Below are 1028415 nucleotides of genomic sequence, written 5' to 3' on the forward strand. Positions count from 1 at the left end.
ATACTCTCGTTGGATGCTGAGAAAGCATTCCATAGAGTCTCCTGGCACGCCATATATGATTCTCTTAAAAAGCTTGGGGTAGGGGTCTAGGGGACCCTTTTATAGCCAAAATCACGGCCCTGTATCACAATACGTCACCTAGGCTGAAGATAAATGGAACTGTAGCACCCTGAGGGCTCGGTTGCTACAGAGGTATTGCACCTCACCCAGAGGTGTGATATCTCACTCTCAGGTAAGGATGGAGTGTGGATCAGGACCCGACACCTGCATGCATTACACCACATTGCCGTGGGGCAGGGCGACCAATATGCCTCTGAGATGGGCACAACAGTCCCTGTCCCTGGCTGGAGTGGGGGGAGGGAACACTGAGGAAGGGGAACCCTGTAGTGCAGGAGCAGGGAGGAAGCAGTTCCTGGGTGCATTGAGAAGGGAGTATAAAAGGTGGGCACCATCTTAGTTCAGTGCAGAGAAGTCTGAGCAGAAGTGGCAGGGAGCAGGGGCTCTGCATGAGCTCTGCTCCGGAGGCGGGCCTAGTAACAGAGACCCAGGCCTGGAAGAGGGAGAAGGAAGGAAGAGGAGCGGTGAAGGCTCCAGGAACGAGGAATGAAGGGATCCCAGGGGTGCGGACGGGCGAGTCGCCACCGCACGCCCGAATCCACCTGCGTGGAGGGGTCAGGCCAAAGGGGGAGACCGGTCCCCGAAACTAGTGGAGGCAGGAAATGACCCTCAGCTAGAAACCGGAGGCTGTGACATTTTATGTGGCGCAGCCCCTCGCTACACCCGCTAGGAAGGCACCACATAGGGTCAGGGAAACTGGCGCCAAGTTTACCAAGAGGAGGCCCGAGGCAGCCGGACAGAAGGGTTGGCAAGAAAGGCCAGACAAAGGACACACAAAGGGGGTCCTGTGAAGCGCTCCAAAGTTATCTGGGAGTTGTCTGAGCCCCTCACCTGGTGAGCACAGTACGACGTGGGCAGCCGTTACCTGCAGACGTGGTCTGGATAATAAGAACTGTGAGTAAAGGCCCTGGACTGCATCACTGACTCTGTGTCGTTACTGCTGCTGCCCTGCACCATCACCCCCATCCTCCGCATACACTGCCCTGAGGCTATACTCCTCCCGTGGGGAGTTATGCTACGCTCTGCTGCACCCACAACACCAGCCTCAGCGGTCTGCCCTGCAGCGGCGGTTCACTCTGACTACAATCCACGGGCGGCGTAGTCGGACATTTAAACATCAAAACCACATAAATAGTTCCGCCACTGGTTTGACCGCCCTGAGCCACGGAACCGGGTCGCCGCCACGAAGACTACAACCACCAGCATCCACCAAAAACGGTCCGGCTCCGGGTGTCCCAAGGCCCAGGGGGTGCATCAGAACATTTTCATCACCTTTCACAATCACCAATGGGACAAGGCAGGGATGTCCTCTGTCCCCTCTCTTATACATCCTAGTGACGGAGCACCTGCTCTCATCAATTCACCATAACCCCAATATTAGGTGGATTGAGGTGGGAGGCACCGAGTACAAGTGCTCTCTATCTGCTGATGATGTCCTAGTATATATCACTCAATCACATATATCCATCCATGCTGTTATGGCTGAAATAGATCACTTTGTTGCATGGTCAAATTTTAAAATCAATGCAGCGAAGTCTGAGGCCCTCGATGTCTCCCTCCCCAAATCCATATAGGATTCCATCGAGTCCAACTTTCCCTTTGCCTGGCCCTCACAGGGTATCAAATACTTAGGAATTCCTATTCATAGAGACCTCTCCCATCTATGTTATCTTAATTTTGGGCCCTTTATTGAACAACTCCATACAGACCACGGTTGGCAAGTTAGAACTGTAAGATTCACTACGTGAACCACTGGTGTTTTGTGGAAAAGCACATGTACACTGTGTTCCAAATTATTATGCAAAAAGTGTTCACGAGTGATAAGGGAAGAATTTGTTTGTCAGTTAAACTCATTGATGGTGATGTGTGTCAGGGCTCTTTATATCACTGTAAGCAATTGCAGACACCTGTGCTAATTAGTTTGGCAGGTGTGTCCAATGAAAGGCAAGACTACTTAAGAAGGCTGTCTCACATTATTAAGCAGCCTACATTTTCTGCCAAAATGGGAAAGAAAAAGGATGTGTCGGCTGCTGAGAAGCAACAAATTGTGGAGTGTTTAGGTCAAGGCATGACTACAATCAACATTGTGCGATGATCAGGATGAAGTGTCTTGGCAATCAAGAAGTATGTAGCTGATTCACAGTACACACGTGTGCGTGCTGATAAGGGCAAGTTGAGGACTCTTTCCTACAGGCAATTACGTCAGGTTAAAAGAGCAGCGGCAAAAAAGCCTTGTCATAGCAGCATACAAGTTTTTGAAGCTGCTGGTGCCTCCAACGTCCCCCGAACAACAAGATGCAGGGTCCTTCAGAGGTTTGCAGCTGTGCATACGCCATCCTGTCGACCTCCTCAATCCACTTCACACAAGCAGAAACGGCTCCAGTGGGCCAAACATTACATGAAGATTGATTTCAAAACTGTTTTGTTCACGGATGAGTGCCGTGCAGCGCTCGATGGTCCAGATGGATGGAGTGGAGGTGGGCTGGTTGATGGACACCCCACGCAAACACGGCTACAGCGCCAACAAGGAGGAGGTGGAGTAATGTTTTGGGCTGGAATCATGGGGAGAGAGATTGTCGGCCCCTTTTGGATCCCTGAAGGCGCTAAAGATGAACTCCATAATGTATGTGGATTTTCTCAAACAGCACTTCCTGCCATGGTTCAAGAAGAAGAACCGTGTATTTCACAGCAAGATCATTTTTTTGCATGATAGTGCACCATCTCATGCTGCACATAAAACATCTGCATCTCTGGCTGATATGGGCATAAAAGGGGACAAACTTATGGTGTGACCTCCATGCTCCCCTGACCTCTACCCCATTCAGAACCTCTGGAGCATCATCAAAAGGAGTGTCTATGATGGCGGGAGGCAGTTCACATCTAAGCAACAGCTCTGGGAGGGTATTCTGTCCTCATGCAAAACAATTGAAGCAGAAAACATCCAAAACCTGACAAATTCAATGGACGAGAGAGTTCAGAAGCTCCTTTCGAACAAGGGGTCCTATGTGAAAATGTAACATCACCTAGAATAAAGTTTTGAGTTGAAAACTGTTTGATTTCAGTTTCTAATGACCTGCTAATGCTTATAATTTCAAAAATGACCATTTTTTTGGTCTTTATTAAAATGAAAAGGTTGATCGAAAAGTTTGGGGGATCTAAGAGTGTGGCAACCCACTAGTCATGATTACTTCGAATTCTGACAATATGAGGGTCATGTTGCAGGTAGTGCAGCAAGAAGGCACTTATGTGTCTTGCGCATCTCGGAGCCCCAAAATTATTTTCCGGGCTAGATGCAGCTAAAAATTATTATTAATTTTAAATCTGGTGGAGCTTAGTATAGATGGCCTAATAGGATCAGTGCTGCACACTGCTACAAAGCCCAAATTATTTTCCAGTCAAGATACAGATAAACATGATTAGTAATTTTAAATCTGGTGGAGCTTATTATAGATGGCCTAATAGAATCAGTGCTGCACACTGCTACAAAGCCCAAATTATTTTCCAGCCAAGATACAGATAAACATGATTAGTAATTTGAAAGCTTAAAACGGTTGGTAGGGTGATTTTAACCAATCATCAAGCTTTTACTCTCCCCAGGATGACACAGGGGTAGAAAAGTCGTTTCGGATCCATGATTTGTTCATCTTTATGAACGTGAGTCTGTCTACATTATCAGTGGAGAGCCGCGTGCGCTTATCTGTCAGCACACCACCAGCAGCACTGAACACACGTTCAGACAGAACGCTGGCTGCGGGGCATGACAAGATCTCCAAGGCGTAAGTGGCTAGCTCCGGCCATTTATCCAGATTGGAAGCCCAAAAAGAGCAAGGGTCCAGTGACACAGTCATGGCTTCAATGTTTACTTGGAGATACTCCTGTACCATCGTCTCTAGGCGTTGACTATGTGTCAGACTTCTTGTCTCCTGTGGCCTTGCAAAGGATGGGCTAAAAAAGTGGTGAAATGATTATGCAAAATTGATGTTACCAGCAGATACTGTGGTTCTGTTACGGTTTGAGTGCTGAACACTTGACGGTCCCACGGTTGGCAAGTTGGAACTGTGAGATTCACTACGTGCACCACTGGTGTTTTGTGGAAAAGCACATGTAAGATTCTGCAACAGTCTCTGCTGATACTCCTGCATGCGTGCATCCCTTTCTATGGCAGGAATAATTTCTGCAAATTTACTTTTGTACCGGGGATCTAACAGTGTGGCAACCCAGTAGTCAGGATTATTTCTAATTCTCACAATTCGAGGGTCATGTTGCAGGTAGTGCAGCAAGAAGGCACTCATGTGTGTTGCGCATCCAGGAGCACCAAGTCCCTGTTGTGTTGGTGGCGAGGTAACAATCATGCTTCCTTCCTCTGTCCTCTCCCCCCAACCTCGCACAACAGAAATGTGATCAAGGTCTCCCTCATCTGATGAGTCTTCCATCAGTTCGTCCTCCACTTCTTCCTGGGCTCCTGCACCTTCCTCACTAGTTTGGCTGCTACCATGCACCCTGGTAAAACCATCTCCCCCACCCTCACATGCCTGCCGCCTTGGTGCTGCCGACCGTCTGGACCTTGCAGATGTTAGCCCTTCCGCATACAACTCCTCCTCCTCTACTTCCTCCACCTCCTCTTGTGCCACCACCTGACTCCGAATTCTGTTTAACATGTGCTCCAGCATGTAAATCACCGGAATAGTCATGCTGATAATGGCATCGTCAGCACTAAACATCTTCGTCGCCATTTCAAAACTGTGCAGAAGGGTGCATAGGTCCCTGATCTGAGACCACTCCTCCAGCGTGATTTGCCCCACCTCTGGATCTCGTTGGCCCAGGCTATACGTCAGAACGTATTGCACCAGGGCTTGTCGGTGCTGCCACAGTCGCTGCAACATGTGCAGAGTTGAATTCCACCGGGTAGGCACATCGCATTTTAGCCGGTGAAGTGGCAGGCCCAACGACTTCTGTAGAGATGTAAGTCGCTGAGCTGCGGGATGCGAACGGCGGAAGTGAGCACACAGCGACCGTGCCCTCTGCAGAAGGCCATCTAGTCTGGGATAGTGGGCTAAAAATTGCTGGACAACCAGGTTCAACACGTGAGCCATACAAGGCACGTGTGTGACATTGCCCCGGCGAAGGGCCGCACCCAGGTTTGCAGCATTGTCGCACACGGCCTTCCCTGGTTTCAGGTCCAGTGGAGACAACCATTCATGAAATTGGTTCTCCAGAGCTGACCACAACTCCTCAGCTGTGTGACTCACATTTCCCAGACATTTCAATGTAAAAACCGCCTGATGACGTTGAGCCTTACTGCCAGCATAGTAAGGAGGTGTGCAGGATCCCTTCTGCGCAGTTAGAAAGCTTGTGGCATGACCAGACAGGCTTTGGGTGCAGGTGGAAGACCAAGAGGAGGTTCAGGAGGCAGAAGCAGTGGAGGAACTTTGACATAAAGAGGATTGACGCACAACTCTTGGGGACGGCAAGACTTGGACAGCAGCCCCTTGTCCTGCTGTCACCATAGTTACCCAGTTACCCAGTGCCCAGTCAGCGACATGTAACACCCCTGTCCATGCCTACTCGTCCAAGTGTCTGTGGTGAAATGCACCCTGTCACACACAGAGTTTCTCAAAGAAGCGGTGATGTTGTGTGTGACATGCTGGTGGAGCGCAGGCACACCTTTCTTTGAGAAGTAGTGCCGACTGGGCATCTGGTACTGGGGCACTGCGACGGACATAAGGTCTCGAAAATCCTCTGTGTCCACCAGGCGGAAAGGCAGCATTTCTGTAGCCAAGAGCTTGCAGATGGTGAAATTCAACCTCTTAGCTTTCTCATGGCTAGGAGGAAATGGTCTTTTACTTGTCCACATCTGATCCAAAGGTGGTGCTATCGATGTCGGACAGCGCTCAACACCAGCTGGTGTTACCACCTCCAAAGAAAATGATGACCTGCCAATCACGCTGGCTGTTGCGGGTAAAGAGGTGGCAGGTCTGCGCCCCAAAACAGGTGTGACTGCTGTCCCCCCAGTCACAGAGGATGAAGAGGCCGCGGATGCACAAGATATGGCAGACGGTGGTTGGCCCGGCCGGCTAGGCCGCATTGTAGCACACTGAGCTTCCCACTGCAACTTATGCTTCATGTCCATGTGCCGGTTCGTGCATGAAGTACTCAAACTATGTATTTTTTGGCCTCTACTTAGCTTTTGCTGACAAATGTTACAGATAACACGAGTTGGGTCATCTTTATCGATCTGAAAAAATGCCCAGGCTATGCAAGGCTTAGCACCCATGCGACCTGAAGAGCCACCACGACTTGTGGTGAGAGGCAGAGTTGTGTTTGAGGATGCAGTTGTTGACGTGCTTCCAGTACTACGTCTCTGTCCAGGAAGGCGCAACCTGACCTCGTCGTCACTAGCATCTTCCTCCACCTCCTCTGCTGACCTCATCTCTTGGCTGACTGTGGGTTGACAGTAAGTGGGATCTCCAACCTCATCATCATCACCCTGTGCGTTATCACACCCGTCGTCCTCAGAGCCAACCTGTTCCTGCCCTGACAAAAAACTAAAGTTGTCGCTCCAATCAGGTATTTGAGTCTCATCATCGTCTTCCTCATTGTCTCCACCAACAGGAGTTACAGTTTGGGAACGAGGGTCTACATTATGGTCAGAACCTTCTGCGTCTGGTCCTGGATCCGACTCATAAAGATTCTGGGCATCAGTGCAGATCATTTCCTCGTCTGGATTCACAGAAGCGCTGGAGTCGACCTCTGATTCCCAGGCTATAGTATGAGTAAACAGCTCTGCAGACTCAACCATCTGTTCTACCTCATACTCAGACGGGCAGCTGGAGATTTGGGAGCTGTGAGGAAGCAAGTGCGATTGGGGTGACACCTTTGAGGACTGGAGTATTTATGATGTTGAAGTTGATGTGGAGGAGAGCCCACTTAAAGGAGCACTTGATATCCGTTGAAGCACCTGCTGTTTTTGTGCCTCATCTGGAATTTGTAGCGATTGGCGTGGCCGTAAGAAAGGGATCTTATCACATTGTCCGCTAAAAGAAGTAGACATTTTAGTTTGGCTGGAAGATGGTCTTTCTTCTGCAGATGTTACTGTTGCTTTAACACCTACCCCACGGACACAACCTTTTTCCCCCTTCCCAACATGCCTACTCCCCTTTCCACCTGCAGCAGGCCTTTTTCCACTCATTTTGGTGGTTAACTAATTCACAACTCTGGAGTTGTTTGCACAAAAAAACAATGGATGGGAACCGAGCAGAGCTGAGTGGCCAAACTGTGGTATTAGGCCAAAACTATTGGCTGGGTTAGATGCAGAAAAAAATTATATTTAATTTGCAACCTGATGGAGGTCAGTATAGATGGACTAATAGAACAAGTCCCACACACAGCTAGAAGCCCAAATATTTTTCAGAGGTAGATGCAGAAAAAAATTGTATTCAGTTTGCAACCTGATGGAGGTCAGTATAGATGGACTAATAGAGAAAGTCCCACACACTGCTAGAAAGCCAAATATTTTTTCAGAGCTAGATGCAGACAAAAAAATATTTTTAATTTGCAACCTGATGGAGGTCAGTATAGATGGACTAATAGAGAAAGTCCCACACACTGCTAGAAGGCCAAATATTTTTTCAGAGCTAGATGCAGATATAAATTATTTTTAATTTGCAACCTGATGGAGGTCAGTATAGATGGACTAATAGAGAAAGTCCCACACACTGCTAGAAGGCCAAATATTTTTTCAGAGCTAGATGCAGAAAAAAATTATATTCAGTTTGCAACCTGATGGAGGTCAGTATAGATGGACTAATAGAACAAGTCCCACACACACCTAGAAGGCCAAATATTTTTTCAGAGGTAGATGCAGATAAAAATTATTTCTAATTTGCAGCCTGTTGGAGGTCAGTATAGATGGACTAATAGAGAAAGTCCCACACACTGCTAGAAGGCCAAATATTTTTTCAGAGCTAGATGCAGACAAAAAATTATTTTGAATTTGCAACCTGATGGAGGTCAGTATAGATGGACTAATAGAGAAAGTCCCACACACTGCTAGAAGGCCAAATATTTTTTCAGAGCTAGATGCAGACAAAAAATTATTTTTAATTTGCAACCTGATGGAGGTCAGTATAGATGGACTAATAGAGAAAGTCCCACACACTGCTAGAAGGCCAAATATTTTTTCAGAGCTAGATGCAGATAAATATTATTTTTAATTTGCAACCTGATGGAGGTCAGTATAGATGGACTAATAGAGAAAGTCCCACACACTGCTAGAAGGCCAAATATTTTTTCAGAGCTAGATGCAGAAAAAAATTATATTCAGTTTGCAACCTGATGGAGGTCAGTATAGATGGACTAATAGAACAAGTCCCACACACAGCTAGAAGCCCAAATATTTTTTCAGAGGTAGATGCAGAAAAAAATTATATTCAGTTTGCAACCTGATGGAGGTCTGTATAGATGGATTAATAGAACAAGTCCCACACACAGCTAGAAGCCCAAATATTTTTTCAGAGGTAGATGCAGAAAAAAATTATATTCAGTTTGTTACGGGTCCGGGAAGTGGAACCTCTGAGCTGCAATACAAGGGGGAAGTCCTTGTAAGGAAGCGGGTAACTCCCAGGGAAGGCAAGCAGGTAGTCACAGCAAGTGACGGGGACAGTCTCTGGGTAAGCGGGCAGGTGGTCACGGCAGGTGACGGGGGACAGTCTCTGGGAAGACAGGCAGGTGGTCACGGCAAGTGATGGGGGCAGTCTCTGGGTAGATAGGCAGGAGGTCACGGCAAGTGACCGGGGCAGTCTCTGGGTAGATAGGCAGGTGACTGGTGGGCGCTCCCAGGTGAGCAGTCAGCAGACAAGGCAGGTAACAGGCAAGTAACTGGTGTACGCTCCCAGGTGAGCGGTCTGACAGACGAGGCAGGTAACAGGCAGGTAACTGAAGGACGCTCCCAGGTGAGCAGACTGGCAGACAAGGCAGGTAAGTAGAAGATGCTCCTAGGTGAGCGGTCTGACGGACTAGGCAAGTAACAGGCTGGCATGCAGGACGGGAAGTCAGGCTAGCAGTGGAACCTGAGGGCTGAAGCACAGGTGAGACACAGTGCAAACAACATAGCTCGGGCACCTCCATTTTGGAGGAGGTGCCTTATAAATGGGAGATCCTCCGGCAATTGGCCGGGGACTCCGGGGGAGCGCGCGCGTGCCCTAAGCACACTGCCGGGGAAGGAGCGCGTGCCGGAAGCAGCGGGGAGAGAAGCGCTGGAGGACGCCGCGCCAGGAGTGGGGAGGTGAGAGGGACGGCGTCTCTGCCTAGCACGGGGCAGAGACGCCGATGCTACAGTACACCCCCCTTTAGGCCCCCTCTTTTTTTGGCCAGAAAGAAATTTTTCAAGGAGAAGCGGGGCGTTGATGTTCTCCCTGGGCTCCCAAGTTCTCTCCTCAGGACCAAACCCCCTCCAATCTACCAGAAAAAAGGTCTTTCCTCTTACCCTCTTGGAGGCCAGAATACTCTCTACCTCAAAGACGTCATCAGCGGAAACCGGAGCAGGAGGGGCACCTGGATTATTGGAAAAAGAGTTAAAGACAACGGGTTTGAGGAGAGACACATGGAAGGAGTTAGGAATCCGTAAGGTGGCCGGGAGTTTTAGTTTGTAAGCCACCGGATTTATTTGCCTGAGGATTTCGAATGGGCCGATGAAGCGAGGACCTAACTTGTAGGAGGGTATCTTGAGCCGTACATGTTTGGAGGAGAGCCAAACCTTGTCTCCCGGACGGAATTGAGGCAGATCCAGACGTCTCTTATCAGCATATCTCTTCATCCGCTCGGAGGACAGAAGAAGTGCGGATCTAGTACTCTCCCAAATGGTAGAAAACTCGCTGACAAGAGACTGCGCGGCAGGGTTGTCCACAGAGGCGGAGACGGGAAACGGAATCCGGGGGTGCTGGCCAAAGACAACAAAGAACGGGGATTTGGAAGAGGACTCACTCTCGTGGTTATTGTAAGAGAACTCGGCCCAAGGGAGGAGGTCCACCCAATCAGAATGGTGGGCATTAACAAAGTGCCGGAGATAGCTGGTAAGGATCTGATTGATCCGCTCCACTTGACCATTGGACTGAGGGTGGTAAGCGGAGGAGAAGTCCAGGGTGACGTCCAGCAGTTTACATGTGGCTCTCCAGAAGCGCGAGGTGAACTGAACTCCTCGATCCGATACGATGTGGATGGGTAGGCCATGAAGACGGAAGATATGGCGGATAAAGTCCTTAGCCAGATCAGGTGCAGATGGAAGACCAGGCAGGGGAATGAAGTGGGCCATTTTAGAAAAGCGGTCAGCGACCACCCAAATGACAGTACACCCGGCAGAGACAGCAAGATCGGTAATGAAGTCCATAGCGATGTGTTGCCACGGGGCAACAGGTATGGGAAGCGGCAGGAGATGACCAGCTGGTAAGTGTCTGGGAACCTTGTTGCGGCCACAAGATGAACATGCAGAGACGAAGTCTACCACATCCTTACGCAGGGTAGGCCACCAGTAATGCCGGGAAATGAGTAGGAAGGTCTTTTTTTGGCCGGCATGGCCAGCAAGTTTAGAAGAATGACCCCAGTGAAGAACCTTCTCACGGTCAGGAGGCGCCACGAACGTCTTGCCGGGTGGAAGATGAGTCAAATCCAGGGGGGCCACATTCATCACCTTGGAGGGGTCGATAATGTGCATAGGCTCCTCCTCTTGGTCGGAGGACAGGAAGGATCGGGACAAGGCATCAGCTTTGACATTCTTGTCCGCCGGGCGGAAATGAAGGATGAAATCGAAGCGGGCAAAAAACAAAGACCACCGGGCCTGACGTGGATTAAGTCTCTGGGCATTTTGGAGATATGCCAGGTTTTTGTGATCCGTGAAGATGATCACCGGGTATAGAGCCCCTTCAAGCAGGTAACGCCACTCCTCCAGCGCCTATTTAACAGCTAACAGTTCTCGGTCTCCAATGGAGTAATTGCGCTCAGAGGAGGAGAAGATTTTAGAGAAGAAGCCGGAGGTTACCATTCTCCCGGAAGTAGACTTTTGGGTGAGCACCGCTCTGGCTCCAGAGGAGGAAGCATCAACCTCCAGGTAGAACTGTTTGTTGCAGTCCGGACGGTGCAGCACAGGGGCAGAGGAGAAGGCTTGCTTCAGGGAAAGGAAGGCCTCCTCAGCTTCGGGTGGCCATACCTTGGGATTTGCTCCCTTACGGGTGAGCGCAGATATGGGCGCAGTCCGAGACGAGAAGTGAGGAATGAAGAGACGATAGTAATTAGCGAAGCCCAGGAATCGCTGTATCGCCTTCAAGCCCTCCGGACGGGGCCACTTTAGGACAGCAGAGAGCTTCTCGGGATCCATTCGCAAACCCGTCTGGGAGATAACATAGCCCAGGAATGGAAGAGAGGTCTGCTCAAAAAGGCACTTCTCATATTTAGCATAGAGGTGGTTCTGCCTGAGCCTCAGCAGGACCTGACGAACATCCCTCCGGTGTGAGGGAAGATCCGGAGAGAAGACCAAGATGTCGTCCAGGTATACCACCACGCAGGAGTAAAGAAGGTCACGGAAGATGTCGTTGACCAGTTCTTGGAAGACGGCGGGAGCATTGCAGAGACCGAAGGGCATCACACGGTACTCATAGTGTCCGTCACGGGTATTAAATGCCGTTTTCCACTCGTCTCCCTGACGGATACGGACCAGGTTATACGCTCCACGAAGATCCAGCTTGGAAAAGATCCTTGGGCCTTTAAGGCGATCAAATAACTCGGAGATGAGCGGAAGGGGGTATTTATTTTTAACCGTGATCTGATTGAGTCCTCTATAGTCAATACAGGGGCGTAGCGAGCCATCCTTTTTTTTGACAAAGAAGAATCCGGCTCCAGCCGGGGAAGTAGACTTCCGGATGAATCCCCTGGCCAGATTCTCCTCTATGTACTCAGACATGGCCCGGGTTTCGGCCGCAGACAACGGATAAATACGCCCACGGGGTGGAGTGGCGCCAGGAACCAGGTCAATCGGGCAATCATATGGCCTATGAGGTGGCAATGTCTCTGCTTCCTTCTTACCAAAGACGTCAGCATAGGTCCAGTAAGGAGCCGGAAGACCGGGTAAATTAGCTGGGGTAGGTGGAGGACGAACCGGACGAACCGGAACCAGGCAGGTCTTATGGCAGTCCGGCCCCCACCGGAGTACTTCACCGGAATGCCAGTTCAACACGGGTTCGTGTGTTTGGAGCCAAGGTAGACCTAGCAATAGGGAGTGGGAGAGTCCGGGCAACACATGGAAGGAGATTACCTCAGAGTGCAGCATTCCCACCTGCAGGGTTATGGGTTCTGTGGCGAGCAGGATGGTCACCGGAAGGAGTCTTCCATCCACTGAGGCGACCGACAAGGGTTCAGCCAGAGACTTGGTGGTAATACGGTATTTCTCAACCAGGGACTGGGAGATGAGGTTTCCAGCGGATCCAGAATCCAGGTGGGCGAGTTCAAAGTGACGGGTCTCTCCCCAGGAGATAGATACAGACAAAGTCAGGGTTGGAGAGGATTTATTTTTGTCTAGGGCGACCTCTCCGAGCGGTCCTAGACACTGGAGTTTCCCAGCCTCTCCGGGCAGGAACGAATCAAGTGCTCCTTACTGCCACAATAGAAGCAGCTCCCCTCGGCTCGGCGAGACTCTTGGCGAGATTTGACCATCTTGGTCTGGTCGACCTGCATGGGCTCGGGTGAGTGTGCCCGGGGAGTGACAGAAGAGGAGACAGGTTTCTGGAAAGTAGGAGCTAGGCGGGGAAACCTTCTCTCACGGGTGGTCTCTTTGGTGCGTTCTTGAAACCGGATGTCAATCCGGGTAGCCAACGACACCAGGTCATCCAGGGTGGTAGGAATATCCCGACCGGCGAGTTCATCTTTAATCCGACCGGAAAGGCCCTCCCAGAAGACGGACACCAGGGCCTCATTATCCCAGGCAAGCTCAGAAGCGAGGGTGCGGAACCGTATGGCATATTGGCCCACGGTGAGACTCCCTTGACGGAGACGTAGCAAAGAGGAGGCAGATGAATTCTTTCGTCCCGGTTCATCGAAGACTCTCCGGAAAGCAATGAGGAAAGACGACAGGTCGGACACCAGGGGATCCCCTCTCTCCCACAGGGGGTTAAGCCATGCCAGTGCCTCCCCAGTGAGATGGGACATGATGAATGCCACTTTGGCCCGGTCGGAGATAAATTGGTGAGTCAAGAGTTCAAAGTGCAGGGTGCACTGGTTTATGAAGCCCCGAGCTTGAGCGGGGTCGCCTCCGAAGCGAGGAGGTGCAGACAGCCGGGGTCCGGGACAGGATGCCATGGTATTGGTGGGCAACGGTGCTGCCGGGGTGCGAGTCGTGACACTAGCGGTGGTTGCTGGTGGAGCAGACAGTGTGTCCAGGCGGGAGTTGACATTCCGCAGGTGGTTCAGGATGGACTCCTGCTGGGATCTCTGACGGGAGAGTTCATGGTATAGGTCAGAGAGCGAGGGAGCTTGGGTGCCACCGGGTTCCATGGCCCGAGCTAACTGTTACGGGTCCGGGAAGTGGAACCTCTGAGCTGCAATACAAGGGGGAAGTCCTTGTAAGGAAGCGGGTGACTCCCAGGGAGGGCAAGCAGGTAGTCACAGCAAGTGACGGGGACAGTCTCTGGGTAAGCGGGCAGGTGGTCATGGCAGGTGACAGGGGACAGTCTCTGGGAAGACAGGCAGGTGGTCACGGCAAGTGATGGGGGCAGTCTCTGGGTAGATAGGCAGGAGGTCACGGCAAGTGACCGGGGCAGTCTCTGGGTAGATAGGCAGGTGACTGGTGGGCGCTCCCAGGTGAGCAGTCAGCAGACAAGGCAGGTAACAGGCAAGTAACTGGTGTACGCTCCCAGGTGAGCGGTCTGACAGACGAGGCAGGTAACAGGCAGGTAACTGAAGGACGCTCCCAGGTGAGCGGACTGGCAGACAAGGCAGGTAAGTAGAAGATGCTCCCAGGTGAGCGGTCTGACGGACTAGGCAAGTAACAGGCTGGCATGCAGGACGGGAAGTCAGGCTAGCAGCGGAACCTGAGGGCTGAAGCACAGGTGAGACACAGTGCAAACAACATAGCTCGGGCACCTCCATTTTGGAGGAGGTGCCTTATAAATGGGAGATCCTCCGGCAATTGGCCGGGGACTCCTTAGGACGGCGCGCGCGGTCCCTTTAAGAGCGGGGGAGCGCGCGCGCGCGTGCCCTAAGCACACTGCCGGGGAAGGAGCGCGTGCCGGAAGCAGCGGGGAGAGAAGCGCTGGAGGACGCCGCGCCAGGAGTGGGGAGGTGAGAGGGACGGCGTCTCTGCCTAGCACGGGGCAGAGACGCCGATGCTACACAGTTTGCAACCTGATGGAGGTCTGTATAGATGGATTAATAGAACAAGTCCCACACACAGCTAGAAGCCCAATATTTTTTCAGAGGTAGATGCAGAAAAAAAATATATTCAGTTTGCAACCTGATGGAGGTCAGTATAGATGGACTAATAGAGAAAGTACCACACACTGCTAGAAGGCCAAATATTTTTTCAGAGCTAGATGCAGACAAAAAATTATTTTTAATTTGCAACCTGATGGAGGTCAGTATAGATGGACTAATAGAGAAAGTCCCACACACTGCTAGAAGGCCAAATATTTTTTCAGAGCTAGATGCAGATATAAATTATTTTTAATTTGCAACCTGATGGAGGTCAGTATAGATGGACTAATAGAGAAAGTCCCACACACTGCTAGAAGGCCAAATATTTTTTCAGAGCTAGATGCAGAAAAAAATTATATTCAGTTTGCAACCTGATGGAGGTCAGTATAGATGGACTAATAGAACAAGTCCCACACACAGCTAGAAGCCCAAATATTTTTTCAGAGGTAGATGCAGAAAAAAATTATATTCAGTTTGCAACCTGATGGAGGTCTGTATAGATGGATTAATAGAACTAGTCCCACACACAGCTAGAAGCCCAATATTTTTTCAGAGGTAGATGCAGAAAAAAAATATATTCAGTTTGCAACCTGATGGAGGTCAGTATAGATGGACTAATAGAGAAAGTCCCACACACTGCTAGAAGCCCAAATATTTTTTCAGAGGTAGATGCAGATAAAAATTATTTTTAATTTGCAGCCTGATGGAGGTCAGTATAGATGGACTAATAGAGAAAGTCCCAAACACAGCTAGAAGCCCAAATATTTTTTCAGAGGTAGATGCAGATAAAAATTATTTTTAATTTGCAGCCTAATGGAGGTCAGTATAGATGGACTAATAGAGAACGTCCCACACACTGCTAGAAGGCCAAATATTTTTTCAGAGCTAGATGCAGATATAAATTATTTTTCATTTGCAACCTGATGGAGGTCAGTATAGATGGACTAATAGAGAAAGTCCCACACACTGCTAGAAGGCCAAATATTTTTTCAGAGCTAGATGCAGATAAAAATTATTTTTAATTTGCAACCTGATGGAGGTCAGTATAGATGGACTAATAGAGAAAGTCCCACACACTGCTAGAAGGCCAAATATTTTTTCAGAGCTAGATGCAGAAAAAAATTATATTCAGTTTGCAACCTGATGGATCTCAGTATAGATGGACTAATAGAATAAGTCCCACACACAGCTTGAAGCCCAAATATTTTTTCAGAGGTAGATGCAGATAAAAATTATTTTTAATTTGCAACCTGATGGAGGTCAGTATAGATGGACTAATAGAGAAAGTCCCACACACTGCTAGAAGGCCAAATATTTTTTCAGAGCTAGATGCAGACAAAAAATTATTTTGAATTTGCAGCGTGATGGAGGTCAGTATAGATGGACTAATAGAACAAGTCCCACACACTGCTAGAAGGCCAAATATTTTTTCAGAGCTAGATGCAGAAAAAAATTATATTCAGTTTGCAACCTGATGGAGGTCAGTATAGATGGACTAATAGAACAAGTCCCACACACTGCTAGAAGCCCAAATATTTTTTCAGAGCTAGATGCAGAAAAAAATTATATTCAATTTGCAACCTGATGGAGGTCAGTATAGATGGACTAATAGAATGATGCTATGCCCAAAAGATTTTACTTCACTAGGTGCAGTAAAAAAATTGGTATTCTATACACAGGTGGTATATCTTGCAACACAGATAGGCTACTCCACTGACTAACACACTCTGCAATAGGCCAAAAAGGATTAGCTTTGCTAGATTCAGCCAAATGCTGTGAAAAAAACTTGCACAGCACTGGCACAGACCTGCCTGGCAAAAACTGATAGGAACTGATGTAACCTAGTCCTGAAAAGGACTGCAATTACAATTAGTCTTTACTCCCACAATCTATCTATTTAAGAGCACAGACCTGCCTGATAAAAGTCGTAGGAAATGCTGTAACCTAGTCCATAAAAGGACTGCAATCACAACTATTCCCTACTCCCAAGCTATCTGTAGATTTGTGCGAAAATTGGCTTGAAATTAACAAGGTATAGCGCACACAGCAACAGCGGTGCCGTCTAACACGCAGCTGCAGCAGTGAGAAAATGGTGGTGACGGGGAAAATGGCTTGGTCTTATAGGGCAAGGACATGTGACATACACTGCCAATGACACATGCCCTTGCTTGTGTGAAAAAAAGCACTTCGCTCCGTGTGTGCGCTGCTGATAGGCTGACAGATTGCACCTCCCCACTGTAAATGCGGGAAAGAGAAAAAAAAATGGAGATCTTCATTATTCCTGCAGAGATCCATCCCCTGCCCCTCCCCCCACCCCGCTGTACACTCAAACTGCGTATTAACATTAATTTTCATCATTACTGAGAAAAAATCCAGTTATGATTTTGGTGCACTAACAGTTATCGAACATAACCTCGAACAGCCGAATTTTTCTCAAATCGTTCGTGTTCGCCGAACGGCTCGAACACCGCCCAAAACAGCTCGAATTTGAGATTGGCGAACAGTTCGAGTCGAACAACGCTCATCTCTAATTATAAGAAGGATGTGTGTATGACATACTGCATGGGGCATTATAAGGGAGGGGTGGTCTGACATCCTGCATGGGGCATTAAAGGGGGGGAAGTGACATCCTGCAAGGGGCATTATATGGGGGGGGAGAGGTGACACCCTGCATGGGACATTATATGGAGGGGGGAGAGGTGACATCCTGCATAGGGCATTAAAAGGGGGGGTGACATCCTGCATGTGGCATTATATGGGAGGTGACATCCTGCATGGGGCATTATAAGGGGGGAACAGCCTGCATGGAGCATTATATGGGGGCCAGTATTCTGTATGGAGCGTTATATGGGGGCCAGTATTCTGTATGGAGCGTTATATGGGGGCCAGTATTCTGTATGGAGCTTTATATAGGGACCAGTATCCTGTATGGAGCATTTTATGGGGGCCAGTATTCTGTATGGAGCTTTATATGGGGACCAGTATCCTGTATGGAGCGTTATATAGGGGTCAGTATCCTGTATGGGGCATTATATGGGGGCTAGTATCCTGTATGGAGCATTATATGGGGACCAGAATCTTGTATGGAGCATTTTATGGGGGTCAGTATCCTGTATGGAGCATTATATGGGGTCCATTATACTGTATAGAGGACTATACTGTCCGGTCTGCACTGTGCGCTGTGAGGATTCGCCGGTTTCTGAGCTATTGTAGAATTTACAATAGATATTGCTCATGTAATGTAGCAAGTGAAATCTTTGCATTGTACTATATATACAGTATAGACCAAAAGTTTGAACATACCTTCTCATTTAAAGATTTTTCTGTATTTTCATGACTATGAAAATTGTACATTCACACTGAAGGCATCAAAACTATGAATTAACACATGTGGAATTATATACTTAACAAAAAAGTGTGAAACAACTGAAAATATGTCTTATATTCTAGGTTCTTCAAAGTAGCCACCTTTTGCTTTGATGACTGCTTTGCACACTCTTGGCATTCTCTTGATGAGCTTCAAGAGGTAGTCACCTGAAATGGTTTTCACTTCACAGGTGTGCCCTGTCAGGTTTAATAAGTGGGATTTCTTGCCTTATAAATGGGGTTGGGACCATCAGTTGTGTTGTGCAGAAGTCTGGTGGATACACAGCAGATAGTCCTACTGAATAGACTGTTAGAATTTGTATTATGGCAAGAAAAAAGCAGCTAAGTAAAGAAAAACGAGTGGCCATCATTACTTTAAGAAATGAAGGTCAGTCAGTGCGAAAAATTGTGAAAACTTTGAAAGTGTCCCCAAGTGCAGTTGCAAAAGCCATTAATTGCTACAAAGAAACTGGCTCACATGAGGACTGCCCCAGGAAAGGAAGACCAAGAGTCACCTCTGCTTCTGAGGATAAGTTTATCCGAGTCACCAGCCTCAGAAATCGCAGGTTAACAGCAGCTCAGCTTAGAGACCAGGTCAAGGCCACACAGAGTTCTAGCAGCAGACACATCTCTTCAACAACTGTTAAGAGGAGACTTTGTGCAGCAGGCCTTCATGGTAAAATAGCTGCTAGGAAACCACTGCTAAGGACAGGCAGCAAGCAGAAGAGACCTGTTTAGGCTAAAGAACACAAGGAATGGACATTTGACCAGTGGAAATCTGTGCTTTGGTCTGATGAGTCCAAATTTGAGATCTTTGGTTCCAAGCACCGTGTTTTTGTGCAACGCAGAAAAGATTAACGGATGGACTCTACATGCCTGGTTCCCACCGTGAAGCATGGAGAGGACGTGTGATGATGTGGGGGTGCTTTGCTGGTAACACTGTTGGGAATTTATGCAAAATTGAAGGCATACTGAACCAGCATGGCTACCACAGCATCTTGCAGCGGCATGCTATTCCATCCAGTTTGCGTTTAGTTGGACCATCAGTTATTTTTCAACAGGACAATAACCCCAAACACACCTCCAGGCTGTGTAAGGGCTATTTGACCAAGAAGGTTAGTGATGGGGTGCTACGCCAGATGACCAGGCCTCCACAATCACCAGACCTGAACCCAATCGAGATGGTTTGGGGTGAGCTGGACCGCAGAGTGAAGGCAAAAGGGCCAACAAGTGCTAAGCATCTCTGGGAACTCCTTCAAGATTGTTGGAAGACCATTTCCAGTGACTACCTCTTGAAGCTCATCAAGAGAATGCCAAGAGTGTGCAAAGCAGTCATCAAAGCAAAAGGTGGCTACTTTGAAGAACCTAGAATATAAGACATATTTTCAGTTGTTTCACACTTTTTTGTTAAGTATGTAATTCCACATGTGTTAATTCATAGTTTTGATGCCTTCAGTGTGAATGTACAATTTTCAGTCATGAAAATACAGAAAAATCATTAAATGAGAAGGTGTGTCCAAACTTTTGGTCTGTACCGTATATATTTCTCTGTGGTATCTGTGCATCATGAATCGTGGTATGTGTTAAAGGGGCCCACTGAGACTCTTTCGCCCAGGGCCCACAAAAACCTGGAGCCGGCCCTGGTAGTGAGCATGGAAGATACTGTCCTCCATTTAAAATGGGCAAGGCACGTGGCAAGGCCGAGGACAAGGCCGTGGGCAAGCTGAAATTGTGCCACAACAAACACCCACATCTTCTCGCCTGACCTTCCTGTCTCAATTTCTAGGGGACTGCAGCACACCACTATTGAACCCAGAGCAGTGTCAAAAAGTTGTTGTTTGGATAGCGGATAATGCTTCTAGTCACTTAGCCACCACCACCACCACCCTGTCTTCCACACGGTGAAGTCTCAGTAGCCGGGAGTCTGGAGTGCATATTCCTCACCCTGATCCTCCTTCCTCCCACCATGCCGAGTACCCAGAGACATCTGATCCCACACTTGGACACTCAGAAGAGCTGTTCACTTTTCCATTTATAGATTCGGGCCTCTCGCCTGGTCCACTTGAAGCGGGGCAAGAGGAGATCGCGTGTAGCGATGACCAAATATTTGAACAGCCACGGTCACACGAAGGCGACGGTTGGAAAGTGTCACAAGAGGTGGACAATGATGAGACATAATTGCCAGAAAGTCAGGAGGAGGACCATGGTGCGGAAGTGGAAGACGAGGTGGTGGATGATATAGTAACTAACCCAACCAGGCAGGAGGACATGCAGAGCGAGGACAGCAGCACACAGGGGGAGGGAGGGAGAGCACCCCAACAGGCAGGAAGAAGCAGTGTGTTGGTCTCAGACAGAAGGCAGGCAACCGTTCCCCGTAACACCAACATGAAGGAAGTTGCCAGTACAACTGTTAGGTCTTCCCGAGTCTGGTTGTTTTTTAAAGACTCTGCTGATAACCCCAAAAAGGCCATTTGCACCACCTGCCAGGCCAGCATCAGCAGGGGTGGCAAAACGACCAGCCTGACCACCAGCAGCATGATCAGGCACATGGCAGCAAAGCACCCGACTTTGTGGGCTGAACCCCAGGGTCCAGGAACAGTGTCTGCAGGTGGCACCATTGCTTCTTCCGCTGTTGTGCATGCAAGCCAATCCCCTGTCCATTGTGCATGCGAAGATGCCTCCTGCCCTGCACCTGTCGTTGCGCACTCTCAAGCAGCTGTATTGGGAAGCACATCCATGTCCTTGTCCCAGCACAGCGTTCAGTTGTCCATACCCCAGTCCTTGAAACGCAAGCTCAACTATGCAGCCAACGCCCCACAGGCCACACTACTAAATTCTCACATTTCACGACTGCTTGCGCTCGAAATTTTGTCACTATTTCTCCCGGTGTGCCATCCCCGCATTACACAAGCACGTGTCCCAAAACATTAGCCCTGCCCTCAACAATGCAGTTACTGGGAAAGTCCACCTAACCACCGACACGTGGACAAGTGGTTGTGGACAGGGACGGTACATCTCGCCGACGCCAAGGATTGTGGGCCCTAGGTCAATCAGGGTTGACCCCACGGTCTACAGCTCCTGCACCTCATCCTCCTCAGCCTCCTCCTCCTCTTCAGTCTCCATCTCCGAAATGACCACATCAGTCACAAGCTGGAAGCACTGCAGCACTGCTTCGGCCAAGCGGCAACAGGCTGTGCTGAAGCTAATATGCTTAGGTTACAAACCGCACAATGCTGAAGAGTTGTGGACAGCTCTGAAAGAGCAGGCAGATCTGTGGCTCACACAGTTGAACCTACAGCCAGGAATAGTTGTGTGTGACAATGACCGGAACCTGGTGGCGGCTCTGAGGCGAGGCAAGCTCACACACATACCATGCCTGGCCCTTGTGCTTAACCTCGTGGTTCAGTAGATTCTCAAATCCTTCCCGGAGCTTCCGGATCGGCTTGTTAAAGTACGCCGCCTGTGTGCCCATTTTAGAAAGTCAGCTACAGCTTCCGTCGCCCTTGCAGTGTTTCAGCAGCGTTTGCAGCTTCCGGCTCACAGACTGGTGTGTGATGTCCCCACGCATTGGAACTCTACACTGCAGATGTTGGGAAGGATTTGTGAGCAGAAGAGGGCAGTTGTTGAGTACCAGCATCAACAAGGCCGTCGGTATTCAGTTCAGACTCCACACATAAAACCTCAGGAGTGGACATGGATGTCAGACATATGTACCATCCTCCAAAACTTTGAGGACTCCACCAAGATGGTGAGCGGTGATGACGCCATAATTAGCATCACCATCCCGCTTCTCTGTCTTCTGAAACGCTCTCTGTTCACAATCAAAGAGGATGCATTGCAGGCAGAGCACGATGATATAGAGCAAGGAACCATACAGGGTGATTACACACAGCCAAGCCTCATCTCATCCCAACGTGGATTGGGTGACAATGAGGAAGAGGAGGAGGGGGAGGAAGGACAGGAGCTAGTTTCATGCACTATAGACGGTACTACCTGCACAGCTGTCATACCGTCTGTTCAGCGTGGATGGCCAGAGGACAGAGAGGAGGAGGAGGAGGAGGAGGAAAGCATGGTCAGTCATCCTCTTGGTGAGGACATAGAAGTCTTGCCTGTTAGTAGTCTGGCACGCATGGCTGAGTTTATGTTATGCTGCCTTTCCCATGACCCTCGCGTTCTCAAAATTTTGGGTGACAGTCATTACTGGTTGGTGACACTTCTAGACTCACGCTACAAGGAGAACTTTATATCTCTTATTCCTGAGTGGACAGGTCTACAAAAATGGGGCAGTACCAGAAGGCCCTTGTTGCGGAACTATTAATAAAATTCCCATCTGAAGACGCTGGTGGCAGAGGGCACACTTCTTTGGAAAACCAAGGAGTACAGGTGAGAGAGACACAACTTCAATCCAGCAGAGGCAGGGGAATACTGTTAAAGTTCTGGGAGAGTTTTCTCAGACCCTCCCATCACACAGGCCCTGAGGCGCGGGGTACTCTCACAAGGAGTGCAAAGTTTGGGAAGATGCTGAGGGAGTACCTTGCTGACCGTACCAACGTCCTCCGTGATTCCTCTGTGCCTTATATTTGTTGGGTATCCAAGCTGGATACGTGGAATGAACTGGCTCTCTATGCCTTGGAGGTCCTGGCCTGCCCTGCCGCCAGCGTTTTATCAGAGCGGGTTTTTAGTGCCGCTGGAGGAATTATAACTGATAAGCGCATCCGCCTGTCAACTGAAAATGCTGACAGGCTGACTTATAAAAATGAACAAGGCCTGGATTGGGCCAGACTTCTCAACACCACCGAATGATAGCAGCGTAACATAAACTCAAATCCAGTGTCTTTTCTTGGGAGATGTATTCCCATGCACCTTTTCACACCCACACATGGGTATACGCTTCCTGATTTTTGCTATTTGCTCTTGTCCTCCTCCTTCTCCTCATCCTCCACCACCATATCACCAGGGTGACCGTGGTCTGTGATGCAACACCCACATAATTTTCTTAAAGGGTGTTTATGATGCCCGTAAAATATTTTTTTATACAGTATGTTCATGTATACCCCCCAGAGGTAAATGTTTGTCAGCCCATACACTTAGTGCATGGGCATTACAAGTATAGGAGGCCAGCTCCTTTCTAATGGGAACATTTTTTTATGAGGCCCTCCTCCACATCTCTTTCAAGGGGCATTGAAGTGCCTCCAAATTTTTGGCAGCCCTTGCATTCACTGCATAGGCCAACACTATGGGAGACTCTCTCCTTTCTAAATGGAATTTGTCGTTACTGTAACCCTGCTCTATGTATCTTTAAATTCTTAGTGGGGTTTTTCCTAAAATTCATCAGCCGTTGGAATCACTGCATACCCTATAACTGTATAGCAGACCCTCTCCTTTCTAATGAGAACATGTCGTACCTTGTTACTGTGGCCCTGCTCTATGTGTCTTTAAATTTTTAGTGGGGTTTTCCTAAAATTCGTCAGCCGTTGGACTCACTGCATGCCCTTAACTGTATAGCAGACTCTCTCCTTTCGAATGGGAACATGTCATACCTTGTTACTGTGGCCCTGCTCTATGTGTCTTTAAATTCTTGGTGGGTTTTTTCCTAAAATTGGTCAGCCATTGGACTCACTGCATACCCTATAACTGTATAGCAGACTCTCTCCTTTCTAATGGGAACATGTCGTACCTTGTTACTGTGGCCCTGCTCTATGTGTATTTAAATTCTTAGTGGGGTTTTTCCTAAAATTGGTAAGCCGTTGGACTCACTGCTTTCCTTATAACTGTATAGCAGAATCTCTCCTTTCTAAATGGAATTTGTCGTTACTGTGGCCCTGCTCTATGTGTCTTTAAATTCTTAGTGGGGTTTTTCCCAAATTTTGGCAGCCCTTGCAGTCACAGCATGGGCATTACCACTATAGGAGACCCGCTCCTTTATAATGGGAACATTTTTTTTACTGAAACGCTCCTCTATGTCTCTTCAAAGGGGTATTGGGTTGCATCCAAATTTTTGGCAGCCCTTGCAGTCACTGGATCCACAATAACAGTATAGGAGACCCACTTGTTAATAATGGGAACAACAAAGCATAGCCGGCTGATGGCTCTCTAACAATAGCTAGGGCCGACTGCTGGCCTTTTAAGAATAGTAAGGGCCGTCTGATGTCCCTATAAAAATAGGCTTTTTGACTTTCAGAGTCCCTCCATCATAAATAAAACAGTATGTGTCTGATGATGTGTCACACACTACATTGCCAGATAAGGTTGTAAAATGTTAAAATGACATTTCCCGGTGAATGCATTTGTCTTAAAAAATAAAGTATAAAAAACAAAACAATAGGATCTTTCTTTAGTATAAAAAACAGCGTCACAAATTTAACCTCAATGTAATCACATTGTTCAGCTCCTGCACCTCCTCCTCCATCTCCAAAATGACCACATCAGTCACAAGCTGACAGCACTGCCGCACTGCCTTGACCAAGCGGCAACAGGCTGTTCTGAAGGTAACATGTTTAATACTTAATTGACAAACCACCCAGCGCTGCAGAGTTGTTGAAAGCTGTAACACAGCAGCCTGATCTGTGTCTCTCACCGCTGAACATACAGCCAGGCATGGTCGTGTGTGACAATGGGCGGAACCTGGTGACGGAGAAATGACAGCCGGAGTAGATACTGTTTCCCTCTATGCCAGTCCTTTCACTGAGCTAAATACAACTCTCAGCAAAAAAAGCTGTGGACTGGCTCCGTACCATCCCTGGCCACATTCACCTGTCCACGTGTTTGTGGTTAGGCTGTCCTTCCCAGTAAGTGCACTGGGGAGGGCACGGGTAATGTTGTGGGACCTGTGCTTGTGGAAGGCGGAGATGATACCGGGAGAAATAGTGGCAGCTGGGGACCAAGTATGGACACCCGGCCTCCGCCGCCGGCATGAGGTTATGAAAAGCTTCCGCCTCCATGAGCCTAAAAGGCCACATTTCACGTGCAAGCAGCTGTCAAAAATTTGTCAGTATAGTATTGCAGCCTGTGGGTGGGTGGGTGGCTGGCTGCATACTTGCGCTTGCATTCCAAGGAATGGGGTAGGGACAACTGAATGCTGCACTGGGACAAGGATGTGGACGGTGATTGTTGCACGTCTGCAACGATAGGTGCATGGCGGGAGGCATCTTCGCATGCGCCAAGGATCACTTATGATGGGCACACTTTTAGGCAGTGACCTGGGAGTCAGAAATGCTTCCAGAGGTCTTCCCCATGCTGTTTCCATGTCTTTTCAGCACTGTATGTGACTCGCCCCCTGCACCGTGGGGCACTCGGGACCGGTCTTCAGGGCAATGCTGGGAGTAGTAGTGGCGACCCGGTCCCGTGGCTCAGGGTGGTCAGACCAGTGGTAGTCTATGATGTTCTGTAGGTAATGTCCGACTACGCCACCCGTGGATTGCGGTCAGGGCTAACCGGCCCTGCAGTGCAGACCGCTGGGGCTGATATAAATGTGCAGCACTGAATAGTTCAACTCCCCACGGGAGGAGTATGGCCCCAGGGCAGTGTATATAATGGATGATGGAGGGGATGATTCCGACCGCGTTAGCCAGGAAACGGAGGCCTCTTAAACAGTTCAGGGTCTTTATTAGAACAGGTAATATGACCCAGAAACAGGCCCGGCTAGGAGGGGGCCTGGATGTCTGAGAGCAAGTGGGAAGCTGGCCCTGGTCAAGGTGAGGGTGTCGGCCTACCGTGCTTTCTGTGCTCCTTCTGGCTATTTCCCTTCTGGTAATGTAACAGCCCACGTTCCTGAGCTCACCGTGTCCTCTCGCCCGTATGGCTTGCAACTCGGGTCCCTTGCTACTCCCGGCCTGGTACAGTTCTGCTGGTCCCTTCTGCTGTGGCGGAGCCTCCGGGCTTCTTAGGCCAAGGAACATACAGTCCCCTGCGGACTGGTTATCTGTTGTAGGATGTGGAATCGTCCAAGCCTCAAACACCAAAGTCTGGTAGATTAGTTTCTTTATCTGCCAGGACAGACTCACTTCGCCTTTGTCCCTGGCTCGTGGCTCTCCTACTGCCACACGTCCTCTTAGGCTGCAACACAACAGTCTGTCCCTGCTCTGGGACACCTCTCAATCCAGAGACAGTTTGTCCAGTTCTCCCTAACCCTGCCCCCAGCTCCAGCTTTTATAGGGGCAGCCTGCTCCCCCTACTGGTCTGGGACAGGAGGTGCTGCATGCTAATGGTCCTTGACTAGAGGACCTCCCCATTGCTCTCAGACACAGCTTTATTATATTTGTGGCATCCAGGCCAGGGTGACACATATGCATGTGTCTGATGATGAGTCACACACCACATGGCCAGATAAGGTTGTAAAATGTTAAAATGACATTTCCCAGTGAATGCATTTGTCTTTGTTGAAAGCAATGCAAAAGTGCAAAAACGCATCAAAAACGCTACGTGTGAGCATAGCTCAAGGTGTGGAGGAGTATTTTTAGTTTTGGTTATTTATTTTGCCTTCTATACAAGTCATTACCCTGGAAAGGATGTTCCTTAATATATTTCCCAGGAAAATCCATTTTGTTTTTGTTTTTGTATGTTTTATTGTGAATCCGTAAAAGTGGTGTAATACTCTGACAATGTTGTTGACAGCAGTGACCTGGGAGTCAGAAATGCTTCCAGGGGTCTTCCCCATGCTGTTCCTATGTCATTTGAGCACTGTTCCCATCGATTTGGGCAATTTTTAGGCCCTCTGCAGACCGCCGGGCGGAGCCGCCTGAAAAATGCTCGAGTTTCCCATAGACTTACATTGGGCTCGTTGCTCAGGTCGAGCACCCGAGTATTCCAATTTGCTCGACCCGCCAACGAGTACCTGAGCATTTTAGTGCTCGCTCATCACTAATAATGACCTCTGTCCTTGCCTTAATTTCCATGAACTAAACAAGATTACGGTTAAGAATACTTACCCACTCACTTAACTCATCCCCAACCTACAGTATTTAATCTGCTTACAGGGTCTAAATGGTTTTGTAAACTTGATTTTAGAGAGGCTTATAGTCTAATACGCATCTGGAAGGGTTATGAGTGGAAGACAGCGTTTTTAACGTTTGAGGGTCTATTTGAGACTCTCGTCATGCCTTTTGGTTTAACCAATGCTCCTGCTGTCTTTCAGAACTTTATGACTGACATTTTTTCTGATATTATGGGAAGGTTTATTGTGGTGTATCTTGATGACATTTTAATTTTTACATCTAACCTGAGTTCACCACTATGCATGTTCATTATGTTTTACAAAAACTCAGAGAAAATACTTTCTCTGTTCAAGAAATAACGTTTCTGGGGTTCATTGTATCTACTGTTTAAGATGGATCCTGGAAAGGTGCAGGCCATAATTGATTGGGTTTAACCTTGTGACCTTAAAGCACTAAAGCATTTTTTAGGATTCACCAACTACTACAGAAAATTTATTAACGGTTTTTCTCTTAGTGATCTCACATGTAAGGGGGCTGATCTTAAGATTTGATCATTGGATGCCATTGGGGCCTTTAATAAATTAAAAAAGTACCATATTTTTCGGACCATAAGACGCACTTTTTTCCTCCAAAATTTTGGAGGAAAATGGGGGATGCGTCTTATAGTCCGAATGTTGTATATGGGTGTATAATGGGTGTATATTTATGTGGGGTGTGGGGGGAGCGGTATCGGTGGAGGAGCGGGGCACAGGAGGCAGCAGCTGCCTGCTGCAGCCTACACTGTCCCCGCTGCTAAAGAAAATGAATATTCACTGGGCGTGGGGAGCACTGAATATTCATGCTCCTTAATAGCGGTATACAGCGTAGCCGCGCTGCGGCTGCTGCTGCTGCTGCCGGCTATCTCCTGTGCCCGCTGTTAAAGGGCATGAATATTCAACCTCTCTCCACGCCTATGGGCGTGGGGAGGGGGTGAATATTCATGCCCTTTAATGAGCGGGCACAGGAGATAGCCGGCAGCAGCTGCAGCAGCCGCAGCGCAGCTCCGCTGTGTGCCGGCTATGAAGGAGAGTGAAGTCACTGCTCCCCGCGCACACAGACCCGGCGTGGGGAGCAGTGACTTCCGGCAGCTGATCTCTCCATGTGAGCCGCACATGGCAGTGACGTCATGCGCGGTTCACATGGAGAGATCAGTGCAGGCAGACAGGACGCAGCGCTGGAGGAGAGAAGAGAGGTGAGTATGAGTGTTTATTTTTTTTAATGTGCAGCATGATGGGGATTAGGGGGACCATGCATACCAGGACAGGGATTAGGGGTGCCATGCATACCAGGACAGGGATTAGAGGTGCCATGCATACCAGGACAGGGATTAGGGGTGCCAAGCATACCAGGACAGGGATGAGGGGTGCCATGCATACCAGGACAGGGATGAGGGGTGCCATGCATACCAGGACAGGGATGAGGGGTGCCATGCATACCAGGACAGGGATTAGGGGTGCCATGCATACCAGGACAGGGATTAGGGGTTCTATCAGGATAGGGATTAGGGGTGCCATGCATATCAGGACAGGGATGAGGGGTGCCATGCATACCAGGACAGGGATGAGGGGTGCCATGCATACCAGGACAGGGAAGAGGGGTGCCATGCATACCAGGACAGGGATGAGGGGTGCCATGGATACCAGGATAGGTATGAGGGGTGCCATGCATACCAGGATGGAGGGATGCCAGGCATACCAGGATGGGGATGGGGACCACATATAAAAGGAAGGGGGGCGGCATATATACCAGGATGGGGGATATTATCAGAATTGGGGGACATTACCCCTATACCAGTGTCAGCAGAAGACCCCCTCCCCCTTAAAAGTGCATCATGACCACATTTTTTGCTTAAATTTTTATTTTTTTATTTTCCTCCTCTAAAACCTAGGTGCGTCTTATGGTCCGGTGCGTCTTATAGTCCGAAAAATATGGTACTTCATGTCGGCTCCAGTTTTGATTAAACATGATCTTCAGAAACCGCTCATAAAAATGTAGATTTTATTGAATCTGCTAAAGGTTTAACCCCGAGACAGACCAGGAGATCCTTATTTTTTTTTTATTCAATTTTTCCATCACGTTGAGACTGGGTCTAAGAATGTTAGATCTAATGTTTTGTCATGCAGCCTTAATTCAGTTTCTCCTCTAGTACCTCCATCCTCTATTCTTCCTCAGGGTATAGTCATTTCTATGGTATCCTCGGAACTAGAGGCTGAGATTCTCGAAGTCCAGTTGCCTCCTTTCGCTACTCTCGGATGGATGAAGAGAATGGGGCATCAGACTGCACTGCTCGCCTGTCAGAATTATGTACCAGAGGAATCCAAGTCGATTTAATGATGAAATAGACTTTATTTCTACGCGTTTCGTGGTGATCACACCACTTCCTCAGGACAGTGGTCTAGATAGACTGTCCTGAGGAAGTGGTGTAATCACCACGAAATGCATAGAAATAAAGTCTATTTCATCATTACATCGACTTGGATTCCTCTGGCACATAATTCTGACAGGCGAGCAGCGCAGTCTGATGCCCCATTCTCTTCATCCAACAAAGGATCATTGCTTCGGGGTTTGCAGCAGCCACCAAAGTACAGTGGTTGTGTCTTACACAACCCTAATAGGTGAGTGAATTTGAATTATCTCTCACGAATATTCCTTTTATCTCGGATAAGACCCTATGTTTGCTTTATATTCCTTCTACACTGTGTGCCGAATTATTAGGCAAATGAGTATTTTGATCACATGATACTTTTTATACATGTTGTCCTACTCCAAGCTGCATAGGCTTGAGCCAACTACCAATTAAGTAAATCTGGTGATGTGCATCTCTGTAATGAGGAGGGGTGTTGACTAATGACATCAACACCCTACATAAGGTGTGCTTAATTATTAGGCAACTTCCTTTCCTTTGGCAAAATGGGTCAGAAGAGAGATTTGACGGGCTCTGAAAAGTCCAAAATTGTGAGATGTCTTGCAGAGGGATGCAGCAGTCTTGAAATTTCCAAACTTTTGAAGCGTGATCACCGAACAATCAAGCATTTCATGGCAAATAGCCAACAGGGTCGCAAGAAGCGTGTTGGCCAAAATAGGCGCAAAATAACTGCCCACGAATTGAGGAAAATCAAGCGTGAAGCTGCCAAGATGCCATTCGCCACCAGTTTTGCCATATTTCAGAGCTGCAACGTTACTGAAGTACCAAAAAGCACAAGGTGTGCGATACTCAGGGACATGGCCAAGGTAAGGAAGGCTGAAAAACGACCACCTTTGAACAAGAAACATAAGATAAAATGTCAAGAATGGGCCAAGAAATATCTTAAGACTGATTTTTCAAAGGTTTTATGGACTGATGAAATGAGAGTGACTCTTGATGGACCAGATGAATGGGCCAGAGGCTGGATCAGTAAAGGGCAGAGAGCTCCACTCTGACTCAGACGCCAGCAAGGTGGAGGTGGGGTACTGGTATGGGCTGGTATCATCAAAGATGAACTTGTGGAACCTTTTCGGGTTGAGGATGGAGTGAAGCTCAACTCCCAGACCTACTGCCAGTTTCTGGAAGACAACTTCTTCAAGCAGTGGTATAGGAAGAAGTCGGGTATCGTTCAAGAAAAACATGATTTTCATGCAGGACAATGCTCCATCACATGCATCCAACTACTCCACAGCGTGGCTGGCCAGTGAAGGTCTAAAAGAAGAAAAAATAATGACATGGCCCCCTTGTTCACCTGATCTGAACCCCATAGAGAACCTGTGGTCCATCATAAAATGTGAGATCTACAGGGAGGGAAAACAGTACACCTCTCGGAACAGTGTCTGGGATGCTGTGATGGCTGCAAGCAATGTTGATCGAAAACAGATCAAGCAACTGACAGAATCTATGGATGGAAGGCTGTTGAGTGTTATCATAAAGAAAGGTGGCTATATTGATCACTAATTTTTTTGTTTTTTGTTTTTGCATGTCAGAAATGTTTATCTCTAAAGTTTGTGCACTAATGTTGGTTTACCTGGTGAAAATAAACACCTGAGATGGAATTATATTTGGTTTTTATTAAGTTGCCTAATAATTCGGCACAGTAATAGTCACCTGCAGAAACAGATATCCTCCTAAGATAGCCAAATCAGAAAAAAAAACACTCCAACTTCCAAAAATATTAAGCTTGGATATTTATGAGTCTTTTGGGTTGATTGAGAACATAGATGTTGATCAATAATAAAAATAATCCTCTAAAATACTACTTGCCTAATAATTCTGCACACAGTGTAGTTACCAGACTACGTCTGTTGCAAGACTTTCATGACTCCATATTGAATGGTCACCCTAGGATCACTGCTAGGCAAAAAGCTATATGAATAGACTCTTTTGGTGGCCATCCATAGTCAATGATATTAAGGGTTTTGTATCCGCTTGTAAGGTTTATGCATGTGCTAACTTTTGTCATAACTGTCCGGCCAGGAATTTGGCTCCACTACCTATTCCAGAAAGACCAAGGACTCATTTGTCCATGGATTTCATCACTGATTTGCCTTTGTCTGTCGGGAAAACTGTTATTTGGGTGGTCGTTGACCGATTCAGTAAGCAAGTGACGCGCCCCCAGGGCCATGGGGTACTCGGCAGCCGGGCCTATGGATGCCGGTGGGGGGAATATCACGGTGGCTGGCCCGGTCCGTGGCCCAGGGCGGTCACCAAAAAGGGGGGTTATTTACAGGGGATTTGTGAAGTGTTCGTGACGCCACCTGTGGAATGCGGCTAAAGGGAGCTGCCGCTGCGGAGCAGTCCTCTGAGGCAGATGTTAGGGCAGCTTATGATGGAATGGCTCCCCACTGGTGGAGCGGGCCTCAGGGTAGCGTGGGGGTAATGGATGGTGGTGCAGGGGAGAGACAACCAGGACGGTTCAGCAAGAAATGACAGACACTCACACGGGGGTGCGCTTCGGTACCTTTACTGGTGTAGGTGCAGGTATGGTCCAGGGTACTCGGTAGGCAGGGTGCACTTCTGGACTCTCCCCAGTGAGCGGGTATAGGGCCTCCTGATCCATTGCTTTCACTTGCTAAGCTTCTGACCTGCCTTGAGCTAGGCCTGGCTTAATTACTGTCTCTCTCTCTTGCACCTGCTGACCTGGTGGTAGGGCCTACTCTTGGAGATCACTCTCCCTAGACGCTGGGGCCTCCGCGACTCCTAGCCCTGGTACTGTAGTCAGCGTTGGTCGACCTGGGACTTGTAGTCCTCCAGGTGTCTGGTAGTCCCTACTGGGTATGAAGGGACCCGGTAGGCGCGGACCCGGTGTCCAGTGTACATTTCAGGGTGAGCCTGGTACGCTCCTCTGCCCCCTCTCTACTCCTCTCTCCTTTCTTCTTTGCCATCGGCCACACTCGGGGCCCTCACTCCTCACTCGTGCTGTAGGCCTTGGCTCGCCTATGCACCGCAGCCAGCATGCTGCCTCTTCACTGGTCTAAGTGCCAGCACACTCTCCTCTCACTGAACTCACTGAGCTGCCTGGCTCCACCCTCCATATATATATCCCTAACGGGCTCCCTCTGGTGGTCTGAGGTGGCAGGGTGGAGGTGTATGAATGTGTGAGGGCCTCTTGTGTAGAAGTCCATCCATGCACCCTACTGGGTTCTGTGGCACCTGTGCGTAGCAGGGCGCCACACAAGCTTATTTTGTTCCTTTATCAGGGTTACCTAATGTGGAGATGCTTTCCAGGTTATTTATTATTATTATTATTTATTTATATAGCACCATTGATTCCATGGTGCTGTACATGAGAAGGGGTTATATACAAAATACAGATAAAACTTACAGTAACAAACGATACAGATCTGGTACAGAAGGAAGAGGACCCTGCCCTTGCGGGCCTACATTCTAATGGGTGGTGAGGAAGGAGACAGTATCAATCATGTGGGGAGATTACATGGTATTCCTCTGAACAATGTATTTGATAGTGGGGTGCAGTTTGTCTCCAAATTCTGGAGAGAGACTTGAAAGAAATTGGAGATTGTCTCGCAGCTGTTAGATAGTGATGAGCGAGTACTGTAATATTCGTAATCGCTATACTCGTAACGAATACTTTGTACTAATCACGTATTCGTTTCAAATAGCGAGTACAATGTAAGTCAATGGGAAATGCGAGTAATTTTCTGCTGGACTCTACAGAGGGTTCTGGGGGCCTGAGGAAAAGACTGAAATGGATGGGAAAGTGATGAAACAGAAGTGCCTGGATGCATTTCTGACTCACATATGGTTTCTGGGAATAAGTTTGTCGCAGTATTACACCACTTTTACAGACACACAAGAACAACTACCAAACCTAACCTAAATTCCATTTCACAGGCCAAAAAGGTTAAGAAACAGTTTTTCCTGCATAATCTCTTGTATATAAGGCTAAATAAACCAGAGAAACGCCCAAAATATCCCTTTTAGCCTTTGTTCACACATACTGTTGTGGCTTTTTTTCACCTTTTAGAATTGGGACTTATACATTCTGTATGTCCATCTGTCATACATCATTTTTAGTTCACTATTCCCCAGCACTAGAGATGAGCGGTGTTCGACTCGAACTGTTTGCCAATCTCAAATTCGAGCTGTTTTGGGCGGTGTTCGAGCCGTTCGGCGAACACGAACGATTTGAAAAAAATTCGGCTGTTCAAGGTGATGTTCGATAACTGTTTGTGCACCAAAATCATAACTGGATTTTTTCTCAGTAATGCTGAAAATTAATGTTAATATGCAGTTTGAGTGTACAGCGGGGCGGGGGGAGGGGCAGGGGATGGATCTCTGCAGAAATAATGAAGATCTCCATTTTTTTTTCTCTTTCCCGCATTTACAGTGGGGAGGTGCAATCTGTCAGCCTATCAGCAGCGCACACACGGAGCGAGCTGCTTTTTTTCACAAAAGCAAGGGCATGTGTCATTGGCAGTGTATGTCACATGTCCTTGCCCTATAAGACCCAGCCATTTTCCCCGTCACCACTATTTTCTCACTGCTGCAGCTGCGTGTTAGACGGCACCGCTGTTGCTGTGTGTGCTATACTTTGTTAATTTCAAGCCAATTTTCGCACAAATCTACAGATAGCTTGGGAGTAGGGAAGAGTTGTGATTGCAGTCCTTTTAAGGACTAGGTTACATCATTTCCTACGACTTCTATCAGGCACGTCAGTGCTCTTAAATAGATAGGTTGGGAGGAAAGACTAATTGTAATTGCAGTCCTTTTTAGGGCTAGGTTACATCAGTTCCTATCACTTTTTGCCAGGCAGGTCTGTGCTAGTGCTGTGCAAGTTTTTTTCACAGCATTTGGCTAAATTTAGCAAAGCAAATCCTTTTTGGCCTATTGCAGAGTGTGTTAGTCAGTGGAGTAGCCTATCTGTGTTGCAAGCTACACCAGCTGTGTATAGAATACAATTTTTTTTACTGCACCTAGTGAAGTAAAACCTTTTGGGCATAGCATCATTCTATTAGGCCATCTATACTAACCTCCACCAGGTTGCAAATTCAATATAATTTTTTCCTGCATCGAGCTGTGAAAAAATATTTTGGCTTCTAGCAGTGTGTGGGACTTGTTCTATTAGTCCATCTATACTAACCTCCATTAGGTTGCAAATTCAATATAATTTTTTTCTGCATCTAGATCTGAAAAAATATTTAGGCTTCTAGTAGTGTGTGGGACCTGCTCTATTAGTCCATCTATACTGACCTCCATCAGGTTGCAAATTCAATATAATTTTTTTCTGCATCTAGCTCTGAAAAAATATTTCGGCTTCTAGCAGTGTGTGGGACTTGTTCTATTAGTCCATCTATACTAACCACCATCAGGTTGCAAATTCAATATAATTTTTTTCTGCATCTATCTCAGAAAAAATATTTCAGCTTCTAGCAGTGTGTGGGACTTGTTCTATTAGTCCATCTATACTGACCTCCATCAGGTTGCAAATTCAATATAATTTTTTTCTGCATCTAGCTCTGAAGAAATATTTCGGCTTGTAGCAGTGTGTGGGACTTGTTCTATTCGTCCATCTATACTAACCTCCATCAGGTTGCAAATTCAATATAATTTTTTTCTGCATCTAGCTCTGAAAAAATATTTAGGCTTCTAGCAGTGTGTGAGACTTATTCTATTAGTCCATCTATACTGACCTCCATCAGGTTGCAAATTCAATATAATTTTTTTCTGCATCTAGCTCTGAAAAAATATTTCGGCTTCTCAGAGTGTGTGGGACTTGTTCTATTAGTCCATCTATACTGACCTCCATCAGGTTGCAAATTCAATATAATTTTTTTCTGCATCTAGCTCTGAAAAAATATTTCGGCTTCTAGCAGTGTGTGGGACTTGTTCTATTAGTCCATCTATACTAACCTCCACCAGGTTGCAAATTCAATATGATTTTTTTCTGCATCTAGCTCTGAAAAAATATTTTGGCTTGTAGCAGTGTGTGGGACTTGTTCTATTAGTCCATCTATTCTAACCTCCACCAGGTTGCAAATTCAATATAATTTTTTTCTGCATCTGGCTCTGAAAAAATATTTTGGCTTGTAGCAGTGTGTGGGACTTGTTCTATTAGTCCATTTATACTGACTTCCATCAGGTTGCAAATTCAATATAATTTTTTTCTGCATCTAGCTCTGAAAAAATATTTCGGCTTGTAGCAGTGTGTGGGACTTGTTCTATTAGTCCATCTATACTGACCTCCATCAGGTTGCAAATTCAATATAATTTTTTTCTGCATATAGCTCTGAAAAAATATTTCAGCTAGTAGCAGTGTGTGGGACTTGTTCTATTAGTCCATCTATACTGACCTCCATCAGGTTGCAAATTCAATATAATTTTTTTCTGCATCTAGCTCTGAAAAAATATTTCGGCTTCTAGCAGTGTGTAGGACTTGTTCTATTAGTCCATCTATACTAACTTCCACCAGGTTGCAAATTCAATATAATTTTTTTCTGCATCGAGCTTTGAAAAAATATTTCAGCTTGAAGCAGTGTGTGGGACTTGTTCTATTAGACCATCTATACTAACCTCCACCAGGTTGCAAATTCAATATAATTTTTTTCTGCATCTAGCTCTGAAAAAATATTTCAGCTTCTAGCAGTGTGTGGGACTTGTTCTATTAGTCCATCTATACTGACCTCCATCAGGTTGCAAATTCAATATAATTTTTTTCTGCATCTAGCTCTGAAAAAATATTTCGGCTTCTAGCAGTGTGTGGGACTTGTTCTATTAGTCCAATTTTACTGACCTCCATCAGGTTGCAAATTCAATCTAATTTTTTTCTGCATCTAGCTCTGAAAAAATATTTCGGCTTCTAGCAGTGTGTGGGACTTGTTCTATTAGTCCATCTATACTAACCTCCACCAGGTTGCAAATTCAATATAATTTTTTTCTGCATCTAGCTCTGAAAAAATATTTTGGCTTGTAGCAGTGTGTGGGACTTGTTCTATTAGTCCATCTATACTAAACTCCACCAGGTTGCAAATTCAGTATAATTTTTTTCTGCATCTAGCTCTGAAAAAATATTTCGGCTTGTAGCAGGGTGTGGGACTTGTTTTATTAGGCCATCTATACTAACCTCCACCAGGTTGCAAATTCAATATAATTTTTTTCTGCATCTGGCTCTGAAAAAATATTTCGGCTTGTAGCAGTGTGTGGGACTTGTTCTATTAGTCCATTTATACTGACTTCCATCAGGTTGCAAATTCAATATAATTTTTTTCTGCATCTAGCTCTGAAAAAATATTTCGGCTTGTAGCTGTGTGTGGGACTTGTTCTATTAGTCCATCTATACTGACTTCCATCAGGTTGCAAATTCAATATAATTTTTTTCTGCATCTAGCTCTGAAAAAATATTTTGGCTTGTAGCAGTGTGTGAGACTTGTTCTATTAGTCCATCTATACTAACCTCCACCAGGTTGCAAATTCAATATAATTTTTTTATGCATTTAGCTCTGAAAAAATATTTTGGCTTGTAGCAGTGTGTGGGACTTGTTCTATTAGTCCATCTATACTAACCTCCACCAGGTTGCAAATTCAATATAATTTTTTTCTGCAACTAGCTCTGAAAATAATATTTTGGCTTGTAGCAGTGTGTGGGACTTGCTCTATTAGTCCATCTATACTAACCTCCACCAGGTTGCAAATTCAATATAATTTTTTTCTGCATCTAGCAATGAAAAAATATTTCGGCTTCTAGCAGTGTGTGGGACTTGTTGTATTAGTCCATCTATGCTGACCTCCATCAGGTTGCAAATTCAATATAATTTTTTTCTGCATCTAGCTCTGAAAAAATATTTCAGCTTGTAGCAGTGTGTGGGACTTGTTCTATTAGTCCATCTATACTGACCTCCATCAGGTTGCAAATTCAATATAATTTTTTTCTGCATCTAGCTCTGAAAAAATATTTCGGCTTCTAGCAGTGTGTGGGACTTGTTCTATTAGTCCATCTATACTAACCTCCACCAGGTTGCAAATTCAATATAATTTTTTTCTGCATCTAGCTTTGAAAAAATATTTCGGCTTGAAGCAGTGTGTGGGACTTGTTCTATTAGACCATCTATACTAACCTCCACCAGGTTGCAAATTCAATATAATTTTTTTCTGCATCTAGCTCTGAAAAAATATTTCGGCTTCTAGCAGTGTGTGGGACTTGTTCTATTAGTCAATCTATACTGACCTCCATCAGGTTGCAAATTAAATATAATTTTTTTCTGCATCTAGCTCTGAAAAAATATTTCGGCTTCTAGCAGTGTGTGGGACTTGTTCTATTAGTCCATCTATACTGACCTCCATCAGGTTGCAAATTCAATCTAATTTTTTTCTGCATCTAGCTCTGAAAAAATATTTCGGCTTCTAGCAGTGTGTGGGACTTGTTCTATTAGTCCATCTATACTAACCTCCACCAGGTTGCAAATTCAATATAATTTTTTTCTGCATCTAGCTCTGAAAAAATATTTTGGCTTGTAGCAGTGTGTGGGACTTGTTCTATTAGTCCATCTATACTAACCTCCACCAGGTTGCAAATTCAGTATAATTTTTTTCTGCATCTAGCTCTGAAAAAATATTTTGGCTTGTATCAGGGTGTGGGACTTGTTCTATTAGGCCATCTATACTAAGCTCCACCAGATTTAAAATTACTAGTCATGTTTATCTGTATCTTGGCTGGAAAATAATTTCGGCTTTGTAGCAGTTTACAGTACTGATTCTGTTAGGCCATCTATACTAAGCTCCACCAGCTTTCAAATTAATAATAATTTTTAGCTGCATGTAGCCCGGAAAATAATTTTGGGTCTCCTAGATGCACAAGACACATGAGTGCCTTCTTGCTGCACTACCTGCAACATGACCCCCAGATTGTCAGAATTCGAAGTAATCCTGACTACTGGGTTGCCACACTCTTAGACCCACCACACTCTTCGATCAACCTTTTCATTTTAATAAAGAACAAAAAATGGTAATTTTTGAAATTATAAGCATTAGCAGGTTATTAGAAACTGAAATCAAACAGTTTTCAACTCAAAACTTTATTCTAGGTGATGTTACATTTGCACATAGGACCCCTTGTTCGAAAGGAGCTTCTGAATTCTCTCGTCCATTGAATTTGTCAGGGTTTGGATGGTTTCTGCTTCAATTGTTTTGCATGAGGACAGAATACCCTCCCAGAGCTGTTGCTTAGATGTGAACTGCCTCCCGCCATCATAGACACTCCTTTTAATGATGCTCCAGAGGTTCTGAATGGGGTTGAGGTCAGAGGAGCATGGGGGTCACACCATAAGTTTGTCCCCTTTTATGCCCATATCAGCCAGAGATGCAGATGTGTTATGTGCAGCATGAGACGGTGCATTATCATGCATGAAAATGATCTTGCTGCGGAATACACGGTTTTTCTTCTTGAACCATGGCAGGAAGTGCTGTTTGAGAAACTCCACATACATTATGGAGTTCATCTTTACCCCTTCAGGGATCCTAAAGGGGCCGACAATCTCTCTCCCCATGATTCCAGCCCAAAACATTACTCCACCTCCTCCTTGTTGGCGCTGTAGCCGTGTTTGCGTGGGTTGTCCATCAACCAGCCATCCTCCACTCCATCCATCTGGACCATCGAGCATTGCACGGCACTCATCTGTTAACAAAACAGTTTTGAAGTCAGTCTTCATGTATTGTTTGGCCCACTGGAGCCGTTTCTGCTTGTGTGCAGTGGATAGAGGAGGTCGACAGGATGGCTTACGCACAGCTGCAAACCTCTGAAGGACTCTGCATCTTGTTGTTCGGGGAACGTTGGAGGCACCAGCAGCTTCAAAAACTTGTCTGCTGCTATGACAAGGCTTTTTTGCCGCTGCTCTTTTAACCTGACGTAATTGCCTGGAGGAAAGAGTCCTCAATTTTCCCTTATCATCACGCACACGTGTGTACTGTGAATCAGCTACATACTTCTTGATTGTGCGATGATCAGGATGAAGTGTCTTGGCAATGTTGATTGTAGTCATGCCTTGACCTAAACACTCCACAATTTGTTGCTTCTCAGTAGCCGACACATCCTTTTTCTTTCCCATTTTTGCAGAAAATGTAGGCTGCTTAATAATGTGGGACAGCCTTCTTAAATCGTCTTGCCTTTTATTGGACACACCTGCCAAACTAATTAGCACAGGTGTCTGCAATTGCTTACAGTGATATAAAGAGCCATGACACACATCACCATCAATGAGTTTAACTGACAAACAAACAAATTCTTCCCTTATCACTCCTAAACACTTTTTGCATAATAATTTGGAACACAGTGTACATGTGCTTTTCCACAAAACACCAGTGGTTCACGTAGTGAATCTTACAGTTCTAACTTGCCAACCGTTGTCTGTATGGAGTTGTTCAATAAAGGGCCCAAAATTAAGATAACATAGATGGGACAGGTCTCTATGAATACGAATTCCTAAGTATTTGATACCCTGTGAGGGCCAGGCAAAGGGAAAGTTGGACTGGATGGAATCCTGTATGGATTTGGGGAGGGAGACATCGAGGGCCTCAGACTTCGCTGCATTGATTTTAAAATTTGACCATGTAACAAAGTGATCTATTTCAGCCATAACAGCAGGAATGGATATATGTGATTGAGTGATATATACTAGGACATCATCAGCAAATGCAGAGCACTTGTACTCGGTGCCTCCCACCTCAATCCACCTAATATTGGGGTTATGGTGAATTGATGAGAGCAGGTGCTCCGTCACTAGGATGTATAAGAGAGGGGACAGAGGACATCCCTGCCTTGTCCCATTGGTGATTATGAAAGGTGATGAAAATGTTCCATTTATCTTCAGCCTAGGTGACGTATTGCGATACAGGGCCGTGATTTTGCCCATAAAAGGGTCCCCTAGACCCCTACCCCAAGCTTTTTGAGGGAATAATATATGGCGTGCCAGGAGACTCCATGGAGTGCTTTCTCAGCATCCAACGAGAGTATCTAATTACAAATTTTTAACTGCATCTAGCCCAGGAAATACTTTGTGCCTAGTAGCAGTGTCTGCTAATCAGTGGATTATCCCAGCTGTTAAGCAAGCTACACCACCTGTAGTTTGGACACTTAATTTTTTCAAAGGAAATGGTTCACTCAGTGAAGAGCATTGGGGAGACACCCCAAGGCATAGGGGCTGGGACTGGCGGTAGGACGCCTTGCGGTGGACCGCCGAGCTCAATCCTTATAAAAGCTTTTTAACTGCAGTAGCTTTAGTGGACGCTACTGGAGCTGGAATTACGCGTCTGCTGGCATGAGACTTGCCCTCCAATAGATTCTTGTAAATGGATTTAAAGTGTATTCATTCAAATTAGAGAGACAATTTAAATTAAAAAGCTTAGACCTGCCTCCACCACAGGGGGGCTCGCTCGACAGGCACCAGTATTGGGAGAGAGGGGCTGGCCGTCAGGGTCCACCGCAGCTCTGGCACAAACCCGGCGACACGGAGGTCGCACGGGCAGGAACGGACTGGCCGTGTCGGCTTCGCTCTTTTTTGGTCTTAGAAGGGCATGACATGCCTATATCTGTGTCTCCCCCTCCTTTTACTCCTCCACCTCTTTTCTTTTCGCATGACTATATGTACTTGTCACTTTTCCATGTGTTAGTTGTGTCTTCTGAGCAGTTTGTCAGCTTTTGGACACCTTTGAAGGTGTTTTCTATGTATTTCTATTTGTTTTTGTTTGCCTGCCATTGGTTTTAACGGTGTTCGAAGGTGTTCGACGAACAGTTCGGCGAACATACGGGTGTTCGACGAATCGAACCGTACTCGAACTCTACGGGGGTGGCTCAACACTACCCAGCACTTTACAAGCACAGCTAGAACGTCCTAGTAGGTATGCTGATCTTTGACCTGAGAGGCCTCAGGTGGCTCTGTAACATGCGTTTTGGAGGGACAGCTGTTACTTAGACATTTGGGCAGTCCCTCCATCATTGACACTCAGATAGTGGAATACATATTCAATAGCAGTTTACAATGTACCCATTGTAGCGTTGGACTTGACCATCCTCCTCCTTCTCCTCCACCACCATGTGATACTACGGCCCTAAATTCAAATGGTCAGAGGGCCTGCAGTAGGCAGGAAAGCTGAGTTTTGTGAGAGCTCTCGTTTGCCCTGTAACATACATTTGGAAGTGCCCTCCTCTAGAGATTTTGGAGGTCCCTCTTGTGTACAATACATTTGCGAGTGCCCTCACTTATTCATATTGTAGGGCCCTCACTCTATTATTTAGCTCATTTAAGGGCAGATACTACAGAGAAAAAGGCCAAGAGACATGGAGAACTAGAAGGTAGCAGTAAGTGTGGCCTGTGATCCTCAGGTATGGCTGAACTCTGTGAACCGGAAAAATAAAGCTGTACTAGTCAACTGGATGACGAGCTCAAATACAGTGCTTACGGAAAGTATTCAGACCTCTTTAAATTTTTCACACTTTGTTTCATTGCATTTTTTGGTAAATTCTAAAAAGTTCATTTTTTTCTCATTAAAGTTCACTCTGAAATATGACATGGTCATAAGTATTCAGACCCTTTGCTCAGACACTCATATTTAAGTCACATGCTGTCCATTTCCTTTAGATGGTTCTACTCCTTCATTGGAGTCCAGCTGTGTTTAATTAAACTGATAGGACCTGATTTGGAAAGGCACACACCAGTCTATATAAGACCTCACAGCTCACAGTGCATGTCAGATCAAATGAGAATCATGAGCTCAAAGGAACTACCCAAGGAGCTCAGAGACAGAATTGTGGCAAGGCACAGATCTGGCCAAGGTTACAAAAGAATTTCTGCATTACTCAAGGTTCCTAAGAGCACAGTGGCCTCCATAATTCTTAAATGGAAGAAGTTTGGGACCACCAGAAGTCTTCCTAGACCTGGCCATCAAGCTAAACTGAGCAATCGTGGGAGAAGAACCTTGGTGAGAGAGGTAAAGAAGAACCCTACGATCTCTGTGACTGAGCTCCAGAGATGCAGTAGGGAGATGGGAGAAAGTTCCACAAAGTCAACTATCACTGAATCCCTCCATCAGTCGAGCCTTCATGGCCGAGTGGCCCGACGGAAGCCTCTCCTCAGACATATGAAAGCCCGCATAGAGTTTGGTCAAAAACATATGAAGGACTCCCTGACTATAAGAAATAAGATTCTCTGGTCTGATGAGATGAACATATAACTTTTTGGTGATAATTCTAAGCGGTATATGTGGAGAAAACCAGGCACTGCTCATCACCTGCCCAATACAATCCCAACAGTGAAGCATGGTGGTGGCAGCATCATGCTATGGGGGTGTTTTTCAGCTGCAGGGAGAGGACGACTGGTTGCAATTGAAGGAAACATGAATGCGGCCAAGTACAGAGATTCCTGGATGAAAACCTCTTCCAGAGTGCTCTGGACTAGTGTTGATCGAGCACTAAAATGCTCGGGTGCTCGAAGCTCGGGCCGAGCTCGCAGTGATACTCGGGTGCTCGACCCGAGCAACGAGCCCAATGTTAGTCTATGGGAGACCCGAGCATTTTTGCGGTGGCACCCCCGGCAGTCTTTTAAAAGCCTAACAAGTGCCCAAAACAATAGTGACAGTGCTCAAATGACATGGGGACAGCATGGGGATCGCTCCAGGAAGCATTTCTGACCCCCAGGTCACTGCTGTCAACAACGTGGTCAGAGGTATTAAGCCACTTTTACGGGCTCACAATAAAACGTTCAAGAACTAAACTGAAACTTTTTTCCTGTGAAATATGTTAAGGAATTTCTTTTCCAGGGTAAAGACTTGTGTTTAAGGTAAAATAAATAACCAAAAACAAAAATACTCCTCCGCACCTTGGGCTATGTTCACAAGTAGCATTTTTTATGCGTTTTTGCACTTTTGTATTGCTTTCAACTGTGACAAATGCATTCACCGGGAAATGTCATTTTAACATTTTACAACCTTATCTGGCCATGTGCTGTGTGACACATGCATAAAGTGCTGAAAAGACATGGGAACAGCATGGGGAAGACCCCTGGAAGCATCTCTGACACCCAGGTCACTGTCTAAAAGTGTGCCCATCATAAGTGATCCTTGCCGCATCAGAAGATGCAGACTTGCAACTATCCCTGTGCAAGTTCTAGTCCCAGGACAGGGTTCAATTGTACCTCCCCCATTCCTTGCAATACAAGCGCAGGTATGCAGCCTGCCACCCACCCACCCCCAGGCTGCAATACTATACTGCTTGCACTTGAAATTGGGCCTTTTAGGCATGTGGAGGCGGAATCTGGCCACCACGTCATGGCTGCGTTGGCGGCCTGGAATCCATACTCAGTTCCCAGCCGCCCGGCGGCCGGGTGTCCATGCTCGGTCCCCAGCCGCCCCATGGCCAGGTGTCCACACACGGTTCCCAGCCGCCTGGGGGCAGCCGGGTGTCCATAAACGGTCCCCAGCCGCCCTTATTTCTCCTTGGAACATCCCCCCCACACACTTTTCTTAGCCCGGCCTGCTTTAGGTCAGCATTGGACGAGCCCACCAGAGAACCAGACTCCTCCGGTGGGCCCTGGCTTCTCCATCAGGGGAGTTGAGAGTGCCAAGGTGAGGAGCATGATGATGATGACAGAAGTTAGCATCTGCTTTGTTTTCTTTTAATGCAAGTGTAAGTGTGCAGCCTGCCACCCACCCACCCCCAGACTGCAATGCCATACTGCTAGCTTCCACTTGAAATGGGGCCTTTTAGTTTGGAGGAGGCCGAAGCTGGCCACTACCTCATGCCTGCTTCGGCAGCGAGGTATCCATACTCAGTCCCCAGCCGCCCCTATTTGTCCTGGTGTGCCTTATACATAAGATTAAGCGCGTGTACCAAAACATTACCTGTGCCCTCCCCAGTGCATTTAGTGGGAAGGAGAGCCTATTCCGCTGTAGCGTGTGCATGCCAAACCCCTGTTCATGGTACATGCGAAGATGCCTCCCACCCTGCACCTGTCGTTGCAGACTTGCAACTATCCCCATTCAAGTCCTTGTCCCAGGACAGTGTTCAATTGTACCTCTCCCATTCCTTGCAATTCAAGCGCAAGTATGCAGCCTGCCACCCACCCACCCCCAGGCTGCAATACCATACTGCTTGCTTGCTTGCACTTTAAATTGGGCCTTTTAGGCATGTGGAGGCGTAATCTGGCCACCACGCCATGGCTGCGTCGGCGGCCTGGTATCCATACTCAGTCCCCAGCCGCCCGGTGGCCGGATGTAATCGCTTGCTCTCCAGCCTCCAGGGGGCGGCCGGGTGTCCATACTCGGTCCCCAGCCACCCCTATTTGTCCCGGTAACCTTTCCCACACTTTTCTTAGCCTGGCCTGCTTTGGGGCAGCATTGGCCGAGCCCACCAGACAACCAGACTCCTCCGGTGGGCCCTGGCTTCTCCATCAGGGGAGCTGAGAGTGCCAAGGTGAGGAGCATGATGAGGATGATAGAAGTTAGCATCTGCTTTGTTTTGTTGGAATGCAAGCGCATGTATGTGTGGCACCCCAGGGGTCTGGTTGCCACAGTAATAGAAATATTATGTCTGAGAGCAAGTGGGAGGTTTCTCTGGTCAGGAGCCCTAAGCATGCAACACTGCTTGCCCAGACCTGGGAGGGGAGGAATCTGCCCTTATAAACTCTGGGGCGCGATTAGGGAGTTAGAGCTTGGAGAGGGAAAGATACATCAGGAGCTCTGTAGGAACAGTAGCTGAAGACCAGGGGCTAGAGCTGAGCAGAGCTCGCCCTGGCTGAGGACACTACAACCGGACAAGGGAGTCCGAGGCTGTGGGGACTGATATACACCCAGCAGCAGAAACCAGCCGGCAGGGGATTCCAGGTCCTCTGGCCATAGAAGCCCGGAGGCTCAGTCACAAGGAAGGGATCAGCGCCGCCATCCAGGAGCGGAGGCTAACAGAAGGCCCCAAGTCACCAGCCATACGGGTGAGCACCACACGGTATACTCAGGGACGTGGGCTACTTGTAACCGCTTACAGCAAGGTAGCCAGGAAAGAGTGCAGATAGACGGGGAGGCCTACAACTCCGCCTGGCCAGGGGAGATCCTGCTTGCTCACAGACTGACCAGGCCTCTGCTGCTAACCAGTACTCCCGGGAGGGTCTGCTTTATAACACCAGTAAAGACCCTGACCTGCACTACACGTCTCTGTGCTTCATTGCCGCACCAGCACTAACAGTGCTGGGACGCTCGTGCACCATCACTACCATCATCCACACTAACTGCCCTGAGGCTATACTCCTCCCGTGGGGAGTCATCCCATTCTAAGCTGCACACATAATACCAGCCTCAGCGGTCTGCCCTGCAGCGGCGGTCCCCACTGGCCGCAATCCACGGGTGGCGTAGTCGGACAATTATCGTACTAATAAGCCTGCCACTGGTTTGACCACCCTGAGCAACGGACCGGGTCGCCACACTGAGACTACCACCGCTAGCATCCCAACAGAGGCTCGGTTCCGGGTTCCCCACGCGGCCCAGGGGGCGAGTCATATGTAGTAGCGGCTAGGCCTGAGGTGGTCAGCATTTTGGCGCATATCCTAACTCCTCCGAGGATTGCTGGATGTTTTCCTGCTACTATCCAAGTTCTATGACTCCCGTTAAAACAAAGCTTCAGGTGATAAATGATGGATGAGGTAGTGGCAAAGGAGAAAGAGCAGGAGGAACAGGGACCATTCACATCAATATCAGGCCAGTCAACCAGATATGTCTTGTAGGATATGTTTCTGGAACAAAAGGAGCTGTTCGGCTACACAGTTATAGGGCATACAGTGAGTGCAATGCCTACCAAAAATTTCGAGGCACTCCAATGCCCCTTGGAAATGACATGGAGGTCAGAGGGCCTTAACTAAACCTTTTTTTCCATTTATAGCAACTGGGTATCCTGTGCACTGTTGGCCTAAGCAGTGAATGGAATGCTTTCCAAAAATTATGAGGAACTGCAATGCCCCTTACAAGAGCCATGCAGTACAGCATATTACAAACATAAGTCCCATTATTGGGGAGTGGGTCTCCCATAGGATTTGCTTATGCCTTCCAAGCAAAAGCTTCCAAAAATTAGGGCGGAGCAACTTTCAATGCCCCTTACAAGAGCCATGCAGTACAGCATGTTACAAACATAAGTCCCATTATTGGGGAGTGGGTCTCCCATAGGATTTGCTTATGCCTTCCAAGCAAAAGTGTCCTAAAATTAGGACGGAGCAACTTGCAATGCCCCTTACAAGAGCCATGCAGTACAGCATATTACAAACATAAGTCCCATTATTGGGGAGTGGGTCTCCCATAGTATTTGCTTATGCCTTCCAAGCAAAAGCTTCCAAAAATTAGGACGGAGCAACTTGCAATGCCCCTTACAAGAACCATGCAGTACAGCATATTACAAACATAAGTCCCATTATTGTGGAGTGGGTCTCCCATAGGATTTGCTTATGCCTTCCAAGCAAAAGCTTCCAAAAATTAGGACGGACCAACTTGCAATGCCCCTTACAAGAGCCATGCAGTACAGCATATTACAAACATAAGTCCCATTATTGGGGAGTGGGTCTCCCATAGGATTTGCTTATGCCTTCCAAACAAAAGCTTCCAAAAATTAGGACGGAGCAACTTGCAATGCCCCTTACAAGAGCCATGCAGTACAGCATATTACAAACATAAGTCCCATTATTGAGGAGTGGGTCTCCCACAGTCTTTGATTATGCCTCCCAAGCAAAAGCTGACAAAAATAAGGACGGAGGAACTTGCAATGCTGGCACCCTGGTGGTATAGTGGTGGTGGAGGCTGAGGATAAGGAGAAGAACATAAAACAGCCGAAATGAGGAAGCGTATACCCATGTGTGGGTGTGAAGCGGTGCATGTGAATACACCTCCCGAAATAACACAGTGGATTTGACTTTATGTTACTCTGCTGTCATTTGGTGGTGATGAGAAGTCTGGCCCAATCCAGACTTGTTCATTTTGATAAGGGTCAGCTTGTCAGCATTGTCAGTTGACAGGCGAGTGCACTTATCAGTTATAATTCCCCCAGCGGCACGAAAAACACACTCCGATAACACGCTAGCGGCAGGGCAGGCCAGGACCTCCAAGGCGTACAGAGCGAGTTCATTCCAAGTGTCCAGCTTGGATACCCAATAATTAAAAGGCACAGAGGAATCACGGAGGACGCTGGTACGGTCGGCAAGGTACTCCCTCACCATCTTTTGAAACTTTCCACTCCTTGTGAGAGTACCCCGCGCCTCAGGGCCTGTAAGCTGGGCGGGTTTCAGAAATCTGTCCCAGAACGTTGACAGTGTTCCCCTGCCTCTGCTGGATTGGAGTTGCATCTCTCTCGCCTGTACGCCTTAGTTGGGCAACGAACTGTGACCTCTGCCGCTAGCGTGTTCAGACGGGAATTTTTTTAAGAGTTCTGCAGCAAGGGCCTTCTGGTACTGCCCCATTTTTGTAGACCTCTCCACCTCAGGAATAAGAGAGTGAAAGTTCTCCTTGTAGCGGGGGTCTAAAAGTGTCACCAACCAGTAATGACTGTCACCCAACATTTTGACAATGCGAGGGTCACGGTTAAGGCAGCGTAACATAAAGTCAGCCATGCGTGCCAGACTGGTAACGGGCAAGATTTCCGTGTCATCACCAAGATGACGACTGACCATGCTCTCCTCCTCCTCCTCCTCCTCCCCCTGTCCTCAGGCCACCCACGCTGAACCGACGGTATGACACTTGTACAGGTACTACCGTCTACAGCGCATGATAGCAGCTCCTGTTCTTCCTCCTCCTCCTCCTCTCCCTCATTGTCCCCCAATGTACGTTGGGATGAGATGAAGCTGGGCTGTGTGTAATCGCCCACTACGGCTTCTTGATCCATCTCATCATACTCTGGCTGCAATGCCTCCTCTTTAATTCTCTGCAGAGAGCGTTGCAAAAGACAGACAAGTGGGATGCTGACACTAATGATGGCATCATCGCCACTCACCATCTTGGTGGCCTCCTCAAAGTTTGTCAGGATGGTACATATGTCAGACATCCAGGTCCACTCCTGAGGTCTTATGTGTGGAGTCTGACCAGAATATCGACGGCCTTGCATCTGGTACTCCACAACTGGTCTCTTCTGCTCACAAATCCTTTGCAACATGTGGAGGGTAGAGTTCCAACGTGTGGGGACATCACACACCAGTCGGTGTGCCGGAAGCTGCAAACGCTGCTGCAACACAGCAAGGGCGGCGGAAGCTGTAGCCGACTTGCGAAAATGAGCTGACAGGCGGCGTACTTTCACGAACAGATCTGGCAACTCGGAGTACGATTTAAGAAACCGCTGAACCACGAGGTTAAGCACATGAGCCAGGCATGGTACGTGTGTGATCTCACCTCGCCTCAGAGCCTCCACCAGGTTATGGCCATTGTAACCCACGACCATGCCTGGATGTAGGTTCAGCGGTCTCAGCCACAGATCTGCCTGCTCTTTCACAGCTGTCCACAACTCACAAGCAGTGTGAGGTTTATCACCTAAGCTTATGAGTTACAGCACAGCCTGTTGCCGCTTGGCGGAGGCAGTACTGCAGTGCTTCCAGCTTGTAACTGATGTGGTGATATCTGAGATGGAGGCTGAACATGAGGAGAAGGAGGAGGAGGATGATGCGCAGGAGCTATACACTGCGGGGGCAACTATGACTGACATAGGGCCCGCAATCCTCGGTGTGGGGAGGACGTGTTCTGTCCCAAGGTCCGACTGGGTCCCGGCTTCCACTATGTTTACCCAGTGTGCCGTCAGAGAGATGTACCGTCCCTGGCCACAAGCACTTGTCCACGTGTCCGTTGTCAGGTGGACTCTCCCAGTAACTGCGTTGTTGAGGGCACGGCAGATGCTTTGGGACACGTGCTTGTGTAGTGCGGGGATGGCACACCGGGCAAAATAGTGTTGGCTGGGGACCGAGTGCCGAGGGACGGCCACCGCCATAAGATTGCAGAAGGATTCCGTCTCCACCAGCCTAAAAGGCAGCATTTCCAACGCAAGCAGTCGTGAAATGTGCGAATTTAGGACTGTGGCCTGTGGGGTGTTAGCTGCGAATTTCCGCTTTCGTTCAAAGGTCTGGGATATGGACAATTGAAAGCTGCGGTGGGACGTGGACGTGGACATTGATGCTGTTTCTTGAGAAACTGCCACAACAAGTGAAGACTGAGAGGAGGGGGCATCTTTACATGCAGTATGGACAGGGAATTGCCTTGCACACACAACAGGGGGTTCTATTGCACGCACAACAGTGGAAGAAGCAGTGGTGACACCCGCTGACACTGGTCGTGGACCCTGGGTTTCGCCCCACAAAGTCGGGTGCTTTTCTGCCATGTGCCTGATCATGCTGGTGGTGGTCAGGCTGGTAGTTTTGTCACCCCTGCTGATGCTGGCATGGTAGGTGGAACATATGGCCTTTTTGGGGTTATCAGCAGAGTCTTTAAAAAAATTCCAGACTCTGGAAGACCTACCGCTTGTAGGGCAACGTCCCTCGTGTTGGTGTTACGGGGAACGGTTGCCCGCCTTCTGTCTGCGGCCACCACACTGCTTCTTCCTGCCTGTTGGGGTACTCTGCCTTCCTCCCCCTGTGTGCTGCTGGCCTCACTCTGCATGTCCTCCTGCCACGTTGGGTCAGTTACTAGATCATCCACCACCTCCTCCTATTCCACTTGCGCACCACGATGCTCCTCCTCACTTCCTGGCAATTGTGTGTCGTCATCGTCCACCTCTTGTGACAAATTGCTAGCGTCGACTTCCTGTGGCCGTGGCTGTTCAAATATTTGGGCATCGCTACATGGGATCTTCTCTTCCACCACTTCAAGCGTATCAGGCGAGGGGCACAAATATGGAAATGGACCAGTGAACAGCTCTTCAGAGTGTCCAAGTGTGTGATCAATTGCTGTCTGACGACACTCGGCATGGTGGGAGGAAGGAGCATCAGGGTGAGGAGGAGTATGCGTTTGAGACTCACGGCTACTAAGAGTTGACCGTGTGGAAGACAGACCGGAGGTGGTGGTGCCCAGGTAACTGGAAGTATTATCTGCTATCCAATTAATAACCTGTTCACACTGATCAGTTCTCAATACTGGTGTTGTTCTGTGCTTCCCTAGTAATTCGGTCAAGAAGTGGGAGCGAGAAGATGTGGCTGTTGGTTGTGGCACATTTTCACCTTGGCCACGGCCCCGTCCTCTGCACGAACCATCACCAGAACGTCCACTTCCACATCCCTTGCCATGCGCCTTGCCCATTGTAAAGGAAGTAAAATAGCTTACACTTGCACTATCAATGGAAAAAGGGTAATAGAAAGTAGATTAGAACCGTGGAAGAGGAAAACCACAGTTCTATTTCTCTGGCCTACACCCGACTCTTTTAAACAATCTGAACAGTCAGGGAGAAACTATTACTGTTTTTCTTTACTTAAAAAATACCAAAACCTGAATAATAGAGATTTTTTACAGTGGGATGGCAAAACCACAGTTATTGTTTACTGGTGTATACCAGACTTTTTTAAATATATAGATTTGCGGCTGAACAGTGAGCGACACACTCAAACTGTGTTTTTTTAGATATCAAAGGCCCAAAACTGGATAGTACAGAGATTTGGCCCATGGAACTGCAAAACCACACTGGGATTTGTCTGGCCTACACCAGACTATTTTCAACAGATATATTTTTGTGTCACAACAGTCAGGAGACACTACTGTTTTTCTTTACGGAAAATATACCAAAACCTGATTAATAGAGATTTTTTACCGTGTGATGGCAAAACCACAGTTATTGTTTACTGGGGTATACCAGACTTTTTTAAATATATAGATTTGCGGCTGAACAGTGAGCGACACACTCAAACTGCTATATTTTAGATACCAAAGGCCCAAAACTGGATAGTACAGAGATTTGACCCGTGGAACTGCAAAACCACACTGGGATTTGTCGAGCCTACACCAGACTATTTTAAACAGATAAATTTTTGTGTCACAACAGTCAGGAGACACTACTGTTTTTCTTTACGGAAAATATACCAAAACCTGAATAATAGAGATTTTTTACCGTGGGATGGCAAAACCACAGTTATTGTTTACTGGGGTATACCAGACTTTTTTAAATATATAGATTTGCGGCTGAACAGTGAGCGACACACTCAAACTGTGTTTTTTTAGATACCAAAGGCCCAAAACTGGATAGTACAGAGATTTGACCCGTGGAACTGCAAAACCACACTGGGATTTGTCTGGCCTACACCAGACTATTTTCAACAGATATATTTTTGTGTCACAACAGTCAGGAGACACTACTGTTTTTCTTTACGGAAAATATACCAAAACCTGATTAATAGAGATTTTTTACCGTGTGATGGCAAAACCACAGTTATTGTTTACTGGGGTATACCAGACTTTTTTAAATATATAGATTTGCGGCTGAACAGTGAGCGACACACTCAAACTGCTATATTTTAGATACCAAAGGCCCAAAACTGGATAGTACAGAGATTTGACCCGTGGAACTGCAAAACCACACTGGGATTTGTCGAGCCTACACCAGACTATTTTAAACAGATAAATTTTTGTGTCACAACAGTCAGGAGACACTACTGTTTTTCTTTACGGAAAATATACCAAAACCTGAATAATAGAGATTTTTTACCGTGGGATGGCAAAACCACAGTTATTGTTTACTGGGGTATACCAGACTTTTTTAAATATATAGATTTGCGGCTGAACAGTGAGCGACACACTCAAACTGTGTTTTTTTAGATACCAAAGGCCCAAAACTGGATAGTACAGAGATTTGACCCGTGGAACTGCAAAACCACACTGGGATTTGTCTGGCCTACACCAGACTATTTTCAACAGATATATTTTTGTGTCACAACAGTCAGGAGACACTACTGTTTTTCTTTACGGAAAATATACCAAAACCTGAATAATAGAGATTTTTTACCGTGGGATGGCAAAACCACAGTTATTGTTTACTGGGGTATACCAGACTTTTTTAAATATATAGATTTGCGGCTGAACAGTGAGCGACACACTCAAACTGCTATATTTTAGATACCAAAGGCCCAAAACTGGATAGTACAGAGATTTGACCCGTGGAACTGCAAAACCACACTGGGATTTGTCGGGCCTACACCAGACTATTTTCAACAGATATATTTTTGTGTCACAACAGTCAGGAGACACTACTGTTTTTCTTTACGGAAAATATACCAAAACCTGAATAATAGAGATTTTTTACCGTGGGATGGCAAAACCACAGTTATTGTTTACTGGGGTGTACCAGACTTTTTTAAATAGATATATTTGCGGCTGAACAGTGAGCGACACACTCAAACTGTTTTTTTTTTAGATACAAATGGCCCAAAAGTGGATAATACAGAGGTTTGAACCGTGGAAGTGCAAAACAACACTTCTGTTTCTCTAGCCTACACCTGACTATTTTCAACAGATATATTTGTGTCTGAAAAATCAGAGACAAGCTTTTTTTTTTGGGGGGGGACGACACCAAAAGGTTAATAAGACGGGTATTTGTACAGTGTGAAGGAGGAAAAAAAAAAGAGGATTTAGATAAAAAAAAGGATTTTTCCTGTCCCCTGAGACCTGGAGCTAAGTCCAGCAATTTCAGTAACAGGAGCAGCACACAGGACTGTAATGCAGCATTTTCTGGTATAACCACTGCGTCTCCTATACAGCCTGCCTGCCTGATATCTGGGATGGATATTAGTCCTGAGAAGGACTGTTTGTTTGATCTGGCAGCCTTTACAGACCCTACACTAACTATTTCGCAGTTTATATCTCTCCCTAAATCAGCAGCGCTGTCCCTACACTGTCTGATCCGGAGCGACTGTGTCCAAGATGGCGGCGCCCGGTTTTAAATACTCGAGGTGACGCTGTGCGGCCAACCAATCACTGTAATGCCCACAACCAACATGGCTGCGGCATTACAGTGACTGGCTGGCAATCCCTGCATGTTCATTGGCTCTGTAAAGAGCGCCAAACATGCAGGGCGGAGACCCGAGCTCCCGCCCGAGTAACCCGGAAATGCTCGGTGCTCGCCGAACATCCCGAGTAGCGTGATGCTCGGGCGAGTACCGAGCAGTGTCGAGCATGTTCGCTCAACACTACTCTGGACCTTAGACTTGGCCGAAGGTTCACCTTCCAACAAGACAATGACCCTAAGAACACAGCTAAAATAACAAAGGAGTGGTTTCAGAACAACTCTGTGACCATTCTTGACTGGCCCAGCCAGAGCCCTGACCTAAACCCAATTGAGCATCTCTGGAGAGACCTGAAAATGGCTGTCCACCAACGTTCACCATCCAACCTGACGGAACTGGAGAGGATCTGCAAGGAAAAATGGCAGAGGATCCCTAAATCCAGGTGTGAAAAATGTGTTGCATAATTCCCAAGAAGACTCATGGCTGTACTAGCTCAAAATGGTGCTTCTACTCAATACTGAGCAAAGAGTCTGAATACTTATGACTAGTGTTGAGCATTCCGATACTGTAATATCGGGTATCGGCCGATATTCGCAGTATCGGAATTCCGATACTTAATTCCGATACTTTTACAATATCGAATACCGGAATCGGAAGTTCCCATAATGCCTGCGCTCTGCAGTGTCTGTGAAGGATGACAAGCTGGATGGCAGCGCGATCCAGCCTGTCATCAGAATGCCATCCCAGCGGGGGAGAATTCTCCTGATTGTTTAAAAGCCGGCGCGCGGTAAAAAGCCGCCGGCTTTTAAACAATCACACAGCCCCATACTGCTTCCCCACAGCCTCCCACCCCGATCCTCCGCTCCCCTCGCCACCTCCCATCCCGATCGTAAGTTAGGACCGGGCAGGGAGCGCAGCACCAAGGAGCGAAGGACCCGGGCGGGGAAGCCGGCAGTGAAAAGACTTCACCGCCGGCTTTCCCGTTCTGTGCTGCGCTTTCCCGCCGGTTATTTCAAATGAACAGCTGAGGTATCAGGTGATGCCGATCAGCTGTTCATTTGAAGTAGCCGCGGTGCCCTCAGAGGGTTCATGTGAGTTCATGCTTGACTGCATGAACTCACATGAACTTTCCCACGACCGCACAGGTTAGCCACACCTCACAGACCATCAGACCGGTCATGATTAGTGTGTGTGCGGGGTGTCTGTGCGGGGTGTCTGTGTGCGGGGTGTCTGTGTGCGGGGTGTCTGTGTGCGGGGTGTCTGTGTGCGGGGTGTCTGTGCGATGTTTGTGCGGGTGTCTGTGCGGGTGTCTGTGCGTGCAGGCAGACATAGGCCGATGTGACACTACTACTCCCATCGGCCTATGTCTGTCCCCCGTCCACTCGTGCCAGCAGGATCAGCTCGATGGGAGCAGTAGTTCCCATCAGCCTGATCCTGCTATTTAAATTGCCCTACTGTGCCCCAATAAATGTTAAATACATGTCATTGGTGGCCAGTGGTTACCTAAAAGAAATTAGTTCATACATTACCTGTCCCCGCCGATCGCCACCTAAAATAAAGTAAAAAATAAAAAACTACACCTATACTCACCTAGACACCTAATTCCCCGAAGCCATCGATCTCCTGTAATAAAATATAAAATAATAAACCACAACCTTATCCTTACCCCTCCGGAGTAGTCCACGAGTGTCCCACGAAGATCTCCAGTTCAGAGCAGCCACATAGAATGTGACCGCTCTGAACCGCTGCCGCCGCTAGAATGACGGGGCCGTAAAGCAGCCCCGTCATTGCATAAGCGGGTTCACCGGAGTTCAGGCAGCGCTGCTCCGGTTAGCTGCTTTACGGCCCTGCTGTATCGTGAGAAATTCCCACGGTACAGCACTGCCGTAAAGGAGGTCTCCGGAGCTGCGCTGCCTGAATGCACTCCGGTGACCTCAGTCAGTGGCTCCCGCTGCCGGGAGCGGACGTGTTCCCGGCAGTGTGAGCTTACAGCAGCCATGCACAGCTGTCACCATCTCCAGATGTGACAGCTGTGCATGGGAGATCAGCACAGGAACGTGGACAGGTAACTATTATTTTTAGTGAACTAAGAATTAAATAAAATGGTGTGTTTTATTTCAAATAAATTATTTTTTTCTGGGTGTAGTGTGTTTTTTCTTTTTAACACTTTGTAGGTTAGTAATGGGGGTGTCTTATAGACGCCCATCATTACTAACCTGGGCTTCATGGCAGCTGGCGCTGACATGAACCCCACCACTATTACCCCCTGCCACCGCACCAGGGCAGCGTGGAAGAGCGAGGCTAAGTGCCAGAATTGGCGCATCCTACGGATGCGCCATTTCTGGGGCGGCTGACGGCTGGTGTTTCTAGCCTGGGAGGGGGCCATTATTCATGGCACCCTTCCTGGGCTATTAATATCAGCCCCCAGCTGTCTGCCTAGCCTTTGCTAGCTATTAAAATAGGGGGGACCCCACGTCATTTTTTTGGGGGGGGTCCCCCATTTTAATAGCTAGTAAAGGCTAGGTATTCAGCTGGGGGCTGATATTAGTAGCCTGGGAAGCTCCGTGGGTTTTACCCCCTTCCCAGGCTTCAAACATCTGCCCCAGCCGTCTGCTTAACCTCCGCTAGAGACTAAAATTATGGGGGATCCCACGCCATTTTTTTTTTAAATAAATCCTTTATTTTAACACTAAATGACATTTGAGGAGTTAATAAAGATGCAGTCCCTAAATTATTATTTATTTTTTAATTAATTTTTCCCAAAACTTTTGACGTGGGCTTCGCCATATTTTTGTATGCCAGCCAGGTACAGCATCCAGCTTCTATGAACGCGCCATTTTCCGGGGCGGCTGCGGACTGCAATTTTCAGCGGGGGGGGGGGAGGGGGGCAGAAAGCTTGGGCCTCCCTGCGCTGCGGATTCCAGCCCCCAGCTGCCTAGTTGTACCTGGCTGGACACAAAAATAGGGAGAAGCTCCACGTTTTTTTTTTTTTTCATTATTTCATGAAATTCATGGAATAATTAAGAAAAAAAGGGCTTCCCTATATTGTTGTGTCCGGCTAGGTACAAATAGGCAGCTGGTGGTTGGGGGCAGCCCGTTCCTGCCTGCTGTACCTGGCTGGACACAAATATAGTGCAAAGCCCCACGTCAATTTTTTTTAATTATTTCAGGAAATTCATGAAATAATTAAAAAAAAATTGACGTGGGGCTTCGCTCTATATTTGTGTCCAGCCAGGTACAGCAGGCAGGAACGGGCTGCCCCCAACCACCAGCTGCCTATTTGTACCTGGCCGGACACAACAATATAGGGAAGCCCTTTTTTTCTTAATTATTCCATGAATTTCATGAAATAATTAAAAAAAAAAAATGCGTGGGGCTTCGCCCTATTTTTGTGTCCAGCCAGGTACAACAAGGCAGCTGGGGGCTGGAATCCGCAGCGCAGGGAGGCCCAAGCTTTCTGGGCCCCACCCGCTGCAAATTGCAGTCCGCAGCCGCCCCGGAAAATGGCGCGTTCATAGAAGCGCCATCTTCTGGCGCTGTACCCAACTCATCCAGGGCCCTGGTGCGGTGGCTCACTGGGTAATAAAGGGGTTAAGGCCAGCTTGGCATTATCAGCTGGCCCTAAGCCCCAAATTCATGGGGTCACGCCAATATTAGACATGACCACCATGAATTTCTAGTAAAGTATTTAAAAAAACACAACACCCAGAATAAAGTCCTTTAATTGAAATAAACACACAATTCTTTATTGTTCTAAATTAAACCATACATACCATCACGCCCATTCCAGCTGAAGCCAACGATCTCCTGCAATAAAAGTAAAATAATAAAGCAACCTCATCCTTACCTTTCCATGGTTCCCACGACAGCTCCAGCTCTGCTACATCGAGATGACAGGCTGGACCGCAGCAGAACGCTGCCATTCAGCCTGTCATCCCGCAGACACTGAGAAGCGCAGGCATGCTTCCACTCCTCAGTGTCTGGCTGTGACGGCATAAAGATGAGCCGAGGTCATGTCCAATGAACTCAGCTCACCTCATGCACGTCACTGACAGCGTGGGAAAATTCTCCTGCACTCAGCACTTCAGCGTGAGAATTTTCCCACGCTGTCAGTGAAGTGCATGAGGTGCGCCGAGTTCATTGGACATGAGCTCACCTCATGTACGTCACTGACAGCGTGGGAAAATTCTCCTGCACTCAGCACTTCAGCGTGAGAATTTTCCCACGCTGTCAGTGACGTGCATGAGGTGAGCTGAGTTCATTGGACATGAGCTTACCTCATGCACGTCACTGACAGCGTGGGAAAATTCTCCTGCACTCAGCGCTTCAGCGTGAGAATTTTCCCACGCTGTCAGTGACGTGCATGAGGTGAGCTGAGTTCATTGGACATGAACTCGGCTCATCTGGATGACGTCACAGAGAGACACTGAGGAGCGCAAGCATGCCTGCGCTTCTCAGTGTCTGCGGGATGACAGGCTGGATGGCAGCGTTCTGCTGCGGTCCAGCCTGTCATCTCGATGTAGCAGAGCTGAAGCTGTCGTGGGAACCATGGAAAGGTAAGGATGAGGTTGCTTTATTATTTTTCTTTTATTGCAGGAGATCGTTGGCTTCAGCTGGAATGGGCGTGACGGTAAGTATGGTTTAATTTAGAACAATAAAGGATTGTGTCTTTATTTCAATTAAAGGACTTTTTTCTGGGTGTTTGTGTTTTCTTTTAACTTTGACTATGGGGTTAGTAATGGGGGTGTCTTATAGACGCCTCTCCATTACTAACCTGGGCTTGATGTCAGCTGGCATTATAAGCTGACATCAACCCCAGCCCTATTACCCCACTGCCACCACTACAGGGCAGTGGGAAGAGCGAGGCTAAGTGCCAGAATTGGCGCATCCTATGGATGCGCCATTTCTGGGGCGGCTGACGGCTGGTGTTTCTAGCCTGGGAGGGGGCCAATATTCATGGCACCCTTCCTGGGCTATTAAAATCAGCCCCCAGCTGTCTGCCTAGCCTTTGCTAGCTATTAAATTAGGGGGGACCCCACGTTATTTTTTTGGGGGGGTCCCCCATTTTAATAGCTAATAAAAGCTAGGTATTCAGCTGGGGGCTGATATTAGTAGCCTGGGAAGCTCCGTGGATATTACCCCCTTCCCAGGCTTCAAACATCTGCCCCAGCTGTCTGCTTAACCTCCGCTAGAGCCTAAAATTAAGGGGAACCCCACGCCAATTTTTTTTTTAAATAAATCCTTTATTTTAACAGTAAATGACAAGTACAGTAATCAACACTGTCACTGTACTTCATATATATGTGACTGACATGTTTCTATCTATCTAATCTATGTGTGATTCTCTATTCTTTCTATTCTAAATTGTCGGGTACAGATGCTGAATTGCCGGCCGGCTTTTTTAAAGAGACGGTGCATGAAAACACTATAATTTTTTAAATAAATCCTTTACACTAAATGACAAGTACAGTAAGCAACACTGTCACTGTACTTCATATATATGTGACTGACATGTTTCTATCTATCTAATCTATGTGTGAAGCTCTATTCTGTCTGTTATAAATTGTCGGGTACCGCTGCTGAATTGCCGGCCGGCTTTTTTAAAGAGACGGTGCACGAAAACACTAATATTTTTTAAAATAAATCCTTTACACTAAATGACAAGTACAGTAAGCAACACTGTCACTGTACTTCTTATATATGTGACTGACATGTTTCTATCTACCTAATCTATGTGTGAAGCTCTATTCTTTCTGTTGTAAATTGTCGGGTACCGGTGAATGCCGCTGATGAATTGCCGGCTTTTCATGTCATTCTACATTATTCTTAGTTGTTTTACTTCATGTAGAATTAACCTACAAGGAAAGAAAGGGTTTATTTTCATTCCGATATTTGTGTCCCATTGACTTGCATTGGTTTCCGGTATCGGAATCGGCGATATCCGATACTTTTTGGGTATCGGCCCGATCCAATCCGATACGATATTTCCTGATATCGGAAGGTATCGCTCAACACTACTTATGACCATTTGATATTTCAGTTTTTCTTTTTTAATAAATTAGCAAAAATTTCTACATTTCTGTTTTTTTTCAGTCAAGATGGGGTGCAGAGTGTACTTTAATGAGAAAAAAATTAACTTTTTAGAACTTACCAAATGGCTGCAATGAAAGAAAGAGTGAAAAAATTTATAGGTGTCTGAATACTTTCCGTACCCACTGTATATCACTGTGCAAGTCAAAGGACAAAGGATATATGGTGCCCCCCTCCAGGATGGGTTGGAGAAGCTTTTTCAAATGGCTCAGAGATTTTGATTGTTAATATTCCCTAGATTATACAGGAAGAGAAGGCTTCTTGATACTGTACTACTTGGTCCATTGCAGAATGTGCATCGTATTTCCAAAAATTACTCCTGGGGGCTGTGTCATAGGTGCAGGGTGATTCCATGACAAGGGCCTCCCTTGTCAAACATTATCTACAATGGAGTACTGTAGTAGTTGTGGCCCGCAATTCAAGTTTTCAGAGGGCCATCAGTCGGTCATCAACAGTCAGTGTAAATTTCTATTGAATATGTATCCACTATTTCAGTCACAATGTGGCACAAGCCAGACATGTTTTTTGCCAAATAGGATGGCTGACAGTACATTTCTATTGAATATGTATCCCCTAACTCAGTCACAATGTGGCACAATCTGTGACAAGGGCCTCCAATGACAAATATTAGTTTGGTAGGATCACTGTGCATTCCAGATTTGTCCACTGCACTATGTGCATAGGATTTGTAAAAATGAGCCCTATGGGCTGAGTCATGGTTGGCAGAAGAAGCCACCATCCCAAGGGCCTCCAATCACATATATTAGTTAGCCTGGATTAGGAATACTGACCTGATTTGTCCACTGCACAATTTGGATAGGGTTTGTAAAAATTGGCCCTATGGGCTGAGTCATGGTTGACGTAGGTAGCCACCATCCAAAGGGCCTCCAATCACAAATAGTAGTTAGGCTGGAGTAGAAATACTGTCCTGATTTGTCCACTGCACAATGTAATAGGATTTGTAAAAATTAGCCCTATGGACTGAGTCATGGTTGACGCAGGAAGCCACTATCCCAAGGGCCTCCAATCACAAATAGTAGTTGGTCTGGAGTAGGAATATTGTCCTAGTTTGTCCACTGCACAATGTGCATAGGGATTGTAAAAATTATCCCTATGGGCTGAGTCATGGTTGACAAAGGAAGGAAACAGGTTTTTATGGGAAGGGGGTGAAGTTAAAAGCAGTAGCATGAATCTGCATATTTGGTGAATTCAGGTTGGCTTGCTGTCATCTGGAGAGATTACAAACTGTTGAGATATCCAGTCCTTGTGAAATTTAATCAGAGTAAGTCTGTCTGCTTTTTCATGGAGAGGCGTGTGCGCCTATCAGTGATGATTGCCCCTGCGGAACTGAAAACACGCTCAGACACCACACTAGCAGCCGAGGAGGCCAGCACCTCCAAGGCATATAAGGATCGGTCGGGCCAAGTGTTCAGCTTAGACACCCGATAATTAAAGGGAACTGAAGCGTCAGAAAGGATGCATGTATGGTCACTTAAGTACCCCTTGACCATGTTCTGCAACTTATCCCTCCTTGGTATTGTTACAGGCACAGATAGCCCTTGTTGTTGTGCTGGTTTATTGAAAATTGCCCATTATTGGTGTTGAAAAGAGCCGGTACCTCTGCCACCAGCATTTTCTGAGGGTGATGTTTTCAGTAACTGATCTACAATGGCCCTCTTGAACGATTCCTTTGGAAAACTCTTTGATGACTCCAATATGAGAGAAGGACATTTCTCCTTGTACCGTGGATCGAGAAAGGTGGCCAACCAGTATAGGTTGTTGGATAAAATGTGTAATGGGTCTTGCCACAGACACTTACACATGAACTGTGCCAAGTGGGTCAAGCTGCAAAAAGGCAAATGTTCTGTGTCCCCAACAGTAGAAAAAGTACCCATCCTCTCCTCATGCTGACTCGCCTCCTCCTCCTCCACCTCCTCGTCCTCCTCTCTAGCCCATCCAGCCTGGACAGACATGAAGCTTGGGTTGGGTGTCCCCTTTGTAGCATTACGAGTCCCCTCGGTAGCACAGAAAAACAAGTCCTCTCCCTCCTCATCCTCCTCCTCATCACCCATTGTTTCCTCAGAATATTGGCTAGGCTGGGTAATATCACCCATTGGGAAATCTGGCTCCATACCAACATGCTGGGCACTCAAAGCTTCTTCTTTGAGATTATGCAGTGATTGTTTTAAGAGATACAGCAGCGGGATGGTTACGCTGATAATAGCCTGATCACCGCTCATGAGGTTGGTGCAGTACTCAAAGTTCTCAAGGACCTCACAAATGTCAGCGATCCACACCCACTCGACAGTTATGTGTGGTGGCTGACTCTCAGTCTGACGGGCATGCTGAAGCTGGTATTCAGCTACTGCCCTCTGCTGTTCACTAATCCTCGCCAACATATGATAGGTGGAGTTCCACCGCGTGGGCAGGTTGCAAATGAGTCAGTGACTTGGCAAATTCAAGCGCTGTAAGAGCAACAAAAGCGGTAGAGGAATGGTGGAAATGGGCACTAATATGGCGCACCTTTTCAAGTAGGTACAGAAAGTCACGGTAAGTTTTCAGAAATTTCAGAACAACTAGGTTCAGCACTTGAGCCATGCATGGCACGTGTACCAGCTTGCCGACCTTTAAAGCCGCCACCAGGTTACGCCCATTATCGCAGACGACCAGACAGGGTTGGAGGTGCCACGGGGAGAGCCACTGATCGATCTGTTGTTTTAAAACTTGCCACAGCTATGTTGCAGTGTGTGCTTTCTGACCTAAACATATCAGCTTCAGCAGAGCGTGTTGCCTCTTTGCCATTGCACTGCTGCACAAGTCCCAGCTTGGCAGTGATGGGGAGGGTAATTCAGCAGAGGATGAGGATCAGGAGGAGGGGAGAAAGGAAGTGGAATATGAAGAGGCAGAAGCCCTGACAGAAGTTGGGCGCCTTTGTTCCACCCTCCATCAGGTTCACCCAGAGTGCCATGACAGAAATGTATCGTCCCTGTCCACAACAACTTGTCCAGGTGTCTGTTGTTAGGTGGACCTTCCCAGTTATGGCGTTGGTGAGAACACGGTTCAGATTGTTTAACACGTGCCTGTGTAACACAGGGACGGTGCACCATGCAAAATAATGGCAGCTGGGAACACTGTATCGTGGGGCACCCACAGCCAAGAGATCACGGAAAGACTGTGTTCCCACAAGCCTAAAGGGCAACATCTCCAGCTAGCAATTTGTGAATCTGCGAGTTTAGTATTTGTGCCTGTGGGTGCATGGCTGGGTATTTACGCTTTCTTTCCAAGCTCTCAGGAACGGACAATTGGACGCTTTGCTGGGACAAGGAAGTGGATGTGGTTGATGTTTGTTGTGTGTGAGCAACCACAGCTTGTGGCAGAAGGTATGAGCGCCTACTTCCTGAATAGCAGATTCTGAAGGACATAGCCCAGGCGACATGGCATTGGTATGACCCACAGATGCAGATTTGGTACCCTGGTGTTCCGCCCACCTACTGGGGTGCTTGGCTGCCATGTGGTTTCGCATACTGGTGGTGCTTAGGTTGCCTTTGCCCTGGCCTCTGCTCAACTTGGTATGGCAGATGCTACAGACTACAATGTTTTTCTCTGAAGGGCTTTCAGAAAAAAATTCCACACAGCAGCTGAACGCCCCCTTGCCCTGACTTGGCGCACAGTGGGGGTGCTCTTGGGAACAGTTGACCCAGTTCTCACTCTGGGCAAACCACGAACCCTTGGTGCCTGTGTTTGTGCTACATATCCATCTTCCTCTGTGTTGCTGTCAAGGCTATGCATGCCAATGGTTCAGGTCGGATCAGTGGATTCATCATCGACCACCTCGTCTTCCATCTCATCCTCCTTCCCAGTTGACATTGTAGGCTGACCTGATGGCAACTGTGTCTCATCATCATCAGCCTCCACCTTTGGAGACAGTAAATGACTTTCCACCAAGTGGCTTTCTTCTGGCCATAGGTCCTCAAATACTTGAGCATCAACGCACGCCACCTCCTCTTGTCCCTCTTTAATGCTGCACGGTGATAGGCCAGAGTCAACCAAAGGATACATACCAAACTGATCCTTGGAGTGGCCCAGCTTGGGGTCATATGTCTCCTGTGACTGATAATGGTGGGAGGAAGGAGAACCAGCTTCAGGATTGGATGGGCCAGCCTTCTGTGTATCCACAGTAGACTGTGTGGTCGTGGAAGATTTGTTGCTACCATCCAAGACAGAATCTGCTCTCGCTCTTCTGGCGTCCACACACGTTTACGTTCCAGACAGGGAAATTTTTCTAGGAACATAGTGGATGCATTAAGCTTCTTCTGACCTGACACAGACTGAGTGCCTTCTTGTGCTCCACTAACAACACCACGTCCACATCCCTTAACAACAGGCTTTTTTGGCATTTTGGGTTTTATTGACAGATTTTCAGATGTTGATGGCACAAGCCAAGCTAGCTGTCACAGCCAAAATAGTGGTTAAAATGGCCTTGTGCGTGCTTTGTAGCAGGCAGTAGGAAATGTTTGGACTACTGCTTTGTGCAGGGCACTCAATGATTTTTTAAGTGGACTAATATGGACAGAAGGCAGGCTGACACCCTAAAATAGTGGTTAAAATGGCCTGGTGCGTGCTTTTTAGCAGGCAGTAGGAAATGTTTGGACTACTGCATTGTGCAGGGCACTCAATGATTGTCTAAGTGGACTAATATGTACAGAAGGCAGGCTGACACCCCAAAATAGTGGTCAAAATGTGATGGTGCATGCTTTGTAGCAGGCAGTAGGAAATGTTTGGACTACTGTTTTATACAGGGCACTCAATGATTTTTTAAGTGGACTAATATGGACAGAAGGCAGGCTGACACCCTAAAATAGTGGTTCAAATGGCCTGGTGCATGCTTTTTAGCAGGCAGTAGGAAATGTTTGGACTACTGCATTGTGCAGGGCACTCAATGATTGTCTAAGTGGACTAATATGTACAGAACGCAGGCTGACACCCCAAAATAGTGGTCAAAATGTGATGGTGCATGCTTTGTAGCAGGCAGTAGGAAATGTTTGGACTACTGTTTTATGTAGGGCACTCAATGATTTTTTAAGTGGACTAATATGGACAGAAGGCAGTCTGACACCCCCAAAATAGTGGTTAAAATGGCCCGGTGCATTCTTTGTAGCAGACAGTAGGAAATGTTTGGACTACTGCTTTGTGCAGGGCACGCAATGATTTTTTAAGTGGACTAATATGGACAGAAGGCAGTCTGACACCCCAAAATAGTGGTTAAAATGACCTGGTGCGTGCTTGGTAGCAGGTAGTAGGAAATGTTTGGACTACTGCTTTGCGTAAGGCACCAAACACCTTTTTAAGTGGACTAATGTGGACAGAAGGCGCCTACTTCCTGAATAGCAGATTCTGAAGGACATAGCCCAGGTGACATGGCATTGGTATGACCCGCAGATGCAGATTTGGTACCCTGGTGTTCCGCCCACCTACTGGGGTGCTTGGCTGCCATGTGGTTTCGCATACTGGTGGTGCTTAGGTTGCCTTTGCCCTGGCCTCTGCTCAACTTGGTATGGCAGATGCTACAGACTACAATGTTTTTCTCTGAAGGGCTTTCAGAAAAAAATTCCACACAGCAGCTGAACGCCCCCTTGCCCTGACTTGGCGCACAGTGGGGGTGCTCTTGGGAACAGTTGACCCAGTTCTCACTCTGGGCAAACCACGAACCCTTGGTGCCTGTGTTTGTGCTACATATCCATCTTCCTCTGTGTTGCTGTCAAGGCTATGCATGCCAATGGTTCAGGTCGGATCAGTGGATTCATCATCGACCACCTCGTTTCCATCTCATCCTCCTTCCCAGTTGACATTGTAGGCTGACCTGATGGCAACTGTGTCTCATCATCATCAGCCTCCACCTTTGGAGACAGTAAATGACTTTCCACCAAGTGGCTTTCTTCTGGCCATAGGTCCTCAAATACTTGAGCATCAACGCACGCCACCTCCTCTTGTCCCTCTTTAATGCTGCACGGTGATAGGCCAAAGCCAACCAAAGGATACATACCAAACTGATCCTTGGAGTGGCCAAGCTTGGGGTCATATGTCTCCTGTGACTGATAATGGTGGGAGGAAGGAGAACCAGCTTCAGGATTGGATGGGCCAGCCTTCTGTGTATCCACAGTAGACTGTGTGGTCGTGGAAGATTTGTTGCTACCATCCAAGACAGAATCTGCTCTCGCTCTTCTGGCATCCACACACGTTTACGTTCCAGACAGGGAAATTTTTCTAGGAACATAGTGGATGCATTAAGCTTCTTCTGACCTGACACAGACTGAGTGCCTTCTTGTGCTCCACTAACAACACCACGTCCACATCCCTTAACAACAGGCTTTTTTGGCATTTTGGGTTTTATTGACAGATTTTCAGATGTTGATGGCACAAGCCAAGCTAGCTGTCACAGCCAAAATAGTGGTTAAAATGGCCTTGTGCGTGCTTTGTAGCAGGCAGTAGGAAATGTTTGGACTACTGCTTTGTGCAGGGCACTCAATGATTTTTTAAGTGGACTAATATGGACAGAAAGCAGGCTGACACCCTAAAATAGTGGTTAAAATGGCCTGGTGCGTGCTTTTTAGCAGGCAGTAGGAAATGTTTGGACTACTGCATTGTGCAGGGCACTCAATGATTGTCTAAGTGGACTAATATGTACAGAAGGCAGGCTGACACCCCAAAATAGTGGTCAAAATGTGATGGTGCATGCTTTGTAGCAGGCAGTAGGAAATGTTTGGACTACTGTTTTATACAGGGCACTCAATGATTTTTTAAGTGGACTAATATGGACAGAAGGCAGGCTGACACCCTAAAATAGTGGTTAAAATGGCCTGGTGCATGCTTTTTAGCAGGCAGTAGGAAATGTTTGGACTACTGCATTGTGCAGGGCACTCAATGATTGTCTAAGTGGACTAATATGTACAGAACGCAGGCTGACACCCCAAAATAGTGGTCAAAATGTGATGGTGCATGCTTTGTAGCAGGCAGTAGGAAATGTTTGGACTACTGTTTTATGTAGGGCACTCAATGATTTTTTAAGTGGACTAATATGGACAGAAGGCAGTCTGACACCCCCAAAATAGTGGTTAAAATGGCCCGGTGCATGCTTTGTAGCAGACAGTAGGAAATGTTTGGACTACTGCTTTGTGCAGGGCACGCAATGATTTTTTAAGTGGACTAATATGGATAGAAGGCAGGCTGACACCCCAAAATAGTGGTTAAAATGACCTGGTGCGTGCTTGGTAGCAGGTAGTAGGAAATGTTTGGACTACTGCTTTGCGTAAGGCACCAAACACCTTTTTAAGTGGACTAATGTGGACAGAAGGCAGGCTGACACCCCAAAATAGTGTTTAAAATGGGCTGGTGCGTTCTTTGTAGCAGGCAGTAGGAAATGTTTGGACTACTTCTTTGTGTAGGGCACAAAACACTTTTTTAAGTGGACTAATAAGGACAGAAGGCAGGCTGACAGCCCAAAATAGTGGTTAAAATGACCTGGTGCGTGCTTGGTAGCAGGCAGTAAGAAATGTTTGGACTACTGCTTTGCCTAAGGCACCAAACGCCTTTTTAAGTGGACTAATATGGACAGAAGCCAGGCTCTGACCCCTAAAACAGCAGGGAAAATAGACCGGTGCTAAAAAAAAAGGCAGCACGAAATGGTACTACTCTGTGTGCGGGAAAAATATTGCTTTGCCTCTGACAAGAGCTGTTTTAAGATGGACACTGGAAGAACACTACCTCATACACTCCCTACCTAATACACAATCTCTCCCTCCCTGTACTCTGACTTTGTTGTGTTCCTTCAGCTCTGAAAAGAGCTATTTTTTGGTGGTATTATGAAGCTAGTGAGCGGCTCCTTTAAACACAGAACTAGTACACACTGCAGGTAGCCCGTAAAAGGGCTTTTGTTTTATCAAGAGGCCTAAACACTCTCCCTAGCAGCTCAGCGATCTCTCCCTAGGCTATTACAATGCAGGTTCCAGATGCAATGTGCACAAAATTGTGAGGCGAGTACACAAATACTCGCAGAATAACGAGTAATCCGAATACCGTACTATCCATGCAAATAGCGAATTGTAACAAATACACTCGCTCATGTGTTGCGGCTGTCTAATAGCCACAAGACACGCAGCTACGGTGACACGAACCTATTGTGCGAGCATGCCGAAGATACTCGGTTAGCACCCGAGTATGCTCGGATAACCCCTTATACAAGCACGTTCACGCATCTGTGGCGCCCATGCGGGTTTAGTCGCTACAGAGGTACTGCATCTCACCCAGAGATGTGGTATCTCACTCTCAGGTAAGGATAGAGTGCTGCCCGGGATCCTAACACCTGCATCCAACACGTTCACTTCAGTAGGGCAGGGCGAGATTGCTCTTACGGGAGAGCACAGTCCCTGGTCCCTGGCTTGAGTGGAGGGGATCCTAGTGAGGGGGAACCATGTAGTGGGTGTGGGTGGAGGAAGTAGATTAGGGGAGCACTTGCGAAGAAGCTGTATAAAAAGGGGAGCCATCTTGAGGGAGTGTGTCCAGTCAGAGGAGGAAAGTGAGAGGAGCAGAGGCTCTGCAGGAGCTCTGCTCAGGAGGTGGGCCTAGTGAGAGGCCCAGGAATGAAAGAGGAAAGGGAGCAGGAGAAAGGCTCCAGAAACAGAAGGGATCCCAGGGGTACGGGCAGTGCTGGAGGCTACCCGTACGCCCGAATCTGCCAGGCGGTGGAGGGATCGAGCCGCAGTGGGGACCGGCCCTTTAACTACTGGAGAACTACAAGGCTCAGCTAGGAACCGGAGGCTGCTGTACTTGCAAGGTGCAGTGGCAACATCCACAACTATATCACCGAGAAGGTGGCCACAGAGGGTCCAGGGGACTGCAGATCGCCCGACAAGACCCGAGGCTACCGGATTAGGACACTGGTTGCGAGGCGCAGGGCAGGAGGGTGAGAGCCAGCGACTGAGAAAGGCACACAGAAAGGGGTCCCGTTAAGTGAAGTCCTGGCCGGGCAGGGACAAAGGCACTGTAAAAGAAATACTGGCCCGGTTGAAGGATACCTTTGACACCCGCACCGCAGCAGAAATTAAATTGAAGTTCTACGGGTGCAAACAGAGGGTGCAGGACAGTGTACGGGACTATGCTCTAAACCTGCAGGAGGCGCTGCGGGCCATCAAACAGGTAGACCCCGACAGTGTGCGAGATGAGGACAGATTGCTAACTAAGCAGTTTATTGAGGGGCTCCTGTCCAGCGCTCACAGGACACAGCTGCGCATTACGGCTCTGCAAAACCCCGATCTGGACTTTGCGCAATTTAAAGACAGAGCCATTCGGGTGCTGCGGGAATCAACACCAGGAGGCGCTGCATCCCACCGGTGCCCAGCTATCACCTACCACCAGGAGGTGGCATCCTTTTCCCCAGAACCTGTGGAGGCTGACGCGTAGACTCTGGACAATGACCCTTCTGCAGACCTTCGCCATCAGGTCCAGGAGCTGACCAAAAGTGTGGCTGCGTTAACCAAAACCGTGCAGGCCATTCAAGTGTCCCCCAAGGAAAAGATCCAGCTGGCTTCCAGTCCAGATGATGTCCCATGGCGACGACAGAGAAGGATTCCACTGATCAGAGGGAGGAACAGCGATCGCTACGACCAGGACGGACAACCCATCTGCCGCCGCTGTCAAAAGGCGGGGCACTTTGCAAGATTCTGCGGTTTAATACGAGCAACCCCTGGGGAAGAGGGCCAACTCCCCAGAGGAAGAAGACCAGGCCCATAAAGCTGGTGAGACAAGTACGTGGGAGGACGACCGGTCCTACCTGTCGTGCTTGAAGGCATCCCAATGAACGCACTGCTGGACACTGGGTCCCAGGTGACCACGATGCCATATATCCTGTCAGTAACAATGAAATAAAGACAGTGGAACCCTTGCCTCCATCCAAACCGGCGGAGGATAACGGCTCCAAGGGGCAGATGGAGGATTGGTGTCAGAAGCTACAAGTGGGCAGTGACTCCACCCCTTTGCACCAAAAGCATGGAGTATACCGGGTGGTCCAAGAATATGAGCGAGTCTTCAGCAAACACCCACTAGACTTTGGGCAGGTAAAAGGGGTCCAACATCATATCCCCACAGGAGATCAACCGCCCATTAAAGAGAGATACCGGCCTGTACCCCCAGCTCACTATCAATGTGCCAAAGGAATGTTACGGGAGATGAAGGAAGCTGGGGTGATCAGAGATAGTTGTAGCCCCTGGGCAGCTCCATTAGTTCTCGTTAGAAAGAAGGATGGTACAATGAGGATGTGTGTTGACTACAGGCAGATTAACCGCATTACACATAAGGATGCCTACCCATTACCCAGAATTGAGGAGTCATTAGCTGCTCTAAGATCTGCTAATTATTTCTCCACTTTGGATCTCACCAGTGGTTACTGGCAGGTTCCTGTGGCAGAGGCAGACAAAGAAAAGACCGCGTTTACAACACCAATGGGCCTCAGCGAGTTCAACTGCATGCCATTTGGGCTCTGCAACGCCCCAGGAACATTCCAGCAGTTAATGGAGTGTTGCCTAGGACACAAAAACTTTGAAACCGTCCTGCTGTACCTAGACGACGTAATCGTCTACTCGAATACATATGAAGACCACCTGGAGCACCTGGCCGAGCTGTTTGAAGCCCTATCTGGCTTTGGCCTGAAGGTAAAGCCGTCCAAATGCCACCTGTTGAAGCCTGAATTATCTGGGGGATTGCTGAACGCAGGGCGACGTGGGAGGCTGTAAGCTGGACAGTGCAACCTGAGGAACTTAACAACTGTGAGTAAACTCGGAAGACTGTACCCCCCTGTCTCTGTGATTATTGTCTGCACCATCACCCCCTGCACTACAACGCCCAGCACAACCTATAACATCTACACTGCCCTGGAGCTAAGCTCTACCTGTGGAGAGCCACATCATCCCTGCTGCAGTAACATCTGCTCCAGAGGACCTGCTCCGCAGCGCGGCTCCCTTTTGCCGCATACCACAGGTGGCATCACGAACTTTGTACATAAATCCCCTATAAAAATCCCCTTTGGAATGACCGCCCTGGGTCACCGCCACTGTGACATCACCCCTAGCAACGACCAGCCTGGCACCGAGTACCCCACGGCCCAGGTGGCGCGTCATACTTGGCGTCACGAACAGGATTCACGAAGCCCGGTATAACCGGGTCCTGTGTGCCATAAACTTTATTGAACTGTGTTATCACGTGGTTAGCCGCCCGCCGAGGGGGAAGAAAGAAGCCCCGATCTGGAACCGCCGGGTAAGAGATCCTTCGGCTATGTGCCCACGTTGCGGACCTGAAGCATATTTTTTACGCTTCTCCCTGGCGGGAAAATCGCATGCGGATATTACATGCGGTTTTCCCGCCAGGTAGAAGCGTTTGTGAGGCGTCTTTGCATGCATTTCCGCATGCGGGTTATCAAGCACTTCTCCAAGCATCACTTGGAAAAGTGCTTGACAACTTGTTCAGAATGGTAAAAAATAAAAAAATAAACTTTATACTCACCTTCTGATGCATCCTCTGCCCCGTCCGGAGTCTTGAGCGGCTCACGCTGTTGTGTGCAGGACCTGCGGTGACGTCATTGAGTCATGTGGTGGGTCACATGACTCAATGACGTGGCAGGTCCTTCAGACAACAGCGCGACGGAGGGAAAACATCAGAAGATAAGTATAAACTTTATTTTATTCTTTTTTTTACAGGTTCTTTGGTACCCAGGTCTGGATGAGAGTCTCCTCTCATCCAGACTTGGGTACCATCCGCACATTGATTCCGCTGCGCTTCCGCAAAATTAATGAACATGCTGCGGATTTTTGACCGTAGCATATACGCTGCGGAAAAATCCGCAGCATGGGCATTGACATTGCGGAATGCCATTGGGGACCATGGGGTGCGGATATACATGCGTTTTTCAAGCGTTTAAGCTGCGGAAATTCCGCAGCATATACGCTTGAAAAATGCTACGTGGGCACACAGCCTTCCGCCTACAGAGCAGCATACTGGTACTTCAGGAGTAGAGATGAGCGATGTTCTACTCGAACTGTTCGCCAATCTCAAATTCGAGCTGTTTTGGGCGGTGTTCGAGCCGTTCGGCGAACACGAACAATTTGAGAAAAATTCGGCTGTTCGAGGTTATGTTCGATAACTGTTCGTGCACCAAAATCATAACTGGATTTTTTCTCAGTAATTATGAAAATTAATGTTAATACGCAGTTTGAGTGTACAGCGGGGTGGGGGGAGGGGCAGGGGATGGATCTCTGCAGGAACAATGAAGATCTCCATTTTTTTTTCTCTTTCCCGCATTTGCAGTGGGGAGGTGCAATCTGTCAGCCTATCAGCAGCGCACACACGGAGCGAAGTGCTTTTTTTCACACAAGCAAGGGCATGTGTCATTGGCAGTGTATGTCACATGTCCTTGCCCTATAAGACCAAGCCATTTTCCCCGTCGCCACCATTTTCTCAGTGCTGCAGCTGCGTGTTAGACGGCACCGCTGTTGCTGTGTGCACTATACCTTGTTAATTTCAAGCCAATTTTCGCACAAATCTACAGATAGCTTGGGAGTAGGGAATAGTTGTGATTGCAGTCCTTTTAAGGACTAGGTTACAGCATTTCCTACGACTTTTATCAGGCAGGTCTGTGCTCTTAAATAGATAGATTGTGGGAGTAAAGACTAATTGTAATTGGAGTCCTTTTCAGGACTAGGTTACATCAGTTCCTATCAGTTTTTGCCAGGCAGGTCTGTGCCAGTGCTGTGCAAGTTTTTTTCACAGCATTTGGCTGAATCTAGCAAAGCTAATCCTTTTTGGCCTATTGCAGAGTGTGTTAGTCAGTGGAGTAGCCTATCTGTGTTGCAAGATATACCACCTGTGTATAGAATACTAATTTTTTTACTGCACCTAGTGAAGTAAAATCTTTTGGGCATAGCATCATTCTATTAGTCCATCTATACTGACCTCCATCAGGTTGCAAATTGAATATAATTTTTTTCTGCATCTAGCTCTGAAAAAATATTGGGCTTCTAGCTGTGTGTGGGACTTGTTCTATTAATCCATCTATACAGACCTCCATCAGGTTGCAAACTGAATATATTTTTTTCTGCATCTACCTCTGAAAAAATATTGGGCTTCTAGCTGTGTGTGGGACTTGTTCTATTAATCCATCTATACAGACCTCCATCAGGTTGCAAACTGAATATATTTTTTTCTGCATCTACCTCTGAAAAAATATTGGGCTTCTAGCTGTGTGTGGGACTTGTTCTATTAATCCATCTATACAGACCTCCATCAGGTTGCAAACTGAATATATTTTTTTCTGCATCTACCTCTGAAAAAATATTGGGCTTCTAGCTGTGTGTGAGACTTGTTCTATTAATCCATCTATGCAGACCTCCATCAGGTTGCAAACTGAATATATTTTTTTCTGCATCTACCTCTGAAAAAATATTGGGCTTCTAGCTGTGTGTGGGACTTGTTCTATTAATCCATCTATACAGACCTCCATCAGGTTGCAAACTGAATATATTTTTTTCTGCATCTACCTCTGAAAAAATATTGGGCTTCTAGCTGTGTGTGGGACTTGTTCTATTAATCCATCTATACAGACCTCCATCAGGTTGCAAACTGAATATATTTTTTTCTGCATCTACCTCTGAAAAAATATTGGGCTTCTAGCTGTGTGTGAGACTTGTTCTATTAATCCATCTATGCAGACCTCCATCAGGTTGCAAACTGAATATATTTTTTTCTGCATCTACCTCTGAAAAAATATTGGGCTTCTAGCTGTGTGTGGGACTTGTTCTATTAATCCATCTATACAGACCTCCATCAGGTTGCAAACTGAATATATTTTTTTCTGCATCTACCTCTGAAAAAATATTGGGCTTCTAGCTGTGTGTGGGACTTGTTGTATTAGTCCATCTATACTGACCTCCATCAGGATGCAAACTGAATATATTTTTTTCTGCATCTACCTCTGAAAAAATATTGGGCTTCTAGCTGTGTGTGGGACTTGTTGTATTAGTCCATCTATACTGACCTCCATCAGGTTGCAAACTGAATATATTTTTTTCTGCATCTACCTCTGAAAAAATATTGGGCTTCTAGCTGTGTGTGGGACTTGTTCTATTAATCCATCTATACAGACCTCCATCAGGTTGCAAACTGAATATATTTTTTTCTGCATCTACCTCTGAAAAAATATTGGGCTTCTAGCTGTGTGTGGGACTTGTTCTATTAATCCATCTATACAGACCTCCATCAGGTTGCAAACTGAATATATTTTTTTCTGCATCTACCTCTGAAAAAATATTGGGCTTCTAGCTGTGTGTGGGACTTGTTGTATTAGTCCATCTATACTGACCTCCATCAGGTTGCAAACTGAATATATTTTTTTCTGCATCTACCTCTGAAAAAATATTGGGCTTCTAGCTGTGTGTGGGACTTGTTCTATTAATCCATCTATACAGACCTCCATCAGGTTGCAAACTGAATATATTTTTTTCTGCATCTACCTCTGAAAAAATATTGGGCTTCTAGCTGTGTGTGGGACTTGTTCTATTAATCCATCTATACAGACCTCCATCAGGTTGCAAACTGAATATATTTTTTTCTGCATCTACCTCTGAAAAAATATTGGGCTTCTAGCTGTGTGTGGGACTTGTTCTATTAATCCATCTATACAGACCTCCATCAGGTTGCAAACTGAATATATTTTTTTCTGCATCTACCTCTGAAAAAATATTGGGCTTCTAGCTGTGTGTGGGACTTGTTGTATTAGTCCATCTATACTGACCTCCATCAGGTTGCAAACTGAATATATTTTTTTCTGCATCTACCTCTGAAAAAATATTGGGCTTCTAGCTGTGTGTGGGACTTGTTGTATTAGTCCATCTATACTGACCTCCATCAGGTTGCAAACTGAATATATTTTTTTCTGCATCTACCTCTGAAAAAATATTGGGCTTCTAGCTGTGTGTGGGACTTGTTCTATTAATCCATCTATACAGACCTCCATCAGGTTGCAAACTGAATATATTTTTTTCTGCATCTAGCTCTGAAAAAATATTGGGCTTCTAGCTGTGTGTGGGACTTGTTCTATTAATCCATCTATACAGACCTCCATCAGGTTGCAAACTGAATATATTTTTTTCTGCATCTACCTCTGAAAAAATATTGGGCTTCTAGCTGTGTGTGGGACTTGTTCTATTAATCCATCTATACAGACCTCCATCAGGTTGCAAATTGAATATAATTTTTTTCTGCATCTAACCCAGCCAATAGTTTTGGCCTAATACCACAGTTTGGCAACTCAGCTCTGCTCGGTTCCCATCCATTGTTTTTTTGTGCAAACAACTCCAGAGTTGTGAATTAGTTAACCACCAAAATGAGTGGAAAAAGGCCTGCTGCTGGTGGAAAGGGGAATAGGCGTGTTGGGACGGGGAAAAAAGGTTGTGTCCGTGGGGTAGGTGTTAAAGCAACAGTAACATCTGCAGAAGAAAGACCATCTTCCAGCCAAACTAAAATGTCTACTTCTTTTAGCGGACAATGTGATAAGATCCCTTTCTTACGGCCACGCCAATCGCTACAAATTCCAGATGAGGCACAAAAACAGCAGGTGCTTCAACGGATATCAAGTGCTCCTTTAAGTGGGCTCTCCTCCACATCAACTTCAACATCACAAATACTCCAGTCCTCAAAGGTGTCACCCCAATCGCACTTGCTTCCTCACAGCTCCCAAATCTCCAGCTGCCCGTCTGAGTATGAGGTAGAACAGATGGTTGAGTCTGCAGAGCTGTTTACTCATAATATAGCCTGGGAATCAGAGGTCGACTCCAGCGCTTCTGTGAATCCAGACGAGGAAATGATCTGCACTGATGCCCAGAATCTTTATGAGTCGGATCCAGGACCAGACGCAGAAGGTTCTGACCATAATGTAGACCCTCATTCCCAAACTGTAACTCCTGTTGGTGGAGACAATGAGGAAGACGATGATAAGACTCAAATACCTGATTGGAGCGACAACTTTAGTTTTTTGTCAGGGCAGGAACAGGTTGGCTCTGAGGACGACGGGTGTGATAACGCACAGGGTGATGATGATGAGGTTGGAGATCCCACTTACTGTCAACCCACAGTCAGCCAAGAGATGAGGTCAGCAGAGGAGGTGGAGGAAGATGCTAGTGATGACGAGGTCAGGTTGCGCCTTCCTGGACAGAGACGTAGTACTGGAAGCACGTCAACAACTGCATCCTCAAACACAACTCTGCCTCTCACCACAAGTCGTGGTGGCTCTTCAGGTCGCATGGGTGCTAAGCCTTGCATAGCCTGGGCATTTTTTCAGATCGATAAAGATGACCCAACTCGTGTTATCTGTAACATTTGTCAGCAAAAGCTAAGTAGAGGCCAAAAAATACATAGTTTGAGTACTTCATGCATGAACCGGCACATGGACATGAAGCATAAGTTGCAGTGGGAAGCTCAGTGTGCTACAATGCGGCCTAGCCGGCCGGGCCAACCACCATCTGCCATATCTTGTGCATCCGCGGCCTCTTCATCCTCTGTGACTGGGGGGACAGCAGTCACACCTGTTTTGGGGCGCAGACCTGCCACCTCTTTACCCGCAACAGCCAGCGTGATTGGCAGGTCATCATTTTCTTTGGAGGTGGTAACACCAGCTGGTGTTGAGCGCTGTCCGACATCGATAGCACCACCTTTGGATCAAGGCAACCTAACATGTCCGCCTGCATCTTCCTCACAGACCGGCAGTTTGCCGGGGACACCCTTATCAACCCCGTCTAAGCACAATAGCCAGCCCTCGGTCCCTCAGATGTGGACAAGTAAAAGACCATTTCCTCCTAGCCATGAGAAAGCTAAGAGGTTGAATTTCACCATCTGCAAGCTCTTGGCTACAGAAATGCTGCCTTTCCGCCTGGTGGACACAGAGGATTTTTGAGACCTTATGTCCGTCGCAGTGCCCCAGTACCAGATGCCCAGTCGGCACTACTTCTCAAAGAAAGGTGTGCCTGCGCTCACCAGCATGTCGCACACAACATCACCGCTTCTTTGAGAAACTCTGTGTGTGACAGGGTGCATTTCACCACAGACACTTGGACGAGTAGGCATGGACAGGGGCGTTACATGTCGCTGACTGGGCACTGGGTAACTATGGTGACAGCAGGACAAGGGGCTGCTGTCCAAGTCTTGCCGTCCCCACGAGTTGTGCGTCAATCCTCTTTATGTCAAAGTTCCTCCACTGCTTCTGCCTCCTCAACCTCCTCTCGGTCTTCCACCTGCACCCAAAGCCTGTCTGGTCATGCCACAAGCTTTCTAACTGCGCAGAAGGGATCCTGCACACCTCCTTACTATGCTGGCAGTAGGGCTCAACGTCATCAGGCGGTTTTTACATTGAAATGTCTGGGAAATGTGAGTCACACAGCTGAGGAGTTGTGGTCAGCTCTGGAGAACCAATTTCATGAATGGTTGTCTCCACTGGACCTGAAACCAGGGAAGGCCGTGTGCGACAATGCTGCAAACCTGGGTGCGGCCCTTCGCCGGGGCAATGTCACACACGTGCCTTGTATGGCTCACGTGTTGAACCTGGTTGTCCAGCAATTTTTAGCCCACTATCCCAGACTAGATGGCCTTCTGCAGAGGGCACAATCGCTGTGTGCTCACTTCCGCCGTTCGCATCCCGCAGCTCAGCGACTTACATCTCTACAGAAGTCGTTGGGCCTGCCACTTCACCGGCTAAAATGCGATGTGCCTACCCGGTGGAATTCAACTCTGCACATGTTGCAGCGACTGTGGCAGCACCGACAAGCCCTGGTGCAATACGTTCTGACGTATAGCCTGGGCCAACGAGATTCAGAGGTGGGGCAAATCACGCTGGAGGAGTGGTCTCAAATCAGGGACCTATGCACCCTTCTGCACAGTTTTGAAATGGCGACGAAGATGTTTAGTGCTGACGATGCCATTATCAGCATGACTATTCCGGTGATTTACATGCTGGAGCACATGTTAAACAGAATTCGGAGTCAGGTGGTGGCACAAGAGGAGGTGGAGGAAGTAGAGGAGGAGGAGTTGTATGCGGAAGGGCTAACATCTGCAAGGTCCAGACGGTCGGCAGCACCAAGGCGGCAGGCATGTGAGGGTGGGGGAGATGGTTTTACCAGGGCGCATGGTAGCAGCCAAACTAGTGAGGAAGGTGCAGGAGCCCAGGAAGAAGTGGAGGACGAACTGATGGAAGACTCATCAGATGAGGGAGACCTTGATCACATTTCTGTTGTGCGAGGTTGGGGGGAGAGGACAGAGGAAGGAAGCATGATTGTTACCTCGCCACCAACACAACAGGGACTTGGTGCTCCTGGATGCGCAACACACATGAGTGCCTTCTTGCTGCACTACCTGCAACATGACCCTCGAATTGTGAGAATTAGAAATAATCCTGACTACTGGGTTGCCACACTGTTAGATCCCCGGTACAAAAGTAAATTTGCAGAAATTATTCCTGCCATAGAAAGGGATGCACGCATGCAGGAGTATCAGCAGAGACTGTTGCAGAATCTTACATGTGCTTTTCCACAAAATACCAGTGGTGCACGTAGTGAATCTCACAGTTCCAACTTGCCAACCGTGGGACCGTCAAGTGTTCAGCACTCAAACCGTAACAGAACCACAGTATCTGCTGGTAACATCAATTTTGCGGAATCATTTCACCACTTTTTTAGCCCATCCTTTGCAAGGCCACAGGAGACAAGAAGTCTGACACATAGTCAACGCCTAGAGAAGATGGTACAGGAGTATCTCCAAGTAAACATTGAAGCCACGACTGTGTCACTGGACCCTTGCTCTTTTTGGGCTTCCAATCTGGATAAATGGCCGGAGCTAGCCACTTACGCCTTGGAGATCTTGTCATGCCCCGCAGCCAGCGTTCTGTCTGAACGTGTGTTCAGCGCTGCTGGTGGTGTGCTGACAGATAAGCGCACGCGGCTCTCCACTGATAATGTAGACAGACTCACGTTCATAAAGATGAACAAATCATGGATCCGAAACGACTTTTCTACCCCTGTGTCATCCTGGGGAGAGTAAAAGCTTGATGATTGGTTAAAATCACCCTACCAACCGTTTTAAGCTTTCAAATTACTAATCAAGTTTATCTGTATCTTGGCTGGAAAATAATTTGGGCTTTGTAGCAGTGTGCAGCACTGATTCTATTAGGCCATCTATAATAAGCTCCACCAGATTTAAAATTACTAATCATGTTTATCTGTATCTTGACTGGAAAATAATTTGGGCTTTGTAGCAGTGTGCAGCACTGATCCTATTAGGCCATCTATACTAAAGCTTCACCAGATTTAAAATTAATAATAATTTTTAGCTGCATCTAGCCCGGAAAATAATTTCGGGGCTCCGAGATGCGCAAGACACATAAGTGCCTTCTTGCTGCACTACCTGCAGCATGACCCTCATATTGTCAGAATTCGAAGTAATCATGACTACTGGGTTGCCACACTCTTAGATCCCCCAAACTTTTCGATCAACCTTTTCATTTTAATAAAGACCAAAAAAATGGTCATTTTTGAAATTATAAGCATTAGCAGGTTGTTAGAAACTGAAATCAAACAGTTTTCAACTCAAAACTTTATTCTAGGTGATGTTACATTTTCACATAGGACCCCTTGTTCGAAAGGAGCTTCTGAACTCTCTCGTCCATTGAATTTGTCAGGTTTTGGATGGTTTCTGCTTCAATTGTTTTGCATGAGGACAGAATACCCTCCCAGAGCTGTTGCTTAGATGTGAACTGCCTCCCGCCATCATAGACACTCCTTTTAATGATGCTCCAAAGGTTCTGAATGGGGTACAGGTCAGGGGAGCATGGGGGTCACACCATAAGTTTGTCCCCTTTTATGCCCATATCAGCCAGAGATGCAGATGTTTTATGTGCAGCATGAGATGGTGCATTATCATGCAGAAAAATGACCTTGCTGTGAAATACACGGTTCTTCTTCTTGAACCATGGCAGGAAGTGCTGTTTGAGAAAATCCACATACATTATGGAGTTCATCTTTAGCGCCTTCAGGGATCCTAAAGGGGCCGACAATCTCTCTCCCCATGATTCCAGCCCAAAACATTACTCCACCTCCTCCTTGTTGGCGCTGTAGCCGTGTTTGCGTGGGGTGTCCATCAACCAGCCATCCTCCACTCCATCCATCTGGACCATCGAGCGCTGCACGGCACTCATCCGTGAACAAAACAGTATTGAAATCAGTCTTCATGTAATGTTTGGCCCACTGGAGCCGTTTCTGCTTGTGTGAAGTGGATAGAGGAGGTCGACAGGATGGCGTATGCACAGCTGCAAACCTCTGAAGGACCCTGCATCTTGTTGTTCGGGGGACGTTGGAGGCACAAGCAGCTTCAAAAACTTGTCTGCTGCTATGACAAGGCTTTTTTGCCGCTGCTCTTTCAACCTGACGTAATTGCCTGTAGGAAAAAGTCCTCAATTTTCCCTTATCAGCACGCACACGTGTGTACTGTGAATCAGCTACATACTTCTTGATTGCCAAGACACTTCATCCTGATCATCGTACAATGTTGATTGTAGTCATGCCTTGACCTAAACACTCCACAATTTGTTGCTTCTCAGCAGCCGACACATCCTTTTTCTTTCCCATTTTGGCAGAAAATGTAGGCTGCTTAATAATGTGAGACAGCCTTCTTAAGTAGTCTTGCCTTTCATTGGACACACCTGCCAAACTAATTAGCACAGGTGTCTGCAATTGCTTACAGTGATATAAAGAGCCCTGACACACATCACCATCAATGAGTTTAACTGACAAACAAACAAATTCTTCCCTTATCACTCCTAAACACTTTTTGCATAATAATTTGGAACGCAGTGTACATGTGCTTTTCCACAAAACACCAGTGGTTCATGTAGTGAATCTTAGAGTTCTAACTTGCCAACCGTGGTCTGTATGGAGTTGTTCAATAAAGGGCCCAAAATTAAGATAACATAGATGGGAGAGGTCTCTATGAATAGGAATTCCTAAGTATTTGATACCCTGTGAGGGCCAGGCAAAGGGAAAGTTGGACTGAATGGAATCCTATATGGATTTGGGGAGGGAGACATCGAGGGCCTCAGACTTCGCTGCATTGATTTTAAAATTTGACCATGTAACAAAGTGATCTATTTCAGCCATAACAGCATGGATGGATATATGTGATTGAGTGATATATACTAGGACATCATCAGCAAATAGAGAGCACTTGTACTCGGTGCCTCCCACCTCAATCCACCTAATATTGGGGTTATGGCGAATTGATGAGAGCAGGTGCTCCGTCACTAGGATGTATAAGAGAGGGGACAGAGGACATCCCTGCCTTGTCCCATTGGTGATTGTGAAAGGTGATGAAAATGTTCTGATGCACCCCCTGGGCCTTGGGACACCCGGAGCAGGACCCTTTTTGGTGGATGCTGGTGGTTGTAGTCTTCGTGGCGGCGACCCGGTTCCGTGGCTCAGGGTGGTCAAACCAGTGGCGGAACTATTTATGTGGTTTTGATGTTTAAATGTCCGACTACGCCACCCGTGGATTGCGGTCAGAGTGAACCGCCGCTGCAGGGCACACCGCTGAGGCTGGTGTTGTGGGTGCAGCAGAGCGTAGCATAACTCCCCACGGGAGGAGTATAGCCTCAGGGCAGTGTATGCGGAGGATGGGGGTGATGGTGCAGGGCAGCAGCAGTAACGACACGGAGTCAGTGATGCAGTCCAGGGCCTTTACTCACAGTTCTTATTATCCAGACCACGTCTGCAGGTAACGGCTGCCCACGTCGTACTGTGCTCACCAGGTGAGGGGCTCAGACAACTCCCAGATAACTTTGGAGCGCTTCACAGGACCCCCTTTGTGTGTCCTTTGTCTGGCCTTTCTTACCAACTCTTCTGTCCGGCTGCCTCGGGCCTCCTCTTGGTAAACTTGGCGCCAGTTTCCCTGACCCTATGTGGTGCCTTCCTAGCGGGTGTAGCGAGGGGCTGCGCCACATAAAATGTCACAGCCTCCGGTTTCTAGCTGAGGGTCGTTTCCTGCCTCCACTAGTTTCGGGGACCGGTCTCCCCCTTTGGCCTGACCCCTCCACGCAGGTGGATTCGGGCGTGCGGTGGCGACTCGCCCGTCCGCACCCCTGGGATCCCTTCATTCCTCATTCCTGGAGCCTTCTCCGCTCCTCTTCCTTCCTTCTCCCTCTTCCAGGCCTGGGCCTCTGTTACTAGGCCCGCCTCCGGAGCAGAGCTCATGCAGAGCCCCTGCTCCCTGCCACTTCTGCTCAGACTTCTCTGCACTGAACTAAGATAGTGCCCACCTTTTATACTCCCTTCTCAATGCACCCAGGAACTGCTTCCTCCCTGCTCCTGCACTACAGGGTTCCCCTTCCTCAGTGTTCCCTCCTCCCACTCCAGCCAGAGACAGGGACTGTCGTGCCCATCTCAGAGGCATATTGGTCGCCCTGCCCCACGGCAATGTGGTGTAATGCATGCAGGTGTCGGGTCCTGATCCACACTCCATCCTTACCTGAGAGTGAGATATCACACCTCTGGGTGAGGTGCAAAACCTCTGTAGCAACCGAGCCCCCAGGGTGCTACAGTTCCATTTATCTTCAGCCTAGGTGACGTATTGTGATACAGGGCCGTGATTTTGGCTATAAAAGGGTCCCCTAGACCCCTACCCCAAGCTTTTTAAGAGAATCATATATGGCGTGCCAGGAGACTCTATGGAATGCTTTCTCAGCATCCAACGAGAGTATCTAATTACAAATTTTTAACTGCATCTAGCCCAGGAAATACTTTGTGCCGAGTAGCAGTGTCTGCTAGTCAGCGGATTATCCCGGCTGTTAAGCAAGCTACACCACCTGTAGTTTAGACACTTAATTTTTTCAAAGGAAATGCTTCGGGACCATGGGATACTCAGTGAAGAGCATTAGGAGGCACCCCAAGGCATAGGGGCTGGGACTGGCAGTAGGATGCCTTGCGGTGGACAGCCGAGCTCGATCCTTATAAAAGCTTTTTAACTGCAGCAGCTTTAGTGGACGCTACTGGAGCTGGAATTACGCGGCTGCTGGCATGAGACTTGCCCTCCAATAGATCCTTGTAAATGGATTTAAAGTGTATTCATTCAAATTAGAGAGACAATTTAAATTAAAAAGCTTAGAGCTGCCTCCACCACAGGGGGGCTCGCTCGACCCACCAGCGGACAGGCACCAGTATTGGGAGAGGGGGGCTGGCCATCAGGGTTCACCGCGGCTCTGGCACAAACCTGGCGACACGGAGGTGGCACGGGCAGGAGCGGACTGGCCGTGTCGGCTTCTCACTTTTTGGATTTTAGAAGGGCATGACATGCCTATATCTGTGTCTCCCCCTCCTTTTACTCCTCCACCTCTTTTATTTTCGCATGACTATATGTACTTGTCACTTTTCCCTGTGTTAGTTATGTCTTCTGAGCAGTTTGTCAGCTTTTGGACACCTTTGAAGGTGTTTTCTATGTGTTTCTATGTGTTTTTGTTTGCCTGCCATTGGTTTTAACGGTGTTCGAAGGTGTTCGATGAACAGTTCGACGAACAGTTCGGCGAACACACGGGTGTTCGACGAACCGAACCGAACTCGAACACTACGAGGGTGGCTCAACACTATTCAGGAGATGCCCAGGACCTGGCTGAGATTCACTAGGGGGGAGGAAGATGCCCGACATGGAGGAGGGTTCAGCCGCAGGCGCGGTCGCTGCCACTGTGATGCCGTTATCACTGCCATATATACCAGGGACGGCGTGGTTGCCCCAGTACTCAGGAGAGTCGCACACCCTGAACGACTTTGAGGCGAGACTGCGCAATTTGTTTAAAGTATACCCCCTGTCTGAAGAGCAAAAAGTCAGCATCCTCATAGGCCAGCTAATCGGTGCAGCCTAGAGAGAAGTGAAGTCCTGGCCGGGCAGGGACAAAGGCACTGTAAAAGAAATACTGGCCCGGTTGAAGGATACCTTTGACACCCGCACCGCAGCAGAAATTAAATTGAAGTTCTACGGGTGCAAACAGAGGGTGCAGGACAGTGTACGGGACTATGCTCTAAACCTGCAGGAGGCGCTGCGGGCCATCAAACAGGTAGACCCCGACAGTGTGCGAGATGAGGACAGATTGCTAACTAAGCAGTTTATTGAGGGGCTCCTGTCCAGCGCTCACAGGACACAGCTGCGCATTACGGCTCTGCAAAACCCCGATCTGGACTTTGCGCAATTTAAAGACAGAGCCATCCGGGTGCTGCGGGAATCAACACCAGGAGGCGCTGCATCCCACCGGTGCCCAGCTATCACCTACCACCAGGAGGTGGCATCCTTTTCCCCAGAACCTGTGGAGGCTGACGCGCAGACTCTGGACAATGACCCTTCTGCAGACCTTCGCCATCAGGTCCAGGAGCTGACCAAAAGTGTGGCTGCATTAACCAAAACCGTGCAGGCCATTCAAGTGTCCCCCAAGGAAAAGATCCAGCTGGCTTCCAGTCCAGATGATGTCCCATGGCGACGACAGAGAAGGATTCCACTGATCAGAGGGAGGAACAGCGATCGCTACGACCAGGACGGTCAACCCATCTGCCGCCGCTGTCAAAAGTCGGGGCACTTTGCAAGATTCTGCAGTTTAATACGAGCAACCCCTGGGGAAGAGGGCCAACTCCCCAGAGGAAGAAGACCAGGCCCACAAAGCTGGTGAGACAAGTACGTGGGAGGACGACCGGTCCTACCTGTCGTGCTTGAAGGCATCCCAATGAACGCACTGCTGGACACTGGGTCCCAGGTGACCACGATGCCATATATCCTTTATAAACAATACTGGACTGATTCGGACATTACCCGCCGTCCAGATGAACATCTTAGTATCTATGCCAGCAATGGTCAGCCCTTGCCTCAGGTGGGGTATAAAGAGGTGACCATAAAAGTTGGCAAAGTAGAATTGTCATCACAAGGAATGATTATTGTTGATATTGATCGCCGAGAAAGTCATCCCATGATAACCTTAGGCACTAATGTGATAGAAAATTGTCTTGGAAAAATAATTCTTTTGTTGCAACAGGTCACAGAGACTGCCAGTTCCAGTCAACAGCGAGTTCTGCAGAAGGAGATCAGAGTCCTGATGAAAAGACAAAAGGTAGAGCTGTCTGGGGGAGAAATTGGCAGTGTAAGGATGAGTGATCCGTTCCCCATTGCAATGCCCCCTAGGAGTGAAATGTTGATATGGTGTCGAGCAGCAATTGATCTCAGGGGTCAAGATTATCAGGCCCTGGTAGAACCCGTGTACTCTGACAGTAGGCCCACCATCTTGACAGCCAGGGGGGTTGTCGATGTCCGCAAGGGGAGAGTACCGATACGCATCCTGAATTGTGGGGAGAAAGGGGTCCATTTACCCCGGTATGCTACCCTTGCTAAGCTGTTCACTGTCAGTAACAATGAAATAAAGACAGTGGAACCCTTGCCTCCATCCAAACCGGCGGAGGATAACGGCTCCAAGGGGCAGATGGAGGATTGGTGTCAGAAGCTACAAGTGGGCAGTGACTCCACCCCTTTGCACCAAAAGCATGGAGTATACCGGGTGGTCCAAGAATATGAGCGAGTCTTCAGCAAACACCCACTAGACTTTGGGCAGGTAAAAGGGGTCCAACATCATATCCCCACAGGAGATCAACCGCCCATTAAAGAGAGATACCGGCCTGTACCCCCAGCTCACTATCAATGTGCCAAAGGAATGTTACGGGAGATGAAGGAGGCTGGGGTGATCAGAGATAGTTGTAGCCCCTGGGCAGCTCCATTAGTTCTCGTTAGAAAGAAGGATGGTACAATGAGGATGTGTGTTGACTACAGGCAGATTAACCGCATTACACATAAGGATGCCTACCCATTACCCAGAATTGAGGAGTCATTAGCTGCTCTAAGATCTGCTAATTATTTCTCCACTTTGGATCTCACCAGTGGTTACTGGCAGGTTCCTGTGGCAGAGGCAGACAAAGAAAAGACCGCGTTTACAACACCAATGGGCCTCAGCGAGTTCAACTGCATGCCATTCGGGCTCTGCAACGCCCCAGGAACATTCCAGCAGTTAATGGAGTGTTGCCTAGGACACAAAAACTTTGAAACCGTCCTGCTGTACCTAGACGACGTAATCGTCTACTCGAATACATATGAAGACCACCTGGAGCACCTGGCCGAGGTGTTTGAAGCCCTATCTGGCTTTGGCCTGAAGGTAAAGCCGTCCAAATGCCACCTGTTGAAGCCCAAGGTGCAGTACCTAGGTCATGTGGTAAGCGCCGAAGGTGTAGCCCCAGACCCTGAAAAAGTCACCATAATCAAGGACTGGCCAAGACCCTCCACTATCAAGGAAGTGCGGCAGTTCCTCGGGCTGGTAGACTACTACAGGAGATTTATCAAGGGTTTCACCAAGATAGCAGCACCCATTCAGAACCTCCTGGTAGGCCAGTCAAAGAAGGCCAAGAACCCGAAACCTTAGTTCAAATGGGGTAAACCAGAAGACAAATCTTTCACTCGACTGAAGATGGCTCTGACCGGAGACGAAGTCCTGGCCTACCCCGACTATGGCCAGTCCTTTCTATTTCATACAGATGCCAGCAATGTGGGATTGGGAGCGGTGCTGTCCCAGGTACAGCAAGACAGAGAGAGAGTGATTGCCTACGCCAGCAGGAAGCTCCGGCCCATGGAAAGGAACCCCGACAACTACAGTTCCTTCAAGTTGGAGTTTCTCACCATAGTCTGGGCTATAACAGAGCGCTTCAAGCACTATCTCGCCTCCTCCAAATTTACAGTCTTCACAGATAACAACCCGCTGACGCACCTGGAGACTGCGAAGCTTGGTGCCCTAGAACAACGATGGATGGCCCGACTGTCTAACTATGAGTTTACCATCAAGTATCGGGTGGGGCATAAAAATTCAAATGCTGATGCGCTGTCCAGGATGCCTAACTTTCAAGATGGGGGAGAAGACCCGGAAGAGCTGGAGGAGATAGAGATACCCGCTTTCCATCATCATGGGGTGACCCAGTGCTCCCACTGTGTAAGGGACAAGCGCTCCATCAACAGAGAGGCCACGTTCAACCCATTGCCCCACCATGGATGGGCAAAAACGCAGGATAGTGACCCGGCTGTCCGCCTAGTCAAGAAGTTGCTGACGCAAGCTGACTCGTACCCTGTTCCAGATGCTCCACAGGAGACTCAACAGTTGTGGAAGGAGAAGGGCAAACTGTTCATCTACAAAGGAAAGCTGTGTCGAAGAAGCATCAACTCCCAGACACATGAATTGGTCTGGCAGGTGGTAGTCCCGCGGCGGGATGCACCAATGGTCTTAGAGGCGTACCACGATGGAGCAGGACGCTTCGGGTGGAAGAAGTTGGAAGTCCTGCTATGTGAGCGATTCTACTGGGCTGGCATGAGGAAAGCAATCGAGAGATGGTGTCGAGAATGTGGTCCATGCAACCTGAGACAAAAAGACCGTGACAGCCAGAGGGCTCCCCTGCAGCCCATCATCACCAAACAGCCACTAGAACTGGTAGCCTTGGACCACATGAAGCTAGCTCCAAGCCGGTCAGGCTATGTCTACGCTCTCACCATAGTAGACCACTACTCCCGGTTCCTGGTAGTAGTGCCAGTAAAAGACCAGACTTCTCAGACGGCAGCCAAAGCGTTCCAACAGCACTTTTGTCGCCCGCACGGTTACCCTGAACGGGTGCTTACCGACCAAGGTCCAGCCTTTGAAGCAGAGGTGTTCCAGGAATTCTGTAACTTGTACGGCTCCAAGAAAATCAGGATGACGCTGTATCATCCCCAGACCAACGGGTTGTGTGAAAAAATGAACAAGGTGGTGATAGACCTGTTGAAGACGTTGTCCCTTGAAGAACGTAGCCTGTGGCCAGAGAAGTTACCAGATTTGGTGGACCTATATAATCACATCCCGGTGAACTCCACCAACTGTACACCCGCTTACCTGATGAGAACAACACCTGGTAAACTACCCATCGACTTAGACATGGGAGTCTTAACACCAGAGATGACTTCACCAGATGCGGATTGGAATACCGAGCAGCAGCAACAATACTGCAAGGTGCAAGAATGTGTTGAGAGAAGTTTGTCCCAGGCAAGACAGAAGCAAGAGAAAACTTATAATAAGCACGCACCTGCCTTTCCCTTATCACCTGGAGAACAGGTACTTAAGAGGAAAAGACGAGTCCACAAGTTAGATGACCAGTGGGAGGTTGAGCCATATACCATCCTACCTTCGAATTACGACAACACAAAAGTGTGCCTCATCAGCAAAGATGGAGTGGAAACTTCAGCGGCAGTCTCATGAGATCACTTGAAGATATGTCCTGAACAGTTGAAACACAAAGAAGATCAAGACAGCCCTCAGCCCACAGGAGAGGTGGAAGAAACGGTTCAGACAGTCCTCGGAGAATTTCCCCGGTCTTGGACGCAGGTGAACAAAGCGATTGTGGTACCGGTCTTGACCTTTCTCCAAGCGGCCTCCAAGCTGCAGAAGTCCCAGAACAGCTGGAAGACCAGTTGGCCCCAGAGACAGAGGTTTCATCATCAGCAGACCAGGAGAATCGACCCTCTGCTAGCAGTGAACCTGTCGTACCCATGGTGAGCCAAAGAATTCGTAGGAGATTACCCAGATTACCAGTGTTACCTCAAATCACCCGTAGTGTAATTCACACTGAATCCACCACACCAGGGGTAGAAAATAGGGACCAGGGTAGGGCAGTGACAACTAACGTACTACGTAGATCGTCAGCTCCCTGCTCACTGGAGAAACTAAAGTATAAAGTATAAGAGAACTAAAGTGTATGTTGTTTATAGTTGTACCCGTTAAATAGTCTTTGAAAAGTATATTTTTTGAATTTATAGACAATTGGACCACAGGACTAGGTGTGGTCAGGACAATATTGAATATAGTTACTAATAGGCCTAGAAAATAAACCGCAGGCGTGGCTGAAGACCAGGCCCAACGAAAGAGTGCCCTGAAGCCACACCCAGGGACGATACACAAAGTGGGTTGATGCGGTTCCCACCAGCCAAATTACAGTTACCAAGATTGTGGCGTAAGGACAAAGAGCTGCAGTGACTGCTTTCAATTTTTATTGGGTTTTTGTAATTTTTGACTTTGTAACCTGTTTGTAATGTGAATTGTTATTTGTTAATTTTGAAAGGTATCCTCAGTCCGGGAGTACTGAAGTTAACTAGGGGAAAATGTGGCACCCCGGGGGTCCGGTTGCCACAGTGGCATTGCCTCCCTCAAAGAGGTAATGCCATGCCTGGAAGCAAGCAGGGGTCCCCTAATCAGGTTTTGCTAAGCATGCAACACTTTCCTGGCTCCAGACCAGCAAGGGGAGTTCCTCCCCTTGGCAACTGGTATCTGGGGGCGGGGTTAGTTAGTCTTAGTGTGAGGAGTTGAAGTGAGGACGTCGAAGGGAGAGGAGCTGGGGACTGGAGCTGCACGGCAGTTCACCCAAGAAGGAACAAACACAGAAGAACCGGACACGGGAGTCCGAGGCTGTTGGGCACTGAAGGCCCAGCAGCAGAAACCAGAGGGCAGGAGACTGCAGGTCTCCTGGCCTCATCAGACACCCGAAGGCTCAGCAGCACAGAGGGCCCAGCACCGCCATGTGGGAGCGACGCACCAGCAAGGCCCGAGCTGCCTGCCATATGGGTGAGCACAGAAATGTTGCACTCAGGGACGAGGGCCACCGCACAGCTACAAGCAGCAGGGCCAAAGAGTTTAGTGGAAAGGGAAGGCTTCCAACTTCACCTGGCAAGGAGGATTCTTTACTTGCTTCCAGGCTGCCCGGACTTCCACTTCTAGTCACTACCCTAGTCCCGGCTTGTCTAATCACCACCAGTAAAGACAAGAGTAAACTGCCATTAAGTTGTGGACTGATTATTGCTGCGCCATCAACCCCTACACTACAACGTCCAGCACAACCTATAACATCTACACTGCCCTGGAGCTGAGCTCTTCCTGTGGAGAGCCACACCATCCCTGCTGCAGTAACATCAGCTTCAGAGGACTGCTCTGCAGCGGCGGTTCCCTTTAGCCGCATTCCACAGGTGGCGTCACGAAATCTATAAAAACACAATAAATCCCCTATCCATAACCCCTTTTATTGACCGCCCTGGGTCACGGACCGGGTCACCGCCACTGTGACATTCCCCAGCATCCACCGGCCCGGCACCCACGGCCCAGGGGGGCGCGTCACATCACTACTCCTCATTCTTACGCTTTGCTGAGTTTGCCTTTAACAGTCGGGTTAATCAGTCGACTGGAACCTCACCATTTTTTGTGTGGTTTTTATCCTCATTTTGGTGAAATCTCGAGGGTGAGTTCTGATTTTCCGGGAGTAGAGGTTGCCATACAGAAACTTAGGAATGTCTGGCGGGAGGTTCAGAAGAATATTGGGGTAGCTCAGCATTGCCAGAAATGGAAGGCAGATAAGAAATGTTCAGGGGTACCCATATTCAAAGTGGGTGATGATGTCTGGGTATCTTGAAATTGAAAGAGCCATCAGGAAAGTTGGGTCCTACTTTATTGGCCCGTATGAGATTTTGGAGGTAGTTAACTCTGTGGCTTTCAGACAGGGACTGACTGGGACTGAAATTCAGCCCTGGCATATAAAAGCACACAGGCCAAATACCAACAAACCATGACCAAATATTACCTGTATATACAGTACTGATAATACCACCATACTGATTGTTAAAGGAGTTGTCCAGGCTTGGTGTTAAAGTCTATGTGACTTCAGACTTCTGAATCTTCACATCACGCACTGTCAGAATTCTCCAGCGTTGGGAGCGTTGGGAGAGGCCATCATGTGGCCACAAGTATGGGATTTCCACACCTCCGGCCACATTCCAACTAAACATACTCTGCTTTGCTAAATTCACTTGTATTGAGAGAGGCCGTGCACGTCTAGCCAGCACGTGATCGCATTAATTCAAATCATACTTGTGGTCACATGACCGGCCGCTCCCGACACCGGAGAATTCTCACAGCACGCGATGCATACACTATGAGGATTCAGAAATCTGCAGTCATACAGAGCCGCTGCAGACTTTAACATTAAACCTGGACAACCCTTTAATTAAAACCATTGCACTAGGACTGATATCACGACCATACAGTGACCATATAATGGTAATATCAGGTCTACACCAGTGTTCTACAGACCATATATGTGTGTACTGTGCAGATTCTCACCAGTGCTGTTCTCGCTGGTTGTTGTCATTCGTTTTCCCTCTTCTTTTTAATTCGGCCCAGACCGCCATGACCTCTTCTTCCGACCATAATTCGTCCTTGCAAAATATAACAGAGGCATCTTTACTTTACTGCTTTTCCAAGATCCTCCTCTCTTTCTACCACCTCTACGCAAACCACAACTTGTGCTGCCTTATAATAATTCCCGTGACCCCTTATAATAGTGACCATGCCCCTAGTTATAATAATACAAACAGCCCCTGTGCTTTGTTATAATAATAATAATGCCTCCTTGCTTCCCCATAATGACAACGACCACCCATTGGGCCTCCCAAGGGGAGTACATAGAAATAACAGGTCCCATAGAAAAAGTCCTATCACGTCAAAGAATGGCATATCTCCCAACTTTCTAAGAAACGGAGGATATGTATTGCAGCACTTACATTTATTTTCCCTCTACTAAAGCCCCTAAGTGGTCTCACCCACTAATTAAGATGGTCACCACAGCCCCCCATACATTATGGTATTCAGCACAGCCAATAATATAAAGTACTAGATGGTGGCCCGATTCTAACGCATCGGGTATTCTAGAATATGCATGTGGCCGACCGGGCGCAATTAGCAGAGCGGTGTTTAAATGGGTTGTGCACTACTTCAAATTAACTTCACAATGTATCCCCTCGGTGCCCCTAATGAATATTGTCATTACGTCATGTTGTCAATACTGCTTGTGACAACATCGCTGACCACACACAGCCAGCACGTAATTCCCCTGGCTGCAGCCGGCTTTTGCTTCCGCTTACATCATGACTATTTGCGGCTGCAGCCAGGGGTCTGCTGTTTCGCGTACCACAGTGAATGACGGGCTGTGGCCGGGCTTATCTTCCATCGTGTCACACCCAGCATCCACTGCGAGCTCTGTCAATGTATGCTTGTGCGTTGAATGCCGGGTGTGATGGGATGTGGGATAACCCTGCCCACAGCCCATCACTCACTGTGGAACGCGAAACAGGAGACTCCTTGGCTGCAGGTGCAAATAGTCATGACATAAGTGGAAGCAAGAGCCAGCTTCAGGCGGGGGTACATGCTGCCTGTGCGCGGTCACCCGAGTATAAGCCGAGACCCATAATTTTTAAACAAAAAAAAAGGGACAATTTATTGACTTGAGGATAAGCCTAGGGTGGGAAATGCCGCACCTAATGTTAAAATTCCATATGCTGGTATGTATGGCTTCCTCATTCTGTAATTGTGGTTTGTATGGCTCCGTCATTCCCCTAATCCTGGTTTGTATGGCTGACTTCTCTTGGATTGTATGGCTGCCTTATCTTGGATTGTACGGCTTCCTTATCCTGGTTTTGTATGACCTACTCATTCCCCCATCTCCACAGCACAGTTAAAAAACTAAATCCTAATACTCACCTTGTTTCCTTTTCTCTGCTCCAGCGCTGTCTGTTCTGTTTTCAGCAGCTTCTGGCAGGATGTGAGGCACAGCACGCGCTCTCAGATACTGCCCTGAGTTGCTGCTGGGTGTAGATTCGGTCCTTTCCACTCCGGGACTAAGTGTGTGGAGAGGCACAAATCTGCATTCACTTTAGTAGCAGATGCTGCAGATGCCGCTATGAAGATTTAACAATAATACAATGAATACACAGATTTGTCTGTGTAAAATAATACTTTATTATTCAATATTATTGCTTATAGAACTTAATACAACTGAACAAAATTATTAAACAGATGATCAAAATATATAAACTATTCCATGAATATCTAACTATATTTTACAATAAATCATCGGACAAAATAAGTACGACCCTAGAATATATTTCTTAACAATATCAACCTAAAATATTTTTGTACACGACATTTTTGGTGAATACTTTTGGACTATCTGTAAGCAACTTTCCTTGTAAATGGGTATCCAAAACTTGCACCTTGACATTGGATCTCATTTTAACTCTTGAAAATGCAACATAGAGTTGTCCATGACCAAAAACAGGCTCCGGTAAATATATGCCAACACGGTGTAGAGTTTGACCTTGTGACATGTTTATTGTCATGGCAAATGCTGGTTTTACTGGAAACTGTCGACGTCGAAGCCTAAATGGAAGATCAGTGTCTGAAGGACATAAATCAATGCGTGGAATGAACACTTCGTCTCCTTTTGCAGATCCAGTGATCACTCTTGTTTGAATTATGTGCGAATGGAGTCCAGTAACAATAAGGCGAGTTCCATTACATAGACCATTTCTTGTATTTAGATTCCGCAGCAACATTACGATTGCTCCAACTTTAAGTTGTAGTCTGTGGGATGGCATTTCTGATGGCGTAACACTATTTAAAAATTCAACTGGATAATGCTCTCATTCATCTTCATTGTCTACATCCACGGAATCATCACTTTTGTACAATTTATACTCTCCAGGCATTCTATCCATCACACGGGAATTTAGCAGAGCTACGTCATCATTCTTGGGACAGAGAATTGCATAGGAAGAGGCCCTCTCAACACTGCTTTGGTTGTTCACATCAATTTCAACACGTTGTCCAAAAACATCAGTTACGATGCAGTTAGTGCACAACATGTCTTCTGGTATTTCAATAATGTCTTCTCCAAGGTTATATTCATTGCTAAGTTCACCATTACCAAGTTTAAGAAGCCAGTTGCTGTACTCTGGGTCAGAAGATCGCATGTTGTTAATTAGTTGGAGTTTATTAAACTCTTTCCAAAGGTCAGACATTTTTAAGGTGGACTCGATAATATTTGTTCTTGTTCCATTTGGTACAACTGGAAGGCATTGCCTAAAATCTCCGCCAAGGACAAAAACTTTACCTCCAAAAGGAATTTCATTTTTTTCTGCAACATTTGTAGTCATAACTTCACGTAGAAGTCTGTCAATTAAGCTTAAAGCATATTTGGGTGCCATGGTGCACTCATCAAGTATCAAAAGATTTGCACTGTTTAACTGTTTTCCTGCAAATGTGTCTTGTTTGATTCTGGAGCCGGAGATTTCATTGACTGGAACTGGTATCCCAAAGAGTGAATGCATAGTGCGACCTCCTCGTAAAAGGTTTGCTGCAATACCTGTTGTAGCTGATGGCAATACGACTTTTCCCAACCCTCTAACGTGATGCATTAAAACTTCATAGAGGTATGTTTTACCGCTGCCTCCAGCACCGTCAATAAAGAAACATTTTGGCGTTGGATCGGCTTGGTTTTCTACAGCGCTCACAATAGTGTCATATGCAATCCGTTGTTGTTGATTTAAGGAGTTTTTCTTCTGTGTGTTGCCAACAATAATTCATAAGCTTCGTCATACTCTTGAATTTGTGTAACTTGACTTGCAGGCTGTGGCAAATTAAAGTCTGAAAACGTTTTTCCATGCAGTAGTAGGACATTTTGTACATCTTGCAAGGCATAAGATTCACAATTTTGAGAATTTCCACTTTTGTTGTGAAGACGTAAGCAGTAATCTTCAATTATATGTTCTTTGAAATTTGTCCAAAGTTGAGCCGGATTTGTAGGCGGTCCAAACACACAAATGTAGACAAACAATTCATGAAGTTTCTTAGGTATATGTAGGGTAACTGCATCTTCTAAAGTAAGCGTCCACATAGTATCATCCAATAGAAGTCCTAAAGCCAAAGCTGCAGCTTTAAATGTATCGTGCAATACTCCATTAACTGTTTTCAAATCTTCGTAACTTCTAGCTCCTTTGACATGCAGTAGTAACAGCCGAAGGCAATTTCTTTCTTGATCTTTGACACTAACAGTATACATGCGTCCAATTATTCTGCTAAGTCCTCGTTGTCTTGGCTTCCAAGTTTTATTCCAAACGTAATGCTCTGGAATCTCTCGATACAAATACTGCCTTGCGTTTTCGTCATGTTGGTTCAGCAAAAACAATTACATTAATGTTGACGTTGTGCTTAAAGTTTTTGAGACATCTTCGACTTGAGCATTTTCAAAGAAATAAAGCTGCTGTTGATTTGGTAAATGAATAGCTAAACGTATAATGGCATGGGACTGTGAATGCATTGGAAATGCAAATATTCTCCAAGCTGCTTCTGGAGCACTGACATATCTTGAGTCAACAAAACGTGATGATTCATCGTCATTGACTGTTTTCTATTGTATTTCGACGTTAGCTTTGTCATGCCCCTTGTAGATGTACTTGAAAAGATATTTAACACTTTTTATTGAAGCGCAGATTTCAACGTTGATGTGACAGTTGTAGCGTTTTAATAAGTAGGGGTTGTATAGAAATATCCATGAGTTATTTATAATCTTTTTGTTGAGTACAATGTTATCAATCAATTGTCGCCGGTAGGAAGGGTAGCCATCCAAATCTTTAACAGTGTGCTGTTTCAACTGCTTTGGAAACCCTTTTGTACACTTTCCGTTTTCCATGCATGGACTTTTTGGATTTGCTACACCGCATGGGCCATGAACCATATTACAGATTACAATATTATACAATTCATGATACATTTCTTGGTTAGGAATTTCAGCCCACACTATGTTGTCAATTTCGTCCTCCGTGCGAAACTTGGAATCCGCGTCTAAAATAATTAGTATATGCGCATGTGGGAGGCCTAGTTTCTGAAACTCTATGACGTGTACCATTGCTACGACTGTTCCAAAAAGCCCATTTTTGATGTCTTTAAAAAGGCTGTTGAGTTTTAGTCGAAATACGCGTGCAACTAAGTCCGGTCTGTGTTCAACTTGCTGCCAGGGTTGTAGATTTTCGGTAATTTCCGGCCATTTAGGATTACAGGTCATTATTAAAAAAATGTCAGGTCTTCCATACTTTGTTACTATTGCCATTGCATCTTGATAACGCTGTTGCATGTTGCGGGGGCTACCTTCAAATGACGACGGGAGAATTACTGTTTTTCCAATTGGAATTCCTTTTTGAATGGATTGTTTTTGCAAATGTTCTTGAAGAACACAGTAGTCTTCAACTTTAAGTTGTTTTTGGTTCATTCATATGAAATTGAGCCGATTAGCTTCAATTTTAACGTATGCGTCGACTAAGTACTGTTGTGTCAGTTTCCCACCGTTTAAAATAGGATTGAAGTAATTTCGGACAGAGAGAAGAAAACTGTAGTACTGTAGTTGTGTAATTCTTCTTGAAGTTCCTTGCTGGTGTAGGTTTTCATGCCACCCTTGATCACCGCTTGGAAAGAATAGCGGATACAGAAGAGCATCAGTGTTGTTGTGTAAAATGCTAATTCGTTGTGTTTTAGGAACGAAAGGTTTGGTTTGGTCTGGCTTAAGATGGACTAATATATCCCTTTGAAAAGGAGGCTCTCCATCATCGTTTTGAAAAACAACTGCGACCTCACTTACACGTGGTTTGTTGTAACATCGGGGATCTTGTTGACGTTCTTGTTTAATGGCCATGATAATAGAAGGCATTTCTATTCCATTTTGTATATCTCTCTGTTCCTCCTCAGCTTCGACGTCTTTTAGCATGCGATATGCGGCAGCAAATGGGCTAATTGTTTGTAAATGTATGGCAATTAGGTTCATCAGTTCTGCATTACACTTTTCATTTTCTTGTAGGTTCATCCTTTGTTCTGTAGCCTCATTTGGATCAAAGATATATAATTGTGCAAATTTTGGTGGTTGTCCTAGTGCTGGGTGAAGTGTTCCAGTGCGGTGGTAGATCTGACCATGAATTTTAAAACAATACGGTCCGAATCCAGGGGGCGGTGCAATTTTGGCACCAAATGAAGAGCAAACGCATGAGAACTGTTGATACTTCTGATATTTTCCATAACATTTCTACTGTGTTCATGCGTTCCTTTCATTAACTGCTCAAACAAATCTGAGTAGTGACATCTTGGTAGCATAACTTTTCCTTTTTGGCAGCATTGAGTAAACTGATTGTCAGATGATTTTTCCTCGATGAAATTCAGAGAGTCGCATTTAGAACAAACTACATTCATATTCCCACAGTAGTGTTGAATAATTATAGTTTCATTGTCTGTTACGTAACGTGCAAGTTGTTGAATGTTCTGCTGGGTTTGCCTTAGTTGGTAGAGCATTCGTTTTTGATAAATTTGGTGATCGTGTTGTTCTCGGTTTGTCCTTGATTCAGGAAATTCATTCAGCCGACATTGTCTATGGGATTTCGCATTGTGTTCCTGTCTAGCCGCAGTGTGTTGCGGTGTTTCCCGTTCCCGACGTTGTCTGTGAGATTCCGCATCCTGGGCTTGTCTGGCGGCAGTGTGTTGTGGTGTCTCCTGTTTCCGACGTTGTCTGTGAGATTCCGCATCCTGGGCTTGTCTGGAGCCAGTGTGTTGTGGTGTCTCTTGTTCCTGACGTTGTCTGTGAGATTCCGCATCCTGGGCTTGTCTGGCGGCAGTGTGTTGTGGTGTCTCCTGTTCCCGACGTTTTCTGTGAGATTCCGCATCCTGGGCTTGTCTGCCGGCGGTGTGTTGTGGTGTCTCCTGGTCCCGACGTTTTCTGTGAGCTTCCGCATCCTCGGCTTGTCTGGCGGCAGTGTGTCGTGGTGTCTCCTGCTTCCGAATTTTTCTGTGAGCTTCCGCATCCTGGGCTTGTCTGCCGGCAGTGTGTTGTGGTGTCTCCTGTTCCCGGCGTTTTTGGTGAGATTCCGCATCCTGGGCTTGTCTGGCGGCAGTGTGTTGCGGTGTCTCTTGTTTCCGGCGTTTTTGTTGAGATTCCGCATCCTTGGCTTGTCTGGCGGCAGTGTGTTGTGGTGTCTCCTGTTCCCGGCATTTTTGGTGAGCTTGCCGCATCCTGGGCTTGTCTGGCGGCAGTGTGTTGCGGTGTTTCCTTTTCCCGGCGTTTTTGTTGAGCTTCCGCGTCCTGGGCTTGTCTGGCGGCAGTGTGTTGCGGTGTCTCCTGTTCCCGGCGTTTTTGGTGAGATTCCGCATCGTGGGCTTGTCTGGCGGCAGTGTGTTGCGGTGTCTCATGTTCCCGGCATTTTTGTTGAGATTCCGCATCCTGGGCTTGTCTGGCAGCAGTGTGTTGCGGTGTCTCCTGTTCCCGGCGTTTTTGGTGAGATTCCGCATCCTCAGCTTGTCTGGCGGCAGTTTGTTGCGGTGTCTCCTGTTCCCGGCATTTTTGGTGAGATTCCGCATCCTGGGCTTGTCTGGCGGCAGTGTCTTGCGGTGTCTCCTGTTCCCGGTGTTTTTGGTGAGATTCGGCATCCTGGGCTTGTCTGGTGGCAGTGTGTTGCGGTGTCTCCTGTTCTCGGCATTTTTGGTGAGGTTCCGCATCCTTGGCTTGTCTGGCGGCAGTGTGTTGTGGTGTCTGTTGCTCTCGACGTTGTCGTTTTCTTGCTGCTTCTGCTGCTTTTCTGTCTTCCTCCATGGAGTATTTTCGCTTACGACCCATTATAAAACAGGAAGCGTAAAGAAGTATCTCTTCAGCGCGCTGTCACTGGCAGAACGTATTCAGTAAACCTGACAGAAGTCCCTCGCACAGTGTGACTGAAGTCCCTCGCACAGTGTGACTAAAGTCCCTCGCACAGTGTGACAGAAGTCCCTCGCACAGTGTGACTGAAGTCCCTCGCACAGTGTGAGTGAGAAAACATGCTCAGTACGTTATGAGCAGTTGGTGAGTCACATGACCACATGGGTGGAGTTAGCCCTGCTATCTCCCGAAGGTGGCGTACTTATTTGAAATCCTGCGGTAATTGCCCGGAGAGCGTGTTTAAATTTGGCGCGAAAATCGGTGATTGCTCGCGGGCGGCGTCCGTGACCAATCATAGAAGCGGGTTTTAAATCTCGCGCAAATATCGCTGATTGGTCGCGGCCGGGCGCCGCGACCAATCAGCGAGTCGTGTTACTAAGGACCGGACAGCGTGTTTAAATTTTGCCTTAAAATCGCTGATTGGTCGCGGCAGGAGGGCGCGACCAATCAGCGAATTGTATTAGTGAGGACCGGGGAGCGGCGCTCCCTGTGCGGCTACTTCCGCTGCGAGAAGACGGGAGATGAGCCGCTCCCCGGTCCTCCCTTGACACCCTATCCGCTGATCTCCCGACAGTAGCCGCATGGTGTTTACTAAGGACTGGACATTTGTGTCCAAAATCGCTGATTGGTCGCGGGCAGCGTCCGGGACCAATCAGCACAGCAGTGTTTAAATGTGTCGGCAAGATCGCTGATTGGTCGCGGGCAGAGTCCGCGAGCAATCAGCACAGGAGTGTTTAAATGTGTCGGCAAGATCGCTGATTGGTCGCGGGCAGAGTCCGCGACCAATCAGCACAGGAGTGTTTAAATGTGACACCAAAATCACTGATTGGTCGCGGGAAGTGACCGCGACCAATCAGCACAGCAGTGTTTAAATGTGTCGGAAAGATCGCTGATTGGTCGCGGGAAGCGTCCCTGACCAATCAGCACAGCAGTGTTTAAATGTGTCGGCAAGATCGCTGATTGGTCGCGGGAAGCGGCCGCGACCAATCAGCACAGCGGTGTTTACATTTTTCGCCAAGATCACTAATTGGTCGCGGCCGGCGAATCGTATTGGTGAGGACCAGGGAGCGGAATCGTATTGGTGAGGACCGGGGAGCGTCGCTGCCTGTGCGGCTACTTCCGCTGCGAGAAGCCGGGAGATGAGCGGCTGCTCGCAACAGAAGTAGCCGCACATGCAGCGACGCTCCCCGATCCTCCCTTGACACCCTCCCTGGTCCTCCCTTGACACCCTAGCCGCATGGAGGTCAGTGGCACCGCCGGTCGGGGTCCTTCTGCTGCTAGCGATCGGGAGATGAGCGCCTCGCGCCGGTCATCTCCCGGCTGCATCGCCGCTGACCTCCGTCCTGCAGATGAGCCGCTAACGGCCGCAATCTTTTTCTCAAATCCCGCATCGCTGATTGGCCGCGGCCGGACCAATGAGCGATGTGGGATTTCCTGGACAGACAGACAAACAGACAGACAGACAGAAAGACAGACAGACGGGATAAGACGATTATATATATAGATGAGGTGCACAACAGACCCCTATATAAAGCATGATGCCCCTCCTAACCACCCCATTAAATTAGATGTCCCTCTTAATCACCCCATACAGTATGAAGGTCACCACGTAGTATAATGTACCCCATAGACCTCCACACAGTATAATGTCCACCACAGCCCCCATACAAGATGAAGATCCCCCACAGACCCCTATATTGTATGATGGTTGCCCCAAACAGCCTCCCATATACAATGATGGTCCCCCACAAACAGCCCTCATATAGTATGATGGTCCCCCACAAACAGCCTCCATATAGTATGATGATCCCCCACAAACAACCCCCATATAGTATTATGGTCCCCCACAAATATCCCCCATATAGTATTATTGTTCCTCACAAACGAACCCATGTAGTATTATGGTCGCCCACAAACAACCCCCATATAGCAGGATGATTCCCCACAAAAAGCCCCCATATAGCAGGATGATCACCCACAAAGAGTCCCCATGTAGTAAGATGGTCCCCCACAAACAACACCCTATAGCAGGATAATACCCCACAAACAACCTCCATATAGCAAGATGATCCCCCACAAACAGTACCCATGTAGTATGATGTTCCCCCACAAACAGCCCCCATATAGTATGATGGTTCCCCACAAACAGCCCCCATGTAGTATGATGGTCCCTCACAAATGCCCCCCCCCATATAGCAGGATGATCCCCCACAAACAGCCCCATGTAGTATGATGGTCCCCCACAAACAGCCCCATGTAGTATTATGTTTCCCCACAAACAGCCCCCATATAGTATTATGTTTCCCCACAAACAGCCACCATATAGTATTATGGTCCCCCACAAATAGCCCCCATACAGCAAGATGATCCCCCACAAACAGCCCCCATGTAGCATTATGGTCCCCCACAAACAGCCCCTATATAGCAGGATGATCCCCCACAAACAGCTCCCCATATAGCAGGATGATCCCCCACAAACAGCCCCCATAAAGCATGATGGTCCTCCACAAACAGCCCCCATATAGCAGGATGATCCCCCACAAACAGCCCCCATATAGTATGATGGTTCCTCACAAACAGCCCCCATGTAGTATGATGGTTCCACACAAACAGCCCCCATGTAGTATGATGGTCTCCCACAAACAGCCCCCATATAGCAGAATCATCCCCCACAAACAGCCCCTATATAGTATTATGGTTCCCCACAGCACACAAAAATAAAAAAATCTTTATACTCCTTATATATACTACTGTCTCCTCATCCTCCTCAGCGTCCATCACCTCTTCTGTCCCGTCTCTCAGTGGACGCTGGCGGTGCGATGTAGTGACGTCATCGACCGCCGACATCACCTGCATGCAATGGCCTCCAGCAAGCTCCCGGCTGAAGGGATGCCCGCGGCCCGCCTGCGCAAGTAACCTGCGCTGCGTGTGAAGCGATGCCCGCGGCCTGTCTGAGTAAGTGACGGAGTCTTCGGCTCTGTGCTTCATCACAATTGCTAATAGTAGGACTGGCCCATCTGGCATTTGCCAGAACTGCCAGATAACCAGTCCGGCCCTGCTTTCAAATTAAAACTCCCTCCATCTTTTCACATTCCAAATGTATTCCATAAATCACTGCTAAAAGAGTTTGTCCCTTCGGTTTTGTCTCCTTCATCTCCGCCTCTGCCAGTTTCTGTCAATGACAGTTTGGAGTTTGAAGTACAAAAGATTGTTGATTCTTGGAAAGTCCGTAATTCCATCCAGTACCTCATTCACTGGAGAGGTTACGGACCAGTGGAGAGATTCTGGGCCCCTGCACAAGCTGTAAATGCCGATCGTCTTCCATTGCAGGTTTCCTGAGAAACCTGAGGGTACAGTGACCCCCTTTAGAAGAGGGGGTACTGTCGCTATTCCTTCGGTCAGTGAGTGAATGTTTTGCTGTCCTATGGAAACTAGGTCATGTTGAGGTGTCAAATGTTTTGATTGACAGCTCAGCTGTCCAATTTTGTGATGGGCATGCTGAGTAGAGGTGAGTGAATATGTTCGGAAAACATTTGCCAATATCAAATTCGGCAAGAAAATTGCACATTTGGATTCATGATCGGACCCCCAAGCGTTTTTACTAAAAATCTGCAAAATTTGGCCAAAGTGCGGTAAATGATTGTGTTTCCACTAGTGTATTTTTTTAGGATTTTGGCTAGGATACTGGTGCTGTATGATGAGTAGGGGGGCGTGTTTGATGAAGGGAGGGGGTGGGGAGAGGTCTGAAAAGCCGACTGTTATTCTTAATTTTTTTTTTTTCTTAACTTATTGTGTGGATATTCCGGCAGCAGGAACGGAAGCTTCCCAGGCTACTAATATCAGCCCCCAGCTGAATACCTAGCCTTTACTAGCTATTAAAATGGGGGACCCCCCCCAAAAAAATGACGTGGGGTCCCCCCTATTTTAATAGCTAGCAAAGGCTATGCAGACAGCTGGGGGCTGATATTAATAGCCCAGGAAGGGTGCCATGAATATTGGCCCCCTCCCAGGCTAGAAACACCAGCTGTCAGCCGCCCCAGAAATGGCGCATCCATAGGATGCGCCAATTCTGGCACTTAGCCTCGCTCTTCCCACTGCCCTGTAGCGGTGGCAGTGGGGTAATAGGGCTGGGGTTGATGTCAGCTTATAATGCCAGCTGACATCAAGCCCAAGTTAGTAATGGAGAGGCGTCTATAAGACACCCCCATTACTAACCCCATAGTCAAAGTTAAAAAAAACACAAACACCCAGAATAAAGTCCTTTAATTGAAATAAAGACACAATTCTTTATTGTTCTAAATTAAATCATACTTACCATCTCGCCCATTCCAGCTGAAGCCAATGTCTTCTGCAATAAAAATAAAATAATAAAGCAACATCATCCTTACCTTTCCATGGTTCCCACGACGGCTTCAGCTCTGCTACATTCACATAACAGGCTGGATCACAGCAGAACGCTGCCATCTAGCTTGCCATGCCTCACACACTGAGAAGAGCAGGCATGCTTGCGCTCCTCAGTGTCTCGCTGTGACGGCATAAAGATGAGCCGAGTTCATGTCCAATGAACTCAGCTCACCTCAGGCACGTCACTGACAGCGTGGGAAAATTCTCCTGCACTCAGCGCTTCAGCGTGAGAATTCTCCCACGCTGTCAGTGACGTGCATGAGGTGAGCTGAGATCATTGGACATGAACTCACCTCATGCACGTCACTGACAGCGTGGCAAAATTCTCACGCTGAAGCGCTGAGTGCAGGAGAATTTTCCCACGCTGTCAGTGACGTGCATGAAGTGAGCTGAGTTCATTGGACATGAGCTCACCTCATGCACGTCACTGACAGCGTGGGAGAATTCTCACGCTGAAGCGCTGAGTGCTGGAGAATTTTCCCACGCTGTCAGTGACGTACATGAGGTGAGCTGAGTTAATTGGACATGAACTCGGCTCATCTGGATGCCGTCACAGCGAGACACTGAGGAGCGCAAGCATGCCTGTGCTTCTCAGTGTCTGCGGCATGGCAAGCTGGATGGCAGCGCTCTGCTGCGGTCCAGCCTGTCATCTCGATGTAGGAGAGCTGAAGCTGTCGTGGGAACCATGGAAAGGTAAGGATGATGTTGCTTCATTATTTTTCTTTTATTGCAGGAGATCGCTGGCTTCAGCTGGAATGGGCGTGATGGTAAGTATGGTTTACTTTAGAACAATAAAGAATTGTGTCTTTATTTCAATTAAAGCACTTTTTTCTGGGTGTTGTGTTTTTTTTAAATGCTTTACTAGAAATTCATGGTGGTCATGTCTAATATTGGCGTGACCCCATGAATTTCAGGCTTAGGGCCAGCTGATAATGCTAAGCTGGCCCTAACCCCTTTATTACCCAGTGAGCCACCGTATCAGGGCCCTGGATGAGTTGGGTACAGCGCCAGAAGATGGCGCTTCTATGAACGCGCCATTTTCCGGGGTGGCTGCGGACTGCAATTTGCAGTGGGGGGGGGGGGCAGAAAGCTTGGGCCTCCCTGCGCTGCGGATTCCAGCCCCCAGCTGCCTAGTTGTACCTGGCTGGACACAAAAATAGGGCGAAGCCCCACGTATTTTTTTTTTTTAATTATTTCATGAAATTCATGAAATAATTAAGAAAAAAACAGCTTCCCTATATTGTTGTGTCCGGCCAGGTACAAATAGGCAGCTGGTGGTTGGGGGCAGCCCGTTCCTGCCTGCTGTATCTGGCTGGACACAAATATAGTGCGAAGCCCCACGTCAATTTTTTTTTAATTATTTCAGGAAATTCATTAAATAACTAAAAAAAAATTGACGTGGAGCTTCGCACTATATTTGTGTCCAGTCAGGTACAGCAGGCAGGAACGGGCTGCCCCCAACCACCAGCTGCCTATTTGTACCTGGCCGGACACAACAATATAGGGAAGCCCTTTTTTTTTATTATTTCATGAAATAATTTAAAAAAAATTGAAGTGGGGCTTCGCACTATATTTGTGTCCAGCCAGGTATAGCAGGCAGGAATGGGCTACCCCCAACCACTAGCTGCCTATTTGTACCTGGCCGGACACAACAATATAGGGAAGCCGTTTTTTTCTTAATTATTTCATGAATTTCATGAAATAATTAAAAAAAAAAATACGTGGGGCTTCGCCCTATTTTTGTGTCCAGCCAGGTACAACTAGGCAGCTGGGGGCTGGAATCTGCAGCGCAGGGAGGCCCAAGCTTTCTGGGCCCCACCCGCTGCAAATTGCAGTCCGCAGCCACCCCGGAAAATGGCGCGTTCATAGAAGCGCCATCTTCTAGCGCTGTACCCAACTCATCCAGGGCCCTGGTGCGGTGGCTCACTGGGTAATAAAGGGGTTAGGGTCAGCTTGGCATTATCAGCTGGCCCTAAGCCCGAAATTCATGGGGTCACGCCAATATTAGACATGACCGCCATGAATTTCTAGTAAAGTATTTTTAAAAAAACACAACACCCAGAATAAAGTCCTTTAATTGAAATAAACACACAATTCTTTATTGTTCTAAATTAAACCATATTTACCATCACGCCCATTCCAGCTGAAGCCAACGATCTCCTGCAATAAAAGAAAAATAATAAAGCAACATCATCCTTACCTTTCGATGGTTCCCAGGACAGCTCCAGCTCTCCTACATCGAGATGACAGGCTGGACTGCAGCAGAAAGCTGCCATCCAGCCTGTCATCCAGCAGACACTGAGAAGCGCAGGCTTGCTTGCGCTCCTCAGTGTCAGGCTGTGACGACATCCAGATGAGCCGAGGTCATGTCCAATGAACTCAGCTCACCTCATGCACGTCACTGACAGCGTGGGAAAATTCTCCTGCGCTCAGCGCTTCTGCAGTGTAGCGTCGGCGTCCCTGCCCTCTGCTAGGCAGGGACGCTGTTCCCCTCACCTCTCTGCTCCGAGCCCGGCGTCCTCCTCCCGCTCTGCTGGCAGCGCGCGCTCCTTCCCGGCCACTGTGCTTAGGGCGCGCGCGCGCGCTCCCTCCCTCTTAAAGGGGCCGCGCGCGCCGTCCTAAGGAGTCCCCGGCCAATGGCCGGAGAACTTCACCATATATAAGGCACCTCCTCCAAAATGGAGGTGCCCGAGCAATGTTGTTGCACTGTTCACTACTCTGCTTCAGCCCTCAGGTCCCGTTGCCAGTTACCTGCCTGATTCCTGCCAGAGTCCTGCCAGTTTGCTGTCTGTTTCCTGCCTGATATTCCTGCTACCTGCTTGCTAGCCTGAGGTCCGACGGTCTGCCTTCCTACTCCTGTCAGTCTGTCTATGGACCAGCTTGGCCGCTCACCTGGGAGCGCACATCTGCTACCTGCCTGCTAGCCTTCCTGGAGGCTCTGCCGTCACGTGCTGTGACCACCTTCTATTCCAGAGACTCCTGCCCGCTCACCTGGGAGCGCACATCTGCTACCTGCCTGCTAGCCTTCCTGGAGGATCCGCCGTCACGTGCTGTGACCACCTGCTATTCCAGAGACTCCTGCCCGCTCACCTGGGAGCGCTCCTCCGCTACCTGCCTGCTTGCCTACCTGGAGGCTCCGCCGTCACGTGCTGTGAACACCTGCTATTCCAGAGACTCTTGCCCGCTCACCTGGGAGCGCTCATCTGCTACCTGTCTGTTGGTCTTCCTAGAGGCTCCGCCGTCACATGCTGTGACCACCCGATTATCCAGAGACTCTCGCCTGCTCACCTGGGAGCTCACGTCTATCATCTGCCGCCACAGGTCGTACCAATCCTTTACCCAGAGACTGCCCCGGTCACTTGCCGTGACCTCCTGCCCGTTCATCCAGAGACTGCCCCGGTCACTTGCCGTGACCTCCTGCCCGTTCATCCAGAGACTGCCCCGGTCACTTGCCGTGACCTCCTGCCCGTTCATCCAGAGACTGCCCCGGTCACTTGCCGTGACCTCCTGTCCGTTCATTCAGAGACTGTCCCAGTCACCTGCTGTGACTGCCTGCCCGTCTACCCTGGTCGCCACCCGCTCCCTTACAAGGACCGCCCCCTTGTATAGTAGCTCAGAGGTTCCGCCTCCCAGACCCGTTACAGTTTGCTCAGGCCATGGAACCCGGTGGCACCCAAGCTCCCTCGCTCTCGGACCTCTGTCATGAACTGTCCCATCAGAGGTCCCAACAGGAGTCCATCCTGGGTCACCTGCGGAATGTCAATTCTCGCCTGGACACTCTGACTGCTCCACCAGCAACCACCGCCAGTGCCATGACTCGCAACCCGGCAGCTCCGCTGCCCACCAATACCATGGTATCCTACCCCGGACCCCGGCTTTCTGCACCTCCTCGCTTCGGAGGCGACTCCGCCCAGGCTCGGGGCTTCATAAATCAGTGCACCCTGCACTTTGAACTCCTGTCCCACCAGTTTAACTCCGACCGGGCCAAAATTGCCTTCATCATGTCCCATCTCACCGGGGAGGCCCTGGCCTGGCTAAATCCTCTATGGGAGAGAGGAGACCCCCTGGTGTCCGACTTGCCTGCCTTTCTCATGGCTTTCCGGAAAGTCTTCGACGAACCCGGCGGAAGACCTCATCCGCATCATCTCTGCTACGCCTCCGTCAGGGAAATCTCACCGTGGGCCAATATGCCATACGGTTCCGTACCCTTGCCTCGGAGCTGGCCTGGGATAACGACGCTCTGGTATCCGTCTTCTGGGAGGGTCTGTCCGGCCGTATTAAAGATGAACTTGCCGGTCGGGACATTCCTACCACTCTCGATGACCTAATAACTCTTGCCACCCGGATTGACCTACGGTTCCAGGAGCGTGCCAAAGAGGTCACCCGTGAGAGGAGGTTTCCACGTCTAGCTCCTACTTTTCAGAAATCCGTCTCTCCCCAGGTACACTCTCCTGAGTCTATGCAGGTCGACCAGACCAAGATGGTCAAAACCCGTCAGGACTTACGCCGTGCCGAAGGGAGCTGCTTCTACTGTGGCAGTAAGGAGCACCGGATCCGTACCTGCCCGGAGAAGTCGGGAAACGCCTGTGTCTAGGTTCGCTCAGAGAGGTCAACCTAGACAAGAATAAATCCTCTCCATCTCTGCTACTGTCAGTCTCTATTATCTGCGGGGAGAATCGTTATTTCGAACTAGCCCAACTTGACTCTGGAGCGGCCGGGAATCTTATCTCACAGTCCCTGGTAGAAAAATACCGCATTCCCACCAAACCTCTGGCTGTACCATTATCTGTCGCTGCTGTGGATGGGGGCCTCTTACCACGTCCCATCCAACTCATCACCGAATCCGTAACTCTGCAGGTGGGAATGCTGCATTCTGAGAGCATCTCTTTTCATGTTCTGCCTGGACTCTCTCACGCCCTCTTACTAGGTCTACCTTGGCTCCAGAGACATGCACCCGTGCTTGACTGGCAGACCGGAGAAGTCCTTCGCTGGGGACAGGACTGTCATAAGACTTGTTTGGTTCCTGTTCATCCCGTCCGTCCTTCTCCTACCCCAACTAATCTACCTGGACTTCCGATTCCCTATTGGTCATTTGCTGATGTCTTTAATAAAAAGGAGGCAGAGACATTACCCCCTCATAGACCATACGATTGTCCTATCGACCTGTTACCCGGTACTACTCCACCCCGTGGGCGTATTTACCCATTGTCCACTGCTGAGACCCGGTCGATGTCCGAATATATTGAGGAGAATTTGGCCAGGGGATTCATCCGGAAATCTACCTCCCCGGCGGGAGCAGGCTTCTTCTTCGTAAAAAAGAAGGACGGCTCTCTCCGTCCCTGTATAGACTATAGAGGCCTTAACCAGATCACGGTGAAGAATAAGTACCCCCTTCCGCTCATTCCAGAATTATTTGATCGCCTGAGGGGGGCTAGAGTCTTCACCAAACTGGACCTCCGTGGGGAGTACAACCTGGTCCGTATCCGTCAAGGGGATGAATGGAAGACTGCATTCAACACCCGGGACGGCCACTATGAATATCTGGTAATGCCCTTTGGTCTCTGTAACGCTCCTGCAGTCTTTCAAGAGTTGGTCAATGACATCTTCCGGGACCTTCTCTACTCCTGCGTTGTGGTGTACCTGGACGACATCTTGGTCTTCTCTCCGGATCTCCAGACTCACCGGAGGGACGTTCGTCAGGTCCTGCTCAGGCTCAGGCAGAACCACCTCTTCGCTAAATATGAGAAGTGCCTCTTTGAGCAGACCTCGCTTCCGTTTTTGGGCTACATTATTTCTCAGACCGGCCTACGAATGGATCCAGAGAAACTGTCTGCCATCGAGAAATGGCCCCGACCGGAGGGGTTGAAGGCCATTCAGCGGTTCCTGGGCTTCGCCAACTACTACCGCCTCTTCATACCGCACTTCTCTTCCCGGACTGCCCCAATTTCCGCGTTCACCCGTAAGGGTACTAATCCCAAAGATTGGCCGCCCGAAGCAGAGGAGGCCTTTCTTTCCTTAAAACAGGCCTTCTCTTCCGCCCCGGTGCTGCATCGCCCGGACGGCTACAAGCAGTTCTTTCTGGAGGTTGACGCCTCCTCCTCTGGAGCCGGAGCTGTACTTACTCAAAAATCTTCTTCCGGGAGGATGGTAACTTGCGGCTTCTTCTCCAAACTCTTCTCCTCTTCTGAGCGCAATTATTCCATAGGAGACCGAGAGTTATTGGCCATCAAGCTGGCATTGGAGGAGTGGCGTTACCTACTCGAGGGGGCTCTTCATCCGGTAATAATTTACACTGACCACAAGAACTTGGCTTATCTCCAGCATGCCCAGAGACTTAATCCGCGCCAAGCCCGGTGGTCCTTGTTTTTTGCTCGCTTTGATTTTGTTCTACATTTTCGCCCGGCTGACAAGAACATCAAAGCAGACGCCTTGTCCCGATCCTTTCTGGTATCTGATCTCGAGGAAGAACCTAAACATATCATCGATCCCGCCAGAGTAATGCAGGTGGCTCCCGTGAGTCTAAATCATCTCCCTCCCGGTAAGACGTTCGTATCGGTACCTGATCGGGAGAAGATCCTTCACTGGGGTCATTCGTCTAAACTAGCTGGCCACGCCGGTCAGAAAAAGACCCTCCAGCTTATTTCCCGGCACTACTGGTGGCCTAACCTACGCAAGGATGTAATAGACTTTGTTTCTGCCTGTGTGTCCTGTGCCCGCAACAAAGTTCCGAGACACCTGCCAGCCGGTCGCCTTCTTCCTCTGCCAGTACCTGCTGCCCCCTGGCAGCATATAGCGATGGACTTCATAACTGATCTTCCCGTCTCTGCCGGTTGTACGGTCATTTGGGTGGTCGCTGACCGCTTTTCCAAGATGGCTCACTTCATTCCCCTGCCAGGCCTCCCGTCTGCACCCGAGCTGGCTAAAGACTTTATCCGCCACATCTTCCGTCTTCATGGCCTGCCCCGTCACATCGTGTCGGATCGTGGGGTACAGTTCACTTCCCGTTTCTGGAGAGCCACTTGTAAATTGCTAGACGTCACCCTGGACTTCTCCGCTTACCACCCACAGTCTAATGGTCAAGTGGAGCGGATCAATCAGATCCTGACCAGTTACCTCCGGCACTTCGTTAATGCCCACCATTCTGACTGGGTGGATCTCCTGCCATGGGCCGAATTCTCGTACAACAATCACGAGAGCGAATCTTCCTCCAAATCCCCGTTTTTTGTAGTCTTCGGTCAGCATCCTCGGATCCCGTTTCCCGTCTCCACCTCGGTGGACAATTCGGCTGCGGAATCTCTTGTTAACAAATTTTCCTCCACATGGGAGAGTACCCGGTCCGCACTCCTTCTGTCTTCCGAGCGTATGAAAAGACATGCTGACAAAAAACGTCTGGATCCTCCTCAATTCCGTCCAGGGGATAAGGTCTGGCTCTCGTCCAAGTATGTCCGGCTCAAGATTCCTTCCTATAAGTTAGGGCCTCGGTTCATCGGTCCTCTGGAGGTCATCAGTCAGATCAACCCGGTGGCCTATAAATTGAAACTCCCGGCCAACTTGCGGATCCCTAACTCCTTCCATGTATCTCTCCTCAAACCTGTGGTACTTAACTCTTTTTCCAAGTCTACAGGCACGCCTCCTGCTCCGGTTTCCGCTGAAAATGAATTTGAGGTAGAGAACATTCTGGCCACCAAAAGGGTAAGAGGGAAGACCTTTTTTCTAGTAGATTGGAAGGGGTTTGGTCCTGAAGAGAGAACGTGGGAGCCCCGGGAGAACATCCATGCCCCTCTCATCCTTGCTAAATTTCTGTCTGGCCTAAAAAAGGGGGGGCCTAAAGGGGGGGGTACTGTAGCGTCGGCGTCCCTGCCCTCTGCTAGGCAGGGACGCTGTTCCCCTCACCTCTCTGCTCCGAGCCCGGCGTCCTCCTCCCGCTCTGCTGGCAGCGCGCGCTCCTTCCCGGCCACTGTGCTTAGGGCGCGCGCGCGCTCCCTCCCTCTTAAAGGGGCCGCGCGCGCCATCCTAAGGAGTCCCCGACCAATGGCCGGAGGACTTCACCATATATAAGGCACCTCCTCCAAAATGGAGGTGCCCGAGCAATGTTGTTGCACTGTTCACTACTCTGCTTCAGCCCTCAGGTCCCGTTGCCAGTTACCTGCCTGATTCCTGCCAGAGTCCTGCCAGTTTGCTGTCTGTTTCCTGCCTGATATTCCTGCTACCTGCTTGCTAGCCTGAGGTCCGACGGTCTGCCTTCCTACTCCTGTCAGTCTGTCTATGGACCAGCTTGGCCGCTCACCTGGGAGCGCACATCTGCTACCTGCCTGCTAGCCTTCCTGGAGGCTCTGCCGTCACGTGCTGTGACCACCTTCTATTCCAGAGACTCCTGTCCGCTCACCTGGGAGCGCACATCTGCTACCTGCCTGCTAGCCTTCCTGGAGGATCCGCCGTCACGTGCTGTGACCACCTGCTATTCCAGAGACTCCTGCCCGCTCACCTGGGAGCGCTCATCTGCTACCTGTCTGTTGGTCTTCCTAGAGGCTCCGCCGTCACATGCTGTGACCACCCGATTATCCAGAGACTCTCGCCTGCTCACCTGGGAGCTCACGTCTATCATCTGCCGCCACAGGTCGTACCAATCCTTTACCCAGAGACTGCCCCGGTCACTTGCCGTGACCTCCTGCCCGTTCATCCAGAGACTGCCCCGGTCACTTGCCGTGACCTCCTGCCCGTTCATCCAGAGACTGCCCCGGTCACTTGCCGTGACCTCCTGCCCGTTCATCCAGAGACTGCCCCGGTCACTTGCCGTGACCTCCTGTCCGTTCATTCAGAGACTGTCCCAGTCACCTGCTGTGACTGCCTGCCCGTCTACCCTGGTCGCCACCCGCTCCCTTACAAGGACCGCCCCCTTGTATAGTAGCTCAGAGGTTCCGCCTCCCAGACCCGTTACATGCAGGAGAATTCTCTCATGCTCACCGCATGCGCAGGAGAATTCTCCCACGCTGTCAGTGACGTGCATGAGGTGAGCTGAGTTCATTGTCGGCTCATCTGGATGCCGTCACAGCCAGACACTGAGGAGCACAAGTATGCCTGCGCTTCTCAGTGTCTGCGGGATGACTGGCTGGATGGCAGCTTTCTGCTGCGGTCCAGCCTGTCATCTCGATGTAGCGGAGCTGGAGCTGTCCTGGGAACCATCGAAAGGTAAGGATGATGTTGCTTTATTATTTTTCTTTTATTGCAGGAGATCGTTGGCTTCAGCTGGAATGTGCGTGATGGTAAGTATGGTTTAATTTAGAACAAAAAAGAATTGTGTGTTTATGTCAATTAAAGGACTTTATTCTGGGTGTTTGTGTTTTTTTTTAACTTTGACTATGGGGTTAGTAATGGGGGTGTCTTATAGACGCCTCTCCATTACTAACCTGGGCTTGATGTCAGCTGGCATTATAAGCTGACATCAACCCCAACCCTATTACCCCACTGCCACCGCTACAGGGCAGTGGGAAGAGCGAGGCTAAGTGCCAGAATTGGCGCATCCTATGGATGCGCCATTTCTGGGATGGCTGACGGCTGGTGTTTCTAGCCTGGGAGGGGGCCAATATTCATGGCACCCTTCTTGGGCTATTAATATCAGCCCCCAGCTGTCTGCCTAGCCTTTGCTAGCTATTAAAATAGGGGGGACCCCACGTCATTTTTTTTGGGGTGGTCCCCCATTTTAATAGCTAGTAAAGGCTAGGTATTCAGCTGGGGGCTGATATTAGTAGCCTGGGAAGCTCCATGGGTATTACCCCCTTCCTAGGCTTCAAACATCTGCCCCAGCCGTCTGCTTAACCTCTGCAAGAGACTAAAAGTACAGTATAACTGTGTGAATTGCGAGTGAATTTCCAGTTACATAGAGAGATAGGTTTAGGGAGTAGGGACTAGATCTAATTGCAGCCCTTTTGAGGGCTAGGTTACAGCAGTTCATAGCACTTTTTGCCAGGCAGGTCAGTGCCAGTGCTGTGCAAGTGTTTTTCACAGCATTTGGCGAAATGTAGCTCAGCCAATCCTTTTGGGCCTGTAGCAGTGTCTGTTAGTCATTGGAGTAGCCTATCTGTGTTGCAAGCTACACCACCTGTGTATCTAATACCAATTTTTTTACTGCATCTAAGCCAGCCAATCCTTTTGGGCCTGTAGCAGTGTCTGGTAGTCAGTGGAGTAGCCCATCTGAAGCAAGCTACACCACCTGTGTATCTAATAACATTTTTTTACTGCATCTAACCCAGTAAATACTTTTGGGCATAGTAGTAGTGTCTCGTAGTCAGCAGAGTAGCCCACCTGTGAAGGAAGCTATACCGCCTGTGTATCTAATTCTAATTTTTTACTGCATCTAACCCAGGAAATCCTTTTGGGCTAGTAGCAGTGTCTGTTAGTCAGCGGAGTAACCCACCTGTGAAGGAAGCTACACCACCTGTGTATCTAATTCTAATTTTTTACTGCATCTAACCCAATAAATCCTTTTGGGCCTCGTAGCAGTGTCTGTTATTCAGCGTAGTAGCCCACCTGTGAAGGAAGGGCCGTGGCCACACCCACATGGGTGGACCTGGCCCGGGAAGCCACGCCTCCAGCGCACAGCAGCACAGTACTGCTCACGGTGGCCACTTCTACATGGGCGGGCCCCATCCGGGAAGCCACGCCCCCGGCACCCAGCAGCACAATGCGGCCCTCCGTGGCTACTCCCACATGGGTGAGGGAGTCCACGCCCCCCAAAAATGGCCACAAAGGGACCCCAAAGCCGACCCAGAGCTGGGTCTACTCTCGGGGGTCCCCGGTCCAGCGGCACCAATTCCCGGAGGCACTGCACCCCCCACCGTCACTCCCTTGGCCACAAAGAACTTGGCCACAGCAACTCCGGCGGCCGGCCCCAGGCTAGGCCACTCCCCCTTGGCATCCACCGGCGGTGCAGCCCCCAGTGCGAACCCATTACTGGGCCCCTGCGCCGGGGGCCCCGACTTTGCCACGGACCCTGCCGGGGGAGCAGCCCCACCACCTTCCTTTTACGAACCGGCTCTGCCGGAGTCGCCGGCCCCGTACTTTTTGCCCTGCCAGATGCCTTACCGGGTGCCTAGGTCCCCAAAAGCGATCCAGACTTTTTAATAGATCTGTGAGTGAGGGACCCAGGCACTTTCCCAGCACACGACGCCGGAGATGCGGCCCCAGCTGCCGGTGTGCCGCCAGCAGTGCTGACAGCAGCAGCATTTACGCTCACCACCCCCCGCACGCCAGCAGGCACACCAGGTGCTAGGCCAGCCCCCTCTCTCACAGGGTACCCAGCCTGAGCCCCACCATGGTTTTTGCCTGCTGCCGGGCCGCCCTCCGTGCCATGCTCCATGTCAGATACATCCGACACACCACCTTCATTTCTGCAAACAGAGGCGGCGCTCTGCGTGCCATGGCCTATAGTCTCCCTGCTTCCTCGCTGCGGACCCACAACAGGGCCTGAGCCAGGGTGGGTAGCGGGTGCCACACAATGGGACCGGGGGGCCCCAGAGAAGGGGACAAACAGAAATTTACGTGCAACAGATGATGTTTTTTTTTCTTTGCCTTCTTTGCTTTCCTCTTCATCCCCCTCCCGGTTGCCTCTTCCTCGCAGATCTCATCCCCGAACATCAGCTGATTAAAACGTACCGGGGACTCAATCTGCCGGATCTGCTTCATGACGAGGCAGCCCCCCTCATTGCTGCTACTACCACCCTCCTCATCCTCCCCCTCACTCCCGCTGCCCTCTGAAGGGCTAGAATCAGACGGGAGAGCCATCTGCTCGGGGGCTATCCCGCTATGTGATGCCTGGAGATCACTTACCAGGCCACCAGATGGCGGGTAGGGCGCGACCTCCTCATCGCAGTCGTCTTCCTCCTCCTCATCCTCCACCACCACCACCTGGCTGGAGCTCCGTGACCCCTCCAGAGATCCACCGGCCATGGCTCTGAACCGGTCATCATTCTCAATTTTTTCTCGGAATGGCCCGCCAGGATGGTACACCGCCGATTCTCCACCTCCTGAATGGTTTTCTTGATCTTCCGGACCGCGGCGGATAGCTCAAGCTTTTTGCTGCTAGATGCCCTTTCGGACCTCTCCTGAGTTACCCTCAACTCCCCCCAGAGGGATTTTAGCTTCCTAGAGGCGTCCTCATATTCACAGAGGTGCGCATGGATGCGGGAGCCATAGCTGACCATGGACTCCTTCACTACCTTGGTGCCCCAATCAAGGGGCACCGCTGCAGCACCCCTGCTCGTCCTCGGCCTACCTCCGGGGGAGGAGCCGCCGCGGCCATGGCCTCGGGGGTCCCTCTGGTTTTCATGCCGGACCCCTTGCCTTTTCTGGACCTGGTCATCCCAGCCGCGATGGTATTCCTCCCGCCCCCCGCCGGCTTGGACCGGGGGGCAGGAGCAGGGGGCCCAGCCCTGGAGGCCAATCCCAGGACAAGCCTGCTTTCCTGGGAAGGGGGCAGACAGAAGTCCCAGATGGAAAAACAAACCTCCCTTCCCAGGATCTCTCTCAGCAAACGCCACACACAGCAGCACACGGCAGGTAGGCTCCTCCTCTTCCACTTCCTGTTACCGCGGCTGCTGGTAGCAGACTTGCCCTCCAATAGATCCTTGTAAAAGGATTTAAAGTGTACTCATTCAAATTACAGAGCCAATTTAAATTGCAAAGCTTAGACCTGCTTCCACCGCGGGGGGTCTCGACCCACCAGTGGACAGGCACCAGTATTGGGAGAGGGGGGCTGGCCGTCAGGGTCCACCGCGGCTCTGGCACAAACCCGGCGACACGGAGGTTGCACGGGCAGGAACGGCGTAGTCCCTCTGCCCGCTCGCGCCCGTAACCTCAAAAGGATGCGCAAGCGGCTTTTCTTCCCAGGGCTTATCCCCACCCAGCAGGAACGTGGGGGAACTCAGGTCGGCCTTCCACCGTACTCCCTTACCTTGCTCGCCCTCTTTCCTTCTTCCGTTCTCCATCTAACCCCTCGGCTCTGTGGTGTCCGCTCTCCCTCCAGCTCTCTCCTTCTCACAGGTGGACTACCGCGTGTATTCACACTGCGGCGAATCTTTTGGCCCCAGGCATAAGAAGTCATCGAGGTAATGGATAATATATGCCCCCTTAGAAACGTCCATGACGATCCATTCGAGGAAGCAACTAAACGCCTCAAATAGTGAGCAGGATATGGAGCACCCCATGGGCAAACAGCGATCTATATAGTGTGCTCCTTCCCAGAAGCAGCCCCATAGGCGGACACTATTCAGAGGCACAGGTAGTAAGTAACCGGAATGCCCCCTCAATGTCTGTTTTGGTCATTAGGGTGTCCCTTCCCAACTTCTTGACCCGCCTGATTGCCTTGTCAAAGGAGGTACAGTATATACTACGGTACTTGGTTCTGCGTCGATGTTGTCGTTTACTGACCTGCCCCTTGGATATGACAAATGGTGGATTAGTCCGAATGTATTGGGTTCCGTTTTTGGCACGACTCCCAAAGGGGATACCACTACGTCTTGTAAGGAAAGTGTTCTGAACGGAACCGCCATTCTACCTAAAGATATTTCTTTTTTTAATTTTCTTGTCACGACGTCTGGGTGCTGGTAGGCTGATTTTAGATTTTTTCTCCAGCCTTTCTTGATTTTAGAAGGGCTTGACATGCCTATATCTGTGTCTCCTCCTCCTTTTACTCCTTCACCTCTTTTTTTTTCGCATGACTATATGTACTTGTCACTTTTCCATGTGTTAGTTGTGTCTTCTGAGCAGTTTGTCAGCTTTTGGACACCTTTGAAGGTGTTTTCTATGTGTTTTCTATGTGTTTCTAAGTGTTTTTGTTTGCCTTTGGTTTTAACGGTGTTCGACGGTGTTCGACGAACCGTTCGGCAAACATGCCGGTGTTCGACGAACCGAACCCGAACACTACGGGGGTGGCTCAACACTACTCAGGAGTGGACATGGATGTCAGACATATGTACCATCCTTTGAGGACTCCACCAAGATGGTGAGCGGCGATGACGCCATAATTAGCGTCACCATCCTGCTTCTCTGTCTTCTGAAATGCTCTCTGCTCACAATCAAAGAGGATGCATTGCAGGCGGAGCACGATGAGATGGAGCAAGGAACCATACAGGGTGATTACACACAGCCCACCCTCATCTCATCCTAACGTGGATTGGGTGACAATGAGGAAGATGAGGAGGAGGAAGAACAGGAGCTCGTTTCATGCTCTATAGACGGTACTACCTGCACAGCTGTCATACCGTCTGTTCAGCATGGATGGCCAGAGGACAGAGAAGAAGAGGAGGAGGAGGAGGAGAGCATGGTCAGTCATCCTCTTGGTGAGGACACGGAAGTCTTGCCTGTTAGCAGTCTGGCACGCATGGTTGAGTTTATGTTATGCTGCCTTTCCTGTGACCCTCCTGTTGTCCAATTTTTTTGTGAAAGTTATTACTGGTTGATGACACTTCTAGAACCACGCTACAAGGGTAACTTTCTGTCTCTTATTCCCATATCGGACAGGCCTACAAAAATAAGGCAGTGCGAGAAGGCCCTTCTTGCGGAATTATTAAAAAAATTCCCATCTGAAAACGCTGGTGGCAGAGGTCACAGTTCGTTGGACAACCAAGGAGTACAGGCAAGAGAAACACAAATGCAATCCAGCAGAGGCAGAGGAACACTGTCAAAGTTCTGGGACAGTTTTTTCAGGCCCTCCAAAGTTTTGGAGGATGGAACAGATGACCGACAGCCTTGTTGATGCTGGTAGTCAGCAACTGCCCCTTTCTGCTCACAAATCCTTCCCAAAATATGCAATGTATTATGTGTGGGGACATCGCACACATGTCGGTGAGCTGGAAGCTGCAAACGCTGTTGAAGCACAGCAAGGGCGACGGAAGCTGTAGCTGACTTTCTAAAATGGTCACACACGGCGTACTTTGACATGCAAATCTGGAAGATCTCGATAGGTTTTGGGAAACCACTGAATCACGAGGTTAAGCACACGGGCCAGGCATGGTACGTGTGTCAGCTCGCCTCACCTCAGAGCCGCCACCATGTTCTGGCCATTGTCACACACGACTATGCTTGGCTGTAGGGTCAGCGGTGTGAGCCATAGATCTGCCTGCTCTTTCATAGCTGTCCACAATTTTTCAGTGTTGTGCGGTTTGTCACCTAAGCAGATTATCTTCAGCACAGTCTGTTGCCGCTTGGCCGAGGCAGTGCTTCCAGCTTGTGACTGATGTGGTCATTTCAGAAATGGAGGCTGAAGAGGAGGAGGTGCAGGAGCTGCAGAATGTGGGGGCAACACTGATTGACCCAGGGCCCGCAATCCTCGGCGTTGGGAGGACATGTTCCGTCCCAAGGTCCGACTGGGTACCGGCTTCCACTATATTAACCCAGTGTGCCGTCAGCGAGATGTACCATCCCTGCCCACAAGCACTTGTCCATGTGTCCGTGGTTAGGAGGATTTTCCCAGTAACTGCATTGTTGAGGGCATGGCTAATGTTGTGGGACACGGGCTCGTGTAATATGGGGATGGCACACCGGGAGAAATAGTGGCGACTGGGGACCGAGTACTGAGGGACGGCTGCCGCTATCAGGTTGCCGAAAGCTTTCATCTCCACGAGCCTAAAAGGCAACATTTCGAGCACAAGCATTCACGAAATATGTGAATTTAGTAGTGTGGCCTGTCGGGGCGTTGGGTGCGTATTTGCACTTCCATTCCAAGGATTTGGGTAGGGACAACTGAACGCTGTGCTGGGACAATAACGTGGACATGCTTGCTGATGATGCTAGTTGAGAGTGTGCAATGACACGTGCAGGGCGGGAGGCATCTTGGCATGCTTCATGGACAGGGGATTGGCGTGCATGCACAGCAGCGGAAGAAGCAGTGGTGTCACCCACAGACACTGTTTCTGGACCCTGGGGTTTGGCTCACTTAATCGGGTGCTTTGCTGCCATGTGCCTGATCATGCTAGTGATAGTCAGGCTGCTAGTTTTGCTACCTCTGCAGAGTCTTTAAAAATTAACCAGACTAGGGAAGACCTAACAGTTGTACTGACAACTTCCGTCGTGTTGTCATTATTAGGAATGCTTGTGTCTGCGGCCACCACACTGCTTCTTCCTGCCTGTTGTGATGCTATGCCTCCCTCACCCTGTGTCAGCTGTACTCGCTCTGTAGGTCCCCCTTCCAGGTTGGATCAGATACTATATCATCCACCACCTCGTCTTCCACTTCCACATCTTGGTCCTCTTCCTGACTTTCTGGCAAATGTGTCTCATCATCATCATCCTCCTCTTATTGCACTTTCCCACTGTTGCCTTTGTGTGACCGTGGCTGCTCCAATATTTGGGCATTGCTACACGCTATCTCCTCTTGACTCGCTTGAAGCTCGCCGGGCGAGAAGCTCGAATCTACAAATCGAATAGTGAAGAGGTTTTCTGAATGTCCAAGTGTGGGATCAGTTGTCTCAGGGCACTCCACATGGTGGGAGGAAGGAGGATCAGGATGAGGAATATGCGGTCCAGACTCACGGCTACTGAGACTTGACTGTGTGGAAGACAGGGTGATGGTAGTGGTGATCGGAAAGCGACTGGAAGTTTTATCTGCTATCCAACCAACAACCTTTTGACACTGCTCTGGGTTTGATAGTGGTGTACTGCGGTAGCCTAGTAATTGGGACAGGAAGGTCGAGCAACAAGATGTGGTTGTTTGTTGTGGCACAATTTCAGCTTGCCCACAGCCACGTCCTCGGCCTCTGCATGCATCATCACCATCACGTCCACTTCATCGTCCCTTGCCACACACCTTGACCATTTTAAATGGAGGACAATATTTTCCACATTCACGAGAAATGGCTGATTTTGGAACGCTGTTATATGTGATATGTCTGACACAGATCCACGGTTTTAAATAGCAGGCCTGTAATTTACTAATACTATTCTTCACAGAGACCTAGTGTGAACAGCTTGACCGACACACTGCAACAGAATGGAATTTGAGGCCAATATTTTCCACATTCAGTTCAAATTTCTGGATTTTTATAGCTGAAATATGGAACAGATCTGCCTGTATTCTGCAGTGCTAACAAGCAATTGGAGCAGAAAAATGGTGTACTCTGGATTGCTTTTTAAGCAAATAAACAGGATTAAGATAAAAGAAAAATTGCCCTGGCCCCTGAAATATGACACTATGTCTACAAATATCTGTAAGAACAGCAGCAGCAGACGGAACGTTCAATGGGCCCTCTTGTGCTGTATCATGCACTGTATTCTGCCACATACACTGCCTGCCTAAATCCAGCTATTGCCACTGAATATATGCAGCTGGATTAGTCCCCAGAAGGACTGTTAGTTCAGTTGGATATATACAGTGGGTACGGAAAGTATTCAGACCGCTTTAAATTTCTCACTCTTTGTTTCATTGCAGCCATTTGGTAAATTCTAAAATGTTCATTTTTTTCTCATTAAAGTATACTCTGCACCCCATCTTGACTGAAAAAAAACAGAAATGTAGAATTTTTTGCAAATTTATTAAAAAAGAAAAACTGAAATATCACATGGTCATAAGTCTTCAGACCCTTTGCTCAGTATTGAGTAGAAGCACCCTTTTGAGCTAGTACAGCCATGAGTCTTCTTGGGAAGGATGCAACAAGTTTTTCACACCTGGATTTGGGGATCCTCTGCCATTCTTTCTTGCACTTCCTCTCCAGTTCCGTCAAGTGGGATAGTGAATGTTGGTGGGGAGCCATTTTCAGGTCTCTCCAGAGATGCTCAATTGGGTTTAGGTCAGGGCTCTGGCTGGGCCAGTCAAGAATGGTCACAGAGTTGTTCTGAAGCCACTCCTTTGTTATTTTAGCTGTGTGCTTAGGGTCATTGTCTTGTTGGAAGGTGAACCTTCGGCCAAGTCTGAGGTCCAGAGCACTCTGGAAGAGGTTTTCATTCAGGATATCTCTGTACTTGGCCACATTCATGTTTCCTTCAATTGCAACCAGTCGTCCTGTCACTGCAGCTGAAAAACACCCCCATAGCATTTAGCATGATGCTGCCACCACCATGTTTCTCTGTTGGGATTGTATTGGGCAGGTGATGAGCAGTGCCTGGTTTTCTCCACACATACCGCTTAGAATTATCACCAAAAAGTTCTATCTTTGTCTCATCAGACCAGAGAATCTTATTTCTCATAGTCTGGGAGTTCTTTATGTGTTTTTGAGCAAACTCTATGCAGGCTTTCATATGTCTTGCACTGAGGAGAGGCTTCTGTCGGGCCACACTGCCATAAAGGCCCAACTGGTGGAGGGCTGCAGTGATAGTTGGCTTTGTGGACCTTTCTCCCATCCTCCTTCTGCATCTTTGGAGCTCAGCCACAGTGATCTTGGGGTTCTTCTTTAGCTCTCTCACCAAGGTTCTTCTCCCATGATTGCTCAGTTTGGCTGGATGGCCAGGTCTAGAAAGACTTCTGGTGGTCCCAAACTTCTTCCATTTAAAGATTATGGAGGCCACTGTCCTCTTAGGAACCTTGAGTAATGCAGAAATTCTTTTGTAACCTTGGCCAGATCTGAGCCTTGCCACAATAGTAATCATTTTATTATTTTTATATGCTACCATTTTTTCAAATACATACTGTACGTTCTATTTATTGAATGATTTATTTCTTCCATTGTGGGTATCCCAGAGGATTTCCAATATCTAGTGATCGCAATTTTCACTGATAACAGAATATGAGCAGTAAGTTCTCTATATTTAGAATCAATAGAATGAATTCCCAGTAAGAGCAATGCTAAAGATGGTGAAGGTTGTACTGTGCATTGAATTAATGATGAAATCAGTTTGAAGACCACTTTCCAGATGAGAGAAACTTTAGAGCCACAATTATGCCAGTATAACATTGAGGATGTGGAATACAGCGTATGTAGTCTCACTGGTTTTAATGCCATCTCAACACAGTTTTCATATATGATTCGAAGTAGGAAGCACATGTAAATGTGCGAGTGGCTAATGCTAGTGAGCTGGACCATTCATTATTTGGAAATGTTTCGTTTAGATCCTTTTCCCATGTTAAAAAGGGGGTTGACTTAATAAAGACATTTTTTGTGTAAATTAAGTAATATATAGGCTTCAGGCCCCTTGAAGTAGATGTTATTTTAGATAAGGCTGCAATTAGATCTGAATTTCCATTTGTCAGATGAAATGAGAACTTCTGAAATGCGTGTCTTATGCGTAGATATTAATAGAACTCACTATTAGGGATCTTGAAACAAGTGTGTAAGGACTAGTGATGAGCGAGCACTAAAATGCTCGGGTACTCGTTGCTCGGGTCAAGCAAATTGGAATGCTCGAGTGCTCGATCCGAGCAATGAACCCAGTTTAAGTCTATGGGAAACTCGAGCATTTTTCAGGCGGCTCCTCCCGGTGGTCTGCAAAGGGCCTAAAAATTGTCCAAATCGATGGGAACAGTGCTCAAATGACTTGGGAACAGCATGGGAAAGACCCCTGGAAGCATTTCTGACTCCCAGGTCACTGTTGTCAACAACATTGTCAGAGTATTATGCCACTTCTACGGACTCACAATAAAGCATACAAAAACGAAACCAAAATGGATTTTCCTGGGAAATATGTTAAGGAACATCCTTTCCAGGGTAATGACTTGTATATAAGGCAAAATAAATAACCAAAACCAAAAATACTCCTCCACACCTTGGGCTATGCTCACACGTAGCGTTTTTGATGCGTTTTTGCACTTTTGCATTGCTTTCAACCAAGACAAATGCATTCATCAGGAAATGTCATTTTATCATTTTACAACCTTATCTGGACATGTCGTGTGTGACACATCATCAGACACATGCATACAGTGCTGAAAAGACATTGGAATAGCATGGGGAAGACCTCTGGAAGCATTTCTGACTCCCAGGTTACTGTCTAAAAGTGTGCCCATCATAAGTGATCCTTGGTACATGCGAAGATGCCTCCCGCCATGCACCTGTCATTGCAGACTTGCAACAATCACCGTCCACGTCCTTGTCCCAGTGCAGCGTTCAGTTGTCCGTACCCTATTCCTTCGAATGCAAGCTCAAGTATGCAGCAAGCCACCCACCCGCCCACTCACAGGCCGCAATACTAAACTGCCAGATTTCTGAGCAGCTTCTTGCACATGAAATGTGGCCTTTTAGGCTCGTGGAGATGGAAGCTGTCCACAATCTTATGGAGGCGACCAGGTATCCATACTAGGTCCCCAACTGCCACTATGGTACGGAGCCTGTCAACAGCTTTTTTTTGCTGAGTTGTATTTCACCACAGCCATATTCTTTAGCTTGGTGAAAGGACTTGGGAAACCATATCTACCCAGCTGTCATTTCTCCCAGGAAGTCCCATTAAGCTGCTTCACTTGAAATGTGGCCTTTTAGGCTCGTGGAGGCGGAAGCTTTTCATAACCTCATGCCAGCGAAGGTCGGGTGTCCATACTCGGTCCCCAGCCGCCACTATTTCTCCCGGTATCATCTCCGCCTTCCACAAGCACGGGTCACACAACATTACCCGTGCCCTCCCCAGTGCACAAACACGTGGACAGGTGAATGTGGCCAGGGACGGTATGGAGACAGTCCACATCTTTTTTTGCTGAGTTGTATTTAGCTCGGTGAAAGGACTGGCATAGAGGGAAACCGTATCTACTCTGGATGTCATTTCTCCCTGGAAGTCCTCTAATGCAGCTTCTTGCAGAAGCAATGGCAGCCCATCCAACATCAACTTGCACTTGTCGGTGGTGCTTTGACACACACACACACATCTTTCTTTGCGCATTTCATTTATTGACTACAGAGTTGGGCAATGGCCTGATCTGCAATGCGGTTTGAGAAATAGCATGCATAAGCACGTCCGATCCACATTAAAAAAGCAGCCATAGAGTGTCCGGGAACCTTCCCACACACTTTTCTTAGCCAGTACTGCTTCTCGGCAGGGTTGTACGGTCCCACCAGAGAATCCTCTGGTGTGCCTTGGCTTCTACCTCAGGAGAGTTCATGATAGCGCTAACTTTGCAGCTGCTATGGTGCTCTTGAGCGGGTGAGAAAGGTTAGCCCTCAGAATCAAATCCTCTGGTGGGCACAATGTTTTTCAATCTGAAACAGCTTCTCAGTGGGAGCTGTATTTCACCACAACCATATTCGTTAGCTCGGTGAAAGGACTGGCATAGAGGGAAACCGTATCTACTCCGGCTGTCATTTCTCCGTCAACAGGTTCCGCCCATTGTCACACACGATCATGCCTGGCTGTTTGTTCAGCGGTGAGAGCCACAGATCAGGCTGCTGTGTTACAACTTTCAACAACTCTGCAGTGCTGGGCGGTTTGTCACCTAAGCATTAAGCATGTTATCTTCAGCACAGCCTGCTGCTGCTTGGCCAAGGCAGTGCTTCAGTGCTGTCAGCTTGTGACTGATGTGGTCATTTCGGAGATGGAGGAGGAGGTGCAGGAGCTGAACAATGTGATTACAATGAGGTTAAATTGGTGATGCTGTTTTTTATACTAAAGAAAGATCCTATTGTTTTGTTTTTTTTACGTTATTTTTTTAGGACAAATGCATTCACCGGAAAATGTCATTTTAACATTTTACAACCTTATCTGGCAATGTGGTGTGTGACACATCATCAGACACATCCTGTTTTATTCATGATGGAGGGACTCTGAAAGTCATAAAGCCTATTTTTATATGGCCATCAAACGGCCCTTACTATTCTTAAAAGGCCAGCAGTCGGCCCTCGCTATTGTTAGAGAGCCATCAGCCGGTTATGCTTTGTTGTTCCCATCATTAACAAGTGGGTCTCCTATACTGTTATTGCGTATGCAGTGACTGTAAGGGCTGCCAAAAATTTGGACGCAACCCAATACCCCTTTGAAGAGACATAGAGGAGGTTCTCAGTAAAAAAAATGTTCCCACTATAAAGGAGCAGGTCTCCTATAGTGGTAATGCCCATGCTGTGACTGCAAGGGCTGCCAAAATTTGGGAAAAACCCCACTAAGAATTTAAAGACACATAGAGCAAGGCCACAGTAACGACTAATTCCCGTTAGAAAAGAGAGAGTATGCTATACAGTTATAGAGTATGCAATGAGTCCAATGGTTGACCAAATTTAGGAAAAACTCTACTAAGAATTTAAAGACACATAGAGCAGGGCCACAGTAACAAGTACGACATGTTCCCATTAGAAAGGAGAGGGTCTGCTATACAGTTATAGGGTATGCAGTGAGTCCAATGGCTGACCAATTTTAGGAAAAACCCCACTAAGAATTTAAAGACACATAGAGAAGGGCCACAGTAACGACAAATTCCCATTAGAAAGGAGAGAGTCTGCTATACAGTTATAGGGTATGCAATGAGTCCAATGGCTGACCAAATTTAGGAAAAACTCCACTAAGAATTTAAAGACACATAGAGCAGGGCCACAGTAAAAAGGTACGACATGTTCCCATTAGAAAGGAGAGAGTCTGCTATACAGTTATAGGGTATGCAGTGAGTCCAATGACTGACCAATTTTAGGAAAAACACCACTAAGAATTTAAAGACACATGGAGCAGGGCCGCAGTTAAAAGTACAACATGTTCCCATTAGAAAGGAGAGGGTCTGCTATACAGCTATAGGGTATGCAGTGAGTCCAACGGCTGACCAATTTTAGGAAAAACCCCACTAAGAAATTAAAGACACATAGAGCAGGGCCACAGTAACAAGTACGACATGTTCCCATTAGAAAGGAGAGGGTCTGCTATAAAGTTATAGGGTATGCAGTGAGTCCAACGGCTGACCAATTTTAGGAAAAACCCCACTAAGAAATTAAAGACACATGGAGCAGGGCGACAGTAACAAGTACGACATGTTCCCATTAGAAAGGAGAGGGTCTGCTATACAGTTATAGGGTATGCAGTGAGTCCAAGGACTGACCAATTTTAGTAAAAACACCACTAAGAATTTAAAGACACATAGAGCAGTGCCACAGTAACGACAAATCACAATAAATTGCTCTTACAAAGAGAAGCTACGAGTGGATTTCAAGAATAAATGCTAATGGCTCTTTAGGATTGAATGATCGATCTGATTTTTCTATGTTTTTATGATATTTTACTGTTATTTTAATTAGAGATGAGCAGTGTTCGACTCGAACTGTTCGCCAATCTCAAATTCGAGCTGTTTTGGGCGGTGTTCGAGTCGTTCAACGAACTCGAACGTTTTGCAAAAAAATTCGGTTGTTCGAGGTTATGTTCGATAACTGTTCATGCACCAAAAGCGTAACTGGATTGTTTCACAGTAATACTGTTAATCAATGTTAATAGACAGTTTCAGTGTAGAGTGGGCGGGGGAGGGGCAGGGGATGGATCTCTGAAGAAATAATGCCGATCTCCATCTTTTTTTTCTTACCCGCATTTACAATGGGGAGGTGCAGTCTGTCAGCCTATCAGCAGCGTACACGCAGCGAAGTGCTTTTTTTTCACGCAAGCAAGGGCATGTGTCATTGGCTGTGTATGTCACATGTCCTTGCCCTATAAGACCCAGCCATTTTCCCCGTTGACACCATTTTATCACTGCTGCAGCTGAGTGTTAGACGGCACCGCTGCTGCTGTGGGCGCTATACAATATAACTATGTGAATTGCGAGCGAATTTCCAGTTACATAGAGAGATAGGTTTAGGGAGTAGGGACTAGTTCTAATTGCAACCCTTGTGAAGGCTAGGTTACAGCATTTCATAGCACTTTTTGCCAGGTAGGTCTGTGCCAGTGCTGTGCAAGTGTTTTTCACAGCAGTTGGCGAAATGTAGCTCAGCCACTCCTTTTGGGCCTGTAGCAGTGTCTGGTAGTCAGTGGAGTAGCCCATCTGGAGCAAGCTACACCACCTGTGTATCTAATAACAATTTTTTACTGCATCTAACCCTAAATCCTTTTGGGCATAGTAGCAGTGTCTTGTATTCAGCGGAATAGCCCACCTGAGTAGAAAGCTACACTGCCTGTGTATCTAATTCTAATTTTTTTCTGCGTCTAACCCATGAAATACTTTTGGGCCTAGTAGTAGTGTCTGGTAGTCAGCGGAGTAGCCCATCTGAAGTAAGCTACACCACCTGTGTATCTAATAACAATTTTTTACTGCATCTAACCCAGTAAATCCTTTTGGGCATAGCAGCAGTGTCTCGTAGTCAGCGGAGTAGCCCACCTGTGAAGGAAGCTATACCACCTGTGTATCTAATTCTAATTTTTTACTGCATCTAACCCAGGAAATCCTTTTGGGCTAGTAGCAGTGTCTGTTAGTCAGCGGAGTAGCCCACCTGTGAAGGAAGCTACACCGCCTGTGTATCTAATTCTAATTTTTTACTGCATCTAACCCAGGAAATCTTTTGGGGCCTAGTAGCAGTGTCTGGTAGTCAGCGGAGTAGCCCACCTGTGAAAGAAGCTACACCGCCTGTGTATCTAATTCTAATTTTTTACTGCATCTAACCCAGGAAATCCTTTTTGTCCTAGTAGCAGTGTCTAGTAGTCAGCGGAGTAGCCCATCTGAAGTAAGCTACATCACCTGTGTATCTAATAACAATTTTTTACTGCATCTAACCCAGTAAATACTTTTGGGCATAGTAGCAGTGTCTCGTAGTCAGCGGAGTAGCCCACCTGTGAAAGAAGCTACACCGCCTGTGTATCTAATTCTAATTTTTTACTGCATCTAACCCAGGAAATCCTTTTGGGCCTAGTAGCAGTGTCTGTTATTCAGTGGAGTAGCCCACCTGTGAAGGAAGCTACACCGCCTGTGTATCTAATTCTAATTTTTTACTACATCTAACCCAGAAAATCCTTTTGGGCCTAGTAGCAGTGTCTCGTAGTCATTGAAGTAGCCCAGCTGTGAAGCAAGCTACACCGCCTGTGTATCTAATAAAATTGTTTTACTGCATCTAACCCAGCCAATCCTTTTGGGCTAGTACCAGTTTGGCCACTCAGCTCTGCTCGGTTTCCATCCATCGTTTTTTGTGCAAACAACTACAGACTTGCCAATTAGTTAACCATCAAAATGAGTAGGAAAAAGCCTGCTGCTAGTGGAAAATGGAATAGGCATGTTGGAAAGGGAACAAAAGGTTGTGTCCGTGGGGTAGGTGGTAAAGCAACAGTAACATCTGCAGAAGAAAGACCATCTTCCAGCCAAACTAAGATGTCTACTTCTTTTCGTGGACAATGTGATATGTTCCCTTTCTTACGAACACGCCCATCGCTACAAATTCCAGATGAGGCACAAAAACAGCAGGTGCTTCAATGGATATCAAGTGTTCCTTCAAGTGGGCTCTCCTCCACCTCAACTTCAACATCACAAATACTCCAGTCCTTAGAGGTGTCACCCCAATCGCACTTGCTTCCTCACAGCTCCCAAGTCTCCAGCTACCCATCTGAGTATGGGGTAACACAGATTGTTGAGTCTGCAGAGCTGTTTACTCATACTATAGCCTGGGAATCAGAGGTCTGCTCCAAAGCTTCAGTGTCTGCTAGTCAGTGTAGTAGCCCAGCTGTGAAGCAAGCTACACCGCCAGTGTATCTAATAACAATATTTTACTGCATCTAACCCAGCCAATCATTTTGGGCTAGTAGCAGTGTCTCGTAGTCAGCAGAGTAGCCCATCTGAAGCAAGCTACACCACCTGTGTATCTAATAACAATTTTTTACTGCCTTGTAGCAGTTTCTGCTAGTCAGCGTAGCCCAGCTGTTAAGCAAGCTACACTGCCTATAGATCTAATTACAATTTTTTTAACTGCATCTATCCCAGGCAATACTTTCGGCCTAGTAGCAGTGTCTGCTAGTCAGCGGAGTAGCCCAGCTGTTAAGCAAGCTACACCACCTGTGCTTTGGACACTTAATTTTTTTAAAGGAAACACTTTGGGTCCCGGGACACTCAGTCAAGAGCATCGGGGAGGCGCCCCAAGGCAAAGGGGCTGGGACTGGCGGTAGCACGCCTTGCGGCGGACCGCCAAGCTCGATCCTTATAAAAGCTTTTTAACTGCAGCAGCTTTAGTGGATGCTACTGGAGCTGGAACTCTATTTTATTATAAATGTAAAAACACAAACTAGTACAAGTAACGAAAACAATTTCCAGCAATATAACCAATACATAAGCAATGAATATACAAGGGACCCCACCTGCCTGACAACCACCATACAACCACAGTCTATCCAAACATACCTCAAAGTTCCTCCAGACTTACACCTGATTGTGCTGTAACAGAAACCAGAGATGCAGAAGCAAAATACATATAACAAAATATAAACCACATAAACCTTATGAAATAACACACAACACTTAAATCATGAGTAACACATAATAACACATAATAACACATACACTACCTCAACTCTCACTATACCCCCAACCCGAACCGGCCTCTAAGTTCCGAAAAAGTCCTTCCGGACTTAGGGTGAACCCCGACAGTTTTGGGCCCCGGCCAGTCCAAGCTCATGCCTAACCCCCCACAAAACCCCCACCCCACCTAACTAACCCCCAAAGTAAAAGAACAATAAGACAACAATAATAATAACAACAACAAGAACAATAACAAAAGTACCATCCGCACCGGTTCGGTGCTTGTAAACCCTTTTCATGATACCATTCTCAAAACAAAAAGCTATGGTGAGAACTTAGCCCACCACCAGGAGGCTTGGAGCAATCCAGAACTAAGGCACCTGGAAGGGGAAACCCCTCCAGAAACGGGAGGCCCCCGATGCACCCAGCGTTTCATACTCCAAGGAGCGCACCTTCACCAGGTCACCAAGGATGTTGCTACCTACCTCACCCACTGGGAGGATTTTACTGCCCGTTGACACTAAACACCATGCATTCCATGTGAAAAACCTAACCACTAGGCTTACTAGAAAAAGAGTGCACCGGTACCGTTCACCAAGGTCTCTGAACGCCCCATAGGCCCACTCAGCGTAGGAGAGGCCCGCCAGCCTAGGCCAGCTAATGGAAGCGCCCACCCTGTTGTATACCTCTGCATTAAAGGGCCACTGAAGCAGGAAGTGCTCCATGCTCTCAAGCGTGTCAGCACAACTCTCACGAGGACAATTCCTATCCTCGGAGTTCCTGTACTTCAAGTTGTCCCTCACATACAGCTTACCCTGAAAGCAGCGCCAAGTCAAGTACCAATACTTCGCGAGGATCCGTTTTGAATTTAAAAGACGCAACCCCACCTCCAGATCCCGACTTGGGCAGTCCCTGAGGGCCAGTGGCTTTTGAAAATGGGTCGATAAGATCCTCTCCTCGAGAAGTTTCCTCGTGAGAGTCCTCACCTCCCACACACCCAAACCCCACCGGCGTATTACTTTCAAAACAGGGTTAACATAAACCGGGAGATGCCCGTGCGGTGTGCGAAGATCCTTCACATGCCCTCCTGTCTCCCATTCCTGGAAGAAGGACTGCAACCATCCCCTACAGGAGAATACCCACAGAGGAGCCCTCGCTTTCCAAAGGTTTGATACATTTAACTTAATAAAGGTACAAACCAAGAACACCACGGGGTTGACCATATTCAACCCCCTTAGTCTCCTCATACGGTAAGTAACCTCCCGCTTGACTAGGTTCAGCCTGTTTCCCCATAACAGTTGGAAAAACAGGCTGTAGACCCGCATCCAGAGAGGCTCTGGCAAAATACAAATGCTGCCTAGATACATTAACAATGGGAGCAGGAAATCTTTGCACAAGCCCACCCTTTCCCTCAGGGTCAAAGACCAACCCTTCCACTAGTCCACTCTCTGGGCAGCAGTTTTAAGTCTACCTTCCCAGTTTTTGGTTTTGTAATCGCCCTGGCCAAATTCAACGCCTAGGATCTTGGTATACTCTTGGGGCTCTGGGAGGGTGTCCGGGAGATCAAACCTGGGATCTCCTCCCCCCAGTCAGAGACTCCCACATTTGCTCCGATTGACCATGGAACCAGAGGCCCTGGAGTAGCCCTCCACTTCAGACATCACTGCCTGCACCTTCTCTTCCAAAGAGACAAAAACAGAGACATCATCAGCATAGGGCACTACCTTCAGGGCGGCCTCCCATTCGCCTGCCTGGTCATCCCCACCCGCACTATTGGTCCACGATCCACCCTCCTTATGAAGGGATCAATCGCAAACACATACAGCAGGGGACTGAGAGGACATCCCTGACGAATGCCGGAGCCCACCGCAAAAGCCTGTCCAATCCAACCGTTCACAAGTGGGAAACTCTCCGCCCCTCTGTACAATGTCTTCAGCCAGTCCACAAACCTCCCTGGCAGGCCATACCTCAGAAGAGCAGACCAAAGGTACTCGTGATCACCCCGGTCAAAGGCTTTTGCCTGATCCAAGGACAGCAGATACCCCTTCCAGAGGCCAGCCCTACCCTGCTCCACAGCCTCCCGGACACCAAGAACAGCACTAAAAGTGCTACAGCCAGGAACACAGCAGTGCTGGGACTCCGAAAGGAGCCGTGGCGCAAAGTTCACCAACCTGTTAAAGAGTACTTTAGCCAAAACCTTCCTGTCCACATTGAGAAGCGCTATGGGCCTCCAGTTCTCAATGTGCGACAGATCCTTCCCCTTAGAAAGAAGAATCAAAGCTGACCTCCTCATTGATCTCGGAAGAGTGCCCGAGGAGAGACACTCATTAAAAACCTGAGCCAATAAGGGGACCAAAAGGTCCTTAAAGGTCTTGTAGAACTCCGACGTTAAGCCGTCCGGACCTGGCGATTTTTTGAGCTGGAGCCCATCAATCGCCAGTCTAACTTCCTCTTCTTTGATCTCATCCACCAAGACATCGAGCGAGGGGTCTACCCCTGATTCAGGAATGGCCTCAGCCAGGAAAACCGACGTCTCATCTCGATACAGCTCCTTCCTCCTCAAGAGATGTGAGTAAAAGGATCTGACGACCTCCAAGATCCCTGATTTGGACTTGGTCAGGGATCCTGTACGATCCCTCAGACCCAACACTATCTTACTACTCACTGACATCTTGCAGTTTCTGTAAGGGTCGGGTGAGCGATACTTCCCGAAGTCCCTCTCAAAAACCAAAGATGTGTGCCTATCATACTGACATCTCTTGAGTAAGGCTTTCACCCTGGTGATGTCCTCACGGCCACCCCCAGTCGAGACAAGTTCCTCGAGTTTCCTCCTCAGGCCCCGATACAGGAAAGAATCTCACCACCCAATGTTTGAAGATCTCCCACCACTCTGACTTAGTGTTACCTAGGCCCAGCAGTGGTACCTGACTTTGAAAGAAATCCTCAAAGGACCGTCTTACAGCTGCTTCCTTCAGGAGTGACGAATTCAGCTTCCAAAAACCTCTTCCCATCCGAGGAGTCTCTGTAACATTCAGCGAAAACATAATCAGACAGTGGTCAACCTCTACCACCGATAAAGGTGAAGAGACTGCCTCCTCCTTCAAATAAAACCTGTCTATTCTAGACCTACTCTGACTACCTCTGAAATAAGTGTAACCCGCGTGGCCCATGGTGTTCCGGATGTGGACATCCACTAGGCGAGCCTCACTAACTATGATATTCAAGGTGACGCTGTCATAGGCCAACCGGTCTCTGGAACCTCCTCTGTCTTGGGGCCTCGAGACATTGTTGAAGTCCCCTCCAAAGACCACCTGTCGGCTACAAAACAAAAAGGGTTTAATACTCATAAAGAGACACTTGCGTTCCCACTTAGTCTGGGGACCATAGATGTTTATGAGCCGAAGCTCTTGTCCCCTTATGAATACATCCAAGATCCAGCACCTCCCCATTTCCAACTCAATAACCCGTCGGCATACTACATCTGCGGTCTTGAAAAGGACCGCCACCCTGCTATTCGGCTCAGCCGCAAGAGACCAATAGGAAGGCCCGTGTACCCACTCACTCTTAGCTTTTTTAAAGGACGTGAGATCGGCCAACCTGGTCTCCTGCAAAAACAAAATGTCGGCGTCAAGCTGGCTGAGAAAATGAAAGGCCGTGAACCTAGCCGCATCAGACTTTATGCTGGCAACATTAATGGTCACCAGCGTCAACGGGGTGAGTGCCGCCATCATGAGTGATCAGGTTGGACAGCGACCTTCTTCCCACCCCCCTTACACTTTACATGTGTTCCATTTTCCTCCTCAGGGGACGATATAGCACGTTTCAGGCACACTGACACATCCATACCTGCTGTTCCAGACACAACTTTAACGGGCACAACTGTTTCAGGCGCACCCTTGCCCTTGTCAGGAGGCCCTGGGTCGACCCCCCCCCACCAGAGGCCCGGTTTCCCTGACCCCCGATATTGAGGGCCTGGCACCCCCTTTAGCCCCTACATCCTTGTCCGCAACCCCCAGCACCAGACCCCCCTCCCCCCGCCCATCCGAAGACAAGGGAGACTCGCTTAGGGCCTGGTACTGGTTGGAAAGCTCCACCGGAGGAAGGGAGAAAGAGCCTTCCTTTGGCACCTGGCCCCGCGTGGCCTTCTCCTTCGAGTTACCCTTCTTCCTCACCCTTTTCTTCTCCCTCTTCTTTTGCTGTTGCCACGCTTCATTCCCCCCCTCATCTACACCTTCACTGGATGAGGATAAGGGAGAGGTTGCCCCATACTCCCCGACCATCCTCCTGACCTCTTCGTCTATCTCACTGTCTGGGATCTCAGCTGCAAGCTCCCCCAAACTAGGGACCAGAGGCAGGGACATAACCCCCTGGTCCCTCTCCATCACTCTCCTCGGACGCCGCTCTTTCTCTCCCGCCTCAGGGGGAGGTCTGCTCCTCACTGGTCCCTTACTTCCTATGCCACGGCTAGTCCCTTCTCTGGTCTGGTCCTCGCCTCCTCCCTACCAGCACCTCCCGGATTCCGGCCAACATTGGCATAGGAGCGTGGACAGCGACTAAACGGGTGTCCCAAGACACCACACAGGTAACACCGAATGTCCCTACAGGTTTGCTGCCAGATGACCCACCCCTCCACACATCGCGCACCTCTCCACCTTGCACCCCGCGCTGAAGTGAGAGGGGCACAACTTCGGCTGCCCCTGGTAAAACATCAGGATTCGGTCCCTTCCCAAGAATGTTGAAGTGGGAATGTGGGTAACCGAGTAACCCGAGACCTTCAGTTTTACCATAAAGGTCCAGGCCCCTGACCAGATGCCATGCTTGTCCAGATTCTTTTTGGGAATCTGGACCACCTCCCCATACCTGCTCAGCCAGGTCATGATGTCCATCTCAGAAAGTGACTCGTTACTGGTGAGCACGGTCACTTTCTTCACTGAGTTTTGGCGAGAGATAGCCTGGACTATAAACCCTCGCCATTCAGGGCAGATCCGAGCCAGCTCATACTGAGACCAGAAGAGCTCTAGGCCCTCCGATCTCACAAAGCTGACGTTGAGAAAGGTGGCACCATAGGGATGAATCAGGGCATAGATGTCATCAGCCCTGAAGCCCATCCCCAGGAAAAGCTCCACCACCTTGTCCCTAGAGGGGCACGCTTCATTGCCTTCCCACCGGAGACGGACCACATTCCTACGGACACCACCGTGCCCGGCTGTCGGCAGAGACCACCTAACGTTCTCTGCCCCTAACTCTCGGAAGGCGGACAGACCATGTCGGTCTATCCAGAATGATAAATCTATCTTCCTACCCTCCACTGTAATGGACTGCTCTCCCCTCTTCAGGGCGTCCAGGAGACGTCATTGCAAGTAACCCTGCCCAGCATCCCCTGACAAGGACCCTCTACTACCCGCGGCAGCGGCCGCCGCAAAGGTGCGGACATGCGAACCGCCCTCTAACGAGGCCGCCAACGAACCAGGATTCCTTGGCCTCACACTTGGCCCCTCATTCACACTCACACTCTGCCTCACAGCGTCACCTACCGCCCCTGCACCACTACCATCACCACCAGCCGTACCACTCACCACTTCCATACCTGCATCCTCACCTACATCCTCACCTCCTTCATGTACCCCATTCATCCCCACCTCATGCACCCCATCCATGCTAGCCAGAACAGGTGGGGTACTAACGGCTTTACCCAAGGTCCCGGCATCACTGGGGGGGGGTTCAGGACACTCACCACATTCGCAGCATTGTCCTTACTCCCCTTCTCCCTCTCTGCCACCTTGGACCCTCCAATATTCATGCGCTGGGTATCACAGGGGCCGGGATTTTGGGCGCCAGGTTTTGCCAACCTCACAGGTGCAGACACCCAGGCCGGTTTACCCCTGACACCCTTGTCCCCAGCATGCGGCCCCTCAACCCTCTGGCCAGATACGGAAGAGGTGGCTCTCTCCTCCCCCACCATCCTCAGGACCTCGGCCAAGATCTCTGAAAAAGCCGCTCCAGCTCCACCGCCACAAACCCCACCTCCCTCTGCCCGAGACCCAGAGGCCATGGGAGACAGAGATGGGAACTCCACCTCACTTAATATGTCTGGCGCCACCACCAGCGATGACACTTTGCCATCCCTACTGTCCTCCGTAGGGATCGCCACACGATCACCACTCACCTTACATTTGCCTTTACTCTCCCCACCGGACCTGCGCCGTGGACCAACTTCATGATCCGGGCGCCCTTGACCAGCGGGGGTTACACAGGAGAGGCAGCAGCATCAGTATCATCATTAAACACGTAACGCATACTCACCTTCTCCTGTGCCTTCTTCTTGCGCCCCTTCTTCTCCTTTCCGGGTCCCGGATCTTCGTCCCCTAAACAAAAATGCTGGAGGTTCACCGGGGACTCTAGCAACCGGATGGCCGTCATAAGCCCCCCGGACCCCGCAGATGCCTCCATGTCCTCATCCTCTGATGTGCTGGAGGCAGGCAGCACCACCTGCTCAGGACGCAGACCGGAAGATTTAGGAGGCTCCCCGGTAACTCTGGCAGGCGGCTCGACCGGGGTTACTGCCACCTCCTGGGGCACTGTTCCTGGATCCGCCTGTCTGCCCTGCTGTCTTTCCTGCTGTCTTCCCTGCTGCCTCCCTCCCAGCCGCAGGTTTCTTCTGGGCAACTCCAGGTGCAGCGGTGGGCAGGACGAGGGGCGGGGCACGGCGCCAGGCTTGCTGAGCCTTGTGGTACTATAAGTATTGCTAGCTGCTTTTACTTTCATGTCCCTCCTGACTCCCTCCTTCCCTCCGCCCACAGACTGTACAGAGGCAGCGCCGAGAGCTGCGGTCGGCGGGACTAGGGGCGGGCTGGCAGACCGGGAACCGCTGGGCTCTGCAGTTCCAGTCGTGGCTCTCATGGTGGCCGCGCTGAGCACCGAGGTGGGCGGGGCAAGGGGCGGGCCAACAGACCGGGGACCGCTGGGCTCTGCAGTTCCATGTGTGTCTCTCATGGTGGCCGCGCTGAGCGCTGAGGTGGGCGGGGCTAGGTGCGGGTCGGCAGACCGGGGGCCGCCGGGCTCGGTAGTTCCACGTGTCTCTCATGGTGGCCGCGCCCAGCGCTGAAGCGGGCTGGGCTAGGGGCAGGCCGGCAGACCGGGGGCCGCTGGGCTCTGCAGTTCCACGTGTGTCTCTCATGGTCGCTGCGCCGAACGCCGAGGTGGGCGGGGCAAGGGGCGGGCCACCGGACCGGGGACCGCTGGGCTCTGCAGTTTCTCCTGTGGCTCTCACAGCCGCTGTGCCGAGCTCCGAGGTGGGCGGGGCAATGGGCGGAGCCCCAGACCGCGATCCCCCGGCCTCTGTGCCCGCACCCACACTATCCTCTGCTCTCACTAACAGCGCGCCTCTTCCTCCACCCCCCACCTTCTCCTCCTCAATAGCTGGGGTAACCCTGGGGCAGCACCCAGCACTGCAGTGGGCGGGACAGGGGACGGGGCTCCAGACAAATGTTCATTTTCAGGCTCCTGACTTCCATGCATAGTCCTGGGCGTGCCTTCACTGGCCGGCAGGCCCCCTTCATACGCCCCTCTTCTTTGCTGCGTGGTTAACCCCTCCTGGCCCGAGAACCACCGATCATTAGAGAATTTCTCAAGAAAGAGACCCGCAGCCCTCTCTGTTTCCACCTGCCTCTGCTCCACCTCGGCAATCCTATCCTTGACCCTCTGGATTTGCGTGGCGATCGCCGGGCGCTTCCTCTAGGCTGCTGCATTATATAGCACCTTGGCCTGCCGCAGCTCCAGCAGTAGTTTCGCCAGTGCCACCTTCCCCTTCTCGTGGCACCGCAGCATCTCCACCACCCGCTGGGAGAAAGCCTCCGCCGACTCGTCCGGGCCCCTCTCGGCCCATGGGGCACTCCCCTTGCCTCCCTTGGGCTTGCCAGTCCCCTTGTTAGCCGATGCTGGCATGCTCACCGCAGCAGGGACAGCCTCCCAGACCTCCTCACAGAGTCTTCCGATGGATCCATATTCAGTTCTCTGACCCCACCCGGCCCAGACCGGGAGGGCCGAAGCCCGAGGATGCCCCCCGACACCCCTGCCTCGGTCCTGGGAAAACGAAGAGGCAAGGGTCGGGCTTAGAAAAAAGTCCTAGTTGGAGCTTCCCAGGAGCTCCTCCACACAGCTCTCGCTCAGCTAGGAACACAGGCCTCACCTCCTCCACTTTCTGCTACTGCGGCTACTGGTAGCAGACTTGCCCTCCAATAGATCCTTGTAAAAGGATTTAAAGTGTACTCATTCAAATTACAGAGCCAATTTAAATTACAGAGCTTAGACCTGCCTCCACCGCGGGGGGTCTTGACCCGCCAGCGGACAGGCACCAGTATTGGGAGAGGGGGGCTGGCCGTCAGGGTCCACCGTGGCTCTGGCACAAACTCGGCGACATGGAGGTCGCACGGGCAGGAACAGCGTAGTCCCTCTGCCCGCTCGCGCCTGTAACCTCAAAAGGATGCGCCAGCGGCTTTTCTTCCCAGGGCTGTTGCCCGCCCAGTAGGAACGTGGGGGAGCTCAGGTCGGCCTTCCACCATACTCCCTTACCTCCCTCGCCCTCTTTCCTTCTTCCGTTCTTCATCTAACTCCTCGGCTCTGTGGTGTCCGCTCTCCCTCCAGCTCTCTCCTTCTCACAGGTGGATTACCATGTGTATTCACACTGTGGCAAATCTTTTGGGCGCAGGCATAAGAAGTTGTCGAGGTAATGGATAATATGTTGCCCCTTAGAAATGTCCATGACGACCCATTCGAGGAAGCAACTAAACGCCTCAAATAGTGAGCAGGATATGGAGCACCCCATGGGCAAACAGCGATCTTTATAGTATGCTCCTTCCCAGAAGCAGCCCAATAGGTGGTCACTATTCAGAGCCACAGGTAGTCAGTAACTGGAACGCCCCCTCAATGTCTGTTTTGGCCATTAGGGTGCCCCTTCCCAACTTCTTGACCCGCCTGATTGCCTTGTCAAAGGAGGTACAGTATATACTACTGTACTTGGTTCCGCATCGATGTTGTCGTTTATTGACCTGCCCCTTGGATAGGACAAATGGTGGATTAGTCCGAATGTATTGGGTTCCGTTTTTGGCATGACTCCCAACGGGGATACCACTACGTCTTGTAAGGAAAGTGTTCTGAATGGAACCGCCATTCTACCTAAAGATATTTCTTTTTTTAATTTTCTTGTCACAACGTCTGGGTGTTGGTAGGTTGATTTTAGATTTTTACTCCAGCCTTTCTTGATTTTTGAAGGGCTTGACATGCCTATATCTGTGTCTCCTCCTCCTTTTACTCCTCCACCTCTTTTCTTTTCGCAAGACTATATGTACTTGTCACTTTTCCATGTGTTAGTTGTGTCTTCTGAGCAGTTTGTCAGCTTTTGGACACCTTTGAAGGTGTTTTCTATGTGTTTCTATGTGTTTTTGTTTGCCTGCCATTGGTTTTAACGGTGTTACCACCTGTTAAAGGAATTAAGATTATGTCATTGATTACCTGGACCCGCAGAAGCACTAGCTCAAGCACAAAATGGCTGTTGTCCACTCTTCCTCCCCACTCTCCCTGCTTGCCCCTTTTTTATCCATGTTATGAAATAAAGGATACATGACTTTACAGGAACGGTGAGAGACGCTTTTCATTATCTTTTTGAATTAGAAATATTATCTTTAATGCAAAGGAATCAGCTATTTTGAATAAACAAAATATCCATGACAAACCAACATGGAGGTCCCTTTGCGTGTTGCCCCACTTGCTTACTTTTGTAGATACTGGGGGAATTTTTCCTAAGCAACTTGGGTAGCAGGAACCACTTGGCTTCTGCTTGCACCTACATCACACTACACATCAATGTACTTAGCCACAGATTGGTGTAGCCGAGCAGCTGAGTAAAATGTGAAGGTTAACGTAGAAAGAGCGGCTCTCCAGTACTCTGTTGAGTGTAGGACACAATGGAGTGAATTTGGATTAGATAGCTTCCACCTCCTTCTTTGCTAGGAACTGCTCACATCACAATGTACAATCCTACATAGCGCTTTGATGTGGACCCTGACTGAGTATAGCCTCTGTCTGCTACACTAATGAGTGGTTGGCACGGCATTGTTCTCTTCCATCCCCCACTCAAACAGAATGATTAGTTGTCAAGCATTTTTTCTTGGCCTACTAATAGAAATACCTTAGCATGTTATGTGGTCATCCATCCACATGGTGGCAATATTTTGGCTACAAATTGACCCAGAGATATGTCCTGGTTGATACGCACTACAAATTGATACAGGACACGTTAAGAGTAAGACAACATACACATATTAGATTGTTATCTGATATTATAATTTTTATTGTTATAAGGTGTAAAAAAATGATACCATTCTTTATAAGCATTATTAGTAGGTTTATTACCCTATTCTTAAAGCTAGTCATTTAGTACAAAAAAAAAAACCTTAAAATTATTAGGAGATGGATGAGTCGTCATCTGTAAATAGCTCTTAAAATCAGCAAAGATTTCTAGTGTTATTGATGAGAATCCAATATATAGCTACAGGAAATTAAAAAGGCAAGCACAGTAACATAATAAATCAGATCTCTCTGTAATTTGAAAGTTACACCCTAGCTACAACACAAATATTGTAGGGATGAGGACTTAGTCCAAGTGCATAGACAGGATCTTCTCTTGGGCGAGGTTGGTCATTTGGAATCTCAAACGTAAGTTGCTGCAAAAAGGTGGTAAAAAACAGGAAGAGTTTCATCCTGGCAAGTTGTTCTCCCAAGCAAGCCCTCCGACCTACAAGAGAAAAATATTTTTTGCATATTAATACGTATTGCAGTTCAATCAAATTGGATGGACAGAAAAGGAGATACAGTTTAGATATCTTTAAGTGTAACTGTCATTATATAAGAAATCAGTGTGGGTCTGGGACCTGAGACACCCATTGATCAGTCAAAATACTACTCTGAAGTCTGTAGCTCCTGCATTAGCTGTGCACATCAATCTTGACTTTTGGATATGGGACAGACCCCCACTCCACCTTAAAACAACCATAACTTCAGTAAACCTAGACACTGGAATAAATACACAAAACATTATTTTGGTTGTCAAAACAGCCACAGCTTTATTTAAATCACCGGATTAAAACAATCACAGTAGGAGTCAGGTGAAGTGATAGTCCATTGTGTCATGACTCTGTTTTTTGGATAACCCGGGACTAGGGGCTCCTTCCCTGTCCCTAGTGTGGGGCGCCCTGGCTATCTCTGCTCCCTGGATTACTTCTAATGATGAAAATGACAGGACCACATACCTTGCTGCACTCATGAATTCACCCTTAGTCTGTTCCCTTCCCCAACCCAGGGAAGAGGGGAGTAGTACTGTATGGAAATACACCAACCAGACTAACAAGGGAATACGTGCAGGGATAAGGGAAAAAAACAATCACACAAATATGCACTCACAAAAAAACAGACTGGAACACTGGGGAGTGAAGGAAGGGAAAAACCAAAACAGGAGAAGAAGATTTGCACACAACCAAACCAAGCAACAGTCTTTAGATAAATACACCAAATACCTCATCAAACAACAAAACTTCTCCAGCTCCTGAACCATGTAGCATGCAGCTAACTCTGGCAATGCCTACTGGGATAGGGGAGTGGCCAACACTGAAAAGCTGAGAGCATCAGAGCAGGAAAGCTTCCAGGAGCTCTCAACTGAATAGATTAACCCCTGCGCTGCTAGCAGAAGCCTGCACTGTTTAATATGAAGGTGAAGTGCTTCTAACCAGTGCAGCAGTGTGTGAAATCAGACAGCGAGGTCTTCCGGCTCCTCTCTCTCGCGGTAAAAGTGTGACACTTTGGGATTCACAATTACTGTGATATCCCCAGCTGTCTGACATACAGCACCAGGACAGACAATCAAAAAGCTGTGGTTTTAAATTCCAAGCCACATATGACACCTTTTAGCCTTTTTTTAAAAATGTCACCTATTTCTCTTCGGTAACCTTATAAAGTAGATGCCCCATGCAAAATCATTAAGGGGGCTAAACTTGGCAAACCTCTGACTCACAAAGAGTCATCCTACAGCACTCAGGAGAGGAAAAAAATCCTGAGTAGGAAACCTCTAGGGAACTATGGCTGAAGAATTGGCCTTCCCTTGGGCTTAGAAGGTTAATGCTAATATTAACTCTTTATAGGCTTGATAAAATTGGCCATGGTACAAGTTATACAATGGCTAATTCAACAAATACAATAAAGCATTCTTCATTATACAAGTAAATGGTTAAATAAAGTGTTGTAGGACATTGATTATAAAAGGGCAGGAGGATGGGTGATGTTTCCTCCAGTGTTTCTGGTGAGAGAAAGAGGGAGAGAAAAATAAGCATGAAACTTACAACCTCTATATAAGCACCCTCCCCACAGTAAGACACCAGGCACAAACATACTGTGCTTCTTCCTTTTAAAGCAGAATCACTCTTGCTTAAAGTCTACACCACTATACAAACAAAGCTGCAGGAGTAAAAGGTCCACCTTTCCCAAAGTCATGTCCCCTTCTGCTTAGTGCTTCGGGGGTTTCTTGACTTTTGGATATGAGATGGACCCCCACTCCACGATAAAAAAACTATAACTACAGTAAACAGACACTAAAATAAATACAATAAATACACAAAGCATTATCTTGGTTGTCAAAATTGCCACAGCTTTATTTAAATCCTGGATTAAAACAATCAGGAGTCAGGTGAAATACTAGTACTAGTACTGGGATTTACAAGTACTGTGATATCCCCAGCTGTCTGAGATACAGTACCAGGACAGACAGCCATAAAGGTACGGCACACACTGGCTTGCCATTCAAACAGAGCCATTAAACTTAGAGGGCACCAAAAACCCTATTATCCTCACTCCTGTGCTTAACCACCGTGCCCGCCCCTGATTGACGTTACCATTATAACATCCTTCAGATTGGCCACCAAAGCTGAGCCTGTTCACCACCATGAGGTTTTACATAATCTATTAGTTAAAATTAGTCCACATTAACCTGTCTGCAACTTCCACATTACTCCTAAACCGCCACCAAAGAGGCCATTTGACACCTTAAATGGACTCGACCGCCATCAACCATGCCTTATAAAGCCACCAACCAGTTCTACATGCTATGGAAAGACTGTGCAGACAAGTAACAAAATTCCGGAGCAATAACAGATTAATTTAAACAATGCAAATTTACCAAATTGTGATTGACAGTACGGTAACTAAAGCTAAATAACAATCGCTAAAAGTCCTGTAATGGGGAATGTGGAAAGCAAACCATGAAAAAAGGGGGTAGCCACAGTGTATAATTACATCTGTCATACCTAAAAAACTATCATTCTGCATGTATTGTAGCCAGTTCTAATAATTCACCAATTCAGTTTTTGATTCTAGAAACCATTATTATGTACAGTAGCTAAGCCCACTGATCAAATTTTTATTATTTTTTATAAAGAACACCTTGCAGTAATAATTTCTTCAACCCACTTACTACTAACTGAAAAGTGATGAACATATGTAGCACCCCAGGGGTCCAGTTGCCACAGTGGCATTGCCTCTGTCACAAGGGGTGATGCCATGCCTGGAAGCAAGGAGGGGTCCCCTAACCAGGTTTACCAGCGTACAACACTTTCCTGGCTCCAGACCAGCAAGGGGAGATCCTCCCCTTCACACTGGAATCTGAAGGAGGGGCTAGTTAGAGTGAGTTGAGAGGAGTTGAAGACAGGACAGCGACGAGGAAAGACCTGGGGAGTGGAGCTGTAAGGCAGCTCACCCCAGAGAGGAGCGCAGAGGAACCGGAAACCGGAGTCCGAGGTTGTGGGGCACTGAAGGCACAGCAACTGAAACCGGAGGGCAGGAGACTGCAGGTCTCCTGGCCCCATCAAACGCCTGGAGGCTCAGCAGCACCATAGGTCCCATCACTGCCAAGTGGGAGCGACACTCCAAGAAGGCCCGAGCTGCTTGCCATACGGGTGAGCACAAAGACGTTTTACTCAGGGACGAGGGTCGCAGCACAGCTATAAGCAGCAGGGCCAAAGAGATTAGCGCAGAGGGAAGGCCTACAACTTCACCTGGCAAGGTGGATTTCCAACTTGCTTCCAGGCCGTCCAGACCTCCACTACCAGCTAGTACCCATGCCCCAGTCTGCCTAATAACCGCAAGTAAAGATAAGAGGAAACCACCATTAAGTTGTGGACTGGTCATTATCTGCGCCATCACCTTAACTACACTGCACAGCAACATATACTCCATCAAATCATCACTACATTGCCCTGGAGCTAAGCTCTGCCTGTGGAGAGGTGAACCAACTCTGCTGCATCACCATCAGCTCCAGAGGATCTGCACCGCAGCGGCGGCCCCATATAGTCTCATACCACAGGTGGCGTCACGAACATTACATATAAAAACTTTATTCCCTTTTCTTTATTCCCCTTTTATTGACTGCCCTGGGTCACGGACCGGGTCACCGCCACTGTGACACCCCCAGCACCGACAGGCCCGGCTACCGAGTACCCCACTGCCCAGGGGGCGCGTCAACTTGGCGTCACGAACAGGATTCCAAAGCCCGGTATAACCGGGTACTGTGTGAAATATACTTTAACTGAACTGTATCATCACGTCATTTGCCGTCAGCCGAGGGGAAGCAGGAAGCCCCAATCTGGAACCGCCGGGTAAGTGATCTCTCTCGCCGTCAGAGCAGCATACTGGTACGTCAGCAGAAACCCAGGACCTGGCTGAGGTTCACTAGGGGGGAGGAAGATGCTCACCCTGGGAGAGGATTCAGCCGCGGGCGCGGCCGCCGCCATGGTAATGCCGTTATAAATGCCATATATGCCAGGAGCAGCGTGGTTTCCCCAGTACTCAGGGGAGTCGCACACCCTGACCGACTTTGAGGAGAGACTGCACAGTTAGTTTAAAGTGTATCCCCTGTCTGAGGAGCAAAAAGTCAACATCCTCATCGGCCAGCTAATTGGTGCAGCCCAGAGGGAGGTGAAGTCCTGGCCAGGAAGGGACAAAGGCACTGTTAAGGAAATACTGGCCCGGTTGAAGGATACCTTTGACACCCGCGCAGCAGCAGAAATTAAAATGAAGTTCTACGTGTGCAAACAAAGTGTGCAGGACAGTGTACGGGACTATGCTCTAAACCTGCAGGAGGCGCTGCGGGCCATTAAACAGGTAGACCCCAACAGTGTGTGCGAAACGAGGACAGATTATTGAGGGGCTCCTGTCTAACTCCCACCGGACACAGCTGCGCATTATGGCTCTGCAAAACCCCGATCTGGACTTTGCGCAATTTAAAGACCGAGCCATCCGGGTGCTGCGAGAACCAACCCCAAGTGGCACTGCACCCCTCTGGCGTCCAGCTATCACATACCACCAGGAGGTGGCGTCCTTTTCCCCAGCACCTGTGGAGGCTGACGCGCAGACCCTAGATAATGAGCCGTCTGCAGACCTACACCTTCAGGTCCAGGAGCTGACCAAAAGTATGACTACACTAACCAAAACCGTGCAGGCGATGCAAGTGTCTCCAAAGGAAAAGATCCAGCTGGCTTCCAGTCCAGATGACGTCCTGTGTCGACGGCAGAGAAGAATTCTACCGATCAGAGGGAGGAACAGCGATCGCTACGACCAGGACGGACAACCCATCTGCCTCCGCTGTTAAAAAGCAGGGCACTTCGCAAGATTTTGTGATTTAAAACGAGCAACCCCTGGGGCAGAGGGCCAACCCCCAGGAGTAAGACGACCAGGCCCACAAAGCTGGCGAGACAAGTACGTGGGAGGACGACCGGTCCTACCTGTCATGCTTGATGGCATCCCGATGAACACGTTTCTGGACACGGGTTCCCAGGTGACAACGATGCCATATATCTTTTATAAACGATACTGGACTGACTCAGACATTACCCGCAGTCCAGTTGAACAGCTTAGCATCTATGCCAGCAATGGTCGGCCCTTGTCTCAGGTGGGGTATAAAGAGGTGGCCATAAAAGTTGGCCGAGTAGAATTGCCATCACAAGGAATGATTATTGTTGATATGGATCGCCGAGAAAGTCATCCTATGATAACTATAGGCACCAATGTTATAGAGAATTGTCTTGGGGAAATTATTGCTTTGTTGCAACAGGTCGCAGAGACTGCCAGTTCCAGTCAGCAGCGAGTTCTGCAGAAGGAGATCAAAGCCCTGATGCAGAGATAACAGGTAGAGCTGTCTGGTGGAGAAGTCGGCAGTGTCAGGATGAGTGGTCCATTCCCCATTGCAATACCCCCTAGGAGTGAAATGTTAATATGGTGTCGGGCAGCAATAGGTCTCAGGGGTCAAGATTATCAGGCCCTGGTAGAACCCGTGTACTCTGATAGTAGGCCCACCTTCTTGACAGCCAGGGGGGATAGTCGATGTCCGCAAATGGAGAGTACCAATACGCATCCTGAATTATGGGGAGAAAGAGGTCCATTTACCCCGGTATGCCACCCTTGCTAAGCTGTTCACTGTCAGTAACAATGCAATAAAGTCAGTGGAACCCTTGCCTCCATCCAAACCGGCGGAGGATAATGGCTCCAAGGGGCAGATGGAGGATTGGTGTCAGAAGCTACAAGTGGGCACTGATTCCACCCCTTTGCACCGAAAGCATGGAGTATACCGGGTGGTCCAAGAATATGAGCGACTCTTTAGCAAACACCCATTAGACTTTGGGCAGGTAAAAGGGGTCCAACATCATATCCCCACAGGAGATCATTTGCCCATTAAAGAGAGGTACCGGCCTGTACCCCCAGCTCACTATCAATGTGCAAAATTAATGTTACGGAAGATGAAGGAGGCTGGGGTGATCAGAGATAGTTGTAGCCCCTGGGCAGCTCCATTAATTCTCGTTAGAAAGAAGGATGGTGCAATGAGGATGTGTGTTGATTACAGGCAGATTAACCGCATTACACATAAGGACGCCTAAACATTACCCAGAATTGAGGAATCATTGGCAGCATTGAGATCAGCTAACTATTTCTCCACTTTGGATCTCACCAGTGGGTATTGGCAGCTAACCGTGGCAGAGGTGGACAGAGAAAAGACCGCTTTTACAACACCAATGGGCCTCAGCGAGTTCAACTGCATGCCATTCGGGCTCTGCAATACCCCAGGAACCTTCCAGCAGTTAATGGAGTGTTGCCTAGGACACAAAAACTTTGAAACCGTCCTGCTGTACCTAGACGACGTAATCGTCTACTCAAAGACATATGAAGACCACCTGGAGCACCTTGCCGAGGTGTTCGAAGCCCTATCTGGTTATGGCCTGAAGGTAAAGCCATCCAAGTGCCACCTGTTGAAGCCCAAGGTGCAGTACCTAGGTCATGTGGTAAGCGCCGAAGGTGTAGCCCCAGACCCTGAAAAAGTCACTGTGATCAAGGACTGGCCAAGACCCTCCACTATCAAGGAAGGGCAGCAGTTCCTCGGGCTGGTAGGCTACTACAGGAGATTCATCAAGGGTTTCAACAAGATAGTGGCACCCATGCAGGACCTCCTAGTGGGCCAGTCCAAGAAGGCCAAGAACCTGAATCCTCCGTTCAAATGTGGTAAACCAGAAGACGAATCCTTCACTCAACTGAAAATGGCTCTTACTGGATACGAAGTCCTGGCCTACCCCGACTATGGCCAACCCTTTATACTCTATACGGATGCCAGCAATGTGGGATTGGGAGCGGTGCTGTCCCAGGTACAACAGGGCAGAGAGAGAGTGATTGCCCACACCAGCAGGAAGCTCCGGCCCACGGAAAGGAACCCCGACAACTATAGTTCCTTTAACTTGGAGTTTTTAGCCATAGTCTGGGCTGTAACAGAGTGCTTCAAACACTATCTCGCCTCCTCCAGATTTACAGTCTTCATGGACAACAACCCGCTGATCCACCTGGAGATTAAGAAGCTTGGTGCCCTAGAACAATGATGGATGGCTCGACTGTCTAACTACCAGTTTACCATCAATTATCGGGAGGGGCATAAAAACACTAATTCTGATGCACTGTCCAGGATGCCCAACTTGCCAGATGGGGGAGAAGATCCGGAAGAGCTGGAGGAGATAGAACTACCCGCTTTCCATCGTCACAGGGTGACCCAGTGCTCCCACTGTGTGAGGAACAAGCACTCTGCCAACAGAGAGGCCACGTTTAACTCATTGCCCCACCATGGATGGGCAGAGACACAGGATAGTGACCCGGCTGTCCGCCTGGTAAAGGAGTTGCTGACACAAGCTGACACGCACCCTCATCCAGATGCTCCACAGGAGACCCAACAGCTGTGGAAGGAGAAGGGCAAACTGTTCATCGAGGGAAAGCTGTGTCGAAGAAGTATCAACTCTCGGACACACGAACTGGTCTGGCAGGTGGTAGTTCCAAGGCGGGATGCGCCAATGGTCTTAGAAGCATAGCATGATGGAGCAGGACACTTCGGGTGGAAGAAGTTGGAAGTTCCGCTGCATGAGTGATTCTAATGGGCTGGCATGAGGAAAGCATTCAAGAGATGGTGTCAAGAATGTGGTTCATGCATCCTGAGATGGAAAGACAGTGATAGCCAGAGGGCTCCCCTGCAGCCCATAATCACCAAACAACCAATGGTAGTCTTGGACCACGTGAAGCTAGCCCCAAGCCGGTCAGGCTATGTCTACGCTCTCATCATAGTAGACCACTACTCCCGGTTCTTGGTAGTAGTGCCAGTGAAAGATCAGACGGCTCAGACGGCAGCCAAAGCATTTCAACAACACTTTTGTCACCCGCAGGGTTACCCTGAATGAGTGCTTACCAACCAAGGTCCAGCCTTTGAAGCGGAAGTGTTCCAAGAATTCTGTAACTTGTACGGCTGCAAGAAAATAAGGACGACACCATATCATCCCCAGACCAACGGGTTGTGTGAGAAGATGAACCAGGTGGTAATAAACCTGTTGAAGATGTTGCCCCTTGAAGAACGTAGCCTGTGGCCAGAGAAGTTACCAGATTTGGTGGACCTATATAACCACATCCCGGTGATCTCCACCAACTGTACACCCGCTTACCTGATGAGAGCAAGACCTGGTAAGCTACCCATTGACTTAGACATGGGAGTCTTAACACCTGAGACGACATCACCAAATTCAGATTGGGATACAGAGCGGCAGCAACAGTACCGCAAGGTGCAAGAATGTGTGGAGAGAAGTTTGTCCCAGGTGAGACAGAGGCAGGAGAAAACTTATAATCAGCATGCACCTGCCATTCCCTTATCACCTGGAGAAGAGGTACTCAAGAGGAAAAGACGAGTCCACAAATTAGATGACCAGTGGGAGGTTGAGTCTTACTTTCGAATTTCGATAACACCAAGGTGTGCCTCATCAGTAAAGATGAAGGGCAAACTTCAGCGGCAGTCTCAAGAGACCACCTGAAGAAATGCCCTGAACAGTTGAAACACCAAGAAGACCAAGACAGCCCTCAGCCCACAGAAAAGGTGGAAGAAACGGTCCAAACAGTCCTTGGAGCATTTCCCGAGTCTTGGACGCAGGTGAACAGAGCAATTGTGCTACCTATCCTGACCTTTCTCCAAACGGCCTCACCGGAAGCTGCAGAGGCTACAGAACATCTGGAAGACCAGTCGGCCCAAGAGACAGATGCTTCATCAGCAGCAGATCAGGAGAATCTACCCTCTGCTAGCGGTGAATCTGTCATACCCATTGTGAGTCAAAGAATTCGTAGATTACCCAGCCTACCAGTGTTACCTCAGACTAACCGTAGTGTAGTCCACACTGAGCCCACCACACCAGTGGTAGACACTAGGGACCAGGGTAGGTCAGTGACAACAAACATACTACGTAGATCAACCCATAGTACTAAAAGTCAGCTCCCTGCCCACTGGAGGAACTAAAGTGTAAGAGAATAAAAATGTATGTTATATAGTTGTAACCGTAAAATAATCCTGGATATATATAGTTGTTAAACTTATGGACAATTGGACCACAGGACTAGGTGTGGTCAGGACAATGTTGAATATAGTTAATAATTGGCCTTGAAAGTAAACCGCAGGCGTGGCCGAAGACCAGCCCCACCGACAGAGTGCCCTGAAGCCACGACCAGGGACGATACACAAAGTGGGTTGATGCGGTTCCCACCAGCCACATTTCAGTTATCTGGAAAAAGACAATTCCCGGATTGTGGTGTAAATACTAAGCGCTGCAATGACTGCTACCAATTTTTTGTTGGGTTTTTGTAATTTTTGACTTTGTAAACTATTTGTAATGAGAATTGTTATTGTTGTTAATTGTTAATTCAAAAAGGTATCCTCAGTTTGGGAGCACTGAATTTAACTAGGGGGGAATGTGGCACCCCAGAGGTCCGGTTGCCACAGTGGCATTGCCTCCATCACAAGGGGTGATGCCATGCCTGGAAGCAAGGAGGGGTCCCCTAATCAGGTTTACCAGCATAGAACACTTTCCTAGCTCCAGACCAGCAAGGGGAGATCCTCTCCTTCACACTGGAATCTGAAGGCGGGGTTAGTTAGAGTGAGTTGAGAGGAGTTGAAGACAGGACAGCGACGAGGAAAGACCTGGGGAGTGGAGCTGTAAGGCAGCTCACCCCAGAGAGGAGCGCAGAAGAACCGGACACCGGAGTCCGAGGTTGTGGGGCCCTATTAGTTAGTATAGGTATTCCACAACATATCTATATATCCATCTGAACTAACAGTCCTTCTGAGGACTAATCCAGCTGCATATATTCAGTGGTGATAGCAGGAGTTGGGCAGGCAGGCAGGCAGGGTTTGTGGCAGTGTATACAGAACAAGAGGGTCCATTGCACATTCTTTCAGCTCCTGCTGTTACAGATATCCGTAGACATAGCCCCAGATATCAGGGGCCAGGGCTATTTTTTTTTAATTTTTATCCTGATAATTTGCTTAAAAAGCAATGCAGAGTACACCATTTTTGTGATCTATTTGCTTGTTAGAACAGCAGAATACAGCCAGATCTTTTACATCATCAGACGTGATGCAATATTACAGTAATAAAAATCCTGAAATTTGTAGTGAACGTGGAAAATATTGTCCTCCATTTAGAATTTTGCATCAGTGTGTTAGTGAAGCTATTCACACGTGGTGGCTGTGAAGAATAGTAAACTACAAGCCCGCTATTTAAAACCGTGGGTGTCCGTCAGACGTATCACATATAACTGTGGTACAAATCCAGCCAATTGTAGTGAATGTGGAAAATATTGTCCTCCACTTAGAGTTTGTAGCAGCGTGTCAGGGAAGCTATTCACATGTGGTCGCTGTGAAGAATAGTAAACTTAAAGACCGCTATTTAAAATCGTAGGTGTCCGTCAGACGTATCACATATAACTGCGGTACAAATCCAGCCATTTGTAGGAAGCATGGAAAATATTATCCTCCATTTAGATTTTGTAGCTGTGTGTCAGTGAAGCTATTCACACATGGTCATTGTGAAGAATAGGTACACTACAAGCCCGCTATTTAAAACTGTGGGTGTCCGTCAGACGTATCACATATAACTGTGGTACAAATCCAGCCATTTGTAGTGAATGTGGAAATTATTGTCTTCCATTTAGGGTTTGTAGCAATGTGTCAGTGAAGCTATTCACATGTGGTTGCTGTGAAGAATAGTAAACTACAGGGCCGCTATTTAAAATCATAGGTGTCCGTCAGACGTATCACATAAAACTGCGGTACAAATCCAGCCATTTGTAGGGAACGTGGAAAATATTATCCTCCATTTAGATTAAGTATGAGAACTGATTTGGCTAGGAAAGAGGCTCTGACATTTATGCGACCAGAATGAACATGAACACTCATCTGGAGCTGATGATACCACCTAGCAGCACCTGTCCCTATTGTAAATGCATCTAACAGCATTATCCATAGAAAATAGAATACATTTAAATTTTTTTGGCAGCACCAGCGGCATGTAGTATAAGGCAATAATACCTGGCTGGATCGGTGTAATACGCTATCCATACTGCGATACCTAGCCCATAAATGAATTTCAGATAAGACAGTTAATATTATAGAATATAGAATCTATTTGAATTGTCCTTCCTATTTTTAAGGAGTGTGTCTCCTATACTGCATGTGCAGCAATTTCAAGGGCTGCCAAAAATTAGGACGCACTCCAATACACATTTGAAGAGACATAAAAGATAAATAAATAAAAACACAGTAGGATCTTTCTTTAGTATAAAAAACAGACTCGCCAATGTAACCTCAATGTAATCACATTGTTCAGCTCCTGCACTTCCTCCTCCTCCTATTCGGCCTCCATCTCCGAAATGACCACATCAGTCACAAGCTGGAAGCACTGCAGCACTGCCTTGGCCAAGCGGCAACAGGCTATGCTGAGGCTAATATGCTTAATGCTTAGATGGCAAACCATAGACCACTGCAGAGTTGTTGAAAGCTGTAACACAGCAGGCAGATCTGTGGCTCTCACCGCTGAACATACAGCCAGACATGGTCATGTGTGACAGATGCTGGAACCTGGTGGCAGAGAAATGACAGCCGTAGTAGATATGGCTTCACTGTATGCCAGTCCTTTCATCCGACCTAAAGAATATTATTATTATTATTTATTTATAAAGCGCCATTGATTCCATGTTGCTGTACATAAGAAGGGGTTAAATTCCAAACAATGATAGACTGGTACAGAGGGAAGAAGACCCTGCCCTTGCGGGCTTACATTCTACACGATGGTGGGGAAGGAGACAGTAGGTTGGGGGGGTTGCAGTAGAGCTAGTGTTGTTGAGGTGGAGGCAAGGTCATGGAGGCTGTAAGCTTGTTTGAAGAGATGAGTTTTTAGGTTTCCGTCTGAAGGATCAAATGTGGAGGCTGATCGGACGTGTTGAAGTACAGAATTCCAGAGAATGGGGTACATTCGGTAGAAGTCTTGGAGGTGACTGGGTGAGGAACGAATAAGTGTGGAGGAGAAAAGGAGGTCTTGGGAGGACTGGAGATTACATAAGGGAATATAACGGGAGATTAGTTCAGAGATGTATGGAGGAGACAGTTATGGATGGCTTTGTAGGTCAGTATTAGTAGTTTGAACTGGATACACTGGGCAATTGGGAGCCAGTGAAGGGATTTGCAAAAGTAGGTAGCAGAGGAGTAGCGAAGTGAAAGAATAACTAGTCGCGCAGCAGAGTTAAGGATGGACTGGGGGGGTGTGAGAGTGTTAACAGGTAGGCCACAGAGGAGGATGTTGCAGTAGTCAAGGCGGGAGATGATGAGGGCATGCACAAGTGACTCGCCCCCTGGGCCGTGGGGCACTCGGATCCGGGCAGTAGGGGAACGATGGGAGTAGTAGTGGCAACTCGGTTCCGTGGCTCAGGGTGGTCAGGCCAGTGGTAGTCCGTTATGCGCTGATGATTATGTCCGACTACGCCACCCGTGAATTGCGGTTATTAGGAACCGCCGCTGCATGCAGACCGCTGGGGCTGATGAGGTGTGCAGCTAGGGTAGTGTGACTCCCCACGGGAAGAGTGCGGCCCCAGGGCAGTATAATGGATGGTGGGAGTGATGGTGGTGAGAGTCCCAGTACCGGTAGTGCTGGAGGCGCGAAGGAGCACACAGACAACAGGTTGCAGTCCAGGGCCTTTACTAAAACAGGTAAACTGACCCATAAACAGTCCCGGCTAGGAGGGGACCTGGATGTCTGAGAGCAATGGGGAAATTGGCCCTGGTCAGGGTGAGGGTGTAGGCCTACCATGCTTTCTGTGCTCATTCTGGCTATCTCCTCCTTATAGGGTAACAGCCCACATTTCCGAGCTTTCCGTGTACTCTCGCCTGTATGGCCTGCGACGTGGGTTCCTTTCTGCTCCCAGCCTGGTACGGCTTTACTGGTCCCTTCTGTTGTGGCAGAGCCTCCAGGTTTCTTAGGCCAAGGAACATACAGTCCCCTGCGGACTGGTTATCTGCTGTGGGATGTGGAATCCTCCCAGCCTCGGACACCAAAGTCTGGTAAATTAAGTACTTTATCTGCCAAGACAGGCTCACTTCGCCTCTTGTCTCTGGCTTGTGGCTCATCTCCTGCCACACTTCCTCTTAGGTGCAATACAACTTTCTGTCCCTGCTCTGCTCTGGGACAAGTCTCAGTACTGAGACAGGTCATCCAATTCTCCCTAACCCTGCCCCCAGTTCCAGCTTTTATAGGGGCAGCCTGCTCCCCCTACTGGCCTGAGACAGGAGGTACTGCATGCTAATGTTCCCCTGACTAGAGAACCTCCCCCTTGCTCTCAGACATAGCTTTATTACATTTTGCGGCATCCATGCCAGGGTGACACACAAGCAGTTTAGTAAAATGAGGGTTGAGGAAAGGATGGATTCTGGAAATATTTTTGAGCTGGAGGCGACATGAGGTGGCGAGAGCTTGGATGTGTGGTTTGAAGGACAGGGTAGAGTCAAGGGTTACTCCGAGGCAGCAGATTGTTGATACAGGGGAAAGCGTGATGTCATTTATTGTGAAAGAAAGATCAGGTGGGGAAGATACGTGAGATGGAGGAAAAATGATTAATTCAGATTTGTCCACATTGAGCTTAAGGAAGCAAGATGAGAAAAAGGAGGATATGGCTGATAGACACACTGAGATTCTGGACAGCAGAGTGGTGAAGTCTGGGCCAGAGAGGTAGATCTGGGTGTCATCAGCGTACAGATGGTACTGGAAGCCGTGGAATGTTATGAGTTGTCCCAAGCCAAGGGTATAAATTGAGAAGAGTAGGGGTCCTAGGACAGAGCCTTGAGGGACTCCAACAGAGAGAGGGCACGGTGAGGATTTAGTGTGGGAGTGGGAGACGCTAAATGTGCGGTTGGAAGGGTATAAGGAGATCCAGAATAGGGCAAGGTTTTTGATGCCAAAGGAAGTGAGGATCTGTAGTAGGAGGCAGTGGTCAACTGTGTCGAAGGCAGAGGATAGGTCAAGAAGAAGGAATATAGAGAATGATCTGTTAGTGTTGGCTGTAAGAAATTCATTAGTAATTTTGGTAAGGGCAGATTCAGTGGAATGCTGGGGGTCAGAGCCAGATTTTCGGTTGTTGAAGAGAGAGTTAGATGAGAAGTGAGAGGAAAGTTCAGCGTGAATGTGTTGCTCAAAGAGTTTAGAGGCAAATGGGAGCAGCGATATGGGGCGGTAGCTGGACAAGGCAGTTGGGTCGAGGGATGGCTTTCTGAGGATGAGCGTGATTGTGGCATGTTTGAAGGCAAAAGGGAAGGTTCCAGAAGTTAATGATAGGTTGAAGAGATGGGTTACTAATGGGATGAGTTGGGGTGAGGTTGAGGAGGAGGTGGGATTGGATAGGGTCGAGTGCACAAGTTGAGAGATGTGATTTGGAGAGGAGACGAGTAAGGTCTCTTTCAGTGATGTTGGAGAGGGAGGTTATGGGTTGAGGAGCAATGGTCTGGAAAACAAAGGGGTTGTGGTGGTCGGACAGTAAAGACTTGAATTATTTGAAGTGTGTGGCAAACTCCTCAGCAGAGATGATGGAAGTCGGAGGGGGCAGTGGAGGGAGGAGGAGAGAGTTTAAAGTGTTGAATAACTGTTTGGGGTTGTAGGATAAGGAAGATATGAGGGTTGTGAAGTAGGCCTGCTTAGCAGAGGTGAAGGCTGATTTGAATACTATTGTTGCATGTTTGAATGCAGTGTAGTCATCTTGTGAATGTGTTTTCGTCCAACACCGCACCGCAACTCTGGATGCTTGCTGAAGCAGTTTAGTAAGGTTGTTGTGCCAGGCATGCCTTTTGACTCATCCATGCACAAGAGGGGTGACCGTATCAATAGCTGATGCGAGAGTGGGATTGTAGAAAGCAGTGGTGCTGTCTGTGTCATGGAGTGAAGATATGGATGTCAGTGGTGTAATAGAGTCAGAGAATGTGTGATTGTCTAGATGTGCAAAGTTTCTGCGGGGGTGTGCTAGTTGCCGGACATGGGTGACAGATGATAAGGACAGGGATGAGAACGCGAGTAGATGGTGGTCAGATAGGAGTATGAGAGGTTGTGAGGTTAGATAGAGAGCAGAGTTGGGTGAAGATGAGGTCTAGTGTGTGTCCGTCTGTGAGGGTGGCTGAGGAAGACCACTGAGTAAGCCCAAAAGATAAAGTAAGCAACAGGAGTTTGGATGCTGCTGACTGGCAAGTGTCAGTGGGGATGTTGAAATCGCCCATGATGATTGTGGGAATATCAGCAGAGAGAAAGTAAAGAAGCCAGGTGGAGAATTTGTCAATAAAGGCAATGACTGGGCCCGAAGGTTGGTATATGACAGTCACTTGGAGGTTGGAGGGAGAGTAGATGCAGAAAGAGAGGGCTTTAAAAGAAGGGAGAATAAGGGAGAGTAAAGGTGGGATAGGGATAAAGGTGCTGTTAGTAGAAAGGAGAAGACTTACTCCTCCACCTGTTAGTAGGGCAAGGAGTGTAGGTGAAGTGGAGGCCACCGTAACACAGTGCAGCAGGGGAGGCAGTGTCGGAGGGTGTCAATGTGGCACCCCTGAGGGCTCAGTCGCCACAGGGGTACTGCACCTCAGATGAGGTGTGGTATCTCCTCCTCCAGGTAAGGATGGAGCATCACTCAGGACCCCACTTCACACTCAACACTACACCACTCCTGTCCTGCAGGGGGCCTAAATGCACCAGGGTGCTGCCCCGGCCCAGGATAGAGGAGATGGGGGGAACCAAAGATAGGGGGAACCATGTAGTGGGTGAGGGTGGAGGACACACTTACAGGAAGCACTTACTGATTCATATTTAATCTACGGCCATCTTAAGTTCAAGGTCTTTGATTGTGGGTCTTCTGCCGAGGTCCAGCAAGAGTCTGTAGCTGGCTGAAGATTTGCGGTCCTCGCTCTCTGGCCTTGAGACGAGGAGCGGGTCAGAGTTAACCAGTGTCTCTGCCCAGTCAAGGTCCTGATCTAAGAAGGCCTTGGAGGGGAGCAGAGGAGATAGGCTCCACAGGCAAAAGGATCCCAGTGGGATACGAACGGAGCGGAGTCGCCACCTGTATTCTTTACTCTGGCCTAGCCAGAGGGATTCCTGCTGCAAAAGGGGTGACCGACCCACGTTATCTGACTGTGTACTTCACGTCACTGTTGGAAAGGCCCGGCGGCTTAGTGGATCCCAGGGAGGGACACAAGCGGGAGGAGAAGGAGAAGGAGAAGGAGAGGAACACACTGACGAGGTCTTGACAGGTGCTCCTGATCTACCTGGGAAGTGCTGAACCCCCTTCCCGGTGGCCGCAGTACGCCGTGTGTAGCAGAGAGAAGCTTTGCGGCTGAAAGTTCATCTAAAGTGAGTAAAGACCAGGATGACTTCATTCACCGCCTCCGCTTGTTTATTTCCTGCGCGGCACTGCACCCACCATACCTCCACACTGCTTCTCCACCACTGCCCTGAGGCCTACTCCGCCTGTGGGGAGTAGTACCAACTGTGCTGCCAGAACACCAGCGTCAGAGGACTGTTGCAGTGCTGGTGGCCTTCACCAGAAACCAAAGGTGGCGTAGTCGAATCAACCTTACCACCGAACCAACAAAAGCCCATAATTTTTCATGTGACAGCCCTGGGCATGGACCGGGTCATGGCCACGATGACACCCCGCACCACCGCCCTATATTGGCTCGGCACCGAGCGAGTACCCCACTGCTCAGGGAGGGCGAGGCATCACAAACTTGTTGTAGTCGGCAGGATAGCATGCCCGCAGCAACGGAAAAGGTTAATCCCCATTGCCGACGGGTACTGTGCCCCTTTTTCACAAAAGACTGTCGTTACACACTTAACATGGCGCCGCCCAAGAAGAACGAATGCCATTATGTGCAAAAACAACAGCAACCAAAGTCCTCCCATCGTGGGCCTGGCTCCCCAATGGCGCCAAAAGTGAAGACCCCCCCCTCCAGTAGAGACATTCCGCATAGTAGTGTCCGTCAAGACGGATGGGACGTCCCAGGAGTGCCCGTCAGCCAGCCGCCCTGGAGCCGCCCCAAAAGAAGGAGGAGAAACAGACCGCACCCAGCAGCAAAGATGGAAGCAGCAAAGGAGATGTCCTCCATCGCTGGCCCACCTGCTGCTACCTCCCTCACTATGGAGGGAATCCACCTGACCGCGGAGGAAGCCGAGTTCCTCCATGGTGAAACGCAGGAATTGACCAGGAGGGTCGAAGAGGCCCAGCGATTGGCCGCCGCAGAGTGGAGAGAAGAGGTGTTGCGGAGGATCAAGGCCCGCCACCAGAGCTCGTCGCACCTGACAAGTGAGGCGCCAGCCCAGGCGGAGGAAGCCCAGGAGGCCCCGTGCAGCCCAAGTGCGGGTAAGGCTGAAACCCCTATCTGGGGCACGGGAAGCACCGAAGCCCTCCTAAATATCCTGCCGGCACCCCTATCCCCGGGCGCCATCGTATGGGAGCAACTCCTGGCTCCGGAGGCCGAGGCCCGGCCTCCCGGAGGCCGGCTATGCCTCCCGACCCTCGAGTCGGAGACGCCTGCGCTTACCTGGGTGAACACCTGCCCCAACCCGGAATGGTCCGCACCAACAGAGGGCCTGCAGCAGCCTCTGTTACTGCCGCTACCCGCACCTCCGGTCACATGTCAAGCGGCCGAAGAGTTTGCCTGGGACAACCGGGGGGGCGACCTGATGGGCTTCCCCCGGGAGACCCAGGCTTAAGAGCGTAGGCGGGAGGAGACTTGCAGGAAAGAGCTCCTCCAGTTCGAGAAGGAGCTGCGAGACAGGAGGATCCGCTGTGAGCGCCTGGAGGTGCGTGCCAAGGCTGCCAAAACACAGGCCCGTCAGGTGGAGGCCACCCGTCCAAGCCCCTGGGAAGAAGGTGTTATCGTGCGCTTCCACCAGGTGGCAGGATGGGGCTTCATCCGCAGCCCACAGTTTAACCGGGATGTGTTCGTGAACCGGCGGGACGTTGAGCCGCGGCTGGAGCAGGGCCACCCTGGCTGGAACCTTTACCCGGGCGATTTGGTATCCTACACTCGCCACCACGGGGAGTGTGGGTGGTATGCCCTGGATGTCCACAGGGTATTCAAGGAGGATGCCCCCACGCACCTAGCTGTAGAGGACCAGTCAGGCTCCGTGGGTAAGGATGAGCCATTTCCCCAGTGGGGATACCACTTTTGAGCAGCCCTGGGAGACGCATCTCCCTTTGTGTGAACTGTCATTTTATGTTATGTTCCTTTTTATACCCGGATTCAGTTAAAAGAGACATTTGTCCCTGGGGACGCTAAGCATGTGACAGACTAACTTTGTAAATAGTTTGCACCTATTTAGGTGCTTCCTATTGGTTTTATACAAAACCCCTTCTACCTCAGACCTCAGAAGCTAAACCTGTCTGGTGTGGCTCTCCTGGAGGTCCAACTCGGGATCTTCATGCCCTGCAGCCACCCCAGGGCCTACGTTGAAGGTTTGGGACAGGTCCCTCATGCTGCTGAACTGACACTTTTCTACAATGTTTTCTACAGTACTGTCTACGTGCATAATGTCTCTTTGATGTTTTCTATATTTATACTATATATATATATCATGCAACGTTAAAGTATTCGAACCACCCATAAAGGGAAGATTGTTTCATGTTTACAAAAACTTTTAAAAAATTTTTTAAAAAAAAACTTTTAAAAAAATGTGAATGTCTGTACCAATCTTTACTCTATTGCAGCCCGCGGACATGCTGTGGTTCACCGGGGGGGAATGTGGCGCCCCTGAGGGTTCAGTCGCCACAGGGGTACTGCACCTCAGATGAGGTGTGGTATCTCCTCCTCCAGGTAAGGATGGAGCATCACTCAGGACCCCACTTCACACTCAACACTACACCACTCCTGTCCTGTAGGGGGCCTAAATGCACCAGGGTGCTGCCTCGGCCCAGGATAGAGGAGATGGGGGGAACCAAAGATAGGGGGAACCATGTAGTGGGTGAGGGTGGAGGACACACTTACAGGAAGCACTTACTGATTCATATTTAATCTACGGCCATCTTAAGTTCAAGGTCTTTGATTGTGGGTCTTCTGTCGGGGTCCAGCAAGAGACTGTAGCTGGCTGAAGATTTGCGGTCCTCGCTCTCTGGCCTTGAGACGAGGAGCGGGTCAGAGTTAACCAGTGTCTCTGCCCGGTCAAGGTCCTGATCTAAGCAGGCCTCGGAGGAGAGCAGAGGAGATAGGCTCCACAGGCAAAAGGATCCCAGGGGGATACGGATGGAGCGGAGTCGCCACCTGTATTCTTTACTCTGGCCTAGCCAGAGGAATTCCTGTTGCAAAAGCGGTGACCGGCCCCCATTATCTGACTGTGTACTCCACGTCACTGTTGGAAAGGCCCGGCAGCTTAGTGGATCCCAGGGAGGGACACAAGCGGGAGGAGAAGGAGAAGGAGAAGTAGAGGAACACACTGACGGGGTCTTGCTCCTGATCTACCTGGGAAGTGCTGAACCCCCTTCCCAGTGGCCGCAGTACGCCATGTGTAGCAGAGAGAAGCTTTGCGGCTGAAAGTTCATCTAAAGTGAGTAAAGACCCGGGTGACTTCATTCACCGCCTCCGCTTGTTTATTTCCTGCGCGGCACTGCACCCATCATACCTCCACACTGCTTCTCCACCACTGCCCTGAGGCCTACTCTGCCTGTGGGGAGTAGTACCAACTGTGCTGCCAGAACACCAGCCTCAGAGTACTGTTGCTGCGCTGGAGGCCTTCACCAGAAACCACAGGTGGCGTAGTCGAATCAACCTTACCACCGAACCAACAAAAGCCCATAATTTTTCATGTGACAGCCCTGGTCACGGCCATGACGACACCCCGCACCACCACCCTACATTGGCCCGGCACCAAGTACCCCACTGCTCAGGGAGGGCGAGGCGTCACATCAACCATGTCTCTCTGATGCCCAGGAAGGAGAGATTACGAGAGGTAAAGAGGTCGTGAATTACATGGAGCTTGTTGCAGACAGAGTGGGCATTCCAGAGTGCTCCAGAGAGAGGTAGCAGGGGGGTGGGCATCAGGGGCAAGGGTTTTATGTTGGAGACTTTGTGGTAATTTGCAGCTGGTTGGAAGCTATAGGGGGGGAAATTGGTGGAAGGTGTAAGCTGTGGGAGTTTAAGATTGAGAAATATGTCGCCAGCAGTGAGGAGAAGCAGAAAGAGGGAGAGCAGGTGGGAGGAGAGTGTCCGGCTTGTTTTATGTTTTGGTAGGGTAGATCTGAGGTTAAGGAGCAGGTCTGCAGATGAGGTCAGGTGGGGAGGTAAAAGGAAAGGAGAAATAACTATTTGGTTAGAGGGTGATGGGGTTTGGGGTAGCGACGGAGAGTAATGATTAGTGGTGCAAAAACAGTATGACCATATGTAAGCATAAGTTTAAGTGTGAGTGAAAAAGAGAAGCCAAGGCCATTTAATAAATAGTTATTCTTACATTTTGGTCAATTCTGGCCCATTTCTGACATATTTTTGATTAGAAACTTAAGAGTGACACTTCTGAGCCAGACCACGGTCCAGACAGAACTGGCACTCCAAATTTAAAAGCTTTTAACAGCACATGGAGTAGGCCAGGTATGAACAGCAGGGAGGAGCCGCAGGGAGACTGGTCACAAAAGCGCAGGGGGGTGGGGATAATTAAGAGACAGAGGCTAAAATACATTCAGGAAATAAACAGATAGGGACAAGTGTGTATTAGGATCAAAGGATTGAGATGATGGGTGTTTTCTAGATGGGATCAAACATACCTGTGGATGAAGCAAACAGATTATCAGGCGAAGAGTGGTGATGACATTGAGGCATGTATGCAAAGTGGTTATATTTCTGGCACACTTCTGATTAGACAATTAAGAGCGACACTTCTGAGCCAGACTATGGTCCAGACAGACCTGGCACTCCAAATTTATGAAGCTTTTAACAGCGCATGGAGTAAGGCCAGATGTGAACAGAAGAGAGGAGCCGCAGGGAGACTGGTCACAAAAGCACAGGGAGAAAACAATTTAGAGATAGAGGCTAAAATGCATTCAGAAAATTGACAGATAGGGACGAGTCTGTATTGGGATCAAAGGATTGAGGTGATGGGTGATTTTGCAGATGGGTTCAAACATACCAGGAGACAAATACAATACTAATCTAATCTAATACTAAACTCTCCCCTCTCCAATCCGTCCTTAACGCAGCAGCCAGGATCATATTCCTCGCCAACCGCTACACCGATGCCTCTTCCCTGTGCCAGTCATTGCATTGGTTGCCCATCCAATATAGAGTTCAATTTAAATTTATCACGCTTACCCACAAAGTGCTCCATGCTTCAGTACTCCCCTACATCTCCTCTCTTGTCTCAGTCTACCACCCTACACATGCCCTCCGTTCTGCAAATGACTTAAAACTAAAATCCTCCATAATCCGAACCTCCCAATCCCGTCTCCAAGATTTCTCGCGTGCTGCGCCAATTCTTTGGAATGCACTACCCAGGACAGTTCGATTAATTCCCAATACCCACAGTTTCAAGCGAACCCTAAAAACACATTTCTTTAGACTGGCGTATCGCCTAAACACACGCTGTCCGTCCCAATTTTCCTCCATATTAAAATATTCTTCAACTTCAGGTTCATACCAACCATGCACTTAATAGCCTCTGTCAGGACTGTACACATACTGGCTGGCGACCAGTCCATGTAGTAGTATTTATCCTATTTAGTATATCAAGGCTGCATTATACAATATACTGTATGTACTTTTTACCTTTTGTGTCTCCCCCATTTCCTCATAGACTGTAAGCTTGCGAGCAGGGCCCTCACTCCTTTCGATATGAGATATGCTTATTCTGTATTGTCTGTATATGTCCCCCCTAAAATTTGTAAAGTGCTGCGGAATATGTTGGCGCTATAAAAAATAAAAACTATTATTATTATTATTATAAATACAATATGAAAAGGAAGTCAGGAAATATGCAGGGTGATTTTGCAGATGGGATCAAGCATACCAGGAGACAGATACAATATGAAAAGGCAGTCAGGAAATATGCAGAGTAATTTTGCAGATGGGATCAAACATACCTGTGGCTGAAGCAAACAGATTGTCAGGTGAAGAGTGGTGATGACATTGAGGCATGTATGCCAAGGGGTTATATTTCTGGCATATTTCTGATTGGACACTTAAGAGTTACACTTCTGAGCCAGACCATGGTCCATTATTTACATTTTTGTCTGACCAGAGATCTAATAACTGTTTAAGCACTGAGTCACTTTAAATTATTTAGATCCTGAATTTGCATTTGCACCTTAGTGACATTTAAACTTTACTATTGTACTTTTTGGTATCTATTGAAGAGGCTCAGTGCCATGTATCCGTAATTAAGATCATTGACTTGATATTTTTCATTTGTGTCCTGCATATTATTTACATCTTATGCTGCATACACCTTGTTGCCTTTTTAAATTGTTTTGTGTTTATGTATACATATGTATATGTCTTGTATTATGATTTTATGATTTGTGTTTTTTTTTTTTTGGGGGGAGGTATCTTGATTTTCTAATAAAATTTAATTACTTCATTGCATGCTACAAATTTATCTTGTCTGAGCATCTTTTAGATTTATAACATGGTCCAGACATACCTGGGACTCCTGGGAATATGGCTGTGGTGAAATACAACTCTCTCCTACAAGCAGCACTGGCTAAGAAAAGTCTGTGTTAAGGTTCCCGTACACTCTATGGCTGCTTTTTTTTTACTGTGGATTGGACGTTCTGCTTATGCATGTTATTTCTCAAACCACATTGCAGATCAGGCCATTGCCCAACTCTGTAGTCATGAAATTCAAGGCGCAAAGAAAGATATTTGTGTGTCGAAGCACTACTGAGAAGTGTGAGCTGATGTTGGATGGGGTGTCATTGCTTATGCAACAAGCAGCATTAGAGGACTTCCTGGGAGAAATGACAGCCGGAGTAGATACGGTTTGCCTCTATGCCAGTCAATTCAACAAGCTAAAGAATATGGCTGTGGTGAAATACAACTCTCACCGAGAAGCAGTGTCAGACTGAAGAACATTGGGCCCACTAGAGGATTTGATTCTAAGGGCCCACTTTCCTCCCCCACTCAAGAGCCCTATAGCAGCTGCAAAGTTTGAACTCTCCTGATGGAGAAGCCAGTGCCCACCGGAGGATTTTCTGGTGGGTCTGTCCAACCCTGGTGGAGAAGCCAGGGCCCACCGGAGGATTCTCTGGTAGGCCCGTCCAACCCTGCTGAGAAGCAGCCCTGGCTATGAAAAGTCTGTGTGAAGGTTTCTGGATACTATATGGCTGCTTTTTTACTGAGGGGAAACACACGTGAACACGGGGAGAAGATACAAAATCCTTGCAGATGTTAACCTTGGTGGCATTTTAACCCAGTACCCCAGCGCTGCAAGGCATCAGTGCTAACCACTGAGCCACTGTGCTGCCCCCTCTGTTCTCCCTCTGATATCTAGCATGCTGGAGAAATTTGCACCTACTGCCACTCAGTATCTTCAGCTCCTTTGTGAGAAACGAATGTATTTGGGCAGCCACTCAGTCTACCAAATAAAATTCCTGAGAAGGAAATTATGAATGGCTTTGCTACTGATACTGTGGGCACTGCTAATACCATGGTGTCGTGCCATAGTTCACTGCAAATATTCCAGGCTAGTAGGAGCCAAGCTGATTGCCACAGAAAAGTACCAGCAGCAAGCTAAGGAGATGGTGGCCTCTATCATCATCACGACCTGCAAGGTTTGCACTATGAACTCTTCTGAAGGAGAAGCCAGGGCCCACTGGAGGAGTCTCCGGTTCTCTGTTGGGCCCGTCCAACCCTGCCGAGAAGCAGGCCTGGCTAAGAAAAGTCTGTGGGAAGGTTCCTGGACACTCTATGGCTGCTTTTTTACTGTGGACTGCCTCCAACAATCTATAAGATTGCAATCTATAAGATCCCTTCACTGGCTCCTCATTGCCCAGAGACTCCAGTTCAAAACCTTAATCATGAGAAGCAAAGCCATCCACAACCTGTCTCCTCCATATATCTATAACCTAGTTTCAAGGTACGTGGTTGTCCTGAGGAAGAAGTTTGTACAATTCGAAACGCGTTGACTAATAAACCACTTACACTCGGATTGGCATCCTTCATACTTTCTACATGGCAGCGCAGAATTAACCCACTTGTTTCTCCATTACCTGCATTTTCATCCCCTCGTGGGTCGGCAGCAGCCTAAGCGTTTTCAGTGGTTGTGTGCACACAACCCGACCAGGTGAGCACAATCAAGTTATTCTCTCAATATTGTTACACAGATAAGACCCTATTTTTGTGCTTTGTGTCTTTCCAGTTCCCCCTTTACTTGCAGCTTGGATACCCAACAGTTGTAAGGCCCAGAGAGGAATCATGTAGGACTCTGGTACGGTCGCCAAGATAGTCCTTCAGCATCTTCCAAAACTTTTACCTCCTTGTCAGAGTACCTCATGTATCAGGGCCTGGGTGCTGGGAGGGTCTGAGAAAACTGTCCCAGACCTTTGACAGCATTCCTTTGCCTCCCCACATCTGGTTTGTGTCTCCCTCGTTTGTACAACTTGGCTGTCCAATGAACTGACTGTGACCTCTGCTGCCAGCATTGTCAGATTTGTTTTGCTATAATTCTTCAACAAGAGCCTGAACTTAATATCTCCCAAAATGAACTCCTTCAGTTTCCTCCCTCTACTAACCTTCCTATACCTGTTACTAACCTACCTTTCCATTACCTGACTTTAACCTGACTTTAACTAACCTACCTATACCTGACTGTACAGTTTCCTTTAGGTGGTGCCACCATAACTCCCACTCTGCACGCCTGCTGTCTTGGAGTCATATTTGACACACAACTTTCCTTTATTCAACATGGAAAATCACTCACTCGCTCATGTCATCTTCACCTTAAAAACATCTCCAATATTCAACCTTTTTTCTCCTTTGATACTGCTAAAACTGTTACTGTGGCTCTTATGCACTACTGCAACTCTCTACTAATCAGTCTCCTTCTAAACAAACTGTCTCCTCTCCAATTACTTCTGAATGCAGCAGCCAGGGTCGTATTTCTATCATGCTGCTTCACCGACGCCTCTACACTGTGCCAGTCATTGCACTGATTAGGTTAAACAATCACTATAGAATACAATACAAACTCATCTCTCTCATCCACCAAGCTGTCCACATTTCTGCACAGCCCTATATCTCATCCCTCAATTCCGTTCCGTTCTCATCCCTTCCCGTGCCCTCCGTTCTGCAACTAATCTAAGACTGATATCCTCCTTAATCAGAACCTCAAACCTCCGTCTCCAAGAATTCTCTAATGCCGAGCCATTTTTCTGTAATGCCCAAAATGCGTACAACGTGATGGTCACGGTAAAGGCAGCAGAACATAAAGTCGCCCATGTGTGCCAGACTGCCAACAGCCAAGACTTCCCTGTTCTCAAAAAGAGGATGACTGTCCATGTTCTCCTCCTCATCCTCTTCCTCCTCCTCATTATCACCCAATCCAGATTGAGATGAGATGAGGATGGGCTGAGTAGCCCCACCCTGTATAGTTCCTTGCTCCGCCTGCAATGCCTTCTCTATAATTGTGACCAGCGAGCATTTCAGTAGACAGAGAATCGGGATGGTGACACTAACTATGGCATCATCGCTGCTCACCATCTTGGTGGAATCCTCAAAGTTTTGGTTGTTGGCAGAGATGTCAGACATCCATGCCCACTCATCAGCTCTTATGTGCGGAGGCTGACCTGAATGCCGACGGGTGTATTGAAGCTGGTACTCAACTACTGCTCTCTGCTGCTCAAAATCATTCCAAACATCTGCAACGTTGATTTCCAACGTGTGGTCACAACGCACGCCAGTCGGTGAGCTGGAAGCTGCAAATGCTGCTGAAGCCCTGCTGAGGCAGTGGAAACTGTAGCTGACTTTCTGAAATGGGCACACATGCGGCGTACTTTCACAAGCCGATCTGGCAGATCCGGGTAGATTTTGAGAAATCGCTGAACCACTAAGTTGAGTACATGGGCCAGGCATGGTACGTGTGCAAGCTTGCCTAGCTTCAGAGCCACCACCCGGTTCTCTGATACAGCTTTCAACAACTCTGCAACGGTGTGCGGTTTGTCGCCTAAGCATACAGTCTTGCTTATTGCTATTGGCACCCACAAAGTTTAAGTACATAATCTGGAATATCTTCTGAAAAAAATGAATCAAGTGATGGAGATGGAGGCTGAACAGGAAGAGGAGGAGGTGGTGCAGGAGCTGTAGAATGTGGGAGAAACCCTGATTGACCCAAGACCTGCAATCCTCTGCGTCTGAAGGATGTATTCCGTCCCAGGGTCCCACTGGGTCCCTGCATCCCCAATATTAACCCAGTAAAATGTGTCAGTGAGATGTACCGTCCCTGGCCACATTCACTTGTCCATGTGTTTGTAATTAGGTGGTCCTTCCCACTAAGTGCACTGGAGAGGGCACAGGTAATGTTCTGGGACCCATGCTTGTGTAAGGCGGGAAGGATACTGGGAGAAATAGTGGCGGCTGGGGACCAAGTACAGAGCCCCGGCCACTGCCATGAGGTTGTGGAAAGCTTCCGCCTCCACGAGCCTAAAAGGCAACATTTGAAGTGCAAGTGACGCGCCCCCTGGGCCGTGGAGTACTCAGTGCCGGGCCGGTCGTTGCTAGGGGAGATATCACAGTGGCGGTGACCCAGTCCATGACCCAGGGCGGTCAATAAAAGGGGATATTTACAGGGGATTTATAGTTTTTATATACAGTTTGTGACGCCACCTGTGGTATGTGGCTAAAGGGAGCCACCACTGCGGAGCAGATCCTCTGAAGCGGTTGCTAATGCAGCAAAGTTGGTTTAGCTCACCACAGTTAGAGCTTAGCTCCAGGGCTGTGCTGAGATGTTATAGATGTTGCTGTTGCAGTTGTGGTGCAGTGTAGTGAAGGGGGTGATGGTGCAGCAATAATTTCGCAGAGACAGTGGGGTGCAGTCTTCAGGGTTTACTCACAGTTGTTAAGTTCCTCAGGTTGCACTTTCCAGATTACGACCTCCCACGTCACGCTGCGTTTACCAGGCAGGGGTTCAGCAAACTGCCAGGTGTTTCAAGAGTGCCTGACAGGACCCCGTTCTATATGCCCTTCTCAGCCATCTTCCTGCGCTGGGCCTCACCCTTCTTGCCCTGCGCCTCGCCAAACAATGTCCCAAGCCAGTATCCTCGGATCTTTCTGGGCAACCTGGAGTTCCCTGGATCCTATGTGGTTACCTTTTTGGCGACTTGAGTGCGGATGTGGCAACTGCACCCTGAAAGTACAGAAGTCTCCGGTTTCTAGTTGAACTTTGTAATTCTCACTAGTTAGGGGCCGGGTCCCCTCTATGGCTCAATCCCTCCACCGCCTGGCAGATTCGGGCGCACGGGTGGCCTCCAGCACTGCCATGTTCCTGGAGCTTTTCTCCTGCTCCTCTCTCTCTTCAGTCTTGGGCCTCTCTGGCTAGGCCCTCCTCCTGAGCAGAGTTCCTACAGAGCTCCTGCTCCTCTCACTGTCCTCCTCTGACTGCCCTGAACCTCAGACTTCACTCACTCTAGAATGTTCCACCCTCTCTTTTATATCACTTCTTACTGAGCTCCCTTGAACTGCTTCCTCCACCCACACCCACTACATGGTTCCCCCTACTTTGGTTCCCCCCATTCCAGCCAGGGATAGGACTCAGCAGGGAAGCGACGCATCTTGCCCCTACTGCTGGTCTGGAGTAGTGTAGTGTTGGATGCAGGTGTTAGGGTCCCGAGCAGTACTCCTTCCTTACCTGAGAGTGAGATACCACACCTCTGGGTGAGATGCAGTACCTCTGTGGCGACTGAACCCGCAGAGGCGCCACACAAGCAGCCAGAAATGTGGCAGTTTAGTATTGCGGGCCTGTGGGTGGGTGGGTTTTTGGCTGCATACTTGTGCTTGCATTCCAAGTAACAGAAAGCTAAGGAGATGGATGGCCTCATCATGAATAATTTGTTCGTTGTCTAGGAGACCGACCACTACTGCTGTCTACCTTCTAAACATTGTGCTGAAGTTTGAATGACCCAGAGCCCACAATCCTCTGTGTCGATTACATTCCAAGGACTGGAGTAGGGACTACTGAACACTGCACTGACACAAGGACGTGGACGGTGATGATTGCAAGTCTGCAACGATAGGTGCAGGGCAGGGGCATCTTCGCATGCACCATGGACAGGGGATTGGCGTGCACGCACAACATTGGAAGAGGCAGTGGTGTCACCCGAAGACACTTTTTCTGGATCTTGGCGTTCGGCTCAGCTAGTTGGGTGTTTTGCTGTCATGTGCCTGAGCATGCTGGTGGTAGTCAGGCTGGTAGTTTTGGTGCTCTTGCTGATGCTGGCCTGGCAGATGTTGCAAATGGCTTTTTGGAGTTATCTAAACAGTCTTTAAAAAAGAACCAGAATCGGGAAGACCTAGCAGTTGTTCTGGCAACTTCCGTCATGTTGGTGTTCCGGGGAGCAGTTGCTCGCCTTGTGTCTGTGGCCACCACACTGGTTGTTCCTGCCTGTTGTGGTGCTATGCCTCCCTCCCCCTGTTTGCTGCTGTCCTCGCTCTGTATGTACCCTTGCCAGGTTGGGTCAGTAACTTTATCGTCCACCGCTTTGTCTTCCACTTCCGCACTCTGGTCCTCCTCCTGACTTTCTGTCCATTGTGCCATCATTATCCACCTCTTGCTACAGTAATTGCACTTTCCCACTGTCACTTTTGGGTGACCATGGCTGCACAAATCTCTACATGTGATCTTCTGTTGCCTTGCTTGAAGCTGGCCAGGCAAGAGGCCAGAATCTATAAATGGAAACATGAACAAAACAGCTCTTCGTAGTGTCCAAGTGTGGAATCAGTTGTCTCGAGGCACTCGGAATGGTGGGAGGAAGGAGGATCAGGGTGAGGAAGATAGCGACTGCAAGTAAAAAAAAATCTCCCATATCCGCACATTCCTCAACCACGAATCTACAAAAAACACTAGTGCACGCCCTCATCATCTCCCGTCTTTACGACTGTAACCTCCTGCTCTGTGGCCTCCCTTCTAACACTCTTACATTCTTCCAATCTATCCTAAACTCTGTTGCCCGACTAATCCACCTGTCCCCTCACTATTCCCTGGCCTCTACTCTCTGTCAATACCTTCACTGGCTCCCCATTGCCCAGAGACTCCAGTTCAAAACGCTAACCTTGGCATACAAAGCCATCCACAACCTGTCTCCTCCATACATCTGTGACCTAGTCTCCCGGTATTTACCTGCACGCAACCTCTGATCCTCACAAGATCTCTTTCTCTACTCCCCTCTTATTTCCTCTTCCCATAATTGCATACATGTTTACTCCCGTACATCCGCCCTACTCTGAAACTCTCTACCCCAACATTTCTGACTCTTGCCTACTGTTGAAACCTTCAAAAGGTACCTGAGGATCCACCTCTTCCGACAAGTGTACAACCTGCAGTAACCCTCACTCCACCATACCGCTGCACGATCAGCTCTATCCTCACCTACTGTATCCTCACCCATCCCTTGTAGACTGTGAGCCCTAGCGGGTAGGGTCCTCTCCTCTCCTGTACCAGTTGCAGTCACATTTTTGTTCAAGGTTATTGTAATTGTTTTTGTGATGTATATCCCTTTTTCACATGTAAAGCGCCATGGAATAAATGGCGATAAAATAATAATAATAATGTGGTCTAGACTCACGGCTATTGAGACTGGACCTTGGGGAGCACAGGGTGGTGGTGGTTGCAAACTGATTATCTGCTATCCAACCAACAACCTTTTCACACTGCTCTGGCTTTAATAGTGGTGTTCCACAGCCCCCTAGAAATAGGGACAGGAAGGTAGTTCAACATGATGTGGGTGTTTGTTGTGCTCCCTCAGCAGGCACAGTTTCATCCTGCTCACTGCCTGGGCCTCTGTGTGCGCTTTCACCATCACCATATCATCCACTTCCCCGTCCCTTGCCACACACCTTGCCCATTTTAAATAAAGTTTAATATTTGTCACATTGCCCAAAATGTCTGTATTATTACCGCAGTAATATAGGATCACGCCTGTTAACCACAGTTTAAGGCACTGACCTAGGAGTCAGAGATGCTTTCAGGGGTCTTCCCCATGCTGTACCAATGTCTTTTCTGCACTGTATGGATGTGTCTGATCGTGCCTCGCACACCACATGGGAAGATAAGGTAGTAAAATGTTAAAATAACATTTACTGGTAAATTTATTTTTCACCGTTAAAAGCAATGCAAAAGTGCAAAAACGTATCTAAAACACTACGTGTGAACATAGCCCAAGGTGTGGAGGAGCATTTTTGTTTTTGGTTATTTATGGTGCCTTATATACACAAGTCATTACCCTGGAAACAATGTTACTTAACATTTTTCCCAGAAAAATCCATTTTGGTTTCGTTTTTGTATGTTTTATTGTAATTACGTAAAAGTGGCGTAATACTCTGTCAACATTGTTCACAGCCAGAGATGCTTCCAGGGGTCTTCCCTATGCTGTTCCCTTGTCAGTTGATCACTGTTCCCATCGATTTCGGCAATTTTTAGGCCTTCTGCAGACCTTCAGGGGGGCCGCCTGAAAAATGATTTACATTGGGCCCATCGCTTGGATCGAGCATTCCAAATTGCTTGACTCGAGCAACGAGTACCCGAGCATTTTAGTGCTTGCTCATCACTACTAACCATTAAATAATTTTTATAATATTTGGACATATAATTAAATTTAACCCAAAGCAGAAAAAGTCTACAAAGGCATTATTAATAACATTGCCACTCCTTTGTCAATCATTTTTCAGGCATTTGATGACATTTATCGTTAGCTGCTCTCACCGACTTAAGGGTACCTGTATAGGCATATTGCCCTTTGTGTTAATGCACTTGATTACTTTACCCTTAGTCGCTCCCACTACCTCAAGAGCATCCAGATTAAGTATATTCTCTTCATTTTAATGCACTAGATTACTGCATTGTTGCAACAACAACCTTTAAAGAAGCAGTAGTTGGTCAATATAAACAGTCAAAATCCGTACCCAGAATTCTCAGGTCACATGAAAAAAGAGGGTCCTTGAAGCTCCGGATCGTATTGAAGAAAACATGCCTACCTCTTTTTCTTCTCCCCTCCAGCCGGTGTCTCTGGCTCGGAGGAGCCAATTTAATCTGAATGCATGCAAAATATGATTGCCATGATGCTCGGGACTTTACCCTAACAAGGTCTTATAAATGTTTCTGGAGAACAGAATGGCCATACCGTGATGGTCACCCCTCCACACCAGGAGGCCATATATCAACCTACCATATCAGGGTAACATGCCTGAGATGGCTACCCTTACTGACCAAACTATAAGTAACTTCAAGGACCCATCAAAGAGGAAAAAGCAAATAAATGTTCCTTTTTTTTTTGTATATGTATTAAATAGATACACATAATGACTAGTAACTGTGTATTCACAAGAAATCTTATTCTAAAGTTTAATTGAAAATGTAGGTATCTTTCAAACACTAATTTTAAGAACTCTTTAGCCCTACAACCTCTTTCCAAAAAAACCCAGTACTCATATGTATGGTATGTGGTGTATGAAACACTTAGTACGTACATATAAGTTAAAGTTTACAACCAAGCTATACAACAGGTTGATACTAGAAAATATCCCATCATATGGTCGAATGTAGTTAGTGATGGACAATGCTGTATTATATGGTGTAACAATAAATGAGAAGCCGCCTGCTCCTATGGATACAGACAGGCACTGCTCTCTAGTCACCAGTTGCACATGCTGTAAATAGTAAGAAATATAATACATAGGTCTAGTATTCGCCCCATATCACTGCTCCTTTTCGCCTCCAAACTCCTTGAGCAGCATGTTCACACTGAACTCTCCTCTCACTTCTCATCTCTCTCTTCGACAACTGGCAATCTGGCTTCCGTCTCCACCATTCCACCAAAACTGCCATGATAAATATTTCTAATGACTTACTTACAGCCAAAGCTAAAAGACAATTCTCTATACTCCTCCTTCTTGACTTGTCCTCTGCCTTCGACACAGTTGACCACTGCTGTCTACTACAGATTTTCTCTTCCTTTGGCGTCAAAGACCTTGCCCAATTCTGGATCTTATTGTACCTTTCCAACTGCAGATTTAGTCTCCCACTGCGACACTACCTCCTTATCCCGCCCTCTCTCTCTTGAAGTCCCTCAAGGCTCCATCCTAGGACCCCTACTCTTCTTCATTTATAGCCTTGGCCTGGGACAGCTCATAAAGTCCCACGGCTTCCAATACCATATGTACGCTTATGACATTCAGATCTACCTCTCTGGCCCAGACATCACCTCTCTGCTGTCCAGAATCTTGTAGTGTCTATCAGCCATATCCTCCTTTCTTCTCCTCTTGCTTCCTCAAGCTTAATGTGGTCAAAACTGAACTCATTATCTTTACCTCATCTCACCTAACTCCCCTACCTGATCGATCGATCTATCTATCTATCTATCTATCTATCTATCTATCTATCTATCTATCTATCTATCTATCTATCTATCTATCTATCACAATAAATTACATCACGCTTTCCCCTGTACCGGAAGTCCGCTGCCTCGGAGTAACCTTGACTCTGCTCTGTCCTTCAAACCGCACATCCACACTCTCACCACCTCCTGTCGCCTCCAGCTTAAAAATATTTCCAGAATCCGTCCCATCTTAAACCCTCAATCTACTAAAGTGCTTGTGCGTGCCCTAATTATCTCCTGCTTCAACTACTGCAACATCCTCCCCTGTGGCCTACCCGCTAACACTATCGCACCTCTCCAGTCTGTCCTCAATTCTGTTGCCAGACTAGTTCATCTCTCTCCTCACTACTCCTCTGCTACCCCACTTTGCAAATCCCTTCATTGGTGCCAAATTCCCCAGTGTATCCAGCTCAAACTACTAACACTTACCAACAAAGCCATCCTTAACCTTTCTCCTCTGTACATCTCTGAACTAATCTCCCGATATCTTCCCTCATGTAATCTTCGGTCCTCCCAAGACCTCTTCTCTCCTCCACACTTATTCGTTCCTCACCCAATCGCCTCCAAGACTTCTCCTGAAGATCCCCCATCCTCTGGAATTCTGTGCCTTAACATGTCCGATTAGCCACCATATTCGGATCCTTCAGACAGAACCTGAAAACCTATCTCTTCAAGAAAGCCTGCAACTGGCAATGACCACACTGCCACCTCAACACCATCAGAGCTATTGCAACTCCCCAACCTACTGTCTCCTTCCCTATCATCCTGTAGAATGTAAGCCCACAAGGGCAGGGTTCTCTTAACTCTGTACCAGTCTATCATTGTTAGTTTGTTAACTGTAAGTGATATCTGTATTTTGTATGTAACCCCTTTCTCATGTACATCACCATGGAATCAATAATGCTATATAAATAAATAATAATAATAGTATTAGTTGCATGCAGTCATAGGTGTAGGTGTTTAAGACTGCAAGGCCTGTATCCCAGTGAGTCACACATACAATGCATGAAACTGCATCCATGATATATCCTTCACAGCTAGGTGCAGCATTACAAACAAAGCTGCAGGAGGTAAAGGTCAACCCATCCCAAAGTCATTTCCCCCTTTGTTTAGTGCTCCAGGGGTTTCTGTCTGCTGGTTCAATAGTAAGTCAACAAGTCCGTAAATTCACTCTCACAGAGCTGTGTACGGATCTATAGACTTACTATTGAGCCCATAGTCGGCTCTGTGCAGTATTTTGACTGATCAGTGCCAGCGATCAGCAGTATTGTACAGCACTGTCATATATAAAACCTTATATATAATGACAGTTACACTTTAAACTAGTGTAGGGTGTCTACTCACTTGGGTGCGTCGGGAGGCAAACAGGAAGCGTGTTCTTTTAAATGTACATGTCGGTCAATGACTTCATAAACCAGGCAAAAGCAAAAGGAATACAAACAGTCTTTAGTTTAGGCAAAACAAAGTAAAGAGGCCTTAAGGCAAAGTCTCTGGTTAGCCAGTCCTGTGGGCACACAGGCTGAATAGCGTTCAGTTCACTGGCTCAGTTGGGAGACCACAACACACAGGATGCCTTCTCTCTCCAAACAAAACACACAGACCATGTGCCAAACAACGTCCTCCATTTTATATCTTAACCACACTCTGAGGTGAGGTATGTGGGTAGCTAGACCCGCCCATCTCTCCAACTACACGTAACCCGGCCCCAGGTTCACCAAACAGTCCTCTTAGTGCTTACGTGCACTAGAGCAACATTCCGGGTTACATCACAGAGGACAGCCATGTCTGTGATACATACCTCCCATCAACTATGTGTCCATTAGCCACCTTACATACCTTCCCCTCTGCCTAAAGCCGTGGGGCTTGGCACCTTCTACTACTAGGGGATTCTCGAGAGGGCATCGGCATTACCATGTAGCTTCCCTGTTCTATGTTCTACATGGAAGTTGTAATCCTGTAGGGCTAACAACCAGCGGGTGACCTAGCATTTTTTCCCTTTTTTCCCCTCATCCATCTGAGTGTGGCATGGTTGGATACTAAACTTTCATCCTAACCGATAGTATCGTAATGTGTCCGCCGCCCACTTTATGGCCAAGCACTCCTCTATGATAAAATAATTTTTCTCGCATGAGGACAGCTTCCTACTCAGGTAGAGAACTGGGTGCTCCTCCCCATGCGTATCTCCTGGGAAAGGACTTGTCCTAAACCGACATCTGAGGCATCTATTTGGAGCATGAATTCTTTCTTGAATTCGGGCGCAACCAGAATCGGTTGCCTACACAGAGCCACTTTCATTTCTTGAAAGGCCATCTCCACCTCTGCAGTCCATTTGGCCATGGATGATTTTGTCCCCTTAAGGAGGTCAGTCAGGGGTGCGGCCATTATGGCAAAGTTTGGGCTGAACCTCCGGTAGTATCCCACGATTCCCAGAAAGGCTCTAACTTGCTTCTTCGACAGTGGTCTCGGCCAAGTTTGGATTGCTTTCACTTTAGTGATTTGGGGTTTTATCTCGCCTCTACCCACTACGTATCCCAGATATTTGGCTTCTTCTTTCCCCATGCCACATTTTTTTGGAATTATTGAAAACCCCGCCTTCCTTAGAGCATCAAACACCGCCTGGACTTTTTCCAGATGACTTTCCCTGTCTAGGCTGAAGATTACAATATCATCCAGGTATGCCACGGCGTATTTCATATGGGGCGCAAGGATTCGATCCATGGCTCTCTCTGGAAGGTGGCAGGGGCCTCCTGCAGTCCAAACGGCATCCAGACATATTGCAAGCATCCGTCCGGCATAGTCTGGTATGGCTTACATCGTCCTGGTTGATGAATCTTATAATTCACTTCACCAACCTTTTCCACTACCTCATACAGCCCTTGCCACTTGGCTAAGAGCTTACTTTCCATGTTAGGAATCAGAACTAGGCCTCTTTCACCAGAATTAAACTGACGCACTCTGGCTGACCGGTTGTAGACCCTGGCCTGCGCCTCTTGTGCCTGAACGAGATGTTCTTTTACGATGGGCATCACCTTTGAAACCCTTTCTTTCATCAGGGCGACGTGTTCGATGACGCTCCTGTGGGGCGTGACTTCGGCCTCCCAGGTTTCCTTTGCTACATACAGGAGACCCCGCTGATGTCGGCCATCCAGGAGTTCCAGTGGTGAGAACCCAGTAGAGGCCTGTGGAACCTCTCGGATAGAGAACAGCAGATACAGCAGGAGACAGTCCCAGTCTCTGCTGTCCTTTTCTATGACTTTCCTCAGCATACTCTTCAGAGTTTTGTTGAACTTCTCCATGAGGCCATTGGTCTGAGGATGGTATACTGATGTTCTCAGTTGGGAGATTTGCAGGCCTTACACAATTTCCTCATCGCCTTACTCATAAAGGGTGTTCCCTGGTTGGTCAGGATTTCTCTTGGTAACCTTGTCCGGGAGAAAGCGTATATCTCCACAGAGATTGAAGCAGAGACTGGGAGTTCTGTGGAAACTGTTTGGGTAAGAATACAAGGAGAGAACAACGGATTCTTATCAATACTTATCCTCTCTTGCTGACAACTTTATCTTTCAAAAGGTAGGGGAGAAAACAAGGAGATCTGCTACTTTGGATCTAATCTTTATAAACAGGGAGGAAATGGTTGAGGAGCTAGAAGTGGCTGGAACCCTAGGAGGCAGCGATCATGCTATTTTTGGATAACTAGAGGAGGAAGACATGTGAAGACTCAAACTTCAAGGTTAGATTTCAGAAAGGCAGATTTTAAGCGACTCAGAAAGAGAATAGGAGGGATCCAATGGCTGGATGTCCTTAAGGACAAAAATGTCCAGGAAGGATGGGAAATTTTTAAAAATGAGATTCTCAAAGCACAATCGTTAACAATCCCGAAAAGTAGGAAGAATGGGAAGCATTTAAGGAAATCAGAATGGATGAACACAGAACTTAAACACATGCTAAAAGGAAATAAAGAAATGTTTATCAAATGGAAAGAGGGAGGCATATCTAAAGAAGATTATAATGCAGTCTGCAGATCCTGTAGGGCACGTATCAGGTTAGCTAAAGCTGACAATGAATTAAGGCTTGCAAGAGATGTCAAAAGCAATAAAAAAGGATTTTGGGGGTATGTCTAAAGTAAAAGAAAAGTCAAAGATGCTATAGGATTTTTACAGGATGAAAATGGTGAAATGGTAAGAAAGGATGTTGAGAAGGCCGAACTTTTTAATTCCTATTTTGCATCTGTTTTCTCTCAGAAAGAAAATGTAACATCAACTGATCTTCACTGTCCTATTAAAGGAATAGAAGAATCCAAGTTATCTGTAAAGAGAGAGATTGTGAGGGAATATTTAGCTAACATAAATGAGTTCAAGTCTCCAGGTCCAGATGAATTACACCCCAGAGTACTGAAGGAGATCGTAGAAGAAATTTTAGAACCACTCTCCATAATCTTTGAAAATTCTTGGAGAACAGGAGAAGTCCCAGAAGACTGGAGAAGAGCAAATGTTGTTCCTATCTTCAAAAAGGGGAAGAAGGTGGACCCAGGGAACTATAGGCCGGTGAGTCTGACTTCTATACCAGGAAAGATCTTTGAACAAATTATTAAACAACATGTATGTAAGTCCCTGGAAAAGAATGAAGTGATTAACCAGAGTCAGCATGGGTTTGTAACTAACAAGTCATGTCAGACTAACTTAATTTCCTTCTATGACAGAATCACTGACTGGGTGGATCAGGGAAATGCTGTAGATATAGTATATCTTGACTTCAGCAAAGCATTTGACAAAGTATCTCACACCATCCTTATTGAAAAAATTACCAAGTATGGAATGAACAAGGCAACTATTAGGTGGATTCATAACTGGCTTAGTGATCAGACTCAGAGTAGTCGCAAATGGCTTCACATCCAGTTGGATAAATGTCTCAAGTGGGGTACCACAGGGCTCTGTCCTGGGACCTGTTTTGTTCAACATCTTTATCAATGATTTAGATGAAGGAATTGAGGGTAAAGTGATTAAATTTGCAGGTGATACAAAGCTAGGAGGGATAGCTAATACTAGAGAAGAGAGAGAGAGGATTCAAAAAGACCTAAATAAACTGGAGCAGTGGGCAGTAACTAACAGAATGGTTTTTAACAGGGAAAAATGCAAAGTACTACATCTGGGCAATAAAAATGAAAAAAGCATATACAGAATGGGAGAAATATAGCTAAGCAACAGTACATGTGAAAAAGACTTAGGTATACTAATAGATCATAGACTGAACATGAGTCAACAGTGTGATGCAGCAGCAAAAAAGGCAAATACAATTCTGGGATGTATTAACAGAAGCATACAGTCTAGATCACGTGAAGTCATTATCGGACTTTACTCCTCTTTGGTCAGACCTCATCTGGAATACTGTGTCCAGTTTTGGGCACCACATTTTAAAAAAGACATCGACAAACTGGAGCAAGTTCAGAGAAGAGTGACTAGAATGGTGACCGGTCTGCAAACCATGTCCTTGGTTACAGGATTTGGGAATGTTTAGCTTGCAAAAAAGAAGACTGAGAGGAGACTTAATAGCTGTCTACAAATATCTCAAGGGCTGTCACATTGTAGAAGGATCATCTTTATTCTCATTTGCACAAGGAAAGACTAGAAGCAATGGGATGAAACTGAATGCGAGGAGACACAGATTAGATATTAGAAAAAACTTTTTGACAGTTAGGGTGATCAATGAGTGGAACAGGCTGCCACGAGAGGTGGTGAGTTCCCCTTTAATGGACGTCTTCAAACAGAGGCTGGACAGACATCTGTCTGAGATGATTTAGTGAATCCTGCTTTGAGCAGGGGGTTGGACCAGATGACCCAGGAGGTCCCCTCCAACTCTACCATTCTATGATTCTATGATGGACCAATTCGCGAGCTATACTCTTGGCAGAGGAGTTTCTCAGAGGGACCGCTTCAGACTCCCGGAGTCTAGCAGTCCCGTTTCCTGCCAACCATTTACCTTCACGGAACATGCTTGTGGCCCCTTGCTGGGTGAACAGTTCACACTGCAGGCCGGATACACATAGTATGAACAACGGCATCCTAGGCTACAGTCAATCTGCTCAGGGTTCAGGGGACAACGGGCGACTATATGGCCTGGGCCATGGCACTTCTAACAAATGATATCACCCGTAGGGACCTTGGGCATTACCTCCCCCGCCACTTTGGATCTTGGATGCCCCACCCCCTTTTGGGCCTCTGCCCCCTGATGGGACCCTCAGAATGGAGTGGGCTGCCTTCCCAGGGAACCCTCAACCCCCTGGTATTTTTCGACCAGTACGATCAGTTCATAGGCATTCCGGGGATCACCCTGGGCAAACCAAGTCTGTATTGGCCTCGGCAGGGAATGCACAAACCGGTCCATCAACACTCGCTCTACCACCTGCGCAGGTGAGAAAACGGGGGAAGAAACCGACCATAAAGTCCCAAACGTCAAATGCAGTGGATAATTATATATTTATTGATTACAGGTGATAAAAAATGGATTGCGAACAATGTAAATGATAATAAAACATTAAAAACATCTAAAAACAGGGGCGCATATCCGGGTTATGTGTAGAACAATTCATGTTGGGAACAGGCAATTAATGGATAGAAAATCTAATCAATAGACCACAAATTACATATATACATGTGCATACACGTGACCGTCACATGAGATTCATATAGGAGGTAAACAAAATATAAGGTATATAGAGTGCAAATGAGTATAATATATCACTCTCTCTCCCAACAAATGTGCAAAGTTGCAATATATATCTCCCTCACTCTCTCCCAGAATGTGCAAAATTGCAAAGTATATATCTCACATTCCTACAATGTGTGAAGTGAAAAGAATATATATAGAGAGGGTGGGAGGAGAAGCCATGCGACGGCCAAATATCACAGAATAAATAGTCAAAAAATCATGTATGATAAGGTGAGATTCAAGGCAAAAATGTGCACAGGGAATGCTCCTTAATCATTGGACCATATAATTGGCATGTATCATAGATATAGGATACTTACAATGAATTACAAAAGTTCCCAATCCCGGGCTGCGTCCACCCCAAAACCTGCGTCCAACCTGAAAACCTCTATATTTCTATAACCTTCAGGAATCTACTCTCGTGGGTATCCTTGTATTGTTTCATTACACCTGCGCAGGTGTAGAGGACTCCGCCTGCAGCCATTTTTGGACCAGATGCAAAAGGTCAAACATTTGGGAGCGAGGGGGTTTGTCCCTGTAATACACCCAGCAGTTGACCCGCGGTGCCCTGACAGTCATAGTCACCCCCAAGCGCGCCAGAATTTAGGTTTTGAGTTTGCCATACTCCTTGCCGTCCTGCAAAGCTAAGTCATAGTAAGCCTTCTGGGGCTCCCTCGTGAAATATGGTGCAATCACCTAGGCCCACTGCTCTGATGGAAGTTTCTCCCTCTCGGCGACCCTTTCAAACACAGCCAGGAAGGCCTCTATGTCATTTTATGTAAAGCCCTTCTTACTGTCTTCCGGACTTGTAAATCATCACCTTGACTTGGGGGTGAGGCGGTTGCCCTACCACGGATCACCTCAGCTAGGAGCTCCATCTGCTGCTTGTGCTGCATTTACTGCTGCTGTTTCCACTGCTGCTGCTGTTGATGCTGCTCCTGTGCCTGCTGCTTCTGCTGTTGATGCAGCTGGAGATTAGCCTGCACCAGTTGCTTTATCAGCTCCTCCATGCTGCAGGGCATCCCCTGCTGGCCGGTGGCCTTCACCCATGACATGCAGTACGTCTTGTAGCAGTCACAAGTACCTGCTGGGAATGCTGCCCGCACTTGTAACACCAATTGTAAGGTTTCTACTCACTTGGGTGCATCGGGAGGCAAAGAGGAAGCATGTTCCTTTAAATGTCCATGTCGGTTTATTACTTCATAAACCAGGCAAAATGAATACAAAGAGCCTTTAGTTCAGCAAAACAAAGTAAAGACTCCTTAAGGCAAAGTCTTTGGTTAGCCAGTCCTGTGGGCACACAGGCTGGATAGTGGTCACGCATGGTGTGGGAAAGACTAAGCGCAACACAAAGGTATGAAGGGAAGGCAGCCCAAATGCTAGGGAAAGGGGGAGTGGAGACCCCTAGGCAGATCTGATATCACCCTACCTCTCCTACCATCCCTATATAGGTTCCGCACCTATAGCCGAACAGGAAACTTAATCCCTGTATATCCCTAGAGATAGGCCCTAGATAGGGAGGGTGATGTGAGCACTGGTCAGTCCCCACTATAACCTAAAGACAACAAGGCAGACAAACAAAGGGGGAAAACTTAGCTTGAGCAGACACCAGAGAGATAACACCAAACATCCTCCAAGGGCACCAGAGAGGAAACTAGCCGCCTGCTATAGCTCCAAGCCTGCACAAGGGAAAATGAGAATATCACCGGAGACTCCCTGAAGCAGACTGAGAGTTTATAAACACCCAGACCAGGGTGTGCCAATCAGAGAAGGAGGGAGGTTGCCACTTGGTCCAAAAGTAAGAAGGATTAAGAAGGTGTCTGCAATGTCAAACGCAGTCATCTTCTGAAGCCAGATTCAAAGTGACTGCCTGTTACACCTGACACACCCGTGACAGTACCCCCTTCTACGAGTGGCCTCCGGACACTCAGGACTAGGTTTCTCAAGATAAGAGGTGTGGAATGAATGAACCAGCTGGGGGGCATCCACCTCTGATGCTGAAACCCACATCCTTTCCTCTGGACCATAACCCTTCCAGTGCACCAAGTATTGTAGAGAACAAAGTTGGAGATGAGAATCTACAATCCTCGAAATCTGAAACTCCAAATTACCATCAACCATTATTGGGGGCAGCGCTAAGGGTGAGGACTCAAGAGGTTCTACATGTTTCTTGAGCAGAGACCTGTGAAACACATTGTGAATTTTGAGGGCCTGAGGTATCTCAAGATGAAACGCTGCTGGGTTAATGACGGCGGTTATTTTATAGGGACCAATAAATCTAGGTCCCAACTTACAAGAAGGAACCTTCAACTTGATATTCCAGGTAGACAACCACACAAAGTCATTCACACTCAGGTCCGGACCTGGCAAGCGTTTCCTGTCAGTCATACATTTGTACCTGTCTTCCATGATCTTCAAATTACTCCGAACCCCCCGCCACACTGAGGAAAGTGACAAAGAAACATGTTTCTCCTCAGGAACTGCCAAAGCCCCTCCACCACTAAAAGTACCAAACTGTGGATGGTAACCGTATGCACCAAAGAACGGTGACCTGCTGGTAGATTCTTGGCGATGATTATTAATAGAAAATTCTGCCAGCGGTAAGAAAGATGCCCAATCCTCTTGGTTTTCTGAGACAATACACCTGAGGTAAGTCTCCAAATTCTGATTAATGCTCTCGGTCTGTCCATTCGACTGAAGATGGAAGGCAGAGGTAAAGGACATTTGCATCCCCAGTCGAGAACAGAACGCTTTCAGAACTTGGAAACAAACTGGGTCCCCCGATCTGACACCACATCGGAGGGAACCCTGTGAAGCTTCACAATCTCATTTATAAATTCCTGAGCAAGAGTCTTGGTATTCGGAAGTGGCAGTAATGCAACTAAGTGAACCATTTTACTGAACCTATCTACAACTACCAAAACCCCAGTTTTGCCTGCAGATACCGGTAGGTCAGTAATAAAATCTATAGACAAGTGTGTCCATGGCCTACTAGGAATATTAGAACCAGAAGTCTCAGAAACATATTCAGTGGACAGACCTCTACAAAAAATTGCAGATGGGTTTCACTGAAACAACCACTTCAAACGCATAGAATAGAAAAAAAGGGAAATGAAGTCTTAACGGTTGGTACAAAAATATAACAACTTTATTGATACAAAAAATACACATTTAAAAGTCTGCAAGTGCAAGGGATGTGTGTAGAAAAGAATGGCAATACCGAAAAGCAGCAGGGACACATAGAGGTAGAGAATCGATCAAACAATCCTGCGTTTATCAGAATGCATGGGACTCTATAGGGATAGATGGAGAGGAACAGTAGTATATCACAAGAGATGAATATATAAACAGTATTGTAAAGCTTAGTGCTCTATCTCCTGCATGATATAGTGCAATCATATGGGCAGTAATGCTCGTCTCCTAGAGCCCACAGGTCAATGATATAGCTGTGCCTTATCATAATCGATCCCCCTAAGTACACCATGAACATCCATGTATATCTATAAAATCATTACCTTAAAGTATAAAAATGTGCCCCACCAGGTGGTAGGAAGGACTAGTGCCTCTCCCTCCCGACGCACGTTTCGCAGGGAACACGTCCAGCTTTCTCAAGGGATATACTACTGTTCCTCTCCATCTATCCCTATCGAGTCCCATGCATTCTGATAAACGCAGGATTGTTTGATCGATTCTCTACCTCTATGTGTCCCTGCTGCTTTTCGGTATTGCCATTCTTTTGTACACACATCCCTTGCACTTGCAGACTTTTAAATGTGTATTTTTTGTATCAATAAAGTTGTTATATTTTTGTACCAACGGTTAAGACTTCATTTCCCTTTTTTCTATTATATGTAGTGGAAGAAGAGTACAAAATGGATACTGTCAAAAACGCCACAGCGACGACACCAGGGAGAACACGCAATATGTCGCCATTGCCGTCATGCTGTCAGTATTTCGTCCGGAATCGCGAGCACACAATCCAGACTACTCACTCCTTGGGCATCGGCAAACATGCAGAAAGTGCACAAATTCCAGCTCCAGGAATATGGGTGTACGCCCCATATGGTTGCTGCCGACTGCACAATAGCCCAATTATTAATATTCTCTGCCACCACCAGCCGAGTTTGAAATATAATACAGGCCTGGCCAGACGCCTGCGTTTTGGTAGCGTATATGGCTTCAGGGAAGGAAACGATTACAGGACAAAAGAAACAGAACTATTAAATTTTATATTTAATCCAAAAGGGAGGCAGTGTTTAGGAAAAATATATACAAGGATGTTACAAAGGAGACATTAAAAAACATAAGCAGTTACAAAAATAAAACAGGATAAAAGGAGAAACTTACACTATAAAGATCGCTATGACGATTCAATGTAGGTGGAGGAGAGACGCTCCATTTACTGTTATCAAACGGGGTCCTCCGCTATGATAGAAATATACTTCCAAACAAAGAACACGGCTTCAGTCTCAACAAACTATTTTATCACATCACAGGGGCTGGCCTCCACCCTTCAGATTTGTATTAAAAACCTGTTTTTTGGGATAACTCATCGCATGTTGATCACAGAAGCCCAAATGGGATATCATAGTCTTTATTATGATTTTACCATCATGTAGAGACCACACATCGCATAGCTGAAGTCTGTTTTTGCGCTACAGCTCTACGCAAACACTTACAGTGACAGGGAATATGCATATTGCTCATTGGCTGATTCTGCCACTAAAAATATAGGTCCCGTTATTGTCGGACACATGGAACTTACAATATTTCATATTTCGTTTCGGAGTCGAAGTGTCTGGAGATTTCTTTTTGAAGCTCGGGAAGAAAGCTTTCCCAGTTACACACAAATTATTGCAATCCTGCGTTTTAATCATCCCCTGCGTCTTCCAGGGACAAGATGCCCGTATCTTAACTAAATTAGAACACTTCTTGGCTGCCAGCAGTTTGTTTAAGGACTGAATTAATTGGGGCTTTGTGCTGAGATTTTTATGGAGACTGGTTTGTACTGACCAAAAGGGGAATAAGGAAGAAATGGTCAATATCTATGACAGACTTTCAATATTCCTCAATATTTCCCTGACAGATACATATGCGATACTTTAGAACGCGCGCAAATAATACAAGCAGACACGTGTTCAACCCCATCCCAATGCAACCCCGTCCACCAAAAACGACGAGAAAGGAGGTCCGAAGTTGCCTTACCACCTGGATGACCAGCAAGCACAGAGTTGTGATGATTCCTAATTACTTTGCGGCGCAGATTAGATGGTACAAATAACCTTCCAGAAGGGCAGGAGGAAGGGGCGTCCCCCTGAGCCTCCAACACCTCACCCTCCAGTTCAGGGTACAATGCTGAAATGATTACCCCCTTCTGTAATATTGGGGCAGGGTTCTCATGGTAACCGCCACCAGGGAAGCTCCGGTACAAAGCATCTGCCTTGACATTTTTGACCCCTGGACGAAAAGTGACAACAAAATTGAACCTAGTAAAAAACAGGGACCATCTAGCTTGCCTAGGGTTAAGACGTTTTGCCGACTGAAGATATGACAGGTTCTTATGGTCTGTGATAACAGTAATAGGATGGACATTCCCCTCCAACCAATGTCGCCATTCTTCTAATGCCAATTTATTTGCCAAAAGCTCCCTGTTACCCACATCATAATTTCTCTCAGCCGAAGATAATTTCTTAGAAAAGAATAAACAACAATAAAGGATTGGTAATCATCGGACTGAGTATAGGTGCAGTGGCGAAACAGCTCTTTAGGGGGGAAAAAGCCAGCAGGGTGGCATCTGACCATTTAGAAAAATCAGACCCTTCCTTGTCATGTCAGTGAGGGGTTTCACAATTACTGAATACATTTGGAAGAATTTCTGGTAAAAATTAGTAAAGCCCAGAAAACGTTGTAGAGCCTTCAGGTTCTCGGGACAGTTCCAATTAAGGACAGTATGGATTTTCTCCAGATCCATCCGAAAACCCGAAGATGACAACAGGTACCCCAAGAACTGCATCTCCCGGATGGCGAAAACACACTTTTCTAGTTTGGTATATAGTTTGCTATCACTTAATATCTGAAACACCTGTTTAACATGCCCCAGATCAGGTGAGTAAACCAAAATGTAGTCTAGATAGACCACCACAAACCTGCCCACCAAATGATGGAAAATATCATAAATGAAATGCTGGAATAAAGCAGGTGCATTGGTCAGAACGAAAGGCATAACCAGACTCTCGAAATGCCCTTCAGGGGTATTGAACGCTGTTTTCCATTCATCCCCCTCTCTGATCCTAAAAAGATTCTAGGCTCCCCTTAAATCCAACTTGGAGAACACCTTAGCTCCGACAACCTGGCTGAACAAATCTGGAATCAGAGGAAGAGGGTATGGATCCCGGATGGTAATCTGATTTAATTCCCGGAAATCTAAACAGGGACGTAGACCGCCATATTTTTTCTTCATGAAGAAGAACCCTTCCCCCACAGACGAAGATGAGGGTCTGATATGTCCCTTCTTCAGACTTTCCGCAATGAAATCCTTCATGGCTTGTCTCTCAGGGCAAGAAAGATTATACAGTCTGGACTTTGGTAGTTTAGCTCTGGAAAAAACGTCCTCAAAACCAGACAAAAATGCGGGTAAAGTCTCTGTATAGACTGTAGAAAGGGAAATATTTAAACAGTTCTCATGGCAGTAATCTCTACACTCAATGATCTCCCTGGATAGCCAATTCACCAACGGATTATGTTTTACCCACCATGGTAGACCCAAAACAATTGGGGTGGGAAGACCGTCCAGAACATAGCAAGGAATTATCTCACAATGAACTAACCCCACCCTCAGTTTTACATTATGTACAATTTGAGTTAGAGCTTTCTGTGCAAGTGGTGCTGAGTCGGTGGCGAAGATGGGAATAGGCAGAGCTAAAGTACAGCAAGCAAGACCATGAGTTCTCACAAACTCAGCATCAACCATACTGACTCCATCTCCTCTGTCAACAAACACAGAAATGTTCTCGGTTCTGCGCTCTAGCACCTCCTCTGCTGTCAGGACAAACCAGGAACTGCAGGTTGATGATAAATGTACCCCTTGCTTACTCAACTCCAGACTACCAACGGTTAATCGAGTTTCCCTTTGCTTAGGAATGGAATGACAAGCCCCAATAAAATGTCCCTTTTTTCCACAAAAAAACGCACACCCTTTTTTTGCAGCTCTCCGGGGAAATGTACAGCTTAACAGAATGGTTTCTTCCACCTCCCCCAGTACTGGTTCACGCCAGACCGCTTCCCCGGCAAAGGAGCACTACCCCAAAAAGAGAGCTCCGGAGAAGGTGGTCTCACCCACATATCCCGAAGGCGTCTATCAACACGTTTAGCAGCCTCGACATGGCAGCCTGCAGGGACTCTGGGGTTTCATACACTGCCAAAGCATCTTTCAACCTTTCAGTAAGGCCTTGATAAAATTGGATTCTAAGCGCTGGGTCATTCCATTTTGTATCAGTTGCCCATCTGCGAAAATCAGATCTGTATGTCTCCACTGACCGATTTCCCTGATGAAGGTGACACAACCTGGACTCAGCCAAGGAAATTCGGTCAGGGTCATCATAAATGAGGGCTAGAGCCCCCAAAAACCCCTCCACAGACTGGAGATAAACCGAACCCTGCGGAAAAGTGAAAGCAAAGGATTGAGGATACCTTTGCAGCAGTGAGATCACAATTCCTACTCTCTGCTCCTCATCTCCGGAGGAGTAAGGGCGAAGTTTAAAATACAGTTTTCAAGCTTCCTTGAACACAAAAAACTTGCCCCTACCTAATGAAAACCTTTTCGGAAGGGCAACCTTCAGTTCAAGCTGGACCGGCCTGCCTGCAGAGACCCCAACATTAGGGCACTGCAGCCGCTGTTGCTGCTACTGAACCTCATAGCGGAGGTCAGTCACCTCCAGAGACAGCGTGCGCAGCTGCTCTGACAGCTCAGCAATGGGATCCATGAACTAAGACAAATAAAACACAACCCACCAAATAAACAACAACAAAAAAAAAGCACACACACACAAAAAAACACGTCAGTTTTTTTTTTATATATGCATGGCCGATGTGGGAAAGACGAAGTGCAAAAGGAAGGGATGAGGGGAAGGTAGCCCAAACGCTAGGGAAAGGGGGAGTGGAGACACCTAGGGAGATCAAATATCACCCTACCTCTCCTACCATCCCTATATAGGTCTTGCACCTAGCGCCGAACATGAAACCTAATCCCTGTATATCCCTAGAGCTAGGCCCTAGATAGGAAGGGGTGGGGTTGAGCACTGATCAGTCCCACCTATAAACTAAAGACAACAAGGGAAACAAAGGGGGAAAACTTAGCTTGAGCAGACACCAGAGAAATAACACCAAAGGTCCTCCAAGGGCACCAGAGAGGAAGCTAGTCGACTGCTATAGCTCCAAGCCTGCACAAAGAAAAATGAGAATATCACCGACGACTCCATGAAGCAGACTGAGAGTTTATAAACACCCAGACCAGGGTGTGTTAATCAGAGCAGGAGGGAGGTTGCCATTTGGTCCAAAAGTAAGAAGGATTAAGAAGGTGTCTGCAATGTCAAACGCAGTCATCTTCTGCAGCCTGATTCAGGGCGACTGTCTGTTACACCTGACACACCCATGACAATAGTGTCCAGTTCACTGGCTCAGTCGTTTGATCCCATCTGCATGTCAATCATTTGATCCCAATACAGACTGGTTCCTAACTGTCTGCTTCCTGAATACATTTAGCCTCTGTGTCCTAATTACTCCCCCCTCCACCCATGCTTTTGTGAGCAGTCTTCCTGTGGCTCCTCCCTTCCTGCACACACCTGACACACCTCATGTGCTGTTCAGAGCTCCATAAATCAAGCAAACCAATCTGGCACAGACAGGTCTGGCTTCTAAAGGGTCGCTTTAAAGGGTCAAAAAATGAAATATGCCAGAAATGAGCCAGAAGTGACCAGAAGGTAAGAATAACTATTTACTACTTGTACTTAGATTCTCTTTCTCATTCACACTTAACATTCATTATGCTTACATATGCCCTTACTGTCTTTGCACCACTAATCCTTTATCTCCTTTGCTATCCCCAAACCCCAGCACACTCTAACCAAATAATCATCTCTCCTTCCTTTTTACCTCCCCACCTGACCTCATCTTCAGACCTGCTCCTTAACTTTAGATCTATCCTAACTAAACAAAAAACAAGCCAGATACTCTCCTTCTCCCACCTGCTCTCCCTCTCTCTGCTTCTTCTCACTGCTGGTGACATATCTGCCAATCCTGGACCCCCACAGCTTACACCTTCCACCAATTCCCTCTCCTATCGCTTCAAACCAACTGCAAACTACCGCAACCTCTCTACCGTAAAATCCGTGCCCCTGACAGCCACCCCCCTGCTCCCTCTCTCTGGAGCATTCTGGAATGCCCGCTCTGTCTACACCATGCTCCATTTTGTCCACGACCTCTTTACCTCTTGTCATCTCTCCTTCCTGGGCATCACAGAGATATGTCTGACACCCTCCGACACGGCCTCCCTTGCTGCGCTGTGTTACGATGGCTAGGTGGAGGAGTGGGTCTTCTCCTCTCTAACAACTGCACCTTTAGCCCTACTCCTCATCTACCCTCCCTTATTCTCCCTTCTTTTGAAGTCCACTCTGTCCGCATCTACTCTCCCTCCAACCTCCAAGTGGCTGTCATATACCGACCTCCCGGTATATGACTTTATTGACTAATTATCCACCTGGCTTCTTTACTTTCTCTTTGCTGACATTCCCACAATCATCATGGGCGATTTCAACATCTCCACTGACACTCGTCAGTCAACAGCATCCAAATTCCTGTCGCTTACTTCATCCTTTGGACTTACTCAATGGTCCTCCTCAGCCACTCACACAGACGGACACACACTAGACCTCATCTTCACCCTACTCTGCTCCATATCTATCCTCACAACCTCCCCCCTACCCCTATCTGACCACCATCTACTCACCTTCTCATCCCTGTCCTCCTCACCTGTCACCCATGTCCAGCAACTAGCACACCCCCGCAGAAACCTTGCACATCTAGACACCCACACACTCTCTGACTCTATTCTACCACTGACATCCATATCTTCAGTTCATGACAGAGACAGCGCCACTGCTTTCTACAGTCCCACTCTCGCATCAGCTATTGACTCGGTCTCCCCTCTTGTGCATGGCAGAGCGCGACGTGTCAACAGGCAACCTTGGCACAACAACCTCACTAAACAGCTTCGACAAGCGTCCAGAGTTGCGGAGCGGCGTTGGAAGAAAACATACTCAAGTTGACTTCACTACATTCTAACAAGCAACACTTGCATTGAAATCAGCACTCACCTCTGCTAAATAGGTCTACTTCACAACCCTAATATCTTCCCTATCCTACAACTCCAAACAGCTATTCAACACTTTTAACTCTCTCCTCCGCCCTCCACTGCCCCCTCCAACCTCCATCATCTCTGCTGAGGAGTTTGCCACCCACTTCAAAAACAAGATTGACCAAACACAGCAAGTCTTTACTGTCCGACTGCCACAACCCCTTTGTTTTCCACATCATTGCCCTTCCCCCATAACCTCTCTTCCCAACATCTCTGAAAGAGACCTCACTCGTCTCCTCTCCAAATCACACCTCACCACTTGTGCAGTCGACCCCATCCCTCCCACCTCCTCCCCAACCTCACTCCCACACTCATTCCATCCCTAACCCATCTCTTCAACCTATCACTAACTTCTGGTACCTTCCCCGCTGCCTTCAAACATGCCACAATCACACCCATCCTCAAAAAGCCATCCCTCGACCCAACCATCTTGTCCAGTTACTGCCCCATATCACTGCTCCCATTTGCCTCCAAACTACTTGAGCAACATGTTCATGCTGAACTTTCCTCCCACTTCTCATCTAATGCTCTCTTCGACAACCGACAAGCCGGTTTCCAACCTCACCATTCCACCGAAACTGCCCTTACCAAAATCACCAATGACTTACTTACAGCCAAAGATTACAGACGATTCTCTGTACTCCTTCTTGACCTGTCCTCTGCTTTCGATACAGTTGACCACTGCCTCCTACTACAGATCCTCTCTTCCTCCAGCGTCAAAGACCTTGCCCTATCTTGGATCTCCTCATACTTTTCTAACCGCACATTTAGCATCTCCCACTCCCACACTACCTCCGCACCCCGCCCCCTCTCTGTTGCAGTCCCTCAAGGCTCTGTCCTAGGACCCTTACTCTTCTCAATCTATAACCTTGGCCTGGGACAGATCATAAAATCGCATGGCTTCCAGTACCATCTATATGCTGATGACACCCTGATCTACCTCTCTGGCCCAGACGTCACCTCTCTGCTGTCCCGAATCTCAGCATGTCTAGCAGCCATATCCTCCTTCTCCCGCTTCCTCAAGCTCAATGTGGACAAAACTGAACTCATCATCTTTCCCCCATCTCGCATATCTTCCCCACCTGATCTTTCTATCACAATAAATGACATCACACTTTCCCCTTTACCAGCAATCCGCTGCCTCGGACTAACCCTTGACTCTGCCCTGTCCTTCAAACCCCACATCCAAGCTCTCGCCACCTCCTGTCGCCTCCAGCTCAAAAATATTTCCAGAATCTGTCCTTTCCTCAACTCTCACTCTACTAAACTGCTTGTGTATGCCCTCATCATCTCCCCCTCGACTACTGCAACATCCTCCTCTGTGGCCAACCTGCTAATACTCTCGCACCCCTCCAGTCCATCTTTAACTCTGCTGCGCGACTGGTCCATCTCTCGCCTCACTATTCCTCTGCTACCCCCCTTTGCAAATCCCTTCACTGGCTCCCAATTGCCCAGCATATCCAGTTCAAACTATTAACACTGACGAACAAAGCCATCCATAACCTCTCTCCTCCATACATCTCTGAACTAATCTACAGATACATTCCCTTATGTAATCTCCGGTTCTCCCAAGACCTCCTTCTCTCCTCCACACTTATTCGTTCCTCGCCCAATTGCCTCCAAGATTTCTCCCGAATATCCCCCATCCTATGGAATTCTGTGCCTCAACACATCTGATTATCCGCCACACTTGGATCCTTCAGACGGAACCCGAAAACCCATCTCTTCAAACAACTTACAGCCTCCATGACCTTGCTTGCTTCCACCTCAACAACATCGGAGATACTGCACCCCCCCAACCTACTGTCTACTTCCCCGTTCCTGTAGAATGCAAGCCCGCAAGAGCAGGGTCCTCTTCCCTGTGTACCAGTCTATCATTGTTAGTTTGTTTACTGTAAGTGATATCTGTATTTGGTATGTAACCCCTTCCTATGTACAGCACCATGGAATCAATGGCGCTATATAAATTAATAATAATAATATTAATATTATCAGTTTGAGGCTAAATACCCTGTCTGAGAACTGACTTTGACATGTGACATTGACATCTGACTTTTACAATAGATAATAATAATAATAAAAAAAAAGTTCACTGTACCCTTCTGGGACTTGAACCCAAAAATCTATGCTTGGAAACCAGTACACTTATCATTGAGCTAGATGCAAAGATAAAGAAATGTAGGCATTCTACTTGGTTATGTAATTTTCAGTGCAAACCTGTCTGAAACTCATTGGGACTTTCACACAGACTTCAAGCAAGCCATATTCAAATGATGTGTGACTTTGATATGTGAGTCTGATATCTGAATTTCTTCAAACATCAGAATCAGAATCACAATCACTTTTAGACACCCTGAATATTTTCATGGTTGATCTCATAAGACAAGAAAAGCTACCAGTTTCTATCATTTGACCCTATGGCTGAACTGTAAAGTTTCTACCTCATAGAGTGGAGATTGGGGTTCAAAGGTTCAAATCCCAGAACCAGACGACATTTTTTTATATTTATGCTTAGCTTGTACACAAACTATAGGGATGTTTTACTTTTAATATCTGGCATTCTGATTGTCATCCTGAGGTGTCAGGCTGTGTGCCCACGTAGCGTTTTTCAAGCGTTTATGCTGCGGAATTTCTGCAGCGGAAACGCTTGTAAAACGCTAGGTAATCCGCACCCCATGGTCCCCAAGGGGATTCCGCATGTTCTATGCACATGCTGTGTATTTTTCCGCAGCGTTTATGCTACGTACAAAAATCCGCAGCATGTCATTTAATTTTGCGGAAGTGCAGCGGAACTCCCGCCATTGACTTGCATTGAGACGCACAGAAACCGCGACTGTACATTTTTACAAGCGGCTTCTATGCGTCTCTATGTGCGGATGGTACCCAGTTCTGGAGGAGAGGAGACTCTCATCCAGACCTGGGTACCATTGTACCTGTAAAAAAGAATAAAATAACAAATAAAGTTTATACTCATCTGTCCGGCGTCATCTCTCTGAATGCCAGCAGCGCTGAAGGACCTGCGGTGACGTCACAGTCATGTGACCGCAGGCCCTTCACGGCTCTGTCTCGCGATATGCCGGCAGCCGGGAACCAGCCAGGAAGCAGCGCTGCAGCACACGCCGGGCATCGGGGGTGAGTATAGCTTTATTTGTTTTAATTTTTACGGTTCACACTGTATAAATCCATGCTGTTTGCATGGATTTATACAGTGTGACCTAGTTGTCAAGCACTTTCCAAGTGATGCTATCGCCTGGAAAGTGCTTGTCAATCTGCATGCGGAAACGCATGTGAACCCGCATGTGGATCCGCATGTATTCTGCAGGAAAAACGCATGCACAATCTGCATGCGTTTTTTTCTGCCAGGGAGATGCAGAAATGCTGCAGAAATTTTCTGCTTCATTTCTGCATCGTGGGAACATAGCCTTAAAGACTTTTAGACACGCTATCTATTTGCATGGTAAATCACATAGCCAAAGTAAATTCGGAGGCACTAATTTACTATCTATTTCCAAGTGACTGTACATTTGCATAATTTATTAGGAAGGGGTTTAATGATCAAATTTCCTTATTGTAAATTTTTCATTCCATCCACCCATGAAATGGCTGCAAACTCCCAATTTATTTTGGCTGTGTTTTACCATGCAAATAGACAGCGTGTCTGAAACTCTTTCTTAACACGTCAGGATGACAATCAGAATGTCAGATATTAAAAGTAAAACATCCCTGTAGTTTGTGTGCAAACTAAGCATAATTAAAAAATACAGTACAGACCAAAAGTTTGGACACACCTTCTCATTTAAAGATTTTTCTGTATTTTCATGACTTTGAAAATTGTACATTCACACTGAAGGCATCAAAACTATGAATTAACACATGTGAAATTATATACTTAACAAAAAAGTGTGAAACAACTGAAAATATGTCTTATATTCTAGGTTCTTCAAAGTAGCCACCTTTTGCTTTGATGACTGCTTTGCACACTCTTGGCATTCTCTTGATGAGCTTCAAGAGGTAGTCACCGGAAATGGTCTTCCAACAATCTTGAAGGAGTTCCCAGAGATGCTTAGCACTTGTTGGCTCTTTTGCCTTCACTCTGTGGTCCAGCTCACCCCAAACCATCTTGATTGGGTTCAGGTCCGGTGACTGTGGAGGCCAGGTCATCTGGTGTAGCACCCCATCACTCTCCTTCTTGGTCAAATAGCCCTTACACAGCCTGGAGGTGTGTTTGGGGTCATTGTCCTGTTGAAAAATAAATGATGGTCCAACTAAACGCAAACCAGATGCAAGATGCTGTGGTAGCCATGCTGGTTCAGTATGCCTTCAATTTTGAATAATTCCCCAACAGTGTCACCAGCAAAAACACCCCCACACCATCACACCTCCTCCTCCATGCTTCACGGTGGGAACCAGGCATGTAGAGTCCATCCGTTCACCTTTTCTGCGTCGCACAAAGACACGGTGGTTGGAACCAAAGATCTCAAATTTGGACTCATTAGACCAAAGCACAGATTTCCACTGGTCTAATGTCCATTCCTTGCGTTCTTTAGCCCAAACAAGTCTCTTCTGCTTGTTGCCTGTCCTTAGCAGTGGTTTCCTAGCAGCTATTTTACCATGAAGGTCTGCTGCACAAAGTCTCCTCTTAACAGTTGTTGTAGAGATGTGTCTGCTGCTAGAACTCTGTGTGGCATTGACCTGGTCTCTAATCTGAGCTGCTGTTAACCTTCGATTTCTGAGGCTGGTGACTTGGATAAACTTATCCTCAGAAGCAGAGGTGACTCTTGGTCTTCCTTTCCTGGGGCGGTCCTCATGTGAGCCAGTTTCTTTGTAGCGCTTGATGGTTTTTGCAACTGCACTTGGGGACACATTCAATGTTTGCCCAATTTTTTGGACTAACTGACCTTCATTTCTTAAAGTAATGATGGCCACTCGTTTTTCTTTACTTAGCTGCTTTATTCTAGCCATAATACAAATTCTAACAGTCTATTCAATAGGACTATCAGCTGTGTATCCACCTGACTTCTGCACAACCCAACTGATGGTCCCAACCCCATTTATAAGGCAAGAAACCCTACTTATTAAACCTGACAGGGCACACCTGTGAAGTGAAAACCATTTCCGGTGACTACCTCTTGAAGCTCATCAAGAGAATGCCAAGAGTGTGCAAAGCAGTCATCAAAGCAAAAGGTGGCTACTTTGAAGAACCTAGAATATAAGACATATTTTCAGTTGTTTCACACTTTTTTGTTAAGTATATAATTCCACATGTGTTAATTCATAGTTTTGATGCCTTCAGTGTGAATGTACAATTTTCAAAGTCATGAAAATACAGAAAAATCTTTAAATGAGAAGGTGTGTCCAAACTTTTGGTCTGTACTGTATATATTCTTCTGGTCCTGAGATTTAAACCCCAACCTCCACTCTACAAGGAGAAAGCTTTACCATTCAGCCACAGGTCAAGTGACATTAACTGGTAGCTTTTCTTGTCTTATATGATCAACCATGAAAATATTCAGGGTATCGAAAAGTCATTGTGATTCTGATTCTGATTAGAGATGAGCGTTGTTCTACTCGAACTGTTCGCCAATCTCAAAATCGAGCTGTTTTGGGCGGTGTTCGAGCCGGTCGGCGAACACGAACAATTTCAGAAAAATTCGGCTGTTCGAGGTTATGTTCGATAACTGTTCGTGCACCAAAATCATAACTGGATTTTTTCTCAGTAATGATGAAAATTAATGTTAATACGCAGTTTGAGTGTACAGCGGGGCGGGGGGAGGGGCAGGGGATGGATCTCTGCAGGAACAATGAAGATCTCCATTTTTTTTTCTCTTTCCCGCATTTGCAGTGGGGAGGTGCAATCTGTCAGCCTATCAGCAGCGCACACACGGAGCGAAGTGCTTTTTTTCACACAAGCAAGGGCATGTGTGATTGGCAGTGTATGTCACATGTCCTTGCCCTATAAGACCAAGCCATTTTCCCCGTCGCCACCATTTTCTCACTGCTGCAGCTGCGTGTTAGACGGCACCGCTGTTGCTGTGTGCGCTATACCTTGTTAATTTCAAGCCAATTTTCGCACAAATATACAGATAGCTTGGGAGTAGGGAATAGTTGTGATTGCAGTCCTTTTAAGGACTAGGTTACAGCATTTCCTACGACTTTTATCAGGCAGGTCTGTGCTCTTAAATAGATAGATTGTGGGAGTTAAGACTAATTGTAATTGGAGTCCTTTTCAGGACTAAGTTACATCAGTTCCTATCAGTTTTTGCCAGGCAGGTCTGTGCCAGTGCTGTGCAAGTTTTTTTCACAGCATTTGGCTGAATCTAGCAAAGCTAATCCTTTTTGGCCTATTGCAGAGTGTGTTAGTCAGTGGAGTAGCCTATCTGTGTTGCAAGATATACCACCTGTGTATAGAATACCAATTTTTTTACTGCACCTAGTGAAGTAAAATCTTTTGGGCATAGCATCATTCTATTAGTCCATCTATACTGACCTCCATCAGGTTGCAAACTGAATATAATTTTTTTCTGCATCTAGCTCTGAAAAAATATTTGGGCTTCTAGCAGTGTGTGGGACTTGGTCTATTAGTCCATCTATACTGACCTACATCAGGTTGCAAATTAAAAATAATTTTTTTCTGCATCTAGCTCTGAAAAAATATTTGGGCTTCTAGCAGTGTGTGGGACTTGGTCTATTAGTCCATCTATACTGACCTCCATCAGGTTGCAAATTAAAAATAATTTTTTTCTTCATTTATCTCTGAAAAAATATTTGGGCTTCTAGCAGCGTGTGGGACTTGTTCTATTAGTCCATCTATACTGACCTCCATCAGGTTGCAAATTAAAAATAATTTTTTTCTGCATCTAGCTCTGAAAAAATATTTGGGCTTCTAGCAGTGTGTGGGACTTGGTCTATTAGTCCATCTATACTGACCTCCATCAGGTTGCAAATTAAAAATAATTTTTTTCTGCATCTAGCTCTGAAAAAATATTTGGGCTTCTAGCAGTGTGTGGGACTTGGTCTATTAGTCCATCTATACTGACCTCCATCAGGTTGCAAATTAAAAATAATTTTTTTCTTCATTTATCTCTGAAAAAATATTTGGGCTTCTAGCAGCGTGTGGGACTTGTTCTATTAGTCCATCTATACTGACCTCCATCAGGTTGCAAATTAAAAATAATTTTTTTCTGCATCTAGCTCTGAAAAAATATTTGGGCTTCTAGCAGTGTGTGGGACTTGGTCTATTAGTCCATCTATACTGACCTCCATCAGGTTGCAAATTAAAAATAATTTTTTTCTGCATCTAGCTCTGAAAAAATATTTGGGCTTCTAGCAGTGTGTGGGACTTGGTCTATTAGTCCATCTATACTGACCTCCATCAGGTTGCAAATTGAATAAAAAATTTTTCTGCATCTAGCTCTGAAAAAATATTTGGGCTTCTAGCGGTGTGTGGGACTTGGTCTATTAGTCCATCTATACTGACCTCCATCAGGTTGCAAATTAAAAATAATTTTTTTCTGCATCTAGCTCTGAAAAAATATTTGGGCTTCTAGCAGTGTGTGGGACTTGGTCTATTAGTCCATATATACTGACCTCCATCATTTTGCAAATTAAAAATAATTATTTTCTTCATTTAGCTCTGAAAAAATATTTGGGCTTCTAGCAGTGTGTGGGACTTGTTCTATTAGTCCTTCTATACTGACGTCCAGCAGGTTGCAAATTGAATATAATTTTTTTCTGCATCTAGCTCTGAAAAAATATTTGGGCTTCTAGCGGTGTGTGGGACTTGGTCTATTAGTCCATCTATACTGACCTCCATCAGGTTGCAAATTAAAAATATTTTTTTTCTGCATCTAGCTCTGAAAAAATATTTGGGCTTCTAGCAGTGTGTGGGACTTGGTCTATTAGTCCATCTATACTGACCTCCATCAGGTTGCAAATTGAATAAAAAAATTTTCTGCATCTAGCTCTGAAAAAATATTTGGGCTTCTAGCGGTGTGTGGGACTTGGTCTAATAGTCCATCTATACTGACCTCCATCAGGTTGCAAATTAAAAATAATTTTTTTCTGCATCTAGCTCTGAAAAAATATTTGGGCTTCTAGCAGTGTGTGGGACTTGGTCTATTAGTCCATCTATACTGACCTCCATCAGGTTGCAAATTGAATAAAAAAATTTTCTGCATCTAGCTCTGAAAAAATATTTGGGCTTCTAACGGTGTGTGGGACTTGGTCTATTAGTCCATCTATACTGACCTCCATCAGGTTGCAAATTAAAAATAATTTTTTTCTGCATCTAGCTCTGAAAAAATATTTGGGCTTCTAGCAGTGTGTGGGACTTGGTCTATTAGTCCATCTATACTGACCTCCATCAGGTTGCAAATTGAATAAAAAAATTTTCTGCATCTAGCTCTGAAAAAATATTTGGGCTTCTAGCGGTGTGTGGGACTTGGTCTATTAGTCCATCTATACTGACCTCCATCAGGTTGCAAATTAAAAATAATTTTTTTCTGCATCTAACCCAGCCAATAGTTTTGGCCTAATACCACAGTTTGGCCACTCAGCTCTGCTCGGTTACCATCCATTGTTTTTTTGTGCAAACAACTCCAGAGTTGTGAATTAGTTAACCACCAAAATGAGTGGAAAAAGGCCTGCTGCTGGTGGAAAGGGGAATAGGCGTGTTGGGAAGGGGAAAAAAGGTTGTGTCCGTGGGGTAGGTGCAGAAGAAAGACCATCTTCCAGCCAAACTAAAATGTCTACTTCTTTTAGCGGACAATGTGATAAGATCCCTTTCTTACGGCCACGCCAATCGCTACAAATTCCAGATGAGGCACAAAAACAGCAGGTGCTTCAACGGATATCAAGTGCTCCTTTAAGTGGGCTCTCCTCCACATCAACTTCAACATCACAAATACTCCAGTCCTCAAAGGTGTCACCCAAATCGCACTTGCTTCCTCACAGCTCCCAAATCTCCAGCTGCCCGTCTGAGTATGAGGTAGAACAGATGGTTGAGTCTGCAGAGCTGTTTACTCATACTATAGCCTGGGAATCAGAGGTCGACTCCAGCGCTTCTGTGAATCCAGACGAGGAAATGATCTGCACTGATGCCCAGAATCTTTATGAGTCGGATCCAGGACCAGACGCAGAAGGTTCTGACCATAATGTAGACCCTCATTCCCAAACTGTAACTCCTGTTGGTGGAGACAATGAGGAAGACGATGATAAGACTCAAATACCTGATTGGAGCGACAACTTTAGTTTTTTGTCAGGGCAGGAACAGGTTGGCTCTGAGGACGACGGGTGTGATAACGCACAGGGTGATGATGATGAGGTCGGAGATCCCACTTACTGTCAACCCACAGTAAGCCAAGAGATGAGGTCAGCAGAGGAGGTGGAGGAAGATGCTAGTGACGACGAGGTCAGGTTGCGCCTTCCTGGACAGAGACGTAGTACTGGAAGCACGTCAACAACTGCATCTGACGCGCCCCCTGGGCCATATTCTTTAGGGGGAATATCCGGAGCCGGATCAGATGGGAGTTGTAGTCTTCCGAGTGGCTGTGACCCGGTCCGTGCCCAGGGTGTCAAACTCAGTTGTATGTGGCAGTCCTACAGATGTTAATAAGTTCTTAATGTCGACTACGCCACCCGTTGTATTGCGGTCACTATGGCCGCCGCTGCAGCAGGGTCCGCTGAGGCTGATGGTGTAGGTGCAGCTTTGGTGATATAACCCCCAACGGGTGGGGTATAGCCTCAGGGGGATCAGGTGCAGAGGATGGGGGTTGTGGTGATGCAGTGTAGACGGCAATCAGAGACAGAGTCGGGTTATGCAGTTTAGGATGTTTACTCACTGCTGATGTTCCGGTCACTCCAGCTTCGAGTGACCTCCCGAGCCGTGCTGCGTCCACCAGGTTCTGGATCCAGCCAACCCCCAAATAAGTCCGGAGCGTGACCCTGAGCTCTCCTTCTGTCCTTTCTCTGGCCGTCCCCACTATTGATCCACCCAGGTCCAGCTCCCTCGGGCCTTCTGTTGGGAGACCCTTGGCCTTGGGTTCCCTGACCCTCCACGTGGTATGCTTTCATGGTGGATGTGGTGGGTGGCCGTGGCAGACGCTGCCCACGGCCTCCGGTCTCTGGCTGGGGAGTGTTTTTGCCCCCACCAGCTTGGGTTCCGGTACCCTGATGCCGACTCTTCACCCGGGGATTTAATTTGGGTTCTTAGAGTCCTCTCTTCTGTTTCCCCCTCTGGGTCTCTCTTTCTCCTCTCTCACTCTGGGTCTCTCTTCTCCTCTGCTCGCTGACTTTCTCTCTGCAACTGACCCTGTTCTTAGTTGGTGCCCACCTTATATACACCCTCTATGTGTGAGCTCAGGTGACCAGCACCCAATGAGCTCCTATCTTTACCCAGGCTGCTCCCCCTATCTGCCCCTACACTACTTGGGATGTACCACCCCCCTCCCACTCCAGCCAGGAACAGACTCGGTCGTACCTGCACATTTCCAAGTGGGAGTACCGTCGGTCTGCTCCTCGGAAATGGGATGTGTGTAGTGCATGCAGCCTACCGAGCTCAGTTCCACACTCCTTCCTTACCCGGGAGTGGAATATCACACCTCTGGGTTGAGGTGCAATACCCCTGTAGCAGCCGAATCCTCAGGGTGCTACATTCCCCCCTGGTAAACCACAGCACGTCCTCGGGCTGTAAGACAAAAACATCCAAACATACAAATTTTTGCATAAACATATAAAACATATAAAACATTATATATATATTAAACTTTTCAGATAAAACATTCTCGTCGCCTCTGGCTCCTCCTCCGGTCACTGTGCAACGTGTGACCGGGTAAAGTGCGACAGTCTCTCTGGAAAACTGGTTTTCCTATAAAACCGGTAGGGGGCGCTTTAGGACGCGCAACTATATACAGGGATATGGCCGCTCTCAGTCCTCGGCCAGGTATTGGGGAGGAATGACCGCTCTCAGTCCTCGGTCAGTGGGATTAAGGGAAAAACGGGTAACAGTTCACACTTGCTGGTCCCAACGGGGACTATATTAGCAACAACAGTTTCAGTTTCAGTTTATGGTTTCAATTTACTGTTTCAGTTTACGGTGCCCCGACGGGCAACTATATACAGCTTCTGCTTCGCTGTCCTTAGCGACGGCGTCCTCCTGCTCTTGCTTTATGGTTACCTTTGGCTTCAGACCCGTCCGGGTCCTCTCCCAGATGCGGCACTCTTGGTCTTATGGGCGCGGTGGTGTTAGCGCCCGGGTTGCCCGGGCTTTGCGGCCAGGCCTGGGGTATCTGGAAGGTAAAGGGCACCGTAAGGACGGCGGCGCCCTGGGCTACTTGGCCCTGCGACCAGGCCGGGGGCTCCGCGGAGGTAGGGGGCGCTGTTGGTATTGCGGCGCCCGGGGGTACTAGGCCTTGCGACCAGGCTGGTGGTACTTCCTGCTTGGTCACGCTCGGGGTCGAGGCGTGTGACGTCACAGGGGTCGCGGCTCCCGTTTGAGGCCTAGTCTGCGGCGGTGACGTTGCAGCGACGGGCACGGCAGGATAGACTTCGGGCTCTGCGACGGGGAGCTGGGGCAGGTACGCGGTTTCCCGGTTTGGGGTATAGACGTCCCCTTTACCTGCCTCCACTCGTTCGGCTCCCTTCTCGGCGCCGTCTCCGGCCTTCAGTCCTCCCGCGCCATCCTCAGAGGCGGTCTGTCTCCTCATCTTGGCTGGCGTGCTCCGGGTCTTGGTTTGCTGGGCCATCTCTCGGCTCCACTCCGCCAATGTCTCTCGCTGTACCCGGGCCATCCTCCGTGCGAGGCCCTCCAGAGCGGTCTGTGCACACTCCCGGTCTCGGGGGAGCTGTGCTAGGACCTCCACTAGTCCTAGTGGGGTCGTGGTTTCCAGCAGGCTCCTGACCAACGGGTCGGTGCTGCTCTGCTCTTCTTCCAGCAGGCTCCTGGCCAGCGGGCCGGTGCTGCTCTGCTCTCCTTCCTCTGTCTCTAGCAGGCTCCTGGCCAACGGGCCGGTGCTGCTCTGCTTTCTCGCCATCTCCGGGTAAGCTCCTCCGATACTCTTCTCCAGGCTTCTTGCCTCCGGGTGCGCTCGCTCTACACTGCTCCAGGCGGCACCCATCTTTGTTCTCTCCTTTCGTCTCCTCCCACTTCGAGGGCGGTCCCGGGGCCACTTGGTGACTGTCAGCTCCAGGGGCTGTTCTTTCACGCTGACAGACACCTCTAGCATCACAGTCTCTGTTGGTGGGGGCGGTTTCCACTTTTGGCGCCATTTTCGGTCCTGGCCCACGATGGGAGGTGGCCTCTCGCCACCCTCTGGCACGCCCATAATGGCGTCCGCTCTTCCAAGGCGGGAAACCTTTGGAAATGGCGGGAATCGCTTCCCAGTGGCGGGAAACTCTGCAGATGGCGGGAAAACGCTGTTAATGGCGGACAACCGGCAGGAATCGACTGGTGATGGGGTCCGATGGCGGGGACCCTCCGGAACCGGCAGGAGACTTCTTTTTGAGGTAAACTCGTTCTTTTCTTCAGGCACGCAGTACCCGGTTGTTGCGGGCACGTAATCCTGCCGACTACGCCAAAGTTGACGCGCCCCCTGGGCCATATTCTTTAGGGGGAATATCCGGAGCCGGATCAGATGGGAGTTGTAGTCTTCCGAGTGGCTGTGACCCGGTCCGTGCCCAGGGTGTCAAACTCAGTTGTATGTGGCAGTCCTACAGATGTTAATAAGTTCTTAATGTCGACTACGCCACCCGTTGTATTGCGGTCACTATGGCCGCCGCTGCAGCAGGGTCCGCTGAGGCTGATGGTGTAGGTGCAGCTTTGGTGATATAACCCCCAACGGGTGGGGTATAGCCTCAGGGGGATCAGGTGCAGAGGATGGGGGTTGTGGTGATGCAGTGTAGACGGCAATCAGAGACAGAGTCGGGTTATGCAGTTTAGGATGTTTACTCACTGCTGATGTTCCGGTCACTCCAGCTTCGAGTGACCTCCCGAGCCGTGCTGCGTCCACCAGGTTCTGGATCCAGCCAACCCCCAAATAAGTCCGGAGCGTGACCCTGAGCTCTCCTTCTGTCCTTTCTCTGGCCGTCCCCACTATTGATCCACCCAGGTCCAGCTCCCTCGGGCCTTCTGTTGGGAGACCCTTGGCCTTGGGTTCCCTGACCCTCCACGTGGTATGCTTTCGTGGTGGATGTGGTGGGTGGCCGTGGCAGACGCTGCCCACGGCCTCCGGTCTCTGGCTGGGGAGTGTTTTTGCCCCCACCAGCTTGGGTTCCGGTACCCTGATGCCGACTCTTCACCCGGGGATTTAATTTGGGTTCTTAGAGTCCTCTCTTCTGTTTCCCCCTCTGGGTCTCTCTTTCTCCTCTCTCACTCTGGGTCTCTCTTCTCCTCTGCTCGCTGACTTTCTCTCTGCAACTGACCCTGTTCTTAGTTGGTGCCCACCTTATATACACCCTCTATGTGTGAGCTCAGGTGACCAGCACCCAATGAGCTCCTATCTTTACCCAGGCTGCTCCCCCTATCTGCCCCTACACTACTTGGGATGTACCACCCCCCTCCCACTCCAGCCAGGAACAGACTCGGTCGTACCTGCACATTTCCAAGTGGGAGTACCGTCGGTCTGCTCCTCGGAAATGGGATGTGTGTAGTGCATGCAGCCTACCGAGCTCAGTTCCACACTCCTTCCTTACCCGGGAGTGGAATATCACACCTCTGGGTTGAGGTGCAATACCCCTGTAGCAGCCGAATCCTCAGGGTGCTACACATCCTCAAACACAACTCTGCCTCTCACCACAAGTCGTGGTGGCTCTTCAGGTCGCATGGGTGCTAAGCCTTGCATAGCCTGGGCATTTTTTCAGATCGATAAAGATGACCCAACTCGTGTTATCTGTAACATTTGTCAGCAAAAGCTAAGTAGAGGCCAAAAAATACATAGTTTGAGTACTTCATGCATGAACCGGCACATGGACATGAAGCATAAGTTGCAGTGGGAAGCTCAGTGTGCTACAATGCGGTCTAGCCGGCCGGGCCAACCACCGTCTGCCATATCTTGTGCATCCGCGGCCTCTTCATCCTCTGTGACTGGGGGGACAGCAGTCACACCTGTTTTGGGGCGCAGACCTGCCACCTCTTTACCCGCAACAGCCAGCGTGATTGGCAGGTCATCATTTTCTTTGGAGGTGGTAACACCAGCTGGTCTTGAGCGCTGTCCGACATCGATAGCACCACCTTTGGATCAAGGCAACCTAACATGTCCGCCTGCATCTTCCTCACAGACCGGCAGTTTGCCGGGGACACCCTTATCAACCCCGTCTAAGCACAATAGCCAGCCCTCGGTCCCTCAGATGTGGACAAGTAAAAGACCATTTCCTCCTAGCCATGAGAAAGCTAAGAGGTTGAATTTCACCATCTGCAAGCTCTTGGCTACAGAAATGCTGCCTTTCCGCCTGGTGGACACAGAGGATTTTCGAGACCTTATGTCCGTCGCAGTGCCCCAGTACCAGATGCCCAGTCGGCACTACTTCTCAAAGAAAGGTGTGCCTGCGCTCCACCAGCATGTCGCACACAACATCACCGCTTCTTTGAGAAACTCTGTGTGTGACAGGGTGCATTTCACCACAGACACTTGGACGAGTAGGCATGGACAGGGGCGTTACATGTCGCTGACTGGGCACTGGGTAACTATGGTAACAGCAGGACAAGGGGCTGCTGTCCAAGTCTTGCCGTCCCCACGAGTTGTGCGTCAATCCTCTTTATGTCATTTTTCCTCCACTGCTTCTGCCTCCTCAACCTCCTCTCGGTCTTCCACCTGCACCCAAAGCCTGTCTGGTCATGCCACAAGCTTTCTAACTGCGCAGAAGGGATCCTGCACACCTCCTTACTATGCTGGCAGTAGGGCTCAACGTCATCAGGCGGTTTTTACATTGAAATGTCTGGGAAATGTGAGTCACACAGCTGAGAAGTTGTGGTCAGCTCTGGAGAACCAATTTCATGAATGGTTGTCTCCACTGGACCTGAAACCAGGGAAGGCCGTGTGCGACAATGCTGCAAACCTGGGTGCGGCCCTTCGCCGGGGCAATGTCACACACGTGCCTTGTATGGCTCACGTGTTGAACCTGGTTGTCCAGCAATTTTTAGCCCACTATCCCAGACTAGATGGCCTTCTGCAGAGGGCACGGTCGCTGTGTGCTCACTTCCGCCGTTCGCATCCCGCAGCTCAGCGACTTACATCTCTACAGAAGTCGTTGGGCCTGCCACTTCACCGGCTAAAATGCGATGTGCCTACCCGGTGGAATTCAACTCTGCACATGTTGCAGCGACTGTGGCAGCACCGACAAGCCCTGGTGCAATACGTTCTGACGTATAGCCTGGGCCAACGAGATTCAGAGGTGGGGCAAATCACGCTGGAGGAGTGGTCTCAGATCAGGGACCTATGCACCCTTCTGCACAGTTTTGAAATGGCGACGAAGATGTTTAGTGCTGACGATGCCATTATCAGCATGACTATTCCGGTGATTTACATGCTGGAGCACATGTTAAACAGAATTTGGAGTCAGGTGGTGGCACAAGAGGAGGTGGAGGAAGTAGAGGAGGAGGAGTTGTATGCGGAAGGGCTAACATCTGCAAGGTCCAGACGGTCGTCAGCACCAAGGCGGCAGGCATGTGAGGGTGGGGGAGATGGTTTAACCAGGGCGCATGGTAGCAGCCAAACTAGTGAGGAAGGTGCAGGAGCCCAGGAAGAAGTGGAGGACGAACTGATGGAAGACTCATCAGATGAGGGAGACCTTGATCACATTTCTGTTGTGCGAGGTTGGGGCGAGAGGACAGAGGAAGGAAGCATGATTGTTACCTCGCCACCAACACAACAGGGGCTTGGTGCTCCTGGATGCGCAACACACATGAGTGCCTTCTTGCTGCACTACCTGCAACATGACCCTCGAATTGTGAGAATTAGAAATAATCCTGACTACTGGGTTGCCACACTGTTAGATCCCCGGTACAAAAGTAAATTTGCAGAAATTATTCCTGCCATAGAAAGGGATGCACGCATGCAGGAGTATCAGCAGAGACTGTTGCAGAATCTTACATGTGCTTTTCCACAAAATACCAGTGGTGCACGTAGTGAATCTCACAGTTCCAACTTGCCAACCGTGGGACCGTCAAGTGTTCAGCACTCAAACCGTAACAGAACCACAGTATCTGCTGGTAACATCAATTTTGCGGAATCATTTCACCACTTTTTTAGCCCATCCTTTGCAAGGCCACAGGAGACAAGAAGTCTGACACATAGTCAACGCCTAGAGACGATGGTACAGGAGTATCTCCAAGTAAACATTGAAGCCACGACTGTGTCACTGGACCCTTGCTCTTTTTGGGCTTCCAATCTGGATAAATGGCCGGAGCTAGCCACTTACGCCTTGGAGATCTTGTCATGCCCCGCAGCCAGCGTTCTGTCTGAACGTGTGTTCAGCGCTGCTGGTGGTGTGCTGACAGATAAGCGCACGCGGCTCTCCACTGATAATGTAGACAGACTCACGTTCATAAAGATGAACAAATCATGGATCCGAAACGACTTTTCTACCCCTGTGTCATCCTGGGGAGAGTAAAAGCTTGATGATTGGTTAAAATCACCCTACCAACCGTTTTAAGCTTTCAAATTACTAATCATGTTTATCTGTATCTTGACTGGAAAATAATTTGGGCTTTGTAGCAGTGTGCAGCACTGATCCTATTAGGCCATCTATAATAAGCTTCACAAGATTTAAAATTAAAAATAATTTTTAGCTGCATCTAGCCCGGAAAATAATTTTGGGGCTCCGAGATGTGCAAGACACATAAGTGCCTTCTTGCTGCACTACCTGCAGCATGACCCTCATATTGTCAGAATTCGAAGTAATCATGACTACTGGGTTGCCACACTCTTAGATCCCCCAAACTTTTCGATCAACCTTTTCATTTTAATAAAGACCAAAAAAATGGTCATTTTTGAAATTATAAGCATTAGCAGGTTGTTAGAAACTGAAATCAAACAGTTTTCAACTCAAAACTTTATTCTAGGTGATGTTACATTTTCACATAGGACCCCTTGTTCGAAAGGAGCTTCTGAACTCTCTCGTCCATTGAATTTGTCAGGTTTTGGATGGTTTCTGCTTCAATTGTTTTGCATGAGGACAGAATACCCTCCCAGAGCTGTTGCTTAGATGTGAACTGCCTCCCGCCATCATAGACACTCCTTTTAATGATGCTCCAAAGGTTCTGAATGGGGTAGAGGTCAGGGGAGCATGGGGGTCACACCATAAGTTTGTCCCCTTTTATGCCCATATCAGCCAGAGATGCAGATGTTTTATGTGCAGCATGAGATGGTGCATTATCATGCAGAAAAATGATCTTGCTGTGAAATACACGGTTCTTCTTCTTGAACCATGGCAGGAAGTGCTGTTTGAGAAAATCCACATACATTATGGAGTTCATCTTTAGCGCCTTCAGGGATCCTAAAGGGGCCGACAATCTCTCTCCCCATGATTCCAGCCCAAAACATTACTCCACCTCCTCCTTGTTGGCGCTGTAGCCGTGTTTGCGTGGGGTGTCCATCAACCAGCCATCCTCCACTCCATTCATCTGGACCATCGAGCGCTGCACGGCACTCATCCGTGAACAAAACAGTTTTGAAATCAGTCTTCATGTAATGTTTGGCCCACTGGAGCCGTTTCTGCTTGTGTGAAGTGGATAGAGGAGGTCGACAGGATGGCGTATGCACAGCTGCAAACCTCTGAAGGACCCTGCATCTTGTTGTTCGGGGGACGTTGGAGGCACAAGCAGCTTCAAAAACTTGTCTGCTGCTATGACAAGGCTTTTTTGCCGCTGCTCTTTCAACCTGACGTAATTGCCTGTAGGAAAGAGTCCTCAATTTGCCCTTATCAGCACGCACACGTGTGTACTGTGAATCAGCTACATACTTCTTGATTGCCAAGACACTTCATCCTGATCATCGCACAATGTTGATTGTAGTCATGCCTTGACCTAAACACTCCACAATTTGTTGCTTCTCAGCAGCCGACACATCCTTTTTCTTTCCCATTTTGGCAGAAAATGTAGGCTGCTTAATAATGTGAGAGAGCCTTCTTAAGTAGTCTTGCCTTTATTGGACACACCTGCCAAACTAATTAGCACAGGTGTCTGCAATTGCTTACAGTGATATAAAGAGCCCTGACACACATCACCATCAATGAGTTTAACTGACAAACAAACAAATTCTTCCCTTATCACTCCTAAACACTTTTTGCATAATAATTTGGAACGCGGTGTACATGTGCTTTTCCACAAAACACCAGTGGTTCACGTAGTGAATCTTACAGTTCTAACTTGCCAACCGTGGTCTGTATGGAATTGTTCAATAAAGGGCCCAAAATTAAGATAACATAGATGGGAGAGGTCTCTATGAATAGGAATTCCTAAGTATTTGATACCCTGTGAGGGCCAGGCAAAGGGAAAGTTGGACTGGATGGAATCCTATATGGATTTAGGGAGGGAGACATCGAGGGCCTCAGACTTCGCTGCATTGATTTTAAAATTTTACCATGTAACAAAGTGATCTATTTCAGCCATAACAGCAGGGATGGATATATGTGATTGAGTGATATATACTAGGACATCATCAGCAAATAGAGAGCACTTGTACTCGGTGCCTCCCACCTCAATCCACCTAATATTGGGGTTATGGCGAATTGATGAGAGCAGGTGCTCCGTCACTAGGATGTATAAGAGAGGGGACAGAGGACATCCCTGCCTTGTCCCATTGGTGATTGTGAAAGGTGATGAAAATGTTCTGACGCACCCCCTGGGCCTTGGGACACCCGGAGCCGGACCCTTTTTGGTGGATGCTGGTGGTTGTAGTCTTCGTGGCGGCGATCCGGTTCCGTGGCTCAGGGCGGTCAAACCAGTGGCGGAACTATTTATGTGGTTTTGATGTTTAAATGTCCGACTACGCCACCCGTGGATTGCGGTCAGAGTGAACCGCCGCTACAGGGCAGACCGCTAAGGCTGGTGTTGTGGGTGCAGCAGAGCGTAGCATAACTCCCCACGGGAGGAGTATAGCCTCAGGGCAGTGTATGCGGAGGATGGGGGTGATGGTGCAGGGCAGCAGCAGTAACGACACGGAGTCAGTGATGCAGTTCAGGGCCTTTACTCACAGTTCTTATTATCCAGACCACGTCTGCAGGTAACGGCTGCCCACGTCGTACTGTGCTCACCAGGTGAGGGGCTCAGACAACTCCCAGATAACTTTGGAGCGCTTCACAGGACCCCCTTTGTGTGTCCTTTGTCTGGCCTTTCTTACCAACACTTCTGTCCGGCTGCCTCGGGCCTCCTCTTGGTAAACTTGGCGCCAGTTTCCCTGACCCTATGTGGTGCCTTCCTAGCGGGTGGAGCAAGGGGCTGCGCCACATAAAATGTCAGAGCCTCCGGTTTTTAGCTGAGGGTCGTTTCCTGCCTCCACTAGTTCGGGGACCGGTCTCCCCCTTTGGCCTGACCCCTCCACGCAGGTGGATTCGGGCGTGCGGTGGCGACTCGCCCGTCCGCACCCCTGGGATCCCTTCATTCCTCGTTCCTGGAGCCTTCTCTGCTCCTCTTCCTTCCTTCTCCCTCTTGCAGGCCTGGGCCTCTGTTACTAGGCCCGCCTCCGGAGCAGAGCTCATGCAGAGCCCCTGCTCCCTGCCACTTCTGCTCAGACTTCTCTGCACTGAACTAAGATGGTGCCCACCTTTTATACTCCCTTCTCAATGCACCCAGGAACTGCTTCCTCCCTGCTCCTGCACTGCAGGGTTCCCCTTCCTCAGTGTTCCCTCCCCCCACTCCAGCCAGGGACAGGGACTGTCGTGCCCATCTCAGGGGCATATTGGTCGCCCTGCCCCACGGCAATGTGGTGTAATGCATGCAGGTGTCGGGTCCTGATCCACACTCCATCCTTATCTGAGAGTGAGATATCACACCTCTGGGTGAGGTGCAATACGTCTGTAGCAACCGAGCCCTCGGTGCTACAGTTCCATTTATCTTCAGCCTAGGTGACGTATTGTGATACAGGGCCGTGATTTTGGCTATAAAAGGGTCCCCTAGACCCCTACCCCAAGCTTTTTAAGAGAATCATATATGGCGTGCCAGGAGACTCTATGGAATGCTTTCTCAGCATCCAACGAGAGTATCTACTTACAAATTTTTAACTGCATCTAGCCCAGGAAATACTTTGTGCCTAGTAGCAGTGTCTGCTAGTCAGCGGATTATCCCGGCTGTTAAGCAAGCTACACCACCTGTAGTTTGGACACTTAATTTTTTCAAAGGAAATGCTTCGGGACCACGGGATACTTAGTGAAGAGCATCAGGAGGCACCCCAAGGCATAGGGGCTGGGACTGGCACTAGGATGCCTTGCGGTGGACAGCCGAGCTCGATCCTTATAAAAGCTTTTTAACTGCAGCAGCTTTAGTGGACGCTACTGGAGCTGGAATTACGCGGCTGCTGGCATGAGACTTGCCCTCCAATAGATCCTTGTAAATGGATTTAAAGTGTATTCATTCAAATTAGAGGGACAATTTAAATTAAAAAGCTTAGAGCTGCCTCCACCACAGGGGGGCTCTCTCGACCCACCAGCGGACAGGCACCAGTATTGGGAGAGGGGGGCTGGCCGTCAGGGTTCACCGCGGCTCTGGCACAAACCCGGCGACACGGAGGTGGCACGGGCAGGAGCGGACTGGCCGTCTCGGCTTCTCACTTTTTGGATTTTAGAAGGGCATGACATGCCTATATCTGTGTCTCCCCCTCCTTTTACTCCTCCACCTCTTTTCTTTTCGCATGACTATATGTACTTGTCACTTTTCCATGTGTTAGTTGTGTCTTCTGAGCAGTTTGTCAGCTTTTGGACACCTTTGAAGGTGTTTTCTATGTGTTTCTATGTGTTTTTGTTTGCCTGCCATTGGTTTTAACGGTGTTCGAAGGTGTTCGACGAACATTTCGACGAACTGTTCGGCGAACACACGGGTGTTCGACGAACCGAACCGAACTCGAACACTACGGGGGTGGCTCAACACTAATTCTGATGTGATTCTGATTCTGACGTTTGAAGAAAGTCAGATATGAGACTCACTGTTAAGATCTGCAACAAGTACTAAGGAAAGATAAGGGAAAACTGTCCTTACAGAAAAACTAAGCTGAATCCCTACGATGTAGCGGGCTGCCTGTTCCTAGCCAACAGACCCGCCTTAGTCCTCGGCTAGTCTGAACGAAGACCTATAGCATAAGGGGAGGGGTCCCTAAAAGAACTAAGGACTGGGACAAAAATGGGACACCTCCTAAACAGAGAAGTTGTTGCCGAAAACAAAAAGACAAACAGACAAAAAAGTATTAGAGGTCCTAGAAGGACAAAACGAACTGACAGAGAAAGGCACAGAAGCACCTGGCTAGAGAAACAGTCAAACACTGAAGTCCAGCACAGCCAAAAGGGCGGAGCTGGAATATAATGGCAGATGGTCACGTGACCGCAAAACACAAGATGGAAAAAAAAAGCAGGAGGGTTCTTCTAACACTCACATATCAAAGTCACACATCATTTGAAGTTGTCTTGCTTGAAGTCTGTGATGAGTTTCAAACAGGTTTGCACTTAAAAATCACATAACCAAATAGAATGCCTAAGTTTCTTCATCTGAATGTATAGCTTAATGGTAAGAGGAAGAGGAGGAACCTGTTGGTGCTGGGAGTTTGTGCTGCTGTAGGAGCTGGGAAGGAGGGAAAAACATCTCCAGGACTTTTTCATCTGACCCCTTCCCAGCTACAGAGAGAGCACGTGACCGGAAGTGAGAGCACGCGTGGGGTGTGAGCACGTCGGCTGTGGTGTGGCTGTGGTGAGCGGCATGTGGCGAGGTCCGACTCGGCTCGCGGCCCTCCGGCGAGGGAGCCAGGCGGAGGTGACCGAGTGGACCGGGTGGATCGGTAGGAGGCGACCGGAGGGACGAGCGCAAGAGAGCGCTGTGATAGCGTGCAGCGCCGGCCGGCGGAGGGCGCCAGGTGGTGGTGACCAGGAGGTGACCAGGAGGATCGGTAAGAGGCGACCGGAGAGGCGAGCGCGCTGTGATAGCGTGCAGCGTCCCTACAGGAGGTGAATGAGGGGCAGAAGGCCGCGATAAGAGTCCCTACTGAACCCGAGTGTGTACTGTATTATATTTGTATTGTAATTGTATTATATTTAAGTGCTCCCCCCCGGCCTTATTTAAATTAATCCCCTGTCCATACTTGATCGATCTCCCCCCTATCCATATTTAATACAACTCCCCCGGCCATCTTTAGTGATCCCCCAGTCCATATTTAATTGATCACCCCCCATCCATATTTAAATTGATCCCCTGATCACCCCCCGTCCATATTTAACTGATCCCCCTGACCACATTTAAATTGCCCCCCCGTCCTCATTTAATTGATTCCCCAACCACCCCCGTCCATATTAAATTGATCCCCCCGACCACATTTAACTGATCTACCGCCCCCAGCCCATAATCAATTGATCCCCCTTGTCCATATTTAATAGATTCCCCCTGTCCACTTTTACTGATCCCCAGTCCCTATTTATTTGCCTTATCCCCATCCATATTTAATTAACCCCCTGTCCATAATTAATTGATTGATTCCCCAGTCCACAATTAACTATTTCCCCAGTCCATATTTATTGATCCCCAGTCCATAGTTAATTGACACACCGTCCATACTTAATTAATCCACCTGACCTACTTAGCTGATTCCCCCGTCCATACTTGATACTTAATTGATCCCCCGTCCATACTTAACTGATCCCCCGCCGATATCTAATTGATACACTTGCACATCCCTAATTGATCCCCGTCCATACACCTATATATAAATAATTGTGTTTTGTACTTGTATACATATACTGACTGTATCCCCATATTTAGAATGACGTCCATGTTGGCCGGAGCCGTGCAGTGTACATCTTGCGCAATGTACGCATTCCGTGAGCAACCGCTCGAGGATCCATACTGCTGCGAGAGATGTGAGCATATCGTGCACTTGGAAGCCCAAATTCTGGATCTAAGTGCTCAGATAGCGATACTGAGGAGCATCGACAACATGGAACGGAGTTTGCTGCTCACCGAGCAGACACTCAATGGGTCAATACTGGGGGTGGAGCATAGAGGGGAAGTGCAGGCTGAACAGGCAGGGAGCTGGATAACAGTTAGGAGGGATAGAGGGAAGAAGTATAGGAAGGCTGGTTCAGAACCGGCATTATTGGAGCACGACAGATCCTCTGACCGCCGGGGGAGTGTATGCTCCAGTAATGAGGGGGAGGGGGGAAGTGTAGGGCAGGCAAGACAGGTCCTGGTAGTGGGTGACTCTATTATTAGGGGGACAGACAGGGCAATCTGTCACAAAGACCGGGATCGCCGAACGGTGTGCTGCCTCCCTGGCGCTCGAGTCCAGCACATCGCGGATCGGGTTGACAGGTTACTGGGTGGGGCTGGCGAAGACCCAGCGGTCATGGTCCACATCGGCACCAATGACAAAGTGAGTGGTAGATGGAGGGTCCTTAAAAATGATTTCAGGGACCTAGGTAGGAAGCTTAGGGCAAGGACCTCCAAGGTAGTTTTCTCAGAAATACTACCAATCCCGCGAGCCACACAGGAGCGCCAACGGGAAGTTAGGGAGGTGAATAAGTGGCTAAAGAGTTGGTGCAAGGCAGAAGGGTTTGGGTTCATGGAGAACTGGGCCGACTTCGCGGTCAGCTACAGGCTCTACCGTAGGGACGGGCTGCACCTCAATGGGGAGGGTGCAGCGGTGCTGGGGAAGAAGATGGCTAATAGGTTGGAGGAATTTTTAAACTAGAGACGGGGGGGGGGAAACCAAGGAGATAGGTGGGATGTGAGGCAAGTAAGGGGGAAGGGGAGAAGTGAATATAATGAGGGTGGAGAGAGGGGTGGGGATAGTACAGTGAGATCGTTAGAGAAGAATAGGATGCTAAATAACCCCAAAGTTTTATCTTGCATGCTGACCAACGCAAGAAGCCTGACCAATAAGGCGGATGAGCTGCGGGCGCTTATATCGGAGGAGAGGTATGACATCGTATGTATAACAGAGACTTGGCTAGACGATAGCTACGACTGGGCGGTAAATTTATTAGATTATAGTTTATTTAGAAGGGACCGGAAACAGGGGAAAGGCGGAGGAGTCTGCTTATATGTAAAGTCATGTCTAAAGCCCAGACTAAGGGAAGATATAGGAGAGGGAGAAGAGGGGGTCGAGTCCATGTGGGTAGAGAAAGAGGGGGCAAAAAATAATAATAAAATATTACTGGGGGTCTGCTATAAGCCACCAAATATAACAGAGGAGAATGAGAATCTGCTATTAGGACAAATAGACAAAGTAGCAAAACATAATGAAGTGATTGTAATGGGGGATTTCAACTACCCGGATATTGACTGGGAAACAGAAACCTGTAGATCTCAGAAAGGAAAAAGGTTCTTGACAAATATTAAGGATAATTATCTCTCCCAACTAGTGCAGGAACCAACGAGAGAGAAGGCCGTGTTGGACTTAATATTGACTAATAGGCCTGATAGAATAACTGAGGTACAGATAGGGGGGCACCTAGGTAATAGCGATCATAATATTATCGACTTCAAAATGCCCTTCAGTAGGGATATCAATAAGGGAACAACAAAAACATTAAACTTTAGGAGGGCGAAGTTTGATCAGCTGATAGAAAACCTTCAACTTATTGACTGGGACAAAGTTCTTAATCAAGGGAATACGAATAGTAAATGGGAAACCTTCAAAAGAATTCTGAATACTCAGTGTGAGAGGTATATACCTTATGGGAATAAAAGGGCCAGAAATAAGAGGAAACCAATATGGCTGAACAAGAACGTAAAAGGGGCGTTAAATAGCAAAAAAGAGGCATTCAAGAGATTAAAACAGGAAAACAGTAAGGAGGCAGTAATGTGTTACAAGGAAAAAACGAGAACCTGCAAAAAAACAAATAAAAATAGCGAAGGAGGAAACAGAGAAACGTATTGCTAGGGAAAGTAGATCAAATCCCAAACTGTTCTTTACGTATATAAATAGTAAAAGGATTAAATCGAATAATATTGGACCGATAAAAAGTGAGGAAGGCAAAATCATAGAGAAAGATGAGGATAAAGCTAATCTATTAAATAAATTTTTTTTCGACAACTTTCACAAAGGAAATAGAACTAACAGGAGAAATGAGAAGTGACAAGCTTAATCCTCCACTAAGTATGACAAATCTAACCCAAGTTGAGGTACAGAAACGCCTCAGTAACATTAAAATAAACAAATCACCAGGACCTTATGGCATACACCCACGGGTACTAAGGGAACTAAGTAATGTGATAGACAGACCGTTATATCTTATATTTAAGGACTCTGTTAAGACTGGGTCTGTACCACTTGATTGGCGACAGGCGAATGTAGTGCCAATATTCAAAAAGGGAGCAAAAAGTGACGCCGGAAACTATCGGCCGGTGAGTCTGACGTCCGTTGTGGGCAAAATTTTTGAAAGCTTCATTAAAGAGGCAATTACGCAGCATCTTGATGCTAATAATCTTTTAATAACGAACCAACATGGATTCATGAGGAATCGCTCCTGCCAAACAAACCTGATTGACTTCTACGAGGAGGTTAGCTCTCGAGTAGATCAGGGGGAACCAGTGGATGTCGTGTATCTCGACTTCTCAAAAGCGTTCGATAGCATGCCACATAATAGGTTGGTATACAAAATGAGAATGATGGGGCTGGGGGAAAATGTTTGCAAGTGGGTAGCTAACTGGCTAGAGGATAGAAGGCAGAGGGTGGTTATAAATGGAATATACTCAGATTGGGTAAGCGTCACTAGTGGGGTACCACAGGGGTCTGTACTAGGCCCAATGTTATTTAATATCTTTATTAACGACATAGTCAACGGGATAAATAGTAAAATATCAATATTTGCAGATGACACAAAGTTATGTAAAACAATTAATACAAAAGAGGACAGTGCAGACCTACAGAGGGATTTGGATAAGCTGGGTAGGTGGAGCATTAAATGACAAATGAGGTTTAACGAGGAGAAATGTAAGGTCATACATATGGGAAGGAAAAATGGAAGTCACCAGTACTCACTGAAAGGGAAATCATTGGGGAATTCAGAGATGGAGAAGGACTTGGGCATCTTGATTGATAGCTAACTAAATTGGAGTGCCCAAAGTCAGGCCGCTGCTGTAAGGGCAAACAGGGTAATGGGATGTATCAGAAGAGGTATAGCTGCAAAGGATGAGAACATTGTTCTTCCACTGTACAAAGCACTGGTCAGACCACACTTGGAATACTGTGCTCAGTTATGGGCCCCAATATATAGAAAGGATATAAATGAGCTTGAAAAGGTACAAAGGAGGGCAACAAAATTAATAAAGGGAATGGAGGGACTGCAATACCCAGAGAGGTTGGCAAAACTAGGACTATTCAGCCTGGAAAAGAGAAGGTTGAGGGGGGACATAATAAATGTGTACAAATATGTTAGGGGACAGTATAGAGATCTTGCCCGGGATTTGTTCAAAAGGAGGGATATTACGGTAACAAGAGGGCATTCACTAAGACTGGAAGAGAAAAGGTTTCAGCACCAGCATAGGAAGGGGTTCTTTACGGTAAGAGCAGTGAGAATATGGAATTCACTGAGTGAGGAGACGGTAATGTCGGATTCACTACACCAGTTCAAGCGGGGACTGGATGCATTTCTAGATACCAGGCAGATTTCAGCGTATACTTAAAAATAAAATAGTAGGTTGATACAGGGATTTATTCTGACTGCTGGTTTCAGAGTCGGGAGGGAATTTTTCCTCTAGTGAAGATTGGCTAAATTATTTGGTGTTTTTGCCCTCCTCTGGATCAACATTAGCAGTTACAGAAGTAACAGGTCGAACTTGATGGACGCAAGTCTTTATTCGGCTTTACAAACTATGTTACTATGTTACTATAAGTGTACTGGCTTCCAGACATTGAGTTTTGGGGTCAAGTACCAGAACTGTACAGTGAACCTTTTTTTTATTATTATTATCTGTTGTAAAAGTCAGATGTCAAGGTCACTTATCAAAGTCAGATGTCAAAGTCACATATCAAAGTCAGATGTCAAAGTCACATATCAAAGTCAGTTTTCAGACAGGGTATTTAGCCTGAAACTGGCATTATTCTGATGTTTGACTTGGATATCTGATCATGTCCTAAAATGGACACTGCATGCATGGGTCCTTTTCTGACCAAATTGCTGCAAGTCACACATGTGCCCTGTCTAGTGATGAGCGAATTTGTTTGAAATCTGAACTTGCAACTTAAATTCGACACAAATATGGCACATTCAAATTCATGATCGGAAATGTGTGCAAAATGTTTTCAATTCGGGAAAAATCAGTAACGCTCGGCGAATAAATGCGGGAACGTGATTGCGGGGCAACTACATAATTTTGAATAGTTTGGTTAGCATAATGCTTGTGTATGATGAGCGGGGGGATGTAGTGGATGAGTGGGGCTGGTGATAGCTCAGAACAGGTCAGATCAGCGGCGCAATTGTAATTTTTTTTCTTCCTGTAGGCAGTAACTTTAAATCAGGAAAACGTGGCTAGCCAATTAAAGCGCAGGAAACATTCACACTGTGCAGACATAAAGGCTTCTGCATTTAGCAGCTGAAATCATATGTCCTCTTTATATAAAATACGGCCATGTTCCCTCAGCGCCATTTTATCCATGTCAATGCTGGAGACAGATGCTGCTCAGTGTGCGCCCGTGTACTGAGAGATATCAGATAGATAGATGGGCGCTTGTTTGGAAGTCAGATAGTGTAGATAAGTCCTGTGCTGTGTACCTGTTCAATCAACCTTGCAGCACATTTTTTTTCTTGTGCAATTACTAAGATTCTGACAGAAAGAGCAAGGCCCATGCTATAGAACAGTGTTGTGCACCAGTTGTACTGTCTGTGCTCCACGCAGACCTTCAATCTATTTTTGCACTTGCTAATGTGATAAAGCAAGCAAGCCCTTGTAGGCCACTTTTTGATTTTGCGGGGTTGAAATTCAGCTATCTGCAGAGCTTGTCAGTGCAAAGCTTCTCAGTGCAGAGCACAAAACTTTTTTTTTCATTTGCTAATGTGATAGTGCAAGCTGTGTTAGCCCAGCTTGTCATTTTTTTGGTGGGTGAACTTCTGCTATATGCACAGTAAAACACATATATTTTTTCTGTTGGCAGGCAGTCCACAAAAGATTTTTTGTCGCAAACGTGCTACAATCTGCTATACGTCAGCTACTATGTTAGTGGCGGTGAACTTCAGCTGTTTTCAGAGTAAAAAATAGATTTTTTTGTCTTGCTAGGCAGTCCAAAAAATTTTTTGTGTGGCAAACGTCATACAATCTGCTATACGTCAGCTACTACGTTAGTGGCGGTGAACTTCAGCTGTTTTCAGAGTAAAAAAATTAAATTTTTCTGTTGCTTGGCGAGTCCAAACAATATTTTTTCTGTCGCAAACATGCTGCACTCGGCTTTAACCCCTTTGCAACCCAAGGTGGTTTGCACGTTAATGATCAGGCCAATTTTTACAATTCTGACCACTGTCACTTTATGAGGTAATTACTCTGGAACGCTTCAATGGATCCCCCTGATTCTGAGATTGTTTTTCATGACACATTGTACTTCATGATTGTGGCAAAATTTATTCGATATCACTTGCGTTTATTTGTGAAAAAAATGGAAATTTGGCGAAAATATTGAACATTTTTGCAATTTTCAAAATTTGAATTTTTATGCCCTTAAATCAGAGAGATATGGTACACAAAATAGTTAATAAATAACATTTCCCACATGTCTACATTACATCAGCACAATTTTGGAACCAAAATTTTTTTTATTGGGGAGCTATAAGGGTTAAAAGTTGACCAGCGATTTCTCATTTTTCCAACAAAATTTACAAAACCATTTTTTTAAAGGGACCACATCATATTTAAAGTCACTTTGAGGGGTCTTTATGACAGAAAATACCCAAAAGTGACACCATTCTAAAAACTGCACCCCTCAAGGTGCTCAAAACCACATTCAAGAACTTTATTAACCCTTCAGGTGCTTCACAGGAATTTTTGGAATGTGGAAGAAAAAAATGAACATTTAACTTTTTTCACAAAAATGTTAGTTTAGACCCAATTTTTTTTATTTTTGCAGGGGTAACAGGAAAAAATGGACCCCAAAATTTGTTGTGCAATTTCTCCTGAGTAAGCAGATACCCCATATGTTGAGGAAAACCACTGTTTGGGCGCACGGCAGGGTTCGGAAAGGAAGGAGCACCATTTGACTTTTTGAATGTAAAATTTGCTTTGCTTGAATAATTAGCGGACGCCATGTTGCATTTGGGGAGCCCCTGATGTGCCTAAACAGTGGAAACCCCCCACAAGTGACACCATTTTGGAAACTAGACCCCTCATGGAACTTATCTAGATGTGTCGTGAGCACCTTGAACCCCCAGGTGCTTCACAGAAGTTTATAACATTGAGCCGTAAAAATAAAATTTTCACATTTTTCCCACAAAAATGTTTTTCAGCCCCCACTTTTGCATTTTCATAAGGGTAACAGAAGAAATTGCACTATTCAGTTTGTTGTGCAATTTCTCCTGAGTTAGCAGATACCCCATATGTGGGGGAAAACCACTGTTTGGGCGCACGGCAGGGTTCGGAAGGGAAGGAGTGCCATTTGACTTTTTGAATGTAAAATTTGCTTGAATAATTAGCGGACGCCATGTTGCATTTGGGGAGCCCCTGATGTGCCTAAACAGTGGAAACCCCTCACAAGTGACACCATTTTGGAAATTAGACCACTCAGTGAACTTATATAGGTGTGTGGTGAGCACCTTGAACCCCCAGGTGCTGCACAGAAGTTTATAACATTGAGCCGTAAAAATAAAATTCTCACATTTTTCCCACAAAAATGTTTTTCAGCCCCCACTTTTGCATTTTCATAAGGGTAAAATTAGAAATTGCACTATGCAGTTTGTTGTGCAATTTCTCCTGAGTTAGCAGATACCCCATATGTGGGGGAAAACTACTGTTTGGGTGCGCGGCAGGGTTTGGAAGGGAAGGAGCGGCATTTGACTTTTTGATTGAAAAATTTGCTTGAATAATTAGGGATGTGCCCCTGATGTGCCTAAACAGTGGAAACCACCCACAAGTGATACCATTTTGGAAACTAAACCCCTCAGGGAACTTATCTAGATGTGTGGTGAGCACCTTGAACCCCCAAGTCCTTTACAGAAGCTTGTAACATGGAGCCGTGAAAATAAAAAAATCAAACTTTTTCCACAAAAATGATGTTTTAGCCCTAATTTTTTTATTTTCAAAAGGGTAAGAGGAGAAAATGGACCCCAAAAACTTTTGCGCAATTTCTCCTGAGTACGCCAATACCCCATATGTGGGGAAAATACAGTGTTTGGGCGCACGGCAGAGTTCAGAAGGGAAGGAGCACTGTGTGACTTTTTGAACACAAAATTGTCTGGAATCGAGAGCGGACGCCATGTCGCGTTTGGAGAGCCCCTGATGTGCCTAAATAGTTGAAACCCCCCACCAGTGACCCCATTTTGGAAACTACACCCCTCAAGGATTTTATCAAGGGGTATAGTGAACATTTTGAACCCAGAGGTACGACACAGAATTTGATAACATTAGGTCATCATATTGAATAAGTTGTCATTAGTCTTGAGCGCAAGTGCTCGCTTCTTGAGTTTGCATCGGGTACTCAGGTATGCACCATGTATCACGGGTGCTCAAGTGAAATGCTCGAGTCCCCGCTCTCATGTTTCACGGTTATTAGACACTTAAAAAAAAACATGCGGGGATCGCTCGTGCATGGCAGGCAATCCCCGCAAGGTTTTTTTGGCCGCAAAGCATATGGGGCGGAGACTCCAGTACCCGCGATACTCAATGCATACCCGAGCACCCGATGCAAACTCAAGTAACGAGCACTTGAGTTCAACACTAGTTGCCATATCGCCATCTTTTTTTTTTTTTTACTTTTGAAAAAAAAAACAACCCTAACCCCAACCCTAACATTAGCACAAACCTAACCCCAACCCCAGCCCTAGCGTTTATTTTTTACACCGTTCCTAGTGCGGTTTAAGTGATTAGAAGACCTTATTCTTCGGGTCGGTGCGACTACAGAGATACCAGAATCATATCGGGTTTTTATGATTGACAGCTGTCACACACTAAAAGACACATATTTTGTAAAATCTAGTTTTTGCATCGCCATATTTTGAGAGCTATAATTTTTCCATATTTTAGCCAACAAAGTCATCTGATGGCTTGTTTTTTGCGGGATGAGTTGACGTTTTTATTGGTGCCATTTTCAGGCACATGACATTTTTTGATCGCTTTCTATTCCAGCTTTTGGGAGGCAGGATAAACAAAAACCAACAATTCAGGAATTGGTTTTCTTTTTTATTTTTTTATTCTACTCCGCGTGTGGTAAAATTGATAAGGTAGCTTTATTCTTTGGGTCAGTACGTTTACAGCGGTACCACATTTATATCGTTTTTCTATGTTTTGGCGCTTTTACACAATAAAAGCTATTTTATAGAAAAAATTATTTTTTTGCATCGCTTTATTCTGAGAGCTATAACTTTTTGATTTTTCGGATGATGGAGCTGTATGGTGGCTTGTTTTTTGCAGTAGAAGATGATGTTTTCAGCGGTACCATTTTTATTTACATTCGTCTTTTTGATCGCGTGTTATTCCATTTTTTGTTTGGCGGTATGAAGATAAAGCATTGTTTTTTGCTTCTTTTTTTTTTTTTTTACCGTGTTCACTGAAGGGGTTAACTAGTGGGACAGTTTTATAGGTCAGGTCGTTACGGACGCGGCGATACCAAATATGTGTACTTTTATTGTTTTTTTTTTCCTCATAATAATGTTTATTAATGGGTACATTATATTTTTATTTTTGGTGGATTATTTTTTTTAATTTTTTTTTAATATTTTTACAATTTTTTTTTTATTTTTTTTTCACTTTCTGAGAGTTTTTTTACTTTTTTACTTTGTCTCACTCTGGGACTTTCACTTTTTTTATTCTGATCGCCTGCATAGCATAGGGATGGAGCACCATCCCTGTGCCATGCAGGCAGTCAGCGCTGCACAGTGAGAAGATTGTTTGGTCATGCACTGCGCATGACCAAACAATCTTCCTGCTGTCTCGTGACCCGGATGTTGTCATGACGACATCGGGTCATCATGGAAACACCCGGGAAGCCGCGGCAGACAGCGCTGGAGGCCGGAAGAGGAGGTGAGTATTGCGATCACCACCCCTTAGCCACCGCAATGCTGCGATCGACTTTGATCGCAGCATTGCGGGGGTTAATGTGCCGGGAGCGGCATTCTTCCATGCCGTTTGCATGGATTTATATAGTGTGACCAAGTTGACAAGCACTTTCCAAGTGATGCTAAAATCGCTTGGAAAGCGCTTGACAACCCACATGCGGAAATGCATGTGAAGAACGCTTCACATCCGCATGTCCCTGGCAGGAAAAACGCATGTACAATGCGCATGTGTTTTTTCTGCCAGGGAGATGCAGAAACGCTCAGGAAAAATCCGGAGCATTTCTGCATCGTGGGCACATAGCCTTATACAGGCCTCATCCACAGTAAAACAAATACTTTGTTCGGTTCCTAACTTTATACAGCAGGGACATCTCAGATTGAAATAGTTTGGAGAATATCTCCTATGTTATAAAGGCATCATCCACAGTAAAAAAAATATTTTGTTCGGTTCCTAACTAGTGTTGAGTGAATTTGTTCAGTGAATGTTCAAAGGTTTCAAATTCGGCACGAATATGGCACATTCGATTTCGTGATCAAAAAGGCGAGCAAATTTTCTTAAAATCTGAAAAGTTTGCCGAATTTGCGCGGGACCGCGAATACAGGGCAACCAATGCGTTTTGAACAGTTTTGTTAGCATAGAGCAAGTGTATGATGAGCGGTGACAGGTGCCAGGTGAGTGTGGGGGCTGTGGAGAGCTTAGAACAGGTCAGATCAGTGGCGCACTGTGTTTTTTTTTCCTGTGGGTGGTAACTTTAACTGAGGAAAGCGTGGCTAGCCAATCATAGCGCAGGAAGCATCTACACTGTCCAGACATAAGGGCTTCTGCAATTGGCTGCAGAAATCACATGTCCTCTCAAATTAAAAAGCGGCCATGTTCCCTCAGCGCCACTATATCCATGTCACTGCTGGAGACAGATGCAGGTCAGTGTTCTCCTGTGTAATGAGAGATATTAGCTAGATAGATGGGCGCTTGTGTGGTAGTCAGAGAGTGTAGATAATTCCTGGCTTGCGTACCACTGCAACTGCTGGTGCAGCACATTTTTGGTGTTCTTGTGCAAGTACTGAGATTCTGATAGATACAGAAGGCCCATGCCATACAATAGTGCTGTGCACCGCTGGTATAGAGATCCATGTCTCACTATACCTTGAATCTTGTTTTGCACTTGCTAATGTGATCAAGCAAGCGCAGTGCACCTTTTCATTTAGTGGGGTTGAAATTGTGCTCTGCAGAGCTTCTTATTGCAGAGCACAAAATCTGTTTTTTTTTCTGTTGCTATAGTGATATTGAAAGCTGTGTGCACTAAAGTTTTTTTTTAGTGTCAGATACTATTTTAGTGGAGTTGAACTTCAGGTGGTTTCAGAGTAACAATAAATTTTGTCTCGCTACGCCCAGTCCAAAAAATATTTTTTCCTGTGCCAAAAGTCATACAGTGCCATAAGCTAGGTACTACGTCAGTGGCGGTCAAATTCAGCTTCTACGCAGTCAAACCTATATATATTTTTGGTTGGCAGGCAGTCCACCAAAGGTTTTTTACTGTGGTAAAGTTGATCCAGTCTGCTAAAAGGCAGATCCTATTTTAGTGGCGTTAAATTTGTCCTGGTTTCACAGTAAAAATAAAAAATTCTCTTGCTAGTCCCAGTCCAAAAGATATTTTTTCCTGTGCCAAAAGTCATACAGTGCTATAAGCCACCTACTACGTCAGTGGCGGTCAAAGTCAGCTGGACGCAGAGCTTATGCAGAGTAACCCAAAAATATTTTTTGCTCTGAGTAAAGTGATACAGCTGGCTAGATCTGAGTTTGAAATATTTTGGAGCATATATTCTATGTCATACTGGCCTCATCCACATTAAAAAAAAACATTTCTTCTGTTCCTAAAGTAATACAGCAGGGGACATCTCAGTTTAAAATTGTTTGGAGAATATCTCATAGGTTTTATCGGCCTCGTGCACACTAACAACAAATTTCTTTTGTCTGTTAGTAATGTTATATGGCAGGCCATATCTTACCTTGTCATTTAGTGTCGCTGAAATTCAGGTGTGTGTTGAGCTATTGCACAGGAAAAAAACATATTTTTCTTTAGTTAATTGTGTGCTTCTACCACTGTATCTGACCAACATGAGTGGGAAAAAGAGAGGGCGTGGTGGAAGGGGGAATAGGCTTGGGGTACGTGGTAATGTTAGTGAAAGCACTAGTGAACCAACACAAACCGGTCCTATCCAAAGACAACTGACAACTTATGCTAGTGGACGACCTACTGCACTCCCTTCCTTTGGCAGCCGCACTGTGATACGCCTTGTTGATAAGGCCCAGAAAGAGCAGGTGTCCTAGTGAATTGCAAGCTCTGCTTCCAGTGCCCTCTCCTCTTCTTCCTCCACCTCAACATCACACGCAGTATAGTCCACAGAGGTAGCACCCCAATTACTCATGCTTCCCCCCGCGTCACAACTGCCCAACTGACTGTAGCGAACCACAGATGGGCGAGTCTGTAGAACTCTTCACCCATTCTACACCATGGGCATCAGAAGTGTACTCCAAACAGTCAGAGTCAAGGGGAGGAAAGCATCGGCACCGATGTCCAAAATTTTATTAGCTTTGATTCGGGGCAGGACGAAGTAGGGTCCAAGCAGGTTCCTAACCCTCGTCACCAGATGTTAATCACAGGGGAGGGAGGTTATCCAAATGAGACTCGGATACCTGAGGCTCATGTAGACTGTAATGTGCTGTCAGGGCAACAAGAGGTGAAGGGTCACTCTGAGGGCGAGGAATGGGATAATGTAATAGTGGGGAAGGACGTAGCCTTCCTTTGGCACTGATGTAGTTAAAAGAGAATGCTCCTGGAATTAGACCTCTCTGAACTGTTGTTAGGCCAAGCTATGGGGTTAGCTGCAGTGGTCCAGTCATTAGAGTAGAGGGGGAACTTAGTGCCATGATCAAGCATCAAGTGTTTATAAGGCTTGTTTCTGATATAATTCCTTGTGGCTGTAGTATTGGTAACCAGCCACAAGATGCCACTGTCCTGGGTGCAGATGCCAGGTTGAGACTGCCAGCAGTATTGCAGACAGTGAAGGGGTTAATGGTGTGTGATGACAGCCCACAGAGGGTGGGCATTAGGAAAATCTCTGCTTAGTTTCCAGAAGCAGGAAGTGATGAGTCAGTGAGAGTTTAGTCCGAGAACTGTACGGGCAGCCTAAGTATAGTGGCTTCAAGGGTAGACGGGAGCTCTGTACCCTCAGACAGTAGGATCACCAGTGTAAAGATCTCCCTACGCGAGAGTCCTGTTAGCCGGCCGGAGAAACTCAAAGGAGGTATTGAGGACCTAGGGCACTTTCAGTCTGCAGGCAGCAGAAGAAAATAGGACTCCAGGCTAAGACGTGGGGGAGATATAGGATCCAGATATACTGTCGCTGGTAAAGAAGATTCTCTTGGGCTAGAGAATAGAGTCATAGAGATGCTTCACTTAAAGAGGGAACCAGGGCTGAAGATGTTTCCAGCTCCTGTGAGGGAGAAGACAACCTGTCGGGCCTTATCCATTATATCTGCCTGTAAATACTGTATATATTCCTCTTCCCCAAGTAAAGTCCCAGCTATGGTTAAGAACCTCGTGTCCTCTGAATTTATTGCTGCCCTGGTCCTAGAAGAGAAATGCCTGCAGACAGCCGCGATCGGATGGTCTGAAGTAAGTGGAGAGCATTACATACACGGCTACAAATCAGAGGGAGGACACGTATTGTCTGTAGGGTGCCAGAGCGAGCAGGGGCTACAGCTCGCCCACGACTACCTCGTTGAGGCACTTACAATAACATATTGGATGATAACGAGGTTGAAGATCCTACTTGGTGTGAACCCAGAGTCACGCAGCTGAGTAGCTCATCAGAGGAGGTGGAGGAGTAGGACAAGGAGGTGGAGGAGTAGCACGAGGAGGTTACCTTTTGCCCTATGGCGCAGACACGGAGTGATGCAAGCACGAGGAGCACTGCATCCTTAACCACAACCGTAGCTGTGGCCAGCAGCAGTCATGGGTCTGCAGCTCTCAAGGGCAGCAAGGGTTGCCTAGCATGGACCTTTTTTGTCACTGCAAAGGATGAGCCAACTGACGTTATCTGCAAACTTTGCGATAAAAAAACTCAGTAAAGGGAAAAACTGCAATAATTTGACTACTACATGCATGAACGTTCACGTTCTCAAAAACATTCTTTACGCTGAGAATCTTAACGCGCTGAAATGTGGACCAGCACACCTCAACAACCATCAGCTGCCCCATCAAATGCATCCGCTGCTTCCTCCTTCTCCTCTGTTACCATGAAAAGTATTGTCATGCAGGTCTCCCATCGCAGAAACTCTGGTTCTTTACTCTCTCCAGTCAGGCTGAGTGACAACCCGTCAGCTGTAACGGAAGCCGACACGCCTGCTGTGTTTGTTTCACAGAGCACACCGAATGTTTCTCAATCCATCGTAACATCTGCACCACACTCATGCTCCACCAGTTTTTTTTGTTCAACAAACTCTGCCCTCTCTCAGCACCTTAGCCAGCCCTCGGTCCCGCAGTTGTGGTCACGTAAAAGATTGTTTCATCCTACGCATGGCAAAGCTAAGAGGTTGAACTCCACCATCACCAATCTGTTGGCCACGGAAATGCTGCCTTTCCGCCTGGTAGATACAGACAGTTTCCAAAAACTGATGGCCGTCGCAGTCCCCCAGTACCAGTTGCCCAGTCGCCATTACTTCTCTAAGAAAGCTGTGCCTGCGCTACACCATCATGTCGCAGACAATATCACCCGTTCCTTGCCTAAATCTACGTGTGCCAGGGTGCGTTTCACCACAGACAACTGGACGAGTAAGCATGGCCAAGGGCATTACATCTCACTGACTGGGCACTGGGTGACTCTGGTGGCTGTGGGGGCAAGCGGGGAAGGGGCTGCTCCACAAATCTTGGAATCCTGAAGGCTTGCAGAAGAAACCTCTGTATTTCCCACTTCCTCCGCTGCTTCTGCATCCTCTGCCTCCTCTAGGGCCTCCACCTGCGCACTCAACCTCTGCCTTAACGAGACATACTTTCCAAGGGTGTGGAGGGATTGAAGCTTGAAGAGGACAATTTGCATATTCCAGGTGCCTTCTGGGAAAAGCAAAGAGTCTCCTTCAGCTAGAAAATCGTTGGGTACAGCCGGGACCAGCTGCTTGGAAAGCATCGCCAAACCAGGGATTGAAGCTTGAAGAGGACAATTTGCATATTCCAGGTGCCTTCTGGGAAAAGCGAAGAGTCTCCTTCAGCTAGAAAATCGTTGGGTACAGACGGGACCAGCTGCTCGGAAAGCATCGCCAAACCAGGGATTGAAGCTTGAAGAGGACAATTTGCATATTCCAGGTGCCTTCTGGGAAAAGCGAAGAGTCTCCTTCAGCTAGAAAATCGTTGGGTACAGCCGGGACCAGCTGCTTGGAAAGCATCGCCAAACCGCGAATTTGTTTAATTTGTTTATCCTAGGGTATCACAAGAAAGAAGACAGACATCAAGTCAGCAGGAACAAGGAGCAGCATGGCAGATGTGACAACCTACATGGTGAGCTGCAACATGTGCTACATGTTCACAGATCGACCAGAAGCTGAAACCAACTTCACCTGCCAGAAGTGTAGACTACTCGCTCTTTTAGAAGAAAAGGTGCAGGGACTGGAAGAAAGAATTGCGACATTAAAACTCATCAAGGAAAATGAAGACTTCCTGGACAGAACAGAAGCGTCACTACTGGTCACGGAAAGTGAAGGAAGCGTCAGAGAACCTCCAGAGGCAGACAAGTGGAGGCAAGTGACCAAAAGAAGCAAGAAGACCATGGAGACACCACCAACCACACAACTGAGAAACAGATTCCAAGGACTTGTGGAGGACGAAGATGGCACACCTAAGGATGAGGAACTACCAGCAAGCAAAAAAGAAAAGTGCACCCAGAAACACCCAGAAGCGACAAGAAAAAGGACAGCCAAGATGGGAAGAAGAGTGGTGGTGGTGGGAGACTCACTACTGAGAGGAACAGAAGCAGCTATCTGCAGACCGGACATAACCGCAAGAGAAGTATGCTGCCTCCCAGGGGCGAAGATCAAGGATGTTACCGATAGGATACCGAAGCTCATCAGTTCCAAGGATGTCCACCCATTTCTTCTGATACATGTTGGCACTAATGACACGGCAAAGAAGGACCTACCGACAATCTGCAAGGACTTTGAAGCATTGGGGAAGAAAGTAAAAGAACTGGATGCGCAGGTAGTTTTTTCTTCTATCCTTCCAGTAGACGGGCATGGCGTCAGGAGATGGAACAGGATCCTTGATGTGAACAACTGGCTGAGACGATGGTGCAGACAACAAGGATTTGGATTCCTGGACCACGGTGTGAATTACCTCTATGACGGACTCCTTGCCAGAGACGGACTACACCTCAACAAACCCGGGAAACACACATTCGCCAGGAGACTCGCAACACTCATCAGGAGGGCGTTAAACTAGAGGAAGAGGGGATGGGAAGAAAAACGCCGGACACGAACATGCAACCAGAGAACATACTAATGAAAGATATGAAGTGCGACAAAGAAGGTCCAAGACAAGATGCTTGGAAGGGAGGTAAGAAAATTTCTAATACAATCCACAGGGAGAAGATTGGAACAAAACAAAATCGTGTAAACTGCATGCTAGCAAATGCCAGGAGCCTGACAAATAAGATGGATGAACTGGAAGCAGAAATATCTACAGGTAACTATGACATAGTGGGAATAACCGAGACATGGTTAGATGAAAGCTATGACTGGGCAGTTAACTTACAGGGTTACAGTCTGTTTAGAAGGGATCGAAGAAGTCGGAAAGGGGGTGGAGTCTGTCTATATGTAAAGACGTGTCTAAAGCCTACAATACGGGAGGATGTATGGGAGGGAAATGAGGAGGTCGAGTCCTTATGGGTGGAGATACATGGGGCAAAAAACAATAATAAAATTATCATAGGAGTCTGTTATAAACCACCAAATATAGCAGAAGCCACGGAAAGTCTATTAATGAGACAAATAGACGAAGTAGCAAAAAATAACGAGGTGATTATTATGGGGGACTTCAACTACCCCTATATAGACTGGGAAACCGAAAGCTGTAGATCTCAGAAAGGAAACAGGTTTCTGTCAATTATCAAAGACAATTATTTGTCACAACTTGTGCAGGAACCAACTAGAGGGACGGCCCTTTTAGACTTAATATTAACTAACAGGCCAGACAGAATAACTGAGGTGCAGGTCGGGGGGCACCTGGGAAATAGTGACCACAACATTATACAATTCCACATGTGCTTCAGTAGGGTGCCCAGCAAGGGAGTCACAAAAACACTGAACTTCAGGAGGGCAAAGTTTGATCAGCTAAGAGATGCCCTTCACCTTATAGACTGGGATAGTATCTTCAGTAATAGGAGCACGGATAGAAAATGGGAAATTTTCAGAACAGTCCTACATAGTCACTGTAGAAGGTACATACCTTATGGGAATAAAAGGGCTAGGAATAGGAGGAAGCCAATGTGGCTAAATAAGGAAGTCAAGAGGGCAATGAAAAACAAAAAAAGGGCTTTCGGTAAACTTAAACAAGAAGGCAGCGAGGAAGCGCTAATATCTTATAGGGAAAAAAACAAAATCTGTAAGAAACAAATAAGAATAGCAAAAGAGGAGACAGAGAGACTAATTGCCAAGGAAAGTAAAACGAATCCCAAACTGTTCTTTAACTATATAAACAGTAAAAGGATTAAAACTGATGGAGTTGGCCCATTGAAAAATATCCTGGGTAAAATCATAGAGGGCGATGAGGGTAAAGCAAACCTACTCAATAGCTTCTTCTCCACTGTTTTCACAAAAGAAAACAATTTATCGGAGGAAATGCAGAGTGATAAAGTAAACCCTCCGCTAAATATCACCCACCTAACCCAGGAGGAAGTTCAGAAACACCTAAATAATATCAAAATAGACAAGTTACCAGGCCCAGATGACATACACCCCCGGGTACTAAAAGAATTAAGTAATGTGATAGACAGGCCGCTGTATCTTATATTCAAGCACTCTTTATGGACAAGGACTGTCCCACTAGACTGGCGCCAAGCAAATGTGGTACCAATATTCAAAAAGGGGTCTAAAAGTGACCCTGGGAACTATAGACCAGTCAGCTTAACGTCTGTTGTGGGTAAATTGTTTGAAGGATTTCTTAGAGATGCTATTGTAGAATATCTTAATGATAATAACTGTCTAACTCCATATCAACATGGATTCATGAGGGATCGCTCCTGCCAAACAAACCTGATGGCCTTCTACGAGGAGGTGAGCTCACAGCTGGACCAGGAAGAGTCAGTGGATGTTGTATACCTTGACTTCTCCAAAGCGTTTGATACCGTGCCACACAAAAGGTTGGTCTATAAAATGAGAATGCTTGGTCTGGGAGATAATGTGTGCAAGTGGGTAAATAGCTGGCTGAGTGATAGAAAGCAGAGGGTGGTTATCAATGGAGTAAGCTCAGGGTGTGTCAGGGTTACTAGCGGGGTGCCTCAAGGGTCTGTCTTGGGCCCTATATTATTTAATATATTTATTAATGATCTAGTGGAAGGGTTGCATAGTAAAATAGCAATATTTGCAGATGATACTAAACTTTGTAAAGTAGTTAATACAGATAAGGATAGGGCACAGCTACAGGAGGATTTAGATAAATTGGGGAGTTGGGCCAAAAAATGGCAAATGGGGTTCAATGCCGATAAATGTAAGGTCATGCACATGGGAAAGAAAAACAGCAGTCACCCATACATATTAAATGGGAAACTGTTGGGGAAATCTGACATGGAGAAGGACCTGGGCGTCTTGGTTAATAGCAAATTAAATTGGAGTGCCCAGTGTCAGGCAGCAGCTGCGAAGGCAAATAGAGTCATGGCATGCATCAGAAGAGGAATAGGGGCATATGATGAGAACATTGTTCTTCCTCTGTATAAAGCACTGGTAAGGCCGCACTTAGAATATTGTGCACAGTTCTGGGCTCCGGTGCTCAGAAAAGACATATTGGAGCTAGAGAGGGTACAAAGGAGGGCGACTAAGGTAATAAAGGGAATGGAGGGACTAGAATACCCAGAGAGGTTGTCAAAATTAGGCCTATTTACGTTGGAGAAAAGAAGGCTTAGGGGAGACCTCATAAACATGTATAAATACATCAGGGGGCAGTACAGAGATCTCTCCCATGACCTGTTTGTACCAAGGATGGTGACAAAGACGAGGGGGCACACTATGCGTCTAGAGGAAAGGAGGTTCCTGCACCAGCATAGAAGGGGATTCTTTACGGTCAGAGCCGTGAGACTCTGGAACTCTCTGGAAGAGGAAGTGGTGATGTCCAACTCACTTAATGAGTTCAAGAGAGGCCTGGACGCCTTTCTTGAGAACAATAAAATTACATCTTATGCTTAGTTAATTAATCCAGGGATTTAATCTGACTGCCAGATTGGAGTCGGGAAGTGAATTTTTCCTCAATGATGTAAATTGGCCTATACCGCATGGTTTTTTGTTGCCTTCCCCTGGATCAACGCTGCGGAATAGCTGCAGTGCACAAGAAATAGGCTGAACTGGATGGACACTTGTCTTTTTTCGGCCTTATAAACTATGTAACTATGTAAAAAAAGTGAATACACACCCTCTCCATACTGTGCAGTCAGGGCTCACCGTAATCAGGCAGTCTTCAAATTAATATGTCTTGGAGAAGCAGTCATACAGGTGAAGAGTTGAGGGCAGCTCTCCAGGCTCAGTTTAAGCAATGGCTGTCTCCGCTGAACCTAGAGCCAGGGAAGGCTGCGTTCGATAATGGTGCGAACCTGTTAGCGGCCCTAGGCCGAGGCAAGCTTGCACACGTGCCTTGTATGGCTCACGTCCTCAACCTGGTGGTACAGCGATTTCTCCGCCATTATCCTTGCCTGGATGAGCTGCTTCACAAAGTACGGAAGCTATGTTCTCACTTCCGCCGTTCGCACCCCTCATGTTATCGACATGCATCGATACAGAGGTCTTTGTCCGTGTCAGTTAACAGGTTGATCTGCGATGTGCCGACGCGGTGGAATTCCACTCTGCACATGTTGCAGCGACTGTGCCAGCAGCAACGAGCTCTGACGCTGTATGTCATGACGTATAGCTTGGGGCAACGCAGTACGGACTTGGGGCATATCACGTTTGCAGAGTGGGAACAGATTAAAGACCTCTGTACCCTTGTGCATAGTTTTGAAATGGCTACTAAACTGGTTAGTGCTGACTATGCCGTCATCAGCATCACTATTCAGGTCATATACATGCTGGAGCAAACTTTGAATAACCTGTAGCAGGAGTTGGTGGCCCCAGAAGAAGAGGAGGATGCGGAAGGGATACCAATGTCTCAAATTTCCAGACTGTCGTCACACAGGCGGATGCCACGTAACGGTGGATTACAGCGATCGTGGGGGTTTGGTGATACCAGGCAAACTGTTAGTGAAGGAGCAAGAGCCGAGGAACTAATGGAGGAGGAAGAGGTGATGGGTGAGCAGCTGTCAGAGGATGAAGAGGATAATCATCCCCTCTCGTTTGAACGTGGTTGGCAGGAGGGGACGGAGAAAACAAGCATCAGTGTTATGCAGCCCACAATATAACCTGGCTTTGGACCTCATGGAAGAGCCCGACATATGAGTGCCTTCTTGATGCACTATCTGCAACATAATCCCTGTATAGTTAGGATTTGAAATAATGCTGACTATTGGATTGCCACTCTGTTAGATCCAGGTTATAAGAGTCAATTTTGCCAGATGCTTCCCACCCTGGAAAAGGACCTTCTTATGTTGGAGTATCTAAACAAGCTTTTAAGCAACCTTAATAGAGATTTTCCCCAAGATAACAGTGAGGCACACAGTGTGCATTGCAGCTGTAGTCTTTCAACCTCCGGCACGTCAGTTTGTCAACACCAAAACATTAGCAGCAGCAGCAGAGTAAGTGGCAAAAGCAATTTCTGGGAGTCCTTTCATACATTTTTTGCACCAGCACAACAGAGTACAAGTCTGATACGTGGTGAACAACTAGAGAGGATGGTGTAGGAGTATCTAGAGTTCAATATCAATACCATCAGGGAGGGTTTGGACCCTTTTACATTTTGGTCTTCAAAAATGGATGAATGGCCTGAGCTCGCCTCTGACGCCTTGGAGGTTTTATCATGCCCGGCAGCCAGCGTTCTCTCAGAATGTGTCTTCAGCGCTGCTGGTAGTGTCTTGACGGATAAGCGCACCTGGCTGTCCTCTGAAATTGTAGACTGCCTAACTTTCATCAAGATGAACAAGTCATGGATCTAAAAAGACTTTTGCACCCCAATTGCAGACTGTACAGAGTAGGCGATGTTGTCGTTTTGAGTGTGCTGTATTGGCCTCTAAAAATTGCAGTCTGTAAGATGGCTTCTGTGCCTGCTCTTGCTGCTGCTGCTACTGCAGGTTTTAGGCCCTAATTTTGGGAATGAGAATTCGGATTGTGTCTACATCCATTGGGTTGGCTGTAGTGGGACAGGTTTGGATCTGCATTAAACTACTTGTAGTGTGATGATATTGATGCCACTTTGGTGTTAGGCCCTCATTTGGGGCAATGTGAACACTCTCTTGGTTAGGTCTCCATCTCCTAAGTTGGCTGTACTAGAAGAGGTGTGGGTCTTTACACTATTTACAGTAGTGAAATGATGCCACTTTGCTGGCATCTGCCACAAATTTTTTTAAATGTGGAGAATCATTATTGGGTCTCCATCTATTGGGTTGGCTGTAGAGGAACTGGTTTTGACATCCTTTGCAATACTTATACTCTAGTGAAATTTATGCCACTTCGGTGGTGTTTGTTAGGCCCTCATTTAGGGCAATGTGAACACTCCTGGTTAGGTCTCCATCTCTTAGGTTGTATGTACTGGAAGAGATGTGGGTCTCATTTACACTATTTCTACTGTAGTGAAACTGATTACACTTTGCTGGCGTCTGCCGCTAATTTTTGGAAATGTGGGGAATCCTGAATGGGTCTCCATCCATTGGGTTGACTGTAGTGGAAGAGGTTCTGGTCTCCATGCATTTCTATAGTTTATACTGTAGTGAAATTGAGCATTTGGTGCAAATATTATTCTCCCCAAATAGGTACACAAACATGATAAACTCCAAATTGATTTTCAATAAACAACCATCAGCCGCCCCATCAAACACCTCTGCTGCTTCTTCCTCCTCTGTTACTGTGCCAAGTTGTGTCACGCAGATGTCTGACAGAACCAGCTGTATACCTGCTGCAGTTAGGCTGGGTGACAGCCTGTCAGCTGTAAGTGAAGTGGACATGCCTCCTGTGTTTGTTTCTCTGAGCACACAACACGTTTCTCAATCCACCGTAACATCTCTGCCTTTACCTCACTCACGGTCTATCGGTTTGTCCGTTTCACCGTACTCTGCCCTCTCTGAGCACTGCAGCCAGCCCTCAATCTCGCTGTTGTGGTCACGTAAAAGATTGTTTCATCCTACACATGATAAAGCTAAGAGGTTGAACTCCACCATCTCCAATCTGTTGGCCACGGAAATGGTGTTCTTAGGCCATAGTTTTTTAAATGTAAACATGATGCCACTTCGGTGGTGTTAGGCCCTCATTTAGGGCTAATGCTAACACTCCTGGTTAGGTCTCCATCCCCTGGTTGGCTGTACTGGAAGAGGTGTGGGTCTTATTTACACTATTTCTACAGTAGTGAAATTAATGCCACTTTGCTGGCATCTGCCAATAATTTTTTTTAAATGTGGGGAATCCTGATTGGGTCTCCATCTATGGGGTTGGCTGTAGTGGAACCTCACTGCTCTGCAATCTAAGTTGTGTACCAGTCCTTGCTGCACTCCTGATACAGACTCTGCCTGCTGCACTCTTGATGCAGACTCTGCCTGCTGCACTCTTGATGCAGACTCTGCCTGCTGCACTCTTGATGCAGACTCTGCCTGCTGCACTCTTGATGCAGACTCTGCCTGCTGCACTCTTGATGCAGACTCTGCCTGCTGCACTCTTGATGCAGACTCTGCCTGCTGCACTCTTGATGCAGACTCTGCCTGCTGCACTCTTGATGCAGACTCTGCCTGCTGCACTCTTGATGCAGACTCTGCCTGCTGCACTCTTGATGCAGACCCTGCCTGCTGCACTCTTGATGCAGACCCTGCCTGCTGCACTCTTGATGCAGACCCTGCCTGCTGCACCATCTAGTCTGTCCTACTGGGTCCAGCTGCTGCACGTCCATTGGTCTGTCCTGGAGTGGCATCTGGCGTTCATCAGGAGCCAAGTCTAACCTCACCATCAGAGGCTCTAGTGAACAGTCCTGTGCTCGCTTAGTCACGCCCCTCCAGGCTCTCCGGTGTCTGTGGCACAGTGGATCCACAAACTACGTCAGTGACAGTGCGCCCTCGCAGGCAGGGTCCTGTCTCCCGTTGTACCAGTCGATGACCCCTTTTGACATGTAAAGCACAACTGAATAAATGTCGCAGTCACAGTAATAATAATTATAGTACTTGTACTCTGGGTCAATTGATGACACTTGCCTGGTGTCTACACCTAATTTTGATGTGTTTTGGCAGCTTTTGGTATCATTTCTAGGTGTTGTATATGCATTAATTTGGTCCCCCTCCCCCCATTGACTCCTATGGGATTCGGAAATGTTCGGCAAACTTAACCGAACATTGAAATGTTCGCTCATGCCTGTTCCTAACGTTATACAGCAGGGACATCTCAGCTTGAAATAGTTTGGAGAATATCTCGTATGTTATACCGGCCTCATCCACAGTAAAAAAATACTTTGTTCGGTTCTTAACATTATACAGCAAGCTATATCTTACCTTGTCAATTAGTGCCGCTGAAATTCAGGTGTGTGCAGGGCTGTTGCAGAGGAAAAAAATCTAATTTTGTTTTGCTAATAGCGTGCTCCTTCCACAGTTTCTGAGAAACACGAGTGGGAAAAAGAGATGGTTGTGGAGGAAGGGGGAATAGGCTTCAAGGTACAGTGGGGGAAATAAGTATTTGATCCCTTGCTGTTTTTGTAAGTTTGGCCACTGGCAAAGACCCTGGTCACCAGACATTAACCACCAGGGAGGGAGGTGATCCTGATGAGACTTAGATACCTGTGCCTCATGCGGACTATACTGTGCTGTCAGGGCAACAAGAGGAGAAGTGTCACTCTGAGGGCGAGGAAAGGGATAACACATTGAATGATTACGAGGTTGAAGATCCTACTTGGTGTGAACCCAGAGACACGCAGCCGAGAAGCTCATCTGAGGAGGTGGAGGAGGAAAACGAGGAGGTTAACTTTCGCCCTACAGTGCAGACAGAGTAATTCGAGACCGAGGAGAACTGCATCCTTAGCCACAACTGTGGCTGTGGCCAGCAGCGGTCCCGTGTCTGCAGCTCGCAGGGGCAGCAAGAGTTTCCTAGCCTGGGCCTTTTTTGACGCTGCGAAGGATGAGCCAGCTCATGTTATCTGCCAGCTTTGCAAGAAAAAAACTCAGTAGAGGGAAAAACAGCAAAAATTTGACTACTACATGCATGAACGTTCACATACGCAAACAAGATGCGCTACGCTGGAAATCTCACCGTGATGAAATGCAGACCAGCGGACCTCAACAACCATCAGCTGCCGCGCATCAACCGCATCCGCTGCTTCTTCCTCCTCTGTTACTATGCCAAGTATTGGCATGCAGGTTTCCCACAGCAGAACCTCCGGTTCTCTACCCGCTCCAGTCAGGCTGAGTGAGTGCCCATTAGCTGTAACTGAAGCGGATATGCCTGCTGTATTTGTTTCACCGAGCCCACCACATGTTTCTCTATCCACCGTAACATCTGCGCCTGCACCTTAGTCACGGTCCAATAGTTTGTTCATTTCACCGTAGTCTGCCCTCTCCCAGCATTGCAGCCAGCCCTCGGTCCCGCAGTTGTGGTCACGCAAAAAAATTGTTTCATCCTACACATGAGAAAGCTAAGAGGTTGAACTCCACCACCTCTAATCAGTTGGCCACGGAAATGTTGCCTTTCCGCCTGGTAGATACAGATGGTTTCCAAAAGCTGATGGCCCCCAGTCCCAGTTACCCAGTCGCCTTTACTTCTCTAAGAAAGCTGTGCCTGCGGTACACCAGCATGTCGCAGACAACAACACCCTTTCCTTGAATAAATCTATGTCTGCCAAGGTGCATTTCACCACAGACATCCGGACGAGTAAGCATGGCCTAGGGCGTTACATCTCACTGACTGAGCACTGGGTGACTCTGGTGGTTGTGGGGACAGGCGGGGAAGGGGCTGCTCTACAAATCTTGGAATCCCAAAAGCTTGTAGAACAAACCTCTGAATTTCCCACTTCCTCCACTTCTTCTGCCACCTGCACCTCCTCTTGGGCCTCCATCTGCGCAATCAACCTCTGCCTTAACGAGACATGTGTTCCAACAGTGCGAATCCACACCACCTCTGTACTGTGCAGCCAGGGCTCACCGCAATCAGGCAGTCTTCAAATTAATATGCCTTGGAGATCGCACTCATACACGTTTATGGAGTGGGAAACATTAAGGACCACTGCACCCTTCTGCACAGTTTTGAAATGGCTACTAAAATAGGTAGCGGTGACTATGCCATCATAAGCATCACTATTCCAGTCGTCTACATGCTGGATCAGACTTTGAATAGCGTGCAGAATAAGGTGGTTGTCTCAGAAGAATAGGAGGATGCAGAAGGGATAAGAATGTCTCAAAGTTTCAGACTGTCGTCACACAGGCGGATTCCAAGTGACAGAGGATTCCGGCGATGGAGGGGGTTTGGTGACACCAGACATACTGTTAGTGAAGGTGGAGGAGCCAAGGAACAAATGGAGGAAGAGGTGATGGGCGATCAACAGTCAGAAGATGAAGAGGATAATCATCCCCTCTCTGTTGAACGTGGTTGGCATGAGGGGACGGAGGAAAGAACATCAGTGTTATGCAGTCAACAATGGAGCCTGGCTTTGGACCACTTGTAAAAGCTGTAAGAGCCCGACATATGAGTGCCTTCTTGCTGCACTATCCGCAACATGATCCCCGTATAGTTAAGATTCAAAATAATGCTGACTACTGGGTTGCCGCTCTGTTAAATCCACGTTATAACAGTACATTTTTCGAGATGCTTCCCGACCTGGAAAGGAACCCACTAATATTGGAGCATCGAAACAAGCTTTAAAGCAACCTTAATAGAGCTTTTCCCTAAGATAGAAGTGAGGCACACAGTGTGCATCGCAGCTGTAGTCTTTCAACCTCTGGCACGTCAGTTTGTCAACGCCAAAACATTAGCAGCAGCAGAGTAAGTGTCAGAAGCAATTTCTGTGAGTCCTTTCACACATTTTTCAGACCAGCTCATGCACCAGCAACAACAAAGTACAAATCTGACTCTTGGTGAATGACTGGAGAGGATGGTGGAGGAGTATCTAGAGCTCAATATGAATACCATCAGGGAGGATTTTGGTCTTCAAAAATGGATGAATGGCCTGAGCTCGCCTGTCACGCCTTGGAGGTTTTATCATGCCCGACAGCCAGCGTTCTCTCAGAACGTGTCTTCAGCACTGCTGGTGGTATCCTGACGGATAAGCGCAGCCGGCTGTCCCATGAAAGTTTTGACCGCCTAACTTTCTTCAAGATGAACAAGTCATAGATTTCAAAGAACTTTTGCACCCCAATTGCAGACTGTAGAGACTAGGCGATTGTAGTTTTTGTGTGCTGCATTGATCTTGTGGAGTTGCAGTCTGATATGGCTTGTGTGTCAGCTCTGGCTGCTGCTGCAGGTTTTAGGCCCTAATTTTTTGAAATATGGAGAATACAGATTTGGTCTCTCAATCCGCTGGGTTGGGTGTAGTGGAAGAGGTGTCGTTCCTAATTATACAATTTCTACTGTACTCAAATTGATGCCACTTTGCTGGTGTTAGGATCTAATTTAAGGAAACGTGAACACTCCAAGTTAGATCTCCATCTCCTGGGTTGGCTGTAGTGGAAGAGGTGTCGTCCCTAATTTTACAATTTCTACTGTACTGAAATTGATGCCACTTTGCTTGTGTCTGACACTAATTTTTTGAAATGTGGGGAATCCTGAATGGGTCTCCATCTATTGGGTTGGCTGTAGTGGAAGAGGTGTCGGTCCCCATTATACTACTGATACTTTAGTAAAATTGATGCCACTTTGGTGGTTTTAGGCACAAATGTTTTCAAATGTGAACACTCCTGATTGGGTATCTATCCACTGGATTGGCTGTAGGGGAAGAGGAGTCAGTCCTAATTATACTATTTCTACTGCAGTGAAGTTGATGCCACTTTGGTGATGTTAGGTCCTAATTTAGGGAAATGTGAACACTCCTGGTTAGGTCTCCATCTACTGAGTTGTCTGTAGGGGAAGAGGTTTTGGTCTCCTTTACAATAGATATACTCTAGTAAAATCAGATATTGCTCTCCACACTGGGGCACACAGACCTGAAACTCAAAATGGGTACATAAAGCAGGCTACATCTCCGCTTAAAATTTTTGGGGGCAGACCTGGTGTGAACCCAGAGCCACGCAACTGAGTAGCTCATCTGAGAAGGTGGAGAAGGAGGAAGACGAGCAGGTTACATTGTGTCCTATGGTTCAGACACTGAGTGATGCAAGCACGAGGAGCACTGCATCCTTAGCGACCACCGTGGCAGTGAACAGCAGCGGCCCCGGGTCTGCAGCTTGCAAGGGCAGCAAGGGTTGCCTAGTCTGGGCCTTTTTTGAGACCGCAAAGTATGAGCCATCTCACGTTATCTACAAACTTTGCGATTAAAAACTCAGTAGAGGTAAAAAGTGTAATAATTTTACTACTAAATGCATGAATCTTCACATGCGCAATTGTGGCACCCCAGGGATCTGGTTTCCACAGTAACAGCAATGTTATGTCTGAGAGCAGGTGGGAGGTCTCTTGGTCAGGGATCCTATGCATGCCACACCTCCTGCCCAGTCCTGAGAGGGGAAGAACTTCCCCTATATAAACCTAGGGCTGAGGCAGGGTTAGTGAGTAGAGAAGAAGTAGAGACAGAGAAGAGAAGCAGATATAGGAAAAGAACATCAGGAGCTCTGTGGGAGCAGTGCTATAAGGAGTCAGGGGCTGGCAGCTGCAGAGCTCGCCCTGACTGAGAAGCTATCACCGGACCCGGAGTCCGAGGCTGTGGGGACTAATCTTTACCCAGCAGCAGAAACTGCCCGGCAGGGGATTTCAGGTCCTCTGGCCAAGAAACCCGAAGGCACGGTCACACGCGTGGGACCAGCACCGCCGTCGTGGAGCGGACGCCACAAGAAGGCCCCGAGTCACCGGCCATACGGGTGAGCACCACACGGTACACTCAGGGACGTGGGCTACTTTTACCCGCCTCTAGCAAGGTAGCCAGAAGAGTACAATTAGTTGGGGAGGCCTACAACTCCGCCTGGCCAGGGGAAATCCCATCTGCTCAAAGACTGACCAGGCCCCGATCGCTAGCCAGTACTCCGGGAGGGTCTATCTTTATCACCAGTAAAGACCCTGAACTACACCGCATCGTCTCTGAGTGATTCCTGCTTTCCCCATCAGCCACGTTGGCTGCCCTGAGGCCATACCCCTCCCGTTGGGGGTGATGCTATCACGCTGCACAATCCTACCACCGGCCTCAGCGGTCTGCCCTGCAGCGGCAGCTCCATCGCTGCATTCAACGGGTGGCGTAGTCGTCCAACATCTACCGCTAATACATCGCCGCTCAGTTTGACTCCCTGGGCACGGACCGGGTCCCCGCCACGAGACTACTACCCCCATCTGATCCGGATCCGGGTAAGCTCCCCCGTGCGCGCGATGCCGCGCGAAGCAGCAGGCCCAGGGGCGCGTCAACTTTTGGCGTAGTCGGCAGGATCTCGTGCCCGCAACCACCGGGTACTGCGTGCCTGAAAAAGACTGTTCAAACTTACCAGTGGTGAAGATTCCCGCCATCCGTGGAGGTTTCCCGCCATCCGGCGCCATCTTCTACCTTCTTCCCGCCATCCGCGAAGTTTTCCCGCCATCCGGCGCCATCTTCTGCCTTCTTCCCGCCATCCGTGGAGTTTTCCCGCCGTTGGACGCCATCTTGAAGACGCTGCGCGGGAAGAAGAGGGGCGTGGACTCCGAACGCGCGCGAGAACCGAAGCCCCGCCTCACGTCCGGACGTTGCGTAAGGTCTTGGAAGGAATCCAGCAGACGCCGACGTCACAGGAGCGCGACGGAAGGTCCTCAACCCTGACGATCCACTGCGGAGCCGCGGCCTACGGAAGAGGATCATCGCAAGGTAGGCCACGGTCCACTAGGGGGGAGGAAGATGTCGGATACGGAGGAGAGCTTCACTGTCTCAACCCCCGCCAGCGCCACCGCTGCTGCAGTCATGCCTTTCACCATGCCCTATATTCCGGGAGCGGCCTGGCTACCCCAGTATTCAGGGGAGTCACATACCCTGCATGACTTTAGAGAAAAGCTGGATAGCCTCTTCCAGGTGTATCCCCTCACAGAAGAGCAAAAAGTGAGCATCCTGGTGGCCCAATTAACCGGGGCAGCCCAAAGGGAGGTAAAGTCCTGGCCACCTGGGGGGAGGACTGTCGCAGGGATACTAACCCGGCTGAGGGACACCTTTGATACCCGCACCTCAGCCGAGATCAAGCTTAGATTCTACGGGTGCAAGCAGCGAGCACAAGAGAGTATAAGGGACTATGCTCTGAACCTACAAGAGGCCCTGAGAGCCATTAAGCAGACCGACCCTGACGGCGTGGGAGACGAGGACAGGCTGTTGACTGAACAATTTATAGAGGGTTTATATTGCAATGCCCACCGAACCCAGTTGCGGGCAATGGCCTTACAGGACCCTCATCTGGGATTTGCACAGTTCAAGGACAGAGCCATCCGGGTGCTCCGAGAACCGGCACCAGGTGGCGTTGTGACCCACAGACGCCCCACTACCACTTACCACCAGGAGGCGGCGCCCTTGTCGGCAGGGCCTGTGGGAGCTGATGCGCAGGCTTTGAACAATGACCCGGCTCCAGACCTGCGCCATCAGGTCCAAGAGCTAGCTAAAAGCGTTGCCGCGCTAACCCGAACTGTGCAGTCTTTACAGGTTTCCACTCCAGGGAAGATCCAGCTGGCATCCGGACCGGAGGACATCCCGTGGCGTCGACCAAGGAGGACCCCGCCGGCCAGAGGAAGACCCAGTGACCGATACAACGAGGACGGACAACCCATCTGCCGCCGCTGCAATCAACCCGGACATATGGCAAGGTACTGTCCTTTAAACTGGCACAACCTGGGGTAGAGGGCCAACCCCCAGGAAAAAGATCATCAGGCCCATTGAACTGGCGCGACAAATATGTGGGAGGACGTCCAGTCTTGCCTGTGGTACTGGATGGCATCCCTATGAGTGCCCTACTGGACACCGGGTCACAGGTTACCACTATCCCGTACGTGCTCTTCAAGCAGTACTGGAATGACTCGGATATCACCCGCTACCCTGACGACGACTTGAGTATCATCGCCAGCAATGGTCAGCCCGTGCCACAGATTGGATTTAAAGAGGTGACCATTAAAATCGGTAGAGTTGAACTGGCGGCACAGGGACTGATCATTGTAGACATTGACAAGCACGAGAGTCACCCAAAGATAACTCTAGGAACTAATGTAATTGAAAATTGTCTTGCAGAGGTGATTTTCCTTTTACAGCAGGTTGCCAAGAACGCCAGCTCCGGCCAGCAGCGAGTGCTCCAGAAAGAGATCCGGGCACTGATGCGACGGCAACAGCTAGAACTCTCCGGTGGTGAGATTGGTAGCGTGCGAATGTGTGACCCTTTCCCTATTGCCATGCCCCCAAAAAGTGAAATGATGATTTGGTGCCGGGCAGCTATTGGTCTGAGAGGTAGAGATTACCAGGCAATGGTAGAACCAGTTTACTCAGACAGTAGGCCCACCATTTTGACAGCACGGGGGGTGGTCAATGTACGCCATGGGAGGGTGCCCGTTCGCATAATAAATATCGGGAAGAGGGAAGTGTACCTGCCCCGGTATGCCACGCTAGCCAAATTGTATACCATCAATCAAAACTCCATACAGTCCGTAGAACCCTTGCCTCCATCTTCCCCGGAGGAAAGTAACGGCTCTAAGGAAACAATGGAGGACTGGTGTCAGCAACTACATTTGGGTACTGACTCCACTCCCTCACACCAGAGACAGGGAGTCTATCGGGTGGTTCAAGAGTACGAGAGAGTGTTTAGTAAACACCCGTTAGACTTCGGGCGAGTCAAGGGGGTAGAACACCGCATCCCCACGGGAGACCATCTTCCCATAAAAGAGAGGTATCGACCCGTACCCCCTGCACACTACCAACACGCCAAGGGGATGCTTAGGGACATGAAGGAGGCTGGGGTGATCAGGGATAGCTGTAGCCCCTGGGCAGCTCCACTCGTCTTAGTCAAAAAGAAAGACAACACCATGAGGATGTGTGTAGATTACCGGAAAATCAACCGTATCACACACAAGGATGCGTACCCCTTACCAAGGATAGAGGAGTCTTTGGCTGCTTTAAGATCTGCTAACTTCTTCTCTACCTTGGATCTCACTAGTGGGTACTGGCAGGTTCCTGTAGCAGAGGCGGACCGGGAGAAGACCGCATTCACCACCCCGATGGGACTTAGCGAGTTTACCTGCATGCCGTTCGGACTCTGTAACGCACCAGGAACCTTTCAACGATTAATGGAGTGCTGTCTGGGCCACAAAAACTTCGAGACGGTCCTGTTGTACCTGGACGATGTCATCGTATATTCCAAGACTTATGAGGACCACCTGAAACACCTGGCGGAAGTGTTCGAAGCTCTGGCAAACTACGGCCTAAAGGTAAAACCCTCCAAGTGTCACCTCCTGAAACCAAAGGTGCAGTACCTGGGACACGTGGTGAGCGCTGACGGAGTGGCTCCCGACCCTGATAAGATCACCGCAATTAAGGAATGGCCAAGTCCCTCCAGTGTAAAGGAAGTGCGGCAGTTCCTCGGGTTGGTAGGCTATTACCGCAGATTCATCCCCGGTTTCACCAAAATGGCAGCTCCTATGCAGGACCTCCTGATAGGCCAGTCCCGGAAGGCCAAGAACCAGAAGCCGTCCTTCAAATGGGAGAAGTTAGAAGAAGAGTCCTTCCGCCAGCTGAAGATGGCCCTCACGGGGGATGAAATCCTGGCGTACCCTGATTACAGCCAGCCCTTTATCCTCTACACCGACGCAAGTAACATCGGGCTAGGAGCCGTACTGTCCCAGATCCAGCAGGGGAAAGAACGAGTAATCGCTTACGCCAGTCGAAAACTGCGACCCACCGAAAGAAACCCTGAAAATTACAGCTCATTTAAGCTAGAGTTCCTGGCAGTGGTGTGGGCAGTCACCGAACGCTTTAAGCACTACCTCGCTTCTTCCCGGTTCACCGTGTACACGGATAACAACCCGTTGACACACCTGGACACGGCAAGACTCGGTGCCTTAGAGCAGAGATGGATGGCCCGTCTGTCCAACTACGAGTTCACAATCAAATACCGGGCAGGACGCTCCAATACCAACTCGGACGCCCTGTCCAGGATGCCAAACCTACCGGACGTAGGAGAAGATCCAGAGGGACTGGAAGAAGTCGAACTCCCCGCGTTCCACCGTCATGGGACTATCCAGTATTCCCATCGGGTAAGGAGTAAGCAAGCCGCTACGTTTAACCCCTTGCCTCACTACAACTGGGAGGAAACGCAAGACAGTGACCCTGCCGTCCGACTGGTGAAGGAGATGCTGACTCGGCCAGAGGCTCGCCTTGACCCAGACGCTCCGGAGGAAGCCAAACAACTGTGGGCTGAGAAGAGTCGACTGTTCCTTTACAAGGGGAAGTTGTGCCGCAGAATGGTTAACTCCCGGACGCATGAACTAATCTGGCAAGTAGTGGTGCCACGAAGAGACGCAGCCATGGTGATGGAGGCATACCACGACGGGGCTGGACACTTCGGATGGAAGAAGCTGGAGTTCCTGCTGCGCGGGCGGTTCCACTGGGTAGGCATGAGGGGAACCATCGAGAGGTGGTGCAGAGACTGTGGCCCGTGCAACCTAAGAAGGAAGGACCGTGCCAGCCAGAAGACCCCCCTTCAGTCCATCGTCACCAAGCAGCCGTTGGAACTGGTAGCCTTGGATCATGTAAAACTGACCCCGAGCAGAAGTGGCTACGTCTACGCGTTAACCATTGTGGATCATTACTCCCGGTTCTTGGTTGTCGTCCCCGTTAAGGACTTAACAGCTCAAACGGCAGCTAGAGCCTTCCAGCAGCACTTCTGCCGTCCACACGGGTACCCGGACCAAGTGCTGACGGATCAGGGACCTGCCTTTGAAGCGGAGGTCTTCCAGGAATTCTGCAATCTGTATGGCTGCCGGAAGATAAGGACGACACCCTATCATCCGCAAACTAATGGACTTTGTGAGAAAATGAACCAGGTGGTAATGGATCTTCTGAAAACGTTGCCCCTGGAAGAACGCAGTCTGTGGCCTGAGAAGCTGCCCGACCTGGTGGACCTATACAACTACATCCCTGTAGGTTCCACCAACTGTACCCCGGCTTACCTAATGAGGGCAAGGCCTGGTAAGCTACCTGTTGACCTGGAGATGGGAGTCCTGACACCCGAGGACACTTCACCGGAAGCAGACTGGGACACAGAGAGGCAGCAGCAGTACCGGAAAGTACAGGAGAGCGTGGAGCGAAGTCTCTGTCTCGCTAGGGAAAGACAAGAGAAAACTTACAACCAGTATGCTCCCGCTGTTCCCCTGGTACCCGGAGAGCAGGTCTTGAAGAGGAAGAGACGGCTCCACAAGTTGGACGACCAGTGGGAGAAGGACCCGTACACCGTACTGCCCTCAAGGCACGACAACCCGAAGGTTTGTACCATCAGTAAAGACGGAGGGGAAACCACAGCCATTGTATCCCGGGATCACCTGAAGAAGTGTCCCGAACAGCTACGGAACCCAGAAGGAGAGCAAGAAGACCCTCGACCCGTAGAGGAAAGGGAAGATATGATTAGTACTGTGCTCGGAGACTTCCCTCGGTCCTGGACTCAAGTCAATGGTGCAGTTGTGGTACCCGTCCTCACGTTCCTCCAACCAGCATCCCAAGTGCCTACGGAGCAACAGGTAGAGCTGGAAGAGCAGCCGGTCCAGGAGGCAGCAGACTCCACACAAGCAGACCAGGAGAATCAACCCTCTGCTTATAGTGAGCCTGCCATACCCCTAGTGAGCCAAAGAGCCCGTAGACAGCTGCCCAGTTTACCCTTGACAGCTCCTACACCCTGTAGTTCAGGGCCAGACAGTCAGCTCTGTAGGTCCACTAGGGCCACTAGAGGCCAGTTACCCGCACGTTGGAGGATTTGAAGTGTTTAAATTGTTTTAGTTGTGGTCACCTGTCTGTTACTTGTAAATAATTATGTGTTTCTAGTTATTTTTAGGAGTCTTTGGTGGATTTACCGGGAATCCTTGTACAATTGGTTGGAGCGTAACCCAGGACGGACTAAAGACTGTTAAGGACTCGGGGCAGGACAGACCCCTACCTGGTTACGTCTCCCTGTTTTTGGTGAAATGGACACCTTGTTTTTCTTCAAAACTGCACCCGGTTGCGGACACGCCGTAACCATCTTTATGTGTTTTTCTTATTGTATTATAATTGTTTATACCTTGTTATGTTTTTCTAAAAATATGTTTAGTCCCGGAGTACTAAATTTCACTAGGGGGGAATGTGGCACCCCAGGGATCTGGTTTCCACAGTAACAGCAATGTTATGTCTGAGAGCAGGTGGGAGGTCTCTTGGTCAGGGATCCTATGCATGCCACACCTCCTGCCCAGTCCTGGGAGGGGAAGAACTTCCCCTATATAAACCTAGGGCTGAGGCAGGGTTAGTGAGTAGAGAAGAAGTAGAGACAGAGAAGAGAAGCAGATATAGGAAAAGAACATCAGGAGCTCTGTGGGAGCAGTGCTATAAGGAGTCAGGGGCTGGCAGCTGCAGAGCTCGCCCTGACTGAGAAGCTATCACCGGACCCGGAGTCCGAGGCTGTGGGGACTAATCTTTACCCAGCAGCAGAAACCGCCTGGCAGGGGATTTCAGGTCCTCTGGCCAAGAAACCCGAAGGCACGGTCACACGCGTGGGACCAGCACCGCCGTCGTGGAGCGGACACCACAAGAAGGCCCCGAGTCACCGGCCATACGGGTGAGCACCACACGGTACACTCAGGGACGTGGGCTACTTTTACCCGCCTCTAGCAAGGTAGCCAGAAGAGTACAATTAGTTGGGGAGGCCTACAACTCCGCCTGGCCAGGGGAAATCCCATCTGCTCAAAGACTGACCAGGCCCCGATCGCTAGCCAGTACTCCGGGAGGGTCTATCTTTATCACCAGTAAAGACCCTGAACTACACCGCATCGTCTCTGAGTGATTCCTGCTTTCCCCATCAGCCACGTCGGCTGCCCTGAGGCCATACCCCTCCCGTTGGGGGTGATGCTATCATGCTGCACAATCCTACCACCGGCCTCAGCGGTCTGCCCTGCAGCGGCAGCTCCTTCGCTGCATTCAACGGGTGGCGTAGTCGTCCAACATCTACCGCTAATACATCGCCGCTCAGTTTGACTCCCTGGGCACGGACCGGGTCCCCGCCACGAGACTACTACCCCCATCTGATCCGGATCCGGGTAAGCTCCCCCGTGCGCGCGATGCCGCGCGAAGCAGCAGGCCCAGGGGCGCGTCACAATCAATATGCGTTACTCTGGCAATCTCACTGAGATAAAATGCGGACTTCAACAACTATCAGCTGCCCCATCAACCGCATCCGCTGCTTCTTCCTCCTCCTCTGTTACCGTGCCATGTATTGTCACGCAGGTCTCCCACTGCAGAACTTCTGGTTCTCTACCTGCTCTAGTCAGGCTGAGTAAAAGCCCGTCAGCTCTAACAGAAGCGGACATGCCTGCTGTGTTTGTTTCACTGAGCACACCACATGTTTCTCAATCCACTGTAACATTTGCGCCTGCATCTCACTCACGGTCCAGCAATTTGTCCATTTCACCGTACTCCGCTCTCTCTCAGCACTGCAACCAGCTCAGTTGTGGTCACGTAAAAGATTGTTTCCTCCCACACATGACAAAGCTAAGAAGTGGAAGTCCACCATCTCCAATCTGTTGGCTACGGAAATGGTGTTGTCAGGCTCTATTTTTTTGAACTGTGAACACTCCTGTATGGTTGCTTTTTTACTGAGGAGGTAACCGGAGAGCCTGGGAGAAACCCCGCAAACACTGGGAGAACATGCAAACTACTTGCAGAAGTTGTCCTCTATCACCATAAAGGAGTTAGCTCATTGTCTAGGAGACTGACAACTAGTGTTGAGCCACCCCCGTAGTGTTCGAGTTCGGTTCGGTTCGTCGAACACCCGTGTGTTCGCCGAACTGTTCGTCGAACACCTTCGAACACCGTTAAAACCAATGGCAGGCAAACAAAAACACATAGAAACACATAGAAAACACCTTCAAAGGTGTCCAAAAGCTGACAAACTGCTCAGAAGACACAACTAACACATGGAAAAGTGACAAGTACATATAGTCATGCGAAAAGAAAAGAGGTGGAGGAGTAAAAGGAGGGGGAGACACAGATATAGGCATGTCATGCCCTTCTAAAATCCAAAAAGTGAGAAGCCGAGACGGCCAGTCCGCTCCTGCCCGTGCCACCTCCGTGTCGCCGGGTTTGTGCCAGAGCCGCGGTGAACCCCGACGGCCAGCCCCCCTCTCCCAATACTGGTGCCTGTCCGCTGGTGGGTCGAGAGAGCCCCCCTGTGGTGGAGGCAGCTCTAAGCTTTTTAATTTAAATTGTCCCTCTAATTTGAATGAATACACTTTAAATCCATTTACAAGGATCTATTGGAGGGCAAGTCTCATGCCAGCAGCCGCGTAATTCCAGCTCCAGTAGCGTCCACTAAAGCTGCTGCAGTTAAAAAGCTTTTATAAGGATCGAGCTCGGCTGTCCACCGCAAGGCATCCTAGTGCCAGTCCCAGCCCCTATGCCTTGGGGTGCCTCCTGATGCTCTTCACTAAGTATCCCGTGGTCCCGAAGCATTTCCTTTGAAAAAATTAAGTGTCCAAACTACAGGTGGTGTAGCTTGCTTAACAGCCGGGATAATCCGCTGACTAGCAGACACTGCTACTAGGCACAAAGTATTTCCTGGGCTAGATGCAGTTAAAAATTTGTAAGTAGATACTCTCGTTGGATGCTGAGAAAGCATTCCATAGAGTCTCCTGGCACGCCATATATGATTCTCTTAAAAAGCTTGGGGTAGGGGTCTAGGGGACCCTTTTATAGCCAAAATCACGGCCCTGTATCACAATACGTCACCTAGGCTGAAGATAAATGGAACTGTAGCACCGAGGGCTCGGTTGCTACAGACGTATTGCACCTCACCCAGAGGTGTGATATCTCACTCTCAGATAAGGATGGAGTGTGGATCAGGACCCGACACCTGCATGCATTACACCACATTGCCGTGGGGCAGGGCGACCAATATGCCCCTGAGATGGGCACGACAGTCCCTGTCCCTGGCTGGAGTGGGGGGAGGGAACACTGAGGAAGGGGAACCCTGCAGTGCAGGAGCAGGGAGGAAGCAGTTCCTGGGTGCATTGAGAAGGGAGTATAAAAGGTGGGCACCATCTTAGTTCAGTGCAGAGAAGTCTGAGCAGAAGTGGCAGGGAGCAGGGGCTCTGCATGAGCTCTGCTCCGGAGGCGGGCCTAGTAACAGAGGCCCAGGCCTGCAAGAGGGAGAAGGAAGGAAGAGGAGCGGAGAAGGCTCCAGGAACGAGGAATGAAGGGATCCCAGGGGTGCGGACGGGCGAGTCGCCACCGCACGCCCGAATCCACCTGCGTGGAGGGGTCAGGCCAAAGGGGGAGACCGGTCCCCGAACTAGTGGAGGCAGGAAACGACCCTCAGCTAGAAACCGGAGGCTCTGACATTTTATGTGGCGCAGCCCCTTGCTCCACCCGCTAGGAAGGCACCACATAGGGTCAGGGAAACTGGCGCCAAGTTTACCAAGAGGAGGCCCGAGGCAGCCGGACAGAAGTGTTGGTAAGAAAGGCCAGACAAAGGACACACAAAGGGGGTCCTGTGAAGCGCTCCAAAGTTATCTGGGAGTTGTCTGAGCCCCTCACCTGGTGAGCACAGTACGACGTGGGCAGCCGTTACCTGCAGACGTGGTCTGGATAATAAGAACTGTGAGTAAAGGCCCTGAACTGCATCACTGACTCCGTGTCGTTACTGCTGCTGCCCTGCACCATCAACCCCATCCTCCGCATACACTGCCCTGAGGCTATACTCCTCCCGTGGGGAGTTATGCTACGCTCTGCTGCACCCACAACACCAGCCTTAGCGGTCTGCCCTGTAGCGGCGGTTCACTCTGACCGCAATCCACGGGTGGCGTAGTCGGACATTTAAACATCAAAACCACATAAATAGTTCCGCCACTGGTTTGACCGCCCTGAGCCACGGAACCGGATCGCCGCCACGAAGACTACAACCACCAGCATCCACCAAAAAGGGTCCGGCTCCGGGTGTCCCAAGGCCCAGGGGGTGCGTCAGAACATTTTCATCACCTTTCACAATCACCAATGGGACAAGGCAGGGATGTCCTCTGTCCCCTCTCTTATACATCCTAGTGACGGAGCACCTGCTCTCATCAATTCGCCATAACCCCAATATTAGGTGGATTGAGGTGGGAGGCACCGAGTACAAGTGCTCTCTATTTGCTGATGATGTCCTAGTATATATCACTCAATCACATATATCCATCCCTGCTGTTATGGCTGAAATAGATCACTTTGTTACATGGTAAAATTTTAAAATCAATGCAGCGAAGTCTGAGGCCCTCGATGTCTCCCTCCCTAAATCCATATAGGATTCCATCCAGTCCAACTTTCCCTTTGCCTGGCCCTCACAGGGTATCAAATACTTAGGAATTCCTATTCATAGAGACCTCTCCCATCTATGTTATTGTTATGCACACGCCCGGGCTAAGCGGCGTGTGCGTGTGATTGGTAGTGATTCCACTGGACCGTGCCGGAGAGTGAATGCCTGGAGGGGCGTGACTAGGTATTCACCCGATCCGACCAGGGTCGCACGACGGCATACGACGCCAGTGCACCAAGGAGGAACCGAGCAGAGGGACCAGGTGCTACTCCAGGACAGACCCCGGACACGGCTGTTGACCCACACAGGGGAATACAGGAACAGGCTGGTAGGCTGGCACACAGACTGGTGGGTATAGGCAGGCACGACTGGTATGCTGGCAGGCAGGTATGCAGGCAGGGGGGTAAAGACAAGCACAGCTAGAGTGCAGACAGGGAGGCACTAGCAGGTAGGAACACAGGCGGGATAGGACCCAGTACACACCGGGACTCAGGAACAATACAGGCAGAGGGTTACAGGCAAGCACAGCTAGAGTGCAGACAAGGCTGAGCAGGGAGGACAGGGCTCTGTTCACACGGAACAGACAGGAAGGGAAAGACAGAGCCAGATACTCACACAGTACTTGCAGAGACAACAAGCAGGAGTTAGGTACGAGTTCAGACTCTGCAGAAAAAGGAAGGGAACGGACATAGAGGCAAAACAGGTAAAGGACAGGAGAGAGTTCAGACTGGAACTGAGTGTACGGAGGAGACCGACACTGCAGAGGGATACAGGAGCGGGTCTGGGAATACGGCCCCCAGAGAGGCGGAACGAACAGGCAAGGAGCGTGTTCAGACAGGACAGACCAGACACAGGAGCGGGTCTAGGAAATCGGCCACTAGAAGGCGAGAGGAACAGGCTAGGAGCGAGTTCAGACAGGTCAGACAAGATACAGGAACGGGTCTAGGTAATCGGCCCCTAGAAGGCAGGAGGAACAGGCTAGGAGCGTGTTCAGACAGGACAGACAAGAGAACACAGAAAGGACTCAGTTCAGACACGGGAGCTGATACCGCAAAGCAGGAGACATACAGGACTCAGTTCAGACACGGGAACTGATACAAAAAGCAGGAGACAAGAAACGGGACCTGGCACCTTCAGAGTGCAAGCACACACTGAAGGAAACACTATGCTCAGGCAGGGATAGAAGGGAGCTGCTGAGCTATATACCAAGTGACAGACAGCAATAGGCTGAGGACGCACAAGGGGTGTGACCCACAGCAGGTACAAAAGGCAGGAAGTGATCGGGCGCCGCCCTTAAGCAGCAGAAACAGACACAAACAGACAGCATGGAGGGAAGCCTGAGAGACATTCTGGACAGGAGATCAAGTGCGCCCTCTTGCACAGTGGGAGATGGACCACCATGCAAGGACGCCGCCAGGTATGTTACAGTTATCTTAATTTTGGGCCCTTTATTGAACAATTCCATACAGACCACGGTTGGCAAGTTAGAACTGTAAGATTCACTACGTGAACCACTGGTGTTTTGTGGAAAAGCACATGTACACCGCGTTCCAAATTATTATGCAAAAAGTGTTTAGGAGTGATAAGGGAAGAATTTGTTTGTTTGTCAGTTAAACTCATTGATGGTGATGTGTGTCAGGGCTCTTTATATCACTGTAAGCAATTGCAGACACCTGTGCTAATTAGTTTGGCAGGTGTGTCCAATGAAAGGCAAGACTACTTAAGAAGGCTCTCTCACATTATTAAGCAGCCTACATTTTCTGCCAAAATGGGAAAGAAAAAGGATGTGTCGGCTGCTGAGAAGCAACAAATTGTGGAGTGTTTAGGTCAAGGCATGACTACAATCAACATTGTGCGATGATCAGGATGAAGTGTCTTGGCAATCAAGAAGTATGTAGCTGATTCACAGTACACACGTGTGCGTGCTGATAAGGGCAAATTGAGGACTCTTTCCTACAGGCAATTACGTCAGGTTGAAAGAGCAGCGGCAAAAAAGCCTTGTCATAGCAGCAGACAAGTTTTTGAAGCTGCTTGTGCCTCCAACGTCCCCCGAACAACAAGATGCAGGGTCCTTCAGAGGTTTGCAGCTGTGCATACGCCATCCTGTCGACCTCCTCTATCCACTTCACACAAGCAGAAACGGCTCCAGTGGGCCAAACATTACATGAAGACTGATTTCAAAACTGTTTTGTTCACGGATGAGTGCCGTGCAGCGCTCGATGGTCCAGATGAATGGAGTGGAGGATGGCTGGTTGATGGACACCCCACGCAAACACGGCTACAGCGCCAACAAGGAGGAGGTGGAGTAATGTTTTGGGCTGGAATCATGGGGAGAGAGATTGTCGGCCCCTTTAGGATCCCTGAAGGCGCTAAAGATGAACTCCATAATGTATGTGGATTTTCTCAAACAGCACTTCCTGCCATGGTTCAAGAAGAAGAACCGTGTATTTCACAGCAAGATCATTTTTCTGCATGATAATGCACCATCTCATGCTGCACATAAAACATCTGCATCTCTGGCTGATATGGGCATAAAAGGGGACAAACTTATGGTGTGACCCCCATGCTCCCCTGACCTCTACCCCATTCAGAACCTTTGGAGCATCATTAAAAGGAGTGTCTATGATGGCGGGAGGCAGTTCACATCTAAGCAACAGCTCTGGGAGGGTATTCTGTCCTCATGCAAAACAATTGAAGCAGAAACCATCCAAAACCTGACAAATTCAATGGACGAGAGAGTTCAGAAGCTCCTTTCGAACAAGGGGTCCTATGTGAAAATGTAACATCACCTAGAATAAAGTTTTGAGTTGAAAACTGTTTGATTTCAGTTTCTAACAACCTGCTAATGCTTATAATTTCAAAAATGACCATTTTTTTGGTCTTTATTAAAATGAAAAGGTTGATCGAAAAGTTTGGGGGATCTAAGAGTGTGGCAACCCAGTAGTCATGATTACTTCGAATTCTAACAATATGAGGGTCATGCTGCAGGTAGTGCAGCAAGAAGGCACTTATGTGTCTTGCGCATCTCGGAGCCCCAAAATTATTTTCCGGGCTAGATGCAGCTAAAAATTATTTTTAATTTTAAATCTGGTGAAGCTTATTATAGATGACCTAATAGGATCAGTGCTGCACACTGCTACAAAGCCCAAATTATTTTCCAGTCAAGATACAGATAAACATGATTAGTAATTTGAAAGCTTAAAACGGTTGGTAGGGTGATTTTAACCAATCATCAAGCTTTTACTCTCCCCAGGATGACACAGGGGTAGAAAAGTCGTTTCGGATCCATGATTTGTTCATCTTTATGAACGTGAGTCTGTCTACATTATCAGTGGAGAGCCGCGTGCGCTTATCTGTCAGCACACCACCAGCAGCGCTGAACACACGTTCAGACAGAACGCTGGCTGCGGGGCATGACAAGATCTCCAAGGCGTAAGTGGCTAGCTCCGGCCATTTATCCAGATTGGAAGCCCAAAAAGAGCAAGGGTCCAGTGACACAGTCGTGGCTTCAATGTTTACTTGGAGATACTCCTGTACCATCGTCTCTAGGCGTTGACTATGTGTCAGACTTCTTGTCTCCTGTGGCCTTGCAAAGGATGGGCTAAAAAAGTGGTGAAATGATTCCGCAAAATTGATGTTACCAGCAGATACTGTGGTTCTGTTACGGTTTGAGTGCTGAACACTTGACGGTCCCACGGTTGGCAAGTTGGAACTGTGAGATTCACTACGTGCACCACTGGTATTTTGTGGAAAAGCACATGTAAGATTCTGCAACAGTCTCTGCTGATACTCCTGCATGCGTGCATCCCTTTCTATGGCAGGAATAATTTCTGCAAATTTACTTTTGTACCGGGGATCTAACAGTGTGGCAACCCAGTAGTCAGGATTATTTCTAATTCTCACAATTCGAGGGTCATGTTGCAGGTAGTGCAGCAAGAAGGCACTCATGTGTGTTGCGCATCCAGGAGCACCAAGTCCCTGTTGTGTTGGTGGCGAGGTAACAATCATGCTTCCTTCCTCTGTCCTCTCCCCCCAACCTCGCACAACAGAAATGTGATCAAGGTCTCCCTCATCTGATGAGTCTTCCATCAGTTCGTCCTCCACTTCTTCCTGGGCTCCTGCACCTTCCTCACTAGTTTGGCTGCTACCATGCGCCCTGGTAAAATCATCTCCCCCACCCTCACATGCCTGCCGCCCTGGTGCTGCCGACCGTCTGGACCTTGCAGATGTTAGCCCTTCCGCATACAACTCCTCCTCCTCTACTTCCTCCACCTCCTCTTGTGCCACCACCTGACTCCGAATTCTGTTTAACATGTGCTCCAGCATGTAAATCACCGGAATAGTCATGCTGATAATGGCATCGTCAGCACTAAACATCTTCGTCGCCATTTCAAAACTGTGCAGAAGGGTGCATAGGTCCCTGATCTGAGACCACTCCTCCAGCGTGATTTGCCCCACCTCTGAATCTCGTTGGCCCAGGCTATACGTCAGAACGTATTGCACCAGGGCTTGTCGGTGCTGCCACAGTCGCTGCAACATGTGCAGAGTTGAATTCCACCGGGTAGGTACATCGCATTTTAGCCGGTGAAGTGGCAGGCCCAACGACTTCTGTAGAGATGTAAGTCGCTGAGCTGCGGGATGCGAACGGCGGAAGTGAGCACACAGCGACCGTGCCCTCTGCAGAAGGCCATCTAGTCTGGGATAGTGGGCTAAAAATTGCTGGACAACCAGGTTCAACACGTGAGCCATACAAGGCACGTGTGTGACATTGCCCCGGCGAAGGGCCGCACCCAGGTTTGCAGCATTGTCGCACACGGCCTTCCCTGGTTTCAGGTCCAGTGGAGACAACCATTCATGAAATTGGTTCTCCAGAGCTGACCACAACTCCTCAGCTGTGTGACTCACATTTCCCAGACATTTCAATGTAAAAACCGCCTGATGACGTTGAGCCCTACTGCCAGCATAGTAAGGAGGTGTGCAGGATCCCTTCTGCGCAGTTAGAAAGCTTGTGGCATGACCAGACAGGCTTTGGGTGCAGGTGGAAGACCGAGAGGAGGTTGAGGAGGCAGAAGCAGTGGAGGAAAAATGACATAAAGAGGATTGACGCACAACTCGTGGGGACGGCAAGACTTGGACAGCAGCCCCTTGTCCTGCTGTCACCATAGTTACCCAGTGCCCAGTCAGCGACATGTAACGCCCCTGTCCATGCCTACTCGTCCAAGTGTCTGTGGTGAAATGCACCCTGTCACACACAGAGTTTCTCAAAGAAGCGGTGATGTTGTGTGCGACATGCTGGTGGAGCGCAGGCACACCTTTCTTTGAGAAGTAGTGCCGACTGGGCATCTGGTACTGGGGCACTGCGACGGACATAAGGTCTCGAAAATCCTCTGTGTCCACCAGGCGGAAAGGCAGCATTTCTGTAGCCAAGAGCTTGCAGATGGTGAAATTCAACCTCTTAGCTTTCTCATGGCTAGGAGGAAATGGTCTTTTACTTGTCCACATCTGAGGGACCGAGGGCTGGCTATTGTGCTTAGACGGGGTTGATAAGGGTGTCCCCGGCAAACTGCCGGTCTGTGAGGAAGATGCAGGCGGACATGTTAGGTTGCCTTGATCCAAAGGTGGTGCTATCGATGTCGGACAGCGCTCAAGACCAGCTGGTGTTACCACCTCCAAAGAAAATGATGACCTGCCAATCACGCTGGCTGTTGCGGGTAAAGAGGTGGCAGGTCTGCGCCCCAAAACAGGTGTGACTGCTGTCCCCCCAGTCCCCCCAGTCACAGAGGATGAAGAGGCCGCGGATGCACAAGATATGGCAGACGGTGGTTGGCCCGGCCGGCTAGACCGCATTGTAGCACACTGAGCTTCCCACTGCAACTTATGCTTCATGTCCATGTGCCGGTTCATGCATGAAGTACTCAAACTATGTATTTTTTGGCCTCTACTTAGCTTTTGCTGACAAATGTTACAGATAACACGAGTTGGGTCATCTTTATCGATCTGAAAAAATGCCCAGGCTATGCAAGGCTTAGCACCCATGCGACCTGAAGAGCCACCACGACTTGTGGTGAGAGGCAGAGTTGTGTTTGAGGATGCAGTTGTTGACGTGCTTCCAGTACTACGTCTCTGTCCAGGAAGGCGCAACCTGACCTCGTCGTCACTAGCATCTTCCTCCACCTCCTCTGCTGACCTCATCTCTTGGCTGACTGTGGGTTGACAGTAAGTGGGATCTCCGACCTCATCATCATCACCCTGTGCGTTATCACACCCGTCGTCCTCAGAGCCAACCTGTTCCTGCCCTGACAAAAAACTAAAGTTGTCGCTCCAATCAGGTATTTGAGTCTTATCATCGTCTTCCTCATTGTCTCCACCAACAGGAGTTACAGTTTGGGAATGAGGGTCTACATTATGGTCCGACTCATAAAGATTCTGGGCATCAGTGCAGATCATTTCCTCGTCTGGATTCACAGAAGCGCTGGAGTCGACCTCTGATTCCCAGGCTATAGTATGAGTAAACAGCTCTGCAGACTCAACCATCTGTTCTACCTCATACTCAGACGGGCAGCTGGAGATTTGGGAGCTGTGAGGAAGCAAGTGCGATTTGGGTGACACCTTTGAGGACTGGAGTATTTGTGATGTTGAAGTTGATGTGGAGGAGAGCCCACTTAAAGGAGCACTTGATATCCGTTGAAGCACCTGCTGTTTTTGTGCCTCATCTGGAATTTGTAGCGATTGGCGTGGCCGTAAGAAAGGGATCTTATCACATTGTCCGCTAAAAGAAGTAGACATTTTAGTTTGGCTGGAAGATGGTCTTTCTTCTGCACCTACCCCACGGACACAACCTTTTTTCCCCTTCCCAACACGCCTATTCCCCTTTCCACCAGCAGCAGGCCTTTTTCCACTCATTTTGGTGGTTAACTAATTCACAACTCTGGAGTTGTTTGCACAAAAAAACAATGGATGGTAACCGAGCAGAGCTGAGTGGCCAAACTGTGGTATTAGGCCAAAACTATTGGCTGGGTTAGATGCAGAAAAAAATTATTTTTAATTTGCAACCTGATGGAGGTCAGTATAGATGGACTAATAGACCAAGTCCCACACACCGCTAGAAGCCCAAATATTTTTTCAGAGCTAGATGCAGAAAATTTTTTTATTCAATTTGCAACCTGATGGAGGTCAGTATAGATGGACTAATAGACCAAGTCCCACACACTGCTAGAAGCCCAAATATTTTTTCAGAGCTAGATGCAGAAAAAAATTATTTTTAATTTGCAACCTGATGGAGGTCAGTATAGATGGACTAATAGACCAAGTCCCACACACCGCTAGAAGCCCAAATATTTTTTCAGAGCTAGATGCAGAAAAAAATTATTTTTAATTTGCAACCTGATGGAGGTCAGTATAGATGGACTAATAGACCAAGTCCCACACACCGCTAGAAGCCCAAATATTTTTTCAGAGCTAGATGCAGAAAAAAATTATATTCAATTTGCAACCTGCTGGAGGTCAGTATGGAAGGACTAATAGAACAAGTCCCACACACTGCTAGAAGCCCAAATATTTTTTCAGAGCTAAATGAAGAAAAAAATTATTTTTAATTTGCAACCTGATGGAGGTCAGTATAGATGGACTAATAGACCAAGTCCCACACACTGCTAGAAGCCCAAATATTTTTTCAGAGCTAGATGCAGAAAAAAATTATTTTTAATTTGCAACCTGATGGAGGTCAGTATAGATGGACTAATAGACCAAGTCCCACACACTGCTAGAAGCCCAAATATTTTTTCAGAGCTAGATGCAGAAAAAAATTATTTTTAATTTGCAACCTGATGGAGGTCAGTATAGATGGACTAATAGACCAAGTCCCACACACCGCTAGAAGCCCAAATATTTTTTCAGAGCTAGATGCAGAAAATTTTTTTATTCAATTTGCAACCTGATGGAGGTCAGTATAGATGGACTAATAGACCAAGTCCCACACACTGCTAGAAGCCCAAATATTTTTCAGAGCTAGATGCAGAAAAAAATTATTTTTAATTTGCAACCTGATGGAGGTCAGTATAGATGGACTAATAGACCAAGTCCCACACACTGCTAGAAGCCCAAATATTTTTTCAGAGCTAGATGCAGAAAAAAATTATTTTTAATTTGCAACCTGATGGAGGTCAGTATAGATGGACTAATAGAACAAGTCCGACACACTGCTAGAAGCCCAAATATTTTTTCAGAGCTAGATGCAGAAAAAAATTATTTTTAATTTGCAACCTGATGGAGGTCAGTATAGATGGACTAATAGACCAAGTCCCACACACCGCTAGAAGCCCAAATATTTTTTCAGAGCTAGATGCAGAAAAAAATTATATTCAATTTGCAACCTGCTGGAGGTCAGTATAGAAGGACTAATAGAACAAGTCCCACACACTGCTAGAAGCCCAAATATTTTTTCAGAGCTAAATGAAGAAAAAAATTATTTTTAATTTGCAACCTGATGGAGGTCAGTATAGATGGACTAATAGACCAAGTCCCACACACTGCTAGAAGTCCAAATATTTTTTCAGAGCTAGATGCAGAAAAAAATTATATTCAGTTTGCAACCTGATGGAGGTCAGTATAGATGGACTAATAGAATGATGCTATGCCCAAAAGATTTTACTTCACTAGGTGCAGTAAAAAAATTGGTATTCTATACACAGGTGGTATATCTTGCAACACAGATAGGCTACTCCACTGAATAACACACTCTGCAATAGGCCAAAAAGGATTAGCTTTGCTAGATTCAGCCAAATGCTGTGAAAAAAACTTGCACAGCACTGGCACAGACCTGCCTGGCAAAAACTGATAGGAACTGATGTAACCTAGTCCTGAAAAGGACTCCAATTACAATTAGTCTTTACTCCCACAATCTATCTATTTAAGAGCACAGACCTGCCTGATAAAAGTCGTAGGAAATGCTGTAACCTAGTCCTTAAAAGGACTGCAATCACAACTATTCCCTACTCCCAAGCTATCTGTATATTTGTGCGAAAATTGGCTTGAAATTAACAAGGTATAGCGCACACAGCAACAGCGGTGCCGTCTAACACGCAGCTGCAGCAGTGAGAAAATGGTGGCGACGGGGAAAATGGCTTGGTCTTATAGGGCAAGGACATGTGACATACACTGCCAATCACACATGCCCTTGCTTGTGTGAAAAAAAGCACTTCGCTCCGTGTGTGCGCTGCTGATAGGCTGACAGATTGCACCTCCCCACTGCAAATGCGGGAAAGAGAAAAAAAAATGGAGATCTTCATTGTTCCTGCAGAGATCCATCCCCTGCCCCTCCCCCCGCCCCGCTGTACACTCAAACTGCGTATTAACATTAATTTTCATCATTACTGAGAAAAAATCCAGTTATGATTTTGGTGCACGAACAGTTATCGAACATAACCTCGAACAGCCGAATTTTTCTCAAATTGTTTGTGTTCGCCGACCGGCTCGAACACCGCCCAAAACAGCTCGAATTTCAGATTGGCGAACAGTTCGAGTAGAACAACGCTCATCTCTACTGACAACCACTGCTGTCTACCTTGTGAACATTATGTTGAAGCTTGCAAGGTGTCATGGGTTTACCGTGACAGAGAGGAGCCAGAAGACAGCAGCATCTGATTCCTCCCACTCATTAGAAGCCTTTCACCTTCATAGTAATCGGTACAGGGGTTAATCCGCTCAGTTATGAGCTCCTGGAAGCTTACCATGATTTAGGCTCTCAGCAGATTTGTCCCGTGCACCTCCCCTACTGTGATAACGCTGTACCCCAACACATCAGACTGTCGCCTACCGTGAAAACCATGAAAAGGAAGCTGAAGACCCATTTCTTGTGACAAGGGTATAATCTGCGTTAACCCATGTTACAACATACCGCTGCACGACTAGCTGTACGTTGACCTACTGTACCCTCACCCATGCCTTGTACATTGTTTGTGCACCGTCGCGGACAGGGTCCTCTCTCCTCTTATACCAGTCGGTGACCCCTTTTCACATGTAACACGCCACGGAATAAATGTCACTATAATAGTAATTATAGTACTTGTACTCTGGGTCAATTGATGGCATTTCCCTGGTGTCTACCTCTAATTTGATGTGTTTTGGCAGCTTTTGGGCCCATTTGAAGGTGTTGTATACGCTTTTTTTTTGTCCCCCTATTGAATTCTATGGTGTTCGGAAATGTTTGTCGAATGTTGACAAATAACATCGGCGAATGTCTAAATATTCGGCCAACATTTCTGAACTGAACATTGAAATGTTTGCTCATCTCTGTCACTCCATACAAAGTCTGATCCTGATGAAGATAGCCAAGTTCTGAGATCAGCTAACAACCTTACTTCCAAAGACAACGAATGGAGCTGCCACTCTTACTGGTGCATGTCCCGCATTCTGGTGATCAGTGAGGTCTCTGACAGTGGAGTCCAGACAAATCTAACTATTATCTCCTATCCAATGGAAAGGTAATAACTTTGTTAGATTGGAATACCCCTTTAAGCTAGTTAATGCTTTAAATTTGTAGTACTGTTTTATACATTTCTAGGCGATTTCCCCTGGTGTCCATGATTATAGGGATGTTGACAATTATCCTAAATAGACACACACCAGAGGGGAGCTGATTTTTCTTTTTTTTGGAGTCCTCCCTGAGGCTTTTAATGGAAAAGATATAATTCTTTGATAAGGTTTTCCCTTCCTATTAATATTTATGTAAGGACTTGTAGCTAGTGATGAGTGAGCATGCTCGCCACTGCTCGGTACTCACCCGAGCATCTCGGTACTCGAGATGCTTGGAGCTCGCCGAGTACTTGCGTGATGCTCGGGTCCCCGTCCTGCATGTTTGGCGCTACTTAGAGCACCAATCATGCAGGGATTGTCTGCCACTCACTGTAGTGCCACAGCCATGGCGGTTGTGGCATTACAGTGATTGCCCAAATCGATGGGAACAGTGCTCACAGTGAAACATGAAAAGCCGGCAATTCATAAGCGGCATACATCGGTACCCGACAATTTAGAACAGAAAGAATAGAGCATCACACATAGATTAGATAGATAGAAACATGTCAGTCACATATATAATAAGTACAGTGACAGTGTTGGTTACTGTACTTGTCATTTAGTGTTAAAATAAAGGATTTATTAAAAATAAAATTGGCGTGGGGTTCCGCCTAATTTTAGTCTCTAGCGGAGGTTAAGCAGATGGCTGGGGCAGATGTTTGAAGCCTGGGAAGGGGGTAATACCCACGAAGCTTCCCAGGCTACTAATATCAGCCCCCAGCTGAATACCTAGCCTTTACTAGCTATTAAAATGGGGGACACAAAAAAAAATGACGTGGGGTCCCCCCTATTTTAATAGCTAGCAAAGGCTTGGCAGACAGCTGGGGGCTGATATTAATAGCCCAGGAAGGGTGCCATGAATATTGGCCCCCTCCCTGGCTTGAAACAACAGTCATCAGCCGCCACAGAAATGGCGCATCCGTAGGATGCGCCTGTTCTGGCACTTAGCCTCGCTCTTCCCACTGCCCTGTAGCGGTGGCAGTGGGGTAATAGGACTGGGGTTGATGTCAGCTTATAATGCCAGCTGACATCAAGCCCAGGTTAGTAATGGAGAGGCGTCTATAAGACAGTGCGGAGCGCAGGCAATGTCTCTGAAGTATGGCATGCTGGATGGCAGCGTTCTGCTACCATCCAGCCTGCCATCTCAATGCCATCCCAGCGTGGGAGAATTCTCCTGCTCAAGCGGTGACGTCATTTGCCGGCACCGCTTGAGCAGGAGAATTCTCCCACGCTGTCAGTGACGTGCACGAGGTGAGCTGAGTTCATTGGGCATGAACTCGGCTCATCTGGATGCCGTCACAGCCAGACACTGAGGAGCTTCACTGAGGAGCTTCTCAGCGTCTGCGGCATGGCAAGCTGGATGGCAGCGTTCTGCTGCAATCCAGCCTGTCTTGTCAATGTAGCAGAGCTGCAGCTGTCCTGGGAACCATGGAAAGGTAAGGATGAGGTTGGTTAATTATTTTACTTTTATTGCAGGAGATCGTTGGCTTCAGCTGGAATGGGCTATACGGTAAGTAGAGTTTAATTTAGAACATTAAAGTATTGTGTCTTTATTTCAATTAAAGGATTTTATTCTGGGTGTTGGTGTTTTTTTTTTAACTTTCACTATGGGGTTAGTAATGGGGGCGTCTTATAGACGCCTCTCCATTACTAACCTGGGCTTGATGTCAGCTGGCATTATAATCTGACATCAACCCCAGCCCTATTACCCCACTGCCACCGCTACAGGGCAGTGGGAAGAGTGAGGCTAAGTGCCAGAATTGGCACATCCTATGGATGTGCCATTTCTGGGGTGGCTGACGGCTGGTGTTTCTAGCTTGGGAGGGGGCCAATATTCATGGCACCCTTCCTGGGCTATTAATATCAGCTCCCAGCTGTCTGCCTAGCCTTTGCTAGCTATTAAAATAGGGGGGACCCCACGTCCTTTTTTTTTTTTTTGGGGTCACCCATTTTAATAGCTAGTAAAGGCTAGGTATTCAGCTGGGGGCTGATATTAGTAGCCTAGGAAGCTCCATGGGTATTACTCCCTTCCAAGGCTTCAAGCATCTGCCCCAGCCGTCTGCTTAACCTCTGCTAGAGACTAAAATTACGGGGAACCCCCACGCCAATTTTTTTTTTTAATAAATCCTTTATTTTAACACTAAATTACAAGTACAGTGTAGCGTCGGCGTCCCTGCCTCCTGCTAGGCAGAGACGCCGTTCCTCTCACCTCCCTGCTCCGTCCTCGGGGTCCCCTTCCCGCGCTGCTGGCAGCGCTCGCAGCTTCCCGGGCACTGTGCTTAGGGCGCGCACGTGCGCCCTCTCTTAAGGGGGCCACGCGCACCGTCCTATGGAGTCCCCGGCCAATTGCTGGTGGAGCTCCCATATATAAGGCACCTCCTCCAAAATGGAGGTGCCCGAGCAAAGTTGTTGCAAAGCCTTTCACCTCTGCTTCAGCCCTCAGGTCCCGTTGCCAGTCTGTTTTCCAGCTCTGTCTACCTGCTTGCATTCCCTGCGGTACGACAGTCTGTCTACCAGCATCTGCCAGTCTGTCTATGGAACAGCTCGCCTGCGGATCAGGAAGCACCTGCCTGATACCTGCCTGAGACCACCTGCCAGCCAGCCCAGAGACTCTTATCCGCTCACCTGGGAGCGCTCACCTGCTACCCGCCAGCTAGCCTACCTGGAGGCTCTGCCGTCACTTGCCGTGACCACCTGCCAGCCAGCCGAGAGACTCTTACCCGCTCACCTGGGAGCGCTCACCTGCTACCCGCCAGCTAGCCTACCTGGAGGCTCTGCCGTCACTTGCCGTGACCACCAGCCAGCCAGCCGAGAGACTCTTACCCGCTCACCTGGGAGCGCTCACCTGCTACCCGTTTGGCTAGCCTGCCTGGAGGCTCAGCCGTCACTTGCCGTGACCACCTGCCTGTCTAGAGACTCCTACCCTGTTGTCACTTGCCGTGACCACCCGCCTGTCAAGAGACTGTTCCCGTCACTAGCCGTGACCTCCTGCCCTTCTACCCAGAGACTGTCCCTGTCACTTGCCGTGACTATCTGCCCGCCTTCCCTGGGAGCCACCCGCTTCCTTACAAGGACTGCCCCTTTGTATAGTAGCTCAGAGGTTCCACCTCCCAGACCCGTTACAGTTTGCTCGGGACATGGAACCCGGTGGCACCCAAGCTCCCTCGCTCTCGGACCTATGTCATGAACTTTCCCGTCAGAGGTCCCAACAGGACTCCATCTTGGGCCACCTGCTTAGTGTTCACTCCCGCCTGGACACACTGACTACCTCGTCGGGAGCTGCTTCCACTCGCACAACTACTACCCCGGCAGCGCTGCTGTCCATCAATACCATGGCATCCTTTCCCAGTCCCCGCCTTTCCGCTCCGCCTCGTTTTGGTGGAGATCCCGGTCAGGCACGGGGCTTCATTAACCAGTGCACCCTGCACTTCGAACTTTTGGCACACCAGTTTTCCACTGACCGAGCCAAAGTGGCCTTCATCATGTCCCATCTCACTGGGGAGGCGCTGGCCTGGCTAAATCCTCTATGGGAGAGAGGAGCCCCCCTGGTGTCCAACCTGCCAGCCTTTCTCACGGCCTTCCGGAAAGTCTTCGATGAACCAGGACGGAAGACCTCATCCGCCTCATCTCTGCTACGCCTCCGGCAAGGGAGTCTCACCGTGGGCCAATATGCCATATTGTTCCGTACCCTTGCTTCTGAGCTTGCCTGGGATAACGACGCCCTGGTGTCCATCTTTTGGGAGGGTCTATCCGGCCGGATTAAAGATGAACTTGCCCTTCGGGACATTCCTACCACTCTCGACGACTTAATAACTCTTGCCACCCGGATTGACATCCGATTCCAGGAGCGTACCAGAGAGGTCACCCGTGAGAGGAGGTTTCCTCGCCTTGCTCCTACCTTCCAGAATCCCGTCACTTCCTCTGTTACTCCCCAGGCGCACTCACCCGAGCCTATGCAGGTCGACCCGACCAAGATGGTCAAAACCCGTCAAGAGTCACGCCGTGCCGAGTGGAGCTGCTTCTACTGTGGCAGTAAGGAGCACCAGATCCGTTCCTGCCTGGAGAGGTCGGGAAAGCCTGTGTCTAGGATCGCTCAGAGAGGTTGTCCTAGACAAGAGTAAACCCTCTCCATCTCTGATGCTGTCGGTCTCTATCATCTGCGGGGAGAACCGTTACTTTGAACTAGCTCAACTTGATTCTGAAGCTGCCGGAAATCTCATTTCTCAGTCCCTGGTAGAGAAATACCACATTCCCACCAAATCTCTGGTCGAACCCTTATCTGTCGCCTCTGTGGACGGGGGTCTCTTACCGCATCCCATCCAACTTATCACCGAACCCATAACTCTGCAGGTGGGAATGCTGCACTCTGAGAGCATCTTCTTTCATGTTCTATCTGGACTCTCTCATGCCCTTTTGCTTGGCCTACCTTGGTTCCAGAGACATGCACACGTGCTTGATTGGCAGACCGGAGAAGTCCTTCGCTGGGGACAGGACTGCCATAAGACTTGTTTAGTTCCCGTTCGTCCTGCCCGTCCTTCTCCTTCCCCAGCCAATCTACCCGGCCTGCCGGTACCCTATTGGTCTTATGCTGATGTCTTTAATAAAAAGGAAGCAGAGACATTACCTCCTCATAGACCATACGATTGCCCCATCGCCTTGGTACCTGGCGCTACTCCGCCCCGAGGGCGTATCTACCCTTTGTCCGCTGCTGAGACCCGGTCCATGTCTGAATATATCGAGGAGAACCTGGCCCGGGGATTTATCCGGAAATCTACCTCCCCGGCGGGAGCAGGTTTCTTCTTCGTTAAAAAGGACAGCTCACTCCGTCCCTGCATAGACTATAGAGGCCTTAACCAGATCACGGTGAAGAATAAATACCCCCTTCCACTCATTCCCGAATTATTTGACCGTCTGAGGGGTGCTAGAATCTTCACCAAGCTGGATCTCTGTGGGGCCTATAACCTGGTTCGTATCCGTCAGGGGGATGAATGGAAGACGGCATTCAACACCCGGGACGGCCTCTATGAATACCTCGTAATGCCCTTCGGTCTCTGTAATGCTCCCGCCGTCTTTCAAGAGTTGGTCAATGATATCTTCCACAACCTTCTCTACTCCTGCGTGGTGGTATACCAGGACGACATCTTGGTCTTCTCTCCGGATCTCCCTACACACCGGAGGGACGTTCGTCAGGTCCTGCTCAGGCTCAGGCAAAACCACCTCTACGCAAAATTTGAGAAGAGCCTCTTTGAGCAGACTTCACTTCCATTTCTGGGCTACATCATCTCTCAGACCGGTTTACGAATGGATCCTGAGAAACTTTCTGCCATCCAGAAGTGGCCCCGACCGGATGGGTTAAAGGCTATCCAGCGGTTCCTGGGCTTCGCCAACTACTACCGCCTCTTCATTCCACACTTCTCTTCCCGGACTGCCCCTATCTCTGCACTCACCCGCAAGGGCGCTAATCCCAAAGAATGGCCGCCCGAGGCAGAGGAGGCCTTCCTGTCCTTGAAACAAGCTTTCTCCTCTGCTCCTGTGCTGCACCGTCCGGACAGCCACAAACAATTCTTCTTAGAAGTAGACGCTTCCTCCTCCGGAGCCAGAGCGGTGCTCACCCAAAAGTCGTCTTCCGGAAGAATGGTAACCTGCGGCTTCTTCTCCAAACTCTTCTCCTCATCTGAGCGCAATTATTCTATAGGAGACCGAGAATTGTCAGCCATTAAGTTGGCACTGGAGGAGTGGCGTTACTTGCTCGAGGGGGCTCTTCACCCGGTAATAATCTACACGGATCACAAAAACTTGGCTTATCTCCAGAGTGCCCAAAGACTTAACCCGCGCCAAGCCCGGTGGTCCTTGTTCTTCGCCCGCTTTGATTTCATTCTTCATTTTCGCCCGGCAGACAAAAATATCAAAGCTGATGCCTTGTCCCGATCCTTTTTGTTCTCCGATCTAGAGGAGGAGCCAAAGCACATAATCGACCCCGCCAAGGTAATGCTGGTGGCCCCCGTGGATCTTAATCGTCTTCCACCTGGTAAGACGTTCGTAACAGTACCTGATCGTGAGAAAGTCCTACACTGGGGACATTCGTCTAAGCTAGCTGGCCAAGCTGGCCAGAAAAAGACCCTCCTGCTTATTACCTGGCATTACTGGTGGCCTACCCTGCACAAGGACGTAATAGACTTTGTCTCAGCCTGTGCGTCCTGCGCCCGCAACAAGGTTCCTAGACATCTGCCAGCCGGCCGCCTTCTGCCTCTTCCCATACCTGCTGCCCTGTGGCAGCATATAGCCATGGACTTTATAACGGATCTCCCTGTCTCTGCTGGTTGTACGGTCATCTGGGTGGTTGCTGACCGCTTCTCTAAGATGGCTCACTTCATTCCCCTGCCGGGCCTTCCGTCTGCATCTGAATTGGCTAAAGACTTTATACATCATATTTTCCGTCTTCATGGTCTCCCTCTCCACATCGTATCCGACCGAGGAGTTCAGTTCACCTCTCGCTTCTGGAGAGCCATGTGTAAACTGCTGGGGGTCACCTTGGACTTCTCCTCTGCTTATCACCCACAGTCCAATGGTCAAGTAGATAAGATCAACCAAAGTTTAACCAGTTACCTCCGGCACTTTGTTAATGCCCACCATTCCGACTGGGTGGATCTTTTACCGTGGGCCGAATTTTCCTATAACAATCACGAGAGCGAGTCTTCCTCCAAATCCCCGTTTTTTATTGTCTATGGTCAACATCCTCAGATCCCGTTTCCCGTCTCCGCCTCGGTGGATAATCCGGCCGCGGAATCTCTTGTTAGTGAATTCTCCTCCATTTGGGAGAGTACCAGATCCGCACTTCAGTCCTCCGAGCGGATGAAGAAACAGACTGACAAAAGACGTCTATATCCGCCTCAATTCCGTCCTGGAGATAAAGTTTGGCTCTCGTCCAAGTATGTCCGGCTCAAGATTCCTTCCTACAAGTTAGGGCCCCGGTTCATCGGCCCACTGGAAGTTATCAAACAAATCAACCCGGTGGCCTATAAATTGAAACTCCCAGCCAACTTGCGGATCCCTAACTCCTTTCATGTATCTCTCCTCAAACCTGTGGTACTTAACTCTTTTTCCAAGTCTACAGGTACGCCTCCTGCTCCGGTTTCCGCTGAAGACGAGTTTGAGGTAGAGAGCATTCTGGCCACCAAAAGGGTAAGAGGAAAGACCTTTTTTCTAGTGGATTGGAAGGGGTTTGGTCCTGAGGAGAGAACGTGGGAGCCCCGGGAGAACATCCATGCCCCGCTCATCCTTGATAAATTTCTCTCCGGCCTAAAAAAGGGGGAGGCCTAAAGGGGGGGGTACTGTAGCATCGGCGTCCCTGCCTCCTGCTAGGCAGAGACGCCGTTCCTCTCACCTCCCTGCTCCGTCCTCGGTGTCCTCTTCCCGCGCTGCTGGCAGCGCTCGCCGCTTCCTGGGCACTGTGCTTAGTGGCCGCGCGCGCCGTCCTAAGGAGCCCCCGGCCAATTGCCGGTTGAGCTCCCATATATAAGGCACCTCCTCCAAAATGGAGGTGCCCGAGCAAAGTTGTTGCAAAGCCTTTCACCTCTGCATCAGCCCTCAGGTCCCGTTGCCAGTCTGCTTTCCAGCTCTGTCTACCTGCTTGCATTCCCTGCAGTCCGACAGTCTGTCTACCAGCATCCGCCAGTCTGTCTATGGACCAGCTCGCCTGCGGATCAGGATGAACCTGCCTGATACCTGCCTGAGACGACCTGTCAGCCAGCCCAGAGACTCTTATCCGCTCACCTGGGAGCGCTCACCTGCTACCCGCCAGCTAGCCTACCTGGAGGCTCTGCCGTCACTTGCCGTGACCACCTGCCAGCCAGCCGAGAGACTCTTACCCGCTCACCTTGGAGCGCTCACCTGCTACCCGCCAGCTAGCCTACCTGGAGGCTCTGCCGTCACTTACCGTGACCACCTGCCAGCCAGCCGAGAGACTCTTACCCGCTCCCCTGGGAGCGCTCACCTGCTACCCGCCTGCTAGCCTACCTGGAGGCTCAGCCATCACTTGCCGTGACCACCCGCCTGTCAAGAGACTGTTCCCGTCACTAGCCGTGACCTCCTGCCCTTCTACCCAGAGACTGTCCCTGTCACTTGCCGTGACTATCTACCCGCCTTCCCAGGGAGCCACCCGCTTCCTTACAAGGACTGCCCCTTTGTATAGTAGCTCAGAGGTTCCACCTCCCAGACCCGTTACATACAGTAACCAACACTGTCACTGTACTTATTATATACAGTACAGACCAAAAGTTTGGACACACCTTCTCATTTAAAGATTTTTCTGTATTTTCATGACTATGAAAATTGTACATTCACACTGAAGGCATCAAAACTATGAATTAACACATGTAGAATTATATACTTAACAAAAAAGTGTGAAACAACTGAAAATGTGTCTTATATTCTAGGTTCTTCAAAGTAGCCACCTTTTGCTTTGATGACTGCTTTGCACACTCTTGGCATTGTCTTGATGAGCTTCAAGAGGTAGTCACCGGAAATGGTCTTCCAACAATCTTGAAGGAGTTCCCAGAGATGCTTAGCACTTGTTGGCCCTTTTGCCTTTACTCAGCGCTCCAGCTCACCCCAAACCATCTCAATTGGGTTCATGTCTGGTGATTGTGGTGGCCAGGTCATCTGGCGTAGCACCCCATCACTCTCCTTCTTGGTCAAATAGCCCTTACACAGCCTGGAGGTGTGTTTGGGGTCACTGTGCTGTTGAAAAATAAATGATGGTCCAACTAAACGCAAACCGGATGGAATAGCATGCCGCTGCAAGATGCTGTGGTAGCCATGCTGGTTCAGTATGCCTTCAATTTTGAATAAATCCCCAACAGTGTCTCAAGAAAAGCACCACTACACCATCACACCTCCTCCTCCATGCTTCACGGTGGGAACCAGGCATGTAGAGTCCATCCGTTCACCTTTTATGCGTCGCACAAAGACAAGGTGGTTGGAACCAAAGATCTCAGATTTGGACTCATCAGACCAAAGCACAGATTTCCACTGGTCTAATGTTCATTCCTTGGGTTCTTTAGCCCAAACAAGTCTCTTCTGCTTGTTGCCTGTCCTTAGCAGTGGTTTCCTAGCAGCTATTTTACCATGAAGGCCTGCTGCACAAAGTCTCCTCTTAACAGTTGTTGAAGAGATGTGTCTGCTGCTAGAACTCTGTGTGGCATTGACCTGATCTCTAATCTGAGCTGCTGTTAATCTGTGATTTCTGAGGCTGGTAAACTTATCCTCAGAAGCAGAGGTGACTCTTGGTCTTCCTTTCCTGGGGCGGTCCTCATTTGAGCCAGTTTCTTTGTAGCGCTTGATGGCTTTTGCAACTGCACTTGGGGACATTTTCAAAGTTTGCCCAATTTTTCTCACTGACTGACCTTCATTTCTTCAAGTAATGATGGCCACTCATTTTTCTTTACTTAGCTGCTTTTTTCTTGCCATAATACAAATTCTAACAGTCTATTCAGTAAGACTATCAGCTGTGTATCCACCTGACTTCTGCACAACACAACTGATGGTCCCAACCCCATTTATAAGACAAGAAATCCCACTTTTTAAACCTGACAGGGCACACCTGTGAAGTGAAAACCATTTCCGGTGACTACCTCTTGAAGCTCATCAAGAGAATGCCAAGAGTGTGCAAAGCAGTCATCAAAGCAAAAGGTGGCTACTTTGAAGAACCTAAAATATAAGACATGTTTTCAGTTGTTTCACACTTTTTTGTTAAGTATATAATTCCACATGTGTTAATTCATAGTTTTGATGCCTTCAGTGTGAATTTACAATTTTCAAAGTCATGAAAATACAGAAATTTTTTTATATGAGAAGGTGTGTCTAAACTTTTGGTCTGTACTGTATGTGACTGACATGTTTCTATCTATCTAATCTATGTGTGATGCTCTATTCTTTCTGCTTTAAATTGTCGGGTACCGATGTTATAACTGTCTGCGGCTGCTGAATTGCCGGATTTTTTAAAGAGAAGGGTGCATGAAAATCGGAGGGCACTAGTGTGTTCTGAGTGCCCTGCTATGTTTTTCATGCACCCTCCTATATACCCTGCCTGCCTGTCTGCCTGTATATTCTGCCTCTCTGACGATTAATTGAGCACTGTTCTCATCGATTTGGGCAATTTTTGACCTTCTGCAGACCGCCGGGGGGGACCGCCAGAAAAATGCTCGCGTTTCCCATAGACTATTGGGCTCGTTGCTTGGGTCGAGCACCCAAGTATTCCAATGTGCTCGACCCGAGCTTCAAGCACCCGAGTATTTTAGTGCTCGCTCATCACTACTTGTAGCCAGTATAAGTAATAAGAGTGAATTCAATTATTGAAATAATCTAAATTACAAAGTCTCACATTGTATGCACTTGGTTGTGTTTCAGCTCTGGGTAGTGTAGTCAGCACATTACAGAAGTTGAGTTTTTATGGAATATTGGTGAAAATACGTTCTATTCTGCTGGAGAAGAGCAGAGAATTCTCCATTGCTATCAGGGCTGACCAGGATGTGGGCTGTATATGGAGGCTAAATATCCAACAGCAACTCCTATAAAAAAAAAGTGAGACATGCTCATAAAATACCTCCCATTATGGAGAAGGATATACTGTTTCAAGACATGTGGGTGTCACCAGTATGGACTGTGATGTGTTCTAAGTTGCTGGCCTGTAGGCCCATCAGCCTCAGATGGCAAGGATTACTATGTAATTAGTGGTCAGACAACCAAGGATTTATTTGCATGGTGAAGTACTTGCATTGATATGTATGAAGCTAATAAAGCAGATTGTGACCTGTATAGAAGCTAACCCCCTCACTTATTTGAGTGCCAACATCTATCTAGTAGAAAACCATCCAGGGAGCCAGCTGATCCCTAAGTTATCACAGTAGCTATACTGTGCCAATAATCTATAACCCTTGTATAAAAGAGATGATCACTAATACAAAGAAGACCTTCATTACCTATAGAAAATGGGATAAATGCCTCTCGTTTTACAAACTTTCCATTCTCATCAAGGAAATGTTTTGGGTAAAATTGGAAAGGTTTCTCCCAGACTTCATGATCTTTCAGCACAGAGGACAGGTTGGTGATGATAGTGGTGCCCTGTGGAAAAAAGGATGAAAAATGTTAAAGAAATAGACATAAAAATGTTTGCAGACATTATGTCCTTATATATACACCTGCTGTGCTACTACGGTATGTAATGTATAGTATTGTTACAGCGCCACTATTCTTGTAAGAAGAACAGGTTTTCTCATGTGCTCAGCAACAGAATGATTTGTGTTCAGGCTTATTGCTATCTGTCATATTTATCAGTGTAGACCCAGGATATTTCCATCATATTTCTAATAGTACAAAAATCTGAGACATTACTGATTGGATTTTACCTTTGGAATAAGGTAACCTTTTATCTCCATGTCTCGGTAGGTCATGTGAGGCAAAGACAAGGGAGCAATGTCTCCATATCGTTGCACTTCATGGATCACAGCATTAGTGTATGGCATTTGTAGAACATCCCCCATTGTCGGTTTCCGGTCTCTTCCAATTACTTGATCAATTTCTTCCTGTACTTTGGCTGAAAACAAATGAGCGTTACTACAGGAATATTTATCCATATCTTACTATATGGTGAACATACCCATACCCTAAAGTTTTCTGTTTTGGAAGTGTCAGTCAGACTTTTAATATTTATATGGGATGCATGGACTATGGGGTGCATTATGCTATAGGGACTATGGGGTGCATTATACTATACAGAGGACAATGGGATGCATTATGCTATAGGGACTATGGGGTGCATTATACTATACAGAGGACTATGGGATGCATTATACTGTATGGACTATGGGATCCATTATACTGTATGGACTATGGAGTGCATTATACTGTATAGAGAGTGCATTATACAATATGGAGGACTTTGGCGTGCATTATACTATACGGAGGACTGTGGGTTAAATTATGATATATGGAAAAGTATGGAGAGTGCATTATACTGTATAGACTATGGGGTGCATTATACTGTATGGACTATGGGGCACTTTATACTGTATGCAAGCAATTATACAGTGTGTAGGTTTGTATGGGGTCCATCATACTGTGTATACAGTGTGGAGAGTTGTAGGGCCAATATACTGTATGTAGGCCCATTATACTGCATTGAGGGCTGTGTGAGAGTCACAGTTGGGGGATCATACTGTGTTGAAGTCACCAAACATTTTTGGGGGAGTTGAGGGTTGGAGTACAGTAGGTCATCATACTGTACATGCGGAGAGTACTGTGGAGGAATTCTATTCAGGATTACTTTACAGTCTTTTGGGGGAACTTTTGACATCATACTTTCTAAGTGCAAGGAAAGGTGGATCTAGGTTTCCAGTTGAAGGAAAATTAGAGGGCTCACAGTACCACACAGTAGGTGCAGTAATAGGAGCACATATGGCAGCAGCAGCTCAGCATGGTGGTATGAGCAGGAAAAGGAGTTTGTGAAAGTTGGGGATGGTGCCTGAAATGTGAGAAGTTATACATGTCTTTGTTGTAATCTCTGCAGCCGAGTGCTGGCTGGAGAAGTTGTCATGTCTGTCTGGACCAGATGGAAATGACGGAAAAAGTGAATGACTCAGCTGTAAGTCATGAATAACTGTACTGTAATCTCTTATGTTCTGCAGGACTGGTGTCTACCACGATATGTCACCATATGGCGGTAGTGTTTGATCTTTGTATAGAGATTTTTTTAGTAACAGCGTGGTCATCTGCTGAGGTTCTTCTACATCCATTATTAGAGTGTGCCACCATATTTGTAATTGTGGTTACCTGGTTAGGGGCCCACTCAAGAGTTTCACCCCCCCCCCCCCCGCTCCAAATCCCTAGCTACGCCTCTGTAACTTTACAATGTGATTACTACACCTTACTACAGTATATGATATGTTTTACTCACATTGCACATCTGGGTAGAGGAGCATAAACATCACTGCCCACCTCAGGGTGATACTTGTAGTTTCTGACCCCGCGATAAATAAATCATATGTTGTCAAGAACAGGTTTGTTTCATTAAAACTACTGGAACCATCTCCTTTCACCTACAAGAAATCAGTTTTAGTAATATGGTGCTTGGGTTATATCTACCAAGAGTTATTTGTCCTATACTGTCCTGCCTGAGGAAACATTGGCTAATATGAGACCACAGAGTTTGTAAACCTGTCCGGGAGAAAACGTGGACCAATTTGCGGGCTAGAGGAGTTTCTCAGGGGAATTGGTTCCAGATAACATGTGGCATAGTCCAAGATATATTGATGCCCATGAGCAGATTTACCCAGGGGACCGACCAAGTCCATGGCAATTTTCTCGAACAGCATTTCAATAATGGGCGTTTTCACGAGGGGACTTTGAAAGTGAGAGGTGGGGGCGGCTAGCTGGCACGTAGGGCAGGACCTGCAATACTTTAATATTTCCCGGTGACACCCGGGCCAACAGAAACTCTGCATAATCCGTTCCTGTGTTTTTGTTTTTTTTCCACCCCTAGATGTCCCCCCAAGATATGTGAATGGACCATGTCCAACACCTTCCGTCTATAGGGACCCGGCACTATTAACTGTTCCACCAGCTGTTCCCTCACTTTCGTGACCCAGTACAAAAACTCCCCGCTCATCATAAAATAGGGAAATCTTGTGTCAGCCCCCGGCTCCTGTGCAACCCCATTTATGGCGGTGACATTATTGAAGGCTTCCTTCAGAGTTAGGTCCCTATGTTGGGCAGACCCCAAATTCTCACCGATCACCCCTAACTCTGGAATATCGGACTCAGGGGACACTACCTCCTCATCCCCCACAAGGACACAAAAGGGAAACCTGTCTGTGGTGCTATGTGAACCAGCGAACCCAGAACCTTTCCCCACAGATCCCAAAATAAACAAAAGTCCCGGCCTATAATGATGGGGTCCAACAAGTCCTGAACGACCCCAACCTCGTGGGACTCAGTACCGTGGGCCGTTTCAATGTCCACTCTGGCCATAGGGTAGTCCTTGGCATTACCATGGATGCACTGTAGGCCGACTTTTTCCACGGGGATCAGTTGGAGAGGAAGGGTGGCCCTCACAAAGGTCACCAGACTCCCTGAGTCTAGCAGTGCTGTTACCTCTCTCCCCTTCACCTTCACGGGACATGCTTATGGCCCCTCGCTGGGTGGACAGTTCACACTGCATGCCGAATACGCATAATAATAATAATAACTACATCCTATGTAGTCCATCTGCTCGGGGGTCAGGGGACAACGGGCGGCTATATGGCCTGGGCCATGGCACCTCCAGCAAACATCATCACCCGTAGGGATCTTGGGCACCACCTCCCCGCCCCTTTGGACCTTGGCCACCCCACCCCCTTTTGGGCCTCTGTCCCTTGCTGGTACAAACAGTATGGATTGGGCTGCCTTCCCAAAGAGCCTTCAATCCCCTGGTATCTCTCGATCAGTTCATCGGCATTCCGGGGGTCACCCTGGGTAACTCAAGTCTGTATGCGCCTTGGTAGTGAGTGCACAAACCGGTCCATTACCACCTGCTCTATTATCTGCGCCGGCGTAGAGGACTCTAGCTGCAGCCACTTCTGGACCAGGTGCAACAGGTCAAACATTTGGGAGTGAGGTGGTTTGTGCCGGTGATACGCCCAGCGGTGAACCCGCTGCACCCCGATAGTCATTGTCAACCGTGTGGGAATCTCAGATTTTAGCTTGCCATACTTTGGCGTCCTGCAAAGCTAAGTCATAGTATGCCTTCTGGGGCTCTCCCGTAAAGTATATAGTGCCAGTACCTATGCCCAATGCTCTGGCGGAAGTTTCTCCAACTCGGCGACCCTTTCAAACACTGTCAGGAAGGCCTCAACGTCATCCCCTGGGGTCATTTTCTGCAAGGCCCGTCTTACCACCTTCCGGACGTGGGTGTCATCAGCCGGACTTGGGGTTGGTGTGCTCATCCTGCTGCTGTTGTTCCTGCTGGTTCTGCTGTAACAGTCGGTTGGTCTCCTGCTGCTGCGACTGGACCAAGTGTTTCAGCAGGTCCTCCATTTTGTCTGGCAATACTTACTGGCTTGCGACAGATTTGACCCAGGACATGCAGTCCTTCCTGTAGCAGTCACACGTCTCTGCTGGGAACGCTGCACTGCCCGCACGTCTAGCACCAATTGTAGGGGTTTTACTCGCTCGGGTGCGAAGGGAGGAAAACAGGAGGCATGTTCCTTTTTAAAAGTTCATTTGGGTTTATTGCTTAATAAACCCAGAAGCAAAACAGAAAAGCAAATGGCCTTGAGATCAGGCAAACGTATAAATGTCCTAAGCAGGTCTCTGCTCACTCAGGCCTGTGTGCCACACAAGCTGGGGTAGCTTCCAGTGTCCTGGCTTGGCCTGAAGACAAACACACACAAGAGGCCTTCTCCCTCCAAACACACAGAACATGTGGCAAACAGCAGCCATTTTATAGACTGTTAACCACACCCAGAGGTGAGGTATATGGGTTGCTGGACCCGCCCATTCTCTCCTAGCAACCCATACCCCGGCTCCCAGGTGCAACAATTAGTCCTCTTAGTGCAGGCATGCACTAAAGAAAATTCACCGGGCTACATCAGAGACCAGCCATCTCTGTGATACATACCTCCCATCGACTACACGACCATTAGCCACCTGATAAACACTGAATATACTTTTACTTGTTGACCACTATTAATACTATTACTGTCAACCAATACAATCTAATGAAAAGTGTTATATACAGAGTGTGTGTGTGTGTGTGTGTGTATATGTGTGTGTGTATGTATGTGTATATATATATATATATATATATATATATATATATATATAATTACAGTACAGACCAAAAGTTTGGACACACCTTCTCATTTAAAGATTTTTCTGTATTTTCATGACTATGAAAATTGTACATTCACACTGAAGGCATCAAAACTATGAATTAACACATGTGGAATTATATACTTAACAAAAAAGTGTGAAACAACTGAAAACATGTCTTATATTCTAGGTTCTTCAAAGTAGCCACGTTTTGCTTTGATGACTGCTTTGCACACTCTTGGCATTCTCTTGATGAGCTTTAAGAGGTAGTCACCGGAAATGATCATCCAACAATCTTGAAGGAGTTCCCAGAGATGCTTAGCACTTGTTGGCCCTTTTGCCTTCACTCTGCGGTCCAGCTCACCCCAAACCGTCTCGATTGGGTTCAGGTCTGGTGACTGTGGATGCCAGGTCATCTGGCGTAGCACCCCATCACTCTCCCTCTTGGTCAAATAGCCCTTACACAGCCTGGAGGTGTGTTTGGGGTCATTGTCCTGTTGAAAAATAAATGATGGTCCAACTAAACGCAAACCGGATGGAATAGCATGCCGCTGCAAGATGCTGTGGTAGCCATGCTGGTTCAGTATGCCTTCAATTTTGAATAACCCCCCAACAGTGTCTCCAGCAAAGCACCCCCACACCATCACACCTCCTACTCCATGCTTCACGGTGGGAACCAGGCATGTAGAGTCCATCCGTTCACCTTTTCTGCGGCGCACAAAGACACGGTGGTTGGAACCAAAGATCTCAAATTTGGACTCATCAGACCAAAGCACAGATTTCCACTGGTCTAATGTCCATTCCTTGGGTTCTTTAGCCCAAACAAGTCTCTTCTGCTTGTTGCCTGTCCTTAGCAGTGGTTTCCTAGCAGCTATTTTACCATGAAGGCCTGCTGCACAAAGTCTCCTCTTAACAGTTGTTGAAGAAATGTGTCTGCTGCTAGAACTCTGTGTGGCATTGACCTGGTCTCTAATCTGAGCTGAGGCTAACCTGCGATTTCTGAAGCTGGTGACTCGGATAAACTTATCCTCAGAAGCAGAGGTGAATCTTGGTCTTCCTTTCCTGGGGCGGTCCTCATGTGAGCCAGTTTCTTTGTAGCGCTTGATGGTTTTTGCAACTGCACTTGGGGACACATTCAAAGTTTGCCCAATTTTTCGGACTGACTGACCTTTATTTCTTAAAGTAATGATGGCCACTCATTTTTCTTTACTTGGTTGCTTTTTTCTTGCCATAATACAAATTCTAACAGTCTATTCAGTAGGACTATCAGCTGTGTATCCACCTGACTTCTGCACAACACAACTGATGGTCCCAACCCCATTTATAAGGCAAGAAATCCCACTTATTAAACCTGACAGGGCACACCTGTGAAGTGAAAACCATTTCCGGTGACTACCTCTTGAAGCTCATCAAAAGAATGCCGAGAGTGTGCAAAGCAGTCATCAAAGCAAAAGGTGACTTCTGTGAAGAAACTAGAATATAAGACATATTTTCAGTTGTTTCACACTTTTTTGTTAAGTATATAATTCCACATGTGTTAATTCATAGTTTTGATACCTTCAGTGTGAATGTAAAATTTTCATAAAACTTTTGGTCTGTACATATATATATATATATATATATATATATATATATATATATATTACTGTATAATATATACAAAGCCTTATGGTTGATGTATGTATACATCAACCTTATTTTATAAGGCTTTGTTCACATTAACTGTATAAAATTGACAACTTATATGCCAGCAGAGCTCAATGACCCCTATTGTAGTCCCTGTAGTGGGACTCATCAGGTTTCCATCATGTTTTCGGCATTTTACCTGCATTTCTACTCAGCATGCTGCACTATTTTGGCCAGGACTCTGAAAGCTTGTGATGCAATCCAATCTACAACCCCTGGCAAAAATTATGGAATCACCGGGCTCGGAGGATGTTCATTCAGTTGTTTAATGTTGTTGATAAAAAGCAGATCACAGACATGGCACGAAACTAAAGTCATTTCAAATGGCAACTTTAGGGCTTTAAGAAACACTAAAAGAAATCAAGATTAAAAATGTGGTACTCAGTAAGGGTATTTTTTTTTTCAGACCAAGCAGAGGGAAAAAATTATGGAATCACTCAATTCTGAAGAAAAAATTATGGAATCACTCTGTAAATTTTCATTTCCTAAACTAACACCTGCATCAAATTAGATCTGCTCATTAGTCTGCATCTAAAAAGGAGTGATCACACCTTGGAGAGCTGTTGCATGAATCATGGCTCCAACACGAGAGATGTCAATTGAAACAAAGGAGAGGATTATCAAACTCTTAAAAGAAGGTAAATCATCACGCAATGTTGCAAAAGATATTAGTTGTTCAGTCAGCTGTGTCTAAAATCTGGACTAAATACAAACAACATGGGAAGGTTGTTAAAGGCAAACATACTGGTAGACCAAGGAAGACATCAAAGCGTCAAGACTGGAAACTTAAAGCAATATGTCTCCAAAACAGGAAATGAACAACAAAACTGATGAGGAACGAATGGGAGGAAACTGGAGTCTATGTCTGTGACCGAACTGTAAGAAACCGCCTAAAGGAAATGGGATTTACATACAGAAAAGCTAAACATAAGCCATCATTAACACCTAAATAGAAAAAAACAAGGTTACAATGGGCTAAGGAAAATCAATCGTGGACTGTGAATGACTGGATAAAAGTCATATTCAGTGATGAATCGCGAATCTGCATTGGGCAAGGTGATGATGCTGGAACTTTTGTTTGGTGCAGTTCCAATGAGATTTAAAAAGATGAGTGTATGAATAGAACCTTCAAATTTCCACAGTCATTGATGATATGGGGCTGTCATTACATCTTCAATAAATGCCCAAGTTTACACTGATATTTTGGACAGTTTTCTTATCCCATCAATTGAAAGGATGTTTGGGGATGATAACATCATTTTTCAAGATGATAATGCCATCCTGCCATAGAGCAAAAACTGTGAAAACATTCCTTGAAAGAAGACACATAAGGTCAATGTCATGGCCTGCAAATAGTCCGGATCTCAATCCAATTGAAAATCTTTAGTGGAAGTTGAAGAAAATGGTCCATGACAAGGCTCCAACCTGCAAAGCTGATCTGGCAACAGCAATCAGAGAAAGTTGGAGCCAGATTGATGAAGAGTACTGTTTGTTACTTATTAAGTCCATGCCTCAGACTGCAAGCTGTTATTAAAGCCAGAGGTGGTGCAACAAAATAGTAGTGATGTATTGGAGTGGTCTTTTGTGTGTTTGTTTTTCATGATTCCATAACTTTTTCCTCAGAATTGAGTGATTCCATAATTTTTTCCCTCTGATTGATCTGAAAAAAAAAATACCCTTACTGAGTACCACATTTTTAATCTTGATTTCTTTTAGTGTTTCTTAAAGCCCTAAAGTTGCCATTTGAAATGACTTTAGTTTTGTGCCATGTCTGTGATCTGCTTTTTTTCAACAACATTAAACTGAATGAACATCCTCCGAGCCCGGTGATTCCATAACTTTTGCCAGGGGTTGTATGCCTAATAAATATAAGTGTTCTTACCTTTTCCATCTCCACTAGGTAGGCATCAATAAAATCACGGGTGTAGCTTGGATTCCAAGTTTTTTGATGCTCTAAAATTATTTCCTTTAGGAAAGCAATCAGTTCATACTGCTGCTGCATCACTCGGTTAATAAGCCATGGGATGTGGGTGAGAAAAGGAATTTCATTTAGAATCTAAAAAATAAATAAATGAATTGTATAATGTAACAATTACCTTAATACCTATGTAATGCCCCAAAGTTTGGGTTTACATTAATGTTTTCTAAGAATGATGAATGTTATGTATATGCCTTTAAGTTTGTCCTTTGTCACTATGAGTCAGCACTTATTACACTAGTTAAGTAAGTAAATAGTTATTTTTCCACACCAGAGCAAGTTGCTAGGGAATACTTTGGTAGGTGGAGCTAGTTACACCAAAACATTACGCTACAGTGCCTTGTGAAAGTATTTGTCCCCCTTAAACTTTTCTACCTTTTGCCACATTTCTGGCAGCAAACCTAAAGATATAAAATTCTAATTGGGAAGAATCAACATCAAGTGGGACACAATCGTGAAGTGGAATGAAATTTATTGGATATTTTAAACTTTTTTTAACAAATTAAAAACTGAAAAGTAGGGCGTGCAATATTATTTGGCCCCCTTGAGTTAATACTTTGTAGCGCCACCTTTTGCTGCGATTACAGCTGCAAGTCGCTTGGGGTATGTCTCTATCAGTTTTGCACACCGAGAGGCTGAAATTCTTGCCCATTCTTCCTTGCAAAACAGCTCAGTGAGGTTGGATGGAAGGCGTTTGTGAACAGCAGTTTTGAGCTCTTTCCACGGATTCTTGATTGGATTCAGGTCTGGACTTTGACTTGGCCATTTTAACACCTGGATATGTTTGTTTTTGAACCATTCCATTGTAGATTTTGCTTTATGTTTGGGATCATTTTTTTGTTGGAAGATAAATCTCCGTCCCAGTCTCAGGTCTTTTGCAGACTTCAACAGGTTTTCTTCCAGAATGGTCCTGTATTTGGCTCCGTCCATCTTCCCATCAATTTTAACCATCTTCCCTGTCCCTGCTGAACAAAAGCAGGCCAAACCATGATGCTGCCACCACCATGTTTGACAGTGGGGATGGTGTTTTGAGGGTGATGAGCTGTGTTGCTTTTACGCCAAACATGTCATTTTGCATTGTGGCCAAAAAGTTCGATTTTGGTTTCATCTGACCAGAGCACCTTATTCCACATGTTTGGTGTGTCTCACAGGTGGCTTGTGGCAAACTGCAAAAGAAACTTTTTATGGATATCTTTGAGAAACGGCTTTCTTCTTGCCACTCTTCAATAAAGGCCAGATTTGTGCAGTGTACGACTGATTGTTGTCCTTTGGACAGACTCTCCCACCTCAGCTGTAGATCTCTGCAGTTCATCCCGAGTGATCATGGGCCTTTTGGCTGCATCTCTGATCTGTCTTCTCCTTGTTCGAGACGAAAGTTTAGAGGGACAGCCGGGTCTTGGTAGATTTGCAGTGGTCTGATACGCCTTCCATTTCAATATGATCGCTTGCACAGTGCTCCTTGAGATGTTTAAAACTTGGGAAATCTTTTAGTATCTAAATCCGGCTTTAATCTTCGCCACAACGGTATCTCGGACCTGCCTGGTGTGTTCTTTGGTCTTCATGATGCTCTCTGCACTTGAAACAGAACCCTGAGACTATCACAGAGCAGGTGCATTTATATGGAGACTTGATTACACACAGGTGGATTCTATTTATCATTACCAGTCATTTAGGACAACATTGGATCATTCAGAGATCCTCACTGAACTTCTGGAGTGAGTTTGCTGCACTGAAAATAGAGGCCGAATAATATTGCACGCCCCACTTTTCAGTTTTTAATTTTTTTAAAAAAGTTTAAAATATCCAATAAATTTCGTTCCACTTCACAATTGTGTCCCACAAAAAATCCCCCAAAAATTTGAATTTTATATCTTTGTTTTGAAGCCAGAAATGTGGCAAAAGGTAGAAAAGTTCAAGGGGGCCAAATACTTTCACAAGGCACTATAAGTACAGTTCTAGTGAGATTAGAGAATTACAGAGACGAATTAACACAGAGAAGCACCACAGCAATCAGCCAGCATGTGAGGGAGTCCTTTTACCCTGTTCCTACCAGGCTTTATTGGGACCGGCTAACCTGAGGAAAAATGTGAGGAAGCACTAACGTCCACCGCTGGGGTGAGTGACTGCCTGGTTCTACAGAGCCCACACATCTGTCTACCCTTTTCAATGGAGCCCAGAACTTCAGGAACAACATTCAGCCAGTAGTGGTTACTCACAGAGGACTATGGGGATAATGTTAATCTATTGCCCTTCACACTGCATGATAGTGAGGTTGGATCAAGGAGGTCTAGTATGGATAGAGACCTTGGAAGGGTGAAACACGAACTCTATAGTTTCAGTAGCAGACCGCCAACATCAGACACTGGAGGGACTTACTGATATCGCTCCTCATTTGTACCCAGCACTCTGTCTCCATTTACCAAATGCTGCCTGTGATAATGGAACCTGTTACCATCTACACATGCTTAACAATGTACCATCTATGGCTGTTGATATCAAGGCTGGGTGAAGTAAAAGTTAACCGGTTCATCGTTAACATGTCTCTATGACTTTCTCTCTCATCTCCTGTTCATCCTCTACACCTAACACTGGGAACGCCATCTACATCTCACAGCCCAGAGGGAACAGTATCAGTGGCATCTAACCCCCACACTCCTGCAGCCATATGTCCGTTTAACTGTAACCTCCGAAGCGCCAGGTGCTGGGCATGGCCACCACCGACCTTGTGACCAGGGACCACAGAGAGGATCTGACCCATGCCCGGCGTGCTGGATGATTACCCCATCACCCTGCGCTCCAGTGCCTGTTACATAAGTTGGCCTCACGAACAGGATCCCACCTTCCCGTCCCTTTGCCTGAAAGAAGAACTCCCCTAAGCTAAAATTACAGAAGAAAATGTTATGGCTAAAAACATGCTCAAAATGGCAGACTGTACACACGTGCTTAAAATGGAGGACTGTGCTATTACCACAAAGAGAAGTATGCCCCACCATGGCCGTATACTAAGAAAAAGTGCAAAAATCTGGTACAACCCACTGCTTAGAAAGTTCCTAACCAGAAAAACACCCCCTGAAGTCAAGTCCTGCCTAACAGCAAAACCAGCAAATCACTGCACTAGAAACGCCCTAAGAAGGAGGAATCTACCCACTGGAACATGCTGTTCTCCTGAAGGAAGCACCATTACAGTCAGGAGAAGACAAAGAGACTATGTTCCCATCATATCACCACAATGGCTGACTATGCCATTCTCACCTCTTACCAAGAAACCACTGCTGCTACATCTGCACTGGAGGACGCAGGCTTGCTGCGATGAAAAACCACCGTACCCATTTCTAGTTCCCCTGGAAGCCTGCCAGTATCATTGTGCTCCAAAAGCCACCTCACAGCCAGAAGCCATGCACATAGGAACAGTGCCTGCAGCAGCGTCTACCCCACTACCACCTGCAACGTAGGAGTCGCGCACACCTACTGGAACTCCATCCATGCTAGTACTGCCCACCACAGTGCCACCCGTGCCACAGCCAGATCCACTTACCAGAGCTAAGGCTTGTCCAGGCCTAACTACTGACATCATCGGAGAAGCACCAGTCTCGGCACCTGCTCTCACGAGATGGGCGGGGCTTACAGCAAATAAGGTCGCGAAGCCTTGCGGTGAAGACATGACGGCTGCTACTGTGCAGGGCAGTGCACCAGAAGTTCCAGTCCCCCTAGCTCTGTTCTCAGTCACTAAATCTAAAAGGCTGTCCTACAAAATGCCGGGGGTATGTGTCACTACTGCCCCCACGCGACCCAATTATGCAGGGTCCCGTGGGTGCTTGAGAGAACTATGTGATATGATCTGGATTGCAGCCAAGAATTACCACATGGGACTCTGGAGCCAGCAGGAGGTCCATGGAGAGTCAGAAGGGCCACCTCCAAGAAGGTCACCATCACCGAGAGCCACCATTCCTATTCCGCCTAAATTGCCTGTTCCCCAGATCCATGTCTCTACACAGACTGAACCACTCTTTAAGGTTGAAGCTGCACTTTCACCGTCAGTGACTTTCCCAGACCAGTCTGCACCTGCAAGCACCAGTACCACTGTATCTTCACTTACTCCTCATGCTCCAGATAAGCCTGGTCAAGCTACTACCCAGTGCCGGCGCCGGCACCCGGCGCACCCGGGCAAGTGCCGGGGCCCTGAGCAGGCGCGGGGGACAACTCGCCGTCGGGCACCCCGCCGCGCTATGGAACCCGTGAGCGGAGGAGAGCGGTGTCAGCGCCTTCTTCCCCCCGCTTGCTCAGGGCCCCGGCAGCCGGCAATACAATTCTTACCTCTTCCCGTGCCTCCGCAGCAGCTCCGGTCACTTCCGTGTCCTCTGACTGTGATGTCTCAGGTTAGAGGGCGCGGTGACATCTTTACACTGCGTTGTTTCCTGAGCTGTCACAGCGCAGAGTGGGAAGACGCCGGCGATGCTGGAGTCCAGAGCAGCGGCAGCAGGTGAAAAGTGAGGTGAGATATATATTTTTTTATTTATTTTTTTATATGTACGGAGTCATGGGACATTATATGATGGGGGTGTGTGATATCTTGCATGGGGCATTAAAAGGGGGGGGTTGTGACATCCTACATGGGGCATTAGAAGGGAGGGGGGGTGTAACATCCTACATGGGGCATTATAAGGGGGGGTTGACATCCTGCATGGGGCATTATATTGGGGGCACAGCTTGCATGGAACGTTATATGGGAGCCAGTATCCTGTATGGAGCATTTTATGGGGGCCAGTATTCTGTATGGAGCGATTCGCCGGTTTCTGAGCTATTTACAATGTGGAATTTACAATAGATATCGCTCATGTAATATAAGAAGTAAAATCTTTGGCATTGTAATATTATATATACAGTACAGACCAAAAGTTTGGACACACCTTCTCATTTTAAGATTTTTCTGTATTTTCATGACTATGAAAATGATACATTCACACTGAAGGCATCAAAACTATGAATTAACACATGTGAAATTATATACTTAACAAAAAAGTGTGAAACAACTGAAAATATGTCTTATATTCTAGGTTCTTCAAAGTAGCCAGCTTTTGCTTTGATGACTGCTTTGCACACTCTTGGCATTCTCTTGATGAGCTTCAAGAGGTAGTCACTGGAAATGGTCTTCCAACAATTTTGAAGGAGTTCCCAGAGATGCTTAGCACTTGTTGGCCCTTTTGTCTTCACTCTGCGGTCCAGCTCACCCCAAACCATCTCGATTGGGTTCAGGTCTGGTGACTGTGGAGGCCAGGTCATCTGGCGTAGCACCCCATCGCTCTCCTTCTTGGTCAAATAGCCCTTACACAGCCTGGAGGTGTGTTTGGGGTCATTTTCCTGTTGAAAAATAAATGATGGTCCAACTAAACGCAAACCGGATGGAATAGCATGCCGCTGCAAGATGCTGTGGTAGCCATGCTGGTTCAGTATGCCTTCAATTTTGAACAGTGTCACCAGCAAAGCACCCCCACACCATCACACCTCCTCCATGCTTCACGGTGGGAACCAAGCATCTAGAGTCCATCCGTTCACCTTTTCTGCATCGCACAAAGACACGGTGGTTGGAACCAAAGATCTCAAATTTGGACTCCTCAAACCAAAGCACAGAATTCCACTGGTCTAATGTCCATTCCTTGGGTTCTTTAGCCCAAACAAGTCTCTTCTGCTTGTTGCCTGTCCTTAGCAGTGGTTTCCTAGCAGCTATTTTACCATGAAGGCCTGCTGCACAAAGTCTCCTCTTAACAGTTGTTTTAGAGATGTGTCTGCTGCTAGAACTCTGTGTGGCATTGACCTGGTCTCTAATCTGAGCTGCTGTTAACATGCGATTTCTGAGGCTGGTGACTCGGATAAACTTATCCTCAGAAGCAGATGTGACTCTTGGTCTTCCTTTCCTGGGGCGGTCCTCATGTGAGCCAGTTTCTTTGTAGCGCTTGATGGTTTTGCAACTGTACTTGGGGATACTTTCAAAGTTTTCCCAATTTTTCGCATTGACGGACCTTCATTTCTTAAAGTAATGATGGCCGCTCTTTTTTCTTTACTTAGCTGCTTTTTTCTTGCCATAATACAAATTCTAACAGTCTATTCAGTAGGACTATTGTTAGAACCCTCCTGTTAGTTTTTTTTCTATTATGTACTGCTATGGCAGCTCCTAGTTTTCAGAGGGTCTGCTCGGAAGGTGGAGAACCGATGGAGATTGGGGCGATGTCACCCCACTCTCAGGAAAAAGACCGCAGGTTTGCTAAGGGATTATGTGTTTGTTGCGGTAAATCTGACCACTTTATTAAGAACTGTGTGCTTCGCTTGAACAAAGAAAGAAAAAAAAGAGGTCAGTTACGCCCGTATAGCTTGTTTAAACTCAAAAGGAGTATTTCCTTCTGGAAGCACCTCATTCCAGGAGGAGTTGATTGAATTTCGGGTATTTGTGGATTGTGGTTCTACACTCAATGTGATAAGGGATTTTTGGAAAAATTTAAATTAGAATCCAAACTTTTGTCATCTCCTATTTCTGTGGTTGCTGTTGATGGCTCTCCCTTGCAATGTATTACTCACAAGGTTTTTGAATTTCCCCTCACCATTAATGGTATTCACCAAGAGAATTTGGATTTGGCGGTATTAAATAATTTGCCTTCTCCAGTGGTTTTGGGGTTACCTTGGTTAAAATTGCACAATCATTTACTGGACTGGTCTACTAATGAGATTAAATCTTGGAGTCCTAAGTGTTATGATAAATGTTGTAACGGTCGCATTGCTGCTGTGGAAAGAGGGGAATTACCTGTACCTATTCAGGATTTTTGGAAGTTTTTTTCTGAGGAGGAGTCGCAAGTTTTGCCTCCTCATAGGGACCATGATTGTACTATTGAGTTTGTCCCTGGAGCTACTCTTCCCAAGAGTCGCTTATTTAATCTTACTATCCCTGAGAGAAAGGCCTTGGAGGAATACATACACACAAGCTTGGCCGCCGGTCACATTAGACCTTCTAAGTCACCTGTGGCTGTTGGATTTTTTTTTTGTTAAAAAAAAGGACGGTGGTTTACGTCCATGTCTGGATTTTCGCGAAATTAATAAAATTACAGTACGCAATTCCTACCCACTACCATTAATTCCTGACTTGATCAACCAGTTAGTGGGGGCCAAGTGGTTCTCTAAAATTGATCTCCGGGGGGCATACAATTTGCTACGTATGAAGGAAGGTGATGAGTGGAAAACTGCTTTTAACACTCCGGTGGGTCATTTTGAGAATCTGGTTATGCCTTTTGGTCTTACCAACGCACCAGCGTTTTTTCAGAACCTTATTAATGACATCCTAAGACCGTTGATCGGTAAGAATGTGGTGGTGTATTTGGATGATATTTTGATTTATTCGCCGGATCTGGAGTCTCATTGGCAGAGCGTACGTGAGGTATTGCAGTTGTTAAGTGACAATTCACTTTTTGCTAAGCTGGAGAAATGTGAGTTCGCTGTGCAGAGAATTAGTTTTTTGGGCTACATTATCTCCAGCGAGGGCTTTGAGATGGACCCAGTGAAGGTTCAGGCGGTGCAGGAATGGCCTAGGCCTATTGGTTTGAAATCGATACAGAGATTTTTGGGTTTCGCCAATTATTACAGAAAATTCATTAAGAATTTTTCTTTAATTGTTAAGCCGCTGACCGATCTCACCAGGAAAGGTGCGAATACGGTCCAGTGGACTACTGAGGCCATTGAAGCTTTTGTGTATCTCAAGGAGAGGTTCAGTTCTGCCCCCATCCTTATGCAGCCTGATGAGACCAAGCCTTTTTTGGTCGAGGTTGATGCTTCTTCGGTGGGGGTCAGTGCTGTTTTGTCTCAGGAAGACAAGGATGGAGTACATCCCTGTGCTTTTTTTTAAAAAAAAAATTTCTGAGACCGAACTTAATTACGATGTCGGTAATCGGGAATTGCTGGCGATTAAACTCGCATTTCAACATTGGCGTCATCTCTTGGAAGGTGCTAAATTTCCCATTCAGGTTTTCACTGATCATAAGAATCTGATCTATCTTGATGCTGCCAAGCGCTTGAATGCCCGTCAGGCTAGGTGGGCACTTTTTTTTTTGCGGTTTAATTTTTCTGTTACTTACATCCCAGGTACCAAGAATGTAAAAGCTGATGCTTTATCACGCAGTTTTTCTCCCATGGTTGGTACCGAGGAGGAGGAGAGCATTTTACAGTAAGGTGTTGTGATAGCAACATTGGACTCCGTTTTGGAAGATGGGATTCTGAAAGCCCAGGAGGATGCCCCATCTAACACTCCCCATGGGAGGTTGTTTGTGCCTAGGAACTTTAGGAGAGATTTGTTTGTGGAGTGTCATGAGTCTCAGTTGGCAGGTCATCCAGGAATTTCGGAGACTAAGAGACTTGTCGGTCGCAGTTTTTGGTGGCCTGCGTGGCCGAAGGAAGTCATTAAGTGGGTGCGTCAATGTACTGTGTGTGCTAGATCTAAGTCTTCACATGCTCCTGCTGCGGGGTTGCTTTGCCGTCTGGAGGTTCCAAGTGCACCTTGGACGCATCTTGCTATGGATTTTATTACTGACCTTCCTGCCTCTGAGGGTTTCACTGTCATCTGGGTGGTCGTGGACCGTTTTAGCAAGATGTGTCACTTGGTTCCTTTCATCAAACTGCCCTGCGCTAAGACACTTGCTAAGGATTTTGTTAAGGAAATTGTCAGGCTCCATGGCGTCCCTACCGACATTGTTTCCGATAGGGGACCTCAGTTCGTGGCTCGTTTTTGGCGTGCCTTTTGTGACGGGTTGGGAGTTCATTTGTCATTTTCATCTGGATATCATCCTGAGTCTAATACACAGACAGAAAGAAAGAACCCGGATGTTGAACAGTTTTTGCGTTGTTTTGTGGCTGACAATCAAGAGGGGTGGTCTGAGTTTCTGCCACTGGCTGAATTTGCTCTTAACAACCATACATCCTCTTCTGCTGGGTGTTCTCCTTTTTTTTGTTGTACTGGGAGACATCCGTCGTTTGGGTCATTCTCCAAATTGGTATCGGCTGTGCCGGAGGAGGAGAATTTTTCCGGTGATTTGGAGAGAGTTTGGACTGATGTACGTTGTAACCTTCAAGAGGCTAACAAAAAATCCAAGAGGTACTTTGACAGGAAACGTCAAGAGGTTTTGTTTATGGTTGGTGACATGGTTTAGTCGTCCTCTAAGAATCTGCGGTTGAGGATTCCTTATAAGAAATTGGGCCCGAAGTTTGTAGGGCCGTTTAAGGTGCTTCAGGTAGTTAACCAATCTGCTGTTAGGTTGGAGGTTCCTACCTCCTGGAAGATTAATCCGGTGTTTCATGTTTCCTTATTGAAAAAAGCTGATGTTTCTGATAGGGATGCCACTGTCTCTGTTCCTCCGGTGGTGGAAGACGGTGAATATGAAATTTCTCGCATTCTTAATTCTAGATGGCATAGAGGGAGATTGCAAGATCTCGTCGCTTGGAAAGGTTTCGGTCCCGAGGATAACTCCTGGGTAAGGGCGGATGATGTCTCAGCTCCTAGACTTGTCGGAGCGTTTCACAGGAGCTTTCCTGATAGACCTGGGCCTTGAGGATCCGAGGATCCTCATAGAATATGGGGTACTGTTAGAACCCTCCTGTAGTTTTTTTTTCTATTTTGTTGGTCACATGATTTTCTACCTATATTATCCAGCTCCGCCCTTCTGGCCTTGCTGGACTTCAGTGTTACATTTACTCTTAAGATAGCCAGGTGCCTTGTACTTAACTCTGTAGTTTGCTTGGTCCTTGTGTAACATACCTGGCGGCGTCCTTGCATGGTGGTCCATCTCCCACTGTGCAAGAGCGCGCACTTGATCTCCAGTCCAGAATGTCTCTCTGGCTTCCCTCCTTGCTGTCTGTTTGTCTGTTTTGGCTGCATAGGGCGACGCCCACTGAACTTCCGGTTTCTTGTACCTGCTGCGGTCACGCCCCTGTTGCACCTTCAGCCTATTGCTGTCCATCTTTGGGTATTTATACCACCTTCTTCCTCAAGATGGCGCCTGAGCATTGTTTCTTGTCAGTTGGCTTTTTTGTCTCTGACATGCCAGGTCCTATCCTGTTTTCCTGCCTGTTTTCCAGTTCTGTGTCTGAACTGTGGTCTGTTCTTGTGAACACGCTTTTTGCCTGTTCTTTCGCCTTCTAGGGGCCGTATTCCTAGATCTGCCTGTCTCTGCCTTGCGGTATCTGTTCCCGTCTGAACAGAGTCCTGTTTGTGTCTCTGCCTTGCGGTATCTGTTCCCGTCTGAACAGAGTCCTGTTTGTGTCCCTGCCTTGCGGTATCTGTTCCCGTCTGAACAGAGTCCTGTTTGTGATCCTGCCTTGCGGTATCTGTTCCCGTCTGAACAGAGTCCTGTTTGTGTTCCTGCCTTGCTGTTTCTGTTCCCGTTCCTCTGTTCCCTGTTGTCTGTGCCTCGTTTCTACTTTAACCTTGTCTCCCTTTTCCCTCTGTCTGTTTTCTGCATCTTTCTGCAGAGTCTGAACTCGCTCCTAGCCTGTTCCTCCCGCCTTCTAGGGGCCGATTACCTAGACCCGCTCCTGTATCTTGTCTGTCCTGTCTGAACACGCTCCTTGCCTGTTCGTCCCGCCTCTCTGGGGGCCGTATTCCCAGACCCGCTCCTGTATCCCGCTGCAGTGTCGGTCTCTTCCGTACACTCAGTTCCAGTCTGAACTCTCTCCTATCCTTTACCTGTTTTGCCTCTATGTCCGTTCCTTTCCTTTTTCTGCAGAGTCTGAACTCGTACCTAACTCCTGCTTGTTGTCTCTGTACTCCCGTTTGTGAGTTTGTGGTCCACTCGCTACTTCACTGCAAGTACCCTGTGGGTGTCTGGCTCTGCCTTTCCCTTCCTGTCTGTTCTGTGTGAACAGAGCCCTGTCCCCCCTACTCAGCCTTGCCTGCTCTGACTCCTTTGCTCACCGCTCCGGCGGTTCTAGTCTGCTCTGACTCCTTTGCTCACCGCTCCGGCGGTTCTAGTCTGCTCTGACTCCTTTGCTCACCGCTCCGGCGGTTCTAGTCTGCTCTGACTCCTTTGCTCACCGCTCCGGCGGTTCTAGTCTGCTCTGACTCCTCTGCTTACCGCTCCGGCGGTTCTAGCCTGCTCTGACTCCTTTGCTCGCTGCTCCGGCAGCCTTGCTCCACTCTGACCCTTTTGCTCGCTGCTCCGGCAGTCTCGCTCCACTCTTGCTCACCGCTCCAGGCGGCCTCGTCCTGCTTTACTCTTGCTTACTGCTCCAGCAGTCTCGCTCAGCTCTGATCCTTTGTTCACTGCTCCTGGCGGCCTTGTCCTGCTCTACTCTTGCTCACCGCTACAGGTGGCCTTGTCCTGCCCTGTTCTCGCTCACCTCTCTGGGCGGCCTCACTCTGCTGTGTTTGTCCGCCACATCTGTGGTTCTGTTCCTGTGTCCCAGTGTGTACTGGGTCCTATCCTGCCTGTGTTCCTACCTGCTAGTGCCTCCCTGTCTGCACTCTAGCTGTGCTTGCCTGTACCCCCCTGCCTGCATACCCCCCTGCCTGCATACCCGCCTGCCTGCATACCAGTCGTGCCTGCCTATACCCACCAGTCTGTGTGCCAGCCTACCAGTCTGTTCCTGTATTCCCCTGTGTGGGTCAACAGCCGTGTCCGGGGTCTGTCCTGGAGTAGCACCTGGTCCCTCTGCTCGGTTCCTCCTTGGTGCACTGGCGTCGTATGCCGTCGTGCGACCCTGGTCGGATCGGGTGAATACCTAGTTAAGCCCCTCCAGGCATTCACTCTCCGGCACGGTCCAGTGGAATCACTACAATCACACGCACACGCCGCTCAGCCCGGGCGTGTGCATAACACCTTGGACCACTAGTACTTTTTGTTTGTTTGTCTTTGCTCTGCTACAATTTCTGCTAGGAGGTGTCCAACTATATCCCAGTCCTTAGTTCTTGTAGGGACTCCTTCCTTATATCTATAGGTCTGCGTTCAGACTAGCCGAGGACTTAGGCGGGTCTGTTCACAAGGAACAGGTCCCCCGCTACATCGTAGGGAATCGGCTTAGTCCTATTGTAGGGACAGTTTTCCTATCTTTCCTTAGTGCTTGTAGCAGTTCATAACAACTATCAGCTGAATATCCACCAGACTTCTGCACAACACAACTGATGATCCCAACCCCATTTATAAGGCAAGAAATCCCACTTATTAAACCTGACAGGGCACACCTGTGAAGTGAAAACCATTTCCGGTGACTACCTATTGAAGCTCATCAAGAGAATGCCAAGAGTGTGCAAAGAAGTCATCAAAGCAAAAGGTGGTTACTTTGAAGAACCTAGAATATAAGACATATTTTCAGTTGTTTCACACTTTTTTGTTAAGCATATAATTCCACATGTGTTAATTCATAGTTTTGATGCCTTCAGTGTGAATGTACAATTTTCATAGTCATGAAAATACAGAAAAATCTTTAAATGAGAAGGTGTCCAAACTTTTTGTCTGTACTGTGTATGTGTATATAATTTCTCTGCTGTATCTGTGCATCATGAATCGTGGTATGGGGCTCACTGAGAATCTTTCGCCCAGGGCCCACAGAAACCTGGAGCCGGCCCTGCTACTACCCCTGCTTCACCACCTGAAGAGGCTGGACATGTCGCCACACCACCAGAGGTGAGATCTGTACTTTCACCCAGTGCTGCATCTCTTATACCCCACCAGCAGGAGGCGTGTGTGGACAACTCTGAAGCTTGGAGAGCCAAAGCAGAAGCAGAAAAGAGGTTCATAGAAAAGTTTACTCTACAATGGCTGGAAGGATCAAATGCCGAGGAGACAGAGAAGAAAATGATACAATGAATGGCAGTGAAGTTCGATAAGGGTTTTGGATTCATCCATATCCAGTGCATGATGCAGGACATTTTTGTCAACCAGAGATCAGTCAAATGGGACTACCGGCATAATATCTTACACAACCAAAAGGCTGGAGAAGAGGTACAATTCCTAAAACTCTGGGGACCTAGAGGCTTGTACGCCATCGCAGTATCCTGTGTAGAAAAACCACTTAATGCACACCAAACTGTTTGGGAGGATGCTGAGGATCCCAAAGCCATTGGCAAAACCAGAGGGCTTGTTCCTACAGAAGAATATCTCAGGTTTGGGGTCTGACCGTCATCAACACCCCCACTTCAAGTCTGTCCAGGCTCCCGCACTCAGTCTCCTACAATTCCCGCCTCCAGCAGAGCACCGTCTCCTACGTCTGTGGCCCAAGCCCCACCGTTCATCCAGGCAAATAACAGCCAGGTTTCTATGGCATACTATATGCCCATCCAAGCTAATCCTGGTTTCACCGACCAAGTCAGGGTAAGAAACCTTTCTCCAGACACAAACGAATCCAAACAGTCTCCTAACCAGTGAGCCACCTGACCGGAAGAAAACAAGAGGGGCACCTTTGTGCTGGTAGCTCCAAAGTTTTGGAAGACAGTTCCCCCATCTCCACTTCTGTGACTGTTTCTGCTGGGCCAATTGGGTCCTGGGATCATGGTACTGTATGTTTTTCCTTTAAGGCTAATATGTCGTATGTTGCTCTTGTTTGATTTCAATGTTTTATCTATTAAGAATCAGAAATGACGAATAAACAATAAAACATTTAGATTGATTCAAAAGGGGATTATGGTACAAGTCATTCGGGAGCTTGAAATACAGATAGATTATAGGAAATTTCAGATATTTCTCGAAAAGCATGTCGTAACATTTGAAACAATCAAAGAGTGCGGATAGGAAAGACGATTCCAAGATTTATTTAAGTGTTCTAGGCTAAAACTGTACAGGAATGGAACAAGTTTGAACTATAACTTGGACAATAAATATATAATATAGCATGGGGACAGATGTTAAAGGAGAAATGGAAGAGGGGAGTGGGGAAGAGAGATATAGAGGAAAAATGTGGGGGGGGGAGGGTTAATGATCGTTGTTCTCGTGGAGCTTTTAGTAGAGTCTATGTGACAAGAGATAAGAAATTAGTGGAGTTTCTGTAAGTCTGCCAACGTGTCCAAACAAGTTGAAAAGAGGTAAGATTATGTAGTGACTAGAGATGAGCAAATGTTTCAATATTCGGTTCGGATTCCGATTGTTGAATCTGCAATATTCACCCATTTTATTAGTCAAATATTACCGAACACCATAGGATTCAATGGGGGACAAGAACGAACACATAGACAGCACCTTCAAACTGGCCAAAAAGCTGCCAAAACACATCAGATTAGGGATAGACACCAGGAAAGTGACATCAATTGACCCAGAGTACAAGTACTATAATTATTATTATTATTATTATTATTATTATTATTACACCAACATTTATTCTGTGGCGCTTTACATGTGAAAAGTAGTCACCAACTGGTACAAGAGGAGAAAGAACCCTGCCCGCGAGGGTGCACAAACAATCTACAAGGGATGGGTGGAAGAAGTGGGTCTTCAGTTTCCTTTTCAAGGTTTCCATGGTAGGTGACAGTTTGATGTGTTGAAGTTGCACAGTAGGGAAGATGCACGGGACAAACCTCCTGAGAGCTTAAGTGAAGATAATCTTCCAGGAGCTCACAATTGAGCAGATTAACCCCTGCACTGATTAATATGAAGGTGAAAGGTTTCTAATGACTGCAGGAGTGGGAGGAATCAGGCGCTGCGGTTTTTTGGCTCCCCTCTGTCGCGGTGACACCTTGCAAGCTTCAACACAATGTTCACAAGGTAGACAGTAGCGGTGGTCGGTCTCCTAGACTACAAGCTAACTCCTTTATGATGATAAATGCCACCATCTCCTTAGCTTGCTGCTGGTACTTTTCTGTGGGAATGAGCTCATCTCCAACCAGCTTGCAATATTTCCAGTGAATTATGGCAAGACGCCATAGTAGAAGCAAAGCTATCCACAATTTCCTGCTCAGGTATTTTTTTTGGTAAACTGGCTGCCTAAACATTAGTTTCTCACAGAGGAGATGAAGACACTGAGTGGCAGTAGGTGCAAGTTTCTCCAGCATGTTAGATATCAAAGGGAGAACAGATAGAGCATCACGGTGGTTCAGTGGTTAGCACTGCAGCCTTGCATTGCTGGAGACAACATCTGGAAGGAGTTTGTGTGTTCTCCCCGTGTTTGTCGGAGTTTCACCCAGGTTCTCCAGTTTCCTACTCAGTAAAAATGCCGCCATACAGTGTCCGGGAGCCTTCACACAGACTTTTCTTAGCCAGGGCTGCTTATCGGCAGGGTGGGACAGGCCCACCAGAGAACCGGAGAAACTCCTTCAGGAGAGTTCATAGCGCAAACCTTGCAGCTGCTATGGGGCTCTTGAGCAGGGGAGAAAGGTGGTCCCTCAAAATTAAATCATCTAGTTCTTCAGTCTGACACTGCTTCTCGGTGACAGTTGTATTTCACCTCAGCCATATTCTTTAGTTCGGTGAAAGGATTGGCATAGAGGCAAACCGTATCTACTCCAGCTGTAATTTATCCCAGGAAGTCCTCTAATGCAGCTTGTTGCATAAGCAATGACAGCCCATCCAACATCATCTCACACTTCTCCGTGATGCTTAGTCACACACAAAGATCTTTCTTGATACCTTGAGTTTCATCACTACAGAGTTGGGAAGTGGCTTGATCTGCAATGCATTTTGAGAAATCATGTGCATAAGCAAAGCCACATTTTAGGCTACTGAAGGTCATCATTAAGCAAAACTCCTACAGCTTTCCCACAGACTGAAAGAGGGCTATCAAGACTTCCAAGACAGCCAAGACTTTCCTGTCCTCACAAAGAGGATGACTATTCATGTTCTGCTCCTCATTATCAACCAATCCGAGTTGAGATGACATGAGGCTGGGCTGTGTAGCATAACCCTGTATACTTCCTTGCTCTGCTTGCAATGCCTCCTCTTCAATTGTGAGCAGCAAGCGTTTTAGTAGACATAGAGGTGGGAAGGTGACGCTAATTATGGCGTCATCACCGCTCACCATCGTGGTGGACTCCTCAAAGTTTTGAGACATCCATGCCCACTCATCAGTTCTTATGTGCGGAGGCTGACCTGAATTCCAACGAGCGTGTTGAAGCTGGTGCTCAACAACTGCCTCTGCTGCTCACAAATCTTTCCCAACATCTGCAAAATTGTTTTACATGTGGTCACATCGCCCATCAGTCGGTGAGACGGAAGCTGCAAATGCTGCTGAAGCACTGCCAGAGTGGCAGAAGCTGTAGCTGACTTTCTGAAGTGGGAACACATGCAACATACTTTCATAAGCAACTCTGGCAGATCTGGGTAGGTTTTCAAAAACTGATGAACCACGAAGTTGAGCACATCTAGTGATCGCTCATCACTAATGTGTACCCCTGTGTGGAGAACAATATCAGCACCAAAGAATTAAAAGATGAAATGTAGCCTGCTTTATATACCATGGTGGTAAGAAAACAAATTTCGATTATACCATGTGTACCCCTGTGACAACAATATCTGCACCAAAGAATTAATTTCACTAGAGTAGAACTAGTATAATGGGGACCGACTACTCTTCCACTACAGCCAACCTAGCAGATGGAGACCCAACCAGGAGTGTTTGCATTTCAAAAAATGTGGGCCTCGCACCACCATTTCCGTGGCCAACAGATTGGAGATGTTGAAGTTAAACTCCTTAGCGTTGTCATGTGTAGAAGGAAACAATCTTTTACGGGACCTCAACTAAAGGATTGAGGGCTGGCTGCTGTGCTGAGAGAGGGCGAAGTACGATGAACTGCAAAAACTACTGGACCATGAGTGAGTTGCAGGTGGAGATGTTACCATGTAAGATGTGGTGTACTCGTTTTCTGAGGTCGGTCAAAAAGAGCAGGCATGTCCGCTTCCGTTACAGCTGATGGACTCTTACTCAGCCTGACTGGAGCAGGTAAAGAACCGGTTCTGCAGTGGGAGACCTTCATGACAATACTTGGCATGGTTACAGAGGAGGAAGAAGCAGCAGATGCGGTTGATGGGTTGGCTGATGGTTGTTGAGGTCTGCATTTTATCGCAGTGAGATTGCCAGAGTAACGCATATTGATTTTTCTTGCAAAGTTGCCAAATAATGTGAGTTGGCTTATGTAAAAAAAAAGCCCAGGTTAGACAACCCTTGCTGCCCATACGAACTGCAGACCCGCGACCGATGCTGGTCACTGCCACAGTTGTGGCTAAGGATGCAGTGCTCGTTACGGTTGCATCACTCCGTGTCTGCGCCTTAGGATACAATGTAACCTCCTCCACCTCCTCAGATGAGCTACTCAGCTGCATGCCTCTGGGTTCACACCAAGTGAACAACAACCTCATCATCATCCAATGTGTTATCCCATTCCTCACCCTGAGAGTCACTCTCCTCCTCTTCTTTTTCCCTGACAGCACAATACAGTCAAGGGTGAGGAAGCTGCTAAGACTCAACCTTTTTTTTTTCCCTGTATGGAGAACAATGTGCCCCAAAGAATTTTAAGCTGAGATGTAGTCTGTTTTTTATACCACGGTAGAAAGAAAAACAATTTCTGTTTTATCATGTGTTCCCCTGTAAGAACAATATCTGCACCAAACAAATAATTTCAATAGAGTACAAGTATTATAATGGGGACCAACACCTCTTACACTACAGCCAACCCAGCAGATGGAGACACAATCAGGAGGGTTGACATTTCAAAAAATTAGGGCCTAACACCACCATTTCTATGGCCAACAGATTGGAGATGGTGCAGTTCAACTTCTTAGCTTTGTCATGCGTAGAGGAAACAATCTTTTACGTGACCACAACTGCGGGACCGAGAGCTGGTTGCAGTGCTGAGATAGGGTGGAGTACTGGTGAACCGAACAAACTGCTGGACCATGAGTGAGATGCAGGTGGAGATGATATGGTGGATTGAGAAAGATGTGGTGTGCTCGGTGAAACAAACACAGCAGGCATGTCCGCTTCCGTTACAGCTGATGGACTCTCACTCAGCCTGACTGGAGCAGGTATACAACTGTAGGTTCTATGGTCGGAGACCTGCGTGACAATGTGTCACCCTGGCCTGGATGCCACAAAATGTAATAAAGCTGTGTCTGAGAGCAAGGGGGAGGTTCTCTAGTCAGGGGAACATTAGCATGCAGTACCTCCTGTCTCAGGCCAGTAGGGGGAGCAGGCTGCCCCTATAAAAGCTGGCGCTGGGGGCAGGGTTAGGGAGAACTGGGTGACCTGTCTCAGTACTGAGACTTGTCCCGGAGCAGAGCAGGGACAGAAAGTTGTATTGCACCTAAGAGGAAGTGTGGCAGGAGGAGAGCCACAAGCCAGAGACAAGAGGCGAAGTGAGCCTGTCTTGGCAGATAAAGGACTTAATTTACCAGACTTTGGTGTCTGAGGCTGGGAGAATTCCACATCCCACAGCAGATAACCAGTCCGCAGGGGACTGTATATTCCTTGGCCTAAGAAGCCTGAAGGCCCTGCCACAGCAGAAGGGACCAGGAAAGCCGTACCAGGCCGGGAGCAGAAAGGAACCCACGTCGCAGGCCATACAGGCGAGAGTACACGGAGAGCTCGGAAACGTGGGCTGTTACCCTATAAGGAGGAGATAGCCAGAAGGAGCGCAGAAAGCATGGTAGGCTTACACCCTCACCCTGACCAGGGCCAATTTCCCAATTGCTCTCAGACATCCAGGTCCCCTCGTAGCCGGGACTGTTTGTGGGTCAGTTCACCTGTTCTAGTAAAGGCCCTGGACTGCAATCTGTTGTCTGTGTGCTCCTTGCTCCTCCAGCACTAACAGTACTGGGATGCCCTACACCATCACCCCCATCTTCCATTATACTGCCCTGGGGCTGCACTCTTCCCGTGGGGAGTCACACTATCCCAGCTGCATACATCATCAGCCCCAGCGGTCTGCCTTGCAGCGGCGGTTCCTAATAACCGCAATCCACGGGTGGCGTAGTCGGACATCACTTAAAACTTATAAAGGGACTACCACTGGTGTGACCACCCTTAGCCACGGACCGGGTCGCCACTACTACCCCCATCGTCCCCCTATTGCCCGGATCCGAGTGCCCCACGGCCCAGGGGGCGAGTCAACAATATTTGGAACAGTAAAAGAGGGGGAGGAAGAAGCAGCAGATGCAGTTGATGGGGTGACTGATGATTGTTGAGGTCCGCATTTTATCGCAGTAAGATTGCCAGAGTAACACGTTACGCATGGGAAGGTTCATGCATGTAGTAGTCAAATTATTGCACTGTTTCCCTCTATTGAGTTTTTTCTTGCAAAGTTGTCAGATAACGTGAGTTTGCTCATCCTTTGCAGTGTCAAAAAAGGGCCAGGCTAGACAACCCTTGCCGCCCCAACGAGCTGCAGACCCGCGATAGGTGGTGGTCACTGCCACAGTTGTGGCTAAAGATGTAGTGCTCGTCGCAATTGCATCACCTCCTTCTCTTCCTTCTCCACCTCCTCAGATGAGCTACTCAGCTGCGTGCCTCTGGATTCACACAAAGTGGGTTCTACGGCATCATCATCATCCAATGTGCTGTTATCCCATTTCTCGACCTGAGGGTCACCCTCCTCCTCTTCTTGCCCTGACAGCACAGTACAGTACAGTCCGCGTGACCCTCAGGTATCTGAGTATCATCAGGAACACCCCCCCAGAGATTAACAGACCTTTTTTTTTTTTCCACTGTATGGAGAACAATATTTGCACAAAATAATTTTAAGCTGAGATGTAGCCTGTTTTATATACCAATGTAGTAAGAAAAATAATTTTCAGTTTATCATGTTTGTGTACCCCTGGGTGGAAAACAATATCTGCACCAAAAAAATAATTTCACTAGCGTATAACTATTTTAAAGGCGAACAAAACCTCTTCCACTACAGCCAACCCAGTACATGGAGACCCAATCAGGAGTGTTCCCTAAATTAGGGCCTAGCACCACCGAAGTGGCAACAATTTCACTATAGTAGAAATAGTATAATGGGGACCGACACCTCTTCCCCGTACAGCCAACCCAGTAGATGGAGACACAATCAGAAGTGTTCACATTTAAAATAATTAGGGCCTAAAATCAGCAGCAGCACCAGCAACAATAGCAGGCACAGAAGCCATATCACAGACTGTATTTCCGTGAGATCAATGCAGCACACTATAAAAACTGCAACATCGCTTAGTCTGTACAGTCTGCGATTGGGGTGCAAAATTCCTTTGAGATCCATGACTTGTTCATCTTGATGAAAGTTAGGCGATCTACACTTTCAGGGGACAGTCGGCTGCGCTTATCTGTCAGGACACCACCACCAGCACTGAAGAAACGTTCTGAGAGAATGTTGGCTGCCGGGCATGATAAAACCTCCAAAGCGTGACAGGCAAGCTCAGGTCATTTTTGAAGACCAAAATATAGAAAGTGTCAAAATCTTCCCTGATGGAATTCACCTTGCGCTCTAGATACTCCTCCACCATCCTCTCCAGTCGTTCACCACGTGTCAGATTTGTACTCTGTTGTTGCTGGTGCACGAGCTGATCTAAAAAATGTGTGAAAGGACTCACAGAAATTGCTTTTGGCATTGACAAACTGACGTGACAGAGGTTGGAAGACTACAGCTGCGATGCACACTGTGTGCCTCACTCCTGTCTTAGGGAAAAGCTCTATTAAGGTTGCTTTAAAGCTTGTTTCGATGCTCCAACATTAGTGTGTCCCTTTCCAGGGTGGGAAGCATCTGGCAAAATTTACTGTTATAACGTGGATCTAACAGCGTGGCAAACCAGTAGTCATCATTATTTCAAATCTTAACTATACGGGGATCATGTTGCATATGTCGGGCTCTTCCAGGAGGTCCAAAGACAGGCTGTATTGATGGCTGCGAAACACTGATGCTTGTTTTTTCCATTCCCTCCTGCCAACCACGTTCAACAGAGAGGGGATGATTATCCTCTTCATCTTCTTACTGTTGCTCACCAATCACCTCTTCCTCCTCCATTTGTTCCTTGGCTGTTGCACCTTCACTAACAGTTTCTGTGGTATCACCAACCCCCCTCTATTGTTGTAATCCACGGTCACTTGGCATCTGCCTGTGTGACGGCAGTCTGGAACTTTGAGACATTCTTATCCCATCCACATCCTCCTCTGCTTCTGGGACAACCACCTCCTGCTCCAGGCTATTCAAAGTCTGCTCCAGCATGTAGATGACCGGAATAGTGATGCTGATGATGGCATTGTCAGCGCTAACCATTTTAGTAGCCATTTCAAAACTGTGCAGAAGGGTGCAGAGGTCCTTAATTTGTCCCCATTCTGTAAATGTGATATGCCCCACGTATATACTGCGTTGGTCCAAACTATACGACATGACATATTGCGTCAGGGTTCGTTGCTGCTATCACAGCCGCTGCAACATATGCAGAGTGGAATTCCACCGTGTTGGCACATCGCATATCAACCTATTAACTGGAATGGACAAAGACCTCTGTATTGATGCAAGTCGATGACATGAGGGGTGCGAACGGCGGAAGTGAGCACACAGCTTCCGTGCTTTCTGAAGCAGCTCATCTAGGCCGGGATAGTGGCAGAGAAATCGCTGTATCACCAGGTTGAGGACATGCAATGCACATGTGTGAGCTCACCTCGGCATACGGCTGACAACAGTTTTGCACCATTATCGCACACGGCCTTCCTTTGCTCCAGGTTCAGCGGAGACAGCCATTGCTCAAACTCAGCCTGGAGAGCTGTCCACAACTCTTCAGCTCTATAACTGCGATCTCCAGGGCATATTAATTTTAAGACTGCTTGATTGCAGTGAGCCCTGACTGCGCAATATGGAGGTGGTGTGGATTCGCTCTGCACTGTTGGAACGCGTGTCTCATTACGGCAGAGGTTGAGTGTGCAGGTTGAGGCCCTAGAGGAGGTGGAGGAGGCAGAAGCAGTGGAGGAAGTGGGAAATACAGACATTTGTTTTGCAAGCCTTGGGAATTCCAAGATTTGTGGAGCAGCCCCTTCCCCGCCTGCCCCCACAGCTGCCAGAGTCACCCAGTGCCCAGTCAGTGAGATGTAACACCCTTGGCCATGGTTACTCATCCAGGTGTCTGTGGTGAAATGTACCCTGGCAGACAAAGACTTAGTCATGGAACGGGTGATGTTGTCTGTGACATGCTGGTGTAGCGCAGGCACAGATTTCTTAGAGAAGTAATGGCGACTGGGCAACTGATACTGGCATACTGAGACTGCCATCAGCTTTCGGAAACTGTATCTACCAGGCGGAAAGGCAGCATTTCCATGGCCAACAGATTGGAGATGGTTGAGTTCAGCCTCTTAGCTTTGTCATGTGTAGGATGAAACAATCTTTTATGTGACTACAACTACGGGACCAAGGGCTGGCTGCAGTGTTGAGAGAGGGCGGAGCAAGGTGAACCGAACAAACTTGTGGACCATGAGTAAGGTGCAGGTGCAGATGTTACTGTGGATTGAGAAACATGTGCTGTGCTCGGTGAAACAAGCACAGCAGGCATGTCTGTTTCCGTTACAGCTGACGAACTCTCAGCCTGACTGGAGCCGGTAGAGAACCAGAGGTTCTGCGGTGGGAGACCTGCGTAACAATATTTGGCACGGCAATAGAGAAGGAGGAAGAAGCAGCAGATGCGGTTGATGGTGTAGTTGATGGTTGTTGAGGTCCGCTGGTCCATATTTCAGCGCAGTGAGATTGCCAGTGTAACACATGTTGATTGCGAATGTGAAGGTTCATGTAGTAGTCAAATTATTGCACTTTTTCCCTCTACTGAGTTTTTTATTGCAAAGTTTGCAGATGACGTGAGTTGGCTCATCCTTTGCGGTGACAAAAAAGGCGCAGGCTAGGCAACCCTTGCCACCCCTGCGAGCTGCAGACCCATGACTACTACCGGTCATAGCCACAGTTGTGGATAACGATGCAGTGCTCCTCATGCTTGCATCACTTCTTGTCTGCGCCTTAGGGCAAAACGTAACCTCCTTGTCTTCCTCCTCCACCTCCTCAGATGAGCTACTCGGCTGCGTGACTCTGGGTTCACACCAATTAGGATCTTCAACCTAGTCATCATCCAATTTGTTATCCGATTCCTCGCCCTCAGAGTGACCCTTCTCCTCTTCTTGCCATGACAGCACAGTACAGTCCACATGAGCCTCAGGTTTCTGAGTCTCATCAGGATCACCTACCTTCCCGGTGGTTACAGTCTGGTGACAAGGGTCAGGAACCTGCTCGAACTCTACTTCCCCTGCTGTATAACATTAGGAATTGATGAAAGTATTTTTTTTACTGTGGGTGAGGCCTGTATAACATAGGAGATATGCTACAAACAATTTCAAACTGAGATGTCCCCCTCTGTATAACGGTAGGAACAGAAGAAAGTATTATTTCTTTTTTACTGTTGAGGCCTGTATAACATACAGGATATTCTCCAAACTATTTCAAACTGAGATGTCCCCTGCTGCATAACTTTAGGAATCAAAGTATTTTTTTTAGTGTGGATGAGGCCTGCATAACATGGAATATATGCTCCAAGATATTTCAAACCATCATCTAGCCTGCTGTATTACGTTAGTCACAGCAAAAAATAGATTTTTTTTAAATTTACATAAGCTCTGCATACAGCTGAATTTCATCACCACTAAAGGACTAGGCAGCTTATAGCCGAGTGTATCACGTTTGCGTCAGAAAAAAATATTTTTTGTAGTCTGGCTAGCAACAGAAAAAAATCTATTTTTTTTTTACTCTTAAAACAGCTGAAGTTCAACGCCACTAAAGTAATAGGTGGCTTTTAGCAGGGTGTATCTGTCAAGCCAGGTGTGAGTGCAACACAGAGGGGAAAGGGAGCCCAGACACAAGGGAAAGGGGGAAGAGGTGACCTCCTAATCAGGACTAGCGGCACCCTGTCTCCCCCTAACGTCCCTACACAGCCCCCGCAGCTGTTGCCGATCACGTGCCTCGTCCTACTATCCCTGGCATAAGGCTATACCTGGGGGTGGACGGAGATGAGCACTAGTCAACCTCTGCTAGCACTCTAAAGACAAACTGGGAAGACAACACAGGGGAACAACAACTCAGCTTTAGAAGAATTCCAACAGGGCACATGGCCTCAAGACGCCATACAGGACGTGATGCTGCTTCAGCCAAGTTCCAAGTAGAAATGAGTATAACCGGCGACACTCAGCTAGACACACCAGACTAAAGGGGTTGCTGGGTCCTAAACACAGCCTCCTATCTAGGCAGCTGTCTGCATTGCCAAACGTGGAGATCTCCTGCAAACCACTGCAGGGTGACTGTCTGTCAACTCTGACACACCTGTGACAGTACCCCCCCCTCTGAGTGGCCTCCGGACACTCATGACCGGGATTCTCAGGAAAAGGGGTGTGAAAAGAGCGAGCGAACCAATCTGGGAGCCTTCACCTCTGATGCTGAAACCCATGTCCTCTCCTCCGGATAGCTTTTCCAGTGCACCAAGTATTGCAGAGAATGACGTTGGAGATGAGAATCTACTATCCTCGAAATCTCTAACTCCAAATTACCATCAACCATTACAGGGGGAGGTGGTAGAGGTGAGGGCTCAAGAGGTTCTACATACCTTTTGAGTAAGGGCCTGTGGAACACATTGTGAACCTTAAGGGCCCGAGGAAGTTCAAGACGAAATGCTGCTGGGTTAATGACGGCAGTAATTTTGTAGGGACCAATAAACCTAGGGCCCAGCTTCCAAGAAGGAACTTTCAATATTATATTCTTGGTAGACAACCAAACAAAGTCATTCACATTCAGGTCCGGACCTGGCAAGCATTTTCTGTCTGCCATAGGTTTATACCTGTCACCCATGGTCTTCAAATTACACAGAACACCCTGCCACACTGAGAGCGACAAAGCAAACCATTCCTCTTCAGGAACTCCTGAAGTTCCTTCCCCACTGAAAGTACCAAACTGTGGATGATAACCGTATGCACCAAAAAACTGTGACCTGCCTGTGGATTCTTGATGGCAAATTCTGCCAGCGGTAAGTAGGATGCCCAATCCTCCTCATTTTCGGAGACGAAACACCTGAGGTACAGTACAGACCAAAAGTTTGGACACACCTTCTCATTTAAAGATTTTTCTGTATTTTTATGACTTTGAAAATTGTACATTCACACTGAAGGCATCAAACTATGAATTAACACATGTGGAATTATATACTTAACAAAAAAGTGTGAAACAACTGAAAATATGTCTTATATTCTAGGTTCTTCAAAGTAGCCACCTTTTGCTTTGATGACTGCTTTGCACACTCTTAGCATTGGGAAGTGCAGGTAAGGAGACGAAGTGAACCATTTTACTGAACCTATCTACTACCAAAACCACCTGCCTGCAGAAACCGGTAGGTCAGTAATAAAATGCTGCTAGGGATAGGTAGCGGAAAAAGAGTACCAGATAGATGGGTATGCGAAATCTTAGAACGTAGCTGCTTGTAGTATTGCGCGCGTGTTCAATTACATCCCGATGCAACCCCGGCCACCAAAAATGACGAGAGAAGGTCCGCGGTTGCCTTACCACCTGGATGCCCAGCAAGCACAGAGTTATGATGTTCCTTGATTGTTATGATGTTCTTTGATTACTTTATGGCGCAGATCAGGTGGTACAAGTAACTTTCCTGAAGGGCAGGAGGCAGGGGCATCCCCCTGAGCCTCCAGCACCTAACCCTCCATTTCAGGAAAAAGAGCCGAAATAACTACCCCTTTCTGTAATATCGGAGCAGGGTTCTCATGGTCACCACCACTAGGGAAGCTCAAGGACAAAGCATCAGCCTTGACGTTTTTGACCCCTGGACGAAAAGTGACAACAAAATTGAACCTAGTAAAAAACAGGGACCATCTAGCATACCTAGGGTTGAGACGTTTAGCTGACTGAAGATATGACAGGTTCTTATGGTCAGTAATAACAGTAATAGGATGGACAGCCCCCTCCAACCAGTGTCGCCATTCCTCGAACGCCAATTTGATCGCCAAAAGTTCCCTATTACCCACGTCATAATTTCTCTCAGCTGAAGATAATTTTTTAGAAAAGAAGGCGCATGGATGCTATTTACCAGGGGACGAACCCTGAAACAGCACAGCCCCAACCCCGACATCCGAAGCATCGACCTCCACAATAAAGGGTTGAGAAACATCGGGTTGACTGAGAATAGGTGCAGTGGCAAAATGATTCTTTAAGGAAGAAAAAGCCTGGAGGGAAACTTCCGACCAGTTGGAAAAATCAGACCCCTTCTTAGTCATGACAGTAATGGGTTTCACTACCACCGAGTAATTTTGGATGAATTTCCTGTAAAAATTAGTAAAGCCCAGAAAATGTTGTAGGTCCTTCAGGTTCTCGGGACGTTCCCAGTCAAGGACTGCACGGATCTTCTTCGGATCCATCTGAAAACATGAAGATGACAACAAGTACCCCAAAAACTGCACCTCCTGAACAGAAAAAACACATTTTTCTAGTTTGGTATAAAGCTTGTTATCCCTTAACCACTTCGCGCCAGAGCCTGTTTTTGCCTTCGTGACCGGGCCAATTTTTTCAATTCTGACCACTGTCACTTTATGAAGTAATTACTCTGGAATGCTTCAACAGATTCCCCTGATTCTGAGATTTTTTTTGTGACATATTGTACTTCATGATAGTGGTAAAATTTCTTTGATATCACTTGCGTTTATTTGTGAAAAAATCAGAAATTTGGCAAAATGTTGAAAATTTTGCAATTTTCAAACTTTGAATTTTCATGTCCTTAAATCAGAGAGATATGTCACACAAAATAGTTAATAAATAACATTTCCCACATGTCTACTTTACATCAGCACAATTTTGGAACCAAATTTTTTTTTTTTTAGGGAGCTATAAGGGTTAAAATTTGACCAGCGATTTCTCATTTTTCCAACAAAATTTACAAAAACATTTTTTTAGGGACCACATCATATTTGAAGTCACTTTGAGGGGTCTTTATGAGAGAAAATACCCAAAAGTGACACCATTCTAAAAACTGCACCCCTCAAGGTGCTCAAAACCACATTCAAGAACTTTATTAACCTTTCAGGTGCTTCACAGGAATTTTTGGAATGTGGAAGAAAAAAATTAACATTTAACTTTTTCACAAAAATGTTAGTTTAGACCAAATTTTTTTTATTTTCTCAGGGGTAACAGGAAAAAATGGACCCCAAATTTTTTTGTGCAATTTCTCTTGAGCGCGCTGATATCCCATATGTGAGGGAAAACCATTGTTTGGGCGCACTGCAGGGTTCGGAAGGGAAGGAGCGCCATTAGACTTTTTGAATGTAAAATTTGTTTGAATAATTAGCAGACGCCATGTTGCGTTTGGAGAGCTCCTGATGTGCCTAAACAGTGGAAACCCCCCACAAGTGACACCATTTTGGAAACTAGACCCCTTAGGGAACTTATCTAGATGTGTGGTGAGCACCTTGAACCCCAAGGTGCTTCACTGAAGTTTATAATATTGAGCTGTAAAAATAAAATTTTCATTTTTCTCACAAAAATGTTTTTCATCCCCTAATTTTGCATTACCATAAGGGTAATAGGATAAATTGCACCATGAAATTTGTTGTGCAATTTCTCCTGAACACGCCGATACCCCATATGTGGGGAAAACCACTGTTTGGGCGCACGGCAGGGTTTGTAAGGGAAGGAGCGCCATTTGACTTTTTGAATGTAAAATTTGTTTGAATAATTAGCGGACGCCATGTCGCATTTGGAGAGCCCCTAATGTGCCTAAACAGTGGAAACCCCCCACAAGTGACACCATTTTGTAAACTAGACCCCTTAGGGAACTTATCTAGATGTGTGGTGAGCACATTGGGAGACATAATAAACAAATCAGTAGCAGGTGAAGAATTGGTTTTATTTATTTTTTATGCCGTTCCTCGTGCGGCATAAGTGATGAGATTACTTTATTCTTCAGGTCGGTGCGATTACAGAGATACCAGATTTATATCGGGTTTTTATGATTGACAGCTGTCACACACTAAAAGACGCTTTTTTTTGCAAAATCTAGTTTTTGCATCGCCATATTTTGAGAGCTATCATTTTTCCATATTTCGGCTGACAGAGTCATGTGAAGGCTTGTTTTTTGCGGGACGAGTTGACATTTTTATTGGTACCATTTTTGGGTACGTGACATTTTTTGATCGCTTTCTATTCCGTTTTTTGGGAGGTAAAATTAACAAAAACCAACAATTCAGGAATTGTTTTTTTTTATGCCATTCTGCGTGTGGTAAAAGTGATAAGGCAGCATTATTCTTCGGGTCAGTACGTTTACAGCGATACTACACTTACTGTATATTTTTTTATGTTTTTTTATCGCTTTTACACAATAAAACTATTTTATATAAAAAATATTTTTTTTGCATCGCTTTATTCTGAGCTATAAATTTTTTATTTTTCGGCTGATGGAGCTGTATGGCGGCTTTTTTTTTTGCGGAACAAGATGACGTTTTCAGCTGTACCATTTTTATTTCCATTTTGCTTTTTGATTGCATTTTTTTCCACTTTTTGTTTGGCGATATGAGGAAAAAGCATAGTATTTTGCTCCGTTTTTTATTTATTTTTATTACGGTGAGCACAGAAGGAGTTAATTAGTGTGACAGTTTTATAGCTCGGGTTGTTTCGGACGCGGCGATACCAAATATGTGTACTTTTTTTGTTTCTGCATAAATATACGGATTTATCGGTTTAATATTTTATTTATTTTTATTTATTTTGTGATTTTTTTTTAACAGTTTGAAAACATTTTTTTGACATTTTTTTACATTTTTACTTAGTCCCTGTATGGGACATTAATTTTTATTTTTCTGATTACTGATCTCATGTAATGTAATAGACATACACACTGTGTCTCCTGCTGGCCTCAGCTTGCAGGCTGAGCCTAGCAGGACACCATATATGGCAGATCTGGAGGCGGTCATGTGACCTCCAGCTGCCATAACAACGCCAGGTTCCTGGAAGATATCAGGGGTCGTCAGAGAGGTAAGGAGACGACCCCCTCTCCTCTTACTATCTTCTATATGCCGCGATCACTATAGATCGCGGCATATAGAAGACAGCAAAGGGTTAACATCACTGGGACCTGATCCAATCAGGTCCCGATGATGTTCCCTGTCAGAGCTATCGCTCTGCACTGCACCCGCAGCGCTTGCAGGACCCTGGGGGTCCTGAGCGCTGCGGGACCACCCACCGTTTTTTAAATGTCGGCGCTGCACAGAGCCCAGGCAGCGCCGACGTTTATCTACAGTGGGCGGTCAGGAAGCGGATAATATCTGGAGCACCTGCTTAACATGCCCCCAATGGGTCTCAAAATCAAGTGAATAAACCAAAATATCACCCAGATAGACCACCACAAACCTCCCCACCAAATGATGAAAAATATAATTTATGAAATGCTGGAATATCGCAGGTGCATTGGTCAAACCAAAAGGCATAACCAGACTCTCAAAATGACCTTCCGGGGTGTTGAACGCTGTCTTCCATTCGTCCCCCTCTGATTCTAACCAGATTGTAGGCTCCCCTTAAATCCAACTTGGAGAATACCTTAGCTCCCACAACCTGGCTCAACAAATCCGGAATCAGAGTTAGAGAGTATTGATCACGGAAGGTAATTTGATTTAATTCCTGGAAATCTAAACAGGGACGTAGACTGCCATCTTTTTTCTTCACAAAGAAGAACCCTGCTGCCACGGGCAAAGATGAGGGTCTGATATGTTCCTTCTCCAGACTTTCTGCAATGAAAACCTTCATGGCTTATCTCTCAGGGCCAAAAAGATTATATAGTCTGGACTTTGGTAGTTTAGCAGCTCTGGGGGTCAGGTTAATAGGACAGTCATAAGCACGATGAGGAGGCAAATCCTGACACCCCTTTTCAGAAAAAACGTCCTCAAAACCAGACAGAAAAGCAGGCAGTATCCCCGTAGAGACAGCAACAATAGAAACATTCAGACAGTTCTCATGCCAGTAATTTCCCCATTCAGTAATCTCCCCGGTTTGCCAATCCACCAACGGATTATGTTTAACAAGCCAGGGGATACCTAAAACAATCGGAGTAGGGCAATTTTCCAAAACATAGCAAGGGATGATTTCACAATGAATTGACCCCACCCTCAGTTTTACATTATGATCTCCGCAAATGCGTTCTGTGCAAGTGGCGCCGGAGTCAGTGGCAAAGATGGGAATAGGTTCAGCTAAAGCACAGCAAGCAAGACCATGAGTTTTCACAAACAGCATCAACCATGCTGACCCCGGATACACTGTCAACAAACACAGAATTTTTTTCAGTTTTGCTCTCTAGCACCTCCTCTGCTGTCAGGACAAAGCGGGAACTGCAGTTTGGCCACAAATGCACCCCTTGTTTATCCAACTCCAGACTACTGAGAGTTAAACGAGTCTCCTTTTGTTTAGAAATTGAAGTACAGGTCCCAACAAAGTGTCCCTTTTTCCCCCATAAAAACCATACGCCTCTTTTCTTGTGAATCTCTGGGGAGATGTATGATGTAGAGACACCCCCCTAACTGCATAGGTTCCTCCACCTCCCCCACTACTGGTTCACCGCCAGACTGCTCCCTTGGCAAAGGTACATAACCCCGACAAGAAGGCCCCGGAGAAGAAGGTTGCACCCGTCTATCCCGAAAGTGCCTATCCAGACGTATGGCCAAAGACATGGCAGCTTCCAAGGACTGAGGGGTATCATATACAGTCAAGGCATCTTTCAACCTTTCAGTAAGCCCCTCACAAAATTGACTTTTAAGGGCTGAGTCATTCCATTTGGAATCCGTTGCCCATCTACGGAATTCCAAACTGTACGTTTTCACTGACCGAATCCCCTGCTGAAGGCGACTTAGCTTAGACTCGGTCAGGGTCATCATAGATGAGGGTAAGAGCTCCAATAAATCCCTCCACAGACTCGAGACAAACTGAGTCCTGCGGTAACGAAAATGCCCATGACTGAGGTTCGCCCTGCAGTAGAGAGATCACAATAACAACCCGTTGCTCCTCATTACCGGAGGAGTAGGGCGAAGTTTGCAGTACAATTTGCATGCCTCCTTAAACATAAAAAACTTGTCCCTACCTCCTGAAAACCTGTTTGGGAGGACAACCTTGGGTTCAGGCTGGACAGGTCTACCAGCAGAAACCCCTACATTGGCGGCCTGTAACCGGTGATACTGCTGCTGAACCTCACAGCGGAGGTTATTCACCTCCAGAGACAGACATCGGAGCAGTCTGTCCATACTGATCCCATACTAAAGGGAGTAAGGAAAAAAAGGTGCACGCCCAAAGACACACAAAGGAAGAAAAAAAAAAAAACGTCAATCTTGTGTCATTTTTTTTTTCTTTTTTTTTTCCCAAAACATGTTCGGCCGGTTATAATGTCACGCCAGGTGTGAGTGCAACACAGAGTCACGCCAGGTGTGAGTGCAACACAGAGGGGAAGAGCCCAGACACTAGGGAAAGGGGGAAGAGGTGACCTCCTAATCTGGACTAGCGTCACCTTGTCTCAACCTATCGTCTCTATACAGCCTCCGCAGCGGTCGCCGATCGCTTGCCTCGCCCTACTATCCCTGGCGTAAGGCTATAGCTGGGGGTGGAAGGAGATGAGCACTAGTCAACCTCCGCTAGCACTCTAAAGAAAAAAGGGGAAGATAACACAGGGGAACAACAACTCAGCTTTAGAAGAACTCCAACAGGGCACACAGCCTCAAGACTCCATAGAGGACGTGATGCTGTTTCAGCCAAGTTCCAAGTAGAAATGATTATTACCAGCGACGCCCACCTAGACACACCAAGTGAATATATACCCAGACTAAAGGGAGGTAAGTCGCTGGGTCCTAAACACAGCCTCCTGTCTAGGCAGCTGTCTGCATTGCCAAACGTGGAGATCTCCTGCAAACCACTGCAGGGCGACTGTCTGTCAACTCTGACACACCCGTGACAGTATCACTAGTGATGAGCAAGCACTAAAATGCTTTGGTACTCGTTGTTCGAGTAGAGCAAATTGGAATACTTGAGTGCTTGGTCTGAGCAATGAGCGCAATGTAAGTCTATGGGAAACTCAAGCATGTTTTCTGGCGGCCCCCCCCAGAGGTAAGCAGAAGGCCTAAAAATTTCCGAAGTCGATGGGAACTGTGCTCAAATGACATGAGAACAGCATGTGGAAGACCCATGGAAGCATTTCTGACTCCCAGGTTACTGTTGTGAACAATGTTGTCGAAGTATAACGCCACTTTTACAGACTCACAATAAAATATACAAAAACAAAACCAAAATGGATTTTCCTGGGAAAAACGTTACGGAACATCCTTTCCAAGGGTGATGACTTGTACTATATATAAGGCAAAATAAAAAACCAAAAGCAAAAATGCTCCTCCACACCTTGGGCTATGTTCACACGTAGCATTTTGATGTGTTTTTGCAGTTTTGCACTGCTTTCAACGGTGAAAAATACATTCACCAGTAAATGTAATTAAAACATTTTACTACCTTATCTTCCCATGTGATGTGTGAGACATGATCAGACACATCCTGTTTCATTTATAAAGGAGGGACTCTGCAAGTCACAGCCTTTTGTATAGGGCCATCAGGCAGCCCTTGCTATTCTTAAAGGGCCAGCAGTCGGCCCTCACTATTGTTAGAGAGCGATCAGCCGGCTATGCTATGTTCCCATTATTAAAGAGTGGGTCTCCGATACTGTTATTGCATATGCAGCAACTGCAGGGGCTGTCAAAAATTTGGACGCACCCCAAAACCCCTTTGAACAGACAAAGAGGAGGGTCTCATTAAAAAAAATGTTCTCATTATAAAGGAGGGTCTCCTATAATCGTAATGCCCATGCAGATACAGCATGCCTAAATTTGTGAAATACTCCAATACCAATTTGAAGACACATAGAGGTGGGCCTAAGTAACGACATGTTCCCATTAGAAAGAAGTGGTTCTGCTATACAGTTATTCAATATGTAGTGAGTACAACGGCTGCCTAAATTTGGGAAATACCCCAATATCTATTTGAAGACACATAGAGGTGGGCCTCAGTAATGACATGTTCTCATTAGAAAGGAGCGAGTCTCCCATACTGTTCTTGTGTATGCAGTGAATGCAAGGGCTGTCAAAAATTTGGAGGCACTCCAATGCCCCTTGCAAGAGACACAGAGGGGGGGCTGCATGAAGTTTCAAGAGACTTACAAGGGGCAAGAGAGTAGATATGGTGATATGGTAGATATAGTGATGATATGGTGGTGGAAGATGAGGATGAGGAGAAGGACAAGAGCAAATGAACAAAATCAGGAAGCGTATACCCATGTCTGGGTGTGAAGAGGTGCATGGGAATAGATCTCCCAAAAAAAGATACTGGATTTGAGTTTGTTACGCTGCTATCATTCGGTGGTGTTGAGAAGTCTGGCCCAATCCAGTCCTTGTTCATTTTTATAAGAGACACCATTTTCATTTGACAAGCGGATGCGCCGACCAGTTATAATTCCCCCGGCGGCACTTAAAACCCGCTCAGACAAAACGCTAGTGGCAGGGCAGGCCAGGACCTCCAAGGCGTAGAGAGCCAATTAATGCCACATGTCCAGCTCGGATACTCAATAATTATAAGGCACAGAGAAATCACGGAGGACATTGGTACGGTTGGCAAGGTACTCCTTCAGCATCTTCTGAAACTTTTCCCTCCTTGTGAGACTACCCCACGCATCAGGGCTTGTGCAATGGTAGGGTTTGAGAAAACTGTCCCAGAACTTTGGCAATGTTCACCTACCTCTGCTGGATTGGATTTGTGTCTCTCTCACCTGTACTCCTTGGTTGTCCAACGAACTGTGACCTCTGCCGCCAGCGTTTTCAGAAGGGAATTTTTTTAATAGTTCCGCAACAAGGGAGTTCTGGTACTGTCCCATTTTAGCAGACCTGTCCGCCACGGGAATAATAGTTCTTCTTTTAGCATGGGTCTAGAAGTGTCACCAACCAGTAATGACTGTCATTCTAAATTTGGAGAATGCGAGGGTCATGGGAAAGGCAGCGTAACATAAACTCAGCCATGTGTGCCAGACTGCAAAGAGGCAAGACTGCCGTGTCTTCACCAAGAGGATGACTGACCACGCTCTCCTCCTCATCCTCATCCTCCTCCTCCCTCGCCTCAGGCCATCCACGCTGAACAGATGGTTTGATAGTGCAGATAGTACCGTCTATAGCGCAGGAAACTAGCTCCTGTTCTTCCTCCTCCTTTTCCTCATTGTCACCCAATCCACATTGGGATGAGATGAGGCTGGGCTGTATAGAATCACCCTTGCTCCATCTCATCATGCTCCGCCTGCAATGCCTCCTCTTTAATTGTGAGCAGCGAGAATTTCAGAAGACAGAGAAGCGGGATGGTGACGCTAATTATGGCTTCATCACCACTCACCATCTTGGTGGAGTACTCAAAGTTTTGTAGGATGTCACAGATGTCTGACATTCATGGCCACTCCTGAGGTCTTCTGTGTAAAGGCTGACCTGAATGCCGACAGCTGTGTTAATGCTGGTAGTCAATAACTGCCCTCTGCTGCTCACAAATCCTTCCCAACATATGAAACGTAGAGTTCCAACGCGTTGAGACATCGCACAACAGTTGGTGAGCTGGAAGCTGCAAATGCTGCTGAAGCACTGCAAGGGCGGCGGAAGCTGTAGCTGACTTTCTAAAATGGGCACAAACATGGCGTACTTTGACAAGCAGATCCGGCAGATCAGGGTAGGTTTTGAGAAACCGCTGAACCACGAGGTTAAGCACATGGGCCAGGCATGGTACGTGTGTGAGCTCACCTCGCTTCAGAGCCGCCACCAGGTTCCGGACATTGTTACACATGACTATGACTGGCTGTAGGTTCAGCGGTTTCAGCCGCAGATCAGTCTGCTCTTTTAGAGCTGTCAACAAATCTTCAGCCGTGAGCAGTTTGTCACCTAAGCATATTAGCTTCAGCACAGGCTATTGCCGCTTGACTGAGGCAGTGCTGCAGTGCTTCCAGCTTGTGAATGATGTGGTCAATTCGGTGATGGAGGCTGAAGAAGAGGAGGAGGTGCGAGAGCTTTAAAATGTGGGGGTAACCTTGATTGACCCAGGGCCTCGACATTGAGAGGATGTGTTCTGTCCCAAGGTCCGACTGGGTCCCGGCTTCCACTATATAAACCCACTGTTCCGTCAGCGAGATGTACTGTCCCTGCCCAAAAGCACTTGTCCACGTGTCCGTGGTTAGGTAGACCTTCCCAGTAACTGCGTTGTTGAGGGCACGTTTAATGTTCTGGGACACATGCTTGTGTAATGCGGGGACAGCACACTGGGAGAAATAGTGGCGGCTGGAGACTGAGTACCGAGGGCCGTCTCCATGAGCCTAAAAGGCAACATTTTGAGATCAAGCATTCGTGAAATGTGTGAGTTTAGTAGTGTGGTCTGTTGGGCGTTGGCTGCGTATTTCCAAAGACTGGGGTAGGGACAACTGAATGGGAAATAGACGTAGACATGTTTGCTGTTGGTGCTAGTTGAGAGTGTGCAACAACAGGTGCAGAGCGGGAGACATATTCACATGCACCATGGACAGGGGATACGTCTGACAGACACCAACAGTTTTAAATAGTGGCCCTGTAGTTTACTATACTTGGCAGCGGCTACGTATGAATAACTTCACTGACACACTGCTATAAACTCTAAACGGAAGATAATATATTCCACGTTCACTACAAATGGAAGGATTTTTTACCGCAGTTATATGCGATACGTCTGACGGACACCCATGGTTTTAAATAGCGGGCCTGTAGTTTACTATTCTTGGCAGCGACCACGTGTGAATAGCTTCACTGACACACTGATGCAAAACTCTAATTGGAGGACTATTTTCAACGTTCACTACAAATTTCTGGATTTTTATCGCTGTAATATGGGATCACGTCTGATGATTGAAAAGATCTGGTTGTATTCTACAGAGCTAACAAGCAAATGGAGTACTAAAATGGTGTACTCCTACATTGATTTTTAAGCAAATAATCAGGATTAAGATAAAAAAATTAGCCCTTGCTCCTGATATCTGGGGTTATGTCTCCGGATATCTGTAACAGCAGCAGCAGACAGAACGTGCAATTGACCCGCTTATTCTATATACACTGCCACAAACCCTGCCTGCCTAACTCGTGCTATCACCACTGAATATATGCAGCTGGATTAGTCCTCTGAAGGACTGTTAGTTCAGATGGATAATGGATATATACAGGTGCTTCCCACAAAATTAGAATATCATCAAAAAGTTAATTTATTTCAGTTCTTCAATCCAAAAAGTGAAACTCATATATTATATAGAGTCATTACAAACAGAGAATTATTTCAAATGTTTATTTCTGTTAATGTTGATGATTATGGCTTACAGCCAATGAAAACACAAAAGTCATTATCTCAGTAAATTAAAATGCTTTATAATACCAGCTTGAAAAATTACTGTATTTTAAAATCCGAAATGTTGTCCTACTGAATTGTATGTTCAGTAAATGCACTCAATACTTGGTCGGGGCTCCTTTTGCATCAATTACTGCATCAATGCGGCGTGGCATGGAGGCGATCAGCCTGTGGCCCTGCTGAGGTGTTATGGAAGCCCAGGTTGCTTTGATAGCAGCCTTCAGCTCATTTGCATCTTTGGGTCTGGTGTCTCTCATCTTCCTCTTGACAATACCCCATAGGATAAGGTCAGGCGAGTTTGCTGGCCAATCAAGCACAGTGATACTTTTGTTTTTAAACCAAGTATTGGTACTTTTGGCAGTCTGGATATAATGAAATTTCCATCTCCAAAAAGCTTGTCAGCAGCACGAAGCATGAAGTGCTCTAAAAATTTCCTGGTAGACAGCTGCGCTGACTTTGGTCTTGATAAAACACAGTGAACCTTCACCAGCAGATGACATGGCTCCCCAAACCATCACTGATTGTGGAAACTTCACACTAGACCTCAAGCATCTTGGATTGTGGCCTCTCCACTCTTCCTCCAGACTCTAGGACCTTGATTTCCAAATGAAATTCAAAATTTACTTTCATCTGAAAACAACACCTTGGACCACTGAGCAACAGTTCAGGTCTTCTTATCCTTGGCCCAGTTAAGATGCTTCTGACTTTATCTATTGGTCATGAGTGGCTTGACACAAGGAATGTGACACTTGTAGCCCATGTCCTGGATATGTCTGTGTGTGTTGGCTCTTGAAGCAATGACTCCAGCAGTAGTCCACTCCTTGTGAATCTCCCCCAAATGTTTCAATGTTTGTTTCTTACCATCCTTGTGGAGTGTGTCTATGACTGCTGCCTTCTGGACATCTGTCAAGTCAGCAGTCTTCCACATGATTGTGGAGCGTACTGAAACAGACTAAGGGACCTTTTTAAATGCATAGGAAGCCTTTGCAGGTGTTTTTTAGTTAATTATTCTAATTTACGGAGATAATGACATTTGTGTTTTCTTTGGCTGTAAGCCATAATCATCAACATTAATAGAAATAAACACTTGAAATAGATCACTCTGTTTGTAACGACTCAATATAATATGAGTTTCACTTTTTGTATTGAAGAACTGAAATAAATTAAGCTTTGATGATATTCTAATTTTGTGAGAAACATCTGTAGATATGTTGTGGATTACCTATACTAACTAATAAACAAGCAAATTTCTCCTTCACTCAGCAGCAACTCTCCCTACTCTACCTGTTTCTGAGTTAGACTGTGACGAGCATAGGGGCACCAGGTCTTATATATACCCGATGACGCTATTCGGCCAATCAATCACTGTAATGCCATAACCAACATGGCTATGACATTACAGTGCGTGACAGGCAATCCCTGCCGTTTCATTGGCTCTCTAAAGAGCGGCAATCATGCAGGGTGGGGACCCAAACTCCCACCCGAGCAACCCAGTAATACTAGCCGGGGGCTAAGCATGTCGAGTACAGTGATGCTCGGGTGAGTACCGAGCAGTGGCGAGCAGGTTCGCTCATCACTATGTATCATGTTTGCGACAGAAAAAAATGTCTTTTTGTAGTCTGGAAGGCAACAGAAAAAAAATATATTTTTTACTGTGCATACAGCTGAATTTCACCCACAAAAAATGACAAAGTGGGCTATTATAGCTTGCGCTGTCACATTAGCAAATAAAAAGAGTTTTGTGCTCTTCACTCAGGAGTTCTGAAGAGTCAGAAACCCCCAGTGCCCATTAGAAGAGGGGGGCATGACTTTGGGAGGGGTGGTCCTTAAATGCCTGCAGCTTTGTTTGTAGAGATATGTAGACTTTAAACGAGTGATTCTGCCTTAGGATGGAGGATCACAGTAATAGCTGTCTTATTGCAAAGAGGGTGGGGTTACATGGGGGAGGTAAGGTAACTCTTTCTCTTTGTATGATCTCTCTTTTTCTCTTCGGTCGAGGTGGAGGACACATCATTACTGATAATTAGTGATGAGCAAGCATGTTCGCTACTGCTCGGTGCTCATCCGAGCATCTCACTGCTCGACATGCTTGGCGCTTGCTGAGTATTTCCGTGGGTTGCTGGGCAGGAGCTCTGGTCTCCTCCCTGCATGTTTGGCACTCTTTAGAGTGCCAATGAACATGCAGGAATAGCCTGCCACTCACTGTAATGCCGTAGCCATGTTGGTTGTGGCATTACAGTGATTGGCTGGCCGCATAGCGTCATCAGGTCTATATCAGACCTGGCGCCACCATGCTCGTCAGAGTCACTCCGGAATCAGACAGTGTAGGGAGAGCTGCTGCTGAACTGGGGAGAGATTTGCTTGTTTCTAGTTAGTGTAGGTGTACCAAACTATATTACAGACACATATCCATCTCAACGAACAGTCCTTCCCAAGGACTAATCCATCTGCAGAGATATCAGGCAGGCAGTGTAAATAGGCAGGCAGGGTATATAGCAGACTGCAGTGCATAAAGCACAAGAGGCTCCATTCCAGTTCTGTCTGCTGCTGCTGTTATATTTCAAGAAATAGGCCCAGGTCTCAGGGGCCAGGAATAATTTTTTTTTGGATCTTAATACTCATTATTTGCTTAAAAAGCAATCCAGAGAACACGGTTTTTCTGAGGCATTTGCTTGTTGGCACTGCAAAATACAGCCAAAACCTTTCTATATTACAGCGCTAAAAATCCAGCTATTTAAAACTGTGCTTTCACCCTCACACGGATCACATACGTTTTCAGAAAATACTGCCATTTCTGGCCTCCATTAAAAATTTGTTTCAGTGTGTCAGTGAAGCAACTGACGCCAGATTGCTGTTCAAAATAATTACCTACAGGCCAGCTATTTAAAACTGTGGTTTGTCCGTCACACGGATCACATATAAGTGCGCTCCAAATTCAGTCATTTGTTGTGAGCGTGGAAGATATTGTCCTCCATTTAAAATGGGCAAGGCACGTGGCAAGGGACGGGGAACTGGACGTGATGGTGATGATGGTGCATGCAGAGGCCGAGGCCGTGGGCAAGCTGAAATTGTGCCACAACAAACACCCACATCTTCTCGATTGACATTCCTGTCCCAATTAATAGGGGACCGCAGAACACCACTATTGAACACAGAGCAGTGTCAAAAGGCTATTGGTTGGATAGCAGAAAATTCTTCCAGTCACTTAGCCACCACCACCACCACCTTGTCTTCCACACGGTCGCAGTAGTTGTGAGATTGGACCGCATATTCCTCACCCTGAACCTCCTTCCTCCCACCATGCCGAGTGCCCAGAGACAACTGATCCCACACTTGGACACTTCAAAGAGCTGTTCACTTTTCTATTTATAGATTCGGGCCTCTCGCCCGGTCCACTTGAAGCGGGGCAAGAGAAGATCGCATGTAGCAATGCCCAAATATTTGAGCAGCCACGGTCACACGAAGGCGACAGTGGGAAAGTGTCCCAACAGGTGGACGATGATGAGACACAATTACAAGAAAGTCAGTAGGAGGACCAGAGTGCGGAAGTGGAAGACGAGGTGGTGGATGATATAGTAACTGACCCAACCTGGCAGGGGAACATGCAGAGTGAGGACAGCAGCACACAGGGGAGGGGAGGCAGGGAACCCCAACAGGCAGGAAGAAGCAGTGTGGTGGCCGCAGAAAGAAGCCAGGCAACCGTTCCCCATAACACCAACACGAAAGAAGTTGTCAGTACAACTGTTAGTTCTTCACGAGTCTGGTTGTTTTTTAAAGACTCTGCCAATAACCCCAAAAAGGCCATTTGCACCACCTGCCAGGCCAGCATCAGCAGGAGTGGCAAAACAACCAGCCTGACCACCACCAGCATGATCAGGCACATGGCAGCAAAGCACCCGACTTTGTGGGCCGAACCCCAGGGTCCAGGAACAGTGTCTGCGGGTGGCACCATTGCTTCTTCTGCTGTTGTGCATGCAAGCCAATCCTCTGTCCATGGTGCATGCGAAGATGCCTTTTGCCCTGCACCTGTCGTTGCACACTCAAGTAGCAGCATCAGGAAGCACGTCCACGTCCTTGTCCCAGTGCAGCGTTCAGTTGACCATACCACAGTCCTTGGAATGCAAGCGCAAATACGCAGCCAACGCCCCACAGGCCACAGTACTAAATTCCCACATTTCACAACTGCTGGCGTTCGAAATGTTGCCTTTTAGGCTCATGGAGATGGAAGCATTCCACAACCTGATGGCGGCTGTCCCTCGGTACTCGGTCCTCAGCTGCCACTATTTCTTCTGGTGTGCTGTCCCCGCATTACACAAGCACATGTCCCAAAACATTAGCCGTGACCCTCAACATTGCAGTTACCGATAAAGTCCACCTAAACACGGACACGTGGACAAGTGCTTGTGGGCAGGGACGGTACATCTCGCTGACGGCACACTGGGTTAGCATAGTGGAAGCCGGGACCCAGTCGGACCTTGGGATGGAACACATCCTCCCGACGCCGAGGATTGCGGGCCCTAGGTCAATCAGGGTTGCCCCCACAGTCTACAGCTCCTGCACCTCATCCTCCTCAGCCTCCTCTTCCTCTTCAGCCTCAATCTCTGAAATGACCACATCAGTCACAAGCTGGTAGCACTGCAGCACTGCCTCGGGCAAGCGGCAACAGCCTGTGCTGAAACTATTATGCTTAGGTGACAAACCGCACAATGCTGAAGAGTTGTGGACAGCTCTGAAAGAGCAGGCAGATCCATGGCTCACACCGCTGAACCTACAGCCAGGCATAGTCATGTGTGACAATGGCCGGAACCTGGTGGTGGCTCTGAGGCGAGGCAAGCTCACACACATACAATGATGGCCCATGTGCTTAACCTCATGGTTCAGCAGTTTCTCAAATCCTACCCGGAGCTGCCGGATCTGCTTGTTAAAGTACACTGCCTGTGTGCCCATTTTAGAAAGTCACCTACAGCTTCCGCTGCCTTTGCCATGTTTCAGCAGTGTTTGCAACTTCTGGCTCACAGACTGGTGTGTGATGTCCCTACGCGTTGGAACTCTACACTGCAGATGTTGGGAAGAATTTGTGAGCAGAAGAGGGCAGTTGTTAAGTACCAGCATCAACAAGGCCGTCGTTATTCAGTTCAGACTCCACACATAAGACCTCAGGAGTGGACATGGATTTCAGACATATGTACCATCCTCCAAAACTTTGAGGACTCCACCAAGACGGTGAGTGGCGATGATGCCATAATTAGCATCACCATCCCGCTTCTCTGTCTTCTGAAATGCTCTCTGCTCACAATCAAAGAGGATGCAGTGCAGGCGGAGCACGATGAGATGGAGCAAGTAACCATACAGGGTGATTACACACAGCCCAACTTGATCTCATCCCAACGTGGATTGGGTGACAATGAGGAAGAGGAGGAGGAGGAAGGACAGGAGCTAGTTTCATGCGCTATAGATGGTACTACCTGCACAACTGTCATACCGTCTGTTCAGCGTGGATGGCCAGAGGACAGAGAGGAGGAGGAAGAGGAGAGCATGGTCAGTCATCCTCTTGGTGAGGACACGCAAGTCTTGCCTGTTAGTAGTCTGGCACACGTGGCCGAGTTTATGTTATGCTGCCTTTCCCATGACCCTCACATTCACAAAATTTTGGGTGACAGTCATTACTGGTTGGTGACACTTCTAGACCCACGCTACAAGGAGAACTTTATATCTCTTATTCCTGAGGCGGACAGGTCTTCAAAAATGGGGCTGTACCAGAAGGCCCTTGTTGCGGAACTAAAAAAAAAAATTCCCGTCTGAAAACGCTGGCGGCAGAGGTCACAGTTTGTTTGACAACCAAGGAGTACAGGCGAGAGAGACACAAATGCAATCCAGCAGAGGCAGGGGAACATTGTCAAAGTTCTGGGACAGCTTTCTCAGACCCTCCCATCGCACAGGCCCTGAGGTGCGGGGTACTCTCACAAGGAGTGCAAAGTTTGGGAAAATGCTGAGAGAGTACCTTGCCAACCGTACCAACATCCTCTGTGATTCCTCTGTGCCTTATAATTATTGGGTATCCAAGCTGGATACGTGGAATGAACTGGCTCTCTACGCTTTGGAGATCCTGGGCTGCCCTGCTGCTAGCGTTTTATCAGAGCGGGTTTTTAGTGCCGCTAGTGGAATTATAACTGATAAGCGTATCCGCCTGCCAACTGAAAATGCTGACAGGCTGACTCTTATAAAAATGAACAAGGGCTGCATTGGGCCAGACTTCTCAACACCACCGAATGATAGCAGCGTAACATAAACTCCAATCCAGTGTCTTTTTTTGGGAGGTGTATTCCCATGCATCTCTTCAGACCCACACATGGATATACGCTTCCTGATTTTGGCTATTTGCTCTTGTCCTCCTCCTTCTCCTCATCCTCATCCTCCACCACCATATTACCAGGGTGACCGTGGTCCGTGATGCAACACTCACATAATTTTTTTAAAGGGTGTTTATGATGCCCATAAAAAAAAAAAAAGTTTATACAGTATGTTCATGTATACCCCCCAGGACTAAATGTTTGTCAGCCCATACACTTAGTGCATGGGCATTACAAGTATAGGAGACCCGCTCCGGAACATTTTTTTATGAGGCCCTCCTCCAAGTCTCTTCCAAGGGGCATTGGAGTGCCTCCCAATTTTTGGCAGCCCTTGCATTCACTGCATAGGCCAACACTATGGGAGACCCTCTCCTTTCTAATGAGAATTTGTCATTACTGTAGCCCTGCTCTATGTGTCTTTAAATTCTTAGTGGGATTTTTCCTAAATTTGGTCAGCCGTTGGACTCACTGCATACCCTATAACTGTATAGCAGACTCTCTCCTTTCTAATGGGAACATGTTGTACTTGTTACTGTGGCCCTGCTCTATGTGTCTTTAAATTCTTAGTGGTGTTTTTCCCAAATTTTGGCAGCCCTTGCAGTCACAGCATGGGCATTACCACTATAGGAGACCCACTCCTTTTATAATGAGAACATTTTTTTACTGAGACCCTCCTCTATGTCTCTTCAAAGGGGTATTGGGTTGCGTCCAAATTTTTGGCAGCCCTTGCAGTCCCTGCATACGCAACAACAGTATAGGAGACCCACTTGTTAATAATGGGAACAACAAAGCATAGCTGGCTCATGGCTCTCTAACAATAGTGAGGGCCGACTGCTGGCCTTTTAAGAATAGTAAGGGCCGTCTGATGGCCCTATAAAAATAGGCTTTATGACTTTCAGAGTCCCTCCATTATAAATGAAACAGGATGTGTCTGATGATGTGCCACACACCACATTGCCAGATAAGGTTGTAAAATGTTAAAATGGCATTTCACGGTGAATGCATTTATCTTAGAAACTAACATAAAAAAACCCAAAACAATAGGATCTTTCTTTAGTATAAAAAACAGCATCACCAATTTAACCTCAATGTAATCACATTGTTCAGCTCCTGCACCTCCTCCTCCTTCTCCGAAATGACCACGTCAGTCACAAGCTGACAGCAATGCAACACTGCCTTGGCCAAGCGGCAACAGGCTGTGCTGAAGATAACATGCTTAATGCTTAGTTGACAAACCATCCAGAGCTGCAGAGTTGTTGAAAGCTCTAACACTGCAGCCTGATCTGTGGCTCTCACTGATGAACATACAGCCAGGCATGGTCGTGTGTGACAATTGGCGGAACCTGGTGATGGAGAAATGACAGCCAGAGTAGATACGGTTTACCTCTATGCCAGCCTTTTCACCGAGCTAAAGAATATGGCTGTGGTTAAATAAAACTCCCACTGAGAAGCCAGTCCTGGCTAAGAAAAGTGTGGTGGAAGGTTCCCGGACACTCTATGGCTGCTTTTTTAATGTGTATCGGACGTGCTTATGCATGTTATTTCTCAAACCGCATTGCAGATCAGGCCATTGCCCAATTCTGTAGTCATGAAATTAAATGCGCAAAGAAATATGTGTGTGTGTCAAAGCACCACCGACAATTGCAAGTTGATACTGGACGGGCTGCCATTGCTTCTGCAACAAGCTGCATTAGAGGACTTCTTGGGAGAAATGACACCCAGGGTAGATGTGGTTTCCCTCTATGCCAGTCCTTTCACCGAGCTAAATACAACTCAGCAAAAAAAGCTGTGGACTGGCTCTGTACCGTCCCTGGCCACAATCACCTGTCCACGTGTTTGTGGTTAGGCGGTCCTTCCCATTAAGTGCACTGTAATGTTGTGGGACCCGTGCTTATGGATGGCGGAGACGATACCGGGAAAAATAATGGCGGCTGGGGACCGAGTATGGATACCCGGTCACCGCCGCCATAAGATTGTGGACAGCTTCTGCCTCCACGAGCCTAAAAGGCCACATTTCAAGTGCAAGCGGCTGCCCAGAAATCTGGCAGTATAATATTGCAGCCTGTGGGTGGTTGGCTGGCTGCATACTTGCTCTTGCATTCCAAGTAAGAGAAAACTAAGCAGAAAGTGGTCTCTATCATCATCATGGCCTCACTATGAACTCTCCTGAAGGAGAAGCCAGGGCCCACTGGAGGAGTCTCTAGTTTTATGGTGGGTCCGTCCATCCCTGCCGAGAAGCAGCCCTGGCTAAGAAACATGTGGGGGAAGGTTCCGGGACACACTATGGCTGCTTTTTTAATGTGAATCGGACGTGCTTATGCATGTTATTTCTCAAACCGCATTGCAGATCAGGCCATTGCGCAATTCATGAAAACAATACTAAAAGGCGAAGACAATACTGGGAGAAATAGTGGTGGCTGGGGACCGAGTATGGACACCTGGTTGCTGCCGCCATAAGATTGTGGACAGCTTCCGCCTCCATGAGCCTAAAAGGCTGTCAAGCAGCTGTCAAAAATTTGGCAGTATAATATTGCAGCCTGTGGGTGGTTGGCTGGCTGCATACTTGCGCTTGCATTCCAAGGAATGGGGTAGGGACAACTGAACGCTGCACTGGGCAAGGACTTGGACGGTGATTGTTGCAAGTCTGCAATGACAGGTGCATGGCGGGAGGCAATTCGCATTCACCAAGGATCACTTATGATGGGCACACTTTTAGGCAGTGACCTGGGAGTCAGAAATGCTTCCAGGGGTCTTCCCCATGCTGTTATCATGTCATTTGATCACTGTTCCCATCGATTTGGGCAATTTTTAGGCCCTCTGCAGACCGCCGGGGGGAGCCGCCTGAACAATGCTCGAGTTTCCCATAGACTTACATTGGGTTCGTTGCTCGGGTTGAGCATCCAAGTATTCCAATTTGCTCGACCCGAGCAACAAGTGCCCGAGAATTTCAGTGCTCGCTCATCACTACTGATGATATGACCACATTCTCATCATGTACTAGTGTAGTATTAGCTCCTACATCACATATGGTATGAAGATTACCTCAGAAATTCATGTACTAATGTAGTGTCAGCTCCTACATCACATATGGAATCAATATTACCTCAGAAATTCATGTAGCCACCATGTTACCTCATGTTCCTGATCCCCTCACACACTGCATATGTAGCTCCTATGTGACCACCCTGAAGAAGAGGGCTTAGACCGTTGAAACGCGTTGTGGCAGTGGTATTGGAGGAAGAATAAAAGTCGGTTGCCATCTATTAAATTTTCCAGTATTCCTTTGGCGCTCCCTGAGACCGCTGCACCATTGTTTACTTGTTAAATATCTCCATACGGAGCCAAAGCGGCAGGAGCAGCTGGGCATATTTGGATGTGTGAGGACCTGCGGTTATCCAGCCACCGGGTTAAACTACTGAGGACCTGCGGTGACGTGGTATCTGATCCAGCAGGATCGTGTGACCACTTGAGGAGCACGGAGTTGCGAGGCAAACACCGACAGGACGGTACTACAAATAGAGGTGACCCGGAGCCTCATTAATCACACGCTTAATCTTGGTTGTGTAGACGTACACAACCATCACAAGTGAGTGTACTGGCACTTTTTAAATTATTTAAATAGCCCTGTGAGTCTACACATGCACCCTTTCTTTTCTTTTCACCCTGAAGATATGGCTGATATAGCACACATTGCTCATCACGGATTATATAATGCACTGATTATACACTGCTACCATCTAGGAGAACCGAGCGATAGCCATCATTGTGTAATAGTAGAGGACGTCATGGACACATTCACTGTCCGCCATTACTATGCTCTCCATAGTGAAGCTGGGCAGTCACATTTACTAGAGACTTGTGAGAGAGGAACAGCTGGGGCCAGGGGATGGTATATGTAAGACTATATGTAAGAGGAGAGACTGCATTCCTGTCAATACAATGTATATTGACCCTGCTGTGTGCTGTTTAACCCCTCCCTCCCCTTCCCATGTATGGAGTCTGATCACTGGTATATAAGGCTTGTGTATAGATCCTGTGAATGAAAGTTATCATTGCTCATTATACAGTTGTGCTCAAAAGTTTACATACCCCGGCAGAATTTTTCCTTTCTTGGCCTTGTTTCAGAGACTATGAATGATAACAAAAAACTTTTTCTCCCCTCATGGTTATTGGTTGGGTGAAGCCATTTATTGTCAAACTAGTGTGTTTTCTCTTTTTAAAATTTAATGACAACCAAAACCATCCAAATGACACTGATCAAAAGTTCACATACCCTGGTGATTTTGGCCTGATAACATGCACAGAATTTGACACAAATGGGTTTAAATGGCTACTAAAGGTAACATCCTCACTTGTGACCTGTTTGCTTGTAATCGGTGTGTGTGCATAAAAGCTGAGTGAGTTTCTGGGGTCCAGACAAACTCTTGCATCTTTCATCCAGCCACTGATGTTTCTGGATTGTGGGTTATGGGGAAAGCAAAAGAATTATCAACGGATCTACTGGAAAAGGTAGTTGAACTGTATAACACAGGAAAGGGATACAAAAAAATATCCAAGGAATTGATAATGCCAGTCAGCAGCGTTCAAACTGTGATTAACAAATGGAAAATCAAGGGCTCTGTAAAAAACAAACCACAGTCAGGTAGACCAACAAAAATTTTGGCCACAACTGCTAGGAAAATTGTTTGGGATGCAAAGAAAAACCCCAAATAGCATCAGCTGAAATTCAGGACTCCCTGAAAACTAGTGGTGTGGCTGTTTTAAGATGCACAATAAGGAGGCACTTGAAGAAAAATGGGCTGCATGGTCGAGTCGCCAGAAGAAAGCCATTACTGCTCAAATGCCACAAAGTATCTTGCCTATAATACACCAAACAGCACAGAGAAAAGCCTCAAAACTTCTGGAACAAGGTAATTTGCAGTGATGAGACCAAAATTAAACTTTTTGGCCACAACCATAAACGTTACATTTGGAGAGAGGTCAACATGGCCTATGATGAAAGGAACACCATTCCTACAGTAAAGCACGGAGGTGGATCGCTGATGTTTTGGGGATGTGTGAGCTACAAAGGCACTGGAAACTTGGTGAAAGTTGAAGGAAAGATGAATGCAGCATGTTATCAGCAAATACTGGAGGCAAATTTGCACTCATTAGGCCGGAAGCTGTGCATGGGACTTACTTGGACGTTCCAACATGACAAAGATCCAAAGCACAAGGCCAATTTGACCTGTCATTGGCTACAGCAGAACAAAGTGAAAGTTCTGGACTGGCCATCTCAGTCTTATGATCTCAATATCATTGAGCCACTCTGGGGAGAACTCAAGCGTGCAGTTCATGCTAGACATCCCAGGAATTTACAGGAACTGGAGGCTTTTTGCCAAGAAGAATGGGCAGCTTTACCATCTGAGAAATTAAAGAACCTCATTCACAACTACCACAAAATACCTCAAGCTGTCATTGATGTTAGAGGGGGCAATACACGGTATTAAGAACTGGGGTATGTTAACTATTGATCAGGGTCATTTGAATGTTTTTGGTTGTGATTAAGATTTAAAAATAGAAAGCACAGTAGTTTGACAATAAATGGCTTCACCCAACCAATAACCATGAGTAGAGAAAAAGTTTTTTGTTATCATTTATATTTTCTGAAACAAGGCCAAGAAAGGAAAAATTCTGCCAGGTTATGTAAACTTTTGAGCACAACTGTATATGTTTAATCTGTTATATACTGACCATTCTGTGTGTACAGATCCTGTGTATGAAAGTTATCACTGCTCATTATATATGTTTAATCTGTATTCAGGCCCCCGGTGCAATTTACTTATGTATACAGATCTAGTATATCCAGAGTATTGGCCTTAATATACTGTATATGTATTATTATTCCCACTATATGTGGCGCCCCTGAGGGTTCGACCGCCACAGGGATGCTGCACCTCTTTAATGGGGTGTAGTGTTCCTCCTCTGAGGTAAGAACAGTGCGATGGTCAGGACCCTTCCTTCACATCAACCACCACACTTCTCCCACCAGAGGGGGCTAATAGGCACTAGGTGCTGCTCCTACTGGAAGCTGGGAGACTGGGGAACCAAGAGATAGGGGAACCAACTAGTGGGTGAGGGTGGAGGACTCACATTTTAGTGACACTTTAAATTTCATATTTAATACACAGCCATTTTGGCTCTTGGTTCTTTGATTGTGATCTCCCTCCCTGAACGTGGATCCTGTGTGGACCTGCAGCGGATGGAGACACGGCCCTCGTACCCTGGCCTAGGGTCGAGGGGCAGGTTCGAGTTAACATATGTCTCAACCCGGTCAAGGACCATGACCAAGAAGGCTCGGAGCTTAGGAGTGTATGCAGACGGAGCAGTATACGCCACCTGTCCTCGCTAATCTGATCTAGTCAGAGGGATTCCGGCTGCAAAAGGGGTACCGGCCCCCGACACCTGACTTTGCTACTCCACGTCCTGGTTAGGGAAGCCCGGCAGGCCCTGAGGATCCCACCGGGTAACGGACGGAGCGGAGCTGCCACCCGTACCCTTTTTCTGAGTGAAGTTCAGAGGGAGACCCGGCCTATCTATACACACACAGACAGGAGAGGACTCAGTCTGAAGTCTAGGAACACTCTCATGCGGGGTCCTGATTAAACACTTGAATTACTCGGAGGTTGTCGGACCCCCGTCCCTGGTGGCCGCAGAACTCCGTAGAGGAGCAGGGAGAAGCCTTGCAGCTGTACTCTCCAATGTGAGTAAAAACCCTGGAAGTCAACCCCTATGGCCTCCGGACTCTTTATTTCTGCACTGCACCGCACCACGCAGCACCAGACCTCCTACACTACAACTCCCTCCATCCTCGTCTCTGCCCTGAGGCCCTGCTCCGCCTGTGGGGAGTAGTACCATCTTCTGCTGCCACTACATCCCGCCTCAGAGGACTGAACGCAGCGCTGGTGGAGAATCACCAGACACCACAGGTGGCGTAGTCGAGATACCGCTCAACCCTGAAAGCCCATTACATCTTTTTAATGTGACCACCCTGGGCACGGAATGGGTCTAGGCCATGACTGCATCCCCTTAACACCAGCAAGAGGCCCGGCTCCGAGTAACCCCACTTCCCAGGGTGAGGGCTGCGAGCGTCACATATATATGTATGATGTAGCAACATGCTCCATTCCTGTCCCATATACACTCTTTACTATGTGGGGGTAATCGGAATACATCCTCCATCCCTGTGCTGTATACTTATGTGTACACAGCCAGTATATCAAGGGTATTGTCACTACTATATACTGTATGTATAATATGGGTACAGGCTCCATCCCTGTGCGGTATAGTTATGTATACAGAGCCAGTATATCGAGGGTGCTCTCACTATATACTGTATGTGTAATATGGGTACAGGCTTGATCCTTTGTGTGGTATACTTATGTATACAGAGCAAGCATATCAAGCGTGTTCTCACAGGTTCAGGCTCAATACTTGTGCAGTATACGTATCATGTATACATAACCAGTATATCAAGAGTATTATCACTATATATTATATGTGTAATATATGCTATGTGTGTAATATGGGTACAGGCTCCATTCCTGGGCGGTATACGTATCATGTTTACAGATCCTGTGAGTCCAGTTTGTCACTCCTCACTATATATGTGGCATGTTTTATCTATACAGATCTGGTGGTACAGGTTATTCTCCTTTTATATACAATCTGTTTCTGTATATTGCCCCAGCACAGGTTTGCAGGAGCGGTGTATGCCCACAAAGGGCTTATTTTACATTATCTATGGTTGTAGAGAGCATAAGACTGAGTGGATTACCTGGAGCCTTGTCATATCTGTTTTCTCATATAGAAAATAATTAAATATTTTGGGAATAATTCCGAACATGGTGGACCAGTGAGTGAGTGAGTGGACACTAATAACTCAGCATATGGCGCTGATTGCAGGAGAATTTTCCCACGCTGTCAGTGACGTGCAGGAGGTGAGCTGAGTTCATTGGACATGAGCTCACCTCATGCACATCACTGACAGCGTGGGAGAATTCTCCTGCACTCAGCACTTCAGCGTGAGAATTTTCCCACGCTGTCAGTGACGTGCATGAGGTGAGCCGAGTTCATTGGACATGACCTCGGCTCATCTGGATGCCGTCACAGCGAGACAGTGAGGAGCGCAAGCATGCCTGCGCTTCTCAGTATCTGCGGGATGACAGACTGGATGGCAGCGTTCTGCTGCGGTCCAGCCAGTCATCTCGATGTAGCAGAGCTGAAGCTGTCGTGGGAACCATGGAAAGGTAAGGATGAGGTTGGTTTATTATTTTTCTTTTATTGCAGGAGATCGTTGGCTTCAGCTGGAATGGGTGTGATGGTAAGTATGGTTTAATTTAGAACAATAAAGAATTGTGTCTTTATTTCAATTAAAGGACTTTATTCTGGGTGTTGTGTTTTTTTTAAATACTTTACTAGAAATTCATGGCGGTCATGTCTAATACTGGCGTGACCCCATGAATTTTGGGCTTGGGGCCAGCTGATAATACCAAGCTGGCCCTAACCCCTTTATTACCCAGTGAGCCACCGCACCAGGGCCCTGGATGAGTTGGGTACAGCGCCAGAAGATGGCGCTTCTTTGAACGCGCCATTTTCCGGGGTGGCTGCGGACTGCAATTTGTAGCGGGGGGGGCCCAGAAAGCTTGGGCCTCCCTGCGCTGCAGATTCCAGCCCCCAGCTGCCTAGTTGTACCTGGCTGGACACAAAAATAGGGCGAAGCCCCACGTACTTTTTTTTTAATTATTTCATGAAATTCATGAAATAATTAAGAAAAAAAGGCCTTCCCTATATTGTTGTGTCCGGCCAGGTACAAATAGGCAGCTGGTGGTTGGGGGCAGCCCGTTCCTGCCTGCTGTACCTGGCTGGACACAAATATAGTGCGAAGCCCCACTTCAATTTTTTTTAATTATTTCATGAAATTCATGAAATAATTAAGAAAAAAAGGGCTTCCCTATATTGTTGTGTCCGGCCAGGTACAAATAGGCAGCTGGTGGATGGGGACAGCCCGTTCCTGCCTGCTGTACCTGGCTGGACACAAATATAGTGCGAAGCCCCACTTCAATTTTTTTAAATTATTTCAGGAAATTCATGAAATAATTTAATAAAAATTGACGTGGGGCTTCGCACTATATTTGTGTCCAGCCAGGTACAGCAGGCAGGAACGGGCTGCCCCCAACCACCAGCTGCCTATTTGTACCTGGCCGGACACAACAATATAGGGAAGCCCTTTTTTTCTTAATTATTTCATGAAATAATTTAAAGAAAATTGACGTGGGGCTTCGCCCTGTTTTTGTGTCCAGCCAGGTACAACTAGGCAGCTGGGGGCTGGAATCCGCAGCGCAGGGAGGCCCAAGCTTTCTGGGCCACCCCCGCTGCAAATTGCAGTCCGCAGCCACCCCGGAAAATGGCGCGTTCATAGAAGCGCCATCTTCTGGCGCTGTACCCAACTCATCCAGGGCAGTGATGCGGTGGCTCACTGGGTAATAAAGGGGTTAGGGCCAGCTTGGCATTATCAGCTGGCCCTAAGCCCGAAATTCATGGGGTCACGCCAATATTAGACATGACCACCATGAATTTCTAGTAAAGTATTTAAAAAAAACACAACACCCAGAAAAAAGTCCTTTAATTGAAATAAACACACAATTCTTTATTGTTCTAAATTAAACCATACTTACCATCACGCCCATTCCAGCTGAAGCCAACGATCTCCTGAAATAAAAGAAAAATAATAAAGCAACATCATCCTTACCTTTCCATGGTTCCCATGACAGCTTCAGCTCTGCTACATCGAGATGACAGGCTGGACCGCAGCAGAACGCTGCCATCCAGCCTGTCATCCCGCAGACACTGAGAAGCGCAGGCTTGCTTGCGCTCCACAGTGTCTCTCTGTGAGGGCATCCAGATGAGCCGAGTTAATGTCCAATGAACTCGGCTCACCTCATGCACGTCACTGACAGCGTGGGAAAATTCTCCTGCACTCAGCGCTTCAGCGTGGGAGAATTCTCACACTGAAGTGCTGAGTGCAGGAGAATTCTCCCACGCTGTCAGTGACGTGCAGGAGGTGAGCTGAGTTCATTGGACATGAGCTCACCTTATGCACGTCACTGACAGCGTGGGAGAATTCTCCTGCACTCACCGCTTCAGCGTGAGAATTTTCCCACGCTGTCAGTGACGTGCATGAGGTGAGCCGAGTTCATTGGACATGAACTCGGCTCATCTGGATGTCGTCACAGAGAGACGCTGAGCAGCGCAAGCAAGCCTGCGCTTCTCAGTGTCTGCGGGATGAGAGGCTGGATGGCAGCGTTCTGCTGCGGTCCAGCCTGTCATCTCGATGTAGCAGAGCTGAAGCTGTCGTGGGAACCATGGAAAGGTAAGGATGAGGTTGCTTTATTATTTTTCTTTTATTGCAGGAGATCGTTGGCTTCAGCTGGAATGGGCGTGACGGTAAGTATGGTTTAATTTAGAACAATAAAGGATTGCGTCTTTATTTCAATTAAAGGACTTTATTCTGGGTGTTTGTGTTTTTTTTAACTTTGACTATGGGGTTAGTAATGGGGGTGTCTTATAGACGCCTCTCCATTACTAACCTGGGCTTGATGTCAGCTGGCATTATAAGCTGACATCAACCCCAACCCTATTACCCCCTGCCACCGCACCAGGGCAGCGTGGAAGAGCGAGGCTAAGTGCCAGAATTGGCGCATCCTATGAATGCGCCATTTCTGGGGCGGCTGACGGCTGGTGTTTCTAGCCTGGGAGGGGGCCAATATTCATGGCTCCCTTCCTGGGCTATTAATATCAGCCCCCAGCTGTCTGCCTAGCCTTTGCTAGCTATTAAATTAGGGGGGACCCCACGTCATTTTTTTGGGGGGGTCCCCCATTTTAATAGCTAGTAAAGGCTATGTATTCAGCTGGGGGCTGATATTAGTAGCCTGGGAAGCTCCGTGGGTATTACCCCCTTCCCAGGCTTCAAACATCTGCCCCAGCCATCTGCTTAACCTCCGCTAGAGCCTAAAATTAAGGGGAACCCCACGCCAATTTTTTTAATAATAAATCCTTTGTTTTAATACTAAATGACAAGTACAGTAACCAACACTATCACTGTACTTCATATATATGTGACTGACATGTTTCTATCTATCTAATCTATGTGTGATTCTCTATTCTTTCTATTCTAAATTGTCGGGTACCGCTGCTGAATTGCCGGCCGGCTTTTTTAAAGAGACGGTGCATGAAAACACTATTATTTTTTTTGATAATTCCTTTACGCTAAATGACAAGTACAGTAAGCAGCACTTTCACTGTACTTCGTATATATGTGGCTGACATGTTTATATCTATCTAATCTATGTGTGAAGCTCTATTCTTTCGGTTCTAAATTGTCGGGTACCGGTGTATGCCGCTGCTGAATTGCCGGCTTTTCATGTTTCACTGTGAGCACTGTTCCCATCGATTTGGGCAATCACTGTAATGCCACAACCACCATGGCTGTGGCATTACAGTGAGTGGCAGACAATCCCTGCATGATTGGTGCTCTAAATAGCGCCAGACATGCAGGACACGCTTTTGGTGCACGAACAGTTATCGAACATAACCTCGAACAGCCGAATTTTTTGCAAATCGTTCGGGTTCGTCGAACAACTCGAACACCGCCCAAAACAGCTCGAATTTGAGATTGGCGAACAGTTCTAGTCGAACACCGCTCATCTCTATTCACAACCTCATGGCGGCTGCCTCGTGTCCATACTCGGTCCCCAGCCGCCACTATTTCTCCCGGTGTCGTCTCCACCTTCCACAAGCACGGGTTCCACAATATTACCCGTGCCCTCCCCAGTGCACTTACTGGGAAGGACCACCTAACCACAAACACGTGGACAGGTGAATGTGGCCAGGGATGGAATGGAGCCAGTCCACAGCTTTTTTTGCTGAGAGTTGTATTTCACCACAGCCATATTCTTTAGCTTTGTGAAAGGACTTGGGAAACCGTATCTACTCCAGCTGTCATTTCTCCCAGGAAGTCCTCTAAAGCTGCTTGCACTTGAAATGTGGCCTTTTAGGCTCGTGGAGGTGGAAGCTATCCACAACCTCATGCCGGTGGTGGCCGGGTGTCCATAGTCTGTCCCCAGCCATCACTATTTCTCCAGGTATCGTCTCCGCCTTCCACAAGCAAGGGTCCCTGAACAATACTGCTGGTACTTTTCTGTGGAAATCTGCTTGCCTCCTACCAGCCTGTAATATTTTCCAGTAAACTATGGTACAACTCTATGGTATTAGCACTGCCCCAAGTACCAGTAGCTAAGCCATCCCCAATTTCCTTCTCAGGAATTCTATTTGGTAGACTGAGTGGCTGCCCAAATACATTAGTTTCTCACAAAAGAGCTGAAGATAGAGTGGCAGTAGGTGCTAGTTTCTCCAGCCTGTTAGATATCAGAAGGTGAACGGCAGCATATTGGATCACTGGTTAACACTGAAGCCTTGCAGCACTGGGATCCTGGGTTCAAAATCTAGCAAGGACAACATCTGCAAGGATTTTGTATGTTCTCCCCGTGTTTGTGTGGGTTTCCACCTCAGAGCCGTAGTGTCCGGGAACCTTCCCACACACTTTTCTTAGCCAGGACTGCTTCTCGGAAGGGTTGGACGGTCCCACCAGAGAATCATTGGGTGGGCCCTGGCTTCTCCATCAGGAGAGTTCATGATAGACCAAACTTGGCAGCAGCTATGGGGCACTTGAGTGGGGGAGAAAGGTGGGCCCTCAGAATCAAATCCTCTGGTGGGCCCAATGATTTTCAATTTGAAACTGCTTCTCAGTGGGAGTTGTATTTAACCACAGCCATATTCTTTAGTTCGGTGAAAGGACTGGCATAGAGGGAAACTGTATCTACTCCGGCTGTCATTTCTCCATCACCAGGTTCCGCCCATTGTCACACACGACCATGCCTGGCTGTATGTTCCGAGGTGAGAGCAACAGATCAGGCTGCTGTGTTACAGCTTTCAACAACTCTTCAGCGGTGGGCGGTTTGTCACCGAAGCATTAAGCATGTTATCTTCAGCACAGCCTGTTGCCGCTTGGCCAAGGTAGTGCTGCAGTACTTTCAGCTTGTGACTGATGTGGTCATTTCGGAGAAAGAGGTCGAACTGGAGGAGTAGGTGCAGGAGCTGAACAGTGTGATTGCATTGAGGTTACATTGGCGACTCTGGTTTTTATGCTAAAGAAGGATCCTACTGTGTTTTTCTTTACGTTATTTTTTAAGACAAATGCATTCACCGGTAAATGTCATTTTAACATTTTACAACCTTATCTGGCCATGTGGTGTGTGACACATCATCAGACACATTGTGTTTCATTTATGGTGGACGGACTCTGAATGTCACAAAGCCTATTTTTATAAGGCTATCAGGCGGCCCTTACTATTCTTAAAGGGACAGCAGTCGGCCCTCGCTATTGTTATAGAGCCATCAGCCGGCTATGCTTTGTTGTTCCCATTATTAACGAGTTGGTCTCCTATACTGTTATTGTGTATGCAGTGACTGCAAGGGCTGCCAAAAATTTGAACGCAACCCAGTACCCCTTTGAAGAGACATAGAGGAGGTTCTCAGTAAAAAAATGTTCCCATTATAATGGAGCGGGTCTCCTATAGGGGTAATGCCCATGCTGTGACTGCAAGGGCTGACAAAATTTGGGAAAAACCCCACTAACAATTTAAAGACAAATAGAGCAGGGCTACAGAAATGACAAGTTTCCATTACAAAGGAGTGGGTGTGCTATTCAGTTACAGGGTATGCAGTGAGTCCAACAGCTGACAAAATTTAGGAAAAACCCCACTAACAATTTAAAGACACACAGAGCAGGGCCACAGTAATGACATATTCTCTTTAGAAAGGAGAGGGTCTCAAATACTGTTTGCCTATGCAGTGACTGCAATGGCTGTTAAAAATTTGTAGGCACTCCAATGCCACTTGCAAGAGACGTAGAGGTCAGAGAGCCTCCTAAAAAACAATGTTCCCATCAGTAGGAAGTGGGTCTCCCATAGTGTTTGCCAATGCAGTGAAGCAACGGCTGCCAAAAATTTGGAGGAACTCCAGTGCCCCTTGCAAGAGACATAGATATGTTGATATGGTACATATGGTGGTGATATGGTGGTTTAGGATAAGGATGCGAAGAAGGAGGAGGACAAGAGCAAATAGACAAAATCAAGAAGCGTATACCCATGTCTGGGTGTGAAGACAGGTGCATGGGAATAGAGTTGGATCTCCCCAAAAAAAGACACTGTATTTGAGTTTATGGTAAGCTGCTATCATTCGGTGATGATGAGAAGTCTGGCCCAATCCAGCCCTTGTTCATTTTCATAAGAGTCAGCCTATCGGTTATAATTCGACCGGCGGCACTAAAAATCCGCTCTGACAAAACGCTAGCTGCAGGGTAGGCCAGGACCTCCAAGGTATTAACAACCAGTTCATGCCACGTGTCCAACTTGGATACCCAATAATCATAAGGCACAGAGGAATCACGGAGGACGCTGGTACAGTCGGCAAGGTATTCCATCACTATCTTCCGAAACTTTTCACTCCTTGTGAGAGTACCCCCTCAGTGCCTGCGTGATGGGAGGGTCTGAGAAAACTGTCCCAGAACTTTTGATGGCTGTCCAATGAACTGTGACCTCAGCAGCCAGCATTTTCAGATGTGAATTTTTTCAATAATTCTGCAACTGAGGTTTTATGTGTGGAGTCTGACCTGAATACCGATGGCCTTGTTGATGCTGGTAGTCAACAACTGCCCTCTTCTGCTCACAAATCCTTCACAACATCTGCATTGTAGAGTTCCAACTCGTGGGGACGTCGCAGATCAGTAGGTGAGCTGGAAGCTGCAAAAGCTGCTGAAGCACGGCAAGGGTGGCGGAAGCTGTAGCTGACTTGCTAAAATGGGCACACAGGCGGCGTACTTTGACAAGCAGATCTGATAGATCTGAATAGGTTTTGAAAAAACGCTGAACCACGAGGTTAAGCACATGGGCAAGGCATGATACGTGTGTGAGCTCGCCTCGCCTCAGATCCGCCACCAGGTTCCAGCCATTGTCAGACACGACCATACCTGGCTGTAGATTCAGCGGTGTCAGCCACAGATCTGCCTGCTCTTTCAGAGCTGTCCACAACTCTTCAGCATTGTGCGGTTTGTCACCTAAGCATATTAGCTTCAGCACAGCCTGTTGCCGCTTGGCCGAGGCAGTGCTGCAATACTTCCAGCTTGTGACTGATGTGGTCATTTCAGAGATGGATGCTGAAGAGGAGGAGGTGCAGAAGCTGTAGAATGTGGGGGCTACCCTGATTGACTCAGGGCCCACAATCTTCGGCGTTGGGAGGACGTGTTCCGTCCCAAGGTCCGACAGGTTCCCGGCTTCCACTATGTTAGCCCAGTGTGCCGTCAGTGAGATGTACCATCCTTGCCCACAAGCACTTGTCCACATGTGCGTGGTTAGGTGGAATTTCCCAGTAACTGCATTGAGGAGGGCACAGCTAAAGTTGTGGGACACGTGCTTGTGTAATGCGGGGACAGCACAATGGGAGAAATAGTGGCGGCTGGGGACCGAGTACTGAGGGATGGCCGCTGCCATCAGGTTGCGGAAAGTGTCCGTCTCCACGAGCCTAAAAGGCAACATTCCAAGAGCAAGCATTCGTGAAATGTGTGAATTTTGTAGTGTGGCCTGTGGGTCGTTAGCTGCGTATTTGCGGTTGCGTTCCAAGGACTGGGGTAGGGACAACTGATCTCTGTGCTGGGACAAGGACGTGGAGGTGCCTGCTGATGGTGCTATCTGAGAGTGTTAAACGTCAGGTGTAGGGCGGGAGGCATCTTGACATGTGCAAAGGACAGGAGATTGGCGTGCATGCACAACAGCGGAACAATCAGTGGTGTCACTCGCAGACACTGTTGCTGGACATTGGGGTTCGGCCCACTTAGTCGGATGCTTTGCTGCCATGTGCCTGATCATGCTGGTGGTGGTCAGGCTGCTAGTTTTCCTACCCCTGCTGATGCTGGCCTGGCAGGCAGTGCAAATGGCATTTTTGGAGTTATCGGTAGAGTCTTTAAAAAACAACCAGACTCAGGAAGACCTAACAGTTGTACTGGCAACTTCCGTCGTGTTGATGTTACGGGTAATGGTTGCCCGCCATCTGTCTGTGGCCACTACACTGCTTGCTCTTGTTTGTCGTGGTGCTACGCCTCCCTCCCCCTGTGTGCTGCTCTCCTCGCTCTTCATGTGACCTTGCAAGGTTGAGTCAGTGAATTCATTGTCTAATACCTTATCTTCCACTTCCACACCCTGGTCCTCCTCCTGACTTTCTGGCAATTGTGTCTCATCATCATCCACCGCTTGTGACAGTTTCCCACCATCGCCTTTGTGTGACTGTGGCTGCTCAAATATTTGGGCATCACTACTTGTGATCTCCTCTTGCCCCGCTTCAAGTGGACCGGGCGAGAGGCCCGAGTCTATAAATGGAACAGCTCTTCGGAGTGTCCAAGTGTGGGATCATTTGTCTCCGGGCACTCGGCATGGTGGGAGGAAGGAGGATCAGGGTGAGGAATATGCAGTCCAGACTCACGGCTACTGAGACTGGTGGTGGTGGCTAAGTGACTGGAAGCATTATTTGCTATCCTTCCAATAACCTTTTCACACTGCTCTATGTTCAATAATGGTATTCTGCAGTCTCCTATTAATTGAGACAGGAAGGTCGAGCAAGAAGATGTAGATGTTGGTTGTGGCACAATTTCAGCTTGCCCACGGCCTCAACCTCTGCATGCGCCATCACCATCACGTCCACTTCCCTATCCCTTGCCATGCGCCTTGCCCATTTTAAATGGAAGACAATATTTTCCACATTCACTACAAATGGCTGGATTTGAACCACAGTGATATGTGATACGTGTGACGGAAAACCACCATTTTAAAAAGCTGGCCTGTAGGTTACTATTTTTCACAGCGACCTTGTGTCATTAACTTCAGTGACACACTGCAGCAAAATTTAAATGGAGGCCAATATTTTCCACGTTCACTATAAATTTCTGGATTTTTATCGCTGTAATATGGAAAGGATCTGGCTGTATTCTGCTGTGGCAGCAAGCAAATGAAGCAGAAAAACTGTGTTCTCTGGATTGCTTTTTAAGCAAATAATCAGGACTAAGATAAAAAAAACATCCCTGGCCCCTGATACCTGGGGCTATTTGTAGAAATATCTGTAACAGCAGCAGCAGACAGAACTGGAATGGAGCCTCTTGTGCTGTATGCACTGCAGTCTGCCACATACACTGCCTGCCTGCCTAACTCCTGCTGTCACCACTGAAGAGATGCAGCTGGATTAGTCCTCAGAAGGACTGTTAGTTCAGATGGATATATATATATAGATGTTGTGGTATACCTACACTAACTAATAAACAAGCAAATCTCTCCCTGCTCAGCAGCATCTCTCCCTTCACTGCCTGTTTCTGGGGTAGACTGTGACGAGCATGGCGGTGCCAGGTCTTATATAGACCTGATGATGCTGTGCGGCCAACCAATCACTGTAATGCATCAACCAACATGGCTACAGCATTACAGTGTGTGGCAAGCAATCCCTGCATGTTCATTGGCTCTCTAAAGAGCGCCAAATATGCAGGGAGGGAACCCAAGCTCCCACCCGAGCAACCTGGAAATACTCGTAGAGCGCTGAGCATCTCGAGCAGTGAGATGCTTGGGCAAGTACCAAGCAGTGGCGAGCACGTTCGCTCATCACTAGTTGTTTATTTAATCCAGTGTTGAGGTTTACTGTAGTTATAGTTGGTTTTAAGATGGAGTGGGGTTCCTTCCCCATATGCAAAAGTTAAGAAACCCCTGGAGCCCTAAGCAGAGGGGGGCATGACTTTGGGAGGGGTGGGCCTTTAGCGCCTCCAGCTTTGTTTGCAGAGCAATGTAGACTTTAAACAGGAGTGATTCTGGCTTAGGAGGGAGGATCACAGAAATAGCTGTGCCTGGTGTCTTATTGCAAGGAGGATGGGCTTACATGGGGGGAGGTAAGGTAACTCTTTCTCTTTGTATGATCTCTTTCTCTCTTCGTTCGAGGTGGAGGACACATCACCCGCCCTCTCGCCCTGTTATAATCACTGTTCTACAACGCTTTGTTTAACCGTTAATAGTATTAGGATGAATGCTTTATTGTATTCATTTAATTATCTATTTTAACTGCTATTTGTTTAAAGATGAATGCATTATTGTATTTATTTAATTATCCATTGAATATCTTGTATCTATTATGTTCGATTTTACCATGGCTATAAAGAGTTAAGTTAGCATTAACCTTCTAAGCCCAAGGGAAGGGCAATACTTCAGCCATGGTTCCCTAGAGATTTCCTCCAAAGGGTTTTTTCCCTCTCCTGAGCGCTGTAGGATTACTCTTTGTGAGTCAGAGGTTTGCTAAGCTTAGTCCCCTTCATGCTTTTGCAGGGGCATCTACTTTTTAATTTTACCAAAGTGAAATAAGAGTTTTATTTAAAAAAAAACAGCCTAAAAATGTCATATGTGGCTTGCAATATATAACTTGTCACAGCTTTGCGGATTAGGAGTCAGGTGGAAGTTGCCTACAAGTTAAGGTGGACTCATTTTAACTAATAGATGATGTAAACCTCATGGTGGTGAACAGGCTTGGCTATGGGGGGATGAGCCTGAAAGATGCTGTAATGGTAACATCTATAAGGGACGGGCATGGTGGTTAAGCATAGGAGTGAGGATAATAAGGTCATTAGTGCCCTGAAAGTTACTGGCTCTTCTTGAATGGCAAGCCAGTGCATGCCGCCCCTTTATGGCTGTCTGTCCTGGTGCAGTATGTCAGACAGCTGGGGATATCACAGTACTGGTGAATCACAATGTACAAGTCTTCCACCTGACTCCTAATGTGATTGTTTAATTCTGTGATTTAAATAAAGTTGTGGCCATTTTGACATCCAAAATAATGCGTTGGGTATTTAATCCAGTGTCGAGGTTTATTGTAGTTATAGTAGGTTTTAAGATGGAGTGGGGGTCTTTCCCCATATCCAAAAGTCATGCATACAGCTGAATTTCAACCCCACTAAATGAACTGGTGGGCTAGGGCTTGCTTGCTGTATCACATTAGCAAGTGAAAAAATAGATTGAAGGGATACTGTTGCATAGAGTACAATACAAGCAGTGCACAACACAGTTCAATGCCAAGGGCCCTGCTGTTTTTGTCTGAACCCGAGTAATTGCACAAGAAAAACAAATGTGCTGCAAGCTCGATTTCGCAGGCATACAGCAGACTACTTATCTAAACTATCTCACTTCAAAACAACCACCAATCTATCTAGCTAAACTCGCTCTTTACACAAGAGGACACTCCACAGCAGCGTCTGTGAGCAGTGACATGCATAAAATGGCGCTAAGGGAACATGGCCGCTCTTTACATAGAAAGGACATGCGATTTCAGAAGCCAATGGCAGAAGCCCTAGTGTCTGGACAGTGTTAATGCTTCCTGCGCTCTGATTGGCTTGCCGCGCTTTCCTCACTTAAAGTTACAGGAAAAAAAATAAAAAAGATTACAAGCACGCCGCTACTCTGACCTCTTCTGAGCTCTCCCCAGCCCCTCCACTCATCAAACACGTCCTGCCACTCATCATACACAAGCACTATGCTATCTAAACTGTTAAAAACACTGTAGTTGCCCCGCAATAATTTTCCCGCACTTATTTGCTGAACGTTACTGATTTTCCCGAATTTAAGTAAAAATGCTCGCCTTTCCGATCATGAATCCGAATGTGCCATATTCGCGTTGTATTTAACTTTTGAGATCGGATATCGAACATATTCATTCATCACTAGTAGTGACAGAGCTGCTACTTCTTCAGTCTGGTATAATTGGTCAATCTTGAGAAGTAGTTGTTTCTTATTTGGGATATCTGATGTGTTCCGAAGAAGCGGTATAATAAGTTTACTTCCTGCGTGGACAAAGGAGACTAGTTTAGATAGGTATTTATTTTTATTAACGGGATTAAATGGGAAACTTAGAAATATTTTCTCTGGAGTTAGATCCATGCGTATGTGAAATTGCTCTGACAGGGTATGAGATGCTAATTTCCAGAATTCTTGAATGGTCGAGTGTGAAGAATATTCAAGATAATCCCATGTCAATCACTGTGCACTGTTTGACGGGTTTTATAGAGATCTTCTATGCACAGTGTAATCCGACCCTTTTTTGCAGCAAGCAGGGAGTGATAAATCCCACCACACCTGCAAGCTACACAGGAAGGTCTTTCCCCCAAGCCATATGCTCTATTGTGTGAGATACTATAATTCAACACTGAGTTATGGGAATACGATATATCTCAGAGATAAACCAACTAGATTTTTCAGAACCTGAGGGAATGGGGAATGTTACCCTAGCTTTAAACACAGTCCAGCGCATAAGGAAAGGGAGATACCTGACACAGCCTTGCGGGGGCCCCTAGGGCCCCGGTGTTTGGTATCCACACATAGCAGGGGCCTGGCTGGGTCCGATGACACCAGAACCGGCTCCCTATGACCGTTCACTAAGAACGTATAGACCATTCTAGTTTTTGGAGTTTTTTAGCTAATAGAGACCAGGGGTGGAGACTTGGGCTCAACTAGGGGGCAGTAGTGGGAGTGATCCAGAGAGTTTAACAGTACCTGCTGCCATGGCCCAGTGTCTTTTTTTCCTGGGGAGGCCGTGATGTCACTTCATGTGGAAGGAGTCCATCAACCAAGAGAGGACCCACAAGCCTTCCTTGTGGAGGCCCCTCCGCCACAAGCCAGACCTTTCCATCTAACCGGTAACTGACTCGTAATAACTACTTTATACCTTTTGTACCCATACTATTGCGTTTGCCACTCTGACCATTGTGTATGTACAACCCTTATGTATATAGTGTTTGTCTAGTGTGCCCTTAAGGCAATTAAATCTATAATTTAACCTTGGGCTTTTCTTTAATCTCGATCCACGAACCTCACGTCCATTGTTCGGTCCAATGAACACGCTACCGGGTGGGTTTCTAGCCCGATATAAGTCCATTATATCTAATAGAAACTGGTGGCAGCTCTCCCAGGCTGCCAGGCTCTGCTTCACTGGAGTTAGTGAATGAGCCTCTCAGCCTGTCAGGGGTGTGAGCGAGTGTGGTGCCATGTTAGTGATTGAGTGGGCTTCCTCTTCTCACTCATGAATGCTCTTTTTGATGGGATATCTCTTGTAAGCAGAATATTGTAGAGAAAAGAGAGTATTTTTTTTGAGGCCTTGTCTGCGAACATAGGGATTCATATGCAGTGAGTGTTCTAGAGGGATCCCCATAAATCATGGTTTGATGCATTGTGTTTTTTAAGTATTCGTAGTAAAGAAAAGTGATATTGGACAGTGTGGGTAAGGCTTTCATCTCCTGATAGGAAATAAAAGTGTCATCCTTCAACAAATGGGTTATTAAGGGGGAGGTATCCACGTTTCTATTTGTGTTATGTAACATACGAGGGTCAGTCAATAAGTAATGCCTGCTATTTTTTTTCTCCTTAAATAAGGTAGTTATGTTAAATATTCGAATTTGGCACAATTACTCAAATCTTCTTCTCCAAAACACAGCAATTGCAACTTCCTGCACCAACAGGTGGCAGGACTGTATCCGTTTGCAAAATTGCTGACATCGATGTTCGTATTAGACAACGTTTTGTGATTGAATTCTTGCATGCAGAAGGTGAAACGCCCATTCGAATTCATGAGAGACTGAAAAATGTGTACGGTGATGCAACAGTGGATGTCAGTACTGTTAGACGATGGGTTCGTCGCTGTAACACAGCTGAAGGGCCATCACCGTTGGCTGACAAAATGCGGAGTGGCAGGCCAGTAACCGCAGTGACTCCAAGCAACATTCAGCGAGTCGATGACATCATTCGTGGTGGCCGCCGGGTGACTGCAGATGAATTGTGTGGCATTATCTGCCTCAGTAAAGGCAGTGTGATGAAAATTATTGGACAACAGGGATACAGAAAAGTTTGTGCACGGTGGGTCCCAAGAATGCTTTTTACCATGCTGGAATACATGCCCTTGTTAAACGGTGGACCAAGACTGTGGACATGGATGGAGATTATATTGAAAAGTGACAAATTAATCGTTAATGTTGCGGTTTGAAACCTATGTAATTGCATTTGAATTTCTTGCCAATTAAAAGAAGAAAAAAAATAGGAGGCATTACTTATTGACTGACCCTTGTAGATTTCTTTAAGCTTGAAGCTGAAAAGTCCAATACTTGAGATAACGGGGAAAGGGAGGGTGGAGAGAGTCCACGACTGATCTCCAGCATTAAGTCGTTGTACGAGTTAGAAGATTATGAAATATGCTTTTGCGTGTTAAGGCTGGGGAAGAGAAGATTATTGAGCGTAGTGGGATGGGAGATCTATGCTCCTCTTTGTAGAGCCAGGGTTTCCCCTGTGGTTTTCTAATCCAATCAATAGTTCTGGGAAGTATAGCAGCTTTGTAGTAATAATGGATATTGGGAGCTTCCATACCACCCGATTTCTTAGAGAGCAAGAGAGTGTGTGAGTTAAGTCTTGATCTGTTTTTGCTCCAGATGTATTTAAAGAAAAATGAGTTAATTTTGGCTAGATATGTTTCTGATAGTGTAATGGCTAGCATTTGGAAAAAGTAAATTAAATTGGGTAAGAGAATGCGTTTAATTAGGTTTTTCCTATCAATCCAAGAGAGATATGGAGCCCTCCACCTCTGAGTATGATCTATGACTGAGGTAAGTAGGGGTTAATAGTTTAGATTAAATAGATCTCGATAGGATGTACCTATCTTAATGCCTAAGTATGAGATATAATTAGCAGGCCAACGGAATGGAAATTAGGATTTATAGCGGTCTATAGTATGTGTGGGTATGCTTATGCCCAATGCCTCAGATTTAGATAGATTTATCTTAAAGTTGGACAGGGAACCATATCTCTCCAGGATCTGCTTAAGAGCTGAAATGCCTTTGTTTGGTTGTGTCATTGTGACTAGGAGTAGTGTTGAGCCACCCCCGTAGTGTTCGAGTTCGGTTCGTCGAACACCCGTGTGTTCGCCGAACTGTTCGTCGAACTGTTCGTCGAACACCTTCGAACACCGTTAAAACCAATGGCAGGCAAACAAAAACACATAGAAACACATAGAAAACACCTTCAAAGGTGTCCAAAAGCTGACAAACGGCTCAGAAGACACAACTAACACATGGAAAAGTGACAAGTACATATAGTCATGCGAAAAGAAAAGAGGTGGAGGAGTAAAAGGAGGGGGAGACACAGATATAGGCATGTCATGCCATTCTAAAATCCAAAAAGTGAGAAGCCGACACGTTCAGTCCGCTCCTGCCCGTGCCACCTCCGTGTCGCCGGGTTTGTGCCAGAGCCGCGGTGAACCCTGACGGCCAGCCCCCCTCTCCCAATACTGGTGCCTGTCCGCTGGTGGGTCGAGCGAGCCCCCCTGTGGTGGAGGCAGCTCTAAGCTTTTTAATTTAAATTGTCTCTCTAATTTGAATGAATACACTTTAAATCCATTTACAAGGATCTATTGGAGGGCAAGTCTCATGCCAGCAGCCGCGTAATTCCAGCTCCATTAGCGTCCACTAAAGCTGCTGCAGTTAAAAAGCTTTTATAAGGATCGAGCTCGGCTGTCCACCGCAAGGCATCCTACTGCCAGTCCCAGCCCCTATGCCTTGGGGTGCCTCCTGATGCTCTTCACTGAGTATCCCGTGGTCCCGAAGCATTTCCTTTGAAAAAATTAAGTGTCAAAACTACAGGTGGTGTAGCTTGCTTAACAGCCGGGATAATCCGCTGACTAGCAGACACTGCTACTAGGCACAAAGTATTTCCTGGGCTAGATGCAGTTAAAAATTTGTAATTAGATACTCTCGTTGGATGCTGAGGAAGCATTCCATAGAGTCTCCTGGCACGCCATATATGATTCTCTTAAAAAGCTTGGGGTAGGGGTCTAGGGGACCCTTTTATAGCCAAAATCACGGCCCTGTATCACAATATGTCACCTAGGCTGAAGATAAATGGAACTGTAGCACCCTGAGGGCTCGGTTGCTACAGAGGTATTGCACCTCACCCAGAGGTGTGATATCTCACTCTCAGGTAAGGATGGAGTGTGGATCAGGACCCGACACCTGCATGCATTACACCACATTGCCGTGGGGCAGGGCGACCAATATGCCTCTGAGATGGGCACGACAGTCCCTGTCCCTGGCTGGAGTGGGGGGAGGGAACACTGAGGAAGGGGAACCCTGTAGTGCAGGAGCAGGGAGGAAGCAGTTCCTGGGTGCATTGAGAAGGGAGTATAAAAGGTGGGCACCATCTTAGTTCAGTGCAGAGAAGTCTGAGCAGAAGTGGCAGGGAGCAGGGGCTCTGCATGAGCTCTGCTCCGGAGGCGGGCCTAGTAACAGAGGCCCAGGCCTGGAAGAGGGAGAAGGAAGGAAGAGGAGCGGAGAAGGCTCCAGGAACGAGGAATGAAGGGATCCCAGGGGTGCGGACGGGCGAGTCGCCACCGCACGCCCGAATCCACCTGCGTGGAGGGGTCAGGCCAAAGGGGGAGACCGGTCCCCGAAACTAGTGGAGGCAAGAAACGACCCTCAGCTAGAAACCGGAGGCTGTGACATTTTATGTGGCGCAGCCCCTCGCTACACCCGCTAGGAAGGCACCACATAGGGTCAGGGAAACTGGCGCCAAGTTTACCAAGAGGAGGCCCGAGGCAGCCGGACAGAAGGGTTGGTAAGAAAGGCCAGACAAAGGACACACAAAGGGGGTCCTGTGAAGCGCTCCAAAGTTATCTGGGATTTGTCTGAGCCCCTCACCTGGTGAGCACAGTACGACGTGGGCAGCCGTTACCTGCAGACGTGGTCTGGATAATAAGAACTGTGAGTAAAGGCCCTGGACTGCATCACTGACTCCGTGTCGTTACTGCTACTGCCCTGCACCATCACCCCCATCCTTCGCATACACTGCCCTGAGGCTATACTCCTCCCGTGGGGAGTTATGCTACGCTCTGCTGCACCCACAACACCAGCCTCAGCGGTCTGCCCTGCAGCGGCGGTTCACTCTGACCGCAATCCACGGGTGGCGTAGTCGGACATTTAAACATCAAAACCACATAAATAGTTCCGCCACTGGTTTGACCACCCTGAGCCACGGAACCGGGTCGCCGCCACGAAGACTACAACCACCAGCATCCACCAAAAAGGGTCCGGCTCTGGGTGTCCCAAGGCCCAGGGGGTACATCAGAACATTTTCATCACCTTTCACAATCACCAATGGGACAAGGCAGGGATGTCCTCTGTCCCCTCTCTTATACATCCTAGTGACGGAGCACCTGCTCTCATCAATTCGCCATAACCCCAATATTAGGTGGATTGAGGTGGGAGGCACCGAGTACAAGTGCTCTCTATTTGCTGATGATGTCCTAGTATATATCACTCAATCACATATATCCATCCATGCTGTTATGGCTGAAATAGATCACTTTGTTACATGGTCAAATTTTAAAATCAATGCAGCGAAGTCTGAGGCCCTCGATGTCTCCCTCCCCAAATCCATATAGGATTCCATCCAGTCCAACTTTCCCTTTGCCTGGCCCTCACAGGGTATCAAATACTTAGGAATTCCTATTCATAGAGACCTCTCCCATCTATGTTATCTTAATTTTGGGCCCTTTATTGAACAACTCCATACAGACCACGGTTGGCAAGTTAGAACTGTAAGATTCACTACGTGAACCACTGGTGTTTTGTGGAAAAGCACATGTACACTGTGTTCCAAATTATTATGCAAAAAGTGTTTAGGAGTGATAAGGGAAGAATTTGTTTGTTTGTCAGTTAAATTCATTGATGGTGATGTGTGTCAGGGCTCTTTATATCACTGTAAGCAATTGCAGACACCTGTGCTAATTAGTTTGGCAGGTGTGTCCAATGAAAGGCAAGACTACTTAAGAAGGCTGTCTCACATTATTAAGCAGCCTACATTTTCTGCCAAAATGGGAAAGAAAAAGGATGTGTCGGCTGCTGAGAAGCAACAAATTGTGGAGTGTTTAGGTCAAGGCATGACTACAATCAACATTGTGCGATGATCAGGATGAAGTGTCTTGGCAATCAAGAAGTATGTAGCTGATTCACAGTACACACGTGTGCGTGCTGATAAGGGCAAATTGAGGACTCTTTCCTACAGGCAATTACGTCAGGTTAAAAGAGCAGCGGCAAAAAAGCCTTGTCATAGCAGCAGACAAGTTTTTGAAGCTGCTGTTGCCTCCAACGTCCCCCGAACAACAAGATGCAGGGTCCTTCAGAGGTTTGCAGCTGTGCATACGCCATCCTGTCGACCTCCTCTATCCACTTCACACAAGCAGAAACGGCTCCAGTGGGCCAAACATTACATGAAGACTGATTTCAAAACTGTTTTGTTCACGGATGAGTGCCGTGCAGCGCTCGATGGTCCAGATGGATGGAGTGGAGGATGGCTGGTTGATGGACACCCCACGCAAACACGGCTACAGCGCCAACAAGGAGGAGGTGGAGTAATGTTTTGGGCTGGAATCATGGGGAGAGAGATTGTGGGCCCCTTTAGGATCCCTGAAGGCGCTAAAGATGAACTCCATAATGTATGTGGATTTTCTCAAACAGCACTTCCTGCCATGGTTCAAGAAGAAGAACCGTGTATTTCACAGCAAGATCATTTTTTTGCATGATAATGCACCATCTCATGCTGCACATAAAACATCTGCATCTCTGGCTGATATGGGCATAAAAGGGGACAAACTTATGGTGTGACCCCCATGCTCCCCTGACCTCTACCCCATTCAGAACCTCTGGAGCATCATCAAAAGGAGTGTCTATGATGGCGGGAGGCAGTTCACATCTAAGCAACAGCTCTGGGAGGGTATTCTGTCCTCATGCAAAACAATTGAAGCAGAAACCATCCAAAACCTGACAAATTCAATGGACGAGAGAGTTCAGAAGCTCCTTTCGAACAAGGGGTCCTATGTGAAAATGTAACGTCACCTAGAATAAAGTTTTGAGTTGAAAACTGTTTGATTTCAGTTTCTAATAACCTGCTAATGCTTATAATTTCAAAAATGACCATTTTTTTTGTCTTTATTAAAATGAAAAGGTTGATCGAAAAGTTTGGGGGATCTAAGAGTGTGGCAACCCAGTAGTCATGATTACTTCGAATTCTGACAATATGAGGGTCATGTTGCAGGTATTGCAGCAAAAAGGCACTTATGTGTCTTGCGCATCTCGGAGCCCCAAAATTATTTTCCGGGCTAGATGCAGCTAAAAATTATTATTAATTTTAAATCTGGTGGAGCTTAGTATAGATGGCCTAATAGGATCAGTGCTGCACACTGCTACAAAGCCCAAATTATTTTCCAGTCAAGATACAGATAAACATGATTAGTAATTTTAAATCTGGTGGAGCTTATTATAGATGGCCTAATAGAATCAGTGCTGCACACTGCTACAAAGCCCAAATTATTTTCCAGCCAAGATACAGATAAACATGATTAGTAATTTGAAAGCTTAAAACGGTTGGTAGGGTGATTTTAACCAATCATCAAGCTTTTACTCTCCCCAGGATGACACAGGGGTAGAAAAGTCGTTTCGGATCAATGATTTGTTCATCTTTATGAACGTGAGTCTGTCTACATTATCAGTGGAGAGCTGCGTGCGCTTATCTGTCAGCAAACCACCAGCAGCGCTGAACACACGTTCAGACAGAACGCTGGCTGCGGGGCATGACAAGATCTCCAAGGCGTAAGTGGCTAGCTCCGGCCATTTATCCAGATTGGAAGCCCAAAAAGAGCAAGGGTCCAGTGACACAGTCATGGCTTCAATGTTTACTTGGAGATACTCCTGTACCATCGTCTCTAGGCGTTGACTATGTGTCAGACTTCTTGTCTCCTGTGGCCTTGCAAAGGATGGGCTAAAAAAGTGGTGAAATGATTCCGCAAAATTGATGTTACCAGCAGATACTGTGGTTCTGTTACGGTTTGAGTGCTGAACACTTGACGGTCCCACGGTTGGCAAGTTGGAACTGTGAGATTCACTAAGTGCACCACTGGTGTTTTGTGGAAAAGCACATGTAAGATTCTGCAACAGTCTCTGCTGATACTCCTGCATGCGTGCATCCCTTTCTATGGCAGGAATAATTTCTGCAAATTTACTTTTGTACCGGGGATCTAACAGTGTGGCAACCCAGTAGTCAGGATTATTTCTAATTCTCACAATTCGAGGGTCATGTTGCAGGTAGTGCAGCAAGAAGGCACTCATGTGTGTTGCGCATCCAGGAGCACCAAGTCCCTGTTGTGTTGGTGGCGAGGTAACAATCATGCTTCCTTCCTCTGTCCTCTCCCCCCAACCTCGCACAACAGAAATGTGATCAAGGTCTCCCTCATCTGATGAGTCTTCCATCAGTTCGTCCTCCACTTCTTCCTGGGCTCCTGCACCTTCCTCACTAGTTTGGCTGCTACCATGCGCCCTGGTAAAACCATCTCCCCCACCCTCACATGCCTGCCGCCTTGGTGCTGCCGACCGTCTGGACCTTGCAGATGTTAGCCCTTCCGCATACAACTCCTCCTCCTCTACTTCCTCCACCTCCTCTTGTGCCACCACCTGACTCCGAATTCTGTTTAACATGTGCTCCAGCATGTAAATCACCGGAATAGTCATGCTGATAATGGCATCGTCAGCACTAAACATCTTCGTCGCCATTTCAAAACTGTGCAGAAGGGTGCATAGGTCCCTGATCTGAGACCACTCCTCCAGCGTGATTTGCCCCACCTCTGGATCTCGTTGGCCCAGGCTATACGTCAGAACGTATTGCACCAGGGCTTGTCGGTGCTGCCACAGTCGCTGCAACATGTGCAGAGTTGAATTCCACCGGGTAGGCACATCGCATTTTAGCCGGTGAAGTGGCAGGCCCAACGACTTCTGTAGAGATGTAAGTCGCTGAGCTGCGGGATGCGAACGGCGAAAGTGAGCACACAGCGACCGTGCCCTCTGCAGAAGGCCATCTAGTCTGGGATAGTGGGCTAAAAATTGCTGGACAACCAGGTTCAACACGTGAGCCATACAAGGCACGTGTGTGACATTGCCCCGGCGAAGGGCCGCACCCAGGTTTGCAGCATTGTCGCACACGGCCTTCCCTGGTTTCAGGTCCAGTGGAGACAACCATTCATGAAATTGGTTCTCCAGAGCTGACCACAACTCCTCAGCTGTGTGACTCACATTTCCCAGACATTTCAATGTAAAAACCGCCTGATGACGTTGAGCCCTACTGCCAGCATAGTAAGGAGGTGTGCAGGATCCCTTCTGCGCAGTTAGAAAGCTTGTGGCATGACCAGACAGGCTTTGGGTGCAGGTGGAAGACCAAGAGGAGGTTGAGGAGGCAGAAGCAGTGGAGGAACTTTGACATAAAGAGGATTGACGCACAACTTGTGGGGACGGCAAGACTTGGACAGCAGCCCCTTGTCCTGCTGTCACCATAGTTACCCAGTGCCCAGTCAGCGACATGTAACGCCCCTGTCCATGCCTACTCGTCCAAGTGTCTGTGGTGAAATGCACCCTGTCACACACAGAGTTTCTCAAAGAAGCGGTGATGTTGTGTGCGACATGCTGGTGGAGCGCAGGCACACCTTTCTTTGAGAAGTAGTGCCAACTGGGCATCTGGTACTGGGGCACTGCGACGGACATAAGGTCTCGAAAATCCTCTGTGTCCACCAGGCGGAAAGGCAGCATTTCTGTAGCCAAGAGCTTGCAGATGGTGAAATTCAACCTCTTAGCTTTCTCATGGCTAGGAGGAAATGGTCTTTTACTTGTCCACATCTGAGGGACCGAGGGCTGGCTATTGTGCTTAGACGGGGTTGATAAGGGTGTCCCCGGCAAACTGCCGGTCTGTGAGGAAGATGCAGGCGGACATGTTAGGTTGCCTTGATCCAAAGGTGGTGCTATCGATGTCGGACAGCGCTCAACACCAGCTGGTGTTACCACCTCCAAAGAAAATGATGACCTGCCAATCACGCTGGCTGTTGCGGGTAAAGAGGTGGCAGGTCTGCGCCCCAAAACAGGTGTGACTGCTGTCCCCCCAGTCACAGAGGATGAAGAGGCCGCGGATGCACAAGATATGGCAGACGGTGGTTGGCCCGGCCGGCTAGGCCGCATTGTAGCACACTGAGCTTCCCACTGCAACTTATGCTTCATGTCCATGTGCCGGTTCATGCATGAAGTACTCAAACTATTTATTTTTTGGCCTCTACTTAGCTTTTGCTGACAAATGTTACAGATAACACGAGTTGGGTCATATTTATCGATCTGAAAAAATGCCCAGGCTATGCAAGGCTTAGCACCCATGCGACCTGAAGAGCCACCACGACTTGTGGTGAGAGGCAGAGTTGTGTTTGAGGATGCAGTTGTTGACGTGCTTCCAGTACTACGTCTCTGTCCAGGAAGGCGCAACCTGACCTCGTCGTCACTAGCATCTTCCTCCACCTCCTCTGCTGACCTCATCTCTTGGCTGACTGTGGGTTGACAGTAAGTGGGATCTCCAACCTCATCATCATCACCCTGTGCGTTATCACACCCGTCGTCCTCAGAGCCAACCTGTTCCTGCCCTGACAAAAAACTAAAGTTGTCGCTCCAATCAGGTATTTGAGTCTCATCATCGTCTTCCTCATTGTCTCCACCAACAGGAGTTACAGTTTGGGAATGAGGGTCTACATTATGGTCAGAACCTTCTGCGTCTGGTCCTGGATCCGACTCATAAAGATTCTGGGCATCAGTGCAGATCATTTCCTCGTCTGGATTCACAGAAGCGCTGGAGTCGACCTCTGATTCCCAGGCTATAGTATGAGTAAACAGCTCTGCAGACTCAACCATCTGTTCTACCTCATACTCAGATGGGCAGCTGGAGATTTGGGAGCTGTGAGGAAGCAAGTGCGATTGGGGTGACACCTTTGAGGACTGGAGTATTTGTGATGTTGAAGTTGATGTGGAGGAGAGCCCACTTAAAGGAGCACTTAATATCCGTTGAAGCACCTGCTGTTTTTGTGCCTCATCTGGAATTTGTAGCGATTGGCGTGGCCGTAAGAAAGGGATCTTATCACGTTGTCCGCTAAAAGAAGTACACATTTTAGTTTGGCTGGAAGATGGTCTTTCTTCTGCAGATGTTACTGTTGCTTTAACACCTACCCCACGGACACAACCTTTTTTCCCCTTCCCAACACGCCTATTCCCCTGTCCACCAGCAGCAGGCCTTTTTCCACTCATTTTGGTGGTTAACTAATTCACAACTCTGGAGTTGTTTGCACAAAAAAACAATGGATGGGAACCGAGCAGAGCTGAGTGGCCAAACTGTGGTATTAGGCCAAAACTATTGGCTGGGTTAGATGCAGAAAAAAATTATATTCAATTTGCAACCTGATGGAGGTCAGTATAGATGGACTAATAGAACAAGTCCTACACACAGCTAGAAGCCCAAATATTTTTTCAGAGGTAGATGCCGAAAAAAAATATATTCAGTTTGCAACCTGATGGAGGTCAGTATAGATGGACTAAAAGAGAAAGTCCCACACACTGCTAGAAGGCCAAATATTTTTTCAGAGCTAGATGCAGATATAAATTATTTTTAATTTGCAACCTGATGGAGGTCAGTATAGATGGACTAATAGAGAAAGTCCCACACACTGCTAGAAGGCCAAATATCTTTTCAGAGCTAGATGCAGAAAAAAATTATATTCAGTTTGCAACCTGATGGAGGTCAGTATAGATGGACTAATAGAACAAGTCCCACACACAGCTAGAAGGCCAAATATTTTTTCAGAGGTAGATGCAGATAAAAATTATTTTTAATTTGCAGCCTGATGGAGGTCAGTATAGATGGACTAATAGAGAAAGTCCCACACACTGCTAGAAGGCCAAATATTTTTTCAGAGCTAGATGCAGACAAAAAATTATTTTGAATTTGCAACCTGATGGAGGTCAGTATAGATGGACTAATAGAGAAAGTCCCACACACTGCTAGAAGGCCAAATATTTTTCAGAGCTAGATGCAGACAAAAAATTATTTTTAATTTGCAACCTGATGGAGGTCAGTATAGATGGACTAATAGAGAAAGTCCCACACACTGCTAGAAGGCCAAATATTTTTTCAGAGCTAGATGCAGATAAAAATTATTTTTAATTTGCAACCTGATGGAGGTTAGTATAGATGGACTAATAGAGAAAGTCCCACACACTGCTAGAAGGCCAAATATTTTTTCAGAGCTAGATGCAGAAAAAAATTATATTCAGTTTGCAACCTGATGGAGGTCAGTATAGATGGACTAATAGAACAAGTCCCACACACAGCTAGAAGCCCAAATATTTTTTCAGAGGTAGATGCAGAAAAAAATTATATTCAGTTTGCAACCTGATGGAGGTCTGTATAGATGGATTAATAGAACAAGTCCCACACACAGCTAGAAGCCCAATATTTTTTCAGAGCTAGATGCAGATAAAAATTATTTTTAATTTGCAACCTGATGGAGGTCAGTATAGATGGACTAATAGAGAAAGTCCCACACACTGCTAGAAGGCCAAATATTTTTTCAGAGCTAGATGCAGAAAAAAATTATATTCAGTTTGCAACCTGATGGAGGTCAGTATAGATGGACTAAAAGAACAAGTCCCACACACAGCTAGAAGGCCAAATATTTTTTCAGAGGTAGATGCAGATAAAAATTATTTTTAATTTGCAGCCTGATGGAGGTCAGTATAGATGGACTAATAGAGAAAGTCCCACACACTGCTAGAAGGCCAAATATTTTTTCAGAGCTAGATGCAGACAAAAAATTATTTTGAATTTGCAACCTGATGGAGGTCAGTATAGATGGACTAATAGAGAAAGTCCCACACACTGCTAGAAGGCCAAATATTTTTTCAGAGCTAGATGCAGAAAAAAATTATATTCAGTTTGCAACCTGATGGAGGTCAGTATAGATGGACTAATAGAACAAGTCCCACACACTGCTATAAGCCCAAATATTTTTTCAGAGCTAGATGCAGAAAAAAATTATATTCAGTTTGCAAACTGATGGAGGTCAGTATAGATGGACTAATAGAACAAGTCCCACACACTGCTAGAAGCCCAAATATTTTTTCAGAGCTAGATGCAGAAAAAAATTATATTCAGTTTGCAACCTGATGGAGGTCTGTATAGATGGATTAATAGAACAAGTCCCACACACAGCTAGAAGCCCAAATATTTTTTCAGAGGTAGATGCAGAAAAAAATTATATTCAGTTTGCAACCTGATGGAGGTCTGTATAGATGGATTAATAGAACAAGTCCCACACACCGCTAGAAGCCCAATATTTTTTCAGAGCTAGATGCAGATAAAAATTATTTTTAATTTGCAACCTGATGGAGGTCAGTATAGATGGACTAATAGAGAAAGTCCCACACACTGCTAGAAGGCCAAATATTTTTTCAGAGCTAGATGCAGAAAAAAATTATATTCAGTTTGCAACCTGATGGAGGTCAGTATAGATGGACTAAAAGAACAAGTCCCACACACAGCTAGAAGGCCAAATATTTTTTCAGAGGTAGATGCAGATAAAAATTATTTTTAATTTGCAGCCTGATGGAGGTCAGTATAGATGGACTAATAGAGAAAGTCCCACACACTGCTAGAAGGCCAAATATTTTTTCAGAGCTAGATGCAGACAAAAAATTATTTTGAATTTGCAACCTGATGGAGGTCAGTATAGATGGACTAATAGAGAAAGTCCCACACACTGCTAGAAGGCCAAATATTTTTTCAGAGCTAGATGCAGAAAAAAATTATATTCAGTTTGCAACCTGATGGAGGTCAGTATAGATGGACTAATAGAACAAGTCCCACACACTGCTAGAAGCCCAAATATTTTTTCAGAGCTAGATGCAGAAAAAAATTATATTCAGTTTGCAAACTGATGGAGGTCAGTATAGATGGACTAATAGAACAAGTCCCACACACTGCTAGAAGCCCAAATATTTTTTCAGAGCTAGATGCAGAAAAAAATTATATTCAATTTGCAACCTGATGGAGGTCAGTATAGATGGACTAATAGAATGATGCTATGCCCAAAAGATTTTACTTCACTAGGTGCAGTAAAAAAATTGGTATTCTATACACAGGTGGTATATCTTGCAACACAGATAGGCTACTCCACTGACTAACACACTCTGCAATAGGCCAAAAAGGATTAGCTTTGCTAGATTCAGCCAAATGCTGTGAAAAAAACTTGCACAGCACTGGCACAGACCTGCCTGGCAAAAACTGATAGGAACTGATGTAACCTAGTCCTGAAAAGGACTGCAATTACAATTAGTCTTTACTCCCACAATCTATCTATTTAAGAGCACAGACCTGCCTGATAAAAGTCGTAGGAAATGCTGTAACCTAGTCCTTAAAAGGACTGCAATCACAACTATTCCCTACTCCAAAGCTATCTGTAGATTTGTGCGAAAATTGGCTTGAAATTAACAAGGTATAGCGCACACAGCAACAGCGGTGCCGTCTAACACGCAGCTGCAGCAGTGAGAAAATGGTGGCGACGGGGAAAATGGCTTGGTCTTATAGGGCAAGGACATGTGACATACACTGCCAATGACACATGCCCTTGCTTGTGTGAAAAAAAGCACTTCGCTCCGTGTGTGCGCTGCTGATAGGCTGACAGATTGCACCTCCCCACTGTAAATGCGGGAAAGAGAAAAAAAAATGGAGATCTTCATTATTCCTGCAGAGATCCATCCCCTGCCCCTCCCCCCACCCCGCTGTACACTCAAACTGCATATTAACATTAATTTTCATCATTACTGAGAAAAAATCCAGTTATGATTTTGGTGCACGAACAGTTATCGAACATAACCTCGAACAGCCGAATTTTTCTCAAATCGTTCGTGTTCGCCGAACGGCTCGAACACCGCCCAAAACAGCTCGAATTTGAGATTGGCGAACAGTTCGAGTCGAACAACGCTCATCTCTACTCTCTACCGTCGGGGAGTTGAGGCAGATATTAGGATTCCTCTCCTACTATCATACTTGCGTTTGAAACTTCTCCAGGATGGCCACCCCACTATACCTTCTCTTGGGGGGGACGACAGAGACAACACCACCTACAGAGAAAAAGAAGAACGCGGGTAGAACCTGGCTTAAAAGAAACAACGCCGTTTCATCCCAACAGCCCATTCTCTGGACAGCAGACCACCAGGAGGTATTGGAAGAACTAGTAGACTACCTGGTAAAACCACCCATCTTGGGATATCCTGATTTCAATTTACCATTTGTTCTTTATTTCTTCTCAAGTTGGACTGGGAGCTGCCCTATATCAGCAACAAGATGTAAAAATGAGAGTCGTCGGTTACGGTTCTAGAACGTTGACAGACACTGAGAAGAATTACCTTCTACATTCCGAAAAATTGGAGTTCCTGGCATTGAAATGGGCTATCTGTGAATGATTTAGAGATTATCTCTACTAGAGCAAAGAGTTTGAGGTATACACTGACAACATCCCTTTGACCTATGTCCTTTCTACAGCCAAACTGAATGCAACGGGTCAGAGATGGGTCGCTGAACTAGCTGACTTCAATTTCAGCATCAAGTACAGGCCAGGAAAATGCAATGCGGATGCTGACAGATTATCAACAATGCCACTAGAGCCTGAGGATTTCATGCAAGAATGCTCGGAGGAAGTCAGTCTGGAAGCAATTGAGAGCACTACCCAAGCAGTACAAGCTTATCAGGAGGAAGACACACCATCGTGGTGTCCGTTGATGGTGGAAACCACCATAAAAGCGAGAGAACAAGATCACCCCCGGTCTATTCAACAACTACCAAAAGGGAAAATCCGTAGAGCACAACGGGAAGATCGGATAATTGGTAGAATACTACTTTGTGGACCAAAATCTGTTTTCAAGTAAATGGGAAAGAGACAATGAGTCACCAGCAGTATCTGTTTTAATTAAAGAATGGACGAAGCTCTACCTCAGTGAAGACAGTATCCTGTATCACAAAGGAGGATGAAACTGGCTGTTGGTACTACCCAGAGTATTCCGTAGGTTGGTCTTAAAAGAACTCCATGAAAACATAGGACACCTGGGAGTGGAAAGGACAACAAATTTGATCCGTGAACGTTTCTTCTGGTCGTATATATGGAATATTTGACAGGCTCCAAAAAAGGTCACGATTATTACCGCAGTAATATGCGATCACATGTGATGTGATGTGAAAGTTCCTCTGCTTCCACAGTACAGCAATGTGAACAAAATCAAAAAAAAACTGCCTGTATTCTGCCAACAAGCAAATGGAGCAGTAAAATGGAGTACTGTATTGATTTTTAAGCAAATAATCAGGATTAAGAACAAAAAAAATTAGCCCTGATATGTAGGGCTATGTAGATACAGTGGGGAAAAAAGTATTTAGTTAGCCACCAATTGTGCAAGTTCTCCCACTTAAAAAGATGAGAGAGGCCTGTAATTGACATCATAGGTAGACCTCACCTATGAGAGACAAAATGAGAAAACAAATCCTGAAAATCAAATTTTTTTTTCAAATTTTGGTGGAAAATAAGGATTTGGGTTTAGATATGGAGACTGGCTAGGCAACTCCAGGACCTTGAAATGCTTCTTACGAAGACAATCCTTCATTGCCCTAGCAGTGTGCTTGGGATCATTGTCATGCTGAAAGACCCAGCCACATTTCCTCTTCAATGCCCTTGCTGATGGAAGGAGGCTTGCACTCAAAATCTCATGATACATGGCCCCATTCATTCTTTCATGTACATGGATCAGTCGTCCTGGTCTCTTGGCAGAAAAACAGCCCCAAAGCATGATGTTGCCACCCCCATGCTTCACAGTAGGTATCTTGTTCTTTGGATGCAACTCAGCATTCTTTCTCCTTCAAACACGACAAGTTGTGTTTCTACCAAACAGTTTTACTTTGGTTTCATCTGACCATATGACATTGTCCCAATACTCTTCTGGATCATCCAAATGCTCTCTAGCAAACTTCAGATGGGCCCGGACATGTAATGGCTTAAGCAGGGGGACACGTCTGGCACTGCAGGATCTGACTCTCTGGCGGCGAATTGTGTTACTGATGATAGCCTGTGTAACGTTGGTCCCAGCTCTCTGCAGGTCATTCACTAGGTCCGCCCGAGTGGTTCTGGAATTTTTGCTCACTGTTTTTTTAGATCATTTTGACCCCACGGGGTGAGATATTGTGTGGAGCCCCAGATCGAGGGAGATTATCAGTGGTCTTGTATGTCTTCCATTTTCGAATTATTGCTCCCACAGTTGATTTCTTCACACCAAGCTGCTTGCCTATTGCAGATTTAGTCTTCCAAGCATGGTGCAGGGCTACAATTTTGTTTCTGGTGTCCTTCGACAGTTCTTTGGTCTTTACCATAGTGGAGTTTGAAGTGTGACTGTTTGATGTTGCGGACAGGTGTCTTTTATACTGATAACAAGTTCAAACAGGTGCCAGTACTACAGGTAATGAGTGGAGAACAGAGGAGCCTCTTAAAGTAGAAGTTATAGGTCTGTGAGAGAGATCTTGCTTGTTTGTAATTAATCAAATACTTATTTTCCACCAAAATTTGAAAAAAATGTATTTCCAAATCAGACAATGTGATCTTCAGGATTTGTTTTCTCATTTTGTCTCTCATAGTTGAGGTCTACCTATGATGTCAAATACAGGCCTCTCTCATCTTTTTAAGTGGGAAAACTTACACAATTGGTGGCTGACTAAATACTTTTTTCCCCCACTGTATATACTGTACAGACCAAACGTTTGGACACACCTTCTCATTTAAAGATTTTTCTGTATTTTAATGACTATGAAAATTGTACATTCACACTGAAGGCATCAAACCTATGAATTAGCACATGTGGAATTATATACTTAACAAAAAAGTGTGAACCAACTGAAAATATGTCTTATATTCTAGGTTCTTCAAAGTAGCCACCTGTTGCTTTGATGACTGCTTTGCACACTCTTGGCATTCTCTTGATGAGCTTCAAGAGGTAGTCACTTTTTGTTAAGTATATAATTCCACATGTGTTAATTCATAGTTTTGATGCCTTCAGTGTGAATGTACAATTTTCATAGTCAAGAAAATACAGAAAAATCTTTAAATGAGAAGGTGTGTCCAAACTTTTGATCTGTACTGTATATATTGTAAAGTTGCAGCCGGACAGGTTGTGGACGGGAGGTATGTGTCCCCAAGGTGCCAAGCCTTGGTGATGTAGGACTCGGAAAAACAGGCTCCAGCACACATAGTGCTGAGAGGTGTTTAATGGGCCCGGATTATAGGGCTGGGTTTTACGACCAGCTGAAAGGGCTGGATGGGATCAACTGCTCAATTACCTCAAGTCCAGGTCTTGGAAGGTCTGATTTAAGACAGCTGCACCTGTCTCAGTTTGTCTGTTTGTTTTTCAAGGTGAGGAAGTCTTGCATGTGCTGCTCAGACTCTGCTGAAGGCAGAGAAAGGGACTTCATTTAAATGGCTGAGGCTGTGCTGCATATGACTGGTTATTTTGAGTTTTGTTTTGTTATACCTTTTTGTGTCGGGAAGAGTCAGTTATATTTTGTTTCCTGACTGGTTTATTTACACTAAATAAACCACAGTTTGTTTAAACCTGTGTACTGCATCACTGTGTGAACCTGTGCCTACCTCCAATGCGGCTGAGTGAGTACAAATTCTTACAATTGGTGCTAGAAGCATGGGCACAAATCCCAAGGGGCAGTGTGACTGCTACAAGAAACCATATATGTCCTGGATGAACGCCCCCAGCCAGCAAGGTTCATCCGGCAGCATGGAGGAGCTATTAAAGCAACTGGTGCAGGAGAATATGCATCAGTAGCAAGCTCAGCAGGAGAAGAATAAACTATTAATACAACAAATGCAGCAGCAGTGACAGCAACAGGAACAAATTACGCTCCTGGCGGAGGCCCTCCCTGTCAGAGAAGCCGCACCGCCTCAAGGCCGAAGCAACGAGACCCAGGTGAGGAAAACCATGAGCGGGGCGTTGCAAAAGATGACTCTGGGGGATGACATCGAGGTGTTCCTCACCATGTTTGAGAGGGTGGCAGACCCTGAGAGACTACCACCAGAGCAGTGGGCGGAGGTTCTAGCGTCATATCTGACGGGAAACCACAGAAGGCGTATTTTGATCTGGCCCTGCAGGACGCTAAGGAGTATAGAAAGCTTAAGGCTGAGATCCTGGCGTGGCTGGGCGTAACCCTGGCAGTCAGGGCACAACGAGTCCACCTCTGGGACTTTCACAGGGACAAACCTCCTCGGTCACAAATGTTTGATCTTCTGCACCTGGTACAGAAGTGGCTTCAGCCAGAGACTTGTTCTCCAGGCCAGATGATCGAAAGAGTGGTCATGAATTGGTTTATCCACTCACTGCCCAAGCCGATTCAGTCCTGGATTGCTCAGGGAGATTCCCAAAATGCAGATGACCTGGTGGCCTAGTAGAGTGGTAACGGGCGGTAGAGGGTTCCCTGGGTGGTGAAGCAGGGGTTAGGTCACCTTTCTGGGGCTCCCAAAATAAGGGGAATAAATCTTCACTGGGTGGGCATCCAAAGTCCCAGGAGGCAGCTGAATCGCTGCTGGATAATCAGTCCCATTCCATCCTCTGTTGGAGGTGTCATGCCGTTGACCATATAGCCGCCCAGTGTCCCAGGAACTCTGAGCCAATGGACTGCAACATAGGCCGGTGTTGCTCCTATTTGGCCTACCCCGCCTGCAGCGTGGTTCCTCAACATGGCAAGTGCTCTCAGGCATGCTCAGTGTCCATAAACGGGGTGCAAGTGTCTGAACTGTTGGACTCAGGAAATTTGGTGACCCTGATAAGGTCACACTCCCTCATCGGCTGGTTACTGGGAAGGTGGTAGGTGTCCGGTGTATCCATGGGGATGCTAAAAACTATCCTGTGGCTCGGGTGGATGTAAACACGGACTGTGGCACCACATCTCATGAAGTGGGGGTCGTTAAGGATTTAGTTCATCCCATAATAATTGGAAGTGACTTTGCATTATTCTGGGAAATGTGGGGGAAGGCGGGGACACCTGTTTGCACGGACGACAGCCAGATCACCCCTGAAGAAACCTCGCCTCAGGCCGTAACGGACAATTTTCCCATGTGTGTGATTGTGGACGATGAGGATGAGGCAGCATCCCCTGGGGCCAATATCCCTGAGCTGGAGGTGTCAAGGGAAACTTTAGAACTGTCCAACTCAGGGATTTAACTCTGAAAGGGGTGTTTGAAAATGTTACTGTGTTAAATGTAGTGCCTCAGGAGCCGGGGGCCGACAGTCGGTTCCCTCATTTTGCTGTGAATGGGGATTTGCTGTACAGAGTAATCAAGTAAAGGGGTGAGGTAATAGAGCAGTTGCTGGTGCCAGGGCCCTATAGACGCAGGGTGTTAGACATGGCTCATTCCCATGTGTTGGTGGTCACCTGGGTGCAGATAAGACTCAGGAATGGATCCTCCAGAGATTCTACTGGCCAAGTTGCTACAAACAAATAATGAGTGAGACGATACAGCGTAAAATCTTAATTATGTCAGACATACTTTCTGATGGCAAGAGCAGCATACCTTTATTTTTATGTTGACTCTTTAATCTGTGTTCTTCTTTAGTTTATTAACACAGACTATTATTTGTATAACCCTGAATGTTATCTTCTCTTTGATTCTGAAACAATGACGTGTATTTACGAGATCCCCTGTGATACAAACTATGTAAATAGATTAGCTAGAACAATGAATGTTTGCTAGATATGATAAATACCATTGTAGGGTGTATTCCAGTCAATCTTGGGGGATGAGCTGTGGATACTCAAGCCCTGTGGAATAATATCATCCTTAATTCTTAACCTGTGGATGTGTATTTAAAAAGGGACATGTGTTTCTGTAGTAGAGAGTCTTGGGACAGAGAAGTCTTGGAACAGAGATTCAGAAAGACTTTAGAAGGAGAATGAGAGAGATCCTTAAGGACAGCGATGGATTGCATGGTATCCAAAGAGACACAGCTTTATATTCTACAATATTCTAGTCTAACGGTACTGGCCCTGACTGGAAAGATTCGGACCTGCTCCATTAGCCATCAGAGAGACATGGATACATTTTGGGGAGCTCAGAAGAGGACGAAGAAGTCACCTAGCCCCATGGATATGTTGTTTTGGGGATGCTAGGAGGGACCCAATGATTGTCTAGAACCCATGGAGACATTTGGAGTTGCCAGGAGGGACTCTCCGGTCGCCTAGCCCCATGGAAACTGCCAGGTTGGGATCCTCGGGTCTCCTGGCCTTGTACCTCGATGGACTGCTAGCTTCGAAAGCTTGCTGCTACATCCTCTCTGTGGGGTCCCGCCAGAAGCAGGGGGCCACTGTTTGAGGTAGGCAGCCCTGGAAGTCTCTAAAGCTGAAGCTGTTTTATCCCAGGCAGGCGGAGAAGGAAGGGTGAGACTGTGTAATGTTGTACCATCTTGGATATTTGCTGGGACTGTTCTGTGTGTTTATTGTCTGCTTTGTGGTTCAATAAAGTATTGGCACGCTGTTTTACCCTCACCCTGTGTTGTCTGATTAGTGTTACACCCATGGAAGACCCCGGGTCTTCACAATGAGGTATTGTCGTTCCTGCCCCACATGCCAGATGGCCTCCCCAGTGGCCCATTTCCGCAGTCCCCTAGTACTGCTACTGTTATGTTCTGCTACCAAAGCTAAGGAAAGAGAGGAGATCTGTCCCTACTATAGGACTCAGCTGAATCCCTACGATGTAACAGGGAACCTGATCCTGCGATCAGACCTGCTAAAGTCCTAATCTAGTCTGTACGGAGACCTATAGATGTGGGGAGGGAATCCCTACAAGTACTAAGGACTGGGAGGAATATGGGACACCTCCTAACAGAAATAGTAGCAGACAGACGAACAAACAAAATAGATAGAACATAGAGGTCCGTAGACCAAGCAAACTAACAGAGCTAGATACAGAGCACAGGCTAGCTAGAAAGTAGATATACAATGAAGTCCAGCAAAGCCAGAAGGGCGGAGCAGGATAAAATAGGCCAACAAGGTCATGTGACCAGCAAAGGAAAAAAAACCTAACAGCAAGGTTCTAACAGTACCCCCCCTTCTAAGAGGATCCTCCGGATCCCCTAGGACCAGGCTTATCAGGAAATCTCCTGTGAAACGCTCTGATAAGTCTGGACGCGGAAACATCATCTGACCTCACCCAAGAGTTATCCTCGGGTCCGAAACCTTTCCAGGCCACAAGATACTGCAAACTACCACTATACCGTCTAGAGTCAAGGATGCGAGAAATTTCATATTCCCCGTCCTCCACCACCGGAGGAACAGAGGCAGAGGCGTCACCATCCGACACAACAGCTTTTTTTAACAGAGAGACATGAAAGACCGGATTAATTCTCCAGGAGGTAGGAACCTCCAACCTAACAGCAGATTGGTTGACAACCTGAAGCACCTTAAAGGGCCCTACAAACTTGGGACCCAATTTCTTAGAAGAAATCCTCAACCGCAGATTCCTAGAGGACAACCAAACCATGTCACCAACAGCGAACAAAACCTCCTGTCGTTTCCTATCAAAGTAGTCTTTAGATTTTCTGTTGGCCTCCTGAAGATTACCACGCACATCCGTCCAAACTCTTTCCAAATCACCGGAAAAATTCTCCTCCTCAGGCACGGCAGATCCTAACTTGGAGAACGACCCAAACGACGGATGTCTCCCAGAACAACAAAAAAAAGGCGAACAACCAGCAGAAGAAGATGTATGATTGTTCAGAGCAAATTCGGCAAGTGGCAGAAACTCAGACCACCCCTCTTGATTGTCTGCCACAAAACAACGCAAGAACTGCTTAACATCCTGGTTTTTCCTTTCTGTCTGGCCATTAGATTCAGGATGATATCCGGACGAAAACGACAAATGAATTCCCAACCTGTCACAAAAGGCACGCCAAAAACGAGCCACGAACTGAGGACCCCTATCAGAAACAATGTCAGTAGGAACGCCATGAAGTCTGACAATTTCCTTGACAAAGGCCTTAGCGAGAGTTTTAGCGCAGGGCAGTTTGACGAAGGGAACCAAGTGACACATCTTGCTAAAACGGTCCACGACCACCCAGATGACAGTAAAACCCTCAGAGGGGGGAAGGTCAGTTATAAAGTCCATAGCCAAATGTGTCCAAGGAGCACTGGGGACCTCCAAAGGACAAAGTAACCCCGCAGCAGGAGTATGCGAGGACTTAGATCTAGCACATATAGTACATTGGCGCACCCACTTAATGACTTCCTTCTGCCATCCAGGCCACCAAAAACTGCGACCCACCAGTCTCTTGGTCTCAGAGATTCCGGGATGACCTGCCAACCGAGATTCGTGACACTCAACAAACAAATCTCTCCTAAAGGTCCCAGGCACAAACAACCTCCCATGAGGAGTGTTAGATGGGGCATTCTCCTGAGCTTTAAGAATCTCATCTTCCAAAACGGAGTCTAAAGCAGCTATCACAACACCTTCTTGTAAAATGTTTTCCTCTTTCTCAGCACCGACTATGGGAGAAAAACTGCGAGACAAGGCATCCGCCTTAACATTCTTAGTACCAGGGATGCAAGTAACGGAGAAATTAAACCGCGAGAAAAACAGTGCCCACCTAGCCTGACGGGCATTCAGGCGCTTGGCAGCATCAAGATATATCAGATTTTTATGATCCGTAAGAACCTGAACGGGAAATTCCGCACCTTCCAAGAAGTGGCGCCAGTGTTCAAATGCGAGTTTAATAGCCAATAATTCCCGATTACCAATATCGTAATTTAATTCAGTCTCCGAAATTTTTTTTGAAAAAAAGGCACAGGGATGTAATCCATCCCCGTTATCCTGAGACAATACTGCGCCAACCCCCACAGAGGAAGCATCAACCTCAACCAAAAACGGCCTAGTAACATCAGGCTGCATAAGGATGGGAGCAGAGGTGAACCTCTCCTTGAGATACACAAAAGCTTCAATGGCCTCAGAAGACCACTGAACCGCATCAGCACCTTTCCTGGTGAGATCAGTCAGAGGTTTGACAATACTAGAAAAATTTTTTATGAATTTTCTATAGTAATTGGCGAAACCCAAAAACCTCTGTATCGATTTCAAACCAATAGGCCTAGGCCATTCCTGCACAGCCTGAACCTTAACCGGATCCATCTCAAAACCTTTGCTGGAGATAATGTAGCCCAAAAAACTAATTCTCTGTACAGCGAACTCACATTTCTCCAGCTTAGCAAAAAGCGAATTGTCCATTAATAACTGTAATACCTCACGCACGCTCCGCCAATGAGACTCCAGATCTGGCGAATAAATCAAAATGTCATCCAAATACACAACCACATTTTTACCGATCAAAGGTCTAAGGATGTCATTAATCAGATTCTGAAAAAATGCAGGAGCATTAGTAAGACCAAAAGGCGTAACCAGATTCTCAAAATGACCCACAGGAGTGTTAAAAGCAGTCTTCCATTCATCACCCTCCTTCATGCGCAACAGATTGTATGCCCCCTTAAGGTCAATTTTAGAGAACCACTTGGCCACCAATAACTGGTTAAACAGATCAGGAATCAATGGCAGTGGGTAAGGATTGCGTACCGTAATTTTGTTAATCTCACGAAAATCCAGACAAGGACGTAAACCGCCGTCCTTTTTTTTTACAAAAAAAAATCCAACCGCCACAGGAGACTTAGAGGGCCTAATGTGACCGGCGGCCAAACTTGTCTGTATGTATTCCTCCAAAGCCTTCCTCTCAGGAATAGTAAGGTTAAATAAACGACTTTTAGGAAGAGTCGCTCCAGGGACAAATTCAATAGAACAATCATAGTCTCTATGGGGAGGCAAAACCTGCGATTCTTTCTCAGAAAAAACTCTCCAAAAATCCTGAATAGGAACAGGCAATTCTCCCCTATCCAAAGCTGCAATACGCCCGTTACAACACTTGTCATAACATTTATGGCTCCAGGATTTAATTTCACTGGTAGACCAATCCAGTACAGGATTGTGAAATTTTAACCAGGGCAAACCCAATATTACTGGAGAAGGCAAGTTATTCAACACTACCAAATCCAATTTCTCATGGTGAACACCATTAATAGTGAGAGGAAATTCACTGACCTTGAGAGTAATATTCTTCAAAGGGGAGCCATCCACAGAAACCACAGCAATGGGGGATGATAAAGGTTCAGGTTTTAAATTGAGTTTTTCCACGAATCCCCCATCAATTACATTCAGTGTAGACCCGCAATCAACAAACACCCGAAATTCCATTAATTTTTCCTGAGCAATCGTGGAAGCAGCTAAAAATATACCCTTGGAATTTAAACAGGCAATACGGGCGTGACTGACCATTTTTTTTTCTTTCTTCATACGAAGCTCACAGCCTTTAATCAAATGACCAGATTTTCCGCAATAGAAACACAAGCCTTCCGAAAAACGACGGTCTTTTTCTTGAGAGCGAGGTGCCACCGATCCAATCTCCATCGGTTCACCACTGTTAGTACACACATTATCATAACCAGAAACTGACATAGCAGAGGATTTGCTCTCATTAACCCTAGCACGCAGTCTTCTATCCACCCGTATAGCTAATTGCATAGCCTGTTGCAAATCCTCAGGTGTAGGATAAGCAATTAGCAGGTCTTTAACCCTTTCACTGAGCCCAGCAAGAAATAGACTTTTCAGAGCAGAATCGTTCCACCCTGTTTGAGTGGACCAACGACGAAAATGAGTACAATATTTTTCCACATTACCTGATCCTTGTTTTAAACGTCTCAACTCAGTCTCAGCTGATGCCACACGGTCAGGATCATCATATAATAATCCTAAAGCAGAAAAAAAACTATCCACTGATCTGAAGCATGTATCACTAGGTTGCAAAGAAAAGGCCCACTCCTGAGGCTCTTTGCGCAAAAGTGACATTATGAACCCTACGCGCTGGGAATCATCCCCAGAGGACTTGGGTCTCAAACGAAAATACAATAAGCAAGCATTTTTAAATGAAAAAAATTCTCGATGTTCACCAAAAAATAAATCCGGCAAACATACCTTAGGCTCCAAGAAATATGCTCCAGGACAGTTACTCACGTGCTGACGGAGCTCGGCCACTTCCAGAGAGAGTCCCTGCAGGTGTTTAGCCAAATCCTGAACCGACACCATGATGGAACAAAGAAAAAAAAAATCTTTCCTTAGAGAATTTGCAGGCTGGACTTACTGTTATGTTCTGCTACCAAAGCTAAGGAAAGAGAGGAGATCTGTCCCTACTATAGGACTCAGCTGAATCCCTACGATGTAACAGGGAACCTGATCCTGCGATCAGACCTGCTAAAGTCCTAATCTAGTCTGTACGGAGACCTATAGATGTGGGGAGGGAATCCCTACAAGTACTAAGGACTGGGAGGAATATGGGACACCTCCTAACAGAAATAGTAGCAGACAGACGAACAAACAAAATAGATAGAACATAGAGGTCCGTAGACCAAGCAAACTAACAGAGCTAGATACAGAGCACAGGCTAGCTAGAAAGTAGATATACAATGAAGTCCAGCAAAGCCAGAAGGGCGGAGCAGGATAAAATAGGCCAACAAGGTCATGTGACCAGCAAAGGAAAAAAAACCTAACAGCAAGGTTCTAACAGCTACCTATCATCAAGGTCCCATTCGAACGCATAGCAATGGATCTAGTGGGACACCTGGTCAAGTCCGCCCAAGGGCATCAGTATATCCTGGTGATATAAGGTTATGCTACACGGTATCTAGAGGCCGTAACACTACGAAAATCCTCCACCAGGTGTATAGCCCGGGAGTTAGTCCATATATTTTTTAGAACGGGGTTGCCTAAGGAGATCCTAACAGAGCAAGGAACTCCATTTATGTCGAAGGTCATGAGGGAATTGTGCAAGACACTGCAGATTGCACAACTGAGAACCTCTGTGTACCATCCCCAGACGGACGGACTGGTCGAGAGGTTTAACAAATCCTTGATGGCAATGTTGAGAAAAGCAGTGGAGAAGGATGGCCGAGACTGGGACTGTCTGCTTCCCTATCTGTTGTTCTCCATCAGGGAAGTTACCCAAGTTACCACAGGCTTCTCCCCACTTTAAGGCTGCGTGCCCACTATGCGTTTTTCAAGCATTTTTGCCGCGGAACTTCCGCAGCGAAAACGCTTGGTAATACGTGCCCCATGGTCCTCAATGAAAATCTGCATGTGCTGTGCACATGCTGCGGAAATTTACGCTGCGGATTATCATTGCGGAAAAATACGCAGCATGTCCATTAATTTTGCGGACACGCAGCGTAATCGCCGACATTGACTTGCATTGGACAGTGTGACATCCGCATCACTGCATCTGCACATGCAGATATCACACGGTTCATTAGTGCGACCACACTTAGAATACTGTGTACAGTTTTGGTCTCCAGTGTATAAGAAAGACATAGTTGAACTAGAGAGGGTGCAGAGAAGAGCGACCAAGGTTATTAGAGGACAGGGGGGTCTGCAATACCAAGACAGGTTATTACACTAGGGGTTATTTACTGTAGAAAAAAGAAGGCTTAGGGGTGATCTTATTACTATGTACAAGTATATGAGGGGACAGTACAAAGACCTTTCTACTGATCTTTCTACTCTGAGGTCAGAGACGGGGACAAGGGGGCATCTTCTACGTCTGGACGAAAGAAGGTTTAATCATAATAAGGACGGGGATTCTTTACTGTAAGAGCAGTGAGACTATGGAACTCTCTGCCGCATGATGTTGTAATGAGTGATTTACTATTAAAATTTAAGAAGGGCATGGATGCCTTTCTTGAAAAGTATAATATTACAGGTTATATATACTAGATTCCTTGATAGAGCGTTGATCCAGGGAACTAGTCTGATTGTCGTATGGAGTCCGGAAGGAATTTTTTTCCCCAATGTGGAGCTTAGTGTTTGCCACATGGGGTTTTTTTCATTCCTCTGGATCAACATGTTAGGCTATGGGTTGAACTAGATGGACTTAGTCTTCCTTCAACCTTAAAAACTATGTTACTATGTTACTATGATGGTACCCAGGTCTGGAGAAGAGGAGACTCTCATCCAGACCTGGGTACCATAGAACCTGTTAAAAAAAGAATTTAAAATAAAAAATAAAGATTATACTTACCTTCTGATGTCCTCCCAGTGTTTTCTCCCCTCCGTCTGGTCTGCTGTATGGGTCGCGGTGTTGTGAAGGACCTGCCATGACTTCATTGAGTCATGTGACCTGTCACATGACTCAATAACATCACCGCAGGTCCTTCACACCACCGTGAGCCGCCCAAGACACCAGACGAAGCGGAGAAAACACCGGGAAGCACATCGGAAGGTAAGTATAATCTTTATTTTTTATTTTTTACCATTCTTATTCTTTTTTTTTTTAACTAACTTGGTCACACTACTATAAATCCATGCCGGTTGCATGGATTTATATAGTGTGAACAAGTTGTCAAGCACTTTTCCAAGTGATGCTAAAATCGCTTGGAAAAGCGCTTGATAACCCGCATGCAGAAATGCATGCAAAAACGCTTGACAAACGCTTCTGCCTGGCGGGAAAAACGCATTTTAAAACCGCATGCGTTTTTCCTGCCAGGGAAAAGAGGAAAAAATATGCAGCATTTCTGCATCGTGGGCACATAGCCTTACTACTCTATGGCTAATTCCCTCGAGGACTCATGGATGTGGTGAAAGAGTCCTGGGAAGCTGAGACAACTCCCTATAGGAGCCTGGTGGAGCACATTGCCCAGATGAAAGAGAGGATTGCCAATGTGATGCCCATTGTGAAGGAGCACCTCCTCAAGGCAAAAGAGTCACAGTCCAGGGTGTATAATTGGTCAGCCCGGATGCGATAGTTCAACCCAGGAGATCGAGTACTTGTGCTAGTACCCACAGTGGAGAGCAAGTTCATGGCCAAGTGGCAGGGCCCCTATGAGGTGGTAGAGAAAGTTGGAGAAGTCAACTATAAAATCCACCAACCAGGGAAGAAGAAACCCTACCAAATTTACCATGTTAGCCTGATTAAATCGTGGCAGGACAGAGAACCCGTGGAAGATCTGTGTTTGGTGTCTGAGGCTGATGCCGATGTGAAAGAGGTCAAGGTGGCAGAGTCACGTGCCCAAAAGCAACAGTGCAAAGAATTGCTACTTCGGAATAGAGACTTATTCTCATAACTACCAAAGTGCACTCACGTCATATAGCATGAGGTTCTTACTGAGCCTCATTTCCGGGTAAACTTGAAACTGTATCGGATTCCTGAAACCCGCCGAGAGGTGACCTCAAAAGAGGTGAAGCGGATGCTTAGCCTGGGAGTTATTGAAGAGTCTAAGAGTGGCTGGTCCAGTCCCATAGTCTTAGTCCCGAAACCAGATGGAGAATGGCAGTTTTGCAATGACTCTAGGAAGCTGAACGAGGTTTTGAAGTTCAATGCCTACCCAATGCCTAGGGTAGATGAGCTTATCGAAAGGCTATGGCCTGCTCGGTACTAGAGATGAGCGTTGTTCTACTCGAACTGTTCGCCAATCTCAAATTCGAGCTGTTTTGGGCGGTGTTCGAGCCGGTCGGCGAACACGAACAATTTGAGAAAAATTCGGCTGTTCGAGGTTATGTTCGATAACTGTTCGTGCACCAAAATCATAACTGGATTTTTTCTCAGTAATGATGAAAATTAATGTTAATACGCAGTTTGAGTGTACAGCGGGGCGGGGGGAGGGGCAGGGGATGGATCTCTGCAGGAACAATGAAGATCTCCATTTTTTTTTCTCTTTCCCGCATTTGCAGTGGGGAGGTGCAATCTGTCAGCCTATCAGCAGCGCACACACGGAGCGAAGTGCTTTTTTTCACACAAGCAAGGGCATGTGTGATTGGCAGTGTTTGTCACATGTCCTTGCCCTATAAGACCAAGCCATTTTCCCCGTCGCCACCATTTTCTCACTGCTGCAGCTGCGTGTTAGACGGCACCGCTGTTGCTGTGTGCGCTATACCTTGTTAATTTCAAGCCAATTTTCGCACAAATATACAGATAGCTTGGGAGTAGGGAATAGTTGTGATTGCAGTCCTTTTAAGGACTAGGTTACAGCATTTCCTACGACTTTTATCAAGCAGGTCTGTGCTCTTAAACAGATAGATTGTGGGAGTAAAGACTAATTGTAATTGGAGTCCTTTTCAGGACTAGGTTACATCAGTTCCTATCAGTTTTTGCCAGGCAGGTCTGTGCCAGTGCTGTGCAAGTTTTTTTCACAGCATTTGGCTGAATCTAGCAAAGCTAATCCTTTTTGGCCTATTGCAGAGTGTGTTAGTCAGTGGAGTAGCCTATCTGTGTTGCAAGATATACCACCTGTGTATAGAATACCAATTTTTTTACTGCACCTAGTGAAGTAAAATCTTTTGGGCATAGCATCATTCTATTAGTCCATCTATACTGACCTCCATCAGGTTGCAAACTGAATATAATTTTTTTCTGCATCTAGCTCTGAAAAAATATTTGGGCTTCTAGCAGTGTGTGGGACTTGGTCTATTAGTCCATCTATACTGACCTCCATCAGGTTGCAAATTAAAAATAATTTTTTTCTTCATTTAGCTCTGAAAAAATATTTGGGCTTCTAGCAGTGTGTGGGACTTGTTCTATTAGTCCTTCTATACTGACCTCCAGCAGGTTGCAAATTGAATATAATTTTTTTCTACATCTAGCTCTGAAAAAATATTTGGGCTTCTAGTGGTGTGTGGGACTTGGTCTATTAGTCCATCTATACTGACCTCCATCAGGTTGCAAATTAAAAATAATTTTTTTCTGCATCTAGCTCTGAAAAAATATTTGGGCTTCTAGCAGTGTGTGGGACTTGGTCTATTAGTCCATCTATACTGACCTCCATCAGGTTGCAAATTAAAAATAATTTTTTTCTGCATCTAGCTCTGAAAAAATATTTGGGCTTCTAGCAGTGTGTGGGACTTGGTCTATTAGTCCATCTATACTGACCTCCATCAGGTTGCAAATTGAATAAAAAAATTTTCTGCATCTAGCTCTGAAAAAATATTTGGGCTTCTAGCGGTGTGTGGGACTTGGTCTATTAGTCCATCTATACTGACCTCCATCAGGTTGCAAATTAAAAATAATTTTTTTCTGCATCTAACCCAGCCAATAGTTTTGGCCTAATACCACAGTTTGGCCACTCAGCTCTGCTCGGTTACCATCCATTGTTTTTTTGTGCAAACAACTCCAGAGTTGTGAATTAGTTAACCACCAAAATGAGTGGAAAAAGGCCTGCTGCTGGTGGAAAGGGGAATAGGCGTGTTGGGAAGGGGAAAAAAGGTTGTGTCCGTGGGGTAGGTGCAGAAGAAAGACCATCTTCCAGCCAAACTAAAATGTCTACTTCTTTTAGCGGACAATGTGATAAGATCCCTTTCTTATGGCCACGCCAATCGCTACAAATTCCAGATGAGGCACAAAAACAGCAGGTGCTTCAACGGATATCAAGTGCTCCTTTAAGTGGGCTCTCCTCCACATCAACTTCAACATGACAAATACTCCAGTCCTCAAAGGTGTCACCCAAATCGCACTTGCTTCCTCACAGCTCCCAAATCTCCAGCTGCCCGTCTGAGTATGAGGTAGAACAGATGGTTGAGTCTGCAGAGCTGTTTACTCATACTATAGCCTGGGAATCAGAGGTCGACTCCAGCGCTTCTGTGAATCCAGACGAGGAAATGATCTGCACTGATGCCCAGAATCTTTATGAGTCGGATCCAGGACCAGACGCAGAAGGTTCTGACCATAATGTAGACCCTCATTCCCAAACTGTAACTCCTGTTGGTGGAGACAATGAGGAAGACGATGATAAGACTCAAATACCTGATTGGAGCGACAACTTTAGTTTTTTGTCAGGGCAGGAACAGGTTGGCTCTGAGGACGACGGGTGTGATAACGCACAGGGTGATGATGATGAGGTCGGAGATCCCACTTACTGTCAACCCACAGTCAGCCAAGAGATGAGGTCAGCAGAGGAGGTGGAGGAAGATGCTAGTGACGACGAGGTCAGGTTGCGCCTTCCTGGACAGAGACGTAGTACTGGAAGCACGTCAACAACTGCATCCTCAAACACAACTCTGCCTCTCACCACAAGTCGTGGTGGCTCTTCAGGTCGCATGGGTGCTAAGCCTTGCATAGCCTGGGCATTTTTTCAGATCGATAAAGATGACCCAACTCGTGTTATCTGTAACATTTGTCAGCAAAAGCTAAGTAGAGGCCAAAAAATACATAGTTTGAGTACTTCATGCATGAACCGGCACATGGACATGAAGCATAAGTTGCAGTGGGAAGCTCAGTGTGCTACAATGCGGCCTAGCCGGCCGGGCCAACCACCGTCTGCCATATCTTGTGCATCCGCGGCCTCTTCATCCTCTGTGACTGGGGGGACAGCAGTCACACCTGTTTTGGGGCGCAGACCTGCCACCTCTTTACCCGCAACAGCCAGCGTGATTGGCAGGTCATCATTTTCTTTGGAGGTGGTAACACCAGCTGGTCTTGAGCGCTGTCCGACATCGATAGCACCACCTTTGGATCAAGGCAACCTAACATGTCCGCCTGCATCTTCCTCACAGACCGGCAGTTTGCCGGGGACACCCTTATCAACCCCGTCTAAGCACAATAGCCAGCCCTCGGTCCCTCAGATGTGGACAAGTAAAAGACCATTTCCTCCTAGCCATGAGAAAGCTAAGAGGTTGAATTTCACCATCTGCAAGCTCTTGGCTACAGAAATGCTGCCTTTCCGCCTGGTGGACACAGAGGATTTTCGAGACCTTATGTCCGTCGCAGTGCCCCAGTACCAGATGCCCAGTCGGCACTACTTCTCAAAGAAAGGTGTGCCTGCGCTCCACCAGCATGTCGCACACAACATCACCGCTTCTTTGAGAAACTCTGTGTGTGACAGGGTGCATTTCACCACAGACACTTGGACGAGTAGGCATGGACAGGGGCGTTACATGTCGCTGACTGGGCACTGGGTAACTATGGTGACAGCAGGACATGGGGCTGCTGTCCAAGTCTTGCCGTCCCCACGAGTTGTGCGTCAATCCTCTTTATGTCAAAGTTCCTCCACTGCTTCTGCCTCCTCAACCTCCTCTCGGTCTTCCACCTGCACCCAAAGCCTGTCTGGTCATGCCACAAGCTTTCTAACTGCGCAGAAGGGATCCTGCACACCTCCTTACTATGCTGGCAGTAGGGCTCAACGTCATCAGGCGGTTTTTACATTGAAATGTCTGGGAAATGTGAGTCACACAGCTGAGGAGTTGTGGTCAGCTCTGGAGAACCAATTTCATGAATGGTTGTCTCCACTGGACCTGAAACCAGGGAAGGCCGTGTGCGACAATGCTGCAAACCTGGGTGCGGCCCTTCGCCGGGGCAATGTCACACACGTGCCTTGTATGGCTCACGTGTTGAACCTGGTTGTCCAGCAATTTTTAGCCCACTATCCCAGACTAGATGGCCTTCTGCAGAGGGCACGGTCGCTGTGTGCTCACTTCCGCCGTTCGCATCCCGCAGCTCAGCGACTTACATCTCTACAGAAGTCGTTGGGCCTGCCACTTCACCGGCTAAAATGCGATGTGCCTACCCGGTGGAATTCAACTCTGCACATGTTGCAGCAACTGTGGCAGCACCGACAAGCCCTGGTGCAATACGTTCTGACGTATAGCCTGGGCCAACGAGATTCAGAGGTGGGGCAAATCACGCTGGAGGAGTGGTCTCAGATCAGGGACCTATGCACCCTTCTGCACAGTTTTGAAATGGCGACGAAGATGTTTAGTGCTGACGATGCCATTATCAGCATGACTATTCCGGTGATTTACATGCTGGAGCACATGTTAAACAGAATTCGGAGTCAGGTGGTGGCACAAGAGGAGGTGGAGGAAGTAGAGGAGGAGGAGTTGTATGCGGAAGGGCTAACATCTGCAAGGTCCAGACGGTCGGCAGCACCAAGGCGGCAGGCATGTGAGGGTGGGGGAGATGATTTTACCAGGGCGCATGGTAGCAGCCAAACTAGTGAGGAAGGTGCAGGAGCCCAGGAAGAAGTGGAGGACGAACTGATGGAAGACTCATCAGATGAGGGAGACCTTGATCACATTTCTGTTGTGCGAGGTTGGGGGGAGAGGACAGAGGAAGGAAGCATGATTGTTACCTCGCCACCAACACAACAGGGACTTGGTGCTCCTGGATGCGCAACACACATTGAGTGCCTTCTTGCTGCACTACCTGCAACATGACCCTCGAATTGTGAGAATTAGAAATAATCCTGACTACTGGGTTGCCACACTGTTAGATCCCCGGTACAAAAGTAAATTTGCAGAAATTATTCCTGCCATAGAAAGGGATGCACGCATGCAGGAGTATCAGCAGAGACTGTTGCAGAATCTTACATGTGCTTTTCCACAAAATACCAGTGGTGCACGTAGTGAATCTCACAGTTCCAACTTGCCAACCGTGGGACCGTCAAGTGTTCAGCACTCAAACCGTAACAGAACCACAGTATCTGCTGGTAACATCAATTTTGCGGAATCATTTCACCACTTTTTTAGCCCATCCTTTGCAAGGCCACAGGAGACAAGAAGTCTGACACATAGTCAACGCCTAGAGACGATGGTACAGGAGTATCTCCAAGTAAACATTGAAGCCACGACTGTGTCACTGGACCCTTGCTCTTTTTGGGCTTCCAATCTGGATAAATGGCCGGAGCTAGCCACTTACGCCTTGGAGATCTTGTCATGCCCCGCAGCCAGCGTTCTGTCTGAACGTGTGTTCAGCGCTGCTGGTGGTGTGCTGACAGATAAGCGCACGCGGCTCTCCACTGATAATGTAGACAGACTCACGTTCATAAAGATGAACAAATCATGGATCCGAAACGACTTTTCTACCCCTGTGTCATCCTGGGGAGAGTAAAAGCTTGATGATTGGTTAAAATCACCCTACCAACCGTTTTAAGCTTTCAAATTACTAATCATGTTTATCTGTATCTTGACTGGAAAATAATTTGGGCTTTGTAGCAGTGTGCAGCACTGATCCTATTAGGCCATCTATAATAAGCTTCACCAGATTTAAAATTAAAAATAATTTTTAGCTGCATCTAGCCCGGAAAATAATTTTGGGGCTCCGAGATGCGCAAGACACATAAGTGCCTTCTTGCTGCACTACCTGCAGCATGACCCTCATATTGTCAGAATTCGAAGTAATCATGACTACTGGGTTGCCACACTCTTAGATCCCCCAAACTTTTCGATCAACCTTTTCATTTTAATAAAGACCAAAAAAATGGTCATTTTTGAAATTATAAGCATTAGCAGGTTGTTAGAAACTGAAATCAAACAGTTTTCAACTCAAAACTTTATTCTAGGTGATGTTACATTTTCACATAGGACCCCTTGTTCGAAAGGAGCTTCTGAACTCTCTCGTCCATTGAATTTGTCAGGTTTTGGATGGTTTTTGCTTCAATTGTTTTGCATGAGGACAGAATACCCTCCCAGAGCTGTTGCTTAGATGTGAACTGCCTCCCGCCATCATAGACACTCCTTTTAATGATGCTCCAAAGGTTCTGAATGGGGTAGAGGTCAGGGGAGCATGGGGGTCACACCATAAGTTTGTCCCCTTTTATGCCCATATCAGCCAGAGATGCAGATGTTTTATGTGCAGCATGAGATGGTGCATTATCATGCAGAAAAATGATCTTGCTGTGAAATACACGGTTCTTCTTGAACCATGGCAGGAAGTGCTGTTTGAGAAAATCCACATACATTATGGAGTTCATCTTTAGCGCCTTCAGGGATCCTAAAGGGGCCGACAATCTCTCTCCCCATGATTCCAGCCCAAAACATTACTCCACCTCCTCCTTGTTGGCGCTGTAGCCGTGTTTGCGTGGGGTGTCCATCAACCAGCCATCCTCCACTCCATTCATCTGGACCATCGAGCGCTGCACGGCACTCATCCGTGAACAAAACAGTTTTGAAATCAGTCTTCATGTAATGTTTGGCCCACTGGAGCCGTTTCTGCTTGTGTGAAGTGGATAGAGGAGGTCGACAGGATGGCGTATGCACAGCTGCAAACCTCTGAAGGACCCTGCATCTTGTTGTTCGGGGGACGTTGGAGGCACAAGCAGCTTCAAAAACTTGTCTGCTGCTATGACAAGGCTTTTTTGCCGCTGCTCTTTCAACCTGACGTAATTGCCTGTAGGAAAGAGTCCTCAATTTGCCCTTATCAGCACGCACACGTGTGTACTGTGAATCAGCTACATACTTCTTGATTGCCAAGACACTTCATCCTGATCATCGCACAATGTTGATTGTAGTCATGCCTTGACCTAAACACTCCACAATTTGTTGCTTCTCAGCAGCCGACACATCCTTTTTCTTTCCCATTTTGGCAGAAAATGTAGGCTGCTTAATAATGTGAGAGAGCCTTCTTAAGTAGTCTTGCCTTTCATTGGACACACCTGCCAAACTAATTAGCACAGGTGTCTGCAATTGCTTACAGTGATATAAAGAGCCCTGACACACATCACCATCAATGAGTTTAACTGACAAACAAACAAATTCTTCCCTTATCACTCCTAAACACTTTTTGCATAATAATTTGGAACGCGGTGTACATGTGCTTTTCCACAAAACACCAGTGGTTCACGTAGTGAATCTTACAGTTCTAACTTGCCAACCGTGGTCTGTATGGAATTGTTCAATAAAGGGCCCAAAATTAAGATAACATAGATGGGAGAGGTCTCTATGAATAGGAATTCCTAAGTATTTGATACCCTGTGAGGGCCAGGCAAAGGGAAAGTTGGACTGGATGGAATCCTATATGGATTTAGGGAGGGAGACATCGAGGGCCTCAGACTTCGCTGCATTGATTTTAAAATTTTACCATGTAACAAAGTGATCTATTTCAGCCATAACAGCAGGGATGGATATATGTGATTGAGTGATATATACTAGGACATCATCAGCAAATAGAGAGCACTTGTACTCGGTGCCTCCCACCTCAATCCACCTAATATTGGGGTTATGGCGAATTGATGAGAGCAGGTGCTCCGTCACTAGGATGTATAAGAGAGGGGACAGAGGACATCCCTGCCTTGTCCCATTGGTGATTGTGAAAGGTGATGAAAATGTTCTGACGCACCGCCTGGGCCTTGGGACACCCGGAGCCGGACCCTTTTTGGTGGATGCTGGTGGTTGTAGTCTTCGTGGCGGCGATACGGTTCCGTGGCTCAGGGCGGTCAAACCAGTGGCGGAACTATTTATGTGGTTTTGATGTTTAAATGTCCGACTACGCCACCCGTGGATTGCGGTCAGAGTGAACCGCCGCTACAGGGCAGACCGCTAAGGCTGGTGTTGTGGGTGCAGCAGAGCGTAGCATAACTCCCCACGGGAGGAGTATAGCCTCAGGGCAGTGTATGCGGAGGATGGGGGTGATGGTGCAGGGCAGCAGCAGTAACGACACGGAGTCAGTGATGCAGTTCAGGGCCTTTACTCACAGTTCTTATTATCCAGACCACGTCTGCAGGTAACGGCTGCCCACGTCGTACTGTGCTCACCAGGTGAGGGGCTCAGACAACTCCCAGATAACTTTGGAGCGCTTCACAGGACCCCCTTTGTGTGTCCTTTGTCTGGCCTTTCTTACCAACACTTCTGTCCGGCTGCCTCGGGCCTCCTCTTGGTAAACTTGGCGCCAGTTTCCCTGACCCTATGTGGTGCCTTCCTAGCGGGTGGAGCAAGGGGCTGCGCCACATAAAATGTCAGAGCCTCCGGTTTCTAGCTGAGGGTCGTTTCCTGCCTCCACTAGTTCGGGGACCGGTCCCCCCCTTTGGCCTGACCCCTCCACGCAGGTGGATTCGGGCGTGCGGTGGCGACTCGCCCGTCCGCACCCCTGGGATCCCTTCATTCCTCGTTCCTGGAGCCTTCTCCGCTCCTCTTCCTTCCTTCTCCCTCTTGCAGGCCTGGGCCTCTGTTACTAGGCCCGCCTCCGGAGCAGAGCTCATGCAGAGCCCCTGCTCCCTGCCACTTCTGCTCAGACTTCTCTGCACTGAACTAAGATGGTGCCCACCTTTTATACTCCCTTCTCAATGCACCCAGGAACTGCTTCCTCCCTGCTCCTGCACTGCAGGGTTCCCCTTCCTCAGTGTTCCCTCCCCCCACTCCAGCCAGGGACAGGGACTGTTGTGCCCATCTCAGGGGCATATTGGTCGCCCTGCCCCACGGCAATGTGGTGTAATGCATGCAGGTGTCGGGTCCTGATCCACACTCCATCCTTATCTGAGAGTGAGATATCACACCTCTGGGTGAGGTGCAATACGTCTGTAGCAACCGAGCCCTCGGTGCTACAGTTCCATTTATCTTCAGCCTAGGTGACATATTGTGATACAGGGCCGTGATTTTGGCTATAAAAGGGTCCCCTAGACCCCTACCCCAAGCTTTTTAAGAGAACCATATATGGCGTGCCAGGAGACTCTGTGGAATGCTTTCTCAGCATCCAACGAGAGTATCTACTTACAAATTTTTAACTGCATCTAGCCCAGGAAATACTTTGTGCCTAGTAGCAGTGTCTGCTAGTCAGCGGATTATCCCGGCTGTTAAGCAAGCTACACCACCTGTAGTTTGGACACTTAATTTTTTCAAAGGAAATGCTTCGGGACCACGGGATACTCAGTGAAGAGCATCAGGAGGCACCCCAAGGCATAGGGGCTGGGACTGGCACTAGGATGCCTTGCGGTGGACAGCCGAGCTCGATCCTTATAAAAGCTTTTTAACTGCAGCAGCTTTAGTGGACGCTACTGGAGCTGGAATTACGCGGCTGCTGGCATGAGACTTGCCCTCCAATAGATCCTTGTAAATGGATTTAAAGTGTATTCATTCAAATTAGAGGGACAATTTAAATTAAAAAGCTTAGAGCTGCCTCCACCACAGGGGGGCTCTCTCGACCCACCAGCGGACAGGCACCAGTATTGGGAGAGGGGGGCTGGCCGTCAGGGTTCACCGCGGCTCTGGCACAAACCCGGCGACACGGAGGTGGCACGGGCAGGAGCGGACTGGCCGTCTCGGCTTCTCACTTTTTGGATTTTAGAAGGGCATGACATGCCTATATCTGTGTCTCCCCCTCCTTTTACTCCTCCACCTCTTTTCTTTTCGCATGACTATATGTACTTGTCACTTTTCCATGTGTTAGTTGTGTCTTCTGAGCAGTTTGTCAGCTTTTTTACACCTTTGAATGTGTTTTCTATGTGTTTCTATGTGTTTTTGTTTGCCTGCCATTGGTTTTAACGGTGTTCGAAGGTGTTCGACGAACAGTTCGACGAACAGTTCGGCGAACACACGGGTGTTCGACGAACCGAACCGAACTCGAACACTACGGGGGTGGCTCAACACTACTCGGTACATCACCACCCTGGACCTCACCAAGGGATTCTGGCAAATTCCCCTGTCCAAAGAGGCCAAGGAGAAGACGGCCTTTTCAATACCAGATGGATGCTATCAGTATGTCAGAATGCCGTTTGGTTGCAGGGAGCTCCGACCACTTTCCATGGACCGGATCTTAGCAGCCCACAAAAAGTATGCAGTGGCCTACCTAGATGACATCGTCATATTCAGCCAGGACTGGGAAAGTCATCTCTGCAAAGTTCAAGCCATACTTGACACTCTAAGAAAGGCGGGCTTTACCATCAACCCGAAGAAATGTGCTATGGGGATGGAGGAAACCAAGTATCTGGGCTACGTGGTTGGTAGAGGGGAGATAAAACCACAAATAAATAAGGTTGAGGCAATCTTAAACTGGCCACAGCTCCTCTCGAAGAAGCATGTCAGGCCATTTCTACGCATCGTGGGTTGCTTGTTAGAATCTATGTTGTTTTACTATTGGCCATCTTGTTGTGGTTTGCTGGCTTCTAGTCTTTTCCTCTCGTGCTGGGTTTCTTGGTCGCGTGATCTCTGCATTCTTTATTACCCAGCACCTGGCCCCCATTCCCTGCTGGACATCAGTGTTGCTTCGCTCGTGCTCTGGCTAAGTAGCCTGGTTTAGTTCTTCTTGCTTTTGACTATTGTTATCCTGGGACTCCTTGTTCTTTTTATTTCTTGTATTTTAGGGACCCCTTTCCCTTTCCTACAGGTCTTCGTTTGAGTTCAGTGCAGGAGTTTCGGTGGGGCTATTCATAAGGAATAGGGCACCCACCCCAGTGTAGGGTAAAGCTGAGTATCAGTGCAGGGACAGCTTTTCCCTCCTATTCCTTAGTTCTAAGTTGCAGTACATAACACTACTATAAAGATTTGTCCCTAACTCTGCCCTGATGGCAGCCCCGCTGACGGATCTTCTGAAAGGGACAAAGATGGCTATGGCTAAGTGGTCACCAGAAACTGAAGCGGCCTTCCAGGAATTAAAACTGGCCCTCTGTAAACACCCAGTCTTGGTGGCGCCAAACTTCTCCGGAGAGTTAGTGGTCCAGACAGACGCATCGGATGTCAGGCTGGGAGCAGTCTTGTTAATGGAGAGGAACACCCTGTAATATACCTCAGTCGGAAGCTGTCCTCATGTGAGAAGAACTACTCCATAGTGGAAAAAGAATATTTGGCCATCAAGTGGGTGTTGGACACTCAGAGGTATTAAATGTTAGGTAGAAGGTTCAGGTTAGTGTCGGACCATGCCCCACTGAGTTGGATGCGAGAAAAGATGGGGAACAATGCCCGAGTAACTAGGTGGTTCCTAGCCCTACAAGATTTTAGTTTCCAAGTAGAGCATAGGCCTGGGAAACAACATGAGAATGCTGATGTCCTCTCAAAGGTCTATTGTATGGTGGCAGTAGGTGCCAAGCCCCCCGGCTTTGGGCAGAGGGGGGGGTATGTAAGGTTGCAGCCGGACAGGTCATGGACGGAAGGTATGTGTCCCCAACGTTCCAAGCCTTGCTGATGTAGGACTCAGAAAAGCAGGCTCCAGCACACATAGTGCTGAGAGGTGTTTAATGGGCCCGGATTATAGGGCCGGGTTTTATGAGCAGCTGAAAGAGTTGGGTGGGATCGGCTGCTGTTTCAGTCTGTCTGTGTGTTTTGCAAGGTGAGGAAGTCCTGCATGTGATGCTCAGACTCTTCTGAAGGCAGAGAAAAGGACTTCATTTAAATGGCTGATGCCGTGCTGCATTTGGACTGGTTATTTTGAGTTTTGTTTTGTTATACCTTTTTGTGCCGGGAAGAGGCAGTTATATTTTGTTTCCTGACTGGTTTATGGACACTAAATAAACCACCAGTTTGTTTCACTGTGTGAATCTGTGCCTATCTCTGACGCGGCTGAGTGAGTACAAATCCCTACTATATACAGCTCTCCCAACTCTGCCTGTTTCCGGGATACACTGTGACGATTATAGATTCACCAGGTGTTATACAGACCTGATGACGCTATGCAGCCAACCAATCACTGTAATGCCACAACCAACATGGCTGCGACATTACAGTGAGTGGCAGGCAATCCCTGCAAGTTAATTGGCTCTCTAAGGAGTGCCAAACATGCGAGGAGGGGACTTGAGCTCTCGCTCGAGCATCCCGGAAATACTCGAGGAACGCCGAGCATCTAGTGCAATGAGATGCTTGGGCAAGTACCGAGCAGTGGCAAGCATGCTTGCTCATAACTAGTGAATAGTTTTTATACACACAAGTAGCAGACTTTAAATGGACTATAATATTTTGTAGCTTGCAAACAAAATCTGGATTAATACTGAAGTAATATTTGACCACCTGAGATGATGGACAAGTTTCTCTGCTTCCACAGTACAGCAATGCTATTCAAATCATCCAAATCTGGCTGTATGTTGCTAGCAAGCAAATTGAGCAGTAAAAATGGTGTATTATATTGCTTTTCACCAAAATTAGAAGGATTAAGAGTAGTGTTGAGCGAACATGCTCGACACTGCTCGGTACTCGCCCGAGCATCACGCTACTCGGGATGTTCGGCGAGCACCGAGCATTTCCGGGTTACTCGCGCGGGAGCTCGGGTCTCCGGCCTGCTTGTTTGGCGCTCTTTACAGAGCCAATGAACATGCAGGGATTGCCAGCCAGTCACTGTAATGCCGCAGCCATGTTGGTTGTGGGCATTACATTGATTGGCTGGCCGCACAGCGTCACCTCGAGTATTTAAAACCAGGTGCCGCCATCTTGGACACAGACGGCTGGGATCAGACAGTGTAGGGACAGCGCTGCTGATTTAGGGACAGATATATACTGCGAAATAGTTAGTGTAGGGTCTGTAAAGGCTGCCAGATCAAACAAACAGTCCTTCTCAGGACTAATATCCATCCCAGATATCAGGCAGGCAGGCTGTATAGGAGATGCAGTGGATATACCAGCAAACGCTGCATTACAGTCCTGTGTGCTTCTGTTGCTGAAATTGCTGGACTTAGCTCCAGGTCTTGGGGGCCAGGAAAAATCCTTTTTTTTTGCATCTAAATCCCCCTTTTTTTTTTCCCTCCTTCACACTGTACAAATACCCATCTTATTAACCTTTTGGTGTCCCCCCACAAAAAAAAAAATAAAGTGTGTCTGTGACAGTTCAGACACAAATATATTTGTTTAAAAGAGTCTGGTGTAGGCCAGAGAAATAGAAGTGTGGTTTTGCAGTTCCACGGTTCAAACATCTGTATTATCCACTTTTGGGCCATTTTTACCTAAAAAAAAAAACAGTTTGAGTGTGTCGTTCACTGTTCAGCGGCAAATATATCTATTTAAAAAAATTCTGGCATACACCAGTAAATTATAACAGTGGTTTTGCCATTCCACGGTAAAAAATCTCTATTATCCTGCTTTTTGGCATTTTTTGCCGTAAAAAAAAACTGTAATAGTGTCTCCCTGATTGTTCAGACACAAATATATTTGTTGAAAATAGTCTGGTGTAGGCCAGAGAAATAGACGTGTGGTTTTGCAGTTCCACGGTTCAAACCTCTGTATTATCCACTTTTGAGCCATTTTTACCTAAATAAAACCAGTTTGAGTGTGTCACTCACTGTTCAGCCGCAAATATATCTATTTAAAAAAGTCTGGTATACACCAGTAAATTATAACTGTGGTTTTGCAGTTCCACGGTAAAAAATCTCTATTATCCAGCTTTTGGTATTTTTTCCTTAAAGAAAAACAGCAATAATGTCTCCTGATTGTTCAGACACCAATATATCTGTTTAAAATAGTCTGGTGTAGGCCCGAGAAATAGAACTGTGGTTTTGCAATTCCACGGGTCAAATCTCTGAATTATCCTGCTTTTGGCATTTTTTGCCATAAAGAAAAACAGTAATAGTGGCTCCTGATTGTTCAGACACCAATATATCTGTTTAAAAGAGTCTGGTATACACCAGTAAATTATAACTGTGGTTTTACCATTCCACGGTAAAAAATCTCTATTACCCTGCTATTTGGCATTTTTTGCCATAAAAAAAAAAATTAATAGTGTCTCCCTGATTGTTCAGACACAAATATATTTGTTGAAAATAGTCTGGTGTAGGCCAGAGAAATAGAAGTGTGGTTTTGCAGTTCCACGGTTCAAACCTCTGTATTATCCACTTTTGGGCCATTTTTACCTAAAAAAAACCCCAGTTTGAGCGTGTCTCTCACTGTAATAGTTTCACTCTGATTGTTCAGATTGTTTAAAAGAGTCGGGTGTAGGCCAGAGAAATAGAACTGTGATTTTCCTCTTCCACGGTTCAAATCTACTTTCTATTACCCTTTTTCCATTGATAGTGAGAGTGTAAGCTATTTTACTTCATTTACAATGGGCAAGGCGCGTGGCAAGGGACGTGGAACTGAACGTTCTGGTGATGGTGCGTGCAGAGGATGGGACTGTGGCCAAGGTGAAAATGTGCCACAACCAACAGCCACATCTTCTCGCTCCCACTTCTTGACGGAATTACTAGGGAAGCACAGAACAACACCAGTATTGCGAACTGATCAGTGTGAACAGGTTATTAATTGGATAGCAGATAATACTTTCAGTTACCTGGGCACCACCACCTCCGGTCTGTCTTCCACACGGTCAAATCTTAGTAGCCGTGAGTCTCGACCGCATACTCCTCCTCACCCTGATGCTGCTTCCTTCCACCATGCCGAGTGTCATCAGACAGCAACTTATCCCACACTTGGACACTCTGAAGAGCTGTTCGCTGGTCCATTTCCAGATTTGTGCCCCTCGCCTGCTCCGCTTGAAGTGGTGGAAGAGGAGATCCCATGTAGCGTTGCCCAAATATTTGAACAGCCATGGCCACAGGAAGTCGACGCTGGCAATTTGTCACAAGAGGTGGACGATAATGAGACACAATTGCCACGAAGTGAGGAGGAGGATCGTGGTGTGCAAGTGGAAGAGGAGGAGGTGGTGGATGATCTAGTAACTGACACAACGTGGCAGGAGGAAATGCAGAGCGAGGCCAGCAGCACACAGGGTGAGGGAGGCAGAGTACCCCAACAGGCAGGAAGAAGCAGTGTGGTGGCCGCACACAGAAGGCAGGAAACAGTTCCCCGTAACACCAACACGAGGGACGTTGCCAGTACAACCTGTGTGTCTTCCAGAGTCTGGAATTTTTTTTAAAGACTCTGCTGATAACCCCCAAAAGGCCATTTGTACCACCTGCCATGCCAGCATCAGCAGAGGTGACAAAACTACCAGCCTGACCACCACCAGCATGATCAGGCACATGGCAGCAAAGCACCCGACTTTGTGGGGTGAACCCCAGGGTACACGACCAGTGTCAGCGGGTGTCATCACTGCTTCTTCCGCTGTTGTGCGTGCAATAGAACCCCCTGTTGTGTGTGCAAGGCAATCCCCTGTCCATACTGCATGCAAAGATGCCCCCTCCTCTCAGTCTTCACTTGTTATGGCAGTTTCTCAAGAAATAGCATCAACGTCCACGTCCACATTCCACCGCAGCATTCAATTGTCCATATCCCAAACCTTTGAACGAAAGCGGAAATTCGCATCCAACGCCCCACAGGCCACAGTCCTAAATTCGCACATTTCACGACTGCTTGCGTTGGAAATGCTGCCTTTACGGCTGGTGGAGACGGAATCCTTCCGCAACCTTATGGCAGTGGCCGTCCCTCGGTACTCGGTCCCCAGCCGACACTATTTTGCCCGGTGTGCCATCCCTGCACTACACAAGCACGTGTCCCAAAACATCTGCCGTGCCCTCAACAACGCAGTTACTGGGAGAGTCCACCTGACAACGGACATGTGGACAAGTGCTTGTGGCCAGAGACGGTACATCTCCCTGACGGCACACTGGGTAAACATAGTGGAAGGGCGTGGCCTAGCTCTTGATGTGAGAGGTCGGGTGGCAGTGTCTCTCCACCACCATTAGCTTCAATTATCCTGCACAGAGCCCGAATCAGCCAAATCCCTTATCAGGAACTGCTGTCTGAGGGTCCCGGGAGTCAGAGGCGAGCTTCTGCCAGACTCAGAGAGACCAACATGGGCCGCAAAAGGCAGAAGGATGCCGGGGCCTGCAGCAGTGCCTCAGCCCAAGATGGCACCGAGACAGAGGAAGAGGCGGGAAGGAGGAACACAGCCTATGCACGGAGGCTGGAGGCTTCAGCACGGCTGCACAGGTATGCGAGGGGCATGGAGGCAGATGAAGAAGGAAGTGAAGGCAGTGAGAAGCATGGAGATGAGGAGGAAGACGGTGAGGAGATGCCTGTGCTACATAATGTACAGCAGGAGGAGGGGGATGGTGACACTGTGCTGGCATCTGAAAGTTCAGATGAGGCAGAGCCGACTCTGCGAGATGTATTCCAGGCTGTCTTATACTGCAAGACTGCTTTAACTGCTCTGACAAAGCAGGTGAATGGTCTGAAAGCCGACATGGGAGGCATTGAGGCTTCTATGCAGAAAGTTACAGCCAGATTGACTGAGGTGGAGGGCAGAGTTGGCGTAACAGAAGATCATTTAACCTCAGTGCAAAAGACGCAACAACAGCACACTCAGAGGATCACGGTAGTGGCTAATAAAAACGATGACCTGGAAAACCGGTCACGCAGGAACAATTTGCGTATTGTGGGCATCCCTGAAAGAGCTGAGGGTGCTGACCCCACGACCTTTGTTGAAACCTGGCTGCTGGGAAAGTTTGGGTCTAATATCCTGTCGAGGGTGTTTGCTGTGGAGCGTGCCCATCGTGTGCCCATGAGACCCCCAGTGCCTGGAGAGGGCCCTCGTACGATGTTAGCCAGAATCCTGAGCTGCAGAGACCGGGACACTATTTTACGTAAGGCCAGAAAATTGACAGATCTCACCCTGGAGGGCAAACGCATTGAAATATACCCGGATTACTCGGCTGAGGTGCAAAAGCTGCGGCTACGGTATGGTGAAGTGAAGAAACAGCTCCGCTCTTTGAATGTGAAATACTCTACAATTTATCCTGCTAAATTAAGAGTGGAAGCCTTTGGAAAGGTCAATTTTTTCCCATCACCGGTAGAGGCCGCTTCGTGGTTGGAGCGGAACCGGAGCAAATTGAGAGAAGCTGAGGACTCGGCACGGTGAATACACGACCCTGCTATCCTGACTACTGGACAGGGTTGTGGTTCTACATTGCTCTGCGAAACCGCAGAGGAGGGGGAGAAACCCCCGCTGGGATCTACGTTTTATAGTTTTATAGTTAATTTGTTTGATTAATGGTTCGGGACTATGCATACTATTGATTATGTGGTGGAGAGACTGCCAATGCTGGAGGAGGACACGGCGCATGTTGATATGCGGTATACTACGATGTTGCTCAGGTTCTTTGAGCTCCCACTCTCACGTTGGGAAGAGAGTGACAAGAGAAGGGTGGGGGGAGGGTGAGGGAGGGGGGGAGGTGGATGGGTTGGATTTGCGGGAAAATGGGGTTGCTTATGCTGTTTGACCTGGTATGCTGGGGAACAAAATGGAAAGATGTTACTTGATGATGGTGGATTGTTTTTTCTAATGCACAATGAGTAACCGTACGGTTCGGATTTTAAGTTGGAATGTACGTGGTATATCTGACAGGATTAAGAGGGCAGCAGTTCTGAATCACATCAGATCTTGTGATCCTATGATTGCGTGCTTACAGGAGACCCATCTCACTAGAGATACTAGGCACTGGCTATCGAGAGGGTGGATGTTAAAGACATATCATTCTACTTATTCCTCGTACTCCAGGGGGGTGTCAGTCCTAATACACAAAAACGCTCATTATGAAGAGCTGGCAGTGCAAGTAGACAGTGAAGGGCAGTATGTATGGATTGCGTGCAGATTGTATGGACACAAAATGATTTTAGTGGCTTTATATATCCCTCCACCTTATTCTAAAAAGGAACTTCAAGCAGTAATGGACTTTACGGCCAGATGGGGGGAGGCTCCGATGTTGATTATGGGAGATGTTAACAACACCATGAATGATCACTGGGATAAAGTACGTCCGGCAGGTATGGAAGCTGGACGGGACGGAATGACTGCATTTGGCACCTACGTGGGGGAGCTGGGGCTGGTGGATCTGTGGAGAGTACGAAATGAGGGTAAGAGGACCTTCTCGTGTCACTCGGCTACACACGGAACACTGTCAAGGATAGACCTGGCTTTTGGGGATACTGCTATGGATGGGATGGTGGGGGAGGTGGAATACCTACAGAGGACTCTATCGGATCATAGTCCTATGGTTGTCACGCTTCTAGTGGGATCTGCTCAGGGTCAGAGGGGAGGTTGGCGTCTTCACCCGACGTGGCTTAAAGTGGTGGATATGGGTGGCATAACCAAAGAACTAGAGCACTTCTTCCAAGTTAATGAAGGGAGTGCTGAGGCTACAGTGGTGTGGGAGGCTATGAAGGCATTTACGAGGGGACTCTTTATAAGTGAGATCTCACGGTGTAAGACCAAAACTAAATTGGCAGATCAACAAATAAAGGATGACTTGACAAGGGCAGAGGCAGACATGATTTTGGCGCCAACGAGTGTAGCTCACAATAGACTAAAATTGGCACAGGAGGCAGTTAATAAACTGCACATGATGCAAGCCGAGAGGAAAAGGGCATTTCAGCAAGCCCAATTCTTTGAGGAAGGAGAGAGAGTGGGTCGCTTGTTGGCGGTGATATCTGCGGCACAGAGGGAGTCTTCCAGGGTGTACAGGTTGAGAGACCAAGCGGGGACGACTCTGACAGACACAAAGGACATATTGGAGGTCTTTAAGGAATATTACATGGCACTGTACAATTCAAGAGTACGGGACACAGAGGGGGCCGTAGAGGAATTCTTGGAGGGCATCTCACTGTCTAAATTGTCTGAGGAAGATAGGTTAAGGTTGGATGAACCTGTGAGTGTGGAGGAGGTGGAATGTGCAATTCTGTCTATGCCCAATAACAAATCACCGGGTGCTGATGGTCTACCTGGGGAGGTGTACAGGGAGCTGGTGGAACTGCTAGCCCCAAAATTGAAATCTGTGTTTGATGAGGCTTTGGAGAAGGGGGCGTTACCGAGATCAATGGAGGAAGCGGTGATAGTGGTTCTGCCAAAGGAGGGGAAAGACCCCATGGATGCGGAGTCGTATAGGCCCATATCGTTGTTGACAACGGATGTCAAAATACTCGCTAAGATCCTGGCCACCCGGCTCACCGGGGTTGCGCATACTGTTATTCACGAGGACCAGTCGGGCTTTATGCCCAACCGCTCCACGGCTGTTAACTTGAGAAGATTATTTCTTAATATGCAGCTGCCTGCTGATAATGGTGGCGGGAGAATAGTGATGTCGTTGGACGCTAGGAAAGCATTCGATAGCGTGGAATGGGAATATTTATGGAAAATCATGGAAATAATGGGATTTGGCCCCGCATTCATGGCCTGGGTGAAGTTATTGTACTCATCCCCAAGGGCGGTAGTTAAGGTGAATGGTGAACGGTCCGGGATGTTTGACTTACATAGGGGCACAAGGCAGGGGTGCCCGCTGTCCCCGCTATTGTTTGCGGTGGCTGTGGAGCCCCTGGCGGCCAAAATAAGAGCTGAGAGAGGAGTGGTCGGATTTAAATTTGGGAGGCTGGAAGAAAAAATATCACTGTATGCCGATGACATCCTGTTATTTCTGGAAAATGCAGGAGAGACATTGGGGTGCACGATGGATGTAATTAAACAATTTGGGAGCATTTCGGGACTGGAGATAAACTGGCACAAGTCTTATGTCATGGCTGTAGATAGACCAATAAAAGTGGAGGAGATAGATGAGAGGGGGAAGCAGCTCCAGCTGGTTTCACAATTTAAATACCTTGGGATATGGGTGGCGCTTCCATTGACACGATTCACGGATCTGAATTTAGTTCCTCTGCTAGAGAAATTTAAAAAGAAAATAGGCGCATGGTGCCAATTGGCTTTGACGGTGACGGGTAGAACTAACCTGATTAAGATGGTCCTTATGCCACAACTAATGTACGTTTTGCACAACTCACTGATATGGCTACCAAAAAAACGGTTTCAGGGTATTGATTCTATCTACAGATCCTTGATATGGGGCAAGAGGCAGGCAAGGATTAAATTGGGAACGCTGCAAAATGGGAAGGAGGAGGGAGGATTGGCCGCTCCCAATCCCTGGGTCTATTTCTTGGCAGTACAAGGCCAGCATGTCAGGGGATGGAGAGAGCCCGATTGTGGAGGGGCAGCTTGCCGGGTGCTGGTACATGTGTCGGGGAGACGCCCACTGGTCCAGGCGTTAGAGGATGGTACCTTTAAGAAATTGGGAGCAATATATCCTACCTTAGGCTTGACTCAGAAGGTATGGGACACTATTAAAAAGATCAGGGGGGTGGACGGGCTGACTAAGTACTCACCGGTGTTGGGCAATGAACATCTGCCGGAACTTAATAAGCTGTGTCAAATGGGCAATTGGAAGGCGCAAGGAGTGAGATATGTGTGCCAGCTGCAGAGTGGAACGGACCTGAAGACCTTTGAGAAATTGAGAGAAGAATTTGATTTGCCTTTGGTATGGGGATTTCAATACTATAGGCTTCGACATGCTTGGAGGGCACAGTGTGGATTGGGAGACATGACGGTTCAGGGTGACATTGTACTAGACTTTGTGTGTATGAAGGGAGGGACGAGGGGAGTCATATCGAGCTTATATCATGACCTACTGCACTCCTATCTGGGGGGGAATCACCTCATTGCAAAGAGTAAATGGGAAAGGGAGGTGGGTACCCTCACAACAGAACAATGGGAGGCGATTCTAGAATATGTCCCGAAGATCTCTTTAAGCGAGCAGGCACGGATTTCCCAATTATACATAATACATAGGACATACAAAACACCGCTGCGCCTGTACAAGGCGGGCTTGAGGGGAGATTCCAATTGCCCTAGATGTGGCACGGACCAGGCCGGACTGCTACACATGCTATGGTCATGCCCACGGTTGGTGGCTTATTGGTTGTTCGTTGTCAGCAAAATTGAGAGGGCTTATACATGTACAATTGACAGAAACCCGGTGCTGTGTGTTTTGGGGGAGGTGGATGGAATACCTGTCTCAGAACATTACAAAGTGGCGATAGCGCGATTGCTATATGTGGCACGCAAACTAATAGCACGAAAATGGACAGATTCGGAACCCCCCACTAGGAGGGAATTTATTGCTCAGACACGTACGGTGATGCATTTAGAGGAAAGCATTTATAGGCGGAGGCATGGAGAGAGAACTTTTGGGAAAATATGGTCCGCATGGATGGCGGTAATATGATTGTCAATGTTCCCAGGTATGCCCGGCATAAGGAGTATTGGCGGGAGGGGGGAGGGGGGAGAGGGTTTTGACTGTATTATTACACGTTATGTGAATTGTTATATGTATATTGATAACTGTTTGCTGTTAAAATTTTTGAAACCTAAATAAAAATAATTGGTTTAAAAAAAAAAAAACATAGTGGAAGCCGGGACCCAGTCGGACCTTGGGACAGAACACATCCTCCCCACACCGAGGATTGCGGGCCCTATGTCAGTCAGAGTTGCCCCCACAGTGTACACCTCCTGTGCATCATCCTCCTCCTCCTCCTCATGTTCAGCCTCCATCTCAGATATCACCACATCAGTTACAAGCTGGAAGCACTGCAGTACTGCCTCCGCCAAGCGGCAACGGGCTGTGCTGAAACTCATAAGCTTAGGTGAGAAACCTCACACTGCTTGTGAGTTGTGGACAGCTGTGAAAGAGCAGGCAGATCTGTGGCTGAGGAGGAGAGTATGGTCAGTCGTCATCTTGGTGAGGACATGGAAGTCTTGCCCGTTACCAGTCTGGCACGCATGGCTGACTTTATGTTACGCTGCCTTAACCGTGACCCTCGCGTTGTCAAAATGTTGGGTGACAGTCATTACTGGTTGGTGAGACTTTTAGACCCCCGCTACAAGGAGAACTTTCACTCTCTTATTCCTGAGGTGGAGAGGTCTACAAAAATGGGGCAGTACCAGAAGGCCCTTGCTGCAGAACTGTTAAAAAAATTCCCATCTGAACACGCTAGCGGCAGAGGTCACAGTTCGTTGCCCAACCAAGGCGTACATGTGTGAGAGATGCAACTACAATCCAGCAGAGGCAGGGGAACACTGTCAACATTCTGGGACAGTTTTCTCAGACCCTCCCTTCGGACAGACCCTGAGGCACGGGGTACTCTCACAAGGAGTGGAAAGTTTCAAAAGATGGTGAGGGAGTACCTTGCCGACTGTACCAGTGTCCTCCGTGATTCCTCTGTGCCTTTTAATTATTGGGTATCCAAGCTGGACACTTGAAATGAGCTCGCTCTATACGCCTTGGAGGTCCTGGCCTGCCCTGCCGCTAGCGTGTTATCGGAGCGTGTTTTTAGTGCCGCTGGGGGAATTATAACTGATAAGCGCACTCGCCTGTCAACTGACAATGCTGACAAGCTGACCCTTATCAAAATGAACAAGGGCTGTATTGGGCCAGACTTCTCATCACCACCAAATGACAACAGAGTAACATAAAGTCAAATCCACTGTGTTATTTCGGGAGGTGTACTCACATGCACCGCTTCACACCCACATATGGGTATACGCTTCCTCATTTTGGCTGTTTTATGTTCTTCTCCTTATCCTCAGCCTCCACCACCACTGTACCACCAGGGTGACCGTGGTCCGTGTTGCCATTATTGAAAGTTCCTCCGTCCTTATTTTTGTCAGCTTTTGCATAAGCAAAGACTGTGGGAGACCCACTCCCCAATAATGGGAATAATATTTTTAAGATGCTGTACTGTATGGCTCTTGTAAGGGGCATTAAAACCATCTTGTTAAGCTACTGCGACCTCCACGTCTCTTCCAAGGGGCATTAAAAGCGTCTTGTTAAGCTACTGGGACCTCCACGTCTCTTCCAAGGGGCATTCAAATCGTCTTGTTAAGCTACTGTGACCTCCACCACTTTTCCAAGTGGCATTCAAATTGTCTTGTTAAGCTACTGTGACCTCCACCACTTTTCCAAGGGGCATTAAAACCGTCTTGTTAAGCTGGAAAAAATGGTTTAGTTAAGGCCCTCTGACCTCCATGTCACTTCCAAGGGGCATTGGAGTGCCTCTAAATTTTTGGTAGGCATTGCATTTGTAGCGCCGGCGTCCCTGCCCTCTGCTAGGCAGGGACGCTGTTCCCCTCACCTCCCTGCTCCGTGCCCGGCGTCCTCCTCCCGCTCTGCTGGCAGCGCGCGCTCCTTCCCGGCCACTGTGCTTAGGGCGCGCGCGATCTCCCTCCCTCTTAAAGGGGCCGCACGCGCGGTCCTAAGGAGTCCCCGGCCAATGGCCGGAGGGCTTCACCATATATAAGGCACCTCCTCCAAAATGGAGGTGCCCGAGCAATGTTGTTGCACTGTTCACTACTCTGCTTCAGCCCTCAGGTCCCGTTGCCAGTTACCTGCCAGTTACCTGCCAGTTACCTGCCAGATTCCTGCCTGATTATCTGCTACCTGCCTGCTAGTCTGAGGTCCGACGGTCTGCCTTACTACTCCTGTCAGTCTGTCTAAGGACCAGCCTGCCCGCTCACCTGGGAGCGCACATCAGCCACCTGCCTGCTTGCCTGAGGTCCGACGGTCTGCCTACCAACTCCTGTCAGTCTGTCTATGGACCAGCTTGCCCGCTCACCTGGGAGCACACACCTGCTACCTGCCTGCTAGTCTACCTGGAGGCTCCGCCGTCACGTGCTGTGACCACCTGCCTGTCCAGTGACTCCTGCTCGCTCACCTGGGAGCGCTCATCTGCTGCCTGTCTGCTAGCCTACCTGGAGGCTCTGCCGTCACGTGCTGTGACCACCCGCCTGTCCAGAGACTTCTGCCCGCTCACCTGGGAGCGCTCATCTGCCGCCTGTCTGTTGGTCTTCCTGGAGGCTCCGCCGTCACATGCTGTGACCACCCGTTCATCCAGAGACTCTCGCCTGCTCACCTGGGAGCTCACGTCTATCATCAGCCGCCACAGGTCGTACCAACCCTTTATCCAGAGACTGCCCCGGTCACTTGCCGTGACCATCAGCCCGTTCATCCAGAGACTGCCCCGGTCACTTGCCGTGACCATCTGCCCGTTCATTCAGAGACTGCCCCGGTCACTTGCCGTGACCATCAGCCCGTTCATCCAGAGACTGCCCCGGTCACTTGCCGTGACCTCCAGCCCATTCACTCAGAGACTGTCCCGGTCACCTGCTGTGACCTCCTGCCCGTCTTCCCTGGTCGCCACCCGCTCCCTTACAAGGACTGCCCCCTTGTATAGTAGCTCAGAGGTTCCGCCTCCCAGACCCGTTACAGTTTGCTCGGGCCATGGAACCCGGTGGCACCCAAGCTCCCTCGCTCTCGGACCTGTGTCATGAACTGTCCCGTCAAAGGTCCCAATAGGAGTCCATCCTGGGTCACCTGCGGAATGTCAATACTCGCCTGGACACTCTGACTGTTCCACTAGCAACCTCCGCCAGTGCCATGTCTCGCAATCCGGCAGCTCCGCTGCCCACTAATACCATGGTATCCTACCCCGGACCCCGGCTTTCTGCACCTCCTCGCTTCGGAGGCGACTCCGCCCAGGCTCGGGGCTTCATAAATCAGTGCACCCTGCACTTTGAACTATTGTCCCACCAGTTTAACTCCGACGGGGCCAAAATTGCATTCATCATGTCCCATCTCACCGGGGAGGCCCTGGCCTGGCTAAATCCTCTATGGGAGAGAGGAGACCCCCTGGTGTCCAACTTGCCTGCTTTTCTCATGGCTTTCCGGAAAGTCTTCGACGAACCCGGACGGAAGACCTCATCCGCATCATCACTGCTACGCCTCCGTCAGGGAAGTCTCACCGTGGGCCAATATGCCATACGGTTCCGTACCCTTGCCTCGGAGCTGGCCTGGGATAACGACGCTCTGGTATCCGTCTTCTGGGAGGGTCTGTCCGGCCGTATTAAAGATGAACTTGCCGGTCGGGACATTCCTACCACTCTCGATGACCTAATAACTCTTGCCACCCGGATTGACCTACGGTTCCAGGAGCGTGCCAAAGAGGTCACCCGTGAGAGGAGGTTACCATGTCTAGCTCCTACTTTTCAGAAACCCGTCACTCCCTCCGTCTCTACCCAGGTACACTCTCCTGAGTCTATGCAGGTCGACCAGACCAAGATGGTCAAAACCCGTCAGGACTTACGCCGTGCCGAGGGGCGCTGCTTCTACTGTGGCAGTAAGGAGCACCGTATCCGTGCCTGCCCGGAGAGGTCGGGAAACGCCTGTGTCTAGGTTCGCTTAGAGAGGTCAACCTAGACAAGAATAAATCCTCTCCATCTCTGCTGTTGTCAGTCTCAATCGTCTGCGGGGAGAACCGTTATTTCGAACTAGCCCAACTTGACTCTGGAGCAGCCGGGAATCTTATTTCACAGTCCCTGGTAGAGAAATACCGCATCCCCACCAAACCTCTGGCTGTACCCTTGTCTGTTGCTGCCGTGGATGGGGGCCTCTTACCACGCCCCATCTAACTCATCACCGAATCCATTACTCTGCAGGTGGGAATGCTGCATTCTGAGAGTATCTCCTTTCATGTTCTGCCTGGACTCTCTCACGCCCTCTTGCTAGGCCTACCTTGGCTCCAGAGACATGCACCCGTGCTTGACTGGCAGACCGGAGAAGTCCTTCGCTGGGGACAGGACTGCCATAAGACCTGTCTGGTTCCCGTCCATCCCGTCCGTCCTTCTCCTACCCCAGCTAATCTACCTGGACTTCCGATTCCTTATTGGTCTTATGCTGATGTCTTTAATAAAAAGGAAGCAGAGACACTACCTCCTCATAGACCATACGACTGCCCTATCGACCTGTTACCTGGTACTACTCCTCCCCGTGGGCGTATTTATCCTTTATCCGCTGCTGAGACCCGGTCGATGTCCGAATATATTGAGGAGAATCTGGCCAGGGGATTCATCCAGAAATCTACCTCCCCGGCGGGAGCAGGCTTCTTTTTTGTCAAAAAGAAGGACGGCTCTCTCCGTCCCTGTATAGACTATAGAGGCCTTAACCAGATCACGGTGAAGAATAAGTACCCCCTTCCGCTCATTCCGGAGTTATTTGATCGTCTGAGGGGGGCTAGAATCTTCACCAAACTGGACCTCCGTGGGGCGTACAACCTGGTTCGTATCCGTCAGGGGGATGAATGGAAGACGGCATTCAACACCCGGGACGGCCACTATGAATATCTGGTAATGCCCTTTGGTCTCTGTAACGCTCCTGCCGTCTTTCAAGAGTTGGTCAATGACATCTTCCGGGACCTTCTCTACTCCTGCGTAGTGGTGTACCTGGACGACATCTTGGTCTTCTCTCCGGATCTCCAGACTCACCGGAGGGACGTTCGTCAGGTCCTGCTCAGGCTCAGGCAGAATCACCTCTTCGCTAAATACGAGAAGTGCCTCTTTGAGCAGACCTCGCTTCCGTTTTTGGGCTACATTATTTCTCAGACCGGCCTACGAATGGATCCAGAGAAACTGTCTGCCATCGAGAAATGGCCTCGACCGGAGGGGTTGAAGGCCATTCAGCGATTCCTGGGCTTCGCCAACTACTACCGCCTCTTCATACCACATTTCTCTTCCCGGACTGCCCCAATTTCCGCGCTCACCCGTAAGGGTACTAATCCCAAAGAGTGGCCGCCCGAAGCAGAGGAGGCCTTTCTTTCCCTAAAACAGGCCTTCTCTTCCGCCCCGGTGCTGCATCGCCCGGACGGCAACAAGCAGTTCTTCCTGGAAGTTGACGCCTCCTCCTCTGGAGCCGGAGCGGTACTTACTCAAAAATCATCTTCCGGGAGAATGGTAACTTGTGGCTTCTTCTCCAAACTCTTCTCCTCTTCTGAGCGCAACTATTCCATAGGAGACCGAGAGTTATTGGCCATCAAACTGGCATTGGAGGAGTGGCGTTACCTACTCGAGGGGGCTCTTCACCCGGTAATAATTTACACTGACCACAAGAACTTGGCTTACCTCCAGCATGCCCAGAGACTTAACCCGCGCTAAGCCCGGTGGTCCTTGTTTTTTGCTCGCTTTGATTTTGTTCTTCATTTTCGCCTGGCTGACAAAATCGTCAAAGCAGATGCCTTGTCCCGATCCTTTCTGGTGTCCGATCTCGAGGAAGAACCTAAACATATCATCGATCCCGCCAGAGTAATGCAGGTGGGTCCCGTGAGCCTAAATCGTCTCCCTCCCGGTAAGACGTTCGTATCAGTACCTGATCGGGAGAAGATCCTACACTGGGGTCACTCGTCTAAACTAGCTGGCCACGCCGGTCAGAAAAAGACCCTCCAGCTTATTGCCCGGCACTACTGGTGGCCTACCCTGCACAAGGACGTAATAGACTTTGTTTCTGCCTGTGTGTCCTGCGCCCGCAACAAAGTCCCGAGACACCTGCCAGCCGGTCGCCTTCTTCCGCTTCCTGTGCCTGCTGCCCCCTGGCAGCATATTGCTATGGACTTCATAACTGATCTCCCCGTCTCTGCCGGTTGTACGGTCATTTGGGTGGTCGCTGACCGCTTTTCCAAGATGGCTCACTTTATTCCCCTGCCTGGCCTCCCGTCTGCACCCGAGCTGGCTAAAGACTTTATCCGCCACATCTTCCGTCTTCATGGCCTGCCCCTCCACATCGTGTCGGATCATGGGGTACAGTTCACCTCACGTTTCTGGAGAGCCACTTGTAAACTGCTAGACGTCACCCTGGACTTCTCTTCCGCTTACCACCCACAGTCCAATGGTCAAGTGGAGCGGATCAATCAGAACCTGACCAGTTACCTCCGGCACTTCGTTAATGCCCATCATTCTGACTGGGTGGATCTCCTACCATGGGCCGAGTTCTCCTATAACAATCACGAGAGCGAATCCTCCTCCAAATCCCCGTTTTTTGTAGTCTTCGGTCAGCATCCTCGGATTCCTTTTCCTGTCTCCACCTCTGTGGACAACCCGGCTGCGGAATCTCTCGTTAGCAAATTTTCCTCCATTTGGGAGAGTACCCGATCCGCACTCCTTCAGTCGTCCGAACGGATGAAAAGACACGCTGACAAAAAACGCCTGGATCCTCCACAATTTCGTCCTGGAGATAAAGTCTGGCTCTCATCTAAATATGTCCGACTCAAGATACCTTCTTACAAGTTAGGGCCTCGGTTCATCGGTCCTCTGGAGGTCATCAGTCAGATCAACCCGGTGGCCTATAAATTAAAACTCCCGGCCAACTTACGGATCCCTAACTCCTTCCATGTATCTCTCCTCAAACCTGTGGTACTTAACTCTTTTTCCAAGTCTACAGGTACGCCTCCTGCTCCGGTTTCTGCTGAGGACGAGTTTGAGGTAGAGAACATTCTTGCCACCAAAAGGGTAAGAGGAAAGACCTTTTTTCTAGTAGATTGGAGGGGGTTTGGTCCTGAGGAGAGAACGTGGGAGACCCGGGAGAACATCCATGCCCCTCTTATCCTAGCTAAATTTCTGTCTGGCCTAAAAAAGGGGGGCCTAAAGGGGGGGGTACTGTAGCGCCGGCGTCCCTGCCCTCTGCTAGGCAGGGACGCTGTTCCCCTCACCTCCCTGCTCCGTGCCCGGCGTCCTCCTCCCGCTCTGCTGGCAGCGCGCGCTCCTTACCGGCCACTGTGCTTAGGGCGCGCGCGCGCGCTCTCCCTCCCTCTTAAAGGGGCCGCACGCGCCATCCTAAGGAGTCCCCGGCCAATGGCCGGAGGGCTTCACCATATATAAGACACCTCCTCCAAAATGGAGGTGCCCGAGCAATGTTGTTGCACTGTTCACTACTCTGCTTCAGCCCTCAGGTCCCGTTGCCAGTTACCTGCCAGTTACCTGCCAGTTACCTGCCAGATTCCTGCCTGATTATCTGCTACCTGCCTGCTAGTCTGAGGTCCGACGGTCTGCCTTACTACTCCTGTCAGTCTGCCTAAGGACCAGCCTGCCCGCTCACCTGGGAGCGCACATCAGCCACCTGCCTGCTTGCCCGAGGTCCGACGGTCTGCCTACCAACTCCTGTCAGTCTGTCTATGGACCAGCTTGCCCGCTCACCTATGAGCACACACCTGCTACCTGCCTGCTAGTCTACCTGGAGGCTCCGCCGTCACGTGCTGTGACCACCTGCCTGTCCAGTGACTCCTGCTCGCTCACCTGGGAGCGCTCATCTGATGCCTGTCTGCTAGCCTACCTGGAGGCTCTGCCGTCACGTGCTGTGACCACCCGCCTGTCCAGAGACTTCTGCCCGCTCACCTGGGAGCGCTCATCTGCCGCCTGTCTGTTGGTCTTCCTGGAGGCTCCGCCGTCACATGCTGTGACCACCCGTTCATCCAGAGACTCTCGCCTGCTCACCTGGGAGCTCACGTCTATCATCAGCCGCCACAGGTCGTACCAACCCTTTATCCAGAGACTGCCCCGGTCACTTGCCGTGACCATCAGCCCGTTCATCCAGAGACTGCCCCGGTCACTTGCCGTGACCATCTGCCCGTTCATTCAGAGACTGCCCCGGTCACTTGCCGTGACCATCAGCCCGTTCATCCAGAGACTGCCCCGGTCACTTGCCGTGACCTCCAGCCCGTTCACTCAGAGACTGTCCCGGTCACCTGCTGTGACCTCCTGCCCGTCTTCCCTGGTCGCCACCCGCTCCCTTACAAGGACTGCCCCCTTGTATATTAGCTCAGAGGTTCCGCCTCCCAGACCCGTTACAGCATTCACTGTATGCCCTATAACTGTGTAGCTGAACCGCTCCTTTTGGTACAGAAACATATCCTGCAAGACATGTGTGGTTGACTGGCCTGATATTGATGTGAATGGTCCCTGTTCCTCCTGCTCTATCTCCTTTGCCACCACCTCATCCATCATTTATCACCTGAAGCTTTGTTTTAACAGGAGTCATAGAACTGGGATAGTAGCAGGAAAACATCCAGCAATCCTCGGAGGAGGTACGATATGCGCCAAAACGCTGACCACCTCAGGCATAGCCGCTACTACATACAAGCGCTTGCATTCCAAGAAAACAAAGCAGATGCTAACTTCTATCATCATCATCATGCTCCTCACCTTGGCACTCTCAACTCCCCTGATGGAGAAGCCAGGGCCCACTGGAGGAGTCTGGTTCTCTGGTGGGCTCGTCCAATGCTGCCCTAAAGCAGGCCAGGCTAAGAAAAGTGTGTGGGAAGGTGACAGGAGAAATAGGGGCGGCTGGGAACCGTTTATGGACACTCGGCCGCCCCCAGGCGGCTGGGGACCATGTGTGGACACCCGTCCACCGGGCGGCAGGTGACTGAGTATGGATACCAGGCCGCTGAAGCAGCCATGAGGTAGTGGCCAGCTTCGGCCTACTCCAAACTAAAAGGCCCCATTTCAAGTACAAGCTAGCAGTATGGCATTGCAGCCTGGAGGTGGGTGGGTGGCAGGCTGTACACTTAAGTTTGCATTAACAGAAAACAAAGCAGATGCTACTGTCGCGCCCCCGTGGGCCTTACTGTTTGGGTGTAACGACCGTATCGCCGGTCGAATGTGTATGAGGAATACGGCGCTGCTATGAATGACTCCGACCTTGTATAGTGGCAAATAACTTTCTTTATACTGGTCACAAAAATGACAGGGTTAAACAATTTTACAAAATATGGGCCACAACAGCCACTAACACAAAATACAAGTTATGCAGCCCGAGAGAGCCCAAGTGCAAATCTCGTAGGAATGAGCCCCTGGGCTATGCCGCTCCCACCCTTATTCAGTACAGGGCCTACCCAGGATGTTACCGTGGACGTGGCACGTGGTCCTCCCAGGAATATAACCTTACACCCCCCCCCACACTAATACAATGGGATCTGGGTACCCTTGATTTCCCCTTAGAGAACACTCACATATATTTAACCAACGCGTTACCTATACAGTGTACAGTATCTCTTCTTACAAGAGCAAAGAGAAATCTCTCAGACTTAATCCATATACAAACAGTTAACAAATTAACCTTTAATTAGACCCTGATCTCTGGCCACAGGGTTTGATCAGCTTCTCCTTCACACCAAGTTCTCTAGCACATCCAGTTGTAAGCAGGAATTGGAATCAATCTCAGTCCCAAAGTGTATTTCCCAACAGGGCTCCTTAGTAGTATCCACGTGCACAGAGTCTTAGAGTAGATTTTAAGGCAGATTTTAAGAGACTCAGAAAGAGAATAGGAGGGATCCAATGGCTGGATGTCCTTAAGGACAAAAATGTCCAGGAAGGATGGGAAATTTTTAAAAATGAGATTCTCAAAGCACAATCGTTAACAATCCCGAAAAGTAGGAACAATGGGAAGCATTTAAGGAAACCAGGATGGATGAACACAGAACTTAAACACATGCTAAAAAGAAAGAAAGAAATGTTTATTAAATGGAAAGAGGGAGGCATATCTAAAGAAGATTATAATGCAGTCTGCAGATCCTGTAGGGCACGTATCAGGTTAGCTAAAGCTGACAATGAATTAAGGCTTGCAAGAGATGTCAAAAGCAATAAAAAAGGATTTTGGGGGTATGTCAAAAGTAAAAGAAAAGTCAAAGATGCTATAGGATTTTTACAGGATGAAAATGGAGAAATGGTAAGAGAGGATATTGAGAAGGCCGAACTTTTTAATTCCTATTTTGCATCTGTTTTCTCTCAGAAAGAAAATGTAACATCAACTGATCTTCACTGTCCTTTTAAAGGAATAGAGGAATCCAAGTTATCTGTAAACAGAAAGATTGTGAGGGAATATTTAGCTAACATAAATGAGTTCAAGTCTCCAGGTCCAGATGAATTACACCCCAGAGTACTGAAGGAGATCGTAGAAGAAATTTTAGAACCACTCTCCATAATCTTTGAAAATTCTTGGAGAACAGGAGAAGTCCCAGAAGACTGGAGAAGAGCAAATGTTGTTCCTATCTTCAAAAAGGGGAAGAAGGTGGACCCAGGGAACTATAGGCCGGTGAGTCTGACTTCTATACCAGGAAAGATTTTTGAACAAATTATTAAACAACATGTATGTAAGTACATGGATAAGAATGAAGTGATTAACCAGAGTCAGCATGGGTTTGTAACTAACAAGTCATGTCAGACTAACTTAATTTCCTTCTATGACAGAATCACTGACTGGGTGGATCAGGGAAATGCTGTAGATATAGTATATCTTGACTTCAGCAAAGCATTTGACAAAGTATCTCACACCATCCTTATTGAAAAAATGACCAAGTATGCAATGGACCAGGCAACTGTTAGGTGGATTCATAACTGGCTTAGTGATCGGACTCAAAGGGTGGTTGTAAATGGCTTCACATCCAGCTGGATGAATGTCTCAAGTGGGGTACCACAGGGCTCCGTCCTGGGACCTGTATTGTTCAACATCTTTATTAATGATTTAGATGAAGGAATTGAGGGTAAACTGATTAAATTTGCTGATGACACAAAGCTAGGAGGGATAGCTAATACTAGAGAAGAGAGAGAGAGGATTCAAAAAGACCTAAATAAACTGGAGCAGTCGGCAGCAACCAACAGAATGGTTTTTAACAGGGAAAAATGCAAAGTACTACATCTGGGCAATAAAAATGAAAAAAGCATATACAGAATGGGAGGAATAGAGCTAAGCAACAGTACATGTGAAAAAGACTTAGGTATACTAATAGATCATAGACTGAACATGAGTCAACAGTGTGATGCAGCAGCAAAAAAGGCAAATACAATTCTGGGATGTATTAACAGAAGCATACAGTCTAGATCACGTGAAGTCATTATCGGTCTTTACTCCTCTTTGGTCAGACCTCATCTGGAATACTGTGTACAGTTTTGGGCACCACATTTTAAAAAAGACATAGACAAAAAAACTGGAGCAAGTTCAGAGAAGCGCGACCAGAATGGTGACTGGTCTGCAAACCATGTCCTATGAGGAACGGTTGCAGGATTTGGGAATGTTTAGCTTGCAAAAAAGAAGACTGAGAGGAGACTTAATAGCTGTCTACAAATATGTCAAGGGCTGTCACATTGTAGAAGGATCATCTTTATTCTCATTTGCACAAGGAAAGACTAGAAGCAATGGGATAAAACTAAATGGGAGGAGACACAGATTAGATATTAGAAAAAACTTTTTGACAGTTAGGGTGATTAATGAGTGGAACAGGCTGCCACGAGAGGTGGTGAGTTCCCCTTCAATGGACGTCTTCAAACAGAGGCTGGACAGACATCTGTCTGAGATGATCTAGTGAATCCTGCTTTGAGCAGGGGGTTGGACCAGATGACCCAGGAGGACCCTTCCAACTCTACCATTCTATGATTCTATGATTCTATGATTCTATGAGTACCAGATCCTTCACAATCTCTGGATCAAGCCTGATCAGTCCATCAGCAGTGATATACACCAGGCAGTTCTCAGCACTACTGGAATCCCTAACTAGCTTTCCCTAACTGACTACACAGTTGGTGACCGGTCACATATCTCAGTTACTCACAAGTCACAGCTTCTTCTTGGACACACCGACTGGCTGTAGTCCGTACAAGCTCTCCAACATCACTCAGCATTCAGATGCATGTCGCCTTCTCAGAGGTCTTCCTGGTTCCGTGTTTCCCAGGCTTTTTTACAGATCCCTCAGCTTTTTCTTTACTTGTTTCTTGCTGACCCCTAATGGCCGGACTAAGTCATTGCAGGAGAAATTTACACTGTCATAAATATGAGCTCATTACTAGAAAGACATGCCAACATGTTACACTCCACCCCACTTACAATTTGGCATCCTGACAAATGGTTTCATACCACTCATATGTAACACATACTCCTCAGGATTATATCGTATCGGGGGAACACCAGCTGTGCTCCTCTCCAATCTCCGCAAACCAGTACCTGTCGAGCTCGATGGAGGGTCCACCGCATCTAGTGGAACAGTAACATCAGGGGCGATGTCTGGAACACCTGGAACTTGCGCTATCGGACTCTGCACATCCGATGGTCTCACCCTGAAGTCATCCCAACAGTCGCATTCAACATTGCTCGGTGCAACTGCCGTAGGTGGTGCAGGTGACTCAGGGTGACAGGCAGGTGTGTCGGACATACACCTCTTTAGCCAGTTCCGGTGCATTGTGCGACGGGGTCCAATGCACCCTTCGGGAACCACTGTGTACACACTTCCCCCTGGGAATACCCTTTCTACTACTGTGTAGGGCGTTTCCTCCCACCTGTCGCTCAACTTCCCTCCCGGACGCGTGACCCGCAATAGCACCTTATCACCCACCCGAAACTCATCTAGGTGCACCGGCCCCCGATCTCGGTGGGGATGATCCTGCACACGGTCTTTTACTATCCGGTGGATTTCACGCAACCTTCGGCGATGATCCTGGACTCACTCACTGGCTGTATGATAATCTGGTTCATCGGGTACAATGAGACTAAGTTCTTCAATCTCTCGCTCAGGCCGACCGAACATCATCGCGTACGGAGTGAATCCTGTGGTGCTATGGACACAATTGTTATAGGCCCACATAAGTTCTGGGAGGAACTCAGTCCATCGCTCCTTCTGCCTCTGTTCAAGCGTTCTCAGCATCTGGAGCAAGGTTCGGTTGAACCGTTCACAGGCCCCATTTCCCTGCGGATGATAGGGCGTTGTCCGGGATTGCTGAATCCCATAGACTTGTAGCAACTCCGTTATGAGCTGACCTTGGAAGCAAGCACCTTGATCTGAATGTATCCTTTGAGAACACCCATAAACCTGGATGAAATGCTTACAAATTGTCTCCGCTGCAGACTTAGCAGTCTGATCCTTGGTGGGGACAGCGACGGCAAACTTAGTAAAGTGATCAGTCATGACCAGACATGACTGATGACCACTTCTGGCGTACCCAATTGACAAATAATCCACCATTAGCACTTCCAGTGGGGCAGACATCACGATTGTCTGGACAGGAGCCCTCTGCTTCGGGGACTTATTCAGCACACATGCCCGACACCTACCACACACCTCTCGCACAACTTCTTCTAAGCCAGCTGTGTACACATACCGATGCAGCCAACGATAAGTCTTCTCAGGCCCGAAATGTGCACCCCGCGTATGAGCTTCCTGGGCAATGTCCGGAGCCACTGAAGCTGGAATTACTACCTGCCAACGGTACCCCAGCTCCGCTGCTATGTAGATCCAGCGATACAGTATCCCCTCCGCTATGACCAATCGATCCCACTGCCTTAGCAGCTTTTGCCCGTCGGCACCCAGCCGGGCCCTTGCTCTCCCATCGGGCCAGGACTTTTGACTCAGCCATTTCTTTACTCGTGACAGTTCGGAGTCTGCGTCCTGTAACTCAGCCCACTCTTGACGAGTCTTGCCCAGCAACGTGGCGACCCGTTTCGCCACCCCACTTGAACGTGCCACGTCCACTAACACAGGCAATCGCCTCAAATCGGGGATCTCAGTATCCTCGAGGTCTTCATCCACCCCATGCTCGGGTGCGCCTCGGGTCACTCGTGATAATGCGTCAGTATTGGAGTTCTCTTTACCCGAACGGAACCGAATCCGGTAATTAAACTTGGACATCCGAGCTACCCATCTCTGCTCCAGGGCTCCAAGCTTAGCGTTTTCCAAGTGTGCAAACGGATTATTGTTCGTCATCACGAGAATCTCAGAACCAGCCAGATACTCTGCAAACTTCTCAGTTATGGCCCACACCAGGGCCAACATCTCCAGCTTAACGAGCTGTAATTGTCCGGATTTCGCTCGGTGTCCCATAGAGACCGGCTAGCATACGCGATGACCCTCTCACGCCCATCTTGTTCTTGGGCTAACACAGCTCCCAGACCATGGAGACTTCCATCCATGTACAGGGTGAACGGTTGGTCAAAGCGAGCATACGCCAATAAAGGTGCCTGTACAAGGGTGGCCCTGACCCGATCAAATGCCTGTTGCTGTCGGTCAGTCCACCGAATTGGCTGATTCTTGGGCCCCTGTGCCGTCCTTCTCAACAACTCATTCAGTGGTTCAGCCACCTTAGCAAAGTCCTTCACAAACCGACGGTAGTATCCAGCTAAACCAAGGAACGCTCGTACTTCTCTCACGGTCTTGGGACGGGGCCACCCCTGAATGGCCTCAATTTTACTCGGTGCTGGTCGCACACCCTCAGCATACACTACATGCCCCAGATACTCGATCTGTGTCTGGAACAAGTGACATTTCTTTGGCTTGATCTTAAGTCCATTGTCTCTCAATCGGTGCAACACTTGCCGGAGCTTCTTCAGGTGGTCGTCGAATGAATCTCCACATATAATCACATCATCCAAATAGATCAACACTGACTCGAAATTGTAATCGCCCAAGCAGTATTCCATCAACCGCTGAAATGTTCCTGGAGCATTAGTCAGTCCCAAGGGCATTCGATTAAATTCGTACAGTCCCATTGGCAAGATTAATGCTGTCTTCTGCCGATCTAGAGCTGCCACAGGCACCTGCCAGTAGCCGCTGGCCAGGTCAAGAGTGGAGAAGTACTTCGCCTTTCCCAGGGCAGACAGGGATTCCTCGATCCGGGGCAATGGGTAGGAGTCACATACTGTGTGCACATTTAGCTTACGGTAATCAACACAAAACCATATGGTCCCATCCTTTTTCCGGACCAGCACGACCGGTGCGGCCCAAGCACTTTGACTCGGCCGGATCACCCCATTATCCAGCATCTGCGCTAGCATTCCTTTGACCTCCTGATAAAGACTCGGTGGGATCTGGTGATATCTCTCCCGAACTGGGGGGGTGTTTCCCATGGGTATCTCGTGCTCCACAGCCTTGGTGCAACCAAAGTCTTCATCTCCCCGGGAGAAGGCAGCCTGATATTCCCACAGCGCCGCCTCCAGTCTGCGAGCCTGTTCGGGAGTCAACTGGGACTCATCCACGCCCATGATTTCCATAATCCTTCTGCCATTCCACTCAGGCATGGGGGATTCTTCAGTTGTCGTCTGCATCGACAGGGTCCAGGCGGTCCGGCGGTCTTCCCTCAGTGTGAACTGGCTTTTGGGGATGACTCCTTCACCACACACATACACATCAGCCAGCTTCGTGCCCACTGCCAGAGTCACCTCATGATTCTGCAGATTCAGACATCTCACTGGTACACTTCCATCTTGCACAATGGCCAATGTTCGGGCTATCATCGGGCTATCCGTATCTTCTGACCGTCCCACCGGTTCCAGAATCACCTCCACACCATTCAGTTTCCTGTGCGTCCCTACCGGCATCAACACAAGCTTCTCTTGACCCGGAGCGATTACAACGGCAGACCCGCGTGGGACATACACCGCTCCCACTGCTCTTCCTTCAGCCGAACTCTTTTGAATGCCGCACGAACGGACCACCTGTTGCAGGGCCCTCTGAGTGGCTTTGTGGGGTGTCGCTCGTTTCCAGTATCTCGGATCATCGCGCTCAAACAAAAGGGATTCCAGTTCTCTTAGGATATTCATTCCCAGAACCACCGGGAGATTCGGCCTCACCTGAGTCTTCACAAGCACCACTCCTTTGGTTCCCAACTCCTGGCCGCACAGCTGTACTCTCATCCAAGCGATGCCTGCCACTGGAATTTCTTCATTATTAGCGGCCTTCAACCTTAGCAGGTGTCCCGACTCCGTTTTGACAGTCTCTTCAAAGTGCGTCTTGAAAAATTCCATCGGCATGGTCGTCACCTCCGATCCGGTATTCACCAAGCACGCCACCTTCTTTCCTGCAAACTGCACATCCAACGTGGGACTCTCTGCAATCAGATCCTCGAAACAGACATCGGGCGCTGATTTTCATTCCTGCCTCGCCGTATGCCCAACTACAGTGAGGGCCTCTCTTTTACCGATGGCGGGACTTCAGCTGGCAGACTCCTCGGGCAGTACCGCTGCATATGCCCCAGTTCTCGGCATCGCCAACATTGAACTGGTCTTCTTGCACTACCTCCGGATGCCTCAGGTCTAGGAGCAGTCGGCGTCCTTCCTGAGGTATGGGGGGGTTGACCATAAAGGGGAATAGAGGGGTTCGTCAAGGCTGAGCCTATCGGAGGCGACCCCCGAACTTGCATCTGTTGTACCTGTTCCGTCAGGTTTTCTACGGTTTTCTGCAAAGCAGCCAGCTGTGCCTGAACAGGGTCTGGTCTCGCCTCTCTTGTGTTAGCCACTTGCAGGCTACCCCACTGCAAAGCAGGCTTCACTTCCAAAGTCTGTGCTACCGCCTCTTCCTGTATTTCGGCATAGGTGACACCAGGGGTATTCCGTGCCTTCAGCAACAATTCGCTCCTTAGCGCCTCACTCCATATCCCCTCGATGAACTGATCCCGAAGAATGCTGTCGACATCGGCTTCAGTACCCACGGTTACAGGCGACTTCTTTTTGATCTCCTGATGCAATTCCTCCAGTGCTATAGCATACTGGATCAGGCTTTCTTCGTCTCTCTGGGTCCGGGCGAAAAACTGTACTCTTAGTTGCCCTGCTGCCGCCACATGATCAAATGCTTTCTCTAGTATCCGGATGATGTCGTCGACCGTCTTTCGCCTATCCTCGGATTTTAACAAGACAACTTTACGGGCATCCCCCTCCAGAGCATTAAGCGCGACTTCGGGTTGTAGCTGAGAACTGAAACCGTGCAAGGCAATGGCATTCTGCAACCTGCCTACCCAATCACTGAACAGCAAGTTATACCCATCAAACTTGGCCAGGTGGTTAAGTAGTGCGTCCGTTGCAGAGCAACCAACTAACCGGTCTCCACCGGTCACAACGGGAGTAGGAGGGTTGAGTACTACAGCGGACGCGGCAGCACCTTCCACGCTACTGTCACCATTCATAGCGAGCACCGTATCCTGCCGACTACGCCAAAATGTAACGACCGGTACACCGGTCGAATGTGTATGAGGAATATGGCGCTGCTATGAATGACTCCGACCTTGTATAGTGGCAAATAACTTTCTTTATACTGGTCACAAAAATGACAGGGTTAAACAACTCTACAAAATATGGGCCACAACAGCCACTAACACAAAATACAAGTTATGCAGCCCGAGAGAGCCCAAGTGCCAATCTCGTGGGAATGAGCCCCTGGGCTATGCCGCTCCCACCCTTATTCAGTACAGGGCCTACCCAGGATGTTACCGCGGACGTGGCACGTGGTCCTCCCAGGAATATAACCTTACACCCCCCTCCCACACTAATACATTGGGATCTGGGTACCCTTGTTTTCCCCTTAGAGAACACTCACATATATTTAACTAACGCGTTACCTATACAGTGTACAGTTTCTCTTCTTACAAGAGCAAAGAGAAATCTCTCAGACTTAATCCATATACAAACAGTTAACAAACTAAACCTTTAATTAGACCCTGATCTCTGGCCACAGGGTTTGATCAGCTTCTCCTGCTCACCAAGTTCTCCAGCACATCCAGGTGTAAGCAGTAGTGTTGAGCCACCCCCGTAGTGTTCGACTTCGGTTCGGTTCGTCGAACACCCGTGTGTTCGCCGAACTGTTCGTCGAACTGTTCGTCGAACACCTTCGAACACCGTTAAAACCAATGGCAGGCAAACAAAAACACATAGAAACACATAGAAAACACCTTCAAAGGAGTCCAAAAGCTGACAAACTGCTCAGAAGACATAACTAACACATGGAAAAGTGACAAGTACATATAGTCATGCGAAAAGAAAAGAGGTGGAGGAGTAAAAGGAGGGGGAGACACAGATATAGGCATGTCATGCCCTTCTAAAATCCAAAAAGTGAGAAGCCGACACGGCCAGTCCGCTCCTGCCCGTGCCACCTCCGTGTCGCCGGGTTTGTGCCAGAGCCGCGGTGAACCCTGACGGCCAGCCCCCCTCTCCCAATACTGGTGCCTGTCCACTGGTGGGTCGAGCGAGCCCCCCTGTGGTGGAGGCAGCTCTAAACTTTTTAATTTAAATTGTCTCTCTAATTTGAATGAATACACTTTAAATCCATTTACAATGATCTATTGGAGGGCAAGTCTCATGCCAGCAGCCGCGTAATTCCAGCTCCAGTAGCGTCCACTAAAGCTGCTGCAGTTAAAAAGCTTTTATAAGGATCGAGCTCGGCTGTCCACCGCAAGGCATCCTACTGCCAGTCCCAGCCCCTATGCCTTGGGGTGCCTCCTGATGCTCTTCACTGAGTATCCCGTGGTCCCGAAGCATTTCCTTTGAAAAAATTAAGTGTCCAAACTACAGGTGATGTAGCTTGCTTAACAGCCGGGATAATCCGCTGACTAGCAGACACTGCTACTAGGCACAAAGTATTTCCTGGGCTAGATGCAGTTAAAAATTTGTAATTAGATACTCTCGTTGGATGCTGAGAAAGCATTCCATAGAGTCTCCTGGCACGCCATATATTATTCTCTTAAAAAGTTTGGGGTAGGGGTCTAGGGGACCCTTTTATAGCCAAAATCACGGCCCTGTATCGCAATACGTCACCTAGGCTGAAGATGAATGGAACTGTAGCACCCTGAGGGCTCGGTTGCTACAGAGGTATTGCACCTCACCCAGAGGTGTGATATCTCACTCTCAGGTAAGGATGGAGTGTGGATCAGGACCCGACACCTGCATGCATTACACCACATTGCCGTGGGGCAGGGCGACCAATATGCCCCTGAGATGGGCACGACAGTCCCTGTCCCTGGCTGGAGTGGGGGGAGGGAACACTGAGGAAGGGGAACCCTGTAGTGCAGGAGCAGGGAGGAAGCAGTTCCTGGGTGCATTGAGAAGGGAGTATAAAAGGTGGGCACCATCTTAGTTCAGTGCAGAGAAGTCTGAGCAGAAGTGACAGGAAGCAGGGGCTCTGCATGAGCTCTGCTCCGGAGGCGGGCCTAGTAACAGAGGCCCAGGCCTGGAAGAGGGAGAAGGAAGGAAGAGGAACGGAGAAGGCTCCAGGAATGAGGAAGGAAGGGATCCCAGGGGTGCGGACGGGCGAGTCGCCACCGCACGCCCGAATCCACCTGCATGGAGGGGTCAGGCCAAAGAGGGAGACCGGTCCCCGAAACTAGTGGAGGCGGGAAACGACCCTCAGCTAGAAACTGGAGGCTGTGACATTTTATGTGGCGCAGCCCCTCGCTACACCCGCTAGGAAGGCACCACATAGGGTCAGGGAAACTGGCACCAAGTTTACCAAGAGGAGGCCCGAGGCAGCCGGACAGAAGGGTTGGTAAGAAAGGCCAGACAAAGGACACACAAAGGGGGTCCTGTGAAGCGCTCCAAAGTTATCTGGGAGTTGTCTGAGCCCCTCACCTGGTGAGCACAGTACGACGTGGGCAGCCGTTACCTGCAGACGTGGTCTGGATAATAAGAACTGTGAGTAAAGGCCCTGGACTGCATCACTGACTCCGTGTCGTTACTGCTGCTGCCCTGCACCATCACCCCCATCCTCCGCATACACTGCCCTGAGGCTATACTCCTCCCGTGGGGAGTTATGCTACGCTCTGCTGCACCCACAACACCAGCCTCAGCGGTCTGCCCTGCAGCGGCGGTTCACTCTGACCGCAATCCACGGGTGGCGTAGTCGGACATTTAAACATCAAAACCACATAAATAGTTCCGCCACTGGTTTGACCGCCCTGAGCCACGGAACAGGGTCGCCGCCACGGAGACTACAACCACCAGCATCCACCAAAAAGGGTTCGGCTCCGGGTGTCCCAAGGCCCAGGGGGCGCGTCAGAACATTTTCATCACCTTTCATAATCACCAATGGGACAAGGCAGGGATGTCCTCTGTCCCCTCTCTTATACATCCTAGTGAAGGAGCACCTGCTCTCATCAATTCGCCATAACCCCAATATTAGGTGGATTGAGGTGGGAGGCACCGAGTACAAGTGCTCTCTATTTGCTGATTATGTCCTAGTTTATATCACTCAATCACATATATCCATCCCTGCTGTTATGGCTGAAATAGATCACTTTGTTACATGGTCAAATTTTAAAATCAATGCAGCGAAGTCTGAGGCCCTCGATGTCTCCCTCCCCAAATCCATACAGGATTCCATCCAGTCCAACTTTCCCTTTGCCTGGCCCTCACAGGGTATCAAATACTTAGGAATTCCTATTCATAGAGACCTCTCCCATCTATGTTATCTTAATTTTGGGCCCTTTATTGAACAACTCCATACAGACCACGGTTGGCAAGTTAGAACTGTAAGATTCACTACGTGAACCACTGGTGTTTTGTGGAAAAGCACATGTACACTGTGTTCCAAATTATTATGCAAAAAGTGTTTAGGAGTGATAAGGGAAGAATTTGTTTGTTTGTCAGTTAAACTCATTGATGGTGATGTGTGTCAGGGCTCTTTATATCACTGTAAGCAATTGCAGACACCTGTGCTAATTAGTTTGGCAGGTGTGTCCAATGAAAGGCAAGACTACTTAAGAAGGCTGTCCCACATTATTAAGCAGCCTACATTTTCTGCCAAAATGGGAAAGAAAAAGGATGTGTCGGCTGCTGAGAAGCAACAAATTGTGGAGTGTTTAGGTCAAGGCATGACTACAATCAACATTGTGCGATGATCAGGATGAAGTGCCTTGGCAATCAAGAAGTATGTAGCTGATTCACAGTACACACGTGTGCGTGCTGATAAGGGCAAATTGAGGACTCTTTCCTACAGACAATTACGTCAGGTTAAAAGAGCAGCGGCAAAAAAGCCTTGTCATAGCAGGAGACAAGTTTTTGAAGCTGCTGTTGCCTCCAACGTCCCCCGAACAACAAGATGCAGGGTCCTTCAGAGGTTTGCAGCTGTGCATACGCCATCCTGTCGACCTTCTCTATCCACTTCACACAAGCAGAAACGGCTCCAGTGGGCCAAACATTACATGAAGACTGATTTCAAAACTGTTTTGTTCACGGATGAGTGCCATGCAACGCTCGATGGTCCAGATGGATGGAGTGGAGGATGGCTGGTTGATGGACACCCCACGCAAACATGGCTACAGCGCCAACAAGGAGGAGGTGGAGTAATGTTTTGGGCTGGAATCATGGGGAGAGAGATTGTCGGCCCTTTTAGGATCCCTGAAGGGGTAAAGATGAACTCCATAATGTATGTGGAGTTTCTCAAACAGCACTTCCTGCCATGGTTCAAGAAGAAGAACCGTGTATTCCACAGCAAGATCATTTTTATGAATGATAATGCACCGTCTCATGCTGCACATAACACATCTGCATCTCTGGCTGATATGGGCATAAAAGGGGACAAACTTATGGTGTGACCCCCATGCTCCCCTGACCTCTACCCCATTCAGAACCTCTGGAGCATCATCAAAAGGAGTGTCTATGATGGCGGGAGGCAGTTCACATCTAAGCAACAGCTCTGGGAGGGTATTCTGTCCTCATGCAAAACAATTGAAGCAGAAACCATCCAAAACCTGACAAATTCAATGGACGAGAGAGTTCAGAAGCTCCTTTTGAACAAGGGGTCCTATGTGCAAATGTAACATCACCTAGAATAAAGTTTTGAGTTGAAAACTGTTTGATTTCAGTTTCTAATAACCTACTAATGCTTATAATTTCAAAAATGACCATTTTTTTGGTCTTTATTAAAATGAAAAGGTTGATCGAAGAGTGTGGGGGATCTAAGAGTGTGGCAACCCAGTAGTCAGGATTACTTCAAATTCTGACAATCTGAGGGTCATGTTGCAGGTAGTGCAGCAAGAAGGCACTTATGTGTCTTGCGCATCTCGGAGCCCCAAAATGATTTTCCGGGCTAGATGCAGCTAAAAATTATTATTAATTTTAAATCTGGTGGAGCTTAGTACAGATGGCCTAATAGAATCAGTACTGCACACTGCTACAAAACCCAAATTATTTTCCAGCCAAGATACAGATAAACATGATTAGTAATTTTAAATCTGGTGGAGCTTAGTATAGATGGCCTAATAGAATCAGTACTGCACACTGCTACAAAGCCCAAATAATTTTCCAGCCAAGATACAGATATACATGATTAGTAATTTGAAAGCTTAAAATGGTTGGTGAGGTGATTTTAACCAATCATCAAGCTTTTATTCTCCGCAGGATGACACAGGGGTAGAAAAGTCGTTTCGGATCCATGATTTGTTCATCTTTATAAACGTGAGTCTGTCTACATTATCAGTTGAGAGCCGCGTGCGCTTATCTGTCAGCACACCACCAGCAGTGCTGAACACACGTTCAGACAGAACGCTGGCTGCGGGGCATGACAAGATCTAGAAGGCGTAAGTGGCTAGCTCCGGCCATTTATCCAGATTGGAAGCCCAAAAAGAGCAAGGGTCCAGTGACACAGTCATGGCTTCAATGTTTACTTGGAGATACTCCTGTACCATCGTCTCTAGGCGTTGACTATGTGTCAGACTTCTTGTCTCCTGTGGCCTTGCAAAGGATGGGCTAAAAAAGTGGTGAAATGATTCCGCAAAATTGATGTTACCAGCAGAAACTGTGTTTCTGTTACGGTTTGAGTGCTGAACACTCGACGGTCCCACGGTTGGCAAGTTGGAACTGTGAGATTCAGTACGTGCACCACTGGTGTTTTGTGGAAAAGCACATGTAAGATTCTGCAACAGTCTCTGCTGATACTCCTGCATGCGTGCATCCCTTTCTATGGCAGGAATAATTTCTGCAAATTTACTTTTGTACCGGGGATCTAACAGTGTGGCAACCCAGTAGTCAGGATTATTTCTAATTCTTACAATTCGAGGGTCATGTTGCAGGTAGTGCAGCAAGAAGGCACTCATGTGTGTTGCGCATCCAGGAGCACCAAGTCCCTGTTGTGTTGGTGGCGAGGTAACAATCATGCTTCCTTCCTCTGTCCTCTCCCCCCAACCTCGCACAACAGAAATGTGATCAAGGTCTCCCTCATCTGATGAGTCTTCCATCAGTTCGTCCTCCACTTCTTCCTGGGCTCCTGCACCTTCCTCACTAGTTTGGCTGCTACCATGCGCCCTGGTAAAACCATCTCCCCCACCCTCACATACCTGCCGCCTTGGTGCTGCCGACCGTCTGGACCTTGCAGATGTTAGCCCTTCCGCATACAACTCCTCCTGGTCCCTGATCTGAGACCACTCCTCCAGCGTGATTTGCCCCACCTCTGGATCTCGTTGGCCCAGGCTATACGTCAGAACGTATTGCACCAGGGCTTGTCGGTGCTGCCACAGTCGCTGCAACATGTGCAGAGTTGAATTCCACCGGGTAGGCACATCGCATTTTAGCCGGTGAAGTGGCGGGCCCAACGACTTCTGTAGAGATGTAAGTCGCTGAGCTGCGGGATGCGAATGGCGGAAGTGAGCACACAGCGACCGTGCCCTCTGCAGAAGGCCATCTAGTCCGGGATAGTGGGCTAAAAATTGCTGGACAACCAGGTTCAACACGTGAGCCATACAAGGCACGTGTGTGACATTGCCCCGGCGAAGGGCCGCACCCAGGTTTGCAGCATTGTCGCACACGGCCTTCCCTGGTTTCAGGTCCAGTGGAGACAACCATTCATGAAATTGGTTCTCCAGAGCTGACCACAACTCCTCAGCTGTGTGACTCACATTTCCCAGACATTTCAAAGTAAAAACCGCCTGATGACGTTGAGCCCTACTGCCAGCATAGTAAGGAGGTGTGCAGGATCCCTTCTGCGCAGTTAGAAAGCTTGTGGCATGACCAGACAGGCTTTGGGTGCAGGTGGAGGACCGAGAGGAGGTTGAGGAGGCAGAAACAGTGGAGGAACTTTGAGATAAAGAGGATTGACGCACAACTCGTTGGGATGGCAAGACTTGGACAGCAGCCCCTTGTCCTGCTGTCACCATAGTTACCCAGTGCCCAGTCAGCGACATGTAACGCCCCTGTCCATGCCTACTCGTCCAAGTGTCTGTGGTGAAATGCACCCTGTCACACACAGAGTTTATCAAAGAAGCGGTGATGTTGTGTGCGACATGCTGGTGGAGCGCAGCCACACCTTTCTTTGAGAAGTAGTGCCGACTGGGCATCTGGTACTGGGGCACTGCGACTGACATAAGGTCTCGAAAATCCTCTGTGTCCACCAGGCGGAAAGGCAGCATTTCTGTAGCCAAGAGCTTGCAGATGGTGAAATTCAACCTCTTATCTTTCTCATGGCTAGGAGGAAATGGTCTTTTACTTGTCCACATCTGAGGGACCGAGGGCTGGCTATTGTGCTTAGACGGGGTTGATAAGGGTGTCCCCGGCAAACTGCCGGTCTGTGAGGAAGATGCAGGCGGACATGTTAGGTTACCTTGAGCCAAAGGTGGTGCTATCGATGACGGACAGCGCTCAACACCAGCTGGTGTTACCACCTCCAAAGAAAATGATGACCTGCCAATCACGCTGGCTGTTGCGGGTAAAGAGGTGGCAGGTCTGCGCCCCAAAACAGGTGTGACTGCTGTCCCCCCAGTCACAGAGGATGAAGAGGCCGCGGATGCACAAGATATGGCAGACGGTGGTTGGCCCGGCCGGCTAGGCCACATTGTAGCACAGTGAGCTTCCCACTGCAACTTATGCTTCATGTCCATGTGCCGGTTCATGCATGAAGTACTCAAACTATGTATTTTTTAGCCTCTACTTAGCTTTTGCTGACAAATGTTACAGATAACACGAGTTGGGTCATCTTTATCGATCTGAAAAAATGCCCAGGCTATGCAAGGCTTAGCACCCATGCGATCTGAAGAGCCACCACGACTTGTGGTGAGAGGCAGAGATGTGTTTGAGGATGCAATTGTTGACGTGCTTCCAGTACTACGTCTCTGTCCAGGAAGGCGCAACCTGACCTCGTCGTCACTAGCATTCTCCTCCACCTCCTCTGCTGACCTCATCTCTTGGCTGACTGTGGGTTGACAGTAAGTGGGATCTCCAACCTCATCATCATCACCCTGTGCGTTATCACACCCGTCGTCCTCAGAGCCAACCTGTTCCTGCCCTGACAAAAAACTAAAGTTGTCGCTCCAATCAGGTATTTGAGTCTCATCATCATCTTCCTCATTGTCTCCACCAACAGGAGTTACAGTTTGGGAATGAGGGTCTACATTATGGTCAGAACCTTCAGCGTCTGGTCCTGGATCCGACTCATAAAGATTCTGGGCATCAGTGCAGATCATTTCCTCGTCTGGATTCACAGAAGCGCTGGAGCCGACCTCTGATTCCCAGGCTATAGTATGAGTAAACAGCTCTGCAGACTCAACCATCTGTTCTACCTCATACTCAGATGGGCAGCTGGAGATTTGGGAGCTGTGAGGAAGCAAGTGCGATTGGGGTGACACCTTTGAGGACTGGAGTATTTGTGATGTTGAAGTTGATGTGGAGGAGAGCCCACTTAAAGGAAACACTTGATATCCGTTGAAGCACCTGCTGTTTTTGTGCCTCATCTGGAATTTGTAGCGATTGGCGTGGCCGTAAGATAGGGATCTTATCACATTGTCCGCTAAAAGAAGTAGACATTTTAGTTTGGCTGGAAGATGGTCTTTCTTCTGCAGATGTTACTGTTGCATTAACACCTACCGCACGGACACAACCTTTTTCCCCTTCCCAACACGCCTATTCCCCTTTCCACCAGCAGCAGGCCTTTTTCCACTCATTTTGGTGGTTAACTAATTCACAGCTCTGGAGTTGTTTGCACAAAAAAACAATGGATGGGAACCGAGCAGAGCTGAGTGGCCAAACTGTGGTATTAGGCCAAAACTATTGGCTGGGTTAGATGCAGAAAAAAATTATATTCAATTTGCAACCTGATGGAGGTCAGTATACTGTAGATGGACTAATAGAACAAGTCCCACGCACAGCTAGAAGCCCAAATATTTTTTCAGAGGTAGATGCAGAAAAAAATTATATTCAGTTTGCAACCTGATGGAGGTCAGTATAGATGGACTAATAGAACAAGTCCCACACACAGCTAGAAGGCCAAATATTTTTTCAGAGCTAGATGCAGAAAAAAATTATATTCAATTTGCAACCTGATGGAGGTCAGTATAGATGGACTAATAGAACAAGTCCCACACACAGCTAGAAGCCCAATTATTTTTTCAGAGGTAGATGCAGAAATAAATTATATTCAGTTTGCAACCTGATGGAGGTCAGTATAGATGGACTAATAGAACAAGTCCCACACACTGCTAGAAGGCCAAATATTTTTTCAGAGCTAGATGCAGACAAAAAATTATTTTCAATTTGCAACCTGATGGAGGTCAGTATAGATGGACTAGTAGAACAAGTCCCACACACTGCTAGAAGGACAAATATTTTTTCAGAGCTAGATGCAGAAAAAAATTATATTCAATTTGCAACCTGATGGAGGTCAGTATAGATGGACTAATAGACCAAGTCCCACACACTGCTAGAAGGCCAAATATTTTTTCAGAGCTAGATGCAGACAAAAAAATATTTTTAATTTGCAACCTGATGGAGGTCAGTATAGATGGACTAATCGAACAAGTCCCACACACAGCTAGAAGCCCAAATATTTTTTCAGAGGTAGATGCAGAAAAAAATTATATTCAGTTTGCAACCTGATGGAGGTCAGTATAGATGGACTAATAGAACTAATCCCACACACTGCTAGATGGCCAAATATTTTTTCAGAGCTAGATGCAGACAAAAAATTATTTTGAATTTGCCACCTGATGGAGGTCAGTATAGATGGACTAGTAGAACAAGTCCCACACACTGCTAGAAGGACAATATTTTTTCAGAGCTAGATGCAGAAAAAAATTATATTCAATTTGCAACCTGATGGAGGTCAGTATAGATGGACTAATAGAACAAGTCCCACACACTGCTAGAAGGCCAAATATTTTTTCAGAGCTAGATGGAGACAAAAAATTATTTTTAATTTGCAACCTGATGGAGGTCAGTATAGATGGACTAATAGAACAAGTCCCACACACTGCTAGAAGGCCAAATATTTTTTCAGAGCAAGATGCAGATAAAAAATATTTTTAATTTGCAACCTGATGGAGGTCAGTATAGATGGACTAATAGAACAAGTCCCACACACTGCTAGAAGCCCAAATAATTTTTCAGAGCTAGATGCAGATAAAAATTATTTTTAATTTGCAACCTGATGGAGGTCAGTATAGATGGACTAATAGAACAAGTCCCACACACTGCTAGAAGGCCAAATATTTTTTCAGAGCTAGATGCAGACAAAAAAATATTTTTAATTTGCAACCTGATGGAGGTCAGTATAGATGGACTAATAGAACAAGTCCCACACACTGCTAGAAGGCCAAATATTTTTTCAGAGCTAGATGCAGACAAAAAATTATTTTTAATTTGCAACCTGATGGAGGTCAGTATAGATGGACTAATAGAACAAGTCCCACACACTGCTAGAAGGCCAAATATTTTTTCAGAGCAAGATGCAGATAAAAAATATTTTTAATTTGCAACCTGATGGAGGTCAGTATAGATGGACTAATAGAACAAGTCCCACACACTGCTAGAAGCCCAAATATTTTTTCAGAGCTAGATGCAGATAAAAATTATTTTTAATTTGCAACCTGATGGAGGTCAGTATAGATGGACTAATAGAACAAGTCCCACACACAGCTAGAAGGCCAAATATTTTTTCAGAGCTAGATGCAGAAAAAAATTATATTCAATTTGCAACCTGATGGAGGTCAGTATAGATGGACTAATAGAACAAGTCCCACACACAGCTAGAAGCCCAATTATTTTTTCAGAGGTAGATGCAGAAATAAATTATATTCAGTTTGCAACCTGATGGAGGTCAGTATAGATGGACTAATAGAACAAGTCCCACACACTGCTAGAAGGCCAAATATTTTTTCAGAGCTAGATGCAGACAAAAAATTATTTTGAATTTGCAACCTGATGGAGGTCAGTATAGATGGACTAGTAGAACAAGTCCCACACACTGCTAGAAGGACAAATATTTTTTCAGAGCTAGATGCAGAAAAAAAATATATTCAATTTGCAACCTGATGGAGGTCAGTATAGATGGACTAATAGACCAAGTCCCACACACTGCTAGAAGGCCAAATATTTTTTCAGAGCTAGATGCAGACAAAAAAATATTTTTAATTTGCAACCTGATGGAGGTCAGTATAGATGGACTAATAGAACAAGTCCCACACACAGCTAGAAGCCCAAATATTTTTTCAGAGGTAGATGCAGAAAAAAATTATATTCAGTTTGCAACCTGATGGAGGTCAGTATAGATGGACTAATAGAATTAGTCCCACACACTGCTAGATGGCCAAATATTTTTTCAGAGCTAGATGGAGACAAAAAATTATTTTCAATTTGCAACCTGATGGAGGTCAGTATAGATGGACTAATAGAACAAGTCCCACACACTGCTAGAAGGCCAAATATTTTTTCAGAGCTAGATGCAGACAAAAAAATATTTTTAATTTGCAACCTGATGGAGGTCAGTATAGATGGACTAATAGAACAAGTCCCACACACTGCTAGAAGCCCAAATATTTTTTCAGAGCTAGATGCAGACAAAAAATTATTTTGAATTTGCAACCTGATGGAGGTCAATATAGATGGACTAGTAGAACAAGTCCCACACACTGCTAGAAGGACAAATATTTTTTCAGAGCTAGATGCAGAAAAAAATTATATTCAATTTGCAACCTTATGGAGGTCAGTATAGATGGACTAATAGAATGATGCTATGCCCAAAAGGTTTTACTTCACTAGGTGCAGTAAAAAAATTGGTATTCTATACACAGGTGGTGTATCTTGCAACACAGATAGGCTACTCCACTGACTAACACACTCTGCAATAGGCCAAAAAGGATTAGCTTTGCTAGATTCAGCCAAATGCTGTGAAAAAAACTTGCACAGCACTGGCACAGACCTGCCTGGCAAGAACTGATAGGAACTGATGTAACTTAGTCCTGAAAAGGACTGCAATTACAATTAGTCTTTACTCCCACAACCTATCTATTTAAGAGCACAGACCAGCCTGATAAAAGTCGTTGGAATTGCTGTAACCTAGTCCTTAAAAGGACTGCAATCACAACTATTCCCTACTCCCAAGCTATCTGTAGATTTGTGCGAAAATTGGCTTGAAATTAACAAGGTATAGCGCACACAGCAACAGCGGTGCCGTCTAACACGCAGCTGCAGCAGTGAGAAGATGGTGGCGACGGGGAAAATGGCTGGGTCTTATAGGGCAAGGACATGTGACATACACTGCCAATGACAAATGCCCTTGCTTGTGTGAAAAAAAGCACTTCGCTCTGTGTGTGCGCTGCTGATAGGCTGACAGATTGCACCTCCCCACTGTAAATGCGGGAAAGAGAAAAAAAAATGGAGATCTTCATTATTCCTGCAGAGATCCATCCCCTGCCCCTCCCCCCGCCCCGCTGTACACTCAAACTGCGTATTAACATTAATTTTCATCATTACTGAGAAAAAATCCAGTTATGATTTTAGTGCACGAACAGTTATCGAACATAACCTCGAACAGCCGAATTTTTCTCAAATCGTTCGTGTTCACCAAACGGCTCGAACACCGCCCAAAACAGCTCGAATTTGAGATTGGCGAACAGTTCGAGTCGAACAACGCTCATCTCTAGTAAGCAGGAATTGGAATCAATCTCAGTCCCAAAGTGTAGTTCCCAACAGGGCTCCTTAGTAGTATCCACGTGCACAGAGTCTTAGAGTACCAGATCCTTCACAATCTCTGGATCAAGCCTGATCAGTCCATCAGCAGTGACATACACCAGGCAGTTCTCATCACTACTGGAATCCCTAACTAGCTTTCCCTAACTGACTACACAGTTGGTGATCGGTCACATAACTCAGTTACTCACAAGTCACAGCTTCTTCTTGGACACACCGACTGGCTCTCCACCGTACAAGCTCTCCAACATCACTCAGCATTCAGATGCATGTCGCCTTCTCAGAGGTCTTCCTGGTTCCTTGTTTCCCGGGCTTTTTTACAGATCCCTCGGCTTTTTCTTTACTTGTTTCTTGCTGACCCCTAATGGCCGGACTAAGTAATTGCAGGAGAAATTTACACGGGGACAGTATATATATATATATATATATATATATATATATATATGTATCACGGTGGCTGGCCCAGGGCGGACAGTGCACAAAGGGGGTAGCGATTACTAATAAAGTTCAGAGAAACTCGTGACGCCACCTGTGGTGTCTGGTGAAGGTCACCAGCGCTGCAGCAGTCCTCTGAGGCAGGTGTCAAGGCAGCTAAGATGGTACAGCTTCCCACAGGTGGAGCGGGCCTCAGGGCAGTGTAGATAGAGAGATAGATGGATGGTGGGTGCGCTGGGCGTTGTGGTGCAGGTAGAAATATAATGGCACAGGCGGTAAAGAAACAGACAGAGGCACTTCCATGCAGTCGTCCAGGGCTTTACTTACAGTTCTTAGGCAATTCACAAGTGCGCTTACAGGTGATAGCCTCCCTCGTCGCGCTGCATTCGCCGGGCAGGGGTTCAGTCCTCCTTCAAGCAGCTTAAGGATGCTTGGCAGAACCCCACTTTCAGATGTGCCTAATTTGACCTTCTTCACGCTTGGTCCTTCTCACCGTTGCCCTACATTGCCCACTCTCATTCCCGCTCGGGTATGCTGAAGTCCTTCCTGTACGTCGGATCCGGGACCTACCTGACCCCCTGGGGTTTTGAATGCGGCAAGCTCGATCCCTCCTGACACCGGGCAGGAACGGGCGTACGGGTGCAGTCCTGCACTCGCCGTACCCCCTTGGGATCCTTTGCGTAGAATGGAGCCTGCTCCCTGCTCCCCTCCGGGGCCTCTATCCTGGGCCCTAACTTGTGGAGCAGAGCTCTGACTGAGCCTCTGCTCTGGGACTGTTCCTCTTTAACAGCCCTCACTAGACTGTCCACAGTACTGGACTGACTCAACTCTCTGTCCCTAATATGGCTTCCTATTATATACCTACGGTATATGTGCTTCATGTTTCTGTTTCCTCCACCCACACCCACTATTGGTTCCCCCTACCTTTGGGTTCCCCCCTACTCCAGCGAGGGCCAGGGCTCAGCAGAAAACTACATTGCGTCTTGCCCCTCCTGCTGGCATGGAGCAGTGTTGTGTTGGATGTAGGTGGTTGGGGTTCTGTGCAGCACTCCCAGCTTACCTGAGAGAAGGGAGACACCACACCTCGGGATGAGGTGCAGTATCTCTGTGGCGTCTGAACCCTCAGGGGTGCCACATTCCCCCCTGGTAAAACACAGCACGTCCTCGGGCTGGAACAAAGCAAACAAAGAATAAACGACATGCACAATTTTAAGATGTATAAAACATTGCTTCCCTTTATGGGAGGTACACTTTCCTTTAAACGTTACATTGCAAAAATATTTTCCATATAAAACATTATAAGAGTACTTTTCAAGAAAGTTCCTGCTCCAGTGTGTAACAGTAGTAGCATGAGGGACCCGCTCCAAACCCTCAACGAAGGCCCTGGGAGTGGCTGCAGGGCATAGATGATCCAGATACTGGACCTCGTCTTCTGCCACGCCAAACGGGTTTTGTTCTGAGGTACTATGTTTCAAGTATAAAACCAAGAGGGTGCACTTTGAGAAGTGCTAAACTATATACAAAGTCAATGTCCGGCTGCTCACAGTCCTCAGCCTGTGTACCCTGACGGGTATTTATAGAAAACATTATTCAACTTTCACACTGTAAAAACACAAACAATAATGCTGCACCCAAACGGGTGAATATACATTGTGGTGCACAGTCCCAGTACTAAGCCAAATACTGGGGACCCCTCCTGGGGTACTCCTGATGCTTCCCTGACCCAGCCGGGTCACGAGGGACTTCCTGCAGGGGATTATCCTTGGGGACGCGGTACACCTGCAGGGCATACCAGCCACGTTCACCATGATGCCGGGTGAACTTGACGTGGTCCCCAGGATAGAGGTTCCGGTCGGGATGGCCTTCTTCTAGCTCAGGCTCCACATCCCGCCGGTTTACAAAAATGACCAGTTAAATTCGGGACTTCGAATGAAGCCCCAGCCTGCCTTGAGGTTGAACTTTACAATTAGGCCTTCCTCACAGGGACTGGGGTTGGCCGTCTCCGCCTGACGGGTCTGCGCCTTGGCGGCCTTGTCTCATGCCTCCAGGCGCTCACTGCGCACCTCCCACGCGCGTCGATCCCTCTCTAGCTACCGGAGCTCCCGCCGGCAGAACTCCTTCCTCTGCCGGGTGGCGGACTCTGTTTCTTGGGAGAACCCCATCAGGTGCTGGCATTGGTAGAAGTGGGCAGGGCTGCTGGTCTTCATACCGTGGGGACCAGTCGAAGACAGGCGCACCATAGATCCATGCCAGGGACGGAGGCGGAGTCGGCGGAAGGGCTTCTAATAGTAGACCCGCAGCTTCAGCGCCCGGGATTAAAGGATCCGGAGGGGCGCTATATACTGTATGTCATCTTCCGGTGCAGCGCCTGGGAGCGGCAGTTCCGGAACGGCTCCAGGTGGGTGGCCTTTTTGTTCCGTGCCCGGGTGTGAAGGTTCCAGGCTGCACACTTTTAATTTGCAAACAGGGCACGGCAGCATATGGCGATGGCGGGGGAAGGAGGCCCAGGAGCAGGTCGGCGGTGGCAGCGCCCGGGGCTGGGGATTCTCTCCTACCTGCTCCGGGACTCTGCGCGGCCTCCTGGTCTTCGGTGAGCTATGCTGGGGCTGGTGTGCGGCTGCTGGCATCCGGTCTGACATCCGGCCTCACTTTTCGGCGGGCTGCCAGTTTTCCCAGAAGCTCGCTTTTCCACCAGGCGACTTCTGCCTGCTGGGCTCGCTCGACTTGTTGGCCCAGCTCGAGAACCTCACTCTCGAGGAATTCCACATCCTCCGGGGACATCTCTCCCTCCAGGGTGAGGGGGGTCACTTGCTGCAACGGCAGGCCTGAGGTGGAGGTTGTGCTTTCACGTGCTCCCATATCAGCTGCCGGGTGCGGTCTGACCAGACAGGTGGAGACCACCCCCTGTCTCCATTCTTTCTCTCCGCCTCCTTTCTTCTTTTGGGGCCGGTCCCATGGCCACTTGCTGTCGGTCACTCCCTGTGACGGCCCCCCCGCTTTGACGGACACATCTATGCGGACAGTCACTGTTGCAAGGGGCAGGGCCTGCTTTCGGCACCATTCTGGGACCCGGCCCACGATTGGAGGCTCCATTTTGTTGTCTTTTGGCATGCAGACAATGGCTCCCGTTCTTCTGGGGCAGGCGCCACATTCAATATCACAACACAACTGTTTAGGCACACTTCACCCGCTGATACGGGCTGGTCACGCATCCTGTTCATGACGCCACTTGGGATGTCGCGCCCCTGTGGGCTTTACTGTTTGAGGACAGTATATATATATATATATATATATATATATATATATATGTGTATATATATATATATATATATATATATATATATATCACGGTGGCTGGCCCAGGGCGGACAGTGCACAAAAGGGGTAGCGATTACTAATAAAGTTCAGAGAAACTCGTGACGCCACCTGTGGTGTCTGGTGAAGGTCACCAGCGCTGCAGCAGTCCTCTGAGGCAGGTGTCAAGGCAGCTAAGATGGTACAGCTCCCCACAGGTGGAGCGGGCCTCAGGGCAGTGTAGATAGATAGATGGATGGTGGGTGCGCTGGGTGTTGTGGTGCAGGTAGAAATATAATGGCACAGCGGTAAAGAAACAGACAGAGGCACTTCCATGCAGTCGTCCAGGGCTTTACTTACAGTTCTTAGGCAATTCACAAGTGCGCTTACAGGTGGTAGCCTCCCTCGTCGCGCTGCGTTTGCCGGGCAGGGGTTCAGTCCTCCTTCAAGCAGCTTAGGGATGCTTGGCAGAACCCCACTTTCAGATGTGCCTAATTTGACCTTCTTCACGCTTGGTCCTTCTCACCGTTGCCCTACGCTGCCCACTCTCATTCCCGCTCGGGTATGCTGAAGTCCTTCCTGTACGTCGGATCCGGGACCAGCCTGACCCCCTGGGGTTTTGAATGCGGCAAGCTCGATCCCTCCTGACACCGGACAGGAGTGGGGTGTAGGGGTGCCGTCCTGCACTCGCCGTACCCCCTTGGGATCCTTTACGTAGAATGGAACCTGCTCCCTGCTCCCCTCCGGGGCCTCTATCCTGGGCCCTAACTTGTGGAGCAGAGCTCTGACTGAGCATCTGCTCCCGGACTGTTCCTCTTGAACAGCCCTCAATAGACTGTTCACAGTACTGGACTGAACTCAACTCTCTGTCCCTAATATGGCTTCCTATTATATACCTACGGTATATGTGCTTCATGTATCTGTTTCCTCCACCCACACCCACTAGTGGTTCCCCTTACCTTTGGGTTCCCCCCTACTCCAGCCAGGGCCAGAGCTCAGCAGAAAACTACATTGCGTCTTGCCGCTCCTGCTGGCCTGGAGCAGTGTTGTGTTGGATGTAGGTGGTTTGGGTTCTGTGCAGCACTCCCAGCTTACCTGAGAGAAGGGAGACACCACACCTCGGGGTGAGGTGCAGTATCTCTGTGGCGACTGAACCCTCAGGGGCGCCACACTAACTTCTATCATCATCATCATGCTCCTCACCTTGGCACTCTCAACTCCCCTGATGGAGAAGCCAGGGCCCACCGGAGGAGTCTGGTTCTCTGGTGGGCTCGTCCAATGCTGCCCTAAAGCAGGCCAGGCTAAGAAAAGTGTGTGGGAAGGTGACAGGAGAAATAGGGGCGGCTGGGGACCGTTTATGGACACCCGGCCGCCCCCTGGCGGCTGGGGACCGAGCGTGGACGCCCGGCCGCCAGGTGGCTGGGGACTGAGTATGGATAGCTCGCTGCCAAAGCAGCCATGAGGTAGTGGCCAGCTTCGGCCTCCTCCAAACTAAAAGGCCCCATTTCAAGTGAAAGCTAGCAGTATGGTATTGCAGCCTGTGGGTGGGTGGGTCGTTGGCTGCATATTTGCGCTTGCATTGCAAGGAATGGGGGAGGTACAATTGAACACTGCCCTGGGACAAGGACTTGCACGGGGATAGTTGCAAGTCTGAATCTTCTGATGCGGCAAGGATCGCTTCTGATGGGCACACTTTTAGGCAGTGACCTGGGAGTCAGAGATGCTTCCAGGGGTCTTCCCCATGCTGTTCCCATGTCTTTTCATCACTGTATGCATGTGTCACACAGCACATGGCCAGATAAGGTTGTAAAATGTTAAAATGACATTTCCCGGTGAATGCATTTGTCACGGTTGAAAGCAATACAAAAGTGCAAAAACGCATGAAAAATCCTACTTGTGAACATAGCCCAAGGTGTGGAGGAGTATTTTTGTTTTTGGTTATTTATTTTACCTTATACTCAAGACTTTACCCTGGAAAGGAAATTCCTTAACATATTTCACAGGAAAACCGTTTCAGTTTCGCTTTTGAACATTTTATTGTGAGCCCGTAAATGTGGCTTAATACCTCTGACCACGTTGTTGACAGCAGTGACCTGGGGGTCAGAAATGCTTCCAGGGGCGATCCCCATGCTGCCCCCATGTCTTTTGAGCACTGTCACTATCGTTTTGGGCACTTGTTAGGCTTTTAAAAGACTGCCGGGGGTGCCGCCGCAAAAATGCTCGGGTCTCCCATAGACTAACATTGGGCTCGTTGCTTGGGTTGAGCACCCGAGTATCATGGTGAGCTCGGCCAGAGCTTCGAGCACCCGAGCATTTTAGTGCTCAACACTAATTAAGAGCAAAAAGAATATTATTAGCCCTGATATCTAGGGCTATTGATAGGAGCTCCAGCAGCAGAAAGAATTTGCAGTGGACCCCATTCTGCACTATACTAGGTCTCCACAAACTCTGCTACCAGCCGTATTAATATTTTCTTCAGAATGAGCCCTTGCAAGGACTGTTAGAGTAGATTTATAATAGTGGTGTGAATTCTCTGTTTAAAATAACAGTCTACTCTCTCCCTCGCTGAGATGCAGCTCTCCCTACTCTGCCTTTTTGACCACTAGACTGTGACGAGTATGGGGTCCCTGGTCTTATATAGACCCGTTGACACTATGGGGCCAGTCAATCTCTGTAATGCCACAACCAACATGGCTATGGCATTACAGTGACTTACAGACAATCCCTGCATGTTAATTGTCCTCCTAAAATGCACCCAGGATGCGGGGAGGGGACTCGAGGTCCTGCTGGAGCATTCCAAAAATACATGCTGAGTAACGAGCATCTCGAGCACTGCTCGAGTGAATAACGAATAGTGGCGAGCATCTTCGCTCATCACTATTAAGGACCCTTCCCTTCTTGCTGTTAACCACTCCCTTCCACTATATAAACCTACTCCTAGCTTCATTTCTTTCTGGTCATAGATCTTCTACACTGACCTCTTTGAAGGAGCCTGTCTCTGTATAAGGTGAGGTGTTCGTTACTGTTGCAGCAGTGAAGAATCCTTTTGGAGAAGCTGAGGAGTGCTATTTGTTGTGTCTTTTCCCACTTGTTTGTCTTTTCTTCCTCATGTTGTTTTATTGTAGTAGTGGGACTAGTGTCTAGCTGGCCTATACACTAGAGAGGTTAAATTTAGTACCAGTGAGGACTTAGGCAAGTGATCACGCACCGGGGGAAGGACCTGTCTAGGGATGATAGTGAGTGCAGGGATCTAGCTCAGATTTATGTTAGGTGACCCCTCTTTCTTCTCCCTATCGCTAGAACCTTCCTTGCACAACTTCCCTTCTGCTCCCCTCGTGTTCGCATCGCACGCTGGGAGTCCTCTAGCCACCGGTGTGACAGCTGCATCGATATTCAAGAACGGCAATAGCAATATTAAACACTGCCTATATGCCTCTAATCCAAAACTATCCCTCTTCCACCAGCTATCCCTATACTGAATAACTGGTAACATCGGTTTTACTAGAGAAAGGACAATATGTAGCCCTGAAAATTACTTTTCTTTTAATAGTGCAGAAATACAAGTACTGCAATAGCAATATTAAACACTGCCTTTATGCCAGCTCTAAAATAAGCTCTCCTTCCTATATCAGCTCTCCCTGAACTACATTTATACAAAGTGATTTTCTTGATTTTTTTTGGATATTCTATCTCTCAATGTTAAAATTAACCTACCCTTAAAATTATAGACTGTTCATGTCTTTATTAGTGGGCAAACTTACAAAAACAGTAAGGGATCAAATAATTACTTCCTTCACTGTATTACAAATTTTATTAAACATTAAAAACTACATACAAAAGGGAAAGAAATGGACCATATGGAAATAGTGATGGGCGAGCACTAAAATGCTTGGGTGCTCGTTGCTCGGGTCGAGCACATTGGAATACTCGGGAGCTTGACCCGAGCAACGAGCCCAATGTTAGTCTATGGGAAACTCGAGCATTTTTCAGGCGGCTCCCCCCGGCAGTCTGCAGAGGGCCTAAAAATTGCCCAAATCGATGGGAGCAGTGCTCAAATGACATGGGAACAGCATGGGGAAGACACCTGGAAGCATTTCTGACTCCCAGGTCACTGGTGTGAACAATGTTGTCAGAGGTACTACGCCACTTTTACGGACCCACAATAAAACATACAAAAACTAAACCAAAATGGATTTTCCTGGGAAATATGTTAAGGCACATCCTTTCCAGGGTAATGACTTGTATATAAGGCAAAATAAATATACAAAAACAAAAATGCTCCTCCACACATTGGGCTATGTTCACACGTAGCGTTTTTGATGCATTTTTTCACTTTTGCATTGCTTTCAACTGTGACAAATGCATTCACCAGGAAATGTCATTTTTTTTTTAATACATCATTTTTATTAGGATTTTCAGAAAAGACAAAACATATAAAGACAGATGAACAAAGCCAACATGGGACGTTAATCAGGAGCCCGTACGCAGGCCAGGCACATTGTGCAGGCAATAAATTGTGATTAGCTGGCAAAACAAATAAACAAAGATTAAATATTAACAACTTAAAGCCATCATTGTCAACAATACAAAAGGAATTAGATGCGGATAATTAATTTGTTCTGATTATCTCCCATATTTTAGTTTACGCGTAATAGTCCCAAGTTGTTGTTTAGATCCTCTAGAATATACCATTCTGTAGAAGCGAGTGGTTCGACAATTTTTTTTTTCAATCAGAGAGCAACATGTTATAATAAACTGTTTCCACTTTGATAGAAATTTGCCAGCCTGTTGTTCCTTGTTACTGAGGGCATCTAGTTGTTCTACTCCCATAAAGTGTTTCAATTGGATTATCAACTCTGCTATGGGGATAATGTTGGGGTCTAGCCAATGTTTGAGTAGCTGTTTTTTTGCCAAGAAGAGTAGAGTGTGGAGCAGTTTTGGGGGGGCTTTTGTCTTTTTGTAAGGATTCTCTGGGTTACTCCAATAATGTAATAGGGCTAAGTATAGAGAGAGGGTGGACCCTGGACCCCATATAGTATTAATCAAATCTGAAATCTGATCCCAATATACTGTTGAATCGGTGCAAGACCATAGGCCATGCATGAGGTCAGAGTATGGATGATGACACTTAGGGCATGCAATAAGTCTATTCGATAATGGATCTTTTTTCGGTATATTAAAGGCGTATATGGCCCCATGTATTATTTTATATTGAGTTTCTCTCCATGTTTCATTTATAATGTATTTTCTAAATACCTTCCAGCCTAATCTGATCTTAATGGGAATTTCAATGTCTTCCAATTGTTGCTTCCAATATTTAAAGAAAATGTCTGGGTGTATGTTTAACAAATTAGATTTCATTACTGAATAGAGATTGGATATTGAGGGGGTACCTGTGGGAGATAGTAGAATGACATCCAATTCATTTTGGGAGGTCTCGAAAGTAACATCCCTTAAGTATGACATAACGGAAAGTCTGATTTGTTCATATTGGAAGCCATGTTGGAGAGGTAGACTATATTTACTCATACACTCTGGGTATGTCAACCATCTCTGATCGGTTGGGTGGAGGAGATGAGAAATGTTATCTATACCAGCCTACTGCCATTTAAAAAATATTTTTTTTAATGCCCTGAGAAAATTCTGGATTCCACAATAGTGGCAGGTGCTTAGAAATTCTGAAAGAAAGGCCATATTTCTTCCTAGCCGACTTCCAAGCGGAGATGGTGTCTTTAAAAGTTACTGATTTTTTGATTGCTAGGGGTAGGGAAGTATATAGAAAGTGTAGAAGCGCAATCAAATTGAAGGGGTAATCATAATCTGATTCCAACGTATAGTCAGAGTATGTATGTCTTTTGTGGAGCCAGTCTATTATTTAGCGAAAGAGGCAAGCTAGGTTATAATTCCTGATGCTTGGAAAATGAATGCCGCCATCATCTTTGGATGACATAAGTTTGTCTAGATTAATCCTAGGACGTTTTCCTTTCCAGATAAAATGACTTAAGGCCCTGTTGAGTGTAGTTACATCAGAGTGTTTCAGTAGCAATGGTAGAGTTTGGAGTTGATACATAATTTTGGAAGTACTGATCATCTTGACCAAATGTGCCCTACCCAAAAAAGACAAGGGCAAATCCTGCCATGACTTCAATTGATTTTTTTAATGATGGGGGGATAATTTAACGTGTACAAAGAGGATGGCGAGCGACCTATTTTGATGCCCAAATAAGTGATATGAGAGGGAGCTATAGTTACTGTATATCGTTAAAAGATCCTTTTGGGTAAAGTTTTATTCCTTTCTCAGTTAATGGTAGTAATTCACATTTTTTAGCATTTATTTTAAACACAGAGTAAGTACCGAATTTTTTAAGTAAATCCATTACCAGTGGTAAATGCAGAATGGGATCAGACATAAACAGAATGATATCGTCTGCAAAAAAATGCCGCCTGAATTGATTTTTTAGTAAATTGGATGCCTGAAAAAGTTTTAGGATCTGATAGAATACGAACTAAGGCTGTGTGCCCACTATGCGTTTTTTAAGCGTTTCCGCATCGGCAATTCCGCTGCAGAAATGCTTAAAAAACGCTTGGTAGAAGGTCTGCCATGTTCCCCAATGATAATCCGCATATGCTGTGCACATGCTGCAGAAATTTCCGCTGCGGATTATCATTGGGGAAAAATCCGCAGCACTACCAATTATTTTGCGGAAGCGCAGCATTTTCGCCGCCATTGACTTGCATTGGAACACATGTCATCCGCATCACGGGATTTGTACATGCAGATTCCATGCGTTTCAATGTGCGGAAGGTACCCGGGTTTGGAGAAGAGGAGACTCTCCTCCGGACCCGGGTACCATAGAACTTGTAAAAAAAAAAAAAGAATAAAATAAAAAATAATAAATATTATAATACTTACCTTCTGATGGTCCCCGGTGTCCTTATCTCGGCTTGCCGGCAGCTCGCGGAGGACTAAAGGACCTGCGGTGACGTCATTTAGTCGTGTGACGGGTCACGCGACTGCTGACATCGGCCCGTCCTTTAATCTACTGTGAGCTGCCGGCAAGCCGAGACAAGGACACCGGGGGCCATCAGAAGGTAAGTATAATATTTATTTTTTATTTTTTACCATTCTTTCGGTCACACTATATAAATCCATGCAAACTGCATGGATTTATATAGTGTGACCAAGTTGTCCACCACTTTCCAAATGATGCTAAAATCGCTTGGAAAGTGCTTGACAACCCACATGCGGAAATGCATGTGAAGAACGCTTCACTTCCGCTTGTCCCTGGCAGGAAAAACGCATGTACAATCCGCATGTACAATCCGCATGTACAATCCGCATGCGTTTTTTCTGCCAGGGAGATGCAGAAACGCTCAGGAAAAAATCCGGCATTTCTTCATCGTGGGCACATAGCCTAAGGGTTCTAGTGCTATATTAAAAAGTAGGACATCCTGAGCTTTTGGAGATAAATATAAATTGCGTATATAATTAAAGAAGGGGCCGCACAACGACATCTTAGTTAAAACCTTATATAACCCATCCCAACTAATGTTATCAAAGGCCTTTTCTGCATCTAAGGAGACCGGAAATGTCATTTTAACATTTTACAACCTTATCTGGCCATGTGGTGTGTGAGACATGATCAGACACGTTTCATTTATGAAGAAGGGACTTTGAAAGTCACAAAGCCTATTTTTATAGGGACACCAGGCGGCCTTTACTATTCTTAAAGGGCAAGCAGTCGGCCCTCACTATTCTTACAGAGTCATCAGCCGGCTATGCTTTGTTGTTCCCATTACTAAATAGTGGATCTCCAATACTGTTATTGCGTATGCAGTGAGTGGCAGGGCTGCCCAAAATTTAGACGCTCCCTAATACCCCTTTGAAAATTTGGACGCGCCCCAATACCCCTTTGAAGAGACTTAGAGGAGGGCCTCCTGAAAACAATGTTCCCATTATTAGGAAGTGGGTCTCCCATAGTGTTGGCCTATGCAGTGAATGCAAGGGCTGCCAAAAAATGGGAGGCACTCTAATGCCCATTGGTAGAGACGTAGAGGGCCTCATGAAAAAATGTTCCCATTATTAGGAAGTGGGTCTCCCATAGTGTTGGCCTATGCAGTGAATGCAAGAGCTGCCATAAATTGTGAGGCACTCCAATGCACCTTGGAAAAGACGTGGAGGAGGGCCTCATAAAAAAATGTTCCCATTAGAAAGAAGCAGGTCTAAGTATATGGGCTGACAAACATGTACCCCTGGGGGATATACATGAACATACTGTATAAAAAATTTTTTTTACGGGCATGATAAACACCCTTGAAAAAAATTATGTGGGTGTTGCATCACGGACCACAGTCACCCTGGTGATATGGTGGTGGAGGATGAGGATGAGAAGGAGGAGGACAAGAGCAAATAGCCAAAATCAGGAAGCGTATATCCATGTGTGGGTGTGAAAAGGTGCATGGGAATATACCTTCCAAAAAAAGACACTGGATTTGAGTTTACGTTATGCTGCTATCATTCGGTAGTATTGAGAAGTCTGGCCCAATCCAGCCCTTGTTCATTTTTATAAGAGTCAGCCTGTCAGCATTTTCAGTTGACAGGCGTATGCGCTTATCAGTTATAATTCCACCAACGGCACTAAAAACCTGCTCTGATAAAATGTTAGCGGCAGGGCAGGCCAGGACCTCCAAGGCGTAGAGAGCCAGTTCATTCCATGTGTCAAGCTTGGATACCCAATAAGGCAAGGTACTCCCTCAGCATCTTCCCAAACTTTGCACTCCTTGTGATAGTACCCCGTGCCTCAGGGCCTGTTGGATGGGAGGGGCTGAGAAAACTCTCCCAGAACTTTGACAGTGTTCCCTTGCCTCTGCTGGATTGGAGTTGCGTCTCTCTCACCTGTACTCCTTGGTTGTCCAACGAACTGTGACCTCTGCCGCCAGCGTTTTCAGATGGGAAATTTTTTAATAGTTCCGCAACAAGGGCCTTCTGGTATTGCCCCATTTTTGTAGACTTGTCCTCCTCAGGAATAAGAGATAGAAAGTTCTCCTCGTAGTGTGGGACTAGAAGTGTCACCAACCAGTAATGACTGTCATCCAAAATTTTGAGAACGCGAGGGTCATAGGAAAGGCAGCATAACATAATCTCAGCCATGCATGCCAGACTGCTAACAGGCAAGATTTCCATGTCCTCACCAAGAGGATGACTGACCATGCTCTCGTCCTCCTCCTCCTTCTCGTCCCTGTCCTGAGGCCATTCACGCTGAACAGACGGTATGACAGTTGTGCAGGTAATACCGTGTATAGCACATGAAACTAGCTCCTGTTCTTCCTCCTCCTCCTCTTCCTCATTGTCACCCAATCCACATTGGGATGAGATGAGGCTGGGCTGTGTAGTCACCCTGTATGGTTCCTTGCTCCATCTCATCGTGCTCCGCCTGCAATGCATCCTCTTTGATTGTGAGCAGAGAGTGTTTCATAAGACAGAGAAGCGGGATGGTGACGCTAATTATGGCATCATTACCACTCACCATCTTGGTGGAGTCCTCAACGTTTTGGAAGATGGTACAGATGTCTGACATCCATGTCCACTCCTGAGGTCTTATGTGTGGAGTCTGAACTGAATACTGACGGCCTTGTTGATGCTAGTAGTCAACAACTGCCCTCTTCTGCTCACAAATCCTTACCAACATCTTCAGTGTAGAGTTCCAAGGGACATCACACAACAGTAGGTGAGCCGGCAGCTGCTAATTCTGCTGAAGCACAGCAAGGGCGGCAGAAGCTGTAGCTGACATTCTAAAATGGGCACCCAGGTGGAGTACTTTGACAAGCAGATCTGGCAGCTATGTGTAGGTTTTGAGAAACCACTGAACTACGAGGTTAAGCACATGGGCCAGGCATGGTACATGTGTGAGCTTGCCTCAGAGCCGCCACCAGGTTCCGGCCATTGTCACACACGACCATGCCTGGCTGTAGGTTGAGCGGTATCAGCCACAGATCTGCCTGCTCTTTCAGAGCTGTCCACAATGCTTCAGCATTGTGCGGTTTGTCACGTAAGCATATTAGCTTCAGCACAGCCTGTTGCCGCTTGGCTGAGGCAGTGCTGCAGTGCTTCTAGCTTGTGACTGATGTGGTTATTTCGGAGATGGAGGCTAAAAAGGAGGAGGAGGTTGAGGTGCAAGAGCTATAGAATGTGGGGGTAACCCTGATTTACCTAGGGCCCGCAATCCTCGGTGTCGGAAGGATGTGTTCCGTCCCAAGGTCCAACTGGGTCCCTGTTAGAACCTTGCTCTTAGGTCTTTTTTCCTTTGCTGGTCACATGACCTTGTTGGCCTATTTAATCCTGCTCCGCCCTTCTGGCTTTGCTGGACTTCATTGTATATCTACTTTCTAGCTAGCCTGTGCTCTGTATCTTACTCTGTTAGTTTGCTTGGTCTACGGACCTCTATGTTCTATCTATTTTGTTTGTTCATCTGTCTGCTACTATTTCTGTTAGGAGGTGTCCCATATTCCTCCCAGTCCTTAGTACTTGTAAGGATTCCCTCCCCACATCTATAGGTCTCCGTACAGACTAGATTAGGACTTTAGCAGGTCTGATCGCAGGATCAGGTTCCCTGTTACATCGTAGGGATTCAGCTGAGTCCTATAGTAGGGACAGATCTCCTCTCTTTCCTTAGCTTTGGTAGCAGAACATAACAGTAAGTCCAGCCCGCAAATTCTCTAAGGAAAGATTTTTTTTGTTCCATCATGGTGTCGGTTCAGGATTTGGCTAAACACCTGCAGGGACTCTCTCTGGAAGTGGCCGAGCTCCGTCAGCACGTGAGTAACTGTCCTGGAGCATATTTCTTGGAGCCTAAGGTATGTTTGCCGGATTTATTTTTTGGTGAACATCGAGAATTTTTTTCATTTAAAAATGCTTGCTTATTGTATTTTCGTTTGAGACCCAAGTCCTCTGGGGATGAATCCCAGCGCGTAGGGTTCATAATGTCACTTTTGCGCAAAGAGCCTCAGGAGTGGGCCTTTTCTTTGCAACCTAGTGATACATGCTTCAGATCAGTGGATAGTTTTTTTTCTGCTTTAGGATTATTATATGATGATCCTGACCGTGTGGCATCAGCTGAGACTGAGTTGAGACGTTTAAAACAAGGATCAGGTAATGTGGAAAAATATTGTACTCATTTTCGTCGTTGGTCCACTCAAACAGGGTGGAACGATTCTGCTCTGAAAAGTCTATTTCTTGCTGGGCTCAGTGAAAGGGTTAAAGACCTGCTAATTGCTTATCCTACACCTGAGGATTTGCAACAGGCTATGCAATTAGCTATACGGGTGGATAGAAGACTGCGTGCTAGGGTTAATGAGAGCAAATCCTCTGCTATGTCAGTTTCTGGTTATGATAATGTGTGTACTAACAGTGGTGAACCGATGGAGATTGGATCGGTGGCACCTCGCTCTCAAGAAAAAGACCGTCGTTTTTCGGAAGGCTTGTGTTTCTATTGCGGAAAATCTGGTCATTTGATTAAAGGCTGTGAGCTTCGTATGAAGAAAGAAAAAAAAAATGGTCAGTCACGCCCGTATTGCCTGTTTAAATTCCAAGGGTATATTTTTAGCTGCTTCCACGATTGCTCAGGAAAAATTAATGGAATTTCGGGTGTTTGTTGATTGCGGGTCTACACTGAATGTAATTGATGGGGGATTCGTGGAAAAACTCAATTTAAAACCTGAACCTTTATCATCCCCCATTTCTGTGGTTTCTGTGGATGGCTCCCCTTTGAAGAATATTACTCTCAAGGTCAGTGAATTTCCTCTCACTATTAATGGTGTTCACCATGAGAAATTGGATTTGGTAGTGTTGAATAACTTGCCTTCTCCAGTAATATTGGGTTTGCCCTGGTTAAAATTTCACAATCCTGTACTGGATTGGTCTACCAGTGAAATTAAATCCTGGAGCCATAAATGTTATGACAAGTGTTGTAACGGGCATATTGCAGCTTTGGATAGGGGAGAATTGCCTGTTCCTATTCAGGATTTTTGGAGAGTTTTTTCTGAGAAAGAATCGCAGGTTTTGCCTCCCCATAGAGACTATGATTGTTCTATTGAATTTGTCCCTGGAGCGACTCTTCCTAAAAGTCGTTTATTTAACCTTACTATTCCTGAGAGGAAGGCTTTGGAGGAATACATACAGACAAGTTTGGCCGCCGGTCACATTAGGCCCTCTAAGTCTCCTGTGGCGGTTGGATTTTTTTTTGTAAAAAAAAAGGACGGCGGTTTACGTCCTTGTCTGGATTTTCGTGAGATTAACAAAATTACGGTACGCAATCCTTACCCACTGCCATTGATTCCTGATCTGTTTAACCAGTTATTGGGGGCCAAGTGGTTCTCTAAAATTGACCTTAAGGGGGCATACAATCTGTTGCGCATGAAGGAGGGTGATGAATGGAAGACTGCTTTTAACACTCCTGTGGGTCATTTTGAGAATCTGGTTATGCCTTTTGGTCTTACTAATGCTCCTGCATTTTTTCAGAATCTGATTAATGACATCCTTAGACCTTTGATCGGTAAAAATGTGGTTGTGTATTTGGATGACATTTTGATTTATTCGCCAGATCTGGAGTCTCATTGGCGGAGCGTGCGTGAGGTATTACAGTTATTAATGGACAATTCGCTTTTTGCTAAGCTGGAGAAATGTGAGTTCGCTGTACAGAGAATTAGTTTTTTGGGCTACATTATCTCCAGCAAAGGTTTTGAGATGGATCCGGTTAAGGTTCAGGCTGTGCAGGAATGGCCTAGGCCTATTGGTTTGAAATCGATACAGAGGTTTTTGGGTTTCGCCAATTACTATAGAAAATTCATAAAAAAATTTTCTAGTATTGTCAAACCTCTGACTGATCTCACCAGGAAAGGTGCTGATGCGGTTCAGTGGTCTTCTGAGGCCATTGAAGCTTTTGTGTATCTCAAGGAGAGGTTCACCTCTGCTCCCATCCTTATGCAGCCTGATGTTACTAGGCCGTTTTTGGTTGAGGTTGATGCTTCCTCTGTGGGGGTTGGCGCAGTATTGTCTCAGGATAACGGGGATGGATTACATCCCTGTGCCTTTTTTTCAAAAAAATTTTCGGAGACTGAACTGAATTACGATATTGGTAATCGGGAATTATTGGCTATTAAACTCGCATTTGAACACTGGCGCCACTTCTTGGAAGGTGCGGAATTTCCCGTTCAGGTTCTTACGGATCATAAAAATCTGATATATCTTGATGCTGCCAAGCGCCTGAATGCCCGTCAGGCTAGGTGGGCACTGTTTTTCTCGCGGTTTAATTTCTCCGTTACTTACATCCCTGGTACTAAGAATATTAAGGCGGATGCCTTGTCTCGCAGTTTTTCTCCCATAGTCGGTGCTGAGAAAGAGGAAAACATTTTACAAGAAGGTGTTGTGATAGCTGCTTTAGACTCCGTTTTGGAAGATGAGATTCTTAAAGCTCAGGAGAATGCCCCATCTAACACTCCTCATGGGAGGTTGTTTGTGCCTGGGACCTTTAGGAGAGATTTGTTTGTTGAGTGTCACGAATCTCGGTTGGCAGGTCATCCCGGAATCTCTGAGACCAAGAGACTGGTGGGTCGCAGTTTTTGGTGGCCTGGATGGCAGAAGGAAGTCATTAAGTGGGTGCGCCAATGTACTATATGTGCTAGATCCAAGTCCTCACATACTCCTGCTGCGGGGTTGCTTTGTCCTTTGGAGGTCCCCAGTGCTCCTTGGACACATTTGGCTATGGACTTTATAACTGACCTTCCCCCCTCTGAGGGTTTTACTGTCATCTGGGTGGTCGTGGACCGTTTTAGCAAGATGTGTCACTTGGTTCCCTTCGTCAAACTGCCCTGCGCTAAAACTCTCGCTAAGGCCTTTGTCAAGGAAATTGTCAGACTTCATGGCGTTCCTACTGACATTGTTTCTGATAGGGGTCCTCAGTTCGTGGCTCGTTTTTGGCGTGCCTTTTGTGACAGGTTGGGAATTCATTTGTCGTTTTCGTCCGGATATCATCCTGAATCTAATGGCCAGACAGAAAGGAAAAACCAGGATGTTGAGCAGTTCTTGCGTTGTTTTGTGGCAGACAATCAAGAGGGGTGGTCTGAGTTTCTGCCACTTGCCGAATTTGCTCTGAACAATCATACATCTTCTTCTGCTGGTTGTTCGCCTTTTTTTTGTTGTTCTGGGAGACATCCATCGTTTGGGTCGTTCTCCAAGTTGGGATCTGCCGTGCCTGAGGAGGAGAATTTTTCCGGTGATTTGGAAAGAGTTTGGACGGATGTACGTGGTAATCTTCAGGAGGCCAACAGAAAATCTAAAGACTACTTTGATAGGAAACGACAGGAGGTTTTGTTCGCTGTTGGTGACATGGTTTGGTTGTCCTCTAGGAATCTGCGGTTGAGGATTCCTTCTAAGAAATTGGGTCCCAAGTTTGTAGGGCCCTTTAAGGTGCTTCAGGTTGTCAACCAATCTGCTGTTAGGTTGGAGGTTCCTACCTCCTGGAGAATTAATCCGGTCTTTCATGTCTCTCTGTTAAAAAAAGCTGTTGTGTCGGATGGTGACGCCTCTGCCTCTGTTCCTCCGGTGGTGGAGGACGGGGAATATGAAATTTCTCGCATCCTTGACTCTAGACGGTATAGAGGTAGTTTGCAGTATCTTGTGGCCTGGAAAGGTTTCGGACCCGAGGATAACTCTTGGGTGAGGTCAGATGATGTTTCCGCGTCCAGACTTATCAGAGCGTTTCACAGGAGATTTCCTGATAAGCCTGGTCCTAGGGGATCCGGAGGATCCTCTTAGAAGGGGGGGTACTGTTAGAACCTTGCTCTTAGGTCTTTTTTCCTTTGCTGGTCACATGACCTTGTTGGCCTATTTAATCCTGCTCCGCCCTTCTGGCTTTGCTGGACTTCATTGTATATCTACTTTCTAGCTAGCCTGTGCTCTGTATCTTACTCTGTTAGTTTGCTTGGTCTACGGACCTCTATGTTCTATCTATTTTGTTTGTTCGTCTGTCTGCTACTATTTCTGTTAGGAGGTGTCCCATATTCCTCCCAGTCCTTACTACTTGTAGGGATTCCCTCCCCACATCTATAGGTCTCCGTACAGACTAGATTAGGACTTTAGCAGGTCTGATCGCAGGATCAGGTTCCCTGTTACATCGTAGGGATTCAGCTGAGTCCTATAGTAGGGACAGATCTCCTCTCTTTCCTTAGCTTTGGTAGCAGAACATAACAGTCCCACCTTCCATTATGTTAACCTAGTGTGCCGTCAGCGAGATGTACCATCCCTGCCCACAAGCACTTGTCCACGTGTCCATGGTTAGGTGGACTTTCCCAGTAACTGCTTTGTTGAAGACACGGCTAACGTTGTGGGACACATGCTTGTGTAATGTGGGGACGGCACACCGGGAGAAATAGTGGCGGCTGGGGACCAAGTACCGAGGGACGGCTGCCGCCACCAAGTTGCGGAAAGCTTCCGTCTCCACGAGCCTAAAAGGCAACATTTTGAGCGCCAGCATTCGCGAAATGTGAGAATTTAGTAGTGTGGCCTGTGGGGCGTTGGCTGCGTATTTGTGCTTGCATTCCAAGGACTGGGGTATGGACAACTGAACGCTGCGCTTGGACAAGGATATGCTTGCTGATGGTGCTAGTTGAGAGTGTGCAATGACAGGTTCAGGGCAGGAGGCATCTTCGCATGCACTATGGACAGGGGATTGGCTTGCACGCACAACAGCGGAAGAAGCAGTGGTGTCACCCGCAGACACTGTTCCTGGACCCTGGGGTTCGGCCCACAAAGTCGGGTGCTTGGCTGCCATGTGCCTGATCATGCTGGTGGTGGTCAGGCTGGTAGTTTTGCTACCCCTGCTGATGCTGGCCTGGCAGGTGGTGCAAATGGCCTTTTTAGGGTTATCGGAAGAGTCTTTAAAAAACAACCAGACTCGGGAAGACCTAACAGGTGTACTGGCAACTTCCGTCGTGTTGGTGTTTTGGGGAACGGTTGCCTGCCTTCTGTCTGCGGCCACCACACTGCTTCTTCCTGCCTGTTGTGGTGCTATGCCTCCCTCCCCTTGTGCGCTGCTGTCCTCGCTCTGCATGTCCTCCTGCCAGGTTGAGTCAGTTATTATATCATCCACCACCTCGTCTTCCACTTCCGCACCCTGGTCCTCCTCCTGACTTTCTGCCAATTGTGTCTCATCATCATTCACCTCTTGTGACACTTTCCCACCATCGCCTTCGTATGACCGTGACTGCTCAAATATGTTGGCATCGCTACATGCGATCTCCTCTCGCCCCGCTTCAAGTGGACCAGGTGAGAGGCCCAAATCTATAAATGGAAAAGTGAACAGCTCTTCGGAGTGTCCAAGTGTGGGATCAGTTGTCTCCGGGCACTCGGCATGGTGGGAGGAAGGAGGATCAGGGTAAGGAATATGAGGTCCAGACTCACGGCTACTGAGACTTGACCGTGTGGAAGACAGGGTGGTGGTGGCTAAGTGACTGGAAGCATTATCTGCTATCCAACTTTTTCACACTGCTCTGTGTTCAATAGTGGTGTTCTGCGGTCCCCTAGTAATTGGGACAGGAAGGTCGTTCGAGAAGATGTGCTTGTTTTGGCACAATTTCAATTTGCCCCGGCCTCAGCCACTGCATGCACCATCACCATCACCATCATATCCAGCTCCCCGTCCCTTGCCATGTGCCTTGCCCATTTTAAATGGAGGACAATAATTTCCACGCTCGCTATACTGAATTTGGAGCAAACTTATATGTGATCCGTGTGACGGATAAACCACAGTTTTAAATATCTGGCCTGTAGGTAAATTTATAACAGCGACGTCGTGTCAATAAGTTCGCTGACACATTGCAACAAAATTTCAATGGAGGCCATAAATGGCAGAATTTTCAACGCAATTATATGTGATCCGTGTTACGTACAAACCACAGTTTTAAATAGCTGGACTGTAGGTAACTATTTTTAACAGCAAACTGGTGTCAATAACTTCACTGATACACTCCAACAAAATTTCAATGAAGGCCAGAAATGGCAGAATTGTCAGCGCCATTATATGTGATCCATGTGACGGACAAACCACAGTTTTAAATAGCTGGATTTTTAGTGCAGTAATATGGAAAGGACCTGGCTGTATTCTGCAGTGCCAACAAGCAAATGGCGCAGAAAAACGGTGTTGTCTGGATTGCTTTTTAAGCAAATAATCAGGATTAAGATAACAAAAAATACCTTGGTTTTCTCTACAAATATCTGTAAAAGCACCAGTAGACAGAAAATACTTGCTATATGCACTGCAGTCTGCTATATACCCTGCCTGCCTGCCTAGCACTGATATCTCTGCAGCTGGATTAGTCCTCAGAAGGACTGTTAGTTGAAATGGATATGTGTAGGGAATCTTGTGGAATACCTATACTAACTAATAAACAACCAAATCTCTCCCTAGCTCAGTAGCACCTCTCCCTACAATGTCTGATTGTGGAGTAGACTGACGAGCATGGCGGCGCCAGGTCTGATATAGACCTGATGATACTGTGCGGCCAGTCAATCACTGTAATGCCACAACCAACATGGCTGTGGCATTACAGTTGGGGCAGACAATTCCTGCATGCTGATTGGCTCTCTAAAGAGCGCCAAACATGCAGGGAGGGGACCCGAGCATCCGCTCGAGCATCTTGGAAGTACAGGGCGAGCTCCGAGTATCTCGAGTACTGAGATGCTCGGGCGAGTACCGAGTACTTGCGAGTATGCTCGCTCATCACTAGTAAGAAACTAAAGTGAGAGGGCAGAGAAAATCGTGTGTCCAAAGTGGTCAATGGCACAAAACAGGGAAGTAGAATACATACCACCAAGTAAACACTGTATGGCGTCCAGGCTACCCGGTCCCAACGTGCGTTTTGCCGCCTGGGCTTTGACGAGGGTTTTCTCTGCACTGTCACTTTAGTTTCTTACTAATCCATATGGTCTATTATATCACTGGATAAACATTACTGCAATACTTGTGACTTATTATATGTTTACATATTAATATAGTGAAGAATGGCACCAGAGAGATCCTGCAGAATCTCACTGCTACCACCACAGGTGAAGGATCCCTACCTTGCCACCCGCCTGACATCACAATTACGTCAGACGGATCAGTTATACGGATCAGCCCTTTGCACCAACATGACCTTCTGCACCCCCTTGAGAACGCGTAAGGGCAGATTGGTACAATTCTACACAGACACCCCCTGTCCACACGGATAGAGGAAGGTACCGGGAGTGAGAAGAGGTGGCCCACTCAGTCACTGATGTAGCACCACATTCGCTCACACCCCTGACAGGCTGAGAGGCCCCTCTCACTGACCCCAGTGAACAGAACCTTGTCAGCATGGCAGAGCTGCCACAAGTTTCTATTAGATATAAGCCCCCTGTTAACAGGAATTGGATTGGGCAAGAAACCAGCCCCGGTAGCGTGTTAGTTGGACTGAACAATGGACGTGAGGATTAGTGGATTGAGATAAAAGAGCAGCCTAAGCTTAAATTATATATTTAATTGTCTTAAGAGCACACTAGACAATACACTATATACAGTACAGACCAAAAGTTTGGACACACCTTCTCATTTAAAGATTTTTCTGTATTTCCATGACTATGAAAATTATATATTGACCCTTAAGGCATCAAAACTATGAATTAACACATGTGGAATTATATACTTAACAAAAAAGTGTGAAACAACTGAAAATATGTCTTATATTCTAGGTTCTTCAAAGTAGCCACCTTTTCCTTTGATGACTGCTTTGCACACTCTTGGCATTCTCTTGATGTGTTAATTCATAGTTTTGATGAATCTAGATTCCCTATCAGTATGTCTTTAGAGTGTGGGAGGAAACTAGAGAACCAGGAGGAAACACGCGCAAACACGGGTAGAACATACAAACTCCTTGCAGATGTTGTCCTTGGTGGGATTTACACACACACACACACACACACACATATACATATGTATATATATTATATATATATACATACAGTGGGTACGGAAAGTATTCAGACCCCTTTAAATTTTTCACTCTTTGTTTCATTACAGCCATTTGTTAAATTCTAAAAAGTTCATTTTTTTCTCATTAAAGTACACTCTGCGCCCCATTTTGACTCATAAAAAACAGAAATGTAGAAATTTTTGCAAATTTATTAAAAAAGAAAAACTGAAATATCACATGGTCATATTGAGTAGAAACACCCTTTTGAGCTAGTACAGTCATGAATCTTCTTGGGAATGATGCAACAAGTTTTTCACACCTGGATTTGGGGATCCTCTGCCATTCTTCCTTGCAGATCCTCTCCTGTTCCATCAGGTTGGATGGTGAACGTTGGTGGACAGCCATTTTAAGGTCTCTCCAGAGATGCTCAATTGTGTTTAGGTCGGGTCTCTGGCTGGGCTTGTCAACAATGGTCACAGAGTTGTTCTGAAGCCACTCCTTTGTTACTTTAGCTGTGTGACTAGGGTTATTTTCTTGTTGGAAGGTGAACCTTCGGCCAAGTCTGAGGTCCAGAGCACTCTGGAAGAGGTTTTCATCCAGGATATCTCTGTACTTGGCCGCATTCATGTTTCCTTCAATTGCAACCAGTCGTCCTGATTCTGAAGCTGAAAAACACCCTCATAGCATGATGCTGCCACCACCATGTTTCACTGTTGGGATTGTATTGGACAGGTGATGAGCAGTGCCGGGTTTTCTCCACACATACCGCTTAGAATTATCACCAAAAAGTTCTATCTTCGTCTCATCAGACCAGAGAATCTTATTTCTCATAGTCTGGGAGTCCTTCATGTGTTTTTGAGCAAACTCTATTTGGGCTTTTATATGTCTTGCACTGAGGAGAGGCTTACCACGGGCCACTCTGCCATGATTCTCATTTGGTCTGACATGCACTGTGAGCTGTGAGGTCTTATATAGACAGGTGTGTGCCTTTCCAAATCAAGTCCTATCAGTTTAATTAAACACAGATGGACTCCAATGAAGGAGTAGAACCATCTCAAGGAGGATCACAATGAAATGGACATCATGTGACTTAAATATGAGTGTCTGAGCAAAGGGTCTGAATACTTATGACCATGTAATATTTCAGTTTTTCTTTTTTAATAAATTTGCAAAAATTTCTACATTTCAGTTTTTTTTCAGTCAAGATGGGGTGCAGAGTGTACATTAATGAGAAAAAAAAATAACTTTTTAGAATTTACCAAATGGCTGCAATGAAACAAAGAGTGAAAAATTTAAAGGGGTCTGAATACTTTCCGTACCCACTGTATATACCCACTGTAATATACTTCCATGGTACAGCTACAATCACCTCTCAGATATATTATATGTTCACCATAGTGTGTTCATTTTTAACTGATCTTATTTCATCTTGATTACTATAATTAGTTACGTACATATTATTGTAAACCAGCACTGTATGCACTTATCACTATCCCCTACCTTGCATATCCATCTGTGGATTTCTTTCCCCCCGCGTATGTAGTTCTTAATGTTTAATAAAATTTGTAAAATATGGATCTATAGTATTGTAGTTTGTAGCGTCTGCGTCTCTGCCGAGCAGGAGGCAGAGACGCCGATCTCCTTTCTGCCGCGGTCCTGGTCCGGCGCTCCCCGTCTCTGTTCCGGCCTCCCACGCTGTGCTGTCCCAGGGTGCGCGCAGATCCCTGGGCACTGTGCTTAGGGCGCGCGTTCTTCCTGCCTCTGAAAGGGGCAGCACGCGCCGTCCTAAAATGTCCCTGGCCAATGGCTGGAGGACATCTGGTATTTAAGGCCCCTCCCCCAGAATGGAGGTGCCTGTGCAATGTTGTAGTCTGTGTGCTAACACTCTCTCCAGCGCTCAGGTCCCCAGTGCTGCCCGCCAGCCTGCCTATCAGCCGTGCCCGCCTGTCAGCCTGCCAGCTGAGCCTGTCCATCAGTCAGCTCCGTCCCCCTGCCTACCAGCCATGCAGATCAGTCAGCCCGTGTGTCAGTCCGCTTTGGCTATCATCCCCGTGGGAGTCGCCTGCTCTCACACGAGGTCAGTCCCAGAGTGACACCTGGTTCACCTTCCCGGTCCCTCCTTGGTTCACGGAGTCGACTAAGCTGCCGTGTAGCCAGGGTCGGTCCGGGTAGGCACTTAGTTACGCCCCTCTGGTCCCTCCTTGTATCATGGCACAGTGGTTCCACCATCCGGACCCGTAACATAGTGTATCTGTTTGTAGGTATAATTGTATTCATGGTCACACAACATGTACTTATTTTTCTTCTCTTGGAGTAAGCATTACTGCTACATAGAATAAACCTAAGAAATTAAGGTACTTAGCACATAAACTTGCAATTCATGTGTACCTACCAGCCACGTGACCTCAGGCTAAGGCTGTTTATAATTAGCCCTGAATCCTAACTGCCCTTGAAATTTGTAGGTTTTTACATAAGATAATTATTAGTGCCATATAATTTTAAAACTTTAACTTACCTGACCTAGGAGTCCAGATTTAGCCTTACATGCTACATTAAAGAGAAGTAAAAGTCGTTGAAATTTTTCATCATTGTACTCAAACCGATCTCCAAATGTAAAGGAACAGATCACATTACTAACGGCATTGTTTATGAGGAGAATTGGATCAAACTGATCTGTAGAAAACATAATATTGATAAAGATTGATGTGAAATCACATATATGGGGTCAGGGGTTTGTACAATAAGGTAACGTCGTATTGATAATTATTGCCTACAAAACTGGGAACTATAGGTTTACATATTTTTTTTCTGCAAATCTGTTTTTTTCAAAAGATAAGGGAAAATGTTGAATACTGCCAAACATTCTTGCCCAGGTCTCTTTCAACTGCACCACTATAGGTTCACCTTGAGCTCATGACCAGAACAATCAGAGACGAGCTGCTTGCTACAAGTTAAAAATGTTGCCCTCAATTCAAACTTTTATGCCAGAAAACTGTTGTAAAACGCTTTGAAAAGTCATATATTTCTTGGATAACTTAGAGTTTTCACTCCAGTTTTAAGAAGCTCTGCCAAAATAGCATTCATTACAACAGAAATCTTACTCCAATGTCTTACTGTAGTAGGATTTGTGCTGAGGTTAATGGAGGCACACACCACTTGTCAGATGCTCTTGATTCATTAAGAGGCATGTGCCTTTAAAGTGAATCAGAAGTATTTGAATCCAACACGCCCCCTGATAAAGACCGTTGTGCTCTTAGGTTTTTGACAATTAGAGATCAGAAAATCTATGAAAATATCTTGTGTCTCTGTTTCACCATTATCAAATTTTTAATTACAGAGCAATATTTATAGAGAATCTGTCAGCATTAATTAATAATGGGAAATAAAGACCTTGCTGTAATGGTGCAGTAATACTGATTAAATTGATACATTGTTGATGAAATCCACTTTGTTGCTCTTTTTTAATCACCAAGTTTTCTGCCCATTAGATTTTGGTTCACCGAGGCCGGTGTAATGCAGCGGCTTGCTGCATGGCCAAAATGTCAGAGGGGGTGTGTTCTGGCTGACAACGTACCTCCCCTTCAGGTGACTGATCACATGACTGTGACATCATCACAGGTCCTGTGCGCACAGAAGGATATATAAATCCTGGTGGTTTTTGAAACAGTGGAGAAGCCTGGTCCCTGTGTCTGGGACACCATTAGCCTGGAGAGGCAAGAGGCCTGGTCCCTGTGTCTGGGACACCATTAGCCTTGAGAGGCAAGAGGCCTGGTCCCCGTGTCTGGGACACCAGTAGCCTTGGAAGGCAAGAGGCCTGACCCGGAAAAGGTAAATCGGTGCTTTAAATGAATATTGATGTTGTACCTTGCTGAAGTCTGTATCTGAAGCCAAGCGGGCATAGCTGCCACTGAAAAGGCTCTAGGATATTACATGTGTAACATTCCTGCTAGCCACTGAGATGGACTATGTTATAAGCAGTTTATGATGTGTAATAAACTGCTGGACTTCATATTACCAGAAAACGTTGCATGTGTGTTTTAATTGATCCAGTGAAGTGAGTGCCCCTCAACATGATCATTAGCGCTACCTTACAATTGGTGGAGAATGTGGGCAACTGCAGCCTGGTTGCTAGGGGTAACGGCACAGGATGACGAATGTGGATGCAAGCATCTTGCTGTGGCTCAGCGGGGCCACGAAGATTAAAGCATCTGGCTGTAATTCGGCGGGGTTGCGAAAATTGTCATCACACTCAAACCTGGTTTGCTGTGGCTTGGTGGGGCCACGAAAATTTTCCAGGGAGAGCGGTGTGAAGTGTCTAGTGTGAACAGTGTACCGCGATGGCTATTAATGGAGCAGTATCCCCAGACATAAGGGAGAAGTGGTTAGATGTCCAGCTGCAAACGCTCTTCAGCAAAATAGAGTTTCCTGTAGAAATGCAGGAGCAGATAAAGTTGGCTGTGAAGGGAGCAGCAGATGAGACTGAAGCTGTTGAGCGATTAAGGTGCCTGTTAAAGTTACAGCAACAGGACATGGTGCAGGAACGGCAGGAGCTGTTAGCACCGTACAGAATGGCGGCAGCAGACCATTCCTTGAGTTCTCCTGGGGCGCCAGTACTGTCCCAGAGTGGCCGGGGAGGTGGTAAGAGATGTTGTGAACTGGGTCCTAAGACTATCGCGTGTTTTTTTTTAAAAAACCCCCCTACAGGTGTGGTTGTCCCAAAGGGGGCGGAGTCTCAAAAGAGGGTGGAGCATAGAATACCAAAGTTGGTTACTGATTGTGTGTTGGTACCGCCTAAAAATGACAATTCAACCGTTAATAACTGGGTAGCTCCAGTAGAAGGGGTTGACATCAAAGTGGGGGGTGACTTGTTGGTCCACAACACCATGGGAAGTGACACAGACCCCACAACTGATGGTGACACTATGAAAGTAGAAAGAGAGTTCAGTCAGGAGGAGCTAAACGAGGTGAGAAAGTTCCCCTCTCGTCGTCGAAGGCGCAAGGGCCACAAAAAAGTTGCTCCTGTAGCCTTTGCTGAAAGGGTAAATAACAAAAATGCAATGCTGTGTGCCTTTATTCCGAGTGTGGATCCTCCTTCAGAAGCAGAGGAGATCAGGATGGAAGAGGAGGTGTCGTTGCCAGTAGCAACCTCCGGTACAGTATCAGACAACAAGGAAGATCAGGTGGAAGAGTTGGATGCAGTTCTGCAGATTTGTTACAAGCAGGATGATCTACTGAGACAGAAGGATCAGGAACCAACAGCCCTGAAAGAAGAGGTGACCAATCATGACCAAGAGCTGGAGCCTATCAAGCAGCAGTATCAGAGTGACATGCAGCAAGTAAGGAAAAACATGGAGAACGTATTCCCAGACCAGCTGAGCCTGGAGTCTGAACGGCAGAAAATAAATCAGGTTGGGAGGAACTTGCAGCGAGAACTGGAGGAAAGCAGCGAGGAAATCAACAAATGGAAGGAAATGTTCCAGAAAAATAAAGAGGAGATTTTTCAGTTGAAGCTTGACAAAGCGGAGTGTAAAGATGAGTTGTGCGAGATGAAAGATCGTTTCTCCCTGGTAAAGTTAGAGCTGTACCAAGTGAAGAAAGGCTCTGTGGATGCGGAAGAAGCAGAGGTCTCAAGAAAGGAAGTGCAGAGATTTCAGGAGCAGGTGAAGCAGCTAATGCAGGAGAACCAAAGGCTGGATGAGGGTCTACATCAGAGGGATAGGGAGCTATCTGCCTTAAAAGGGGAGCTGCAGAATGAAGTTTCTGGACGTGATCAAGACCTAGAACAACTGCACGAACAGTTCGACCGGGAGCTGTGTGAATCCAAGAAGGAGTATGGTGAACTCATGAGGGAGCTGCAGCAATTCCAGGACCAAGTAAAGCCTCTAATGCAGGAGAAGGAGCGGCTGGAGGACTCTCTGTACCAGCGAGACCAGGAGCTATCCGCCCTGAAAGAGGCATTAAAAGATGAAGTGTCTGGTCACGACTGTGAGGCAGATAAGATGCGTGAAAAATTCAGTAGGGAACTGCAACAAACTAAGAGAGACTATGAGGATCTCCTCAAGGTTAAGGAAAAACTAGAGGATGATAAGGCGGATTCAGAGCACATGCGCCAAGTGATTGAGACTACTCTACAGGACACCCGTGATGAGAATGATGATCTCCGCAGAAAGATCTCGGGACTGGAAGCTCGGATGAAGGAGCTGCAGACGTTCTGTGATGATCTCCAGAGGGCAGAGACGTGCCTTAAGGATAGAATCAGCAGGATGAAAGCTGAGCGGAAAAAGATGGAGGAGTCTATCGGAGAAGGGAGGTATGAAGCAAATGCCTCCTCGAATAATGTGAGCTTGGATGATTCGGTGGATGTAAGAGCCGAGATCAAGGAGCTCAAGGAGACGTTACAAGCCCATTTGAAGCAAGAGAAGCTTGAGAGACTGGCTGTCAAGAGCCGAGTGGGCGCATTGGAGACAGAGAGGTCTGAGAGAATTCTGCTGATAAAGGAGCAGTTGAAGCAGGAAGAGCTTCAGAGATGGGTTGCTGAGAGGCGAGTAGCTGAGCTAGAGAAAGAAGTTGTCGAGCTCAAAGGTCGCCTGGCAAAGTACCAATCAGTGAACGAGGCCTCCTTGGAGAAGGAGAAGGGCAAACAAATTGCGCTTAATCCTTTAAATCATGAGAAGGTGGACCTGAGGAGAGCTGAGAGAGTGTTAAAAGAAGATAAGTATGGAATGGAAGTTGTCAAGGCGAGAATTCTTGAGTTCATAGCTGTGAGGCAGCTCAGGGGAAGCATACAGGGTGAAGAAGCTGAAAGTCAGTTGTCCCTGAAACCTGAGCCGAATGATCGTCTGGAAACCACTGGTGAGACAGAAACATCTCGGTACAAGTGCTTCATAGATGTACCCGAAGATTTGAGAGAAGAATGCACCAGAGAGTCAGTGCATGAAGAGTTTAAGAAGGCCGTGGGAGCCTGTAAGGTGTACTCGACCTCAGAAGCTAAACAGCTGGTGGTCCTGTCCACAACCGAAGTCACAGTGAAGAGGGTGGCTATCCTAAGTGACATGCACTGGCGATGTGTTCGCATGAAGCGGTTTGTCCGGTTGAATACGGAACAAGCCATTAGACAACTGGAGCTTATGAGAAAAGCTCAAAGTCTGCAGGAAGAAGTCATCTGGGTGCCTCATGCTCTGGTAAGAAAGCTCATTGGGAGAAATGGCCGAACCATGCAAATGATGGTAAAGAAGTCTGGTGTGATAAAAATAAGCAGTCCACGTGATCATCAGGACTGGATACCGGATGAAGACGGCATGGTGTCATTCTCTGTTGCAGGCACAGAAGAAAATCTTGCATATATTCGAATGCTGATGGAGTACCGAGTGACCTACCTGCGAGAAGTAGAACAGTTGAATCTCGCCAGACTGCGAATAGAAAGACAGCGTCGCCTGAGCAGCAGAAGATGGCAACCGTCAATAAATTATGAGACCAGACAGAGAAAGGGCCCCCTAAATATTAGAACAGCTACAGCAGAAGTTAGAGACCTTTCAGGATGTCCTGAGGGTAGTGAGACCTCCAGTAACTCAGGTCTGAGAGGCCAATGCAAACGTCCCAATAGAGTACGAGACAGTATGGAGTCAGACCGGACCTTAGATACAAGCGCAAGTGAGTCGCACTGCTGTATTGACCGCTGGGAGCGGAGGAAGTCTGACAAGGTTACGACTAGGAAATGTGACTTGACGAAGTTGGAGACAATGACGGATGGTAGGTCCCTAAGGAATGGGCTAATGTTGATGACTAATGTTCCAGGGGCTGAGCAGCGCAAATGTCAAGTACATGGTCTCTGTATGAACTGTGGGTTATAATGTGATTATGTATATTATGTGTTCAAACCCAGAAGTTTGAACAGGGGGGGATATGTAATGCAGCGGCTTGCTGCATTGCCAAAATGTCAGAGGGGGTGTGTTCTGGCTGACCACGTACCTCCCCTTCAGGTGACTGATCACATGACTGTGACATCATCACAGGTCCTGTGCGCACAGAAGGATATATAAATCCTGGTGGTTTTTGAAACAGTCGAGAACCTGGTCCCTGTGTCTGGGACACCATTAGCCTGGAGAGGCAAGAGGCCTGGTCCCTGTGTCTGGGACACCATTAGCCTGGAGAGGCAAGAGGCCTGGTCCCTGTGTCTGGGACACCATTAGCTTTGAGAGGCAAGAGGCCTAGTCCCTGTGTCTGGGACACCAGTAGCCTTGGAAGGTAAGAGGCCTGACCCGCCAAAGGTAAATTGGTGCTTTAAATGAATATTGATATTGTACCTTGCTGAAGTCTGTATCTGAAGCAAAGCGGGCATAGCTGCCTTTTCAAGGCTCTAGGATATTACATGTGTAACATTCCTGCTAGCCACTGAGATTGACTATGTTATAAGCAGTTTATGATGTGTAATAAACTGCTGGACTTCATATTACCAGAAAATGTTGCATGTGTGTGTAAGGGGGAAGACAGGGGTGTAAGTACTTTCAGAGCAAGAGATCCGGAACTGCTGGGGCCGTAGCTCTTGTTGCAGGGGGAAGACAGACTGCAAGCAGAGGAGTCATGTGACAGGGAAGCAGGGGGTGTGGCGAGAGAGAGAGCTGGGAGGTCAGGAGACAGAGGGACTACTGGCGTGACGAGAGAGAGGGAGAGACGTGGACGTTTGCGCAGGAAAGCAGAGCTGAGTCCTGTGGAGCAGAGCAGTGTGAGAGGGTCCAGGCTCCTGGCTACAGGACTAGGAGCAAGGGATCCGAGTGCAGTGGACCGGAGGAGTCAAGCTAACCATAGGGAGAAGAGATGCAGGGTCCGTGGAGCTGAGCATGTGAGGTGCCGTGTTATGGACTAGGGGCTCAACGGGTAAAACCGGAGACCGCCCACTGCCGCCAGAAGATGGAGCATTGTTTGGGCGGGGAAGCCTGAAGACAGCGTCACCAGCACCAGCTGGCAACTGCCTTGTAGAGGATACAAGTCAGCTAAGTGAAAGGTCGTTTGTTACCGGTTTGACTCTGCTACATCTAGTTAAACTGTAAACTGTCAGTTACAGACTAATACCTGCTATTTCCCCATATTTTCCCCTGTTACTCCCTGCGTGGAGATTCATCTTGTTATCATAAACTTTCCCTGTTTATTAACCCTGTATTGGCTGTTCTGTGCTTCTGTGTCACTGCATCTAAAGTAACTGTGTTACATTTGGCGTAGCCGGCAGGATGCAGTCGTTAGACACAGACACTGCAGAGCAGTCGATCCTGGGAGCCCCTAAATCTAGCTTGCCGCAGGGGGGCCATGCTCAGCAATCTCCCAAAGTTCACCGGGGATAATATGATGCTGTGGGACTGGATTGAGAGAGTTAGGAGTATGTTACGTATGCACCCGATGACCCCAGCTATGCAAGCCGAAATAGCCTTACTGGCCCTGGACGGCGAGGCCCGACAGTCCGTGATGTACCGCCCTCCCCATGACCGGGATACTGTAGAAAAAGTGGTGCGGATACTGGAGGAAACGCATGTGGATCCCACCAATGTAGGAGAGCTGAGGATACGACTGTTTCACCAAGTGCAGCAGGAGGGGGAGACTGTGATGCAGTATGTTAATGCCTTACAGAGGGTGCATGCCTATATCACTAGAATAGACGACATGGGGAATTTGGGAATGGGCCCCCCTGACGTGATCTTAAGGGACCAGTTTGTAGCAGGCCTCACGGATGTGCAGCTGAAGCAGGCCTTGCGGGAGCGCCTGCGCGCCAACCCACGTATGAATTTTCTAGAAGTGGGGGCGGAGGCACGTGTGAGAGAGCAGGAGATGGGGGTGACGGCCCTGGCAGGGATGGTCCGGAGTAATGAGGTACCCACCCCGCCTGCAGCTGAACCGGAATGGGCTCGAGAGATGCGGAAGGAGATACAGGAGATGCGGGATGAATGGTCCAGTCTCAAGAAGACCCCTGCCCCGACACCAGAGATACCCAGATCGATTGCCCCAGTTATGGAAAGAATTGAATTCAGGACCCTCTCTGCAGGAGAGTTCCATAGAGGAGGGAGGCAGCCCTATACAGACAGAGACACGACCTGCTGGAAGTGTGGAGGCGCAGGACATTAAGCCAGGGACTGTGCTAGCCAAGGGCGGCCCCTGTCGCGACAGCCATTAAACTAGCGGGCTCTGTGTTCGGGGGACACAGCATGGAGCCTGAGGAAGGGGAAAGAAAAAGAGGAAGTCCCAAGGACCTAGTTTCACTGCCTGGTTGACACGGGATCCCAGGTGACTGCGATGACAGAAGCCTACTTTCAACAGCGATTTCCAGAGATAGCGCGGCCTGAATGGGGACCAGTAATTAGACTCATGGCAGCTAATCAATTACCCATCCCGGTCGCAGGGGTGGTGTGGATGAAGATACGAGTGTATGGAAAAGATGTGGGAAAAAAAGGAGTCGTCCTGGTGGCAGGGGGAACCAGAAGTGGACCCCTGGTGACCCTCGGAATGAATGTGCTGAAAGAGATCAGGCAAATCCTGCTTAGTGAGCCAAAGGAGATTCCTCTAGACCAGTGGGACCCGCAAACTCCCCAAAGGAGGGTCTTCCAACAACTAATCCGAGCTGCCCAGGCTCAGGAGACGTCGAGTGAAGGGAAGATCCTGGGGAAAATAATAGTGCCTGCACGGGCCTGCACACCTCTTGAGGGGGTCGAAGTTCAGATAGAACCAACATCGATGGACAAAGTACCCCCCGGACTCTTGGTGGCTCGGACACTGGCCACCATCCAGGTTGGCAATGTTATAGTGCTGTGTGTTAATCTGGGTGAAGATGATCTCACACTCCCTCCCAGGGCGGAAATAGCCCAGATTCTGGGAATGCCAGAGAAGTTGGTGCGACCTGATGTGGTACAGCTGTCCGCTGTACGAGGAGACCCCTGGACTCTGGCGGTCACCGTGCCGCCGGAACCCCACCTGACTAGTGCGAAGGGGGGACGAAGAATCCTAGAACGAATGCGGGCTGAATTGACGGGACTTACACCTTGACAGGTGCAGCAGGTTGAGGATGTGCTTGAGCGGTACCAGGAAGTCTTTGCTCGCCATGAGGATGATTTTGGTTGCACCGAAGCCATTACCCACGAGATTCCTACTGGGAGCGCTGCCCCAGTGCGGGAGAGATACCGGCAGATACCTCCCCAGATGTATAAAGAGGTTAAGGAGATGCTACGCCATATGTTACAGAATGGTGTGATACGGGAGAGTCAGAGTCCGTGGGCATCCCCGATTGTCCTGGTCCGGAAGAAAGATGGGACCCTGTGGTTCTCTGTGGACTATAGACGACTGAATGCCTGTACAGTACGGGACTCTTACCCACTACCCCGAATCGAAGAGTCCCTGTCGGTCTTAGGGAAGGCAAGATACTTCTCCTCCTTGGATCTGGCCAGTGGGTACTGGCAGGTGCCCGTGGCCAAACATGACCGTGCGAAGACGGCGTTCATATTACCCATGGGACTGTTCGAGTTCAATCGGATGCCCTTCGGCCTAACACCCCCGGGACGTTCCATCGTCTGATGGAGAGGTGCCTGGGCGATTTGAACTTCGAGGCGACACTGATTTACCTTGACGACACAATTGTCTATGCTACCACCTTCGAGGAGCACCTCCAGCGACTGGAGCAAGTACTGAGTCGCCTACAGAGTCATGGCCTAAAGGTGAAGCCCAAGAAGTGCCACTTGTTCTGCAAACAGATAAAATATCTCGGTCATACTGTGTCCAATGAAGGAGTCAGGCCCACTCAGGAAAAGGTGGCCGCCGTACAGGAGTGGCCTACCCCGAAGACAGTGAAGGACGTTCGGGCCTTCCTGGGACTTGCCAGGTACTACCGAAGATTCGTGAAGAACTTCACCCGCATAACCAACCCATTGCTGGAGCTACTTAAGGGAGTGCCGGCGGGCTCCAAGAATCAGGCGATTCGGTGGGGAAGCAGCCAGGAAGAGGCCTTCCGTGCTCTAAAAATGGCCCTGACCGAGGCCCCAATACTTGCCTATGCGGATTTCTCCCAACCCTTCATACTCCACACTGATGGGAGCCTACATGGTCTGGGAGCCGTGTTATCCCAAGTACAGGAGGGGAAGGAGCACGTGATTGCGTACGCAAGCCGCTCCCTTCACGACTCCGAGAGGAACCCAGATAATTATAGCTCTTTCAAATTAGAGTTGCTGCCTCTGGTTTGGGCAATGACCGAGAAGTTTGCGGAGTATTTGTCCGGGTCCGAAGTACTGGTGAGAACAGATAACAACCCGCTGGTCCACCTGGAGAATGCGAAATTGGGGGCCCTGGAGCAGCGGTGGGTGGCCCGCATGGCCAGGTACCGGTATAAGATCGCCTACTGGCCTAAGGCAGAGAATACTCATGCCGACGCCCTCTCCAGGGTGACATATGAACGGCCTGATCATGACCGCGATGAAGATTTGGAGGCGGATGAGACCCTAGCTTCCGAAGTTTCGTGGGACCGCTGGCTGCGGAACAGGGACAGATCGGAGAGACGTCGGAAGAACAAGTGCTAGGACGGCCAAGAGATGACTGGATCCGACTTCAACAGACTGACAGAGAAGTTGCTCAATTACGTCAATGGGTGGCTTTGCGGCAAGTCCCCAGTCGAGAAGAGAGGAGTACCCTGTCCTCGGCGCATTTCGTGTATGAACATTGCCTGGTAATGACAGACCAATTCACCAAGTTTGTGGTAGTGACCCCGACCAGAGACCAGACCGCCGAGTCAGCTGTACAGGCCATCTGCCGAAACTTCATTCGGGTGTACGGCTGCCCAAAGAGGATTAATTTCGATCAAGGCGCCTGCTTCCAAGGCCGGGTGATGGAAGAGCTGCACCGGTTGTACAAGATTGAGAAGTCACGGACTACTCCTTACCACCCTCAAGGAAATGGTCCGACTTCAACAGACTGACAGAGAAGTTGCTCAATTACGTCAATGGGTGGCTTTGCGGCAAGTCCCCTGTCGAGAAGAGAGGAGTACCCTGTCCTCGGGAGCACTGAAAATGCTGGGACAATGGGAGAGACTGTGTTTACGAGACGGGCTGCTGTACCGACGGGTGCAGCTACTGCGAGAGTTCGGGACCACCTGGCAAGTGGTGATCCCAGAGAAGTTGGTCGGAGTAGTGGCTAAGGAGGCTCATGAATGAGGGGCTCACTTCGGACCAGAGAAGACGTTTCAGTGGTTGCAGAGGCTGGTGTATCATCGCCGACTGCGAGCAACAATAGAAGACACTTGTCAAATATGTCGGAGCTGTGAGCTGGTAAAGCCCCCGGAGCAGCGGGTCCCCATACAAACTATTGTGACTTCTGCCCCCTTGGAGGTGCTGATGATCGACTATTTGACTGTTGGACCGGCGCATCTCGGGTATGAACATTGCCTGGTAATGACAGACCACTTCACCAAGTTTGTGGTAGTGACCCCGACCAGAGACCAGACCACCGAGTCAGCTGTACAGGCCATCTGCCGAAACTTCATTCGGGTGTACGGCTGCCCAAAGAGGATTAATTCCGATCAAGGCGCCTGCTTCCAAGGCCGGGTGATGGAAGAGCTGCACCGGTTGTACAAGATTGAGAAGTCACGGACTACTCCTTACCACCCTCAAGGAAAGGGGACCTGTGAAGGCTTTAATCGGACACTGATCCAAATGCTCCGCACGTTGGAGGAAGATTGGAAGGTACGATGGCCTGAGTTTGTGGCTGAGCTTGTGTGGGTCTACAACAACTGCGTGAATAGTACGACGGGGTTCACTCCTTATACCTTGCTGTTCGGACGAAAGGGGCGAGAGATCACCGAGTTAGAGCTGGACCCCGAGGAGGACTACCCACGGATGAGCGTGTCTTCCTGGGTCCGAGAACATCGGCATCGACTGCAGACCCTCCGACTGTTGGTACAACAAAGTTTCAGGATCTCAAACATCATGAGACATTGCCTCTTCGAGGGACAGCTCTGAGGCCCGGGGAGTGGGTGTTGGTTCGGGACAGGCGGTCCCGGGGCAAATTGAGTAGGCAGTGGGATCGGACACCGCACCGAGTGAAGCGCATGATTCGCGCTAAAGGACCTGTGTATGAAGTTCAACCCGAGGGGACTGAAGGAGCCCCTACCAGAGTGGTTCATCGTAGTATGCTGCGACCCTGTCTGTCAAAAGATGACGAGGGTTGAGAAGAATCACCTGCTTCTAGAGAGGGACCTGTCACAGTTGCCCCAAGCCACGATGTGGACGAAGAAGAGTTGCTGATTCTACCTCTGAGCCCCAGCACTCGATTACCTGCAGTCCCCAGTGCAGGTGGCGAGGGAGCAACATTGGTTGAAGCCACCGGGCAGGCGGAGATTGGAAATCCGAGTGACCCTGCACCCCCCATCTGTCAAACTGAGTTACGCCGGTCAGAACGGACAACAGCAGGAGTGCCTCCTCACCGTTACGAACAAGATCAACTCATATGGTACCGTATCGTCCAGGAAGTCCAAGAATGTGAACGTTTGATGAAGGAACTCTCGCCCGTGGAATGGCAAGTTAAAGGAGAGCGGGAGTGTAAGGGGGAAGACTGGGGTGTAAGTACTTTCAGAGCAAGGGATCCAGAACTGCCGGGGCCGTACCTCTTGTTACAGGGGGAAGACAGACTGAAAGCAGAGGAGTCATGTGACAGGGAAGCAGGGGGTGTGTCGAGAGAAAGAGCTGGGAGGTCTGGTGACAGAGGGACTCCTGGTGTGACGAGAGAGAGGGAGAGACGAGGACATTTGCGCGGGAAAGCGGAGCTGAGTCCTGCGGAGCAGAGCAGTGTGAGAGGGTCCAGGCTCCTGGCTACAGGACTTGGAGCAAGGGATCCGAGTGCAGTGGACCGGAGGAGTCAAGCTGACCGTAGGGAGAAGAGACGCAGAGTCCGTGGAGCTGAGCACGTGAGGTGCCGTGTTATGGACTAGGGGCTCAGCGGGTAAAACCGGAGACCGCCCGCTGCCGCCAGAAGACGGAGCATTGTTTGGGCGGGGAAGCCTGAAGACAGCGTCACCAGCACCAGCTGGCAACTGCCTTGTAGAGGATACAAGTCAGCTAAGTGAAAAAATTGTCGTTTGTTACCGGTTTGACTTAGCTACATCTAGTTAAACTGTAAACTGTCAGTTACAGACTAATACCTGCTATTTCCCCATATTTTCCTCTGTTAATCCCTGCGTGGAGATTCATCTTGTTATCATAAACTTTCCCTGTTTATTAACCCCGTATTGGCTGCTCTGTGCTTCTGTGTCACTGCATCTAAAGTTCCTGTGTTACATGTGCTTTAATTGACCCGGTGAAGTGAGTGCCCCTCAACATGATCATTAGCGTTACCTTACACCGGATTCTATACACTGGGTTTTCTCCTCCTTGGCAGTGATCACCGGCGCCTCCGCCTGCCTCTGGTCTTTGAATGACAGGTCACTGCTAAGATTTCAAACAGAGGAGGGAGGTCATTCACAGATTGGAGGCAGGTGGAGAGGCTGAGAATCACAGAAAGGGAAGAGAAGACCCAGTGTACAGTGCATCCCCTGTGCACCAAAATCTAATTAGAATAAAAGTTCACTTGTTGATGAAAGAAGAACAAAAAAGAGGATTTCTTCACCAAAAGTATTAATTTAATCAGTAGTATAGCGCCATTACAACCATGTTTTACTTTACAATACAAAACTGTGCTGACTGGTTCTCTTTAACATACAGTATATAAGACTATGGAGATTGCACTGCTGTAATACAGATTCCATTTTAAACTCCACATTCTCTAAATTTAAACAATTGCCATTTGGCAAGAATAATGGTCACATATTTGCACATATCAGTTGTAGATTTTTTATTTAAGTAACAGGTAATATAAACCTATTACACTTTAATACAAACTTCTGTAACTCACCTTTTTGAGATTTAAATTCAGAACAAAGGAACTGTGCTTCTTCTGTCACTCTCTCCTCCAGGGATTTCTTGCCCATCCCAAAGTTTCTAAGTGCTGTCAAGGCAAACCTTCTTTGTTCTTTCCATGATCTCCCATAATGTGCCAATACTATGCCTAACATACAAAATGTTCATTATCGAAGTAATACGTAGAACTTTTAACAGTTTCACATATCGACCAACTTGATTTATTCAGGATAAAAGTTAAATGTTTTTAGAGAATGGTATCGTCATTGATGATCATTCTGGTGTGATAATATTGGCACTAAGTTTTCACCAATACCTATTGATGCTATGGAATAATTATGTGGTTACTTGCATGCGCTGTAAACATGTAAATGTGATTAAGAAAATAATTTGTAGACTTGGGCAGGAGCTGAGTACGTGTTTATAGAAATCATTTTATTTCCTGAATATTTTTCCTAATTTCTGACAATTATAATTAATTTTACCTATTCACAACCTTGGATAGTGGGATAGTGTTATGTTTAATGTGGCACCGCATCCACAATTGTGGTGATTGCATTAAGGTGCCTGCTAATTCTCACAGCCTATCACAGCATTTTTCAGTGTTTCAGGCAATCAAATTGCAATCAAATTGCCTGAAACACTGAGTAGTATAATTGGTGCTGTAAGAGCACTGATCATAGGCTGGAGCCTAGCAACCACGGCGTCACCAAGGCCAGCTCTGATTGGTGCAATCGGACGATGACATAAATCGCACCAAAGTGCAGAGACACTGTCTGACCCCACGATAACAATCTGGGCTTCCTCATTCCAGTTTAGGGACGTTGTAGAGCGGTCATTGTGCTGATCTGTCATGCTGTGCTGGGCTCTGTGGAGCCGCAGACTTTTTCAAGTCTGTGTCATCACTTCTGGTGTCCCTGCTGCTGCTGCTGAAGAATAAAGATGTCCCTGATCCCTTCCTGATCTTTCCTAAGCCACTCCAATCTCCCTCTCCCCTTTCCCCCCTTTTTAACCCTTTCCCTCTTCGCACCCCCCATTCTGCCGCCGAGCGCTGATCAGTACTTGATTGCTCATTTTTTTCAGTTTTTTCTTTTTCGTGCGTCTTGCAGCCACTGAGCGCTGATCAGTGACGCAAATCACTGATCTGCACTCATGCTCACTGTTTTCCAGGACTTTCTTTTTTTGTCCCTGTCTATTTTTTCTCCCCATCTCTTTGCATCACCTGCGTGCATGCATCCTGTAGCTGCCGAGCGGCCTGATCAGTGAAACAAATCACTGATCTGCACTCAAACTAGCTGTTTTCCACAACTTTTATTTTTCCTTACTCTCCCCCCCTTCGTGTGTGCATACTACTGCCGCCGAGCTGCTGATCAGATGCACATCACTGATTGGCACCCATGCTCGCTTTTGGCAAGGCCTTTTTTTTCCTATTTTTTTTAACCCCTTTTTGCTCCACATCTGTTCATGCGTCCTACAGCCGGCAAGAGCTGGTTGGTGACGAACATCACTGATCGGCCTCCAGTTGTTTTTTTTCTTTTGTGTGTGAAAAAAGAACCTAAAAAAAAGTAATAAGTAATCTGTGTCTACTACAGTATTTTTTACTGAATTGAGTTAGGGTTACTGTCAGATAGTAAAAAGTAAAAAAAAACATAACAAAAAAATTACATTTAGATTAGTTGATAGGATTTTTACTGAATTGAGTTAAGGTTAGTGTCAGATAGCGCAAAAAATTAAATCACATCCGTGCGTCCATCCTACAACTGTAGAGTGCTGATCAGTGATGCACATCAGTGATTAACCTCCAGTTGTTTCCTTTTTTTGTGTGTGAATAAAAGAATAAAAAAAGATTTAGTTTAGTTGATAGGACTAAATTAGAGACAGTAAAAATATACCGCAGTAATAGGCATCTACTACAGTATTTTTTACTGAATATAGTCAGGATTAGTGTCAGATAGTCACGGGCGCTCAGTAATTTATTTTTTTTTACTGATGTCCGTTTAGTAAGTTTGTTTTTTATTTTATTGAATTTTTTATCTTTTATTATCTTTATCTTTTTCTTTCTAGATTGTTTGTTTACTTCTTTTTTTTCTCTTCTAAATAAAAAAGTTCACACTAAGTACTCACACACATGAATAAAATTTGGTACACACAAGCACCGCATACATGAAAAAATGTCGTCCTGCTCGTTTCAAACCCTGAATTCAGCGGAGGAGGTATACTCCTTCCTTGCCTCTGACACTGATAGTGAGGGAAAGGATCCCCCCTTCCTATATTTTTCCTCCTCTTCCTCAAGTGATACTGAACCTCCACACAGATGCCCTAGGACAGAAAATGAACCAGCGCTCAATGTTATGGACTTCTCATGGACCTCACTCACCCGCATATTATGAGCCACTGATTCCTGATTTTGTGGCACAATCAGAAATCAAATTTGACACCACCCACCTCACAGAAATAGACTTTTTCAAAGTCTTTTTCTCTGAGGATTTTGTAACCTCTTGGTGGACCAAACAAATTTGAACGCTCAGCAATTTTAGGTACAAAACCGCCCTTCATCATTTTCTATCTGGACCCCTGTAGACACAGTAGAATTAATGACTTTTTGGGAACTGGTCCTTCCCATTCGGTTATTGAAGAAACCAGAACTTCGGCAATATTGGAGTGATGATGTTTTATACAACACTCCAGTGTTCCACATGGCTATGACAAGTAAAAGATTTTAAGAAATCCAAAAATGTTTGCATTACATTAATAATGCACAGTGCCCTCTCCGAGATGAGTTTGTTGAGGTGTACGCTCCCCAAAGGGACATCTGTGTGGATGAGCCCCTAATACATTTCAAGGGGAGGCTCAAATTCTGGCAATACCTGCTCAGTAAGAGGGCCAGATATGGAATTAAGCTCTACAAACTGTGTGAGAGTACCTCAGGGTACACCCACAGATTTAGAATTCATGAAGGGAAGGACACACGGATTGAACCCCCTAAATGCCCTCCTGTCCTTGGAGTGAGTGAGAAATTTGTGTGGGATTTGGTGCACCCACTGCTGGATCAAGGTGATCACCTCTACGCAGACAAATTTTATACCAGCATCCCACTCTTCAGTCCGCCTGTGTGAGCTACCACAATAAGAAGGACGCTAATTGAGTAGCTGCTCAGAAAGGTTGAGATCAGCGCCTAAGGTAGTGACAGCATGCTGGTGGTCTAGTGCAAGGAGAAAAGTCATGAGATATTTCAGTTTTTCTTTTTTAATAAATTTGCAAAAAATTCTACATTTCTGTTTTTTTCAGTCAAGATGGGGTGCAGAGTGTACTTTAATGAGAAAAAAAAATAACTTTTTAGAATTTACCAAATGTCTGCAATGAAACAGAGTGAACAATTTAAAGGGGTCTGAATACTTTCCGTACCCACTGTAACATTCATTTTGTACTCAATTTACAAGTTACAGTAAGGTTTTCTCAGTCTATTTTTCATTAATAATATATATAATATACAGGTCAGGGGTTTAAGTGGAATTCATAGAAATCCTGCAGCAACATCAGGAATGAGCTGTGCTAATGGTATGCAAACAGCGCATCATTACTGTCATACAACACAAACTTTATAAGGACAGAAGTACATTACCTTTGGTGTCTCCAACATATCCTACTGTTTCATAAATGGGAGATCGAGGACGATCTGCTGAGTCTTCAGACCTGTTCATCAGAGCTTCCTTCACCAGTTCAAATCCATTGAGTACCACCATTTTCTTCCAAAAGTACTGCAGACTAAATACATTCCCAAACTCTTTTCTCACCTGTTAAAAATATGTTTTTGAAAGAAACAGCTAATGTTTTTCATTAAATAAATTCATCAATAATGCAGAGATGTCAGCTAGGTCACTCATATTTTTAAATATATCTAAAATATGTTAATCATTACAATCAGGATTACCTGTGTTATATAACAGATTCTCGGCTTACTGTTTTCTTTCCATTTTTTTGCTGTTTAATATATTATTGAGCAAAAAGTAATGAAATCCAAATCTAGAAATGATTTATAAATGCAAATCCTTTTACAATAAGTTTTGTTTCCATATCAGAGAAAAAAACAGTGGTCCATAGCCACCTCTGTGTCCCCCATAAATATTCGGATAATTGGTCTTTCAAAAAAGTGTATACAAGCTCCAGGTGGCTATCACTGTATATACAGTGGGGAAAAAAAAGTATTTAGTCAGCCACCAATTGTGCAAGTTCTCCTACTTAAAAAGATGAGAGAGGCCTGTAATTGACATCATAGGTAGACCTCAACTATGAGAGACAAAATGAGAAAACAAATCCTGAAAATCACATTGTCTGATTTGGAAATACATTTTTTTAAAATTTTTTGGTGGAAAATAACTATTTGGTCAATTTCAAACAAACAAGATTTCTGGCTCTCACAGACCTGTAACTTCTTTTTTAACCCCTTTCCAACCCTTGCTGTATTAGTAGGCACATTTGCGTACCCCCGGTTCAGTGAGGGCTGCTGCGCTGAGCCCTCACTGAACCAAGCACATGTCAGCTGATTCTTACAGCTGACATGTGCCCGCAACAGTCGCGGGTGGAATCGCGATCCACCCGCGGCTGTTAACATGTTAAATGCCGCTGTCAATCTCCGACAGCGGCATTTAACGTGCGCTCCCGGGTTGCGCGTCATAAGCCCCGCCCATCGGCGACCCCGTCACGTGATCGCGGGTCACTGATGGGTGGGCATGACAACCCAGGGTCTGCAGCAGACGCCTGTGGTTGTCATGATCTGGTCGCTATGAGCGCCACCTAGTGGTCTGCGCTCATAGCACAGGACCATTTCTGCTGCATGCAGGGGATCTGCTCGTCCCCTGTATGTAGCAGAGACGATCAGACAACTGCTGCTTCTAGTCTCCTATGGAGACTATTGAAGCATGCAGTAAGTGAAAAAAAATGTTTTTAAAAATATTAAAAAAATAAAAAATATATAAAAGTTTAAATCACCCCCCTTTCGCCCCATTCAAAATAAAATATAAAAAAAAAAACCACATACACATATTTGGTATCGCCACGTTCAGAATCGCCCCATCTATCAATATAAAAAAAGAATTAATCCAATTGGTAAACGGTGTAACGAGAAAAAAATTCTAAACGCCAGAATTACGTTTTTTGGTCACCACAAAATTGCAACAAAATGCAATAATGGGCGATCAAAACATTGGATCTACCCCAAAATGTTATCAATAAAAATATCAGCCCGGCCCGCAAAAAATAAGCCCTCACCCAGCCCTGGATCACGAAAAATGGAGACGCTACAGGTCTCAGAAAATGGCGCTATTTTTTTTTAGGTTTTTTTACCTAATTTTGGAATTTTTTTTCACCACTTAAATATAAAATAACCTATACATGTTTGGTGTCTATGAACTCTGAATGACCTGGAGAATAAGAATGGCAGGTCAGTTTTAGCATTCAGCGAACGTGGTAAAAAAAATAAATAAAAAACAACCGTGGTATTGCACTTTTTTTGCAATTTTACCGCACTTGGATTTTTTTTCCCGTTTTCCCGTACATGATATGGTAAAACTAGTAATGTCGTTGAAAAGTAAAACTTGTCCTGCAAAAAATAAGCCCTCACACGGCCATATTGTCCAAAAAATAAAAACGCTATGGCTCTGGGAACAAGGGGAGCAAAAAACGAAAAAGCAAAAACGACAAAACCCAAGGTTGCGAAGGGGTTAAGAGGCTCCTCTGTCCTCCACTCATTACCTGTAGTACTGGCACCTGTTTGAATTTGTTATCAGTATGAAAGACACTTGTCCTCAACCTCAAACAGTCACACTCCAAACTCCACTATGGTGAAGACCAAAGATCTGTTGAATGACACCAGAAACAAAATTGTAGCCCTGCACCAGGCTGGGAAGACTGAATCTGCAATAGGCAAGCAGCTTGGTGTGAAGAAATCAACTGTGGGAGAAATAATTAGAAAATGGAAGACATACAAGACCACTGATAATCTCCCTCGATCTGGGGCTCCACACAAGATCTCACCCCTTGGGGTCAAAATGATCTCAAGAATGGTGAGCAAAAATCCCAGAACCACATGGGGGGCCCTAATGAATGACCTGCAGAGAGCTGGGCCCAATGTTACACAGGCTACCGTCATTAACACACTACGCCGCCAGGGACTCAGATCCTGCAGTGCCAGACGTGTTCCCCTGCTTAAGCCGTTACATGTCCGGGCTCATCTGAAGTTTGCTAGAGAGCATTTGGATGATCCAGAAGAGTATTGGGAGAATGTCATATGGTCAGATGAAACCAAAGTTCAACTGTTTGGTAGAAACACAACTCGTCGTGTTTGGAGGAGAAAGAATGCTGAGTTGCATCCAAAGAACACGATACCTTCTGTGAAGCATAGGGGTGGTAACATCATGCTTTGGGGCTGTTTCTCTGCCAAGGGACCACGACGACTGATCCGTGTACATGAAAGAATGAATGGGGCCATGTATCGTGAGATTTTGAGTGCAAACCTCCTTCCATCAGCAAGGGCATTGAAGATGAAACGTGGCTGGGTCTTTCAGCATGACAATGATCCCAAGCACACCAGTAGGGCAAAGAAGGAGTGGCTTCGTAAGAAGCATTTCAAGGTCCTGGAGTGGCCAAGCCAGTCTCCAGATCTAAACCCTATAGAAAACCTTTGGAGGGAGTTGAAAGTCCGTGTTGCCCAGCGACAACCCCAAAACATCACTGCTCTAGAGGAGATCTGCATGGAGAAATGGGCCCACATACTAGCAACAGCGTGTGCCAACTTTGTGAGGACTTACAAAAAACATTTGACCTTTGTCATTGCCAACAAAGGATATATAACAGAGTATTGAGATGAACTTTTCTAATTGACAAAATACTTATTTTCCACCAAAATTTGAAAAAAAATTGGTGGCTGACTAAATCCTTTTTTCCCCACTGTATATCTCTCTATTGCAGTTCATGGCATTTGAATTTACAATGTGGAGATCCATGTGTACCTATGGACTTCTCTTTTCTGGTGCGCTAACTAGGTAAAAAGGGAACCTCAATTGTTCCCGTAGGAGCAGGTTCCACTTTCTGGTTTCCTATTGAAAATGCATTTAAGGCCCTATACAAGCCATCTTTGTGTGCAATTTTAATGCTAAGCAATCACCCCCTCCATGAACTGGGTAGGTTGTGAGAGATTGTATTATCAGTATTTTGCACCTGTGTTGCAGCCATCTTATATGAGTCTGCTGCATTCTGAGTGCATTCATTCTTGGATCTGGGCAGGTAAACACTGTTGCCCTTTTATTAGTGTGTTTTTTCTTGAATTTTGGGGGAATTTTTATTCTTCTTATTGTGGCTTTGCTTCTAAGTTAGTAAAAGGGCTCGCAAGTATGACGACCCTTGATGTGGGTTGCGAGCTTGCAAATTTTGACCAAAATATTGACCAATACCTCATATGTTATATACTTGTAAAAGCATCTTTTGCACTTTTTTTATTTTCGGGTGCAACCAGGCCAACAGTGTTGACATTGCAAACTAGAGTGTCTGTCCTCATGGGGTACAATTAGATGGTACTGGGCAGCCCGCTTAATCGAATAGTATGGGCGTCACTAATAGGCTGTAAAGCAGATGCTGTGCACTACCTATGTGTTAACAGCACCCTATACAAGCCATCTTTGTGTGCAATTTTAACCCCTTGACCCCCGAATGCTGTTTGCATGTTAATGACTAGGCCAATTTTTACAATTCTGACCTCTGTCACTTTATGAGGTAATAACTCTGGAACGCTTCATCGGACCCCCTGATTCTGAGATTTTTTTTGTGACATATTGTACTTCATTATAGTGGTAAAATTTATTTGATATGACTTGCGTTTATTTGTGAAAAAATCGGAATTTTTCACGAAAATGTTGCAATTTTCAAATTTGAATTTTCATGCCCTTAAATCAGAGAGATATGTCACACAAAATAGTTAATAAATAACATTTCCCACATGTCTACTTTACATCAGCACAATTTTGGAACTAACATTTTTTTTGGGGGGGACATTATAAGGGTTAAAAGTTGACCAGCGATTTCTCATTTTTCCAACAAAATTTACAAAACCATTTTTTTAGGGACCACATCACATTTGAAGTGACTTTGAGGGGCCTTTATGACAGAAAATACCCCAAAGTGACTCCATTCTAAAAACTACAACTCCTCAAGGTGCTCAAAATCACATTCAAGAAGTTTATTAACTCTTCAGGTGATTCACAGGAATTTTTGAAATGTGGAATAAAGAAATGAACATTTAACTTTTTTCACAAAAATGTTACTTTAGACCCAATTTTTTTTATTTTTGCAAGGGTAACAGGAAAAAATGGACCCCAGAATTTGTTGTGCAATTTCTCCTGAGCATGTTAATACCCCATATGTGGGGAAAACCACTGTTTGGGCGCACGGCAGGGCTCGGAAGGGAAGGAGCGCCATTTGACTCTTTGAATATAAAATTTGCTTGAATAATATTATTAATTAGCGTTCGTGATGTTGCGTTTGGGGAGCCCCTGATGTGCCTAAACAGTGGAAACTCCCCACAATGACACCATTTTGGAAACCAGCCCCCTCAGTGAACTTATCTAGATGTGTGGTGAACACCTTGAACCCTCAGGAGCTTCACAGAAGTTTATAACATTGAGCCGTGAAAATAAAAAAATCTAACTTTTTCCACAAAAATGATCTTTTAGCCACAATTTTTTTATTTTCACAAGGGTAAGAGGAGAAAATGGACCACAAATACTGTTGTGCAATTTCCCCTGAGTACGCCGATACCCCATGTGGGGAAAATACACTGTTTCGGGGCACGGCAAAGATTCAGAAGGGAAGGAGTACTGTGTGACTTTTGAACTCAAAATTGGCTGGAATCGAAAGTGGATGCCATGGCGCGTTTGGAGAGCCCCTGATGTGCCTAAATAGTGGAACCCCCCCCCCAACTGACCCAATTTTGGAAACTAGACCCCTCAATGATTTTATCAAGGGGTATAGTGAACATTTTGAACCCAGAGGTACGACACAGAATTTGATAACATTAGGTCATCATATTGAATAAGTTGTCATTAGTCATGAGCGCAAGTGCTCGCTACTTGAGTTTGCATCTGGTACTCGGGTATGCACCATGTATCGCGGGTGCTCGAGTGACATGCTCGAGTCCCCACCCGCATGTTTAACTGTTATTAGACAACTAAAAAAGACATGCATGGATCGCTCGTGCATGGCAGGCAATCCCCGCAAGTTTTCTTTGGCCGAGAAAAATATGGGGTAGAGACTCGAGCATGTCACTCGAGCACCCACGATACTCAGTGCATACCCAACCACCTGATGGAGCTGTATGGTGGCTTGTTTTTTGCGGGACAAGATGACATTTTCAGCGGTATCATTTTTATTTACGTTCGTCTTTTGGATCGCGTTTTATTAAATTTTTTGTTTGCCGTTATGATGATAAAGCATCGTTTTTTGCTTTGTTTTTCATTCTTATTTTTTTACCATGTTCACTAAAGGGGTTAACTAGTGGGACAGTTTTATAGGTCAGGTCGTTCCAGATGCCGTGAAGCACTGCGCATGATCAAAGTAACTTCCTGCTGTCTGGTGACCCGGATGTCGTCATGGCGACCCGGGACCCGTCAGAGACAGCGTGGGAAGCCGGAGAGGAGGTAAATAACTGCACTTACTTCCCCTTACTTTTTATTTTTCGGCTGATGGAGCTGTATGGCGGCTTGTTTATTGCTGGACAAGATGACATTTTCAGCGGTACAATTTCTATTTACATTTGTCTTTTTGAACACGTTTTATTCCAAATTTTGTTTAGCGGTATGATGATAAAGCATAGCTTTTTGCTTTGTTTTTTATTTATTTTTTTACCGTGTTCACTAAAGGGGTTAACTAGTGGGACAGTTTTATAGGTCAGGTCGTTCTGGATGTGGCGATACCAAATAGGTGTACTTTTTTTTTTCATAATAATATTTATTTATGGGTACAGTATATTTTTATTTTTTTTGGAATATTTGTTTCATTTTTTTTTAATTTTTACAATTTTTTTTCACTTTCTAATACTTTTTTTACTTTTACACTTTGTCCCACTATGGGACATTCATTTTTTGCAGGCTGATTGCTTATACAGTATAGCATAGAGATGCAGCAGCATCTCTATGCTGTGCTGCCAGTCAGCACTGCACAGGCAGAAGTTACTTTGATCGTGCACTGCACATGATCAAAGTAACTTCCTGCTGCCTAGTGACCCGGATGTCGTCATGACGACATCGGGTCACCATGATAATGACGCGCCCCCTGGGCCATGTTTAGGGGGATACCCGGAGCCGGATCTGTATGGGGGTAGTAGTCCTTGTGGCGGTGACCCGGTCCGTGCCCAGGGTGTCAAACTAAGTGGCAGTCTATGGCAGCAGATGTTGTTAAGTGTCGACTACGCCACCCGTTGAGTGCGGCTTTGAAGCCGCCGCTGCAGAGCAGTCCGCTGAGGCCGGTGGTATATGTGCAGCAGTGATGGTATAACCCCCAACGGGAGGGGTATGGCCTCAGGGCAGCAGGTGTGGGTGATGGGGGTTGTGATGGAGCAGGAAGGAGACTCAGAGTCGGGAGATGCAGTTCAGGGTTTTTACTTACTGGTGTTGCTTTAGTCACTCTGGCCTTGAGTGACCACCCGAGCCGCGCTGCGTCCACCAGGTCCTGGACTCGGCCAACCCCCAGGCAATTCCGGAGCGTGGTCCTGAGCTCCTTTCTGACTCTCCCTTCCTCTGGCCGTTCCCACCAGGGATCCACTTTTGGCCGGCTCTCTCGGGTCTCTTGGTGGTCAAGCCTCCTCTGGGCTCCCTGACCCTATACTTGGTGTGCCTTTCTTAGTGGATTTGGTGAGGGTCGTGGCAGATCCTGCCCACGACCTCCGGTTCCTGGCTAAGGTTTACTTCTGCCTCCGCCAGCTTGGGTTCCGGTACCCGTGTCCGCCAACCCTTCACCCTTCTGTCCTTATTCTGGGATCTTGGGGTTCTCTTCTTGTTTCCTCTCTGGGTCCTTCTTACTCCTCTCTCTCTCTCTCTCAGCAGGCCTTGCTCTGGAGCTGGGCCCAGCCGGAGCCACAGCTCCCTGTCAGCCCTCCTGGCTGAGCTCCTCTGCTCTGCTTCTCCTCAGGCTGAACTCACCCTGATCTAAGATGGTGCCCACCTTATATACTCCCTCTATGTGTGAGCCCAGGTCACCAGCACCCAATGAGCTCCTAGCTTTACCCAGACTGCTCCCCCTATCTGCCCCTACACTACTGGGATGTTCCACCCCCCTCCCACTCCAGCCAGGGACAGACGCTGTCGTACCTGCACATATACTGGTGGGAGTACCGTAGTTCTGTCCCTCGGAAATGGGATGTATGTAGTGCATGCAGCCTACTAAGCTCAGTTCCACACTCCATCCTTACCCGGGAGTGGAATACGACACCTCTGGGTTGAGGTGCAATACCCCTGTAGCAGCCGAATCCTCAGGGTGCTACATTCCCCCCTGGTAAATCACAGCACGTCCTCGGGCTGTAAAAGAATAAAATATCCAAAAACATACAATTTTTTTTTTTTTCAAAACATCATAAACATATAAAACACTATATATATTATCAGCAGCAATAAACTCTTCATATAAAACTTTTCATTATAAACATTCTTGTTCCTCCGGCCACGGTGCAACTTGTGACCGGGTAAAGTGCAACAGTCTCTTGTAGAAAAAAACAACAGTTTCCTATAAAACCGGTAGGGGGCGCCTTAGAAAGCGCAACTATATACAAGGGGAGGTGGCCGCTCTCAGTCCTCGGCCAGTGGGGAAAAGGAATGGCTGTTCACAGTCCTCAGCCTGTTAAGGGATAGGGGACACACGGGTTTAAGTTCACACTTGTCCCAACGGGGAACATATTTAAATTAGCAACAGTTGTAACAGTTTAATTTGCTGGTCCCAACGGGGACTATAATGGTAACAGTTCCTGTACCCTCACGGGTAACTATTTTACAGTGCTCCTACTGTACATCAGTGGCGACGTCCTCCTGATGCTTCCTCCGTGTACCCTTCAGACCCGTCCGGGTCCTCATGCTCCTCCTGACACCTCAGCTCTTTCTCTGTCAGCCGGTGTACATGAAGGGCATAGGGTCCTTTGGCACATTGGTGCCGGGTAAAGGTGACCTCGTCACCCAGGTACAGGTCACGACCTCTGTGTCCCTCCGGTAGGTGGGACTCGACATCTCTTCTGGTCACGAAGACGTCGCCGGGGGTGTGATGATCTCTGATGAAGCCCCAACCGTGCTGCAGTTGGAATTTAATTACAGTCCCGGTGGCACGGGGACCGTGGGCTGCACGGGGGTTCCTTCGGGTCCGGCTCTTTTGTTCTGCACTCTTTACTTGCAGCCGCTCCTCGCGGACCCGCCTCTCTCTCTTTTCTCTGTCGAAGACCTCTAACTGCTGCCGGCAGCACTCTGCACGCTGGGCTGCGGCCGCCCGGGTCTCTTGGGTGAACCCGATGAGGTCTTCTCCAGTGGGGTCCCACGCGAACTGCGCCTCCTCTAACGAGAGTGGGGTGATCTTGGCGGGCGCCGGAGCCGGGATCAGGGGCTCATCCAGAGGCCGTTCCCTCCGGAGTCGGGGATTGACAAACTCCGGCGGCCACACAAAGGGCTGCCCATCCGGGCAAGTATGCTGGGCCAACAAGTCCTCACCCAGGTGCGGCACAGTGAAAGTTGAGGGCGCGGTGGTGGTGGCGGCGCCCGGGTTCACCAGGCCTTGCGACCAGGCCTGGGGCACCCTGAAGGTGAAGGGCACCGTGAAGACGGCGGCGCCCGGGTGTACTTGACTTTGCGACCAGGCCGGTGGCTCGGCAGAGGTAGAGGGCGCTGTTGGTACTGCGGCGCCCGGGGGCACTCGGCCTTGCGACCAGGCCGGTGGCGTCTCCTGCTTGGCCGCGCTCAGGATTGAGGCGCGTGACGTCACAAGAGGCGTGGCCGCGGCTCCTGCTTGAGGCCTAGTCTGGAGCGGTAGCGGAGCGGCAACGGGCACGATCGGTGGGATTTCGGGCTCTGCGACGGGGAGCGGGGGTAGGCTTACGGTGGCCGGGCTTGGGGTAGTGACGTCTCCTTTACTTGCCTCCGTATCTTCAGCTCCCTCTGTGGCGTCTTCTCCGGCCTCCGTCCCTTCTGCATCCTCTTCAGGGGCAGGCGTGCTCCTCGTTGCGGGTGGTGTGCTTCGCTGGCGGGTTCCAGCCTGCTGGGCCATCTCTCTGCTCCATGCGGCCAGTACGTCTCGCTGCACTCGGGCCATCCTCTGAGCCAAGCCCTCCAGTGCGGTCCGTGCATGCTCCCGATCTCTGGGGAGCTGCGCCAGGATCTCCACCAGGCCTTCTGGGGTTGTCGCTTGCAACAGGCTCCTGACCACTGGGTCGGTGCTGCCTGCCTCTCCCTCCATCTCCGGGTACGGCTCCTCCAGACTCCTCCAGGCTGCTCCCATCTTCTCTCTTTTGTTCTCTCTCCGCCCACACTGAGGGTGGTCCCGGGGCAACTTGGTGATTGTCAGTCCCAGGGGCAGTCCCCTCACGCTGATGGACATCTCAAGCATCACAGTCTCTGCTGGTGGGGGCGGTCTTCGTTTTTGGCGCCATTCTTGGTCCTGGCCCACGATGGGAGGTGGCCTCTTGCCACCCTCTGGCACGCCCATAATGGCGTCCGCTCTGCCAAGGCGGGAAATCTTCTCAGATGGCGGGAACCGCTTCCCAATGGCGGGAAACTCTGTGGACGGCGGGAAAAAGACTGCAGATGGCGGGCAAACGGCGGGAACCGATCCGAGATGGCGTCCGATGGCGGGGACCCTCCGGAACCGGCGGGAGACTTCTTTTTGAGGTAAATGCGAACTTTTCTTCAGGCACGCAGTACCCGGTGGTTGCGGGCACGTTATCCTGCCGACTACGCCAAAAGTTGACGCGCCCCCTGGGCCATGTTGAGGGGGATACCCGGAGCCGGATCTGTATGGGGGTAGTAGTCCTTGTGGCGGTGACCCGGTCCGTGCCCAGGGTGTCAAACTAAGTGGCAGTCTATGGCAGTAGATGTTGTTAAGTGTCGACTACGCCACCCGTTGAGTGCGGCTTTGAAGCCGCCGCTGCAGAGCAGTCCGCTGAGGCCGGTGGTATATGTGCAGCAGTGATGGTATAACCCCCAACGGGAGGGGTATGGCCTCAGGGCAGCAGGTGTGGGTGATGGGGGTTGTGATGGAGCAGGAAGGAGACTCAGAGTCGGGAGATGCAGTTCAGGGTTTTTACTTACTGGTGTTGCTTTAGTCACTCTGGCCTTGAGTGACCACCCGAGCCGTGCTGCGTCCACCAGGTCCTGGACTCGGCCAACCCCCAGGCAATTCCGGAGTGTGGTCCTGAGCTCATTTCTGACTCTCTCTTCCTCTGGCCGTTCCCACCAGGGATCCACTTTTGGCCGGCTCCCTCGGGTCTCTTGGTGGTCAAGCCTCCTCTGGGCTCCCTGACCCTATACTTGGTGTGCCTTTCTTAGTGGATTTGGTGAGGGTCGTGGCAGATCCTGCCCACGACCTCCAGTTCCTGGCTAAGGTTTACTTCTGCCTCCGCCAGCTTGGGTTCCGGTACCCGTGTCCGCCAACCCTTCACCCTTCTGTCCTTATTCTGGGATCTTGGGGTTCTCTTCTTGTTTCCTCTCTGGGTCCTTCTTACTCCTCTCTCTCTCTCTCTCAGCAGGCCTTGCTCTGGAGCTGGGCCCAGCCGGAGCCACAGCTCCCTGTCAGCCCTCCTGGCTGAGCTCCTCTGCTCTGCTTCTCCTCAGGCTGAACTCACCCTGATCTAAGATGGTGCCCACCTTATATACTCCCTCTATGTGTGAGCCCAGGTGACCAGCACCCAATGAGCTCCTAGCTTTACCCAGACTGCTCCCCCTATCTGCCCCTACACTACTGGGATGTTCCACCCCCCTCCCACTCCAGCCAGGGACAGACGCTGTCGTACCTGCACATATACTGGTGGGAGTACCGTAGTTCTGTCCCTCGGAAATGGGATGTATGTAGTGCATGCAGCCTACTAAGCTCAGTTCCACACTCCATCCTTACCCGGGAGTGAAATACCACACCTCTGGGTTGAGGTGCAATACCCCTGTAGCAGCCGAATCCTCAGGGTGCTACAATAACAATTGGGACACAGCACAAACAGCTGGAGAGGAGGTAAGTAACCAGCGCTTACCTACCCTTGCGATCTAAGTCGATCGCAGCGTTCCGGGAGCAAGGGGAGGTAAGGGCCGCTTAATTACCTCCTCTTGCTCCCGGAACGCTGCGATTGACTTAGATCACAGCATTTTGGGGGTTAATGTACCAGGAGCGGTGCGGCACCACTCCTTGCACATAGCACCGGGTGTCATCTGTGAGAATCAGCCTGTGTGTGGGCCTGATCGCCAAAGCAGAGATACCTATTAGTATGTGTAATGTCAGAAAGGCGTTAATGCTAAGCAATCAGCCCCTCAATGAATTGTGTAGATTGTGAGTGATTGTGAGTATTTTGTTATATGGGTTTGCTGCATCCTGAGTGCATTAGTGGGCAGGTAAACACTGTTGCCCTTTTTAAGTATGGTATATACAGTAACACTGGCGCCTCTGCCTTCTGCCTCCATTCCCAGACTGGAGTATCCTGCTCCTCCTTCCTCATCTCACACTGCCCAGGGTACACGCACTGTGCACAGATGCCCAGGCACTGGGCTTAGGGAGCGCACACACTCCCCTCCTCTTAAAGGGGCCACGCGTGCTGTCGTAAAGTGTCCATGGCCACTCGATTGAGGTGCCTGTTATATGTTGTAAGTTTGTTTCCTAACACTCTTATTAGTTCTCAGGTCCCAGTGCTCGTATTTCCATATACCTGCCGGTCTGTCTGTCAGCCTTGTCAGCCTACCTGTCGATCAGCCGTGCCAGCCTGTCTGACCATCAGTCGTGCCAGCCTGCCTGACCATCAGCCGTGCCAGCCTACCCGTCCATCAGCTGTGCCAGCCTATGCCTGCCTCCTGTCCCTTGGTAGCACCTGGTCCACATTCCTTGTCCCTCCTCTGATCACGGAGTCGTCAAGCCACCAAGTTCGGACTTAGTGAGGCCCATAGTTATGCCCCTCCGGGCTCTCCTCGGACCACAGCACAGTGATTCCATCACCCAGCGCGTTACATATACACTTTTACTATGGCAGAAATATATCAAAAGGGTATACTCCTTTAAGTTTGATGCAGCTCACAGGAGTGATTTAATATGATATGGTCCTGGGATCAGAAAAGCTTGTGCATCCCTGCTCTAAAATGAGTTCATTGTGCAATCAAAAAAAATAAGGGCAGTGTGAAGATCTGAGGTTGCGGGTTGTAAAAAATCACCTAGGCAGATTAACGATGCAACAATATTTTATTCCTCACATCCATGATAATACAGCAATTCCAGATAAATGGGCAAAATACAGTTGTCTCTGTTAGAACCCTCCTGTTTGTTTTTTTTCCATCTTGTGTTTTGCGGTCACGTGACCACCTGCCTTTATATTCCAGCTCCGCCCTTTTGGCTGTGCTGGACTCCAGTGTTGTTTGACTGTTTTTCTAGCCAGGGGCTTCGGTGCCTATCTCTGTCAGTTCGCTTGGTCCTTCTGGGACCTCTAGTACTTTTTGTCAGTTTGTCTTTTAGTGTTCTGCAACAACTTCTCTATTTAGGAGGTGTCCCATTTTTGTTCCAGTCCTTAGTTCTTTAAGGGACCCCTCCCCTTTTGCTATAGGTCTTCGTTCAGACTAGCCGAGGACTAAGGCGGGTCTGTTGGCTAGAAACAGGCAGCCCGCTACATCATAGGGATGCTTAGTCTTACTGTAGGGACAGTTTTCCCCTTTCTTTCCTTAGTACTTGTTGCAGATCATAACAGTCTCAGTCGTCAAGTTTCCAACCTGGGATCAGTAGTTCCACTGACTTTGTATCAGGCCATACTCAGTCTCCCAACTTCGGGTTGGCTCACAAATTTCGTATCTCCAGCCTGTATAGTCTGTAGCCACAGTCCACGATCCTCTAGACGACATATAAAACGATGGAAGCACAGGTATCCAGTAGCAACAGTCCTTTAAGAAAGTTTAAATCCAAATGACATATGCACAACTGTAGCACATTTATCCAGCTTAGTCGGTAACTGATCTCCAACACTCCGTAAGCCATCCATCCAATGGCTCCACATCCACAACCATCGATCTTATCCCTCTGGCATTCTTCCACCAACTCCACACTAAATAGGTGGCTTCTTTTTTCTTTCCCTGGGATCAACCCCTTGAATGGGCAGAAATGATCTCGCCTTCCTTCCTCCCCAAAGCTAAATGTGCATTAGTGGAGGTATTTTTCTTGAACCCATCACCTGGGCCTGAATGTGAAACTCCCTGCGGTGACGGCTCCGCCGGATCTTCTTTCAACACTCACACAATGGGCCTGGATGCTTTTTGAACAACGGTTAGAGGCTCCTGAGATACTAATGAGATTACACTTCACATGTAAAATTAGTGTACATAAACTTACGAGCAAGCAGAACATTAATAAAACACAGCAAGAAAATCTCTAGCAAAACATAATATTAATGACACCGGTGCTCTGTGCTGGAAAAGTCTCATAGTATTTCATTAGTGGGCAGCTCCTCACCGGATACATATACACTTTTACTATGGCAGAAGTGTATCAAAAGGGTATACCCCTTTAAATTTTAATGCAGCTCCCGGGAGTGATTCAATATGACAATATTGCCCTGGGATCAGAGAAGTTATGCATCCCTGCTCTAAAATGAGTTCATTGTGCAATCAAAAAAAGAAGGGTAGCAATTGGGTAGAAAAAATCCTCCTATATTAGATGGTAATTGTGGAACCTCTCATGGAATCTGCTGTCTCTCAGGCTTTCTCCATCCCAGATCTATACCAGGAGGTCTCCCAAAAGACCCAATAAGACACAATCCTGTCCTTTCTGCGGACTGTGAACAACCGCCTGGGCACGCTGACAACTACGCCTGCATCCACATCTACCAAGGCTGCGACAACTATGAATGTGCCTTGGTAGTTGGCCAGATATGCACCCGGCTGTGGACCTCATCTGTCTGCATCTCCACACTATGGCGGAGACCCTGCTGTATGACATGAATTTAATAACCAGTGCACTCTATTCATCGAGCTCTTTGCGCATCAGTTTGGTTCGGATTAGGTCAAAGTAGCCTTCTTCATGTCCCATCTCACCATTGAAGTTCTGCCATTGCTCATTCCCCTATGGGAACAAGGGGATCCCCTGGTGTCAAACCTCCAGTCCTTCTTAGAGGCCTTCGGTAAGGTCTTTGATGAGCCCGGCAGCACTTCTTCTACTGCTTTTTCTCTGCTCCAGTCACGCCAAGGTAACCTCACAGTGGGCCAGTATGCAGTTTATTTTCATACTCTGTTCCCACTTGGAATAACGATGCTCTGGTGGCTACCTTCTGAGAGGGCCTCTCAGGGCGAATCAAGGATGAGCTGGCTGGCCAGGAAATTCCCACCTCATTAGATGACCTGGAGTCCCTGGAAACCCAGATAGACATCAGGTTCCAGGAACGATCTAAAGAGGTGACCCGCGAAAGAAGATCTGTGTGCCTAGCCCCATCCTTCCAAAGGCCTATTACCTAGCAAGCCCCTGCTGAAGTTTTTCCCCTTGAGTCTATGCAGATTGACCAGGTGAAATTGGCTAAACATCGCCAGGAGGCTGGTTGCGCAGAGGGAACATGTTTCTATTGTGGCAGTCCTGAACACCTAATCCGATCCTGCCCCGAGAAGCCAGGAAACTTTAAAGTCTAGGGTCTGTTGGAGAGGCTACTTTTGATGCGCCCCTTGGGCTGTGGGGTACTCGGTGCCGGGCCTGTCGTTGCTAGGGGAGATGTCACAGTGGCGGTAACCCGGTCCGTGACCCAGGGCGGTCAATAAAAGGGGTTATTTACAGGGGATTTATAGTTCTTAAATACAGTTCGTGACGCCACCTGTGGTATGCGGCTAAAGGGAGCCGCCGCTGCGGAGCAGGACCTCTGGAGCTGTTGTTAATGCAGCAGAGTTGGTTCAGCTCTCCACAGGCAGAGCTTAGCTCCAGGGCAGTGTAGATGTTGTTGTTATTGAAGTAGCACCCATGGTGCAGTGTAGTGCAGGGGGTGATGGCGCAGCAGTAATAAGTGACAGAGACAGTGGGGTGCAGTCTTCCAGATTTACTCACAGTTCTCACTTTGCTCCTGGTTACAACTGCAGATCATAACTTCCCACGTCATGCTGCGTTCACCGGGCAGGGGCTCAGCTAACCCTCAGGTACCTCCGGAGTACATAACAGGACCCCCTTCTGTGTGCTCCTTCTGGCCGTCTCCCTGCACATCACATCTAGTGTCCCAATCCAGTGACCGCAGACCTTGCCGGGCGACGTCTTCTCTGTCCCCTGGGTCCTCTACGGCCACCTTCTTGGTGAAACAGATGTGGCTTGTGGCTGCAGTACCTGAAATACTGCAGCCTCCGGTTTCCTAGTTGAGGCTTAAAAAACTCTGCTAGTTTAGGGACCGGTCCCCTCTGTGCGACCTGACCCCTCCACCTCCTGGCAGATTCAGGCATACGGGTGGCCTCCAGCACTACCTGTACCTCTGGAGTCCCTTCCACGTTCCTGGAGCCTTTCTCCTTCTCCTCTCTCTCTCTCTCTCTCTCTCTCTCTCTTCAGTCTTGGGACTCTCTGGTTAGGCCCTCCTCCTGAGCAGAGCTCCTACAGAGCTCCTGTGCCTCTCACTGTCCTCCTCTGACTGAACCTGAACTCCTAAGATGGCTTCCCTCTTTATACTATTAATAACAAGTGCTCCCCTGATTTACTTCCTCCACCCACACCCACTACATTGTTCCCCCTCTCTTGGTTCCCCCCACTCCAGCCAGGGACAGGGCTCAGCAGGGAAGCGACACATCTTGCCCCTCCTGCTGGTCTGGAGTAGTGTAGTGTTGGATGCAGATGTTAGGGTCCCGGGCAGTACTCCTTCCTTACCTGAGAGTGAGATACCACACCTCTGGGTGAGATGCAGTACCTCTGTGGCGACTGAACCCGCAGGGGCGCCACACTTTTAGTAAGAATCTCTCCTCTCCATCGCTGACTCTGACAGTATCGGTCTCCTGCGGCAACAGTCGTTTTGTCGAGTCAGCCTACCTGGACTCTGGTTCCGCAGGTAATTTCATCCAAGAGGCCGTTGTCGAGCAGTATAAAATTCCAATCCAACGTCTACAGGATCCGATGGTGGTTTGATTGGTATATGGATAGCCCCTTCTGAGACCATCCAGTTTGTTACAGAGCCCGTGGAACTTCGGGTAGGGATGCTACACTCAGAGAAGATTCCTCTCCACTTGCTGCCTGGTCTGTCTCACCCTCTGCTACTGGGTTTGCCTTGTCTGCGGAGACATGAGCCTGTTTTGTACTGGAGATCTGGAGAGGTACTTCGTTGGGGTCAAGAATGCCATGAAACCTGTTTGGTTCCCATTCGTCCACTTTGTCATCCGGCTTCTCCATCAAACCTCTCACCATATAGGGCATACGCCGACATCTTTGACAATGAGACCCTACCACTAGAAATGAGCGAACCGTTCAAGGTTCGATTCGTTCCAATTGATGAACTTCCCAATGTTCATCGAACATATCTGAATCTCATTGGATTCAATGGGAGGCAAAAGCAAACGTGAAGACAACACCTTCAAAGGGGCCCAAAAGCTGTCAGAACAGCTCAAATTAGGGGCAGACACCAGGAAAATCAATTGACCCACAGTACAAATTTTTATAATGTCACAGCAGAAGTCAGCCATGGGCCATGCATGAGATATCAGTCTGGGCCATCATTTTCAACTTGGAATTTAACTTCAAATTAAGATGAGGTGGGTGAAGGATCGGTGTATGCCTCAAGTGCTGGGAGCCCTGATACCTCATGCAACAGCTCATACTGCTTTTCTGCTCAACCACACTCAGGTGGCACAAACATCAATTTCATAGACTACTATTGGTAGAAAAATGTTAGGATAGTAACACAGGCAGATGCCTGAAGGTAATTGCAGGCCTGTCAGTCTGGGAGCCCTACTGCTACAGGCAATACACATGAAGGAGAACCAACTTGGAGTCTCCATATTTCAAAAATTAGGGACAGACACCACCAAAGTGGCATCAATTTCACCAGAGTAGAAATAGTATAATTGGGACCGACACCCCTTCCACTACAGGAAACACACCAGGTGGAGACCCAACCAGGAGTCTCCACATTTAAAAAAAATATTGGACATAACATCAGCAGCAGCAGCAACAGCAGGCACAGAAGCCACAACAAATGTCACAGATTGCAATAACGCGAGATCAATACAGCACACTAAAAACTACACCATCGCTTAGTCTGCACAGTCTGCAATTTGGGTGCAAAAGTCCTTAGAGATCCATGACTTGTTCATCTTTATGAAAGTTAGGCAGTCTACACTTTCAGGGGACAGTGCGTATCTGTCAGTACACCACCAGCAGCGCTGAAGACACATACCGAGAGAACGCTAGCTGCCGGGAATGATAAAACCTCCAAGGCGTGACAGGTGAGCTCAGGCCACTCATCCATTTTTGAAGACCAAAATGTAAAAGGGTCCAAACCCTCCCTGATGTAATTGATATTGAGCTCGAGATACTCCTGCAGCAACCTCTCCAGTCATTCATCACATGTCAGACTTATATTCTGTTGTGCTGGTATACGGTCTGGTCTAAAAAATGTGTGTAATGACTCTCCGAAATTGCTTCTGCCACTTACATTACTGCTGTTGCTAATATTTTTTTTTTGACGAATTGATGTTACCAGGGTTGGAAGTCTACAACTGTGATGCACACTGTGTGCCTCATTGCTGTCTTGGGGAAAATCACTCAAGAAGGCACTAATGTGTCAGGCTCTTCCATGAGGTCCAATCCATGGTGTGTTGGTGGCTGGGTAACGCTGAAGATTGCTTCCTTCATCCTCTCCCGCCAACCATGGACAACAGATAGCGGATCATTAACCTCTTCATCTCCTGACTGTTGCTCACCCATTACCTCTTCCTACTTGTCCTCCTGCATTTGTTCCTCGGCTTCTGCACCTTCACTTACACAATTTGTCTGGTACCAGGAGCCCCCCTCAATCACTGTAATCCACCCTCCCTTGGCACCTGCCTGTGTGACAACAGTCTGGAACTTAGAGACATTGTTAACCCTTCCGCATCCTTCTCTTCTTCCTCTGGAACCACCATCTCCTCCCACAGACTATTCAAAGTGTGCTCTAGCATGTAGATGACCGGAATAGTGATGCTGATGATGGCATCGTCAGGGCTAATTATCTTAGTAGCCATTAAAACAGTGCAGAAGGGTGCATAGGTGCTTAATCTGTGCCCACTCCGCAATGCATTGGCCCCGGCTATGCAACATGAGATACTGTGTCAGGGCTCGTCGCTGCTGCCACAGTCGCTGAAACATGTGCAGAGTGGATTTCCACTGTGTCGGCACATCGCATATCAACCAGTTAACCGGTGTGGCCAAAGATCTCTGTATCGATGCAAGTTTATAATCCGTGGGGTGCGAATGGCGGACGTGAGCACAAAGAAACCATGCTTTATGCAGCAGCGCATCCAGGCCGAGATAGTGGAGGAGAAATTGCTGTACCACCAGGCTGAGGACGTGAGCCATGCAAGGCATGTGTGTGAGGTTGCCCCAGCGTAGGGTTGCCAAAAGGTTCGCACCATTATCACACACGATCTTCCCTGACTCCAGGTTGAGTGGAGACAGCCATTGCTCAAACTCTGCCTGGATAGCTGTCCACAACTCTTGAACAGTATTACTATTATCTACAAGGCATATTAATTTTAACACTGCCTGATTGCGGTAAGCCCTGGCTGCGCAATATAGAGGTATGAGGAAATCTCGCTGCACTGTTGGAACGCATGTCTCATTAAGGCAGAGGTTGAGGGTGCAGATGGAGGCCATAGAGGACGGGAAGGAAGCAGTGGAGGAAGTGTTACATACAGAGGTTTGTCCCGCAAGCCTTGGGGATTCCAAGACTTGTGGAGCACACCCTTCCCAACCTGCCCCCACAGCCATCAGAGTCACCCAGCGCCCAGTCATCGAGATGTAACGCCCCTGGCCATCCTTGCTCTGCCAGGTGTCTGTGGTGAAATTCACCCTTGCAGACATAGATTTTTTTCAAGGAACAGGTGATGTTGTCAGCAACACGCTGGTGTAGCACAGGCAAAGCTTTTATAGAGAAGTAATGACGACTGGGTAACTGGTGCTGGGGGACTGCGACGGCCATCAGCTTTCAGAAACCATCTGACTCCACCAGGCAGAAAGGCAGCATTTCTGTGGCCAACAGATTGGAGATGGTGGAGTTCAACCTCTTAGCTTTGGCATGTGTAGGATGAAACAATCTTTTACGTGACAACAACTGCGGGACCGAGGGCTGTGCAGAGAGAGGGTGGAGTAGGAAGAACATGACAAACTGCTGGATCGTGAGGGAGGTGCAGGCAGATAAGTTACGGTGGATTGAAAAAGATGTGGTGTGCTCTGTGAAACAAAAACAGCAGGCATGTCCACTTCCATTACAGCTGACAGGCCCTCACTCACCCCGACTGGAGCGGGTAACCAAGTGGAGTTTCTGCGGCTGGAGACCTGTGTGTGCACAATTGGCATGGGGACGGAGGAGGACGAAGCAGCAGAGGCATGGGGCAGCCGGTGGTTTGCGAGGCCCGCTAGTCTGCATTTTAGCACAGAGAGATTCTAATGCATGTTGTTCGTGCATGTGCCAGTTCATGCATGGAATAGTCAAATTATTTAATTTTCATTTTTTGCCTCTGAGACTTTTTTTGCAGTCTCAAAAAAGGCCCAGGCTAGGCAACCCTTGCTGCCGCTATGAACTGCAGACCCGCGACCACTGCTAGACACAGCCACAGTTATGGCTGAGGAAGCAGTGTTCATCGTGTTTGCATCATTCCATGTCAGTGCGGCAGGCCACAACGTATCCTCCTCGTCTTTCTCCTCCTCCACCTCCTCTGCTCAGCTACTCAGCTGCGTGCCTCTGGGTTCACACCAAGTGGGATCTACAACCTCATCATCATCCTCTCTGTTCTCCCACTCCTCGTTCTGAGTGTCACCCTCCTCCTCTTCCTGCCCTGACAGCACAGTCCGCGTGCTCCTCAGGTAACCCTCAGGGGTTAACGTCTGATGACGAGGGTCAGGATTCTGCTTGGACCCTACTTCGTCCAGCCCAGGATAGAACACAAAAACATTTTGGACATCGGTTCAGGAGCTTTATTTATTGTTATAGTGACATTTATTCCGTGGCTCTTTACATGTCAAAAGGGGTCACCGACTGGTACAAGAGGAGAGAGGACCCTGCCTGCGAGTGCGCACAAACAATCTACAAGGGATAGGTGAGGATACAGTAGGTCAGGGTACAGCTAGTCATGCAGCAGTATGCTGGAGTGAGGGTTACCGCAGATTGTACGCTTGTCACAAGAAGTGGGTCTTCAGCTTCCTTTTCAAGGTTTGCACAGTAGACGAGAGTCTGATGTGTTGAGATACAGTTACACAGTAGCGAAGATGCACGGAAAAAATCTTGTATGCGATCGTGACGAGAAGAGATAAGAGCGAAGTAGAGAAGGAGATCTTGGAAGGATGGGAGGTTGTGTAATAGTGGGGAAGGGCGTAGCCTTCCTTTGGCACTGAAGTAGTTAAAGGAAGTGTCCCTGTAGTTAGACCTCTCTGAACTGTTGGCAGGCCAAGCTAAGGGGTTAGCTTCAGTGGTCCAGTCAGTAGAATAGAGGGGGAACTTAGTGCCCTGACCAAGCCTTGAGTGTTATAGAGCTTGTTCCTGGCATAATCCCCAATGGGTTGTAGTACCTGTAAACAGCAACAAGATGCCACTGTCCTGGGTGCAGATGTCAGGTTGAGTCTGCTAGTAGTGTTACAGACCGTGATGGGGTTAATGCTGTGTGATGACAGTCCACAGAGGGTGGGTACTTTAGGAAAATCCCTGCATAGTTTCCAGAAGCAGGAAGTGATGATGAGTAAGAGATAGGACATTGTACTGTACGGGCAGCCTGACTATATGGTTGCTGCTAGGGTAGACGGGAGCTCCATACCCTCAGACAGTGGGATCACCGGTGCAAAGGTCCCCCTGCGCAAGAGTCCTGTTAGCCGGCCGGGGAAACTCAACAGAGATATTGAGGACCCGGGGCACTTCTAGTCTGCAGGTAGCAGAGGAAGATAAATAGGACTCCAGGCTAAGACGTGGGGGAGATATCAGATCCGGAACACTGTTGGTATTGCAGAAGAGTCTCTTGGGCTAGAGATAGAGTCACAGAGATGCTTCACTCAAAGAGGGAACCAGGGCTGAAGATGTTGCCAGCGCCTGTGAGAGATAATAACCTGTCGGGCCTTATCCATTATATCTGCCTGTAAATATTGTACTTATTCCTCTTCCCCAAGTAAAGTCCAAGTTCTGGTTAAGAACCCCGTGTCCTCTGAATTTATTGCTGCCTTGGTCCCAGAAGAGAAATTCCTGGAGACAGCAGCGATCGGATAGTTTGAAGTAAGTGGAGAACACCACATACACAGCCACACATCAGAGGGAGGACACGTATTGTCTGTAGGGTGCCAGAGCGAGCAGGGGCTACAACTCGCCCACGACTACCTCGCTGAGGCACCTTACAGGTGTGCGCAGGTAACTAGTACAGGGAGACTAGGTCACACATGTATGGAGGAAACAGATGGCTTGGTATGCCAAAGTTAGGCTTTTCAACTGGAGACTCTGGGCAATAGGAAGCCAGTGCAGGTATTGACAGAGGAGAGAAGCCTGGGAATAGGGGGGTGATAGATGGATTAATCGGCCAGCACACTTTAGGATAGATTGAAGGGGTGTGAGAGTGGTAGAAGGGAGGCCACTGAGCAGGAGCTCATAATAGTCGAGGCGGGAGATGATGAGGGCATGCACTGGTGTTTTTCTACATTCATGGTTGAGGAATGTGCAGATCACCGAGATACTTTGGAGTTGGGGTCAGCAGCAAGTGGAAAGGGCTTGGATCTGACATTTGAAGGATAGATCAGAGTCAAGCTTGCGGGACTGGGAAGAGTGGGCAGCCATTCACTTTGATAGATAGGTCAGTTGGGGGGGTGAATGAGATGGTGGAAAGATAATGAATCTTCTGCTTGAAGAATAAGGCTAAGTCTTCAGCTGAGATGAGAGGCAGGGGGAGCTGGTGGACAAAGGAGGGACATGAAAGTACTGAATAGCTGTTTAGGGTTGTGACACACGTATGATATGAGAGATGAGAAGTAGGTTTGCTTTGCTGCAGTGAGCAATTGTGCAGCATTTTGAAAACTTCTGGTACAGGACTCCACTCCCTTTCTTTGGCAGTCGCACAGCAGTGCGTCTTGTAGATGAGGGGCAGGAAGAACATGTGCTCCAGTAGATAACAAGCGCTGCATCAAGTGGCCTTTGCTGCTCTTCCTCCACCTTAACATCACACACAGTACAGTCCTCAGAGGTGCCACCCCAATTACCCTTGTTTTCACCCACGTCACAATTCTCCAACCGGCCAATTGACTATGGGGAAGCACAGAAGGACGAGTCAGCAGAGCTGTTACACACATTCTATTCTGGGGCATCAGAGGTCTGATCAAAAGCTTCACAGACTCAAAAGGAGAAAAGCATGTGTAGCGATGCTCAAAATTTTTTTCATTTGATCCGGGCCCGGACGAAGTAGGGTCCAAGAAGAATCCAAACCCTCGTCGCCAGATGTTAACCCCTGGGGATGGGCATGAATGGGTTGGTGAAAGAAATAAATACACACCAGAACATGGAGAACTAAATGAATAAGACAACAGGGGTTGGAGAACTAACCTACTAAACAGCTAAGGTTGGAGAATGAAACAAATATACACCAGAACATGGAGAACTAAACTAATAGAAAACAGGGTTTGGAGAACTAACCTACTAAACAGCTAGGGTTGGAGAACTAAACCATTACACACCAGGAGATGGAGAACTAAACCTCTAGACACTACACAGCAAGTGTTGGAATCCCCAAGGCTTGCAGGACAAATCTTTGTATCTAGCACTTCCTCCAGTGCTTCTGCATCCTCCATCTCCTCTAAGACCTCCAACTGCACCCTCAATCTCTGCCTTACAGAGACACATGTTCCAACAATGCAAAGAGAATCACCCTCCACCTCTGTACTGCGCAGCCAGGTCTCACTGCAATCAGGCAGTGTTAAAATGAATATGCCTTGGAGATCGTAGTCCTACAGCTCAAGAGTTGTGGACAGCTCTCCAGGCCGAGTTTGAGCAATGGCTGTCTCCACTGAACTTGGAGCAAGGGAAGGTCATGTTCGATAACGGTGCAAACCCGGTGGTGGCCCTATGTTGGGGCAATCTCAGACTCTGTGCCTTGCATGGCTCGCATTATCAACCTGATGGTACAGCAATTTCTATCCCGGCCTTGATGCGCTGCTGCAGTATCTGCGTGCTCACTTAAAACTATAAAAATTAGCAGGATCTTTAGTATAAAAGCCAGACTACTAGACAACAAGCAAACTCCTTCATGATGACAGAGGACACCATCTCATTAGCTTGCTGGTACTTTTCGTGGGAATGAGCTTATCTCCAACCAGCCAGGAATATCCAGTGAATGGCACGCCACGGTTTGGTATTAACACCCAGTACCAGAAGCAAAGCCATCCACAATTTCCGTAACTCAGGAATTTTGTTTGGTAGACTGGCAGAGCAAACATTAGTTTCTTACAAAGGAGCTGAAGATACTGAGTGGCAGTAGGTGCAAGTTTCTCCAGCATGACCTGTTTCTTATTGTTAGATATCAGAGGGAGAACATAACTGGGCTTTGCCAAGGTGCCATATTGCATCTTAAGTCTTATAGACCCTGCACTTGTAACCTTACATTCTACAGGATGGTGGGGAAACAGACAGTAGGTTGTGGAGTTGCATTATCTCCGGAGATGTTGAGGTAAGGTGGCAGCGAGGCAATGGCAGTCTGTAGGCTGTCTTGAAGAGATGGGTTTACAGGTTGTGTCTGAAGGATCCGAATGTGGTGGCTAATCGAACGTATTGAGGCACAGAATTCCAGAGGATGGGGGATATTTGGTAGAAGTATTGGAGGTGATTGGGTAAGGAACAAATAAGTGTGGAAAGAAGGAGGTCTTGGGAGGACCGGAGATTATGTAAGAGAATATATCGGGAGATTAATTCAGACATGTACGGAGAAGAAAGATTATGGATTGTTTTGTACGTCAGTGTTATTAGTTTGAGCTGGATACGCTGGGCAATTGGGAGCCAGTCAAGGGATCTTATAGATTACAATCTTATAGCTTGCTGGAGCCAGTCCACAGCAAAAAAGCAACCATAGAGTGTCCAGGAACCTTCTCACACACTTTTCTTAGCCAGGGATGCTTCTTTGCAGTGTTGGACGGGCCCACCAGAGAACCGGAAAATCCTCCGGTGGGCCTTGGCTTCTCCTTCAGGAGAGTTCATAGTGCCGAGGTCGTGATGATGATAGAGGTCGTGACCATGATAGAGGCCACCATCACCTTCGGTTTCTGCTGGTACTTTTCTGTGGGAATCAGTTTGGCTTGAACCAGCCTGGAATATTTCCAGTGAACTATGGAACGACGCCATGGTATTAGCAGTGCCCCCAGTACCAGTAGCGAAGCCATCCACAATTTTCTTGTCAGGAATTTTATTTGGTAGACTGAGTGGCTGCCCAAATACATCCATTTCTCACAAAGGAGCTGAAGATACTCAGTGGCAGTAGATGCAAGCTTCTCCAGCATGTAAGATATCAGAGGGAGAACAGAGAGAGCAGCACACTGGCTAAGTGGTTAGCACTGAAGCCTTGCAGAGCTGGGGTCCAGGGTTCAAATCCCACCAAGGACAACATCTGCAAGGATTTTGTATGTTCTCCCCGTGTTTGCGTGGGTTTCCCCCTCAGTAAAAAATCAGCATTAGAGTGTCCGGGAACCTTCCCACACACTTTTCTTAGCCAGGGATGCTTCTCGGCAGGGTTATACGGGCCCACCAGAGAACCCGAGTATCCTCCTGTGGGCCCTGGCTTCTCCTTCAGGAGAGTTCATAGTGCAAACCTTGCAGCTGCTATGGGGCTCTTTAGCGGGGGAGAACGGTGGTCCCTCAGAATCAAATCCTTTGGTAGGCCCAACGTTCTTCAGTCTGACACTGCTTCTCGGTGAGAGTTGTATTTTAACACAGCCATATTCTTTAGCTCGGTAAAAGGACAGGCATAGAGGGAAACCATATCTACTCAGGCTGTCATTTCTCCCTGGAAGTCCTCTAATGCAGCTTGTTGCATAAGCAATGGCAGCCCATCCAACATCAGTTCACACTTCTCGGTGGTGCTTAATCAGAGACAAAGATCTTTCTTTATGCCTTGAATCTAATCACTACAGAGCTGTACAATGGCCTGATCTGCAATGCGTTTTCAGAAATAACGTATATAAGCAAAGCCACAGTTTAGGCCACTAATGGTCATTAAGCAAAACTCATACAGGTTTCCCACAGACTGAAAGAAGGGTATCAAGACTTCCCTGTCCTCAACAAGAGGACAACTGTCCATGTTCTCCTCCTCATTCTCCTCCTTATTATCACCCAATCCGCATTAAGATGAGATGAGGCTGGGCTGCATAGTTCCTTGCTTCGCCTGCAATGCCTCCTCTTTAACTGTGAGCACCGAGCATTTGAGTAGACAGAGAAGCGGGATGGTGACGCTAATTATGGCATCATCACCGCTCACCATCTTGGTGTAATCCTCAAAGTTTTGGAGGTCAGCACAGAAGTCAGACATCCATACCCACTCATCAGTTCTTATGTGCAGAGGCTGACCTGAATTCTGATGGGCATGTTGAATCTGGTACTCAACAACTATAAGATTTCTCCCGTGCTTCCCCCTGCAGGGGTAGCACTACTGCAGCAAGGCATGTCCCCTGAAAGCCGGAGGAGTGTCAGCTTCAGTAAAGAAGGAAATAGGAGAGTAGGGCAGGCCAGGCAGATGCTGGTAGTGGGGGACTCAATTATTAGGGGAGCAGATAGGGCAATCTGTCACAAAGACAGGGATCGTCGAACAGTGTGCTGCCTACCTGGCGCTCGAGCCCGGCACATCGCTGATCGGGTTGACAGATTACTGGGAGGGGCTGGTGAGGACCCAGCGGTCATGGTGCACATTGGCACAAATGACAAAGTTAAAGGTAGGTGGAAGGTCCTTAAAGATGATTTCAGGGAATTAGGCTGCAAGCTGAAAGCAAGGACCTCCAAGGTGGTATTCTCTGAAATACTACCGGTACCACGTGCCACACAAGAGAGGCAATGGGAGATTAGGGAGATAAATAAGTGGCTCAAGAACTGGTGTAGGAAGGAGGGATTTGGGTTCCTGGAGAACTGGGCCGACTTCTCAGTTGGCTACAGACTCTACGCTAGGGACCGGCTGCATCTTAATGGGGAGGGTGCAGCTGTGCTGGGGGAGAAAATGGCTAGAAGGTTGGAGGAGTGTTTAAACTAGGGATTGGGGGGGAGGGTATTCATTTTATAGGTGGGGAAGATAGTGCAGATAGTGACCTGGGCACAAATAAAGAAATTGGGGGTGGGGTTAGAACAGTCAATAAAGTAAGAAGGAATAGAGGTACAGAGAGATACATAAAATGCATGTACACTAATGCCAGAAGCCTCACCAACAAAATGGAGGAATTAGAATTAATTTTGTTGGAAAATAATTATGACATGGTAGGGATATCTGAGACGTGGCTTGATGAGAGCCATGACTGGGCAGTTAATTTACAGGGCTATAGTCTGTTCAGAAATGACCGTACAAACAAGCGAGGGGGGGTGTGTTTATATGTAAAATCATCCTTAAAACCTGTCTTGCGGGAGGATATATGTGAATCTAATGAAAATGTAGAGTCCCTGTGGGTGGAGATAAGGGGAGGGGGAAAAAATAATAAATTACAGATAGGGGTTTGTTATAAGTCTCCAAAAATAATGGAAGTAGTGGAGAATATCCTCGTAAAGCAAATAGATGAAGCAGTGACTCAAGGAGAAGTCATTATTATGGGAGAATTCAACTACCCTGAAATACATTGGGGGACAGAAACCTGTAGTTCAAGCAAAGGTAATAGGTTTTTGACAACTATGAGAGACAATTACCTTTCACAACTGGTTCAGGACCCAACAAGAAGGGGGGCACTGCTAGACCTAATACAGTTATATGAAAAAGTTTGGGCACCCCTATTAATCTTAAGCTTAATGTTTTATAAAAATTGGTGTTTTTGAAACAGCTATTTCTGTTTGATATATGTAATAACTGTTGGACACAGTAATGTTTCTGCCTTGAAATGAGGTTTATTGTACTAAAAGAAAATGTGCAATCTGCATTCAAACAAAATTTGACAGGTGCATAAGCATCGGCACCCTTATCATTTTCTTGTTTTAAATACTCCTACCTACTTTTTACTGACTTACTAAAGCACTTTTTTTGGTTTTGTAACCTCATTGAGCTTTGAACTTCATAGCCAGGTGCATGCAATCATGAGAAAAGCTACTTAAAGTGGCCACTTGCAAGTTGTTCTCCTGTTTGAATCTCCTCTGAAGAGTGGTATCATGGGCTCCTCAAAACAACTGTCAAATGATCTGAAAACAAAGATTATTCAACATAGTTGTTCAGGGGAAGGATACAAAAAGCTGTCTCAGAGATTTAACCTGTCAGTTTCCACTGTGAGGAACATAGTAAGGAAATGGAAGAACACAGGGACAGTTTTGTTAAGGCCAGAAGTGGCAGGCCAAGAAAAACATCAGAAAGGCAGAGAAGAAGAATGGTGAGTTCAGTCAAGGACAGTCCTCAGACCACCTCCAGAGAGCTCAGCATCAACTTGCTGCAGATGGTGTCACTGTGCATCGGTCAACTATACAACGCACTTTGCACAAGGAGAAGCTGTATGGGAGAGTGATGCGAAAGAAGCCGTTTCTGCAAGCACGCCACAAACAGAGTCGGCTGAGGTATGCAAAAGCACATTTGGAGAAGCCAATTTCTTTTTGGAAGAAGGTCCTGTGGACTGATGAAACCAAGATTGAGTTGTTTGGTCATACAAAAAGGCGTTATGCATTGCGGCAAAAAAACACAGCATTCCAAGAAAAACACTTGCTACCCACAGTAAAATTTGGTGGAGGTTCCATCATGCTTTGGGGCTGTGTGGCCAATGCCGGCACCGGGAATCTTGTTAAAGTTGAGGGACGCATGGATTCCACTCAGTATCAGCAAATTCTTGACAATAATGTTCAAGAATCAGTGACGAAGTTGAAGTTACGCAGGTGATGGATTTTTCAGCAAGACAATGATCCAAAACACCGCTCCAAATCTACTCAGGCATTCATGCAGAGGAACAATTACAATGTTCTGGAATGGCCATCCCAGTCCCCAGACCTGAATATCATTGAATATCTGTGGGATAATTTGAAGAGGGCTGTCCATGCTCGGCGACCATCAAACTTTACTGAACTGGAATTGTTTTGTAAAGAGGAATGGTCAAAAATACCTTCATCCAGGATCCAGGAAATCATTAAATGCTACAGGAAGCGACTAGAGGCTGTTATTTTTGCAAAAGGAGGATCTACTAAATATTAATGTCACTTTTCTGGTGAGGTGCCCATACTTATGCACCTGTCAAATTTTGTTTGAATGCAGATTGCACATTTTCTGTTAGTACAATAAACCTCATTTCAAGGCAGAAACATTACTGTGTCCAACAGTTATTACATATATCAAACTGAAATAGCTGTTGCAAAAACACCATTTTTTATAAAAAAAAGGCTTAAGATTAATAGGGGTGCCCAAACTTTTTCATATAACTGTATTAACCAATAGGCCAGACCGCATATCAAATATACGAGTTGGGGGTCACTTGGGTAATAGTGATCACAAAATAATACGTTTTCATGTAACCTTTAATAAGATGTGTAGTAGAGGGGTTACAAGGACACTAAACTTCAGGAAGGCAAATTTCCAACGGTTGAGAGATGATCTTAGTGCAATAAACTGGGAAGATATCCTGAGACATAAAGCTACACAAAGCAAATGGGAGACATTTATTAACATCCTGAATAGGACCTGTGCACAATATATACCCTTTGGGAATAAACATGCTAGAAATAGGAGGAAACCACTATGGCTAAATAGAGCTGTAAGGGGCGCAATAAGTGACAAAAAGAAAGCATTGAGAGAACTAAAGCAAGTAGGTAGTGATGAGGCATTAAATAAATATAGAAAATTAAATAAATTATGTGAAAAACAAATCAAGGCAGCAAAGATTGAAGCAGAGAGAATCATTGCCAGACAAAGTAAAAATAACCCCAAAATATTCTTTAACTACATAAATAGTAAAAAACCAAAAAATGATAGTGTTGGCCCCCTTAAAAATAGTCTGGGTGAAATGGTGGATGAGGAGGAGGATAAAGCCAATATGCTAAATTATTTTTTTTCAACCGTATTTAGACAAGAAAACATGATTAGTGATAACAAAAATTCTCCATTAAATGTCACTTGCTTAACCCAGCAGGAAGTATGGCGGCGTCTAAAAATCACTAAAGTTGACAAATCCCCGGTCCCGGATGGGATACACCCGCGAGTACTGCAGGAATTAAGTAACATCATAGATAGACCATTATTTTTAATCTTTAAAGATTCCATAATAACAGGGTCTGTACCACAGGACTGGTGTATAGCAATTGTGGTGCCAATATTCAAAAAGGGGACAAAAACTGAACTTGGAAATTATAGGCCGGTAAGCTTAACCTCTACTGTGGGTAAAATCCTGGAGGGTTTCCTAAGAGATGCTATAATAGAGTATCTGAAGAAGAATAACCTCATGACCCAATATCAACATGGGTTTACAAGGGACCATTCCTGTCAAACTAATCTGATCAGTTTTTATGAGGAGGCAAGTTCTGGACTGGACCAAGGAAATGCAGTGGATGTTGTGTATATGGACTTTTCAAAAGCTTTTGATACGCTTCCATACAAAAGGTTGATACATAAAATGCGAACAATGGGGATAGGGGAAATTATATGTATGTGGGTTAAGAATTGGCTCAGTGATAGGAAACAAAGGGTGGTTATTAATGGAAAACACTCAGACTGGGTCTCAGTTAACAGTGGGGTACCACAGGGGTCAGTATTGGGCCCCCTTCTTTTAACATATTTATTAATGACCTTGTAGGGGGCATACAAAGTAATATTTCAATATTTGCAGATGACACTAAACTCTGCAGGGTAATCAATACAGAGGAGGACAATTTTATATTACAGGAGGATCTATGTAAGCTAGAAGCTTGGGCTTATAAATGGCAAATGAGCTTTAATGGGGATAAATGTAAGGTAATGCACTTGGGCAGAGGGAATAAAATGTATAATTATATGCTTAATTGTAAAACATTGGGCAAAACTGTAACTGAAAAAGACCTGGGTGTATTGGTGGATGACAAGCTCATGTTTAGTGGCCAGTGTCAGACAGCTGCTGCAAAGGCAAATAAAATAATGGGATGCATTAAAAGAGGCATAGATGCTCATGAGGAGAACATAATTTTACCTCTATACAAGTCATTAGTGCGACCACACTTAGAAAACTGTGTACAGTTCTGGTCTCCGGTGTATAAGAAAGACATAGCTGAACTAGAGCGGGTGCAGAGAAGAGCGACCAAGGTTATTAGAGGACTGGGGGGTCTGCAATGCCAAGACAGGTTATTACAATTGGGGTTATTTACTGTGGAAAAAAGAAGGCTTAGGGGTGAATTTATTACTATGTACAAGTATATGAGGGGACAGTACAAAGACCTTTCTACTGATCTTTTTACTCTGAGGCCTGAGACGGGGACAAGGGGGCATCTTCTACGTCTGGAGGAAAGAAGGTTTAATCATAATCACAGACGGGGATTCTTTACTGTAAGAGCAGTGAGACTATGGAACTCTCTGCCGTATGATGTTGTAATGAGTGATTCACTGTTAAAATTTAAGAAGGGCATGGATGCCTTTCTTGAAAAGTATAATATTACAGGTTATAAATACTAGATTCCTTGATAGGGCGTTGATCCAGGGAACTAATCTGATTGTAGTATGGAGTCGGGAAGGAATTTTTTTCCCCAATATGGAGCTTAGTGTTTGCCACATGGTTTTTTTTGCCTTCCTCTGGATCAACATGTTAGGCTATGAGTTGAACTAGATGGACTTAGTCTTCCTTCAACCTTAAAAACTATGTTACTATGTTACTCTGGAATGCTCTACCCCAACATATGAGACTCTCGCCTACCGTGGAATCCTTCAAAAGGAACCTGAAGACCCACCTCTTCCGACAAGCCTACAACCTGCAGTAGCCATCAGAGGAAAAGAAAGCCGAGGGCACCACCTAAAACGATATACTATGATGCTCGACCCATCACATACAGAAACTCATGATCAAAATGTAGAAGCAGAAAAAGCAGTATGCATAGACGGGGATCACCAAACCATATAAATTCAGAATAAATTTTATTAAACACTGAACTAGACAAACAGAGTTAAAAACATTTAAAAAGCACAAAGCTCAAACCACATAACCAGCCACAGCATAGATTTGTATTGGCTGAGCCTCAGAAAATGTCACCACAAGAAGAAAAGTGGAAAATGGCTTAAACACTCAAAAGAGATATAACATGGTACATTTTATCCAAGTCAAAGTGTAACAATGCAAGACAGAATCATACTCACTCCATTGATCCCATTAGTATCTATGCTCTGTCCACTATAAAATGACCTGTGGTAATGTCCATTAGAGGAGTACATCAGAAAACAAAATATTGCAATTATTTTCCCATAGAAATAACAGGGTAAGCCATAGGTGACCGTGTGCAAATACACACCAGAGGCATAAAAGACCTCCCAACGCCACGCGTATCGCCACTACCAGGGTGGCTTCATCAGGGGAGGAATAGTACTGGTACTATTAGTACTATTCCTCCCCTGATGAAGCCTGTGGATGAGGCCTCTATAACAATGAATATATGCTCCAAGATATTTCAAACTCAGATCTAGCCTGCTGTATCACGTTAGTCACAGTAAAAAGTAGATTAATTTACTCTGCATAAGCTCTGCATACAGCTGAATTTCACCGCCACTAAAATAGTTTGTGGCTTTTAGCAAAGTGTATCACGTTTGTGACACCAAAAAATATTTTGTGGACTCGCAACAGTTCTATGCCATAGGCCCTGCTCTTTCTGTCAGAATCTCAGTAATTGCACAAAAACAAAAAAAAAGGGCTGCAAAGGCTGCAAAGTCGATTGAACAGGTACACAGCACAAGACTTATCTACACTCTCTGACTTCCACAGAAACGCCCATCTATCTAGCTAATATCTCTCTCATTACACAGGACACAGCACTAAGCAGCATCTATTTCCTTCAGTGACATCCGTAAAATGGCGCTGAGGGAACATGGCCGGTTTTTATATGGAGAGGACATGAGATTTCAGCAGCCAATGGCAGAAGCCCTAGTGTCTGGGACACTGTGGATGCTTCCTGCGCTCTGATTGGGTAGCCGCGCTTTCCTGACTTAAAGTTACCGGCCGCCTACAGGAAAAAAAAAAAATAAATGCTGATCTGACCTGTTCTGAGCAACCACCAGACCCCCACTCATCTACCACGTCTCCCCGCTCATCAAACACAAGCACTATTCTAGCAAAACTGTAAAAAATGCTGTAGTTGGCCCGCAATCATGTAACCACGGAAATTAGCCGAACGTTACCGATTTTACCGGAATTAACAAATTTTGCTCGCCTTTCCGATCATGAATCTGAATGTGCCACATTCATGTCGAACTTAAGTTTGGAGATCACATCTCGAACATATTCGCTCGTCACTAATCCTTAACAACATACTTAGTGGCACCCTCAGTGGAATTGGGACGGCCCCCAGTTGGGGCTCTAGATCCCCTCCATGGTGAACCCACCCCACTTTGGGTATTCCAGTATGGGAAAGTGACTATGTCCGGTTTCCCCAGGGATTTTTCAACCACCTGGTACCCCTCTACTAGGCCGACGAGGTTGTCTGCGTTCTGAGGGTTGCCCTGGGCAACCCTAGTATGTACTGACCTGGGAAGGGAGTGTAAAAATCTGTCAATCACCACCCACTCGACCATCTGGGCCATAGTGGAGGACTCCGGCTGCAACCACTTCTGAACCAGATGCAGTAAGTCAAACATCTGCAAGCGAGGGGGTTTGTCGTCGGCATACGCCCAGTGTTGGACTCGCTTGTTTTCTCACCACCATTTTCACTCCCAGGCGTGCCAAGATCTCTTTAGTCTTTAGTTTGGCATATTCCTTGGCATCCAGCAGTGCTAAGTCATAATATGCCTTTTGGGATTCAACCGACAAATACGGTGCCAGCACCTCTGCCCACTGCTCTGGTGGAAGTCTTTTCCAATCAGCCGCCCTCTCAAAAACCATTAGAAAGGCTTCGACATCATCACCCAGGGGGCATCTTCTGCATGGCCCGTCTTACCGCCTTCCTGACGCGTGAGTCACCAGTCGGCCCTGGGGGTGGGGCGGTTGGTCTGCCCTGGATGGCGTCCGCCAGAAGCTGTATCTGCTGCTGCTCCTGCTGCGGCTGCTGTGCTTTCTTCTGCAATTGGTTCTGTTGTATCAACAGTTTAGTTGTTTCCTGCTTAGCTTGCTGCTGCTGCAGGATCTGCTGCTGCTGTAGCTCCCGTGCTGCTGCATGTTCTGCTGGCTCTGCCGATGCTGCTGGTGCTGCTGTTGTTGGCTTTAGAGCAGATGCTTAAGGAGCTCCTCCATAATCCCAGACATCTCTGGCTAGCTGATGGCCTTCACCCAGGACATCCACCATTCTCTGTGGCAGGTACTCGTGTTCCTGGAATCTTGACCGCATTCTTCACCAACTGTGTTATGCGCCTTGCTCGGCTCTCACAGGGGCATACACAAGAAAACATGTCTTGGGTTAACTTCCTGAAGGTTTATTGGGATATGGCATAAACCTCAGCAGAGTTGCGCAGCATAAACACTTTCTCTCCGGAATAATGGGGAAAAAAAAGATAGAATAGTCCATAGGTGAGCGGGTTTTCACCCGCTTCGGGTAGCACAATGAACCTCCACCAAACACAAGTCCTTCTGTGGAGCTCTCTGGCGTTCACGCATACCGCCTGGAGACTTCCTTCTCCAGACCACAACAGAGAATAAAAAACAGTAACAGGGTATTTAACTACTCCCTGCCACACCCTCGAGGTGGAGATATGGCGAATAGGCGTCCCGCTCGTCTCTCACCTACTCACAAAGAACCAGACCAAAGATGGCTATTTAATATTCTTTGGCAACTAACATGCTAAAGAAACCTCTAGGTTCAGTTCATTGAGGCCGCAGCCTCAGTGAAACATATCTCCCCTCACATACTCCACCAGTGACTCTGTTACACTATTTAAATAGAGGTGAGAGTGGCACTAACCAACATCAGCTGACTGTTAACAAAAGTCTGCCAGAAAGACACTAACATTAACCCTTGCTGGACCAAAAGGAAAAAACTACATTTAAATTACAGCATAACCAGAGCTGCCATGAATCTCCAAATTATTCGTGACAACCAGCAAGCTAAGGAGATGGTGGCCTCTATCATCATGAATGAGTTAGCTCGTTGTCTAGGAGATGGACCACCGCTACTGTCTACCTTTTGAAAATTGTGTTGAAGCTTGCTATGATTAAGAGGTTACGTTGGCAAGTCTGGCTTTTATACTAAAGATCCTGCTGTGTTTTTATAGTTTTAAGTGAGCACACAGAGACCATGGTTTCTGCAGCAGCTCATCCAGGCTGGGATAGTGGTGGAGAAATTACTGAACCATCAGGTTGAGTATACGAGCTACGCAAGGCACGTGTGTGAGGTTGCCACGGCGTAGGGCCACCACCAGGTTTGCACCATTATCGCACACGGCCTTCCCTTGCTCCAGGTTCAGTGGAGACAGCCATTGCTCAAACTCTGCATGGATAGCTGTTATGAAGCCGTGAGGGGGATCATACGCGAGGAACGGTATGTATTCCCCAGGCTGCGCATAGAGGCATATTGTACCCACTGGAGTGCATTGCAATCACAGAAATAAAAGTCAAGCTATTTGACCAAGATGGATTTAAGAAAACGTGACCTGGGCTTTTATTTTTTGAATGATCCACAGGATGGTAGCAGGGTGGGTCACTTCCTCCAGCCCGGGTCTTACAACTGGCTTGTGGCAGGCATTCACATTTAAACCTCAGCAAAGGTTTGGGTGTGTCAGTGGTTTGTTTGCTAGTTGCAGAGCACAAGGCTCGGTTTATCACAAGCCTGTGAGAAGTCATAACACAGGCCTTTGAAGGCAACCTAACGGGTGCACCTCTGAGCAAAACAGTCCTGTTTACACGGACTGTTTGGACCACCCGGCTGTGATCCGGAGGACAACATTTTCATTTAAGTTGTGAGTTTTTGCAAATAAAAACATTTAAGTTGAACTTTCCTTGGGTCACAGCCTCATTACCGCACAGTGTGAGCACCGATGCACTACACTGTCCACAACTCTTGAACAGTTTGACTGTGATATCCAAGGCATATTAATTGAAACACTGCCTGATTGCAGTGAACCCTGGCTGTGCAGTAAAGAGGTGGGGGGGATTCTATCTGCACTGTTGTAATGTGTGCCTTATTAAGATTGAGGTTGAGGGCACAGGTGGAGGCCCTAGATGAGGTGGAGGAGGCATAAGCATTGGAGGAAGTGTTAGATACAGAGGTTTGTCCCCCAAGCCTTGGGGATTCTAATACTTGCGGTCTAGTGACACCTTTGTGTCTAGTGGTTTAGTTCTCCATCCCCTGGTGTGTAGTAGTTTAGTTCTCCATCATAGCTGTTTAGTAGTTTAGTTTTCCAACCCCTGTTGTCTATTAGTTTAGTTCTCCATGTTCTGGTGGGAATTTGTTTTGTTCTCCAACCTATCCATGCCCACCCCCAGGGGTTAACATCTGGTAACGAGGGTTTGGATTCTTCTCAGACCCTACTTCATCCAGCCCCGGATCAATTGAAAAATATTTTTGGGCATTGCTGCACATGCTTTCCCCCTCTTGAGTCTGTAAAGCTTTGGATTAGACCGCTGATGCCCTGAAATATAATGTGAACAGCCCTGCAGACTCGCCAATCTGTGGTGACCCACAGTCAGTTGGACGGTTGGAGAGTTGTGCGGGTGAAAACAAGGGTGATTGGAGTGCCACCTCTGAGGACTGTGCTGTGTGTGATGTTAATGTGGAGGAAGAGGAGAAGAAGCCACTTGATTCAGCGCTTGTCATTTACTGGAGCACATGTTCTTTCTGATCCTCATTTACAAAGCGAACTGCTGTCTCGGCATCACAGACTTGACCCTATCGTGGATCTATTCATACCTAACCGACCGGACATTCAGTGTTTCCCAGTCACACACCACCTCCTCATCTCACCTCCTATATGTCAGTGTTCCCCAAGAATCAGTTCTAGGACACCTGCTCTTCTACATCTACACCTTCAGCCTGGGACAGCTCATAGAGGCTCACGGCATTCAGTATCACCTGTATGCTGATGACACACAGATCTACCTCTCTGGACCTGATATCACCTCTTTACTAACCAGAATCTCGCAATGCGTGTCCGCTATTTCATATTTCTTCTTTGCTAGATTTGTAATACTTAACAAGGATAAAACCAAATTCATCATCTTTCCACCATCTCATTCATCCCCCCCAACTGACCTATCTATCAAAGTCAATGGCTGCCCACTCTCCCCAATCCCGCAAGCTTGACTCTCCGCCATCCTTCAAACGTCAGATCCAAGCCCTTTCCACTTGCTGCCGACTCCAACTCCAAAATATCTCCGGTATCTACACATTCCTCAACCATGAATCTACCAAAACACCAGTGCACGCCCTCATCATCTCCCGCCTCGACTACTGCAAGCTCCTGCTCTGTGGCCTCCCTTTTACCACTCTCGCATCCCTCCAATCTATCCTAAACTGTGCTGGCCATCTAAGCCACCTGTCACCCCGCTATTCCCCGGCTTATTCTCTCTGTCAATCCCTGCGCTGGCTCCCCATTGCCCAGAGACTCCAGTTGAAAAGCCTAACCTTGGCATACCAAGTCACCGAAAACCTGTCTCCCCAAAAAATCTGTGATCTAGTCTACCTGTACTTACCTGGGCACTACATCCCATCCTTTCAAGATCTCCTTCTCTACTTCCCTCTTATCTCTTCTTGCCACAATTGCATACAAGATTTGTCCCATGCATCTCCCCTACTGTGGAACTCTGTACTCCAACACATCAGACTCTTGCCTACCGTGGAAAACTTCAAAAAGAAGCTGTAGACCCACTTCTTCTGACAATCGTACAATCTGCAGTAACCCTCGCGCCACCATACCGCTGCATGACCAGCTGTACCCTCACCTACTATATCCTCAACCATCCCTTGTAGATTGTTTGTGCGCCCCCGTGGGCAGGGTCCGCTCTCCTCTTGTACTAGTTGGTGACCCCTTTTCACATGTAAAAGCACCACAGAATAAATGGCAGTATAATAATTATACTACTTGTACTCTGGGTCAATTGAGGCCACTTTCCTAGTGTCTGCCCCTAATTTGATGTGTTTTGGCAGCTTTTGGGCCCGTTTGAAGGTGTTGTGTATGTGTTGTTTTTGCACCCCATTGAATCCAATGGCGTTCAGCAATGTTTGACGAATAAATAGGCGAATACTGAAAATTCGACAATCGTAATCCGAACCGAATATTGAAATATTTGCTCATCTCTATTGAAAAATTGATTTACTCCAGCAGCACAGACCACCTTACATGTTTCATCCAACTGGATACTACAACATCTTAGAAATGGCACCAATATTGGAGGTGAGTATATGTTTTGTTTGTTTTTTATTTTGGGGAATACAGCATTTGAAAAAGAGTTGTCAGAGTAAGGGACAACCCCTACAATCATATGTTTTTAGGTGAAATGCTCAGCATTATTGGCCCACCAATATTTTCTTTCTCATAACTATTTTATGTTTCACAAAAAATATTATATACAGACAGTACATGAATAAAAATCCTTTCAACTTGAGCTTTACTCTCACCTGTACTTTTACATCTACTATTAGCATCAGATAATTCACTGAGAAAGTAAATAAAAATTGCTCCATTAGTCTATAGAAGAAAATACAGTACTATTTGTAGCAAAAAAATAATGCCATGCTAAGCACACAGGAAAATAATGAGACAAGACAGGGGGATCATTGAACTGAACATTAAATAGAACTTGTCATCCCACCACAAATTTCCAGTTTTTGCACTTATTTTACTTATGTTTCTCCCCAGAATAATCGTTTAGGTGTTTTGTTTTTTTAAATCTACCACACAGTTCCATGGATCCTTACATTTAGCTCTAATTTTTATGTTTTTTACTAAGGGAGCTCCTTGGTTCACAGGATACTCTATGGGCTTATCTTTGGGTTGCTTTGGGACTCGCAAGACAATGACGACCTTGGACATGGGTTGTGAGCTTGTATATTTTGAACAAAATATCAACCAATCCTTATGCATATTATACCTCTTATTTATCTAATTACACATTTTTTTCATCTCAGTACAGGAAGCAGCCAAGCCGTTCAGTGTTGACCTTGTAAACACAATAAGTGCTTGCCCCTGTGGGGTGCACTTATATAGTGCTGGGCTGGGTGATATAATAGTTTGGGCAACAATAATGGCTGTAATCCAAATGCCGTGCACTACACGTGTCTGTGTGACTGGGGCCATATACAAGCCTTATTTGTGTGTATTTTAATACTAGTCAAACACCCCCTCTATGAACTTGTAGATATCTGAGTAGTCATTTCATCAGTATTTTGCACCTGTGCTGTCTCCATCTTTATCATGGAGACCTGCTGCATCATGTAGAGCAGAGGTCCCCAACCTTTTTTGCACCAGGGACCGGCTTTAAGCAAGACCAGTTTTCCATGGCCCGGTGGGGGTGGGGGCGGGGCTTTGGTCATATGGGGGTGGGGTTATGGAGGGGTGGAGCTGTATGGGGAGGATGCTGGCGGGACCTCGGTGTACAGCGCTGCTAAGTAGCAGCATTGTACATTGAGCGTCAGTGTATACAGCGCTGCTGCTTAGCAGCGCTACACACTGAACACCGGTACCGGGAGCCGCGTCACTGAAGCCAGTCTGCTGCCCCAGCACGCCCCACATAACATGTTCTGCCGGGGGCGTGTCAGTGAGGAGAGCCTGCCGCCCCACCCCGTCAGGAACACACCATGCTGTGCAGGAGGGCCGCGTCACTAAGACCCGCCCCGTGACGTACAACAGGTACCATGCTGTGCTGTGGAGGGCTGCGTCACTAAGACCCGCCCGACGCCCCACCCCGTCCTGCATAATGTTCTCTGCCGGGAGCTGCGAGCTGTCACGGCTATGGCAGAAAACATTATAAATCCACACAGAGCGAGCTCTGACCAGGCGCAGGGCCGCGGAGCTAGCTGTCAGCGGCGCCGCGGACCGGCTGAAAAACCCCAACGGCCCGGTCCTGGTCCGCGGACCAGCGGTTGGGGACCTCTGATGTAGAGCATTAGTTTTGTGTCCTGTTGGTATATAATGTTGCCTGTTTTACTGCTGAGCTTTCTGAATTGTGTCCTTTTGCTGTGTTTTGTTTCTAAGGCATTCAGGTATTTCGTGTTTGGTAAAAGTGACCTGTGTACACAATTCTTTAGGACAGTACGATAATGGCGATAATACATTTTCATAGATTTTTTTCTTTTTTCAAAAAATGTTCGGTTTGTGATGATATTTTTAAGACTTTTAACTTTTTTTTCTTCCATCCACTGAGCTGTGCAAGGGCTATTTTTTTGCGTGGTGAACTCACATTTTTAATTTATGTCAATTTGGGGTATATATGATGTGTTGATGCTTTTTACTGCATTTTGGTTAATTAGTTTTATATTTAGATAATTTTCGTAGAACAAAGATGTATGGATGTGTCAAATATTTTTAATTTTTAATTTATTTTTAACAAGGTAATACGGCATCGGAACCATCATCAGTACATGAATACAGCACCAGAACCACTATCAGTGCATGAATATATAACTAGAACCACCATTAATATGTGAATGCATCACCAGAACCACCATCAGTATGTGAAAACATCACCAGAATACCATCAGCAGAGGAATACATCACCAAAGCCATTATCAGTACATGAATACAATCACAAAACCACCATCAGTACATGAGTACATCACCAGAACCATCATCAGCACATGACTACATCACCAGTCATGACTACATCATCAGTAGGATTTTGCACCATGGAGACAGCACATTTTTCCGGAGGGCCACCCCCCCCCCCCGGAGGTCTGCAAGGGGCCTAAAAATGGCCCAAATCTATGGGAACAGTGCTCAAATGACATGGGTACAGCATGGGGAGGACTCCTGGAAGCATCTCTGACTCCCAGGTGTTGTCAGAGTATTACGCCACTTTTACGGACAATAAAACATACAAAAATCAAACCAAAATGTATTTACCTGGAAAAAAATGTTGAGGCACATTCTTTCCAGGGTAATGACTTGTATGTAAGCCAAAATAAATAACCAAAAACAAAAATGCTCCTCCATACCTTGGGCTATGTTCACACGTAGTGTTTATGCGTTTTTGCACTTTTGCATTGTTTTTACCAGTAAATGTAATTTTAACATTTTACCACCTTATCTGCCCATGTGGTGTGTGAGATATGATCAAACACATCCTGCTTCATTTATGATAAAGGTTCTCTGAAAGTCACAAAGCCTATTTTTATAGGGCCATCAGGCAGCCCTTACTATTGTTAGAGGGCCATCAGCTGGCTATGCTTTGTTGTTCCCATTATTAAGGGCTGGGTCTCCTATTGTCACGCAAGGTGTGTGAAAGACTAAGTGCAACACAAAGGGAAGGGGGAAAGGGAGTCCAGACACTAGGAAAGGGGTGTGTGGAGACCTCCTAGGCTGATCTAATATCACCCTGTCACCACTAACGTCCCTATATTGGTTCTTCACCAATTGCCACAAGCAAACCTAAACCCTGTATTTCCCTAGCACTGGGCCCTGCATTGGGAAGGTGGGGGGGGGGTGAGCGCTAGTCGATCTCCACTGACAACTAAGGACAGCAAGGGGAGACAGACATGAGGGAAAGTAGCTTAGCTTTAGCCAACTTCAGAGAGATAACTCTAAGCATCCTATTAGCACCACAGAGGAAGATAACAGTTTGAGAGCTCCAAGCATTCAAAAGGAAACACGTGAATATCACTGGCCCCTTTCTGCTGCAAAGTGAAAACTATTTAAATACCCAGCCCAGGGTGTCAATTAGCAGGAAGGAGGTAGCCGCTGGGTTCTAGAGTGAAACAGCTAAGAAGGTGTCTGTAATGCCAAACAAAGAGATCTCCTGCAACCAACTGCAGTGACTGCATGAAAAACCCCAATACCCCTTTGAAGACACATAGAGGAGGGCCTGAGTAAAAAAAAAATGTTCCCATTATAAAAGGAGCGGTTCTCCTATACTATTATTGTGTATGCAGTGACTTCAAGCTGCAAGTCCTGCCCAAAATTTGGAAAAACTCCAATACACCTTTGAGCAGACAGAGGAGGGCCTCATTGAAAAAAAATTCCCATTATGAAGGAGAAGGTCTCCTATACTGTTATTGCGTATGCAGTGACTGCAATGGCTGGCAAAAAATTGGACGCACTCCAATATTCCTTTGAAGAGGCGTACAGGAGACGTGCACTCCTTAAATTTGTTACCATTGTTAAGGAGTGGGTCTCCGATACTGGTAATGCCCATGCACTAAGTGCATGGGCTGAAAAACATTTACTCCTGGGGGGTATACATGAACATACAGAATGTTAGAGGTAGGCCTCTAAAAAAAATTTTCTGCGGGCATCATAAACACCCTTAAAAAAAAACTGTGTGGGTGTTGCATCATGGTCACCCTGGTGATATGGTGGTGGAGGATGAGGAAAAGGAGAAGGAGAAGGACAACAGAAAATAGACAAAATCAGGAAGCGTATACCCATGTCTAGGTGTGAAGAAGTGCATGGGAATAGACCACCCCAAAAACGTCACTAGATTTGACTTTATGTTCCGCTGCTATCAGCCAGTGGTGAAGAGAAGTCTGGCCCAATTGTCATGCATGGTGTGGGAAGACAAAGTGCAACATGAAGGGAAGAGGAGTAGGAAGCCCAACACTAGGGAAAAGGAGGAGTGGAGACCCCTAAGTAGATCTAATAACACCCTGCCTACCCTACCGTCCCTATATTGGTTCCACACCAATTGCCGAGCAGGAAACCTAAGCCTTGTATATCCCTAGAGCTTGGTCCTAGATAGGGAAGGGGAAGGGGTGAGCACTGGTCAGGCCCCACTACAAACTAAAGACAACAAGGTAGACAAAGAAAAGGGGATAACTTAGCTTGAGCAGACACCAGAGGAGAAACACAAACAGTCTTCAAAGGGCAACAGAGCAGAAGCTGCTATTACTCCAGCCAGAGCTAAGAAACAGAAGTATCACCGGAGAGTCCCAGAAGCAGACTGAGAGGTGTTAAACACCCAGACCAGGGTGTGTCAATTAGAGCAGAAGGGAGTACAGTGTCCATTTTAAGACATGATCAGATATCAAAGTAAAACATCAGAATGATGTCAGTTTGAGGCTAAATACCCTGTCTGAGAATTGACTTTGATATATGACTTTGACTAGTGACTTTGACAACTGTAATAATAATAATAATAAAAAAAGTCACTGTTCGCTGATGGGACTTGAACCCAAAATTCTATGTCTAGAAGCCAGTTCACTAACCATTGAGCTATAAACTCAGTTGAAGAAATCTAACCATTCTATTTGGTTATGTGATTTTCAGTGCAAACCTGTCTGAAACTCATTGGGACTTTCAGAAATACCTCCTCCAAGCCAAATTCAAATGATGTGTGATTTTGATATGTGAGTCTGATGTGTAAGTTTCTTCACTCATCAGAATCAGAATCACAATGACTTTTAGTCCCCTGAGTATTTTCATGGTTGATCTCATAAGACAAGAAAAGCTACCAGTCACTATCACTTGACCAGATGGCTGAATAGTAAAGCATCAGCCTCTGAAGCTACAGTATCTGGGTTCAAATCCCAAGAGAAGTAGATTTTTTTTTTTTTTAATTTTGCCTAGTTAGCACACAAACTACAGGGGTGTTTTACTTTTAGTATCTGACATTCTGATTGTTATCCTGACGTTTTAAGAGTTTCAGACACGCTATTTGCATGGTAAATCACATAGCCAAAGTAAATTGGGAGGCACTAATTTACTATATATCTATTTCCAAGTGACTGTACATTTACATAATTTCTTAAAGGGGTATAATGATAAAATTTCTTTATTGTAAATTTTTCTTTCCATCCACCCAAGAACTGGCTGCAAACTCCCAATTTACTTATGCTATGTAATTTACCATGCAAATAGACAGCGTGTCTGAAACTCTTAACACGTCGGGGTGACTATCAGAATGTCAGATATTAAAAGTAAGGAACCTTTAACTTGATATTTCTGGTAGACAATCACACAAAGTCATTCACATTCAGGTCCGGACCTGGCAAGCATTTTCTGTCAGTCATACATTTGTACCGGTCTCCCATGATCTTCAAATTACTCAGAACCCCCCCCCCCACACACACACACCGAGGAGCGCAATGAAGCAAAACGTTCCTCCTCCGGAACTCCAGAAGCCACTCCCCCACTAAAAGTACCATACTGTGGATGGTATCTGTATGCACCAAAGAACGGTGACCTGCCAGTACATTCCTGACGATGATTATTAATATCAAGTTCTGCCAGCGGCAAGAAGGAAGCCCAATCCTCCTGATTTTTGGAGACAAAACATCCTAGGAAAGTCTCCAAATTCTGATTAACACTAGTGTTGAGCCACCCCCGTAGTGTTCGAGTTCGGTTCGGTTCGTCGAACACCCGTGTGTTCGTCGAACTGTTCGTCGAACACCTTCGAACACCGTTAAAACCAATGGCAGGCAAACAAAAACACATAGAAACACATAGAAAACACCTTCAAAGGTGTCCAAAAGCTGACAAACTGCTCAGAAGACACAACTAACACATGGAAAAGTGACAAGTACATAGAGTCATGAGAAAAGAAAAGAGGTGGAGGAGTAAAAGGAGGGGGAGACACAGATATAGGCATGTCATGCCCTTCTAAAATCCAAAAAGTGAGAAGCCGACACGTTCAGTCCGCTCCTGCCCGTGCCACCTCCGTGTCGCCGGGTTTGTGCCAGAGCCGCGGTGAACCCTGACGGCCAGCCCCCCTCTCCCAATACTGGTGCCTGTCCGCTGGTGGGTCGAGCGAGCCCCCCTGTGGTGGAGGCAGCTCTAAGCTTTTTAATTTAAATTGTCTCTCTAATTTGAATGAATACACTTTAAATCTATTTACAAGGATCTATTGGAGGGCAAGTCTCATGCCAGCAGCCGCGTAATTCCAGCTCCAGTAGTGTCCACTAAAGCTGCTGCAGTTAAAAAGCTTTTATAAGGATCGAGCTCGGCTGTCCACCGCAAGGCATCCTACTGCCAGTCCCAGCCCCTATGCCTTGGGGTGCCTCCTGATGCTCTTCACTGAGTATCCCGTGGTCCCGAAGCATTTCCTTTGAAAAAATTAAGTGTCCAAACTACAGGTGGTGTAGCTTGCTTAACAGCCGGGATAATCCGCTGACTAGCAGACACTGCTACTAGGCACAAAGTATTTCCTGGGCTAGATGCAGTTAAAAATTTGTAATTAGATACTCTCGTTGGATGCTGAGAAAGCATTCCATAGAGTCTCCTGGCACGCCATATATGATTCTCTTAAAAAGCTTGGGGTAGGGGTCTAGGGGACCCTTTTATAGCCAAAATCACGGCCCTGTATCGCAATACGTCACCTAGGCTGAAGATAAATGGAACTGTAGCACCCTGAGGGCTCGGTTGCTACAGAGGTATTGCACCTCACCCAGAGGTGTGATATCTCACTCTCAGGTAAGGATGGAGTGTGGATCAGGACCCGACACCTGCATGCATTACACCACATTGCCGTGGGGCAGGGCTACCAATATGCCCCTGAGATGGGCACGACAGTCCCTGTCCCTGGCTGGAGTGGGGGGAGGGAACACTGAGGAAGGGGAACCCTGTAGTGCAGGAGCAGGGAGGAAGCAGTTCCTGGGTGCATTGAGAAGGGAGTATAAAAGGTGGGCACCATCTTAGTTCAGTGCAGAGAAGTCTGAGCAGAAGTGGCAGGGAGCAGGGGCTCTGCATGAGCTCTGCTCCAGAGGCGGGCCTAGTAACAGAGGCCCAGGCCTGGAAGAGGGAGAAGGAAGGAAGAGAAGCGGAGAAGGCTCCAGGAACGAGGAACGAAGGGATCCCAGGGGTGCGGACGGACGAGTCGCCACCGCACGCCCGAATCCACCTGCATGGAGGGGTCAGGCCAAAGGGGGAGACCGGTCCCCGAAACTAGTGGAGGCAGGAAACGACCCTCAGCTAGAAACCAGAGGCTGTGACATTTTATGTGGCGCAGCCCCTCGCTACACCCGCTAGGAGGGCAGCACATAGGGTCAGGGAAACTGGCGCCAAGTTTACCAAGAGGAGGCCCGAGGCAGCCGGACAGAAGGGTTGGTAAGAAAGGCCAGACAAAGGACACACAAAGGGGGTCCTGTGAAGCGCTCCAAAGTTATCTGGGAGTTGTCTGAGCCCCTCACCTGGTGAGCACAGTACGACGTGGGCAGCCGTTACCTGCAGACGTGGTCTGGATAATAAGAACTGTGAGTAAAGGCCCTGGACTGCATCACTGACTCCGTGTCGTTACTGCTGCTGCCCTGCACCATCACCCCCATCCTCCGCATACACTGCCCTGAGGCTATACTCCTCCCGTGGGGAGTTATGCTACGCTCTGCTGCACCCACAACACCAGCCTCAGCGGTCTGCCCTGCAGCGGCGGTTCACTGTAGCATCGGCGTCTCTGCCCCGTTCTAGGCAGAGACGCCGTCCCTCTCACCTCCCCGCTCCTGGCGCAGCATCCTCCAGCGCTGCTCTCCCCGCTGCTTCCGGCACGCGCTCCTTCCCCGGCAGTGTGCTTAGGGCGCGCGCGCACTCCCCCTCTCTTAAAGGGACCGCGCGCGCCGTCCTAAGGAGTCCCCGGCCAATTGCCGGAGGACCTCCCATATAAAAGGCACCTCCTCCAAAATGGAGGTGCCCGAGCAATGTTGTAGCACTGTTCACTACTCTGCTTCAGCCCTCAGGTCCCGTTGCCAGTTACCTGCCAGATTCCTGCCAGTCTGCTGTCTAATTCCTGCCTGATTTCCTGCTACCTGCCTGCTAGCCTGAGGTCCAACGGTCTGCTTTACTACTCCTGTCAGTCTGTCTATGGACCAGCTTGCCCGCTCACCTGGGAGCGCACTCCTGCTACCTGCCTGCTAGCCTACCTGGAGGCTCTGCCGTCACGTGCTGTGACCACCCGCCTGTCCAGAGACTTCTGCCCGCTCACCTGGGAGCGCTCATCTGCCGCCTGTCTGTTGGTCTTCCTGGAGGCTCCGCCGTCACATGCTGTGACCACCCGTTTATCCAGAGACTCTCGCCTGCTCACCTGGGAGCTCACGTCTACCATCAGCCGCCACAGGTCGTACCAACCCTTTACCCAGAGACTGCCCTGGTCACTTGCCGTGACCATCTGCCCGTTCACCCAGAGACTGCCCCGGTCACTTGCCGTGACCATCTGCCCGTTCACCCAGAGACTGCCCCGGTCACTTGCCGTGACCATCTGCCCGTTCACCCAGAGACTGCCCCGGTCACTTGCCGTGACCATCTGCCCGTTCATCCAGAGACTGCCCCGGTCACTTGCCGTGACCTCCTGCCCGTTCTTCTAGAGACTGTCCCGGTCACCTGCTGTGACTGCCTGCCTGGTCGCCACCCGCTCCCTTACAAGGACCGCCCCCTTGTATAGTAGCTCAGAGGTTCCGCCTCCCAGACCCCTTACAGTTTGCTCGGGCCATGGAACCCGGTGGCACCCAAGCTCCCTCGCTCTCTGACCTATACCATGAACTCTCCCGTCAGAAATCCCAGCAGGAGTCCATCCTGAACCACCTGCGGAATGTCAACTCCCGCCTGGACACACTGTCTGCTCCACCAGCAACCACCGCTAGTGTCACGACTCGCACCCCAGCAGCACCGTTGCCCACCAATACCATGACATCCTGTCTCGGACCCCGGCTGTCTGCACCTCCTCGCTTCGGAGGGGACCCCGCTCAAGCTCGGGGCTTCATAAACCAGTGCACCCTGCACTTTGAACTCTTGACTCACCAGTTTATCTCCGACCGGGCCAAAGTGGCATTCATCATGTCCCATCTCACCGGGGAGGCACTGGCATGGCTTAACCCCCTGTGGGAGAGAGGGGATCCCCTGGTGTCCGACCTGTCGTCTTTCCTCATTGCTTTCCGGAGAGTCTTCGATGAACCGGGACGAAAAACCTCATCTGCCTCCTCTTTGCTACGTCTCCGTCAAGGGAGTCTCACCGTGGGCCAATATGCCATACGGTTCCGCACCCTCGCTTCTGAGCTTGCCTGGGATAATGAGGCCCTGGTGTCCGTCTTCTGGGAGGGCCTTTCCGGTCGGATTAAAGATGAGCTCGCCGGTCGGGATATTCCTACCACCCTGGATGACCTGGTGTCGTTGGCTACCCCGATTGACATCCGGTTTCAAGAACGCACCAAAGAGACCACCCGAGAGAGAAGGTTTCCCCGCCTAGCTCCTACTTTCCAGAAACCTGTCTCCTCTTCTGTCACTCCCCGGGCACACTCACCCGAGCCCATGCAGGTCGACCAGACCAAGATGGTCAAATCTCGCCAGGAGTCTCGCCGAGCTGAGGGGAGCTGCTTCTATTGTGGCAGTAAGGAGCACTTGATTCGTTCCTGCCCGGAGAGGCCGGGAAACTCCAGTGTCTAGGACCGCTCGGAGAGGTCGCCCTAGACAAAAATAAATCCTCTCCAACCCTGACTTTGTCTGTATCTATCTCCTGGGGAGAGACCCGTCACTTTGAACTCGCCCACCTGGATTCTGGATCCGCTGGAAACCTCATCTCCCAGTCCCTGGTTGAGAAATACCGTATTCCCACCAAGTCTCTGGCTGAACCCTTGTCGGTCGCCTCAGTGGATGGAAGACTCCTTCCGGTGACCATCCTGCTCGCCACGGAACCCATAACCCTGCAGGTGGGAATGCTGCACTCTGAGGTAATCTCCTTCCATGTGTTGCCCGGACTCTCCCACTCCCTATTGCTAGGTCTACCTTGGCTCCAAACACACGAACCCGTGTTGAACTGGCATTCCGGTGAAGTACTCCGGTGGGGGCCGGACTGCCATAAGACCTGCCTGGTTCCGGTTCGTCCGGTTCGTCCTTCACCTACCCCAGCTAACTTACCCGGTCTTCCGGCTCCTTACTGGACCTATGCTGACGTCTTTGGTAAGAAGGAAGCAGAGACATTGCCACCTCATAGGCCATATGATTGCCCGATTGACCTGGTTCCTGGCGCCACTCCACCCCGTGGGCGTATTTATCCGTTGTCTGCGGCCGAAACCCGGGCCATGTCTGAGTACATAGAGGAGAATCTGGCCAGGGGATTCATCCGGAAGTCTACTTCCCCGGCTGGAGCCGGATTCTTCTTTGTCAAAAAAAAAGATGGCTCGCTACGCCCCTGTATTGACTATAGAGGACTCAATCAGATCACGGTTAAAAATAAATACCCCCTTCCGCTCATCTCCGAGTTATTTGATCGCCTTAAAGGCGCCAGGATCTTTTCCAAGCTGGATCTACGTGGAGCGTATAACCTGGTCCGTATCCGTCAGGGAGACGAGTGGAAAACGGCATTTAATACCCGTGACGGACACTATGAGTACCGTGTGATGCCCTTCGGTCTCTGCAATGCTCCCGCCGTCTTCCAAGAACTGGTCAACGACATCTTCCGTGACCTTCTTTACTCCTGCGTGGTGGTATACCTGGACGATATCTTGATCTTCTGTCCGGATCTTCCCTCACACCGGAGGGATGTTCGTCAGGTCCTGCTGAGGCTCAGGCAGAACCACCTCTATGCTAAATACGAGAAGTGCCTTTTTGAGCAGTCCTCTCTTCCATTTCTGGGCTACGTTATCTCCCAGACGGGTTTGCGAATGGATCCCGAGAAGCTCTCTGCTGTCTTAAAGTGGCCCCGGCCGGAGGGCTTGAAGGCGATACAGCGATTCCTGGGCTTCGCTAATTACTATCGTCTCTTCATTCCTCACTTCTCGTTTCGGACTGCGCCCATATCTGCGCTCACCCGTAAGGGAGCAAATCCCAAGGTATGGCCACCCGAAGCTGAGGAGGCCTTCCTTTCCCTGAAGCAAGCCTTCTCCTCTGCCCCTGTGCTGCACCGTCCGGACTGCAACAAACAGTTCTACCTGGAAGTTGATGCTTCCTCCTCTGGAGCCGGAGCGGTGCTCACCCAAAAGTCTTCTTCCGGGAGAATGGTAACCTGCGGCTTCTTCTCTAAAATCTTCTCCTCCTCTGAGCGCAATTACTCCATTGGAGACCGAGAACTGTTAGCCGTTAAATTGGCGCTGGAGGAGTGGCGTTACCTGCTTGAAGGGGCTCTATACCCGGTGATCATCTACACGGATCACAAAAACCTGGCATATCTCCAAAATGCCCAGAGACTTAATCCACGTCAGGCCCGGTGGTCTTTGTTTTTTGCCCGCTTCGATTTCATCCTTCATTTCCGCCCGGCGGACAAGAATGTCAAAGCTGATGCCTTGTCCCGATCCTTCCTGTCCTCCGACCAAGAGGAGGAGCCTATGCACATTATCGACCCCTCCAAGGTGATGAATGTGGCCCCCCTGGATTTGACTCGTCTTCCACCCGGCAAGACGTTCGTGGCGCCTCCTGACCGTGAGAAGGTTCTTCACTGGGGTCATTCTTCTAAACTTGCTGGCCATGCCGGCCATAAAAAGACCTTCCTACTCATTTCCCGGCATTACTGGTGGTCTACCCTGCGTAAGGATGTGGTGGACTTCGTCTCTGCATGTTCATCTTGTGGCCGCAACAAGGTTCCCAGACACTTACCAGCTGGTCATCTCCTGCCGCTTCCCATACCTGTTGCCCCGTGGCAACACATCGCTATGGACTTCATTACCGATCTTCCTGTCTCTGCCGGGTGTACTGTCATTTGGGTGGTCGCTGACCGCTTTTCTAAAATGGCTCACTTCATTCCCCTGCCTGGTCTTCCATCTGCACCTGAGCTGGCTAAGGACTTTATCCGCCATATCTTCCGTCTTCATGGCCTACCCCTCCACATCGTGTCGGATCGAGGAGTTCAGTTCACCTCGCGCTTCTGGAGAGCCACATGTAAACTGCTGGACGTCACCCTGGACTTCTCCTCCGCTTACCACCCTCAGTCCAATGGTCAAGTGGAGCGGATCAATCAGATCCTTACCAGCTATCTCCGGCACTTTGTTAATGCCCACCATTCTGATTGGGTGGACCTCCTCCCTTGGGCCGAGTTCTCTTACAATAACCACGAGAGCGAGTCCTCTTCCAAATCCCCGTTCTTTGTTGTCTTTGGCCAGCACCCCCGGATTCCGTTTCCCGTCTCCGCCTCTGTGGACAACCCTGCCGCGCAGTCTTTTGTCAGCGAGTTTTCTACCATTTGGGAAAGTACTAGATCCGCACTTCTTCTGTCCTCCGAGCGGATGAAGAGATATGCTGATAAGAGATGTCTGGATCCGCCTCAATTCCGTCCGGGAGACAAGGTTTGGCTCTCCTCCAAACATGTGCGGCTCAAGATACCCTCCTACAAGTTAGGTCCTCGCTTCATCGGCCCATTCGAAATCCTCAGGCAAATAAATCCGGTGGCCTACAAACTGAAACTCCCGGCCACCTTACGGATTCCTAACTCCTTCCATGTGTCTCTCCTCAAACCCGTTGTCTTTAACTCTTTTTCCAATAATCCAGGTACCCCTCCTGCTCCGGTTTCCGCTGATGACGTCTTTGAGGTAGAGAGTATTCTGGCCTCCAAGAGGGTAAGAGGAAAGACCTTTTTTCTGGTAGATTGGAAGGGGTTTGGTCCTGAGGAGAGAACTTGGGAACCCAGGGAGAACATCAACGCCCCGCTTCTCCTTGAGAAATTTCTTTCTGGCCAAAAAAAGAGGGGGCCTAAAGGGGGGGGTACTGTAGCATCGGCGTCTCTGCCCCGTTCTAGGCAGAGACGCCGTCCCTCTCACCTCCCCGCTCCTGGCGCGGAATCCTCCAGCGCTGCTCTCCCCGCTGCTTCCGGCACGCGCTCCTTCCCCGGCAGTGTGCTTAGGGCGCGCGCGCGCGCACTCCCCCTCTCTTAAAGGGACCGCGCGCGCCGTCCTAAGGAGTCCCCGGCCAATTGCCGGAGGACCTCCCATATAAAAGGCACCTCCTCCAAAATGGAGGTGCCCGAGCAATGTTGTAGCACTGTTCACTACTCTGCTTCAGCCCTCAGGTCCCGTTGCCAGTTACCTGCCAGATTCCTGCCAGTCTGCTGTCTAATTCCTGCCTGATATCCTGCTACCTGCCTGCTAGCCTGAGGTCCGACGGTCTGCTTTACTACTCCTGTCAGTCTGTCTATGGACCAGCTTGCCCGCTCACCTGGGAGCGCACTCCTGCTACCTGCCTGCTAGCCTACCTGGAGGCTCTGCCGTCACGTGCTGTGACCACCCGCCTGTCCAGAGACTTCTGCCCGCTCACCTGGGAGCGCTCATCTGCCGCCTGTCTGTTGGTCTTCCTGGAGGCTCCGCCGTCACATGCTGTGACCACCCGTTTATCCAGAGACTCTCGCCTGCTCACCTGGGAGCTCACGTCTACCATCAGCCGCCACAGGTCGTACCAACCCTTTACCCAGAGACTGCCCTGGTCACTTGCCGTGACCATCTGCCCGTTCACCCAGAGACTTCCCCGGTCACTTGCCGTGACCATCTGCCCGTTCACCCAGAGACTGCCCCGGTCACTTGCCGTGACCATCTGCCCGTTCAACCAGAGACTGCCCCGGTCACTTGCCGTGACCATCTGCCCGTTCACCCAGAGACTGCCCCGGTCACTTGCCGTGACCATCTGCCCGTTCATCCAGAGACTGCCCCGGTCACTTGCCGTGACCTCCTGCCCGTTCTTCTAGAGACTGTCCCGGTCACCTGCTGTGACTACCTGCCTGGTCGCCACCCGCTCCCTTACAAGGACCGCCCCCTTGTATAGTAGCTCAGAGGTTCCGCCTCCCAGACCCGTTACATTCACTCTGACCGCAATCCACGGGTGGCGTAGTCGGACATTTAAACATCAAAACCACATAAATAGTTCCGGCACTGGTTTGACCACCCTGAGCCACGGAACCGGGTCGCCGCCACGAAGACTACAACCACCAGCATCCACCAAAAAGGGTCCGGCTCCGGGTGTCCCAAGGCCCAGGGGGTGCATCAGAACATTTTCATCACCTTTCACAATCACCAATGGGACAAGGCAGGGATGTCCTCTGTCCCCTCTCTTATACATCCTAGTGACGGAGCACCTGCTCTCATCAATTCGCCATAACCCCAATATTAGGTGCATTGAGGTGGGAGGCACCGAGTACAAGTGCTCTCTATTTGCTGATGATGTACTAGTATATATCACTCAATCACATATATCCATCCATGCTGTTATGGCTGAAATAGATCACTTTGTTACATGGTCAAATTTTAAAATCAATGCAGCGAAGTCTGAGGCCCTCGATGTCTCCCTCCCCAAATCCATATAGGATTCCATCCAGTCCAACTTTCCCTTTGCCTGGCCCTCACAGGGTATCAAATACTTAGGAATTCCTATTCATAGAGACCTCTCCCATCTATGTTATCTTAATTTTGGGCCCTTTATTGAACAACTCCATACAGACCACGGTTGGCAAGTTAGAACCACTGGTGTTTTGTGGAAAAGCACATGTACACTGTGTTCCAAATTATTATGCAAAAAGTGTTTAGGAGTGATAAGGGAAGAATTTGTTTGTTTGTCAGTTAAACTCATTGATGGTGATGTGTGTCAGGGCTCTTTATATCACTGTAAGCAATTGCAGACACCTGTGCTAATTAGTTTGGCAGGTGTGTCCAATGAAAGGCAAGACTACTTAAGAAGGCTGTCTCACATTATTAAGCAGCCTACATTTTCTGCCAAAATGGGAAAGAAAAAGGATGTGTCGGCTGCTGAGAAGCAACAAATTGTGGAGTGTTTAGGTCAAGGCATGACTACAATCAACATTGTGCGATGATCAGGATGAAGTGTCTTGGCAATCAAGAAGTATGTAGCTGATTCACAGTACACACGTGTGCGTGCTGATAAGGGCAAATTGAGGACTCTTTCCTACAGGCAATTACGTCAGGTTAAAAGAGCAGCGGCAAAAAAGCCTTGTCATAGCAGCAGACAAGTTTTTGAAGCTGCTGGTGCCTCCAACGTCCCCCGAACAACAAGATGCAGGGTCCTTCAGAGGTTTGCAGCTGTGCATATGCCATCCTGTCGACCTCCTCTATCCACTTCACACAAGCAGAAACGGCTCCAGTGGGCCAAACATTACATGAAGACTGATTTCAAAACTGTTTTGTTCACGGATGAGTGCCGTGCGGCGCTCGATGGTCCAGATGGATGGAGTGGAGGATGGCTGGTTGATGGACACCCCACGCAAACACGGCTACAGCGCCAACAAGGAGGAGGTGGAGTAATGTTTTGGGCTGGAATCATGGGGAGAGAGATTGTCGGCCCCTTTAGGATCCCTGAAGGCGCTAAAGATGAACTCCATAATGTATGTGGATTTTCTCAAACAGCACTTCCTGCCATGGTTCAAGAAGAAGAACCGTGTATTTCACAGCAAGATCATTTTTTTGCATGATAATGCACCATCTCATGCTGCACATAAAACATCTGCATCTCTGGCTGATATGGACATAAAAGGGGACAAACTTATGGTGTGACCCCCATGCTCCCCTGACCTCTACCCCATTCAGAACCTCTGGAGCATCATCAAAAGGAGTGTCTATGATGGCGGGAGGCAGTTCACATCTAAGCAACAGCTCTGGGAGGATATTCTGTCCTCATGCAAAACAATTGAAGCAGAAACCATCCAAAACCTGACAAATTCAATGGATGAGAGAGTTCAGAAGCTCCTTTCGAACAAGGGGTCCTATGTGAAAATGTAACATCACCTAGAATAAAGTTTTGAGTTGAAAACTGTTTGATTTCAGTTTCTAATAACCTGCTAATGCTTATAATTTCAAAAATGACCATTTTTTTGGTCTTTATTAAAATGAAAAGGTTGATCGAAAAGTTTGGGGGATCTAAGAGTGTGGCAACCCAGTAGTCATGATTACTTCGAATTCTGACAATATGAGGGTCATGTTGCAGGTAGTGCAGCAAGAAGGCACTTATGTGTCTTGCGCATCTCGGAGCCCCAAAATTATTTTCCGGGCTAGATGCAGCTAAAAATTATTATTAATTTTAAATCTGGTGGAGCTTAGTATAGATGGGCTAATAGGATCAGTGCTGCACACTGCTACAAAGCCCAAATTATTTTCCAGTCAAGATACAGATAAACATGATTAGTAATTTGAAAGCTTAAAACGGCTGGTAGGGTGATTTTAACCAATCATCAAGCTTTTACTCTCCCCAGGATGACACAGGGGTAGAAAAGTCGTTTCGGATCCATGATTTGTTCATCTTTATGAACGTGAGTCTGTCTACATTATCAGTGGAGAGCCGCGTGCGCTTATCTGTCAGCACACCACCAGCAGCGCTGAACACACGTTCAGACAGAACGCTGGCTGTGGGGCATGACAAGATCTCCAAGGCGTAAGTGGCTAGCTCCGGCCATTTATCCAGATTGGAAGCCCAAAAAGAGCAAGGGTCCAGTGACACAGTCATGGCTTCAATGTTTACTTGGAGATACTCCTGTACCATCGTCTCTAGGCGTTGACTATGTGTCAGACTTCTTGTCTCCTATGGCCTTGCAAAGGATGGGCTAAAAAAGTGGTGAAATGATTCCGCAAAATTGATGTTACCAGCAGATACTGTGGTTCTGTTACGGTTTGAGTGCTGAACACTTGACGGTCCCACGGTTGGCAAGTTGGAACTGTGAGATTCACTACGTGCACCACTGGTGTTTTGTGGAAAAGCACATGTAAGATTCTGCAACAGTCTCTGCTGATACTCCTGCATGCGTGCATCCCTTTCTATGGCAGGAATAATTTCTGCAAATTTACTTTTGTACCGGGGATCTAACAGTGTGGCAACCCAGTAGTCAGGATTATTTCTAATTCTCACAATTCGAGGGTCATGTTGCAGGTAGTGCAGCAAGAAGGCACTCATGTGTGTTGCGCATCCAGGAGCACCAAGTCTCTGTTGTGTTGGTGGCGAGGTAACAATCATGCTTCCTTCCTCTGTCCTCTCCCCCCAACCTCGCACAACAGAAATGTGATCAAGGTCTCCCTCATCTGATGAGTCTTCCATCAGTTCGTCCTCCACTTCTTCCTGGGCTCCTGCACCTTCCTCACTAGTTTGGCTGCTACCATGCGCCCTGGTAAAACCATCTCCCCCACCCTCACATGCCTGCCGCCTTGGTGCTGCCGACCGTCTGGACCTTGCAGATGTTATCCCTTCCGCATACAACTCCTCCTCCTCTACTTCCTCCACCTCCTCTTGTGCCACCACCTGACTCCGAATTCTGTTTAACATGTGCTTCAGCATGTAAATCACCGGAATAGTCATGCTGATAATGGCATCGTCAGCACTAAACATCTTCGTCGCCATTTCAAAACTGTGCAGAAGGGTGCATAGGTCCCTGATCTGAGACCACTCCTCCAGCGTGATTTGCCCCACCTCTGGATCTCGTTGGCCCAGGCTATACGTCAGAACGTATTGCACCAGGGCTTGTCGGTGCTGCCACAGTCGCTGCAACATGTGCAGAGTTGAATTCCACCGGGTAGGCATATCGCATTTTAGCCGGTGAAGTGGCAGGCCCAACGACTTCTGTAGAGATGTAAGTCGCTGAGCTGCGGGATGCGAACGGCGGAAGTGAGCACACAGTGACCGTGCCCTCTGCAGAAGGCCATCTAGTCTGGGATAGTGGGCTAAAAATTGCTGGACAACCAGGTTCAACACGTGAGCCATACAAGGCACGTGTGTGACATTGCCCCGGCGAAGGGCCGCACCCAGGTTTGCAGCATTGTCGCACACGGCCTTCCCTGGTTTCAGGTCCAGTGGAGACAACCATTCATGAAATTGGTTCTCCAGAGCTGACCACAACTCCTCAGCTGTGTGACTCACATTTCCCAGACATTTCAAAGTAAAAACCGCCTGATGACGTTGAGCCCTACTGCCAGCATAGTAAGGAGGTGTGTAGGATCCCTTCTGCACAGTTAGAAAGCTTGTGGCATGACCAGACAGGCTTTGGGTGCAGGTGGAAGACCGAGGGGAGGTTGAGGAGGCAGAAGCAGTGGAGGAACTTTGACATAAAGAGGATTGACGCACAACTCGTGGAGACGGCAAGACTTGGACAGCAGCCCCTTGTCCTGCTGTCACCATAGTTACCCAGTGCCCAGTCAGCGACATGTAACGCCCCTGTCCATGCCTACTCGTCCAAGTGTCTGTGGTGAAATGCACCCTGTCACACACAGAGTTTCTCAAAGAAGCGGTGATGTTGTGTGCGACATGCTGGTGGAGCGCAGGCACACCTTTCTTTGAGAAGTAGTGCCGACTGGGCATCTGGTACTGGGGCACTGCGACGGACATAAGGTCTCGAAAATCCTCTGTGTCCACCAGGCGGAAAGGCAGCATTTCTGTAGCCAAGAGCTTGCAGATGGTGAAATTCAACCTCTTAGCTTTCTCATGGCTAGGAGGAAATGGTCTTTTACTTGTCCACATCTGAGGGACCGAGGGCTGGCTATTGTGCTTAGACGGGGTTGATAAGGGTGTCCCCGGCAAACTGCCGGTCTGTGAGGAAGATGCAGGTGGACATGTTAGGTTGCCTTGATCCAAAGGTGGTGCTATCGATGTCGGACAGCGCTCAACACCAGCTGGTGTTCCCACCTCCAAAGAAAATGATGACCTGCCAATCACGCTGGCTGTTGCGGGTAAAGAGGTGGCAGGTCTGCGCCCCAAAACAGGTGTGACTGCTGTCCCCCCAGTCACAGAGGATGAAGAGGCCGCGGATGCACAAGATATGGCAGACGGTGGTTGGCCCGGCCGGCTAGGCCGCATTGTAGCACACTGAGCTTCCCACTGCAACTTATGCTTCATGTCCATGTGCCGGTTCATGCATGAAGTACTCAAACTATGTATTTTTTGGCCTCTACTTAGCTTTTGCTGACAAATGTTACAGATAACACGAGTTGGGTCATCTTTATCGATCTGAAAAAATGCCCAGGCTATGCAAGGCTTAGCACCCATGCGACCTGAAGAGCCACCACAACTTGTGGTGAGAGGCAGAGTTGTGTTTGAGGATGCAGTTGTTGACGTGCTTCCAGTACTACGTCTCTGTCCAGGAAGGCGCAACCTGACCTCGTCGTCACTTGCATCTTCCTCCACCTCCTCTGCTGACCTCATCTCTTGGCTGACTGTGAGTTGACAGTAAGTGTTATCTCCAACCTCATCATCATCACCCTGTGCGTTATCACACCCGTCGTCCTCAGAGCCAACCTGTTCCTGCCCTGACAAAAAACTAAAGTTGTCGCTCCAATCAGGTATTTGAGTCTCATCATCGTCTTCCTCATTGTCTCCACCAACAGGAGTTACAGTTTGGGAATGAGGGTCTACATTATGGTCAGAACCTTCTGCGTCTGGTCCTGTATCCGATTCATAAAGATTCTGGGCATCAGTGCAGATCATTTCCTCGTCTGGATTCACAGAAGCGCTGGAGTCGACCTCTGATTCCCAGGCTATAGTATGAGTAAACAGCTCTGCAGACTCACCTATCTGTTCTACCTCATACTCAGACGGGCAGCTGGAGATTTGGGAGCTGTGAGGAAGCAAGTGCGATTGGGGTGACACCTTTGAGGACTGGAGTATTTGTGATGTTGAAGTTGATGTGGAGGAGAGCCCACTTAAAGGAGCACTTGATATCCGTTGAAGCACCTGCTGTTTTAGTGCCTCATCTGGAATTTGTAGCGATTGGCGTGGCCGTAAGAAAGGGATCTTATCACATTGTCCGCTAAAAGAAGTAGACATTTTAGTTTGGCTGGAAGATGGTCTTTCTTCTGCAGATGTTACTGTTGCTTTAACACCTACCCCACGGACACAACCTTTTTTCCCCTTCCCAACACGCCTATTCCCCTTTCCACCAGCAGCAGGCCTTTTTCCACTCATTTTGGTGGTTAACTAATTCACAACTCTGGAGTTGTTTGCACAAAAAAACAATGGATGGGAACCGAGCAGAGCTGAGTGGCCAAACTGTGGTATTAGGCCAAAACTATTGGCTGGGTTAGATGCAGAAAAAAATTATATTCAATATGCAACATGATGGAGGTCAGTATAGATGGACTAATAGAGAAAGTCCCACACACAGCTAGAAGCCCAAATATTTTTTCAGAGGTAGATGCAGAAAAAAAGTATATTCAGTTTGCAACCTGATGGAGGTCAGTATAGATGGACTAATAGAGAAAGTCCCACACACTGCTAGAAGGCCAAATATTTTTTCAGAGCTAGATGCAGACAAAAAATTATTTTTAATTTGCAACCTGATGGAGGTCAGTATAGATGGACTAATAGAGAAAGTCCCACACACTGCTAGAAGGCCAAATATTTTTTCAGAGCTGGATGCAGATAAAAATTATTTTTAATTTGCAACCTGATGGAGGTCAGTATAGATGGACTAATAGAGAAAGTCCCACACACTGCTAGAAGGCCAAATATTTTTTCAGAGCTAGATGCAGAAAAAAATTATATTCAGTTTGCAACCTGATGGAGGTCAGTATAGATGGACTAATAGAACAAGTCCCACACACAGCTAGAACCCCAAATATTTTTTCAGAGGTAGATGCAGATAAAAATTATTTTTAATTTGCAACCTGATGGAGGTCAGTATAGATGGACTAATAGAGAAAGTCCCACACACTGCTAGAAGGCCAAATATTTTTTCAGAGCTAGATGCAGACAAAAAATTATTATTCAGTTTGCAACCTGATGGAGGTCTGTATAGATGGATTAATAGAACAAGTTCCACACACAGCTAGAAGCCCAATATTTTTTCAGAGGTAGATGCAGAAAAAAATATATTCAGTTTGCAACCTGATGGAGGTCAGTATAGATGGACTAATAGAGAAAGTCCCACACACTGCTAGAAGGCCAAATATTTTTTCAGAGCTAGATGCAGACAAAAAATTATTTTTAATTTGCAACCTGATGGAGGTCAGTATAGATGGACTAATAGAGAAAGTCCCACACACTGCTAGAAGGCCAAATATTTTTTCAGAGCTGGATGCAGATAAAAATTATTTTTAATTTGCAACCTGATGGAGGTCAGTATAGATGGACTAATAGAAAAAGTCCCACACACTGCTAGAAGGCCAAATATTTTTTCAGAGCTGGATGCAGATAAAAATTATTTTTAATTTGCAACCTGATGGAGGTCAGTATAGATGGACTAATAGAGAAAGTCCCACACACTGCTAGAAGGCCAAATATTTTTTCAGAGCTAGATGCAGACAAAAAATTATTTTCAGTTTGCAACCTGATGGAGGTCAGTATAGATGGACTAATAGAACAAGTCCCACACACAGCTAGAAGCCCAAATATTTTTTCAGAGGTAGATGCAGAAAAAAATTATATTCAGTTTGCAACCTGATGGAGGTCTGTATAGATGGATTAATAGAACAAGTCCCACACACAGCTAGAAGCCCAAATATTTTTTCAGAGGTAGATGCAGAAAAAAATTATATTCAGTTTGCAACCTGATGGAGGTCTGTATAGATGGATTAATAGAACAAGTCCCACACACAGCTAGAAGCCCAATATTTTTTCAGAGGTAGATGCAGAAAAAAAATATATTCAGTTTGCAACCTGATGGAGGTCAGTATAGATGGACTAATGGAACAAGTCCCACACACTGCTAGAAGCCCAAATATTTTTTCAGAGGTAGATGCTGAAAAAAATTATATTCAGTTTGCAACCTGATGGAGGTCAGTATAGATGGATTAATAGAACAAGTCCCACACACAGCTAGAAGCCCAATATTTTTTCAGAGGTAGATGCAGAAAAAAAATATATTCAGTTTGCAACCTGATGGAGGTCAGTATAGATGGACTAATAGAACAAGTCCCACACACTGCTAGAAGCCCAAATATTTTTTCAGAGCTAGATGCAGAAAAAAATTATATTCAATTTGCAACCTGATGGAGGTCAGTATAGATGGACTAATAGAATGATGCTATGCCCAAAAGATTTTACTTCACTAGGTGCAGTAAAAAAATTGGTATTCTATACACAGGTGGTATATCTTGCAACACAGATAGGCTACTCCACTGACTAACACACTCTGCAATAGGCCAAAAAGGATTAGCTTTGCTAGATTCAGCCAAATGCTGTGAAAAAAACTTGCACAGCACTGGCACAGACCTGCCTGGCAAAAACTGATAGGAACTGATGTAACCTAGTCCTGAAAAGGACTGCAATTACAATTAGTCTTTACTCCCACAATCTATCTATTTAAGAGCACAGACCTGCCTGATAAAAGTCGTAGGAAATTCTGTAACCTAGTCCTTAAAAGGACTGCAGTCACAACTATTCCCTACTCCCAAGCTATCTGTAGATTTGTGCGAAAATTGGCTTGAAATTAACAAGGTATAGCGCACACAGCAACAGCGGTGCCATCTAACACGCAGCTGCAGCAGTGAGAAAATGGTGGCGACGGGGAAAATGGCTTGGTCTTATAGGGCAAGGACATGTGACATACACTGCCAATGACACATGCCCTTGCTTGTGTGAAAAAAGCACTTCGCTCCGTGTGTGCGCTGCTGATAGGCTGACAGATTGCACCTCCCCACTGTAAATGCGGGAAAGAGAAAAAAAATGGAGATCTTCATTATTCCTGCAGAGATCCATCCCCTGCCCCTCCCCCCACCCCGCTGTACACTCAAACTGCGTATTAACATTAATTTTCATCATTACTGAGAAAAAATCCAGTTATCATTTTGGTGCACGAACAGTTATCGAACATAACCTCGAACAGCCGAATTTTTCTCAAATCGTTCGTGTTCGCCGAACGGCTCGAACACCGCCCAAAACAGCTCGAATTTGAGATTGGCGAACAGTTCGAGTAGAACAACGCTCATCTCTAATTAACACGCTCGGTCTGTCCATTCAACGGAGGATGGAAGGCAGAGGAAAAGGATAGCTGCACCCCCAGTCGAGAACATAACGCTTTCCAGAACTTGGAAACAAACTGGGTCCCTCGATCTGACACCACATTGGAGGGAACCCCGTGAAGCTTCATGATCTCATTTATAAACACCTGTGCAAGTGTCTTGGCATTTGTAAGAGCATGTAATGCGACAAAGTGAACCATTTCACTGAACCTATCTACAACCAGCAAAACCACAGTTTTGCCTGCAGATTCCGGTAGGTCAGTAATAAAATGCATGGACAAGTGTGTCTGACGCGCCCCTGGGCCTGTGTCGCGCTGCGTTGCGCACGCGGGAGCTTACCCGGAGCCGGATCTCTTGAGGGTTGTAGTCTCGTGGCGGTGACCCGGTCCGTGCCCAGGGAGTCAAACTGAGCGGCGATGTAACAGCGGTAGATGCAGGACGACTACGCCACCCGTTGAATGCAGCTATGGAGCTGCCGCTGCAGGACAGTCCGCTGAGGCCGGTGGATGGATGGTGCAGCGTAGATGGTATAACCCCCAACGGGAGGGGTATGGCCTCAGGGCAGCAGATGTGGATGATGGGGGTAGCAGGAACCACTCAGAGACGGTGCGGTGTAATTCAGGGTCTTTACTGGTAACAACGATAGACCCTCCCGGAGTACTTGCTAGTGAACGGGGCCTGGTCAGTCCTTGAGCAGATGGGATCTCCCCTGGCCAGGCGGAGTTGTAGGCCTCCCAAACTGACTGTACTCTTCTGGCTACCTTGCTAGAAGCGGATATAAGTAGCCCACGTCCCTGAGTGTACCGTGTGGTGCTCACCCGTATGGCCGGTGACTCGGGGCCTTCTAATGGCTTCCGCTCCACGATGGCGGTGCTGGTCCCACGCGTGTGACCATGCCTTCGGGTTTCTGGGCCTGAGGACCTGAAATGCCCTGCCGGTCGGCTTCTGCTGCTGGGTAAGAGTTAGTCCCCACAGCCTCGGACGCCGGGTCCGGTAAGAAAGCTTCTCAGTCAGGGCGAGCTCTGCAGCTGCCAGCCCCTGACTCGTAGTAGTATTGCTTCTGCTGTTTCTTGTCTCTACTCTCCTTGACTGCTAACCCTGCTTCAGCTCCGGGTTTATATAGGGGAAGTTCTTCCCCTCCCAAGACTGGGCAGGAGGTGTGGCATGCACAGGATCCCTGACCAAAGGACCTCCCACCTGCTCTCAGACATAACATTACATTACTGTGGAAACCAGACCCCTGGGGTGCCACATTCCCCCCTAGTAAAATTTAGTACTCCGGGACTAAACACATTTTAGAAAAACATAACAAGATATAACAATAACAATACAATAAGAAACACATAAAGGTGGTCACGGCATGTCCGTAACCGGGTGCAGTCTTTGAAGAAAGCAAGGTGTCCATTTCACCAAAACAGGGAGACGTAACCAGGTAGGGGTCTGTCCTACCCCGAGTCCTTAACAGTCTCTAGTCCATCCTGGGTTACGCTCCAACTATGTACAAGGATTCCCGGTAAATCCACCAAGGATTCCTAAAAATAACTGGAAACACAAAATTATACACAAGCAACAATACACAGATAAACATAAATAAAACAATTTATACACTTCAAATCCTCCAGCATGCGGGTAACTGGCCTCTAGTGGCCCTAGTGGACCTACGGAGCTGACTGTCTGGCCCTGAACTACAGGGTGTAGGAGCTGTCAAGGGTAAACTGGGCAGCTGTCTACCGGCTCTTTGTCTCACTAGGGGTACGGCAGGCTCACTATAAGCAGAGGGTTGATCCTCCTGTTCTGCTTGTGTGGAGTCTTCTGCCTCCTGGACCGGCTGTTCTTCCAGCTCTACCTGTTGCTCCGTAGGTGCTTGGGATGCTGGTTGGAGGAAGGTGAGTACGGGTACCACAACTGCACCATTGACTTGAGTCCAAGACCGAGGGAAGTCCCCGAGCACAGTACTAACCATATCTTCCCTTTCCTCTACGGGTCGATGGTCTTCTTGTTCCTCTTCAGGGTTCCTCAGTTGTTCGGGACACTTCTTCAGGTGGTCCCGGGATACAATGGCTGTGGTTTCCCCTCCGTCTTTACTGATGGTACAAACCTTCGGGTTCTCGTGGCTTGAGGGCAGTACGGTGTACGGGTCCTTCTCCCACTGGTCGTCCAACTTGTGGAGCCGTCTCTTCCTCTTCAAGACCTGCTCTCCGGGTACCAGGGGAACAGCGGGAGCATACTGGTTGTAAGTTTTCTCTTGTCTTTCCCTAGCCTGACAGAGACTTCGCTCCACGCTCTCCTGTACTCTCCGGTACTGCTGCTGCCTCTCTGTGTCCCAGTCTGTTTCTGGTGAAGTGTCCTCGGGTGTCAGGACTCCTATTTCCAGGTCGACAGGTAACTTACCAGGTCCTGCCCTCATTAGATAAGCCGGGGTACAGTTGGTGGAACCTACCGGGATGTGGTTGTATAGGTCCACCAGATCGGGCAACTTCTCAGGCCACAGACTGCGTTCTTCCAGGGGCAACGTTTTTAGAAGATCCATTACCACCTGGTTCATTTTCTCACAAAGTCCATTAGTTTGCGGATGGTAGGGTGTCGTCCTTATCTTCCGGCAGCCATACAGATTGCAGAATTCCTGGAAGACCTCCGCTTCAAAGGCAGGTCCCTGGTCCGTCAGCACTTGGTCCGGGTACCCGCGTGGACGGCAAAAGTGCTGCTGGAAGGCTCTAGCTGCTGTTTGAGCCGTTAAGTCCTTGACGGGGACGACAACCAGAAACCGGGAGTAATGATCCACGATGGTTAACGCGTAGACGTAGCCACTTCTGCTTGGGGTCAGTTTTACATGATCCAAGGCTACCAGTTCCAACGGTTGCCGGGTGACGATGGACTGCAGGGGAGTCTTCTGGCTGGCACGGTCCTTCCTTCTCAGGTTGCACGGGCCACAGTCTCTGCACCACTTCTCGATGGTTCCTCTCATGCCTACCCAGTGGAACCGCTCGCGCAGCAGGAACTCCAGCTTCTTCCACCCGAAGTGTCCAGCTCCGTCGTGGTATGCCTCCATCACCATGGCTGCGTCTCTTCGTGGCACCACTACTTGCCAGAGTAATTCATGCGTCCGGGAGTTAACCATTCTGCGGCACAACTTCCCTTTGTAAAGGAACAGTCGACTCTTCTCTGCCCATAGTTGTTTGGCTTCCTCCGGAGCGTCTGGTTCAAGGCGAGCCTCCGGCCGAGTCAGCATCTCCTTCACCAGTCGGACGGCAGGGTCGCTGTCTTGCGTTTCCGCCCAGTTGTAGTGGGGTAAGGGGTTCAACGTAGCAGCCTGCTTACTCCTTACCCGGTGGGAATACTGGATAGTCCCATGACGGTGGAACGCAGGGAGTTCAACTTCTTCCAGTCCCTCCGGATCTTCTCCTCCGTCCGGCAGGTTGGGCATCCTGGACAGGGCGTCCGCGTTGGTATTGGAGCGTCCTGCCCGGTATTTGATTGTGAACTCGTAGTTGGACAGACGGGCCATCCACCTCTGCTCCAGGGCGCCGAGTCTTGCCGTGTCCAGGTGTGTCAACGGGTTGTTATCCGTGTACACGGTGAACCGGGAAGAAGCGAGGTAATGCTTAAAGCGCTCGGTGACTGCCCATACTACGGCCAGGAACTCTAGCTTAAATGAGCTGTAATTCTCGGGGTTCCTTTCGGTGGGTCGCAGTTTTCGTCTGGCGTAGGCGATTACTCATTCCTTCCCCTGCTGGATCTGGGACAGTACGGCTCCTAGCCCGATGTTACTGGCATCGGTGTAGAGGATAAAGGGCTGGCTATAATCCGGGTACGCCAGGATTTCGTCCCCCGTGAGGGCCATCTTCAGCTGGCGGAAGGACTCTTCTTTCAGCTCCTCCCATTTGAAGGGCGGCTTCTGGTTCTTGGCCTTCCGGGACTGGCCTATCAGGAGTTCCTGCATAGGTGCTGCCTTTTTGGTGAAACCGGGAATAAACCTTCGGTAGTAGCCTACCAACCCGAGGAACTGCCGCACTTATTTTACGCTGGAGGGGCTTGGCCATTCCTTAATTGCGGTGATCTTATCAGGGTCGGGAGCCACTCCGTCAGCGCTCACCACGTGTCCCAGGTACTGCACCTTTGGTTTCAGGAGGTGACACTTGGAGGGTTTCACCTTTAGGCCGTAACTTGCCAGAGCTTCGAACACTTCCGCCAGGTGTTTCAGGTGGTCCTCATACGTCTTGGAATATACGATGACATCGTCCAGGTACAACAGGACCGTCTCGAAGTTTCTGTGGCCCAGACAACACTCCATTAGTCGTTGGAAGGTTCCCGGTGCGTTGCAGAGTCCGAACGGCATGCAGGTGAACTCGCTAAGTCCCATCGGGGTGGTGAATGCGGTCTTCTCCCGGTCCGCCTCTGCTACAGGAACCTGCCAGTACCCGCTAGTGAGATCCAAGGTAGAGAAGAAGTTAGCAGATCTTAAAGCAGCCAATGACTCCTCTATCCTTGGTAAAGGGTACGCATCCTTGTGTGTGATACGATTGATTTTCCGGTAATCTACACACATCCTCATGGTGTTGTCTTTCTTTCGGACTAAGACTAGTGGAGCTGCCCAGGGGCTACAGCTATCCCTGATCACCCCAGCCTCCTTCATGTCTCTAAGCATCCACTTGGCGTGTTGGTAGTGGGCAGGGGGTACGGGTTGATACCTCTCTTTTATAGGAGGATGGTCTCCCGTGGGGATGTGGTGTTCTACCCCCTTGACTCGCCCGAAGTCTAACGGGTGTTTACTGAACACTCTCTCGTACTCCTGAACCACCCGATAGACTCCTTGTTTCTGGTGTGCGGGAGTGGAGTCAGTACCCAGATGTAGTTGCTGACACCAGTCCTCCATGTTTTTCTTAGAGCCGTTACCTTCCTCCGGGTGAGATGGAGGCAAGGGTTCCACAGATTGTATAGAATTTTGGTTAATGGTATATAATTTGGCTAGCGTGGCATACCGGGGCAGGTACACTTCCCTCTCCCCGATATTTATTATGCGAACGGGCACCCTCCCATGGCGTACATCAACCACCCCCCGTGCTGTCAAAATGGTGGGCCTACTGTCCGAGTAAACTGGTTCTACCATTGCCTGGTAATCTCTACCTCTCAGACCAATAGCTGCCAGGCACCAAATCATCATTTCACTTTTTGGGGGCATGGCAATAGGAAAAGGGTCACACATTCTTACGCTACCAATCTCACCGCCGGAGAGTTCCACCTGTTGCCATCGCATCAGTGCCCGGATCTCTTTCTGGAGCACCCGCTGCTCGCCGGAGCTGGCGTTCTTGGCAACCTGCTGTAAAAGGAAAATCACCTCTGCAAGAAAATTTTCAATTACATTAGTTCCTAGAGTTATTTTTGGGTGACTCTCATGTTTGTCAATATCTACAATGATCAGTCCCTGTGCTGCCAGTTCGACTCTACCGATTTTGATGGTCACCTCTTTAAATCCGATCTGTGGCACGGGCTGGCCATTGCTGGCGATGATACTCAAGTCGTCGTCAGGGTAGCGGGTAATATCCGAGTCATTCTAGTACTGCTTAAAGAGCACGTACGGGATGGTGGTGACCTGTGACCCGGTGTCCAGTAGGGCACTCATGGGAATGCCATCCAGTACCACAGGCAAGACTGGACGTCCTCCCACATATCTGTCGCGCCAGTTCGATGGGCCTGGTGATCTTTTTCCTGGGGGTTGGCCCTCTACCCCAGGTTGTGCCCGTTTAAAGAACAGTACCTTGCCATATGTCCAGGTTGATTGCAGCGGCGGCAGATGGGTCGTCCGTCCTCGCTGTATCGGTCACTGGGTCTTCCTCTGGCCGGTGGGGTCCTCCTTGGTCGACGCCACGGGATGTCCTCCGGTCCGGATGCCAGCTGGATCTTCCCTGGGGTGGAAGCCTGTAAAGACTGCACAGTTCGGGTTAGCGCAGCAACGCTCTTAGCTAGCTCTTGGACCTGATGGTGTAGGTCTGGAGCCGGGTCATTGTCCAAAGCCTGCGCATCAGCTCCCACAGGCCCTGCCGACAAGGGCGCCGCCTCCTGGTGGTAAGTGATAGCAGGGCGCTTGTGGGTCACAACGCCACCCGGTGCCGGTTCTCGGAGCACCCGGATGGCTCTGTCCTTGAACTGTGCAAAGCCCAGATGGGGATCCTGTAAGGCCATTGCCCGCAACTGGGTTCGGTGGGTATTACAATACAGTCCCTCTATAAACTGTTCGGTCAACAGCCTGTCCTCGTTTCCCACTCCATCAGGGTCGGTCTGCTTAATGGCCCTCAGGGCCTCTTGTAGGTTTAGTGCATAGTCCCTTATACTCTCATGCGCTCGCTGCTTGCACCCGTAGAATCTAAGCTTAATCTCGGCTGAGGTGCGGGTATCAAAGGTGTCCTTCAGCCGGGTTAGTATCCCTGCGACAGTCTCCCTCCCAGGTGGCCAGGATTTTACTTCCCTTTTGGCTGCCCCGGTTAGTTGGGCCACCAGGATGCTCACTTTTTGCTCTTCTGTGAGGGGGTACACCTGGAAGAGGCTATCCAGCTTTTCTCTAAAGTCATGCAGGGTATGTGACTCCCCTGAGTACTGGGGTAGCCAAGCTGCTCCCGGGATATAGGGCATGGTGAAGGGCATAACTGCAGCAGCGGTAGCGCTGGCGGGGGTTGAGGCAGTGAAGTTCTCCTCCGTATCCGACATCTTCCTCCCCCCTAGTGGACCGTGGCCTACCTTGCGATGATCCTCTTCCGTAGGCCGCGGCTCCGCAGTGGATCGTCAGGGTTGAGGACCTTCCGTCGCGCTCCTGTGACGTCGGCGTCTGCTGGGCTCCTTCCAGGACCTTATGCAACGTCCGGACGTGAGGCGGGGCTTCAGTTCTTGCGCGCTTTCGGAGTCCACGCCCCTCTTCTTCCCGCGCGGCGTCCTCAAGATGGCGTCCAATGGCGGGAAAACTCCACGGATGGCGGGAAGAAGGCAGAAGATGGCGCCGGATGGCGGGAAACTTCACTGATGGCGGGAAGAAGGCTGAAGATGGCGCCGGATGGCGGGAATCTTCACCACAGGTAAGTTTGAAAAGTCTCTTTTTCAGGCACGCAGTACCCGGTGGTTGCGGGCACGAAATCCTGCCGACTACGCCAAAGTTGACGCGCCCCTGGGCCTGTGTCGCGCTGCGTTGCGCACGCGGGAGCTTACCCGGAGCCGGATCTCTTGAGGGTTGTAGTCTCGTGGCGGTGACCCGGTCCGTGCCCAGGGAGTCAAACTGAGCGGCGATGTAACAGCAGTAGATGCAGGACGACTACGCCACCCGTTGAATGCAGCTATGGAGCTGCCGCTGCAGGACAGTCCGCTGAGGCCGGTGGATGGATGGTGCAGCGTAGATGGTATAACCCCCAACGGGAGGGGTATGGCCTCAGGGCAGCAGATGTGGATGATGGGGGTAGCAGGAACCACTCAGAGACGGTGCGGTGTAATTCAGGGTCTTTACTGGTAACAACGATAGACCCTCCCGGAGTACTTGCTAGTGAACGGGGCCTGGTCAGTCCTTGAGCAGATGGGATCTCCCCTGGCCAGGCGGAGTTGTAGGCCTCCCAAACTGACTGTACTCTTCTGGCTACCTTGCTAGAAGCGGATATAAGTAGCCCACGTCCCTGAGTGTACCGTGTGGTGCTCACCCGTATGGCCGGTGACTCGGGGCCTTCTAATGGCTTCCGCTCCACGATGGCGGTGCTGGTCCCACGCGTGTGACCGTGCCTTCGGGTTTCTGGGCCTGAGGACCTGAAATCCCCTGCCGGTCGGCTTCTGCTGCTGGGTAAGAGTTAGTCCCCACAGCCTCGGACGCCGGGTCCGGTAAGAAAGCTTCTCAGTCAGGGCGAGCTCTGCAGCTGCCAGCCCCTGACTCGTAGTAGTATTGCTTCTGCTGTTTCTTGTCTCTACTCTCCTTGACTGCTAACCCTGCTTCAGCTCCGGGTTTATATAGGGGAAGTTCTTCCCCTCCCAAGACTGGGCAGGAGGTGTGGCATGCACAGGATCCCTGACCAAAGGACCTCCCACCTGCTCTCAGACATAACATTACATTACTGTGGAAACCAGACCCCTGGGGTGCCACATGTCCATGGCCTGCCAGGAATAGGTAGCGGAAGAAGACTACCAGACGGACGGGTATGCAATACCTTAGAACACATGCAAACACTACAAGAAGACACATGTTCAATCACATCCTGATGCAACCACTGCCACCAAAAACAATGAGAAAGGAGGTTCACAGTTGCCTTACGACCTGGATGACCAGCAAGCACAAAGTTGTGATGTTCCCTAATTACTTTGTGGCGCAGATTAGATGGCACAAATAACCTTCCTGAAGGGCAGGAGGAAGGGTGTCCCCCTGAGCCTTCAACACCTCACCCTCCAGTTCAGGGTACAATGCTGAAATGACTACCCCCTTCTGTAAAATCGGGGCAGGGTTCTCATGGTCACCACCACCAGGGAAACTCTGGAACAAAGCATCAGCTTTGACATTTTTGACCCCTGGACGGAAAGAGAAAACAAAACTGAACCTAGTAAAAAATAGGGACCATCTAGCTTGCCTAGGGTTGAGACGTTTAGACGATTGAAGATATGACAGATTTTTTTTTTTTAAATCAAATGTTTATTACTAATTTTTATAAAGATTTTCACAAAGGTAAAAATAAAAAAAACAACAACAACCAGACAAACATTGGAGAAACATAGTTCTCCGCCCTCCAACCTTAAGAAGCATTAAATACGAGTTATTTATACATCCTGGCTCTGCAAAACCGGCATAATTAGATGAACAAATATTTGAACATAGTAAATATTCTTATGGTCTGTGATAACAGTAATAGGATGGACAGCCCCCTCCAACCAATGTTGCCATTCTTCGAACGCCAATTTAAGTTGCCAAAAGCTCCCTTTTACCCATGTCATAATTTCTCTCAGCTGAAGATAATTTCTTAGAAAAGAAAGCGCATGGACGGTATATAGCAGGGGACGGACTCTGAGACAACACAGCCCCAACCCCCACCTCCGACGCATCAACTTCTACAATAAAGGATTGGGAAACATAGGGTTGACTGAGTATAGGTGCCATGGCAAAACAGCTGTTTAGGGAGTAAAAAGCCTGCAGGTTTGCATCCGACCATTTGGAAAAATCAGACCCCGTCTTTGTCATGTCAGTGAGAGGTTTCACAATTATCCAATAATTTGGATACATTTCCGGTAAAAATTAGTAATGTCCAGAAAACGCTGTAGAACCTTCAGGTTCTCGGGAAGGTTCTAATCAAGAACAGCACGGATCTTCTCAAAACCCAAAGCTGACAATAGGTACCTAAAAACTGCACCTCCTGGCCGGCGAAAACACATTTTTCTAGTTTGGCATATAGTTTGTTATCCCTTCATATCTGAAGCACCTGTTTAACATGCCTCTCATGTGTCTCTAAATCAGGTGAGTAAATCAAAAGATCATCCAAATAGACCACCACAAACCTGCCCACCAAAATGATTGAAAATATCATTAATAAAATGCTGGAATACGGCAGCTGCATTGGTCAAACCGAAAGTCATGACCAGACTCTCAAAATAACCCTCAGGGGTACTGAACACCGTTTTCCATTCATCCCCTTCTCTGATTCTAACCAGGTTGTAGGCCCCCCTTAAATCCAACTTGGAGAACACCTTAGCTCCCACAACCTGGCTGAAAAGATCTTGAATCAGAAGAAGAGGGTATGGATCTCGAATGATAATAATAATAATAATAATAATCATCATCTTTCTTTTTTATATAGTGATAACCACTGAGCCATTGTGCTGCAATTTGATTTAATTCCCGGAAATCTAAACAGGGACGTAGACCGCCATCTTTTTTCTTCACGAAGAACCCTGCCGCCACGGCGATGATGAGGGTCTGATATGTCCCTTCTCCAGACTTTCTGCAATGAAATTCATCATGGCTTGTCTCTCAGGGCCAGAAAGATTATACAGTCTGGACTTTGGTAGTTTAGCTCCAGGGGTCAGGTTAATAGATAGGAAAGTCATATGCATGATGAGGAGGCAAATCCTGACAGCCCTTCTCAGAAAAAACGTCTTCAAAACCAGACAAAAATGCAGGTAAGGTTTCTGTAGAGACTGTAGAAAGGGAAATATTTAAACAGTTCTCATGGCAGTAATCTCCCCACTCAATGATCTCCCTGGTTTGCCAATCCACCAACGGATTATGTTTCACCAACCAGGGTAGACCCAATACAATTTGGGTGGGAAGACCATCCAGGACATAGCAAGGAATTATCTCACAATGAACCGACCCCACTCTCAGTCTCACATTATGTAAAATCTGAGTCAGTGGTGCTGAGTCGATGGTGAAGATGGGAATAGGCTTAGCTAAAGTACAGCAAGCAAGACCATGAGTTCTCACAAACTCAGCATCAACCATGCTGACAGTTCCACTGTCAAACACAGAAATTTTCTCGGTTTTGCTCTTTAGCTCCACCTCTGCTGACAGGACAAACCGGGAACTGCAGGTTGACGATAAATGCATCCCTTGCTTATAAAACTCCAGACTACCAAGAGTTAAACAAGTTTCCTTTTACTTAGGCATCAAAGGACAGGCCCCAATAAAATGTCCCTTTTTTCCACAAAAAGAAATACATGGCTTTTTTTTTTTGCGTATCTCTGTGAAAATGTACGATGCAGAGGTACCTCCTTACTTTATGGGCTCCTCTACCACCCCCAGTACTGGTTCACTGCCAGACCGTGCCCACGGCAAAAGGGCGTTACCCCGAAAAGAAGGCTTCGGAGAAGGTGGTCTTACCCACCTATCCTGAAGGCGTCTATCAATGCGTATCACCAATGACATGGCAGCCTCCAAGAACTCAGGGGTTTCATACAATGCCAAGGCATCATTCAACCTTTCAGTAAGGCTCTGACAAAATTGGCTTCTGAGAGCCAGGTCATTCCATTTTGTATATCAGTTGCCCATCTGCGGAATTTGGAGCTGTACGCCTCCACTGACCGATTCCCCTGCTGGAGGCAACATAGCCTGGACTCAGCCAAGGCGATTCAGTCAGGGTCATCTTAGATGAGGACTAGGGCCCGAAAAACCCCTACACAGACTGGAGACAAACCAAATCCTGTGGCAAAGAAAAACAGCCCGGGATTGAGGATCTCCTTTCAGCAGTGAGATTACAATTCCTACTCTTTGCTCCTCATCTCTGGAGGAGTAAGGACGAAGTTTAAAATACAGTTTGCAAGCTTCCTTGAACACAAAAAACTTGTCCCTACCTCCTGAAAACCTGTCTCGGAGGGCAACTTTGGGTTCAAGCTGGACCGGCCTATCTGCAGAGACCCCAATATTACTGACCTGCAGCCGCTATTACTGAACCTCATAGCGGAGATCAGCCACCTCCAGAGACAGACAGCACAGCTGCTCTCCCAACCAGGTCCAGAAGGGAGGTAGCTGCTGGGTCTTAAAAGCAGACGGATTAAGAAGGCATCTGCAATGTCAAACAAAGTGACCTTCTGCAGCCAGCTGCAGAGCGACTGTCTGTTACATCTGACACACCCGTGACACCAATCCATCCCTTGTTCATTTTGATAAGAGTCAGTCTGTCAGCATTTTCAGTTGACATGCGGATGCGCCTATCAGTTATACGTAATACACCCCGGCGGCACTAAAAGCCGCTCTGACAAAACGCTAGCGGCAGGCAGCCAGGACCTCCAAGGTGTAGAGAGCCAGTTCTTGCCACGTGTCCAGCTTGAATACCCAATAATTATAAAGCACAGAGGAATCACGGAAGGTATTGGTACAGTCGGCAAGGTACTCATTCAGCATCTTCCAAAACTTTTCCCTCCGTGTAAGAGTACCCCGCACATCAGGGCCTTGGCACTGTCATGGTCTGAGAAAACTGTCCCACACCTTTAACAGTGTTCCACTGCTTCTACTGCATCATATTTTTGTCTCCCTCACCTGTACTCCTTGGTTGTTCAAGGAATTGTGACCTATGCCGCCACCGTTTTTAGATGGGAATTTTTTTAATAATTCCGAAACAAGGGCCTTCTGGTACTGCAACATTTTACTAGACCTCTCCGCTGCAGGAAGGAGAGATAGTGTGGGTCTAGAAGTGTGACCAGCCAATTACTGTCTGCCAAAATGTGTATAACATGAGGGTCACAGGAAAGGCAGAGGCATCGCACAACAGTTGGTGAGCTGGAAACTGCAAACACTGCTGAAGCACGGCGAGGGCGGCGGAAGCTGTAGGTGACTTTCTGAAATGGACACACACGCGGCGTACTTTGACAAGCAGATCAGACAGATCCAGGTAGGTTTTGACAAACTGCTGAACCACTAGGTAGAGCACATGGGCCAGGCATGGTACGTGTGCGAGGTTGCCTAGCTTCAGAGCCGCCACAAGGTTTGGGCCATTGTCAAACACGACCATGCCTGACTGTAGGTTCAGTGGTGACAGTCACAAGTCTTCCCGTGCTGTTACAGCAGTCAACAGCTCTTCAGAAGTGTGCGGTTTGACCGCTAAGCACATTAGCTTCAGCAGTGCCTGTTGCCACTAAGCCGAGGCAGTACTTCCAGCTTCCGACTGATGTGATAATTTCGGGGATGAAGGCTGAAAAGAAGGTGCAGGAGCTGTAGAATGTGGGGGCAACCCTGACTGACCCAGGGCTCGCAATCCTCGGAATCCGGAGGACGTGTTCCATCCCAGGGTCAAACTTGGTCTCGGCTTCCACTGTATAAACCCCGTGTGCCGTCAGTGAGATGTACTGTCTCTGGCCACAAGCCACGTATCCATGGTTACGTGGACCTTCCCAGTAATTGCAATGTTAAGGGCACAGCTAATGTTCTGGGACACATGCTTGTGTAATAAGGGGAAGGCACACCAGGAGAAATAGTGGTGGCTGGGGTCCAAGTACCGATGGTCGGCCGGCCGCCATCAGGTTGCTGAAAGATTCCGTCTCCATGAGCCTAAAAGGCAACATTTCAAGGGCAAGCATTCGAGAAATGTGTGAGTTTAGTAGCGTGGCCTGTGGGGCGTTGGCTGCGTATTTGCGCTAGCGTTCCAAGGACTGGGGTAGGTACAACTGAACACTGTGCTGGGACAAGGACGTGGAAAGTGATGGTGATGGTTGCAAGTGTGCAACCACAGGTGCAGGTTGGGAGGCATCTTCGCCTATGCCATGGACAGGGGATTGGCGTGCACGCTGTTATTTTTAAATATTTACACTTTGCTTTGATTATTATTTTAGACAATTAAATCTACCTATATATTTGATAATTTAATATTAGCTTTAAAAGTGTTATCCATAAAAGCGATAACACAGAGTGTAGAGCTGTGTTTCTGTAACACTTTCATCTGTTTTTTAAAGTATAGTTAATTGAACAGTGCTAGCTTTCAAGGACGACTGTTATTTCCAATTAAATACTTCTCTGTTAGGTAATGTTAGCCACCTCCTTTCTTCTGGGGGTGTAATAAAATACGTGTTGCTTGAGTTCTGAGGGCGGACAAGAATTGTACACTTAGACACTGGCTGTGTGATATTTTCTTTTATCCGATGCATCGTATTGATTCTATTTATCTAATTAGAACCAAAAATGGCAGACAGATTTAGAGATAATTATCTCAATCCAAATTAGCTCTTCTTGAAAGGGCTACCACGACATTACATGGTGCAGAAAACCGGGGACCTCTCTGTGACCCGACAGCACGGATCTTTCCCATAAATCACTGAAAATAATTCCGCAGTGAGTAGCCCTTTGTGTTACAAAGTTTCAGTGCTTTCTGGTGGTCCAAGATGGGTACGTAGTGGTCCTACAAGACCATTCTTATCAAACCTCTGCCATTGTTTGGATTTTGTGTGTATGATTGAATTTATAGAGTTATAAGATAATTTGTTGTGTATTATGTGGTTCAGTGTGATTTTAGATATATATAACTAACAATTGTTGAATGAAATTGGATGAGTAACTGAGTATAAGGGACAAACAAATAAGTCCTTGTTTGATATAAGAGGTCCCATTAGGCGTGTCCAGAGGACATTCAACTCACTTTGAGTTGAAAGAGGTGGAGTGACTGAGATACGGGATTCTACGTGAAGAAAAAAAAAAGAGCGCTCTGGAGTAGATCCCTGAATGAGCATGCATAAATGAATCGTCACTTGTCATTCTGGGAAAGATGCACAGAAGTGGTGTCCTGTATGTAGTATGCCAGGCTGAGCCCTACAGGAGTTTCATGTGAAATTTTTTGAGTTTGTGTTATGCTAAACAAATGTAAGAACTCTGTTGAGAAACTGCCATATCTGCTGCATTCTTTCTAGTTCTGTGTATGAAAAATCCTTATCTCTGCGCTGTGAAAAGGGAGGGGCTGGTGGCACTGCACACAGGGGTGAAGATGCAGCTGTGTGCAAGTTTTCTATGATGAGAAGTGTGTGGGTTTTTAAAGAGACAGTACTGTACAAAAGTTGAAAGTAAAACTTGCAAAAGTTGAAAGTAAAATTGTAAGTTGAAGTTGGACGCTGAAACTAAATTATTATGCCTATTTTAGGAAGATTTGGAAGTGATTATTTGGTCATCAGTGCGTGTTGTACCTGCTTCCAGTTGTGTGTTGTGTGGTTGCTGTACAGCCGGTTAAGGATCAGCAGAGGGGGGTAGCCAACTGCACAGCTGGTCTAGTAGGTGAGAGGCCTATCAAACCTGGGACTTCCTATTTTAGTCAGCAGGTTTTTAGTGGGTCAGAGAGCAGTGTGAGCCTTCCCACTGTCCATGGAGATGGTCTGGTAGGTGAGAAGCCTATCACATCTGGGTTTTCCTATTACAGTCAGCTGGTCTAAGGGGTGAGAGAGCTCTCAGAGCCTTCCTGTTACACCCTGTAGGTCTAACGGGTGAGAGAGCTACGAGAGCCTTTGCGCTACACCTTGACAGCTCATTCTGACTTGCTAGAGTGTGGCCTGTAGACAAGGTCCAGGCACACTGAGAGTGCATTTGCATAAAGGTGATCTGTGTGAAGAATAAGCTGAAGCCATGGGCAACTTGTTCTGTGTGCAGTCAGGGCCCCCAATGGGATCCAAAACAGCTATACAGATAGTAAAAATAACTTATTCTCCCATGACATGTTATTTTGGACTAGTGGAAGTAATTTCAATAACTATTGGTAGTATAGTTTTTGGATTGTTATTTGTTTGGCTAGGTATCAAAGTTGTGTAATAGTGGGGAAGGGCGTGGCCTTCCCTTGGCACTGAAATAGTTAAAGGAAGTGTTCCTGAAGTCAGACCTCTCTGAACTGTTGGTAGACCAAGCTAAGGGGTTAGCTTTAGTGGTCCAGTCAGTAGAATAGAGGGGGAACTTAGTGCCCTGATCAAGCCTTGAGTGATATAGAGCTTGTTCCTGGCATAATTCCTTGTGGGCTGCAGTACCTGTAAACAGCCACAAGATGCTACTGTCCAGGGTGCAGATGTCAGGTTGAGTTTGCTAGCAGTGTTACAGACAGTGATGAGTTAATGCTGTGTGATGACAGCTCACTGAGGGAGGGCACATTAGGAAAATCTCTGTTGAGTTTCCAGAATCAGGAAGTGATTCTTCAGTAAGAGATAGGACAGTGAATTGTATGGGCAGCTAATATATGTGGCTGCTAGGGTAGACGGGAGCTCCAAACCCTCAGACAGTGGGATCACCAGTGTGAAAGTCTCCCTACGCAAGAGCAAGAGTCCTGTTAGCCGGCCGGAGAAACTCATCAAAGGTAGTGAGGACCCGGGGCACTTCTAGTCTGCAGGAAGCAGAGGAAGATAAATAGGACTCCAGGCTAAGACGTGGGGGAGAGATATCAGATCCAGATCACTGTTGGTATTTCAGAAGAGTCTCTTGGGCCAGAGATTAGAGTCACAGAGATGCTTCACTTAAAGAGGGAACGAGGGCTGAAGGAGTTACCAGTGCCTGTGAGAGAGATGATAACCTGTCGGGCTTTATCCATTATATCTGCCTGTAAATATTGTACATATTCCTCTTCCCCAAGTAAAGTTCAAGTTCTGGTTAAGAACCTCGTGTCCTCTGAATTTATTGCTGCCCTGGTCCCAGTAGAGAAATGCCTGGAGACAGCCGCGATCGGATGGTTTGAAGTAAGTGGAGAGTTCCACATACACAGCCACACATCAGAGGGAGGACACGAATTGTCTGTAGGGTGCCAGAGCGAGAGGGGGCTACAACTCGCCCACGACTACCTCGCTGGGGCACCTTACATTTGGCGTAGTCGGCAGGATGCGAGCTCCTCGCATGAAGAAAGAGGGGAAGAGCCAACGCAGAACACTGAGGAGAAAGTGTTGGAAGGCATGCGGCCCAAGTTGGCGGCCCGAAGCATGGATTCCAAGATGATGACAATGGCGGTAAAGTCTGGGAGAAGAACCGCCTATCGTGGGAGTGGACGGCGCCAGAGAGAGCGAAAAGATGTCCAGCCCCTGCGAGTTCCGGCCCAAAGAAGGATGGGCCCAGCAGTGAAGATGCGTCCCAGGATGGGACGTCCAGTGAGGAAGAGGGCGCTGCTGAAGGCGGAGTTGCCGAGAGTGACGAGTGACGCGGCGGTCGCGTCAGAAAGCCGGCCCAGGAAGAGGAGGAATTGGACGCGCAGGACGCGTGTCACTGGTAAGTGACCAGCGCCATTTCTGTCCAGCACACGACAGGAAGGAGGTGCTGCGGTGGATGCTCTGCGAAGATGGCAACCGGAGGATCGGATGACCTGTCCGGAATGCGCGCCGAGGAAGAGATGCTAGAGCTGAGTACCCCAGGGGCTGCAAGCGAGAGTCGCTCGCTCGCGGATGCCACCCGTGAGTCTTTACCCCCAGTGGCTGTCCAGTGGTCCACTAAGCCCGATCCGGAGCTGGGCCTGCTTATCTATGAGTTCCGTATGTGGTGCTGGAGCCGGATGCCGGAAGACCCGTTCCCCTCGTCCGAGGGTGGAGAACATTCTGGTGGAGCCGAAGCAACAGCTGCAGCGGAGCCTGACAGAGGTGAGCAGCCTATACCCCAGCGGCCGGTTTCGCTTGCGGCGCCTGCCGCGACAGCTTCCACGGCGACCGGGGCCCCTAGGCCTGAAGGGGGTGGTGCAGAGGCGGAGGTGAGGCCTCCCAGGAAGAGGGCCCTGCAAGAGAGTTTTTGGAAGCTGGCATTGGAGGCCATCAACGCCCCTTCGGCGAAGCGTTACGCCGAGCTCGGGAGTCTGAAGTGGACTACCCGCAACCCCCCGATGATGCCGCGGGAGCAGCGGCGATGGACTGACACCTTCCTGAGAGGCTGGCTGGAAGGGTCAAATGCGGCGCGGAGAGAGTTGGTGGAGGTCTCCCAGACTCGGGGACGAGTCCTTGAGTTCCACATCCGTGAGGGGTACGGATTCCAGGAGGAAGAGTGGACCGGGCACGAGGTGTTCGTTACTCGCGAGGTAATTAAGCGAGATTATCTGCCTGATCGCCTTCACAATCTGCATGTGGGGGACATAGTGCACTTCGTTAAGTGCGAGTTGTAATGCACACGCCCGGGCTGAGCGGCGTGTGCGTGTGATTGTAGTGATTCCACTGGACCGTGCCGGAGAGTGAATGCCTGGAGGGGCGTAACTAGGTATTCACCCGATCCGACCAGGGTCGCACGACGGCATACGACGCCAGTGCACCAAAGAGGAACCGAGCAGAGGGACCAGGTGCTACTCCAGGACAGACCCCGGACACGGCTGTTGACCCACACAGGGGAATACAGGAACAGACTGGTAGGCTGGCACACAGACTGGTGGGTATAGGCAGGCATGACTGGTATGCAGGCAGGCGGGTATGCAGGCAGGGGGGTACAGGCAAGCACAGCTAGAGTGCAGACAGGGAGGCACTAGCAGGTAGGGACACTGGCGGGATAGGACCCAGTACACACTGGGACTCAGGAACAGAACCACAGATGTGGCAGACAAACACAGCAGAGTGAGGCCGCCCAGAGGGGTGAGCGAGAACAGGGCAGGACAAGGCCGCCTGGAGCAGTGAGCAAGAGTAGAGCAGGACAAGGCCGCCAGGAGCGGTGAGCAAAGGGTCAGAGCTGAGCGAGACTGCCGGAGCAGTGAGCAAGAGTAAAGCAGGATGAGACCGCCTGGAGCGGTGAGCAAGAGTGGAGCAAGACTGCCGGAGCAGTGAGCAAAAGGATAAGAGCGGAGCGAGACTGCCGGAGCAGTGAGCAAAAGGGTCAGAGCGGAGCAAGGCTGCCGGAGCAGCGAGCAAAGGAGTCAGAGCAGGCTAGAACCGCCGGAGCGGTAAGCAAAGGAGTCAGAGCAGGCTAGAACCGCCGGAGCGGTGAGCAAAGGAGACAGAGCAAGCTAGAACCGCCGGAGCGGTGAGCAAAGGAGACAGAGCAGGCAAGGCTGAGCAGGGGGGACAGGGCTCTGTTCACACGGAACAGACAGGAAGGGAAAGGCAGAGCCAGATACCCACAGGGTACTTGCAGTGAAGTAGCGAGTGGACCACAAACTCACAAACGGGAGTACAGAGACAACAAGCAGGAGTTAGGTACGAGTTCAGACTCTGCAGAAAAAGGAAGGGAACGAACATAGAGGCAAAACAGGTAAAGGATAGGAGAGAGTTCAGACTGGAACTGAGTGTACGGAGGAGACCGACACTGCAGCGGAATACAGGAGCGGGTCTGGGAATACGGCCCCCAGAGAGGCAGGATGAACAGGCAAGGAGCGTGTTCAGACAGGACAGACAAGATACAGGAGCGGGTCTAGGTAATCGGCCCCTAGAAGGCGGGAGGAACAGGCTAGGAGCGTGTTCAGACAGGACAGACAAGATACCGGAGTGGGTCTAGATAATCGGCTCCTAGAAGGCGGGAGGAACAGGCTAGGAGCGTGTTCAGACAGGACGGACAAGATACAGGAACGGATCTAGGTAATCGGCCCCTAGAAGGCGGAAGGAACAGGCTAGGAGCGTGTTCAGACAGGCCTGGAAATACAGCCTCCAGGATAGGCAGACAAGAGAACACAGACAGGACTCAGTTCAGACACGGGAACTGATACCGCAAGGCAGGAGACATAGACAGGACTCAGCTCAGACACGGGAACTGATACCGCAAGGCAGGAGACATAGACAGGACTCAGTTCAGACACGGGAACTGATACCACAAAGCAGGAGACAAAGAACGGGACCTGGCACCTTCAGAGTGCAAGCACACACTGAATGAAACACTATGCTCAGGCAGGGATAGATGGGAGCAGCTGAGCTATATACCAGGTGACAGACAGCAATAGGCTGAGGACGCACAAGGGGTGTGACCCACAGCAGGTACAAAAAGCAGGAAGTGATCGGGCGCCGCCCTTAAGCAGCAGAAACAGACACAAACAGACAGCATGGAGGGAAGCCAGAGAGACATTCTGGACTGGAGATCAAGTGCGCGCTCTTGCACAGTGGGAGATGGACCACCATGCAAGGACGCCGCCAGGTATGTTACAGTACCCCCCCCCTTACGCCCCCTCTTCTTCAGGCCTGCCAGAATCTTCCGCAGGGAATTCGAGGACCAGTCGTTCACTTCAAGGAGATCACTTCCACTGTCCACAGGAAAAACTGATCTCATCTGGTTAGCTAGGATGCTACCTCCTATCCAGCCATCCTCAGCAACAGACAAAACGGGTGGAGTACCAGGAACAGCACACAAGGAAGTCTCTCTCCACATATTTTCAGGTGGCACCCCAGAGGGTACAGGAGACAACTGGAAGTCCTTCACCGGGTTGGAGGGGGACAGAGACTTGGGGGTAATCTCTGCTTCGAGGTACATCTTGTCAAGCTCACAGGAAGAAATAGACGGGTTATCAGGTACATAATGAGGAAAAGTCACTGTCTCTTTGTTATCTGGTGGTACCCTGGAGGATTCAGGAAACAACTGGAGGTCCTCCGCCGGGTCAGAAGAGTGCAGAGGCTCAGAGAAAACATCTGCTTCAGAGTACACTAGGTCGGACTCACTGGACGAAGCAGGCGAGGTATCGGGTACCGAGTATAGGAAAGTCTCTGTCCATTCACCACCAGGTGGCACCCCGAAGGGTTCTGGAGACAACTGGCGGTCCTCCGCCTGGTCAGAGGGGTGTAGAGACTCACGGGTAACCTCTGCTTCAGAGTACACTAGGTCGGACTTACTGGACGAAGCAAGCGAGGTATCAGATCCAGGATATAGGAAAGTCTCTGTCCATTCACCACCAGGTGGCACCCAGAAGGGTTCTGGAGACAACTGGAGGTCCTCCGCCTGGTCGGAGGGGTGTAGAGACTCGGGAGTAACCACTGCTTTGGAGTACACTAGGTTGGACTCAGTGGACGAAGCGAGCGAGGTATCAGGTACAGAGTATAGGAGAGTCTCTGTCCTTTCGCTACCAGGTAGCACCCCGAAGGGTTCTGGAGACAACTGGAGGTCCTCCGCCTAGTCGGAGGGGTGTAGAGACTCGGGGGTAACTACCACTTTGGGGTACCCATTGTCAGGCTCACAGGACGAAGCGGACAAAGTATCGAGTACCGGGTGTAGAGAAGTCTCTCTCCATTTGTCATCGAGTGGTATCCCGGAGGATTCAGGAGGCAACAGGGGGTCCTCCACCAGGTAGTAGAGGTGCACAGACTCTGAGGTAACCACAGCTTTGGAGCATCCTTGGACATGCACACCGGTTAAAGTGGGTGAAGCATCTGATGCCGGGTGCAGGAAGTTCTCCTGTGTGGAGTCTGGATGGGCAGAAGTCTCTTCGGGCAGGAGAACTGGTGCACTACCCACGCACATTACCCGTTGGGGCTTCTCCGGGATACAGGGAGATGAAGCTTCAGTAGGGACTTCAAGGTTGGGGTCAGGAGGTCTCAGGGAGGACAGACCCTGGCGTGACGGTTTGCCTCTACGTCTAGCACGTCTGGACTGCCTCTTGAGGTTGGGAGAAGTATTCCGGAAAGCGTAGTCACCCTGTGAGGATTCTGGGTGGGCAGTAGTCTCATTGGGCTGGAGGACTATTGCGCTACCCACACACATTACCCGTCGGGGCTGCTCCGGGATATTGGGAAGTGAAGCTTCAGCAGGGGCTTCAGGGTTAGGGTCCTCGAAGACCATACGAAAGGCCACCAGGAAGGCCTGCAGGTCAAGGACGACAGGATCCCATGCTTCCCATAGGGGGGTGACCCATTTCAAGGCATCACCCGCTAGGTAGTCAATCATAAAGGCCACTTTAGCCCAATCGGAAGGAAAATAGAGAGGGTAGGCCTTAAAGTGTAGCATGCATTGCTCCACAAATGCACGACACTGTCTTGGATCCCCATAGTAACGTGGCGGATCCGCAGGAACGAGAGCTGATAGATCCATCTGGACGGTGCGTAATTCGCCTGGAACTCAGCTAAGGAAAAAAAAATTTCTTTATTTATTTTAATGCATGTATTCGCTGGAAAACTTCTCAGAGAGCGAAGGCCTTGGGGCTCAACGGGAACCATGGCCTGAGCATGCTGTAATGCACACGCCCGGGCTGAGCGGCGTGTGCGTGTGATTGTATTGATTCCACTGGACCGTGCCGGAGAGTGAATGCCTGGAGGGGCGTAACTAGGTATTCACCCGATCCGACCAGGGTCGCACGACGGCATACGACGCCAGTGCACCAAGGAGGAACCGAGCAGAGGGACCAGGTGCTACTCCAGGACAGACCCCGGACACGGCTGTTGACCCACACGGGAATACAGGAACAGACTGGTAGGCTGGCACACAGACTGGTGGGTATAGGCAGGCACGACTGGTATGCAGGCAGGCGGGTATGCAGGCAGGGGGGTACAGGCAAGCACAGCTAGAGTGCAGACAGGGAGGCACTAGCAGGTAGGGACACTGGCGGGATAGGACCCAGTACACACTGGGACTCAGGAACAGAACCACAGATGTGGCAGACAAACACAGCAGAGTGAGGCCGCCCAGAGGGGTGAGTGAGAACAGGGCAGGACAAGGCCGCCTGGAGTGGTGAGCAAGAGTAGAGCAGGACAAGGCCGCCAGGAGCGGTGAGCAAAGGGTCAGAGCTGAGCGAGACTGCCGGAGCAGTGAGCAAGAGTAAAGCAGGACGAGACCGCCTGGAGCGGTGAGCAAGAGTGGAGCAAGACTGCCGGAGCAGTGAGCAAAAGGATAAGAGCGGAGCGAGACTGCCGGAGCAGTGAGCAAAAGGGTCAGAGCGGAGCAAGGCTGCCGGAGCAGCGAGCAAAGGAGTCAGAGCAGGCTAGAACCGCCGGAGCGGTAAGCAAAGGAGTCAGAGCAGGCTAGAACCGCCGGAGCGGTGAGCAAAGGAGACAGAGCAGGCTAGAACCGCCGGAGCGGTGAGCAAAGGAGACAGAGCAGGCAAGGCTGAGCAGGGGGGACAGGGCTCTGTTCACACGGAACAGACAGGAAGGGAAAGGCAGAGCCAGATACCCACAGGGTACTTGCAGTGAAGTAGCGAGTGGACCACAAACTCACAAACGGGAGTACAGAGACAACAAGCAGGAGTTAGGTACGAGTTCAGACTCTGCAGAAAAAGGAAGGGAACGGACATAGAGGCAAAACAGGTAAAGGATAGGAGAGAGTTCAAACTGGAACTGAGTGTACGGAGGAGACCGACACTGCAGCGGAATACAGGAGCGGGTCTGGGAATACGGCCCCCAGAGAGGCAGGATGAACAGGCAAGGAGCGTGTTCAGACAGGACAGACAAGATACAGGAGCGGGTCTAGGTAATCGGCCCCTAGAAGGAGGGAGGAACAGGCTAGGAGTGTGTTCAGACAGGACAGACAAGATACCGGAGTGGGTCTAGATAATCGGCTCCTAGAAGGCGGGAGGAACAGGCTAGGAGCGTGTTCAGACAGGACGGACAAGATACAGGAACGGATCTAGGTAATCGGCCCCTAGAAGGCGGAAGGAACAGGCTAGGAGCGTGTTCAGACAGGCCTGGAAATACAGCCTCCAGGATAGGCAGACAAGAGAACACAGACAGGACTCAGTTCAGACACGGGAACTGATACCGCAAGGCAGGAGACATAGACAGGACTCAGCTCAGACACGGGAACTGATACCGCAAGGCAGGAGACATAGACAGGACTCAGTTCAGACACGGGAACTGATACCACAAAGCAGGAGACAAAGAACGGGACCTGGCACCTTCAGAGTGCAAGCACACACTGAATGAAACACTATGCTCAGGCAGGGATAGATGGGAGCAGCTGAGCTATATACCAGGTGACAGACAGCAATAGGCTGAGGACGCACAAGGGGTGTGACCCACAACAGGTACAAAAAGCAGGAAGTGATCGGGCGCCGCCCTTAAGCAGCAGAAACAGACACAAACAGACAGCATGGAGGGAAGCCAGAGAGACATTCTGGACTGGAGATCAAGTGCGCGCTCTTGCACAGTGGGAGATGGACCACCATGCAAGGACGCCGCCAGGTATGTTACACGAGTGTTCCGGAGGGTGGTACGCGGCTGCGCTCACCCGACCGTATGAATGGAAAGATGTCCTGGAAAAGGACGAAGAGGTCTTCAGAAGGAGGGCCAAGAGGGAGGCTAAGCAGCGCTGGGCTAAGGAAGCCCCTAAAGGCTTTCTGCCCCCAACCTAAGGCCAGTGCTGCACCAGCAGAGGAGCCTAGGAGGCGGCAGAGGGGGGAGATTCTGAGCGAGGAAAAGGAAATCTCGCAAGTGGCAAGGAAGCTGATTTCCCTAGTGAGGTGCCAGAGGAGGAGTCGGCGCCACAATACCCAGGAGGGGCTGAGAGAGCTGTCAGGGAAATTCAAGCTGGCACCAGTAATGTCGTCCACAGCTTTACAGTGACCAGCTACAGCCCTACCCAGGTCGGCTGTGGCAGTGCTACATCCTCGGACGAGGACCCTGGGCCTACTAAGTACCCCGATCAGCCTTGGAGGTGGAAGAAGCCACCTTCCTCTGCAGCATGGGCCGCCTTCATGAAGGAACAGAAGGAGGCCCGGAAGAAGTGAGCTGGCTAAAAGGTCCATTGACCTTTTACCTTTTCTTCTACTGGGACCCACCAGCTGTGGTCCTGATTCTGGGACTGTTTCCCAATGGGGGCGGAGTGCCCCATGTTGAATTAGGTTGGAGAGAAAAATGGAGGACTGTTCCCCTACCTCCCAGGCCAGGAAGGCCTTAAGCAGCACTAAAGCTGTGTGCCCAAGAGAGCTGCTCTTTTTGTTTTTACTTTTTATTTTTATTTTTGTTGCGCTTGTTGCGCCTTTTTCTGCTGGAATTTAAAACGCTGAGGCACACCTTGAGGATGGATATCCTCCAAATCTAAGAGACTTGCGGCCTAGCAGGAAGAACCGGTGACCCCCGCTAGGGCCAAGAAGAAAGAGACTCACGGGGTGTTACCTGTGACTGTGTGCCTCACAATGCAGCCCTTGAAGGAGATTGGGGGCTATTGAGGTGTTGGCCTGTCTTAAAAATATGGACATGGACACTGTATTTCCAGGGTCCTTACCAAGAAGGACCGGTACTCCTGAGAAAGTTTTGAAAAGTTGATAATGGACTGTCCTGAGCTGCTGTTCCGGGTCCCTTAACCGAGAAGGGCCGGTCTCCCATTCAAGAAGACTTTTTCAGGACCAGTCGTTTACTAAAATGTTTTAGTAAATTTAGTAATGTGATATAATGTCATAGCTGCTGATCTGTGTTGATTGTTTAGTGTGGTCGGGGACGACCAACATTAAAGTGTCGGAGAATGTAATAGTGGGGAAGGGCATAGCCTTCCCTTGGCACTGAGATAGTTAAAGGAAGTGTTCCTGAAGTCAGACCTCTCTGAACTGTTACTAGACCAAGCTAAGGGGTTAGCTTTAGTGGTCCAGTCAGTAGAGTAGAGGGGGAACTTAGTGCCCTGATCAAGCCTTGAGTGATATAGAGCTTGTTCCTGGCATAATTCCTTGTGGGCTGCAGTACCTGTAAACAGCCACAAGATGCCACTGTCCTGGGTGCAGATGTCAGGTTGAGTCTGCTAGCAGTGTTACAGACAGTGATGAGTTAACGCTGTGTGATGACAGCTCACTGAGGGTGGGCACATTAGGAAAATCTCTGTTGAGTTTCCAGAATCAGGAAGTGATTCTTCAGTAAGAGATAGGACTGTGAATTTTACGGGCGGCTAATATATGTGGCTGCTAGGGTAGACAGGAGCTCCATACCCTCAGACAGTGGGATCACCAGTGTGAAAGTCTCCCTATGCAAGAGCAAGAGTCCTGTTAGCCGGCCGGAGAAACTCATCAAAGGTAGTGAGGACCCGGGGCACTTCTAGTCTGCAGGAAGCAGAGGAAGATAAATAGGACTCCAGGCTAAGACGTGGGGGAGAGATATCGGATCCATATCACTGTTGGTATTTCAGAAGAGTCTCTTGGGCCAGAGATTAGAGTCACAGAGATGCTTCACTTAAAGAGGGAACCAGGGCTGAAGGAGTTACCAGTGCCTGTGAGAGAGATGATAACCTGTCGGGCCTTATCCATTATATCTGCCTGTAAATATTGTACATATTCCTCTTCCCCAAGTAAAGTTCAAGTTCTGGTTAACAACCTCGTGTCCTCTGAATTTATTGCTGCCCTGGTCCCAGAAGAGAAATGCCTGGAGACAGCCGCGATCGGATGGTTTGAAGTAAGTGGAGAGTCCCACATACACAGCCACACATCAGAGGGAGGACACAAATTGTCTGTAGGGTGCCAGAGCGAGAGGGGGCTACAGCTCGCCCACGACTACCTCGCTGGGGCACCTTACAGTTGCATGGGTAAATAGGGCTGGTTACCTGATGTTGATATTTCCTAAAATTCTACTTTTTTGAGAACATTTTGGTTCTGGGAGATGAATTCCTTCCTTTGCCCATGCATGTGATATAGTGAAAAGACTAAGAAGGAATGGGAGAAGTGTTTTTGCAATTGGGAAGGTTTACTGGAAGATAGATAAGAGCAGACTTCGGCTGGCTAGGATTTGGTTAGAAGTATTCAAAGTGTTTCTCAATGAGTGAACATAAATCAGAGAATATAAACATAGAACTGTGTATGTAATCTATGATACATGGAAATACAGAGATTCCTGTATTCAATGTACTTGATCTAAAACTTGCATCCCTTGAGACACTCCTGCCTTATGCAGGAATTGAAGTTATTGTGCAATCTCCGTGGGGTTAATTATTGTGTCATGTGGGTCCTCATATCCATGGATGTCCAAGGTGCCTCTGCCCCCATGAGGACCACGAGTCATGTACACTTTCTACCTCCTAGGATAGAAAGTAACCTGCTGGTACATGATCCACCATAGGTATAGCCAATAGAATAACAATGGCCCTGGTCCCCCAGTGAGCTCATCGCTCGTTACTCAGCTCCCGGGCCCACTAACATTTATAATGCTTCTCCATGGTGTTGAGGAGGCATATCAGGCCACATGGGATCATCTAGTCTCACTCATTGTACAGTGATCCCTTACTATTGCTGCAGTGATTCATGAATGGTCTTAGAGATGTAGTCCAGACCGTAGTAAGCACTAGTCGCCAGGAGTGGCGCAATCGGTTGATCTGAAGGATTCAGCCCAGGGTGCTGAAGTAGAAAGCATGTCAGAGGAAGAGTTAATTAGGACCCTGGAGCAAGAAAGGAAAGAGGGAGGGGAAAGTAATCATCAAGTAATAGAGACTGGTGTTGAGCGAGCATGCTCGACACTGCTCGGTACTCGCCCGAGCATCTCACTACTCGGGATGTTCGGCGAGCACCGAGCATTTTCGGGTTACTCGGGTGGGAGCTTGGGTCTCCGCCCTGCATGTTTGGCGCTCTTTACAGAACCAATGAACATGCAGGGATTGCCAGCCAGTCACTGTAATGCTGCAGCCATGTTAGTTGTGGGTATTACAGCGATTGGCTGGCCGCACAGCATCACCTCGAGTATTTAAAACCAGGCGCCGCCATCTTGGACACAGTCGCTCCGGATCAGACAGTGTAGGGAGAGTGCTGCTGAGCTAGGGAGAGATTTATACTGCGAAATAGGTAGTGTAGGGTCTCTAAAGCCTGCAAAATCAAACAAACAGTCCTTCTCAGGACTAATATCCATCCCAGATATCAGGCAGGCAGGCTGTATAGGAGACGCAGTGGTTATACCAACAAACACTGCATTACAGTCCTGTGTGCTGCTACTGCTCAAATTGCTAGACTTAGCCCCAGGTCTCATGGGCCAGGAAAAATCCTTTTTTTTTCATCTAAATCCTCTTTTTTTTTTTTCCTCAGTCAGACTGTACAAATACCCGTCTTATTAACTTTTTGGTATTCCCCCCCCCAAAAAAAAATTGAGTATTTCTGTGAGTGTTCAGACACAAATATATCTGTTTAAAAGAGTCTGGTTTCGGCCAGATAACTAGAACTGTGGTTTTGCAGTTCCACGGTTCAAATCTCTGTATTATCCACTTTTTTGCCTTTTTTCCATAAAAAAAAACAGTTTGAGTGTCTCGCTGACTGTTCAGACACAAATATATCTATTTAAAAAAGTCTGGTATATGCCTGGAAATTAGAACTGTGGTTTTCCTCTTCAACGGTTCAAATCTAGGTGTTATCCACCTTTTTGTCTTTTTTCCATAAAAAAAAGCAGTTTGAGTGTCTTGCTGACTGTTCAGAAACAAATATATCTGTTTAAAAGATTCTGGTGTAGGCCAGAGAACTAGAACTGTGGTTTTCCACTTCCACGGTTCAAATCTGGGTGTAATCCACCTTTTTGCCTTTTTTACATGAAAAAAAATCAGTTTGAGTGTCTCGCTGACTGTTCAGACACAAATATATCTGTTTAAAAGATTCTGGTGTAGGCCAGAGAAATAGAACTGTGGTTTTCCTCTTCCACGGTTCAAATCTAGGTGTTATCCACCTTTTTTGCCTTTTTTACATAAAAAAAAGCAGTTTGAGTGTCTCGCTGACTGTTCAGACACAAATATATCTGTTTAAAAGATTCTAGTGTAGGCCAGAGAAATAGAACTGTGGTTTTCCTCTTCCACGGTTCAAATCTAGGTGTTATCTACCTTTTTTTGCCTTTTTTCCATAAAAAAAACAGTTTGAGTGTCTCGCTGACTGTTCAGACACAAATATATCTATTTAAAAAAGTCTGGTATATGCCTGGAAATTAGAACTGTGGTTTTCCTCTTCAAGGGTTCAAATCTAGGTGTTAACCACCTTTTTGCCTTTTTTCCATAAAAAAAACCACAGTTTGAGTGTCTCGCTGACTGTTCAGAAATAAATATATCTGTTTAAAAGATTCTAGTGTAGGCCAGAGAACTAGAACTGTGGTTTTTCTCTTCCACAGTTCAAATCTAGGTGTAATCCACCTTTTTGCCTTTTTGACATAAAAAAACTGTTTGAGTATCTCGCTGACTGTTCAGACACAAATATATCTGTTTAAAAGATTCTGATGTAGGCCAGAGAAATAGAACTGTGGTTTTCTTCTTCCACGGTTCAAATCTGGGTGAAATCCACCTTTTTGCCATTTTTACATAAAAAAAAACAGTTTGAGTGTCTCGCTGACTGTTCAGACACAAATATATCTGTTTAAAAGATTCTGGTGTAGGCCAGAGAAATAGAACTGTGGTTTTCCTCTTCCACGGTTCTAATCTCCTTTTTATTACCCTTTTGCCATTGATAGTGCGAGTGTAAGCTATTTTACTTCATTTACAATAGGCAAGGTGCGTGGCAAGGGACGTGGAACTGGACGTTCTGGTGATGGTGCGTGCAGAGGACGGGGCCGTGGCCAAGGTGAAAATGTGCCACAGCCAACAGCCACATCTTCTCGCTCCCAGTTCTTGACCGAATTACTAGGGAAGCACACAACAACACCACTATTGCGAACTGATCAGTGTGAACAGGTTATTAATTGGATAGCAGATACTTCCAGTTACCTGGGCACCACCAACTGCGGTCTCTCTTCCACACGGTCAAGTCTTAGTAGCCGTGAGTCTCGACCGCATACTCCTCCTCACCCTGATGCTCCTTCCTCCCAACATGCCGAGTCTCGTCAGACACCAACTGATCCCACAGTTGGACACTCTGAAGAGTTGTTCACTGGTCCATTTCCATATTTAGGCCCCTCGCCTGCTCCGCTTGAAGTGATGGAAGAAGAGATCCCATATAGCGATGGCCAAATATTTGAACAGCCACTGCCACAGGAAGGCGACGCTGGCAATTTCTCACAAGAGGTGGACGATGATGAGACACAATTGCCACGAAGTGAGGATGAGGATCGTGTTGCGGAAGTGGAAGAGGAGGAGGTGGTGGATGATCTAGTAACTGACCCAACGTGGCAGGAGGACACGCAGAGCGAGGCCAGCAGCACACAGGGGGAGGGAGGCAGAGCACCCCAACAGGCAGGAAGAAGCAGTATGGTGGCCGCAGACAGAAGGCGGACAACCGTTCCCCCGTAACACCAACATGAGGGACGTTGCCAGTACAACCGGTAGGTCTTCCAGAGTCTGGAATTTTTTTAAAGACTCTGCTGATAACCCCAAAAAGGCCATTTGTACCACCTCTCAGTCTTCACTTGTTATGGCAGTTTCTCAAGAAACAGCATCAACGTCCACGTCCACGTCCCACCGCAGCGTTCAAATGTCCATATCCCAGACCTTTGAATGAAAGCGCAAATTTGCAGCCAACGCCCCACAGGCCACAGTCCTAAATTCGCACATTTCACGACTGCTTGCGTTGGAAATGCTGCCTTTGGAGACAGAATCCTTCCGCAACCTTATGGCGGTGGCCGTCCCTCGGTACTCGGTCCCCAGCCGACACTTTTTTGCCCGGTGTGCCATCCCCGCACTACACAAGCGCGTGTCCCAAAACATCTGCCATGTCCTCAACAACGCAGTAACTGGGAGAGTCCACCTGACAACGGACACGTGGACAAGTGCTTGTGGCCAGGGACGGTGCATCTCCCTGACAGCACACTGGGTAAACATAGTGGAAGCTGGGACCCAGTCGGACCTTGGGACGGAACACATCCTCCCCGCACTGAGGATTGCGGGCCCTATGTCAGTCAGAGTTGACCCCACAGTGAACAGCTCCTGCGCATCATCCTCCTCCTCCTCATGTTCAGTCTCCATCTCAGATATCACCACATCAGTTACAAGCTGGAAGCACAGCATTACTGCCTCATCCAAGCGGCAACAGGCTGTGCTGAAACTCATAAGCTTTGGTGATAAACCTCACACTGCTTGTGAGTTGTGGACAGCTGTGAAAGAGCAGGCAGATCTGTGGCTGAGACCGCTGAACCTACATCCAGGCATGTTTGTGTGTGACAATGGCCGTAACCTGGTGGCGGCTCTGAGGCGAGGCGAGATCACACATGTACCATGCATGGCTCATGTGCTTAACCTCATGGTTCAGCGGTTTCTTAAATCGTACCCCGAGTTGCCAGATCTGCTTGTCAAAGTACGCCGCCTGTCAGCTCATTTTTGGAACTCGGCTACATCTTCCGCCGCCCTTGCTGTGTTGCAGCAGCATTTGCAGCTTCCGGCACACCGACTGGTGTGTGATGTCCCCACACATTGGAACTCTACCCTCCACATGTTGCAAAGGATTTGTGAGCAGAAGAGAGCAGTTGTGGAGTACCAGCTGCAACAAGGCCGTCGATATTCAGGTCAGACTCCACACAAAAGACCTCAGGAGTGGACCTGGATGTTTGACATATGTACCATCCTGACAAACTTTGAGGTTGCTGCCTTAACCGTGACCCTCGCATTGTCAAAATGTTGGGTGACAGTCATTACTGGTTGGTGACACTTTTAGACCCCCACTACAAGGAGAACTTTCACTCTCTTATTCCTGAGGTGGAGAGGTCTACAAAAATTGGGCAGTACCAGAAGGCCCTTGCTACAGAACTGTTAAAAAAATTCCCATCTGAACACACTAGCGGCAGAGGTCACAGTTCGTTGCCCAACCAAGGCATTCAGGCGAGAGAGATGCAACTCCAATCCAGCAGAGGCAGGGGAACATTGTCAACGTTCTGGGACAGTTTTCTGAGACCTGCCCAGCTTACAGGCCCTGAGGCGCGGAGTACTCTCACAAGGAGTGGAAAGTTTCAAAAGATGGTGAGGGAGTACCTTGCCGACCGTATCAGCGTCTTCCGTGATTCCTCTGTGCCTTTTAATTATTGGATATCCAAGCTGGACACTTGGAATGAACTCGCTCTGTACGCCTTCTGAGTCTAATACATGCCGAAGGAATGAGGTTGGTTTCCAAAACAACTGAACTTGGAGTGCCAAACCTCCAATGCAAGGAATTTTGACTTATATACGCTGTCTTGGGAGACTGACATCATACCCTGCGTATTGCTAAGGATTTATATCTAGTATGTGGTCACCAGGCCTATAAATGGCTTCTCCCGGGTGCAGAGGGAACCTGCACCTTAGCACGCCTTACGCCTGTAATCTTCAGATTTCTGCATGGTGATCTAGACACAAATGCTGTCCCCAAACATTCCTTATATACATGAGCTGCAGACAATCGCCCCAGACCGAATGATAGACCTCATATAGAGGAAATGGGGATAGGGAATAAGAGTATATTCTTTTACCCTTTAATTACATAAATGTTGGTATTACTAGAGCTGGTGTATTTATTATGATGAAATTTGCGGACAAGGCATCTATTAGTGAACAGGATCTGTCCCCCCAGACTCCCTTAGCATGGGGAAGTTGCTGAGGAATTGTTATGGTAAATATTTACGCTTTACATTGATTATTATTTTAGACAATTACATCTACCTACATATTTGATAATTTAATATTAGCTTTAAAAGTGTTATCCATAAAAGCTATAACACAGGGTGTAGAGCTGTGTTTGTTACACTTTCATCTGTTTTTAACCCCTTTCCGACATGATACGTACTAATACGTATCTGCGCCCTGGGCCTTATGGACCAGATACGTATTAGTACGCAAGATCTTTAATGCGGCACCGCGACTTCTGTCGCAGTGATCGCATTAAATTTCCGGCGCCATCTTACCTCAGGGTAGATGGCATTGGCATCCCAGGGGGTGTCGCCGCCCCCCCCGCAACCACGATCACCACTGTGATTGGCTGTTCAGTTCTGAACAGCCAATCACAGCATTTCTCATTGTTTCTGGCAATCAGATTGCTGGAAACAGTGATGTGCAGCCTGGGATCGGTGCTCCTAAGAGCTGTTGCCTAGAAACCCCAGCCCTCTCCCCCAACCCGCTCTGATTGGTGCGATTGCCGAATACATCGATCGCACCAGAGTGCCGACCGCGAGGTGACCGGGCAGTCATGGGGCTGTGATCGGCTTGTGACTTACCTGTCACCTCCCTGTGACCCCCTGTAGTGTCCATCCAGGCCCCAGCCGGTTCTGATTGGAGCGATCGATGATGACATCGATCGCTCCAATCAGAGTGCCTGACCGGGAGGTGACCGGGTGGTGACCGGCCTGTGACCTGCCTGTCACCACGCTATCACCTCCCTGTGATCGCCCTGCAGCTCCTCACACTTGCTTTGTACAGAGAGGTCACACTTTTGATCGCTGGTGTGCTGGGCCTTGTGGTGCCACAGAAGCCTCTGTGACATCACAAGACCATCTCTTACCTGCTCCGGTCGCTGCTCCTGCTGGGCCTGCTGCTGCTCCGGTCTCCTGATGCTGCTCCCATCGCTGATCGACTGCTTCAGTCTCCTGCTGCTGGGCTCTTGCTGGTTAGCTGCTCCCGCTGTTGATCCTGCTACAGAGCCTGCTCCTGCTGCTGATCCTGCTCCAGAGCCTGAAAGAAGAACAGAGAAGACTTTGGTAAGTCCATCTCTGATCTCCCCTCCACCACCTTTTTACCCCCCTTCCCATCCCCCAGTTTTTTTTGTGCGTTCTGCAGCGACCGGGCGCTGACCAGTGACTACGTCACTAATAAATGTCCGTGCTCACTGTTTTCCAGGACTTTTTTGTCACTGTCCATTTTTTCTCTCCCCCCACTAGCAGCCGCCGTGAGTTGATCAGTGACGCAAATCACCGATCTGCACTCGCGCACGCTACTTTCCACTTTTTTTTTCCATTTTTTTTTCCCACTAACCTATTTTCTTTTTTAAAGGCGGTCAAGCTGTCCAATTGGGCCTTGCGGTGCCACAGAAGCCTGTGACACCACAATCGCCGCTCCTGCTCCAGAAGACATCTTACAGAAGACATCTGACAGACGACAACTGTAAGTAGGATTTTTTGATCCTTCCTGATCCACCTCAATCCTCTCCCCCTCCCCTTTCCCCGTCCGCCTTTCTGCCATCAATTGCTGATCATTACTTGATCAGTACTTGATCGCTCGACTTTTGTCTATTTTTTTCATGCTTCCTGCAGCGGCCGAGCGCTGATCAGTGACCACAGATCACTGATCCGCACTCGTGCTCGTTGTTTTACACTCCCTCCCATCTTTGCACCACATCCGTGCGCACATCCAGCAGCCGTTGAGCGCTGATCGGTGACATAGTTCACCGATCTGCACTCGTGCTCGCTGTTTGCACCACCTATGGTTTTTCCTTTTTTTTCAGAAAAAAAAAAGTTCACACCAAGCACACTGACACACACACACTCTAAATAAAGTACTGACATACACGCAGCACATACATAATAAAAAATGTCCCGCTCATCCCAAACTTTCTATTCAATGGAGGAGGCATACGCTTTTCTTGCCTCCGACACTGACAGTGAGGGAGAGGATCCCACATTTCTTTATTTTTCCGACTCCTCGTCATCTTCATCCTCCTCCTCAGGTGCTGCTGGACCACCACGCAGTCACCCCAGGAGAGAAGATGAACCAGCGCCCCCCACTACTGACCCCATATGGACCTCGCACTCCGAAAATTATGAGCCATTGATTCCTGATTTCGTGGCGGAATCAGGAATCAAGTTTGACACCACCTGCCTCACAGAACTAGACTTTTTCAAAGTCTTTTTCTCTGAGGATTTTGTAAACCTCATGATGGGCCAAACTAATTTGTAAGCTCATTAGTGATGAGCGAGCACTAAAATGCACGGGTGCTCGTTGCTCGGGTCGAGCATATTGGAATACTCGGGTGCTCGAGACGAGCAACGAGCCCAATGTAAGTCTATGGGAAACTCAAGCATTTTTCAGGCGGCTCCCCCCAGCGGTCTGCAGAGGGCCTAAAAATTGCCCAAATCGATGGGAGCAGTGCTCAAATGACATGGGAACAGCATGGGGAAGACCCCTGGAAGCATTTCTGACTCCCAGGTCACTACTGTCAACAATGTTGTCAGAGTATTACGCCACTTTTACGGACTCATAATAAAACATTCAAAAACTAAACCAAAATGGATTTTCCTGGGAAATATGTTAAGGAAAATCCTTTCCAGGGTATTGACTTGAATATAGGGCAAAATAAATAACCAAAAACAAAAATACTCCTCCACATCTTGGGCTATGTTCACACGTAGCGTTTTTGATGCATTTTTGCACTTTTGCATTGCTTTCAACCAAGACAAATGCATTCACCAGGAAATGTCATTTTAACATTTTACAACCTTATCTGGCCATGTGGTGTGTGACACATCATCAGACACATGCATACAGTGCTGAAAAGACATGGAAACAGCATGGGGAAGACCTCTGGAAGCATCTCTGACTCCCAGGTCACTGCCTAAATGTGTGCCCATCATAAGTGATCCTTGGCACATGCGAAGATGCCTCCCACAATGCACCTGTCGTTGCAAACTTGCAACAATCACCGTCCACGTCCTTGTCCCAGTGCAGCATTCAGTTGTCCCTACCCCATTCCTTGGAATGCAAGCGTAAGTATGCAGCCAGCCACCCACCAACCCACAGGCTGCAGTACTATACTGCCAAGTTTTTGACAGCTGCTTGTGTAGCACCCCGAGGGCTTGGCTGCTACAGGGGTATTGCACCTCAAACCAGAGGTATGATATTCCACTCCCAGGTAAGGATAGAGTGTGGACCAGGACTCGTTTAGCTGCATGCACCACACACACCCCATTTCAGAGGGACAGCTCAACGGTGCTCCCACTAGACAGAAGTGCAGGCACGACAGCATCTGTCCCTGGCTGGAGTGGGGAGGAGGGGGGAAACCCAGTGGTGTAGGAGCAGATAGAGGTGGGTCTCTGGGCATAGGTAGGAGCCCATTGGTTGCTAGTCACCTGGGCTCACACATAGAGGGAGGTATATAAGGTGGGCACCATCTTAGAGTCAGTCAGTTCAGTTCAGAGAGGAGTTCAGCCAGAGAGGGCTGACAGGGAGCTGTGGCTTAGTCTGGGCCCAGCTCCATGAGGCGGGCCTGGAGTAGAGGCAAGAAACAGCAGAGAGAACAGGAACAGAAGAGAAAGGAAACAAGGAACAGAACATTAAGAAAGGCCCAGAGACAGGAAGGCAGAAGGAACCCCAAAGGCCCAGGAGATTGCGGGTGAAGGGTTGGCAGAGCAGGGTACCGGAACCCAAATTGGTGGAGGCAACAGATTCCTCAGCCAAAGAACGGAGGTTGTGACCACATCTTGGTGCGACCCCTCACTACATCCACCAAGAAAGCATACCACATAGGGTCAGGGAAACCGGAGATAGGTTTCGCCAAGAGAAGGCCCGAGGGAGCTGGACAAAGGTGGGTCACTGGTGAGGACGGCCAGAGAAGGGAAGAGAAGGGAGCCATGTGCCACGTTCTGGAATTGCCTGGGAGTTGGTCGAGCCCCTTGCCTGGTGGACGCAGCACAGCTTGGGCAGTCATCGCCTGCAGGATTGACATGAATAACAACTGTGAGTAAAGCATTGGAAACTGCAACCACACGTCTCTGTGTTTCATCGCCGCACCAGCACCATCAGTACTGGGACGCTCACACCATCACTCCCATCATCTACACTAAGCTGCCCTGGGGCAATACTTCTCCCGTGGGGAGTTATCCCATACCTGGCTGCGCATACAACATCAGCCTCAGCGGTCTGCAGCGCAGCGGCGGTCCCCACTGACCGCAATCCACGGGTGGCGTAGTCGGACATTTGTTATCACACTCAGACTGCCACTGGTTTGACCGCCCTGGGCACGGACCGGGTCACAGCCATGGAGGACTACAACCCCCAGCGATCCGGCTCCGGGTATCCCCTGCACAGCACAGGCCCAGGGGGCGCGTCACTTGCACTTGAAATGTGGCCTTTGAGGCTCGTGGAGGCGGAAGCTGCCCACAATCTTATGGCGGCGGTGAACGGGTATCCATACTCGGTCCCCAGCCGCCACTATTTGTCCCGGTGTCGTCTCCGCCTTCCACAAGCACGGGTCCCACAACATTACCCGTGCCCTCCCCAGTGCACTTACTGGGAAGGACCGCCTAACCACAAACACGTGGACAGGCGAATGTGGCCAGGGACGGTACGGAGCCAGTTCACAGCTTTTTTTGCTGAGTTGTATTTCACCACAGCCATATACTTTAGCATGGTGAAAGGACTTGTGAAACCATATCTACCCAGCTGTCATTTCTCCCAGGAAGTCCTCTAAAGCTGCTTTCACTTGAAATATGGCCTTTTAGGCTTGTGGAGGCGGAAGCTTTTCATAACCTCATGCCGGCGGTGGCCGGGTGTCCATACTCGGTCCCCAGCCGTCACTATTTCTCCCGGTGTTGTCTCTGCCTTCTACAAGCGCGGGTCCCTGAACATTACTGCTGGTAGTTTTCTGTGGGAATTTGCTTGCCTCCTACCAGCCTGGAATATTTCCAGTAAACTATTGGTATTAGCACTGCCCCTAGTAACAGTAGCGAAGCCATCTCCAACTTCCTTCTCAGGAATTTTATTTTGTAGACTGAGTGGCTTCCCAAATACATTAGTTTCTCACAAAGGAGCTGAAGATAGAGTGACAGTAAGTGCAAGTTTCTCCAGCCTGTTAGATATTAGAGGGTGAACGGCAGCACATTGGATCAGTGGTTAGCACTGAAGCCTTGCAGCACTAGGATCCTGGGTTCAAATCCCAGCAAGGACAACATCTGCAAGGACTTTATATGTTCTCCCCATGTTTGTGTGGGTTTCCACCTCAGTAAAAAAGCAGCCATAGAGTGTCCGGGCCTGACCCTTAGAAAAAGCCGGTATACCGGCGAAACGCTCGTCAGGGATTATATCTGAGCTATTTGATAGTGTAGGGGGGAATGAGATTAAGCCCTAGGAATATGCACACAATTGCGGTACTCTGACCAGGGAGAACTGCATCAGTACTCCAAGCTGCAGCGGACAACACAAAGTCCAGGTCTGCAGCGATCAGCTGTTGTAGCCGGCACGCGACGCACGTGTGCAGTGAGAGAGCAAGGAGACAGTGTATCGCTCCTCACTGCAGCAATCAGCTGTTTGAAGCCGGGACGGCGGGGAGTGAGACAGGGGACAAGAGATTGCCCCTCACCCCAGTGATTAGCTGTTCAGCCAGGCACGCTGAACAGTAGTGTGATCCTTAGTACCTGACATGTGAGGAGTCACTCGGCACAGCGGGCCGCTCCTCAGTGTCACAATATTTATGATCGCTTGGCAGTGAGGTTTTCCTCCTGCCAAAGATTTCAAGTGGTGCCAGCTCAGTAATTACAAGCATCAATACACACACAGTGCACTTTATTATGGACACTTGCGGTATTGGGCAGAGTTAGTGATATTAGCTGACATCTATCACTGCCATTACATTACAAACCGCTAGACTAATGTCATCCCATTATTATGGGATAATCAGGGGGTGCACATTTGTGTTCCAAGGCAGATTCGCACATGATAGTGAAATAATTTGCTAAGTTAACAATTAATTTTCCTATTTCTTGGATTTGTATAACTGCTCCACCTGATATTAGCATTGAGGCTATTCCAATATATGGGGATATTATTTACATATAACCTTGGTCCTATATTAGAGGGATTGGACAGAGGTGTCCCTAATTTGCCCTACACTTCATCTGGCCAGACTTATTAGTGGGTACCATCTTTATACTCTAATAGATGGTTACCTTATATGCATCTATAGATGCATTAGATATTTTACATTTTAAGATTTAATAAATTAATAAAGGTTATGAATTTTAAAAATTTTCTATATATCCACACTTCTCCTACTTCCCCTTTCCCCTATCTAACATGACTATTTTGGTGGTGTACACCTGTGGATATAGATCTGATGAGAATATACCATCTCCTTGATCTTAGCCAGGACTGCTTCTCGGCAGGGTTGGACGGTCCCACCATAGAATCCTCTGGTATACCCTGACTTCTACATCAGGAGAGTTCATGATCACGCTAACTCTACAGCTGCTATGGGGCGCTTGAGCGGGGGAGAAAGGTTAGCCCTCAGAATCAAATCCTCTGGTGGGCCCAATGTTTTTCAATCTGAATCAGCTTCTCAGTGGGAGTTGTATTTCATCACAGCCATATTCTTTAGCTCGGTGAAAGTACTAGCATAGATGGAAACCTTATCTACTCCGGCTGTCATTTCTCCGTCACCAGGTTCCGCCCATTGTCACACACGACCATGCCTGGCTATATGTTCAGCGGTGAGAGCCACAGATCAAGCTGCTGTGTTACAGCTTTCAACAACTCTGCAGCGCTGGGCGGATTGTCACCTAAGCATTAAGCATGTTATCTTCATCACAGCCTTTTGCCGCTTGGCCAAGGCAGTGCTGCAGTGCTTTCAGCTTGTGACTGATGTGGTCATGTCAGAGATGGAGAAGGAGGTTCAGGAGTTTAACAATGTGATTATATTGAAGTTACATTGGCGACTCTGTTTTTATACTAAAGAAAGATCCTACTGTTTTGTTTTTTTTTACGGTATTTTTTAAGGCAAATGCATTCACCCGGAAATGTCATTTTAACATTTTACAACCTTATCTGGCAATGTGGTGTGTGACACATCATCAGACACATCCTGTTTCATTGATGATGGAGGGACTCTGAAAGACACATAGAGCAGGGCCACAGTAGCGAGTACGACATGTTCCCATTAGAAAGGAGAGAGTCTGCTATACAGTTATAAAGTATTAAGTGAGTCCAACAGCTGACCAATTTTAGGAAAAACCCCACTAAGAAATTAAAGACACATAGAGCAGGGCCACAGTAATGACAAATTCCCATTAGAAAGGAAAGAGTCTGCTATACAGTTATAGGGTATGCAGTGAGTCCAACGGCTGACCAAATTTAGGAAAAACCCCACTAAGAAATTAAAGACAGATAGAGCAGGGCCACAGTAATGACAAATTCCCATTAGAAAGGAAAGAGTCTGCTATACAGTTATAGGGTATGCAGTGAGTCCAATGGCTGACCAAATTTAGGAAAAACTCCACTGAGAAATTAAAGACACATAGAGCAGGGCCACAGTAATGACAAATTCCCATTAGAAAGGAAAGAGTCTGCTATACAGTTATAGGGTATGCAGTGAGTACAACAGCTGACCAAATTTAGGAAAAACCCCACTAAGAATTTAAAGACACATAGAGCAGGGCCACAGTAACGACAAATTCCCATAAGAAAGGAGAGAGTCTCCCATAGAAAGGGTTGCCAAAAATTTGGAGGCACTCCAATGCCCCTTGGAAAAGACATGGAGGCGGGCCTCATAAAAAAATGTTCCCATTAGAAAGGAGCGGGCCTCCTATACTTGTAATGCCCATGCACTAAGTGTATGGACTGACAAACATTTACCCCTGGGGGGTATACATGAACATACTGTATAAAAAAATTTTTTTACGGGCATCATAAACACCCTTTAAAAAAATTATGTGGGTGTTGCATCACGGACCACGGTCACCCTGGTGATATGGTGGTGGAGAATGAGGAGAAGGAGGAAGACAAGAGCAAATAGCCAAAATCAGGAAGCGTATACCCATGTCTGGGTGTGAAAAGGTGCATGGGACTACACCTCCCAAGAAAAGACACTGAATTTGAGTTTATGTTAAGCTGCTATTATTCGGTGGTGTCGAGAAGTCTGGCCCAATCCAGTTCATTTTTATAAGAGTCAGCCTGTCAGCATTTTCAGTTGACAGGCGGATGCGCTTATCAGTTATAATTCCACCAGCGGCACTAACAACCTGCTCTGATAAAACGCTGGCATCAGGGCAGGCCAGGACCTCCAAGGCATAGAGAGCCAGTTCATTCCACGTATCCAGCTTGGATACCCAATAATTATAAGGCACAGAGGAATCACAGAGGACGTTGGTACGCTCGGCAAGGTACTCCCTCAGCATGTTCCCAAACTTTGCACTCTTTGTGAGAGAAACCCGCGCCTCAGGGCCTGTGCGATGAGAGGGGCTGAGAAAACTCTCCCAGAACTTTGACAGTGTTCCCCTGCCTCTGCTGTATCGAAGTTGTGTCTCTCTCGCCAGTACTCCTTGGTTGTCCAACGAAGTGTGCCCTCTGCCGCCAGCATTTTCAGATGGGAATTTTTTTAATAGTTCCGCAACAAGGGCCTTCTGGTACAGTCCCATTTTTGTAGACCTGTCTGCCTCAGGAATAAGATATATAAAGTTCTCCTTGTAGCGTTGGTCTAGAAGTGACACCAACCAGTAATGACTGTCTCCCAAAATTTTGAGAACGCGAGGGTCATGGGAATTGCAGTGTAACATAAACTCAGCCATGTGTGCCAGACTACTAACAGGCAAGACATCAGTGTCCTCACCAAGAGGATGACTGACCATGCTCTCTTCCTCCTCCTCCTCTCTGTCCTCTGGCCATCCACGCTGAACAGACGGTATGACAGCTGTGCAGGTAGTACCGTCTATAGCGCATGAAAACAGCTCCTGTCCTTCCTCCTCCTCTTCCTCACTGTCACCCAATCCACGTTGGGATGAGATGAGGCTGGGCTGTGTGTAATCACCCTGTATGGTTCCTTCCTCCATCTCATCGTGCTCTGCCTGCAATGCATCCTCTTTGATTGTGAGCAGAGAGCGTTTCAGAAGACAGAGAAGCGGGATGGTGATGCTAATTATGGTGTCATTGCCGCTCACCATCTTGGTGGAGTCCTCAAAGTTTTGGAGGATGGTACAGATGTCTGACATCCATGTCCACTCCTGAGATCTTATGTGTGGAGTCTGAACTGAATACCGACGGCCTTGTTGATGCTGGTACTCAACAACTGCCCTCTTCTGCTCACAAATCCTTCCCAACATCTGCAGTGTAGAGATCCAACGCGAGTGGACATCACACACCAGTTGGTGAGCCAGAACCTGCAAACGCTGCAGAAACACGGCAAGGGCGGCGGAAGCTGTAGCTGACCTTCTAAAATGGGCACACAGGCGGCGTACTTTAACAAGCAGATCCGGCAGCTCCGGGTAGGATTTGAGAAACCGCTGAACCACGAGGTTAAGCACAAAGGTCAGGCATGGTACGTGTGTGAGCTCTCCTCGCCTCAGAGCCGCCACCAGTTTCCAGCCATTGTCACACACGACCATGCCTGGTTGTAGGTTCAGCGGTGTGAGCTACAGATCTGACTGCTTTTTCAGAGCTGTCCACAACTCTTCAGCATTGTGCGGTTTGTCACCTAAGCATATTAGCTTCAGCACAGCTTGTTGCCGCTTGGCCAAGGCAGTGCTGCAGTGCTTCCAGCTTGTGACTGATGTGGTCATTTCGGAGATGGAGGCTGAAGAGGAGGAGGAGGCTGAGGAGGATGAGGTGCAAGAGCTGTAGATCGTGGGGGCAGCCCTGATTGACCTAGGGCCCACAATCCTTGGCGAACGGGAGGACATGTTCCGTCCCAAGGTCCAACTGTGTCCCGGCTTCCACTATGTTAACCCAGTGTGCCATAAGCGAGTTGTACCGTCCCTGCCCACAAGCACTTGTCCACGTGTCCGTGGTTAGGTGGACTTTCCCGGTAACTGCGCTATTGAGGGCATGGCTAATGTTTTGGGACATGTGCTTGTGTAATGTGGAGACGGCACACAGGGAGAAATAGTGGCGGGTGGAGACCGAGTACCAAGGGATGGCCGCCGCCATCAGGTTGCGGAATGCTTCCATCTCCACGAGCCTAAAAGGCAACATTTCGAGAGCAAGCAGTCGTGAAATGTGAGAATTTAGTAGTGTGGCCTGTGGGGCATTGGCTGCATATTTGCGCTTTCGTTCCAAGGACTGAGGTATGGACAACTGAACGCTGCACTGGGACAAGGACATGGACGTTCTTCTTGATGCTGCTATTTGAGAGTATGCAACAACAGGTGCAGGGCAGGAGGCATCTTCGCATGCACCATGGACAGGGGATTTTTTTGCATGCACAACAGCGGAAGAAGCAACGGTGACACCCGCAGACACTGTTCCTGGACCCTGGGGTTCAGCCCACAAAGTCGGGTGCTTTGCTGCTATGTGCCTGATCATGCTGCTGGTGGTCAGGCTGGTTGTTTTGCCACCCCTGCTGATGCTGGCCTGGCAGGTGGTACAAATGACCTTTTTGGGGTTATTGGCAGAGTCTTTAGAAAACAACCAGACTCGGGAAGACCTAACAGTTGTACTGGCAACTTCCTTCATGTTGGTGTTACGGGGAACGGTTGCCTGCCTTCTGTCTGCGGCCACCACACTGCTTCTTCCTGCCTGTTGGGGTGCTCTGCCTCCCTCCCCATGTGCGCTGCTGTCCTCGCTCTGCATGTCCTCCTGCCAGGTTGAGTCAGTTATTATATCATCCACCACCTCGTCTTCCACTTCCACACCCTGGTCCTCCTCCTGACTTTCTGGCAATTGTGTCTCATCATCGTCCACCTCTTGTGACACTTTCCCACCGTCACCTTTGTGTGACCGTGGCTGCTCAAATATTTGGGTATCGCTACATGGGATCTCCTCTTGCCCCGCTCCAAGTGGACCGGGCGAGAGGCCCGAACCTATAAATGGAAAAGTGAACAGCTCTTCAGAGTGTCCAAGTGTGGGATCAGTTGTCTCTGGGTACTCGACATGGTGGGAGGAAGGAGGATCAGGGTGAGGAATATGTGGTCCACACTCACGGCTACTGAGACTTGACCATGTGGAAGACAGGGTGGTGGTGGTGTTGGCAAAGTGGCTGGAAGCATTATCGGCTATCCAACCAAAAAACTTTTCACACTGCTCTGGCTTCAAGAATGGTGTTCCACGGCCCCTTAGTAATTGGGACAGGAAGGTAGATCGACATGATGTGGGTGTTTTTTGTGCTCAATGAGCAGGCACAGTTTCATCTTGCCCACAGCCTCAGCCTCTACATGTACCATCACATTCACTTCTCCGTCCCTTGCCCCACAACTTTACCATTTTAAATGTAGTGTAATATTTGGCATGCTCCAAAAAATGTGGCGATTATTACTGCAGTAATATGGGATCACGCTTACACAATACAGAAATGTGAATAAAATAAAAAAAAATTGCCTGTATTCTGCTAACAAGCAAATGGAGCAGTAAAATGGAGTACTGTATTGCTTATTAAGCAAATAATCAGGATTAAGAGCAAAAAAAACGTAGCTGTGATATGTAGGGCTATGGATATCTGTAACAGCAGCAGCAGCCAGAACATGCAATGAATCCTATTGTGCTGTATACACTGTCCACAAACCCTGCCTAACTCCTGCTACTCAAGTAATATTACTCCAGTAATATATGCAGCTGGATTAGTCCTTAGAAGGACTGTTGGTTTAGATGTACAGTGGGTAAGGAAAGTATTCAGACCCCTTTAAATTTTTCACTCTTGGTTTCATTGCAGCCATTTGGTAAATTCTAAAAGGTTCATTTTTTTCTCATTAACCCCTTAAGCCCCGAGGGTGGTTTGCACGTTAATGACCAGGCCAATTTTTACAATTCTGACCACTGTCACTTTATGAGGTAATTACTCTGGAACGCTTCACCGGATCCCCCTGATTCTGAGATTGTTTTTTCGTGACATATTGTACTTCATGATTCTGGTAAAATTTCTACGATATCACTTGCGTTTATTTGTGAAAAAAACGGAAATTTGGCGAAAATTTTGAAAATTTTGCAATTTTCAAAATTTGAATTTTTGAGCCCTGAAATCAGAGAGATATGTCACACAAAAGAGTTAATAAATAACATTTCCCACATGTCTACTTTACATCAGCACAATTTTGGAACCAAAATTTTTTTTTGTTAGGGAGCTATAAGGGTTAAAAGTTCACCAGCAATTTCTCATTTTTACAACAAAATTTACAAAACCATTTTTTTAGGGACCACATCACATTTGAAGTCACTTTGAGAGGTCTTTATGACAGAAAATACCCAAAAGTGACACCATTCTAAAAACTGCACCCCTCAAGGTGCTCAAAACCACATTCAAGAACTTTATTAACCCTTCAGGTGCTTCACAGGAATTTTTTGAATGTGGAAGAAAAAAATGAACATTTAACTTTTTTCACAAAAATTTTACTTTAGACCCATTTTTTTTTATTTTCACAGGGGTAACAAGAAAAAATGGACCCCAAAATTTGTTGTGCAATTTCCCCTGGGCACGCAGATACCCAATATTTGGGGAAAAAACACTGTTTGGGCGCACGGCAGGGCTCGGAAGGGAAGGAGCGCCATTTGACTTTTTGATTGTAAAATTTGCTTGAATAATTAGCGGACACCATGTTGCGTTTGGAGAGCCCCTGTGTCCCCAAACATTAGAGCTCCCCCACAAGTGACCCCATTTTGGAAACTAGACCCCCCAAGGCACCTATCTAGATGCATAGTGAGCACTTGGAATCCTCAGGTGCTTCACAAATTGATTCATAAAAATGAAAAAGTGTTTTTTTTTTCACTTTTTCATTGTTACGAATCAATTTGTGAAGCACCTGGGGGTTCCAAGTGCTCACTATGCATCTAGATAGGTGCCTTGGGGGGTCTAGTTTCCAAAATGGGGTCACTTGTGGGGGAGCTCCAATGTTTGGGCACACAGGGACTCTCTAAATGCAACATGGTGTCCGCTAACAAATTTAACGGAAAATCGGCACAAATTGTTAGCGACACCATGTTGCGTTTGGAGAGCCCCTGTGTCCCCAAGCATTGGAGCCCCCCACAAGTGACCCCATTTTGGAAACTAGACCCCCCAAGGCACCTATCTAGATGCATAGTGAGCACTTGGAACCCCCAGGTGCTTCACAAATTGATTCATAAAAATGAAAAAGTGTTTTTTTTTTCACTTTTTCATTGTTACGAATCAATTTGTGAAGCACCTGGGGGTTCCAAGTGCTCACTATGCATCTAGATAGGTGCCTTGGGGGGTCTAGTTTCCAAAATGGGGTCACTTGTGGGGGAGCTCCAATGTTTGGGCACACAGGGACTCTCTAAATGCAACATGGTGTCCGCTAACAAATTTAACGGAAAATCGGCTCAAATTGTTAGCGACACCATGTTGCGTTTGGAGAGCCCCTGTGTCCCCAAGCATTGGAGCTCCCCCACAAGTGACCCCATTTTGGAAACTAGACCCCCCACGGCACCTATCTAGATGCATAGTGAGCACTTGGAACCCCCAGGTGCTTCACAAATTGATTCATAAAAATGAAAAAGTGTTTTTTTTTTCACTTTTTCATTGTTACGAATCAATTTGTGAAGCACCTGGGGGTTCCAAGTGCTCACTATGCATCTAGATAGGTGCCTTGGGGGATCTAGTTTCCAAAATGGGGTCACTTGTGGGGGAGCTCCAATGTTTGGGCACACAGGGACTCTCTAAATGCAACATGGTGTCCGCTAACAAATTTAACGGAAAATCGGCTCAAATTGTTAGTGACACCATGTTGCGTTTGGAGAGCCCCTGTGTCCCCAAGCATTGGAGCTCCCCCACAAGTGACCCCATTTTGGAAACTAGACCCCCCAAGGCACCTATCTAGATGCATAGTGAGCACTTGGAACCCCCAGGTGCTTCACAAATTGATTCATAAAAATGAAAAAGTGTTTTTTTTTTTTTCACTTTTTCATTTTTATGAATCAATTTGTGAAGCACCTGAGGGTTACAAGTGCTCACTATGCATCTAGATAGGTGCCTTGGGGGGTCTAGTTTCCAAAATGGGGTCACTTGTGGGGGAGCTCCAATGTTTGGGCACACAGGGACTCTTCAAATGCAACATGGTATCCGCTAACAAATTGTCGGCTCAAATTGTTAGCGGATACCATGTTGCATTTGAAGAGTCCCTGTGTGCCCAAACATTGGAGCTCCCCCACAAGTGACCCCATTTTGGAAACTAGACCCCCCAAGGCACCTATCTAGATGCATAGTGAGCACTTGGAACCCCCAGGTGCTTCACAAATTGATTCATAAAAATGAAAAAGTGTTTTTTTTTTCACTTTTTCATTTTTATGAATCAATTTGTGAAGCACCTGAGGGTTACAAGTGCTCACTATGCATCTAGATAGGTGCCTTGGGGGGTCTAGTTTCCAAAATGGGGTCACTTGTGGGGGAGCTCCAATGTTTGGGCACACAGGGACTCTTCAAATGCAACATGGTATCCGCTAACAATTTGTCGGCTCAAATTGTTAGCGGATACCATGTTGCATTTGAAGAGTCCCTGTGTGCCCAAACATTGGAGCTCCCCCACAAGTGACCCTATTTTGGAAACTAGACCCCCCAGGGAACTTATATAGATTTGTGGTGAGCCCATTGAACCCCCAGGTGCCTCACAGAAAATCATAATGTTGACTTGTGAAAATATAAAAAAAACATTTTTTCCACAAAAATGCAAAAAGAAATATTTTCACAAGGGTACCAGGAGAAATTGCACCCCATAAGTTGTTGTGCAATTTCTCCTGAGTACTCATATACCCCATGTGTTGGAAAAAACTACTGTTTGGGCGCATGTAAGGGCTCGGAAGGGAAGGAGTGACGCTTTTGAACGCAGACTTTGATGGAATGGTCTGCGGGCGTCAGGTCATGTTCTCAGAACCCTTGATGTGCCTAAACAGTGAAATGCCTAACAAGTGCCCCCTTTTTGGTAGTGTTAGTTGATTTTTGAATTTTGTAATGTAGTGTTATACATCAGTTGTGTAGGACAATCTGACGAACACTACACAAGTGACGTATGACAACCTGACGAACACTACGTCAGCTGTGCAGTGTTCGTCAGGTTGTCATACTTCAGAAATTAATTTAATAGTCCATCGAAGTATGGTACCTTTTGAAGCAGTCTTTCATACACAGGCCAGGTTTGTCAGGGCAGGTGTCACATTGATAAATGATGTCCTTGCGTATTCCACTTTTATAACACACTCGGCACCTCTTTTGTGACTTTCCTTTTTTTCCGCTGTGAGGGATCTGCCCTGGGAAATGCTGGCCTGGTACAATTCTTGGTCCTTCAATTCCAGAAGTACTGGGGCCCGCTCTGTCACCGCTGCCAAATATCAGGGCCTTGATAACCGTTTCCTGAAACTGAAGATACGACGCAGAAGTCTGGCCTGCACATTGTGACAGAAGGAAAGCATTGTACATTGCCATCTGTACAATGTGCACGGCCAGCTTCTTGTACCACACTCTGGCCTTTCTCAAAGCACTCTATGGCTGGAGGACTTGATCAGAGAGATCAACTCCCCCCATGTACTTGTTGTACCCCACTACACAGTCTGGTTTGACGACCTGTGTAGTGGAACTTCGTACAGTGCTGAGTGTGCTGCCATCACCATGTATGGTGGTCAAGAAAAGGACATCCCTTTTGTCCTTGTACTTGACCATCAACAGGTGGTCGCTACATTGGGCTCTGCTCTCACCCCTTTTGAGCAGCTGCCCAATTAGCGTCTTTGGGAGGCCTTTCTGAATTTTGCGGACAGTACCGCAGGCTGCGGTACGTCGCGCAGAGAGGGACTGGAAGAGCGGGATACTTGTATAAAAGTTATCCACGTAGAGGTGATAACCTTTATCAAGCAGTGGGTGCACCAAGTCCCACACAATTTTCCCACTCACTCCCAGAACAGGGGGGCATTCAGGGGGTTCAATCAGGGAGTCCTTCCCTTCATAAACTCTAAACTTGTGAGTGTATCCTGAGGTACTCTCACAAAGTTTATACAGCTTGATCCCATACCTTGCCCTCTTACTGGGCAGGTACTGCCGGAATCCAAGCCGCCCCTTAAAAGAAATTAAGGACTCATCCACGCAGATGTCCCTTTGGGGCACGTACACTTCACCAAACTTGTTGTTGAAGTGTTCGATGACTGGCCGAACTTTGAAAAGACGATCAAAATTCGGGTCATCGCGTGCAGGACACCTTGCATTATCTTGGTAATGCAAGAACTTGTGGATGGCCTCAAAACGTGTCCGGGGCATGACCATTCGGAACACTGGAGTGTTATACAAAACGTCAACACTCCAGTATTGCCGAAGCTCGGGCTTCTTCAAGATCCCCATAAGAAGGACCAGGCCCCAAAACTTCATCATTTCTACTGCGTCTACAGGAGACCAGTTAGAAAATGATGAAGAGGGGTTTTGTTCAAAAAATTGATGAGCGTATAAATTAGTTTGGCCCACCATGAGGTTTATAAAATCCTCAGAGAAAAAGACTTTGAAAAAGTCTATTTCTGTGAGGCCGGTGGTGTCAAACTTGATTCCTGATTCCGCTACGAAATCAGGAATCAGCGGCTCATAATTTTCGGGGGGTGAAGTCCATATAGGCTCAGTAGTGGGGGGCGCTGGAACATCTCTCCTGCGACGACGGCGGGGCGGGCCAGCAGAACCTGAGGAAGAGGAGGAAGAAGAGAAGGAGGAAGACGACGAGGAGTCGGAGAAACAAAGAAATGTGGGATCCTCACCCTCACTGTCAGTGTCAGTGTTGGAGGCAAGAATAGCGTAAGCCTCCTCCGCTGAATACTGAGTTTGGGATGAGCAGGACATTGTTTGTTATGTATGTGGTGCGTGTGTGTCAATACTTTGAGAGTGTGTGTGTGTCAGTACTTTATTTAGAGTGTGTGGAAAAAGGAAATACTGTATGTGGTGCAAACAGCGAGCACGAGTGTGGATTGGTGAACTATGCCACCGATCAACACTCGGCGGCTGCTGGATGTGCGCACAAATGTGTGGGGAGTGGGAAGAGGGGAGGATGAGGGGAGATCAGATTACTTACCAAAGTCCTCTCTGTTCTTCTATCAGGACCGGGAGCCCGGCGCTGGTGACCGGGAGCCCGGCGCTGGAGACCGGGAGCCCGGCGCTGGAGACCGGCGCTAGTGACCGGGAGCCCGGCGCTGGTGACCGGGAGCCCGGCGCTGGAGACCGGGAGCCCGGCGCTGGTGACCGGGAGCCCGGCGCTGGTGACCGAGAGCCCGGCGCTGGTGACCGGGAGCCCGGCGCTGGTGACCGGGAGCCCGGCGCTGGAGACCGGGAGCCCGGAGCAGGAAGACGGGAGCCCGGAGCAGGAAGACGGGAGCAGGAGACCGGTACTGGAGCTGGAGATCAGAAGCAAAAGAATTAACAGGGACACTGGGGTGAGGCGGATTGGGGTGGGAAGGGGGGTAAAAAGACAGGGGAGTGGGAAGAGGGGTAAAAAGACAGGGGAATGGGAAGAGGGGGATTGGGGTGGATGAGGGGAGATCAGAGATGGACTTACCAAAGGGTCAGCAGGACTGGAACAGAAGACCCAGAGCAGGAGCCCGGGAGCCCGGAGCAGGAGACCAGGAACCCGGAGCAGGAGACCAGGAGCCCGGTGCAGGAGACCAGGAGCCCGGTGCAGGAGACCAGGAGCCCAGTGCAGGAGACCAGGAGCCCGAAGCTGGTGACCGGGAGCCCGGCGCAGGAGCCCGGAACAGGAGACCAGGAGCCCGGTACAGGAGACCAGGAGCCCGGTGCAGGAGACCAGGAGCCCGGTGCAGGAGACCAGGAGCCCGAAGCTGGTGACCGGGAGCCCGGCGCAGGAGCCCGGAACAGGAGACCAGGAGCCCGGTGCAGGAGACCAGGAGCCCGGAGCAGGAGACCGGTACTGGAGCTGGAGATCAGAAGCAAAAGAATTAACAGGGACACTGGGGTGGGAAGGGGGGTTAAAAGACAGGGGAGTGGGAAGAGGGGTAAAAAGACAGGGGAGTGGGAAGAGGGGGATTGGGGTGAATGAGGGGAGATCAGAGATGGACTTACCAAAGGGTCTGCAGGACTGGAACAGAAGACCCAGAGCAGGAGACGGGGAGCCCGTCGCTGGTGACCAGGAGCCCGTCGCTGGTGACCGGGAGTGGAGCTGGATACTCGGACCAGAGCTGGAGACCGCTGCAGGACACAGAAAAAAAGGTAAGGGGGGGGGGTAAAAATAGGGGGGAGGGGGGATTGGGGTGGATGAGGGGAGAACAGACTTACCAAAGTCTTCTCTGCAGGATCAGCAGCAGGCTCTGGAGCAGGAACCACAGCAGGTCAGGAGCAGAAGATCCAGGACGCTGGAACAGAAGATCCAGGATGCTGGAACAGAAGATCCAGGACGCTGGAACAGAAGATCCAGGACGCTGGAACAGAAGATCCAGGACGCTGGAACAGAAGATCCAGGAGCAGCGGCAGCAGCAGCGACTGGAACAGTGAGAAGATGGTCTTGTGGTATCACAGAATATTCTGTGGCACTACAAGGCCCAGCACAGACACATCAGATGTGATCGCTCTGTAGAAATCCTCACCAAATGTGAGGGTCTGCAGGGCGGTCACAGGGTGATGATGGGGTGGTGACAGGTGAAGGTAATCTGATTGGAGCAATCATTGATGACATTGATTGCTCCAATCAGAGTACTTGAATACAGGTGACCAGGCGGTCACAGGGAGGTGTCACCTTTCTGTGACCCCCTGTGGTGCATGTTGTGCCCCAGCCATCTGATTGGTGACACTGATTGCACCAATGGCTGGAGCAGAGCACGCACCACAGGGGGTCACAGAAAGGTGACACCTCCCTGTGACCGCCTGGTCACCTGTATTTAAGTACTCTGATTGGAGCGATCGATGTCATCATCGATCGCTCCAATCACAGCAGTCTGGGGGCTTGAATCACTTTACAGGGGGTCATGGGGCGGTGACAGGCAGGTCACAAGCCGGTCACCGCCCCATGACCGCCCTGTCACCGCGCGGTCGCGCTCCGATCGGTGCGATCGATGTGATCGGCGATCGCACCGATCATAGCACTCCGGGGCCAGGGCTGGGGTGTCCTAGCAACAGTCTAGGATCGGTGCTCATAGGAGCACCGATCCTAGGCTGTAGATCACTGTTTCCGGCAATCACATTGCCGGAAACAGTGAGAAATGCTGTGATTGGCTGTTCAGATTTGAACAGCCAATCACAGCGATCGCTGGTGCGGGGGGGGCGGCGACAGCCCCCGGGATGATGACGCCATCTACCAGGAGGTAGGATGGCACCGTAACTTTAATGCTGTCACCGCGACTTAAGTCGCGGTGCCGCATTAAAGATATGACGTACTAATACGGGTCTGGGCATTAAGTCCCAGTGCACAGACGCGTATTAGTACGTCAGATGTCAGTAAGGGGTTAAAGTACACTCTGCACCCCATCTTGACTGAAAAAAACTGAAATGTAGAAATTTTTGCAAATTTATTAAAAAAGAAAAACTGATATATCACATGGTCATAAGTATTCAGACTCTTTGCTCAGACACTCATATTTAAGTCACATGCTGTCCATTTCCTTGTTATCCTCCTTGAGATGGTTCTACTCCTTCATTGGACTCCAGCTGTGTTTAATTAAACTGATAGGACTTGATTTGGAAAGGCACACACCTGTCTATATAAGACCTCACAGCTCACAGTGCATGTCAGTTCAAATGAGAATGATGAGCTCAGAGGAACTGCCCAAGGAGCTCAGATACAGAATTGTGGTAAGGCACAGATCTGACCAAGGTTACAAAAGAATTTCTGCATTACTCAAGGTTCCTAAGAGCACAGTAGCCTCCATAATCCTTAAATGCAAGAAGTTTGGGACGACCAGAAGTCTTCCTAAATCTGGCCGTCCAGCCAAACTGAGCAATCGTGGGAGAAGAGCCTTGGTGAGAGAGGTAAAGAAGAACCCCAAGATCACTGTGGCTGAGCTCCAGAGATGCAGTAGGGAGATGGGAGAAAGTTCCACAAAGTCAACTATCACTGCAGCCCTCCACCAGTCGGGTCATTATGGCAGAGTGGCCCGATGGAAGCCTCTCCTCAGTGCAAGACATATGCAAACCCACATAGAGTTTGCTCAAAAACACATGAAGGACTCCCAGACTATGAGAAATAAGATTCTCTGGTCTGATGAGACGAAGATAGAACCTTTTGGTGATAATTCTAAGTGGTATGTGTGGAGAAAACCAGGCACTGCTCATCACCTGCCCAATACAAACCCAACAGTGGAACATGGTGGTGGCAGCATCATGCTATGGGGGTGTTTATCAGCTGCAGGGACAGGACGACTGGTTGCAATTGAAGGAAACATGAATGCGGCCAAGTACAGAGATATCCTGGATGAAAACCTCTTCCAGAGGGCTCTGCACCTCAGATTAGCCAAAGGTTCACCTTCCAACAAGACAATGACCCTAAGCACACAGCTAAAATAACAAAGGTGTGGCTTCAGAACAACTCTGTGACCATTCTTTACTGGCCCAGCCAGAGCCCTGATCTAAACCCAATTGAGCATCTCTGGAGAGACCTGAAAATGGCTGTCCACCAATGTTCATCATCCAACCTGACGGAACTGGAGAGGATCTACAAGGAAGAATGGCAGAGGATCCCCAAATCCAGGTGTGAAAAACTTGTTACATCATTCCCAAGAATACTCATGGCTGTACTAGCTCAAAAGGGTGCTTCTACTCAATACTAAGTAAAGCGTCTGAATACTTATGACCATGTGATATTTCAGTTTTTCTTTTTTAATAAATTTGCAAAAATTTCTAAATTTCAGTTTTTTTTCAGTCAAGATGGGGTGCAGAGTGTACTTTAATGAGAAAAAAATTAACTTTTTAGAATTTACCAAATGGCTGCAATGAAACAAAGAGTGAAAAATGTAAAGGGGTCTGAATACTTTCCGTACCCTCTGTATATATAGCTGTGGAATACCTGACTTAAAAAAACACCAATTCTGTCCCTCACTCAACAGCAGCTCTCCCTACTCTGCCTGTTTCTGGGGTACACTGTGATGAGCATAGGGTCACTAGGTCTTATATAAGCCTGATGATGCTATGCAGCCAGCCAATCACTATAATCCACAACCAGCAAGGCTACGGCATTACAGTGAGTGTCAGGCAATCCCTGAATGTTAGTTGGCTCTCTAAAGAGCGCCAAACATGCGGGGAGGGGACCCGAGCTCCCACCCAAGCATCCCAGAAATACTCGCCGAGCATCTCGAGCAGTGAGATGCTCGGGTGAGTGTAGTAGAGTGCAATAAAGGATTATTCTTGCAGGATGTGCAAGAGATGAGGTAAGGTTGCCATCTGCTGACCAGACGAAATAAGGCAGAACCAAGTTATGCCAGAAGAGTTGGAGGGGGAAGAGATTCAGATGCTGCACCTGATCAGGTGACCTCCAGGATTTCCTGGATATAAAAGCCCAGCGCACCCAAACATAGGAAGATTTGGCGCTAGTCTGCAGAGTGGAGCAGACGTGTTCCAGAGGGACCGCAGATCCCAGCACGGCAGGCCCCAGCCAGAAGCCTGTGCTGCATCAGAGTCAGATGCCGCCTGAGAAATTCTGGACTCCTCACAGAAGTGCCCTGAGCCCTGCACGTGTAGTCCAGTCAGGATCTGTGCCCCACAAAGAGTAAGTTCCTGGGACCCAAGGCCGTCTGTCAAGAGCCGAGGTCTGGATCCCCTTACCCCAAGCGTGAGAGACTACCGTTGATGGTCAAGCCGAGAAGAGCTGAGAGAGGACTGGAACAGGAGAGACACGCCAGCAGCAGCGGAGGAATCGTGCAAGTGAACAAGGCTGTCACTTCCAATTTCCACTCAAGGTATTGGGGACAGTTGGGATTAGGATTTCAGGTTGGGAGGGGGCTGTTTGGTGCGTTGGAGGCTAAACGGGATATGATAGACTTTATCCAGAAGAGACTTGCAGCTTAGCAGGAATAACCGGTGACCCCTGCTAGGGCCATACAAAGAGAACTCACGTGGTGACTCCCATGACTGGGTGCATCACACTTTTGCATTACCGTTACTCACTGAAACTGTTTCTCATTGTTATTCCAATTTGCTGTTCATTATCCCTGTTATTAACCCTCCTTGCATAATACTTGTTATACATATAAAGTGGTTTTATACATATCCCTAACTATTCGAGTCTTGCGTCTCTGTGCATTGCATTCCGGCACCTGTGTTACACGCAGGGCTGTGGAGTCGGAGTCGTGGAGTCGGAGCCCATTTTGGTGGAGTCGGAGTCGGTATAAAATGGACCGACTCTGTCTCCTAAAATATATAATAAATTTAGTACAGTAGTTCAATGCAGTTTGTGGGGAATATTTTTTCATAAGAATTTGGGAAACTTATGACATGTCTTATAAATGTCCGTCCTATTCCTGATCTAAGGATCTAGACTTTTAACTGAGATGAATGAATCTGTGCTACAGTAAATTTAGCACTTAAACATGAGCCATGTATGAGGGAGTCGGAGTCGTGTAGTCGGAGTCGGTGTCATGGAAATTGAGGAGTCGGAGGTTTGGCTTACTGACTCCACAGCCCTAGTTACATGAGTACTGAGCAGTGGCGAGCATGTTTGCTCATCACTAATCCTGCACTAAAATGAAAAAATAAGATGTGTAAGATATTGGCCGATATTTTGGCCAAAATACACAAGCTTGCAACCAAGGTCCAGGGTCGTCCTTGTCTTGCGAGTCCCAAAGCAGCACAAAGATATGTCCACAGACTATCCTGTAAGCTATGCCCCATTAGTAAAAAACATAAAAAGTAGAACTAAATATAAGGATCCTTGGAAGTGTATGGTGAATTTAAAAAAATACAAAAAGAAACACCAAATGATTATTTTGAGGAGAAACAGACGAAAAATAAGAGCAAAAATTCAAGACTTGGGGTGGGGTGACAAGTTATATTTAATGTTCAGTTCAGTAATCCCCCTGTCTTGTCCAACTATTTTCCTGTGTGCTTAGGATGATATTTTTTTTGCTAGAAATGGTATTTTCTGCTATAGACTAATGGAATATTTTTAATGTACGTTCTCATTGAATTATCTGATGTTATTAATAGATGTAAAAGTTCAAGTTGAAAAGATTTTTATGTATGTACTGTCTGTAATACCTGTATATACAGTCATGTTTATTTCCTTTGTGTGTACTGAAACAACACAAAGGAAAAAGAAAAGGCAAACAGGACATAACTACACACAACTCCAAAAAAAATGCCAGACAAAATTGTTGGCATCCTGAACTTAATATTTCATTGCACGCCATTTGGAGTAAATAACTGAAATCATTCACTTCCTATAACCATCAATAAGCTTCTTATACCTCTCAACTGGATTTTTTTTACCACTCTTTTACAAACTGCTCCTGGTTGCTCATATTTGAAGGGTGCCTTTTCCCAACAGCAATTTTAAGATCTCTCCACAGGTGTTCAATGAGATTTAGATCCAGACTCATTGATAACCACTTCAGAACTTTCCAGCACTTTGTTTTCATCCATTTCTGGGTGTTTCTTGGAGTATGTATGGGGTCATTGTCCAGCTGAAAGCCTCATGACCTAGACGCAAGCCTAGCTTTCTGACACTTGGCACTACACTGCTACCCAAAATCCTTTGGTAATCTTCAGATTTAAAGATGCCTTGTACGCAGTCAAGGTACCTAGTATCAGAAGCAGCAAAACAACCCCAAAACATCTTTGAACCGCCATCATATTTGACTGTAGGTTCTGTGTTCTTTTCTTAATAGGCCTCATTCCGTTTTTGGTAAAGGGTAGAATGATGTGATTTAACAAAAAGCTCTATCTTGGTCTCATCTGTCCACAAGATGCTTTGCCAGAAGGATTTTGGCTTACTCATGTACATTTTAGAAAACTGCAATCTAGCTTTTAATGTCTCTGTGTCAGCAGTGGGGTCCTCCTGGGTCTCTTGCCATAGCTCTTCATTTCATTCAAAGGTCTACTGATAGATCGCATTGGCACTGATGAATCCTGAGCCTGCAGGACAGCTTGAATTTCTTTGGACCTTGATTGTGGCTGCTTATCCATCATCCTGACTATCCTGTGCTTCAACCGTTCATCTATTTTTCTCTGCCAACCACGTCTAGGGAGATTAGCTACAGTGGCATGGGTTGTAAACTTCTTGATTATGTTGCGCACCATGGATAAAGGAACATCAAGATCTCTGGAGATGGACTTGTAACCTTGACATGGTTGATATTTTTCAACAATTCTGGTTTTCAAGTTCTTAGACAGTTCTCTTCTGCTCTTTCTGTTCTCCTTGCATAGTGTGGCACACACAGACACAGAATGCAAAGACTGAGTCAACTTATCCACTTTTTATCTGGTTTCTGGTGTGGTTTTCATGTTGCCCACACCTGTTACTTGACACAAGTGAGTTTGAACGAGCATCACATGCTTGAAATAAAGTTATTTACCCTCAATTTTGGAAAGGTACCAACAATTTTGTCTGGCCTATTTTGGGCGTTTTGTGTGAAATTATGTCCATTTTGTCTTTTTGTCTCTGTTTTTTGTGTTTTTCCAACACACACATAGGAAATAAACATGTGCATCATAAAAATTGTGTAATTCCAATAATTTTCAGGGAGAAATACCGTATTTTTCGGACTAGAAGACACACTTTTTTCCTCCAAAATTGTGGAGTAAAGTGTGGGGGGGTGTCTTATAGTCCAGGTAATACATTCCGACTGTGATGGGGGGGAGCGGTGCGAAGGAGCGGGGCACAGGCAGTAGTCAACTGCTGCTGAATCACATATTCCCGCTACTAAAGAGAATTAATCTTCACTCCTCTCCATGCCCAATGGAGAGGAGAGGATGGAATATTCATTCTCCTTAAGAGTGTACACTGTCAGTCACAGCAGCCGGCTTCCTGCTGCGGCTCAGCAATCCTATGTGCGCGCTATTAGAGAGTATGCGCATTCACTACTCCACATTCCCATGGTCAGGGAGAGAATTGCATATTCATTCTCTTTAGTAGCGGGCACACGTGATCACCGAGCTGCAGTAGGATGCCGTGGCTGCGATTGACAGTGTGCACTATTAAAGAAAATTAATATTCACTCCTCTACACACCCAAAGTCACAGCGTGGAGAGGAGTGAATATCCCGGCATCTGATATCAGGAGTGTGTGGGCGCATGGCAGTGACGTCATGCGCTGATTGCAGGCTGAGATCGGCTGATGGCAGAACAGGACACAGCGCTGGAGCAGAGGGAAGGAAGTAGAGTAGAATTGTTTATTTTTTTCACGTGTGCAGGGATGGGGCCATGCATACCAGGATGGGGGCCATTCTTACCAGGATGGGGATGAGGGGCCATGGATACCAGGATAGGGATGGAGGACAATGCATACCAGGACGGGAATGAGGGGTGCCATTCTTACCACAATGGGGATGAGGGCCATGGCTACCACGATGGGGATGGGGAACCATTTATACCAGGATGGAGAATAGGGGACCATGCAGACCAGGATTAGGATGGGGGCCATGTATACAAAGATGGGGGATATTAGTACAGAATTGGAGGACATTACCCCTATAACAGAGTCAGCAGCAGACCTCCCCCTCCATAACAGTGCGTCATGACTACGTCATGGATAAGATCGTCAAATTTGCAATATTCGCAGATTTATTCGTCAAATATTTGACGAAAATAGTTGAATGCCATTGGATTCATTGGGGGGCAAAACCAAACGCATACACAACACCTTTAAATGGGTCTAAAAGCTGCCAAAACACATCAAATTAGGGGCAGACACCAGAAGAGTGCCATTAATTGACCCAGAGTACAAGTAGTATAATTTATTATTATAGCGCCATTTATTCCATGGCGCTTTACATGTGAAAAGGGGTCACCGACTGGTACAAGAAGAGAAAGGACCCTGCCCACGAGGGTGCACAAACAATTTAGGGATGGGTGAGGATTAGTGTTGAGCATTCCGATACTGAAATATCGGGTATCGGCCGATATTCGCGGTATCGGAATTCCGATACTTAATTCCGATACTATTGCAATATCGTATACCGGAATCGGAAGTTCCCATAATGCAATGAGACATTTTCATTTTATTCAGCCAATGAGGATCCTAAGAAGTGTGGGCACATCCTGTTAGGCATGTAGGCATCTTAACTAATGGCATGGCTGTGATTGGCTGCTGAAATGATGTCATGATGCACTATAAAAGCCACCGCCGCCATTTTGAGCTCACTCTGCTGTGAATTCAGTTAGGGATAGGACGCTGTTGTTCTGAGGGACAGTTTTAGCTACCTATTTGCTCTATACTGCTTTACCCAAGCTACTTTCTAAATCACTGTGCCTTGCAGTGCTAGTGCACAGTTCCCTGTGCTGTTCACCGCTATCTGCAAGGTCTGTGTGTGTGAGTGCAGCTCACCCTGTAGTGTGTGCTTCAGCCAAGTCTGGTTGTAGTGCACTCAGTGTGTGTCACTGCCTCATACATTGTCCTTTTTTGCCAATTCATAATTTTTCCTGATATCTCCTATTAGTGTGGTGGTTCCATCTGTATTCAGCTAAATTGGTTCCAAACACACTATATAGGAGTAGATAGAGAAATTTTTTTCCGTCTTGCAGCACTAGTGCACAGTGCTCTGCATCTGTACTGTTCACCGCTGTCTGCAAGGTCTGGTGTGTGAGTGCAGCTCACCCTGTAGTGTGTGCTTCAACCCCGTCTGGTTGTAGTGCACTCAGTGTGTGTCACTGCCTCATACATTGTCCTTTATTGCCAATTCATAATTTTTCCTGATATCTCCTATTAGTGTGGTGGTTCCATCTGTATTCAGCTAAATTGGTTCCAAACACACTATATAGGAGTAGATAGAGAATTTTTTTCCGTCTTGCAGCACTAGTGCACAGTGCTCTGCATCTGTACTGTTCACCGCTGTCTGCAAGGTCTGGTGTGTGAGTGCAGCTCACCCTGTAGTGTGTGCTTCAACCCCGTCTGGTTGTAGTGCACTCAGTGTGTGTCACTGCCTCATACATTGTCCTTTATTGCCAATTCATAATTTTTCCTGATATCTCCTATTAGTGTGGTGGTTCCATCCATATTCAGCTAAATTGATTCCAAACACACTATATAGGAGTAGATAGAGGAGCCTTTCTGCAGCATTGGGCCCTGCAGCCCCAGCCAGATTAGTATTAGCCTATTTTTTGCAGCCTCATCTATTGCATTGTAGGTTACCTTCCTACATTGTAATAGCTACAAAAAGTTTGTGATACTATCGTTATTACATCTTTAGGCACATCCAGTGTCTTTTTGTGACAAAAAAAACCTAAATAAAGTTCACCAAACACTCCACTTTACAGTTGTGTAGGCCACATTAGCTCATATTAAAGTCTAGTCCACACTTTATAAAATTAGTGTTTCTTATACCTGTTAGCAGCTGTTCAGGAATAAGCACACTAAGCCCTTAGTACTTTTCTGCCTATCTTTATCAGTCTACCAAGATGAAGAAGGCAGGGAGTAAGGCATGTGGTCGTGGTCGTGGGCGTGGGCGTGGAGTTTCTGCAGGGAGAGGACGTGAGGATTCTGTGCCTGCAGGGAGAGGACGTGGGGATTCTGTGCCTGCTGCGGGCACCAGTGACTCAGCATCCCCCAGTTTTACCAGGGAACAGTCCTTTATGCGCAGCTTTGTAGGAGCTAGCCGTACCCCACTGCTGCGCGAGGACCAAATTGAAGCCGTTGTCGGATGGATGGCAGCTAACGCATCGACTTCAATTAGTTCCAGATCCTCTCAGGTCCTGAGCACTGAAGAGCACCCATCTGTCTCTTCACCACCTGCCAAATTGCCCAGGCAGTCAGAGAGCCCTGGACAGGAGCCATCTCTACTTCTGTTCTCTGAATCTCTTGGCTTGGAAAGAGGGGGCCAGCCAAGCAGAATTCGAGAATTTGAAGAAGAGGTAGTATGCAGTGATGCGCAACCGTTTTGTCTCTCTGAATCTGAAGAGGCGGGTGGGCCAGTGCCTATGGTCAGCAGCACACCTCAGTACGCATCTGATGATGAGACTCAGGTGCCACTTTCTGGTGCGTACTGTGCTGTCGAGACTACCCAGGAGAAGCAGTTGTTTGAAGAGGGTGGTGTAGATGATGAGGTCCTTGACCCATCATGGCGTGAGGGACAGGAAGGTGGTGGGAGCAGCTCTGAGGAAGAGATTCCCCGAACGGCCCAAAAAGGAGGGAGAGGGAGGGGGCAGACTTGGTTGCCTGTAGCCTCCACTTCGGCACCCATTAGGAGCATGGCTCTTCCAAAATCCAAAGCGGGCGCTCCCAAGACTTGCAGTGCCTGGTCCTTTTTTGACACAGTTGCAGATGACATTTGCTTTGTCAAATGCAAGCTGTGTAATCAGAAGGTGAAAAGAGGGAAAAGTGTCAGCAACCTCAATACCACAAATATGTGGAAACATGTGCGGACCAAGCACGTGGTGGAGTTACACAAACACACTGAAGACCTAGGCCAACCTACAGCGCCACCTACCACCTCTTCAGCTCGTGTTGTAGCCTCTTCCTCCAGCTCACACACAGCTGGTTCGGCTTCCTCACAGGATCGCCATGGAAGAATCTCTGGCACTGTTGTACAGAGACACAGTGTAATTCCACCCACAGCACCACTTTCCCAGTCATCCTCACACTCCCAGGCCAGTCTACAGCCATCGTTAGCACAGGCATGGGAGAAAAGGCGCCCATACTCGGCAAACCACCCCCGAGCACAGGCTCTGAATGCTGGCATTGCTAAACTACTGGCCCTTGAAATGCTATCATTCAGGCTGGTGGAGACTGACACATTCCGTAACTTTATGGCATTGGCAGTCCCACAATACAACGTGCCCAGCCGCTTTTATTTCAGCAGGCAAGCCGTCCCTGCCCTGCAACATCATGTGGAGGGAAAAATTAAACATGCGCTACAAAACGCCGTCAGTAGCAAGGTCCACCTGACCACTGATGCGTGGACCAGTAAGCATGGACAGGGACGATACCTTTCCCTCACTGCCCATTGGGTAAATGTTGTGGAGCCGGGTACAGATCTTGAGAGTGGCGCTGTACGTGTTCTGCCAACTCCAAGGATTGCAGGAATCCAGTCTGTACACATTGACTCCTCCTCATACTCCAGTTCCTCTGAATCAGCGCTGCAGGAGCCGTCACGGTCTACCTCCACATCGACCCGTGAACGGTTACCTGTTATGATGACCGATATGAGCACAGCCGTGGCCAAACGTCAACAGGCCGTATTAAAATTAATTTCTTTGGGGAATCGAAGCCACACAGCGCAGGAGCTCTGGAATGCCATCAAGCAGCAGAGTGACGTGTGGTTTGTGCCAGCGAATCTCCAGCCAGGCATGGTAGTGTGTGACAATGGCCGAAATCTGGTGGCAGCTCTGGGCCTAGGCAACCTCACTCACATCCCATGTCTGGCACATGTGCTCAACTTGGTCGTGCAGAGTTTTTTGAGGGACTATCCGGATCTTGATGCACTGCTTCACAAGGTCCGCATAGAGTGCGCTCACTTGCGGCGTTCCAGCAATGCAAGATCACGCATTGCAGCTCTGCAGCGCCGATTATGTCTTCCGGAACATCGCATCATATGTGACCTACCCACCAGGTGGAATTCAACGTTACATATGTTGGAGAGGTTGTGTGAGCAGCAGGCAGCAGTAATGGAGTACCAGCTGCAGCAGGCGCAAACAAGTCGCAGTGCGCGCCGTTCACACTTCACCACCACTGAGTGGGCCTCTATGAAGGACATTTGCCACGTTTTGCGTGCCTTCGATTATTCCACGCGGATGGCGAGTGCAGATGATGCACTAGTCAGCATGACTATCCCCCTTATCTGCCTGCTTGAAAAAACACTGCAAGCACTAAGGGACGAGGTTTTGGAAGAGGTGGAGGATGAGGAGTCACAAATGCCATCTGCTTCTCTACAGTCTGCGCAACGTGGTTCCTCACAAAGGCCTAGGCAGGGGACACTTTGTGAGGAGGATGAGGAGGAGTCAATGGATGAGGAAGACATCTGTCCAGAGGAGGGAGGTACACAATGCTCTAGTAGTCAGTATCTAGAGCGAGGGTGGGGTGATGCAGAGCAGGCAGAGATCACGCCTCAAGCAGGGGACAGCGTTTCTTGGCCAGTTGGCAGTCTGCAGCACATGGTTGATTTCATGCTGCAGTGCCTCAGAAACGACCGCCGCATTGCCCACATTCTCAACACGGCTGATTATTGGGTGTCCACCCTCCTAGATCCTCGCTACCGGGACAACTTACAAAGCCTCATAACACCATTGAACCGGGAGCGTAAAATGCGGGAGTACCAAGACGCACTGGTGCATTCCATCATGTTCTCCATTCCAACCGAGAGCAGTGCTGCTAGTGCTTTACAAAGCAGCTCAGTGCGTCGAGGCAGTGGAGGAAGCTCTGCACAAAGAGGGAGCAGAAGCAGCGCCTCAGCACAAGGCAAGACCAGTATGGCCGAAATGTGGCAAAGTTTTGTGTCCCCGCCGCCACAAATGTCTACACCATCACAGACAGCTCCAGTCAGCAGGAGGCAACGTTTCCGTCAGATGGTGACAGACTACATGTCTTGCCCTCTTAGTGTACTCCCAGACGGCTCTTCTCCCTTCAAGTTTTGGGTCTGTAAGCTGGATACATGGCCAGAGCTTAGTCAGTATGCACTGGAGGTGCTAGCTTGCCCTGCTGCTAGTGTATTATCGGAACGCGTCTTTAGTGCCGCAGGTGGTGTACTAACAGACCGTCGCATGCGACTATCCTCCGATAACGTTGACCGGCTTACTTTTCTCAAAATGAACAAGGCCTGGATCTCTCATGAATTTGCCAGTCCTCTTCCAGAATAAATAATTGGTTGGCAACAGTATCCAGGTCTCCTGTTCTGTTCATGTTTCTACCACCTGAACTGTAATCCCTGAGCTCCAACACCGCCAGTTGGCGCTCGGAAGTGCCGTCTGCACAGTCAACACTTGCTGCCGTGTTATTGGGGTTCAGTAACGTCAGCTGTTCTCCTGCTGTGCGGACGGCAATTTCTCCTGATTTGTCCACATCCACTGTACTACACATTTTAAAGTTGCTCCAATTACTCCTCTGGCTCCTCTGTTTTCATTCTTATCCCTGGGCTCCAGCACCGCCAGTTGGCGCTCGGAAGTGCTGTCTGCACAGTCAACACTTGCTACCATGTTATTGGGGTTCAGTAACGTCAGCTGTTCCCCTGCTGTGCGGACGGCAATTTCTCCTGCTCTGTCCACATTCTCACTACTACAGATTTTAAAGTTGCTCCAATTACACCTCTGGCTCCTCTGTTTTCATTCTTATCCCTGGGCTCCAGCACCGCCAGTTGGCGCTCGGAAGTGCTGTCTGCACAGTCAACACTTGCTACCATGTTATTGGGGTTCAGTAACGTCAGCTGTTCCCCTGCTGTGCGGACGGCAATTTCTCCTGCTCTGTCCACATTCTCACTACTACAGATTTTAAAGTTGCTCCAATTACACCTCTGGCTCCTCTGTTTTCATTCTTATCCCTGGGCTCCAGCACCGCCAGTTGGCGCTCGGAAGTGCCGTCTGCACAGTCAACACTTGCTACCATGTTATTGGGGTTCAGTAACGTCAGCTGTTCCCCTGCTGTGTTCACGGCAATTTCTCCTGCTCTGTCCATATTCACTGTGCTACTTATTTAAAACTTGCTCCAATTACACCTCTGGCTCCTCCGTTTTTAGTATTTACCCTGGGCTCCAACACCGCCAGTTGGCGCTCGGAAGTGCTGTCTGCACAGTCAACACTTGCTGCCGTGTTATTGGGGTTCAGTAACGTCAGCTGTTCCCCTGCTGTGCGGACGGCAATTTCTCCTGCTCTGTCCACATTCTCACTACTACAGATTTTAAAGTTGCTCCAATTACACCTCTGGCTCCTCTGTTTTCATTCTTATCCCTGGGCTCCAGCACCGCCAGTTGGCGCTCGGAAGTGCCGTCTGCACAGTCAACACTTGCTGCGGTGTTATTGGGGTTCGGTAACGTCAGCTGTTCCCCTGCTGTGTTCACGGCAATTTCTCCTGCTCTGTCCATATTCACTGTGCTACTTATTTAAAACTTGCTCCAATTACACCTCTGGCTCCTCCGTTTTTAGTATTTACCCTGGGCTCCAACACCGCCAGTTGGCGCTCGGAAGTGCTGTCTGCACAGTCAACACTTGCTGCCGTGTTATTGGGGTTCAGTAACGTCAGCTGTTCTCCTGCTGTGCGGACGGCAATTTCTCCTGCTTTGTCCACATCCACTGTACTACACATTTTAAAGTTGCTCGAATTACACCTCTGGCTCCTCTGTTTTCATTCTTATCCCTGGGCTCCAGCACCGCCAGTTGGCGCTCGGAAGTGCCGTCTGCACAGTCAACACTTGCTGCCGTGTTATTGGGGTTCAGTAACGTCAGCTGTTCTCCTGCTGTGCGGACGGCAATTTCTCCTGCTTTGTCCACATCCACTGTACTACACATTTTAAAGTTGCTCGAATTACACCTCTGGCTCCTCTGTTTTCATTCTTATCCCTGGGCTCCAGCACCGCCAGTTGGCGCTCGGAAGTGCCGTCTGCACAGTCAACACTTGCTGCGGTGTTATTGGGGTTCGGTAACGTCAGCTGTTCCCCTGCTGTGTTCACGGCAATTTCTCCTGCTCTGTCCATATTCACTGTGCTACTTATTTAAAACTTGCTCCAATTACACCTCTGGCTCCTCCGTTTTTAGTATTTACCCTGGGCTCCAATACCGCTAGTTGCTGCTCAGAAGTGCCGTCTGCACAGTCAACGCTTGCTCCAGTGTTATTGGGATTCAGTAACGTCAGCTGATCCCCAGCTGTGTGTCCGGCAAATTCTCCTGCTTTGTCCACATCCACTGTAGTACGGATTTAAAACCTCCTCCAAATACACCTCTGGCTCTTCTGTTTTTAGTATTTACCCTGGGCTCCAGCACCGCCAGCTGGTTCTCGGCAGTTCCATTGGCTCTTGTACCTTCTGCTACCCATCCGGGTTCCAGTACCGTCAGCTGGTTCTCGGCAGTGTCTTTGGCACGGGTACTCCCTCCTGCCCAGCCTGGTTCCAGCACGCCAGCTGTTTCCGGGTAGTGTCAACGTCACTTTGCCTCCAATGCGTTGTCCTGTCGTGTTGCGGTCGGGTTAGCCGACTCTATGGTGCCTGCAGTTTAGGTGACTCCTATGTGGGCTGCGGGATCTGGCAATGAAGGCTGGTTCCATAGTGCCAATAGGACAAGCACCCTCTGTAGGACTGTGGGTTTTGGTAACTGCGGCCGGCTCGCGGCCTTGAACTTTTTTTTTACATGGGTACCTTCTGCTACCCATCCGGGTTCCAGTACCGTCAGCTGGTTCTCGGCAGTGCCTTTGGATTAGGTGCCTCCTTCTCGGTATCCAAGTTCCACCAACGTCTGCTGGTCCTTGGTAGTGCTTTCTGGCACAGGTACCTCCTGCTTAGTAACCGAGTTCCAGTAACATCAGCTGGTCCTCGGTAGTTCCATTGGCTCTTGTACCTTCTGCTACCCATCCGGGTTCCAGTACCGTCAGCTGGTCCTCGGTAGTTCCATTTGCTCTTGTATCTTCTGCTACCCATCCGGGTTCCAGTACCGTCAGCTGGTCCTCGGTAGTTCCATTTGCTCTTGTATCTTCTGCTACCCATCCGGGTTCCAGTACCGTCAGCTGGTTCTCGGCAGTGCCTTTGGATTAGGTGCCTCCTTCTCGGTATCCAAGTTCCACCAACGTCTGCTGGTCCTTGGTAGTGCTTTCTGGCACAGGTACCTCCTGCTTAGTAACCGAGTTCCAGTAACATCAGCTGGTCCTCGGTAGTTCCATTGGCTCTTGTACCTTCTGCTACCCATCCGGGTTCCAGTACCGTCAGCTGGTCCTCGGTAGTTCCATTTGCTCTTGTATCTTCTGCTACCCATCCGGGTTCCAGTACCGTCAGCTGGTTCTCGGCAGTGCCTTTGGATTAGGTGCCTCCTTCTCGGTATCCAAGTTCCACCAACGTCTGCTGGTCCTTGGTAGTGCTTTCTGGCACAGGTACCTCCTGCTTAGTAACCGAGTTCCAGTAACATCAGCTGGTCCTCGGTAGTTCCATTGGCTCTTGTACCTTCTGCTACCCATCCGGGTTCCAGTACCGTCAGCTGGTCCTCGGTAGTTCCATTTGCTCTTGTATCTTCTGCTACCCATCCGGGTTCCAGTACCGTCAGCTGGTCCTCGGTAGTTCCATTTGCTCTTGTATCTTCTGCTACCCATCCGGGTTCCAGTACCGTCAGCTGGTTCTCGGCAGTGCCTTTGGATTAGGTGCCTCCTTCTCGGTATCCAAGTTCCACCAACGTCTGCTGGTCCTTGGTAGTGCTTTCTGGCACAGGTACCTCCTGCTTAGTAACCGAGTTCCAGTAACATCAGCTGGTCCTCGGTAGTTCCATTGGCTCTTGTACCTTCTGCTACCCATCCGGGTTCCAGTAACATCAGCTGGTCCTCGGTAGTTCCATTGGCTCTTGTACCTTCTGCTACCCATCCGGGTTCCAGTACCGTCAGCTGGTTCTCGGCAGTGCCTTTGGATTAGGTGCCTCCTTCTCGGTATCCAAGTTCCACCAACGTCTGCTGGTCCTTGGTAGTGCTTTCTGGCACAGGTACCTCCTGCTTAGTAACCGAGTTCCAGTAACATCAGCTGGTCCTCGGTAGTTCCATTGGCTCTTGTACCTTCTGCTATCCATCCGGGTTCCAGTACCGTCAGCTGGTCCTCGGTAGTTCCTCAGCTTTCTTGTACCTTCTGCTACATTTCCAAGTTCAAGCTTTTTGAAATGGTTCTTGGTAATCACTCTGGATCTCCCTGACGAGGACCCTGAAGACGAGGACCCTGAAGACCAACCCTAAGAAGACGAGGACCCCGAAGACAATGACCCTGAAGACGAGGACCCTGAAGACCACCCCGAAGAAGACGAGGACCCTGAAGACCACCCCGAAGAAGACGAGGACCCTGAAGACCACCCCGAAGAAGACGAGGACCCCGAAGACGAGGACCCAGAAGACCAACCCGAAGAAGACGAGGACCCCGAAGACGAGGACCCCCGAAGACGACGACCCTGAAGACCACCCCGAAGAAGACCAAGAAGATGACCCTGAAGAAGTTGACCAAGAAGACAAAGAAGAGAAGACAAGCACCAAGATACAGAAAAACAAGAGACAGAAAACCAAGAAGCAGAAATACAAGAAGCTGCAGAACAAAAAGCGGAAGAACATTAAGCATAAGACTAAAAATCAGAGCAAAAGATAATATCTAAATTATAAGCAGAAGATGACTAAGCAGTGTATGGGGGTGAGTCCGTTCCTCCTCGTGGTGCCCCTGGAAAAGACCTGCTGCTGCAGGCCAAACTGAACGCGGACAAATCCTGTTGTAAATCTTTTGTGACGGGCAGAACGAAAGGTGTAATGTCCAACCTTTTATAGATAACAACTACAGGAATGCCTGTCACAAATAAGAATATGATGAAGAAGAAGAATATGAAGAAGATGAAGAAGTAGAATATGTAAAAAAAAGAATAATACGAAGAAGGTGAAGAAGAAGAAGGTGAAGAAGAAGTGGATGAAAAAGATGCTGAGGATGATGAAGGAGAAAGTGTGGGAGAAGTAAAAAAGAAGGTGAAGAGCATGGAAGTAGTGAAACATAAATATCTGACAAAATATAAAAATACTTAACATAGTTAATATTTCCGTAACTCAGAACATAATAAAAAAATATTAATTCCTGCTATTCCATTTGACTGGCCTAAACCTCTATGCCTTTATTGTCTCCCCCACCTCCCCCAATACATTCTACATTATTCTTAGTTGTTTTCCTTCATGTAGAAATAACCTACAAGGAAAGAAAGGGTTTATTTTAATTCCGATATTTATGTCCCATTGACTTGCATTGGTTTCCGGTATCGGAATCGGCGATATCCGATACTTTTTCGGTATCGGTCCGATCCAATCCGATCCGATATTTCCCGATATCGGAAGGTATCGCTCAACACTAGTGAGGATACAATAGGTGAGGGCAAAGCTGGTCATGCAGCAGTATGGTGAAGCGAGGGTTACTGTAGATTGTACGCTTGTCAGAAGAAGTGGGTCTTCAGCTTCCTTTTCCACAATAGGCGAGAGTCTGATGTTCTTGGGTACAGAGTTCCACAGTAGAGGAGATGCATGGGTTTAATCTTGTATGTGATTGTGTCAAGAACAGATAAGAGGGAAGTAGAGGAGATCTTGGAAGGATGGGAAGTTGCGCACAGGTAAGTACAGGGAGACTAGATCACAGATGTATGGGGGAGACAGGTTTTTGGTGGCTTGGTATGCCAAGGTTAGGCTTTTCAACTGGAGTCCCTGGGCAATGGGGAGCCAGCGCAGGAATTTAAAAAGGGGAGAAGCCGGGGAATAGCGGGGTGACAGGTGGATTAGTCGGCCAGCACAGTTTAGGATAGATTGGAGGGGTGCGAGAGTGGTAAAAGGGAGACCACAGAGCAGGATCTTGCAGTAGTCGAGAGCAGGGGTCCTAGAACTGAACATTGGGGGACACCGACACATAGCGGGCAAGATGAGGAAGTGGTGTGTTTGGGAGACTGAATGTCCGGTCGGTTAGTCTGAATGTCCGGTTGGAAAGTCTGTGATGCCGAGACAACGGTACACTTTATAGACGAGAGCCAGAAAGAACATGTGCTCCAGTAGATGACAAGCGCTCTGCTCCTCTTCCTCTACCTTAACATCACACAAAGTACAGTCCTCAGAGGAGGCACCCCAATTACCCTTTTTTTCCCCCACGTCACAACTCTCCAAACGCCCAACTGACTGTGGGAAACCACAAATGGGGGATTCTGAAGAGCTGTTCATGTGGCACCCCTGCGGGTCCAGTTGCCACAGAGATAGTGCATCTCATTCAGAGGTATGGTACCCCACTCTCAGGTAAGAAGGGAGCACTACCGGGGACCCACACACCTACATCCAACACTACACCACTCCAGACCAGCAGGCGGGGCAAGATGCACTTGGTCACTGCTGAGCCCCGTCCCTGGCTGGAAGAGGGGGGAACCAAGAGAGGTGGAACCATGTAGTGGGTGTGGGTGGAGGAAGAAGTTCAGTGGAGCACAGAGGGTAGAAGTATGAAAAGAAGGGTAGAAAGTTCTAGAAAGAGTTGAGTTGTGAGGGGAGTTGGGAGCTCCGGAGGAGCTCTGCTCAGGAGAGGAAGGAAAGAGTGAGAGAGGAGTCGGGCCTAGTGAGAGAGGCCCAGGAGGAGGAAAGTGAGGAAAGAAGACAGGAGCAGTGAGGAGGGCTCCAGAGAGACAGAAGGGATCCCAGGGGCACGGCGAGTGCAGGATGCCACCCGTGCGCCCGAATTGACGCCGATGTGGAGGGATCAGGCCGCAGTAGGGGACCGGCCCCAGCCTAGTGGAGTACTTTGGGTCTTAGCTAGCAAACCGGAGATTGCAGTATTTCAGGTGCTGTAGCCACACACCACACTTAATCGCCAAAAAGGTGGCCATAGAGGACCAAGGGGACTCAGAGGACGTCACCCGACAAGGCCCACGGCCACTGGCTTGGGACACTGGGTGTGAGGCGCAGGGCAGGAGGGCGAGAGCCAGCGCAGAGAAGATGACCTGGGAAGGTACATAAGATAGGGGTCCCGTTCAAGTGCTTCCAAGATACCTGAGAGTTGGCTGGACCACTTCTCTGGAAAGTGTAACTTGGAGCAGCTTAACAACTGTAAGTAAAACCTGAAGACTGCACCCCACTGTGTCCTTGACTGATTATTGCGCCACCAGCCCTGCATTGCACCGCATACACAACATCTACCTCTACAACAATTCATCTTATACTTCCCTGGAGCTTAGCTCTGCCTGTGGAGAGCTGAACCAACTCTGCTGCATCACCATTAGCTCTAGTGGATCTGCACCGCAGTGGCGGCCCCATATAGCCGCATACCACGGGTGGCATCACGAACATTATCCCTAAAAACACTTTATTCCCCTTTTTCTTTAATTATTTGACCGCCTGGGGCCATGGACCGGGTCACTGCCACCGTGACTACCCCAATAGAAAAGGACCGGCCCGGCTATCGAGTACTCCACGGCCCCAGGGGGCGCGTCATTCACACATTCTATTTCGGAGCATCAAAGGTTTGATCCAAAACTTCACAGACTCAAGAGGGGGAAAACACGTGTAGAGATGGCCAAAATTTTTTCAGTTGATCCGGGGCCGGATGAAGTAGGGTCTGAGCAAAATCCAAACCCTTGTCACCTGATGTTAAGCCCTGGGCGTGGGCATGGATGAGTTGGAGAATGAAACCACTAGACACCAAGATGTCACTAGACTGTGTAGCGCCGGCGTCCCTGCCCTCTGCTAGGCAGGGACGCTGTTCCCCTCACCTCTCCGCTCCGAGCCCGGCGTCCTCCTCCCGCTCTGCTGGCAGCGCGCGCTCCTTCCCGGCCACTGTGCTTAGGGCGCGCGCGCGCGCTCCCTCCCTCTTAAAGGGGCCGCGCGCGCCGTCCTAAGGAGTCCCCGGCCAATGACCTAAGGACTTCACCATATATAAGGCACCTCCTCCAAAATGGAGGTGCCCGAGCAATGTTGTTGCACTGTTCACTACTCTGCTTCAGCCCTCAGGTCCCGTTGCCAGTTACCTGCCAGAATCCTGCCAGTTTGCTGTCTGTTTCCTGCCTGACACATCTCCTACCTGCTTGCTAGCCTGAGGTCCAACGGTCTGCCTTCCTACTCCTGTCAGTCTGTCTATGGACCAGCTTGCCCGCTCACCTGGGAGCGCACATCTGCTACCTGCTTGCTAGCCTACATGGAGGCTCCGCCATCACGTGCTGTGACCACCTGCCATTCCAGAGACTCCTGCCCGCTCACCTGGGAGCGCACACCTGCTACCTGCCTGCTAGCCTACCTGGAGGCTCCGCCGTCACGTGCTGTGACCACCTGCCATTCCAGAGACTCCTGCCCGCTCACCTGGGAGCGCACACCTGTTACCTGCCTGCTAGCCTACCTGGAGGCTCCGCCGTCACGTGCTGTGACCACCTGCCATTCCAGAGACTCTCGCTTGCTCACCTGGGAGCACACATCTACCATCTGCCTGCTAGCCTAACTGGAGGCTCTGCCATCACAGGTCGTACCTACTCTTTACCCAGAGACTGCCCCGGTCACTTGCCGTGACCTCCTGCCCGTTCATCCAGAGACTGCCCCGGTCACTTGCCGTGACCTCCTGCCCGTTCATCCAGAGACTGCCCCGGTCACTTGCCGTGACCTCCTGCCCGTTCATCCAGAGACTGCCCCGGTCACTTGCCGTGACCTCCTGCCCGTTCATCCAGAGACTGCCCCGGTCACTTGCCGTGACCTCCTGCCCGTTCATCCAGAGACTGCCCCGGTTACTTGCCGTGACCTCCAGCCCGTTCACTCAGAGACTGTCCCGGTCACCTGCTGTGACTGCCTGCCCGTCTTCCCTGGTCGCCACCCGCTCCCTTACAAGGACCGCCCCCTTGTATAGTAGCTCAGAGGTTCCGCCTCCCAGACCCGTTACAGTTTGCTCGGGCCATGGAACCCGGTGACACCCAAGCTCCCTCGCTCTCGGACCTGTGTCATGAACTGTCCCGTCAGAGGTCCCAACAGGAGTCCATCCTGGGTCACCTGCGGAATGTCAATTCTCGCCTGGACACTCTGACTGCTCCGCCAGCAACCACCGCCAGTGCCATGACTCGCAATCCGGCAGCTCCGCTGCCCACTAATACCATGGTATCCTACCCCGGACCCCGGCTTTCTGCACCTCCTCGCTTCGGAGGTGACTCCGCCCAGGCTCGGGGCTTCATAAATCAGTGCACCCTGCACTTTGAACTCCTGTCCCACCAGTTTAACTCCGACCGGGCCAAAATTGCCTTCATCATGTCCCATCTCACCGGGGAGGCCCTGGACTGGCTAAATCCTCTATGGGAGAGAGGAGACCCCCTGGTGTCCGACTTGCCTGCCTTTCTCACGGCTTTCCGGAAAGTCTTCGACGAACCCGGACGGAAGACCTCATCCGCATCATCACTGCTACGCCTCCGTCAGGGAAGTCTCACCGTGGGCCAATATGCCATACGGTTCCGTACCCTTGCCTCGGAGCTGGCCTGGGATAACGACGCTCTGGTATCCGTCTTCTGGGAGGGTCTGTCCGGCCGTATTAAAGATGAACTTGCCGGTCGGGACATTCCTACTACTGTCGATGACCTAATAACTCTTGCCACCCGGATTGACCTACGGTTCCAGGAGCGTGCCAAAGAGGTCACCCGTGAGAAGAGGTTTCCACGTCTAGCTCCTACTTTTCAGAAACCCGTCACTCCCTCCGTCTCCCCCCAGGTACACTCTCCTGAGCTTATGCAGGTCGACCAGACCAAGATGGTCAAAACCCGTCAGGACTTACGCCGTGCCGAGGGGAGCTGCTTCTACTGTGGCAGTAAGGAGCACCGGATCCGTGCCTGCCCGGAGAAGTCGGGAAACGCCTGTGTCTAGGTTCGCTCAGAGAGGTCGACCTAGACAAGAATAAATCCTCTTCATCTCTGCTGTTGTCAGTCTCAATCGTCTGCGGGGAGAACCGTTATTTCGAACTAGCCCAACTTGACTCTGGAGCAGCCGGGAATCTTATTTCACAGTCCCTGGTAGAGAAATACCGCATCCCCACCAAACCTCTGGCTGTACCCTTGTCTGTTGCTGCCGTGGATGGGGGCCTCTTACCACGCCCCATCCAACTCATCACCGAATCCATTACTCTGCAGGTGGGAATGCTGCATTCTGAGAGTATCTCCTTTCATGTTCTGCCTGGACTCTCTCACGCCCTCTTGCTAGGCCTACCATGGCTCCAGAGACATGCACCCGTGCTTGACTGGCAGACCGGAGAGGTCCTTCGCTGGGGACAGGGCTGCCATAAGACCTGTCTGGTTCCCGTCCATCCCGTCCGTCCTTCTCCTACCCCAGCTAATCTACCTGGACTTCCGATTCCTTATTGGTCTTATGCTGATGTCTTTAATAAAAAGGAGGCAGAGACACTACCCCCTCATAGACCATACGACTGCCCTATCGACCTGTTACCCGGTACTATTCCTCCCCGTGGGCGTATTTATCCATTATCTGCTGCTGAGACCCGGTCGATGTCCGAATATATTGAGGAGAATCTGGCCAGGGGATTCATCCGGAAATCTACCTCCCCGGCGGGAGAAGGCTTCTTTTTCGTCAAAAAGAAGGACGGCTCTCTCCGTCCCTGTATAGACTATAGAGGCCTTAACCAGATCACGGTGAAGAATAAGTACCCCCTTCCGCTCATTCCGGAGTTATTTGATCGTCTGAGGGGGGCTAGAATCTTCACCAAACTGGACCTCCGTGGGGCGTACAACCTGGTCCGTATCCGTCAGGGGGATGAATGGAAGACGGCATTCAACACCCGGGACGGCCACTATGAATATCTGGTAATGCCCTTTGGTCTCTGTAACGCTCCTGCCGTCTTTCAAGAGTTGGTCAATGACATCTTCCGGGACCTTCTCTACTCCTGCGTAGTGGTGTACCTGGACGACATCTTGGTCTTCTCTCCGGATCTCTAGACTCACCGGAGGGACGTTCGTCAGGTCCTGCTCAGGCTCAGGCAGAATCACCTCTTCGCTAAATACGAGAAGTGCCTCTTTGAGCAGACCTCGCTTCCGTTTTTGGGCTACATTATTTCTCAGACCGGCCTACGAATGGATCCAGAGAAATTGTCTGCCATCGAGAAATGGCCTCGACCGGAGGGGTTGAAGGCCATTCAGCGGTTCCTGGGCTTCGCCAACTACTACCGCCTCTTCATACCACACTTCTCTTCCCGGACTGCCCCAATTTCCGCGCTCACCCGAAAGGGTACTAATCCCAAAGAGTGGCCGCCCGAAGCAGAGGAGGCCTTTCTTTCCTTAAAACAGGCCTTCTCTTCCGCCCCGGTGCTGCATCGCCCGGACGGCAACAAGCAGTTCTTGCTGGAAGTTGACGCCTCCTCCTCTGGAGCCGGAGCAGTACTTACTCAAAAATCATCTTCCGGGAGGATGGTAACTTGCGGCTTCTTCTCTAAACTCTTCTCCTCCTCAGAGCGCAATTATTCCATAGGAGACTGAGAGTTATTGGCCATCAAACTGGCATTGGAGGAGTGGCGTTACCTGCTCGAGGGGGCTCTTCACCCGGTAATAATTTACACTGACCACAAGAACTTGGCTTACCTCCAGCATGCCCAGAGACTTAACCCGCGCCAAGCCCGGTGGTCCTTGTTTTTTGCTCGCTTTGATTTTGTTCTTCATTTTCGCCCGGCTGACAAAAACGTCAAGGCGGACGCCTTGTCTCGATCCTTTCTGGTGTCTGATCTCGAGGAAGATCCGAAACACATCATCGATCCCGCCAGAGTAATGCAGGTAGCCCCCGTGAGTCTAAATCGTCTCCCTCCCGGAAAGACGTTCGTATCAGTACCTGATCGGGAGAAGATCCTTCACTGGGGTCACTCGTCTAAACTGGCTGGCCACGCCGGTCAGAAAAAGACCCTCCAGCTTATTACCCGGCACTACTGGTGGCCTACCCTGCACAAGGACGTAATAGACTTTGTTTCTGCCTGTGTGTCCTGCGCCCGCAACAAGGTTCCAAGACATCTGCCAGCCGGTCGCCTCCTTCCGCTTTCTGTACCTGCTGCCCCCTGGCAGCATATAGCAATGGACTTTATAACTGACCTCCCAGTCTCTGCCGGTTGTACGGTCATTTGGGTGGTCGCTGACCGCTTCTCCAAGATGGCTCATTTCGTTCCCCTGCCAGGCCTCCCGTCTGCACCCGAGCTAGCTAAAGACTTTATTCATCACATCTTTCGTCTTCATGGCCTGCCTCTCCACATCGTGTCGGATCGTGGGGTACAGTTCACCTCACGCTTCTGGAGAGCCACTTGTAAACTGCTAGACGTCACCCTGGACTTCTCTTCCGCTTACCACCCACAGTCCAATGGTCAAGTGGAGCGGATCAATCAGAACCTGACCAGTTACCTCCGGCACTTCGTTAATGCCCACCATTCAGACTGGGTGGATCTCCTACCATGGGCCGAGTTCTCTTACAACAATCACGAGAGCGAATCCTCCTCCAAATCCCCGTTTTTTGTAGTCTTCGGTCAGCATCCTCGGATCCCATTTCCCGTCTCCACCTCGGTGGGCAATCCGGCTGCGGAATCTCTCGTTAGCAAATTTTCCTCCATTTGGGAGAGTACCCGATCCGCACTCCTTCAGTCGTCCGAGCGGATGAAAAGACACGCTGACAAAAAACGCCTGGATCCTCCACAATTTCGTCCTGGAGATAAAGTCTGGCTCTCATCTAAATATGTCCGACTCAAGATACCTTCTTACAAGTTAGGGCCTCGGTTCATCGGTCCTCTGGAGGTCATCAGTCAGATCAACCCGGTGGCCTATAAATTGAAACTCCCGGCCAACTTACGGATCCCTAATTCCTTCCATGTATCTCTCCTCAAACCTGTGGTACTTAACTCTTTCTCCAAGTCTACAGGTACGCCTCCTGCTCCGGTTTCTGCTGAAGACGAGTTTGAGGTAGAGAACATTCTTGCCACCAAAAGGGTAAGAGGAAAGACCTTTTTTCTAGTAGATTGGAAGGGGTTTGGTCCTGAGGAGAGAACGTGGGAGCCCCGGGAGAACATCCATGCCCCTCTTATCCTTGCTAAATTTCTGTCTGGCCTAAAAAAGGGAGGACCTAAAGGGGGGGGTACTGTAGCGCCGGCGTCCCTGCCCTCTGCTAGGCAGGGACTCTGTTCCCCTCACCTCTCCGCTCCGAGCCTGGCGTCCTCCTCCCGCTCTGCTGGCAGCGCGCGCTCCTTCCCGGCCACTGTGCTTAGGGCGCGCGCGCGCGCTCCCTCCCTCTTAAAGGGGCCGCGCGCGCCGTCCTAAGGAGTCCCCGGCCAATGGCCGGAGGACTTCACCATATATAAGGCACCTCCTCCAAAATGGAGGTGCCCGAGCAATGTTGTTGCACTGTTCACTACTCTGCTTCAGCCCTCAGGTCCCGTTGCCAGTTACCTGCCAGAATCCTGCCAGTTTGCTGTCTGTTTCCTGCCTGACACATCTCCTACCTGCTTGCTAGCCTGAGGTCCGACGGTCTGCCTTCCTACTCCTGTCAGTCTGTCTATGGACCAGCTTGCCCGCTCACCTGGGAGCGCACATCTGCTACCTGCCTGATAGCCTACCTGGAGGCTCCGCCGTCACGTGCTGTGACCACCTGCCATTCCAGAGACTCCTGCCCGCTCACCTGGGAGCGCACACCTGCTACCTGCCTGCTAGCCTACCTGGAGGCTCCGCCGTCACGTGCTGTGACCACCTGCCATTCCAGAGACTCTCGCTTGCTCACCTGGGAACACACATCTACCATCTGCCTGCTAGCCTACCTGGAGGCTCTGCCATCACAGGTCGTACCTACCCTTTACCCAGAGACTGCCCCGGTCACTTGCCGTGACCTCCTGCCCGTTCATCCAGAGACTGCCCCGGTCACTTGCCGTGACCTCCTGCCTGTTCATCCAGAGACTGCCCCGGTCACTTGCCGTGACCTCCTGCCCGTTCATCCAGAGACTGCCCCGGTCACTTGCCGTGACCTCCTGCCCGTTCATCCAGAGACTGCCCCGGTTACTTGCCGTGACCTCCAGCCCGTTCACTCAGAGACTGTCCCGGTCACCTGCTGTGACTGCCTGCCCGTCTTCCCTGGTCGCCACCCGCTCCCTTACAAGGACCGCCCCCTTGTATAGTAGCTCAGAGGTTCCGCCTCCCAGACCCGTTACAGACTGCAAGTGTAGGAATCTCCCTGGATGGGGGTGACCCGCTCCACTACCATCCTGTAGATCACTCAAAATAAAAGCCCAGGTCAGGTTTTCTTAAATCCGACTTGGTGAAATAGCTTGACCAAGTCCAAACTTTACTTTTATTTTTCACTGCAAGCACAGCTGTTTCTGTGATTGAAATGCACTCCAGCAGGTTCAATTTACATACCATCCCTTGCATATGATCCCCTTTACTGCCTCACAACAGCTATCCATGCAGTGTTTGAGAAATGGCTGTCTCCACTGAACCTGGAGCAAGGGAAGGCCGTATGCGATAACAGTGAAAACCTGGTGGCAGCTCTATGCCGGGGCAACCTCAAACACATGTCTTGCATGGCTCACATCCTCAACCTGATGGTAGAGCAATTTCTCCGCCACTATCCCAGCCTGGATGCGCTGCTGCAGAAACCACGGTTTCTGCATGCTCACTTAAAAGTATAAAAACATAGCAGGATTTTTAGTATAAAAACAAGACTAGCCAATATAACCTTTTAATCATAGCAAGCTTCAACACAATGTTCACAAGGTAGACAGCTGCTGTGTTAAGTCTCCTAGACAACGAGCTAACTCCTTTATGATGAAAGAGGCCACCATCTACTTAGCTTTCTGGTTGTCACGAATAATTTGAAGGTTAATGTGATTTTCTTGCTGGCAGCCTTTTGTTAGCGTTTAGCTGATCTTGGTTGGTGCCACTAGTCCTTTAGTATGGGAATGAGCTGGTCTCCAACCAGCCAGGAATATTTCCTGTGAATTATGGCACGCCATGGTTTGAGATTAGCACCCAGTACCAGAAGTGAAGCCATCCACAATTTCCTTCTCAGGAATGTTATTTGGTAGACTGAGTGGCTGCCCAAACATTAGTTTCTCACAAAGGAGCTGAAGATGACACTGAGTGGCAGTAGGTGCAAGTTTCTTGTTTGTTAGCTATCAGAGGGAGAACAGAGAGGGCAGCACGGTGGCTCAGTGGATAGCATTGCAGCCTTGCAGCACTAGGGTCCTGGTTTCAAAACCAAGGACAACATCTGCAAGGAGTTTGTATGTTCTCACCGTGTTTGCGTAAGTTTCCCCCGGCTTCTCCGGTTTCCTTCCACACTCCAAAGACATACTGATAGGGAATGTGGACTGTGAGCCCCAATGGGGACAATATCGATAATGTCTGTAAATTGTCTGAATTGTAAAGCACTGCGAAATATATTGGCGCTATATAAATAAAAAGATTATTATTAATCTTATAATTGGGCTTTGCCAAGGTGCCAGATTGAAGATCTTAACTCATAGATTCCACAGTAAAAAAGCAGCCATACTGTGTCTGGGAACCTTCATGCAGACTTTTCTTAGCCAAGGCTGCTTATCGGCAGGTTGGACGGGCCCACCAGAGAAACGGAGAATCTTCCAGTGGGCCCTAGCTTCTTCTTCGGGAGAATTCATAGTGCAAATCTTGCAGCTGCTATGGGGTTTTTGAGTGGGGGAGAAAGGTGGGCCCAATGTTCTTCAGTCTGAAACTGCTTCTCGGTGAGAGTTGTATTTCAACACAGCCATGTTCTTTAGCTCAGTGAAAGGACTGGCATAGAGGAAAACCATATCTACTCCGGCTGTCATTTCTCCCAGAAGTTCTCTAATGGAGCTTATTCCATAAGCAATGGCAGCCAGTCCTACAACATCAGCTCACACTTCTCATTGGTGCTTCGACACACAAAGATCTTTCTATATGCCTTGAATTTCATGACTACAGAGTTGGGCAATGGCCTGATCTGCAATGCGTTTTGAGAAATAACGGGCATAAGCAAAGCTACGGTTTAGGTCATCATTAAGCAAAACTCATACAGCTTTCCCACAGACTGAAAGAGGGGTATCAAGACTTCCCTGTCCTCACCAAGAGGACAACTGTCTATGTTCTCCTCCTCATCCTCCTCCTCATTATCACCCAATCCACTTTGAGATGATATGAGGCTGGGCTGTGTAGCATCACCCTGTATAGTTCCTTGCTTTGCCTGCAATGCTTCCTCTTTAATTGTGAGCAGCGAGCGTTTCAATACACAGAGAAGCAGGATGTTGATGCTAATTATGGAGTCATCGCCGCTCACCATCATGGTGAAGTCCTCAAAGTTTTGGAGGACGGCACAGATGTCACACATCCATGCCCACTCATCAGCTCTTATGTGCGGAAGCTGACCTGAATTCCAACAGACGTGTTAAAGCTGATACTCAACAACTGCCCTCTGCTGCTCATAAATCCTTCCCAACATCTGCAACTTTGATTTCCAATGTGTGGTGACATCGCACACCAGTCGGTGAGCTGGCAGCTGCAACGTTGCAGAAGCACTGCGAGGGTAGCGTAAGCTGTAGCTGACTTTCTGAAATGGGCACACACGCAGCATACTTTCACAAGCAGCTCTGGTTGATCTGGGTAGGTTGTGATAAACTGCTGAACCACTTAGTTGAGCACATTTAGTGCCGCTCATCACTAATGTGTACCCCTGTATGGAGAACAATGTCAGCACCAAAGAATTAAAAGATGAAATGTAGCTTGCTATATATACCATGGTAGTAAGAATACCAATTTTGATTTCATCATGTGTATCTCTATGTGGAGAACAATATCAGCACCCAAAAATTTTAAACTGACATCTGGCCTTCTGCATGATGTTAGTAACAGAAGAAAGTATTTTTTTGTGAATAAGGCCTGTATAACATAAAAGCTATGCTCCAATCAATTTCAAACGGAGAACTCCCCTACTGTATCCTGTTAGTAACAGAAGAAAGTATTTTTTCCCCTGTATGGAGAACAATATTTGCACTAAATAATTAAAAGATGAAATATAGCATGCTTTGTATACCACGTTAGAAAGAAAACCAATTTCTATTTTATCATTTGTACCCCTGTGAGAACAATATCTGGACCGAAGAATTAAAAGATGTAGCCTTATTTATATACGACAGTAGTAAGAAAACCAATTTTGATTTAATCATATGTACCCCTGTGTGGAGAACAATATCAGCACTAGGGATGGGTGAGGGTTCTCGGCACTGCTCGGTTCTCGCCCAAGTATTGGGGTGCTCGGGCGAGTATCAAGCAGTGCCGAGGATTGTTGGTGCTCGGGTCCCTGTAATAATCTTATTTGATTCTGATTTCTGAATCATCTGAGTCACTGAGCAGCACGACCATCCAATCTGGTACAGGGACGTGCAATAGCTGCCAGTGTGGTGATTGACAGCTTGGCTGTCCAATCTGAGACTGGGGGGCACTGGCTATCTTCAGGTGTTCATTATCACAGTTGAATGCCTGGCTACTTAACTGAGCTGTTTCCCCCAGATCTCTGCCAGTTGTACATTCAGCTAGTGTGTGGTTTGTTCTCTGTGCCTTGAGCTCTGTTTATTGATCTTCTGTTGCCTGACCTTGGACCTTGTTCTGACCATCCGTCTGTTTAACCCCTTCTGCTCTGATCTGCTTACCTCCTGGTATTCTGATCTATGGAACGTTACCTTTCTACGCCTTTGCCTCTTCCCTCTATTTATGGAGTACCCTCCTCGCTTTGACTTCAGACTCCTTGACTAGCCGTCTCATGGTCTGGCCGTGAAAAGTGACTCAGCGTCACATTACGTCTGGCCCATACGTTTTTCTTTTTCGCCTGTATGGAAACTGTTCACATGCTCTGTGGCCAGATGGCGAATTTGAAGCTGATGACTCAGGATCTGGCAAAGGAATGCCAGAGTCTGGAGTCATCGCAATGTCAGCTGCAGGGTCAGATAACTAATATAATGAAAATCTCTGATAGCCCTTCACTACCGGCAGTCGCTGTGACGTCTGTACACACTGATGTACAGTTGATCTCTCCAGAACCTGTAATAGACATCCCTGATAAATTTTCTGGAGAGAGAGACCAGTTTTGGGTCTTCAAGGAGAGCTGTAGGTTATTCTTATCCCTGCACCCCCGATCGTCAGGGGAGGAGTTCCAGAGGATGGGAATAATCATGTCCCTAATGCAAGGGGGTCCTCAGACCTGGGCATATTCGTAATCCCCTCTAGCTCCAGAACGGTTTTCTGTTGATACCTTCTTTGACAGTTTAGGAGAACAAGCATCAGAGTTATTCAGCCACCAATACAGCATGGTCTTGGACCTCATGGAAGAGCCCGACATATGGGTGTCTTCTTGCTGCACTATTTGCAACATGATTGCTGTATAGTTATGATTTGAAATAGTTCTGACTACTGGGTTGCCACTCTGTTAGATCCACGTTATAATAATGCTGGAGTATAATAACACACTTTTACACAAACTTAAGAGAGGATTTCCCAAAGACAGCAGTGAGGCACACAGTGTGCATCGCAGCCCTACACTTCCAACCTCCGGCACAACAATTAGTCAATGCCAAAATATTAGCAAAAGCAGCAATGTAAGTGGCAAAAGCAATTTCTGTGAGTCCTTTCACACATTGTTTTAGACTAGCTCTTGCACCAACACAACAGAGTACAAGTCTGACATGTGGTGAACGACTGGAGAGGATGGTGCAGGAGTATCTAAAACTCAATATCAATGCCAACAGGGAGGGTTTGGACCCGTTGACATTTTGGTCTTCAAAAATGGATGAGTGGCCACAGCTCGCCTATCAAGCCTTGGAGGTTTTATCATGCTCGCAGCCAGCATTCTCTCAGAACGTGTCTTCAGCGCTGCTGGTGGAGTCCTGACAGATAAGAGTAGCCGGCTGTCCTCTGAAAGTATAGACCGCCTAACTTTCAACAAGATGCACCCCAGTTGCAGAATGTACAGACTAGGCAATGGTGTAGTTTTTAGTGTGCTGCACTGATCTCGCGCAATTGCAGTCTATAATATGTTTAGTGTGGCTTCTTTGCCTGCTGTTGCTGCTGCAGATGTTAACACTACTTTTTGGAAATGTGAACACTCTTGGTTGGGTCTCCATCTGGTTAGTTGGCAGTAGTGGAAGAAGTGTGGGTCCTCATTATACTAGTTCTACTCTAGTGAAATTAATTATTTGGTGCAGATAATGTTCTCACAGGTTTACACAGACATGATGAAATTGAAATTGGTTTTCTTACTACTGTGATATATAAAGCTGGCTACATTTCATCTTTACATTCTTTCGTGCAAATACGGTTCTACATACAGGGGAAAAAAATATGAAGTCGGGTACGAGCAGCTTCCTGACCCTAGTCACTAGACGTTAACCCCCGGGGGGAGGAGTTGATCCTGATGAGACTCAGATACCTGAGGGTCACGTGGACTGTACTGTGCTGTCAGGGCAAGAAGAGGAGGTGGGTGACTCTCAGGGCGAGGAATGGGATAACACATTGGATGATGATGAGGTTGTGGATCCAACTTGGTGTGAACCCAGAGGCATGCAGCTGAGTAGCTCATCTGAGGAGGTGGAGGAGGAAGACGAGAAGGTTAAGTTGCGTCTTACGGCGCAGACACGGAGAGATGCATCCGCGACAAGCACTGCATCCTTAGCCACAACTGTGGCAGTGACCAGCACCGGTCGCGGGTACTGCAGCTCGCAGGGGCGGCAAGAGTTGCCTAGCCTGGGCCTTTTCTGACACCGCAAAGGGTGAGGTAACTCACGTTATCTGGCAACTTTGCAAGAAAAAAAAACTCAGTAGCGGGCAAAAGTGCAATACTTTGACTACTACATGCATGAACCTTTACATGCACAATAAACATGCATTACTCTGGCAATCTCACTGCGATAAAATGCAGACCAGAGGACCTAAGCAACCATCAGCTTCCCCATCAACCACATCTGCTGCTTCTACCTCCTCCTCGGTTACTGTGCCAAGTACTGTCACACAGAACTCCGAACGTAGAACCTATGGTTCTTTAGCTGCTTCAGTCAGGCTGAGTGAGAGCCTGTCATCTGGAACGAAATCTGACATGCCAGCTGCGTTTGTTTCACTGAGCTCATCACATCTTTCTCAATCTTCCATAAAATCTCCGCCTGCACCTCACTCACGGTCCAGCAGTTTGTCCGTTTCACCATACTCCGCCCTCTCTCAGCACTGCAGCCAGAACTCTATCCCAAAGTTTTGGTCATGCAAAAGATTGTTTTCTCCTATACATGACAAAGCTAAAAGGTTGAACTCCACCATCTAAAATCTGTTAGCCATGGAAATGGTAGTGTCAGGCCCTAAATGTTTTCAATTTTAAGACTCCCGGTTGGGTCTCCATCTGCTGGGATAGCTGTAGTAGAAGAGGTGTAGGTCCCCATTATAACAGTTATACTCTAGTGAAATTAATTCTTTGAAGCAGATATCGATCTCCGCACAGGGGTCCATATGATAGAAAAACAATTTCTATTTTTTCTACCATGGTATATAAAGCAGGCTATACTTAATCTTTTAATTCTTTGGTGAAAATATTGTTCTCCATACAGGGGAAAAAATACTTTGTTATGTTACTAACATGATACAGTAGGGGAGATCTCAGTTTGAAATTGTTTGGAACATATCTCCTATACCCTACAGGCCTCATCCACACTAAAAAAAAAATCTCTCTTCCGTTACTTACATCATACAGCAAGCCAGATGTCAGTTTCAAGTTTTTGGGTGCTGATATTGATTTCCACACAGGGGTACATATGATAAAAATCTAAATTGGTTTTCTTATTACCACGGCATATAAATCAGGTTATATCTCATCTTTTAATTCTTGGGCTTTTATTTTTTGAAGGACCTACAGGATGGTAGCGTGGCGGGTCACTCCCTCCAGCCCAAGTCAGCAAAGGTTTGGGGGTGTTACTGGTTTGTTTGCTAGCTGCAGAGCAGGAGGCTCTCTGCATCGCAAGCCTGTAAAGGCATAACAGAGGCCTGTGAAGGCAAAGTAACGGGTGCACCTCTGAGCAAAACGGCACTGCTGTCGCCCACGGCAACCAGCTTACACAAACTGTTTGGACCACCAGGCCGCGATCCGGAGGACATCATTTTCATTTAAGTTGTGAGTTTTTGCAAATAAAGACATTTACGTTGAACCTTCCTTGGGTTACTGCCTCATTACCACACAGTGTGAACACCGATGCACTACACTGTCTACAACTCTTAAACAGTTTGACTGCGATATCCAAAGCATATTAATTGAAACACTGCCTGATTGCACTAAGCCCTGGCTGCGCAGTACAGCAGTGGGGGGGATTCTCTCTGCACTGTTGTAATGTGTGTCTTATTAAGACAGAGGTTGAGGGCGCTGGTGGAGGCCCTAGATGAGGTGGAGGAGGCAGAAGCATTGGAGGAAATGTTAGATACAGAAGTTTGTCCCCCAAGCCTTGGGGATTCCAACACTTGCTGTCTAGTGACATCTTGGTGTCTAATGGTTTCGTTCTCCAACCCATCCATGCCCAACCCCAGGGGTTAACATCTGGTGACTAGGGTTTGGATTTTGCTTGGACCCTACTTCATTCGGCCCCGGATCAACTGAAAAAGTTTTGGGCATCTCTGCACATGTGTTCCCCCTCTTGAGTCTGTGAAGCTTTGGATCAGACCTTTGATGCCCCGGAATAGAATGTGTGAACAGCTCTGCAGACTCACCCATCTGTAGTTCCCCACAATCAGTTTGGCGGTTGGAAAGTGGTGCCACCTCTGAGGACTGTACTGTGTGTCATCTACTGGAGCACATGTTCTTTCTGGTTCTCATCTACAAAGTGTACCGTTGTCTCAGCATCAAAGACTTTTCCCTATCTTAGATCTCTTCATACCTAATTGACTGGACATTCAGTGTCTCCCACTCACACACTACCTCCTCATCTCGCCCCCTACATGTTGGTGTCTCCCAAGGTTCAGTTCTAGGACCCCTGCTCTTCTTCATCTACACCTTTGGCCTGGGACAGCTCATAGTCTCACGGCTTTCTCCGGACCTGATATCACCTCTTTACTAACCAAAATCCCACAATGTGTGTCCTGTATTTCATCTTTCTTCTCTGCTAGATTTGTAAAAATTAACATGGATAAAACAGAATTCATTATCTTTACACCATCTCATTCACCCCCCTCCAACTGACCTATCCATCAAAGTCAGTGGCTGCCCACTCTCCCCAGTCCCGCAAGATTGACTCTGAGCGGTTCTTCAAACGTCAGATCCAAGCCCTTTCCACTTGCTGCCGATTCCAATTCCAAAATATCTCCGGTATCCGAACATTCCTCAACCATGAATCTACCAAGACACCAGTGCATGCCCTCATCAAATCCCACCTCGACTACTGCAAGCTCCTGCTCTGTGGCCTCCCTTCTAGCACACTCCCACCCCTCCAATTTATCCTAAACTGTGCAGACCGACTAATCCACCTGTCACCCCGCTATTCCCTAGCTACCCCCCTCTGTCAATCCCTGCGCTGGCTCCCCATTGCCCAGAGACTCCAGATGAAAAGCCTAACTTTGGCTTACTAAGCTATCCAAAACCTGTTTCCTCCATACATCGGTGATCTAGTCTCCCTGTACTTACCTGCGCACAACCTCCCATCCTTCCAAGATCTCCTTCTCTACTTCCCTCTTATCTCTTCTTGCCACAATCACATTCAAGATTTTTCCCGTGCATCTCCTCTACTGTGAAACTCTGTACCCAAACACATCAGACTCTCGACTACTGTGAAAACCTTCAAAAAGAAGCTGAAGATCCACTTTTTCTGACAAGCGTACAATCTGCAGTAACCCTTGCTCCACCGTACCACTGCACGACCAGTTGTACCCTCACTTACTGCATCCTCGCCCACCCCTTGTAGATTGTTTGTGCACCTCTGTGGGCAGGGTCCTCTCTCCTCTTGTACCAGACGGTGACCCCTCTTCACAAGTATAGCGCCACGGAATAAATGGCACTATAATAATAAATAATAATAATTATACAACTTGTACTCTTGGTCAATTGATAGCACTTTCCTAATGTCTGTCCCTAATGATGATGTGTATTGGCAGCTTTTGGGCCTGCTTGAAAGTATTGTGTATGCGTGTGGTTTTTCCCCCCATTGAATCCAATGGTGTTCAGCTACGTTCAGTGAATATTCGGCGGATATTGAAAATTCAACGAACGTAATTGAGGCACCCCAGGGGTCTGGTTGCCACAGTGGTAGAAATACCATGTCTGAGAGCGAGCTTGGGTTTTCCTGGCCAGGAGCACTATTGCATGCAACGCCTCCTGCCCCAGTCCAGGGAGGGGAGGAACCAGCCCTTTATAAACTGGATCTGGGGCGGTGTTAGTTAGTTAGTCCAGAGGAAGGGACAGAGGAGCAGCAAGGAGCTCTGTAGGAGACAGGAGCTGAAGGCCAGGGACTGGAGCTAGCAGAGCTCGTCCTGGCCAAAGACGCAGAGAACCGGACACCGGAGTCCGAGGCTGTGAGGATATCCACATCCAGCAGCAGAAACCACCTGGCAGGGGATTTCAGGTCCTCTGGCCATAGAAAGCCCGGAGGCTTAGTCACACGCAAGGGACCGGCACCGCCATTGAGGAGCGGAAGGTACCAAAGGCCCCAAGTCACCAGCCATACGGGTGAGCACCACACGGTACACTCAGGGACGTGGGCTACTACACGACTACAGCAGGGTAGCCAGGAAGAGTGCAGTCAGACGGGAAGGCCTACGCCTCCACCTGGCCAGGGGGACTCTTGTTCGCTCACAGACTGACCAGGCCTCTAATGTTAGCCCGTACTCCCGGCAGGGCCTTCTTCATTACCAACAGTAAAGACCCTGAACTGCACTGCACGGACTCTGAGTCATTTCTGCTGCGCCCATGCACCACAACCCTCACCATCTACACACGCTGCCCTGAGGCTATACTCCTCCCGTGGGGAGTTATACTACCCTCTGCTGCGCACCCAACATCAGCCTCAGCGGTCTGCCCCGCAGCGGCGGTCCTCAGTGACCACAATCCACGGGTGGTGTAGTCGGACATTTCCACATTAAAAACCAAGTAAACAGATCCGCCACTGGTTTGACCACCCTGACCCACGGGACCGGGTCGCCGCCACGGAGACTACAACCCCTGACATTACACAGAGACCCGGCTCCGGGTACTCCCCCACACACGGCCCAGGGGGCGCGTCATCTTTGGCGTAGTCGGCAGGATTTCGTGCCCGCAACCACCGGGTACTGCGTGCCTGAAGAAAGACTGTGATACTTACCGTGGTGAAGTTTCCCGCCATCCGCAGCCGTTTTCCCAGCATCCGCAGCCATTTTCCCGCCATTGGGCACCATTTTCGGGATGCCGCGCGGGAAGAAGAGGGGCGTGGACGCCAAAAGCGCACGAGAGCTGAAGCCCCGCCTTACGTACAGACGCTGCGCAAGGTCCTGGAAGGAGCCCAGCGGACGCCGACATCACCAGCGCGCGACGCAAGGTCCTCGACCCCGACGATCGCCTGCGGAGCCGCGGCCTATGGAGAAGAAGCAACGGAAGGTAGGCCACGGTTAATTAAGGGGGAGGAAGACACCAGGAATGGAGGGAGCTCCCACCGCCAGCGCGGCTGCTGCCGCAGTGATGCCGTTCACGATGACGTATATCCCCGGAGCGGCATGGTTACCCCAGTACTCAGGGGAGTTGCACACCCTGAGCGACTTTAAAGAAAGACTGTATAGCCTATTCAAAGTATACCCCCTGTCCGAGGAACAAAAAGTGAGCATCCTGATAGGCCAGTTAATCGGAGCAGCCCAAAGAGAAGTGAAGTCCTGGTCAGCCAGGGAAAAGGGAACTGTAAGGCTGTGTGCCCACGATGCGTTTTCAATGCGTTTCCGCAGCGTTTTTGCAGCTGCGGAAACGCATTAAAAACTAATTAAAAACGCATGGTAGAAGGGCAGCAATGTTCCCCAATGATAATCCGCTGCGGATTATCATTGCGAAAAAAAACGCAGCACTATCAATTATTTTGCAGAAGTGCTGCGTCTTCGCCGCCATTGACTTGCATTAGACTGCATGGATTACGCACCACTGTATATGTAGATGCGTAATCCAAGCGTTCTAATGTGCGGATGGTACCCGGGTGTAGATGAGAGGAGACTCTCCTCCACACCCAGGTACCATTAAAAAATCTGTAAAAAAAAGAATAAAATAAAAAATAAATGTATACTTACCTTCTGGCGGCCCACGCTGCGCTCCTACTTGCTTCCCGGAACTTTGCAGTGAATTGAAGGACCTGCACTGACGTCAGAGTCATGTGACGGGTCACGCGACGCTGACGTCGGCAGGTCTTTCAATTCACTGTTGCCGGCAAGGGAGAACGGAGTGAGCGGGACACTGGAGGCCATCGGAGGGTAAGTATATATTTATTTTTTTATTTTTACCACTCTCTCGGGTCACACTATATAAATCCATGCTGTTTGCATGGATTTATATAGTGTGACCTAGTTGTCACAAGCACTTTCCAAGTGATGCTAATCGCTTGGAAAGCGCTTGTCAATCCACATGCGGAAATGTCAGTGGGTAACCGCTCCATTTCCGCATGTCCCCGGCAGGAAAACGCATGTACAATCCGCATGCATTTTTTTTCTGCCATGGAGATGCAGAAACGCTCAGGAAAAAATCCTGAGCATTTCTGCATCGTGGGCACATAGCCTTAAGGAAATACTGGCCCGTCTAAAGGACACTTTTGATACCCGCACCTCAGCAGAGATCAAGCTAAGATTTTATGGATGCAAACAGCGGGCACAAGACAGTATACGGGACTATGCTTTGAATTTGCAGGAGGCCCTGAGAGCCATTAAGCAGGCAGACCCTGACAGCGTGTGGAATGAGGATAAACTGTTGACTGAACAGTTCATTGAGGGTCTACAGTCCAGCGCCCACTGAACCCAGTTGCGTGTAATGGCCTTGCAGAACCCTGATTTGGACTTTGCGCAGTTTAAAGACAGGGCCATCTGGGTGCTTCGAGAACCGGCACCAGGTGGCGCTGTAACCCACAGGCGCCCTGCTATCACCTATCACCAGGAGGCGGCGCCCTTGTCTGCAGAGCCTGTGGGAGCTGATGCACAGGCTTTGGACAAAGCCCCGGCTGCAGACCTGCACCATCAGGTCCAAGAGCTGACCAAAAGCATTGCCGCGCTAACCAGAACTGTGCAGTCTTTACAGGTGTCCCCTCCAGGAAAGATCCAGCTGGCTTCCAGTCCGGAGGACGTCCCTTGGCGCCGACAGAGGAGGATCCCATCGTCCAGAGGAAGGCCCAGCGACCGCTACGACCAGGATGGACAACCCATCTGCCGCCGCTGCAACCAACCAGGACATATGGCAAGGTACTGTCATTTAAACGGGCCCAACCTGGGGCAGAGGGCCGACCCCCAGGCATAAAACTATCAGGCCCATCGAGCTGGCGTGATACGTACGTAGGGGGACGACCGGTCTTGCCTGTGGTGCTGGTTGGCATTCTTATGAGTGCACTACTGGACACCGGGTCACAGGTAACCACCATCCCCTATGTGCTTTTTAAGTGGTACTGGAATGACTCAGATATTACCCGATACCCAGATGACGATTTAAGCATCATCGCAAGCAATGGACAGCCCGTGCCGCAGGTGGGATTCAAGGAGGTGACCATAAAAATTGGTAAAGTTGAACTACCAGCGCAAGGACTGATTATTGTGGACATTGACCGTCGTGAAAGCCACCCTAAGATAACCTTCGGTACTAATGTTATTGAAAATTGTCTTGCAGAGATAATTGGCATATTACAGCAGGTTGCGGTGAACGCCAGCTCCAGCCAGCAGCGTGTCCTACAAAAAGAAATCAGAGCCCTGATGAAAAGGCAACAGGCAGAACTGTCTGGTGGTGAGATTGGTAGTGTTAAGATGAGTGACCCGTTCCCTATCACCATGCCCCCAAAAAGTGAGATGATGATCTGGTGCCGGACTGCAATCGGGTTAAGAGGAAGGGACTACCAAGCCATGGTAGAACCTGTCTACTCAGACAGTAGGCCCACCATTTTGACAGCACGGGGGGTGGTCGATGTATGCCATGGGAGGGTACCCGTCCGCATCCTAAACATTGGGGAAAGAGAAGTATACTTGCCCCGGTATGGCACTCTAGCCAATTTGTTCACCGTTAACCAAAACTCTGTAAAGGCCGTGGAACCCTTGCCTCCATCTCAACTAGAGGAGGGTAATGGCTCCAAGAAACAAATGGAGGACTGGTGTCAGAAGCTGCATGTGGGCACCGACTCCACTCCCTCACACCAAAAACAGGGAGTCTACCGGGTGGTGCAGGAGTACGAAAGAGTCTTTAGCAAACACCCGCTAGACTTTGGGCAAGTAAAGGGGGTAGAACACCACATCCCCACGGGAGACCATCCACCCATAAAGGAAAGATACCGACCTGTACCCCCTGCACACTATCAGAATGCCAAGGGAATGTTGCGAGAAATGAGGGAGGCTGGGGTAATGAGGGACAGCTGTAGCCCCTGGGCAGCTCCACTAGTTCTTGTGAAAAAGAAAGATGGCACCATGAGAATGTGTGTAGATTACAGAAAGGTCAACCGTATCACACACAAAGATGCGTACCCGTTACCTAGGATAGAGGAATCTTTAGCTGCATTAAAGTCTGCTAACTTCTTCTCCACTTTGGATCTTAATAGCGGGTACTGGCAGGTTTCTGTAGCAGAGGCAGACAAGGAGAAGACCGCGTTCACCACCCCGATGGGTCTCAGCGAATTCAACTGTATGCCGTTCGGGCTCTGCAATGCACCAGGAACCTTCCAGCGGTTGATGGAGTGCTGCCTGGGGCACAGGAATTTCGAGACGGTCCTGCTATACCTGGACGATGTCATCATGTATTCCAAAACATATGAGGACCATCTGAAACACCTGGCAGAGGTGTTTGATGCCCTGGCAGGCTACGGCCTAAAGGTGAAACCCTCCAAGTGTCATCTACTGAAACCAATATAGAGTGCCTGGGACACATGGTGAGTGCTGACGGAGTAGCTCCAGACTCTGATAAGATCACAGTGATTAAGGACTGGCCAAGACCCTCCAGCATAAAGGAAGTGTGGCAGTTCCTCGGGTTGGTAGGCTACTACCAATGATTCATCCCCGGGTTCACCAAAATGGCAGCCCCTATGCAAGACCTCCTGTTAGGTCAGTCAAAGACCAAGAATCAGAAGCCGCCCTTCAGGTGAGAAAAGCTGGAGGAGGAGTCTTTCCGCCAGCTGAAGATGGCCCTCACGGGGGATGAGATCCTGGCTTACCCTGATTACGGCCAGCCTTTCATCCTCCACACAGATGCCAGTAACGTGGGGCTGGGAGCCGTACTATCCCAGATCCAACAGGGCAGAGAAGGGGTAATCGCTTATGCCAGCCGAAAACTACGGCCCACAAAGAGAAACCCTGAGAATTATAGATCCTTCAAGCTAGAGTTCCTGGCAGTGATGTGGGCAGTGACGGAACGTTTCAAACAATACCTTGCCTCTGCCAAGTTCACTGTGTACACGGACAACAACCCGTTGACACACCTGGACACTGCAAGACTTGGTGCCCTGGAGCAAAGATGGATGGCCCGGCTGTCCAACTATGAGTTTACCATCAAATACCGGGCGGGACGCACAAATGCCAACGCAGACGCCCTGTCCAGGATGCCAAACTTTCCGGACGGAGGGGAAGATCCAGAAGAGCTGGAAGAGATTGAACTCCCTGCGTACCATCGTCATGGGATTACCCAGTGTTTCCACTTTGTAAGGGACAAGCACTCTGACACATTCAATCCCTTACCCCACTACAGCTGGGCGGAGACGCAAGACAGTGACCCAGCCGTCCGCCTGGTAAAAGAGATGCTGACACAGGCTGATGTCCGCCTTGACCCAGATGCTCCGGAAGAGACCAAACGGCTGTGGAAGGAGAAGAGTAAACTGTTTCTCTACAAGGGGAAGCTGTGCCGGAGAATTGTCAACTCCCGGACACATGAGCTGACCTGGCAGGTAGTGGTCCCGAGACGAGACGCGGCTATGGTCCTGGAGGCATACCACGATGGAGCAGGGCACTTTGGATGGAAGAAGTTGGAGTTCCTGTTGCATGAACGGTTCTTCTGGGTTGTGCCTGAGAGGGGCCATTGAGAGAGGGTGCGGAGACTGTGGCCTGTGCAACCTGAGAAGAAAGGACCATGCCAGCCAGAAGACTCCCCTGCAGCCCATCATCACCAGCAGCCACTAGAACTGGTAGCCCTGGACCATGTGAAGCTGGCTCCAAGTAGGTTCAGGTACGTCTACGCCCTCACCATTGTAGACCACTACTCCCGGTTCCTGGTGGTGGTCCCTGTCAAGGACTTAACAGCTCTGACAGCAGCTAGAGCCTTCCAGCAGCACTTCTGCCGTCCACACGGGTATCCGGAGCAAGTGTTGACAGACCAAGGTCCAGCCTTCGAAGCAGAGGTCTTCCAGGAGTTCTGCAACCTGTATGGCTGCAAGAAGATAAGGACAAAGCCCTATCACTCCAAACCAACGGATTGTGCGAGAAGATGAACCAGGTGGTGATAGACTTGCTGAAAACGTTGCCCCTGGAAGAACGCAGTCTGTGGCCTGAAAAACTGCCTGATCTGGTGGACTTGTATAACCACATCCCAGTAAATTCCACCAACTGCACCCCGGCTTACCTAATGAGAGCAAGACCTGGTAAGCTGCCTATTGACCTTGATATGGGAATCCTGACACCCGAGGACACCTCGCCAGAGGCAGACTGGGATACAGAACGGCAGCAGCAGTACCGGAAAGTGCAGGAGAGTGTTGAGAGAAGTCTGTCTCAAGTAAGAGAAAGGCAAGAGAGAACTTACAACCAGCATGCTCCCACTGTTCCCCTGGCACCTGGAGAGCAGGTCTTGAAGAGGAAGAGGTGGCTCCATAAGTTGGATGACCAGTGGGAGAAAGACCCGTACACAGTACTGCCCTCAAGTCATGAAAATCCGAAAGTATGCATTATCAGTAAGGATTGAGGAGAGACCACAGCCACTGTCTCCAGAGACCACCTGAAGAAGTGTTCCGAGCAGCTTCAAAGCACTGATGAAGACCAAGATAGCCCTCAACCCGCAGAGGAAAGGGAAGAAATGGTCAGTACAGTACTCGGAGAATTTCCCCGGTCCTGGACACAAATTAACAACGCTATTGTGGTACCCGTCCTTACCTTTCTCCAGCCAGCCCCTCAAGGGCCTACAGAAGAGTAAGCAGTGTTGGGAGAGCAACCGGTCCCGGAGGCAGAAGATTCCATACCAGCAACCCAGGAGAATCAACCCTCTGCTAGTAGTGAGCCTGCCGTGCCCGTGGTAAGCCAAAGAGTACGTAGAAAGGTGCCCAAATTACCCGTAACATCTCTAAATACCTGTAGTGCAGACACTAGCAAGCCCACTACACAAGGGGTGGAAACAGGGGACCCAGAAAGAACACCACCAGATAGTGTGTTACGTAGGTCCACCAGGAGCACTAGAGGTCAGAAGCCCGCTTGCTGGAGAATCTAGAAAAAAAATGATATATACCTGTAAATTGCAAATGTTGAAATGTTTCATATTTGTTGCATGAATAATAAGGCCAGGGACTGAAGGCCAGGGACTGGAGCTAGCAGAGCTCGTCCTGGCCGAAGACGCAGAGAACCGGACACCGGAGTCCGAGGCTGTGAGGATATCCACATCCAGCAGCAGAAACCACCTGGCAGGGGATTTCAGGTCCTCTGGCCATAGAAAGCCCGGAGGCTCAGTCACACGCAAGGGACTGGCACCGCCATCGAGGAGCGGAAGGTACCAAAGGCCCCAAGTCACCAGCCATACGGGTGAGCACCACACGGTACACTCAGGGACGTGGGCTACTACACGACTACAGCAGGGTAGCCAGGAAGAGTGCAGTCAGACGGGAAGGCCTACACCTCCACCTGGCCAGGGGGACTCTTGTTCGCTCACAGACTGACCAGGCCTCTAATGTTAGCCAGTACTCCCGGCAGGGCCTTCTTCATTACCAACAGTAAAGACCCTGAACTGCACTGCACGGACTCTGAGTCATTTCTGCTACACCCATGCACCACAACCCTCACCATCTACACACGCTGCCCTGAGGCTATACTCCTCCCATGGGGAGTTATACTACCCTCTGCTGCGCACCCAAAATCAGCCTCAGCGGTCTGCCCCGCAGCAGCGGTTCTCAGTGACCGCAATCCACGGGTGGTGTAGTCGGACATTTCCACATTAAAAACCAAGTAAACAGATCCGCCACTGGTTTGACCACCCTGAGCCACGGGACCGGATCGCCGCCACGGAGACTACAACCCCTGACATTACACAGAGACCCGGCTCCGGGTATTCCCCCACACACGGCCCAGGGGGCGCGTCATAATCAGAACCAAATATTGAAATATTCACATACATACACATGATTAGAATTAATTTCCCTAGAGTATAACTATTCTAATGGGAACCGACACCTCTTGCACTACAGCCAACCCAGCAGATGGAAACTTAACCAGGAGTCTTAAAAATTAAAAAAAAAATTAGGGCCTGACACCATCATTTCCATTGGCAACAGATTTTAGATGGTGGAGTTCAACCTCTTAGCTTTGTCATGTGTAGGAGAAAACAATCTTTTACATGGCCACAACTGTGGGACCGAGGGCTGGCTGCAGTGCTGAGAGAGGGCAGAGTATGGTGAAACGGACAAACTGCTGGACCGTGAGTGAGGTGCAGGCGGAGATGTTATGATGGATTGATACTTGTGGTGTGCTCGTTCTCTGAGATCAGTCAAAAACAGCAGGTATGTCCGCTTCCGTTATAGCTGATGGGCTCTCACTCAGCTTGACTGAAGCAGGTAAAGAACCGGAGGTTCTGTGGTCGGAGACCTGCGTGACAATACTTAAACAGAGGAGGAGGTAGAAGCATCAGACGTGGTTGATGGCTTGGCTGATGGTTGTTTAGGTCAGCTGGTCCGCATTTTATCACAGTGAGATTGCCAGTGTAAAGCATACTGATTACGCATTTGAAGGTTCATGAATGTAGTAGTCAAATTATTGCACTTTTTCCCTCTACTGAGTTTTTTCTTGGAAAGTTGCCAGATAACGTGAGTTGGCTCATCCCTTGCGGTGTCAAAAAAGGCCCAGGCCGCCCCTGCGATCCTCAGACCCGCGACCGGTGCTGGTCCCTGTGGCTAAAGATGCAGTGCTCGTCGCGGTTGCATCTAATCAATAGTGTATATTCTGAAAAAGGTCATATAGACCGAAACGTCAATTTATACTATACACTATTCTTCATTTCAATAAAGTAGTACTTCTTACACTACAGCCAACCCAGCAGATGGAGACCCAAGCAGGAGTGTTCACATTTCCAAAAATTAGTGTTAACATCTGCAGCAGCAGCAACAGCAGGCACAGAAGCCACACTTAACATATCATTGACTGCAATTGACGCGCCCCCTGGGCCAGTGTTGTTGGGGATACCCGGAGCCGGATCAGATGGGGGTTGTAGTCTCCGAGTGGCTGTGACCCGGTCCGTGCCCAGGGTGTCAAACTCAGTGTGTGGCAGTCCTACAGATGTTATTAGAGTTCTTTATGTCGACTACGCCACCCGTTGATTTGCGGTCAATACGGCCGCCGCTGCAGCAGGGTCCACTGAGGCTGATGATGTGAGTGCAGCTTAGGTAGTATAACCCCCAACGGGAGGGGTATAGCCTCAGGGGGTCAGCCGTGGAGGATGGTGGTTGTGAAGGTGCAGCAAGGAGACTCAGAGGCATAAAATGCAGTTCCAGGGTTTTACTTACTGGTGTTGCTCGGGTCACTGTGTACAGCAGTGACCACCCAAGCCGTGCTGCGTCCACCAGGTCCTGGACTCGGTCAACTCCCAGGCAACTCCGGAGTGTGGTCCTGAGCTCCTTTCTGTCTCTCCCTTCTTCTGGCCGTTCCCACCAGGGATCCACCTAAGTCCGGCTCCCTCGGGCCTCTTGTTGGTCAAGCCTCCTCTGGGCTCCCTGACCCTATTCTTGGTCTGCCTTCCAGGTGGATTTAGTGGGTGATCGTGGCAGATCCTGCCCACGACCTCCGGTTCCTGGCTAAGGTGTGCTGTAGCCTCTGCCAGCTTGGGATCCGGTACCCTGTTGCCGACCCTTCACCCTATTAGCTCTCTTATGGGCTCTTGGGGTCCCCTCTGCGCCTCTGGGTCTCTCTCTCTTCTCCTCTGCTCTGCTTCTCAGGCTCTCAGACAGACTGACGTCTCACAGACTGACAACTGACTGACTGACCCTGATCTAAGATGGTTCCCACCTTATATACTCCCTCTATGTGTGAGCTCAGGTGACCAGCACCCAATGAGCTCCTAGCTTTACCCAGGCTGCTCCCCCTATCTGCCCCTACACTACTGGGATGTTCCACCCCCCTCCCACTCCAGCCAGGAACAGACACTGTCGTACCTGCACATTTCTCTAGTGGGAGTACCATCGGTCTGTTCCCCGGAAATGGGATGTGTGTAGTGCATGCAGCCTACTAGCTCAGTTCCACACTCCATCCTTACCCGGGAGTGGAATATCACACCTCTGGCTGAGGTGCAATACCCCTGTAGCAGCCGAATCCTCAGGGTGCTACACAATTATACGAGATTAGTGACGAAAACTAAAAACTACAGCATCGCCTAGTCTGTACATTCTGCGATTGGGGTGCATCTTGATGAAAGTTAGGCGGCCTACACTTTCAGGGGACATCCGGCAGCACTTATCCGTCAGGACACCACCAGCAGCGCTGAAGACACGTTCTGAGAGAATGCTGGCTGCCGGGCATGATAAAACCTCCAAGGCATGACAGGCGTGCTCTGGCCACTCATTCATTTTTGAAGACCAAGATGTGAAAGGGTTCAAACTCTCCCTGATGGTATTGATATTGATATTGAGCTCTAGATACTCCTGCACCATCCTCTTCAATCGTTCACCACATATCAGACTTGTACTCTGTTGTGCTGGTGCACGAGCTGGTATAAAAAATGTGTGAAAGGACTCACAGAAATTGCTTCTGCCACTTACATTGCTGCTGTTGCTACTGCTAATGTTTTGGCGCTGAGGTGGAAAGTCTACAGCTGCAATGTACACTGTTTGCTTCACTGCTGTCTTGGGGAAAACCTCTTTTAAGGTTGTGTAGAAGTTTGTTTCGATACTCCAGCATTCACAGGTCCCTTTCTAGGGCAGGAAGCATCTGGCAAAATTTACTCTTATAATGTGGATCTAACAGAGTGGCAACCCAGTAGTCAGAACTATTTTGAATCATAACTATACGGGGATCATGTTGCAGATAGTGCAGCAAGAACGCATTCATATGTTGGGCTCCAAGTCCATGCTGTGTTGGTGGCTGGGTAACTGATGCTTGTTTCCTCCGTCCCCTCCCGCCAACCACGAACAGCAGAGAGGGGATGATTATCCTCTTCATTTAATGACAGTTGCTTGCGCATCACCTCTTCCTCCTCCATTTGTTCCTTGGCTCTTGCACCTTCACAAACAGTTTGTTTGGTATCACCAGCCCCCCTTGATCGCACTAATCCACCCTCCCTTGGCACCCTGATATGTCCCCTACTGTATCACATCAGTAACAAAAGAAATGTATTTTTTAGCGCGAATGAGGCCTGTATAACAGAGAAGATATGCTCCAAACAAACAATTTCAAACTCAGATTTATCCTGCTGAATCACGTTTGTCACAGAAAATAGATTTTTTCACTCTACATACAGCTGAATTTCAACCCAACAAAATGACAAGGGGGGACTACTATGGCTTGCTGCATCACGTTAGCAACTGAAAAAAAATAGCATGGAGCATAATAGACGCAGTGCACATCAGACTTTTTTTTGACATGTGCTCTGCTGTCTTTGTGTGGACCTCAGTAATGCCACAAGAAAAAAAAACTACAGGAAGGTTAATTTCACAGACACACAGGACACTATCTACCTAATCTATTTGACTGACATAGGAAGTTGCTTCTATCTAACTAGCTAAAATCTCTCAGTATGCAAGAGCACCATCAGCAGCAGCCTCTGTGATCTGCTTTCATCACCAAATGGTGATAACACAACATGTCTGCTCTTTATATAGGAGAAGGACATGTGATTTCATCAGCCACTGGCACAAGCCCTTGTATCTGGACAGTGTGGATGCTTCCTGCGCCCTGATTGGATAGCCGCGATTTGCACACAAAAAGTTAGGAAAAAAAAAATAAGATTACAAGCACGCTGCTGCTCTGAGCTCCTGTGAGCACTTCCCTGCCCCTCCCCTCATCAAACAAGCCCCCCCCCCATCATACATTACCACTATGTTAGCCAAAGTTTTAAAAATACTAGGCAACGTAATAATTTCCCACACTTTTTCACCCAATTTTTACAGATTTTAAGAAAAATCTCATCTCCCCTTGAGAAAGCGGCTTGTGGTAGCCGCGAAACGCTCGTTGGGGCACGCCACTGTGCCTCCCTACTGCTGTTTTCGGCCCCAAATTCTGATAAGAGCACTATCACTTGGAGCATGCCTTAACTTTGAGTTTATATAAGAGATGGATTATACATGGCAATACTGATTGATTCCAGTATAGGGCTATTCCAATTGTACACTAGTGTGATCTACCTGTACTGCACTTTAAAAACCATTATCTGCAGCACTGTATATTCATGTAATTAATTGATGACATATTTGGAGTAGTCCTTTATTTTGAGTACTAATAAGAGATGTACTATACATGGCACTACTGATTGATTCTAGTACAGGGCTATTCCAATTGTATATCGATGTGATCTACTTGCGCTGCACTTTAAAAACCATTATCTGCAGCACTGTGTATGCATGTAATTAATTAACAATAATTGAATTGGGGACTGATTTTCCGCAGTTCTTTGCTGCTATTTTTGCACTTTATATTGATTGTTTTGTGTATTGATGTATTAATTATCTTTAAATAAAATATGTATTTTTTCAAGCAGGTATAACTCTTTCTTCTCCATATTAAGTAAACGTAATAATTTCCCACACTTTTTCACCCAATTTTACAGATTTTAAGAAAAAATGCCTGTATTTCCGAATGTGCCATATTCATGCTGAATTTGAAACTTGCAATTGTTTTTTGAATGTATTTGCTCATCAGTAGTCATGACCACATTATTTGCTTACATTTGTTTCTTATTTTCCTCCTCTAAAACCTAGGTGTGCCTTATAGTTCGAAAAATACGGTACTTCATTTACTGAAACAATTTCAAGGGCGCCAACACTTTCGGCCATGATTGTACAGGTGCATCTCACTAAATGAGAATATGATCAAAAAATTTATTTATTTCAGTTCTTCAATACAAAAAGTGAAACTCATATATTATACAGTCATTACAGAGTGATATATTTAAAGCGTTTATTTCAGTTAATGTTGATGATTATGGAATGCAGCCAATGAAAACACAAAAGTCACAGCTACTGCGTGTGCCCCACTCCTCCGCCGCCGCAACCCCTCCCCCCACCGGAATATGTCTATACTCGAGTATAAGCCGAGGTGGGCTTTTTCAGCACAAAAAATGTGCTGAAATATATTTCATATCCACTTTATATCCATATCTATCTCGTATCTATGTGTACACTGACGAGCAAAAGGATAAATCTCACCATCCAGTACAGCTTTGAACATGAGACTACCATCATTTCATAGACAATCATTTTGGCTTCCTCGTACATAAATTTTACTTGCAACTATTTTGCATATAATTAGTAGTGTTGAGCCACCCCCGTAGTGTTCGAGTTCGGTTCGGTTCGTCGAACACCCGTGTGTTCGCCGAACTGTTCGTCGAACTGTTCGTCGAACACCTTCGAACACCGTTAAAACCAATGGCAGGCAAACAAAAACACATAGAAACACATAGAAAACACCTTCAAAGGTGTCCAAAAGCTGACAAACTGCTCAGAAGACACAACTAACACATGGAAAAGTGACAAGTACATATAGTCATGCGAAAAGAAAAGAGGTGGAGGAGTAAAAGGAGGGGGAGACACAGATATAGGCATGTCATGCCCTTCTAAAATCCAAAAAGTGAGAAGCCGAGACGGCCAGTCCGCTCCTGCCCGTGCCACCTCCGTGTCGCCGGGTTTGTGCCAGAGCCGCGGTGAACCCTGACGGCCAGTCCCCCTCTCCCAATACTGGTGCCTGTCTGCTGGTGGGTCGAGAGAGCCCCCCTGTGGTGGAGGCAGCTCTAAGCTTTTTAATTTAAATTGTCCCTCTAATTTGAATGAATACACTTTAAATCCATTTACAAGGATCTATTGGAGGGCAAGTCTCATGCCAGCAGCCGCGTAATTCCAGCTCCAGTAGCGTCCACTAAAGCTGCTGCAGTTAAAAAGCTTTTATAAGGATCGAGCTCGGCTGTCCACCGCAAGGCATCCTAGTGCCAGTCCCAGCCCCTATGCCTTGGGGTGCCTCCTGATGCTCTTCACTAAGTATCCCGTGGTCCCGAAGCATTTCCTTTGAAAAAATTAAGTGTCCAAACTACAGGTGGTGTAGCTTGCTTAACAGCCGGGATAATCCGCTGACTAGCAGACACTGCTACTAGGCACAAAGTATTTCCTGGGCTAGATGCAGTTAAAAATTTGTAAGTAGATACTCTCGTTGGATGCTGAGAAAGCATTCCATAGAGTCTCCTGGCACGCCATATATGATTCTCTTAAAAAGCTTGGGGTAGGGGTCTAGGGGACCCTTTTATAGCCAAAATCACGGCCCTGTATCACAATACGTCACCTAGGCTGAAGATAAATGGAACTAATTAGAAAGATAGCCCAAGTACTACAAGTTGAGTGTGGGTAAGGGAACAAAATCCCCCCCGACACTCTCAAATACCGACTCCAAGGCAACATTTTTTTACTAAGAGAAAAACAGAGTCATCATGGTTTAAAAAAAGAACACATATTTTATTAACAATTAGTTAAGACAAGTGTCGTAATCAAAAGAGAGAAATTAGTAAAGAGCAAGTAGAAATCAAGGTGAACAATGAGATATCCAAATAAGCCCAAAACAGACCTGCCTCAATATTAGATGCTCAGAGAATAGACACAACTCTTATGACTGAAAAAAAGGGGTTTTTCCATCAAAGTAGAAAAACCGCTGCACCTAAAATTCTCAACCAATACAGTGAAAATTGTATGAATAATGAGCTTATAATTTATCTCAATGAAATATCAAAATTGGTGAGCTGTCATTAAGTAGAGCACCTAGTGGCGCACTGTGGTATATTGAGAAGAGAGCACAAGCATCAAAGACAAGCCCATCAATTAAAGTGCAGCGTGCATATTAATATAAAATATAGATTTGGACAAATGGACAAGCATCTCCATACATTCCCTCCTTTCCCCCGATCCCCCACTCCTACAGAATGAAAGGAGAGGGGCATGTCACTCAAGATGGCAGTGGGGGGGATATCGTTCTTACCAGGGGTGGTGGTGGGCAGTCAGTGGTCTTAAAGGACAAATCACATGCGTCCCCGACGTGCGTTTCGCGGCAGCTGAGGCCGCTTTCTCAAGGGGCAGTCATAAGAGTTGTGTCTATTCTCTGAGCATCTAATATTGAGGCAGGTCTGTTTTGGGCTTATTTGGATATCTCATTGTTCACCTTGCTTTCTACTTGCTCTTTACTAATTTCTCTCTTTTGATTACGACACTTGTCTTAACTAATTGTTAATAAAATATGTGTTCTTTTTTAAACCATGATGACTCTGTTTTTCTCTTAGTAGATAAATGGAACTGTAGCACCGAGGGCTCGGTTGCTACAGACGTATTGCACCTCACCCAGAGGTGTGATATCTCACTCTCAGATAAGGATGGAGTGTGGATCAGGACCCGACACCTGCATGCATTACACCACATTGCCGTGGGGCAGGGCGACCAATATGCCCCTGAGATGGGCACGACAGTCCCTGTCCCTGGCTGGAGTGGGGGGAGGGAACACTGAGGAAGGGGAACCCTGCAGTGCAGGAGCAGGGAGGAAGCAGTTCCTGGGTGCATTGAGAAGGGAGTATAAAAGGTGGGCACCATCTTAGTTCAGTGCAGAGAAGTCTGAGCAGAAGTGGCAGGGAGCAGGGGCTCTGCATGAGCTCTGCTCCGGAGGCGGGCCTAGTAACAGAGGCCCAGGCCTGCAAGAGGGAGAAGGAAGGAAGAGGAGCGGAGAAGGCTCCAGGAACGAGGAATGAAGGGATCCCAGGGGTGCGGACGGGCGAGTCGCCACCGCACGCCCGAATCCACCTGCGTGGAGGGGTCAGGCCAAAGGGGGAGACCGGTCCCCGAACTAGTGGAGGCAGGAAACGACCCTCAGCTAGAAACCGGAGGCTCTGACATTTTATGTGGCGCAGCCCCTTGCTCCACCCGCTAGGAAGGCACCACATAGGGTCAGGGAAACTGGCGCCAAGTTTACCAAGAGGAGGCCCGAGGCAGCCGGACAGAAGTGTTGGTAAGAAAGGCCAGACAAAGGACACACAAAGGGGGTCCTGTGAAGCGCTCCAAAGTTATCTGGGAGTTGTCTGAGCCCCTCACCTGGTGAGCACAGTACGACGTGGGCAGCCGTTACCTGCAGACGTGGTCTGGATAATAAGAACTGTGAGTAAAGGCCCTGAACTGCATCACTGACTCCGTGTCGTTACTGCTGCTGCCCTGCACCATCACCCCCATCCTCCGCATACACTGCCCTGAGGCTATACTCCTCCCGTGGGGAGTTATGCTACGCTCTGCTGCACCCACAACACCAGCCTTAGCGGTCTGCCCTGTAGCGGCGGTTCACTCTGACCGCAATCCACGGGTGGCGTAGTCGGACATTTAAACATCAAAACCACATAAATAGTTCCGCCACTGGTTTGACCGCCCTGAGCCACGGAACCGGATCGCCGCCACGAAGACTACAACCACCAGCATCCACCAAAAAGGGTCCGGCCCCGGGTGTCCCAAGGCCCAGGGGGTGCGTCAGAACATTTTCATCACCTTTCACAATCACCAATGGGACAAGGCAGGGATGTCCTCTGTCCCCTCTCTTATACATCCTAGTGACGGAGCACCTGCTCTCATCAATTCGCCATAACCCCAATATTAGGTGGATTGAGGTGGGAGGCACCGAGTACAAGTGCTCTCTATTTGCTGATGATGTCCTAGTATATATCACTCAATCACATATATCCATCCCTGCTGTTATGGCTGAAATAGACCACTTTGTTACATGGTAAAATTTTAAAATCAATGCAGCGAAGTCTGAGGCCCTCGATGTCTCCCTCCCTAAATCCATATAGGATTCCATCCAGTCCAACTTTCCCTTTGCCTGGCCCTCACAGGGTATCAAATACTTAGGAATTCCTATTCATAGAGACCTCTCCCATCTATGTTATCTTAATTTTGGGCCCTTTATTGAACAATTCCATACAGACCACGGTTGGCAAGTTAGAACTGTAAGATTCACTATGTGAACCACTGGTGTTTTGTGGAAAAGCACATGTACACCGCGTTCCAAATTATTATGCAAAAAGTGTTTAGGAGTGATAAGGGAAGAATTTGTTTGTTTGTCAGTTAAACTCATTGATGGTGATGTGTGTCAGGGCTCTTTATATCACTGTAAGCAATTGCAGACACCTGTGCTAATTAGTTTGGCAGGTGTGTCCAATGAAAGGCAAGACTACTTAAGAAGGCTCTCTCACATTATTAAGCAGCCTACATTTTCTGCCAAAATGGGAAAGAAAAAGGATGTGTCGGCTGCTGAGAAGCAACAAATTGTGGAGTGTTTAGGTCAAGGCATGACTACAATCAACATTGTGCGATGATCAGGATGAAGTGTCTTGGCAATCAAGAAGTATGTAGCTGATTCACAGTACACACGTGTGCGTGCTGATAAGGGCAAATTGAGGACTCTTTCCTACAGGCAATTACGTCAGGTTGAAAGAGCAGCGGCAAAAAAGCCTTGTCATAGCAGCAGACAAGTTTTTGAAGCTGCTTGTGCCTCCAACGTCCCCCGAACAACAAGATGCAGGATCCTTCAGAGGTTTGCAGCTGTGCATACGCCATCCTGTCGACCTCCTCTATCCACTTCATACAAGCAGAAACGGCTCCAGTGGGCCAAACATTACATGAAGACTGATTTCAAAACTGTTTTGTTCACGGATGAGTGCCGTGCAGCGCTCGATGGTCCAGATGAATGGAGTGGAGGATGGCTGGTTGATGGACACCCCACGCAAACACGGCTACAGCGCCAACAAGGAGGAGGTGGAGTAATGTTTTGGGCTGGAATCATGGGGAGAGAGATTGTCGGCCCCTTTAGGATCCCTGAAGGCGCTAAAGATGAACTCCATAATGTATGTGGATTTTCTCAAACAGCACTTCCTGCCATGGTTCAAGAAGAAGAACCGTGTATTTCACAGCAAGATCATTTTTCTGCATGATAATGCACCATCTCATGCTGCACATAAAACATCTGCATCTCTGGCTGATATGGGCATAAAAGGGGACAAACTTATGGTGTGACCCCCATGCTCCCCTGACCTCTACCCCATTCAGAACCTTTGGAGCATCATTAAAAGGAGTGTCTATGATGGCGGGAGGCAGTTCACATCTAAGCAACAGCTCTGGGAGGGTATTCTGTCCTCATGCAAAACAATTGAAGCAGAAACCATCCAAAACCTGACAAATTCAATGGACGAGAGAGTTCAGAAGCTCCTTTCGAACAAGGGGTCCTATGTGAAAATGTAACATCACCTAGAATAAAGTTTTGAGTTGAAAACTGTTTGATTTCAGTTTCTAACAACCTGCTAATGCTTATAATTTCAAAAATGACCATTTTTTTGGTCTTTATTAAAATGAAAAGGTTGATCGAAAAGTTTGGGGGATCTAAGAGTGTGGCAACCCAGTAGTCATGATTACTTCGAATTCTGACAATATGAGGGTCATGCTGCAGGTAGTGCAGCAAGAAGGCACTTATGTGTCTTGCGGATCTCGGAGCCCCAAAATTATTTTCCGGGCTAGATGCAGCTAAAAATTATTTTTAATTTTAAATCTGGTGAAGCTTATTATAGATGGCCTAATAGGATCAGTGCTGCACACTGCTACAAAGCCCAAATTATTTTCCAGTCAAGATACAGATAAACATGATTAGTAATTTGAAAGCTTAAAACGGTTGGTAGGGTGATTTTAACCAATTATCAAGCTTTTACTCTCCCCAGGATGACACAGGGGTAGAAAAGTCGTTTCGGATCCATGATTTGTTCATCTTTATGAACGTGAGTCTGTCTACATTATCAGTGGAGAGCCGCGTGCGCTTATCTGTCAGCACACCACCAGCAGCGCTGAACACACGTTCAGACAGAACGCTGGCTGCGGGGCATGACAAGATCTCCAAGGCGTAAGTGGCTAGCTCCGGCCATTTATCCAGATTGGAAGCCCAAAAAGAGCAAGGGTCCAGTGACACAGTCGTGGCTTCAATGTTTACTTGGAGATACTCCTGTACCATCGTCTCTAGGCGTTGACTATGTGTCAGACTTCTTGTCTCCTGTGGCCTTGCAAAGGATGGGCTAAAAAAGTGGTGAAATGATTCCGCAAAATTGATGTTACCAGCAGATTCTGTGGTTCTGTTACGGTTTGAGTGCTGAACACTTGACGGTCCCACGGTTGGCAAGTTGGAACTGTGAGATTCACTACGTGCACCACTGGTATTTTGTGGAAAAGCACATGTAAGATTCTGCAACAGTCTCTGCTGATACTCCTGCATGCGTGCATCCCTTTCTATGGCAGGAATAATTTCTGCAAATTTACTTTTGTACCGGGGATCTAACAGTGTGGCAACCCAGTAGTCAGGATTATTTCTAATTCTCACAATTCGAGGGTCATGTTGCAGGTAGTGCAGCAAGAAGGCACTCATGTGTGTTGCGCATCCAGGAGCACCAAGTCCCTGTTGTGTTGGTGGCGAGGTAACAATCATGCTTCCTTCCTCTGTCCTCTCCCCCCAACCTCGCACAACAGAAATGTGATCAAGGTCTCCCTCATCTGATGAGTCTTCCATCAGTTCGTCCTCCACTTCTTCCTGGGCTCCTGCACCTTCCTCACTAGTTTGGCTGCTACCATGCGCCCTGGTTAAACCATCTCCCCCACCCTCACATGCCTGCCGCCTTGGTGCTGCCGACCGTCTGGACCTTGCAGATGTTAGCCCTTCCGCATACAACTCCTCCTCCTCTACTTCCTCCACCTCCTCTTGTGCCACCACCTGACTCCGAATTCTGTTTAACATGTGCTCCAGCATGTAAATCACCGGAATAGTCATTCTGATAATGGCATCGTCAGCACTAAACATCTTCGTCGCCATTTCAAAACTGTGCAGAAGGGTGCATAGGTCCCTGATCTGAGACCACTCCTCCAGCGTGATTTGCCCCACCTCTGAATCTCGTTGGCCCAGGCTATACGTCAGAACGTATTGCACCAGGGCTTGTCGGTGCTGCCACAGTCGCTGCAACATGTGCAGAGTTGAATTCCACCGGGTAGGCACATCGCATTTTAGCCGGTGAAGTGGCAGGCCCAACGACTTCTGTAGAGATGTAAGTCGCTGAGCTGCGGGATGCGAACGGCGGAAGTGAGCACACAGCGACCGTGCCCTCTGCAGAAGGCCATCTAGTCTGGGATAGTGGGCTAAAAATTGCTGGACAACCAGGTTCAACACGTGAGCCATACAAGGCACGTGTGTGACATTGCCCCGGCGAAGGGCCGCACCCAGGTTTGCAGCATTGTCGCACACGGCCTTCCCTGGTTTCGGGTCCAGTGGAGACAACCATTCATGAAATTGGTTCTCCAGAGCTGACCACAACTCCTCAGCTGTGTGACTCACATTTCCCAGACATTTCAATGTAAAAACCGCCTGATGACGTTGAGCCCTACTGCCAGCATAGTAAGGAGGTGTGCAGGATCCCTTCTGCGCAGTTAGAAAGCTTGTGGCGTGACCAGACAGGCTTTGGGTGCAGGTGGAAGACCGAGAGGAGGTTGAGGAGGCAGAAGCAGTGGAGGAAAAATGACATAAAGAGGATTGACGCACAACTCGTGGGGACGGCAAGACTTGGACAGCAGCCCCTTGTCCTGCTGTCACCATAGTTACCCAGTGCCCAGTCAGCGACATGTAACGCCCCTGTCCATGCCTACTCGTCCAAGTGTCTGTGGTGAAATGCACCCTGTCACACACAGAGTTTCTCAAAGAAGCGGTGATGTTGTGTGCGACATGCTGGTGGAGCGCAGGCACACCTTTCTTTGAGAAGTAGTGCCGACTGGGCATCTGGTACTGGGGCACTGCGACGGACATAAGGTCTCGAAAATCCTTTGTGTCCACCAGGCGGAAAGGCAGCATTTCTGTAGCCAAGAGCTTGCAGATGGTGAAATTCAACCTCTTAGCTTTCTCATGGCTAGGAGGAAATGGTCTTTTACTTGTCCACATCTGAGGGACCGAGGGCTGGCTATTGTGCTTAGACGGGGTTGATAATGGTGTCCCCGGCAAACTGCCGGTCTGTGAGGAAGATGCAGGCGGACATGTTAGGTTGCCTTGATCCAAAGGTGGTGCTATCGATGTCGGACAGCGCTCAAGACCAGCTGGTGTTACCACCTCCAAAGAAAATGATGACCTGCCAATCACGCTGGCTGTTGCGGGTAAAGAGGTGGCAGGTCTGCGCCCCAAAATAGGTGTGACTGCTGTCCCCCCAGTCACAGAGGATGAAGAGGCCGCGGATGCACAAGATATGGCAGACGGTGGTTGGCCCGGCCGGCTAGACCGCATTGTAGCACACTGAGCTTCCCACTGCAACTTATGCTTCATGTCCATGTGCCGGTTCATGCATGAAGTACTCAAACTATGTATTTTTTGGCCTCTACTTAGCTTTTGCTGACAAATGTTACAGATAACACGAGTTGGGTCATCTTTATCGATCTGAAAAAATGCCCAGGCTATGCAAGGCTTAGCACCCATGCGACCTGAAGAGCCACCACGACTTGTGGTGAGAGGCAGAGTTGTGTTTGAGGATGCAGTTGTTGACGTGCTTCCAGTACTACGTCTCTGTCCAGGAAGGCGCAACCTGACCTCGTCGTCACTAGCATCTTCCTCCACCTCCTCTGCTGACCTCATCTCTTGGCTGACTGTGGGTTGACAGTAAGTGGGATCTCCGACCTCATCATCATCACCCTGTGCGTTATCACACCCGTCGTCCTCAGAGCCAACCTGTTCCTGCCCTGACAAAAAACTAAAGTTGTCGCTCCAATCAGGTATTTGAGTCTTATCATCGTCTTCCTCATTGTCTCCACCAACAGGAGTTACAGTTTGGGAATGAGGGTCTACATTATGGTCAGAACCTTCTGCGTCTGGTCCTGGATCCGACTCATAAAGATTCTGGGCATCAGTGCAGATCATTTCCTCGTCTGGATTCACAGAAGCGCTGGAGTCGACCTCTGATTCCCAGGCTATAGTATGAGTAAACAGCTCTGCAGACTCAACCATCTGTTCTACCTCATACTCAGACGGGCAGCTGGAGATTTGGGAGCTGTGAGGAAGCAAGTGCGATTTGGGTGACACCTTTGAGGACTGGAGTATTTGTGATGTTGAAGTTGATGTGGAGGAGAGCCCACTTAAAGGAGCACTTGATATCCGTTGAAGCACCTGCTGTTTTTGTGCCTCATCTGGAATTTGTAGCGATTGGCGTGGCCGTAAGAAAGGGATCTTATCACATTGTCCGCTAAAAGAAGTAGACATTTTAGTTTGGCTGGAAGATGGTCTTTCTTCTGCACCTACCCCACGGACACAACCTTTTTTCCCCTTCCCAACACGCCTATTCCCCTTTCCACCAGCAGCAGGCCTTTTTCCACTCATTTTGGTGGTTAACTAATTCACAACTCTGGAGTTGTTTGCACAAAAAAACAATGGATGGTAACCGAGCAGAGCTGAGTGGCCAAACTGTGGTATTAGGCCAAAACTATTGGCTGGGTTAGATGCAGAAAAAAATTATTTTTAATTTGCAACCTGATGGAGGTCAGTATAGATGGACTAATAGACCAAGTCCCACACACCGCTAGAAGCCCAAATATTTTTTCAGAGCTAGATGCAGAAATTTTTTTTATTCAATTTGCAACCTGATGGAGGTCAGTATAGATGGACTAATAGACCAAGTCCCACACACTGCTAGAAGCCCAAATATTTTTTCAGAGCTAGATGCAGAAAAAAATTATTTTTAATTTGCAACCTGATGGAGGTCAGTATAGATGGACCAATAGACCAAGTCCCACACACTGCTAGAAGCCCAAATATTTTTTCAGAGCTAGATGCAGAAAAAAATTATTTTTAATTTGCAACCTGATGGAGGTCAGTATAGATGGACTAATAGACCAAGTCCCACACACTGCTAGAAGCCCAAATATTTTTTCAGAGCTAGATGCAGAAAAAAATTATTTTTAATTTGCAACCTGATGGAGGTCAGTATAGATGGACTAATAGACCAAGTCCCACACACCGCTAGAAGCCCAAATATTTTTTCAGAGCTAGATGCAGGAATTTTTTTTATTCAATTTGCAACCTGATGGAGGTCAGTATAGATGGACTAATAGACCAAGTCCCACACACTGCTAGAAGCCCAAATATTTTTTCAGAGCTAGATGCAGAAAAAAATTATTTTTAATTTGCAACCTGATGGAGGTCAGTATAGATGGACTAATAGACCAAGTCCCACACACTGCTAGAAGCCCAAATATTTTTTCAGAGCTAGATGCAGAAAAAAATTATTTTTAATTTGCAACCTGATGGAGGTCAGTATAGATGGACTAATAGACCAAGTCCCACACACCGCTAGAAGCCCAAATATTTTTTCAGAGCTAGATGCAGAAAAAAATTATATTCAATTTGCAACCTGCTGGACGTCAGTATAGAAGGACTAATAGAACAAGTCCCACACACTGCTAGAAGCCCAAATATTTTTTCAGAGCTAAATGAAGAAAAAAATTATTTTTAATTTGCAACCTGATGGAGGTCAGTATAGATGGACTAATAGACCAAGTCCCACACACCGCTAGAAGCCCAAATATTTTTTCAGAGCTAGATGCAGAAAATTTTTTTATTCAATTTGCAACCTGATGGAGGTCAGTATAGATGGACTAATAGACCAAGTCCCACACACTGCTAGAAGCCCAAATATTTTTTCAGAGCTAGATGCAGAAAAAAATTATTTTTAATTTGCAACCTGATGGAGGTCAGTATAGATGGACTAATAGACCAAGTCCCACACACTGCTAGAAGCCCAAATATTTTTTCAGAGCTAGATGCAGAAAAAAATTATTTTTAATTTGCAACCTGATGGAGGTCAGTATAGATGGACTAATAGAACAAGTCCCACACGCTGCTAGAAGCCCAAATATTTTTTCAGAGATAAATGAAGAAAAAAATTATTTTTAATTTGCAACCTGATGGAGGTCAGTATAGATGGACTAATAGACCAAGTCCCACACACTGCTAGAAGCCCAAATATTTTTTCAGAGCTAGATGCAGAAAAAAATTATTTTTAATTTGCAACCTGATGGAGGTCAGTATAGATGGACTAATAGAACAAGTCCCACACGCTGCTAGCAGCCCAAATATTTTTTCAGAGATAAATGAAGAAAAAAAATATTTTTAATTTGCAACCTGATGGAGGTCAGTATAGATGGACTAATAGACCAAGTCCCACACACTGCTAGAAGCCGAAATATTTTTTCAGAGCTAGATGCAGAAAAAAAATATTTTTAATTTGGAACCTGATGGAGGTCAGTTTAGATGGACTAATAGACCAAGTCCCACACACCGCTAGAAGCCCAAATATTTTTTCAGAGCTAGCTGCAGAAAAAAATTATATTCAGTTTGCAACCTGATGGAGGTCAGTATAGATGGACTAATAGAATGATGCTATGCCCAAAAGATTTTACTTCACTAGGTGCAGTAAAAAAATTGGTATTCTATACACAGGTGGTATATCTTGCAACACAGATAGGCTACTCCACTGACTAACACACTCTGCAATAGGCCAAAAAGGATTAGCTTTGCTAGATTCAGCCAAATGCTGTGAAAAAAACTTGCACAGCACTGGCACAGACCTGCCTGGCAAAAACTGATAGGAACTGATGTAACCTAGTCCTGAAAAGGACTCCAATTACAATTAGTCTTTACTCCCACAATCTATCTATTTAAGAGCACAGACCTGCCTGATAAAAGTCGTAGGAAATGCTGTAACCTAGTCCTTAAAAGGACTGCAATCACAACTATTCCCTACTCCCAAGCTATCTGTATATTTGTGCGAAAATTGGCTTGAAATTAACAAGGTATAGCGCACACAGCAACAGCGGTGCCGTCTAACACGCAGCTGCAGCAGTGAGAAAATGGTGGCGACGGGGAAAATGGCTTGGTCTTATAGGGCAAGGACATGTGACATACACTGCCAATCACACATGCCCTTGCTTGTGTGAAAAAAAGCACTTCGCTCCGTGTGTGCGCTGCTGATAGGCTGACAGATTGCACCTCCCCACTGCAAATGCGGGAAAGAGAAAAAAAAAAGGAGATCTTCATTGTTCCTGCAGAGATCCATCCCCTGCCCCTCCCCCCGCCCCGCTGTACACTCAAACTGCGTATTAACATTAATTTTCATCATTACTGAGAAAAAATCCAGTTATGATTTTGGTGCACGAACAGTTATCGAACATAACCTCGAACAGCCGAATTTTTCTCAAATTGTTCGTGTTCGCCGACCGGCTCGAACACCGCCCAAAACAGCTCGAATTTGAGATTGGCGAACAGTTCGAGTAGAACAACGCTCATCTCTAATAATTAGTTATGCAGATTCTTGTAATGCCACTGTATTATCACTGTTTTGCTCCTGTTTGTTTAAAATTCTTTTTCTTTCTGTATGCTACAAATTAGAACCAGTTCTCACATTCCCTAATACAATATTATTAGGTTGATTCGCAAGTGAAAGGTCACTGGTTTGAATCGAGGAGTAGCCATGAAGAAGATATCTAAAAAAAAAAGAGCATCATCCAGCTCATCGATAGAAGTCTCTCGGCAAAGAAAATTGCCACACTGCATCATGTGAGTGCCATGACATTTGGAAGCATACGAAATGAATGTGGCACCCCAGGAGTCCGGTGGCCACAGTGGCATTGCCTTCCTCACAAGGGGTGATGCCATGCCTGGAAGCAAGCAGGGGTCCCCTAATCAGGTATACTAGCATGCAACACTTTCCTGGCTCCAGACCAGCAAGGGGAGCTCCTCCACTTAGCAACTGTAATCTGGAGGCGGGGTTAGTTAGAGTTAGTGAGAGGAGTTGAATACAGTACAGTGACGAGGAAAGACCTGGGGAGTGGAGCAGCACGGCAGCTCACTCCAGAGAGGAGCGTAGAAGAACCGGACAACGGAGTCCGAGGTTGTGGGGCACTGAAGGCCCTGCAGCAGAAACCGGAGGGCAGGAGACTGCAGGTCTCCTGGCCCCATCAGACGCCCGGAGGCTCAGCAGCATATAGGGCCCAGCACTGCCACATGGGAGCGACACTCCAGGAAGGCCCGAGCTGCCTGCCATACGGGTGAGCACAAAGACGTTTTACTCAGGGACGAGGGACACAGCACAGCTATAAGCAGCAGGGCCAAAGAGATTAGCGCAAAGGGAAGGCCTCCAACTTCACCTGGCGAGGTGGATTCCAAACTTGCTTCCAGGCCGCCCAGACCTCTACTACCAGCTAGTACCCGTGTCCCGGTCTGCCTAACCACCGCAAGTAAAGATAAGAGGAAACTGCCATTAAGTTGTGAACTGGTCATTATCTGCACCATCCCCTGCACTACACTGCACAGCAACATCTATAAAATCACCACTTCCTGCCCTGGAGCTAAGCTCTGCCTGTGGAGAGCTGAACCAACTCTGCTGCATCATCATCTGCTCCAGAGGATCTGTACCGCAATGGCGGCCCCATATAGCCGCATACCACAGGTGGTGTCACGAATATTATATATATAAAAACTATATTCCCTTTTCTTTATTCCCCTTTTATTGACCGCCCTGGGTCACGGACCGGGTCACCGCCACTGTGACATCCCCCAGCATCGACGTGCCCGGCTACCGAGTACCGCATGGCCCAGGGGGCGCGTCATGAAGTCTGTCCATCCGTTCAAAAGCCAAGAGGTGGACGTCCAGGCAAAAGATCCTAGTTACTTATGGGATTTTACAGAGTCCAAGACAGCACCACCCGAGAGAGGGTATCCGCCCACCAAGGACAGGAACCTACTGAATAAAAAGGTGGAACCTCTCTTCCGCATCAGTTTTAGTTTCAGAGCATGAGAGGGCCAACGAAAAATATGATAGTACACAACTACCACCAAAACATTTCTTTGTAAACACCCATAGTAGTGCACACCATAAGTGACAAAGGGGAGGGAATTAATAGGGTGCTGTCATGGGCTCTGTAAAATCCTGTTACCGGTAAGTAACTAGGATCTTTTCCCCTTCTCCCATGACAGCACCACCTGAGATATTTAGAAAGATAAGACACCAGAGGGAGGGATCACCATTTGCAACACCTTCCTCCCAAAGGACAGATCAGTAGATGAGGAAAGGTGAAGACGGTAATGCTTATAGAATGTAGAGGGAGATGACCAAGTTGCCGCCTTACATATGAGGTCGAAGGGCACATCCGCCTTCTCAGCCCAGGAAGCAGCTATGGCCCTGGTGGAGTGGGCCTTCAGGTTCTCTGGAACTGGCAGATTGCTAGAGGAGTACGCTAAGTTAATGGTGTCCCTGATCCATCTAGTTATAGTCCCCCTCATAACCTTAAGCCCTTTCTTAGCCCCCTGAAATAAGATGAATTAGGCGTCACTTTTCCTCCAGGCCTTTGTCACCTCCAAATACTGGACTAATACCCTCTTTTCATCTAGAGTGTGAAACCCTTTGTTCCTACAAATTTCTAGGGTCAGGATAGAAGGAAGGGAGAGTAATTTCTTGTGTCCTGTAGAATTTGGAGGCTACTTTTGGAAGATAGGACAGGTCTGGTCTTAAAGTTACTCTGTCTATAGAGACTCTGAGTGAACGGTTGGTTTACTGATGCGTTAGTGCGTGCAGATCAATAACCCTACGTGCTGATGTTAGCGCTACCAGCATGACTGTCTTTAAGGTGAGAACTTTCTCCGAAACCTTCTCTAAGGGCTCAAAGGGAGGCTTGGTTAGCACCTCCAGAACCAGATTAAGGTCCCATGGAGGCATCCTTGGAGTAGGGGTGGGTCTAAATCTATTGCAAGCGTTAATGAATCTAGTGATCCATCTATTTGCTGCCAAGTCAAAATTTTATAGTGCCTCTAGAGCTGACACTTGTATCTTAAGAGTACTGGTGGCTAGCCCCATGATTAAGCCCTTCTGAAGGAACTCCAGGATGGCCCCAATAGGAACCCTACCCATAGCAGACTGCCCCGAGGTAGATAGAAATTTAACTCAGGTTCCGCCATATATCCTAGTAGTTAACGGCTTTCTACTTGCCAGTAGAGTAGCGACTAAACCTGGAGAAAACCCCTTTTGTGTTAGTAGTGACCTTTCAAAATTCAGGCTGTCAAATGCAGGCCCGACCTCTGGGGATGGAAGACTAGGCCCTGCCTGAGGAGATCTGGGGTGCCTGGAAGGACACATGGTTCTGATTGGGACATACTCCTCATCCACGTGAACCATGGTCTCTTGGGCCAAAACGGGGCAATCAATATAACCCTTGCCTGTTCTTCTTGGATCTTCCTCCGGATAGTAGGAATTGGCATTAGAGGGGGAAATGCATAGACCAGGGTAAAGTTCCAGGGGATTTTTACAGCAAATGGCTTCTCCTCTGGATTTAAGGAGCAAAAGACTTCGGTTTTCCAATTGTGTTTGTTCGCAAACAGATCTATTTGAGGTTGCCCCCATCAGTAAATAATCTGCTGGAATATCGCTGGATTCAGTTCCCATTCCCCTTGTTTCAAAACGTGATGACTTAGAAAATCGGCTCTTACGTTCTCCTCTTATATGCAGCGCCGAGAGCGTAAATAGATGATTCTCCGCAAAACGAAGGATCTGCTCTGTCACTAACATCAGAGGAAGAGATCTTGTTCCCCCCTGACGATTGATATAGGCGACTGTTGTTCGGTTGTCCAACATTATCCGGATGTGTTGACCCTGAAGATGAGACCTGAACTCTACTGCTGCGTTTCTGACTGCCAACAGCTCCTTCATGTTGGAGGAGAGACCCGTCTCGCTGTTCGAGCAGAGTCCCTGTACTGAATGGTCTCTCAAGTGAGCTCCCCAGCCATCTGCGCTTGCGTCTGTCGTAATCGTATCTGTCACCTGGAATGACCAAGGAACACCCAGAGATGGATGAATCTTGAAATTCTACCAATCCAACGAGCTGATTACCGAACTCGAAAGAGATATTCTTCCGTCCAGGTAACCTCCGAGTTGCTTGTCTACTGTCAGGATCTCCTGCTGTAGATGCCTGGAATGAAACTGGGATACAAGATGTCATTGTACCTAGTAGAGACATTGCACTTCTCAGGGTTGGATTCCTGATTACACGTGAGACAAGGGAATTGATCTTCAATTTCTTGTCCTCTGGCAGAAGACAAGTCTGATTTTTTGAGTCTAGAACGAGACCCAAAAAGGACTGAACCTTCCATGGTTCTAGTTTCGATTTTTCTAAATTTAGAATCCATCCCAACCCAATTAGCCTGGCTGTGACCTCCGCCAGAGCAAATGCGCAGAGTTCTTTTGATCTGCCTACCACCAAAAAGTCATCCAGGTAAGGGATGACTAGAATATCCTTCTCCCTTAGATGTGCCGTGACTTCCAGGATAATTTTTGTGAAAGATGCCAAAGGGAAGAGATGTAAACTGAAAATGCTTTACATGCTTGTCACTATTTACAGCTACCCTCAGATACTGTTGATGTCCTGGATAGATTGTGGCGTGATAGTAGGTGTCCTTCAAATCGAGGATGCACATATAACACCCTGGGAACAACATCTTTATGGCTGATCTTATCGACTCCATTTTGAATGGTCTGTAGGTTAAGTAATTGTTTAGCCTCTTCAAGTTGACAATGGTTCTGAAGGAGCCATCCGGCTTCTTTATTAGGAAGAGAGTGGAATAAAACCATCTCCCTTGCTCAGTTAATGGTGTCTCTATCAAAACCCCCTTCTCGACCAGAGTGAGTACTTCCTGCTGTAGGGCTATTTGCTCTCTCAGGCCTCTGGGGGCTGAAATCCTGACGGTGTCTCTGGGAATGGTTTTGAACTCCAGTCTCAGCCCCTTCCCAATTATCCCCAAATCCAGGAGCTGGATGTGATCTTCTCCCAGGCGGGAAGGAAGTGGGACAGTCTTCCTCCTACCTGGAGAGGTCCGTCACTTAGGGGTTTTTTTTTACTCTCGGAGGATGGACCCCCGAACATGAAGCCTCTATTATTCAGCTTTTTGTCACTCCAACTACCTTGATCTCTGGAACATTTACTCCGATTATATTTCCTCTTCCGAAAGGAAGACTTATAACGGGGAACAGATACACTGGGAAAACCATGTTTCTTGTCTGCGGCTTTATCCAAGCCTTTCCCGAAAAGAAAGTCCCCTTCACATGGGATTGAGCAGAGTTTTGATTTAGATTGCACATCCCCTGGCCAGCGCTTGAGCCATAACGCCCTATGGGCTGCATTGGAAAGGTTAGCTGATCTGGCAGCCAGCCTAAGGCTGCATATCCACTATGCGTTTTAAAGCGCTTTTGCCGCTGAATTTCCGCAGTGTAAATGCTTAAAAAACGCTTGGTAATACGTGCTCCATGGTCCCCAATGATAATCCGCATGTGCTGTGCACATGCTGCGGAAATTTCAGCTGCGGATTATCATTGCGGAAAAATCCGCAGCATGTCCATTATTTTTGCGGAAACGCTGCGTAATGGCCGCCATTGACTTGCATTGAATCGCTTAATATCCGCATGACTACATGTGCACATGTGGATATTAAGCGATTCAATGTGCGGATGGTACCCGGGCCTGGAGAAGAGGAGACTCTCATCCAGACCCGGGTACCATAGTACTTGTTAAAAAAAAGAATTTAAAATAAAAAATATACATTATACTTACCTTCTGATGGCCCCCCGTCTCCTGTACGGTGCGTCCTGGCTCCCCGACGGCTCGCGGTGGTGTAAAAGAACCTTCCATGACATCATTTAGTCATGTGACAGGCCACGCGACCGCTCACGTAAGCGGTCGCGTGACCTGTCACATGACTAAATGATGTCATGGAAGGTCCTTTTACACCACCGCGAGCCGCCCAAGACACCGGACGCACCAGTGAGAAGACCGCGGGCCATCAGAAGGTGAGTATAATGTTTTTTTTGTTTTTTTTTTACCATTTTTATTCTTTTTTTAACTATTAACTTGGTCACACTATATAAATCCATACCGGTTGCATGGATTTATATAGTGTGACCAAGTTGTCAAGCACTTTTCCAAGTGATGCTAAAATCGCTTGGAAAAGCGCTTGATAACCCGCATGCGAAAATGAAAGTGTGGCGCCCCTGCGGGTCCAGTAGCCGCAAAGGTACTGCATCTCACCCAGAGGTGTGGTACCCCACTCTCAGGTAAGGACGGAGTACTACACGGGATCCACACACCCACATCCAATACACTCCACTTCAGTAGGGAAGGGCGAGATTGCTCCTAAGGGAGAGTACAGTACCTGTTCCCTAGCTGGAGGGTGGAACTAGGTAGACGAGGTGGGTGGAGGAAGTAGATCAGTGGAGCACAGACAGAAAGGGTATAAAAGACAAATAGAAACATCTAGAAGTAGGAGTTGGGCTCTGAGAGGCAGTTGGAAGAGGGAGCTCAGAAGGAGCTCCACTCAGGAGAGCAGAGGAGTGGGGCCTAGTCAGAGAGGCCCAGGAGGAGGAGAGTGAGAGAAGACGGAAGCAGAGGGAATAGCTCCAGAGACAAAAGTGATCCCAGGGGCACGGCAAGTGCAGGAAGCCACCTGCGTGCCCGAATTCACACTGACGTGGAGGAATAAGGCCGCAGAAGGGGACCGGCCCCAGACTAGTGGAGAACAACCAGGCTCAGCTAGCCAACCGGAGGCTGCAGCATTTTCAAGGTGTTGCAGCCAACATCCACAATTACATCGCTGAAAAGGTGGCCACATAGGGTCCAGGGAACTGCAAGTCACCCGACAAGGCCCAAGGCCACTGGCTTTGGACACTGATTGTGAGGCGCAGGGCAGGAGGGTGAGAGCCAGCGCAGTGAGACGACCTGGAAAGGTACATAGAATGGGGTCCTGTCCAAGTGCTCCTGAGATACCTGAGGGTTTACTGGATCACTACCCCGGAGGACAAAGGACAAGGTGGGCGGTTGCACACCGGTGACTGTAACCTGAAGAACTTAACAACTGTGAGTAAAACCTGAAGACTGCACCCCACTGTGTCCTTGAATAATTGCTGCGCCATCACCTGCACTACACTGCATCAACAACATCTACATCCAAAATTCATCTTATACTGCCCTGGAGCTTAGGTCTGCCTGTGGAGAACTGAACCAACTCTGCTGGATCACCACCAGCTCCAGTGGATCTGCACTGCAGCGGCGGCCCCATACCACATAGCCGCATGCCACAGGTGGCTTCACGAACATTATCTCTTAAACCTTTATTCCCCTTTTACTTTTCCTTTAATTAATTGACCGCCCAGGGCCACAGACCGGGTCACTGCCACTGTGACATCCCCAGCACCGACCAGCCCGGCACCGAGTACCCCACGGCCCCAGGGGGCGAGTCACATGCAAAAACACTTGACAAACTCTTCTACCGTGCAGGAAAAATGCATGTAAAATTCGCATGCATTATTCCTGCCAGGGAGATGCAGAAAAAATCCGGCGCATTTCTGCTTCGTGGGAACATAATCTAACTGAATCTGCCGATGCATCCACAAGAAAGGCAGCAGCCCCCTGCATTAGAGGATGACCCGATGGAATCTTTTCTCTAGGGACGCTCCCCTTAATCTGGTCCCATAATTGCTGCAGACAGATCATCATTGACCTGGCGGTGCAGGTGGCCGCTACTGCCGGTTTCAGAGCCCCTGCTGAGGACTCCCAGGTCTGTTTTAGAAAAGACTCTGCTCTCTTATCAAGATGATCCTTGAGAGACTCTAAATCCTCAAATGGCAGTGTGGATCTTTTTAAGGATTTCGAGATGGCCACATAAATTTTCGGGGTTTTGTTCCACTTAGCAGTGTCTTGCTCTTCAAAAGAGTACCTCTGCTTAGAAGATGAAGGCAGCTGACCCTTCCTTTCTGGCTTTTTCCATTCTCTATCGATAAGAGTTTTGATCCTCTCATTGACCGGGAATGTGCGTCTCTTCTGCTGAACCAGAACCCCGAACATGATATCCAGAACCATTCTGGGGGCTTGGCATCGCAATACCCATGGTCGTTCTAATAGCTTTGACTAGTCTCTCTGTATTGTCTACGGAAAAACATGGTTTACCCCCACCATCCTCCTCCAAAGATTCTGATGAAGTTGCTGACGAGGGGCCAGAGGAGGAAAAGGATTCTTTTGCGATACGGGATTCTACCGATTCCTCTGAGTCTGAGGTAACCCATCTCTGCTTTTCCTTCTTACGTGATGTCAAGGTCTTTAAGGAATCTCTAACTTCCATATGGATTAAGGTTTTCAGGTCCATTGCAAAGCTAGAAGACTCCTTTGCTATAGTCTTTTGAATGCAACCTGAGCAAAGGCTTTTAGCGTAGGAGCTGGGAAGGTTAACCCTACATAACACACACTCTTTATTGTTGCTCTTAGAACTATTCTTTTTGGGTTCCTACCAAAGACAGAAAGAACGAAAAGAGAAAATAGAGAACTGCACATTACTAATGTGAACTTTCACGAAGATCACTCACCACACTGCCATTCAGACTAGGGTACCGGAGACGATGATTGCTGTTCACATGAACGATCCCATCTGGCGGAGGCGGACTCACGATCTGTTTTCCTCTGACCAGTTCTGCCAGCACTCGTACAGCTCCCATTACTGTGGCTCTGACGATGGGAAGACCCCCGACATTGCTGCTGCTGATCAGGTTGCTGCTTAAGCTGCTTACATTGCTTAGACGGCTGCGGCTGTTCCTGTTGCTGCTGCAGTGACAGCTGCTGGCTAGGTGACTGGGGCTCCTCACTCATAATGAAGGGAATGCAGACACCGCCACCTTGCTAGCTTCCCATCCATATAAAGTAGATGGAGGCGCCACCTGCTTCTGGCCCCTCACCTTTCTGGGAGATACGGCAGCGTGCGATTTCTCCTCTCCTTTTTTTTTTTTAAAGTTAAATACAGCCTGCTGGCACGCTCTGCCACAGGGTCCCCATCTCCTGCACAGTCCCAGCGGCCCCCGATCCCAGGGGTTGCGTCAGATCACTGAATCACACCCCGCACATGCGCAGACCTGGGCTTCTGGCACGCTACGTCACAGGGCGCAACGCGACCTGGAAGGCCTGCCTGCCGGCACACTCAGCCATGGATCCCCGTGCATGCGTGGCCCCGGCCACAGGACCTGGCGCATGCGGGAGAGGCCCCCGGAAGGCGCCGCCCCCCCCTCGCATGCAGCCCCAGGTGCAAGCAAGATGGGGTTGAAACCAGATGGCCCATCTGCTGCTTCTTCGCGGCCTCCAGGCTGCACCAATCCCGGGATCCAGACTCCAGACCCCACGATCAGGTATGTGAGGCACCACCTACGTAGAGAGGCTCCCATCAAGGACAGGAACCAAAACTGATGCGGAAGAGAGGTACCGCCTTTTTATTCAGTAGGTTCCTGTCCTTGGCGGGCAGATACCCTCTCTCAGGTGGTGCTGTGATGGGATAAGGGGAAAATATTGGAGTCAACATGTCTGTTCATCACAAGGTCTATTAGTTCTGATATGACAAACACAGAAGTATGCTTCATAATAGTGAGATCACAGATGTCCATGCAAGCACTGTGCAATGCACATTACACAAGTCTGGAATGGTGGCCTGAAAAAAGGTGAAGAAGCGCCTGCTCGAGTTTGCAAAAAAGAATGAAAAGTGGACAGAAGAACATTGGAAACGGGTGATTTGGAGCAATGAGAGAAAAGGCAATAGACTAGGCTCTGATGGGTGCAAATGGGTCTGGAAGAAACAAGGGAAAAAGGGCTTAACAGATTGGGAAATTGAAGGAACTGTCAAGTTCGGTGGAGGAGCTTGATGATATGAGATTGCTTTATAGCCAAAGGCATTGGATACTTGACCAGGATCAATGGTGGTCTCAATGCTGAGCTATATGTGAGTTTCCTACAAGACGGGTTACTTCATACACTCGAGAACTATGGGTATGAAAAGGACAACATCGTGTTCCAGCAGGACAATGACCTGAAGCATTTGTCGAGATTGGCGAAGAAATGGTTTAATGACAATGAAGTAGAGGTGCTAGATTGGCCCCAGAGTCCCCAAACCTCAACCCAATCGAACACTTGTAGGTAAAGTTAAAGATTTTGGTTGAGACATGCTTGAATCTGAGAGCATGTCCAGAAGGATTCAGGCAGTGTTGAAAGCCAAAAGGTGGATTTACAAAATCCTAACAAATTGATGAAAATTAAAATTTAGATTTTCAGGAGCAAAACAGTAACAATGCAATAAAATGACAAGAATCTACATAACTAATCATATGCTAAATAGTTGCAAGTCAAATTTATGTATGATATAGCCAAGAGGATTGTCTATAAAATGATGACAGTCTCATGTTCGAAGCAATAATGATGAGTAGTGATGGGCGAACCCGTGACTGTTCGGGTTTGGCTAATAGAGCCGAACACCGAACAGTTTTTTAAAAATTCGAGTACCAGAACAGTACCCGAACGCCATTCATGTGAATGGGGGACCCGAATTTACCTGGTTTCCCGCGCTGTCATTTGCATGACAGCGCAGGAAACACAGGCTCTGATCGGAGACAAGGTGTAGGTGAGTATAATGTGTTTTATTTTTATTTTAATTTTTGTATTCATTTTAACATTTTTTTTTACTTTCAGCAGAGCACAGGCACCGGCGGATGGGCGACTACTGCTCCCATCCAGCAGTGCCTGCACTCGGTCTTTCCCATGGCAAGAGGTGCCGGCTGATGGTAGTAGTAGTACCACCAGCCGGCGCTTATGACCCGCCGTAAGCTTTTTACCGCGGGTCACTGTCTCTCTCACAATGAGGTACCTTGTTTTTTGTTTTTTAATATTGTCATCATTGTTATTTAATAAACATTAATTTTAATATTAATTGTAGTGGTCATAGTTTTGATTACCCCACCATGCTTTTTGGTTTTTGGGTGTCATTTTTTGATTTGATGGTTTGGTTATGACTATATTTATTTCTGGATCCATTGATTTATACTATGGTCACATGTAGCATTTTTTATGTTTTTTTGCACTTTCCATTGCTTTCAACTGTGAAAAATGCCTTCAGCGGTAAATGTAATTTTAACATTTTACTACCTTATCTGGTCATGTGATGTGTGAGACATGATCAGACACATCCTGTTTCATTTATGAAGGAGGGACTTTGAAAGTCAGCAAGCCTATTTTATAGGGCCATCAAGCTGCCCTTACTGTTCTTAAAGAGCCATCAGCTGGCTATGCTTTGTTGTTCCCATTCTTAAGGAGTGGGTCTCCTATACGGTTATTGTGTATGCCAAAAATTAGGACGCACTTCAACACCCCTTTGAAGAGACGTAGAGGGAGGTCCTCATTATTAATAATAATCTTTATTTATATAGTGCCAACATATTCCGCAGAGCTTTACAATTCAGAGGTTCACATACAACAGTCATCAGTAACATAACTAAAGACAATACAATAATTAAAGCAAAAACAATGACGACCCTGCTCGTAAGAGCTTATAATCTACAAAAAGGTGGGGGTAACACAAAGTACAGGGGCTTATTTACAATGATGGTCCAGCCATCTTGAGGGAATGAGGGATAGATAAAGGCTGCATGAGCTCATCACCATCCAGTATTTGTAGTGATTTGGGGTTCGGTGGAGTTTGGTGTAGACTTATGTTTGGAGAATTAATGAATGGGCTATAAAAATATAAAAATGACTTCGATTATGGAACGTGATAGGCCGCCCTAAACAGGTGTGTTTTTTAGGGAGCGGCTAATACTGTGTAAGTTGTGGTTCATCCTTATTTCTTGCGGTAGAGCATTCCAAAGAACAAAGAATAGATGCAGCTCGGGAGAAGTCTTGGAGCCAGGAGTTGAAGGTACAGATTAGCGTGGATGTTAGTTGAAAGTCGCTTGCAGAGCATAGAGAATGAGTATTCTAGAGATGTTCTTCAGGGGCAAGCGACAAGAGCGGGCAAGAGATTGTATATGGAAGGTGAAGGAAAGATTGGTGTCAAACACAATGCCCAGACAGCGCGCCTGCCACACACGGAGAGGGAGATGTCAGATTTAGGGAGGTGAGTAGATGGTGGGAGCAGAAGAAGTTCAGTTTTGGAAAGGTTGAGTTCCAGATAGAGAGCGGACATGATGTTGGAAACTGAGGCTAGATAGTCACTGGTGTTCTGTAGTACAGTGGGGGTAAGGTCAGGGGATGAGGTGTATAGTTGTGTGTCATCAGCATAAAGATGGTACTGAAAGCCAAATTTGCTGATTGTCAGTCCAATTGGGGCTGTGTAGAAAAAGAAGAGAAGAGGGCCAAGGACTGGACCCTGAGGAACCCCAATAGTGAGAGGAAGGGGGGGAGGACAAGTGGAGCCAGTGAACGATACACTGAAAGAGCAGTCAGATAGGTAGGAAGAGAACCAGGAGAGCCAGTGTCCTTCATGCCGATTAAGTGGAGCATAGAGAGTAGGAGGTGGTGGTCAACGGTGTTGAAAGCTGCAGAGAGGTCAAGAAGAATGAGCAGAGAGTAGTCACCATTTCGTTTTGCTGTCAGAAGGTCATTAGTTACTATGATGAGTGCACATTCTGTAAAATGTAGGGGGCGGACGCCGGACTGTGATGGGTCTAGAAGAGAGTGAATGGAACGGTAATGGGTAAGGCGGGAGTAGACAAGGCGCTCTAAGAGTTTAGAGATGAAGGGGAGATTGGAGACTGGTATGTAGTTGTTTGTGTAGAAAGGATCAAGAGAGGGCTTTTTTAATAATGGAGTAATGATGGAGTGTTTGAAGGAGGAGGGAAAGATACCAGAAGAGAGGGAGAAGTTGAAGATTTTAGTTAGGTGAGTAGTGACGACTAGTGTTGAGCGAGCATGCTCGACACTGCTCGGTACTCGCCTGAGCATCTCACTACCCGGGATGTTCGACGAGCACCGATCATTTTCGGGTTACTCGGGCGGGAGCAAATGAACATGCAGGGATTGCCAGCCAGTCACTGTAATGCCGCAGCCATGTTAGTAGTGGGCATTACAGTGATTGGCTGGCTGCACAGCGTCACCTCGAGTATTTAAAACTGGGCGGCGCCATCTTGGACACAGACACTCCGGATCAGACAGTGTAGGGAGAGTGCTGCTGAGCTAGGGAGAGATTTATACTGCGAAATAGGTAGTGTAGGGTCTCTAAACCTGCAAAATCAAACAAACAGTCCTTCTGAGGACTAATATCCATCCGAGATATCAGGCAGGCAAGCAGGGTGTATAGGAGACGCAGTGGTTATACCAACAAACACTGCATTACAGTCCTGTGTGCTGCTGCTGCTCAAATTGCTAGACTTAGCCCCAGGTGCACACTTTTAGGCAGTGACCTGGGTGTCAGAGATGCTTCCAGGGGTCTTCCCCATGCTGTTCCCATGTCTTTTCAGCACTGTATGCATGTGTCACACAGCACATGGCCAGATAAGTGTAACGGGTCTGGGAGGCGGAACCTCTGAGCTACTATACAAGGGGGCGGTCCTTGTAAGGGAGCGGGTGGCGACCAGGGAAGATGGGCAGGCAGTCACAGCAGGTGACCGGGACAGTCTCTGGGTGAACGGACAGGAGGTCACGGCAAGTGACCGGGGCAGTCTCTGGATGAACGGGCAGGAGGTCACGGCAAGTGACCGGGGCAGTCTCTGGATGAACGGGCAGGAGGTCACGGCAAGTGACCGGGGCAGTCTCTGGGTAAAGGGTTGGTACGACCTGTGACGGCTGAGCCTCCAGGTAGGCTAGCAGGCAGATGGTAGACGTGAGCTCCCAGGTGAGCAGGCGAGAGTCTCTGGATAAGCGGGTGGTCACAGCATGTAACGGCGGAGCCTCCAGGTAGACCAACAGACAGGCAGCAGATGAGCGCTCCCAGGTGAGCGGGCAGGAGTCTCTGGACAGGCGGGTGGTCACAGCACGTGATGGCGGAGCCTCCAGGTAGACTAGCAGACAGGCAGCAGATGAGCGCTCCCAGGTGAGTGGGCAGGAGTCTCTGGACAGGCGGGTGGTCACAGCACGTGACGGCGGAGCCTCCAGGTAGGCTAGCGGGCAGGTAGCAGATGTGCGCTCCCAGGTGAGCGGGCAAGCTGGTCCATAGACAGACTGACAGGAGTTGGAGGGCAGACCGTCGGACCTCAGGCTAGCAGGCAGGTAGCAGAAGTGCGCTCCCAGGTGAGCGGGCAAGCTGGTCCTTAGACAGACTGACAGGAGTCGGTAGGCAGACTGTCAGACCTCAGGCTAGCAGGCAGGTAAGCGGAATATCAGGCAGGAATCAGACAGCAAACTGGCAGGAATCTGGCAGGTAACTGGCAACGGGACCTGAGGGCTGAAGCAGAGTAGTGAACAGTGCAACAACATTGCTCGGGCACCTCCATTTTGGAGGAGGTGCCTTATATATGGTGAAGTCCTCCGGCCATTGGCCGGGGACTCCTTAGGACGGCGCGCGCGGCCCCTTTAAGAGGGAGGGAGCGCGCGCGCACGCGCCCTAAGCACAGTGGCTGGGAAGGAGCGCGCGCTGCCAGCAGAGCGGGAGGAGGACGCCGGGCTCGGAGCAGAGGGGTGAGGGGAACAGCGTCCCTGCCTAGCAGAGGGCAGGGACGCCGGCGCTACAGTACCCCCCCCTTTAGGCCCCCCCTTTTTTAGGCCAGAGAGAAATTTAGCTAGGATGAGAGGGGCATGGATGTTCTCCCGGGGCTCCCACGTTCTCTCTTCAGGACCAAACCCCTTCCAATCTACTAGAAAAAAGGTCTTCCCTCTTACCCTTTTGGTGGCCAGAATGTTCTCTACCTCAAATTCGTTTTCAGCGGAAACCGGAGCAGGAGGTACCTGTAGACTTGGAAAAAGAGTTAAGTACCACAGGTTTGAGGAGAGATACATGGAAGGAGTTAGGGATCCGCAAGTTGGCCGGGAGTTTCAATTTATAGGCCACCGGGTTGATCTGACTGATGACCTCCAGAGGACCGATGAACCGAGGCTCTAACTTATAGGAAGGAATCTTGAGCCGGACATACTTGGACGAGAGCCAGACCTTATCCCCTGGACGGAATTGAGGAGGATCCAGACGTTTTTTGTCAGCATGTCTTTTCATACGCTCGGATGACAGAAGGAGTGCGGACCGGGTGCTCTCCCATATGGAGGAAAATTTGTTAACAAGAGATTCCGCAGCCGGATTGTCCACCGAGGTGGAGACGGGAAATGGGATCCGAGGATGCTGACCAAAGACAACAAAAAACGGGGATTTGGAGGAAGATTCGCTCTCGTGATTGTTGTAAGAAAATTCGGCCCATGGCAGGAGATCCACCCAGTCTGAATGGTGGGCATTAACGAAGTGCCGGAGGTAACTGGTCAGGTTCTGATTGATCCGCTCCACTTGACCATTAGACTGTGGGTGGTAAGCGGAGGAGAAGTCCAGGGTGACGTCTAGCAGTTTATAAGTGGCTCTCCAGAAGCGTGAGGTGAACTGTACCCCACGATCCGACACTATGTGGAGGGGCAGTCCATGAAGACGAAAGATGTGGCGGATAAAGTCTTTAGCCAACTCGGGTGCAGACGGGAGGCCTGGCAGGGGAACGAAATGAGCCATCTTGGAAAAGCGGTCAGCGACCACCCAAATGACCGTACAACCGGCAGAGACGGGGAGATCAGTTATAAAGTCCATTGCTATATGCTGCCAGGGGGCAGCAGGTACTGGGAGCGGAAGGAGGCGACCGGCTGGCAGATGTCTCGGAACCTTGTTGCGGGCGCAGGACACACAGGCAGAAACAAAGTCTATTACGTCCTTGTGCAGGGTAGGCCACCAGTAGTGCCGGGTAATAAGCTGGAGGGTCTTTTTCTGACCGGCGTGACCAGCTAGTTTAGACGAGTGACCCCAGTGTAGGATCTTCTCCCGATCAGGTACTGATACGAACGTCTTACCGGGAGGGAGACGATTTAGACTCACGGGAGCCACCTGCATTACTCTGGCGGGATCGATGATGTGTTTCGGTTCCTCCTCAAGATCAGACACCAGAAAGGATCGGGACAAGGTGTCCGCCTTGATGTTTTTGTCAGCCGGGCGAAAATGAAGAATAAAATCAAAGCGAGCAAAAAACAAGGACCAGCGAGCTTGGCGCGGGTTAAGTCTCTGGGCATGCTGGAGGTAAGCCAAGTTCTTGTGGTCAGTGTAAATTATTACCGGGTGAAGAGCCCCTTCGAGCAGGTAACGCCACTCCTCCAATGCCAGCTTGATGGCCAATAACTCTCGATTTCCTATGGAATAGTTGCGCTCAGAAGAGGAGAAGAGTTTGGAGAAGAAGCCACAAGTTACCATTCTCCCGGAAGATGATTTTTGGGTAAGTACCGCTCCGCCACCAGAGGAGGAGGCGTCAACCTCCAGGAAGAACTGCTTGTTGCCATCTGGGCGATGCAGCACCGGGGCGGAAGAGAAGGCCTGTTTTAAGGAAAGAAAGGCCTCCTCTGCTTCGGGCGGCCACTCTCTGGGATTAGTGCCCTTACGGGTGAGCGCGGAAACTGGGGCAGTCCGGGAAGAGAAGTGCGGTATGAAGAGGCGGTAGTAGTTGGCGAAGCCCAGGAACCGCTGAATGGCCTTCAACCCCTCCGGTCGGGGCCATTTCTCGCTGGCAGACAGTTTCTCTGGATCCATTCGTAGGCCGGTCTGAGAAATAATGTAGCCCAAAAACGGAAGCATGGTCTGCTCAAAGAGGCACTTCTCATATTTAGCGAAGAGGTGATTCTGCCTGAGCCTGAGCAGGACCTGACGAACATCCCTCCGGTGAGTCTGGAGATCCGGAGAGAAGACCAAGATGTCGTCCAGGTACACCACTACGCAGGAGTATAGAAGGTCCCGGAAGATGTCATTGACCAACTCTTGAAAGACGGCAGGAGCGTTACAGAGACCAAAGGGCATTACCAGATATACAGAGTGGCCGTCCCGGGTGTTGAATGCAGTCTTCCATTCATCCCCTTGACGGATACGGACCAGGTTGTACGCCCCACGGAGGTCCAGTTTGGTGAAGATTCTAGCCCCCCTCAGACGATCAAATAATTCTGGAATGAGCGGAAGGGGGTACTTATTCTTCACCGTGATCTGGTTAAGGCCTCTATAGTCTATACAGGGACGGAGAGAGCCGTCCTTCTTTTTTACGAAAAAGAAGCCTGCTCCCGCCGGGGAGGTGGATTTCCGGATGAATCCCCTGGCCAAATTCTCCTCAATATATTTGGACATCGACCGGGTCTCAGCAGCGGACAATGGGTAAATACGCCCACGGGGAGGCGTAGTACCGGGTAACAGGTCGATAGGACCGTCGTATGGTCTATGAGGGGGTAATGTCTCTGCCTCCTTTTTATTAAAGACATCAGCAAATGACCAATAGGGAATCGGAAGTCCAGGTAGATTAGTTGGGGTAGGAGAAGGACGGGCGGGATGAACAGGAACCAAACAAGTCTTATGACAGTCCTGTCCCCAGCGAAGGACTTCTCCGGTCTGCCAGTCAAGCACGGGTGCATGTCTCTGGAGCCAAGGTAGACCTAGTAAGAGGGCGTGAGAGAGTCCAGGCAGAACATGAAAAGAGATGCTGTCAGAATGCAGCATTCCCACCTGCAGAGTTAGGGATTCGGTGATGAGTTGGATGGGACGTGGTAAGAGGCCCCCATCCACAGCAGCGACAGATAATGGTATAGCCAGAGGTTTGGAGGAAATGCGGTATTTTTCTACCAGGGCCTGTGAAATAAGATTCCCGGCCGCTCCAGAGTCAAGTTGGGCTAGTTCGAAATAACGATTCTCCCCGCAGATAATTGAGACTGACAGCAGCAGAGATGGAGAGGATTTATTCTTGTCTAGGTCGACCTCTCTGAGCGAACCTAGACACAGGCGTTTCCCGACCTCTCCGGGCAGGTACGGATCCGGTGCTCCTTACTGCCACAGTAGAAGCAGCTCCCCTCGGCACGGCGTAAGTCCTGCCGGGTTTTGACCATCTTGGTCTGGTCGACCTGCATAGGCTCAGGAGAGTGTACCTGGGGAGAAACGGAGGGAGTGACGGGTTTCTGAAAAGTAGGAGCTAGACGTGGAAACCTCCTCTCACGGGTGACTTCTTTGGCACGCTCCTGGAACCGTAGGTCAATCCGGGTGGCAAGAGTTATTAGGTCATCGAGAGTGGTAGGAATGTCTCGACCGGCGAGTTCATCTTTAATACGGCCGGACAGACCCTCCCAGAAGACAGATACCAGAGCGTCGTTATCCCAGGCCAGCTCCGAGGCAAGGGTACGGAACCGTATGGCATATTGGCCCACAGTGAGACTTCCCTGACGGAGGCGTAGCAGACATGATGCGGATGAGGTCTTCCGTCCGGGTTCTTCGAAGACTTTCCGGAAAGCCGTGAGAAAGGCAGGCAAGTCGGACACCAGGGGGTCTCCTCTCTCCCATAGAGGATTTAGCCAGTCCAGGGCCTCCCCGGTGAGATGGGACACGATGAAGGTAATTTTGGCCCGGTCGGAGTTAAACTGGTGGGACAGGAGTTCAAAGTGCAGGGTGCACTGATTTATAAAGCCCCGAGCCTGAGCGGAGTCGCCTCCGAAGCGAGGAGGTGCAGAAAGCCGGGGTCCGGGGTAGGATACCATAGTATTGGTGGGCAGCGGAGCTGCCGGATTGCGAGTCATGGCACTGGCGGTGGTTGCTGGTTGAGCAGTCAGAGTGTCCAGGCGAGAATTGACATTCCGCAGGTGACCCAGGATGGACTCCTGTTGGGACCTCTGACGGGACAGTTCATGACACAATTCCGAGAGTGAGGGAGCTTGGGTGCCACCGGGTTCCATGGCCCGAGCAAACTGTAACGGGTCTGGGAGGCGGAACCTCTGAGCTACTATACAAGGGGGCGGTCCTTGTAAGGGAGCGGGTGGCAACCAGGGAAGACGGGCAGGCAGTCACAGCAGGTGACCGGGACAGTCTCTGGGTGAACGGACAGGAGGTCACGGCAAGTGACCGGGGCAGTCTCTGGATGAACGGGCAGAAGGTCACGGCAAGTGACCGGGGCAGTCTCTGGATGAACGGGCAGGAGGTCACGGCAAGTGACCGGGGCAGTCTCTGGATGAACAGGCAGAAGGTCACGGCAAGTGACCGGGGCAGTCTCTGGATGAACGGGCAGGAGGTCACGGCAAGTGACCGGGGCAGTCTCTGGATGAACGGGCATGAGGTCACGGCAAGTGACCGGGGCAGTCTCTGGGTAAAGGGTTGGTACGACCTGTGACGGCTGAGCCTCCAGGTAGGCTAGCAGGCAGATGGTAGACGTGAGCTCCCAGGTGAGCAGTCGAGAGTCTCTGGATAAGCGGGTGGTCACAGCATGTGACGGCGGAGCCTCCAGGTAGACCAACAGACAGGCAGCAGATGAGCGCTCCCAGGTGAGCGGGCAGGAGTCTCTGGACAGGCGGGTGGTCACAGCACGTGACGGCGGAGCCTCCAGGTAGACTAGCAGACAGGCAGCAGATGAGCGCTCCCAAGTGAGCGGGCAAGCTGGTCCATAGACAGACTGACAGGAGTTGGAGGGCAGACCGTCGGACCTCAGGCTAGCAGGCAGGTAGCAGAAGTGTGCTCCCAGGTGAGCGGGCAAGCTGGTCCTTAGACAGACTGACAGGAGTCGGTAGGCAGACCGTCGGACCTCAGGCTAGCAGGCAGGTAAGCGGAATATCAGGCAGGAATCAGACAGCAAACTGGCAGGAATCTGGCAGGTAACTGGCAACGGGACCTGAGGGCTGAAGCAGAGTAGTGAACAGTGCAACAACATTGCTCGGGCACCTCCATTTTGAAGGAGGTGCCTTATATATGGTGAAGTCCTCCGGCCATTGGCCGGGGACTCCTTAGGACGGCGCGCGCGGCCCCTTTAAGAGGGAGGGAGCGCGCGCGCCCTAAGCACAGTGGCCGGGAAGGAGCGCGCGCTGCCAGCAGAGCGGGAGGAGGACGCCGGGCTCGGAGCAGAGGGGTGAGGGGAACAGTGTCCCTGCCTAGCAGAGGGCAGGGACGCCGGCGCTACAATAAGGTTGTAAAATGTTAAAATGACATTTCCCGGTGAATGCATTTGTCAGGTTGAAAGCAATACAAAAGTGCAAAAACGCATAAAGAATGCTACTTGTGAACATAGCCCAAGGTGTGGAGGAGTATTTTACCTTATACACAAGTCTTTACCCTGGAAAGGATGCTCCTTAACATATTTCACAGGAAAACAGTTTCAGTTTCGTTTTTGAATGTTTTATTGTGAGCCTGTAAAAGTGGCTTAATACCTCTGACCACGTTGTTGACAGCAGTGACCTGGGGGTCAGAAATGCTTCTTGGGGCGATCCCCATGCTGTCCCCATGTCATTTGAGCACTGTCACTATCATTTTGGCCACTTTTTAGGCTTTCTACAGACTGCCGGGGGTGCCGCCACAAAAATGCTCGGGTCTCCCATAGACTAACATTGGGCTCGTTGCTCGGGTCGAGCACCCGAGTATCACGGTGAGCTCGGCCCGAGCTTCGAGCACCCGACCATTTTAGTGCTTGCTCAACACTAGTGACGACAGTGTCAGTGCATGTTGTTGGATGAGAAGAAGAGAGGAGCCTGGAAACTTCTTCTGTGACTGGGTCAAATGTGGAGAGAGATCCAGATGAGATGTGGGGAGGGATGGGAGTCATGGCACTTGGTGGCTGGGAGCTGATTTCCTGACGGAAGGTGTCTATTTTCTCTGTGAAGTAGGAGGCCAAGTCCTCAGCACAAATGTCCGTGATGGGGGCCTGCGCTTTAGGACTGAGGAGGGGGTGAAAGGTGTCGAAGAGTTTTTGGGGTTGTTGGATAGTGAGGAGATCAGGGTGGTGAAGTAGGACTGTTTGGCGATGTGAAGGCCGGAGTTATACATTTTTAACATAAATTTATAGTGGATAAAGTTTTCTAGTGTGCGAGTTTTCCTCCATAAGCATTAGGCACTTCTTCACTGTGTTCCAAATTATTATGCAAATAATATTTTCTCAGATTTTCCCAAATTACCTATATGAATTGCAGTCATTGTAATTTTCCAGTCAAATAACTATTAGAGTACAATTGAAAGTTTTTTTGTACAAACTGCCTATGATAACAGTATATTTTTTAAAAAATAAAAATCTCAAACTGCACTCAAAATGCATGTTCCAAATTATTATGCACAGCAGAGTTTTCAACCTTTTCATTTTAATAAAGAACAAAAAAATGGTCATTTTTGAAATTATAAGCATTAGCAGGTTATTACAAACTGAAATCAAACAGTTTTCAACTCAAAACTTTATTCTAGGTGATGTTACATTTGCACATAGGACCCCTTGTTCGAAAGGAGCTTCTGAACTCTCTCGTCCATTGAATTTGTCAGGTTTTGGATGGTTTCTGGTTTAATTGTTTTGCATGAGGACAAAATACCCTCCCAGAGCTGTTGCTTAGACCTGCCTCCCGCCATCATAGATACTCCTTTTGATGATGCTCCAGAGGTTCTCAATGGGGTTGAGGTCAGGGGAGCATGGGTGCCACACCATAAGTTTGTCCCCTTTTATGCCCATAGCAGCCAGAGATGCAGATGTGTTATGTGCAGCCGCCACCGTTTTCAGATGGGAATTTTTTAAATAATTCCGCAACAAGGGCCTTCTGGTACTGCAACATTTTACTAGACCTCTCCGCCACGGGAAGGAGAGATAGAAAGTTCTCCTTTTAGCGTGGGTCTAGAAGTGTAACCAACTAGTAATTACTGTGGACCAAAATGTGTACAATGCAAGGATCACAGGAAAGGCAGCGGAACATAAAGTCAGCCATGTGTGCCAGACTGCCACCTGCCAAGTATTCCCTGTCCTGACCAAAAGGACAACTGTCCATGCTCTCCTCCTCATTCTCCCTTTCCTCAGGCCATCCACGGTGAACAGATGGTATGAATGTGGTGTGGGTAGTACCATCTGTAGCGCAGGAAACCAGCTCATGTTCCTCCTCATCCTCTTCCTCCTCCTCCTCATTAGCACCCAATCCACGTTGGGATGAAATGAGGCTGGGCTATGTGGCATCATCCTGTATGGTTCCTTACTCCATCTCATTGTGTTGCACCTGCAATGCCTCTTTAATTGTGAGCAGCAAGCGTTTCAGAAGACAGAGAAATGGGATGGTGACGCTAATTATGGCATCATCGCCGCTCACCATCTTGGTGGAGTCTTCAAAGTTTTGGAGAACCACACAGATGTCTGACATCTATGCCCACTCCTCAGTTCTTATGTGAGGGGGCTGACCTGAATTCCAACAGGCGTGTTGAAGCTGGTACTCAACAACTGTCATCTGCTGCTTACAAATCCTTCCCAACATCTGCAATGTAAAGTTCCAACATGTGGTGACATCACACACCAGTCGGAGGGCTTGAAGTTGCAACACTGCTGAAGCACAGCGAGGGCGGTGGAAGCTGTAGGTGACTTTCTGAAATGGCACACAAGCGGCGTACTTTGACAAGCAGCTCAGGCAGACTCGGGTAGGTTTTGAGAAACCGCTGAAACACTAGGTTGAGTACATGGGCCAGGCATGGTACGTGTGTGATGTTGCCTAGCTTCAGAGCCGCCACCAGGTTCCGGCCATTGTCACACATGACCATGTCTGGCTCTAGGTTAAGAGGTGACAGCCACATATCTGCCTGCTCTGTTACAGCTGTCAACAACTCTTCAGACGTGTGCGGTTTGTGTGCTTCCAGCATCCAACTGATGTGGTCATTTCAGAGATGGAGGTGGAGGAGGGGGAGCTGTAGAATGTGGCCTCTTGAAGTTGGCCGGGTGAGAGGCCAGAATCTATAAATGGAAAAGTGAATAGCTCTTCAGAGTGTCCAAGTGTGGGATCAGTTATCTCCGGGCACTCGGCATGGTGGGAGGAATGAGGATCAGGGTGAGGAATATATGGTCCAGACTTACAGTTACTGCACCGTGTGGAAGACAAGGTGGTCGTGATGGCAAAGTGACTGGAAGCAATATCTGCTATCCAACCAACAATCTTTTCACACTGCTCTGGTTTCAAGAGTGGTGTTCCGCGGCTCCCTAGTAATTGGGACAGGAAGGTAGTTTGACATTGACGCGCCCCCTGGGCCTGTGCTGCTGCTGCTGTGCAGGGGAATACCCGGAGCCGGATCGCTGAGATGCTGGGGGTTGTAGTCTCCGTGTGGCGGTGACCCGGTCCGTGCCCAGGGTGGTCAAACCAGTGGCAGTCTATTTGTATTGTAATAAGTGTCCGACTACGCCACCCGTGGATTGCGGTCAGTGGGGACCGCCGCTGCGCTGCAGACCGCTGAGGCTGATGTTGTTTGCGCAGCTGAGTATGGGATGACTCCCCACGGGAGGAGTATTGCCTCAGGGCAGCTAATGTGGATGATGGTGGTAGTGATGGTGTGAGTGTCCCAGTAATGATGGTGCTGGTGCGGCGATGAAACAGAGACTTGTAATTGCAGTTTCCAAAGCTTTACTCACGGTTGTTATTCAGGTCAATGCTGCAGGCGATGACTGCCCAAGCCGTGCTGCGTCCACCAGGTGAGGGACTCGGTCAACTCCCAGGCAATTCCAGAGTGTGGTTCAGAGCTCCCCTCTCTTCCTTTCTACTGGCCGTCCCCACTAGTGACCCACCTTTGTCCAGCTTCCTCGGGCCTTCTGTTGGCGAAACCTCTCCCGGTTTCCCTGACCCTATACGGTATGCCTTTCTGGTGGATGTAGTGAGGGGTCGCACCAAGATGTGGTAACAACCTCCGGTCTTTGGCTGAGGAATCTGTTGCCTCCACCAACTTGGGTTCCGGTACCCTGCTCTGCCAACCCTTCACCCAGTATCTCCTCTGGGCATATGGGGTTCCTTCTGCCTTCGTGTCTCTGGGCCTTTCTCTGTGTTCTTTGCTTCCTTTCTCCTCTGTTCCAGTTCCTTTCTTACTTTCCTTTCTGTTCCTCCTCCTCTCTCTCTCTGCTGCTTCTGGCCTCCACTCCAGGCCTGCCTCTGGAGCTGGGCCCAGACTGAGCCACAGCTCCCTGTCAGCCCTCTCTGGCTGAGTTCCTCTCCTCTTCTCCTCCTGCCTGAACTGAACACTGATCTAAGATGGTGCCCACCTTATATACCTCCCTCTATGTGTGAGCCCAGGTGACTAGCAACCAATGGGCTCCTATCTATGCCCAGAAACCCACCCCTATCTGCTCCTACACCACTGGGTGTACTTTCCCCTCCCCACTCCAGCCAGGAACAGAAGTCTGTCTAGTGGGAGCACCGTTGGTCTGTTCCTCGGAAATGGGGTGTGTCTGGTGCATGCAGCTTACTGAGTCCTGGTCCACACTCCATCCTTACCCGGGAGTGGAATATCACACCTCTGGTTTGAGGTGCAATACCCCTGTAGCAGCCGAGCCCTCGGGGTGCTACATTCCCCCCTGGTAAATCACAGCACGTCCTCGGGCTGGAAAAGAGCAAAGACAATTTAAACATACAAAATTTTTAGAATGCATTCGTATATAAGACATTAACTTTTCACTCATCCCTTTATGGGAGGTACTTTTCTCTTTTTAACGTTACTGGTATAAAACATTTTCATAAAACATCTTGCTAATGCCACTGGAACTCTTTTAGCATATAAAACATCACATAAAACATTTGCATTATTATTCTAGCAGCATATAAAACTTTTCAATATAAAACATTTTCAAGTAGAACATTCTTGAGCTCTGGCCGCTGTGCAACTTGCGACCAGGTAAAGGTGCAACAGTCCATTTAATCCTGAGGTAGACGTTGCGGTTTTTGTATAAAACCAGTAGGGGGCGCTTTAAGAAGCGCAACTATTTACAAGGGATTGGCCGCTCTCAGTCCTCGGCCAGTGGGGATAAGGGAGTGGCTGCTCACAGTCCTCAGCCTGGTAAAGGATATTGGGGTAACACGCACACAGGAAACTTTTTATCAAGAAACAGTTCCACACTAGTCCCAACGGGGACCACACTTCAATTCGCAACAGTTCTTGTACCCTGACGGGTAACTATATACCGTTCCATTTTACCGCTTACTGGTAACGGTGTCCTTCTCGCTCTTCCGGGTAATCTTCTGGTCCGTCCGGATCCTCAGTGTATTCCGTGTCTGGGCGGTACTGCAGTTCCTCCTCTGTGAGCCGGTGAACGTGGAGAGCATACAGTCCCTTTGCGCCCTTGTGCCGGGTGTAGGTGACCACGTCGCCGGGGTACAGGTCACGTCCGTGATGTCCCTCTGGCAGGTGGCTTTCAACGTCCCTTCTAGTGATGAAGACGTCGGTGTCAGCCTCCGGGTCTCTGATGAAGCCCCAGCCATGCTCCAGCTGGAACTTGACTACGGTCCCGGTGGCTCTGGGTCCGCGGATGGCGTGGGTGTCTTGTCGGGCCCTCCTCTTTTGCTCCGCGCTCCTGGCCTGGAGTCGCTGCTCCCTGATGCGCCTTTGCCGCCGCTCTCTTTCATAGGTGGCTAGCTGCTGACGGCAGCACTCCAGGCGCTGGACTTCTTCCGCCCGGGTCTCCTGGGTGAAGCCCATGAGGTTCTCGCCAGTGGGGTCCCATGCAAACTGGGCATCCTCCGGGAGGGGTGGAGCGATGTTGGCGGGCTCCAGGGCCGGGATCAAAAGCTCACTCAGGGGTCGCTCTTTCCGGAGACGGGGGTTGGCGAACTCCGGCGGCCATTCAAAGGGTAGCCCGTCCGGGCTGGTATATTGGGCATACAGGTCCGCGCCCAAGGGTGGCACTGTGGGCTTCGGACGGGTGGCAGCGCCCGGGGGCACTCGGCCTTGCGACCAGGCCGGTAGTCGCTTGTTGGTCGCGCCCGGGGGTGGCACCGCCAAGGTAGGGGGCGCTGGTGAGGCAGCGGCGCCCGGGTGTGCTAGGTCTTGCGTCCTGGCCCGTGACGTCTCACGCTGTACGGCGCCCGGGTTCAGAGTGCACAGCGCGGGGCGGGGCGTGACGACGGTGCTTGCTGCCTGAGGCCTAGCTAGTGGCGGTGGAGGCGTGGTGTCAGGTACGGTCCCCGGGGTTTCGGGTCCCGCAACGGAGGATGAGGGCAGGCTGGTGTTCCCCGGGCTTGGGGTGGTGGCGTCCCCATTACCTGCCTCGGTCTCCGTGGCCTCCTCCGCGATGTCATCTGCAGCTGCCGGTCCCTCTTCTCCGCGCCCAGTGGTAAGCGCGCTGCCCGGTTCCGGCGGGGTCCTCTGCTGGTCACCTCCATGCTGCCGGGCCATCTCCTCTCTCCACCCGGCAAACACATCCCGCTGCGCCCGGACCATTCTTCTATTCAGATCTTCCAGCGCTGCGCGCGCACGGTCCGGGTCTCTAGGCAGTTGGGCCAGCAGTTCTGTCAGGCTGCAGGGTGGCTCCGCTTGCAGCAGGCTGCGGGCCAGGGTGCTGGTGGAGTTTTCTGCTCCCTCCATCTCCGGGTGCAGCAGGTCCAGACTGATCCAGGCCGCACCCAGCCCCTCAGTTTTCTTTCCTATCCGCCCCCATGAGGGTTGGTCTTGGGGGCATCTGCTGACAATCACCTTCAGGGGCAGCCCCCCCACGTTGATGGACATCTCCATTGCTGCATTCATGGCTGGTGGGGGCGGACTCCTTCTTTGGCGCCTCTCTGGGACCTGGCCCACGATGGGAGGTGGCTTCCTGCTGTCCTTTGGTGCGCACGTAATGGCGTCCGCTCTGCCAGGGCGGGAAAAACGGATGAAGATGGCGGGAAACGGTCCAAAATGGCGTCTGATGGCGGGAATCGGCTCCGGATGGCGGGAAACGACTCCGGACAGCGGGAAACTTCTGGAAATGGCGGGAGACTTCTTTTTAAGGTACATGTGCAGTTTTCTTCAGGCACGCAATACCCGCTTGTGGCGGGTTGGTAATGATCCTGCCGACTACGCCAAAGTTGACGCGCCCCCTGGGCCTGTGCTGCTGCTGCTGTGCAGGGGAATACCCGGAGCCGGATCGCTGAGATGCTGGGGGTTGTAGTCTCCGTGTGGCGGTGACCCGGTCCGTGCCCAGGGTGGTCAAACCAGTGGCAGTCTATTTGTATTGTAATAAGTGTCCGACTACGCCACCCGTGGATTGCGGTCAGTGGGGACCGCCGCTGCGCTGCAGACCGCTGAGGCTGATGTTGTTTGCGCAGCTGAGTATGGGATGACTCCCCACGGGAGGAGTATTGCCTCAGGGCAGCTAATGTGGATGATGGTGGTAGTGATGGTGTGAGTGTCCCAGTACTGATGGTGCTGGTGCGGCGATGAAACAGAGACTTGTAATTGCAGTTTCCAAAGCTTTACTCACGGTTGTTATTCAGGTCAATGCTGCAGGCGATGACTGCCCAAGCCGTGCTGCGTCCACCAGGTGAGGGACTCGGTCAACTCCCAGGCAATTCCAGAGTGTGGTTCAGAGCTCCCCTCTCTTCCTTTCTACTGGCCGTCCCCACTAGTGACCCACCTTTGTCCAGCTTCCTCGGGCCTTCTGTTGGCGAAACCTCTCCCGGTTTCCCTGACCCTATACGGTATGCCTTTCTGGTGGATGTAGTGAGGGGTCGCACCAAGATGTGGTAACAACCTCCGGTCTTTGGCTGAGGAATCTGTTGCCTCCACCAACTTGGGTTCCGGTACCCTGCTCTGCCAACCCTTCACCCAGTATCTCCTCTGGGCATATGGGGTTCCTTCTGCCTACGTGTCTCTGGGCCTTTCTCTGTGTTCTTTGCTTCCTTTCTTCTCTGTTCCAGTTCCTTTCTTACTTTCCTTTCTGTTCCTCCTCCTCTCTCTCTCTGCTGCTTCTGGCCTCCACTCCAGGCCTGCCTCTGGAGCTGGGCCCAGACTGAGCCACAGCTCCCTGTCAGCCCTCTCTGGCTGAGCTCCTCTCCTCTTCTCCTCCTGCCTGAACTGAACACTGATCTAAGATGGTGCCCACCTTATATACCTCCCTCTATGTGTGAGCCCAGGTGACTAGCAACCAATGGGCTCCTATCTATGCCCAGAAACCCACCCCTATCTGCTCCTACACCACTGGGTGTACTTTCCCCTCCCCACTCCAGCCAGGAACAGAAGCTGTCGTGCCTGCACTCTGTCTAGTGGGAGCACCGTTGGTCTGTTCCTCGGAAATGGGGTGTGTGTGGTGCATGCAGCTTACTGAGTCCTGGTCCACACTCCATCCTTACCCGGGAGTGGAATATCACACCTCTGGTTTGAGGTGCAATACCCCTGTAGCAGCCGAGCCCTCGGGGTGCTACAACATGATATGGGTGTTTGTTGTGCTCACTCAGCAGGTACAGTTTCCTCTTGCCCAAGGTCTCAGCCTCGGCGTGCACCATCACCATCATGTCGACTTCCCCGTCCCTTGCCACGCGCCTTTACCTTTTTAAATGGAGTGTAATATTTGGCACGATCCAAAAAAATGTGATGATTAATACAGCAGTAATATGGGATCAAGTGAGATGATGGAAAAGTTTCTCTGTTTACACAATACAGCGATGTGAATAAAATAAAAAAAAATCTGCCTGTATTCTGCTAACAAGCAAATGGAGCAGTAAAATGGAGTACTGTATTGCTTTTTAAGCAAATAATCAGGATTAAGAGCAAAAAAAAAAATAATAGCCATGATATGTAGGGCTATGGATTAATGTTGAGCGAGCACTAAAATGCTCGGGTGCACGAAGCTCGGGCCGAGCTTACCGTGATACTCGGGTGCTCGACCCGAACAACGAGCCCAATGTTAGTCTATGGGAGACCCGAGCATTTTTGCGGCGGCACCCCCGGCAGTCTGTAGAAAGCCTAAAAAGTGCCCAAAACGATAGTGACAGTGTTCAAATGACATGGGGACAGCATGGGGATCGCCCCAGGAAGCATTTCTGACCCCCAGGTCACTGCTGTCAACAACGTGGTCAGAGGTATTAAGCCACTTTTACGGGCTCACAATAAACATTCAAAAACGAAACAAACGGTTTTCCTGTGAAATATTATTATTATTATTAAATATTTACATAGCGCCATTAGGTTCCATGGCGCTTTACAAGTGTAGGGGCAGACAGGGACACGAACATGAAACATCAAACGAGGCGCACTGGTACAGTAGGGCAGGGGGTCCTGTCCACGAAGGCTCATATGTTAAGGAACTTCCTTTCCAAGACTTGTGCATAAGGTAAAATAAATAACCAAAAGCATAAATACTCCTCCACACCTTGGGCTATGTTCACAAGTAGCATTTTTTATGCGTTTTTGCACTTTTGTATTGCTTTCAACCGTGACAAATGCATTCACAGGGAAATGTCATTTTAACATTTTACAACCTTATCTGGCCATGTGCTGTGTGACACATGCATACAGTGCTGAAAAGACATGGGAACAGCATGGGGAAGACCCCTGGAAGCATCTCTGACACCCAGGTCACTGCCTAAAAGTGTGCCCATCAGAAGTGATCCTTTCCGCATCAGAAGATGCAGACTTGCAACTATCCCCATGCAAGTTCTTGTCCCAGGGCAGTGTTCAAATGTACCTCCCCCATTCCTTGCAATGCAAGCACAAGTATGCAGCCTGCCACCCACCCACCCCCAGGCTGCAATACCATACTGCTTGCTTGCTTGCACTTGAAATTGGACCTTTTAGGCATGTGGAGGCGGAATCTGGCCACCACGTCATGGCTGCGTCGGCGGCCTGGTATCCATACTCAGTCCCCAGCCGCCCGGCGGCCGGGTGCCCACACACGGTCCCCACGGCCCCTATTTGAAGGACAGCCTAAACAAAATCACGTGGACAGGGATGGTCCATCTGACTGACGCCTTCACACTGGTTTAATATTGTGGAAGCCGGGACACACTTGGACACTGGGATGCAACACGTCCTCCAGACATAGAGGATTGCGGGTCCTGGGTCAATCAGGCTTCAACACAAAGTTCAGAAGGTAGACAGCAGCAGTGGTCGGCCTTCTACACAACGAGTAAATTAGTCCTGATCATGAGGCCATCCATCTCCTTAGCTTTCTGTTCGTTGGAATGCAAGCGCATGTATGTAGTAGCGGCTAGGCCTGAGGTGGTCAGCGTTTTGGCGCACATCCTACCTCCTCCGAGGATTGCTGGATGTTTTCCTGCTACTATCCCAGTTCTATGACTCCCGTTAAAACAAAGCTTCAGGTGATGAATGATGGATGAGGTGGTGGCAAAGTAGAAAGAGCAGGAGGAACAGGGACCATTCACATCAATATCAGGCCAGTCAACCACACATGTCTTGTAGGATATGTTTCTGTACCAAAAGAAGAGGTTCGGCTACACAGTTTTGGGGCATACAGTGAGTGCAATGCCTACCAAAAATTTTGAGGCACTCCAATGCCCCTTGGAAGTAACATGGAGGTCAGAGGGCCTTAACTAAACCGTTTTTTCCATTTATAGCAACTGGGTCTCCTGTACACTGTTGGCCTAAGCAGTGAATGGAATGCTTTCCAAAAAATATGAGGAACTGCAATGCCCCTTGAAACAGATGTGGATTACAGCATACTAAAAACCTTCTACCCATTATTGGGGAGTGGGTCTCCCTTAGTTTTCGCCTATGCATTGAAAAGCAAAAGCTGACTAAAATTAGGAGGAAATGCAATGCCCGTTGGAAGAGTCGTGGAGGTTAGAGTTAATTAAAAACAACATTTCAATGCCCCTTGGAAGAGACGTGGAGGTCACAGTAGCTTAACAAGATGGTTTTTATGCCCCTTGGAAGAGCTGTGGAGTTTAGAGTGGTTTAACAAGACGGTTTTAATGCCCCTTGGAAGAGACATGGAGGTCACAGTAGCTTAACAAGACGATTTTAATGCCCCTTGGAAGAGACATGGAGGTCACAGTAGCTTAACAAGATGGTTTTAATGCCGCTTGGAAGTGCTGTGGAGTTCAGAATGGTTTAACAAGACGGTTTTCATGCCCCTTGGAAGAGCTGTGGAGTTCAGAGTGGTTTAACAAGACGGTTTTAATGCCCCTTGGAAGAGACGTGGAGGTCACAGTAGCTTAACAAGATGGTTTTAATGCCCCTTGGAAGAGCTGTGGAGTTCAGAGTGGTTTAACAAGACAGTTTTAATGCCCCTTGGAAGAGATGTGGAGGTCACAGTAGCTTAACAAGACGGTTTTAATGCCCCTTGGAAGAGATGTGGAGGTCACAGTAGGTTAACAAGACGGTTTTCATGCCTCTTGGAAGAGCTGTGGAGTTAAGAGTGGTTTAACAAGACGGTTTTAATGCCCCTTGGAAGAGACATGTAGGTCACAGTAGCTTAGCAAGACAGTTTTAATGCCCCTTGGAAGAGTGGTGGAGGTCGCAGTGGAATAAAAAGACAATATCAATGCCCCTTGGAAGAGTGGTGGAGGTCACAGTAGCTTAACAAGATGGTTTTAATGCCCCTTGGAAGAGCTGTGGAGTTCAGAGTGGTTTAACAAGACGGTTTTAATGCCCCTTGGAAGAGACGTGGAGGTCACAGTAGCTTAACAAGACGGTTTTAATGCCCCTTGGAAGAGACGTGGAGGTCACAGTAGCTTAACAAGACGGTTTTCATGCCCCTTGGAAGAGCTGTGGAGTTCAGAGTGGTTTAACAAGACAGTTTTAATGCCCCTTGGAAGAGACATGGAGGTCACAGTAGCTTAACAAGACGGTTTTAATGCCCCTTGGAAGAGCTGTGGAGTTCAGAGTGGTTTAACAAGACGGTTTTCATGCCCCTTACAAGAGCCATGCAGTACAGCATATTAAAAACATTATTCCCATTGTTGGGGAGTGGGTCTCCCATAGTCTTTGCCTATGCCTTCCAAGCAAAAGCTGCCAAAAATTAGGACGGAGGAACTTGCAATGCTGGCACACAAGAGCCATGCAGTACAGCATATTAAAAACATTATTCCCATTATTGGGGAGTGGGTCTCCCATAGTCTTTGCCTATGCCTTCCAAGCAAAATCTGCCAAAAATTAGGATGGAGGAACTTGCAATGCTGGCAAACAAGAGCCATGCAGTACAGCATATTAAAAACATTATTCCCATTATTGGGGAGTGGGTCTCCCATAGTCTTTGCCTAAGCCTTCCAAGCAAAAGCTGCAAAAAATTAGGACGGAGGAACTTGCAATGCTGGCAAACAAGAGCCATGCAGTACAGCATATTAAAAACATTATTCCCATTATTGGGGAGTGGGTCCCCCATAGTCTTTGCCTATGCCTTCCAAGCAAAAGCTGCCAAAAATTAGGACAGAGGAACTTGCAATGCTGGCAAACAAGAGCCATGCAGTACAGCATATTAAAAACATTATTCCCATTATTGTGGAGTGGGTCTCCCATAGTCTTTGCCTATGCCTTCCAAGCAAAAGCTGCCAAAAATTAGGACGGAGGAACTTGCACTGCTGGCAAACAAGAGCCATGCAGTACAGCATATTAAAAACATTATTCCCGTTATTGTGGAGTGGGTCTCCCATAGTATTTGTCTATGCCTTCCAAGCAAAAGCTGCCAAAAATTAGGAAGGAGGAACTTGCAATGCTGGCAACACGGACCACGGTCACCCTGGTGGTATAGTGGTGGTGGAGGCTGAGGATAAGGAGAAGAGCAAAATACAGCCGAAATGAGGAAGTATATACCCATGTGTGGGTGTGAAGCGCTGCTTGGGAATACACCTCCAGAAATAACACAGTGGATTTGACTTTATGTTACTCTGCTGTCATTTGGTGGTGATGAGAAGTCTGGCCCAATCCAGCCCTTGTTCATTTTGATAAGGGTCAGCTTGTCAGTATTGTCAGTTGACAGGCGAGGGCACTTATCAGTTATAATTCCCCCAGGGGCACTAAAAACACGCTCCGATAACACGCTAGCGGCAGGCCAGGCCATGACCTCCAAGGCGTACAGAGCGAGTTCACTCCAAGTGTCCAGCTTGGATACCCAATAATTAAAAGGCACAGAGGAATCACGGAGGACACTGGTACGGTCAGCAAGGTACTCCCTCACCATCTTTTGAAACTTTCCACTCCTTGTGATAGTACCCCATGCCTCATAGGTATGTAAGCTGGGCGGGTCTCAGAAAACTGTCCCAGAACATTGACAGTGTTCCCCTGCCTCTGCTGGATTGGAGTTGCGTCTCTCTCGCCTGTACGCCTTGGTTGGGCAACGAACTGTGACCTCTGCCGCTAGAGTGTTCAGATGGGAATTTTTTTAACAGTTCTGCAACAAGGGCCTTCTGGTACTACCCCATTTTTGTAGACCTCTCCACCTCAGGAATGAGAGAGTGAAAGTTCTCCTTGTAGCGGGGGTCTACAAGTGTCACCAACCAGTAATGACTGTCACCCAACATTTTGACAATGCGAGGGTCACGGTTAAGGCAGCGTAACATAAAGTCAGCCATGCATGTCAAACTGGTAACGGGCAAGACTTCCATGTCCTCACCAAGATGACTACTGACCATGCTCTCCTCCTCCTCCTCCTCCCCCCTGTCTTCAGGCCACCAACGCTGAACCGACGGTATGACAGTTGTACAAGTACTACCGTCAACAGCGCATGATACCAGCTCCTGTTCTTCCTCCTCCTCCTCCTCCTCCTCTCCTTCATTGTCCCCCTCATTGGGAAGAGATGAGGCTGGGCTGTGTGTAATCGCCTGTTACGGCTTCTTGATCCATCTCATCATACTCTGGCTGCAATGCCTACTCTTTAATTCTCTGCAGAGAGCGTTGCAAAAGACAGACAAGTGGGACGCTGCCGATAATGATGGCGTCACTCACCATCTTGGTGGACTCCTCAAAGTTTGTCAGGATGGTACATATGTCAGACATCCAGGTCCACTCCTGAGGTCTTATGTGTGGAGTCTGACCTGAATATCGATGGCCTTGTTGCAGCTGGTACTCCACAACTGCTCTCTTCTGCTCACAAATCCTTTGCAACATGTGGAGGGTAGAGTTCCAACGTGTGGGGACATCACACACCAGTCGGTGTGCCGGAAGCTGCAAATGCTGCTGCCACACAGCAAGGGCGGCGGAAGCTGTAGCCGACTTCCGAAAATGAGCTGACAAGCGGCGTACTTTGACGAGCACATCTGGCAAATCGGGGTACGATTTAAGAAACCGTTGAACCACGAGGTTAAGCACATGAGCCAGGCATGGTACGTGTGTGATCTTGCCTCGCCTCAGAGCCGCCACCAGGTTACGACCATTGTCACACACGACCATGCCTGGATGTAGGTTCAGCGGTCTCAGCCACAGATCTGCCTGCTCTTTCACAGCTGTCCACAACTCACAAGCAGTGTGAGGTTTATCACCTAAGCTTATGAGCTTCAGCACAGCCTGTTGCCGCTTGGCTGAGGCAGTACTGCATTGCTTACAGCTTGTAACTGATGTGGTGATATCTGAGATGGAGGCTGAACATGAGGAGGAGGAGGATGATGATGCGCAGGAGCTGTACACTGTGAGGGCAACTCTGACTGACATAGGGCCCGCAATCCTTGGTGTGGGGAGGATGTGTTCCGTCCCAAGGTCCGACTGGGTCCCGGCTTCCACTATGTTTTCCCAGTGTGCCGTCAGGGAGATATACCATCCCTGGCCACAAGCACTTGTCCACGTGTCCGTTGTCAGGAGGACTCTCCCAGTAACTGCGTTGTTGAGGGCACGGCAGATGTTTTGGGACACGTGCTTGTGTAGTGTGGGGATGGCACACCGGGCAAAATAGTGTCGGCTGGGGACCGAGTACCTAGGGACGGCCACCGCCATAAGGTTGCGGAAGGATTCCGTCTCCACCAGCCTAAAAGGCAGCATTTCCAACGCAAGCAGTCGTGAAATGTGCGAATTTAGGACCGTGGCCTGTGGGGCATTGGCTGCGAATTTGTGCTTTCGTTCAAAGGTCTGGGATATGGACAATTGAATGCTGCGGTGGGGCGTGGACGTGGACGTTGATGCTGTTTCTTGAGAAACTGCCATAACAAGTTAAGACTGAGAGGAAGGGGCATCTTTGCATGCAGTATGGACAGGGGATAGCCTTGCACGCACAACAGGGGATTCTCTTACACGCACAACAGCAGAAGAAGCAGTGGTGACACCCGCTGACACTGGTCTTGGACCCTGGGGTTCGCCCCACAAAGTCAGGTGCTTTGCTGCCATGTGCCTGATCATGCTGGTGGTGGTCAAGCTGGTAGTTTTGTCAACCCTGCTGATGCTGGCATGGCAGGTGGTACAAATGGCCTTTTTGGGGTTATCAGCAGAGTCTTTAAAAAAATTCCAGACTCTGGAAGACCTACCGGTTGTACTGGCAACGTCCCTGGATAATACAGAGATTTTAACCGTGGAACTGCAAAACCACAGTTCTAGTTATGTGGCCTACACCAGAATCTTTTAAACACATATATTTGTGTCTGAACAGTCAGAGAGGCACTATTACTGTTTTTTTTTTATGGAAAAAAGGCCAAAAACTGGATAATAGAGAGATTTGAACCGTGGAACTGCAAAACCACAGTTATAGTTATGTGGCCTACACCAGAATCTTTTAAACAGATATATTGGTGTCTGAACGGTTACAGACACACTAAATTTTTTTTTTGGGGGGGGGGATACCAAAAGGTTAATAAGATGCGTTTTTGTACAGTCTGACTGAGGGAAAAAAAAATACAGGATTTAGATGAAAAAAAAAGGATTTTTCCTGGCCCCTGAGACTGGGGGATAAGTGTAGCAATTTGACCAGCAGGAGCACACAGGACTGTAATGCACTGTTTGTTGGTATAACCACTGTGTCTCCTATACAGCCTGCCTGCCTGATATCTAGGATGGATATTAGTCCTGAGAAGGACTGTTTGTTTGATTTGGTAGGCTTTAGAGACCCTACACTATCTATTTCGCACTATATATTTCTCCCTAACTCAGCAGCACTGACCCTACACTGTCTGATCCCGGGCGACTGTATCCAAGATGGCGGCGCCCGGTTTTAAATACTCGAGGTGACGCTGTGCGGCCAGCCAATCACTGTAATGCCAACAAACAACATGGCTGCGGCATTACAGTGACTGGCTGGCCATCCCTGCATGTTCATTGGCTCAGTAAAGAGCGCCAAACATGCAGGGCGGAAACCCGAGCTCCTGCCCGAGCAACCCGGATATGCTCGGTGCTCGCCGAACATCCCTAGAAGCGAGATGCTCGGGCGAGTACCGAGCAGTGTCGAGCATGCTCGCTCAACACTACTATGGATATCTGCAGCAGCAGACAGAACGTGCAGTGGATCACATTGTGCTGTATATGACGCGCCCCCTGGGGCAGTGGGGTACTCGGTAGCCGTGCCGGTCCTTTTTGGGGTAGTCACTGTGGCAGTGACCTGGTCCGTGGCCCAGGGCGGTCAAATAAAGAAAAGTCAATTGGGGAATAAAGTGTTTGGGAATAAGTTTGTGACGCCACCCGTGGTTATTTGGCTATAGGTGGCCGCCGCTGCTGTTCAGAAACACTGGGGCTGTTGGTGACGCAGCAGAGATGGTTCAGCTCTCCACGGGTAGAGCAAAGCCCCAGGGCAGTATAAAGGACTTGATGAGGTAGATGTTGCTGATGTAATGCAAGGCAGGTGGCGCAGCAGTAAAATCAAGGACACAGTGGGGTGCAGTCTTCAAGTATTTACTCACAGTTGTCAAGATGCTCCAGGTTACATTTGCAGGATTATAACCGCCCACATCGTCCTGTGTCCTCCAGGGCAGTGATCCATCCAACTCTCAGATAACTTATGTGCACTTGAATGGGACCCCTTCCTTGTGTACCTTTCCAGGTCATCTCTCTGCGCTGGCTCTCACCCTCCTGCCCCGCGCCTCAGACACAGTGTCCCGAGCCAGTGGCTGTGGGCCTTGTTGAGCGACGTCCGGTCTGTCCCCTTTGTCCTAAATGGCCACCTTTTCAGCGAATGTGTGTGGATTATGGCTACGGAACATGAACATACCGCAACCTCCGGTTTGCTAGCTGAGCCTTGCAGTCCTCCACTAGTCTGGAGCCGGTACCCTACTGCGGCCTTGATCCCTCCACAGTCATCGTGAACTCGGGTGCACGGGTGGCATCCTGCACTCGCCGTGCCCCTAGGATCCCTTCTATCTCTGGAGCCCCTCTCACTGCACCGGTGTTCTCTCCTCACTCTCCCCCTGGACCCGTTCTACTGGGCCCCTTCGCCGTCAGGACCTTATTCCTCATGGTCCTCTGAACAACCAACTGAACTCCTTCTCCAAGGACTGGAACCAGGAATGGACCCTTCTAGATGTTTCTACCCTTCCTTTTATACTCTCCCTTCAGTGCTCCCCTAAACTACTTCCTCCACCCACCTCCTCTACTTAGTTTCACCCTCCCGACAGGGACCAGGCCTGTGCTCTCCCTTAAGAGCTATCTGGACCTTCCCTAATGAATTGGTGTAGTGTTGGATGTGAGTGGTTGGGTCCCGGATAGTGCTCCCTCCTTACCTGAGAGTGGTATACCACACCTCTGGATGAGATGCAGTACCTCTGTGGCAACTGGACCCGCAGGGGCGCCACATCCCCCCCCCTGTTAAACACAGCACATCCATGGGCTGGAACAGAGTAAAACAAAAATTTAAGACATGCAAGATTTTAAAATACTTTTCCGGATAAAACAGTAAGTAGACAACTTTTCTTCCCTTTATGGGAGGCACTTTTTCTTAAAAGTTGCATACACTGCTCAAAAAATAAAGGGAACACTCAAATAACACATCCTAGATCTGAATGAATGAAATATTCTCATTGAATACTTTGTTCTGTACAAAGTTGAATGTGCTGACAACAAAATCACAAAAAAATCATCAATGGAAATCAAATTTATTAACCAATGGAGGCCTGGATTTCGAGTCACCCCCAAAATTAAAGTGGATAAATACACTACAGGCTGATTCAACTTTGATGCAATGTCCTTAAAACATGTCAAAATGAGGCTCAGAATTGTGTGTGGCCTCCACGTGCCTGTATGACCTCAATACAATGCCTGGGCATGCTCCTGATGAGGTTGCGGATGATCTCCTGTAGGATCTCCTCCCAGACCTGGACTAAAGCATCCGCCAACTCCTGGACAGTCTGTGGTGCAACGTGACATTGGTGGATGGAGCAAAACATGATGTCCCAGATGTGCTCAATCGGATTCAGGTCTGGGGAATGGACGGGCCAGTCCATATCTTCAATGCCTTCATCTTGCAGGAACTGTTGACACGCTCTAGCTACATGAGGTCTGGCATTGTCCTGCATTAGGAGGAACCCAGGGCCAACCGCACCAGCATATGGTCTCACAAGGGGTCTGAGGATCTCATCTCGGTACCTAATGGTAGTCAGGCTACCTCTGGCGAGCACATGGAGGGCTGTGCGGCCCTCCAAAGAAATGCCACCCCACACCATTACTGACTCACTGCCAAACCGGTCATGCTGAAGGATGTTGCAGGCAGCAGATCGCTCTCCACGGCATCTTCAGACTCTGTCACGTCTGTCACATATGCTCAGTGTGAACCTGCTTTCATCTGTGAAGAGCACAGGGCGCCAGTGGCGACTTCGCCAATCCTGGTGTTCTGTGTCAAATGGCAAGCATTCTGCACTGTGTGGGGCTGTGAGCACAACCCCCATCTGTGGACGTCGGGCCCTCATACCACCCTCATGGAGTCGGTTTCTAACCGTTTGTGCAGACACATGCACATTTGTGGCCTGCTAGAGGTCATTTTGCAGGGCTCTGGCAGTGCTTCTCCTGTTCCTCCTTGCACAAAGGCAGAGGTAGCGGTCCTGGTGCTGAGTTGTTGCCCTCCTACGGCCCCCTCCACGTCTCCTGGTGTACTGGCCTGTCTCCTGGTAGCACCTCCAGCCTCTGGACACTACGCTGACAGACACAGCAAACCTTCTTGCACAGCTCGCATTGATGTGCCATCCTGGATGAGCTGCACTACCTGAGCAACTGCTGTGGGTTGTAGAGTCCGTATCATGCTACCACGAGTGTGAAAGCACAACCAACATTCAAAAGTGACCAAAACATCAGCCAGAAAGAATTGGTACTGAGATGTGGTCTGTGGTCCCCACCCGCAGAACCACTACTTTATTGAGTGTGTCTTGATAATTGCCAATAATTTCCATCTATTGTCTATTCCATTTGCACAACAGCATGTGAAATTGATTGTCAATCGGTGTTGCTTCCTAAGTGGACAGTTTGATTTCACAGAAGTTTTATTTACTTGGAGTTATATTCTGTTGTTTAAGTGTTCCCTTTATTTTTTGAGTAGTGTATAACTACTGGGTATATAAATCAATATAAGATCACTTTAAATAACATTTTATCAAACATAAAACATTTTAGCACTTTTTCAAGTAAGTTTAGCAGACTGTAGTGAGATCCTTATCAGGGTGTCCATCTCACTGGTGTAAGTGCAATGTGGAGGGACCCGTCCACAAAAAAACCCCAACGTAGGCCCTGTGCGTGGCTGCAGGGCATAGCTGATCCACTCGTTGGACCAGATGTTCGGCCACGCCAAACGGGTTTTTGTTCAGTGGTCGATAAAACCAACGAGAAGCACCTTAAGAAGTGCTAACTTTTTACATAAAAGTTTTTGGGTTAATCACCGTTCTTAACTGCAGTGTCTCTTTTTCTTAAACCGGGTACACACAAAACACACACAACTTTTCTTTAAACACACAAGGATTATACCATTACCCTTCCGGGTAACTATGTACATTTTTCTAATTTTTCACTCAGTTCAGTGGTGATGCTCCCTCCGGGGAAACATTTGTTTACCACTGGATGGCCCTGCCGGGTTATCAGCTTCTGAGGGCAGGGGTACGTCCTCCTCCACTCTATGAACATGTAGGGCGTGCCACCCCCGTTCTCCATGGTGACGGGTGTAGGTGACCCTGTCTCCAGGATACAGATCCTGTCCCGGGTGTCCCAGCTGTAGGTGGGACTCCACATCGCGCTGGTTTACGAAGAGGTCCGTGGCTACTTGAGGCTCACTGATGAAGCCCCAACCTCCTTGAAGGTCAAATTTGACCACTGTTCCCTCGGCAAGAGAACTCGGTTTGGTGGGATGGGCTTTGCGGGCCCGGGTCTTAGCCTGCTTGTTACGGGCCTCCATCGCCTCCCACCGCACTCGATGTTCCCGCCGCTCCGCCTCCAGTTTTAGGAGTTCTCACCGGCCATACTCCTCCCTCCGTAGGGCCTCTATTTGGGTCTCCCTCGGGAATCCCATGAGATCACCTTCCGGGTTGTCTCACCTATACTCCTCTCCTCCTTCGCAGGCAACCTGGGGTGCGGGCGTGGGCATTAAAGGGGCTCTTGGCTGGTCCTCGACCCGTGCGGACCAGTCCCACGTTGCATGCCCGTACACCCAGCCGGGTGTAGGGGCTGATGGTTCTTCCAAAGGACCTAGGAGGGTGTCGGTGTCGTCGGGGCAGGAGCACTATTATTACCTGTGCTCACTGTGGTTCCGGTATTATGCGTCTCCTCCCAGATCTGGACAGGCCCCTCCGGGGCTGGGGTGCTGGTGGTAGGACCGGGCGTTGGCCGCTGCCGGGTTAGTTTCTCCAGCAGCTCGTCCTTCCACTGCGCGACGGAGGCCTTCTGGGCTTCTTACATCCGCCGGCCCAGCTCCTGTACCTCGCTACGCAGGAACCCCATATCCTCCAGGGGTATTTTACACAGGACCCCCTTCAGATTAAGGGGGAAATCTTCTGGCTGCAGGCCACGGGCGGGAGTCTGATCATCACCTCCTTCCATGGCGCCTGCCGGGTGTATTCTGACCCCTCCGCCTGTGGCCCCGCCCTGTCTCCAAGGTTTTCCTTCTCCTCTTCCCTTTCGGGGGCGGTTCCACTCCAGCTTGCTGTCGGCCACACCAGAAGCGGCGCCCCGAGACTGATGGACAAGTCTACGTATATGGCCGCAGATGCAAGGGGGCGGGCTTCGTTTTTGGCGCCATTGCGGAACCCGGCCCATGATGGGAGGTTTCATTTCGTCCCTTAGCACACACATGGTGGTGCCCGTTCTTCTGGGGTGGGCGATGCTGCACGGTAACAAACAGTCTATAGGCGCACTGGACCAGTTGTAACTGGTCGGTTCATCCTGTTCATGATGCCAAAATTGACGTGCCCCTTGGGGCCGTTGGGTTCTTGGTAGCCGGGCTGGTCCTTTTCTATTGGGGGAGTCATGGTGGCAGTAACCCAGTACGTGGCCCAGGGTGATCAAATAAAGAAAAGTCAACTGGGGAATAAAGTGTTTGGGGACAAAGTTTGTGATGCCACCCGTGGTATGCGGCTATATGTGGCCGCCGCTGCTATTCAGATTCACCTGGGCTGTTGGTGACCTAGCAAAGATGGTTCAGCTCTCCACGGGCAGAGAGTTTATATGTTAAACTCGGCCGGTGGTGGCAGAGAGTATTAATAATTGGGCTATCGTGAAGCTGACAGTGACCGTACGGAGGGTGTTAAACACGGATTCCAGTCTGTGGAACCCAGGGTGTTGCGCAATACGCTCACTGGTCGCTTACCGATACCTACGTAGAGAGTAGTCTGGATCGCGTGCTCGCGACTCTGGACGAAATACGGACAGCGTGACGGCACGGTGAGATATTGCGTGATCTCCCCGGTGTCGTCCTGACTGTGTGTGGGTGGAATCCCTGACAGATTGGTGGCAGCGGTGGGATACTGTGTGATCCTGCCGGTGTCATTCCTGACAAATTGGTGGCAGCGGTGGGATATTACAGAACATCAGTGGCTGGATTGAGCAATCATTCCTGTCACTGAAAACTTGCACGGTTCTTGCGAGAATTCTGTGCAGAGTTTTAAGAAATCAGACTCAGTGTTTTAATATTTTTTTTATCTGGGACATTACTATATGTGTAGCAGTTGCATCCCCTCCCTTCTCTTGTTTTTCTATCCTATCTTTTATTTGGCAATAATGGCTACACGTGGAGAGCCCTGGTATCACCAGCAGACGAAGACCACTATCACTGCCCTCTGTGAGCTGAGGCAGATTGACCCCAAGGGCAAAAACAAGGCCTAAATGATTGCTGAACTGTTGCAAGGTGATGCAGAGCCTGTCCGACAGCAGAGCACTGATGATGGGGCGGCCAGCCATGGCCCGGATGGCGCTGCTGCAGGGGTCCCACCTGTGATTGCCAGCCATACCCGCAGCCAGGGTAGTGTGGACCCCCACCTGCAGATGGCCTTGGAGCAGCTCGCCGCAGACGATCATGACGGACGACTGCAGCTGATCCTGAAATTCCAGGAGCGAGAGGCTGAGAGAGCAGAGCGACAAGCACAAGCTGGCCGACAACGCCAGCTGGAGCTAGCCCGGATTCAGAAGGAGTCATCCTCCACGCAGACCCGTGAGTCCAACAGTGCCAGCAGCTTTAAACCCCGTCCTTAGCACTTCCCTGTGATGGAAAAGGATGGGGACTTGGACACATTCCTGCGAGGCTTTAAAAAGGCCTGCAGGCAGTATCAGCTGCCCACGGACCAGTGGGCAGCGTACTTAACTCCAGGGCTCTGAGGAAAAGCCTTGGAGGTGTTCGCTACCCTCCCTCGAGAACAAGATGGAGACTATGAGGCCATCAAGCAGGCCCTGATAAAAAAGTACCAGCTGACTCTGGAGGTTTACCGGAAAAAGTTCAGAGCCCTCCAACGTGGACCACATGACACCTACAGTGATGTGGTAGACGGGCTCAGAACCAACTTTGAGCAGTGGATTCGAGGACTGTCGGTCACCACCTTCGAGGACCTGAAGGATCTGATGGTGAAGGACCAGTTTTTTCATCTTTGCTCAGTGGAAGTGAGGCAGTTTGTGCTTGACCGGGAGCCGAAGGAAGCAGCCAAAGCAGCCCAGATTGCGGATACCTTTGAGGCCAACCACACCCCAGAGGTGCGGAAATCAGCCGCCGCTAGCTGGCAAGGGGGTAAGCTGACGACCACCCCCAGTGTTGCAGCCAGCCGGCCCTCAGCGGGTCCTGCCCCATCTTCCAGCACCTGGACTGCATTTGACTCCCGTAAGTGTTATACTTGTGACCAAACAGGTCACATCAGCCTTGTCTGCCCGGAGAGGCAGAAGATGAACCCCACACTTGAGGCCCCAGGGCCTACTGCAGCCATTCTTTTTGTGGGTGGGGCGGTTGGTCGGGCCCGGGAGAACTTACAACCCATTACCGTGGGAAACACAGTTACTGTCGGCCTTAAGGACACTGGCGCAGAATGCACCCTGATCCGCCCTGAGTTTGTGTTACCAGAGGAACTCATTCCTGGGAAGACTCTGACTGTCACCGGGTTTGGGGGTGTCCGCTGTCCCATACCAATGGCCCGAGTTTTCCTGGACTGGGGTGCGGGGAGGGGGTTAAGGGAAGTGGGGGTGTCAGAGAATCTCCCCACTAATGTGCTATTGGGAACTGATCTGGGACGGTTGGTTGCCCGATACATTCCTGACAACCCTTCCAGATCTGATATGTCATGTAATGCCACTGTCAAAAATGTGAATGTGATGTCTAATAAAAGTGTGTGTTGTGGCAAAGGGGAACTCAGCCGCCTCACCCCGTGGGTTGATGCTGCTGAGGATACCCTAAAGCGAGCCAGTATAAGTGCTAGGGGCAAGGGGAGCAGGCACGGACACCAGGAAGCAGGTCGTCTCGTGCAGGTGACCAGTGTCACACCAGATGGTGACATGGTCGGTGGTAGCTGACCCATGACTAGCATGGCTCCAGAGGTGATGTGGAAGGATAGGGAGAAATACGGGGATCATAGGGAAAGTGGTCCCGTGCCGACGACCAGTGTCACGACGGACTGTGACATGGCCGGTCATAGCTCCCCCCTAGAGAGCACAGCTCTCAAGGTAAAAGAGATGGCAGGTAAAAGGTAGGCCCCACAGCCAGGCAAGGTGACAGGAAAGTGTGTCCCACTGTCTGTCAGGAGTATGGGAGGAAGGTACCCATAGCCTGTCAGAGGTGTGGGGAAAATATATCCCTAACCGGTCAGGGTGATCGGAAAGCTGGACCCTCAGATTGGTGGGCAAATGGATCTGCGGCTTGTCGGATCAGCAGGAAGGGTGGACCAGGAGGTGGGCTCAAGGGCGATCTGTAAATCACCCCTTATGCCACATCAAAGAGGGGAGGATGTCAGGAATATTATAAAATATTAATGTCAGGGAGAGATTAACAGAATATTAGCCCTTCTCCCATGCCCTCTGCTGTAGTGTTTGTCGAGAGATGACAATCATACAGTGTCTAATGCAAATTATCACCACTTGTCAGCACTGAGCTGTCCCATTTTCCTCAGCACAAAAGCCCCAATTAACACACACCTGGTAAATAGTTTATGCAAACGAGGCCAGCCAAGGAGTGTTATAACTTCGCTAGGAAGCAAGCATCGTGTCTCTGAAAGATGCAGGAGGTAATTAAAACGCAGGCTTGCACTAATTTGCGTGTAACTGTTGAAGCTGCTTCCTGGGCCTCAAAGGGAAATTTCTAGACGCACTGACTCCGATATGAAATATGAAATCTTGTGAGTTCCAGACGCCCAACAGTAACGGGACCCATATGTGTAGTGACCAAATCAGCCCAGGAATGTATAGGTAGTTTTCCAGGGCTGTAACCAAAATCAGTGAGCTGTAGAGCAAAGGCACCAGAATAGCAGACTGCAGTTATGTAAAGTGTGATATCAAAATAAAGATAAAATCATAAGGGAAAAAATGGCGTAGTTTGCGAGCTTCTGCGATCAACGAGTTATCGCAGAAGTTAGCGTTTCTAATAAAAATGTACAGGCTGGAGACCGGTCCACATGATGTCACCACCACGGGCGTATGGCCAGATCTCCCCTTAGGTATAAGAGAACCCATGGAGAATACAAGAGCACTCATTGCCAGGGGAGAATAAGAATTATAAGCAACGGGTCCTGTTCCATAACAGCATATTCCAACCGGAGAGCCCCTCCTCTACCTATGAAAATTAGTTATGGTGAGTCCCAAGAATAATTAAAATCCTCAATTTATTGAAAAAAGATTAAAAGATCATACAAGTTGGGGATACATCTCAACGCGTTTCTGGCAAAAGCCCTTATTCACTGAGATACAAATTCCTTATGATACATGGTATAAAAACAAATAGTGACCAACCGTTGATCAATAAACACATATGTTAGCAATCAATCACATTTGAGAATAATCAGCATAATCACAAGGCTAAATCACAAGAAAGCCAGAGAGAGAAAAAAAAAAAAAACCCTAGACATTCAATTCTCTGAGATTTAATATAAATAAAGAGTATCATTCCTATAGTTCATGCCATTGGGGTATTTTGTATCCAGTTTGATAATCCAAAATAGCTCTCTTAGGAGGAGTTTTTTCCTCCAATCCCCTCCTCTAATAGGAATATCCACTTTTTCTAGCCCATAAAATGAAAAATTATTTAATTCCCCTTTATGTCTCTCTACAAAATGTTTGCAAGCTCCTGTATAGGATGCATTTTTATTTTTGATGTTGGTAACATGTTCTGCCATCCTTTTCTTTAATTTACGTATCGTGCAGCCAATGTATTTTAATTTACATTCTTTGCAAAATATGCAATACACAACATAATTAGTATTGCAATTAATAAATCTTTTTATATCATTGGCTGCATCAATTTTTTGAGTTTGCAATGTATATTGGCACATCGTACATTTGGAACGTGCACATTTAAAAAAACCTTTACAACTAAGCCAGATTTTTTTATCACTTTTTTTGTGGCATGTATAGACTTGGGGAAAGAGTAGCACTTATCGATCTCCCTTTTCTCGGCACACATACTAATCCATTTTCCAGGATTTTGTTTAAGTCTTGGTCTTGAAATAATATAGGGACATATCTGTTTACAATATTTTTTATTTCCTGAAATTGGCAGCTATATGGGGTACTGAAGATGTTTTTTTTATCCATATTATTTGATTTTTTTATTATTAATTTCTGGCTGTTATTAATACCATAATCTCTGTTATTTAAATGAGTATTTTTCGCAAGAACTTTTTTTAACGCTGAATCAATATGTTTTTTCTTATACGCCCTTTCCATTAATCTAGCTGTCGCTACCTTTGCTTGTTCATTAAATAGTGTGATATCAGAGCTATTTCTGTAGATTCTATTTACTTCCCCATAGGGGATTGAGTTCACAGTATGGGCGGGGTGGCAGCTGTCTGCTCTAAGTGTAGAGTTCCCACTGGCAGGTTTTCTATAGTTGCGATATTTAACCCTTTGTTGTTTTACATCCCCCATGAGATACAAATCCAAAAAACTAATTTTTTCCTGTGGTTCAGTATAAGTGAATTTTAAATTTACATCATTGGCGTTGATATAAGATAAGAAGTATGGGATATTTTCCACTTCTCCTACCCATATTAACAAAACATCGTCCAAATATCTAACATATAGTTCAATGTCATTTTTGAAAGGATTTTTGTCTGTAAAAATAATGCTTTCTTCCCACCATGATACAAAAAGTATGGCTAAGGATGGGGAGAAACATGAGCCCATTGGGCAACCTTTGATTTGGAAATAATATTCTTCATTGAACATAAAAAAATTATGCTCAAGAAGGTATTCAATGCTCCGGATAATCATTTCTTTTGTTTCATCCGTATAGCCACTGTATTTTTGTAAATGGTGGGACACAGCAGTTAATGCTAAATTATGTGGAATAGATGAGAACAGATTTACCACATCACATGACAAAAATTTAGATTTTTCAGACCATTTTACATTTTTCACATAATCAATCACTGATGACGTGTCTTTTAGAAAACCCGGTGTTCTCCACCTATATTTAATCGTCTCCACGATTGTATAGAGTAAGTTGTCTTCTTTTTACCCTGTTTATTTTATGCAACTGCCTATGTATTTTAATGTCTCCCTGTAACATCCTTGTATATATTTTTCCTAAACACTGCCTCCCTTTTGGACTAAATATAAAATTTAATAGTTCTGTTTCTTTTGTCCTGTAATTGTTCCCTTCCCCGAAGCCATATACGCTACCAAAACGCAGGCGTCCGGCCAGGCCTGTATTATATGTTAAACTCGGCCGGTGGTGGCAGAGAGTAATAGTAATTGGGCTATCGTGAAGCTGACAGTGACCGTACGGAGGGCGTTAAACACGGATTCCAGTCTGTGGAACCCAGGGAGTTGCGCCATACGCTCACTGGTCGCTTACCGATACCTACGTAGAGAGTAGTCTGGATCGCGTGCTCGCGACTCCGGACGAAATATGGACAGCGTGACAGCACGGTGAGATATTGCGTGATGTCCCCGGTGTCGTCCTGACTTTGTGTGGGTGGAATCCCTGACAGATTGGTGGCAGCGGTGAGATACTGTGTGATCCTGCCAGTGTCGTTCCTGACACCCTGCAATGTGATTTTCTGAGATTTTTTTACTTGAAGCTGGAGGAGGTTGGACAGAATATTATAATTATCATTTCACAGTTCATAATAATTCCTGATATCTGTATTCTAAACACTAGACATATTACACTTACAATCTTTGGAACCCAAAATATATCATAATGTGTTCATAGTAAGGTTGGGGCTACACCGTGACTTTGCCTGTGACACAAGTCGCGCTACCAAACATTGCTATGTATAGCTGCTATATCGCAGCGCATTTCAAATGAACAGGGTTACATTTGGCTCCTGGGGTATTACAAACATGACAAGTAAATTGCAAAATTCCAACAGGGTAAGATTTTTTTCAACCTGCTTGTTTAAGTTACACTGGAGGTAACAATACAACCCATTCACTTGTAATACTCTTATGTAGCAGCTACACATAACAATTTTCGGTAGTGCTATCTGTGTCATGGCCACAGTAGCCGTGTAAGCCCTATCCTTAAAGAAGTTGTCCACTACTTTTTAAGAGTCCCCAGATGTATTAACCAAGTGAATATAAGACTTATTGTGGGGGGGTCACGTGATGCCTGTGAGCGGTCAGTGATAGCGCCGCTCACAGGCAAGATGGACACAGCAAGGTATTTGCAAAATGTCTTATAATCACTGGATTAATACATCGGGGGACTCTTAAAAAGTAGTGGACAACTCCTTTAAGCTGGCTTTGATTTTTGTAAGAAAAAAAATCTGTTTGGCAGTCCTGATCTCCGTGGAGGACACTAGGAACTGTTAGATGGGGTAGTCTGCAGTTAGTTATTTCAGGACAGATGTGTCCACGTAGAATTTTATTGAGGATTGCAATTTTTCATGATAGACATTCAATCCATTATTTCAACATCTTAGCAAAACCCAATGGAGGCTCAACTGTTAGGGTATGTAGATGAAGGACGCAATAATTTGTTTTCACCTACTGTGAATATGATCGCACACAGCTGATTGAGTTTTTTTTACCCAGTGAACTTCCAAATAGGGTTCCAGGATCAACATATGAGTAAAAGCTCGTTATCACTTGCGAAATATGAAATATTGGATTGCATGCAGTCCAATGTTAATCAATGAATCTGTGCTCACATGCGGTTCTTTTCAGCTCCGATCGAGATCAGAATGAAAGAAAAACGCAGCATGCAGCGATTACATGCCAGATTCGGATCGCAAGCACACATATAAGTCTATGGGTGCATGTGAAACATCACACTGCACCTGGATATCACCCGAGTGCAATGCGATTCCCTCCGACACGGCAACAGAGGAGAGGGAGCTCCTCCGCAGCTGTGCTGAGATTCTCTCATGCAAGTGGATCGGAGCACTGACACTCGGCTCACGTTCGCAGCAGAGCAGGAGCCGAATGTCAATAGCATATCGCATTCAAAGCTCTCACAGTGGATGCAATATGTTAGTGCGACCCCGGCTTAAGTAAGATGCTAAGTACAGGCACTCCAGGCTTAGCTGATCATCCTTCAGCATATCCAATTTCCCACATTATAGAAAAAACACCCCATTCACTTAATTAAAAGTTCAATGATAACATATACAATGTAATTTGGCAGACATATATAAATCTAATTTGATCTGCTGAGTCTGCAGTGACAGTACTAAGAATTTCATTTACATTTGTATTTTAGTCTTTTTTTGCCTTTTTTTTACATGTCTGTCCAGTTATAGCACATACAGTACTATGCTCATAATGTACCTGATTAAATGTTACTGCAGGATTGCCGTAGTCTACCTGCAGAATGTTACCAAGAAATGGAAGACCTCTAGGACCCGGAGGAAAGTGTGATCCATTCTTCCTGCTTTTCACAAAGTCCAAGAGAAAAAGGCAAACAATGAATGTAACCCCCAATAAAAATACATTAGAAAATAAAAAGGAGATAAACTCCGCCATCTCCTCTCTGTGCTACGTCCACTTGATCTTACTACTACTTTCTCACAGATCTTGCTGCACAGGTGTATAAATCACTTCTCCATATGGAATTGAATTAGAAGTTTATAAAAACTGTATTAAGCAATAATCAGCTTTTTTTGGACACACCCATAATACATCAACGTTTTTAAAGGGCTTGAGGGTTTTTACTTGGGGTTTCGGGGGAAGGGAAGGAACATTCTATGGCAAGTTGTAATGTTGAAATGTTGGCATTCATGCTTTAGGAATGTTCTTAACTCCCAAAATTACATTAAGGACATACCACACGCCCAAAATATGTCCTCTCAGCTGCAGCACTACACAGTACAAGCACTAACAAGCCCTATGCATGCAGACCATCTACTAATCTCTGCAGGTAAAAGATTGGACTTGTCATTAGAGATGAGCGTTGTTCTACTCGAACTGTTCGACAATCTCAAATTCGAGCTGTTTTGGGCGGTGTTCGAGCCGTTCGGCGAACACGAACAATTTGAGAAAAATTCGGCTGTTCGAGGTTATGTTCGATAACTGTTCGTGCACCAAAATCATAACTGGATTTTTTCTCAGTAATGATGAAAATTAATGTTAATACGCAGTTTGAGTGTACAGCGGAGTGGGGGAAGGGGCAGGGGATGGATCTCTGCAGGAACAATGAAGATCTCCATTTTTTTTTTCTCTTTCCCGCATTTACAGTGGGGAGGTGCAATCTGTCAGCCTATCAGCAGCGCACACACGGAGCGAAGTGCTTTTTTTCACACAAGCAAGGGCATGTGTCATTGGCAGTGTATGTCACATGTCCTTGCCCTATAAGACCAAGCCATTTTCCCCGTCGCCACCATTATCTCACTGCTGCAGCTGCGTGTTAGACGGCACCGCTGTTGCTGTGTGCGCTATACCTTGTTAATTTCAAGCCAATTTTCGCACAAATCTACAGATAGCTTGGGAGTAGGGAATAGTTGTGATTGCAGTCCTTTTAAGGACTAGGTTACAGCATTTCCTACGACTTTTATCAGGCAGGTCTGTGCTCTTAAATAGATAGATTGTGGGAGTAAAGGCTAATTGTAATTGGAGTCCTTTTCAGGACTAGGTTACATCAGTTCCTATCAGTTTTTGCCAGGCAGGTCTGTGCCAGTGCTGTGCAAGTTTTTTTCACAGCATTTGGCTGAATCTAGCAAAGCTAATCCTTTTTGGCCTATTGCAGAGTGTGTTAGTCAGTGGAGTAGCCTATCTGTGTTGCAAGATATACCACCTGTGTATAGAATACCAATTTTTTTACTGCACCTAGTGAAGTAAAATCTTTTGGGCATAGCATCATTCTATTAGTCCATCTATACTGACCTCAATCAGGTTGCAAATTGAATATAATTTTTTTCTGCATCTAGCTCTGAAAAAATATTGGGCTTCTAGCTATGTGTGGGACTTGTTGTATTAGTCCATCTATACTGACCTCCATCAGGTTGCAAAGTGCATATATTTTATTCTTCATCTACCTCTGAAAAAATATTGGGCTTCTAGCTGTGTGTGGGACTTGTTGTATTAGTCCATCTATACAGACCTCCATCAGGTTGCAAACTGAATATATTTTTTTCTGCATCTACCTCTGAAAAAATATTGGGCTTCTAGCTGTGTGTGGTACTTGTTGTATTAGTCCATCTATACTGACCTCCATCAGGTTGCAAACTGAATATATTTTTTTCTGCATCTACCTCTGAAAAAATATTGGGCTTCTAGCTGTGTGTGGGACTTGTTCTATTAATCCATCTATACAGACCTCCATCAGGTTGCAAACTAAATATATTTTTTTCTGCATCTACCTCTGAAAAAATATTGGGCTTCTAGCTGTGTGTGGGACTTGTTCTATTAATCCATCTATACAGACCTCCATCAGGTTGCAAACTGAATATATTTTTTTCAGCATCTACCTCTGAAAAAATATTGGGCTTCTAGCTGTGTGTGGGACTTGTTGTATTATTCCATCTATACTGACCTCCATCAGGTTGCAAACTGAATATATTTTTTTCTGCATCTACCTCTGAAAAAATATTGGGCTTCTAGCTGTGTGTGGGACTTGTTCTATTAATCCACCTATACAGACCTCCATCAGGTTGCAAACTGAATATATTTTTTTCTGCATCTACCTCTGAAAAAATATTGGGCTTCTAGCTGTGTGTGGGACTTGTTGTATTAGTCCATCTATACTGACCTCCATCAGGTTGCAAACTGAATATATTTTTTTCTGCATCTACCTCTGAAAAAATATTGGGCTTCTAGCTGTGTGTGGGACTTGTTCTATTAATCCATCTATACAGACCTCCATCAGGTTGCAAACTGAATATATTTTTTTCTGCATCTAGCTCTGAAAAAATATTTGGCCTTCTAGCAGTGTGTGGGACTTTCTCTATTAGTCCATCTATACTGACCTCCATCAGGTTGCAAATTGAATATAATTTTTTTCTGCATCTAACCCAGCCAATAGTTTTGGCCTAATACCACAGTTTGGCCACTCAGCTCTGCTCGGTTCCCTTCCATTGTTTTTTTGTGCAAACAACTCCAGAGTTGTTAATTAGTTAACCACCAAAATGAGTGGAAAAAGGCCTGCTGCTGGTGGAAAGGGGAATAGGCGTGTTGGGAAGGGGAAAAAAGGTTGTGTCCGTGGGGTAGGTGTTAAAGCAACAGTAACATCTGCAGAAGAAAGACCATCTTCCAGCCAAACTAAAATGTCTCCTTCTTTTAGCGGACAATGTGATAAGATCCCTTTCTTACGGCCACGCCAATCGCTACAAATTCCAGATGAGGCACAAAAACAGCAGGTGCTTCAACGGATATCAAGTGCTCCTTTAAGTGGGCTCTCCTCCACATCAACTTCAACATCACAAATACTCCAGTCCTCAAAGGTGTCACCCCAATCGCACTTGCTTCCTCACAGCTCCCAAATCTCCAGCTGCCCGTCTGAGTATGAGGTAGAACAGATGGTTGAGTCTGCAGAGCTGTTTACTCATACTATAGCCTGGGAATCAGAGGTCGACTCCAGCGCTTCTGTGAATCCAGACGAGGAAATGATCTGCACTGATGCCCAGAATCTTTATGAGTCGGATCCAGGACCAGACGCAGAAGGTTCTGACCATAATGTAGACCCTCATTCCCAAACTGTAACTCCTGTTGGTGGAGACAATGAGGAAGACGATGATAAGACTGAAATACCTGATTGGAGCGACAACTTTAGTTTTTTGTCAGGGCAGGAACAGGTTGGCTCTGAGGACGACGGGTGTGATAACGCACAGGGTGATGATGATGAGGTTGGAGATCCCACTTACTGTCAACCCACAGTCAGCCAAGAGATGAGGTCAGCAGAGGAGGTGGAGGAAGATGCTAGTGACGACGAGGTCAGGTTGCGCCTTCCTGGACAGAGACGTAGTACTGGAAGCACGTCAACAACTGCATCCTCAAACACAACTCTGCCTCTCACCACAAGTCGTGGTGGCTCTTCAGGTCGCATGGGTGCTAAGCCTTGCATAGCCTGGGCATTTTTTCAGATCGATAAAGATGACCCAACTCGTGTTATCTGTAACATTTGTCAGCAAAAGCTAAGTAGAGGCCAAAAAATACATAGTTTGAGTACTTCATGCATGAACCGGCACATGGACATGAAGCATAAGTTGCAGTGGGAAGCTCAGTGTGCTACAATGCGGCCTAGCCGGCCGGGCCAACCACCGTCTGCCATATCTTGTGCATCCGCGGCCTCTTCATCCTCTGTGACTGGGGGGACAGCAGTCACACCTGTTTTGGGGCGCAGACCTGCCACCTCTTTACCCGCAACAGCCAGCGTGATTGGCAGGTCATCATTTTCTTTGGAGGTGGTAACACCAGCTGGTGTTGAGCGCTGTCCGACATCGATAGCACCACCTTTGGATCAAGGCAACCTAACATGTCCGCCTGCATCTTCCTCACAGACCGGCAGTTTGCCGGGGACACCCTTATCAACCCCGTCTAAGCACAATAGCCAGCCCTCGGTCCCTCAGATGTGGACAAGTAAAAGACCATTTCCTCCTAGCCATGAGAAAGCTAAGAGGTTGAATTTCACCATCTGCAAGTTCTTGGCTACAGAAATGCTGCCTTTCCGCCTGGTGGACACAGAGGATTTTCGAGACCTTATGTCCGTCGCAGTGCCCCAGTACCAGATGCCCAGTCGGCACTACTTCTCAAAGAAAGGTGTGCCTGCGCTCCACCAGCATGTCGCACACAACATCACCGCTTCTTTGAGAAACTCTGTGTGTGACAGGGTGCATTTCACCACAGACACTTGGACGAGTAGGCATGGACAGGGGCGTTACATGTCGCTGACTGGGCACTGGGTAACTATGGTGACAGCAGGACAAGGGGCTGCTGTCCAAGTCTTGCCGTCCCCACGAGTTGTGCGTCAATCCTCTTTATGTCAAAGTTCCTCCACTGCTTCTGCCTCCTCAACCTCCTCTCGGTCTTCCACCTGCACCCAAAGCCTGTCTGGTCATGCCACAAGCTTTCTAACTGTGCAGAAGGGATCCTGCACACCTCCTTACTATGCTGGCAGTAGGGCTCAACGTCATCAGGCGGTTTTTACATTGAAATGTCTGGGAAATGTGAGTCACACAGCTGAGGAGTTGTGGTCAGCTCTGGAGAACCAATTTCATGAATGGTTGTCTCCACTGGACCTGAAACCAGGGAAGGCCGTGTGCGACAATGCTGCAAACCTGGGTGCGGCCCTTCGCCGGGGCAATGTCACACACGTGCCTTGTATGGCTGCCACTTCACCGGCTAAAATGCGATGTGCCTACCCGGTGGAATTCAACTCTGCACATGTTGCAGCGACTGTGGCAGCACCGACAAGCCCTGGTGCAATACGTTCTGACGTATAGCCTGGGCCAACGAGATCCAGAGGGGGGCAAATCACGCTGGAGGAGTGGTCTTAGATCAGGGACCTATGCACCCTTCTGCACAGTTTTGAAATGGCGACGAAGATGTTTAGTGCTGACGATGCCATTATCAGCATGACTATTCCGGTGATTTACATTCTGGAGCACATGTTAAACAGAATTCGGAGTCAGGTGGTGGCACAAGAGGAGGTGGAGGAAGTAGAGGAGGAGGAGTTGTATGCGGAAGGGCTAACATCTGCAAGGTCCAGACGGTCGGCAGCACCAAGGCGGCAGGCATGTGAGGGTGGGGGAGATGGTTTTACCAGGGCGCATGGTAGCAGCCAAACTAGTGAGGAAGGTGCAGGAGCCCAGGAAGAAGTGGAGGACGAACTGATGGAAGACTCATCAGATGAGGGAGACCTTGATCACATTTCTGTTGTGCGAGGTTGGGGGGAGAGGACAGAGGAAGGAAGCATGATTGTTACCTCGCCACCAACACAACAGGGACTTGGTGCTCCTGGATGCGCAACACACATGAGTGCCTTCTTGCTGCACTACCTGCAACATGACCCTCGAATTGTGAGAATTAGAAATAATCCTGACTACTGGGTTGCCACACTGTTAGATCCCCGGTACAAAAGTAAATTTGCAGAAATTATTCCTGCCATAGAAAGGGATGCACGCATGCAGGAGTATCAGCAGAGACTGTTGCAGAATCTTACATGTGCTTTTCCACAAAATACCAGTGGTGCACATAGTGAATCTCACAGTTTCAACTTGCCAACCGTGGGACCGTCAAGTGTTCAGCACTCAAACCGTAACAGAACCACAGTATCTGCTGGTAACATCAATTTTGCGGAATCATTTCACCACTTTTTTAGCCCATCCTTTGCAAGGCCACAGGAGACAAGAATTCTGACACATAGTCAACGCCTAGAGACGATGGTACAGGAGTATCTCCAAGTAAACATTGAAGCCACGACTGTGTCACTGGACCCTTGCTCTTTTTGGGCTTCCAATCTGGATAAATGGCCGGAGCTAGCCACTTACGCCTTGGAGATCTTGTCATGCCCCGCAGCCAGCGTTCTGTCTGAATGTGTGTTCAGCGCTGCTGGTGGTGTGCTGACAGATAAGCGCACGCGGCTCTCCACTGATAATGTAGACAGACTCACGTTCATAAAGATGAACAAATCATGAATCCGAAACGACTTTTCTACCCCTGTGTCATCCTGGGGAGAGTAAAAGCTTGATGATTGGTTAAAATCACCCTACCAACCGTTTTAAGCTTTCAAATTACTAATCATGTTTATCTGTATCTTGGCTGGAAAATAATTTGGGCTTTGTAGCAGTGTGCAGCACTGATTCTATTAGGCCATCTATAATAAGCTCCCACCAGATTTAAAATTACTAATCATGTTTATCTGTATCTTGACTGGAAAATAATTTGGGCTTTGTAGCAGTGTGCAGCACTGATCCTATTAGGCCATCTATACTAAAGCTTCACCAGATTTAAAATTAATAATAATTTTTAGCTGCATCTAGCCCGGAAAATAATTTTGGGGCTCCGAGATGCGCAAGACACATAAGTGCCTTCTTGCTGCACTACCTGCAGCATGACCCTCATATTGTCAGAATTCGAAGTAATCATGACTACTGGGTTGCCACACTCTTAGATCCCCCAAACTTTTCGATCAACCTTTTCATTTTAATAAAGACCAAAAAAATGGTCATTTTTGAAATTATAAGCATTAGCAGGTTGTTAGAAACTGAAATCAAACAGTTTTCAACTCAAAACTTTATTCTAGGTGATGTTACATTTTCACATAGGACCCCTTGTTCGAAAGGAGCTTCTGAACTCTCTCGTCCATTGAATTTGTCAGGGTTTGGATGGTTTCTGCTTCAATTGTTTTGCATGAGGACAGAATACCCTCCCAGAGCTGTTGCTTAGATGTGAACTGCCTCTCGCCATCATAGACACTCCTTTTAATGATGCTCCAAAGGTTCTGAATGGGGTAGAGGTCAGGGGAGCATGGGGGTCACACCATAAGTTTGTCCCCTTTTATGCCCATATCAGCCAGAGATGCAGATGTTTTATGTGCAGCATGAGATGGTGCATTATCATGCAGAAAAATGATCTTGCTGTGAAATACACGGTTCTTCTTCTTGAACCATTGCAGGAAGTGCTGTTTGAGAAAATCCACATACATTATGGAGTTCATCTTTAGCGCCTTCAGGGATCCTAAAGGGGCCGACAATCTCTCTCCCCATGATTCCAGCCCCAAACATTACTCCACCTCCTCCTTGTTGGCGCTGTAGCCGTGTTTGCATGGGGTGTCCATCAACCAGCCATCCTCCACTCCATCCATCTGGACCATCGAGCGCTGCACGGCACTCATCCGTGGACAAAACAGTTTTGAAATCAGTCTTCATGTAATGTTTGGCCCACTGGAGCCGTTTCTGCTTGTGTGAAGTGGATAGAGGAGGTCGACAGGATGGCGTATGCACAGCTGCAAACCTCTGAAGGACCCTGCATCTTGTTGTTCGGGCGACGTTGGAGGCACAAGCAGCTTCAAAAACTTGTCTGCTGCTATGACAAGGCTTTTTTGCCGCTGCTCTTTCAACCTGACGTAATTGCCTGTAGGAAAGAGTCCTCAATTTGCCCTTATCAGCACGCACACGTGTGTACTGTGAATCAGCTACATACTTCTTGATTGCCAAGACACTTCATCCTGATCATCGCACAATGTTGATTGTAGTCATGCCTTGACCTAAACACTCCACAATTTGTTGCTTCTCAGCAGCCGACACATCCTTTTTCTTTCCCATTTTGGCAGAAAATGTAGGCTGCTTAATAATGTGAGAGAGCCTTCTTAAGTAGTCTTGCCTTTCATTGGACACACCTGCCAAACTAATTAGCACAGGTGTCTGCAATTGCTTACAGTGATATAAAGAGCACTGACACACATCACCATCAATGAGTTTAACTGACAAACAAACAAATTCTTCCCTTATCACTCCTAAACACTTTTTGCATAATAATTTGGAACACAGTGTACATGTGCTTTTCCACAAAACACCAGTGGTTCACGTAGTGAATCTTACAGTTCTAACTTGCCAACCGTGGTCTGTATGGAGTTGTTCAATAAAGGGCCCAAAATTAAGATAACATAGATGGGAGAGGTCTCTATGAATAGGAATTCCTAAGTATTTGATACCCTGTGAGGGCCAGGCAAAGGGAAAGTTGGACTGGATGGAATCCTATATGGATTTGGGGAGGGAGACATCGAGGGCCTCAGACTTCGCTGCATTGATTTTAAAATTTGACCATGTAACAAAGTGATCTATTTCAGCCATAACAGCATGGATGGATATATGTGATTGAGTGATATATACTAGGACATCATCAGCAAATAGAGAGCACTTGTACTCGGTGCCTCCCACCTCAATCCACCTAATATTGGGGTTATGGCGAATTGATGAGAGCAGGTGCTCCGTCACTAGGATGTATAAGAGAGGGGACAGAGGACATCCCTGCCTTGTCCCATTGGTGTTTGTGAAAGGTGATGAAAATGTTCTGACGCGCCCCCTGGGCCTTGGGACACCCGGAGCCGGACCCTTTTTGGTGGATGCTGGTGGTTGTAGTCTCCGTGGCGGTAACCCGGTTCCGTGGCTCAGGGCGGTCAAACCAGTGGCGGAACTATTTATGTGGTTTTGATGTTTAAATGTCCGACTACGCCACCCGTGGATTGCGGTCAGAGTGAACCGCCGCTCCAGGGCAGACCGCTGAGGCTGGTGTTGTGGGTGCAGCAGAGCGTAGCATAACTCCCCACGGGAGGAGTATAGCCTCAGGGCAGTGTATGCGGAGGATGGGGGTGATGGTGCAGGGCAGCAGCAGTAATGACACGGAGTCAGTGATGCAGTCCAGGGCCTTTACTCACAGTTCTTATTATCCAGACCACGTCTGCAGGTAACGGCTGCCCACGTCGTACTGTGCTCACCAGGTGAGGGGCTCAGACAACTCCCAGATAACTTTGGAGTGCTTCACAGGACCCCCTTTGTGTGTCCTTTGTCTGGCCTTTCTTACCAACCCTTCTGTCCGGCTGCCTCGGGCCTCCTCTTGGTAAACTTGGCGCCAGTTTCCCTGACCCTATGTGGTGCCTTCCTAGCGGGTGTAGCGAGGGGCTGCGCCACATAAAATGTCACAGCCTCCTGTTTCTAGCTGAGGGTCGTTTCCTGCCTCCACTAGTTTCGGGGACCGGTCTCCCCCTTTGGCCTGACCCCTCCACGCAGGTGGATTCGGGCGTGCGGTGGCGACTTGCCCGTCCGCACCCCTGAGATCCCTTCGTTCCTCGTTCCTGGAGCCTTCTCCGCTCCTCTTCCTTCCTTCTCCCTCTTCCAGGCCTGGGCCTCTGTTACTAGGCCCGCCTCTGGAGCAGAGTTCATGCAGAGCCCCTGCTCCCTGCCACTTCTGCTCAGACTTCTCTGCACTGAACTAAGATGGTGCCCACCTTTTATACTCCCTTCTCAATGCACCCAGGAACTGCTTCCTCCCTGCTCCTGCACTACAGGGTTCCCCTTCCTCAGTGTGCCCTCCCCCCACTCCAGCCAGGGACAGGGACTGTCGTGCCCATCTCAGGGGCATATTGGTCGCCCTGCCCCACGGCAATGTGGTGTAATGCATGCAGGTGTCGGGTCCTGATCCACACTACATCCTTACCTGAGAGTGAGATATCACACCTCTGGGTGAGGTGCAATACCTCTGTAGCAACCGAGCCCTCAGGGTGCTACAGTTCCATTTATCTTCAGCCTAGGTGACGTATTGCGATACAGGGCCGTGATTTTGGCTATAAAAGGGTCCCCTAGACCCCTACCCCAAGCTTTTTAAGAGAATCATATATGGCGTGCCAGGAGACTCTATGGAATGCTTTCTCAGCATCCAACGAGAGTATCTAATTACAAATTTTTAACTGCATCTAGCCCAGGAAATACTTTGTGCCTAGTAGCAGGGTCTGCTAATCAGCGGATTATCCCGGCTGTTTAGCAAGCTACACCACCTGTAGTTTGGACACTTCATTTTTTCAAAGGAAATGCTTCGGGACCACGGGATACTCAGTGAAGAGCATCAGGAGGCACCCCAAGGCATAGGGGCTCGGACTGGCAGTAGGATGCCTTGCGGTGGACAGCCGAGCTCGATCCAGGGGCTGCTGGCATGAGACTTGCCCTCCAATAGATCCTTGTAAATGGATTTAAAGTGTATTTATTCAAATTAGAGAGACAATTTAAATTAAAAAGCTTAGAGCTGCCTCCACCACAGGGGGGCTCGCTCGACCCACCAGCGGACAGGCACCAGTATTGGGAGAGGGGGGCTGGCCGTCAGGGTTCACCGCGGCTCTGGCACAAACCCGGCGACACGGAGGTGGCACGGGCAGGAGCGGACTGAACATGTCGGCTTCTCACTTTTTGGATTTTAGAAGGGCATGACATGCCTATATCTGTGTCTCCCCCTCCTTTTACTCCTCCACCTCTTTTCTTTTCGCATGACTATATGTACTTGTCACTTTTCCATGTGTTAGTTGTGTCTTCTGAGCAGTTTGTCAGCTTTTGGACACCTTTGAAGGTGTTTTCTATGTGTTTCTATGTGTTTTTGTTTGCCTGCCATTGGTTTTAACGGTGTTTGAAGGTGTTCGACGAACAGTTCGACGAACAGTTCGGCGAACACACGGGTGTTCGACGAACCGAACTCGAACACTACGGGGGTGGCTCAACACTACTTGTCATCCCATCAGTTATTAGTACAAAACATTGTATGCATGATTTAAAAAAAAAATGGTGAATAAAACTGTATGAACTTGATAGATTTATGCTAAGGTGCAGATGTGAGGTGCCCCTCATGACACCCTCCAAATGAGATCCTACCATACAAAAAAACAGCTCATCTCTTACCACTCCTTGCTTGTGGATTTTTTCTTGATGCCCTGGCAAGAAATGTCCTGTTGATTGATATTGGAGGCAAACAGGGTTCATTATGGCTCCATAGCAGATTGTGGGTGCGCTATTATGCAAAGTCACAGTGAGGTGCCAAAGGTCCAACAGTGGAATTGATTCTGGGTGCCTTCATAGAAACAAATCCACAGAACCACAATGCTGACCAGGCTATATGATCACTACCAGTTCAAACTTCATCCATCATACCCATAGGCCTCTACAGTATTTTGTCACCATCAAAATATGACTTTGACAGTCTTGTCTAATAGAGTATGACACAAGGTGAGGAGCAGGGCCGGCTCCAGGTTTTTCTGGGCCCCGGGCGAAAGAGTCTCAATGGCCCCTTTAACACATACCACGATTCATGATGCGCAGATACCGCAGAGAAATTTTATATATATATATATATATATATATATATATATATATATATATATATATAGTACAATGCAAAGATTTCACTTCTTACATTACATGAGTGATATCTACTATAAATTCCACAATAGCTCAGAATCCGGTGAATCGCTCCACACAGAATACTGGCCCCCATATAAGGCTCCATACGGAATACTGGCCCCCATATAACGCTTCATACGGAATACTGGCCCCCATACGGAATACTGGCCCCCATATAAGGCCCCATAAGGAATTCTGGCCCCCATATAAGGCCCCATACGGAATACTGGCCCCCATATAAGGCTCCATGCGGAATACTGACCCCCATATAAGGCTCCATACGGAATACTGGCCCCCATATAAGGCTCCATACGGAATACTGGCCCCCATATAACGCTTCATACGGAATACTGGCCCCCATACGGAATACTGGCCCCCATATAAGGCCCCATAAGGAATTCTGGCCCCCATATAAGGCCCCATACGGAATACTGGCCCCCATATAAGGCTCCATGCGGAATACTGACCTCCATATAAGGCTCCATACGGAATACTGGCCCCCATATAAGGCTCCATACGGATTACTGGCCCCCATATAAGGCTCCATGCGGAATACTGACCCCCATATAAGGCTCCATACGGAATACTGGCCCCCATATAAGGCCCCATACGGAATACTGGCCCCCATATAAGGCTCCATACAGAATACTGGCCCCCATATAACGCTCCATACAGGATACTGGTCCCCTTATAAAGCTCCATACAGGATACTGGCCCCCATATAACGCTCCATACAGGATACCGGTCCCCTTATAAAACTCCATACAGGATACTGGCCCCCATATAACGCTCCATACAGGATACCGGTCCCCTTATAACGCTCCATACAGGATACTGGCCCCCATATAATGCTGCATGCAGGCTGTTACCCCCCACATAATGCCCCATACAGGCTGTCCCCCCCTTATAATGCTCCATGCAGGCTGTTAACCCCCACATAATGCCCCATACAGGCCCCCCCCCTTTTAATGCTCCATGCAGGCTGTTACCCCCTACATAATGCCCCATACAGGATGCCCCCCCCTTATAATGCTCCATGCAGGCTGTTCCCCCCCACATAATGCACTATGCAGGCTGCCCTCCCCCCCTTTATAATTCCCCATGCAGGCTGTTCCCCACCTTATAATGCCCCATGCAGGATGTCACCTCCCCCTCTTTATAATGCCGCATGCAGGATGTCCCCCCCTCTCTTTATAATGCTCCATGGAGGATGCCACCCCCCCCCCCCCCTTTCTCTTTAAACTGCCCCATGCCTCCATACATTAAAAAAAAAAAATCAAATACTCACCTCCCTTCTCCTCACCTGCTACCTGCTGCCCACTGCTCGGGTCCGAGCTCCAGCGTTGTCGGCGTCTTCCCGCTCAGCGCTCCCTGTGACGGCTCAGGGGAGGGCGCGGTGTAAAGACGTCACCGCGCCCTCTGACCTGAGACGTCACAGGGAGCGCAGAGCAGGAAGACAGCTGATCTGCGGAGGCACGGGAGAGGTAAGTATCCGGCTGCCGGGGCCCTGAGCAAGCGGCGGAGAAGGGCGGGCGCTGACACCGCTCTCCTCCGCCCATAGCCCAGCGGGGTGCGCGACCGCCAGTGGGCCCCTCTGCCTGCTCAGGGCCCCGGCATTTGCCCGGGTGCGCCGGGTGCTGACGCCGCCCTGGTGAGGAGAGTCACCTCTATTAATTTAATTTCCATGTCAGAACTGAAAATATAACTCTCTTCTACTTCTTCTGTGGAACTAATAGTGCCATTCTGAGAATTGTAGTTCTGCAACTAAAGACAAACTGGATGATGTGTTGTAAATTTCTTTAAAAAGACGCAACATTTTTGCACAACCCTTTTGGCTAAAACTCATCTAATTCATGGTGAGCTGTGGCATTCCCTATGTGAGAAAATCTTACTCCAGTCAGGGACTGGAATAAGATTAATGGGGTGGTGCACAGAAGTGCAGGCCATTCGTCAGATTTTACCGAATTATTAAAGAAGCCCTCACAGGAAGATGTTTTTAAAAAATAAATCTGCGTATGTGTGTACTGTGTATGTGTTAATGTACTCACCTACCGTCTTCTCTGGGATCCAGCGCCATTCTTCTCTGTGACGTCATGGCTCTTCAGATTCTCTGGGTCTGTCACGGGTGTGTCAGGTGTGACAGAGAGTCGCTCTGGGGCCGGCTGTAGAAGGTCACTGCGCTTGGCATTGCAGACGCCTTCTTGATTCCCTCATCTCTGTAGTATAGTTAGATCCTTCTTCCTTTAGGACCTAGCAGTGACCTCCATCTTCTGCTGCTGATTGACACACCCATGCTAGATAGTTAAATAATCTCAGTTTCTCCAGAGAGTCTCTGGTGATAGTTCTATGTACCTCTGTGCTGGCTTGGAGCACTAGCAGTTGGCTAGTTCCTTCTCTGATACACTTGGAGGACAGTTGGCGTTATCTTATTATGGTGTCTGCTCAAGCTAAATGTATCCCCTTTGTTAGTCTACCTTGCGGTCTTTAGTTTGTAGTGGGGTTGACTAATGCTAATCCTGTCCTCTCCCTATCTAGGGCCAAGCTCTAGGGACATTCAGGGTTTAGGTTCCTGTTTGACGATAGGTGTGGAACCTAAATAGGGATGATAGGGTAGGCAGGGTGATATTAGATCTGTCTAGGGGTCTCCACTCCCCCTAGTGTTGGGCTTCCTTCCCCTCTTCCCTTCGTGTTGCACTTAGTCTTTCCCTCACCTTGCATGTCAGGGTCACACTGCACTCAGCGTGACCTGGATGTGGCTTTTATAAGTTCAGGGCCAAGAACGTAACTTTATTGGAATAATCTTACACATTGGTGCAGGGGCAGACACTGACAGCTTGGGGAACCTGTGCAAGAAATGTGTTTGGGCTCCCCTCTTTTTATGGCAACAAAGCTACAGATTATATATACAGTGCTGCTCACCATTATTGGTGCCCCTTCATTTTTTTCATAGACTGTACAATATCTTCAGAAATAAATAGAAATGTACCAAAGATATATCCTCAGGATTTTTTAATAAGTGGTCCAAAGTAATACAACAATAAAACATTGTTTTTCAACTTCCATGTTGCAATTTCAAAGAAAAAAACTGAATAAACAGCATGTGCAGCAATAAAGGCACCCCTAATTAACTTGTTTGCACACCCTATGTATTGCTGACAGCCTCCAAACATTTCTTGTAGCTATTTATAAGCTTCTTGCACTTCTCAGCTGGAATTTGCTCCCACTCTTCCTTTACAGTTAGTTCAAGCTTTTGTATGTTTCAGGGGTTCTTTTTCCCAATGGCAGATTTCAGCTCACCCCAAAGATTTTCAATAAAATTGAGGTCAGGCCTCTTTGTTGGCAGTTTTAAAACAGTCGATTTTTTCTTTTTCAACCATTCCTGTGTACCTTTTGGATGTGTGCTTTGGGTCATTGTCTTGCTGGAGGACCCATGATCTTTGACTCAAACCAAGGTTTCTTACACTGCTTAGGACATTTTGCTCTAAATATCTCTTGATAATTCTCTGATTTCATGATTCCTGTGATACAGTCAAGGCCTCCAGTACCAGACGCATCAAAGCAACCCCACAGCATTATGGATCCTCCACCATGCTTAACAGTTGGTAAGGTGTTCTTTTCCTTATTAGCTTCATTGCGCCGGCTCTAAACAAGCTGTTGATTTGCATTGCCAAAAAGCTCTATTTTTGCTTCATCAGTCCACAGAACATTTTCCCGGAAGGATTGTGACAGCCCAGGGCTGGGATCACTGCAGCAGGACATTGCTCTTAGCAACTAGGAAGACGACTGCTGTAGGAAGGAGGGAAACAGAAGTGCAGAAAAGGCCAGACAGATATTGGTGGTAGGGGACTCTATAATTAGGCGCAAAGACAGGATCAACTGCCGCAGAGACCGTGAATGCCAAACAGTGTGTTGTCTGCTGGGTGCCCGGGTTCGACATATTGCAGATTGGATAGACAGATTGCTGGGTGGGGCTGGGGAAAACCCAGTGGTCATGGTACACATTGGTACCAATGACAAAGTTAGTTAGAGGGAGGAGGAAGGTCCTTAAAAATGATTACAGGAAACTAGGAGCGAAGCTTAAGGCCAGGACCTCCAAGGGGGTGTTTTCAGAAATACTGCTGGTGGCACGTGCATCACTAGAAAGACAGCGGGAGCTTAGGGAGATAAAGAAGTGGCTTAGAAATTGGTGCAGGAAGGAAGGGTTTGGGTTCATGGAGAACTGGGCCGACTTCGCTGTTGACTTCAAGCTTTATGGTAGGGATGGGCTGAATCTCAATGGGGAGGGTGCAGCTATGCTGGGGGAAAAAAATGGTCAGATGGATGGAGGAGCGTTTAAACTAGGATCTGGGGGGAGGGAAGGTATTTGTGCTAATAAGGGGATATATAGAGAGATAGGCACAGCAGGGGTTATAGAGGATTTAGGGGGTCTGGGATATGCAAGGAAAGCAGGGAGCTGTGTAGGAGTAACAAATGTACTAATAGTATTAAATGTCTGCTGGCAAGCACAAAAATTGGAGACTCTTATGTCAGTCACGGATATTATATGGTGGGTATTACGGAAACCTGGCTAGATGAAAGCTATGACTGGGTGACAAACATGAAAGGATACATTACATTTAGTGTTGAGCGAGCATGCTCGACACTGCTTGGTTCTCGCCCGAGCATCTCACTACTGGGGATGTTTGGCGAGCACCGAGCATTTCCCGGTTACTCGGGCGGGAGCTCGGGTCTCCGCCCTGCATGTTTGGTGCTCTTTACAGAGCCAATGAACATGCAGGGATTGCCAGCCAGTCACTGTAATGCCGCAGCCATGTCGTTTGTGGGCATTACAGTGATTGGCTGGCCGCACAGCGTCACCTCGAGTATTTAAAACCGGGCGCCGCCATCTTGGACACAGTCGCTCCGGATCAGCCAGTGTAGGGTCAGTGCTGCTGAGCTAGGGAGAGATTTATACTCCGAAATAGTTAGTGTAGGGTCTCTAAAGGCTGCCAAATCAAACAAACAGTCCTTCTCAGGACTAATATCCATCCCAGATATCAGGCAGGCAGGCAGGCTGTATAGGAGACACAGTGGTTATACCAGCAAATGCTGCATTACAGTCCTGTGTGCTCCTCTTGGTCAAATTGCTAGACTTATCACCCCGGTCTCAGGGGCCAGGAAAAATTTTATTCCTGTGTTTAATTTTTTTCCTCAGTCAGACTGTCCAAATACGCGTCTTATTAACCTTTTGGTATTCCCCCTCCCCCAAAAAAAAACAATTGAGTGTGTCTGTGACTGTTCAGACCCCAATATATCTGTTTAAAAGAGTCTGGTGTTGGCCAGAAAAATAGAACTGTGGTTTTGCAGTTCCATGGGTCAAATCTCTGTATTATCCTATTTTTGGCTTTGTTTGCTGTAAAGAAAACTGTAATAGTATCTCCCTGACTGGTCAGACACCAATATATCTGTTTAAAAGAGTCTGGTGAAGGCCAGAAAAATATAACTGTGGTTTTGCAGTTCCACAGTAGAGATGAGCGTTGTTCGACTCGAACTGTTCGCCAATCTCAAATTCGAGCTGTTTTGGGCGGTGTTCGGCGAACACGAACGATTTGAAAAAAATTCGGCTGTTCGAGGTTATGTTCGATAACTGTTCGTGCACCGAAATCATAACTGGAATTTTTCTCAGTAATGATGAAAATTAATGTTAATACGCAGTTTGAGTGTACAGCGGGGCGGGGGGAGGGGCAGGGGATGGATCTCTGCAGGAATAATGAAGATCTCCATTTTTTTTTTCTCTTTCCCGCATTTACTGTGGGGAGGTGCAATCTGTCAGCCTATCAGCAGCGCACACACGGAGCGAAGTGCTTTTTTTCACACAACCAAGGGCATGTGTCATTGGCAGTGTATGTCACATGTCCTTGCCCTATAAGACCAAGCCATTTTCCCCGTCGCCACCATTTTCTCACTGCTGCAGCTGCGTGTTAGACGGCACCGCTGTTGCTGTGTGCGCTATACCTTGTTAATTTCAAGCCAATTTTCGCACAAATCTACAGATAGCTTGGGAGTAGGGAATAGTTGTGATTGCAGTCCTTTTAAGGACTAGGTTACAGCATTTCCTACGTCTTTTATCAGGCAGGTCTGTGCTCTTAAATAGATAGGTTGTGGGAGTAAAGACTAAATGCAATTGCAGTCCTTTTCAGGACTAAGTTAAATCAGTTCCTATCAGTTTTTGCCAGGCAGGTCTGTGCCAGTGCTGTGCAAGTTTTTTTCACAGCATTTGGCTAAATCTAGCAAAGCTAATCCTTTTTGGCCTATTGCAGAGTGTGTTAGTCAGTGGAGTAGCCTATCTGTGTTGCAAGCTACACCACCTGTGTATAGAATACCAATTTTTTTACTACACCTAGTGAAGAAAAACCTCTTGGGCATAGCATCATTCTATTAATCCATCTATACTGACCTCCATAAGGTTGCAAATTGAATATAATTTTTTTCTGCATCTAGCTCTGAAAAAATATTTGGCCTTCTAGCAGTGTGTGGGACTTGTTCTATTAGTCCATCTATACTGACCTCCATCAGGTTGCAAACTGAATATAATTTTTTTCTGCATCTACCTCTGAAAAAATATTTGGGCTTCTAGCTGTGTGTGGGACTTGTTCTATTAGTCCATCTATATTGACCTCCATCACGTTGCAAATTGAATATAATTTTTTTCTGCATCTAGCTCTGAAAAAATATTTGGCCTTCTAGCAGTGTGTGGGACTTGTTCTATTAGTCCATCTATACTGACCTCCATCAGGTTGCAAATTGAATATAATTTTTTTCTGCATCTAGCTCTGAAAAAATATTTGGGCTTCTAGCAGTGTGTGGGACTTGTTCTATTAGTCCATCTATACTGACCTCCATCAGGTTGCAAACTGAATATAATTTTTTTCTGCATCTACCTCTGAAAAAATATTTGGGCTTCTAGCAGTGTGTGGGACTTGTTCTATTAGTCCATCTATACTGACCTCCATCAGGTTGCAAACTGAATATAATATTTTTCTGCATCTAGCTCTGAAAAAATATTTGGCCTTCTAGTAGTGTGTGGGACTTGTTCTATTAGTCCATCTATACTGACCTCCATCAGGTTGCAAACTGAATATAATTTTTTTCTTCATCTAACCCAGACAATAGTTTTGGCCTAATACCACAGTTTGGCCACTCAGCTCTGCTCGGTTCCCATCCATTGTTTTTTTGTGCAAACAACTCCAGAGTTGTGAATTAGTTAACCACCAAAATGAGTGGAAAAAGGCCTGCTGCTGGTGGAAAGGGGAATAGGCGTGTTGGGAAGGGGAAAAAGGTTGTGTCCATGGAGTAGGTGTTAAAGCAACAGTAACATCTGCAGAAGAAAGACCATCTTCGAGCAAAACTAAAATGTCTACTTCTTTTAGCGGACAATGTGATAAGATCCCTTTCTTACGGCCTCGCCAATCGCTACAAATTCCAGATGAGGCACAAAAACAGCAGGTGCTTCAACGGATATCAAGTACTCCTTCAAGTGGGCTCTCCTCCACCTCAACTTCAACATCACAAATCCTCCAGTCCTCAGAGGTGTCACCCCAATCGCACTTGCTTCCTCACAGCTCCCAAGTCTCCAGCTGCCCGTCTGAGTATGGGGTAGAACAGATGGTTGAGTCTGCAGAGCTGTTTACTGATACTATAGCCTGGAAATCAGAGGTCGGCTCCAGCGCTTCTGTGAATCCAGATGAGGAAATGATCTGCACTGATGCCCAGAATCTTTATGAGTCAGATCCAGGACCAGACGCAGAAGGTTCTGACCATAATGTAGACCCTCATTCCCAAACTGTAACTCCTGTTGGTGGAGACAATGAGGAAGACGATGATGAGACTCAAATACCTGATTGGAGCGACAACTTTAGTTTTTTGTCAGGGCAGGAACAGGTTGGCTCTGAGGACGACGGGTGTGATAACACACAGGGTGATGATGATGAGGTTGGAGATCCCACTTAATGTCACCCCACAGTCAGCCAAGAGATGAGGTCAGCAGAGGAGGTGGAGGAGGATGCTAGTGACGACGAGGTCAGGTTGCGCCTTCCTGGACAGAGACGTAGTACTGGAAGCACGTCAACAACTGCATCCTCAAACACAACTCTGCCTCTGACCACAAGTCGTGGTGGCTTTTCAGGTCGCATGGGTGCTAAGCCTTGCATAGCCTGGGCATCTTTTCAGATCGATAAAGATGACCCAACTCGTGTTATCTGTAACATTTGTCAACAAAAATTAAGTAGAGGCCAAAAAATACATAGTTTGAGTACTTCATGCATGAACCGGCACATGGACATGAAGCATAAGTTGCAGTGGGAAGCTCACTGTGCTACAATGCGGCCTAGCCAGCCGGGCCAACCACCGTCTGCCCCATCTTGTGCATCTGCGGCCTCTTCAACCTCTGTGACTGGGGGGACAGCAGTCACACCTGTTTTGGGACGCAGACCTGCCACCTCTTTATCCGCAACAGCCAGCGTGATTGGCAGGTCATCATTTTCTTTGGAGGTGGGAACACCAGCTGGTGTTGAGCGCTGTCCGACATCGATAGCACCACCTTTGGATCAAGGCAACCTAACATGTCCGCCTGCATCTTCCTCACAGACCGGCAGTTTGCCGGGGACACCCTTATCAACCCCGTCTAAGCACAACAGCCAGCCCTCAGTCCCTCAGATGTGGACAAGTAAAAGACAATTTCCATGAGCCATGAGAAAGCTAAGAGGTTGAATTTCACCATCTGCAAGCTCTTGGCTACAGAAATGCTGCCTGTCCGCCTGGTGGACACAGAGGATTTTCGAGACCTTATGTCCGTCGCAGTGCCCCAGTACCAGATGCCCAGTCGGCACTACTTCTCAAAGAAAGGTGTGCCTGCGCTCCACCAGCATGTCGCACACAACATCACCGCTTCTTTGAGAAACTCTGTGTGTGACAGGGTGTATTTCACCACAGACACTTGGACGAGTAGGCATGGACAGGGGCGTTACATGTCGCTGACTGGGCACTGGGTAACTATGGTGACAGCAGGACAAGGGGCTGCTGTCCAAGTCTTGCCGTCCCCACGAGTTGTGCGTCAATCCTCTTTATCTCAAAGTTCCTCCACTGCTTCTGCCTCCTCAACCTCCTCTCGGTCCTCTCGGTCCTCCACCTGCACCCAAAGCCTGTCTGGTAATGCCACAAGCTTTGTAACTGCGCAGAAGGGATCCTGCACACCTCCTTACTATGCTGGCAGTAGGGCTCAACGTCATCAGGCGGTTTTTACTTTGAAATGTCTGGGAAATGTGAGTCACACAGCTGAGGAGTTGTGGTCAGCTCTGGAGAACCAATTTCATAAATGGTTGTCTCCACTGGACCTGAAACCAGGGAAGGCCGTGGGCACGGTCGCTATGTGCTCACTTCCGCCGTTCGCATCCCTCAGCTCAGCGACTTACATCTCTACAGAAGTCGTTGGGCCTGCCACTTCACCGGCTAAAATGCGATGTGCCTACCCGGTGGAATTCAACTCTGCACATGTTGCAGCGACTGTGGCAGCACCGACAAGCCCTGGTGCAATACGTTCTGACGTATAGCCTGGGCCAACGAGATACAGAGGTGGGGCAAATCACGCTGGAGGAGCAGTCTCAGATCAGGGACCTATGCACCCTTCTGCACAGTTTTGAAATGGCGACGAAGATGTTTAGTGCTGACGATGCCATTATCAGCATGACTTTTCCGGTGATTTACATGCTGGAGCACATGTTAAACAGAATTCGGAGTCAGGTGGTGGCACAAGAGGAGGTGGAGGAAGTAGAGGAGGAGGAGTTGTATGCGGAAGGGCTAACATCTGCAAGGTCCAGACGGTCGGCAGCACCAAGGCGGCAGGCATGTGAGGGTGGGGGTGATGGTTTTACAAGGGTGCATGGTAGCAGCCAAACTAGTGAGGAAGGTGCAGGAGCCCAGGAAGAAGTGGAGGACGAACTGATGGAAGACTCATCAGATGAGGAAGACCTTGATCACATTTCTGTTGTGCGAGGTTGGGGGGAGAGGACAGAGGAAGGAAGCATGATTGTTACCTCGCCACCAACACAACAGGGACTTGGTGCTCCTGGATGCGCAAGACACATGAGTGCCTTCTTGCTGCACTACCTGCAACATGACCCTCGAATTGGGAGAATTAGAAATAATCCTGACTACTGGGTTGCCACACTGTTAGATCCCCGGTACAAAAGTAAATTTGCAGAAATAATTCCTGCCATAGAAAGGGATGCACGCATGCAGGAGTATCAGCAGAGACTGTTGCAGAATCTTACATGTGCTTTTCCACAAAACACCAGTGGTGCACGTAGTGAATCTCACAGTTCCAACATGCCAACCGTGGGACCATCGAGTGTTCAGCACTCAAACCGTAACAGAAACACTGTATCTGCTGGTAGCATCAATTTTGCGGAATCATTTCACCACTTTTTTATCTCATCCTTTGCAAGGCCACAGGATACAAGAAGTCTGACACATAGTCAACGCCTAGAGACGATGGTACAGGAGTATCTCCAAGTAAACATTGAAGCCATGACTGTGTCACTGGACCCTTGCTCTTTTTGGGCTTCCAATCTGGATAAATGGCCGGAGCTCGCCACTTACGCCTTGGAGATCTTGTCATGCCCCGCAGCCAGCGTTCTGTCTGAACGTGTGTTCAGCGCTGCTGGTGGTGTGCTGACAGATAAGCGCACGCGGCTCTCCACTGAAAATGTAGACAGACTCACGTTCATAAAGATGAACAAATCATCGATCCGAAACAACTTTTCTACCCCTGTGTCATCCTGGGGAGAGTAAAAGCTTGATGATTGGTTAAAATCACCTCACCAACCGTTTTAAGCTTTCAAATTACTAATCATGTTTATCTTTATCTTGGCTGGAAAATAATTTGGGCTTTGTAGCAGTGTGCAGTAATGATTCTATTAGGCCATCTATACTAAACTCCACCAGATTTAAAATTACTAATCATGTTTATCTGTATCTTGGCTGGAAAATTATTTGGGCTTTGTAGCAGTGTGCAGTAATGATTCTATTAGGCCATCTATACTAAGCTCCACCAGATTTAAAATTACTAATCATGTTTATCTGTATCTTGGCTGGAAAATAATTTGGGCTATGTAGCAGTGTGCAGTACTGATTCTATTAGGCCATCTATACTAAGCTCCACCAGATTTAAAATTAATAATAATTTTTAGCTGCATCTAGCCTGGAAAATTATTTTGGGGCCCCGAGATGCGCAAGACACATAAGTGCCTTCTTGCTGCACTACCTGCAACATGACCCTCAGATTGTCAGAATTCGAAGTAATCCTGACTACTGGGTTGCCACATTCTTAGATCCCCCACACTCTTCGATCAACCTTTTCATTTTAATAAAGACCAAAAAAATGGTCATGTTACAAATTATAAGCATTATCAGGTTATTAGAAACTGAAATCAAACAGTTTTCAACTCAAAACTTTATTCTAGGTGATGTTACATTTGCACATAGGACCCCTTGTTCGAAAGGAGCTTCTGAACTCTCTCGTCCATTGAATTTGTCAGGTTTTGGATGGTTTCTGCTTCAATTGTTTTGCATGAGGACAGAATACCCTCCCAGAGCTGTTGCTTAGATGTGAACTGCCTCCCGCCATCATAGACACTCCTTTTGATGATGCTCCAGAGGTTCTGAATGGGGTAGAGGTCAGGGGAGCATGGGGGTCACACCATAAGTTTGTCCCCTTTTATGCCCATATCAGCCAGAGATGCAGATGTGTTATGTGCAGCATGAGACGGTGCATTATCATGCATGAAAATGATCTTGCTGTGGAATACACGGTTCTTCTTCTTGAACCATGGCAGGAAGTGCTGTTTGAGAAACTCCACATACATTATGGAGTTCATCTTTACCCCTTCAGGGATCCTAAAGGGGCTGACAATCTCTCTCCCCATGATTCCAGCCCAAAACATTACTCCACCTCCTCCTTGTTGGCGCTGTAGCCGTGTTTGCGTGGGGTGTCCATCAACCAGCCATCCTCCACTCCATCCATCTGGACCATCGAGCGTTGCACGGCACTCATCCGTGAACAAAACAGTTTTGAAATCAGTCTTCATGTAATGTTTGGCCCACTGGAGCCGTTTCTGCTTGTGTGCAGTGGATAGAGGAAGTCGACAGGATGGCGTACGCACAGCTGCAAACCTCTGAAGGACCCTGCATCTTGTTGTTCGGGGGACGTTGGAGGCACCAGCAGCTTCAAAAACTTGTCTGCTGCTATGACAAGGCTTTTTTGCCGCTGCTCTTTTAACCTGACGTAATTGCCTGTAGGAAAGAGTCCTCAATTTGCCCTTATCAGCACGCACACGTGTGTACTGTGAATCAGCTACATACTTCTTGATTACCAAGACACTTCATCCTGATCATCGCACAATGTTGATTGTAGTCATGCCTTGACCTACACACTCCACAATTTGTTGCTTCTCAGCAGCCGACACATCCTTTTTCTTTCCCATTTTGGCAGAAAATGTAGGCTGTTTAATAATGTGGGACTGCCTTCTTAAGTAGTCTTGTCTTTCATTGGACACACCTGCCAAACTAATTAGCACAGGTGTCTGCAATTACTTACAGTGATATAAAGAGCCCTGACACACATCACCATCAATGAGTTTAACTGACAAACAAACAAATTCTTCCCTTATCACTCCTAAACACATTATGCATAATAATTTGGAACACAGTGTACATGTGCTTTTCCACAAAACACCAGTGGTTCACGTAGTGAATCTTACAGTTCTAACTTGCCAACCGTGGTCTGTATGGAGTTGTTCAATAAAGGGCCCAAAATTAAGATAACATAGACGGGAGAGGTCTCTATGAATAGGAATTCCTAAGAATTTGATACCCTGTGAGGGCCAGGCAAAGGGAAAGTTGGACTGAATGTCCAACGCTATCACGAGCCCCTGATCCTTATCATGACTCAAGGTAATTATTTACACGGCATCGGCCGGTATATTGTTATATGACTAAACTAATGTCAGGCTGTTCATTTATATCAGTCTCTGGCCTCTCACCTCTACTTAGATAGGCTGGGACACTTCAGATTCTTATACTTACCCTGAGCCAGCATGGTATAGCGCCTTCAGCGGTTGCTTTACTCTGATTCAATCACTGTCTTATGTGCTTTACTCCAGCATAACTAATTTAGTCATTTCTGATATATTCTATCTATATGTAATCATTATTTATGTGGTATTTATACCTATCTGGGGCTTTAGCTACGGTCTCCCTATTTTGGGTTTATATACCCTGTATCTCTTATTATTTTAGCTACTCTTTTCCCAATACCTCTTTATGTGATGTCTTTATCTAGAATAATATGTTGCTATGAATAAAGATTATGTTTTGTATAGATCTCCAATGTGTCTTGGGTATCTCCTTATATTCTTTTTTATGATATATCTTTACTTGTTTGACTTACTTCTAGATACCTACTAGATTTTTGTTTGGGTTTTTGGTTTAGTGATTTGGAGATGGCATTTCACCTTTGGTGATCTGCTTTTGTTTTGGTTATTAATTAGCACTGGTGTCTGCAATTGCTTACAGTGATATAAAGAGCCCTGACACACATCACCATCAATGAGTTTAACTGACAAACAAACAAATTCTTCCCTTACCACTCCTAAACACATTATGCATAATAATTTGGAACGCGGTGTACATGTGCTTTTCCACAAAACACCAGTGGTTCACGTAGTGAATCTTACAGTTCTAACTTGCCAACCGTGGTCTGTATGGAGTTGTTCAATAAAGGGCCCAAAATTAAGATAACATAGACGGAAGAGGTCTCTATGAATAGGAATTCCTAAGAATTTGATACCCTGTGAGGGCCAGGGAAAGGGAAAGTTGGACTGGATGGAATCCTGTATGGATTTGGGGAGGGAGACATCGAGGGCCTCAGACTTCGCTGCATTGATTTTAAAATTTGACTGCGTAACAAAGTGATCTATTTCAGCCATAACAGCCTGCTGATGGATATATGTGATTGACATCATCAGCAAATGCAGAGCACTTGTACTCGGTGCCTCCCTCCTCAATCCACCTAATATTGGGGTTATGGCGAATTGATGAGAGCAGGTGCTCCGTCACTAGGATGTATAAGAGAGGGGACAGAGGACATCCCTGCCTTGTCCCATTGGTGATTATGAAAGGTGATGAAAATGTTCTGACGCGCCCCCTGGGCCTTGGGACATCCGGAGCTGGACCCATTTTGGTGGATGCTGGTGGTTGTAGTCTCCGTGGCGGCCACCCGGTTCCGTGGCTCAGGGCGGTCAAACCAGTGGCGGAACTATTTATGTGGTTTTGATGTTTAAATGTCCGACTACGCCACCCGTGGATTGCGGTCAGAGTGAACCGCCGCTGCAGGGCAGACCGCTGAGGCTGGTGTAGTGGGTGCAGCAGAGCGTAGCATAACTCCCCACGGGAGGAGTATAGCCTCAGGGCAGTGTATGTGGAGGATGGGCGTGATGGTGCAGGGCAGCAGCAGTAACGACACGGAGTCAGTGATGCAGTCCAGGGCCTTTACTCACAGTTCTTATTATCCAGACCACTTCTGCAGGTAACGACTGCCCACGTCGTACTGTGCTCACTAGGTGAGGGGCTCAGACAACTCCCAGATAACTTTGGAGCGCTTCACAGGATCCCCTTTGTGTGTCCTTTGTCTGGCCTTTCTTACCAACCCTTCTGTCTGGCTGCCTCGGGCCTCCTCTTGGTAAACTTGGCGCCAGTTTCCCTGACCTATGTGCTGCCCTCCTAGCGGGTGTAGCGAGGGGCTGCGCCACATAAAATGTCACAGCCTCCGGTTTCTAGCTGATGGTCGTTTCCCGCCTCCACTAGTTTCGGGGACCGGTCTCCCCCTTTGGCCTGACCCCTCCATGCAGGTGGATTCGGGCGTGCGGTGGCGACTCGCCCGTCCACACCCCTGGGATCCCTTCGTTCCTCGTTCCTGGAGCCTTCTCCGCTCCTCTTCCTTCCTTCTCCCTCTTCCAGGCCTGGGCCTCTGTTACTAGGCCCGCCTCTGGAGCAGAGCTCATGCAGAGCCCCTGCTCCCTGTCACTTCTGCTCAGACTTCTCTGCACTGAACTAAGATGGTGCCCACCTTTTATACTCCCTTCTCAATGCACCCAGGAACTGCTTCCTCCCTGCTCCTGCACTACAGGGTTCCCCTTCCTCAGTGTTCCCTCCCCCCACTCCAGCCATGGACAGGGACTGTCGTGCCCATCTCAGGGGCATATTGGTCGCCCTGCCCCACGGCAATGTGGTGTAATGCATGCAGGTGTCGGGGTCCTGATCCACACTTCATCCTTACCTGAGAGTGAGATATCACACCTCTGGGTGAGGTACAATACCTCTGCAGCAATCGAGCCCTCGGGGTGCTACAGTTCCATTTATCTTCAGCCTAGGTGACGCATTGCGATACAGGGCCGTGATTTTGGCTATAAAAGGGTCCCCTAGACCCCTACCCCAAGCTTTTTAAGAGAATAATATATGGCGTGCCAGGAGACTCTATGGAATGCTTTCTCAGCATCCAACGAGAGTATCTAATTACAAATTTTTAACTGCATCTAGCCCAGGAAATACTTTGTGCCTAGTAGCAGTGTCTGCTAGTCAGCGGATTATCCCGGCTGTTAAGCAAGCTACACCACCTGTAGTTTGGACACTTAATTTTTTCAAAGGAAATGCTTCGGGACCACGGGATTAGAGATGAGCGTTGTTCTACTCGAACTGTTCGCCAATCTCAAATTCGAGCTGTTTTGGGCGGTGTTCGAGCCGTTCGGCGAACACGAACAATTTGAGAAAAATTCGGCTGTTCGAGGTTATGTTCGATAACTGTTCGTGCACCAAAATCATAACTGGATTTTTTCTCAGTAATGATGAAAATTAATGTTAATACGCAGTTTGAGTGTACAGCGGGGTGGGGGGAGGGGCAGGGGATGGATCTCTGCAGGAAAGATGAAGATCTCCATTTTTTTTTCTCTTTCCCGCATTTACAGTGGGGAGGTGCAATCTGTCAGCCTATCAGCAGCGCACACACGGAGCGAAGTGCTTTTTTTCACACAAGCAAGGGCATGTGTCATTGGCAGTGTATGTCACATGTCCTTGCCCTATAAGACCAAGCCATTTTCCCCGTCGCCACCATTTTCTCACTGCTGCAGCTGCGTGTTAGACGGCACCGCTGTTGCTGTGTGCGCTATACCTTGTTAATTTCAAGCCAATTTTCGCACAAATATACAGATAGCTTGGGAGTAGGGAATAGTTGTGATTGCAGTCCTTTTAAGGACTAGGTTACAGCATTTCCTACGACTTTTATCAGGCAAGTCTGTGCTCTTAAATAGATAGGTTGTGGGAGTAAAGACTAATTTTAATTGGAGTCCTTTTCAGGACTAGGTTACATTAGTTCCTATCAGTTTTTGCCAGGCAGGTCTGTGCCAGTGCTGTGCAAGTTTTTTTCACAGCATTTGGCTGAGTCTAGCAAAGCTAATCCTTTTTGGCCTATTGCAGAGTGTGTTAGTCAGTGGAGTAGCCTATCTGTGTTGCAAGATATACCACCTGTGTATAGAATACCAATTTTTTTACTGCACCTAGTGAAGTAAAATCTTTTGGGCATAGCATCATTCTATTAGTCCATCTATACTGACCTCCATCAGGTTGCAAACTGAATCTAATTTTTTTCTGCATCTAGCTCTGAAAAAATATTGGGCTTCTAGCTGTGTGTGGGTCTTGTTCTATTAATCCATCTATACTGACCTCCATCAGGTTGCAAACTGAATATAATTTTTTTCTGCATCTAGCTCTGAAAAAATATTGGGCTTCTAGCTGTGTGTGGGTCTTGTTCTATTAATCCATCTATACTGACCTCCATCAGGTTGCAAACTGAATATAATTTTTTTCTGCATCTACCTCTGAAAAAATATTGGGCTTCTAGCTGTGTGTGGGTCTTGTTCTATTAATCCATCTATACTGACCTCCATCAGGTTGCAAACTGAATATAATTTTTTTCTGCATCTAGCTCTGAAAAAATATTTGGCCTTCTAGCAGTGTGTGGGACTTGTTCTATTAGTCCACCTATACTGACCTCCATCAGGTTGCAAACTGAATATATTTTTTTCTGCATCTACCTCTGAAAAAATATTGGGCTTCTAGCTGTGTGTGGGACTTGTTGTATTAGTCCATCTATACTGACCTCCATCAGGTTGCAAACTGAATATATTTTTTTCTGCATCTACCTCTGAAAAAATATTGGGCTTCTAGCTGTGTGTGGGTCTTGTTCTATTAATCCATCTATACTGACCTCCATCAGGTTGCAAACTGAATATAATTTTTTTCTGCATCTAGCTCTGAAAAAATATTGGGCTTCTAGCTGTGTGTGGGTCTTGTTCTATTAATCCATCTATACTGACCTCCATCAGGTTGCAAACTGAATATAATTTTTTTCTGCATCTAGCTCTGAAAAAATATTGGGCTTCTAGCTGTGTGTGGGTCTTGTTCTATTAATCCATCTATACTGACCTCCAACAGGTTGCAAACTGAATATAATTTTTTTCTGCATCTAGCTCTGAAAAAATATTGGGCTTCTAGCTGTGTGTGGGTCTTGTTCTATTAATCCATCTATACTGACCTCCATCAGGTTGCAAACTGAATATAATTTTTTTCTGCATCTACCTCTGAAAAAATATTGGGCTTCAAGCTGTGTGTGGGTCTTGTTCTATTAATCCATCTATACTGACCTCCATCAGGTTGCAAACTGAATATAATTTTTTTCTGCATCTAGCTCTGAAAAAATATTTGGCCTTCTAGCAGTGTGTGGGACTTGTTCTATTAGTCCACCTATACTGACCTCCATCAGGTTGCAAACTGAATATATTTTTTTCTGCATCTACCTCTGAAAAAATATTGGGCTTCTAGCTCTGTGTGGGACTTGTTGTATTAGTCCATCTATACTGACCTCCATCAGGTTGCAAACTGAATATATTTTTTTCTGCATCTACCTCTGAAAAAATATTGGGCTTCTAGCTGTGTGTGGGTCTTGTTCTATTAATCCATCTATACTGACCTCCATCAGGTTGCAAACTGAATATAATTTTTTTCTGCATCTAGCTCTGAAAAAATATTGGGCTTCTAGCTGTGTGTGGGTCTTGTTCTATTAATCCATCTATACTGACCTCCATCAGGTTGCAAACTGAATATAATTTTTTTCTGCATCTAGCTCTGAAAAAATATGGGGCTTCTAGCTGTGTGTGGGTCTTGTTCTATTAATCCATCTATACTGACCTCCATCAGGTTGCAAACTGAATATAATTTTTTTCTGCATCTAGCTCTGAATAAATATTGGGCTTCTAGCTGTGTGTGGGTCTTGTTCTATTAATCCATCTATACTGACCTCCATCAGGTTGCAAACTGAATATAATTTTTTCTGCATCTACCTCTGAAAAAATATTGGGCTTCTAGCTGTGTGTGGGTCTTGTTCTATTAATCCATCTATACTGACCTCCATCAGGCTGCAAACTGAATATAATTTTTTTCTGCATCTAGCTCTGAAAAAATATTTGGCCTTCTAGCAGTGTGTGGGACTTGTTCTATTAGTCCACCTATACTGACCTCCATCAGGTTGCATACTGAATATATTTTTTTCTGCATCTACCTCTGAAAAAATATTGGGCTTCTAGCTGTGTGTGGGACTTGTTGTATTAGTCCATCTATACTGACCTCCATCAGGTTGCAAACTGAATATATTTTTTTCTGCATCTAGCTCTGAAAAAATATTGGGCTTCTAGCTGTGTGTGGGTCTTGTTCTATTAATCCATCTATACTGACCTCCATCAGGTTGCAAACTGATATAATTTTTTTCTGCATCTAACCCAGCCAATAGTTTTGGCCTAATACCACAGTTTGGCCACTCAGCTCTGCTCGGTTACCATCCATTGTTTTTTTGTGCAAACAACTCCAGAGTTGTGAATTAGTTAACCACCAAAATGAGTGGAAAAAGGCCTGCTGCTGGTGGAAAGGGGAATAGGCGTGTTGGGAAGGGGAAAAAAGGTTGTGTCCGTGGGGTAGGTGTTAAAGCAACAGTAACATCTGCAGAAGAAAGACCATCTTCCAGCCAAACTAAAATGTCTACTTCTTTTAGCGGACAATGTGATAAGATCCCTTTCTTACGGCCACGCCAATCGCTACAAATTCCAGATGAGGCACAAAAACAGCAGGTGCTTCAACGGATATCAAGTGCTCCTTTAAGTGGGCTCTCCTCCACATCAACTTCAACATCATAAATACTCCAGTCCTCAAAGGTGTCACCCAAATCGCACTTGCTTCCTCACAGCTCCCAAATCTCCAGCTGCCCGTCTGAGTATGAGGTAGAACAGATGGTTGAGTCTGCAGAGCTGTTTACTCATACTATAGCCTGGGAATCAGAGGTCGACTCCAGCGCTTCTGTGAATCCAGACGAGGAAATGATCTGCACTGATGCCCAGAATCTTTATGAGTCGGATCCAGGACCAGACGCAGAAGGTTCTGACCATAATGTAGACCCTCATTCCCAAACTGTAACTCCTGTTGGTGGAGACAATGAGGAAGACGATGATAAGACTCAAATACCTGATTGGAGCGACAACTTTAGTTTTTTGTCAGGGCAGGAACAGGTTGGCTCTGAGGATGACGGGTGTGATAACACACAGGGTGATGATGATGAGGTTGGAGATCCCACTTATTGTCAACCCACAGTCAGCCAAGAGATGAGGTCAGCAGAGGAGGTGGAGGAAGATGCTAGTGACGACGAGGTCAGGTTGCGCCTTCCTGGACAGAGACGTAGTACTGGAAGCACGTCAACAACTGCATCCTCAAACACAACTCTGCCTCTCACCACAAGTTGTGGTGGCTCTTCAGGTCACATGGGTGCTAAGCCTTGCATAGCCTGGGCATTTTTTCAGATCGATAAAGATGACCCAACTCGTGTTATCTGTAACATTTGTCAGCAAAAGCTAAGTAGAGGCCAAAAAATACATAGTTTGAGTACTTCATGCATGAACCGGCAAATGGACATGAAGCATAAGTTGCAGTGGGAAGCTCAGTGTGCTACAATGCGGCCTAGCCGGCCGGGCCAACCACCGTCTGCCATATCTTGTGCATCCGCGGCCTCTTCATCCTCTGTGACTGGGGGGACAGCAGTCACACCTGTTTTGGGGCGCAGACCTGCCACCTCTTTACCCGCAACAGCCAGCGTGATTTGCAGGTCATCATTTTCTTTGGAGGTGGGAACACCAGCTGGTGTTGAGCGCTGTCCGACATCGATAGCACCACCTTTGGATCAAGGCAACCTAACATGTCCGCCTGCATCTTCCTCACAGACCGGCAGTTTGCCGGGGACACCCTTATCAACCCCGTCTAAGCACAATAGCCAGCCCTCGGTCCCTCAGATGTGGACAAGTAAAAGACCATTTCCTCCTAGCCATGAGAAAGCTAAGAGGTTGAATTTCACCATCTGCAAGCTCTTGGCTACAGAAATGCTGCCTTTCCGCCTGGTGGACACAGAGGATTTTCGAGACCTTATGTCCGTCGCAGTGCCCCAGTACCAGATGCCCAGTCGGCACTACTTCTCAAAGAAAGGTGTGCCTGCGCTCCACCAGCATGTCGCACACAACATCACCGCTTCTTTGAGAAACTCTGTGTGTGACAGGGTGCATTTCACCACAGACACTTGGACGAGTAGGCATGGACAGGGGCGTTACATGTCGCTGACTGGGCACTGGGTAACTATGGTGACAGCAGGACAAGGGGCTGCTGTCCAAGTCTTGCCGTCCCCACGAGTTGTGCGTCAATCCTCTTTATGTCAAAGTTCCTCCACTGCTTCTGCCTCCTCAACCTCCTCTCGGTCTTCCACCTGCACCCAAAGCCTGTCTGGTCATGCCACAAGCTTTCTAACTGCGCAGAAGGGATCCTGCACACCTCCTTACTATGCTGGCAGTAGGGCTCAACGTCATCAGGCGGTTTTTACATTGAAATGTCTGGGAAATGTGAGTCACACAGCTGAGGAGTTGTGGTCAGCTCTGGAGAACCAATTTCATGAATGGTTGTCTCCACTGGACCTGAAACCAGGGAAGGCCGTGTGCGACAATGCTGCAAACCTGGGTGCGGCCCTTCACCGGGGCAATGTCACACACGTGCCTTGTATGGCTCACGTGTTGAACCTGGTTGTCCAGCAATTTTTAGCTCACTATCCCAGACTAGATGGCCTTCTGCAGAGGGCACGGTCGCTGTGTGCTCACTTCCGCCGTTCGCATCCCGCAGCTCAGTGACTTACATCTCTACAGAAGTCGTTGGGCCTGCCACTTCACCGGCTAAAATGCGATGTGCCTACCCGGTGGAATTCAACTCTGCACATGTTGCAGCGACTGTGGCAGCACCGACAAGCCCTGGTGCAATACGTTCTGACGTATAGCCTGGGCCAACGAGATTCAGAGGTGGGGCAAATCACGCTGGAGGAGTGGTCTCAGATCAGGGACCTATGCACCCTTCTCCACAGTTTTGAAATGGCGACGAAGATGTTTAGTGCTGACGATGCCATTATCAGCATGACTATTCCGGTGATTTACATGCTGGAGCACGTTAAACAGAATTCGGAGTCAGGTGGTGGCACAAGAGGAGGTGGAGGAAGTAGAGGAGGAGGAGTTGTATGCGGAAGGGCTAACATCTGCAAGGTCCAGACGGTCGGCAGCACCAAGGCGGCAGGCATGTGAGGGTGGGGGAGATGGTTTTACCAGGGCGCATGGTAGCAGCCAAACTAGTGAGGAAGGTGCAGGAGCCCAGGAAGAAGTGGAGGACGAACTGATGGAAGACTCATCAGATGAGGGAGACCTTGATCACATTTCTGTTGTGCGAGGTTGGGGGGAGAGGACAGAGGAAGGAAGCATGATTGTTACCTCGCCACCAACACAACAGGGACTTGGTGCTCCTGGATGCGCAACACACATGAGTGCCTTCTTGCTGCACTACCTGCAACATGACCCTCGAATTGTGAGAATTAGAAATAATCCTGACTACTGGGTTGCCACACTGTTAGATCCCCGGTACAAAAGTAAATTTGCAGAAATTATTCCTGCCATAGAAAGGGATGCACGCATGCAGGAGTATCAGCAGAGACTGTTGCAGAATCTTACATGTGCTTTTCCACAAAATACCAGTGGTGCACGTAGTGAATCTCACAGTTCCAACTTGCCAACCGTGGGACCGTCAAGTGTTCAGCACTCAAACCGTAACAGAACCACAGTATCTGCTGGTAACATCAATTTTGCGGAATCATTTCACCACTTTTTTAGCCCATCCTTTGCAAGGCCACAGGAGACAAGAAGTCTGACACATAGTCAACGCCTAGAGACGATGGTACAGGAGTATCTCCAAGTAAACATTGAAGCCACGACTGTGTCACTGGACCCTTGCTCTTTTTGGGCTTCCAATCTGGATAAATGGCCGGAGCTAGCCACTTACGCCTTGGAGATCTTGTCATGCCCCGCAGCCAGCGTTCTGTCTGAACGTGTGTTCAGCGCTGCTGGTGGTGTGCTGACAGATAAGCGCACGTGGCTCTCCACTGATAATGTAGACAGACTCACGTTCATAAAGATGAACAAATCATGGATCCGAAACGACTTTTCTACCCCTGTGTCATCCTGGGGAGAGTAAAAGCTTGATGATTGGTTAAAATCACCCTACCAACCGTTTTAAGCTTTCAAATTACTAATCATGTTTATCTGTATCTTGACTGGAAAATAATTTGGGCTTTGTAGCAGTGTGCAGCACTGATCCTATTAGGCCATCTATACTAAAGCTTCACCAGATTTAAAATTAAAAATAATTTTTAGCTGCATCTAGCCCGGAAAATAATTTTGGGGCTCCGAGATGCGCAAGACACATAAGTGCCTTCTTGCTGCACTACCTGCAGCATGACCCTCATATTGTCAGAATTCGAAGTAATCATGACTACTGGGTTGCCACACTCTTAGATCCCCCAAACTTTTCGATCAACCTTTTCATTTTAATAAAGACCAAAAAAATGGTCATTTTTGAAATTATAAGCATTAGCAGGTTGTTAGAAACTGAAATCAAACAGTTTTCAACTCAAAACTTTATTCTAGGTGATGTTACATTTTCACATAGGACCCCTTGTTCGAAAGGAGCTTCTGAACTCTCTCATCCATTGAATTTGTCAGGTTTTGGATGGTTTTTGCTTCAATTGTTTTGCATGAGGACAGAATACCCTCCCAGAGCTGTTGCTTAGATGTGAACTGCCTCCCGCCATCATAGACACTCCTTTTAATGATGCTCCAAAGGTTCTGAATGGGGTAGAGGTCAGGGGAGCATGGGGGTCACACCATAAGTTTGTCCCCTTTTATGCCCATATCAGCCAGAGATGCAGATGTTTTATGTGCAGCATGAGATGGTGCATTATCATGCAGAAAAATGATCTTGCTGTGAAATACACGGTTCTTCTTCTTGAACCATGGCAGGAAGTGCTGTTTGAGAAAATCCACATACATTATGGAGTTCATCTTTAGCGCCTTCAGGGATCCTAAAGGGGCCGACAATCTCTCTCCCCATGATTCCAGCCCAAAACATTACTCCACCTCCTCCTTGTTGGCGCTGTAGCCGTGTTTGCGTGGGGTGTCCATCAACCAGCCATCCTCCACTCCATCCATCTGGACCATCGAGCGCTGCACGGCACTCATCCGTGAACAAAACTGTTTTGAAATCAGTCTTCATGTAATGTTTGGCCCACTGGAGCCGTTTCTGCTTGTGTGAAGTGGATAGAGGAGGTCGACAGGATGGCGTATGCACAGCTGCAAACCTCTGAAGGACCCTGCATCTTGTTGTTCGGGGGACGTTGGAGGCACAAGCAGCTTCAAAAACTTGTCTGCTGCTATGACAAGGCTTTTTTGCCGCTGCTTTTTCAACCTGACGTAATTGCCTGTAGGAAAGAGTCCTCAATTTGCCCTTATCAGCACGCACACGTGTGTACTGTGAATCAGCTACATACTTCTTGATTGCCAAGACACTTCATCCTGATCATCGCACAATGTTGATTGTAGTCATGCCTTGACCTAAACACTCCACAATTTGTTGCTTCTCAGCAGCCGACACATCCTTTTTCTTTCCCATTTTGGCAGAAAATGTAGGCTGCTTAATAATGTGAGAGAGCCTTCTTAAGTAGTCTTGCCTTTCATTGGACACACCTGCCAAACTAATTAGCACAGGTGTCTGCAATTGCTTACAGTGATATAAAGAGCCCTGACACACATCACCATCAATGAGTTTAACTGACAAACAAACAAATTCTTCCCTTATCACTCCTAAACACTTTTTGCATAATAATTTGGAACGCAGTGTACATGTGCTTTTCCACAAAACACCAGCGGTTCACGTAGTGAGTCTTACAGTTCTAACTTGCCAACCGTGGTCTGTATGGAGTTGTTCAATAAAGGGCCCAAAATTAAGATAACATAGATTGGAGAGGTCTCTATGAATAGGACTTCCTAAGTATTTGATACCCTGTGAGGGACAGGCAAAGGGAAAGTTGGACTGGATGGAATCCTATATGGATTTGGGGAGGGAGACATCGAGGGCCTCAGACTTCGTTGCATTGATTTTAAAATTTGACCATGTAACAAAGTGATCTATTTCAGCCATAACAGCAGGGATGGATATATGTGATTGCGTGATATATACTAGGACATCATCAGCAAATAGAGAGCACTTGTACTCGGTGCCTCCCACCTCAATCCACCTAATATTGGGGTTATGGCGAATTGATGAGAGCAGGTGCTCCGTCACTAGGATGTATAAGAGAGGGGACAGAGAACATCCCTGCCTTGTCCCATTGGTGATTGTGAAAGGTGATGAAAATGTTCTGACGCGCCCCCTGGGCCTTGGGACACCCGGAGCCGGACCCTTTTTGGTGGATGCTGGTGGTTGTAGTCTCCGTGGCGGCAACCCGGTTCCGTGGCTCAGGGCGGTCAAACCAGTGGCGGAACAATTTATGTGGTTTTGATGTTTAAATGTCCGACTACGCCACCCGTGGATTGCGGTCAGAGTTAACCGCCGCTCCAGGGCAGACCGCTGAGGCTGGTGTTGTGGGTGCAGCAGAGCGTAGCATAACTCCCCACGGGAGGAGTATAGCCTCAGGGCAGTGTATGCGGAGGATGGGGGTGATGGTGCAGGGCAGCAGCAGTAACGACACGGAGTCAGTGATGCAGTCCAGGGCCTTTACTCACAGTTCTTATTATCCAGACCACGTCTGCAGGTAACGGCTGCCCACGTCGTACTGTGCTCACCAGGTGAGGGGCTCAGACAACTCCCAGATAACTTTGGAGCACTTCACAGGACCCCCTTTGTATGTCCTTTGTCTGGCCTTTCTTACCAACACTTCTGTCCGGCTGCCTCGGGCCTCCTCTTGGTAAACTTGGCGCCAGTTTCCCTGACCCTATGTGGTGCCTTCCTAGCGGGTGTAGCGAGGGGCTGCACCACATAAAATGTCAGAGCCTCCGGTATCTAGCTGAGGGTCGTTTCCTGCCTCCACTAGTTCGGGGACCGGTCTCCCCCTTTGGCCTGACCCCTCCACGCAGGTGGATTCGGGCGTGCGGTGGCGACTCGCCCGTCCGCACCCCTGGGATCCCTTCATTCCTCGTTCCTGGAGCCTTCTCCGCTCCTCTTCCTTCCTTCTCCCTCTTCCAGGCCTGGGCCTCTGTTACTAGGCCCGCCTCCGGAGCAGAGCTCATGCAGAGCCCCTGCTCCCTGCCACTTCTGCTCAGACTTCTCTGCACTGAACTAAGATGGTGCCCATCTTTTATACTCCCTTCTCAATGCACCCAGGAACTGCTTCCTCCCTGCTCCTGCACTACAGGGTTCCCCTTCCTCAGTGTTCCCTCCCCCCACTCCAGCCAGGGACAGGGACTGTCGTGCCCATCTCAGGGGCATATTGGTCGCCCTGCCCCACGGCAATGTGGTGTAATGCATGCAGGTGTCGGGTCCTGATCCACACTCCATCCTTACCTGAGAGTGAGATATCACACCTCTGGGTGAGGTGCAATACGTCTGTAGCAACCGAGCCCTCAGGGTGCTACAGTTCCATTTGTCTTCAGCCTAGGTGACGTATTGCGATACAGGGCCGTGATTTTGGCTATAAAAGGGTCCCCTAGACCCCTACCCCAAGCTTTTTAAGAGAATCATATATGGCGTGCCAGGAGACTCTATGGAATGCTTTCTCAGCATCCAACGAGAGTATCTAATTACAAATTTTTAACTGCATCTAGCCCAGGAAATCCTTTGTGCCTAGTAGCAGTGTCTGCTAGTCAGCGGATTATCCCGGCTGTTAAGCAAGCTACACCACCTGTAGTTTAGACACTTAATTTTTTCAAAGGAAATGATTCGGGACCATGGGATACTTAGTGAAGAGCATCAGGAGGCACCCCAAGGCATAGGGGCTGGGACTGGCGGTAGGACGCCTTGCGGTGGACAGCCGAGCTCGATCCTTATAAAAGCTCCAGGCACCAGTATTGGGAGAGGGGGGCTGGCCGTCAGGGTTCACCGCGGCTCTGGCACAAACCCGGCGACACGGAGGTGGCACGGGCAGGAGCGGACTGGCCGTGTCGGCTTCTCACTTTTTGGATTTTAGAAGGGCATGACATGCCTATATCTGTGTCTCCCCCTCCTTTTACTCCTCCACCTCTTTTATTTTCGCATGACTATATGTACTTGTCACTTTTCCATGTGTTAGTTATGTCTTCTGAGCAGTTTGTCAGCTTTTGGACACCTTTGAAGGTGTTTTCTATGTGTTTCTATGTGTTTTTGTTTGCCTGCCATTGTTTTTAATGGTGTTTGAAGGTGTTCGACGAACAGTTCGACGAACAGTTCGGCGAACACACGGGTGTTCGACGAACCGAACCGAACTCGAACACTACGGGGGTGGCTCAACACTACACGGGATACTCAGTGAAGAGCATCAGGAGGCACCCCAAGGCATAGGGGCTGGGACTGGCGGTAGGACGCCTTGCGGTGGACAGCCGAGCTAAATCCTTATAAAAGCTTTTTAACTGCAGCAGCTTTAGTGGATGCTACTGGAGCTGGAATTACGCGGCTGCTGGCATGAGACTTGCCCTTCAATAGATCCTTGTAAAAGGATTTAAAGTGTATTCATTCAAATTAGAGAGACAATTTAAATTAAAAAGCTTAGAGCTGCCTCCACCACAGGGGGGCTCACTCGACCCACCAGCGGACAGGCACCAGTATTGGGAGAGGGGGGCTGGCCGTCAGGGTCCACCGCGGCTCTGGCACAAACGGAGGTGGCACGGGCAGGAACGGACTGGCCGTGTCAGCTTTCACTTTTTGGATTTTAGAAGGGCATGACATGCCTATATCTGTGTCTCCCCCTCCTTTTACTCCTCCACCTCTTTTCTTTTCGCATGACTATATTTACTTGTCACTTTTCCATGTGTTAGTTATTAGTGTTGAGCGAACATGCTCGACACTGCTCGGTACTCGCGTGAGCATCACGCTACTCGGGATGTTCGGCGAGCACCGAGCATTTCCGGGTTACTCGGGCGGGAGCTCGGGTCTCCGCCCTGCATGTTTGGCGCTCTTTACAGAGCCAATGAACATGCAGGGATTGCCAGCCAGTCACTGTAATGCTGCAGCCATGTTGGTTGTGGGCATTACAGTGATTGGCTGGCCGCACAGCGTCACCTCGAGTATTTAAAACCGGGCGCCGCCATCTTGGACACAGTCGCTCCGGATTAGACAGTGTAGGGACAGCGCTGCTGATTTAGGGAGAGATATAAACTGCAAAATAGTTAGTGTAGGGTCTGTAAAGGCTGTCAGAACAAACAAACTGTCCTTTTCAGGACTAATATCCATGCCAGATACCAGGCAGGCAGGCTGTATAGTAGACACAGTGGTTATACCAGCAAACGCTGCATTACAGTCCTGTGTGCTCCTGTTGCTCAAATTGCTGGACTTAGCACCAGTTGTCGGGGGCCAGGAAAAATCCTTTTTTTTCCATCTAAATCCTCCATTTTTTTTCCTCCTTCACACTGTACAAATACCCGTCTTATTAACCTTTTGGTGTGTCCCCCCTCCCCCCCCCCCAAAAAAAAAGCGTGTCTCTGATTTTTCAGACACAAATATAACTGTTGAAAATAGTCTGGGGTAGGCTAGAGAAACAGAAGTGTTGTTTTGCACTTCCACGGTTCAAACCTCTGTATTATCCATTTTGGGCCATTTGTATCTAAAAAAAAAACAGTTTGAGTGTGTCGCTCACTGTTCAGCCTCAAATATCTCTATTTAAAAAAGTGTGATATACCCCAGTAAACAATAACTGTGGTTTTGCCATCCCACGGTAAAAAATCTCTATTATTCAGCTTTTGGTAGTTTTTTCCGTAAAGAAAAACAGTAGTGTCTCCTGACTGTTGTGACACAAAAATATATCTGTTGAAAGTAGTCTTGTGTAGACCCGACATCCCAGTGTGGTTTCGCAGTTCCACAGGTCAAATCGCTGTACTATCCAGTTTTGGGCCTTTGGTATCTAAAAAAAAAGCAGTTTGAGTGTGTCGCTCACTGTTCAGCCGCAAATATCTCTATTTAAAAAAGTGTGGTATACCCCAGTAAACAATAACTGTGGTTTTGCCATCCCACGGTAAAAAATCTCTATTATTCAGCTTTTGGTAGTTTTTTCTGTAAATAAAAACAGTAGTGTCTCCTGACTGTTGTGACACAAAAATATATCTGTTGAAAATAGTCTTGTGTAGGCCCGACATCCCAGTGTGGTTTCGCAGTTCCATGGGTCAAATCGCTGTACTATCCAGTTTTGGGCCTTTGGTATCTAAAAAAAAGCAGTTTGAGTGTGTCGCTCACTGTTCAGCCGCAAATATCTCTATTTAAAAAAGTGTGGTATACCCCAGTAAACAATAACTGTGGTTTTGCCATCCCACGGTAAAAAATCTCTAATATTCAGCTTTTGGTAGTTTTTTCCGTAAAGAAAAACAGTAGTGTCTCCTGACTGTTGTGACACAAAAATATATCTGTTGAAAATAGTCTTGTGTAGGCCCGACATCCCAGTGTGGTTTCGCAGTTCCACGGGTCAAATCGCTGTACTATCCAGTTTTGGGCCTTTGGTATCTAAAAAAAAAGCAGTTTGAGTGTGTCGCTCACTGTTCAGCCGCAAATATCTCTATTTAAAAAAGTGTGGCATACCCCAGTAAACAATAACTGTGGTTTTGCCATCCCACGGTAAAAAATCTCTATTATTCAGCTTTTGGTAGTTTTTTCCGTAAAGAAAAACAGTAGTGTCTCTTGACTGTTGTGACACAAAAAGATATCTATTGAAAATAGTCTTGTGTAGGCCCGACATCCCAGTGTGGTTTCGCAGTTCCATGGGTCAAATCGCTGTACTATCCAGTTTTGGGCCTTTGGTATCTAAAAAAAAAGCAGTTTGAGTGTGTCGCTCACTGTTCAGCCGTAAATATCTCTATTTAAAAAAGTGTGGTATACCCCAGTAAACAATAACTGTGGTTTTGCCATCCCACGGTAAAAAATCTCTATTATTCAGCTTTTGGTAGTTTTTTCCGTAAAGAAAAACAGTAGTGTCTCCTGACTGTTGTGACACAAAAATATATCTGTTGAAAATAGTCTTGTGTAGGCCCGACATCCCAGTGTGGTTTCGCAGTTCCATGGGTCAAATCGCTGTACTATCCAGTTTTGGGCCTTTGGTATCTAAAAAAAAAGCAGTTTGAGTGTGTCGCTCACTGTTCAGCCGCAAATATCTCTATTTAAAAAAGTGTGGTATACCCCAGTAAACAATAACTGTGGTTTTGCCATCCCACGGTAAAAAATCTCTATTATTCAGCCTTTGGTAGTTTTTTCCGTAAAGAAAAACAGTAGTGTCTCCTGACTGTTGTGACACAAAAATATATCTGTTGAAAATAGTCTTGTGTAGGCCCGACATCCCAGTGTGGTTTCGCAGTTCCACGGGTCAAATCGCTGTACTATCCAGTTTTGGGCCTTTGGTATCTAAAAAAAATGCAGTTTGAGTGTGTCACTCACTGTTCAGCCGCAAATATCTCTATTTAAAAAAGTGTGGTATACCCCAGTAAACAATAACTGTGGTTTTCCTCTTCCACGGTTCTAATCTACTCTTTATTACCCTTTTTCCATTGATAGTGCAAGTGTAAGCTATTTTACTTCATTTACAATGGGCAAGGCGCGTGGCAAGGGATGTGGAAGTGGACGTTCTGGTGATGGTTCGTGCAGAGGACGGGGCCGTGGCCAAGGTGAAAATGTGCCACAACCAACAGCCACATCTTCTCGCTCCCACTTCTTGACCGAATTACTAGGGAAGCACAGAACAACACCAGTATTGAGAACTGATCAGTGTGAACAGGTTATTAATTGGATAGCAGACAATACTTCCAGTTACCTGGGCACCACCACCTCCGGTCTCTCTTCCACACGGTCAACTCTTAGTAGCCGTGAGTCTCGACCGCATACTCCTCCTCACCCTGATGCTCCTTCCTCCCACCATGCCGAGTGTCGTCAGACAGCAAGTGATCCCACACTTGGACACTCTGAAGAGCTGTTCACTGGTCCATTTCCATATTTGGGCCCCTCGCCTGATACGCTTGAAGTGGTGGAAGAGGAGATCCCATGTAGCGATGACCAAATATTTGAACAGCCACGGCCACAGGAAGTCGACGTTGGCAATCTGTCACAAGAGGTGGACGATGACGAGACACAATTGCCAGGAAGTGAGGAGGAGGACCGTGGTGCGCAAGTGGAAGAGGAGGAGGTGGTGGATGATCTAGTAACTGACCCAACATGGAAGGAGGACATGCAGAGTGAGGCCAGCAGCACACAGGGGGAGGGAGGCAGAGTACCCCAACAGGCAGTAAGAAGCAGTGTGGTGGCCACAGACAGAAGGCAGGCAACCGTTCCCCGTAACACCAACACGAGGGACGTTGCCAGTACAAGCGGTAGGTCTTCCAGAGTCTGGAATTTTTTTAAAGACTCTGCTGATAACCCCAAAAAGGCCATATGTTCCACGTGCCATGCCAGCATCAGCAGGGGTGACAAAACTACCAGCCTGACCACCACCAGCATGATCAGGCACATGGCAGCAAAGCACCTGACTTTGTGGGGCGAAACCCAGGGTCCACGACCAGTGTCAGCAGGTGTCACCACTGCTTCTTCCACTGTTGTGCGTGCAATAGAACCCCCTGTTGTGTGTGCAAGGCAATCCCCTGTCCATACTGCATGTAAAGATGCCCCCTCCTCTCAGTCTTCACTTGTTATGGCAGTTTCTCAAGAAACAGCATCAACGTCCACGTCCACGTCCCACCGCAGCGTTCAATTGTCCATATCCCAGACCTTTGAACGAAAGCGGAAATTCGCAGCTAACGCCCCACAGGCCACAGTCATAAATTCGCACATTTCACGACTGCTTGCATTGGAAATGCTGCCTTTTAGGCTGGTGGAGACGGAATCCTTCCGCAATCTTATGGCGGTGGCCGTCCCTCGGTACTCGGTCCCCAGCCGACACTATTTTGCCCGGTGTGCCATCCCCGCACTACACAAGCACGTGTCCCAAAGCATCTGCCGTGCCCTCAACAACGCAGTTACTGGGAGAGTCCACCTGACAACGGACACGTGGACAAGTGCTTGTGGCCAGGGACGGTACATCTCTCTGACGGCACACTGGGTAAACATAGTGGAAGCCGGGACCCAGTCGGACCTTGGGACGGAACACATCCTCCCCACACCGAGGATTGCGGGCCCTATGTCAGTCAGAGTTGCCCCCACAGTGTACAGCTCCTGCGCATCCTCCTCCTCCTCCTCCTCCTCATGTTCAGCCTCCATCTCAGATATCACCACATCAGTTACAAGCTGGAAGCATTGCAGTACTGCCTCCGCCAAGCGGCAACAGGCTGTGCTGAAACTCATAAGCTTAGGTGATAAACCTCACACTGCTTGTGAGTTGTGGACAGCTGTGAAAGAGCAGGCAGATCTGTGGCTGAGACCGCTGAACCTACATCCCGGCATGGTCGTGTGTGACAATGGCCGTAACCTGGTGGCGGCTCTGAGGCGAGGTGAGATCACACACGTACCATGCCTGGCTCATGTGCTTAACCTCGTGATTCAGCGGTTTCTTAAATCGTACCCCGAGTTGCCAGATCTGCTCGTGAAAGTACGCCACCTGTCAGCTCATTTTCGCAAGTCGGCTACAGCTTCCGCCGCCCTTGCTGTGTTGCAGCAGCGTTTGCAGCTTCCGGCACACCGACTGGTGTGTGATGTCCCCACACATTGGAACTCTACCCTCCACATGTTGCAAAGGATTTGTGAGCAGAAGAGAGCAGTTGTGGAGTACCAGCTGCAACAAGGCCGTCGATATTCAGGTCAGACTCCACACATAAGACCTCAGGAGTGGACCTGGATGTCTGACATATGTACCATCCTGACAAACTTTGAGGAGGCCACCAAGATGGTGAGTGGCGATGACGCCATCATTAGTGTCAGCATCCCACTTGTCTGTCTTTTGCAACGCTCTCTGTAGAGAATTAAAGAGGAGGCATTGCAGCCAGAGTATGATGAGATGGATCAAGAAGCCGTAGCGGGCGATTACACACAGCCCAGCCTCATCTCATCCCAACGTGCATTGGGGGACATTGAGGGAGAGGAGGAGGAGGAGGAGGAGGAAGAACAGGAGCTGCTATCATGCGTTGTAGACGGTAGTACCTGTACAAGTGTCATACCGTCGGTTCAGCGTGGGTGGCCTGAGGACAGGGGGGAGGAGGAAGAGGAGCAGGAGGAGAGCATGGTCAGTCGTCATCTTGGTGAGGACACGGAAATCTTGCCCGTTACCAGTCTGGCACGCATGGCTGACTTTATGTTACGCTGCCTTAACCGTGACCCTCGCGTTGTCAAAATATTGGGTGACAGACATTACTGGTTGGTGACACTTCTAGACCCCCGCTTCAAGGAGAACTTTCACTCTCTTATTCGTGAGGTGGAGAGGTCTACAAAAATGGGGCAATACCAGAAGGCCCTTGCTGCAGAACTCTTAAAAAAATTCCCATCTGAACACGCTAGCAGCAGAGGTCACAGTTCGTTGCCCAACCAAGGCGTACAGGCGAGAGAGATGCAACTCCAATCCAGCAGAGGCAGGGGAACACTGTCAACGTTCTGGGACAGTTTTCTGACACCTGCCCAGCTTACAGGCCCTGAGGCGCGGGGTACTCTCACAAGGAGTGAAAAGTTTCAAAAGATGGTGAGGGAGTACCTTTCCGATCGAACCAGCGTCCTCTGTGATTCCTCTGTGCCTTTTAATTATTGGGTATCCAAGCTGGACACTTGGAATGAACTCGCTCTGTACGCCTTGGAGGTCCTGGCCTGTCCTGCCGCTAGCGTGTTATCGGAGCGTGTTTTTAGTGCCGCTGGGGGAATTATAACTGATAAGCGCACTCGCCTGTCAACTGACAATGCTGACAATCTGACCCTTATCAAAATGAACAAGGGCTGGATTGGGTCAGACTTCTCATCACCACCAAATGACAGCAGAGTAACATAAAGTCAAATCCACTGTGTTAATTCGGGAGGTGTATTCACATGAACCGCTTCACACCCACACATGGGTATACGCTTCCTCGTTTCGGCTGTTTAATCTTCTTCTCCTTATCCTCAGCCTCCACCACCACTATACCACCAGGGTGCCAGAATTGCAAGTTCCTCCGTCCTAAGTTTTGGCAGCTTTTGCTGGGAAAGCATAAGCAAATACCATGGGACTACCACTCCCCAATAATGGGACTTATGTTTGTAATATGCTGTACTGCATGGCTCTTGTAAGGGGCATTGCAAGTTGCTCCGTCCTAATTTTTGGCAGCTTTTGCTGGGAAAGCATAAGCAAATACTATGGGAGACCCACTCCCCAATAATGGGACTTATGTTTGTAATATGCTGTACTGCATGGCTCTTGTAAGGGGCATTGCAAGTTGCTCCGTCCTAATTTTTGGCAGCTTTTGCTGGGAAAGCATAAGCAAATACTATGGGAGACCCACTCCCCAATAATGGGACTTATGTTTGTAATATGCTGTACTGCATGGCTCTTGTAAGGGGCATTGCAAGTTGCTCCGTCCTAATTTTTGGCAGCTTTTGCTGGGAAAGCATAAGCAAATACTATGGGAGACCCACTCCCCAATAATGGGACTTATGTTTGTAATATGCTGTACTGCATGGCTCTTGTAAGGGGCATTGCAAGTAGTGTTGAGCCACCCCGTAGTGTTCGAGTTCGGTTCGGTTCGTCGAACACCCGTGTGTTCGCCGAACTGGTCGTCGAACTGTTCGTCGAACACCTTCGAACACCGTTAAAACCAATGGCAGGCAAACAAAAACACATAGAAACACATAGAAAACACCTTCAAAGGTGTCCAAAAGCTGACAAACTGCTCAGAAGACACAACTAACACATGGAAAAGTGACAAGTACATATAGTCATGCGAAAAGAAAAGAGGTGGAGGAGTAAAAGGAGGGGGAGACACAAATATAGGCATGTCATGCCCTTCTAAAATCCAAAAAGTGAGAAGCCGACACGTTCAGTCCGCTCCTGCCCGTGCCACCTCCGTGTCGCCGGGTTTGTGCCAGAGCCGCGGTGAACCCTGACGGCCAGCCCCCCTCTCCCAATACTGGTGCCTGTCCGCTGGTGGGTCGAGCGAGCCCCCCTGTGGTGGAGGCAGTTCTAAGCTTTTTAATTTAAATTGTCTCTCTAATTTGAATGAATACACTTTAAATCCATTTACAAGGATCTATTGGAGGGCAAGTCTCATGCCAGCAGCCGCGTAATTCCAGCTCCAGTAGCGTCCACTAAAGCTGCTGCAGTTAAAAAGCTTTTATAAGGATCGAGCTCGGCTGTCCACCGCAAGGCATCCTACTGCCAGTCCCAGCCCCTATGCCTTGGGGTGCCTCCTGATGCTCTTCACTGAGTATGCCGTGGTCCCGAAGCATTTCCTTTGAAAAAATTAAGTGTCCAAACTACAGGTGGTGTAGCTTGCTTAACAGCCGGGATAATCCGCTGACTAGCAGACACTGCTACTAGGCACAAAGTATTTCCTGGGCTAGATGCAGTTAAAAATTTGTAATTAGATACTCTCGTTGGATGCTGAGAAAGCATTCCATAGAGTCTCCTGGCACGCCATATATGATTCTCTTAAAAAGCTTGGGGTAGGGGTCTAGGGGACCCTTTTATAGCCAAAATCACGGCCCTGTATCACAATACGTCACCTAGGCTGAAGATAAATGGAACTGTAGCACCCTGAGGGCTCGGTTGCTACAGAGGTATTGCACCTCACCCAGAGGTGTGATATCTCACTCTCAGGTAAGTATGTAGTGTGGATCAGGACCCGACACCTGCATGCATTACACCACATTGCCGTGGGGCAGGGCGACCAATATGCCTCTGAGATGGGCACGACAGTCCCTGTCCCTGGCTGGAGTGGGGGGAGGGAACACTGAGGAAGGGGAACCCTGTAGTGCAGTAGCAGGGAGGAAGCAGTTCCTGGGTGCATTGAGAAGGGAGTATAAAAGGTGGGCACCATCTTAGTTCAGTGCAGAGAAGTCTGAGCAGAAGTGGCAGTGAGCAGGGGCTCTGCATGAGCTCTGCTCCGGAGGCGGGCCTAGTAACAGAGGCCCAGGCCTGGAAGAGGGAGAAGGAAGGAAGAGGAGCGGAGAAGGCTCCAGGAACGAGGAATGAAGGGATCCCAGGGGTGCGGACGGGCGAGTCGCCACCGCACGCCCGAATCCACCTGCGTGGAGGGGTCAGGCCAAAGGGGGAGACCGGTCCCCGAAACTAGTGGAGGCAGGAAACGACCCTCAGCTAGAAACCGGAGGCTCTGACATTTTATGTGGCGCAGCCCCTCGCTACACCCGCTAGGAAGGCACCACATAGGGTCAGGGAAACTGGCGCCAAGTTTACCAAGAGGAGGCCCGAGGCAGCCGGACAGAAGGGTTGGTAAGAAAGGCCAGACAAAGGACACACAAAGGGGGTCCTGTGAAGTGCTCCAAAGTTATCTGGGAGTTGTCTGAGCCCCTCACCTGGTGAGCACAGTACGACGTGGGCAGCCGTTACCTGCAGACGTGGTCTGGATAATAAGAACTGTGAGTAAAGGCCCTGGACTTCATCACTGACTCCGTGTCGTTACTGCTGCTGCCCTGCACCATCACCCCCATCCTCCGCATACACTGCCCTGAGGCTATACTCCTCCCGTGGGGAGTTATGCTACGCTCTGCTGCACCCACAACACCAGCCTCAGCGGTCTGCCCTGCAGCGGCGGTTCACTCTGACCGCAATCCACGGGTGGCGTAGTCGGACATTTAAACATCAAAACCACATAAATAGTTCCGCCACTGGTTTGACCACCCTAAGCCACGGAACCGGGTCGCCGCCACAAAGACTACAACCACCAGCATCCACCAAAAAGGTTCCGGCTCCGGGTGTCCCAAGGCCCAGGGGGTGCATCAGAACATTTTCATCACCTTTCACAATCACCAATGGGACAAGGCAGGGATGTCCTCTGTCCGCTCTCTCTTATACATCCTAGTGACGGAGCACCTGCTCTCATCAATTCGCCATAACCCCAATATTAGGTGGATTGAGGTGGAAGGCACCGAGTACAAGTGCTCTCTATTTGCTGATGATGTCCTAGTATATATCACTCAATCACATATATCCATCCATGCTGTTATGGCTGAAATAGATCACTTTGTTACATGGTCAAATTTTAAAATCAATGCAGCGAAGTCTGAGGCCCTCGATGTCTCCCTCCCCAAATCCATATAGGATTCCATCCAGTCCAACTTTCCCTTTGCCTGGCCCTCACAGGGTATCAAATACTTAGGAATTCCTATTCATAGAGACCTCTCCCATCTATGTTATCTTAATTTTGGGCCCTTTATTGAACAACTCCATACAGACCACGGTTGGCAAGTTAGAACTGTAAGATTCACTACGTGAACCACTGGTGTTTTGTGGAAAAGCACATGTACACTGTGTTCAAAATTATTATGCAAAAAGTGTTTAGGAGTGATAAGGGAAGAATTTGTTTGTTTGTCAGTTAAACTCATTGATGGTGATGTGTGTCAGTGTTATGTTCTGCTACCAAAGCTAAGGAAAGAGAGGAGATCTGTCCCTACTATAGGACTCAGCTGAATCCCTACGATGTAACAGGGAACCTGATCCTGCGATCAGACCTGCTAAAGTCCTAATCTAGTCTGTACGGAGACCTATAGATGTGGGGAGGGAATCCCTACAAGTACTAAGGACTGGGAGGAATATGGGACACCTCCTAACAGAAATAGTAGCAGACAGACGAACAAACAAAATAGATAGAACATAGAGGTCCGTAGACCAAGCAAACTAACAGAGCTAGATACAGAGCACAGGCTAGCTAGAAAGTAGATATACAATGAAGTCCAGCAAAGCCAGAAGGGCGGAGCAGGATTAAATAGGCCAACAAGGTCATGTGACCAGCAAAGGAAAAAAAACCTAACAGCAAGGTTCTAACAGTACCCCCCCTTCTAAGAGGATCCTCCGGATCCCCTAGGACCAGGCTTATCAGGAAATCTCCTGTGAAACGCTCTGATAAGACTGGACGCGGAAACATCATCTGACCTCACCCAAGAGTTATCCTCGGGTCCGAAACCTTTCCAGGCCACAAGATACTGCAAACTACCTCTATACCGTCTAGAGTCAAGGATGCGAGAAATTTCATATTCCCCGTCCTCCACCACCGGAGGAACAGAGGCAGAGGCGTCACCATCCGACACAACAGCTTTTTTAACAGAGAGACATGAAAGACCGGATTAATTCTCCAGGAGGTAGGAACCTCCAACCTAACAGCAGATTGGTTGACAACCTGAAGCACCTTAAAGGGCCCTACAAACTTGGGACCCAATTTCTTAGAAGGAATCCTCAACCGCAGATTCCTAGAGGACAACCAAACCATGTCACCAACAGCGAACAAAACCTCCTGTCGTTTCCTATCAAAGTAGTCTTTAGATTTTCTGTTGGCCTCCTGAAGATTACCACGCACATCCGTCCAAACTCTTTCCAAATCACCGGAAAAATTCTCCTCCTCAGGCACGGCAGATCCCAACTTGGAGAACGACCCAAACGACGGATGTCTCCCAGAACAACAAAAAAAAGGCGAACAACCAGCAGAAGAAGATGTATGATTGTTCAGAGCAAATTCGGCAAGTGGCAGAAACTCAGACCACCCCTCTTGATTGTCTGCCACAAAACAACGCAAGAACTGCTCAACATCCTGGTTTTTCCTTTCTGTCTGGCCATTAGATTCAGGATGATATCCGGACGAAAACGACAAATGAATTCCCAACCTGTCACAAAAGGCACGCCAAAAACGAGCCATGAACTGAGGACCCCTATCAGAAACAATGTCAGTAGGAACGCCATGAAGTCTGACAATTTCCTTGACAAAGGCCTTAGCGAGAGTTTTAGCGCAGGGCAGTTTGATGAAGGGAACCAAGTGACACATCTTGCTAAAACGGTCCACGACCACCCAGATGACAGTAAAACCCTCAGAGGGGGGAAGGTCAGTTATAAAGTCCATAGCCAAATGTGTCCAAGGAGCACTGGGGACCTCCAAAGGACAAAGTAACCCCGCAGCAGGAGTATGTGAGGACTTAGATCTAGCACATATAGTACATTGGCGCACCCACTTAATGACTTCCTTCTGCCATCCAGGCCACAAAAAACTGCGACCCACCAGTCTCTTGGTCTCAGAAATTCCAGGATGACCTGCCAACCGAGATTCGTGACACTCAACAAACAAATCTCTCCTAAAGGTCCCAGGCACAAACAACCTCCCATGAGGAGTGTTAGATGGGGCATTCTCCTGAGCTTTAAGAATCTCATCTTCCAAAACGGAGTCTAAAGCAGCTATCACAACACCTTCTTGTAAAATGTTTTCCTCTTTCTCAGCACCGACTATGGGAGAAAAACTGCGAGACAAGGCATCCGCCTTAACATTCTTAGTACCAGGGATGTAAGTAACGGAGAAATTAAACCGCGAGAAAAACAGTGCCCACCTAGCCTGACGGGCATTCAGGCGCTTGGCAGCATCAAGATATATCAGATTTTTATGATCCGTAAGAACCTGAACGGGAAATTCCGCACCTTCCAAGAAGTGGCGCCAGTGTTCAAATGCGAGTTTAATAGCCAATAATTCCCGATTACCAATATCGTAATTCAATTCAGTCTCCGAAAATTTTTTTGAAAAAAAGGCACAGGGATGTAATCCATCCCCGTTATCCTGAGACAATACTGCGCCAACCCCCACAGAGGAAGCATCAACCTCAACCAAAAACGGCCTAGTAACATCAGGCTGCATAAGGATGGGAGCAGAGGTGAACCTCTCCTTGAGATACACAAAAGCTTCAATGGCCTCAGAAGACCACTGAACCGCATCAGCACCTTTCCTGGTGAGATCAGTCAGAGGTTTGACAATACTAGAAAAATTTTTTATGAATTTTCTATAGTAATTGGCGAAACCCAAAAACCTCTGTATCGATTTCAAACCAATAGGCCTAGGCCATTCCTGCACAGCCTGAACCTTAACCGGATCCATCTCAAAACCTTTGCTGGAGATAATGTAGCCCAAAAAACGAATTCTCTGTACAGCGAACTCACATTTCTCCAGCTTAGCAAAAAGCGAATTGTCCATTAATAACTGTAATACCTCACGCACGCTCCGCCAATGAGACTCCAGATCTGGCGAATAAATCAAAATGTCATCCAAATACACAACCACATTTTTACCGATCAAAGGTCTAAGGATGTCATTAATCAGATTCTGAAAAAATGCAGGAGCATTAGTAAGACCAAAAGGCATAACCAGATTTTCAAAATGACCCACAGGAGTGTTAAAAGCAGTCTTCCATTCATCACCCTCCTTCATGCGCAACAGATTGTATGCCCCCTTAAGGTCAATTTTAGAGAACCACTTGGCCCCCAATAACTGGTTAAACAGATCAGGAATCAATGGCAGTGGGTAAGGATTGCGTACCGTAATTTTGTTAATCTCACGAAAATCCAGACAAGGACGTAAACCGCCGTCCTTTTTTTTTACAAAAAAAAATCCAACCGCCACAGGAGACTTAGAGGGCCTAATGTGACCGGCAGCCAAACTTGTCTGTATGTATTCCTCCAAAGCCTTCCTCTCAGGAATAGTAAGGTTAAATAAACGACTTTTAGGAAGAATCGCTCCAGGGACAAATTCAATAGAACAATCATAGTCTCTATGGGGAGGCAAAACCTGCGATTCTTTCTCAGAAAAAACTCTCCAAAAATCCTGAATAGGAACTGGCAATTCTCCCCTATCCAAAGCTGCAATACGCCCGTTACAACACTTGTCATAACATTTATGGCTCCAGGATTTAATTTCACTGGTAGACCAATCCAGTACAGGATTGTGAAATTTTAACCAGGGCAAACCCAATATTACTGGAGAAGGCAAGTTATTCAACACTACCAAATCCAATTTCTCATGGTGAACACCATTAATAGTGAGAGGAAATTCACTGACCTTGAGAGTAATATTCTTCAAAGGGGAGCCATCCACAGAAACCACAGCAATGGGGGATGATAAAGGTTCAGGTTTTAAATTGAGTTTTTCCACGAATCCCCCATCAATTACATTCAGTGTAGACCCGCAATCAACAAACACCCGAAATTCCATTAATTTTTCCTGAGCAATCGTGGAAGCAGCTAAAAATATACCCTTGGAATTTAAACAGGCAATACGGGCGTGACTGACCATTTTTTTTTCTTTCTTCATACGAAGCTCACAGCCTTTAATCAAATGACCAGATTTTCCGCAATAGAAACACAAGCCTTCCGAAAAGCGACGGTCTTTTTCTTGAGAGCGAGGTGCCACCGATCCAATCTCCATCGGTTCACCACTGTTAGTACACACATTATCATAACCAGAAACTGACATAGCAGAGGATTTGCTCTCATTAACCCTAGCACGCAGTCTTCTATCCACCCGTATAGCTAATTGCATAGCCTGTTGCAAATCCTCAGGTGTAGGATAAGCAATTAGCAGGTCTTTAACCCTTTCACTGAGCCCAGCAAGAAATAGACTTTTCAGAGCAGAATCGTTCCACCCTGTTTGAGTGGACCAACGACGAAAATGAGTACAATATTTTTCCACATTACCTGATCCTTGTTTTAAACGTCTCAACTCAGTCTCAGCTGATGCCACACGGTCAGGATCATCATATAATAGCCCCAAAGCAGAAAAAAAACTATCCACTGATCTGAAGCATGTATCACTAGGTTGCAAAGAAAAGGCCCACTCCTGAGGCTATTTGCGCAAAAGTGACATTATGAACCCTACGCGCTGGGATTCATCCCCAGAGGACTTGGGTCTCAAACGAAAATACAATAAGCAAGCATTTTTAAATGAAAAAAATTCTCGATGTTCACCAAAAAATAAATCCGGCAAACATACCTTAGGCTCCAAGAAATATGCTCCAGGACAGTTACTCACGTGCTGACGGAGCTCGGCCACTTCCAGAGAGAGTCCCTGCAGGTGTTTAGCCAAATCCTGAACCGACACCATGATGGAACAAAAAAAAAAAAAAAAAAAAATCTTTCCTTAGAGAATTTGCAGGCTGGACTTACTGTTATGTTCTGCTACCAAAGCTAAGGAAAGAGAGGAGATCTGTCCCTACTATAGGACTCAGCTGAATCCCTACGATGTAACAGGGAACCTGATCCTGCGATCAGACCTGCTAAAGTCCTAATCTAGTCTGTACGGAGACCTATAGATGTGGGGAGGGAATCCCTACAAGTACTAAGGACTGGGAGGAACATGGGACACCTCCTAACAGAAATAGTAGCAGACAGACGAACAAACAAAATAGATAGAACATAGAGGTCCGTAGACCAAGCAAACTAACAGAGCTAGATACAGAGCACAGGCTAGCTAGAAAGTAGATATACAATGAAGTCCAGCAAAGCCAGAAGGGCGGAGCAGGATTAAATAGGCCAACAAGGTCATGTGACCAGCAAAGGAAAAAAAACCTAACAGCAAGGTTCTAACAGTCAGGGCTCTTTATATCACTGTAAGCAATTGCAGACACCTGTGCTAATTAGTTTGGCAGGTGTGTCCAATGAAAGGCAAGACTACTTAAGAAGGCTGTCTCACATTATTAAGCAGCCTACATTTTCTGCCAAAATGGGAAAGAAAAAGGATGTGTCGGCTGCTGAGAAGCAACAAATTGTGGAGTGTTTAGGTCAAGGCATGACTACAATCAACATTGTGCGATGATCAGGATGAAGTGTCTTGGCAATCAAGAAGTATGTAGCTGATTCACAGTACACACGTGTGCGTGCTGATAAGGGCAAATTGAGGACTCTTTCCTACAGGCAATTACGTCAGGTTAAAAGAGCAGCGGCAAAATAGCCTTGTGATAGCAGCAGACAAGTTTTTGAAGCTGCTGGTGCCTCCAACGTCCCCCGAACAACAAGATGCAGGGTCCTTCAGAGGTTTGCAGCTGTGCATACGCCATCTTGTCGACCTCCTCTATCCACTTCACACAAGCAGAAACGGCTCCAGTGGGCTAAACATTACATGAAGACTGATTTCAAAACTGTTTTGTTCACGGATGAGTGCCGTGCAGTGCTCGATGGTCCAGATGGATGGAGTGGAGGATGGCTGGTTGATGGACACCCCACGCAAACACGGCTACAGCGCCAACAAGGAGGAGGTGGAGTAATGTTTTGGGCTGGAATCATGGGGAGAGAGATTGTCGGCCCCTTTAGGATCCCTGAAGGCGCTAAAGATGAACTCCATAATGTATGTGGATTTTCTCAAACAGCACTTCCTGCCATGGTTCAAGAAGAAGAACCGTGTATTTCACAGCAAGATCATTTTTTTGCATGATAATGCACCATCTCATGCTGCACATAAAACATCTGCATCTCTGGCTGATATGGGCATAAAAGGGGACAAACTTATGGTGTGACCCCCATGCTCCCCTGACCTCTACCCCATTCAGAACCTCTGGAGAATCATCAAAAGGAGTGTCTATGATGGCGGGAGGCAGTTCACATCTAAGCAACACCTCTGGGAGGGTATTCCGTCCTCATGCAAAACAATTGAAGCAGAAACCATCCAAAACCTGACAAATTCAATGGACGAGAGAGTTCAGAAGCTCCTTTCGAACAAGGGGTCCTATGTGAAAATGTAACATCACCTAGAATAAAGCTTTGAGTTGAAAACTGTTTGATTTCAGTTTCTAATAACCTGCTAATGCTTATAATTTCAAAAATGACCATTTTTTTGGTCTTTATTAAAATGAAAAGGTTGATCGAAAAGTTTGGGGGATCTAAGAGTGTGGCAACCCAGTAGTCATGATTACTTCGAATTCTGACAATATGAGGGTCATGTTGCAGGTAGTGCAGCAAGAAGGCACTTATGTGTCTTGCGCATCTCGGAGCCCCAAAATTATTTTCCGGGCTAGATGCAGCTAAAAATTATTATAAATTTTAAATCTGGTGGAGCTTAGTATAGATGGCCTAATAGGATCAGTGCTGCACACTGCTACAAAGCCCAAATTATTTTCCAGCCAAGATACAGATAAACATGATTAGTAATTAGATGGCCTAATAGAATCAGTGCTGCACACTGCTACAAAGCCCAAATTATTTTCCAGCCAAGATACAGATAAACATGATTAGTAATTTGAAAGCTTAAAACGGTTGGTAGGGTGATTTTAACCAATCATCAAGCTTTTACTCTCCCCAGGATGACACAGGGGTAGAAAAGTTGTTTCGGATCCATGATTTGTTCATCTTTATGAACGTGAGTCTGTCTACATTATCAGTGGAGAGCCGCGTGCGCTTATCTGTCAGCACACCACCAGCAGCGCTGAACACACGTTCAGACAGAACGCTGGCTGCGGGGCATGACAAGATCTCCAAGGCGTAAGTGGCTAGCTCCGGCCATTTATCCAGATTGGAAGCCCAAAAAGAGCAAGGGTCCAGTGACACAGTCATGGCTTCAATGTTTACTTGGAGATACTCCTGTAACATCGTCTCTAGGCGTTGACTATGTGTCAGACTTCTTGTCTCCTGTGGCCTTGCAAAGGATGGGCTAAAAAAGTGGTGAAATGATTCCGCAAAATTGATGTTACCAGCAGATACTGTGGTTCTGTTACGGTTTGAGTGCTGAACACTTGACGGTCCCACGGTTGGCAAGTTGGAACTGTGAGATTCACTACGTGCACCACTGGTGTTTTGTGGAAAAGCACATGTAAGATTCTGCAACAGTCTCTGCTGATACTCCTGCATGCGTGCATCCCTTTCTATGGCAGGAATAATTTCTGCAAATTTACTTTTGTACCGGGGATCTAACAGTGTGGCAACCCAGTAGTCAGGATTATTTCTAATTCTCACAATTCGAGGGTCATGTTGCAGGTAGTGCAGCAAGAAGGCACTCATGTGTGTTGCGCATCCAGGAGCACCAAGTCCCTGTTGTGTTGGTGGCGAGGTAACAATAATGCTTCCTTCCTCTGTCCTCTCCCCCCAACCTCGCACAACAGAAATGTGATCAAGGTCTCCCTCATCTGATGAGTCTTCCATCAGTTCGTCCTCCACTTCTTCCTGGGCTCCTGCACCTTCCTCACTAGTTTGGCTGCTACCTTGCGCCCTGGTAAAACCATCTCCCCCACCCTCACATACCTGCCGCCTTGGTGCTGCCGACCGTCTGGACCTTGCAGATGCTAGCCCTTCCGCATACAACTCCTCCTCCTCTACTTCCTCCACCTCCTCTTGTGCCACCACCTGACTCCGAATTCTGTTTAACATGTGCTCCAGCATGTAAATCACCGGAATAGTCATGCTGATAATGGCATCGTCAGCACTAAACATCTTCGTCGCCATTTCAAAACTGTGCAGAAGGGTGCATAGGTCCCTGATCTGAGACCACTCCTCCAGCGTGATTTGCCCCACCTCTGGATCTCGTTGGCCCAGGCTATACGTCAGAACGTATTGCACCAGGGCTTGTCGGTGCTGCCACAGTCGCTGCAACATGTGCAGAGTTGAATTCCACCGGGTAGGCACATCGCATTTTAGCCGGTGAAGTGGCAGGCCCAACGACTTCTGTAGAGATGTAAGTCGCTGAGCTGCGGGATGCGAACGGCGGAAGTGAGCACACAGCGACCGTGCCCTCTGCAGAAGGCCATCTAGTCTGGGATAGTGGGCTAAAAAGGTTCAACACGTGAGCCATACAAGGCACGTGTGTGACATTGCCCCGGCGAAGGGCCGCACCCAGGTTTGCAGCATTGTCGCACACGGCCTTCCCTGGTTTCAGGTCCAGTGGAGACAACCATTCATGAAATTGGTTCTCCAGAGCTGACCACAACTCCTCAGCTGTGTGACGCACATTTCCCAGACATTTCAATGTAAAAACCGCCTGATGACGTTGAGCCCTACTGCCAGCATAGTAAGGAGGTGTGCAGAATCCCTTCTCCGCAGTTAGAAAGCTTGTGGCATGACCAGACAGGAGAGGAGTTTCAGGAGGCAGAAGCAGTGGAGGAACTTTGACATAAAGAGGATTGACGCACAACTCGTGGGGACGGCAAGACTTGGACAGCAGCCCCTTGTCCTGCTGTCACCATAGTTACCCAGTGCACAGTCAGCGACATGTAACGCCCCTGTCCATGCCTACTTGTCCAAGTGTCTGTGGTGAAATGCACCCTGTCACACACAGAGTTTCTCAAAGAAGCGGTGATGTTGTGTGCGACATGCTGGTGGAGCGCAGGCACACCTTTCTTTGAGAAGTAGTGCCGACTGGGCATCTGGTACTGGGGCACTGCGACGGACATAAGGTCTCGAAAATCCTCTGTGTCCACCAGGCGGAAAGGCAGCATTTCTGTAGCCAAGAGCTTGCAGATGGTGAAATTCAACCTCTTAGCTTTCTCATGGCTAGGAGGAAATGGTCTTTTACTTGTCCACATCTGAGGGACCGAGGGCTGGCTATTGTGCTTAGACGGGGTTGATAAAGGTGTCCCCGGCAAACTGCCGGTCTGTGAGGAAGATGCAGGCGGACATGTTAGGTTGCCTTGATCCAAAGGTGGTGCTATCGATGTCGGACAGCGCTCAACACCAGCTGGTGTTACCACCTCCAAAGAAAATGATGACCTGCCAATCACGCTGGCTGTTGCGGGTAAAGAGGTGGCAGGTCTGCGCCCCAAAACAGGTGTGACTGCTGTCCCCCCAGTCACAGAGGATGAAGAGGCCGCGGATGCACAAGATATGGCAGACGGTGGTTGGCCCGGCCGGCTAGGCCGCATTGTAGCACACTGAGCTTCCCACTGCAACTTATGCTTCATGTCCATGTGCCGGTTCATGCATGAAGTACTCAAACTATGTATTTTTTGGCCTCTACTTAGCTTTTGCTGACAAATGTTACAGATAACACGAGTTGGGTCATCTTTATCGATCTGAAAAAATGCCCAGGCTATGCAAGGCTTAGCACCCATGCGACCTGAAGAGCCACCACGACTTGTGGTGAGAGGCAGAGTTGTGTTTGAGGATGCAGTTGTTGACGTGCTTCCAGTACTATGTCTCTGTCCAGGAAGGCGCAACCTGACCTCGTCGTCACTAGCATCTTCCTCCACCTCCTCTGCTGACCTCATCTCTTGGCTGACTGTGGGTTAACAGTAAGTGGGATCTCCAACGTCGTCCTCAGAGCCAACCTGTTCCTGCCCTGACAAAAAACTAAAGTTGTCGCTCCAATCAGGTATTTGAGTCTCATCATCGTCTTCCTCATTGTCTCCACCAACAGGAGTTACAGTTTGGGAATGAGGGTCTACATTATGGTCAGAACCTTCTGCGTCTGGTCCTGGATCCGACTCATAAAGATTCTGGGCATCAGTGCAGATCATTTCCTCGTCTGGATTCACAGAAGCGCTGGAGTCGACCTCTGATTCCCAGGCTATAGTATGAGTAAACAGCTCTGCAGACTCAACCATCTGTTCTACCTCATACTCAGACGGGCAGCTGGAGATTTGGGAGCTGTGAGGAAGCAAGTGCGATTGGGGTGACACCTTTGAGGACTGCAGTATTTGTGATGTTGAAGTTGATGTGGAGGAGAGCCCACTTAAAGGAGCACTTGATATCCGTTGAAGCACCTGCTGTTTTTGTGCCTCATCTGGAATTTGTAGCGATTGGCGTGGCCGTAAGAAAGGGATCTTATCACATTGTCCGCTAAAAGAAGTAGACATTTTAGTTTGGCTGGAAGATGGTCTTTCTTCTGCAGATGTTACTGTTGCTTTAACACCTACCCCACGGACACAACCTTTTTTCCCCTTCCCAACACGCCTATTCCCCTTTCCACCAGCAGCAGGCCTTTTTCCACTCATTTTGGTGGTTAACTAATTCACAACTCTGGAGTTGTTTGCACAAAAAAACAATGGATGGGAACCGAGCAGAGCTGAGTGGCCAAACTGTGGTATTAGGCCAAAACTATTGGCTGGGTTAGATGGAGAAAAAAATTATAATCGATTTGCAACCTGATGGAGGTCAGTATAGATGGACTAATATAACAAGTCCCACACACAGCTAGAAGCCCAAATATTTTTTCAGAGGTAGATGCAGAAAAAAAATATATTCAGTTTGCAACCTGATGGAGGTCAGTATAGATGGACTAATAGAGAAAGTCCCACACACTGCTAGAAGGCCAAATATTTTTTCAGAGCTAGATGCAGACAAAAAATTATTTTGAATTTGCAACCTGATGGAGGTCTGTATAGGTGGACTAATAGAATAAGTCCCACACACTGCTAGAAGGCCAAATATTTTTTCAGAGCTAGATGCAGAAAAAAATTATATTCAGTTTGCAACCTGATGGAGGTCAGTATAGATGGACTAATAGAACAAGTCCCACACACAGCTAGAAGCCCAAATATTTTTTCAGAGGTAGATGCAGAAAAAGATTATATTCAGTTTGCAACCTGATGGAGGTCTGTATAGATGGATTAATAGAACAAGTCCCACACACAGCTAGAAGCCCAATATTGTTTCAGAGGTAGATGCAGAAAAAAAATTATTTTTAATTTGCAACCTGATGGAGGTCAGTATAGATGGACTAATAGAGAAAGTCCCACACACTGCTAGAAGGCCAAATATTTTTTCAGAGCTAGATGCAGAAAAAAATTATATTCAGTTTGCAACCTGATGGAGGTCAGTATAGATGGACTAATAGAACAAGTCCCACACACAGCTAGAAGCCCAAATATTTTTTCAGTGGTAGATGCAGAAAAAAATTATATTCAATTTGCAACCTGATGGAGGTCAGTATAGATGGACTAATAGAATGATGCTATGCCCAAAAGATTTTACTTCACTAGGTGCAGTAAAAAAATTGGTATTCTATACACAGGTGGTATATCTTGCAACACAGATAGGCTACTCCACTGACTAACACACTCTGCAATAGGCCAAAAAGGATTAGCTTTGCTAGATTCAGCCAAATGCTGTGAAAAAAACTTGCACAGCACTGGCACAGACCTGCCTGGCAAAAACTGATAGGAACTGATGTAACCTAGTACTGAAAAGGACTGCAATTACAATTAGTCTTTACTCCCACAATCTATCTATTTAAGAGCACAGACCTGCCTGATAAAAGTCGTAGGAAATGCTGTAACCTAGTCCTTAAAAGGACTGCAATGACAACTATTCCCTACTCCCAAGCTATCTGTAGATTTGTGCGAAAATTGGCTTGAAATTAACAAGGTATAGCGCACACAGCAACAGCGGTGCCGTCTAACATGCAGCTGCAGCAGTGAGAAAATGGTGGCGACGGGGAAAATGGCTTGGTCTTATAGGGCAAGGACATGTGACATACACTGCCAATGACACATGCGCTTGCTTGTGTGAAAAACAGCAGTTCGCTCCGTGTGTGCGCTGCTGATAGGCTGACAGACTGCACCTCCCCACTGCAAATGCGGGAAAGAGAAAAAAAAATGGAGATCTTCATTATTCCTGCAGAGATCCATCCCCTGCCCCTCCCCCCACCCCGCTGTACACTCAAACTGCGTATTAACATTAATTTTCATCATTACTGAGAAAAAATCCAGTTATGATTTTGGTGCACGAACAGTTATCGAACATAATCTCGAACAGCCGAATTTTTCTCAAATCGTTCGTGTTCGCCGAACGGCTCGAACACCCCCCAAAACAGCTCGAATTTGAGATTGGCGAACAGTTCGAGTAGAACAACGCTCATCTCTAATTGCAAGTTGCTCCGTCCTAATTTTGGCAGCTTTTGCTTGCAAGGCATAAGCAAATAATATGGGACACCCACTCCCCAATAATGGGACTTATGTTTGTAATATGCTGTACTGCATGGCTCTTGTAAGGGGCATTGCAAGTTGCTCCGTCCTAATTTTTGGCAGCTTTTGCTGGGAAAGCATAAGCAAATACCATGGGACACCCACTCCCTAATAACGGGACTTATGTTTGTAATATTCTGTACTGCATGGCTCTTGTAAGGGGCATTGCAAGTTGCTCCGTCCTAGTTTTTGGCAGCTTTTGCTGGGAAAGCATAAGCAAATACTATGGGAGACCCACTCCCCAATAATGGGACTTATGTTTGTAATATGCTGTACTGCATGGCTCTTGTAAGGGGCATTGCAAGTTGCTCCATCCTAATTTTTGGCAGCTTTTGCTTGCAAGGCATAAGCAAATACTATGGGACACCCAGTCCCCAATAATGGGACTTATGTTTGTAATATGCTGTACTGCATGGCTCTTATAAGGGGCATTGCAAGTTGCTCCATCCTAATTTTTGGCAGCTTTTGCTTGCAAGGCATAAGCAAATACTATGGGACACCCACTCCCCAATAATGGGACTTATGTTTGTAATATGCTGTACTGAATGGCTCTTTTAAGGGGAATTGTAAGTTGCTCCGTCCTAATTTTTGGCAGCTTTTGCTGGGAAAGCATAAGCAAATACCATGGGACACCCACTCCCCAATAATGGGACTTATGTTTGTAATATGCTGTACTGCATGGCTCTTGTAAGGGGCATTGCAAGTTGCTCCGTCCTAATTTTTGGCAGCTTTTGCTGGGAAAGCATAAGCAAATACTATGGGAGACCCACTCCCCAATAATGGGACTTATGTTTGTAATATGCTGTACTGCATGGCTCTTGTAAGGGGCATTGCAAGTTGCTCCGTCCTAATTTTTGGCAGCTTTTGCTGGGAAAGCATAAGCAAATACCATGGGACACCCACTCCCCAATAATGGGACTTATGTTTGTAATATGCTGTACTGCATGGCTCTTGTAAGGGGCATTGCAAGTTGCTCCGTCCTAATTTTTGGCAGCTTTTGCTGGGAAAGCATAAGCAAATACTATGGGAGACCCACTCCCCAATAATGGGACTTATGTTTGTAATATGCTGTACTGCATGGCTCTTGTAAGGGGCATTGCAAGTTGCTCCGTCCTAGTTTTTGGCAGCTTTTGCTGGGAAAGCATAAGCAAATACCATGGGACACCCACTCCCCAATAATGGGACTTATGTTTGTAATATGCTGTACTGCATGGCTCTTGTAAGGGGCATTGCAAGTTGCTCCGTCCTAATTTTTGGCAGCTTTTGCTGGGAAAGCATAAGCAAATACTATGGGAGACCCACTCCCCAATAATGGGACTTATGTTTGTAATTTGCTGTACTGCATGGCTCTTGTAAGGGGCATTGCAAGTTGCTCCGTCCTAATTTTTGGCAGCTTTTGCTTGCAAGGCATAAGCAAATACTATGGGACACCCACTCCCCAATAATGGGACTTATGTTTGTAATATGCTGTACTGCATGTGATTCGCCCCCTGGGCCGTGTGTGGGATACCCGGTGCCGGGTCTCTGGGGTCTGTAGTCTCCGTGGCGGTGACCCGGTCCCGTGGCTCAGGCTGGTCAAACCAGTGGCAGTCTTTCTTAGGTCTTGAGGTTAATTGTCCGACTGCGCCACCCGTGGATTGCGGTCAGGGAGTACCACCGCTGCGAGGCAGACCGCTGAGGCTGGTGTTGTTTGCGCAGCATAGAATGGGATAACTCCCCTCGGGAGGAGTATAACCCCAGGACAGTGAGTGTGGATGATGGGGGTGATGGTGCACGAGCGCAGCAGGAACGACTCAGAGTCTTTGCAGTGCAGTTCAGGGTCTTTACTGATGATTAGAAGGTAGACCCTCCCGGGAGTACTGGCTAGCATAAGAGGCCTGGTCAGTCTGTGAGCAAGCAGGAGTTCCCCTGGCCAGGTGGAGTTGTAGGCCTCCCCGTCTGTCTGCACTCTTCCTGGCTACCTTGCTGTAAGCGGGTAGAAGTAGCCCACGTCCCTGAGTGTACCGTGTAGTGCTCACCCGTATGACTGGTGACTTGGGGCCTTCTGTTAGCCTCCGCTCCACGACGGCGGTGCTGGTCCCTTTCTTGTGACTGAGCCTCCGGGCTTCTATGGCCAGAGGACCTGAAATCCCCTGCCAGCTGGTTTCTGCTGCTGGATATATAAGTCCTCACAGCTTCGGACTCCTGTGTCCGGTTCCTATTGTCTTCTGCCAGGGCGAGCTCAGCTCAGCTTCCAGCCCCTGGTCTTTAGCTCCTAGCTCCTACAGAGCTCCTTGCTGTTACTTTCCCTTGCTCTCACTCTGACTCTGACTGTTCTCTGACTCACTCAACCCCGCCCCAGATCCAGTTTATAAGTGCAGAATTCTCCCCTCCCAGGACTGGGGCAGGAGGATGTTGCATGTTTAAGGGATCCTGACCAGGAAACCTCCCACTTGCTCTCCGACGTAATATCTCTATTACTGTGGCGACCAGACCCCTGGGGTGCCACACATGGCTCTTGTAAGGGGCATTGCAGTTCGTCATAATTTTTGGAAAGCTTTCTATTCACTGCTTACGCCAACAGTGCACGGGAGACCCAGTTGCTATAAATCGAAAAAAAGGTTTAGTTAACGCCCTCTGACCTCCATGTAATTTCCAAGGGGCATTGGAGTGGCTCGAAATTTTTGGTAGGCATTGCACTCACTGTATGCCCTATAACTGTGTAGCTGAACCGCTCCATTTGTTACAGAAACATTTCCTACAAGACATATCTGGTTGACTGGCCTGATATTGATGTGAATGGTCCCTGTTCCTCCTGCTCTTTCTCCTTTGCCACCACCTCATCCATCATTTATCACCTGAAGCTTTGTTTTAACGGGAGTCATAGAACTGGGATAGTAGCAGGAAAACATCCAGCAATTCTCGGAGGAGGTAGGATATGCGCCAAAACGCGGACCACCTCAGGCCTAGCCGCTACTACATACATGCAATTGCATTCCAAGAAAACAAAGCAGATGCTAACTTCTATCATCATCATCATGCTCCTCACCTAGGCACTCTCAACTCCCCTGATGGAGAAGCCAGGGCCCACCGGAGGAGTCTGGTTCTCTGGTGGGCTCGTCCAATGCTGCCCTAAAGCAGGCCAGGCTAAGAAAAGTGTGGGGGAAGGTGACAGGAGAAATCAGGGCGGCTGGGGACCGAGTATGGACACCTGGCCGCCACCTGGCGGCTGGGGACCGAGCGTGGACACCCGGCCGCCGGGCGGCTGGGGACAGAGTATGGATACCTCGCTGCCGAAGCGGCCATGAGGTAGTGGCCAGCTTCGGCCTCCTCCAAACTAAAAGGCCCCATTTCAAGTGAAAGCTAGCAGGATGGTATTGCAGCCTGCGGGTGGGTGGGTGGGTGGTTGGCTGCATATTTTCGCTTGCATTGCAAGGAATGGGGGAGGTACCTTGAAGCAGAACTATTAAAAAAATTCCCATCTGAACACGGTAGCGGCAGAGGTCACAGTTCGCTGCCCAACTAAGGCATACAGGCGAGAGAGACGCAACTCCAATCCAGCAGAGGCAGGGGAACACTGTCAATGTTCTAGGACAGTTTTCTGAGACCTGCCCAGCTTACAGGCCCTGAGGCGCAGGGTAATCTCACAAGGAGTGGAAAGTTTCAAAAGATGGTGAGGGAGTACCAGCGTCCTCCGTGATTCCTCTGTGCCTTTTAATTATTGGGTATCCAAGCTGGACACTTGGAATGAACTCACTCTGTATGCCTTGGAGGTCCTGGCCTGCCCTGCCGCTAGCGTGTTATCGGAGCGTGTTTTTAGTGCCGGTGGGGGAATTATAACTGATAAGCGCACTCGCCTGTCAACTGACAATGCTGACAAGCTGACCCTTATCAAAATGAACAAGGGCTGGATTGGGCCAGACTTCTCATCACCACCAAATGACAGCAGAGTAACATAAAGTCAAATCCACTGTGTTATTTCGGGAGGTGTATTCCCATGCATTGCTTCACACCCACACATGGGTATACGTTTCCTCATTTCGGCTGTTTATTGCTCTTCTCCTTATCCTCAGCCTCCACGACCACTATACCACCAGGGTGACCGTGGTCCATGTTGCGAGCATTGCAAGTTCCTCTGTCCTAATTTTTGGCAGCTTTTGCTTGGAAGGCATAGGCAAAGACTATGGGAGACCCACTCCCCAATAATGGGAATAATGTTTTTAATATGCTGTACTGCATGGCTCTTGTAAGGGGCATTAAAATCGTCTTGTTAAGCTACTGTGACCTCCACGTCTCTTCCAAGGGTCGTTAATATTGTCTTTTTATTCCACTGCGACCTCCACCACTCTTCCAATGGGCATTAAAAGCGTCTTGTTAAGCTACTGTGACCTCCACGTCTCTTCCACAGGGCGTTGATATTGTCTTTTTATTCCACTGTAACCTCCACCACTCTTCCAAGGGGCATTCATATTGTCTTTTTATTCCACTGCGACCTCCACCACTCTTCCAAGGGGCATTAAAACCGTCTTGTTAAGCTACTGTGACCTCCACATCTCTTCCACGGGGCATTGATATTGTCTTTTTATTCCACTGTAACCTCCACCACTCTTCCAAGGGGCATTAAAACTGTCTTGTTAAACCACTCTGAACTCCACGTCTCTTCCAAGGGGCATTAAAACCATCTTGTTAAGCTACTGTGACCTCCACATCTCTTCCAAGGGGCATTAAAACTGTCTTGTTAAACCATTCTGAACTCCACATCTCTTCTAAGGGGCATTAAAACCGTCTTGTTAAACCACTCTGAACTCCACAGCTCTTCCAAGGGGCATTGACATGTTGTTTTTAATTACCTCTAACCTCCACGACTCTTGCAACGGGCATTGCATTTCCTCCTAATATTTGTCAGCTTTCGCTTTTCAATGCATAGGCGAACACTAAGGGAGACCCACTCCCCAATAATGGGTAGAAGGTTTTTAATACGCTGTAATCCACGTCTGTTTCAAGGGGCATTGATGTGCCTAACAATTTTTGGAAAGCCTTCCATTCCCTGCTTAGGCCAACAGTGTACAGGAGACCCAGTTGCTATAAATGGAAAAAACGGTTTAGTTAAGGCCCTCTGACCTCCATGTCACTTCCAAGGGGCATTGGAGTGCCTCAAAATTTTTGGTAGGTATTGCATTCACTATATGCCTTATATCTGTGTAGCTGAACCGCTCCTTTTGGTACAGAAACATGTCCTACAAGACATGTGTGGTTGGCTGGCCTGATATTGATGTGAATGGTCCCTGTTCCTCCTGCTCTTTCTCCATTGCCACCACCTCATCCATCATTCATCACCTGAAGCTTTGTTTTAACGGGAGTCATAGAACTGGGATAGTAGCAGGAAAACATCCATCAATCCTCAAAGGAGGTAGAATATGCGCCAAAACGCTGACCACCTCAGGCCTAGCTGCTACTACATACATGCGCTTGCATTCCAAGGAACAGAAAGCTAAGGAGGTGGATGGCCTCATGATCATGAATAATTTACTCGTTGTGTAGGAGGCCGACCACTGCTGCTGTCTACCTTCTGAACTTTGTGTTGAAGCCTGATTGACCCAGGACCCGCAATCCTCTATGTCTGGAGGACGTGTTGCATCCCAGTGTCCAACTGAGTCCCGGCTTCCACAATATTAACCCAGTGTGAAGGCGTCAGTGAGATGGACCATTCCTGGCCACATTCACTTGTCCACGTGTTTGTGGTTAGGCTGTCCTTCCCACTAAATGCACTGGGGAGGGCACAGGTAATGTTTTGGTATGCGCGCTTGTGTATAAGGCGCACCGGGACAAATAGGGGCGGCTGGGGACTGTTTAGGGACACCCGGCCACCCCCACGCGGCTGGGGACTGTGTGTGGGCACCCGGCCGCGGGGCGGCTGGGGACTGAGTATGGACACCCGGCCGCCCCCTGGCGGCTGGGGACCAAGCGTGGACACCCGGCCGCCGGGCGGCTGGGGACTGAGTATGAATACCAGGCTACCGACGCAGCCATGACGTGGTGGCCAGATTCCACCTCCACATGCCTAAAAGGCCCAATTTCAAGTGCAAGCAAGCTAGCAGTATGGTATTGCAGCCTGGGGGTGGGTGGTTGGCAGGCTGCATACTTGCGCTTGTATTGCAAGTTATGGGGGAGGTACAATTGAACACTGCCCTGGGACAAGGACTTGCACGGGGATAGTTGCAAGTCTGCATCTTCTGATGCGGCAAGGATCACTTCTGATGGGCACACTTTTAGGCAGTGACCTGGGTGTCAGAGATGCTTCCAGGGGTCTTCCCCATGCTGTTCCCATGTCTTTTTAGCACTGTATGCATGTGTCACACAGCACATGGCCAGATAAGGTTGTAAAATGTTAAAATGACATTTCCCGGTGAATGCATTTATCATGGTTGAAAGCAATACAAACGTGCAAAAACGCATAAAAAATGCTACTTGTGAACATAGCCCAAGGTGTGGAGGAGTATTTTTGTTTTTGGTTATTTATTTTACCTTATACACAAGTCTTTACCCTGGAAACGATGTTCCTTAACCCCTTTCCGACCTGGTCAGTAATAGTACGCACCAGGTCGGGAAGGCCGGTTCAGCGGGGGCTCCGGCGGTGAGCCCGCACTGAAGCGAGCACATGTCAGCTGATTATTGGAATCGCAATCCACCCGCGGCTGTTAACATGTTAAATCTCTGACAGTGGCATTTAACTCGCGCTTCCGGGAGTCCTAAGCCCCGCCCATCAGTGACCCCGTCACGTGATCGCGGGTCACCAATGGGTGGGCATGACAACTCAGGTCTGCAGCAGACGCCTGTGGTTGTCATGTCTCAATTGCTATGAGCGCCACCTAGTGGTCAGCGCTCATAGCAAGTGAGCATTTCTCCTGCATACAAGCGATCTGCTCATCGCTTGTATGCAGTAGAAGCAATCAGACAATTGCTGCTTCTAGTCTCCTCTGGAGACTATAGAAGCAAGCAGAAAGTGTAAAAAAAAAGTTTTTAAAAAAATAAAAAATATATAAAAGTTTAAGTCACCCCCTTTTGGCCCCATTCAAAATAAAATATATATATATATATAAAAAAAAAACACATACAAATATTTGGTATCGCCGCATTCAGAATCGCCCGATCTATTAACATAAAAGAAGAATTAATACAATCAGTAAACGGCGTAACGAGAAAAAAATTTTAAACGCCAGAATTAAGTTTTTTTGGTCGCTACAACTTTGCAATAAAATGCAATAACGGGCGATCAAAACATCGGATCTACCCCAAAATGGTATCAATAAAAACGTCAGCCCGGCACGCAAAAAATAAGCCCTCACCTGGCCCCAGATCCCGAAAAATGGAGAAGCTAAGGGTCTCGGAAAATGGCGTCATTTTTTTGTTTTTTTTTAGCAAGCTTTGGATTTTTTTATCACCACTTAAATAAAAAAGAACCTATACATGTTTGGTGTTTATGAACTCGTAACGACCTGGAAAATAATGATGGCAGGTCAGTTTTAGCAATCTGTGAACGTGGTAAAAAAAGTACCCAAAAAACAACTGTGGAATTGCATTTTTTTGCAGTTTCACTGCACTTGGAATTTTTTTCCCATTTTCCAGCACACGATATGGTAAAACCAGTGATGGTGTTTAAAAGTAAAACTCGTCCCGCAAAAAATAAGCCCTCACATGGCCATATTGAACGAAAATTAAAAAAGTTCTGGCTCTGGGAAGAAGGGGAGCAAAAAAGGAAAACACAAAAACAGAAAGACCCATGGTCGTTAAGGGGTTAACATATTTCACAGGAAAGCACTTTCACTTTCGTTTTTGAACGTTTTATTGTGAGCCTGTAAAAGTGGCTTAATACCTCTGACCTCGTTGTTGACAGCAGTGACCTGGGGGTCAGAAATGCTTCCAGGGGCGATCCCCATGCTGTCCCCATGTCATTTGAGCACTGTCACTATCGTTTTGGACACTTTTTAGGCTTTCTACAGACTGCCGGGGGAGCAGCCGCAAAAATGTTCGGGTCTCCCATAGACTAACATAGGGCTCGTTGCGTGGGTCGAGCACCCGAGTATCACAGTGAGCTCGGCCCGAGCTTCGAGCACCCAAGCATTTTAGTGCTCGCTCAACACTATTAGTTATGTCTTCTGAGCAGTTTGTCAGCTTTTGGACACCTTTGAAGGTGTTTTCTATGTGTTTCTATGTGTTTTTGTTTGCCTGCCATTGGTTTTAACGGTGTTCGAAGGTGTTCAACGAACAGTTCGACGAACACAAAGGTGTTCGACGAACCGAACCGAACTCGAACACTATGGGGGTGGCTCAACACTATTCCACAGGTCAAATCTCGGTATTATCCTGTTTTTGGCATTTTTTGCCATAAAAAAAAAACGTTATAGTGTCTCCCTGACTGGTCAGACATCAATATATCTGTTTAAAAGAGTCTGGTGTAGGCCAGAAAAATATAATTGTGGTTTTGCAGTTCCAGGGTTCAAATCTCTGTAATATCCAGCTTTTGGTATTTTTTCCATAAAGAAAACAGTAATCGTGTCTCCCTGACTGGTCAGACACCAATATATCTGTTTAAAAGAGTTTGGTGTAGGTCAGAAAAATATAACTGTGGTTTTGCAGTTCCACGGGTCAAATCTCTGTATTATCCTGTTTTTGGCATTTTTTGCCGTTAAAAAAAAACAGTAATAGTGTCTCCCTGACTGGTCAGACACCAATATATCTGTTTAAAAGAGTCTGGTGTAGGCTAGAAAAATATACCTGTGGTTCTGCAGTTCCACGGTTCAAATCTCTGTATTATCCAGCTTTTGGTATTTTTTTCCGTAAAGAAAAGCAGTAATAGTGTCTCCCTGACTGGTCAGATACCAATATATCTGTTTAAAAGAGTCTGGTGTAAGCCAGAAAAATATAACTGTGGTTTTGCAGTTCCACGGTTCAAATCTCTGTATTATCCAGCTTTTGGTATTTTTTCCGTAAAGAAAAACAGTAACAGTGTCTCCCTGATTGTTCAGACACAAATATATCTGTTTGAAAGATTCTGGTGTAGGTCAGAAAAATATAACTGTGGTTTTGCAGTTCGATGGTTCAAATCTCTGTATTATCCAGCTTTTGGTATTTTTTCCATAAAGAAAAACAGTAATAGTGTCTCCCTGATTGTTCAGAAATAGTGTTGAGCCACCCCCGTAGTGTTCGAGTTCGGTTCGGTTCGTCGAACACCCGTGTGTTCGCCGAACTGTTCGTCGAACTGTTCGTCGAACACCTTCGAACACCGTTAAAACCAATGGCAGGCAAACAAAAACACATAGAAACACATAGAAAACACCTTCAAAGGTGTCCAAAAGCTGACAAACTGCTCAGAAGACACAACTAACACATGGAAAAGTGACAAGTCATGCGAAAAGAAAAGAGGTGGAGGAGTAAAAGGAGGGGGAGACACAGATATAGGCATGTCATGCCCTTCTAAAATCCAAAAAGTGTGAAGCCGACACGTTCAGTCCGCTCCTGCCCGTGCCACCTCCGTGTCGCCGGGTTTGTGCCAGAGCTGCAGTGAACCCTGACGGCCAGCCCCCCTCTCCCAATACTGGTGCCTGTCCGCTGGTGGGTCGAGCGAGCCCCCCTGTGGTGGAGGCAGCTCTAAGCTTTTTAATTTAAATTGTCTCTCTAATTTGAATGAATACACTTTAAATCCATTTACAAGGATCTATTGGAGGGCAAGTCTCATGCCAGCAGCCGCGTAATTCCAGCTCCAGTAGCGTCCACTAAAGCTGCTGCAGTTAAAAAGCTTTTATAAGGATCGAGCTCGGCTGTCCACCGCAAGGCATCCTACTGCCAGTCCCAGCCCCTATGCCTTGGGGTGCCTCCTGATGCTCTTCACTGAGTATCCCATGGTCCCAAAGCATTTCCTTTGAAAAAATTAAGTGTCCAAACTACAGGTGGTGTAGCTTGCTTAACAGCCGGGATAATCCGCTGACTAGCAGACACTGCTACTAGGCACAAAGTATTTCCTGGGCTAGATGCAGTTAAAAATTTGTAATTAGATACTCTCCTTGGATGCTGAGAAAGCATTCCATAGAGTCTCCTGGCACGCCATATATGATTCTCTTAAAAAGCTTGGGGTAGGGGTCTAGGGGACCCTTTTATAGCCAAAATCACGGCCCTGTATCACAATACGTCACCTAGGCTGAAGATAAATGGAACTGTAGCACACTGAGGGCTCGGTTGCTACAGAGGTATTGCACCTAACCCAGAGGAGTGATATCTCACTCTCAGGTAAGGATGGAGTGTGGATCAGGACCCGACACCTGCATGCATTACACCACATTGCCGTGGGGCAGGGCGACCAATATGCCCCTGAGATGGGCATGACAGTCCCTGTCCCTGGCTGGAGTGGGGGGAGGGAACACTGAGGAAGGGGAACCCTGTAGTGCAGGAGCAGGGAGGAAGCAGTTCCTGGGTGCATTGAGAAGGGAGTATAAAAGGTGGGCACCATCTTAGTTCAGTGCAGAGAAGTCTGAGCAGAAGTGGCAGGGAGTAGGGGCTCTGCATGAGCTCTGCTCCGGAGGCGGGCCTAGTAACAGAGGCCCAGGCCTGGAAGAGGGAGAAGGAAGGAAGAGGAGCGGAGAAGGCTCCAGGAACGAGAAACGAAGGGATCCCAGGGGTGCGGACGGGCGAGTCGCCACCGCACGCCCGAATCCACCTGCGTGGAGGGGTCAGGCCAAAGGGGGAGACCGGTCCCCGAAACTAGTGGAGGCAGGAAACGACCCTCAGCTAGAAACCGGAGGCTGTGACATTTTATGTGGCGCAGCCCCTCGCTACACCCGCTAGGAGGGCAGCACATAAGGTCAGGGAAACTGGCGCCAAGTTTACCAAGAGGAGGCCCGAGGCAGCCGGACAGAAGTGTTGGTAAGAAAGGCCAGACAAAGGACACACAAAGGGGGTCCTGTGAAGCGCTCCAAAGTTATCTGGGAGTTGTCTGAGCCCCTCACATGGTGAGCACAGTACGACGTGGGCAGCCGTTACCTGCAGACGTGGTCTGGATAATAAGAACTGTGAGTAAAGGCCCTGGACTGCATCACTGACTCCGTGTCGTTACTGCTGCTGCCCTTCACCATCACCCCCATCCTCCGCATACACTGCCCTGAGGCTATACTCCTCCCGTGGGGAGTTATGCTACGCTCTGCTGCACACACAACATCAGCCTCAGCGGTCTGCCCTGCAGCGGCGGTTCACTCTGACCGCAATCCACGGGTGGCGTAGTCGGACATTTAAACATCAAAACCACATAAATAGTTCCGCCACTGGTTTGACCACCCTGAGCCACGGAACCGGGTCACCGCCACGAAGACTACAACCACCAGCATCCACCAAAAAGGGTCCGGCTCCGGGTGTCCCAAGGCCCAGGGGGTGCATCAGAACATTTTCATCACCTTTCACAATCACCAATAGGACAAGGCAGGGATGTCCTCTGTCCCCTCTCTTATACATCCTAGTGACGGAGCACCTGCTCTCATCAATTCGCCATAACCCCAATATTAGGTGGATTGAGGTGGGAGGCACCGAGTACAAGTGCTCTCTATTTGCTGATGATGTCCTAGTATATATCACTCAATCACATATATCCATCCATGCTGTTATGGCTGAAATAGATCACTTTGTTACATGGTCAAATTTTAAAATCAATGCAGCGAAGTCTGAGGCCCTCGATGTCTTCCTCCCCAAATCCATATAGGATTCCATCCAGTCCAACTTTCCCTTTGCCTGGCCCTCACAGGGTATCAAATACTTAGGAATTCCTATTCATAGAGACCTCTCCCATCTATGTTATCTTAATTTTGGGCCCTTTATTGAATAACTCCATACAGACCACGGTTGGCAAGTTAGAACTGTAAGATTCACTACGTGAACCACTGGTGTTTTGTGGAAAAGCACATGTACACTGTCTTCCAAATTATTATGCAAAAAGTGTTTAGGAGTGATAAGGGAAGAATTTGTTTGTTTGTCAGTTAAACTCATTGATGGTGATGTGTGTCAGGGCTCTTTATATCACTGTAAGCAATTGCAGACACCTGTGCTAATTAGTTTGGCAGGTGTGTCCAATGAAAGGCAAGACTACTTAAGAAGGCTGTCTCACATTATTAAGCAGCCTACATTTTCTGCCAAAATGGGAAAGAAAAAGGATGTGTCGGCTGCTGAGAAGCAACAAATTGTGGAGTGTTTAGGTCAAGGCATGACTACAATCAACATTGTGCGATGATCAGGATGAAGTGTCTTGGCAATCAAGAAGTATGTAGCTGATTCACAGTACACACGTGTGCGTGCTGATAAGGGCAAATTGAGGACTCTTTCCTACAGGCAATTACGTCAGGTTAAAAGAGCAGCGGCAAAAAAGCCTTGTCATAGCAGCAGACAAGTTTTTGAAGCTGCTGGTGCCTCCAACGTCCCCCGAACAACAAGATGCAGGGTCCTTCAGAGGTTTGCAGCTGTGCATACGCCATCCTGTCGACCTCCTCTATCCACTTCACACAAGCAGAAACGGCTCCAGTGGGCCAAACATTACATGAAGACTGATTTCAAAACTGTTTTGTTCACGGATGAGTGCCGTGCAGCGCTCGATGGTCCAGATGGATGGAGTGGAGGATGGCTGGTTGATGGACACCCCACGCAAACAAGGCTACAGCGCCAACAAGGAGGAGGTGGAGTAATGTTTTGGGCTGGAATCATGGGGAGAGAGATTGTCGGCCCCTTTAGGATCCCTGAAGGCGCTAAAGATGAACTCCATAATGTATGTGGATTTTCTCAAACAGCACTTCCTGCCATGGTTCAAGAAGAAGAACCGTGTATTTCACAGCAAGATCATTTTTTTGCATGATAATGCACCATCTCATGCTGCACATAAAACATCTGCATCTCTGGCTGATATGGGCATAAAAGGGGACAAACTTATGGTGTGACCCCCATGCTCCCCTGATCTCTACCCCATTCAGAACCTCTGGAGCATCATCAAAAGGAGTGTCTATGATGGCGGGAGGCAGTTCACATCTAAGCAACAGCTCTGGGAGGGTATTCTGTCCTCATGCAAAACAATTGAAGCAGAAACCATCCAAAACCTGACAAATTCAATGGACGAGAGAGTTCAGAAGCTCCTTTCGAACAAGGGGTCCTATGTGAAAATGTAACATCACCTAGAATAAAGTTTTGAGTTGAAAACTGTTTGATTTCAGTTTCTAATAACCTGCTAATGGTTATAATTTCAAAAATGACCATTTTTTTGGTTTTTATTAAAATGAAAAGGTTGATCGAAAAGTTTGGGGGATCTAAGAGTGTGGCAACCAGTAGTCATGATTACTTCGAATTCTGACAATATCAGGGTCATGTTGCAGGTAGTGCAGCAAGAAGGAACTTATGTGTCTTGTGCATCTCGGAGCCGCAAAATTATTTTCCGGGCTAGATGCAGCTACAAATTATTATTAATTTTAAATCTGGTGGAGCTTAGTATAGATGGGCTAATAGGATCAGTGCTGCACACTGCTACAAAGCCCAAATTATTTTCCAGCCAAGATACAGATAAACATGATTAGTAATTTGAAAGCTTAAAACGGTTGGTAGGGTGATTTTAACCAATCATCAAGCTTTTACTCTCCCCAGGATGACACAGGGGTAGAAAAGTCGTTTCGGATCCATGATTTGTTCATCTTTATGAACGTGAGTCTGTCTACATTATCATTGGAGAGCCGCGTGCGCTTATCTGTCAGCACACCACCAGCAGCCCTGAACACACGTTCAGACAGAACGCTGGCTGCGGGGCATGACAAGATCTCCAAGGCGTAAGTGGCTAGATCCGGCCATTTATCCAGATTGGAAGCCCAAAAAGAGCAAGGGTCCAGTGACACAGTCATGGCTTCAATGTTTACTTGGAGATACTCCTGTACCATCGTCTCTAGGCGTTGACTATGTGTCAGACTTCTTGTCTCCTGTGGCCTTGCAAAGGATGGGCTAAAAAAGTGGTGAAATGATTCTGCAAAATTGATGTTACCAGCAGATACTGTGGTTCTGTTACGATTTGAGTGCTGAACACTTGACAGTCCCACGGTTGGCAAGTTGGAACTGTGAGATTCACTACGTGCACCACTGGTGTTTTGTGGAAAAGCACATGTAAGATTCTGCAACAGTCTCTGCATCCCTTTCTATGGCAGGAATAATTTCTGCAAATTTACTTTTGTACCGGGGATCTAACAGTGTGGCAACCCAGTAGTCAGGATTATTTCTAATTCTCACAATTCGAGGGTCATGTTGCAGGTAGTGCAGCAAGAAGGCACTCATGTGTGTTGCGCATCCAGGAGCACCAAGTCCCTGTTGTGTTGGTGGCGAGGTAACAATCATGCTTCCTTCCTCTGTCCTCTCCCCCCAACCTCGCACAACAGAAATGTGATCAAGGTCTCCCTCATCTGATGAGTCTTCCATCAGTTCGTCCTCCACTTCTTCCTGGGCTCCTGCACCTTCCTCACTAGTTTGGCTGCTAACATGCGCCCTGGTAAAACTATCTCCCCCACCCTCACATGCCTGCCGCCTTGGTGCTGCCGACCGTCTGGACCTTGCACATGTTAGCCCTTCCGCATACAACTCCTCCTCCTCTACTTCCTCCACCTCCTCTTGTGCCACCACCTGACTCCGAATTCTGTTTAACATGTGCTCCAGCATGTAAATCACCGGAATAGTCATGCTGATAATGGCATCGTCAGCACTAAACATCTTCGTCGCCATTTCAAAACTGTGCAGAAGGGTGCATAGGTCCCTGATCTGAGACCACTCCTCCAGCGTGATTTGCCCCACCTCTGGATCTCGTTGGCCCAGGCTATACGTTAGAACGTATTGCACCAGGGCTTGTCGGTGCTGCCACAGTCGCTGCAACATGTGCAGAGTTGAATTCCACTGGGTAGGCACATCGCATTTTAGCCGGTGAAGTGGCAGGCCCAACGAATTCTGTAGAGATGTAAGTCGCTGAGCTGCGGGATGCGAACGGAGGAAGTGAGCACACAGCGACCGTGCCCTCTGCAGAAGGCCATCTAGTCTGGGATAGTGGGCTAAAAATTGCTGGACAACCAGGTTCAACACGTGAGCCATACAAGGCACGTGTGTGACATTGTCCCGGCGAAGGGCCGCACCCAGGTTTGCAGCATTGTCGCACACGGCCTTCCCTGGTTTCAGGTCCAGTGGAGACAACCATTCATGAAATTGGTTCTCCAGAGCTGACCACAACTCCTCAGCTGTGTGACTCACATTTCCCAGACATTTCAAAGTAAAAACCGCCTGATGACGTTGAGCCCTACTGCCAGCATAGTAAGGAAGTGTGCAGGATCCTTTCTGCGCAGTTAGAAAGCTTGTGGCATGACCAGACAGGCTTTGAGTGCAGGTGGAAGACCGAGAGGAGGTTGAGGAGGCAGAGGCAGTGGAGGAACTTTGACATAAAGAGGATTGACGCACAACTCGTGGGGACGGCAAGACTTGGACAGCAGCCCCTTGTCCTGCTGTCACCATAGTTACCCAGTGCCCAGTCAGCGACATGTAACGCCCCTGTCCATGCCTACTCGTCCAAGTGTCTGTGGTGAAATGCACCCTGTCACACACAGAGTTTCTCAAAGAAGCGGTGATGTTGTGTGCGACATGCTGGTGGTGCGCAGGCACACCTTTCTTTGAGAAGTAGTGCCGACTGGGCATCTGGTACTGGGGCACTGCGACGGACATAAGGTCTCGAAAATCCTCTGTGTCCACCAGGCGGAAAGGCAGCATTTCTGTAGCCAAGAGCTTGCAGATGGTGAAATTCAACCTCTTAGCTTTCTCATGGCTAGGAGGAAATGGTCTTTTACTTGTCCACATCTGAGGGACCGAGGGCTGGCTATTGTGCTTAGACGGGGTTGATAAGGGTGTCCCCAGCAAACTGCCGGTCTGTGAGGAAGATGCAGGCGGACATGTTAGGTTGCCTTGATCCAAAGGTGGTGCTATCAATGTCGGACAGCGCTCAACACCAGCTGGTGTTACCACCTCCAAAGAAAATGATGACCTGCCAATCACGCTGGCTGTTGCGGGTAAAGAGGTGGCAGGTCTACGCCCCAAAACAGGTGTGACTGCTGTCCCCCCAATCACAGAGGATGAAGAGGCCGCGGATTCACAAGATATGGCAGACGGTGGTTGGCCCGGCCGGCTAGGCCGCATTGTAGCACACTGAGCTTCCCACTGCAACTTATGCTTCATGTCCATGTGCGAGTTCATGCATGAAGTACTCAAACTATGTATTTTTTGGCCTCTACTTAGCTTTTGCTGACAAATGTTACAGATAACACGAGTTCGGTCATCTTTATCGATCTGAAAAAATGCCCAGGCTATGCAAGGCTTAGCACCCATGCGACCTGAAGAGCCACCACGACTTGTGGTGAGAGGCAGAGTTGTGTTTGAGGATGCAGTTGTTGACGTGCTTCCAGTACTACGTCTCTGTCCAGGAAGGCGCAACCTGACCTCGTCGTCACTAGCATCTTCCTCCACCTCCTCTGCTGACCTCATCTCTTGGCTGACTGTGGGTTGACAGTAAGTGGGATCTCCAACCTCATCATCATCACCCTGTGCGTTATCACACCCGTCGTCCTCAGAGCCAACCTGTTCCTGCCCTGACAAAAAACTAAAGTTGCCGCTCCAATCAGGTATTTGAGTCTCATCATCGTCTTCCTCATTGTCTCCACCAACAGGAGTTACAGTTTGGGAATGAGGGTCTACATTATGGTCAGAACCTTCTGCGTCTTGTCCTGGATCCGACTTATAAAGATTCTGGGCATCAGTGCAGATCATTTCCTCGTCTGGATTCACAGAAGCGCTGGAGTCGACCTCTGATTCCCAGGCTATAGTATGAGTAAACAGCTCTGCAGACTCAACCATCTGTTCTACCTCATACTCAGACGGGCAGCTGGAGATTTGGGAGCTGTGAGGAAGCAAGTGCGATTGGGGTGACACCTTTGAGGACTGGAGTATTTGTGATGTTGAAGTTGGTGTGGAGGAGAGCCCACTTAAAGGAGCACTTGATATCCGTTGAAGCACCTGCTGTTTTTGTGCCTCATCTGGAATTTGTAGCGATTGGCGTGGCCGTAAGAAAGGGATCTTATCACATTGTCCGCTAAAAGAAGTAGACATTTTAGTTTGGCTGGAAGATGGTCTTTCTTCTGCAGATGTTAATGTTGCTTTATCACCTACCCCACGGACACAACCTTTTTTCCCTTTCCCAACACGCCTATTCCCCTTTCCACCAGCAGCAGGCCTTTTTCCACTCATTTTGGTGGTTAACTAATTCACAACTCTGGAGTTGTTTGCACAAAAAAACAATGGATGGGAACCGAGCAGAGCTGAGTGGCCAAACTGTGGTATTAGGCCAAAACTATTGGCTGGGTTAGATGCAGAAAAAAATTATATTCAATTTGCAACCTGATGGAGGTCAGTATAGATGGACTAATAGAACAAGTCCCACACACAGCTAGAAGCCCAAATATTTTTTCAGAGCTAGATGCAGAAAAAAATTGTATTCAGTTTGCAACCTGATGGAGGTCAGTATAGATGGACTAATAGAACAAGTCCTACACACAGCTAGAAGCCCACATATTTTTTCAGAGGTAGATGCAGAAAAAAATTATATTCAGTTTGCAACCTGATGGAGGTCTGTATAGATGGATTAATAGAACAAGTCCCACACACAGCTAGAAGCCCAATATTTTTTCAGAGGTAGATGCAGAAAAAAATATATTCAGTTTGCAACCTGATGGAGGTCAGTATAGATGGACTAATAGAGAAAGTCCAACACACTGCTAGAAGGCCAAATATTTTTTCAGAGCTAGATGCAGACAAAAAATTATTTTTAATTTGCAACCTGATGGAGGTCAGTATAGATGGACTAATAGAGAAAGTCCCACACACTGCTAGAAGGCCAAATATTTTTTCAGAGCTAGATGCAGATATAAATTATTTTTAATTTGCAACCTGATGGAGGTCAGTATAGATGGACTAATAGAGAAAGTCCCATACACTGCTAGAAGGCCAAATATTTTTTCAGAGCTAGATGCAGAAAAAAAATATATTCAGTTTGCAATCTGATGGAGGTCAGTATAGATGGACTAATAGAACAAGTCCCACACACAGCTAGAAGGCCAAATATTTTTTCAGAAGTAGATGCAGATAAAAATTATTTTTAATTTGCAGCCTGATGGAGGTCAGTATAGATGGACTAATAGAGAAAGTCCCACACACTGCTAGAAGGCCAAATATTTTTTCAGAGCTAGATGCAGACAAAAAATTATTTTGAATTTGCAACCTGATGGAGGTCAGTATAGATGGACTAATAGAGAAAGTCCCACACACAGCTAGAAGGCCAAATATTTTTTCAGAGGTAGATGCAGATAAAAATTATTTTTAATTTGTAACCTGATGGAGGTCAGTATAGATGGACTAATAGAGAAAGTCCCACACACTGCTAGAAGGCCAAATATTTTTTCAGAGCTAGATGCAGATATAAATTATTTTTAATTTGCAACCAGATGGAGGTCAGTATAGATGGACTAATAGAGAAAGTCCCATACACTGCTAGAAGGCCAAATATTTTTTCAGAGCTAGATGCAGAAAAAAATTATATTCAGTTTGCAACCTGATGGAGGTCAGTATAGATGGACTAATAGAACAAGTCCCACACACAGCTAGAAGGCCAAATATTTTTTCAGAGGTAGATGCAGATAAAAATTATTTTTAATTTGCAGCCTGATGGAGGTCAGTATAGATGGACTAATAGAGAAAGTCCCACACACTGCTAGAAGGCCAAATATTTTTTCAGAGCTAGATGCAGACAAAAAATTATTTTGAATTTGCAACCTGATGGAGGTCAGTATAGATGGACTAATAGAGAAAGTCCCACACACTGCTAGAAGGCCAAATATGTTTTCAGAGCTAGATGCAGACAAAAAATTATTTTTAATTTGCAACCTGATGGAGGTCAGTATAGATGGACTAATAGAGAAAGTCCCACACACAGCTAGAAGGCCAAATATTTTTTCAGAGCTAGATGCCGAAAAAAATTATTTTTAATTTGCAACCTGATGGAGGTCAGTATAGATGGACTAATAGAGAAAGTCCCACACACTGCTAGAAGGCCAAATATTTTTTCAGAGCTAGATGCAGAAAAAAATTATATTCAGTTTGCAACCTGATGGAGGTCAGTATAGATGGACTAATAGAACAAGTCCCATACTCAGCTAGAAGCCCAAATTTTTTTTCAGAGGTAGATGCAGATAAAAATTATTTTTAATTTGCAACCTTATGGAGGTCAGTATAGATGGACTAATAGAGAAAGTCCCATACACTGCTAGAAGGCCAAATATTTTTTCAGAGCTAGATGCAGATAAAAATTATTTTTAATTTGCAACCTGATGGAGGTCAGTATAGATGGACTAATAGAGAAAGTCCCACACACTGCTAGAAGGCCAAATATTTTTTCAGAGCTAGATGCAGACAAAAAATTATATTCAGTTTGCAACCTGATGGAGGTCAGTATAGATGGACTAATTGAACAAATCCCACACACAGCTAGAAACCCAAATATTTTTTCAGAGGTAGATGCAGATAAAAATTCTTTTTAATTTGCAACCTGATGGAGGTCAGTATAGATGGACTAATAGAGAAAGTCCCACACACTGCTAGAAGGCCAAATATTTTTTCAGAGCTAGATGCAGACAAAAAATTATTTTGAATTTGCAGCGTGATGGAGGTCAGTATAGATGGACTAATAGAACAAAGTCCCACACACTGCCAGAAGGCCAAATATTTTTTCAGAGCTAGATGCAGAAAAAAATTATATTCAGTTTGCAACCTGATGGAGGTCAGTATAGATGGACTAATAGAACAAGTCCCACACACTGCTAGAAGCCCAAATATTTTTTCAGAGCTCGATGCAGAAAAAAATTATATTCAATTTGCAACCTGATGGAGGTCAGTATAGGTGGACTAATAGAATGATGCTATGCCCAAAAGATTTTACTTCACTAGGTGCAGTAAAAAAATTGGTATTCTATACACAGGTGGTATATCTTGCAACACAGATAGGCTACTCCACTGACTAACACACTCTGCAATAGGCCAAAAAGGATTAGCTTTGCTAGATTCAGCCAAATGCTGTGAAAAAAACTTGCACAGCACTGGCACAGACCTGCCTGGCAAAAACTGATAGGAACTGATGTAACCTAGTCCTGAAAAGGACTGCAATTACAATTAGTCTTTACTCCCACAATCTATCTATTTAAGAGCACAGACCTGCCTGATAAAAGTCGTAGGAAATGCTGTAACCTAGTCCTTAAAAGGACTGCAATCACAACTATTCCCTACTCCCAAGCTATCTGTAGATTTGTGCGAAAATTGGCTTGAAATTAACAAGGTATAGCGCACACAGCAACAGCGGTGCCGTCTAACACGCAGCTGCAGCAGTGAGAAAATGGTAGCGATGGGGAAAATGGCTTGGTCTTATAGGGCAAGGACATGTGACATACACTGCCAATGACACATGCCCTTGCTTGTGTGAAAAAAAGCACTTCGCTCCGTGTGTGCGCTGCTGATAGGCTGACACATTGCACCTCCCCACTGTAAATGCGGGAAAGAGAAAAAAAAATGGAGATCTTCATTATTCCTGCAGAGATTCATCCCCTGCCCCTCCCCCCACCCCGCTGTACACTCAAACTGCGTATTAACATTAATTTTCATCATTACTGAGAAAAAATCCAGTTATGATTTTGGTGCACGAACAGTTATCGAACATAACCTCGAACAGCCGAATTTTTCTCAAATCGTTCGTGTTCGCCGAACGGCTCGAACACCGCCCAAAACAGCTTGAATTTGAGATTGGCGAACAGTTTGAGTAGAGCAACGCTCATCTCTATTTAGAAACAAATATATCTGTTTGAAAGATTCTGGTGTAGGCCAGAAAAATATAACTGTGGTTTTGCAGTTCCCCGGTTCAAATCTCTGTGTTATCCAGCTTTTGGTATTTTTTCCGTAAAAAAAAACAGTAATAGTGTCTCCCTGACTGGTCAGACACCAATATATCTGTTTAAAAGAGTCTGGTGTAGGCCAGAAAAATATTACTGTGATTTTGCAGTTCCATGGTTCAAATCTCTGTATTATCCAGCCTTTGGTATTTTATCCGTAAAGAAAAACAGTAATAGTGTCTCCCTGATTGTTCAGACACAAATATATCTGCTTGAAAGATTCTGGTGTAGGCCAGAAAAATATAACTGTGGTTTTGCAGTTCCACGGTTCAAATCTCTGTATTGTCCAGCTTTTGGTATTTTTTCCGTAAAGAAAAACTGTAATAGTGTCTCTCTGACTGGTCAGACACCAATATATCTGGTTAAAAGAGTCTGGTGTAGGCCAGGAAATATTACTGTGGTTTTGCAGTTCCACGGTTCAAATCTCTGTATTATCCAGCTTTTGGTATTTTTTTCCGTAAAGAAAAACAGTAACAGTGTCTCCCTGATTGTTCAGACACAAATATATCTGTTTGAAAGATTCTGGTGTAGGTCAGAAAAATATAACTGTGGTTTTGCAGTTCGATGGTTCAAATCTCTGTATTATCCAGCTTTTGGTATTTTTTCCATAAGGAAAAACAGTAATAGTGTCTCCCTGATTGTTCAGAAACAAATATATCTGTTTGAAAGATTCTGGTGTAGGCCAGAAAAATATAACTGTGGTTTTGCAGTTCCCCGGTTCAAATCTCTGTATTATCCAGCTTTTGGTATTTTTTCCGTTAAAAAAAACAGTAATAGTGTCTCCCTGACTGGTCAGACACCAATATATCTGTTTAAAAGAGTCTGGTGTAGGCCAGAAAAATATAACTGGGGTTTTGCAGTTCCACGGTTCAAATCTCTGTATTATCCAGCTTTTGGTATTTTTTCCATAAAGAAAAATAGTAATAGTGTCTCCCTGATTGTTCAGAAACAAATATATCTGTTTGAAAGATTCTGGTGTAGGCCAGAGAAATATAACTGTGGTTTTGCAGTTTCACGGGTCAAATCTCTGTATTATCCTGTTTTTGGCATTTTTTGCCGTTAAAAAAACAGGAATAGTGTCTCTCTGACTGGTCAGACACCAATTATTATTATTATTATTATTATTTATTATTATAGCGCCATTTATTCCATGGCGCTTTACATGTGATAGGGATATGCATAACAAAAGCATTTACATAATCTTAACAAAACGAGTCAGCGACTGGTACAGGAGGAGCGAGGACCCTGCCCGCGAGGGCTCACAGTCTACAAGGGATGGGTGAGGATACAGTAGGTGAGGGTAGAGCTGGTCGTGCAGTGGTGTTTATTGCAGGTTGTAGGCTTGTCGGAAGAGGTGGGTCTTCAGGTTCCTTTTGAAGGTTTCCACGGTAGGCGAGAGTCTGATATGTTGGGGTAGAGACTTCCAGAGTAGGGGGGAAGCACGGGAGAAATCTTGTATACGATTGTGGGAGGAGGAGATAAGAGGGGAGTAGAGCAGGAGATCTTGTGAGGATCGGAGGTTGCGTGCAGGTAAGTACCGGGAGACTAGGTCACAGATGTATGGGGGAGACAGGTTGTGGATGGCTTTGTATGCCATGGTTAGAGTTTTGAACTGAATTCTCTGGGCAATGGGGAGCCAGTGAAGGGATTGACAGAGAGGAGAGGCCGGGGAATAGCGGGGGGACAGGTGGATAAGTCGAGCAGCAGAGTTTAGGATAGATTGGAGAGGTGCAAGAGTGTTGGAAGGGATGCCACGGAGCAGGAGGTTGCAGTAGTCGAGGCGGGATATGATGAGGGCATGCACTAGTGTTTTTGCAGAGTCTTTGCTGAGGAATGCACGGATCCGGGAGATGTTTTTGAGTTGGAGTCGGCAGGAGGTGGAAAGGGCTTGGATATGTGGCTTGAAGGAGAGATCAGAGTCCAGGGTTACCCCAAGGCAGCGAGCTTGTGGGACTGGGGAGAGTGAACAGCCATTGACGTTGATGGATAGGTCGGATGGGGGATGTGAATGAGAGGGTGGAAAGATGATGAACTCTGTTTTATCCATGTTGAGTTTTAGAAACCTGTCGGAGAAGAAGGATGAGATGGCGGACAGACATTGTGGGATTCTGGTTAGTAGGGAGGAGATATCGGGTCCAGAGAGGTAGATCTGTGTGTCGTCCGCATAGAGGTGATACTGAAAGCCGTGAGACTCTATGAGCTGTCCCAGGCCGAAGGTGTAGATGGAGAAGAGCAGAGGTCCTAGAACTGAACCTTGGGGGACACCGACAGATAGGGGGTGAGATGAGGAGGTGGTGCGTGAGTGGGAGACGCTGAATGTCCTGTCTGTTAAGTATGAGGAGATCCAAGATAGAGCCAAGTCCGTGATGCCAAGAGATGAGAGAATCTGGAGTAAGAGGGAATGGTCCACTGTGTCAAAGGCAGATGACAGGTCCAGAAGGAGGAGGATGGAGTAGTGTTGCTTGGATTTGGCATTTAGTAGGTCATTGGTGACTTTGGTCAGGGCAGTTTCAGTCGAGTGATGCGGTCGGAAGCCAGATTGTAGACGGTCGAAGAGGGAGCAGGAGGAGAGGTGGGAGGACAGTTCAAGGTGGACATGTTGTTCTAGAAGTTTTGAGGCAAAGGGGAGGAGTGATATGGGGCGGTAGCTGGTCAGAGAGGAAGGGTCAAGGGAGGGCTTTTTGAGGATGGGTGTGATTGCGGCATGTTTGAAACATGAGGGGAAGACGGCGGTTGTTAGTGATAGATTGAAGAGGTGGGTTAGGGTTGGGATGAAGACTGTGGTAAGGTTAGGGATGAGGTGGGATGGGATTGGGTCAAGTTCGCAGGTGGTGAGGTGTGATTTGGAGAGTAAAGAGGAGACTTGACCTTCTGTAATGGTGGAGAAGTGGGGTTTGGAGGAGGAGGGTTGAGTAGATATGAGGAGGGGTTGCGTGGACTTTAGGCCAAAGTTTTGTCTGATGGTGTCAATCTTCTGTTTGAAGAATGAGGCAAAGTCGTCGGCTGAGATGAGAGAAGTGGGAGGAGGTGCTGGGGGACGAAGGAGAGAGTTGAAGGTGTTAAATAGCTGTTTAGGGTTGTGAGATAGGGAGGATATGAGAGATGAGAAGTAGGTTTGTTTTGCTGTAGTGAGTGCGGACTTGAAATTAGTGAGGGATTGCTTGAATGCGATGAAGTGCTCGATGGAGTGAGACCTTTTCCATCTCCGCTCCGCAACCCTGGAGGCCCGGCGCAGTTCTTTGGTAAGTTTAGTGTGCCAGGGTTGCCTGTTGAATGTGCGAGGTGTGGTGTGTGTGAGAGGGGTGATCGAGTCTAGAGCTGCAGCTATTGTGGTGTTATATGAAGCAGCAGCAACGTCTGCATCGTGTAAGGAATTTATGTCTGTGAGAGGAAGGAGGGATTCAGAGAGAGAGTGTAGGTCAAGGTGTTTGAGATTTCTGCGAGGGTGTGTGAGTTTGTGGAGTGGGGATTGTGCACCCGGAGAGGAGAGGGTAGAGAATGTGAGGAGGTTATGGTCAGAGAGAGGGAGTGGTGAGTTAGAGAGGTTAGATAGGGAACAGAGGCGGGTGAAGATGAGGTCCAGTGTGTGGCCATCTTTGTGGGTGGGTGTGGAAGACCATTGAGTGAGTCCAAAGGAGGAAGTGAGGGATAGGAGCTTAGAGACAGACGAGTGGGGAGTGTCAATGGGGATGTTGAAGTCACCCATTATGATAGTGGGGATGTCAGTGGAAAGGAAGTGAAGCAGCCAGGTAGTGAAATGGTCTAAGAAGGTGGTGGCTTGCCCTGGGGGTCGGTAAACGACGGCCAGTTGGAGGTTGGAGGGGGAATAGATGCGCACACAGTGCACCTCAAAAGAGGGGAGTGTAACAGAGGGTGGCAGTGGGATTTTGGTGAAAGCGCAGAGTTCTGATAGGAGGAAACCTACGCCTCCACCATGTTTGCCATTGGGGCGGGGGGTGTGGGAAAGGTGGAATCCGCCATATGAAAGGGCAGCTGGGGAGGCTGTGTCAGAGGGGGTGAGCCAGGTTTCGGTGATGGCGAGGAAGGAGAGTTTGTTTGTAATGAAAAGATCGTGGATGAAGGAATGTTTGTTGCAGACAGAGCGAGCGTTCCAGAGAGCTCCTGTTAGTATAGCTGAGGAGGTGGGTATTAGTTGGATGGGTATGAGGTTAGAAGGGTTGCGACAGTTTGAGGAAGGTCGTGGATAGGAGGTAGAAGTGACTGTGGGGATATGGCGAGGAGGACCAGGATTTGGAGAGATATCTCCAGCAGTGAGGAGGAGCAGAGAAAGTGTTAGCAGGTGGGAGGAAGAGAGAGCATGAGGTGGCTGTCTGTGTTTGGAGATCCAGGATTGAATGTTGAGGAATAATTTGGAGGAGGAGGTGAGATGAATGGGGAGAATAGAGGGAGAGATGAAGAGTTTCTTACTTGGTGTAGGGATTTGAGGGGTTATTAGAAAGTGGAGGACTATAGAGGAAAAAGTGAGAGCTAACAGAAACATAGTTAAAGGAGAGTAAGTGGTAAAAGTGTTTGTTACCTGTCTCCTGCCCTGACTAACTGCCTCTGAAATAACTGCCACTTCTCTCCGAAGCCACTTGGCACAAGAAGACGCGTGCACACCCCAGCACGCGTGCACCCCTTACAGAGAGTCTAAATATATAGGCCACATTAAACTATATCAGGTGTAGGGCATTGTGGGAACGGCTTGTGGATAAATTAACAGCTGGTCATTTCAACAGAAGATGGCTGGGTGATCAAAGACAGAGCCAGGACCCAAGTCTCTGCAGTTTAGCACCTCTAAAAATCAGATAAGGTATATAGTGGGGAAAGGACAAGCATATGTGAATATTGATTGGAGTGGGACAGATGAAGCAGGGGAATTATGCAGAGCATGTACCAGAGAGATGGGTCAGCAGAGCATTAGATGACAGCATACATAGGAGTGACGCGCCCCTGGGCCTGTGTCGCGCTGCGTTGCGCACGCGGGAGCTTACCCGGAGCCGGATCTGTTGAGGGTTGTAGTCTCGTGGCGGTGACCCGGTCCGTGCCCAGGGAGTCAAACTGAGCGGCGATGTATCAGCGGTAGATGTTGGACGACTACGCCACCCGTTGAGTACAGCTAAGGAGCTGCTGCTGCAGGGCAGACCGCTGAGGCCGGTGGTAGGATTGTGCAGCGTGATAGTATAACCCCCAACGGGAGGGGTATGGCCTCAGGGCAGCCGACGTGGATGATGGGGGTAGCAGGAACCACTCGGAGACGGTACGGTGTAGTTCAGGGTCTTTACTGGTGACAAAGATAGACCCTCCCGGAGTACTGGCTAGCGATTGGGGCCTGGTCAGTCCTTGAGCAGATGGGATCTCCCCTGGCCAGGCGGAGTTGTAGGCCTCCCAAACTAACTGTACTCTTCTGGCTACCTTGCTAGAGGCGGGTATAAGTAGCCCACGTCCCTCAGTGTACCGTGTGGTGCTCACCCGTATGGCCGGTGACTCGGGGCCTTCTAGTAGCTTCCGCTCCACGACGGCGGTGCTGGTCCCATGCGTGTGACCGTGCCTTCGGGTTTCTTGGCCAGAGGACCTGGAATCCCCTGCCTGACGGATTCTGCTGCTGGGTAGGAGTTAGTCCCCACAGCCTCGGACTCCGGGTCCGGTAAGAAATCTTCTCAGTCAGGGCGAGCTCTGCAGCTGCCAGCCCCTGACTCCTTGTAACACTGCTCCCACAGAGCTCCTGATGTTCTGTTCCTATATTTGCTTCTTTTCTCTGTCTCTACTCCTTCTCTACTCACTAACCCTGCCTCAGCCCTAGGTTTATATAGGGGAAGTTCTTCCCCTCCCAGGACTGGGCAGGAGGTGTGGCATGCATAGGATTCCTGACCAAGAGACCTCCCACCTGCTCTCAGACGTAATATCTCTATCACTGTGGCAACCAGACCCCTGGGGTGTCACAGGAGCAGGGGAATTATGCAGAGCATGTACCAGAGAGATGGGTCAGCAGAGCATTAGATGACAGCATACATAGGAGCAGGGGAATTATGCAGAGCATGTACCAGAGATATGGGTCAGCAGAGCATTAGATGACAGCATACATAGGAGCAGGGGAATTATGCAGAGCATGTACCTGTGGAAAGAGAAGAAGAAGACGAATGTTAGTCCATGGCCTCTGAAATAACTGCCACTTCTCTCCGAAGCCACTTGGCACAAGAAGACGCGTGCACACAATATATCTGTTTAAAAGAGTCTGGTGTAGGCCATAAAAATATTACTGTGATTTTGCAGTTCCACGGTTCAAATCTCTATATTATCCAGCTTTTGGTATTTTTCGGTAAAGAAAAACAGTAATAGTGTCTCTCTGACTGGTCAGACACCAATATATCTGTTTAAAAGAGTCTGGTGTAGGCCAGAAAAATATAACTGTGGTTTTGCAGTTCCACGGTTCAAGTCTCTCTATTATCCAGCTTTTGGTATTTTTTCCATAAAGAAAAACAGTAATAGTGTCTCCCTGACTGGTCAGACACCAATATACCTGTTTAAAAGAGTCTGGTGTAAGCCAGAAAAATATAACTGTGTTTTTGCAGTTCCACGGTTCAAATCTCTATATTATCCAGCTTTTGGTATTTTTTCCGTAAAGAAAAGCAGTAATAGTGTCTCCCTGACTGCTCAGACACCAATATACCTGTTTAAAAGAGTCTGGTGTAAGCCAGAAAAATATAACTGTGTTTTTGCAGTTCCACGGTTCAAATCTCTATATTATCCAGCTTTTGGTATTTTTTCCGTAAAGAAAAGCAGTAATAGTGTCTCCCTGACTGCTCAGACACCAATATATCTGTTTAAAAGAGTCTGGTGTAAGCCAGAAAAATATAACTGTGGTTTTGCAGTTCCACGGTTGAAATCTCTGTATTATCCAGCTTTTGGTATTTTTTCCGTAAAGAAAAACAGTAATAGTGTCTCCCTGATTGTTCAGAAACAAATATATCTGTTTGAAAGATTCTGGTGTAGGCCAGAGAAATATAACTGTGGTTTTGCAGTTTCACGGGTCAAATCTCTGTATTATCCTGTTTTTGGCATTTTTTGCCGTTAAAAAAACAGTAATAGTGTCTCTCTGACTGGTCAGACACCAATATATCTGTTTAAAAGAGTCTGGTGTAGGCCAGAAAAATATTATTGTGGTTTTACAGTTCCATGGTTCAAATCTCTGTATTATCCAGCTTTTGGTATTTTTTCCATAAAGAAAAACAGTAATAGTGTCTCCCTGATTGTTCAGACACAAATATATCTGCTTGAAAGATTCTGGTGTAAGCCAGAAAAATATAACTGTGGTTTTGCAGTTCCACGGTTCAAATCTCTGTATTATCCAGCTTTTGGTATTTTTTCCGTAAAGAAAAACAGTAATAGTGTCTCCCTGACTGGTCAGACACCAATATACCTGTTTAAATGAGTCTGGTGTAAGCCAGAAAAATATAACTGTGTTTTTGCAGTTCCACGGTTCAAATCTCTGTATTATCCAGCTTTTGGTATTTTTTCCGTAAAGAAAAGCAGTAATAGTGTCTCCCTGACTGCTCAGACACCAATATATCTGTTTAAAAGAGTCTGGTGTAAGCCAGAAAAATATAACTGTGGTTTTGCAGTTCCACGGTTGAAATCTCTGTATTATCCAGCTTTTGGTATTTTTTCCGTAAAGAAAAACAGTAATAGTGTCTCCCTGATTGTTCAGACACAAATATATCTGTTTGAAAGATTCTGGTGTAGGTCAGAAAAATATAACTGTGGTTTTGCAGTTCCACGGTTCAAATCTCTGTATTATCCAGGTTTTGGTATTTTTTTCATAAAAAAAAAACAGAAATAGTGTCTCCCTGATTGTTCAGAAACAAATATATCTGTTTGAAAGATTCTGGTGTAGGCCAGAAAAATATAATTGTGGTTTTGCAGTTCCACGGTTCAAATCTCTGTATTATCCAGCTTTTGGTATTTTTTCTGTAAAGAAAAACAGTAATAGTGTCTCCCTCCCTGACTGGTCAGACACGGATATATCTGCTTAAAAGAGTCTGGTGTAGGCCAGAAAAATATAACTGTGGTTTTGCAGTTCCACGGGTCAAATCTCTATATTATCCTGTTTTTGGCATTTTTTGCCGTAAAAAAAAAAACAGTAATAGTGTCTGCCTGACTGGTCAAACATCAATATATCTGTTTAAAAGAGTCTGGTGTAGGCCAGAAAAATATTACTCTGGTTTTGCAGTTCCACGGTTCAAATCTCTGTATTATCCAGCTTTTGCTATTTTTTCCGTAAAGAAAAAGAGTAATTTTGACTCCCTGACTGGTCAGACACCAATATATCTGTTTAAATGAGTCTGGTGTAAGCCAGAAAAATATAACTGTGGTTTTGCAGTTCCACGGTTGAAATCTCTGTATTATCCAGCTTTTGGTATTTTTTCCATAAAGAAAAACAGTAATAGTGTCTCCCTGATTGTTCAGACACAAATATATCTGTTTGAAAGATTCTGGTGTAGGTCAGAAAAATATAACTGTGGTTTTGCAGTTCCACGGTTCAAATATCTGTATTATCCAGGTTTTGGTATTTTTTTCATAAAGAAAAACAGTAATAGTGTCTCCCTGATTGTTCAGAAACAAATATATCTGTTTGAAAGATTCTGGTGTAGGTCAGAAAAATATAACTGTGGTTTTGCAGTTCCACGGTTCAAATCTCTGTATTATCCAGCTTTTGGTATTTTTTCCGTAAAGAAAAACAGTAGTAGTGTCTCTCTGACTGGTCAGACACCAATATATCTGTTTAAAAGAGTCTGGTGTAGGTCAGAAAAATATAACTGTGGTTTTGCAGTTCCACGGGTCAAATCTCCGTATTATCCAGCTTTTGGTATTTTTTCCGTAAAGAAAAACAGTAACAGTGTCTCCCTGATTGTTCAGAAACAAATATGTCTGTTTGAAAGATTATGGTGTAGGCCAGAAAAATATAATTGTGGTTTTGCAGTTCCACGGTTCAAATCTCTGTATTATCCAGCTTTTGGTATTTTTTCTGTAAAGAAAAACAGTAATAGTGTCTCCCTCCCTGACTGGTCAGACACCAATATATCTGCTTAAAAGAGTCTGGTGTAGGCCAGAAAAATATAACTGTGGTTTTGCAGTTCCACGGGTCAAATCTCTATATTATCCTGTTGTTGGCATCTTTTGCCGTAAAAAAAAAAACAGTAATAGTGTCTGCCTGACTGGTCAAACACCAATATATCTGTTTAAAAGAGTCTGGTGTAGGCCAGAAAAATATTACTCTGGTTTTGCAGTTCCACGGTTCAAATCTCTGTATTATCCAGCTTTTGGTATTTTTTCCGTAAAGAAAAACAGTAATAGTGTCTCCCTGACTGGTCAGACACCAATATATCTGTTTAAAAGAGTCTGGTGTAAGCCAGAAAAATATAACTGTGGTTTTGCAGTTCCACGGTTCAAATCTCTGTATCATCCAGCTTTTGGCATTTTTTCCGTAAAGAAAAACAGTAATAGTGTCTCCCTGACTGGTCAGACACCAATATACCTGTTTAAAAGAGTCTGGTGTAAGCCAGAAAAATATAACTGTGTTTTTGCAGCTCCACGGTTGAAATCTCCGTATTATCCAGCTTTTGGTATTTTTTCCGTAAAGAAAAGCAGTAATAGTGTCTCCCTGACTCCTCAGACACCAATATATCTGTTTAAAAGAGTCTGGTGTAAGCCAGAAAAATAAAACTGTGGTTTTGCAGTTCCACGGTTGAAATTTCTGTATTATCCAGCTTTTGGTATTTTTTCCGTAAATAAATACAGTAATAGTGTCTCCCTGATTGTTCAGACACAAATATATCTGTTTGAAAGATTCTGGTGTAGGTCAGAAAAATATAACTGTGGTTTTGCAGTTCCACGGTTCAAATCTCCGTATTATCCAGCTTTTGGTATTTTTTCCATAAGGAAAAACAGTAATAGTGTCTCCCTGATTGTTCAGAAACAAATATATCTGTTTGAAAGATTCTGGTGTAGGCCAGAAAAATATAATTGTGGTTTTGCAGTTCCACGGATCAAATCTCTGTATTATCCAGCTTTTGGTATTTTTTCTGTAAAGAAAAACAGTAATAGTGTCTCCCTCCCTGACTGGTCAGACACCAATATATCTGTTTAAAAGAGTCTGATGTAGGCTAGAAAAATATAACTGTGGTTTTGCAGTTCCACGGGTCAAATCTCTATATTATCCTGTTTTTGGCATTTTTTGCCGTAAAAAAAAAAAAACAGTAATAGTGTCTGCCTGACTGGTCAAACACCAATATATCTGTTTAAAGAGTCTGGTGTAGGCCAGAAAAATATCACTGTGGTTTTGCAGTTCCACGGTTTAAATCTCTGTATTATCCAGCTTTTGGTATTTTTTCCGTAAAGAAAAGCAGTAACAGTGTCTCCCTGATTGTTCAGACACAAATATATCTGATTGAAAGATTCTGGTGTAGGTCAGAAAAATATAACTGTGGTTTTGCAGTTCGATGGTTCAAATCTCTGTATTATCCAGCTCTTGGTATTTTTTCCATAAAGAAAAACAGTAATAGTGTCTCCCTGATTGTTCAGAAACAAATATATCTGTTTGAAAGATTCTGGTGTAGGCCAGAAAAATATAACTGTGGTTTTGCAGTTCCCCGGTTCAAATCTCTGTATTACCAACTTTTGGTATTTTTTCCGTAAAAAAAAACAGTAATAGTGTCTCCCTGACTGGTCAGACACCAATATATCTGTTTAAAAGAGTCTGGTGTAGGCCAGAAAAATATAACTGTGGTTTTGCAGTTCCACGGGTCAAATCTCTGTATCATCCGGTTTTTGGCATTTTTTGCCGTAAAAAAAAACAGTAATAGTGTCTCTCTGACTGGTCAGACACCAATATATCTGTTTAAAAGAGTCTGGTGTAAGCCAGAAAAAAATAACTGTGGTTTTGCAGTTCCACGGTTCAAATCTCTACATTATCCAGCTTTTGGTATTTTTTCCGTAAAGAAAAACAGTAATAGTGTCTCCCTGATTGTTCAGACACAAATATATCTGTTTGAAAGATTCTGGTGTAGGTCAGAAAAATATAACTGTGGTTTTGCAGTTCCACAGTTCAAATCTCTGTATTATCCAGCTTTTGGTATTTTTTCCATAAAGAAAAACAGTAATAGTGTCTCCCTGATTGTTCAGAAACAAATATATTTGTTTGAAAGATTCTGGTGTAGGCCAGAAAAATATAACTGTTGTTTTTCAGTTCCACGGATCAAATCTCTGTATTATCCAGCTTTTGGTATTTTTTCTGTAAAGAAAAACAGTAATAGTGTCTCCCTGACTGGTCAGACACCAATATAACTGTTTAAAAGAGTCTGGTGTAGGCCAGAAAAATATAACTGTGGTTTCGCAGTTCCACAGGTCAAATCTCTATATTATCCTGTTTTTGGCAATCTTTGCCGTAAAAAAAAAAAAACAGTAATAGTGTCTGCCTGACTGGTCAAACACCAATATATCTGTTTAAAAGAGTCTGGTGTAGGCCAGAAAAATATTACTCTGGTTTTGCAGTTCCACAGTTCAAATCTCTGTATTATCCAGCTTTTGGTATTTTTTCCGTAAAGAAAAACAGTAATAGTGTCTCCCTGACTGGTCAGACACCAATATATCTGTTTAAAAGAGTCTGGTGCAGGTCAGAAAAATATAACTGTGGTTTTGCAGTTCCACGGGTCAAATCTCCGTATTATCCAGCTTTTGGTATTTTTTCCGTAAAGAAAAACAGTAACAGTGTCTCCCTGATTGTTCAGACACAAATATATCTGATTAAAAGATTCTGGTGTAGGTCAGAAAAATATAACTGTGGTTTTACAGTTCGATGGTTCAAACCTCTGTATTATCCAGCTTTTGGTATTTTTTCCATAAAGAAAAACAGTAATAGTGTCTCCCTGATTATTCAGACACAAATATATCTGTTTGAAAGATTCTGGTGTAGGTCAGAAAAATATAACTGTGGTTTTGCAGTTTCACGGTTCAAATCTCTGTATTATCCAGCTTTTGGTATTTTTTCCATAAAAAAAAACAGTAATAGTGTCTCCCTGATTGTTCAAAAACAAATATAACTGTTTGAAAGATTCTGGTGTAGGCCAGAAAAATATAACTGTGGTTTTACAGTTCCACGGTTCAAATCTCTGTATTTTCCAGCTTTTGGTATTTTTTCTGTAATGAAAAACAGTAATAGTGTCTCCCTGACTGGTCAGACACCAATATAACTGTTTAAAAGAGTCTGGTGTAGGCCAGAAAAATATAACTGTGGTTTTGCAGTTCCACGGGTCAAATCTCTATATTATCCTGTTTTTGGCATTTTTTGACGTAAAAAAAAAAACAGTAATAGTGTCTGCCTGACTGGTCAAACACCAATATATCTGTTTAAAAGAGTCTGGTGTAGGCCAGAAAAATATAACTGTGGTTTTGCAGTACCACGGGTCAAATCACTGTATTATCCTGTTTTTGGCATTTTTTGCGGTTAAAAAAAACAGTAATAGTGTCTCTCTGACTGGTCAGACACCAATATATCTGTTTAAAAGAGTCTGGTGTAGGCCAGAAAAATATAACTGTGGTTTTGCAGTTCCACGATTCAAATCTCTGTATTATCCAGCTTTTGGTAATTTTCGGTAAAGAAAAACAGTAATAGTGTCTCTCTGACTGGTCAGACACCAATATATCTGTTTAAAAGAGTCTGGTGTAGGCCAGAAAAATATAACTGTGGTTTTGCAGTTCCACGGTTCAAGTCTCTCTGTTATCCAGCTTTTGGTATTTTTTCCATAAACAAAAACAGTAATAGTGTCTCCCTGACTGGTCAGACACCAATATACCTGTTTAAAAGAGTCTGGTGTAAGCCAGAAAAATATAACTGTGTTTTTGCAGTTCCACGGTTCAAATCTCTATATTATTCAGCTTTTGGTATTTTTTCCGTAAAGAAAAGCAGTAATAGTGTCTCCCTGACTGCTCAGACACCAATATACCTGTTTAAAAGAGTCTGGTGTAAGCCAGAAAAATATAACTGTGTTTTTGCAGTTCCACGGTTCAAATCTCTATATTATCCAGCTTTTGGTATTTTTTCCGTAAAGAAAAGCAGTAATAGTGTCTCCCTGACTGCTCAGACACCAATTTATCTGTTTAAAAGAGTCTGGTGTAAGCCAGAAAAATATAACTGTGGTTTTGCAGTTCCTCCATTGAAATCTCTGTATTATCCAGCTTTTGGTATTTTTTCCGTAAAGAAAAACAGTAATAGTGTCTCCCTGATTGTTCAGACACAAATATATCTGTTTGAAAGATTCTGGTGTAGGTCAGAAAAATAATACTGTGGTTTTGCAGTTCCACGGTTCAAATCTCTGTATTATCCAGCTTTTGGTATTTTTTCCATAAAGAAAAACAGTAATAGTGTCTCCCTGATTGTTCAGAAACAAATATATCTGTTTGAAAGATTCTGGTGTAGGCCAGAAAAATATAATTGTGGTTTTGCAGTTCCACGGTTCAAATCTCTGTATTATCCAGCTTTTGGTATTTTTTCTGTAAAGAAAAACAGTAATAGTGTCTCCCTCCCTGACTTGTCAGACACGAATATATCTGCTTAAAAGAGTCTGGTGTAGGCCAGAAAAATATAACTGTGGTTTTGCAGTTCCACGGGTCAAATCTCTATATTATCCTGTTTTTGGCATTTTTTGCCGTAAAAAAAAAAACAGTAATAGTGTCTGCCTGACTGGTCAAACACCAATATATCTGTTTAAAAGAGTCTGGTGTACGCCAGAAAAATATTACTCTGGTTTTGCAGTTCCACGGTTCAAATCTCTATATTATCCAGCTTTTGGTATTTTTTCCGTAAAGAAAAGCAGTAATAGTGTCTCCCTGACTGCTCAGACACCAATATACCTGTTTAAAAGAGTCTGGTGTAAGCCAGAAAAATATAACTGTGTTTTTGCAGTTCCACGGTTCAAATCTCTATATTATCCAGCTTTTGGTATTTTTTCCGTAAAGAAAAGCAGTAATAGTGTCTCCCTGACTGCTCAGACACCAATTTATCTGTTTAAAAGAGTCTGGTGTAAGCCAGAAAAATATAACTGTGGTTTTGCAGTTCCACGGTTCAAATCTCTGTATTATCCAGCTTTTGGTATTTTTTCCGTAAAGAAAAACAGTAATAGTGTCTCCCTGATTGTTCAGACACAAATATATCTGTTTGAAAGATTCTGGTGTAGGTCAGAAAAATATTACTGTGGTTTTGCAGTTCCACGGTTCAAATCTCTGTATTATCCAGCTTTTGGTATTTTTTCCATAAAGAAAAACAGTAATAGTGTCTCCCTGATTGTTCAGAAACAAATATATCTGTTTTAAAGATTCTGGTGTAGGCCAGAGAAATATAACTGTGGTTTTGCAGTTTCACGGGTCAAATCTCTGTATTATCCTGTTTTTGGCATTTTTTGCCGTTAAAAAAACAGTAATAGTGTCTCTCTGACTGGTCAGACACCAATATATCTGTTTAAAAGAGTCTGGTGTAGGCCAGAAAAATATTATTGTGGTTTTACAGTTCCATGGTTCAAATCTCTGTATTATCCAGCTTTTGGTATTTTTTCCGTAAAGAAAAACAGTAATAGTGTCTCCCTGATTGTTCAGACACAAATATATCTGCTTGAAACATTCTGGTGTAAGCCCGAAAAATATAACTGTGGTTTTGCAGTTCCACGGTTCAAATCTCTGTATTATCCAGCTTTTGGTATTTTTTCCGTAAAGAAAAGCAGTAATAGTGTCTCACTGACTGCTCAGACACCAATATATCTGTTTAAAAGAGTCTGGTGTAAGCCAGAAAAATATAACTGTGGTTTTGCAGTTCCACGGTTGAAATCTCTGTATTATCCAGCTTTTGGTATTTTTTCCGTAAAGAAAAACAGTAATAGTGTCTCCCTGATTGTTCAGACACAAATATATCTGTTTGAAAGATTCTGGTGTAGGTCAGAAAAATATAACTGTGGTTTTGCAGTTCCACGGTTCAAATCTCTGTATTATCCAGGTTTTGGTATTTTTTTCATAAAGAAAAACAGTAATAGTGTCTCCCTGATTGTTCAGAAACAAATATATCTGTTTGAAAGATTCTGGTGTAGGCCAGAAAAATATAATTGTGGTTTTGCAGTTCCACGGTTCAAATCTCTGTATTATCCAGCTTTTGGTATTTTTTCTATAAAGAAAAACAGTAATAGTGTCTCCCTCCCTGACTGGTCAGACACGAATATATCTGCTTAAAAGAGTCTGGTGTAGGCCAGAAAAATATAACTGTGGTTTTGCAGTTCCACGGGTCAAATCTCTATATTATCCTGTTTTTGGCATTTTTTGCCGTAAAAAAAAAAACAGTAATAGTGTCTGCCTGACTGGTCAAACACCAATATATCTGTTTAAAAGAGTCTGGTGTACGCCAGAAAAATATTACTCTGGTTTTGCAGTTCCACGGTTCAAATCTCTATATTATCCAGCTTTTGGTATTTTTTCCGTAAAGAAAAGCAGTAATAGTGTCTCCCTGACTGCTCAGACACCAATATACCTGTTTAAAAGAGTCTGGTGTAAGCCAGAAAAATATAACTGTGTTTTTGCAGTTCCACGGTTCAAATCTCTATATTATCCAGCTTTTGGTATTTTTTCCGTAAAGAAAAGCAGTAATAGTGTCTCCCTGACTGCTCAGACACCAATTTATCTGTTTAAAAGAGTCTGGTGTAAGCCAGAAAAATATAACTGTGGTTTTGCAGTTCCACGGTTGAAATCTCTGTATTATCCAGCTTTTGGTATTTTTTCCGTAAAGAAAAACAGTAATAGTGTCTCCCTGATTGTTCAGACACAAATATATCTGTTTGAAAGATTCTGGTGTAGGTCAGAAAAATATAACTGTGGTTTTGCAGTTCCACGGTTCAAATCTCTGTATTATCCAGGTTTTGGTATTTTTTTCAAAAAGAAAAACAGTAATAGTGTCTCCCTGATTGTTCAGAAACAAATGTATCTGTTTGAAAGATTCTGGTGTAGGTCAGAAAAATATAACTGTGGTTTTGCAGTTCCACGGTTCAAATCTCTGTATTATCCAGCTTTTGGTATTTTTTCCGTAAAGAAAAACAGTAATAGTGTCTCTCTGACTGGTCAGACACCAATATATCTGTTTAAAAGAGTCTGGTGTAGGTCAGAAAAATATAACTGTGGTTTTGCAGTTCCACGGGTCAAATCTCCGTATTATCCAGCTTTTGGTATTTTTTCTGTAAAGAAAAACAGTAATAGTGTCTCCCTCCCTGACTGGTCAGACACCAATATATCTGCTTAAAAGAGTCTGGTGTAGGCCAGAAAAATATAACTGTGGTTTTGCAGTTCCACGGGTCAAATCTCTATATCATCCTGTTTTTGGCATCTTTTGCCGTAAAAAAAAAAACAGTAATAGTGTCTGCCTGACTGGTCAAACACCAATATATCTGTTTAAAAGAGTCTGGTGTAGGCCAGAAAAATATTACTCTGGTTTTGCAGTTCCACGGTTCAAATCTCTGTATTATCCAGCTTTTGGTATTTTTTCCGTAAAGAAAAACAGTAATAGTGTCTCCCTGACTGGTCAGACACCAATATATCTGTTTAAAAGAGTCTGGTGTAAGCCAGAAAAATATAACTGTGGTTTTGCAGTTCCACGGTTCAAATCTCTGTATCATCCAGCTTTTGGTATTTTTTCTGTAAAGAAAAACAGTAATAGTGTCTCTCTGACTGGTCAGACACCAATATATCTGTTTAAAAGAGTCTGGTGTAGGCCACAAAAATATAACTGTGCTTTTGCAGTTCCACGGTTCAAATCTCTCTATTATCCAGCTTTTGGTATTTTTTCCGTAAAGAAAAACAGTAATAGTGTCTCCCTGACTAGTCAGACACCAATATACCTGTTTAAAAGAGTCTGGTGTAAGCCAGAAAAATATAACTGTGTTTTTGCAGCTCCACGGTTGAAATCTCCGTATTATCCAGCTTTTGGTATTTTTTCCGTAAAGAAAAGCAGTAATAGTGTCTCCCTGACTCCTCAGACACCAATATATCTGTTTAAAAGAGTCTGGTGTAAGCCAGAAAAATAAAACTGTGGTTTTGCAGTTCCACGGTTGAAATCTCTGTATTATCCAGCTTTTGGTATTTTTTCCGTAAAGAAAAACAGTAATAGTGTCTCCCTGATTGTTCAGACACAAATATATCTGTTTGAAAGATTCTGGTGTAGGTCAGAAAAATATAACTGTGGTTTTGCAGTTCCACGGTTCAAATCTCTGTATTATCCAGGTTTTGGTATTTTTTTCATAAAGAAAAACAGTAATAGTGTCTCCCTGATTGTTCAGAAACAAATATATCTGTTTGAAAGATTCTGGTGTAGGCCAGAAAAATATAATTGTGGTTTTGCAGTTCCACGGTTCAAATCTCTGTATTATCCAGCTTTTGGTATTTTTTCTATAAAGAAAAACAGTAATAGTGTCTCCCTCCCTGACTGGTCAGACACGAATATATCTGCTTAAAAGAGTCTGGTGTAGGCCAGAAAAATATAACTGTGGTTTTGCAGTTCCACGGGTCAAATCTCTATATTATCCTGTTTTTGGCATTTTTTGCCGTAAAAAAAAAAACAGTAATAGTGTCTGCCTGACTGGTCAAACACCAATATATCTGTTTAAAAGAGTCTGGTGTACGCCAGAAAAATATTACTCTGGTTTTGCAGTTCCACGGTTCAAATCTCTATATTATCCAGCTTTTGGTATTTTTTCCGTAAAGAAAAGCAGTAATAGTGTCTCCCTGACTGCTCAGACACCAATATACCTGTTTAAAAGAGTCTGGTGTAAGCCAGAAAAATATAACTGTGTTTTTGCAGTTCCACGGTTCAAATCTCTATATTATCCAGCTTTTGGTATTTTTTCCGTAAAGAAAAGCAGTAATAGTGTCTCCCTGACTGCTCAGACACCAATTTATCTGTTTAAAAGAGTCTGGTGTAAGCCAGAAAAATATAACTGTGGTTTTGCAGTTCCACGGTTGAAATCTCTGTATTATCCAGCTTTTGGTATTTTTTCCGTAAAGAAAAACAGTAATAGTGTCTCCCTGATTGTTCAGACACAAATATATCTGTTTGAAAGATTCTGGTGTAGGTCAGAAAAATATAACTGTGGTTTTGCAGTTCCACGGTTCAAATCTCTGTATTATCCAGGTTTTGGTATTTTTTTCAAAAAGAAAAACAGTAATAGTGTCTCCCTGATTGTTCAGAAACAAATGTATCTGTTTGAAAGATTCTGGTGTAGGTCAGAAAAATATAACTGTGGTTTTGCAGTTCCACGGTTCAAATCTCTGTATTATCCAGCTTTTGGTATTTTTTCCGTAAAGAAAAACAGTAATAGTGTCTCTCTGACTGGTCAGACACCAATATATCTGTTTAAAAGAGTCTGGTGTAGGTCAGAAAAATATAACTGTGGTTTTGCAGTTCCACGGGTCAAATCTCCGTATTATCCAGCTTTTGGTATTTTTTCTGTAAAGAAAAACAGTAATAGTGTCTCCCTCCCTGACTGGTCAGACACCAATATATCTGCTTAAAAGAGTCTGGTGTAGGCCAGAAAAATATAACTGTGGTTTTGCAGTTCCACGGGTCAAATCTCTATATCATCCTGTTTTTGGCATCTTTTGCCGTAAAAAAAAAAACAGTAATAGTGTCTGCCTGACTGGTCAAACACCAATATATCTGTTTAAAAGAGTCTGGTGTAGGCCAGAAAAATATTACTCTGGTTTTGCAGTTCCACGGTTCAAATCTCTGTATTATCCAGCTTTTGGTATTTTTTCCGTAAAGAAAAACAGTAATAGTGTCTCCCTGACTGGTCAGACACCAATATATCTGTTTAAAAGAGTCTGGTGTAAGCCAGAAAAATATAACTGTGGTTTTGCAGTTCCACGGTTCAAATCTCTGTATCATCCAGCTTTTGGTATTTTTTCTGTAAAGAAAAACAGTAATAGTGTCTCTCTGACTGGTCAGACACCAATATATCTGTTTAAAAGAGTCTGGTGTAGGCCACAAAAATATAACTGTGCTTTTGCAGTTCCACGGTTCAAATCTCTCTATTATCCAGCTTTTGGTATTTTTTCCGTAAAGAAAAACAGTAATAGTGTCTCCCTGACTAGTCAGACACCAATATACCTGTTTAAAAGAGTCTGGTGTAAGCCAGAAAAATATAACTGTGTTTTTGCAGCTCCACGGTTGAAATCTCCGTATTATCCAGCTTTTGGTATTTTTTCCGTAAAGAAAAGCAGTAATAGTGTCTCCCTGACTCCTCAGACACCAATATATCTGTTTAAAAGAGTCTGGTGTAAGCCAGAAAAATAAAACTGTGGTTTTGCAGTTCCACGGTTGAAATTTCTGTATTATCCAGCTTTTGGTATTTTTTCCGTAAAGAAATACAGTAATAGTGTCTCCCTGATTGTTCAGACACAAATATATCTGTTTGAAAGATTCTGGTGTAGGTCAGAAAAATATAACTGTGGTTTTGCAGTTCCACGGTTCAAATCTCTGTATTATCCAGCTTTTGGTATTTTTTCCATAAGGAAAAACAGTAATAGTGTCTCCCTGATTGTTCAGAAACAAATATATCTGTTTGAAAGATTCTGGTGTAGGCCAGAAAAATATAATTGTGGTTTTGCAGTTCCACGGTTCAAATCTCTGTATTATCCAGCTTTTGGTATTTTTTCTGTAAAGAAAAACAGTAATAGTGTCTCCCTCCCTGACTGGTCAGACACCAATATATCTGTTTAAAAGAGTCTGATGTAGGCTAGAAAAATATAACTGTGGTTTTGCAGTTCCACGGGTCAAATATCTATATTATCCTGTTTTTGGCATTTTTTGCCGTAAAAAAAAAAAAAACAGTAAAAGTGTCTGCCTGACTGGTCAAACACCAATATATCTGTTTAAAGAGTCTGGTGTAGGCCAGAAAAATATCACTGTGGTTTTGCAGTTCCACGGTTTAAATCTCTGTATTATCCAGCTTTTGGTATTTTTTCCGTAAAGAAAAGCAGTAACAGTGTCTCCCTGATTGTTGAGACACAAATATATCTGATTGAAAGATTCTGGTGTAGGTCAGAAAAATATAACTGTGGTTTTGCAGTTCGATGGTTCAAATCTCTGTATTATCCAGCTCTTGGTATTTTTTCCATAAAGAAAAACAGTAATAGTGTCTCCCTGATTGTTCAGAAACAAATATATCTGTTTGAAAGATTCTGGTGTAGGCCAGAAAAATATAACTGTGGTTTTGCAGTTCCCCGGTTCAAATCTCTGTATTACCAACTTTTGGTATTTTTTCCGTAAAAAAAAACAGTAATAGTGTCTCCCTGACTGGTCAGACACCAATATATCTGTTTAAAAGAGTCTGGTGTAGGCCAGAAAAATATAACTGTGGTTTTGCAGTTCCACGGGTCAAATCTCTGCATCATCCGGTTTTTGGCATTTTTTGCCGTAAAAAAAAACAGTAATAGTGTCTCTCTGACTGGTCAGACACCAATATATCTGTTTAAAAGAGTCTGGTGTAAGCCAGAAAAAAATAACTGTGGTTTTGCAGTTCCACGGTTCAAATCTCTACATTATCCAGCTTTTGGTATTTTTTCCGTAAAGAAAAACAGTAATAGTGTCTCCCTGATTGTTCAGACACAAATATATCTGTTTGAAAGATTCTGGTGTAGGTCAGAAAAATATAACTGTGGTTTTGCAGTTCCACGGTTCAAATCTCTGTATTATCCAGCTTTTGGTATTTTTTCCATAAAGAAAAACAGTAATAGTGTCTCCCTGATTGTTCAGAAACAAATATATCTGTTTGAAAGATTCTGGTGTAGGCCAGAAAAATATAACTGTTGTTTTTCAGTTCCACGGTTCAAATCTCTGTATTATCCAGCTTTTGGTATTTTTTCTGTAAAGAAAAACAGTAATAGTGTCTTCCTGACTGGTCAGACACCAATATAACTGTTTAAAAGAGTCTGGTGTAGGCCAGAAAAATATAACTGTGGTTTTGCAGTTCCACAGGTCAAATCTCTATATTATCCTGTTTTTGGCAATCTTTGCCGTAAAAAAAAAAAAACAGTAATAGTGTCTGCCTGACTGGTCAAACACCAATATATCTGTTTAAAAGAGTCTGGTGTAGGCCAGAAAAATATAACTGTGGTTTTGCAGTACCACAGGTCAAATTACTGTATTATCCTGTTTTTGGCATTTTTTGCCGTTAAAAAAGACAGTAATAGTATCTCTCTGACTGGTCAGACACCAATATATCTGTTTAAAAGAGTCTGGTGTACGCCAGAAAAATATTAATGTGTTTTTGCAGCTCCATGGTTCAAATATCTGTATTATCCAGCTTTTGGTATTTTTTTCCATAAAGAGAAACAGTAATAGTGTCTCCCTGATTGTTCAGACACAAATATATCTGCTTGAAAAATTCTGGTGTAGGCCAGAAAAATATAACTGTGGTTTTGCAGTTCCACGGTTCAAATCTCTCTATTATCCAGCTTTTGGTATTTTTTCCGTAAAGTAAAACAGTAATAGTGTCTCTCTGACTGGTCAGACACCAATATATCTGTTTAAAAGAGTCTGGTGTAGGCCAGAAAAATATAACTGTGGTTTTGCAGTTCCACGGTTCAAATCTCTCTATTATCCAGCTTTTGGTATTTTTTCCGTAAAGAAAAACAGTAATAGTGTCTCCCTGACTGGTCAGACAACAATATACCTGTTTAAAAGAGTCTGGTGTAAGCCAGAAAAATATAACTGTGTTTTTGCAGTTCCACGGTTCAAATCTCTGTATTATCCAGCTTTTGGTATTTTTTCCGTAAAGAAAAGCAGTAATAGTGTCTCCCTGACTGCTCAGACACCAATATATCTGTTTAAAAGAGTCTGGTGTAAGCCAGAAAAATATAACTGTGGTTTTGCAGTTCCACGGTTGAAATCTCTGTATTATCCAGCTTTTGGTATTTTTTCCGTAAAGATAAACAGTAATAGTTTCTCCCTGATTGTTCAGACACAAATATATCTGTTTGAAAGATTCTGGTGTAGGTCAGAAAAATATAAATGTGGTTTTGCAGTTCCACGGTTCAAATCTCTGTATTATCCAGCTTTTGGTATTTTTTCCATAAAGAAAAACAGTAATAGTGTCTCCCTGATTGTTCAGAAACAAATATATCTGTTTGAAAGATTCTGGTGTAGGCCAGAAAAATATAATTGTTGTTTTGCAGTTCCACGGTTCAAATCTCTGTATTATCCAGCTTTTGGTATTTTTTCTGTAAAGAAAAACAGTAATAGTGTCTCACTCCCTGACTGGTCAGACACCAATATATCTGTTTAAAAGTGTCTGGTGTAGGTCAGAAAAATATAACTGTGGTTTTGCAGTTCCACGGGTCAAATCTCTATATTATCCTGTTTTTGGCATTTTTTGCCGTAAAAAAAAAAAACAGTAATAGTGTCTGCCTGACTGGTCAAAAACCAATATATCTGTTTAAAAGTGTCTGGTGTAGGCCAGAAAAATATTACTGTGGTTTTGCAGTTCCACGGGTCAAATCTCTGTATTATCCTGTTTTTGGCATTTTTTGACGTTAAAAAAAAAACAGTAATATTGTCTTTCTGACTGGTCAGACACCAATATATCTGTATAAAAGAGTCTGGTGTAGGCCAGAAAAATATTACTGTGGTTTTGCAGTTCCATGGTTCAAATCTCTGTATTATCCAGCTTTTGGTATTTTTTCCGTAAAGAAAAACAGTAATAGTGTTTCCCTGATTGTTCAGACACAAATATATCTGCTTGAAAGATTCTGGTGTAGGCCAGAAAAATATAACTGTGGTTTTGCAGTTCCACGGTTCAAATCTCTGTATTATCCAGCTTTTGGTATTTTTTCCGTAAAGAAAAACAGTAATAGTGTCTCCCTGATTGTTCAGACACAAATATATCTGCTTGAAAGATTCTGGTGTAGGCAAGAAAAATATAACTGTGGTTTTGCAGTTCCACGGTTCAAATCTCTGTATTATCCAGCTTTTGGTATTTTTTCCGTAAAGAAGAACAGTAATAGTGTCTCCCTGATTGTTCAGATACCAATATACCTGTTTAAAACAGTCTGGTGTAAGCCAGAAAAATATAACTGTGTTTTTGCAGCTCCACGGTTGAAATCTCCGTATTATCCAGCTTTTGGTATTTTTTCCGTAAAGAAAAGCAGTAATAGTGTCTCCCTGACTCCTCAGACACCAATATATCTGTTTAAAAGAGTCTGGTGTAAGCCAGAAAAATAAAACTGTGGTTTTGCAGTTCCACGGTTGAAATTTCTGTATTATCCAGCTTTTGGTATTTTTTCCGTAAAGAAATACAGTAATAGTGTCTCCCTGATTGTTCAGACACAAATATATCTGTTTGAAAGATTCTGGTGTAGGTCAGAAAAATATAACTGTGGTTTTGCAGTTCCACGGTTCAAATCTCTGTATTATCCAGCTTTTGGTATTTTTTCCATAAGGAAAAACAGTAATAGTGTCTCCCTGATTGTTCAGAAACAAATATATCTGTTTGAAAGATTCTGGTGTAGGCCAGAAAAATATAATTGTGGTTTTGCAGTTCCACGGTTCAAATCTCTGTATTATCCAGCTTTTGGTATTTTTTCTGTAAAGAAAAACAGTAATAGTGTCTCCCTCCCTGACTGGTCAGACACCAATATATCTGTTTAAAAGAGTCTGATGTAGGCTAGAAAAATATAACTGTGGTTTTGCAGTTCCACGGGTCAAATATCTATATTATCCTGTTTTTGGCATTTTTTGCCGTAAAAAAAAAAAAAACAGTAAAAGTGTCTGCCTGACTGGTCAAACACCAATATATCTGTTTAAAGAGTCTGGTGTAGGCCAGAAAAATATCACTGTGGTTTTGCAGTTCCACGGTTTAAATCTCTGTATTATCCAGCTTTTGGTATTTTTTCCGTAAAGAAAAGCAGTAACAGTGTCTCCCTGATTGTTGAGACACAAATATATCTGATTGAAAGATTCTGGTGTAGGTCAGAAAAATATAACTGTGGTTTTGCAGTTCGATGGTTCAAATCTCTGTATTATCCAGCTCTTGGTATTTTTTCCATAAAGAAAAACAGTAATAGTGTCTCCCTGATTGTTCAGAAACAAATATATCTGTTTGAAAGATTCTGGTGTAGGCCAGAAAAATATAACTGTGGTTTTGCAGTTCCCCGGTTCAAATCTCTGTATTACCAACTTTTGGTATTTTTTCCGTAAAAAAAAACAGTAATAGTGTCTCCCTGACTGGTCAGACACCAATATATCTGTTTAAAAGAGTCTGGTGTAGGCCAGAAAAATATAACTGTGGTTTTGCAGTTCCACGGGTCAAATCTCTGCATCATCCGGTTTTTGGCATTTTTTGCCGTAAAAAAAAACAGTAATAGTGTCTCTCTGACTGGTCAGACACCAATATATCTGTTTAAAAGAGTCTGGTGTAAGCCAGAAAAAAATAACTGTGGTTTTGCAGTTCCACGGTTCAAATCTCTACATTATCCAGCTTTTGGTATTTTTTCCGTAAAGAAAAACAGTAATAGTGTCTCCCTGATTGTTCAGACACAAATATATCTGTTTGAAAGATTCTGGTGTAGGTCAGAAAAATATAACTGTGGTTTTGCAGTTCCACGGTTCAAATCTCTGTATTATCCAGCTTTTGGTATTTTTTCCATAAAGAAAAACAGTAATAGTGTCTCCCTGATTGTTCAGAAACAAATATATCTGTTTGAAAGATTCTGGTGTAGGCCAGAAAAATATAACTGTTGTTTTTCAGTTCCACGGTTCAAATCTCTGTATTATCCAGCTTTTGGTATTTTTTCTGTAAAGAAAAACAGTAATAGTGTCTTCCTGACTGGTCAGACACCAATATAACTGTTTAAAAGAGTCTGGTGTAGGCCAGAAAAATATAACTGTGGTTTTGCAGTTCCACAGGTCAAATCTCTATATTATCCTGTTTTTGGCAATCTTTGCCGTAAAAAAAAAAAAACAGTAATAGTGTCTGCCTGACTGGTCAAACACCAATATATCTGTTTAAAAGAGTCTGGTGTAGGCCAGAAAAATATAACTGTGGTTTTGCAGTACCACAGGTCAAATTACTGTATTATCCTGTTTTTGGCATTTTTTGCCGTTAAAAAAGACAGTAATAGTATCTCTCTGACTGGTCAGACACCAATATATCTGTTTAAAAGAGTCTGGTGTACGCCAGAAAAATATTAATGTGTTTTTGCAGCTCCATGGTTCAAATATCTGTATTATCCAGCTTTTGGTATTTTTTTCCATAAAGAGAAACAGTAATAGTGTCTCCCTGATTGTTCAGACACAAATATATCTGCTTGAAAAATTCTGGTGTAGGCCAGAAAAATATAACTGTGGTTTTGCAGTTCCACGGTTCAAATCTCTCTATTATCCAGCTTTTGGTATTTTTTCCGTAAAGTAAAACAGTAATAGTGTCTCTCTGACTGGTCAGACACCAATATATCTGTTTAAAAGAGTCTGGTGTAGGCCAGAAAAATATAACTGTGGTTTTGCAGTTCCACGGTTCAAATCTCTCTATTATCCAGCTTTTGGTATTTTTTCCGTAAAGAAAAACAGTAATAGTGTCTCCCTGACTGGTCAGACAACAATATACCTGTTTAAAAGAGTCTGGTGTAAGCCAGAAAAATATAACTGTGTTTTTGCAGTTCCACGGTTCAAATCTCTGTATTATCCAGCTTTTGGTATTTTTTCCGTAAAGAAAAGCAGTAATAGTGTCTCCCTGACTGCTCAGACACCAATATATCTGTTTAAAAGAGTCTGGTGTAAGCCAGAAAAATATAACTGTGGTTTTGCAGTTCCACGGTTGAAATCTCTGTATTATCCAGCTTTTGGTATTTTTTCCGTAAAGATAAACAGTAATAGTTTCTCCCTGATTGTTCAGACACAAATATATCTGTTTGAAAGATTCTGGTGTAGGTCAGAAAAATATAAATGTGGTTTTGCAGTTCCACGGTTCAAATCTCTGTATTATCCAGCTTTTGGTATTTTTTCCATAAAGAAAAACAGTAATAGTGTCTCCCTGATTGTTCAGAAACAAATATATCTGTTTGAAAGATTCTGGTGTAGGCCAGAAAAATATAATTGTTGTTTTGCAGTTCCACGGTTCAAATCTCTGTATTATCCAGCTTTTGGTATTTTTTCTGTAAAGAAAAACAGTAATAGTGTCTCACTCCCTGACTGGTCAGACACCAATATATCTGTTTAAAAGTGTCTGGTGTAGGTCAGAAAAATATAACTGTGGTTTTGCAGTTCCACGGGTCAAATCTCTATATTATCCTGTTTTTGGCATTTTTTGCCGTAAAAAAAAAAAACAGTAATAGTGTCTGCCTGACTGGTCAAAAACCAATATATCTGTTTAAAAGTGTCTGGTGTAGGCCAGAAAAATATTACTGTGGTTTTGCAGTTCCACGGGTCAAATCTCTGTATTATCCTGTTTTTGGCATTTTTTGACGTTAAAAAAAAAACAGTAATATTGTCTTTCTGACTGGTCAGACACCAATATATCTGTATAAAAGAGTCTGGTGTAGGCCAGAAAAATATTACTGTGGTTTTGCAGTTCCATGGTTCAAATCTCTGTATTATCCAGCTTTTGGTATTTTTTCCGTAAAGAAAAACAGTAATAGTGTTTCCCTGATTGTTCAGACACAAATATATCTGCTTGAAAGATTCTGGTGTAGGCCAGAAAAATATAACTGTGGTTTTGCAGTTCCACGGTTCAAATCTCTGTATTATCCAGCTTTTGGTATTTTTTCCGTAAAGAAAAACAGTAATAGTGTCTCCCTGATTGTTCAGACACAAATATATCTGCTTGAAAGATTCTGGTGTAGGCAAGAAAAATATAACTGTGGTTTTGCAGTTCCACGGTTCAAATCTCTGTATTATCCAGCTTTTGGTATTTTTTCCGTAAAGAAGAACAGTAATAGTGTCTCCCTGATTGTTCAGATACCAATATACCTGTTTAAAACAGTCTGGTGTAAGCCAGAAAAATATAACTGTGGTTTTGCAGTTCCACGGTTCAAATGTCTGCATTATCCAGCTTTTGGTATTTTTTCCGTAAAGAAAAGCAGTAATAGTGTCTCCCTGACTGGTCAGACACCAATATATCTGTTTAAAAGAGTCTGGTGTAAGCCAGAAAAATATAACTGTGGTTTTGCAGTTCCACGGTTCAAATCTCCGTATTATTCAGCTTTTGGTATTTTTTCCGTAAAGAAAAACAGTAATATTGTCTCCCTGATTGTTCAGACACAAATAAATCTGTTTGAAAGATTCTGGTGTAGGTCAGAACAATATAACTGTGGTTTTGCAGTTCTACGGTTCAAATCTCTGTATTATCCAGCTTTTGGTATTTTTTCCATAAAGAAAAACAGTAATAGTGTCTCCCTGATTGTTCAGAAACAAATATATCTGTTTGAAATATTCTGGTGTAGGTCAGAAAAATATAACTGTGGTTTTGCAGTTCCACGGTTCAAATCTCTGTATTATCCAGCTTTTGGTATTTTTTCCATAAAGAAAAACAGTAATAGTGTCTCCCTGATTGTTCAGAAACAAATATATCTGTTTGAAAGATTCTGGTGTAGGCCAGAAAAATGTAATTGTGGTTTTGCAGTTCCACGGTTCAAATCTCTGTATTATCCAGCTTTTAGTATTTTTTCTGTAAAGAAAAACAGTAATAGTGTCTTCCTCCCTGACTGGTCAGACACCAATATATCTGTTTAAAAGAGTCTGGTGTAGGCCAGAAAAATATAACTGTGGTTTTGCAGTTCCACGGGTCAAATCTCTATACTATCCTGTTTTTGGCATTTTTTGCCGTAAAAAAAAAAAACAGTAATAGTGTCTGCCTGACTGGTCAAACTCCAATATATCTGTTTAAAAGAGTCTGGTGTAGGCCACAAAAATATTATTGTGGTTTTTCAGTTCCACGGGTCAAACCTCTGTATTATCCTGTTTTTGGCATTTTTTGCCGTAAAAAAAAAACAGTAATAGTGTCTTTCTGACTGGTCAGACACCAATATATCTGTTTAAAAGAGTGTGGTGTAGGCCAGAAAAATATTACTGTGGTTTTGCAGTTCCATGGTTCAAATCTCTGTATTATCCAGCTTTTGGTATTTTTTCCGTAAAGAAAAACAGTAATAGTGTCTCCCTGATTGTTCAGACACAAATATATCTGCTTGAAAGATTCTGGTGTAGGCCAGAAAAATATAACTGTGGTTTTGCAATTCCACAGTTCAAATCTCTGTATTATCCAGCTTTTGGTATTTTTTCCGTAAAGAAAAACAGTAATAGTGTCTCCCTGATTGTTCAGATACCAATATATCTGTTTAAAAGAGTCTGGTGTAAGCCAGAAAAATATAACTGTGGTTTTGCAGTTCCACGGTTCAAATCTCCGTATTATCCAGCTTTTGGTATTTTTTCCATAAAGAAAAACAGTAATAGTGTCTCCCTGATTGTTCAGAAACAAATATATCTGTTTGAAAGATTCTGGTGTAGGCCAGAAAAATATAACTGTGGTTTTGCAGTTCTACAGTTCAAATTTCTGTATTATCCAGCTTTTGGTATTTTTTCTGTAAAGAAAAACAGTAATAGTGTCTCCCTGACTGGTCAGACACCAATATAACTGTTTAAAAGAGTCTGGTGTAGGCCAGAAAAATATAACTGTGGTTTTGCAGTTCCACGCGTCAAATCTCTATATTATTCTGTTTTTGGCATTTTTTGCCGTAAAAAAAAAAAACAGTAATAGTGTCTGCCTGACTGGTCAAACACCAATATATCTGTTTAAAAGAGTCTGGTGTAGGCCAGAAAAATATAACTGTGGTTTTGCAGTACCACGGGTCAAATCACTGTATTATCCTGTTTTTGGCATTTTTTGCCATTAAAAAAACAGTAATAGTGTCTCTCTGACTGGTCAGACACCAATATATCTGTTTAAAAGAGTCTGGTGTACGCCAGAAAAATATTACTGTGGTTTTGCAATTCCATGGTTCAAATCTCTGTATTATCCAGCTTTTGGTATTTTTTTCCGTAAAGAAAAACAGTAATAGTGTCTCTCTGACTGGTCAGACACCAATATATCTGTTTAAAAGAGTCTGGTGTACGCCAGAAAAATATTACTGTGGTTTTGCAGTTCCATGGTTCAAATCTCTGTATTTTCCAACTTTTGGTATTTTTTCCATAAAGAAAAACAGTAATAGTGTCTCCCTGATTGTTCAGAAACAAATATATCTGTTTGAAAGATTCTGGTGTAGGCCAGAAAAATATAATTGTGGTTTTGCAGTTCCACGGTTCAAATCTCTGTATTATCCAGCTTTTAGTATTTTTTCTGTAAAGAAAAACAGTAATAGTGTCTCCCTCCCTGACTGGTCAGACACCAATATATCTGTTTAAAAGAGTCTGGTGTAGGCCAGAAAAATATAACTGTGGTTTTGCAGTTCCACGGGTCAAATCTCTACATTATTCTGTTTTTGGCATTTTTTGCCTTAAAAAAAAAAAAACAGTAATAGTGTCTGCCTGACTGGTCAAACACCAATATATCTGTTTAAAAGAGTCTGGTGTAGGCCACAAAAATATTATTGTGGTTTTGCAGTTCCACGGGTCAAATCTCTATATTATCCTGTTTTTGGCATTTTTTGCCGTAAAAAAAAAAAAACAGTAATAGTGTCTGCCTGACTGGTCAAACACCAATATATCTGTTTAAAAGAATCTGGTGTAGGCCAGAAAAATATAACTGTGGTTTTGAAGTACCACGGGTCAAATCACTGTATTATCCTGTTTTTGGCATTTTTTGCCGTTAAAAAAACAGTAATAGTGTCTCTCTGACTGGTCAGACACCAATATATCTGTTTAAAAGAGTCTGGTGTAAGCCAGAAAAATATAACTGCGTTTTTGCAGTTCCACGGTTCAAATCTCTGTATTATCCAGGTTTTGGTATTTTTTCCGTAAAGAAAAGCAGTAATAGTGTCTCCCTGACTGCTCAGACACCAATATATCTGTTTAAAAGAGTCTGGTGTAAGCCAGAAAAATATAACTGTGGTTTTGCAGTTCCACGGTTGAAATCTCTGTATTATCCAGCTTTTGGTATTTTTTCCGTAAAGAAAAACAGTAATAGTTTCTCCCTGATTGTTCAGACACAAATATATCTGTTTGAAAGATTCTGGTGTAGGTCAGAAAAATATAACTGTGGTTTTGCAGTTCCACGGTTCAAATCTCTGTATTATCCTGCTTTTGGTATTTTTTCCATAAAGAAAAACAGTAATAGTGTCTCCCTGATTGTTCAGAAACAAATATATCTGTTTGAAAGATTCTGGTGTATACCAGAAAAATATAATTGTGGTTTTGCAGTTCCACGGTTCAAATCTCTGTATTATCCAGCTTTTGGTATTTTTTCTGTAAAGAAAAACAGTAATAGTGTCTCACTCCCTGACTGGTCAGACACCAATATATCTGTTTAAAAGTGTCTGGTGTAGGTCAGAAAAATATAACTGTGGTTTTGCAGTTCCATGGGTCAAATCTCTATATTATCCTGTTTTTGGCATTTTTTGCCGTAAAAAAAAAAAACAGTAATAGTGTCTGCCTGACTGGTCAAAAACCAATATATCTGTTTAAAAGAGTCTGGTGTAGGCCAGAAAAATATTACTGTGGTTTTGCAGTTCCACGGGTCAAATCTCTGTATTATCCTGTTTTTGGCATTTTTTGCCGTTAAAAAAAAAACAGTAATATTGTCTTTCTGACTGGTCAGACACCAATATATCTGTATAAAAGAGTCTGGTGTAGGCCAGAAAAATATTACTGTGGTTTTGCAGTTCCATGGTTCAAATCTCTGTATTATCCAGCTTTTGGTATTTTTTCCGTAAAGAAAAACAGTAATAGTGTTTCCCTGATTGTTCAGACACAAATATATCTGCTTGAAAGATTCTGGTGTAGGCCAGAAAAATATAACTGTGGTTTTGCAGTTCCACGGTTCAAATCTCTGTATTATCCAGCTTTTGGTATTTTTTCCGTAAAGAAGAACAGTAATAGTGTCTCCCTGATTGTTCAGATACCAATATACCTGTTTAAAACAGTCTGGTGTAAGCCAGAAAAATATAACTGTGGTTTTGCAGTTCCACGGTTCAAATCTCTGCATTATCCAGCTTTTGGTATTTTTTCCGTAAAGAAAAGCAGTAATAGTGTCTCCCTGACTGGTCAGACACCGATATATCTGTTTAAAAGAGTCTGGTGTAAGCCAGAAAAATATAACTGTGGTTTTGCAGTTCGACGGTTCAAATCTCCGTATTATTCAGCTTTTGGTATTTTTTCCGTAAAGAAAAACAGTAATAGTGTCTCCCTGATTGTTCAGACACAAATATATCTGTTTGAAAGATTCTGGTGTAGGTCAGAAAATATAACTGTGGTTTTGCAGTTCCACGGTTCAAATCTCTGTATTATCCAGCTTTTAGTATTTTTTCTGTAAAGAAAAACAGTAATAGTGTCTCCCTCCCTGACTGGTCAGACACCAATATATCTGTTTAAAAGAGTCTGGTGTAGGCCATAAAAATATAACTGTGGTTTTGCAGTTCCACGGGTCAAATCTCTATATTATCCTGTTTTTGGCATTTTTTGCCTTAAAAAAAAAACAGTAATAGTGTCTGCCTGACTGGTCAAACACCAATATATCTGTTTAAAAGAGTCTGGTGTAGGCCACAAAAATATTATTGTGGTTTTGCAGTTCCACGGGTCAAATCTCTATATTATCCTGTTTTTGGCATTTTTTGCCGTAAAAAAAAAAAACAGTAATAGTGTCTGCCTGACTGGTCAGACTCCAATATATCTGTTTAAAAGAGTCTGGTGTAGGCCAGAAAAATATAACTGTGCTTTTGCAGTACCACGGGTCAAATCACTGTATTATCCTGTTTTTGGCATTTTTTGCCGTTAAAAAAACAGTAATAGTGTCTCTCTGACTGGTCAGACACCAATATATCTGTTTAAAAGAGTCTGGTGTAAGCCAGAAAAATATAACTGTGGTTTTGCAGTTCCACGGTTGAAATCTCTGTATTATCCAGCTTTTGGTATTTTTTCCGTAAAGAAAAACAGTAATAGTGTCTCCCTGATTGTTCAGACACAAATATAACTGTTTGAAAGATTCTGGTGTAGGTCAGAAAAATATAACTGTGGTTTTGCAGTTCCACGGTTCAAATCTCTATATTATCCAGCTTTTGGTATTTTTTCCGTAAAGAAGAACAGTAATAGTGTCTCCCTGATTGTTCAGATACCAAAATACCTGTTTAAAACAGTCTGGTGTAAGCCAGAAAAATATAACTGTGGCTTTGCAGTTCCACGGTTCAAATCTCTGCATTATCCAGCTTTTGGTATTTTTTCCGTAAAGAAAAGCAGTAATAGTGTCTCCCTGACTGGTCAGACACCAATATATCTGTTTAAAAGAGTCTGGTGTAAGCCAGAAAAATATAACTGTGGTTTTGCAGTTCCACGGTTCAAATCTCCGTATTATTCAGCTTTTGGTATTTTTTCCGTAAAGAAAAACAGTAATATTGTCTCCCTGATTGTTCAGACACAAATAAATCTGTTTGAAAGATTCTGGTGTAGGTCAGAACAATATAACTGTGGTTTTGCAGTTCTACGGTTCAAATCTCTGTATTATCCAGCTTTTGGTATTTTTTCCATAAAGAAAAACAGTAATAGTGTCTCCCTGATTGTTCAGAAACAAATATATCTGTTTAAAAGAGTCTGGTGTAAGCCAGAAAAATATAACTGTGGTTTTGCAGTTCCACGGTTCAAATCTCCGTATTATCCAGCTTTTGGTATTTTTTCCGTAAAGAAAAACAGTAATATTGTCTCCCTGATTGTTCAGACACAAATAAATCTGTTTGAAAGATTCTGGTGTAGGTCAGAAAAATATAACTGTGGTTTTGCAGTTCTACGGTTCAAATCTCTTTATTATCCAGCTTTTGGTATTTTTTCCATAAAGAAAAACAGTAATAGTGTCTCCCTGATTGTTCAGAAACAAATATATCTGTTTGAAAGATTCTGGTGTAGGTCAGAAAAATATAACTGTGGTTTTGCAGTTCCACGGTTCAAATCTCTGTATTATCCAGCTTTTGGTATTTTTTCTGTAAAGAAAAACAGTAATAGTGTCTCCCTCCCTGACTGGTCAGACACCAATATATCTGTTTAAAAGAGTCTGGTGTAGGCCAGAAAAATATAACTGTGGTTTTGCAGTTCCACGGGTCAAATCTCTATATTATCCTGTTTTTGGCATTTTTTGCCGTAAAAAAAAAAAACAGTAATAGTGTCTGCCTGACTGGTCAAACACCAATATATCTGTTTAAAAGAGTCTGGTGTAGGCCACAAAAATATTATTGTGGTTTTTCAGTTCCACGGGTCAAATCTCTGTATTATCCTGTTTTTGGCATTTTTTGCCGTAAAAAAAAAACAGTAATAGTGTCTTTCTGACTGGTCAGACACCAATATATCTGTATAAAAGACTCTGGTGTAGGCCAGAAAAATATTACTGTGGTTTTGCAGTTCCATGGTTCAAATCTCTGTATTATCCAGCTTTTGGTATTTTTTCTGTAAAGAAAAACAGTAATAGTGTCTCCCTGATTGTTCAGACACAAATATATCTGCTTGAAAGATTCTGGTGTAGGCCAGAAAAATATAACTGTGGTTTTGCAGTTCCACGGTGCAAATCTCTGTATTATCCAGCTTTTGGTATTTTTTCCGTAAAGAAAAACAGTAATAATGTCTCCCTGATTGTTCAGACAAAAATATATCTGCTTGAAAGATTCTGGTGTAGGCCAGAAAAATATAACTGTGGTTTTGCAATTCCACAGTTCAAATCTCTGTATTATCCAGCTTTTGGTATTTTTTCCGTAAAGAAAAACAGTAATAGTGTCTCCCTGATTGTTCAGATACCAATATATCTGTTTAAAAGAGTCTGGTGTAAGCCAGAAAAATATAACTGTGGTTTTGCAGTTCCATGGTTCAAATCTCCGTATTATCCAGCTTTTGGTATTTTTTCCATAAAGAAAAACAGTAATAGTGTCTCCCTCATTGTTCAGAAACAAATATATCTGTTTGAAAGATTCTGGTGTAGGCCAGAAAAATATAACTGTGGTTTTGCAGTTCCACAGTTCAAATTTCTGTATTATCCAGCTTTTGGTATTTTTCTGTAAAGAAAAACAGTAATAGTGTCTCCCTGACTGGTCAGACACCAATATAACTGTTTAAAAGAGTCTGGTGTAGGCCAGAAAAATATAACTGTGGTTTTGCAGTTCCACGGGTCAAATCTCTATATTATCCTGTTTTTGGCATTTTTTGCCTTAAAAAAAAAAACAGTAATAGTGTCTGCCTGACTGGTCAAACACCAATATATCTGTTTAAAAGAGTCTGGTGTAGGCCACAAAAATATTATTGTGGTTTTGCAGTTCCACGGGTCAAATCTCTATATTATCCTGTTTTTGGCATTTTTTGCCGTAAAAAAAAAAAACAGTAATAGTGTCTGCCTGACTGGTCAAACTCCAATATATCTGTTTAAAAGAGTCTGGTGTAGGCCAGAAAAATATAACTGTGGTTTTGCAATACCACGGGTCAAATCACTGTATTATCCTGTTTTTGGCATTTTTTGCCATTAAAAAAACAGTAATAGTGTCTCTCTGACTGGTCAGACACCAATATATCTGTTTAAAAGAGTCTGGTGTACGCCAGAAAAATATTACTGTGGTTTTGCAGTTCCATAGTTCAAATCTCTGTATTATCCAGCTTTTGGTATTTTTTTCCGTAAAGAAAAACAGTAATAGTGTCTCTCTGACTGGTCAGACACCAATATATCTGTTTAAAAGAGTCTGGTGTACGCCAGAAAAATATTACTGTGGTTTTGCAGTTCCATGGTTCAAATCTCTGTATTATCCAACTTTTGGTATTTTTTCCATAAAGAAAAACAGTAATAGTGTCTCCCTGATTGTTCAGAAACAAATATATCTGTTTGAAAGATTCTGGTGTAGGTCAGAAAATATAACTGTGGTTTTGCAGTTCCACGGTTCAAATCTCTGTATTATCCAGCTTTTAGTATTTTTTCTGTAAAGAAAAACAGTAATAGTGTCTCCCTCCCTGACTGGTCAGACACAAATATATCTGTTTAAAAGAGTCTGGTGTAGGCCAGAAAAATATAACTGTGGTTTTGCAGTTCCACGGGTCAAATCTCTATATTATCCTGTTTTTGGCATTTTTTGCCTTAAAAAAAAAAACAGTAATAGTGTCTGCCTGACTGGTCAAACACCAATATATCTGTTTAAAAGAGTCTGGTGTAGGCCACAAAAATATTATTGTGGTTTTGCAGTTCCACGGGTCAAATCTCTATATTATCCTGTTTTTGGCATTTTTTGCCGTAAAAAAAAAAAACAGTAATAGTGTCTGCCTGACTGGTCAAACTCCAATATATCTGTTTAAAAGAGTCTGGTGTAGGCCAGAAAAATATAACTGTGGTTTTGCAATACCACGGGTCAAATCACTGTATTATCCTGTTTTTGGCATTTTTTGCCGTTAAAAAAACAGTAATAGTGTCTCTCTGACTGGTCAGACATCAATATATCTGTTTAAAAGAGTCTGGTGTAAGCCAGAAAAATATAACTGTGGTTTTGCAGTTCCACGGTTGAAATCTCTGTATTATCCAGCTTTTGGTATTTTTTCCGTAAAGAAAAACAGTAATAGTGTCTCCCTGACTGTTCAGACACCAATATATCTGTTTAAAAGAGTTTGGTGTAAGCCAGAAAAATATAACTGTGGTTTTGCAGTTCCACGGTTCAAATCTCCGTATTATCCAGCTTTTGGTATTTTTTCCGTAAAGAAAAACAGTAATATTGTCTCCCTGATTGTTCAGACACAAATAAATCTGTTTGAAAGTTTCTGGTGTAGGTCAGAAAAATATAACTGTGGTTTTGCAGTTCTACGGTTCAAATCTCTTTATTATCCAGCTTTTGGTATTTTTTCCATAAAGAAAACAGTAATAGTGTCTCCCTGATTGTTCAGAAACAAATATATCTGTTTGAAAGATTCTGGTGTAGGTCAGAAAAATATAACTGTGGTTTTGCAGTTCCACGGTTCAAATCTCTGTATTATCCAGCTTTTGGTATTTTTTCTGTAAAGAAAAACAGTAATAGTGTCTCCCTCCCTGACTGGTCAGACACCAATATATCTGTTTAAAAGAGTCTGGTGTAGGCCAGAAAAATATAACTGTGGTTTTGCAGTTCCACGGGTCAAATCTCTATATTATCCTGTTTTTGGCATTTTTTGCCGTAAAAAAAAAAAAACAGTAATAGTGTCTGCCTGACTGGTCAAAGACCAATATATCTGTTTAAAAGAGTCTGGTGTAGGCCAGAAAAATATTACTGTGATTTGCAGTTCCACGGGTCAAATCTCTGTATTATCCTGTTTTTAGCATTTTTTGCCGTTAAAAAAAAACAGTAATAGTGTCTTTCTGACTGGTCAGACCCCAATATATCTGTTTAAAAGAGTCTGTTGTAGGCCAGAAAAATATTACTGTGGTTTTGCAGTTCCATGGTTCAAATCTCTGTATTATCCAGCTTTTGGCATTTTTTCCGTAAAGAAAAACAGTAATAGTGTCTCCCTGATTGTTCAGACACAAATATATCTGCTTGAAAGATTCTGGTGTAGGCCAGAAAAATATAACTGTGGTTTTGCAGTTCCACGGTTCAAATCTCTGTATTATCCAGCTTTTGGTATTTTTTCCGTAAAGAAAAACAGTAATAGTGTCTCCCTGATTGTTCAGACACAAATATATCTGCTTGAAAGATTCTGGTGTAGGCCAGAAAAATATAACTGTGGTTTTGTAGTTCCACGGTTCAAATCTCTGTATTATCCAGCTTTTGGTATTTTTTCCGTAAAGAAAAACAGTAATAGTGTCTCCCTGATTGTTCAGATACCAATATATCTGTTTAAAAGAGTCTGGTGTAAGCCAGAAAAATATAACTGTGGTTTTGCAGTTCCACGGTTCAAATCTCTGTATTATCCAGCTTTTGGTATTTTTTCCGTAAAGAAAAACGGTAATATTGTCTCCCTGATTGTTCAGACACAAATAAATCTGTTTGAAAGATTCTGGTGTAGGTCAGAAAAATATAACTGTGGTTTTGCAGTTCTACGGTTCAAATCTCTGTATTATCCAGCTTTTGGTATTTTTTCCATAAAGAAAAACAGTAATAGTGTCTCCCTGATTGTTCAGAAACAAATATATCTGTTTGAAAGATTCTGGTGTAGGCCAGAAAAATATAACTGTGGTTTTGCAGTTCCACGGTTCAAATCTCTGTATTATCCAGCTTTTGGTATTTTTTCCGTAAAGAAAAACAGTAATAGTGTCTCCCTGATTGTTCTGACACATTTATATCTGTTTTAAAGAGTCTGGTGTAGGCCAGAAAAATATAACTGTGGTTTTGCAGTTCCACGGTTCAAATCTCTGTATTATCCAGCTTTTGGTATTTTTTCCGTAAAGAAAAACAGTAATAGTGTCTCCCTGACTGGTCAGACACCAATATATCTGTTTAAAAGATTCTGGTGTAAGCCAGAAAAATATAACTGTGGTTTTGCAGTTCCATGGTTCAAATCTCTGTATTATCCAGCTTTTGGTATTTTTTCCTTAAAGAAAAACAGTAATAGTGTCTCCCTGATTGTTCAGACACCAATATATCTGTTTGATTGATTCTGGTGTAGGCCAGAAAAATATAACTTTGGTATTGCAGTTCCACGGTTCAAATCTCTGTATTATCCACTATTGGGCCTTTTTTACATAAAAAAAACAGTTTAAGTGTGTCGCTGACTGTTCAGCCCCAAATTTATCTATTAAAAAAAGTCTGGTATACGCCAGTAAATTAGAACTGTGGTTTTGCAGTTCCACGGTTCAAATCTCTGTATTATCCAGATTTTGGCCTGTTTTACGTAAAAAAATAAATAAATAGTGTCTCCCTGTCTGTTCAGTCACAAATATATCTGTTTAAAAGATTCTGGTGTAGGCCAGAGAAATAGAACTGTGGTTTTCCTCTTCCACGGTTCTAATCTCCTTTTTATTACCCTTTTTCCATTGATAGTGCGAGTGTAAGCTATTTTACTTCATTTACAATGGGCAAGGCGCGTGGCAAGGGACGTGGAACTGGACATTCTGGTGATGGTGCGTGTAGAGGACGGGGCAGTGGCCAAGGTGAAAATGTGCTAGAGCCAACAGCCACATCTTCTCGCTCCCACTTCGTGACCGAATTACTAGGGAACGACACTACAACACCAGTACTGGGAACTGATCAGTGTGAACATGTTATTATTTGGATAGCAGATAATACTTCCAGTTACCTGGGCACCACCACCTCCGGTCTGTCTTCCACACGGTCAAGTTTTAGTAGCCGTGAGTCTCGACCGGATACTCCTCCTCACCCTGATGCTCCTTCCTCCCACCATGCCGAGTGTCGTCAGACAGCAACTGATCCCACACTTGGACACTCTGAAGAGCTGTTCACTGGTCCTATTCCATATTTGTGCCCCTCGCCTGCTCCGCTTGAAGTGGTGGAAGAGAAGATCCCATGCAGCGATGACCAAATATTTGAACAGCCACGGCCACAGGAAGTCGACGCTGGCAATTTGTCGCAAGAGGTGGACGATAACGAGACACAATTGCCACGAAGTGAGGAAGAGGATCGTGGTGCGCAAGTGGAAGAGGAGGAGGTGGTGGATGATCTGGTAACTGACCCAACGTGGCAGGATGACACGCAGAGTGAGGCCAGAAGCACACAGGGGGAGGGAGGCAGAGTACCCCAACAGGCAGGAAGAAGCAGTGTGGTGGCCGCACACAGAAGGCGGGCAACCGTTCCCCGTTACACCAACATGAGGGACGTTGCCAGTACAACCGGTCGGTCTTCCAGAGTCTGGATTTTTTTTAAAGACTCTACTGATAACCCCAAAAAGGCCATTTGTACCACCTGCCATGACGGCATCAGCAAGGGTGACAAAACTACCAGCCTGACCACCACCAGCATGATCAGGCACATGGCAGCAAAGCACCCGACTTTGTGGGACGAACCCCAGGATCCACGACCAGTGTCAGCTGGTGTCACCACTGCTTCTTCCGCTGTTGTGCGCGTAATAGAACCCCCTGTTGTGCGTGCAAGGCAATCCCCTGTCCATACTGCATGCAAAGATGCCCCTTCCTCTCAGTCTTCACTTGTTATGGCAGTTTCTCAAGATACAGCATCAACGTCCACGTCCACGTCCCACCACAGCGTTCAATTGTCCATATCCGAGAGCTTTGAACGAAAGAGCAAATTCCCACCCAACGCCCCACAGGCCACAGTCCTAAATTCGCACATTTCACGACTGCTTGCGTTGGAAATGCTGCCTTTTAGGCTGGTGGAGACGGAATCCTTCCGCAACCTTATGGCGGTGGCCGTCCCTTGGTACTCGGTCCCCAGCCGACACTATTTTGCTCGCTGTGCCATCCCCGCACTACACAAGCACGTGTCCCAAAACATCTGCTGTGCCCTCAACAACGCAGTTACTGGTAGAGTCCACCTGACAACGGACACGTGGACAAGTGCTTGTGGCCAGGAATGGTACATCTCCCTGACGGCATACTGGGTAAACATAGTGGAAGCCGGGACCCAGTCGGACCTTGGGACGGAACACATCCTCCCCACACCGAGGATTGCGGGCCCTACGTCAGTCAGAGTTGCCTCCACAGTGTACAGCTCCTGCGCATCATCCTTCTCCTCCTCCTCCTCATGTTCAGCCTCCATCTCAGATATCACCACATCAGTTACAAGCTGGAAGCACTGCCAAGGGCAACAGGCTGTGCTGAAACTCATAAGCTTAGGTGATAAACCTCACACTGCTTGTGAGTTGTGGACAGCTGTGAAAGAGCAGGCAGATCTGAGGCTGAGACCGCTGAACCTACATCCAGGTATGGTCGTGTGTGACAATGGCCGTAACCTGGTGGCGGCTCTGAGGCGAGGCGAGAACACACACGTACCATGCCTGGCTCATGTGCTTAACCTCGTGGTTCAGGGGTTTCTTAAATCGTACCCCGAGTTGCCAGATCTGCTTGTCAAAGTATGCCATCTATCAGCTCATTTTCGCAAGTCGGCTACAGCTTCCGCCGCCCTTGCTGTGCTGCAGCAACGTTTGCAGCTTCCGGCACACCGACTGGTGTGTGATGTCCCCACTAGTGTTGAGCCACCCCCGTAGTGTTCGAGTTCGGTTCGGTTCGTCGAACACCCGTGTGTTCGCCGAACTGTTCGTCGAACACCTTCGAACACCGTTAAAACCAATGGCAGGCAAACAAAAACACATAGAAACACATAGAAAACACCTTCAAAGGTGTCCAAAAGCTGACAAACTGCTCAGAAGACACAACTAACACATGGAAAAGTGACAAGTACATATAGTCATGCGAAAAGAAAAGAGGTGGAGGAGTAAAAGGAGGGGGAGACACAGATATAGGCATGTCATGCCCTTCTAAAATCCAAAAAGTGAGAAGCCGACACGTTCAGTCCGCTCCTGCCCGTGCCACCTCCGCGTCGCCGGGTTTGTGCCAGAGCCGCGGTGAACCCTGACGGCCAGCCCCCCTCTCCCAATACTGGTGCCTGTCCGCTGGTGGGTCGAGCGAGCCCCCCTGTGGTGGAGGCAGCTCTAAGCTTTTTAATTTAAATTGTCTCTCTAATTTGAATGAATACACTTTAAATCCATTTACAAGGATCTATTGGAGGGCAAGTCTCATGCCAGCAGCCGCGTAATTCCAGCTCCAGTAGCGTCCACTAAAGCTGCTGCAGTTAAAAAGCTTTTATAAGGATCGAGCTCGGCTGTCCACCGCAAGGCATCCTACTGCCAGTCCCAGCCCCTATGCCTTGGGGTGCCTCCTGATGCTCTTCACTGAGTATCCCGTGGTCCCGAAGCATTTCCTTTGAAAAAATTAAGTGTCCAAACTACAGGTGGTGTAGCTTGCTTAACAGCCGGGATAATCCGCTGACTAGCAGACACTGCTACTAGGCACAAAGTATTTCCTGGGCTAGATGCAGTTAAAAATTTGTAATTAGATACTCTCCTTGGATGCTGAGAAAGCATTCCATAGAGTCTCCTGGCACGCCATATATGATTCTCTTAAAAAGCTTGGGGTAGGGGTCTAGGGGACCCTTTTATAGCCAAAATCACGGCCCTGTATCGCAATACGTCACCTAGGCTGAAGATAAATGGAACTGTAGCATCCTGAGGGCTCGGTTGCTACAGAGGTATTGCACCTCACCCAGAGGTGTGATATCTCACTCTCAGGTAAGGATGTAGTGTGGATCAGGACCCGACACCTGCATGCATTACACCACATTGCCGTGGGGCAGGGCGACCAATATGCCCCTGAGATGGGCACGACAGTCCCTGTCCCTGGCTGGAGTGGGGGGAGGGAACACTGAGGAAGGGGAACCCTGTAGTGCAGGAGCAGGGAGGAAGCAGTTCCTGGGTGCATTGAGAAGGGAGTATAAAAGGTGGGCACCATCTTAGTTCAGTGCAGAGAAGTCTGAGCAGAAGTGGCAGGGAGCAGGGGCTCTGCATGAGCTCTGCTCCGGAGGCGGGCCTAGTAACAGAGGCCCAGGCCTGGAAGAGGGAGAAGGAAGGAAGAGGAGCGGAGAAGGCTCCAGGAACGAGGAACGAAGGGATCCCAGGGGTGCGGACGGGCGAGTCGCCACCGCACGCCCGAATCCACCTGCGTGGAGGGGTCAGGCCAAAGGGGGAGACCGGTCCCCGAAACTAGTGGAGGCAGGAAACGACCCTCAGCTAGAAACAGGAGGCTGTGACATTTTATGTGGCGCAGCCCCTCGCTACACCCGCTAGGAAGGCACCACATAGGGTCAGGGAAACTGGCGCCAAGTTTACCAAGAGGAGGCCCGAGGCAGCCGGACAGAAGGGTTGGTAAGAAAGGCCAGACAAAGGACACACAAAGGGGGTCCTGTGAAGCGCTCCAAAGTTATCTGGGAGTTGTCTGAGCCCCTCACCTTGTGAGCACAGTACAACGTGGGCAGCCGTTACCTGCAGACGTGGTCTGGATAATAAGAACTGTGAGTAAAGGCCCTGGACTGCATCACTGACTCTGTGTCGTTACTGCTGCTGCCCTGCACCATCACCCCCATCCTCCACATACACTGCCCTGAGGCTATACTCCTCCCGTGGGGAGTTATGCTACGCTCTGCTGCACCCACAACACCAGCCTCAGTGGTCTGCTCTGCAGCGGCGGTTCACTCTGACCGCAATCCACGGGTGGCGTAGTCGGACATTTAAACATCAAAACCACATAAATAGTTCCGCCACTGGTTTGACCGCCCTGAGCCACGGAACCGGGTCGCCGCCACGGAGACTACAACCACCAGCATCCACCAAAAAGGGTCCGGCTCCGGGTGTCCCAAGGCCCAGGGGGCGCGTCAGAACATTTTCATCACCTTTCACAATCACCAATGGGACAAGGCAGGGATGTTCTCTGTCCCCTCTCTTATACATCCTAGTGACGGAGCACCTGCTCTCATCAATTCCCCATAACCCCAATATTAGGTGGATTGAGGTGGGAGGCACCGAGTACAAGTGCTCTCTATTTGTTGATGATGTCCTAGTATATATCACTCAATCACATATATCCATCCATGCTGTTATGGCTGAAATAGATCACTTTGTTACATGGTCAAATTTTAAAATCAATGCAGCGAAGTCTGAGGCCCTCGATGTCTCCCTCCCCAAATCCATATAGGATTCCATCCAGTCCAACTTTCCCTTTGCCTGGCCCTCACAGGGTATCAAATACTTAGGAATTCCTCTTCATAGAGACCTCTCCCATCTATGTTATCTTAATTTTGGGCCCTTTATTGAACAACTCCATACAGACCACGGTTGGCAAGTTAGAACTGTAAGATTCACTACGTGAACCACTGGTGTTTTGTGGAAAAGCACATGTACACTGCGTTCCAAATTATTGTGCAAAAAGTGTTTAGGAGTGATAAGGGAAGAATTTGTTTGTTTGTCAGTTAAACTCATTGATGGTGATGTGTGTCAGGGCTCTTTATATCACTGTAAGCAATTGCAGACACCTGTGCTAATTAGTTTGGCAGGTGTGTCCAATGAAAGGCAAGACTACTTAAGAAGGCTCTCTCACATTATTAAGCAGCCTACATTTTCTGCCAAAATGGGAAAGAAAAAGGATGTGTCGGCTGCTGAGAAGCAACAAATTGTGGAGTGTTTAGGTCAAGGCATGACTACAATCAACATTGTGCGATGATCAGGATGAAGTGTCTTGGCAATCAAGAAGTATGTAGCTGATTCACAGTACACACGTGTGCGTGCTGATAAGGGCAAATTGAGGACTCTTTCCTACAGGCAATTACGTCAGGTTGAAAGAGCAGCGGCAAAAAAGCCTTGTCATAGCAGCAGACAAGTTTTTGAAGCTGCTGGTGCCTCCAACGTCCCCCGAACAACAAGATGCAGGGTCCTTCAGAGGTTTGCAGCTGTGCATACGCCATCCTGTCGACCTCCTCTATCCACTTCACACAAGCAGAAACGGCTCCAGTGGGCCAAACATTACATGAAGACTGATTTCAAAACTGTTTTGTTCACGGATGAGTGCCGTGCAGCGCTCGATGGTCCAGATGGATGGAGTGGAGGATGGCTGGTTGATGGACACCCCACGCAAACACGGCTACAGCGCCAACAAGGAGGAGGTGGAGTAATGTTTTGGGCTGGAATCATGGGGAGAGAGATTGTCAGCCCCTTTAGGATCCCTGAAGGCGCTAAAGATGAACTCCATAATGTATGTGGATTTTCTCAAACAGCACTTCCTGCCATGGTTTCACAGCAAGATCATTTTTTTGCATGATAATGCACCATCTCATGCTGCACATAAAACATCTGCATCTCTGGCTGATATGGGCATAAAAGGGGACAAACTTATGGTGTGACCCCCATGCTCCCCTGACCTCTACCCCATTCAGAACCTTTGGAGCATCATTAAAAGGAGTGTCTATGATGGCGGGAGGCAGTTCACATCTAAGCAACAGCTCTGGGAGGGTATTCTGTCCTCATGCAAAACAATTGAAGCAGAAACCATCCAAAACCTGACAAATTCAATGGACGAGAGAGTTCAGAAGCTCCTTTCGAACAAGGGGTCCTATGTGACAATGTAACATCACCTAGAATAAGGTTTTGAGTTGAAAACTGTTTGATTTCAGTTTCTAACAACCTGCTAATGCTTATAATTTCAAAAATGACCATTTTTTTGGTCTTTATTAAAATGAAAAGGTTGATCGAAAAGTTTGGGGGATCTAAGAGTGTGGCAACCCAGTAGTCATGATTACTTCGAATTCTGACAATATGAGGGTCATGCTGCAGGTAGTGCAGCAAGAAGGCACTTATGTGTCTTGCGCATCTCGGAGCCCCAAAATTATTTTCCGGGCTAGATGCAGCTAAAAATTATTATTAATTTTAAATCTGGTGAAGCTTTAGTATAGATGGCCTAATAGGATCAGTGCTGCACACTGCTACAAAGCCCAAATTATTTTCCAGTCAAGATACAGATAAACATGATTAGTAGAGATGAGCGTTGTTCTACTCGAACTGTTCGCCAATCTCAAATTCGAGCTGTTTTGGGCGGTGTTCGAGCCGTTCGGCGAACACGAACAATTTGAGAAAAATTCGGCTGTTCGAGGTTATGTTCGATAACTGTTCGTGCACCAAAATCATAACTGGATTTTTTCTCAGTAATGATGAAAATTAATGTTAATACGCAGTTTGAGTGTACAGCGGGGTGGGGGGAGGGGCAGGGGATGGATCTCTGCAGGAACAATGAAGATCTCCATTTTTTTTTCTCTTTCCCGCATTTGCAGTGGGGAGGTGCAATCTGTCAGCCTATCAGCAGCGCACACACGGAGCGAAGTGCTTTTTTTCACACAAGCAAGGGCATGTGTCATTGGCAGTGTATGTCACATGTCCTTGCCCTATAAGACCAAGCCATTTTCCCCGTCGCCACCATTTTCTCACTGCTGCAGCTGCGTGTTAGACGGCACCGCTGTTGCTGTGTGCGCTATACCTTGTTAATTTCAAGCCAATTTTCGCACAAATATACAGATAGCTTGGGAGTAGGGAATAGTTGTGATTGCAGTCCTTTTAAGGACTAGGTTACAGCATTTCCTACTACTTTTATCAGGGAGGTCTGTGCTCTTAAATAGATAGGTTGTGGGAGTAAAGACTAATTGTAATTGGAGTCCTTTTCAGGACTAGGTTACATGAGTTCCTATCAGTTTTTGCCAGGCAGGTCTGTGCCAGTGCTGTGCAAGTTTTTTTCACAGCATTTGGCTGAATCTAGCAAAGCTAATCCTTTTTGGCCTATTGCAGAGTGTGTTAGTCAGTGGAGTAGCCTATCTGTGTTGCAAGATATAACACCTGTGTATAGAATACCAATTTTTTTACTGCACCTAGTGAAGTAAAATCTTTTGGGCATAGCATCATTCTATTAGTCCATCTATACTGACCTCCATCAGGTAGCAAATTAAAAAAAATTTTTTTCTTCATTTAGCTCTGAAAAAATATTTGGGCTTCTAGCAGTGTGTGGGACTTGTTCTATTAGTCCTTCTATACTGACCTCAAGCAGGTTGCAAATTGAATATAATTTTTTTCTGCATCTAGCTCTGAAAAAATAGTTGGGCTTCTAGCGGTGTGTGGGACTTGGTCTATTAGTCCATCTATACTGACCTCCATCAGGTTGCAAATTAAAAATAATTTTTTTCTGCATCTAGCTCTGAAAAAATATTTGGGCTTCTAGCAGTGTGTGGGACTTGGTCTATTAGTCCATCTATACTGACCTCCATCAGGTTGCAAATTAAAAATAATTTTTTTCTGCATCTAGCTCTGAAAAAATATTTGGGCTTCTAGCAGTGTGTGGGACTTGGTCTATTAGTCCATCTATACTGACCTCCATCAGGTTGCAAATTAAAAATAATTTTTTTCTGCATCTAGCTCTGAAAAAATATTTGGGCTTCTAGCAGTGTGTGGGACTTGGTCTATTAGTCCATCTATACTGACCTCCATCAGGTTGCAAATTAAAAATATTTTTTTTCTTCATTTAGCTCTGAAAAAATATTTGGGCTTCTAGCAGTGTGTGGGACTTGTTCTATTAGTCCATCTATACTGACCTCCAGCAGGTTGCAAATTGAATATAATTTTTTTCTGCATCTAGCTCTGAAAAAATAGTTGGGCTTCTAGCGGTGTGTGGGACTTGGTCTATTAGTCCATCTATACTGACCTCCATCAGGTTGCAAATTAAAAATAATTTTTTTCTGCATCTAGCTCTGAAAAAATATTTGGGCTTCTAGCAGTGTGTGGGACTTGGTCTATTAGTCCATCTATACTGACCTCCATCAGGTTGCAAATTAAAAATATTTTTTTTCTGCATCTAGCTCTGAAAAAATATTTGGGCTTCTAGCGGTGTGTGGGACTTGGTCTATTAGTCCATCTATACTGACCTCCATCAGGTTGCAAATTAAAAATAATTTTTTTCTGCATCTAGCTCTGAAAAAATATTTGGGCTTCTAGCGGTGTGTGGGACTTGGTCTATTAGTCCATCTATACTGACCTCCATCAGGTTGCAAATTAAAAATAATTTTTTTCTGCATCTAGCTCTGAAAAAATATTTGGGCTTCTAGCAGTGTGTGGGACTTGGTCTATTAGTCCATCTATACTGACCTCCATCAGGTTGCAAATTAAAAATAATTTTTTTCTGCATCTAGCTCTGAAAAAATATTTGGGCTTCTAGCGGTGTGTGGGACTTGGTCTATTAGTCCATCTATACTGACCTCCATCAGGTTGCAAATTAAAAATAATTTTTTTCTGCATCTAGCTCTGAAAAAATATTTGGGCTTCTAGCGGTGTGTGGGACTTGGTCTATTAGTCCATCTATACTGACCTCCATCAGGTTGCAAATTAAAAATAATTTTTTTCTGCATCTAGCTCTGAAAAAATATTTGGGCTTCTAGCAGTGTGTGGGACTTGGTCTATTAGTCCATCTATACTGACCTCCATCAGGTTGCAAATTAAAAATAATTTTTATCTGCATCTACAGTACCTCTGAAAAAATATTTGGGCTTCTAGCAGTGTGTGGGACTATTTGTATTAGTCCATCTATACTGACCTCCATCAGGTTGCAAATTCAAAATAATTTTTTTCTGCATCTAACCCAGCCAATAGTTTTGGCCTAATACCACAGTTTGGCCACTCAGCTCTGCTCGGTTACCATCCATTGTTTTTTTGTGCAAACAACTCCAGAGTTGTGAATTAGTTAACCACCAAAATGAGTGGAAAAAGGCCTGCTGCTGGTGGAAAGGGGAATAGGCGTGTTGGGGAGGGGAAAAAGGTTGTGTCCGTGGGGTAGGTGTTAAAGCAACAGTAACATCTGCAGAAGAAAGACCATCTTCCAGCCAAACTAAAATGTCTACTTCTTTTAGCGGACAATGTGGTAAGATCCCTTTCTTACGGCCACGCCAATCGCTACAAATTCCAGATGAGGCACAAAAACAGCAGGTGCTTCAATGGATATCAAGTGCTCCTTTAAGTGGGCTCTCCTCCACATCAACTTCAACATCACAAATACTCCAGTCCTCAAAGGTGTCACCCAAATCGCACTTGCTTCCTCACAGCTCCCAAATCTCCAGCTGCCCGTCTGAGTATGAGGTAGAACAGATGGTTGAGTCTGCAGAGCTGTTTACTCATACTATAGCCTGGGAATCAGAGGTCGACTCCAGCGCTTCTGTGAATCCAGACGAGGAAATGATCTGCACTGATGCCCAGAATCTTTATGAGTCGGATCCAGGACCAGACGCAGAAGGTTCTGACCATAATGTAGACCCTCATTCCCAAACTGTAACTCCTGTTGGTGGAGACAATGAGGAAGACGATGATAAGACTCAAATACCTGATTGGAGCGACAACTTTAGTTTTTTGTCAGGGCAGGAACAGGTTGGCTCTGAGGACGACGGGTGTGATAACGCACAGGGTGATGATGATGAGGTCGGAGATCCCACTTACTGTCAACCCACAGTCAGCCAAGAGATGAGGTCAGCAGAGGAGGTGGAGGAAGATGCTAGTGACGACGAGGTCAGGTTGCGCCTTCCTGGACAGAGACGTAGTACTGGAAGCACGTCAACAACTGCATCCTCAAACACAACTCTGCCTCTCACCACAAGTCGTGGTGGCTCTTCAGGTCGCATGGGTGCTAAGCCTTGCATAGCCTGGGCATTTTTTCAGATCGATAAAGATGACCCAACTCGTGTTATCTGTAACATTTGTCAGCAAAAGCTAAGTAGAGGCCAAAAAATACATAGTTTGAGTACTTCATGCATGAACCGGCACATGGACATGAAGCATAAGTTGCAGTGGGAAGCTCAGTGTGCTACAATGCGGCCTAGCCGGCCGGGCCAATCACCGTCTGCCATATCTTGTGCATCCGTGGCCTCTTCATCCTCTGTGACTGGGGGGACAGCAGTCACACCTGTTTTGGGGCGCAGACCTGCCACCTCTTTACCCGCAACAGCCAGCGTGATTGGCAGGTCATCATTTTCTTTGGAGGTGGTAACACCAGCTGGTGTTGAGCGCTGTCCGACATCGATAGCACCACCTTTGGATCAAGGCAACCTAACATGTCCGCCTGCATCTTCCTCACAGACCGGCAGTTTGCCGGGGACACCCTTATCAACCCCGTCTAAGCACAATAGCCAGACCTCGGTCCCTCAGATGTGGACAAGTAAAAGACCATTTCCTCCTAGCCATGAGAAACCTAAGAGGTTGAATTTCACCATCTGCAAGCTCTTGGCTACAGAAATGCTGCCTTTCCGCCTGGTGGACACAGAGGATTTTCGAGACCTTATGTCCGTCGCAGTGCCCCAGTACCAGATGCCCAGTCGGCACTACTTCTCAAAGAAAGGTGTGCCTGCGCTCCACCAGCATGTCGCACACAACATCACCGCTTCTTTGAGAAACTCTGTGTGTGACAGGGTGCATTTCACCACAGACACTTGGACGAGTAGGCATGGACAGGGGCGTTACATGTCGCTGACTGGGCACTGGGTAACTATGGTGACAGCAGGACAAGGGGCTGCTGTCCAAGTCTTGCCGTCCCCACGAGTTGTGCGTCAATCCTCTTTATGTCAAAGTTCCTCCACTGCTTCTGCCTCCTCAACCTCCTCTCGGTCTTCCACCTGCACCCAAAGCCTGTCTGGTCATGCCACAAGCTTTCTAACTGCGCAGAAGGGATCCTGCACACCTCCTTACTATGCTGGCAGTAGGGCTCAACGTCATCAGGCGGTTTTTACATTGAAATGTCTGGGAAATGTGAGTCACACAGCTGAGGAGTTGTGGTCAGCTCTGGAGAACCAATTTCATGAATGGTTGTCTCCACTGGACCTGAAACCAGGGAAGGCCGTGTGCGACAATGCTGCAAACCTGGGTGCGGCCCTTCGCCGGGGCAATGTCACACACGTGCCTTGTATGGCTCACGTGTTGAACCTGGTTGTCCAGCAATTTTTAGCCCACTATCCCAGACTAGATGGCCTTCTGCAGAGGGCACGGTCGCTGTGTGCTCACTTCCGCCGTTCGCATCCCGCAGCTCAGCGACTTACATCTCTACAGAAGTCGTTGGGCCTGCCACTTCACCGGCTAAAATGCGATGTGCCTACCCGGTGGAATTCAACTCTGCACATGTTGCAGCGACTGTGGCAGCACCGACAAGCCCTGGTGCAATACGTTCTGACGTATAGCCTGGGCCAACGAGATTCAGAGGTGGGGCAAATCACGCTGGAGGAGTGGTCTCAGATCAGGGACCTATGCACCCTTCTGCACAGTTTTGAAATTGCGACGAAGATGTTTAGTGCTGACGATGCCATTATCAGCATGACTATTCCGGTGATTTACATGCTGGAGCACATGTTAAACAGAATTCGGAGTCAGGTGGTGGCACAAGAGGAGGTGGAGGAAGTAGAGGAGGAGGAGTTGTATGCGGAAGGGCTAACATCTGCAAGGTCCAGACAGTCGGCAGCACCAAGGCGGCAGGCATGTGAGGGTGGGGGAGATGGTTTTACCAGGGTGCATGGTAGCAGCCAAACTAGTGAGGAAAGTGCAGGAGCCCAGGAAGAAGTGGAGGACGAACTGATGGAAGACTCATCAGATGAGGGAGACCTTGATCACATTTCTGTTGTGCGAGGTTGGGGGGAGAGGACAGAGGAAGGAAGCATGATTGTTACCTCGCCACCAACACAACAGGGACTTGGTGCTCCTGGATGCGCAACACACATGAGTGCCTTCTTGCTGCACTACCTGCAACATGACCCTCGAATTGTGAGAATTAGAAATAATCCTGACTACTGGGTTGCCACACTGTTAGATCCCCGGTACAAAAGTAAATTTGCAGAAATTATTCCTGCCATAGAAAGGGATGCACGCATGCAGGAGTATCAGCAGAGACTGTTGCAGAATCTTACATGTGCTTTTCCACAAAATACCAGTGGTGCACGTAGTGAATCTCACAGTTCCAACTTGCCAACCGTGGGACCGTCAAGTGTTCAGCACTCAAACCGTAACAGAACCACAGTATCTGCTGGTAACATCAATTTTGCGGAATCATTTCACCACTTTTTTAGCCCATCCTTTGCAAGGCCACAGGAGACAAGAAGTCTGACACATAGTCAACGCCTAGAGACGATGGTACAGGAGTATCTCCAAGTAAACATTGAAGCCACGACTGTGTCACTGGACCCTTGCTCTTTTTGGGCTTCCAATCTGGATAAATGGCCGGAGCTAGCCACTTACGCCTTGGAGATCTTGTCATGCCCCGCAGCCAGCGTTCTGTCTGAACGTGTGTTCAGCGCTGCTGGTGATGTGCTGACAGATAAGCGCACGCGGCTCTCCACTGATAATGTAGACAGACTCACGTTCATAAAGATGAACAAATCATGGATCCGAAACGACTTTTCTACCCCTGTGTCATCCTGGGGAGAGTAAAAGCTTGATGATTGGTTAAAATCACCTTACCAACCGTTTTAAGCTTTCAAATTACTAATCATGTTTATCTGTATCTTGACTGGAAAATAATTTGGGCTTTGTAGCAGTGTGCAGCACTGATCCTATTAGGCCATCTATACTAAAGCTTCACCAGATTTAAAATTAAAAATAATTTTTAGCTGCATCTAGCCCGGAAAATAATTTTGGGGCTCCGAGATGCGCAAGGCACATAAGTGCCTTCTTGCTGCACTACCTGCAGCATGACCCTCATATTGTCAGAATTCGAAGTAATCATGACTACTGGGTTGCCACACTCTTAGATCCCCCAAACTTTTCGATCAACCTTTTCATTTTAATAAAGACCAAAAAAATGGTCATTTTTGAAATTATAAGCATTAGCAGGTTGTTAGAAACTGAAATCAAACAGTTTTCAACTCAAAACTTTATTCTAGGTGATGTTACATTTTCACATAGGACCCCTTGTTCGAAAGGAGCTTCTGAATAGAGATGAGCGTTGTTCTACTCGAACTGTTCGCCAATCTCAAATTCGAGCTGTTTTGGGCGGTGTTCGAGCCGGTCGGCGAACACGAACAATTTGAGAAAAATTCGGCTGTTCGAGGTTATGTTCGATAACTGTTGGTGCACCAAAATCATAACTGGATTTTTTCTCAGTAATGATGAAAATTAATGTTAATACGCAGTTTGAGTGTACAGCGGGGCGGGGGGAGGGGCAGGGGATGGATCTCTGCAAGAACAATGAAGATCTCCATTTTTTTTTCTCTTTCCCGCATTTGCAGTGGGGAGGTGCAATCTGTCAGCCTATCAAAAGCGCACACACGGAGCGAAGTGCTTTTTTTCACACAAGCAAGGGCATGTGTGATTGGCAGTGTATGTCACATGTCCTTGCCCTATAAGACCAAGCCATTTTCCCCGTGGCCACCATTTTCTCACTGCTGCAGCTGCGTGTTAGACGGCACCGCTGTTGCTGTGTGCGCTATACCTTGTTAATTTCAAGCCAATTTTCGCACAAATATACAGATAGCTTGGGAGTAGGGAATAGTTGTGATTGCAGTCCTTTTAAGGACTAGGTTACAGCATTTCCTACGACTTTTATCAAGCAGGTCTGTGCTCTTAAATAGATAGATTGTGGGAGTAAAGACTAATTGTAATTGGAGTCCTTTTCAGGACTAGGTTACATGAGTTCCTATCAGTTTTTGCCAGGCAGGTCTGTGCCAGTGCTGTGCAAGTTTTTTTCACAGCATTTGGCTGAATCTAGCAAAGCTAATCCTTTTTGGCCTATTGCAGAGTGTGTTAGTCAGTGGAGTAGCCTATCTGTGTTGCAAGATATACCACCTGTGTATAGAATACCAATTTTTTTACTGCACCTAGTGAAGTAAAATCTTTTGGGCATAGCATCATTCTATTAGTCCATCTATACTGACCTCCATCAGGTTGCAAACTGAATATAATTTTTTTCTGCATCTAGCTCTGAAAAAATATTTGGGCTTCTAGCAGTGTGTGGGACTTGGTCTATTAGTACATCTATACTGACCTCCATCAGGTTGCAAATTAAAAATAATTTTTTTCTTCATTTAGCTCTGAAAAAATATTTGGGCTTCTAGCAGTGTGTGGGACTTGTTCTATTAGTCCTTCTATACTGACCTCCAGCAGGTTGCAAATTGAATATAATTTTTTTCTGCATCTAGCTCTGAAAAAATATTTGAGCTTCTAGCGGTGTGTGGGACTTGGTCTATTAGTCCATCTATACTGACCTCCATCAGGTTGCAAATTAAAAATATTTTTTTTCTGCATCTAGCTCTGAAAAAATATTTGGGCTTCTAGCAGTGTGTGGGACTTGGTCTATTAGTCCATCTATACTGACCTCCATCAGGTTGCAAATTAAAAATAATTTTTTTCTTCATTTATCTCTGAAAAAATATTTGGGCTTCTAGCAGCGTGTGGGACTTGTTCTATTAGTCCATCTATACTGACCTCCATCAGGTTGCAAATTAAAAATAATTTTTTTCTGCATCTAGCTCTGAAAAAATATTTGGGCTTCTAGCAGTGTGTGGGACTTGGTCTATTAGTCCATCTATACTGACCTCCATCAGGTTGCAAATTAAAAATAATTTTTTTCTGCATCTAGCTCTGAAAAAATATTTGGGCTTCTAGCAGTGTGTGGGACTTGGTCTATTAGTCCATCTATACTGACCTCCATCAGGTTGCAAATTGAATAAAAAAATTTCTGCATCTAGCTCTGAAAAAATATTTGGGCTTCTAGCGGTGTGTGGGACTTGGTCTATTAGTCCATCTATACTGACCTCCATCAGGTTGCAAATTAAAAATAATTTTTTTCTGCATCTAACCCAGCCAATAGTTTTGGCCTAATACCACAGTTTGGCCACTCAGCTCTGCTCGGTTACCATCCATTGTTTTTTTGTGCAAACAACTCCAGAGTTGTGAATTAGTTAACCACCAAAATGAGTGGAAAAAGGCCTGCTGCTGGTGGAAAGGGGAATAGGCGTGTTGGGAAGGGGAAAAAAGGATGTGTCCGTGGGGTAGGTGCAGAAGAAAGACCATCTTCCAGCCAAACTAAAATGTCTACTTCTTTTAGCGGACAATGTGATAAGATCCTTTTCTTACGGCCACGCCAATCACTACAAATTCCAGATGAGGCACAAAAACAGCAGGTGCTTCAACGGATATCAAGTGCTCCTTTAAGTGGGCTCTCCTCCACATCAACTTCAACATCACAAATACTCCAGTCCTCAAAGGTGTCACCCAAATCGCACTTGCTTCCTCACAGCTCCCAAATCTCCAGCTGCCCGTCTGAGTATGAGGTAGAACAGATGGTTGAGTCTGCAGAGCTGTTTACTCATACTATAGCCTGGGAATCAGAGGTCGACTCCAGCGCTTCTGTGAATCCAGACGAGGAAATGATCTGCACTGATGCCCAGAATCTTTATGAGTCGGATCCAGGACCAGACGCAGAAGGTTCTGACCATAATGTAGACCCTCATTCCCAAACTGTAACTCCTGTTGGTGGAGACAATGAGGAAGACGATGATAAGACTCAAATACCTGATTGGAGCGACAACTTTAGTTTTTTGTCAGGGCAGGAACAGGTTGGCTCTGAGGACGACGGGTGTGATAACGCACAGGGTGATGATGATGAGGTCGGAGATCCCACTTACTGTCAACCCACAGTCAGCCAAGAGATGAGGTCAGCAGAGGAGGTGGAGGAAGATGCTAGTGACGACGAGGTCAGGTTGCGCCTTCCTGGACAGAGACGTAGTACTGGAAGCACGTCAACAACTGCATCCTCAAACACAACTCTGCCTCTCACCACAAGTCGTAGTGGCTCTTCAGGTCGCATGGGTGCTAAGCCTTGCATAGCCTGGGCATTTTTTCAGATCGATAAAGATGACCCAACTCGTGTTATCTGTAACATTTGTCAGCAAAAGCTAAGTAGAGGCCAAAAAATACATAGTTTGAGTACTTCATGCATGAACCGGCACATGGACATGAAGCATAAGTTGCAGTGGGAAGCTCAGTGTGCTACAATGCGGCCTAGCCGGCCGGGCCAACCACCGTCTGCCATATCTTGTGCATCCGCGGCCTCTTCATCCTCTGTGACTGGGGGGACAGCAGTCACACCTGTTTTGGGGCGCAGACCTGCCACCTCTTTACCCGCAACAGCCAGCGTGATTGGCAGGTCATCATTTTCTTTGGATGTGGTAACACCAGCTGGTCTTGAGCGCTGTCCGACATCGATAGCACCACCTTTGGATCAAGGCAACCTAACATGTCCGCCTGCATCTTCCTCACAGACCGGCAGTTTGCCGGGGACACCCTTATCAACCCCGTCTAAGCACAATAGCCAGCCCTCGGTCCCTCAGATGTGGACAAGTAAAAGACCATTTCCTCCTAGCCATGAGAAAGCTAAGAGGTTGAATTTCACCATCTGCAAGCTCTTGGCTACAGAAATGCTGCCTTTCCGCCTGGTGGACACAGAGGATTTTCGAGACCTTATGTCCGTCGCAGTGCCCCAGTACCAGATGCCCAGTCGGCACTACTTCTCAAAGAAAGGTGTGCCTGCGCTCCACCAGCATGTCGCACACAACATCACCGCTTCTTTGAGAAACTCTGTGTGTGACAGGGTGCATTTCACCACAGACACTTGGACGAGTAGGCATGGACAGGGGCGTTACATGTCGCTGACTGGGCACTGGGTAACTATGGTGACAGCAGGACAAGGGGCTGCTGTCCAAGTCTTGCCATCCCCACGAGTTGTGCGTCAATCCTCTTTATGTCAAAGTTCCTCCACTGCTTCTGCCTCCTCAACCTCCTCTCGGTCTTCCACCTGCACCCAAAGCCTGTCTGGTCATGCCACAAGCTTTCTAACTGCGCAGAAGGGATCCTGCACACCTCCTTACTATGCTGGCAGTAGGGCTCAACGTCATCAGGCGGTTTTTACATTGAAATGTCTGGGAAATGTGAGTCACACAGCTGAGGAGTTGTGGTCAGCTCTGGAGAACCAATTTCATGAATGGTTGTCTCCACTGGACCTGAAACCAGGGAAGGCCGTGTGCGACAATGCTGCAAACCTGGGTGCGGCCCTTCGCCGGGGCAATGTCACACACGTGCCTTGTATGGCTCACGTGTTGAACCTGGTTGTCCAGCAATTTTTAGCCCACTATCCCAGACTAGATGGCCTTCTGCAGAGGGCACGGTCGCTGTGTGCTCACTTCCGCCGTTCGCATCCCGCAGCTCAGCGACTTACATCTCTACAGAAGTCGTTGGGCCTGCCACTTCACCGGCTAAAATGCGATGTGCCTACCCGGTGGAATTCAACTCTGCACATGTTGCAGCGACTGTGGCAGCACCGACAAGCCCTGGTGCAATACGTTCTGACGTATAGCCTGGGCCAACGAGATTCAGAGGTGGGGCAAATCACGCTGGAGGAGTGGTCTCAGATCAGGGACCTATGCACCCTTCTGCACAGTTTTGAAATGGCGACGAAGATGTTTAGTGCTGACGATGCCATTATCAGCATGACTATTCCGGTGATTTACATGCTGGAGCACATGTTAAACAGAATTCGGAGTCAGGTGGTGGCACAAGTGGAGGTGGAGGAAGTAGAGGAGGAGGAGTTGTATGCGGAAGGGCTAACATCTGCAAGGTCCAGACGGTCGGCAGCACCAAGGCGGCAGGCATGTGAGGGTGGGGGAGATGATTTTACCAGGGCGCATGGTAGCAGCCAAACTAGTGAGGAAGGTGCAGGAGCCCAGGAAGAAGTGGAGGACGAACTGATGGAAGACTCATCAGATGAGGGAGACCTTGATCACATTTCTGTTGTGCGAGGTTGGGGGGAGAGGACAGAGGAAGGAAGCATGATTGTTACCTCGCCACCAACACAACAGGGACTTGGTGCTCCTGGATGCGCAACACACATGAGTGCCTTCTTGCTGCACTACCTGCAACATGACCCTCGAATTGTGAGAATTAGAAATAATCCTGACTACTGGGTTGCCACACTGTTAGATCCCCGGTACAAAAGTAAATTTGCAGAAATTATTCCTGCCATAGAAAGGGATGCACGCATGCAGGAGTATCAGCAGAGACTGTTGCAGAATCTTACATGTGCTTTTCCACAAAATACCAGTGGTGCACGTAGTGAATCTCACAGTTCCAACTTGCCAACCGTGGGACCGTCAAGTGTTCAGCACTCAAACCGTAACAGAACCACAGTATCTGCTGGTAACATCAATTTTGCGGAATCATTTCACCACTTTTTTAGCCCATCCTTTGCAAGGCCACAGGAGACAAGAAGTCTGACACATAGTCAACGCCTAGAGACGATGGTACAGGAGTATCTCCAAGTAAACATTGAAGCCACGACTGTGTCACTGGACCCTTGCTCTTTTTGGGCTTCCAATCTGGATAAATGGCCGGAGCTAGCCACTTACGCCTTGGAGATCTTGTCATGCCCCGCAGCCAGCATTCTGTCTGAACGTGTGTTCAGCGCTGCTGGTGGTGTGCTGACAGATAAGCGCACGTGGCTCTCCACTGATAATGTAGACAGACTCACGTTCATAAAGATGAACAAATCATGGATCCGAAATGACTTTTCTACCCCTGTGTCATCCTGGGGAGAGTAAAAGCTTGATGATTGGTTAAAATCACCCTACCAACCGTTTTAAGCTTTCAAATTACTAATCATGTTTATCTGTATCTTGACTGGAAAATAATTTGGGCTTTGTAGCAGTGTGCAGCACTGATCCTATTAGGCCATCTATAATAAGCTTCACCAGATTTAAAATTAAAAATAATTTTTAGCTGCATCTAGCCCGGAAAATAATTTTGGGGATCCGATATGCGCAAGACACATAAGTGCCTTCTTGCTGCACTACCTGCAGCATGACCCTCATATTGTCAGAATTCGAAGTAATCATGACTACTGGGTTGCCACACTCTTAGATCCCCCAAACTTTTCGATCAACCTTTTCATTTTAATAAAGACCAAAAAAATGGTCATTTTTGAAATTATAAGCATTAGCAGGTTGTTAGAAACTGAAATCAAACAGTTTTCAACTCAAAACTTTATTCTAGGTGATGTTACATTTTCACATAGGACCCCTTGTTCGAAAGGAGCTTCTGAACTCTCTCGTCCATTGAATTTGTCAGGTTTTGGATGGTTTCTGCTTCAATTGTTTTGCATGAGGACAGAATACCCTCCCAGAGCTGTTGCTTAGATGTGAACTGCCTCCCGCCATCATAGACACTCCTTTTAATGATGCTCCAAAGGTTCTGAATGGGGTAGAGGTCAGGGGAGCATGGGGGTCACACCATAAGTTTGTCCCCTTTTATGCCCATATCAGCCAGAGATGCAGATGTTTTATGTGCAGCATGAGATGGTGCATTATCATGCAGAAAAATGATCTTGCTGTGAAATACACGGTTCTTCTTCTTGAACCATGGCAGGAAGTGCTGTTTGAGAAAATCCACATACATTATGGAGTTCATCTTTAGCGCCTTCAGGGATCCTAAAGGGGCCGACAATCTCTCTCCCCATGATTCCAGCCCAAAACATTACTCCACCTCCTCCTTGTTGGCGCTGTAGCCGTGTTTGCGTGGGGTGTCCATCAACCAGCCATCCTCCACTCCATTCATCTGGACCATCGAGCGCTGCACTGCACTCATCCGTGAACAAAACAGTTTTGAAATCAGTCTTCATGTAATGTTTGGCCCACTGGAGCCGTTTCTGCTTGTGTGAAGTGGATAGAGGAGGTCGACAGGATGGCGTATGCACAGCTGCAAACCTCTGAAGGACCCTGCATCTTGTTGTTCGGGGGACGTTGGAGGCACAAGCAGCTTCAAAAACTTGTCTGCTGCTATGACAAGGCTTTTTTGCCGCTGCTCTTTCAACCTGACGTAATTGCCTGTAGGAAAGAGTCCTCAATTTGCCCTTATCAGCACGCACACGTGTGTACTGTGAATCAGCTACATACTTCTTGATTGCCAAGACACTTCATCCTGATCATCGCACAATGTTGATTGTAGTCATGCCTTGACCTAAACACTCCACAATTTGTTGATTCTCGGCAGCCGACACATCCTTTTTCTTTCCCATTTTGGCAGAAAATGTAGGCTGCTTAATAATGTGAGAGAGCCTTCTTAAGTAGTCTTGCCTTTCATTGGACACACCTGCCAAACTAATTAGCACAGGTGTCTGCAATTGCTTACAGTGATATAAAGAGCACTGACACACATCACCATCAATGAGTTTAACTGACAAACAAACAAATTCTTCCCTTATCACTCCTAAACACTTTTTGCATAATAATTTGGAACGCGGTGTACATGTGCTTTTCCACAAAACACCAGTGGTTCACGTAGTGAATCTTACAGTTCTAACTTGCCAACCGTGGTCTGTATGGAATTGTTCAATAAAGGGCCCAAAATTAAGATAACATAGATGGGAGAGGTCTCTATGAATAGGAATTCCTAAGTATTTGATACCCTGTGAGGGCCAGGCAAAGGGAAAGTTGGACTGGATGGAATCCTATATGGATTTAGGGAGGGCGACATCGAGGGCCTCAGACTTCGCTGCATTGATTTTAAAATTTTACCATGTAACAAAGTGATCTATTTCAGCCATAACAGCAGGGATGGATATATGTGATTGAGTGATATATACTAGGACATCATCAGCAAATAGAGAGCACTTGTACTCGGTGCCTCCCACCTCAATCCACCTAATATTGGGGTTATGGCGAATTGATGAGAGCAGGTGCTCCGTCACTAGGATGTATAAGAGAGGGGACAGAGGACATCCCTGCCTTGTCCCATTGGTGATTGTGAAAGGTGATGAAAATGTTCTGACGCACCCCCTGGGCCTTGGGACACCCGGAGCCGGACCCTTTTTGGTGGATGCTGGTGGTTGTAGTCTTCGTGGCGGCGATCCGGTTCCGTGGCTCAGGGCGGTCAAACCAGTGGTGGAACTATTTATGTGGTTTTGATGTTTAAATGTCCGACTACGCCACCCGTGGATTGCGGTCAGAGTGAACCGCCGCTACAGGGCAGACCGCTAAGGCTGGTGTTGTGGGTGCAGCAGAGCGTAGCATAACTCCCCACGGGAGGAGTATAGCCTCAGGGCAGTGTGTCCGGAGGATGGGGGTGATGGTGCAGGGCAGCATCAGTAACGACACGGAGTCAGTGATGCAGTTCAGGGCCTTTACTCACAGTTCTTATTATCCAGACCACGTCTGCAGGTAACGGCTGCCCACGTCGTACTGTGCTCACCAGGTGAGGGGCTCAGACAACTCCCAGATAACTTTGGAGCGCTTCACAGGACCCCCTTTGTGTGTCCTTTGTCTGGCCTTTCTTACCAACACTTCTGTCCGGCTGCCTCGGGCCTCCTCTTGGTAAACTTGGCGCCAGTTTCCCTGACCCTATGTGGTGCCTTCCTAGCGGGTGGAGCAAGGGGCTGCGCCACATAAAATGTCAGAGCCTCCGGTTTCTAGCTGAGGGTCGTTTCCTGCCTCCACTAGTTCGGGGACCGGTCTCCCCCTTTGGCCTGACCCCTCCACGCAGGTGGATTCGGGCGTGCAGTGGCGACTCGCCCGTCCGCACCCCTGGGATCCCTTCATTCCTCGTTCCTGGAGCCTTCTCCGCTCCTCTTCCTTCCTTCTCCCTCTTGCAGGCCTGGGCCTCTGTTACTAGGCCCGCCTCCGGAGCAGAGCTCATGCAGAGCCCCTGCTCCCTGCCACTTCTGCTCAGACTTCTCTGCACTGAACTAAGATGGTGCCCACCTTTTATACTCCCTTCTCAATGCACCCAGGAACTGCTTCCTCCCTGCTCCTGCACTGCAGGGTTCCCCTTCCTCAGTGTTCCCTCCCCCCACTCCAGCCAGGGACAGGGACTGTCGTGCCCATCTCAGGGGCATATTGGTCGCCCTGCCCCACGGCAATGTGGTGTAATGCATGCAGGTGCGGGTCCTGATCTACACTCCATCCTTATCTGAGAGTGAGATATCACACCTCTGGGTGAGGTACAATACGTCTGTAGCAACCGAGCCCTCGGTGCTACAGTTCCATTTATCTTCAGCCTAGGTGACGTATTGTGATACAGGGCCGTGATTTTGGCTATAAAAGGGTCCCCTAGACCCCTACCCCAAGCTTTTTAAGAGAATCATATATGGCGTGCCAGGAGACTCTATGGAATGCTTTCTCAGCATCCAACGAGAGTATCTACTTACAAATTTTTAACTGCATCTAGCCCAGGAAATACTTTGTGCCTAGTAGCAGTGTCTGCTAGTCAGCGGATTATCCCGGCTGTTAAGCAAGCTACACCACCTGTAGTTTGGACACTTAATTTTTTCAAAGGAAATGCTTCGGGACCACGGGATACTCAGTGAAGAGCATCAGGAGGCACCCCAAGGCATAGGGGCTGGGACTGGCACAAGGATGCCTTGCGGTGGACAGCCGAGCTCGATCCTTATAAAAGCTTTTTAACTGCAGCAGCTTTAGTGGACGCTACTGGAGCTGGAATTACGCGGCTGCTGGCATGAGACTTGCCCTCCAATAGATCCTTGTAAATGGATTTAAAGTGTATTCATTCAAATTAGAGGGACAATTTAAATTAAAAAGCTTAGAGCTGCCTCCACCACAGGGGGGCTCTCTCGACCCACCAGCGGACAGGCACCAGTATTGGGAGAGGGGGGCTGGCCGTCAGGGTTCACCGCGGCTCTGGCACAAACACGGCGACACGGAGGTGGCACGGGCAGGAGCGGACTGGCCGTGTCGGCTTCTCACTTTTTGGATTTTAGAAGGGCATGACATGCCTATATCTGTGTCTCCCCCTCCTTTTACTCCTCCACCTCTTTTCTTTTCGCATGACTATATGTACTTGTCACTTTTCCATGTGTTAGTTGTGTCTTCTGAGCAGTTTGTCAGCTTTTGGACACCTTTGAAGGTGTTTTCTATGTGTTTCTATGTGTTTTTGTTTGCCTGCCATTGGTTTTAACGGTGTTCGAAGGTGTTCGACGAACAGTTCGACGAACAGTTCGGCGAACACATGGGTGTTCGACGAACCGAACCGAACTCGAACACTACGGGGGTGGCTCAACACTACTTCTGAACTCTCTCGTCCATTAAATTTGTCAGGTTTTGGATGGTTTCTGCTTCAATTGTTTTGCATGAGGACAGAATACCCTCCCAGAGCTGTTGCTTAGATGTGAACTGCCTCCCGCCATCATAGACACTCCTTTTAATGATGCTCCAAAGGTTCTGAATGGGGTAGAGGTCAGGGGAGCATGGGGGTCACACCATAAGTTTGTCCCCTTTTATGCCCATATCAGCCAGAGATGCAGATGTTTTATGTGCAGCATGAGATGGTGCATTATCATGCAGAAAAATGATCTTGCTGTGAAATACACGGTTCTTCTTCTTGAACCATGGCAGGAAGTGCTGTTTGAGAAAATCCACATACATTATGGAGTTCATCTTTAGCGCCTTCAGGGATCCTAAAGGGGCCGACAATCTCTCTCCCCATGATTCCAGCCCAAAACATTACTCCACCTCCTCCTTGTTGGCGCTGTAGCCGTGTTTGCGTGGGGTGTCCATCAACCAGCCATCCTCCACTCCATCCATCTGGACCATCGAGCGCTGCACGGCACTCATCCGTGAACAAAACAGTTTTGAAATCAGTCTTCATGTAATGTTTGGCCCACTGGAGCCGTTTCTGCTTGTGTGAAGTGGATAGAGGAGGTCGACAGGATGGCGCATGCACAGCTGCAAACCTCTGAAGGACCCTGCATCTTGTTGTTCGGGGGACGTTGGAGGCACAAGCAGCTTCAAAAACTTGTCTGCTGCTATGACAAGGCTTTTTTGCCGCTGCTCTTTCAACCTGACGTAATTGCCTGTAGGAAAGAGTCCTCAATTTGCCCTTATCAGCACGCACACGTGTGTACTGTGAATCAGCTACATACTTCTTGATTGCCAAGACACTTCATCCTGATCATCGCACAATGTTGATTGTAGTCATGCCTTGACCTAAACACTCCACAATTTGTTGCTTCTCAGCAGCCGACACATCCTTTTTCTTTCCCATTTTGGCAGAAAATGTAGGCTGCTTAATAATGTGAGAGAGCCTTCTTAAGTAGTCTTGCCTTTCATTGGACACACCTGCCAAACTAATTAGCACAGGTGTCTGCAATTGCTTACAGTGATATAAAGAGCCCTGACACACATCACCATCAATGAGTTTAACTGACAAACAAACAAATTCTTCCCTTATCACTCCTAAACACTTTTTGTATAATAATTTGGAACGCAGTGTACATGTGCTTTTCCACAAAACACCAGTGGTTCACGTAGTGAATCTTACAGTTCTAACTTGCCAACCGTGGTCTGTATGGAGTTGTTCAATAAAGGGCCCAAAATTAAGATAACATAGATGGGAGAGGTCTCTATGAATAGGAATTCCTAAGTATTTGATACCCTGTGAGGGCCAGGCAAAGGGAAAGTTGGACTGGATGGAATCCTATATGGATTTGGGGAGGGAGACATCGAGGGCCTCAGACTTTGCTGCATTGATTTTAAAATTTTACCATGTAACAAAGTGATCTATTTCAGCCATAACAGCATGGATGGATATATGTGATTGAGTGATATATACTAGGACATCATCAGCAAATAGAGAGCACTTGTACTCGGTGCCTCCCACCTCAATCCACCTAATATTGGGGTTATGGCGAATTGATGAGAGCAGGTGCTCCGTCACTAGGATGTATAAGAGAGGGGACAGAGGACATCACTGCCTTGTCCCATTGGTGATTGTGAAAGGTGATGAAAATGTTCTGACGCACCCCCTGGGCCTTGGGACACCCGGAGCCGGACCCTTTTTGGTGGATGCTGGTGGTTGTAGTCTTCGTGGCGGCGACCCAGTTCCGTGGCTCAGGGCGGTCAAACCAGTGGCGGAACTATTTATGTGGTTTTCATATTTAAATGTCCGACTACGCCACCCGTGGATTGCGGTCAGAGTGAACCGCCGCTACAGGGCAGACCACTGAGGCTGGTGTTGTGGGTGCAGCAGAGCGTAGCATAACTCCCCACGGGAGGAGTATAGCCTCAGGGCAGTGTATGCGGAGGATGGGGGTGATGGTGCAGGGCAGCAGCAGTAACGACACGGAGTCAGTGATGCAGTTCAGGGCCTTTACTCACAGTTCTTATTATCCAGACCACGTCTGCAGGTAACGGCTGCCCACGTCGTACTGTGCTCACCAGGTGAGGGGCTCAGACAACTCCCAGATAACTTTGGAGCACTTCACAGGACCCCCTTTGTGTGTCCTTTGTCTGGCCTTTCTTACCAACACTTCTGTCCGGCTGCCTCGGGCCTCCTCTTGGTAAACTTGGCGCCAGTTTCCCTGACCCTATGTGGTGCCTTCCTAGCGGGTGTAGTGAGGTGCTGCGCCACATAAAATGTCAGAGCCTCCGGTTTCTAGCTGAGGGTCGTTTCCTGCCTCCACTAGTTCGGGGACCGGTCTCCCCCTTTGGCCTGACCCCTCCACGCAGGTGGATTCGGGCGTGCGGTGGCGACTCGCCCGTCCGCACCCCTGGGATCCCTTCATTCCTCGTTCCTGGAGCCTTCTCCGCTCCTCTTCCTTCCTTCTCCCTCTTCCAGGCCTGGGCCTCTGTTACTAGGCCCGCCTCCGGAGCAGAGCTCATGCAGAGCCCCTGCTCCCTGCCACTTCTGCTCAGACTTCTCTGCACTGAACTAAGATGGTGCCCACCTTTTATACTCCCTTCTCAATGCACCCAGGAACTGCTTCCTCCCTGCTCCTGCACTACAGGGTTCCCCTTCCTCAGTGTTCCCTCCCCCCACTTCAGCCAGGGACAGGGACTGTCGTGCCCATCTCAGGGGCATATTGGTCGCCCTGCCCCACGGCAATGTGGTGTAATGCATGCAGGTGTCGGGTCCTGATCCACACTCCATCCTTACCTGAGAGTGAGATATCACACCTCTGGGTGAGGTGCAATACGTCTGTAGCAACCGAGCCCTCAGGGTGCTACAGTTCCATTTATCTTCAGCCTAGGTGACGTATTGCGATACAGGGCCGTGATTTTGGCTATAAAAGGGTCCCCTAGACCCCTACCCCAAGCTTTTTAAGAGAATCATATATGGCGTGCCAGGAGACTCTATGGAATGCTTTCTCAGCATCCAACGAGAGTATCTAATTACAAATTTTTAACTGCATCTAGCCCAGGAAATACTTTGTGCCTAGTAGCAGTGTCTGCTAGTGAGCGGATTATCCCGGCTGTTAAGCAAGCTGCACCACCTGTAGTTTAGACACTTAATTTTTTCAAAGGAAATGCTTCGGGACCATGGGCTACTTAGTGAAGAGCATCAGGAGGCACCCCAAGGCATAGGGGCTGGGACTGGCAGTAGGATGCCTTGCGGTGGACAGCCGAGCTCGATCCTTATAAAAGCTTTTTAACTGCAGCAGCTTTAGTGGACGCTACTGGAGCTGGAATTACGCGGCTGCTGGCATGAGACTTGCCCTCCAATAGATCCTTGTAAATGGATTTAAAGTGTATTCATTCAAATTAGAGAGACAATTTAAATTAAAAAGCTTAGAGCTGCCTCCACCACAGGGGGGCTCGCTCGACCCACCAGCGGACAGGCACCAGTATTGGGAGAGGGGGGCTGGCCATCAGGGTTCACCGCGGCTCTGGCACAAACCCGGCGACACGGAGGTGGCACGGGCAGGAGCGGACTGGCCGTGTCGGCTTCTCACTTTTTGGATATTAGAAGGGCATGACATGCCTATATCTGTGTCTCCCCCTCCTTTTACTCCTCCACCTCTTTTATTTTCGCATGACTATATGTACTTGTCACTTTTCCATGTGTTAGTTATGTCTTCTGAGCAGTTTGTCAGCTTTTGGACACCTTTGAAGGTGTTTTCTATGTGTTTTTGTTTGCCTGCCATTGGTTTTAACGGTGTTCGAAGGTGTTCGACGAACAGTTCGACGAACAGTTCGGCGAACACACGGGTGTTCGACGAACCGAACCGAACTCGAACACTACGGGGGTGGCTCAACACTAATGATTAGTAATTTTAAATCTGGTGGAGCTTATTATAGATGGCCTAATAGAATCAGTGCTGCACACTGCTTCAAAGCCCAAATTATTTTCCAGCCAAGATACAGATAAACATGATTAGTAATTTGAAAGCTTAAAACGGTTGGTAGGGTGATTTTAACCAATCATCAAGCTTTTACTCTCCCCAGGATGACACAGGGGTAGAAAAGTCGTTTCGGATCCATGATTTGTTCATCTTTATGAACGTGAGTCTGTCTACATTATCAGTGGAGAGCCGCGTGCGCTTATCTGTCAGCACACCACCAGCAGCGCTGAACACACGTTCAGACAGAACGCTGGCTGCGGGGCATGACAAGATCTCCAAGGCGTAAGTGGCTAGCTCCGGCCATTTATCCAGATTGGAAGCCCAAAAAGAGCAAGGGTCCAGTGACACAGTCATGGCTTCAATGTTTACTTGGAGATACTCCTGTACCATCGTCTCTAGGCGTTGACTATGTGTCAGACTTCTTGTCTCCTGTGGCCTTGCAAAGGATGGGCTAAAAAAGTGGTGAAATGATTCCGCAAAATTGATGTTATCAGCAGATACTGTGGTTCTGTTACGGTTTGAGTGCTGAACACTTGACGGTCCCACGGTTGGCAAGTTGGAACTGTGAGATTCACTACGTGCACCACTGGTATTTTGTGGAAAAGCACATGTAAGATTCTGCAACAGTCTCTGCTGATACTCCTGCATGCGTGCATCCCTTTCTATGGCAGGACTAATTAATGCAAATTTACTTTTGTACCGGGGATTTAACAGTGTGGCAACCCAGTAGTCAGGATTATTTCTAATTCTCACAATTGGAGGGTCATGTTGCAGGTAGTGCAGCAAGAAGGCACTCATGTGTGTTGCGCATCCAGGAGCACCAAGTCCCTGTTGTGTTGGTGGCGAGGTAACAATCATGCTTCCTTCCTCTGTCCTCTCCCCCCAACCTCGCACCACAGAAATGTGATCAAGGTCTCCCTCATTTGATGAGTCTTCCATCAGTTCGTCCTCCACTTCTTCCTGGGCTCCTGCACCTTCCTCACTAGTTTGGCTGCTACCATGCGCCCTGGTAAAACCATCTCCCCCACCCTCACATGCCTGCCGCCTTGGTGCTGCCGACCGTCTGGACCTTGCAGATGTTAGCCCTTCCGCATACAACTCCTCCTCCTCTACTTCCTCCACCTCCTCTTGTGCCACCACCTGACTCCGAATTCTGTTTAACATGTGCTCCAGCATGTAAATCACCGGAATAGTCATGCTGATAATGGCATCGTCAGCACTAAACATCTTCGTCGCCATTTCAAAACTGTGCAGAAGGGAGCATAGGTCCCTGATCTGAGACCACTCCTCCAGCGTGATTTGCCCCATCTCTGGATCTCGTTGGCCCAGGCTATACGTCAGAACGTATTGCACCAGGGCTTGTCGGTGCTGCCACAGTCGCTGCAACATGTGCAGAGTTGAATTCCACCGGGTAGGCACATCGCATTTTAGCCGGTGAAGTGGCAGGCCCAACAACTTCTGTAGAGATGTAAGTCGCTGAGCTGCGGGATGCGAACGGCGGAAGTGAGCACACAGCGACCGTGCCCTCTGCAGAAGGCCATCTAGTCTGGGATAGTGGGCTAAAAATTGCTGGACAACCAGGTTCAACACGTGAGCCATACAAGGCACGTGTGTGACATTGCCCCGGCGAAGGGCCGCACCCAGGTTTGCAGCATTGTCGCACACGGCCTTCCCTGGTTTCAGGTCCAGTGGAGACAACCATTCATGAAATTGGTTCTCCAGAGCTGACCACAACTCCTCAGCTGTGTGACTCACATTTCCCAGACATTTCAATGTAAAAACCGCCTGATGACGTTGAGCCCTACTGCCAGCATAGTAAGGAGGTGTGCAGGATCCCTTCTGCGCAGTTAGAAAGCTTGTGGCATGACCAGACAGGCTTTGGGTGCAGGTGGAAGAACGAGAGGAGGTTGAGGAGGCAGAAGCAGTGGAGGAACTTTGACATAAAGAGGATTGACGCACAACTCGTGGGGACGGCAAGACTTGGACAGCAGCCCCTTGTCCTGCTGTCACCATAGTTACCCAGTGCCCAGTCAGCGACATGTAACGCCCCTGTCCATGCCTACTCGTCCAAGTGTCTGTGGTGAAATGCACCCTGTCACACACAGAGTTTCTCAAAGAAGCGGTGATGTTGTGTGCGACATGCTGGTGGAGCGCAGGCACACCTTTCTTTGAGAAGTAGTGCCGACTGGGCATCTGGTACTGGGGCACTGTGACGGACATAAGGTCTCGAAAATCCTCTGTGTCCACCAGGCAGAAAAGCAGCATTTCTGTAGCCAAGAGCTTGCAGATGGTGAAATTCAACCTCTTAGCTTTCTCATGGCTAGGAGGAAATGGTCTTTTACTTGTCCACATCTGAGGGACCGAGGGCTGGCTATTGTGCTTATACGGGGTTGATAAGGGTGTCCCCGGCAAACTGCCGGTCTGTGAGGAAGATGCAGCCGGACATGTTAGGTTGCCTTGATCCAAGGGTGGTGCTATCGATGTCGGACAGCGCTCAACACCAGCTGGTGTTACCACCTCCAAAGAAAATGATGACCTGCCAATCACGCTGGCTGTTGCGGGTAAAGAGGTGGCAGGTCTGCGCCCCAAAACAGGTGTGACTGCTGTCCCCCCAGTCACAGAGGATGAAGAGGCCGCGGATGCACAAGATATGGCAGACGGTGGTTGACCCGGCCGGCTAGGCCGCATTGTAGCACACTGAGCTTCCCACTGCAACTTATGCTTCATGTCCATGTGCCGGTTCATGCATGAAGTACTCAAACTATGTATTTTTTGGCCTCTACTTAGCTTTTGCTGACAAATGTTACAGATAACACGAGTTGGGTCATCTTTATCGATCTGAAAAAATGCCCAGGCTATGCAAGGCTTAGCACCCATGCGACCTGAAGAGCCACCACGACTTGTGGTGAGAGGCAGAGTTGTGTTTGAGGATGCAGTTGTTGACGTGCTTCCAGTACTACATCTCTGTCCAGGAAGGCGCAACCTGACCTCGTCGTCACTAGCATCTTCCTCCACCTCCTCTGCTGACCTCATCTCTTGGCTGACTGTGGGTTGACAGTAAGTGCGATCTCCAACCTCATCATCATCACCCTGTGCGTTATCACACCCGTCGTCCTCAGAGCCAACCTGTTCCTGCCCTGACAAAAAACTAAAGTTGTCGCTCCAATCAGGTATTTGAGTCTTATCATCGTCTTCCTCATTGTCTCCAACAACAGGAGTTACAGTTTGGGAATGAGGGTCTACATTATGGTCAGAACCTTCTGCGTCTGGTCCTGGATACGACTCATAAAGATTCTGGGCATCAGTGCAGATCATTTCCTCGTCTGGATTCACAGAAGCGCTGGAGTCGACCTCTGATTCCCAGGCTATAGTATGAGTAAACAGCTCTGCAGACTCAACCATCTGTTCTACCTCATACTCAGACGGGCAGCTGGAGATTTGGGAGCTGTGAGGAAGCAAGTGCGATTGGGGTGACACCTTTGAGGACTGGAGTATTTGTGATGTTGAAGTTGATGTGGAGGAGAGCCCACTTAAAGGAGCACTTGATATTCGTTGAAGCACCTGCTGTTTTTGTGCCTCATCTGGAATTTGTAGCGATTGGCGTGGCCGTAAGAAAGGGATCTTATCACATTGTCCGCTAAAAGAAGTAGACATTTTAGTTTGGCTGGAAGATGGTCTTTCTTCTGCAGATGTTACTGTTGCTTTAACACCTACCCCACGGACACAACCTTTTTTCCCCTTCCCAACACGCCTATTCCCCTTTCCACCAGCAGCAGGCCTTTTTCCACTCATTTTGGTGGTTAACTAATTCACAAATCTGGAGTTGTTTGCACAAAAAAACAATGGATGGGAACCGAGCAGAGCTGAGTGGCCAAACTGTGGTATTAGGCCAAAACTATTGGCTGGGTTAGATGCAGAAAAAAATTATTTTGAATTTGCAACCTGATGGAGGTCAGTATAGAGGGACTAATAGAACAAGTCCCACACACAGCTAGAAGCCCAAATATTTTTTCAGAGGTAGATGCAGAAATTTTTTTTATTCAGTTTGCAACCTGATGGAGGTCTGTATAGATGGATTAATAGAACAAGTCCCACACACAGCTACAAGCCCAATATTTTTTCAGAGGTAGATGCAGAAAAAAAATATATTCAGTTTGCAACCTGATGGAGGTCAGTATAGATGGACTAATAGAGAAAGTCCCACACACTGCTAGAAGGCCAAATATTTTTTCAGAGCTAGATGCAGACAAAAAATTATTTTGAATTTGCAACCTGATGGAGGTCAGTATAGGTGGACTAATAGAACAAGTCCCACACACTGCTAGAAGGCCAAATATTTTTTCAGAGCTAGATGCAGAAAAAAATTATATTCAGTTTGCAACCTGATGGAGGTCTGTATAGATGGATTAATAGAACAAGTCCCACACACAGCTAGAAGCCCAAATATTTTTTCAGAGGTAGATGCAGATAAAAATTATTTTTAATTTGCAACCTGATGGAGGTCAGTATAGATGGACTAATAGAGAAAGTCCCACACACTGCTAGAAGGCCAAATATTTTTTCAGAGCTAGATGCAGATAAAAATTATTTTTAATTTGCAACCTGATGGAGGTCAGTATAGATGGACTAATAGAACAAGTCACACACACAGCTAGAAGCCCAAATATTTTTTCAGAGGTACTGTAGATGCAGATAAAAATTATTTTTAATTTGCAACCTGATGGAGGTCAGTATAGATGGACTAATAGAGAAAGTCCCACACACTGCTAGAAGGCCAAATATTTTTTCAGAGCTAGATGCAGATAAAAATTATATTCAATTTGCAACCTGATGGAGGTCAGTATAGATGGACTAATAGAACAAGTCCCACACACAGCTAGAAGCCCAAATATTTTTTCAGAGGTACTGTAGATGCAGATAAAAATTATTTTTAATTTGCAAACTGATGGAGGTCAGTATAGATGGACTAATAGAGAAAGTCCCACACACTGCTAGAAGGCCAAATATTTTTTCAGAGCTAGATGCGGATAAAAATTATTTTTAATTTGCAACCTGATGGAGGTCAGTATAGATGGACTAATAGAGAAAGTCCCACACACTGCTAGAAGGCCAAATATTTTTTCAGAGCTAGATGCAGATAAAAATTATATTCAATTTGCAACCTGATGGAGGTCAGTATAGATGGACTAATAGAACAAGTCCCACACACAGCTAGAAGCCCAAATATTTTTTCAGAGGTACTGTAGATGCAGATAAAAATTATTTTTAATTTGCAACCTGATGGAGATCAATATAGATGGACTAATACAACAAGTCCCACACACATCTAGAAGCCCAATATTTTTTCAGAGGTAGATGCAGAAAAAAATATATTCAGTTTGCAACCTGATGGAGGTCAGTATAGATGGAGTAATAGAACAAGTCACACACACAGCTAGAAGCCCAAATATTTTTTCAGAGGTAGATGCAGATAAAAATTATTTTTAATTTGCAACCTGATGGAGGTCAGTATAGATGGACTAATAGAGAAAGTCCCACACACTGCTAGAAGGCCAAATATTTTTTCAGAGCTAGATGCAGATAAAAATTATATTCAATTTGCAACCTGATGGAGGTCAGTATAGATGAACTAATAGAGAAAGTCCCACACACTGGTAGAAGGCCAAATATTTTTTCAGAGCTAGATGCAGATAAAAATTATATTCAATTTGCAACCTGATGGAGGTCAGTATAGAACGACTAATAGAACAAGTCCCACACACAGCTAGAAGCCCAAATATTTTTTCAGAGGTACTGTAGATGCAGATAAAAATTATTTTTAATTTGCAACCTGATGGAGGTCAGTATAGATGGACTAATAGAGAAAGTCCCACACACTGCTAGAAGGCCACATATTTTTTCAGAGGTAGATGCAGAAAAAAATATATTCCGTTTGCAACCTGATGGAGGTCTGTATAGATGGATTAATAGAACAAGTCCCACACACAGCTAGAAGCCCAATATTTTTTCAGAGGTAGATGCAGAAAAAAATATATTCAGTTTGCAACCTGATGGAGGTCAGTATAGATGGACTAATACAACAAGTCCCACACACAGCTAGAAGCCCAATATTTTTTCAGAGGTAGATGCAGAAAAAAATATATTCAGTTTGCAACCTGATGGAGGTCTGTATAGATGGATTAATAGAACAAGTCCCACACACAGCTAGAAGCCCAATATTTTTTCAGAGGTAGATGCAGAAAAAAATATATTCAGTTTGCAACCTGATGGAGGTCAGTATAGATGGACTAATACAACAAGTCCCACACACAGCTAGAAGCCCAATATTTTTTCAGAGGTAGATGCAGAAAAAAATATATTCAGTTTGCAACCTGATGGAGGTCTGTATAGATGGATTAATAGAACAAGTCCCACACACAGCTAGAAGCCCAATATTTTTTCAGAGGTAGATGCAGAAAAAAATATATTCAGTTTGCAACCTGATGGAGGTCAGTATAGATGGACTAATAGAACAAGTCCCACACACAGCTAGAAGCCCAAATATTTTTTTCAGAAGTACTGTAGATGCAGATAAAAATTATTTTTAATTTGCAACCTGATGGAGGTCAGTATAGATGGACTAATAGAGAAAGTCCCACACACTGCTAGAAGGCCAAATATTTTTTCAGAGCTAGATGCAGATAAAAATTATATTTAATTTGCAACCTGATGGAGGTCAGTATAGATGGACTAATAGAGAAAGTCCCACACACTGCTAGAAGGCCAAATATTTTTTCAGAGCTAGATGCAGATAAAAATTATATTCAATTTGCAACCTGATGGAGGTCAGTATAGATGGACTAATAGAACAAGTCCCACACACAGCTAGAAGCCCAAATATTTTTTCAGAGGTACTGTAGATTCAGATAAAAATTATTTTTAATTTTCAACCTGATGGATGTCAGTATAGATGGACTAATAGAGAAAGTCCCACACACTGCTAGAAGGCCAAATATTTTTTCAGAGCTAGATGCAGATAAAAATTATATTCAATTTGCAACCTGATGGAGGTCTGTATAGATGGACTAATAGAACAAGTCCCACACACAGCTAGAAGCCCAAATATTTTTTCAGAGGTACTGTAGATGCAGATAAAAATTATTTTTAATTTGCAACCTGATGGAGATCAGTATAGATGGACTAATACAACAAGTCCCACACACAGCTAGAAGCCCAATATTTTTTCAGAGGTAGATGCAGAAAAAAATATATTCAGTTTGCAACCTGATGGAGGTCAGTATAGATGGAGTAATAGAACAAGTCCCACACACAGCTAGAAGCCCAAATATTTTTTCAGAGGTAGATGCAGATAAAAATTATTTTTAATTTACAACCTGATGGAGGTCAGTATAGATGGACTAATAGAGAAAGTCCCACACACTGCTAGAAGCCCAAATATTTTTTCAGAGGTACTGTATATGCAGATAAAAATTATTTTTAATTTGCAACCTGATGGAGATCAGTATAGATGGACTAATACAACAAGTCCCACACACAGCTAGAAGCCCAATATTTTTTCAGAGGTAGATGCAGAAAAAAATATATTCAGTTTGCAACCTGATGGAGGTCAGTATAGATGGACTAATACAACAAGTCCCACACACAGCTAGAAGCCCAATATTTTTTCAGAGGTAGATGCAGAAAAAAATATATTCAGTTTGCAACCTGATGGAGGTCTGTATAGATGGATTAATAGAACAAGTCCCACACACAGCTAGAAGCCCAATATTTTTTCAGAGGTAGATGCAGAAAAAAATATATTCAGTTTGCAACCTGATGGAGGTCAGTATAGATGGACTAATACAACAAGTCCCACACACAGCTAGAAGCCCAATATTTTTTCAGAGGTAGATGCAGAAAAAAATATATTCAGTTTGCAACCTGATGGAGGTCTGTATAGATGGATTAATAGAACAAGTCCCACACACAGCTAGAAGCCCAATATTTTTTCAGAGGTAGATGCAGAAAAAAATATATTCAGTTTGCAACCTGATGGAGGTCAGTATAGATGGACTAATACAACAAGTCCCACACACAGCTAGAAGCCCAATATTTTTTCAGAGGTAGATGCAGAAAAAAATATATTCAGTTTGCAACCTGATGGAGGTCTGTATAGATGGATTAATAGAACAAGTCCCACACACAGCTAGAAGCCCAATATTTTTTCAGAGGTAGATGCAGAAAAAAATATATTCAGTTTGCAACCTGATGGAGGTCAGTATATATGGACTAATAGAACAAGTCCCACACACAGCTAGAAGCCCAATATTTTTTCAGAGCTAGATGCAGAAAAAAATTATATACAATTTGCAACCTGATGGAGGTCAGTATAGATGGACTAATAGAATGATGCTATGCCCAAAAGATTTTACTTCACTAGGTGCAGTAAAAAAATTGGTATTCTATACACAGGTGGTATATCTTGCAACACAGATAGGCTACTCCACTGACTAACACACTCTGCAATAGGCCAAAAAGGATTAGCTTTGCTAGATTCAGCCAAATGCTGTGAAAAAAACTTGCACAGCACTGGCACAGACCTGCCTGGCAAAAACTGATAGGAACTGATGTAACCTAGTCATGAAAAGGACTCCAATTACAATTAGTCTTTACTCCCACAATCTATCTATTTAAGAGCACAGACCTGCCTGATAAAAGTCGTAGGAAATGCTGTAACCTAGTCCTTAAAAGGACTGCAATCACAACTATTCCCTTCTCCCAAGCTATCTGTAGATTTGTGCGAAAATTGGCTTGAAATTAACAAGGTATAGCGCACACAGCAACAGCGGTGCCGTCTAACACGCAGCTGCAGCAGTGAGAAAATGGTGGCGACGGAGAAAATGGCTTGGTCTTATAGGGCAAGGACATGTGACATACACTGCCAATGACACATGCCCTTGCTTGTGTGAAAAAAAGCACTTCGCTCCGTGTGTGCGCTGCTGATAGGCTGACAGATTGCACCTCCCCACTGTAAATGCGGGAAAGAGAAAAAAAAAATGGAGATCTTCATTGTTCCTGCAGAGATCCATCCCCTGCCCCTCCCCCCACCCCGCTGTACACTCAAACTGCGTATTAACATTAATTTTCATCATTACTGAGAAAAAATCCAGTTATGATTTTGGTGCACGAACAGTTATCGAACATAACCTCGAACAGCCGAATTTTTCTCAAATTGTTCGCGTTCGCCGAACGGCTCGAACACCGCCCAAAACAGCTCGAATTTGAGATTGGCGAACAGTTCGAGTAGAACAACGCTCATCTGTAGTCCCCACACGTTGGAACTCTACCCTCCACATGTTGCAAAGGATTTGTGAGCAGAAGAGAGCAGTTGTGGAGTACCAGCTACAACAAGGCTGTCGATATTCAGGTCAGACTCCACACATAAGACCTCAGGAGTGGACCTGGATGTCTCACATATGTACCATCTTGACAAACTTTGAGGAGTCCACCAAGATGGTGAGTGGTGATGATGCCATCATTAGCGTCAGCATCCCACTTGTCTGTCTTTTGCAACGTTCTCTGCAGAGAATTAAAGAGGAGGCATTGCAGACAGAGTATGATGAAATGGATCAAGAAGCCGTAGCGGGCGATTACACACAGCCCAGCCTCATCTCATCTCAACGTGCATTGGGGGACAATGAGGGAGAGGAGGAAGAGGAGGAAGAACAGGAGCTGGTATCATGCGCTGTAGACGGTAGTACCTGTACAACTGTCATACCGTCGGTTCAGAGCGTGTGGCCTGAGGACAGGGGGGAGGAGGAGGAGGAGGAGGAGAGCATGGTCAGTCGTCATCTTGGTGAGGACACGGAAGTCTCGCCCGTTACCAGTCTGACACGCATGGCTGACTTTATGTTACGCTGCCTTAACCGTGACCCTCGCGTTGTAAAAATTTTGGGTGACAGTCATTACTGGTTGGTGACACTTTTAGACCCCCGCTACAAGGAGAACCTTCACTCTTATTCCTGAGGTGGAGAGGTCTACAAAAATGGGGCAGTACCAGAAGGCCATTGCTGCAGAACTGTTAAAAAAATTCCCATCTGAACACGCTAGCGGCAGAGGTCACAGTTCGTTGCCCAACCAAGGCGTACAGGTGAGAGAGATGCAACTCCAATCCAGCAGAGGCAGGGGAACACTGTCAACGTTCTGGGACAGTTTTCTGACACCCGCCCAGCTTACAGGCCCTGAGGCGCGGGGTACTCTCACAAGGAGTGGAAAGTTTCAAAAGATGGTGAGGGAGTACCTTGCCGACCGTACCATTGTCCTCTGTGATTACTCTGTGCCTTTTAATTATTGGGTATCCAAGCTGGACACTTGGAATAAACTCGCTCTGTACGCCTTGGAGGTCCTGGCCTGCCCTGCCGCTAGCGTGTTATCGGAGCGTGTTTTTAGTGCCGCTGGGGGACTAATAACAGATAAGCGCACTCGCCTGTCAACTGACAATGCTGACAAGCTGACCCTTATCAAAATGAACAAGGGCTGGATTGGGCCAGACTTCTCATCACCACCAAATGACAGCAGAGTGACATAAAGTCAAATCCACTGTGTTATTTCGGGAGGTGTATTCCCATGCACCGCTTCACACCCACACATGGGTATACGCTTCCTCTTTTCGGCTGTATTTTGCTCTTCTCCTTATCCTCAGCCTCCACCACCACGATACCACCAGGGTGACCTTGGTCCATGTTGCCAGCATTGCAAGTTCCTCCTTCCTAATTTTTTACAGCTTTTGCTTGGAAGGCATAGGCAAAGACTATGGTAGACCCACTCCCCAATAATGGGAATAATGTTTTTAAGATGCTGTACTGCATGGCTCTTCCAAGGGGCATTTAAACCATCTTGTTAAGCTACTGCAACCTCCACGTTTCTTCCAAGGGGCATTAAAACCGTCTTTTTAAGTTACTGTGACCTCCACCACTCTTCCAAGGGGCATTAAAACCATCTTGTTAAGCTACTGTGACCTCCACCACTTCTCCAAGGGGCATTAAAACCGTCTTGTTAAGCTACTGCGACCTCCACCACTTCTCCAAGGGGCATTAAAACCATCTTGTTAAGCTACTGCGACCTCCACCATTCTTCCAATGGGCATTAAAACCATTTTGTTAAGCTACTGCGACCTCCACCACTTCTCCAAGGGGCATTAAAACCGTCTTGTTAAGCTACTGCGACCTCCACCACTTCTCCAAGGAGCATTATAACCGTCTTGTTAAGCTACTCTGACCTCCACCATTCTTCCAAGGAGCATTAACACCGTCTTGTTAAGCTACTGCGACCTCCACCACTTCTCCAAGGAGCATTAAAACCGTCTTGTTAAGCTACTGCGACCTCCACCACTTTTCCAAGGGGCATTAAAACCGTCTTGTTAAGCTTCTGCGACCTCCACCACTTTTCCAATGGGCATTAAAACCGTCTTGTTAAGCTACTGCGACATCCACCACTTTTCCAAGGGGCATTAAAACCGTCTTGTTAAGCTACTGCGACCTCCACCACTTTTCCAAGGGGCATTAAAAAAGTCTTTTAAAGCTAATGCGACCTCCACCACTTTTCCAAAGGGCATTAAAACCGTCTTGTTAAGCTACTGCGACCTCCACGTCTCTTCCAAGGGGCATTAAAACCGTCTTTTTAAGCTACTGTGACCTCCACCACTCTTCCAAGGGGCATTACAACCATCTTGTTAAGCTTTTGTGACCTCCACCACTTCTCCAAGGGGCATTAAAACCGTATTGTTAAGCTACTGCGACCTCCACCACTTCTCCAAGGGGCATTAAAACCATCTTGTTAAGCTACTGCGACCTCCACCATTCTTCCAAGGGGCATTAAAACCATCTTGTTAAGCTACTGCGACCTCCACCACTTCTCCAAGGGGCATTAAAACCGTCTTGTTAAGCTACTGCGACCTCCACCACTTCTCCAAGGGGCATTAAAACCATCTTGCTAAGCTAGTGCGACCTCCACCATTCTTCCAAGGGGCATTAAAACCATCTTGTTAAGCTACTGCGACCTCCACCACTTCTCCAAGGGGCATTAAAACCGTCTTGTTAAGCTACTGCAACCTCCACCACTTTTCCAAGGGGCATTAAAACCGTCTTGTTAAGCTAATGCGACCTCCACCACTCTTCCAAGGGGCATTAAAACCGTCTTGTTTTGCTACTGCGACCTCCACGTCTCTTCCAAGGGGCATTAAAACCGTCTTGTTAAGCTACTGCGACCTCCACCATTCTTCCAAGGGGCATTAAAACCGTCTTGTTAAGCTACTGCGACCTCCACCAGTTTTCCCAGGGGCATGAAAACCATCTTGTTAAGCTACTTCGACCTCCACGTCTCTTCCAAGGAGCATTAAAACCGTCTTGTTAAGCTACTGCGACCTCCACCATTCTTCCAAGGGGCATTAAAACCGTCTTGTTAACTACTGCGACCTCCACCACTTTTCCCAGAGGCATTAAAACCGTCTTGTTAAGCTACTGCGACCTCCACCATTCTTCCAAGGGGCATTAAAACCATCTTGTTAAGCTTCTGCGACCTCCACCACTTCTCCAAGGTGCATTAAAACTGTCTTGTTAAGCTACTGCGACCTCCACCACTTTTCCAAGGGGCATTAAAACTGTCTTGTTAAGCTACTGCGACCTCCACGACTCTTCCAAGGGGCATTAAAACCATCTTGTTAAGCTACTGCAACCTTCACCATTCTAACAAGGGGCATTGAAACCGTCTTGTTAAGCTACTGTGACCTCCACCACTTTTCCCAGGGGCATTGATATTGTCTTTTTATTCCACTGCGACCTCCACCACTCTTCCAACGGGCATTGCATTTCCTCCTAATTTTAGTCAGCTTTTACTTTTCAATGCATAGGCAAACACTAAGGGAGACCCACTCCCCAATAATGGGTAGAAGGTTTTTAGTATGCTGTAAGCCTTCCATTCACTGCTTAGGCCAACAGTGCACAGGAGACCAAGTTGCTATAAATGGAAAAAACAGTTTAGTTAAGGCTCTCTGACCTCCATGTCACTTTCAAGGGGCATTGGAGTGCCTCGAAATTTTTGGTAGGCATTGCACTCACTGCATGCCCTTTAACTGTGTAGCTGAACTGCTCCTTTTGGTACAGAAACATATCCTACAAGACATGTGTGGTTGACTGGCCTGATATTGATGTGAATGGTCCCTGTTCCTCCTGCTCTTTCTCCTTTGCCACCACCTCATCTATCATTCATCACCTGAAGCTTTGTTTTAACGGGAGTCATAGAACTGGAATAGTAGCAGGAAAACATCCAGCAATTCTCAGAGGAGGTAGGATATGCGCCAAAACGCTGACCACCTCAGGCCTAGCTGCTACTACATACATGCGCTTGCATTCCAAGAAAACAAAGCAGACGCTAACTTCTATCATCATCATCATGCTCCTCATCTTGGCACTCTCAACTCCCCTGATGGAGAAGCCAGGACCCACCGGAGGAGTCTGGTTCTCTGGTGGGATCGTCTAGTGCTGCCCTAAAGCAGGCCGGGCTAAGAAAAGTGTGTGGGGGGATGTTCCAAGGAGAAATGGGGGCGGATGGGGACCCTTTATGGATACCCGGCCGCCCCCAGGCGGCTGTGGAGCGTGCGTGGACACCCGACCGCGGGGCGGCTGGGGACCGAGCATGGACACCCGGCCGCCGGGCAGCTGGGGACTGAGTATGGATACCTCGCTGCTGAAGCAGCCATGAGGTAGTGGCCAGCTTCGGCCTCCTCCAAACTAAAAGGCCCCATTTCAAGTGCAATCAAGCTAGCAGTATGGTATTGCAGCCTGGGGGTGGGTGGGTGTTTGGTTTCACACTTACGCTTGCATTCCAAGAAAACAAAGCAGATGCTAACTTCTATCATCATCATCATGCTCCTCACCTTGGCACTCTCAACTCCCCTGATGGAGAAGACAGGGCCCACCGGAGGAGTCTGGTTCTCTGGTGGGCTCGTCCAATGCTGCCCTAAAGCAGGCCGGGCTAAGAAAAGTTTGTGGGGGGATGTTCCAAGGAGAAACGGGGGCTGTTGGGGACCGTTTATGGACACCCGGCCGCCCCCAGGTGGCTGGGGAACGTGTGTGGACACCCGGCCGCGGGGCAGCTGGGGACCAAGTGTGGACACCCGGCCGCCCCCTGTCGGCTGGGGACCGAGTTTGGACACCCGGCCGCCGGGCGGCTGGGGACTGAGTATGGATACCTCGCTGCCGAAGCAGCCATGAGGTAGTTGTCAGCTTCGGCCTCCTTCAAACTAAAAGCCCACATTTCAAGTGCAAGCTAGCAGTATGGTATTGCAGCCTGGGGGTGGGTGGGTGTTTGGTTGCACACTTACGCTTGCATTCCAAGAAAATAAAGCAGATGCTAACTTCTATCATCATCATCATGCTCCTCACCTTAGCACTCTCAACTCCCCTGATGGAGAAGCCAGGGCCCACCGGAGGAGTCTGGTTCTCTGGTGGGCTCGTCCAATGCTGCCATAAAGCAGGCCGGGCTAAGAAAAGTGTATGGGGGGATGTTCCAAGGAGAAATGGGGTTGCTGGGGACCGTTTATGGACACCCGGCCGCCCCCAGGCGGCTGGGGAGCGTGTGTGGACACCCGGCCGCGGGGTGGCTGGGGACTGAGTATGGACACCCGGCCGCCCCCTGGCGGCTGGTGACCAAGCGTGGACACCCAGCCACCGGGCGGCTGGGGACTGAGTATGGATACCTCGCTGCCAAAGCAGCCATGAGGTAGTGGCCAGCTTCGGCCTCCTCCAAACTAAAAGACCCCATTTCAAGTGCAAGCAAGCTAGCAGTATGGTATTGGAGCCTGGGGGTGGGTGGGTGGCAGGCTGCATACTTGCGCTTGCATTGCAAGGAATGGGGGGGTACAATTGAACACTGCCCTGGGACAAGGACTTGCACGGTGATAGTTGCAAGTCTGCATCTTCTGATGCGGAAAGGATCACTTCTGATGGGCACACTTTTAGGCAGTGACCTGGGTGTCAGAGATGCTTCCAGGGGTCTTCCCCATGCTGTTCCCATGTCTTTTCAGCACTGTATGCATGTGTCACACGGCACATGGCCAGATAAGATTGTAAAATGTTAAAATGACATTTCCCGGCGAATGTATTTGTCACGGTTGAAAGCAATACAAAAGTGCAAAAACGCATAAAAAATGCAACTTGTGAACATAGCCCAATGTGTGGAGGAGTATTTTTGTTTTTGGTGATTTATTTTACCTTATACACAAGTCTTTACCCTGAAAAGGAAGTTCCTTAACATATTTCACAGGAAAACCGTTTCAGTTTTGTTTTTGAACATTTCATTGTGAGCCCGTAAAAGTGGCTTAATACTTCTGACCAAGTTGCTGACAGCAGTGACCTGGGGGTCAGAAATGCTTCCTGGGGTGATGCCCATGCTGTCCCCATGTCTTTTGAGCACTGTCACTATCGTTTTGGGCACTTTTTAGGCTTTCTACAGACTGCCGGGGGTGCCGCCGCAAAAATGCTCGGGTCTCCCATAGACTAATATTGGGCTCGTTGCTCGGGTCGAACACCCGAGTATCATGGCGAGCTCGGCCTGAGCTTCGAGCACCAGAGCATTTTAGTGCTCGCTCAACACTAATTACATTTAGAAAGGACAGGAAAGACAAAAAAGGTGGAGGATTGTGTATTTTCGTAAGATCCAACTTAAAACCTGTGCTCAATGACAACGTTGGGGGAGTTGCCACAATGTAGAGTCAGTCTGTGTTAATGTACATGGGGATGGCCATAAAGGAAACCTTTTAATTGGAGTTTGTTACAAGCCTCCTAATATAGCGGAACTGGTAGAGGACAAAATGCTGGAGCAAATTAAAAATGCAGCAAATAATAATAGGGTCCTTTTATTATGGGGGATTTTAATTTTTCAGACATTCAATGGGACACACGTAGAATCTTACAGTTGTGCTAAAAGCTGCAAGTTCTTATCCACAGTTCAGAACAATTACCTCTCTCAGCTGTTAGATGAACCAACCAGGGGAGGTAATCTGCTGGATCTGGTGCTGTCAAATAGACGAGATACAATTTCAGATCTACAGGTCAGGGAGCATGTGGGAAACCGCGACCATAATATGGTAAGTTTCAATGTAATATTCAATAAAGCATTTAAAAAAGGAAATGCAAAAACCTGGAACTTTAGGAAAGCTGTTTTCAACAAATTAAGGGAATAGCTTAATCGTGTAGATTGGGATCATCGTGGTAACTGGGGATACCGAACGTAAATGGGGCATGTTTATGGAAATACTACAATCCTGTAGGAATTTTATTCCCTTTGGTAATAAAATGTCCAGGAATAAAAATAAACCATTATGGGGGGCGTGGCCGGAAGTCCATGAGGACAGATGTGTTTGCTGAAGCTTCGTGCCCTAGCTAAACTAGCCACAGTAATCTTCCTTCATCCAAAGCCATCCTAGGCTTTTCTTACCCACACTTCCCTCATGGCCATAAGCTATCACCCGAGCCCTCTCTGGACCGGATCGGCCTTACCCAGGCAAAGTTTGGGATTTGGGCCTACTCCTGCCTCGTGACCGTGGCCTTCCCAGAGGATCTCCCTCCATCCTAGCGCCTCTACCGGCTTGCCTCGCAGATGCGGAAGTCCGTTATAGTGGCCTGAGGTGCCGGGCCAGACGTGGTCCTCTAATGGAGTCTTTGTCGGCGTCTGTGGCGCTTGGTGTGGGGGCTTGAGGACCCAGCGTTGATGTTTGGAACAGTGCGAGACTGCGACCTCTCTGACTCTTAGGAACTTACCTGCCGTCCATCCCCTCTGGTTGCACAGTCGGCGAGGATCCGCGATCTCAGCGAGGGACATATAGGTGAGGTAGAGCCTCCGGCTTGAATTTCCCCTGGCCTCCGCAGTGCGGGGGATCGATCGCTCACACAGGCGGGAGGGGACCAGAGCAGAAGCGTGTGATCTCCCAGACGGCAGCTGCGGCGCACTCCCTTACATCCTCTCTGGGTATAGGTGCTAACCTTGCATCCAATGGCCTAAGAGGGGTTCCCTCTGCGCTATGTTTGAGCCTCATTAAAGCCTGGTCTTGTTGAAGTGTCTCTGGGTGCCTGCTTTACACTCCCACCTATTCCCCATCTCCTTCCCTGTGATGCCATTATCTGGGGAGCTTGGCTGTAGCAGTGACAGAAAATATATTCTAAAGATTCAAGGGTCTATCACTAACACTCCTCATTTCATTTGTAAAGCGGTCACATCCTCTTCTTGCATTCTAGTAACAGTCCCTTTGTGCTATATAAAAAGGACATTGTACTCTACTATATACAGAACGTCATATTGTCACTCAGGATATCAATACAAGATCAAAGACTCTGTACCTCTCCTGCCATCTTGAGGCCAAACAGAGAATTGACATTCATTAGTCCCTTCTAAATGTTTTTTGAGAAAGGAGACTGTTACACAAACTGGAGTTTTATGCTTTATTATACTCCATAATATAATCAATTTTAGGAGTGCAAAGGACATATACGGGGACTCTGTCTACACCCCCAATAATTACCTCAACAAATATACAACTTGGAGAGGGCTTGCTAATGAAGGACTAGGGCAAATGGGGTAACCACCCCACTCTCTATGCCCCCCACAACCGCGTATAAGCAAATACCAGCTGCACTTATGGGCAAACCCAGGCGGACCGCTGAGCAAAACACAAAATCAGGGGACACTTCTGAAGGAATGAAGCGTTATCTAAGTTCAACACCTCAGGTCAGAAACACGAGATCCGCAATGTCACAAGCTACACCCAGTGACAGTTCCTCTTCAAGGGATTCTGTGACTCCCCACGGCTCCTCCCCCAAACTTATTGATGATTAGGAAGGTGATAGTGAAGCCACTGATGATATGAACATAGCTGAACTTAGTAAATATATAAAAGCCTTTCCTACAAAAAAAGATCTAGAAGGGTTTGCGTGTAGACTAGAAAACTCATATAAAAAAGAACTACATAACCTGAAAGCGGAATTTACTTCACTAATCGAGGATGTAGAAAACTCTCAGGAAGATATTCTCCAAGAATTATAGGCCCACAGAGATATTATAAATGCCCACACCCTCAAACTGGAAGAAATCTCATCCGGATTGGAGGACCTAGAAAATCGCAACAGGCGAAACAACATTCGTATTCGTGGCCTGCCAGAATCTATCAACTCGTCTGATCTGGATCTCACAGTACAGAGGATTTTCCTAGACATACTAGATGACAATGAAGCCAACTCGATCGAGTTCGACAGGATCCACAGGTCCTTAAGTCCCAAACCCACATCAGAAACACGTCCTAGAGACGTTATATGCAGGGTTCACTATTACAAAGTCAAAGAAGCCATAATGACAGCTTCAAGGAAAAAAGGGATCTTAAAATTTGAAGGTCATCAAATTCTAATATTATCAGACTTATCCAGAGGCACATTGCTACTACGAAGAGCGCTGAAACCATTATTATCAGAACTTAAAGAGAAGGACATTCCCTACAGGAGCGATATCCCTTTCAACTAACAGCTTTCAAAGGAGGTAAAACAACTATTTTTGATGGATTGGAGATCTGGCCAACTTTCTAGGAACCTTTCAACTTCCAATGATAGATCTCCCTGAATGGCCCCTGATCCACCGGAAGCTCCACCAAGATGACTCAAAGTTCAGCAAACAAAAAAAAGAAATAGTCGTGGAGTTTCTCCTAGCTTGTCCTAAGAAGCTTTTTCTTTTTGTTTGCACTCCTCATACGGTTATGTTTGACCACAAGAGGGGACTGTTTTTGACCGGTGAACTCGCCTGGATAGATGTATATCTTTTTTGACTTTTGTGTATTGCATAAGTGTTGCTGCAATAATTGGTAAGGTTTCAACTATATCTTGTTTTGTTAGGTACTTATGATATAGGGGTGGTATTTTTTTTGGTGGGACATTGCCGTGATCACCCATATTCTATTTTTTACACAAGGGCCATGCTAGAGGCTTAGTCCTCAGCTGTTGGTCTGAACAGCAAAGTCTGACCAAATGTGGTCATATATTTTTTCTACAATTATCAACTTATATAGATGCTTGTACCGCCTCTGTCTCCAGCCTTAATTATAACTATAACTCTACCCGTATACTTAAATATACCTTCTTCACGTTGTATTAAGCTAACAAATCTTTGGATGTGTCCATGAGACCTGTCAAGTGAGGGGGGGGCTTGGTGGGGGCCCTTGCTCGTTCTAAGTTTCCTTTCTCCTTTTCTGGTGCGTAGGTAGTCAGCTACCAATACCAGCACCAATGGCTCAAGATGCTTGGAGCTTACGCTCCAATATCATTTTTTCTATTTTCTTACTCTCCCTTTCCTTCTTCTTCTACTCTTCCCTTTTCCTTTCTCTCCAATTTTCCACCCTACCCAGTCATACTATAATTCCATCGATATCTCCTCCAGGTAGATGTCTGGGGCACGGGGGTATGGGAAAGTACTTAGATCATGGATAAAATTAAGTTCTGCTCCTTCAATGTAAAGGGGCTAAATATCCCAGAAAAAAGGAGCAGGTTCTATTTTCCAACCATAAACAACAAGTCTCGGTGTTAATGCACTTTAAAACGGGGGCCATACCACAATGTACATCAAAATACTATCCCAAATGGTTCCATAGTTCGAACCCGAATTCTAAATCTAAAAGTGTCTCGATAGCCTTCCATAAATCCTTCATACCTGAGACCTTGGATTCTTTAATTGACAAAGAAGGCAGATACATTTTCCTACAAATCTATTGGGCAACACATAAACTTGTTATAGCTAATGTATATTTTCCAAACCAAGGACAACAGAAATTTGGGGCAGAATGCAAAAGACGCTTTTAGGAATTCGCTGACTCCTCTCCTGTGATACTCGGGGATGATTTCACCATACCCATGAACCCCACAATCGATGTTTCCACGGATAAGTCCTCATATCCTTCATCTTCCATTAATCAAATAAAGAAACAGGTATACGGTCTGAGACTGGTGGATGTCTGGAGGGTTCTTCACCCTAATACCAAAGATTACAGTTTCTTTTCACAGATTCATAATACTTACAGTAGAATTGATTACTTCTTCATCTCCCATAGTTTGCTAGATTTACCAGTAGAGGCCGAGGTGGGGTCAATATTATGGTCGGACCATGCTCCCATATACTTTTCAATCTTACTAAATTTACATGAAAAATCAGGCTTCTCATGGGAATTTACTTCAGGACTACCTGTGTAAGTCTGAGGTGGAACAAACAATAACTAATTTCATGGCGGACCATGATGGGGACTCCACATCTCCTTCTATCAAATGGGAGGCGTTAAAAAGTGTCTTGAGGGGCGTATTCATCTCACATGGAGTACGTCTTAAAAAAGAAAGAGTTGCTGAAATAGATATCAGCTCAAATACATAGATTGGAAAACAAACATAAACAAGACCTCTCTGCCAATACATTTGCACATCTTTCTACAGCAAGGCGAAAATTACTCACCATAATAGATCAGAAATCACAATGTTTTAGAGAACGAATTAGAAACCGTTTTTATCAGTATGGAAATAAAAGCGTCAAATTATTGGCGAGAGCTATTCATTCACGAAACCCAAACACATATATCCCCTTTATTAAAAACAAAATAGGGAAGAAAGTTCATAGCACAAGAGACATTCTTTCAAGTTTTAGTGATTATTACAACTCCCTTTATAATATAGCAGGACACTATAAAGACCTCTCAGTGCAGTCACTTCGCAACAAAATTAAATCATATCTATAACATAATAAAATACCCACAATTCCAGAAGAAATATTGTCAGAATTGAAGAGAGATTTCTCCTCAGAGGAAGTTTCTGAAACCATAAAAGACTTAAAACAAGGGAAAAGCCCCAGCCCAGATGGATACTCAGCCGGCTTTTATAAACAGTTTGCTACATTAATAAGCCCACTATTCCTGACGGTTTGTAACTCCATATCATCTGGAGGCTCTTTTCCATCCCAGGCCTTAACTGCACACATTACAGTACTCTCTAAACCTGGCAAGGACCTTTCCACATGTAGTAGTTATCGCCCAATCTCCCTGATAAATTTAGATATCAAAATATATGCAAAAATGATTGCAAAAAGACTATGCCCTCTCTTCCCGAGACTGTTAAATCAGGACCAGGTTGGTTTTGTCCCGGATCGGGAGGCAAGAGACAACACCATGCGAACTATCTCGCTAATAGATAGAGCTGGTAAGGGGGGGATCCCATGTGTATCCTGTCGATTGACGCAGAGAATGCTTTTCGACAGGGTACATTAGGAATTCATATTTCAGACTCTGGTAGGAATTGGCCTAAGGGAAAATATGCTTCGTAGGATCTCAGCTCTATACACTTCCCCTACCGCACAAGTTAAAGTTAATGGCTCATTATCAAATCCGTTCCCAATCCGGAACGGTACGAGGCAAGGTTGTCCACTTTCACCCCTATTATACATATTAGCAATGGAACATCTTGCAAATGCGAGACGTTGTAATTCCTCAATTAAAGGTATGAAACTCCAATTGGAAGAATATAAACTAGCGTTATTCGCGGATGACATCCTCTTGTACATTACATCCCCTGCAACAAGCTTTCCAAACATTATCTCGGAACTACATAAATTTGGCCTTCTAAGTAATTTTAAAATGAACTCTCATAAATCTGAGATACTAAACATATCATTGCAACCACCTATAGCAGCTCAGCTGGGCACCTCATTCCCCTTCAAATGGCGCTTTGATTCAATCACATACAGTGGGGAAAAAAGTATTTAGTCAGCCACCAATTGTGCAAGTTCTCCCACTTAAAAAGATGAGAGAGGCCTGTAATTGACATCATAGGTAGACCTCAACTATGAGACACAGAATGAGAAAACAAATCCTGAAAATCACATTGTCTGATTTGGAAAGAAATTTTTTTCAAATTTTGGTGGAAAATAAGTGTTTGGTCAATTACGAACAAGCAAGATTTCTGGCTTTCACAGACCAGTAACTTCTTTAAGAGGCATCTCTGTTCTCCACTCATTACCTGTAGTACTGGCACTTGTTTGAACTTGTTATCAGTATAAAAAAAACCTGTTCGTAACCTCAAACAGTCACACTCCAAACTCCACTATGGTGAAGACCAAAGAGCTGTCGAAGGACACCAGAAACAAAATTGTAGCCCTGCACCAGGCTGGGAAGACCAAGCAGCTTGATGTGAAGAAATCAATTGTGGGAGCAATAATTAGAAATTGGAAGACATACAAGACCACTGATAATCTCCCTCGATCTGGGGCTCCACACAATATCTCACCCTGTGTGGTCAAAATGATCTCAAGAACGGTGAGCAAAAATCCCAGAACCACACGAGGGGGCCTAGTGAATGACCTGCAGAGAGCTGGGACCAACGTTACACAGGCTACCATCAGTAATACACTACGCCGCCAGGGACTCAGATCCTGCAGTGCCAGACGTATCCCCCTGCTTAAGCTATTACATGTCCGGACCCGTCTGAAGTTTGCTAGAGAGCATTTGGATGATCCAGAAGAGTATTGGGAGAATGTCATATGGTCAGATGAAACCATAGTAGAACTGTTTGGTAGAAACACAACTCGTCGTGTTTGGAGGAGAAAGAATGCTGAGTTGCATCCAAAGAGCACCATACCTACTGTAAAGCATGGGGGTGGCAGCATCATGCTTTTGGGCTGTTTCTCTGCCAAGGGACCAGGACGAATGATCCATGTACACGAAAGAATGAATGGTGCCATGTATCGTGAGATTTTGAGTGCAAACCTCCTTCCATCAGCAAGGGCATTGAAGATGAAATGTGGCTGGGTCTTTCAGCATGACAATGATCCCAAGCACACCGCCAGGGCAATGAAGGAGTGGCTTCGTAAGAAGCATTTCAAGGTCCTGGAGTGGCCTAGCCAGTCTCCAGGTCTAAACCCTATAGAAAACCTTTGAAGGGAGATGAAAGTCTGTGTTGCAAAGTGACAGCTCCAAAACATCAGTGCTCTAGAGGAGATCTGCTTGGAGGAATGGGCCAACATACCAGCAACAGTGTGCGCCAACGTTGTGAAGACTTACAGAAAACTTTTGACCTCTGTCAATGCCGACAAAGGATATATAAAAAAGTATTGAGATTAACTTTTGTAATTGACCAAATACTTAATTTCCACCAAAATTTGAAAAAAAATTCTTTCCAAATCAGGCAATGTGATTTTCAGGATTTGTTTTCTCATTTAATCTCTCATAGTTGAGGTCTACCTATGATGTAAATTACAGGCCTCTCTCATCTTTTTAAGTGGGAGAACTTGCACAATTGGTGGCTGACAAAATATTTTTTTTCCCCACTGTATCTTGGAGTCAAAAGACCAGCCAAAATATCACAGCTATATGATGCCAATTTTAAGCTAGCCTTACATAATGCTGAACTTGATCTAGAGAAATGGCACAAATTACAACTATCTTGGTTTGGCAGGGTAAATGCAATTAAAATGGATTTACTACCACGTCTTCTATACTTCTTTCAAACTATTCCTCTATATCTACCTGCCTCCTTTTTCTCCCGTTTCAAAAAAGCAATTACTCGATTTATTTGGTCCCATAATCGAGCACACGTGTCATATTTTTTATTAAGTAGATCCAAACAAGTTGGTGGAATCGGTCTCCCCGATCTCACATTATATAGTTATGCCTCACTCGGAACATGCGTACTAGATCTATTTCATAGCAAAAATAACAAGAAGTGGGTTAATCTAGAAAATGACTTTAATGGTCATGACTCTCAAGTAGCTCTCTGGTCCAAAAAAGGAGAGGAGGAAATAAACGCTCCTCTCCTTTTCCTTACTAAAAACCTTATATTATTTATCAAGCAAGGAAATAAGGGTCTCCAAATTTCGACATCTCCAGTTTACAATAATCCAGCATTCCCAGCAGGTTTAGATAAAACAAATTATTTAAAAAAACATAAAAGTTCACGACCTATTGTATATGACTATATAAATCAAACCGGAATAAAATCCCTTCAAGAAATATTTTTGGGTGAAGAATAGGGTTGAGCGGTGTTCGACTCGAACTGTTCGCCAATCTCAAATTCGAGCTGTTTTGGGCGGTGTTCGAGCCGTTCGGCGAACATGAACAATTTGAAAAAAATTCGGCTGTTCGAGGTTATGTTCGATAACTGTTCGTGCACCAAAATCATAACTGGATTTTTTCTCAGTAATGCCGAAAATTAATGTTAATACGCAGTTTGAGTGTACAGCGGGGCGGGGGGAGGGGCAGGGGATGGATCTCTGCATAAATAATGAAGATCTCCATTTTTTTTTCTCTTTCCCGCATTTACAGTGGGGAGGTGCAATCTGTCAGCCTATCAGCAGCGCACACACGGAGCGAACTGCTTTTTTTCACACAAGCAAGGGCATATGTCATTGGCAGTGTATGTCACATGTCCTTGCCCTATAAGACTCAGCCATTTTCCACGTAGCCACCATTTTCTCACTGCTACAGCTGCGTGTTAGACGGTACCGCTGTTGCTGTGTGTGCTATACTTTGAGTGTTAACTTCAAGCCAATTTTCGCACAAATCTACGGATAGCTTGGGAGTAGGGAATAGCTGTGATTGCAGTCCTTTTGACGACTAGGTTACATCATTTCCTACGACTTTTATCAGGCATGTCTGTGCTCTTAAATAGATAGGTTGGGAGTAAAGACTAATTGTAATTGCAGTCCTTTTGAGGGCTAGGTTACATCAGTTCTTATCACTTTTTGGCAGGCAGGTCTGTGCCAGTGCTGTGCAAGATTTTTTCACAGCATTTGGCTAAATCTAGCTAAGCAAATCCTTCTTGGCCTCTTGCAGTTTGTGTTAGTCAGTGGAGTAGTCTATCTGTGTTGCAAGCTACACCACCTCTGTATAGAATACAATTTTTTTTACTGCACCTAGCCAAGTAAAACCTTTTGGGCATAGCATCATTCTATTAGTCCATCTATACTAACCTCCACCAGGTTGCAAATTCAAAATAATTTTTATCTGCATCTAGCTCTGAAAAAATATTTGGGCTTGTAGCAGTGTGTGGGACTTGTTCTATTAGTCCATCTATACTAACCTCCACCAGGTTGCAAATTCAAAATAATTTTCATCTACATCTAGCTCTGAAAAAAATTGTGGGCTTGTAGCAATGTGTTGGACTTGTTCTATTAGTCCATCTATACTAACCTCCACCAGGTTGCAAATTCAAAATAATTTTCATCTACATCTAGCTCTGAAAAAAATTGTGGGCTTGTAGCAATGTGTTGGACTTGTTCTATTAGTCCATCTATACTAACCTCCACCAGGTTGCAAATTCAAAATAATTTTTATCTGCATCTAGCTCTGAAAAAATATTTGGGCTTGTAGCAGTGTGTGAGACTTGTTCTATTAGTCCATCTATACTAACCTCCACCAGGTTACAAATTCAAAATAATTTTTATCTGCATCTAGCTCTGAAAAAATATTTGGGCTTGTAGCAGTGTGTGGGACTTGTTCTATTAGTCCATCTGTGCTAACCTCCACCAGGTTGCAAATTCAAAATAATTTTTATCTGCATCTAGCTCTGAAAAAATATTTGGGATTGTAGTAGTGTGTGGGACTTGTTCTATTAGTGCATCTATACTAACCTCCACCAGGTTGAAAATTCAAAATAATTTTTATCTGCAGCTAGCTCTGAAAAAATATTTGGGCTTGTAGCAGTGTGTGGGACTTGTTCTATTATTCCATCTATACTAACCTCCACCAGGTTGCAAATTCAAAATAATTTTTATCTGCATCTAGCTCTGAAAAAATATTTGGGCTTGTAGCAGTGTGTGGGACTTGTTCTATTAGTCCATCTATATTAACCTCCACCAGGTTGCAAATTCAAAATAATTTTTATCTGCATCTAGCTCTGAAAAAATATTTGGGCTTGTAGCAGTGTGTGGGACTTGTTCTATTAGTCCATCTATACTAACCTCCACCAGGTTGCAAATTCAAAATAATTTTCATCTGCATCTAGCTCTGAAAAAAATTGTGGGCTTGTAGCAATGTGTTGGACTTGTTCTATTAGTCCATCTATACTAACCTCCACCAGGTTGCAAATTCAAAATAATTTTTATCTGCATCTAGCTCTGTAAAAATATTTGGGCTTGTAGCAGTGTGTGGGACTTGTTCTATTAGTCCATCTATACTAACCTCCACCAGGTTACAAATTCAAAATAATTTTTATCTGCATTTAGCTCTGAAAAAATATTTGGGCTTGTAGCAGTGTGTGGGACTTGTTCTATTAGTCCATCTATGCTAACCTCCACCAGGTTGCAAATTCAAAATAATTTTTATCTGCATCTAGCTCTGAAAAAATATTTGGGATTGTAGCAGTGTGTGGGACTTGTTCTATTAGTCCATCTATACTAACCTCCACCAGGTTGAAAATTCAAAATAATTTTTATCTGCAGCTAGCTCTGAAAAAATATTTGGGCTTGTAGCAGTGTGTGGGACTTGTTCTATTATTCCATCTATACTAACCTCCACCAGGTTGCAAATTCAAAATAATTTTTATCTGCATCTAGCTCTGAAAAAATATTTGGGCTTGTAGCAGTGTGTGGTACTCATTGTATTAGGCCATCTATACCAAGCTCCACCAGCTTTGAAATTAATAATAATTTTTAGCTGCATCTAGCCCAGAAAATAATTTTTCTTCCCATTAGTGGTAGCAATAGAAATATGGGGCGCCCGCCTGGCTAAGAAAAATATATGCTTCATAACAAAAAACACCAGCGTAGCGCACTGCATTAATAAGATGGCATCATCGTCTCTCCCAGTGCTAGGCCTACTACGCCGGCTAGCAATCCTGTGCCTAAAACACAATGTATGGGTCCGCGCTAGCCATGATGCTGAGGGGTCTAACGCTGCTGCTAACGCTTTATCACAATTCAATTGGCAGATTTTCACAGAGCTCCTCCCCAATGCCCACCCATCGGGCAACAGTTGCCCACCCTCCCTATGGGATCTAGTGACGAATAGTTGATGCCATTAATCAGAGCGCCAGTTGCCCCGTCGACGTGGCAAGCATACGTTAAGGCATGGGAAGAGTGGACACGACTAGTAGCAGGCAGACGGGTTGACCAAGCCAGATTACATGCCACCATAGAATTTCTCCACCAGCTAATGATGAGGGGCATATCAGGGGCGTTAGCGCAGCGGTGTCTGACCGGAGTAGCATTTCACTTGCAACTACTGAATTGGGGAGATGTGACAAAGAGATTCATCATCAGACAATCCATAAAAGGGTGGAAAAGGGGTCAGCCAAGTCAGGAGGGTAGACTTCCCGTCCCGTGTCACTAAAACTGATTTCTCACATCATATCCCTAACACCATTAACATGACACTCACAATTTGAAGCAACACTACAGTCTATTGCATTTGCGATCGCCTTCTTCGGGGCGCTATGCATAAGCGAATTAGTCCCTCAATCCAAAATTACCACCAGTGGAGGCTTATTACACCAGGACGTAGTCATAGCCAATAATGCAATACGTCTACGCATACGCAAATCGAAAACGGTTCCAGCGGGCAGGGGCACTTGGGTACTTCTACAACCCACAAACGGTACACTGAGTCGGGTAACAATAGTAAAAACATATATAACCATCAGATCACAAAGTAATTTCTTCCTATCACACATTGATGGAACACCATTATCAAGATACCAGTTCCAAGCTATATTTAATAAATGCCTAACATCGGCAGGGAATCACCCCAAAGATTACGGGACACACTCATTCCGCATAGGCGCGGCCACGGAAGCAGCAAGAGCAGGACTGTCAGAAACGGAAGTTCAGAGGATAGGGAGATGGCGATCCACGTGTTTGGCGAGATACATAAGACTGGACTTGTTATCCTAACGTGGTTTGTTTCTTTTACAGGTGACGCTAAGCCAACAGTGTGGGTGATAGGCCACTTGTATATATATTGGGCAGAAAAAAGGGCGAAAGCCCACTCAGGCGGGAGGAAATTAGAGTTTCATAACCCATATATCGAATTTAGAGGTATTAGAGGCCTGCTATGGCCACAGGTACTAATGGAGGTAATCAAAGAAGGGAGAGAGGCAAGAGGTCCGGTAATCTTTGTTATGCAGGCCGGGGGAAATGACCTAGGTCATCACAAATGGCAATAATGAAACTAGACACTGAGCGCTTCAGAGAATTTTTCACAAAACTAACTTTAGTATGGTCAGAGATTGTGCCGATAGCGGTATGGCAAGGTGCGCGAGACATCACGGCCATCGAACGGACAAGGCGGGTAATAAATATTCGGATGGCAAAATTTTGAAGAGACAGAGGCGGTGTAGTAATACAACACCGACAACTGGAAGGAGATAAAGCAGGCCTCATACGGCCCGACGGTGTTCACTTAATGTATATTCGACTGGACATATTCCTGTCAGGACTAGTGTTGAGCCACCCCCGTAGTGTTCGAGTTCGGTTCGGTTCGTCGAACACCCGTGTGTTCGCCGAACTGTTCGTCGAACTGTTCGTCGAACACCTTCGAACACCGTTAAAACCAATGGCAGGCAAACAAAAACACATAGAAACACATAGAAAACACCTTCAAAGGTGTCCAAAAGCTGACAAACTGCTCAGAAGACACCACTAACACATGGAAAAGTGACAAGTACATATAGTCATGCGAAAAGAAAAGAGGTGGAGGAGTAAAAGGAGGGGGAGACACAGATATAGGCATGTCATGCCCTTCTAAAATCCAAAAAGTGAGAAGCCGAGACGGCCAGTCCGCTCCTGCCCGTGCCACCTCCGTGTCGCCGGGTTTGTGCCAGAGCCGCGGTGAACCCTGACGGCCAGCCCCCCTCTCCCAATACTGGTGCCTGTCCGCTGGTGGGTCGAGAGAGCCCCCCTGTGGTGGAGGCAGCTCTAAGCTTTTTAATTTAAATTGTCCCTCTAATTTGAATGAATACACTTTAAATCCATTTACAAGGATCTATTGGAGGGCAAGTCTCATGCCAGCAGCCGCGTAATTCCAGCTCCAGTAGCGTCCACTAAAGCTGCTGCAGTTAAAAAGCTTTTATAAGGATCGAGCTCGGCTGTCCACCGCAAGGCATCCTAGTGCCAGTCCCAGCCCCTATGCCTTGGGGTGCCTCCTGATGCTCTTCACTAAGTATCCCGTGGTCCCGAAGCATTTCCTTTGAAAAAATTAAGTGTCCAAACTACAGGTGGTGTAGCTTGCTTAACAGCCGGGATAATCCGCTGACTAGCAGACACTGCTACTAGGCACAAAGTATTTCCTGGGCTAGATGCAGTTAAAAATTTGTAAGTAGATACTCTCGTTGGATGCTGAGAAAGCATTCCATAGAGTCTCCTGGCACGCCATATATGATTCTCTTAAAAAGCTTGGGGTAGGGGTCTAGGGGACCCTTTTATAGCCAAAATCACGGCCCTGTATCACAATACGTCACCTAGGCTGAAGATAAATGGAACTGTAGCACCGAGGGCTCGGTTGCTACAGACGTATTGCACCTCACCCAGAGGTGTGATATCTCACTCTCAGATAAGGATGGAGTGTGGATCAGGACCCGACACCTGCATGCATTACACCACATTGCCGTGGGGCAGGGCGACCAATATGCCCCTGAGATGGGCACGACAGTCCCTGTCCCTGGCTGGAGTGGGGGGAGGGAACACTGAGGAAGGGGAACCCTGCAGTGCAGGAGCAGGGAGGAAGCAGTTCCTGGGTGCATTGAGAAGGGAGTATAAAAGGTGGGCACCATCTTAGTTCAGTGCAGAGAAGTCTGAGCAGAAGTGGCAGGGAGCAGGGGCTCTGCATGAGCTCTGCTCCGGAGGCGGGCCTAGTAACAGAGGCCCAGGCCTGCAAGAGGGAGAAGGAAGGAAGAGGAGCGGAGAAGGCTCCAGGAACGAGGAATGAAGGGATCCCAGGGGTGCGGACGGGCGAGTCGCCACCGTACGCCCGAATCCACCTGCGTGGAGGGGTCAGGCCAAAGGGGGAGACCGGTCCCCGAACTAGTGGAGGCAGGAAACGACCCTCAGCTAGAAACCGGAGGCTCTGACATTTTATGTGGCGCAGCCCCTTGCTCCACCCGCTAGGAAGGCACCACATAGGGTCAGGGAAACTGGCGCCAAGTTTACCAAGAGGAGGCCCGAGGCAGCCGGACAGAAGTGTTGGTAAGAAAGGCCAGACAAAGGACACACAAAGGGGGTCCTGTGAAGCGCTCCAAAGTTATCTGGGAGTTGTCTGAGCCCCTCACCTGGTGAGCACAGTACGACGTGGGCAGCCGTTACCTGCAGACGTGGTCTGGATAATAAGAACTGTGAGTAAAGGCCCTGAACTGCATCACTGACTCCGTGTCGTTACTGCTGCTGCCCTGCACCATCACCCCCATCCTCCGCATACACTGCCCTGAGGCTATACTCCTCCCGTGGGGAGTTATGCTACGCTCTGCTGCACCCACAACACCAGCCTTAGCGGTCTGCCCTGTAGCGGCGGTTCACTCTGACCGCAATCCACGGGTGGCGTAGTCGGACATTTAAACATCAAAACCACATAAATAGTTCCGCCACTGGTTTGACCGCCCTGAGCCACGGAACCGGATCGCCGCCACGAAGACTACAACCACCAGCATCCACCAAAAAGGGTCCGGCTCCGGGTGTCCCAAGGCCCAGGGGGTGCGTCAGAACATTTTCATCACCTTTCACAATCACCAATGGGACAAGGCAGGGATGTCCTCTGTCCCCTCTCTTATACATCCTAGTGACGGAGCACCTGCTCTCATCAATTCACCATAACCCCAATATTAGGTGGATTGAGGTGGGAGGCACCGAGTACAAGTGCTCTCTATTTGCTGATGATGTCCTAGTATATATCACTCAATCACATATATCCATCCCTGCTGTTATGGCTGAAATAGATCACTTTGTTACATGGTAAAATTTTAAAATCAATGCAGCGAAGTCTGAGGCCCTCGATGTCTCCCTCCCTAAATCCATATAGGATTCCATCCAGTCCAACTTTCCCTTTGCCTGGCCCTCACAGGGTATCAAATACTTATGAATTCCTATTCATAGAGACCTCTCCCATCTATGTTATCTTAATTTTGGGCCCTTTATTGAACAATTCCATACAGACCACGGTTGGCAAGTTGGAACTGTGAGATTCACTACGTGCACCACTGGTATTTTGTGGAAAAGCACATGTAAGATTCTGCAACAGTCTCTGCTGATACTCCTGCATGCGTGCATCCCTTTCTATGGCAGGAATAATTTCTGCAAATTTACTTTTGTACCGGGGATCTAACAGTGTGGCAACCCAGTAGTCAGGATTATTTCTAATTCTCACAATTCGAGGGTCATGTTGCAGGTAGTGCAGCAAGAAGGCACTCATGTGTGTTGCGCATCCAGGAGCACCAAGTCCCTGTTGTGTTGGTGGCGAGGTAACAATCATGCTTCCTTCCTCTGTCCTCTCCCCCCAACCTCGCACAACAGAAATGTGATCAAGGTCTCCCTCATCTGATGAGTCTTCCATCAGTTCGTCCTCCACTTCTTCCTGGGCTCCTGCACCTTCCTCACTAGTTTGGCTGCTACCATGCGCCCTGGTAAAATCATCTCCCCCACCCTCACATGCCTGCCGCCTTGGTGCTGCCGACCGTCTGGACCTTGCAGATGTTAGCCCTTCCGCATACAACTCCTCCTCCTCTACTTCCTCCACCTCCTCTTGTGCCACCACCTGACTCCGAATTCTGTTTAACATGTGCTCCAGCATGTAAATCACCGGAATAGTCATGCTGATAATGGCATCGTCAGCACTAAACATCTTCGTCGCCATTTCAAAACTGTGCAGAAGGGTGCATCGGTCCCTGATCTGAGACCACTCCTCCAGCGTGATTTGCCCCACCTCTGAATCTCGTTGGCCCAGGCTATACGTCAGAACGTATTGCACCAGGGCTTGTCGGTGCTGCCACAGTCGCTGCAACATGTGCAGAGTTGAATTCCACCGGGTAGGCACATCGCATTTTAGCCGGTGAAGTGGCAGGCCCAACGACTTCTGTAGAGATGTAAGTCGCTGAGCTGCGGGATGCGAACGGCGGAAGTGAGCACACAGCGACCGTGCCCTCTGCAGAAGGCCATCTAGTCTGGGATAGTGGGCTAAAAATTGCTGGACAACCAGGTTCAACACGTGAGCCATACAAGGCACGTGTGTGACATTGCCCCGGCGAAGGGCCGCACCCAGGTTTGCAGCATTGTCGCACACGGCCTTCCCTGGTTTCAGGTCCAGTGGAGACAACCATTCATGAAATTGGTTCTCCAGAGCTGACCACAACTCCTCAGCTGTGTGACTCACCATTCCCAGACATTTCAATGTAAAAACCGCCTGATGACGTTGAGCCCTACTGCCAGCATAGTAAGGAGGTGTGCAGGATCCCTTCTGCGCAGTTAAAAAGCTTGTGGCATGACCAGACAGGCTTTGGGTGCAGGTGGAAGACCGAGAGGAGGTTGAGGAGGCAGAAGCAGTGGAGGAAAAATGACATAAAGAGGATTGACGCACAACTCGTGGGGACGGCAAGACTTGGACAGCAGCCCCTTGTCCTGCTGTCACCATAGTTACCCAGTGCCCAGTCAGCGACATGTAACGCCCCTGTCCATGCCTACTCGTCCAAGTGTCTGTGGTGAAATGCACCCTGTCACACACAGAGTTTCTCAAAGAAGCGGTGATGTTGTGTGCGACATGCTGGTGGAGCGCAGGCACACCTTTCTTTGAGAAGTAGTGCCGACTGGGCATCTGGTACTGGGGCACTGCGACGGACATAAGGTCTCGAAAATCCTCTGTGTCCACCAGGCAGAAAGGCAGCATTTCTGTAGCCAAGAGCTTGCAGATGGTGAAATTCAACCTCTTAGCTTTCTCATGGCTAGGAGGAAATGGTCTTTTACTTGTCCACATCTGAGGGACCGAGGGCTGGCTATTGTGCTTAGACGGGGTTGATAAGGGTGTCCCCGGCAAACTGCCGGTCTGTGAGGAAGATGCAGGCGGACATGTTAGGTTGCCTTGATCCAAAGGTGGTGCTATCGATGTCGGACAGTGCTCAAGACCAGCTGGTGTTACCACCTCCAAAGAAAATGATGACCTGCCAATCACGCTGGCTGTTGCGGGTAAAGAGGTGGCAGGTCTGCGCCCCAAAACAGGTGTGACTGCTGTCCCCCCAGTCACAGAGGATGAAGAGGCCGCGGATGCACAAGATATGGCAGACGGTGGTTGGCCCGGCCGGCTAGACCGCATTGTAGCACACTGAGCTTCCCACTGCAACTTATGCTTCATGTCCATTTGCCGGTTCATGCATGAAGTACTCAAACTATGTATTTTTTGGCCTCTACTTAGCTTTTGCTGACAAATGTTACAGATAACACGAGTTGGGTCATCTTTATCGATCTGAAAAAATGCCCAGGCTATGCAAGGCTTAGCACCCATGCGACCTGAAGAGCCACCACGACTTGTGGTGAGAGGCAGAGTTGTGTTTGAGGATGCAGTTGTTGACGTGCTTCCAGTACTACGTCTCTGTCCAGGAAGGCGCAACCTGACCTCGTCGTCACTAGCATCTTCCTCCACCTCCTCTGCTGACCTCATCTCTTGGCTGACTGTGGGTTGACAGTAAGTGGGATCTCCGACCTCATCATCATCACCCTGTGCGTTATCACACCCGTCGTCCTCAGAGCCAACCTGTTCCTGCCCTGACAAAAAACTAAAGTTGTCGCTCCAATCAGGTATTTGAGTCTTATCATCGTCTTCCTCATTGTCTCCACCAACAGGAGTTACAGTTTGGGAATGAGGGTCTACATTATGGTCAGAACCTTCTGCGTCTGGTCCTGGATCCGACTCATAAAGATTCTGGGCATCAGTGCAGATCATTTCCTCGTCTGGATTCACAGAAGCGCTGGAGTCGACCTCTGATTCCCAGGCTATAGTATGAGTAAACAGCTCTGCAGACTCAACCATCTGTTCTACCTCATACTCAGACGGGCAGCTGGAGATTTGGGAGCTGTGAGGAAGCAAGTGCGATTTGGGTGACACCTTTGAGGACTGGAGTATTTGTGATGTTGAAGTTGATGTGGAGGAGAGCCCACTTAAAGGAGCACTTGATATCCGTTGAAGCACCTGCTGTTTTTGTGCCTCATCTGGAATTTGTAGCGATTGGCGTGGCCGTAAGAAAGGGATCTTATCACATTGTCCGCTAAAAGAAGTAGACATTTTAGTTTGGCTGGAAGATGGTCTTTCTTCTGCACCTACCCCACGGACACAACCTTTTTTCCCCTTCCCAACACGCCTATTCCCCTTTCCACCAGCAGCAGGCCTTTTTCCACTCATTTTGGTGGTTAACTAATTCACAACTCTGGAGTTGTTTGCACAAAAAAACAATGGATGGTAACCGAGCAGAGCTGAGTGGCCAAACTGTGGTATTAGGCCAAAACTATTGGCTGGGTTAGATGCAGAAAAAAATTATTTTTAATTTGCAACCTGATGGAGGTCAGTATAGATGGACTAATAGACCAAGTCCCACACACCGCTAGAAGCCCAAATATTTTTTCAGAGCTAGATGCAGAAAATTTTTTTATTCAATTTGCAACCTGATGGAGGTCAGTATAGATGGACTAATAGACCAAGTCCCACACACTGCTAGAAGCCCAAATATTTTTTCAGAGCTAGATGCAGAAAAAAATTATTTTTAATTTGCAACCTGATGGAGGTCAGTATAGATGGACTAATAGACCAAGTCCCACACACTGCTAGAAGCCCAAATATTTTTTCAGAGCTAGATGCAGAAAAAAATTATTTTTAATTTGCAACCTGATGGAGGTCAGTATAGATGGACTAATAGAACAAGTCCCACACGCTGCTAGAAGCCCAAATATTTTTTCAGAGATAAATGAAGAAAAAAATTATTTTTAATTTGCAACCTGATGGAGGTCAGTATAGATGGACTAATAGACCAAGTCCCACACACTGCTAGAAGCCCAAATATTTTTTCAGAGCTAGATGCAGAAAAAAATTATTTTTAATTTGCAACCTGATGGAGGTCAGTATAGATGGACTAATAGACCAAGTCCCACACACCGCTAGAAGCCCAAATATTTTTTCAGAGCTAGATGCAGAAAAAAATTATATTCAATTTGCAACCTGCTGGAGGTCAGTATAGAAGGACTAATAGAACAAGTCCCACACACTGCTAGAAGCCCAAATATTTTTTCAGAGCTAAATGAAGAAAAAAATTATTTTTAATTTGCAACCTGATGGAGGTCAGTATAGATGGACTAATAGACCAAGTCCCACACACTGCTAGAAGCCCAAATATTTTTTCAGAGCCAGATGCAGAAAAAAATTATATTCAGTTTGCAACCTGATGGAGGTCAGTATAGATGGACTAATAGAATGATGCTATGCCCAAAAGATTTTACTTCACTAGGTGCAGTAAAAAAATTGGTATTCTATACACAGGTGGTATATCTTGCAACACAGATAGGCTACTCCACTGACTAACACACTCTGCAATAGGCCAAAAAGGATTAGCTTTGCTAGATTCAGCCAAATGCTGTGAAAAAAACTTGCACAGCACTGGCACAGACCTGCCTGGCAAAAACTGATAGGAACTGATGTAACCTAGTCCTGAAAAGGACTCCAATTACAATTAGTCTTTACTCCCACAATCTATCTATTTAAGAGCACAGACCTGCCTGATAAAAGTCGTAGGAAATGCTGTAACCTAGTCCTTAAAAGGACTGCAATCACAACTATTCCCTACTCCCAAGCTATCTGTATATTTGTGCGAAAATTGGCTTGAAATTAACAAGGTATAGCGCACACAGCAACAGCGGTGCCGTCTAACACGCAGCTGCAGCAGTGAGAAAATGGTGGCGACGGGGAAAATGGCTTGGTCTTATAGGGCAAGGACATGTGACATACACTGCCAATCACACATGCCCTTGCTTGTGTGAAAAAAAGCACTTCGCTCCGTGTGTGCGCTGCTGATAGGCTGACAGATTGCACCTCCCCACTGCAAATGCGGGAAAGAGAAAAAAAAATGGAGATCTTCATTGTTCCTGCAGAGATCCATCCCCTGCCCCTCCCCCCGCCCCGCTGTACACTCAAACTGCGTATTAACATTAATTTTCATCATTACTGAGAAAAAATCCAGTTATGATTTTGGTGCACGAACAGTTATCGAACATAACCTCGAACAGCCAAATTTTTCTCAAATTGTTCGTGTTCGCCGACCGGCTCGAACACCGCCCAAAACAGCTCGAATTTGAGATTGGCGAACAGTTCGAGTAGAACAACGCTCATCTCTAGTCAGGACTCCAGGACGGAGTGGAACAAGCGTTAAGAGTGATGGATGGGGGTCAGAGTCCTGCATATGAGTACGCAGGATACTCCGTGGCCTGGAAATAGAAAGGATATGTTGGAGAGTTACACTTGTTGGCCAACTTTCCGGTGTGGAGACCCAGGGCATGCTGCAACAAGCTGAATTATTTTAGAAATAAAATGCCTTTCTAATGGAATGATTATAAAGAGTTAATAAAGCTGTGACCGATCCTCACCCATCCAGTTGTAAGAGTTAAATTATTGTATTGTCAAGGAAAGGGGGGCGGTAGAGGGGCTGAGCGTCTGGGTTTGGTTGGGGGTCCCCACAGTCTTCCTTGGCTAGATGCATTTAAAAATTCTTATTAGATACACAGGCAGTGCAGCTTGCTTCGCAGCTGGGCTACTACGCCCAAAGTATTGCCTAAGCTAGATGCAGTTAAAAATTCTACGCTGACTTGACAGCCGCGTGCGCTTATCTGTCAGCACACCACCAGCAGCGCTGAACACACATTCAGAGAGAACGCTGGCTGCAGGGCATGACAAGATCTCCAAGGCGTGAGTGGCGAGCTCCGGACATTTTTCCAGATTGGAATCCCAAAATGAGCAAGCGTCCAGTGACACAGTCATGGCTTCGATGTTCACTTGGAGATACTCCTGTACCATCCTCTCTAGGCGTTGACTATGTGTCAGACTTCTTGTCTCCTGTGGCCTTGCAAAGGATGGTCTAAAAAAGTGGTGAAACGATTCCACAAAATTGCTGTTACCAGTAGAGATGAGCGTTGTTCTACTCGAACTGTTCACCAATCTCAAATTCGAGCTGTTTTGGGCGGTGTTCGAGCCGTTCGGCGAACACGAACAATTTGAGAAAAATTCGGCTGTTCGAGGTTATGTTCGATAACTGTTCGTGCACCAAAATCATAACTGGATTTTTTCTCAGTAATGATGAAAATTAATGTTAATACGCAGTTTGAGTGTACAGCGGGGTGGGGGGAGGGGCAGGGGATGGATCTCTGCAGGAACAATGAAGATCTCCATTTTTTTTTCTCTTTCCCGCATTTACAGTGGGGAGGTGCAATCTGTCAGCCTATCAGCAGCGCACACACGGAGCGAAGTGCTTTTTTTCACACAAGCAAGGGCATGTGTCATTGGCAGTGTATGTCACATGTCCTTGCCCTATAAGACCAAGCCATTTTCCCCGTCGCCACCATTTTCTCACTGCTGCAGCTGCGTGTTAGACGGCACCGCTGTTGCTGTGTACGCTATACCTTGTTAATTTCAAGCCAATTTTCGCACAAATATACAGATAGCTTGGGAGTAGGGAATAGTTGTGATTGCAGTCCTTTTAAGGACTAGGTTACAGCATTTCCTACGACTTTTATCAGGCAGGTCTGTGCTCTTAAATAGATAGGTTGTGGGAGTAAAGACTAATTGTAATTGGAGTCCTTTTCAGGACTAGGTTACATGAGTTCCTATCAGTTTTTGCCAGGCAGGTCTGTGCCAGTGCTGTGCAAGTTTTTTTCACAGCATTTGGCTGAATCTAGCAAGGCTAATCCTTTTTGGCCTATTGCAGAGTGTGTTAGTCAGTGGAGTAGCCTATCTGTGTTGCAAGATATACCACCTGTGTATAGAATACCAATTTTTTTACTGCACCTAGTGAAGTAAAATCTTTTGGGCATAGCATCATTCTATTAGTCCATCTATACTGACCTCTATCAGGTTGCAAACTGAATCTAATTTTTTTCTGCATCTAGCTCTGAAAAAATATTTGGCCTTCTAGCAGTGTGTGGGACTTGTTCTATTAGTCCACCTATACTGACCTCCATCAGGTTGCAAACTGAATATATTTTTTTCTGCATCTACCTCTGAAAAAATATTGGGCTTCTAGCTGTGTGTGGGACTTGTTGTATTAGTCCATCTATACTGACCTCCATCAGGTTGCAAACTGAATATATTTTTTTCTGCATCTACCCCTGAAAAAATATTGGGCTTCTAGCTGTGTGTGGGTCTTGTTCTATTAATCCATCTATACAGACCTCCATCAGGTTGCAAACTGAATATAATTTTTTTCTGCATCTAGCTCTGAAAAAATATTTGGCCTTCTAGCAGTGTGTGGGACTTGTTCTATTAGTCCACCTATACTGACCTCCATCAGGTTGCAAATTCAAAATAATTTTTGTATGCATCTAGCTCTGAAAAAATATTTGGCCTTCTAGCAGTGTGTGGGACTTTCTCTGTTAGTCCATCTATACTGACCTCCATCAGGTTGCAAACTGAATCTAATTTTTTTCTGCATCTAGCTCTGAAAAAATATTTGGCCTTCTAGCAGTGTGTCGGACTTTCTCTATTAGTCCATCTATACTGACCTCCATCAGGTTGCAAATTAAAAATAATTTTTATCTACATCTACAGTACTTCTGAAAAAATATTTGGGCTTCTAGCTGTGTGTGGGACTTGTTGTATTAGTCCATCTATACTGACCTCCATCAGGTTGCAAACTGAATATATTTTTTTCTGCATCTACCTCTGAAAAAATATTGGGCTTCCAGCTGTGTGTGGGTCTTGTTCTATTAATCCATCTATACAGACCTCCATCAGGTTGCAAACTGAATATAATTTTTTTCTGCACCTACCTCTGAAAAAATATTGGGCTTCTAGCTGTGTGTGGGACTTGTTGTATTAGTCCATCTATACTGACCTCCATCAGGTTGCAAACTGAATATATTTTTTTCTGCATCTACCTCTGAAAAAATATTGGGCTTCTAGCTGTGTGTGGGACTTGTTCTATTAATCCATCTATACAGACCTCCATCAGGTTGCAAACTGAATATATTTTTTTCTGCATCTAGCTCTGAAAAAATATTGGGCTTCTAGCTGTGTGTGGGACTTGTTGTATTAGTCCATCTATACTGACCTCCATCAGGTTGCAAACTGAATATGTTTTTTCCTGCATCTACCTCTGAAAAAATATTGGGCTTCTAGCTGTGTGTGGGACTTGTTGTATTAGTCCATCTATACTGACCTCCATCAGGTTGCAAATTGAATATAATTTTTTTCTGCATCTAACCCAGCCAATAGTTTTGGCCTAATACCACAGTTTGGCCACTCAGCTCTGCTCGGTTACCATCCATTGTTTTTTTGTGCAAACAACTCCAGAGTTGTGAATTAGTTAACCACCAAAATGAGTGGAAAAAGGCCTGCTGCTGGTGGAAAGGGGAATAGGCGTGTTGGGAAGGGGAAAAAAGGTTGTGTCCGTGGGGTAGGTGTTAAAGCAACAGTAACATCTGCAGAAGAAAGACCATCTTCCAGCCAAACTAAAATGTCTACTTCTTTTAGCGGACAATGTGATAAGATCCCTTTCTTACGGCCACGCCAATCGCTACAAATTCCAGATGAGGCACAAGAACAGCAGGTGCTTCAACGGATATCAAGTGCTCCTTTAAGTGGGCTCTCCTCCACATCAACTTCAACATCACAAATACTCCAGTCCTCAAAGGTGTCACCCAAATCGCACTTGCTTCCTCACAGCTCCCAAATCTCCAGCTGCCCGTCTGAGTATGAGGTAGAACAGATGGTTGAGTCTGCAGAGCTGTTTACTCATACTATAGCCTGGGAATCAGAGGTCGACTCCAGCGCTTCTGTGAATCCAGACGAGGAAATGATCTGCACTGATGCCCAGAATCTTTATGAGTCGGATCCAGGACCAGACGCAGAAGGTTCTGACCATAATGTAGACCCTCATTCCCAAACTGTAACTCCTGTTGGTGGAGACAATGAGGAAGACGATGATAAGACTCAAATACCTGATTGGAGCGACAACTTTAGTTTTTTGTCAGGGCAGGAACAGATTGGCTCTGAGGACGACGGGTGTGATAACACACAGGGTGATGATGATGAGGTTGGAGATCCCACTTACTGTCAACCCACAGTCAGCCAAGAGATGAGGTCAGCAGAGGAGGTAGAGGAAGATGCTAGTGACGACGAGGTCAGGTTGCGCCTTCCTGGACAGAGACGTAGTACTGGAAGCACGTCAACAACTGCATCCTCAAACACAACTCTGCCTCTCACCACAAGTCGTGGTGGCTCTTCAGGTCGTATGGGTGCTAAGTAGTGTTGAGCCACCCCCGTAGTGTTCGAGTTCGGTTCGGTTCGTCGAACACCCGTGTGTTCGCCGAACTGTTCGTCGAACTGTTCGTCGAACACCTTCGAACACCATTAAAACCAATGGCAGGCAAACAAAAACACATAGAAACACATAGAAAACACCTTCAAAGGTGTCCAAAAGCTGACAAACTGCTCAGAAGACATAACTAACACATGGAAAAGTGACAAGTACATATAGTCATGCGAAAATAAAAGAGGTGGAGGAGTAAAAGGAGTGGGAGACACAGATATAGGCATGTCATGCCCTTCTAAAATCCAAAAAGTGAGAAGCCGACACGGCCAGTCCGCTCCTGCCCGTGCCACCTCCGTGTCGCCGGGTTTGTGCCAGAGCCGCGGTGAACCCTGACGGCCAGCCCCCCTCTCCCAATACTGGTGCCTGTCCGCTGGTGGGTCGAGCGAGCCCCCCTGTGGTGGAGGCAGCTCTAAGCTTTTTAATTTAAATTGTCTCTCTAATTTGAATGAATACACTTTAAATCCATTTACAAGGATCTATTGGAGGGCAAGTCTCATGCCAGCAGCCGCGGTAATTCCAGCTCCAGTAGCGTCCACTAAAGCTGCTGCAGTTAAAAAGCTTTTATAAGGATCGAGCTCGGCTGTCCACCGCAAGGCATCCTACTGCCAGTCCCAGCCCCTATGCCTTGGGGTGCCTCCTGATGCTCTTCACTAAGTATCCCATGGTCCCGAAGCATTTCCTTTGAAAAAATTAAGTGTCTAAACTACAGGTGGTGCAGCTTGCTTAACAGCCGGGATAATCCGCTCACTAGCAGACACTGCTACTAGGCACAAAGTATTTCCTGGGCTAGATGCAGTTAAAAATTTGTAATTAGATACTCTCGTTGGATGCTGAGAAAGCATTCCATAGAGTCTCCTGGCACGCCATATATGATTCTCTTAAAAAGCTTGGGGTAGGGGTCTAGGGGACCCTTTTATAGCCAAAATCACGGCCCTGTATCGCAATACGTCACCTAGGCTGAAGATAAATGGAACTGTAGCACCCTGAGGGCTCGGTTGCTACAGACGTATTGCACCTCACCCAGAGGTGTGATATCTCACTCTCAGGTAAGGATGGAGTGTGGATCAGGACCCGACACCTGCATGCATTACACCACATTGCCGTGGGGCAGGGCGACCAATATGCCCCTGAGATGGGCACGACAGTCCCTGTCCCTGGCTGGAGTGGGGGGAGTGAACACTGAGGAAGGGGAACCCTGTAGTGCAGGAGCAGGGAGGAAGCAGTTCCTGGGTGCATTGAGAAGGGAGTATAAAAGGTGGGCACCATCTTAGTTCAGTGCAGAGAAGTCTGAGCAGAAGTGGCAGGGAGCAGGGGCTCTGCATGAGCTCTGCTCCGGAGGCGGGCCTAGTAACAGAGGCCCAGGCCTGGAAGAGGGAGAAGGAAGGAAGAGGAGCGGAGAAGGCTCCAGGAACGAGGAATGAAGGGATCCCAGGGGTGCGGACGGGCAAGTCGCCACCGCACGCCCGAATCCACCTGCGTGGAGGGGTCAGGCCAAAGGGGGAGACCGGTCCCCGAACTAGTGGAGGCAGGAAACGACCCTCAGCTAGAAACCGGAGGCTCTGACATTTTATGTGGCGCAGCCCCTCGCTACACCCGCTAGGAAGGCACCACATAGGGTCAGGGAAACTGGCGCCAAGTTTACCAAGAGGAGGCCCGAGGCAGCCGGACAGAAGTGTTGGTAAGAAAGGCCAGACAAAGGACACACAAAGGGGGTCCTGTGAAGTGCTCCAAAGTTATCTGGGAGTTGTCTGAGCCCCTCACCTGGTGAGCACAGTATGACGTGGGCAGCCGTTACCTGCAGACGTGGTCTGGATAATAAGAACTGTGAGTAAAGGCCCTGAACTGCATCACTGACTCCGTGTCGTTACTGCTGCTGCCCTGCACCATCACCCCCATCCTCCGCATACACTGCCCTGAGGCTATACTCCTCCCGTGGGGAGTTATGCTACGCTCTGCTGCACCCACAACACCAGCCTCAGTGGTCTGCCCTGTAGCGGCGGTTCACTCTGACCGCAATCCACGGGTGGCGTAGTCGGACATTTAAACATCAAAACCACATAAATAGTTCCGCCACTGGTTTGACCGCCCTGAGCCACGGAACTGGGTCGCCGCCACGAAGACTACAACCACCAGCATCCACCAAAAAGGGTCCGGCTCCGGGTGTCCCAAGGCCCAGGGGGTGCGTCAGAACATTTTCATCACCTTTCACAATCACCAATGGGACAAGGCAGTGATGTCCTCTGTCCCCTCTCTTATACATCCTAGTGACGGAGCACCTGCTCTCATCAATTCGCCATAACCCCAATATTAGGTGGATTGAGGTGGGAGGCACCGAGTACAAGTGCTCTCTATTTGCTGAAGATGTCCTAGTATATATCACTCAATCACATATATCCATCCATGCTGTTATGGCTGAAATAGATCACTTTGTTACATGGTAAAATTTTAAAATCAATGCAGCGAAGTCTGAGGTCCTCGATGTCTCCCTCCCCAAATCCATATAGGATTCCATCCAGTCCAACTTTCCCTTTGCCTGGCCCTCACAGGGTATCAAATACTTAGGAATTCCTATTCATAGAGACCTCTCCCATCTATGTTATCTTAATTTTGGGCCCTTTATTGAACAACTCCATACAGACCACGGTTGGCAAGTTAGAACTGTAAGATTCACTACGTGAACCACTGGTGTTTTGTGGAAAAGCACATGTACACTGCGTTCCAAATTATTATACAAAAAGTGTTTAGGAGTGATAAGGGAAGAATTTGTTTGTTTGTCAGTTAAACTCATTGATGGTGATGTGTGTCAGGGCTCTTTATATCACTGTAAGCAATTGCAGACACCTGTGCTAATTAGTTTGGCAGGTGTGTCCAATGAAAGGCAAGACTACTTAAGAAGGCTCTCTCACATTATTAAGCAGCCTACATTTTCTGCCAAAATGGGAAAGAAAAAGGATGTGTCGGCTGCTGAGAAGCAACAAATTATGGAGTGTTTAGGTCAAGGCATGACTACAATCAACATTGTGCGATGATCAGGATGAAGTGTCTTGGCAATCAAGAAGTATGTAGCTGATTCACAGTACACACGTGTGCGTGCTGATAAGGGCAAATTGAGGACTCTTTCCTACAGGCAATTACGTCAGGTTGAAAGAGCAGCGGCAAAAAAGCCTTGTCATAGCAGCAGACAAGTTTTTGAAGCTGCTTGTGCCTCCAACGTCCCCCGAACAACAAGATGCAGGGTCCTTCAGAGGTTTGCAGCTGTGCATGCGCCATCCTGTCGACCTCCTCTATCCACTTCACACAAGCAGAAACGGCTCCAGTGGGCCAAACATTACATGAAGACTGATTTCAAAACTGTTTTGTTCACGGATGAGTGCCGTGCAGCGCTCGATGGTCCAGATGGATGGAGTGGAGGATGGCTGGTTGATGGACACCCCACGCAAACACGGCTACAGCGCCAACAAGGAGGAGGTGGAGTAATGTTTTGGGCTGGAATCATGGGGAGAGAGATTGTCGGCCCCTTTAGGATCCCTGAAGGCGCTAAAGATGAACTCCATAATGTATGTGGATTTTCTCAAACAGCACTTCCTGCCATGGTTCAAGAAGAAGAACCGTGTATTTCACAGCAAGATCATTTTTCTGCATGATAATGCACCATCTCATGCTGCACATAAAACATCTGCATCTCTGGCTGATATGGGCATAAAAGGGGACAAACTTATGGTGTGACCCCCATGCTCCCCTGACCTCTACCCCATTCAGAACCTTTGGAGCATCATTAAAAGGAGTGTCTATGATGGCGGGAGGCAGTTCACATCTAAGCAACAGCTCTGGGAGGGTATTTTGTCCTCATGCAAAACAATTGAAGCAGAAACCATCCAAAACCTGACAAATTCAATGGACGAGAGAGTTCAGAAGCTCCTTTCGAACAAGGGGTCCTATGTGAAAATGTAACATCACCTAGAATAAAGTTTTGAGTTAAAAACTGTTTGATTTCAGTTTCTAACAACCTGCTAATGCTTATAATTTCAAAAATGACCATTTTTTTGGTCTTTATTAAAATGAAAAGGTTGATCGAAAAGTTTGGGGGATCTAAGAGTGTGGCAACCCAGTAGTCATGATTACTTCGAATTCTGACAATATGAGGCTCATGCTGCAGGTAGTGCAGCAAGAAGGCACTTATGTGCCTTGCGCATCTCGGAGCCCCAAAATTATTTTCCGGGCTAGATGCAGCTAAAAATTATTTTTAATTTTAAATCTGGTGAAGCTTTAGTATAGATGGCCTAATAGGATCAGTGCTGCACACTGCTACAAAGCCCAAATTATTTTCCAGTCAAGATACAGATAAACATGATTAGTAATTTGAAAGCTTAAAACGGTTGGTAGGGTGATTTTAACCAATCATCAAGCTTTTACTCTCCCCAGGATGACACGGGGTAGAAAAGTCGTTTCGGATCCATGATTTGTTCATCTTTATGAACGTGAGTCTGTCTACATTATCAGTGGAGAGCCGCGTGCGCTTATCTGTCAGCACACCACCAGCAGCGCTGAACACACGTTCAGACAGAACGCTGGCTGCGGGGCATGACAAGATCTCCAAGGCGTAAGTGGCTAGCTCCGGCCATTTATCCAGATTGGAAGCCCAAAAAGAGCAAGGGTCCAGTGACACAGTCGTGGCTTCAATGTTTACTTGGAGATACTCCTGTACCATCGTCTCTAGGCGTTGACTATGTGTCAGACTTCTTGTCTCCTGTGGCCTTGCAAAGGATGGGCTAAAAAAGTGGTGAAATGATTCCGCAAAATTGATGTTACCAGCAGATACTGTGGTTCTGTTACGGTTTGAGTGCTGAACACTTGACGGTCCCACGGTTGGCAAGTTGGAACTGTGAGATTCACTACGTGCACCACTGGTATTTTGTGGAAAAGCACATGTAAGATTCTGCAACAGTCTCTGCTGATACTCCTGCATGCGTGCATCCCTTTCTATGGCAGGAATAATTTCTGCAAATTTACTTTTGTACCGGGGATCTAACAGTGTGGCAACCCAGTAGTCAGGATTATTTCTAATTCTCACAATTCGAGGGTCATGTTGCAGGTAGTGCAGCAAGAAGGCACTCATGTGTGTTGCGCATCCAGGAGCACCAAGTCCCTGTTGTGTTGGTGGCGAGGTAACAATCATGCTTCCTTCCTCTGTCCTCTCCCCCCAACCTCGCACAACAGAAATGTGATCAAGGTCTCCCTCATCTGATGAGTCTTCCATCAGTTCGTCCTCCACTTCTTCCTGGGCTCCTGCACCTTCCTCACTAGTTTGGCTGCTACCATGCGCCCTGGTAAAACCATCTCCCCCACCCTCACATGCCTGCCGCCTTGGTGCTGCCGACCGTCTGGACCTTGCAGATGTTAGCCCTTCCGCATACAACTCCTCCTCCTCTACTTCCTCCACCTCCTCTTGTGCCACCACCTGACTCCGAATTCTGTTTAACATGTGCTCCAGCATGTAAATCACCGGAATAGTCATGCTGATAATGGCATCGTCAGCACTAAACATCTTCGTCGCCATTTCAAAACTGTGCAGAAGGGTGCATAGGTCCCTGATCTGAGACCACTCCTCCAGCGTGATTTGCCCCACCTCTGAATCTCGTTGGCCCAGGCTATACGTCAGAACGTATTGCACCAGGGCTTGTCGGTGCTGCCACAGTCGCTGCAACATGTGCAGAGTTGAATTCCACCGGGTAGGCACATCGCATTTTAGCCGGTGAAGTGGCAGGCCCAACGACTTCTGTAGAGATGTAAGTCGCTGAGCTGCGGGATGCGAACGGCGGAAGTGAGCACACAGCGACCGTGCCCTCTGCAGAAGGCCATCTAGTCTGGGATAGTGGGCTAAAAATTGCTGGACAACCAGGTTCAACACGTGAGCCATACAAGGCACGTGTGTGACATTGCCCCGGCGAAGGGCCGCACCCAGGTTTGCAGCATTGTCGCACACGGCCTTCCCTGGTTTCAGGTCCAGTGGAGACAACCATTCATGAAATTGGTTCTCCAGAGCTGACCACAACTCCTCAGCTGTGTGACTCACATTTCCCAGACATTTCAATGTAAAAACCGCCTGATGACGTTGAGCCCTACTGCCAGCATAGTAAGGAGGTGTGCAGGATCCCTTCTGCGCAGTTAGAAAGCTTGTGGCATGACCAGACAGGCTTTGGGTGCAGGTGGAAGACCGAGAGGAGGTTGAGGAGGCAGAAGCAGTGGAGGAACTTTGACATAAAGAGGATTGACGCACAACTCGTGGGGACGGCAAGACTTGGACAGCAGCCCCTTGTCCTGCTGTCACCATAGTTACCCAGTGCCCAGTCAGCGACATGTAACGCCCCTGTCCATGCCTACTCGTCCAAGTGTCTGTGGTGAAATGCACCCTGTCACACACAGAGTTTCTCAAAGAAGCGGTGATGTTGTGTGCGACATGCTGGTGGAGCGCAGGCACACCTTTCTTTGAGAAGTAGTGCCGACTGGGCATCTGATACTGGGGCACTGCGACGGACATAAGGTCTCGAAAATCCTCTGTGTCCACCAGGCGGAAAGGCAGCATTTCTGTAGCCAAGAGCTTGCAGATGGTGAAATTCAACCTCTTAGCTTTCTCATGGCTAGGAGGAAATGGTCTTTTACTTGTCCACATCTGAGGGACCGAGGGCTGGCTATTGTGCTTAGACGGGGTTGATAAGGGTGTCCCCGGCAAACTGCCGGTCTGTGAGGAAGATGCAGGCGGACATGTTAGGTTGCCTTGATCCAAAGGTGGTGCTATCGATGTCGGACAGCGCTCAACACCAGCTGGTGTTACCACCTCCAAAGAAAATGATGACCTGCCAATCACGCTGGCTGTTGCGGGTAAAGAGGTGGCAGGTCTGCGCCCCAAAACAGGTGTGACTGCTGTCCCCCCAGTCACAGAGGATGAAGAGGCCGCGGATGCACAAGATATGGCAGACGGTGATTGGCTCGGCCGGCTAGGCCGCATTGTAGCACACTGAGCTTCCCACTGCAACTTATGCTTCATGTCCATGTGCCGGTTCATGCATGAAGTACTCAAACTATGTATTTTTTGGCCTCTACTTAGCTTTTGCTGACAAATGTTACAGATAACACGAGTTGGGTCATCTTTATCGATCTGAAAAAATGCCCAGGCTATGCAAGGCTTAGCACCCATGCGACCTGAAGAGCCACCACGACTTGTGGTGAGAGGCAGAGTTGTGTTTGAGGATGCAGTTGTTGACGTGCTTCCAGTACTACGTCTCTGTCCAGGAAGGCGCAACCTGACCTCGTCGTCACTAGCATCTTCCTCCACCTCCTCTGCTGACCTCATCTCTTGGCTGACTGTGGGTTGACAGTAAGTGGGATCTCCGACCTCATCATCATCACCCTGTGGGTTATCACACCCGTCGTCCTCAGAGCCAACCTGTTCCTGCCCTGACAAAAAACTAAAGTTGTCGCTCCAATCAGGTATTTGAGTCTTATCATCGTCTTCCTCATTGTCTCCACCAACAGGAGTTACAGTTTGGGAATGAGGGTCTACATTATGGTCAGAACCTTCTGCGTCTGGTCCTGGATCCGACTCATAAAGATTCTGGGCATCAGTGCAGATCATTTCCTCGTCTGGATTCACAGAAGCGCTGGAGTCGACCTCTGATTCCCAGGCTATAGTATGAGTAAACAGCTCTGCAGACTCAACCATCTGTTCTACCTCATACTCAGACGGGCAGCTGGAGATTTGGGAGCTGTGAGGAAGCAAGTGCGATTTGGGTGACACCTTTGAGGACTGGAGTATTTGTGATGTTGAAGTTGATGTGGAGGAGAGCCCACTTAAAGGAGCACTTGATATCCGTTGAAGCACCTGCTGTTTTTGTGCCTCATCTGGAATTTGTAGCGATTGGCGTGGCCGTAAGAAAGGGATCTTATCACATTGTCCGCTAAAAGAAGTAGACATTTTAGTTTGGCTGGAAGATGGTCTTTCTTCTGCAGATGTTACTGTTGCTTTAACACCTACCCCACGGACACAACCTTTTTTCCCCTTCCCAACACGCCTATTCCCCTTTCCACCAGCAGCAGGCCTTTTTCCACTCATTTTGGTGGTTAACTAATTCACAACTCTGGAGTTGTTTGCACAAAAAAACAATGGATGGTAACCGAGCAGAGCTGAGTGGCCAAACTGTGGTATTAGGCCAAAACTATTGGCTGGGTTAGATGCAGAAAAAAATTATTTTGAATTTGCAACCTGATGGAGGTCAGTATAGATGGACTAATAGACCAAGTCCCACACACTGCTAGAAGCCCAAATATTTTTTCAGAGGTACTGTAGATGCAGATAAAAATTATTTTTAATTTGCAACCTGATGGAGGTCAGTATAGATGGACTAATAGACCAAGTCCCACACACTGCTAGAAGCCCAAATATTTTTTCAGAGCTAGATGCAGAAAAAAATTATTTTTAATTTGCAACCTGATGGAGGTCAGTATAGATGGACTAATAGACCAAGTCCCACACACCGCTAGAAGCCCAACTATTTTTTCAGAGCTAGATGCAGAAAAAAATTATTTTTAATTTGCAACCTGATGGAGGTCAGTATAGATGGACTAATAGACCAAGTCCCACACACTGCTAGAAGCCCAAATATTTTTTCAGAGCTAGATGCAGAAAAAAAATATTTTTAATTTGCAACCTGATGGAGGTCAGTATAGATGGACTAATAGACCAAGTCCCACACACTGCTAGAAGCCCAAATATTTTTTCAGAGCTAGATGCAGAAAAAAATTATTTTTAATTTGCAACCTGATGGAGGTCAGTATAGATGGACTAATAGACCAAGTCCCACACACCGCTAGAAGCCCAACTATTTTTTCAGAGCCAGATGCAGAAAAAAATTATTTTTAATTTGCAACCTGATGGAGGTCAGTATAGATGGACTAATAGACCAAGTCCCACACACTGCTAGAAGCCCAAATATTTTTTCAGAGCTAGATGCAGAAAAAAATTATTTTTAATTTGCAACCTGATGGAGGTCAGTATAGATGGACTAATAGACCAAGTCCCACACACTGCTAGAAGCCCAAATATTTTTTCAGAGCTAGATGCAGAAAAAAATTATTTTTAATTTGCAACCTGATGGAGGTCAGTATAGATGGACTAATAGACCAAGTCCCACACACTGCTAGAAGCCCAAATATTTTTTCAGAGCTAGATGCAGAAAAAAATTATTTTTAATTTGCAACCTGATGGAGGTCAGTATAGATGGACTAATAGACCAAGTCCCACACACCGCTAGAAGCCCAAATATTTTTTCAGAGCTAGATGCAGAAAAAAAATATTTTTAATTTGCAACCTGATGGAGGTCAGTATAGATGGACTAATAGACCAAGTCCCACACACTGCTAGAAGCCCAAATATTTTTTCAGAGCTAGATGCAGAAAAAAATTATTTTTAATATGAAACCTGATGGAGGTCAGTATAGATGGACTAATAGACCAAGTCCCACACCCCGCTAGAAGCCCAAATATTTTTTCAGAGCTAGATGCAGAAAAAAATTATTTTTAATTTGCAACCTGATGGAGGTCAGTATAGATGGACTAATAGACCAAGTCCCACACACTGCTAGAAGCCCAAATATTTTTTCAGAGCTAGATGCAGAAAAAAATTATTTTTAATTTGCAACCTGATGGAGGTCAGTATAGATGGACTAATAGACCAAGTCCCACACACCGCTAGAAGCCCAACTATTTTTTCAGAGCTAGATGCAGAAAAAAATTATATTCAATTTGCAACCTGCTGGAGGTCAGTATAGAAGGACTAATAGAACAAGTCCCACACACTGCTAAAAGCCCAAATATTTTTTCAGAGTTAAATGAAGAAAAAAATTATTTTTAATTTGCAACCTGATGGAGGTCAGTATAGATGGACTAATAGACCAAGTCCCACACACCGCTAGAAGCCCAACTATTTTTTCAGAGCTAGATGCAGAAAAAAATTATATTCAATTTGCAACCTGCTGGAGGTCAGTATAGAAGGACTAATAGAACAAGTCCCACACACTGCTAGAAGCCCAAATATTTTTTCAGAGCTAAATGAAGAAAAAAATTATTTTTAATTTGCAACCTGATGGAGGTCAGTATAGATGGACTAATAGACCAAGTCCCACACACTGCTAGAAGCCCAAATATTTTTTCAGAGCTAAATGAAGAAAAAAATTATTTTTAATTTGCAACCTGATGGAGGTCAGTATAGATGGACTAATAGACCAAGTCCCACACACTGCTAGAAGCCCAAATATTTTTTCAGAGCTAGATGCAGAAAAAAATTATTTTTAATTTGCAACCTGATGGAGGTCAGTATAGATGGACTAATAGACCAAGTCCCACACACCGCTAGAAGCCCAAATATTTTTTCAGAGCTAGATGCAGAAAAAAATTATTTTTAATTTGTAACCTGATGGAGGTCAGTATAGATGGACTAATAGACCAAGTCCCACACACTGCTAGAAGCCCAAATATTTTTTCAGAGCTAGATGCAGAAAAAAATTATTTTTAATTTGCAACCTGATGGAGGTCAGTATAGATGGATTAATAGACCAAGTCCCACACACCGCTAGAAGCCCAAATATTTTTTCAGAGCTAGATGCAGAAAAAAATTATTTTTAATTTGCAACCTGATGGAGGTCAGTATAGATGGACTAATAGACCAAGTCCCACACACTGCTAGAAGCCCAAATATTTTTTCAGAGCTAGATGCAGAAAAAAATTATTTTTAATTTGCAACCTGATGGAGGTCAGTATAGATGGACTAATAGACCAAGTCCCACACACTGCTAGAAGCCCAAATATTTTTTCAGAGCTAGATGCAGAAAAAAATTATTTTTAATTTGCAACCTGATGGAGGTCAGTATAGATGGACTAATAGACCAAGTCCCACACACTGCTAGAAGCCCAAATATTTTTTCAGAGCTAGATGCAGAAAAAAATTATTTTTAATTTGCAACCTGATGGAGGTCAGTATAGATGGACTAATAGACCAAGTCCCACACACCGCTAGAAGCCCAAATATTTTTTCAGAGCTAGATGCAGAAAAAAATTATTTTTAATTTGCAACCTGATGGAGGTCAGTATAGATGGACTAATAGACCAAGTCCCACACACTGCTAGAAGCCCAAATATTTTTTCAGAGCTAGATGCAGAAAAAAATTATTTTTAATTTGCAACCTGATGGAGGTCAGTATAGATGGACTAATAGACCAAGTCCCACACACTGCTAGAAGCCCAAATATTTTTTCAGAGCTAGATGCAGAAAAAAATTATTTTTAATTTGCAACCTGATGGAGGTCAGTATAGATGGACTAATAGACCAAGTCCCACACACTGCTAGAAGCCCAAATATTTTTTCAGAGCTAGATGCAGAAAAAAATTATTTTTAATTTGCAACCTGATGGAGGTCAGTATAGATGGACTAATAGACCAAGTCCCACACACCGCTAGAAGCCCAAATATTTTTTCAGAGCTAGATGCAGAAAAAAAATATTTTTAATTTGCAACCTGATGGAGGTCAGTATAGATGGACTAATAGACCAAGTCCCACACACTGCTAGAAGCCCAAATATTTTTTCAGAGCTAGATGCAGAAAAAAATTATTTTTAATATGAAACCTGATGGAGGTCAGTATAGATGGACTAATAGACCAAGTCCCACACCCCGCTAGAAGCCCAAATATTTTTTCAGAGCTAGATGCAGAAAAAAATTATTTTTAATTTGCAACCTGATGGAGGTCAGTATAGATGGACTAATAGACCAAGTCCCACACACTGCTAGAAGCCCAAATATTTTTTCAGAGCTAGATGCAGAAAAAAATTATTTTTAATTTGCAACCTGATGGAGGTCAGTATAGATGGACTAATAGACCAAGTCCCACACACCGCTAGAAGCCCAACTATTTTTTCAGAGCTAGATGCAGAAAAAAATTATATTCAATTTGCAACCTGCTGGAGGTCAGTATAGAAGGACTAATAGAACAAGTCCCACACACTGCTAAAAGCCCAAATATTTTTTCAGAGTTAAATGAAGAAAAAAATTATTTTTAATTTGCAACCTGATGGAGGTCAGTATAGATGGACTAATAGACCAAGTCCCACACACCGCTAGAAGCCCAACTATTTTTTCAGAGCTAGATGCAGAAAAAAATTATATTCAATTTGCAACCTGCTGGAGGTCAGTATAGAAGGACTAATAGAACAAGTCCCACACACTGCTAGAAGCCCAAATATTTTTTCAGAGCTAAATGAAGAAAAAAATTATTTTTAATTTGCAACCTGATGGAGGTCAGTATAGATGGACTAATAGACCAAGTCCCACACACTGCTAGAAGCCCAAATATTTTTTCAGAGCTAAATGAAGAAAAAAATTATTTTTAATTTGCAACCTGATGGAGGTCAGTATAGATGGACTAATAGACCAAGTCCCACACACTGCTAGAAGCCCAAATATTTTTTCAGAGCTAGATGCAGAAAAAAATTATTTTTAATTTGCAACCTGATGGAGGTCAGTATAGATGGACTAATAGACCAAGTCCCACACACCGCTAGAAGCCCAAATATTTTTTCAGAGCTAGATGCAGAAAAAAATTATTTTTAATTTGTAACCTGATGGAGGTCAGTATAGATGGACTAATAGACCAAGTCCCACACACTGCTAGAAGCCCAAATATTTTTTCAGAGCTAGATGCAGAAAAAAATTATTTTTAATTTGCAACCTGATGGAGGTCAGTATAGATGGATTAATAGACCAAGTCCCACACACCGCTAGAAGCCCAAATATTTTTTCAGAGCTAGATGCAGAAAAAAATTATTTTTAATTTGCAACCTGATGGAGGTCAGTATAGATGGACTAATAGACCAAGTCCCACACACTGCTAGAAGCCCAAATATTTTTTCAGAGCTAGATGCAGAAAAAAATTATTTTTAATTTGCAACCTGATGGAGGTCAGTATAGATGGACTAATAGACCAAGTCCCACACACTGCTAGAAGCCCAAATATTTTTTCAGAGCTAGATGCAGAAAAAAATTATTTTTAATTTGCAACCTGATGGAGGTCAGTATAGATGGACTAATAGACCAAGTCCCACACACTGCTAGAAGCCCAAATATTTTTTCAGAGCTAGATGCAGAAAAAAATTATTTTTAATTTGCAACCTGATGGAGGTCAGTATAGATGGACTAATAGACCAAGTCCCACACACCGCTAGAAGCCCAAATATTTTTTCAGAGCTAGATGCAGAAAAAAATTATTTTTAATTTGCAACCTGATGGAGGTCAGTATAGATGGACTAATAGACCAAGTCCCACACACTGCTAGAAGCCCAAATATTTTTTCAGAGCTAGATGCAGAAAAAAATTATTTTTAATATGAAACCTGATGGAGGTCAGTATAGATGGACTAATAGACCAAGTCCCACACACCGCTAGAAGCCCAAATATTTTTTCAGAGCTAGATGCAGAAAAAAATTATTTTTAATTTGCAACCTGATGGAGGTCAGTATAGATGGACTAATAGACCAAGTCCCACACACTGCTAGAAGCCCAAATATTTTTTCAGAGCTAGATGCAGAAAAAAATTATTTTTAATTTGCAACCTGATGGAGGTCAGTATAGATGGACTAATAGACCAAGTCCCACACACCGCTAGAAGCCCAACTATTTTTTCAGAGCTAGATGCAGAAAAAAATTATATTCAATTTGCAACCTGATGGAGGTCAGTATAGAAGGACTAATAGAACAAGTCCCACACACTGCTAGAAGCCCAAATATTTTTTCAGAGCTAAATGAAGAAAAAAATTATTTTTAATTTGCAACCTGATGGAGGTCAGTATAGATGGACTAATAGACCAAGTCCCACACAACGCTAGAAGCCCAACTATTTTTTCAGAGCTAGATGCAGAAAAAAATTATATTAAATTTGCAACCTGCTGGAGGTCAGTATAGAAGGACTAATAGAACAAGTCCCACACACTGCTAAAAGCCCAAATATTTTTTCAGAGCTAAATGAAGAAAAACATTATTTTTAATTTGCAACCTGATGGAGGTCAGTATAGATGGACTAATAGACCAAGTCCCACACACTGCTAGAAGCCCAAATATTTTTTCAGAGCTAGATGCAGAAAAAGATTATTTTTAATTTGCAACCTGATGGAGGTCAGTATAGATGGACTAATAGACCAAGTCCCACACACCGCTAGAAGCCCAACTATTTTTTCAGAGCTAGATGCAGAAAAAAATTATATTCAATTTGCAACCTGCTGGAGGTCAGTATAGAAGGACTAATAGAACAAGTCCCACACACTGCTAGAAGCCCAAATATTTTTTCAGAGCTAAATGAAGAAAAAAATTATTTTTAATTTGCAACCTGATGGAGGTCAGTATAGATGGACTAATAGACCAAGTCCCACACACTGCTAGAAGCCCAAATATTTTTTCAGAGCTAGATGCAGAAAAAAATTATATTCAGTTTGCAACCTGATGGAGGTCAGTATAGATGGACTAATAGAATGATGCTATGCCCAAAAGATTTTACTTCACTAGGTGCAGTAAAAAAATTGGTATTCTATACACAGGTGTTATATCTTGCAACACAGATAGGCTACTCCACTGACTAACACACTCTGCAATAGGCCAAAAAGGATTAGCTTTGCTAGATTCAGCCAAATGCTGTGAAAAAAACTTGCACAGCACTGGCACAGACCTGCCTGGCAAAAACTGATAGGAACTCATGTAACCTAGTCCTGAAAAGGACTCCAATTACAATTAGTCTTTACTCCCACAACCTATCTATTTAAGAGCACAGACCTCCCTGATAAAAGTCGTAGGAAATGCTGTAACCTAGTCCTTAAAAGGACTGCAATCACAACTATTCCCTACTCCCAAGCTATCTGTATATTTGTGTGAAAATTGGCTTGAAATTAACAAGGTATAGCGCACACAGCAACAGCGGTGCCGTCTAACACGCAGCTGCAGCAGTGAGAAAATGGTGGCGACGGGGAAAATGGCTTGGTCTTATAGGGCAAGGACATGTGACATACACTGCCAATGACACATGCCCTTGCTTGTGTGAAAAAAAGCACTTCGCTCCGTGTGTGCGCTGCTGGTAGGCTGACAGATTGCACCTCCCCACTGCAAATGCGGGAAAGAGAAAAAAAAATGGAGATCTTCATTGTTCCTGCAGAGATCCATCCCCTGCCCCTCCCCCCACCCCGCTGTACACTCAAACTGCGTATTAACATTAATTTTCATCATTACTGAGAAAAAATCCAGTTATGATTTTGGTGCACGAACAGTTATCCAACATAACCTCGAACAGCCGAATTTTTCTCAAATTGTTCGTGTTCGCCGAACGGCTCGAAAGCCGCCCAAAACAGCTCGAATTTGAGATTGGTGAACAGTTCGAGTAGAACAACGCTCATCTCTAGTGCTAAGCCTTGCATAGCCTGGGCATTTTTTCAGATCGATAAAGATGACCCAACTCGTGTTATCTGTAACATTTGTCAGCAAAAGCTAAGTAGAGGCCAAAAAATACATAGTTTGAGTACTTCATGCATGAACCAGCACATGGACATGAAGCATAAGTTGCAGTGGGAAGCTCAGTCTGCTACAATGCGGCCTAGCCGGCCGGGCCAACCACCGTCTGCCATATCTTGTGCATCCGCGGCCTCTTCATCCTCTGTGACTGGGGGGACAGCAGTCACACCTGTTTTGGGGCGCAGACCTGCCACCTCTTTACCCGCAACAGCCAGCGTGATTGGCAGGTCATCATTTTCTTTGGAGGTGGTAACACCAGCTGGTGTTGAGCGCTGTCCGACATCGATAGCACCACCTTTGGATCAAGGCAACCTAACATGTCCGCCTGCATCTTCCTCACAGACCGGCAGTTTGCCGGGGACACCCTTATCAACCCCGTCTAAGCACAATAGCCAGCCCTCGGTCCCTCAGATGTGGACAAGTAAAAGACCATTTCCTCCTAGCCATGAGAAAGCTAAGAGGTTGAATTTCACCATCTGCAAGCTCTTGGCTACAGAAATGCTGCCTTTCCGCCTCGTGGACACAGAGGATTTTCGAGACCTTATGTCCGTCGCAGTGCCCCAGTACCAGATGCCCAGTCGGCACTACTTCTCAAAGAAAGGAGTGCCTGCGCTCCACCAGCATGTCGCACACAACATCACCGCTTCTTTGAGAAACTCTGTGTGTGACAGGGTGCATTTCACCACAGACACTTGGACGAGTAGGCATGGACAGGGGCGTTACATGTCGCTGACTGGGCACTGGGTAACTATGGTGACAGCAGGACAAGGGGCTGCTGTCCAAGTCTTGCCGTCCCCACGAGTTGTGCGTCAATCCTCTTTATGTCAAAGTTCCTCCACTGCTTCTGCCTCCTCAACCTCCTCTCGGTCTTCCACCTGCACCCAAAGCCTGTCTGGTCATGCCACAAGCTTTCTAACTGCGCAGAAGGGATCCTGCACACCTCCTTACTATGCTGGCAGTAGGGCTCAACGTCATCAGGCGGTTTTCACTTTGAAATGTCTGGGAAATGTGAGTCAAACAGCTGAGGAGATGTGGTCAGCTCTGGAGAACCAATTTCATGAATGGCTGTCTCCACTGGACCTGAAACCAGGGAAGGCCGTGTGCGACAATGCTGCAAACCTGGGTGCGGCCCTTCGCCGGGGCAATGTCACACACGTGCCTTGTATGGCTCACGTGTTGAACCTGGTTGTCCAGCAATTTTTAGCCCACTATCCCAGACTAGATGGCCTTCTGCAGAGGGCACGCTCGCTGTGTGCTCACTTCCGCTGTTCGCATCCCGCAGCTCAGCGACTTACATCTCTACAGAAGTCGTTGGGCCTGCCACTTCACCGGCTAAAATGCGATGTGCCTACCCGGTGGAATTCAACTCTGCACATGTTGCAGCGACTGTGGCAGCACCGACAAGCCCTGGTGCAATACGTTCTGACGTATAGCCTGGGCCAACGAGATCCAGAGGTGGGGCAAATCACGCTGGAGGAGTGGTCTCAGATCAGGGACCTATGCACCCTTCTGCACAGTTTTGAAATGGCGACGAAGATGTTTAGTGCTGATGATGCCATTATCAGCATGACTATTCCGGTGATTTACATGCTGGAGCACATGTTAAACAGAATTCGGAGTCAGGTGGTGGCACAAGAGGAGGTGGAGGAAGTAGAGAGGAGGAGTTGCATGCGGAAGGGCTAACATCTGCAAGGTCCAGACGGTCGGCAGCACCAAGGCGGCAGGCATGTGAGGGTGGGGGAGATGGTTTTACCAGGGCGCATTGTAGCAGCCAAACTAGTGAGGAAGGTGCAGGAGCCCAGGAAGAAGTGGAGGACGAACTGATGGAAGACTCATCAGATAAGGGAGACCTTGATCACATTTCTGTTGTGCGAGGTTGGGGGGAGAGGACAGAGGAAGGAAGCATGATTGTTACCTCGCCACCAACACAACAGGGACTTGGTGCTCCTGGATGCGCAACACACATGAGTGCCTTCTTGCTGCACTACCTGCAACATGACCCTCGAATTGTGAGAATTAGAAATAATCCTGACTACTGGGTTGCCACACTGTTAGATCCCCGGTACAAAAGTAAATTTGCAGAAATTATTCCTGCCATAGAAAGGGATGCACGCATGCAGGAGTATCAGCAGAGACTGTTGCAGAATCTTACATGTGCTTTTCCACAAAACACCAGTGGTGCACGTAGTGAATCTCACAGTTCCAACTTGCCAACCGTGGGACCGTCAAGTGTTCAGCACTCAAACCGTAACAGAACCACAGTATCTGCTGGTAACATCAATTTTGCGGAATCATTTCACCACTTTTTTAGCCCATCCTTTGCAAGGCCACAGGAGACAAGAAGTCTGACACATAGTCAACGCCTAGAGACGATGGTTCAGGAGTATCTCCAAGTAAACATTGAAGCCATGACTGTGTCACTGGACCCTTGCTCTTTTTGGGCTTCCAATCTGGATAAATGGCCGGAGCTAGCCACTTACGCCTTGGAGATCTTGTCATGCCCCGCAGCCAGCGTTCTGTCTGAACGTGTGTTCAGCGCTGCTGGTGGTGTGCTGACAGATAAGCGCACGCGGCTCTCCACTGATAATGTAGACAGACTCACGTTCATAAAGATGAACAAATCATGGATCCGAAACGACTTTTCTACCCCTGTGTCATCCTGGGGAGAGTAAAAGCTTGATGATTGGTTAAAATCACCCTACCAACCGTTTTAAGCTTTCAAATTACTAATCATGTTTATCTGTATCTTGGCTGGAAAATAATTTGGGCTTTGTAGCAGTGTGCAGCACTGATTCTATTAGGCCATCTATAATAAGCTCCACCAGATTTAAAATTACTAATCATGTTTATCTGTATCTTGGCTGGAAAATAATTTGGGCTTTGTAGCAGTGTGCAGCACTGATCCTATTAGGCCATCTATACTAAGCTCCACCAGATTTAAAATTAATAATAATTTTTAGCTGCATCTAGCCCGGAAAATAATTTTGGGGCTCCGAGATGCGCAAGACACATAAGTGCCTTCTTGTTGCACTACCTGCAACATGACCCTCATATTGTCAGAATTCGAAGTAATCATGACTACTGGGTTGCCACACTCTTAGATCCCCCAAACTTTTCGATCAACCTTTTCATTTTAATAAAGACCAAAAAAATGGTCATTTTTGAAATTATAAGCATTAGCAGGTTATTAGAAACTGAAATCAAACAGTTTTCAACTCAAAACTTTATTCTAGGTGATGTTACATTTTCACATAGGACCCCTTGTTCGAAAGGAGCTTCTGAACTCTCTCGTCCATTGAATTTGTCAGGTTTTGGATGGTTTCTGCTTCAATTGTTTTGCATGAGGACAGAATACCCTCCCAGAGCTGTTGCTTAGATGTGAACTGCCTCCCGCCATCATAGACACTCCTTTTAATGATGCTCCAAAGGTTCTGAATGGGGTAGAGGTCAGGGGAGCATGGGGGTCACACCATAAGTTTGTCCCCTTTTATGCCCATATCAGCCAGAGATGCAGATGTTTTATGTGCAGCATGAGATGGTGCATTATCATGCAGAAAAATGATCTTGCTGTGAAATACACGGTTCTTCTTCTTGAACCATGGCAGGAAGTGCTGTTTGAGAAAATCCACATACATTATGGAGTTCATCTTTAGCGCCTTCAGGGATCCTAAAGGGGCTGACAATCTCTCTCCCCATGATTCCAGCCCAAAACATTACTCCACCTCCTCCTTGTTGGCGCTGTAGCCGTGTTTGCGTGGGGTGTCCATCAACCAGCCATCCTCCACTCCATCCATCTGGACCATCGAGCGCTGCACGGCACTCATCCGTGAACAAAACAGTTTTGAAATCAGTCTTCATGTAATGTTTGGCCCACTGGAGCCGTTTCTGCTTGTGTGAAGTGGATAGAGGAGGTCGACAGGATGGCGTATGCACAGCTGCAAACCTCTGAAGGACCCTGCATCTTGTTGTTCGGGGGACGTTGGAGGCACAAGCAGCTTCAAAAACTTGTCTGCTGCTATGACAAGGCTTTTTTGCCGCTGCTCTTTCAACCTGACGTAATTGCCTGTAGGAAAGAGTCCTCAATTTGCCCTTATCAGCACGCACACGTGTGTACTGTGAATCAGCTACATACTTCTTGATTGCCAAGACACTTCATCCTGATCATCGCACAATGTTGATTGTAGTCATGCCTTGACCTAAACACTCCACAATTTGTTGCTTCTCAGCAGCCGACACATCCTTTTTCTTTCCCATTTTGGCAGAAAATGTAGGCTGCTTAATAATGTGAGAGAGCCTTCTTAAGTAGTCTTGCCTTTCATTGGACACACCTGCCAAACTAATTAGCACAGGTGTCTGCAATTGCTTACAGTGATATAAAGAGCCCTGACACACATCACCATCAATGAGTTTAACTGACAAACAAACAAATTCTTCCCTTATCACTCCTAAACACTTTTTGCATAATAATTTGGAACGCAGTGTACATGTGTTTTTCCACAAAACACCAGTGGTTCACGTAGTGAATCTTACAGTTCTAACTTGCCAACCGTGGTCTGTATGGAATTGTTCAATAAAGGGCCCAAAATTAAGATAACATAGATGGGAGAGGTCTCTATGAATAGGAATTCCTAAGTATTTGATACCCTGTGAGGGCCAGGCAAAAGGAAAGTTGGACTGGATGGAATCCTATATGGATTTGGGGAGGGAGACATCGAGGGCCTCAGACTTCGCTGCATTGATTTTAAAATTTTACCATGTAACAAAGTGATCTATTTCAGCCATAACAGCAGGGATGGATATATGTGATTGAGTGATATATACTAGGACATCATCAGCAAATAGAGAGCACTTGTACTCGGTGCCTCCCACCTCAATCCACCTAATATTGGGGTTATGGCGAATTGATGAGAGCAGGTGCTCCGTCACTAGGATGTATAAGAGAGGGGACAGAGGACATCCCTGCCTTGTCCCATTGGTGATTGTGAAAGGTGATGAAAATGTTCTGACGCACCCCCTGGGCCTTGGGACACCCGGAGCCGGACCCTTTTTGGTGGATGCTGGTGGTTGTAGTCTTGGTGGCGGCGACCCGGTTCCGTGGCTCAGGGCGGTCAAACCAGTGGCGGAACTATTTATGTGGTTTTGATGTTTAAATGTCCGACTACGCCACCCGTGGATTGCGGTCAGAGTGAACCGCCGCTACAGGGCAGACCGCTGAGACTGGTGTTGTGGGTGCAGCAGAGCGTAGCATAACTCCCCACGGGAGGAGTATAGCCTCAGGGCAGTGTATGCGGAGGATGGGGGTGATGGTGCAGGGCAGCAGCAGTAACGACACGGAGTCAGTGATGCAGTCCAGGGCCTTTACTCACAGTTCTTATTATCCAGACCACGTCTCCAGGTAACGGCTGCCCACGTCGTACTGTGCTCACCAGGTGAGGGGCTCAGACAACTCCCAGATAACTTTGGAGCACTTCACAGGACCCCCTTTGTGTGTCCTTTGTCTGGCCTTTCTTACCAACACTTCTGTCCGGCTGCCTCGGGCCTCCTCTTGGTAAACTTGGCGCCAGTTTCCCTGACCCTATGTGGTGCCTTCCTAGCGGGTGTAGCGAGGGGCTGCGCCACAGAAAATGTCAGAGCCTCCGGTTTCTAGCTGAGGGTCGTTTCCTGCCTCCACTAGTTCGGGGACCGGTCTCCCCCTTTGGCCTGACCCCTCCACGCAGGTGGATTCGGGCGTGCGGTGGTGACTCGCCCGTCCGCACCCCTGGGATCCCTTCATTCCTCGTTCCTGGAGCCTTCTCCACTCCTCTTCCTTCCTTCTCCCTCTTCCAGGCCTGGGCCTCTGTTACTAGGCCCGCCTCCGGAGCAGAGCTCATGCAGAGCCCCTGCTCCCTGCCACTTCTGCTCAGACTTCTCTGCACTGAACTAAGATGGTGCCCACCTTTTATACTCCCTTCTCAATGCACCCAGGAACTGCTTCCTCCCTGCTCCTGCACTATAGGGTTCCCCTTCCTCAGTGTTTCCTCCCCCCACTCCAGCCAGGGACAGGGACTGTCGTGCCCATCTCAGGGGCATATTGGTCGCCCTGCCCCACGGCAATGTGGTGTAATGCATGCAGGTGTCGGGTCCTGATCCACACTCCATCCTTACCTGAGAGTGAGATATCACACCTCTGGGTGAGGTGCAATACGTCTGTAGCAACCGAGCCCTCAGGGTGCTACAGTTCCATTTATCTTCAGCCTAGGTGACGTATTGCGATACAGGGCCGTGATTTTGGCTATAAAAGGGTCCCCTAGACCCCTACCCCAAGCTTTTTAAGAGAATCATATATGGCGTGCCAGGAGACTCTATGGAATGCTTTCTCAGCATCCAACGAGAGTATCTAATTACAAATTTTTAACTGCATCTAGCCCAGGAAATACTTTGTGCCTAGTAGCAGTGTCTGCTAGTCAGCGGATTATCCCGGCTGTTAAGCAAGCTACACCACCTGTAGTTTAGACACTTAATTTTTTCAAAGGAAATGCTTCGGGACCATGGGATACTTAGTGAAGAGCAACAGGAGGCACCCCAAGGCATAGGGGCTGGGACTGGCAGTAGGATGCCTTGCGGTGGACAGCCGAGCTCGATCCTTATAAAAGCTTTTTAACTGCAGCAGCTTTAGTGGACGCTACTGGAGCTGGAATTTCCGCGGCTGCTGGCATGAGACTTGCCCTCCAATAGATCCTTGTAAATGGATTTAAAGTGTATTCATTCAAATTAGAGAGACAATTTAAATTAAAAAGCTTAGAGCTGCCTCCACCACAGGGGGGCTCGCTCGACCCACCAGCGGACAGGCACCAGTATTGGGAGAGGGGGGCTGGCCGTCAGGGTTCACCGCGGCTCTGGCACAAACCCGGCGACACGGAGGTGGCACGGGCAGGAGCGGACTGGCCGTGTCGGCTTCTCACTTTTTGGATTTTAGAAGGGCATGACATGCCTATATCTGTGTCTCCCCCTCCTTTTACTCCTCCACCTCTTTTATTTTCGCATGACTATATGTACTTGTCACTTTTCCATGTGTTAGTTATGTCTTCTGAGCAGTTTGTCAGCTTTTGGACACCTTTGAAGGTGTTTTCTATGTGTTTCTATGTGTTTTTGTTTGCCTGCCATTGGTTTTAACGGTGTTCGAAGGTGTTCGACGAACAGTTCGACGAACAGTTCGGCGAACACACGGGTGTTCGACGAACCGAACCGAACTCAAACACTACGGGGGTGGCTCAACACTAGTTACCAGCAGATACTGTGTTACTGTTACGGTTTGAGTGATGAAGACTCGACAGTCCCACGGTTTGCAAGTTAGAACTGTGAGATTCACTACGTGCACCACTGGTGTTTTGTGGAAAAGCACATGTAAGATTCTGCAACAGCCTCTGCTGATACTCCTGCATGCGTGAATCCCTTTCTATGGCAGGAATTATTTCGGCAAATTTACTTTTGTACCGGAGATCTAAGAGTGTGGCAACCCAGTAGTCGGGATTACTTCGAATTCTGACAATCCAAGGGTCATGTTGCAGGTAGTGCAGCAAGAAGGCACTCATGTGTCTTGCGCATCCAGGAGGACCAAGTCCTTGTTGTGTTGGTAGCGAGGTAAGAATCATGCTTCCTTCCTCTGCCCTCTCCACTCAACCTCACACAACAGAAATGTGATCAAGGTCTCCCTCATCTGATGAGTCTTACATGCCCATCGCCCACCACCTGACTCTGAATTCTGTTTAACGTGTGCTCCAGCATGTAAATCACCGGAATAGTCATGCTGATAATGGCATCGGCGTCAGCACTAAACATCTTCGTCGCCATTTCAAAACTGTGCAGAAGGGTGTGTGGTGCCCCTGAGGGTTCAGTCGCCACAGAGGTACTGCATCTCACCCAGAGGTGTGGTATCTCACCCTCAGGTAAGGAAGGAGTGTGGCTTGGGACCCTAACACCTGCATCCAACACATACCCGCAGTGGGGGTAGAGCGAGATTGCTCCTAAGGGAGAGCACAGTCCCAGGTCCCTAGCTGGTGGGAGGGTCCTATGTAGTGGGTGTGGGTGGAGAAAGCAGCATAGGGGAGCACATGACAGGGAGAGCATGAATAGGAAGCCATCTTAGAAAGAGCAAGCCAGTCAGAGGAGGAGAAGTGACAGGAGCAGAGGCTCTGCATGAGCTCTGCTCCGGAGGCGGGCCTAGCCTGGGAGGCCCAGGACTGAAGGAGAGAAGAGAGGAGTGGGAGCAGGAAGGCTCCAGGAACCGTAGGGACCCTAGGGGTATGGGCCGTGCAGAAGGCCACCTGTACGCTCGCTGCTACCAGGAGGTAGAGGGGTCAGGCCAGATAAGGGGAACCGGTCCCTCAACTAGCGGAGAAACAGCAAGGCTCAACTAGAAACCGGAGGCTGCAGAATTTCATGTACTGCAGGCCAAAGTCCACACCAGTCTCACTAAGAAGGTAGCCACATAGGACCCAGGGGACGGAACACACGTCGCCCGCCAAGGCCCGAGGATACCGGAAAGAAGTGTCACTGGGTGTGAGGTGCAGGGAGAAGGCCAGAGAAAGGACACACAGAAGGGGGTCCTGATAAGTACTCCAGAGCTATCTGGGGGTGGACTGAGCCCCTCACTGAGTATGCACAGCAAGACGGGGGAGATTGCTCTGGTACCTGTAATCTGGACTGCAACAACTGTGAGTAAAGATCTTGGGACTGCATCACACGGACTCTGTGTTCATTACTGACTCCCTGCACCACAACCACCATCATCCACCCACACTGCCCTGAAGCTACACTCTTCCTGTGGGGAGTAATAATACCATTGCTGCAAAACCACCAGCTTCAGAGGACTGTTCCGCAGCAGCGGCCCCTTTGACCGCACTCCACAGGTGGCGTAGTCGGACATTATAAAACCCATATATACAAATTACCCTTTGCTTGACTGCCCTGGGTCACGGACCGGGTCACCGCCACAGTGACTACAACACCCAGCATCTACCGGCCCGGCTCCGGGTACCCCACAGCCCAGGGGGCGCGTCAACTTCATAGGTCCCTGATCTGAGACCACTCCTGCAGCGTGATTTGCCCCACCTCTGGATCTCATTGGCCCAGGATATACGTCAGAACGTATTGCACCAGGGCTTGTCTGTGCTGCCACAGTCGCTGCAACATGTGCAGAGTTGAATTCCATCGTGTCGGCACATCGCATTTCAGCTGGTGAACTGGCAGGCCCAACGACTTCTGTAGAGATGTAAGTCGTTGAGCTGCGGGATGCAAACGGCGGAAGTGAGCACACAGCGACCGTGCCCTCTGCAGAAGGCCATCTAGTCTGGGATAGTAGGCTAAAAATTGCTGGACAACCAAGTTCAACACGTGAGCCATACAAGGCACGTGTGTGACATTGCCCCGGCTAAGGGCCGCACCCAGGTTTGCAGCATTGTCGCACACGGCCTTCCCTGGTTGCAGGTCCAGTGGAGACAACCATTCATGAAACTGGGTCTCCAGAGCTGACCACAACTTCACAGCTGTGTGACTCACATTTCCCAGACATTTCAAAGTAAACACCGCCTAATGCCGTTGAGCCCTGCTGCCAGCATAGTAAGGAGGTGTGCAGGATTCCTTCTGCGCAGTTAGAAAGCGGGTGGCATTACCAGACAGGCTTTGGGTGCAGGTGGAGGACTGAGAGGAGGTTGAGGAGGTAGAAGCAGTGGAGGAACTTCTAGATAAAGAGGATTGACGTACAACTCGTGGGGACGGCAAGACTTGGACAGCAGCCCCTTGTCCTGCTGTCACCATAGTTAGCCAGTGCCCAGTCAGCGACATGTAACGCCCCTGTCCATGCCTACTCGCCCAAGTGTCTGTGGTGAAATGCACCCTATCACACACAGAGTTTCTCAAAGAAGCGGTGATGTTGTGTGCGACATGCTGGTGGAGCGCAGGCACACCTTTCTTTGAGAAGTAGTGCCAACTGGGCATCTGGTACTGGGGCACTGCGACGGACATAAGGTCTCGAAAATCCTCTGTGTCCACCAGGCGGAAAGGCAGCATTTCTGTAGCCAACAGCTTGCAGATGGTGAAATTCAACCTCTTAGCTTTATCATGGCTAGGAGGAAATGGTCTTTTACTTGTCCACATCTGAGGGACCGAGGGCTGGCTGTTGTGCTTAGACGGGGTTGAGTAGGGTGTCCCCGGCAAACTTGCCTGTCTGTGAGGAAGATGCAGGTGGAAAAGTTAGGTTGCCTTGATTCAAAGGTGGTGCTCTAGATGTCGGAGAGCGCTCAACACCAGCTGGTGTTTCCACTTCCAAATGAAATGATGACCTGCCAATCACACTGGCTGTTGCGGGTAAAGAGGTGGCAGGTCTACGTCCAAAAACATGTGTGACTGCTGTCCCCCCAGTCACAGAGGATAAAGAGGCCGCAGATGCACAAGATGGTGCAGACGGTGGTTGGCCCGGCCCGCTAGGCCGCATTGTAGCACAGTGAGCTTCCCACTGCAACTTATGCTTCACATCCATGTGACGGTTCATGCATGAAGTACTCAAACTATGGATTTTTTGGCCTCTACTTAGCTTTTGGTGACAAATATTACAGATAACACGAGTTGGGTTTTCCTTATCGATCTGAAAAAATGCCCAGGCTATGCAAGGCTTAGAGCCCATGCGACCTGAATAGCCACTACGACTTGTGGTCAGAGGCAGAGTTGTGGTTGAGGATGCAGTTGTTGACGTGCTCCCAGTACTCCGTTTCTGTTCAGAAAGGCGCAACCTAACCTCGTCGTCAATAGCATCTGTGACACCCAGCTGCGCTTGGTATCACAGATCCTAGAAGAGTGCATTGATGGAATCCTCCACAAGAGGCCCCCATAAACATTCACACATCTCCACCTTCCACCTCAGACCAGCAGAGGGAGCCCATTAGGGATATAAATAGGGAAGGTGGAGCTAGGCAGTTCAGTTCCTCTGAAGAGTTCCTGCAGTAGAGAAGCCTAAGAGAGGTCAGTCTGCAGTGGAGCTCAGTCTAGTCTAGAGAACTCAGTTAATAGTTCAGCAGTGGAGCACGAGGCTCCTGTTAGCTAGATTCAGGGAGCCCAGTTAGAGCTTAAGGTGTGCCGGTGCCATAAGATCGGTGAAGCGCGGCAAGCTGCCGTTAGTGTGTATACCCTAGTGAGGGCACGAGTAGCCCGAAGGCGAGTGGAGAGATAGTACATAGGGGGCAGAGGAGCTTAACCAGCTCACCCCGAAGCATTTACCGGACACCGGATCCGAGCTTACCGGTATCTCTATGACCCAGTAAGGCATAACCGGAATCCCTGGAGAACTACAAGTCCCAGGATCGCTAAGGTGCTGATACGTAACAGAGCCAGGAGATGCTTAGGCCCCGCATACTGGGAGCGTGAACTCCAAGACAAGGCCCTACCACAAGGTCAGCCAGCGCAGGACAGAGACAAAGTTAGGCCTAGCTCCTGGCAGGTCAGATACTTACTACGCAGAGCAAGAAATAGGAGGCCCTACACCCGCTCATTGGGGAGGATCCTGATATGCACCCTTCACCCCACAGTGCTCCGGGATGTGCCTGAATTTCCACCAGTAAAAGGTACTGAAGTGACTACCGTGTCCGTTCCTGTTCTTGCTCTGACCCAGCTGGGTCTCGCCTGTCCTGCATTCCCCCTGCATACGCTTTTCTGAGGCCTAGCTCCACCTGTTGGGAGCTATTCCATCGAGCTGCCTTATCACCGGCCTCAGTGGACTGCTGCAGTGCTGGTGCTTCTCACCAGATACCACAGGTGGCATCACGAACTCTTATAAAATTAACAATTATCCACCCTTTTAAAGAATGACCCCAGGGTACGGGCCCGGGAGCCGACCACCGCGACATCCCAAAGGCCAGGCAAAGGCCCGGGTACTGAGTCATCCCCATCCCCTGGGCTAGTCGCATCCTCCTCCACCTCCTCTGCTGACCTCATCGACTGGCTGACTGTGGGTTGACAGTAAGTGGGATCTCCAACCTCGTCATCATCACCCTGTGTGTTCTCACACCCGTTGTCCTCAGAGCCAACCCTGCCCTGACCGAAAAGTCAAGTTGTCGCTCCAATCAGGTATTTGAATCTCATCATCGTCTTCATCATTGTCTCCACCAACAGGAGTTACAGTTTGGGAATGAGGGTCAACATTATGCTCAGAACCTTCTTCGTCTGGTCCTGGATCCGGCTCATAAAGATTCTGGGAATCAGTGCAGATCATTTCCTCGTCTGGATTAACAGAAGCTCTGGAGCAGACCTCCGTTTCCCAGGCTATAGTATGAGTAAACAGCTGTGCAGACTCAGCCATCTGTGTTACTCCATACTCAGACGGGCAGCTGGAGACTTGGGAGATGTGAGGAAGCAAGTGCGATTGGGGTGACACCTCTGAGGACTGGAGTATTTGTGATGTTGAAGTTGAGGTGGAGGAGAGCCCACTTGAAGGAGCACTTGATATCCGTTGAAGCACCTGCTGTTTTTGTGCCTCATCTGGAATTTTTAGCAATGGGCGTGTCCGTAAGAAAGGGATCGTATCACATTGTCCACGAAAAGAAGTAGACATTTTAGTTTGGCTGGAAGATGGTCTTTCTTCTGCAGATGTTACTCCCCCCCACCGCGGTGGGGCTCGACCCACCAGCAGACAGGCACCAGTATTGGGAGAGGGGGGCTGGCCGTCAGGGTCCACCGCGGCTCTGGCACACACCCGGCGACACGGAGGTCGCACGGGCAGGAACGGACTGGCCGTGTCGGCTTTGCACTCCAGTGTAGTCCCTCTGCCCGCTCGCGCCCGTAACCTCAAAGGGATGCGCAAGCGGCTTTTCTTCCCAGGGCTGTTCCCCACCCAGCAGGAATGTGGGGGAGCTCAGGTCGGCCTTCCACTGTACTCCCTTACCTCCCTCGCCCTCTTTCCTTCTTCCGTTCTCCATCTAACCCCTCGGCTCTGTGGTTTCCGCTCTCCCTCCAGCTCTCTCCTTCTCACAGGTGGACTACCGCGTGTATTCACACTGTGGCGAATCTTTTGGGCCCAGGCATAAGAAGTTGTCTAGGTACTGAATAATATGTGCCCCCTTTGAAACGTCCATTACAACCCATTCGAGGAAGCAACTAAACGCCTCAAATAGTGAGCAGGATCTGGAGCACCCCATGGGCAATCAGCAATCTATATAGTATGCTCCTTCCCAGAAGCAGCCCAATAGGTGGACACTATTCAGAGGCACAGGTAGTAAGTAACCGGAACGCCGCATCAATGTCTGTTTTGGCCATTAGGGTGACCCTTCCCAACTTATTGATCCGCCTGATTGCCTTGTCAAAGGATGTACAGTATATACTACTGTACTTGGTTCCGCGTCGATGTTGTCGTTTATGGACCTGCCCCTTGGATATGACAAATGGTGGATTAGTCCGAATGTATTGGGTTCCGTTTTTGGCACAACTCACAACGGGGATACCACTACGTCTTGTAAGGAAAGTGTTCTGAATGGAACCGCCATTCTACGTAAAGATATTTCTTTTTTTAATTTTCTTGTCACGACGTCTGGGTGTTGGTAGGCTGATTTTTGATTTTTACTCCAGCCTTTCTTGATTTTAGAAGGGCATGACATGCCTATATCTGTGTCTCCCCCTCCTTTTACTCCTCCACCTCTTTTCTTTTCGCATGACTATATATACTTGTCACTTTTCCATGTGTTAGTTGTGTCTTCTGAGCAATTTGTCAGCTTTTGGACACCTTTGAAGTGTTTTCTATGTGTTTTCTATGTGTTTCTATGTGTTTTTGTTTGCCTGCCCCATTGGTTTTAACGGTGTTCAAAGGTGTTCGTCGAACAGTTCGACGAACAGTTCGGCAAACATACGGGTGTTCGACGAACCGAACCGAACTCGAACACTACGGGGGTGGCTCAACATTAGTCAAGAACCCCCTTCAGGTTCTTGGTTTTTCTATGAACAACTAAAAAGCTTTATCACTGCAATAGCCAAGCAAACCAACATATGTAGACCGCTTACACCCTTTGAAAAGCTTTGTATCAAAAAACCCTCCAGATCACACTGTCTCTCTCCTGTATAAGCTTTATCAAGAGGGACAAACTCCCCAACATGACTTTCCGGTATTCTTTTCGAAATGGGAGAATGACTTGGGAAAACCTTTATCACCCGAGGATAGATCGAAGATCCTTTTATTTACATTTAGGTCGTCGTTATGTTCGGTGTCACAGGAAAGGAGCTATAAGATTTTATCAAGGTGGTATAGATGCCCCTCCACTATCCACTCCATGTTCCCAACAACTCCAGACACTTGCTGGAGATGGTTGAAGGAAAAAGTTTCATATACACATATACACATAAACTGTGGGTAGCAATTTTTGAACTCTACAACAGATTATCTATCTTTAATATCCAACCCTTAATGGAGCTAGCCTTATTATCTCTAAGTGAAATATCAATATCTACAATCAAAAAGGGTCTTCTCAGACATTTCCTCACTGCTACCAGAAATATGATCCCCCGGTTTTGTAAACAAGAGAAATCGCCCTCACATTCTGAATTTATTGCGGAACTCAATGATATCTATAGAATGGAACAATTGATAGGTCCAATGACGGGAGACCCTGATAAAGGCTACAATACTTGGGCTCCTTGGATTGCATTTAGGGAAACCCCAGATCTAGATTCCTGGTTATCCTGGTCTTAACTCATACCTACAGGCAAAATGTTCGCTATCACAACATGGACATATTGAATCTGGTTTGTTTTTCCCTTCTCTGAACCAATTAACCAAGTCTTTCTTTCTTCTTCCCGCGCTTTTGGAGGCCCGGGTCTGCCTGGTAGAGAAATTTAACCCTTTAGTTCTAAAATAGGTTTCCCCTCTTTTTCCTTCCTTCCCTTCTTTCTCTCTCTCTCCTTTTCTATCTCCTTTTTCCCCACTGAAAACTCTCTCTATATACCTCTTTCATTCTTAAACTAATACAGTTAAATTAGTTGTTATTGTATTATAAATTTTCTTTATTGATCCTAATGTTATTAGTAAACAATATTAATAAATAGAAGATGTCAGATGTCATAAGTTTTGTTATTAAATATAAATTAATTGTAATTGACATGTCTTTGATAGCTACACATTTGCGATTGAGTTACACATGTACAATTCTTAAGTTTGTATTTTTTCTTGTAGTGTTCAATTCAATCTCAAATTCAATAAACTTGATTTACACAAAAAGAAATCATTATGGATAAATACGACAGTACAAAGTTTAATAAGACAACAACAAAGGGCATTCCAAATATTGAGGGCTGAGAATACAGAAATAGCATTTCAGGAGTATGAAGATCTAAATAAGAAATGTAAAAAAGAAATCAAGCTAGCAAAATTATCTACAGAGCAACAAATCGCCAGCGACATTAAAATAAATCCCAAAAAATTTTATACATACAACAATGCCAAAAAGAAAAAATCAGATGGTATTGGTCCCTTAAAAGACGATAATAAGAAGATAATTATAGATGACAAAGAAAAGGCTGAGATATTAAACAGGCACTTTTCATCCATGTTCACCAACAAACTGTCTGTTCTAGGGATCTTTCAACAGGGCAAAAATCAAAGTTCATCCCCTGATATAATTAATTTAATGCAAAAAGAAGTATGCCTGCATCTGAGCAAATTAAACATTGACAAATACCCCGGCCCAGATGGTATTTATCCACGGATACTGAGGGAATTGAGCTCAGTAATTGATAAACCACTGAATCTCATTTTCTTAGCCTCTCTTGTAACAGGGGCAGTGCCACATGATTGTAGGATAACCGATGTGGTACCGATATTTAAGAAAGGTAAGAAGGTAGATCCAGGTAACTACCGTCCGGTAAGTCTGACAACAGTAATGTGCAAAGTTTTTGAGAGCATAATAAGAGATGACCTGCACAGTTATATTGCAGAGAATAACATTTATTATATAAATCAGCATGGATTCATGAAAATTTGGTCATGTCTAACCAACATGTTGGGGTTCTATGGGGAGGCAAGTGCAAATCTGGATGTTGGTAATGCAGCTGATGTGATTTATCTGGACTTTGCAAAGGCGTTTGATACTGTACCACATAACAGCCTTATACTGAAGCTACAGAAGCTAGGACTTGGGGAACAATATATGGATGGGTAAGGAATTGGCTAAATGATAGGAAACAAAGAGTTGTCATAAATGATACGTTCTCTAAATGGGATATAGTCAGCAGTGGGGTGCCGCAGGGATCTGTACTAGGACTGATTTTTTTTATCCTCTTTATTAATGACCTTGGGGATGGGATTAAGAGTAAAGTGTGAGTTTTTGCTGACGATACCAAACTATGCAGGATATTAAAATCTGATCTTGACATTACAATATTGCAGAACGATCTGGGTAAGATGACCGAATGGGCAAACACTTGGCAGATGAGGTTTAATGTAGAGTAATGAACCTAGGACAGAGTAATCCTATCGCTGCATATAATGGGAGTATACTCGGGACTACAGAACAGGAGAAGGACTTGGGTATTCTAGTTACAAGTAAGCTGAGCAGCAGTACTCAATGTCAAGCAGCAACCACTAAAGCAAACAAAATTTTAGGATGTTGTGAGGGGGATCATATTTGAGGGACGGTATATATCCTCCAGGATTCGCATAGAGGTATATTGAACTCTCTGGAGTGCATTGCAATCACAGAAATATCTGTGGTTGCAGTGCAAAATAAAAGTAAAGTTTGGACTTGGTCAAACTATTTGGCTAGGTTATATTTAAGAAAACCCGGCATGGGCTTTTATTTTGGGAGTGAACTACAGGTGGCAGTGGGATGGTTCACTCCCTCCAGCTGGGTCTTACAAGTGGCTCATGGCCACAGATTCCATTTAAAAACCTGCAGTAAAGGTTTGGGTGTGTCAGTTGTTTTTTTGCAAGCTGCAGGGCAGGTGGCTCTGCAATACAGGCCTGGGTGAAGCTAACACAGAGCCAAGGAAAGCAAAACTCCTGGCGCACCTCAGGGTGACCTGGCGGTGCAGTCGCCCACGGCAACTGGTATTGGAGATGGACTGTTTGACGCCCGGCTGTGATCCGGAGGATACCATTTGCCTTTTCTTTGTGAGTTTTGGAAAATAACGACATTTGAGTTGAACTTTACTGGCTCACTGCCTCATTACAGCACAGTGTGAACCCCGCCGCACTACATATGGTTGGAGAATGCGGACTGAGGTATACCCCAAAAGCTGCATGTCTGTGATCAAGCCTGCAAAGCTACAGCTCAGGCCTGCCGACAACATGGAGGAGCTACTGAAGCAGTTGGTACTCACCCAGCAGCAGCAGCTGCAGTTTCAATGGCAACAGCAGGAGCAGCACCAGCATCTCCAACAGCAAAAGCAGCACCAGCAGCTTCAGCAGCAGCAGGAAACTAATGAACTGATTCTGCAACCAATTGCTGCCCTGCAAGAGACGTCCCCGACACCGATCCCCATCCGTCGTGAGGCCCGGGACAAAGTAAGAGCAGTGTTGAGGAAGATGAGTTCTGAGGACGACATGGAAGCCTTCCTCACAGTTTTCGAACTCAAAGCGGAGCGGGAGTGCCTGTCAGCCAATCAGTGGGCTGAAGTGGTGACTCCGTTCCTGATGGGAGATGCCCAGAAGGCATACTTTGACCTCACCCGGAGGATGCCCTGAACTACAGGAAGCTGAAAGGTGAGATCCTTGCCCGACTGGGGGTTAAATACCTATGTGCGAGCCAAACATGTGTACCAGTGGTCCTTTGCGGAGTCCCAACCCTCTAGGTCTCAGTCATATGACTTATTACAGTTAGTCAAAAATTGGCTCCAGCCTGAGACCTTTGAGCCCAGCCCAAATGGTAGAAAGAGTAGTAGTTGACTGGTTTAGTCAAGTGGTTTAATAAAACCTTCAAGTCTATGTTAAAAAAGGTGGTTTCCAAGGATGGGATGGATTTTGGCATGTTACTGCCCTATTTAACCCCTTAACAACATCTGACGTACTAATACGCGTCTGTGCCCTGGGACTTAAGAGCCAGACCCGTATTAGTACGTCATGGCGATCGTGCGCGCACACAGGCTGTGCGGGCGTGATCGCCGCCGGGTGTCAGCTGATTGTCACAGCTGACACCCGGTACTATGTGCAGGGAGCGGTCCTGCACCGCTCCCAGCACATTAACCCCCGCGATGCTGTGATCGAAGTCGATCGAAGTTGATCGCAGCATTGCGGGGGCAAGGGGAGGTGATCGCCGATACTCACCTCCTCTTCCGGCTTCCAGCGCAGTCTGCAAAGGCTTCCCGGGTGTTGCCATGACGACCCGATGTCGTCATGACAACATCCGGGTCACCAGACAGCAGGAAGATTGTTTGGACATGCGCAGTGCATCTCCAAACAATCTGCTCCCCGTCCAGCGCTGACAGCCTGCATGGCACAGGGATGGTGCTGCATTCCTGTGCCATGCAGGCGATCAGAGAAAAAAAAGTGAGAGTCCCAGAGTGGGACAAAGTAATAAACTATATAAACTTCCAGAAAGTGAAAAAAAAAAAAAAAATTGCAAAAATATAAAAAAAAAATAAAAAAAATAATCCACCAAAAATAAAAATATAATGTACCCATCAATAAATATTATTATAAAAAAAAACAAAAAAAAACAATAAAAGTACACATACTTGGTATCGCCGCATCCGGAACAACCTGACCTATAAAACTGTCCCACTAGTTAACCCCTTCAGTGAACACGGTAAAAAAAAAAAAAAAAAACGAAGCAAAAAACAATGCTTTATCACCATACCGCCAAACAAAAAATAGAATAACACGCAATCAAAAAGACAAATATAAATAAAAATGGTACCGCTGAAAACGTCATCTCGTCCCGCAAAAAACAAGCCAACATACAGATCCATCAGCCGAAAAATAAAAAAGTTATAGCTCTCAGAATAAAGCGATGCTAAAAAATATTTTTTTCTATAAAATTGCTTTTATTATGTAAAAGTGCAAAACATAGAAAAACGATATAAATGTGGTACCGCTGTAAACGTACTGACCCGAAGAATAACGCTACCTTATCAATTTTACCACACGCGGAACAGAATTAAAAAAAAAAAAAAAAACAATTCCTGAATTGTTGGTTTTTGTTTATTCTGCCTCCCAAAAATCGGAATAGAAAGCGATCAAAAAATGTCACATGCCTGAAAATGGCACCAATAACAACATCAAGTCATCCCGCAAAAAACGAGCCATCACATGACTGTCTTCCAAAATCTGGAAAAATTATAGCTCTCAAAATATGGCGATGCAAAAACTAGATTTTACAAAAAATGCGTCTTTTAGTGTGTGACAGCTGTCAGTCATAAAAACCCCATATGATTCTGGTATCACTGTAATCGCACCGACCCGAAGAATAAAGTCGTCTAATCACTTATACCGCACAAGGAACGGCGTCAAAAATAAACTCTTGGGTTAGGATTGGGCTAGGGTTAGGGCTGGGTTTGGGGTTAGGGTTGTGCTAGGGTTAGGGTTGTGCTAGGCTAGCGTTGTGCTAGGGTTAGGGTTGTGCTACGGTTAGGGTTGTGCTAGGGTTAGGGCTGGGGTTGGGGTTAGGATTGGGGTTAGGGTTGTGATGGGGTTGGGATTTTTTTCAAAAGTAAGAAAAAAAGATGACGATATGGCGACTAGTGTTGAGCGCAAGTGCTCGCTACTTGAGTTTGCATCGGGTGCTCTGGTATGCATTGAGTATCGTGGGTATTTGAGTGACATGCTCGAGTCTCTGCCCCATATGCTTCGCGGCCAAAAAAACTTTACGGGGATTGCCTGCCATGCACGAGCGATCCCCGCATGTTTTTTTTTGGGTGTCTAATAACCGTGAAACATGCGGAGCAGGGACTCGAGCATGTCACTCGAGCACCCGTGATACATGGTGCATACCCGTGTACCTGATGCAAACTCAAGTAGCGAGCACTTGCGCTCAAGACTAATGACAACTTATTCAATATGATGACCTAATGTAAACAAATTCTGTGTTGTACCTCTGGGTTCAAAATGTTCACTATACACCTTAATAAAATCCTTGAGGGGTATAGTTTACAAAATGGGGTCACTTGTGGGGGAGCTCCACTGTTTAGGCACATCATGGGCTCTCCAAACGCGACATGGTGTGCGCTAACAAATTGAATGGAAAATCGGCTCAAATTGTTAGCGGATGCCATGTTGCGTTTGGAGAGCCCCTGCGTGCCCAAACATTGGAGCTCCCCCACAAGTGACCCCATTTTGGAAACTAGACCCCCCAAGGCACCTATCTAGATGCATAGTGAGCACTTGGAACCCCTAGGTGCTTCACAAATTGATTTGTAAAAATGAAAAAATGAAAAAAAAAAACACTTTTTCATTTTTACGAATCAATTTGTGAAGCACCTAGGGGGTTCCAAGTGCTCACTATGCATCTAGATAGGTGCCTTGGGGGGTCTAGTTTCCAAAATGGGGTCACTTGTGGGGGAGCTCCAATGTTTGGGCACACAGGGGCTCTCCAAATGCAACATGGTGTCCGCTAACAATTTGAGCCGATTTTCCATTCAATTTGTTAGCGGATACCATGTTGCATGGTCCCTAAAAAAATGGTTTTGTAAATTTTGTTGGAAAAATGAGAAATCGCTGGCCAACTTTTAACCCTTATAGCTCCCTAACAAAAAAAAATGTTGGTTCCAAAATTGTGCTGATGTAAAGTAGACATGTGGGAAATGTTATTTATTAACTCTTTTGTGTGACAAATTTTCGCCAAATTTCCGTTTTTTTCACAAATAAACGCAAGTGATATCGAAGAAATTTTACCACAATCATGAAGTACAATATGTCACGAAAAAACACTCTCAGAATCAGGGGGATCCGTTGAAGCATTCCAGAGTAATTACCTCATAAAGTGACAGTGGTCAGAATTGTAAAAATTGGCCTGGTCATTAACGTGCAAACCACCCTCGGGGCTTAAGGGGTTAATGTTTGCCGTCTGCGAGGTACCACAGACTTCCAAGGGGTTCTCACCCATTTGAGCTACTGTACAGTGGGCACCCTAGGGGCCTGCTGGACATAGCCAAGGAACACATCCTGGATGCTCAGGCAGTGCAGCGCCGTGCATATAATAGAAAGGCCACAGTTAGGAGCTTCAAAGAAGGGGATTGGGTATTGGTTATTAGAATCATAAGAGTAATACAAAATATAAAAACTAATTTACAAAATTATAAACGGGTACATTTTTAATTGTGATAGTGCAACAATAATAAAAACAATACATTTGTGAGGCATAGTCCCAGTAAGTTAGTAAGTTAGTGTAGTGTTAGTGTAGGGAGTACAATTTGGGGAGAAATGTTGAACTTGATGGACTAGGTCTTTATTCAACCTACGTTACTATGATACTCTTTGTCAAAGGCCAGTCATTTTGTTTTATATCTTTTCTTCAGCAATGGTTTCTTCCTTGGCCTTCGCCAATAAAGCTCTGCTTGATTTAGTGTGCGGAGTATGGTACTTGCTGCAACCATGACCCTAGACTGTTCCTGGTTGGCTGTCATGTCTTTGGATGTTTGACGTGGTGTTTTTTCCACCATTCACACCAATCTTCAAGATATCTCTTGTCAATTTTCCTCTTTCTCCATCATTCAGGGCGGTTCTTGATGGTTCGATGCTTGGCAAACTTCTTAATAACACTGCGCACTGTTGAAACTGGGATACCCTTTGGAAGTCTTGTGTTTGCTAATAATTGTGGTTCTGATGTCCTCAGACAGCTTCTTTGTCTTCACCATTGTGACAAAGGAACAGGGCCTACCATGTGGCTTTTTAAAACACTGAAGTCATCATTAATTGGCTAATTCATGTCATATGGGCACCGACAATCACAGGTGAATCTCTTTGGTGATTTACCATAGGCAAGTAGTGATGATCGATTATGCCTCATTAATAGTGATGACTGAGTGAATATGTTTGAAATCTGATCTCAAAAGTTAAGTTCAACACGAATATGGCACATTCAGATTCGTGATCGGAAAGGTAAGCAAAATTTGTTAAATTCGGAAAAATCAGTAACATTCGGCAAATTTACGTGGTTACGTGATTTCGGGGCTACTACTGAGTTTTCTACAGTTTTGCTAGCATAGTGCTTGTGTATGATTAGCAGGGAGACGTGACAGATGAGTGGGGGGGGCTGGTGATAGCTCAGAACAGGTCAGATCAGCTACACACTGTTTTTTTGTTCTTCTTGTAGGCGGTAAGTTTAAGTCAGGAAAGCACGGTTAGCCAATCAGAGCGCAGGAGGCATCCACAGTGTCCCAGACATAAGGGCTTCTGCAATTGGCTGCTGAAATCACATGTCCTCCCTATATAAAAAGTGGTCATGTTCCCTCATCGCCATTTTATGCATGTCACTGAAGAAGATAGACACTGCTGAGTGTGTTCTGTCCTGTGTAATGAGAAATATTAGCTAGATAGATGGGCGCTTTTGTGGAAGTCAGATAGTGTAGATAAGTCCTTTGCTGTGTACCTCTTTAATCGACCTTGCAGCCCTTTTTTTTTTTTGGTGCAGTTACTGAGATTCTGACACAAAGAGCAGGGCCTATGGCTCAGAACAGTGCTGTGCACCGGTTGTATTGTCTGTGCTCCATGCAGACCTTCAATCTATTTTGCACTTGCTAATGTGATAAAGCAAGCAAGCCCTTGTAGGCCACTTTTTGTTTTTGTGGGGTTGAAATTCAGCTATCTGCACAACTTCTGAGTGCAGAGCACAAAAACTTTTTTTTTCACTTGCTAATATAATAGTGCAAGCTGTGCTAGCCCAGTTTGTCATTTTTTTGGTGGATGAACTTCAGCTTTATGCACAGTAAAACAAATATTTTTTTTCTGTTGCTAGCCACAGTCCACCAAAGATTTTTTTTATGGGGCAAACGTCATACACTCTGCTATACGTCAGCTACTACGTTAGTGGCGGTGAACTTAAGCTGTTTAAATTTTTTCTGAGTCCACAAGATATTTTGGTGTCACAAACGTGATACACTTTGCTCAAACCCACATACTATTTTAGTGGCAGTGAAATTCAGCTGTATGCAGAACTTATGCAGAGTAAATAAATATAGTTTTTACTTTGACTAACGTGATACAACAGGCTAGATCTGAGTTTGAAATATCTTGGAGAATATAGTCTATGTTATACAGGCCTCAACCACAGTCAAAAAATACTTTCTTCAGTCCTAACGTCCTAATGTTATACAGCAGGGGATATCTCAGTTTGAATTAGTTTGGAGAATATCTTGTATGTTATACAGGCCTCACCCACACTGAAAAAACACTTTCTTCTGTTACTAACGTCATACACTAGGGGACATCTAAGGGTTCCAAGGGAGGGTGGTTCACTGCGATCGAGGGGGGTTGGCGATACCAGAAAAACTGTTAGTGAAGGTGTTAGTGAAGGCGAGGCACAAATGGAAAAAGAGGTGATGGGTGAGCAACAGTCAGAACATGAAAAGGATAATCATCCCCTCTCTGTTCGTGTAGCGGAAGGGGACGGAGGAAACAAGCATCAGAATTGCCTAGCCACCAACACAGCATGGGCTTGAACCTCAGGAAAGAGGCCGACATATGAGTGTGTTCTTGCTGCACTATCTGCATCATAATCCCCGTATAGTTATGATTCAACATAGTGATGATGACTAAGTTGCCACTGTTAGATCCATGTTATAAGAGTAAATTTTGCCAGATGCTTCCCGCCCTGGAAAGAGACCCTCGAATGCTGGAGTATCAAAACACGCTTTTACACAACTTTAATATAGGTTTTCCCCTAGCCAGTAGTGAGGCACACAGAGTTCATCGCAGCTCTACACTTCCAACCTCCGGCACATCAATTCGTCAACGCCAAAATATTAGCAGCAGCAGTAGTGTAAGTGGCAGAAGCAATTTCTGTGAGTCCTTTCACACATTTTTTAGACCAGCTCATGCACCTGCACAACAGAGTACAAGTCTGACACGTGGTGAACAACTGGAGAGGATGGTGCACTCCTGAATAAGTCTCCATCTGCTGGGTTGGCTGCAGTAGAAGAGGTTTTGGTTCCTAATTCTACAATTTCTACTGTACTGAAATTGATGCCACTTTGCTGGTGTCTGCCACTAATTTTTGGAAATGTGGAGAATCCTAATTGGGTCTCCATCCATTAGGTTTGGCTGTAGTGGAAGAGGTTTCTGTCTCCATTAAACTACTTCTACTCTGGTGAAATTGATGCCACTTTGGTGGTGTTAGGCCCTAATTTAGGGAAATGTAAACACTTCTGATTGAGTCTCCATCTACTGGATTGGCTTTAGGGGAAGACGTGTCGTTCCTAATTCTACAATTTCTACTGTACTGAAATTGATGCCACTTTGCTGGTGTCTGCCACTAATTTTTGGAAATGTGGAGAATCCTGATTGGGTCTCCATCTATTGGGTTTGGTTGTAGTGGAAGAGGTTTCTGTCTCCATTAAACTATTTCTATTCTGGTGAAATTGATGCCACTTTGGTGGTGTTAGACCCTAATTTAAGGAAATGTAGACACTTCTGATTGAGTCTCCATCTACTGGGTTGGCTTTAGGGGAAGACGTGTCGTTCCTAATTCTACAATTTCTACTTTACAGAAATTGATGCTACTTTGCTGGTGTCTGCCACAAAGTTTAAGAAATGTGGAGAATCCTGATTGGGCCTCCCTCTATTGGGTTTTGCTGTAGTGGAAGAGGTTTCTATCTCCATTAACCCCTTTACCCCCGAGGGAGGTTTGCATGTTAATGACTAGGCCAATTTTTACAATTCTGACCACTGTCACTTTATGAGGTAATAACTCTAGAACGCTTCAACGGATCCTGCTGATTCTGAGTTTGTTTTTTCGTGACATATTGTACTTCATGATAGTGGTAAAATTTCTTCGATATGTCTTGCGTTTATTTGTGAAAAAAATCGGAAATTTGGCCAAAATTTTGAAAATTTCGCAATTTTCAAAATTTTAATTTTCATGCCCTTAAATTAGAGAGTTATGTCACACAAAATAGTTAATAAATAACATTTCCTACATGTCTACTTTACATCAGCACAAATTTTTAACCAAAATTCTTTTTTGTTAGGAAATTATAAGGGTTAAAATTGACCAGCGATTTCTAATTTTTCCAACAAAATTTACAAAACCATTTTTTTAGGGACCACATCACATTTGAAGTGACTTTGAAAGGCCTTTATAACATAAAATACCCAAAAGTGACAACATTCTAAAAACTGCACCCCTCAAGGTGCTCAAAACCACATTCAAGAAGTTTAACCCTTCAGGTGCTTCACAGGAATTTTTGGAATGTGGAAGAAATCAATGAACTTTTAACTTTTTTTCACAAAAATTTTAATTTGGACCCAAATTTTTTTATTTTTGCAATGGTAACAGGAAAAAATGTACCACAAAATTAGTTGTGCAATTTATCCTGAGCACACTGATACCCCATATGTGGGGGAAAACCACTGTTTGGGTGCACGGCATGGTTCAGAAGGGAAGGAGCGCCATTTGACTTTTTGAATGTAAAATTTGCTTAAATAATTAGCGGACGCCATGCTGCGTTTGAGGAGCCCATGATGTGCCTAAAAAGTGGAAACCCCCCACAAGTGACACCATTTTGGAAACTAGACCCCTCAGGGAACTTATCTAGGTGTTTGGTGAGCACCTTGAACCCCCAGGTGCTTCACAGAAGTTTAGAACATTGAGTCCTAAAAATAAAATTTACACATTTTTCCCACAAAAATGTTTTTCAGGCTCCAATTTTGCATTTTCATAAGGGTAACAAGAGAAATTGCACCATGAAATTTGCTGTGCAATTTCTCCTGAGTAAGCCGATGTAAAGATTTGAGGTTGTGGGTTGTAAGTAATCACCTAGGCAGGTTAACGATGCAACAATAATTTTTTAATCACATCCATGGCAATGCCGCAACCCCAAGTAAATGGCCAAAATACAGTTCTCTCAGTCCTTAAGTTCCCAACTTGGGATCAGTAGTTCCACTGGCTTTTTATCAATCCATACTCACTGTCTCCAAACTTTTGGTTGGCCCACAGATTTCGTAGCTCCAGCCAGTATAGTCAGTAGCCACAGTCCACGATCCTCCAGACGACAGATAAAAAGATGAAAGCACAGATATCCAGTAGCAACAGTTCGTCAAGAAAGTTTATATTCAAATGACATATCCACACTGTAGCACACTTATCCTGCCCAGTCGGTACTGATCTCCATATCCCATCGATCCATTCATGGTCCAGAACCACAGTCTCCCTCCTATTCCTTCAATGTCCTTCCACACAACTCCTCCCTAAAGCATGTGTTTGTTTTCCTCCCTGGGGTCAGCCCCCTCCAAAGGTCAGAAGTGATGACACCCTCCCCCTTAAGCATTTACTTTAGCTGAAACAATGACAAATATTCCAAGAGCCTTCACTTGAGACTGCATGTTAGACCTCCTGTGGTGACGGCTCCACTGTGTCCACTCTTTCCATCTACATAAGGGGTCCATTGGCGGAGAGAACAATGTCCCTAGGCCCCATGAGATAAGGTCACTGAATGAAATTGATATTTGAGATTGAACTGATGAGCAAACAAATCACTAACACAACAGAGCAAGCAAATTTCTAACAAAACACAGAAATAAGATTGACAAAAATGGGTGCTCAATGCTGGAAAAGTATTTAGTAAGTGGCCAAGTCCCCACATTCCTCCCCCACTTTTTCAGCACAGACACGAATGTAAGAGGTCTCACCTTTATGAGAACGGAACTTTGTATCATCCAATTTCCTCAAAGCATATTCCATGTCACCCTTGCGAATATACTCCACAGTCCCCATTCCACCCTGGTATACATCAGTGTAATAGACATCTCCAGCTTCTCTCATATGGTCTTTCAGATCCTGCCAACTCCCCGATGGGGGAAGCCCTGAGACTAAGACTCTGGATTTAGTTTTCTGGATCAGGGGTCTGTCCCTTCCTCGGGGTCCTCCAATTCACCCCCCTGTACCCCGGTTTGTCCTTGGAAACTCCCCACATGCCTGATGAGAACCAAACTTGTAACCATTGCGACCAACCCCAGAGTGCTGACACCCAGTTAGGGGTATGATCACTTGGCGGCCAGGTAAATAGTGTTCTGGGAGGACAATATCTGGGTTGACCAGGGTGATGGTAGAACCAGTGTCCCGAAGTCCCGGGGTCTCCTCCTTGATGTCATTTACCTCCCCAGGTCACATTCCTTCATGGTAGCAGTCATTGTATTTTGTGTATTACTCACCACAGGTGGGGGGTTAGTCTGCAGAGAGAGCTGATCCCTCTCGGCTGAAGCAGTGAGAACCGGTCCTTGGCTTTGGGTTACGACATTAGCCCAACTGCACAACAATCCTCCTCCTAGGTTGTGATGTGGGCATTCCCTGGCAAAATGTCCCATGCGTCCACAGTAATGGCAGTTTAGCCCTCCTCGCCCCAAAACAGGCCGTACTCGGAGGCTTGGGAAACCTCCCCCTCTTTGTGAAGTCCGGAATTCCTGCAGTTCCTCATATGGCCAGTCCATGGGTCTCGTTTGCCTCCCTGTAAGCTCCTTTTCCCGACTCACAGGGGTTGTACTTCCACGTAGCCCTGGTCGATTAACAGACCAATCATCAGCCAATCTTACAGCCTCATCCAGGATTAGTGGTTTTCTATCCGCCACCCATTCTTTTAAGTTACCTGGGAGCTTTGACATAAATTGTTCCAGCATGAAAATATCCACGACATGTTCTGCTTCCTGAGTCCTCAGTCCTTCTAACCACCGAGTGCAAGCCGTATGTAGTGTGTTGGCGAACTCTCAATGCGTGTGTGCAGCGGGCTTGTCAGTCTCCAGAAACTTCCTCCGGTAGGTTTCAGGAGTGACGGCATACCTCTCTAGTAATGCACTGCAAATGGTATAGTAACATCTCTGATCTCCTAAAGACGAGTTATTAAAAGCTTCTCTTGCTTTTCCAGTCAGGACAACTTTCAAAAATCTGGGCTAGTCACTGACTGACACCTCATGCAGCAGGCAGAGGTTCTGAAATAACCGGAGATGTTCATCAATATCCAAGGTGTCCTCATTGAACTGTGGTATATGCCGGTACCTTAAAGATGCGGGCCCGTCTCTCCTATTATCCACTGTCCTCTTTGCTGTGGGTGGGTGGTTATTAGAGATGAGCGATGTTCAACTAGAACTGTTCGCCAATCTCAAATTCGAGATGTTTTGGGCGGTGTTCGAGTCGTTCGACGAAAGCGAACGATTTGAAAAAAATTTGGCTGTTCGAGGTTATGTTCGATAACTGTTCGTGCACCAAAAGCGTGTCCTGCATGTCTGGCGCTATTTAGAGCACCAATCATGCAGGGATTGTCTGCCACTTACTGTAATGCCAAAGCCATGGTGGTTGTGGCATTACAGTGGTTGCCCAAATCGATGGGAACAGTGCTCACAGTGAAACATGAAAAGCCTGCAATTCAGCAGCGGCATACACCCGTACCCGACAATATAGAACCGAAAGAATAGAGTGTCACACATAGATTAGATAGATAGAAACATGTCAGTCACATATATAAAAAGTACAGTGACAGTGTTGGCTACTGTACTTGTCATTTAGTGTAAAGGATTTATTAAAAAAAATATTAGTGTTTTCATGCACCGTCTCTTTAAAAAAGCCGGCCGGCAATTCAGCAGCGGTACCCGACAATTTAGAATAGAAAGAATAGAGCATCACACATAGATTAGATAGATAGAAACATGTCAGTCACATATATAAGAAGTACAGTGATAGTGTTGATTACTGTACTTGTCATTTAGTGTTAAAATAAAGGATTTATTAAAAAAAAATTGGCGTGGGGTTCCCCGTAATTTTAGTCTCTAGCAGAGGTTAAGCAGGCAGCTGGGGCAGATGTTTGAAGCCTAGGAAGGGGGTAATACCCACGGAGCTTCCCAGGCTACTAATATCAGCCCCCAGCTGAATACCTAGCCTTTACTAGCTACTAAAATGGGGGACCCCAAAAAAATTACGTGGGGTCCCCCCTATTTTAATAGCTAGCAAAGGCTAGGCAGACAGCTGGGGACTGATATTAATAGCCCAGGAAGGGTGCCATGAATATTGGCCCCCTCCCAGGCTAGAAACACCAGCCGTCAGCCGCCCCAGAAATGGCGCATCCATAGGATGCGCCAATTCTGGCACTTAGCCTTTCTCTTCCCACTGCCCTGTAGCGGTGGCAGTGGGGTAATAGGGTTGGGGTTGATGTCAGCTTATAATGCCAGCTGACATCAAGCCCAGGTTAGTAATGGAGAGGCGTCTATAAGACACCTCCATTACTAACCCCATAGTCAAAGTTACAAAAAAACACAAACACCCAGAATAAAGTCCTTTAATTGAAATAAAGACACAATTCTTTATTGTTCTAAATTAAACCATACTTGCCATCACACCCATTCCAGCTGAAGCCAACGATCTCCTGCAATAAAAGTAAAATAATAAAGCAACATCATCCTTACCTTTCCATGGTTCCCACGACAGCTTCAGCTCTGCTACATTCACATGACAGGCTGAACCGCAGCAGAACGCTGCCATCCAGCTTGCCATGCGGCAGACACTGAGAAGCGCAGGCATGCTTCCGCTCCTCAGTAGTGTTGAGCCACCCCCGTAGTGTTCGAGTTCGGTTTGTTTCGTCGATCACCCGTGTGTTCGCCGAACTGTTCGTCGAACACCTTCGAACACCGTTAAAACCAATGGCAGGCAAACAAAAACACATAGAAACACATAGAAAACACCTTTAAAGGTGTCCAAAAGCTGACAAACTGCTCAGAAGACACAACTAACACATGGAAAAGTGACAAGTACATATAGTCATGCGAAAATAAAAGAGGTGGAGGAGTAAAAGGAGGGGGAGACACAGATATAGGCATGTCATGCCCTTCTAAAATCCAAAAAGTGAGAAGCCGACACGTTCAGTCCGCTCCTGCCCGTGCCACCTCCGTGTCGCCGGGTTTGTGCCAGAGCCGCGGTGAACCCTGACGGCCAGCCCCCCTCTCCCAATACTGGTGCCTGTCCGCTGGTGGGTCGAGCGAGCCCCCCTGTGGTGGAGGCAGCTCTAAGCTTTTTAATTTAAATTGTCTCTCTAATTTGAATGAATACACTTTAAATCCATTTACAAGGATCTATTGGAGGGCAAGTTTCATGCCAGCAGCCGCGTAATTCCAGCTCCAGTAGCGTCCACTAAAGCTGCTGCAGTTAAAAAGCTTTTATAAGGATCGAGCTCGGCTGTCCACCGCAAGGCATCCTACTGCCAGTCCCAGCCCCTATGCCTTGGGGTGCCTCCTGATGCTCTTCACTGAGTATCCCGTGGTCCCGAAGCATTTCCTTTGAAAAAATTAAGTGTCCAAACTACAGGTGGTGTATCTTGCTTAACAGCCGGGATAATCCGCTGACTAGCAGACCCTGCTACTAGGCACAAAGTATTTCCTGGGCTAGATGCAGTTAAAAATTTGTAATTAGATACTCTCGTTGGATGCTGAGAAAGCATTCCATAGTGTCTCCTGGCACGCCATATATGATTCTCTTAAAAAGCTTGGGGTATGGGTCTAGGGGACCCTTTTATAGCCAAAATCACGGCCCTGTATCACAATACGTCACCTAGGCTGAAGATAAATGGAACTGTAGCACCCTGAGGGCTCGGTTGCTACAGAGGTATTGCACCTCACCCAGAGGTGTGATATCTCACTCTCAGGTAAGGATGGAGTGTGGATCAGGACCCGACACCTGCATGCATTACACCACATTGCCGTGGGGCAGGGCGACCAATATGCCCCTGAGATGGGCACGACAGTCCCTGTCCCTGGCTGGAGTGGGGGGAGGGAACACTGAGGAAGGGGAACCCTGTAGTGCAGGAGCAGGGAGGAAGCAGTTCCTGGGTGCATTGAGAAGGGAGTATAAAAGGTGGGCACCATCTTAGTTCAGTGCAGAGAAGTCTGAGCAGAAGTGGCAGGGAGCAGGGGCTCTGCATGAGCTCTGCTCCGGAGGCGGGCCTAGTAACAGAGGTCCAGGCCTGGAAGAGGGAGAAGGAAGGAAGAGGAGCGGAGAAGGAAGAGGAACGAGGAACGAAGGGATCCCAGGGGTGCGGACGGGCGAGTCGCCACCGCACGCCCGAATCCACCTGCGTGGAGGGGTCAGGCCAAAGGGGGAGACCGGTCCCCGAAACTAGTGGAGGCAGGAAACGACCCTCAGCTAGAAACCGGAGGCTGTGACATTTTATGTGGCGCAGCCCCTCGCTACACCCGCTAGGAGGGCAGCACATAGGGTCAGGGAAACTGGCGCCAAGTTTACCAAAAGGAGGCCCGAGGCAGCCAGACAGAAGGGTTGGTAAGAAAGGCCAGACAAAGGACACACAAAGGGGGTCCTGTGAAGCGCTCCAAAGTTATCTGGGAGTTGTCTGAGCCCCTCACCTGGTGAGCACAGTACGACGTGGGCAGCCGTTACCTGCAGACGTGGTCTGGATAATAAGAACTGTGAGTAAAGGCCCTGGACTGCATCACTGACTCCGTGTCGTTACTGCTGCTGCCCTGCACCATCACCCCCATCCTCCGCATACACTGCCCTGAGGCTATACTCCTCCCGTGGGGAGTTATACTATGCTCTGCTGCACCCACAACACCAGCCTCAGCGGTCTGTCCTGCAGCGGCGGTTCACTCTGACTGCAATCCACGGGTGGCGTAGTTGGACATTTAAACATCAAAACCACATAAATAGTTCCGCCACTGGTTTGACCACCCTGAGCCACGGAACCGGGTCGCCGCCACGAAGACTACAACCACCAGCATCCACCAAAAAGAGTCCGGCTCCGGGTGTCCCAAGGCCCAGGGGGTGCATCAGAACATTTTCATCACCTTTCACAATCACCAATGGGACAAGGCAGGGATGTCCTCTGTCCCCTCTCTTATACATCCTAGTGACGGAGCACCTGCTCTCATCAATTCGCCATAACCCCAATATTAGGTGGATTGAGGTGGGAGGCACCGAGTACAAGTGCTCTCTATTTGCTGATGATGTCCTAGTATATATCACTCAATCACATATATCCATCCATGCTGTTATGGCTGAAATAGATCACTTTGTTACATGGTCAAATTTTAAAATCAATGCAGCGAAGTCTGAGGCCCTCGATGTCTCCCTCCCCAAATCCATATAGGATTCCATCCAGTCCAACTTTCCCTTTGCCTGGCCCTCACAGGGTATCAAATACTTAGGAATTCCTATTCATAGAGACCTCTCCCATCTATGTTATCTTAATTTTGGGCCCTTTATTGAACAACTCCATACAGACCACGGTTGGCAAGTTAGAACTGTAAGATTCACTACGTGAACCACTGGTGTTTTGTGGAAAAGCACATGTACACTGTGTTCCAAATTATTATGCTAAAAGTGTTTAGGAGTGATAAGGGAAGAATTTGTTTGTTTGTCAGTTAAACTCATTGATGGTGATGTGTGTCAGGGCTCTTTATATCACTGTAAGCAATTGCAGACACCTGTGCTAATTAGTTTGGCAGGTGTGTCCAATGAAAGGCAAGACTACTTAAGAAGGCTGTCTCACATTATTAAGCAGCCTACATTTTCTGCCAAAATGGGAAAGAAAAAGGATGTGTCGGCTGCTGAGAAGCAACAAATTGTGGAGTGTTTAGGTCAAGGCATGACTACAATCAACATTGTGCGATGATCAGGATGAAGTGTCTTGGCAATCAAGAAGTATGTAGCTGATTCACAGTACACACGTGTGCGTGCTGATAAGGGCAAATTGAGGACTCTTTCCTACAGGCAATTACGTCAGGTTAAAAGAGCAGCGGCAAAAAAGCCTTGTCATAGCAGCAGACAAGTTTTTGAAGCTGCTGGTGCCTCCAACGTCCCCCGAACAACAAGATGCAGGGTCCTTCAGAGGTTTGCAGCTGTGCATACGCCATCCTGTCGACCTCCTCTATCCACTTCACACAAGCAGAAACGGCTCCAGTGGGCCAAACATTACATGAAGACTGATTTCAAAACTGTTTTGTTCACGGATGAGTGCTGTGCAGCGCTCGATGGTCCAGATGGATGGAGTGGAGGATGGCTGGTTGATGGACACCCCACGCAAACACGGCTACAGCGCCAACAAGGAGGAGGTGGAGTAATGTTTTGGGCTGGAATCATGGGGAGAGAGATTGTCGGCCCCTTTAGGATCCCTGAAGGCGCTAAAGATGAACTCCATAATGTATGTGGATTTTCTCAAACAGCACTTCCTGCCATTGTTCAAGAAGAAGAACCGTGTATTTCACAGCAAGATCATTTTTTTGCATGATAATGCACCATCTCATGCTGCACATAAAACATCTGCATCTCTGGCTGATATGGGCATAAAATGGGACAAACTTATGGTGTGACCCCCATGCTCCCCTGACCTCTACCCCATTCAGAACCTCTGGAGCATCATCAAAAGGAGTGTCTATGATGGCGGGAGGCAGTTCACATCTAAGCAACAGCTCTGGGAGGGTATTCTGTCCTCATGCAAAACAATTGAAGCAGAAACCATCCAAAACCTGACAAATTCAATGGACGAGAGAGTTCAGAAGCTCCTTTCGAACAAGGGGTCCTATGTGAAAATGTAACATCACCTAGAATAAAGTTTTGAGTTGAAAACTGTTTGATTTCAGTTTCTAATAACTTGCTAATGCTTATAATTTCAAAAATGACCATTTTTTTGGTCTTTATTAAAATGAAAAGGTTGATCGAAAAGTTTGCGGGATCTAAGAGTGTGGCAACCCAGTAGTCATGATTACTTCGAATTCTGACAATATGAGGGTCATGTTGCAGGTAGTGCAGCAAGAAGGCACTTATGTGTCTTGCGCATCTCGGAGCCCCAAAATTATTTTTCGGGCTAGATGCAGCTAAAAATTATTATTAATTTTAAATCTGGTGGAGCTTAGTATAGATGGCCTAATAGGATCAGTGCTGCACACTGCTACAAAGCCCAAATTATTTTCCAGTCAAGATACAGATAAACATGATTAGTAATTTTAAATCTGGTGGAGCTTATTATAGATGGCCTAATAGAATCAGTGCTGCACACTGCTACAAAGCCCAAATTATTTTCCAGCCAAGATACAGATAAATATGATTAGTAATTTGAAAGCTTAAAACGGTTGGTAGGGTGATTTTAACCAATCATCAAGCTTTTACTCTCCCCAGGATGACACAGGGGTAGAAAAGTCATTTCGGATCCATGATTTGTTCATCTTTATGAACGTGAGTCTGTCTACATTATCAGTGGAGAGCCGCGTGCGCTTATCTGTCAGCACACCACCAGCAGCGCTGAACACACGTTCAGACAGAACGCTGGCTGCGGGGCATGACAAGATCTCCAAGGCGTAAGTGGCTAGCTCCGGCCATTTATCCAGATTGGAAGCCCAAAAAGAGCAAGGGTCCAGTGACACAGTCATGGCTTCAATGTTTACTTGGAGATACTCCTGTACCATCGTCTCTAGGCGTTGACTATGTGTCAGACTTCTTGTCTCCTGTGGCCTTGCAAAGGACGGGCTAAAAAAGTGGTGAAATGATTCCGCAAAATTGATGTTACCAGCAGATACTGTGGTTCTGTTACGGTTTGAGTGCTGAACACTTGACGGTCCCACGGTTGGCAAGTTGGAACTGTGAGATTCACTACGTGCACCACTGGTGTTTTGTGGAAAAGCACATGTAAGATTCTGCAACAGTCTCTGCTGATACTCCTGCATGCGTGCATCCCTTTCTATGGCAGGAATAATTTCTGCAAATTTACTTTTGTACCGGGGATCTAACAGTGTGGCAACCCAGTAGTCAGGATTATTTCTAATTCTCACAATTCGAGGGTCATGTTGCAGGTAGTGCAGCAAGAAGGCACTCATGTGTGTTGCGCATCCAGGAGCACCAAGTCCCTGTTGTGTTGGTGGCGAGGTAACAATCATGCTTCCTTCCTCTGTCCTCTCCCCCCAACCTCGCACAACAGAAATGTGATCAAGGTCTCCCTCATCTGATGAGTCTTCCATCAGTTCGTCCTCCACTTCTTCCTGGGCTCCTGCACCTTCCTCACTAGTTTGGCTGCTACCATGCGCCCTGGTAAAACCATCTCCCCCACCCTCACATGCCTGCCGCCTTGGTGCTGCCGACCGTCTGGACCTTGCAGATGTTAGCCCTTCCGCATACAACTCCTCCTCCTCTACTTCCTCCACCTCCTCTTGTGCCACCACCTGACTCCGAATTCTGTTTAACATGTGCTCCAGCATGTAAATCACCGGAATAGTCATGCTGATAATGGCATCGTCAGCACTAAACGTCTTCGTCGCCATTTCAAAACTGTGCAGAAGGGTGCATAGGTCCCTGATCTGAGACCACTCCTCCAGCGTGATTTGCCCCACCTCTGGATCTCGTTGGCCCAAGCTATACGTCAGAACGTATTGCACCAGGGCTTGTCGGTGCTGCCACAGTCGCTGCAACATGTGCAGAGTTGAATTCCACCGGGTAGGCACATCGCATTTTAGCCCCGGCGAAGGGCCGCACCCAGGTTTGCAGCATTGTAGCACACGGCCTTCCCTGGTTTCAGGTCCAGTGGAGACAACCATTCATGAAATTGGTTCTCCAGAGCTGACCACAACTCCTCAGCAGTGTGACTCACATTTCCCAGACATTTCAAAGTAAAAACCACCTGATGACGTTGAGCCCTACTGCCAGCATAGTAAGGAGGTGTGCAGGATCCCTTCTGCGCAGTTAGAAAGCTTGTGGCATGACCAGACAGGCTTTGGGTGCAGGTGGAAGACCGAGAGGAGGTTGAGGAGGCAGAAGCAGTGGAGGAACTTTAACATAAAGAGGATTGACGCACAACTCGTGGGGACGGCAAGACTTGGACAGCAGCCCCTTGTCCTGCTGTCACCATAGTTACCCAGTGCCCAGTCAGCGACATGTAACGCCCCTGTCCATGCCTACTCGTCCAAGTGTCTGTGGTGAAATGCACCCTGTCACACACAGAGTTTCTCAAAGAAGCGGTGATGTTGTGTGCGACATGCTGGTGGAGCGCAGGCACACCTTTCTTTGAGAAGTAGTGCCGACTGGGCATCTGGTACTGGGGCACTGCGACGGATATAAGGTCTCGAAAATCCTCTGTGTCCACCAGGCGGAAAGGCAGCATTTCTGTAGCCAAGAGCTTGCAGATGGTGAAATTCAACCTCTTAGCTTTCTCATGGCTAGGAGGAAATGGTCTTTTACTTGTCCACATCTGAGGGACCGAGGGCTGGCTATTGTGCTTAGACGGGGTTGATAAGGGTGTCCCCGGCAAACTGCCGGTCTGTGAGGAAGATGCAGGCGGACATGTTAGGTTGCCTTGATCCAAAGGTGGTGCTATCGATGTCGGACAGCGCTCAACACCAGCTGGTGTTACCACCTCCAAAGAAAATGATGACCTGCCAATCACGCTGGCTGTTGCGGGTAAAGGGGTGGCAGGTCTGCGCCCCAAAACAGGTGTGAACGCTGTCCCCCCAGTCACAGAGGATGAAGAGGCCGCGGATGCACAAGATATGGCAGACGGTGGTTGGCCCGGCCGGCTAGGCCGCATTGTAGCACACTGAGCTTCCCACTGCAACTTATGCTTCATGTCCATGTGCCGGTTCATGCATGAAGTACTCAAACTATGTATTTTTTGGCCTCTACTTAGATTTTGCTGACAAATGTTACAGATAACACGAGTTGGGTCATCTTTATCGATCTGAAAAAATGCCCAGGCTATGCAAGGCTTAGCACCCATGCGACCTGAAGAGCCACCACGACTTGTGGTGAGAGGCAGAGTTGTGATTGAGGATGCAGTTGTTGACGTGCTTCCAGTACTACGTCTCTGTCCAGGAAGGCACAACCTGACCTCGTCGTCACTAGCATCTTCCTCCACCTCCTCTGCTGACCTCATCTCTTGGCTGACTGTGGGTTGACAGTAAGTGGGATCTCCAACCTCATCATCATCACCCTGTGCGTTATCACACCCGTCATCCTCAGAGCCAACCTGTTCCTGCCCTGACAAAAAACTAAAGTTGTCGCTCCAATCAGGTGTTTGAGTCTCATCATCGTCTTCCTCATTGTCTCCACCAACAGGAGTTACAGTTTGGGAATGAGGGTCTACATTATGGTCAGAACCTTCTGTGTCTGGTCCTGGATCCGACTCATAAAGATTCTGGGCATCAGTGCAGATCATTTCCTCGTCTGGATTCACAGAAGCGCTGGAGTCGACCTCTGATTCCCAGGCTATAGTATGAGTAAACAGCTCTGCAGACTCAACCATCTGTTCTACCTCATACTCAGACGGGCAGCTGGAGATTTGGGAGCTGTGAGGAAGCAAGTGCGATTGGGGTGACACCTTTGAGGACTGGAGTATTTGTGATGTTGAAGTTGATGTGGAGGAGAGCCCACATAAAGGAGCACTTGATATCCTTTGAAGCACCTGCTGTTTTTGTGCCTCATCTGGAATTTGTAGCGATTGGCGTGGCCGTAAGAAAGAGATCTTATCACATTGTCCGCTAAAAGAAGTAGACATTTTAGTTTGGCTGGAAGATGGTCTTTCTTCTGCAGATGTTACTGTTGCTTTAACACCTACCCCACGGACACAACTTTTTTTCCCCTTCCCAACACGCCTATTCCGCTTTCCACCAGCAGCAGGCCTTTTTCCACTCATTTTGGTGGTTAACTAATTCACAACTCTGGAGTTGTTTGCACAAAAAAACAATGGATGGGAACCGAGCAGAGCTGAGTGGCCAAACTGTGGTATTAGGCCAAAACTATTGGCTGGGTTAAATGCAGAAAAAAATTATATTCAATTTGCAACCTGATGGAGGTCAGTATAGATGGACTAATAGAACAAGTCCCACACACAGCTAGAAGGCCAAATATTTTTTCAGAGCTAGATGCAGAAAAAAAATATATTCAGTTTGCAAACTGATGGAGGTCTGTATAGATGGATTAATAGAACAAGTCCCACACACTGCTAGAAGGCCAAATATTTTTTCAGAGCTAGATGCAGATAAAAATTATTTTTAATTTGCAACCTGATGGAGGTCAGTATAGATGGACTAATAGAGAAAGTCCCACACACTGCTAGAAGGCCAAATATTTTTTCAGAGCTAGATGCAGACAAAAAATTATTTTGAATTTGCAACCTGATGGAGGTCAGTATAGATGGACTAATAGAGAAAGTCCCACACACAGCTAGAAGCCCAAATATTTTTTCAGAGGTAGATGCAGAAAAAAATTATATTCAGTTTTCAACCTGATGGAGGTCTGTATAGATGGATTAATAGAACAAGTCCCACACACAGCTAGAAGCCCAATATATTTTCAGAGGTAGATGCAGAAAAAAAATATATTCAGTTTGCAACCTGATGGAGGTCAGTATAGATGGACTAATAGAGAAAGTCCCACACACTGCTAGAAGGCCAAATATTTTTTCAGAGGTAGATGCAGAAAAAAAATATATTCAGTTTGCAACCTGATGGAGGTCAGTATAGATGGACTAATAGAGAAAGTCCCACACACTGCTAGAAGGCCAAATATTTTTTCAGAGGTAGATGCAGATAAAAATTATTTTGAATTTGCAACCTGATGGAGGTCAGTATAGATGGACTAATAGAGAAAGTCCCACACACTGCTAGAAGGCCAAATATTTTTTCAGAGCTAGATGCAGAAAAAAATTATATTCAGTTTGCAACCTGATGGAGGTCAGTATAGATGGACTAATAGAGAAAGTCCCACACACTGCTAGAAGGCCAAATATTTTTTCAGAGGTAGATGCAGATAAAAATTATTTTGAATTTGCAACCTGATGGAGGTCAGTATAGATGGACTAATAGAGAAAGTCCCACACACTGCTAGAAGGCCAAATATTTTTTCAGAGCTTGATGCAGAAAAAAATTATATTCAGTTTGCAACCTGATGGAGGTCAGTATAGATGGACAAATAGAACAAGTCCCACACACAGCTAGAAGCCCAAATATTTTTTCAGAGGTAGATGCAGAAAAAAATTATATTCAGTTTGCAAACTGATGGAGGTCTGTATAGATGGATTAATAGAACAAGTCCCACACACAGCTAGAAGCCCAATATTTTTTCAGAGGTAAATGCAGAAAAAAAATATATTCAGTTTGCAACCTGATGGAGGTCAGTATAGATGGACTAATAGAGAAAGTCCCACACACTGCTAGAAGGCCAAATATTTTTTCAGAGGTAGATGCAGATAAAAATTATTTTGAATTTGCAACCTGATGGAGGTCAGTATAGATGGACTAATAGAGAAAGTCCCACACACTGCTAGAAGGCCAAATATTTTTTCAGAGCTAGATGCAGAAAAAAATTATACTCAGTTTGCAACCTGATGGAGGTCAGTATAGATGGACTAATAGAACAAGTCCCACACACAGCTAGAAGCCCAAATATTTTTTCAGAGGTAGATGCAGAAAAAAATTATATTCAGTTTGCAACCTGATGGAGGTCTGTATAGATGGATTAATAGAACAAGTCCCACACACAGCTAGAAGCCCAATATTTTTTCAGAGGTAGATGCAGAAAAAAAAATATATTCAGTTTGCAACCTGATGGAGGTCAGTATAGATGGACTAATAGAGAAAGTCCCACACACTGCTAGAAGGCCAAATATTTTTTTCAGAGGTAGATGCAGATAAAAATTATTTTTAATTTGCAGCCTGATGGAGGTCAGTATAGATGGACTAATAGAGAAAGTCCCACACACTGCTAGAAGGCCAAATATTTTTTCAGAGCTAGATGCAGAAAAAAATTATATTCAGTTTGCAACCTGATGGAGGTCAGTATAGATGGACTAATAGAACAAGTCCCACACACTGCTAGAAGCCCAAATATTTTTTCAGAGCTAGATGCAGAAAAAAATTATATTCAGTTTGCAACCTGATGGAGGTCAGTATAGATGGACTAATAGAGAAAGTCCCACACACTGCTAGAAGGCCAAATATTTTTTCAGAGGTAGATGCAGATAAAAATTATTTTTAATATGCAGCCTGATGGAGGTCAGTATAGATGGACTAATAGAGAAAGTCCCACACACTGCTAGAAGGCCAAATATTTTTTCAGAGCTAGATGCAGAAAAAAATTATATTCAGTTTGCAACCTGATGGAGGTCAGTATAGATGGACTAATAGAACAAGTCCCACACACTGCTAGAAGAACAAATATATTTTCAGAGCTAGATGCAGAAAAAAATTATATTCAGTTTGCAACCTGATGGAGGTCAGTATAGATGGACTAATAGAGAAAGTCCCACACACTGCTAGAAGGCCAAATATTTTTTCAGAGGTAGATGCAGAAAAAATATATATTCAGTTTGCAACCTGATGGAGGTCAGTATAGATGGACTAATAGAGAAAGTCCCACACACTGCTAGAAGGCCAAATATTTTTTCAGAGGTAGATGCAGATAAAAATAATTTTGAATTTGCAACCTGATGGAGGTCAGTATAGATGGACTAATAGAGAAAGTCCCACACACTGCTAGAAGGCCAAATATTTTTTCAGAGCTAGATGCAGAAAAAAATTATATTCAGTTTGCAACCTGATGGAGGTCAGTATAGATGAACTAATAGAACAAGTCCCACACACTGCTAGAAGCCCAAATATTTTTTCAGAGCTAGATGCAGAAAAAAATTATATTCAGTTTGCAACCTGATGGAGGTCAGTATAGATGGACTAATAGAGAAAGTCCCACACACTGCTAGAAGGCCAAATATTTTTTCAGAGGTAGATGCAGATAAAAATTATTTTGAATTTGCAACCTGATGGAGGTCAGTATAGATGGACTAATAGAGAAAGTCCCACACACTGCTTGAAAGCCAAATATTTTTTCAGAGCTAGATGCAGAAAAAAATTATATTCAGTTTGCAACCTGATGGAGGTCAGTATAGATGGACTAATAGAACAAGTCCCACACACTGCTAGAAGCCCAAATATTTTTTCAGAGCTAGATGCAGAAAAAAATTATATTCAGTTTGCAACCTGATGGAGGTCTGTATAGATGGTTTAATAGAACAAGTCCCACACACAGCTAGAAGCCCAATATTTTTTCAGAGGTAAATGCAGAAAAAAAATATATTCAGTTTGCAACCTGATGGAGGTCAACATAGATGGACTAATAGAGAAAGTCACACACACTGCTAGAAGGCCAAATATTTTTTCAGAGGTAGATGCAGATAAAAATTATTTTGAATTTGCAACCTGATGGAGGTCAGTATAGATGGAATAATAGAGAAAGTGTTAGAACCTTGCTGTTAGGTTTTTTTTCCTTTGCTGGTCACATGACCTTGTTGGCCTATTTATCCTGCTCCGCCCTTCTGGCTTTGCTGGACTTCATTGTATTTCTACTTTCTAGCTAGCCTGTGCTCTGTGTCTTGCTCTGTTAGTTTGCTTGGTTTACTGACCTCTATGTTCTTTATATTTTGTTTGTTCATCTGTCTGCTACTATTTCAGTTAGGAGGTGTCCCATATTCCTCCCAGTCCTTAGTACTTGTAGGGATTCCTCCCCCACATCTATAGGTCTTCGTACAGACTAGCTTAGGACTTTAGCAGGTCTGATCGCAGGATCAGGTTCCCTGTTACATCGTAGGGATTCAGCTGAGTTCTATCGTAGGGACAGATCTCCTCTCTTTCCTTAGCTCTGGTAGCAGAACATAACAGTAAGTCCAGCCAGCAAATTCTCTAAGGAAAGATATTTCTGTTCCATCATGGTGTCGGTTCAGGATTTGGCTCATCGCCTGCAGGGACTCTCTCTGGAAGTGACCGAGCTCCGTCAGCACGTGAGTAACTGTTCTGGAGCACATTTCTTGGAGCCTAAGGTATGTTTGCCGGATTTATTTTTTGGTGAACATCGAGAATTTTTTTCATTTAAAAATGCTTGCTTATTGTATTTTCGTTTGAGACCCAAGTCCTCTGGGGATGAATCCCAGCGCGTAGGGTTTATAATGTCACTTTTGCGCAAAGAGCCTCAGGAGTGGGCCTTTTCTTTGCAACCTAGTGATTCATGCTTCAGATCAGTGGATAGTTTTTTTACTGCTTTAGGACTATTATATGATGATCCTGACCGTGTCGCATCAGCTGAGACTGAGTTGAGACGTTTAAAACAAGGATCAGGTAATGTCGAAAAATATTGTACACATTTTCATCGTTGGTCCACTCAAACAGGGTGGAACGATTCTGCTCTGAAAAGTCTATTTCTTGCTGGGCTCAGTGAAAGGGTTAAAGACCTGCTAATTGCTTATCCTACACCTGAGGATTTGCAACAGGCTATGCAATTAGCTATACGGGTGGATAGAAGACTGCGTGCTAGGGTTAATGAGAGCAAATCCTCTGCTATGTCAGTTTCTGGTTATGATAATGTGTGTACTAACAGTGGTGAACCGATGGAGATTGGATCAGTGGCACCTCGCTCTCAAGAAAAAGACCGTCGTTTTTCGAAAGGCTTGTGCTTCTATTGCGGAAAATCTGGTCATTTGATTAAAGGCTGTGAGCTTCGTATGAAGAAAGAAAAAAAAATGGTCAGTCACGCCCGTATTGCCTGTTTAAATTCCAAGGGTATATTTTTAGCTGCTTCCACGATTGCTCAGGAAAAATTAATGGAATTTCGGGAGTTTGTTGATTGCGGGTCTACACTGAATGTAATTGATGGGGGATTCGTGGAAAAACTCAATTTAAAACCTGAACCTTTATCATCCCCCATTGCTGTGGTTTCTGTGGATGGCTCCCCTTTGAAGAATATTACTCTCAAGGTCTGTGAATTTCCTCTCACTATTAATGGTGTTCACCATGAGAAATTGGATTTGGTAGTGTTGAATAACTTGCCTTCTCCAGTAATATTGGGATTGCCTTGGTTAAAATGTCACAATCCTGTACTGGATTGGTCTACCAGTGAAATTAAATCCTGGAGCCATAAATGTTATGACAAGTGTTGTAACGGGCGTATTGCAGCTTTGGATAGGGGAGAATTGCCTGTTCCTATTCAGGATTTTTGGAGAGTTTTTTCTGAGAAGGAATCGCAGGTTTTGCCTCCCCATAGAGACTATGATTGTTCTATTGAATTTGTCCCTGGAGCGACTCTTCCTAAAAGTCGTTTATTTAACCTTACTATTCCTGAGAGGAAGGCTTTGGAGGAATACATACAGACAAGTTTGGCCGCCGGTCACATTAGGCCCTCTAAGTCTCCTGTGGCGGTTGGATTTTTTTTTGTAAAAAAAAAGGACGGCGGTTTACGTCCTTGTCTGGATTTTCGTGAGATTAACAAAATTACGGTACGCAATCCTTACCCACTGCCATTGATTCCTGATCTGTTTAACCAGTTATTGGGGGCCAAGTGGTTCTCTAAAATTGACCTTAAGGGGGCATACAATCTGTTGCGCATGAAGGAGGGTGATGAATGGAAGACTGCTTTTAACACTCCTGTGGGTCATTTTGAGAATCTGGTTATGCCTTTTGGTCTTACTAATGCTCCTGCATTTTTTCAGAATCTGATTAATGACATCCTTAGACCTTTGATCGGTAAAAATGTGGTTGTGTATTTGGATGACATTTTGATTTATTCGCCAGATCTGGAGTCTCATTGGCGGAGCGTGCGTGAGGTATTACAGTTATTAATGGACAATTCGCTTTTTGCTAAGCTGGAGAAATGTGAGTTCGCTGTACAGAGAATTAGTTTTTTGGGCTACATTATCTCCAGCAAAGGTTTTGAGATGGATCCGGTTAAGGTTCAGGCTGTGCAGGAATGGCCTAGGCCTATTGGTTTGAAATCGATACAGAGGTTTTTGGGTTTCGCCAATTACTATAGAAAATTCATAAAAAATTTTTCTAGTATTGTCAAACCTCTGACTGATCTCACCAGGAAAGGTGCTGATGCGGTTCAGTGGTCTTCTGAGGCCATTGAAGCTTTTGTGTATCTCAAGGAGAGGTTCACCTCTGCTCCCATCCTTATGCAGCCTGATGTTACTAGGCCGTTTTTGGTTGAGGTTGATGCTTCCTCTGTGGGGGTTGGCGCAGTATTGTCTCAGGATAACGGGGATGGATTACATCCCTGTGCCTTTTTTTCAAAAAAATTTTCGGAGACTGAATTGAATTACGATATTGGTAATCGGGAATTATTGGCTATTAAACTCGCATTTGAACACTGGCGCCACTTCTTGGAAGGTGCGGAATTTACCGTTCAGGTTCTTACGGATCATAAAAATCTGATATATCTTGACGCTGCCAAGCGCCTGAATGCCCGTCAGGCTAGGTGGGCACTGTTTTTCTCGCGGTTTAATTTCTCCGTTACTTACATCCCTGGTACTAAGAATGTTAAGGCGGATGCCTTGTCTCGCAGTTTTTCTCCCATAGTCGGTGCTGAGAAAGAGGAAAACATTTTACAAGAAGGTGTTGTGATAGCTGCTTTAGACTCCGTTTTGGAAGATGAGATTCTTAAAGCTCAGGAGAATGCCCCATCTAACACTCCTCATGGGAGGTTGTTTGTGCCTGGGACCTTTAGGAGAGATTTGTTTGTTGAGTGTCACGAATCTCGGTTGGCAGGTCATCCCGGAATCTCTGAGACCAAGAGACTGGTGGGTCGCAGTTTTTGGTGGCCTGGATGGCAGAAGGAAGTCATTAAGTGGGTACGCCAATGTACTGTATGTGCTAGATCTAAGTCCTCACATACTCCTGCTGCGGGGTTGCTTTGTCCTTTGGAGGTCCCCAGTGCTCCTTGGACACATTTGGCTATGGACTTTATAACTGACCTTCCCCCCTCTGAGGGTTTTACTGTCATCTGGGTGGTCGTGGACCGTTTTAGTAAGATGTGTCACTTGGTTCCCTTCATCAAACTGCCCTGCGCTAAAACTCTCGCTAAGGCCTTTGTCAAGGAAATTGTCAGACTTCATGGCGTTCCTACTGACATTGTTTCTGATAGGGGTCCTCAGTTCGTGGCTCGTTTTTGGCGTGCCTTTTGTGACAGGTTGGGAATTCATTTGTCGTTTTCGTCCGGATATCATCCTGAATCTAATGGCCAGACAGAAAGGAAAAACCAGGATGTTGAGCAGTTCTTGCGTTGTTTTGTGGCAGACAATCAAGAGGGGTGGTCTGAGTTTCTGCCACTTGCCGAATTTGCTCTGAACAATCATACATCTTCTTCTGCTGGTTGTTCGCCTTTTTTTTGTTGTTCTGGGAGACATCCGTCGTTTGGGTCGTTCTCCAAGTTGGGATCTGCCGTGCCTGAGGAGGAGAATTTTTCCGGTGATTTGTTGGACGGATGTGCGTGGTAATCTTCAGGAGGCCAACAGAAAATCTAAAGACTACTTTGATAGGAAACGACAGGAGGTTTTGTTCGCTGTTGGTGACATGGTTTGGTTGTCCTCTAGGAATCTGCGGTTGAGGATTCCTTCTAAGAAATTGGGTCCCAAGTTTGTAGGGCCCTTTAAGGTGCTTCAGGTTGTCAACCAATCTGCTGTTAGGTTGGAGGTTCCTACCTCCTGGAGAATTAATCCGGTCTTTCATGTCTCTCTGTTAAAAAAAGCTGTTGTGTCGGATGGTGACGCCTCTGCCTCTGTTCCTCCGGTGGTGGAGGACGGGGAATATGAAATTTCTCGCATCCTTGACTCTAGACGGTATAGAGGTAGTTTGCAGTATCTTGTGGCCTGGAAAGGTTTCGGACCCGAGGATAACTCTTGGGTGAGGTCAGATGATGTTTCCGCGTCCAGACTTATCAGAGCGTTTCACAGGAGATTTCCTGATAAGCCTGGTCCTAGGGGATCCGGAGGATCCTCTTAGAAGGGGGGGTACTGTTAGAACCTTGCTGTTAGGTTTTTTTTCCTTTGCTGGTCACATGACCTTGTTGGCCTATTTATCCTGCTCCGCCCTTCTGGCTTTGCTGGACTTCATTGTATTTCTACTTTCTAGCTAGCCTGTGCTCTGTGTCTTGCTCTGTTAGTTTGCTTGGTTTACTGACCTCTATGTTCTTTATATTTTGTTTGTTCGTCTGTCTGCTACTATTTCAGTTAGGAGGTGTCCCATATTCCTCCCAGTCCTTAGTACTTGTAGGGATTCCTCCCCCACATCTATAGGTCTTCGTACAGACTAGCTTAGGACTTTAGCAGGTCTGATCGCAGGATCAGGTTCCCTGTTACATCGTAGGGATTCAGCTGAGTTCTATCGTAGGGACAGATCTCCTCTCTTTCCTTAGCTCTGGTAGCAGAACATAACAGAAAGTCCCACACACGGCTAGAAGGCCAAATATTTTTTCAGAGGTACATGCAGAAAAAAATTATATTCAGTTTGCAACCTGATGGAGGTCTGTATAGATGGATTAATAGAACAAGTCCCACACACAGCTATAAGCCCAATATTTTTTCAGAGGTAGATGCAGAAAAAAAAATATATTCAGTTTGCAACCTGATGGAGGTCAGTATAGATGGACTAATAGAGAAAGTCCCACACACTGCTAGAAGGCCAAATATTTTTTTCAGAGGTAGATGCAGATAAAAATTATTTTTAATTTGCAGCCTGATGGAGGTCAGTATAGATGGACTAATAGAGAAAGTCCCACACACTGCTAGAAGGCCAAATATTTTTTTCAGAGCTAGATGCAGAAAAAAGTTATATTCAGTTTGCAACCTGATGGAGGTCAGTATAGATGGACTAATAGAACAAGTCCCACACACTGCTAGAAGCCCAAATATTTTTTCAGAGCTAGATGCAGAAAAAAATTATATTCAGTTTGCAACCTGATGGAGGTCAGTATAGATGGACTAATAGAGAAAGTCCCACACACTGCTAGAAGGCCAAATATTTTTTCAGAGGTAGATGCAGATAAAAATTATTTTTAATTTGCAGCCTGATGGAGGTCAGTATAGATGGACTAATAGAGAAAGTCCCACACACTGCTAGAAGGCCAAATATTTTTTCAGAGCTAGATGCAGAAAAAAATTATATTCAGTTTGCAACCTGATGGAGGTCAGTATAGAAGGACTAATAGAACGAGTCCCACACACTGCTAGAAGCCCAAATATTTTTTCAGAGCTAGATGCAGAAAAAAATTATATTCAGTTTGCAACCTGATGGAGGTCAGTATAGATGGACTAATAGAGAAAGTCCCACACACTGCTAGAAGGCCAAATATTTTTTCAGAGGTAGATGCAGAAAAAAAATATATTCAGTTTGCAACCTGATGGAGGTCAGCATAGATGGACTAATAGAGAAAGTCCCACGCACTGCTAGAAGGCCAAATATTTTTTCAGAGGTAGATGCAGATAAAAATAATTTTGAATTTGCAACCTGATGGAGGTCAGTATAGATGGACTAATAGAGAAAGTCCCACACACTGCTAGAAGGCCAAATATTTTTTCAGAGCTAGATGCAGAAATAAATTATATTCAGTTTGCAACCTGATGGAGGTCAGTATAGATGGACTAATAGAACAAGTCCCACACACTGCTAGAAGCTGAAATATTTTTTCAGAGCTAGATGCAGAAAAAAATTATATTCAGTTTGCAACCTGATGGAGGTCAGTATAGATGGACTAATAGAGAAAGTCCCACACACTGCTAGAAGGCCAAATATTTTTTCAGAGGTAGATGCAGAAAAAAAATATATTCAGTTTGCAACCTGATGGAGGTCAGTATAGATGGACTAATAGAGAAAGTCCCACACACTGCTAGAAGGCCAAATATTTTTTCACAGGTAGATGCAGATAAAAATTATTTTGAATTTGCAACCTGATGGAGGTCAGTATAGATGGACTAATAGAGAAAGTCCCACACACTGCTAGAAGGCCAAATATTTTTTCAGAGCTAGATGCAGAAAAAAATTATACTCAGTTTGCAACTTGATGGAGGTCAGTATAGATGGACTAATAAAACAAGTCCCACACACAGCTAGAAGCCCAAATATTTTTTCAGAGGTAGATGCAGAAAAAAATTATATTCAGTTTGCAACCTGATGGAGGTCTGTATAGATGGATTAATAGAACAAGTCCCACACACAGCTAGAAGCCCAATATTTTTTCAGAGGTAGATGCAGAAAAAAAATATATTCAGTTTGCAACCTGATGGAGGTCAGTATAGATGGACTAATAGGGAAAGTCCCACACACTGCTAGAAGGCCAAATATTTTTTCAGAGGTAGATGCAGATAAAAATTATTTTGAATTTGCAACCTGATGGAGGTCAGTATAGATGGACTAATAGAGAAAGTCCCACACACTGCTAGAAGGCCAAATATTTTTTCAGAGCTAGATGCAGAAAAAAATTATACTCAGTTTGCAACCTGATGGAGGTCAGTATAGATGGACTAATAGAACAAGTCCCACACACTGCTAGAAGTCCAAATATTTTTTCAGAGCTAGATGCAGAAAAAAATTATATTCAGTTTGCAACCTGATGGAGGTCAGTATAGATGGACTAATAGAGAAAGTCCCACACACTGCTAGAAGGCCAAATATTTTTTCAGAGGTAGATGCAGAAAAAAAATATATTCAGTTTGCAACCTGATGGAGGTCAGTATAGATGGACTAATAGAGAAAGTCCCACACACTGCTAGAAGGCCAAATATTTTTTCAGAGGTAGATGCAGATAAAAATAATTTTGAATTTGCAACCTGATGGAGGTCAGTATAGATGGACTAATAGAGAAAGTCCCACACACTGCTAGAAGGCCAAACATTTTTTCAGAGCTAGATGCAGAAAAAAATTATATTCAGTTTGCAACCTGATGGAGGTCAGTATAGATGAACTAATAGAACAAGTCCCACACACTGCTAGAAGCCCAAATATTTTTTCAGAGCTAGATGCAGAAAAAAATTATATTCAGTTTGCAACCTGATGGAGGTCAGTATAGATGGACTAATAGAGAAAGTCCCACACACTGCTAGAAGGCCAAATATTTTTTCAGAGGTAGATGCAGATAAAAATTATGTTGAATTTGCAACCTGATGGAGGTCAGTATAGATGGACTAATAGAGAAAGTCCCACACACTGCTTGAAAGCCAAATATTTTTTCAGAGCTAGATGCAGAAAAAAATTATATTCAGTTTGCAACCTGATGGAGGTCAGTATAGATGGACTAATAGAACAAGTCCCACACACTGCTAGAAGCCCAAATATTTTTTCAGAGCTAGATGCAGAAAAAAATTATATTTAGTTTGCAACCTGATGGAGGTCTGTATAGATGGATTAATAGAACAAGTCCCACACACAGCTAGAAGCCCAATAGTTTTTCAGAGGTAAATGCAGAAACAAAATATATTCAGTTTGCAACCTGATGGAGGTCAATATAGATGGACTAATAGAGAAAGTCACACACACTGCTAGAAGGCCAAATATTTTTTCAGAGGTAGATGCAGATAAAAATTATTTTGAATTTGCAACCTGATGGAGGTCAGTATAGATGGAATAATAGAGAAAGTCCCACACACTGCTAGAAGGCCAAATATTTTTTCAGAGGTAGATGCAGAAAAAAATTATATTCAGTTTGCAACCTGATGGAGGTCTGTATAGATGTATTAATAGAACAAGTCCCACACACAGCTATAAGCCCAATATTTTTTCAGAGGTAGATGCAGAAAAAAAAATATATTCAGTTTGCAACCTGATGGAGGTCAGTATAGATGGACTAATAGAGAAAGTCCCACACACTGCTAGAAGGCCAAATATTTTTTTCAGAGGTAGATGCAGATAAAAATTATTTTTAATTTGCAGCCTGATGGAGGTCAGTATAGATGGACTAATAGAGAAAGTCCCACACACTGCTAGAAGGCCAAATATTTTTTCAGAGCTAGATGCAGAAAAAAATTATATTCAGTTTGCAACCTGATGGAGGTCAGTATAGATGGACTAATAGAACAAGTCCCACACACTGCTAGAAGCCCAAATATTTTTTCAGAGCTAGATGCAGAAAAAAATTATATTCAGTTTGCAACCTGATGGAGGTCAGTATAGATGGACTAATAGAGAAAGTCCCACACACTGCTAGAAGGCCAAATATTTTTTCAGAGGTAGATGCAGATAAAAATTATTTTTAATTTGCAGCCTGATGGAGGTCAGTATAGATGGACTAATAGAGAAAGTCCCACACACTGCTAGAAGGCCAAATATTTTTTCAGAGCTAGATGCAGAAAAAAATTATATTCAGTTTGCAACCTGATGGAGGTCAGTATAGAAGGACTAATAGAACGAGTCCCACACACTGCTAGAAGCCCAAATATTTTTTCAGAGCTAGATGCAGAAAAAAATTATATTCAGTTTGCAACCTGATGGAGGTCAGTATAGATGGAATAATAGAGAAAGTCCCACACACTGCTAGAAGGCCAAATATTTTTTCAGAGGTAGATGCAGAAAAAAAATATATTCAGTTTGCAACCTGATGGAGGTCAGTATAGATGGACTAATAGAGAAAGTCCCACGCACTGCTAGAAGGCCAAATATTTTTTCAGAGGTAGATGCAGATAAAAATTATTTTGAATTTGCAACCTGATGGAGGTCAGTATAGATGGACTAATAAAGTCCCACACACTGCTAGAAGGCCAAATATTTTTTCAGAGCTAGATGCAGAAATAAATTATATTCAGTTTGCAACCTGATGGAGGTCAGTATAGATGGACTAATAGAACAAGTCCCACACACTGCTAGAAGCCCAAATATTTTTTCAGAGCTAGATGCAGAAAAAAATTATATTCAGTTTGCAACCTGATGGAGGTCAGTATAGATGGACTAATAGAGAAAGTCCCACACACTGCTAGAAGGCCAAATATTTTTTCAGAGGTAGATGCAGAAAAAAAATATATTCAGTTTGCAACCTGATGGAGGTCAGTATAGATGGACTAATAGAGAAAGTCCCACACACTGCTAGAAGGCCAAATATTTTTTCACAGGTAGATGCAGATAAAAATTATTTTGAATTTGCAACCTGATGGAGGTCAGTATAGATGGACTAATAGAGAAAGTCCCACACACTGCTAGAAGGCCAAATATTTTTTCAGAGCTAGATGCAGAAAAAAATTATACTCAGTTTGCAACTTGATGGAGGTCAGTATAGATGGACTAATAGAACAAGTCCCACACACAGCTAGAAGCCCAAATATTTTTTCAGAGGTAGATGCAGAAAAAAATTATATTCAGTTTTCAACGTGATGGAGGTCTGTATAGATGGATTAATAGAACAAGTCCCACACACAGCTAGAAGCCCAATATTTTTTCAGAGGTAGATGCAGAAAAAAAAATATATTCAGTTTGCAACCTGATGGAGGTCAGTATAGATGGACTAATAGAGAAAGTCCCACACACTGCTAGAAGGCCTTTTTTTTTTTCAGAGGTAGATGCAGATAAAAATTATTTTTAATTTGCAGCCTGATGGAGGTCAGTATAGATGGACTAATAGAGAAAGTCCCACACACTGCTAGAAGGCCAAATATTTTTTCAGAGCTAGATGCAGAAAAAAATTATATTCAGTTTGCAACCTGATGGAGGTCAGTATAGATGGACTAATAGAACAAGTCCCACACACTGCTAGAAGCCCAAATATTTTTTCAGAGCTAGATGCAGAAAAAAATTATATTCAGTTTGCAACCTGATGGAGGTCAGTATAGATGGACTAATAGAGAAAGTCCCACACACTGCTAGAAGGCCAAATATTTTTTCAGAGGTAGATGCAGATAAAAATTATTTTTAATTTGCAGCCTGATGGAGGTCAGTATAGATGGACTAATAGAGAAAGTCCCACACACTGCTAGAAGGCCAAATATTTTTTCAGAGCTAGATGCAGAAAAAAATTATATTCAGTTTGCAACCTGATGGAGGTCAGTATAGATGGACTACTAGAACAAGTCCCACACACTGCTAGAAGCCCAAATATTTTTTCAGAGCTAGATGCAGAAAAAAATTATATTCAGTTTGCAACCTGATGGAGGTCAGTATAGATGGACTAATAGAGAAAGTCCCACACACTGCTAGAAGGCCAAATATTTTTTCAGAGGTAGATGCAGATAAAAATTATTTTGAATTTGCAACCTGATGGAGGTCAGTATAGATGGACTAATAGAGAAAGTCCCACACACTGCTAGAAGGCCAAATATTTTTTCAGAGCTAGATGCAGAAAAAAATTATTTTGAATTTGCAACCTGATGGAGGTCAGTATAGATGGACTAATAGAGAAAGTCCCACACACTGCTAGAAGGCCAAATATTTTTTCAGAGCTAGATGCAGAAAAAAATTATATTCAGTTTGCAACCTGATGGAGGTCAGTATAGATGGACTAATAGAACAAGTCCCACACACAGCTAGAAGCCCAAATATTTTTTCAGAGGTAGATGCAGAAAAAAATTATATTCAGTTTGCAACCTGATGGAGGTCAGTATAGATGGATTAATAGAACAAGTTCCACACACAGCTAGAAGCCCAATATTTTTTCAGAGGTAGATGCAGAAAAAAAATATATTCAGTTTGCAACCTGATGGAGGTCAGTATAGATGGACTAATAGAGAAAGTCCCACACACTGCTAGAAGGCCAAATATTTTTTCAGAGCTAGATGCAGACAAAAAATTATTTTGAATTTGCAACCTGATGGAGGTCAGTATAGATGGACTATTAGAGAAAGTCCCACACACTGCTAGAAGGCCAAATATTTTTTCAGAGCTAATGCAGACAAAAAATTATTTTGAATTTGCAACCTGATGGAGGTCAGTATAGATGGACTATTAGAGAAAGTCCCACACACTGCTAGAAGGCCAAATATTTTTTCAGAGCTAGATGCAGAAAAAAATTATATTCAGTTTGTAACCTGATGGAGGTCAGTATAGATGGACTAATAGAACAAGTCCCACACACTGCTAGAAGGCCAAATATTTTTTCAGAGCTAGATGCAGAAAAAAATTATATTCAGTTTGCAACCTGATGGAGGTCAGTATAGATGGACTAATAGAATGATGCTATGCCCAAAAGATTTTACTTCACTAGGTGCAGTAAAAAAATTGGTATTCTATACACAGGTGGTATATCTTGCAACACAGATAGGCTACTCCACTGACTAACACACTCTGCAATAGGCCCAAAAGGATTAGCTTTGCTAGATTCAGCCAAATGCTGTGAAAAAAACTTGCACAGCAGTGGCACAGACCTGCCTGGCAAAAACTGATAGGAACTGATGTAACCTAGTCCTGAAAAGGACTGCAATTACAATTAGTCTTTACTCCCACAATCTATCTATTTAAGTGCACAGACCTGCCTGATAAAAGTCGTAGGAAATGCTGTAACCTAGTCCTTAAAAGGACTGCAATCACAACTATTCCCTACTCCCAAGCTATCTGTAGATTTATGCGAAAATTGGCTTGAAATTAACAAGGTATAGCGCACACAGCAACAGCGGTGCCGTCTAACACGCAGCTGCAGCAGTGAGAAAATGGTGGCGACGGGGAAAATGGCTTGGTCTTATAGGGCAAGGACATGTGACATACACTGCCAATGACACATGCCCTTGCTTGTGTGAAAAAATCACTTCGCTCCGTGTGTGCGCTGCTGATAGGCTGACAGATTGCACCTCGCCACTGTAAATGCGGGAAAGAGAAAAAAAAATGAAGATCTTCATTATTCCTGCAGAGATCCATCCCCTGCCCCTCCCCCCACCCCGCTGTACACTCAAACTGCGTATTAACATTAATTTTCATCATTATTGAGAAAAAATCCAGTTATGATTTTGGTGCACGAACAGTTATCGAACATAACCTCGAACAGCCGAATTTTTCTCAAATCGTTCGTGTTCGCCGAACGGCTCGAACACCGCCCAAAACAGCTCGAATTTGAGATTGGCGAACAGTTCGAGTAGAACAACGCTCATCTCTACTCCTCAGTGTCTGGCTGTGATGGCATCCAGATGAGCCGAGTTCATGTCCAATGAACTCAGCTCACCTCATGCACGTCACTGACAGCGTGGGAAAATTCTCCTGCGCATGCGGTGAGTGCAGGAGAATTTTCCCACGCTGTCAGTGACGTGCATGAGGTGAGCTCATGTCCAATGAACTCGGCTCACCTCATGCACGTCACTGACAGCGTGGGAAAATTCTCCTGCGCATGCGGTGAGTGCAGGAGAATTTTCCCACACTGTCAGTGACGTGCATGAGGTGAGCTCATGTCCAATGAACTCAGCTCACCTCATGCACGTCACTGACAGCGTGGGAAAATTCTCAGCGCTCAGCGCTTGAGCAGGAGAATTCTCCCACGCTGGGATGGCATTGAGATGACAGGCTGGATCACAGCTGAGCGCTGCCATCCAGCATGCCATCATTCATAGACACTGCAGAGCGAGGCTAAGTGCCAGAATTGGTGCATTCTATGGATGCGTAATTTCTGGGGCGGCTGACGGCTGGTGTTTCTAGCCTGGGAGGGGGTCAATATTCATGGCACCCTTCCTGGGCTATTAATATCAGCCCCCAGCTGTCTGCCTAGCCTTTGCTAGCTATTAAAATAGGGGGGACCAAACATCATTTTTTTTGGGGTCCCCCATTTTAATAGCTAGTAAAGGCTAGGTATTCAGCTGGGGGCTGATATTAGTAGCCTGGGAAGCTCTGTGGGTATTACCCCCTTCCCAGGCTTCAAACATCTGCCCCAGCCGTCTGCTTAACCTCCGCTAGAGACTAAAATTACGGGGAACCCCACGCAAATTTTTTTTTTTAATAAATCCTTTATTTTAACACTAAATGACAAGTACAGTAATCAACACTATCACTGTACTTCTTATAAATGTGACTGACATGTTTCTATCTATCTAATCTATGTGTGATGCTCTATTCTTTCTGTTATAAATTGGCAGGTACCGATGCTGAATTGCCGGCCGGCTTTTTTTAAGAGACGGTGCATGAAAACACTAATATTTTTTTTAATAAATCCTTTAACACTAAATGACAAGTACAGTAACCAACACTGTCACTGTACTTCTTATATATGTGACTGACATGTTTCTATCTATCTAATCTATGTGTGATGCTCTATTCCTTCTTGTCTAAATTGTCGGGTACCGGTGTATGCCGCTGCTGAATTGCCGGCCGACTTTTTTAAAGAGAGTGTCTTCTGAGCAGTTTGTCAGCTTTTGGACACCTTTGAAGGTGTTTTCTATGTGTTTCTATGTGTTTTTGTTTGCCTGCCATTGGTTTTAACGGTGTTCGACGGTGTTCTAAGGTGTTCGACGAACAGTTCCTCGAACATCCCGGTGTTCGACGAACCGAACCGAACCCGAACACTACGGGGGTGGCTCAACACTAGTTCTAATACCAAACCAGGCGTGCCATTCACTAGATATTCCAGGCTGGTTGGAGACAAGCTCATTCCCACAGAAAAGTACCAGCAAGCTAAGGAGATGGTGGCCTCTATCATCATGAATGAGTTTGCTCGTTGTCTAGTAGTCTATCTTTTATACTAAAGATCTTGCTCATTTTTATAGTTTTAAATGAGCACACAGAGACCATGATTTCTGCAGCAGTGCATCCAGGCAGGGATAATGGTGGAGAAATTGCTGTACCATCAGGTTGAGGATGCGAGCCAAGCAAGGCATGTATCTGAGGTTGCCCCGGCTTAGGACCGCCACCCGGTTTGCACCGTTATTGCACACGGCCTTCCCTTGCTCCAGGTTCAGTGTAGACAGCCATTGCTCAAACTCGGCCTGGAGAGCTGGCCATAACTCTTCAGCTGTATGACTGTGATCGCCAAGGCATATTAATTTTAACACTGCCTGATTGTGGTGAGACCGGGCTGCGCAGTACGGAGGTGGGGGGGATTCTCTCTGCACTGTTGGAACATGTGTCTCAGTAAGGCAGAGGTTGAGGGCACAGGTGGAGGCCCTAGAGGAGGTGGAGGATGCAGAAGAACTAGAGGAAGTGTTAGATACAGAGGTTTGTCCCGCAAGCCTTGGGGATTCCAACACTTGCTGTCTAGTGACACCTTGGTGTCTAGTGGTTTAGTTCTCCATAACCTGCTGTGTAGTGGTTTAGTTCTCTAACCCTAGCTGTTTAGTAGATAAGTTTTCCAACCCCTGTTGTCTTATTAGTTTAGTTCTCCAACCCCTCTTTTCTATTAGTTTAGTTCTCCATGTTCTGGTGTGTATTTATTTCTTTCTCCAACCCATCCATGCCCACCCCCAGGGGTTAACGTCTGGTGACGAGGGATTGGATTCTTCTTGGAAACTACTTCGTCCTGGGCCCAGATCAACTGATAAAAATTGTTGGCATTGCTACACAAGCTTTGCCCCTCTTGAGTCTGGTAAGCTTTGGATCAGACCTCTGATGCCCCGAAATAGAATGTGTGAGAAGCTCTGGGGACTCGCCCATATGTGCTTCCCCATAGTCAGTTGGCCAGTTGGAGAGTTGGCACCTCTGAGGACTGTACTGTGTGTGATGTTAAGGTGGAGGAAGAGGAGCTGAGGCCACTTAATGCAGCGCTTGTCATCTATTGGAGCACATGTTCTTACTGCCCCTCATCTACAAGGCCTACCGCTGTGCGCCTGCCAAAGAAAGGGAATGGAGTCCAGTAACAGAAGTTTTCAAAATGCTGCACAATTGCTCACTGCAGCAAAACATACCTACTTCTCATCTCTCATATCATACGTGTGTCACAACCCTAAACAGCTATTCAATACTTTCATGTCCCTCCTCTGTCCACCAGCTCCCCCTCCCTCTCATCACAGCTGAAGACTTAACTTCATTCTTCAAGCAGAAGATTGACAATATAGGACAAAGCTTTTGCTTAAAGTCCCAACAGCCCCTTCTCATAACGACTCCACTCTCCTTCACCAAAACCAGCTTCTCTGCCATCACGGAAGATTATCTTTACTCTCCAAATCACATCTCACCACCTGTGAACTTGACCTAATACCATCCCACCTCATTCCAAACCGTACCACAGTCTTCATCCCAAGCCTAACCCTCCTTTTCTACCTGTCACTAACAACTGGCGTCTTCCCATCATGATTCAAACATAACTCGATCACACCCATCCTCCAAAAGCCCTCTCTTGACCCATCCTATGTTTAGCTATCACCCCATCTCACTTCTCCCCTATGCCTCCAAACTACTGGATCAACACATCTATTTTGAACTGTCCTCCCACCTCTCCTCCTGCTCCCTCTTTGACCGCTTACAATCAGGCTTCCAACCTCACCATTCCACTGAAACTGCCCTCTAAATTCACCAACGACCTACTAACTGCCTAATCTAAGCCAGACTACTCTGTCTTCCTCCTCCTAGACCTGTCATCTGCCTTCGACACAGTAGACCATACCCTCTTACTACAAACTCTCATCTCTCTGCATCACAGACTTGGCCCTGTCTGGGATCTTTTCATACTTAACCGACAGGACATTCAGTGTCTCCCACTCACACACCACCTCCTCATCTCACTCCCTATGTGTCGGTATCCCCCAAGGTTCAGTTGTAGGACCCAGGCTCTTTTCCATCTACACTTTCGGCCTGGGACAGCTCATGGTCTCACGGCTTTCAGTATCACCTCTATGCTGATGACACACAAAATCTACCTCTCTGGACCTGATATCCCCTCCTTACTAACCAGAATCCCACAATGTGTGTCCTGTATTTCATCTTTCTTCTCTGCTAGATTTGTAAAAATTAACATGGACAAAACAGAATGCATTATCTTTCCACCATCTCATTCAGCCCCCTCCAACTGACCTATCTATCAAAGTGAATGGCTGCCCACTCTCCCCAGTCCCAAAAGCTTGACTCTGATCTGTCCTTCAAACGTCAGATGCAAGCCCTTTCCACTGGCTGCTGACTCCAACTCCAAAGTATCTCGGGGATCCGCACATTCCTCAACAATGAATGTAGAAAAACACCAGTGCATGCCCTCGTCATCTCCCGCCTCGACTACTACAAGCTCTTACTCTGTGGCTTCCCTTCTACCACTCTCGCACCCCTCCAAGCTATCCTAAACTGTGCTGGCCGATTAATCCACCTTTCACCCCGCTATTCCCAGGCTTCTCCCCTCTGTCAATCCCTGTGCTGGCTCCCTATTGCCCAGAGACTCCAGTTGAAAAGCCTAACTTTGGCATACCAAACCATTGAAAACCTGTCTCCTCCGTACGTGTGTGACCTAGTCTCCCTGTACTAGTTATCTGCACGCAACTTCCCATCCTTCCAAGATCTCCTTCTCTACTTCCCTCTTATCTCTTCTTTGTCACGATCGCATACAAATTTGTCCCGTGCATCTCCACTACTGTGTATTGCTGTACCCCAACACATCAGACTCTCACCTACCATGCAAACCTTGAAAAGGAAGCTGAAGACCCACTTCTTGTGACAAGGGTACAATCTGCAGTAAGCCTAGCTCCAGCATACCGCTGCACGACTAGCTGTACCCTGACCTACTGTATCCTCACCCATCCCTTGTAGACTGTTTGTGCACCCTTGCGGGCAGGGTCCTCTCTCCTCTTGTATCAGTCAATGAGTCACCGACGGTGACTCCTTTTTACATGTAAAGCGCCATGAAATAAATGTCGCTGTAATAGTAATAATAATTATAGTACTTGTACTCTGGGTCAATTGATGGCACTTTCTAGGTGTTTACCCCTAATTTGATGTGTTTTTCCAGCTTTTTGGCCCATTTTAAGGTGTTGTGTATGCGTTTTTTTGTCCCCCCCCCATTGAATCCTATGGCGTTCGGTAAGCTTTGTGAGGCAGTGACCGGTATCGTATATGAGGGACAGTATATATCCCCCAGAATGAGTACAGAGACCTATTAAATCCATTGGAGTGCATTGCAGTCACAGACACAGCTGGGCTGCAATGCAGGAATGAAGGTGAGCAATGACCTGGTCAGACTACCTGGCTAAGACAGATTAAGTAAAACCCGGCAGGGCCTTCATTTCTTGGAGGAGGTCACAGGAGGCAGTAGGGTGGCCTCCTCCCTCCAACCCGGGTTTTCCAGTGACTCTTGCCACAGGTCCTTTAAAACCCATGCTCTAAGGATTAGTGCTGTTCTATGTTGCAACCTGCTAGGAGCATAGCAGGAAAGCTCAGCAGGATTGAGTGTGGCTGAACCACCGCCTAGGAAGGTTCTGCACCTGTCAGGCTCTGAGCGGCCCGGCGTGGCCGTTGTCCCCGGCAACCGTTGTTTATGAACTCATGTTAACCCGGCTGCGAACCAGAGGACTTTCTGTTTACCTGTGAGTTGCTGAATAAAAGCTGTTTATGTTGGACTTGCTTGGGTCACTGCTTCAGTTACTGCACGGTGTGAACACCGCCGCCTTACAGGTTCGACAATCATTTAACGAATAAATCGGCGAATATTGCAAATTCGGCGATCGTAATTTGAGTCGAATATTGAAACATTCACTCATCTCTAGTGACTTTGTCAGACAGAGCCCAATGGGTTCACCACTGGGCTTACGGTGATAAACCCCCTCCCTCGCAAATATTCAACCTTCTGCATCTTGTACAGAAGTGGCTGCAGTGGGAGTCCTCCACTCCAGCCCAGAAGGTCGTGCGGGTTGTTATGAACAGATTTGTGCACTCCTTTCCCAGGGCAGACCTGGATTGTGCAGGGAGACACTGGAATGTGGACGACCTGGTCGGCCTCGTAGAAAGACACCAGGTGGTCGAGAGGCCCCTAAGGCAGCCGGGTGGTGCTGCATCCCCATACTGGGGTAATCAGAGGGAGCCTGAGTCCCAAAAGAGGGGTAGTAGAGACACAACTGAAGGGTTGCCAAAGGCTGCTGGGAAAGACATGATCTGCTGGAGATGTCACGGTCCTGGACATATAGCCACCCGTTGTCCTATGTCCTCCAAGCAGATGGACTGCAGCATTGGGAGGCGCTGAACATACTATGCCTGCCCCGCCTGCAGTGTGGACTATCAGCCCAGTGAAGGCCCACAGTCATGTTCCGTGATCATAAATGGGGTACTGGTGTCCGGACTTTTGGACTCGGGGAATTTGGTGACTCTGGTAAGGGCCACACTCCCCCGCCAGTTGATCCGTGGGAAACATGTGGGCGTCCGCTGTATCCACAGGGATGCCAAGGACTACCCTGTTGCCCAAGTGACTATATAACTGAACCATGGCACTGAGTCCCATGAGGTTGGGGTAGTCAGAGACTTGCTACACCCAACCCCATTGTCCTTGTGCCGAAGCCGGATGGAGAATGTCGGTTCTGTAATGACTACAGGAAGCTGAATGAGGTGTCAAAGTTTCACGCATATCCAATGCCCGGGGTCGATGAGCTGATTGATAGGCTAGGGTCAGCCAGATACAGTTATTTGAAAAAGTTTGGGCACCCCTATTAATCTTAAGCTTAATGTTTTCTTAAAATTGGTGTTTTTGCAACAGCTATTTCAGTTTGATATATGTAATAACTGTTGGACACAGTAATGTTTCTGCCTTGAAACAAAATTTGACAGGTGCATAAGTATGGGCACCCTTATCATTTTCTTGTTTTAAATACTCCTACCTACTTTTTACTGACTTACTAAAGCACTTTTTTTGGTTTTGTAACCTCATTGAGCTTTGAACTTCATAGCCAGGTGTATGCAATCATGAGAAAAGCTACTTAAAGTGGCCACTTGCAAGTTGTTCTCCTGTTTGAATCTCCTCTGAAGAGTGGCATCATGGGCTCCTCAAAACAACTGTAAAATGATCTGAAAACAAAGATTATTCAACATAGTTGTTCAGGGGAAGGATACAAAAAGCTGTCTCAGAGATTTAACCTGTCAGTTTCCACTGTGAGGAACATAGTAAGGAAATGGAAGAACACAGGGACAGTTCTTGTTAAGGCCAGAAGTGGCAGGCCAAGAAAAACATCAGAAGGGCAGAGAAGAAGAATGGTGAGATCAGTCAAGGACAATCCTCAGACCACCTCCAGAGAGCTGCAGCATCAACTTGCTGCAGATGGTGTCACTGTGCATCGGTCAACTATACAACGCACTTTGCACAAGGAGAAGCTGTATGGGAGAGTGATGCGAAAGAAGCCGTTTCTGCAAGCACGCCACAAACAGAGTTGGCTGTGGTATGCAAAAGCACATTTGGAGAAGCCAATTTCTTTTTGGAAGAAGGTCCTGTGGACTGATGAAACCAAGATTGAGTTGTTTGGTCATACAAAAAGGCGTTATGCATGGCGTCAAAAAAACACAGCATTCCAAGAAAAACACTTGCTGCCCACAGTAAAATTTGGTGGAGGCTCCATCATGCTTTGGGGCTGTGTGGCCAATGGCGGCACCGGGAATCTTGTTAAAGTTGAGGGACGCATGGATTCCACTCAGTATCAGCAGATTCTTGACAATAATGTTCAAGAATCAGTGATAAAGTTGAAGTTACGCAGGGGATGGATCTTTCAGCAAGACAATGATTCTAAACACCGCTCCAAATCTACTCAGGCATTCATGCAGAGGAACAATTACAATGTTCTGGAATGGCCATCCCAGTCCCCAGACCTGAATATCATTGAACATCTGTGGGATCATTTGAAGAGGGCTGTCCATGCTTGGCGACCATCAAACTTAACTGAACTGGAATTGTTTTGTAAAGAGGAATGGTCAAAAATACCTTCATCCAGGATCCAGGAACTCATTAAAAGCTACAGGAAGTGACTAGAGGCTGTTATTTTTGCAAAAGGAGGATCTACTAAATATTAATGTCACTTTTCTGGTGAGGTGCCCATACTTATGCACCTGTCAAATTTTGTTTGAATGCAGATTGCACGTTTTCTGTTAGTACAATAAACCTCATTTCAAGGCAGAAACATTACTGTGTCCAACAGTTATTACATATATCAAACTGAAATAGCTGTTGCAAAAACACCAATTTTAAGAAAACATTAAGCTTAAGATTAATAGGGGTGCCCAAACTTTTTCATATAACTGTATATTACCACCCTGGACCTAATGAAGGGGTACTTACAAAGTATCCTGTCCCCAAGTGCCAAGGAGAAGACATCCTTCTATACTCCTGACAAGTGTTTTCAGTACACCAGGATGCCGTTCGGTCTGCAGGGAGCCCCAGCTACCTTCCAGAGGGCCATGGACCGGATCTTAGCTTCTCACAAAAAGTACGCCACAGCTTACCTGGATGGCATTGTGATATTCAGCTCTAATTGGGAAAGTCATTTACACAAGGTTCAGGCGGTACTGGATGCGCTAAGGAAGGCACGCTTTACTATAAACCCAAGGAAGTGCGCTATAGGGAAAGAAGAGGCAAAATATTTGGGCTACATTGTCGGAAAGGGCGAAATAAAGTCACAAGTAAATAAGGTGGAGGCTATCCAAAATTGGCCGCAACCGAACTCCAAGAAGCAAGTTTGGGCATTTCTGGGAATTGTGGGATATTATTGGTGATTTATCCCGAATTTCGTCATAATAGCCACCCCCCTGATTGATCTTCTTAAGGGCACGAAGACATTGATGGCCAAATGGTCCTTCAAAGTGGAGATGGAATTCCAGGAGTTGAAGCTCGCCCTATGTAAGCAGCCAATCTTAGTCGCACCTGACTTCTCTAAGGAGTTTGTGGTTCATACAGATGCCTCCGAGGTCGAGTTGGGAACTGTGTTGTCCCAGGAACAGATGACGACGAACATTCAGTCCTTTTCCTGAATAGGAAATTCTCCTCCTGTGAAATGAACTATGCCATCATAGAGAAGGTGTGCCTGGCCATCAAATGGGTAATTGAGACACTAAGATACTACCTTTTAGGCCGAAAGCACAGGCTAGTATCTGATCATGCACCCCTGAGATGGATGAGGGAAATGAAGGGGAACAGAGCCCGGGTGATTAGGTGGTTTCTAGCGCTCCAGGATAGTGATGAGCGAGCACTTCAATGTTCGGGTGCTCGTTGCTCGGGCTGGGCAAATTGGAATGCTCGTGTGCTCGACTCAAGCAACAAGCCCAATGTAATGGGAAACTCGAGCATTTTTCTGGCAGCCCCCCTGGAGGTCTGCAGGGGGCCTAAAAATTGTCCAAATCGATGGAAACAGTGCTGAAATGACATGGGAATAGCATGGGAAGACCTCTGGAAGCATCTCTGACTCCCAGGTCACTGCTGTGAACAATGTTGTCAGGGTATTACGCCACTTTTAAGGGTTCACAATAAAACATACAAAAACTAAACCAAAATGGAATTTCCTGTGAAAAATGTTAAGGAACATCCTATTCAGGGTAATGACTTGTATATAAGGCAAAATAAATAACCACACCGTGGGCTATGTTCACACGTAGCGTTTTTGATGCGTTTTTGCACTTTTGCATTGCTTTCAACTGTGAAAAATACATTTACCAGTAAATGTCATTTTAACATTTTACTACCTTATCTGGTCATGTGGTGTGTGAGACATGATCAGACACATCCTGTTTAATTTATGAAGCAGGGACTCTGAAAGTCACAAAGCCTATTTTTATAGGGCCATCAGGCGGCCCTTACTATTCTTAAAGGGCCTAAAACGAAGTAAAATCTCATCAGACCTATATCCACAGATGTACACTACCGATTAAATCATATCAAAAAGGGGGAGGTGGGAGGTAGGGAGGGGGAAAAAAAGGGGTGTGAATATATGATTATTATAAAATGCAAATACTTTATTGGAAAATATTAAAATAGGTAAGTGAGTATTACTCATTCATCCACAGATGCATATAGGGTAACCATCATATTGTTTTTATAGACAATACCCACTGATAGACCCGGTTACATAGCGTGTTGGAGTTCAAATTGGGAATGCTAAAACCCAGTCAATTGATTAGTTGGGTTATGGCGTGTACATTATACGTTGAATTTCCATTAGATGGATGGTAGAAATTATCCCTATTAATGAAGGTCAAATTTTGATTGTATCACCTGTGGGTCCCATAGGACAACAGACCTATTCATGTCGGTCCCATAAATATCAGGATGATCGCCACAGTATAACCCACAAGTGAAACACCTATATAATAAACTTCGACCACTATCAATCCTCGTCCAGGTTAGTTAATTATATGGTTGTAAGTGCAGATATAGGTGCTTAATAAATGTGTACATAAAGTTTATTATAAGACATGAGCCAATGCGGTAACAGGTTAGGCAGTGTGACTACACTACTGCATATACCATGTGTCAGCCTACCAGGCTGACACAGCTGATCACTGCCGGTGAGGGGCAATCATCTAGCTGCTGGGCATTGAACGGCAGTGATATGGTGTCGGGGTAAGGAGTGGTCCGTAGTATAGCGGACGACTCCATGCACCTCTGATCCCGCTGCCCTCACATGCGGTCGGCGTGCCCGACTCACACAGCTGATCGCTATAGCTTGGAACACTCGCTCCGGCGGCTCTGCTATTGAATTAGAAGCACTGCGGTTACATGCAGTCAGGGCTATTCCATTATTCCCTCCTAGCACTACTAGTGTAACAAAGTCCCCGACATGCGTTTCGCCGGTATACCGGCTTTTTCTAAGGGTCTATCAGTGGGTACCGTCTATAAAAACAATATGATGGTTACCCTATATGCATCTGTGGATGCATGAGTAATACTCACTTATTATCTATTTTAATATTTTTCAATAAACTATTCTTAAAGGGCCAGCAGTCGGCCCTCACTATTGTTAGAGGGCCATTAGCTGGCTATGCTTTGTTGTTCCCATTATTAAGGAGCAGGTCTCCTATACTGTTATAGCTTGTTACGAGTCCAGGTGGTGGAACCTCTGTGCTTTGGTGCAAGGAGGGACAAGAGGGGCGTGACTAAGTGCCTACACGGCCTGACCAAGGTCGCACGGCGGCTCAATCGACTCCGTGAAACAGGGAGGGACTGGGCAGGTAGACCAGGTGCCACTCTGGGACTGACCTTGTATGACAGCAGGTGACTCCCATGGGTCAGATGGCAGGAACTGACCGGTACAGCGGATGAGCATGGCAGGAAGGCTGACGAGTGGACCGGGTAGATAAGCAGGCTGGTTCAGCAGATAGCCAGACGGGTGCTCCGGGTAGGCGAGCAGGGGGGAAAGACAGGTAACTGGCAGGTGCTCCAGGTAGGCTGGCTGGTGGGCACGACAGGTAACAGGCAGGTGCTCCAGGTAAGCAGGCTGGCGGGCTTGGCAGGTTACAGACAGGAGCACCAGGTAAGCAGGTTTGGCGGGCACAGCAGGTTATAGACAGGTGCTCCAGGTAAGCAGGTTGGCGGGCACAACTGTAGACAGACTGGAGAACAGAACTGTTAGACAGGCTGGTGGCTGGACTGACAGAAGACTGGCAGGCAGGACTGACAGGCAGCGGGACCTGAGGGCTGGAGCAAGTGTTTAGCACATGGAACAACAACCTTGCACAGGCACCTCCATATTGGAGGAGGTGCCTAATATAGGGGAAGTCCTCCGGCCATTGGCCGGGGACTCTGTAGGATGGTGCACGCGGCCCCTTTAAGAGTGAGGGAGCGTGCGCGCACGCCCTAAGCACAGAGACAGGGAAACTGCACGCAGAGCGTGTCGCAGCAGCAGGGGAGTGGGAGGACGCCGGACCTGGACTGCGGTGGTGAGGGGAACGGCGTCTCTGCCCGGCTGGAGGCAGAGACGCCAATGCTACAGTACCCCCCCTTTATGCCCCCTCTTCTTCAGGCCCGCAAGAAATTTAAGAAGATGAGGGGCATGAATGTTCTCCCTGTGTTCCCAAGACCTCTCCTCAGGGCCAAACCCCTTCCATTTCACAAGAAAGAAAGTCTTTCCTCTTACCCTCTTTGTGGCCAAAATGTTTTCTACCTCAAAGACGTCCTCAGCAGAGACAGAAGCTGGAGCGGTACCTGGATCGTCAGAGAAAGAATTAAGGACAACAGGTTTGAGGAGGGATACATGAAAGGAGTTGGGAATCCGTAAGGTGACCGGGAGTTTCAGCTTGTAAGCCACGGGATTGATTTGGTTCAGAACCTCGAACGGACTGATGAACCGCGGATCCAACTTATAGGAAGGTTTCTTGAGACGAACATATTTGGAGGAAAGCCAGACCTTGTCTCCCGGACGGAATTGAGGCGGATCCAGGTGTCTCTTATCAGCATGTTTCCTCATCCGCTCGGAGGACTGAAGAAGTGCAGATCTAGTGTCTTCCCAAATGGCTGAAAATTCGCTGACCAGAGACTCTGCGGCAGGATTGTCCACTGAAGAGGAGATGGGAAACGGAATCCAGGGGTGTTGACCGTAGACCACAAAGAACGGGGATTTGGAAGAGGACTGGCTTTCATGGTTATTATAGGAGGACTCGGCCCAGTGCAGGAGCTCAACCCAATCGTCATGGTGAGCACTGACAAAGTGCCAAAGAAAGCTGGTAAGAACCTTGTTGATACGTTCCACTTGATCATTGAACTGAGGATGATAAGCAGAGGAGAAGTCCAAGGAGACATCCAGCAGTCTACACGTAGTTCTCCAGAAGCGCGAAGTGAACTGAACCCCGCGATCAGACACAATGTGGAGGGGTAGGCCGTGGAGACGAAAAATGTGATGAATAAAGTCCTTATCCAGCACAGATGCACACGGAAGACCAGGCAGAGGGATGAAGTGGGCCATTTTAGAAAAGGGGTCAGCGACCTCCCAAATAACAGTACAACCGGCAGAAACAGGGAGATTCATAATATAGTCCATTGCAATGTGTTGCCACGGAGTGGAAGGCACGGGAAGAGGAAGAAGACGGCCAGATGGAAGGTGCCTGGGAACCTTGTTATGGGCACAGGAGGAACAAGCCGCGACGAAGTCCGCAACATCCTTGTGCAGGGAAGGTCACCAGTAATGTCGGGCGATGAGCAAAAATTCTTCTTCTGGCCAGCATGACCGGCTAGTTTGGATGAATGACCCCAGAGTAGAACCTTCTTACAATCCAGAACCGCTACAAAGGTCTTACTGGGTGGAAGATGAGACAGGTCAAACGGGGCCACAGACATTACTTTGGAGGGGTCGATGATATGTAGAGGTTCCTCCTCTTGGTCGGAAGACAAGAATAAGGGGGATAGAGAGTCATCTTTAATGTTCTTGTCTGCCGGGTGGTAATGCAGAGTGAAGCAGAATTGGGCAAAGAAAAGAGACCACCTGGCCTGATGCAGATTTAATCTTTAGGCGTTCTGCAAATAAGCGAGGTTTTTGTGGTCAGTGTACATGACCACTGGGTGCAGAGCCCCTACTAGCAAGTAGCGCCACTCCTCCAACGCTAATTTGAAGGCCAGCAGCTCACGATCTCCTATGGAGTAATTGCGCTCAGACGAGGAGAAGAGCTTGGAGAAGAAGCCGCAGGTTACCATTCTCCCGGACAAGGACTTCTGGGTGAGCACCACTCCAGCTCCGGAGGAGGATGCATCAACCTCCACGAAGAACTGCCTGTTGCAATCCGGATGGTGTAGCACAGGGGCGGAATAGAAGGCTTGTTTCAGGGAGTCGAAGGCCTCCTCCGCTTTGGAAGTCCATTTCCTGGGATTTGGTCCTTTACGGGTGAGCGCGGAGATGGGAGCAGTCCGGGAGGAGAAATGAGGAATGAAGAGGCGATTACAACTACTACTATAGGAGGGCACCATCTAATAACTGGGATCTACCTGCAAGATGTCATACAGCATCATATGAATTTCAAAAAGAAAAGGAGACATGCACCTAAGCATTGATCACCTGAAGAAATAATCAAGGAATATTTGGATACCAATTCCATCAATTTATTACAATATCTCCTGACACATATACAAAAATACGGACAAAAAAGAATATTTTAAAACACCATTAAAAATAGTGGAAGAATCCACAGCTTAAGGAACCCACTACTTTAGAAACCTTCCCATATTATAATGATAGAGAATGCAATAATGTGCAATCAAATAGATGAGCTTTAACAGGCTGTATGGAATATCTGTGGTGGTCAATATTGCACAGACCCAAAGTATTCTATATAAATAGAGAATACACAAAAAACAATATATACATAAAGTGCAACAACAGGTATCTGTGTGAAAATCAATATGGTATCCCTGTATACAGGGTAATGGGTCAATAGAACAGTATAATTGTGAACTAGCAATTGTCAATTGACCCTTTCACATCACACTGGAGATGACTACTCCATAACCACTCCATCACATGCACTCAATTGTGGTGACCCATGGTGCCCCAACAAAAATAAAGCCAATTAAACAATATGATCATAGATAGCAAATACTCAATCAAATCAGCCTGTAAATGGGAAGGTGTAGATGGGACCTCAGTGCCCAACGCTTGTCGCCACACACGGTGGCTTCATCAGGGGCATTTGAAAAATTCAGGCTGATTTGATTGAGTATTTGCTATCTATGATCATATTGTTTAATTGGCTTTATTTTTGTTGGGGCAGCATGGGTCGCCACAATTGAGTGCATGTGATGGAGTGGTTATGGAGTAGTCATCTCCAGTGTGATGTGAAAGGGTCTATTGACAATTGCTAGATCACAATTATACTGTTCTATTGACCCATTACCCTGTATACAGGGATACCATATTGATTTTCACACAGATACCTGTTGTTGCACGTTATGTATATATTGTTTTTTGTGTATTCTCTATTTATATAGAATACTTGGGTCTGTGCAATATTGACCACCACAGATATACCATACAGCCTGTTAGAGCTCATCTATTTGATTGCACATTATTGCATTCTCTATCATTATAATATGGGAAGGTTTCTAAAGTAGTGGGTTCCTTAAGCTGTGGATTCTTCCGCTATTTTTAATGGTGTTTTAAAATATTCTTTTTTGTCCGTATTTTTGCATATGTGTCAGGAGATATTGTAATAAATTGATGGAATTTGTATCCAAATATTCCTTGATTATTTCTTCAGGTGATCACTGCTTAGGTGCATGTCTCCTTTTCTTTTTGAAATTCGTAGAATGAAGAGGCGGTAATAATTTGCGAAGCCCAGGAATCGCTGAATCTCCTTCAACCCCTCCGGATGGGGACATTTTAAGATAGCAGAGACCTTCTCGGGATCCATCCGCAGGCCAGTCTCGGAGACAATATAGCCCAGGAACAGTAGAGAGTAGAGATGAGCAGTGTTCGACTCAAACTGTTCGCCAATCTCAAATTCGAGCTGTTTTGGGCGGTGTTCGAGCCGTTCGGCGAACACGAACGATTTGAAAAAAATTCGGCTGTTCGAGGTTATGTTCGATAACTGTTCGTGCAACAAAATCATAACTAGATTTTTTCTCAGTAATGATGAAAATTAATGTTAATAGGCAGTTTGAGTGTACAGCGGGGCGGGGGGAGGGGCAGGGGATGGATCTCTGCAGGAATAATGAAGATCTCCATTTTTTTTTCTCTTTCCCGAATTTACAGTGGGGAGGTGCAATCTGTCAGCCTATCAGCAGCGCACACACGGAGCGAAGTGTTTTTTTCACACAAGCAAGGGCATGTCTCATTGGCAGTGTATGTCACATGTCCTTGCCCTATAAGACCCAGCCATTTTCCCTGTCGCCACCATTTTCTCACTGCTGCAGCTGCGTGTTAGACGGCACCGCTGTTGCTGTGTGCGCTATACCTTGTTAATTTCAAGCCAATTTTCGCACAAATCTACAGAGAGCTTGGGAGTAGGGAAGAGTTGTGATTGCAGTCCTTTTAAGGACTAGGTTACAGCATTTCCTATGACTTTTATCAGGCAGGTCTATGCTCTTAAATAGATAGGTTGGGAGTAAAGACTAATTGTAATTGCAGTCCTTTTCAGGGCTAGGTTACATCAGTTCCTATCAGTTTTTGCCAGGCAGGTCTGTTCCAGTGCTGTGCAAGTTTTTTTCACAGCATTTGGCTAAATCTAGCAAACCTAATCCTTTTTGGCCTATTGCAGAGTGTGTTAGTCAGTGGAGTAGCCTATCTGTGTTGCAAGCTACAAAACCTGTGTATAGAATACCAATTTTTTTACTGCACCTAGTGAAGTAAAACCTTTTGGGCATAGCATCATTCTTTTAGTCCATCTATACTAACCTCCATCAGGTTGCAAATTAAAAATAATTTTTATCTGCATCTACCTCTGAAAAAATATTTGGGCTTCTAGCAGTGTGTGGGACTTGGTCTATTAGTCCATCTATACTGACCTCCATCAGGTTGCAAATTAAAAATAATTTTTATCTGCATCTAGCTCTGAAAAAATATTTGGGATTCTAGCAGTGTGTGGGACTTGTTCTATTAGTCCATCTATACTGACCTCCATCAGGTTGCAAATTGAATATCATTTTTTTCTGCATCTACCTCTGAAAAAATATTTGGGCTTCTAGCAGTGTGTGGGACTTGGTCTATTAGTCCATCTATACTGACCTCCATCAGGTTGCAAATTAAAAATAATTTTTATCTGCATCTAGCTCTGAAAAAATATTTGGGCTTCTAGCAGTGTGTGGGACTTGGTCTATTAGTCCATCTATACTGACCTCCATCAGGTTGCAAATTGAATATAATTTTTTTCTGCATCTAGCTCTGAAAAAAAATTTGGGCTTCTAGCAGTGTGTGGGACTTGGTCTATTAATCCATCTATACTGACCTCCATCAGGTTGCAAATTAAAGATATTTTTTTTCTGCATCTAGCTCTGAAAAAATATTTGGGCTTCTAGCAGTGTGTGGGACTTGTTCTATTAGTCCATCTATACTAACCTCCATCAGGTTGCAAATTGAATATCATTTTTTTCTGCATCTACCTCTGAAAAAATATTTGGGCTTCTAGCAGTGTGTGGGACTTGGTCTATTAATCCATCTATATTGACCTCCATCAGGTTGCAAATTAAAAATAATTTGTATATGCATCTACCTCTGAAAAAATATTTGGGCTTCTAGCAGTGTGTGGGACTTGGTCTATTAGTCCAGCTATACTGACCTCAATCAGGTTGCAAATTAAAAATATTTTTTATCCACATCTAGCTCTGAAAAAATATTTGGGCTTCTAGCAGTGTGTGAGACTTTTTCTATTAGTCCATCTATACTGACCTCCATCAGGTTTCAAATTGAATATAATTTGTTTCTGCATCTAGCTCTGAAAAAAAATGTGGGCTTCTAGCAGTGTGTGGGACTTGTTCTATTAGTCCATCTATACTGACCTCCATCAGGTTGCAAATTGAATATAATTTTTTGTTGCATCTACCTCTGAAAAAATATTTGGGCTTCTAGCAGTGTGTGGGACTTGTTCTATTAGTCCATCTATACTAACCTCCACCAGGTTGCAAATTCAATATAATTTTTTTCTGCATCTAGCTCTGAAAAAATATTTGGGCTTCTAGCAGTGTGTGGGACTTGTTCTATTAGTCCATCTATACTGACCTCCATCAGGTTGCAAATTGAATATAATTTTTTGCTGCATCTACCTCTGAAAAAATATTTGGGCTTCTAGCAGTGTGTGGGACTTGTTCTATTAGTCCATCTGTACTGACCTCCATCAGGTTGCAAATTGAATATAATTTTTTTCTGCATCTACCTCTGAAAAAATATTTGGGCTTCTAGCAGTGTGTGGGACTCATTGTATTAGGCCATCTATACCAAGCTCCACCAGCTTTGAAATTAATAATAATTTTTAGCTGCATCCAGCCCTGAAAATAATTTTTCTTCCCAATAGTGGTAGCAAATAGAAATATGGGGCGCGTGCCTGGCTAGCAAAAATATACGCTTCATAACAAAAAACACCAGCCTAGCGCACTGCATTAATAAGATGGCATCATCGTCTCTCCCAGTGCTAGGCCTACTACGCAGGCTAGCATTCCTGTGCCTAAAACACAATGTATGGGTCCGCGCTAGCCACTATGCTGAGGGGTCTAAAGCTGCTGCTAACGCTTTATAACAATTCAATTGGCAGATTTTCACAGAGCTCTTCCACAACGCTCACCCATCGGGCAACAGTTGCCCACCCTCCCTATGGGATCTAGTGGCGAATAGTTGATGCCATTAATCAGAGCGTCAGTTGTAGAGATGAGCGTTGTTCGACTCGAACTGTTCGCCAATCTCAAATTCGAGCTGTTTTGGGCGGTGTTCGAGCCGTTCGGCGAACATGAACGATTTGAGAAAAATTCGGCTGTTCGAGGTTATGTTCGATAACTGTTCGTGCAACAAAATCATAACTGGATTTTTTCTCAGTAATGATGAAAATTAATGTTAATACGCAGTTTGAGTGTAAAGCGGGGTGGGGGGAGGGGCAGGGGATGGATATCTGCAGGAATAATGAAGATCTCCATTTTTTTTTCTCTTTCCCGCATTTACAGTGGGGAGGTGCAATCTGTCAGCCTATCAGCAGCGCACACAGGGAGCGAAGTGCTTTTTTTCACACAAGCAAGGGCATGTGTCATTGGCAGTGTATGTCACATGTCCTTGCCCTATAAGACCAAGCCATTTTCCCCGTCGCCATCATTTTCTCACTGCTGCAGCTGCGTGTTAGACGGCACCGCTGTTGCTGTGTGCGCTATACCTTGTTAATTTCAAGCCAATTTTCGCACAAATCTACAGATAGCTTGGGAGTAGGGAATAGTTGTGATTGCAGTCCTTTTAAGGACTAGGTGAAAGCATTTCCTACGACTTTTATCAGGCAGGTCTGTGCACTTAAATAGATAGATTGTGGGAGTAAAGACTAATTGTAATTGCAGTCCTTTTCAGGACTAGGTTACATCAGTTCCTATCAGTTTTTGCCAGGCAGGTCTGTGCCAGTGCTGTGCAAGTTTTTTTTCACAGCATTTGGCTGAATCTAGCAAAGCTAATCCTTTTTGGCCTATTGCAGTGTGTTAGTCAGTGCAGTAGCCTATCTGTGTTGCAAGATATACCACCTGTGTATAGAATACCAATTTTTTTACTGCACCTAGTGAAGTAAAATCTTTTGGGCATAGCATCATTCTATTAGTCCATCTATACTGACCTCCATCAGGTTGCAAATTGAATATAATTTTATTCTGCATCTAGCTCTGAAAAAATATTTGGGCTTCTAGCAGTGTGTGGGACTTGTTCTATTAGTCCATCTATACTGACCTCCATCAGGTTGCAAACTGAATATAATTTTTTTCTGCATCTAGCTCTGAAAAAATATTTGGCCTTCTAGCAGTGTGTGGGACTTGTTCTATTAGTCCATCTATACTGACCTCCATCACGCTACAAATTCAAAATAATTTTTTGTCTGCATCTAGCTCTGAAAAAATATTTGGCCTTCTAGCAGTGTGTGGGACTTTCTCTATTAGTCCATCTATACTGACCTCCATCAGGTTGCAAATTAAAAATAATTTTTATCTGCATCTACCTCTGAAAAAATATTTGGGCTTCTAGCTGTGTGTGGGACTTGTTCTATTAGTCCATCTATACTGACCTCCATCAGGTTGCAAACTGAATATAATTTTTTTCTGCATCTAGCTCTGAAAAAATATTTGGCCTTCTAGCAGTGTGTGGGACTTTCTCTATTAGTCCATCTATACTGACCTCCATCAGGTTGCAAATTAAAAATAATTTTTATCTGCATCTAGCTCTGAAAAAATATTTGGCCTTCTAGCAGTGTTTGGGACTTTCTCTATTAGTCCATCTATACTGACCTCCATCAGGTTGCAAATTAAAAATAATTTTTATCTGCATCTACCTCTGAAAAAATATTTGGGCTTCTAGCTGTGTGTGGGACTTGTTCTATTAGTCCATCTATACTGACCTCCATCAGGTTGCAAACTGAATAAAAATTTTTTCTGCATCTAGCTCTGAAAAAATATTTGGCCTTCTAGCAGTGTGTGGGACTTTCTCTATTAGTCCATCTATACTGACCTCCATCAGGTTGCAAATTAAAAATAATTTTTATCTGCATCTAGCTCTGAAAAAATATTTGGCCTTCTAGCAGTGTGTGGGACTTTCTCTATTAGTCCATGTATACTGACCTCCATCAGGTTGCAAATTAAAAATAATTTTTTGTCTGCATCTAGCTCTGAAAAAATATTTGGCCTTCTAGCAGTGTGTGGGACTTTCTCTATTAGTCCATCTATACTGACCTCCATCAGGTTGCAAACTGAATATATTTTTTTTCTGCATCTACCTCTGAAAAAATATTGGGCTTCTAGCTGTGTGTGGGACTTGTTCTATTAATCCATCTATACAGACCTCCATCAGGTTGCAAACTGAATATCATTTTTTTCTGCATCTACCTCTGAAAAAATATTTGGCCTTCTAGCAGTGTGTGGGACTTTCTCTATTAGTCCATCTATACTGACCTCCATCAGGTTGCAAATTAAAAATAATTTTTATCTGCATCTAACTCTGAAAAAATATTTGGCCTTCTAGCAGTGTGTTGGACTTTCTCTATTAGTCCATCTATACTGACCTCCATCAGGTTGCAAATTAATAATAATTTTTATCTGCATCTACCTCTGAAAAAATATTTGGGCTTCTAGCTGTGTGTGGGACTTGTTCTATTAGTCCATCTATACTGACCTCCATCAGGTTGCAAACTGAATATAATTTTTTTCTGCATCTAGCTCTGAAAAAATATTTGGCCTTCTAGCAGTGTGTGGGACTTTCTCTATTAGTCCATCTATACTGACCTCCATCAGGTTGCAAATTAAAAATAATTTTTATCTGCATCTAGCTCTGAAAAAATATTTGGCCTTCTAGCAGTGTGTGGGACTTTCTCTATTAGTCCATCTATACTGACCTCCATCAGGTTGCAAATTAAAAATAATTTTTTGTCTGCATCTAGCTCTGAAAAAATATTTGGCCTTCTAGCAGTGTGTGGGACTTTCTCTATTAGTCCATCTATGCTGACCTCCATTAGGTTGCAAACTGAGTATATTTTTTTTCTGCATCTACCTCTGAAAAAATATTTGGGCTTCTAGCTGTGTGTGGGACTTGTTGTATTAGTCCATCTATACTGACCTCCATCAGGTTGCAAATTGAATATAATTTTTTTCTGCATCTAACCCAACCAATAGTTTTGGCCTAATACCACAGTTTGGCCACTCAGCTCTGCTCGGTTCCCATCCATTGTTATTTTGTGCAAACAACTCCAGAGTTGTGAATTAGTTAACCACAAAAATGAGTGGAAAAAGGCCTGCTGCTGGTGGAAAGGGGAATAGGCGTGTTGGGAAGGGGAAAAAAGGTTGTGTCCGTGGGGTAGGTGTTAAAGCAACAGTAACATCTGCAGAAGAAAGACCATCTTCCAGCCAAACTAAAATGTCTACTTCTTTTAGCGGACAATGTGATAAGATCCATTTCTTACGGCCACGCCAATCGCTACAAATTCCAGATGAGGCACAAAAACAGCAGGTGCTTCAACGGATATCAAGTGCTCCTTTAAGTCGGCTCTCCTCCACATCAACTTAACATCACAAATACTCCAGTCCTCAAAGGTGTCACCCCAATCGCACTTGCTTCCTCACAGCTCCCAAATCTCCAGCTGCCCGTCTGAGTATGAGGTAGAACAGATGGTTGAGTCTGCAGAGCTGTTTACTCATACTATAGCCTGGGAATCAGAGGTCGACTCCAGCGCTTCTGTGAATCCAGACGAGGAAATGATCTGCACTGATGCCCAGAATCTTTATGAGTCGGATCCAGGACCAGACGCAGAAGGTTCTGACCATAATGTAGACCCTCATTCCCAAACTGTAACTCCTGTTGGTGGAGACAATGAGGAAGACGATGATGAGACTCAAATACCTGATTGGAGCGACAACTTTAGTTTTTTGTCAGGGCAGGAACAGGTTGGCTCTGAGGACTACGGGTGTGATAACGCACAGGGTGATGATGATGAGGTTGGAGATCCCACTTACTGTCAACCCACAGTCAGTCAAGAGATGAGGTCAGCAGAGGAGGTGGAGGAAGATGCTAGTGACGACGAGGTCAGGTTGCGCCTTCCTGGACAGAGACGTAGTACTGGAAGCACGTCAACAACTGCATCCTCAAACACAACTCTGCCTCTCACCACAAGTCGTGGTGGCTCTTCAGGTCGCATGGGTGCTAAGCCTTGCATAGCCTGGGCATTTTTTCAGATCGATAAAGATGACCCAACTCGTGTTATCTGTAACATTTGTCAGCAAAAGCTAAGTAGAGGCCAAAAAATACATAGTTTGAGTACTTCATGCATGAACCGGCACATGGACATGAAGCATAAGTTGCAGTGGGAAGCTCAGTGTGCTACAATGCGGCCGAGCCGGCCGGGCCAACCACCGTCTGCCATATCTTGTGCATCCGCGGCCTCTTCATCCTCTGTGTCATTTTCTTTGAAGGTGGTAACACCAGCTGGTGTTGAGCGCTTTCCGACATTGATAGCACCACCTTTGGATCAAGGCAACCTAACATGTCCGCCTGCATCTTCCTCACAGACCGGCAGTTTGCCGGGGACACCCTTATCAACCCCGTCTAAGCACAATAGCCAGTCCTCGGTCCCTCAGATGTGGACAAGTAAAAGACCATTTCCTCCTAGCCATGAGAAAGCTAAGAGGTTGAATTTCACCATCTGCAAGCTCTTGGCTACAGAAATTCTGCCTTTCTGCCTGGTGGACACAGAGGATTTTCGAGACCTTATGTCCGTCGCAGTGCCCCAGTACCAGATGCCCAGTCGGCACTACTTCTCAAAGAATGGTGTGCCTGCGCTCAACCAGCATGTCGCACACAACATCACCGCTTCTTTGAGAAACTCTGTGTGTGACAGGGTGCATTTCACCACAGACACTTGGACGAGTAGGCATGGACAGGGGCGTTACATGTCGCTGACTGGGCACTGGGTAACTATGGTGACAGCAGGACAAGGGGCTGCTGTCCAAGTCTTGCCGTCCCCACGAGTTGTGCGTCAATCCTCTTTATGTCAAAGTTGCTCCACTGCTTCTGCCTTCTCAACCTCCTCTCGGTCTTCCACCTGCACCCAAAGCCTGTCTGGTCATGCCACAAGCTTTCTAACTGCGCAGAAGGGATCCTGCACACCTCCTTACTATGCTGGCAGTAGGGCTCAACGTCATCAGGCGGTTTTTACTTTGAAATGTCTGGGAAATGTGAGTCACACAGCTGAGGAGTTGTGGTCAGCTCTGGAGAACCATTTTCATGAATGGTTGTCTCCACTGGACCTGAAACCAGGGAAGGCCGTGTGCGACAATGCTGCAAACCTGGGTGCGGCCCTTCGCCGGGGCAATGTCACACACGTGCCTTGTATGGCTCACGTGTTGAACCTGGTTGTCCAGCAATTTTTAGCCCACTATCCCAGACTAGATGGCCTTCTGCAGAGGGCACGGTCGCTGTGTGCTCACTTCCGCCGTTCGCATCCTGCAGCTCAGCGACTTACATCTCTACAGAAGTCGTTGGGCCTGCCACTTCACCGGCTAAAATGCGATGTGCCTACCCGGTGGAATTCAACTCTGCACATGTTGCAGCGACTGTAGCAGCACCGACAAGCCCTGGTGCAATACGTTCTGACGTATAGCCTGGGCCAACGAGATCCAGAGGTGGGGCAAATCACGCTGGAGGAGTGGTCTCAGATCAGGGACCTATGCACCCTTCTGCACAGTTTTGAAATGGCGACGAAGATGTTTAGTGCTGACGATGCCATTATCAGCATGACTATTCCGGTGATTTACATGCTGGAGCACATGTTAAACAGAATTCGGAGTCAGGTGGTGGTACAAGAGGAGGTGGAGGAAGTAGAGGAGGAGGAGTTGTATGCGGAAGGGCTAACATCTGCAAGGTCCAGATGGTCGGCAGCACCAAGGCGGCAGGCATGTGAGGGTGGGGGAGATGGTTTTACCAGGGCGCATGGTAGCAGCCAAACTAGTGAGGAAGGTGCAGGAGCCCAGGAAGAAGTGGAGGACGAACTGATGGAAGACTCATCAGATGAGGGAGACCTTGATCACATTTCTGTTGTGCGAGGTTGGGGGGAGAGGACAGAGGAAGGAAGCATGATTGTTACCTCGCCACCAACACAACAGGGACTTGGTGCTCCTGAATGCGCAACACACATGAGTGCCTTCTTGCTGCACTACCTGCAACATGACCCTCGAATTGTGAGAATTAGAAATAATCCTGACTACTGGGTTGCCACACTCTCCTGGGGAGAGTAAAAGCTTGATGATTGGTTAAAATCACCCTACCAACAGTTTTAAGCTTTCAAATTACTAATCATGTTTATCTGTATCTTGGCTGGAAAATAATTTGGGCTTTGTAGCAGTGTGCAGCACTGATTCTATTAGGCCATCTATAATAAGCTCCACCAGATTTAAAATTACTAATCATGTTTATCTGTATCTTGACTGGAAAATAATTTGGGCTTTGTAGCAGTGTGCAGCACTGATCCTATTAGGGCATCTATACTAAGCTCCACCAGATTTAAAATTAATAATAATTTTTAGCTGCATCTAGCCCGGAAAATAATTTTGGGGCTCCGAGATGCGCAAGACACATAAGTGCCTTCTTGCTGCACTACCTGCAGCATGACCCTCATATTGTCAGAATTCGAAGTAATCATGACTACTGGGTTGCCACACTCTTAGATCCCCCAAACTTTTCGATCAACCTTTTCATTTTAATAAAGACCAAAAAAATGGTCATTTTTGCAATTATAAGCATTAGCTGGTTATTAGAAACTGAAATCAAACAGTTTTCAACTCAAAACTTTATTCTAGGTGATGTTACATTTTCACATAGGACCCCTTGTTCGAAAGGAGCTTCTGAACTCTCTCGTCCATTGAATTTGTCAGGTTTTGGATGGTTTCTGCTTCAATTGTTTTGCATGAGGACAGAATACCCTCCCAGAGCTGTTGCTTAGATGTGAACTGCCTCCCGCCATCATAGACACTCCTTTTGATGATGCTCCAGAGGTTCTGAATGGGGTAGAGGTCAGGGGAGCATGGGGGTCACACCATAAGTTTGTCCCCTTTTATGCCCATATCAGCCAGAGATCCAGATGTTTTATGTGCAGCATGAGATGGTGCATTATCATGCACAAAAATGATCTTGCTGTGAAATACACGGTTCTTCTTCTTGAACCATGGCAGGAAGTGCTGTTTGAGAAAATCCACATACATTATGGAGTTCATCTTTAGCGCCTTCAGGGATCCTAAAGGGGCCGACAATCCCTCTCCCCATGATTCCAGCCCAAAACATTACTCCACCTCCTCCTTGTTGGCGCTGTAGCCGTGTTTGCGTGGGGTGTCCATCAACCAGCCATCCTCCACTCCATCCATCTGGACCATCGAGCGCTGCACGGCACTCATCCGTGAACAAAACAGTTTTGAAATCAGTCTTCATGCAATGTTTGGCCCACTGGAGCCGTTTCTGCTTGTGTGAAGTGGATAGAGGAGGTCGACAGGATGGCGTATGCACAGCTGCAAACCTCTGAAGGACCCTGCATCTTGTTGTTCGGGGGACGTTGGAGGCACCAGCAGCTTCAAAAACTTGTCTGCTGCTATGACAAGGCTTTTTTGCCACTGCTCTTTTAACCTGACGTAATTGTCTGTAGGAAAGAGTCCTCAATTTGCCCTTATCAGCACGCACACGTGTGTACTGTGAATCAGCTACATACTTCTTGATTGCCAAGACACTTCATCCTGATCATCGCACAATGTTGATTGTAGTCATGCCTTGACCTAAACACTCCACAATTTGTTGCTTCTCAGCAGCCGACACATCCTTTTTCTTTCCCATTTTGGCAGAAAATGTAGGCTGCTTAATAATGTAAGACAGCCTTCTTAAGTAGTCTTGCCTTTCATTGGACACACCTGCCAAACTAATTAGCACAGGTGTCTGCAATTGCTTACAGTGATATAAAGAGCCCTGACACACATCACCATCAATGAGTTTAACTGACAAACAAACAAATTTTTCCCTTATCACTCCTAAACACTTTTTGCATAATAATTTGGAACACAGTGTACATGTGCTTTTCCACAAAACACCAGTGGTTCACGTAGTGAATCTTACAGTTCTAACTTGCCAACCGTGGTCTGTATGGAGTTGTTCAATAAAAGGCCCAAAATTAAGATAACATAGATGGGAGAGGTCTCTATGAATAGGAATTCCTAAGTATTTGATACCCTGTGAGGGCCAGGCAAAGGGAAAGTTGGACTGGATGGAATCCTATATGGATTTGGGGAGGGAGACATCGAGGGCCTCAGACTTCGCTGCATTGATTTTAAAATTTGGCCATGTAACAAAGTCATCTATTTCAGCCATAACAGCATGGATGGATATATGTGATTGAGTGATATATACTAGGACATCATCAGCAAATAGAGAGCACTTGTACTCGGTGCCTCCCACCTCAATCCACCTAATATTGGGGTTATGGCGAATTGATGAGAGCAGGTGCTCCGTCACTAGGATGTATAAGAGAGGGGACAGAGGACATCCCTGCCTTGTCCCATTGGTGATTGTGAAAGGTGATGAAAATGTTCTGATGCACCCCCTGGGCCTTGGGACACCCGGAGCCGGACCCTTTTTGGTGGATGCTGGTGGTTGTAGTCTTCGTGGCGGCGACCCGGTTCCGTGGCTCAGGGTGGTCAAACCAGTGGCGGAACTATTTATGTGGTTTTGATGTTTAAATGTCCGACTACGCCACCCGTGGATTGCGGTCAGAGTGAACCGCCGCTGCAGGGCAGACCGCTGAGGCTGGTGTTGTGGGTGCAGCAGAGCGTAGCATAACTCCCCACGGAAGGAGTATAGCCTCAGGGCAGTGTATGCGGAGGATGGGGGTGATGGTGCAGGGCAGCAGCAGTAACGACACGGAGTCAGTGATGCAGTCCAGGGCCTTTACTCACAGTTCTTATTATCCAGACCACGTCTGCAGGTAACGGCTGCCCACGTCGTACTGTGCTCACCAGGTGAGGGGCTCAGACAACTCCCAGATAACTTTGGAGCGCTTCACAGGACCCCCTTTGTGTGTCCTTTGTCTGGCCTTTCTTACCAACCCTTCTGTCCGGCTGCCTCGGGCCTCCTCTTGGTAAACTTGGCGCCAGTTTCCCTGACCCTATGTGGTGCCTTCCTAGCGGGTGTAGCGAGGTGCTGCGCCACATAAAATGTCACAGCCTCCGGTTTCTAGCTGAGGGTCGTTTCCTGCCTCCACTAGTTTCGGGGACCGGTCTCCCCCTTTGGCCTGACCCCTCCACGCAGGTGAATTCGGGCGTGCGGTGGCGACTCGCCCTTCCGCACCCCTGGGATCCCTTCATTCCTCGCTCCTGGAGCCTTCTCCGCTCCTCTTCCTTCCTTCTCCCTCTTCCAGGCCTGGGCCTCTGTTACTAGGCCCGCCTCCGGAGCAGAGCTCATGCAGAGCCCCTGCTCCCTGCCACTTCTGCTCAGACTTCTCTGCACTGAACTAAGATGGTGCCCACCTTTTATACTCCCTTCTCAATGCACCCAGGAACTGCTTCCTCCCTGCTACTGCAATACAGGGTTCCCCTTCCTCAGTGTTCCCTCCCCCCACTCCAGCCAGGGACAGGGACTGTCGTGCCCATCTCAGAGGCATATTGGTCGCCCTGCCCCACGGCAATGTGGTGTAATGCATGCTGGTGTCGGGTCCTGATCCGCACTCCATCCTTACCTGAGAGTGAGATATCACACCTCTGGGTGAGGTGCAATACCTCTGTAGCAACCGAGCCCTCAGGGTGCTACAGTTCCATTTATCTTCAGCCTAGGTGACGTATTGTGATACAGGGCCGTGATTTTGGCTATAAAAGGGTCCCCTAGACCCCTACCCCAAGCTTTTTAAGAGAATCATATATGGCGTGCCAGGAGACTCTATGGAATGCATTCTCAGCATCCAACGAGAGTATCTAATTACAAATTTTTAACTGCATCTAGCCCAGGAAATACTTTGTGCCTAGTAGCAGTGTCTGCTAGTCAGCGGATTATCCCGGCTGTTAAGCAAGCTACACCACGTGTAGTTTGGACACTTAATTTTTTCAAAGGAAATGCTTCGGGACCACGGGATACTCAGTGAAGAGCATCAGGAGGCACCCCAAGGCATAGGGGCTGGGACTGGCAGTAGGATGCCTTGCGGTGGACAGCCGAGCTCGATCCTTATAAAAGCTTTTTAACTGCAGCAGCTTTAGTGGACGCTACTGGAGCTGGAATTACGCGGCTGCTGGCATGAGACTTGCCCTCCAATAGATCCTTGTAAATGGATTTAAAGTGTATTCATTCAAATTAGAGAGACAATTTAAATTAAAAAGGTTAGAGCTGCCTCCACCACAGGGGGGCTCGCTCGAGCCACCAGCGGACAGGCACCAGTATTGGGAGAGGGGGGCTGGCCGTCAGGGTTCACCGCGGCTCTGGCACAAACCCGGCGACACGGAGGTGGCACGGGCAGGAGCGGACTGAACGTGTCGGCTTCTCACTTTTTGGATTTTAGAAGGGCATGACATGCCTATATCTGTGTCTCCCCCTCCTTTTACTCCTCCACCTCTTTTCTTTTCGCATGACTATATGTACTTGTCACTTTTCCATGTGTTAGTTGTGTCTTCTGAGCAGTTTGTCAGCTTTTGGACACATTTGAAGGTGTTTTCTATGTGTTTCTATGTGTTTTTGTTTGCCTGCCATTGGTTTTAACGGTGTTCGAAGGTGTTCGACGAACAGTTCGACGAACAGTTCGGCGAACACACGGGTGTTCGACGAACCGAACTCGAACACTACGGGGGTGGCTCAACACTAGTCAGTTGCCCCGTCGACGTGGCAAGCATACGGTAAGGCATGGGAAGAGTGGACACGACTAGTAGCAGGCAGAAGGGGTTGACCAATGTGAACAAGCCAGATCACAAGTCACCATAGAATTTCTCCACCAGCTAATGATGAGGGGCATATCAGGGGCGTCAGCGCAGCGGTGTCTGACCGGAGTAGCATTTCACTTCCAACTACTGAATTGGGGAGATGTGACAAAGATTCATCATCAGACAATCCATAAAAGGGTGGAAAAGGGGTCAGCCAAGTCAGGAGTGTAGACGTCCCGTCCCGTGTCACTAAAACTGATTTCTCACATCATATCCCTAACACCATTAACATGACACTCACAATTTGAAGCAACACTACTGTCTACTGCATTTGTGATCGCCTTCTTCGGGGCGCTATGCATAAGCGAATTAGTCCCTCAATCCAAAATTACCACCAGTGGAGGCTTATTACACCAGGACGTAGTCATAGCCAATAATGCAATACGTCTATGCATACACCAATCGAAAACGGTTCCAGCGGGCAGGGGCACTTGGGTACTTCTACAACCCACAAACGGTACACTGAGTCGGGTAACAATAGTAAAAACATATCTAACCATCAGATCACAAAGTAATTTCTTCCTATCACACATTGATGGAACGCCATTATCAAGATACCAGTTCCAAGCTGTATTTAATAAATGCATAACATCGGCAGGGAACCACCCCAAAGATTACGGGACACACTCATTCCGCATAGGCGCGGCCACGGAAGCAGCAAGAGCAGGACTGTCAGAAACGGAAGTTCAGAGGATAGGGAGATGGCGTTCCACGTGTTTGGCGAGATACATAAGATCGGACTTGTTATCCTAACGTGGTTTGTTTCTTTTAAAGGTGATGCTAAGCCAACAGTGTGGGTGATAGGCCACTCATATATATATTGGGCACAAAAAAGGGCGAAAGTCCACCCAGGCGGGAGGAAATTAGAGCTTCATAACACATATTTCAACTGGAGAGGTATTAGAGGCCTGCTATGGCCACAGGTACTAATGGAGGTAATCAAGGCAGGGAGAGTGGCAAGAGGTCCGGTCATCTTAGTTATACAGGCCGGGGGAAACAACCTAGGTCATCACAAGAGCGCATAACTAATGGCAATAATGAAACTAGACACTGAGCGCTTCAGAGAATTTTTCACAAAACTAGCTATAGTATGGTCAGAGATTGTGCCGATAGCGGTATGGTAAGGTGCGCGAGACATCACGGCCATCGAACGGACAAAGCGGGTAATAAATATTCGGATGGCAAAATTTAGAAGAGACAGAGGCGGTGTAGTGATACGACACCGACAACTGGAAGGAGATAAAGCAGGCCTCATACGGCCCGACGGTGTTCACTTAATGGATATTGGACTGGACATATTCCTGTCAGGACTCCAGGACGGAGTGGAACAAGCGTTAAGAGTGATGGGTGGGGGTCAGAGTCCTGCATACGAGTACGCAGGATCCTCCGTGGCCTGGAAATAGAAAGGACATGTTGGAGAGTTACACTTGTTGGCCAACTTGCCGGAGTGGAGACCCAGGGCATGCTGCAACAAGCTGAATTATTTTAGAAATAAAATGCCTTTCTAATGGAATGAGTATAAAGAGTTAATAAAGCTGTGACCTATCCTAACCCATCCAGTTGTAAGAGTTACATTATTGTATTGTCAAGGAAAGGGGGGCGGTAGGGGGGCTGAGCGTCTGGGTTTGGTTGGGGGTCCCCACAGTCTGCCTAGGCTAGATGCATTTAAAAATTCTTATTAGATACACAGGCACTGCAGCTTGCTTCGCAGCTGGGCTACTACGCCCAAAGTATAGCCTAGGCTAGATGCAGTTAAAAATTCTACGCTGACTAGCAGACACTGAAGATTTGAAGCAGACCTCTGAGTAAACATCTCTTCAGACTCAACCATCTGTGTTACCCCAAGCCATAGCGTATGTAGTTTCTTACAGTTAAAAGGGGGGTGGGGAGCTACCCAACCCACCTGGAATTGACGATGCCAACGTCAGGTAAGACACAGCAAGGGGACTCCAAAAAGAGTCTCCATTTTTTCCCAAAATTGTGGCACAGACACCACTTAACCCTAGAACGCCTACCTGGGGCCTCGCAGGCCCGCCCTGTTAATTGTTTTCTATTTTCTGCAAGATTACTTTAGTTAGAATTTTGAAACTCTAGGTATTCTTCATGTATATAGTTGTTTGTCATTTGAGTTTGAGTTATTTCATGTTATTTGCACATGGGCCTAAAAGGCCCCAGGTATGTGTAAGTGTAGATTTTTATGGTTATGCGTTCTAGGGTTAAGTGGCATCAATTGCCCCACTGTTGCTTAAAACGGTTGGTGAGGTGATTTTACCAAATCCTCAAGCTTTTAGTCTCCCAAGGATGACACAGGGGTAGAAAAGCCCTTGCGAATCCATGATTTGTTCATCTTTATGAACGTGAGTCTGTCTACATTCTCAGTGGACAGCCGCGTGCGCTTATCTGTCAGCACACCACCAGCAGCGCTGAACACACGTTCAGAGAGAACGCTGGCTGCGGGTCATGACAAGATCTCCAAGGCGTGAGTGGCGAGCTCCGGCCATTTTTCCAGATTGGAATACCAAAATGAGCAAGGGCCAAGTGACACAGTCATGGCTTCGATGTTCACTTGGAGATACTCCTGTACCATCCTCTATAGGCATTGACTATGTGTCAGACTTCTTGTCTCCTGTGGCCTTGCAAAGGATGGTCTAAAAAAGTGGTGAAACGATTCCACAAAATTGCTGTTACCAGCAGATACTGTGTTACTGTTACGGTTTGAGTGATGAAGATTCGACAGTCCCACTATTGGCAAGTTAGAACTGTGAGATTCACTAAGTGCACCACTGGTGTTTTGTGGAAAAGCACATGTAAGATTCTGCAACAGCGTCTGCAGATACTCCTGCATGCGTCAATCCCTTTTTATGGCAGGAATTATTTCGGCAAATTTACTTTTGTACCGGGGATCTAACAGTGTGGCAACCCAGTAGTCCGGTTTACTTCGAATTCTGACAATCCGAGGGTCATGTTGCAGGTAGTGCAGCAAGAAGGCACTCATCTGTCTTGCGCATCCAGGAGGACCAAGTCCTTGTTGTGTTGGTAGCGAGGTAAGAATCATGCTTCCTTCCTCTGCCCTCTCCCCCCAACCTCGCACAAGAGAAATGTGATCAAGGTCTCCCTCATCTGATGAGTCTTCCATGCCCATCACCAGTTCGTCCTCCACTTCTTCCTCGGCTCCTGCACCTTCCTCAACAGTTTGGCTGCTACCATATGCCCTGGTTAATCCCTCTCCCCCACCCTCCCATGCCTGCCGCCTTGGTGCTGCCAACCGTCTGGACCTTGGAGATGTTATCCCTTCCGCATACGACTCCTCCTCTACTTCCTCCACCTCCTCTTGTCCCACCACCTGACTCTGAATTCTGTTTAATGTGTGCTCCAGCATGTACATCACCGGAATAGTCATGCTGATAATGGCATCATCGTCAGCACTAAACATCTTCGTCGCCATTTCAAAACTGTGGGTTCAGTCGCCACAGAGTTACTGCATCTCACCCAGAGGTGTGGTATCTCACCCTCAGGTAAGGAAGGCGTATGGCTCGGGACCCTAACACCTGCATCCAACACATACCCGCAGTGGGGGTAGGGCGAGATTGCACAGTCCCAGGTCCCTAGCTGGTGGCAGGGTCCTATGTAGTGGGTGCTTAGGGGAGCAGCTTAGGGGAGCACATGACAGGGAGAGTATAAATAGGAAGCCATCTTAGAAAGAGCAAGCCAGTCAGAGGAGGAAAAGTGACAGGAGCAGAGGCTCGGCATGAGCTCTGCTCCGGAGGCGGGCCTAGCCTGGGAGGCCCAGGACTGAAGGAGAGAAGAGAGGAGTGGGAGCAGGTAGGCTCCAGGAACCGAAGGGACCCTAGGGCTACGGGCCGTGCAGAAGGCCACCCGTACTCCCGCTGCAACCAGGAGGTAGAGGGGTCAGGCTAGATAAGGGGAACCGGTCCCTCAACTAGCGGAGAAACAGCAAGGCTCAACTAGAAACCGGAGGCTGCAGCATTTCATGTACTGCAGGCCAAAGTCCACACCAGTCTCACTAAGAAGGTAGCCACATAGGACCTAGGGGACGGAACACTCGTCGCCCGCCAAGGCCCAAGTGTCACTGGGTGTGAGGTGCAGGGAGAAGGTCAGAGAAAGGACACACAGAAAGGGGTCCTGCTAAATACTCCGGAGCTATCTGGGGGTGGACTGAGCCCCTCACTGAGTACTCACAGCACGACGGGGGAGATTGCTCTGGTACCTGTAATCTGGACTGCAACAACTGTGAGTAAATATCTTGGGACTGCATCACACGGACTCTGTGTTCATTACTGACTCCCTGCACTACAACCACCTTCATCCACCCACACTGCCCTGAAGCTACACTCTTCCTGTGGTGAGTAATAATACCATTGCTGCAAAACCACCAGCTTCAGAGGACTGTTCCGCAGCGGCGGCCCCTTTGGCCGCACTCCACAGGTGGTGTAGTCAGACATTATAAAATCCATATATACAAATTACCCTTGGATTGACCGCCCTGGGTCACGGACCGGGTCACCGCCACAGTGACTACAACCCCCAGCATCTACTGGCCCGGCTCAGGGTACCCCACGGCCCAGGGGGCGCGTCAACTTCATAGGTCCCTGATCTGAGACCACTCCTGCAGCGTGATTTGCCCCACCTCTGGATCTCGTTGGCCCAGGCTATACATCAGAACGTATTGCACCAGGGCTTGTCGGTGCTGCCACAGTCGCTGCAACATGTGCAGAGTTGAATTCCACCGTGTCGGCACATCGCATTTCAGCCGGTGAACTGGCAGGCCCAACAACTTCTGTAGAGATGTAAGTCGTTGAGCTGCGGGATGCGAATGGCAGAAGTGAGCACACAGCGACCGTGCCCTCTGCAGAAGGCCATCTAGTCCGGGATAGTGGGCTAAAAATTTATGGACAACCAGGTTCAACACGTGAGCCATACAAATCAATTGTGTGACATTGCCCCGGCGAAGGGCCCCACCGAGGTTTGCAGCATTGTCGCACATGGCCTTCCCTGGTTGCAGGTCCAGTGGAGACAACCATTCATGAAACTGGGTCTCCAGAGCTGACCACAACTCCTCAGCTGTGTGACTCACATTTCCCAGACATTTCAAAGTAAACACTGATGCCGTTGAGCCCTGCTGCCAGCATAGTAAGGAGGTGTGCAGGATTCCTTCTGCGCAGTTAGAAAGCAGGTGGCATTACCAGACAGGCTTTGGGTGCAGGTGGAGGACCGAGAGGAGGTTGAGGAGGCAGAAGCAGTTGGGGAACTTCAAGATAAAGAGGATTGACGCACAACTCGTGTGGACGGTAAGACTTGGACAGCAGCCCCTTGTCCTGCTGTCACCATAGTTACCCAGTGCCCAGTCAGCGACATGTAACGCCCCTGTCCATGCCTACTCGTCCAAGTGTCTATGGTGAAATGCACCCTGTCACACACAGAGTTTCTCAAAGAAGCGGTGATGTTGTGTGCGATATGCTGGTGGAGCGCAGGCACACCTTTCTTTGAGAAGTAGTGCTGACTGGGCATCTGGTACTAGGGCACTGCGACGGACATAAGGTCTCGAAAATCCACTGTGTCCTCCAGACGGAAAGGCAGCATTTCTGTAGCCAACAGCTTGCAGATGGTGAAATTCAACCTCTTAGCTTTCTCATGGCTAGGAGGAAATGGTCTTTTACTTGTCCACATCTGAGGGACCGAGGGCTGGCTGTTGTGCTTAGACAGGGTTGAGTAGGGTGTCCCCGGCAAACTGCCGGTCTGTGAGGAAGATGCAGGCGGACATGTTAGGTTGCCTTGATCCAAAGGTGGTGCTCTTGATGTCGGAGAGCGCTCAACACCAGCAGGTGTTTCCACTTCCCAATGAACTGACGACCTGCCAATCACACTGGCTGTTGCGGGTAAAGAGGTGACAGGTCTGCGTCCAAAAACATGTGTGACTGCTGTCCCCCCAGTCACAGAGGATGAAGAGGCTGCGGATGCACAAGATGGGGCAGACGGTGGTTGGCCCAGCCCGCTAGGCCGCATTGTAGCACAGTGAGCTTCCCACTGCAACTTATGCTTCATATCCATGTGACGGTACATGCATGAAGTACTCAAACTATGGATTTCTTGGCCTCTACTTAGCTTTTGGTGACAAATATTACAGATAACACGAGTTGGGTCATCCTTATCGATCTGAATAAATGCCCAGGCTATGCAAGGCTTAGAGCCCATGCAACCTGAAGAGCCACTATGACTTGTGGTCAGAGGAATAGTTGTGGTTGAGGATGCAGTTGTTGATGTGCTTCCAGTACTCCGCCTCTGTCCAGGAAGGCGCAACCTAACCTCATCGTTAATAGCATCTGTGACGCCCCACTGCGCTTGGTATCACAGATCCTAGAAGAGTGCATTGATGGAATCCTCCAGAAGAGGCCCCCATAAACATTCACACATCTCCACCTTCCACCTCAGACCAGCAGAGGGAGCCCGTTAGGGATATAAATAGGGAAGGTGGAGCTAGGCAGTTCAGTTCCTCTGAAGAGTTCCTGCAGTAGAGAAGCCTAAGAGAGGTCAGTCTGCAGTGGAGCTCAGTCTAGTCTAGAGAACTTAGTTAATAATTCAGCAGTGGAGTACGAGGCTCCTGCTAGCTAGATTCAGGGAGCCCAGATAGAGCTTAAGGAGTGCCGGCGCCATAAGATCGGTGAGCCGCGGCAAGCTGCCGTTAGTGTGTATAGCCTAGTGAGGGCCCGAGTAGGCCGAAGGCGAGTGGCGTGTTGGTACATAGGGGTCAGAGGAGCTTAACCAGCTCACCCCGAAGCATTTACCGGACACCGGATCCGAGCTTACCGGGATCTCTATGACCCAGTAAGGCATAACCGGAATCCCTGGAGAACTACAAGTCCCAGGATCGCTAAGGTGCTGATACGTAACAGAGCCAGGAGACGCTTAGGCCCCGCATACTGGGAGCGTGAACTCCAAGACAAGGCCCTACCACAAGGTCAGCCAGCGCAGGACAGAGACAAAGTTAGGCCTAGCTCCTGGCAGGTCAGAAACTTACTACGCAGAGGCAAGAAACAGGAGGCCCTACACCCGCTCATTGGGGAATATCCTGATATGCACCCTTCACCCTACAGTGCTCCGGGATGTGGCTGAATTTCCACCAGTAAAAGGTACTGAAGTGACTACCTTGTCCGTTCCTGTTCTTGCTCTGACCCAGCTGGGTCTCGCCTGTCCTGCATTCCCCCTGCATACGCTGCCCTGAGACCTAGCTCCACCTGTGGGGAGCTATACCATCGAGCTGCCTTATCACCGGCCTCAGTGGACTGCTGCAGCGCTGGTGCTTCTCACAAGATACCACAGGTGGCGTCACAAACTCTTATAAAATTAACAATTATCCACCCTTTTAAAGAGTGACCCCAGGGTACGGGCCAGGGAGCCGACCACCGCGACATCCCCAAGGCCAGGCAAATGCCCTGGTACCGAGTCATCCCCATCCCCTGGGCTAGTCACATCCTCCTCCACCTCCTCTGCTGACCTCATCGACTGGCTGACTGTGGGTTCACAGTAAGTGGGATCTCCAACCTCGTCATCATCACCCTGTGTGTTATCACACCCGTCGTCCTCAGAGCCAACCTCTTCCTGCCCTGACCGAAAAGTCAAGTTGTCGCTCCAATCGGGTATTTGAGTCTCATCATCGTCTTCATCATTGTCTCCACCAACAGGAGCTACAGTTTGGGAACGAGGGTCTACATTATGCTCAGAACCTTCTTCATCTGGTCCTGGATCCGACTTATAAAGATTCTGGGCATCAGTGCAGATCATTTCCTCATCTGGATTAACAGAAGCTCTGGAGCAGACCTCCGTTTCCCAGGCTATAGTATGAGTAAACAGCTGTGCAGACTCAACCATCTGTGTTACCCCATACTCCGACGGGCAGCTGGAGACTTGGGAGCTGTGAGGAAGCAAGTGCGATTGGGGTGACACCTCTGAGGACTGGAGTATTTGTGATGTTGAAATTGAGGTGGTGGAGAGCCCACTTGAAGGAGCACTTGATATTCGTTGAAGCACCTGCTGTTTTTGTGCCTCATCTGGAATTTGTAGCGATGGGCATGTCCGTAAGAAAGGGATCGTATCACATTGTCCACGAAAAGAAGTCGACATCTTAGTTTGGCTGGAAGATGGTCTTTCTTCTGCAGATGTTACCCCCCCCCACCGCGGGGGGGCTCGACCCACCAGCGGACAGGCACCAGTATTGGGATAGGAGGGCTGGCCGTCAGGGTCCACCGCGGCTCTGGCACAAACCCGGCGACACGGAGGTGGCACGGGCAGGAACGGACTGGCCGTGTCGGCTTTTCACTTTTTGGATTTTAGAAGGGCATGACTTGCCTATATCTGTGTCTCCCCCTCCTTTTACTCCTCCACCTCTTTTCTTTTCGCATGACTATATGTACTTGTCACTTTTCCATGTGTTAGTTATGACTTCTGAGCAGTTTGTCAGCTTTTGGACACCTTTGAAGATGTTTTCTATGTGTTTCTAAGTGTTTTTGTTCGCCTGCCATTGGTTTTAACGGTGTTCGAAGGTGTTCGACAAACAGTTCGACGAACAGTTCGGCGAACACAAGGGTGTTCGACGAACCGAACCAAACTCGAACACTATGGGGGTGGCTCAACACTAGTAGAGAGGTCTGCTCAAAGAGGCATTTCTCGAACTTAGCGTATAGGTGATTCTGCCTGAGCCCTAGCAGAACCTGACAAACATCCCTCTGGTGTGAGGGCAGATCCGGAAAGAAGACCAAGATATTGTCCAGGTATACCACTACGCAAAAAAAAAGAAGATCACGGAAGATGTTGTTAACCAGCTCCTGGAAGATGGCTGGAGCATTACAGAGACCAAAGGGCATCACTCGGTAATCGTAGTGACCATCCCGGGTGTTGAATGCCGTCTTCCACTCATCTCCCTGGCGGATCCGGATCAAATTATACGCCCCACGAATATCGAGCTTAGTAAAGATCTTCGCGTCTTTAAGGCGATCGAACAGCTCTGATATGAGAGGCAGGGGGTACTTATTTTTTATGGTAATCTGGTTAAGACCCCCGTAATCGATACAGGGACGTAGGGAGCCGTCTTTCTTCTTGATGAAGAAAAATCCTGCACCAGCCAGAGAGGTGGATTTCTAGATAAATCCCCTAGTAAGATTCTCCTCTATGTACTCAGACATGGCACGGGACTCAGCCAGCGACAAGGGGTAGATACGCCCACGGGGAGGAGAAGCACCAGGTACCAGGTCGATGGGGCAATCATACGGCCTATGAGGTGGTAGTGTCTTTGCTCTCTTTTTGTCGAAGACGTCCGCATAGGACCAGTAGGGTGCCAGCAGACCAGGTAGATTAGCCGGAGTAGACGAAGGTCGAGCTGGACGAACCGCAACCAGACAGAACGCATGGCATTCCTGACCCCAACGGAACACGTCGCCAGATCTCCAATTCAGGACGGGATCACGTCTTTGTAACTAGGATAGACCAAGCAAGAGGGGGTGAGAGAGACCGGACAGCACATGAAAGGAGATCTTCTCCGAGTGCAGCATTCCCACCTGAAGGGTTACAGGCTCTGTGACGAGTAAGATGGACTCCGGAAGAAGCCTCCCATCCACATGGCTACTGCCAACGGTTCAGCCAGGCGTACAGTAGGAAACTGAAACCGCTCCACAACAGCCTGTTGAATGAGATTCCCAGCGGCTCCGGAATCCAGATGGGCAATCTCGAAGAAGCTGGTCTCACCACTGGAAATAGAAACAGACAGAGTCAAGGACGGAGAGGATTTACTCTTGCCTAGGATGACCTCTCCAAGCGGTCCTAGACACTGGAGTTTCCAGGCCACACCGGGCAGGAACGGATCAGATGCTCTTTACTGCCACAGTAGAAGCAACTCCCCTCAGCTCGGTGCATCTCCTGGCGAGACTTGACCATCCTGGTTTGTTCAATTTGCATGGGCTCAGGCGAACATGCCCGGGGAATTGCTGGTTGCGAGTAGAGATGAGCGTTGTTCTACTCGAACTGTTCGCCAATCTCAAATTCGAGCTGTTTTGGGCGGTGTTCGAGCCGTTCGGCGAACACGAACGATTTGAGAAAAATTCGGCTGTTCGAGGTTATGTTCGATAACTGTTCGTGCACCAAAATCATAACTGGATTTTTTCTCAGTAATGATGAAAATTAATGTTAATACGCAGTTTGAGTGTACAGCGGGGTGGGGGGAGGGGCAGGGGATGGATCTCTGCAGGAATAATGAAGAACTCCATTTTTTTTTCTCTTTCCGCATTTACAGTGGGGAGGTGCAATCTGTCAGCCTATCAGCAGCGCACACACGGAGCGAAGTGCTTTTTTTCACACAAGCAAGGGCATGTGTCATTGGCAGTGTATGTCACATGTCCTTGCCCTATAAGACCCAGCCATTTTCCCTGTCGCCACCATTTTCTCACTGCTGCAGCTGCGTGTTAGACGGCACCGCTGTTGCTGTGTGCGCTATACCTTGTTAATTTCAAGCCAATTTTCGCACAAATCTACAGATAGCTTGGGAGTAGGGAATAGTTGTGATTGCAGTCCTTTTAAGGACTAGGTTACAGCATTTCCTATGAAGTTTATCAGGCAGGTCTGTGCTCTTAAATAGATAGATTGTGGGAGTAAAGACTAATTGTAATTGCAGTCCTTTTCAGGACTAGGTTACATCAGTTCCTATCAGTTTTTGCCAGGCAGGTCTGTGCCAGTGCTGTGCAAGTTTTTTTCACAGCATTTGGCTGAATCTAGCAAAGCTAATCCTTTTTGGCCTATTGCAGAGTGTGTTAGTCAGTGGAGTAGCCTATCTGTGTTGCAAGACATACCACCTGTGTATAGAATACCAATTTTTTTACTGCACCTAGTGAAGTAAAATCTTTTGGGCATAGCATCATTCTATTAGTCCATCTATACTGACCTCCATCAGGTTGCAAATTGAATATAATTTTTTTCTGCATCTAGCTCTGAAAAAATATTTGGGCTTCTAGCAGTGTGTGGGACTTCTTCTATTAGTCCATCTATACTGACCTCCATCAGGTTGCAAACTGAATATAATTTTTTTCTGCATCTAGCTCTGAAAAAATATTTGGCCTTCTAGCAGTGTGTGGGACTTGTTCTATTAGTCCATATATACTGACCTCCATCACGTTGCAAATTCAAAATAATTTTTTGTCTGCATCTAGCTCTGAAAAAATATTTGGCCTTCTAGCAGTGTGTGGGACTTTCTCTATTAGTCCATCTATACTGACCTCCATCAGGCTGCAAATTAAAAATAATTTTTATCTGCATCTACCTCTGAAAAAATATTTGGCCTTATAGCTGTGTGTGGGACTTGTTCTATTAGTCCATCTATACTGACCTCCATCAGGTTGCAAACTGAATATAATTTTTATCTGCATCTAGCTCTGAAAAAATATTTGGCCTTCTAGCAGTGTGTGGGACTTTCTCTATTAGTCCATCTATACTGACCTCCATCAGGTTGCAAATTAAAAATAATTTATATCTGCATCTAGCTCTGAAAAAATATTTGGCCTTCTAGCAGTGTGTGGGACTTTCTCTATTAGTCCATCTATACTGACCTCCATCAGGTTGCAAATTAAAAATAATTTTTTGTCTACATCTAGCTCTGAAAAAATATTTGGCCTTCTAGCAGTGTGTGGGACTTTCTCTATTAGTCCATCTATACTGACCTCCATCAGGTTGCAAACTGAATATATTTTTTTTCTGCATCTACCTCTGAAAAAATATTTGGCCTTCTAGCAGTGTGTGGGACTTGTTCTATTAGTCCATCTATACTGACCTCCATCAGGTTGCAAATTGAATATCATTTTTTTCTGCATCTACTTCTGAAAAAATGTTTGGGCTTCTAGCAGTGTGTGGGACTTGGTCTATTAGTCCATCTATACTGATCTCCATCAGGTTGCAAATTAAAAATAATTTTTATCTGCATCTAGCTCTGAAAAAATATTTGGCCTTCTAGCAGTGAGTGGGACTTGTTCTATTAGTCCATCTATACTGACCTCCATCAGGTTGCAAATTGAATATAATTTTTTTCTGCATCTACTTCTGAAAAAATGTTGGGCTTCTAGCAGTGTGTGGGACTTGGTCTATTAGTCCATCTATACTGATCTCCATCAGGTTGCAAATTAAAAATAATTTTTATCTGCATCTAGCTCTGAAAAAATATTTGGGCTTCTAGCTGTGTGTGGGACTTGTTCTATTAGTCCATCTATACTGACCTCCATCAGGTTGCAAACTGAATATCATTTTTTTCTGCATCTACCTCAGAAAAAAAATTTGGGCTTCTAGCAGTGTGTGGGACTTATTCTATTAGTCCATCTATACTGACCTCCATCAGGTTGCAAATTGAATATAATTTTTTTCTGCATCTACTTCTGAAAAAATATTTGGGCTTCTAGCAGTGTGTGGGACTTGGTCAATTAGTCCATCTACACTGACCTCCATCAGGTTGCAAATTAAAAATAATTTTTATCTGCATCTAGCTCTGAAAAAGTATTTGGGCTTCTAGCAGTGTGTGGGACTTGGTCTATTAGTCCATCTATACTGACCTCCATCAGGTTGCAAATTGAATATCATTTTTTTCTGCATCTAGCTCTGAAAAAGTATTTGGGCTTCTAGCAGTGTGTGGGACTTGTTCTATTAGTCCATCTATACTAACCTACACCAGGTTGCAAATTCAATATAATTTTATTCTGCATCTACTTCTGAAAAAATATTTGGGCTTCTAGCAGTGTGTGGGACTTGGTCAATTAGTCCATCTACACTGACCTCCATCAGGTTGCAAATTAAAAATAATTTTTATCTGAATCTAGCTCTGAAAAAATATTTGGGCTTCTAGCAGTGTGTGGGACTCATTGTATTAGGCCATCTATACCAAGCTCCACCAGCTTTGAAATTAATAATAATTTTTAGCTGCATCTAGCCCTGAAAATAATTTTTCCCAATAGTGGTAGCAATAGAAATATGGGGCGCGCGCCTGGCTAACAAAAATATACGCTTCATAACACAAAACACCAGCCTAGCGCACTGCATTAATAAGATGGCATCATCGTCTCTCCCAGTGCTAGGCCTACTACGCAGGCCAGCATTCCTGTGCCTAAAACACAATGTATGGGTCCGCGCTAGCCACTATGCTAAGGAGTATAAAGCTGCTAACGCTTTATAACAATTCAATTGGCAGATTTTCACAGAGCTCTTCCACAACGCCCACCCATCGGGCAACAGTTGCCCAACCTCCCTATGGGATCTAGTGGCGAATAGTTGATGCCATTAGTCAGAGCGTCAGTTGCCCCGTCAACGTGGCAAGCATACGGTAAGGCATGGGAAGAGTGGACACGACTAGTAGCAGGCAGACGGGTTGACCAATGTGAACAAGCCTGATCACAAGTCACCATAGAATTTCTCCACCAGCTAATGATGAGGGGCATATCAGGAGCGTCAGCGCAGCGGTGTCTGACCGGAGTAGCATTTCACTTCCAACTACTGAATTGGGGAGATGTGACAAAGATTCATCATCAGACAATCCATAAAAGGGTGGAAAAGGGGTCAGCCAAGTCAGGAATGTAGACGTCCCGTCCCGTGTCACTAAAACTGATTTCTCACATCATATCCCTAACACCATTAACATGACACTCACAATTTGAAGCAACACTAATGTCTACTGCATTTGTGATCGCCTTCTTCGGGGCGCTATGTATAAGTGAATTAGTCCCTCAATCCAAAATTACCACCAGTGGAGGCTTATTACACCAGGACGTAGTCATAGCCAATAATGCAATACGTCTACGCATACACCAATCGAAAACGGTTCCAGCGGGCAGGGGTACTTGGGTACTTCTACAACCCACAAACGGTACACTGAGTCGGGTAACAATAGTAAAAACATATCTAACCATCAGATCACAAAGTAATTTCTTCCTATCACACATTGATGGAACGCCATTATCAAGATACCTGTTCCAAGCTATATTTAATAAATGCATAACATTGGCAGGGAACCACCCCAAAGATTACGGGACACACTCATTCCGCATAGGTGCGGTCACGGAAGCAGCAAGAGCAGGACTGTCAGAAACGGAAGTTCAGAGGATAGGAAGATGGCGATCCACGTGTTTGGCGAGATACATAAGACCGGACTTGTTATCCTAACGTGGTTTGTTTCTTTTACAGGTGACGCTAAGCCAACAGTGTGAATGATAGGCCACTAGTATATATATTGGGCACAAAAAAGGGCGAAAGTCCGCCCAGGCGGGAGGAAATTAGAGTTTCATAACACATATTTCAACTGGAGAGGTATTAGAGGCCTGCTATGGCCACAGGTACTAATGGAGGTAATCAAGGTAGGGAGAGAGGCAAGAGGTCCGGACATCTTAGTTATACAGGCCGGGGGAAACAACCTAGGTCATCACAAGAGCGCATAACTAATGGCAATAATGAAACTAGACACTGAGCGCTTCAGAGAATTTTTCACAAAATTAGCTATAGTATGGTCAGAGATTGTGCCGATAGCGGTATGGCAAGGTGCGCGAGACATCACGGCCATCGAATGGACAAGGCGGGTAATAAATATTCGGATGGCAAAATTTAGAAGAGACAGGGGCGGTGTAGTGATACGACACCGACAACTGGAAGGAGATAAAGCAGGCCTCATACGGCCCGACGGTGTTCACTTAATAGATATTGGACTGGACATATTCCTGTCAGGACTCCAGGACGGGGTGGAACAAGCGTTAAGAGTGATGGGTGGGGGTCAGAGTCCTGCATACGAGTACGCTGGATCCTCCGTGGCCTGGAAATAGAAAGGACATGTTGGAGAGTTACACTTGTTGGCCAACTTGCCGGAGTGGGGACCCAGGGCATGCTGCAACAAGCTGAATTATTTTAGAAATAAAATGCATTTCTAATGGAATGAGTATAAAGAGTTAATAAAGCTGTGACCGATCCTCACCCATCCAGTTGTAAGAGTTACATTATTGTATTTTCCATGAAAGGGGGGCGGTAGGGGGGCTGAGCGTCTGGGTTTGGTTGGGGGTCCCCACAGTCTGCCTAGGCTAGATTCATTTAAAAATTCTTATTAGATACACAGGCGGTGCAGCTTGCTTCGCAGCTGGGCTACTACACCCAAAGTATTGCCTAGGCTAGATGCAGTTAAAAATTCTACGCTGACTAGCAGACACTGAAGATTTGGAGCAGACCTCTGAGTAAACAGCTCTTCAGACTCAACCATCTGTGTTACCCCAAGCCATAGTGTATGTAGTTTCTTACAGTTAAAAGGGGTGGGGTGCGACCCAACCCACCTGGAATTGACGATGCCAACGTCACGTAAGACACAGCAAGGGGACTCCCAAAATTGTGGCACAGACACCACTTAACCCTAGAACGCATACCTGTGGCCTTGCAGGCCCGCCCAGTTAATTGTTTTCTATTTTCTGCAAGATTACTTTAGTTAGAATTTTGAAACTTTAGGTATTCTTCATGTATATAGTTGTTTGTCATTTGAGTTTGAGTTATTCCATGTTATTTGCACACGGGCCTAAAGGGCCCCAGGTATGTGAAAGTGTAGATTTTTATGGTCATGCGTTCTAGGGTTAAGTGGCATCAATTGCCCCACGGTTGCTTAAAACGGTTGGTGAGGTGATTTTACCAAATCCCCAAGCTTTTAGTCTCCCAAGGATGACACAGGGGTAGAAATGTCCTTGCGAATCCATGATTTGTTCATCTTTATGAACGTGAGTCTGTCTACATTCTCAGTGGACAGCCACGTGCGCTTATCTGTCAGCACACCACCAGCAGCGCTGAACACACGTTCAGAGAGAACGCTGGCTGCATGGCATGACAAGATCTCCAAGGCGTGAGTGGTGAGCTCCGGCGATTATTCCAGATTGGAATACCAAAATGAGCAAGGGTCCAGTGACACAGTCATGGCTTCGATGTTCACTTGGAGATTCTCCTGTACCATCCTCTGTAGGCATTGACTATGTGTCAGACTTCTTGTCTCCTGTGGCCTTGCAAAGGATGGTCTAAAAAAGTGGTGAAACGATTCCACAAAATTGCTGTTACCAGCAGATACTGTGTTACTGTTACTGTTTGAGTGATGAAGACTCGACAGTCCCACGATTGGCAAGTTAGAAACTGTGAGATTCACTAGGTGCACCACTGGTGTTTTGTGGAAAAGCACATGTAAGATTCTGCAACAGCGTCTGCAGATACTCCTGCATTCGTCAATACCTTTTTATGACAGGAATTATTTCGGCAAATATACTTTTGTACCGGGGATCTAAGAGTGTGGCAACCCAGTAGTCGGGATTACTTCGAATTCTGACAATCCGGGGGTCATGTTGCAGGTAGTGCAGCAAGAAGGCACTCATGTGTCTTGCGCATCCAGAAGTACCAAGTCCTTGTTGTGTTGGTAGCGAGGTAAGAATCATGCTTCCTTCCTCTGCCCTCTCCCTCCAACCTCGCACAACAGAAATGTGATCAAGGTCTCCCTTATCTGATGAGTCTTCCATGCCCATCGCCAGTTCGTCCTCCACTTCTTCCTCGGCTCCTGCACCTTCCTCAACAGTTTGGCTGCTACCATGCGCCCTGGTTAATCCCTCTCCCCCACCCTCCCATGCCTGCCGCCTTGGTGCTGCCAACCGTCTGGACCTTGGAGATGTTATCCCTTCCGCATACGACTCCTCCTCTACTTCCTCCACCTCCTCTTGTCCCACCACCTGACTCTGAATTCTGTTTAATGTGTGCTCCAGCATGTAAATCACCGGAATAGTCATGCTGATAATGGCATCGTCGTCAGCACTAAACATCTTCGTCGCCATTTCAAAACTGTGCAGAAGGGTGTGTGGCGCCCCTGAGGGTTCAGTCGCCACAGAGTTACTGCATCTCACCCAGAGGTGTGGTATCTCACCCTCAGATAAGGAAGGCGTATGGCTCGGGACCCTGACTCCTGCATCCAACACATACCCGCAGTGGGGGTAGGGCGAGATTGCTCCTAAGGGAGAGCACAGTCCCAGGTCCCTAGCTGGTTTGAGGGTCCTATGTAGTGGGTGCTTAGGGGAGCAGCTTAGGGGAGCACATGACAAGGAGAGTATAAATAGGAAGCCATCTTATAAAGAGCAAGCCAGACAGAGGAGGAAAAGTGACAGGAGCAGAGACTAGGTATGAGCTCTGCTCCGGAGGCGGGCCTAGCCTGGGAGGCCCAGGACTGAAGGAGAGAAGAGAGGAGTGGGAGCTGGAAGGCTCCAGGAACCGAAGGGACCCTACGGCTACGGGCCGTGCAGAAGGCCACCCGTACTCCCGCTGCTACCAGGAGGTAGAGGGGTCAGGACAGATAAGGGGAACCGGTCCCTCAACTAGCGGAGAAACAGCAAGGCTCAACTAGAAACCGGAGGCTGCTGCATTTCATGTACTGCAGGCCAAAGTCCACACCAGTCTCACTAAGAAGGTAGCCACATAGGACCCAGGGGACGGAACACACGTCACCCGCCAAGGCCCGAGGATACTGGATAGAAGTGTCACTGGGTGTGAGGTGCAGGGAGAAGGCCAGAGAAAGGACACACAGAAGGGGGTCCCGCTAAGTACTCCGGAGCTATCTGGGGGTGGACTGAGCCCCTCACTGAGTATGCACAGCACGACGGGGGAGATTGCTCTGGTACATGTAATCTGGACTACAAAAACTGTGAGTAATATCTTGAGACGGCATCACACGGACTCTGTGTTCATTACTGACTCCCTGCACTACAACCACCATCATCCACCCACACTGCCCTGAAGCTACACTCTTCCTGTGGTGAGTAATAATAGCGTTGCTGCAAAACCACCAGCTTCAGAGGACTGTTCCGCAGCGACGGCCCCTTTGGCCGCACTCCACAGGTGGCGTAGTCAGACATTATAAAATCCATATATACAAATTACCCTTGGATTGACCGCCCTGGGTCACGGACTGGGTCACCGCCACAGTGACTACAACCCCCAGCGTCTACCGGACCGGCTCAGGGTACTCCATGGCCCAGGGGTCGCGTCAACTTCATAGGTCTCTGATCTGAGACCACTCCTGCAGCGTGATTTGCCCCACCTCTGGATCTCGTTGGCCCAGGCTATACGTCAGAACGTATTGCACCAGGGCTTGTCGGTGCTGCCACAGTCGCTGCAACATGTGCAGAGTTGAATTCCACCGTGTCGGCACATCGCATTTCAGCCGGTGAACTGGCAGGCCCAACGACTTCTGTAGAGATGTAAGTCGTTGAACTGCGGGATGCGAACGGCGGAAGTGAGCACACAGCGACCGTGCCCTCTGCAGAAGGCCATCTAGTCCGGGATAGTGGGCTAAAAATTTCTGGACAACCAGGTTCAACACGTGAGCCATACAAGGCACGTGTGTGACATTGCCCCGGCGAAGTGCCGCACCCAGGTTTGCAGCATTGTCGCACATGGCCTTCCCTGGTTGCAGGTCCAGTGGAGACAACCTTTCATGAAACTGGGTCTCCAGAGCTGACCACAACTCCTCAGCTGTGTGACTCACATTTCCCAGACATTTCAAAGTAAACACTGATGCCGTTGAGCCCTGCTGCCAGCATAGGAAGGAGGTGTGCAGGATTCCTTCTGCGCAGTTAGAAAGCAGGTGGCATTACCAGACAGGCTTTTGGTGCAGGTGGAGGACCGAGAGGAGGTTGAGGAGGCAGAAGCAGTGGAGGAACTTCGAGATAAAGAGGATTGACGCACAACTCGTGGGGACGGTAAGACTTGGACAGCAGCCCCTTGTCCTGCTGTCACCATAGTTACCCAGTGCCCAGTCAGCGACATGTAACGCCCCTGTCCATGCCTTCTCGTCCAAGTGTCTGTGGTGAAGTGCACCCTGTCACACACAGAGTTTCTCAAAGAAGCGGTGATGTTGTGTGCGACATGCTAGTGGAGCGCAGGCACACCTTTCTTTGAGAAGTAGTGCCGACTGGGCATCTGGTACTGGGGCACTGCGACGGACATAAGGTCTTGAAAATCCTCTGTGTCCTCCAGGTGGAAAGGCAGCATTTCTGTAGCCAACAGCTTGCAGATGGTGAAATTCAACCTCTTAGCTTTCTCATGGCTAGGAGGAAATGGTCTTTTACTTTTTCACATCTGAGGGACCGAGGGCTGGCTGTTGTGCTTAGACGGTGTTGAGTAGGGTGTCCCCGGCAAACTGCTGGTCTGTGAGGAAAATGCAGGCGGACATGTTAGGTTGCCTTGATCCAAAGGTGGTGCTCTCGATGTCGGAGAGCGCTCAACACTAGCAGGTGTTTCCACTTCCCAATGAACTGACGACCTGCCAATCACACTGGCTGTTGCGGGTAAAGAGGTGGCAGGTCTGCGTCCAAAAACATGTGTGACTGCTGTCCCCCCAGTCACAGAGGATGAAGAGGCTGCGGATGCACAAGATGGGGCAGACGGTGGTTGGCCCAGCCGGCTAGGCCGCATTGTAGCACAGTGAGCTTCCCACTGCAACTTATGCTTCATATCCATGTGACGGTACATGCATGAAGTACTCAAACTATGGATTTTTTGGCCTCTACTTAGCTTTTGCTGACAAATATTACAGATAACACGAGTTGGGTCATCCTTATCGATCTGAATAAATGCCCAGGCTATGCAAGGCTTAGAGCCCATGTGACCTGAAGAGCCACTACGACTTGTGGTCAGAGGCAGAGTTGTGGTTGAGGATGCAGTTGTTGACGTGCTTCCAGTACTCTGTCTCTGTTCAGGAAGGCGCAACCTAACCTCGTCGTCAATAGCATCTGTGATGCCCCACTGCGCTTGGTATCACAGATCCTAGAAGAGTGCATTGATGGAATCCTCCACAAGAGGCCCCCATAAACATTCACACATCTCCACCTTCCACCTCAGACCAGCAGAGGGAGCCCGTTAGGGATATAAATAGGGAAGATGGAGCTAGGCAGTTCAGTTCCTCTGAAGAGTTCCTGCAGTAGAGAAGCCTAAGAGAGGTCAGTCTGCAGTGGAGCTCAGTCTAGTCTAGAGAACGCAGTTAATAGCTCAGCAGTGGAGCACGAGGCTCCTGCTTGCTAGATTCAGGGAGCCCAGATAGAGCTTAAGGTGTGCCGGTGCCGTAAGATCAGTGAAGCGAGGCAAGCTGCCGTTAGTGTGTATAGCCTAGTGAGGGCCCGAGTAGGCCGAAGGCGAGTGGCGAGTTAGTACATAAGGGGCAGAGGAGCTTAACCAGCTCACCCCGAAGCATTTACCGGACACAGGATCCGAGCTTACCGGTATCTCTATGACCCAGTAAGGCATAACCGGAATCCCTGGAGAACTACAAGTCCCAGGATCGCTAAGGTGCTGATATGTAACAGAGCCAGGAGACGCTTAGGCCCCGCATACTGGGAGCGTGAACTCCAAGAGAAGGCCCTACCACAAGGTCAGCCAGCGCAGGACAGAGACAAAGTTAGGCCTAGCTCCAGGCAGGTCAGAAACTTACTACGCAGAGGCAAGAAACAGGAGGCCCTACACCCGCTCATTGGGGAGGATCCTGATATGCACCCTTCACCCTACAGTGCTCCGGGATGTGCCTGAATTTCCACCAGTAAAAGGTACTGAAGTGACTACCGTGTCCATTCCCGTTCTTGCTCTGACCCAGCTGGGTCTCGCCTGTCCTGCATTCCCCCTGCATACGGTGCCCTGAGACCTAGGTCCACCTGTGGGGAGCTATACCATCAAGCTGCCTTATCACCGGCCTCAGTGGACTGCTGCAGCGCTGGTGCTTGTCACCAGATACCACAGGTGGCGTCATGAACTCTTATAAAATTAACAATTATCCACCCTTTTAAAGAGAGACCCCAGGGTACGGGCCAGGGAGCCGACCACCGCGACATCCCCAAGGCCAGGCAAATGCCCTGGTACCGAGTCATCCCCATCCCCAGGGCTAGTCACATCCTCCTCCACCTCCTCTGCTGACCTCATCGACTGGCTGACTGTGGGTTCACAGTAAGTGGGATCTCCAACCTCGTCATCATCACCCTGTGTGTTATCACACCCGTCGTCCTCAAAGCCAACCTCTTCCTGCCCTGACCGAAAAGTCAAGTTGTCGCTCCAATCAGGTATTTGAGTCTCATCATTGTCTTCATCATTGTCTCCACCAACAGGAGTTACAGTTTGGGAACAAGGGTCTACATTATGCTCAGAACCTTCTTCATCTGGTCCTGGATCCGACTTATAAAGATTCTGGGCATCAGATCAGATCATTTCCTCATCTGGATTAACAGAAGCTCTGGAGCAGACCTCCGTTTCCCAGGCTATAGTATGAGTAAACAGCTGTGCAGACTCAACCATCTGTGCTACCCCATACTCAGACGGGCAGCTGGAGACTTGGGAGTTGTGAGGAAGCAAGTGCGATTGGGGTGACACCTCTGAGGACTGGAGTATTTGTGATGTTGAAATTGAGGTGATGGAGAGCCCACTTGAAGGAGCACTTGATATCCGTTGAAGCACCTGCTGTTTTTGTGCCTCATTTAGAATTTGTAGCGATGGGCGTGTCCGTAAGAATGGGATCGTATCACATTGTCCACGAAAAGAAGTCGACATCTTAGTTTGGCTGGAAGATGGTCTTTCTTCTGCAGATGTTACCCCCCCCCCACCGCGGGGGGCCTCGACCCACCGGCGGACAGGCACCGGTATTGGGATAGGGGGGCTGGCCGTCAGGGTCCACCGCGGCTCTGGCACAAACCCGGCGACACAGAGGTGGCACGGGCAGGAACGGACTGGCCGTGTCGGCTTCTCACTTTTTGGATTTTAGAAGGGCATGACATGCCTATATCTGTGTCTCCCCCTCATTTTACTCCTCCACCTCTTTTCTTTTCGCATGACTATATGTACTTGTCACTTTTCCATGTGTTAGTTGTGTCTTCTGAGCAGTTTGTCAGCTTTTGGACACCTTTGAAGGTGTTTTCTATGTGTTTCTATGTGTTTTTGTTTGCCTGCCATTGGTTTTAACGGTGTTCGAAGGTGTTCGACGAACAGTTCGACGAACAGTTCGGCGAACACACGGGTGTTCGACGAACCGAACCGAACTCGAACACTACGGGGGTGGCTCAACACTAGTTGCGAGGCTGGCTTTTAGAATACAGGAGTGAGACGCGGAAATCTTCTCTCCCGGGTAGTCTCCTTAGTACGTTCCAGAAAACGGATGTCAATCCAGGTAGCTAATGACACCAGGTCGTCCAGGGTGGAAGGGATGTCACGACCGGCTGGCTCATTCTTGATCCGTCCGGAAAGACCCTCCCAGAAGGTGGACACCAGGGCCTCGTTGTTCAAGGCAAACTCAGATGCGAGGGTTCGGAACTGTATGGCATACTGGCCCACAGAGAGACTCCCTTGGAGGAGATGGAGAAGTGAGGAGTAGTGTTGAGCCACCCCCGTAGTGTTCGAGTTCGGTTCGGTTCGTCGAACACCCGTGTGTTCGCCGAACTGTTCGTCGAACACCTTCGAACACCGTTAAAACCAATGGCAGGCAAACAAAAACACATAGAAACACATAGAAAACACCTTCAAAGGTGTCCAAAAGCTGACAAACTGCTCAGAAGACACAACTAACACATGGAAAAGTGACAAGTACATATAGTCATGCGAAAAGAAAAGAGGTGGAGGAGTAAAAGGAGGGGGAGACACAGATATAGGCATGTCATGCCCTTCTAAAATCCAAAAAGTGAGAAGTCGACACGTTCAGTCCGCTCCTGCCCGTGCCACCTCCGTGTCGCCGGGTTTGTGCCAGAGCCGCGGTGAACCCTGACGGCCAGCCTGTCACGCTGTCTCTGTATACTGGAGGTAGGAGGCCTAAGCTGACCCTAAGCTGGGGCCCTGACTAATCCCTCAACCTGGAGGTACTGTTAAAGGTACAGAGGTCCAGGCCGCCAGCGTAACCCCTACCTCCTGAAGATCCCTGCACCTCAGTAATCTAGTCCTGAGAAGGACCCCGATCACAACCAAAGGGAACAAGAAATAATATGCCCAAACACAGTATTTAGACGAACGAGACAGTACAAGGGAAAAACCAAAACCACCTTGCCTACAAACAACTTCTCTACTACAACAGAGGGAAAACCAATGGGAAAGGAGATAAATGATAAAGCGAGGAAAGGGAAAAAACACTTCCAAATACACTTATCTCAGCAACTCCAAACACCACGATCCGCTCTGTCAGTCTGAATGAAATGCTTTCACCGACACCTCCCAAACAGACCAGCAGGTATATGAAGGAGTCTAACTACAGAAGTATTGATTGCAGCTGGGCGAGGCTGGACCTCATCTAGCCCAGAGAGAGAGAGAGAGAATTAACTCCCTCACTGCCGAGAAACACAAAGCACCAACAAGTCAGCTGCGAGAAGTCAGGCTGTGTACTCGTGACGATCTTCGTGGCAACACACCCGTGACAGTACCCCCCCTTCTACGAGGGGCCTCCGGACCCTCAGGGCCAGGTTTATCCGGGTGAGTCGTGTGGAAGGCCCGAACTAATCGGTCAGCGTTAATATCCGACGCAGGAACCCACATCCTCTCCTCAGGACCATACCCCTTCCAATGAACCAGGTACTGAAGGGACCGGCGATTAAAGCGTGAATCAATGACCCTCGATACCTGGAACTCCAAGTTACCATTGACAACCACTGGAGGGGGAGGTAAAAGTGACGGTACCACCGGCGCCACATACCTCTTAAGTAATGATCTGTGAAACACGGTGTGAATTTTAAACGTAGGGGGGAGGTCAAGACGGAATGCCACCGGATTAATAATAGAACTGATTCTGTACGGCCCGATGAACCTGGGACCCAGTTTCCAGGAGGGAACCTTAAGTTTTATATTCCTGGTAGACAACCATACCCGATCGTTCACACTTAGGTCCGGACCAGACACTCTCCTCCTATCAGCCATACGTTTGTATCGGTTCCCCATAGTATTCAGACTCTTCAGCACCCCTCTCCATACTGAAGCGAGTGATGAGGAAAATCGTTCCTCCTCAGGAACCCCCGAAGAGCCCCCCCCACTGAAAGTACAAAACTGGGGGTGAAAACCATATGCCCCAAAAAACGGGGACTTACCAGTGGACTCGCTCCGCCTATTATTAAGAGCAAACTCTGCCAGAGGTAAGAAAGAAGCCCAGTCCTCCTGGTTCTCTGACACAAAACACCGGAGATATGTCTCCAAGCTCTGGTTCATACGTTCCGTCTGACCATTGGTCTGAGGATGAAAAGCCGATGAGAATGACAACTGCATCCCCCGCCGTGCACAAAACGCCTTCCAGAACTTAGACACAAACTGAGACCCCCGATCAGACACCACCTCGGAGGGTACCCCGTGAAGCCTCACAATCTCCCCAATGAACACCTGCGCAAGAGTTTTAGCATTAGGGAGAGCCGGAAGAGCGATAAAATGTGCCATCTTGCTGAGCCTGTCCACTACAACGAGTATGACCGTTTTACCCGAAGACGGAGGGAGGTCCGTAATAAAGTCCATAGACAGATCAGTCCAAGGACGCCCCGGGATCTTCAAAGGTAAGAGGGCCCCAGACGGACAGGTATGTGAGGTCTTAGAGCGCGCACAAACCCCACAGGACGCGACAAAAGTTACCACCTCCTTATGTAAGTTAGGCCACCAAAACCGACGCGAGAGGAGATCCACAGTTGCTTTACTCCCCGGGTGTCCTGCAAAAACTGAGTTATGGTGTGCCTCGATCACCTTCTGTCGCAACTGATCTGGAACAAACAGTCTCCCTGGAGGTCCAACAGGGGCGTCCCCCTGAGCCTCCAATACCTCCTCCTCCAGCTCAGAGCATACTGCCGAGACCACCACCCCCTCCTGAAGGATAGGAATCGGGTCGTCCGTATTCCCGGCCCCAGGGAAACTACGAGATAAGGCATCCGCCTTTACATTTTTTGACCCAGGACGATATGTAACGACAAAATTAAACCTGGTAAAAAACAATGACCACCTAGCTTGTCTGGGATTCAGACGTTTCGCGGACTCCAGATATAGCAGGTTCTTGTGACCGGTGATGACGGTGACCGGATGGACTGCCCCCTCCAAAAAATGGCGCCACTCCTCAAAAGCTAACTTAATGGCCAAGAGTTCCCTATTGCCGACATCGTAATTCCTCTCAGCGGACGACAATTTTTTAGAGAAAAAGGCGCACGGATGCCACTTACCAGGGGACGAACCCTGTGACAATACTGCTCCCACCCCTACCTCGGAAGCGTCTACCTCTACAATGAATGGCTGAGACGCATCAGGTTGAATGAGTATGGGCGCCGAGGCAAAACATTTTTTCAAAGAGGAGAATGCTTGACAAGCCTTGTCAGACCACCTAGAAAAATCCGTCCCCTTTTTAGTCATGTCAGTGAGAGGCTTAACCATGGACGAGAAATTACGAATGAACTTTCGGTAATAATTAGCAAACCCCAGGAAACGTTGTAGTGCCTTAAGATTCTCTGGCCGATCCCACTCAAGAACTGCCCGCACTTTCCCAGGGTCCATACGAAAACCGGACGCTGAAACCAGAAAGCCTAAAAACTGGAGTTCCTGTACGGCGAACACACACTTTTCCCACTTGGCATACAGTTTATTATCCCGCAAAATCTGTAACACCTGCCTAACGTGCTCCTGATGAGACACCAGATCCGGCGAGTAAATTAGGATATCATCCAGATATATGACAACAAACTGTCCCACCAAGCGGCGAAAAATGTCATTAACAAAGTGTTGGAACACCGCCGGGGCATTAGTCAGACCGAATGGCATGACAAGGTTCTCATAATGCCCCTCCGGAGTGTTAAACGCCGTCTTCCACTCATCCCCCTCCTTCATCCTAATCAGATTGTACGCCCCCCTGAGATCCAACTTAGAGAACCATTTGGCGCCCACGATCTGATTAAAGAGATGGGGAATAAGTGGGAGCGGATACGGATCTCGGACCGTAATCCGATTAAGTTCACGGAAATCCAGGCAAGGGCGTAGGCCTCCATCTTTCTTCTTAACAAAGAAGAACCCCGCAGCCACCGGTGAAGATGAAGGTCTAATATGCCCCTTAGCCAGACTTTCTGAGATATAATCCTTCATGGCCTGCCTCTCAGGACCAGAAAGGTTATACAACCTAGCTTTAGGTAACTTGGCCTCAGGGAGCAGTTTTACAGAACAGTCATACACGCGATGAGGAGGTAGTTCCTGACACCCATTCTCCGAGAATACATCCTCAAAGTCCGCCAGAAATGGAGGTAAAACCCAAGGAGTAACCGCACCAATGACCGTGTTCATGCAGTTTTTATTACAGAATTTACTCCATTGGCTTATCTCCCTGGTTTGCCAATTAATAACCGGGTTATGCTTAGCTAACCAAGGAAGGCCCAACACAATAGGAGTGGGAAGACCCTCCAACACGTAGCAAGACAACAGTTCTTTATGTATTGCCCCCACTTGAAGTTTTACGTCATGCACAGCTTGCAAAAAACTTCCCTGCCCGAGAGGCCTGGCATCGATCGAGAATATGGGAATGGGTTTAGCCAACTCACTCAACCGCATACCTTGAACCCGGGCAAACCGAGCATCAACCAGATTAGCCCCGGCCCCACTATCCAGAAGAACAGATATCCTCTCAGTTCTCGTACCCACCACCACCTCCGCCGGTACGAGAAACTGAGACGAACCTAGGGACGAAATACCTACTCCCAGATTGCCGTCCACCACACAACCTGGGATCAACAGTTTTCCGACGACTCTTCACTCTGCAAGGGACGGGATGGACACCCCCCAATAAAATGTCCCTTTCTCCCGCAGAAAAAACACCTTCCTGCCTTATGGCTCACCACCGGTCCCCTCCCCCGAAATGATGTCCCTCCTAATTGCATAGGCTCCTCAGGACTGACCAGGGGAACCACCATATGAGGGGACCTTGTAGGAGGTGGAGTCATCACAGGGGGTAGAGTTATCCCGCACCTCTCCCGAAGCCGTCTGTCCACGCGAATAGCAAGGGCCATAGCGGCTTCCAGAGACACGGGAGAGTCATACTGTGCCAACACATCCTGCAATTTGTCGGATAAACCATGACAAAACTGGCTCCTAAGAGCCGGGTCATTCCACTGGGTGTCCGTGGCCCACCTACGGAACTCCGAACAGAATTCCTCCGCCGGACGATCTCCCTGCTGGATCCTACGTAACTTAGACTCAGCAAGGGAGATCCGATCTGGGTCATCATATACGAGTCCCAGGGCAGCGAAAAACCTATCCACTGACTGGAGAGCCGGGGAACCCGGGGGAAGAGAGAACGCCCAAGATTGTGGGTCCCCTTGTAGGAGCGAGATGACAATTCCCACCCTTTGTTCTTCACTCCCCGATGACCGAGGCCGCAGCCGAAAGTACAATTTACATGCCTCCCGGAAAACAAAAAACTTGTCCCGCCCCCCAGTGAACCTATCAGGGAGAGCTACTTTAGATTCTGGTCCGGCTTGCTCCTGAGGATGCCAAACCTTGGACCTAACGTCCGCCAGCTCCATGGACAAACTCTGCAATTGCCGAGCTAGACCGGCTACTGGATCCATGGTAGCTGGAGAAAAACTAAGCGGGTCGGTGAAAATGTCACGCTGTCTCTGTATACTGGAGGTAGGAGGCCTAAGCTGACCCTAAGCTGGGGCCCTGACTAATCCCTCAACCTCGAGGTACTGTTAAAGGTACAGAGGTCCAGGCCGCCAGCGTAACCCCTACCTCCTGAAGATCCCTGCACCTCAGTAATCTAGTCCTGAGAAGGACCCCGATCACAACCAAAGGGAACAAGAAATAATATGCCCAAACACAGTATTTAGACGAACGAGACAGTACAAGGGAAAAACCAAAACCACCTTGCATACAAACAACTTCTCTACTACAACAGAGGGAAAACCAACGGGAAAGGAGATAAATGATAAAGCGAGGAAAGGGAAAAAACACTTCCAAATACACTTATCTCAGCAACTCCAAACACCACGATCCGCTCTGTCAGTCTGAATGAAATGCTTTCACCGACACCTCCCAAACAGACCAGCAGGTATATGAAGGAGTCTAACTACAGAAGTATTGATTGCAGCTGGGCGAGGCTGGACCTCATCTAGCCCAGAGAGAGAGAGAGAGAATTAACTCCCTCACTGCCGAGAAACACAAAGCACCAACAAGTCAGCTGCGAGAAGTCAGGCTGTGTACTCGTGACGATCTTCGTGGCAACACACCCGTGACACAGCCCCCCTCTCCCAATACTGGTGCCTGTCCGCTGGTGGGTCGAGCGAGCCCCCCTGTGGTGGAGGCAGCTCTAAGCTTTTTAATTTAAATTGTCTCTCTAATTTGAATAAATACACTTTAAATCCATTTACAAGGATCTATTGGAGGGCAAGTCTCATCCCAGCAGCCGCGTAATTCCAGCTCCAGTAGCGTCCATTAAAGCTGCTGCAGTTAAAAAGCTTTTATAAGGATCGAGCTCGGCTGTTCACCGCAAGGCATCCTACTGCCAGTCCGAGCCCCTATGCCTTGGGGTGCCTCCTGATGCTCTTCACTGAGTATCCCGTGGTCCCGAAGCATTTCCTTTGAAAAAATGAAGTGTCCAAACTACAGGTGGTGTAGCTTGCTTAACAGCCGGGATAATCCGCTGACTAGCAGACACTGCTACTAGGCACAAAGTATTTCCTGGGCTAGATGCAGTTAAAAATTTGTAATTAGATACTCTCGTTGGATGCTGAGAAAGCATTCCATAGAGTCTCCTGGCACGCCATATATGATTCTCTTAAAAAGCTTGGGGTAGGGGTCTAGGGGACCCTTTTATAGCCAAAATCACGGCCCTGTATCGCAATACGTCACCTAGGCTGAAGATAAATGGAACTGTAGCACCCTGAGGGCTCGGTTGCTACAGAGGTATTGCACCTCACCCAGAGGTGTGATATCTCACTCTCAGGTAAGGATGTAGTGTGGATCAGGACCCGACACCTGCATGCATTACACCACATTGCCGTGGGGCAGGGCGACCAATATGCCCCTGAGATGGGCACGACAGTCCCTGTCCCTGGCTGGAGTGGGGGGAGGGAACACTGAGGAAGGGGAACCCTGTAGTGCAGGAGCAGGGAGGAAGCAGTTCCTGGGTGCATTGAGAAGGGAGTATAAAAGGTGGGCACCATCTTAGTTCAGTGCAGAGAAGTCTGAGCAGAAGTGGCAGGGAGCAGGGGCTCTGCATGAGCTCTGCTCCGGAGGCGGGCCTAGTAACAGAGGACCAGGCCTGGAAGAGGGAGAAGGAAGGAAGAGGAGCGGAGAAGGCTCCAGGAACGAGGAACGAAGGGATCTCAGGGGTGCGGATGGGCGAGTCGCCACCGCACGCCCGAATCCACCTGCGTGGAGGGGTCAGGCCAAAGGGGGAGACCGGTCCCCGAAACTAGTGGAGGCAGGAAACGACCCTCAGCTAGAAACAGGAGGCTGTGACATTTTATGTGGCGCAGCCCCTCGCTACACCCGCTAGGAAGGCACCACATAGGGTCAGGGAAACTGGCGCCAAGTTTACCAAGAGGAGGCCCGAGGCAGCCGGACAGAAGGGTTGGTAAGAAAGGCCAGACAAAGGACACACAAAGGGGGTCCTGTGAAGCACTCCAAAGTTATCTGGGAGTTGTCTGAGCCCCTCACCTGGTGAGCACAGTACGACGTGGGCAGCCGTTACCTGCAGACGTGGTCTGGATAATAAGAACTGTGAGTAAAGGCCCTGGACTGCATCACTGACTCCGTGTCATTACTGCTGCTGCCCTGCACCATCACCCCCATCCTCCGCATACACTGCCCTGAGGCTATACTCCTCCCGTGGGGAGTTATGCTACGCTCTGCTGCACCCACAACACCAGCCTCAGCGGTCTGCCCTGGAGCGTCGGTTCAGTCTGACCGCAATTCACGGGTGGCATAGTCGGACATTTAAACATCAAAACCACATAAATAGTTCCGCCACTGGTTTGACCGCCCTGAGCCACGGAACCGGGTCGCCGCCACGGAGACTACAACCACCAGCATCCACCAAAAAGGGTCCGGCTCCGGGTGTCCCAAGGCCCAGGGGGCGCGTCAGAACATTTTCATCACCTTTCACAATCACCAATGGGACAAGGCAGGGATGTTCTCTGTCCCCTCTCTTATACATCCAAGTGACGGAGCACCTGCTCTCATCAATTCGCCATAACCCCAATATTAGGTGGATTGAGGTGGGAGGCACCGAGTACAAGTGCTCTCTATTTGCTGATGATGTCCTAGTATATATCACTCAATCACATATATCCATCCATGCTGTTATGGCTGAAATAGATCACTTTGTTACATGGTCAAATTTTAAAATCAATGCAGCGAAGTCTGAGGCCCTCGATGTCTCCCTCCCCAAATCCATATAGGATTCCATCCAGTCCAACTTTCCCTTTGCCTGGCCCTCACAGGGTATCAAATACTTAGGAATTCCTATTCATAGAGACCTCTCCCATCTATGTTATCTTAATTTTGGGCCCTTTATTGAACAACTCCATACAGACCACGGTTGGCAAGTTAGAACTGTAAGATTCACTACGTGAACCACTGGTGTTTTGTGGAAAAGCACATGTACACTGTGTTCCAAATTATTATGCAAAAAGTGTTTAGGAGTGATAAGGGAAGAATTTGTTTGTTTGTCAGTTAAACTCATTGATGGTGATGTGTGTCAGGGCTCTTTATATCACTGTAAGCAATTGCAGACACCTGTGCTAATTAGTTTGGCAGGTGTGTCCAATGAAAGGCAAGACTACTTAAGAAGGCTGTCTCACATTATTAAGCAGCCTACATTTTCTGCCAAAATGGGAAAGAAAAAGGATGTGTCGGCTGCTGAGAAGCAACAAATTGTGGAGTGTTTAGGTCAAGGCATGACTACAATCAACATTGTGCGATGATCAGGATGAAGTGTCTTGGCAATCAAGAAGTATGTAGCTGATTCACAGTACACACGTGTGAGTGCTGATAAGGGCAAATTGAGGACTCTTTCCTACAGGCAATTACGTCAGGTTGAAACAGCAGCGGCAAAAAAGCCTTGTCATAGCAACAGACAAGTTTTTGAAGCTGCTTGTGCCTCCAACGTCCCCCGAACAACAAGATGCAGGGTCCTTCAGAGGTTTGCAGCTGTGCATACGCCATCCTGTCGACCTCCTCTATCCACTTCACACAAGCAGAAACGGCTCCAGTGGGCCAAACATTACATGAAGACTGATTTCAAAACTGTTTTGTTCATGGATGAGTGCCGTGCAGCGCTCGATGGTCCAGATGGATGGAGTGGAGGATGGCTGGTTGATGGACACCCCACGCAAACACGGCTACAGCGCCAACAAGGAGGAGGTGGAGTAATGTTTTGGGCTGGAATTATGGGGAGAGAGATTGTCGGCCCCTTTAGGATCCCTGAAGGCGCTAAAGATGAACTCCATAATGTATGTGGATTTTCTCAAACAGCACTTCCTGCCATGGTTCAAGAAGAAGAAACGTGTATTTCACAGCAAGATCATTTTTCTGCATGATAATGCACCATTTCATGCTGCACATAAAACATCTGCATCTCTGGCTGATATGGGCATAAAAGGGGACAAACTTATGGTGTGACCCCCATGCTCCCCTGACCTCTACCCCATTCAGAACCTTTGGAGCATCATTAAAAGGAGTGTCTATGATGGCGGGAGGCAGTTCACATCTAAGCAACAGCTCTGGGAGGGTATTCTGTCCTCATGCAAAACAATTGAAGCAGAAACCATCCAAAACCTGACAAATTCAATGGACGAGAGAGTTCAGAAGCTCCTTTCGAACAAGGGGTCCTATGTGAAAATGTAACATCACCTAGAATAAAGTTTTGAGTTGAAAACTGTTTGATTTCAGTTTCTAACAACCTGCTAATGCTTATAATTTCAAAAATGACCATTTTTTTGGTCTTTATTAAAATGAAAAGGTTGATCGAAAAGTTTGGGGGATCTAAGAGTGTGGCAACCCAGTAGTCATGATTACTTCGAATTCTGACAATATGAGGGTCATGCTGCAGGTAGTGCAGCAAGAAGGCACTTATGTGTCTTGCGCATCTCGGAGCCCCAAAATTATTTTCCGGGCTAGATGCAGCTAAAAATTATTATTAATTTTAAATCTGGTGAAGCTTTAGTATAGATGGCCTAATAGGATCAGTGCTGCACACTGCTACAAAGCCCAAATTATTTTCCAGTCAAGATACAGATAAACATGATTAGTAATTTTAAATCTGGTGGAGCTTATTATAGATGGCCTAATAGAATCAGTGCTGCACACTGCTACAAAGCCCAAATTATTTTCCAGCCAAGATACAGATAAACATGATTAGTAATTTGAAAGCTTAAAACGGTTGGTAGGGTGATTTTAACCAATCATCAAGCTTTTACTCTCCCCAGGATGACACAGGGGTAGAAATGTCGTTTCGGATCCATGATTTGTTCATCTTTATGAACGTGAGTCTGTCTACATTATCAGTGGAGAGCCGCGTGCGCTTATCTGTCAGCACACCACCAGCAGCGCTGAACACACGATCAGACAGAACGCTGGCTGCGGGGCATGACAAGATCTCCAAGGCGTAAGTGGCTAGCTCCGGCCATTTATCCAGATTGGAAGCCCAAAAAGAGCAAGGGTCCAGTGACACAGTCATGGCTTCAATGTTTACTTGGAGATACTCCTGTACCATCGTCTCTATGCGTTGACTATGTGTCAGACTTCTTGTCTCCTGTGGCCTTGCAAAGGATGGGCTAAAAAAGTGGTGAAATGATTCCGCAAAATTGATGTTACCAGCAGATACTGTGGTTCTGTTACGGTTTGAGTGCTGAACACTTGACGGTCCCACGATTGGCAAGTTGGAACTGTGAGATTCACTACGTACACCACTGGTATTTTGTGGAAGAGCACATGTAAGATTCTGCAACAGTCTCTGCTGATACTCCTGCATGCGTGCATCCCTTTCTATGGCAGGAATAATTTCTGCAAATTTACTTTTGTACCGGGGATCAAACAGTGTGGCAACCCAGTAGTCAGGATTATTTCTAATTCTCACAATTCGAGGGTCATGTTGCAGGTAATGCAGCAAGAAGGCACTCATGTGTGTTGCGCATCCAGGAGCACCAAGTCCCTGTTGTGTTGGTGGCGAGGTAACAATCATGCTTCCTTCCTCTGTCCTCTCCCCCCAACCTCGCACAACAGAAATGTGATCAAGGTCTCCCTTATCTGATGAGTCTTCCATCAGTTCGTCCTCCACTTCTTCCTGGGCTCCTGCACCTTCCTCACTAGTTTGGCTGCTACCATGTGCCCTGGTAAAACCATCTCCCCCACCCTCACATGCCTGCCGCCTTGGTGCTGCCGACCGTCTGGACCTTGCAGATGTTAGCCCTTCCGCATACAACTCCTCCTCCTCTACTTCCTCTACCTCCTCTTGTGCCACCACCTGACTCCGAATTCTGTTTAACATGTGCTCCAGCATGTAAATCACCGGAATAGTCATGCTGATAATGGCATCGTCAGCACTAAACATCTTCGTCGCCATTTCAAAACTGTGCAGAAGGGTGCATAGGTCCCTGATCTGAGACCACTCCTCCAGCGTGATTTGCCCCACCTCTGGATCTCGTTGGCCCAAGCTATACGTCAGAACGTATTGCACCAGGGCTTGTCGGTGCTGCCACAGTCGCTGCAACATGTGCAGAGTTGAATTCCACCGGGTAGGCACATCGCATTTTAGCCGGTGAAGTGGCAGGCCCAACGACTTCTGTAGAGATGTAAGTCGCTGAGCTGCGGGATGTGAACGGTGAAAGTGAGCACACAGCGACCGTGCCCTCTGCAGAAGGCCATCTAGTCTGGGATAGTGGGCTAAAAATTGCTGGACAACCAGGTTCAACACGTGAGCCATACAAGGCACGTGTGTGACATTGCCCCGGCGAAGGGCCGCACCCAGGTTTGCAGCATTGTCGCACACGGCCTTCCCTGGTTTCAGGTCCAGTGGAGACAACCATTCATGAAATTGGTTCTCCAGAGCTGACCACAACTCCTCAGCTGTGTGACTCACATTTCCCAGACATTTCAATGTAAAAACCGCCTGATGACGTTGAGCCCTACTGCCAGCATAGTAAGGAGGTGTGCAGGATCCCTTCTGCGCAGTTAGAAAGCTTGTGGCATGACCAGACAGGCTTTGGGTGCAGGTGGAAGACCGAGAGGAGGTTGAGGAGGCAGAAGCAGTGGAGGAACTTTGACATAAAGAGGATTGACGCACAACTCGTGGGGACGGCAAGACTTGGACAGCAGCCCCTTGTCCTGCTGTCACCATAGTTACCCAGTGCCCAGTCAGCGACATGTAACGCCCCTGTCCATGCCTACTCGTCCAAGTGTCTGTGGTGAAATGCACCCTGTCACACACAGAGTTTCTCAAAGAAGCGGTGATGTTGTGTGCGACATGCTGGTGGAGCGCAGGCACACCTTTCTTTGAGAAGTAGTGCCGACTGGGCATCTGGTACTGGGGCACTGCGATGGACATAAGGTCTCGAAAATCCTCTGTGTCCACCAGGCGGAAAGGCAGCATTTATGTAGCCAAGAACTTGCAGATGGTGAAATTCAACCTCTTAGCTTTCTCATGGCTAGGAGGAAATGGTCTTTTACTTGTCCACATCTGAGGGACCGAGGGCTGGCTATTGTGCTTAGACGGGGTTGATAAGGGTGTCCCCGGCAAACTGCCGGTCTGTGAGGAAGATGCAGGCGGACATGTTAGGTTGCCTTGATCCAAAGGTGGTGCTATCGATGTCGGACAGCGCTCAACACCAGCTGGTGTTACCACCTCCAAAGAAAATGATGACCTGCCAATCACGCTGGCTGTTGCGGGTAAAGAGGTGGCAGGTCTGCGCCCCAAAACAGGTGTGACTGCTGTCCCCCCCAGTCACAGAGGATGAAGAGGCCGCGGATGCACAAGATATGGCAGACGGTGGTTGGCCCGGCCGGCTAGGCCGCATTGTAGCACACTGAGCTTCCCACTGCAACTTATGCTTCATGTCCATGTGCCGGTTCATGCATGAAGTACTCAAACTATGTATTTTTTGGCCTCTACTTAGCTTTTGCTGACAAATGTTACAGATAACACGAGTTGGGTCATCTTTATCGATCTGAAAAAATGCCCAGGCTATGCAAGGCTTAGCACCCATGCGACCTGAAGAGCCACCACGACTTGTGGTGAGAGGCAGAGTTGTGTTTGAGGATGCAGTTGTTGACGTGCTTCCAGTACTACGTCTCTGTCCAGGAAGGCGCAACCTGACCTCGTCGTCACTAGCATCTTCCTCCACCTACTCTGCTGACCTCATCTCTTGGCTGACTGTGGGTTGACAGTAAGTGGGATCTCCAACCTCATCATCATCACCCTGTGCGTTATCACACCCGTCGTCCTGAGAGCCAACCTGTTCCTGCCCTGACAAAAAACTAAAGTTGTCGCTCCAATCAGGTATTTGAGTCTTATCATCGTCTTCCTCATTGTCTCCACAAACAGGAGTTACAGTTTGGGAATGAGGGTCTACATTATGGTCAGAACCTTCTGCGTCTGGTCCTGGATCCGACTCATAAAGATTCTGGGCATCAGTGCAGATCATTTCCTCGTCTGGATTCACAGAAGCGCTGGAGTCGACCTCTGATTCCCAGGCTATAGTATGAGTAAACAGCTCTGCAGACTCAACCATCTGTTCTACCTCATACTCAGACGGGCAGCTGGAGATTTGGGAGCTGTGAGGAAGCAAGTGCGATTGGGGTGACACCTTTGAGGACTGGAGTATTTGTGATGTTGAAGTTGATGTGGAGGAGAGCCCACTTAAAGGAGCACTTGATATCCGTTGAAGCACCTGCTGTTTTTGTGCCTCATCTGGAATTTGTAGCGATTGGCGTGGCCGTAAGAAAGGGATCTTATCACATTGTCCGCTAAAAGAAGTAGACAGTTTAGTTTGGCTGGAAGATGGTCTTTCTTCTGCAGATGTTACTGTTGCTTTAACACCTACCCCACGGACACAACCTTTTTTCCCCTTCCCAACACGCCTATTCCCCTTTCCACCAGCAGCAGGCCTTTTTCCACTCATTTTGGTGGTTAACTAATTAACAACTCTGGAGTTGTTTGCACAAAAAAACAATGGATGGGAACCGAGCAGAGCTGAGTGGCCAAACTGTGGTATTAGGCCAAAACTATTGTCTGGGTTAGATGCAGAAAAAAATTATATTCAATTTGCAACCTGATGGAGGTCAGTATAGATGGACTAATAGAGAAAGTCCCACACACTGCTAGAAGGCCAAATATTTTTTCAGAGCTAGATGCAGAAAAAAATATATTCAGTTTGCAACCTGATGGAGGTCTGTATAGATGGATTAATAGAACAAGTCCCACACACAGCTAGAAGCCCAATATTTTTTCAGAGGTAGATGCAGAAAAAAATATATTCAGTTTGCAACCTGATGGAGGTCAGTATAGATGGACTAATACAACAAGTCCCACACACAGCTAGAAGCCCAATATTTTTTCAGAGGTAGATGCAGAAAAAAATATATTCAGTTTGCAACCTGATGGAGGTCTGTATAGATGGACTAATACAACAAGTCCCACACAAAGCTAGAAGCCCAATATTTTTTCAGAGGTAGATGAAGAAAAAAATATATTCAGTTTGCAACCTGATGGAGGTCAGTATAGATGGACTAATACAACAAGTCCCACACACAGCTAGAAGCCCAATATTTTTTCAGAGGTAGATGCAGAAAAAAATATATTCAGTTTGCAACCTGATGGAGGTCTGTATAGATGGATTAATAGAACAAGTCCCACACACAGCTAGAAGCCCAATATTTTTTCAGAGGTAGATACAGAAAAAAATATATTCAGTTTGCAACCTGATGGAGGTCAGTATAGATGGACTAATACAACAAGTCCCACACACAGCTAGAAGCCCAATATTTTTTCAGAGGTAGATGCAGAAAAAAATATATTCAGTTTGCAACCTGATGGAGGTCTGTATAGATGGATTAATAGAACAAGTCCCACACACAGCTAGAAGCCCAATATTTTTTCAGAGGTAGATGCAGAAAAAAATATATTCAGTTTGCAACCTGATGGAGGTCTGTATAGATGGATTAATAGAACAAGTCCCACACACAGCTAGAAGCACAATATTTTTTCAGAGGTAGATGTAGAAAAAAATATATTCAGTTTGCAACCTGATGGAGGTCAGTATAGATGGACTAATACAACAAGTCCCACACACAGCTAGAAGCCCAATATTTTTTCAGAGGTAGATGCAGAAAAAAATATATTCAGTTTGCAACCTGATGGAGGTCTGTATAGATGGATTAATAGAACAAGTCCCACACACAGCTAGAAGCCCAATATTTTTTCAGAGGTAGATGCAGAAAAAAATATATTCAGTTTGCAACCTGATGGAGGTCTGTATAGATGGATTAATAGAACAAGTCCCACACACAGCTAGAAGCCCAAATATTTTTTCAGAGCTAGATGCAGAAAAAAATTATATTCAATTTGCAACCTGATGGAGGTCAGTATAGATGGACTAATAGAATGATGCTATGCCCAAAAGATTTTACTTCACTAGGTGCAGTAAAAAAATTGGTATTCTATACACAGGTGGTATATCTTGCAACACAGATAGGCTACTCCACTGACTAACACACTCTGCAATAGGCCAAAAAGGATTAGCTTTGCTAGATTCAGCCAAATGCTGTGAAAAAAACTTGCACAGCACTGGCACAGACCTGCCTGGCAAAAACTGATAGGAACTGATGTAACCTAGTCCTGAAAAGGACTCCAATTACAATTAGTCTTTACTCCCACAATCTATCTATTTAAGAGCACAGACCTGCCTGATAAAAGTCGTAGGAAATGCTGTAACCTAGTCCTTAAAAGGACTGCAATCACAACTATTCCCTACTCCCAAGCTATCTGTAGATTTGTGCGAAAATTGGCTTGAAATTAACAAGGTATAGCGCACACAGCAACAGCGGTGCCGTCTAACACGCAGCTGCAGCAGTGAGAAAATTGTGGCGACGGGGAAAATGGCATGGTCTTGTAGGACAAGGACATGTGACATACACTGCCAATGACACATGCCCTTGCTTGTGTGAAAAAAAGCACTTCGCTCCGTGTGTGCGCTGCTGATAGGCTGACAGATTGCACCTCCCCACTGTAAATGCGGGAAAGAGGAAAAAAAATGGAGATCTTCATTGTTCCTGCAGAGATCCATCCCCTGCCCCTCCCCCCACCCCGCTGTACACTCAAACTGCGTATTAACATTAATTTTCATCATTACTGAGAAAAAATCCAGTTATGATTTTGGTGCACGAACAGTTATCGAACATAACCTCGAACAGCCGAATTTTTCTCAAATCGTTCGTGTTCGCCGAACGGCTCGAACACCGCCCAAAACAGCTCGAATTTGAGATTGGCGAACAGTTCGAGTAGAACAACGCTCATCTCTAGTGAGGAGGCAGTAGAAGATTTTCGTCCAGGCTCATCGAAGACCTTCCGGAAGGCAGCGAGGAAAGCTGGAAGATCGGACACCAGGGAATCCCCTCTTTCCCACAGAGGGTTTAGCCATGCCAATGTCTCCCCAGTCAGGTGGGACATGATGAACGCCACCTTGGCCCGGTCGGAGGGGAACTGATGTGCCAGGAGTTCAAAGTGCAGCGTGCACTGATTTAAGACATAAGACGGGGTCACCACCAAAACGTGGAAGCGCTGAGAGCCGGAGTCCAGAGCCAGGTGCAATAGCGCCAGTAGGTTGAGGTGCTGCCGGAGCGGGTGCCACTCGGCTAGGGACAGACACAGACGAGGTGGACAGTGTGTCCAGGGGGGAGTTGACAGTCTGCAGATAGGACAGGATAGTCTCCTGTTGGGGTCTCTGACGTGAGACCTCCACGTACAGGTCAGAGAGTGAAGGTGCCTGGGGGCCACTGGGTTCCATGGCCTGTGCAAACTGTTACGAGTCCAGGTGGTGGAACCTCTGTGTTTCGGTGCAAGGAGGGACCAGAGGGGCGTGACTAAGTGCCTACACGGCCTGACCAAGGTCGCACGGCGGCTCAATCGACTCCATGAACCAGGGAAGGACCGGGCAGGTGGACCAGGTGCCACTCTGGGACCGACCTTGTGTGAGAGTAGGTGACTCCCACAGGTCAGATGGCAGGAACTGACCGGTACAGCGGATGAGCGGATACACTCTAACGACTCTAAGGCCTGCCCAAAATTTGGAAAAACCCCAATACCCCTTTGAAGAGACATAGAGGGCCTGATTTGGAAAAATAATTTTCCATTATAAAGGAGTGGTTCTGCTGTACAGTTATTGCTTATGCAGTGACTGCAAAAACTGCCTAAATTTTGGAAAATACCCAATAACAATTTGATGGCACATAGAGAAGAGCCTCAGTAAAAAAAAATTCCCATTATAAAGGAAAGGGGTGGGTCTCCTATACTGGTAATGCTCATGGAGTGACTGCAAGGGCTGGCAAAAAAATTGGACACACTCCAATACCCCTTTGAAGAGACGTAGAGGAGGTCTTCATTAAAACAATTGATACGATTGTTAAGGAATGGGTCTCCTATCCTGGTAATGCCCATGCACTAAGTGCATGGGCTGAAAAACATTTACCCATGGGGGTAGGCCTCATGGGCATCATAAACACCATTACAGAAAAATTATGTGGGTGTTGCATCACGGTCACCCTGGTGATATGGTGGTGGAGGATGAGGATAAGGAGGAGGACAACAGAAAATAGCCAAAATCAGGAAGCGTATACCCATGTCTGGGTGTGAAGAGGTGCATGGAAATACACATCCCAAGAAAAGCCACTGGATTTGACTTTATGTTCTGCTGCTATCATCCAGTGGTGTTGAGAAGTCTGGCCCAATCCAGCCCTTGTTCATTTTTATAATAGTCAGCCAGTCAGCAATTTCAGTTGACAGGCGGGAGTGCCTATCAGTTATAATGCCCCTGGTGACACAAAAAAAACCCTCTCTGACAAAACACTAGCAGCAGGGCAGGCCAGGACTAGAGTTGAGCCACCCCCATAGTGTTCGAGTTTGGTTCGGTTCGTCGAACACCCATATGTTCGTCGAACTGTTCGTCGAACACCTTCGAACACCGTTAAAACCAATGGCAGGCAAACAAAAACACATAGAAACACATAGAAAACACATCAAAGGTGTCCAAAAGCTGACAAACTGCTCAGAAGACACAACTAACACATGGAAAAGTGACAAGTACATATAGTCATGCAAAAAGAAAAGAGGTTGAGGAGTAAAAGGAGGGGGAGACACAGCTATAGGCATGTCATGTCCTTCTAAAACCAAAAAAGTGCGAAGCTGACACGGCCAGTCGGTTCCTGCCCGTGCGACCTCCGTGTCGCCGGGTTTGTGCCAGAGCTGCGGTGGACCCTGACGGCCAGCCCCCCTCTCCCAATACTGGTGCCTGTCCGCTGGTGGGTCGAGCGAGCCCCCCTGCGGTGGAGGCAGGTCTAAGCTTTTTAATTTAAATTGTCTCTCTAATTTGAATGAGTACACTCTTTAAATCCTTTTACAAGGATCTATTGGAGGGCAAGTCTGATGCCAGCAGCCGCGAGAATTATAGCTCCAGTAGCGTCCACTAAAGCTGCTGCAGTTAAAAAGCTTTTATAAGGATCGAGCTTGGCGGTCCACTTCAAGGCGTCCTACCGCCAGTCCCAGCCCCTGTGGCTTGGGGTGCCTCCCGATGCTCTTCACTGAGTGTCCCGGGGGCCCGAAGCATTTCCTTTGAAAAATTTAAGTGTCCAAACTACAGGTGGTGTAGCTTGCTTAACAGCTGGGATAATCCGCTGACTAGCAGACACTGCTACTAGGCACAAAGTATTTCCTGGGCTAGATGCAGTTAAAAATTTGTAATTTGATACTCTCGTTGGATGCTGAGAATGCATTCCATAGAGTCTCCTGGCACGCCATATATTATTCTCTTAAAAAGCTTGGGGTAGGGGTCTAGGGGACCCTTTTATAGGCAAAATCACGGCCCTGTATCGCAATACGTCACCTAGGCTGAAGATAAATGGAACAATTTCATCACCTTTCATAATCACCAATGGGACAAGGCAGGGATGTCCTCTGTCCCCTCTTTTATACATCCTAGTGACGGAGCACCTGCTCTCATCAATTCGCCATAACCCCAATATTAGGTGGATTGAGGTGGGAGGCACCGAGTACAAGTGCTCTGCATTTGTTGATGATGTCCTAGTATATATCACTCAATCACATATATCCATCCATGCTGTTATGGCTGAAATAGATCACTTTGTTACATGGTCAAATTTTAAAATCAATGCAGCGAAGTCTGAGGCCCTCGATGTCTCCCTCCCCAAATCCATACAGGATTCCATCCAGTCCAACTTTCCCTTTGCCTGGCCCTCACAGGGTATCAAATACTTAGGAATTCCTATTCATAGAGACCTCTCCCATCTATGTTATCTTAATTTTGGGCCCTTTATTGAACAACTCCATACAGACCACGGTTGGCAAGTTAGAACTGTAAGATTCACTACGTGAACCACTGGTGTTTTGTGGAAAAGCACATGTACACTGTGTTCCAAATTATTATGCAAAAAGTGTTTAGGAGTGATAAGGGAAGAATTTGTTTGTTTGTCAGTTAAACTCATTGATGGTGATGTGTGTCAGGGCTCTTTATATCACTGTAAGCAATTGAAGACACCTGTGCTAATTAGTTTGGCAGGTGTGTCCAATGAAAGACAAGACTACTTAAGAAGGCTGTCCCACATTATTAAGCAGCCTACATTTTCTGCCAAAATGGGAAAGAAAATGGATGTGTCGGCTGCTGAGAAGCAACAAATTGTGGAGTGTTTAGGTCAAGGCATGACTACAATCAACATTGCCAAGACACTTCATCCTGATCATTGCACAATCAAGAAGTATGTAGCTGATTCACAGTACACACGTGTGCGTGCTGCTAAGGGCAAATTGAGGACTCTTTCCTACAGGCATTTACGTCAGGTTAAAAGGGCAGTGGCAAAAAAGCCATGTTATAGCAGCAGACAAGTTTTTGAAGCTGCTGGTGCCTCCAACGTACCCCGAACAACAAGATGCAGGGTCCTTCAGAGGTTTGCAGCTGTGCGTAAGCCATCCTGTCGACCTCCTCTATCCACTGTACACAAGCAGAAACGGCTCCAGCGGGCCAAACAGTACATGAAGACTGACTTCAAAACTGTTTTGTTCACCGATGAGTGCCGTGCAATGCTCGATGGTCCAGATGGATGGAGTGGAGGATGGCTGGTTGATGGACACCCCATGCAAACACAGCTACGGCGCCAACAAGGAGGAGGTGGAGTATTGTTTTGGGCTGGAATCATGGGGAGAGAGATTGTCAGCCTGTTTAGGATCCCTGAAGGGGTAAAGATGAACACCATAATGTATGTGGAGTCTCTCAAACAGCACTTCCTGCCATGGTTCAAGAAGAAGAACCGTGTATTCCGCAGCAAGATCATTTTCATGCATGATAATGCACCGTCTCATGCTTCAGATAACACATCTGCATCTCTGGCTGATATGGGCATAAAAGGGGACAAACTTATGGTGTGACCCCCATGCTCCCCTGACCTCAACCCCATTGAGAACCTCTGGAGCATCATCAAAAGGAGTGTCTATGATGGCGGGAGGCAGTTCACATCTAAGCAACAGCTCTGGGAGGGTATTCTGTCCTCATGCAAAACAGTTGAAGCAGAAACCATCCAAAACCTGACAAATTCATTGGACGAGAAAGTTCAGAAGCTCCTTTCGAACAAGGGGTCCTATGTGCAAATGTAACATCACCCAGAATAAAGTTTTGAGTTGAAAACTGTTTGATTTCAGTTTCTAATAACCTGCTAATGCTTATAATTTCAAAAATGACCATTTTTTTGGTCTTTATTAAAATGAAAAGGTTGATCGAAGAGTGTGGGGGATCTAAGAGTGTGGCAACCCAGTAGTCAGGATTACTTCGAATTCTGACAATCTGAGGGTCATGTTGCAGGTAGTGCAGCAAGAAGGCACTCATGTGTCTTGTGCATCAAGGAGCCCCAAAATTATTTTCCGGGCTAGATGCAGCTAAAAATTATTATTAATTTTAAATCTGGTGGAGCTTAGTATAGATGGCCTAATAGAATCAGTACTGCAAACTGCTACAAGGCCCAAATTATTTTCCAGCCAAGATACAGATAAACATGATTAGTAATTTGAAAGCTTAAAATGGTTGGTGAGGTGATTTTAACAAATCATCAAGCTTTTACTCTCCCCAGGATGACACATGGGTAGAAAAGTCCTTTCAGATCCATGATTTGTTCATCTTTATGAACGTGAGTCTGTCTACATTATCAGTGGAGAGCCGCGTGCGCTTATCTGCACACCACCAGCAGCGCTGAACACAGGTTCAGACAGAACACTGGCTGCGGGGCATGACAAGATCTCCAAGGCGTAAGTGGCGAGCTCCGGCCATTTATGCAGATTGGAAGCCCAAAAAGAGCAAGGGTCCAGTGACACAGTCATGGCTTCAATGTTTACTTGGAGATACTCCTGTACCATCGTCTCTAGGCGTTGACTATGTGTCAGACTTCTTGTCTCCTGTGGCCTTGCAAACGATGGGCTAAAAAGTGGTGAAATGATTCCGCAAAATTGATGTCACCAGCAGATACTGTGTTTCTGTTATGTTTTGAGTGCTGAACACTCGACGGTCCCACTGTTGGCAAGTTGGAACTGTGAGATTCACTACGTGCACCACTGGTATTTTGTGGAAAAGCACATGTAAGATTCTGCAACAGTCTGTGCTGATACTCCTGCATGCATGCATCCCTTTCTATGGCAGGAATAATTTCTGCAAATTTACTTTTGTACCGGGTATCTAACAGTGTGGCAACCCAGTAGTCGGGATTATTTCTAATTCTCACAATTCGAGGGTCATGTTGCAGGTAGTGCAGCAAGAAGGCACTCATGTGTCTTGCGCATCCAGGAGCACCAAGTCCCTGTTGTGTTGGTGGCGAGGTAACAATCATGCTTCCTTCCTCTGCCCTCTCCCCCCAACCTCGCACAACAGAAATGTGATCAAGGTCTCCCTCATCTGATGAATCTTCCATCAGTTCATCCTCCACTTCTTCCTGGGCTCCTGCATCTTCCTCACTAGTTTGGCTGGTACCATGCATCCTGGTAAAACCATCTCCCCCACCCTCACATGCCTGCCGCCTTGGTGCTGCCGACCATCTGGACCTTGCAGATGTTAACCCTTCCGCATACAACTCCTCCTCCTCTACTTCCTCCACCTCCTCTTGTGCCACCACCTGACTCCGAATTCTGTTTAACATGTGCTCCAGCATGTAAATCACCGGAATAGTCATGCTGATAATGGCATCGTCAGAAAACATCTTCGTCGCCATTTCAAAACTGTGCAGAAGGGTGCATAGGTCCCTGATCTGAGACCACTCCTCTAGCGTGATTTGCCCCACCTCTGGATCTCGTTGGCCCAGGCTATACGTCAGAACATATTGCACCAGGGCTTGTCGGTGCTGCCACAGTCGCTGCAACATGTGCAGAGTTGAATTCCACCGGGTAGGCACATCGCATTTCAGCCGGTGAAGTGGCAGGCCCAACGACTTCTGTAGAGATGTAAGTCGCTGAGCTGCGGGATGCGAACGGCGCAAGTCAGCACACAGCGACCGTGCCCTCTGCAGAAGGCCAGCTAGTCCGGGATAGTGGGCTAAAAATTGCTGGACAACCAGGTTCAACACGTGAGCCATACAAGGCAAGTGTGTGACATTGCCCCGGCGAAGGGCCGCACCGAGGTTTGCAGCATTGTCGCACACGGCCTTCCCTGGTTTCAGGTCCAATGGAGACAACCATTTATGAAACTGGTTCTCCGGAGCTGACCACAACTCCTCAGCTGTGTGACTCACATTTCCCAGATATTTCAAGGTAAAAACCGCCTGATGACGTTGAGCCCTGCTGCCAGCATAGTAAGCAGTAGAGATGAGCGTTGTTCGACTCGAACTGTTCGCCAATCTCAAATTCAAGCTGTTTTGGGCGGTGTTCGAGCCGTTCGGCGAACACGAACGATTTGAAAAAAATTCGGCTGTTCGAGGTTATGTTCGATAACTGTTCGTGCACCAAAATCATAACTGGATTTTTTCTAAGTAATGCTGAAAATTAATGTTAATACGCAGCTTGAGTGTACAGTAGGGCGGGGGGAGGGGCAGGGGATGGATCTCTGCAGAAATAATGAAGATCTCCATTTTTTTTTCTCTTTCCCGCATTTACAGTGGGGAGGTGCAATCTGTCAGCCTATCAGCAGCGCACGCACGGAGCGAAGTGCTTTTTTTCACACAAGCAAGGGCATGTGTCATTGGCAGTGTATGTCACATGTCCTTGCCCTATAAGACCCAGCCATTTTCCCCGTCGCCACCATTTTCTCACTGCTGCAGCTGCGTGTTAGACGGCACCGCTGTTGCTGTGTGCGCTATACCTTGTTAATTTCAAGCCAATTTTCGCACAAATATACAGATAGCTTGGGAGTAGGGAATAGTTGTGATTGCAGTCCTTTTAAGGACTAGGTTACAGCATTTCCTACAACTTTATCAGGCAGGTCTGTGCTCTTAAATAGATAGGTTGGGAGTAAAGACTAATTGTAATTGCAGTCCTTTTCAGGACTAAGTTACATCAGTTCCTATCAGTTTTTGCCAGGCAGGTCTGTGCCAGTGCTGTGCAAGTTTTTTTCACAGCATTTGGCTAAATATAGCAAAGCTAATCCTTTTTGGCCTTTTGCAGAGTGTGTTAGTCAGTGGAGTAGCCTTTCTGTGTTGCAAGATACACCACCTGTGTATAGAATACCATTTTTTTTACTGCACCTAGTGAAGTAAAACCTTTTGGGCATAGCATCATTCTATTAGTCCATCTATACTAACCTCCATCAGGTTGCAAATTAAAAATAATTTTTATGTGCATCTAGCTCTGAAAAAATATTTGGCCTTCTAGCAGTGTGTGGGACTTGTTCTATTAGTCCATCTATACTGACCTCCATCAGGTTGCAAATTAAAAATAATTTTTATCTGCATCTAGCTCTGAAAAAATATTTGGCCTTCTAGCAGTGTGTGGGACTTGTTCTATTAGTCCATCTATACTGACCTCCATCAGGTTGCAAATTAAAAATAATTTTTATCTGCATCTAGCTCTGAAAAAATATTTGGCCTTCTAGCAGTGTGTGGGACTTGTTCTATTAGTCCATCTATACTGATCTCCATCAGGTTGCAAATTAAAAATAATTTTTATCTGCATCTAGCTCTGAATAAATATTTGGCCTTCTAGCAGTGTGTGGGACTTGTTCTATTAGTCCATCTATACTGACCTCCATCAGGTTGCAAATTGAATATAATTTTTTTCTGCATCTAACTCAGACAATAGTTTTGGCCTAATACCACAGTTTGGCCACTCAGCTCTGCTCGGTTCCCATCCATTGTTTTTTTGGGCAAACAACTCCAGATTTGTGAATTAGTTAACCACCAAAATGAGTGGAAAAAGGCCTGCTGCTGGTGGAAAGGGGAATAGGCATGTTGGGAAGGGGAAAAATGGTTGTGTCCGTTGGGTAGGTGTTAAAGCAACAGTAACATCTGCAGAAGAAAGACCATCTTCCAGCCAAACTAAAATGTCTACTTCTTTTAGTGGACAATGTGATAAGATCCCTTTCTTACGGCCATGCCAATCGCTACAAATTCCAGATGAGGCACAAAAACAGCAGGTGCTTCAACGGAGATCAAGTGCTCCTTTAAGTGGGCTCTCCTCCACATCAATTTCAACATCACAAATACTCCAGTCCTCAGAGGTGTCACCCCAATCGCACTTGCTTCTTCACAGCTCCCAAATCTCCAGCTGCCCATCTGAGTATGAGGTAGAACAGATGGTTGAGTCAGCAGAGCTGTTTACTCATACTATAGCCTGGGAATCAGAAGTCGGCTCCAGCTCTTCTGTGAATCCAGACGAGGAAATGATCTGCACTGATGCCCAGAATCTTTATGAGTCGGATCCAGGACCAGACGCAGAAGGTTCTGACCATAATGTAGACCCTCATTCCCAAACTGTAACTCCTGTTGGTGGAGACAATGAGGAAGACGATGATGAGACTCAAATACCTGATTGGAGTGACAACTTTAGTTTTTTGTCAGGGCAGGAACAGGTTGGCTCTGAGGACGACGGGTGTGATAACACACAGGGTGATGATGATGAGGTTGGAGATCCCACTTACTGTCAACCCACAGTCAGGCAAGAGATGAGGTCAGCAGAGGAGGTGGAGGAGGATGCTAGTGGCGACGACGTCAGGTTGCACCTTCCTGGACAGAGACGTAGTACTGGAAGCACGTCTACAACTGCATCCTCAAACACAACTCTGCCTCTGACCACAAGTCGTGGTGGCTCTTCAGGTCGCATGGGTGCTAAGCCTTGCATAGCCTGGGCATTTTTTCAGATCGATAAAGATGACCCAACTCGTGTTATCTGTAACATTTGTCAGCAAAAGCTAAGTAGAGGCCAAAAAATACATAGTTTGAGTACTTCATGCATAAACCGGCACATGGACATGAAGCATAAGTTGCAGTGGGAAGCTCACTGTGCTACAATGCGGCCTAGCCGGCCGGGCCAACCGCCGTCTGCCCCATCTTGTGCATCTGCGGCCTCTTCATCCTCTGTGACTGGGGGGACAGCAGTCACACATGTTTTGGGACGCAGACCTGCCACCTCTTTACCCGCAACAGCCAGCGTGATTGGCAGGTCATCATTTTCTTTGGAGGTGGTAACACCAGCTGGTCTTGAGCGCTGTCCGACATCGATAGCACCACCTTTGGATCAAGGCAACCTAACATGTCCGCCTGCATCTTCCTCACAGACCGGCAGTTTGCCGGGGACACCCTTATCAACCCCGTCTAAGCACAACAGCCAGCCCTCGGTCCCTCAGATGTGGACAAGTAAAAGACCATTTCCTCCTAGCCATGAGAAAGCTAAGAGGTTGAATTTCACCATCTGCAAGCTCTTGGCTACAGAAATGCTGCCTTTCCGCCTGGTGGACACAGACGATTTTCGAGACCTTATGTCCGTCGCAGTGCCCCAGTACCAGATGCCCAGTCGGCACTACTTCTCAAAGAAAGGTGTGCCTGCGCTCCACCAGCATGTCGCACACAACATCACCGCTTCTTTGAGAAACTCTGTGTGTGACGGGGTACATTTCACCACAGACACTTGGATGAGTAGGCATGGACAGGGGCGATACATGTCGCTGACTGGGCACTGGGTAACTATGGTGACAGCAGGACAAGGGGCTGCTGTCCAAGTCTTGCTGTCCCCACGACTCGTGCGTCAATCCTCTTTATCTCAAAGTTCCTCCACTGCTTCTACCTCCTCAACCACCTCTCGGTCCTCCACCTGCACCCAAAGCCTGTCTGGTCATGCCACAAGCTTTCTAACTGCGCAGAAGGGATCCTGCACACCTTCTTACTATGCCGGCAGTAGGGCTCAACGTCATCAGGCGGTTTTAGCTTTGAAATGTCTGGGAAATGTGAATCACACAGCTGAGGAGTTGTGGTCAGCTCTGGAGAACCAATTTCATGAATGGTTGTCTCCACTGGACCTGAAACCAGGGAAGGCCATGTGCGACAATGCTGCAAACCTGGGTGCGGCCCTTCGCCGGGGCAATGTCAAACACGTGCCTTGTATGGCTCACGTGTTGAACCTGGTTGTCCAGCAATTTTTAGCCCACTATCCCGGACTAGATGGCCTTCTGCAGAGGGCACGTTTGATGTGTGCTCATTTTCGCCATTTGCATCCTGCAGCTCAACGACTTACATCTCTACAGAAGTCGTTGGGCCTGCCACTTCACCGGCTAAAACGCGATGTGCCTACCCGGTGGAAGTCAACTCTGCACATGTTGCAGAAACTGTGGCAGCACCGACAAGCCCTGGTGCAATACGTTCTGACGTATAGCCTGGGCCAACGAGATCCAGAGGTGGGGCAAATCACGCTGGAGGAGTGGTCTCAGATCAGGGACCTATGCACCCTTCTGCACAGTTTTGAAATGGCGACGAAGATGTTTAGTGCTGACGATGCCATTATCAGCATGACTAATCCGGTGATTTACATGCTGGAGCACATGTTAAACAGAATTCGGAGTCAGGTGGTGGCACAAGAGGAGGTGGAGGAAGTAGAGGAGGAGGAGTTGTATGCGGAAGGGCTAACATCTGCAAGGTCCAGACGGTCGGCAGCACCAAGGCGGCAGGCATGTGAGGGTGGGGGAGATGGTTTTACCAGGGTGCATGGTAGCAGCCAAACTAGTGAGGAAGGTGCAGGAGCCCAGGAAGAAGTGGAGGACGAACTGATGGAAGACTCATCAGATGAGGGAGACCTTGATCACATTTCTGTTGTGCGAGGTTGGGGCGAGAGGACAGAGGAAGGAAGCATGATTGTTACCTCGCCACCAACACAGCGGGGACTTGGTACTCCTGGATGCGCAAGACACATGAGTGCCTTCTTGCTGCACTACCTGAAACATGACCCTCGAATTGTGAGAATTAGAAATAATCCTGACTACTGGGTTGCCACACTGTTAGATCCCTGGTACAAAAGTAAATTTGCAGAAATTATTCCTGCCATAGAAAGGGATGCACGCATGCAGGAGTATCAGCAGAGACTGTTGCAGAATCTTACATGTGCTTTTCCACAAAACACCAGTGGTGCACGTAGTGAATCTCACAGTTCCAACTTGCCAACCGTGGGACCGTCGAGTGTTCAGCACTCAAACCGTAACAGAAACACAGTATCTGCTGGTAACATCAATTTTGCGGAATCATTTCACCACTTTTTTAGCCCATCCTTTGCAAGGCCACAGGAGACAAGAAGTCTGACACATAGTCAACGCCTAGAGACGATAGTACAGGAGTATCTCCAAGTAAACATTGAAGCCATGACTGTGTCACTGGACCCTTGCTCTTTTTGGTCTTCCAATCTGGATAAATGGCCGGAGCTCACCACTTACGCCTTGGAGATCTTGTCATGCCCCGCAGCCAGCGTTCTGTCTGAACGTGTGTTCAGCGCTGCTGGTGGTGTGCTGACAGATAAGGGCACGCGGCGCTCCACTGATAATGTAGACAGACTAACGTTCATAAAGATGAACAAATCATGGATCCGAAACGACTTTTCTACCCCTGTGTCATCCTGGGGAGAGTAAAAGATTGATGATTGGTTAAAATCACCTCACCAACCGTTTTAAGCTTTCAAATTACTAATCATGTTTATCTGTATCTTGGCTGGAAAATAATTTGGGCTTTGTAGCAGTGTGCAGTACTGATTCTATTAGGCCATCTATACTAAACTCCACCAGATTTAAAATTACTAATCATGTTTATCTGTATCTTGGTTGGAAAATAATTTGGGCTTTGTAGCAGTGTGCAGTACTGATTCTATTAGGCCATCTATACTAAGCTCCACCAGATTTAAAATTATTAATAATTTTTAGCTGCATCTAGCCCGGAAAATAATTTTGGGGCTCCGAGATGCGCAAGACACATAAGTGCCTTCTTGCTGCACTACCTGCAACATGACCCTCAGATTGTCAGAATTCGAAGTAATCCTGACTACTGGGTTGCCACACTCTTAGATCAACCTTTTCATTTTAATAAAGACCAAAAAATGGTCATTTTTGAAATTATAAGCATTAGCAGGTTATTAGAAACTGAAATCAGTTTTCAACTCAAAACTTTATTCTAGGTTATGTTACATTTGCACATAGGACCCCTTGTTCGAAAGGAGCTTCTGAACTCTCTCGTCCATTGAATTTGTCAGGTTTTGGATGGTTTCTGCTTCAATTGTTTTGCATGAGGACAGAATACCCTCCCAGAGCTGTTGCTTAGATGTGAACTGCCTCCCGCCATCATAGACACTCCTTTTGATGATGCTCCAGAGGTTCTGAATGGGGTAGAGGTCAGGGGAGCATGGTGGTCACACCATAAGTTTGTCCCCTTTTATGCCCATATCAGCCAGAGATGCAGATGTGTTATGTGCAGCATGAGACGGTGCATTATCATGCATGAAAGTGATGTTGCTGTGGAATACACGGTTCTTCTTCTTGAACCATGGCAGGAAGTGCTGTTTGAGAAACTCCACATACATTATCGAGTTCATCTTTACCCCTTCAGGGATCCTAAAGGGGCCGACAATCTCTCTCCCCATGATTCCAGCCCAAAACATTACTCCACCTCCTCCTTGTTGGCGCTGTAGCCGTGTTTGCGTGGGGTGTCCATCAACCAGCCATCCTCCACTCCATCTATCTGGACCATCGAGCGTTGCACGGCACTCATCCGTGAACAAAACAGTTTTGAAGTCAGTCTTCATGTATTGTTTGGCTCACTGGAGCCGTTTCTGCTTGTGTGCAGTGGATAGAGGAAGTCGACAGAATGGCGTACGCACAGCTGCAAACCTCTGAAGGACCCTGCATCTTTTGTTCGGGGGACGTTGGAGGCACCAGTAGCTTCAAAAACTTGTCTGCTGCTATGACAAGGCTTTTTTGCCGCTGCTCTTTTAACCTGACGTAATTGCCTGTAGGAAAGAGTCCTCAATTTGCCCTTATCAGCACGCACACGTGTGTACTGTGAATCAGCTACATACTTCTTGATTGCCAAGACACTTCATCCTGATCATCGCACAATGTTGATTGTAGTCATGCCTTGACCTAAACACTCCACAATTTGTTGCTTCTCAGCAGCCGACACATCCTTTTTCTTTCCCATTTTGGCAGAAAATGTAGGCTGCTTAATAATATGGGACAGCCTTCTTAAGTAGTCTTGCCTTTCATTGGACACACCTGCCAAACTAATTAGCACAGGTGTCTTCAATTGCTTACAGTGATATAAAGAGCCCTGACACACATCACCATCAATGGGTTTAGCTGACAAACAAACAAATTCTTCCCTTATCACTCCTAAACACTTTTTGCATAATAATTTGGAACACAATGTACATGTGCTTTTCCACAAAACACCAGTGGTTCACGTAGTGAATCTTACAGTTCTAACTTGCCAACCGTGGTCTGTATGGAGTTGTTCAATAAAGGG

General features: G+C 47.1%; 1 protein-coding gene across 1 annotated transcript; it reads right to left on the minus strand.

Annotated features, from left to right (window-relative positions):
• Window positions 1–139197: 139197 nt before the first annotated feature.
• On the minus strand, window positions 139198–689642 carry LOC141157211 (cytochrome P450 2D15-like). Its single transcript, XM_073644200.1, has 9 exons — window positions 689337–689642; window positions 467140–467311; window positions 463513–463665; window positions 450122–450279; window positions 280886–281059; window positions 274424–274565; window positions 272877–273064; window positions 272451–272592; window positions 139198–139665 (listed from the first exon to the last, which is right to left on the minus strand). The coding sequence occupies exons 1-9, from the start codon at window positions 689529–689531 to the stop codon at window positions 139484–139486; spliced, it is 1506 nt and encodes a 501-aa protein (XP_073500301.1). The 5' UTR covers window positions 689532–689642; the 3' UTR covers window positions 139198–139483.
• Between the last annotated feature and the right edge of the window lie 338773 nt (window positions 689643–1028415).

Source organism: Phyllobates terribilis, unplaced genomic scaffold, assembly GCF_046119375.1.
Source record: "Phyllobates terribilis strain yellow unplaced genomic scaffold, ASM4611937v1 Scaffold_8__6_contigs__length_399053987, whole genome shotgun sequence".
NCBI classification, from domain to species: Eukaryota; Metazoa; Chordata; class Amphibia; order Anura; family Dendrobatidae; genus Phyllobates; species Phyllobates terribilis.

Excerpts from the sequence above, each read along its gene's own strand:
- LOC141157211 (XM_073644200.1), bottom strand. The coding sequence starts at position 689,531 with ATGGCGGAGTTTATCTCCTTTTTATTTTCTAATGTATTTTTATTGGGG. Across the intron at positions 463,666-467,139 it reads ATATGTTGGAGACACCAAAG|GCATAGTATTGGCACATTAT; the intron begins GTAATGTACTTC and ends TTTGTATGTTAG. Across the intron at positions 273,065-274,423 it reads CCTCTACCCAGATGTGCAAT|CCAAAGTACAGGAAGAAATT; the intron begins GTGAGTAAAACA and ends ATTTGTTTTCAG.